This window comes from Andrographis paniculata, unplaced genomic scaffold (genome assembly GCF_009805555.1).
Source record: "Andrographis paniculata isolate CXL003 unplaced genomic scaffold, ASM980555v1 Contig54END, whole genome shotgun sequence".
Classification (NCBI taxonomy): Eukaryota; Viridiplantae; Streptophyta; class Magnoliopsida; order Lamiales; family Acanthaceae; genus Andrographis; species Andrographis paniculata.
Genome location: NW_026137589.1, coordinates 3,902,383 through 4,991,670, shown reverse-complemented (window position 1 = coordinate 4,991,670; position 1,089,288 = coordinate 3,902,383). Strand labels below are relative to the sequence as shown.

General features: G+C 34.9%; 202 protein-coding genes, 7 long non-coding RNA genes, 3 other non-coding genes and 2 pseudogenes across 327 annotated transcripts; 112 read left to right on the top strand and 102 right to left on the bottom strand.

Annotated features, from left to right (window-relative positions):
* The first annotated feature begins 19,298 nt into the window (after positions 1 to 19,298).
* On the top strand, positions 19,299 to 20,914 carry LOC127255747 (protein ROH1-like). Of its 2 annotated transcripts, XR_007839713.1 has the most exons (2): positions 19,299 to 20,596; positions 20,679 to 20,914. XR_007839713.1 is itself a non-coding variant. In XM_051281463.1 (1 exon), exon 1 carries the CDS (start codon positions 19,314 to 19,316, stop codon positions 20,538 to 20,540), a length of 1,227 nt encoding a protein of 408 aa, XP_051137420.1. In that variant the 5' UTR covers positions 19,299 to 19,313; the 3' UTR covers positions 20,541 to 20,655. The 2 variants fall into 2 exon arrangements, 1 of the variants encoding a protein (XP_051137420.1); XM_051281463.1 differs by lacking the exon at positions 20,679 to 20,914 and having other exon boundaries at positions 19,299 to 20,655.
* Positions 20,915 to 26,357: 5,443 nt separating this feature from the next.
* LOC127255499 (uncharacterized mitochondrial protein AtMg00810-like) lies at positions 26,358 to 27,221 on the top strand. The gene has a single exon (XM_051281028.1). The coding sequence runs from the start codon at positions 26,358 to 26,360 to the stop codon at positions 27,219 to 27,221; it is 864 nt and encodes a 287-aa protein (XP_051136985.1).
* Positions 27,222 to 28,106: 885 nt separating this feature from the next.
* On the top strand, positions 28,107 to 29,265 carry LOC127255742 (heavy metal-associated isoprenylated plant protein 39-like). The gene is made up of 3 exons (XM_051281456.1): positions 28,107 to 28,350; positions 28,451 to 28,526; positions 28,598 to 29,265. Exons 1-3 carry the CDS (start codon positions 28,336 to 28,338, stop codon positions 29,098 to 29,100), a joined length of 594 nt encoding a protein of 197 aa, XP_051137413.1. The 5' UTR covers positions 28,107 to 28,335; the 3' UTR covers positions 29,101 to 29,265.
* Positions 29,266 to 32,293: 3,028 nt separating this feature from the next.
* LOC127255387 (1-aminocyclopropane-1-carboxylate synthase-like) lies at positions 32,294 to 37,534 on the bottom strand. Its single transcript, XM_051280897.1, has 5 exons — positions 37,411 to 37,534; positions 34,028 to 34,202; positions 33,807 to 33,938; positions 33,559 to 33,719; positions 32,294 to 33,455 (listed from the first exon to the last, which is right to left on the bottom strand). Exons 2-5 carry the CDS (start codon positions 34,196 to 34,198, stop codon positions 32,471 to 32,473), a joined length of 1,449 nt encoding a protein of 482 aa, XP_051136854.1. The 5' UTR covers positions 34,199 to 34,202; positions 37,411 to 37,534; the 3' UTR covers positions 32,294 to 32,470.
* Positions 37,212 to 39,498, bottom strand: LOC127255389 (meiotic recombination protein SPO11-2). The gene is made up of 11 exons (XM_051280898.1): positions 39,381 to 39,498; positions 39,208 to 39,291; positions 38,931 to 39,060; positions 38,693 to 38,830; positions 38,415 to 38,503; positions 38,130 to 38,258; positions 37,941 to 38,035; positions 37,784 to 37,846; positions 37,621 to 37,697; positions 37,411 to 37,541; positions 37,212 to 37,343 (listed from the first exon to the last, which is right to left on the bottom strand). Exons 1-11 carry the CDS (start codon positions 39,471 to 39,473, stop codon positions 37,212 to 37,214), a joined length of 1,161 nt encoding a protein of 386 aa, XP_051136855.1. The 5' UTR covers positions 39,474 to 39,498.
* A 4,158-nt stretch (positions 39,499 to 43,656) lies between these two features.
* Positions 43,657 to 45,275, top strand: LOC127255374 (WRKY transcription factor 22-like). The gene is made up of 3 exons (XM_051280878.1): positions 43,657 to 44,145; positions 44,226 to 44,339; positions 44,406 to 45,275. Exons 1-3 carry the CDS (start codon positions 43,799 to 43,801, stop codon positions 44,827 to 44,829), a joined length of 885 nt encoding a protein of 294 aa, XP_051136835.1. The 5' UTR covers positions 43,657 to 43,798; the 3' UTR covers positions 44,830 to 45,275.
* LOC127255497 (endoglucanase 20-like) lies at positions 45,028 to 47,210 on the bottom strand. Its single transcript, XM_051281027.1, has 8 exons — positions 46,981 to 47,210; positions 46,681 to 46,893; positions 46,378 to 46,578; positions 46,202 to 46,279; positions 45,967 to 46,119; positions 45,767 to 45,875; positions 45,515 to 45,681; positions 45,028 to 45,420 (listed from the first exon to the last, which is right to left on the bottom strand). The coding sequence occupies exons 1-8, from the start codon at positions 47,206 to 47,208 to the stop codon at positions 45,028 to 45,030; spliced, it is 1,542 nt and encodes a 513-aa protein (XP_051136984.1). The 5' UTR covers positions 47,209 to 47,210.
* Positions 47,211 to 52,566: 5,356 nt separating this feature from the next.
* Positions 52,567 to 54,190, top strand: LOC127255873 (probable WRKY transcription factor 43). Its single transcript, XM_051281627.1, has 2 exons — positions 52,567 to 53,174; positions 53,818 to 54,190. The coding sequence occupies exons 1-2, from the start codon at positions 52,777 to 52,779 to the stop codon at positions 53,993 to 53,995; spliced, it is 576 nt and encodes a 191-aa protein (XP_051137584.1). The 5' UTR covers positions 52,567 to 52,776; the 3' UTR covers positions 53,996 to 54,190.
* A 3,965-nt stretch (positions 54,191 to 58,155) lies between these two features.
* On the top strand, positions 58,156 to 66,417 carry LOC127255738 (respiratory burst oxidase homolog protein A). Of its 2 annotated transcripts, none has more exons than XM_051281453.1 (15): positions 58,156 to 58,250; positions 58,395 to 59,181; positions 59,274 to 59,433; positions 59,599 to 59,647; positions 60,331 to 60,444; positions 62,654 to 63,076; positions 63,609 to 63,995; positions 64,111 to 64,206; positions 64,295 to 64,410; positions 64,489 to 64,656; positions 64,750 to 64,909; positions 64,997 to 65,194; positions 65,293 to 65,421; positions 65,502 to 65,580; positions 65,666 to 66,417. In XM_051281453.1, the coding sequence occupies exons 2-15, from the start codon at positions 58,506 to 58,508 to the stop codon at positions 65,773 to 65,775; spliced, it is 2,865 nt and encodes a 954-aa protein (XP_051137410.1). In that variant the 5' UTR covers positions 58,156 to 58,250; positions 58,395 to 58,505; the 3' UTR covers positions 65,776 to 66,417. The 2 variants fall into 2 exon arrangements, with proteins under 2 accessions (XP_051137410.1, XP_051137409.1); XM_051281452.1 differs by having other exon boundaries at positions 58,167 to 58,284.
* A 575-nt stretch (positions 66,418 to 66,992) lies between these two features.
* LOC127255413 (uncharacterized) lies at positions 66,993 to 68,005 on the top strand. The gene has a single exon (XM_051280925.1). The coding sequence runs from the start codon at positions 67,099 to 67,101 to the stop codon at positions 67,750 to 67,752; it is 654 nt and encodes a 217-aa protein (XP_051136882.1). The 5' UTR covers positions 66,993 to 67,098; the 3' UTR covers positions 67,753 to 68,005.
* Positions 68,006 to 69,024: 1,019 nt separating this feature from the next.
* On the top strand, positions 69,025 to 70,108 carry LOC127255972 (uncharacterized). Its single transcript, XM_051281783.1, has one exon. The coding sequence runs from the start codon at positions 69,223 to 69,225 to the stop codon at positions 69,901 to 69,903; it is 681 nt and encodes a 226-aa protein (XP_051137740.1). The 5' UTR covers positions 69,025 to 69,222; the 3' UTR covers positions 69,904 to 70,108.
* LOC127255969 (uncharacterized) lies at positions 69,951 to 75,242 on the bottom strand. The gene is made up of 15 exons (XM_051281776.1): positions 74,566 to 75,242; positions 74,209 to 74,330; positions 74,038 to 74,126; positions 73,915 to 73,950; positions 73,694 to 73,787; positions 73,147 to 73,189; positions 72,971 to 73,059; positions 72,616 to 72,674; positions 72,010 to 72,506; positions 71,865 to 71,937; positions 71,676 to 71,786; positions 70,946 to 71,514; positions 70,732 to 70,870; positions 70,369 to 70,659; positions 69,951 to 70,260 (listed from the first exon to the last, which is right to left on the bottom strand). The coding sequence occupies exons 1-14, from the start codon at positions 74,778 to 74,780 to the stop codon at positions 70,558 to 70,560; spliced, it is 2,238 nt and encodes a 745-aa protein (XP_051137733.1). The 5' UTR covers positions 74,781 to 75,242; the 3' UTR covers positions 69,951 to 70,260; positions 70,369 to 70,557.
* A 202-nt stretch (positions 75,243 to 75,444) lies between these two features.
* TRNAL-CAA (transfer RNA leucine (anticodon CAA)) lies at positions 75,445 to 75,528 on the top strand. The gene has a single exon. It is a non-coding gene; the product is annotated as a tRNA-Leu (tRNA).
* On the bottom strand, positions 75,500 to 78,359 carry LOC127255971 (uncharacterized). 3 transcript variants are annotated; one of them, XM_051281781.1, is made up of 4 exons: positions 77,947 to 78,359; positions 77,426 to 77,563; positions 76,530 to 76,601; positions 75,500 to 76,387 (listed from the first exon to the last, which is right to left on the bottom strand). In XM_051281781.1, exons 1-4 carry the CDS (start codon positions 78,124 to 78,126, stop codon positions 75,719 to 75,721), a joined length of 1,059 nt encoding a protein of 352 aa, XP_051137738.1. In that variant the 5' UTR covers positions 78,127 to 78,359; the 3' UTR covers positions 75,500 to 75,718. The 3 variants fall into 3 exon arrangements, with proteins under 3 accessions (XP_051137738.1, XP_051137737.1, XP_051137739.1); XM_051281780.1 differs by having other exon boundaries at positions 77,417 to 77,563; positions 77,947 to 78,354; XM_051281782.1 differs by lacking the exon at positions 76,530 to 76,601 and having other exon boundaries at positions 77,417 to 77,563.
* A 249-nt stretch (positions 78,360 to 78,608) lies between these two features.
* Positions 78,609 to 81,042, bottom strand: LOC127255970 (calcium-dependent protein kinase 1-like). Of its 2 annotated transcripts, none has more exons than XM_051281778.1 (8): positions 80,154 to 81,042; positions 79,951 to 80,070; positions 79,702 to 79,854; positions 79,504 to 79,619; positions 79,264 to 79,431; positions 79,028 to 79,155; positions 78,857 to 78,953; positions 78,609 to 78,773 (listed from the first exon to the last, which is right to left on the bottom strand). In XM_051281778.1, the coding sequence occupies exons 1-8, from the start codon at positions 80,743 to 80,745 to the stop codon at positions 78,711 to 78,713; spliced, it is 1,437 nt and encodes a 478-aa protein (XP_051137735.1). In that variant the 5' UTR covers positions 80,746 to 81,042; the 3' UTR covers positions 78,609 to 78,710. The 2 variants fall into 2 exon arrangements, with proteins under 2 accessions (XP_051137735.1, XP_051137734.1); XM_051281777.1 differs by having other exon boundaries at positions 79,927 to 80,070; positions 80,154 to 81,040.
* Positions 81,043 to 81,081: 39 nt separating this feature from the next.
* Positions 81,082 to 81,153, bottom strand: TRNAG-UCC (transfer RNA glycine (anticodon UCC)). The gene has a single exon. It is a non-coding gene; the product is annotated as a tRNA-Gly (tRNA).
* Positions 81,154 to 81,299: 146 nt separating this feature from the next.
* Positions 81,300 to 85,748, bottom strand: LOC127255590 (uncharacterized). Its single transcript, XM_051281201.1, has 2 exons — positions 85,584 to 85,748; positions 81,300 to 83,803 (listed from the first exon to the last, which is right to left on the bottom strand). Exon 2 carries the CDS (start codon positions 83,542 to 83,544, stop codon positions 81,649 to 81,651), a length of 1,896 nt encoding a protein of 631 aa, XP_051137158.1. The 5' UTR covers positions 83,545 to 83,803; positions 85,584 to 85,748; the 3' UTR covers positions 81,300 to 81,648.
* A 1,867-nt stretch (positions 85,749 to 87,615) lies between these two features.
* LOC127255726 (dirigent protein) lies at positions 87,616 to 88,794 on the bottom strand. Its single transcript, XM_051281419.1, has one exon. The coding sequence runs from the start codon at positions 88,429 to 88,431 to the stop codon at positions 87,874 to 87,876; it is 558 nt and encodes a 185-aa protein (XP_051137376.1). The 5' UTR covers positions 88,432 to 88,794; the 3' UTR covers positions 87,616 to 87,873.
* A 599-nt stretch (positions 88,795 to 89,393) lies between these two features.
* On the top strand, positions 89,394 to 90,954 carry LOC127255725 (probable glutathione peroxidase 2). Its single transcript, XM_051281418.1, has 6 exons — positions 89,394 to 89,590; positions 89,768 to 89,844; positions 89,976 to 90,037; positions 90,125 to 90,240; positions 90,419 to 90,586; positions 90,717 to 90,954. Exons 1-6 carry the CDS (start codon positions 89,444 to 89,446, stop codon positions 90,744 to 90,746), a joined length of 600 nt encoding a protein of 199 aa, XP_051137375.1. The 5' UTR covers positions 89,394 to 89,443; the 3' UTR covers positions 90,747 to 90,954.
* An 896-nt stretch (positions 90,955 to 91,850) lies between these two features.
* On the top strand, positions 91,851 to 93,480 carry LOC127255811 (UDP-glycosyltransferase 83A1-like). The gene is made up of 2 exons (XM_051281553.1): positions 91,851 to 92,456; positions 92,582 to 93,480. Exons 1-2 carry the CDS (start codon positions 91,931 to 91,933, stop codon positions 93,466 to 93,468), a joined length of 1,413 nt encoding a protein of 470 aa, XP_051137510.1. The 5' UTR covers positions 91,851 to 91,930; the 3' UTR covers positions 93,469 to 93,480.
* A 7,814-nt stretch (positions 93,481 to 101,294) lies between these two features.
* On the bottom strand, positions 101,295 to 103,475 carry LOC127255812 (protein S-acyltransferase 11). The gene is made up of 5 exons (XM_051281554.1): positions 103,221 to 103,475; positions 102,974 to 103,091; positions 102,529 to 102,754; positions 102,141 to 102,439; positions 101,295 to 102,072 (listed from the first exon to the last, which is right to left on the bottom strand). Exons 2-5 carry the CDS (start codon positions 103,028 to 103,030, stop codon positions 101,593 to 101,595), a joined length of 1,062 nt encoding a protein of 353 aa, XP_051137511.1. The 5' UTR covers positions 103,031 to 103,091; positions 103,221 to 103,475; the 3' UTR covers positions 101,295 to 101,592.
* Positions 103,476 to 104,672: 1,197 nt separating this feature from the next.
* LOC127255814 (putative glucose-6-phosphate 1-epimerase) lies at positions 104,673 to 106,945 on the top strand. The gene is made up of 8 exons (XM_051281557.1): positions 104,673 to 105,259; positions 105,349 to 105,423; positions 105,526 to 105,582; positions 105,691 to 105,845; positions 105,951 to 106,085; positions 106,160 to 106,262; positions 106,338 to 106,437; positions 106,519 to 106,945. The coding sequence occupies exons 1-8, from the start codon at positions 105,170 to 105,172 to the stop codon at positions 106,689 to 106,691; spliced, it is 888 nt and encodes a 295-aa protein (XP_051137514.1). The 5' UTR covers positions 104,673 to 105,169; the 3' UTR covers positions 106,692 to 106,945.
* Positions 106,946 to 108,903: 1,958 nt separating this feature from the next.
* LOC127255808 (probable inactive receptor kinase At4g23740) lies at positions 108,904 to 111,682 on the top strand. Its single transcript, XM_051281550.1, has 2 exons — positions 108,904 to 110,485; positions 110,828 to 111,682. Exons 1-2 carry the CDS (start codon positions 109,240 to 109,242, stop codon positions 111,433 to 111,435), a joined length of 1,854 nt encoding a protein of 617 aa, XP_051137507.1. The 5' UTR covers positions 108,904 to 109,239; the 3' UTR covers positions 111,436 to 111,682.
* A 4,520-nt stretch (positions 111,683 to 116,202) lies between these two features.
* Positions 116,203 to 117,996, top strand: LOC127255813 (ethylene-responsive transcription factor CRF2). Its single transcript, XM_051281556.1, has one exon. It carries the CDS (start codon positions 116,926 to 116,928, stop codon positions 117,883 to 117,885), a length of 960 nt encoding a protein of 319 aa, XP_051137513.1. The 5' UTR covers positions 116,203 to 116,925; the 3' UTR covers positions 117,886 to 117,996.
* A 5,278-nt stretch (positions 117,997 to 123,274) lies between these two features.
* LOC127255809 (high mobility group B protein 13-like) lies at positions 123,275 to 125,570 on the top strand. Its single transcript, XM_051281551.1, has 8 exons — positions 123,275 to 123,801; positions 123,890 to 124,009; positions 124,098 to 124,369; positions 124,457 to 124,562; positions 124,665 to 124,730; positions 124,828 to 124,998; positions 125,078 to 125,175; positions 125,267 to 125,570. The coding sequence occupies exons 1-8, from the start codon at positions 123,340 to 123,342 to the stop codon at positions 125,466 to 125,468; spliced, it is 1,497 nt and encodes a 498-aa protein (XP_051137508.1). The 5' UTR covers positions 123,275 to 123,339; the 3' UTR covers positions 125,469 to 125,570.
* A 147-nt stretch (positions 125,571 to 125,717) lies between these two features.
* Positions 125,718 to 127,272, bottom strand: LOC127255810 (hydroquinone glucosyltransferase-like). The gene has a single exon (XM_051281552.1). It carries the CDS (start codon positions 127,220 to 127,222, stop codon positions 125,777 to 125,779), a length of 1,446 nt encoding a protein of 481 aa, XP_051137509.1. The 5' UTR covers positions 127,223 to 127,272; the 3' UTR covers positions 125,718 to 125,776.
* A 5,998-nt stretch (positions 127,273 to 133,270) lies between these two features.
* On the top strand, positions 133,271 to 134,023 carry LOC127255496 (hydroquinone glucosyltransferase-like). The gene has a single exon (XM_051281026.1). It carries the CDS (start codon positions 133,271 to 133,273, stop codon positions 133,904 to 133,906), a length of 636 nt encoding a protein of 211 aa, XP_051136983.1. The 3' UTR covers positions 133,907 to 134,023.
* Positions 134,024 to 137,034: 3,011 nt separating this feature from the next.
* LOC127255984 (UDP-glycosyltransferase 72B1-like) lies at positions 137,035 to 138,693 on the top strand. Its single transcript, XM_051281799.1, has one exon. It carries the CDS (start codon positions 137,203 to 137,205, stop codon positions 138,610 to 138,612), a length of 1,410 nt encoding a protein of 469 aa, XP_051137756.1. The 5' UTR covers positions 137,035 to 137,202; the 3' UTR covers positions 138,613 to 138,693.
* A 156-nt stretch (positions 138,694 to 138,849) lies between these two features.
* Positions 138,850 to 139,329, top strand: LOC127255495 (MADS-box transcription factor 3-like). Its single transcript, XM_051281025.1, has one exon. It carries the CDS (start codon positions 138,850 to 138,852, stop codon positions 139,327 to 139,329), a length of 480 nt encoding a protein of 159 aa, XP_051136982.1.
* Positions 139,330 to 140,514: 1,185 nt separating this feature from the next.
* LOC127255764 (phytyl ester synthase 1, chloroplastic-like) lies at positions 140,515 to 142,899 on the bottom strand. Its single transcript, XM_051281483.1, has 3 exons — positions 142,511 to 142,899; positions 142,180 to 142,446; positions 140,515 to 142,105 (listed from the first exon to the last, which is right to left on the bottom strand). Exons 1-3 carry the CDS (start codon positions 142,857 to 142,859, stop codon positions 140,637 to 140,639), a joined length of 2,085 nt encoding a protein of 694 aa, XP_051137440.1. The 5' UTR covers positions 142,860 to 142,899; the 3' UTR covers positions 140,515 to 140,636.
* Positions 142,900 to 142,931: 32 nt separating this feature from the next.
* LOC127255765 (uncharacterized) lies at positions 142,932 to 144,764 on the top strand. Of its 2 annotated transcripts, XM_051281484.1 has the most exons (4): positions 142,932 to 143,048; positions 143,280 to 143,819; positions 144,137 to 144,154; positions 144,248 to 144,764. In XM_051281484.1, the coding sequence occupies exons 2-4, from the start codon at positions 143,420 to 143,422 to the stop codon at positions 144,436 to 144,438; spliced, it is 609 nt and encodes a 202-aa protein (XP_051137441.1). In that variant the 5' UTR covers positions 142,932 to 143,048; positions 143,280 to 143,419; the 3' UTR covers positions 144,439 to 144,764. The 2 variants fall into 2 exon arrangements, with proteins under 2 accessions (XP_051137441.1, XP_051137442.1); XM_051281485.1 differs by lacking the exon at positions 142,932 to 143,048 and having other exon boundaries at positions 143,171 to 143,819.
* Positions 144,765 to 145,467: 703 nt separating this feature from the next.
* Positions 145,468 to 146,290, bottom strand: LOC127255766 (uncharacterized). 2 transcript variants are annotated; one of them, XM_051281486.1, is made up of 2 exons: positions 145,805 to 146,290; positions 145,468 to 145,723 (listed from the first exon to the last, which is right to left on the bottom strand). In XM_051281486.1, the coding sequence occupies exons 1-2, from the start codon at positions 146,273 to 146,275 to the stop codon at positions 145,715 to 145,717; spliced, it is 480 nt and encodes a 159-aa protein (XP_051137443.1). In that variant the 5' UTR covers positions 146,276 to 146,290; the 3' UTR covers positions 145,468 to 145,714. The 2 variants fall into 2 exon arrangements, with proteins under 2 accessions (XP_051137443.1, XP_051137444.1); XM_051281487.1 differs by having other exon boundaries at positions 145,468 to 145,720.
* A 5,140-nt stretch (positions 146,291 to 151,430) lies between these two features.
* LOC127255777 (probable polygalacturonase) lies at positions 151,431 to 154,372 on the bottom strand. Of its 4 annotated transcripts, none has more exons than XM_051281506.1 (7): positions 154,167 to 154,372; positions 153,931 to 154,052; positions 153,396 to 153,832; positions 152,750 to 152,870; positions 152,493 to 152,667; positions 152,329 to 152,399; positions 151,431 to 152,252 (listed from the first exon to the last, which is right to left on the bottom strand). In XM_051281506.1, the coding sequence occupies exons 3-7, from the start codon at positions 153,741 to 153,743 to the stop codon at positions 151,612 to 151,614; spliced, it is 1,356 nt and encodes a 451-aa protein (XP_051137463.1). In that variant the 5' UTR covers positions 153,744 to 153,832; positions 153,931 to 154,052; positions 154,167 to 154,372; the 3' UTR covers positions 151,431 to 151,611. The 4 variants fall into 4 exon arrangements, with proteins under 4 accessions (XP_051137463.1, XP_051137462.1, XP_051137464.1 ...); XM_051281505.1 differs by having other exon boundaries at positions 153,951 to 154,052; positions 154,167 to 154,371; XM_051281507.1 differs by having other exon boundaries at positions 153,951 to 154,049; positions 154,167 to 154,371.
* A 1,818-nt stretch (positions 154,373 to 156,190) lies between these two features.
* LOC127255943 (abscisic acid receptor PYL3-like) lies at positions 156,191 to 157,698 on the bottom strand. The gene is made up of 3 exons (XM_051281742.1): positions 157,363 to 157,698; positions 157,037 to 157,252; positions 156,191 to 156,765 (listed from the first exon to the last, which is right to left on the bottom strand). The coding sequence occupies exons 1-3, from the start codon at positions 157,486 to 157,488 to the stop codon at positions 156,547 to 156,549; spliced, it is 561 nt and encodes a 186-aa protein (XP_051137699.1). The 5' UTR covers positions 157,489 to 157,698; the 3' UTR covers positions 156,191 to 156,546.
* A 1,262-nt stretch (positions 157,699 to 158,960) lies between these two features.
* Positions 158,961 to 160,224, bottom strand: LOC127255392 (ethylene-responsive transcription factor ERF061). Its single transcript, XM_051280902.1, has one exon. It carries the CDS (start codon positions 159,965 to 159,967, stop codon positions 159,086 to 159,088), a length of 882 nt encoding a protein of 293 aa, XP_051136859.1. The 5' UTR covers positions 159,968 to 160,224; the 3' UTR covers positions 158,961 to 159,085.
* A 3,840-nt stretch (positions 160,225 to 164,064) lies between these two features.
* On the top strand, positions 164,065 to 167,044 carry LOC127255961 (uncharacterized). Its single transcript, XM_051281766.1, has 5 exons — positions 164,065 to 164,261; positions 164,401 to 164,494; positions 164,584 to 164,905; positions 165,471 to 165,598; positions 166,382 to 167,044. The coding sequence occupies exons 2-5, from the start codon at positions 164,417 to 164,419 to the stop codon at positions 166,841 to 166,843; spliced, it is 990 nt and encodes a 329-aa protein (XP_051137723.1). The 5' UTR covers positions 164,065 to 164,261; positions 164,401 to 164,416; the 3' UTR covers positions 166,844 to 167,044.
* Positions 167,045 to 175,209: 8,165 nt separating this feature from the next.
* Positions 175,210 to 179,765, top strand: LOC127255595 (endoglucanase 6-like). 2 transcript variants are annotated; one of them, XM_051281210.1, is made up of 8 exons: positions 175,210 to 175,703; positions 175,797 to 176,003; positions 176,332 to 176,532; positions 177,282 to 177,371; positions 177,469 to 177,633; positions 177,722 to 178,006; positions 178,424 to 178,835; positions 178,995 to 179,765. In XM_051281210.1, the coding sequence occupies exons 1-8, from the start codon at positions 175,491 to 175,493 to the stop codon at positions 179,291 to 179,293; spliced, it is 1,872 nt and encodes a 623-aa protein (XP_051137167.1). In that variant the 5' UTR covers positions 175,210 to 175,490; the 3' UTR covers positions 179,294 to 179,765. The 2 variants fall into 2 exon arrangements, with proteins under 2 accessions (XP_051137167.1, XP_051137166.1); XM_051281209.1 differs by having other exon boundaries at positions 175,211 to 175,703; positions 178,971 to 179,765.
* Positions 179,766 to 180,164: 399 nt separating this feature from the next.
* On the top strand, positions 180,165 to 184,439 carry LOC127255704 (uncharacterized). Of its 2 annotated transcripts, none has more exons than XM_051281384.1 (6): positions 180,165 to 180,427; positions 181,854 to 182,008; positions 182,251 to 182,468; positions 182,923 to 183,532; positions 183,615 to 184,106; positions 184,183 to 184,439. In XM_051281384.1, the coding sequence occupies exons 1-6, from the start codon at positions 180,258 to 180,260 to the stop codon at positions 184,281 to 184,283; spliced, it is 1,746 nt and encodes a 581-aa protein (XP_051137341.1). In that variant the 5' UTR covers positions 180,165 to 180,257; the 3' UTR covers positions 184,284 to 184,439. The 2 variants fall into 2 exon arrangements, with proteins under 2 accessions (XP_051137341.1, XP_051137342.1); XM_051281385.1 differs by having other exon boundaries at positions 180,176 to 180,427; positions 183,615 to 184,046; positions 184,148 to 184,439.
* Positions 184,440 to 184,483: 44 nt separating this feature from the next.
* On the bottom strand, positions 184,484 to 192,531 carry LOC127255703 (long chain acyl-CoA synthetase 4-like). 2 transcript variants are annotated; one of them, XM_051281383.1, is made up of 20 exons: positions 192,418 to 192,531; positions 192,164 to 192,337; positions 190,894 to 190,957; positions 190,697 to 190,786; positions 190,273 to 190,329; positions 189,539 to 189,587; positions 189,307 to 189,383; positions 189,092 to 189,131; positions 188,914 to 189,008; positions 188,208 to 188,375; positions 187,940 to 188,050; positions 187,773 to 187,860; positions 187,274 to 187,340; positions 186,595 to 186,670; positions 186,383 to 186,500; positions 185,714 to 185,959; positions 185,405 to 185,544; positions 185,067 to 185,249; positions 184,803 to 184,922; positions 184,486 to 184,705 (listed from the first exon to the last, which is right to left on the bottom strand). In XM_051281383.1, the coding sequence occupies exons 2-20, from the start codon at positions 192,313 to 192,315 to the stop codon at positions 184,670 to 184,672; spliced, it is 1,977 nt and encodes a 658-aa protein (XP_051137340.1). In that variant the 5' UTR covers positions 192,316 to 192,337; positions 192,418 to 192,531; the 3' UTR covers positions 184,486 to 184,669. The 2 variants fall into 2 exon arrangements, with proteins under 2 accessions (XP_051137339.1, XP_051137340.1); XM_051281382.1 differs by lacking the exons at positions 192,164 to 192,337; positions 192,418 to 192,531 and adding an exon at positions 191,229 to 191,469 and having other exon boundaries at positions 184,484 to 184,705.
* Positions 192,532 to 196,300: 3,769 nt separating this feature from the next.
* Positions 196,301 to 198,162, top strand: LOC127255530 (uncharacterized). Its single transcript, XM_051281099.1, has 3 exons — positions 196,301 to 196,460; positions 197,552 to 197,712; positions 197,830 to 198,162. Exons 1-3 carry the CDS (start codon positions 196,391 to 196,393, stop codon positions 197,845 to 197,847), a joined length of 249 nt encoding a protein of 82 aa, XP_051137056.1. The 5' UTR covers positions 196,301 to 196,390; the 3' UTR covers positions 197,848 to 198,162.
* Positions 198,163 to 199,093: 931 nt separating this feature from the next.
* On the bottom strand, positions 199,094 to 205,578 carry LOC127255529 (uncharacterized). Its single transcript, XM_051281098.1, has 6 exons — positions 205,402 to 205,578; positions 204,506 to 205,259; positions 202,274 to 203,381; positions 200,530 to 201,910; positions 200,355 to 200,432; positions 199,094 to 199,717 (listed from the first exon to the last, which is right to left on the bottom strand). Exons 2-6 carry the CDS (start codon positions 205,221 to 205,223, stop codon positions 199,163 to 199,165), a joined length of 3,840 nt encoding a protein of 1,279 aa, XP_051137055.1. The 5' UTR covers positions 205,224 to 205,259; positions 205,402 to 205,578; the 3' UTR covers positions 199,094 to 199,162.
* A 1,714-nt stretch (positions 205,579 to 207,292) lies between these two features.
* Positions 207,293 to 212,954, top strand: LOC127255444 (uncharacterized). Its single transcript, XM_051280964.1, has 15 exons — positions 207,293 to 207,449; positions 207,926 to 208,062; positions 208,161 to 208,272; positions 208,355 to 208,437; positions 208,629 to 208,692; positions 208,770 to 208,884; positions 209,475 to 209,629; positions 209,944 to 210,015; positions 210,717 to 210,780; positions 211,274 to 211,408; positions 211,682 to 211,719; positions 211,806 to 211,856; positions 212,096 to 212,263; positions 212,338 to 212,450; positions 212,651 to 212,954. The coding sequence occupies exons 2-15, from the start codon at positions 207,965 to 207,967 to the stop codon at positions 212,772 to 212,774; spliced, it is 1,392 nt and encodes a 463-aa protein (XP_051136921.1). The 5' UTR covers positions 207,293 to 207,449; positions 207,926 to 207,964; the 3' UTR covers positions 212,775 to 212,954.
* Positions 212,955 to 213,288: 334 nt separating this feature from the next.
* LOC127255443 (uncharacterized) lies at positions 213,289 to 216,858 on the top strand. Of its 4 annotated transcripts, none has more exons than XM_051280963.1 (7): positions 213,289 to 213,461; positions 214,115 to 214,181; positions 214,265 to 214,326; positions 214,410 to 214,499; positions 214,572 to 214,724; positions 216,184 to 216,241; positions 216,430 to 216,858. In XM_051280963.1, exons 3-7 carry the CDS (start codon positions 214,265 to 214,267, stop codon positions 216,610 to 216,612), a joined length of 546 nt encoding a protein of 181 aa, XP_051136920.1. In that variant the 5' UTR covers positions 213,289 to 213,461; positions 214,115 to 214,181; the 3' UTR covers positions 216,613 to 216,858. The 4 variants fall into 4 exon arrangements, with proteins under 4 accessions (XP_051136920.1, XP_051136919.1, XP_051136918.1 ...); XM_051280962.1 differs by having other exon boundaries at positions 213,289 to 213,469; XM_051280961.1 differs by having other exon boundaries at positions 213,290 to 213,461; positions 214,585 to 214,724.
* A 153-nt stretch (positions 216,859 to 217,011) lies between these two features.
* On the top strand, positions 217,012 to 217,084 carry TRNAA-CGC (transfer RNA alanine (anticodon CGC)). Its single transcript has one exon. It is a non-coding gene; the product is annotated as a tRNA-Ala (tRNA).
* A 61-nt stretch (positions 217,085 to 217,145) lies between these two features.
* Positions 217,146 to 231,022, top strand: LOC127255911 (uncharacterized). Of its 2 annotated transcripts, XM_051281681.1 has the most exons (12): positions 217,146 to 217,699; positions 218,118 to 218,281; positions 218,855 to 218,932; positions 219,344 to 219,423; positions 219,562 to 219,646; positions 219,962 to 220,381; positions 220,488 to 220,595; positions 220,982 to 221,049; positions 221,132 to 221,219; positions 221,327 to 221,398; positions 221,483 to 221,536; positions 221,624 to 221,850. In XM_051281681.1, exons 1-12 carry the CDS (start codon positions 217,279 to 217,281, stop codon positions 221,702 to 221,704), a joined length of 1,719 nt encoding a protein of 572 aa, XP_051137638.1. In that variant the 5' UTR covers positions 217,146 to 217,278; the 3' UTR covers positions 221,705 to 221,850. The 2 variants fall into 2 exon arrangements, with proteins under 2 accessions (XP_051137638.1, XP_051137640.1); XM_051281683.1 differs by lacking the exons at positions 221,327 to 221,398; positions 221,483 to 221,536; positions 221,624 to 221,850 and adding an exon at positions 230,906 to 231,022.
* Positions 221,993 to 226,150, bottom strand: LOC127255564 (receptor-like protein EIX1). The gene is made up of 4 exons (XM_051281151.1): positions 226,024 to 226,150; positions 224,345 to 224,641; positions 222,975 to 224,019; positions 221,993 to 222,665 (listed from the first exon to the last, which is right to left on the bottom strand). Exons 1-4 carry the CDS (start codon positions 226,121 to 226,123, stop codon positions 221,993 to 221,995), a joined length of 2,115 nt encoding a protein of 704 aa, XP_051137108.1. The 5' UTR covers positions 226,124 to 226,150.
* Positions 225,876 to 229,490, bottom strand: LOC127255910 (receptor-like protein EIX2). The gene is made up of 2 exons (XM_051281680.1): positions 226,566 to 229,490; positions 225,876 to 226,450 (listed from the first exon to the last, which is right to left on the bottom strand). The coding sequence occupies exon 1, from the start codon at positions 229,390 to 229,392 to the stop codon at positions 226,567 to 226,569; it is 2,826 nt and encodes a 941-aa protein (XP_051137637.1). The 5' UTR covers positions 229,393 to 229,490; the 3' UTR covers positions 225,876 to 226,450; position 226,566.
* A 269-nt stretch (positions 231,023 to 231,291) lies between the features above and the next one.
* On the bottom strand, positions 231,292 to 237,519 carry LOC127255494 (receptor-like protein EIX2). Its single transcript, XM_051281024.1, has 4 exons — positions 236,988 to 237,519; positions 233,930 to 234,104; positions 231,952 to 233,373; positions 231,292 to 231,835 (listed from the first exon to the last, which is right to left on the bottom strand). The coding sequence occupies exons 1-4, from the start codon at positions 237,517 to 237,519 to the stop codon at positions 231,292 to 231,294; spliced, it is 2,673 nt and encodes an 890-aa protein (XP_051136981.1).
* LOC127255906 (receptor-like protein EIX2) lies at positions 236,333 to 239,444 on the bottom strand. The gene is made up of 5 exons (XM_051281676.1): positions 239,052 to 239,444; positions 237,860 to 238,970; positions 236,988 to 237,781; positions 236,771 to 236,891; positions 236,333 to 236,576 (listed from the first exon to the last, which is right to left on the bottom strand). Exons 1-3 carry the CDS (start codon positions 239,197 to 239,199, stop codon positions 237,775 to 237,777), a joined length of 1,266 nt encoding a protein of 421 aa, XP_051137633.1. The 5' UTR covers positions 239,200 to 239,444; the 3' UTR covers positions 236,333 to 236,576; positions 236,771 to 236,891; positions 236,988 to 237,774.
* Positions 239,445 to 239,715: 271 nt separating this feature from the next.
* Positions 239,716 to 243,547, bottom strand: LOC127255905 (uncharacterized). 2 transcript variants are annotated; one of them, XR_007839738.1, is made up of 6 exons: positions 243,259 to 243,547; positions 243,019 to 243,171; positions 241,792 to 242,770; positions 241,429 to 241,602; positions 240,435 to 241,343; positions 239,716 to 239,857 (listed from the first exon to the last, which is right to left on the bottom strand). XR_007839738.1 is itself a non-coding variant. In XM_051281675.1 (5 exons), the coding sequence occupies exons 1-5, from the start codon at positions 243,454 to 243,456 to the stop codon at positions 240,535 to 240,537; spliced, it is 2,313 nt and encodes a 770-aa protein (XP_051137632.1). In that variant the 5' UTR covers positions 243,457 to 243,547; the 3' UTR covers positions 240,170 to 240,534. The 2 variants fall into 2 exon arrangements, 1 of the variants encoding a protein (XP_051137632.1); XM_051281675.1 differs by lacking the exon at positions 239,716 to 239,857 and having other exon boundaries at positions 240,170 to 241,343.
* A 90-nt stretch (positions 243,548 to 243,637) lies between these two features.
* Positions 243,638 to 245,405, top strand: LOC127255907 (GDSL esterase/lipase 7). Its single transcript, XM_051281677.1, has 5 exons — positions 243,638 to 244,123; positions 244,206 to 244,333; positions 244,449 to 244,688; positions 244,765 to 245,020; positions 245,109 to 245,405. The coding sequence occupies exons 1-5, from the start codon at positions 243,757 to 243,759 to the stop codon at positions 245,342 to 245,344; spliced, it is 1,227 nt and encodes a 408-aa protein (XP_051137634.1). The 5' UTR covers positions 243,638 to 243,756; the 3' UTR covers positions 245,345 to 245,405.
* Positions 245,406 to 245,468: 63 nt separating this feature from the next.
* Positions 245,469 to 248,593, bottom strand: LOC127255909 (calcineurin B-like protein 8). 2 transcript variants are annotated; one of them, XM_051281679.1, is made up of 9 exons: positions 248,138 to 248,361; positions 247,436 to 247,554; positions 247,267 to 247,349; positions 246,694 to 246,750; positions 246,485 to 246,593; positions 246,321 to 246,373; positions 246,145 to 246,225; positions 245,946 to 246,058; positions 245,469 to 245,861 (listed from the first exon to the last, which is right to left on the bottom strand). In XM_051281679.1, the coding sequence occupies exons 2-9, from the start codon at positions 247,524 to 247,526 to the stop codon at positions 245,792 to 245,794; spliced, it is 657 nt and encodes a 218-aa protein (XP_051137636.1). In that variant the 5' UTR covers positions 247,527 to 247,554; positions 248,138 to 248,361; the 3' UTR covers positions 245,469 to 245,791. The 2 variants fall into 2 exon arrangements, with proteins under 2 accessions (XP_051137636.1, XP_051137635.1); XM_051281678.1 differs by lacking the exon at positions 248,138 to 248,361 and adding an exon at positions 248,430 to 248,593 and having other exon boundaries at positions 245,470 to 245,861.
* Positions 248,313 to 257,908, bottom strand: LOC127255493 (receptor-like protein EIX1). The gene is made up of 2 exons (XM_051281023.1): positions 255,082 to 257,908; positions 248,313 to 248,506 (listed from the first exon to the last, which is right to left on the bottom strand). Exons 1-2 carry the CDS (start codon positions 257,906 to 257,908, stop codon positions 248,313 to 248,315), a joined length of 3,021 nt encoding a protein of 1,006 aa, XP_051136980.1.
* Positions 257,909 to 260,953: 3,045 nt separating this feature from the next.
* LOC127255895 (uncharacterized) lies at positions 260,954 to 264,402 on the bottom strand. The gene is made up of 4 exons (XM_051281662.1): positions 264,304 to 264,402; positions 263,883 to 264,075; positions 261,223 to 261,553; positions 260,954 to 261,114 (listed from the first exon to the last, which is right to left on the bottom strand). The coding sequence occupies exons 2-4, from the start codon at positions 263,906 to 263,908 to the stop codon at positions 261,058 to 261,060; spliced, it is 414 nt and encodes a 137-aa protein (XP_051137619.1). The 5' UTR covers positions 263,909 to 264,075; positions 264,304 to 264,402; the 3' UTR covers positions 260,954 to 261,057.
* A 2,455-nt stretch (positions 264,403 to 266,857) lies between these two features.
* Positions 266,858 to 268,794, bottom strand: LOC127255890 (receptor-like protein EIX2). The gene is made up of 2 exons (XM_051281656.1): positions 267,090 to 268,794; positions 266,858 to 266,981 (listed from the first exon to the last, which is right to left on the bottom strand). The coding sequence occupies exon 1, from the start codon at positions 268,378 to 268,380 to the stop codon at positions 267,277 to 267,279; it is 1,104 nt and encodes a 367-aa protein (XP_051137613.1). The 5' UTR covers positions 268,381 to 268,794; the 3' UTR covers positions 266,858 to 266,981; positions 267,090 to 267,276.
* LOC127255492 (receptor-like protein EIX1) lies at positions 268,471 to 269,904 on the bottom strand. The gene has a single exon (XM_051281022.1). The coding sequence runs from the start codon at positions 269,902 to 269,904 to the stop codon at positions 268,471 to 268,473; it is 1,434 nt and encodes a 477-aa protein (XP_051136979.1).
* A 2,995-nt stretch (positions 269,905 to 272,899) lies between these two features.
* LOC127255887 (receptor-like protein EIX2) lies at positions 272,900 to 333,997 on the bottom strand. Its single transcript, XM_051281652.1, has 3 exons — positions 333,875 to 333,997; positions 273,353 to 276,208; positions 272,900 to 273,248 (listed from the first exon to the last, which is right to left on the bottom strand). The coding sequence occupies exons 1-3, from the start codon at positions 333,969 to 333,971 to the stop codon at positions 273,232 to 273,234; spliced, it is 2,970 nt and encodes a 989-aa protein (XP_051137609.1). The 5' UTR covers positions 333,972 to 333,997; the 3' UTR covers positions 272,900 to 273,231.
* LOC127255885 (receptor-like protein EIX1) lies at positions 286,835 to 301,438 on the bottom strand. 2 transcript variants are annotated; one of them, XM_051281648.1, is made up of 2 exons: positions 298,444 to 301,438; positions 286,835 to 287,364 (listed from the first exon to the last, which is right to left on the bottom strand). In XM_051281648.1, exons 1-2 carry the CDS (start codon positions 301,268 to 301,270, stop codon positions 287,315 to 287,317), a joined length of 2,877 nt encoding a protein of 958 aa, XP_051137605.1. In that variant the 5' UTR covers positions 301,271 to 301,438; the 3' UTR covers positions 286,835 to 287,314. The 2 variants fall into 2 exon arrangements, with proteins under 2 accessions (XP_051137605.1, XP_051137604.1); XM_051281647.1 differs by lacking the exon at positions 298,444 to 301,438 and adding an exon at positions 287,473 to 290,678.
* LOC127255893 (RNA polymerase II transcriptional coactivator KELP-like) lies at positions 292,723 to 294,658 on the top strand. Its single transcript, XM_051281660.1, has 3 exons — positions 292,723 to 293,181; positions 293,600 to 293,705; positions 294,321 to 294,658. The coding sequence occupies exons 1-3, from the start codon at positions 292,861 to 292,863 to the stop codon at positions 294,407 to 294,409; spliced, it is 516 nt and encodes a 171-aa protein (XP_051137617.1). The 5' UTR covers positions 292,723 to 292,860; the 3' UTR covers positions 294,410 to 294,658.
* On the bottom strand, positions 304,548 to 331,874 carry LOC127255886 (receptor-like protein EIX2). Of its 2 annotated transcripts, none has more exons than XM_051281650.1 (2): positions 328,815 to 331,874; positions 304,548 to 304,708 (listed from the first exon to the last, which is right to left on the bottom strand). In XM_051281650.1, exons 1-2 carry the CDS (start codon positions 331,780 to 331,782, stop codon positions 304,659 to 304,661), a joined length of 3,018 nt encoding a protein of 1,005 aa, XP_051137607.1. In that variant the 5' UTR covers positions 331,783 to 331,874; the 3' UTR covers positions 304,548 to 304,658. The 2 variants fall into 2 exon arrangements, with proteins under 2 accessions (XP_051137607.1, XP_051137606.1); XM_051281649.1 differs by lacking the exon at positions 304,548 to 304,708 and adding an exon at positions 328,231 to 328,706.
* LOC127255889 (receptor-like protein EIX1) lies at positions 305,640 to 307,885 on the bottom strand. The gene is made up of 2 exons (XM_051281655.1): positions 305,930 to 307,885; positions 305,640 to 305,826 (listed from the first exon to the last, which is right to left on the bottom strand). The coding sequence occupies exons 1-2, from the start codon at positions 307,778 to 307,780 to the stop codon at positions 305,773 to 305,775; spliced, it is 1,905 nt and encodes a 634-aa protein (XP_051137612.1). The 5' UTR covers positions 307,781 to 307,885; the 3' UTR covers positions 305,640 to 305,772.
* LOC127255888 (receptor-like protein EIX1) lies at positions 313,428 to 332,014 on the bottom strand. Of its 2 annotated transcripts, XM_051281653.1 has the most exons (4): positions 331,899 to 332,014; positions 318,114 to 318,312; positions 315,598 to 317,943; positions 313,428 to 314,108 (listed from the first exon to the last, which is right to left on the bottom strand). In XM_051281653.1, the coding sequence occupies exons 2-4, from the start codon at positions 318,118 to 318,120 to the stop codon at positions 314,068 to 314,070; spliced, it is 2,394 nt and encodes a 797-aa protein (XP_051137610.1). In that variant the 5' UTR covers positions 318,121 to 318,312; positions 331,899 to 332,014; the 3' UTR covers positions 313,428 to 314,067. The 2 variants fall into 2 exon arrangements, with proteins under 2 accessions (XP_051137610.1, XP_051137611.1); XM_051281654.1 differs by lacking the exons at positions 318,114 to 318,312; positions 331,899 to 332,014 and adding an exon at positions 331,478 to 331,575 and having other exon boundaries at positions 313,489 to 314,108.
* On the bottom strand, positions 321,120 to 322,766 carry LOC127255892 (receptor-like protein EIX2). Its single transcript, XM_051281658.1, has 2 exons — positions 322,723 to 322,766; positions 321,120 to 322,637 (listed from the first exon to the last, which is right to left on the bottom strand). The coding sequence occupies exon 2, from the start codon at positions 322,528 to 322,530 to the stop codon at positions 321,508 to 321,510; it is 1,023 nt and encodes a 340-aa protein (XP_051137615.1). The 5' UTR covers positions 322,531 to 322,637; positions 322,723 to 322,766; the 3' UTR covers positions 321,120 to 321,507.
* LOC127255894 (RNA polymerase II transcriptional coactivator KELP-like) lies at positions 333,920 to 335,857 on the top strand. Its single transcript, XM_051281661.1, has 3 exons — positions 333,920 to 334,380; positions 334,799 to 334,904; positions 335,520 to 335,857. Exons 1-3 carry the CDS (start codon positions 334,060 to 334,062, stop codon positions 335,606 to 335,608), a joined length of 516 nt encoding a protein of 171 aa, XP_051137618.1. The 5' UTR covers positions 333,920 to 334,059; the 3' UTR covers positions 335,609 to 335,857.
* A 2,037-nt stretch (positions 335,858 to 337,894) lies between these two features.
* On the bottom strand, positions 337,895 to 340,096 carry LOC127255891 (B2 protein-like). The gene is made up of 4 exons (XM_051281657.1): positions 339,217 to 340,096; positions 339,037 to 339,137; positions 338,384 to 338,578; positions 337,895 to 338,284 (listed from the first exon to the last, which is right to left on the bottom strand). Exons 1-4 carry the CDS (start codon positions 339,902 to 339,904, stop codon positions 338,207 to 338,209), a joined length of 1,062 nt encoding a protein of 353 aa, XP_051137614.1. The 5' UTR covers positions 339,905 to 340,096; the 3' UTR covers positions 337,895 to 338,206.
* Positions 340,097 to 342,301: 2,205 nt separating this feature from the next.
* On the top strand, positions 342,302 to 345,656 carry LOC127255772 (3-oxoacyl-[acyl-carrier-protein] synthase I, chloroplastic-like). Its single transcript, XM_051281500.1, has 8 exons — positions 342,302 to 342,735; positions 343,107 to 343,465; positions 343,531 to 343,965; positions 344,043 to 344,216; positions 344,396 to 344,509; positions 344,615 to 344,716; positions 344,819 to 344,885; positions 345,175 to 345,656. Exons 1-8 carry the CDS (start codon positions 342,660 to 342,662, stop codon positions 345,243 to 345,245), a joined length of 1,398 nt encoding a protein of 465 aa, XP_051137457.1. The 5' UTR covers positions 342,302 to 342,659; the 3' UTR covers positions 345,246 to 345,656.
* Positions 345,657 to 351,035: 5,379 nt separating this feature from the next.
* On the top strand, positions 351,036 to 355,093 carry LOC127255716 (auxin response factor 9-like). Of its 2 annotated transcripts, none has more exons than XM_051281408.1 (14): positions 351,036 to 351,523; positions 351,622 to 351,731; positions 351,881 to 351,976; positions 352,078 to 352,134; positions 352,249 to 352,401; positions 352,508 to 352,592; positions 352,693 to 352,783; positions 352,862 to 353,026; positions 353,136 to 353,249; positions 353,333 to 353,405; positions 353,499 to 353,652; positions 353,739 to 354,250; positions 354,342 to 354,529; positions 354,606 to 355,093. In XM_051281408.1, the coding sequence occupies exons 1-14, from the start codon at positions 351,469 to 351,471 to the stop codon at positions 354,733 to 354,735; spliced, it is 1,983 nt and encodes a 660-aa protein (XP_051137365.1). In that variant the 5' UTR covers positions 351,036 to 351,468; the 3' UTR covers positions 354,736 to 355,093. The 2 variants fall into 2 exon arrangements, with proteins under 2 accessions (XP_051137365.1, XP_051137364.1); XM_051281407.1 differs by having other exon boundaries at positions 351,037 to 351,523; positions 351,613 to 351,731.
* A 1,934-nt stretch (positions 355,094 to 357,027) lies between these two features.
* On the bottom strand, positions 357,028 to 361,662 carry LOC127255650 (bZIP transcription factor 16-like). The gene is made up of 14 exons (XM_051281302.1): positions 361,538 to 361,662; positions 361,355 to 361,441; positions 360,824 to 360,940; positions 360,663 to 360,716; positions 360,513 to 360,581; positions 359,769 to 359,852; positions 359,600 to 359,662; positions 359,335 to 359,501; positions 358,894 to 358,948; positions 358,503 to 358,539; positions 358,125 to 358,423; positions 357,872 to 357,949; positions 357,653 to 357,778; positions 357,028 to 357,566 (listed from the first exon to the last, which is right to left on the bottom strand). Exons 3-14 carry the CDS (start codon positions 360,896 to 360,898, stop codon positions 357,483 to 357,485), a joined length of 1,191 nt encoding a protein of 396 aa, XP_051137259.1. The 5' UTR covers positions 360,899 to 360,940; positions 361,355 to 361,441; positions 361,538 to 361,662; the 3' UTR covers positions 357,028 to 357,482.
* A 278-nt stretch (positions 361,663 to 361,940) lies between these two features.
* On the top strand, positions 361,941 to 365,878 carry LOC127255649 (phosphomevalonate kinase, peroxisomal-like). Of its 3 annotated transcripts, none has more exons than XM_051281298.1 (11): positions 361,941 to 362,019; positions 362,257 to 362,313; positions 362,410 to 362,560; positions 363,083 to 363,180; positions 363,383 to 363,492; positions 363,582 to 363,634; positions 363,819 to 364,202; positions 364,557 to 364,661; positions 364,807 to 365,034; positions 365,155 to 365,277; positions 365,392 to 365,878. In XM_051281298.1, exons 2-11 carry the CDS (start codon positions 362,306 to 362,308, stop codon positions 365,656 to 365,658), a joined length of 1,527 nt encoding a protein of 508 aa, XP_051137255.1. In that variant the 5' UTR covers positions 361,941 to 362,019; positions 362,257 to 362,305; the 3' UTR covers positions 365,659 to 365,878. The 3 variants fall into 3 exon arrangements, with proteins under 3 accessions (XP_051137255.1, XP_051137257.1, XP_051137256.1); XM_051281300.1 differs by having other exon boundaries at positions 361,994 to 362,012; XM_051281299.1 differs by lacking the exon at positions 361,941 to 362,019 and adding an exon at positions 362,056 to 362,107.
* Positions 365,508 to 367,535, bottom strand: LOC127255648 (pentatricopeptide repeat-containing protein At1g31920). The gene has a single exon (XM_051281297.1). It carries the CDS (start codon positions 367,533 to 367,535, stop codon positions 365,730 to 365,732), a length of 1,806 nt encoding a protein of 601 aa, XP_051137254.1. The 3' UTR covers positions 365,508 to 365,729.
* Positions 367,536 to 369,592: 2,057 nt separating this feature from the next.
* LOC127255637 (extra-large guanine nucleotide-binding protein 3-like) lies at positions 369,593 to 373,947 on the top strand. Its single transcript, XM_051281279.1, has 9 exons — positions 369,593 to 370,362; positions 370,459 to 371,512; positions 371,586 to 371,723; positions 371,844 to 371,948; positions 372,026 to 372,199; positions 372,323 to 372,497; positions 372,600 to 372,847; positions 372,937 to 373,109; positions 373,237 to 373,947. The coding sequence occupies exons 2-9, from the start codon at positions 370,607 to 370,609 to the stop codon at positions 373,835 to 373,837; spliced, it is 2,520 nt and encodes an 839-aa protein (XP_051137236.1). The 5' UTR covers positions 369,593 to 370,362; positions 370,459 to 370,606; the 3' UTR covers positions 373,838 to 373,947.
* Positions 373,948 to 374,140: 193 nt separating this feature from the next.
* On the top strand, positions 374,141 to 376,985 carry LOC127255643 (uncharacterized). Of its 2 annotated transcripts, none has more exons than XM_051281290.1 (2): positions 374,141 to 375,674; positions 376,292 to 376,985. In XM_051281290.1, exon 1 carries the CDS (start codon positions 374,266 to 374,268, stop codon positions 375,598 to 375,600), a length of 1,335 nt encoding a protein of 444 aa, XP_051137247.1. In that variant the 5' UTR covers positions 374,141 to 374,265; the 3' UTR covers positions 375,601 to 375,674; positions 376,292 to 376,985. The 2 variants fall into 2 exon arrangements, with proteins under 2 accessions (XP_051137247.1, XP_051137248.1); XM_051281291.1 differs by having other exon boundaries at positions 374,141 to 375,738.
* LOC127255491 (uncharacterized) lies at positions 376,481 to 385,061 on the top strand (the record flags this gene model as incomplete). Its single annotated transcript, XM_051281021.1, has 5 exons — positions 376,481 to 376,547; positions 381,917 to 382,458; positions 383,111 to 383,278; positions 383,365 to 383,563; positions 383,666 to 385,061. Coding segments are annotated over 5 exons (2,292 nt in total), but the record flags the coding sequence as incomplete, so codon positions are not given.
* Positions 385,021 to 386,461, bottom strand: LOC127255647 (uncharacterized). The gene is made up of 3 exons (XM_051281296.1): positions 386,178 to 386,461; positions 385,838 to 386,029; positions 385,021 to 385,374 (listed from the first exon to the last, which is right to left on the bottom strand). The coding sequence occupies exons 1-3, from the start codon at positions 386,238 to 386,240 to the stop codon at positions 385,159 to 385,161; spliced, it is 471 nt and encodes a 156-aa protein (XP_051137253.1). The 5' UTR covers positions 386,241 to 386,461; the 3' UTR covers positions 385,021 to 385,158.
* Positions 386,462 to 386,726: 265 nt separating this feature from the next.
* Positions 386,727 to 391,765, top strand: LOC127255639 (protein SENSITIVE TO UV 2). 2 transcript variants are annotated; one of them, XM_051281287.1, is made up of 12 exons: positions 386,727 to 387,203; positions 387,300 to 387,338; positions 387,707 to 387,831; positions 388,287 to 388,363; positions 388,481 to 388,764; positions 389,154 to 389,222; positions 389,508 to 389,590; positions 389,884 to 390,225; positions 390,307 to 390,413; positions 390,805 to 390,968; positions 391,098 to 391,291; positions 391,423 to 391,765. In XM_051281287.1, exons 1-12 carry the CDS (start codon positions 386,913 to 386,915, stop codon positions 391,685 to 391,687), a joined length of 2,040 nt encoding a protein of 679 aa, XP_051137244.1. In that variant the 5' UTR covers positions 386,727 to 386,912; the 3' UTR covers positions 391,688 to 391,765. The 2 variants fall into 2 exon arrangements, with proteins under 2 accessions (XP_051137244.1, XP_051137243.1); XM_051281286.1 differs by having other exon boundaries at positions 388,469 to 388,764.
* A 765-nt stretch (positions 391,766 to 392,530) lies between these two features.
* On the top strand, positions 392,531 to 396,306 carry LOC127255645 (secretory carrier-associated membrane protein 4). The gene is made up of 12 exons (XM_051281294.1): positions 392,531 to 392,754; positions 393,920 to 394,024; positions 394,118 to 394,180; positions 394,379 to 394,412; positions 394,505 to 394,627; positions 394,839 to 394,901; positions 395,001 to 395,094; positions 395,181 to 395,226; positions 395,309 to 395,376; positions 395,562 to 395,610; positions 395,690 to 395,755; positions 396,038 to 396,306. Exons 1-12 carry the CDS (start codon positions 392,695 to 392,697, stop codon positions 396,068 to 396,070), a joined length of 804 nt encoding a protein of 267 aa, XP_051137251.1. The 5' UTR covers positions 392,531 to 392,694; the 3' UTR covers positions 396,071 to 396,306.
* A 569-nt stretch (positions 396,307 to 396,875) lies between these two features.
* LOC127255644 (phosphoribulokinase, chloroplastic) lies at positions 396,876 to 399,756 on the top strand. The gene is made up of 5 exons (XM_051281292.1): positions 396,876 to 397,656; positions 398,149 to 398,233; positions 398,532 to 398,616; positions 398,717 to 398,958; positions 399,386 to 399,756. Exons 1-5 carry the CDS (start codon positions 397,094 to 397,096, stop codon positions 399,635 to 399,637), a joined length of 1,227 nt encoding a protein of 408 aa, XP_051137249.1. The 5' UTR covers positions 396,876 to 397,093; the 3' UTR covers positions 399,638 to 399,756.
* Positions 399,757 to 399,959: 203 nt separating this feature from the next.
* On the bottom strand, positions 399,960 to 403,739 carry LOC127255640 (PR5-like receptor kinase). The gene is made up of 11 exons (XM_051281288.1): positions 403,667 to 403,739; positions 403,243 to 403,416; positions 402,466 to 403,162; positions 402,328 to 402,371; positions 402,132 to 402,230; positions 401,862 to 402,031; positions 401,512 to 401,722; positions 401,174 to 401,411; positions 400,942 to 401,092; positions 400,310 to 400,857; positions 399,960 to 400,145 (listed from the first exon to the last, which is right to left on the bottom strand). Exons 2-10 carry the CDS (start codon positions 403,298 to 403,300, stop codon positions 400,549 to 400,551), a joined length of 1,977 nt encoding a protein of 658 aa, XP_051137245.1. The 5' UTR covers positions 403,301 to 403,416; positions 403,667 to 403,739; the 3' UTR covers positions 399,960 to 400,145; positions 400,310 to 400,548.
* A 537-nt stretch (positions 403,740 to 404,276) lies between these two features.
* Positions 404,277 to 417,672, top strand: LOC127255638 (PR5-like receptor kinase). Of its 5 annotated transcripts, none has more exons than XM_051281282.1 (10): positions 404,277 to 404,432; positions 404,513 to 405,209; positions 405,301 to 405,365; positions 405,463 to 405,561; positions 405,661 to 405,830; positions 405,970 to 406,180; positions 406,276 to 406,513; positions 406,590 to 406,740; positions 406,826 to 407,119; positions 407,618 to 407,989. In XM_051281282.1, exons 1-10 carry the CDS (start codon positions 404,375 to 404,377, stop codon positions 407,819 to 407,821), a joined length of 2,187 nt encoding a protein of 728 aa, XP_051137239.1. In that variant the 5' UTR covers positions 404,277 to 404,374; the 3' UTR covers positions 407,822 to 407,989. The 5 variants fall into 5 exon arrangements, with proteins under 5 accessions (XP_051137239.1, XP_051137238.1, XP_051137240.1 ...); XM_051281281.1 differs by having other exon boundaries at positions 405,301 to 405,371; XM_051281283.1 differs by lacking the exons at positions 406,826 to 407,119; positions 407,618 to 407,989 and adding an exon at positions 417,067 to 417,672 and having other exon boundaries at positions 405,301 to 405,371.
* LOC127255641 (4-coumarate--CoA ligase-like 6) lies at positions 411,671 to 414,327 on the top strand. The gene is made up of 6 exons (XM_051281289.1): positions 411,671 to 412,952; positions 413,030 to 413,219; positions 413,524 to 413,669; positions 413,746 to 413,813; positions 413,898 to 414,000; positions 414,098 to 414,327. Exons 1-6 carry the CDS (start codon positions 411,864 to 411,866, stop codon positions 414,209 to 414,211), a joined length of 1,710 nt encoding a protein of 569 aa, XP_051137246.1. The 5' UTR covers positions 411,671 to 411,863; the 3' UTR covers positions 414,212 to 414,327.
* A 108-nt stretch (positions 417,673 to 417,780) lies between the features above and the next one.
* LOC127255646 (myb family transcription factor PHL11) lies at positions 417,781 to 419,639 on the bottom strand. Its single transcript, XM_051281295.1, has 7 exons — positions 419,594 to 419,639; positions 419,113 to 419,378; positions 418,824 to 418,900; positions 418,645 to 418,705; positions 418,477 to 418,558; positions 418,304 to 418,373; positions 417,781 to 418,222 (listed from the first exon to the last, which is right to left on the bottom strand). Exons 2-7 carry the CDS (start codon positions 419,240 to 419,242, stop codon positions 417,905 to 417,907), a joined length of 738 nt encoding a protein of 245 aa, XP_051137252.1. The 5' UTR covers positions 419,243 to 419,378; positions 419,594 to 419,639; the 3' UTR covers positions 417,781 to 417,904.
* Positions 419,640 to 419,930: 291 nt separating this feature from the next.
* On the bottom strand, positions 419,931 to 426,007 carry LOC127256025 (DNA (cytosine-5)-methyltransferase CMT3-like). The gene is made up of 12 exons (XM_051281858.1): positions 424,653 to 426,007; positions 423,729 to 423,760; positions 423,510 to 423,612; positions 422,824 to 422,928; positions 422,613 to 422,732; positions 422,441 to 422,534; positions 422,121 to 422,329; positions 421,960 to 422,025; positions 421,603 to 421,863; positions 421,457 to 421,515; positions 421,308 to 421,374; positions 419,931 to 421,241 (listed from the first exon to the last, which is right to left on the bottom strand). Exons 1-12 carry the CDS (start codon positions 425,925 to 425,927, stop codon positions 420,090 to 420,092), a joined length of 3,543 nt encoding a protein of 1,180 aa, XP_051137815.1. The 5' UTR covers positions 425,928 to 426,007; the 3' UTR covers positions 419,931 to 420,089.
* A 104-nt stretch (positions 426,008 to 426,111) lies between these two features.
* Positions 426,112 to 428,746, bottom strand: LOC127256000 (uncharacterized). Its single transcript, XM_051281827.1, has 2 exons — positions 428,097 to 428,746; positions 426,112 to 427,603 (listed from the first exon to the last, which is right to left on the bottom strand). The coding sequence occupies exons 1-2, from the start codon at positions 428,438 to 428,440 to the stop codon at positions 426,367 to 426,369; spliced, it is 1,581 nt and encodes a 526-aa protein (XP_051137784.1). The 5' UTR covers positions 428,441 to 428,746; the 3' UTR covers positions 426,112 to 426,366.
* A 704-nt stretch (positions 428,747 to 429,450) lies between these two features.
* LOC127255762 (purple acid phosphatase 5-like) lies at positions 429,451 to 431,595 on the bottom strand. The gene is made up of 8 exons (XM_051281481.1): positions 431,436 to 431,595; positions 431,137 to 431,346; positions 430,919 to 431,030; positions 430,591 to 430,817; positions 430,377 to 430,515; positions 430,072 to 430,292; positions 429,868 to 429,989; positions 429,451 to 429,784 (listed from the first exon to the last, which is right to left on the bottom strand). The coding sequence occupies exons 1-8, from the start codon at positions 431,556 to 431,558 to the stop codon at positions 429,580 to 429,582; spliced, it is 1,359 nt and encodes a 452-aa protein (XP_051137438.1). The 5' UTR covers positions 431,559 to 431,595; the 3' UTR covers positions 429,451 to 429,579.
* Positions 431,596 to 436,119: 4,524 nt separating this feature from the next.
* Positions 436,120 to 438,917, top strand: LOC127255558 (isoflavone reductase homolog). The gene is made up of 4 exons (XM_051281143.1): positions 436,120 to 436,495; positions 437,624 to 437,864; positions 438,282 to 438,485; positions 438,575 to 438,917. The coding sequence occupies exons 1-4, from the start codon at positions 436,130 to 436,132 to the stop codon at positions 438,733 to 438,735; spliced, it is 972 nt and encodes a 323-aa protein (XP_051137100.1). The 5' UTR covers positions 436,120 to 436,129; the 3' UTR covers positions 438,736 to 438,917.
* Positions 438,918 to 438,997: 80 nt separating this feature from the next.
* LOC127255553 (putative disease resistance protein RGA1) lies at positions 438,998 to 442,209 on the bottom strand. Its single transcript, XM_051281133.1, has 2 exons — positions 439,358 to 442,209; positions 438,998 to 439,218 (listed from the first exon to the last, which is right to left on the bottom strand). The coding sequence occupies exon 1, from the start codon at positions 442,190 to 442,192 to the stop codon at positions 439,358 to 439,360; it is 2,835 nt and encodes a 944-aa protein (XP_051137090.1). The 5' UTR covers positions 442,193 to 442,209; the 3' UTR covers positions 438,998 to 439,218.
* A 1,458-nt stretch (positions 442,210 to 443,667) lies between these two features.
* On the bottom strand, positions 443,668 to 448,235 carry LOC127255552 (putative disease resistance protein RGA4). Its single transcript, XM_051281130.1, has 2 exons — positions 444,299 to 448,235; positions 443,668 to 444,202 (listed from the first exon to the last, which is right to left on the bottom strand). The coding sequence occupies exon 1, from the start codon at positions 447,536 to 447,538 to the stop codon at positions 444,299 to 444,301; it is 3,240 nt and encodes a 1,079-aa protein (XP_051137087.1). The 5' UTR covers positions 447,539 to 448,235; the 3' UTR covers positions 443,668 to 444,202.
* Positions 448,236 to 448,357: 122 nt separating this feature from the next.
* Positions 448,358 to 450,670, bottom strand: LOC127255560 (MOB kinase activator-like 1A). Its single transcript, XM_051281146.1, has 7 exons — positions 450,348 to 450,670; positions 449,820 to 449,868; positions 449,436 to 449,544; positions 449,207 to 449,300; positions 448,981 to 449,114; positions 448,738 to 448,901; positions 448,358 to 448,622 (listed from the first exon to the last, which is right to left on the bottom strand). Exons 1-7 carry the CDS (start codon positions 450,368 to 450,370, stop codon positions 448,551 to 448,553), a joined length of 645 nt encoding a protein of 214 aa, XP_051137103.1. The 5' UTR covers positions 450,371 to 450,670; the 3' UTR covers positions 448,358 to 448,550.
* A 513-nt stretch (positions 450,671 to 451,183) lies between these two features.
* LOC127255556 (growth-regulating factor 3-like) lies at positions 451,184 to 454,936 on the top strand. 6 transcript variants are annotated; one of them, XM_051281141.1, is made up of 7 exons: positions 451,184 to 451,451; positions 451,547 to 451,605; positions 451,743 to 451,795; positions 451,972 to 452,309; positions 452,842 to 453,220; positions 454,118 to 454,590; positions 454,664 to 454,936. In XM_051281141.1, exons 4-7 carry the CDS (start codon positions 452,069 to 452,071, stop codon positions 454,669 to 454,671), a joined length of 1,101 nt encoding a protein of 366 aa, XP_051137098.1. In that variant the 5' UTR covers positions 451,184 to 451,451; positions 451,547 to 451,605; positions 451,743 to 451,795; positions 451,972 to 452,068; the 3' UTR covers positions 454,672 to 454,936. The 6 variants fall into 6 exon arrangements, with proteins under 6 accessions (XP_051137098.1, XP_051137095.1, XP_051137096.1 ...); XM_051281138.1 differs by having other exon boundaries at positions 451,184 to 451,467; XM_051281139.1 differs by lacking the exon at positions 451,743 to 451,795.
* Positions 454,937 to 455,287: 351 nt separating this feature from the next.
* LOC127255554 (disease resistance protein RPM1-like) lies at positions 455,288 to 459,142 on the top strand. 2 transcript variants are annotated; one of them, XM_051281135.1, is made up of 2 exons: positions 455,288 to 458,205; positions 458,595 to 458,690. In XM_051281135.1, exon 1 carries the CDS (start codon positions 455,457 to 455,459, stop codon positions 458,193 to 458,195), a length of 2,739 nt encoding a protein of 912 aa, XP_051137092.1. In that variant the 5' UTR covers positions 455,288 to 455,456; the 3' UTR covers positions 458,196 to 458,205; positions 458,595 to 458,690. The 2 variants fall into 2 exon arrangements, with proteins under 2 accessions (XP_051137092.1, XP_051137091.1); XM_051281134.1 differs by having other exon boundaries at positions 455,289 to 458,205; positions 458,616 to 459,142.
* Positions 458,642 to 460,051, top strand: LOC127255490 (uncharacterized). The gene is made up of 3 exons (XM_051281019.1): positions 458,642 to 459,052; positions 459,728 to 459,823; positions 459,938 to 460,051. The coding sequence occupies exons 1-3, from the start codon at positions 458,642 to 458,644 to the stop codon at positions 460,049 to 460,051; spliced, it is 621 nt and encodes a 206-aa protein (XP_051136976.1).
* Positions 460,052 to 460,950: 899 nt separating this feature from the next.
* Positions 460,951 to 462,002, top strand: LOC127255561 (protein PAM68, chloroplastic). The gene has a single exon (XM_051281147.1). The coding sequence runs from the start codon at positions 461,019 to 461,021 to the stop codon at positions 461,616 to 461,618; it is 600 nt and encodes a 199-aa protein (XP_051137104.1). The 5' UTR covers positions 460,951 to 461,018; the 3' UTR covers positions 461,619 to 462,002.
* Positions 462,003 to 466,352: 4,350 nt separating this feature from the next.
* Positions 466,353 to 470,697, top strand: LOC127255559 (protein Brevis radix-like 1). Its single transcript, XM_051281144.1, has 7 exons — positions 466,353 to 466,835; positions 466,960 to 467,175; positions 468,305 to 468,457; positions 469,435 to 469,784; positions 469,891 to 470,020; positions 470,116 to 470,384; positions 470,464 to 470,697. Exons 3-7 carry the CDS (start codon positions 468,353 to 468,355, stop codon positions 470,543 to 470,545), a joined length of 936 nt encoding a protein of 311 aa, XP_051137101.1. The 5' UTR covers positions 466,353 to 466,835; positions 466,960 to 467,175; positions 468,305 to 468,352; the 3' UTR covers positions 470,546 to 470,697.
* On the bottom strand, positions 470,668 to 477,195 carry LOC127255555 (cyclin-dependent kinase F-4-like). Its single transcript, XM_051281136.1, has 19 exons — positions 477,049 to 477,195; positions 475,717 to 475,896; positions 475,503 to 475,555; positions 474,854 to 475,422; positions 474,693 to 474,771; positions 474,505 to 474,573; positions 474,331 to 474,420; positions 474,104 to 474,242; positions 473,550 to 473,652; positions 473,399 to 473,451; positions 473,263 to 473,329; positions 472,952 to 473,060; positions 472,762 to 472,827; positions 472,585 to 472,653; positions 472,400 to 472,460; positions 472,270 to 472,320; positions 471,395 to 471,423; positions 471,188 to 471,260; positions 470,668 to 471,078 (listed from the first exon to the last, which is right to left on the bottom strand). Exons 4-19 carry the CDS (start codon positions 474,859 to 474,861, stop codon positions 470,867 to 470,869), a joined length of 1,278 nt encoding a protein of 425 aa, XP_051137093.1. The 5' UTR covers positions 474,862 to 475,422; positions 475,503 to 475,555; positions 475,717 to 475,896; positions 477,049 to 477,195; the 3' UTR covers positions 470,668 to 470,866.
* Positions 477,196 to 478,911: 1,716 nt separating this feature from the next.
* Positions 478,912 to 482,617, bottom strand: LOC127255730 (probable methyltransferase PMT20). 2 transcript variants are annotated; one of them, XM_051281431.1, is made up of 7 exons: positions 482,358 to 482,617; positions 481,300 to 481,612; positions 481,078 to 481,226; positions 480,781 to 480,976; positions 480,489 to 480,699; positions 479,728 to 480,403; positions 478,912 to 479,646 (listed from the first exon to the last, which is right to left on the bottom strand). In XM_051281431.1, exons 2-7 carry the CDS (start codon positions 481,576 to 481,578, stop codon positions 479,349 to 479,351), a joined length of 1,809 nt encoding a protein of 602 aa, XP_051137388.1. In that variant the 5' UTR covers positions 481,579 to 481,612; positions 482,358 to 482,617; the 3' UTR covers positions 478,912 to 479,348. The 2 variants fall into 2 exon arrangements, with proteins under 2 accessions (XP_051137388.1, XP_051137389.1); XM_051281432.1 differs by lacking the exon at positions 482,358 to 482,617 and adding an exon at positions 481,721 to 481,915.
* Positions 482,618 to 488,090: 5,473 nt separating this feature from the next.
* LOC127255520 (uncharacterized) lies at positions 488,091 to 490,597 on the top strand. 2 transcript variants are annotated; one of them, XM_051281070.1, is made up of 4 exons: positions 488,091 to 488,225; positions 488,950 to 489,122; positions 489,263 to 489,562; positions 489,737 to 490,597. In XM_051281070.1, the coding sequence occupies exons 2-4, from the start codon at positions 488,982 to 488,984 to the stop codon at positions 490,385 to 490,387; spliced, it is 1,092 nt and encodes a 363-aa protein (XP_051137027.1). In that variant the 5' UTR covers positions 488,091 to 488,225; positions 488,950 to 488,981; the 3' UTR covers positions 490,388 to 490,597. The 2 variants fall into 2 exon arrangements, with proteins under 2 accessions (XP_051137027.1, XP_051137026.1); XM_051281069.1 differs by lacking the exon at positions 488,091 to 488,225 and adding an exon at positions 488,350 to 488,840.
* A 160-nt stretch (positions 490,598 to 490,757) lies between these two features.
* Positions 490,758 to 494,553, bottom strand: LOC127255519 (replication protein A 70 kDa DNA-binding subunit A-like). Its single transcript, XM_051281068.1, has 2 exons — positions 494,114 to 494,553; positions 490,758 to 493,479 (listed from the first exon to the last, which is right to left on the bottom strand). Exons 1-2 carry the CDS (start codon positions 494,395 to 494,397, stop codon positions 491,043 to 491,045), a joined length of 2,721 nt encoding a protein of 906 aa, XP_051137025.1. The 5' UTR covers positions 494,398 to 494,553; the 3' UTR covers positions 490,758 to 491,042.
* Positions 494,554 to 498,269: 3,716 nt separating this feature from the next.
* Positions 498,270 to 501,014, top strand: LOC127255699 (hypothetical protein At1g04090-like). Its single transcript, XM_051281375.1, has 2 exons — positions 498,270 to 498,518; positions 498,605 to 501,014. Exons 1-2 carry the CDS (start codon positions 498,383 to 498,385, stop codon positions 500,149 to 500,151), a joined length of 1,683 nt encoding a protein of 560 aa, XP_051137332.1. The 5' UTR covers positions 498,270 to 498,382; the 3' UTR covers positions 500,152 to 501,014.
* On the bottom strand, positions 500,235 to 503,709 carry LOC127255698 (CRS2-associated factor 1, chloroplastic). The gene is made up of 5 exons (XM_051281374.1): positions 502,863 to 503,709; positions 502,008 to 502,135; positions 501,421 to 501,646; positions 501,213 to 501,340; positions 500,235 to 501,135 (listed from the first exon to the last, which is right to left on the bottom strand). Exons 1-5 carry the CDS (start codon positions 503,662 to 503,664, stop codon positions 500,326 to 500,328), a joined length of 2,094 nt encoding a protein of 697 aa, XP_051137331.1. The 5' UTR covers positions 503,665 to 503,709; the 3' UTR covers positions 500,235 to 500,325.
* Positions 503,710 to 503,849: 140 nt separating this feature from the next.
* LOC127255702 (probable ribosomal protein S11, mitochondrial) lies at positions 503,850 to 505,681 on the top strand. Of its 3 annotated transcripts, none has more exons than XM_051281381.1 (2): positions 503,850 to 504,095; positions 504,864 to 505,681. In XM_051281381.1, exons 1-2 carry the CDS (start codon positions 503,957 to 503,959, stop codon positions 505,439 to 505,441), a joined length of 717 nt encoding a protein of 238 aa, XP_051137338.1. In that variant the 5' UTR covers positions 503,850 to 503,956; the 3' UTR covers positions 505,442 to 505,681. The 3 variants fall into 3 exon arrangements, with proteins under 3 accessions (XP_051137338.1, XP_051137337.1, XP_051137336.1); XM_051281380.1 differs by having other exon boundaries at positions 504,852 to 505,681; XM_051281379.1 differs by having other exon boundaries at positions 503,852 to 504,095; positions 504,837 to 505,681.
* LOC127255700 (probable polyamine transporter At1g31830) lies at positions 505,590 to 507,171 on the bottom strand. The gene has a single exon (XM_051281376.1). It carries the CDS (start codon positions 507,139 to 507,141, stop codon positions 505,729 to 505,731), a length of 1,413 nt encoding a protein of 470 aa, XP_051137333.1. The 5' UTR covers positions 507,142 to 507,171; the 3' UTR covers positions 505,590 to 505,728.
* A 3,751-nt stretch (positions 507,172 to 510,922) lies between these two features.
* LOC127255696 (probable polyamine transporter At1g31830) lies at positions 510,923 to 515,900 on the top strand. Its single transcript, XM_051281372.1, has 4 exons — positions 510,923 to 511,234; positions 511,906 to 513,327; positions 513,597 to 513,758; positions 515,129 to 515,900. Exons 1-4 carry the CDS (start codon positions 511,103 to 511,105, stop codon positions 515,831 to 515,833), a joined length of 2,421 nt encoding a protein of 806 aa, XP_051137329.1. The 5' UTR covers positions 510,923 to 511,102; the 3' UTR covers positions 515,834 to 515,900.
* A 62-nt stretch (positions 515,901 to 515,962) lies between these two features.
* LOC127255697 (urea-proton symporter DUR3) lies at positions 515,963 to 519,355 on the bottom strand. Its single transcript, XM_051281373.1, has 9 exons — positions 519,120 to 519,355; positions 518,935 to 519,042; positions 518,378 to 518,473; positions 518,207 to 518,289; positions 517,908 to 518,128; positions 517,537 to 517,799; positions 517,227 to 517,465; positions 516,467 to 517,116; positions 515,963 to 516,392 (listed from the first exon to the last, which is right to left on the bottom strand). The coding sequence occupies exons 1-9, from the start codon at positions 519,297 to 519,299 to the stop codon at positions 516,097 to 516,099; spliced, it is 2,136 nt and encodes a 711-aa protein (XP_051137330.1). The 5' UTR covers positions 519,300 to 519,355; the 3' UTR covers positions 515,963 to 516,096.
* A 1,008-nt stretch (positions 519,356 to 520,363) lies between these two features.
* LOC127255701 (pentatricopeptide repeat-containing protein At1g31790) lies at positions 520,364 to 522,084 on the top strand. The gene has a single exon (XM_051281378.1). It carries the CDS (start codon positions 520,476 to 520,478, stop codon positions 521,742 to 521,744), a length of 1,269 nt encoding a protein of 422 aa, XP_051137335.1. The 5' UTR covers positions 520,364 to 520,475; the 3' UTR covers positions 521,745 to 522,084.
* A 4,071-nt stretch (positions 522,085 to 526,155) lies between these two features.
* LOC127255676 (probable carotenoid cleavage dioxygenase 4, chloroplastic) lies at positions 526,156 to 529,490 on the bottom strand. Its single transcript, XM_051281340.1, has 2 exons — positions 527,811 to 529,490; positions 526,156 to 526,623 (listed from the first exon to the last, which is right to left on the bottom strand). Exons 1-2 carry the CDS (start codon positions 529,238 to 529,240, stop codon positions 526,269 to 526,271), a joined length of 1,785 nt encoding a protein of 594 aa, XP_051137297.1. The 5' UTR covers positions 529,241 to 529,490; the 3' UTR covers positions 526,156 to 526,268.
* A 313-nt stretch (positions 529,491 to 529,803) lies between these two features.
* LOC127255677 (uncharacterized) lies at positions 529,804 to 531,255 on the bottom strand. The gene is made up of 2 exons (XM_051281341.1): positions 530,924 to 531,255; positions 529,804 to 530,027 (listed from the first exon to the last, which is right to left on the bottom strand). The coding sequence occupies exons 1-2, from the start codon at positions 531,225 to 531,227 to the stop codon at positions 529,822 to 529,824; spliced, it is 510 nt and encodes a 169-aa protein (XP_051137298.1). The 5' UTR covers positions 531,228 to 531,255; the 3' UTR covers positions 529,804 to 529,821.
* An 845-nt stretch (positions 531,256 to 532,100) lies between these two features.
* LOC127255674 (conserved oligomeric Golgi complex subunit 6) lies at positions 532,101 to 537,914 on the top strand. Its single transcript, XM_051281339.1, has 10 exons — positions 532,101 to 532,499; positions 533,247 to 533,299; positions 533,787 to 533,934; positions 534,028 to 534,135; positions 534,878 to 534,945; positions 535,781 to 536,051; positions 536,153 to 536,416; positions 536,504 to 536,788; positions 536,975 to 537,121; positions 537,210 to 537,914. Exons 1-10 carry the CDS (start codon positions 532,278 to 532,280, stop codon positions 537,714 to 537,716), a joined length of 2,073 nt encoding a protein of 690 aa, XP_051137296.1. The 5' UTR covers positions 532,101 to 532,277; the 3' UTR covers positions 537,717 to 537,914.
* A 533-nt stretch (positions 537,915 to 538,447) lies between these two features.
* LOC127255541 (ABC transporter E family member 2) lies at positions 538,448 to 542,554 on the top strand. Of its 2 annotated transcripts, XR_007839663.1 has the most exons (12): positions 538,448 to 538,778; positions 539,133 to 539,218; positions 539,317 to 539,414; positions 539,495 to 539,612; positions 539,706 to 539,795; positions 540,184 to 540,488; positions 540,580 to 540,775; positions 540,861 to 541,046; positions 541,132 to 541,401; positions 541,603 to 541,848; positions 541,930 to 542,223; positions 542,308 to 542,554. XR_007839663.1 is itself a non-coding variant. In XM_051281113.1 (11 exons), exons 1-11 carry the CDS (start codon positions 538,673 to 538,675, stop codon positions 542,047 to 542,049), a joined length of 1,821 nt encoding a protein of 606 aa, XP_051137070.1. In that variant the 5' UTR covers positions 538,448 to 538,672; the 3' UTR covers positions 542,050 to 542,554. The 2 variants fall into 2 exon arrangements, 1 of the variants encoding a protein (XP_051137070.1); XM_051281113.1 differs by having other exon boundaries at positions 541,930 to 542,554.
* A 474-nt stretch (positions 542,555 to 543,028) lies between these two features.
* Positions 543,029 to 549,282, bottom strand: LOC127255540 (arabinosyltransferase XEG113-like). The gene is made up of 13 exons (XM_051281112.1): positions 548,833 to 549,282; positions 548,136 to 548,429; positions 547,853 to 548,058; positions 546,991 to 547,096; positions 546,001 to 546,257; positions 545,678 to 545,813; positions 545,392 to 545,486; positions 545,257 to 545,310; positions 544,799 to 544,912; positions 544,333 to 544,431; positions 544,135 to 544,254; positions 543,541 to 543,627; positions 543,029 to 543,457 (listed from the first exon to the last, which is right to left on the bottom strand). The coding sequence occupies exons 1-13, from the start codon at positions 549,017 to 549,019 to the stop codon at positions 543,290 to 543,292; spliced, it is 1,923 nt and encodes a 640-aa protein (XP_051137069.1). The 5' UTR covers positions 549,020 to 549,282; the 3' UTR covers positions 543,029 to 543,289.
* Positions 549,283 to 550,916: 1,634 nt separating this feature from the next.
* Positions 550,917 to 553,487, top strand: LOC127255912 (salt tolerance receptor-like cytoplasmic kinase 1). Its single transcript, XM_051281684.1, has 2 exons — positions 550,917 to 551,337; positions 552,771 to 553,487. The coding sequence occupies exons 1-2, from the start codon at positions 550,917 to 550,919 to the stop codon at positions 553,457 to 553,459; spliced, it is 1,110 nt and encodes a 369-aa protein (XP_051137641.1). The 3' UTR covers positions 553,460 to 553,487.
* A 5,897-nt stretch (positions 553,488 to 559,384) lies between these two features.
* On the top strand, positions 559,385 to 561,874 carry LOC127255844 (abscisic acid 8'-hydroxylase CYP707A2-like). The gene is made up of 6 exons (XM_051281595.1): positions 559,385 to 559,662; positions 559,782 to 560,100; positions 560,198 to 560,584; positions 560,673 to 560,847; positions 560,960 to 561,185; positions 561,319 to 561,874. Exons 1-6 carry the CDS (start codon positions 559,469 to 559,471, stop codon positions 561,410 to 561,412), a joined length of 1,395 nt encoding a protein of 464 aa, XP_051137552.1. The 5' UTR covers positions 559,385 to 559,468; the 3' UTR covers positions 561,413 to 561,874.
* A 1,067-nt stretch (positions 561,875 to 562,941) lies between these two features.
* LOC127255754 (uncharacterized) lies at positions 562,942 to 567,245 on the bottom strand. Of its 4 annotated transcripts, none has more exons than XM_051281472.1 (9): positions 567,113 to 567,245; positions 566,938 to 567,006; positions 566,016 to 566,045; positions 565,602 to 565,634; positions 565,307 to 565,377; positions 564,977 to 565,058; positions 564,367 to 564,459; positions 563,892 to 563,956; positions 563,209 to 563,806 (listed from the first exon to the last, which is right to left on the bottom strand). In XM_051281472.1, exons 1-8 carry the CDS (start codon positions 567,209 to 567,211, stop codon positions 563,921 to 563,923), a joined length of 513 nt encoding a protein of 170 aa, XP_051137429.1. In that variant the 5' UTR covers positions 567,212 to 567,245; the 3' UTR covers positions 563,209 to 563,806; positions 563,892 to 563,920. The 4 variants fall into 4 exon arrangements, with proteins under 4 accessions (XP_051137430.1, XP_051137429.1, XP_051137428.1 ...); XM_051281471.1 differs by having other exon boundaries at positions 563,897 to 563,956; XM_051281473.1 differs by lacking the exons at positions 563,209 to 563,806; positions 563,892 to 563,956 and adding an exon at positions 562,942 to 563,201.
* Positions 567,246 to 568,060: 815 nt separating this feature from the next.
* On the bottom strand, positions 568,061 to 576,145 carry LOC127255652 (AP-4 complex subunit epsilon-like). The gene is made up of 11 exons (XM_051281304.1): positions 575,327 to 576,145; positions 574,729 to 574,914; positions 573,878 to 574,093; positions 573,682 to 573,792; positions 573,163 to 573,360; positions 572,915 to 573,046; positions 571,560 to 571,616; positions 571,273 to 571,389; positions 570,943 to 571,020; positions 569,810 to 569,953; positions 568,061 to 569,445 (listed from the first exon to the last, which is right to left on the bottom strand). Exons 1-11 carry the CDS (start codon positions 575,891 to 575,893, stop codon positions 568,399 to 568,401), a joined length of 2,853 nt encoding a protein of 950 aa, XP_051137261.1. The 5' UTR covers positions 575,894 to 576,145; the 3' UTR covers positions 568,061 to 568,398.
* Positions 576,146 to 576,533: 388 nt separating this feature from the next.
* On the top strand, positions 576,534 to 580,345 carry LOC127255450 (uncharacterized). Its single transcript, XR_007839633.1, has 3 exons — positions 576,534 to 576,969; positions 579,935 to 580,090; positions 580,220 to 580,345. It is a non-coding gene; the product is annotated as an uncharacterized LOC127255450 (long non-coding RNA).
* Positions 580,346 to 580,797: 452 nt separating this feature from the next.
* On the top strand, positions 580,798 to 583,511 carry LOC127255449 (uncharacterized). Of its 2 annotated transcripts, XR_007839632.1 has the most exons (5): positions 580,798 to 581,456; positions 581,747 to 581,901; positions 582,150 to 582,471; positions 582,589 to 582,739; positions 583,378 to 583,511. It is a non-coding gene; the product is annotated as an uncharacterized LOC127255449 (long non-coding RNA). The 2 variants fall into 2 exon arrangements; XR_007839631.1 differs by having other exon boundaries at positions 581,747 to 582,471.
* LOC127255446 (protein MODIFYING WALL LIGNIN-1-like) lies at positions 583,061 to 584,681 on the bottom strand. The gene is made up of 3 exons (XM_051280967.1): positions 584,319 to 584,681; positions 584,032 to 584,237; positions 583,061 to 583,558 (listed from the first exon to the last, which is right to left on the bottom strand). Exons 1-3 carry the CDS (start codon positions 584,679 to 584,681, stop codon positions 583,276 to 583,278), a joined length of 852 nt encoding a protein of 283 aa, XP_051136924.1. The 3' UTR covers positions 583,061 to 583,275.
* A 24-nt stretch (positions 584,682 to 584,705) lies between these two features.
* Positions 584,706 to 587,085, bottom strand: LOC127255447 (uncharacterized). The gene is made up of 5 exons (XM_051280968.1): positions 586,834 to 587,085; positions 586,666 to 586,743; positions 585,682 to 585,763; positions 585,222 to 585,352; positions 584,706 to 585,119 (listed from the first exon to the last, which is right to left on the bottom strand). The coding sequence occupies exons 1-5, from the start codon at positions 587,083 to 587,085 to the stop codon at positions 584,916 to 584,918; spliced, it is 747 nt and encodes a 248-aa protein (XP_051136925.1). The 3' UTR covers positions 584,706 to 584,915.
* A 590-nt stretch (positions 587,086 to 587,675) lies between these two features.
* LOC127255445 (pentatricopeptide repeat-containing protein At1g77360, mitochondrial-like) lies at positions 587,676 to 589,649 on the top strand. The gene is made up of 2 exons (XM_051280966.1): positions 587,676 to 588,130; positions 588,489 to 589,649. Exons 1-2 carry the CDS (start codon positions 587,676 to 587,678, stop codon positions 589,462 to 589,464), a joined length of 1,431 nt encoding a protein of 476 aa, XP_051136923.1. The 3' UTR covers positions 589,465 to 589,649.
* Positions 589,650 to 589,791: 142 nt separating this feature from the next.
* On the top strand, positions 589,792 to 591,721 carry LOC127255448 (NDR1/HIN1-like protein 12). Its single transcript, XM_051280969.1, has 2 exons — positions 589,792 to 590,530; positions 590,699 to 591,721. The coding sequence occupies exon 2, from the start codon at positions 590,960 to 590,962 to the stop codon at positions 591,545 to 591,547; it is 588 nt and encodes a 195-aa protein (XP_051136926.1). The 5' UTR covers positions 589,792 to 590,530; positions 590,699 to 590,959; the 3' UTR covers positions 591,548 to 591,721.
* A 978-nt stretch (positions 591,722 to 592,699) lies between these two features.
* On the top strand, positions 592,700 to 594,007 carry LOC127255745 (uncharacterized). Its single transcript, XM_051281461.1, has 3 exons — positions 592,700 to 592,962; positions 593,064 to 593,243; positions 593,329 to 594,007. Exons 1-3 carry the CDS (start codon positions 592,786 to 592,788, stop codon positions 593,755 to 593,757), a joined length of 786 nt encoding a protein of 261 aa, XP_051137418.1. The 5' UTR covers positions 592,700 to 592,785; the 3' UTR covers positions 593,758 to 594,007.
* Positions 594,008 to 595,224: 1,217 nt separating this feature from the next.
* LOC127255678 (uncharacterized) lies at positions 595,225 to 603,311 on the top strand. 5 transcript variants are annotated; one of them, XR_007839699.1, is made up of 11 exons: positions 595,225 to 595,357; positions 595,555 to 595,795; positions 595,894 to 595,985; positions 596,102 to 596,173; positions 596,278 to 596,384; positions 596,476 to 596,531; positions 597,061 to 597,235; positions 597,418 to 597,498; positions 597,599 to 597,898; positions 597,992 to 598,923; positions 602,578 to 603,311. XR_007839699.1 is itself a non-coding variant. In XM_051281344.1 (10 exons), the coding sequence occupies exons 2-10, from the start codon at positions 595,631 to 595,633 to the stop codon at positions 598,819 to 598,821; spliced, it is 1,878 nt and encodes a 625-aa protein (XP_051137301.1). In that variant the 5' UTR covers positions 595,225 to 595,357; positions 595,601 to 595,630; the 3' UTR covers positions 598,822 to 599,522. The 5 variants fall into 5 exon arrangements, 2 of the variants coding, with proteins under 2 accessions (XP_051137301.1, XP_051137299.1); XR_007839697.1 differs by lacking the exon at positions 602,578 to 603,311 and adding an exon at positions 599,699 to 599,943; XR_007839698.1 differs by lacking the exon at positions 602,578 to 603,311 and adding an exon at positions 599,269 to 599,521.
* Positions 603,312 to 605,751: 2,440 nt separating this feature from the next.
* On the top strand, positions 605,752 to 611,628 carry LOC127255601 (rop guanine nucleotide exchange factor 14-like). Of its 6 annotated transcripts, XM_051281223.1 has the most exons (8): positions 605,752 to 606,126; positions 607,073 to 607,210; positions 609,015 to 609,550; positions 609,624 to 609,698; positions 609,781 to 610,038; positions 610,121 to 610,468; positions 610,559 to 610,958; positions 611,482 to 611,628. In XM_051281223.1, exons 2-7 carry the CDS (start codon positions 607,135 to 607,137, stop codon positions 610,925 to 610,927), a joined length of 1,662 nt encoding a protein of 553 aa, XP_051137180.1. In that variant the 5' UTR covers positions 605,752 to 606,126; positions 607,073 to 607,134; the 3' UTR covers positions 610,928 to 610,958; positions 611,482 to 611,628. The 6 variants fall into 6 exon arrangements, with proteins under 6 accessions (XP_051137180.1, XP_051137177.1, XP_051137178.1 ...); XM_051281220.1 differs by lacking the exon at positions 611,482 to 611,628 and having other exon boundaries at positions 605,753 to 606,126; positions 610,559 to 611,112; XM_051281221.1 differs by lacking the exons at positions 605,752 to 606,126; positions 611,482 to 611,628 and adding an exon at positions 606,518 to 606,688 and having other exon boundaries at positions 610,559 to 611,112.
* LOC127255603 (dolichyl-diphosphooligosaccharide--protein glycosyltransferase subunit 4A-like) lies at positions 611,594 to 612,785 on the top strand. The gene is made up of 2 exons (XM_051281228.1): positions 611,594 to 611,728; positions 612,399 to 612,785. The coding sequence occupies exon 2, from the start codon at positions 612,399 to 612,401 to the stop codon at positions 612,510 to 612,512; it is 114 nt and encodes a 37-aa protein (XP_051137185.1). The 5' UTR covers positions 611,594 to 611,728; the 3' UTR covers positions 612,513 to 612,785.
* An 81-nt stretch (positions 612,786 to 612,866) lies between these two features.
* On the bottom strand, positions 612,867 to 615,157 carry LOC127255602 (probable serine/threonine-protein kinase PBL15). Its single transcript, XM_051281227.1, has 5 exons — positions 614,541 to 615,157; positions 614,050 to 614,185; positions 613,830 to 613,966; positions 613,593 to 613,716; positions 612,867 to 613,442 (listed from the first exon to the last, which is right to left on the bottom strand). Exons 1-5 carry the CDS (start codon positions 614,988 to 614,990, stop codon positions 613,000 to 613,002), a joined length of 1,290 nt encoding a protein of 429 aa, XP_051137184.1. The 5' UTR covers positions 614,991 to 615,157; the 3' UTR covers positions 612,867 to 612,999.
* A 4,869-nt stretch (positions 615,158 to 620,026) lies between these two features.
* LOC127255489 (aspartic proteinase CDR1-like) lies at positions 620,027 to 621,388 on the bottom strand. Its single transcript, XM_051281018.1, has one exon. The coding sequence runs from the start codon at positions 621,386 to 621,388 to the stop codon at positions 620,027 to 620,029; it is 1,362 nt and encodes a 453-aa protein (XP_051136975.1).
* A 2,207-nt stretch (positions 621,389 to 623,595) lies between these two features.
* Positions 623,596 to 624,534, bottom strand: LOC127255488 (probable aspartic protease At2g35615; annotated as a pseudogene).
* Positions 624,535 to 626,570: 2,036 nt separating this feature from the next.
* Positions 626,571 to 627,947, top strand: LOC127255486 (aspartic proteinase CDR1-like). Its single transcript, XM_051281017.1, has one exon. The coding sequence runs from the start codon at positions 626,571 to 626,573 to the stop codon at positions 627,945 to 627,947; it is 1,377 nt and encodes a 458-aa protein (XP_051136974.1).
* A 233-nt stretch (positions 627,948 to 628,180) lies between these two features.
* LOC127255831 (SH3 domain-containing protein 1) lies at positions 628,181 to 632,507 on the top strand. The gene is made up of 10 exons (XM_051281581.1): positions 628,181 to 628,629; positions 629,024 to 629,137; positions 629,263 to 629,332; positions 629,400 to 629,548; positions 629,623 to 629,724; positions 629,800 to 629,994; positions 630,071 to 630,133; positions 630,966 to 631,160; positions 631,291 to 631,365; positions 632,230 to 632,507. Exons 1-10 carry the CDS (start codon positions 628,570 to 628,572, stop codon positions 632,353 to 632,355), a joined length of 1,149 nt encoding a protein of 382 aa, XP_051137538.1. The 5' UTR covers positions 628,181 to 628,569; the 3' UTR covers positions 632,356 to 632,507.
* Positions 632,508 to 633,978: 1,471 nt separating this feature from the next.
* LOC127255680 (LRR receptor-like serine/threonine-protein kinase FEI 2) lies at positions 633,979 to 640,664 on the bottom strand. The gene is made up of 14 exons (XM_051281348.1): positions 640,303 to 640,664; positions 639,496 to 639,722; positions 638,938 to 639,073; positions 638,689 to 638,760; positions 638,536 to 638,607; positions 637,918 to 637,989; positions 637,309 to 637,380; positions 637,154 to 637,225; positions 636,517 to 636,608; positions 635,700 to 635,861; positions 635,244 to 635,576; positions 634,922 to 635,167; positions 634,720 to 634,853; positions 633,979 to 634,611 (listed from the first exon to the last, which is right to left on the bottom strand). The coding sequence occupies exons 2-14, from the start codon at positions 639,587 to 639,589 to the stop codon at positions 634,393 to 634,395; spliced, it is 1,776 nt and encodes a 591-aa protein (XP_051137305.1). The 5' UTR covers positions 639,590 to 639,722; positions 640,303 to 640,664; the 3' UTR covers positions 633,979 to 634,392.
* A 2,795-nt stretch (positions 640,665 to 643,459) lies between these two features.
* LOC127255684 (phytochrome-interacting ankyrin-repeat protein 2-like) lies at positions 643,460 to 645,761 on the top strand. 2 transcript variants are annotated; one of them, XM_051281352.1, is made up of 4 exons: positions 643,460 to 644,283; positions 645,032 to 645,206; positions 645,279 to 645,509; positions 645,594 to 645,761. In XM_051281352.1, exons 1-3 carry the CDS (start codon positions 644,161 to 644,163, stop codon positions 645,488 to 645,490), a joined length of 510 nt encoding a protein of 169 aa, XP_051137309.1. In that variant the 5' UTR covers positions 643,460 to 644,160; the 3' UTR covers positions 645,491 to 645,509; positions 645,594 to 645,761. The 2 variants fall into 2 exon arrangements, with proteins under 2 accessions (XP_051137309.1, XP_051137308.1); XM_051281351.1 differs by having other exon boundaries at positions 643,461 to 644,283; positions 645,279 to 645,761.
* A 1,487-nt stretch (positions 645,762 to 647,248) lies between these two features.
* LOC127255682 (eukaryotic initiation factor 4A-3) lies at positions 647,249 to 651,266 on the top strand. Its single transcript, XM_051281350.1, has 8 exons — positions 647,249 to 647,672; positions 648,594 to 648,834; positions 648,923 to 649,003; positions 649,610 to 649,717; positions 649,912 to 650,031; positions 650,183 to 650,350; positions 650,611 to 650,697; positions 650,801 to 651,266. The coding sequence occupies exons 1-8, from the start codon at positions 647,371 to 647,373 to the stop codon at positions 650,912 to 650,914; spliced, it is 1,221 nt and encodes a 406-aa protein (XP_051137307.1). The 5' UTR covers positions 647,249 to 647,370; the 3' UTR covers positions 650,915 to 651,266.
* Positions 651,267 to 651,348: 82 nt separating this feature from the next.
* Positions 651,349 to 652,947, bottom strand: LOC127255681 (protein MOS2-like). Its single transcript, XM_051281349.1, has one exon. The coding sequence runs from the start codon at positions 652,780 to 652,782 to the stop codon at positions 651,442 to 651,444; it is 1,341 nt and encodes a 446-aa protein (XP_051137306.1). The 5' UTR covers positions 652,783 to 652,947; the 3' UTR covers positions 651,349 to 651,441.
* A 115-nt stretch (positions 652,948 to 653,062) lies between these two features.
* Positions 653,063 to 656,566, top strand: LOC127256021 (tryptophan--tRNA ligase, cytoplasmic). Its single transcript, XM_051281855.1, has 11 exons — positions 653,063 to 653,436; positions 653,602 to 653,787; positions 654,395 to 654,446; positions 654,549 to 654,614; positions 654,821 to 654,907; positions 655,277 to 655,369; positions 655,470 to 655,550; positions 655,656 to 655,727; positions 655,976 to 656,044; positions 656,149 to 656,259; positions 656,332 to 656,566. The coding sequence occupies exons 1-11, from the start codon at positions 653,111 to 653,113 to the stop codon at positions 656,380 to 656,382; spliced, it is 1,194 nt and encodes a 397-aa protein (XP_051137812.1). The 5' UTR covers positions 653,063 to 653,110; the 3' UTR covers positions 656,383 to 656,566.
* A 3,272-nt stretch (positions 656,567 to 659,838) lies between these two features.
* On the top strand, positions 659,839 to 662,351 carry LOC127255419 (protein WHAT'S THIS FACTOR 9, mitochondrial-like; annotated as a pseudogene).
* A 4,492-nt stretch (positions 662,352 to 666,843) lies between these two features.
* Positions 666,844 to 669,166, top strand: LOC127255707 (protein WHAT'S THIS FACTOR 9, mitochondrial-like). Its single transcript, XM_051281393.1, has 2 exons — positions 666,844 to 668,486; positions 669,148 to 669,166. Exon 1 carries the CDS (start codon positions 667,207 to 667,209, stop codon positions 668,482 to 668,484), a length of 1,278 nt encoding a protein of 425 aa, XP_051137350.1. The 5' UTR covers positions 666,844 to 667,206; the 3' UTR covers positions 668,485 to 668,486; positions 669,148 to 669,166.
* A 396-nt stretch (positions 669,167 to 669,562) lies between these two features.
* Positions 669,563 to 671,455, top strand: LOC127255709 (uncharacterized). Its single transcript, XM_051281395.1, has 6 exons — positions 669,563 to 669,710; positions 669,928 to 670,020; positions 670,726 to 670,771; positions 670,896 to 670,981; positions 671,065 to 671,123; positions 671,227 to 671,455. Exons 2-6 carry the CDS (start codon positions 669,961 to 669,963, stop codon positions 671,327 to 671,329), a joined length of 354 nt encoding a protein of 117 aa, XP_051137352.1. The 5' UTR covers positions 669,563 to 669,710; positions 669,928 to 669,960; the 3' UTR covers positions 671,330 to 671,455.
* Positions 671,411 to 672,947, bottom strand: LOC127255708 (uncharacterized). The gene is made up of 4 exons (XM_051281394.1): positions 672,780 to 672,947; positions 672,568 to 672,690; positions 671,925 to 672,139; positions 671,411 to 671,802 (listed from the first exon to the last, which is right to left on the bottom strand). The coding sequence occupies exons 2-4, from the start codon at positions 672,655 to 672,657 to the stop codon at positions 671,538 to 671,540; spliced, it is 570 nt and encodes a 189-aa protein (XP_051137351.1). The 5' UTR covers positions 672,658 to 672,690; positions 672,780 to 672,947; the 3' UTR covers positions 671,411 to 671,537.
* Positions 672,948 to 678,795: 5,848 nt separating this feature from the next.
* On the top strand, positions 678,796 to 681,730 carry LOC127255983 (glucan endo-1,3-beta-glucosidase 5). Its single transcript, XM_051281798.1, has 2 exons — positions 678,796 to 679,483; positions 680,470 to 681,730. Exons 1-2 carry the CDS (start codon positions 679,137 to 679,139, stop codon positions 681,590 to 681,592), a joined length of 1,470 nt encoding a protein of 489 aa, XP_051137755.1. The 5' UTR covers positions 678,796 to 679,136; the 3' UTR covers positions 681,593 to 681,730.
* Positions 681,731 to 682,689: 959 nt separating this feature from the next.
* On the top strand, positions 682,690 to 692,612 carry LOC127255531 (DDB1- and CUL4-associated factor homolog 1). Its single transcript, XM_051281100.1, has 15 exons — positions 682,690 to 683,093; positions 684,305 to 684,386; positions 684,620 to 684,736; positions 684,905 to 685,065; positions 685,172 to 686,081; positions 686,163 to 686,260; positions 686,384 to 686,807; positions 686,950 to 687,540; positions 687,685 to 687,864; positions 687,945 to 688,514; positions 688,671 to 688,781; positions 689,100 to 689,218; positions 689,307 to 690,882; positions 691,008 to 691,704; positions 692,136 to 692,612. Exons 1-14 carry the CDS (start codon positions 682,876 to 682,878, stop codon positions 691,659 to 691,661), a joined length of 5,811 nt encoding a protein of 1,936 aa, XP_051137057.1. The 5' UTR covers positions 682,690 to 682,875; the 3' UTR covers positions 691,662 to 691,704; positions 692,136 to 692,612.
* Positions 692,613 to 693,750: 1,138 nt separating this feature from the next.
* Positions 693,751 to 696,566, top strand: LOC127255871 (NAC domain-containing protein 100-like). Its single transcript, XM_051281623.1, has 3 exons — positions 693,751 to 694,007; positions 694,837 to 695,111; positions 695,901 to 696,566. Exons 1-3 carry the CDS (start codon positions 693,812 to 693,814, stop codon positions 696,318 to 696,320), a joined length of 891 nt encoding a protein of 296 aa, XP_051137580.1. The 5' UTR covers positions 693,751 to 693,811; the 3' UTR covers positions 696,321 to 696,566.
* A 493-nt stretch (positions 696,567 to 697,059) lies between these two features.
* LOC127255987 (cryptochrome DASH, chloroplastic/mitochondrial) lies at positions 697,060 to 700,533 on the bottom strand. Of its 3 annotated transcripts, none has more exons than XM_051281803.1 (13): positions 700,134 to 700,533; positions 699,917 to 700,056; positions 699,647 to 699,838; positions 699,413 to 699,538; positions 699,253 to 699,327; positions 699,065 to 699,181; positions 698,936 to 698,982; positions 698,766 to 698,842; positions 698,459 to 698,534; positions 698,302 to 698,371; positions 698,096 to 698,234; positions 697,661 to 697,710; positions 697,060 to 697,568 (listed from the first exon to the last, which is right to left on the bottom strand). In XM_051281803.1, exons 1-13 carry the CDS (start codon positions 700,513 to 700,515, stop codon positions 697,386 to 697,388), a joined length of 1,674 nt encoding a protein of 557 aa, XP_051137760.1. In that variant the 5' UTR covers positions 700,516 to 700,533; the 3' UTR covers positions 697,060 to 697,385. The 3 variants fall into 3 exon arrangements, with proteins under 3 accessions (XP_051137760.1, XP_051137761.1, XP_051137762.1); XM_051281804.1 differs by having other exon boundaries at positions 700,137 to 700,533; XM_051281805.1 differs by having other exon boundaries at positions 698,096 to 698,219; positions 700,134 to 700,532.
* Positions 700,534 to 700,858: 325 nt separating this feature from the next.
* Positions 700,859 to 707,196, bottom strand: LOC127255732 (L-arabinokinase-like). The gene is made up of 28 exons (XM_051281437.1): positions 706,907 to 707,196; positions 706,627 to 706,803; positions 706,455 to 706,538; positions 706,154 to 706,230; positions 705,959 to 706,025; positions 705,775 to 705,832; positions 705,599 to 705,666; positions 705,428 to 705,490; positions 705,184 to 705,237; positions 704,983 to 705,085; positions 704,790 to 704,899; positions 704,589 to 704,708; positions 704,447 to 704,503; positions 704,146 to 704,318; positions 703,880 to 704,048; positions 703,592 to 703,675; positions 703,341 to 703,466; positions 703,131 to 703,261; positions 702,973 to 703,054; positions 702,801 to 702,888; positions 702,663 to 702,706; positions 702,491 to 702,586; positions 702,333 to 702,409; positions 702,067 to 702,243; positions 701,820 to 701,985; positions 701,678 to 701,749; positions 701,234 to 701,437; positions 700,859 to 701,144 (listed from the first exon to the last, which is right to left on the bottom strand). The coding sequence occupies exons 1-28, from the start codon at positions 706,994 to 706,996 to the stop codon at positions 701,025 to 701,027; spliced, it is 2,937 nt and encodes a 978-aa protein (XP_051137394.1). The 5' UTR covers positions 706,997 to 707,196; the 3' UTR covers positions 700,859 to 701,024.
* A 1,780-nt stretch (positions 707,197 to 708,976) lies between these two features.
* LOC127255759 (bZIP transcription factor RISBZ4-like) lies at positions 708,977 to 711,109 on the top strand. Its single transcript, XM_051281477.1, has 6 exons — positions 708,977 to 709,242; positions 709,694 to 709,814; positions 709,898 to 710,012; positions 710,085 to 710,160; positions 710,246 to 710,371; positions 710,803 to 711,109. The coding sequence occupies exons 1-6, from the start codon at positions 709,051 to 709,053 to the stop codon at positions 711,022 to 711,024; spliced, it is 852 nt and encodes a 283-aa protein (XP_051137434.1). The 5' UTR covers positions 708,977 to 709,050; the 3' UTR covers positions 711,025 to 711,109.
* Positions 711,110 to 712,102: 993 nt separating this feature from the next.
* On the top strand, positions 712,103 to 713,568 carry LOC127255612 (glycosyltransferase family protein 64 C3). Its single transcript, XM_051281239.1, has 2 exons — positions 712,103 to 713,105; positions 713,466 to 713,568. The coding sequence occupies exons 1-2, from the start codon at positions 712,120 to 712,122 to the stop codon at positions 713,473 to 713,475; spliced, it is 996 nt and encodes a 331-aa protein (XP_051137196.1). The 5' UTR covers positions 712,103 to 712,119; the 3' UTR covers positions 713,476 to 713,568.
* A 146-nt stretch (positions 713,569 to 713,714) lies between these two features.
* On the top strand, positions 713,715 to 718,351 carry LOC127255610 (U-box domain-containing protein 52-like). Its single transcript, XM_051281236.1, has 10 exons — positions 713,715 to 713,950; positions 714,272 to 714,363; positions 714,509 to 714,630; positions 714,771 to 714,985; positions 715,065 to 715,140; positions 715,240 to 715,546; positions 715,632 to 715,733; positions 715,806 to 716,234; positions 716,313 to 717,068; positions 717,953 to 718,351. The coding sequence occupies exons 1-10, from the start codon at positions 713,782 to 713,784 to the stop codon at positions 717,998 to 718,000; spliced, it is 2,316 nt and encodes a 771-aa protein (XP_051137193.1). The 5' UTR covers positions 713,715 to 713,781; the 3' UTR covers positions 718,001 to 718,351.
* A 662-nt stretch (positions 718,352 to 719,013) lies between these two features.
* LOC127255613 (putative RNA methyltransferase At5g10620) lies at positions 719,014 to 723,384 on the bottom strand. Of its 7 annotated transcripts, none has more exons than XM_051281240.1 (9): positions 723,271 to 723,384; positions 723,155 to 723,186; positions 722,924 to 723,081; positions 722,516 to 722,587; positions 722,355 to 722,421; positions 722,032 to 722,109; positions 721,752 to 721,897; positions 719,529 to 721,666; positions 719,014 to 719,438 (listed from the first exon to the last, which is right to left on the bottom strand). In XM_051281240.1, the coding sequence occupies exons 1-8, from the start codon at positions 723,362 to 723,364 to the stop codon at positions 721,624 to 721,626; spliced, it is 690 nt and encodes a 229-aa protein (XP_051137197.1). In that variant the 5' UTR covers positions 723,365 to 723,384; the 3' UTR covers positions 719,014 to 719,438; positions 719,529 to 721,623. The 7 variants fall into 7 exon arrangements, with proteins under 7 accessions (XP_051137197.1, XP_051137199.1, XP_051137198.1 ...); XM_051281242.1 differs by having other exon boundaries at positions 722,924 to 723,066; XM_051281241.1 differs by having other exon boundaries at positions 723,158 to 723,186.
* Positions 719,878 to 721,434, top strand: LOC127255615 (gamma-glutamylcyclotransferase 2-1-like). The gene is made up of 7 exons (XM_051281247.1): positions 719,878 to 720,004; positions 720,150 to 720,226; positions 720,322 to 720,378; positions 720,496 to 720,552; positions 720,642 to 720,682; positions 720,780 to 720,931; positions 721,027 to 721,434. Exons 1-7 carry the CDS (start codon positions 719,896 to 719,898, stop codon positions 721,182 to 721,184), a joined length of 651 nt encoding a protein of 216 aa, XP_051137204.1. The 5' UTR covers positions 719,878 to 719,895; the 3' UTR covers positions 721,185 to 721,434.
* On the top strand, positions 723,342 to 729,958 carry LOC127255616 (uncharacterized). Of its 6 annotated transcripts, XR_007839671.1 has the most exons (7): positions 723,342 to 723,618; positions 724,101 to 724,234; positions 724,348 to 724,416; positions 724,714 to 724,814; positions 724,909 to 725,050; positions 725,146 to 726,190; positions 726,290 to 729,958. It is a non-coding gene; the product is annotated as an uncharacterized LOC127255616 (long non-coding RNA). The 6 variants fall into 6 exon arrangements; XR_007839673.1 differs by lacking the exon at positions 724,348 to 724,416; XR_007839669.1 differs by having other exon boundaries at positions 724,348 to 724,814.
* A 5,300-nt stretch (positions 729,959 to 735,258) lies between these two features.
* Positions 735,259 to 741,632, bottom strand: LOC127255611 (protein KAKU4). 2 transcript variants are annotated; one of them, XM_051281237.1, is made up of 11 exons: positions 741,300 to 741,632; positions 740,461 to 740,516; positions 739,343 to 739,419; positions 738,589 to 738,689; positions 738,375 to 738,505; positions 738,099 to 738,275; positions 737,542 to 737,794; positions 737,308 to 737,387; positions 737,021 to 737,120; positions 735,947 to 736,043; positions 735,259 to 735,848 (listed from the first exon to the last, which is right to left on the bottom strand). In XM_051281237.1, exons 1-11 carry the CDS (start codon positions 741,547 to 741,549, stop codon positions 735,506 to 735,508), a joined length of 1,665 nt encoding a protein of 554 aa, XP_051137194.1. In that variant the 5' UTR covers positions 741,550 to 741,632; the 3' UTR covers positions 735,259 to 735,505. The 2 variants fall into 2 exon arrangements, with proteins under 2 accessions (XP_051137194.1, XP_051137195.1); XM_051281238.1 differs by lacking the exons at positions 735,259 to 735,848; positions 735,947 to 736,043 and adding an exon at positions 736,130 to 736,541.
* Positions 741,633 to 743,552: 1,920 nt separating this feature from the next.
* LOC127255563 (uncharacterized) lies at positions 743,553 to 746,270 on the top strand. Its single transcript, XM_051281150.1, has 4 exons — positions 743,553 to 743,730; positions 744,463 to 745,361; positions 745,951 to 745,987; positions 746,110 to 746,270. The coding sequence occupies exons 2-3, from the start codon at positions 744,481 to 744,483 to the stop codon at positions 745,985 to 745,987; spliced, it is 918 nt and encodes a 305-aa protein (XP_051137107.1). The 5' UTR covers positions 743,553 to 743,730; positions 744,463 to 744,480; the 3' UTR covers positions 746,110 to 746,270.
* Positions 746,271 to 748,274: 2,004 nt separating this feature from the next.
* On the bottom strand, positions 748,275 to 750,627 carry LOC127255562 (cytoplasmic 60S subunit biogenesis factor REI1 homolog 1). Of its 2 annotated transcripts, none has more exons than XM_051281148.1 (5): positions 750,402 to 750,627; positions 749,430 to 750,011; positions 749,145 to 749,314; positions 748,791 to 749,006; positions 748,275 to 748,621 (listed from the first exon to the last, which is right to left on the bottom strand). In XM_051281148.1, exons 1-5 carry the CDS (start codon positions 750,504 to 750,506, stop codon positions 748,462 to 748,464), a joined length of 1,233 nt encoding a protein of 410 aa, XP_051137105.1. In that variant the 5' UTR covers positions 750,507 to 750,627; the 3' UTR covers positions 748,275 to 748,461. The 2 variants fall into 2 exon arrangements, with proteins under 2 accessions (XP_051137105.1, XP_051137106.1); XM_051281149.1 differs by having other exon boundaries at positions 749,430 to 750,016; positions 750,402 to 750,571.
* Positions 750,628 to 751,535: 908 nt separating this feature from the next.
* LOC127255458 (probable E3 ubiquitin-protein ligase RHG1A) lies at positions 751,536 to 758,381 on the bottom strand. 2 transcript variants are annotated; one of them, XM_051280988.1, is made up of 8 exons: positions 758,258 to 758,377; positions 755,553 to 755,646; positions 755,213 to 755,467; positions 752,547 to 753,665; positions 752,416 to 752,463; positions 752,204 to 752,329; positions 751,943 to 752,122; positions 751,536 to 751,848 (listed from the first exon to the last, which is right to left on the bottom strand). In XM_051280988.1, the coding sequence occupies exons 4-8, from the start codon at positions 753,639 to 753,641 to the stop codon at positions 751,672 to 751,674; spliced, it is 1,626 nt and encodes a 541-aa protein (XP_051136945.1). In that variant the 5' UTR covers positions 753,642 to 753,665; positions 755,213 to 755,467; positions 755,553 to 755,646; positions 758,258 to 758,377; the 3' UTR covers positions 751,536 to 751,671. The 2 variants fall into 2 exon arrangements, with proteins under 2 accessions (XP_051136945.1, XP_051136944.1); XM_051280987.1 differs by lacking the exon at positions 755,553 to 755,646 and having other exon boundaries at positions 758,258 to 758,381.
* Positions 758,230 to 759,765, top strand: LOC127255485 (uncharacterized). The gene has a single exon (XM_051281016.1). It carries the CDS (start codon positions 758,230 to 758,232, stop codon positions 759,763 to 759,765), a length of 1,536 nt encoding a protein of 511 aa, XP_051136973.1.
* A 403-nt stretch (positions 759,766 to 760,168) lies between these two features.
* Positions 760,169 to 760,523, top strand: LOC127255460 (uncharacterized). Its single transcript, XM_051280990.1, has one exon. It carries the CDS (start codon positions 760,169 to 760,171, stop codon positions 760,367 to 760,369), a length of 201 nt encoding a protein of 66 aa, XP_051136947.1. The 3' UTR covers positions 760,370 to 760,523.
* Positions 760,524 to 760,655: 132 nt separating this feature from the next.
* On the bottom strand, positions 760,656 to 762,122 carry LOC127255459 (uncharacterized). The gene is made up of 2 exons (XM_051280989.1): positions 761,712 to 762,122; positions 760,656 to 760,998 (listed from the first exon to the last, which is right to left on the bottom strand). The coding sequence occupies exons 1-2, from the start codon at positions 762,054 to 762,056 to the stop codon at positions 760,816 to 760,818; spliced, it is 528 nt and encodes a 175-aa protein (XP_051136946.1). The 5' UTR covers positions 762,057 to 762,122; the 3' UTR covers positions 760,656 to 760,815.
* Positions 762,123 to 766,658: 4,536 nt separating this feature from the next.
* Positions 766,659 to 767,473, bottom strand: LOC127255941 (uncharacterized). The gene is made up of 3 exons (XR_007839745.1): positions 767,363 to 767,473; positions 767,088 to 767,232; positions 766,659 to 766,952 (listed from the first exon to the last, which is right to left on the bottom strand). It is a non-coding gene; the product is annotated as an uncharacterized LOC127255941 (long non-coding RNA).
* Positions 767,474 to 770,387: 2,914 nt separating this feature from the next.
* LOC127255878 (uncharacterized) lies at positions 770,388 to 771,178 on the bottom strand. The gene is made up of 3 exons (XR_007839737.1): positions 771,052 to 771,178; positions 770,764 to 770,921; positions 770,388 to 770,654 (listed from the first exon to the last, which is right to left on the bottom strand). It is a non-coding gene; the product is annotated as an uncharacterized LOC127255878 (long non-coding RNA).
* A 906-nt stretch (positions 771,179 to 772,084) lies between these two features.
* Positions 772,085 to 781,835, bottom strand: LOC127255821 (uncharacterized). 7 transcript variants are annotated; one of them, XR_007839721.1, is made up of 5 exons: positions 781,639 to 781,835; positions 780,114 to 780,306; positions 779,442 to 779,824; positions 778,744 to 778,978; positions 778,289 to 778,641 (listed from the first exon to the last, which is right to left on the bottom strand). XR_007839721.1 is itself a non-coding variant. In XM_051281568.1 (4 exons), exons 1-4 carry the CDS (start codon positions 781,644 to 781,646, stop codon positions 778,459 to 778,461), a joined length of 426 nt encoding a protein of 141 aa, XP_051137525.1. In that variant the 5' UTR covers positions 781,647 to 781,835; the 3' UTR covers positions 778,289 to 778,458. The 7 variants fall into 7 exon arrangements, 2 of the variants coding, with proteins under 2 accessions (XP_051137525.1, XP_051137526.1); XR_007839722.1 differs by having other exon boundaries at positions 779,442 to 779,483; positions 781,639 to 781,832; XR_007839720.1 differs by having other exon boundaries at positions 779,442 to 779,533; positions 781,639 to 781,828.
* LOC127255822 (uncharacterized) lies at positions 774,565 to 777,227 on the bottom strand. Its single transcript, XM_051281572.1, has 4 exons — positions 777,108 to 777,227; positions 775,732 to 776,708; positions 775,021 to 775,305; positions 774,565 to 774,941 (listed from the first exon to the last, which is right to left on the bottom strand). Exons 2-4 carry the CDS (start codon positions 775,753 to 775,755, stop codon positions 774,906 to 774,908), a joined length of 345 nt encoding a protein of 114 aa, XP_051137529.1. The 5' UTR covers positions 775,756 to 776,708; positions 777,108 to 777,227; the 3' UTR covers positions 774,565 to 774,905.
* A 1,112-nt stretch (positions 781,836 to 782,947) lies between the features above and the next one.
* On the bottom strand, positions 782,948 to 786,461 carry LOC127255823 (uncharacterized). 2 transcript variants are annotated; one of them, XR_007839726.1, is made up of 6 exons: positions 786,076 to 786,461; positions 784,765 to 784,959; positions 784,441 to 784,557; positions 784,055 to 784,129; positions 783,355 to 783,632; positions 782,948 to 783,260 (listed from the first exon to the last, which is right to left on the bottom strand). It is a non-coding gene; the product is annotated as an uncharacterized LOC127255823 (long non-coding RNA). The 2 variants fall into 2 exon arrangements; XR_007839725.1 differs by having other exon boundaries at positions 784,055 to 784,126; positions 786,076 to 786,460.
* A 7,504-nt stretch (positions 786,462 to 793,965) lies between these two features.
* Positions 793,966 to 795,523, top strand: LOC127255945 (mogroside IE synthase-like). The gene has a single exon (XM_051281744.1). It carries the CDS (start codon positions 793,981 to 793,983, stop codon positions 795,400 to 795,402), a length of 1,422 nt encoding a protein of 473 aa, XP_051137701.1. The 5' UTR covers positions 793,966 to 793,980; the 3' UTR covers positions 795,403 to 795,523.
* A 2,742-nt stretch (positions 795,524 to 798,265) lies between these two features.
* LOC127255403 (UDP-glycosyltransferase 74E2-like) lies at positions 798,266 to 801,744 on the top strand. Its single transcript, XM_051280916.1, has 2 exons — positions 798,266 to 799,130; positions 799,659 to 801,744. The coding sequence occupies exons 1-2, from the start codon at positions 798,450 to 798,452 to the stop codon at positions 800,376 to 800,378; spliced, it is 1,401 nt and encodes a 466-aa protein (XP_051136873.1). The 5' UTR covers positions 798,266 to 798,449; the 3' UTR covers positions 800,379 to 801,744.
* On the bottom strand, positions 799,570 to 808,544 carry LOC127255402 (exocyst complex component EXO70A1-like). 2 transcript variants are annotated; one of them, XM_051280915.1, is made up of 6 exons: positions 805,168 to 808,544; positions 804,939 to 805,098; positions 804,233 to 804,842; positions 801,985 to 802,196; positions 801,774 to 801,860; positions 799,570 to 801,156 (listed from the first exon to the last, which is right to left on the bottom strand). In XM_051280915.1, exon 1 carries the CDS (start codon positions 808,234 to 808,236, stop codon positions 806,254 to 806,256), a length of 1,983 nt encoding a protein of 660 aa, XP_051136872.1. In that variant the 5' UTR covers positions 808,237 to 808,544; the 3' UTR covers positions 799,570 to 801,156; positions 801,774 to 801,860; positions 801,985 to 802,196; positions 804,233 to 804,842; positions 804,939 to 805,098; positions 805,168 to 806,253. The 2 variants fall into 2 exon arrangements, with proteins under 2 accessions (XP_051136872.1, XP_051136871.1); XM_051280914.1 differs by having other exon boundaries at positions 804,233 to 805,098.
* Positions 808,545 to 810,257: 1,713 nt separating this feature from the next.
* LOC127255924 (WRKY transcription factor WRKY51-like) lies at positions 810,258 to 811,890 on the bottom strand. Its single transcript, XM_051281706.1, has 3 exons — positions 811,115 to 811,890; positions 810,760 to 810,885; positions 810,258 to 810,671 (listed from the first exon to the last, which is right to left on the bottom strand). Exons 1-3 carry the CDS (start codon positions 811,786 to 811,788, stop codon positions 810,497 to 810,499), a joined length of 975 nt encoding a protein of 324 aa, XP_051137663.1. The 5' UTR covers positions 811,789 to 811,890; the 3' UTR covers positions 810,258 to 810,496.
* A 10,173-nt stretch (positions 811,891 to 822,063) lies between these two features.
* On the top strand, positions 822,064 to 833,728 carry LOC127255874 (trans-Golgi network-localized SYP41-interacting protein 1). 9 transcript variants are annotated; one of them, XR_007839735.1, is made up of 10 exons: positions 822,064 to 822,225; positions 822,312 to 822,485; positions 823,032 to 823,527; positions 823,630 to 829,856; positions 830,457 to 831,234; positions 831,344 to 832,026; positions 832,596 to 832,728; positions 832,831 to 832,912; positions 832,996 to 833,175; positions 833,325 to 833,728. XR_007839735.1 is itself a non-coding variant. In XM_051281630.1 (10 exons), exons 2-9 carry the CDS (start codon positions 822,435 to 822,437, stop codon positions 833,096 to 833,098), a joined length of 8,553 nt encoding a protein of 2,850 aa, XP_051137587.1. In that variant the 5' UTR covers positions 822,064 to 822,225; positions 822,372 to 822,434; the 3' UTR covers positions 833,099 to 833,104; positions 833,325 to 833,728. The 9 variants fall into 9 exon arrangements, 8 of the variants coding, with proteins under 8 accessions (XP_051137587.1, XP_051137590.1, XP_051137589.1 ...); XM_051281630.1 differs by having other exon boundaries at positions 822,372 to 822,485; positions 832,996 to 833,104; XM_051281633.1 differs by having other exon boundaries at positions 823,032 to 823,514; positions 823,641 to 829,856; positions 832,996 to 833,104.
* On the bottom strand, positions 833,546 to 835,116 carry LOC127255876 (probable sarcosine oxidase). The gene has a single exon (XM_051281636.1). The coding sequence runs from the start codon at positions 835,102 to 835,104 to the stop codon at positions 833,776 to 833,778; it is 1,329 nt and encodes a 442-aa protein (XP_051137593.1). The 5' UTR covers positions 835,105 to 835,116; the 3' UTR covers positions 833,546 to 833,775.
* A 4,904-nt stretch (positions 835,117 to 840,020) lies between these two features.
* On the top strand, positions 840,021 to 842,786 carry LOC127255589 (serine/arginine-rich splicing factor RSZ22-like). 4 transcript variants are annotated; one of them, XR_007839664.1, is made up of 7 exons: positions 840,021 to 840,098; positions 840,330 to 840,445; positions 840,660 to 840,748; positions 841,021 to 841,237; positions 841,410 to 841,523; positions 841,893 to 842,095; positions 842,242 to 842,786. XR_007839664.1 is itself a non-coding variant. In XM_051281200.1 (6 exons), exons 2-6 carry the CDS (start codon positions 840,357 to 840,359, stop codon positions 841,939 to 841,941), a joined length of 549 nt encoding a protein of 182 aa, XP_051137157.1. In that variant the 5' UTR covers positions 840,021 to 840,098; positions 840,330 to 840,356; the 3' UTR covers positions 841,942 to 842,170. The 4 variants fall into 4 exon arrangements, 3 of the variants coding, with proteins under 3 accessions (XP_051137157.1, XP_051137155.1, XP_051137156.1); XM_051281200.1 differs by lacking the exon at positions 842,242 to 842,786 and having other exon boundaries at positions 841,419 to 841,523; positions 841,893 to 842,170; XM_051281198.1 differs by lacking the exon at positions 842,242 to 842,786 and having other exon boundaries at positions 841,893 to 842,170.
* Positions 841,976 to 847,282, top strand: LOC127255588 (probable cyclic nucleotide-gated ion channel 14). 3 transcript variants are annotated; one of them, XM_051281197.1, is made up of 9 exons: positions 841,976 to 842,095; positions 844,287 to 844,330; positions 844,420 to 844,714; positions 844,829 to 844,966; positions 845,056 to 845,268; positions 845,357 to 845,658; positions 845,755 to 845,866; positions 845,996 to 846,232; positions 846,313 to 847,282. In XM_051281197.1, the coding sequence occupies exons 2-9, from the start codon at positions 844,296 to 844,298 to the stop codon at positions 847,021 to 847,023; spliced, it is 2,043 nt and encodes a 680-aa protein (XP_051137154.1). In that variant the 5' UTR covers positions 841,976 to 842,095; positions 844,287 to 844,295; the 3' UTR covers positions 847,024 to 847,282. The 3 variants fall into 3 exon arrangements, with proteins under 3 accessions (XP_051137154.1, XP_051137151.1, XP_051137152.1); XM_051281194.1 differs by having other exon boundaries at positions 844,420 to 844,966; XM_051281195.1 differs by lacking the exon at positions 841,976 to 842,095 and adding an exon at positions 843,628 to 843,971 and having other exon boundaries at positions 844,420 to 844,966.
* A 4,780-nt stretch (positions 847,283 to 852,062) lies between these two features.
* Positions 852,063 to 855,603, bottom strand: LOC127255942 (probable xyloglucan glycosyltransferase 5). The gene is made up of 5 exons (XM_051281741.1): positions 854,284 to 855,603; positions 853,907 to 854,215; positions 853,549 to 853,839; positions 853,260 to 853,373; positions 852,063 to 853,177 (listed from the first exon to the last, which is right to left on the bottom strand). Exons 1-5 carry the CDS (start codon positions 854,995 to 854,997, stop codon positions 852,536 to 852,538), a joined length of 2,070 nt encoding a protein of 689 aa, XP_051137698.1. The 5' UTR covers positions 854,998 to 855,603; the 3' UTR covers positions 852,063 to 852,535.
* A 2,647-nt stretch (positions 855,604 to 858,250) lies between these two features.
* On the top strand, positions 858,251 to 859,099 carry LOC127255484 (fasciclin-like arabinogalactan protein 3). The gene has a single exon (XM_051281015.1). The coding sequence runs from the start codon at positions 858,251 to 858,253 to the stop codon at positions 859,097 to 859,099; it is 849 nt and encodes a 282-aa protein (XP_051136972.1).
* An 8,828-nt stretch (positions 859,100 to 867,927) lies between these two features.
* LOC127255483 (glutamate receptor 2.2-like) lies at positions 867,928 to 872,980 on the top strand. The gene is made up of 4 exons (XM_051281014.1): positions 867,928 to 868,209; positions 870,264 to 871,603; positions 871,678 to 871,990; positions 872,073 to 872,980. The coding sequence occupies exons 1-4, from the start codon at positions 867,936 to 867,938 to the stop codon at positions 872,978 to 872,980; spliced, it is 2,835 nt and encodes a 944-aa protein (XP_051136971.1). The 5' UTR covers positions 867,928 to 867,935.
* A 274-nt stretch (positions 872,981 to 873,254) lies between these two features.
* LOC127255999 (uncharacterized) lies at positions 873,255 to 873,868 on the bottom strand. The gene is made up of 2 exons (XR_007839753.1): positions 873,769 to 873,868; positions 873,255 to 873,664 (listed from the first exon to the last, which is right to left on the bottom strand). It is a non-coding gene; the product is annotated as an uncharacterized LOC127255999 (long non-coding RNA).
* Positions 873,869 to 875,746: 1,878 nt separating this feature from the next.
* On the top strand, positions 875,747 to 879,241 carry LOC127255425 (glutamate receptor 2.7-like). Of its 2 annotated transcripts, none has more exons than XM_051280936.1 (5): positions 875,747 to 876,030; positions 876,129 to 877,435; positions 877,506 to 877,818; positions 877,915 to 878,321; positions 878,396 to 879,241. In XM_051280936.1, the coding sequence occupies exons 1-5, from the start codon at positions 875,778 to 875,780 to the stop codon at positions 878,969 to 878,971; spliced, it is 2,856 nt and encodes a 951-aa protein (XP_051136893.1). In that variant the 5' UTR covers positions 875,747 to 875,777; the 3' UTR covers positions 878,972 to 879,241. The 2 variants fall into 2 exon arrangements, with proteins under 2 accessions (XP_051136893.1, XP_051136894.1); XM_051280937.1 differs by having other exon boundaries at positions 877,915 to 878,310; positions 878,396 to 878,583.
* LOC127255482 (probable serine/threonine-protein kinase PBL21) lies at positions 879,212 to 881,288 on the bottom strand. Its single transcript, XM_051281013.1, has 4 exons — positions 881,048 to 881,288; positions 880,803 to 880,972; positions 880,107 to 880,700; positions 879,212 to 879,679 (listed from the first exon to the last, which is right to left on the bottom strand). Exons 1-4 carry the CDS (start codon positions 881,286 to 881,288, stop codon positions 879,212 to 879,214), a joined length of 1,473 nt encoding a protein of 490 aa, XP_051136970.1.
* Positions 881,289 to 889,708: 8,420 nt separating this feature from the next.
* On the top strand, positions 889,709 to 890,499 carry LOC127255546 (protein GLUTAMINE DUMPER 5-like). The gene has a single exon (XM_051281121.1). The coding sequence runs from the start codon at positions 889,829 to 889,831 to the stop codon at positions 890,339 to 890,341; it is 513 nt and encodes a 170-aa protein (XP_051137078.1). The 5' UTR covers positions 889,709 to 889,828; the 3' UTR covers positions 890,342 to 890,499.
* Positions 890,500 to 891,367: 868 nt separating this feature from the next.
* LOC127255543 (ribulose-1,5 bisphosphate carboxylase/oxygenase large subunit N-methyltransferase, chloroplastic) lies at positions 891,368 to 893,769 on the top strand. The gene is made up of 3 exons (XM_051281115.1): positions 891,368 to 891,711; positions 891,796 to 891,890; positions 892,039 to 893,769. The coding sequence occupies exon 3, from the start codon at positions 892,051 to 892,053 to the stop codon at positions 893,431 to 893,433; it is 1,383 nt and encodes a 460-aa protein (XP_051137072.1). The 5' UTR covers positions 891,368 to 891,711; positions 891,796 to 891,890; positions 892,039 to 892,050; the 3' UTR covers positions 893,434 to 893,769.
* Positions 893,770 to 895,099: 1,330 nt separating this feature from the next.
* On the top strand, positions 895,100 to 897,291 carry LOC127255544 (protein ENHANCED DISEASE RESISTANCE 2-like). 5 transcript variants are annotated; one of them, XM_051281118.1, is made up of 2 exons: positions 895,100 to 896,126; positions 896,992 to 897,291. In XM_051281118.1, exon 1 carries the CDS (start codon positions 895,233 to 895,235, stop codon positions 896,112 to 896,114), a length of 882 nt encoding a protein of 293 aa, XP_051137075.1. In that variant the 5' UTR covers positions 895,100 to 895,232; the 3' UTR covers positions 896,115 to 896,126; positions 896,992 to 897,291. The 5 variants fall into 5 exon arrangements, with proteins under 5 accessions (XP_051137075.1, XP_051137073.1, XP_051137074.1 ...); XM_051281116.1 differs by having other exon boundaries at positions 897,009 to 897,290; XM_051281117.1 differs by lacking the exon at positions 896,992 to 897,291 and adding an exon at positions 896,712 to 896,975.
* A 122-nt stretch (positions 897,292 to 897,413) lies between these two features.
* On the bottom strand, positions 897,414 to 899,207 carry LOC127255542 (aspartyl protease family protein At5g10770-like). The gene has a single exon (XM_051281114.1). The coding sequence runs from the start codon at positions 898,933 to 898,935 to the stop codon at positions 897,541 to 897,543; it is 1,395 nt and encodes a 464-aa protein (XP_051137071.1). The 5' UTR covers positions 898,936 to 899,207; the 3' UTR covers positions 897,414 to 897,540.
* A 3,620-nt stretch (positions 899,208 to 902,827) lies between these two features.
* On the bottom strand, positions 902,828 to 905,472 carry LOC127255787 (peroxidase 46-like). The gene is made up of 4 exons (XM_051281524.1): positions 905,231 to 905,472; positions 904,980 to 905,159; positions 904,718 to 904,883; positions 902,828 to 903,385 (listed from the first exon to the last, which is right to left on the bottom strand). The coding sequence occupies exons 1-4, from the start codon at positions 905,447 to 905,449 to the stop codon at positions 902,964 to 902,966; spliced, it is 987 nt and encodes a 328-aa protein (XP_051137481.1). The 5' UTR covers positions 905,450 to 905,472; the 3' UTR covers positions 902,828 to 902,963.
* A 148-nt stretch (positions 905,473 to 905,620) lies between these two features.
* On the bottom strand, positions 905,621 to 908,410 carry LOC127255781 (protein TIC 55, chloroplastic). Its single transcript, XM_051281515.1, has 3 exons — positions 908,025 to 908,410; positions 907,846 to 907,948; positions 905,621 to 906,858 (listed from the first exon to the last, which is right to left on the bottom strand). The coding sequence occupies exons 1-3, from the start codon at positions 908,408 to 908,410 to the stop codon at positions 905,725 to 905,727; spliced, it is 1,623 nt and encodes a 540-aa protein (XP_051137472.1). The 3' UTR covers positions 905,621 to 905,724.
* Positions 908,411 to 908,590: 180 nt separating this feature from the next.
* LOC127255793 (uncharacterized) lies at positions 908,591 to 911,392 on the bottom strand. Its single transcript, XM_051281530.1, has 4 exons — positions 910,872 to 911,392; positions 910,595 to 910,788; positions 909,910 to 910,059; positions 908,591 to 909,797 (listed from the first exon to the last, which is right to left on the bottom strand). The coding sequence occupies exons 2-4, from the start codon at positions 910,754 to 910,756 to the stop codon at positions 909,720 to 909,722; spliced, it is 390 nt and encodes a 129-aa protein (XP_051137487.1). The 5' UTR covers positions 910,757 to 910,788; positions 910,872 to 911,392; the 3' UTR covers positions 908,591 to 909,719.
* LOC127255792 (VQ motif-containing protein 31-like) lies at positions 911,372 to 912,054 on the top strand. The gene has a single exon (XM_051281529.1). It carries the CDS (start codon positions 911,438 to 911,440, stop codon positions 911,864 to 911,866), a length of 429 nt encoding a protein of 142 aa, XP_051137486.1. The 5' UTR covers positions 911,372 to 911,437; the 3' UTR covers positions 911,867 to 912,054.
* Positions 912,055 to 913,291: 1,237 nt separating this feature from the next.
* LOC127255782 (probable monogalactosyldiacylglycerol synthase, chloroplastic) lies at positions 913,292 to 916,970 on the top strand. Its single transcript, XM_051281516.1, has 8 exons — positions 913,292 to 914,392; positions 914,550 to 914,722; positions 915,069 to 915,230; positions 915,316 to 915,457; positions 915,895 to 916,119; positions 916,242 to 916,304; positions 916,393 to 916,467; positions 916,563 to 916,970. The coding sequence occupies exons 1-8, from the start codon at positions 913,913 to 913,915 to the stop codon at positions 916,800 to 916,802; spliced, it is 1,560 nt and encodes a 519-aa protein (XP_051137473.1). The 5' UTR covers positions 913,292 to 913,912; the 3' UTR covers positions 916,803 to 916,970.
* Positions 916,971 to 917,533: 563 nt separating this feature from the next.
* LOC127255785 (thiamine-repressible mitochondrial transport protein THI74-like) lies at positions 917,534 to 920,178 on the top strand. Its single transcript, XM_051281521.1, has 8 exons — positions 917,534 to 917,833; positions 917,948 to 918,340; positions 918,946 to 919,160; positions 919,242 to 919,312; positions 919,394 to 919,495; positions 919,588 to 919,705; positions 919,792 to 919,927; positions 920,005 to 920,178. The coding sequence occupies exons 1-8, from the start codon at positions 917,750 to 917,752 to the stop codon at positions 920,062 to 920,064; spliced, it is 1,179 nt and encodes a 392-aa protein (XP_051137478.1). The 5' UTR covers positions 917,534 to 917,749; the 3' UTR covers positions 920,065 to 920,178.
* LOC127255481 (premnaspirodiene oxygenase-like) lies at positions 920,179 to 921,769 on the bottom strand. The gene is made up of 2 exons (XM_051281012.1): positions 920,870 to 921,769; positions 920,179 to 920,799 (listed from the first exon to the last, which is right to left on the bottom strand). The coding sequence occupies exons 1-2, from the start codon at positions 921,767 to 921,769 to the stop codon at positions 920,179 to 920,181; spliced, it is 1,521 nt and encodes a 506-aa protein (XP_051136969.1).
* Positions 921,770 to 928,452: 6,683 nt separating this feature from the next.
* LOC127255779 (mechanosensitive ion channel protein 2, chloroplastic-like) lies at positions 928,453 to 934,718 on the bottom strand. Of its 6 annotated transcripts, none has more exons than XR_007839716.1 (14): positions 934,573 to 934,699; positions 934,412 to 934,480; positions 933,663 to 933,820; positions 933,198 to 933,321; positions 932,947 to 933,044; positions 932,760 to 932,873; positions 932,094 to 932,154; positions 931,589 to 931,738; positions 931,352 to 931,462; positions 930,952 to 931,119; positions 930,740 to 930,853; positions 930,128 to 930,184; positions 928,705 to 929,802; positions 928,453 to 928,635 (listed from the first exon to the last, which is right to left on the bottom strand). XR_007839716.1 is itself a non-coding variant. In XM_051281512.1 (14 exons), exons 1-14 carry the CDS (start codon positions 934,642 to 934,644, stop codon positions 928,873 to 928,875), a joined length of 2,193 nt encoding a protein of 730 aa, XP_051137469.1. In that variant the 5' UTR covers positions 934,645 to 934,700; the 3' UTR covers positions 928,659 to 928,872. The 6 variants fall into 6 exon arrangements, 5 of the variants coding, with proteins under 5 accessions (XP_051137469.1, XP_051137471.1, XP_051137468.1 ...); XM_051281512.1 differs by lacking the exon at positions 928,453 to 928,635 and having other exon boundaries at positions 928,659 to 929,394; positions 929,428 to 929,802; positions 934,573 to 934,700; XM_051281514.1 differs by lacking the exon at positions 928,453 to 928,635 and having other exon boundaries at positions 928,659 to 929,328; positions 929,428 to 929,802; positions 934,573 to 934,700.
* Positions 934,719 to 934,818: 100 nt separating this feature from the next.
* Positions 934,819 to 939,586, top strand: LOC127255784 (GPI mannosyltransferase 1). 2 transcript variants are annotated; one of them, XM_051281520.1, is made up of 7 exons: positions 934,819 to 934,958; positions 935,450 to 935,786; positions 936,354 to 936,536; positions 937,083 to 937,633; positions 937,713 to 937,872; positions 939,201 to 939,344; positions 939,438 to 939,586. In XM_051281520.1, exons 2-6 carry the CDS (start codon positions 935,516 to 935,518, stop codon positions 939,221 to 939,223), a joined length of 1,188 nt encoding a protein of 395 aa, XP_051137477.1. In that variant the 5' UTR covers positions 934,819 to 934,958; positions 935,450 to 935,515; the 3' UTR covers positions 939,224 to 939,344; positions 939,438 to 939,586. The 2 variants fall into 2 exon arrangements, with proteins under 2 accessions (XP_051137477.1, XP_051137476.1); XM_051281519.1 differs by lacking the exons at positions 939,201 to 939,344; positions 939,438 to 939,586 and having other exon boundaries at positions 937,713 to 939,148.
* On the bottom strand, positions 938,602 to 944,068 carry LOC127255778 (copalyl diphosphate synthase 1, chloroplastic-like). The gene is made up of 14 exons (XM_051281509.1): positions 943,873 to 944,068; positions 943,665 to 943,757; positions 943,467 to 943,522; positions 941,774 to 942,065; positions 941,008 to 941,194; positions 940,601 to 940,939; positions 940,416 to 940,528; positions 940,092 to 940,318; positions 939,864 to 939,979; positions 939,691 to 939,789; positions 939,353 to 939,598; positions 939,189 to 939,279; positions 938,914 to 939,108; positions 938,602 to 938,829 (listed from the first exon to the last, which is right to left on the bottom strand). The coding sequence occupies exons 1-14, from the start codon at positions 944,018 to 944,020 to the stop codon at positions 938,602 to 938,604; spliced, it is 2,430 nt and encodes an 809-aa protein (XP_051137466.1). The 5' UTR covers positions 944,021 to 944,068.
* Positions 944,069 to 949,697: 5,629 nt separating this feature from the next.
* Positions 949,698 to 952,742, bottom strand: LOC127255789 (mediator of RNA polymerase II transcription subunit 30). 2 transcript variants are annotated; one of them, XR_007839717.1, is made up of 4 exons: positions 952,059 to 952,742; positions 950,795 to 950,893; positions 950,301 to 950,416; positions 949,698 to 950,211 (listed from the first exon to the last, which is right to left on the bottom strand). XR_007839717.1 is itself a non-coding variant. In XM_051281525.1 (4 exons), exons 1-3 carry the CDS (start codon positions 952,515 to 952,517, stop codon positions 950,328 to 950,330), a joined length of 657 nt encoding a protein of 218 aa, XP_051137482.1. In that variant the 5' UTR covers positions 952,518 to 952,729; the 3' UTR covers positions 949,742 to 950,211; positions 950,301 to 950,327. The 2 variants fall into 2 exon arrangements, 1 of the variants encoding a protein (XP_051137482.1); XM_051281525.1 differs by having other exon boundaries at positions 949,742 to 950,211; positions 950,301 to 950,426; positions 952,059 to 952,729.
* A 103-nt stretch (positions 952,743 to 952,845) lies between these two features.
* Positions 952,846 to 954,996, top strand: LOC127255783 (probable folate-biopterin transporter 2). Its single transcript, XM_051281518.1, has 4 exons — positions 952,846 to 953,460; positions 953,578 to 953,837; positions 953,920 to 954,018; positions 954,089 to 954,996. Exons 1-4 carry the CDS (start codon positions 953,094 to 953,096, stop codon positions 954,857 to 954,859), a joined length of 1,497 nt encoding a protein of 498 aa, XP_051137475.1. The 5' UTR covers positions 952,846 to 953,093; the 3' UTR covers positions 954,860 to 954,996.
* Positions 954,997 to 955,203: 207 nt separating this feature from the next.
* LOC127255794 (enhancer of rudimentary homolog) lies at positions 955,204 to 957,670 on the bottom strand. Of its 2 annotated transcripts, none has more exons than XM_051281532.1 (4): positions 957,527 to 957,670; positions 956,153 to 956,246; positions 955,626 to 955,746; positions 955,204 to 955,522 (listed from the first exon to the last, which is right to left on the bottom strand). In XM_051281532.1, the coding sequence occupies exons 1-4, from the start codon at positions 957,527 to 957,529 to the stop codon at positions 955,432 to 955,434; spliced, it is 309 nt and encodes a 102-aa protein (XP_051137489.1). In that variant the 5' UTR covers positions 957,530 to 957,670; the 3' UTR covers positions 955,204 to 955,431. The 2 variants fall into 2 exon arrangements, with proteins under 2 accessions (XP_051137489.1, XP_051137488.1); XM_051281531.1 differs by having other exon boundaries at positions 956,153 to 956,265; positions 957,527 to 957,634.
* A 4,034-nt stretch (positions 957,671 to 961,704) lies between these two features.
* LOC127255786 (probable protein phosphatase 2C 60) lies at positions 961,705 to 966,399 on the top strand. 2 transcript variants are annotated; one of them, XM_051281522.1, is made up of 10 exons: positions 961,705 to 961,800; positions 962,610 to 962,732; positions 963,382 to 963,445; positions 963,895 to 964,003; positions 964,324 to 964,477; positions 965,164 to 965,289; positions 965,398 to 965,521; positions 965,600 to 965,676; positions 965,751 to 965,858; positions 965,945 to 966,399. In XM_051281522.1, the coding sequence occupies exons 1-10, from the start codon at positions 961,774 to 961,776 to the stop codon at positions 966,152 to 966,154; spliced, it is 1,122 nt and encodes a 373-aa protein (XP_051137479.1). In that variant the 5' UTR covers positions 961,705 to 961,773; the 3' UTR covers positions 966,155 to 966,399. The 2 variants fall into 2 exon arrangements, with proteins under 2 accessions (XP_051137479.1, XP_051137480.1); XM_051281523.1 differs by lacking the exon at positions 961,705 to 961,800 and adding an exon at positions 961,860 to 962,089.
* Positions 966,400 to 967,109: 710 nt separating this feature from the next.
* LOC127255790 (uncharacterized) lies at positions 967,110 to 969,538 on the top strand. The gene is made up of 6 exons (XM_051281526.1): positions 967,110 to 967,443; positions 967,636 to 967,691; positions 968,527 to 968,581; positions 968,857 to 968,937; positions 969,020 to 969,272; positions 969,355 to 969,538. Exons 1-5 carry the CDS (start codon positions 967,227 to 967,229, stop codon positions 969,259 to 969,261), a joined length of 651 nt encoding a protein of 216 aa, XP_051137483.1. The 5' UTR covers positions 967,110 to 967,226; the 3' UTR covers positions 969,262 to 969,272; positions 969,355 to 969,538.
* A 54-nt stretch (positions 969,539 to 969,592) lies between these two features.
* LOC127255791 (early nodulin-like protein 1) lies at positions 969,593 to 970,441 on the bottom strand. The gene is made up of 2 exons (XM_051281527.1): positions 970,156 to 970,441; positions 969,593 to 970,072 (listed from the first exon to the last, which is right to left on the bottom strand). Exons 1-2 carry the CDS (start codon positions 970,349 to 970,351, stop codon positions 969,711 to 969,713), a joined length of 558 nt encoding a protein of 185 aa, XP_051137484.1. The 5' UTR covers positions 970,352 to 970,441; the 3' UTR covers positions 969,593 to 969,710.
* Positions 970,442 to 974,027: 3,586 nt separating this feature from the next.
* LOC127255824 (patatin-like protein 2) lies at positions 974,028 to 976,599 on the top strand. Of its 2 annotated transcripts, none has more exons than XM_051281573.1 (7): positions 974,028 to 974,292; positions 974,411 to 974,592; positions 974,702 to 974,888; positions 975,371 to 975,532; positions 975,686 to 975,988; positions 976,090 to 976,265; positions 976,346 to 976,599. In XM_051281573.1, exons 1-7 carry the CDS (start codon positions 974,146 to 974,148, stop codon positions 976,404 to 976,406), a joined length of 1,218 nt encoding a protein of 405 aa, XP_051137530.1. In that variant the 5' UTR covers positions 974,028 to 974,145; the 3' UTR covers positions 976,407 to 976,599. The 2 variants fall into 2 exon arrangements, with proteins under 2 accessions (XP_051137530.1, XP_051137531.1); XM_051281574.1 differs by having other exon boundaries at positions 974,234 to 974,292; positions 974,463 to 974,592.
* Positions 976,600 to 984,174: 7,575 nt separating this feature from the next.
* On the top strand, positions 984,175 to 987,656 carry LOC127255913 (BTB/POZ domain-containing protein NPY1-like). Of its 3 annotated transcripts, XM_051281687.1 has the most exons (7): positions 984,175 to 984,465; positions 984,594 to 984,719; positions 984,795 to 985,149; positions 985,254 to 985,334; positions 985,653 to 985,722; positions 985,806 to 986,951; positions 987,027 to 987,656. In XM_051281687.1, exons 4-7 carry the CDS (start codon positions 985,273 to 985,275, stop codon positions 987,531 to 987,533), a joined length of 1,785 nt encoding a protein of 594 aa, XP_051137644.1. In that variant the 5' UTR covers positions 984,175 to 984,465; positions 984,594 to 984,719; positions 984,795 to 985,149; positions 985,254 to 985,272; the 3' UTR covers positions 987,534 to 987,656. The 3 variants fall into 3 exon arrangements, with proteins under 3 accessions (XP_051137644.1, XP_051137642.1, XP_051137643.1); XM_051281685.1 differs by having other exon boundaries at positions 984,795 to 985,334; XM_051281686.1 differs by having other exon boundaries at positions 984,569 to 984,719; positions 984,795 to 985,334.
* A 736-nt stretch (positions 987,657 to 988,392) lies between these two features.
* On the top strand, positions 988,393 to 990,739 carry LOC127255751 (uncharacterized). The gene is made up of 5 exons (XM_051281466.1): positions 988,393 to 988,661; positions 988,992 to 989,196; positions 989,277 to 989,672; positions 989,760 to 989,913; positions 990,003 to 990,739. The coding sequence occupies exons 1-5, from the start codon at positions 988,469 to 988,471 to the stop codon at positions 990,603 to 990,605; spliced, it is 1,551 nt and encodes a 516-aa protein (XP_051137423.1). The 5' UTR covers positions 988,393 to 988,468; the 3' UTR covers positions 990,606 to 990,739.
* On the bottom strand, positions 990,679 to 991,953 carry LOC127255752 (protein POLAR LOCALIZATION DURING ASYMMETRIC DIVISION AND REDISTRIBUTION-like). Its single transcript, XM_051281467.1, has 2 exons — positions 991,370 to 991,953; positions 990,679 to 991,304 (listed from the first exon to the last, which is right to left on the bottom strand). The coding sequence occupies exons 1-2, from the start codon at positions 991,635 to 991,637 to the stop codon at positions 990,679 to 990,681; spliced, it is 894 nt and encodes a 297-aa protein (XP_051137424.1). The 5' UTR covers positions 991,638 to 991,953.
* A 457-nt stretch (positions 991,954 to 992,410) lies between these two features.
* On the bottom strand, positions 992,411 to 993,978 carry LOC127255753 (WRKY transcription factor 18-like). Its single transcript, XM_051281469.1, has 4 exons — positions 993,758 to 993,978; positions 993,353 to 993,643; positions 993,122 to 993,238; positions 992,411 to 993,030 (listed from the first exon to the last, which is right to left on the bottom strand). Exons 1-4 carry the CDS (start codon positions 993,818 to 993,820, stop codon positions 992,725 to 992,727), a joined length of 777 nt encoding a protein of 258 aa, XP_051137426.1. The 5' UTR covers positions 993,821 to 993,978; the 3' UTR covers positions 992,411 to 992,724.
* A 5,274-nt stretch (positions 993,979 to 999,252) lies between these two features.
* Positions 999,253 to 1,000,775, bottom strand: LOC127255750 (CBL-interacting serine/threonine-protein kinase 5-like). Its single transcript, XM_051281465.1, has one exon. The coding sequence runs from the start codon at positions 1,000,765 to 1,000,767 to the stop codon at positions 999,400 to 999,402; it is 1,368 nt and encodes a 455-aa protein (XP_051137422.1). The 5' UTR covers positions 1,000,768 to 1,000,775; the 3' UTR covers positions 999,253 to 999,399.
* A 2,352-nt stretch (positions 1,000,776 to 1,003,127) lies between these two features.
* LOC127255607 (F-box only protein 13) lies at positions 1,003,128 to 1,005,040 on the top strand. The gene has a single exon (XM_051281232.1). It carries the CDS (start codon positions 1,003,478 to 1,003,480, stop codon positions 1,004,750 to 1,004,752), a length of 1,275 nt encoding a protein of 424 aa, XP_051137189.1. The 5' UTR covers positions 1,003,128 to 1,003,477; the 3' UTR covers positions 1,004,753 to 1,005,040.
* Positions 1,004,902 to 1,007,807, bottom strand: LOC127255606 (3-ketoacyl-CoA synthase 10-like). The gene is made up of 3 exons (XM_051281231.1): positions 1,007,320 to 1,007,807; positions 1,006,582 to 1,007,207; positions 1,004,902 to 1,005,573 (listed from the first exon to the last, which is right to left on the bottom strand). Exons 1-3 carry the CDS (start codon positions 1,007,704 to 1,007,706, stop codon positions 1,005,003 to 1,005,005), a joined length of 1,584 nt encoding a protein of 527 aa, XP_051137188.1. The 5' UTR covers positions 1,007,707 to 1,007,807; the 3' UTR covers positions 1,004,902 to 1,005,002.
* A 5,794-nt stretch (positions 1,007,808 to 1,013,601) lies between these two features.
* On the top strand, positions 1,013,602 to 1,014,262 carry LOC127255944 (ethylene-responsive transcription factor ERF017-like). The gene has a single exon (XM_051281743.1). The coding sequence runs from the start codon at positions 1,013,647 to 1,013,649 to the stop codon at positions 1,014,220 to 1,014,222; it is 576 nt and encodes a 191-aa protein (XP_051137700.1). The 5' UTR covers positions 1,013,602 to 1,013,646; the 3' UTR covers positions 1,014,223 to 1,014,262.
* Positions 1,014,263 to 1,015,187: 925 nt separating this feature from the next.
* On the bottom strand, positions 1,015,188 to 1,020,163 carry LOC127255796 (uncharacterized). Of its 2 annotated transcripts, none has more exons than XM_051281534.1 (10): positions 1,019,502 to 1,020,163; positions 1,019,024 to 1,019,224; positions 1,018,205 to 1,018,546; positions 1,017,603 to 1,017,666; positions 1,017,015 to 1,017,232; positions 1,016,810 to 1,016,923; positions 1,016,279 to 1,016,384; positions 1,015,964 to 1,016,175; positions 1,015,775 to 1,015,881; positions 1,015,188 to 1,015,474 (listed from the first exon to the last, which is right to left on the bottom strand). In XM_051281534.1, exons 1-10 carry the CDS (start codon positions 1,020,138 to 1,020,140, stop codon positions 1,015,330 to 1,015,332), a joined length of 2,148 nt encoding a protein of 715 aa, XP_051137491.1. In that variant the 5' UTR covers positions 1,020,141 to 1,020,163; the 3' UTR covers positions 1,015,188 to 1,015,329. The 2 variants fall into 2 exon arrangements, with proteins under 2 accessions (XP_051137491.1, XP_051137492.1); XM_051281535.1 differs by having other exon boundaries at positions 1,015,463 to 1,015,545.
* Positions 1,020,164 to 1,021,233: 1,070 nt separating this feature from the next.
* Positions 1,021,234 to 1,027,057, top strand: LOC127256008 (3beta-hydroxysteroid-dehydrogenase/decarboxylase-like). Of its 3 annotated transcripts, none has more exons than XM_051281838.1 (13): positions 1,021,234 to 1,021,733; positions 1,022,207 to 1,022,296; positions 1,022,437 to 1,022,570; positions 1,022,831 to 1,023,001; positions 1,023,119 to 1,023,244; positions 1,023,934 to 1,024,013; positions 1,024,455 to 1,024,653; positions 1,025,043 to 1,025,145; positions 1,025,764 to 1,025,938; positions 1,026,096 to 1,026,252; positions 1,026,360 to 1,026,426; positions 1,026,564 to 1,026,712; positions 1,026,813 to 1,027,057. In XM_051281838.1, the coding sequence occupies exons 1-12, from the start codon at positions 1,021,502 to 1,021,504 to the stop codon at positions 1,026,707 to 1,026,709; spliced, it is 1,680 nt and encodes a 559-aa protein (XP_051137795.1). In that variant the 5' UTR covers positions 1,021,234 to 1,021,501; the 3' UTR covers positions 1,026,710 to 1,026,712; positions 1,026,813 to 1,027,057. The 3 variants fall into 3 exon arrangements, with proteins under 3 accessions (XP_051137795.1, XP_051137794.1, XP_051137793.1); XM_051281837.1 differs by having other exon boundaries at positions 1,026,810 to 1,027,057; XM_051281836.1 differs by having other exon boundaries at positions 1,026,564 to 1,027,057.
* Positions 1,027,058 to 1,027,876: 819 nt separating this feature from the next.
* Positions 1,027,877 to 1,030,141, top strand: LOC127255746 (floral homeotic protein GLOBOSA). Its single transcript, XM_051281462.1, has 7 exons — positions 1,027,877 to 1,028,218; positions 1,028,364 to 1,028,430; positions 1,029,048 to 1,029,109; positions 1,029,213 to 1,029,312; positions 1,029,415 to 1,029,444; positions 1,029,527 to 1,029,571; positions 1,029,659 to 1,030,141. Exons 1-7 carry the CDS (start codon positions 1,028,031 to 1,028,033, stop codon positions 1,029,845 to 1,029,847), a joined length of 681 nt encoding a protein of 226 aa, XP_051137419.1. The 5' UTR covers positions 1,027,877 to 1,028,030; the 3' UTR covers positions 1,029,848 to 1,030,141.
* A 279-nt stretch (positions 1,030,142 to 1,030,420) lies between these two features.
* On the bottom strand, positions 1,030,421 to 1,032,336 carry LOC127255804 (uncharacterized). The gene is made up of 4 exons (XM_051281543.1): positions 1,032,254 to 1,032,336; positions 1,031,756 to 1,032,150; positions 1,030,754 to 1,030,865; positions 1,030,421 to 1,030,644 (listed from the first exon to the last, which is right to left on the bottom strand). Exons 2-3 carry the CDS (start codon positions 1,032,118 to 1,032,120, stop codon positions 1,030,775 to 1,030,777), a joined length of 456 nt encoding a protein of 151 aa, XP_051137500.1. The 5' UTR covers positions 1,032,121 to 1,032,150; positions 1,032,254 to 1,032,336; the 3' UTR covers positions 1,030,421 to 1,030,644; positions 1,030,754 to 1,030,774.
* A 2,929-nt stretch (positions 1,032,337 to 1,035,265) lies between these two features.
* Positions 1,035,266 to 1,038,285, bottom strand: LOC127255411 (uncharacterized). Its single transcript, XM_051280923.1, has 9 exons — positions 1,038,132 to 1,038,285; positions 1,037,983 to 1,038,039; positions 1,037,732 to 1,037,829; positions 1,037,561 to 1,037,630; positions 1,037,272 to 1,037,320; positions 1,036,981 to 1,037,069; positions 1,036,825 to 1,036,872; positions 1,035,551 to 1,035,610; positions 1,035,266 to 1,035,473 (listed from the first exon to the last, which is right to left on the bottom strand). Exons 1-9 carry the CDS (start codon positions 1,038,189 to 1,038,191, stop codon positions 1,035,363 to 1,035,365), a joined length of 642 nt encoding a protein of 213 aa, XP_051136880.1. The 5' UTR covers positions 1,038,192 to 1,038,285; the 3' UTR covers positions 1,035,266 to 1,035,362.
* Positions 1,038,286 to 1,039,455: 1,170 nt separating this feature from the next.
* Positions 1,039,456 to 1,047,142, top strand: LOC127255440 (CRC domain-containing protein TSO1-like). 3 transcript variants are annotated; one of them, XM_051280957.1, is made up of 14 exons: positions 1,039,456 to 1,039,640; positions 1,040,156 to 1,040,310; positions 1,040,421 to 1,040,955; positions 1,041,100 to 1,041,222; positions 1,042,949 to 1,043,520; positions 1,043,604 to 1,043,678; positions 1,043,754 to 1,043,913; positions 1,044,002 to 1,044,100; positions 1,044,228 to 1,044,294; positions 1,045,558 to 1,045,717; positions 1,045,821 to 1,045,986; positions 1,046,176 to 1,046,491; positions 1,046,585 to 1,046,654; positions 1,046,888 to 1,047,142. In XM_051280957.1, the coding sequence occupies exons 1-12, from the start codon at positions 1,039,578 to 1,039,580 to the stop codon at positions 1,046,488 to 1,046,490; spliced, it is 2,490 nt and encodes an 829-aa protein (XP_051136914.1). In that variant the 5' UTR covers positions 1,039,456 to 1,039,577; the 3' UTR covers position 1,046,491; positions 1,046,585 to 1,046,654; positions 1,046,888 to 1,047,142. The 3 variants fall into 3 exon arrangements, with proteins under 3 accessions (XP_051136914.1, XP_051136912.1, XP_051136911.1); XM_051280955.1 differs by having other exon boundaries at positions 1,039,457 to 1,039,640; positions 1,041,100 to 1,041,180; positions 1,045,821 to 1,046,491; XM_051280954.1 differs by having other exon boundaries at positions 1,039,457 to 1,039,640; positions 1,045,821 to 1,046,491.
* A 121-nt stretch (positions 1,047,143 to 1,047,263) lies between these two features.
* Positions 1,047,264 to 1,048,860, bottom strand: LOC127255442 (putative U-box domain-containing protein 46). The gene is made up of 2 exons (XM_051280959.1): positions 1,048,221 to 1,048,860; positions 1,047,264 to 1,047,763 (listed from the first exon to the last, which is right to left on the bottom strand). The coding sequence occupies exons 1-2, from the start codon at positions 1,048,635 to 1,048,637 to the stop codon at positions 1,047,290 to 1,047,292; spliced, it is 891 nt and encodes a 296-aa protein (XP_051136916.1). The 5' UTR covers positions 1,048,638 to 1,048,860; the 3' UTR covers positions 1,047,264 to 1,047,289.
* A 374-nt stretch (positions 1,048,861 to 1,049,234) lies between these two features.
* LOC127255480 (pentatricopeptide repeat-containing protein At2g39230, mitochondrial-like) lies at positions 1,049,235 to 1,051,772 on the top strand. The gene has a single exon (XM_051281011.1). It carries the CDS (start codon positions 1,049,235 to 1,049,237, stop codon positions 1,051,770 to 1,051,772), a length of 2,538 nt encoding a protein of 845 aa, XP_051136968.1.
* A 497-nt stretch (positions 1,051,773 to 1,052,269) lies between these two features.
* On the top strand, positions 1,052,270 to 1,054,770 carry LOC127255441 (premnaspirodiene oxygenase-like). The gene is given in 5 exon segments (XM_051280958.1): positions 1,052,270 to 1,052,411; positions 1,052,679 to 1,052,712; positions 1,052,874 to 1,054,040; positions 1,054,105 to 1,054,228; positions 1,054,231 to 1,054,770. Coding segments are annotated over 5 exon segments (1,860 nt in total). The 5' UTR covers positions 1,052,270 to 1,052,358; the 3' UTR covers positions 1,054,713 to 1,054,770.
* A 766-nt stretch (positions 1,054,771 to 1,055,536) lies between these two features.
* LOC127255802 (cytochrome P450 71D95-like) lies at positions 1,055,537 to 1,057,854 on the bottom strand. Its single transcript, XM_051281541.1, has 2 exons — positions 1,056,899 to 1,057,854; positions 1,055,537 to 1,056,386 (listed from the first exon to the last, which is right to left on the bottom strand). Exons 1-2 carry the CDS (start codon positions 1,057,823 to 1,057,825, stop codon positions 1,055,769 to 1,055,771), a joined length of 1,545 nt encoding a protein of 514 aa, XP_051137498.1. The 5' UTR covers positions 1,057,826 to 1,057,854; the 3' UTR covers positions 1,055,537 to 1,055,768.
* Positions 1,057,855 to 1,082,257: 24,403 nt separating this feature from the next.
* On the top strand, positions 1,082,258 to 1,084,053 carry LOC127255383 (cytochrome P450 71D95-like). Its single transcript, XM_051280887.1, has 2 exons — positions 1,082,258 to 1,083,223; positions 1,083,303 to 1,084,053. Exons 1-2 carry the CDS (start codon positions 1,082,309 to 1,082,311, stop codon positions 1,083,915 to 1,083,917), a joined length of 1,530 nt encoding a protein of 509 aa, XP_051136844.1. The 5' UTR covers positions 1,082,258 to 1,082,308; the 3' UTR covers positions 1,083,918 to 1,084,053.
* Positions 1,084,054 to 1,089,288: the final 5,235 nt, after the last annotated feature.

The following is a 1,089,288-nucleotide window of genomic DNA, read 5'->3' as shown; positions in this document are numbered from 1 at the left end:
GTCCCCAGCAGACCAAAAATCCCTATATTTCACTCCTTGAGCCAACTACAGACCTTCCGCTCTTTTGGCCCGACTTCGTCCTTCGTCCGACCTACTTCTTCGCCCGACCCCACTTGGGCCGACCTCCATATCAACCGCCCCCTATATTTGATCAAAGGCCTCCGTGTTTGTCCGACTCCTCCTTCTATCCGACCTACAGTTTACCCGACCTGCGGATATCCCATCTCAACGACTTTCTGTCTCGAGGATCTCCTGACTTGAAAACCTTCCGACTTGAGGTCTTTCCGTCTTGCGGACCTCCCGACCGGAAGACCTTCCGACTTGAGGTCTTTCCGTCTTGCGGATCTCCCGACCTGAAGACCGTCCGACTTGAGGTCTTTCATCTTGAGGGCCTCCCGACCTGAAGACCTCCCGACTTGAGGTCTTCCCGTCTTGCGGACCTCTCGACCTGAAGACCTTCCGACTTGAGGTCTTTCCGTCTTGCGGACCTCCCGACCTGAAGACCTTCCGACTTGAGGTCTTTCCGTCTTGAGGACCTACCGACCTGAGGTCCTTCCGTCCTGTATTTTCCTTAGAAATAAATAAATAAATTTATTTTCCTTGATTTCCTCACGGTGTCCTTCAGCCAGTTCAATCAACCCTATTGTCAGGCCCATTCTTCTTTTTACCTTGGGCTTTTAACCTAATTCTAAATTTCGTACGTAACAACTTGCCCGCCGCCAAGGGACTTTCAAACGCCATTTAGCAATCAATGTTTGGAAGTTCATAAATCACTACCCTCTTGAAAAACTCCCTTAGCAACTGCACCAGTTACTGCAACACTCCTGATAAACTTCCTTCTTCGCAATACAAGCCTGTGTGAATCACAATCCCAAAACATTCTAACTATGGCGAATCAATACATGCCTGCCCTTCCTTTCGACGGAACCCTTCCAGAAGGTCCATTTTCAGCTTCGAAAGTACTAACTCCGACGATCCGTCCATATTGCACTACTCCTGAAGATTCAAATCGGATGAGGGAAGTTTTGGAATCTCGCAACCCCTTGGCTATCAACAATCCCAACTACCAAGCAGTTCGCATCCGGGACAGCATCAAGACCCATCTCACAGACCCAAAAGATCTGTATCGCGCTTGGTATCGACGAGTAGCAGAACACTTCCAGACCCAATGGCGTTCCCAAAAAATCGACCAAGCAATATTGCTGTCCACCATGCCTATCAACCTGCATGAGAAGGTGTTGTTGGCCATGTCTGCCTTCTGGAATGCGGAAAATGGGACTTTCCTCTTCCCATCAGGCCCCTTTGGCCCAACTCTTATGGACGTGGCCATGATCGCACATCTCCCAATCGTGGGTGAAGACCCTGTAATGGGAGCCCTAGATGGGCAGGAGCCATCAGAAGACCATCCGGGATGGTCCTTACAAAGTGTGAAGGAATGGGGTTGGACAAAGTTCGCAACCGACCAGCAAGGGGCTCCAGGGACTCCTGTAACCGACCGGGAGCATACTGCCTTTATTCTGTTCTGGCTTTGTAGGTACATCATTGTTTCTCCTTCCAAAAGTGTTCTTCCTTCCCACCTCGACCTGGCCATTCATATTGCGTCAGGTCGGTTCTTCTCCCTTGGTACTCTATTTTTAGCCAATCTGTTCGAAGGACTCACCAGGGTTAGCCTTCGTTTAACAGATAACGATAATAGGAAATTAGACACTGCCGCGTCGGGTCCTTTTTGGTTTTTAGAACTTTGGTCCCGTCTTTACTTTCCCAACGCGTTTAACTTAGGATCTCCGCCCACTATGCCAACGTCTGAAAAACATTTAGGATTAGTCCTCAACCGACTCTGCTCAGGACGCAATAAACTCCAATCATCCGACCCAATAATAACTGCCATTTTAACAGATACCCGCAGTAACTCTCGATTTTCTATGTATAAAAAATATGCGGGTTATGCTCCCGACCATTTTTGGCCCTTTCCAGTACCAAACCCACTTCCGACTCCTGAGCCTTGTACTCATCCCACCTATCCTTTCGCCTGGGACGTCGCCCTCAAACCCAGGTCTCTTTTTAGTAGCAAGAAACTTGATAAAAAAGGGCAGAAAACTTTTTACACTTTTAACTATGAACCTCAATTCATGGCGCGCCAGTTCGGCTGTTGCCAAGGTATCCCTGGACCCGTCGCGTGTCCCCAAATAATTTTTCAAAGCCCCGACCGACGAGTCCTTCCTAATTCAATCCCTTCTTATATCTCCCAGCTCACCACGTATATAATTTCCAATTCTTATATTCCTTTCCGCTCCAACCCTGAGATCGTAGATACTTTCAATGAATGGTGGTCGGTCGTATGGTCCCTGATATCCCCTGATGAGAGTCGGTTGCTGAACGTCCTCCTCCCTCCCCAAGGACTGGTTCTAGGGACGGCGATACATACTAGCACCCAAAAACATACAACCGCCCCGGGAATCGGATCTGGTGGTCCCACGCGCAAAAGAAAAACTTCCCAATTGCAAACACCCCCGACCTCGGAGACCGACCAACAAACACTAGCAGACCTTGGAATAAATAGGACGTCAGCAAGGACCCGACCCCGAATTGGTAATGTTTCTTAACACCGTGAACCAATTCACTAAATCGTAACTTTGATTCTACTCATTTCATTCCCCAGAACCGACCTTGGTGACACCGACCAAGCAACCGACGCCAGCACCAACCGACCATTCAATCGGGCCTTTGGTCCAGACCAATTTGCCAATGAGCAATCGGGCGGAGGACCCGACGCGGAGGCAAACTCTTCCTCCCGCACCGAGGAGTGGTCGGGCCAGGCCCCCGACCAGGAGACAATCTTTACCAGCAGTACCTACAGAACCAGTAAGTTCTCTCACCAGCACTCCTTAGTATTCTAATGATCAACCTTGATATAGTTAACAACAAACATCTTCATGATTTTTCCACAGACACCTTCACCCATCCCATCAGCAGCAGGGGTCTCTTCTGACAGCGAGGGGACTACTTCCCAGATGGGTCGGCCGCCATACATGGCATCAGACTCATCTATATCAAAGGAAGAACCAGCCGCCCTCGCCGAAACTGACCTTCAAAACGACATCCCTGATGCTGCTGATCCCGAAATCGAAGGTGCCCCAGAGATCCTGGCTGCAGTGGCTCTAGAGGTAGCCGTCCAACCTGCAGCCGCCCTACCAGCAGCGGCACTCCCTCTAGCCATCGAATGGCAGGCAGAAGAACCACCCGTGGCAGCCCAACCTCCAGAAATGGGAGAAATGTCTTCATCCGATTCGGAGACTTCTGTGAATTTGGTAAGATTAAACCAATCCAGGTCATAACTTTTCTTTCGAAAAACACTAACTGTTTCCAATACTACTTTCTATAGGGACCCAGGTCGGCACCTCAGCGACCATTCGCAGCAGCCGACGAGTCGGCTGCTATTATACCAGCTGTCTGCCCAACTCGACCGACCTCATTGCTGCCCCCCTCACTGACAGCAGTCCGCCCAGAGGTACCACATATTTTCTCCGAACAAATTTGCAACTCCCTTGGAATATGTATTGACATTGTAGGACTTGCAGGGGCCTTCGGACTTAGCTGTCCTATCGACTGTTCCGGTTCCAGCGGAGGCCCAGACTGTGTTCACTGAGGCCATTAACCGTCCCCTGTCCGAACTAAGGTCCGACTTATTGGACAAACTCATTCAGACGGTTGGTGGCCTTCTTTTTTACACTCCAACGGAATCACCAGCCGTCCCCATTCTGCATCGGCTGATGGAAAGACTTACAGAGCTCAAGACTGAAGTGGTAGTCATTGGCCTTCTGTCAGCCGAAACCCCCCAGCCCGACTTCGATCAAACAACGCTGGAGAATTCTTTGACCAAGACTCGAGAATCCCTTCAGCAAACTACTGGAAGACTGGGTGGTCTCCTTAGCACGAAAGCTCTGGTTGATGATGCCATTCAGAAAAAGGAGGCAGAATTGCGGGAGCTGAGGAAAGAACAGTCTACCCTGGATAAGCAAATTACCAATGAACAGCATCTGCTTGAGAAGTATACCAAAAATGAGGCTGAATTGGATCAAGAGCTGAAAACCCAAGCCCGATCCCAATTCATCAGAAGATATCAGACGGCTGCCAATACCAGAAGGCTATCCAGGGATGAAAACAAATGGACACAGATAAAAACTGCCCTAGGGGCACTATTGTAATATTTCCCCCTTTGTAACAACAACTGACTTAGTAATCCATTTTTTCTTTCTTCTCTCAAAACAAGGATCACCTTTCAATTCCCAGCTTTATAGGAAACGAACCAAACTCCTTCTTTAAAAGAACATTGTTTCTCACATTTCAAGAAACACATTCCCAGGCACACTGAAAGTGTTAACAAACATGGCGAATGACCGACCTCATGTTCCATCAAGCAACTGGGAGGGTGTTCTTCAACCCTTCTTTGTAGGTAATCACCCTATTGGAGGCCATGCAGAAGACTTGTTACATATACTCAAGCAACTAGACTTCAAATTCCGATTCTCCCAACGAGGTAGAAGAACTATTCATCGCGTCATCCGCCTGATGGAAAAAGTCATTGAGGGGTATGAACCTCTTCATGACATCCTCAGCCGAATCCCTGATCTCCATCATCACATGGAAATGATCGAAAATCACGCAGCAAACATACTTCCAGATCTTGGTTGGGATAACCTATTTTCCAACCAACGAAAAGTCTTTTCAAGATTGCGGACCATCGTTGATCGTGAACATCAAGCCCTAACAGACATGCAAGCACGTACCCACCAAGATCTAGATGACATGCAAAGCCAATGGGAAAGGTACCGACCAGACTTGGAAGATCTTATTGAAGAAGAACCAGAGCTAATATCCACTCACTGGGATGAAAAGTCTGATTCAGAGACAGAAAAGTTCTCACAACCACACGATGACTAACAGAAATGAACCTTCCAGTAGGTTCGAAACCCCATAAATGGGTTCTGAATAATATGTGGTTTCAGGCAGTTTTGTTATCTGAAAAGGCAGGATAATACCTCTTCAGATATTTAGCATTAATACAATCATGTACTCTTCTACCTTCATGATTTACAATAATGAACGCGCCATTTCCAATATCTTTTTGAACAATGTATGGTCCTTCCCAATTCGGTGACCACTTTCCCAATTGATCAGTTTTCTTATATGTAGGAAGAATGGTCTTCCAGACTAGGTCTCCTTTTTGGAATGTCCTGTGAAGAACTTTCTTTCCGTAACTCCTTGCTCTGATTTCACTCTGTTTCACACTTCGATCTATTGCATGGAGACGGTTAACATCCAAATCTTCTAACTGCTGCAACATAAGTTGTTGGTATTCCTTTGTAAGATCACTATCAGTAAATTCTGTTCGGCCGGATGATGCCCGAATTTCGGCTGGTAAAACAGCATCTTGGCCAAACGTAAGTTGGTACGGCGAGAACCCTGTGGCCGTATTTCTGGTATTTCTATGTGCCCATAAAGCCTGAGACAATAACAAATGCCACTTTCTTGGGTTCCCTTCAATCATCTTCTTTATAATCCCAATGATAATCTTATTTGCTGCTTCCGCCTGTCCATTGGCTTGGGGATAATAAGGTGAAGAATGATGTAACCGAACACCGAATTCTGCCAAGAAATTAGAGAACTTTTCCCCTGTAAAGACCAAGCCTTGGTCGGTTGTTATAGACTGAGGAATACCATATCTGTAAATAATTTGGTTCAAAACGAAGTCTATCACTTCTTTCTGATCCACATTTTTCAAAGCAACTGCTTCTACCCATTTGGTAAAGTAATCAGTCGCGACCAATATGAAACAATGATGTTTCGATGAAGCAGGATGTATCTTACCAATAATATCCATAGCCCATGATTTAAAAGGCCATGGTTTTGCCAAGAATTGCAATTCGGTTACTGGCAAATGGTTTAAGTTTCCATGTCTCTGACATTCCTGGCAGCCTTTGGCAAATTGTATGCAGTCTTCAAAAATCTTTGGCCAGAAAAACCCCAAGCGATGAATGGCCCATCTCATATTGAGACCTGCCCGATGAGCTCCACATATCCCACCATGTACTTCTGTCATCACTTCTAGAGCTTCTTTAGATCCCAAGCATTTCAAAAGTAAACCTTCAAATGATCTCTTATACAAAATTCCATTTATCAATTGAAAACGTAAAGCCTTCAATCGTGTCGCAATTGAAACACTCGCACCAGGATTCTGTAAATACAGGATAAGCTCTGTTCTCCAATCGGGCACTGTTTCGCAGTCGGGCTCCTGTCCGACAGTCTCCTGCTCGACCAGAACTTCGCAGTCGGGATCCTGTCCAATAGCCTCTTGCCCGACCGTTTGGTCATATATTGGGTCTGTCTTTTCTTCTATGCCCGACTTGATCTCCGACCACATATCCTCCAGAATTCCTTTACAAGCCCTTTGAGCCAACTCATCGGCACGTTGGTTTTCTTTCCTCGGAATGAACTCAATTATTACTTCTGAGATTTTCGTCAGTAACCGACCCACAATGTCCCTGTATCTACGGAGATGAGGGTAATTACAAACATATTGGTTGTTTACCTGGTTGATTACTAGTTGAGAATCCCCTCTTATGATTACAGACTGGACCTTCCTGGCTATTAAAGCCTCCAGACCCAAAATTAAAGCCTCATATTCTGCCGAATTATGGGTCATGGCTTCCAATCGTAATTGTAAGTTGATCTTTTGACCATCAGGTCCTTGCAAAAAGACCCCTGCCCCTGATTTGTTTCCAGAGGTAGAACCATCAAAGAACATCAACCATGTTCTGGTACTTATATATGGCACACATCCGACCTGTAGATTATCCAGATATGATGAGCAACTAAATGGTCGGACACTATCACAAAGAGAATACCCGACTTGTGAGAATTCTGCCAAGAAGTCGGCTACTGCTTGTCCCTTAATTGCCCTCAGCGGGGAATGTTGAAGATCGAAAGGAGCCAATTTGATGGCCCATTTCATGAGTCTGCCCTTCATAGTAGGTCTCTGTAAAATCAATTTGATGAGATCCACCTTTGATATGACCTCAACTCTTCTGGGCAGCAAATAATGCTCGAGTTTAGTGCAAGCGAAGACCAATGAATAACACATTTTTTCTGGCATAGTGTAATTCAATTCTGGTCCTGTAAGGGTTTTACTGAGATAGTAAATTGCCCTTTCCTTCCCGTCATCACCATCCTGCGCCAATAAACAACTAACCACTTCATATGTATTTGCCAAATAAAGTTTGAGTGGCCGACCTTGTTTGGGAGGCATCAAGACTGGAGGGTGAACCAATGCCTGCTTGATAGCATCTAAAGCCGTTTGTTGGTCGGGCCCCCATTCAAAGGCAATCTTTCCAGCTTTCAACAATTTAGTAATAGGTCTGACCTTGCCAGCAGCATTAGAAATGAAACGCCTCAAATAATTCACCTTACCCAACAGACTCTGGATTTCTGTAACCGTCTTGGGTGACCGACTATCAAGAATGGCTTTAGCCTTGTTGGCATCAATTTCAATTCCTCTCTCATGAACTAAGAATCCTAGAAAGCTCCCGGCTGATATTCCAAAAGCACATTTGGTTGGATTCATCTTCAACTTGTACTTCTTCATTCTTTCAAATGCCTCTTCAAGATCCCTCAAATGTTCGTCAAAACTGGCAGATTTAACTATAACATCATCAATATACACTTCCATAGATCTGCCAATTAAATCATGAAAGATTGAATTCATGGCTCTTTGGTAAGTTGCCCCTGCATTCTTTAACCCGAATGGCATGACTGTCCATTCATAAATACCCAAAGCCCCTGGGCATCTGAATGCTGTCTTAGGAATGTCTTCTTCTGCCAAGAATATTTGGTTGTAACCTGCATAACCATCCATCAGACTAAGGATTTTATGCCCTGCTGCTGCATCTATCAGCATGTCGGCCATAGGCATCACATATTCGTCCTTAGGGGTAGCTAGATTCAAATCCCTGAAGTCGATGCATATCCTTATCTTACCATTTTTCTTGACCACTGGCACAATATTAGCCAGCCACTCCGCATAACGGCAAGGTTGAATGAAACCCACTTTGAGAAGTTTTTGGATTTCTTCCTTGATTTGAGGCATCAGATCTGGACTCATTCGCCTTGGAGGTTGTTTGTAAGGTTTACAACCTTCTTTGATGGGCAATCGATGCTCTATTAGACTTCTTGTCAAACCAGGCATCTCTGAATAATCCCATGCTAAACAATCAATGTTGTTTCTAATAACTTCGAGCATCATTGTTTGTTGCTCTTTAGACAAATAACCACTTAACCTGATCACTTTTGGAACCAATTCGGTTCCTAAATTAAACTCCAATAATGGGTCTTGTGATGAAGCTGTTGGTTCTGTTTTTTCTAATAAGTCGGGCCAGCGAAATTGTTCATCTTCTTGGAGGTGAACATCCAGAATCTCTTTACTATTTTCTGCTTTATATAATAACTGCTTTAAATAGAACTTATTAATAAGAGAACTACATACTTCTAAGCTTGTATCTTCCATTACAAACAAATTATACGGGAATGGGTGTGGCTTTATCATGAGCCATACAATAAAGGTGTTCTTTTAATAGAACATCGAGTTCTGGCCAGTGACTTTATAACCCTTGATTGGGTATTCCCTGGCCATGTACAACTGAGACATCGGAGCCACCTGACTGGAATAAAACACTGACTCTTCAACTTGTTCGGTTACATCGAATGGGTTGTCATTCGCTTCCATTTTGAAGACTTGATTTCCCTCCCAGAACATTAACTGTTGGTGCAAGGTTGATGGCACACATTGAGAGGCATGAATCCAATCTCGTCCCAGCAAAAGAGAGTATGTAGTATCTGCGTCCACAATAAAGAAAACAGTGGAAATTTTCTTTGGTCCGACCTCAATTGTGGCAACCATCATACCTTCAGGCTTGGTCGGCTGCCCTGTAAAACTTGTCATTTCGAATTCCACAGGGGACAGATCATGAATTCCTTTCCCTAGCTTCTTGAGAGTCTTCAATGGCATAACATTAAAGACTGCTCCATTATCCACGAACACCTTTGTGATTGGTTTCCCACAAATGTGAGCATTAACATACAGCGGTTTCAAATGGGAGTTCGCACCCTCTGGAATAGGAGGAAAGACAATTGAAGGTGCTTCCGACTGAGGCTCAGAATCTGTAATCTTTGCCAACTCTGTTTCCTCTAATTCGTCATCTGCCAAGAATGCCCATAAAGGTTCGTCCATAGTATCATCTACCAGACTCGCCCACGTCGGTTCATCACTCATCTGGTTAATCTCTGTCATTCGACAAGGGATTCGTGGTCCCAGACGAGATTTAACAGATCTTGAATTTTCCTCTGTAGGCACCACTTCTTCCTTCGTCTCATTTCGAGATTGAACCGTCAAGGATTCAATACGAAATTCTTCCAGAGATGGATTGATGTTGATCCGTTCACAATGTTGGCATCTAAAACCTTTAATTATTTCATCTGCCATTCCTTTACCTTCCCCCTGTCCCGACGAACTTCTTTTGGTATAGTCGGAAGCTCCTAATCCGTCCTTCGGTTGCTTTCCTGACCAGACCCGACTGGACCGACTTATTGGAGACTGAATGGCCGCTCCCTGCTCGTCGGTCGTTTGTTCTGCAAAGACTCTAATGAACTGATCTCCTGTCAAGTGGTCGGCTGCATTTTGTTCGTCGGTTCTTTGTTGTACTGCAGGAACTCGTTTCCCATACTTTGCAGCATACCTGCGTTTGGCATTGCGAATCTGTGTACGATTCATACCTGGGAAACGAGGATCTATATCAACGGGTAAAGGCTTTTTATTTCGAGCCCAATCGTTCCCGACTGAACCCGTTTTTCTGGTCGGGTGGTCTCGCACTAAAACCTTTTCCTTCACTTCCACATTAAAAGAACCGTCTGGACGGTCCCATTTTTCAGCGACTGGCCTTTCAACAACTTTGAGTCGTTCTTCCGTTCGGCTGCTGTTTGGCTGATTCCCTTTCTTTTTTCTGGGACTTGCCTGAGTTTGCTCCCCTGTTTGTCCACTATTGACCGAACTTTTCCCTGTTTCCGAACTTGGTTGGATGTCAACCATTGCCGTTGTTACTTTCGGAAATGGTTGCTGGTCTACACCTAAAGTGATGTATTTGAGCCGACCTGTCTTGATGGCCTTTTGAATTTCCTTCCTAAAATGAGTACACTGACTTGTAGTGTGTGTGAAAGAATTATGCCACTTACAATATGGTCTCCCTTTGATTTCTTCTTTAGTGGCAAGTCTTTGGCCCTTTGGAATACGGATCTGCCCGTCAGTCAGTAGAATATCAAAGATTTCATCAGCTTTCGAACTATCAAAGGTCGGCTGCTCCTTTCCTTCAGATCCTGGTATTGGCTTCAATTTAGGACATACATACGGTTTTCCAGAAAGGATTTCGGCTGCCATCTCTTCTGACTGATTAAAATCAAAGTCGCATGTTTCTGTTCCCATACTCGCCATATGTTGGCCTCTATTACGCCTGTTATGCTGATCTTCCTCTCTGAACAAAGACTCTAGACGTCCTGCCTTGGATGCAAGACTTGCCAAATCCTCAACATCCAGGGCAGTGAGTGCCTTTCTTAAACGATTATGCATATTCCGGACCACTAAATTGGTCATCTCTTTCTCACTGATTACCGTAGGACATCGTCCCTTCATCAATCGTACCCTTTCTATAAACTGTGAAGCAGTTTCTTCTGGATACTGTCTCAATTCAAGTAAATCAGTTAAAGACACAACTGGTAAAGGATTGAAGAATCTAGCGTGAAATGCCATCTCCAGTCCTTCCCATGTCTGAATTTGTCCAGGAGGTAGGCTTACAAACCATGAAAACGCCGTTCTGGTAAGGGACAAACCAAACAGCTGTAACTTATAAAAAGGGTTATTGCCAACTTCTCCTAATTGTGCTGTGAACCGACCAACATGTTCTATGGTGGAAGATCCGTCCTCCCCTGAGAATGCATGAAAGTCGGGTGGTCGAAAATTCCTTGGGAGAGGGTGTTCATGAATGATCCTTTCTGGGAAAGGTCTTTGATATGCAGGGCGGTTAGCCATCTGAGGAGTTAATCCATACTGATCCCTTAATATATGTGCAATCTCATCAGGATCTACATGAAAGCGTTGATGATCAGGAACCTGGAACGGATCCTGCACAGGAATATGAATCGGATCATGTAAATATCCTTCAGGCCTGTCCTCCCTTGTATTGTTCGGCTGCGAACTGGTAACCCTTGGTCCCAGTGGAACATTGTTGGGAAAAGTCAAAGGAGTTTTTCCCCGATCCATTCGGTTGGGATTTGTGGCACTTGGGAATGTACTATCCACGAATGATGGCCCTGCGAAATTTGCCTGTGGTCCGGACGGTGACACTCCTGGTGGCGTTTGAGTGGGTTGAAGACTAACCCTTGACAATGCTTGATCTATCATGTTCTGCAACTGACTCTGTTGCTCACGCAACATGTTCGTTTGTTGCTCACGCAACATATTCTGCATAACCAAGGTATGCTGGTTGTTCATTTGTTGAACATAAGACCACCAATCAGTTGGTGGTTGTGGGATTTCCCCGGCATTTGGCACAATGGGTGGTGGAACGGATTCTCCCACCGGTGTCGAAGATGCTTGCGGTTGTGACCCTGCCATAACCCTTCCGATGATTCGGCCGGATCTAAGACGTATGAAATTATCGCCGGAATTGGGATGAGCAATTTTGTCTTGCTCCCACTGTGGTCGCCAATTTGTTGATGTATTTTTTCAACAAAAATAAAGTAAAATTCAAAGACATAGAAAATATCCTTAAACTTGATTAATTAGTGCCTGAGATTAGGAATCTCTAAACACTGTAACGTACAGAAACTAAACTGGAAAATAAAATACTGAAATTTAAAGTGGTGATCCCCAAATCTGACTTTGCTTTGTTGAAGTTGATTGAAGATGCCTTGCCAAATGATGATCCAAATCCTTAAATATTCCCTGGGAAACCGTACTGAAAACCGTCACCCGAACGGTTACAACGTCTCCTTCTCAACCGTCTTCCAACCTTTCTTATGCTGACACGTGTCCCCAGCAGACCAAAAATCCCTATATTTCACTCCTTGAGCCAACTACAGACCTTCCGCTCTTTTGGCCCGACTTCGTCCTTCGTCCGACCTACTTCTTCGCCCGACCCCACTTGGGCCGACCTCCATATCAACCGCCCCCTATATTTGATCAAAGGCCTCCGTGTTTGTCCGACTCCTCCTTCTATCCGACCTACAGTTTACCCGACCTGCGGATATCCCATCTCAACGACTTTCTGTCTCGAGGATCTCCTGACTTGAAAACCTTCCGACTTGAGGTCTTTCCGTCTTGCGGACCTCCCGACCGGAAGACCTTCCGACTTGAGGTCTTTCCGTCTTGCGGATCTCCCGACCTGAAGACCGTCCGACTTGAGGTCTTTCATCTTGAGGGCCTCCCGACCTGAAGACCTCCCGACTTGAGGTCTTCCCGTCTTGCGGACCTCTCGACCTGAAGACCTTCCGACTTGAGGTCTTTCCGTCTTGCGGACCTCCCGACCTGAAGACCTTCCGACTTGAGGTCTTTCCGTCTTGAGGACCTACCGACCTGAGGTCCTTCCGTCCTGTATTTTCCTTAGAAATAAATAAATAAATTTATTTTCCTTGATTTCCTCACGGTGTCCTTCAGCCAGTTCAATCAACCCTATTGTCAGGCCCATTCTTCTTTTTACCTTGGGCTTTTAACCTAATTCTAAATTTCGTACGTAACAATTATATAATTGAATTGATTTTAATTAAAAGAAAAATCAAACTCAAACACAAATAATACTATATAAAATATCCTTGAAATTTTGGTAATTTGAGTGTAACAATTATACTTATTTAATCTTTGTATTTTGTATAAATGTGTCATTTTGCTTCCTTGAAGTAATGGATAATGAAAATGCAATTTGTTTATTTTGATATTCTTTTATATAAATATATTTAGTTATAATATTAATTTCAGTTATGTTAGTGGAATGGTATTGAAAATACGAGGACATACGATCAAGCAATTGAAAATATGAGTCCTTACAAAAATTGAAATAATCTGTAATTTGATTTATGTAAAATTTGGTATGGTTTAAATAACATGCAATTTGAAATCAAATGCTTATCATTTATCTATAAATTATGGATTTTGATTTTAATAATATAACTAAAAGATTAAATAAAATAAAATAAAAAGGGGAGCAGTTACGTTGCTTGGAGTGTGTTTGCACGTACGCCTTTTGCTGTATTATTCCAAAAAAAAAAAAAAATTCCTTCTAAGAAATAATACTGAAATATTGCACAACAAATCCATAATATTATTTCTCTTTGAAATAAAATGTAATGAAATATAAATAGTAATGAAAGTTAAGGTAGTTGTTTAATAATGTAAATATTATGTTGGTATTTTTAGAAAAACAATAATAATATATTTAGAGTCGAAATGAGGCTTGGGGTTAAATTTGGGAAAAATTAAGGTGAAATGCAAAAGGCAAAAATATAATATTAGTAGAGACTTTGCAGATATTATTTCCCAAATTGTATTTCATTATAGTGATTAATTATAATCACATGATTTGCCTATAGCATTTATTAGCCCAAATATATCTATTTTTTTTGCAATAGAGTAATTAGTTATCAAATTATAAATTCACAAGATTTATTTATTTATTTTTTTAAAAAAATATTTCATCAAATTAATAAAATAATACTATATTTTTTATCAGATAAGTATACATAACAGATTAATATATACGGATACAGTATTTGCGCCTATTTTATTTATTATTTATTAAAATTTCTATAAATAGCGACAATGATACCGAATTTGAACGAATTTGGTGCAAATTAGATAGGTTTTTGTTGAAAATAAATAAACAAATATATTAAAGTCAATATCGTTGAATTATTATTCAATTAGGGGGAAATAAATAGTTGTCACACAATGATTTGCTTGACCACAGTCAACGATGCTCTTTCATGACTTCTATTAATTTTTTTTTTTTAAAAAAAATACGATGACGGAATCATTTCATGGCACAATGGGCTAAAACATAATGGTAGTTAAAAAAATAAATATAATAAAAAAAAAATGTAAATGTTAGTTATTAATTTAATCCATTACAGGTGAAATTTATTTATGGACGGTCAACGTCAACCGACTCGGAATCTTAGTTGTAACAAATAAATAAAATAAAGGGCATTAATAATGCTAATGAATAGGTGCACATTGCTGATATCGCACGTAAAGACATTACAGATCTAGTTATAAGATTTATCAGTTAATAAATTAGCTGTATTGTTTATATATGTTTTATTGCATTCTTAATATATGAAAATTGGTAATAAACATACTTCAATTTATTCATCACTTATTTGGGGTCACACAATTTCAAATTCTTATCTTGTTTTTTGTCGGTTTGTTCATATATATACACATATATGTATAAAGTGGTCCAGTGTATGGTGCCTATATGTGTGTATTTTTATTACAAATTATTGTACTACTAACTTTAATTTGTCTCCTCGATTTCACTTGACTCAATTTTTGAAATAATATATTGAAAAATTGTGTCGGCGAGCTAACATATTTTTTATTTTATAAAAATTAAATAAAAACAAAGACAAGTACAGTAAAGGGAGCCCACATTTTTCCACAGTGATTTAATTTTCTGCCCATTTTTGCCTGACCCCATTTTACCAATAATTTTTATTTTATTTTTAAATTTCTGTTATAAATTAGTCTATTTCAGATTTTGTATATGTTTTATTGGTAAACTTCCGACAAACTACTGTTCTTCTAGTGGGTTCTTGACTATTTATTTATTTTAAATGGCCTTGTAAGTTCAATAATTTATAGGTGCTTGTGTTAGCTGTTTTGATATATATATATATATATATTTAATATGAAAATGTATTTTAATATCAAGTTAATTATAGTACTGATTTAATTTGGAGTTACATTTCAATTTTGTATGTATGAAATTCTAACGATTTCTTATGAATAACATTGTAAAAAAACAAAATCAAAACCTCAATAAATACACCCAAAGTATTCGAAATGAAAGTTAGAAATAATAAGGAACCCTATTCATGGGAATGGAATAATAATTTTTCCTAACTTGTAAATATATAGACTATTGCCTAAATTGTCATGTTTTTAATACATAATTTTGCAAATGATTAAATGTTGGTAATTGTGAATATAAGCCTTACCCAATTGCCAAAAACTCTAATAAATTTATGATCAAATATGTGGAAAAATAATCTACCTATTAAATAGTACCATTTTTTTAGATGATGTATCTACTCTAACTAATTAGGCTATTTATTATATATTATTTAAATCCATTATTTTAAAAAATTGCTAACCACAATTAATTAAAGGGAAAAATGAAATTTTCTAATCAAAATTTTAAACCATCATTATTGAATTATCTAAAGTGTTTATTGATAAATACAATCCATGGATCCATGGAAACTTCTAAAACTATTTTTTGTCAATTGCACACATGAATTGATATACTAAATCCTAATGTGTATTTTCACATGATATGTTTCATTTAAAAAACTCACATAAGCTTTTCTATCCTTGTAGAAAATGGTGTGTTCAAAAAAGAATGTTTCATATTAGTTTGTGGATAATAAAAAATTTAATGTGACAATAATATAAGTAAACACAGTTTTATTATTATTATTATTATGAATTTTATTTTGAATAATTGTTGATATGTGGATAGGGTCATAGGGATGGATAATGTGTACGGCTGTACCTAATGGCCGAATATTAAAATATACATTATAGGCCGGCCCAATAATGAATTCATGTGATATGGCCTAGTGGCCCAATCGGATATATTATTGGGCTTATTTAATGTAAAAGATTTATTTTAAAGTAAAATTAAAAGAAATATGATCATTTATCCGTTATATTGATTTATTTATTTATTTTTATCTATCTATTAAATTTAATTTATTTATTAAATATTTTCAAATACAATACTTAACATTTATCTGTTATCGTTTTTTCAACATTAATTACTACCATTATATATATATATATATATTGCATTTCTCTTTAAATTTCTATAAATACTTATATAACTATTTTGATACTTTTATTATTTTTCTTAATCTTTGACCGACTCTAAATGGATAACCATATTTTGGAGAAAAATTAAATAACAAATTTTATATTTAAATAAGTTATATATATAAGATTTAATTATATTTTCTTCAAAACATTAGGCTCACTAAACAAGTTCATTTAAAAAGTCTTATAAAAAACAAATTTTAGTTTAAAAAATTTCAATTTCATAGCCCAAAAAGTACACAAAACATTTAATTTACTTATTAATTTGATTGTGTTTGCCCTTTTTGTATGTAGTTTTGTGTTTCGACTTTGGTTTACACGATGATTAGATATGATAATTTTCAAGATAATATAATTTATTCTTACTGCCTATATATGGGCCAGTGTTGAATAATAATAATATTTAAAACAAAAACAAAAACTTAAAGAAAAGCATAGTAAATCCATTTAAATATTTTCCTTGGCTGAATTTTGGTAGCAGAGATGAACAAGATGAAAATAATTTTAGTAGTTAGTATTATTCAAGGTTGCAATAGTGGGCTGTTGGGTGGCAAGCCAGCTCATTGATCATAACGAATAATGCAAAATTCAACTATGATTATAATTGAATATATATATATATATATATACATAAAATATAATATATGTTAATTGATCGAAGAAAAAGAAACATGAAACATGAAACATGAATACACGTGCAATGAAGACGACCCAAGATCTTGATTGATTCTCGACAGCTACACATATATATAGTTGCAACAATTAATTAAACTAAAAACCCTTTAAAATGCACACATGAAATTGATTACCTGATTATACACACATGATATATATATATATATTCCAATCAAGAACACGAAACTGTCGACAAGAACGAAACCCTAACCCTAATTCTACAGCACAGTGATATTCTATGTCGGGTATGTATATATTTTTTAGTTAATTAAATTCAGCATCTGTCATGCAAATTGCCAGCATCTTCATCCTATATAAACTTCCCATTGATTGAAGTTCTTCCATATCTGCAACTCGATCAATCAAAGAGCAATTAATTTCAATTCATTGAAGAAGATGAGGACCAAGGGGAGTGTTGACTGTGTTTTGAGCAACAGCAATCATAATTATAATTTGCAAAAGATGAAGAAGAAGAGATCCGACGGTGCAGTTACGATCCCACAGAGAGGGCAGATCAAAATCAGGATTGCAGCTAAAGCGTTTCATTCACTTCTCAATGTCGTTTCGTCTTCTTCCTCAGCTGCTCACTTTTCCAAGAAATCTCACTGCTGATGACCACTTATCCGGCGACCGGAATGATGGTCGGAAGGCTGAGAATTTGGTGGGCATCGATAATTTGTCATCGAATCCACTTGTTCTTTTTGTGTAAATTAAACGGGTTTCAATTAATTTATATTTTTAATTTTCATATTAGAATTATTTCAATTATTTTTCATCCTTTCAAATCCAATTTCGTGACAGCATGATTATAAAATCAACAATGAATAAATAATAATAAAATGAAATAAATGACAATTGAACGATATATAATTATTTTAACAAGGGTTATTCTTTTCTTTTGGTAAGTGACAGATCTGTAATTGGCACATGCAACCCACCATATACATAAGCAATCAATGGATAAGTGCAATGAGATTATAGACTTTGAATTTTTTTGAGAACATATGCATAAAGAAAATACAAATGTCAAATTTAAATATGAAAAACTAATTCTGTTGAAAGTGGGTATTCGATATTAAAATTTTAAAATCAATTCATTTTTCTTCAACAAAGTCTTTGAAATGAAAGATTTTCTAGGGTGCTTCCATTAGAGATGATCCGATCTTAAAATTATGGGTTTAAATTCCGATTTTTTCGGTCTTAATTAATTTTCAAGTTTAATTCTATACCCTAATTTACAAAAGGAAAAAGCATCATTTTAGTGGACCGAAAGAATATATCTATTATCTTTAGACATTTTTATTTGATTCTTTAAATAAAAATTCTTTTTAAACATTATAGATTCATTTACATGTATTTTTATCCATTTTTTTTATTATATAAATAATATTAATTCTATTTGTCCAATTATAATTTCATCTTAACAAACAATAAAATATTAAATATATATATAAAAAAAGATGTAACAAGTACTATATTATAAATATTACATAAATCTTGAATAGTATATATGTACTAATTGAAAAATCAAACCTTTCGATATAACAATTTAAATTAAATAGTACAGTATATATTATTATAATTAAATTATAACATAAAAACAAAAACAAAAACAAGCAAACATACCTCGTAAAATAATGATATTGAAAATTGATCAACTTGGCCTCTCCCACCACATGTAAGAAATTAAAAATGATAAATATGTTATGGAGATTGGAGACGACATGGCTTCCATTCCTCGACCAATTTGGCTAAGTCAATTTTTAATAAAAGCCTCTAATTACTCATGTCTTGAATTATTCCTTCAACTTTTAGGGTTAGAAGACCCTGGAGCACAACACCAGATATATATATATATCGATGGCTTGAACTTCAATTAGTATACATACATTTTATTTTATTTTAATTATAACTAAAACATAATTATTACAATCTTAAAATTAATTCAAACAGCACTGCAGTATTTTTATTTCAAGTAGTATAATACGGTCGGTCAGTTCATAATGAAGATGTATAATTTGGTGTCGAAGTCCCGGGAGCACCATCGGATTTGTTCTTCATCAACTAACTGACTTTTTTTTGGCGTTTTCTCCTCAGGGATGGGAGATAGCGTGAGCTCACGCGCTGCCATGAGAAGGTAAAAGAGACGCGTTCAACGCCTCGCATTCCGTGATTCTATGTATATTTGCTGGATTCTTTTGTCCCATTTTCAACCCAAAAAGACGATTCTACCCTCGCAGGATTCCGGAACCACTTCAAAACGGAAAGGGCAGAAATAGAATTTCAGCCTCCACGACAGAAACTAGAGAAACGGTCAGCATTCCGACAAGACTTCACCATCATCAATTCCTTGATTTCATTACATAAAACTAACTGCCCAACTGCCGATTCCTTCTTCATCTTCATCAATTCTCAATCTTGATCAGAGCTCTGTGTTTTATCAATCATGCCGCCGGCCGACAATCAGGGCTCCTTCCTCAACCGCATCAGCATCCGCCGGAATCAGTTCTCCGTCGTCGAGGCCGTCAATGACCAGGAGCTGGAAGACCTCGAACTCCTGCAGAAACACGTCGCCGATCGGTTCTCCGAGCTTCTTACAACCAACGACGATTCTCCGGCGGAGGAGAAATCTGTCCGGCCGGGCCTGCAATCCATCGCCTGGCTGCGCAACCTCCTCGACTTGTTCTTATCCTGCGAGGCTGAGTTCAAAACCGTCCTCATCGCCGGCCGGGATCCATCGCAATTCTCCAAGCCGCCGCTCGACCGGCTGATCCCGGACCTTCTAGAACGTTCCGTGAAAGCGCTGGACGTCTGCAACGCAATTACCCACGGAATTGATCTTATTCAGCACTGGCAGAAGCTCGCCCAAATCGTCGTGACGGCGCTCCGCCAGTCGCCGGTCGGCGAGGGCCAAATCCGCCGCGCGCAGAAGGCGCTGACGACGCTGCTGACGTCGATGTTCTTCGACGACAAGGAGAACACCAACGCCAATTTCCATTTAAAATGGACCGACCGCACGCGCTCCTTCGGCCGCCGCTTCAGCGGCGCCGCCGCATTGCACGGCAAGGACCGGAGCTCCGGCAACAACTTCCGGTCATTCTCGTGGTCCGTCGCGAAGTCCTGGTCGGCCGCGAAACAGATACAGAACATGACAACCAATCTCGTCGCGCCACGTGGCGCAGACGCCTCCGGGCCGGCCGTGCCGGTCTACATAATGAATACAATACTCGTATTTGTAATGTGGGCCTTAGTGGCGGCCATTCCGTGCCAAGAGCGTAATGGGCTTTCGACCCATTTTCAGACCCCACGGCAATTGGGCTGGGCCCAGCCCATAATCTCCCTGCAAGATAAAATTGGGGAAGACTGGAAGAAGAAGGAGAAGAAGGGGACATTAGGGTTGTTGGAGGAGCTGCAGAAGATGGAGAAAGTGGCGAACAGTCTAGCCGAATTCACGTGCTCGTTCGGTTCGCCGTTGGACAACGAGAAGGCGGCGGAGGTGGAGGCGCAGGTGGCGGAGATGGAGGAGATTTGCCGGAGAATGGAGGAGGGGCTGGCGCCGTTGCAGCAGCAGGTCAGGGAAGTTTTCCATCGGATTGTCCGGAGCAGATCGGAGATTCTCGACGTCGTCGACCAAATTACGAAGATTTCAGCGCCGGCGCCGGTGTCCTTTTAATCCAAAGTTGGACATTTCTTCCGTCTGAGATATATGGCTGTACAATTTTGCCTGATGTATGGAATCTGCCAACGTCTGTATGTATTCTGGGAACATTTTTTAATCATTTCCTGAAGCTTTTCTTCTTTCGTTTTTCAGATAAATCGATGGATAGAAATGATGTAGGCCAGTTGCTGGAAAGTGGGCCTCAATTACGGTAGGCCCAAGCCTATTAGTAGTGGGCTTTTCATCAAACAAAATCTAATATAAACAAGAAATTAAATATTTTATTATTCTAATTTGTGTTGGAGAAGGAAAGCTAACTTCAACAATTGGAACAAAATTACAAATTTAAATTTCCTGAGAAGCCGAAAATAAAGACTAATTAGCCTTTTTGCTTTTAGTTGAACTATATAAACGTCAGCCCTATGAATTTGAGGGTATTATTGCTCATCCACCCATATTATTAAAACTAGCAGGAAGGCCGTGCTACAACGAAAGTTTGTTATCATTTCAAAATACACTATTATTATAGAAATTTATATTAATTTGATGTTTATTTTTAAATATTTTAATAAATTTAAGAATAATAAATTGTTTATAGAAATAGTAGTAATTAAATAAATAACAAATTTTTACCTTTATTTGGAATAAAATATGTAATATAACCAAACTAATATAATGTTAAAGTAACAATTTAGTTTATTATGAATCAATTAAAAAAGTACATAAAAATTATACATATATTTTGGATGTGTTTAGAACTTATTGATTATAATAAATAGTAAGTTGATATATTTTTATTTTTAAATCAAAAATATTGTTTATGTAACATTAGTTTGTTTGATGTTTGCTTAAATAAAAACATTGATACTTTTTTACATAAAATTAAAATACAATACATATCAATAAATTAAATATCCATAAAAAAATAAAAAATAAAAAACTCAAAATTTTCTATAATAAAATGTAATATGAAAATCAAAATATTAATTATATATATACATAATAAGAATTTTTGCTTTTACAACTTAATCATAAAACCAATTTTCCAACAATATGATAGTTTAATTACAATACTTTGATAACAAAATTGTAATATAATAAAAATAATGTATAACTTAATATAAATTATAATCAATTGCGAATAAAAATTTGAATTAAACACCTATTTACTGTGAGAACACAGTAAATACAAAATTGCAAATCACTATGAGAACAAATTAAATACAAAATAAAATAAAAACACACACACAAAAAAAGAAAAATCTAAAAAATTTATACTATATATATAAGAAACTATAATGAGTAAAAAAAAAGTATCAGAATAATTTTAAAAAATTAAGAAAAAATATGAAAAAAAAAATTATTTTAAAATAGAAAGAAAATTAAAAAAAATATGATTACTCAGCATATTTAAAAAAATATTTAAAAATTAGTTTTTCTCACTAAAACTCAATTAAAAACTCACTTAAAACCATATTTTAAGAAAATGGTCAAATTACCTCATTTATAAAAATTAAATATACTATTAAAATAGATATACAAATTCATACATAAATAAATATATTTAATTTTAATTTCGTAAATAAATAAATAAAATTGTAGTAACAAAATTTAAATTTAAAAAATTAATTATATATCATAAAAATAGTTAATTATAAAACTAATTTGTGAAAATAATAATAAACTGTGTCTTTACATTAAAAAGAAAAAAAGAAAATTTAAATAATAAATAAATAAATATAAAAAAAATATAAAGTGAAAAATTGTAAAAAAAAAATCTAAATAAAGAAAGTTAAATATAATAAAATATAAAGTGAAAAATAGTAAAAATAAAATTTGAGTGAATAATCTCAAAAAAAATAAAAAATTTAAATCCAAAAAATTAAATATAATAAAAATCAAAAGTAAAAAACCGTAAAAAAAAATTTAAATTAAAAAAAATAAATATAACAAAAATATAAAGTAAAAAATCGTAAAATACAAAAATATAAAGTGAAAAATCGTAAAAAAAAAAATCTAAATAAAAAAACATAAATATAATAAAAATATATTAAAGTAATTCAATAAATAAGTAAAATTTTAGTAACAAAAATTATAAAAATATTATGTATAATAAAAATAGTAATTTTATTGATATAAAGTTAAAAATGGTAAAATAAACGCACATTTAAAACTAAAAGAAAAAAAAAAAAATTAAGTATACGTAATATTCTTATTTCTTCTTCCATTGCCATTTTCTGCATATCATCTTTTGCATCTGCTCCTCTTTATGACATCTTCTTCTTCATGCAAAAAAATAATAATAAAAAAAAAGTAGAAAAGTATCAGTATTGTTAAACTATGAAAAAAAATAACACACATTTAAAATTAAAAGAAAAAAAAATTAAGTACACATAATATTCTTGTTTAAGTACACATAATATTCTTATTTAAGAAAAAAATGACATATTCTTCTTCATGCTAAAAAAAAAAAAAAATAGAAAAGTATCAATATTGTTAAAGTATGAAAAAAACAACACACATTTAAAACTAAAAGAAAAAAAAAATGAAGTAATTAATATTCTTATTTCTTCCATTGTCATCTGCATATCATTTTTGTATCTGCTCCTCTTTATCCCATCTTCTTCTTCATGTTATATATATATATATATATTAATAATGAGCAATGAAAACTGTATCATCCCACTACCTCTGTCCATTTTTTTTAACCGTCACCCCTCTATCACTTATATCAAATAACATCCCACTACCTTTGTCCATTTTTTTTAACCGTCACCTCTCTATCACTTATATCAAATAATAAAAACTGTAATTCTATATAATTCTGCATAATTCTGTAAAACCGTAAAAAAATTAAAATAAAAAAAACCCAAAAAATCTCAAAATTTGAGAGTGCAGGATTGCATAAATGTACAAAATATGAGGTCCACTTTTGAGTTGTTATATATATATATATATGATGACACTTTTGTCTATATTATGCCATTATTTTCTTCCCTCAAAATTAAATGCAATGCTGAAAATTGTAGATAAGTATATGTATATATATATATATTCTAAAATAATATATAATGGGAATTATTATTTATCATCATTGCTTTGCATGAATTATAAAATGAAACGAGTAGAAAGAATCCAAAAATGTCACAACATTCTTTTTAAAAATGTTGCAAATGCCAATTTTGAAAAGACACCAAACATGGAGGGCTACTTTTAACTGCACTAAAGAAAAGAAAATTGATGAAAAATAAGTTCTAAGTGATCTTTTTTTTTTTTTTCCATCATAATTTATATAGTTTTTATTTATTTATTTTTTGTTGATTTAATTTGTGCTAGATGTTGATATATATATATATTGTGTATATATATTTTATATATTTATATATATATATATTCTACCTAATATATCTCTTATATAAATATAATATTGTACCCTAATTGTGATTTAACGAAAATAGAGTTTATTCCATAAATCGTAACATGGTATCAGAGCTAAATTTCGAAAACCAAGCTCGAGGTGCCTGTTTCAAACCATATAGGGCACGGCGAAGTTTGCATACCTTGGAAGAGGTAGGAAAACCAGGAGGAGGAGACATGTAGATGTCCTCGGATAAATCACCATGCAAGAACGCATTCTTGACATCAAGCTGATGCAGGGGCCACCGACGAGCGGCAGCGATGGCGATAAGACAGCGGATAGAGGTGAGACGAGCAACTGGGGCAAATGTCTCCTCATAGTCGATACCATACTGCTGGGTGTAGCCTTTGGTTACCAAACGCGCCTTGTAGCGCTCGATGGATCCATCAGAGTGAGTTTTGATTCTGAATACCCACTTGCAGCCAATAGATTTCTTGCCAGGGGGAAGATCAACCATATCCCACGTATGGGTTTTCTCCAAAGCCTGCAACTCCTCAGACATAGCCTGCCGCCACAACGGATCTGCAAACGCCTCACGAAAGGACCTGGGCTCATGATGGGACAAGGTGGCAGAGAAGCAGTGATAATCAAGTAAGTGAGTAGGAAGGTGACTAACCCGAGTGGAACGACGAGGGCCAAGATCAGGGGCTGAGATCGAAGTCGTGTCAGGCTCTGGTGGTGTTGATGTATCGGAGTCGAGAGTAGGAGTAGGCTCGGGGATCAGCGGCGGTTCAGGAGGCGCAACCGGGACAGCGTCAGGAGCGGGAGACGGAGACGGAGCCGTGTCACTAGAAGGGAATAGAGGTGGAGAGGACAAGGCAAAGAACGGAGACGAACGATCAAAGGGGACTCGATTTATAGTGTGGACAGCGGTGAGTGCAGCTTCCCCCCAAAAGCGATCCGGACAAGAGGCAGATAAGAGAAGGGTGTGGACTGTATCGAGGATATGTCGGTGTTTACGTTCGACGCGACCATTTTGTGGAGAGGTGTATGGGCAGGAGCGTTGGACAGCAGTACCTTGATCAGATAAGAAACTAAGAAATAATGAATCAGTATACTCAAGAGCACTATCTGTGCGGAGAGTTTTTATGATAGAGGAAAATTGGGTATGTATCATTTTAGCAAAGGTCATATAAATAGATGGAAGTTCAGAACGATGCCGCAGAAAGTAAATCCATGTAAAACGAGAATAGTCATCAATAAAAATCACAAAATAACGAGAATCATTCATAGACACAGCGGGCGAAGGTCCCCAAATATCCGAGTGAACTAAGGAAAACGGTGTATCCGCAATGGAAGTAGTATGAGGAAATGACAAGGCAGGTTGTTTTCCCAACGAACAATCCACACAATGAAAAGACTCAAACTTAACAGAACCCAAACTGCCCTGACTAATCAAAGACCTGACTTTATTGGAAGACGCATGACTGAGACGATGATGCCACTGAAGGCAGGATGTTGTAGAGGTGGTGGCAGCCGAGATAGAGGGACGAGGGACCGGGAGTAACGTAAGTTCAAATAAGCGGCCCGTCTTCCGGCCCTTCCCAAGAGTCCGCCCGGTTTGCGCGTCCTGAACCTGCACACCAGTAGAAAAAAATATCACGGTGAGACCTTGATCAACTAATTGACCAACGGAAATCAGATTTAAGGTTAATTGAGGGATACAGTATGTGTCGGGGAGGGATAAGGATGAGGTGGATGTATGTCCGGTGTGGGTGATGCGCATATGGGTACCATTGACAGTAAGGATAGGAGGTAAGGATGGTGCGGTGGATGTGGAGGTCATAAGGCGTGTATCAGAGGTCATATGATTACTGCAAGCAGAATCAAAATACCAAGGAGAGTTACTTGATGTGGTAGACATAACGGTATTGGAAGATAGAACCTGTTTAAGAAAAGCTTCCAGGTCCTGAATCGTAGGAGGCGCAGGCGCAGGCGCAGGCGTGGCAGAGGCTGTGATAGAGGAGGTACCAGACTGAGGTCCACGAGAATGCCGGGGCTTGTAGTTACTACTGCCAGAGTGAGACGGCCTAGTGGGGCAATACTGTATAGTATGGCCTAAAACATGACAGTAGTGACACTCCACCTTTGGGCAATGACCGAAGTCATGATTAGAAGACTGACATCTTTTGCAACGATGAGAACGACTCTGAGTAGGAGTTCGGGCAGTGACCGCAAGAGCAGAATCAAGCTGAGGAGCCTTAGCTAGGTGGAGACGAGTGACCACAAATAGAATCTCATGAATAGCTGCATCCAAGGTAGGAAGTGGATGCCGATGTAACAAAGAGGCACGAACTGCCTCATACTCTGGACACAAAGCCATCAAGACCTGAATGAGGCGAAGATGATCAGGACTGATCTCTGCTTGATCCAACCAATGCCAAAGGGGTTGCACTTGGGCAAGGAAGTAGTTGATGGGGCCTCTTCGGTATTTCCTAGGACTTGAGATCTCCGACACCTCCGACGGATATTATCTCTCTCAAGCCAAGTATGCCTCCGACCTCCTATCTAGTGCCGGTCTCACTGACTCCAAGACTGCTCCTACACCTCTTGATTCTGACTGTCGTCTTACTCCGATGGACGGCGTTCCCCTTGATGATCCGACTTTGTATCATCAGCTGGTGGGAAGTCTGATCTACCTGACTGTCACTCGACCGGATATTGCTTATGCCGTCCATATCGTCAGTCAGTTTATGTCTGCTCCTCGGACGACTCATCATTCTGCTGTCCTACAGATTCTCCGGTACGTCAAAGGTACCCTTCTTCATGGGCTTCATTATTCCGCTCGTTCCTCCTTAGTTTTGACTGGGTATTCTGACGCTGATTGGGCGGGAGATCCCTCTGATCGCCGCTCGACCACCGGGTTTTGCTTCTTCCTTGGCGACTCGCTTATTTCATGGCGCAGCAAGAAACAGACGGTTGTCTCCCGGTCCAGTGCAGAGTCCGAATATGGAGCCCTTGCCGATACCGCTGCCGAGCTTCTATGGCTTCGCTGGCTGCTGGCTGATCTCGAAGTGCCTCAGCCCTCTGCCACTATTATCCATTGCGACAGTCAGAGCGCCATGAAGATTTCGACGAATGATGTCTTCCACGAGCGTACGAAGCACATTGAGATCGACTGTCACCTTGTACGTCATCACGTTGCTCATGGAAGCATCTCCTTCTCTCCTATTTCCTCTGCTGATCAGACGGCCGACGGATTCACCAAACCTCACCTTCCCGGCCGTTTTCAGTCATTTTTGAGCAAACTCAAGTTGGGTTCCACCGTTCCACCTTGAGTTTGAGGGGATGTTGATATATATATTGTATATATATTTTATATATTTATATATATATCCTACCTAATATATCTCTTGTATAAATATAATATTATACCCTAATTGTGATTTAACGAAAATAGAATTTTTTCTATAAATCGTAACACTAGAAAAAAAAAAAAGGAAAGTAAAATTTGGGTAAAAAATTTCAAATTTTGCCTTCTTCCTATGCATGCTCACACCTAAGTTACAGTCCTGTGAATTCGATCATGTTCGCTATGGTTCTACAATTGATTTAAGAAGAATATATATAATTATTTTGATTGATAATTTTCAGTTGTAAAAAGGATATATATATATATCTATATTAAATGATGGGAAAAATAAGGGAAAAAAAATCAGAGGGTAAAAAAGAAGTTTGGTGGAAGAAAGTGAAAGTATTAATTGCAAAAATTAAATGTAATATCTTTGTATATAAATTAAGTTTATGCGAGGCAACAATGGAAGGGCATGGTAGTAATTTAGGGTGACTTTCAATAAAATGTAATCATGTTATATATATTAGAAAATAAAATTTTATACAACATTAAAATTAATTTAATGAAAATTTAGAACTCGTCGATGAAATCTAGTGGTTAAATTTCAATTTTCATATAAATAAATATCTTTGTACTAACTAAGCACTAGTGTATAGATAAAGTCCTAACGATGAAAAAACATAATTGGTTTAATTGAACCTTAATTCATTAGTTACCCTATTCTCAATCTTACCCATTTTCACAACCTCAACTAAAAACACACACACAGATATACATATATATACATATACACCCACAGATTCATATATACATATATACAAATATATATATATATATCTTAGATGGGGGGTGGGGTGGAGGGGTGAATTTTTCAGAAGGGTTCCACCGCGTGTCTAATTGGAGAGCTGACTATAAAAAGCAGCTCAACTCAACTGCCCCTCACCATTTGCTTTTTTTGGAGTAGAGAAATATAAATAAAATCATTATCTTCTTCTTTTTCTTCATCATCATCGTCTTCGTCTTCGTCTTAGCACTCTCTCTATCTGCTTAAAGTTTTGTTCCTTCCTGCAATCTCAACTTTCCGGAGCTCATCAACCATGTCCACGAGTAAGGTCAGAATTCATAATCCCTACATCATTTATCAATTTTTAGGTGTTTTTTTTCCCCCTTCCAATTATCAAAATCGAATTGAATTTTCTTGTGTATGTCCAGAAAGTGGTTCTGACAGTGGAAATTTACGACAACAAAGAAAAGCAGAAGGCTTTGAAGGCAGTCTCCACCCTCCCAGGTCCTCCCTATACATTACATACATATATGTATGTATCCAGTTCTTACAACTAATAATTTAATTAACTGCAGGCATAGAATTCCTAGCCATGGACCTGAAAGAGAAGAAGCTGTCGGTGATCGGAAATGTTGACGCAATAACTGTGGTCAAAAAATTGAGGAAGTTCCCGAACACAAAAATTCTCACAGTGGACTCCGTCAAGGAGTCCGATCCTCCGAAGAAGAAAGAAGGAGACGACAAAAAGGATTCAGCAGGAGGAGGAGGGGACAAGAAAGCCACAGAGGTGGTCGACAAAAACAAATTAGAAGAAGAAGAGAGGCTGAAGAAAGAAAGAGAGCAGCTTGCAGAGCTCTTCAACAGAATGTCCAGAAATTATTACAACCCTAATAATTATGACTACCCAAACAATTACTACTACCATCAACAGCAGCTGCTGCAGCACCGTTACCACCAGCAGCAACAGCAGGCTTATTACACACAGTACCACTACAATCATAATAATCACAATGGTAGTGATTATTACACTACTGGGGAGGAGACGAAGGATCCTAATTCAGGTTGTGTTATTTCCTAATTCATATATATATGTATTTGTGTGTCTGTACTGCACACTGTGTTTTTACTTAATTAATCTGCTGAATGGGTTCCGGAAGAAGTATATATGAAACCCTTTTAATTTTGTGGAATTTTGATGTGGATCGAGGATTATTAATATGATATATATATATATATATATAATTATGGTTAGCTTATTGCATTTGTTGATCTCGATTATGCATATATTTTCTTGTGCATATTTTTCTTCAGTGTGGTTTAAACTATGAATGCACGTAAGTTTCTAAATTTTCTTTCTCTCTTTCTATCTCTTTTTTTTTTTTTTTTTAAAAAATAAAATAAAAATACATTGTTCAATTCAAATTTGTGATATTGTTAATTAATTTGTTCTTGTGGAATTGGAAAAATCCACTTTCTAGAGGGTTTAGTTTGAATCGTTTGGCTCAGAGTTGGGATGGGAAAAAATTGTAATTTTAGTCGTTATAGCACTATATATGTTCTTTTTAATGTTTAATTTTTTTTAGTTGTATAATTATTACAATTTTCTATTAAGTTTAAATATCCCAAAAAAAAGTTATATTAAACAACTGTTTGAAGATTAAATACAAAAGCAAACACTACATATTATTTGTATATTGTCGACTATCACTTCTACTTTGTAATATTTGTCTGTTCTTCTGAGTTATTGAATATTATAAATTGTGTTCTTTTGTGGTTTTTAGTACAGGTTTTTATTATTTAAATTCTTTTTTCTCTCAAAAAAATATCATATCAAAGATTTACTTTTTTTTTTTTTATATATAATACTACAAATTTATTTCATATTCAAAATATTACATTAACTTCTATTTATCAAACAACTATTCAAATTCAACTTTTTTATGTTCAAAAATCTAAACCCAAACGCTAAAACCCACAAACAAACACACCCATGGTTTTTCTTTTTAGTACAACCGGTGTATTTCTTTTCAATTTACATTGAAATTGAAAGTTGATTTTTTTTTTCTTTAAATAATACTTTCTTTGTCCACTTAATCAGTTTACATTTACCTTTTGTATTTAACATTAAAAATATATTTATATTTGTATAGTTTTTTATACAAATGTCATTATATTTTTATTATAAGACACTAATAAATGTATTTTTGTCATTTTATCTTGATTTGTACTACATTTTGATATGATAATTAATATTTAAATATCAACATGCAAAAAACAAATGTCAACCTTCTAAATGGATGGACGGAGGGAGTATCTGATTTGATATATATAAATCTTTAGAGAAAACAAAAAATCTATATATTTTTTTCTAGGAATGTAAAATGTAAATAGTAAAAATTGGTCAGGAAAGAAATACACTATGTGATATCTAAATTCTATGATAAAATTGAAATATAAAATAGATTACAAGAATAAATCAGACATCTTAATCCAAGTGAGGTGTCACCACGTCATTTTATATTTAATATAACTTAGTACACAAGTTGCCCAATACATATATATAATTAAGTATATTATATATCCATCACAAAATGAATAAATTTGGCTGCCCAAATTATAAAAATTCAATTTGGGATCTAATGATCACCCCCATAGAGTTTAACAACAAATTTTGATTCAACTAATGTAGTCCTAATCCTGTCAGATATATCAGTTCAACAACTTAGAGTTTACTACTTTTATCAATTTATAGTTTTCTAATCAATATATATATATATATATATAAAGTTGAAAGTCCACAAAAGGGATGTCAACTGTTTTATTTTTATTAAAAAAAAAAAAAAACTATTTTATTTTTATTTATAACTCAACTTGTAATTTATAATAATTAAATTCACGGGTTGCTATCTGCTCGAGAGCATATGCCAAAAACCTTTTACTTAGTCAAAAGCCAAAATCAATAAGACCAATTTATTTATGTACCCTTTCAAAATTGGTATAAAAATTAATTAAATAGATATGTCATCGGAGTCCCGCTACATCTCACTAATTATAATAACAAGTCGAATTCAAGGTCGAAAATTTTCTACTTATTTAATTGAGTGAGCTTACGTCGATAGAGCGATCAATATTATTTTATTTGAATATTTGAATACGATAATGCATTATGTATTATATACATTTTTTTTTTTTGGTTGAAAATTTTTGAATTAAATATATATATTTTTGAAATAGTATTAAACAATTATTTAGATCGTGTGATAAAGTTATTCCAATCCAAATTCTTTTCTGGAGTTGAAAACAAACTCTTTTGAGCTTTAATCAATGATATAAAATATTATTTTATTGTTCAAAAAGTAGCAAACTTTGCTACCATCACTCCTATCCAATACTAAAAAAGAAAAAAATCTATATGATTAATTAAAGCAATAATTATACGCGATTGGACGAGAGATTTAATTGAAAAAAGAAAAACATGATTTATATTGAGAGTGACATATGACAGAGACTTGTGGATTATTAAAATTTATGTGACATGGAAGGTGACGCCAGCATATTGTTTATTCCATTGCTTAATTTGGCTGTTAAATTTATTGAATATTAATTAATCCCAATTAAATTAAATTTAAGATAATTGTGTGGTATGTGTGCAACCATCCATTGTGTCATCAGAATTATTAAAAAATGTTTAATATATACGACAATAAAGTGTCCATCAATGAACCATTTGCATGATGCAAAAAGACTATTAATCTTTGGTTAAATTAAAATTAAATTGCATACGTAATTTGAACAAACCTAATGATGTATGGTGGCCACAAGCAAACATTTGATCAAAAAAATATATAATTAATTTTGTGAATTTAATATGTATATATATTTATTTATTTGTATGTGTCCATTTTTGCTGCCATCTTTACCAATTCTCAACCAATTTTCGTTTTCAGTAATATAAATTTTTTGGTGTGAGTCAGATATGATTATAAAATTTAGGATTATTTAATGAATATTAGAGGATACCTATAATAAGACTGGTCACTTTCTCAGCAGTATTGCAACCCTCTAACTGAAATTTACCAATTAAATAATCGGAATTTAAAATATTTAATTTACTGATTTACTCAAATTGAATCTAGGTTGTTCCTCTAATCTTATTTTATTTTAATTTTTTAATAAAATTGATGGATTATAGTTGGGCCCAAATGGTTGGACTTCTTAAAAATGGAGGCCCACCACTACAAAGCCCAAATTTTTTGATTTAATAACAAACTCTTTCTCACATTAACTTTCGTCTTACACAACATATGTAACGTATGACTCAAATGCAAAATGTGAAAATTCTTATCACACATCTCCTCAATCCTTATTCTGACTTTATTTAACTTTCAGCAGATATAAATAACGCTTAACTTAACTTAACTCAAGTTAACTTAACTCAAGTTAGTTTACTACTCCTTCACTTGAACCATAGCCGAGCGAGGGGTCATCAACAGCTCATCCTTCAACCGCCGGAAAGACACACTGATCTCGAGCTTGCTCCGGCGCTGGCAAGGCTTCCGCCGGTCGACATTTTCCGGCGACTCCTTGTTATGCACGACGAATTTACAAATCCGATAAAGCGCGACGACCATCGTCTCCTCGTCCATGTTCGCGAAGCAAACCCGGAACCATCCCGGCTCCGAGCAATGGAACGATGCCCCCGGCGACACGTTGATTTTGACGTCGTCGATGATCACGTGCCACAGCTCCATCTCGGCCTCGAACGTCGGCGCCTTCAGCAACCGTCGTAAGTCCATCCAGCCATAGAGCCCGGCATTGCCCCGGAGGCTCCCGATCCCGACTTGTGCCAGAGCCTTTGACATCATGCGGTGGCGAGTCCCGAGCCGCCGCGTGCTTTCTTGCAAGAACATCTCGACGAAACTCTCGTCCGACAGCATCGACGCGATGAGGCGTTGCGTCTGCGTCGAGACGAGCCCAAAGCTCGACATCTTGCGTGCGGTGGTCACGACCGCGTCGTTGTAAGAGTATAGGATCCCGACTCGGAAGCCCGGGAATCCGAGGTCCTTGGACAGGCTGTAGACGATGTGGACAAGGTTGGGATCGCACCGCGATAGATTTTCTTGCATGATCTCGGCAATGCTGACGAATCCGGGCTGTCTGAAGACAGTCGCCGAGTAGATCTCGTCGCAGATCAAGTGTATGTTCTTGTCCTGAGTGAAGCGCAAACACTCGGTTAACGTCTCTCGATCCAAAACCGTGCCCAACGGGTTTGACGGATTGTTGATGAGCAATCCCTTCACCCGGAGATTTGAATCTTGTGCTTTGTAGTACGCGCTTTCGACGCCTTCTCGGGTGATCTTGAAGCCGTTGGAGCTGTCGCAGATGACGGGGAAGAGGCACACCCGGGTTCGCCATGTCAAATCTCTATCATTTCTAAAATTTAAATTCATTACAACTGTTAAATGACTGTTTCACCTAAAAACTTAGAATACTATATTAGGACAATTAACAATAGGATGGTCGAATTAGGACATACCCCGGGTAATACGGAGTCGGGACCAAGATCGCGTCTCCCGGATCAGCCAAGCAGAAAGTTAGCGTTTCCTGAGCGCCAGTTGCGCCGCCACTCATAACTATCCGGTCTGGATCGAACACAGCTCTGTTCCCTCGGACTCTCTCCATGAATCTAGCGACAGCCTATCGAAAATGAAGAAAGAACCTTAAAAACAAAACAACATATATATATCATCGAAAGAGTGGTGTAAGTTACTAAGTTGTAAGTACATTTCTGAATTCTTGCAATCCATGGTAGTCCTGAAAGATGGCGATATCCTTAAACTCGCGCGCGCCTTCCGGCGTGCAGAGGGACGCCTCCGGGTGGCTCAGAACCCATTCTTGAACTAAATCAAATGAAAGCTGATCGACAAAAAGTTAGTTAGGACAGGAAAACTATAGCGAAACATAGTTGATGACGATGGTGGTATCGATAGATGTCAATGTTGTACCTGATTTTCGGACAACCCCATCTGAATGACGCCATCGGGATTATTGACAGGGTTGTAAGGATCGCTGTCGTAGGCCTTCCAGCCATCAAAGTACGCCGAGTTCTCACCATGGCCGTCGCTCGTGGCAATCTTCGACAAGACTTGTTCTTGGTTCCTCAACACGAGCTCCATTGTCCTAACAGATTGAGAATTAACGTTGGAGAGCAGTAAGTAAAGTGAAGACAAGAAATACAAATGTATGTATGTATGTAATTGTGAAGAGGATCGATAATGTTTTAGATGAGTAATTTGGTTATGTATTTATAGTTATATATGGTTGTAGGATTTTGTAGCAGCGAGGACAATGGAATTGTTTGTGAAGCTTCCATGAATGGCAGACACGTATTTACAAATTTATTTTTTTTAGAAGAAATTAAAATAAAAATTGATTAACGACATGAATGAACTTTGAATGTTGGAGTCAGTTTGACAGGCGGCTTTTTATTTCAGCGATTATGAGTGTCCTAAACCAGTAAACCACAATTATATTTTATCCCTCATGGCTTTATTAAAAGGATTAAATATATAGTGCTATTAAATAAGGGTTAAGGTTAATTTTTGTAGGAGGTAGTTTTTCCTAATAACATTATTCACTACTATACTGATAATATTTTAAATATTAACGTAAATAACACGGTCTATATTAGTCTAACTATTTATTATTATTATTATTATTATTATTATTATTATTATTGTGGTGTATGTATATATGATGAATTTATAACTAAGAGGTGAAGAAAAACACGGTAAAATTTCTTACCTAGCTAGATTGCCATTCATTCAGTAATTATAAATCCCAACAACACAATCTTTAACATCAAAATGGTTTGTACCAAAAGATTTAAGGGGAATACGATGATGCACCAAACTTATAATAGTAATAATAAATGTTGAAATTCTCGAGTGTTCCAACAGCTCGTATATGGGTGTGGAATTAATTGGTGTCGCCAATGCAATGTTTGTTTGCCTAATAATTCATTCCCATGTAAATGTAAAAATAAAAATAAAAATAAAAATAAAAATGGTGTTCTTAATTTAATTCCAATTATTTAGCAGAAAATCGATTAGATTAGGATTACGATCACGCGGTGGGAGTTGTCGTGATAAAATGAAGAAATAAAATCAGGAGCATTGCCGTATTTTGGTTCTTGCATTGTCTGTTGATTCCAATTCTGATCCTTTCCTCATTCGTGAAACATTCCATTTTTCATTTAAGGGAATGGCTGTAATTAGCCCTTCTTTCACTCCAGTTCTTAATTAATTGTAACAATTATTTATTTATTTATTTATTGGATGGGTGGATGGAAATGGATCCATATTATATATAATTAGGTAAGGTATTTTTTCAAATAACTGAGACTGAGGTGACGAGGAAAGATCTTCAACACTTGTTGTTTTTAGATCTATATAAATCTCCTAATTAATTCATCAATTAAACAAGGGTTTGGTGTAAGAAGTTAGAATGTTGCCATAATAGTTTCTATGGAAGGTCCCTGGTCCCCAACACCAGATTAATCTACACCATTCATCCGTCTCGTGGTCCCTGGAACCTACACCAATTATTACCCCTTTATTTGTATTTTTGCTCCAATTATCTTTTTTTTTTTAGATTTAAAAAAAATATTTTTATCTATTAATTGTTTCTTCAACATATTTCTAAACTTTAGATTTTAGTTTCAATTATATTTTCCATTGATTTTTTTTTTTTAATTTATTTTTTTACAGTCTATGATTTCTATTTCTGCTAGGAGCAAGATCAACACACTACACAAGTGAAGATCTATTTGGTAAGATTATTATGCATCTACTCCTTAACAATTAAAACTAAGAGGCTTTCAAATTAATTAATATATGGATTTAAACGACAATTAGGACACTTCACTTAGCATGATGTTGTAATCACCATGCCTATATATGTCGCAGGCATTGCACATGTAATGCAGACAAATTCAGTGAAGAATACATTAACAATTTTCCAGAACTTAGGGATTGATGGGGTACAAAAATCTGTTATGAAAAGAAACATATGAGGTTAAATAATATGGAAGTAATGTTAGGGTGTTAGTCTCAAACTCAGATATTTTTTTTATTTGCCAGAAACCTCAATGAATGTGGTCTAGTTTGTTACTTATTAGTAAAAAATTATCCTAATGTTTAAAATTATTTAAATTTGTTACGTGATTTTTCTTAGATTATTCAATTTAATTAATTGATAGAATGATACTTATTTTTATTATATCATAATTCAGACAAATTACTTGAGACTAAAGTAAATGAATATATAAAATAAACTATGTGTGGCTGTGTGCCAATTTATTGGCCCTCGTGGTACATTGAATTATGCACCTTTCGCATTCCGCTAATAATTAATATACTTTATAGTTGTACGTACATTTAGACTCAAAATTATCGTCAACCGCGTTGACTCAACGTAATTAATAATTTTATTTTCGTCCTCATCTATCCATATAAATATCTCTATGTGTTTCGTTTTATGTGAATTAATGTGCCTTGATAATTATTCACGTGCAAGCAGTTTTTTACCGAAAAGTAAATACATGCAAATATTACTACACCCTGAGATTATAATTGTTGATGGGCTCAAAACTTACCCTATTGCTTGAAGGTTGATACAAATATATATATATAATCATTTGAATACAACTTTGAAAACAAAAGATAAAAATAAAAAACACTTCAACTTTTTTATTTTTGGTACAACTGCCTAATCCAATGTCGAGACTAGCCTCATGCTAAGTGGCAAGAATGTTAGTAGGTTATTTCCTAGAAGTCCTTAGCGTTTTAATGAAATTAAAATAAGTCAAATCAAATCAAAGTCATCATATTTTACATATCATAAACATTTAAATGGAGGTATAATTGACAGGAAGCGTCGAACTAAGTAAGAACATCATTTATTCCACACTTAAAAGCATGTTCAGATTGACTTTTTGAATCTTCCTCGATCCACGCGAGTAAACTTCGTTTAACTTATTATGGTTTTCCTCAAATTCGATTTTTCTTATATCTACATCATCCAGAAACTCCACTATGTAGAATCTAATGCTTCATTGACTAACCACAAGATTAATCAAAATCAAATTCTCTAAGACCTTGCAAGCCAGCAATACCTTCACATCCTAAATCATATGTAATTGGCTTGTACGATTTTCTTTCCTATGTACTTGGTTAAATAATCATATCCATGAATGTAAAGAGCTTCAATTTCTGCTCTACCTCTTTCAATCATGAAGGCAAGCTCTTCCTTATAGTTGTCCTAGAAAAATGGCATAATCTTATCTAGAGGGACAAAGGTGCATAACTGAAAGCAATGTAAAATTTACCTGGAGGATCTCTGAGGAAGCCAAGCTTTTGGCGATTTGATGGTCTTTTGGCGTCAATGGAATTAAAGATTCTTCAGGTATGAGCTGCTCAATGTCATCCTTACGCAATCCAAGCCACTTGATGTTGCAAGCTGAATTACAGGGAAAAAGTGAGCTTCGACGATGATTCTAATATGAGAGGATGCGAAAGGGTGGAAAAGGGAGTAGCACCGTATCTGTATGCTTCCAGGCCCATTGTTATACTTCCATGCTTAAAGGTGCACAATATTGCAAGTCCAGCAGGGTTCCTACATAATTGAGCTCATTCGTGCAGGGTAACTAATCTGATCAAGAACTGTGATAGAGATCAATGGTGGTCAAGGGTGAATCATACCAATCAACCAGGCCTAGGATTGGGAGTTCAGGGAACTCTCGACTCATTCGATGAAGAAGAAGCCTGTTTGGCATTTTCCAACATCATATGACTTTGTTGTTGCATTGGCATATCAGTACTCATTAAGATATATAAACTTTTGCAATGTTAGAAATACCTGGTTCCAATATCTGGATACCCTTTGGCTGTGATGAGAATGGAGGGAATTTGATTGAACACACAATCCTCAGCCAGCCGCTGAAATATTGCATGCTGTGATAGCATTCATTCACTTCCTTATCATAACAGGGGCCGAAATCCTTCTTATATGCCTCACAAAAAGTGAATGTGAATTGCTAATATTTACCTTCTCCACCACAATGATGTATCTAGCGTCACTTTTCATGACCAAGTTTTCAAGCAAATTAAGGTCTCCAGAAATGGGGTAACCAGAAGATCCACAAGCAGAACAGTCCACAACATCTTGGTTTGGTTCCTTTCAACAAATTAAAATGAAACAGAATCAGGTATAACTGTCTTTTCATAACTAGTTGCAGACTGCATATTCATGTATTGATGTGAATGTCCATAACCTTAGTTTATTTTGTTGTTTAAACACTAGTAAAGCATACGATGAAGTTTTTATGCATGCCTGCAGCAACAGGCGACCCACTACTGCTCCTCTGCTGGACGCCATGATTCCAAGGCTATATCGGCTGCACATTAGCAATGCCACCAAATCTGGCTTGCATTCATATAAACATTAATAAGAACCTAGGCCTTTTCTTGCTGGCAAAATTGAGATATCTACAATTTGTCATCAAGTACTCTATAAAATTGTTATGTTATCTACTTCTCCATTTGATAAGAATCAAACACAACAAAGGCAATCTACTGAAAGAATAATTCCCTAAAGAAAACAGGGGAGACCTTGTATGCTCCGGTTGACCTGTGCTTGAGAAGTAAAATATTTTGATGAACCACATAGCAGTTTGTAGAATAGCTCCCTTTGAGTTACCCTCTTTTCTTGAGCTAGGATTTGATAACACATTTCCATCACCTTCCACACTTTGTAAGCAGTAAGGAGGTTTCAAATCAACGAATCAATGAACATGATAATGGAAGTAATGAATGATGCATCAAATACTAGACTGAAGCAATTTAATACCTCTAATAAATGAATTGCCCGTGCTCTCATTCATCAATGATTTTATGCAAAACGAATGCGAAAGAAATATATTCGCGCTTTCAGTTAGCAATCCACGCCTGACTCTGCTATTGCTCATTTTCCTGCTAATCTGTTTCAAATTTACGATTATCAAATCTATGAAACAAATACTTACCTTGACATTTTTTTGTCTGTTTTTCGTTTTTTATTTTTATTTTACTAGGTTTTTGATCAACTACTCCAATGCACGTAAAATTGCAAAAAAATTCCATCGAACCAGAGGCAGATCCGATACTGATGGAACCGAGGAGTTCAGATTCTTCAGGAAATTAAGGACTGCAACTTCAATCCGAGCTCGAACCTGAATTTTACGAAAAAACAACTAGAGCAATTCGAGTCACAAAGCTTAACTTAAAACATATTCTACCGTCCTGAACAAAACATCAAAACCTGAAGAGGAGGTAGAATATCAGCGTAGCAAAGGTATTGATCTGAAGAGAAGATCGAGTTCTTCAATAGCTCTCCCATTTCCGCGGGGCGCATCCTTCGCGGGCTTTCCTAAACCTTTCAAAAGAAACACACACCAGTAACGCGGCACTATATATATCAGCCGTTGTTTGGGCTTGGGCTTTTCATGGCCCTCCAATATTTCGGCCTGCAATTGCAGGCTACATAATATATTAAAATAAAAAAGGCTAGTTATATTTTAAAATTTTTATTTAAATAATATTTGACAAAATTTTATAAATAAATAAATATGTATTTTTGAAATTTTGATATACTAGAAATTGAAAATAAACGAAAAGAAAATTTGGCCACATAAATTGACCAGATTCCTGACCCCAGAAGATCGTCGTAATGGGCACGGCCCACTTGATTTATTTATTAAACCGAAAATAAAATAAAAAATAAAAAATAGTAGTACAATCATTCCCTGACGAAAGCGTTAGCGACTTCCAGCGTAAAATGTTGAAAACAGAAGTCGCTAGTGACGGATGTTGACGCTTTTGCTTTCGATAAAAAGCGACTTCCAATGCATTGCATTATGATTTATGCTTATGCATATCCACTCCGCACGCTCAAAGGTCGCCAAGTCTTTTTGCGCGTTACCCCATCCTACGAACTACGCATCTCTACAGTACAATTTTATTTTTCAATTTATCATTTCAAATATATATTCTTTATTAAAAAAAATAATAATTATTTAAATTTAATATCTTATAGTAGTATAAAATTTCAGTCTTATACAAAGGTTGGGCAGATGGCCTAATTTATAAGATATTGCTGCAGCCTACCACCCTATATATATACATAATTATTCAATATTGAGAAAATTAAAGATTCACCTTTGTATACATAAAATACCCAAGTATGCCTTCATTAAAGAGTATAAAACTTGTTGTAGTTATATTATAGCTAATTCATTAAGAGGGCCATCACCATGCATAGCTCATCCACGGTACCATCTTGGAAAAATACCGAGTCTAAGCAATCCCAAAGTCGTGAAGTCTATAAACTTAAGTCATCAATACAATGATCTTAGCTACCTATGGTATTTTGATGTATACGTGTGTCGTGTAGTATTATTACATCTAAAGATAACATCGACTTAAGAATAATATATGGGTTTTTTTTTTTATTTAGAGGTGAATTGCTAGGTGGGGATAATTAAGTGGTCCTAGAGTGTCCATATTTGTAAACCCTAGAGCACACGTTGGGGGGGAGTTATTAAGGGTGTAATTTTTAGAGTTTTGAAGTGTTTTTATATATTTCTATGCAATTTAAATTTGATTTTGTTTAAAATAAATGAAAAATAAGTATTTAAATGAACACTTATTTTATAAAACTAAATTAGGGTCTTTGATTATATATATATATATATTGTTGAAATTGCGACTTGTAATAAGTGTTTAGAATAGGCCTTATACTACGATATACGTGTGGGGTGTATCTTGTTTTACTATGCAAGTTGCAAGAAGACGACAAGACCGATGGGGGATGAATGCAAAGTTATGTTCCTGCATAAATGTTCAAGAAAAAAGTGATTCTCGTTGAAGATTTTTCTAAAAAGAATATGATCAATTATATATTTTTTTTTTATAATGCATACATGTTAATTCAAATAGATGAAATATCCTACAAGTAAAGTGTATTATTATTTTTGGCAGTTTTTACTTCGGTCAATAAATTGATAATAAATTCAAATATCAATTCAAGAGGAAAAAAAAAAAAAAAAACAGTAAATTAAATCAAATTTATTGTATAGTAGCAATTTTATCTAATACTCCCCCGTCCCACGTACCATGTCCACGTTCCCGTTTCTGTTCGTCCCACATGCCATATCACTTTCTTTTTTTGGAAAATGATTACACACTTTAATCTTATTTTAAATTTTTAAATATTATTTTTTTATTTTAATTAAACTAATTAGTTATCTTAATCTTAATTTATAATTATTTATATTATCGGATAATTATTTTCACGAATACATTCTTAATTATCTACTAATTACTCCTCCTAAAATATCGTGTCTACACTGTAGCAGACACTGTATGTATGTGGGACGGAGGGAGTATTATATTGGCATAAAATGAAATTATGCATTGTGCGCAAATACATAGGTATAATGCAGCTAACATTTGTACTTTCAAATAACCAAATAATTGAGGGATTAGATCATATGAATTTACTATATGTTATTCAATCTTAACCATTAATTTTAAATTTAAGTATTTTGATTAAATAAAAAATCTAATAATTAAGGGTGTAGATTAAATTTAGTTGTATTGAATTTTCTAGTTTAGCATGACATCCATCCCGAATAATTGATAACACTCTTAATTAAACAAAATTGAAATTTAGAAGTCCCATAAAGGTTTATCTCACGGCGTGGGATGAAGTCGTAATCGTGAGATCCTCCAGATTTGGCTTGCTACACATATTCGCTAAGTGTGACTTATTTGGCTGAACTTAATTTGTAGGTTATTAGGTTCGATCAAATTTATTTTCTTTTAAAATTTAGAAACTAATAAAATAACACTAGTAATATTGCTAAAAAGGAAAATCAACCTGCTTGAGAATAATAATTAAAGAAAGGAACCATAATTGTGACATTATTGACATGGTTTTAAATACAATTTATATTGGCTTGAACGTTTATTAACTTTAAAATTATCCAATTAATGCTAAAATTAAACATCTGTATAAATTGAACATCAAAATTTCTGAATCCATTGTCTCCATGTTGTTTGGTTTTAATTCAAGTTTTGAGTAACTTGTCTAAATAGTATTTTTATTTGATAGTTTGTAGGAAAAAAAACAAGTTAAAAAAAAAAAAAAAATTGTTATGAAAACTAAATAGTAATAAGTAATTTTGATTTTTTTTTTTTAAAAAAAAGCCATTAGGTGTCCAAGAGCTAATTCATTGCTAGCATTATTGAATATATATATATATATTTCCCTATGTCTATATTTATTGAATTACTTTAGGTTTGGAGTTTTAGCGTTAGGCCAAACGTGACGTAGCTACATATAAAATTAATATTTAAATTTACACATTATATTATGATACCTATATGCATTTAAGTGATCAAACAAAAACTTATTAGTCATGTGTTTAAATCCCGACGCTCCAGTTTACTTGTCAAATATGGTTCATCTAGTGTGATTTTTCTTGTCAAGTCTAGTTTGCAGGATATTAGGTTCGGTCGAGAGTTCTCAGTGTGCACTTTCGAATAGCGGCTGCATATTCCTACGTAATTGAAAATTTTTTAAAAAAAATTATTAGTCAATTAATAATGTCGTACAAAAATTAAGTGTTACACCCACTTAAAATCAAACTGTATTAATTATAACGACAAAATTAGTGCTTAATTTCCTCCCAAATGGGGCAAATTAATTTGATGAGTTCAATAATGTTCTATTAATTAATGTATTTCTCATGGTTATGAACCATTTTTGGGGCATAAACTTATATATATATATAATTATATATGAGTGATTTACCTAAACCATATTTTACTTTTGATGGTTATTCGTGGGTTTATATATTAATTAATGGTTGAATAGACAGACTCGACTTGTCACTAATTTCTTGTAAATATTTTAATTAAGACAAAAAGCAGCAAAGTTGGTCATATATATCAACAAACCATGCAATAATACTTTTGGTCCTATTACAAACTATAGGCTTTTTCTAATACTTTCAACGACTTGTTATGCGTTACATGTAGCAATTATCTAAATGCAATACGTATTTGATGTAACATGAGCATATTATGTAAGCTTTGAAACTAAATTATTCAAAATATTCATTTACACATGTTCGTTTAGATAATGATTTTTAAAATTTTGAAATTTTAAATATAATAAAAAAAATTATTTCATATCGTATTTTGTGAGATACATTAAATATGTATTTATTATAATATTTTTAATATTATTTGTCAACCAATATTTAAAGCATATATGATATATATATAAATGAGAAGTCGATAGGGTTTGCTTGGTCCAATATATACACACGTGTGTAAATGAGAACTTAAATCGGACGGCTGAAAAGCGCGTGCGACACAGTGGCGGTTTTGACAATTGACACCCAACTAAAAAAAAGTCAAACCCATACCACAAATTGCATAAGAAGACAAAACCCTAATCTCGGCTTCCCCAAAGAGATCCACCATCACTACTATAAAAACTTCCATAGATTTCCTTACACTTCCATGCTTAAAAAATTCTTCTTTCTAGAAAACGTTCGGCGCAGTCAAATCGCCGCAAATTAAGTTTACTTTCCTCTTCCTTCATCATCTTCGTTGTAATCGTCTCTGCAAATAATTAATTTACAGTATTGGAATAGGGCCGCCATTGTTATGGCTGCAGCAGGAATGGAGGATTGGAGTTTGCAGGCAATAGTCAGAGGGCCAAGTGGCGATCTATCGAAGATGTCTGAGAATCAGAAAGTGCCCTTTTCAGACGACGTCGTATCGGACTCAATCCACTGTCGTCACGGATTTGATGGAGAATTTCTGCTCAGTTTTCCCGACGAGTTGCAAGATTTTTACAAGCCGTTTTATCCGGCAGCTTCCGCGGATTCTCTTCCGGCGGAAGCCGCCGGTGAGTTTCAGCAACAGAACGTCGGCCACGACGGGAAATCCGATCGGTCATCAGAGACTGCTGCTGCTGCTGCTGCTGCTTGTGTGCCAAAATACAAGAGAAGGTACGTACGTACGGACATACGAAATTAATGCTCCTGCTTCGTGTAGATTAAGGTAATGAAAGAAAAATGGAGTTTTGCAGGAAGAATCAGCATAAAAGGGAAGTGATTCACGTGTCGGCTGAGGGATTAGCTTCAGACATGTGGGCTTGGCGTAAGTATGGCCAGAAACCCATCAAGGGCTCTCCTTACCCAAGGTAATCCGATCAGATTTGATTCGATTATAAATTAATTAAATTAATGTATGAATTGTGTTCGAACAGGAGCTATTATCGTTGCAGCAGCTCCAAAGGTTGTTTGGCAAGAAAGCAAGTGGAGCAAAGCTGTACGGATCCAGGAATGTACGTGATCACATACACAGCAGAGCACAGCCACAGTCAGCCCACCAGGAGGAATTCCTTGGCAGGAACTGTCAGGCAGAAATTCCCATCTTCAAAACCCAAACAAGAAATAACAATTAAGCAATCTCCATCCTCCCCTAAACCTCCTTCAGTCAACGACGAGACCACTAAATTCGATCAGGAAGACAACCTGCGTGGATCAGATGATCTAACCTACTATGACAATCACGATTTCACCATCCCTGGTTTTGTACTGAATGAAGATTTCTTCTCGGGCCTGGAAGAATTCGATGATTTCGTGTTCGGGCTGCAGTCACAGCAACTTCCCTTAAGATCTTACAGCTGACAGACAAGTTTAGGACATATATAATAATACAGCCTTTGTTATTACATATAGATCATATCTGGTAATTAATCAATCCCATTACATATATGTGTGTGTGTGTATAGATTGTTTTCTTGTTCTAAGTTAAAACCACACGATGTAACAATACTCCGGCCTTATTTACCACGTACAAACTAGCTATGGAATATTCCGGCGAGATCAGTAGTCGATCATGTCGGACCGGTCATAATCAGCACCACCAAACGGTCCCATGTGTAAACCCGCAGGTTTACTTTGTCCGAGCAGCGCCGCGACGGAGCCGACAAAAGCTGCGTTTATATAAGTCGTGGGTTCCGCGTGCGCGTAATCGGATCTCGAATCTGGGTAACGGTCGTTGGAATCGGGCCCTCCGACAATGGCGCCGACGTGAATGTTCGGATTCGGCTTTTGGGAAGAAAACCAGGATTTTCCGTCGTTGCAGCCGATTTTGTTTGGATTGGACCGGATCGAAGGAATCGACGAGCCTCTGTGATGTAACTGGGTAGGAAATTTGTTCCCAAATCCGACCATGTACGACATTTTCATCGGATTGTTTCCCAGAATGTAGTCGACCTGGATACAGTTTTGTAATGTTTAATTAACGATGATTGAATTATAACGTTAATCGATGTCTGTATATATAGATATGGTTGTTTCTTTAATTAACCTGGGATTGGGCAAAGGATCTGATCTTGTCGGCGGGGAATTTCGTGGATCCACACTGAACGCCGTCGGCGCGTGCGGCGGCGAGGGTATTAGCGTAGGAAAGAAGGACCATGGAAGCAGATGCAGTGTATTGCAGGTTGCTGGCGTCCCTGAAGAATAGAAGCCCACCTGGAAATGATTGCGTCATTATTACATCATAAATCTGAGTTTAATTAGTTACATCGTAAAAAAAAAACCAAAATCCGAGGCTCACCAGGGGTTGTCTTGAAACTAGCAGAACCACTCCCAGGAATCAACGAGCAGACAAATGAATCTGCACCTTGCTTGTACTTCGACAGGCTTTGCTTTCCTGCAAGAAATTCCTGGAAAATAAAAAACATGGTTTCATCAGTCAGTCTCTTACAACCAAGAAAAATGTCTGATTTTTTAATTAAAAGATGTTTCTTGATTTGCCTTTGCTAGCAAGGCTTGAGCTCCTGCAAATTTGTTGTCCCAACTGAATTCAGAAACAGATTGAGACCACCCCTGATTGGTCGATAAATAGTTCAGATAAGTGTTGTCTCCAGTAGCCTTGTAAAGCCAAGCAGCTGCCCAAAGCAACTCATCCTTCACAAAACATTCACACAGGTCAGATTCTACATTCTTGATTTGTACGGACAATTACAATTTAGGTTTAGTAATTTATTACCTGAAAACCAGAGTAGGAGCAATAGAATGGGCAGGATGACTTGTAAGATCCTTGATGCTTGTCTGCAAATTCAAAAAGCTGCCACAACAAAAATCACGAGAATATTAATATATATATATTGAATAAAAAATTAATTAATGCATGCATGAATATATTTAGGGATTTTTTTATTTTGCCTGTTTTGCGTGGCTCAGCAGGGTCTGGGAGTACTTTGCATCACCCTGTTTAAAAACCATTGACGCCGCTGCAAGTGCGGCGGCGGCGTCCGCCGCCGGTTCACTCCCCGGCGACGCCTCCGTCACCTTGTACAGCGTCCGGTCCGTGTCCATATCCTCCGGCCTCTCCCAACACTCGTGATCTTTATTCCCATCACCAACCTATACATACATACATATATATATATATATGCAAATAATAGGATCAAATCCGTACAGATTCCGACGACAGATAAAAATTGAGACAAAATCAAATTAAAAGACCTGAGTGTAGAGTGTCGTCGGAGAAGCATGAGCATTGATCAAGAAATCCGTCCCCCACTGGATCGCCGCCCGGAGATTTTCCATTTCGCCGGCGGCCTGCACGCCGGCGCCATACTCAACGGCGGCCCAACTCAACAGGCTCGTCGTAAACGCCATTGGCCAACCGAACTTGACATTGTCGCCGGCGTCATAGTAACCTCCGGCCAGATTAACCTTCATAAAAAAATCGATCAAAAATAGACTACAAATATCATTTAAAAATTAAATATATATTATTTTTTTTTTCACAAAATACTATACCTTTTCCGGCGAGCCGTCGGAGAGCGCCGAGTCGCCTCTCCACTTAGCCCTCTGGTTCGCCGGCAGCTTCCCTGCCCGTTGCCCTTCAAAGAACAGAATGGCTTTGCCTAAAGCCTCCCGGTAATCGCCGCCGGCCGGCGCAGAAGCCGCCGGAGTTATCCAAATGCACAACAATGTAGTAAGAAGACATGAGCCGACCAGTATTGTAAGAACATTTGAAGCCGCCATAGTTATGTATGTATGTATGTACGTATTAATGTATTATATTGTAGAATACAACAACTATTCCTTGTATTTATATTTGTCCAAAATTTAATTTGGTTTAATTCTCAATAAATGTTTTAACTATTTAGGGAGATATCTTACTTGTAAAATTGACTACTCAAATCTAATGTGGGAAGCCATTTATTAAAAAATGGTAAATTCGGATATCTGCCCATGATTTATACAAGACCGTAACGCAATTAAAATTGGGCAGATACAAATATCGTATCATAATAATAATTGGTCATTATTCTATTTATTTAATTAAATATATAATAGGTAACGTCATGGGTACATTTGGAGTATGGCGTGGTAATGTGTCTGATCGGAATGAATGTCCTGTTATTGAATTTTAATGGTAATTTGGGAATCAATAATTGACTCTTTTTTGGGTTTGAGTAGGACCTTATCTTGTACTGTTTGAATTCGTTACAACCATAATTTTTACCAATCATAGAAATATATCGCAAAATTACCAATAATTCTGATGTTATTTCGAAATTTAGTATAAATTTTTTTAAACAATATTGTATGGGTTTCTTATAATTTTAAAAATATTGTATAAAATCTCTGTCATGCAAAAATAAGAAATAAAAATATAGACATACAAAACAATATGTCCTGCAAATTTTAAAATACATGTGGCATTTATGTTAAATTTCGAAACTAAATTGGAGTTACGAGCAATGTTATCGAAATATAATTTTATATCGTAAATATTACAAGGACCATTTTTAATATTACATACACTGACGCATTATTTGAAAATTAATTAGATATTTACAGTCCTATCTATCTCAATATTCTTTAAATAGAATTCAATTAATCAAATTTCTAATTTATGTCAAGTAATTTTTAAAAACAAATAGTAGAGATCAAATCTACCGAATTTGAAGAATGAGATAAGAAAACAATTCATGTGATTATTCCAAAACTGACGTTTACCACTTCAACTAACTTCATGCGATTTTTTTACATTTTTTTTTTTTTTAAACATAATAGTAACTGCCAAAATGGTTTTTTTTTTTTTTTTTTTTGTTAATATAATATTATTTCAATAGTAACATAATGACATTTTTATTTTTTTATTTTATTAATTTAAGGATCTTGAATTAAAAGATATGCTGTTTTATTTGTAAATGGGTTAAGATCCAGAACAACTAGTTATATATATATATATATATATATATTCTTCCTTCAGCCCATTCTATGGTATGGATATTTTTCAAAATTTGTTTCATTATTTTCTGAAAATTACAGTGCTAAAATGAGTATTGTAATGAATAATTTTTTAAATTAAATTTAACACATTTATAAAGATTTTACAAAACAAATTCTATTTCTTAATTGGATTTGATGAAGATCTTAATGATTATTTCTAGATATATGTTATCAAATTAGTTATTTGCAGAGATCTTTCACATTCTTTATTTATAATAGAAATTTTTTATTTTTATTTAGTATTGTTTTCATAGTAACATCCAAAAACATAAAATGGTATTCAGACAATTAACACTAACTATTTTAATTACACTTTGACTATAATAACTATGATTTAGCCAATCTAAACACAAATTTATCTACCACATTTTACTCTATATTTATAAACATATTTATCTTTACAATAATAAAAAAAAAAGAGATAAAAAAATATATAAAAATTTTAAAAAGATAACATATATATACAAATTTATTGATATCCTCAACTTTTAAAAATAAATTTTTAAATAAATAATATTTAATTAATAAAGAGAACTTCATATTAATTTATGTTTACATATGTATAATAATAATGGAAAATTAAATGCTTACAAAAATAATTAAAATAAATTATCGTCATATTAAATAATAATCATAAAATAAAAATGTATTATAAATCTTATAGTACATTTTTATGCATAAAATATAAATTAAACAATCTTAATTTATTTATTTGGGGTGTGTTTGGATTTTAAATTGGAATTTGAATAGTAAAAATTTTGAATTGAAATAGTTGTATGATGTGATTTAAATAGATATTGATGTAATGTTTTGAATGTAAAATTAATTTTTATTATAATATAAAAAATAAAAAATAGGTATTTAATTTAATGTTTTTTAAGGAAAAATTTTGAATGAATAGTAAAGTTTTAATAAAATCCTATAACGAACACACCCCAATCAAAAATTGAGAAAAAAAAAAAAGAAAAAAAAAGTTAGAAATTCATAATTTACATTGTAGTAGGTCCACTATATAATTTGCTATAATAATATATATAAGATGTGTTATTTATCCGTATATTATATGTATATTATCCTATAACGTTGTTTTTCAACTCGTAACTTGTATGTGAATTGGTTTATTTACTCTTGTATTTTAAAGGGTAGAAACCCCACCGTTTAATCCATTTCGACGGCTATCATGATATAAATAAGTTTACGATTTTATTATTATTATTATTATTATTATTATTATTATTATTATTATTATTGTCTCAAATTTGAGTGTTTCTAATTCTATATGTGAATTTATTGTGTGTGTTTTTTTTTTTTTTGGTCTCAAATTTGAGAGGTTGTTTGTTTAGTGTTTTGATTTTATTTTATTTTATTATAAAGAATCATGTTGATAATATAAAAAGACAATTTTTATATTGAATGTTGACTTTTGTAAAAGAATAGAAAATATATATTATTGTGCTGGAAAAAAAAGGTCATGGACAATGAGTGTTTCTATATTTGAATTATTGTGTCTTTGTTGATTACTATATACTAATTGCACAAATTTATCCACAATATTATTCAGGAGTTTAATTCTCAATGCACATTTAATTAATTATGAGTTTCTATATAAATAAATAAATAAATTATATGTATGTGGATTAATTTCAATTTTTCGTATGAGACGGTCATTTAACTTTATTTAATATGATATCAAAGTTAAAAATCTCCTATTTAAATTTCATCGCCTTTTATTCATCATCGTCGACATACAAGATTCATAAGTGGCATATATTCACGGGACGTGAGGAAGTATGTTAATTGATTGACTCCCTCGTATATATATAAATAAATTAATTAATTTTTAGGTCAAATAATCATTTAACTTTATTTAACAAGTATTAATCTATATATATATTATATATATCTCAAGCATATTGCATGTATAAAATAATTGTTTATATATAGACGGGGATATATATATATATAATTTTATCAGCCCATACTGATGTATCACGTCATTCAATTACCCACATGTTGTAAATAATCATATTCATATATATTTGTATAGATACATATGTTTACTCAATAATGTAATGGATTTTCGATCATGTTCAATGAATTCATAAACTACGTGTGCATGTTTGTCTCTGGTTAGGTAATTGAAATTTATATTAATTTATGCATTTTGCCATGCCCTTTAACTAATCTTAGCTATATATATATATATATATATATATATACACACATTGGGTGCCTCGTTTTTTTCTTTTTTTTTTTATGAAAAAAAAAGAAGACATGGAATTAACTTAAAATTATACTAAGAATCCTACATATCATACATAATGCCATCAATTAATCCTAGCCCTAATCAATCATAAAAAATTAATTAAAAGAGCATCATGATAAATTTTGTAACATTGAGAAATTAATTAAGAAATTAAATAAAAAGAAAATTAATTATGAAGCGTAACGCATGCATATATATGAAGAATGGCTAATTATTATTACGTGTAGCTAGCTTAGGTTGACTTGGGACTCACAAGAAATCAGATATATATAGATATTGAATGTGGTATATTTTAGGTTAACTACCCACATCAAATTCATCAGATGGGTTAATTTTATGGGCATGTTTAGGTGTTCTTCATATACGTACCTAAGTCCAATTATTTAATTACCTTGTGATTAAATTAATTAAGTACTCAGTTCCTTAAATATAAATAACTAGCAACTCCATCAAAATTTAATTGTCTACATCTCTTGTAGTAGGGTTTTTTTTCTTTTCTTTTTTTTTTGTTGTTGTAAATTTGTAAACCAAAACAATAATAATAATAATAATAATAATAATAATAATAATAATAATAATAATGTTGGGCTACGAAGCCTGATTATATTCTAAAATATAGTGATATCATTTGGATATGATTTATTGGCATAGGTTTGACCTATAAATATCCATGTATGCGTACTTTATAGTAAAAATTTTCATTTGGCAGCGTTCCAAGATATAAATAATCGTGATCGAATTGAGTTATCAAATTCTTTGTGTCATTGTTTGTGTCTTCTTGATTTACTGAAATTTCCATAACAAATAATAATATAATTTTAAATGAAATATGCTACATAATCTTAAAGTGGTTCCATTCACATATTAATAAATCTAGATACGCTTTCTGAATAATATTATATTTATTAATAAAATATATACACACAAGACAAAATTAAAATTGATAATTGAACCATAAATAAAAACAAAAAATTCAACACTTATATAGATATCATTCTTTATACTTATCTAACGCAAAGAAACAACTAAAACTAAAAACTATAAGCAAAACACACTTGAAGCGATTATTTCTCCATTTATTTATATTGTAAAAGTATAATATATATATATAACTAAAAGTAGAATAATATATTCTTACTAAAAATTATGAAAACATGAAAAAATATCAAAATGAATGGTATACTAAAATTTAATCAACCAATGTTTATTTTTCCCCTTCCCTAATATCGTGATAAAAAAAATAAACTAATAATGTCAATAGATGACAAGCCCAAAAAAAGGGTCACGTTAAAAGGAGCATATATAATATAATACAAACATGCAACTATATGTATATATACATGTAATAAGAGAAAGAATTAAAACAATGAATGCTTGTAATTGCTGTGGGTAAATAAATTACTATTTATTAGAAAGTATAGTTTGTCTAAAGAAGAAGTTTCCAAACAACCCCTAACAGCAAATTAATCAAATCAATGGGTATGTTAGTTTATATGTTATGTATTGTAACTGATCCATCTTTAGGGTAGTTGCATTTTCTAACAAATACTTCAAAATCCCACTTTCCTCTTAATTTGATGAGTGAGAGATGAGAGAGAAAGGAGGACACAAGTCTGCAAAAGCATTGTGTATATTGGCACGTCTACCCTAATCCAAGAAGATCAAGAGAGAGAGAGAAAAGAAAGCCGTTGAACAGATCAATTTAATTAGGTGAATTCTTGTTGGCTTTCTTAATTCTCACTAAACTCTCTCTAAATTTAATCTTATTATAAAAACCCTTCAACCCCATTTCCACAAGGAACCTCTCTCTCTCTTCTCTATCTCTCTTTCTCACTCTACTTTCTTGAACCCACCCCAGATCTTGTTCTTGCCCATTTTATAAATTTATGACAAGAATTCTCGATCAAGCTTTTTCCCACCAAACCCTCTATAAATCTGTCGTGAAGAAATAGTTAGGTTAACGTTGCAGAGAATTAAACAGTCTTCCTCTAGCTCCTCGATCAATCGATCGATCACAACAATAATTGACAATTAGTATTGCATGAATGGACGGCGGAGATCAGCCCATCTTCCCCAACTACTTTTTAGGGCAGTCGGGCAATGTAGTTTTAGATCAGTCCGATGATCATCAACACCAGCTGCTCGCCAATCTTCTTCATCAACAGCAACAGCAACAGCAGCAAATTTTCGACAGCTTTAATGATGGCGCAGGTGGTAGTAACATTAACAGTAATAATAGGAATGTGAATGTGAATATGATCGATATGAATATGATGAATAGTAGCAGCAGTAACAGTAAGGGAATGAGAATTGGGAATAAGAGGAAAAAAAGTGTCCCGGCAAGAGTGGCGTTCCATACGAGGTGTGAAGAAGACATTCTTGATGATGGTTATAAATGGAGGAAATATGGCCAGAAATCTGTCAAGAACAGTGCCCATCCCAGGTATATATATATAATCATCTATCATCTTTCAAATTCATTTCTCATTTACATATATATGAATTGATTGATTGTGCAAGATTGTTACGCATGAAGTATTCTTGGTGTAAGTTGATCATTTTTTAAAGGAAAAAATAATTAAGGGCATGCTAATTAAATTAAAGGTAGTGGATTTTTAAATTATTTTTTTTATTATGTAGGTTTCTTACATTATTTCTTCAATTACATCTTGGTTTATATTTATGTCCTTTAACCTTTTTTTTTTCTATTTACTTTAAATAATTAAATTTCTCCAATCACTCCTTATCCATGCAATTTCCTTCACTTTTATAAAATGCTCAATCTTTCTTGATTTACAATATGACATCATGTACACTTTAATTATTATAATTATGATACATTCATATATAAATTATATAGAGAGAGAGAGAGAGAGAGAGAGAGAGAGAGAGAGAGAGAGAGAGAGAGAGAGGTTATAATATAAAGCAACATATTATTTGGTATGTCACGTCTTTTGATCAAGGTCTCCATTTTATGTAAGCGATTTGTTATGTTATTTTGTATTAAGATAAAAATTAAATAAAATGATCGTTTTATTTAAATTGAAATTACATATGTTATGGCTGGACTAATTTGTTCTTGCAAGGAGCTATTATCGTTGCACTCATCATACATGCAATGTTAAGAAGCAAATCCAACGGCTATCGAAGGATACGAGCATCGTCGTGACAACCTACGAAGGAATCCACAATCATCCATGTGAGAAGCTCATGGAAACCCTAAGCCCACTTCTCAAACAGCTTCAGTTCCTCTCCAGATTCTGACCATACATATATTCGAATTTCTTGCACGAAATTAACCTCTTCGATTGTCTGACAATGAATGTCCGATCGACTATGTACAGTAATTGTATATATATACACACACGTATACATATGCATTCAATAATGCGTATGTATACATATTTGTATTGTTACATAAATATATATATACATAGGATATCCTTAATGTACTTTGTAGCGATGTAATTACATTGATATTATATATATATAAATATATACTATGTGAAATAAAGATATTTGATGTCTACTCATATTTATAACGTATGTGTATAAGAGTACATAATATGTTAAAATCAATTATTATATATATTGTTAGTACGAATATTGTATTTGTAATATATTAATATAAATAATATATTGTTTATGATAATATTGTGTATTGTCGGTGAGCACGTAATGCATTGTCAATATTATGTTAAATTTTAAAAATAAGTACAGTAGCCGGCGACTATATATGTACACTCTAAAATTCATGAAATGAATAAATGGAAGCCATTTACTATAATTATGGTTGGGGCCCCAATTATATTTTTGACAATATAGATTGTCCATTCGGTCGGATTTGGCTATATAATTCTTATCATGTCAATATTTTTATATTTATTGAATACATCAAATCTTATGTTTTTATCATTAATTTAACTCAAAAAATGATAAAAATATCTTCAACTTCAACAAAACCATTTAGCCCCTTGGCGGGATAATTCTAGCTTGGCGGCGGATCATGTTTGCTTGTGTGAAAGTCGGATGGATGAATTGATATTGCCGAGCCGATATAAAACTATTTGAATATTTATTCCTTTTCATTATTATGTATATAATTTTTTATAGACGAAAACTTTATGACCCTTCAATTTTCGATTATGTGTATATATACTTCTCGGTTAAGTGATTTATTTCGATAAAAGGTACATAAACTTTATAATATAGAGTCGACGTTGATTTGGATATAATTGATGTGTATTCGAAATTAATTTATTTTTATTCTTATCAAGTTCTGATAAATCTTGTGATCGATAAAACATAATTTCTCTATTTGATTCAATTCTTTCTTTTTTCTTTTTTTTTTTTTTTTTCCTTGAACTTTTCTAAGTGTCCATTTAAGTTAAATATACTAAAGCCCAATAAGAGTAAAGTTTCATCCTAAGAACGGGCCCGTTCGGCTCTATGTTTAATGGGCTTATCAAATTAGTTAGCATGTTTTGATTTTATTTTTATTATTTCATTATTACAATTTATTTATATTTTAAGTGGAAAATAGATCAAGACTCTCTGAGTGAGTGAGTTTTGATAAATTTTCAATTGAATATAATACTATATAAACTAAGTTTGATAAAATAAATAAATAAAAAAATATTATCTCTAACTTAAATTAATCATCTTTAAATTAAAAATAAGATGATTGTTTGTGCCTGTCCCTATTTATTATGGTCCAATCATTCAGCTGTCTGCCATTCAAACCTTCTGCCACGTGTCATCCATTTCTGCTTCATAGTTTGTCCGGTAATCTTTTTTCTAAGTTATAATACATTTAAGATTCATGCCTCGACTTTGACAACTGAGAATGAGATGTGTTTTTTTGCCTTTTGTTTTTACTATAATTATAGTACTATTAATTTTTTTTAATAAATTAAAAAATAATAATATTTATTAATTAATAGAAATTTATAAAATATTTTTTAATATTTTTTATTGATATTTTATTTATAAATTAATTGTATGCAACATAGTATAATTGTAATGTATGTAAAAAAAAAATTAAACAGTATTTTGGTATTAGTTTATAAATTTTTTTACTATAATAAAAAATATACTTGTAAATTAAACGGACAAAGATGATAAAGATAATATTTTCAGTTGGAACAAAAAATATATCATACAATATTAATCTCACTTTTTCAAAAATAAAATAAAATAAATTGTATCAAATTAAATATTTAATTTTTTTATCAAATATTTTTCAAAATTTTGAAACGCATATCTGAACAAAATCTAATATTGTCAATCATTTGTATAATACTGAATCTTAACACTTTTTTCTGGCTATAATTTAACCAAATTTTGTGATAATGTAGTGGTAATTTGTAGTCGTGACGCATTGACTTTTGTGTCAATGTGCCTTTTAGTACTATATAATTTAATTTATCAAAAAGGCTACTTTATTTAATAGATAATATTATGTGTGTATAATATATATTTGTGAGTGGTGGGGTTGGTATGTGTTACGTTTCACATGGAAATTATTGGCATATAAATTTGAAAAAAATTAAATATGATGGTCGATAACAAATTGGATTGCATTTATTTGTGGATTTTTTCATACTCTTTAGGCTCATCAAAACAAATATAGGCTTACATTATTATTATTATTATTATTATTGGAAAATTAAAGTTGGAATAGAGTAACTAAAAAAATAAATTAGAGGTATTATAAAAAATATATTAAGTGGTTGATAAAAAAGTAATGATAAGTAGAAATATAGTAAAAATTATTACTCCCTCCGTCCATTTTCTAATCTCCTATTTCATATTTATACGTATTTTTAGGCGATTAGGGTTTTTATAATAAAATAACAAATTTGCTCTTAATCTTGTGTATAGAAAATGAAAGAGTAAACAAAATAAGGTTAAAAGAGTAAATTTTGTGTATAAAAATAGAAAGAGAACAATAATAATTGAACATTCCAAATAAAAAAATAAGACGTTACTTTGTGGACGGAGGGAATATTATTTATTAAAACAAATATAATAAAATTGTAAGTGGATAAAATATCTTACTATAAATAGTATGTGTAACAAGGCCTAAACATATTTATTAACATAACGAATGAATTTAAATAGAATCATCGAATCGAATCAAGTTCATAAAACAGGTCTAAATATAATTAGTATAAAATTATAAATAAATATTATAGAATAAAATATATATGTATGATAAATATTGAAAACGAGAATTTAAATAAGTAAATTTTATATTTGATTTTCTGATATCAAGAGTTGGTGGGATCCTGGATTTAGAAGCTTCCGAGGTAAGGCCCACTAAATTGGTGGGACCTCTCTTTAGATCTTCTAGAAGCCCATTCCACCTACTCAGCACAACACCATTTACATATTTGATGTGATTTTTGTAATTTATTTATATACTATCCCTTTAAGGATAATAATAGTAACATAAATTATTGACCACTAAAAGGCCACACTAATAAGTGCTTTCCAAACATTAAAATATTTTTTAAAATACTATAGTAAACTTACAAAACATTCATAGATATATATATATATATGTTATTCTCTAATTAATATGAAATTGAAAGAAACAGTAAATAAAAAAAAAAAAAAAGTGGTTGAAAGATAGGAAGAATCAACAAACTGAACCTACTTTTAAAGATTAACTTGTGGGATACGTTCTTCTCGTAGAAAATAATCATACTAACTATTTCAAAAATAAAATCAACAATTCAATTCATGACTTTGATTTTGATTTTTTGAACTACTTTCATATGTAATTTTTTCAAATTTTAATTTCTGGAATATTCTGCACTGATATCTTTATAGTATTTCTTTAGTGATTGGAGCTAGTTTCGAACTATTTTTATATATTAGCTCACCTGCATTATTTTTGTTGCTTGTTAATCTGATTGGGCCATATTGGGCCGGGCTTAGACAAAGCTGGTCCAATTCACCTCACCCTTCACCAAATATGCTTGAGTTTAAACTATTGTCACTACACCTCACACCATTAGACTATATTTTACAAAATAATAAAATTCACACTTTTTATTTATATTTAAGTGGGGATGAGAAAAATATAATTTAACATATTTTGTAGTAGAATAATTCTACATTTTATATTATACTCCGCCTTTTAAGGTCATATTTATTTTTTTTGTGTCGTTATACTTAATATTAAATATATTTTTATATTTGTATAATTTTATTTTTTTTATAAATGTCATTTTATTAATATTATAAGACACTGTTGAAATACTTTTGCAATTTCTTTTTAATTTATACTATATTTTAATATAATAATTAATATTTAAATTTTAATTAACAAAAAAAATAAATGAATGATTGCATAGGAATCCTCCCTCCAGTATTAATTAGTGAGTGTTTAGATGTGTAAGTAAAATTTGTTTGGTCCCCTCCCCGGAAGGACTGTGTGGGGTGATGTGATCTGCAGTGTGGAGTATGCACTGAAGCTTGTCCCTGTCGACGCCTCCACCTTCTTTCTTTCGTGGCGTCTCCTCCTTTTGCCTTCATTCTACACTGCAATTCTCTTTGCATTTTATTCTTTATATATATCTCAGTATCTGTTGTGCCTGCATTTTATTATATATGTTGCTTTGTTTAATTGGAGTGGTTCAATTCATTGGCTCAGGTTGTTGCGTTTCTGAACCTGCTCAATCGATCTGGCTTGCGTCAGCCTTGAATCATCCTTCATTTCTTCGTTTATGTTGATACCGACTGAGTTGAATCTGGCGGTGGATAAATGAGGGGGATTGGGAAGCGCGACCGCCGCTGGGGGTCGTCGGAGAACTTACCGGATGGAAATTTTGATACGGAGCTGTCCTCGCCTGGAACTGAGTATTCCGGAGCTTCGGCGAGCAACGCGGAGGAGGAGGAGTTCGTTGAGGTCACGCTTGATCTGCAAGACGATGACACTATTATATTGCGGAGCGTCGAGCCGGCGACGTTGATCAGCATCGATGGCAATGAGGTTATTTCTGGAATCACAGGGGTTGAAACTTCAACTCCGGCGTCGGCGTCGGCGTCGGCGTCGACTTCCAGATCTCCGACCATGCGCCGGAGTGCTTCCAATAAACTGCTTCAGTTTTCTCAGGAGTTGAAGGCGGAGGCGCTGGCGAAAGCGAAGCAGTTCTCGCAGGAACTGAGGCGGTTTTCGTGGAGCCACGGACATGCGTCTCGGATACTCTCCGGCGCAGGTAACAGCGGCTTGGACTCCGCTCTGGCGGCCAGAGCGATGCGCCGGCAACGAGCGCAGCTGGATCGTACCCGTTCCGGAGCTCGAAAGGCTCTCCGAGGGCTTAAATTCATCAGTAACATTAAAAATAACCGCATCGAAGCTTGGAACGAAGTCCAGAGCAATTTCGAGAAGCTCGCCAAAGACGGTTACCTTTATCGTGCCGATTTTGCGCAATGCATAGGTTAATCCAATCTCAATAAGCAAATTCACTCTTCAGTAATCATATCATCCTCCTAATCTCAATTATACACGCCATTCTAATTTTGAAAACAGGAATGAGAGATTCGAAGGAATTCGCATTGGAATTATTTGACGCATTAAGCAGAAGGAGACGACTGAAGGTCGAGAAGATCAGCAGAGACGAGCTCTACGAATTCTGGTCACAAATTACCGATCAGAGTTTCGATTCCAGGCTCCAGATTTTCTTCGACATGTAAGTTATCAAAAACCACAAGTTAATCACTAAATCGTGCTACAGTAAAAAATTGGAAGAGTATGAAGAAAGTCCAAATTGCTGCAGTTTGCTTCAAAAAGAAGAATTCGTACAAAGATTGATTATCCATAGCTTAAGCTAATCAATTACAGTGGTGCACTGCAGGGTGGACAAAAACGAAGATGGTCGGATCACGGAAGAAGAAGTTAAAGAGGTAACACGGATTTGTTTCTTTTTGCTTTAAATCTTAATTAATTAATTAAAGCAATCAATATCTGATTAAGCTGATATATTTAATATTAGCAAACCTCTGATTATGAGGCAAAGCACAGACTGTCAGATTCCAGTGGCATGAATATAATAGTGGAGCTGACATTTTCTTGTGGCACGATAGGTATTATTGAGAAGGAAATCAATATTGTATTGTTTATTTTCTTGTTCAATTTTAGTAAAAGGTTTTTTATTTTTTTTCTTTTGAGAGTGGGGTTTTACGTAGGTCCAAAGTTAGGCATGACGGGTTTTGTTAGAAAAAATTTATCCAACAACTCCAATAAATATATATATATATATGAGTGTTCATATATTTATAATCAATCATTCTTGTTATATACATCAATTCAAAAGCCGTATACTTTTATTATACATAAAGTCGCGTAAAGTCTAATGGGTCGATTAACATATTGTTGTGACTTGTGATCGTAGTTAGTTTGATATTGTATGAGTATATCGCGTACCGAACTCTCCAAATACCACCAACTTCTCCTGTGACTTAATTTGTCTTCGCGGGGTTGGTAGGGGTAGCTTTGTAATTGTGTACAAACATATATTGACTTTGTATGATATATGTAATAATTAACACTCATTTGAATTAATGTTCTTAATTATTTCGTCATGTAGATTATCATGGTGAGTGCCTCTGCAAATAAATTGTCGAGATTAAAAGAGCAGGCTGAAGAATACGCAGCTCTGATCATGGAAGAATTGGACCCCGAAAGACTTGGCTACATTGAGGTATTTAAATAAGATTAATTAATCTCTTTTATTTAACCCACACACGAATAATTTGAACTTATTTTCAAGGGATCAGAGATGTGTTAAATTCCTGCCTTACACCCACAGATTATACATGCTTTTAGTAGTAGTTGATTGCGAATAGACCAACCACAGCACTTAGCTAACCATAGAATGAAAATTGGTTGCAACTAAAATCATGATGTTGGACTTTGGAGTTTCTAAAAAAAGTCATTAGTTAGACGACAAACAAATGACTGACTAGATATGATTACTCTAGGGTTAACGCGTGTTGTTCACCTATACACGTTGAATAAAATACCGTATGCTCAACCTTACATATATAAATATGCAAATAATACATTTATAAGCATCTACTTAATTGAATATCCAGCCTTTAATAGAGACTGTTTACCATCTCCAATTTGTTTCAGTCAAAATGGAAATGCTGTTGGGCGAGTCAGGCCTATATATTCTTTTGTGAATGCAATACAAGCCCATACTGATAGGTGAACAACCCTCAAAATTGACTTAGGTATAACTAGTTCTTTTTTTTTTTTTTCTTTTTTTTTTAAGTTTGTTTTTCTCAGTTTAAAAACGATGGTTTATTGGCTTTTAGCTCTACTAAACTGGATTAAGAAATTTTGTGATGTCAGAAATATGTGGTTGAATGATTGCTGAGTCAGTTCAGGGATAGCCATTTGGATAACGTTTCAAATATATAACTGGTTACGGTATTCCCTGGTAGATGAGCCAGAGAAGATCAAGTTCATGAAATAAACTGAAATTGATAATAAAATGTGCAATAGAGTTCAAGAAAACCTTCTTAATCAATAATGTTGTTGACTTGCTTTGTTAGATAGACTATTCCTCAACCCATACAAACCTTTCAGCTACTACTTTTTCTTACGTCTACTCATTAGTTTAAGGCCACTAAACATTTAGTTACAGTTTTATGGTAATTTTTTATGGTATTATAAATATTCAAACTTTTGAGCCTGTGTATTTATTTTTCATCTTAAATATAAGCCACAGAAATAAATTTTATCAAGATTTAGTTGCTATATATCTATGTGCTTTATTCGAAATTAGGGACATAGGGCTTCATTTATTTATTTATCCTTTTAATCCTTTTTTATTTTTCTTCTTTAATCTATATATTTCTCCTTTATTTTGTTTTTCATGTTTTCCCTTCCATTTCCCTATATATATATATATAGACAAGCATGTTTGTTTGATTTAAATTAATTTGAATTTTTATTTAAATAGTATTTTGATATGATTTTATAAAAATATATACTCCCTCAGTCCCGGAAGAAGGTTGTCATTTAATTTTTTCATCATTGTACTTAATATTAAAAATATCCTTATATTTGAATAATTTATTCGAAAAATATATTGTATTTGTATTATAAGAGACTGATAAACTTATTTTTGTCTTTTTCTCTTGATTTCTACCACTTATTGATATAATAATTAATATTTAAAGATTAACAGCAAAAAGACCATGACAACCTTCTTGCGAGACGGAGGGAGCATATTTTTATTGAAAATGATTCGATTGAATAATAACATTTTGTATTTAATTTTTTTTAAGAAAAAAAAATACTATTCTTTTACTCTACCTAGGTAAACCTGGCTATCCTTAAATAGGTGCAAAAATTTAACAATAAAGTTTTAGAATATCAACTTGCTTCTAATATTTGCGTTCAATTTATCCCCAAAATATTGTAGATTATTGTATAAATAAAAAAATATAGTATTTTTCAGGCTGATATTCATGAATTGTCAGTTTGTCACTTAGGTGAATATATAATTAAGTAATTAACTGAAAAATAAGTAACGCTTAATAGAAAAGGTGTGGCGTTATATATGTGTATAATAAAGTGCGTTATTATGAAAATTATTAAGAGATTAATGATTGAAGGAGAATTACATTTTTGTAAACTAGCTTACCCAAAAAAGGGGGCCTATAATTCTTCCACCATTCTCTATATCTCTATGTATGACGGTGACGTTTCAATTAGATTGTAAAAATCCATCCCATGTGGACAATGTAGTGCTTTCCAGACCAGAAAAGCGTGTCTTTAGCACTGATGACTGAACACATGTAATAGAAACACTACATGGTCCCCGTCCAACATTATTCTATTGCTCCTATAAGGACAAATCCGCATGATCTAACTTTTCTCGTCATGTTATGATGCAGCTATGGCAGCTGGAAACACTACTGCTGCAAAAGGACACGTACTTGAATTACAGTCAAGCCCTGAGCTACACGAGCCAAGCCCTGAGCCAAAACCTTCATGGACTCAGATACAGAAGCCGATTCCAGAGAATGAGCACTAAGTTGCTATATTTTCTGCAAGAAAATTGGAGGAGAATATGGGTTCTAACACTCTGGATAATGATAATGATTGGACTTTTCACTTGGAAATTCTATCTGTACAAACACAAGAATGCATTCAAGGTCATGGGCTATTGTCTCCCCACGGCTAAAGGTGCTGCAGAGACTCTGAAATTCAATATGGCAATCATACTATTGCCTGTGTGCAGGAACACCATTACTTGGCTGAGAACTTCCAGGATGGGACACTTTGTGCCGTTTGATGACAACATCAACTTCCATAAGGTAATACTGCCCTAACGACTTTTATGATCGTGTGACAGCTAAGAAACCATATAGTAATAAAAGCATGATAAGTAAAATAAGCTAACAAACAAGATATTCCGTGGACATCATCTACTCCTTTTTATCACTTTTCTTTAATGCCTTCGTTGTCTTGGACCCCACTTGCTTGACTTGTAGAAAAGTTACTGGTGATAATTTGATTCTCTGTCTGAATGATGAAACTGAATTTTAGAAGGTCAGCCTAGTTTTAGATTAAAGTTAATTTAAGATAAGAGCATACCCTCTAAAAGCAATTCCAGTGGTCATAGTTATTTGCAGCACTATCTGCCCATAATGTAATTACAGTAACCCAATTCAATCACAAAGCAAACGTTATCCAAAAAAGCTCCTATCTATGAAATTGTGTCTTATTCCCATCATGCCATTTGAGTTCTAATTACTAAATTACATCATTATATGAATCACTGCTGAATTATTTTTATCTATAAGCTGCTAACTCTGTTTTTTCTTGTTAAATATTTGATACAAGCAGACAATTGCAGCAGCCATTGTAGTTGGTGTCATACTCCATGCTGGTAACCATCTTGCCTGTGACTTCCCAAGGCTTGTGAATGAACCTGATGCCATATATGAACTTTATTTAATCAATGACTTTGGCAATCGCAAGCCCAAGTACTTAGATCTTATCAAAGGAATCGAGGGTGTAACCGGAATTCTGATGGTGATTTTCATGCTAATTGCTTTTATATTGGCAACAAGGTGGTTCAGAAGGAGTCTCATTAAATTGCCTAAACCATTAGACAGGCTCACAGGTTACAATGCCTTTTGGTATTCACATCATCTGCTCATTCTTGTCTACATCTTGCTTATCCTCCATGGCACCTTCCTTTATCTTGATCATCACTGGTATAAAAAGACGGTAAGCTATAAGTGATCTTGAAGTTTTGAACAAACTAAGAAAATTTTGCTCAACAGTTAAGATCATAGTGGTCTAGTTTCTTGTCATTGATTAAGATATTTTAGTTTGTTTGCAGACATGGATGTATCTTGCAGTCCCTGTTCTATTGTATGCTGGTGAAAGGACTCTTAGATTCTTCCGATCAGGCTTCTATAGTGTCCGAATTCTAAAGGTGGGTGTAAGAGTGATGATTGTTGTTCAAACTCAGAGCACTTAATGATTGAAATGTCTTAAGGTTTAACTAACTTACATTTTTTCAGGCTGCCATTTATCCTGGAAATGTCCTGACGCTACAAATGTCAAAGCCTCCACAGTTCAAGTATCGAAGCGGACAATACATGTTTGTTCAATGCCCAGCTGTTTCTCCATTTGAGTGGTAAGATCTTCTAATATACAATGAAGAATGCAAAAAAGTTTCTCCATCTAAGTTTATTGCCATGTTGCAAATGAACAGGCATCCATTTTCAATAACCTCAGCGCCCGATGATGATTACCTTAGCATTCACATACGGCAATTAGGCGACTGGACACATGATCTTAAGAGGGTATTCTCTGAGGCATGTGAACCTCCTGCCATTGGAAAGAGCGGATTACTCAGAGCTGATGAAACTACAAGGAAAAGGTATGCATGCAATCATCCCTATCAATCTCAATAGTCATGGTTTGCCAATTTCATTTTCTTGGATAAAATCTGAAATGCAACCTCTAAATTCAGCTTACCAAAGCTGCTAATAGATGGACCTTACGGCGCTCCAGCCCAAGGCTACAGGAAGTACGACGTTCTCTTACTCGTTGGTCTTGGCATTGGAGCAACACCTTTCATCAGCATCCTTAAAGATTTACTCAACAACATTGTCAAAATGGAAGAGTTGGCTGTAAGCATCACTAATCAGAATATGAAAGTCTGAATTACAGTTATAACCGAAATTTAAAAGAGACAATCTGTTCACTGTTTTTTCCAGGATTCAATTTCGGATTTCACCAGGTTCTCGGACCAGTGTATGAGCTCTTTCAACTCCGCACAACTCAACAAGTCTTCTCCTAAACAGAAGAAACCTCTGAGGACAACTAATGCTTACTTCTATTGGGTCACGAGAGAGCAAGGATCATTCGATTGGTTCAAGGGGGTCATGAATGAGGTTGCTGAACTTGATCAAAGGGTAATGTAGTAATGCATCATTCATCAGCATTAATTACATCCATATTTTTATCTACTTAATTAACCATATGTATACTAAAATCTCTGGCTCCATTACAGGGGGTCATTGAGATGCACAATTATTTAACCAGCGTATACGAAGAAGGAGATGCTCGTTCAGCACTCATCACCATGGTCCAGGCACTTAACCATGCCAAAAATGGAGTCGACATTGTTTCTGGCACAAGGGTAAGGTCCTAACACAGTTATAAGCGACAGCCATATCATCACTTTCTTTGAGTGTATAACTACACTACTGATTCTAACAGGTCAGAACACACTTTGCAAGGCCAAATTGGAAGAAAGTTCTGTCCAAAATTGGCACAAAGCATGCCAATGCCAGAATAGGTGAGTCTTACCATTCCAAAATTCCTGTCCATTAGCTAATGCATATATAACATTGAGAGAAAGTGATGAAATTGTGCAAATGCAGGAGTGTTCTACTGTGGAGCACCAGTACTTGCAAAAGAACTCAAACAGCTATGCTATGAGTACAATCAGAAAGGCACCACCAAATTTGAATTCCACAAGGAGCATTTCTAAAACCAAATCAAATCAGCCACTTGCTTCATTCCACTACCAATTTTTTCCCTTGCAATCAACTCTCCCTTTCCACAATTCTATGCTGGCTGAATCTGCCCACAAAAGAAATGGTAAAATAGAAATAATACTGATATACTACTTTGTAGGAAAATATATATATATATATATATATATATGCTAAGGTATATTGTGATGAGCTGCTGGCAAGACGAGCCCAGAAAGTGATCGGTGAGATGCATAGTTATCTGCCACGTGGCAGATTTCAGGGCGTTGGATGACATTGAAGATGAAAGCGTGGATTACAGCAGAAAGGATTGATCTATGATGGTATAGTGGATTGGGGAAATTTGTAGGTTTATGGAGCAGGTTTTTGTTTCAATTCTTGCAATTATTAATATTGGACTTTTTTTGGATGTGCTAAAAGTAAAAGTAAAAGGTAGGCTTGTAGTTGTACAATTTTCCATTCTGGAAATCCGGCGCTGCTTGAAGCCCTTGTCTTATTTATTACATTCATGGAATGTTGTAAGCAAGGATACGCGCGTAACTAAAATGTAAATGTAAATAAATACAAGTTTAGTATATTAAAAGTGGTGAATGGTGATGTGGATTGGATCCATATTGAGTCACAGGTTTTTTATCTCATGTATGATCTATCTATTATGTTTTGGTGTGGTATTTTACATGTTTTCGAGTCAGCCCATTATTAGCCAATGAAAGGAATTATTTATTTTATATATATCATCAATTGGTGTAGAAAATTACGCATCAAGTATTAAAATCGAATTTATAAGCAATACATATGTCAAATATTAATCAATTATAAAGTTATGAATTGGCACTCGAATTCAAAAATTGTGGACATTTCATTCAGACCGTAATACTATTAATATTCAACATAATAATATCATTAAATAGATTTTGTATAAATTTCAGTAAACAAATTTTGCATATAATTCTAAAATATTTATATCATTCAATCACACATTCATTCCTAAACGTTTAGAACCTGATGTGCGCTGTGAACTTAGCATTTAATTTAATATATCCATGTACATTACTATTATTATCATTTAATTTCTTTCTAAGAAACTAATAACTCCCAGGACCTCACAATCAACGTTATGGGCGTGCCATCTGGCTTCCGTGGTCCCCGGAGCTCCCAAGAATCCTACGGCAACTCCACGTCAATTGTACATGCATAGATAGATAGATATATGCATGTGCGTAGTAGATGCGTAGAAGCAGAAAGAACCCTTTAATTTGCACCCAAACTGAATTCAAAAACCCAACCACAATCATCACCATCAAAATCTCCAATCAGAAATGGAGGAGGAAGAAGAACGATATCTGAATTCACAATCAGAACACACGAATACCAACAACAGATCAAGATCAAGATCAAGATTAGGCAACCAAAACGATCAAGAAGATTCCCGATTCCCATTCCAATCAATGAATTCGAATATAATTAAACCCCAACAAGGCAGCAGTAAATGCTTCGTGTACACTCTCCTGATCATCGTCGTCTTCAGCATCTTCCTCCTGATCTTCGCCGCCGTCGTCCTCCGCATCCAGCCACCAACTCTCCGGCTATCCGACGTCCACGTGGGGGACCTCCGCCGCACAAACGCCACTCTCCTCGCGCACCTCCGCCTTCACAACCCCAACTTCGGCCGCTTCAATTTCCGGGCCGGAAACGCCACTTTCCGGGATGGATCGGGAGGCGGAATTATTGGGGCGGCGAGCATCGGCGGCGGAGGCGTTGGCCGGCGGGAGAGCAGAGAGTTTAACGTGACGATGAAAGTGAAAGTGAAATTGGATAAAGAATTGGATTTGATTGAGATGAAAAGCTTTGGAAAATTGAAAGGTGAAGTGCGTGTGGTGAAGATTGTTGGACGCCGGAGAAGTGCTGTGTTGAATTGCAGTATGGGTTTGAACGTCACTTCCCGGCAGATTCAGGATTTGTCGTGTCAATAAAATTAAATAAATCATTTATTTGTTACATCTATAATAATTATAATAATGGATCTCTAAAATATAATACACACTCGCCATTTATCATGAATGATCATCATATGCATCTTCTTGGGATTGATTAATTAATTGGTTACTTGGTAGAATGTTTTTTCGATTGATTATAATGGGGTTTGCTAAGTACTTATATTTATTTATATCAGGGTGAGTGGAGGAAAGAATAAAGAATAAATGATATTATTTATTCCTTATTGGATCTTGCTTGAGTTTAGTTTTTTTTTTTTTTTTTCTGTATGGTAGAATTGATGTTTATATATGTTTAGTTAGTTTGTTAGAGGGTGTGGTGTAAGAAGCTAAGCATAGAATTGATGTGATCAATGATTCGGTTAGTATTAAGATGTTAGAATTGATGTTTGTTTGTTTGTTTATTTCTTCTAGGTAACGGCAAATGCGGCTAACTGCTAACCATTTCCAAATTTATCTCACCTATTTACGTCTTTTCCTTTTTTTTTTTGTTTGTAATAATAAATAAATATATATATATATATATATATACACACATGATGCAGTTAAATTTTGCTTGAAAATAGAAATAGAATATAATGAAGAATGGGGTCCATCATGACTTAATTGGTGCATCACTCTCGTCTCTCTCTCTCTCGATTTTCACACTTTTCCTTTGGGCTTATCAAAATCCAATCATAAAATACATACATCATCAACTTGTCCACAAAATACTATTAGATCAAAAAAATTGGGATAAACTCTCCCCCATAACTGACTAGTCATCCCCAAGTATAATTATTTTCATAACCAAATCAATTATACATGCACATTTCATTGACTTACATAACACAACCATGCTATTCTTCTTGAAAAATGGCTTCTCATTCAAACTCGCTCGAATGTGAATCAAATTCAAATCTTGTGGTTATAAGTGGACTACAAGAACCTATACAGCAAATTTGCCACTGAAAGAATGAATACACACACACACACACACAGTTGACTTATTATTATATGATACTATTTCCTTCCCTTCCGATCCCTCAAATTTATCCTATTTGTCTGTTTCTCATCATTCGGCCAACGAACCTTCCTAGTCTTTTGTCTGAAATTTTGTTTGCTTATTATTAATTTATTCCTCGTTACGTCGTCAACACAACTCCTACACAGATATGGACAACAAACAGTGCAGAAAATTTTATCTTCTTCACATAATTGGCACGTCATCATTAATTAATGACATGGTCTTCCCAAATTCCATCATAAATGCACTCCGTCCGTCAAGTCAGCAGTCAAAGTCTAGCAAACGCGCTTATAACTTTTAGGACACTATTATATTAATTCAATTTACGTAACCTTATTTATATAATAGATTAATTAATGTAATATTCTTATTATTAATTACTACTCCCTTCAATTGCTCAATTTCGTATAAGCTTAGAGCTTTGTACGACGACGTCGTCTGCCATGGCTGACAATAAAGACCAGGTGAAGCCGCTGGCCCCCGCCGCCGTGGCGCCGTTCTCCAGCCCCAGCGACGACGGCGCGTTCGCGTTCTCGCCGGAGTTCAATTATTCATCTCACCGGCGGCGGAAATCATGCTGCGTCAAGTGCTGCGGCTGCGCCGCCGCCGTGATGCTCGTTCTGGCGGTGATCGCGCTCGCGCTGGTCCTCACCGTTTTCCGAATCAAGAATCCCAAAATCAAGATGAACTCCGTCGAGATCAACGGCTGGGATGCGGCCGCCGGCAACGGAAACGGAAACGCTAACGGCACAATCAAGCTGACACTGACGGCGAACGTCTCCGTAAAAAATCCTAACGTGGCGTCATTCAAGTTCTACAATACGACGACGTCTGTGTACTGTAACGGGTCGCCGGCCGGCGAGGCGTCGACGCCGGCGGGGGAAATCCTCGCCGGAAAAACGATTTCGGTGAAGATCAACGTGCCGGTGGCGGAGGACGTTATAACGGCGGGAGGGAATCTACCCGTACTGAGTAGTCGTACCACAATGATGGGGAAAATTAGCATTAAAAATATCATTAAAAGAAGTCATGTCGTCGTGAAGATGAACTGCACCATGAAAGTGAATCCAACAACTCATTCTTTGCAGGATTTCTCCTGCTTCAAAACGGCAGCTTCCTCCTAATTTAATTTTGCAATGTATATTATGGGTGTGTAAAGTAAACACATGAATAGATGCAACAGGTAAATTATAAAATCTACGTATAATATTTGTTGGTATTTCTATTCATAGCACCATAGCCAGCACTAATACTACTTGCTATATATATGCTATTAAAAAAAAAAAAATCCTAAATTAAGAACCCTAATAGTTCCAAGCCATAAAACTGTCGTCCAGAAACACATATATAGTAAATATATATTAATCTTACAAGAAGTAAGACAGCTGTTCCTTCTTCCTCGACCCGCCTTCGCCGTAGAGGTCGTTCCATTGCTTCAGCTCTGCCATTATGGAGCCTTCAGAAGCAAAGCTAGCAGCCACCTACATGCATACATACATCCAGTCACTTTAAAAGAACCCATATATGTAAATGCATGTACCGATCTTTTCTAGCAGCAATCAGAGAAATTGTAAAGATTGTTTTTTGACCTGATTTTTAGCCTCCTTGAGATCTACCATAGTTAATGGCCTGATAGTGATTTTTCTCTCTGTGTTATCATCTTTACAAGATTGTTCTTTGTTGTCTGCCTTACGCTTCTTTTCCTGGTACAAAGGGAATGACCAGAAGCCAAATTAATCATGCCAGACTATGCTAAAAAAACAAACAAAATTCAGCCTTTACAACTTAGTTGGTATAAGATTTACACTTGCCTGATCTCGTCGCCTCTCTTGCTGTATTAGCTCTCGAACCGGTCGATAGGCAGCAGTAACACATAAATTCTGTTTCACAAATAACTTTCTAAGGATTCACATGTAAATAAAAATCAATGTCGAAAGAAGTCGGAGAGAAACCTTTAGATCGCTCCCGGAGAATCCTTCAGTCATTCTTGCAAGCTCCTCAAAGTTCATACTTGGATCAACTTTCTCTTTAGATAGCAATGTCCTTAGGATCTTCTCTCTGTTCTCCACACACGGTAAGCCGACCATTATTCTGCCATTCACAAAAGAATTGGCATCAGTTACCATCCATTCATTCAAAAAAAAAACTTCGAATGTGTATCATTACCTTCTCTCAAAGCGTCTAATGATTGCTTCATCGAGATCAAATGGTCTATTGGTTGCAGCAAGTACTAAGATTCTTTCGCCGGGTTTTGTCAAAAGTCCATCCCATTGTGTCATGAACTCATTCTTTATCTTCCTCATTGCCTCGTGCTCCCCAGCTCTGTTCCGCTGCCCGAGCATGCTGTCAACCTCATCTACAAATATAATAGTAGGCGAGACCTTGGCTGCAAGAGTGAACAAGGCTCTAACATTCTTTTCGTCTTCACCAAACCACTTCGAAGTAATTGCAGACATTGAAGCATTAATGAAGCTTGCTCCAGCTTCATTAGCTATGGCCTTGGCCAGCATGGTCTTCCCTGTGCCAGGAGGCCCAAAGAGCAGTATTCCTCGGCACGGCTTCAGTAGGCCGCCTTCAAAAAGGTCGGGTCTTCTAAGAGGCAACATGACTAACTCCTGAAGTGAATCTTTAACCTCATCCAATGCTCCTATATCTGCAAATGTCACACCGATCTGATTTGCTGGAATGACTTCCGGCCTAATGCGCTTTTCAAATTCATTATCAGGAGGGACTTCCTGCAACATTTACAGAATAAAGAGGAAAAACAATGAATGCAAGTACTGAACCACATAACAATTACGCAGCACCAAGCTTCATAGAACATTCGAAGGCTAACTGCATCGTCAAAGGACAGATAAATTTTGTGATGCTCTGAGAAATGGATTATTTGCCTTACTGGTGCTTTTGAAACAGGTGGATCTTCATTCTTGGGTTCTGCAGCGGAGGCTTCCGGCTTTGTTTCAACTGCGGCTGGCTTCACCGGTTCTGCATCCTTAGCACCTGCAGCCTAATTATTGAAAAAACGATATATGAACATGTTCTATTTACATATTCTAGCATCTCCCACAAATTCAGGACAACCAACCTTAGGCATTTCAGCTTGTGATTCTAGCTTTACAGATTTACCTTCTTGAAATATACCCAATCCATGGGACAAACTAACAAGGCCAATACAATGTTAGGACATATATATATATATAAACAAGCATGTGTAAGATGGGCAAGTTCACCTTGTGGATGACATAACAAGTTTCCCATTTCTGTATTCAGGTTCCTTTGTATTCATCAGATGGTAAGAGATGGCAGATACGACGATTTCTTCTATGTATTCGCTAAGAATCATGGTGTCCGCCAAACAGATAGAACCCAGATCATCACAATCAAGATCGTTCGAGGCAAGTACCTCCATTATGTGATTTTTATTGTCCTGGTACTGAATCATTTTCATATCCTCCTCCAGCTGAGCCTTCCAGCTCACAAGATGATTTTCATCATCAGGCGGCCTTATTTCGATATTATAAGGGAATATGGAAGAAACTTTTTCATCAACTACTCTATAATCACTTTCTGGATTAATAATCTTTGAACCAAGGATCAATATGGGTCCAGACAATTTCTTCAGCATTTTCTGGAACAAGATATACATCGTCTGTGACTTGCAAAGAAGCTTCTCAACATCCCTAAGATAGACGACTAAAGGACTCATTTTCGATATTTTCATAAGGGCCTGCATGAAGTAATGCAGATTGGTAATCATAAGATTAATTGTGTAAGTTCAGTATTTGAACAGTTCTTCTCTAAAGACGCATAATAGCTTTCCGGAAACATATTCATACCCTGTAAAGTGTTTGAATAAAAAGCTTATCATCAAAACACCAACTGCTGCTGCGAGTATCTGAAGAGCAGATAATGATTGACTGTTACTCGATCATTCAAAAGCAGAACGATTAAAAAACAGCAATGAACAGAGAAAGATGAACATGTTGATAAATGTCTGCTACAACATTAATTATTTATTAACATCAATTTTGATGTTTACTTAATCTATGTTTGAGATTCAACGACTTGGAGTGAATTCACAACACAAAATCAAAACCTAAAAGGCCTGTGGCATTGTCCATTTGTAAGTATAGGTATCTTTCTAAGGGTTTTTCCAACTAAATTACTCTCAGAATTGGTTTGATTCAAAACCTGATAGTGCAGTGGCTGAACCCATGTTACTGATGCTTGCCGAGGATGCATTTCTACGAAGCTTTCCAGGTTTAGTGCTTTCCTGGCCCCTGCACACATGCACAAGCATGCTGCAATTAAAAAAAGAGAAGAGATATGAAAAAATTAATGAATATTACAAAGATTCAAATACGGACATTGATCCAAGATCAACCCCGCTGCTTTGCCTTCGCAACGTACCTGCAACAAACACATTACCTTGCTGCTGTGAAAATGGCGCAGAAAACACTATACATGCAATAGAAAAGTCGCAGAGAAGATAAATGTAATAGGTATATTTCTACTTGGATTCACCATCAACAGCACATGTTAATATAGAGAAATATGAACACATCGATTTGATTTCAACTAACCAAAGCGTATCCATCAAACTAAAAAGTATAATCTGAATGATATCCTGTGCTGATAAGTTACATTAAACCTTTTTCGTATGGCTCTAATAAAATAAAAGCAAGAATTTTCTTGTGCAAATTGAACATAATACAGGGACTTGCTAAACCAACTAATATCAAAGCATGAAACTTGCCACTACTCCCATGGATGACGAAATCATACGTAGAACATAACACCCTTGAAGAAACCTAAACTTTCCTAAACTCAGTTCAGGTAGCCATGGTTAGATAATGAACAATTGAAGTCCTCTAATTGACAAAGACAAATCCAAAAACATGCATCAATTCATACCAGGGACGCCCTCTTTTGGTTTAAGTAAGGAAAGAGATCCAAATAATTCAGACACTCGGCTCAACGTTGTTGAAGATACAGACCTTGGAAGAGACTGCACCAGAGAAGTTCCATACAGAGGAAAAACAGAAAACAAGAAACAAGTCACAACTTACATTCTCATATTATGTCAATATGAGATATTAAGGATGATCGAAAAGTTTTCATCTTTATAAACTCACAGAATCCTTACTAGAACTCCCATACTTGCTTTGAATCTGCCAAAGAATCCATTCAAACATTAGAAGAAGAACATGATTATCCAAAAATGATCAATTCAAACACAATCCATACAGTCCATTCACCTTAAGCGAAAAATCGGTTACATCTAACAGCAACAACTTCGCCTCAAAATAATGAGCCAATGCCTTAGCAAGCATCTGCTGATACATCTCTGAAACAAGGAAATTGAAACACAGCCTATTACAAGAAACACAAAAATGTAATCCAATCAAACAAACATCTTCGAAACCTACCAGCCGGTCCAGATAGCAAAATTGTTTGACTTGCAGGAGAGAGGTTCCTCGTATGCCTTGCGAAATCCGTTTTTTGCAAATGAACAACTGCTGCGCTCGTTAGCAAGACTCTTGTTTGTTCACTGTAAGAAAGGAATAAAAACCATTCACCGAATTAGCATTTTGGCCATCAAAATCCAAGAAGTTTCAACTTCAAATTATTAACAAGGACAAGGATATGCTATTTCTTAACTGTTCCTCTACATTTCGAATGATTTGAGAAGAAAGAGACGTCCATATTGCAGTTTTAACTTACGAATGAAAGCAACAAAATCTAAACGAAGAAGTTAAGAGGAAGAAGATTACCGGAAAATTTACCTTAGATAGTAAGGAAATTTATCGAAGGTAACCTTGCTATCCCTGCCATTAGAGAGGAGATTAAGCATCTCCCTCTCCATAATCTCCGGTGTAACGCCGGAAGACGGCGAGTCCCCGCCTGTCCATTTTCCGACGGCTTGCGATCCCAAACCGAGCCCGACGCCGACTCCTATCCCCACCCCCAACGCCGACATCAACACTTGCTTCGATTCCATTTCTTCTCGACCAATAAATTCAATTCAATCCAATCCGTAATTATTATCTATACTCAAACGAGCGCCGAGCGTTGTTGAGGTATAACGATTATCGTTGTTGTGATTCAAAATTCGAAACCGACGAAACTTGAAACGACTCCGGCGCCGTCGTCGTCCATACATACAATCAATCAAACCGAAAACCAATTTGGCGCAATGGATTCGAAAATAAATATCTCTCAAGGATTGGTTGACGGTCGTACGGTGGTTAGTTTGTTTCTCTCCATTTCATTTCTTCTTCTCTAAAGAGACGGTTGCTCTCCCGCTTTCTCCGGCGGTTACTCGGAAGGAATGCGCATCACACGTGGAGTCCAGTCGCAATTGCGATACATGGGCCTCCATCAATCCATTTCAACCCAACAAAATACAAAAATAGGGCACCAAGTGCAGCATGGCGCGCCGAGACGGACACCCAATCAGCCAAAAAAGATCCAAATCTTTAACTATCATATGGCTGCTGTCTTTGTCGGCACTCCAGTCCACCAACCTTATCTTCTAGAGATAAGAGCTTTCTATTTTTGGAAACCTCGTGCAGCCCACGTGACTCCAGCAGCAACTTCTTTCGATGCAGCTGTCCAAACATTTCTTCAATTAATAAAATTCTTTATATCATTTAAAAATAAAAGTCAGGATGGCCGAGTGGTCTAAGGCGCCAGACTCAAGTTCTGGTCTTCGTAAGAGGGCGTGGGTTCAAATCCCACTTCTGACAAAAATTTTATTTTTCAAACTTTCTTACAAAATAATTTAGGCAATAAGAATTCGATGGCTATTATTCCTGACATTTACACCTTTGAATAATAACATTAGAGCATGGATAAACTGCTACTCTTAAGACATAGCCTTCCTACATTGTCTACACCGGCGACGAATCAGAATCAGAGCCCGCCGACGAGCATTTTTCACTTCATCAAGTCCAAGAACACGAATCCATTCCACAGGCTGTGTAATAGCATCGACGGCAACAGGTTCCTCGACCGGGCATAGCTTCCGCCCATCACAACCCCAAGGAAAATCAGCGGCAGCATCCTCTGAACATTGAAATGCGCCAGCGCAAACGCGAACGAGCTGACCAAAATTGAGCACCAAACCGGCATGTATTTAGTCAGCGACGGCAGAAGGAAGCCTCGGAACACAATTTCCTCCCAAAGGGGCGCGCACACGACGAGAACTAACGCATACAGCGCCATCGCAATAGGGTCACGCGCCATTATCGACTGCTCGACGCTCGAAAGCGTCACGGGAGTCGAAGGCAGGATGGGCAATAAATTGAGGTTGAATTGAGAGAGATAATTGACCAAAGGGAACATGAAGCAGCCGATCAATACGTCGATCATCCAGTTCCCTCTTAGGCTAAATTTGAACCAGTCGGGCGGAAGGGGCCGGAACTGAGACAAGCAGCGATGGAGAATTAGAATTCCGGCGAGGCCTTCAGTTACGTCCGTCAGAAGGCTGAACAAAGCCTGTCCTCTAAATGTGAGCAATTCCTTGTTGAAACCGACGATATGAGCTCCGAACGGGATCATCCACGACCCCACGAACCAGAAAGATACAATCCAGAGGAGCGTCACCTACATTGCGATGAAATTGACAAAGTGAGGAGTTTAATCGAGTTTCATCCATTTTATTGCAAACATTTTGAATTCCAAATGGTAATATACTGAATTTGTTAATGATGCGATAGAAACTGAAAAATTTATTGTAACTTTTTGCCTTTAGGATAGTCTCTGCAGTCCATGGCACAGTCCATGGCTTCACACTCACACTGAAAAGTGATTTTGTAATCTGGAAAACGAAAGTAATAAACATGATTATTATGTTTTTGAAGTTCATAGAATATGAAATCATCGCAACTTCATCTACTTTGTAATAAAAAACAAGAACTCTAAAAAGTGCCAACGTAATCCGGAAAACAATAGTGTAAGAAAAAAATGTGCATATTATGCCTTTGAAAATCCTGCCGCAACTGTCACCTACTTTGTAATAAACCAATTACACTAAAAAGTGCATTTGTAATTTGAAAACGAAAGTAAAATTATCCCTTTATTAGTGTTTTTTGATGTTCCTATCATATGCAATCATCACAATATCTCCTACATTATTATATCATCACAATATCTCCTACATTATAATAAAAACAAGAACATAGCATGACGTGTTGTAGAAACGCATTCTTATTCGATTTGTGCAAATTCATTTCGTTATAACATTTGAACTCAATCATCTTAAATCACCCCACAAAAACCGACATACACAATAAGTAACAACACCTAAAATGTAAATAAAAAGCAGCAAGTTCCTGATATCCAACCTTACAGCCTAGTTCCCTTTCATCATCAAAATCGTTTTACACTATTTCCTTGAGTCAGGACAAATATCATCTCAAATTCCAACCATTTAACCATAAGAGTCTTGTTCTAAACACAGAAGCTAAAAGAGTATCTTGGTCGTGCATCACAGTAATATCCATTAACTAATCCTTCACAAAGAGAAAACAGACTAAATTTATGCAGAATAATACGCACGAGGCTTACAATTTGTGATGCCAACAATTAGTATCGATTAAACAAACAACAACATATCATCAAAAAAAATATCACCTCTACAACCTTGGACACCCAGCTTCTTCTGCCACTGAATTTATTACTCCCGGGCTTCTCTGAGTCATGAAGAAGCTCCTCTGAAGACTCTTGATTCAGATTGGCAGGCGGTATTTCGTCATGCCTAAAGCAAGAGATTCTCCACTTCTGAAACACATGAACACAAATAACTTACGCAAACACACTTTGCACGTCTGTGAATCACTCCAAGATCCTGAATCGTTTTCCAGTAGTAGACAAACTAATGGCTCCTAAATGAATTCACTAGACTTAGTAAGAACACACAGATGAACTCTATAAGATTAGCAAGAATCTGACTGTTACAAAGATATATTGATTCAATACTGGAAACCATTTCAGCCATTAAAAGCACAGATGCATAAACACGCGAATGAAGAAATTATTTCTACACATAAACAAGCACAATCAAATCGCAGACAAAGACCCACCACACATCTTCACACCCGCTTGACCACAGAAATCGATCAATCACCGTAGCCAACGAACTACCCATAACATCAATCACATACCTTGGTCGATAACCTCTGACGAGCATCCACACCCCGAAAGCTCGAGCTAGACGAAAATGGCGATTTGGCTGTGAATTTGGGAACCCAAACCCAAGGAGTGGAGGTGTAGCGGCGGGGGCGAAGAGGTAGCGAATGAACGCAATTGAAGCTCAGCATCAGATTAGCACTGGGATGGTGCATCAAAGCCCTAAATTGGCGGAGGAAGTGATTGGACAAAAATCGGGTTGTCACGCATTTTTGTAGAGCACAAAGAACCCTAACTCGACCGAAATTGCTCCAGATTTTTCCTCACCTTATTATATTAACCTATAAATAGCCAAGAAGATAAAAAAAAAATAATAATACAAGTAGTAAATTTGACGATGGAGAATGTAAGAAAAGAAAGAAAATTTATTGGGTTGCTTTCTGTTCTTTAATGGCAGGGGAAAGAGGACAGGAACTTTCATCAGCTGCTTCTTCCATCTACCAAACAAATCATTCCTGTCATGTTTGTCCCATTATCTTATCTTATTACATGATTTGGTCAAATAATTAACCATTCCTTGCCCAAAGTTCACTGCTTCCAATAAAAAAAATTCTCCCCAACCCCAAACAGTAAACCACGTTTTAATTGTTTTCCTGATTAGAACTGCAGTAAAGATAAAGACAGCAGAACAGAACAATAAAAAGATGAAAGACACTCCTCTTCATTCATAATCAACAAATACAACGTTGTCTTGTAAATGTATACAATGTTGTCTGTCTGTAATTCTTTGATCATTTGTTTACAAGTCAGGATAGCCTTTCCTCATCATTACAACAAACTCATCATAGTTTATCTTCCCATCCTGCACAACCAAGCCATGAGTTAGTTTAGTTTAATTCACTAGCATCTCCAACGCTAAAGGTATGTTTTCCGAGACAGCGTTACCCGGTCAGTGTCGACTTCTACAAGAATGTCGGTAATTGCTCTAGCGCTGATGTGGTACTCCTTCAAAGCGTGCTCTAATTCTTCGACAGTGATGTACCTGAATTGTAATAAAAGAATCACCATATATGCATTGGAACGTCTATAAATGCTTGCAAGAAAATCGCAGTCTACCCGCTCTTGTCCTTGTCAAAATACTCGAACGCTTTGTAGAGTCGGTTTTCCCTCTCCATTCGATTCATATGCATTGTCGATGTAACGAATTCAATGTAGTCAATCATCCCATTTCCATCCACATCAGCCTGAGTGAAAACAATCCATTTCGACGTCATTACAAATGTGCACCAAGACAAATAGGGAATGTTATAAACAGACAATCATATGAAGACAATGTAAGATTATGAGGTTACCGCTTCCATTAACTTCCTGACTTCCGATTCGGAAACCTTTGAACCCAAATTCGACAAACCATTTTTCAACTCTTCAAGAGTGATCGTTCCACTGTTATCCATGTCCATCGATTTGAACAGCTCCATCAATCCCGCTATCTCTTCTCCAGACAAATTTTCAGCAACCACCTACTAACAATGCCAACATTTACAATTCATCGAATCGAATGCAAGAACGTGCTACAACGGATACAAGACAACCTTAAGAGCAACTTTCTTGAGCTTATTGGTAGCATGAAATTGCTTCAATCTAGACAAGACAGCAATATCAAGAGGCTCGTCGGAGACATCGCTGTCTTCCCTTATCCACGGATGGCCTGCACAATCGAAATTCAGGCAATCAAAACCTCAGAGTCATCAAAACATTAAAACATGAAGTTGCAAAGACGCAGCACACACTTAAAACTTCCACAGCAGTGGCTCGTTTTTTCGGGTCCGCTTCCAGCATCTTCATTACAAGATCTTTGGCACTAGTCGACACTGATTGCCAAACATCGAAGCTGAAATCCAGATGTCCTCGCAGAATAGCATCGAAAATGCACCTATCGTTTGCTGAAATTAAAAGACACAAATTTAATCACGGCCATCTTCGATTAAACAAGTGAAGAAGATCAAAAAACTCACGTCCCCAGAAGGGGGGAATCCCACTTAGTAAAACATATAGGATCACTCCAGCACTCCAAATGTCGGCTTCAGTCCCATAACTTCTACGCAATACTTCAGGAGCAACGTAGTAAGCACTGCCAACAAGATCTTTGAATATGTCACCTGCAATCAGACGAACACACATATGGACAGGGCAGAGATTGTTCGGACAAGAAGGATACCAAATTTAGGACAGAGAAATTTACCAGGCTTTGTGAAAACAGAGAGCCCAAAATCTGTAGCCTTGAGAGGGGAATCATCATCGGATTCCAAGAACAAGAAATTCTCGGGCTTCAAATCCCTATGCATAACCCCCATGGAATGGCAGGCGTGCACCACCGTGACAATCTGCCGGCAGAGCGCCGCCGCCTCGCGCTCGGAGTAATGCCCCTTGGCGATAATCCGGTCGAAGAGCTCCCCGCCGGCGCAGAGCTCCATCACCAAATGTACATGGAGTCGATCCTCGAAAACCTCTTTCAACTCCACGATGTTCCGGTGGCCGGTCAGATGGTGCATAATCTGCACCTCGCGGCGGACGGCAGCGAGGTCGCTAGGCTTGACGAGCTTCCGCGTCGCAATTGATTTGCAGGCGAAGGTCTCCATCGTAGCCCGGTGGATGACGAGGCGGGTCACGCCGAATTGGCCGTGCCCAAGCTCCCTGCTGAAAATATAAACGGAATTGATGTCGGAAATAGGATTTCCGAGGACGCGGCCGGTGGGGACGGGAGGCGCCGCGGCGGCGTTTGGCTGAAAAAGGCTTCTGTTTTGAGGGGTCGAACCGCTGCTATTGTTACCCATAGTGAAGGATTAATTGCTGGTGAGGGCATCCAATTCCAGTGCTGATCAAGAATCGAGATTGAAGAAAGTGTCCGGCGGTTTCAGTACGGATTTTTGTCGGCTACGGCGACGTTGACTGATCTTGACGAGGAAGGAATGTAAGGGTTTGGGCAAGCATCACATCAGAGCTCCCGACTGTGGATGGCGTTAAAGCTTTCAACCCTCTTTTCACATGATTTACACCGGCGACGAAAACGCAGTGTAAACATCATTACTACCTACTCCACCAAAAAATCTGCAGAAAAAAACGATATTGGACACGAGATTAAAAATCCCAAAAAAGAAAGTGGAAAAGCATGCGTTTGCCGGGAGTCGAACCCGGGTCTATTGCTTGGAAGGCAATTATCCTAACCGTTGGACTACAAGCGCTTGTTGCATTCCAAATACGAATACATTAATAAAATTGAAAATATAATCGACAGGAAGTAAGACGCTATCGGCAAAGACAGTATCTCACAAAAGGCATATGGCAGAAGTCAATTGTGGCATAAAAAAACATATGCTGATACAAAAAGTAGAACAATACCAAACATACATTACCATTTGCATAAAAACACAAGTACAAAACCAACACACACAAGTTCCAATTACCCTTTATTATCATCACCACACATTTGCCTGAGTTGCAATTGTGACAAATGCCAAACAAATAAAAACAAGAGTGTGTTTCACATTGAAACAACTGACACACCATCTCACAGAACAACAGATAATAACAATAATACAAGCCTAATCATGGTTCTTTAAATGTAAATTCGAAGATTGGCAGAGATAAATAGGCAGGCAGGCAACAGATTCTACCTTTCGTCCAGGTCTGCAACGTTGCGAAACACTTCCCAGGCTCCAAGGGGCCAGCATAGTACATTAGTTATTTGAATAATTGAATCCCCGACTGTGTGCGAGCATGGCCATCAGATTACCTCCATGAACTCTTCCTTCTGGTATGTTTTCTGACGATGGTTTGCTTCCATAGCAGTTCGAACTATCCCCTGTCTTAGCAATGTCAACATTCATGTCTTCATCAGAAATTTTTGGATTTGCCATAGCAGATTGATCAGATTTGGAATCCTCGGCAACAATTCCCACAGTAGCGCCACCATGAACCCTTTTATCCAGAACAAGAGAACTATGAGATGCACAAAGCCCCATTCTACCACGAGCAAATGTGCTGCAAGGAACATCACTGCAACCAAATTCAGAACCGGGGTGGCCCCAGGAGCACCTCTTGCCTCCACCATGAGCCTTGCAGAAATCAGTGCTTCCCTGAGCACTTTTCCCACACCCTTCAAATCTGCATCGCTTGCCTCCGCCATGACGAACACAAAAGTCAGTACGTCCCCTAGCACTCTTTGTACACTCAGGAACAGCACACCTCTTTCCACCACCATGAGCTACACAGTAAAGGGTGCCCCCATGCACACTCTTGGGGCAAATCCCACCGCCTTGGAATGAGCATCGTTTTCCACCTCCATGGCCTTTGCAGAAGGGGGTGCTTCCTTCTGCACCCTTGTTACAACCTGGATACGTGCACCGTTTTCCGCCGCCATGGGCCTTGCAAAACATCGTGCTTCCTTGAGCCCCCTTGGTGCATTCAGGATATTGACAACGGCGACCACCTCCATGAGAGATGCAGAGACCAGAGAGGCCTTCAGCGCTTTTTGTGCAGTTTTCCATCTGGCATCTCTTCCCACCACCATGCCGAATGCACAAACCAGATTTTCCTCTGGCAGCCCGAGTGCATCCTTCATGACTGCATCGCCGGCCACCACCATGAGCAATACAGAAATCTGTGCGGCCTTCAGCGCTCTTTGTACAGCCCAAAAATTCACACCGGCGACCACCACCATGAGCCTTACAAAATGCAGTTCGACCCTCTGCTCCTTTGTGGCAGCCAGTACGCTGGCACCTGCGACCACCCCCATGAGCAATACAAAGACCAGAGGCCCCTCTTGCACCCTTCAAACATCCCTGAAATTGACACTGTTTAGTACTGCTAGTACGATGCTGCTGTTGTGACTGTGTTACCCCGGAAGTGCAGGTGACTGAGCTTTTCGGTGTTGTTATAAGGCTTGAGGAGAGAGATGGAGATGTTGTCTTCTTTTGTCCCACAGTTTGATCGACGAAATTCTGGTTTCCCAAGCTCTGAGTAGTTTGAAACTCTATTGAGGCAATTCTTGTGGATGCTTCATCAGTGTAACCTCCAGAGTCACCGACCAACTTGGTGCAACTTTTAGGTGCATCAGCTCTTGGGTGGATAGATGTGATATCAGAATGAGCGGGGCCACTGGAAAGGCTCAATTGTAGATCAACCTCAGGGCACACATTCAGCAATTTCATATTAGAGCTAGTTGATTTGTCTGTCCCTGATAATTTATCGCCGCCAAGATGGAGACTAAAGTCCAGTTCCAGATCCATTGGAGATTCCTCTTCTGATTCCTTGGCTGAAGACATTGATGAGCATACAGTTGCCGTACTCCCCTTACTGTCTGAAGAACTTGATGAGTTCCCAAGGCGAAGATCTAGCAGATTTTCAACTTGCTGAGGTACAGCACCATCTATAAAGCTCCACTTACGTTTCACACCCTTTGGAGCTGACGGGAAAGGAACTTCAAACCCTTGTGAATCAAGTCGTAAGGTTGTATCAGCACGGAATACAGATTTATCTCCGGCTCCTCCAATATGGATGGCATTGCCCAAATACTTGAATGCATATGGTGGTGGGTTAGCAGCAAAACCAAGGTTGTTGAATCTGGCATCCATGACAGAATATCTTTGCACAAAACTACTCAGTTGCTAATGAACAGTCTGCCTGACTTCCGGGTATATAGATACTATCTACAAAACTAGTATTAGCTGTCTCGAAAAAAGTACAATCCACCCCCACTAACAAATCCTGATGTGTCACGGCGATCCATTGTTGCTTGTAAGGAAACCCAAAGCTTCTCGAACTGAAGAGAAAGTACTTGTCGCGTCAAACGAGTTTGCTGCCCCTCAATACATGGCTGCTGGTCATGTTGTTCTAAAAGAATGAAATCAACAATCAGCCATATTATTAGAATCAAGTATAAGACCAGATTTCCAATAAAATTTATATGCTTTTTAAAGATCTAATCATCAAATTACAACATTGGTACAAGATGCTGCTTTCCTTCTCAACATGATTTACAACTGAACTAATACAAGATCAACAAAAAGTATATATCACTAGAGACAAATGATGATAAGTTCTCAGCATACATGAATAAATCTCAAGTGGAAGAAGGCGTAACAGATACATAATTCCAACATGAAAAAAGTTCTCTATAGCTCCTATCCAGGTCATCCACATGTCATACGCCCATGATTTAAGTGATGCTATTTATTGCTATTTTCTCAGCTGGGCATTCACATACCAAATGTCCAGGTTGCATATACGAAAAGGGAATGAAGTCTTGATTCTACCAATCTTACCTTGTTTAATAATTACAAATTACAAATTGAACAAGGCACCGTGAAGGAGCAATGCAGATATCAAACTTTTAAAACAATTTCGACTGAAAGAGCCATAAAGAATGAGGGGTAGAAAAAGGTTAGAGGAACTATATATGACAAAAATGAGAGCATGAACATAAGTTGACAGACAAGAAGACTTCAAAAATATATCTATAATAATAAGATTGGTATTCCCTTTCCAAAATCTGTAAGAATGTAATAATTATATATATATATATGATTATCAGTAGAGTTTCTTCTGCAAATTGGCATGATACCATAGGGTTAATCCTGACGTTGTCGGCAGCATAACAACGGAAGTGCATTACATTCAGCTTTCATCAACGATATTTTCATCTAACCATAAGAGAACTATAGACCCAATAGTAATCAGGTCTACAAACTGCTCAATGCATTATGGCCTTAAACAAGCTCCAAGAACTCAGTATCAATTTTTTTATAGTTAAATATGGATGTTTCATAAGCGAAATTAAGGCTACTCCATATGAAGAAGAGGGCAATTTATAAGCTTTTGGTTTTCATAGATGACTTCTTGGTTACAGAAAAGGATGAGAAAATGATCTGGGAATTTGAAGAGGATATGAAGGAGCACTAGAAATGACAATGATTGTAACTAAAAAGTACGCACAAGCTCTTTGCTATCAAGGTCAAGCTTAATGCTATAGAAGAAACTAAGACAGACAGAAATCACAAAGCTATTTGTTTAAGGACCAAACGAAATAGAACTTCAAAAGTAGTTGTAGGGAGATTGTTTGAGGGATCCCAATTGTTGAACTTTTGTTTGAAAGTTGTTCTCACTTTTTAAATTTCTGAATACCTCTTGGATAGTTATTCCAGATATCCATGATTTGTGTCTTCCAATGAAACATTACCACTTCCCATCCACAAAACAACATCTTTCAACACCAAATTAAGGGTCACCAGCAGTTAATACGTGTAAAACCTAAAGACTTGTCAATTTAAACAGATGCTCACTACTAGAAAAGTTCATTCTTTGCCCTAGAAAAAACGAAAAAAAACCAATCAGCATCAAGCAAGCATGAAGCTTTTATTTTACTTCAGACTGGAAACATCTAGACTCTTAACTTCCTGAGAAACTACAGAACACATTAGTCGTATCACCAAAATTCGAATTTAGGCAGTAGAATTCATCAAGATTCAAGGTTAAAAAGAAAAACGCATACGATGTTAAATCTTAACCTAATTTACCAAAAAAGTTAATTCAAGAACACATCAAACCACAGCAATTTCGATAGCAAAATCAAGAACCGAACTCCAATTGACGAAACAGATAGATAAATCCTCACCTCTTCGATCCGATCGATAATTGAACCAACAACCCGATAGATTACTCAACCAAGTAAACAGAAAAAGGGCCTTTTGAGCGCGCCGGCGATAGTGCGAAAGGGCAGAGGTGCGTTCGGTTTTCTCAAACCACGAGCGTCTCTATCTATATTGTTTTATTAAAATATTATATATATATATGTATATATGTGCGTGCATATGACCAGCGTAAGAATTTGGAAAATTGTCTAGCGGCGGAGGTTTGTATTCTTTAAATAGTAATTATAATTTTTTTTAAAATTAATTAATTTATTTAAAGAGAATAGTAAAAACCCAATAAAGTTCTCATAATAAGCATTATTTTAGTTACTGTCTAAATTATTAGTTTCACTTTTATGGTCTGTCTTTTTTTTTTTTTTTTTTTTCCCTTTTAATGTAGAGTACACCTGCTTAACTTGTTTTTATTGAAAAATAAAATAGAATTTTTAATATTTTAGTACAACAAAATGACCTGTTGAAATTGATATGGCTTTTTAGTACAAGAATATTCACATCTGCACATGGTTTTCCCCTAATTGCCAAGGGGTGTTTTTGTTTTAGTCTTATTTTTTATTAGATTTTTTATATATTTATATAATATAAATAATTAATAAGTAATAAAACTTACTATAATAATGAAATCCTTCAAATCAAATTTGTTACATATATATATATAATAAAGTATAATCTCATCTTACTCGCAATAAATTATAAGAAATTTAATTTAAAATTTCCAATTAAAGATTTGATAGGGTTTCGTGTGGGGTTGGAATTTGTGGAGAAACGACGTCGTTTGTTTATCGCGAAAGCCAAGTTTGCAACAATATCTTTACTAAAAAAAAAACTGTACTAATAATAAACATTTTTAACAATATACAAGTATTTTATACATATTAAATTAAAATTTATGAACCCTTATTTGAACTGATTTGATAGCATATTCATTTCTATTATAATTATTTTGCTGAAAACTTTTATACAGGGTCAAAATACAATTTTTCTTTAAATATATATGTACATATTGCCGACAAGCTGTAATTTGGAGCGGGTCCAATGATCGGGTCGGGTTGTAGATCCTCATCGCACGCCTGTACTAAAACAGGTCACAGGCGCGGTGTCTCAATTAAATTTTTTTATAATTTACAATTTTATATAATTCAGTTTTGTTAATTTTTCTGAGTAAATAAAATAATAGGCTGATATTGTACGAAGCAGAAAATTATATACAAAAAAATCTATTTTATGACGTGTAAAATGATTATAGCCAACAATAATGAATAAGTAAAATTTTATGGGTTACACTGTAGCCACGTATGTGCAATGCAACGACATGACGTCAGCCAATATAGAATATACCTTCACCTCCAGGAATATTCCTAAGCAGACGGAATGTGTGTTCTTTTTTTTTTTTTTAATGTATAATTTATAAGTTTATTATGAGAGCTTTTTTATCTAAAAATCATTACAATATATTGTTTATTTAAAATTAAATAAACATTCAACTACACTCTATGCATAAATGAAAATTTGATAGAAATTGCGAGCTTTCAAATACTCTCACCATCTCAGTACAGTATTATTGTTTATAATTTTTGTTCGTTCTAAAATAATATTTTTATTTTTATAAATAATCATATCATCATAAAACTATCATATTATATTTTAATTATTATTACATCATTGTCATTCCTTTTTACACTGATATATTAATAGAGAAAAAAAATTATTTATCTTTACTTTTTATCAACTATTAATATAATATTAATATTTTAAAAATTTTGTGTCCAACACAAAGATACTGTACTTTTTGGACGAAATGAGTAATAAAGAAAAAAAAAACACAAGAGAAGTTATAAAATTATATCTTATGCACACTTTGTAAATAAATGACATGGGAATTAATATTAAGATTTTTAAATTCAACGTTGTATTCAATCATAATCATTGAAAACACACTATTCTTAATTATTTTTATTAGCCTCATAAGCACAATGCCATTATCAATAATAATTAACAAACATAAATTTTTAGTAAAATGCAAATAAAAATACTGCTTCTTGTTGAATGAGTGCTTGAACATGTTGAACCAAGTGGATCAATACATTTTGTCATACAAATAATCACGTGAAAAACAATGATTGAAGATAATAACTATTAAAAATAAAAATAAAAAATCGAAGATTACACATTTTGAAGATGCAAACGAAATACACCATTAACAACATTACATATATATATCTATATATTGTATACATTTAATTTTTGAATTATTCATTACCAACACTCGTAGAGCTTGATGTCCGTACAGAGCCTGAAATAAACCTCTCCTTCAAAGGCGTCGGTGGAGAGCGTGGCGATTCCTCTGGCCATGAAGAAGTCGCCGGTGCCGCCGATCACCGACACGTCCCTCGTCTTGTTCATCAGCGGATCGGCGCCGGCGAACGTCAGCGACCCTTTCAGCTCCGTCGAATTGAAGACGAAGGAGAACCCTAGCCACGCCGTGAAAATTTCCTTCTTGTCGTACAAATACATTCCCTGCGCCCTCCCCACCGCCGGCGAGTGCAGATTGTTGTCCCTCGTGATCGGGTCGTCGAAAACCACCACGTCCCCGAAATGGTTCTGCCCCGACAGGATCGTCGTGTTCCCCCACGCCGGCGCCGCCACGATAGCCGCCGTCGCGTTGCCGGCGTTCTTCCCGTTGTACAGTATGTCGTGGAAATAGAACACCATCCTCTTGCAAGGCCGCCGCCGCCGAGGCGCCGCCTCCGCGGCGGCCGAGGACCCGATAATAAGAAGAACGCCGATTAATACGGCGGCGACGGCGGCAGCCATGGCGGTTGCAAATCAAAACCTTTGAGCGAAAAAATGATGTGATGAAAACTATGATGTCGTCCCGGCGTTAGCAATACTTACATGGGTTGTATATATAGTGGACGTTGGACTTGGTGGGTTATTTTGGAAGGTCCCGGGATCTTAGCTCCCGTCCGGTGTGGCTACATCCGGGAGTTGGGCAGTCCCGGGAGCCGGCAAGAATGGTTTCACCATTATCGAAAGCTTTTACCCTTATTGGATAAGAAAGTTTGTCCTAATAATTCTTGACTTTGAAGGCATTTAGGGAGTTAGTGAGTGAAAACTTCAAGAAGGATTGGAGAAGTGGGTTGTGGGTTTAGGTTATCTTCTTCAACAAGAAAATATTATACCTAATCAAAATCATTAAAAACAACCATTTGTGGGCTCTGTACATCCTGTCTGGCCATAGATGGCCACACCCCTTTACCAAATTATGTATCTATATATGGTACATATACACACTCCTTACCCCTTTAGTCAAAATCGAATCCACTTGTTTTAGATTCTTGCTTGTAATGAAATAGGCACCAAATTAGGTGATAAAATCAAACTATGGGTGGGTGGGTACAACACGGATATCATGCTGAAATTGTAAAAATCAGCACGGCTGAAGTTAATCACGACCGTTAATCTTATTTAGTATTACTTGGTAGAAAGTTAAAAATATAATTTTATCCATTTAATAATGAGAATCAGCAAAGTTGAATTAAAGTATAATATGAGCATACGATTCCTAGCTGGGTGGGCGTATTCAAATATGTTCCAAATTCAAATTTAGCATTTTTTGCTCACCTGCAATCAAGCAATCAAATTGCGATGCATGAATATTGGGTTATATGAGTTATTTCCAAACGGCCCAATTGTAGGCCCATTGGGCTTTGGCATTTAAAACGCCGTTACCCATTTATCACCGTATTTGGCAAGTACGGACCGTTATAGATCACTATAGTGTCTTCCATGGCGTCTGAGAGGCGAGATCCTTTTCCTGTAATCCATGAAGAGAACGGCGTTTCTATTAAGACCGGTACAGTGGGTATCTATTCTAGTCCTCGTTCTGGCCGTTTGGGTGTATTACGGTCGCCGTGGCGTCGAGGATATGGCTGCAGAAGCGTCTAATTCGATTTACGAGCTCACCGTGAAGGTATTGTATAGAGTTCGTAGTGGATTTGCGATTGGCAATTTTGTTATCGTTTTTGGTTAATATATGCTCCAAATTTGAGATCAGCCTCGTTAGAAACCGTTGATTGCTTTCATCGTTTCTCGAATGTATTGCTGCGTTTTCGTTTAATGTGTTGTGATGAATTAAGCTTTGAATCAGGACATCCATGGAAATGATGTGCCCTTGAACAATTATGCTGGGAAGGTTCTTCTGATTGTTAATGTTGCCTCTAAATGGTACCGTAACCGTTCCTCTATAGTGTATCAATGATATGAAATGCTTAGGCCTTCATGTTGCTATTTTCATTGTGACTCACAAGTATGATATGATTATGATCCTTATGTTCTGCTTTCTTCTTCGTCTTTAGCGGTTTGACACAATCAAATTACAAAGAGTTGAATAGTTTGTATGACCAGTACAAAGATCAAGGTTTGTGTTTCATCAACAAGCCACAATTAAATACTATTTTTCGTTGAAATGCCTCCTGTGTCAATGCGTGTTGTGTTGGGGCCTCAGGTTTTGAAATACTAGCCTTTCCTTGCAATCAGTTTTTGCAAGAACGGGGGACGAATGAAGAAATTAAGGAGACTGTATGCACTAGGTTTAAAGCTGAATTCCCAATTTTCGACAAGGTATTCCTTTCTTATTGTCTCATTGTGTTGATCCATTATGTTCCCCTTCCTGCCATGGTTGTCGATAAATGAAATGCTAATTGTATCACTTGCTCTGTTTGTTGATGTTTATGGTGCTTTTTACGCCTCCAACTCTTGAATTGTGACAGTGTTGTTTGGGGATGAATTGTGTTTTTAGGTTGATGTCAATGGAAAGAATGCGTCGCCGTTGTACAAGTTCTTGAAGTCACAAAAAGCCGGTCTGTTGCTCAATGCTATCAAATGGAACTTCACAAAGTTTCTGATAAGCAGATCAGGGAAAGTCGTGGCAAGATATGGTCCATATACATCTCCAAATTCGATTGAGGTAGGACATGCTCTTGAATTCTTCCTCATATAATCACATTGTCATTGCAAGTGTTGTATCGAAATGCAAATAATGCTGTACTGGATTTTCTGAAATTTATTTATATGATTATGTGTGCTTATTCTTGCAGAAAGACATACAGAATCTCCTTGCTGAATGAGACTGTAATGATCGTGTTGGAAACATTAGGTAGCTGAAGTTTCTTTGCTCGAATTTTCAATTGAAACCCATGACTCGGAATGCTCTTTCAACCAAGTTATGTAGCACAAGTGAAGAAGAATAAGATCTTGAGCTGCCATGAATAATTTCCATGTTCTTCTTCATTTATAGAACCTCATCTAAATTATTCGAACTTTCTTTCATTTTTATCGTCTTTTCATACATTTTCATGTAAATATGTTGTACATAAGCACGGTAACTAAAAAAATTATGGTAAAAACAGCAAATGTCTTTCAGTTAAAAAAATTCAGATAAGGCAAACAAAACATGTCTGGTTTTATGAAGCAGCTTCATTCACAAGTGATATTCTCTATATGTTTAACTCAAAAAGTTAAAAAGACATTTTGGCTTTTTCAAAATTCTTGGCTCTAATTTTTGTAAATATTAGTTTGGATGCTTTAAACAAGACAATTGGACAAAGACAAAAAGGTCGATGATCCCAAACTCGAACAACATTTATGGGAATCTAAATCCAGTACCTCAACGAGTCTGTCAAACATATGTCGATTATATCTAATAAATTTTTATTTTATTTTATTTTATTTTTGGCAAGAACTTGTGAAGCATGTTTCACCAAGTTTCAAAGCTACAAACAAATTAACCGATTGGTGGGGCTCTCTTTGATGTGTCCAACTCTCGTTTGTAGCATTGAATGTGTCAATAAATTCTTCTTACAAAAATTAAACTAATAATTCAATTCCATGTGACTTCTACGAATGAAATTGAGATATATAAGTTTCGAAATCGAAATTATTTCCAACACGACAAAATTAGCAATGCTAAACTATCATACCTAAAATTCGGTTGGATTTAACCGTCATCGCATGTTATTGGTTCTATAAGGATGGCCCGGTGATGTCGAGATGAACTTGTGCCATGAGATCATAGGTTCAAACTCGACACCTTCAGGTATTGTTTGTCACACATAATTTCGTCTAGTATGTATTGCCTTATCGAATCTAAATTGAAGATTATTAGATTCGATGGAAATTTTACCCTTTTCCGATAAAAAAAACAAAAACAAAAACAAAAACAAAATTCAGGAGATCTATAAATACCCCTAATCTAGCACAGAATATGTACATATAGAATCAGAATATCTAATTAATTAATAAATTATTATCCATGGGTGTGTCTGAAGGTGAAGGTGGTGGTGCAGCTGGTCATATCGTGGCGGTGCCGTTCCCTGCTCAGGGCCACGTGAAGCCTCTCCTGAAACTGTGCAGACAGATAGTGAGGCGATCAAGAGGAGGAATTAAGGTAACCTTCGTCAACATCGAATCCATACATTCCAGAATCATTGCCAGCAGTTCTCAGGCGGCTGAGAAGGAAGACGACAACATCGTACTGACCTCCATCCCAGATGGCGGGAGGCCTGGCGAAGATCAAAATGACATTTGTAGCCTTCTGGAAAGTCTCAGGTCCTCCATGCCCGCTTCCGTCGCTGATTTGATTCACCGAATCAACACTAATTCAAATAATAATAATAATGTTACCTGTGTCATTGCTGATATTACAATTGGCTGGATTCTGGACACCGGCCGGAAGTTTGGGGCTGAGGCGGTTATCTTCTCGCCGCCGTCGGCGGCGTCCCTGATCCCCATTCTGCAAATTCCGACACTCCTCGAACAAGGGAAGCTGGATTCCAATGGTAATATATGCACTGGTATATCATTATTAAAGTACTACAATAATCAATTTAAAATGTCTAATTATTTACAGCACAGAAGCCCTAATTCAATGAACTGATGAGATGTCTGTTTTCTTGCATTTAAGGAACCCTGAAGGCAGGCGAAGTCATCACGCTGTCGGAAGACATACTCGCCTGGAAACAAAACGACCTGCCCTGGAGCGCTCCGGTGGACCTGAAAACCCAAAGAATCTTCTTCGAATGCTCTGTAAGAGCGGAGAAAGCTGCCAGGGAAGCCAAGTGGCTGCTAACCAACACGTGCTACGAAATCGAGCCGTCGGCCTGCGACCTGTGTCCGAACGTGCTTCCGATCGGGCCGTTGCTAGATTCCGACAGGATCAAATCTTCAGCCAATTTCCATCCAGCGGACGAGGTCTGTCTGTCGTGGCTGGACACGAAACCGCCTGGATCAGTGATCTACGTTTCATTCGGCAGTCTGGCGGTGTTCTCGCTGGAGCAGCTCGACGAGCTCGCGATCGGGCTCGAGCTTTCCGGGAGGGCTTTTCTGTGGGTGGCCCGGCCCGACCTGGCAAACGGGTCGCCGGTTGTGTATCCTGAGGGGTTTTTGGAGAGGATTAAGGGTGTCGGGAAGATTGTGGGATGGACAGATCAAGAAAGGGTGCTTTCGCATCCATCGACGGCCTGTTTCTTGTCGCACTGCGGATGGAATTCGACGATGGAAGGTTTGATCGCCGGCGTGCCGTTTCTGTGCTGGCCGTACTTTGCCGACCAGGCTCATAACCAGAATTATGTCTGCGATAAATGGGGGGTGGGGTTGAGGATTGAAGCCGACAAGAATGGGGTCAGAAGCAGGCATGAAATCAGATACAAGATTGATGAGGTGTTCTCTAATGGCGGACTGAGATTGAGGGAGAATGCAATCAAACTCAAGAAAATGTGTGCAGACAGCGTGGAGGCTGGAGGGTCTTCCTATAACAATTTCGACAAATTTCTTGCCTGTCTGAATAAATAGTTGCAGTTAAAATTGAGGGGGAAGAATAATAACAATAATAATAAAAATATTTTCGATCATTTAAACTTATGTTTTTTTTTTTTTCTAATTTTCATAAAAAATATTTATTTCTTTTTTTAAATTAGAAAATACTACTTTTTATTGTTTTTTAATATAAAAAAAAAATCATTTTTACTTTTGTTTAAAAATATATATATATATATATGTGTGTGTGTGTGTGTCAGGTCAATATACATATTTATACATAAAGGAGTAACAATTAAGATATATATATACATATTTATGTCTTAAAGGTTATGTTGGGCCAGTTTTCTAATATGGGCCAAATTTGTTTTTTGTGTATTGGGCTTAGATTGCCAACACAACTTATTATATATTTTTTATTGTGTATTTTTAATTAATATTACATATCTCCCAACAATAATAATTATGAACATCTTACAATACAAACGAATAAGAGTTGTTTCCTTATATGTGGTAAAAAAAATAATAATAGTGCTTTGAACTGAAGTTACTTTTAATATAAAAAAATAAAAGAATTCAATTGCACAAAAAGAGAAGAATATTATAGATAATCAATTATTATATTTATTTTTATTACTAATTTGGAGAGCTCTCAAATCGCAACGAAGGGTGTGATGAAAACAACGGTGTTGAAGACGAAAGAGAAAACTTGACAAAAGAATATAGTATCAAAAATAAATTTTAGTACAGCATAAAATATATTGAAAATAACTAGTATATATTTTTTATTCCTACAAATTTAATTTTCTCAATTTCTCTCTGTATAAAAATAAATGAATTAATTAATTATCTAAAATTGATTGAGTTTAAAAGTGTGGCGATCCCTCAAGTTGATCCAAAGTCAGCATCAATAATTCCAACTTAATTATTGCAAGAAGAAGACAGAACATGGAAACAAATATTCAAGAATTCCAGGCTTATTAGTTGCCAACACTAATAATTATGTACCCAATTCATAGTAATTTGACTTTATTCAAGTATTAGTTTTATTTTCTTAATATTGTTGCATTGCATTCTAGTGCAAAAATACTAATACATAATCTTTCTTTTATCATACTAAATATTTTTTCTTATAAATCATTCTAGATGGACAACTTTATTGAATAAAAAAAGATCATGTGTACCCTAATATTATAACAGATCTAAATTAATTATCCTTAATATTTGGTTCTATTTTTAAAAGTCCATATCATTCTTTTATAGATAAACCTATTTTAACTTTCATTCAAAATATTTACATTGATCAACCATTTCATTTCAATTGTACTTTTTTTTTTCTCAAAATATTACCAAACGAAATTACACACCATGTTGAGTTTATACTATTAACTTATTGAGACCCTATATTAGATGATAAATGCTTTTCTTTTACCCTAAATTTCTACTTCCCAAAAAATTACTTCAAATATATTTCTCAAGTTCTAAAATACCCTTTTTTTTTTTTTTTTTTTTTTTTTTTTTTTAGGGATCTTTTGGAAAATGATGGGTAGGGTTATTTTATGATCCATTAATTAAACGAAAGACCACTCTAGCAGCTTCCCAATCCTTTCCATCATTGCAAACTTTTTTCTGTCCAAATAATTTTTAGGGTTTCGTTCAAAGATTCTGAAAATCTGAGATTGAAGTGATGTGTGTGACCTTTTGATATGTTAATAATAATATCTGTGTAAAAGGGTAGTAAATGATAGAACTGACGTTCTATCAACTTATTCGATATGTTCCCTTACGTTTAATTTATTACCAAATAAATTTGTAAAGAGTAATATATTAATTTCCTGTCTTTATTTTTATGTTTATCATCAACGCTTCAACTTTATTCCCTTTAAATTAGTTAGTTCAATAAATTATAGTCGCTGTAATTTAATTGAATGATCAACAAAAGAAATATAACAATGTTGAACAAATTACAAATTTATAAATCTAAATGAAGGAATCTTTCAAGAACAATGTATTTAATAATTCAAATTCAAGTTCAAAGATTCATATAAAATAAAATTACACACACATTTGTAGGTGTGTATTTTATAATTTTAAAGGAAGCACTTTTAATTTCACTTGGATAATTGCAAATTTGCAATACAAATGCAAAAGTAAAACATAAAAAAAGTCAAATCTGGGAACTTGTTGCACACCTCAGCAGTTAGCAAAGCCCAAGAAACCATTAATATTATGGCCGAATTAATAGAGGCTGTTTTTTCTTTCTGCAAACCCTAATTTCTGCAGCTGTATCTTTCTCTCTCTGATTGCATTTGCACCTGCACGTTGCTCAACATATTTCTGCAAACAAATCCAATTAAATAATAATTATCACATCAGAGAACCCAACAAAGATCTTCCCCAAGAGATTCTTAATTAAAACATCTAAGATCAAACCTTGTTAACATATAAAATGAAAAACTGATGTAATAGAACCTGTACTGCAGATAAAAATTCCTAAACCCTAAATACAACAAGAACAGGAAGATTCGAAGAGGGAAAAATGATAGGGAGCTCCCTTCAGTCCAAGAACAGGAAGTTTAAGATTCAAGTTGACTCCCACGCCATTCACTCAGTCACTGAGCAATCGATCGATCCATTAACAGCTCAGCATTTGGATGAATGATTTAGCAGCAAATTGAATCGTACCTCTCCCTATATTTGGACTGAAGAAAAGCTCTCTCTCTCTATTTCTGCCTGCAGATCATCGAAGAAAAGAAGCATTACTTGAAGCAATTCAATTCAGACATCATTAAACATAACCAGAATGTAAGGAAAGGAACAGCATAAAAAAAACTGCTTATAATATTTTAAGGAAATCCCAAACCCTTGAGGAACTCATTTAGATTCTTTTTTTTTTTTTTTTTTTCTTTAAATTAGAACAACTTGCATAAAGTCATCCATTAAACCTTTGAAAATACAGAGGGAAATAGGGAAGAACTAAACAAGAATGGCATGTTTGTCCTAAGAATGACTGCCTTTTTATAGCAAGGGGAAGGAGTGGATGGATAATTACTCCTCGCACACCATTATAGTCTGCAGATACAGTTTTAATTAAATAATAACAAAACAAACTTAGAGAGAGAGAAGGGGAGAGAGAGAGATTGGTCACAAGTTGCACAACTTTGGAGTTTTTTTTTAAAAAAAAAAGAATGTAAAACTCGAGCTGCTTCTAATTAATGACATCTAAAATGAAAAAGCAAAATGTGTTTTTTAAACACAAATGGGCTGCCAAAGGGCCTTCAAAAGAACTTATGCTGTTAAATTTTTTAATCAAATTAAGCATCCTTTTCCTTAGTGTAGCCCAATAAATCTCCACTACAATTTTCTTCGATTACTTTAATATTACCCATCCAGGAAATTGTGCATCTTCGAGAGCTCATTAAATGTAATATAAATTCAAGATTCTGTTCCCATGCTCCAAACCCTCCACCTCAAAAGTTCTCCACAGAATCCACACCACACCTATTTTCACTTCGTGTATATATGCAAAATCAATCTGTTCGCTTAGGGTTTGAATTGAAAACCCCAATCTCACTTCAAACCCTAGTTTGAGGATCATTCCACTACCACTATATATATATATATAAAGGGTTTAATAGAAAAGTTAGGTTAATCATGCTTAGGCAAAAATTTTGAATATTTGAACATTATTTAATATTTTAAAAATATCACATCAAATATTCATTATTTTTTTTTATAAAATATCAGAGTAAATTTTTATAATTTTAAAAATTCGAAAAGTATCTATCTAAACTGAATATAATTATAAACGTGCTTTCCAAACATGTCAGATCATCACGAGGGTTAGTATATAAGTATATTAATTATATATATATATAGAGAGAGAGAGAGAGAGAGAGAGAGAGACAGAACATCAGTTAAGTACAGATTTCAATTACATTGTATCAAACCAATAAACTAAGTACATGGGTATGTATGTAAGAATGTTATTAAATAGTCGAAACAAGGGTTTGTGTGCTGTAACGTAGATCAGTTTCCATATTTGGAATGAACCTCTTTAGACATAAGAACATCACATTTTGGGGCTGTTCATTTTTTTATTCACATTGCCAGGAGCTTTGGGAACAGTCCATGCATAAAAATATATATCTACATGTACTTACCCTTGGAACTACTGATTCATGCACCACTTTGTAATTGGAACTACATGGGAGTTGTTGGACTTGGACACCGTATACAATAAATCAATAAACAAATAAAACAAGATAAATTAAAGAAATTAACCTTATCTCTAAGAACCCATGCATATCAATCAAAGTTGGATTTACATTTGAAAAGATTTTATGTTAAAATAAAAAAAGTTATATATTATCTGACATAAGGGAATTAAAATCAAAGTAAAGAGTTAAAGAATCAAAATACTAATAGTAATGTTTAAAAACTGATTAATGCATAAGTGATGTGATTATTCTGAAGCATCTAAAAGGTAATCCAAAAAAAGCACTAAAATTAATTAATTGGTGATCTCCCAAGTAGTAACTAAGTTTAGTGTTTATGAATCTATTATCTTTGAAAAAAATGAAGAAGGGAATATATAGGGAAGATGATGATGAAAAATATATAAAAATAAAAATAAAAAATGGATGTCTTGTCAATCTAAAAAGGCTGTCTTGCCCTACCTCTCAAATATGTACAACTAAATGGATGTATACTTAAATCTTTACTTTACTTTACCTTCTGATCCATCAATGTAGAAATAATCAACAGTGTTTTTTTAGGCAGAAATATTTGTCCAATCACATCCTTTTCACTGCTTTGTATCCATCCATCCATCCATCACATCCAATCTATGCATCAATATGATACATCTTTTCTCCATATATTAATTGAATTAATAAATTAATTCCTAATTGTTTATTTAATAAGTGAAAACATCAATTATGTTGTGTTGGGACACATTTTCTTCAAAACAAATGCAATGTCGCCTGTAAACCTGTGGAGCCATGTGTTGCACAAAGCTGAATCTTTTATTTTAAATTTGTTACATTTTCTTGTGTGTGTGTGTGTGTGTTTTTTTTTATGTATATATATACTTTCGGTTTGATTTACATATTAGTGCAGAATGGTGTTGGTGTTTGTCACTTTACAGCTTTATTCAATTTAATAAAAAAGCTCCCTTCCATGTTTAGCAGTCTTTCATGAAATATTGAATTTTCTTAGGGACTGAGCCTGAGAAGATATGGTAGAAGAACTCTTTGCTGTGCATATCGATTTCTTGAAACTATTAATCATCATAAAAAAAAAATTAGAGTGAGAAAGATGAGAGAGAGAGAAGGTCCCTTTGAAGACGGGGGCAGAACTCAAGGGACAGCACAAGTACCAATGGAACCTCACAGACCGAAGATCAGATCAGACTTCAGAGATGTATGAGTCATTGGACAAATGGGGTTGTCCCATGAAATGATATTCAGACCAGCTGTATTTATGTCTTAATTAAGCAGCCATTAATTAATTTCATTTGTACTATTCATCGATTCAATTAAATTCAATTCAATTCGGGCAGCCATTGTTGCATTCCCCTTTTACCTGGAGGTTCTTCCTGTGATGGGATTCTGATTCTGATTCTGAAGGATCAGTTTTTGATCATCACTTGTCATCGTCACACTTTTTTACACTTCCCTTCTCTCAACCATCACTCCAACTCAAAGTTTTTTTTTTTTTTTTACACCTGGTGAAAAATTGAAACTAAATCCTGACCCTTCATCTGCCGCTGTTGTGACATTTCACAGATGTATCTTCTCCAGCTTTATCCATTTCTTCTTTAGATCTTTTCAACTATTACACGGAAACCCTACTCAAAAACCCCAATTTGTTTCACTTTTTAACAGGAATTAAAACATTTTAACCTAATTAAGGAATTCTTAAATTACAAGGAATAAAATTAAGATATGTACTAGTTAACTAGTAACGTATACATACATGGCTCATACACAATAATGCTCTAAAGTATTTAAGGAAAAAACAATGGTTTGATTATTCAATAAAAAAGTTGACAGAATTGGAATATTTATACATCATTCAATTTGTATTTTATTTTATTTTATTTTATTTTATTTATTGTCTAGTGAGAAATAATTGAAATATTTAAGTCACCTGCTGCATGATGGGCTGCACATCTGTGCACGTCCCATTTGATGTATGTAGAAAATTCCATTGAGTTTTGTCTCTTTGCAAAATTTTCCTGATAGCATTTGAGAAATTGTCACATATATAGATACGAATTTTGTTTAGCATCAATAGCCCTTCAAATCAAAAATAATAATATGCATAATATATTTTAATATATAGATATAGATCTACTCATATAACAACTGTTGTCATAACAAAAACAAATAAAATGTATGAGAAATATAAATATAATGAATTTCTACAGTGTATTAATTTTTTTGGGAGAATTTTTTGAAAGAAAATTATGAAAAGAACAAACCCTTTTGTTTAATTATTTATATAAATGAAGATGGTTAGGATGGAGACACTAGATATTGTAGGTATTTTGCATAAATATATTTTATATATTTTAAAATTAATGATAGTGTATATTTTGTGGAGTATTGTTGTATATTATCAATTGATACGTAAGTATTAATCTATGATTCAATAACAACAATACATATAAATATATATAATATATATATACTAACATAAAAAAAAATAAAATGATTTTAGTAACAATTTTAGCAAATTTCTTACTATATGTTAGCTTTTTCCCTTTTTTTTTTAATTATGAAAAACTAGTGATAATTTGATATTTTGTTCAGGATGTATACTTGATTAAAGGTGTAGTTTTTTAATTTTTTACTTTTCAATTAGTTCAAAGAAAAAACATTGATGCTTTTGAAAGTTTGATTACTATTCACTAATAATATTTTTTTAATAAAATATCAAATCAGGAAAATAAAAATATTCTCAACAAAACATCATAACAAATACTTATTATTTTTTTTTTCTCGAATTTTCTAATTTAGGTTGCTTGCAATGACAATATGCATACTATTAATTAATCAAATATCTTCATTCAAAAGCAACAATATTAAAATCAATCTGCATATATAAGATTCTGGAAATGTTTTGAAGATAATTTCTTTGATGGTTTATATAGTAATAGAAATGATAGTGGTCATTTAAGAGATATACCTAAATCCAAATCCAAATCCAAATCCAGCCTCCATCATGTAGGTATAATGCTACAAAGTTCATTTATATAATGCCAGCATAAAATTCTTCATGTCGGAAATTTTGGCATTAAAAAAGTTTGCAGTGAATTTATTTAATTTCATTCCAAATTAAAGCATATGAAGGGACATCACTCAACTTTTGACTGTTTAAGAATCAATAATATAAAATACACGAAGAAGAATATGAACACAACTTAAGCAGCTTAGATGAGATGCAAAGCTATCTACAAAAATAATAATAAATAAATAAACAAAGAAGAGCTTAGGTTAGATACTATTCAAAGTTAGAAGAAATATTATCACAATTTTTGTGAATGTCACTTCATCATTCAACTTTTAGAATTATTTATCAATAAGAAAATCACACTCAATTTAATTTCTTCTTTTTTTTTTTCTTTTTTTTTTTTCTCACTATGCATCACAAAAAAAATACTCAACTTTTACTCTTTTAAAAATTTTATAAAATTTCAAAACTAAAAAAATCTCTATATAAAGAGAAGTTTAGTTATAGTGTGTATTCATCTTTCCTCAATATCTTTTAAGTTTTTCGGTTGGGATTTTAATTATTTTTAGTAATCAAATTTAAAACTTTTAATTAAATTCCATGATTTCATACCAATCAAAATATAATCATTAAAAATATATGACAGCATCTCTTTTCAAGAACTAAATCTAAGCAAAAGAATATTACCATCTCTTTTCTCATGGGCTTTTACACAACAAAGACAACATTTCATGGGCTTCGGCCCAAAACCCCCCACATTCAGAAAAATCCCATCTTGGGCCACAGCCCAAATCAACCAAACCCCACATCACGTGCCAGTCACATGCCCAAATTTCAAAATCAAAACTTCAACAATCCACAGTATAAAACATAATCAAACCAAACCAATCCAAGCCATCATCGTACCAATCGAAGGCCTGATCATGTCTTATGCCTTTTCCTTGATTTCCAATAACTTGGCAAGTACAACGTTGGACCATGGCAAGAACACCCAAAGAACCTGACGAGGTTTCGACAGTCCCTTTCAGCCATTTCTTCACTGTCCACAGAACTCAGATGATCCAAATATGTCTTCCCAGCATATATGTAGCTGAGTTGCTGCCACAGGAGAACGCTCAGACCGATCCCGACCGATACGCTCGCGACGAACAAGTAGACGAGGACGAGCCCCCGAATCGGAAGGAACACTGCCGATCTCAAGATCGAAAGAACGATCTCCCTCACAATTCCCAGACCCACCCAGCCTGATTCGACGAACCATCGTGCTCGAATGTCCAACGGCGGCCAGACGTAGCTCGCCGAATACGACGTCATTACGGCGACATACACCGTACTGCACACCGTAGATGTCAGAAATAGGACAAACCAGCGGTGATTCGCCGCGCCAACGCAGTTCCCGATCTGCACAGAATTCGCACATGTCAAATTGTTCAAAAAACGAGAAGGTGATAGAAGCTTCCGGAACTTACGAATGGGCAGTGATGATCCATGTCCAATACGCAAGTCCCGCATGAACGGCAGTGGTGCGTTCTCGGCGATTTCGGCTTCAGACAGTACTGACAGAACGTGTAGTTCTGCAGTCCGTCTTTCTCCACCGTCGGATAGCTGCCCCAACTTATCGCCGGGGAAGCGCCAGCTGGCCGGAATGCCGCGAGGGAAAATGAAGACAACGTGGATACAGACAGCATTGCTGTTAGGACAGAGTGGAAAATGCCGCATAAGTAACTTATCGAGAACATGACAGGATACACAGCCCAGACGCCGCCACCTGCACGAACCTTTACAAATTCAAAACGCTGCAAGACATTGAAACTCTTGACAAAAACGGCGGTTGATTAGGACCGAAGAAATGCTTACATATAAAGAACAACATGAATAGAATCACAATGAAGACAAAACATCGATCGCGCAAGCGTCTCCACCGGAGATCGTTGTTGCCGATCTTTATATCGTTTTTCCTCGTTAAAGCTCCACACCAACCACATTTAAAGACACGTGCATATGAAGCAACAAGAACACGAAGCCCACATCCCCAACAGTTCGTCTCCAGACCAACATTAACGTTGTCCGAATAACTATCCTCCTGCATTACAACATGAATCGAAAAATCGAATTCGGATAACTTAAACAAGTGTGTTAACTTAAAGGGATCATCGCATCACAATTCGATACATCCATTAATAAGACATTCAATCACAAATTCAATCAACCCTTAAAACAGATACCAAAATCAAGATAATCATTCTATAGATCACGGGCAATCCCAAAACAGATACCAAAACAATAAACAATTGGGAATTACCTCCGGAACGACGTCGTATTGTGTGGAACCGGGACCGACAGAGTTCGCAAGATCCATGGTTCTTACAAAAGCCCGTTTCCTACAAATCAGTTATTTGTTCCTCCAGAAAAGCATATGCCTTAATCAGAAAAAGGGTTCACCGAATGGATAAAATTAAGTTAGCAGAACGAAGAAGAGAGGAAATAAAGTGATTAAACCTATGACACAGTTCATCTGTAAGGACCAAGAAAACATCGAGTTTCTATACCTTCGTAAAGAAGAAGACGAAAGCCGTCAAGAGAAGATAATGATGAACTGCCGATTATCGAATTCTTGTTGGAATTCCACGGCCAAGAAACGCAGTGTGTTGTAACAGGGCAAGTAGTTGAACACCGTTGGAAAGTCAAACATCCTCAAATCGGAAATTTTCAGGGATTTTATGGCAAATTGCGAATTGACCCTAAACCCCAATTCATCATCGTCAGACGTTTGCAATTTAGAGTAAATTGCGAGCAAAAAACCTAACCCCTAAATTATGTTCTTCCAAATTAATGTCCTTAATTTTAGGCGACAGAGAGTCAAATGTTGTTCAGAGGCCCAATTAAGAGTAAAATTTAGGCCCAACTATATTGAGCTTTTAGTTTAAAAGCCCAAGAAGTGAAGCCCAAGTATGTGTTTAATATTTTCTATTCTTATATTCCTTTTTCATATTCAGCTACTTTCCACGTCACCTTTTATTGATCATCAATCTTGAAAAGAAAATTTCAACACAAGTAATTATTGAATTTTCTTCTTCGCCTTTTTTTTTTTCACAATTATAAGTCAAAGGGAGAAATGAACGATTCTAAGAAAAAAAATGAAGCAATAATGGGAATGTAAATAATTTCTCAAAATTCACTCAATCTGGTTTCCATGTTATATTAACTTTAACATGTAATAATGTCAAGAGAAATAATAGTGAAATAAATTATCAGAATGGGAAAGATATAAGACAAATTATGTTCATTCAAAGTGGACCATGTATTTGCAGCTTTACAGCTTTTTAAATTATGGACCAACCCTCACCAGATTTATTATTAGTTATACATGTCCCATTTATTAAAAATAAATAAAAATAAAAATTGCCCAACTTGTTCATTAATGTGATTGAACTGTTTGCATTTTGATTCTTGAAGTATAATTCCCCAACTGAATTCTAGAGATGAAAAGTAAAAAGTACACCTTATCTCTTATTTGTCTTGAATCTATTTTTTTTATTATTATTTTTAAAATAATAATAAATATTTCAAAAAAAAAAAATATGTATAGTGTGAAATAAAACCAACAATAAAACCCATTTTCTTGTGCTAATTATGGAATTTGAAAATGATTTTTGTAAAAAGAAATTGATAAAGGTTGAATAATATTGGAAATTAAATGAACCTTTCTTACCCCCAATTTCTTAATAGAAGACTTTCCAAGACACAAGCTTTAAATATTTGAGCTCCCATAATGTCCTTTCTCATAATCTTTTTTTTTTTTTTTAAATAATAATTTCCTACAGTTAATTCAGGTAGTTAGGTTAATGACCATTTGCTGTATGTGAGATTAAAATAATAAATTTCAAAATTGAGTATCAAAATTGACTTAAATCTCACACAGTAGGATAATCCATTTCCACATCCTATGAATTGTAACAAAGGGTATCTGTTCAAGATCTGACCTTTCCATATTGCTTATTTAAGTTTTCAAGAACCAAGAAAGGGGACAGAGTCAATACCAAAATATGGACTAACTTCTGTAATAAAGGGGCTCTTCTAGTCTTCTTCAAAATTGCAGGCAGGCAGGCATGTTTATTTAAGTTCTTCTTGTGTTTCGTTTTTTACCTTACCTTGTTTAGAACAGCAAAAGGGAAACCCTTTTTAATCCCACAGTTTCTTGTTTTTGCCTAACGAAGCCAAATGCTTTGTTGTCCTTCTTTTGACGTATATACTCTGCCCCAAGTGTTGTTTTCGGACAATAAGAACTGATTTCGGGGCTGTGTCGATTTTGCCCACACAGGGAATTTATCACTACAGATTAGGGTTCTTGATTTGGGGGTTTGGGTGGTTACAATTTCGTCAAAAAATTATTACTTGGATTAGGGTTTTGTTTTGTCTGAGATTGTAAGGATTTGAAGACGATTGCTGGAGCATTCTTTCGGTTCCTTTTTTGCCCTTTGATGAATAAACCCTCGATATGGATCATCCTGCAGCAGTTGAAATCACCAAGGACGAGAATGGAATTTCACAGGTGTTGCTTCGGACATTGAAGGGAGCTTCGGCAAAGGTCAGAATTTCAGTGGATCTTGTGGTTTTTTATCATTACAGTATATTTCCTAATTCTCGAAAAAATCTGAATATTCTTCATCCTATCAGGTGAGTCTTCATGGAGGACAGATTCGTTCCTGGAAAACCGACAGGGGCGAAGAATTGCTGTTCACCAGCGCAAAGGTAAACGAACACCAACCCCTCAATTAATTTTTTACCAGTTTTCGATTTGCACTTACGAAATCAGAAAGTGATATGAACACGAATGGATAACCTTCGTAACAGTCGATTTCGAAGCCGCCGGCTTCTGTTCGAGGAGGAATTCCCATTTGTTTCCCGCAGGTTTCTAATCTAATCTTATCCAGTCCAATCCAATTAAATTTAAATTCAATGGTTGTCTGAATGTTAATTGGGTTATTGAATGTGTTCCTACTGTTAATTATGATCAAGTTTGGGAATCGTGGATCACTGGAGCAGCATGGATTTGCCAGGAACAGGTTGTGGGCCGTGGACGAAGCGCCGCCGCCTGCGGATTCCGGCAGCAAAGCGTTCGTCGACTTGGTCCTGAAATCGTCCGATGATGATCTCAAGATATGGCCCCATGGGTATGAATATATCGGGATCAGACTAATTATGTTACTCATAAAACTGTTCCATTGTTGTCTCAATGGAGTTTAGTTTTGATTCGATTTACTTCATTATTTCTGTAGTTTCGAGCTCCGGCTTCGTGTAATTCTGTCCGCCGATGGACATCTCGGGATGATATCGCGAGTCCGGAACGTCAACTGCAAGCCATTTAGTTTCACCTTCGCCTATCACACGTATTTATCCGTTTCGGACATCAGGTACAACCTTAATCAATACGCCAGGACTTAATATTTGGCATTGAACTTAATCGATAGTTTTGATTGATCGGCAGCGAGGTAAGAGTGGAGGGATTGGAGACACTCGACTACCTCGACAACCTGAACAACAAGGAACGATTCACCGAGCAAGGCGATGCCCTGACCTTTGAGTCCGAGGTAACACTCGATCCTCTCGGGTCATGTCCTAACCTTAATTCAACCAAACTGTTAATTAACATTATTCCTTCGCAGGTCGACCGAGTCTACCTCAGCTCAACGGACGCAGTCGCGGTATTCGACCACGAGAAGAAGCGCACATTCGTAATCGCAAAGGAAGGGCTTCCCGACGTCGGTAAGCAACCTTAAAAGTCCTATAAAAACGACAATGTCCGAATTTGCAAATCTTGATCTAATCTAATTTGGAAAACTGCAGTAGTTTGGAATCCATGGGAGAAGAAAGCAAGGGCAATGCCCGATTTCGGAGACGACGAGTACAAGCAAATGCTCTGCGTCGACGCTGCTGCTATCGAGAAGCCGATAACGTTGAAGCCGGGGGAGGAATGGACCGGCCGAGTCGAGATTTCGGTGATGCCGTCGATACAGTAAAGCTGCTGCCGGCGCCGGAGCTGATACAACTAACCTATTTTGCTGATTGACCGTCGATGGCGACCTTTATTTCAGAGTCGCCACAAATGATCAAATACGTGGTCAGCAGAAAGCCAATAATAATTATAATAATAATAATAATCGCAGAGGCTATTTCTGTGTATTTTGTGGAAATGGCTTCTTGTGAAGTACTTACTGCTAGTTTGATGGTTTCAATTTTTATTGTCTAATGTTTGTTTGTGTGATTGCTGCAATTCTTTTTGTCAATGGTTTTTGATATTTTTTATAAGTGTTTCGTGAAGGTGAAGTTGTGATTGCTCGGAGAAATAGTCAAGTTTTGATAGAAAAGGAAATAAAAAAAAAAAAAAATGTAATTATCAAAGCCAGGTTTCGATCCTGGGACCTGTGGGTTATGGGCCCACCACGCTTCCGCTGCGCCACTTTGATTTGTTGTAAGTTTATCATAAATTTATATATATAATTTATATTATTCTAATTTTAAATATATAATGGGCTCCAGCCGGGTCGGATAGAGGCCATGTTAACTATCCGGTCCGTGGGCTGAAACGGGCTTGGATAGAGTTGGGCCCGTTGGCACTTTAAACCTCAAATTCATAATCAATAACTGAAATTGATGAATATATATATTTTTTTTAAAAAAAGATCATATCAAAATAATCCAAATTACAAGAAAACATACCCAAAAGTTCTTTTCTTTTCAATTATTTTTTGTGATACACTGTATTTAATAATCTTGTTGAAAAGTAGAGGAGTTGAGAAAATAGCTATAGGAATGTGACAAATAACAATTTCATTATCTGACCAAATAAATAATAATAATAATAAGAATGATGATGATGAAAAGATAAAATTCCATCTTAGATGAACCAAACCTATATGGTTGAGCCACTTTCTTGTCATGTTGTACGGAAACGTGGACAATCCATATGCTGAATTTGAGCAGTGTAAGTGCAAGAACCCTAATTTGTATTTTACAAACACACAAAATAGAGAAATACCAAATCAAACACAACTATTTTATTCATACAATGTGTTGAGATAAATAGACTTAGCAAAAGGGTAGTTGCAAGAATTAAGATTGATATCCAGACATGTTTGCCTAAAGTCCCAATCCCCACCACTCAATTCTTGTCTTTACAATAAAATTTAATGAATAGAGACCCTCCCAAAATTGACATAAATATTAATACATAATAATACACACACATACGTATTTTTATTATATTCTTTTTAATTATTCTCAACACTAGCAAAAATCCCACTATACCTAATGCATCAATAAATTTTGATGTAAGTGCCCAATGGATTTTTGTAGCATAAATAATTAAATAACCTATGGTCCCAATTTTTCTGCAATTATCTCAACCCTATCCAGCAAAAGCTCTTTATTTGGGGTCAATTTGGCATTCATTTATTTTATTTCAACTCGTTGACTTATATACAAGTAAAACGCCAATTTCAGTTTTATTTTATTTAATTTGATTTTCTTTACTGGGGTTAAAAAGAATAACAATACAATCCCTGCTCAGTAAATGGAATTTTTACAGCAGCATATTAGGGCTTATTGCACTGCTGTGTTTGTTCGGGGGTTTGGATTTTGGATTGGGATTTGAATAGTAAAAATTTTGAATTTGAATAGTTGTATGATGTGATATAAATAGGGTTTGATGTGATGTTTTGAATGTAAAATTGATTTTTAGTATAATATAAAAAATGAAAAATAGGTGTTTAATTTGATATTTTTGGGGGAAAAAAATTGGATAAACAGTGGAAATCATTCAAAATCCTTCAAACAAACACATTAATATTCTTTTTGGTGATATGTATCTGCTCCATGATTGCAAATGGGGCTTTGTGTCAAACCTCCTAATTATGAGCTAATATGTGGTTTTTATGGCCATCATCATTTTCAATCAAGGACAAAAAAAGACACCTACCGAGTGAATCCAATTTGCTTTTATTATGATTGAGTTTCTACATTGGTTGTAAGAATCTTACCACGGGTAATTGATAATCCCTTTGTTCTGTGACAAATGAAACTAATTTGAATTTAAAATAAAGAAAAAATAAAAAAGTGTTGAGGGTAAAGAATTGCCACCATACCTTTAAAGCTTTATCTTGGATCTTTCCATGATTTTGAAAACCCTATCTGCAATTTCTTGCTGGTTTTTAACTCTGTGTGAGGAAGAAATTTTCTTACATCAATGGTGGGCACACAACCCTAAATCCAAAGGGTAGCGAACAAAAAGTAGAAACCTTCTGCTTCTCTTCTGCAAAACCAACACCCTTTTTGACTCGAACCCACCAATTTCAAACTCTGATAGCTCCATTTTTTTAAAGCTCATTTCCAGGTTCTTACTCTGCTTTTACCAGACACCATTCTTGGACTTCGCCTCCCCTTTTACCCTCTTCTCACATGTATATATTTGTCGCTCACCTTTTAATTCAATTCCAAAATTAAAATAAAAAATGGGTTCTTTATTTTGAAAAAAAATAATTCGAAGGTTCAATCAAGCCCATTGTCGAAATGGAGAGCAAGCTCCTAGTTCCTCCAGCTTTGCCTATGGTTTTGGGGATTTTGACTCTCTTCTCCAATGTGCTGTACGGAGCTCTTCTTGAAAGCGACAAGCAAGCTTTAATGGAGTTTGCTAGCAAGCTTAATCATGTCCGAGCCCTGAACTGGGACGAAAGCTCCCCAGTCTGTAAGAACTGGACAGGAATTGGGTGTAATGAAGACGAAAGCAGAGTGGTCGCCGTGAGGCTGCCAGGATTAGGGTTTCATGGCCCCATTCCAGAGAACACATTGAGCCGTTTATCAGGTCTGCAGATCTTGAGCCTCAGATCCAACAGGATCACTGGTTCATTCCCCCTGGATTTCGGTAACCTTAAAAATCTAGCCTTTCTTTATCTTCAGCACAACAATTTCTCAGGCCCTTTGCCTCCGGACTTCTCCCTGTGGAAGAATCTCACCATTGTTAACCTCTCGCACAACTCCTTTAATGGCAGCGTTCCTTCTTCCATTTCCGGGCTGAATCATCTCGTAGCTTTGAATCTCGCCGGAAACTCTCTTTCCGGCGCCATTCCCGACCTGCATTCCCCCAATTTGCAGATGCTCAATCTGTCCCACAACAGACTTACCGGCATCGTCCCTGAATCACTCCGGAGGTTCCCCAAATCTTCGTTTTGGGGAAACAATGAATCCCTGCTGAATTACACAGTCACCGATTCCCCAATTGTGTTAGCTCCTCATGTTAGGGATAAGAACGTTGGTCGAAGAATAAGTGAAAAAGCCTTGCTCGGAATCATCATCGCCGGCGCCGTCCTCGTGCTCGTCGGCTTCAGTTTTCTATTCCTTGTCTGCATACTTCGCCGGAATGTCCCCGACGGATTCCCCGGCGCATTGGAAAAGGGCGACATGTCGCCGGAAAAAGCAATCTCCCGCAGCCAGGACGCGAGCAATAAGCTCGTGTTCTTCGAGGGCTGTAACTTCGCTTTTGACTTGGAGGATCTGTTGAGAGCTTCCGCCGAGGTCTTGGGGAAAGGCACATTTGGCACGGCCTATAAAGCGATACTAGAGGACGCGACAATGGTGGTCGTGAAACGGCTAAAGGGAGTCGCGGCTGGGAAGAGAGAATTCGAGCAACAGATGGATATAATCGGGAGGATCAAGCACGAAAATGTGATCGAATTGAGGGCGTACTATTACTCCAAAGACGAGAAGCTCATCGTCCACGATTATTACAATCACGGCAGCCTCGCCTCGATGCTTCATGGTGAGTTGATTTAAATTCGTGCTATGCTTAATCAACTTGAACGAATGCTGCAAATGTCGGCATTCCTTAAGCTTGTTGTTATCGGCTCGATCGAGCGAATTATGGGCCCGATGAATTGAATTGAATTCATTCCTTTTTGGATGCATCCATAGAAACAAAAGTGTTGTGTTCATAGAAGAATGGCTTTTGGACGATTCAAGCTGTCGAAGCATCTTTGTAGGGTAGAGGAATCTCCTTGACAATTAGCCTTATTACACACTATAATTGTTACAGAATGTAAGAAAATCTTCGACATCGAAGAGGGTTGGTTCAATGCTCGATAATCGCGCGCTTTTTTCGCAGGGAAACGAGGAGAATACAAGAATCCCGTGGATTGGGAGACGCGGCTGAGGATCGCTGTAGGTGCAGCGAGGGGGATAGCGCATATCCACGGCGAAAACGGCGGGAAGCTTGTGCATGGGAACGTCAAATCGTCGAATATATTCCTCAACGATCAGAAGCTCGGGTGCGTCTCGGATTTTGGTTTGTCGGCGATAATGAGCGGATTGGCTCCCCCGATCGCGCGCGCGGCGGGGTACCGTGGGCCCGAGGTGACGGACACCCGCAAAACGACGCAGGCGTCGGATGTTTACAGCTTCGGGGTGATACTGCTGGAGCTGCTCAGCGGGAAGACGGCAATCCATACAATGAACGGGGACGAGGTTGTCCATTTGGTGCGGTGGGTGCACTCGGTGGTGCGCGAGGAGTGGACGGCTGAGGTGTTCGATACGGAGCTGCTGAGGCATCCGAACATCGAGGAGGAGCTGGTGGAGATGCTGCAGATTGCGATGGCGTGCGTGGCAAGGATGCCGGAGCAGAGGCCGAAGATGGCGGAGGTCGCGAAGATGGTCGAGAATGTCCGGGCCGGAGGTTTTACGGAGGATTCGACGCCGGCGTCGCCCGGGGTTTGAGGGAGGCGGCGGAGCGCCGGTTTCCGGCAGGTTTGGGAGTGGTTTTAGTTCACTGACTTGGTGGACGGATGGATTATGGTTGTCGGAAAGTGGGTTGGGCTGAGATTTTTCATTAATGTTTTTGTGTGTTTTTGGAGTTGTTTTTACGTTTGTATGGGTTTCGTTTCTTCTTTTCTGTATGTATTTGGTGCAGACAGAAATTTGTCATGACATAATTATTTTTATTATATTCCTCGGTTAATCATTACTTTCTTAGATTATTGTCTTTCTTTCCACTCTTATTTAACAAATAGTATGAGTACCCTCTTATTACATTTTAGTTTTTCATTTACTTTAATTTTGAATTAATTTTTTAAAAATATTATCAATTATCTTTTAATTTTTGTCATTTTTTCAATAAAATATTTATTAATTTAATAATTAATTAAAAAGTATATTAATAAAAATAATTAGCGGGACCAAGTATCGGCCTACCACTTGTAGGCCCAGGTCACAATGGCCAATTAGTATTTATTGGCTTTTAGTATAAGTACTGTAAAATTGGGCCATTACTATTATTGGCTTTTAATATAACTATTTTAAGCCCAGTAATATTTCGATTGGGGCATTACTGTATACGGGCTTTAAGTAGAATTATTGAAGGCCCAGTAACATTCATATTGGGCTGGGAGTTGGTGTACAACAATTGCGTTGTAGTACTAAATTTAACTTGCATTAAGTAAGAATTATTTGAGTCCGACAATTTGACTTTCAGGCAGTAAAGTGAAGTCGAAACATAATAGTAATAATAATAAAATCCAACATAAAATTAATTAATTAAAATGTTTGTCCCTCCCTTAAAAGAGTAGCTACTAATCTTTTCTTGTTTAAATTTAATGTTAAGAAACACACCCACGGGACAGAATCAAATCAGACAGCAACTTTAATTGCTGTCATTTCACACGTAAAGCAGTTATGTTCTAACAAATCAATAATCTACTACTATTATTTACGATGGACTTCATTTAATACTTTTCATTATTTTCAAGATTTATTAAGCACGTGCCAAATAAATTTGCCATCTTTTTCTTTATTTATTTTTTTTAAGTGTATATATATATATGTACTAATATACAAAACACACATAATGGAATATGTTTTTGGTCAGAAATTTTAATTAAAACAAAATAGAGAAACATCATAATCAATTTAGTGAAGAGATTTGAATAAAGGAATCAACACAAGAACGTGATGACAAAGAGCATCAGATACCTTATAATAAAGTATATACATATATTATTAATTTAGGGTTAAAGAAATTTATGACAGCTGATTTTCTATATTAATTTAATTCTCACATAAGGTTCCAACTCATACATATTTGACATCACTCTCATCGATAAAAATAAGAGTGTGATATAATAAAATATATCTGTTTAACTTTAGAATTATTTTAATACATATATATATTCAAAGTATATTTTTTTGTCAAATTTATGTAAATTACCTTTTCCTCCGAATTTGATCTTAAAATTTCAAATAGTTTGTATTTTTTTTTTTAATACAAAATCATCGACACAATTATTTATTTAAAATTAAATAATGGAAGTACAATTTTGAGATTTGAGATATGTGTGGTTTTCTATATTTTGTGTGGCTCAAAGTAGCAGTAAAAATTGCTATCTTGGGGTTGATGTTTGTACGTACGTTATTTGTCTTGTACTTCATTGTAGGTGGCCTAAATATCTAAATTAATTAATAGTTTTATTAATTAATAATAATAATAATAAATAAATAAATAAACAAATACAGTAATAAAATAGCGAGCATCAGTACAAGTTGCAAAATAAACAATGTTGGAAATTATTGGAATGATTAATGTTGGTGATTGATCGATCATTAATTCAAACAAACAAACACAATAATTAATTAATTTAAATAACCAATTTAATTAGTTGCACTAAAAACCAAAAATCCCTCGAGTTTTTTGTCCAATCTATTGTGTTTTGGCTTCTTGTCCTCATATGCACACGTTTATTTACAACTTTGTACCTTTTTATTTAAATTTCACAAATAAATCATTTTCCAAATTCAAAGCTAGCTAGCAAATTTTCATATATATACATATTTTTGTAATTTTCATATATTAAAATTATTTAATTACATCTTATGACCCGCTCCCATTTCAACGCGTCCCTAGATTAAAATTTATGTATGTATATATGTATATCAATATAAATATATGGACTCTGCATTTTCTGGAAAAAACACACATTCTTAATCGCCTAAGTTGTGTTACATTTTTTTTTAGGTTTGTTTCCATTTTTTAAAAATTTGAATTTCTCATTTAAGAATATATATATATATGTATCTCACAAAAACATCATATTAAATATTATTTAAATAAAAAATTCAAACCTCAAAGCACATCCAAATTCTTAAGTCAAATAACTTAATAGGATTTGTGGTTTTATAGCACCACGTAACTTTCGAATAGCGGCTGCAGGTTTCCACATCATAAAATAAAAAGTAAAAATTGGATCGAACTACATACATATATTAACTTGAGTTTCATATTAATTATCTTTTGTTTTTGTATTATTTTTGTAACACCATATCTCGATTTTACATACAAGTTTGTTAATTAAATCATATTTGACCATTGATTGAAATTATGTGTTTGTTTTGAGCGTTTAATGCTTAGTGAGAGAAAATGAATTAATTAACGCAAAACTTCACTGCAGTCTTTTCTTACGTAAAAATATTCCCATGCATGCATGCTAATAATTAATTAACCCTTACGCGTAGTAATTATATTTACAAAGAATTAATATATAATATATATATATATACACATATCAACCTTTATGATTTTTTTTTTTTATTACTATTATTTTTTAATAGTGATATTAAAGTAAATCCTTTCGACCAGCTAAGGAGGTAGGAGGAAGATCTGATTTTTTTTATTTAATTTATTTATATTAAAAAAATAGATGGCAACCAATCATGCATAGTCGGGACAAAACTCTACTTTGCAAGATTATATAAATTTATTTAAGTACGGACAAGGAAGAAGAGAATTGCCTAAACACAAAGTGATGGAATATAGTCCAAATTAATCAAACTACAAATCGGCAAATGATTGAGCCATTTCTCTTACATTATATTTTAATTTCCCAAGTCGAGACGAATTAGTTTTCATTCTGAAATATAATTATTTTAATTAATTACAGCTAATTAATCGTGTACTAATTTTGTGGTTCCACGCTTTCACTTATATCCAGACAAAATTTTGTTGCTAATTGTAGTAAGGGAATTTTTTTTATGAAGCAGTCTGAACAGGTGGTTATTATTATTATTTTAATTAATTAATTCATTTTGTAGATATCTAAGAGCTGGAATCGGGTCGGCTTGTTTTGTTTGATGCTTTGGTAATAAATATTTGGACTTATAGGCACTGGATTGACCCAATACACTTGGGCCGGCCCGGTTCTTTTCCTGTCAGTTACCTCAATTACCATTATGCCCCTGTACTTGGATTTTCTTGCCTTGTTCCCAAATTCGAAACATGTTTTAATTAATTAATTAGCGGGAAATAATTTATTTTATTTTTTTCACTTATCTACTATGCTCTTTAATTTACATATACATATATATATATATATTTTTCTAATTTGATGAATAATTATTTATCAATTAGTTAGATAGAAGTTTTTGTGTAATAGTAATTCCGATGGGAGGACAATAGTGTAATTTAATCGGCATCATTGAAATGTGTGTATTAACACTTTGAACCATTAGAATAGTTCTAGTAATTGAATTTGTGTTTAATTCAATAGTTCAAATATGATAATTGAATTATTATTTTTTAAGTATAAGAACTAAAGTACGTAAGAAATTTTATAGAAGTGCTTAATTAGATGATACTTGGGGGAATTTAATTTAATCATACAGTAGGAAAAATAATTGACTGGTTTGTTCCAGCCTTTATTTGTCGCACGTGTTAATGCGCGTGCCAACTGCCCAACGGTTTGATTCATTGCAGCAAGCAGTATAGTAGTTATTATAAATGAGTGTAAAATAATTGCAAAAATAAAATAAAATAAAATTTGCAATTGATAATTTAATATGACAAAATTGAATTTAATAGGACAGGATTTTTGAGTCATAATTAGGGGTGGAATAATTATTGGCCCCAATTGGAATAATGGCTGGTGAGGACACCAAAAATCTTTGCTGCATACTTAATGGAGTATTAATTATCAGCACCTATCCATTAACTCGTGTCATAATTATCGATACCAAAAATCGAAACTGTATTTATTTAAAGATCTGTAATTTCTGTTATAAGTGATCCGAAATGACGGAAACGCCCCTGGCTTTGAGTCAAAGATAGACTGACGTGTATCGTTCGGTCATTTTGACCGGCCGAAGTAACGGAGTCCGTTAGTCACGTGACGAGCAGACGCCTCAGAGGCACACAGGTCTCAAGAATAACGGGGAGTTGAATTTAAAATTAAAAAAAAAAAAATCGAATAATAAATAGTAACTACCTCAGTTAATCCTCAGATTTACCCCCGACTGGACACGTGTCGAAAGCCTAAGAAGAGTTAGATGCGGCGGCTCGTTTAAAACGACGACGTTTTCGCCTCCTACGGTAATAAACGCCTCCTCCCGCCTTTCGATTCGGTCATAGTCTTGATTACCCTCTTATCATGATATACTTTGAAAAAATACATATGTACGTATGTATGTATATATATAAGGCTGCCTAGAGAGCAACTGGAGAAGGACGCATTGGGTTGAGTCTCTGTATCCAAAGCTACGCATTGCTATCTCTTTGGAAAAGAATATTATATAAAAATATACACACACTTGTCTTCTTTACTGGGCTCTGGTCTGAATCCGAAGCCTTTTTTTAGGTATCGAGTGCAGTGCAGTGTCTGTGGAGGAAAGGTTGGAGAAGAAATTAAGCAGCAGGGAAACGAATCGGAGCTTCCATCTGGGTTTTTACTGGAATTCAATTTCTAACCTACCCTAATTAGTCATACATACAGTACACCCATTCGTTATTGCTCCTCCTCCTTGGTCTCTCTTCATTTTCTTTCTGTGCCATGTTCACAACAGAAGTGTGCGTTTAATTTGTTTACTGTGTGTTGTCTTAATCTTCTTCTTCTTCTTCTTCTTCTTCTTCTTCTTCTGTTATCTTCTGGGAAAGATGAATAAAGAAGCTTTCTTTCTCTTTGATTCACACAAACATCTCTTCTTTTGAGCTTCACTTTCCTACAAACTTTCTCACTAATCCGAGGGTTTGTTTCCTCTTTTCTGTGTCACTATGCCTTCGCTTTAACGTTGCCTTCCTCTCTTTATTCTTACAGAATCTGTCTTCTCTTCTCTTCTCTTCTCTTACCTCATCTTCTTCCTTTATCTCTTCACGCCATTAATCAAATCCCCTTTCGCTTTCAATGCGAATCTGAAAAGCACTAAATATCTCTCTCTTCTCAAAAAATCATGTTGTCCGATTCACCGCTGCTCAAATACACCCAACAAATCACCCAAACTACAATCTACAGTACCATCACCTCCCCTCCCATGGCGGCCCGAACCGTACGGTTCTGCGTCACGGACGCCGACGCCACCGATTCCTCCGGGGACGAGAACGACGGGTTTCATTCCAAGCGACGGCGGGTCAGAAAATTTATCAACGAGGTTAAAATTCAGCCCTATTGTTGTCGGAACGGTGGCCGGAATGCTGACGTGTTAGGTGCCTGTAACCGCCGGATAAGGAAGAAGAGCGCCGCCGGGCGAGCCGCGAAGTCAGGGGATGTTCGAAAGTTCCGCGGCGTGCGTCAGCGGCCCTGGGGGAAATGGGCGGCGGAGATCCGGGACCCCCTCCGGCGGGTGCGGCTTTGGCTCGGCACCTACGACACGGCGGAGGAGGCCGCCATGGTGTACGACCACGCCGCCATCCAGCTCCGTGGCCCCGACGCGCTCACAAACTTCTCACCGCCGCCGGCCGATAGCAACAAAGAAAGCTCCGGTTACTTCTCCGGCGAGGAGTCCCATAAGTCTCCCAAGTCCGTCCTCCGCTGCATCTCCGCCGCCGATTCCCAGCCCGACCCTGAACCCGAGCCCGAACCCGAACCCGACGTCGAGACGTCTTCCATATTCTCCCCCTCCAATAAATTACCTCCGACAAAAGATGCCGACGACGAGAACTTCTCGCGGTTCTCCATGTTCGCCGATGACCTCTTCGCCGGCTTCGAAAACCCGGAGCCCCTACCCGATTTGTTCAGCCAAGCGGGTCTACCCGATAACATATTCGGGATTGATTTGGACTACTGCAGCAATGAGATGCTTATCGGATCGAATACGGATTTAAGATTCGGGTCCCCCGCCCCGCCCGTGGACGATGATTACTTCCAAGACTTGGGGGACATATTCGGGTCGGACCCTCTCATTTCCATATGAGTGCAGCCTTAAGGGATAAGAACATTGTAATTAGAAAAATCAGCAAGCAATTTGCTGAGATTTCACCAGTTTTGAGCCTTAAATTTAATATTAATTTATCTTCTTTTTTTATTTTGAGTTTTTGTCGTTATCTATTTTAATTATTGTTTCATTTTTATCGTTAGTAAATAATTACTTACCGACATTAAATAATAAATAATTAATAATGGTAAGTAGCGTGATTATTAACGAAGGCGGTGTCCGGCCGGCAGGGCGACCGACGGTCGAGATTCGTGGCGATACATGTTACCTTTGTCAGTTGAAGAGCACGTGAGAGTCACGTGAGCGGCCTTGCATTTTAATTAGGTAAAAGAATGAAATGGAATGAACACCACCACAGATACAGTAAGAATTAAACCAGCACGTGCTTAATTAATGAAACACAGATTTCCTTGCCCCTTCCCATATTTTCTATCCCTCCCTCCTTTAAAATAGGCCAAATTATTTTTATTTTATTTTTTTATTTTTGTAGATACAATTTATATTATTATCTTTTAAAAAGGGTATTTTATATTTAAATCGTCATCTATCTTTTAGTCCACTAAAAATAGATAATACTACGTGTAATCAAATCTATAAATAGACAGCTCAAGAAAGATCCATTTATATGAAGTATGAACATTAGTTGAGTTTTTTTTTTTCCTTTTTTTTTTTTCATCTAATTAATTTCGTTTGTTGCAATGTATCGACAACATTTTTCTTCGGAAATACACAATCAATTAATAACGGAAAATGAAATTAGTCCTCGATCGATCTCTCGTGCATTTGTCTTTTTTCGCAATATAGTAACCAAAATTGCAACTTGAGTTGAACTTAAAACGAATTCTTTAATTAGCTCATCTATATCTCTTCCGTTTTAAATTTCTTGAATATTTAAAAATATATAAACGACTTATAAACTAAAACTGAAACATGGGTGTCATTGTAATACTCTTAATTTTGAAAAAATAAATTGACAAAATTATTTATATATGTATATATATATATATATTTGTGAAGGCTCGTATAACAAGAAGTTTGAATTTTGATGACAGTTTGTTTCTAATTGTAAGTGGTCCGACAGTTGAGTTGAAATGATGACATTGATTTGGACAAACAAATATCCTTTCAATAAAACATTTCCAAATCTGTTATACACTGTATTTTTTCTCAGAAGAAAAATTAAATAAAATAAAATAAAAAATTGGCAGTTCTTGTGACAGTGTTATTATCATTTTACCTCGTACGTTACCCAACATAGATGTAATAAATCATTTCCTTTTGACCCATATTGCTGCTTAAATTAATTAGTTTTGTAGCAATCTTTGTCAGTGTGATTATTATTTTTTGGTGAAATATATGCAATGCAGTGCAGTGCAGTGTAATTTCCCATTATTTATATTTACAATCTTATCTAAACATTTCTTTATTATGAAATTAAATAAGAAGTGTAAGTAGACATTTATTATAGTTACTAGAATGTTGAATATGATAATTTGAAGGAAAAAAACTAATATTAAATAATAAAAAATTATGGAAAAACGAAAGAAAGTTAAGCGTGCTTGTTATTGTTATTATTATATTTTGCTTGATTTATTTAATTTTCAGGACATTTTGATATAGTTGTTACAGATGTTTAATATAGGGGACCTGACATGATAGTAATGAAACATAAATTGGTTAAATATATTACTCACTTTGTAAAAAAGGTGAAAAGGGCATTGGTTTACTTTTTTACTTATTTGGGTGATCATTTTCTTGATGACTAAAATATTGTAGGATTTAGTATATTTCATAAAGAGAGTGGATCGAATAGTAATTTCCAAAAATATCATCAAGTATTGGAAATGATTTAATTATTATTTTGACACTATAGTAATTACATAATACTCTAATTTAAAATAATTTCTTATAACTATTAAAACTGTACAAAAGATATGCTAAAACATAAGCTAAATTTATTGAACAAAATAATTCAACAATTCTCGATGCTTTATACAAGTTATTTATTATTATTATTATTAAAATAATTCAACAAATCGGCTGATGATGGTTTACCAGGTGTTTTGCTCCAAATGGACCATAGAATTGGGCCGTGGTCCCCTAGGGCCCACAATCCACTTCTAAATTCTAATGGGCTGAACCACTACTGGTCCACTTGATACTGCGCTGGCAGCAAAAGCCTGCCACTGCCTAACTTGCGCCGCCTGTGAGCGTACAAGGGTTTGTTCTTCGAGCTTTATTGGTGGTACGGCGGATTTTTGTTATTTTCGAATATAAATTTTGAGGGCAAAAAACAACAAAATAAATTATTTAAAATTCATTATATTTACAACCCAAACCGAAAGTACAGCCTAGAAAGAGGATAAAATAAAAAAACTCACAATTTTATTTAGAGAGATAAAATGGGACCAAACATGTCATCACATGACAACTCCAAAGTCCATACCCTTAAATAAAGCAATTCTTCAAACTGAAAGATCTACAGGCACATTAAAGTTAAAGATCCTTACCACAAACATTCAATAAAATCGAGGTACGACAATGTCCAAAATCAAACCACAAAATAAAATAATGATACAGCAGCAACTGCCCAATCCAACAGCCATGGCAAGAACTTAATTAGTTCATCAATGGAGTTTCAAAGGTGTGGATGAGATAAGTCAGCACCAAAGCCAACACCATCAACACATATGCAATTCCCTGGTCAATGGCTGTCCCTGTGCCAAATTTACAATTTATTTACTTAACGAGAAATGCTTATAGTTCTACCAAACTTATCAAGAAAATAACAGCAAAGACACATGTTCAGAATTTCATTTAATGGCAATGTCTTCCTACAGCTATCAAATCTGCAAAACTAAACCAGCAACTAATTCCCAACAGCATTTTGTTCTTAAAATCAGTAAAAGTTACTACAACTTTTTAGAGAACTTCATTGATGAAACACATATCCATCCATCCACCTAACATTGTCCCAAAATTCCCGTAAATTCTATGGCTATAGCCACTCAATGGAGACATAAAATCTATTATTGTGACTGCATTTATTGACATCTCCCAAAATATCTGCAAGAAGAATGTTTTCCACTAATCTCTGGTCTCTCTATACACAAAATATCGCAAATAAGAGAACTTCTCTTTAATTTGTTTCAGAGCACAACATAAGAACTCTGTTCCATAATTTTCCTGCTCCAATGTTGACAATGTCGAACTCATAAACATAATAAACTGCTCTGGATCAAATAATCAACCAGAAATTACCCATTCAAATGAACATTTCAAGTGCATCCAATAGCCCACAGGCTCGATCCATATGCCACATTTTCCCCAAATTAATTCACATTTCTCAAAATATACAAACCAAGCAACCAAATTCCAGCAATTTTCAGCAATTTTCAATTCGAATCAAATAATTAACCCAAAATTCCGAGCAAAACTTGAAGAGCATTTCAAAATCCGGAAGAAATTAAACCCTAAATCAAAATGCCCCGCAACAACAACCCAAAATTGGCACTAACCGTCACTCATCGGGGGCGGAGCGGGGGCCAAAGCGTCGGTTCCCTGAGCGTGCACGGCTGGCACGAAGATCGCGAAAGCAAAAAGAAATGCGGTAAACATCCGGAGCGAAAGCAACTTGTTATCCACTGCCGCCATTCTCTCTCCGCAAGCAAGCAAGCGATTAGGTAAGAGGTTGTTTGGCCGTTTGGCAAAGAGAGAAGAACGCCGCAGAGGCCACTTGCGAAAACAGCAAGTGATGCGGTGCGGAGCGGTGCGGTAGGGATGAATGAATGGGGTATGGGGTCGCCTCCCCTCTGCTATGCGCTCTGCAAATGCATACGCATGTTTGTTTGCCGTTATTTATTCCCATGGCTTTTTCGGGCGACCGGCTACCGGACCTGCCGGCGCTCCCTCCCTTTAATATTTTGGAATAAATATTTTAAAACCAACAATTGTCTCGTTTGCACCACTAACCATTTTATAATTTTCAAGGAAATATTAAAGCATGATCCAGTGTACATAAAAAAATATTATTATTATTATTATTTTTTAAAACTTGTGATAAAATTAAAGTTAATGTATATATTAAGACAGGACCTAGGGAGTGTATTTATTTCGCATATAAAATATTACATCAAATACAATTTTGTTACTATTTTAAATTTTATTTAAAATGTAAAACTTTAAAAGTCTTTCTCTAAACGGGACGGTAATATGATATATATTTAGATTGCATCTATTTAAAAATTAGTATATATGTTTTGAGTAAAAATTAAAAAAAATAAACATTTGAGCTAATAAGTTTTAATTGTAAGAAGTATTTAATGGTCCGTTCAATTAATTGTAATTTCGCACAATTTTGTTAGTCACAAGAATACTTAAAACAATATGGGCCGTATGAAATTGACAAATTTATTTTGTTTTAATAATAAGCAACCTGATAGAGTATCCAAATATTTTTTATGATTTACTTAAAGAAGAAAATCGGTGACGGGTATGGGGGTGGCGCCCAAACTCTGCTTGTCACGTGCGTCCTTACCTGGCAGCACATGCCTTGTCTCATGCTGATGAATAAGCTGATTCAGGAGCTAAAAGCGTTTTATCCTTAATTTTTGTACTATTTTTAATTCTCTGAGTGTTACAAAGTTAGTACACTTGATCACGATGCATTAAGGCTAATAACCGTCTCACCTAAAAGCTCGAACAACGCCCCCTCAGGTGCAAGTGGGTCTGCGAAACTTGCACATGCATATGCCACAAATGGGGACGGGCGGGACTCGAACCTAAAAGCTCAAACTTATTAGGGAAACTAAGACATTAGTTACATATCCCGCAAACGGGAGTCCTCAACAAATTCTTTACCATTGAACATGTTTTAACATACTTTTTTTTTTAAAAAAAAAATAATAATAAATTATTTAAAAATATATATATTTTTAGAATTTTTGACATTATTGATCAATTGTTAAATTTTGAAAAATGAACATAAAAAAAAAATCATTGACCATATTCTTTTGTGTTTTTTTTTTAATTTATAAAATTTATGATATGTCATTTTTAATTGTAATATCGTTTCGATTAAATAATCTATATTCCCTATTTTTTAATCAATAATTATATACACTATTTTTAAAATTTGCTTGTTGATTATTATATGGTAACTCTATCTACTGACATTTTAAAAAGAACGCAAAAGGGATTATGTTTACACAACGGTTATAATTTATGTATGGTAACTCTATCATCTATTGACATTTTAAAAAGAACGCAAAATATAGATATTATATTTACACAACGGTTATAAAATTTCAAATTTGAAAATACCCGACCGTTAGATTTGCCCTTCATTAAAAGGCTTTTCTTTTCTCCTCCGCTCCTCACACAACCATTCATCACTCTCTCTCCGTCTCTTCAGTCTCTCGTGAAACCCTAACAATGGCAGCCGTGGCGGAAACTCCCAACGTTGTCGATCCTGCGCCGACCAAGAAGGGGAGAACAAGGAAGCCCCTAAAATCGAAGACTACTTCCTCAAGTGAGGCCAACATTGCCGCTGGAACCGTCTCCGTGCCTTCCCCTGTCGTCGTTGCTCCTCCGACGGCGCCGGAAATCTCTGCCGGGAAAGAGAACCAGGAAAGCCTGGTTCAGAAGAAAACCAAAAAGGGGGCTGCTGCGAAGGGGAAAAAGCAACAGCAGCAACAATCGGAGGCGCAGTCGTCCCTGGAGGAGGAGCTGCAAAAAATGCAAGAGCAGCTCCAGAAATTGAAACTTGAGAAGGAGCAGACGGATGAGATTTTGAAGAAGAAGGAGGAAGAACTCGAAACAAAGGACAAGGAACAAGAGAAACTCAAGATTGAACTCAAGAAGTTGCAAAAGATAAAGGAATTCAAGCCCACCATGGTTAGCCTTAATTAATTTGATTTTATTCTCTTTTCTTGTCCAGATCTTGACAAGAATTGGTTATATCCGATTTAATTTTGTTTTTCAGACTCTACCCTTTGGATTATCAGTCAAAGATCACGAACAGGATAAGAAAGATAAGAAGAAGAATGCGACAAAGAGGCCATCCCCACCATATATTCTGTGGTTCAAAGATCTGTGGAATGAGGTTAGAATTATAATTTTTTGAATCCTAATTGTCGAAGTGTTTCTGAGATTGGAAATCTGATCTGATCTAATATAATGAAATTAATCAGGTGAAGAAAGCTAATCCAGAAGCAGATTTCAAGGAGATGTCGAACCTGTTGGGGGCAAAATGGAAGTCAGTTAGTGCCGAAGAGAAGAAGCCATATGAGGAGAGGTATCAAGCTGAGAAGGAAGCCTATTTGAAGGTAGTCGGAAACGAGAAGCGCGAGCAAGAAGCAATGAAGCTGTTGGAGGAAGAGCAGAAACAGAAGACAGCTATGGAGTTGCTCGAACAATATCTTCAGTTCAAACAAGAATCTGAGAAAGAAAACAAGAAAACAAAGTAGGCAGCCATCGATTTATTTACTTTTACCAAGTCTCATTAAAGTTTGTTCGGTAATAATTTTATGTGGTTCTTTTACATTGACAGGAAAACAAAGGATCCATTGAAGCCGAAACAACCTATGTCAGCCTACTTCATCTACTCGAACGAGCGTCGAACTACACTGCTTGCGAAGAACAAGAACATCTTGGAGGTAAAATTGTGGCTTGCTTGATTCCCAATCTCTACATTTTTGAAGTGGGTTGTTTGTTTGGAGCTGCTGCATTAGACATATATTTGAATTGTCGAAAAACAGGTTGCGAAGGCCACTGGGGAGGAGTGGAAAAGCATGACTGAGGAACAAAGAGCACCTTATGAACAGGTTCATACATTAGTTGGAATGCCATTATCATTTGTCTGTATGATTATTGAACTACAGAAGTTTGGATTTATATGATTTGGGTTGATTAATTTTGCAGATGGCAATGAAGAACAAGGAGCAGTACATGGAAGAGATGGAAGTGTACAAGAAGAAGAAAGAGGAAGAAGCCTCCAACCTTAAAAGAGAAGAAGAAGAGCTTCAAAAGCTTCAGAAGCAAGAAGCCCTGCAACTGCTAAAGAAGAAGGAGAAAACCGAAACGCTCATCAAAGTTTGCGCCTTTTTTGCCCATAATTTTGCATTTCTCCGATTCTCCGAGAACTAAAATGTGTATTAATGGTGGTTTGCAGAAAACCAAAGAGAAGAAGAAGAAAGAGAAGAAGGGGGGAGACAAGATTGTTGATCCAAATAAACCAAAGAAGCCTGCTTCTTCATTCCTCCTCTTCAGGTGTGATTAAATTCAATTCAATTTGATTCGATTATTCGAACATAATGCTGTTGTGTATGCAAGTAATATAACATATTTGTTGTTTCTGCAGCAAAGATGCAAGGAAGAATTTAGCAGAGGAGCGTCCCGGGATCAGCAACTCGACCCTGAATGCTCTGATTTCGGTCAAGTGGAAGGAACTGAGTGAAGAGGAGAAGCGAGTTTGGAATGATAAGGCTGCTAAGGCAATGGAAGCATACAAGAAAGAGTTGGAAAGCTACACTAACAAATTAGCAGAAGCAGAGCAGGAGTAGTAGGAGTGAATAGAACAGACAGACAGACAGACTAGAAGGGGAGGTGTTCAACTTAGACATGTCTTGTTGAACGAACTTAGCAAATTAGTTGTTTTTTGATGATTGAACTGGACTGGACTGGACTGGACTAACTAACTGCTGATCGATAATGGCTTCTTTTTTGTTGTCATGTTTTGCAATGGCTGTTTTCTTTTCGTGTCTGCCTCAACATAATTAAAAAGTATGTCCAAATTTTGAAGGAAGGAACACTGGCCAATTTATTACTCCATTAATTTAAAAATAGTAAGTATAGCAGCATTACGTGACAATTACTTTTTCCCACTAACTTTTCGAGCCAAATCAGCAACAGCTTTATTGCACGACCCGTCTTCTCCCATGGCCGCGCCGGCAGCTTCCTTGAGTTCTCTCGCCCTCCGCCGCAGCTCCGCGCCCTCCGCCCCTTCCACCACTTTTCTCACCAGCTTCGCTATCTGATCGCCGTCCACAACGCCGTCCTCGCCCTCCCTCACCCTCACCGCCACGCGCAGCCCTTCGCTCAGCAGCACCGCGTTCATCTTCTGCTCCGCAAACAGCGGCCACGCAATCAGCGGCACGCCGCCGTGCACCACGCTCTCCAGCGCCGAGTTCCACCCACAGTGCGTCAGAAACCCTCCCACCGCCGCGTGCCGGAGCACCTCCACCTGAGGAACCCAATTCGTCACCACGAACCCCTTCCCGGCCTTCACCTTCTCCATGAAAGACGCCGGAAAATATACGCCGGGATCCATTTCCCCCTTGCCGGAGAAATACGCTCCGGTCCGAACAAGATCGTTGGGCCTTCTCGCCACCAGAAGAAATCTCTGCCCGCTCCCCTCCAGTCCGGCGGCCAGTTCCTTCATCTGCAAACTCGACAGCGTCCCCCCGCTCCCAAACGACACAAATAACACCGACCTGTCGGGCTGTTCATCCAGCCATTTCAGGCATTCCTCCTTGCTATTACAATTCTCCGAACCTGACCGGATCACCGGTCCGATCGGGTAAACCGGCGGAAAACCGCCGGATTCACAAGCTTCCTCCAATGCCTTGAAAGTATCCTCTTCCATGGCCGGAAAGCTGTTGATCAAAACCCCATCGGCTTCCTTGAAATGGCCGAACATCTCAAGCACCGATTTGTAGACCTCGCTCTGCCTATCCTGAATCGGGTCAAATAAGTCCGACCCGTTAACGGGCACGCACCCCGGCAGCTTCACCGGCTCGGGAAGGTCCCTGAACTGACACGTGCACGACTGGTCGAGCTGGGGCAAGTGCAGAACCAGGGACATCATCATTGCAGGGCTGGGCTGGAACAGGTAGATCTGAATTCCCAATTCCTTTACCATCGGAAAGGCATGGACTCCGAAGACGTCGGCGATAAACGCCGTGAGGTGCACCGACGACTGGAGGTCGGCGAGGACGCGGCGGAGGGCGGGAATGGAGCGGGTGACGCTGAGGATGATGGGGATTTCGATGGGTGCAGTGGGAGGAATGTCGTCGAGGCTGACGGGAGGTAGCAGGGCGAGATTGGTGCCTGGAACTGTACGGAGGAGGTCCTTCTGGGGTTCCAGGGAGGAGCCGTCGTCGGGGATGATGACGGTGACGGCGAAGCTTTGGCATCGGAGGAGCTTGCGGGCTAGCTCGATGAGCGGGAAGAGGTGGCCCTTCCCTGTGGCCGCGAACATCGCAACATGGGGCTGTGGCTGTGCTACTGCTTCCATGGCGGTGGCGGAGTAATTCATTCGGAGAAGGTGTGGGTGGATGATTGATGAAGGAGGAAGCTCTCTTATATATTTAGGCGTGTTTCATGAGTAATAATCAAATTTTTTATTTAAAATATTATAATAAAAAATAATCCGTATTTATTTATACAATTAGATAGATTTATTTGTTTAATGTTTTATATATTGAAATTGGAACAAAATTCTATGTGAACAAAGCTAAGGATACGGTTCTTTTGATGCCTTCCAAAAAAATTTAATTTAAATTTAATATTAAAAAACTAAAATAATTTGTAAAGAAATATATATATATATATTATTTTCGAAAACGCAGAATATACCTATGTGTGTTCGGTTGTAGAATCCTCTTCCAAAACTACAGTATTTATGAATTTCTTCTTTAAAAAAAACTTAAAATCAAATATTTATTTTTTATTATTTTATTATATTAAAAATATTTTTAAATTTAAAATATCAATTTATTTATATTACAATCAGCTCAAAAATTTTATTATTTAAATCTCGATTCAAAATATAAAATCTCAAACAAACACACGCATAGTATGAACGTTTGAGGGCCAAATTTACTTTATTTGATTCAAAATTTATTATTTTAAAATTTAAAATTAAATTCAAACCTAACTTGTGATTTGATTCCATTATTTATTATATTTTCTTGATTCGTTCCCAAAGCATATATTCACCTGTTTAACGCAAATATATACTCAAATTAAGGGTAAAGTTTGGTTGCAGTCAAATTAACATTATATTCTATTTTTTTATTTTTTAATATTACTATCATATTTAGTTTACTTAAAATTTCTTTCTTTAATAGAGTATTATATATATATATACTCAAAATTTATAAAATTAATTTTATTAATTATAAATAAATAAATACTTATTTTATTTAATTTTATTATATAAACATTTAATTTATATTCATAGTGTACGCTTTTTTTATTTCCTGTCGCCTTGGAGAAGACGTGTAAAAGTGGACGAGTGATGGAGGAAACTATTTTTTATTTATCCCATGTGTTTTGACAGTAAATATTAGAACTGATAAATTTGTTTATTCAAAAAATTACGATAAATATTTTTTTATATTTTTAAAATTATTGTTTGAAATAATATATTTTATTTTAAAATTAAATAATCAATTTCAAACTTTGGTTCCAGTTTTTTTATTAGTATTAGCAGTATTTTATTTTCATTCTTCTAATAAAAAGATAAATACTATTTCATGTTATAGAAAGTTTTAGTTTACTGTATAAATATTATAAACTAGCCTATTACCAGTGTTATAGAAATTGTAATATTAATTTAATTTTTATATTTTAAATAATAAATTTTATTTTGATAATAAAATTTTGTATAAATATAGCTAAAAGTAATTTATATAAAAAATAAATTATAAATAAAAAATACGGTAACTAAACAAAATAAAAGAATATTAAGTAAGCGAATCAAAAATTCATTAATATATATTACAATTTAAATTCAAACATAATAGAAATAAAAAATAATTATTCATAATCATCTTTAAATTAAAGATCAAAATAAATTTAAAAGAAATTTGTCGTCATTTATATATGGTTGTTTGCTTTCAGTGGTGAATAATGAATAATGTTCAAACAACATACTAAATAATATATATAGTAACAAAAATAAAAACAAACAAATAATATTGAGTAAGTAAATCATAACTCAAATAAAACTTATAATTATTTTAAATTTATTTATATTTTATCCTATCAAATTAGTTATTTTAATATTAATATATAATTATTTTAATTAAATTGTAATTATTTTTATTAATACTTTTTAAGTACTTAGTAATTAGACAATATATAAAACTCTGTATTTAAGTTAAAGATGACAACTTAATTGGGACAAAAATAATATATCATAAAATTTAAACAATCAGCATTAAAAACACACAGTATTTCTTTGAATGAAGTTTGAAAATTTGTAATTTAAATTTAATATTAAAATAATATATCATAAAATTTAAACAATCAGCATTAAAAATACACAGTATTTCTTTGAATGAAATTTGAAAATTTTTAATTTAAATTTAATATTAAAATAATATATCATAAAATTTAAACAATCAGAAATATATGATATGTCTTTTTTTGTGGAAAATGCATATCCAAATAATAAATATCTTAAATTTTCTGAGATCAAAGAAAAAGACAGGTACATACAAAAACACGTTATGTTATCCGCCGAATCTAGCGTTACTAAACAACAAAATTCTTATTAGTATTATTATTAATTTGAGTGCGACATTTAAAAATGATTTTTTTATTTAATTATTTGTCTTGATAAAAAACCTAATTGTTCTATTTTTATTACATATTGTAAAAAGAAAATATGAAAGTATACATATATTTTTAAACATTTATTAAAATATGAAATGAAAAAAAAAAAAATTAAGACATTTAATGTGTGTGTAAAAAATAATTATGAATATTTGTAAAAAAAATAAAAATAAACCCATGAAAAGTTTCCCTATTTTGAATGACCCTAGTAATCACGGTAGCCATTTGTAAAAACTAATCATAAAAATATAAAAATATCGTATCGATGAAAGGTTGTCGATGAAAGGTTGTCGATTACTTTTTGCACGTAGATTTGTTAATATTAGTATTCTAATTGATTGTAGTGAAAAAAACGAAAATACCCTTATTAGTATTATGTAATAAAAAAATAATGACATTTGTTTAATATAGTGTAAGTTGGAAGTGTATTTATTATGTTAGGGAGATAGTACAATTACTAAATTAGAAAATGATAACCTTGTTTTATAGGACGGACAAAAATAGAAAATGAGCGAAGGGGTATTAAAATATAGTATAAATAAAAAAGGACAAAAATATTTTTTTTAAAATATTTTATATTACAAATATATTACATAATATTTTTAATATTAAAAGTAACGAGGTGAGAGATAAATATAAACTTATCCAGTGAAGGAAGATTGTAAATTCGCAATTCAATTTATTTGAACTTAATTTTATATTATTAAAAATGATAATGCTATACTCAACTTAAGAATTTTATACAAAACTTATTAATTAAATAAAATAATATTCTATCCTGTTTTGTAAAAGTGTGCTCAAATTTTTGAGATAATAATTAAAAAAACAATATTTTAATATTTTTTTATAAAAATATAATTAAAATTTTTATAATGATAATAATATAAATTTTGAATTAAAGTAAAACAAATGTAAGAAGTGTGATCATAGGCATTTCAATGGGTCGGATCTGGTTTGAATTGTGGTGTTCCAGATCCGGATGCGACCTCTAATTACGGTTTTCGAATCCAAAACTAAAAAATGCTTACCGAATCCGGTCCAATCAGATTTGGTTCGATTCGGATCCGATTCTAAATCTAATACTCCCTCCGTCCCACATAATTTGTCCCTATTTTTTATTTTCGTCCGTCCCACCTAATTTGTCCATTCCATTTTTGGAAATATAATTATGCACTTTAATCGTATTTTAAATTTTAAATTTTATAATTTTCTTAATCTTAATTAAACTATTTACTTATCTTAATCTTAATCTATAAATATTTTTATTAAATAATAATTATTTTTACTGATACACTTCTTAATTACTTACTAATTATACTTTACCTAAATTCACGTATCTACAGTATATTACATGAGATAGAGGGAGTGTCCAACAAATAATGTTTGAATATTGGTTTGAATCAATTACATAAAATTTATCAATATTTGCAAAAATTAATAACGTCATGATGGCAAAGATAAGTTAAATAATATATTGTTATACAATATACTAATTAATAATAAATATATATATATATATAAACATCTGGAACTTCGAATCGGAATTAAAAATACTCTTTTCGTTCCATGTATTATGGATCTATTACTGTAGATACGAGAATTTAGGTAAAGTATGACTAGTAAGTAATTAAGAAGTATATTAGTAAAAATAATTATTGTATAATAAAAATAATTGTGGATTAAGATTAAGATAACTAAATAGTTTAATTAAGATTAAAAAAAATTATAAAATTTAAAATTTAAAATAAGATTAGAGTGTATAATTATATTGTCAAAAAAGGAATGGACAAATTATGTGGGACGAACGAAAATAGAAAATAAGGTAAAATTACGTGGGACCGAGGAACTACAAAATTTGAATCCATATATAATCCGGTATCCATTATGCATATGAGATTCCGGATCCGGATGTGGGTCCAATTGACAGACTGTTGTGAATGTATAGAAAAATACTACATCCATTCCAAATAAGGTGCAATATTTACCTTTGACACAGATTTTTAGGTGAGTAGTATTAAGTAGGATAATTCATAAATTAGGTGATGTGATAGAGAGATAAATATATATTTATTTTTTTATTTGGATGATGTGAGGGGATAAATGTGAGGTAGAGATTAAATATAATTAATTATTTTCTATTTTAAAAATATTGCATGATGTTTGGGACATAACAAAAAAGAAATATTATAGGATATTTGGGATGAAGATTAGTATTTAAGATTTAGAGTAAAAATCAATTTTTTGTAACAAACAAAAAAAAGAAATGTGTCAATAAGATTGGGAAGAGGGAGTACTCCATGAAACCATTTCATAGAAGTCCTTCCCTAGTCATCAGTGAGAACTGGTAGGTAGATTATGTGGTTGAGGAATGTACAATGTGTTTGTTTGTTTAGTGGAATTGATTGATCAGATGTTTTTTTTTTTTTAAAGAGATTGGATAAGTAATATTCTTGCCTTTTAATTTTATTTGGTTTTTTTTTTTTTTTTTAACAAATATAATTATATATTTTAATTTCATTTAAAATTTTATAATTTATAATTTTTAATCTTATTTACTCCCTCCGTCCTATTAGAAGGTTATCATTTTTTATTTTCGTCCGTCCCAAAACAAGATTATCATTTCCTAATTTAGTAATTGTACTACTTACATAATATAATAAATACCTTTTTAACTTACAATATATTACACAAATGTCATTACTTTTATATTACACCATACTAATAAGGGTATTCTCGTCTTTTTTTACTACAATATAATATAATACTAATATTAAAAAATCTACGTGCAAAAAGCAAACGTCACCCTTCCAACGAGACGGAGGGATTATATTATTTAGTTATTTTAATTTTAATTTATAATATTATTTAAAATAATTATATTCAATTAGTTAATAATAGTGAGTAATAATAATATTTTATTATGTACTTCGTTATATTGATAGTGTTAAACTAAATTTAATATATATTACTCCATCCGTCTAATAAGAATGATACTATTTTTTATTTTTATTTATCCCAATAGAAGGATATTATTTCTTAATTTAGTAATTTAGTAATTTTACTATCTACCTAACATAATAAAATACCCTTACAACTTACAATTTATTACACAAATGTCATCACTTTTATGACATACCATACTAATAGGGGCATTTTCGTCTTACTACAAACTAATATAATACTAATATGAATAAAAATCATTTTGGTCTCATTTAATATCATAATTATCAATTTTAGTCATATTAAAAAAAAAATTATCAATTTTGGTCTCACTCAAATGAAAATTTATCAATTTTAGTCCCAAGATGGTCGATTGGGACTGAACATGGCCGTGTTGGCTTGAACACGGCCGTGGTGGATGACTCAGAAGGTGACTGGGCGTCCCAGGCAGGGAACACGGCCGTATTGTAATCCCTGCACTTCTGAACACGGCCGTGTTGCTGCCCGTGTTCTGAACACAACCATGTTCTTCTCCATGTTCTCAACACAGCCATGTTCTAGGTCATATTCTTGCCCATGTTCTCAATACAACTATGTTCTAGGTCATGTTCACGACCATGTTTTCAATATAATCATATTGTAGGTCATATTTATTGTTATTTTCACTTTTTAATTAAAATTATTTGATATATATTTATAATTCAACAAAAATATTTTTTACAATTATTTCATAATATAAAAAATAATCAACTTTTAATATTTTAAAAATATATAAAAATAATAATATATTAATATATTTTTAATGGTGTTATTTGTGTCGTTTGGGAGCGGGGGGACGCTCTCCAGTTTGCAGATGAAGGAATTGGCCGCCGGCCTGGAAGGGAGCGGGCAGAGATTTCTTCTGGTGGCGAGAAGGCCCGACGATCTTGTTCGGACCGGAGCGTATTTCTCCGGCGAGGGGAAAATGGATCCCGGCGAATATTTTCCGGCGTCTTTCATGGAGAGGGTGAAGTCCGGGAAGGGGTTCGTGGTGGCGAACTGGGTTCCTCAGGTGGAGGTGCTTCGGCACGCGGCGGTGGGAGGGTTTCTGACGCACTGTGGGTGGAATTCGACGCTGGAGAGCCTGGTCTACGGCGGCGTGCCGCTGATCGCGTGGCCGCTGTTTGGGGATCAGAAGATGAACGCGGCGCTGCTGAGCGAAGGGCTGCGCGTGGCTGTGAGGGTGAGGGAGGACGAGAACGGCGTTGTGGACGGCGATCAGATAGCGAAGCTGGTGAGTAAAGTAATGGAAGGGGCGGAGGGCGCGGAGCTGCGGCGGAGGGCGAGAGAACTCAAGGAAGCTGCCGGCGCGGCCATGGGAGAAGACGGGTCGTGCAATAAAGCTGTTGCTGATTTGGCGAAAAGAATTGGAGTGACAGAGAAAGTAACTGTGACGTAATATGGTATTTTTACTTTAGTGATGAATTGAATGGAGAGAATGTAACTGTGACGTAATATGATGCTTCTATCTAATTGTTTCGCCCAATGGAGATATGTAGCACGTGCTGTTCTAGCCTATTCACTGCTACAAAGAATCCAATATTTTATTTATAGTTTGAATCAAATTGGAAAATTCGAATTAATCCAGAATTTATTTATTTTTATAATTTTAATTTTATTTTGTATTTTTATAATTATTTTATAAAATTTAAATAAAAAAAAGTATACTAAAATATAATTAATAATTTTGAGTTTATTTAATCTATATAATATTAAAATATATTAAAATATTATTTCGGATATATTTATGCTTTCTATTATTATATAGATCTAAAAATTAATCTTTTATAAAATTTTCAGTTCGAACTCAGTCGAAAATTCAAAATCGAATTTTTGATATTTTGCTCGCTCACCGGACACTGAACATTGCTACTGCACGCCATTGGTAAAAAAATAATCCAATTACATAATTATTAATATATACATAGATCCACTTAGCATTCAAATATATTAATTTTGCATAAGTGAGTTATACACGCCTCAAGCGGAAGGATATGTTTCTATTAATCGCTTTTCTATTTCTACCCAATAGATTAAAAACAAACTATTGTTATTAATTTTATTAATAAATTTTGTATAAATATATAAGTATATTATTATCATTTTAAAAATCTTAATTTTAAATTTCTAATGAATACTATTTAATGGTTACTACCAAAGTTCGAGTTCGTGAATTGAACAAATTGAATTGAACCAAATATACAAATAATTTAGACTGTGTTCTTTTTGAAATAAATAAAAATACACGTTTTCTTTAAAATAAAAATTAATATATTACACATATTTCATTATTCTATATCTTATATAAAAAAAATACACCTTCAAACCATTTCACAAAACAATGGAACCCGTATTACTTTTATAATACTACCTCCAATAAGATTTGGATATAAATTAAGTGTTACATTCTTGAAGACATAGCGCAGTTGAGATATTGATGTGTTAACCGCGAAAAAAAAAAAAAAAATTAAATTAATACGCTTTCTTATAAATATTACAAAAAATCATAATATAGTAGAAAAAGAAGTGACGGCAAGTTTCTTGATTGATCAATGGAAGTGAACTATGCTTAGCCGTCTTGTAAAATTGCTCCGGCATACAAGATTAGTGAATAGATGAGTAGACTTACCCTTTCGATTCACGGAATGTGATTTGGATCATGATGAGAGTTTGTAATCAGTATGAAAATCAGAGCGATATATTTATATAAGTAGGGCCTAAATCATTACGGGTGTGTTTACTTGTAAGATTTTATCTCTGATTTTACTATTCTAATTTTCTTTTTCCTCTGAAAACATCAAATCAAATATTCAATTTTTATTTATTTTATTAAACTAAAATCTAATTTTATATTCAAAATATCACATCAATATATATTTATATTATATCAAACAATTATTTCATTTCAAAATTTTAACGGGCAGGTAAACACACCCTATGAATTTTGCAAATAAAACATTTGTAATAGCCCGTCATATCAATAATCTAATAATTATATTTCACTTGAATGTTAGAGATGGTCTTTCTTTGCAGTAAATCTAAGGTGATTACTAACTAAAGGGAAATATACAGAAACGATGTTCTGAAATAAATATTTCAAGTATAATACTCCCTCCGTCTTATAAAAAAAATACAATTTTTTATTTTTATTCGTTCTAAAACAAAGATACAATATATACCTAACATAATTAATACTCCAATATATTACATAAATATCATTACTTTTATATCATACAAAATATTATTAAATATTACTTTTACATAAATGTAAAAAATGAATATTACTTTTTTTTTTTTTTTTTTTTTTGGGGACCGAGGTAGTATACAAACTTTATAGAATATAGCATTGGGCATTCATGTACTTCATAATTTTGCTTACAAATTATTGTCTAAATAATAATAATATTAATAATAATAGTAAAAGCCCTTGCCTCTCGAGTCTTCTAGGCCCCTTATTAACCCACCTTCTCAAGTATACCCCACTCGGCCGACAATCTTGTCGTTTAGTAACGCTCAATAAGGGCTGCGCGTGGCGGTGAGGGTGATGGAGAACGAGAACGGCGTTGTGGACGGCGATCAGATAGCGAAGCTGGTGAGGAAAGTGATGGAAGGGGCGGAGGGCGAGAGAACTCAAGGAAGCCGCCGGCGCTGCCATGGGAGAGACCAGTAAAGCTGTTGCTAATTTGGCGCAAAAAATTGGAGTGATTTAAATAATACAACTATTTTTGATCAATTGAACGTTCTTTTTCCTTTTTAAGGGTTTCTGCTTGTACTGGTGTGCTTTTTCTTTTTATCGATTCGAAAAAAACTTTGGTTTGTAAAAAAATATAATATATTTATATTTTTTAGAAAAAATAAATTAAACATAGAAAGTTTGATGAAAAAAAACACGCTAGTAACAATCCCATTGGATCGTACACGCTAGTAAAATACTATCTCCTTTCCGAAAAAAAAAAAATGATATGGTATAAAGATCTGACAGAAATGACAACGAACAACGACACGTGGGAGAATATATTTGCTGAGGAGATACGTAGCATGAGCTGTTCTTATCAGTACTAGAATCCAATATTCATTTAAGGGTGTGTTCGTTTGATGGATTTGGATTAAATTCCACTGTTCATCCAAAATTTTCTTCCCAAAAACATCAAATCAAACACCTATTTTTTATTTTTTATATTATACTAAAAATCAATTTTACATTCAAAACATCACATCATCACCTATTTATATCACATCATACAACTATTCAAATTCAAAAATTTTACTATTCAAATCCCAACTCAAAATTCAAACCCCCAAACAAACACACCCTTAATACCCGAGACAAGGCACAAATATACAATATAAAAAGGTGTGACGATATATTTTCCAAGGACGAGATTGAAGCAATGCAAATAATTTCTCACTTTTGGGATAAGTGGTCGAATCAAATAATGTTTTGTTGTTTACAATAATTTGAACAGCAGTGGGCGACACCTCCACTGGGCACTGACTGATCTGACTATTTGCCACTGCACGCCATTAATAGCAACCCTCACTTTCTGTGCCCAGTAATTGCTACCACACGACAGCTCCCTCCACTCTCAACTCTCCTATTTCATCATCATCCTCGTCAATCGTTTCAGTACAGACAGACAGACACACAGACAGACGGACCATATCGAATCGATACTCCCGAAACAATAATCCGCCATGTTAACTCATCCACAGCCTCACATTGCAATGTTCTCCACCGCCGGGAAAGGCCATCTAATTCCCATTATTGAGTTAGCTCGCAAGCTCCGACGCCTCCACGGCTTCACTATCACCGTCGCCGTCGCCGACGCCGGATCCCAATCGTTAAAAAACCTCTTCCCGACGGATCCAGGCATAATTCCAGTCTTTCTCCCGCCTGTCTGCGCCCCCCACGACTTCCCTGAAAACGCACTGATCGAAACCAGGGTAGTGATCACTGTCCTCCGATTTATTCCAGGTCTCCTGCAATTGCTGCGCGAGCTGCACCAGTCGGCTCGGCTCTCGGCTTACGTGGCTGACCTCTTCGGCGCATTTACATTACCGGCGGTGAAGGAGTTAGGCATTCCGGCGTACCTGTTCTACTCTAGTGGAGCCAAGGCGTTATCTTGTGCTTTCTTATACTTTCCACCTGAGCTGGAGCCGGAGCCGGAGCCGCTGGACCTGTCGGGCCGGGCTCTGGATACGGGCCTGGACGGAGAAGCTCAGAATTTTCAAGTGATCGTGGCGATGTGTAGGAAGTTCAGACTAGCCGAGGGCATTTTGGTCAATTCCTTCCCCGATATGGAGCCGGATGCTTTCCGGTTTTTTGCGGAACCCGGCGGTTCGGGTCCTGTTCCACCGGTTTACCCTGTCGGCCCGTTGGTCCGTGCGGGCTCGGGAAATGGTGGAGACGACGACAGGGAGTGTTTGGAGTGGCTAGACAAGCAGGACGACGGGTCGGTTGTGTACGTGGCGTTTGGCAGCGGGGGAACCTTGTCGACCGTACAGTTGAAAGAATTGGCGAGGGGATTGGAAATGAGTGGCCGGAGATTTATTCTCGTCGCCGGAAAACCGAACGATAGGCTCCGCCATGCCCAATATTTTACCGGCGGCGGCGAACGTGATGCGCCGGAACCTGTCGAGTACTTTCCGGCGGGTTTTATTGCGAGGACGGCGGGAAACGGCTTCGTGCTGCGACGGTGGGCTCCTCAAATTGAGATCCTGAGGCACCCGGCGGTTGGCGGATTTCTGACGCACTGCGGATGGAATTCAACGTTGGAGAGCATCGTTCATGGAGTTCCTTTGATCGCGTGGCCGCTCTTCGGCGAGCAGGAAATGAACGCCGACCTGTTGTGCCGAGAGCTGAAAGTGGCGCTGCGATTTAGGGTTAGGGAGGACGAGGACGATGACGGCGCAGTGGATGGCGAGGAGATTGCGAGGGTGGTGAGAGAGTTGATGGAAGGGGAAGAAGGAGCGGAGGTGCGGCGCCGGACGAAGGATCTCCGGGAGGCGGCGCGTGGAGCTCTCGGGGAAGATGGGTCCGCCATTAAAGCACTTGTCACTGCTGCTGAGAAATGGAAGCCAATGGAGAAAATTGGTACAATGTAATTATTATTTAAATTAATAAAAAAGAAAAGTTTAATTAAAAAAGAAAAAGAAGTGGGCCCGTTGGGCTCTTTCCAAAGAAAACTGAAAGATGCAATGGCCTTGAGCCGCAAGCAATCAATTTGTAATTCTGCTGAGATTGGGAATAAAGAAACCCTAGTGAAGTATGAATAACGAAACCATAGTGAATTCGGTCGGAATAATGAAATCCTAGTGATCGATCCTGAAATTCGTTCATACATGGGGAAGAAAAGGTTGGAAATCAAGCCAATAGAGGATAAAGCGAAGCGGAACACTGCTTTCACGAAGCGGAGGAATGGCCTTTGCAGGAAAGCGGAAAATCTCTGCGACTTATGCGGCGGCGAGGTCGCGGTTATTGTTTTCTCCAACGCTGGAAACCTGTTCGCCTACAGTAATACTCTGGTAGATCAAGTGGTCGAGTGTTATCTACAGGCTGATCATGCTTCTGGCATGGCTACGGGAAGTGCGGAACAGTTTGGCACGTCTCGGGTCGAGAAGGAGGAGAAACTGCCAGAAAAGATTTGTAATATAATTTCTAAGGCCATGGCGGATGAACGACCAGCCTGGGGTAAGATGATAGAGAACTTAGAGTTTGAAGACCTTGAAAATCTTGAGGCGGCCATGAAGGCGTTGAAAAACGGGATTGCGGCGAAGGAAGCTCCCATGGCTACCGGGGACGAGAAGGAAGTCCAATCTTGAATGTTTCTTTTTCAATCTTGGATTTTCGATAATTTGGATGGGATTATTTACAAACACTGTTCAAAAGTTATTAATTCATTCCTATTTTTGGTAAATACAGCTTTAATTTTGGAATAATCCAATGACAAAATTGCATCAAGAATTTGTTTGTTGCTTATCTTCGGTGGATGGTCACGAATATTTATTTAAAATATAGTGATTTGCAATTATTCTTAAATGTTTTACTCTGCAAAAGGATGCAATCCCCTTGACCTGTAAATTTTGTTGTTTGATCTCGTTTCAGTTTATATGAGCATGGACTACGTACATCCTCCCTTGAATTGTAACTCATATGAGCATGGACTTTGTATGCCTTTAACTTTTAATATATACATCTTGACATCATATTCCTCGATCACCCTAAAAGTAACAGAAATTTGTGTTTTTATAAGTTAATGTGTATATGTAATTTATGGGAAAATTATCATGGACATTTACCAGCGCTGTACTTTTTAATATGCTTAGAGATGTTCCAACTTGATGATTGGACATACAATAAATAGATCTGAATGAGGTGGGAAATATATTTGTTTTTGGAATTTGGATTATCTGTTTATGAGGATATTAGGTTGATTGTGTACAGTTGTGTGCACATCCATGGTTTGTGTATCTAATGAATTGGCTCAATTGAGCAATCACTAGATTCTAGACCTAGTCTTGCGGAAATCCGATTTGTCAACTGCTTTTCATATTTCATTATCCCCGTGACCAAACATATATGTATATGATGAACACAGCTATAGCTGAACATATCGATATAGATCTCTAGAGACAATGGAGATCTCTGCAGGTTCTTCAGACTATAAAGCATTTGGTAGAGTAATATTTGAATGAAATCAAAGTTGTATTTTTAGGGTACTATAAGGGATGACCTAGCGGTGTGCGATTCTTTTCTTTGTTTCTTCTTAAGTTGGATTTTAGGTAATATTCGCATTGCGCTTTTATTTGCAAGAAAATTACTTGAGTGACATTAATGATAGATTTGGTTCTTATTTTTGTTTCTTCCTATGACATTATCTTTGTAAGGAAGTGGCATTCTTTTCAAAATGCTTTACTAAACTTGTTATCTTGCTGATGTTGATTGAGCAATTGGGGCTATATTATGAGTCAGATCCTGAATTTTCATTCATCAGAACGTGAGCAAGATATCGAATATCGTATGAAGTGTCTTAATTTCTGTGCTGTGTGTATTGTCTTGAGAATGTGTCTTGGGCATATATATATATATATAGATATATGTGTGTGTGTGTTTGCTAATAGAAGTGACTTCATGGATCAAAAGATGGGATTTGATGAGCAGGCGATGAAATCGCACGGTAGAACAACCTCTCAGAGAGCTGACGGTATGGATCCTCCTCCCGCTTCTCTAATAAATATGCTATATTCTGTTCAACACCAGATTTTATCTCAAGGTAAAGTTCTTTCACCTTGATATTGTCTTTCAATAGCTCTTCCTTACCTTTTGTCTCTATTGGCTTTCCAAATAGAAAGTATAACCGACCAGGCACTTTGGGGTAGAGCCCAGGTATGAAATAATCTGGCTTGTTGGTTTCTTCTTCTCTTTGATTTCCTCTCTTTAACGTAGCAACATTCCTATCAATGCGAATGCCCTCAATTTTATTCTTCAAAACAGGTATTCCTGCCAGATCTTCATAGTCAAGGAACATCTCAAATAGATCATCTTCACCAACAGCTCCAAAAGGTACAATTGTTGCTCTGTATTTTATTGCCATCCTTACAAATTCAGGTTCATCTAGCCAGAATAGTTTGTGTAGTTCTCCTTTACCATGCAGGGCTTCCCGAACCCCGCCTGGATAAAGAAGCACGTGGGATTTCTTTGACAATAGTTTGAAGAAGTTTGTTGGCGTCGCAGGTACTGCACCAAAAACTCTGAAAGAATCAAATAACGATACTTCTTGCAAATGTTTATCCATATCCTTGGTGAATACTGCTGGATGTGCCAGGCCACGAATCAATATATTTCTTTCTCTTAGAAAGCCTTCGGCAATGGAAATGAGGTCAACTCCAAGAAGCATGTGATTGCCGACAAGCAAAACAGGGCCTTGCTGAGGAATTCCGGCGAGGCCTTTAACCATCTTTCCATCTGGTAGAGTTGATAGCATGACTGGACTAGTGGCAATGCGATAGAATCGAAAATCTCGATCGAATAGAGTTTGGAATTCTGCCTTGCTTGGAGGAAGAAAATCGGAGATGTCATGGTGTTTTTTAGAACGACGGAACATGCCAAGGCCTTTCAGTAAACTCAATAGATTAATCCCTTCTTCCATCAGAAGTAGGTGGCCATTGTCCTTGAAGAACCTGACCCTGCAATTCTTTAGTGTATCTGTGAGTCTTCCGGCCTCGGATTTGCTAGGAAGTACAGAATCTTTACCGCTAGCAAGAATAAGTACTTCGCCACGAAAAGTGTGGAGACGGGAATTCGAATGTGCAGCAGCAGTCTTGAGCAGTTCTATCTTCCAGATCAAGGTTTGCTTGGGCAATAATATATCAGGAACACTTACGATTTTATCGAGCAAAACAGAAGCCTGGAGGATAAGCTTCTCGAGTTTTTTTGCTGGAGAACTTGATGGATTCGTGATGTTTACCATGTTGGACATCTTGATTGGATTTCCGAAAGTTGTGGTGAACAGGTAAGGAAGAAATTTGTATAATTCTTCAGGTACGGCCTCCAAAAGGGGGATCAATGGCTGCAGCTGCGACATGTTAAATGATGTTGCTGCAGAACATTCCAGAAAAGAAGTATTAGTTGCTCATGGAAGTAAAAAGAACAGATCAAGATCATGTATGTACCTGGATTGACTAATATCAGTACTAAATCTATTGTAGGATTGGCAGCTGCAACAGAAAGGGCTAGGCATCCTCCAAAAGAGTCTCCAACCAAATATATCGGCCTATTTGGATGAGAGGCGTACTCGATCCTCACAGCAGTTTCAACAAATCGCACCAGCTGTTGGTATGGAGTTCTGTCCCGAACAGGAATGTGCATACATCGGAGTTCGAAAACCTTGCCAAGTGGCTTGTGATGCAAGATCATGCCCATGCCAACACCATCCAGTCCTGCACAAGTGAAAAACAATATGAAAAACATTACACTTGGCGCCAAAATTCGATGCAACAGTACCAGGTAAATAGAAGAGGACAGGTGAGTTCTTCAGGGGAGGGCCAGATTCTATTGGGCAGAACCACCGGGGAGGTCCAGCATCATCATGGTTAGTCATATCTCTTGCTGCTTCTAGATAATCTTTCACTGTCTGAGTTCCATAGCCGTCATCCCAGAGAAGCTTTAATTCTTTAACTTCAAGATTTTTTGGAGCTAAACCTGATGTGGAAGATGAACAAGCTCTTCCCACTTTGGAAATTGTCCACAATTTGCAAGGGATTTTTGGGCAATTGAAACCAGGGTAACAGGATTTATTCTCTCTGTTTAACAAGATTAACGGCCAACTGAAACCTGCTACATTTGTTGCCATCGTTTCTTGAAGCAATTTGTTGCAGATGGATGTTAACTGATTAGGTGGAAGATCGTTTATATCGAAGTTCTTTGCAGTGTGCGCTATGAGCAGAAAGACTCACATAAGATATGTGAATAAAAATTAATTACTGCATTTACCGCGGTCATTGATCTGTGCATTTGCTGGAAATCTGCTCAAAGTATGCAGGTACGGCATTAGTGAGGGGGTTAGGTTTGTCCAGATAAAATTAAAAAATTTCAAATCAAGAAATTTAAGAACATACAGTTATGGGGCTTTAATTTCTTAACCTAATCAAGAGAGAAAAGTGATCAATCAAAACCAAATAGCCTTTTTTGTTGCAGAAATACTTCTGATTTTCTTTACATAGTCTCGTGGTATTTCAATTAAATGGGCTAACATTTTCTGTGTTATCTCTAGACTGTAGGGCCATCTTCGAGCCCACGATGTAGGTATCGACAAGCAATGTCTGGACTCTCGGTCTCTGACTGCCACCCGGAATGGATATGATGTGAATCATACACCTTCGAACAAGTGAATCGTTTTAGGGGAGGGAAAGAATGACTGGTTTCGTGCAAATTCAACCCTTTCTCAAGAATCCTTCATTAATGAGCTGTTCAATCTTGTGCAGAGATGATTGTTTAATGAAGAGGCCATGGAGCAATAGCAGAGAGACCCTTCTCACTCCTAAGAAGCGAATCAAATTCAGACACTCGGCTCCAACTGAAAATGGAAGAAGAATGACATATAGGAAGGGAAATGGAATTGTTTGCAACGGATCTTTGTTTCCAGTGGATCCATGGGCGCCTACAGTCGATTCAGAGAGCATAGCTTCGCAGCTCTTTGCTTTCTCCCTGTTTCCTTATCTGGGTTTCTTGTATTTCATCACCAAATCAAAATCTGCCCCAAAACTCACCCTTTTTGGATTCTACTTCTTGCTTGCCTTCGTTGGCGCCACAAGTAAGTTTCTTTTGCTCTTAACGAACTTTGAATTAGGGCTTTTTGGTCGTTATAACAGTAGATGCTTATAGTTAATACATTTTATTTTTCACTTGAAGATTCGAATTGGCTGAGTTAATTCTAAATTTTAGGATGTCGAATTACTACTACATTGATGGGTTTTGTGCTTGTTTTGGCTAAATTGTTGGCAAATTAATTGAATTTACAACAAGGGGATAAGTAATCATTGATATATATGGTTAACATGTCCCTTTCGAATTTCAATCCATGGAACTTCAAATACTAACAATCATTCATAATCTTTTGCTTTGTTGCAGTACCTGCTGGAATATATGGTGAGTCTTTCCTGCAGAATAGCTCTTGCTAATTTGTTAAATGGCTTGAATCTTAATTCTTGTGTAATTTATCAATGTGCACACACCAAACAGCAAAGGTTCACTACGGAACATCCTTGTCGAACGTCGATTGGCTGCATGGTGGAGCTGAGTCTATGCTCACTCTCACCAACATATTCATCGTCTTAGGTCTTAGGGAAGCTCTTAGAAAAGGTGAAGACAGAGATGAAAGCACTTCAGACTCAACCCCAGGTGTCGAAGACAAGGAGAAGTCATCTGTTTAGGTAGCAAATGGTACACTTTTCGGTGCCTTGGTTGTCTCTTAGTTTGTACGTAACTTCAGTTATAGATTTTGATTCCCCTTATTAGACAAAGCAGGAGGTCTCCATTTAGGTTCTCTCGTTGTGTACATTCTTCTCCAATTTTTGCAGGTTTCTTTTCACCCTCCACGTGTTGACAATGGCTTTTCTCTTAATCAGGTTTTGTACATAATTCCTCACTGTTTTGTTAGCATTTTTAGAGGCCCTTCTTAAATGTATGTAAAGTATTTGCATATATAATTTTATATATGTTTGAACTACTTGCATATTAATAGTTCTTCGAACAGGAATTCAACACTATTGTCATGTTTTGTTATGTTATACCTTTGTGCATTAATCTATAGTTTTCAATTTTTGCACACACACACACACACACAGGTATGCCATTGTGCCCTTTTGTCCTCTTTTGTTATGTTGATTTTGTAATTGAACTCAATTTTACATAATTCTTACTGTTGACATAAAAGGGCAATCATCATCTCGTCAATAATTAAAGTGTGCATGAATCTGTGTATGGCTTCTAATCATCCACTTTGGAACACATCAACTCCATTTTCCGGGCGAGAAAGTGACTACACTTACTCAGGAATCTCTTATTTATGTATTGCCCAATCTTACGGTGGTTATTTAAGGAAGAAGACGGCTGGAACAACTCCAGAGTGACTGTTTCTCATATTTCATCATCAAATCCGGAAAGCTCACCGTTTCCAGTTTTCACTTCTTGCTTGCCTTTGTCGGTGCCACAGGTGAGTTGATTACTGTCTCTGGTGATTCTGGATTTCTTACTTCATTGGTTTTCACTTCTTGCTTATGAGTGATGCAAAGTTTTGGGGAATATGTTTAGTTTTCACTTGATGATTTTAATGACCTGTCGGGTTTATAAGTTTGGGATGTTGGAACACTACATTCATGCCTGCCTGGTGCACACAAATGATATAAAAATTACAAGTTCATTCCTAATGATCCAATACGTTCAACCAAAACTAGAAATGCTTTGTTCATAACTCATGTTTATTTCTTATAAATCATGTGATGTTTCAACCAGATACACAATAGTTTCTTCAGGCAATCTGTAGCATTACATTACCTGTTTATAATCTTTAAGGTTTAGTGTTTTCTGCACACACATACATATTGAGATTATTCTTATTTTCATGCTTTGTCCCATTTTACGGAAAGGCTATTGTTATGTATACCAGGATAATAGTTTCATTTCCATACTTTTAAGGTTTGTCGTCGCTCAGTGCTGCTGCAATTATAGATCACAAAGGCCAAGTTAATAATATGTTCATATTATCATTAGAATTATGAAAAATCACCTTAGTTTTACCTTCTTGCGCGACTCTTTCTCACTCTCGCTGCTGCTTCCACCACTGTCACTGCTACTGTTATTACCACTGTGCTTCTTCTTGTGCACCTTTATGTGCATCTTTGGCAAGCAATTCCCTTCCGTGTTGTTCACCTTCTTCTTCTTCTTCTTCTTCCCCTCGGTTGGAGTGTTGTTGTGTTCATTACGAGGACCATGAGACCCATGGTGCTCGTCATGATGGAACATTTTCTTGGCTGAATTCGCCATCTCCTTCACCTTGTCTGTCAAGGAGTGGTGATCGTTGTTCGCCGGGCGGGGCTTGTTCTTTTGCTGGTATGTGACCTCAGTTGTGGTGGATTGTTCATAGTAGGCTGTGTGTTGGACATGGTTGTTGGTTTGCCCTGAGGGCTTGTGGCACTGGGCAGAGGCCATGGCTGTTGAAAGCTTTTCAGAACAAAGATTGTTGGGATGTTTCTTTGCAGAACTGGACATGGTCAAGGTATTTTATACAGAGGTTGGGGGTAGGGGGATTCTGTGGTCACCTTATGTTAATTCAACATAATATACTTTCAACATAGTGTCGACAGGATAACAGTGGTATACTTTTACCTAATATGTGTCATCATTAATTTTATATATTTATATAATAATTCTTAAAAAAAGGTGTGTTATTTGTATGTTTTACATGCTTATTGGGAAAATATATGTTTATATAATCTTTCACTTAAATAGCTGATTAGTAACAAAGGGAAGAACTACAATTTTATCTTTTCTTGCATTTTCCTTCTTCAGTGAATTTTATAGCAATTTTCAAACGACATATATTCCCCCAGCAATTATGAATGCCAGTTGTTCAACACTTGTTTCATATGCACGTAAGTCTACACCAAAAATACTGAGAAAAAAGAAAAAAAAAATCCTGGATGGAAAATTTAGAATATATTCTTGCATGGGAAAAAAGAGAGGATAATATAAAGTATGCAATGGTGGCAGATGACAAAATCCCACTTCAGCTGATAATAGAGTATTAGTAAATATGTACGTATTATAAGGCCCATCGGTATTTTCTTACTGGGCCGGAATAATTTAAATTGGGCTCAAGTATTGGCCCGGTTTAAAATGTAAACATAATTTTCCGAAAACTCTGCGGCCCATACTTAAAGAAATTTGAAAATAATATTATTGGTGGATGATTCATGAGTGCATGCAATGCAATGCAAGTGCTGATTAACTCTATTTATGTCTACTGTTTAGATACGCATTGTATGTATTATTGTCATTCACGTTGTCAATTTGTATACTATAAGTTATATTAACATATATATTTTTACTGCCAATCTATTTATACATTATGTATTATTGAGTGTGTTATTAACACAATGCTAAAATATTTAATTATTTACTATTGTAACAGCATCTATATAGATAGATTATGGATAGTGGGGTGAAGAATGGGGGCGAGGATGATATAAATTAAGGTTTGTCGGATCCATGACAGGCAGGCAGGCACACGAGTAATTATTATTAATTAAATATGTACGTGCAAGAATTTCCCTGTAATTTCAAAGTGCGAACCTACCCACCCACCCTACTACTTACTAGTTACTACTACTACACACGTGTGGCAGTTTTGTCAATGGTTAATTAAAGTCAACACCCCTACTACTTTACTACCAGACGAAACGACTCAACCCCACCTTTAAATTTAACATGACCACGACCAGATCCATTGCATTGCTGGAATTCAATATATATATATATATATATATAGAGAGAGAGAGAGAGAGAGAGGGTGGGGGGGGAGCAAGAGAGCCATACAATGTGGAGAATGAATTATAATGATGAAACTGAGCAGAAAACAAAAGCCAAATAAATAAATAAATAACCAATAATGACTTATGAATTATACCTAAAATAATACACCCTCCTTCCGACTTTATATTTATATAATTTTTTGCACAAATATCATTATAATAGTATTATAAAATACTAATAGAAGTATTTTTATCGTATAATAATTAATATTCAAATATCAAAATACATAAAAAAAAAAAAAAAAAAAATTTTAAAAAAATGAGACCTTTTAGAGCGGGATAGAGATATAATAGGTAAATAAATATATGTGTGCAACAGCAATATTAGCAATAGCAATGCATGTGAGTGCTTCAGTAGCAGTTGCAGTTGCAGTTGCAGGCTTTAATATGATGTTTTGTTTGTTTGATGGAAGTTTGAGGGAAAATGGCAACTCTCTACACTACACAACTTAACCTTAACAAGATAAAGTGGAATTACTCAACCATATCACATCAATATTTTCTTTTTCTTTTTCTCTATGGTTACAGACATACAGACAGAGGAATCTTCATTTCATTTCTTGCACAGAGAGTGACAGACAGCCATTATTTGTCTTCATTTTCAGACCAAAAAATCATTTCTGTAGTGGTTGGATATATTCCTAAGTATACTTACATCACATAAACACCAACATCTAAATGAAGAGAAAGAGATGAGTTAGAAGAGAGCAAAAGAACAACAAACAAACAAACAGATTATTACTACATAATTAATATAATGATTAATTAATTACTTTTCCAACACTCCTCCATTTCCCCATTCTCCTTCTTCGTCTTCCTCTTAATTTCGATTCCCCAATTACACTAATGACTTACATTCATACACCGCGTACGCTGAATGTCCTGATTACAGGCAGTCGATGAAGAATGCTTATATATATATATATATATATATATAGATCTCCAAATATGTATGTAATTAATACGAGGATGCAATGGTCAAGCAAGTTCCTGATTCTTCTCGACAATCCTCACTTCCTCCAGAGATCTAAGCACCTTCGCCTAATAATTATACTTCAATTCATCAACATTTCTCAAATCCTAGAATTATATATATACAGTTTCAATTCAGCCTTATTACCATCACAAATCCTGACATACCTGATCCTCGGAGATTTCGACAGCAAATCCATCGACGATTACGAGAGAAAGTGTCTTATTGTAAGTTCCTGGCTGCAGATTCTTCGCCAATACTTCATCGTGCTTCCTACTCAGATACATATCCAGCTCCTGTGCCCCTCTCTTCGTTCTGCAAAACACACACAGACACAGTAATCTTAAAAATAAATAATAATAAAAAAACAAAAAAAGACAGAGAAACAAAGTAGTACTTGTTAGATCGGAGGCGCTCGTATTCAGGATCGTAGTTCATGAAAACAAAATGTAGCTCTGATTTTGTTACTTCCATCATCAAACCTTATAGTTTTCACCCTCTCTCTCTCTCTATATATATATATATATGTGTATGTCTGTATAATGTTTTGTAAGAAGTTGAAAACCTAAGGGAAAGGTGAATGGCGGAAAACTGCCTGCAGGATATCTGACTATTTATGCACATTCACATGACCTCTATTATTCGTAAAAATAAAAAAATAAAAAAAAATCCATTATTTTATTTTTTAATTCGACATAAAAGAATTAATTTAAGTTTTCTTTTGACAATTCTGGGTAATATATTATTGTTTTTTTTTATATATATATATATATATATCTAACTTAATAACGAGAATGCAATGATCTGATTGGATCCATAGAGATTAATTTTTGACAAAGTAGCATGATGATGATGATTCTTACCCTAGGGTTTAGTAAAGTAATTAATTTAAAATCATAATAAAGTCAACACTAATTGTAGTTTATTACGGGTTGTTACGATATACTAATGTTTTAATTTGTATGTATGTCGTGCACTACTAGTGGTACATGTTTGATTTTTGGGGCGGGGGCTAAAGTGTCCATTCACATTTGACAAATGATGCCTTACCTACGTACCTACTACGTCCAAATTATAATTGGGATCATTTAAAACTGGAAAACGGATGCTTTCTTTATTTACATCATTTTTTTAAATTCCAAGTTATTAATAATATTTTAAAATATATATGTATTAAATTAAACACTATTTTTTTACAAAAATTACGATAAATATACTATATTTTTATTAATTTTTTCAATATTTCAAAATTTTCAAATACAACTCCTTTGCTTGCTTATGATTTCAAATCAATATTTACATTATTTATACGGTACAATTTTTAATAATAATATAGTATCTTACGTTTGTAAAATATATATTAAAATATTAAGTAAATTTTAAAATATTAAATTTAAATCAAAATCAAACGCACCCTAAACAAAACCCTAATTTGGTAATTTTGGTTGAGAAATTATACGAGCTCGACACGTGTCAGCTAGTCAGTTGGTGAAAGGGGGTAACAACCGTACATAACAGATTGCACGTGGATGCTGCTGACACTTGTCAGCCATTTATTGCTCAGTCCTAGCTGTCCGTCCTGATCATCATTGTATGATAGATAGTCTTCCTCACCTCACGTGCTAATACACAATTTTATTGCTCAATTTACTTAACAAAGTTATTGAGAAGAGCTGTAAATAAATGACTTCTTAAGAAGATGGAGTTAAGATAAATTTTTTTTATTATTTATACATTCTTTCACTCATCAGTTTAAACAAATGTTTGGTATTGGTCTTCTTAAATTCGATTAATATTACATCTTCTTGTTATAGTTATCCTTTCTCAATCATTGATCACGGCGCAAGAACCCATAGTCCCTCCACAACTTGTTCCACACGTGTGAGTGACCAGTCCTATGAGTTCGAATTTATTGATAAATAAAATAAATAAATAGAGAAAATTCGTCCCACTGCAAGTTATGAAATGAGGTATGACTGTGAGTACACACATACTGTACCATATGCCTCGAGATTTGTGCACTTATCCTAGGAGTATTTTTTTGAAGTAGTAGTAATTAATGTACATTCGTAAATGGAATTAGAATTTAAAAGAAAATTATATGAAGGTACCGACAACAGCCTAGAGCACAGCCTCGGAACCGGTCCGAGCGTGCCTTCTATTATTGGCTCAACAGTCGCAGAGAATCTGAGCCGTGAACATACAAATCCGTTTAGACACGTGGACGGTCCACGATTGCCAGTTGTCATGCCACTTTTATCACCGCCCTAAATAATCCTAACAGATAAAAACTTTCCCAATCTCGACCTAAAACTAAACCCTAAAATTTACCGATGGCGAAGTACTGCTTCACGATCATCGCACTTTTGTTCTTCCTCACGCTCGCATTCGCCCGGACCTCGCCGGAACACGTCATCGCCGACAAGGATTCCGCCGACCTTCCAGAAACCGACGCTAACGCTGCCGCAGTCGTAACCGCCGAGCGGTTTATCAAATTCAATTTCCGGCCGATCAACCGCCGCTTCCCTGTGAAATCGAATGCAATCGGAAACGGTATGATCGAATACACCAAATTTCGCGGCGGACCGCGGCGGATTTCCGGTCAGTTGCTGAGGTTGCACCGCCGCGATCGGAGCAGGGACGGCGGTGATGAGGATCAAGGTAAAATAACAAGGATCAGGATTAGACACTACGACCACGACAGAGTCAATAAACAGAAGAAACTGAATATGAATTTCAGGAAGTGGACCGACGAGGAAGGTAAGAAGTTAGGATTCATGGAGCGTCTGCACAAATTCATGGATCATTACTTCTAGAAGATTAGAATATGATCAAATATATATTATGCTTTTCTGGAGTATGATCTCTAATCAACAATGTATTTGATCATGCAGCATTTGCTCTGTTCATGAATGCTATGGTGATGTGAATATAACATATATTATACTTCATAATCATATATTCAAAGCAAATAATTTCAGCTACACACACAAAGATACAACATATGAATAAATCTCACTGGAAAAAATTTCACAAAATATTTAGAATGAAGAAGAGCACGCACCCCATTGTTGGCTGCTTGTTAGTTGAGAACAAGGCCAGGGGCTAACTTGAACGGCGCCGCCGCTGACGTCGGAGCACTGCCAACCCGAGTTCCTGACCCGTTGTCCACCTCGGAGGTGAATGTTCGAGAGGCAAATTCCGGTGAACGGCGCATTCCTCAGACCGTGGATCAGCCCGGGTTGCTGTACATTGTCGCCCCAGACATTCTTGACGGTAACATCCTTAACGATTGGTAGAGCATTCGTGTTGTAATACTCATCCGGGTGGTCTCCGACATCACCGGATATTTTGACGCCTTTGCGGGCGTTTTGCATGTAAATATTTGAGAATGTTATGTTACGGATGACTCCTCCTCTACCGATGTTGGTCTTGAGATGGATCCCGATGCCGACGTTGAATAGGTTTATGTGCTCGGCGACAATGTTCTGGATGCCGCCTGAGGTTTCACTTCCGATTGCGATTCCGGCGAACGGGGATGACCCGGTGATCCGTCGTATGGTAATATCGTGGCTGGGACGACCGTATGCAATTCCGTATTCATCCCAGCCACTCTTGACTGCTACTAGATCATCACCTGTTGTTATGTGGGAGTCCTCTATGCAAACATGGGAGCTTGAATCTGTGTCAAGAAATGGACAAGAGCAAAGATTCAAATCGAATGATTGTGTAATAAGAAACATCGAAGTGTGTAATACCTGGATCAATTCCATCGGTGTTTGGCGAGTTTGAAGGAGCTAGTATGGTGACATATCGAATCACAACATTACTGGGAAAGAGGGAAATATTAGAATTAAATCAAAGGTGATTCTATATTCTTAATATCAGAAAAACATTCGACGAAGCTCGTAATAGCAATTACCTGCAGTAGACAGGGTGTATGTTCCAAAAGGGCGAGTTCTTGAATACTACATTGGAAATCAATATATCTCTGGAATTCATCAGTTCAATTAGGTTTGGTCTGGTAAACAAAAGAGTTCCCAGCCTCCACATGTTCCACCATATGCCGCCTTGGCCATCAATGGTTCCATTTTCACCTAGAGAGATGGTAAATAATGAAAAACAATTTTACAGAGCTTTTCTTTGGTGAAATTCTCAGATTTATGTCATGTAACTGACCTGTAATGATCACATCATGCAGCCCATCACCATGTATGAAGCTCATATACCTCCCGCCAGGTCGTTCCCTCCCTCTTCCATATGAAGGCAATGGAGGTACTACTGGCCAGTGTCGACTGTCCTGAAGCATTAAGTGAAGAAAAACAATTAAACTAAGGTACAAATACAATATTCTATCCAGGGTGTACTAAAACGATTCAAAAAGGACATGATCTCATACTATTTGGGGGACCTCCATAACTATTTCATGGTGTGCTCATTTTTAAGTGGTGTATTGCTGGCAGGGAAGGACATATTAATTGTTGACTGCTAAAATGACTTGCACATGCCATGGTGCCTCCCAACTATCTTCTCGGCCCACAACATACTTTAATGTGTTCCCAAAACACAGCCCATATTCCTTACAGGCTAACACTCTACACTCTCTACTCTAAGCCCTCCCAGTACATAATTTAATACTATATCTGTTTTCATGCCAATTTCAAGTTTTCAACATAATCCAACCGCAACTTTCAACATCACATGTAGGACCTAATTTCGAAATTTCATGACCAATCAATGAGCAGATAAATATCAAACAGGAATGAAAAACTATGATCAAGAAAAACGGATTTGTAGAGAAGACAAAGGGAAAAAGTTCCAATACCATTGTGGCTTTGATAACAGCTCCTCTAGCCAAGTAAAGAGTCATTCTACTGGTCAAATTGAAGGGGCCAGTTAAATACTCTCCAGGAGGTATATACAGCAGAGTACCACCCCTCCTCTTCAAATGCTCGATTCTGTATATTGCTGCTCTGAATGCTTTTGTGTTGAGAGTTACTCCATCACCAACACCTCCATAATCAGTTATGGATATCTTGTCGTTACGATAGTTCACAGGGACCATACCAGAGCACGTTGGCCACTCAGCGCTTGCAAATGACGCAAAATGCATCGAAAGTATCGTAACAGCCCCAAAGCAGAGCCAAATTGAATAATAATCGCGGCGGTTCATGGCGATAGAAATTAATAAATTGGGGGAAAGATACAGAAGACCACAAAAAGTATCGAAGTGGAAAGTATGTAGTTAACAGAGAACAATACCTGCAAAAGACATCAAAAGCATTTCGCAATCACGTCCAAGGAAATGAGTACAAAATACGAAATCTATTAAACACCACTTCAGTAGAAGAAGCGAAAACCTCCGAGAGAAACCACTAACCAACGCTGAATAAAATAAACCGCGAGATCTGGAAACGATCCAACCAGAAAATTCCAAACGCAAGCAATCTTCGACAATGGCGGTTGAGTAAAGCCGAACCTGCTGCACTCGAGCCAACAGCAAGCAACAAAAACATTGAGCAATAAATTAACCCTCAGCATACAAATTAAAGCAACACAATCGCTCGAATAGAAAATTCATCCATAAGACTACTACCTGAAGCGAGAAACAAGAGCTCACGTTTGTCAACAAGCGATTGTCGTCGAGCCGAAGAAGCAGCTATGGCGATCGATGGAAACCACCACGAGCAGCAGAAGCAGCAAAAAGAGCTCGTGTGGAGAGAGAATATCTAACCAAGCATAGAAGAGCGTGTATGGTGTGAGACAGTATGGAACACAATTATAATTTCGTCAAAGAAATAATAATAAATTATTATATATACATATTGTACTGTTGAGGGAATGAACGAATTAAAAAATAACGGATAGTCTATTTAAGCCTGACGCCTGCCCTCCACTGCTCTCGTGACTTTTCTTTCGATTATTTTTTTTGGTGGAATTATATAAAATAAAATGAGAAATGTATATAAATTTGTAATTTGAGGAAAATAAAAAATCAGTGATGCATTCGATTTAGATAAAAATTTTAAAATTTAAGATAATAATAATAATAATAATAATAATAATAATAATAATAATGATATTAATTAATATGATATTTAAAAAAATAATAATAATAATAACTCAAACTTTTGAAAATTTAAAAGTTTTGCAAAAATAAAAAATTAATATTCGATTTAATGTTTTATAAATATATATATATTTAATATGATATTTTTAAGAAAATGAAAAGTGCCAAATGGCTTAAAAATTGGTTATGTAAAAAGAGCCAATACATTGACGTGAAGTTTTTTTTTTTTTTTTTTAATAAAAAATTGTATAAACAAGAATAGTAATTAAATAATAAGTATAGCTTAAAAATATTTTGTTGAATAATTAAAAATTTTGAGTTTGTTTGGTTGTTTAAAAATGATTTGAAATGGTATGTTTACTTAAATTTTTGATTTAAAAAGTATTGAAACTTCTTAAAAATAAATAATGTTGATTTAAATTTTAAATCACAACAAAACACAGCCTCTATTGCATACATAAGAAGTAGATTTGTTGAGCATCAACGACAAAATTTACTAAATCACATAAAAATAATTTCGAACAACGTTCAGTGCTAAGTTTGTTATTTTCTAAAACAGGAACTGAACTCTTCTTAAAAATAGCAAGGTTGGGTATGAGTTGAGTGTTGACTGTTGAGGTAATATTTGTGCAATTTAATTAATGGTAAACTATAATTTATAAAATATAAATAATAATTAGAATAACATGCATTGATACTAAAGTATCGAGAACCCATAATAAATAAAATTACAATCAGTCAAAGAAACAAATGAAAAAACAAAAATTGGAATCCTCTCGTCATGTCCAAAGAATTATGCAAAAACAGGTGGCCTTAATTTATCCAAATTAAATCCACTACACACAAACATGGCTGCTTTTGTATGCACACAAGACAACATGTAAATTTAATTTAATTAATTAATTAATAATAATAATAATAATAATAATAATTGAGTATAAGTTCAGACCACAGAGACAGAATAAGCAAAGGCATGTGCACCCACATTGTCCCATTAAACTCTTGCCAGTTCATCGACAACCTTACCTCAACACTCTGTCTTCTCAATTCCCATAATTAATTGTCACAAATTAACATTTTTTAAAAAATAAAAAAAGGTCTGCTACACAACAAATAGTGAAATAATTAAATAATTGAAAATTGGCTGAAACTGTTAAATCATATGATTGGGAAAGTGGAACAAATTATAGCCATGAAATATTTGATGAAATTGGGGTAGATGTTTAGGGCATGAATGTGTGATGATGGCAGAGTTCAACACGCTTGTGAATTTGCAAAAACTAGAAATGTTTTGTTGTTCGAAATTCCTACTGGAATAATATCTGAAAAAGACAAAGATTGTAAATGAATTTAATCATGTGTTTAATTTACCAATAATTGATGGTGGCAAAAAGTTAATTATTCTTGCTTCTTATACATTTCTTAAATTGGTAAAATGATGATGGGGGTAAGAATCTGAAGGCTTTATTCTATTTATAGACTTGTTACATAAAAATACATGTTCCCTAAACATATTATTGGCTCTGAATAAGTAAAAATAACAGCGTGAAAAGCAGAAAGAAGCGTGCTTTGTAATTATTGGAATTGAAAATGCGACTTCGATGACAGTACGGAATGCAACAAACAGAAGAGAGGAAAGGTTTTATGTCCTAAACTAGAGATATTTACAATCCAAATTCCAATCTCAAACACCATCTCAGCAGTTCATATATATATATATATATATATATAGTTTAGACTGAAACTAGAAATGGTGTGATGATGGGAAGAAATGCAATTCAACTAATTTAAGGCAACAAAAAATCCAGAGATGTGAAAAATGGCAACCTCTCGAGAATCATCATGGGATGTTCTTTCTGCAAAGATGAGTGTGATAAATGGAATTGGATGGATACATACTCTTTGATCAGATCCTGTCGATTGGCTCTGTTCGGCCCTGCACGGCGAGGCGCTCCGAAACATCGGCTAGGGACTTGAGATTGCACTTGATCAAGGCCTCCACGAAGTAGCACGTCTCGTCTGTGGTGTTGCCGTCGGGCACATCCACCACGAATGATTCGATCACCATTGTCCCTGGTCTTCCATCTATGATCTCAGGATGAACTGTGATGATGGAAGAGTAGTCCTGCAAGCAGAAAATTGAATTGTTGCAAATTGTAAATTGATTGGATCGGATTTGAATCATTTTGATTCGATTCCCATGAATGTAGGAGAAGATAAACCTTGTCAAAATCCTAATCAGAATCCGATTCTTCGTTCTCTATGGATATATTATAACCATGTTGAAAATCTACGGTTGTTTCTCGTGGACTAGCTCATCAAACTTAATCCAATCGTCGCAATTTCGATGAAGGAAATTGAAGAACTCAAATCGGAGGCTTAAAGGTGGGGATTACCTTGAGGCGGTGATCGCCGCCGACAATCCGCATGCTGAAAATGTGCTCCTCGTCGTCCAACAGCTCCAGCCGCTCCTTGCTCGTCGTCGCCGGAAGGCCAGATTTAACGTTCACCTCGCGAACAGTTCCAATCCGCAAGTCTCCTTCAACTATACATCTACTCACAAAAGGCTTGTACCTCTGCGGCTGATCGAATCTCCTAACCAACGACCATACCTAAAACGAATCGAATCTAAATCGCGTCAACTCATCCAATCAAATATTGCAGATCTAACGAAAAAATTCAACAAACAAAATTAAAGCAACTGAAATCATCCACAACTCACGAGAGGCAGCGGAGCTTTGATGTGCTTCACCAACGACGAACTGCACTGATTTTCCCTAACATCGTGCTTATGGTACCTCCTTATGAAATCCCCCTCCGTTCCGCCGTCGTTCATCGGGCCAACCATTATGAAATCAGCAGAAATTGGGGGAAAAATAACCTCCGTGAAATCGACCGGATATTCGATCTGATCAGGGGATCCGAAGCGAATGAGAAGCCAAATCAAAGACGCAGACAGGCCTAAGAAATCCACAAAAACCTCCAAATCACACCGCGAATGGCAGCACCTGCAACTTGCACAGAATGGTCCAAAATAGCTTCTACATGTTTCTTCTCTCAATGGGAAAAGGAGCCATTTTTATATATATTAAAATAAAAAACCAATTAGTGGGGGAATAATACTATTTTCATTTTCCCTTTTTTCTTTTTATTTTTATTTTTAAAAAAAGAGTTTAAATGGGTCCCACCAAGTGCTTTCTAAATTTTAATTGGTCTAAAATTAGAAACCTACTTTTCGACATTTAGAAGGTTGGTTGAGCTGCTGGGAAAGGACAAGAGGGACTGCGAAATTACATTTCCATCCGCCGGAAGTTTCTGTTCCCGTCAATTCAGGGAGGGGCAAAAGAGGAATTTAAATTCTAGAGTTATCCTTAAGATGATGGTGACTCCATCCAATTCGTCGTCAGTAGTTTTGCCTGCGTGTTTATCTGTTTGTTTGTGTAATTTTAATTTTTTATTTAATTTGATCATTTTAGTAGAATTAGAATATGCAATGCAAGTAAAGTGGTCACATGGCGTTGACGTAACATCAACTGTATTCTAGGATGAGCATGCCAAGCCAAGCCAATGGGATGTCCCATATAATTGAGTAGCACAATTTATTAAATTATTTTTATTTTAATTTATTAAATTTAGAATCGATAAATTAAACCAAATGAACGTAATTGAGTACAACTTTAGCGTGTTATGTTACTATTTTTTTGTCCGTTAATTTTATGTTTATTATTTATATTAAACAATTTTATACATTCTCAATTTTATTATCGTTAGTCTAACTAATAATAATTAATTTATCATTTTTTTTATTTCCTATATTAAATTTTTACTAATTTTTTAATAAAATTTTATAATACTTCTAATTTACTTTTTACTGACCACTTTTCAACATCAAATTACTATTACTTATTTCCAAACAAATTTACATAAATTTGTCGGATGAAAAGCATAATTTTTGTTGAATATTGAATTTTTAAAAAATAATTAGAATATATATATTATATGCTGAAAATTGTATTATTAAAAATATATATATATATATATATGAATGAAAAAAATCAAAACTTTGACAAGATATTTTCATTATTAAATGCAAATTTATATTAGATCCCTAAATTAGATGACCATATAGGCAAAGATGGCCCTATAAGTTTTATAGTGGACTTATACTTGTTGGGGCAGTAGTAGAATATAATGAAATGGCCCATCAAAAATTTGCATTTCTATTAAGTCCAAAGCCCATTCTGAGTGTCCAAACTCATTCAATTTGCAAGAAAAAAATAAAAAATAAAAAATATATATATAGATATATAGATAAAGACGAAAATCAAACCACAATTAAAAGTTCATTAATTATCTGGAAACCAAGAATTTTTACACACGAAACGACAGCTAATTATCCAAAACATGTCTGTCTAGTCTTGCTTAATCCCTAAATTAGACCCGACTCAGTTAGCAAGAACTTCCCAAATCAATTCCGGGTCGAACGACGGCAGCCGCGCCAGAGAACACTCCTCTATTCCCACCTCCCCCAGCGGCGCCGCCGTCGAGCTCCACTCGTACGACACCGATCCCGGCGACTCTCCGCCCCACCAAAACCCGTCGTCGCTCGCGCTCCGGCTCGATTCGCACGAATCGGTCGTACTGTTCTTCTCCACCGTCGCCGCCGCGTCGGAACTCGTATTTTCTTTCATATCCGCCGCCGCCGCCTTCCTGGCGGCGCGTCGGGCTTGCTTCTCCCGCCGGACCTTCTGGCATATCGCCTGGATCTTCGCGTCCACAGCATTCTTCAGCGTCTCGACCCGCGACCCGTCCCCGAGCCCAATCCGGGTCGGGTCTCGGAGGTTCGGGAAATTCAGGCGGGCGTATTCTCCCCGGAGCTTGTACGCCGCCCTGTCGTAGGCGTAGGCGGCTGCCTCGGCGGAGTCGTAGGTTCCTAGCCACACGCGCGTCCGGTTCTGCGGCAGCCGAATCTCCGCCACCCACTTGCCCCACTGCCGCTGCCGTACGCCGCGGTACAGCTTCTTCTTGCTCGCCAGAAGATACGCCGGGAAATGCCCCGGCTTCCGGACCGGGTTCGCCGCCGTCGAAACCGAGTGGACCGCCCGGTTCTCGTCGGAGAATTTCTGCAGCAATTCTCTGTGTCGCAGGTACACCGAAGATCCCAGAGGCTCCGACACAGTGTTGATCGCCGAACTCTGCTCCGATTGGGAGAAAATCGAATCTATGGTCGACAAATTGCTGCTCAAAATTAATTCCGACAGCGAAACGCCGATCGGAGAATTGCTCCCGGCGGCGAACGGGAGGGCGTTTCCGTCAATTCCTTCCATTTTTAGATCAAGAAAAAAACCGAAAACCAAAACAGGGGACTCAAAACAGGGACTGCAAAAAATCGCCCCTTTTTTGACGAATTCAAGGAAGAAGAAGAAGAAAATAAAAGAACACAAATTGTGGGAAGAATCAGAATCAGAGCTGAGTGATGATCCAAGACAAAAAAAACTTTAAGGATCGACAGAGATGAGTTTGATAGAATTGAGGAAGAAAGGAGATCGTGGAGTTTGAAGAACTCCCAAATCTTATCGCAAGCATTTATAGTGCGAAAGGTCGTCCCTTTATGCTGCCCAAGTTGGAGTTCACATACAGTATTCACATTTATGTCCTGCCTTAACACGATATGACAAGAATACCCTCACCACAGATATACACCAAGATTTTATTGGCACTAGTGTCGTCATATGATGAGTTTTCTTGAAATCTATTACTCCCTTCTCCGTCCCAAATACCCTACAATATTTTTTTTACTATGTCTCAAATATTCTGCAATATTTTTAAAATAAAAAATAATTAATTATACTTAATCTCTACTCCACATCATCAAAATAAAAAAATAAAATATTTATTTTTCTCTCAATCGCATCATCTAATTTCTAAATCGGCGTATAAACATTGTACCTTGCTTAGAAAGTATAATATTTTGACTCAGTTCATCCCAAAATCTTCCCCCGTGTGGACCAACTTGTGGTGGACCGTACGTCTGACACAAATTAAAAATCTTACTTTTTGAATTTATTACAAAAGTCAGCCTTTTATGACCTCAACAGCCTTCAATTGATTGCACTACTGCCACGCGTTATTTTCTGGTTGATATTTTTTTTCCCTTTTTTATTTTTTTTATTTCAATTCTAAGGATTTTTTGGTGTCACAAAAATAAAACCCTTGATACAAAATGTCAATTTTTCCACGTTATGAAAAGCACACCAATTTTTATCCCAAATGGATGTGAGAAGTATTGCAACAAGATTCGGACCAAATTATATAGATGAGTGATTGATGTGGCAGCTAGGGAGATGCAATTAGGTAATTACATGGGAATGTAATGAGGTCACAAAGAAGAACAAGTTGAAAGACCCATTAATTAAATTAAAATAAAATTTAAAATCGAAGATAGATAGATAGATAGATAGATAGATTGGTGTAGTTGATTGCATTAAATGTGTAAAGGGTATGTGAATGTGATGATAAGCTTTAGTAGACAAGGCTCGTGATAGTTGGGTCCATTATTACATGAAAAAGTTGTTTTTCGTATTCGCATGTGACTTCTCCCTCCCAAAGTCAAATCCCACGTCCCACCCCATTCTTGTCCCTTATTATTATTATTATTGGAACATTTCTTAATGTTAAAAAAAAAAAAAAAAAAAAAAAAAAAGATTCGGAATATAAAAGATCTAATAGTAATTTTGATAATTTATTCCAAAGAGTTTGTTGTTAAAGGAAATGCAGCATCCGTTTGGATTTAAATATTTTCTAACAGGAAAAAAAAAAGAGTGTATTTTTGCAAAAACATATGGATTGTAATATAAAAAGAAAATTGAAAAAAAGATATAAATCAAACATGACAAAGTTTAAATTTTCCTTTTTTGGTAATACCGTTCTTTTTATACTTTTTAAAGCGTGTTTATAGTTCGCTGTCATATTTATTCATCCGGGCGATTTAACATGACATGTGCATATTGATAAAGATAGGTACTTCCAATTCATTTTTAAGTATATTTTTCATATGAAAATCTTAAACCTTATTTGAAGAAATTATTTAAAAATTAGTGTTGTTCTAAATTTACCAAATTTGTACATATGCAACCCATATTTTATTTTTATTTGAAAAGAATTGCTTACAATCTATATTTAAGTGTTTGAATATTCTCATAGGTGATCTTGATGGTGTAATGTCAAGTTGGAAGGACAAAATTGTAAATACACGTAAAGGTAGATATACATATGGGAAAACTAGCATTATTGCAAAAAGTTGTGTTTTGGCGTTTAGCAGGACTTTCGGTCACAGCGGTGGTCCCGGCGTCCCGTGAAAGCGACACGTCACTGCCCAACTGCACAGTGACGTGTCCTTTATTTAACAAGACACCTCAAAAGTGTACATTTACAGCTTCTTCAGACGACGCCGTTTTTCAGTGACGTCACCATGACATGCGAATTGCATCAACTCCCCAAACAAACTCTACTACACAAATTTTTTTTGTTTGTAAGTCTTAGGTTTTACATTGACATAAACATTTTTATCGTACAATTTAGAACAAATTATTTAAATTAATTTTTTCGTAAGATATTGCAATTAATAAAAAATACAGAGTAGTTTTATATACTCACTGCCCTTTACCTCTTTCCCATTTTTCAATCCAATAATTTTTTATTTAATTTATTATTTATATATTTTGCTTTTTTAGCACTGCCCTTTATCCTTATCATAATTTTTTGTTCTTGAAAAACAAAATGAACAATTTTTGTGCATGTTTGATATATAATTTTCCTAATTCTATTTGATATACAATGACAACCATAAATTTATTATTATCCATTCAACTAGTGATCGATGTTCCGGGCTACGATTTCACCACAATTCCGGCTTACAATCTTACAATAAGCGATAATCAACGGATAATATTTCGATCGACCACAACGCGACGACAATTATCAAGAATGAACTTGAGGTTGCCTAATTATTTTCTTACATTCGTGTCCTTGTCGAAAATGTTGTTGTAGGGTCTCTCTCTTTTAAATGGAACATCGACACATGAATGCTATATAGCTTTTAACCTTTCAAGAATCCCATAAAATGAAAAGAACTATTTTCCGATGAGTCGGTTTGACAAAACTTGTCATAATTAATTAATTAATTAATTAATTAATTAAATAAATAAATATAGGACCTTTTTGAATTGAATGAAGGCGTAATGGCTGGAATTAATTTAATAAGTAGAACAATAATTATTCACACCTCTGGCTTACTAAATTATTGAATTGGAATTAAATGTGGCTGCTGCTGCAAATGTAATTTGGTCCAACACTTGTCACTGTCCAAGTGCCCAACATGATCTTGGTAAACCCTAATTTTAAGGTAATTTGACTGATAAGGTGCCACGGCCACCCCCACCCTATATATAATTTTCTATGTATTTTATTTATTTATTTGGTTTCAATTTTTTTTTTTAATATATATTTCCTATAACAATAAATATCTTATCTAATAAAACATTATATTTAATCTACTCTTCAAACAATAAATTCAAAAATAAAGTAGAAAACCAAACAAGAGACACACCCTTCAATTTTCATATCTATATACTCCATTTGTTCACAAAATCAATATATATGTTTGTTTTTTTAAAAAAAAAATAAAAATATATGTTCACAAAAAATATATCTTTTCATTTATTGTTAAAAAAAAATTCTTATACACTTTGGGTTTGTTTGATTGTAGTTTAAAATTGATTTGAAATGTGATGTTGATTTAAATTTTTGTTTAAATAGTATTTTAATGTGATGTTTTGTTAAAAGAAATAATATATTTTTTTAAATAATTTTGACCATTAAATGAATGAATGAATATTTTGGTTTTAAAACAATATATCCTATTACAATCATTCCTCTTGACTAGTTACAAATCTTCAACATCACTAAACAATCAATAAGAGTTTTATGTATTAATGTTTCATTTTATGTATTTTAAAATTACTTTTCACACTATCAATAAAAAAATTAAAAATATATATCACATAAAATAATACTTTAATTTGCAATTAAAAGATTACATCTAAAATATATACACAAAAATAATACATCAAATACATAAATGAGATTAAATACTTATTTCGTATTTATATATTTATTATTTTCAAAAACTCTAAAACACATTCAAAACATATTTAAATACAACCTAAATAGATATATCCTTTTTTTTCCCTTAAAATAAGTAGTATATAATTTACCACGTGTGATATTAAATATCATACGCCACAGTATTACCCTATTCCTGTCAATTGGGCTAAAGGGTAATATTAATTTATTGGGCCAAACAGTAGGCCCGTTATCAGCCCATATATAAACCCTTATACGAAGTTGGAATATTTCTGCGAAGTTTATTTGGTCAAATGAGTTGACTCGCCAGCGATGACTTTGAATCATTTCTGCCTTCTGAAGAGAGCTTCGAAACCGGCGAACCCTAGATTTTCACTCCGGAGTTTATTTATTTCCACTTGTCTATTGTATGTTCTGGAAAATTAATTGCAGGAATTTAATCCGGAAGTAGATGCATCAGGATCGCGTTTTTTGAAGGTAAGTAGTTGATAATCCTTGCACTTGGCATGCTACTTTCCGCATTGAGTCGAATAACTGTACACTTTTGAAAAATACTGTATCATTTGCTTGTGTGTTTGCCTGGTCTCGTTATTTGATCGAGTGTAATTAAAATTAGGTGAATCTGCGGGGAGATGAGGATAAATTGTAGATTGCTGGCGGTTGTAATTATATTCTCCATCATATGTTGTCATGTGACAGCAGAACCGAAGGTAATAACACGGAGTGTTAGGTTTTGGTAATTTGGTGTTGATTGGGATGATTCCGGTGCTGATTTTAATTTTGGAATCCGTATTGTTAGGATTCTGAGGATACCAAAAATCACGATGGTAATGACAGGGGAGTGAATCCAAATGATGCTGCAAAGAAGGGCAAGGCAGGTGAATCAGTTACAACTGATCCGAATGTGCTTGTCGAGCCCAAAGGAGGGGATCGTGAGCAAAAGAACGGTAAGGATAATGATCAGAAAGATGAGAAGGAGAATAAGGGATTAGATGCTAAGTCGAAGGGAGAGACAGAGGAGGATAGGTTTCGGCCACCAAGCGAAAAATGTGATTCTTCTTCAAATAGTTGCACAGCTGATGATAACATGTTGGTTGCTTGTTTGAGAGTTCCTGGGAATGGTATGTGAGTTTAACTTTTCGTAGATTGAATGGTTGATAATGCCATGAATTTGCTTGTTTAAATGGGCTATTGAACTGATCTGTTACTTGTAGTTTCCCTTTTCTATTACATATTCTCACTGTAGTAAATAAGATTGTACTTTATTAATAAAAACCATTGCACAGTAATTTTACTGTAGAGCAATTCATTTTCTTCTTGGAATGGAATGTGGCTATTATAGCAAAATACTAAATGCTTTTCAATTGAATGTAGCTTAAATTTATGTGAAACTGTTACTTCTACTTTTAGGAAGGCCATCTGAAGTGTAAACAACAGTGAGGATTATGATTAAGAAACTAAAGCAAGTATTGATCATTTTGGCCTTTATATGGAGGATGTGAGCAAATATACACTATCTGCTTGCCAAATCCTGGCCATCTGAATCTTTACTTGAATAACTGAAATTCTTATTAGGAATGTTTGTTTGGATATTAGATATTGCTGTTAGTTATATCTAGTAGGTTGCAGCCTTTAAATTTCCAAAATTTTTAACTGGGCTTGAAAAAGAAATGCTGTGGTTCCCAGATTCTCCAGCTCTATCTCTCTTGATTCAAAACAAAGGAAAAGGATCCCGAACTATTACAATTTCAGCACCCAACTTAGTTAAGCTGGATAAAGGCAATATTAAGCTTCAAGAGAACAAAGATGATGAGGTATATGCTATATAGTTCAATCCATTACTATAATTAATTGATAAAGCATTGTTGCTTATATCTTATTGGAAGCTTATGATATTTGGCATTACATGCATTCAACTGTTTCTTCAATTTATCAGCCTGGCTTTCGTTTCGAATGTAACATGTTGATACAGTAGGAATTTCACTTTCCCTAAAATCATATTGCAACTATAAAATTTTATTTTGGTGATACAGTAGCAACCAGGCTTCACATGTATTTTTGAGAAATTATTATTATTTAATTGACTTGATAAAACCGTGAGTGTTTGTGCTACACTTGCTGATCATTGGAAATCTTTCTTGGTGTCTCGTGTCCTGGTCATTGTTTTGCAACTTCCGTGAGGAGAGTAGAGTGGAATCGATATTCCTCCTCCCTTTTCAACTGAAAGGTTACGTCCTTGCTTTAGAAATCTTGGATTAAAATGTTAATTTCTATATTAAAAATATGACGTTCTGAAGTTAGAATGTGTTTGTATACTCTGTGACTGGTTTTTCTTTGGCACTGTTCTTTCCCAATAACACTATTCGGAGATTACACGGATTCTCAATATCTGGTGACCATTGTTATATTTGATGAGAGATATATGTGTTTTAGCTTTTGGGATTTGTTTCAGATTTCTATCCATGGCATTAACTTCTGTATGATTTCATTGTGGCGTATCTCTCCCTGAAAATCCAGACTTTTATCCCAAAGTATCCACTTCTTTCCTTCGTTATCTTTTAATGCACTAAATTCCAATGGATGCTTCCGACTTACAGGTCAAGGTTACAATTGATGGCTTAGAAAGTGGCGACACCATTGAACTCTCTGCCGGGCAAGGCGTATGCAGACTCAATTTTTCTGAACAATATTTGGCCCTGAAGAAAGCTGACCATATCCCCAAGGATCCACACTCTTCTATCTTTAACCGAACTTTATCCACAGGATTCCTAATTCTTGGAGTGGCAATCGTAGCTGCTGCATCATTTTTCATCTACACCAGATTCGGCTCAAGGTATTTTACCGGAAAAGGTCCTAAATACCAAAAGCTAGACGCAGAGCTCCCCGTCTCACATGGCAGCAAGCTTGAGGCCGGCGGCATCGAGGGATGGGATGACAGCTGGGGAGACAATTGGGACGACGAGGAAGCACCACTGACTCCATCAATGCCGATCACTCCAAGCCTTTCTTCCAAAGGCATAGCTTCAAGAAAGTTCAATAAGGACGCCTGGAATGACTAGCTGCAGAAATTTACGCCATCGCGGGACATCCCGGGTTTTCTGGTGAGTTCACACTGCTGTACTCTTCGTCTTGATAAATTTTGAGATTCAGGGTATCATAGAAACATTCGATATGCCAGTAGATCAATATGTAACCGTGATCTGATGTTCTACAGGTGAATAGTTTCATTCGTGATCATTATAGATTAATTGTTGCTGAAATGATGTCTTAAGCAGGGTTATTTTGGGCATTTCACTCATTTTCTCTATCTACATCTGTATTGGGCTTATGGGCTTTAATCTAATTTAGACCCATTGAAAGCCCAATCATTCATTGGCTGATCCAGAAAAAACTACTAAATGTTATATATTGGGCTTTAGCCCAATGAATCTTGTGGTGGATTTGGGCCTCAATACTGGCCCATTTGAACTTACTTTGTATATTTTATATTTCTATGCGTAAATATGTAAATAATTTATGTGTAACAATATACAGTAAAAATATAAAGTAAATATATGTGATATATATATATATATGTCTCCCATAAAGCAGAAAAAATAAATAATTTTGTTAAAATATTATGGAAACAACAAACTCATGTGACCGTTGCATAATCATTTGTCCTCTACACATGCTACAAATTACATTATTTTTGGCCACATTATTCATGTTCAGTGTCTTTACGGTACAAACTCTGATTTTCTTTGATTCTGCGTTCAGTATAATCGAAACAAATACGTCTTTTTCTTTATATATTTATTTATTTTTATTTTGGCAGATACCTTACCTGTGGAGTAACAGATAACTGACTCTTCGTGTCTCAAAAATCAAAATGAATTTACACACAGTTATATTTTTTGTATTTACATGATAATATTAATATTATTATTATTATTGGAAGTGTAATTGGAAATTCCCATGTAATATACCCAAAACTCAAATTTAAATAAGTAGGGAGGCATGTGCGCTGGCACGTGGTGGAGTCCACCGTTAAAGATCTCGGCGGTGCACGTGCTCCTGAATTAATGCAGTCAAAACCACCATCGATCGCGAACGGGGCCATAACCACCGTTGATTATATTGTTGTGGACGGCTTGGATTCATTCGTCTCCATCGTACTTACCGTGCACCTCCTCGTATCAAAGCACTTCTTGCGTCGGCTGGTGGATATTTACGTTAAAAAAATAATAAACAATAAAATGCTATTTGATTCAAATAAAATTTTAATGCAATACATATTATATGGTTTATTTAAGTACTATTATATTTTTATGTTGAATAATTATATTTTATATAAAAATTATGTACTCAAAGATGATATATATATTTTTGTAAAGCAACCCTGTCTTAATCTTACTATATTTTCTAGTCAATCAAATTTCAGCATCAGATTAAGGTTATGTTTATTTGGTTTTTCATCTGCAGTTTTTATAATTATATCATCATTTTTAGTTAAATATTCTTTCTGCTAATTTTTATATATATATATTTATTTGTTTATAAAATTATTTAATATCCAAAAAATATTTCCATACACAATTAAATGCTCCATTACAACATTTTGACCATTAGTCCAAATTTATGAACTATTCCTGCCAAAAAAACATATATTTGTTTGGATGTGATTTGAGGTAATATATGAGTTAAAAAAAAAAAAAAAAAATTGAAGTAAAATATAATGTCGAATAAAAAGTGAATTTTGAATATAATATTTTAAATAAATAATAAGTATCTATATAATTATCTCTTGAGAAGGTACATTTTTAGGCCAATTCAAAACAAGTCATAAAGAAGAATTAGATGACCAAACTTGGGAACTTCTTATTGAACTTAGTGATCTGCAACCAAAACAAATTTCTATATAGATTTCTGTTTGATTTTCTTATAAATCCAAAAAATAAAATAATATCTAAAATTTTATTTTAAAATTTTCAAAAACTTTTAATTCAAAATAATTTAAAATAAGTGGGACCCAAAGATCCAATGCAGTTAGTTAGTGTTATCTTTTGGGATTCTGGTGTCGGCTTTTAATCCCATCCCGATTTCATTTCTTGGCCCATTTCTTTCTTTCTATAATAATAATATTATTATTATTTACTATTTTTATTTTTATTTTTTTCAATTAATTGTCTAATAGTACCACTTGCTTTTAGATTTTTCTTTTCAATAAGTATCAGTATGAACCCATCTATTTAATATATGTATTTAATTGTCCCCCAAAAATGATATTTTGTGTCACAGATTTTAATTAATTTTGTGGTACCACATTTGTCTTTGATTGATTTATTCTTGAAAATATTGCAGGCCTTCGTTCATTCATTCTCTCTCTCTCTCTACACACACACACATATATATATATAAACACAAAAAAAAATAATAATAATAATTTGCATAATCATATTTGCCAGATATATAATTCTTCGAAAATACAATTATATATTCATTGGTGTTTTTTTTTTTTGTAATTAATTATTTTACTATTATTTCTATTTAACGAATTCTATACTTTTATTTATTTATATTTAATTTTTTAATGTGTGTGCATATATAGATATTGAGTATAGAATGTGATTAATGTGAATGGACTGGGACAGTGACTGAATAACTAATGTTGTCAGATACCATAACTGTTTCTTCCATTTAAATTTAAATTTAAATCTCACAGTAAAATCATATATAAATATATATATATATATAGTTTGGTATTAAAAATATAATTATATCATTAATTAATGTAATGAGCGTCGTTATGCGTTTGGCTTTCAATTTCATTATTCCCCAAACAAATTTTGTTGGGTCTATATTTCATTGTCACTTCACATTTTAAATTTCAAAATTGGCAAAATTATAATATTAATAGTAATAAACACAATGACTATACCTACAAATATTTATGCATCTATATATATATATATATATATTTATCGTCACACAATATAAATGATTGAGATATAGTGAAAGTGAATTATATTTTTAATAAATTTTACCTAATAATTTTAGTGTTGAATGTACAATAAAATTTCTTTATTTATATCATATAAATTTATATATATAATGTCAGTAAAAAATATTCACATTTCTTTTTTTTTTTAATAAATAATTATATCCATTTTTTTACTATAAAAAAATAAAACACTAATTATTATTGTTGAATGGCATTGGATATTAGCAAGGTATAATAAAATATTTGAACTATAATACAAGTGATCTTGTCGAATCATTTTATAAGTATATTGCATGCCTATACACTAAAAAAAATACCGACAAAAAAAATAATAAAACAAAATGAAGCATCAAAATTCAAGAATTAAATAAGGTGAAAGTTAAGTGTTTGTTTAGCTGTGGTTTGAAATTGATTTGAAATGATGTATAAATTTTAATTTTAATTTATTTAAATTGATAAAATATTTTAATTTATAAGAAAAAATAACATTAAAAAAAAAAAAAAAAAACTATGGGGGTGACATATGTACCTCAACATGTTGATTTATTTTATACCTAAATTTTGTTATAATGTGTGACATTCTCATGAAAAAAGTGCACTGCAATTAATGCACGTACTAACTATCAAACTAGGAGTTGGATGGATAATATATTTATTTTATTTACATATATTATAATTAAATAAACAAAAATTATATACTTATTAAAACTATAGAAAATTAAAATGTCCAATCAAATCACTGCACATATGAACAATTCTAAAACAGTCTGTTAAATGGCCTTAAAATTCTTAACACATTCAATGGTTAAATCATTCATATATAAAACAAATATTGTCTTTAGTTTTTGCGTCATTTTACTTTAATATTAAAAATATACTCGACAAATGTCATTGTATATGTATTATAAGAGACTAATAAACATATTTTTGTTTTTTTTTCATGATTTGTACTACGTATTGATATGATAATTAATATTAAAAGATAAACACACAAAAAGCCAATGGCAACCTTCTTGGGGGACGGAGGGAGTATATGAATTTCTTAGTCCCGTAAGGATAGTTTGATAGTGTGTGGGTAGACCCGTGATCGTGAAATCATAAGTTTAAACTCTCGATATCTCCATATTCAATCATAAAATATTATATTAAAGGGTAAACTATTTTTTTAGTTCCGTAACTGGACCCCTTTATCATTTAGTCCCGTAAGTGGAACCTGTCGCAAACTAGTCCAATAAGTGAAAATTTTCGCTGTTTTAGTCCTCTGGCGCCGGAGACTCCCACGTGGCTCGCCGGAGATGACGTGTCCGCCAGGTCAGCGACTCATAGCAGACACGCGAATTTATTTATTTATTTTCATTATTTTTTATTTTCTTAATTTTTTTTAATTGGACCAAATAAAAAAATACAAATAAAATTAAAAATAAGTTTTAAAAAAATGAAAAAACAAAAATTAATCCACGTGTCTGCCAGGTCAGCGACACCTGGCGGACACGTCACCTCCGGCGAGCCACACGGGCATCTCCGGCGCCGAAGGACTAAAACAATGAAAATTTTGCACTTATGGGACTAGTTTGCGACATGCACCACTTACGAGACTAAAATGATAAGAGGGTCCAGTTACGGGACTAAAAAAATAGTTTACCCTATATTAAATTATCCATTAAATTTAGAAAATTAAAAAACATAAATAAGTCAATGGTTTTTTTTACATAGAAACATGAGTATTATAAGATTGGGTTGTGTTGTATTTAGTTTGGTTCTTAATTTTTTTTGTTATTTAAGTGTTATTTTAATTTAATATTTTATTAAAAACTAATATATTTTATTGAAATTACGGCTGCCACGTGGAGCCTGTTGTGTTTATACCCATCATCTAACATGCTCTACCATTGCATCGCCAGTCTACTGTCAAATTATTTGCTTTTAATTATTTCACTAATAATTTGTGCTTACACATCTTGTCAACTTTATTTATTTTTTGTTCATACATCCACTGATTTTTCATTAGATTTTATTTTTTTTATTTTTAATCACATGCATTTGCATCATCCACTCGTTATGATTGAGAAATTCGATTTGATTAAATGACAAAATATAAAACATATGCATGAAATCTGTAATATTTGATTTAGGTAAAAATTATTGAAAAAACAACATAACATTACGATAAAAATTCCTTTTTTTAGCTCTAGTTTCTTTTACTTTATTTATTTCCAATTTGATCTATTTCATTGCTATCCAATCATTTTAGTCTTCATTTTTTTTCAATACATATAGTAGAATAAATTAAATATTAATAGGACAACAGACAAAGAAATGTATACCTATTTTTTTTTTCCTACAATTTTATTTCAAATTCTAATGGCCATTTATTAAAAATTCATAATTTTCCTCAAAATTCTAGGATATAATTACAATTTTTCTCCTTCTAAAACCAGTACATACAGTGTTTATTTTAATTCCCAAAAATATTTAATAAATCCTAACAAACAAAAAAAAAAATTGTCAAAATGAAAATTTATCCTAATATTACAAGGAGCAAAAGACCCAACGTAACCGCACGTGTGAACGAGGTGGTGGGGGCAGTAATCCTCTACGGTCGCGACCACCCGTCTTATCCTACTCTCTCGTGGACCCCAACGGCATTTCTGAGGGACTATAGTCACTATGGTGGTTAATACTAATTCCGCATTGAATGCATTAAATTAATTAATTAAATCAATAATAAATCTGCATTTATTACATTGTTCAGACAATGAAAAAGAACTTACTCCACAAACCTAATTAATGCACTTCCTACAAGACATGCCACTCTGTAGTAAGTGCCCTATGTTCCCCCAAAATTTAAATATCAGTATATACTATTTCATATTTTTATTTACATATAAATAAATCGACTAAAATCATAAGTGAATTTTATAATAAAAAATAAATAAAAATACGAGGGACTCCCACATTACCATAACAAGTTTTAGACCACTTAAAAAAACGCTATCTATATAATCAGGACCACAAAGGGCAGGGACTGCGAAGGGTAACAAAGCAGGTTTATTTCTTCCGGTAAAATGGCTGACGACGGTGCTCCCAAAGCACCGGTCACCTACTCTGATACGGTCGCCGTGACGGAACCGGCGCAGCCGGTAATCGCGGAGACCTGCTCTTTTTGGCCTATGCGGGAAAAAAAAAAAAAAAAAAACTATTGAATGAATAAACGTACTTTCGAGAGCGCTTTTTTTCCAAAAAGCGCGCACGCGATTTTGTGGGATTATAAGATTCTTTTTTGGCCGTTGATTGCGGTTGAGAATAAAGTGTGTTTAGCATTACCCTAGACTACTTAGCTGCTTCTATTTTGGAAGTTTGTGTTCTTTGCCTTTTTACTTTTTTTTTTTTAATTTTAATTTTTTTATGAATTTTATAGAGAATCATATTCTCTGACATACTCAAGCACCGAAATTCATGTTTCAATCTGGTTGTCTTTATAAAAAAATAAAATAAAAATTTAATATTTACGAAAAAGATTATACAGGATATGTGATTTAAAAAGGAGAGAAGAGAACAAAAGACAGGACAAAATAGTGTGGGGTGCCCCGCTCCGTTTTGACCGGCTGCAACCGGTTAATTTTTTTTTAACCGAATGCTGTCGGTGGCCATTTTTTAATCTGAATGGCAGAATAAAAAATGTAGAACAATTCGAAGCGGTGGAGAGATTTTGTATTGTCTCACGGATTGTCCAATAGTCTTACACCACGTGTCACCGTAGGCACGTGTAAGCCCCTCCACTTTTAGCCGCGCTCATAAAACCTAAATTGTAATAGCACAGTATTAAAAAGAAAAAATATAAACAATAACAACAATAATAGCTGTTTTAAATAATTTACGAAATAAAATTAATAATGGCTGTAAAATAAACCAACAATGAGATGAAGGGAGTATTTTTGCAATAAAATAATGAGGCAAGAGGATCAAAAAACAAATTTGTTCGTTTTCCACTACAACTCTGGTTCAATACGACGTAGTTTTGGTGTGTGGTGTCAAAATCTGCAAAATCTTGGCAGATACTCCAGAAAGAAAACTAGCCCACATAGCAAAATGATTTCCAACCATGTACAATAACAACTCAAAGTGTTAAAAAGGCTCCAAATAAAGATATACTAATGCAAGCCCCAAAGCACATAACCATATATACATACATATATAGACACATAACAACATTATTTCATCAAACAAATCAATCAGTCCTCTACACTGCAAAATTTTCCAATATGTATGTATATACTAATTGTTGATGCAAGTTCACAGTTCCAATGCAAGAGTGCTGGGGCCTGATTAGGAAATTCAAATTGATTAAACATTCTATAAAGAATAAAGGTTCATCAGAAGTGGAAATGATGCTGTCTAGTAGCTAATACATGTCAAGCTTATCTGTTTAGTATCTTTTCTTCTGAATTTACCACAAGTAGCTGATGAGTAAATATCAAGCTAAGTATCAAGTAAAGGCAAGTGCCACTGGTGGGAACAAATTGGAAGTTTGTGTGAATATGTGCAGTGAGTGATATAAGTATTTATTTCACCTATGGTGTCAGCTCACTAGTGTTTCTTTCTGCTAAGAATTGTGAAAGACATATCCATTACAGAGACATATGTCTGCCCTGTAATAAATTAGTCGCTTATACAAGAGTGTTTAGCAACTTTTGACAGCATGATAATTCAATGATTTTGTGTGTCTTTACAACTAACTCATGCAGGGGTAATGAATTCTTAACCCACCAAGCCACGTGCCATTCAATGTATAGGAGTGGTTCTTGGGAGATCCTGGGATCCCAGCACTAGATGGATCCACACCATTGATTGATTGATCCAATGGTTATGGGTGTTACAGTCCATGGACCTTCCAGGAAGATGATACTCAGAAGTTCAAGACTATCATAGACAATTCAGATAATGGGGACAGAACAAAGACAGGCCCTGAAGAAACTTTTTGACTCTTCCTCTGTTTCCAAACCTAAATTACTAATTACTGCTTTTGGTAACTCCAAAAAAACTTACCAGAAATCTTGTAGGCTGTGTCCCATGTCCAAAAGATTAAAATAATTCAAAAAAATAGAACTTGTACTAAGCACCATAAATCAATTAAACTAATTAATCTCCATTCTTCTGACAACTCTGTTGCACATGAATACTTCGACAATTTGACACCTCAATTAAAATGTAGATTATATAAATAGAGTCGGCCTTCCTAGCAAAAGCACAGAACAAAAGCACATGCCTCTGCCTATTTTCATCTTCCCTCATAAAGAATATAGTAATGCAGAGAAGTATTTTTTATTTTTGATAAAAATAGTAAATACAAAAAGAAGAAAATAAAACAGAGGCATTAATTAATCTCAGCACCTTCTCTCTACCGTTGTCACCTTCTTCTTCTTTCCTCCATATATACAGCCTCTGGAGCTCTTCCCATCCTCACAATCCCAAAACCCCTCTCCCCTTTTCCACTTTTTTTTCTCCATTATCTTAAAGAGCATTCTGCTCTCTTTGAGTTTATCAGAGATTTTAGCTGATAAACCAAAGGCCACATTAAGTTTTCAGTCATATACACTTTGCACAGAATACACACACACACATAAATATAGCAGCAGGAAATATCTGTATACTTCACATTGTCTTGTTTTCTTGCAACCCATTTGATTTTTTTCATCATTCTGGGTTGGGATTATAATTTCTAGATGGAGAAATCTTTTGGGCTTAAATTTTCAATAGCAACCCTGCTTTTGGCTGTTGGTATTGTTCTTCCGACGGCTTTGGCCGGCCATGACTATGGCCAAGCTCTGAGTAAGAGCATTCTGTTTTTCGAAGCTCAGAGATCTGGTTACTTGCCAAGCAACCAAAGGGTCCAATGGAGGGGTAATTCTGGCCTCAGTGATGGTAAAGTTAGTGGGGTAAGTTTGGTTGCACTTCAGAGAACTTACGTCGAACACTTGGTCTGCTAATTTTTAAACTCTAAAGTGGTGTAAACTATTGCAAAATTTCAGGTGGATCTTGTGGGTGGATACTATGATGCAGGGGACAATGTCAAATTTGGGCTCCCTATGGCATTCACCATCACTATGATGTCTTGGAGCATCATCGAATATGGAAATCAAATGGGTGGTGAACTTGGTCACGCCATTGATGCTGTTAAGTGGGGCACTGATTATTTCATCAAAGCCCACCCACAGCCTTATGTCCTCTACGGAGAGGTAATCATAGATTTCCGTTCAATTAGATGCCAAAATCTAGGGAGAATGTTTAACTAACAATTTGATAGGAATTTCTACTGTTCTAATCACTCAGCAAGATTGATTTACTAACTTATGGTGCAAAATGTGCAATTATCTACATATTCTTAGTTATGACCTCATTCTGATTGTCCTTTTCAGCAATAATTGGCGTCCTTTTAGGGCTAGAAAAAACACTAATGATGACGATTAAAGTGCCTAAATCCACTATTAGCAGAAACTATACTTAATTAATCACTAACTTTTCAACGGTTTTGGTTAATTAATTAAAATCAAATGCGAATTTCAGGTTGGAGATGGGAACACAGACCACTACTGCTGGCAGCGGCCGGAGGACATGACCACTTCGAGAGCTGCTTACAGACTCGATCCAAGCCATCCAGGTTCCGACCTCGCCGGCGAGACCGCCGCCGCCATGGCCGCCGCATCCATCGTTTTCCGCCGCTACAACCCTTCCTACTCGGCGGAGCTCCTCAAACACGCTCACCAGGTGAACTATTCTTCCATTTTTTGCTCTATTTTCCCAGCTTGTTTGATGCAGAAGCATGTCTGTTCTCGATGTGCGCATTTTAGTATGCGGCGGGGTGCGTATGTTAGCGGAACGGCCGCAGTTATTAGGCAGTTACGTTACGTTCAGCTTTTTTGTCAGTGTTGGTGTCGGTGCACTCTAGCAGGGGTATGACCGTATGAGTACCCCCACCCCACCCCATATATATATTTTTAATATTTTATTGCATTTATTAAGGAACATGGTCATGATATTAAATTGCTAGTAGTTATTAATGTTTTCTCTATGCAGGTTCTGAGATCTATTTACTTAAATTTGGGGCCACAGAATAAAATAGTTTAATATCTTCAAATAAATGTAACATAAAATTCTTTTTTTAAAAAAAAAATTATGGAAAATTCTGGTCCGTCAGATATATTTCAAATCACGGCACGAAATTAATATCCGCCTCGATATTATATTTCGGCGCCTAAAGTGGAACCACATGGTGGGGTCCACCTGTTACCGCAGATCACGGGAAGTGTTCCGAAGCCCGTACAAGATCGAATCTGGACCGTCAATCATGAAAATCTTCTAAAGATCTCGACTTTGCCACGTATTGGCGTCGGTGTCGCCGTAACTTTCCCGCGTATTAATTGTACTGTCGTGATATGTCGAACCTACCCCTTCTTGTCGGTGCGTAATTACGTAACTACCCTTCTATAGCTCACAGGTGTTTGTTATGTTTTCAGCTCTTCGACTTTGCGGACAAATACAGGGGCAAATACGACAATAGCATCACTATAGCGCAGAAGTACTACCGATCTGTTAGCGGATACGCAGTACGTTGTTGAAATATTAATTTAATTTAATTTAAAATAAATAAAAATATTTTATTTTATTTTATTTATTTATTTAATAATTGGGATTTTGCTTCAGGACGAACTGCTGTGGGCAGCAGCATGGCTCTACAAGGCGACAAACAATCAGTACTATTTGGACTACCTCGGCAAAAATGGCGACTCCCTCGGAGGAACTGGTTGGGCAATGACTGAGTTTGGCTGGGATGTCAAGTATGCCGGCGTTCAGACAATAGTTGCAAAGGTATTTTTATATATATGTAATGGAAAGTGTTTTGATGTAATGACATTACAATAGCGGTGGTTTTGACCGATAATGGTGGTCTGTGTAGTTTCTGATGGCAGGGAAAGGGGGAAGACATGCGCCGGTGTTCGAGAAGTACCAGCAGAAGGCAGAGTTCTTCATGTGTTCGTGTCTAGGCAAGGGCAACCGCAATGCTCAGAAGACTCCCGGCGGTCTAATCTTCCGACAGAGATGGAACAACATGCAATTTGTCACCGGGGCTTCGTTCCTCGCCACAGTCTACTCCGATTACCTCACGTCCGCCAGAAAATCCCTCCGGTGTTCGAACGGCGCCGTTTCCCCTGCTGAGCTACTCTCCTTCGCTAAATCTCAGGTAATTCGAAGATTATAATTGAACTTGTCTAAACTCAGTGATTATTATATTGGATTGAATCTCTTATAATGGTGTCTGAATTTGGTTGAAGATCATAATTGAACTTGTCTTAATTCAATGTTCATTATATGAATTGAATCTCTTACAATTGTGTCTGAATTTAGTTGAAGATTATAACTAAGCTTGTCCCAACTCAATGTTCATTATATGAATTGAATCTCTTACAATTGTGTCTGAATTTGGTGGAAGATTATAACTAAGCTTGTCTGAACTCAATGTTCATTTTATGGACTGAATCTCTTACAATGGAGTCTGAATTTCATCGAAGATTATCATTGATTCTCTCTGCATTTCATACAATGGCATCTAAATTTGCTTGAAAACTACGATTGACTATGTCTTCGATTGAACAATCAGGTGGATTACATTCTTGGCGACAATCCCCGGGCGACGAGCTACATGGTCGGGTACGGTAACAACTACCCGAGACAAGTGCACCACAGGGCATCCTCCATTGTGTCCTATAAAATCGACCGAAACTTCGTCAGCTGCAGGGGAGGCTACGCGACATGGTTCAGTCGAAAAGGAAGCGACCCGAATCTCCTTACCGGCGCACTCGTCGGCGGTCCCGATGCTTACGACAACTTCGCCGATCAACGAGACAATTACGAACAAACAGAGCCCGCCACTTACAACAACGCCCCGATGCTCGGAATATTGGCGAGACTCCACGGCGGCCACAGTGGCTACAATCAGCTCCTCCCCGTCGAGCTTCCCGATCTTAATTCAGCTGCTCATATCCCAAAACCCGCAAAAAATCCATCTCCCGGTATGTACTTTCGATATTTGTTTTTGTCAATAAATGTTTCGATACTGCGCATAATATTCAGACTCGATAGACTCAGATCTAAATAAAAATCTAAATTATTAAATTTAAAACTGAATATGTAAAATATCTCGACAGATACTGATTCCAGCGGCAATGCAGCTCCCGGCGCGAGCCCGATTGTGGTGACACAAAAGGCGACGAGCTCGTGGGTTTTGGATGGGAAGACTTACTACAGATACTCGGCGATAGTGACGAACAAATCGGGGAAGAACGTGAGGAACTTGAAGCTATATGTATCGAAGCTTTACGGGCCTCTGTGGGGTCTGACGAAGTCGGGCGATTCTTACTCGTTCCCGTCGTGGATCGACTCGATGGCGGCGGGGAAAAGCATCGAGTTCGTGTACATTCACTCGGCCTCGCAAGCGGAGGTCGCGGTGTCGAGCTACAAGCTCGATTAGTCGTGGATTGATCGACGGCGAATGCTGTGCAGCTACACACTTAAAAAAAATGTTATCCCTATTGAAAGTTAATCGGAGTTTTTAAATATCGACTGCGGCGGTGGAGAATAAGGTGGACGGCAGGCGGCGGAGGACGAAAGGAGCGACGAGACGGTGTAAGTAAACACGTGCAGAGTGCTCATCCTCTTTCTTCTCCAAGATTATATATATATATATATATATGTTGTTCGCCATGGAAATTGGAAGGTAATGTAATGTATTGTAAGGTTTTTACAGAGAGTGAAAATATGGTTATGGAGTGTGTGTGTGAGAGAGAGAGAGAGAGAGAGAGAGAGAGAGAGAAGAGCAGAGCAAAGCAGAAGGGGTTGTGGTTCTTTGCTGCTCATTTGCTAATTTATGTTGTAGTCTTTGCAACATTTCTGTTTTCTTTATCAACTAAATATATATATATAGTTTGCATTATAGTTTAAAATTATTTTTATTCTTATATTTTTAATTATTTATTAATTATATTTTTTTTAAATTCTTATATCTATAAATATGTTTTGTTTGAGGTTTTTTTTTAATTTTATTTTATATATTTTAATAAATATATATTTTTTTTAAAAAAATCAAAATTTAAGCTCAAAATTCAAGACAAATACAAATTTGAAAATAAAAATAAAATGAAGTGAACAAATGCAAATACTTATGGTCCAATAAAATTTATGGGCTTTTTTCTGGGCTATCTACGGGCTCCCCCCCTTCTCAACATTCAAACTTCTATTTTATTGAAAAAGAAATATTTTGGTAATTATATTTTATATAAAAAATTTGTAATGACAAAAATTTGGCAGGCCGCTTGGTCGGCACGTAATGCAAACTGCGGGCTTTGTGCTTTATATATTTATTTATTATTTATTTCTGAGCCTTCATTTTCAACTCGGTCGCAAAATTTCTCAATCGCAGGGGCGAGTTTGAATCAATGGAGAGTTTGTTGGTGCGCAAGTGTATCGAGGTGGCGACCGACAGCCCCGCCGCCATCGAGAAGTGGCGGAGGCAGCGGCGGACACTTGAGCGCATGCCGTCGCATCTTGCTGAGGCTCTCCTCCAACGTCTCCATCGCCGTCGCTTGCTTTATCCTTCACTTCTCGAGTAAGTCGCCTTGATTAGGCTTTGATTTTCATTTGTGTTTCTGTGCTTAGTATTTGTTGAGCAGAGAATGCTAGCTTGTGGAGAGTCACCAGAATTCTGAGATTTAAGAATATGCTTGCTCGACTAGGTAAACTTGAGACCGATTGTGAGATTTCTGCGAGGGAGCTAATTATTGCTTCATTATTTGTTAAGTTCTCACCATTGTTGCCAGTATTAGCAACATAAATAGGATATAGTTTGATTTTGTCATTGATGTATACAAACTTGTGGCCAAGAGCTATAAACCGCTAGTGTTTATGCCTTCATTTTTACTTTTTTTTTTCAGATGAGAGGTAATAATTAAGGCAATTCGGTGGTTTGGTTGTGTTTTGGACATGCTTTGATGTTTTGATGGTTTATTTTGAAAGTATTTGAGCTTTAAATAGCTGTTGTATGATGTACTTCTAAGGTATTGGACATATGCTTAGAATGAAGAATAGGTTATGATTTTGATGTTTCTATATGAAGATAAATGGTGGATTTGGTGTTTTTTTCGGGGATGGAGGTAAAACAAGGTTGAAAACACAAAACACTAACAAACATGCCCTTTTGTCGCTTATTAGTTCATTTCGGAATTTGTATTCATGAATTTTCTATAGTGAGTGTTGATCTATGTCGGCGCAAGCTGGCATCTGCATCTAATTTTGTTCAAATCTGTGACTACAAGTTACTTTAAATGCACGTGTGAGATTGCATTGACATTGTACCGATTGTATGCTATTATTCTGTTCGTTTGGATTTGGTAAGCTCAGCCTACATCAAGCAGCAGCCTAGTTAAATTAAAGTATTTGTCGTTTTCTTGAGCTTCATTAAATTCAACTCATAAAATAGCATATTGATTGCGAATCAAGTGATAATATCACCATGAACTTTCAAAATACACTTAATAGCCATTGCTCAATGCATTATGGCTATCTTGTTGCTTCAGCTTGATTAAGATTAGTTTTAGGTTAAGTTGATAGCGTCATATAGTTAAATTCTAGTATTTGTCGTTTTCTTGAGCTTCATTGAACTCAACTTCTAAAATAGCATATTGAGCCTGAATCAAGTCAGAATATCACCGTGAACCTCAAAATACACATAATAGCCATTGCTCAATGCATTATGTCCATCTCGCTGCTTCATCTCGATTAAAAGTTAATTTTACGTTAAGCTGATAGCACACTTGAGTTTGGTATAGATGGTCTTAGTGTGTATCGATTGATGGATGACGTTCCTCTACCTGGATCTGAATTTCTGTTTCAACTAATCGAATTTAAGCATTTGAAGTTAAATTATTGTCAGCTTGTGCTTTGCAGTTACTGATTGGCTTTTCATTCATATTGACTGTATTAGTTCTTCTGTACTTTACATTGTGATTCATATCTTTACTCATGTCACCCTTCAGAGTTTTCAAGTACATTGTAGAAGAAGTCGATTTGAGGGGTGATAAATCCGTAGATGAAGAATGGATGGCGTATTTGGGTGGGTTTCGATACTTGCATTCAATGAATCTGGCTGACTGCCACAAAATCAACAATGCAGCCATTTGGAGTACAACAGGTGTAAATATGTTGCTGTTTTCGCTTATTTGCAAAGCCACGATTGAATAAATCTAATGTTTATGGCAGGTTTCATAATGTTACTGCTCCTATCTTTCTATTTTTATATTTGTGATTACCATATGAATAGCAAGTTCAACTCTATTAGCTAACACTTGAATGATGCAATCAAGATGGAAGTTTTGGGCAATTGTATTTTATATAATCGAAACTTCTATTTTTTTTCTTTGGTTGCTTTCGCAGGCATGAAGTGTTTAACGGAGTTAAACCTTTCAAGAATCCCCAAAATAACAAATGCTGGCGTTAAGCATCTAGTATCAGTTTCAACCCTTGAGAAGCTTTACCTATCGGAAACGGGGGTTACTGCAGATGGCGTCAAGGATCTTGCCTCACTTTCTAAGTTAATGGTGTTGGATTTAGGCGGTTTACCTGTGACCAATTCTGCTCTGAGCTCTCTGCAGGTAGAAAATTTGCATATTACGTCCTTCCTGTTTTCCGCGTGTTTGAGTATGTTATTTGATTGTTTCACATATCTCTTTCAAGATGATTATTGCTATTAGTTGATCTATCATTTATGCTTTGCTCCATTCACATTTCTTATTTATTAAGGTAAAACTTATTATGCCCCATCAGATAATTTCAGTTCAAATAGTAGTTAGTGGAAAATAGGCTTTTTATATTTTGTTAATTTGTTCTCAGACTCACGTCAAAGAATAAAATCTTCCAAAGAAGTGATGGGGTGCAAAGTATTTAACGGAACAGCTATTATGCTTCATTAAATTAGTGATGGAAATTTCGTCGCAACATGATCTTTTTAAATTTGTCTTTGCTATTGCAATCAAGTTGTGGCTTCAAATTCGGAAGGAAGGTATAATTTGATTGTATCATTTCTTACTCCTTTTCTGAAATTTTTAGGCTTTGAAGAACTTGGAACATTTGGATATCTGGGGAAGTGAGGTATCTAATGAAGGAGTCATTATCCTCACATTGTTTCCAAACTTGAGTAACTTAAACGTGGCTTGGACGAGAGTAACCAGGTTGCCGTATTTGCCTGCTCTTACGCAACTAAATATGAGCAACTGCACCGTACATTCTCTGTCCGATGGAGAAGATCTCAAACCCTGTCTAAAGAAACTCATCCTAGCTGAAGCGAGGATCACTGATGAGTCTAAAGTCTTCGAGTGTATTGATACGGCTTGGCTCACTTTTTTGGATCTATCCTACTCTACCCTCGAGTCATTCAGCCTTTTGCACTGTGTCAACGCGCTTACCCATTTGAACCTGAGTGGTAGTGCCGTAACTGATGATTCAATCAAACATATTGGGTATGTCGGAGCAAATATAAAGTATTTGGATCTCAGCGGTACGAAAGTAACTATTGAAGGTGTCGCGGCGCTACGGGGAAAGTTTCCTATCCTCGAGACTCTAGTGTTGGTTCGGACCTCCATTGGCGATAGGGCTATTGCATATATTAGTATGCTGAAATCCCTTAAAGCCCTCAACCTAAGCAATACTTATGTTAGAGGTGCCGTCTGAACATTTTCTTTACTCCATTTCGGTTTTTCGTTTTCTTGTTCAATTGTTCTTAAGTGTTTATTTTGAAGCAGGTTTGATTTACCAGAAAGGCAATGATCCCGAAGAACTCCCGTCATTTTACGCGCTGCAAAAGCTTATCCATTTGGAGAAGTTGCAGTTGGAGGGACTACGCCTCTTAGATACAGCAGTGCCCGCGCTAACAACTTTGGTCACATTGAACCATTTGTCCCTCCGAAGCGTCCATCTCACAGACGAAACTTTATATCACTTATCATCTGCGCCAAACTTGAAGCATCTCGGCATTTGCGGCGCTGTGCTGACTGATTTTGGCCTCAGCCAATTCGTTCCTCCGCGGACTCTTGAAGTCCTCGATCTGGACGACTGCTGGCTGCTGACGAAGGATGCTCTTGTGCAGTTCAGTTACAAACATCCTCGAATTGAACTGAGGCATGAGCTGTTCGACCCGAATGAAATGCACAGCACCAAACAGTTGTCTTCTCAACGTAAGCACTCGCCCGGCAAGATGCTGGTGATTCCTGTTCAATCCAGTGAGATTATTCTGGGTAAGATAAGCCTAATTTGATCCCATCTTCTATTTTGGCAGTTGATGATTTGACGATACTGAACACTCTCAAACAGATCAGAGGTTGAAATATAGCAGAGAAGAATTACTGGCTTTGCAACCATCGGTTACAGCAATTTCGACATCCGCCAGTCAAGCCGTCAATTTTCAATCGTAAGGCGGCACAGCCACCGGAATTATAATTTCTATTTTGTAACGGCAGTGTGCAACTCTTCCTGCTGCCAAACATTTTAGGTATGTTGCAAATTGTGCTATTATGTAAGATTTTTAGGATGTTTGGTTTGGTGAAAATGGATTTAAAATGAACGAATTTAAAATACTTCGAATTTGAAGTGTGAACACACATTTAACGGTAACTTAATTTAAATTAACGATTAAGCATGTAAAAATAATAAAATCAGTAGTAGTAGTGTGACAATATAATCTAATTCTTCCTCAGTCTGATAAATAATCGACCAACCAAAATGTAAGCGCATGAATGAGTTTGATGCTGTAGTGAAATATGTTACTAAACCTGATAATGCATTGTTATGTTTCATCTGTTTATTTCCCGCTCTTGTACATGCTGTCGATCACGCTCTGTCGAGGAAAGAAAATTGGTGTTAGCGCGCCTAAGCATGGCAATTTTAATTGTGTCGAAAAGTGTTGTTTGTGATCAACAACAGAGTATCATGACCTGGTAATATTTGAGCAACTGCGGTCTTTTCTTCTTGTATGTCGGCGTGATCATGTCCCGTTCCATGTCGAACGGGACGGGATCAAGATGCACGGCTTTGATGAATTCAAATCCCTTCAACTGTTCAACAAAAAAAAACAATGAAGATATAAATAATCCAGTTTCAAAAGATATCAAAATGAGTTCTGTAACTTAAAGCTGAAATTTAGGGCATGTAAATGATCTGATAAACAAATATAAATAAGCATTGGGGATAGAGAGAACCTTCTTTTCTTTTCCAATTTTTGTTAGCTCCGCGAGAATGTAGTCTTTCACTGAGGAATTTTCACAGAGGGTCTTGAAGTCTCCAGAAATGCCATTCTCTTCAGCCCATCGCTCCACGGCTCGTTGGCTCGGGTTAACAACAGCAACGAGATAGGACTCGAAGCTGTTACCGTATATCCATATCTGTACCAGAAATGTTAAGAGTTGTGAAATTAATAAAAACGAAGATCACCGGATGAGTCGCAATTTCCAAACCTCAGAAGTTCATAGACACCAACCAAACTCAATCACGATTCAAAATTTTAAATAAACATTAACAAGAATCTGATCGAACTTACAGCGTCGATGTCAGAAACTTGACCGTAGATATTTTCCAAGTTTTCCACTGCAACATATTCTCCTTGCGAGAGTTTGAAAATGTTCTTCTTACGATCTATGATTTTCAAGCTTCCATTGGGTTGCCATTCACCAATATCCCCTGTGAAATAGGTTCAAGAAAATGATTGGAACACGAATGATTGTAAAAAGGGATTTGAAATCTGGTTCTGAGTAATTCATCTATTAACAAATGCGTAGGGTTAAGGATTATGAACAAAACACGTGCATCCAAAGACTCGAACTCAATCACAAGTGAAGGAGAAGGTAACCTGTGTGAAACCAGCCATCAATGAATACTTCCTTAGTAAGGTCGTCGCGTTTGTGGTAGCCGGAAAATAAAGTGTCACCCTTCACACATACTTCTCCGCGTGGCGTAGAAGAAAGGGCATCGTATCCCATCTCAGGAACAGATTCAAGACAAACATCCACATTAGGCACTGGCGGGCCAACAGTGCCGAGCATACCCATTTCGTCGGGTAGTGAAACAAATGTACCAGCACAGGTTTCAGTCAAGCCTTCATAGATAAGGAGGGAGAAGTCATTAGATGCCACCAGCAAGAACAGACATGCAATACTCAATCATCAATAGTAAATTTAAATCGGTGATTTAAATATTGGTTGGAAATGAATTTCAACTAACCAAAAACTCAAACCTCAGAAGTTAAAAACTATACAAAGGCAGGTTAAGTATAAATAAATTCATAACAACATCAAGCCCAAGTGTCAGATTATGCATTTCCATCATGACTGAATTTTTTGAAGATAAAAGTGTGACGAGGACATAGGCAGACAACTACACAGAAAAGTGTAAAAAGGGTGTGAGTTGTTAGTTCGAGCCTCTTGAAAGTGACCGAACTACAACTACTGTGTAGATTACACTAGAAAATATGTAGAATTTTCAGCAATGACAAATATGTAATTGGATGAAGAAAGGATACCGTATCCCTGGAGCACATAGGAACATGTTACAACTCTTAGAAATTCTTCTACATGAGAAGCCAGGGGTGCTGCCCCAGATAAAATGAGCCTCACATTGCCCCCTAAACCTTCTTTAATCTGGAAAGCGACATCAGAGTGAATATTACACTTCAGTTAAACTTTGACCATCGCAAATAAGGTAGCAGAAAAACAGAAGATAAACGGAACTTACCTTACTGAAAACAACTTTGTTACCAACTGGAGCTGCCTCTGATTGTTTAATGCCTTTCCTCATGTTCCGTAGTTTTCTGACATGAATTAAAAGTTAAAATACAGCATTAAGCTTAATAAATACTCACTCAATTCGGGATATTTATGCATCTTTGTTTGGACATAGAAACTAAGAATAATATTTTAATACTATAAAAGTTGATTAGGTGAAAAATAAAATAGGTGTATTATGAGAAATTTATTAAAAAATGGATAAAAAGGTAGGGAGTTAAAAGTAGAAAAAATATTGAGACATCATTTATTATTTGCTAAGTAGGGGTAATAAATTATGGGTGGATAAACTTTTTTATAATAAAATGATTGTGTATAAGTTTAGCATACAAGCTAAAAAGAAAATCTGACAAAATTTGGAAACCAATGGCACTGATCACAAATTGATAGCATATGAAAAAAAAATAAAACCATATAATTTATAGATTTATCATATTTGGAACTATAACTTCTTAATATATAGGATCTTTTTTGTCAAAAAGAAGGAAAGTTCAAAGAGCTCATTTCTCAGGCTTCAAATGAAACTAAGAATAGGCAGAAATCTCAATAATAAAACCCATGTTTCAAAATGCAGTGAGCTGCCATAACAATTTTTTTTCTAGAATGAATAAATATTGACATGAACTTACAAAGAATAGGCAAAGTTGAACATTGTGTGCTTAATAAAACCTCCGGTAGAAATCTTCTGCTGCAAACCTGATATATGAACAGATGAATAACAATAAGAACATCAGATATTGTCTGAATATCATTGAGTTCCCTTATAAAAAACCTAACCTCCTCACCAAGTATTACGGGTAGATTATAAGAGATTGTTTACAATAAAGACATCAGGAGACAATTTCTAAATTAGAAGCTTTTCCAGTAACTTTACAATTGCATTGGCTGGATATAGATCACTTCACTAGAAGCAACAATGTTACAGAACCCCTTACCAAATATATAACATATTTTAAAATATATAGTTTAGCATTTTTACCTTAAGGGACATATTAATAATTATGTTATTATTAATATAACCCCTTACTGGACATATACATGGTCAGTAGACAGATGCATAATCTTAAGAGTTCAATAATGCTACACTTCATCATAATTATAAATAATGAAGTATTGAAAAATCACGACCTGAATAAATTCGATCTAATACTCGAGGAACAGCAACAAAGACTGATGGTTTCAGTTCTCCAATATCTTCAACCAATAACTTAACATCCTGCACATATGAAATAACATAATATCATATGTGATATAACTTCAATGATACATACGCTACACACACAGCACCCTCTTACCCCGCGCCAAAATCCAATTGAAGCTCCATGATTAATTATACACTCCTCAATGACACGATCAAAGATGTGCGCCAGAGGAAGATACGACAAATAAACATCATTTTCCGTCAACTGCAAAACAGAGAGGTTGCACCTTATATCACAATTTATTGAATAGATTCATTGGCAACATTTTTTGACAAAGAACCACATAGCCCTGAGACATCATAATGTTTTGAGTTTTTAACATTATCTCTTGCATGAATCATAGAGATAATCCAGTACTCACTGATTCATTAACACTCCCTAGCAGACACTTTACTCCAGCAATCAGAGTAACAATGCTGTTGTTAGAAATCATTACTCCTTTGGGGTCTCCAGTAGTTCCACTAGTATACATAATTGTACAAATGTCAGTCTTCCTTTTAACAGGAAGGTCGTAGTGTTTATTTTCACCCTGCAAAGATACATAAATCATTCTTTATCAATTAACTTCAAAATAGTGCATCAGGATGACCAGAGCAAATATGATATCAACCAGTGATGCACAGGCAAGCTACATAAATAGGACATCAGATTGTAATATACACAACAATAGTAGATGGATTTATCATAAAACACACAGGTGCTCCTGATGAAAAAGCAATATTTTTCCTCCCACAGAGTTAGAAGCTTTGAATACAAGGTAGCCCACATTGAGATGGCATAGCGTTTCTTCTGCCACACTCTTAAAGCCACGATAGTCAACAAACAATAAATATTGATGCATCAAAAGAACAAGGCCTTTTTTAGTGTTGAAACCTTGATGTCTCCAAGCAAAACATCAGAAAGATATCAAAAGAAATTGAGGTTCAAACAGAGAAACGAATCCACTTAACAGGGATAATGAAATCTGCTAAGGCTTCAGATAGGAGGATACTTTTCTTGTCAAATGCAAGTTTAAGGATCCAATCTCTAGAGATGCAAGAATGAAACACGTTAATTAACAGTCTTACCAAGGACAAGAATTCAACCCAAGAGTAAACTGCCACACCAAACTTTTCTAGTTCTTCCTTCTGTTGGGGAGTAACTTCTCCAAAGCTTACAATTGCTGAAATTCAAACAGCATATTCATTTTTTCATTCGCATCAAGTAATATTTATGTTGAGAAAGCATATTTCATGAAAGACTCACTTTTCAAGTACTTGGCTGCATTAGGAAATGTTTTTAACAGCTGACAATACAGAAAGCAAATGTCAGCAAAAGCAACCCAAAATACACAGATGGAAACATGATAAGATCGAACAATATACAGTCTTAGCCACATTTACAAAATTGCTAAGGTTAGAGATTCATATAAAAAGAATAATCCAAAAGGAGTTCCATTTCCTATTATTCAGCATTTATACCTCTGGAATCTTTTTTTCTTCAACAAAAGCAATGGAAACTTCTGCATGGCATATAATGTATTCAACAGCTCCAGCACCTGAACCAACCAGGATGAAAAATCACAGTTTCACAGAATACTTGTTTCATAAATGTATTCAGCACATTACATAAGTCTGTAAGCTTATAAAATATCTTTTACCAGAGGGAATAAACTTAACAGTATACAAAAACCTAAAGATAGATAATACATACCTAACGTGTCATATAAGGGAACACAATATAGTCCATGAGCGTTGCATGCCTGCAATGATTGAACAATAATAAAAGATAGCTTTATGCTTGTATCCAGTTTAACTTCAAAAAGAAATTCCAAACATGGCAGGTATATTCTTGGTTTAAATTGAATCACCTTTATGAGAAAAAATCTAACTAATGGTGATCAAGATAACTAGAAAGAGACCAAAGAATTTAGGTTGAGAATAAACAAGTCAAGAAATGATTGCAAATGTTCTTCTAATCCTTATCTCAGCAATATACTTCTCTCATCTAGATGCATTGCCTAGAGCAATATCATAATAATAAGACTAAGATGAAGATGAGAGGTTTAATAAGTAACGAGATAGCAGATAAAGAAAATGAAGAATGACAAGGATGCAAAACAATGTAACACCTCATCATGATAGGCAAAAAAAAAAAAAAAAAAATTAAAATATTACTAACTAATCACCAATACAAGATTAACTTTACTTAGCACGAGAAGCACATTAAATATGTGACATGGAGATGACCATAAAATTCAGGAACTGTTACAATATTTATGGCATTATTATTAACTCTACTTACTTTGGATTAGCAGCAAACTAACAAGGAGATTAGAAGAATATAAGCAATAGCATGCATATTAATAAACATATGCGAAAGATGTACACAGGACAGTGGACATAAAAGAAATATACATATATACACATTTAGATATATATGAATACCTCCATGCTCATAATCCACTCAGAAGAATTAGCCCCATAAATTCCACATCTTCCACCCTGAAATCGTCAATCAGTTACTACCAGAAGAAAAGACATTAGGATACAATAACAATGAGATGTATATAAGATGAGAGAAAGAGAGAGATCATCAGTATGAAAAAAGCAACAGGGTGACTACAGAGCAGTTGAGTAGCTCAGTCAAACTTGAGAACCATGAAATCTAGTTTTTGCTACCTCATGCAGATATTATCAGAAATAGTAGCAAAATATAATTAAGAAACATATTGAGAAATCAGGTGAATTGCAAGCATCTTGTCATTAAACAAATTTGCAAGAAAATAGAAACTAACTTGTTATCATATTAGCATTCAAGAAATATTTATCTAGCAAATATATAATCCAAAGCAAGTCCACTGATTCTTACTTCATCAACGCCACAACTGCGGATTGAATTACCAACTTTCAGCACTACATCATGGACTTCTTTGTAAGTCATCCATATGTATTTTCCAGGCTGGTGGAGGAGATTGCCATGATAATTGACCAAAGGTTAGTAGGAGAAAAGTTAAAAGAGGAAATAACTGATCTTGAACAGGTAAGCAAAACATGTTCAGTGTATACCTTCCCATTGACAATCTCACGACGACCAAGCATGCGGTTATCAGGATATTTCTCTACAGATAAACTGTACAACAAAAAAAACATTTAGACTAAATATTCAGCATATAATAATTAAAATGGTAAAAGAAACGAAGTCCACTTTTTAAATATAAAATCTTAAATCCACGGAAGCATGTACAAACTCCAGGAGCTAATTCCTTGTTTATTAGATAAAAAATAAAAAACAGTACAAGGCTTTAATGGACCAGTTCAGATACCACTACTCCTTTATAGATCATTATTTCATCACAAGCAAGATAAAAGTTTGCCACTGTTATTATGAATCCTGTACTTACTTGAAAATTTCATCAGTTATAGGAATTATTATGCTTACTATTCCAGTCTCTTCACATCCATACAATGGAATATTAAAATAAGTTAATAAACATGGTGTTGTGCCATAGATTTTAACTTTTGCCTGAAAAAATTGGATTGTATGGTTAGAGCAATGGGTTTTAAAAGTATTCATATGTATAGCATAGGGTAAAAAAATTATCTAATTCCATGATAATACAGAAAAGGACTCAGCCTTCCCCAATCCCTCACAACTCATCTACTTGCTCGGGACTATGAATTTTCTGTTAAGAGGCATGAAGGTATCACTTTATTCATAAACAATCATATAATGGAATAAGCGCAAAAAGCCTGCCAAAAACTTGAAAATGATTGATAACGTGTATTAAGAAAAACAAGGAAAGAAAATAATAATAATAATAATAATAATAATAATAATAATAATGAAAGGGATACATATACCCCATATTTAAGCCAACAAATTAAATTTTAATTTTTAAAGAAAATACTCAATACTCAAGCGTGTGGAGCTACTCATAGTTTCCAACCATATACCAAACGCAGCTGAGACTAAATTACAAATAATAATCCTACTTTTAAAATAATAAAACAAAAAAATCGTCAACTCTCGAGAGGAAGACGGTTCCATATCATCATAAGAACAAAAACAAAGTAACCATCTCGCAGCTGTCAAATCAACTCCTAAATCCAAACTTAACGACAAACATAAACGTTGACTTCTGCAGTCAAATCAAACACAACGTCATAGACAAGATCATAATTCACAAATTTAAAACACATGCATCAAGTTCACTCCACGAAACACCTAATTCCAAATGAACATTACAAAACAAAACACCTGTAAATTAAAGCATTAGCACAAACAATCTCAATTGCTCATCCCAAGCCAAACAGAAACAAACAAATCATACGATACCGGAAAATATCCCAACAACTGTCCAGCCCCGGAATCGGCTCAGGAAAACCATCCTTAGCAAACACACTCCTATAAACCGGTCCGATCGACGGCTTTCCATCACTGGCAGGCCTGGAAGGCTCCACCTCCACGATAAACCTCTGTTTCGACATCTCCAGACTCCTCGATTCCTTCCTGCAACAAATGTACATATCTGTATCAAACGATCGCGGCTCCTCGCCGCCAAAATTAATAGCAGAAGTCATTGAGCATACCAGTAAATGAAGCGAGCGGCGTAGCAGTCTCTGAATGGCCAACGAGAAACCGAGTGTGGCGACGGAGATTTGCAGAGAGTTCACTCTCAATTAAATGAGGGGTGAAGATGGGCCACGTGAAAACTTCAGCCTGCTTTTATATTTTCCGCGAACCTAATAATAAAATAATAATAATAATAATAATAATAATAATAATAATATATCAATATTATTATAATAATAGTAAAATAATAAGTAATACCAACGAACGTAAAGTTGTTCCCCCAGCTAAAAGCGGTGGATTTTTGTTTTTATTATTAGATAATATATATTTTTTTTAGAAAAAGATATTTAAGTATAATTTTTAATTAAAATACTTTAAAATTTCATTTTATTTTGTTTTCTAATAAGCATTATTCAATTTACTATTCTCCTTTAATAAATTATTAAACTAAATATTATTTAAATACAATTTTTTTTTATATATATAAATATTTCCAAATGAATCCTAATTTGTTATATTTAGTTTTAATTTTATATTCTAAAAACATCAAATTTAGTTTTTTATTTTTTATATTATATATATATATATTTTTAAAAAAGTATTAGCGGCATTAATTAGTTGTATCCCCTCTCTACTATAGAGTAGTGTTTAACAAATAACCTGCGATTAAAACAAACATTAATTTATTTAATGACAATATTAAGTAAATCGTACTTTTGATCTCATTAATTAACTTTTGTTCTCGATATTGTTCAGTTATAATTTAAAAGTATTACAATATTTTAAATTATTTTGACAATAACAATATATATATGTAACACGTTGATATGTTTATAAGGCTAATCAACATTATGTGCTTACTTTAATAATAATATGTGATGTATATACTATTTATATTATACTAACACAAATTTAATATTATTAATTTATATATTATGTAGTGTATGTCAATATTTGTAGTGTATATATTCTTTTAATATTTTATATCAAAATCAAGAATATTCATTTGATACACTTTTAAATAAAAATAAACTATTTTTTTTTCCACAAAATATCATATTAAAATACATCATTGTCCTTAACAAAGTATCTATTTATTTTTTTTAATAATTGTACTATCTACCTAACATTAAAAATATTCTTACAAATTTACAATATATTACACAAATGTTATTCATTTCCTTTGTATCTCACAATACTAATAAGATTATTTTAGAGTAGGTTTGTTTGGGGGTTTGGATTTTGAGTTGAGATTTAAATAGTAAAAAAATTGAATTTGAATAGTTGTATGATATGATATAAATAGATGTTGATGTGATGTTTTGAATGTAAAATTAATTTTTAGTATAATATAAAAAATAGGTGTTTGATTTGATGTTTTTTGGGGAAAAAAATAAGATGAATAGTGGATTGGAAATCCAATCCCCCAAACAAACACATCCTTAGTTATTTCTACTTTATTCCTACTGCATCTCGATATAATACTAATATTTCTAAAATTTCGTGCAAAAAGTAAACAAATATATAGATATGAAAAGAAGGGAGTAATATTTAAACAAAAATTCAAATTTAATATCTCATTTCAAATTACAACAAAATAAATCCACAATATTTTTTTAAGACAATATTTTCACGACTAATGGATCTTTAACTAGGTGGTTCACTTTTAAGGTCATATTTGGCTCATGACTTTTACAAAGAAGAAAAGTACTAAAAATCTTATTACACAAACTAAGAAGCAACAACATATTATGCATGTTTACGTCCTAAGATCAAACACTACAAAATCTACATGCAATCTTCTTTCATCATCTTAAATATATGTGTGTGATTACTTACATACAACTACGCAAACTCAATCGTAAGGAATCTGAGTTAGGTCATTGGCATGGCCGGTCCTGATTTTGGAAGAATTCTAGAAAAAATGGACCCTAAATATATATAAATAATAAATTTTTATTTATAATAAAATATAAATAATTAAATAAAATAATTTTCTAGCATTTTTAGATTAAAAATAGATAAAAAAATATTTATAAATGTTTGAAATATATAGAATTTGAACTTAAAACTGTAATATTAAAAGTTAATTTATATACCACCAAATTACAATTTTTTTTATTTATATATATCAAATAAATTATATATATATATGTAAATTATACATATATAACATAAATATATAATGAACTCCATGTTTACCGTGGACCTTTAACGGACGCTCCTCTCGCCCTTACCCAGAGCCGGCCTTGGTCATTGGCCACATCCGCGAGCTCAAGCTGCCCTCTATCGTTACGCTTGGACAACATTCGCTCCGTCTCCTCCTTAGTCACTACAATCTCTATCGAAACCGATGTCTCAATATGATAATCGTTAATTCTTTCATCGATTTGAAGCTATGGTTCTTCAAAATGCACCTTCTTTTCGCCATTGGTATAGCATTTGAGTGAGCCTTATATGCCCATAACATTTTGTAGTAAAGATTGAAGAAAAAAAAAAAAATCTTGATATGATATGAATGAACGAAAAGGCAATGACTATTGTAAAAAACAAAGATCAATATATATATACATACATACATGTAAGCAGGGACAGATTTACGTTTTGAAGAGTAGTAACATATATTATTGATGATTTTATCAATTTTTTTTATATATAATATAATAATTGTGTTGCCATTAAAAAAAAATCATAATATCTTATACTTGAAATTTGAAACTGTATTATTATCTAAAAAATCTAAGTTGATTATTGAAATTTTAAAATGCTGTCAATTTTTAAATAATTAAAATTCACTTAAAATAATTATATTTTAAAAATATAAGTAAATAATAATATTATTATACTATATATTTTTAATAAATTGAGTTTTTTAAATTTATAGTATATTGTTACACTAGTAAACCTTTTTTCTAGATCTAGCTGCGTTGCATGTGGGGTGTGTGATGAAGATGAAATGCTTATGGAGAGTAATAAGGGCAGCAATATGGAGCAATAGACATTTAAAGAGAAATATGAAGATGAAATGCTTGTAAGAGTCTTGAATAGTCTTATAAAAAAAAAAAAAAAAAAAAAAAAAAAAAAAAAAAAAGTAAATCTTGAACAGTAAATAATGTTACTAAAATTTCAACAAATCACAAGAACACAAAAATTTGGTTCTATCGGAATAATCTATGTCTGTGGCGCTGTCAAGACAGAATACACATTTACGTTAAAGTGAGAATACATTACATCTTTCACAACAACATTTTACTTCATCGGCAACGACACCAAGCCTCCTTCTTCACTCATCGAGGCCAATTGAGGTTAAACACAACATCAATTCATCTAACGTCATCACCTTAGGCTGTCTTCTAAGATTGCTCATAAATCGGTCACTACTCCCCACGTCTTTCATCATGTGGAGAGTTCCATCTCTTCTCTTTAGGCCGGATCCTTGGGTTACTTTCCACAACATAGTTTCAAGGACTATGAGAATTAGGGGAATTTAATTCTAGAGTCAATCAAAATTATGTTTAAATTGATACATTGACACTGTTTATCTTAGTAACTTATAAAAAAATTACATTAAATATATATATATATTTATAAAATAATATACTTTACTAAATAAAAAATAAAAAAATTGATGTGATTTGAAATGGAGATGATCAAGAAGAATCGGAATTTTTTGAGTATTTTTTTTGCGTGGAAATCCTCCGCGCTAAGGTCTTGAGAGGAAGAAGTGGCAAATTGAATGAATGACAGAATAAGTCAAGAAATGTAACACAAATTCCAAGCAATGAACTTTAATCAAATCCATATCTGCTGTTGATCCAAGATCTTGCCAGAGTAAATTGGATAATTTAGGGTTCAAGATTTTATTTTTAAATTTTACTTATGAATAGGGTAATTTGTTATACATATATATTATATAAAATATATATATATATATATAATATTGTCCGCGTGTTTGGGTAAAGACAATTCTAGAGATAAGCAGAAGCAACAATGGGGGCGGCGCAGGCGATGAAGAGAATCCCACGCATCAAATTCCCTCAGAGGCGTCCCAATGTATCCGGTATGTGTTCGCCACGTTCCCCGAATCTCTCTGCTGTTCGATATTCGTTGTGTTTGCCTGGAAATTTTTTTGGATTACGATTCACCCGGCAACCGTGTTCCGTGTCGTGATCTGATTGTTGAGGAACGATTGTTGAGTCTAGATGATCGATTGCCCTAATTTTTGGGGAAAAAGTTTTGGTGCTTTCGACCTGCATTGCGTAATCGGTTCAAACAGAATCAACCGTAATTAGTTACAATGATTTGAAACGAAACGGAAAGCTTCATATGGCAAAAGTTTTGGTTCACATGAATCGTTCACATGTGATGAAATCTTTTACTTCGATTTTGATCTGTAAACAATAAATTGATGCTGGATTTAGCCTACGGGTATATCTATTCACGTTTGGGGATTAATCCTACAATGCTTGAGAAAGATCAAACCGATATAAGATTCAAATTATGGTTAAATTACCAATGCAAGCTGTATAAATGTATACTCATTATCGAAGAAATTGGCATGAGTAGTTGCTTAGGCACTTAGAAACTGCTAAAGGCCCTATTACAAATAATCTGTGTTGTGGTGTTCGAGTCCAAGAATGTGGTCTACATCCAAAGGTTTTGTGAAAGAGAAGCTGTGAATTCTTGTTTGCATTCAAGATTCAAGAAAATAGCCTATTTCGATTGTTGTATCATCTTAGCATGTTCTATCAACAAGCAAGTATTTATTCTAAGTGTGTTCGTTTGGGGGTTTGAATTTTAAATTGGGATTTGAATAGTAAAAATTTTGAATATGAACAGTTGTATGATGTGATATAAATAGGTGTGATATGATGTTTTGAATGTAAAATTGATTTTTAATATAATATAAAAAATGAAATATAGGTGTTTGATTTGAGGGATAAAATGGGATGAACAGTGTATTTGAGGGATTTTTCACCCCAAACAAACACATTATAAATGTTTCTATTGTATGCGATGCCTGTGATTGTAGCAAGAAGTGCCCAAGATCGATTTTGTTAATGTCTCTAATTGGTGAAAAATTTCGGTGCATTGCAAAGCTAGTTCTACTTGTTTTTCTATGTTAAATAGCAAAGAAGTTATGTTTTTCAGGCAGCCAGGTTCAAGAATCAGTGACGGATGATGCTCTGTCGAACGATGATCTTGTTAAGAAATTCTTCTCAAGGGCTGCAACAAACACGTCTGTAGGAGGAAAGGCTACTGATCAGCCGAAAAGAACTCCAGTGACCCAAGAGGAGATTGAGGCTGTTATGGTAAGTAGAGAATGCTTTGATCTCATTGTTTTTAGTGGAACATCGGGTACATTTCTCGTAACTAAGAGCTATTTTCTTTCGAGATTATGTATCTTAGTTGATGTTTTGATGTTACAGTTGGGGGGCTGTATCTGACCTTGGGAAGAGATGACTAAACCCAATCAAGATCAAACAGTCTGACTTTGTTTTACGACGATCCTTCTCTCGACTAAGTGCTTCATTTCAAGAACATCTAATTTTTTTTCACACTATGTTAGCTAGTTAATGTTTTGGTTTGATTTTTGAGACAATTGGAGAATCGTGGCTGAATGCTTAATTTTGGTTGAGCTTTAGCTGGAGAATGATTGTGCTGAAACTATGATTTTGGTAATTTGGATTTCTTGAGATTTTGGTAATAATAACAGCATATATTGTAATGGTATATGCACATGACCACTGGTTTTCTGCTTACTGAATTGCAATATATTTGTCTCGTCAAAATCTGATATTGGCAAAGTGATATGTACTGATATTCCGACTTTTTATTTTTTATTTTTCTAAGTTAAGTTTTAGTTTTTTATAATGTGATTTTACAGTGATGATTGCACAATAATAAAATATATATAATGAAAATTTTAAAAAAAATCGTAAAAAAAATAAAATAAAGTGAAGTCTCTAGGAATATGCATATTATTAATGATAATTACGTAATAGTAGGGAATAAAAATGCCTTAGTGTTCTTATGTGGATTTTCAAAAAACTCACTATTCATTTAACTTTTTTAACATAAAAAACATCAAATCAAAACTATAAAGATATTATTAAAACTATTAAATTATTATTAAAATAAAAAGATAAACCCAATCATAAAAAAAGGGAAGCAAATTATTCATTTACTTATTTTTCCAATTCTTTTTTTTTTTTTTTAATTAACATAGGATCCACAATTGCTACTTTAGTCCCGTAAGTATGGTCTCTAATGTGGGGGTTTGAACCCATGACCTCACACGTATGACCGTGAAGTCATGCGTTCAAGCCCCGACGCCTCAAATCACCTACTACACATGGTTCGTCTAGTGTGACTTGCTTGTCGGACCTAGTTTGCAGGGTATTAAAAACTTTGAAAAGACTCGAGGATCAAAGGCAATGAATGCATAAATAAAAAAGACAAGAGACAAGATCCAGCCCTTCTAAGAGTGATCATCAATGTTCCAAAATCATTAACAGAGCAAGAAGTGGAAGTACCTGATGGTCCAAAGCTCTTATTCATTCACAGGGCAAAATTTCCACCGACTTCCTCAGCCGAAGCTTCGATTTCCAGTTAGAAAGAAGGCCCAATTTTGCATCTACAAAGTGAAAAGACTCTAGAGATTTGATACAACACTATGAGCAGATAAGCAGCAGCCAAAAGTGATAATGAGAATAATACCACCAAAGGCATTTCAAAATGTTCACGAAAATATAAATTGTCTCAATGTGTATTCTCAGGAGAATGATGTATTCGACTCAAATTAACTGACCCAGACACAACCAATTCTTGCATGGTATCCTCAGATGCCTCAGTGGGCATATCAGAACAACACTTGGACTCGTCTAGCGACTTCAGTTCCTCACTCTTACACACAGGCTCCATGGCTCCATTTTCGGGATTAGATAGTGTAGGAGTTTCAGGCTCAGGCCCCTCAATGACTACAGCCGGCAATGGCTCCTCATCAACATCATGGTTCGGTTGCTGCAGGTCAAGTTCCAAGTTCAGCGTGTTGGCATCTGAGGCAGAAACTGGCTCCTCAGATTTTGTAGCTATATCCTCTTCCTCCAAGCAATTCTTGGTATCAACACAAGTATCAATGTTTTGAAGTGTATCCTCGACCTGTATTTTGTCTTCTGGGTGCTCCTTGATCTTAACATCATCCACTTTCTGATCCTCCAAATCAGAATTTGGCATGGAGTTATTTAGAGAATTGAGTTTTTCGCCACCTTGGGCCTTCACGTTCACTTTTTGCTTCTGATAAAGGGACAACGATTTCTGCATCCAAAGATGACAGCACACTATATTAAAGAAATCCATCCACATGTTAAATTATTTTTTGAATCTTTCATATCAAACACAATAATTGGGAATTCATACCACAGGATCTTTCAAAGAGAAACTAAAATTAATAGGGTCATGAATATATTGCTGATGGGGGGAGAGAGAAAACACCGAGACTCAGAGAGACTAGGGCAAACAGGATATGCCATAGGGAAGCAAATGGCTTCACAATCACACGTATATAATTGGGATAAAAACCAGCAACGTTTTCAAAAGGCTTCCAAGCTATATAAAAATGTATCAAGCAAATTGCTACCACGTTTTCATTCTTCTGTGAGAAATAGTAACACTTGCACAGAGTAAAAAACACACACAAGAGCAATTTGATACACGACAAGAATGGAAGAGTTCTAGAAAGCCTGCAACAATGTGCACGGATTATTAAAGGGTATCATTTCTTCAGTTAACAGTAATGAACACAAGCAAAACTGCAAAATTTCGCTATTTGCACAGTATCAATATTCAGTAGAGCACATAAGATGCACAGTCATTGATGGAAGCAGACAAGATGGCAACAATTTATCTTTCATATGAGAGAGAACAAGATTGTATGTGATGTTCAATGCAATACCTGGAAAACAGAATCATCAGTGGATGCAAACAGGGAATGATTCAGAACCTTAAGAGATGCCATTTTAGCTTCTTCATCCTGTCATGTGAAAAAGGAGATATATTATTAGCTAATCTTTCGAATGCCAAGTTCATTGGTGAATGAATGCAAAGACTCAAATAAGCTGTAAAATTACCTCCATATATAGAATTTTAGAAGAATCCACATCAGAGAATATGCTCTGATCTACATCAAGCAAGCCCATGAACTCATTAAAAAGTTCAGGTTCAGCAAGATCTGCAGATATGTCAAGTTTGGAAAAGTAAACATGGCAAAGGCTAATTTTATTTTTCGTTGATATTTTGTCAACGGTACTTGAGTCCTCAAGACTGATAAGAGGATCCTCAGCCTCACGTTTAATTAAGTTCTTGGTCAGATGACTAGCATCTGTGCTTTCTGCCTGTTGATCAGATCCACTTTGTTCATTTTGAGCTGGGTGAAGGGACTGACCAGCTAAAGATTCCTCTCCACCTTGCATTGAGCTATTATCCTTGTTGGAAAACGTCATTTCTGTGCTTGCAGTTCTATTCGGACCTCTCAACAAGTCCTCATTTGTCTCCCAGTCCTGACCTCTGGGCATGTTCCCAGCATGGTCCCAATCAGACCTCCCATAAAAGTTAGACCCTTCCGCAAAGACAGAATTACTGGCATCCCAGGCGTGTAATGGACGACCAGCGTTATCAATCTGAGGGCGCCATCCCATTGGGTACCCTGGGCCAGAATACCTGTCGGCATCAGGCACATGGTAAGGGGAAGGATGGTCTAAGTCCATCGATGGACGGACACCAAACATAGGTGCAGCAGGAAATGGATGGATAACTGAATGAAAACCAACAGGAGGTGGAAAAGGCAAGAAGCCATTTGCAACAGGTGAAGGCCAGCTTGGTGTGCCTCTCCAAGAATTTCCTTGAATCCTTCCCATATTAGAATCGCTAATCCTCCTATGGCGGATGTTTGACTTACCTCTACCCTCGTCTTCACCCGAGCCTAATGGTGAGGGGCTATCCACACCTGTCCTGAGAAGGGTAGCTGGCAATGTCTTAGAACTGTTAGAAACATGGCTGTTTCTCATATAAGGTGAAGAAACAGATAAAGTGTCTGCATCGGCTTGTAAAAACTCCTCTCCAGGAGGTACATCCATGGCCGACTCCCGGCCTCCCCTACCTTCCTTGACAGAATATTCTTTCCAATCCCGGGAACCACCACTCCTTGGTGTTGATTCTTCAGTATCTACACCCCGTCGTACATCAGACCTATTAAATTGCCTCCGATCAGTACTTGACGGTAGAGATTTATCCTGATGTTCCAAAGGCGATGTGTGGATATCAGACTTCACATGCCTTTCAGCAGACATCTCTGGTAAATTACCATCTTTTTGACCAAGTTTCTCTAATGGACGAGATGAAGTCTTGTCAGATCCTCCTGAAGCACCAGCATAATCCCGAGATGACGTGCTGTGCCGAGATCTCTCATCATAGTTATAGTCTCTATACTTCGACTCATCATGCTTACCAGCCCTGGGGGGGAAAACATTGAACAGTGTGAATAATCTGCTGAGTGCATATGTGATGCGCAGACATCCTTAGACAATACAACAGCTAGTCGATTCAAATTACATAGAATGCTTGTGATGGAAAATGAGTAAACAAATGCAGATAAACACTATCTAAACAGACCAAACAACCACAAAAATACTGTGTCAAACAAGATGAGAACAAATCCTCCAAGGTACAAGCATCAAATACAAAATAGTAAACAATCCTTATGATGCTCGAGTGGTATGTTTCCATGACCCAACAAGGTTCAAGATCACAAGGCTTCACACTAATACACAATTATTGTCAGATCCATAATATCTAATTATCGTATTGAATGCATACCTGTAGTCATCCCTTGTGGCATGAGTAGTCAGAGGTGAATTCCGCCTTCTACTGTGGCTAGCAGTGAGTTCCGTATCAGCAGTTCTAGAAGTAGGCCTTACTCTATCATTAGTAGGATCCATTCTTTCACTGCCAGTACTTTTCTTTTCAGCATCTGATCTTCTGTCCTTGGTTGGTTGAGATCTAGTATCACTAAAATCTTCCTTCTCATCAGCTCTTCTTCTACGTTGATCATCCCGATACCTAGCTGATCGGTCATCATGGGTGGGACTATCATCATATGCACCTGATTTTCTAGAATAATGATCAGCAGCATAATCATCATCCCTAGATCGTTTGGAATCAGACCTGTGACTAGAGCGGTCTCTTGAGGTTGGTTCTTCCCAATATTTGCTGTCTTTCAACCTCTTGTCTTTGTCGTTCCCATCCCCTTCCTTACTTATCTTATGCCTTTCAGTATCTTTACGATACTTATCTTCCCTGTGCCTATTATTTCTATTACCATCATCTCTATGAGTGTCCCTGTGCCTGTCGTCCGTGTTTTCATCCTCCAAGTAGTTTTCATCCCCACGCTTAACATCTTTATCAGCATACCGCCCATCCTTATGTTTTTTATCCCTATCAACATCTTCATAATACTTCTCATCTCGACGAGCTTCTCTTTCAGTGCCTTCCCAATACTTATCATCCTTCCTCATGCTATCTCGTTCTCTATCTTCACGATGTTTTTCATCCTTTCGTCTTTCTCTCTCACCATCTTGACGATGCCTATCACCTCTACGTCTGCCATCTTTATCACCATCTTCTCTATACTTATCATCTAGATACTTACTTTCCTTGTCAGCTTCATCCCGATGCTTTTCATCCCTTCGCCTTTCATCTTTGTGGCCATCTTCCTGGTATTTATCTGCATAACTTGAATCCTTGTGTTTGGTGTCTCTATATTTGGCATCCTTTCCTCGGTCACCTCTTGAGGACAATCGTCTCTCATCACCTTCTTTTGAATCAGTGTGATGTTTATCTCTTTCACTAGAACCGTCTCTCTTCTTGCGTGTTTTTTTCTCAACTTCCTTTTCAGAATCAGCATTCCGCAGCTCGTCTGTTTGATCTGCAGGTGGAAATTCAATTCATAAATTAAAATATTCTACAAATTAGCCGTGCCAGAAGGGTCCTAGAAACCCTGAAAACAATAATAGACCAGCTAATCTACTTAAAAAGTAAAAATTAGATTTTCAGAAGCAAATTATTGCCAATGAAATTGTCCACTTAACCAGCCCTTTGGCTGCATTATCATTATTCCTACACTAGCAAATAGATTCAGGAAGTCAGAGGTATGATCTTGGAAAATCATGAAAGGAGAAAAAGAACAAAAAAAGAAAAGAACTCCATGCACAAAATGCATTTAGTGGTGCACATCCCCAATAACAACACAATCAATTCTAAACCATTTAGAATGCAGTAACAATCAGACACCAAAGTCAATAATTATATGACTACACGAGACTTATAAAATTGATCATATGTAGTTCTCATAAGAATTGTCAAGGATAAATAGTGCTTGGGGAAAACAAGATAAAGATTTATATTCCAGTAAGAGAAGATATCATAAATAGCATATTGCTTCCAAGCAATTAATCCACACTGTTCTATTCATGTTTTTTCAAGTTAATTCACATTCTAGTCATAAACAACTTTTGCACTTCCCATAAGAATGACAACACAAGAATACCTGCATGCAGAATTGAAAAGTGCAATGCAATCAGATTCACCAGTAACTTACATCAGAGGAGAAACTTCTTTTCCACTTAATTAAATATTCATACAATTTCTTTCACAACAGCAATCATATATATCAAGGTTGCACGACTCAATGTTATTACACAGACCACCATAATCAATGATCCTACATCCATAACAAACACTTTATACTCGATTATAATTTCACTCTTTTAGTATCTTGTAAAGAAATCTTACAGAACAGTCAAATAGATAGACTTCCATGTCAAGAAAACAATTTCTCATACACAAGCAGAGGCTAAGCACATTAAGATACAGGGCATATCAGAAAGACAGGGAACAACAAAGCGGTTGCCTAAAAATCTTACTAATATGCATCCAAAGCTCACAAAACACACACATACATAAGCTTACAGAAAAACACAGAAATGATTAGTTAGCACATCCATAAACAGCAAACTCCAATATCAATATTATCAATAAAGGACGAATTACCAGCATTTTCACGGAAGCGTTTACTTTGTCTCTCCTTGCTACTATCCCCCACCTGTGCAGCTTGCTTCTTCCCTACTTCCCCATCCATCAATTTCAACTCAGAGTCACCTCCCTTACCCTCATATCCACCATTCTTCTCCTTGTCTGATCTGTGGTCTTTCTCCTTTAACTCCCTCACTTCTTTTCGTGTGGAAGAATCCCTCTCAGACCTCCTCTTTGACTCCCCTTTAACCTTACCCTCCTCTTTCCCTGCCGCAATGCTATCCTCTTTTCTCTCCCCAGAAATTCCACTCTCATGGCGTTTACTCTTATTATTCCAATCAATTTCCATGTCATCGCCCTTATTGCTATACTCCTTCAACTTATTGTCACCTCTCGAGCTCCTCCCCTTGTGCATTTCTTTCTCCCCGTCATTGTCACCATCTCCACACCATCTATCGTCACCAATAACATCAACTTTCTCCTTTCGCCGTTTCGACAAAGCATAATCCTCCAAGGCTTCGCCGTTCCCGTGGCCAACCAGATCTCTATCCTTGCCTTCCCGAACCTGCGATGAACCCTTTCGCTTCTCACCAGATGCCGAATCCCGATGGACCTTAGTCGAACTCTCGTCTTTGCTTCTTTTCTCCGACTTTATCACTTCCTCGTCAGATTCAGAATAATCCCTCGACGAGTGTTTGCTGTGTTTGTGCGATTTGTGCCTCGAACTTCTCGGCATAGCTGCAACTCAGCAAACGAAACACCAAATCCTTAGCTGCAAAACAAAAAAGCAACACGATTTTCAGTGCCAGCAAAATGCCACTAAAATAACCCAAACGTATTACCTTAAATCTAATTAAGAAATGGCTAACCCTAACGAAACCCTAATTCAAACCTTCCCCGAAACAAAAACTTACGAAGCAAACCAATTCCGAACTGCGGCAACACCCAATCGGAACACGAAAACGCCGATGTCGGAAACTGACCTCCGGCATGCGAAGACTTTGACAGCCTCGCGGATGGATCGCTCGTTTGCGGCGGCGGGACAGGAATAGGAATAGTGAATCTATCCAGGCATACGCCGCGGTCTATATTTTTGTTGGTTTTTCTTTTTATTTTTTAAATCAAAATAAAACCTAAAAAATGCATTTAGGTGAAAGTTTTTAGGGAGCCTTTGAAAGTAAAGAATAGAATGACAGTAATTTAGTAAAAAATGAATTTTTATTTTATTTTTTATAAAATATAGAATCTAATTAAGAAATGTATAAAAATGTAACTATGCTTTTTTTAAAAATAATAAAAATAAATATTTAAATAATAAATTAAATACAATATTTTATAATATAATAATCAAATAGGTTATGTTTAAAGTAAAACAACTAAAGTTAAAACAGGTTGTCCTCCAAAAGCACATTTGTTTAAAGTATTTGACTAAATGTAGTTTTCATGTTAACTATTGAATGACACTAGCTCGAAGCGTTTTTGGCCATGTTATGCACGGAGCCGAACGAAGAAGGTAACAAATACGGGTGTGATTGTTTGGGGGATTGGATTAAATTTATACTATTCATCCAATCTTTTTCTACCGAAAATATCAAATCAAACACCTATTTTTTATTTTTTTATATTATACTAAAAATCAATTTTACATTAAAAACATCACATCAATACGTATTTATTCAAATTCAAAATTTTTACTATTCAAATTCCAATTTAAAATCCAAACTCCCAAACAAACACGTTTACTGCAATTTGCGTTCTTTATTAAAAGGTCTCCAAAAAAATATTTTTCAGACACCCGTGATGTATTGTAATGTAACATGCATTTCTATTGTAAGTATATGTTTTCAATTTTTTAAAAAATTTGTGTTGCTTATTAATTACTTGTTTTGTTTGTCAAATTTATATAATTTTTTGTCAGTCCATTAAAATTTAGTACATTACTAATTATAGCAAATTAAAATTTTAACAGTTAATTGTTATTTTCATTAAACAAGTATTAATTACCGATTACATTTTAAAAAATATTTTCAATTTTTTTTAATTAATTTTTCAATAAAATAAATCTTCGTGTCATATTTAAATATTCTAATTTTACGAAATAAGTATAATTACAAATATGATCAACAATATAACAATATAATTTTTTCCTACGGTGGAAAAAGTAAAATTATAATTATGATCATTACTTTTTGAAATTATGTTCAAAAAAATATAAATAATATAAAAATAATATATTGCAGTAAAAATATTATTTCTTTGAATAGAAATGATATGTATGACTTATTTTGTGTAGGTATTTATATATATATATATATATATATGTGATAATTTTCTATAACATTAACGTTGAAAACGTGTTCAAGAAAAATTATTGGATATTTTTATACTGTCCGTTTTATATGAAGTTTTGGTGGAGCACATAAACTGACAAATAATAATAACTTAATGTTAAAGTAAAATATTATTAAAAAATTATTAAAATATTAATAATAAAATAGTAAAAATTGATTATTATATATTACAATAAATAATAAAATTATTAGTAAATAACATTATTTATTATAAATAAATTGTTAAAAAAACGTAGTAATGGCAGAACGAGTAATATTAATTAGAAATCGTGTTAAAAAAATTGGTGGATAAAAACATGTTATAGATTAGTATTAAATTTAACTAAATTATGTAATCGAGCTGCATTTCCTTGTGTATATGAATTAAAGTCGTGGTTTGTAAAAAGGCGCCGTAAAGGTCACAGTTTCAACGACTCTGCAATGTGTACCAAAATCGCTAGACAGCATCCGCAGTAGAATAAAATTAGGAGGGCAATTATGTCATTCCACAGAACCACCCACCTCCACCACGTGAATCGTTCAAGCGATTTCCTTCTGCCTGTCAACTACAGCAAGACGACGACGAACTTGTTATCTCCTTCTTCTTCCGCATCCGTCATCTGCAAGTCCAGGTATCCTAATTTTGTTATCTTGTTCAAACTGATTGCTGTATCCTATTGATTTGGCGGGGGATTGAGGTATTCTGTTTGTTTTATATTTGTTAAGTGCAAAAGCATCAGAGCTGTTTGAGAAATATCACGAGTATGGTTTACATGGTTTCGGTTGTTATATTTTGGTAATTTTTGTTGAGAAAGAATGAGCTGCGTGAAAAGCTATGTTGGTTTGTGTATGTACCTTCGGCAAGGGTTATTTTCAGTAATTAATTTTGTGTTGGTGAGCTGTAATTGTAGATGATTGTTTATGTATGTTGGGGTTTAGATGTCTAACTGAGACATTTTGATGTTTATTGGTGCGATTTTTGGCCATTGATACATGCCAGAGGCAGATCATGGCTGCCTCTGCTGGGGTTGGTGGTCTGTGTATGTGTTTGGAGTTAATTATTGTATTGTTTAATTTACTGTTTTTAGTATCGATAACTTTTGTACAGGCTTCATAAGTGAGGTTGACCATTTGAGCTTCATGGGAGATGGTCTTCGAGGAACACAAGAGGCTTCCTGATCATTTAGCAGAATCAACTTCTGATTTAGTAAATCCACATTTGGCCTCCCCAATCACAGATTTGAGGTGTTTGCTCTTCTGAGAGCTCTGATTTTGAACTCACATTGGCATAGCTTTACACTGATGTTTCTGTGTTCATTTGCATTGAATGAAAACTGAATTAGATCGAATACTTACACGTGGGCTCAGAGAAGATTAGAACAAACAGTAACCATGATGAACTTGTTCAATCTTAAGGGACTACCAAAGAAATTGGGTCTAAATGGTCAGGATAAGGTATGCATTACTGTTTTCAGATGCAATCCATTGAATATTTTGTTTCCAGCTCCCTGATGAGTCATAATCTTATAACTTTCAGGTTGTATTAAGTGCTGTCGAGTTGGAATCATTTCGTTCAGAAATAGCTGCCTTGGAAGAAAGAGAAGCGCACTATAAAGCTCAGTAAGAACTGCTTCATATTGAATACATTAGCTACTAAAGATATTTTATCATCACCTGCTTTAAGGCTTTTAAGGTTTTGAAACTAATGAATTATATTGTTTTGACTTTATCTCTCAATTCTATGGCTTACCTTATCTTGTAATGTTTGAAATTTTGTAGCCTGGTATTTATATTTCTGTGGCTGTATGCAGGCTTGAGCATATTGATGAAATACTGAGATCTGCTTCCCTATCTGGATATCTATTCTTAAGAACGGTAATGTTGACCTTTCTTGAGTTTACTTTCATGGCATTTAGATTTTTATCTATTTCATATGTTGACATTTTTCATAGAGATGGGCAGCATTACCAGGAGAACCTCCCATCGATGACACTGAAGTTGATGATTGGCTTCCACGCTTTGTTGTCCTGCAAGGATCCGGCATCTACATATATATGGTTGCTACAGGTAGTTGATCTGTACCTTTGGTTTCTGATTTCTGCCAGTGTATTTGCTAGGTATTATATTTGTTCTAGGTTTGAAAAGTATGCTTTGAGATCCCTTTTGACTGGATAACAAAATTTATTCAATGAGATCTTCTATGGATAAAAGAACCTTGTATGGACAAGTCCAGTCGAACCTTTACCAATTGTGAATTACTGCATTTTCAGATTCTTTAAGCCTTCTTTGACAAACCTCAGGCGACTACTTTTGGCACTGATCATGTATAGTCACCACTCTTCTTCCCCTTCTGCCGAATATATGAAGTAAAACTATTGTTGACAAGCTCAAGTCACCATGTAATTATTTGCTATATATTTTACAACATCGTATTATGCTATCTATGTGCAAAAGACACAGTAGTCACATCGTTTATGGACCGTAATTATTGACATCTTTCATACACACAAAACCGTGCCCTACTAGCTCAATTGTAATTCAAATTTGGTCCATGTGTTTTATTATCTCCATGTTGTTCTATATATCTTAGTTTTTATCGTAGTGTTGGTTATTTTATTGATTCACCTGTCTTGTTGTTTCTGGATTTCACCTTGCAGACTTAAGTCCTTTGGACACAACCCTCCTGCCTGATGTTGTCGAAGTTGGTCCTCTCCCTTGCCTAGCACGCGAAAATGAGGAAACTCGATTTTGCTTTTACATCTTAACATCCCACGGGCTGCGATATGAGTGCTCGAGCACATCCGAGATCCAGGTTCATTTACTTTTCATTTCCCTCATTATTTAAGTTTCTCCCAATAGATCAAATGGTGCACAGTTTGTCGTAGCAATCCCTTTTTGCTAAATTCATTTCAATATTCGACTGCTCTCCATTTACCAATCGAAAAACACAATAGGCATATCAAGTGTTACAGAGAAAAAGAATGAAATAAACATTCTTATATTCATTTCTTGACATCTAAAGATTGCATCAGACATCATTTTAGTTCTACCTTATAACTTTCCTGTTATTCCTAATGCATATCTTGCACTGCCTTTATAGCCATTTCTCGTGCACGCGTTTGTCAGGTCGATTCGTGGTTGGCAGTGCTAAAGAAGCAATGCAAGCTTTCTTCAGATTCAGAAGACAACAGCAGCCAAGCATAAATATTTTATTACTCCATTGTTCATAACACTTCGTATGCACATAATAACATTTGTACATTAACTATAAAGTTGCCACTTTTAACTTTATCTTTATTCCCTGACTGTTGGATCATGTACATATATTATTTTTACCTTCCTTTTTCTTCTGTCCCCTTTTCAGTAAAAGTATATAGCCCTGGTTATAATTTAATATAGTTAGAGGACCATTTTGCAATTTGTTGATCATCTTTATTGGACCTTTTGCGGCCCGTCAATTGGCTAGGGTTTCTTTTTCCAACCAATCCAATTCTAGAAATCCTAACCGTGAATCCAAATTCGACGTCAGGGTACGTACAAAAACTATAGCGCAATGAACAACAAAAAAACTCCGCTTTTCACGCCGTCAGCAACGGTCTGGAGTGAAGGCACAGGAAGAAGTAAAATTGTAAATCAACAATTAAGATGAGTGAAATTACAGATTTGACCCTGGAGAAATTGGTTATCCGGAATGGCTGCTCTAACTTTTTGGACCGTATGCATTGAAATTTGTACCTAACAGGCTTTTAGTAGAAAGGCCAACCTTAATCCACCCCGTGGGTCCGTATATATATAAAGTAATACAGAGGCAAGCTCCATCACTGAGGCACCATTTCGAGCTATTTCTCGCAAAAATCTGAAACCGTGAGGGTGGTTATTCTGCGAATATGAGGTCTCAGATTTGCAGATCCGCGAGGTCCTTCTTGTCTGCTGCTTCGAAGCAATCTTCTCGTTCGTTTTCGAGTGCGTTTCTGTCAATTCAGTTGTATTTGATTTATTTTTATTTTTTTACAGGATTTAATCGGAAATATTATGTATAGTATTCATGATTTTATGTTTGGATTTATATCCTATCGCTGTAGGTAGATTGTTGAATTAAAGGAAAAATCTGTTTAATTCTTGAATTAAATGTATAATTGTGTTATTTGTGTACGTTTGTCATGGAGTTCGGCGATACAGTGTCGGCGGGTTGGGATGATGTTGGTGGAGAGTGATTATGGTTATGGTTTACAGAATAGTTTTTAAAGGAGATTCTGAAACATTTTGAGTTTTGGATCTACGCATATCAAATTAAGAATGTCTGGAATCGATGGAAAGTAGTTGCTTTCTGAGAATGGATTGTTGAAGCGTTTATTCTTTACACGTGGTTATGAAACAAATTGGTTTTTATGTTCCAATTATGATTGTATATGATATCAAACCCCAAAATTTCTTCTAATAAAACATTGTAATTCAGCGGGACGATCTGCAGTTGCTGCGGCTGCCGTTTCATGCAGAGGTAGAGTGTCATCCCTAGCTTCAATTGGTGCATCTGAGTCAGGAAATGCATACAGTGGGTGGATTTCTAGCGCTCTGATCCTTCCCGCAGCAGGTTTCGACAAATCACCTAGTTTCTCATTTGTGCTTGTTGATTGTATTTATGCACACAAAAGGGCACATCACATCACATATAGTATTGTAAGTTAGGTTAACGAGTGACAGTGTGACATAGCTGATACATTACTTCTGTCAATTACTGAATGCTAAATCAGTGCTAATGAAATTAGGAAAGCTGCCTTATCCTTCAAAGTTGTTCGTGTTGCAAATCCTAGTTCTTGTCACTGTCAGATTTCATTGACCTGTCTCCTCTTCTTTCATCCTACAGCTTTCATGCTTCAGGAACAAGAGGCACATGCTGCCCAGGTACTTATACCAAAATTTTCTTGAATTGTTACCTATTGTATTATCATTTCTCCTACTGACACTGCACTTTTCTGTTTTATTTAAAGCTGGAGCGAACTTTCATTGCCATCAAGCCTGATGGAGTGCAAAGAGGATTGGTATTGACTGCCATGCCTTTCTACTGTGATTTATTTTTACCATTATACAAACAAAGCTTCACAAGTTGTAATTCTTGTTATATATTGCATATTGCTTGGTTTCTTATACTCTAAACTGCCCTGTATGATCAGTTTTCCATGATTTGCAATCAAATCCAGGAAAAATAAAATGAGATGCTTTCCTTCTTGTATTGTCTACAGCAAGCAACTAATCTTGTACTTAATTCAAATGATTGCAGATTTCAGAAATTTTATCCCGGTTTGAGCGGAAAGGTTACAAGCTTGTGGCAATCAAGGTTGTAGTTCCTTCAAAGGACTTTGCCAAGAAGCATTATCATGACCTCAAGGAAAGACCTTTCTTTGATGGGCTCTGCGACTTCCTTAGCTCTGGACCAGTAGTTGCCATGGTAAGACATCATCTCCTCCCGCTTTACATACACAACCATAATCGATCAGTTAATGGCATCTCTACATATTCCAGGTTTGGGAAGGTGAAGGTGTGATCAAGTATGGCCGTAAGCTCATTGGAGCTACGGACCCCCAAAAATCAGAACCCGGAACCATCAGGGGAGATCTTGCTGTTGTTGTTGGGAGGTAAATGTTTACTCATTTGCTAATTGCTACAGCAAATAAAATCCATCCACGTGTCAAATATACGAATAAATCCATCAACATTGAGCAATGATAATACGATTACCTGAAGGGGTTAATTTAATTTCAATTATTAGATAGCCAAGATATGATCAAGTGTTTGTCACTATCCCAGTGTCACCAACCTATCTTCTCTGTTGCAGAAATATAATTCATGGCAGCGATGGCCCCGAAACTGCCAAGGACGAAATCAACCTATGGTTCAAACCGGAAGAGCTCGTTAGCTACACAAGCAACGGCGAGAAGTGGATCTACGGCATCAACTAACGACGCTCCCACTCAACAAATGCCTGCAACTCATATGCATCTCTTAAAATTATTTGAAGCAAAATAAAATGATCCAAACAATAATTTGCTTCCTTTAGATGAGCTGTTCTTCCATTGCTACTGCAATAATGTGTTACCAAATCTTCATATTTATGCAAATTTTCACATATTCATCATCAATTCTGCAACCATTTTTGTTCCTTTTTTGGCTTGGAATGTTTTGCCATTTGTTTCTGAATTTTGCTCAATCTGGACTATCCATATATATGCAGGATAGATAAAATTATAATATTCTTTTAATATATATAGTAAAAAATATAATTTGAATAATTAGTTGTGCCCAGTATTTCAAGTCAAATTTCTTGATATGTCAGCCTGGGCTTCGGCGGCTCTACGCCACAATTTGGTGTTTGAAAATACACACGCAAATTAAAATCGCATTAGTAAGAAATGCGACTTATTTGTAATTTACGAAACGCGTCCGCCAATCGCTATATATATATGTAAATATTAGTCTTTCCCCAGTATTAATTTCCCACCGCCTCTCTCGCCTCTTTCTGCAGTTCAATATTGGAGATATTTTTTTTCGCTCCGCGGGGTAGTTTCTGTTGGATCTCTCTGCAAACCCTAACCCTAGGGTTTTCCCATCGTTTCCTTCCGAGGCTCAGCATCTTCTTCGATCATTCGGTAAGGAGGTACGTTTTGTGTTCTGGATGCTTTGTGGATGTTGGAGTTAATTTGGATCTTGGATATCATATTCTATCGCGGTTATTAGTTGCGATTTCTGTGCTTAGCGTATTATGTTTAGGGTTTGGATGATAGATGTGGAGTGGAGCTTTTGAGTTCTGTAATTTTTTTATTGTTGTCGGATAAGGAATGGATTTTTTGAATAGGAAGTTGTGTCGTTGCTGTTTTTCTGGTGATTGCAAGGATTTGAGTTTTTATTTTTTTGGGAAATCGTAACATTAGGTTCATCTCGTACAATCTCGTTGCTTTCCGAAGTTGGAAAAGAAATTGATTCCTTGTGTTTTTTACGAACGTTTTCTCTTCGTTTGATATTTAGGAGCATCAAGATCGCTTCTAACAACTTCTTTTTTCTTTTTGTTATTTCCTGTAAGCCATGAATTAGTCGTATGCCTTTTTGGGGTGCTTTCCAATAATTTCTAGTGACAAATATAGCCATGGAAGGATAAATTAAGTAATGTCTTTGAAAAAAATATCTCTGTTGCCTCCTTTCCTATGGGAACTTGTTTGTTCGTTTGACTATAAATTTTTTGGTTTCAAGTTTTTAAAGGAATTACTTTGGATATCATCAATAGATTTGCTTTCTTCTCTTACAGATGGCAGCTAAACCTTTGACAACTGAAGCAATTGCTCTAACTGAGAAGAAGATGGACATGACTTTAGGTATGCCTCTTAAAAACGCTGTACTTATTTCCCTTAATACCAGAGCACTTCTTTATGATAAATATGCTGTTTTCCTTTTGCAGATGACATCATTAAAATGTCAAAGACTAAAGACACCAAGAAGCCTAAGAATCAAAGAGTTTCTGTAAGATGCCCTCTTCTGATTCGAGCTCTTGATATCCATTTTAGAACATCTTTACAATAATAACTTGAAATGTATCTTTGCAGAATCGGGGTCAGAAATTTGGGAACAATGTTGCTCAAGATAAATTTTCTAAAGCTCGAAGGTTTATGGACACCAGATCATCTCTTAGACAGGTATACTGCAGAAATCTTGAATTATGTATGGAAGTTCTGTTTTCATCACCTTCTTTGGTATGATTTATTTAGGATCTTTTGTCAGGGAGCTCTTGCACAAAGAAGGTCTAACTTTCAGGGAAATCAGTTTCCTGTGGCAACTGAAGCTGCTAGAAAGGCAGCTGTTGCTCCTCTTCGCAACAGAGCTTTTAGCAGAAATAAAGCATTCAATCCAAATAAACCAAGGTGCTTAATGTCATTTTTTTGTTACTATTATTTCATTTGATCCTGAAACTATTTCTGGTGGTGAAATTTAGTCAATATTAGTATCTTGCTTTCAAGATGGTATTGAATGTAAGTTACTCTGTTTTTGTGCAGGTAATTAAGTGGTCTTTTGTACACTTTGACATGTGCCTCTGCTTGTCTATTTCTACAAGCATATGGTTGTTCAGTAACATTTAGTTGTGGGGGAGGGAATGTGGAGGTGCTTCTGAGGTTAAAAGGATATTCCTTCTCTCCTCCTGGGCTTTCATATCCGATGCATGCATGTAGGAAGTTCGGAATTACAGTTGAGTTTTGTTCACGCCAAGATAATTTTTTTCTACTCAATGAGTGGAGCTTAAGTTTTGGGAGTTAAAACAGTGAACCAAGATGGCTAAGGCAACTTATACTAGCTGTAGTGGTACATCAGTTTGGTTTATGGTTCCGAGGAAGTGAAGCCCAAGTATTCCATGCTGATGTTACTGGTTGTGTTGGTGCATTGTGCTGTTTGTTGGTCCAAGGAAAATAGATCTCAAGTATTATATGCAGTGCTATTTTCTGATGCATCATTTCAAAAGTTATGAAGTGTTAAAATGGAAGATCTTTGCTAATTGCAATTTTCTTGAAAAATACCTTATGTGAAGGTGTAATAATCTATTGGATGGACTTTCTGATAGTTGCTTCTTCTGGTTGTGCCAATTATTTCTTCTGCCACATAATAACTTTGGCAAGATGAAGATGAAGATGATGAAGACCCTAGGGGAAGATTTTCATCTTCAGCATCTGACCAACTACTTTTGTGTTAATCTTGTTCATCCTGTTTCCTATTTGGGGTGTGTTGAAGGGTGGATCATTTGGATTGCTGTTGTGGTTCTTGGATTAACATTTATGTTTGATGTGGTCGTTTATGGTCGACATGAATGTAGTGCTCTCTGAGCTTTGGAATCATGAAAAGGATGGCATTGTAGTGATTGAAGGGAGTAAATGTCAGCTTCTTTACTGATCCACCTTGCTTGCTAGCATGCTTAGTTTTTTTTCTTGAGACCGATCTGATAGCAGAGGCCATTTCTCCTGTAATCAAAGTCTGGCATGAGTTCGAGTGATTTACTTATCCAGAGTTAAATAGTTCCAGTATGTACGTTCAGTTGTAGGATAAGGATGACTTATGCACTTCTTAATGGAGGGTGTTCCTCTAATTGTTGTTCCGGTGTTCCTCTACATAACTCAATAATGTGATACGACTTTGGTTCTGGTATGTTTTTATTTGCCTTCAACTGCCCACTGCAAGATTGAATAGGAGAGATGGTGAGATTGGAGCTGTATGACACACAGGGTGCTTGCGCCAGCAATATCATTATTCCAACTTTTGGTGCCTTGGGTCAGCAATGTTTTGATTAACAATTCAAATCTGTATCTACAATTTCTATTTGTTACATTCTTGCAGGGTTGGTGGCCCAGTTGTGCAGAAGTTCGTTGCAAATGGAGGTGGCTCAACCTTGAAGGTAGCATTCTTTTTGTTTAGTAATGATTTAATTGATGATTGAACTGATTTCTCTATATGCATTCAATCTATATTTCATTTTGGACATTGGACATGAGAAAGGGCGTAGCAATTTTGTTTGTTTTCGAACCTTATATGGCAATTGTACTATCTTGCTGTATTCAAATGCTTCAATGTTCTATTGTGCAGAAACCATTTCAACAAGCCAATTCAATGCCGAAGCAGAAGCCTCAAACTTTAGACGCCCTCTTCGCCAACATGAAGGAGCAAAGAATGAAGGCTGCCATCTCTCAACAGAACACAGGATCCAGACGAAACGTGGGCGGCCAGCCGAGATTACCATGGGCAAGAAATCATCGTCATCAGATATAATTCTATTTCCCACTTCTGCTGCCGATCTAATGTGCTTGTATTAGTCGATTGCGATCCTGCCCCGTCACTCGGCAGGTTCTTAATTTTCTTCTGCAATGATGATAGTTTGTTTCAGAAATGCATTGTACAGAAGATTATCGTGGTTTGAATCTTTTCTAGAGTGAGTTTCCCTTTGCTTTGTTTGCTACATTGAAAAGTTCATTTTAATGCTTGGTTTATTAAGGCCCAAAACCATTTATTTGATAATTTAGCAGTTTTGTTCCCATTTCAATCTTAATTTTCAGTCTTAGGCTGTCTAGGTATAGTTTGCCACATTTTCTATGATCTAAGTGAAGCAGTATTAATTGATAATATCATTATAAATTATTTAATTAATAATTTAAAATAAAAAACAAACAAGGGGGTGTAGCTCATATGGTAGAGCGCTCGCTTCGCATGCGAGAGGCACGGGGTTCGATTCCCCGCACCTCCACCTCCAATTTCTTTTATTTTTTTAATTTTTTTGAAAGTTGTGATTTTTATGATGATGGGCAGTCTTGTCTTCTCCGCGGCCTCTCGTTCCTCATCCTACTTTGGGTTCACCACTGCCATTGCCGATCACTCTCCGCCACTGTAACGTCCCGCCATTCATGCTTCTGCATATTCCATTGAGTTTATTTTATATACATGAATCTTCAATTGTGCTGCTGCTCTGCCGCCTCTTTACCTGCGCTCCGTCTCCCCCTTTGCTGCCGTTCCCGGCGTAATTTTTATTGCTTCTTCCTTTCTTATGAGAGAAGCCATCAATCCACGTCGTCAGGTTTTCCGATTTCGAGGAATTTTGTGTCGGCCGCGAATAATCAGGTGTCGTCGTCGTCTGAGGAGAGGAAGTTGCCTTCAGAGCTTTTGGATGAAGAGCTTATCTCTCTGATTTCCGCGGCCAAAGATGCGTCAGAGGTGTTGGATTTGATTGGCCGGGAGCGCGGGAGGAGTGGCGGAGTGGTGAGTGCTTCGGATTGCCGTTTGATTATCTCGGCTGCGCTTTATCGTGGCAATGCTGAGTTGGCTCTCTCGGTATTCTCCGCCATGCGCTCAAGCTTCGACTCTGGTATACAATTTGAGAATATTAGTATTGTTTGCTCTTGTTTATCATGTGTTAGATGGAATATGAGATGTTACAAACAATGCTTAACTTATTGGATTTAAGTTGTTTATGATTCTTTGCAATGTTCTATTGCATGAACGGTTCGGTAAATTATTAAGTTTTTGATCTGCATTACATTTAATAAGTTGGTCTATCCAATGCTTCTTATTTGGATTTTTGACAATGCATGTAATGGTAGAATATTCCAAAAGGGTTCTGATAATATAATGAATATTTTTATGGTGACAAATGACTGCTTCTACAACGATGAATGGTTTTTGTTTTTAGGTTTAGCTACATGGACATTTGGTTATTGATATATTGTTTTTTGCTCTCTTAAATTGCTTGCTATATGGTTTTGAAACCTTCACTTATGATCCAGGTTCGATTGAGAATTCTACATCAATTGAGAGATGGAAGTGGTCAAGGCCAGATGTGGATACATATACGTTACTTGTCAGGGATCTTGCAGCCTCTTTAAGGGTTTCAGATGCCCTTAGAATGATTGACTGTGTTTGCCGAGTGGGAGTGTCTCCTGGTGAAGAGGTATATGTGATTTAGTTATATTTTCTAACCATTCAATTTAGTTTGATGGCTTAATAACTTAAAATCATCTTTTTAGAATTCAAATGGAATCCAGTGGAGATGCTTGAATGTAGTGTGGCATTAGATCTTGTTATTTGTGTCTTTCTAGCGTTGTTGCAGGAATGAAATGAGGTGTTTTAATCCCATACAAGCTATTATTTTGATTTGATAATGTGATGATCTACATAGTCCTCACTATATTATTGCATGCAACTTATGCTATCCAAAGATGATGATATGAATGACTTACACATTATTAATTATTTTTTTCCTTTTGCACTAATATCTTTTAAGTTGAGTTTTAGATAAGTTTGTTCATATTGATATCTTAAGGAGTGCATTTCATCAGATGATAGTTAACATGATTATTTGTTCAGGACTTCAGGTATCTCATCAATTTTGTTCAAACATATAATACATCTCTGTTCACCCATTTAAAGATCTGTACGTTGTTTTTTTGAGTAGGTATATATTTCATTTTCATGCCTTAAAGCTTGGTTATTTAAGCCATAAATGATAAAGATCAGTTTGCAGGTTCCTTTTGGTAAGGTTGTGAGATGTCCGAGTTGTATGATTGCTATTGCAGTTGCCCAACCACATCAAGGCATTCAGGCACGTGCTTTCAACCCAAATCTTCTAGTCAGTATTCATATATATGACACACATGTACTGTTTTTTTGAGGTATCTTTGACCTTCTAGATGCATCTACAAAGTTCTTTAGCCGTAACTGTTACTATGGGTTTCTAATACATTTGTATACATACCCTTATCCATCGTTTCTATAGTCTTTTAGTATGTTAAAAGGAATTTCTGGTCCCTGCCTCTGTTTCAAGTATATGGTTTGTAGATGATGGTTAGGGTTGTTAAATTCTGTATTTATCTCACTCTAAAGAGCTCTATGTTATTGGCTGCTTCAAAACATCATTGTATTTATTATTTCTAACAAGAAGCAATCATTTACCGATTCAAGTTGTCGTCGTGATTTTTACTTTATTTATGAACATGGGAAATGATTTAAGCAGCTTGTATCATGCTCAAGGTGCCGCTACCAGTATGAACTAGTCTCAGGCAATATCTATTCCATAGAATCAGAAGAAATCAGGTATGTTACTTCCCAGCTTTTGTACAAAAAAATGCTTTCTCTTTATAATTATAATTTTAGTTTGATTTAAAAAAGAGTACAAGTGAAATTGATCTGGGATACTCACTTGTGCTAAGGATTTCCTCCTGCCGAACGCAGCATGGATGTTCCTGCATGGAAAAGAGGGCTACAACTCTTGCAAATAATGAAACAAAACATTCCAGCTGCAGTTCACTCTATTGTGGTATGCACTTCTACATTTATGCATGAATTCTTTAAATTATTTAATATTGTTTATACTTCTGGGAGATTGAATGCTAACTCTTAATTTTTATTTTCATTTTTTTGAGATCAAATCATCCTTTAAGGAGGATTACCTGGATCAGCCAATTTAAAAAATTTGAAGCGTTCTTTTAAGTTGGGTTGCGCAATTGTGTGACATGTATCCATAATGTTAATCTCTCTCTGCTGTATGAGAGAGATTGGTTCATATTTTTTATTGGTTTTTCTGCATCTCTTTTCATTGTAATTATATATCAACTGGTCTTCGTCTTTGTAGGTGGAAACTCCATCTGGCATGGCAAGAACTCACAGGTTTGCCACTGAAACAGTTGATCTCCCTGCCCAGGAAGGAGAAAGAGTGACTGTTGCTGCAGCAGCTCCATCAAGTGTACAGAAGGAGGTCGGACCTTTAAAGTTGAGTCCTAGAACTCCCAATTTCTATCCCGGGGAGCCCATGTCCCTGACAAATCATAAGGATGGCCGAGAGTCTCGATTACTAAGAGCTCCCTCTAAAGAGGCCGGCAAAACCATGTTGAGTCCGTCTGTCTTATTACCTGTTCTTTTACTGTTTGCGACTGGTGATGCTGCCTCCGGATTGCTCGATCCTAGCCTGCCCCAGTTAATTGCACTTACATCAGTTTCTTCACTTGCTCTTGGTGTTACTTTTAACAGTATTATTCTCCCTCAACTCAACAAGGCAGGTTTCTTACTTATATAGTCTATGCTATAAATTGATTATCCTTTTAATTTCATACAGTTCTTATTTTTATAAATGTGTTGAATCTTGGTTGTTTGAAAAGCAGCTTCCTCAGAGATCAGTCGATATAACATCCATAAGGCAGCAGCTCTTGTCTCAGTATGATGTACTTCAGACTCGTATCAAGGAGTTGAAGAAGGCTGCCGAAAATGAGGTCTTTTCCTGAGATGGTCATATTTTTAGCACCATTTACCATTAAATTACATTACTTTGGTTTGTTGTTCTTCCTTTTAAAGTTCCGAGTGACTTAACACACTATCTCATCCTCCTTTCACCTTTCACTTTCCAATGCTCGTAGAATTTGTAGGAATTCACTGCAAGCTTTTACAACTGTTAAGGCAACAGTATATCTGCTCATTTTTGGTTAACACACCTAAGCACTTTGTCAGTATAAATTGTTCCATCACTGAAGTTCTTTGTTAGAAATTTTGATTTTGGCATAATTGTTTTTCAGTTCTTTGTTTATGGTTCTATTTGAGTCCATGATTCTTAACCGCGTTGTCATACCAAATGATTAAAAGTTTAATTTGTTATCTACAGGTTTGGATGCTTGCTCGCATGTGTCAGTTGGAGAACAAAATTTATGCTGTTGGTGAACCTTCATATCGGTCTGCATTCAACTTTATAGCAACTCAATAAGAGCTGTTTCAACCTTCGTTACCTTTTAACTTTAATAAGCTTTTTGTACAGTGCGAGAAGAAGTAGAGTCAAAATGGTACGTCAAGGACTGGAGAATTCACTCAAGAATCGAATCGAACTCATGGAAAGCTATGCCAGAGTACATAATCGACAAACACTACTTGAAAATATAAAAATATATTAGTTTCTTTGATTTAAAGCTATGCTATAATACATTATTATTTAGTTATCCGTAATGATTCTCAGATATCTTCGATGATTGAGATTGAAGTTGAATTGGACTTGGATGTTGCCGCAGCTGAAGCAGCCAGCAATGCTGTAAGCTCCATCTCATTGTGTCATTTAGCATGGATCTAATGTGCTTAAATTTTATACACCCCTCCTCTGTAATAATTCTTGCAGGAAAATATTGCAGAACAAATCGAGCAAATAATGGAAATCGAGAATCTCGAAGAGGCATATCATTACATCTATAATCCCATTCATTCACTTGCTCATTAAACTTACATATATTTCTGACTTCTCATTTTTGTGTCACTGCAGCGATGGAGATTGCAAGCCGAGGCAAATGATGAAGCCGAGAGACTTCTCAACTCCGAGCCTGTGCAGATATTAGACAAGTAGTCGGGTCTAGTCGATGTATCTATGTTTTTTGCTAGCAGAATTTCCCATACAATACATGGCCATGCTCCAAGCATTCCGTAACCCTTTGCGTTAAGCTAAAGGGAAATACATTATATATATATGTGTGTGTGTGTCTGTGTCACTTACCTGAGAATCTCCGAGCAAATAAGGCCCCGGCAAGAAGTATCCTGCTGCCCATCTCTTCCACAAAACGATAGTAAGCCTGCCTGAAACTCCTTTTGAAGATCAACAATCCAACGAAACCCCAAAATCCAGTGCCAAATCCACCTACAACAAATGCACTAAACCATATTTTATCCCGTGAATCTCCATCATCATTTTCAGGATTGAAGTCCTTTGGTGGTTCTTTGCAGGACATCTCTTCAGCAGGGGATCTCCACATAGTTGGGGATTGCAGTCATAAATTGAAGGTTCATCCAGAGTTTGCAGTTGATTTCCAGTGGGGATCGGTCCAGACAGATTATTGTTGGACAAGTTCATGCGGCTCAAAAAATGTAGATTCGATAGACTGCTGGGGATTCTCCTGACCAAATTGTTGTTGGAAAGATCAAGAGATTCTAGCGATGTCAAGTTTCCAATCATCGATGGAATCTCTCTATCCAAAGAATTATGTGACAAGTTGAGACCAAGTAAGTTGTCAAGGCCCGTCAACTCTGAAGGAATTTCCCCAACAAGATTGTTGTAAGAAAGATAAAAATTGACAACTTCTAGTCCACGGTCAGTGTAGTACTCCATATCTGTTCCTTTCAATACTTGATCTATGACATCTTTCGGGAAATATTCTAGAACCTCTGCATCCTCTTTAGTTATGCCTGAGAAATTTCCGACACAATGTGGGATGTACCCAGTCAAGTTGTTTTTTCCCAGGTCTAGAATTTGAATCTGAGAAGCTCGACAAAGTGCAGGAGGTATAGCTCCTTGAAAATGGTTATCCCTTAGCCTAAGAATTTTCAGATACTGCAGATCGTTTCCAATCCATTCGGGTATTTTTCCAGACAACGTATTTTGTCCGACATCCAAACATGTAAATTAGTACAATTCTGCAAAGTGGAAGGAATTCGTCCTGTAAAACTATTGTTGTTCAAGCGCAGCCATAACAAGGAGCGAGCAACTCCAATAGACTCTGGAATTACGCTTGAAAACTCATTGGATGCCAAATCCAAAAGTTGTAAACGATCCATTTTTTGCCAACAATCTGCCACATTTCCAGAGAAAACCATTCTTGGAGAGAGATAAAACACTCAAATACCTCATATTGCACAATGAATCAGGCAGTGAACCATTGATGGAGTTACGTGTCAAGTATAAACTTTCTAGGGAAGGTACCAGACGATCAATGTTGCTCGGAAGGTGATTTAGTATGTTATCCGAAAGATCTAAGGATGTCAAGTTGGAAGAAAGCTTTGGAATTGTTCCATATATATGGTTGTTAGATAGATCCAACAGCTCCAAATTCATGTTGCCAAGCCACTTTGGGAGAGTTCCTGAAATGCCGCAGCTGTTTAAATCAACGGCATCCAACACCTTCTGGTATTGACGCCATGGCGGAATCTGACCTCCATTGTTGGAAAATATTTTGAGAGACTGCAACTGAAAAGGGGGCACCCAGCTGTATCCAAACTTAAAATTGATCAAGTTGTTGGATACATGGAGGCTTTCTAATTTCGAGAGCTTTGCAAAGTGAACCTCAGAAATTGTTCCATTGAAAAAGTTGTATGAAATGTCAAAACTCTTGAGATTTGATAGTTGTCCTAAAATAAATGGAACATTTCCACTTAATCCATTACCAGAAAGATCCAACACTCTCAATTTCTTCAAATTTTCGAAGGATGATGGGATGGGGCCAACTAACATGTTTCGTCCCATAAATAAATATCTTAAGCATGACAATTTTCCAAGAGATTCTGGAATTCGACCGCTTATATTTGAATTGCCAAGGCCAAGGTATCTTATTCTTTTCACTTTGTCCAACTCTTTAGGTAATTCACCATTAAAATGGTTACCAGCCAAGTTTAGATACTTTAAGTTTTGAGTCGAACACCTTGAAATGTTCTTGAAAGCTCCCGAGATTTCTCCGTGGAAGTGATTACTCCCAAGATCCAATGACTCCAAGTGGCAATAACTAGACATGAATTTGGAAATCCAATAGGATGCATGGTCAAAATTGTTCATTTCAAGGTTGAGATCAACAAGGTGCCTCAATCTAATAACATGTGTGGACCAAGAACTATATTGATTATGTGAGAGATCAAGAAACCTTAGAGATGTCATGTTTTGCAGAAAGCAAGGAGTTTCTCCATAAATCGAGTTCCAACTAAGATCCAAGTATTCGTCATGTGAAAGGAATGTTGAATTTATGCAGGAATTGGGCAAAGAAATGTTGTCAAGTGAACAGCTGGACAAACTCAACATCGATAACGAAGGAAGCATGCTGAGTACGTTGACAAAATTTATATTTGTACTAAGGTTGATCTGACTCAAATCAAGATGCTCCAATGATGAGAGATTGCAAAGCCATGTGTTATCAGTGGAGCTCAAGCCGTCATTATCGCTGAGATCAAGTGTGTGCAGGTTTGAGAGATCGCCAAGATGCTGTGGGACAACACCTTTAAAGTCGGCGATAATGCAGTTGCTTCATCGATCCTAAAAACTCAGGAATCATACTGGATTGGAAGTTGTTCCCACTCAAGTCCAAAGAATTCAGATACTTTAAATCAAGTAGAGAAGGATCTAAGCTTTCACTAGTTAAGCAATGGCTAAACAACACACATCTGATATGAAGTTTGACAACATACCCTGTAATCTCATCACATGTAATACCTTCCCATGTGCAGCAATCGATGCCCCTCCACGAAGAGAGTTTATTTGAAGGATCAACAAGGCTTGACTTGAACTTGAGAAGAGCTTTCCTCTCTGCTGCAACGCAACCAATTGATGTATTTTTAGCAACACATAAAATCCACAACTCCGAAAAAAAGGCAATACAATAGAAAAGAGATCAAGAAAGCAAGCAGATATCTTCTTCATATCGACACATAGACTTAAAACATGGTGATGAACAAGGAAAGACTAATCTTTATATATGGAGTGGCACATAACTTCAATGAAGTTCTTTCACATCCAATGTTTCTTCATTGCAAACTTTCAACATGCCACCCATTTTAATTCATTTAATAGGACAGATTGAGTAAACAAAGCCTGACAACTTGGAACACCATAAAAATTCAACAAGCATTCAATTCATCAACAATATCTGATCCTTCTACCATTACCACTTGATACTTTTCATTAAATTGAGATAAAAAGGAAAATAAAGGCTTCAAGATTTTATAATCTCCATTCAAGATTGAAAAATATTTTTCACATATAAGTACACTAACATCTATATTAATTAGTTAATATAACAAACAATCATTTAGGACAAACTTTAAGAATTATATTGCAAGCGGTAATCGATGGAGACTTGGGTAGATCTCTATACCATGGATCAATCAGAAGATTTTTGCTCCACTATGACATTGTAAGGACTCACAAAACTCTTGTTTTGATCATGGATGGGCATCATGTGCTGTTATTTTTCTTCTGGCCTTGATCGAAGACAAAAGATTCATGGCAAGAAAACTCATTTCCTTATGACAACTATTCGTGAAGATCATATTTTATTCGTATATCCCCTGCCCGAGAAGGCAGATGCTATTCAGTAAATGAGCTGATGAAGTCCTGAGAATGGTTTTTTGGAGTCTAACATGACTAAAGAACACTGTTTACAAATCCTTCAGCGCTCCATTACAATATACACAAAGGAAACACTAATAAGTATGAGAGTTATGAATGGTTTATTTCGGGTATTAAAAGTTTCCTGAATGAAGCTATTTAATTAACATGATTTTTTGTTCTTCAGACTCATATCAAGGAGTTGAAGAAGCCGAAATATGTTCTATTTGTTTATTAACTACAGGTTTGGATGCTTGCTTGCACGTGTCAGTCAGAGATCGATCAAAATTTATGTGTGGTGAATCTTCATATCGGTATGCATTCAATTTTATGGCTAAGTAACTCAATAAGAGCTGTTCCAGCCTTCCTAAGTTGTTTGCTTTATATAACTTTTTGTATAGTGCTAGAAGAAGCAGAGTCAAAATTGTACGCCAAGGACTGGATAATCCACTCAAGAATCAAATTGAAGTTATCGAAAGCTATGCCAGAGTACATAATCGACAAACGCTAATTGAAAATATAAAAACATATCAGTTTCTTCGATTTAAAGCTATGCTTGAATACATTATGATTTATTTACTTACTCCAGAACGATTCCCAGATATCCTCGATAATTGAGATTGAAGTTGAACTGGACTTGGATGTTGCCGCAGCTGAAGCAGCAAGCAATGCCGTACACTCCATCTCATTGTGTCATGTAGTATGGTTCTGATGTGCTTAATAATTCTTGCAGGAAAATGTTGCAGAACAAATCGAGCAAATAATGGAAATTGAGAATCTCGAAGAGGCATATTACATCTACCTTCTCCTTAATTCTATCACTAACTCATTCGGCTTACATATGATTGACTCTCGTTCTTGTGTCACTGCAGAGTGAGATTGCAAGCCGAGCCAAATGATGAAGCTGAAAGACTTCTCAATTCTGATTCTGTGCAGATATTAAGACAAGTAGTCGGGGCAAGTTGATGTGTGTATACTTTTTTTTTTCTTGTTTGTCTCAGGTTCTTCGAGCTAAAGCCAACACAACACAATGCAAAATTAAAACATCAAATTACTTAAATGTTAAGGAAAAAAACAAAAAAGAAACCACAATAAAGAAAAAACATTATATATATATGTCACTTACCTTAGAATCTCCGAACAAAAAAGGCTGCAGCAAGAAGTATCTTGCTGCCCATCTCTTCTGTAAAACGAAAATAAGCCTGTCTGAAACTCCTTTTGAAGACCAACAATCCAACGAACCCCCAAAATCCAGTGCCAAATCCACCTACAACAAATGCACTAAACCATATTTTATCCACTGAATCTCCATCATCTGCAGCATCATTTTCACTTTTGGAGTCCTTTGGTGTTTCAGCGCCAGGACATGCCTTCAGCAGGGGAGCTCCACAGAGTTGGGGATTTCCATCATAAATTGAGGGGTCATTGAGAGTTTGCAGTTGATTTCCGGTGGGAATTGGTCCAGACAGATTATTATTGGACAAGTTCAGGCGACTCAAAAAATATAGATTCGATAGATTGCTGGGAATTCTTCCGACCAAATTGTTGTTGGAAAGATCAAGAGATTCTAGAAATGTGAAGTCTCCAATATTTGATGGAATTTCTCTACCCAAGGAATTATGTGACAAATTGAGACCACGTAAGCTGCGAAGGCCCATCAGCTCTGAAGGAATTTGCCCAACAAGATTGTTGCAAGAAAGATCAAAATTAACAACAGCTGACAGACCATTAATGTAGTACTCCATCTCTAATCCTTTCAACACTTGATGTATGACATCTCTAAAAGGATAATCTAGAATCTGTACATGTATCATGCCTGAGAAATTTCCAACACAATGCGGGATGTACCCAGTCAAGTTGTTGTTTCCAATGTCTAGAATTTGAAGCCGAGAAGCATGACAAAGCGCATGAGGTATCACCCCTTGAAATTGATTATTCCTTAGTCTAAGAATTGTCAGATCAAGCAAGTTGTTTCCAATCCATTCAGGTATTTTACCCGATAACATATTTTCTCCAACATCTAGCCCTTGTAAACCAGTACAATTCTGCAAAGTGGAGGGAATCTGTCCTGTAAAGCTGTTGTTGCTCAAGCGCAGCCATGACAAGGAGCCACCAACTCCAATAGATTTCGGGATTATGCCTGAAAGCTCATTGGATGACAAATCCAAAATCCCTAAAGAACTGTTTTGCCAACAATCTGCCACATTGCCCGAGAAACCATTTCTGGAGAGCTCTAAAACAATCAAATACCTCATATTGCACAATGATTCAGGCAATGAACCATTGATGGAGTTACGGCCCAATAATAAAATGTTTAAAGAAGGTAGTCTATGATCAATGTTGCTTGGAAGATGAATAATTATGTTATCTGAAAGATCCAAGGACCTCAAACTAGAAGAAAGCATTGGAATTGTTCCATATATATGGTTCTTAGATAGGTCCAACGACGTCAAATTCATGTTGCCAAGCCACTGTGGGAGAGTTCCTGAGATGCTGCAATTGGATAAATCTAGCTGAGTCAGAGCTTTCTGGGATTGAATCCATGGTGGAATCTGACCTCCAATGTTGGAAGATCCCATGTCGAGATACTTTAATTGAAAAGAGGGCACCCAGTCTTGTCCAAACTTAAAATCGATCAAGTTTGAGGATACATAAAGCTCTTTTAATTTCGAGAGCTTGTCAAAGTGAACCTCAGAAATTGTTCCATTGAATGAATTGTTTGAAATGACCAAGGTCTCGAGATTTGATAGTTGCCCCAAAGAAATTGGAATTTCACCACTTAATTGATTACCAGAAAGAATCAACACTCTCAATGACTTCAAATTTTCGAAGGATGATGGAATGGGGCCAACTAACTTGTTTAGCACCATATTCAAATCTCTTAAGCGTGACAAATTCCCAAGAGATTCTGGAATTTGACCACTGAGTTTGTTGATTGCCAAATTTAGATTCCGTAAGTTTTGACTAGAACATCCTGAAATGTTACTGAAAGCTCCTGAGATCTCCCCGTAAAAGTAATTATTTTCGAGATTCAGTGATTCCAAGTGGCATTTACCAGACATGAATTTGGAAATCCAAACCGATGCATGGCCAAGATTGTTTCTTGCAAGGTTAAGATCAACAAGGTTCCTTAATCTAACAAAATGTATGGGCGAAGAATGATAATGATTCCATGAAAGATCAAGAAACCTTAGCGAAGACATATTTTGGAGAAAGCAAGGAGTTTCTCCATAAATGTAGTTCCTACTAAGATCCAAATACTGGACATGTGAAAGGAATGTCGAATTCATGCAGGAATTCGGCAAAGAAATGTTGTTCATCGAACAGCCTGACAAACGCAATATTGATAACGAAGGAAGCATGTCGAGTACCTTGACAAAATTTCTATTTGTACCAAGGTCGACTTGACTCAAATCAAGTCGCTCCAATGATGACAGATTGCAAAGCCATGAGTTATCAATGGAGCTCAAGCCATCATTACCGCTGAGATCGAGGGTGTGCAGGTTTGAGAGATTGCCAAGATGCCGTGGGACAGTGCCTTCAAAGCCCGATTCCGAGAGATTAAGATAATGCAGTTGCTTCAGTGATCCTAAAAACTCAGGAATTCTGGATCCGAAGTCGTTTCCACTCAAGTCCAAATAATTCAGATACTTTAATCCAAGAAGAGAAGGATCAACACTTTCAGCACTCAACATATTACTGAGACGAAGTTCGATAACATACCCTGTAGTCTCATCACAAGTAATACCTTCCCATGTGCAGCAATCAATGCCTCTCCATGAAGGGAGTGTAATATTCGAAGGATCATCAAGGCTTGATTTGAACTTGAGAAGAGCTTTCCTCTCTGCTGCAACACAACCAATTGATGTATTTTTGGCAACACATAGAATAAACAACTCAGAAACAAGCAATATAATATAAATGGGAAGAAAGCAAGAAGATATCTTCTTCATATAGACACATAAAACTAAACAGAATACAAAATGTTTACAGTGAAAAGTAGATGATGAACAAAGAAAGATTCACCAGTATTTATACAGTGGCAGGCACACATAAGAAAAGTAGACCCCTCATATAATACATCATATTTCATTTAAAACAATACTTCTAGTATATAATTTACTGTTAAAAAATCACACATAAATTTCTGTACTCCTGATTTTACACTTTGAATACATTAACTAAGATACAAAAAGATTAATTGATTGATGTTGAATTGTTGAATCATGAGTTGAGCAAACAAACTAAACCACGAAACCTTTTGTGTTGTGGGTCAACACACGCCATTGATCATTCCATGGCTAATCAACCGAACCATTAAACACCACAAGCATTGAGGGATTGATTAGCAACATATGGTATCGAGTATATTGAACATGTACAAATATCCTATTTAATTATTTTTAGTACTAGCCTGTAAACAGTGTATAGCACAATTGCATGTATAATTAATATTTTGTGTATAAAAATATTATGTAAGTTTAAATAAATGCAACAAGTATAATAATAATAATAAAAAATCTGTAGTAATAAAGATATAAAATATTAATACTTTAGATATATAGAAAAATCAGAAAAAAATACATTCGTAAATAAATTTCACAAAATCTCTTGTAAATTATATAAAAAAAAAAAGTTAACATCAACTTGTGAATTTTGATTTTGAAGATCTTTCAGGTATTTTTTTTTTTTTTTAAGTTTACGAGTCTGTTTCGTGTCAGGTTTGTTTGGGATTTCGTGTCAGGTTTGTTTGGGATTTCGGATGACATGAAACTAAATCAAATTGATCTGAGCTCCGACTTGAAAAAATTTGTGTTGTGTTCAATCAGACATGAACATAATCACAAAATACCAATTGACACCTCTGGGGTCAACTCAAGTTGAGTCTCTCTGTGCCCACAGATGAAAATAAAAGAATGTGATAATGAAATATGAGAATAAAGAAAATAAATAAATAATGGTTTTATTTAAATACAAAATCGAAAAAAAAAAAAAAAAAAAAACTAAATAGGTCCTCTTGAAAAAATTCATCGATTGTAGTCAGGTTATAAACAATTTAAATCAAGGAGTTGAAGAAGGCTGGCGAAAATGAGGTCAATTTGATTATCAGCTACAGCTTTGGATGCTTGCTCGCATGTGTCAGTTGGAGATCAAAATTTATGCTGTTGGTGAAACTTCATATTGGTACGCAATCAACTTTATGGCAATTTTCTCAATAATAGCTGTTCCACCTTCTTAAGTTTTTCACTGTATATACCCTTTCGTATAGTGCTATATATAAGAAGCAGAGTCAAAATGGTAGGCCAAGGACTGAAGAATTCACTCAAGAATTGGATTGAACTCATGAAAGGCTATGCCAGAGTACATGATCGACAAACACTACTGAACATATAAAAATATATTTGTTTCTTTGATTCAAAGCTATGCTAGAATACATTACTATTTCTTAATCCGTAATAATTCCAGATATCTTCGATGATTGAGATTGAAGTTGAATTGGACTTGGATGTTGCTGCACCTGAGCAGCCAGCAATGCAATATTATCCATCTCTTTGTGTCATATCATAGTTCTGATGTATGTATGCTTTTTTCCTTTTTTTCATGTACAAATTGCAGAAATAAGAAATTCCTCGTCAATACTTGGCCATGCTCCAAGCATTCATGAATACATAGAAACTCTTTCAAGATAAATGTACAAATTTTATTACAAAAGAAGACAATTAATTATTCGTCTCACTTTCAAGGCCACACACCACAATGCAAAATTAAAACATTAAAGTACTTTATTGGTAAGGAAGAAACCAAACTGATAGCCACAATAGAGGGAAAACAATATACATATATGGAGTGCATCAGTTACCTGAGAATCTCCGAGCAAATAAAGCAGCGGCAAGAAGTATCTTGCTGCCCATCTCTTCCACAAAACGATAGTAAGCCTGCCTGAAACTCCTTTTGAAGACCAACAATCCAACAAACCCCCAAAATCCTGTGCCAAATCCACCTACAACAAATGCACTAAACAATATTTTATCCCGTGAATCTCCATCATCTGCAGCATCATTTTCAGGATTGAAGTCCTTAGTTGGTTTATTGCCAGGACATCTCTTTAGCAGGGGAGCTCCACAGAGTTGGGGATTGCCGTCATAAATTGAGGGGTCATCGAGAGTTTGCAGTTGATTTCCGGTGGGAATCGCTCCAGACAAATTATTGTTGGACAAGTTCAAACGGCTCAAAAGATATAGATTCGATAGACTGTTTGGGATTCGCCCGACCAAATTGTTGTTGGAAAGATCAAGAGATTCCAGAGAGGTCAACTCTCCAATCTTAGATGGAATTTCTCTATCCAAGAAATTATGTGACAAATTGAGACCACGTAAGTTGCGAAGGAACACAACTCTGAAGGAATCTCTCCAACAAGTTTGTTGCAAGAAAGATCAAAATTAACATCTGATAGATCCTTAGCGTATGCCATCTCTATTCCTTTTAGTACTTGTTGTATGGCTTCTCCATACCTAGTACGTAGATGATTCTTTTCAATCATGCCTGAGAAATTTCCAACACAGCGCGGGATGTACCCAGTCAAATTGTTGTTTCCGATGTCTAGAACTTGAAGCTGAGAAGCTTGACAGAGTGTATGAGGTATCACTCCTTGAAATTGATTACTCCTTAGTCGAAGAATTTTCAGATCAAGCATATTGTGTCGAATCCATTCAGGTATTCTACCAGACAACATATTTTCTCCAACATCCAACACTTCTAAATAAGTAGAGTTCTGCAAAGTGGAGGGAATCTGTCCTGTAAAAGTGTTGTTGTTCAAGTGCAGCCATGACAAGTAACGAGCAGCTCCAATGGATTCTGGAATTATGCCTGAAAGTTCATTGGACGACAAATCCAAATACGATAAATAACTGTCTTGCCAACAATCTGGCAAATATCCAGAGAAACCATTCATGGACAAAACTAAAAGAGTCAAATCACTCATATTGCACAATGAATCAGGCAGTGAACCATTGATGGAGTTCCGGGCCAATAATAAATATTCAAGATAAGGTAGCAGAAGATCAATGTTGCTCGGAAGGTGATTTATTATGTTATCTGAAAGATCTAAGCTCGTCAAGCTAGAAGAAAGGTTTGGAATTGTTCCATAGATGTGGTTCTTTGATAGGTCCAACTCCACCAAATTCATGTTGCCAAGCCACTTTGGGAGAGTTTCTGAAATGTTGCAATTGGATAAATCTAGCTGACTCAGCGCCATCTGGGATTGAAGCCATCGTGGAATCTGACCTCCAACGTTGGAAGATGCCATGTTGAGTTCTGTCAATTGAAAAGACGGTACCCAACTACATCCAAACTTAAAATTGATTAAGTTGTTGGATAGATAGAGCTTTTCTAATTTTGAGAGATTGACAAAGTGAACCTCAGAAATTGTTCCATTGAATGAGTTGTGTGAAATGTCCAAGCTCTCGAGATTTGATAGTTGCCCAAAAGAAATTGGAATTTCGCCACTTAATCGATTTGAAGAAAGATCCAACACCCAAAGTACCTTCAGTTTTCCAATGGATGATGGGATGGGGCCAACTAACTTGTTATCTCTCATAATCAAACCTCTTAAGAATGACAAATTTCCAAGAGATTCTGGAATTTGACCGCTAATATTTGATCTACTAAGATCCAGGTTTGTTATTTTTTTGACTTTATCCAACTCACTAGGTAAGTCACCATCAAAATTGTTGTAGCCCATATTTAGATTCAGTAAGTTTTGACTCGAACATCCTGAAATGTTCTTGAAAACTCTTGAGATCTTCCCATGAAAGGAATTATTCTGGAGACTCAATGATTCCAAGTGGCATTTACCAGACAAGAATTCTGAAATCCAATCCGATGCATGGTCAAGATTGTTCGATTCAAGGTTGAGATCAACAAATTTCCTTAATCTAAAAAAATGTAAGGGGGAAGAGTGATAATGATTCCATGAAATGCAAGGAGTTTCTCCAGAAATGAAGTTCGAACTAAGATCCGAGTATTCGACATGTGAAAGGAATGTTGAATTTATGCAGGAATTGGGCAAAGAAATGTTGTTAAATGAACAGCGGGACAAACGCAACATTGATAAAAAAGGAAGCCTGTTGAGTACATTGATGAAATTTCTATTTGTACCAAGGTCGATCCCACTCAAATCAAGACGCTCCAATGAAGACAGATTGCAAAGCCATGAGTTTATTATAGCTGAGATCAAGTGTGTGCAGGTTTGAGAGATTGCCAAGATGCTGTGGGACAGTTCCTTCAAAGGCAGCAGAAGAGAGATTAAGATAATGCAGTTGCTTCATCGATCCTAAATATTCAGGAATCATTTTGGATCGAAAGTCATTCCCACTCAAGTCCAAAGAATTCAGATACTTTAATTCAACTAGAGAAGGATCTAGTCTTTCACTACTTAAGATATTACTCAACAACATACCATTATATCTGAGATTAAGTTGGATAACATACCCTGTAATCTCATCACAAGTAATACCTTCCCATGTGCAGCAATCGATGCCCCGCCATGAAGGGAGTGTAATATTCGAAGGATCATCAAGGCTTGATTTGAACTTGAGAAGAGCTTTCCTCTCTACTGCAATGCAACCAATTGATGTATTTTTAGCAACACATGAACTCCACAACTCTGAAACAAACAATATAATAGAAAAGAGAAGAAAGAAAGCAAATATCTTCTTCATGTCGACACATAAACATAAACAGTATACAAAATGTTTATAGTGAAAGTAGGTAATGAACAAAGAAAGATTCATCAGTATTCAAATTAAGTTCTTTCACATCCAATGTTTCTTCATTGAGAACTTTCCACACGCCCACCAATTTAGTGCATTTAATAGGACATACTGAGTAAAAAAAGCCTGGCCACTTGGAACACCAAAAAAATTCAACATGCATTTATTCCATCAATAATATCTGATCCTTCTACCATTACCATTAGATACTTTTGATTAAATTGAGATAACAAGAAAAAAGACTTCAATATTTTATAATCGCCATTCAAGATTGAATAACATTTAAACAAATAAGTACAACAACATCTATATTAAGTTAATATGGAAGACATCTATAAGTTCGCACACATAAGACAATGTTGTTGACACACTTTCATCATTTAACTTACTTGTAGAATATCACATCAAATACATTTTTATTTCAAAAATTTAACTTCAAAACATTCAATAATACTAATATACAACTAAATGTAATATAATAAGATGGACATTTTCCTTGGCACTTCCACGTGATGACCAACCGACAATGATATCTTATTTATTTGTTTTTCATAAAATTAATGGGACAGTGCAATTTTCTACACTCCCTATTTTAAGTTTGAACACATTAATGAGACTGAGGCATGTGTTATAGACTTTGGAATCTCATAATTTCACTGTTATAATAATTCAATATTTATGGAATACACATTTTCAGGGACTTTGGAGTTGTCCACTTCACCAATAGTGACCAGCTGAGAATTATGAGAAAAGGGGACGTCGGATTAAAACTCTAAATGAAAGTAGAGGTTTGAAAAAGAATTTGAGCTTTATAAAGTAATTGAACAACAAAGGCTATGTCCCAACTTTTCAATGCAAATTATAAAAAATTTCTAAAGGAGCCAGGTGGCTAAAGGTCCAAAAGAATTAAAGGTACCCTACAAGAATGAGTTTACCAATGAATAAGGTCTTGAAGTACTATTGTGTAGCATTATATATTGATATCAGTATTTTAGTAGTATATAATATCGACTAAAGTGGGTCCAAATGGAATGCATAACGGTTCAGTATTACTGTGTGTAATGTAACATTTTATAAGAAAACATAATATATTTTTATATGTAATGAGGGTTGCATAGTAAAGAAACTTTAAGTAGACCAAGCTTAGAGAAGGCTGACAATATAAGAAACAATCATTAAGAACAAACTTTAAGAAGTGAACTGTATGCATTAATAGATGGAGATTTTAAGGCAAAGAGTATCTGATAGTGGAAAAAAGTTCAAATGAAGTAAGAGACTTCATCGATTTAGATTGAGTCCCACGAGGTCGAAAACATTTGATGTCAATAGCTCAAAATAGTATACAATTAATCAGTGGAACCTTTAGTGAATTAAGTACCTCTGAATTTATTCTATTTTGTGAGATGTAAAATAATCAAGTAGGCGAAAACAAGAATGCAGTGTAGCTGATGCCATATTTCCAATTGTAGGTAGATCTCTAAGCCGAGGATCAGTCAGAAAACTTTTTCTCCATTATGTCATTGGAACGACTCATCAAACACTTGGTTTGGATGAAGGATGGGCATCATATGTTTTGGAGTCTAACACGACGAAATACCTCTGTTTACAAATCCATCACCGCTCCATTACAATTTACACAAAGGAAAGACTAATCGGTATGAGAGTTATGAATGGTATCTTTCTGCATGATTGATTGGGTAAATGATTTATTTTCTTGATCTGCATCAGTAGAATATTGCAATAGAGTGCATAAAGTGGTCTACTATCCAAGGATGTATTTGGATTTTTGACAATGAATGCGATGATAGACTTTCCCCTTTTGTGTTTCCGTTTATGAGTTTGTTCATATTGATATCTAAATGAGTGCATCTCATCATATGATAATTAACCAACATGTTTTTTATTTACAGGTTCGGATGCTTGCTCGCATCTGCCACTTAAAGATTCTGTTAGTGAACCTTCACATCGGTATGATTCAACTTTATGGCAAGTTACTCAATTAAGAGCTGTTCCAACCTTCCTAAGTTGTTTGTTTTATGTAACTTTTCGTATAGTGTTAGAAGAAGCCGAGTCAAAAATTGTTTGCCAAGGACTGGACTCAAGAATGGAATTGAACTCATGATAAGCTATGCTCGAGTAATAATTCTTAATAAAGCTACGCTAGAGTACATTATTATTTTCTTATCCGTAATAATTCCAGATATCTTCGATGATTGAGATTGAAATTGAATTGGACTTTGATGTTGCTGGAGCTGAAGCAGCCAGCAATGTGGTATGCCCATCACCTTGTGTCATGTAGCATTTTCTGATGTGTTTAGTACTCACTCATTCAACTTGCATATGACTGGCTTCTCATTCTTGTGTCACTGCAAATGATGAAACCAAAAGACTTATTAATTCCTATCCCGTGCAGACATTAGACAAGTAGTCGGAGCAAATTGATTTATCTATGTTCTTTGCCTGAAGAATTTCCCCACCATACTTGGCCATGCTCGAAGCATTATATAACGCTTTGCGTTGAGCTAAATGAAAATATTTTGCTATGCTAAGAAAGGCATACCTTAACAGCACTAATGAATATCCATCGAATCTCTGTTCAAGATTAATGTACAAATTTTATTACAAATAACATTGATAGTCTCGCGTTCTTCAAGCTAGAGCCCACGCGCCACAATGCGAAACTAAAACATCAAAATACTATAATGTTAAAGAAAAAACAAACTGCAAGCCACAATAAAGGAAAATAATATATATACATATATGTGTTAATCAGTTACCTGAGAATCTCTGAGCAAATAATGCCCCAGCAAGAAGTATCTTGCTGCCCATCTCATCTGTACAATGAAAGTAAGCCTGTCTGAAACTCCTTTTGAAGACCAAAAATCCAACAAACCCCCAAAATCCTATGCCAAATCCACCAACAACAAATACACAAAACCATAGTTTATCCATTGAATCCCCATCATCTGCAGCATCATCTTCAGTATTGGAGTCCTTTGGTGGTTCATGGCTGGGACATCTCTTCGGCAGGGGAGCTCCACAGAGTTGGGGATTGCCCTCGTAACTTGAAGGTTCTTCGAGAGTTTGCAGTTGACTTCCAGTGGGAATTGGTCCCGACAGATTATTGTTGAACAAGTTCAGGTGGCTCAAACAATATAAATTTGATGGACTGTTGGGGATTCTCCTGACCAAATTGTTGTTTGAAAGATCAAGAGATTCCAGAGAAGTCAAGTCTCCAATCTTTGATGGAATTTCTCTACCTAAGGAATTATGTGACAAATTGAGACCACGTAAGTTGCGAAGGACCATCAACTCTGAAGGAATTTCTCCGACAAGATTGTTGCAAGAAAGATCAAAATTAACAACATCCGATAAATCCTTGGGAGTATTCCATCTCTATTCCTTTCAACACTTGATGCAAGGGATCTCCATAGAAAGAAAGTAGAACACGCTTTTCAATCATGCCTGAGAAATTTCCAACACAATGCGGGATAAACCCAGTCAAGTTGTTGTTTCCATGGTCTAGGATTTGAAGACGAGTGGCTTGACAAAGTGCATCAGGTATCACCCCCTGGAATAGATTACCCCTTAGTCTAAGAATTTCGAGAACAGGCAGCTTGTTTCCAATCCATTCAGGTATTTTACCTACAACATATTTTCTCCAACATCCAGCGCTTCTAAAAAGGTACAGTTCTGCAAAGTGGAGGGAATCTGTCCTATGAAACTGTTGTTGTTCAAGCGCAGCCATGTCAAGGAGTGAGCAGCTCCAATGGATTCCGGAATTATGCCTGAAAGCTCATTGGATGACAAATCTAAAAATGATAAATAACTATGTTGCCAACAATCTGCCACATTTCCAGAAAGACCATTCTTGGAGAGATCTAAAACACACAAACGGCTCATATTGCACAATGAATCAGGCAGTGAGCCATTGATGGAGTTACGGGCCAAGAACAAATTTACTAGAGAAGGTAGTCGGTGATCAATGTCGCTCGGAAGGTGATTTATTATGTTCTCTGAAAGAAGTAAGCTGTTCAATCTGGAAGGAAGCTTCGGAATTGTTCCATAAATATGGTTCTTTGATAGGTCCAACCCCACCAAATCCATGTTGCCAAGCCACTTTGGGATAGTTCCATTTATCTGGTTCTTAGATAGGTCCAACCACACCAAATTCATGTTGCCAAGCCACTTGGGTAGATATCCTGAAATGCTGCAGCTGGATAAATCTAGCTGACTCAATGCTTTCTGGTATTGAAGCGATGGTGGAATCTGACCTCCAATGTAGGAAAACATTCTGAGAGACTTCAATTGAAAAGGGGGCACCCAGTCGTATCCAAACTTAAAATTGATTAAGTTGTTGGATAGACCGAGCTCTTCTAATTTCGAGAGTTTGGCAAAGTGAACCTCAGAAATTGGTCCGTTGAACAAGTTGTATGAAATGTCCAACCTCTCAAGATTCGATAGTTGTCCCAAAATATTTGGAATTTCGCCCCTTAATTGATTGATAGAAAGATCCAACACTCTCAATGCCTTCAAATTTTCAAAGGATGATGGGATGGGGCCAACTAACTTGTTCCGTAACATATACATATCTCTCAAGCATGACAAATTCCCAAGAGATTCAGGAATTTGACCGCTAATATTTGATCCGCTAACATCAAAGTATGTTATTTTCTTTACTTTGTCCAACTCTTTAGGTAACTCACCACTAAATTTGTTGTAGCCCAAATTTAGAATCTGTAAGTTTTGACTCAGACATCCTGAAATGTTTTTGAAAGCTTCTGAGATATCCCTGTGAAAGTGATTACCCAGGAGATTCAATGATTCTAAGCGGCATTTACCGGACATGAATTTGGAAATCCAAACAGAAGGATGGTCAAGATTGTTTGCTGCAAGGTTGAGATCAACAAGATTGCTTAATCTAAGAAAATGTAAGGGCGAAGACTCATAATGATTCCATGAAAGATCAACAAACCTTAGTGAAGTCATATTTTGGAGAAAGCAAGGAGTTTCTCCAAAAGTGATGTTCGAACTAAGATCCAAGTACTGGACATGTGGAAGGAATGTTGAATTTATGCAGGAATTGGGCAAAGAAAACGTTGTTAAGTGCACACGATGACAAACGCAACACTGATAAAGAAGGAAGCATGTTGAGTACCTTAACAAAATTGTTATTTTGACCAAGGTTGATCCAACTCAAATCAAGATGCTCCAATGATGACAGATTGCAAAGTCGTGTTATCAATGGAGCTCAAGTGATTATAGCTGAGATCAAGGGTGTGCAGGTTTGAGAGATTGCCAAGATACTGTGGGACAGTGCCTCCAAAGCCAGCATAAGAGAGATTTAGATAATTCAGTTGCTTCATTGATCCTAAAGACTCAGGAATCATGCTGTATTGAAAGTCGTTCCCACTCAAGTCCAAATAATTCAAATACTTCAATTCAAGTAGAGAAGGATCTAGTCTTTTACTACGTATCTTATTACTTGACATACCATTGCATCTGAGATGAAGTTCAATAACTTACCCTGTAGTCTCATCACAAGTAATACCTTCCCATGTGCAGCAATCGATACTCCTCCATGAAGGCAGTATGTATGAAGAATAAAGAAGGCTTGACTTGAACTTGAGAAGAGCTTTCCTCTCGGCTGCAACGCAACCGATTGATGCATTTTTAGCAACACATAAAAACCACAACTCCGAAGAAAGACATATGATATAAAATAGAAGAAAACAAGCAGATATCATCTTCATATCGACAAACAAACATAAACAGAATACAAAATGTTTATTGCGAAAGTAGATGTAGGTGCAGATGATGAACAAAGAATGATTCACCAGTATTTATAGAGTGGCAATCACACGCACACACACAGACAATAAAGTTCCCAATCCATATACCAATTTCCGAAAGCACTTTGTGTTGTGGGTCAAGTGTTGCAAAAGATATTACAAAAAAATGAAACAGGGCAAAAGAAACACAGTAAAGTACACTTTCATACATTACATTAAAGGTGTCTAATCCCCCATGAAACACGAGAATCACTGATTGATTTGTAATAATACAGAGATTATATAATGCTGTGTTCGTACAGCTTTTGAGAATTTATGCGATATCCAGTAGCAAACTTCACCGCAATAATACAGAAATCCAAGTAAATAATATACATATGACTTACTTGAGCAAAAGGTAACAGAGATTTAGCAATAAGCGAAAAATTGAACCTGAGAGCCAATGGCTGTAGCCAATCTCCTTGTCGTAAGATTTATTTAATTACTGCACAAGGAGCAATCCAAATATACAATGCATAGAGGCAACTGCACGCTACTCGGCAGCAGATTTATGTCCATAAAGCAATGACCTTGCTGTGGCATATGCGACCTTAGCAGCATCATGTTCGGATTTTTTACGCGCGCAAAGTGCCTGCAACTCCTTCACTACCTTAGCTGCAGAGCCATACTTTTCCTCTAGATTTTCCCTGCTTTCATTTATTTCATCCAATGTTTGCTCCATGTTTTGAATCTCGTCTTCATATGATGAAACTTCTGACTCCATCTCGAGGAGCCTAGTTCTCACTGAAGAAATTTTTTCTTGAGAATTTTTCAGATGACTTTTCATGCTCGCGATGGTCTTGACTAACTCAGCATGATTGTGATTGATCTCATCCAGTCTACTTCTCTCACTATCGAGTAATTTCTGATAAGAATCGTTACTTGACATTGATTGCTCGATATCGGACAATGTCTTTGCAGAGTGAATGAGTTCCTTTACACGCTCCTTGAAATCTTGATGATCAACCTTTAGGCAATCCAGAGCAGCAAATGTAACATCTGCTTCTCGACTAATTGCTTCATGGTGCTCGGCATCCATTGTCGCCAATAAAGTAAGAAAGTCATTCACAAGAGCCATGGCAGCCTGACTAAATTTCTTTGAGACGGCATCTGACATATAATTGTTACGTCTTGTTGCCGGTAAATCTTGAGCAACCAGTGAAGGGCTAGTGTCTGCTACGAGCTCAGCATTGTGAACCGAAGGGTCACTAGATCTTCGAACTTCTTGAGAGCTTTCAGTTTCCGTAGACAAAGCATTTGAATGCATCTCACTAGGATCAACCGTAGCCGTAGATGAAACATCTTGTAAACAGAGGATAACAAATATGTCAAAGTATTCGACACTTCTAATCACAATACATATATATATTGCCAAGTTTATACTTACCGGTAGATGCATGTATACCCATAGAGGGCATCGGATGGAAAGCGAGTCTTCCCCACCAACCCTGAAGCTCGTCGCTTAAATTTTGACTAATTGCAGCTGCCATCCAAGAATGTTGAATTGAAGCAGATTTCTCAACCAAGTGCACTGTGTGAGGGCGATCACAAGTTAAAGAACCTGGAGATAAGAAATGAAATTCCATTTAGCAATACAACAGCCGAAAATCTAACTATGATAATAAATGTAACAACAGCACAATTTCGCCACTCCAATAACCACACGAAAACTAGGATACTTTTTTAACTAAATTGATTTTACATTTTCAGCAGAAACAAAACCAGAGAGCTAAATGGTTAGGCACTTCACCTTTAAAATCTCCATGAGAACTTTTGGGAGATCTCCTTGAAGATTCATGGGATTTCTCATCCTGATGTTTAAACTTTCTGATCTTTCTGGGTACAGCCCCAACATACTGGACACGCTGTGAGCCGTCGTTCACGGGCGACTTCTTATCAGCTGTCTCATCATTTTGTGTTCTTTTGTCGACAAAGTTAACATTCATTGAGTTCAAACTGTCTTTCTTGGGTGACTTCTTATCAGCTGTCTCATCATTTCGTGTTCTTTTGTCGACGAAGTTAACATTTATTGAGTTCCTCCTGTCGTTCTCCGGTGACTTCTTATCAGCTGTCTCATCGTTTCGTGTTCTTTTGTCGACGAAGTTAACATTTATTGAGTTCAAGCTGTCGTTCTCAGGTGACTTCTTATCAGCTGTCTCATCATTTCGTGTTCTTGTGTCGACAAAGTTAACATTTATTGAGTTCCTGCTTTCGTTCACGGGTGACTTCTTATCCGCTGTCTCATCTCTTTCTGTTCTTTTGTCGACGAAGTTAACATTTATTGAGTTCTTGCTGTCGTTCACGGGTGACTTCTTATCTGCTCTCTCATCACTTTCTGTTCTTTTGTCGACAAAGTTAACATTTATTGAGCTCTTGTTGTCGTTTGCGGGTGACTTCTTATTCGTTTTGTCATTGCTTTGTGGTCTTTGGTCGACGAAGTTAACATTTATTGAGCTCTTGTTGTCGTTCGCGGGTGACTTCTTATCCGCTTTCTCATTACTTTGTGGTCTTTGGTCGACGAAGTTAACATTTATTGAGCTCTTGTTGTCGTTTGCGGGTGACTTCTTATCCGCTTTCTCATTACTTTGTGGTCTTTGGTCGACGAAGTTAACATTTATCGAGTTCCGGCCGCCACTGCTTGTCGCAGCTGTAGGAGATGAACTCGTCCTTTCATTGGATTCTCGCTCTAGCTCGTCTTGCCAAACTCTGTAGCCGCAAGATCCTTCACCCTGTACATAATTCAAACAAACAAACACCATCCTAACATGCCAAAGCATAAGATCAAACACTACAACCCCAGACAAAATGCAGTTTCTTCAATGCCAACAAGAACCTCAACAGATTCAAGAATCAAACTCAATTTCGTCAAGTCTATAATTACAGTTTGATGCATAATTCACAATAGAGAATGTACTGATTCAGAAAAAGAGGAAATCGACACAGATTAACTATGGAACTGATTTCAAATTCTCTGTACCTCTTTTATTCTGCACATGAACAGGATCCGACCCGCATTTTTCCCGGACTTCTCCCTGCTGACCCGGCAAACGCCGGCGTTGCAGCCCCCGCAGGAGGGGACGTCGATGAACTCGTTAGCACTCACATCGTCAGCCCACTTGAAGAACTTGTGCTGATTTATAGCAACCAAAATCAAAGACAAAAAAAAATCGAAAGAAATGGACAACGGACAGCAAAGATTAGTAGCAGAGGAACCCACCTCCTTCGATTGGCAAGTGTAGAAATTCCGATTTGGGTTTTTTTCAGTAGATGAGGTGAAAATTCGGCAACGCGAGCTACAAAAAGGACATAGCAAGCAGCGCTCGTACCCATCACGCGGCGGTGGCCGTGGCGGCGTCGACGGCGGCGGCGGCGATTTCTCCGCCGGTGGGAAGTGTTCGGACCACAAGCCTCGCATTCTCGCACCCGAAAAATGCCTCCTTTTCCACTTCTAGAGATTCGAACTGTTGCCCATTGTCGCCGTGACTCCTTGCAGCGTAGACTTTGACTGTTGCCGTCGTTGCTATAAAGAGTAATAATATCTGGCGCTGGAGTCCCGGGACCGCCAAAGAGTTGTTGCACCAGCTTCTGTCTTCTCAAAGTGACTGTCAATTCACAGTACTCTGTTTCAGTGTTTCCCATTTTCCACATACACATATAAATTGCTCCCATTTCACCATTGAAGCATAAATTGATTATTCATTCGCTCCCTCTGAGAATGAGAGTCATGGGCCTCTCTGCAATCCAGCCCTTCTTAACAATCCTTACTGCAATCTTGTTTCTTGATTCATCTACAGCGCTTGAATTTCCTCACGAGCTCGTCAATGAAATCCTCCCTGAATTCACCAACGCTGCCCAATCCCCAATTTCAGCTCCGTACAGCCCTGCCCAATCTCCATCCAACGAAAATCCATCTCCTCTGACGCCTGCACTCTTCGTCATTGGAGACTCCTCCGTCGACTGCGGCACCAACAATTTTCTCGGGACGTTTGCTCGCGCAGACAGGCCGCCGTACGGCAGAGACTTTGACACTCATCAGGCGACAGGGCGGTTCTGCAATGGCAGAATCCCTGTCGATTTTCTTGGTACTCCTACAGCCCTGATTTATTTTTTCTCTCGTTTTTATCTTGATTTGTGTTTATAATTCTTGGTCTGAATCTTGATTAGCACTTCGACTTGGATTGCCATTTGTGCCGAGCTACCTCGGCCAGACAGGATCGGTAAACGACATGGTTCGTGGCGTGAATTATGCTTCAGCAGGCGCAGGGATCATCTTCTCCAGTGGCTCTGAATTGGTAGAGTAATTCCCTATTCATCAAGAACTTCTACTCATTTGCAGATGAACAATTATATGTATATATATATAAATCGAATTCTTGATACATAACAATGTCGAACATTTTCGAACAGGGGCAGCACATCTCACTGACGCAGCAAATCCAGCAGGTGATGGACACATTCCAGCAGTTCATCCTCAGCATGGGAGAAAACGCCGCCTACGATCTAATCTCGAGCTCCATATTCTACATTTCAATCGGGAGCAACGACTACATACATTACTACCTCCGTAACGTGTCCAACGTGCAATCCTTGTATCTCCCCTGGAATTTCAACCAATTCTTAGCTCAGACGATGAAGCAGGAGATCGAGGTGACGATTCCTTTCCCTCCATCGCTGCTTCGTATTATTCCTATTCAAATTGTCCTAAAAATGCTTGATCTTGCAGAACTTGTACAATGCCAATGTAAGAAATGTCGTCCTAATGGGGCTGGCGCCATTGGGGTGCGCGCCGTATTACCTCTGGCTATACAGCAGCGCAAATGGCGAATGTATCGAAGTTATAAACAACATGATACTCGAGTTCAACTTTGCTATGAAGTACATGGTGGAGGAGCTCAACCACGTACTCCCGGACGCCAACATAGTTTTCTGCGACGCATTTGAAGGATCGATGGACATAATAAAGAATCACGATTATTATGGTAAAAATCTCGATTTCCAAGCTATGTTTACCTCTATGATGAACTCCCGAGATGTTTAATATCCCCTTCTGTTCGCGCGCGCTTTCAGGGTTCGATGTTACAACCGACGCCTGCTGTGGCTTAGGGAAGTATAGGGGATGGATAATGTGCATTGCGACTAATATGGCTTGCAGCAACGCTACTAATCATATTTGGTGGGATCAGTTCCATCCCACTGCAGCAGTTAACGAAATACTCGCAGACAACGTGTGGTCTGGACAACACACGAGCATGTGTTCTCCGATGAATTTGAAAGACATGATATCTCGGAATGGAAAACAATGAAGCGCGAAAGCACAGATGCAACGATAATTTCATGTAGATATGGAATTCTTTCAGCTATTCTTTAGTGACACGTAAATATGTAAACATTTCATAGAAACTTTATGCATTCGATCTGAGCATACAAGTCGATGTTCGGAAAGAAGCTCTCGCATTTCATACATTTTTCAGTCAGCATACAGAAATTAGCCCCTGATGTTGTTATCAGTTCAGAGAACTAAATATACAGTTTTTCTTTTTTGATTTTTCCTCATAACATGGCGAATATGAAATTGTAAATATAAATTTTCACCGAGATTTTGGGCCTATAAGCTATACTATGTAACTGATTCACTGAGGTTTTGGAAAATAAATTATGTAACTTTATTTACCATCAATGGTTTTATCTGAAGTGTTAACAACCTTAATTGTATCGAAATCGAACAGCTTCTTCCAATTTCGCTTGTAACTTCAACAAATCAGTTCTGAATCTGGAACTTCGGTCTCCATGATGAAGTTGGGAAAAGCAAGAGTGATCTCCCTGGAAAATGACAGAGTTTGGTGAGTTATGAATTCATCGAAGAGTCATGTATATATATATATATATATGGAAAGCGAAGACGACCTCAAATATGGAAGAGTCATGTTCTTTGTAAGAGAAGGATACTTGGCAACCAATTGTTTCCATTCTTCTGGATCTATTTTTCCATCTTTTTTCAAGTCTGCCTCCCAGAACGCCTGTTGGAAGATTGGTACTAAAAATGTTACAGTGCTATGTCAAGAAATGCTTAAAAAGAAAGGTTCGATTTATTTTCATATTATACCTTGTCTACAATTGCTTCGACATCATCATCTGAAAGCGACAACTCCGATTCACTGAGTGTAGCCATCACCATATCCTTCAGCTAATGATTTCCAAAAAAGAGACAATGAATATATATATATATATATATATATCTTGAATAACTATGAGAAACAAAATTATAAATGAAATATTAACCTCTTCTCGTTCTATGTAGCCGGTGCAGTTGAGATCATACAACTTGAATGCAACTGCAACAAAATTACATGATGTATCAGTAAAAGAAAATCATATCCATTTTGACTGTAGAATTTTCTCCCGAATGTATTTAATGACTGACTAAGAAACCTTATGTTGCTTACACTCTATCTTATCTGACTCTGGAGTGTCCGGATGGAAGATGCTCAATGCCCGAACAAATTCTCCAAATTCAATTACCCCAGTGTGCTGAGGATCAAATAGCTCAAACAACTGCAGGTGCATTAGATGTAGTTCTATGTAAGTTTTCAAGAATTGTAGTAAATTCATATCCATAATTCAGCAAAGTGATATGAATCATATAAAATCAGACCCTTTCCGCAAGCAGATTCCTGCTGCTGCAGTTAAAAAGCGCATTCAAGAATTCTTCCTACAGCCAAACAATATCAGATAAGTACCCAAACACACAAGAAATGCAAAAGACAATTCACTAATTAAGCAAATCTTGTGAATGATTTACGGCACAATTAAAGGAATGGTTGGAGGAGTCTGGCAATTTTCTTGTGCACCTACAATATTGGGTGTGATGCTGACATAACCAGATATTTAACATGATATTATATGCTGTCGAACAGTATAGGATCTCTTCTCAGAAGAATCAGTTGGTTGCTATCAGATTTTGCACACTTCAATTAATGACTCAATAAATTCAAGTTTTCTTTGAACAACATTAGTAGCAAGAAACAAGCGTTTTAATGTGATATGTGCAATACATTTGCCGCTTTAATATGGTAAGCTATTATTCTAAAAATGATGCAGCAGCATGTTATATTGTCCTAAGACTAAACTAGCAGTCGGAACAGTACAGCCCTGTCCCATCCCTGTCCTGACTAGGTTTCAGGACGGAACTTGAACATTCCACATTAAGGAAAAAAATAAAAAGTACCTTGTGAATCCGACCGTCATTGATCACTGAATTGCTCAATTGTTCGAACAGGATATGTAGCGCCTCTACTTCATTGACATTAACTGCAGGAACAGAGAGTTTGAGAATCCAATTTAATGATATTTCCAGAACAAAGAATCTGATTTCTCATCTCCAATGTTCGACTCACAAGTTGTCTCAGAGGCAAGAATGGCATGCTCTTCAAACCCAAGCGAAGTTTTCGCTTTCGATAGGCAAAAGCAGCTGGTTAGTGACTTCATGATCCGATCAAGGGCTTACAAATGAAAACTGCAGATGAAAACATTAAGAACATGCATCAAATATATTCGAACAGCTATCAGCAAATTCAAAGATAAACAGTGAAAGTAATGATGCATCTTTAAACATGAAAACGACAGAAATTTTCTTAGGCTCAGATCTTCCAAAATTTTGAGAAAACAGATCAACCATCCTTTTTCCCCCTTTTTGGAAGGATTTTGTAAGTCAATCCCAATCCCCAATCACGTTCACATAGATTGCATATTATACCATACAATATGCAATAGTGATTGAATTAAATAAAGTAAAGGTTCTTAAGATTTCTCCTTATTTTAAATCAAACACCTTAAGAAAATTGCCATTTCATAGATCAAAATGGAGAAAATGCAGAAGAATAAAGCAAGCTAAGTTTATTACTGCAGTAATAACATCGTGATTTCAACACAGAAATTCATCATAATAATCATCATTTGATATTCCAAAAAACAGCAACTGATCCACATCTCCTAGGGCTAAATCACTCTACACTGCAGTAACTATCGAATCATTCGAGTCAACTACTCAAAAATTTGGGGGAAATAAACTTAACGGAACTACCAACACGTTCCCTCACCATCGTGCTGCTTTTCAAAAGGTAGGACCCAAAAAAAGAACAAAATGTCTGAAAAGGCACTCGAAACCCCTACATTCCACTGTTTAACTTCCAACTTTACAGCAGCAATGATTCAACTCCACCACGAAAAGCCATCAAATCATTCAATCGACAGAAAAATTTAAAAAGCATGCAATCAATCCAGCCAATTCATCGACACGCGTTGCCATGACGACGCAATGAAATCGAAACTGAGAGTCTCGGCCGCGTCAACGGCGTGGAAAAGAACAGGAGAGGGAGGGAACGAACTCACCTTGTGAAATTCCGGTGGATCTGGGGGAGGTGTTAGCCTGTGCAATGCTTCGACTATAGCCCCTTCCTCGCTCGCCGCTTTATAGATGGCAAAGACTCGAACTTTGAATTGATTATTCAATATTCCATATCTATATGGTTCTGCATTAACCGCCCATTTTTACTTTTTTGGTGTATTCCTTGCTGGCGAAGATATATATATATATATATTTTATAACTGCCAATCCGACTAACTGTTGATTGCAACTTCTTTCACCATTAATGGCTACATCCTCGCCTGTAATAAAATTAAGGACAAAAATAAATCACTAGCACATTAATTTTAAACCATTAACAAATTATCATTAATAAATATAATATATTATATTATATAATGTGCTAAATATTATATGATCAATTTAGTAATGAAATTAAAATATATTTTGTTAAAATCATAAAAGCGATCGAAAAAAAAAAAAAGAAAAAAAAAATGGTTATCTTTAGTCTATCTATACCAAATTAGTTCTAAAAAAAAAAGATTCTTATATATATCCAATATAGTGTTAATGTGTGATATATATTGAGATTAATTGTGCGAAGATACTAGTAACTCTAGTTATACATATAGAAATATATCTTTCTCGTGCTTTTATATTATTTTTATCTAATTTTAAAAATATTTAAAAGAAATAATATATATATTCAATTAAAAAAATATATAAACAAATACTTTATCATCTTAATATTATATTTCTTCTATAAATTGTTATTTATATTTTTTTTTATTAAAATTTTTATTTATGTACATGGAAGCTATATTATAAACATTTATTCAAATAATATTTTAGCTATATGACTCACTGACACTCACTATAAAAAAATTATAGTTTTTAATTTTAAAAATTAACTTATAAATAATTTCTAATATATAACAATAAATTAATTATAATATACAAATATAATTAATAAAAATATTTAGTAAATAAAATAAAAGCATCTTATTAAATTTGTATTTAAGTTTACAATGGAAAATGTTAGCAACAATTATCAAAATTCTTTATTTGAAATTAAATATAAAAATTAAATTATATATAAAATTATTATAAATTTTTTAAATTAAAAAAATATTTTAAAATTTAAAACCTACTAAAACTATTTAGAATAATTAAAATGATATAAATAAAATTTTCTAAATAACTTATCTGAAATATTGTATGATTAAAACGTCCAGACTATAAATTAATATTACCTTATAAACAAAAACAAAAAACAAAACAAATTAGACACTGAAAATAAAATAAAACTAAAAAAATAAACAATGTTAGACCAAAATAAGAAATAAATTAAAAGGCTAAATTGCACAAAACCTTGTGCACCAAATCCCCTATACTTCACAAACTCTCTCGTGAATAAATTTTAAAAATTTTAGACTAAATGAAATTAAGATTCTAAAATTTATTCGCAATTACATTTAAATAAGGACAGTAGAGAGAGTTAAGACACAGAGTTTATGAATAAAATTACAATAAAATGCTATAAGATAATCTAAAAATAAGAATATCTAACAAACAAAGCATTAAACAAATAAAATATTTTGCGAGGAGAAATCGAATACAGATTTTCAATTTATTTTATTGATTAACAATACTCAACTTTAAGATAACTTCAGTCGATAATAATAAAATCTTTGAGCATCCTGACGGAGGCAGTCTCCTCAAACAATGGTGATTTCACATTTTTCAGGTGTATGCAAAAACAGCCAAACGAAAATAATTTAGTCAATAGAAAAAAAAAATGAAATCCAAAGATTAAAGAAAAATACTCAAATAGATGTAAGATTGATTCACAAGAAGAATATAGAAAATAAATGTGAAAAAGAAATCTACAGGTTAGAGAGAAATACTCAAACAACTCTGTAAGAAGAATATGCAAAATAATTATAAAAATGTGTGAAAGAAAAGCAAATCTAAAAGAAAACCGTATAAAAACTAATTTTTTACAAAAATTTATTTAAATTATACTGTAAAATTATCAAGTTAAAAATGTATATACACACTAACACCTAAAATAAGGAATAAAAAAAACCATATAAAAATAATTGTATAATAAAAATTGAACATGTTTATTTATTTTTTTTAAAACTATTATTTGAAGAAACTTTATATTAGACATAATTTTGGATATTTATAAATACTAAGATTTATAACTGAAACGTAAATAATAATTATTTAAAATATTTTTGTTTAAAGTAGAAGACAAAAGTTTAATTATAAAATATTGTTAATTAAAAATAAATTTATTAAAAATTTAAAAATTACTATAAAAGAATAAATTCTCTAACAAAGTAAAAACACTGCAACTATACTTAATATAGACTTTAAAAACTGTAAAAAAAATCAAAAATAAAATTTCAAAAATCTGAAATTGTAGGAATCCCAAACACCCTTTAATACAGAATAAGATATTCTCGATATTAGATTTGGGTCATAATGAAATTATTGTTTCAACGGAGGCAATTTGCAAGTCATTAATGGCCATGTGGTTGGCCTAACAAGAAACTACCAATTTTATTTTTATTCTATTTGTGTTGGAGACATGAGTTGACATTTTATTTTATTTGTATTTTTTAATTTTTACCATAAACGCATACTTAATTTTATTTTTTCTTTAGTTTTAACATTTTTACTACATTAATTCACCCTAAAAATATATTACTCCTTCCGTCCCACCTACTATATTGTGCTGTTTCTGTTCTTCACACATCTCATGTATTTTCATTTTCTGAAAAATATTTAACCATCTTAGTCTCATTTTAATTTTTCTAATTAATTTTTTTTAATTTTAATTAAAATAATTAGTCATTTTAATCTTAATCTATAATGGTGATTTATATTATAGGTTAATTATTTTTACTAATACATTCTTAATTATCTACTAATTGTACCTAAATTCTCGTGTTTACGGTAATCAAGATACCCAATGTGGGACGGGGGAGTATATTTTAATAAAATATAATGTTCAAATTACTGTTAAGAAATTAAAAAAAAATCCTAAATATTGAATGGGTAGATGAATTGATTTTTTTTATATGATAATTGAAAACTGTGTAGATAATATAAAAAATAATATTTTATATTGAATAGTTCACGTTAGTTGATGATATATATTATATTAATATGTATGTATATTTGTATTTTTTAAAATAATATTTATGAGAAATTGTTCCATTAAAAAATAAACAAATTAAATATATATCCACCTCTTTAATATTTAGAATTTATTTTCTTAATTATAGTACGAGTTTTATATTTGCTAATTATTCTCTATTTTCAAGTTTATCTTGCACCATTTTATTTAGGTGTACTTTTAATTTTCAACTAACATACTTCGTCCGTTGTTTACCATTTTTGTCCATTCCAAAACAATAGTTTCATTTCCATAAATAATCATATCACTGTAAATTTATCCTTACTTTTTCATTATTATTACACAATTGCAACTACTTTTTACACTAATAAACTCGGACAAAAAAGTGTTTTATCCGTGCTTTTTACCCAATATAATATCAATATTCCTTAACTCCCGTGCCAAACATAACCCAGACTATAGTTATGAGACGGAGAGAGTATTACATAAGATAATATATTTTTATTTGAAACTTTTCGAAACTCAGAACATCAATACAAAATAAATAGATTTCCAAACAATATAGGGTATGTTTCTTTGCACCAAATTTTTCAAATTTTACTATTTGAATTCTGCGTTTTTCGAAAACAAAATATATATTTTTTCTCACAAAATATTCCATCAAACATTATTTTAATACCAAACTCAAACCAAAATTTTACCAAACTTATCAAAAGAAACATATTTCAATTAAATATATATATATATTACTATAAATTATATAGCACGAAAATCTAAAATCCAAACATACACACTTCTAATTATCTACCCAACCAATTCTTTGATCACTATTTGATTATCCAAGATTTGTTGATTTTCAATTTAATAGGGTGTGTTTGTCTGTGGGGGATTTGATTGGATTTACACTGTTAATCCAATTTTTTTTTTTCCAAAAACATGGAATCAAACACCTATTTTTCATTTTTTATATTATACTAAAAATCAATTTTACATTCAAAACATCACATCAACACCTATTTATATCACGTCATACAACTATTCAAATTTTATTATTTAAATCCTAACTCAAAATCCAAACCCCCAAACAAACACATGGGGTGTGTTCGTTTGTAAGATTTTTGCAAAATCTTACTATTCATTAAATTTCTCCCCCACTCCCCCCTAAAAAAAAAATCAAATCAAATACTTATTTTTTTATTTTTTTTTATATTATAGTATAAGTTAATTTTTCATTCAAAACATCACATCAACACCTATTTATATCACATCATACTACTATTACAATTCAAAATTTTTACTATTCAAATCCCAACATCAAAATCCAAACCTCCAAACAAACACACCCATAATTTATTTCGAATTGAATCCATTTGAACGTTTCAGCTGCATCGTGTCACAGATTGATTTTTTAAAAAGTAGTGTCGTTTTCAAGTCTTTATGCATAAAGAATTAGGCAATATATATATATTTAATTAAATAAATCTATTAAGGCACTATTTAATATTGCACTTTATACATGTTATGCATTAAATAATTACTAATTACTTAATTAATCAATTATCGACCCCACAAAGATGATAATAATACTAATTAATCATGTTTATGATTTTATAATTATGATTTAAAGTGCGGACGTGTCGCGCGTTTTCCAAGTCCACCAATGCAAACCTATTTTGTTGACTTTGATAATTCCTACTTTATTGAATATTATTAATTAATTAATTAATTAATTAATTAATTGTGGAGCTGTCGAAGCTACAAAGATGAGATCTATGGATGTCATTAGCCATTACTGTTAGGATTCAAAAATATATTGGACGTGATGTGTGATTAAAATTTGGTTAGTGAAAAGTCAAATTAATTTATTGATTGTGGATATTATTATTTAATTTTCAGTTTGAATACTAATAAAAATTAGTAAAATGTTTTATTGATAAAATACAGTTCTATTTTATCATATTTTTCTTAGTGAAATTCTAGAATAAAGGGCTACATCAAATTTTTTAATCTAAACGAGAAGATGTGTGTAATGTAGAATAACAGTCTTTTTTTCCTAAAACAAAATAAAATTGGTTCAGACTTTTTTTACACAAGGTACTGTTGAAGCTATTCATTTTTTAAAAAATATCACATCAAATATATATATATATATATTTTTTCTTACAAAATATCGAATCAAATACTAATTTTTTATTTTTTTCAAACTTCTAAAATTCCAAAAACCTCCAAAAAAAACCTATGTCTAAACAAGGCCTAGTATTACATAAGAATGCACGAAGGAAAAAAACACACACACAGTTGACATAAAAATGGCCATAACCCATTTGAGATCATTGTTATTAATTTCAATGTGATTGCAATTTATTCAAGACTAAAAGGATATCGACATGTAATACAAGGTACAAAGTGTTCATTTGTATGTACCAAAACTATAGCTTGAAATAGAAAATTGAAACTTTTATTGACGTTATTTTGCATGAGGCTTTTCTTTCAGTTGAAAAATAAAGGAGTTCGACATCTGCATTCTCTAGCGTGATTTGCATTGTCGGATTTAATCGGAGTTTTACCCATAGCGTATTCGAAAGATAACGGCTGCAGATTCCCACGTTACAAAATAAATAAATAAATAATATGTCAAACCTAAATACTTTCAATTAGTAATGATTCTATTTCATCCCTTTACAAGACAAGACACATTATTTATCACTTCAACACTAAAAACGACAATAATTATGGGTGTCCATATTCAAGCAGGCCAGATTCAATGGTTAAAACAATTGACTTGTTAAATGTAGCTTTTTAAATAAATACAATATTAATCAATCAATCAAGAATTAACATACATTTAATCACTTATCGTGTGTTTTTTTGATTAGTTTGGAAAAATATTTGGTATTAAACTAATATTGATGGGATATTTTGTAAGAAAAATATATATATATTTTTTTAAAAAACGCAAAAATAAAAGAGTAAAAAATTGGGTATCCGAGGCTAAAGAAACACCCTGAATCTTCTCAACAAAGAGATGGACCTAACAATACAAAACATAAATCAATCATATGTCAAAATGGAAGTCGAAAGAAAGCAGCCTTGCAAACTGCATCAGTCTTGCCAAGATGTTGGATCGATCCGAAGCTCATTGCCATTTCTGTTTCCGAAGAGTTAGCGTCGGGCTAGCAGAAAATCAAATCCGCCGAACTGAGAAAAGTTTCTGTCATTGACGACAACTCCAAGTGTCTCTCGGCTTCTCTTACGCACAATTTCCGTAAGGTGAAAAGGATTGCTTATTACAATGAAAATACTTGCATACTTCACAAGTGATTCATTATACATAAAACTTCAGCTCAAGACAAATATAAAACTTTTATATATTACAAACAAGCCAATGATCGTCTCGAGTACTTCTAACTAAAACCCACACCTGACAGCAGAATTAAAACATCAACGGCGACTTTCATTCAAGGAAAACACTAACTGAAAACTACGAAAATTAAAAACATTCTATATATATATTATATTTCACTTACCTGAGATTCTTCGACATAATAACGCCACAGCGAGCAGAATCTTGTTGCCCATCTCATCTGTAAAGCCAAAGTAAGCCTGTCTGAAGCTCCTTTTGAATACCAACAATCCAACGAAGCCCCAAAATCCAGTGGCAAATCCTCCCACCACAAATGCCCAAAACCATATTTTATCCATTGAGTCTACATCTCCTTCAGCATGATTTTTAGCATTTGAAGCATTCGGAGAATTGTCTCCATGACATGTCTTTGGCAGAGGAGCTCCACAGAGTTGAGGATTGCCACCATAACTTGCATGGTCTCCGAGAGTTTGCAGTTGCTTTCCTGTGGGAATCTGCCCGGATAAATTATTGTTGGATACGTTCAAGTGGCTCAGAAAGTATAAATTTGAGAGACTATTTGGGATTCTTCCAAACAAATTGTTGCTCGAAAGATCAAGAGATTCCAAAGCCGTCATATCTCCAATCTTTGCTGGAATTTCTCCATCCAATGAATTATGTGACAAATTGAGGCCATGCAAGTTGCGAAGGTCCATCATCTCTAAAGGAATTTTCCCGGAAAGATTATTGCATGAAAGATCCAAATTAACAAGATATCCTATATTACTAGAGTACTCCATCACTGCTCCTTTGAACACTTGATGTAAGCTCTGAAAATACATGGTTAGACTTGGAGACTTAATTTCAATCATGCCTGAGAGATTTCCAAAGCAGTGAGGGATGTATCCGCTCAACTTGTTATTCCCGAGGTCTAGCATTTGAAGTTGAGAAGCTTCACAGAGTGCCCGAGGAATTTCCCCATGAAATTGATTATTCCTCAACTTAAGAATAAACAATAAAAGTTGCTTATTTCCGATCCATGCAGGTATTTTACCGGACAACATATTTTCTCCAACGTCTAAAGCTTCTAAATAAGTACAGTTTTGTAAAGTGGAGGGAATTGGTCCTGAAAGCATGTTGTTGTTCAACAAAAGCCATTGCAATCCGCCAGCACCTCCAATGGATTTAGGAATGGTGCCTGAAAGCTCATTGGATGACAATGACAAAAACTTTAAGCCTTGAAACTTTTGCCAACATTCCAACATAGTACCAGATAAGTTATTGCCGGAGAGATCTATAACCATCAAATCTATCATATTGCACAATGAATCAGGCAGTGAGCCATTAATAGAGTTTCGGCTCATTAATAAATATTTCAGAAGAGGTAACATGTAACCAATGTCGCTCGGTAGAGTTCCTGAAATGCCGCAATTGGATAAATTAAGGGCAATTAGTGCCTTCTGGGATTGTAGCCATGCAGGAAACTGACCTCCAATGTTGGATGATCCCATGTCGAGATATGTCAATTGAAAAGAGGGCATCCAGCCATGTTCAAACTTAAAATTGATCGAGTTGGAGGATACAAGAAGTCTTTTTAATTTTGAGAGCTTGTCAAAGTGGATTTCAGAAATTATTCCATTGAACAAGTTGTCTGAAATGCCCAACTTCTCCAAATTTGATAGTTGCCCCAAAAATATTGGAATTTCTCCACTTAATTGATTAGAAGAGAGACGCAACCATCTCAATGCTTTCAACTTTCTAAAGGATGATGGAATGAGACCCACTATCTTGTTATAAGAGATATCCAACACTTCCAAACCCGACAAGTTTCCAAGAGATTCAGGAATTTGACCACTTATATTTGAACCAGAAAGATCAAGAGATGTTAATCGTTTGACCTTGTCCAAATCATTCGGTAAACCACCTTTGAAGTTGTTTCTTGACAATTCTAGGCTCTTCAAATTTTGACTCCAACATCCAGAAATATTGTTGAAAACCGCTGAAATCTCCCCATGAAAGTGATTATAAGACAGAGACAATGATTCCAAGCGGCAATTATCACCCAAGAGTTTGGAGATCCAATCTGACTCATATTCAAATTGGTTCCCACCAAGGTTGAGATGAACAAGGTTTCTTAATTTTAAAAATTGCAAGTGTGAAGTGTTGTATTGATTGTATGAAAGATCAAGAAACCCCAGAGAAGTCATATTGGAGAGAAAGCAAGGAACTTCTCCGTCAAATGAGTTCTCACTAAGATCCAAGCGATAGACATGTGAAAGAAATGAAGAATTTATGCAAGCATGGGATAAGTGATTGTTGTTAAGTGCACTGTCTGACAAACGCAGCACTGATAAAGAAGGTAGCACGTTGAGTACCTTAACTAAATCATTAGTTTGGGAAAGGTTAACCCAACTCATATCAAGATATTCCAACGATGAAAAGTTGGAAACCCATCCGATATCATGGGATACAAGGTCATTATTATTATGGAGATCTAGGCTGCGCATGTTTGAGAGATTTCCGAGATGGTCCGGGACAACACCATCAAGAAAACAGCTAGAGAGGTTAAGATACTGCAACTCAGTCATTGATCCTAAAAATTCAGGAATTCTACTTCCTTGAAACTTATTCCGACTCATGTCCAAATAATTGAGATACTTCAATTCCCTTAAAGAAGGATCAAGACTTTTACCCACTAACCTGTCATCGAAAATAGCCTTAGTCATGTCATCGTCGAAACTAACATTGCCCCTGAGATCAAGTTCGATAACATGCCCCGTAATCTGGTCGCAAGTGACACCTTCCCACGTGCAACAGTTCAGGTCCCTCCACGAGGACAATCTGTTCGTAGGATCGACAAGACTTGCTTTGAACTTGAGGAGAGCTTTCCTCTCTGCAGCAACACAACCAGAAGATGCATTTATGGCGACACACAAATTAATCTCCAACTCCAAAACAAACATTAACATAAGAAGAAGAAGAAGAAGACGTGAAGCAGATATCTTCTCCATAAAGACACTAAACTGAAACAAGATACAATTTGCTTTTAGTAAGTGATGTAATTTGTAAGTGCATATATTTATTCATGAGCGTCTATGGTCTGTTTCTTTGGTTTTGAGACTTAAAATTCAAATAGTAAAATTTGTACTAAAAGAAACGCATCCTTGGATTTTGGATAATTGTTCGATGAAATATAAATATAAATTGATTTAATATTATGAAGATAAAATTGATTTTAAATATAATATTAGAAAAATAAAAAAAATAAATAGTTGATTTGATATTTGTAGAGGAAAACAATTTAAGAATAGTAAACATCAAATCAAATTGCCCAAACCAAAATTCTCTCTTTTAATTATGAATATGAAAATGATGTGTCAGTGCAAATTTGTTCTTGATGTGAGTAGACGATTAGCAAAAACACTTGCTTTTGCTTTGTGAGTCAAGTCTTTCGTTTTGTCAGTTAATGGAAAACAACACAAAAGAATTCCATGCGCAATATAAAGTGATGACTGAGCGAACCATTAAACACCACAAGCATTCATTCATTAATTGATACCCACCACAATCAAACCATTCATTCATAGACCCACACAACAAGAGTATGCAAAAATTAATAAAATAAATAAATAAAATAAAGTATGTTAGAACTTATTCTTATCTTACTGTCTCAATATCCAAGGGTCCCATTTTTTTTTTTTTAAAGATTTTTGAATATTAATTATTATATAAAAACGTAGTAGAAATTAAAGAAAAATGACAAAAATACTTTATTAGTGTCTTATAATATTTATGCAAAAAATTATATTGTACGCAAAAAAATGGACCTTTAGAGATGATCGAAGATTTTTGGAGATATTTTTAAAATATCTTTTAAGATAAAAAAAAAGATATATGTATAAAATGAAAATAGTGCCGTGCTTGTTCGTGTAGTAACTCCAAAATTCTTCGTCAAAAATAAAAAAATCTCTTTATCCGGTGAGTGTCCGGGTCGAACTCAGAGAATATGCGAATATCCTATATTTAATTAGAAAAAGTACAATGAGTTAATGCAATCGAAGAAGCTGAAAAGATAAATTGCAAAAATTAAATCTAACTAAAAAGCGATAAAATATACGTATCTCGAAAAGAGTGAAGCGAGGCATTTGTGTCTGACTTTTGCGTTCCTTGATGGCTAGATTTCCATGGATGAAATGAGCGGGATGACGATGGTGTGATAGCGAAAAATATATGTATAATTGCGGGGCGGCACGGAGAAATGAGTGTGATCGCATTTGCTCGTTTAAGCCGATTCTCGACTAGGTTGGTACTTGGCCTTAGGGGATTTACAACGAGGCTTCAGCGACACCCGGCGAAGAACATTATAAGCAAAAAACTTTACTGTCACTAGATATTTCTGTGACCCATAGACCACCGCCTATGCCCCATGAATATTCTTCCAACTGTTCCGCTAGTGGTTCTACCCTCTGATACCTCTCTTTAATCGGAATCGAATTCAAAACAACAACTAAGCAGGTCAACAAGGCTCCCGCGTACTTAGCTACGTTGAACTACCCGGAATTTGCTTTTGGCACGAAACAGGGCTGAAATAGTCGATTCTTCTACCGCCCTTCCGCAACCTTGTCGAAATCCAACTTGAACAATTCAAATCGAACATGGAAGTTTTGGGTGAAAGTGAGGCGGAGAAATATGATAAGATTTTACTAGCTAAATTAATATGCAGGAATTAAAAGAAAAAAAAAAGGGAGAAAATAAGTTTGCTCGAGACACAAAATCGAAGATCTTGTATTATTACACTATATAAAAATATGGAAGAAAAAAATGGAGAAAATGGAGTGTATGGAATGTATATTATTGTGAATATATGGTGTATATATATATATATGGTACAATTAGAGGGGATATTTACAAGGAAAAAGTTTCTAGAAGCTCGGCGGTTACAACGGCCAATAAATAACTACTTCTAAAAATAACTACTAATTACCTCTAAAAATAACCATAAATAACTAACTCTAAAAATACCTACTAATATAACTACTAATAACTACTTATTTTCTAGAAAGTTCTAGAATAAAAATTACACAAAAAAGCAAAAAATTTGCTAAAAAGTAGTGCACGAATTTAATATAAGAGCTGGGAGAGTGCAGAAATAAATGCAGGGCTGGAATAAAGGCAGGAGTTGGGGTGTAAATACGCCGCTCGCTTTCCGCGCTTGCTTGCCTTCCGCGTCAGCCATCGCTTGTGTTCCGCGCCAGCTGTTGCCTTCCGCGCGGCCGTAGCTTGTCTACCGCGCTTGGTTGACTTTGACTTTCGCGTGTTGACTTTCTGACGTTGATGGTTGACTTTCGTTGACTTTCACTTTTTTTCGCTTCTGAAGCCATTTTTCACTTTTAAGGCCAATTTTGGACTTTCATATGCATTATTTCACCTGTATAAATGAACATTTTATAAATATTTATTTAAATAAATAATACTTATTAAATAAAATTAATTTAGTTAAAATTAAATACACATAAATAATGCCAAAAAAAATATAATTCAAAGAACACATCAATTAATTTAATTTATACACCAAAATAATTATAAATTATACTTAAAAACTAATAATTTAATATTATACAAACGAGATGAAATGAATACAATTATTATCAAAATTAGACATAAACAAATAATTAAATAAATAAATATAAGGTATAAAATATGACAAAATCAAGAGTTATCTCAAGGTTGTACAATATTAATAAAAGCAATCAAACTAACTTGCTAAACGTAGATTTAAATAAAGACTATTAATCCATCAAGAATTATATAAAAACACGAATCTAAAGAATCCTAAGGAAATCTCCTCAACATAGAGATAGCCCCAACCATAAATAATCATTTAGACGTAACAACAAATTGCTCTGTCGCTCAGTAAATGGATCGAACTGCATCACTCTTGCCAAGATGTTCGATCCTTTGGAAGCTCATTGCCACTTCCGTTTCCGCCGCCAAACTGAGAAAGTTTTTATCATTGACCGCATTTTCAAGTGTCTCTCGGCTTCTCTTCTTCACAATTTTCGTAGGGTAAAAAGGAATGCTTGTTGCAGTGAAAATACTTGCATACTTCACTAGTGATTGATTGTACATAAAACTTCAGTTCAAGACAAATATACAACTTTCATCTATTACAAACAAGCCAATGTTTGTCTCGAGTACTTGTAACTAAAAGCCACGCCTGACAGCAGAATTAAAACATCAGCGACAACTTTTATTGAACAAAACACCAACTGAAAACTACGTAAATTAAAAACATTATTATATATGTATATTATATATCACTTACCTGAAATTCTCCGACGGAGTAATGCCGTGGCAAGCAGAATCTTGTTCCCCAACTCATCTGTGAAGCCAAAGTAAGCTTGTCTGAAGCTCCTTTTGAATACCAACAATCCAACGAAACCCCAAAATCCAGTGCCGAATCCTCCCACCACAAATGCACAGAACCATATTTTATCCATTGAGTCTCCATCTTGTTCAACATGATTTTTGACATTTGAAGCATTCGGCGAATTGTCTCCTGGACATCTCTTTTGCAGAGGAGCTCCACAGAGTTGAGGATTGCCATCATAACTTGCATGGTCTCCGAGAATTTGGAGTTGATTTCCTGTGGGAATCTGTCCGGATAAATGATTATTGGATATGTTCAAGTGGGTCAGAAAATAGAGATTTGATAGACTATTTGGGATTCTTCCAAACAAATTGTTGCTAGAAAGATCAAGAGATTCCAAAGCCGTCATATCTCCAATCTTTGCTGGAATTTCTCCATCCAATGAATTATGTGACAAATTGAGGCCATACAAGTTGCGAAGGTTCGTCATCTCTAAAGGAATTTTCCCAGTAAGATTATTGCATGAAAGATCCAAATTAACAAGATATCTTATATTCATAGAATACTCCATCACTACTCCTTTGAACACTTGATGTAAGCTATGAAAATACGAGGTTAGACCTGGAGTCTTAATTTCAATCATGCCTGAGAGATTTCCAAAGCAGTGCGGGATGTATCCGCTCAACTTGTTATTCCCGAGGTCTAGCATTTGAAGTTGAGAAGCTTCACAGAGTGCCCGAGGAATTTCCCCATGAAATTGATTATTCCTCAACTTAAGAATAAACAATAAAAGTTGCTTTTTTCCGATCCATGCAGGTATTTTACCGGACAACATATTTTCTCCAACGTCTAAAGCTTCTAAATAAGTACAGTTTTGTAAAGTGGAGGGAATTGGTCCTGAAAGCATGTTGTTGTTCAAAAAAAGCCAATGCAATCCGCCAGCACCTCCAATGGATTTAGGAATGGTGCCTGAAAGCTCATTGGATGACAATGACAAAAACTTTAAGCCTTGAAAGTTTTGCCAACATTCCAACATACTACCAGATAAGTTATTGCTGGAGATATCTATAACCGACAAATCTTTCATATTGCAGAGTGAATCTGGTAGTGAGCCATTAATGGAGTTTCGGCTCATTAATAAATATTTCAGAAGAGGTAACATGTAACCAATGTCGCTCGGTAGAGTTCCTGAAATGCCGCAATTGGATAAATTAAGGTAAACTAGTGTCTTCTGGGATTGAAGCCATGATGGAAACTGACCTCCAATATCGGAAGATCCCATGAGAAGATAATTTAATTGAAAAGAGGGCACCCAGCCATGTCCAAACTTAAAATTGATCGAGTTGGAGGATACATCAAAGTCTTTTAATTTCGAGAGCTTGTCAAAGTGAACCTCAGAAATTGTTCCATTGAACAAGTTGTTTTGAATGCGCAGCATCTCCAAATTTGATAGTTGCCCCAAAAATATTGGAATTTCACCACTTAATTGATTAGAAGAGAGACTCAACCATCTCAATGCTTTCAACTTTCTAAAGGATGATGGAATGAGACCCACTAACTTGTTATAAGAGATATCCAACACTTCCAAACCCGACAAGTTTCCAAGAGATTCAGGAATTTCACCACCTAATTGATTAGAAATGAGACGCAACCATCTCAATGCTTTCAACTTTCTAAAGGATGATGGAATGAGACCCACTAACTTGTTAAAAGAGATATCCAACTTTTCTAAACCCGAAAGGTTTCCAAGAGATTCAGGAATTTCACCACTTATATTGGAAAAAGAAAGACGAAGAAATGTTAATCGTTTGACTTTGTCCAAATCGTTTGGTAAATCACCTTTGAAGTTGTTTCCTGACAATTCTAGGCTCTTCAAATTTTGACTCCAACATCCAGAAATATTATTGAAAACTGATGAGATCTCCCCATGAAAGTTATTAACAGACAGAGACAATGATTCCAAGCGGCAATTATCACGCAAGAGTTCGGAGATCCAATCTGACTCATATTCAAATTGGTTCTCATCAAGGTTGAGATGAACAAGGTTTCTTACTTTTAAAAATTGCAAGTGTGAAGTGTTGTATCCATTGTCCGAAAGATCAAGAATCCTCAGAGAAGTCATATTGGAGAGAAAGCAAGGAACTTCTCCGTGAAATGAGTTCTCACTAAGATCCAAGCGATAGACATGTGAAAGAAATGAAGAATTTAAACAAGAATGGGATAAGTGATTGTTGTTAAGTGAACTCCATGACAAGCGCATCACAGACAAAGAAGGTAGCACGTTGAGTACCTTAACTAAATCATTAGTTTGGGAAAGGTTAACCCTACTCAAATCAAGATATTCCAACGATGAAAAGTTGGAAACCCATCCGATATCATGGGATATAAGGCCATCATTATAGTTGAGATCAAGCCTACGCAACTTTGACAGATTGCCAAGATGGTCTGGGACAACACCATCAAGAAAACACTCAGAGAGGTTAAGATACTGCAACTCAGTCATTGATCCTAAAAATTCAGGAATTCTACTTCCTAGAAACTTATTCTGACTCAAGTCCAAATAATTGAGATACTTCAATTCCCTTAAAGAAGGATCAAGGCTTTTACCCACTAACCTGTCATCGAAAATAGCCTTAGTCATGTCATCGTCGAAACTAACATTGCCCCTGAGATCAAGTTCGATAACATGCCCCGTAATCTGGTCGCAAGTGACACCTTCCCACGTGCAACAGTTCAGGTCCCTCCACGAGGACAATCTGTTCGTAGGATCGACAAGACTTGCTTTGAACTTGAGGAGAGCTTTCCTCTCTGCAGCAACACAACCAGAAGATGCATTTATGGCGACAAACAAATAAATCTCCAACTCCAAAACAAACATTAACATAAAAAGAAGAAGAGAAGAAGCAGATATCTTCTCCATTGCAACACAGAAACTCAAACAAGATTCAAATGGTTTTAATGAGATTTTAGACCATATAGCTGTAGATGCATGATGAACAAAGATTCAAAGACTACTTATAGAGTGGCACCATGTACCATGTATCTCTGTATGTATGCACGTATTTTCTTCAAATTCTTTCACATCCAATTTTTTCCATAAGGACTCATTCAATACTGGAGAAATTATATTCTTTTGTCGATATTATACATATCTTTATCAATAGTTATTTGCACAATGACTCATCCAAGTCTTTCCACAAGGACTCATCCATTTTTATCAAAATTCTCTTCTTACAAAATATCGTTTTGTAATTAAAATATTACATTCAATAGTTATTTTAAATTTATTTAAAATATCAAACCAGAAAAACAAAAAAAAAGTTATATCCAAAATTGTAGTGCCTATTGTTTTTTTTAAATTATTTCTTTATAATTCTTTTCCTAACCCTTAAATAACATTTTTAACATCTAACTTGTAATTCAAATATTTTTTATATTCTAAATAATATAAATATTTTCATGGACATATATCTAAACAAAGCCTAAAAGTCTGGCATTTCTACTACATGAACCATCAAACACGAAGAAAAAAAGAAAAGGATTAATTATTAATAACTAATTAAATCCTAAATATTTAAGTTTTTTACTATGTGAAGTCATGAACCATCAAGTATTGATTAATGGCTAATAAGTAACTATTACCACTGTATCGATGATCCAATGGTCTATTAACATGTTTATAATATTGGTTAATCGAAATCAAATTGATTAGTTAAAGTAATTCTCAAATTTTCTGCTTGAATAATAATAATACCATTGAACTATACAAAATCACTTAACTGTCAATTAACATTTGATATGAAATTCAAATAAAGATTATTTACATAAGACATTAAATTACTTGAAATGAAATAGGCATATGCATAATATTTCCACAAGGTAAAGACAATTTTCATTTGTACATGATATGAAAATGATGGGTCAATGAAAATTTCTTTTTTGACTTAGAGTAAACTCATGCATTGCCTTGTGGATACGGCACATTCGAAATTTCCACGGCCGTTGTTGTTGTTGTTATCATTGTTTAAGAAAAAGGAATATACCCTAATAATGACAATCCTATTATCTTTTAAAATGTTTTCTTTTCTTGTTTCTTCAATTGTAGTTGAGATTTTTCAAAGACAATAACATTATTTTTATTGTTTTCAATGTTATTATAAAATTTACAGAAATAAATATTATGAAAAAAAAGAAGTTATAATGACTAATAAGACCACATAAAAAAATGCTAAAAATATATGATTTGTTTAATTGTATTTGCACACTTTATTTTCACTATTTTTTTACAATAACATACTTGCTAAATTCATACAAAAATATAATTATTTTTTATTTTCATATGTCCAAACACTAAATATTCATTCTATATATATAAAGTGTAAATTGTAGTCTAACTGATACATTTGTGTACGTGAGTATTTGTTGAAAAATAATCTGGATTGAATGAAAATAAAAAATCGCAGCATATATATGATCTTGGAAATACACGCAACACTCGAATTTTAGGCGAAAAATCAAACAAGTAGAATATTAGGAGCTTATTTGCTATGGCATATTAATTCTGCAGACAAGAATCTGCATAATTTTTGTTCTGTCAGAATTTGACAAGATAAAGCTTTATTTAATAAACATTGAAGTGTCTATTCAAAAATAAAAGATGCACCTTTCAGATTTAAATCCAAAAAGTTGCCAATTACAAATTCATGTAATTATTAAACACTTCGTTCAATATCGTATATCTACTCTCAAGCGTGCACCCCACGGGATCCTTCCCGAGAATAGCTCGATACGAATTTCTTATTTTCAAATAAATTCAATAACAATAAAATAACCAACAGTATTTCAATCTTCATGTGCATATGAAATTAAGCTGGAGTGTGTTTCTGCTTTAAACGGGGTCTTACTACGTTGTAATTTCTTGCAGTCTTGGGTAGGAACAGTTTTGAAATTCCCTAAAAGCTTGCAAGAGCCATTTTAATTTCTTCTGTTATTTTTGTTATCATGAAAGAATATTAATTACGAATCAAGACAGTCAGGGGTGCAAAGCTGGCGCAACTTCTCCTTCTCCATGAGGCAGCTCTTGTGGCAGTCGGGAAAGGACATTCTGCTATTCCTCAATCAGACATGGATGATTCATTGATTGAGAGCGAATCAAAATGACGAAATTAAAATGGATAGATTGACGGTAGACTGAGGAGTATTCTTTTATTTCACCCAATTAACCGAAACTGTTGTACATCAAATTTTCTTATGGCAACCACATTTTATTCTACAAAGGTATTGCTTGGCGACAGAGCTGCTGAAAGAAGTCATTTTCGGGAGGAATACCTCGAAAGCATCCATCAGTTCCTGGCTCGCCCGAGTATGTGGCCTTCCGACATTCACATTTCTAAACCACACTATTAATATAAGATTCCATCTTCCTTTTCCTTTAATTAACAGCTGATTGGGAAGAGGATTTCAACTCAACCCAGATGGAAACGACTCATGGTAACCGCGCCTCAAGGTTGTACAATATTAATAAAAACAATCAAACTAACTTGCTAAACGTAGATTTAAATAAAGACTATTAATCCATCAAGAATTATATAAAAACACAAAACTTTACTAGTGATTGATTGTACATAAAACTTCAGTTCAAGACAAATATAAAACGTTTATATATTACAAACAAGCCAATGTTCGTCTCGAGTACTTCTAACTAAAAGCAACGCCTGACAGAAAAATTAAAATATCAGCGACAACTTTTATTGAACAAAACACCAACTGAAAACTAAGTAAATTAAAAACATTATTATATATGTATATTATATATCACTTACCTGAAATTCTCCGACGGAGTAATGCCGTGACAAGCAGAACCTTGTTCCCCATCTCATCTGTAAAGCCAAAGTAAGCTTGTCTGAAGCTCCGTTTGAAGATCAACAATCCAACGAAACCCCAAAATCCAGTGGCAAATCCTCCCACCACAAATCCCCAAAACCATATTTTATCCATTGAGTCTCCATCTCATTCAGCATAATTTTTAGCATTTGAAGCATTCGGAGAATTGTTTCCAAGACATGTCTTCGGCAGAGGAGCTCCACAGAGTTGAGGATTGCCATCATAACTTGCATGGTCTTCGAGAATTTGCAGTTGCTTTCCTGTGGGAATATGTCCTGATAAATTATTGTTGGATACGTTCAAGTGGCTCAGAAAATAGAGATTTGATAGACTATTGGGGATTCCTCCAAACAAATTGTTGCTCGAAAGATCAAGAGATTCCAAAGCCGTCAAATCTCCAATCTTTGCTGGAATTTCTCCATCCAATAAATTATGTAACAAATTGAGGCCATACAAGTTGCGAAGGTTTGTCATCTCTAAAGGAATTTTCTTAGTAAGATTATTGCATGAAAGATCCAAATTAATAAGATATCTTATATTCCGAGAGTACTCCATCACTGCTCCTTGGAACACTTGAAGAAAGCTATACACATTATTATACAATAGACTTGGAGACTTATATTCAATCATGCCCGAGAGATTTCCAAAGCAATGCGGGATTTTTCCAGTCGACTTGTTATTTCCGAGGTCTAGCATTTGAAGTTCAGAAGTTTCACAGAGTGCCCGAGGAATCTCCCCATGAAATTGATTATCCCTCAACTTAAGAACCAAAAACTGTTGCTTATTTCCGACCCATTCAGGTAATCTACTGGACAACATATTTTCTCCAATATCTAAAACTCTTAAGTTGGTACAATCCTGTAAAGTGGAGGGAATCGGTCCTGAAAGCTTGTTGTTGTTCAACAAAAGCCATTGCAATCCGCCAGCACCTCCAATGGATTTAGGAATGATGCCTGAAAGCTCATTGGATGACAATGACAAAAACCTTAAGCCTTGAAAGTTTTGCCAAGATTCTAACATACTACCAGATAAATTATTGTTGGAGAGATCTATAACCATCAAATCTATCATATTGCACAATGAATCGGGTAGTGAGCCATTAATGGAGTTTCGGCTCATTAATAAATATTTCAGAAGAGGTAACATGTAACCAATGCCGCTCGGTAGAGTTCCTGAAATGCCGCAATTGGATAAATTAAGCCAATTAATGCCTTCTGGGATTGTAGCCATGTTGGAACTGACCTCCAATGTTGGAAGATCCCATGTCGAGATATTTCAATTGAAAAGAGGACACCCAACCATATTCAAATTCAAAATTGATCAAGTTGGAGGATACATAAAGCTCTTTAATTTTGAGAGCATGTCAAAGTGAACCTCAGAAATCGTTCCATTGAACAAGTTGTCTGCAACATCCAGGCTCTCCAGATTTGATAGTTGGCCCATAAATATTGGGATTTCCCCGATTAATTGATTCAAAGAGAGAGACAAAACTCTCAATGCTTTCAACTTTCTGAAGGATGATGGAATGGAACCCACTAACTTGTTACCAGCAACAATCAACACTTCCAAACCCGACAAGTTTCCAAGAGATTCAGGAATTTCACCACTTATATTTGAGTCAGAAAGATCAAGAAATGTTAATCGTTTGACTTTGTCCAAATCATTCGGTAAACCACCTTTGAAGTTGTTTCCTGACAATTCTAGGCTCTTCAAATTTTGACTCCAACATCCAGAAATATTGTTGAAAACTGATGAGATCTCCCCATGAAAGTGATTATAAGACAGAGACAATGATTCCAAGCGGCAATTATCACCCAAGAGTTTGGAGATCCAATCTGACTCATATTCAAATTGGTTCTCATAAAGGTTGAGATGAACAAGGTTTCTTAATTTTAAAAATTGCAAGTGTGAAGTGTTGTATACATTGTTTGAAAGATCAAGAATCCTCAGAGAAGTCATATTCGAGAGAAAGCAAGGAACTTCTCCGTGACATCCGTTCGAACTAAGGTCCAAGCGATAGACATGTGAAAGAAATGAAGAATTTAAACAAGAATGGGATAAGTGATTGTTAAGTGAACTCCGTGACAAGCGCAGCACAGACAAAGAAGGTAGCACGTTGAGTACCTTAACTAAATCATTAGTTTGGGAAAGGTTAACCCAACTCAAATCAAGATATTCCAACGATGAAAAGTTGGAAACCCATCTGATATCATTGGATATAAGGCCATCATTATAGTTGAGATCAAGCCTACGCAACTTTGACAGATTGCCAAGATGGTCTGGGACAACACCATCAAGAAAACACCCAGAGAGGTTAAGATACTGCAGCTCAGTCATTGATCCTAAAAATTCAGGAATTCTACTTCCTTGAAACTTATTCTGACTCAAGTCCAAATAATTGAGATACTTTAATTCCCTTAAAGAAGGATCAAGACTTTTACCCTCTAACCTGTCATCGAAATTAATATTAGGCATGTAATAGTCAAAACTAACATTTCCCCTGAGATCAAGTTCGATAACATGGCCGGTAATCTCGTCGCAAGTGACACCTTCCCACGTGCAACAATTCAGGTCCCTCCACGAGGACAATCTGTTCGTAGGATCGACAAGACTTGCTTTGAACTTGAGGAGAGCTTTCCTCTCTGCAGCAACACAACCAGAAGATGCATTTATGGCAACACATAAATTAATCCCAAACTCCAAAACAAGCATTAACATAAAAAGAAGAAGAGAAGAAGTAGATATCTTCTCCATTGCAACAATGAAACTCAAACAAGATTCAAATGGCTTTAATGAGATTTTAGGTCATATAGCTGTAGATGCATGATGAACCAAGATTCAAAGAGTACTTATAGAATGGCACCATGTATCCTGTATGTATTTATGTATGTATGTTTATATGTATGCACACATTTTATTTTAAGTTCTTTCACATCCAATTTTTCTAGCGAGGACTCAGTCAATACTGCAGAAAATTATTATGTCGATATTCTACATATCGCTTTCAATATTTATTTCAACGACTCATCCATATTGTTACGAGAAAACGAGAAAGAAAACAAATAAAGAACACAGAGATTTGCGTGGTTCAGTGACGGTGTGTCAACATTCACTGGGAGAACCGGAGATATTATATTATAACAATTCAGAGAGTTATAATCATAGTCATAAACCATAGCTAGCTATCTATTTCTAAGCACTCTCAAAACATCCTAAATCCAAAAGGAACTCTGCCAATTGAAACAGTCTTTTTGCTTTGGTTCCAGGTCAGATAGACAGCTAAGCTAAATAAGTCGAGTTTCAACAGTCTCCACCTTGACTTGGAGTTTCTCCGACAGCTAAAGGTTCCTCAGTATCTCAGTCGTCTCTTTCCTGCTGGATACCCTCAGGGGACTTTACCTCTTGCGAATATTCACCAAGTTCAAGCAGCACTCGAATAATTGGATGTGAAAGAACTTAAAATAAAATGTGTGCATACATATAAACATACATACACAGGATTGTAATAAAAAATCCGTCTTCCTCTGGAACATCGATACACCGAATTTTTAGCCAAATTCAAAGCACTCTGACTATAATAACACCAGTTTCTCCAACTTCAGACCCAAACTTACACCAGACCATGTAATCAGGTACCCTCCAATACCGTACGTTGTAAAGTTGTAAAGTAGACTTTTAACCGACTGCACATCTAAACAGAGTGAAGATAAAGCAAACAACTATCTTTGTTTTACCTAGTCACCCAGAGTCTGCATAGCCAACCAGACCATCACCGGCCTTTATCTCAAGCTTCTTTCAAATATGGCAACATCCACTTTATAGCTACCCAATGAAGCTTTACCCGAATTAGCCATAAACTTGCTCACGACACTACCGCCGAGATCCGGTGTCTTCGTATAGCTAACCTCTTCAATGAAAATATTTTTTTGACTAAGAGTAAACGCATGCATTGCCTTGCCCTAATAAAAATGTGGGTAGATAAATATTTACGACTCAAACTTTTAATATATTTTTCTCACTTTTAATATATTTTTCTCGTTTCTTTAATTGTAATTGAAATTTTTCATGAACAATAACAGTATTTTTATTGTTTTTAAAGTTATTATAGAATTTAGAAGATGAATATTTTTGAAAAAATATATATATAATCAACTAATAGGAACAAATAAAAAAGTGTTAAAAATATATGATTTGTTTAATTATATTTTCACATTTCATTTTTGCTATTTATTTATCATAACATACTCACTTGATTCATACAAAGTGTAACTAATTTTTATTTTTTATATATCCAAACACTAAATATTCATTCTATATATATAATTACTTCCCACGTCACTCAAAAATTATACTTATTTTTTATTAGTATTACACAAATACAACTAATTAATTTTACTCATTTTCAATTAATTTGGTGTAATCTCTGGTCGCAGATGGAACATAGATGAGCCAATACCGCGAACCTCCTCCATGCAAGAATCGACTTTGAAGGCTCTCTTTGCGGCGACTACCCCCCGATCAACTTCAAACTTGAAGACAACTGATGCACGAAATGCACGGAAAAACAGTCGCCCTGCTCAGGTAGCACAATGCACCTTTGCTTAAGACTGTCAAGGTATGATCGAATTCGATGCTTCTAGAGTCATGTCGTTTTCGGCTCCGGTGGAGAGTCATTTCGTTTTCCCTTCCGGTGGAAAGTCACGTCATTTTCGGCTCCGGTAGAGGGTCAATTGTTATTTTTATTTGCGTTTTCTTGCATTGTATTCAACTTTGTTATAAACCTAAGTTGGTTTCTGTTATGCTATATTATTTGGTCTTATCAATATATTAGATTATTTAAATTTGAATATGTTTTGTATTTCTAACAATAAGATATTTTGCCAAACAAAAATATAATATAAAAAAAATAAGTATTTTATTTAATATTTTAAGAAAAAAAAGTTTATGAATAGTAGAAAACAAATCAAATTGCTCAAACAAAAATTCTCTCATTTAATTATACACAAAATGAGATATGAGGGCAAATTTCTTCTTGATGTGAGTAGACAAGCAAACACACTTGCTTTTACCTCTACCTTTGCCTTTGCCTTTGCCTTTGCTTTGTCAGTCAAGTCTTTCATTTTGTCAATTGATGGAAACAACTTAAAAGAATTCCATGCGCAGATAAAGTGATGACTGAGGTAACCATTAAACACCACAAGCATTCATTCATTAATTGATACCCACCACAATCGAACCATTCATTCATAGACCCACACAACAAGAGTATGCAAAAATTAATAAAATAAATAAGAAATAAAGTATGTTAGAGCTCTATTAGAGTTGGTTTATTCTTATCTCACCGTGTCTATCTAAATTATATTTAAATTCCTTTTTAGGATTATAATTAAAAGTATACGTGGTTTCGGACTTTTTTTTAGAACTCTGAGCAAAAATAAATTTATAGACCCTATAAATATATTATCAAATGTATTTTCAAAATAATATTACCGACCGTTGGCTAAGCGGGACAAGAGGTTAAAGGCTGCTGTCTGACCGTGTCGATTTGGGAGAAGAAGATGGAAGACGGACAAACGGGCGTTTTACAGTAGTGTCTGAAGGTTTGAAGAGCGAGAGGGACTGAAGGTGTATGTGTTATCGGATTTAAGAAGATGGAGTGTGGTGTAGTTAGAATAATAATAATAATAATAATAATAATAATAATAATATATATATGATTAGAATTTAAAATTTACTTTTAAAATTAAAATTAAATTGAATAATTAGACGTAACAACAAATTGCTCTGTCGCTCAGTAAATGGATCGAACTGCATCACTCTTGCCAAGATGTTCGATCGTTTGGAAGCTCATTGCCACTTCCGTTTCCGCCGCCAAACTGAGAAAGTTTTTATCATTGACCGCATTTTCAAGGGTCTCTCGGCTTCTCTTACGCACAATTTTCTTAGGGTAAAAAGGAATGCTTGTTGCAGTGAAAATACTTGCATACTTCACAAGTATTTCATTATACATAAAACTTCAGCTCAAGACAAATATAAAACTTTTATATATTGCAAACAAGCCAATGATCGTCTCGAGTACTTCTAACTAAAACCCACACCTGACAGCAGAATTAAAACATCAACGACGAATTTCATTCAAGGAAAACACTAACTGAAAACTACGAAAATTAAAAACATTATATATATATTATATATCACTTACCTGAGATTCTTTGACATAATAACGCCACAGCGAGCAGAATCTTGTTGCCCATCTCATCTGTAAAGCCAAAGTAAGCCTGTCTGAAGCTCCTTTTGAATACCAACAATCCAACGAAACCCCAAAATCCAGTGCCGAATCCTCCCACCACAAATGCACAGAACCATATTTTATCCATTGAGTCTGCATCTCCTTCAGCATGATTTTTGGCATTTGGAGCATTCGGAGAATTGTTTCTGGGACTTCTCTTTTGCAGAGGAGCTCCACAGAGTTGAGGATTGCCATCATAACTTGCATGGTCTCCGAGAGTTTGCAGTTGCTTTCCTGTGGGAATCTGTCCGGATAAATGATTGTTGGATACGTTCAAGTGGCTCAGAAAATAGAGATTTGATAGACTATTTGGGATTCTTCCAAACAAATTGTTGCTCGAAAGATCAAGAGATTCCAAAGCCGTCATATCTCCAATCTTTGCTGGAATTTCTCCATCCAATGAATTATGTGACAAATTGAGGCCATACAAGTTGCGAAGGTTCGTCATCTCTAAAGGAATTTTCCCAGTAAGATTATTGCATGAAAGATCCAAATTAACAAGATATATTATATTCATAGAATACTCCATCACTACTCCTTTGAACACTTGATGTAAGCTATGAAAATACGAGATTAGACCTGGAGTCTTAATTTCAATCATGCCTGAGAGATTTCCAATGCAGTGCGGGATGTATCCGCTCAACTTGTTATTCCCGAGGTCTAGCACTTGAAGTTGAGAAGCTTCACAGAGTGCCCGAGGAATTTCCCCATGAAATTGATTATTCCTCAACTTAAGAATAAACAATGAAAGTTGCTTATTTCCGATCCATGCAGGTATTTTACCGGACAACATATTTTCTCCAACGTCTAAAGCTTCTAAATAAGTACAGTTTTGTAAAGTGGAGGGAATTGGTCCTGAAAGCATGTTGTTGTTCAACAAAAGCCATTGCAATCCGCCAGCACCTCCAATGGATTTAGGAATGGTGCCTGAAAGCTCATTGGATGACAATGACAAAAACCTTAAGCCTTGAAACTTTTGCCAACATTCCAACATACTACCAGATAAATTATTGCTGGAGAGATCTATAACCAACAAATCTATCATATTGCAGAATGAATCGGGTAGTGAGCCATTAATGGAGTTTCGGCTCATTAATAAATATTTCAGAAGAGGTAACATGTAACCAATGTCGCTCGGTAGAGTTCCTGAAATGCCGCAATTGGATAAATTAAGGTAAACTAGTGTCTTCTGGGATTGAAGCCATGATGGAAACTGACCTCCAATATCGGAAGATCCCATGAAAAGAAAATTTAATTGAAAAGAGGGCACCCAGCCATGTCTAAACTTAAAAGTGATCAAGTTGGAGGATACAGAAAGCGCTTTTAATTTCGAGAGCTTGTCAAAGTGAACCTCAGAAATTGTTCCATTGAACAAGTTGCCTGAAATGCCCAGGTCCTCCAAATTTGATAGTTGCCCCAAAAATATTGGAATTTCACCACTTAATTGATTATAAGAGAGACTCAACAATCTCAATGCTTTCAACTTTCTAAAGGATGATGGAATGAGACCCACTAACTTGTTATAAGAGATATCCAACTCTTCCAAACCCGACAAGTTTCCAAGAGATTCAGGAATTTCACCACTTAATTGATTCGAAGAGAGACCCAACCATCTCAATGCTTTCAACTTTCTAAAGGATGATGGAATGAGACCCACTAACTTGGTATTAGAGATATCAACCACTTCCAAACCCGACAAGTTTCCAAGAGATTCAGGAATTTCACCACTTATATTGGAAAAAGAAAGACGAAGAAATGTTAATCGTTTGACTTTGTCCAAATCGTTTGGTAAATCACCTTTGAAGTTGTTTCCTGACAATTCTAGGCTCTTCAAATTTTGACTCCAACATCCAGAAATATTATTGAAAACTGATGAGATCTCCCCATGAAAGTTATTACCAGACAGAGACAATGATTCCAAGCGGCAATTATCACGCAAGAGTTCGGAGATCCAATCTGACTCATATTCAAATTGGTTCCCATCAAGGTTGAGATGAACAAGGTTTCTTACTTTTAAAAATTGCAAGTGTGAAGTGTTGTATCCATTGTACGAAAGATCAAGAATCCTCAGAGAAGTCATATTGGAGAGAAAGCAAGGAACTTCTCCGTGAAATGAGTTCCCCCTAAGATCCAAGCGATAGACATGTGAAAGAAATGAAGAATTTATGCAAGCATGGGATAAGTGATTGTTGTTAAGTGAACTCCATGACAAGCGCAGCACAGACAAAGAAGGTAGCACGTTGAGTACCTTAACTAAATCATTAGTTTGGGAAAGGTTAACCCTACTCAAATCAAGATATTCCAACGATGAAAAGTTGGAAACCCATGTGATATCGTTGGATACAAGGCCGCCATAATTATTATGGAGATCTAGGCTGCGCAACTTTGACAGATTGCCAAGATGGTCTGGGACAACACCATCAAGAAAACACCAAGAGAGGTTAAGATACTGCAACTCAGTCATTGATCCTAAAAATTCAGGAATTCTACTTCCTTGAAACTTATTCTGACTCAAGTCCAAATAATTGAGATACTTCAATTCCCTTAAAGAAGGATCAAGACTTTTACCCACTAACCTGTCATCGAAAATAGCCTTCTTCATGTAACCGTCGAAACTAACATTGCCCCTGAGATCAAGTTTGATAACATGCCCGGTAACCTGGTCGCAAGTGACACCTTCCCACGTGCAACAGTTCAGGTCCCTCCACGAGGACAATCTGTTCGTAGGATTGACAAGACTTGCTTTGAACTTGAGGAGAGCTTTCCTCTCTGCAGCAACACAACCAGAAGATGCATTTATGGCGACACACAAATTAATCTCCAACTCCAAAACAAACATTAACATAAGAAGAAGAAGAGAAGAAGCAGATATCTTCTCCATTGCAACACAGAAACTCAAACAAGATTCAAATGGTTTTAATGAGATTTTAGACCATATAGCTGTAGATGCATGATGAACAAAGATTCAAAGACTACTTATAGAGTGGCACCATGTACCATGTATCTCTGTATGTATGCACGTATTTTCTTCAAATTCTTTCACATCCAATTTTTTCCATAAGGACTCATTCAATACTGGAGAAATTATATTCTTTTGTCGATATTATACATATCTTTATCAATAGTTATTTGCACAATGACTCATCCAAGTCTTTCCACAAGGACTCATCCATTTTTATCAAAATTCTCTTCTTACAAAATATCGTTTTGTAATTAAAATATTACATTCAATAGTTATTTTAAATTTATTTAAAATATCAAACAAAAAAAAAGTTATATCCAAAATTGTAGTGCCTATTGTTTTTTTAAATTATTTCTTTATAATTCTTTTCCTAACCCTTAAATAACATTTTTAACATCCAACTTTAATTCAAATATTATTTATATTCTAAATAATATAAATATTTTCATGGACATATATCTAAACAAAGCCTAAAAGTCTGGCATTTCTACTACATGAACCATCAAACACGAAGAAAAAAAGAAAAGGATTAATTATTAATAACTAATTAAATCCTAAATATTTAACTTTTTTACTATGTGAAGTCATGAACCATCAAGTATTGATTAATGGCTAATAAGTAACTATTACCACTGTATTGATGATTAATCGAAATCAAATTGATTAGTTAAAGTAATTCTCAAATTTTCTGCTTGAATAATAATAATAATACCATTGAACTATACAAAATCACTTAACTATCAATTAACATTTGATATGAAATTCAAATAAAGATTATTTACATAAGACATTAAATTACTTGAAATGAAATAGGCATATGCATGATATTTCCACAAGGTAAAGACAATTTTCATTTGTACATGATATGAAAATGATGGGTCAATGAAAATTTCTTTTTTGACTTAGAGTAAACGCATGCATTGCCTTGTGGACACGGCACATTCGAAATTTCCACGGCCGTTGTTGTTGTTGTTATCATTGTTTAAGAAAAAGGAATATACCCTAATAATGACAATCCTATTATCTTTTAAAATGTTTTCTTTTCTTGTTTCTTCAATTGTAGTTGAGATTTTTCAAAGACAATAACATTATTTTTATTGTTTTCAATGTTATTATAAAATTTACAGAAATAAATATTATGAAAAAAAAGAAATTATAATGACTAATAAGACCACATAAAAAAATGCTAAAAATATATGATTTGTTTAATTGTATTTGCACACTTTATTTTCACTATTTTTTTACAATAACATACGTACTAAATTCATACGAAAATATAATTATTTTTTATTTTCATATGTCCAAACACTAAATATTCATTCTATATATATAAAGTGTAAATTGTAGTCTAACTGATACATTTGTGTACGTGAGTATTTGCTGAAAAATAATCTGGATTGAATGAAAATAAAAAATCGCACCATATATATATATGATCTTGGAAATACACGCAACACTCGAATTTTAGGCGAAAAATCGAACAAGTAGAATATTAGGAGCTTATTTGCTATGGCATATTAATTCTGCAGACAAGAATCTGCATAATTTTTGTTCTGTCAGAATTTGACAAGATAAAGTTTTATTTAATAAACATTGAAGTGTCTATTCAAAAATAAAAGATGCACCTTTCAGATTTAAATCCAAAAAGTTGCCAATTACAAATTCATGTAATTATTAAACACTTCGTTCAATATCGTATACCTACTCTCAAGCGTGCACCCCACGGGATCCTTCCCGAGAATAGCTCGATACAAATTTCTTATTTTCAAATAAATTCAATAACAACAAAATAACCAACAGTATTTCAATCTTCATGTGCATATGAAATTAAGCTGGAGTGTGTTTCTGCTTTAAACGGGGTCTTACTACGTTGTAATTTCTTGCAGTCTTGGGTAGGAACAGTTTTGAAATTCCCTAAAAGCTTGCAAGAGCCATTTTAATTTCTTCTGTTATTTTTGTTATCATGAAAGAATATTAATTACGAATCAAGACAGTCAGGGGTGCAAAGCTGGCGCAACTTCTCCTTCTCCATGAGGCAGCTCTTGTGGCAGTCGGGAAAGGACATTATGCTATTCCTCAATCAGACATGGATGATTCATTGATTGAGAGCGAATCAAAATGACGAAATTAAAATGGATAGATTGACGGTAGACTGAGGAGTATTCTTTTATTTCACCCAATTAACCGAAACTGTTGTACATCAAATTTTCTTATGGCAACCACATTTTATTCTACAAAGGTATTGCCTGGCGACAGAGCTGCTGAAAGAAGTCATTTTCGGGAGGAATACCTCGAAAGCATCCATCAGTTACCTCGCCGATGCTTCCTGGCTCGCCCGAGTATGTGGCCTTCCGACATCCACATTTCTAAACCACACTATTAATATAAGATTCCATCTTCCTTTTCCTTTAATTAACAGCTGATTGGGATGAGGATTTCAACTCAACCCAAATGGAAACGACTCATGGTAACCGCGCCTCAAGGTTGTACAATATTAATAAAAACAATCAAACTAACTTGCTAAACTTAGATTTATATAAAGACTATTAATCCATCAAGAATTATATAAAAACACAAAACTTTACTAGTGATTGATTGTACATAAAACTTCAGTTCAAGACAAATATAAAACGTTTATATATTACAAACAAGCCAATGTTCGTCTCGAGTACTTCTAACTAAAAGCAACGCCTGACAGAAAAATTAAAATATCAGCGACAACTTTTATTGAACAAAACACCAACTGAAAACTAAGTAAATTAAAAACATTATTATATATGTATATTATATATCACTTACCTGAAATTCTCCGAGGGAGTAATGCCGTGACAAGCAGAACCTTGTTCCCCATCTCATCTGTAAAGCCAAAGTAAGCTTGTCTGAAGCTCCGTTTGAAGATCAACAATCCAACGAAACCCCAAAATCCAGTGGCAAATCCTCCCACCACAAATCCCCAAAACCATATTTTATCCATTGAGTCTCCATCTCATTCAGCATAATTTTTAGCATTTGAAGCATTCGGAGAATTGTTTCCAAGACATGTCTTCGGCAGAGGAGCTCCACAGAGTTGAGGATTGCCATCATAACTTGCATGGTCTTCGAGAATTTGCAGTTGCTTTCCTGTGGGAATATGTCCTGATAAATTATTGTTGGATACGTTCAAGTGGCTCAGAAAATAGAGATTTGATAGACTATTGGGGATTCCTCCAAACAAATTGTTGCTCGAAAGATCAAGAGATTCCAAAGCCGTCAAATCTCCAATCTTTGCTGGAATTTCTCCATCCAATGAATTATGTAACAAATTGAGGCCATACAAGTTGCGAAGGTTTGTCATCTCTAAAGGAATTTTCTTAGTAAGATTATTGCATGAAAGATCCAAATTAATAAGATATCTTATATTCCGAGAGTACTCCATCACTGCTCCTTGGAACACTTGAAGAAAGCTATACACATTATTATACAATAGACTTGGAGACTTATATTCAATCATGCCCGAGAGATTTCCAAAGCAATGCGAGATTTTTCCAGTCGACTTGTTATTTCCGAGGTCTAGCATTTGAAGTTCAGAAGTTTCACAGAGTGCCCGAGGAATCTCCCCATGAAATTGATTATCCCTCAACTTAAGAACCAAAAACTGTTGCTTATTTCCGACCCATTCAGGTAATCTACCGGACAACATATTTTCTCCAATATCTAAAACTCTTAAGTTGGTACAATCCTGTAAAGTGGAGGGAATCGGTCCTGAAAGCTTGTTGTTGTTCAACAAAAGCCATTGCAATCCGCCAGCACCTCCAATGGATTTAGGAATGATGCCTGAAAGCTCATTGGATGACAATGACAAAAACCTTAAGCCTTGAAAGTTTTGCCAAGATTCTAACATACTACCAGATAAATTATTGTTGGAGAGATCTATAACCATCAAATCTATCATATTGCACAATGAATCGGGTAGTGAGCCATTAATGGAGTTTCGGCTCATTAATAAATATTTCAGAAGAGGTAACATGTAACCAATGCCGCTCGGTAGAGTTCCTGAAATGCCGCAATTGGATAAGTTAAGCCAATTAATGCCTTCTGGGATTGTAGCCATGTTGGAACTGACCTCCAATGTTGGAAGATCCCATGTCGAGATATTTCAATTGAAAAGAGGGCACCCAACCATATTCAAATTCAAAATTGATCAAGTTGGAGGATACATAAAGCTCTTTAATTTTGAGCGCATGTCAAAGTGAACCTCAGAAATCGTTCCATTGAACAAGTTGTCTGCAACATCCAGGCTCTCCAGATTTGATAGTTGGCCCATAAATATTGGGATTTCCCCGATTAATTGATTCAAAGAGAGAGACAAAACTCTCAATGCTTTCAACTTTCTGAAGGATGATGGAATGGAACCCACTAACTTGTTACCAGCAACAATCAACACTTCCAAACCCGACAAGTTTCCAAGAGATTCAGGAATTTCACCACTTATATTTGAGTCAGAAAGATCAAGAAATGTTAATCGTTTGACTTTGTCCAAATCATTCGGTAAACCACCTTTGAAGTTGTTTCCTGACAATTCTAGGCTCTTCAAATTTTGACTCCAACATCCAGAAATATTGTTGAAAACTGATGAGATCTCCCATGAAAGTGATTATAAGACAGAGACAATGATTCCAAGCGGCAATTATCACCCAAGAGTTTGGAGATCCAATCTTACTCATATTCAAATTGGTTCTCATCAAGGTTGAGATGAACAAGGTTTCTTAATTTTAAAAATTGCAAGTGTGAAGTGTTGTATACATTGTTTGAAAGATCAAGAATCCTCAGAGAAGTCATATTCGAGAGAAAGCAAGGAACTTCTCCGTGAAATCCGTTCGAACTAAGATCCAAGCGATAGACATGTGAAAGAAATGAAGAATTTAAACAAGAATGGGATAAGTGATTGTTAAGTGAACTCCGTGACAAGCGCAGCACAGACAAAGAAGGTAGCACGTTGAGTACCTTAACTAAATCATTAGTTTGGGAAAGGTTAACCCAACTCAAATCAAGATATTCCAACGATGAAAAGTTGGAAACCCATCTGATATCATTGGATATAAGGCCATCATTATAGTTGAGATCAAGCCTACGCAACTTTACAGATTGCCAAGATGGTCTGGGACAACACCATCAAGAAAACACCCAGAGAGGTTAAGATACTGCAGCTCAGTCATTGATCCTAAAAATTCAGGAATTCTACTTCCTTGAAACTTATTCTGACTCATGTCCAAATAATTGAGATACTTTAATTCCCTTAAAGAAGGATCAAGACTTTTACCCTCTAACCTGTCATCGAAATTAATATTAGGCATGTAATAGTCAAAACTAACATTTCCCCTGAGATCAAGTTCGATAACATGGCCGGTAATCTCGTCGCAAGTGACACCTTCCCACGTGCAACAATTCAGGTCCCTCCACGAGGACAATCTGTTCGTAGGATCGACAAGACTTGCTTTGAACTTGAGGAGAGCTTTCCTCTCTGCAGCAACACAACCAGAAGATGCATTTATGGCAACACATAAATTAATCCCAAACTCCAAAACAAGCATTAACATAAAAAGAAGAAGAGAAGAAGTAGATATCTTCTCCATTGCAACAATGAAACTCAAACAAGATTCAAATGGCTTTAATGAGATTTTAGGTCATATAGCTGTAGATGCATGATGAACCAAGATTCAAAGAGTACTTATAGAATGGCACCATGTATCCTGTATGTATTTATGTATGTATGTTTATATGTATGCACACATTTTATTTTAAGTTCTTTCACATCCAATTTTTCTAGCGAGGACTCAGTCAATACTGCAGAAAATTATTATGTCGATATTCTACATATCGCTTTCAATATTTATTTCAACGACTCATCCATATTGTTACGAGAAAACGAGAAAGAAAACAAATAAAGAACACAGAGATTTGCGTGGTTCAGTGACGGTGTGTCAACATTCACTGGGAGAACCGGAGATATTATATTATAACAATTCAGAGAGTTATAATCATAGTCATAAACCATAGCTAGCTATCTATTTCTAAGCACTCTCAAAACATCCTAAATCCAAAAGGAACTCTGCCAATTGAAACAGTCTTTTTGCTTTGGTTCCAGGTCAGATAGACAGCTAAGCTAAATAAGTCGAGTTTCAACAGTCTCCACCTTGACTTGGAGTTTCTCCGACAGCTAAAGGTTCCTCAGTATCTCAGTCGTCTCTTTCCTGCTGGATACCCTCAGGGGACTTTACCTCTTGCGAATATTCACCAAGTTCAAGCAGCACTCGAATAATTGGATGTGAAAGAACTTAAAATAAAATGTGTGCATACATATAAACATACATACACAGGATTGTAATAAAAAATCCGTCTTCCTCTGGAACATCGATACACCGAATTTTTAGCCAAATTCAAAGCACTCTGACTATAATAACACCAGTTTCTCCAACTTCAGACCCAAACTTACACCAGACCATGTAATCAGGTACCCTCCAATACCGTACGTTGTAAAGTTGTAAAGTAGACTTTTAACCGACTGCACATCTAAACAGAGTGAAGATAAAGCAAACAACTATCTTTGTTTTACCTAGTCACCCAGAGTCTGCATAGCCAACCAGACCATCACCGGCGTTTATCTCAAGCTTCTTTCAAATATGGCAACATCCACTTTATAGCTACCCAATGAAGCTTTACCCGAATTAGCCATAAACTTGCTCACGACACTACCGCCGAGATCCGGTGTCTTCGTATAGCTAACCTCTTCAATGAAAATATTTTTTTGACTAAGAGTAAACGCATGCATTGCCTTGCCCTAATAAAAATGTGGGTAGATAAATATTTACGACTCAAACTTTTAATATATTTTTCTCACTTTTAATATATTTTTCTCGTTTCTTTAATTGTAATTGAAATTTTTCATGAACAATAACAGTATTTTTATTGTTTTTAAAGTTATTATAGAATTTAGAAGATGAATATTTTTGAAAAAATATATATATAATCAATTAATAGGAACAAATAAAAAAGTGTTAAAAATATATGATTTGTTTAATTATATTTTCACATTTCATTTTTGCTATTTATTTATCATAACATACTCACTTGATTCATACAAAGTGTAACTAATTTTTATTTTTTATATATCCAAACACTAAATATTCATTCTATATATATAATTACTTCCCACGTCACTCAAAAATTATACTTATTTTTTATTAGTATTTCACAAATACAACTAATTAATTTTACTCATTTTCAATTAATTTGGTGTAATCTCTGGTCGCAGATGGAACATAGATGAGCCAATGACGGTCCACCGCGAACCTCCTCCATGCAAGAATCGACTTTGAAGGCTCTCTTTGCGGCGACTACCCCCCGATCAACTTCAAACTTGAAGACAACTGATGCACGAAATGCACGGAAAAACAGTCGCCCTGCTCAGGTAGCACAATGCACCTTTGCTTAAGACTGTCAAGGTATGATCGAATTCGATGCTTCTAGAGTCATGTCGTTTTCGGCTCCGGTGGAGAGTCATTTCGTTTTCCCTTCCGGTGGAAAGTCACGTCATTTTCGGCTCCGGTAGAGGGTCAATTGTTATTTTTATTTGCGTTTTCTTGCATTGTATTCAACTTTGTTATAAACCTAAGTTGGTTTCTGTTATGCTATATTATTTGGTCTTATCAATATATTAGATTATTTAAATTTGAATATGTTTTGTATTTCTAACAATAAGATATTTTGCCAAACAAAAATATAATATAAAAAAAATAAGTATTTTATTTAATATTTTAAGAAAAAAAAGTTTATGAATAGTAGAAAACAAATCAAATTGCTCAAACAAAAATTCTCTCATTTAATTATACACAAAATGAGATATGAGGGCAAATTTCTTCTTGATGTGAGTAGACAAGCAAACACACTTGCTTTTACCTCTACCTTTGCCTTTGCCTTTGCTTTGTCAGTCAAGTCTTTCATTTTGTCAATTGATGGAAACAACTTAAAAGAATTCCATGCGCAGATAAAGTGATGACTGAGGTAACCATTAAACACCACAAGCATTCATTCATTAATTGATACCCACCACAATCAAACCATTCATTCATAGACCCACACAACAAGAGTATGCAAAAATTAATAAAATAAATAAATAAAATAAAGTATGTTAGAACTTATTCTTATCTTACTGTCTCAATATCCAAGGGTCCCATTTTTTTTTTTTTTTAAAAGATCTTTAAATATTAATTATTATATAAAAACGTAGTAGAAATTAAAGAAAAATGACAAGAATATTTTATTAGTGTCTTATAATATTTATGCAAAAAATTATATTGTACTAAAAAATATGGTCCTTTAGAGCTGATCCAAGATTTTTGGAGATATTTTTAAAATATCTTTTAAGATAAAAAATAAAAAATAAAAATATATGTATAAAATGAAAATAGTGTCGTGTTTGTTCGTGTAATAACTCCAAAATTCTTCGTCAAAAATAAAAAAATCTCTTTAACATGTGAGTGTCCGGGTCGAACTCAGGGAATATGCGAATATCCTATATTTAATTAGAAAAAGTGCAATGAGTTAATGCAATCGAAGAAGTTGAAAACATAAATTGCAAAAATTAAATCTAACTAAAAAGCAATCAAATATACGTATTTCGAAAAGAATGAAGTGAGGCATTTGTGTCTGACTTTTGCGTTCCTTGATGGCTAGATTTCCATGGATGAAATGAGCGGGATGACGATAGCGTGATAGCGAAAAATATATGTATAATTGCGGAGCGGCACGGAGAAATGAGTGTGATCGCGTTTGCTCGTTTAAGCCGATTCTCGACTCGGTTGGTACTTGACCTTAGGGGATTTACAACGAGGCTTCAGCGACACCCGGCGAAGAACATTATAAGCAAAAAACTTTACTGTCACTAGATATTTCTGTGACCCAATAAACCACCGGCTATGCCCCATGAATATTCTTCCAACTGTTCCGCTAGTGGTTCTACCCCTCTGATACCTCTCTTTAATCGGAATCGAATTCAAAACAACAACTAAGCAGGTCAACAAGGCTCCCGCGTACTTAGCTACGTTGAACTACCCGGAATCTGCTTTTGGCACGAAACATGGTTGAAATAGTCGATTCTTCTACCGCCCTTCCGCAACCTTGTCGAAATCCAACTTGAACAATTCAAATCGAACATGGAATTTTTGGGTGAAAGTGACGCGGAGAAATATGATAGGATTTTACTATCTAAATTGCAGGAATTAAAAGAAAAAAAAGGGATAAAATCAGTTTGCTCGAGACACAAAATCGAAGATCTTGTATTATTAAACTATATAAAAATACTGAAGAAAAAAAATGGAGAAAATGGAATATACTGAATGTATACTATTGTGAATATATGGTATGTATATATATATATATGGTACAATTAGAGAGGATATTTAGAGGAGAAAAAGCTTCTGGAAGCTTGGCGGTTACAACGGCCAATAAATAACTACTTCTAAAAATAACTACTAATTACCTCTAAAAATAACCATAAATAACTAACTCTAAAAATGCCTACTAATATAACTACTAATAACTACTTATTTTCTAGAAAGTTCTAGAATAAAAATTACAGAAAAAAGCAAAAAATTTGCTAAAAAGTAGTGCAGGAATTTAATATAAGAGCTGGGAGAGTGCAGAAATAAATGCAGGGCTGGAATAAAGGCAGGAGTTGGGGGTGTAAATACAGACAATGATTGCAGCGAGAATTAATGCAGTCGCTGCTCATGGTGTCCGCGCAGCCGTCGCTTGTCTTCCGCGCTCATAAATACAGCCGCCGCTCGCTTTCCGCGCTCGCTTGCCTTCTGCGCTAGCCGTCGCTTGCCTTCCGCGCTCATAAATACAGCCGCCGCTCGCTTTCCGCGCTTGCTTGCCTTCCGCGCTTGCTTGCCTTCCGCGTCAGCTGTCGCTTGTGTTCCGCGCCAGCTGTTGCCTTCCGCGCGGCCGTAGCTTGTCTACCGCGCTTGGTTGACTTTGACTCTCGCGTGTTGACTTTCTGACGTTGATGGTTGACTTTTGTTGACTTTCAATTTTTTTTGTTTTTTTTTTTTTCGCTTCTGAAGCCATTTTTCACTTTTAAGGCCAATTTTGGACTTTCATATGCATTATTTCACCTGTATAAATGAACATTTTATAAATATTTATTTAAATAAATAATACTTATTAAATAAAATTAATTTAGTTAAAATTAAATACACATAAATAATGCCAAAAAAATATAATTTAAGGAACACATCAATTAATTTAATTTATACACCAAAATAATTATAAATTACACTTAAAAACTAATAATTTAATATTATACAAACAACATGAGTTCATGAATACAATTATTAGAATAAATTAATATAAATAATATCAAAAACATAAACAAATAATTAAATAAAGAAATATAAGGTATAAAATATGACAAAATCAAGAATTATCTCAAGGTTGTACAATGTTAATAAAAACAATCAAACTGACTTGCTAAACGTAGATTTAAATAAAGACTATTAATCCATCAAGAATTATACAAAAACACAAATCTAAAGAATCCTAAGGAAATCTCCTCAACATAGAGATAGCCCCAACCATAAATAATCATTTAGACGTAACAACAAATTGCTCTGTCGCTCAGTAAATGGATCGAACTGCATCACTCTTGCCAAGATGTTCGATCCTTTGGAAGCTCATTGCCACTTCCGTTTCCGCCGCCAAACTGAGAAAGTTTTTATCATTGACCGCATTTTCAAGTGTCTCTCGGCTTCTCTTCTTCACAATTTTCGTAGGGTAAAAAGGAATGCTTGTTGCAGTGAAAATACTTGCATACTTCACTAGTGATTGATTGTACATAAAACTTCAGTTCAAGACAAATATACAACTTTCATCTATTACAAACAAGCCAATGTTTGTCTCGAGTACTTGTAACTAAAAGCCACGCCTGACAGCAGAATTAAAACATCAGCGACAACTTTTATTGAACAAAACACCAACTGAAAACTACGTAAATTAAAAACATTATTATATATGTATATTATATATCACTTACCTGAAATTCTCCGACGGAGTAATGCCGTGGCAAGCAGAATCTTGTTCCCCAGCTCATCTGTAAAGCCAAAGTAAGCTTGTCTGAAGCTCCTTTTGAATACCAACAATCCAACGAAGCCCCAAAATCCAGTGCCGAATCCTCCCACCACAAATGCACAGAACCATATTTTATCCATTGAGTCTCCATCTTGTTCAACATGATTTTTGACATTTGAAGCATTCGGCGAATTTTCTCCCGGACATCTCTTTTGCAGAGGAGCTCCACAGAGTTGAGGATTGCCATCATAACTTGCATGGTCTCCGAGAGTTTGCAGTTGCTTTCCTGTGGGAATCTGTCCGGATAAATTATTGTTGGATACGTTCAAGTGGCTCAGAAAATAGAGATTTGATAGACTATTTGGGATTCTTCCAAACAAATTGTTGCTCGAAAGATCAAGAGATTCCAAAGCCGTCATATCTCCAATCTTTGCTGGAATTTCTCCATCCAATGAATTATGTGACAAATTGAGGCCATACAAGTTGCGAAGGTTCATCATCTCTAAAGGAATTTTCCCGGAAAGATTATTGCATGAAAGATCCAAATTAACAAGATATCCTATATTCCTAGAGTACTCCATCACTGATCCTTTGAACACTTGATATAAGCTATGAAAATACATGGTTAGAAGTGGATACTTAATTTCAATCATGCCTGAGAGATTTCCAAAGCAGTGCGGGATGTATCCGCTCAACTTGTTATTCCCGAGGTCTAGCACTTGAAGTTGAGAAGCTTCACAGAGTGCCCGAGGAATTTCCCCATGAAATTGATTATTCCTCAACTTAAGAATAAACAATGAAAGTTGCATATTTCCGATCCATGCAGGTATTTTACCGGACAACATATTTTCTCCAACGTCTAAAGCTTCTAAATAAGTACAGTTTTGTAAAGTGGAGGGAATCGGTCCTGAAAGCATGTTGTTGTTCAACAAAAGCCATTGCAATCCGCCAGCACCTCCAATGGATTTAGGAATGGTGCCTGAAAGCTCATTGGATGACAATGACAAAAACTTTAAGCCTTGAAACTTTTGCCAACATTCCGACATATTACCAGATAAATTATTATTGGAGAGATCTATAACCTGCAAAGATCTCATATTGCACAATGAATCAGGCAGTGAGCCATTAATAGAGTTTCGGCTCATTAATAAAGTGTTTAGAAGAGGTAACATGTAACCAATGTCGCTCGGTAGAGTTCCTGAAATGCCGCAATTGGATAAATTAAGGTAAACTAGTGTCTTCTGGGATTGAAGCCATGATGGAAACTGACCTCCAATATCGGAAGATCCCATGAAAAGAAAATTTAATTGAAAAGAGGGCACCCAGCCATGTCCAAACTTAAAATTGATCGAGTTGGAGGATACATCAAAGTATTTTAATTTTGAGAGCTTGTCGAAGTGGACCTCAGAAATCGTTCCATTGAACAAGTTGTCTGAAATGCCCAGCCTCTCCAAATTTGATAGTTGCCCCAAAAATATTGGAATTTCACCACTTAATTGATTAGAAGAGAGACTCAACCATCTCAATGCTTTCAACTTTCTAAAGGATGATGGAATGAGACCCACTAACTTGTTAAAAGAGATATCCAACACTTCCAAACCCGACAAGTTTCCAAGAGATTCAGGAATTTGACCACTTAATTGATTAGAAGAGAGACGCAACCATCTCAATGCTTTCAACTTTCTAAAGGATGATGGAATGAGACCCACTAACTTGTTAAAAGAGATATCCAACTCTTCCAAACCCGACAAGTTTCCAAGAGATTCAGGAATTTCACCACTTAATTGATTAGAAAAGAGACTCAACCATCTCAATGCTTTCAACTTTCTAAAGGATGATGGAATGAGACCCACTAACTTGTTAAAAGAGATATCCAACTCTTCCAAACCCGACAAGTTTCCAAGAGATTCAGGAATTTCACCACTTATATTGGAAAAAGAAAAACGAAGAAATGTTAATCGTTTGACTTTGTCCAAATCATTCGGTAAACCACCTTTGAAGTTGTTTCCTGACAATTCTAGGCTCTTCAAATTTTGACTCCAACACCCAGAAATATTGTTGAAAACTGATGAGATCTCCCCATGAAAGTGATTATAAGACAGAGACAATGATTCCAAGCGGCAATTATCACCTAAGAGTTGGGAGATCCAATCTGACTCATATTCAAATTGGTTCCAACCAAGGTTGAGATGAACAAGGTTTCTTAATTTTAAAAATTGCAAGTGTGAAGTGTTGTATACATTGTTTGAAAGACCAAGAATCCTCAGAGAAGTCATATTCGAGATAAAGCAAGGAACTTCTCCGTGAAATCTGTTCGAACTAAGATCCAAGCGATAGACATGTGAAAGAAATGAAGAATTTAAACAAGAATGGGATAAGTGATTGTTAAGTGAACTCCGTGACAAGCGCAGCACAGACAAAGAAGGTAGCACGTTGAGTACCTTAACTAAATCATTAGTTTGGGAAAGGTTAACCCAACTCAAATCAAGATATTCCAACGATGAAAAGTTGGAAACCCATCCGATATCATTGGATATAAGGCCATCATTATAGTTGAGATCAAGCCTACGCAACTTTGACAGATTGCCAAGATGGTCTGGGACAACACCATCAAGAGAACACCCAGAGAGGTTAAGATACTGCAACTCAGTCATTGATCCTAAAAATTCAGGAATTCTACTTCCTTGAAACTTATTCTGACTCAAGTCCAAATAATTGAGATACTTCAATTCCCTTAAAGAAGGATCAAGACTTTTACCCACTAACCTGTCATCGAAAATAGCCTTATTCGTGTAATCGTCGAAACTAACATTGCCCCTGAGATCAAGTTTGATAACATGCCCGGTAACCTGGTCGCAAGTGACACCTTCCCACGTGCAACAGTTCAGGTCCCTCCACGAGGACAATCTGTTCGTAGGATCGACAAGACTTGCTTTGAACTTGAGGAGAGCTTTCCTCTCTGCAGCAACACAACCAGAAGATGCATTTATGGCGACACACAAATTAATCTCCAACTCCAAAACAAACATTAACATAAGAAGAAGAAGAAGACGTGAAGCAGATATCTTCTCCATTGCAACACAGAAACTCAAACAAGATTCAAATGGTTTTAATGAGATTTTAGACCATATAGCTGTAGATGCATGATGAACAAAGATTCAAAGACTACTTATAGAGTGGCACCATGTACCATGTATCTCTGTATGTATGCACGTATTTTCTTCAAATTCTTTCACATCCAATTTTTTCCATAAGGACTCATTCAATACTGGAGAAATTATATTCTTTTGTCGATATTATACATATCTTTATCAATAGTTATTTGCACAATGACTCATCCAAGTCTTTCCACAAGGACTCATCCATTTTTATCAAAATTCTCTTCTTACAAAATATCGTTTTGTAATTAAAATATTACATTCAATAGTTATTTTAAATTTATTTAAAATATCAAACAAAAAAAAAGTTATATCCAAAATTGTAGTGCCTATTGTTTTTTTTAAATTATTTCTTTATAATTCTTTTCCTAACCCTTAAATAACATTTTTAACATCTAACTTGTAATTCAAATATTTTTTTTATATTCTAAATAATATAAATATTTTCATGGACATATATCTAAACAAAGCCTAAAAGTCTGGCATTTCTACTACATGAACCATCAAACACGAAGAAAAAAAGAAAAAGATTAATTATTAATAACTAATTAAATCCTAAATATTTAACTTTTTTACTATGTGAAGTCATGAACCATCAAGTATTGATTAATAGCTAATAAGTAACTATTACCACTGTATCGATGATCCAGTGGTGTATTAACATGTTTATAATATTGGTTAATCGAAATCAAATTGATTAGTTAAAGTAATTCTCAAATTCTCTGCTTGAATAATAATAATACCATTGAACTATACAAAATCACTTAACTGTCAATTAACATTTGATATGAAATTCAAATAAAGATTATTTACATAAGACATTAAATTACTTGAAATGAAATAGGCATATGCATGATATTTCCACAAGGTAAAGACAATTTTCATTTGTACATGATATGAAAATGATGGGTCAATGAAAATTTCTTTTTTGACTTAGAGTAAACGCATGCATTGCCTTGTGGATACGGCACATTCGAAATTTCCACGATCATTATTGTTGTTGTTATTATTATACTTTTGTCCTACATAATTTATTCATTCTTTATATTTTTGTTTATCCCAAATAATTTGTCTTTTCTTTTTTTTTAAAAATATAATTATAAACTTTAATTATATTTTAAATTTTATAATTTATGGAGTAATTTTTTTTAAGTAACTATTTAATCTTTTTAATCTTAATTTATAATTATTTTTATTAAATCATAATTATTTTTACTAATTCATTTTTAAATTATTTACTAATTACATAATATATAAAAGTAAGTGCCCAGCTAAAAGTGGACAAATTAGCTGGAACGGATGTAGTATTATTCAACAACAAAATATATATATATACCCTAATAATAACGAAGTGTGGGTAGATAAATATTTCGGACTCATCTTTTAAATTATAAAAATAATGTTAAATAATACTTTCTGCCTCAACTTCTAAGTTCACATTTACCGTCATTATATTTAACATTAAAAATATTTTTATATTTGTATAAATTTTTTTTTACAAATATTCTTTTATTAGTATTATATTAGTATTATAAGACACTAATGAAATTATTTTTGCAAGTTTTTCTTAATTTGTATTACGTTTTAATATAATAATTAATATTTAAAAATTAATATGCAAAACATAAATAAAACTCTTAGAACTCGACCGACTAACGTAGTATAACAATGAAAACACATGAATGATATACATAATACCAACAAGCATGTAGTATATTCGGATAGCATATGGTAATTATGTTACCATAATACCAAAAATATTATTGATCTAATGTTTTGTGGAAAAATAATAATAATAATAATAATAATAATAAAAGATTAATATTTAATTTTATCTTTTAAAAAAAATATATATTTGATGTAGAAATAAATCGTGACTAATTATTGATTATTTTATTTATTTATTGGAATAAAAGCAGAATTTAAAAAATAATAAAAATAATAATTTCGAGAGAGACACACGTGTCGGAAGAACGGACGAGGGTGTAAAATTCTACTGGTGTTCCCTACCGTACGCTGTGATTGCTCCACAGTCGCTTTCTCCACTGTCGGGTTTCCCTTTTGGCCCGACGGTTCGCAATTCTGCTTCTGCTCTCGAATTTTCCATAAACCCTAAAAACTCAAATCCTTCGAGGGGATTTGGTTTTCATCTTTGGATAAGGAATAATCAGTGAAAGAATCGAAGAAGAAGAGAAATGGACGTGGAAACCCGTAACAAAATCGAAGACACAGTTTTGGAAATCCTGAAGAACGCAAATATGGACGAAGCGACGGAGTTTAAGATCCGGAAGTCGGCGTCCGAGAAGCTGGGGATGGACCTTTCGGAACCGAGTCGGAAGAAGTTTGTGAAGCAGGTTGTCGAGTCGTATCTCGCGGCAAAGCAGAATGAAGCCGAGGAGGATCAGAAAGCAGAAGAGGAAGTGGGGGAGGAGGAGGAGGAGGAGGAAGAGGAGGATGACAATAGGAAAGGAGACGGAAAAGAGTATGACGACGAAGGTGGCCTCATTATTTGCCGCGTGAGTTCGTAATGCCTTTTATTTTGAAATATCTTTGTTACTTTTGCAGTTTGTTTTAGGAGTAACTGTTCGTTTGATCACTCGTTATGAATTCCTTGGATGCTGATGTTCAATTGAGTGAAATTTTTTTCTGTTAAATAATAATTTGTAGGGATAATGATATTTGATTGGTTGGTTGGTTCATAATTTTATGTATTCTGAGCACAATCCATGGCACAATTATCAGGTTCTGTTTAAGTTCGAGTTTTTGCATACTAAAAATGTAGAGGTCTATCACATTCGAAGAATTTAATTTATCATTGTTCCTCTAAAGGATGTTTGTGTGTTTGTTCATGGAAATGCCTGAATGAATATGAAACTTGGATTGAACTTATATCACCTGTTAGGCTAATTGATATGCTTTTGATTTTGATGTTAGTTATCGAATAAGAGAAGGGTGACATTGTCTGAATTTAGAGGGAAGACTTTGGTTTCGATTAGGGAGTACTACCAAAGAGACGGAAAAGAGCTTCCAACATCTAAAGGTAATGACATTTTTCGCTACATTGTAAATTGCTCTGTTTAAAAATGTTGGTGTGATGTCTGCCAATATGGCACCGTAGGTTCACTAGTTGCCTGCTCATGTGTGTCGTCTTTCAGTATGACAATGTTGGATAATGGTTTAGGCTTGATTATAAATGGTTCGCTAAAAGAATTAGTATTGCGTGGAACTGAAGGTAAAGACATAGCTTCATATCGATGCTGTATGAGTGAGGAGTCTGTCGTAAAAAATTACAAAAAGGTTCAAGGAGTTGGTATTCTGAATTTCTAGGCATCAATTTTTTAGTATCTTTAACTTGTTTTGGAATTAGTTTGGGAATTTCAGTTACTATTTAAGTGGAACTGCTCCCAACAGAGAAGCTAGAAATGTACTACCAGCAACATGTTGTTTTCGATGATATATTTGGTAGTAATAAGGATAATTGGCGTCAACTAAAATCCACAAATATGTTACAATCTGACAGTGCATCTTTTAATTGTTACATGATCATGTTTATAAATGAAGATGAATTCTAATCTTTGGTTTGTCATCAGTCCCTTTTGAAGTTCACTTGTAGTAGTTGTAGTTTCTTTAAACTAATTGTTTGTTCCCCGGATAGGGATAAGCTTGACCCCCGAACAGTGGTCATCCTTCAGTAAGAGCATTCCTGCAATAGAGAAGGCTATCAAGAAAATGGAATCTAGGTGAAAAAAACCAAAGGAGGGTTCTTGACCTTGAAAACAACAAAACATTCGGTAAATGCTTCAAGAACTGTTAGTTTCTTCAGACAGTAGTATATATATTGTAGCCATTCTGCACTGTTTGTTTTATCGATGAAACTATATGTCAAAGTTATTCTGTGCCTCATGCTTTTGTCCCAACTTGAATCCGAATTTCGGCTAATTGGCACAAATATGAATGTAGTGTTTGATGTATATTTACCTGGCTCTTTTGTTGTGTTAGCTGTTAATTAATACATTATGCCAATAGATGAAAAATAATTTACAATTTGACAATAAAAAAAAGAGGGCCTAGCATTTATCTAGATTGTGAGAAACTCTCTCATGTTGAAAGTGACACTGTCTGGACTCTTTCTGATTCAATTTTTGTACATTTTCTAAGTCTTTTTTCTTGACATTTAGCCAACTCTGAAAAAATCAAACTTTATCTTTGTTCCAACATAGTTTATCTTGGTCTCTTTGTAGGATGACATTTCCACTCTCTTGTTTCTTAATTTATCTCACCTAACATTCACTCTTAAATATTTTTTACGGTCGAAATTGCATAGGTTTGATAACTAAGGATAGAGTAGAACTAAGTTGTTGAATATTAATGATTGCCTTATTATTTGACATAAGTTGTTGAATTATTGGTGTGTTATTTTATTCGAAAGTCGAACTTGTATGCACCTAATTGTGTACACATGATCCTGTTAGGCCCCAAGTCTTGGATTAATAATAATCAATGTCGTATTGTTAGGTGCCCTATTGTGTCACTTTGATTGGCTGTCCAAGTTTTGATCATTTTCATAACAAAGATTGTCTAACCTACCACAATTATGTATGATTGGACAAATTAACTTTAGACCATATAATAAAATTCCTTGGAATATATATATATATATATATTTGCACAAGCAAGAGAAAGAAAGAGACAAGGAACCCCTTGTGAGTCCTGAAATGAGAAGGTTGACAAGATCAACCCCTCAATAATCTTTGGTTCGATGTTGACTCATATTAGTGTGTATTTAGATCATACTAATAGACAAAATTCCATGAAATAAAAATTATTATGTTTTTCGACAAAATCATGAATATGTTCACTTAGTGATTTTTAGTGAAATAGCTATTGAATGTAATGATTGGTATGAAAATTTAATATAAGGAAGTGTAAGTTTGCCTTCATGCATACCTCTGTTTGATGAAAGGGGTATTGATGAACAGATCATGAAATTTACTTTGATTATCACTCCAATTGCCTTTCTCAATTTTATTTTTATTTTTAATGTAAATTGAAATTATTTTTTGAGTATATAACCTACAAACTACACTAGATAAATTATATTTAAGTGGTATGTGACAAATTAGATTAAAAAAAGATATCAGCAAAGTTTGAAATTATGCTTGTTTGTAGATTGAAGTGTTATATTTTTTTATATGAAAGATTTAGTTGAAGCAAAATAAAAAATTTATAATGCAATTTTGAAATAAAAAATTTATAATATTTAAATTAAAATAAATAAGTATTAATTTGAAATATTAGAGTCACTGTTCGAAACGTGTCACCCCCCTGTTGCCTGTTTTACACATGACTTGTTATGCAATAAACGGACTAAAGTTTAGTAAACTCCAAAAGGTATGCAACCGATTCACCAAAAAGCATTGGGAATTTGGTTTATATTATTCCACCTTGTCCCAACAAACACTACTTTTTATAAGCATTCGAATTAAAGTATAAGATAGTGATTTTTTTTTTTTTTTTTTTTTGTTTCAAAAAGGAAAAACCTCAAAATACAAAAACTACTCCGGCAATATTACTCATCATCCTCAAATGGAACGGGTTAGCCGCCGAGTCTTTACAATCAAGAGTACCACCATTGCTTGTTACTGACTGTTATTATTGCGGGCCACCGTCAATTTTATTTAATTATTCTTATTGTTTAAACTAAATTTTTGCTTAATCTGCAGCAGATCGATAGACCACCATCAATATTTGATTATTCCTGCTTTTTAAACTATTTTCTTTTGTCCTTGAATCCTACTTTTTCAATATTAACTTAATAAAATAAATTTTATATATAATTAAAAAAAAAAAAGAAAAAAGATTTTCCGAGGCTCGTGGGACGAATCAGATCATAGGGCTAATATTTTCTAACACAGCGGATCCGGGGACTTGAAGAACTCCTGATCCCAGGACTTGAAGAACTCCTGTCGAACCCGTCGAACCCGCCCGTTGACATCCTACCCTCAGAATCCCAAGAGGAAATAGGAGAGGATTCTTCAAAGAACCAATATTCATTATCATACTAAACAATAAAACACACAACACAAGGCTGATTTAACTGGTTATACATACACATATATATACACATACATATATATTCGATATTCAGACATAACTTGTATACGGTGATCGTCGGTACTATCCCAGCAATAAACAGACAACTGGCGAGGTAAGTAAGTCCGGTGTTCCATAACTCCACCTCCAAAAAAATACCTCAGCCTTACATATATAGTCGCGCCCTTCTGCAAACAAACATATGTGTCGAAGAAAATCTGCAGTCGCTTATTATAACACCAATCCTATCTTTATAATTCGTTAGGGTTGATTGTAATGTGCTGGTTGTCCGGATTGTTCTCTTCGAAAATGTCCAAGAGGGAGAGCGCCTACCATGATCAAACATCGTAGTTTCATTACATCAAGCCACACCAATAATGACAAGAACATATGTTAGTACTAAAACCATTTTAAGGTTATAAATTCACCTCGGGGATGTTCAATTCGAGGCGGAATTTGGGGCCATCGTAGTGATGGAGGATCGGCCTGAAAGAGTCCTCTTCCAATGGCTCGCATAACTTCCTCGTCATGACACGAACTTGAGCCGGGAATCGCGATTCCCCGGGATTCTTTTTGTCCTCCCAAGCTGTCGGATCGATGTTTGCGCCGCCAAAGCTAGAAGCCTGAAAGAAGAACCGGTATACATTAGTTACTACAACCTTTGATTCCATCCAAGATTGTCCCAATCCGAAGTTGGGATGATCTATAATTCTATGTATCCAAATTTCTGTAGTTTAACCTCTTGATTAAATATGTTACTACAAGACTTGAAACTTTTCATTTGATTTCTTTGAATAAAAACTTACAATTACTATTAAGTTGAAATCAATAGCTTGTTAAATATGGTGACTCAAATGATCTATAAGTATCTACAAAACAATTGTTAAACAAACATTATTATTGCTAAAACATTTTTTAAACACATAACACCAAAATATTCTGGTTTATTCTATTATTATGTGTTCAAATTTGTTCAACTATGTTTGTTCCTCAGTAAATGTCAATAATTCTTTTGAAAAATAGCATAAATTTAAATATATAAAAAATTCAAAGCTATACATATATATATATATATAAGACAAACCTCAAAGACTCCATGAAGCTGATGAGTTGAGTAGTTATAGAGAAACAATGGTAATCCTGGAGTTATTGCCCTAACAGAGTCTCTGTAACGAGAAGGCAAACCTGAAGAACACCAGATTAGGTCAGAGATATATATGTGTGTGTATATATATATGAGTATGAAAATTGAAGATGATGAATTTACATACCGAAGAGTTGTCTCTTGAGATTCTCAGCCATGGTATCATTATTGCAGACAAAGATGTACCCTCCGATGGTCTCGTTTCTCGGCAGAGCTTCCGCCGGCGGCAGAGTTTTGAACCGCTTGTCCACGCCGGTCTTATCGCCATTGCTGCTGTTGTTATCCTTAGTGCTCTCCTTATTCCCTCTGTTCTTCTTCTTCCCAACCTCTTCGTTCTTAAAGCCTTTGTTTATTTTTCCACTATTCACAGCCACGTTTGCCAAACCTTTACCTTTGATGTAGTCGTCGAAATTCAGATTAGGATTCGAATAAATCCCCTTGTTAAAACCGCCGTTCAATCCCGGCGCCTTGTTGAAACCTCCATTGTTGAATCCAGAGTAGTTAAAAACATTATTATATATGTATATTATATATCACTTACCTGAAATTCTCCGACGGAGTAATGCCGTGGCAAGCAGAATCTTGTTGCCCATCTCATCTGTCAAGCCAAAGTAAGCCTGTCTGAATCTCCTTTTGAATACCAACAATCCAATGAAGCCCCAAAATCCAGTGGCAAATCCTCCCACCACAAATGCCCAAAACCATATTTTATCAATTGAGTCTACATCTCCTTCAGCATGATTTTTAGCATTTGAAGCATTCGGAGAATTGTCTCCATGACATGTCTTTGGCAGAGGAGCTCCACAGAGTTGAGGATTGCCATCATAACTTGCATGGTCTCTGAGAGTTTCCAGTTGCTTTCCTGTGGGAATCTGCCCGGATAAATTATTGTTGGATACGTTCAAGTAGCTCAGAAAATAGAGATTTGATAGACTATTTGGGATTCTTCCAAACAAATTGTTGCTCGAAAGATCAAGAGACTCCAAAGCCGTCAAATCTCCAATCTTTGCTGGAATTTCTCCATCCAATGAATTATGTGACAAATTGAGGCCATGCAAGTTGCGAAGGTCCATCATCTCTAAAGGAATTTTCCCGGAAAGATTATTGCATGAAAGATCCAAATTAACAAGATATCTTATATTCATAGAATACTCCATCACTACTCCTTTGAACACTTGATGTAAGCTATGAAAATACGAGGTTAGACCTGGAGTCTTAATTTCAATCATGCCTGAGAGATTTCCAAAGCAGTGCGGGATGTATCCGCTCAACTTGTTATTCCCGAGGTCTAGCATTTGAAGTCGAGAAGCTTCACAGAGTGCCCGAGGAATTTCCCCATGAAATTGATTATTCCTCAACTTAAGAATAAACAATAAAAGTTGCTTATTTCCGATCCATGCAGGTATTTTACCGGACAACATATTTTCTCCAACGTCTAAAGCTTCTAAATAAGTACAGTATTGTAAAGTGGAGGGAATTGGTCCTGAGAGCATGTTGTTGTTCAACAAAAGCCAATGCAATCCGCCAGCACCTCCAATGGATTTAGGAATGGTGCCTGAAAGCTCATTGGATGACAATGACAAAAACATTAAGCTTTGAAAGTTTTGCCAACATTCCGACATATTACCAGATAAATTATTATTGGAGAGATCTATAACCTGCAAAGATCTCATATTGCACAATGAATCAGGCAGTGAGCCATTAATAGAGTTTCGGCTCATTAATAAATTTTCTAGAAGAGGTAACATGTAACCAATGTCGCTCGGTAGAGTTCCTGAAATGCCGCAATTGGATAAATCAAGGTAAACTAGTGTCTTCTGGGATTGAAGCCATGCAGGAAACTGACCTCCAATGTTGGATGATCCCATGTCGAGATATGTCAATTGAAAAGAGGGCATCCAGCCATGTTCAAACTTAAAATTGATCGAGTTGGAGGATACAAGAAGTCTTTTTAATTTTGAGAGCTTGTCAAAGTGGATTTCAGAAATTATTCCATTGAACAAGTTGTCTGAAATGCCCAACTTCTCCAAATTTGATAGTTGCCCCAAAAATATTGGAATTTCTCCACTTAATTGATTAGAAGAGAGACGCAACCATCTCAATGCTTTCAACTTTCTAAAGGATGATGGAATGAGACCCACTATCTTGTTATAAGAGATATCCAACACTTCCAAACCCGACAAGTTTCCAAGAGATTCAGGAATTTGACCACTTATATTTGAACCAGAAAGATCAAGAGATGTTAATCGTTTGACCTTGTCCAAATCATTCGGTAAACCACCTTTGAAGTTGTTTCTTGACAATTCTAGGCTCTTCAAATTTTGACTCCAACATCCAGAAATATTGTTGAAAACCGCTGAAATCTCCCCATGAAAGTTATTATAATGCAGAGACAATGATTCCAAGCGGCAATTATCACCTAAGAGTTGGGAGATCCAATCTGACTCATATTCAAATTGGTTCCCACCAAGGTTGAGATGAACAAGGTTTCTTAATTTTAAAAATTGCAAGTGTGAAGTGTTGTATTGATTGTATGAAAGATCAAGAAACCCCAGAGAAGTCATATTGGAGAGAAAGCAAGGAACTTCTCCGTCAAATGAGTTCTCACTAAGATCCAAGCGATAGACATGTGAAAGAAATGAAGAATTTATGCAAGCATGGGATAAGTGATTGTTGTTAAGTGCACTGTCTGACAAACGCAGCACTGATAAAGAAGGTAGCACGTTGAGTACCTTAACTAAATCATTAGTTTGGGAAAGGTTAACCCAACTCAAATCAAGATATTCCAACGATGAAAAGTTGGAAACCCATCCGATATCATGGGATACAAGGTCATTATTATTATGGAGATCTAGGCTGCGCATGTTTGAGAGATTTCCGAGATGGTCCGGGACAACACCATCAAGAAAACAGCTAGAGAGGTTAAGATACTGCAACTCAGTCATTGATCCTAAAAATTCAGGAATTCTACTTCCTTGAAACTTATTCCGACTCATGTCCAAATAATTGAGATACTTCAATTCCCTTAAAGAAGGATCAAGACTTTTACCCACTAACCTGTCATCGAAAATAGCCTTAGTCATGTCATCGTCGAAACTAACATTGCCCCTGAGATCAAGTTCGATAACATGCCCCGTAATCTGGTCGCAAGTGACACCTTCCCACGTGCAACAGTTCAGGTCCCTCCACGAGGACAATCTGTTCGTAGGATCGACAAGACTTGCTTTGAACTTGAGGAGAGCTTTCCTCTCTGCAGCAACACAACCAGAAGATGCATTTATGGCGACACACAAATTAATCTCCAACTCCAAAACAAACATTAACATAAGAAGAAGAAGAAGAAGACGTGAAGCAGATATCTTCTCCATAAAGACACTAAACTGAAACAAGATACAATTTGCTTTTAGTAAGTGATGTAATTTGTAAGTGCATATATTTATTCATGAGCGTCTATGGTCTGTTTCTTTGGTTTTGAGACTTAAAATTCAAATAGTAAAATTTGTACTAAAAGAAACGCATCCTTGGATTTTGGATAATTGTTCGATGAAATATAAATATAAATTGATTTAATATTATGAAGATAAAATTGATTTTAAATATAATATTAGAAAAATAAAAAAAATAAATAGTTGATTTGATATTTGTAGAGGAAAACAATTTAAGAATAGTAAACATCAAATCAAATTGCCCAAACCAAAATTCTCTCTTTTAATTATGCACAAAATGAAATATGAAAATGATGTGTCAGTGCAAATTTGTTCTTGATGTGAGTAGACGATTAGCAAAAACACTTGCTTTTGCTTTGTGAGTCAAGTCTTTCGTTTTGTCAGTTAATGGAAAACAACACAAAAGAATTCCATGCGCAATATAAAGTGATGACTGAGCGAACCATTAAACACCACAAGCATTCATTCATTAATTGATACCCACCACAATCAAACCATTCATTCATAGACCCACACAACAAGAGTATGCAAAAATTAATAAAATAAATAAATAAAATAAAGTATGTTAGAACTTATTCTTATCTTACTGTCTCAATATCCAAGGGTCCCGTTTTTATTTTTTTTTAAAGATCTTTGAATATTAATTATTATATAAAAACTTAGTAGAAATTAAAGAAAAATGACAAGAATACTTTATTAATGTCTTATAATATTTATGCAAAAAATTATATTGTACTAAAAAAAAATGGACCTTTAGAGCTGATCCAATATTTTTGGAGATTTTTTTAAAATATCTTTTAAGATACAAAAAAAAAATATATGTATAAAATGAAAATAGTGTCGTGCTTGTTCGTGTAGTAACTCCAAAATTCTTCGTCAAAAATAAAAAAATCTCTTTAACATGTGAGTGTACGGGTCGAACTCAGGGAATATGCGAATATCCTATATTTAATTAGAAAAAGTGCAATGAGTTAATGCAATCGAAGAAGCTGAAAACATAAATTGCAAAAATTAAATCTAACTAAAAAGCTATAAAATATACGTATCTCGAAAAGAGTGAAGCGAGGCATTTGTGTCTGACTTTTGCGTTCCTTGATATGGCTAGATTTCCATGGATGAAATGAGCGGGATGACGATGGCGTGATAGCGAAAAATATATGTATAATTGCGGGGCGGCACGGAGAAATGAGTGTGATCGCATTTGCTCGTTTAAGCCGATTCTCGACTCGGTTGGTACTTGACCTTAGGGGATTTACAACGAGGCTTCAGCGAAACCCGGCGAAGAACATTATAACCAAAAAACTTTACTAGATATTTCTGTGACCCAATAGACCACCGCCTATGCCCCAAGAATATTCTTCCAACTGTTCTCAACCCCTCTGATACCTCTCTTTAATCGGAATCGAATTCAAAACAACAACTAAGCAGGTCAACAAGGCTCCCGCGTACTTAGCTACGTTGAACTACCCGGAATCTGCTTTTGGCACGAAACAGGGCTGAAATAGTCGATTCTTCTACCGCCCTTCCGCAACCTTGTCGAAATCCAACTTGAACAATTCAAATAGAACATGGAAATTTTGGGTGAAAGTGAGGCGGAGAAATATGATAGGATTTTACTAGCTAAATTAATATGCAGGAATTAAAAGAAAAAAAAAAAAAGGGAGAAAATCAGTTTGCTCGAGACACAAAATCGAAGATCTTGTATTATTAAACTATATAAATATATGGAAGAAAAAATGGAGAAAATGGAGTGTATGGAATGTATATTATTGTGAATACATGGTGTGTATATATATATATATATATGGTACAATTAGAGGGGATATTTATAGGGGAAAAAGTTTCTAGAAGCTTGGCGGTTACGACGCCAATAAATAATACTTCTAAAAATAACTACTACTTACTTCTAAAAATAACTATAAATAACTAACTCAAAAAATACCTACTAATATAACTACTAATAACTACTTATTTTCTAAAAAGTTCTAGAATAAAAATTACAAAAAATAGCTAAAAATTTGCTAAAAAGTAATGCAGGAATTTAATATAGGAGCCGTGAGAGCGCAGAAATAAATGCAGGGCTGGAATAAAGGGAGGAGGAGTTGGGGGTGCAGAGCAGTAAATACAGACAATTATTGCAGCGAGAATTAATGCAGCTGCCGCTCATGGAGTCCGCGCAGCCGTCGCTTGTCTTCCGCGCTCATAAATACAGCTGCCGTTCGCTTTCCGCGCTCGCTTGCCTTCCGCATCAGCCGTCGCTTGTCTTCCGCGCCAGCCGTCGCTTGCCTTCCGCGCTCATAAATACAGCCGCCGCTCGCTTTCCGCGCTCGCTTGCCTTCCGCGTCAGCCATCGCTTGTCTTCCGCGCCAACTGTTGCCTTCCGCGTGGCCGTAGCTTGTATTCCGCGCTTGGTTGACTTTGACTTTCGCGCGTTGACTTTCTGACGTTGATTGTTGACTTTTGTTGACTTTCACTTTTTTTCGGTTCTGAAGCCCTTTTTTCAGTTTTTAAGGCCAATTTTGGACTTTCATATGCATTATTTCACCTATATAAATGAACATTTTATAAATATTTATTTAAATAAATAATACTTATTAAATAAAATTAATTTAGTTAAAATTAAATACATATAAATAATGCCAAAAAAATATAATTCAAGAAACACATCAATTAATTTAATTTATACACCAAAATAATTATAAATTACACTTAAAAACTAATAATTTAATATTATACAAACAACATGAATTCATGAATACAATTATTTTAGAATAAATTAATATAAATAATATCAAAATTAGACATAAACAAATAATTAAATAAAGAAATATAAGGTATAAAATATGACAGAGTTATCTCAAAGTACAATGTTAATAAAAACAATCAAACTGACTTGCTAAACGTAGATTTAAATAAAGACTATTAATCCATCAAGAATTATACAAAAACACAAATCTAAAGAATCCTAAGATTCAATCACGAAATCTCCTCAACATAGAGATAGCCCCAACCATAAATAATCATTTAGACGTAACAACAAATTGCTCTGTCGCTCAGTAAATGGATCGAACTGCATCACTCTTGCCAAGATGTTCGATCCTTTGGAAGCTCATTGCCACTTCCGTTTCCGCCGCCAAACTGAGAAAGTTTTTATCATTGACCGCATTTTCAAGTGTCTCTCGGCTTCTCTTCTTCACAATTTTCGTAGGGTAAAAAGGAATGCTTGTTGCAGTGAAAATACTTGCATACTTCACTAGTGATTGATTGTACATAAAACTTCAGTTCAAGACAAATATACAACTTTCATCTATTACAAACAAGCCAATGTTTGTCTCGAGTACTTGTAACTAAAAGCCACGCCTGAAAGCAGAATTAAAACATCAACGACGACTTTCATTCAAGGAAAACACTAACTGAAAACTACGAAAATTAAAAACATTATATATATATTATATATCACTTACCTGAAATTCTCCGACGGAGCAATGCCGTGGCAAGCAGAATCTTGTTCCCCAACTCATCTGTGAAGCCAAAGTAAGCTTGTCTGAAGCTCCTTTTGAATACCAACAATCCAACGAAACCCCAAAATCCAATGCCGAATCCTCCCACCACAAATGCACAGAACCATATTTTATCCATTGAGTCTCCATCTTGTTCAACATGATTTTTGACATTTGAAGCATTCGGCGAATTGTCTCCCGGACATCTCTTTTGCAGAGGAGCTCCACAGAGTTGAGGATTGCCATCATAACTTGCATGGTCTCCGAGAGTTTGCAGTTGCTTTCCTGTGGGAATCTGTCCGGATAAATTATTGTTGGATACGTTCAAGTGGCTCAGAAAATAGAGATTTGATAGACTATTTGGGATTCTTCCAAACAAATTGTTGCTCGAAAGATCAAGAGATTCCAAAGCCGTCATATCTCCAATCTTTGCTGGAATTTCTCCATCCAATGAATTATGTGACAAATTGAGGCCATACAAGTTGCGAAGGCCTGTCAGCTCTGAAGGAATTTCTCCAATAAGATTGTTGCATGAAAGATCCAAATTAACAAGATATCTTATATTCGTAGTGTACTCCATCACTGATCCTTTGAACACTTGATATAAGCTATGAAAATACAAGGTTGGAAGTGGAGAATTAATTTCAATCATGCCTGAGAGATTTCCAAAGCAGTGCGGGATGTATCCGCTCAACTTGTTATTCCCGAGGTCTAGCACTTGAAGTTGAGAAGCTTCACAGAGTGCCCGAGAAATTTCCCCATGAAATTGATTATTCCTCAACTTAAGAATAAACAATGAAAGTTGCTTATTTCCGATCCATGCAGGTATTTTACCGGACAACATATTTTCTCCAACGTCTAAAGCTTCTAAATAAGTACAGTTTTGTAAAGTGGAGGGAATTGGTCCTGAAAGCATGTTGTTGTTCAACAAAAGCCATTGCAATCCGCCAGCACCTCCAATGGATTTAGGAATGGTGCCTGAAAGCTCATTGGATGACAATGACAAAAACATTAAGCCTTGAAAGTTTTGCCAACATTCCGACATATTACCAGATAAATTATTATTGGAGAGATCTATAACCTGCAAAGATCTCATATTGCACAATGAATCAGGCAGTGAGCCATTAATAGAGTTTCGGCTCATTAATAAATTTTCTAGAAGAGGTAACATGTAACCAATGTCGCTCGGTAGAGTTCCTGAAATGCCGCAATTGGATAAATTAAGGTAAACTAGTGTCTTCTGGGATTGAAGCCATGATGGAAACTGACCTCCAATATTGGAAGATCCCATGAGAAGATAATTTAATTGAAAAGAGGGCACCCAGCCATGTCCAAACTTAAAAGTGATCAAGTTGGAGGATACAGAAAGCAGTTTTAATTTCGAGAGCTTGTCAAAGTGAACCTCAGAAATTGTTCCATTGAACAAGTTGTCTAAAATGCCCAACTTCTCCAAATTTGATAGTTGCCCCAAAAATATTGGAATTTCACCACTTAATTGATTAAAAGAGAGACTCAACAATCTCAATGCTTTCAACTTTCTAAAGGATGATGGAATGAGACCCACTAACTTGTTATAAGAGATATCCAACTCTTCCAAACCCGACAAGTTTCCAAGAGATTCAGGAATTTGACCACTTAATTGATTAGAAAAGAGAAGCAACCATCTCAATGCTTTCAACTTTCGAAAGGATGATGGAATGGGACCCACTAACTTGTTACCAGGAATAATCAACTTTTCCAAACCCGACAAGTTTCCAAGCGATTCAGGAATTTGACCACTTATATTGGAAAAAGAAAGATCAAGAGATGTTAATCGTTTGACTTTGTCCAAATCATTCGGTAAACCACCTTTGAAGTTGTTTTCTGACAATTCTAGGCTCTTCAAATTTTGACTCCAACATCCAGAAATATTGTTGAAAACTGCTGAGATCTCCCCATGAAAGTTATTATAAGACAGAGACAATGATTCCAAGCGGCAAATATCACCTAAGAGTTGGGAGATCCAATCTGACTCATATTCAAATTGGTTCCCACCAAGGTTGAGCTGAACAAGGTTTCTTAATTTTAAAAATTGCAAGTGTGAAGTGTTGTATACATTGTTTGAAAGATCAAGAATCCTCAGAGAAGTCATATTCGAGAGAAAGCAAGGGACTTCTCCTTCAAATGAGTTCCAACTAAGATCCAAGCTATAGACTTGTGAAAGAAATGAAGAATTTAAACAAGAATGGGATAAGTGATTGTTGCTAAGTGAACTATGTGAGAAACGCAGCACTGATAAAGAAGGTAGCACGTTGAGTACCTTAACTAAATCATTAGTTTGGGAAAGGTTAACCCAACTCAAATCAAGATATTCCAACGATGAAAAGTTGGAAACCCATCTGATATCATTGGATATAAGGCCATCATTATAGTTGAGATCAAGCCTACGCAACTTTGACAGATTGCCAAGATGGTCTGGGACAACACCATCAAGAAAACACCCAGAGAGGTTAAGATACTGCAGCTCAGTCATTGATCCTAAAAATTCAGGAATTCTACTTCCTTGAAACTTATTCCGACTCAAGTCCAAATAATTGAGATACTTCAATTCCCTTAAAGAAGGATCAAGACTTTTACCCACTAACCTGTCATCGAAAATAGCCTTAGTCATGTCATCGTCGAAACTAACATTGCCCCTGAGATCAAGTTCGATAACATGCCCCGTAATCTGGTCGCAAGTGACACCTTCCCACGTGCAACAGTTCAGGTCCCTCCACGAGGACAATCTGTTCGTAGGATCGACAAGACTTGCTTTGAACTTGAGGAGAGCTTTCCTCTCTGCAGCAACACAACCAGAAGATGCATTTATGGCGACACACAAATTAATCTCCAACTCCAAAACAAACATTAACATAAGAAGAAGAAGAAGACGTGAAGCAGATATCTTCTCCATTGCAACACAGAAACTCAAACAAGATTCAAATGGTTTTAATGAGATTTTAGACCATATAGCTGTAGATGCATGATGAACAAAGATTCAAAGACTACTTATAGAGTGGCACCATGTACCATGTATCTCTGTATGTATGCACGTATTTTCTTCAAATTCTTTCACATCCAATTTTTTCCATAAGGACTCATTCAATACTGGAGAAATTATATTCTTTTGTCGATATTATACATATCTTTATCAATAGTTATTTGCACAATGACTCATCCAAGTCTTTCCACAAGGACTCATCCATTTTTATCAAAATTCTCTTCTTACAAAATATCGTTTTGTAATTAAAATATTACATTCAATAGTTATTTTAAATTTATTTAAAATATCAAACAAAAAAAAAGTTATATCCAAAATTGTAGTGCCTATTGTTTTTTTAAAATTATTTCTTTATAATTCTTTTCCTAACCCTTAAATAACATTTTTAACATCTAACTTGTAATTCAAATATTTTTTTTATATTCTAAATAATATAAATATTTTCATGGACATATATCTAAACAAAGCCTCAAAGTCTGGCATTTCTACTACATGAACCATCAAACACGAAGAAAAAAAGAAAAGGATTAATTATTAATAACTAATTAAATCCTAAATATTTAACTTTTTTACTATGTGAAGTCATGAACCATCAAGTATTGATTAATGGCTAATAAGTAACTATTACCACTGGATCGATGATCCAATGGTGTATAAACATGTTTGTAATATTGGTTAATCGAAATCAAATTGATTAGTTAAAGTAATTCTCAAATTTTCTGCTTGAATAATAATAATAATACCATTGAACTATACAAAATCACTTAACTGTCAATTAACATTTGATATGAAATTCAAATAAAGATTATTTACATAAGACATTAAATTACTTGAAATGAAATAGGCATATGCATGATATTTCCACAAGGTAAAGACAATTTTCATTTGTACATGATATGAAAATGATGGGTCAATGAAAATTTCTTTTTTGACTTAGAGTAAACGCATGCATTGCCTTGTGGATACGACACATTCGAAATTTCCACGGCCCCGTTGTTGTTGTTGTTATCATTGTTTAAGAAAAAGGAATATACCCTAATAATGACAATCCTATTATTTTTTAAAATGTTTTCTTTTCTTGTTTCTTCAATTATAGTTGAGATTTTTCAAAGACAATAACATTATTTTTATTGTTTTCAATGTTATTATAAAATTTACAGAAATAAATATTATGAAAAAAAAGAAGTTATAATGACTAATAAGACCACATAAAAAAATGCTAAAAATATATGATTTGTTTAATTGTATTTGCACACTTTATTTTCACTATTTTTTTACAATAACATACTTACTAAATTCATACGAAAATATAATTATTTTTTATTTTCATATGTCCAAACACTAAATATTCATTCTATATATATAAAGTGTAAATTGTAGTCTAACTGATACATTTGTGTACGTGAGTATTTGTTGAAAAATAATCTGGATTGAATGAAAATAAAAAATCGCACCGTATATATGATCTTGGAAATACACGCAACACTCGAATTTTAGGCGAAAAATCGAACAAGTAGAATATTAGGAGCTTATTTGCTATGGCATATTAATTCTGCAGACAAGAATCTGCATAATTTTTGTTCTGTCAGAATTTGACAAGATAAAGTTTTATTTAATAAACATTGAAGTATCTATTCAAAAATAAAAGATGCACCTTTCAAATTTAAATCCAAAAAGTTGCCAATTACAAATTCATGTAATTATTAAACACTTCGTTCAATATCGTATACCTACTCTCAAGCGTGCACCCCACGGGATCCTTCCCGAGAATAGCTCGATACGAATTTCTTATTTTCAAATAAATTCAATAACAACAAAATAACCAACAGTATTTCAATCTTCATGTGCATATGAAATTAAGCTGGAGTGTGTTTCTGCTTTAAACGGGGTCTTACTACGTTGTAATTTCTAGCAGTCCTGGGTAGGAACAGTTTTGAAATTCCCTAAAAGCTTGCAAGAGCCATTTTAATTTCTTCTGTTATTTTTGTTATCATGAAAGAATATTAATTACGAATCAAGACAGTCAGGGGTGCAAAGCTGGCGCAACTTCTCCTTCTCCATGAGGCAGCTCTTGTGGCAGTCGGGAAAGGACATTCTGCTATTCCTCAATCAGACATGGATGATTCATTGATTGAGAGCGAATCAAAATGACGAAATTAAAATGGATAGATTGACGGTAGACTGAGGAGTATTCTTTTATTTCACCCAATTAACCGAAACTGTTGTACATCAAATTTTCTTATGGCAACCACATTTTATTCTACAAAGGTATTGCTTGGCGACAGAGCTGCTGAAAGAAGTCATTTTCGGGAGGAATACCTCGAAAGCATCCGTCAGTTACCTCGCCGATGCTTCCTGGCTCGCCCGAGTATGTGGCCTTCCGACATTCACATTTCTAAATTCTCCGACGGAGTAATGCCGTGGCAAGCTGAATCTTGTTCCCCATCTCATCTGTAAAGCCAAAGTAAGCTTGTATGAAGCTCCTTTTGAATACCAACAATCCAACGAAACCCCAAAATCCAGTGCCGAATCCTCCCACCACAAATGCCCAAAACCATATTTTATCCATTGAGTCTGCATCTCCTTCAGCATGATTTTTGGCATTTGGAGCATTCGGAGAATTGTTTCTGGGACATCTCTTTTGCAGAGGAGCTCCACAGAGTTGAGGATTGCCATCATAACTTGCATGGTCTCCGAGAATTTGAAGTTGATTTCCTGTGGGAATCTGTCCGGATAAATTATTGTTGGATACGTTCAAGTAGCTCAGAAAATAGAGATTTGATAGACTATTTGGGATTCTTCCAAACAAATTGTTGCTCGAAAGATCAAGAGATTCCGAAGCCGTCAAATCTCCAATCTTTGCTGGGATTTCTCCATCCAATGAATTATGTGACAAATTGAGGCCATGCAAGTTGCGAAGGTCCATCATCTCTAAAGGAATTTTCCCTGTAAGATTATTGCATGAAAGATCCAAATTAATAAGATATCTTATATTCCTAGAGTACTCCATCACTGATCCTTTGAACACTCGATGTAAGCTATGAAAATACGAGGTCAGACTTGGAGACTTAATTTCAATCATGCCTGAGAGATTTCCAAAGCAGTGCCGGATGTATCCGCTCAACTTGTTATTCCCGAGGTCTAGCATTTGAAGTTGAGAAGCTTCACAGAGTGCCTGAGGAATTTCCCCATGAAATTGATTATTCCTCAACTTAAGAATAAACAATAAAAGTTGCTTATTTCCGATCCATGCAGGTATTTTACTGGACAACATATTTTCTCCAACGTCTAAAGCTTCTAAATAAGTACAGTTTTGTAAAGTGGAGGGAATCGGTCCTGAAAGCTTGTTGTTGTTCAACAAAAGCCATTGCAATCCGCCAGCACCTCCAATGGATTTAGGAATGATGCCTGAAAGCTCATTGGATGACAATGACAAAAACTCTAAGCCTTGAAAGTTTTGCCAACATTCCAACATACTACCAGATAAGTTATTGCTGGAGATATCTATAACCGACAAATCTTTCATATTGCAGAATGAATCTGGTAGTGAGCCATTAATGGAGTTTCGGCTCATTAATAAATATTTCAGAAGAGGTAACATGTAACCAATGTCGCTCGGTAGAGTTCCTGAAATGCCGCAATTGGATAAATTAAGGGCAATTAGTGCCTTCTGGGATTGTAGCCATGCAGGAAACTGACCTCCAATGTTGGATGATCCCATGTCGAGATATGTCAATTGAAAAGAGGGCATCCAGCCATGTTCAAACTTAAAATTGATCGAGTTGGAGGATACAAGAAGTCTTTTTAATTTTGAGAGCTTGTCAAAGTGGATTTCAGAAATTATTCCATTGAACAAGTTGTCTGAAATGCCCAACTTCTCCAAATTTGATAGTTACCCCAAAAATATTGGAATTTCTCCACTTAATTGATTAGAAGAGAGACGCAACCATCTCAATGCTTTCAACTTTCTAAAGGATGATGGAATGAGACCCACTAACTTGTTATAAGAGATATCCAACACTTCCAAACCCGACAAGTTTCCAAGAGATTCAGGAATTTGACCACTTATATTTGAACCAGAAAGATCAAGAGATGTTAATCGTTTGACTTTGTCCAAATCATTCGGTAAACCACCTTTGAAGTTGTTTCCTGACAATTCTAGGCTCTTCAAATTTTGACTCCAACATCCAGAAATATTGTTGAAAACTGATGAGATCTCCCCATGAAAGTGATTATAAGACAGAGACAATGATTCCAAGCGGCAATTATCACCTAAGAGTTGGGAGATCCAATCTGACTCATATTCAAATTGGTTCCAACCAAGGTTGAGATGAACAAGGTTTCTTACTTTTAAAAATTGCAAGTGTGAAGTGTTGTATCCATTGTACGAAAGATCAAGAATCCTCAGAGAAGTCATATTGGAGAGAAAGCAAGGGACTTCTCCTTCAAATGAGTTCCAACTAAGATCCAAGCTATAGACTTGTGAAAGAAATGAAGAATTTAAACAAGAATGGGATAAGTGATTGTTGCTAAGTGAACTATGTGAGAAACGCAGCACTGATAAAGAAGGTAGCACGTTGAGTACCTTAACTAAATCATTAGTTTGGGAAAGGTTAACCAAACTCAAATCAAGATATTCCAACGATGAAAAGTTGGAAACCCATCTGATATCATTGGATATAAGGCCATCATTATAGTTGAGATCAAGCCTACGCAACTTTGACAGATTGCCAAGATGGTCTGGGACAACACCATCAAGAGAACACCCAGAGAGGTTAAGATACTGCAACTCAGTCATTGATCCTAAAAATTCAGGAATTCTACTTCCTTGAAACTTATTCTGACTCAAGTCCAAATAATTGAGATACTTTAATTCCATTAAAGAAGGATCAAGACTTTTACCCTCTAAACTCTTATCCAAAATAATATTACCCGTGTAATAGTCCAAACTAGCATTGCCCCTGAGATCAAGTTCGATAACATGCCCGGTAATCTGGTCGCAACTAACACCTTCCCACGTGCAACAATTCAGCTCCCTCCACGAGGACAATCTATTTGTAGGATCAGCAAGGCTTGCTTTGAACTTGAGGAGAGCTTTCCTCTCTGCAGCAACACAACCAGAAGATGCATTTATGGCCAAACATAAATTAATCTCCAACTCCAAAACAAACATTAACATAAAAAGAAGAAGAGAAGAAGCAGATATCTTCTCCATTGCAACCATGAAACTCAAACAAGATTCAAATGGTTTTAATGAGATTTTAGATCATATATATAGCTGTGGTGAACCAAGATTCAAAGAGTACTTATAGAATGGCACCATGTATCCTGTACGTATGTATGTTTGTTGTATGCACATAGTTTCTTTTAAGTTCTTTCACATCCAATTTTTCCCACGAGGACTCATTCAAATACTGCAGAAAATTATTATGTCCATATTGTACATATCTTTGTCAATATTTACTTCCACAACAATTCATCCATATTTTTATGAAAAAACGAGAAAGAAAGCAAATAAAGAACACAAATATTTACAGTGTGTCAACATTTACAGGGAGGAACCGAAGAGATTTTATTATACCGATTCAGAGAGTTATAATCATAGTCATAAACCATAGCTATCTATTTATAAGCACCCTCAAAACACCCAAAGCCCAAAAGGAACCCTATCAATTGAAATAGTCTTTTTGCTTTGGTTCCGGGTCGGGTAGACAGCTAAATAAGTCAAGTTTCAACAATCTCCACCTTGACTTGGAGTTTATCCAACAGCCAATGGTTCCTCAGTATCTCTCTCGGTCGTCTCCTTCCTGCTGGATGCCCCGAACGGACTTTACCTCCTGCGAATATTCACCAAGTTGAAGCAGCGCTCAGTTCAACCAGTGCTCGAACTTCTCCATTAGTATTACGCAAATATAACTAATTAATTTTATCCCGACTCATTTTCAATTAATTTGGTGTAATCTCTCGTCGCATATTGAACATAGATGACCCAATGACAGTCCACGGCGAACCTCCTCCATGGATAAAGCGCCCTAAATTTGTAGGTCCATGCAAGAATCAACTTCGAAGGCTCTCTTTGCGACGACTACCATCTGATTGAGCCCCCGATCAACTTCGAACTTGAAGACGACTGATGAACGAAATGCACGGAAAAATAGTCGCCCTGCTCAGGCAGCACAATGCACCTTTGCTTAAGATTGTCAAGGTATGATTGAAATGCTTCTAGAGTCATGTCGTGTTCCTCCATGGAAAGTCATATATAATATAAAAAAAATAAGTACTTTATTTGATATTTTTAGGAAAAAAAAGTTTATGATTAGTAGAAAACAAATCAAATCACCCAAACAAAAATTCTCTCATTTAATTATGCACAAAATGAAATATGAAAATGATGTGTCAGAGCAAATTTCTTCTTGATGTGAGTAGACGAGCAAACACACTTGCTTTGACCTCTACCTTTGCCTTTGCCTTTGCTTTTGCTTTGTCAGTCAAGTCTTTCATTTTGTCAGTTGATGGAAAACAACTTAAAAGAATTCCATGTGCAAGATATGTGATGACTGAGCTAACCATTAAACACTAAAAGCATCCATTCATGAAGTGATAGCCACCACAATCAACATTCATTCATAGATCCACACAACAAGAGTATGCAAAAAAACAAAAACAAAAACATAAAGTATGTTAGACCTCTATCGTTAGTACCGAATAGAATTCTATTTAAGAAAGATTGATACATGAATAAGTAATAGAGGTTCATTATTTACATGGGTTCGGAATATCTTTTTTAAGAGATACTTCGCTGGGGATAATGTTTGCAGAATGCGACGAAAATAGTTTGATAGTTCTTCAAATAATGTGAATGTACAGCACTGTAATTTGTTAGAGAAACTGAAGTGTAGATGGATGTAAACAAATCCTTCAAGGATTACAATCATCCTCTTCTAACCTTGTAAATGAAGCTAAGAACTCATCTTTATATATAGATATAGAAGGTTTTGTTTCACTTGAATTGGTTTGATTTGGATTTCAAACTCAAATTCTATTTAAAATAATGTTTGATGGAATATTTTGTGAGAGAAAGAATGTATTTTTTTTCGAAAAAGTAAAGTCCAAATAGTAAAAAATTAAAGGTTTGAGTCAAAAGAAACAGACCTATACTGTAATATACATTTTTATGGTTGAGTTAACACTCACAGTACCCTCCTTAATTATACATTTAACTAGCTAATAATTTTTTTCATTGTCTTATAATACTATTCGTCCATAGTAAGCTCTAAGTAAATACTATTTATCGCACCAAAATGCGCTCAACTAATTATTCTATTTAATCCGTAAGAATACACAACAGAGTAATAATCAGCACCTCTAAATTGTTCTGTGGCTCAGTACATAATAATTCATATCTTAAAATAGGCACAGGGATCAAACTACAAAATTGTCATTTCAAGGATTGCATCCAGACCCTCCATCGATCGGAAAAATGATTGCTTATTACAATGAAAATCCTTGCACACTTCACTAGTGATTTATACGTAAAACAACAGTTCAAGACACGCATAAAACTTTTATTACAAGCAAGCCACTGATCTTTTCGAGTACTTCTAGCTAAAAGCCACAAATAACAAAGCGGAATTAAAACATCAAAAGTGGCTTTTATTCGAACACAAAACCAACTAAAAACAGCCTTAACTAAAAACAATATATATATATGTATATAATATATCACTTACCTGAGAATCTCCGACAGAGTAATGCCACAGCAAGCAGAATCTTGTTGCCAATCTCATCTGTAAAACCAAAGTAAGCTTGCCTGAAGCTTCTTTTGAATACCAACAGTCCAACAAAACCCCAAAATCCAGTTCCAAATCCACCTACCACAAATGCACAAAACCATATTCTATCCATTGAGTCTCCATCTCCTTCATTATGATTCTTAGCATTTGAAGGATTCTGTGGTTTTTGACCCGGACATCTTTTTGGCAGGGGAGCCCCACAAAGTTGAGGATTGCCATCATAACTTGAAGGGTCTTCGAGAGTTTGCAATTGATTTCCTGTGGGAATCGGTCCTGACAGATTATTGTTGGACAAGTTTAGATGGCTCAGAAAATATAGGTTTGATAGACTATAGGGGATTTTTCCAAGCAAATTGTTGTTCGAAAGATCAAGAGATTCCAAAGACGTCAATTCTCCAATCTTCGCTGGAATTTCTCCATTCAAGGAATTATGTGACAAATTGAGACCACGCAAGTTGCGAAGGCCTGTCAGCTCTGAAGGAATTTCTCCAATAAGATTGTTGCATGAAAGATCCAAATTAACAACTTCTGATAGATTCTTAGAGTACTCCATCTCTACTCCTTTCAACACTTGATGTAATCTCTCTTGAATAAATTTAATTGGATACAATGAATGTTTTTCAATCATGCCAGAGATATTTCCGAAGCAATGTGGGATGTATCCGGTAAGCTTATTGTTTCCAACATCTAAAATTTGAAGTTGAAAAGCCTCACAAAGTGCTTGAGGAATCTCCCCATGAAATTGATTATCCCTCAGCCTAAGGATTTTAAAAAACGGCAGCTTATTTCCGATCCATTCAGGTATATTACCAGACAACATATTTTCTCCAACATCTAAAGCTTCTAAAAGAGTACAATTCTGTAAAGTGGAGGGAATCGGTCCTGAAAGCTTGTTGTCGTTCAACAAAAGCCGTTCCAATAAGTAAGCACCTCCAATGGATTGAGGAATGATGCCTGAAAGCTCATTCGATGACAATGACAAATAAGTTAGCACTTGAAAGCTTTGCCAACACTCCAACATATTCCCGGATAAATGATTCATGGAGAGATCTATAATCGACAAAGCTCTCATATTGCAGAATGAATCAGGTAGTGAGCCTTTAATAGAGTTTTGGCCCAATAATAAAAATTCTAGAAGAGGTAACATGTAACCAATGTCGCTCGGTAGAGTTCCTGAAATGCCGCAATTGAATAAATTAAGGTAAACTAGTGTCTTCTGGGATTGAAGCCATGCAGGAAACTGACCTCCAATGTTGGATGATCCCATGTCGAGATATCTCAATTGAAAAGAGGGCACCCAGCCATGTCCAAACTTAAAAGTGATCAAGTTGGAGGATACAAAAAGCGCTTTTAATTTCGAGAGCTTGTCAAAGTGAACCTCAGAAATTGTTCCATTGAACAAGTTGTCTGAAATGCCCAGCATCTCCAAATTTGATTGTTGCCCCAAAAATATTGGAATTTCTCCACTTAATTGATTAGAAGAGAGACGCAACCATCTCAATGCTTTCAACTTTCTAAAGGATGATGGAATGAGACCCACTAACTTGTTATAAGAGATATCCAACTCTTCCAAACCCGACAAGTTTCCAAGAGATTCAGGAATTTGACCACTTATATTTGAACCAGAAAGATCAAGAGATGTTAATCGTTTGACTTTGTCCAAATCATTCGGTAAACCACCTTTGAAGTTGTTTCCTGACAATTCTAGGCTCTTCAAATTTTGACTCCAACATCCAGAAATATTGTTGAAAACTGATGAGATCTCCCCATGAAAGTGATTATAAGACAGAGACAATGATTCCAAGCGGCAATTATCACCCAAGAGTTTGGAGATCCAATCTGACTCATATTCAAATTGGTTCTCATAAAGGTTGAGATGAACAAGGTTTCTTAATTTTAAAAATTGCAAGTGTGAAGTGTTGTATACATTGTTTGAAAGATCAAGAATCCTCAGAGAAGTCATATTCGAGAGAAAGCAAGGAACTTCTCCGTGAAATCCGTTCAAACTAAGATCCAAGCGATAGACATGTGAAAGAAATGAAGAATTTAAACAAGAATGGGATAAGTGATTGTTAAGTGAACTCCGTGACAAGCGCAGCACAGACAAAGAAGGTAGCACGTTGAGTACCTTAACTAAATCATTAGTTTGGGAAAGGTTAACCCAACTCAAATCAAGATATTCCAACGATGAAAAGTTGGAAACCCATCTGATATCATTGGATATAAGGCCATCATTATAGTTGAGATCAAGCCTACGCAACTTTGACAGATTGCCAAGATGGTCTGGGACAACACCATCAAGAAAACACGCAGAGAGGTTAAGATACTGCAACTCAGTCATTGATCCTAAAAATTCAGGAATTCTACTTCCTTGAAACTTATTTCGACTCAAGTCCAAATAATTGAGATACTTCAATTCCCTTAAAGAAGGATCAAGACTTTTACCCACTAACCTGTCATCGAAAATAGCCTTAGTCATTGTCATGTCATCGTCGAAACTAACATTGCCCCTGAGATCAAGTTCGATAACATGCCCCGTAATCTGGTCGCAAGTGACACCTTCCCACGTGCAACAGTTCAGGTCCCTCCACGAGGACAATCTGTTCGTAGGATCGACAAGACTTGCTTTGAACTTGAGGAGAGCTTTCCTCTCTGCAGCAACACAACCAGAAGATGCATTTATGGCGACACACAAATTAATCTCCAACTCCAAAACAAACATTAACATAAGAAGAAGAAGAGAAGAAGCAGATATCTTCTCCATTGCAACACAGAAACTCAAACAAGATTCAAATGGTTTTAATGAGATTTTAGACCATATAGCTGTAGATGCATGATGAACAAAGATTCGAAGACTACTTATAGAGTGGCACCATGTACCATGTATCTCTGTATGTATGCACGTATTTTCTTCAAATTCTTTCACATCCAATTTTTTCCATAAGGACTCATTCAATACTGGAGAAATTATATTCTTTTGTCGATATTATACATATCTTTATCAATAGTTATTTGCACAATGACTCATCCAAGTCTTTCTACAAGGACTCATCCATTTTTATCAAAATTCTCTTCTTACAAAATATCGTTTTGTAATTAAAATATTACATTCAATAGTTATTTTAAATTTATTTAAAATATCAAACAAAAAAAAAGTTATATCCAAAATTGTAGTGCCTATTGTTTTTTTAAAATTATTTCTTTATAATTCTTTTCCTAACCCTTAAATAACATTTTTAACATCAAACTTTAATTCAAATATTTTTTATATTCTAAATAATATAAATATTTTCATGGACATATATCTAAACAAAGCCTAGAAGTCTGGCATTTCTACTACATGAACCATCAAACACGAAGAAAAAAAGAAAAGGATTAATTATTAATAACTAATTAAATCCTAAATATTTAATTTTTTTTCTATGTGAAGTCATGAACCATCAAGTATTGATTAATGGCTAATAAGTAACTATTACCACTGTATCGATGATCCAGTGGTGTATTAACATGTTTATAATATTGGTTAATCGAAATCAAATTGATTAGTTAAAGTAATTCTCAAATTTTCTGCTTGAATAATAATAATAATACCATTGAACTATACAAAATCACTTAACTGTCAATTAACATTTGATATGAAATTCAAATAAAGATTATTTACATAAGACATTAAATTACTTGAAATGAAATAGGCATATGCATGATATTTCCACAAGGTAAAGACAATTTTCATTTGTACATGATATGAAAATGATGGGTCAATGAAAATTTCTTTTTTGACTTAGAGTAAACGCATGCATTGCCTTGTGGATACGGCACATTCGAAATTTCCACGGCCGTTGTTGTTGTTGTTATCATTGTTTAAGAAAAAGGAATATACCCTAATAATGACAATCCTATTATTTTTTAAAATGTTTTCTTTTCTTGTTTCTTCAATTGTAGTTGAGATTTTTCAAAGACAATAACATTATTTTTATTGTTTTCAATGTTATTATAAAATTTACAGAAATAAATATTATGAAAAAGAAGAAGTTATAATGACTAATAAGACCACATAAAAAAATGCTAAAAATATATGATTTGTTTAATTGTATTTGCACACTTTATTTTCACTATTTTTTTTACAATAACATACTTATTAAATTCATACGAAAATATAATTATTTTTTATTTTCATATGTCCAAACACTAAATATTCATTCTATATATATAAAGTGTAAATTGTAGTCTAACTGATACATTTGTGTACGTGAGTATTTGTTGAAAAATAATCTGGATTGAATGAAAATAAAAAATCGCACCGTATATATGATCTTGGAAATACACGCAACACTCGAACTTTAGACGAAAAATCGAACAAGTAGAATATTAGGAGCTTATTTGCTATGGCATATTAATTCTGCAGACAAGAATCTGCATAATTTTTGTTCTGTCAGAATTTGACAAGATAAAGTTTTATTTAATAAACATTGAAGTATCTATTCAAAAATAAAAGATGCACCTTTCAGATTTAAATCCAAAAAGTTGCCAATTACAAATTCATGTAATTATTAAACACTTCGTTCAATATCGTATACCTACTCTCAAGCGTGCACCCCACGGGATCCTTCCCGAGAATAGCTCGATACAAATTTCTTATTTTCAAATAAATTCAATAACAACAAAATAACCAACAGTATTTCAATCTTCATGTGCATATGAAATTAAGCTGGAGTGTGTTTCTGCTTTAAACGGGGTCTTACTACGTTGTAATTTCTTGCAGTCTTGGGTAGGAACAGTTTTGAAATTCCCTAAAAGCTTGCAAGAGCCATTTTAATTTCTTCTGTTATTTTTGTTATCATGAAAGAATATTAATTACGAATCAAGACAGTCAGGGGTGCAAAGCTGGCGCAACTTCTCCTTCTCCATGAGGCAGCTCTTGTGGCAGTCGGGAAAGGACATTCTGCTATTCCTCAATCAGACATGGATGATTCATTGATTGAGAGCGAATCAAAATGACGAAATTAAAATGGATAGATTGACGGTAGACTGAGGAGTATTATTTTATTTCACCCAATTAACCGAAACTGTTGTACATCAAATTTTCTTATGGCAACCACATTTTATTCTACAAAGGTATTGCTTGGCGACAGAGCTGCTGAAAGAAGTCATTTTCGGGAGGAATACCTCGAAAGCATCCATCAGTTCCTGGCTCGCCCGAGTATGTGGCCTTCCGACATTCACATTTCTAAACCACACTATTAATATAAGATTCCATCTTCCTTTTCCTTTAATTAACAGCTGATTGGGAAGAGGATTTCAACTCAACCCAGATGGAAACGACTCATGGTAACCGCGCCTCAAGGTTGTACAATATTAATAAAAACAATCAAACTAACTTGCTAAACGTAGATTTAAATAAAGACTATTAATCCATCAAGAATTATATAAAAACACAAAACTTTACTAGTGATTGATTGTACATAAAACTTCAGTTCAAGACAAATATAAAACGTTTATATATTACAAACAAGCCAATGTTCGTCTCGAGTACTTCTAACTAAAAGCAACGCCTGACAGAAAAATTAAAATATCAGCGACAACTTTTATTGAACAAAACACCAACTGAAAACTAAGTAAATTAAAAACATTATTATATATGTATATTATATATCACTTACCTGAAATTCTCCGACGGAGTAATGCCGTGACAAGCAGAACCTTGTTCCCCATCTCATCTGTAAAGCCAAAGTAAGCTTGTCTGAAGCTCCGTTTGAAGATCAACAATCCAACGAAACCCCAAAATCCAGTGGCAAATCCTCCCACCACAAATCCCCAAAACCATATTTTATCCATTGAGTCTCCATCTCATTCAGCATAATTTTTAGCATTTGAAGCATTCGGAGAATTGTTTCCAAGACATGTCTTCGGCAGAGGAGCTCCACAGAGTTGAGGATTGCCATCATAACTTGCATGGTCTTCGAGAATTTGCAGTTGCTTTCCTGTGGGAATATGTCCTGATAAATTATTGTTGGATACGTTCAAGTGGCTCAGAAAATAGAGATTTGATAGACTATTGGGGATTCCTCCAAACAAATTGTTGCTCGAAAGATCAAGAGATTCCAAAGCCGTCAAATCTCCAATCTTTGCTGGAATTTCTCCATCCAATGAATTATGTAACAAATTGAGGCCATACAAGTTGCCAAGGTTTGTCATCTCTAAAGGAATTTTCTTAGTAAGATTATTGCATGAAAGATCCAAATTAATAAGATATCTTATATTCCGAGAGTACTCCATCACTGCTCCTTGGAACACTTGAAGAAAGCTATACACATTATTATACAATAGACTTGGAGACTTATATTCAATCATGCCCGAGAGATTTCCAAAGCAATGCGGGATTTTTCCAGTCGACTTGTTATTTCCGAGGTCTAGCATTTCAAGTTCAGAAGTTTCACAGAGTGCCCGAGGAATCTCCCCATGAAATTGATTATCCCTCAACTTAAGAATAAACAATAAAAGTTGCTTATTTCCGATCCATGCAGGTATTTTACCGGACAACATATTTTCTCCAACGTCTAAAGCTTCTAAATAAGTACAGTTTTGTAAAGTGGAGGGAATCGGTCCTGAAAGCTTGTTGTTGTTCAACAAAAGCCATTGCAATCCGCCAGCACCTCCAATGGATTTAGGAATGATGCCTGAAAGCTCATTGGATGACAATGACAAAAACCTTAAGCCTTGAAAGTTTTGCCAACATTCCAACATACTACCAGATAAGTTATTGCTGGAGATATCTATAACCGACAAATCTTTCATATTGCAGAGTGAATCTGGTAGTGAGCCATTAATGGAGTTTCGGCTCATTAATAAGTATTTCAGAAGAGGTAACATGTAACCAATGTCGCTCGGTAGAGTTCTTGAAATGCCGCAATTGGATAAATTAAGGGCAATTAATGCCTTCTGGGATTGTAGCCATGCTGGAAACTGACCTGCAATGTCTGAAGATCCCATGTCGAGGTATTTCAATTGAAAAGAGGGCACCCAGCCATATTCAAATTTAAAATTGATTAAGTTGGAGGATACATATAGCTCTCTTAATTTCGAGAGCATGTCAAAGTGAACCTCAGAAATCGTTCCGTTGAACAGGTTGTCTGCAACATCCAGGTTCTCCAGATTTGATAGTTGGCCCATTAATATTGGGATTTCCCCGATTAATTGATTCGACGAGAGACCCAACCATCTCAATGCTTTCAACTTTCTAAAGGATGATGGAATGAGACCCACTAACTTGTTATAAGAGATATCCAACTCTTCCAAACCCGACAAGTTTCCAAGAGATTCAGGAATTTCACCACTTATATTTGAATCAGAAAGATAAAGAAATGTTAATCGTTTGACTTTGTCGAAATCATTCGGTAAACCACTTATGAAGTTGTTTCCTGACAATTCTAGGCTCTTCAAATTTTGACTCCAACATCCAGAAATATTGTTGAAAACCGCTGAGATCTCCCCATGAAAGTTATTATAATGCAGAGACAATGATTCCAAGCGGCAATTATCACCTAAGAGTTGGGAGATCCAATCTGACTCATATTCAAATTGGTTCCCACCAAGGTTGAGATGAACAAGGTTTCTTAATTTTAAAAATTGCAAGTGTGAAGTGTTGTATACATTGTTTGAAAGATCAGAAATCCTCAGAGAAGTCATATTCGAGAGAAAGCAAGGAACTTCTCCGTGAAATCCGTTCGAACTAAGATCCAAGCGATAGACATGTGAAAGAAATGAAGAATTTAAACAAGAATGGGATAAGTGATTGTTAAGTGAACTCCGTGACAAGCGCAGCACAGACAAAGAAGGTAGCACGTTGAGTACCTTAACTAAATCATTAGTTTGGGAAAGGTTAACCCAACTCAAATCAAGATATTCCAACGATGAAAAGTTGGAAACCCATCTGATATCATTGGATATAAGGCCATCATTATAGTTGAGATCAAGCCTACGCAACTTTGACAGATTGCCAAGATGGTCTGGGACAACACCATCAAGAAAACACCCAGAGAGGTTAAGATACTGCAGCTCAGTCATTGATCCTAAAAATTCAGGAATTCTACTTCCTTGAAACTTATTCTGACTCATGTCCAAATAATTGAGATACTTTAATTCCCTTAAAGAAGGATCAAGACTTTTACCCTCTAACCTGTCATCGAAATTAATATTAGGCAAGTAATAGTCAAAACTAACATTTCCCTTGATATCAAGTTCGATAACATGCCCGGTAATCTCGTCGCAAGTAACACCTTCCCACGTGCAACAATTCAGCTCCCTCCACGAGGACAATCTGTTCGTAGGATCGACAACACTTGCTTTGAACTTGAGGAGAGCTTTCCTCTCTGCAGCAACACAACCAGAAGATGAATTTATGGCAACACATAAATTAATCCCAAACTCCAAAACAAGCATTAACATAAAAAGAAGAAGAGAAGAAGTAGATATCTTCTCCATTGCAACAATGAAACTCAAACAAGATTCAAATGGCTTTAATGAGATTTTAGGTCATATAGCTGTAGATGCATGATGAACCAAGATTCAAAGAGTACTTATAGAATGGCACCATGTATCCTGTATGTATTTATGTATGTATGTTTATATGTATGCACACATTTTATTTTAAGTTCTTTCACATCCAATTTTTCTAGCGAGGACTCAGTCAATACTGCAGAAAATTATTATGTCGATATTCTACATATCGTTTTCAATATTTATTTCAACGACTCATCCATATTGTTACGAGAAAACGAGAAAGAAAACAAATAAAGAACACAGAGATTTGCGTGGTTCAGTGACGGTGTGTCAACATTCACTGGGAGAACCGGAGATATTATATTATAACAATTCAGAGAGTTATAATCATAGTCATAAACCATAGCTAGCTATCTATTTGTAAGCACTCTCAAAACATCCTAAATCCGAAAGAAACTCTGCCAATTGAAACAGTCTTTTTGCTTTGGTTCCAGGTCAGATAGACAGCTAAGCTAAATAAGTCGAGTTTCAACAGTCTCCACCTTGACTTGGAGTTTCTCCGACAGCTAAAGGTTCCTCAGTATCTCAGTCGTCTCTTTCCTGCTGGATACCCTCAGGGGACTTTACCTCTTGCGAATATTCACCAAGTTCAAGCAGCACTCGAATAATTGGATGTGAAAGAACTTAAAATAAAATGTGTGCATACATATAAACATACATACACAGGATTGTAATAAAAAATCCGTCTTCCTCTGGAACATCGATACACCGAATTTTTAGCCAAACTCAAAGCACTCTGACTATAATAACACCAGTTTCTCCAACTTCAGACCCAAACTTACACCAGACCATGTAATCAGGTACCCTCCAATACCGTACGTTGTAAAGTTGTAAAGTAGACTTTTAACCGACTGCACATCTAAACAGAGTGAAGATAAAGCAAACAACTATCTTTGTTTTACCTAGTCACCCAGAGTCTGCATAGCCAACCAGACCATCACCGGCCTTTATCTCAAGCTTCTTTCAAATATGGCAACATCCACTTTATAGCTACCCAATGAAGCTTTACCCGAATTAGCCATAAACTTGCTCACGACACTACCGCCGAGATCCGGTGTCTTCGTATAGCTAACCTCTTCAATGAAAATATTTTTTTGACTAAGAGTAAACGCATGCATTGCCTTGCCCTAATAAAAATGTGGGTAGATAAATATTTACGACTCAAACTTTTAATATATTTTTCTCGTTTCTTTAATTGTAATTGAAATTTTTCATGAACAATAACAGTATTTTTATTGTTTTTAAAGTTATTATAGAATTTAGAAGATGAATATTTTTGAAAAAATATATATATAATCAACTAATAGGAACAAATAAAAAAGTGTTAAAAATATATGATTTGTTTAATTATATTTTCACATTTCATTTTTGCTATTTATTTATCATAACATACTCACTTGATTCATACAAAGTGTAACTAATTTTTATTTTTTATATATCCAAACACTAAATATTCATTCTATATATATAATTACTTCCCACGTCACTCAAAAATTATACTTATTTTTTATTAGTATTACACAAATACAACTAATTAATTTTACTCATTTTCAATTAATTTGGTGTAATCTCTGGTCGCAGATGGAACATAGATGAGCCAATGACGGTCCACCGCGAACCTCCTCCATGCAAGAATCGACTTTGAAGGCTCTCTTTGCGGCGACTACCCCCCGATCAACTTCAAACTTGAAGACAACTGATGCACGAAATGCACGGAAAAACAGTCGCCCTGCTCAGGTAGCACAATGCACCTTTGCTTAAGACTGTCAAGGTATGATCGAATTCGATGCTTCTAGAGTCATGTCGTTTTCGGCTCCGGTGGAGAGTCATGTCGTTTTCCCTTCCGGTGGAAAGTCACGTCATTTTCGGCTCCGGTAGAGGGTCAATTGTTATTTTTATTTGCGTTTTCTTGCATTGTATTCAACTTTGTTATAAACCTAAGTTGGTTTCTGTTATGCTATATTATTTGGTCTTATCAATATATTAGATTATTTAAATTTGAATATGTTTTGTATTTCTAACAATAAGATATTTTGCCAAACAAAAATATAATATAAAAAAAATAAGTATTTTATTTAATATTTTAAGAAAAAAAAGTTTATGAATAGTAGAAAACAAATCAAATTGCTCAAACAAAAATTCTCTCATTTAATTATACACAAAATGAGATATGAGGGCAAATTTCTTCTTGATGTGAGTAGACAAGCAAACACACTTGCTTTTACCTCTACCTTTGCCTTTGCCTTTGCCTTTGCTTTGTCAGTCAAGTCTTTCATTTTGTCAATTGGTGGAAACAACTTAAAAGAATTCCATGCGCAGATAAAGTGATGACTGAGGTAACCATTAAACACCACAAGCATTCATTCATTAATTGATACCCACCACAATCAAACCATTCATTCATAGACCCACACAACAAGAGTGTGCAAAAATTAATAAAATAAATAAGAAATAAAGTATGTTAGAGCTCTATTAGAGTTGGTTTATTCTTATCTCACCGTGTCTATCTAAATTATATTTAAATTCCTTTTTAGGATTATAATTAAAAGTATACGTGGTTTCGGACTTTTTTTAGAACTCTGAGCAAAAATAAATTTATAGACCCTATAAATATATTATCAAATGTATTTTCAAAATAATATTACCGACCGTTGGCTGAGCGGGACAAGAGGTTAAAGGCTGCTGTCTGACCGTGTCGATTTGGGAGAAGAAGATGGAAGACGGACAAACGGGCGTTTTACAGTAGTGTCTGGAGGTTTGAAGAGCGAGAGGGACTGAAGGTGTATGTGTTATTGGATTTAAGAAGATGGAGTGTGGTGTAGTTAGAATAATAATAATAATAATAATAATATATGATTAGAATTTAAAATTTACTTTTAAAATTAAAATTAAATTGAATAATTACAAAGAAAAAAATATATATAAACTACCTAAAACTTTCTCTTATTTTATTAACTTACTCATATCCTTACCTAGCCATTGAAAATTAAAAGTGAGATAAAATTTAATTATTACAATATGCAATGGAACAAAAACTAATTTTTGCTTAGAAATACATACGAGTTACTTCTCGTTATGGAATGGGGTTGACATATTGTGTGAGGAGCTGGATATAGAATTGATAAGATTTATTATAATCTTCTTCTAAATGCTTTCATCCATTGAATAGAATAATGTGTTTGATGTAAATTGTAGTTTTATAGCTTAAACTTTTAAATAAAAAGGTCATTCAGATCATCTAACACTCTTCAACTATGAACCGACTTCAATGAGTCTAATTTGTGTCACACAATTGATATCAAAATTTCAATTTGATTCCACTTTTTCCAGGCCTGCCTTTTCTTCTTACTAGTCAAGAATGATTGCGTCGTCAATTTTACGTAAGGCCTTATAGTCGGAGCAAAAGTACTCCTTCAATCGATTGTCTATCTATCCGTTTGTTTTTTCTTTCTACATGAATATTAGTATTTTATAGGTAAATTGTATGATAGAAAGATAAACAAAAGACTTCTCTAGGGCTAAATTTATTTGTTTATTTATGGCCTTCTTTGTAATGCAGTTTTTTTATTTAAGTAGAAAGTTCAATTACTAATTTTTTTTTAAAAAAAATGGATAGATCGATTGTGGATGGATCAAAATCACAAAATAGATAGATTGACGAATGACAGAGGAATATTATTTTATTTCACTCAATTAACCGAAACTGTCGTACATCTAATTTTCTTATGGCAACCACATTTTATTCTACAAAGGTATTGCTCGGCCACAGAGCTGCAGAAAGAAGTCATTTTCGGGAGGAATACCTCAAAAGCATCAGTCAGTTACCTCGCCGATGCTTCCTGGCTCGCCCGAGTATGTGGCTTTCCGACATTCACATTTCTAAACCACACTATTAATATAATATTCTATCTTCCTTTTCCTTTAATTAACATCTGATTGGGATGAGGATTTCAACTCAACCCAAATGGAAATGACTCATGGTAACTGGGCCTCAAGGTTGTACAATATTAATAAAAACAATCAAGCTAACTTGCTAAACGTAGATTTAAATAAAGACTATTAATCCATCAAGAATTATATAAAAACACGAATCTAAAGAATCCTAAGGAAATCTCCTCTACATAGAGATAGCCCCAACCATAAATAATCATTTAGACGTAACAACAAATTGCTCTGTCGCTCAGTAAATGGATCGAACTGCATCACTCTTGCCAAGATGTTCGATCCTTTGGAAGCTCATTGCCACTTCCGTTTCCGCCGCCAAACTGAGAAAGTTTTTATCATTGACCGCATTTTCAAGTGTCTCTCGGCTTCTCTTCTTCACAATTTTCGCAGGGTAAAAAGGAATGCTTGTTGCAGTGAAAATACTTGCATACTTCACTAGTGATTGATTGTACATAAAACTTCAGTTCAAGACAAATATACAACTTTCATCTATTACAAACAAGCCAATGTTTGTCTCGAGTACTTGTAACTAAAAGCCACGCCTGACAGCAGAATTAAAACATCAGCGACAACTTTTATTGAACAAAACACCAACTGAAAACTACGTAAATTAAAAACATTATTACATATGTATATTATATATCACTTACCTGAAATTCTCCGACGGAGTAATGCCGTGGCAAGCAGAATCTTGTTCCCCAGCTCATCTGTGAAGCCAAAGTAAGCTTGTCTGAAGCTCCTTTTGAATACCAACAATCCAACGAAACCCCAAAATCCAGTGCCGAATCCTCCCACCACAAATGCACAGAACCATATTTTATCCATTGAGTCTCCATCTTGTTCAACATGATTTTTGACATTTGAAGCATTCGGCGAATTGTCTCCTGGACATCTCTTTTGCAGAGGAGCTCCACAGAGTTGAGGATTGCCATCATAACTTGCATGGTCTCCGAGAGTTTGCAGTTGCTTTCCTGTGGGAATCTGTCCGGATAAATTATTGTTGGATACGTTCAAGTGGCTCAGAAAATAGAGATTTGATAGACTATTTGGGATTCTTCCAAACAAATTGTTGCTCGAAAGATCAAGAGATTCCAAAGCCGTCATATCTCCAATCTTTGCTGGAATTTCTCCATCCAATGAATTATGTGACAAATTGAGGCCATACAAGTTGCGAAGGTTCGTCATCTCTAAAGGAATTTTCCCAGTAAGATTATTGCATGAAAGATCCAAATTAACAAGATATATTATATTCATAGAATACTCCATCACTACTCCTTTGAACACTTGATGTAAGCTATGAAAATACGAGATTAGACCTGGAGTCTTAATTTCAATCATGCCTGAGAGATTTCCAATGCAGTGCGGGATGTATCCGCTCAACTTGTTATTCCCGAGGTCTAGCACTTGAAGTTGAGAAGCTTCACAGAGTGCCCGAGGAATTTCCCCATGAAATTGATTATTCCTCAACTTAAGAATAAACAATGAAAGTTGCTTATTTCCGATCCATGCAGGTATTTTACCGGACAACATATTTTCTCCAACGTCTAAAGCTTCTAAATAAGTACAGTTTTGTAAAGTGGAGGGAATTGGTCCTGAAAGCATGTTGTTGTTCAACAAAAGCCATTGCAATCCGCCAGCACCTCCAATGGATTTAGGAATGGTGCCTGAAAGCTCATTGGATGACAATGACAAAAACCTTAAGCCTTGAAACTTTTGCCAACATTCCAACATACTACCAGATAAATTATTGCTGGAGAGATCTATAACCAACAAATCTATCATATTGCAGAATGAATCGGGTAGTGAGCCATTAATGGAGTTTCGGCTCATTAATAAATATTTCAGAAGAGGTAACATGTAACCAATGTCGCTCGGTAGAGTTCCTGAAATGCCGCAATTGGATAAATTAAGGTAAACTAGTGTCTTCTGGGATTGAAGCCATGATGGAAACTGACCTCCAATATCGGAAGATCCCATGAAAAGAAAATTTAATTGAAAAGAGGGCACCCAGCCATGTCTAAACTTAAAAGTGATCAAGTTGGAGGATACAGAAAGCGCTTTTAATTTCGAGAGCTTGTCAAAGTGAACCTCAGAAATTGTTCCATTGAACAAGTTGCCTGAAATGCCCAGGTCCTCCAAATTTGATAGTTGCCCCAAAAATATTGGAATTTCACCACTTAATTGATTATAAGAGAGACTCAACAATCTCAATGCTTTCAACTTTCTAAAGGATGATGGAATGAGACCCACTAACTTGTTATAAGAGATATCCAACTCTTCCAAACCCGACAAGTTTCCAAGAGATTCAGGAATTTCACCACTTAATTGATTCGAAGAGAGACCCAACCATCTCAATGCTTTCAACTTTCTAAAGGATGATGGAATGAGACCCACTAACTTGGTATTAGAGATATCAACCACTTCCAAACCCGACAAGTTTCCAAGAGATTCAGGAATTTCACCACTTATATTGGAAAAAGAAAGACGAAGAAATGTTAATCGTTTGACTTTGTCCAAATCGTTTGGTAAATCACCTTTGAAGTTGTTTCCTGACAATTCTAGGCTCTTCAAATTTTGACTCCAACATCCAGAAATATTATTGAAAACTGATGAGATCTCCCCATGAAAGTTATTACCAGACAGAGACAATGATTCCAAGCGGCAATTATCACGCAAGAGTTCGGAGATCCAATCTGACTCATATTCAAATTGGTTCCCATCAAGGTTGAGATGAACAAGGTTTCTTACTTTTAAAAATTGCAAGTGTGAAGTGTTGTATCCATTGTACGAAAGATCAAGAATCCTCAGAGAAGTCATATTGGAGAGAAAGCAAGGAACTTCTCCGTGAAATGAGTTCCCCCTAAGATCCAAGCGATAGACATGTGAAAGAAATGAAGAATTTATGCAAGCATGGGATAAGTGATTGTTGTTAAGTGAACTCCATGACAAGCGCAGCACAGACAAAGAAGGTAGCACGTTGAGTACCTTAACTAAATCATTAGTTTGGGAAAGGTTAACCCTACTCAAATCAAGATATTCCAACGATGAAAAGTTGGAAACCCATGTGATATCGTTGGATACAAGGCCGCCATAATTATTATGGAGATCTAGGCTGCGCAACTTTGACAGATTGCCAAGATGGTCTGGGACAACACCATCAAGAAAACACCAAGAGAGGTTAAGATACTGCAACTCAGTCATTGATCCTAAAAATTCAGGAATTCTACTTCCTTGAAACTTATTCTGACTCAAGTCCAAATAATTGAGATACTTCAATTCCCTTAAAGAAGGATCAAGACTTTTACCCACTAACCTGTCATCGAAAATAGCCTTCTTCATGTAACCGTCGAAACTAACATTGCCCCTGAGATCAAGTTTGATAACATGCCCGGTAACCTGGTCGCAAGTGACACCTTCCCACGTGCAACAGTTCAGGTCCCTCCACGAGGACAATCTGTTCGTAGGATTGACAAGACTTGCTTTGAACTTGAGGAGAGCTTTCCTCTCTGCAGCAACACAACCAGAAGATGCATTTATGGCGACACACAAATTAATCTCCAACTCCAAAACAAACATTAACATAAGAAGAAGAAGAGAAGAAGCAGATATCTTCTCCATTGCAACACAGAAACTCAAACAAGATTCAAATGGTTTTAATGAGATTTTAGACCATATAGCTGTAGATGCATGATGAACAAAGATTCAAAGACTACTTATAGAGTGGCACCATGTACCATGTATCTCTGTATGTATGCACGTATTTTCTTCAAATTCTTTCACATCCAATTTTTTCCATAAGGACTCATTCAATACTGGAGAAATTATATTCTTTTGTCGATATTATACATATCTTTATCAATAGTTATTTGCACAATGACTCATCCAAGTCTTTCCACAAGGACTCATCCATTTTTATCAAAATTCTCTTCTTACAAAATATCGTTTTGTAATTAAAATATTACATTCAATAGTTATTTTAAATTTATTTAAAATATCAAACAAAAAAAAAGTTATATCCAAAATTGTAGTGCCTATTGTTTTTTTTAAATTATTTCTTTATAATTCTTTTCCTAACCCTTAAATAACATTTTTAACATCCAACTTTAATTCAAATATTATTTATATTCTAAATAATATAAATATTTTCATGGACATATATCTAAACAAAGCCTAAAAGTCTGGCATTTCTACTACATGAACCATCAAACACGAAGAAAAAAAGAAAAGGATTAATTATTAATAACTAATTAAATCCTAAATATTTAACTTTTTTACTATGTGAAGTCATGAACCATCAAGTATTGATTAATGGCTAATAAGTAACTATTACCACTGTATCGATGATCTAGTGGTGTATTAACATGTTTATAATATTGGTTAATCGAAATCAAATTGATTAGTTAAAGTAATTCTCAAATTCTCTGCTTGAATAATAATAATACCATTGAACTATACAAAATCACTTAACTGTCAATTAACATTTGATATGAAATTCAAATAAAGATTATTTACATAAGACATTAAATTACTTGAAATGAAATAGGCATATGCATGATATTTCCACAAGGTAAAGACAATTTTCATTTGTACATGATATGAAAATGATGGGTCAATGAAAATTTCTTTTTTGACTTAGAGTAAACGCATGCATTGCCTTGTGGATACGGCACATTCGAAATTTCCACGATCATTATTGTTGTTGTTATTATTATACTTTTGTCCTACATAATTTATTCATTCTTTATATTTTTGTTTATCCCAAATAATTTGTCTTTTCTTTTTTTTTAAAAATATAATTATAAACTTTAATTATATTTTAAATTTTATAATTTATGGAGTAATTTTTTTTAAGTAACTATTTAATCTTTTTAATCTTAATTTATAATTATTTTTATTAAATCATAATTATTTTTACTAATTCATTTTTAAATTATTTACTAATTACATAATATATAAAAGTAAGTGCCCAGCTAAAAGTGGACAAATTAGCTGGAACGGATGTAGTATTATTCAACAACAAAATATATATATATACCCTAATAATAACGAAGTGTGGGTAGATAAATATTTCGGACTCATCTTTTAAATTATAAAAATAATGTTAAATAATACTTTCTGCTTCAACTTCTAAGTTCACATTTACCGTCATTATATTTAACATTAAAAATATTTTTATATTTGTATAAAATTTTTTTTACAAATATTCTTTTATTAGTATTATATTAGTATTATAAGACACTAATGAAATTATTTTTGCAAGTTTTTCTTAATTTGTATTACGTTTTAATATAATAATTAATATTTAAAAATTAATATGCAAAACATAAATAAAACTCTTAGAACTCGACCGACTAACGTAGTATAACAATGAAAACACATGAATGATATACATAATACCAACAAGCATGTAGTATATTCGGATAGCATATGGTAATTATGTTACCATAATACCAAAAATATTATTGATCTAATGTTTTGTGGAAAAATAATAATAATAATAATAATAATAATAAAAGATTAATATTTAATTTTATCTTTTTAAAAAAAATATATATTTGATGTAGAAATAAATCGTGACTAATTATTGATTATTTTATTTATTTATTGGAATAAAAGCAGAATTTAAAAAATAATAAAAATAATAATTTCGAGAGAGACACACGTGTCGGAAGAACGGACGAGGGTGTAAAATTCTACTGGTGTTCCCTACCGTACGCTGTGATTGCTCCACAGTCGCTTTCTCCACTGTCGGGTTTCCCTTTTGGCCCGACGGTTCGCAATTCTGCTTCTGCTCTCGAATTTTCCATAAACCCTAAAAACTCAAATCCTTCGAGGGGATTTGGTTTTCATCTTTGGATAAGGAATAATCAGTGAAAGAATCGAAGAAGAAGAGAAATGGACGTGGAAACCCGTAACAAAATCGAAGACACAGTTTTGGAAATCCTCAAGAACGCAAATATGGACGAAGCGACGGAGTTTAAGATCCGGAAGTCGGCGTCCGAGAAGCTGGGGATGGACCTTTCGGAACCGAGTCGGAAGAAGTTTGTGAAGCAGGTTGTCGAGTCGTATCTCGCGGCAAAGCAGAATGAAGCCGAGGAGGATCAGAAAGCAGAAGAGGAAGTGGGGGAGGAGGAGGAGGAGGAGGAAGAGGAGGATGACAATAGGAAAGGAGACGGAAAAGAGTATGACGACGAAGGTGGCCTCATTATTTGCCGCGTGAGTTCGTAATGCCTTTTATTTTGAAATATCTTTGTTACTTTTGCAGTTTGTTTTAGGAGTAACTGTTCGTTTGATCACTCGTTATGAATTCCTTGGATGCTGATGTTCAATTGAGTGAAATTTTTTTCTGTTAAATAATAATTTGTAGGGATAATGATATTTGATTGGTTGGTTGGTTCATAATTTTATGTATTCTGAGCACAATCCATGGCACAATTATCAGGTTCTGTTTAAGTTCGAGTTTTTGCATACTAAAAATGTAGAGGTCTATCACATTCGAAGAATTTAATTTATCATTGTTCCTCTAAAGGATGTTTGTGTGTTTGTTCATGGAAATGCCTGAATGAATATGAAACTTGGATTGAACTTATATCACCTGTTAGGCTAATTGATATGCTTTTGATTTTGATGTTAGTTATCGAATAAGAGAAGGGTGACATTGTCTGAATTTAGAGGGAAGACTTTGGTTTCGATTAGGGAGTACTACCAAAGAGACGGAAAAGAGCTTCCAACATCTAAAGGTAATGACATTTTTCGCTACATTGTAAATTGCTCTGTTTAAAAATGTTGGTGTGATGTCTGCCAATATGGCACCGTAGGTTCACTAGTTGCCTGCTCATGTGTGTCGTCTTTCAGTATGACAATGTTGGATAATGGTTTAGGCTTGATTATAAATGGTTCGCTAAAAGAATTAGTATTGCGTGGAACTGAAGGTAAAGACATAGCTTCATATCGATGCTGTATGAGTGAGGAGTCTGTCGTAAAAAATTACAAAAAGGTTCAAGGAGTTGGTATTCTGAATTTCTAGGCATCAATTTTTTAGTATCTTTAACTTGTTTTGGAATTAGTTTGGGAATTTCAGTTACTATTTAAGTGGAACTGCTCCCAACAGAGAAGCTAGAAATGTACTACCAGCAACATGTTGTTTTCGATGATATATTTGGTAGTAATAAGGATAATTGGCGTCAACTAAAATCCACAAATATGTTACAATCTGACAGTGCATCTTTTAATTGTTACATGATCATGTTTATAAATGAAGATGAATTCTAATCTTTGGTTTGTCATCAGTCCCTTTTGAAGTTCACTTGTAGTAGTTGTAGTTTCTTTAAACTAATTGTTTGTTCCCCGGATAGGGATAAGCTTGACCCCCGAACAGTGGTCATCCTTCAGTAAGAGCATTCCTGCAATAGAGAAGGCTATCAAGAAAATGGAATCTAGGTGAAAAAAACCAAAGGAGGGTTCTTGACCTTGAAAACAACAAAACATTCGGTAAATGCTTCAAGAACTGTTAGTTTCTTCAGACAGTAGTATATATATTGTAGCCATTCTGCACTGTTTGTTTTATCGATGAAACTATATGTCAAAGTTATTCTGTGCCTCATGCTTTTGTCCCAACTTGAATCCGAATTTCGGCTAATTGGCACAAATATGAATGTAGTGTTTGATGTATATTTACCTGGCTCTTTTGTTGTGTTAGCTGTTAATTAATACATTATGCCAATAGATGAAAAATAATTTACAATTTGACAATAAAAAAAAGAGGGCCTAGCATTTATCTAGATTGTGAGAAACTCTCTCATGTTGAAAGTGACACTGTCTGGACTCTTTCTGATTCAATTTTTGTACATTTTCTAAGTCTTTTTTCTTGACATTTAGCCAACTCTGAAAAAATCAAACTTTATCTTTGTTCCAACATAGTTTATCTTGGTCTCTTTGTAGGATGACATTTCCACTCTCTTGTTTCTTAATTTATCTCACCTAACATTCACTCTTAAATATTTTTTACGGTCGAAATTGCATAGGTTTGATAACTAAGGATAGAGTAGAACTAAGTTGTTGAATATTAATGATTGCCTTATTATTTGACATAAGTTGTTGAATTATTGGTGTGTTATTTTATTCGAAAGTCGAACTTGTATGCACCTAATTGTGTACACATGATCCTGTTAGGCCCCAAGTCTTGGATTAATAATAATCAATGTCGTATTGTTAGGTGCCCTATTGTGTCACTTTGATTGGCTGTCCAAGTTTTGATCATTTTCATAACAAAGATTGTCTAACCTACCACAATTATGTATGATTGGACAAATTAACTTTAGACCATATAATAAAATTCCTTGGAATATATATATATATATATATTTGCACAAGCAAGAGAAAGAAAGAGACAAGGAACCCCTTGTGAGTCCTGAAATGAGAAGGTTGACAAGATCAACCCCTCAATAATCTTTGGTTCGATGTTGACTCATATTAGTGTGTATTTAGATCATACTAATAGACAAAATTCCATGAAATAAAAATTATTATGTTTTTCGACAAAATCATGAATATGTTCACTTAGTGATTTTTAGTGAAATAGCTATTGAATGTAATGATTGGTATGAAAATTTAATATAAGGAAGTGTAAGTTTGCCTTCATGCATACCTCTGTTTGATGAAAGGGGTATTGATGAACAGATCATGAAATTTACTTTGATTATCACTCCAATTGCCTTTCTCAATTTTATTTTTATTTTTAATGTAAATTGAAATTATTTTTTGAGTATATAACCTACAAACTACACTAGATAAATTATATTTAAGTGGTATGTGACAAATTAGATTAAAAAAAGATATCAGCAAAGTTTGAAATTATGCTTGTTTGTAGATTGAAGTGTTATATTTTTTTATATGAAAGATTTAGTTGAAGCAAAATAAAAAATTTATAATGCAATTTTGAAATAAAAAATTTATAATATTTAAATTAAAATAAATAAGTATTAATTTGAAATATTAGAGTCACTGTTCGAAACGTGTCACCCCCCTGTTGCCTGTTTTACACATGACTTGTTATGCAATAAACGGACTAAAGTTTAGTAAACTCCAAAAGGTATGCAACCGATTCACCAAAAAGCATTGGGAATTTGGTTTATATTATTCCACCTTGTCCCAACAAACACTACTTTTTATAAGCATTCGAATTAAAGTATAAGATAGTGATTTTTTTTTTTTTTTTTTTTTGTTTCAAAAAGGAAAAACCTCAAAATACAAAAACTACTCCGGCAATATTACTCATCATCCTCAAATGGAACGGGTTAGCCGCCGAGTCTTTACAATCAAGAGTACCACCATTGCTTGTTACTGACTGTTATTATTGCGGGCCACCGTCAATTTTATTTAATTATTCTTATTGTTTAAACTAAATTTTTGCTTAATCTGCAGCAGATCGATAGACCACCATCAATATTTGATTATTCCTGCTTTTTAAACTATTTTCTTTTGTCCTTGAATCCTACTTTTTCAATATTAACTTAATAAAATAAATTTTATATATAATTAAAAAAAAAAAGAAAAAAGATTTTCCGAGGCTCGTGGGACGAATCAGATCATAGGGCTAATATTTTCTAACACAGCGGATCCGGGGACTTGAAGAACTCCTGATCCCAGGACTTGAAGAACTCCTGTCGAACCCGTCGAACCCGCCCGTTGACATCCTACCCTCAGAATCCCAAGAGGAAATAGGAGAGGATTCTTCAAAGAACCAATATTCATTATCATACTAAACAATAAAACACACAACACAAGGCTGATTTAACTGGTTATACATACACATATATATACACATACATATATATTCGATATTCAGACATAACTTGTATACGGTGATCGTCGGTACTATCCCAGCAATAAACAGACAACTGGCGAGGTAAGTAAGTCCGGTGTTCCATAACTCCACCTCCAAAAAAATACCTCAGCTTACATATATAGTCGCGCCCTTCTGCAAACAAACACATGTGTCGAAGAAAATCTGCAGTCGCTTATTATAACACCAATCCTATCTTTATAATTCGTTAGGGTTGATTGTAATGTGCTGGTTGTCCGGATTGTTCTCTTCGAAAATGTCCAAGAGGGAGAGCGCCTACCATGATCAAACATCGTAGTTTCGTTACATCAAGCCACACCAATAATGACAAGAACATATGTTAGTACTAAAACCATTTTAAGGTTATAAATTCACCTCGGGGATGTTCAATTCGAGGCGGAATTTGGGGCCATCATAGTGATGGAGGATCGGCCTGAAAGAGTCCTCTTCCAATGGCTCGCATAACTTCCTCGTCATGACACGAACTTGAGCCGGGAATCGCGATTCCCCGGGATTCTTTTTGTCCTCCCAAGCTGTCGGATCGATGTTTGCGCCGCCAAAGCTAGAAGCCTGAAAGAAGAACCGGTATACATTAGCTACTACAACCTTTGATTCCATCCAAGATTGTCCCAATCCGAAGTTGGGATGATCTATAATTCTATGTATCCAAATTTCTGTAGTTTAACCTCTTGATTAAATATGTTACTACAAGACTTGAAACTTGTCATTTGATTTCTTTGAATAAAAACTTACAATTACTATAAGTTGAAATAAATAGCTTGTTAAATATGGTGACTCAAATGATCTATAAGTATCTACAAAACAATTGTTAAACAAACATTATTATTGCTAAAACATTTTTTAAACACATAACACCAAAATATTCTGGTTTATTCTATTATTATGTGTTCAAATTTGTTCAACTATGTTTGTTCCTCAGTAAATGTCAATAATTCTTTTGAAAAATAGCATACATTTAAATATATAAAAAATTCAAAGCTATACATATATATATATATAAGACAAACCTCAAAGACTCCATGAAGCTGATGAGTTGAGTAGTTATAGAGAAACAATGGTAATCCTGGAGTTATTGCCCTAACAGAGTCTCTGTAACGAGAAGGCAAACCTGAAGAACACCAGATTCGGTCAGAGAAATATATATATATATGAGTATGAAAATTGAAGAAGATGATGAATTTACATACCGAAGAGTTGTCTCTTAAGATTCTCAGCCATGGTATCATTATTGCAGACAAAGATATACCCTCCGATGGTCTCGTTTCTCGGCAGAGCTTCCGCCGGCGGCAGAGTTTTGAACCGCTTGTCCACGCCGGTCTTATCGCCATTGCTGCTGTTGTTATCCTTAGTGCTCTCCTTATTCCCTCTGTTCTTCTTCTTCCCAACCTCTTCGTTCTTAAAGCCTTTGTTTATTTTTCCACTATTCACAGCCACGTTTGCCAAACCTTTACCTTTGATGTAGTCGTCGAAATTCAGATTAGGATTCGAATAAATCCCCTTGTTAAAACCGCCGTTCAATCCCGGCGCCTTGTTGAAACCTCCGTTCAATCCTGGCGCCTTGTTGAAACCTCCATTGTTGAATCCAGAGTAGTTAAAATTAGGGCTAGGGTTATCGAGGACAGGAGATTTCCAATCACTGTTGTTAAAACCTAAATTCCAATTCGATTTCAGCTCGTTAACCGATCCACCGCCGAAAGCCGATCCGATTTCAGCTCCTCCACCGTTTCTGAAATCGAAGTTGCGTCGCTCCGCCGGCTTCTTCGACACATAATTACTGCTCCAGATGGAATCGTTGAGCGATAAATTGGATAAATTACCAGTTTGGAGACGAAGATCATCGCTGAATTGCCAGAAAGTCTGATTGTTGCTCTCCATAGTTGAATCAAAAACCAAAAAGTTACACAACCAAAAGTAAAATCACTGCTCCGAAAACACAACAAATTTACAGACAAACACTTTGAACAATAACGCTGAATTTAAGTATGGCGAAACCACGAGCAGGAAACTTCGTCGAAAGAGACAATAGCGTGTGTATTTGTCAATGGCTGTGTGGAAAAACCATAGTTGATCATACTAAGTAATGGCTTTTAAAGAGGTGACTGAGCAGCGGTGACGGCAAACCACGCGGCATTTAAATGAGTGTGACTGTGACAGTCGACAGTGAACTACTGGTGACGCTATCTTTCCCCAAATTTTATTACTATTATTATTAATATTATCTTTATCCATATCAATTAGCAAAATGGATTGGCCAGATAGTTAAAGTAAGTGAATTATTTGGAAATATATATATAGGGTGTGTTTGTTTGGGGTTTGGATTTTGAGTTGGGATTTAAATAGTAAAAATTTTGAATTTGAATAGTTGTATGATGTGATATAAATAGGTGTTGACTTTGATGTTTTGAATATAAAATTAATTTTGAGTATAATATAAAAAATGAAAAATAGGTGTTTGATTTGATGTTTTTTGGGGAAAAAGAATTGGATGAATAGTGTATTTAAAATCTAATCCCCAAACTAACACACTCTTAAATTTTTTTTTTTCAAAAAATATCAAATCAAATATTTATTTTTTATTTTTTATATTATATCAAAAATTAATTTTACATTTAAAACATCACATCAATACTTATTTATAGCACATCATACAACTATTCTAAGTGAAAATTTTTACTATTCAAAATCCCGACTAAAAATCCAAACTCCCAAACAAACACACTCTTATAGTACAGTGTGTTTGGTTTGAGGATTTTTCTCCCAATTCATTATTCATCAAATTTTTTTTTTAAAATATCAAATTAAATATTTTTTTTTTACTTTTTTAGGTATATGACTGACTTTCTTCCAATTCAACGAGTCTCATTTACTTTTGGCTTGATTTTTAAATATTAATTATGATATCAAAATGTAGTACAAATTAAGAAAAAATTATAAAAATATTTATTAATAACATTTGTAAAAAAAAATATACAAATATAAAGATATTTTTAATGTTAAGTACAATGAACAAAAAGGAATATTAAAAATCAATTTTAAATGGTACATCAACTTCTATTTATATCACATATACAATTATTTTAAAATATCACATCAATACCTATGTAATAGGTATGTACATCACGTAATACAATTATGTTAATTCAAAATTTTTATTATTTAAATTTCAATTTAAAATAAAAAAATCCAAACAAACACACCCTTAGTGTGTATGTATATCCGTTTGGTGAAGCTTTCTGGAAGGTGAGTTTTGTGTGGTAAGTTTTAAGGAAGGAGGAATGTTCCCATTTGATTAAGATTTTACTTATGGATTAAGATTAGATACGTGTCGAAATCTTATGCGTTTGGCTGTTTTCTGCATCTCTTTGACCGCCACTGTAAGCATTTATTAATTCTGTCCAAGAAATAAATTTGTCAAATATTAATAATTATATTACTCCATTTACATAACACTTGATATATATATATATATTTAAAAAAGTGTATCTTTTCATTTTTATTTTAACTTTTTATTCTTTTATTTTTTAATAAAAATATTAAATTAAACAATTATTTAAAAAAAAAAAAAAAAAAAAACACACACACACACATAGAAATACAACACACCAAAATAAATTGCAAACACAGACAAACGCAATGGGAATTTTTATATTAACCTTTTGGACAAATTGGGCCATAAGTCTTCAACAATGGTCAAAGCCCAATATTATTATAATCTAGGGCAGAATCGTATTTAGGCCCAATTGACCCAAGTTATTATTATTATTATTATTATCATAAAATAGACTTATTTTTTATCATTCAAAATTATTCACATTTTTCTTTTTTTTTAAAAAAAAAAAAAGGGTTATATTTTTAATTAAATGAAAATTTAATTAAATAATATATAGTTCCAGTTTGTACAAAATCTATTCAACAAGTCTTGGTAAGAATATGTCTGTTTGCATTTTTCAAATTGTTTCATGAAAATATAAATATATTAAATCATCTGTTTGTATTTAAAAATAATAATAATATAAAAAAATACCATAATAAACTTCGGGCGTAATTGTTTGGGGGTTTGAATTTTGAGTTGAGATTTGAATAATAAAAATTTTAAATTTGAATAATTGTATGATGTGATATAAATATATTTTGAATGTAAAATTGATTTTAAGAATAATATTAAAAATTAAATCCAATCTCTAACAAACACATCCTTCGTGTACTTCAGCATGAATCGGGATTGATACGAACGCACGTAGGCAAAGTTCGACTGAATTCATCATTCATGGAGGCAAAGTGGTCACTCACTCACACTGCTGCATTTATTGAACAAAAGCTGTACCTTTATTCAACAGAATTTGCCCCAAATTAATGCTGCCGGCACAGCATTGATCGATCCACAGCTGCAGTTTAAACCACGTAGAAGTTGTAGGCGTTTGATTACGAGTTTTCGCAAAGTAATGATACTACAATTAGCCTCACCGCCCCTGCAGTCAGGCATTCATTGTCACATGAATTGCCCGATGAATTTGATTTCGGTATCCGCGGCGGATGGTCCAACAGCTCGGCGAATTCCCCTGTTGAGTCCTTCGATTTCTTCTGCGCTTTTTGCTGTTATAAATTGAGCTGAATTTGGAAATTTGGGGGAATGGCTGGTGTAATTTGTGCGCCTTATTGTGGTTTGATCATCGGTAGGAGGAAAGGATCGTCGGCTGGACATGCTGGTAAATCTTGCTTGTGATTATCCTCTTTAATGTCGATTGGAATTGTAAATTTCATTAACACAGTTTTCTGGAATGGATTGAGCTTTCCACCTTTATGTAATCGCTTGTTTGATGATTATGATCACAAATTCACAATCTGTTCGATGAAATGCCGATGTTATTTAATTTTTGTTATTTACACTTAATCTTCATATATGAATTTGTGCTTAATTAGTGACTAAATTGTTAACACTTGAATCCACCTTGCCCTGAAATGTCCAAACTGTTGATCATGCAACTAATCCATCTTGCTGTTCATGAAAGATTAATCCATTTCATATAGAATTCGATTTTATGTATCGTTCTTGAATGAATTTGTTGTGTTTTCCAAGCATCAAAGTACCGAAGAATCCGAGCAATGGCATCTCCAGCCATTTCTGCACCTCGGAGAGAAACCGATCCGAAGAAAAGGATTGTCATAACAGGAATGGGCCTAGTTTCGGCTTTTGGCAGCGATGTCGATACGTTCTACAACAAACTGCTCGAAGGCGCGAGTGGAATAGTTCCAATAGATCGATTCGATGCTTCAGAATACTCGGTCAGGTTCGCCGGGCAGGTCTCCGGTTTCTCCTCAAATGGCTACATTGACGGCAAGAATGATCGCCGGCTAGATGATTGCTGGAGATATTGCTTGGTTGCCGGCAAAAAGGCACTCGACGACGCAAACCTTGGAAAAAATATGCTCGAAACTGTAATCATTTCAACCTTCTTCACCATTCTTTCATTAAAGAAATTTGATCCTTTAGCTCATTGCAGATGGAGGACAAGTCGAGGATCGGAGTTCTGGTGGGATCGGGGATTGGAGGGATGTCTACTTACAGCGCCGGAGTCGAGACATTGGTACAGAAAGGTCACAAGAAAATGAGTCCCTTTTTCATCCCTTATGCGACGACAAACATGGGCTCGGCATTGTTGGCTATCGACACCGGCTGTATGGGTCCTAATTATTCAATTTCGACTGCTTGCGCCACAGCAAACCACTGTGTCTTCAATGCAGCCAATCATATTAAAAGAGGTGATGCAGATGTTATGGTAGCCGGGGGGGTTGAAGCTGCCATTAACCCTGCTGCAGTCGGAGGTTTCATAGCTTGCAGAGCCTTGTCTCAAAGAAACAACGATCCACAGAAGGCGTCGCGACCGTGGGACAAAATGCGCGATGGTTTTGTCATAGGCGAAGGCGCCGGCATATTGGTATGATTCATTAAAACATTAATGTCATTCAATAAGCGTCGCTGAAATTATATTCTTGAAAAATCGAGCTAAGACAGGTTATGGAAAGCTTAGAACATGCCTTGAGAAGAGAAGCCAATATTATTGCCGAGTACTTAGGGGGCGCCGTCACATGTGATGCTTATCACATAACCGATCCCCGGCCAGATGGGCTCGGCGTTTCGGCCTGCATAATTAAGAGTCTGTACGACGCAGGAGTTTCACCAGAAGAGGTAATAAATTTTGATATTATTTCACTTTACATTTCATCTATTCTACTTTCATATTAAAATATCGTTATTTCTTAGTTTCATGCCTAAGCAAAAGTTCGTAAGTTTTGTGGACGGAGGGAGTACAATTTTCGATAAATAACATTGTTATTTGAAGAATTCGAACCATTTTCAACCAACAGGTTAATTATATCAATGCTCACGCGACATCTACGCCAACGGGAGATTTAGCCGAGGTGAATGCCATCAACAAGGTCTTCAAAAACACCTCTCAGATGAAAATGAATGCTACTAAGGTGAAAACTCTTCTCTAAAACAAATTACACATCTTTTTACTTATGTGTATCCTACATTCCTACATATCGAACATTTTAAGTTTATGTCGAACTTATTTGATTTAGTCGATAATTGGGCACGCGCTGGGGGCATCCGGAGGGCTGGAAGCCATAGCAACCATTAAAGCAATCAAGACAGGATGGTTACATCCTACGATCAACCAAGTTGTACGGAACAAGACAACGATTATCACCAAGTTCTTGCATCAATTAATTAAAAGTTGTACTAATGACTAATGTGGAGTCGTAATTCTTTCCATTATTGTGCAGGAGTTGGAACCTGAGGTCACGATCGACACAGTCCCAAATGTGAAGAAACAACATGAAGTAAATGTAGGTATGTATCTATCTGCTTATCTTATCCTTTGTCTTGCCTTAAATTTTTTATGTGGTCCATAGAAATAGAATACTTCGATTCTAAATGCAAAAATGTTTGCATTATCTGATTCGGTTCCTGACAGAAGATCCATGATGCATCATACTCTATCATTGTGTCGTGCAAATTCTGGCATCCAATGAACCTATAAACCAAGAAAATACATTTCGAAAATATTGTATTTTTAGAACAATTTTTTGTCATTCCATATGCTAATTCTTGCTAATTGATAACTTCCAAAACCTTGCAGCCATATCTAACTCATTTGGATTTGGTGGGCACAATTCTGTCGTCGTTTTTGCGCCATTCGATCCTCGTTGAATCCAACACAAGTTCTTGTTCTAGTCCAGCCTCAAGACCGGTACATTTTCGGTATATTTTTTTTCTCGGCATTAATTTTGTTTCATTGCTATGTGCTTACACATTTGAATTAGACTTTGTGGAAGCATTAAAAGCTTTGGAATTTTACAATACACGGAAACAATTCACACAATATATAACACAATACAAGTGAAAAGTATAAACCGACAATACATGACAGTAGTTCATATAACTCATGACAAAATGTTGATTCAATTCAATTCATACATTGCAATAGAAAATGAAGATGCAAAATGTCCATATTTATATTTGGGAGTATAGAGTTCACAAAATGTGGATAATACAAATAGGGTATGTTGTTTGGTTGTTATCTTGATGATTTTTTTTTGGGTTTTTGGGTAGATGATGAATTGTAAGTTCCAAATATGCTTGTGAGACACAAGTTTTATAATTATATATATATATGGGATGCATAGCTAGCATCCAACCAAGTTGGTGAGGCTTTTTGGATGAATAAATTAAATAATTGGATCTTTGATGATGCTTATTATTCAAGACACTTTGGTTTAAGTTTTATTTAATGTACAAAGCTAATTCCACAGCTAATTAGTTTCCCTTTCCTTTATCACCCTACTGCCTATATGCCTATGTATATATATATATATATATTATATTTGTGTGTGGGAAAAGATATAAGTACAATATTCAATATCTTTAATACTTGAAGTTAGCATTTTATATAATTGTGAGTGTATTTGGTATATCTTTAAGCTTGAGTAATTAATATATATATATATATGAGTATTTTTTAATGTAAATTTATAATTTATTTATTCATTAGTAGTGTATTGACATAGTATTTAATAATATAAAATAATCTTATAAACAATGGTTTAGTAAAAGTTTTATAATGAAAGGAATAATATATTGATACTATCCAATACCTGATGACTTCATATCTTAGTTACACAAATATACAAAAACACTACTTTTACTTAATTTCTTTGAGATTTTTATTATTATTATTATTATTCGTAGTACGTAGTGATGAGTTGAATATGACGTTTTGTTAAATGAAATGATGCATTTTTTATATGAAGTCGTAACAAGTGTACAATAAAAAAAATATATATATATATATATAGGAAAATTGTTAAAACAAAATATATATATATATCATATATAAACCAATCAATGTATATCGATTATGATCGTCGTTACAACACTGAATAACGTTACATTATGAATAACAATAGTTCACGCAACACGTATTATCGTTAATCTCAATACAAATAATATGTTCATACAATTTACTTCTAAAAATATGAATAACATTATATGATAAAAATATATATTGGGTAGCGATTACAGTACTGATTAAATATAATCAGCAATATATATACATCATATAGTACATTAGATTAGATATAAATTTACAATATTTATATAAAAAAATAAAATTGACATACTTCTTGGGGAGTCCAGGACCCCAAAGCCCAGGAACCTACTACTACGTGGTTCATGTAGTGGCTCAGATTCACCTGGACCTCGCGTCCCAGGAGTTCCCAAGAATGGGTGATTAAGAGTAATCACACATGACTTTATTGAGATTAATCAATATGGATTGTAATTATCATCTTTCTTAAAAAATTAATAACAATAAATTTATGGGTCTTTATTTAGGGCCCTCCAATGTTGGAAATTCATTACGAGTGAGAAAACATGATTTGACAAAGGAATATGCTTTGTGGAATCAAATAGTGTTTTTCTTAATTTTAATTTAATTTAATTCAATTCAATGATAATGATGCCATTTTGATCACTCTTTTTCATCACTATTGTTATTAATTTTCTTGTATATTAATTTTAAATTGATCCACTTGGAAGCACTGATCTTAAACTATGTAGTTTAATTCTTATTCAAATCAATTAAATTGATCTCATTGTGACCAAAGTAATTAGCTTTCATGAAAGTGTAATATTTCTTACTAATTACAATTACCATTTTTTTACCAAGTAAAATGACTTTGTGTTGGACCCATGATTGTCATCACATGGATTAGTACCAAATTAGCTGTTTCTTTTATTTATTTATTTTTTAAAATATTGTAGTGAAGGTATCTAACCAAATAAAGGGGTTAAAAATTAGTGGGGTCATTGTACTAATCACAATTAGTTTAACCTTAATCTTGTTATTAAATTAAATGGCATTCAAAAAACCCCCCAACTTTTAAACTCGTTCAATTCGGCCACCACATGGGGTGGCATTTATTTATTACTACTCCTTTTATTTATCAATATTGTTAATTATTTCCTAATCTTTTTTACAAACTTATCCTCTCACAAACTATAACTTCTAAACTTTAAATTTATTTATTAATAAAATATCATAATAACTATATAAATTTTTTTGGGCTTTTCATTACATCATTTTTGCATAAATTTATTGAGATTGGATGTATAATTAACATCACTATATAGAAAATGATTCTTATCGAAACTTGCATTAATATATAATCAAGTTCTATTTAAGTATTGATATATGTTTAACTTTATTATTCGAATCTTGATCACACGGGCATTCTTTGCCGATCCCATTGAAACTTTCGCGTACAAAATTATAATATAATGCAACTATTATATCTCGAATCGGATTCAATCATTTCGAATTCAATACAAATGATCTCAAAAAATTCATGAACTACAAACTCTATCATTTGACCTAAAACTTGTCCAAAAAAATCAAGAACACACATTAGTAATCACAAAAAAATTTATTTTCTCTTATTTTACCATTTTTAAATATTAACATAAGAATACACATACAACCCTTGAAGTGATGCAAGGGTCACATCATAAAGGGGATCAAATAATTATTTCTTTCATACACTAAAATTGTGAATTAGTGTAATAAAAATAGGTGTTTGGCCTAATTAGACAGACAAACATTCACATAACCACAATTCAATTGGCTTCTTCTCCATCTCACTCTTTTCTTTAAAAATTTTCTTTTCTTTTCTTTTTCTTTCTCCACTCATACCCTATTAAAGGTTATTGCTTATTGTATAGGATCCTAATTAGCTTAATTATGTATTCTTACACTACTTAATTAATATATATATATATATATATACATACACACACACATACATATGTGTGTGTGGAATCATGATTTTACTTGTCCTTAGAAAACATGAATCTTTGCTTGCATGGAATCAATAAAACTCTTAGATGATTGTATGTAGGGAAAGTGAGAAAGAAAAAGGGTTAAATTTGGACAAGTCATTGTATTTATTTTTCCTCTTTTGTGGGTCTTTAATGACTCACTCTATTGTTTAGCTATTACCCCATTTGGTCTTATATTTCGAAGTCAAATTTGTGAAGTGGGAATAGTAAGTAGTATGGAAATAAATAAACAAACAAGAATTGGGACATTAGGGAGTCATCATCAATTATACATATATATATATATATATGCACTTATAACATGAAACCACCAACCCACCCACCCACCCCACAAACCCTTTTGTTCTTGCAAGAAAGATAATCAATCAAAATGAAATGAAGGGATGATCATTACTTGTAAATATTGATAAAAAGTGTTGTTTGTGTTGGGGAATATTAGGGGACTTTTTTTTTGTTGTTATATTATATCCTTAAAAGGGGACAATGGGTTGCTTCACTAAGCAAAAGATGCAAACTTGTCTCCATTATTATTATTATTATTATTATTATTATTATTATTTAGTTTGTGTTACTTTAAGCAATTATGGACTCTAAAGGCTCCTAAAATTTCATTGAATCTTTTATACATATATATATATATATTTGTTGGGTTTGAATTTATATTTATTCAAATTTTATAATGATGGGAAGTTTCTTTGTGTAGACTACTTCATAGGTGAATTATTTTCTAGAAGTTATTTGAAGAGAGATTCTTCTATAGGAATTTGAGTTCACTTTTCAATATATAAATAGAGGACTTGCATTATTACCATGTTAGACTCTCACCAGTCTTTACAATACAGTTGTGAAGACAACCACAAAAACACATGAAAAAAAAAAAAAAAGTCAAGAAAAATATATCAAGCTAAGTGCTTTAATTTTCAATAATAATATTATATTAAATTGCTTCTAAAACAAAAAATAAAATATTATATTATATTATATTATTTTAACAATTTTCAAATAATACAACATTTAGTTCTCTTATATTGTAATTTTCCCAAATTTATATGATATTTATACATTGCTAATAATATATATATATTCGCATTCATTTTATCTTGTATTGTTTTTATTTATTTTTTGGATGAAAAGTTTAATATATAATGATCAACTATACAACTATTATTATAAAGTAGTCTTTTTGGTTAGTTTTGTATTCAATTCGTGAAATATAATTTTATAATAAAATATTGTATTTCTTAAAAATTACTATAATATTTATTAGGTAATTTTTATTTACAATATTAGTTTTATTCAAGAATTTTAAATATGAAATAGTCCAAAACATTCTACAACAAATAAATAAATCTTTTTAACATACATTTTACCTACTATTTTTTTCTTATACTACCTTCCTCCGATTCTAAAAAAAATTCATTAACATTTTGCATATTGATATTTGAATATTAATTATTATATCAAAATACAATACAAATTTAAAAAAAAAATTACAAAAATACTTTTATTACTACTAATAGAATAACATGTATAGAAAAAATAAAAATATTTTTAATATTAAATATAATAACACAAAATATAAATTTCACTCTTATAAGCGGAAGAAAAGAAATATATATTATAAATACAAATAATAATGATAATAGTAATAAGTAAAGAGAAGATATCCTTTATTATAATTACTTATTTTTAAAAAATTTAAAAATGAAAAAAAAAAAAAAAAAAAAAAAAAAGGGAGAGTGTGGGTAAGTGAAGTCACGTGCGTGACCTCGTACGAACGACAGTAGTGGTCCGAGTCGGATTGAAATGGGCCCCACAAAAGGTGGACACGTGTAAGCCATCGATGCAACTGATGATTCGAGGACCACTGCACAGTGCCTCACAGGAACATTCCCCCACCCATGTGGTGGCAGTCTTCGTAAATAGTCCGAATCTCCGGGTCAAATGGCTTTCCACTCATTAATTAATTAATTGGAAATTCTCTGCCGGGGTGAAGTGGAGCCAACGCTGTTGCCTGTCCCGGACCAGACAGCCAATCTGCGAAATGACTCTTTTACCCTCCCCACAATCATAATTCTCTTCATACATTTATTAATTCCCAATAATAATAATAAATAAATAAATAACATATCTTTAGCTTCCAAGTGGATGGATGGATGAACTCAAGACCAATTTTTATCAACTCCATGGACTTAAACTCCCGAAGAACTAAAACCGTCGATCCAAGGTACGCACGGTGCGGGAGTCGAGGTCCCAGGACCTCGTGAGATAAAAGGTTTAGGCCGGCAGGCAAAATTGTCCGTCCGGGTAAGTATAAAACGACGGACGGTGACGGTCGTCGTCTTCGTTTTCCTTCAGCAACAGAGGTGAGCAGAGCGCAGACACCACCACCCACATTGAAGATCTCCCATAATAATAAGAATGGAGGATGGGACCCACCAAAAATTCAGGCCAGAAGTGTCGTCATCGAAACCGTCCAACCCTGGTTGGAGGGGGGCATTTAACCATGGTTAGTTAGTCGCTGCCATTGGTAACCACACGTACAGAGAAGAGAAGAAGAGGGACAGCCAGTGAAAAAGCAGACAACCAACCAAACCCCACGTTATGTTAAACCCAACAAAATATTTACTCATCAAAAGCAAACACAACAGCTCTCGACTCACTGTGCATCAATTCAATTCACAACCAAAATTATTAAAATTAGATTAATTAATATTCACGACCAAAGATTCAATTCAAGGCGTATATTAAGCTGTTTCTTGGGGCTCTGTGACGCCGTTTCTGTCATTTCCCATCTTCCATTTTCATTTACTGCGTGAAAAAATCTTTCCCGTCTTTTCATTTCCTCAAGAAGAGGGCTTTTTACGGCGCCGGGAGTTTCTGCTATCAATCTTGAGGGATTCGATTTGATTTTGATTTTGATTTGATTTAGGGTAAAATTATTTGTATTCACCTTTTCCTGAGTCGAAGATTTTTCGATTGGGGTTTTCTTTTGTCTGAAAGGAGGGAGCTTTGTTGTATTGACACAAACACAATCATGGCAAACAGGGGAGCTTCCTTTTCTCAGCACCACACCAATTTCTCAGCTCAAGGTCAAGAAAACTCATCTCCAATTCTTCAAATTCGTTTCTTCTTCCTCAAAAACTTGAGTTCTTGGAGGCTGATTGTGAATTTCTTTTAGGTGTTGCAGTGAAAGATGCATTGTATGAGGAGCTATGGCGGGCCTGTGCAGGTCCTTTGGTGGACGTCCCCAAGGTTGGAGAAAGGGTTTACTATTTCCCACAAGGTCATATGGAGCAAGTGAGTTTCTGTTTTCTCTCTCTACAAACTTCAGATCTTTGTATCGAATGTTGTGATTGAGGCTGTAATTGTAAAGACCCTCCATGGATGATGAAAATCGAAGCTTTTTAATGATTTTTTTTTTCCTTTCTTTGAATTTGGTGTTCTAGTTGGAGGCATCGACTAATCAGGAAGTAAATCAAAGGATACATAAGTTCAGTCTACCCTCTAAGATCCTCTGTCGTGTTGTCAACATTAAACTCTTGGTACACCTTTAATTCTCAATTTGTTCTTACAAGATGACCTAATTTGTTGATGATTAGATTGTAGAATGATGAGATATTTGTTGATAATTTTTGTTCATTAGGCTGAGCCAGACACTGATGAAGTTTATGCTCAGATTACTTTGATGCCTGAGCCTGATGTAAGAGCTAATCCAATTCTTGCTAATTTTCGATTTCTTGAATTTGGATTCATTGGTAATGTAATAATAAACAAACACTGCTGAATTTGCAAAAATGGATTCAATTTTTGGTAGCAAACTGAGCCAGAGAGCCCTGATGATTCCCCTGAAGAACCTTCTAGGCCTCTTGTTCATTCATTTTGTAAAGTTTTGACGGCGTCGGATACGAGCACGCACGGCGGGTTCTCGGTGCTTCGAAAGCATGCTAATGAGTGCCTTCCTCCATTGGTAGCATTTCATTTCTTTCCAAGATGTTAATTTTTGTTTGTTGTGTCGATTTTCTTGCATTGGGTATTGAATTGGATTCGATTTTCTTACATTCGGTATCGAATAGGATATGAGCCAGCAGACGCCGACGCAGGAACTTATAGCGAAAGATCTTCATGGAATGGAGTGGCAATTTAAGCATATATTTAGAGGTATCATTGTCTAGGATTCGTTTTATCGATGTTATAATTTAGGTTGCTTGTGGTGTTATATTTCGGAATTCTTTAGTTATTAAGGTTTGTTTATGAGCAGGTCAACCTCGGAGGCATCTACTGACGACGGGATGGAGTTCGTTTGTTACGTCGAAGAGATTAGTCGCCGGAGATTCCTTCGTGTTTCTGAGGTAATAAATTTGCGCGATTTATTAAGATAATCGAATTTCCGAGTTTCTTACAGTTTGTCGTTGTACAATTGTTTTCAGGGGAGAAACAGGGGAATTGCGCGTCGGCGTTAAACGCCACGCTCGTCAACAAGCAACGATGCCGTCGTCGGTGATTTCGAGCCACAGTATGCACTTGGGAGTTCTTGCGACTGCTTCTCATGCCGTCCTTACACATACCTTATTCGTCGTCTATTACAAGCCGAGGTTTAATATAAATTCTTTAACTTTCTTTGCTCTTGCAACCGTGCGATTGATTCATCGCGTTTTTCATCGTATAACGGTGTCGACCATGTCTGCCTGTTTCTTGTTCTAGAACAAGTCAGTTCATTGTTGGATTGAACAAATACTTAGATGCTATGAACCACGATTTCGGAGTTGGGATGAGATTCAAAATGCGTTTCGAGGGAGAGGATTCTCCCGAGCGTCGGTTCGTTACTTTATGATCCTAATTTTAATCGTATTTCGTTGTTCGAGTCGTTTATCATTGCGTTTTCTTTGCTGGGCTATCAGGTTTTCGGGTACGATTATCGGAGTCGAAGATATTTCTCCTCAGTGGGAAGACTCAAAATGGAGGACGTTAAAGGTTCGTTTTTTTTTTTTTTACCGAATCTTCAATTTGTCTCAGCACTTGATTCTCGAATAAACGATATCGATCGTTTGTATCTAACTATCGCAGGTCCAGTGGGACGAGCCTGCGTCCATTCCACGACCCGATCGGGTTTCGCCGTGGGAAATTGAACCGTTCGTCGCTTCGACTCCCGCCGCCTTTTCTCAGCCTCCGGCATTTAAGCATAAAAGGTTCCGTCCGCATGTCGAAATCCCGGTTTCAGGTTCGTTCGCATGCGTCAAATATTTTTCTTTCGTAATTCCTCGATCCGCAAGTTATGATGTAGCTTATTTGCGTACGATATTGTAGAACCTGCCTGGAATCGAGCTCACGAGATGCATCAAATGACGAATTACATCGCTAGTGCACACGCCAAAACGGATGCTGCGGTACCAATTCCAGCGAACACGATATTAACCGCTCGTATTGACGGGGTGCGACAATCTCCGGTTGTGAACGCCTCCAAGAATATGATCACCGAAGAAACCGAAGAGAGTCGATGTGCTTCTGCGTGGTCTCTAGCGTCAAATCTCACCACTCCAAACACGGGAAAACCCGACGGCGTTGCGTCGTGCCGATTATTTGGGATTGATTTGAATAGTCCTTCGGTAGTGACCTTTTGCGAGCATTCTCCGAAATCGACCGACGCACCCAATGACACGTCGGGAGAAGTATTCGTTCCCAGCGCACAGTCTTCGGGCGATTCCGAGCAGAAATCGGGCGTTTCGAAGAGCTTCAAAGACGTCAAACAAGACCAATTGCAAGTGCCGGCGAAAGAAGTTCAAAGCAGACAGAGCCATTCCTCGAGAAGTCGCACGAAGGTAATCCCAATCTTCGTAAAGAACCTTTTACTAATCGAAGAAACGTAATTTGTATCATAGTTAGCATTTGACATTAAATTTGTTCGAGAAGGTACAAATGCAAGGCGTCGCAGTCGGGCGGGCGGTAGACTTGACCACATTGAAGGGATACGACGATCTCGTAACCGAGCTGGAGGAAATGTTCGAAATCAAGGGTGAGCTTCGCCCACGAAACAAATGGGAGATTGTTTTCACGGACGATGAAGGGGACATGATGCTAGTCGGCGATGATCCATGGCCGTAAGTGTTCGTTTTTCCTACTCTTAATCGACAACTTTGCTTCGGCTAATTATTCAAATTCAAAATCTTTACGCAGAGAATTTTGCAACATGGTTCGAAGGATCTTTATATGTTCGAGCCAAGACGTAAAGAAGATGAAAGGAACAAAGATCCCGATGCCTGCGACGGACAACGATAGCTTGAACTTGGAAAGCGTCATGGATTAGCGTCGTGTTTCGATCGTTTGATTGCTTCGACTGTTTTCACTTCGCTCGTCTTTCTTTCCCCACCGAACTGGACCGGTTTTGTTTACCTGCGTTACATGAAACTGAGTAGGCTGATTAATCGAGCAACGGTTCATCGACTAGCATTGGCGATGCAACGAGGAGTTGCCGTCGACGTCTTTTTCGGGTACTACTAACAAGACTGGGTGATGGAGGAGAGCAAAAACTAGTGAAGTGAAGGGTAAGATTTGTGTAAATATGTTAGGGTGTGTTTGTGGTTCTGTTCAATCTTATGAAATGCAGTACTTGTAAATACTTTTAATTTTTGTGTTGAGTTGAAACACTACTACTACTGATTCAATCTTTTTTGTCATTTTTAATTGCAAATTTGGTGAATGTGTATTTTTATGAGAAGGGCGTTTCTTGATTGCATTGATCTATGATTTAAAGATCCAATTTTTGTGATATGATGTATTCAAGAAAATTATTTGTTGGGTTAGGTTGAAACTGCAAGAACCGTAAGTGCACATCTACTAGTTCTACTGATTCAATCTTTTTGTCAATTTTACTTGCAATCTTTTGGTGAATGTGTATTTTTATGAAAAGGGCTTTTCTTGATTGCATTGATCTGTGATTTGAAGATCCAATATTTATGATCTGATAAATTCAAGAAAATTATTTGTAGGGTTAAGTTGAAACTGCAAGAACAGTTAATACACATCTACTACTTCTACTGACTCAATCTTTTTTGTCATTTTTAATTGCAATTTTGGTGAATGTGTATTTTTATGAAAAGGGCTTTTCTTGATTGCATTGATCTGTGATTTAAAGATCCAATATTTATGATCTTATAAATTCAAGAAAATTATTTGTAGGGTTAAGTTGAAACTGCAAGAACAGTTAATACCATCTACTACTTCTAATGATTCAATCTTTTTGTCAATTTTAATTGCAATCTTTTGTATTTTTATGAAAAGGGCTTTTCTTAATTGCATTGATCTGTGATTTAAAGATCCAATATTTGTGATCTGATATATCAAGAAAATTATTTGTAGGGCTAAAGTTGAAACTGCAAGAACAGTTAATATTGCATGTGGGGATGAAGCAATTTGTGGGGGAAGTAAATGAGGATAAAAATGAATAAATTTTTTTATTTTCTGAAAATGGTCAGAAGCAAAATAATTTTTCTTTTTAGCAATAGAAGAAGGAAACAAATTGCAAATGGAGAGGGTCTGGTCAGGTCTGACAGTCACGTAATAATAAAAGGTGGGATTTAAAGGTGGCAGAAACCAAAACTTTATTGTACCAGAAAAGGTGGCAACAATTATTTTGATTCTATCATCATTTCTTCTATATTTTCTGTTCCATTGTTTATTTATTTATAGTTATTGGTATATATATATATATATTCTAGGGCTAATTGTGTCATAATATTTGGATATAAAGATTTTAAAATAAATTTAGTTTATTATTAATGTGAGTTAGATAAAAATAAAAATTTAATTTAATAAGTAGAAAAAAAATAAAAATAGATTATTATTTTTTAAAGTAGAATGATAAAACTGTAGGTGATCAAATAGTTTACTATAAATAAATTATATATAAATTTTACTTACAATAATTTTTTATATAATTATATATATATATATATAGTTATGTTTGGGAGCTGGAACTTTTTTTTTTATTTATTTTTTCTGGTTGGTGGTAGTTAAAACTGGGAACACATTATAATTATTTTGGATTTGGTACTTCTAATAATGTATGTGGTTTAAAGGACTAACCACATAAAAGTGTTGGTAATGTTCATTTGACAGTTTCTATATTTGATTTTTCTCAACTTTTATAAAAATATATTGTTACAAATCATCATGTCTACTATTCATAAAAAAAAAAAAAAAAAAACTATCAATTAAACACATAAATCATAGTAAAATAACTTTGAAAGTTTCCTATTGAAAAGCATAGTAAAATAATAAAACACATAATAAAAATAATTTTAACAAAGAAATCATATAACTATTCAAATCAATTTCAATTTATATTATATCGAATAATTATTCGAATCAAAATTCCTGAACAAACAGAGAAATATAATGCTATGACTAGACTTTGTAAATTTTATTTGACTTGTAGCCTGACTTGTTATAAATATGATCTTTTACTTATAAAATCGAACTTAAAAATATCATATCGAACAATTACGATTATAAAACGTCTTCAAAAGATAACCTTTGATCTTTTCGATGTCTCAGAATCCTACACTAGCTACCATATCCATCGAGCTCAAACATCATCTTCAAGTAAATTGTTAGTTTGCTAAAAGACATCAAATAAAATCCGTTTTCGAACAGGGGATCTGTATTACAAATAACAATACAAGGTTGTTAAACTCTCCACATTATCCATCATCAAACTCACCCTAAAGTATATTTTGTTACACATAAAAAAAAAAAAAAAAAAAAAAAACAGATTGTTTCACAAGAATCATCAAGACGGGGCAAAGCACATACGGCTTCGGCTGACTACCTCTAACTCACTCCATCCACATTCTCACACCACAAAAGACTGGTCGAAGAGAGAACAACGGATGGCATTCATGTCCTGAGACTAAGACAAGACGGTCAGTGTCGATAAATTTCAATTTTAGCTACACATATAGTAGTAGTAGTATATAAAATGTCTGAGTTTTCCTGTCACTACAAGTTAGGTTGAGCAATGTAATTCCGTCTTGTGACAAGAACGCCGCAGATTCACTGTGCGCTCTTCCTGCTATCAGCTTGTTCATCCCCATTGGATCTCGGATCTTCTTGACCATTGTGTTCTCCGAGTTTCTCCTGCTTATGTATGGAAAAAATATTACGAAAAATTGAATATATATGTAATATTGTGCTCAGGATAGCCAAATGATTTGAATTTAAACCTGCAAAGATGCGTGCTCAGCGCGAAGTTGTTCGTATTCACTCTTTGCACGTTCCAATTCTGCCCTGAGAGATGCATTTTCCTCTTTCAGAGTATCAGCGCGTTTAGCCAGTTCATCGCACTCAGCCTAAGCTCCAAATACGTTACACGAAGAAAATTGTATTAAAAAAGATTAAATCTTTTGTAAATAGCAAAGAATTTAAGGGGAAGTGATGTCCACCTGCTTGCGCAATCTGGACCGGCGAGCAGATTCCCGGTTTGATTGCTTTCTCCGCTGTCTTTTCAGCTCCCTTTCATCCTGAATAAATGGGAAATGGAAAACACAACGCTAAATACATAGTAACCATTTATTTTAATCACGATTAAAACTTTATCACTAGGTAGAGCGAGATGGCAAGCAAACTGCCAATTCTGTCGAGTTGGGAGAGAGAAATGGAAGTAAACGTTGCTACGCAAGGGCAATAAAGACAAACCTGAATCCAGTGTTGTGGCTGCGCGCTGTCTCGTGAACCAGTAGTAGCAACAACTCCTCCAGCAACTGCGGCAGGTTGCTGCACCTTTCCCCGCATTGTAGGGATGGCAGGAGAAGGTGCAGCAGCACTCCAATAATCCATTCCGATATTTAAGTTAGTAGTGGGACCAGGAGGACCACTCATTGCACCCACTGCTGGCATCGGCATAACAGTCATAGTTTGACCTGCTACGACATTAGGAGTATTCGGTGCACCACTTTGAGCACTATGAGCAGTGCTGCCATTCTGAGCTGGTTCTTCTGTAGGACAAAATTATGCGTGCGTATAAATAGAATGTAGAAACCTATTGACATTGCAATGCAAGTACAAAAACCGCACCTGAATCATGCTGGCCACCAGTCTTTCCTTGGGATTCCTGTAAACAGTTGTGGTAAGGCTAAAGAATAGAATAAAAAAGTATGAAATTCTGAATATTCGAATCTTAGGTCAGAATATAACAATATCGTACGGCTAATAATAGTGTTATCATAAAATGATCAACTTTCTTCATATGAATTTCAAAAGATTGTTTCCTTTGCCTCGTAGCACAATAGAGTACTTTTTCCAAAAAAAACGAAAACTACAAAATTTATGTACTGTTTATTTAGTTTTTTAAATTATTGATTCTTTATTGTTGCCATTTGTTGCAAGAAAATAATTGCATAAAAGTACAAGCATGAGGACTCATTTACTAGGATGCAAAAGTATTATTAGAGTCCGCCAAACTTACAGTTTGAGAATTCGTATCACTTCCTTCGCTTGAGCCTTCACTCCCACTCCCAGCACTGCATATATAGTTGGGACAGCAGAAGCAACGGAAAATAAAACCAATCACATCAAAATGTGTATCTAATTGATTGTAGCAGTGGAAAGTTTGACACAATCGCATATTTGTAAAATAACAGAATGATAAAAATACCAGAAAAATGAACATTATAAATGAACAGAACATGATGCAACACAACTGCTTGCAAGAACTTGAACATAGCCGAATCTAAGTGGAGGCAGATGATTGACGTCAATGACAATTTCCAGGAACTTGTCCCAATTATCAACAGAACAAGAATAACCATACAAAATTTGTGTTTTCATACTTAAAATTACCGGAATAAGTCTAAACTACATGACCACATCTACCCATCACTTGATTTATTTCGCATGCATTAAATACCTTTTAGAATGCACACCGTTTGCAGTGGTGTCTGATGTTTTGCCAGGTTCATTATTCTTCCCGGTAATCATATTTAAACTGCCCAAACTTCCCCTGGATCGTTTAATTGGCAGTTTTCCCTTTGCCTCCGATGGCTTGCCATCCAAATCCACACCAGGAGTGTTACTCTTAATCATATACATTTGAGTGAATTCTAATTAGTTACACGAACTTGGGATGAACGATATCTAAGTCGAAAATAAGGCATATGGCTACAATGACTCACCGATGCTTCAGCAATACCACTAGAAGGAGAAGGCATGGCAAAAGGGCTGAAAGGATAAGAACCCTAAAAATATTCATATGTATATAGCAAAAAGTCAGAATTTACTGAAAGACGTGTCTAATGAGCTCTGATGAGTGAAACAATATAAATTTAGTGAAAACACTGATACCATTGATGGATGCGCATATACCCCATGGGGATACATTGCAACATATGGATGTGGTGGTGGTGTGCCATAGGGAGGAATAAATTGCTGCAACAAGAAAAATCAATAAGACGGTCCAGAGAATTTGTAAAATGAGCCATAAATGAAAGTAGCTGGATGAATGGGCTGTGTAGTATGTATAGATGAATTTTACTTATTTGAAAAGTTTGGCAGATGAAATGGCTCCAACCATAGCGGTTCAATTCACCATACATGCCATTCTGGCTCCAATACTCGAGTGATACCTTTGCTAATTTTTTCCCCAAATATACTGTTTGCTTCAAAACTCATAAATATGTCGGCGTTGTCTCAAACAATTTATCAATAAGATTCTGACAAGATAACTACTGGACTTGCTGCAACTTGGCATATTGTGTTATTATATGTCACTGTCTTCATAGCATATTTATAACATCTCTATTTCCTCGTACAGAAACCATATAGATAAGAAATATCAGACAAAAGCAAGAAGGAAAAGACAACAGAGAGAAGAAAACAATGAACATGGAACAGATCCTATGCACTACATTTTGTAATGATTCATATTATCAGAAATGAGCCATATATAGTAAGATATGTTCGTAATAGTCACTAAAGATGAGCCAAACCACGACTTGCTTCTATATAACCATTCCAGCCTATCATTTCAAGCTTAACTATCAGATTGCGATTCTACTCATAACTTAACAGAAAAAATGTTCGTATTACCCCCCACATATAAGGATGCGTCTGTGGACTTGATGCCATGAATCCAGGTGGCGGCATAGGAGAATATGCCTGCAAAGGAAACTATGTAAGATCTACAAGAGCCAATGTCAACGCGGCCAACCAATAGGATATCTTTCACAAAATATTAACCTGAAATCCAGACCAATCAGGAGCCATGGCACCAGTAGCAGCTGAAGTTTGCTCCTGAACATCCCAAAAATAATCAATTTTGACACTATGTGATATGTAACAATACAATACACGCACACACATATATATATATATATCCATATAATCCAAAATGTTATCACCTGTGCTGTAGGTGTTTTTGGCTCTTTCGATTCTTTCCCCTCCCTGGAGGACTTATCCACTTCACTACTCCCCATGATGTAACCAAAAACCTTTCCTCCTATACCACTCTAATCATCCTGTCACAGATGTGCGTGCATAAATCTGATTATACAGGCTAAGGAAATGCATAAAATCAGCTTCCACATAAGAACACTGCAACACATAATCACGCAGATGCCGAGAGTAAGAAAAACAACAGGCAATCCTCAAATTTTCTTGGAAATGATATAGTAAATATAGTAAAACCTTTAAGCCAGATTATTCTCTCAATTGTCATACACTAAATCCCCAGCTCAAGATTGAATGTTTGAGCTTCAAATTACACGCAAAATTCCAATACTTACTATGAATAACAAATAAAATACTTAAATTTGTTGAAAATTCACATTTCAATCAGTTAGCGCACGACAGAAACACCAACAACACTTCGAGATTTCAATTCAAGCAATACAGCAAATAAAACGAATCCGAGTACCACAAATCTGAATTACCAATCCAATCCAGGTACAAAAAACCTCCAAGCAACCCGCTTCTCAACTATCAACGAGATTTCGAGCAATCGAAGATTTACCCTCGAACTGGTAAGGGCAAAAAGGCTCAATTTCCCGGGGAAAAAAAATATATATATTCCACAGCCAACACCTGATTGTAGAACAAAATTGCGGAGGCTTAACCTAGCCAAAATTAGGGCTTTCCTCCGTGAGATCGGCGACTCGGCCGAGGGCACGGCCTCAGGGATCTGCAGAAGAGAGAGAAAGCGATGAGAGAGAGAGAGGGGGGAGAGAGAGAGTGCCGATGTGGTGTCCACCGTGGAGTTGAAGTGTTTGGTGATTGGATGTGGATCGTGGCCCAACCGACGGCTGAGATTTAGTAACGTCACCACATCCGATTTGCTTCAGTGTCGTGTGGGATTGGGAAACGTACATAGTTCCTGGGTCGGGTAGGGTCAGGTTTTTAATGGGTCGGTCGAATGGATCTGGGCCTGCTCAACCTGTTGGGCTCAAGGGCCTCTTAATATAAAAATAAATATAATAATGTTTTTTTTTAAAAAAAATGATAATTAAATATTTTTTTTAAAAAAAAAGGAGCTTGGTTGGACTAGTGATTGGACTCCGAAGTTGTCGTCTCCATCTTGACTCCTCAGCTAGCGTAAGTGGTAATGATCTCCATGATCTATCAATCCCTAGCTCAATACATTTGATTGTGGTTTAGATCGTCTGGATTCTTCATTTCCGTTGAATTTGGTTGGGTTTTTCCCAATCAGTCATTCTAGTTTGATTCGATTAGTCGGATCAATCTCTCAAATTCCCCCTTTTTATTTCTTCGTAATCCTTTTGCATACAATTTTAATTGATCATTTTGGTTTGCTGAATTTATTTTGTGAATTGTGCAGAGCTGTGAACGAAAAACGAAGGTCATTGGGATTGATAATTGGAACAGCAATGGCCGTGTGAGTGTGTTTCTTAGCTAATCAGAGCTGTCTTCTGGAACATTTTGTCGTAACAAGTTGTGTTCTTGATGTTGATCGCCTAATTGATGAATGCAGGGTTGCTTCTGCTCCTGGGAAGGTTTTGATGACAGGTGGATACCTAATTTTGGACAGGCCTAATGCTGGGATTGTGCTGAGTACAAATGCTCGATTTTATGCTATTGTGAAACCACTTTATGAGGAAGTTAAACCTGAAAGTTGGGCATGGGTATGGCTAACTCAGTTAGAATGCTATTATGCATTGCTATGTGTATGGTGAAACTGCTTAGGAATCTAAAGTTCAGCTGACATAATGAATCTTTATACTCTAGCTCTGTTTATGTTAATCTTAGTTTGCTGGTGATTGAAGTAGAAGTGTTCAAGGATATTGCTGGGACGAATATTGCCTGATAAACTTATTTTCAAGCAAGATCCTGAGATCATTACTCAGATGATGAGTTTTTCATGTTATTTCTCTGACTGTTTCCTGGCAGTCTTCTTTTATGAAACAAGTTCAAGTTTTACCTGTTTTAAGAGAATTACTATGAACCTGAACCTAAAACCGACGCATATGTGGACTTTCTGTGAACATGAGCATTAGTTTTGTTGTGTTGTTGGCTTTTTTTATTTTATATTTTTAATTATGTGAATCAAACTTCAAACTTTATGAAGTGCTAGATATAATACTCTTTGTTTGCTGGAAAATAGTTTTTGTAGTTGGATTTCTTACAGAACTATGCATTTATGTTAGGCATGGACGGATGTAAAATTGACATCTCCTCAGATGGGAAGGGAAACTATGTATAAACTGTCGCTTAAGCATATTCTGCTTCAGCCCATCTCTGGAAGGTACGCATCATATATTGTGATGTTTTCATCGGAAATAAATGTGAGTGAATCATGCGTGAGCTTGTGAACCAAATTTTTTTACAATAAACTGTAACATAAACTTTTATATATTCTTCAGAAGATACAGTCAAAGTAGCCACATTTCATTGGATTTGTTCGGTTTGGTCTTACTCAGTATTTTATGCTCTTTGTTAAACTTCAGTGACTCGAGGAACCCATTTGTAGAAAATGCTCTGCAGTATGTAATTGCAGCAGCTTATGCCACGTTTGATCAAGAGAAGAAGGTTGAGTTACGGAAGCTTTTGTTGTTAGGTCATTCCTAATTCCGTGCTCCTAATCTTTCTTTTTAAGATAAGTAAACTGAAAAGAAATCTAATTCTTTCTCGTGATTTTTAATGCAGGTCTCGACATTACAATATTAGGTTGCAATGAATTTTATTCGTATAGAAATCAGGTGATCTATCTCCAGTCTGATTTCTTACGCGGGACTTTTATGAGCAAAGTTTTCTGTTCTTCCTTGAATTGAATATAGTAGTTGAAGTTCTTATTTTTGAGACATCAATCAGCAAGTGTTGCTAGGAATAACTCAGTTTCCTATGCCCCACATATCATGATGTTCAAACTACAAATTTTTGCAGATTGAAGCACGAGGACTTCCCTTGACGCCTGAATCATTGGCTTCCCTTCCACCTTTTACTTCCATTACTTTCAATGCAGAAGAGTCGTCTGGCCAAAATTGCAAGCCGGAGGTTGCGAAAACTGGACTGGGCTCATCAGCAGCCATGACTACAGCTGTTGTAGCTGCTTTACTTCATTACCTTGGAGTAGTTAATGTACCCTCTTCCAATCATCATCGTCAAGGAAATGAATGTGCTAGGGAACTGGATGTTGTTCATATCATAGCCCAAACTGCTCACTGCATTGCACAGGGTAAAGTAGGCAGCGGTTTTGATGTTAGTTCTGCTGTTTACGGTAGCCAGAGATATGTTAGATTTTCTCCGGGAGTACTTTCTGCTGCCCAGGTACACATTTCTCTTCATTGAATTTCATAAAAGCATTCTGATTTATTGTGAACTGAAAAAGACTTAGCATGTTCCGAGTGGTTTGATAGTATCTTGATTCGATTCTAGAGGATTAGTGGTTGTGAAGCATTGAATATTTTGTCAACTGAACTTTTCAAGTAGTTCTAACTTCTAATATGCATTAATATGAATATCTGAAGGAGGTAACAATTGACAATAAAACATGGAATATGATGCCAAAGTTGCAAGTTTTTGCCGCCATGTTATTCATCTATCTTCTTAACAAAATGGCTTGAAATGATTGTTTTATCAGCTTGTGTTGTTTTGGCAAATTAACACACTGTCTGTTTTCAGGGCGCTGGTCGACTATTGCCTATAGAGGAGACCATAGGCGGTGTGCTAACGGCGAATTGGGATCATGAAAGGACTAGCTTTTCATTACCTCCAATGATGACTCTAGTAAGTCCAATAAAATTCATTCTTTCGAATTTTTTAATATTCAAGTTCTTACATCCTTAACATCTCCATATGTGACTTGAAATCTAATAATATTTAGTTACTTGTTTCTTTCCCAAGTTCCTTGCTAAAATTAACTTACATGCAGTTACTCGGAGAACCAGGGACAGGTGGCTCATCGACACCGTCAATGGTTGGTGCAGTGAAAAAGTGGCAAAAGGATGACCCTCAAAACTCTGGGGAAACATGGAAGAAGTTGTCACAAGCAAACTCGGCGCTCGAGTCTTACCTCAAAACCTTAAGCAATTTGGCGAAGAGTAACTACAATGCGTATATAAGGGCCATCGATACCTGCAGCAAACTAACATCAGATAAGGTGTTCATTTGCATTTCATTTTGTTTGTTCAATCATAACATGTGCCCGTGCAAACATGACGTATGACTAATGAATTAATTCTTTCTTTTCTTTTTCTTATTGCTCACTAATGTCTTACAGTGGAGGGAAGGAACCGGCGAACCAAACCAGACTGAAATAGGTTCGGCGCTATTAGGAGCCAGAGATGCCATGCTCGAAATCAGACGTAACATGCAGAAGATGGGGGAAGCTGCCGGTATTCCTGTAAGTTCTCTTCTGTTAAATTCTCGACTGATTTCTTCTCGACTGATTTCTCATTTTGATTCTCCTTCGATCTCTTTAACCCTTTAGACATTGCACACATACATACATTTTCAGATCGAACCTGAGTCGCAAACTCAACTGCTGGATGCCACAATGGCCACCGAAGGAGTCCTCTTGGCCGGGGTTCCTGGTGCAGGCGGATTTGATGCTGTCTTCGCCATTTCTTTGGGTGATGCAAGCAGCCATTTAATTAAACTTTGGAGAGCACGAAACGTTCTCGCGTTGCTTGTGAGAGAAGATCCTCGCGGGGTTTGCTTAGAGACCAGTGATCCGCGGGCAACAGAAATCACAGGTGCTGTTTCTTCGATTCACATTCATTGAAGGTTGAGGTACAGAACTTTTATCCTCCCACATTCGAATATTTGTTGTAATCTTGACAAATAAACACATACTCACCAATAATCTTTACAAGAGCAGCTTCCATCTCTGAAATGGTGGAAGATGTTCCTATCACGAACGACGATTTCTCGTTCGTAAATCACCGATATGAGTTTTGTATACTTATGACAATCACTGCACATCCTAACATTCCTTGCTATTCTTATAGGGCTCCCTTGCAATGTGTTTATCAGTGAGAATGCAATTGCTAGTTTCTGACTATGTGATCTCAGTCTCTGTTTCTTCTCGTCTTCTTCGACGAGGAGTAACACCTGCGACGTATCGGGTCGATACCCCTCGAATCTCAGCTGCCACTCCATTTGGTGAAGCGTTTCATATATTTCATGTCTCTGCGGATGAGACATGTCATTCGACACGAATCTTTGAACTTTCTTGTTCACTTCGACCCAGCTCGATCCGGGAACTTGGCCTATACGCATGCTCGCCATTTTGACCCGAGTTTTCGACACATCCATCCATCTTTCTGCTTGTGCGTATATACTCGCTAGCATCAGGTAATCGCTTGCATTCTTCGTATTTAGTCGAAATAAATTCCTCGCCGCAACCTCCCCTAACGCTACTTCTCGATGCAGCTTGCAGGAACTCAAAAGGCTACGCCAAATAACGTTGTTAGGCTTCATGGGCATCGTCTCGACGAGATCAAACGCTTCGCGAATCCTCCCGGCCCTGCCCAAGAGATCAACCATGCACCCGTAATGCTGGATCGTCGGCTCTATCCCATGCTCGATTCTCATCCGGTCGAAATACCTTAGGCCCTCGTCGACCAACCCTGCCCGACTACACCCATTCAACACCCCCACGTAAACAACATCGTCCGGCTCGAGCCCACTCCGAAGCATCTCGTCGAACGTTTCCAGCGCTTCGACGCCTCCGCCGTAGCTCGCCTGCCCCGAGATTGCCACGCTGTAAGTCTCTACGTTCCTTCGCCTCCCCATCTCTCGAAATAGTCGCATCCCTTTCTCTAGTCTCCCGCATCTTATGTACATATAGATTAGGAGAGTTTCGACTGCGGCGTTGTGTCCCAACAGGTTCCGTAACACGTAGGCGTGCGCGATCCTTCCCCACTCGACGGCTCCGAGATGGCTGCAGGCGGACAATACATTCACTACTATACTCTCCTCGGCTCTCGAAGACGTTTCGAAACTCATTTGACGGAACAAATCGAGACACTCGGTCCACATTCCATTCCCGGCGTGAGCTGCGATAACCGCGCTCCACGACGCCACCGTCTTGCGGAGATCCATCCGGTCGAAGACGGCACAAGAATCGCCAACACGGCCACACCTTCCATACGCGGCGATCAAACTGTTCTCGACGAAGACATCCTCGGAAAATCCGAGCTTAACGATCTGGCCGTGAATCGTATTCCCCTCTCCGGAGGCGCACGCCTTTAGGACAACCGGGTAGGTGTAATTATCCGGCGCGACGCCTGTCTTAACCATGTCGAGGTACGTTGCGAGAGCCCGCTTCGAATTCATATCTTTGACGTATCCTCTGATCATGGCATTGAATTCGAACGATCCCGGATCGTCAATCTGCCGGAAAATCGACTGCGCGTACTCCATGCTGCCCCATGCGGAGAGCGCGCATTCGGCGACAAGGCTCCCGACGCAGCGGGGATTCGAGAAGTATCCGAGCTTGAGAATGTGGCCATGGAGTTGTCGGAATTCGTCGATGTTTCGACATCCTTTGATCAAGGAGATGCATTCTTGATCCCTGTGGGTGAAATCTGGGTCGAGGGGATTGTCGTTGGGGATGAAGAAATGGTGGGGAGGTGTGATTATGGAAGCTACGACCATAGTCTTGTTCTTCTCATCGGATCATCATCATCGGAGACTTCGAAAAGTTTCGATCAAAACTATGAAAGAAACGATGATGGATGGATCGATTTGATTTTGGTTTTTGATGATTATTGCAGGTTTGGGTTGGAATAATTTTGGGGGAAAATGTGATCTTGGTGGAGGAGATTTGGAGATGGAATTTCAGCCAGAAGAGTGGCTCATTGGGGATTCTACTTGTGGATAGGATAACGTAACGACATGTACGTGGGCTCCATATCAAGGTTTGTGTTTATGTACATACTGCCTTGGTATATTTTTTTCATTTTCATCTATCGACGTATTTTAAAAATAAATAAATTTAATTATATTGTTTATAATAATGGATGTATATTCATATTATTATATTAAATTAAAATTCTATAAGAATTCAAAAAAGAAAATTATACAAAATTATTATCAATTACTATTAAAATATTAGGTGTTTTTATAATTTTTTTAAATATGATTTTCAATATATATATAATATGTATAAATATACTTCTTCTGCCCCATATATATATATATATATATGCATTTGCTGTTTTTTTTTTTTTTTAGAAATTATAGTATTATATAATATATAATAAAGGTAAAAAGACTCAATTAACCTATCAGTATTGTATAATATATACAAGTGGACCAAAATGGAAAAACGGATAGATTGTTAGATGACATAGGAAGTATTAAATTACTTCCTCCGTCCCACATAATTTGTCCCTATTTTCTATTTTGGTCTGTCCTACATAATTTGTTTATTCCTTTTTTTTAATATAATTATATATTTTAATCTCATTTTAAATTTTAAATTTTATAATTTTTTTAATCTTAATTAAATTATTTAGTTATCTTAATTTTAATCTACAATTATTTTTATTATACGATAATTACTATACATTTCTTAATTACTTACTAATCACACTTTACCTAAATTCTCATATCTAACGTAATAGGCCCATAATACATGGGACGGATGGAGTACAATATTAGGAAAAACACATGTACTGTTATTTCTTATGGTGTATTTGTTTGAATAATTTGTGTGGATTTAGTTTAAATTTTTTACTATTCAAATATCAATTTAAAATCCGGATTCCCCAAACAAACACACTATAATAGAACTACTACTTTAAAAAAAAAAAAATAGTCTCATTCATTAATAATGATTTATAGGTGTATTTGTTAAGGATTTTGGAAATTTTTCTTACTATTTGACAAATTTCACCAAAAAATTTAAAAAAATAAAGTAAGGGTTTGTTCATTTGAAGAATTTTATCAAAATTTTACTATTCATTCCAAAATTTTCCCCCCAAAACATCAAATCAAACACCTATTTTTATTTTTTATATTATACTAAAAAATCAATTTTACATTCAAAACATCACATCAACTCCTATTTATATCACATTATACAACTATTCAAATTCAAAATTTTTACTATTTAAATCCCAACTCAAAATCCAAACCCCCAAACAAACACACCCTAAATGTAGATTTTTAATTTGTACAAAATACCCCCCCCCCCCGAAACAAAATGATGGAAGAATTGTATAAGTCTATTCAATTAATAAAAATTACTATCAACTTATACCAGAAATCTTGTTATAAAAACACAATGAATTACAGTCAAAATTATATGATTTATATCTTATTTCAATTTACAGCCACTAGCTTTTTAATTGGTTTGACTAATGATTATTATACAAAAAGCTTAAATTAAATAAATAAAAAAAGGAATAAATTGAAAATTTCTAGATAGTCAAACTATCTTAATTGGGCAATGACCCATTCAGTGACATAGTGGAGGCAGTAATTATGACAATTAATTGTAATTAACAAAAACAAATAATCATCTTAAAATTGAAAAAAAAAATAAAAAAAAAATACAGAATTTGTAAAATACTTTAACTTAATAACAATAAATTTTGAGGTTTCAAAAAATAATATTTCTAAAATAAAAGTGTAAATTTAAATTATTAGTATTATTATTATTATTAGTTGGAGTTAAGAGTTACAGTTGCAGTGAGTGCGGTGCATCGTCTCCAAAAAGATATCTTTTCATTAATGGCGGACTCAGAAGGGCCCCACAATCTGATCGTCCCCATCCGCAATTCAGCGGATCATGTCCATGTCTCAGTAAATCTCCAATTACGCACGCACGCCTCCACGATTTGATTTCTCATGTTCCTTTTTGCACAAAAAGGGCGTAGATTCTTTGCTAATTTATCTAAAGGGTAGATTCCATGGCCGGACATGATTTTCACCTCTGTAAATCGATCTCTTTTCTGAGCTTCAAAGCCTAGAAAAGGGGGCAGCCTTTTGTGAAGCAGCAAGCATCTCTTCCCCCAACTATTAATTCGATTCAAATTGCCTTTGTAGCTTTTGTCCTTTTTCCTCGCAGGCTCCAATACCCCCTTTTTCGATCCTTTCCACCGTTGCTTTCTGAGCTTAATTAGATTTATTAGCCAATGGCTTGTACAATTTTGGTGGATTCTGCTCCAATTTACTGATGGGGCCGCCCGTGTTGTAATGGAGTTGGTTTGGGGGTTAGGGTTAGGGATTTGGTATTTTTAATTGGAAGTTTGTATGACTTTGGAATTTTCAACTTTGGATAAACAGAAAAAATAATGGAACCCTTCCCTCTCAAGCTGACTGCTACGCGTTGAATTTTCGTTGGATTATATTAAGCTTTTCCATTTCTGTGCGTTGGTTAGTTGTTTGAAGTTTGAAAATTCTTTTGCTTGGATTCGATATCTGTAATGAGATCTTGAGCAATTTGGAGTTTTCTGGCAGCCGGCCATCTCTGCAGGTAAGGTGTTCGACGTTTTGCCTGAGAAGAACTTCATTGTTTTTTCTTGGCTACTGAATTCATGGCTTTTGACTCTTAATTTTTGAATTTTTCAAGGTTATCCAACGCTCCATTTGTTGTTCTTCGTAGAATTCGTGAAAGCTGATGTTGTTGGTGAATTAGATCTTGAGGAAAATCCATTTAATTTTCAGAATTTGTGGCTTTGTTATAGAGGATTGGTGTTAAGCAGATTCAGTGAGCTAAGATGGATGAAAATGGAGCTGAGGATTGGAGGGAGACGGTGAGGAAAATGCTTCCGCTGGGGGCGTCGATTCCCGACGAGGATAATATGGATTATTCGATAGCTATGGAGTACAACGGTCCTCCGATTTCGTATGAGATTCCGAGGGCAGAGCCTCTTGATATGAATTCCGAATCAATTCCAACTGCGGAGCCGATCCCTTTAAGGATGTCTCGAATAGCAAGTATCACGAATCCGCCTCCTCGGAGTTCTAGGTTGTCAGGGAGTTCGGAATCTGTAGTTTCTGTTCTACAGAATCCTGATTTTTCGTCGCCTTCTGTATCGGCGTCTCCTGGTTCAGTGCGCAGCCATGATCAAGCTCCGAAGGAGCTTGCAAATGAAGGGAGGAGAGCTACTGTTACGTTCAATACCCTCGATAAGTCGGAAAGGAAAGCTGCGGATACGGAGAAGCAAGTATATCCCGAATTCTTCGTCGATAAGGAAAAGAAGAAAAGGAAGAAGACGAGAGTATGTTATCGTTGTGGGAAGGGGAAGTGGGAGGCGAAAGAGTCGTGTTTAGTTTGCGGTGCAAAGTACTGCGGCAATTGCGTGCTCCGCGCAATGGGATCGATGCCGGAAGGGCGCAAGTGCGTGCCGTGCATCGGGGAACCTATTGATGAGTCGAACAGGTCGAAACTGGGAAAGCATTCGAGGGTGTTGTCACGTTTACTCAGTCCTTTAGAAGTCAAACATATAATGAAAGCAGAAAAAGAATGCGCGGCTAATCAGCTCCGACCCGAGCAGCTGATCGTGAATGGTTACGCCTTAAAACCGGAGGAAATGGCTGAGCTTTTTGGCTGCCCTTTACCTCCCCGGAAACTTAAGCCCGGCCTGTATTGGTACGACAAAGAATCCGGCCTTTGGGGGAAGGTATTCATTTTGCAATCTTGCTTTCGACAATTTTATATAGCTTTGTACTGAATTTTCGATGTTGTTGTAACAGGAGGGAGAAAAGCCGGACAGAATTATCAGTTCGAATTTAAATTTCACCGGGAAGCTTAGTCCTCATGCTAGCAATGGGAACACCGAAGTATACATGAATGGTCGGGAGATTACGAAACTTGAGCTAAGAGTACTCAAGGTTCGATTTGTAGATCCCTTTGCATCGATGATCATATACTTAAGGAATTTATAGTCGCATAGAAACATGATTTTTGTGCGCAAATGAGTTCTTACGCATTACTTGTGGTGCATGATCCAGATTGCCAACGTGCAATGCCCTCGCGATACTCATTTTTGGGTTTATGATGACGGTCGCTACGAGGAGGAAGGGCAAAATAATATTCGAGGAAACATATGGGAGAAGGTACCTTGGAAGATTATTACCATGAATGGAGTTTAGTCGAATGTATGATTGATTCTCCGGATCTCTGATTTTGCTAGGCATCGACACGGTTCGTCTGCTCGTTGTTCTCTTTGCCTGTACCCCAAGGTCAGCCTAACGGGAATGAGCCCAGCAACTATGCTGTAGTACCAAATTATATCGAGAAGAAGAGGACTCAGAAGCTTCTTCTACTTGGACTCCCGGGTTCTGGAACCAGCACTATATTCAAGCAGGTAATGCCATAAGTTTGTAGCAAGAGATTTATATATCGTACGCTCACGGGCGTCTCGATTGCACTCTTAATTCTTGTGGCAACGTCGTATTTACTCTTCTTGTCTTCACTTCTCTCTGAATAGGCTAAGTTTTTGTATGGAAAGAAGTTTGGCCCCGAAGAACTGCAGGATATCAAGCTTATGATCCAAAGTAACATGTACAGCTATCTGAGCATTCTGCTCGATGCTCGAGAACGGTTTGAGGAGGCTCTATCCAGAACGAAAGGGCATACTTCAGATCAAGAAGAACCCGAGTCAGGTAATTGTTAAGGAGGTAGTTTCAAAAACATGAATGGCATTCTTGGTAAGTTTTGGATTATCAAATTGTTTCATTGCTGAAATTGTTTTGGTTTTAACACAGGCGAAGATATCGACTCCAGCGGCAATAATCATTGTGTATATTCTCTCACTCCGAGGTTGAAGGATTTTTCCGACTGGCTTCTCGACATCATCGCTACTGGAGATTTGGATGCGTTCTTTCCTGCTGCAACCCGAGAGTACGCCCCACTTGTCGACGAAGTGTGGAGAGCTCCTGCCATACAGGAGACATACCGAAGAAAGAACGAGCTTCACTATCTTCCTGATGTAGCCGAGTACTTCTTAAATCGGGTAACTTCATTCTCATTAAATGTTTCTGACACTTTTGCCTTATAGCTTCCTGGACATGGCATTCGAAAATATTCAAATTCACTACGCAGGCCGTTGAGATATCAAGCAACGAATACGAGCCTACAGACCGTGATATCCTGTACGCCGAAGGCGTAACTCAGGGAAATGGCTTGGCTGTAATGGAGTTCTCCTTCGACGACCATAGCCCCATGTCGGAAGCCTATGTCGACAATCTGGAAGCTGCGCCAGCACCTCTGACAAAGTACTTTCTTGCTTTCATCTAAATTTTCACCTTACCCAACAATGTCGATTGTTGATTAGTTTTATAATTAAACTTTTAGGTGAGATGATCATTTAATATCTCGATTCAATCCTTGATCATCTTCCAGGTACCAACTTATTCGAGTAAACGCCAAGGGAATCGCCAACGGATGCAAGTGGGTCGAAATGTTCGAGGACGTTCGTGTAGTCGTCTTCTGCGTCGCCCTGAACGACTACGCACACTCGTGGGTAGCTCGGGAGTGCAACGGCAATGGTACATTGCTGCAAAACAAGATGATCAAAAGCAGGGAGATGTTCGAATCGATGATCAGGCATCCATGTTTCAAAGACACGCCGTTCGTGCTGATCCTGAACAAATACGATCTCTTCGAGGAGAAGATCAATCGAATCCCGCTCAGCACCTGCGAATGGTTCACTGACTTCAGCCCCGTCCGGCCGCACAACAGCAACCAGTCCCTGGCGCACCAGGCGTACTTCTACGTAGCCATGAAGTTCAAGGATCTGTACGCTTCTATGACGGGGAGAAAGCTGTTCGTGTGGCAAGCCAAGGCGAGGGACCGCCCGACGGTCGACGAGGCTTTCAAGTTCATAAGAGAAGTGGTGAGATGGGACGATGAGAAGGCGGATAATTACTACGGCGGTGGTGCTGAGGATTCATTTTACAGCACGACGGATGTGAGCTCGACGCCGTTCGTTGCAGCGCAATAATGAATGGGAAGTGCATTTTGATGATTGTAGTTGGTTATGTGTGTAAAGATGCTTGATTTTGTTGTAATGGAGGATGGAGCTGCGTGGAAGATATGAATTCTGTAGCAAAATTCATGTTATAGATACGAATTATGTGGAGGATGAATCTTGATTTACCTACCGGTAACCGTGGTGACTGGGGAAATCAGCAAATATGATTTCTTCATTCAGCATATGAAAGTAATTTTGGGATTTCATTGTGCCCTAATATGGAGAAGAAACTGGTGGTAATAACGGCGGATTTCATTGTGCCCCTAATTTAGAATTCAGAATGATGGTCGATTTTTCTAACGTTGATGGGCTGAAGGGGAAAAGCCCAAAACCCTAATTTTGGGTTTTGATTTTAATATGTTTTGCATCATACGGTATTGATTTTTCAAAGGTTTGCTATGGCGGAGGCGAAATCGGACGGAAGTCCAGCTGAAATTGTCGTGCGGCAGCCGGCGAGGCCGCCGCCGAAGCGGTTCGTGAAGAACCAAATTCCGGATTCGATCCTAAACGACGCCGCCTTGAACGCCGCCATATCTCTGCTTCCGGCGAACTATAACTTCGAGATCCACAAGATCGTGTGGCGCGCCCGATCCACGAATGCGACGCGAGTCGCGCTTCAGTTCCCCGAGGGTTTGCTGATGTACTCTCTCGTCATCTCCGACATACTCACTACCTTCGCCGGCGTTACTCACTGCTTCGTCCTCGGCGACGTCACCTACGGCGCGTGCTGCGTCGACGACCTCTCTGCGCGTGCGCTCGATGCTCATCTTCTCGTGCACTTCGGCCATAGCTGCCTCGTTCCGATTGATTCCACCACGATCCCCGTGCTCTACATCTTCGTCGAAATTGCAATCAACGCGCGGAAGCTACTTGAGGAGTTGAAATACAATTTCAATCCGGACGAGAGCAGTTTCATCATGGCGGGTACGATTCAGTTTTCCAACGCGATTCGTGCAGTGAAGGCGGAGCTGGAGAAATTAGGGTTTAGGGTTTTGATTCCTCAGGCAAAGCCATTGTCAGCAGGGGAAGTTCTTGGGTGCACTGCTCCGAGCGTGAAATTACAGGGTAATAATGGAAAAAATGATGTGATTATCTTTGTGGCAGATGGTAGGTTTCATCTGGAGGCATTTATGATAGCTAATCCTACGATTAAGGCCTTCAGATATGATCCATATTTGGGGAAATTGTTCCTGGAAGAGTATGATCATGATGGAATGAAGGAGGATAGGAAGAGGGCAATAGAGAGGGCAGTCGGGGCGAAAAGTTGGGGGATCGTATTGGGTACTTTAGGAAGGCAAGGAAATCCGAGGGTGTTGGAGAGATTGGAGAGGAAGATGAGGGACAAAGCTTTGGATTACATGGTGGTTTTGGTATCGGAATTGTCACCGCAAAAAATTGAGCTTTTTGGTGATGCAGTGGATGCTTGGATTCAGATTGCTTGCCCTAGATTGTCGATTGATTGGGGGGATGCGTTTAAGAAACCGTTGTTAACGCCGTTCGAGGCAGAAATAGCGCTTGGGGATTTGAATGGATGGTGGGAGAGGAAGTTAAGGTGTAATGGCAATTCTGATGAAGAATGTTGCGGAAATGAGAATGTGGGGGAAGGTGTGGATTATCCTATGGATTATTATGCACAGGATGGAGGAGATTGGAATTCTTGTTACTCGAAGAAGAATGTTCGTGTTCGGGGAAAAACCAGTCAGTGTTGCAATAATGGCTGCGAAAAGTCTTGAATGTCTAGATGGCATGTGGCTAGAATACCGATATGGTTGCTTGTAGTGTTAATGCCACTCAAGTTTGATTATCAGTGAGTAGTACGATCAGCGATTAGTTATGGTGACTGAGGATTTATTCTTATTGCATCCCTTTGGGTTAGCATATTGCTTTCTTCGTGCTGTTTTTGTTTTACTGTTTGCAGAATACTTGTTGTATTTGTAACTATTAGGTCGGCATGTTCTGTGAAATACTCTCATGTGTTTTTTTTTTGTCTGAATTACGATAAAACCTGACCATTGCCAATAGATTGCATGACTTTGCTGCTGTGGAACTGTGGATAACTTTGATTTGAAAGCATTGCCTGAAATCAAGATCCTCTGTTTATGAATTTTGGCGAATAATGTGTATAATAGGTAACAAGAACAATATATGATTTTGCATTCTAGGAATGCTGTTATTGAAGGTCGAATCTACATGTATGAACTTTTTGGATGTTGGGTATTGATTTTCAAGTCTTAGACCTACTTCACCTGAAATTTCTTTTCGATAACAATCTTGTTCTGGTCTGTTGCATTGTAACATGGATTGTGCTCTTCATTCTGTTACTGTATAAGCCATTTTTCTGTTTGAACTTCTGAGTTTTTAATTGACCTGATATATTTCATCCATCTTTCCATGATGGGTTGAATTCTTTTCCCTTGTGTGCAGGAGAAAATGAGAATTGAAATGGTAGATGCTGTGAGTGTCCTCAAAATTACATTAACTGTAGCCAACAGAACGGCACTATCCTCGACTGCTACTGCACTAAACAGTGGACATATTAGCAGGCTGTCGTGATGGCGAATGAGCACTAATTGATGACTTAGCACACAGGCGTTCTCATTATCTCAGCTATGATTGCTTACACGGGCCAACAAACCTCCTTTTGTCTCCGGATCTTTTTCTCAGGAGAGATTTAGTGCAGGTAATGGTCCTACAACTACAATTCTTTTCCTGTGGAACATTCAGTCGTAGCATATATATTTTAGTTTGTTAAATTGTGAAGCTGATGGATTGTATTTCTGGAATATAGAGTTTAATGTCCTAATGGCTAATACAGGCATAGGAGATTTTGATGCTAATGAACCCAAGTATGTTCACTACAGTTAAGTTTGCTTGACATGCACTCTAGTTGGAAATCTTTGAGATAAATTTAGGAGTAAACCTATTTTACGCCTCATGGTGACTTATCGATCTTGTAATGCTACTTCCTACCCCTGAACAAAAAAAGACTCAGGCTTGAGCAAGGATAATTAAGTTATTTTGGTTGAGACAATGTTATGTATGATTTATGCATAGTAATTTTCTAGGGCTGAGTTGAGATCAATTTAATTTTGTCCTTCCGATTTGGATTGAGTTTTGAGTTTTGAGTTTATTTCAATAATGTTTGATAGATATTTTGTTAGGAAGTAATGTACTTGTCTCTGCCCAAGAAACTTATGTGGGTTTGAACATTTAGAAATAATGATATATTAATATAAAATTAGTTTAAGTAAAAGTAAAGTATGGTATCATGTGAAATTTATTAAAAATTGATAAAAAAAAAGTAGCGGAATAAGTAGAAAAGTAATGAAAAATTTTAAAGTAAGAGTAATAAAATTATGGACGGATAAAATTGTTTATTATAACTGAATTATGCATAAATTTAATGGACAACAAAAAATCAATAGTGACATAAGTTTTGTGGATAGAGGGTGCTTCGCGGTCGTAGAGTCAAAATAGTAAACAACTTTATCCAAACCTTAAAGGAACATACCCTTAGTTTTTAAGCTCAACTTCAACTTCTTCATACTTGGTTGATTTCAAGCTTCAACATTTGGATTATTGTTTAAACACATGCACCTATCTCTTGCAGCATAGCTAGCGGGCATAGAAAGGTTAGGGATGGAGGAGGGGTAGGTGAATAATAAATTTTTATCCATTAATTGATTTCTTAGGAAAACCAATGAAATTGAAGCAAGATTTTTGAAGGACTAATTAGTTAGATATTCTTCTTCCCTCTAGATTTGCATTATGTGATTAGAAATTACAATGGCCCCACACTTAGAATGCAGAATATGAATCAGATTCCACTCTAAAAAAACTTGTGATTTTAAACAAATCCTGGTGGCAAATTACTTGTGGCTTCCAAGAAATTCTGGTGGGAGCCTAGTGCTTAAATAAATAAAACTAGTCACACCCGTTTTTGGGATCTAACTTGTCTTTAAATGAATATTCTAATGGCTCCACTGAGATTTCTTCCCTAGGAGGAAGAAGACAACTGCATAGCCTTTTTTTCTGACCTTTGAGGACCTGAACAAATACCTGAGATGACATAATCATCCAAAAGGAACCTAGTGACATTTCTCTATGACCTCACATCACATATTCTTGGGGGACATTATAAATTGCATTTCTCTATCCTTTAGTTTTAGTTGGATTCCACATCAAAGTTAGGTATTGTGTAGTGATGATCAAAGTTTCACCACATTTGGGACACCATCACCCTAAGTTGCACACATCCATTCTATTCACCAAGTGTTTTATAGATACACGATTTTTTTTTTAAATATTATTTTTAAAATACAACATATAATATACAATATGTATACACCTAACAATTAAAGTTAGCAAAAACATACTAAACATCATTCTCTGTAATACTTTCACAATTTCTTATACTTAACAACACAAACATTTAAAATTATAAATACTAAACAAACACGCTGTATCATTCTTGAAACAGAAAACCATATTTTTGTTTTGCATGGCAATGAAAATGGATTATGACATCAGAGAAGTGGAGGCCCCAAGCACTTTATTTCATGTTTGTTTTTTTAATGGGACTGTACTGATATTTTGTTGCTATGATAAAATGGGGTGTGCCCTTTCAGTGATCTGAACACATAAAGATGATCTTACATCAGCTTCAAGAAATAATTCTTTTTGATGCAATGTGTTTATTTCATTCTGTACATTAGAACAGTTTGTGTGATGGAATTCCCTGTTGCCTATGTTTATGCTAAAAGTAGCTTTCCTTACTCAGATTGCATTATTTGACATAGTATGGATTGTAATGATGCAATTTTTGTGGAAATTTCAGTTTGAGATTTATTTCTTGGTTTCTTTCTTTTCCCTAAGCTACAAATCATTATCTAGTTTGAATTTTTATTGCTTTTAAGGAACATACCTCTTTGTTTTGTATAATTTGGCTTATAGAGAATTCCGGGTAGAGGTAGAATTGCTTATCATATGGGACGGGGAGAATAAATCAAGACCTATGTAGATTAGAAAATACGATAAAGACTATGAAGATGATTAGGTCGCGACAACGATGTTTGATGTGCAAAACTTAGATATTGTTTTGTATTTTCGAACAATAACAATATTAGTATATTACGGCTCTTTTTATAAGAAGTCGTGAAAATTGCATACTCAAATCAATGAAAAAGAACATATCCAAAGCTTTTCACTTACGCTTCTATTCAAATGAGTTTTTAGTATTGCTCTACATTGAAATGTGATTGAATTTTTATTAAATGTAGTTATTTATTTCTCATTGATTCATTCATGTACATTTTATGTGATTTGATCTTTTGTTTCTTTTATAGTATTATTGATTGATAGCCTTTAATTATTATGCATAATATTTATTCACAAATTATTTCCTTGCAAGTACCCATGCTTTTAATAGTCTCTCCGTCCCACGAGTAAATATCCATTTATTTTTTTTCATGTAATTTTAGAAATATTACTATTATATTGGAATATAGTAGAAATAAAGTAGAAATGACTAAAATAATCCTGTGTGATATAAAGGTAATGATATTTGTGTAATATATTGTAAGTTGTAAGGGTATTTGTAATGTTAGTAGATAGTACAATTACTTAAAAAAAATAAAAAAATGAATACTTTATTATAAGACGGACTAAAATGAAAAAATTGATACTTTGTTACGGGACGGAGGGAGTATAAGTTTTATATGATTTATTATATTTTTATACACATGTTCTACTATGTATGTACCTATTTTATAGAATCAATGAAAAATAACCTACCTTTTATATTTAAAATATATATATTTACTTAATCTATTATTATATCAAATTTAAATGATTTCATAAATAAAATTTATTAATCTTTTATTGTCTATATGTCTAGGAGATCTCTGTCGCCAACCACAATATCTTTTCTCTTTGTTTATTTTCCTATATACTTAATAAATTAACTTTTTAGTAGTTATTGGTAATTATTATCGTAATTAATGTTACACAACTAATATAAATAAATATATTGAGTAAAATAATTAGTTATTACATTATAATAATTAAGAAAAAAAAAAGTTGGGTTGAAGTGAAATATACCTAATTTGGTCTCGAAAATTCGTTGAAGTCAACATTTAAAACAGAAATATGAATACTTTGTAGCTTAACGAAATGAGTATGTATTTGCTTTGTGGAGATTAATTTGAAGTTTTCGATGAAAATATAAATTAAACTTTTATATTTTAATATATATTTGTAGAATTTATTATATCGATTTCAAATTAATTGACAAATAAAATTAATTAAACCTTAATTGTGTTATATTATTTCAAGTCATCTATATACAAATAAAATTAATTAAACCTTAATTGTGTTATATTATTTCAAGTCATCTATATACATATACATGAGTTTGTTTACCTAATCAATTTTTCATCAATACCATTTTTAATATTTACATATATATTATATTCTCCAGTAAAAAATCGAAATTCAATAAAAATATTATTTTTTTATATGAACAACCTCACTTATCATTCCTTACATAAACTACTCCAAACTAAGATAAGTGTGGATTCATCAATAATAATATTTTTATTTTTTTTAATAAAATTAAAAAATTGTAATTATTTATAATAAAAGTAACAATAAAAACTTCAACTACCTATGATATGTTTTTATGGATTTATTTGATTTTAGTCCTTAATTAAAATTAAAATTATTATTATTATTATTATGTTTGTACGTTGTTAATAAAAATACAATATTATTATTTTTCTATAAAATATCATATCAAAAATAATTTTTAAATTAAAATCAAATAAATTCTATATATTTATAAATTTCATATTAATATATATATATATTATAGCTAATTAATTGATTGATAAGATATCAAAGCATGCACTAAACCAGTGAGTGATTGGTGGTCACATTAATACATACAGATTGGTTGTTTTATTTCTTCATTTAATTTAATTTAATTTAATAGTGTCCAAAACAACCAGCCAGCACAAATGAAAATAAAACCACTGTTATAATATAATTAATTTAATTTCTTAAAAAATCAGAAAGAAGTTTTAGATTGGAGAATTCATCAGACCATAGATACTATAATATATTCGTTTCTCCACTTTAATTTATGCATGCCCTCCTCCCAATTTATTGCAATATTTATTTATTTATTTATAATTAATAATTAATAAATAAATTCAATATATATATATATATATATAAACCTTTGAGGATGTCTACTCAAGTACATCTGTAATGATGGATTCACACGTACATTTATTTAATTTACTTATTTATATATACACACATATTGATCATATATGGATCAATATCTATCTACTGTATATAAGATTGAACAATCATTTATCCTTCACCTATAAACCATTAAATAAATTTATCATCATTTGATTATAATTATTATTTAAATAGTAAATTGAATGTGATAATATGTAAGAGTATATAGTAGTATGTTTTAAAATAAAGCTAAAAATTGCATAGAAAATAATTCTATTATATTTTTTTTAAAAAAAAATCAAAGTAACAATCACTAGTAAAAAAAATCCGTGTAACACATTCTTGTGCATGGCCATCTAGGCAGGCCAGGTCCCGCATCCCCGACAAGAACCAGAATAAATCTCCACCGCCCATTCTCACCACCGACGTTGGAGATCCCTCCACCGACGGGAACTCCCGGGACCTTCCAAGAAATATGCATAGGCATGCATATTGATTTTTAAACCCTATTATTATTATTATTATTATTATTATTATTATTATTTATTATTTGAATTTTCGCCTCGTCAAGTATATTTTTTTACGAAATGACCCTTTGTCGTCTCCAAAGATCACCCCACTAAAATCTCCATTACAAAAACCCTAACATCTGTCCAAATTTATCCCAAAAATAAATTTCCATGCAACTCCGATCTCGACAAAGTTAATTTCATTTAGAAATAAATATTTTCAATTTTTATGTATCTTAGAGATATTTGTAATAATAATAATAATCGGCATTACTAATTATAATGGCGTTAGCGTTTGCCCCCGCCGGCGATTCCCGAGCACGCGCCATGTGGCGGCGGAGCCTGGAGGCTGCATTCCGGACGGCGACGGCGTGCGCGGTGGTGGCGGCGGCGACACTCTTCGGCCCGGCGTGGGTCCGCCGCCGGGTGGGTTTTCCGGCGTTTTCGTACGTGACGGTGATTCTGGTGGTGACTGACGCGACGGCCGGCGACGCCGTGCGCGGCTGCTGGCTGGCGGCGCGCGCCACCGTGCAGGGGGTGTTGCCGGCCATACTTGTGCTGTGGCTGATCGGGCCGGCGCGGCTGAACAACACCACCACGGCGGCGGTGGCGGCGGCGAACGCGTTCGTGGTGGCGTGGCCGGAAAATGAGCACGTGATCGCGAAACGGGTGGCCTTGGGGCAGATTGTGCTTGTGTATGTTATAGGGTTCATTAATGGCGGCGCCACCGACCCCGTTATGCACCCCCTCAGCCTCGCCGCCAGCACCGCCCTCGGCGCCGCCGCCTGCGTCGTTGCCACGGTGGTGCCGTACCCTACCACCGCCACTTCTGAGGTTAATAATCATAACCCACTTTCACATATACATATATATAATTTTATATCCATTTTGTGTATATATATAAATGTTTCTAAATTAAGGGTTTAATGATCATATGCCAATTTGTGGATAAAAATATGTCGAATCATAGTATAGTATAAATATGTTAAATAACTAAGGATATATTTATATATGTTTGAATGTTTTTTTCAGTAAAAATTAGATAAAAAAAAATAATGTAATTAATGTGACAGAAATAAACTTTGTCTAGAAAATAGGGCTATGTTTACATGAAAAAATATATATATATACAGTAACATTTTAAAAATATTTATTTTCCCTCACAATATATAAGCAAATACTCAATTTTACTTCTAAAACTAGTAAAATTTTCCAAAAACCATATTTAAACATAGCCAACATTTTGTGTAATATTTTTTTTTTTAAAACTGCAATTTAAATGAATATAGAGAATAATAATTATTATGTAATATTTTGATTTTTTTTAGGTGTTTTGTTGTACTTTTTAGGTAATATTTTTGAAAAAATTGATGAATCATTAAACTTGCATGCAAATGAAACCCCATATCTCTACCTTTATTTATTTATTTATTTTTTCTTATATGTGTATTTATAATTTATTGAATTTTGTGACACTTCATTGCAGGTTAGAGAAAACTGTGAAAGGTATATTGAGAATGCATGTGAAAGAGTAACACTGTATGTGAAGGCATTTTCAGCAGAAGACAACACATCAGCAAAAGGATTCATCTCTCAGGCTCACTCACTAAACTCCTCTGCAAATAAACTTCTCCAAGCTATCAAATCCAACCAAGTATGGAAATGCATATATATATATATATATATATATATACAAAAAGAGTCGATATTGATAAAAATATTGTATACTTTTTTGTGCAGGAAAGCATGGAGTGGGAAAGAATCCCAATCAAATTCCTGAAAAGATCTCACAGCACAAATCCAGGAGCTGCCATGGAAGCTCTTGAGACAATCCTCCGAGGAATGGAAAATGCCCTCAAAAATTGCTCAAATTTCCCTGTCGGGATCATGAATTCTGACCTGAAAAACGATCTAATCTCTCTCCAAAACAAAATTCTGAATAAATTAAAATCCATGGCAGTGAAGAACACAAAATTTGTCCCAACTAATTCTGACGAAACCAACAAGTTCCCCAAAACGCTTCAATCTTCAACCTTCAAAGACCTGCCATCGCTGTTCTTCATCTCCTGCCTGAATCTCCTCTGCACCGAGCCATCCAACGTCGTTTCTACCACGAAAAACGGATCGAAAAATGAGTCCTTTTCATGGATGAATCTGAATTTCATGATCAACAAGAAGAGACTAATGCCTGCCCTGAAATGCTCACTTTCGATCGGATTCGCCATTCTGTTCGGATTGATTTACAGCAAGCCCGACGGATACTGGTCGGGTCTGCCGGTGGCCATAAGCCTGGCTCCGGCGAGGGAGGCAACGTTCAAAGTCGCAAACATCAAGGCGCAAGGGACGGTTCTCGGGACCGTGTACGGCGTGCTAGCCTGCTTCGTCTTCAAAAACTATGTCCGAATAAGGTTTGTTTCTCTGCTCCCCTGGTTCATCCTCTGCAGTTTTTTGAGGCAGAGCAGGATGTACGGACAGGCCGGCGGAGTTTCGGCGGCGATCGGCGCAGTTCTGATTCTCGGCCGGAAGAACTTCGGCGAGCCGAGCGATTTCGCAATAGCAAGGATTGTCGAGACCTTCATAGGCTTGTCTTGTGCAATAATGGTGGATGTGTTGTTGCAGCCGACAAGAGCTGCTGTTTTGGCTAAAGTCGAGCTGTCGGAATGTCTCAACGCGATGCATGACGCCGTCGCGTCGATCAGCCTCGACGCCGCGTCGTCGGAGATGGGTTTGAAGGTGGAGAAGGTGAAGTCTAAGGTCTGTGGATTTGGGAAGTTGATTGAAGAAGCTGAAGCTGAGCCTAATTTCTGGTTCTTGCCATTCAATGGTGTTTGTTATAAAAAGCTGAGAGCTTCATTGTCAACAATGGCGGATTTCTTGAATTTCTTGAGGGATTTTGTCAGATTGATGGATCAAGAACTGAAGAAAATGGAGATTAAAGATTGGAAAGAGGGTATGGAGAAATTACAAAATGATGTTGATCAGTTCAAGGAAGGAATCTGTTCCAGGCTGAAGCTTTTCCAGGAGGTTAGTTTGGTAAATTCACTTGAAAACCTGGAAAAAGAGTGGGAGAAGAGTGATGATCTTGAGAAGGGGAAATCTGGGAAGATGGAGGCAATCCAACGGCTGGGAATGGGGGATCTCGACGGCGGCGTCGACGTGGTGATTCAAAGCGTCGATTCTTGTTACCTTTTGAGCTTGAGTGCGACGCTTTATTGCATCGAAGGATTAGGGAAGGAGGAGAAGGAGATAGAGACAGGAATTCAAGAACTTGTGCAGTGGGAGAATCCGTCAAGACAAGTGAATTTAAACGATGTTTTGTGTAAAATTCATGTCTTGAAGAACTCTGCAAATGCCTGAAATCTGAATGAAAGATTGTACATTTTCGACATGTTCATATAACAAGGAAAGATCACAGTATATTATCAAAGCATATGTGGTTTTTGAGTTTTTCTTACAGGCCTACAGAACTATATGTATATATATATATAAATATATATGGAGGAGAATCCGGCGACAGGCCCCAGACGAGCTTGATTACATCTCCGATGTATTACATTCTTCGAGTAGTTTAAGGATGCTGTGCTCGGGGGCGCTGGCTGATGGGAGGATGACACGATTGGAGGGGGGCCGGGGTGGTTTTCTTACAAGATTCTCGGACTCTGCCGGAGTTTGCTGCTCCGGCAGCGCCGGAGAATCTGCAGTCTTTCTTTGTACGCCGGAGGAGACTCTCTCCTTCCATATTCTTCCATCCTGAAGAGGAATCATGAACGCAGATTCTAGGATCAATGTCAGACCAATTACAACCTCAGATTCTTGATTTCAAGACACCAATTTAATTGAACAATTCCGTTAACATGATACAAATACAACAAGACGGCGTCTGCAGATTCATAGCTAGGAAATACGATAATGTTAGGGACAACATATAATTTATATTAAAATAGTTTCATCATACTGGACATGCTAGCAGTTCATTTCAACGCATATAATTATAAACAAATAACCCTGTTATAAACAGTACCCTGCTATTTTTAACAAAGATTTGTACGATTTTTGTATTTTATCAGCGCGTAACTTTGCCCGTACAGCACATAAGCACAATTATATCAAAACATAAATAGCAGACAAACAAATGGTACAAAAAAACAACCTTAGTGAAGAGTAAAAACAGATGCTTTCATTTAAGTGCAAAATTAGTTTAATCGAATCTTACATTGAGGATTGAAGGCTCCGGCAACGGACACTGGATGGGCTGGTCATTGTCGAGCGGCTCGACCGGGCGTTCGACCGGTTTAAACTCGACCGCAATTTCTATACCATGAGTGGCTGCAGATGAATTACCTGAAACCACAGAACCGCCGGCCGCTGCCGCCTCCGACACAGCCGGCAATCCATCCCTTTCATCCTGCCGTCAAATTCACGTTACAAACTTCAATCTAACGAACAATAAATTCTTGACAAAGAACAGATTCAAAGAACAATAAAGTCAAATCAAAACCCCCAAAACACCAGAAGAAGATACAAAACACTCTAATCGAAGAGAGGTTACTCACAAGGGCACTTTGAGTTCGACGATGGCTGCCTCTGACACTAAATCTGGAGAAAATCCCAACCATAGTTTCAGGGAAAGATTTGATTTTTACAACCTCAAACCCACACAAAAAACACGCTTCAGATTCTCACTCTATTTATAGAGAGAGAGAGAGAGAGGGACTGTGGAAGCCGATAAGTCTGAAACTCGTTGGGTTGTAGTTTGGTTTCGTCGATTAAAATACCAAACTTGGGTTCAACTGAATGCGAAAAATCAAATACTAAAAATTCGTAGGGGCGGCGTTAGATTATGATATTTGCTTAAAAATGTCTTCTTTGGGCAAAAAGGATTTTAAAACAAGATGGGACTTGGAGACTGAGGTGCCATGTGCTGTGTTTCTGTGCAAGAAGACTTTTTTTATTTTATTTTTTATTTAAAAAAAATTATTTTTAAGGTCTGGGTTGTTAACTTGTAATTGGTATGATCATTATTATTGATTTGTTTGGTCAGAATTTGGTATTTTGTTTATGAACGTTTGGTTTGCTTTGAGATTAAAGTGATGATTCTGAATTCGTGGGTAAGGAAGGAATAATCTGCGGTTGTTATACAATTTGCGAAGCTTTTAGGGTTTGGATGAACTGGGGGAAGAGATAGAGGGGCGGAGTGCAAATAATGAGCGGCGAATGGGACTATAAAAGGGCGTTCGAGTCCCGGGGTGTGGCGGAATTGCCGTTTTGAGCGACTGTACGGTACGTCAATGGAGAGCGAGGGTTTCGACGTGGAGGAGTGGGACGCTGACTTCCTGGACCAGCTCGTGCAGGCGGAGGAACTAGCGTTGTCAACTCAGGCTTCTCTCCAGCAGCAGTATCCATGTGTGCCGCCGGAACCGCCGCGGCCGCCGGTGTGTGACGTCAGCTATTCGCCTCCTCGAGAGCTCTCTCAGCGAGTCCCGGAAGTCCCCTGTGCGGGGGGAGGTATTGATTCTTTTGATGCTTTTGCGCCTCGCGAGACCAACTCTGCCAAGCAGCAGGAGATTGATAGGCTCAAGGTACATAATTTGGTTTTTATTGGATAGTTAGAATGATGGTTCTGTGGAATTGGGCTAACATTTTTCCTGTTTTGCTTTTGTTTGTTGTCATCGCAGAAGGAGCTCGATCGCGTTTCTAAGCAGCTCAATGATCTGGTACGTAGCTCAATGTGTTTCCCTTCCCTGGGAATGCAGACTAGCAATTGATACCATTACTAGCTCAATGTGTTTACCACTACTAGCAATGGATACCTATTTATGGAAATGGCAAATAAATTTCGCTTGAAACTAGGAAGCACTATTGGTAGTTGGATTCATTATGCTGTAGCTCATTCTAACTAGAAATCTGGTTGAAGTTAGTTTTTAGCACATAACCTGATGAACCATTTTAGCACTCTCTTTTGTTTGCAACAATTTCAACCTCTGAATATGTACTTTTCATCCAACAACGGCTGCATTTTGTATCAGAAAAATTCTGAATTTAAACTTTTCCCTGATTGAGGTGAGGAGCTTTTTGACTTCAGGAGCAGGAATGCTCAGAAGTTAAACGGGCAAGGGATGAAAAGGAGGAGCAGCTAAAAGTTATACATTCACGGATCGAAGCTGAAGCGAAAGATGCTGAGTTTCATCACACAGAAAGCACATCGACGTAATGAAACTGCTTAACTATCCATTCATGCATATCAAACAGATTTATTTTGCGTAAATATATACATTTTGTCCTTACATCTTTCCAACTAGTTTTTGTAGTATCTTTTTGTTCTTGAGCTTGTTTGAATGTCTGCTATATCCTAGTCCTGCAGAATTAAATAGCAGAAGTCATCATGAAACTTTAATACTTTCTCATCTCATGCAGTTAGTTATACATTTCAACTCTTGAGAAAATATTTATGCAAACACAACTCCAGTAATAGAATAGCATATCAGTGTATACTAGAGGAGGGAAACTCAATATAATTTGCATCCTGGAGCTGCAAATACTGTACATTACATATCTAACAGCGCATGCTTGATATGGATTTAGGCAATGTTAATGATCTTCCCTGACTTCTTCAATGGCCTGATTTCTTTTGTCTGTGTGTGTGTGCGCTTCAATGGTTACAGGGACCGCTTGATGGCTCCTGGGAGTTCTGCAGCGTGCCAGAATGCTAATTTATCAAACAATCAAGGACAAAATGTAGGTGAGCTCACTATCAAAGTGTTATAGGATGAAGCTATGTCTTCTTCTGTAACTACCCAGCCATGTGCTTTATCCCTTTGCTCTCTCTTTTATAATGATACAATAGGCCATGATGCAGTGGGGATACATTCCGATAAAGCCACTGAAGAGAGCAGCTCAACTGGGCAAAATGGCTATTGTGTATCTGAAAAGTTGATCAATCTGTGGAACTCACACGACCGAGAACTGGGAAAAGTATTGGTTACAAAGTTGTTTGCAACTTGCGAAGCAGATTTTCAAGTGCTGTTTGGATACTTAAACTCTCCTCCAAATAATTCTGACATGGTGCTGGCAATTAAACAATCTCCTGCTCAATCCATAGAAGCTGCAAAAGTATCACATTTATACTCTGTATTGTCCTTGGTATGGCTCTGAATACCTTTGCATGATTTCATATTGTGCCTAAGAACAGTTCACAATATGAGCTACAATATAGCTCTTTATTTTGGTTGCAATAAATCCTTCTTACTCCATAAATTTCTTTTGATCAACTCTTTTGAAAAAAAAAAAAAAAATTTACTTTGATTCAGCTTCATCACGAGCATTTTTCATCAAATAATTATTGATTAAATATGAATTATTTCCAGAGTAGAATTATTCTGTTACCTTCTATATTGCAACTAATCATTCTGTCAGTTCATACTAAAGCCTTTGTCAGTGGATATTACCTGACGCAATTGTTTGGCTATATGTATTGCAATCTATCGAGCTTGGTCTATACACATGGTTGTAATTTACTGTTTTGGTTGCAGATAAGTAATGGTGCCTCAAGATTGGAGAATTTGTTAGAAGCTTTAGTAGATCTTTGCAATCTGCAGAATGTGAGTCTCAAGTCTCTGCCTAATTAAACCATGCCTTGTTGACTTATTGTGATCATATAAGTTAGTTTTTATTTAGATATTTTGTTTTCTTTTTTAGATGTTATTTTTATATTCTTCTACCTAAACCCTCAGTAAGTTGTTTATCTGGAGTATATCAATTAAGCAGTGGTAGTATAAGTTAGTGGAAAAACAATACTCCATATAACAGTATCTTGCTATGTATGTAGACCTGAAATGACCTTTCTTCTCTATATATTTTTCTAAAGCAACTAAGCTCTATTGCAGGTGGTTATCATTCAAAGATCTCTCTGTGTCCTGCGGACGACTTTGAGCAATTTCTTCACTATGAAAAAAGAGTTTGGTCAAAGGTATAAACTCATTTTTCCAATATCCTACCTTAGTATTAATAATTTTTTAATATCATAATTGGGGCTACTAATGTTGTTTATTAATTTGATTTGGATATTTTATTATTGTTATTCGATACAACATTCTATTAAGCTTTAAACTTCGTGATTAAAGTTGTTCCTTTCTTTGGGTTTCAAGTTTGTTTTTCTTCTTTCTACATCCTTGGAGGAGGAAAAACAAAATTAATGAATTTGTAGTTCAGCTGCAATCTAGTTAGGAGCTTTAACTTGAAATTTTTAGTGTGCTATACCAGGGAAAATGTTTTGTTTGAAGAATCTTCCGCTGGAGACACTGTAGTCGATGTGAATGGATGTGGAAATTTGGAAAACAAAAACCAATATATCAAAAATCTAGCACAAATATTTAAGAAGGGCCAGATTCCTGATGGAGTGAATTTCTTGAACAATGAAAATCCTGGCCGTGGTTTGTTTGATCATAGTTTCAGCACATCTATGTCTGTCACTTTTTGGGTTTCTTTAGTTGAGCGCATGTGTCAAATTGCTGTTAGCAACAATAAAGAACAAATACGGCATGAGGTGCTTTTGATCGTGAATTTGATTTTGATGAGACAGAATGGCTATATGGAAAGAGACAAGTAAGTGCATTTTTTTTTTTTTTCATTGTAGCTTTTCTTTCTGTTAGTATTATCGTGTTCTAAATGGCAGCTTTGACACAGGTTTGCTAGGGAATTAGTATTTCAAAGTTTATCCCAATTATTGAGGAGAGAAGCTGGAGTTTCTGTGCAAATCCAAGCTGTTCATGCAGTTCATCTGCTATGCAACTGTGAGTTTGTCTGTGTTCCTGAAAAGCAAATTGTGATCCAACCCATTACATTTGCTCGGTATTTTCTTTAGTTGGTTTTAAATAAGAATCATTGATTGTGATGCAGAATGCCCTTTTGGGGGCAGATTTGGGGTGTGGAACTTGTTATAGCTTAATATTTTGAGAAACTATAGGGTGAGTGGGTTTAGTAAATGAAACGGAATAAAAAATAAATAATATTTTATTTTAAAAACTAAACATTTTTGTAGCTGGATTACTGTGTGATTGCAGACTTGCAGTGTTAACTTCTTTCTAGCAATTGCGCTTCTATATCTATTTCCTGATTATTAGATACTTCAGGTGGAGGTTGAAAATTTTAATCGGTGATTGTTTCTCGCTGTATTCTGCAAAGGTCCTAAAGTTATAGCTATGCTTTCCTCTGGTTCTAAAGAAGATAGAGATCTTTCAAGCTCCAAGGATATCGATGAGAATAATTATTCTACTTTCCAAGAATTGAACAATATCTTAACTGGCTTCGCTGACTGCTTGGCTTGCTATGGAAGTTCAACTGCAGAGGTAATCCTGATTTTCGACATAGCTGAAAACTAGTGGTAGTGCAATCTGTACTCTGTTAACTTCTTTTCCTATCACCTGGACTCACTTGATTTAGTTTATCCTAATTTTATATCCTCGCTCAACTTTCAGGAGATGGTGCTACGAAGAAATGCCATTATTTTTCTAGCTTTTTTAGGATCGTCCGGAAGATCTGGATTTGAAATTTTGCTACATTTTCAGCTCCCAAAGGGCACACATTTCCTTCAAATCATTTTGCAAAGCTTAACATCAGATTTGGATCTCCAGGCATCAAAGCCTACGCCAAGACCAGTCCTCCATGAACAGTAAGTTCACGATGCATGATCCAGTTCAAAATTCATAAGTTAAAAAATTACTTCAGACTATACATTTCAATTTTGTGTATATACTTATCCATCTTCTAATTTACCATTTCCACTCCATTCTCTGTTTGCAGGTGGCTGCTCATTCGGGAGGCGCTTATTTTTCTGAACCGGCTCGTATCACATCCTCAGTACTCCGTCCCAGTCTTACAAGCATTAACAAACACAAGAGAAATGGCGAGCATGACCGTGGACATAGCCCACAGATTGACCCAAAAAAGCAAGATATCCTGGCAGGACGAAATCACAAGAAAGCAAACTAGGGAATACGAGCTCGTGGACTTGGCTTGGGTCTTCAAGAAGAGAGTTTTTGCATTCTTGGGAGACAACATATCATGATCAAACCGAGTCCATCGAGCATCATTCCACAGCCAATCAACCACCCATCCTGTATGTATTTAGCCGCCATTTACCCCCGGTAAGTTTCGCCTTCTCTACACTCCTTTAGTCCTTTCTCTCCCTCCCTCACCTCTCACTTTATCCTTGTGGTTTCTGCCATAGGTAAACATGCCAAAAAGCTTTGAGATCCTTCCCTCAGGAGGCTGTTTTCTATGTAGATTTCCAGGTTGATTAATTCCTGCAGCTATTTTTGGACTACAATTGGCCACAATCATGTGTAAGTCCATTTTGGCAATTTTGCTGCATCTTGTATTGAGGGTCAAGCACATACAAGCTTTGAGTATGTGTTGAATTTATTTAAAAATTGTTCTTTCTACCCATTTTGATCTTAATAAAATAGATTTAACTGGGTCGGGTTATTTTATTTTATTTTTATTAATATTGAATTGGTGGTAATTTATTTGTTTTGAGGAATCTGCTGTCTAATGAGAACGTTATAACCTATGGTTAATACATTTAATTATGAATTAAATTAATCACTTTAGGTAAGGTCTGCCAAACTGGCGAAAGACAAATGTAGGGCCTGTTTGTTTATAAATTTATAAAATTATTTATTAAAAGACTAGAAAAAAAGAGGACGAAGCAGCAATGGTCTCCACGTCATTCCTTGTCTACGTGGCGCATTATGAATAGACGCTGAAGTGGGCAATCCATGAGGTTTTCCACACCGAATCGTAACCCACCGCCAGAGAAGGGCCATATCGTAATTTTATGGAGTTTGGAGGGCAAATGCGGAAATTGGATGTTCTTATTTCGTAATAAAACGGCAAATAAAGCAATACACCCAGACTGTCAGTGCTGTTTCGAACTCTCCCTATATCTCTATTTTCTCTCTCTATCGTGTTTATTATTCGTACGCTGTTACCTATATACATATATATATATATATAACCGCCGCATTAACCTCCTTGGTAACGAGGTTTTTGCTTGAGGAGAATCTGGTTGCAATGAGTCGCGGCAACGATCGTAATCCGTTCGAGGAGGAGCCTGAAGTCAATCCATTTTCGGTACTGGATACTGTATTTTTTTGAAATATTTTTGTTAGATCTGCCTATTTTTAGACCATTTGTGGTGGCTTGTTGTTGGTGTATATCTATGGTTGATTCCTCTCGGTTTTTGTGGTGAATTAGTGATTATTTGATTCAGATCCGAAGCTTGTGGCTATATATATATATGTATGTATGTATATATTTAACTGAGCTGGATTTACGGGTGAATTGAGGTGCGGATACGGATTCGGAAATTTAGGATTGAGAAGCGACGCGGAAGGATAATTTCCTAGTAGTAGAAGGGAAAATAAATTTGGAATTCTAAATAATGTGCATATGATGGGAATTGTTGATAGCATTACGGTTGTTTGCCACGAGCAGCTCCAACTTTGCGGAGGAGCATTTCTAGGAGTGATACGGAGAGCGTGTAGTATGAAATATATATATATATTGTCCTCGTATCTTAGTTTGTCTGTTGTTGTAGTTGTGATTTTTGTTAAAATTAATGGTTAATCAGACTGGTGAAATTTTATATCGGAAAATTGAAGGATGCATTAGGTTTGAGATTTTTGTAGGTTTCTACTTAAACTAATTTATGTTCTACTAAAAGATTCTCTCTCCTATTCAATGGAGGGCCGCCCGGTTGTGATTATCGGCTTGATGCAATACCCAGTAACTCAGTTAGCTGCGTTGGCTATTGTCAATTCAATGCAGCATAAATTGTGCTAGTTTATAAACTGCCCTAGCTCATCTCACTGTCTGGTCCACTCAATTTCAAGTTGAGCTTATAAGAAGCAAGGTTAGATGGCATGAAGTTTAAGACATGCCTGAGTGCTGATAATTATCACAAGTTGAGTGACTAGATTGTTAGCTTGAAAGCTGCCTACACCCATGACCCATCTACTTTTGAACGAAGTAATCATATGCAATGCATGGCATTTGGTGAAATTTTTGACTTGTTGATTTAGTGATCTGGCACAGCTTGTAGCTCCTTAAAATCCAATACATTTTAAAGAGTTCAATCAGCACACAATATTTACCTGTATTGATGGAAGTGCTAAATTTCATTAGGTTCGAATAACTAATTTTTGTTTTGTTGTGCTTTTGAATGTTGATTGATGCTATTGGCCATCTTCTACTTATTTTTATTGTCTGATTTCCCAATGTTGGGGGATTATTGCAGAATGGTGCTGGGTCGAAGTCACGCATTCCTAAAGTGGTTTCTAATACATTCGGCTTTGGGCAGAAACATGATGCTAATATGGATATACCTTTAGACAACATGAATGTAATGAGTCCACTAGTGCTATTGTACGAGCTTCTGCTGTACCAACAGGAAAGTCTTCAATTCTGAATTGTTCATGTTATTTAAACTTCACAGGATCCCAAGAAAAAGGAGAAAGAACTAGCTTCCTGGGAAGCAGACTTAAACAGGAGAGAAAGGGTCAGTTTTTTTGTTAGGGTTCAGTTGCTACAGATATATTCCTGTGAAGATGCCAAAATCTTTGTGATAATAATTTATTGTAACCATACAACTCAACCAAATAGTTCAAATATGTTATGTGTAATTGTGTACATTTTAGTATGTTACGTAATTATCTTGGCTTCAAGTTCTATACATGAGTAATTTTGGCTTGTGCAGGAGATTAAACGGAGAGAAGATACTGTTGCTGGTGGTAAGACAGTTTCATGGCTAGGAATGTTGTTTGCAGTTCCCTTGTTTTTATTTTTCTCTGCTTCTAATTTACCTAATGATTCTTCAATTCAGCTAATATTCCCGTCGACAATAGAAATTGGCCTCCATTTTTCCCGATCATCCATCATGATATAGCAAATGAAATACCTGTTCATGCTCAAAGGTTGCAGTATCTTGCGTTTGCAAGTTGGTTAGGTGCGTATCAATTAAGTGTGCATCTTTTTGAAGCTTCTCAAACAAATTATCTTCCTTGTTTTGAGAGTGAATTAGTCAATTGTTGCTATGCTTATTCAGTGGCAGCCATGCTGTGGAAAAATTGTACTTTTTGGTCTAACTTTTATTCCTGAGTCATGGTTTTGATTAATACAATAGTTATTATCAATCTTAGCTGAGTGTTCCTGTACAGGTATTGTACTTTGCCTTGTGTTCAATGTTGTTGCAATCACTGTTTGCTGGATAAAAGGCGGTGGTAAGTTTTTTTTTCTTTCATTCTTGTACCTGTAGGTTATGATGCATTTCAATGGACATGCTAGTGTTTTGAAACAAAAATACTGATTACTATTTGTAGGAGTCAAGATCTTCTTCCTTGCAATTATATATGCCCTAATGGGGTGCCCACTCTCATATGTGCTATGGTACAGGCCACTGTATCGTGCGATGAGGTATATCTATCATCCTTGTTGCCTATTTTGGCCACTCTAAATTCTGGAAATAATTGTTATATTCTGCTTCTGATTTTAATCAACAGGACTGATAGTGCCTTGAGGTTTGGCTGGTTTTTCTTGCTCTATATGGTAGGCTTAATACTCGACAATTATTGGTGATTTAACTGGTTTTTGGGAGTTGATTTATTTTGACTTATTTGATATCTTGCAGCTCCATATTGGATTTTGTATTTTTGCCGCTATTGCACCACCAATTGTCTTCCATGGAAAATCATTCACGTAAGGGTTTCTACACAAATAATTCTGCTTCTACTTTTAAATTACGATATCCTACCAAAATGTACCTTGAGGAAGTAATTATATACCGTAGTGTACTACTAAAATAGTGGGTGCGGACTATACTTTAGGTATGTGGTGTCTTAGATTATATGAACTAACATATTTCTTTCCTCTTCTGATATCAGTGGAATCCTTGCGGCTATTGATGTCTTCTCTGACAGTGTTTTGGTTGGAGTGAGTCCTCTCTCTTATTATCTGCGCTGCTTTTTAATATTGTTCAAGTACATGATTGTGATGCCTTGTTTTAATGCAGATCTTTTACCTCATCGGTTTTGGTTTGTTCTGCTTGGAGTCACTTCTAAGCTTATGGGTACTACAGGTTAGACGACCGATAATTGCAATTCTACAATACTTTCTGCTACATTTGCTCTATGGGAAATCATTTACACCATACAGTTTCAATTCTGTAAAATAGTCCCGTAACATATATAAAGCTATTCCCGTTTAAGTAGTTCGGTAAAGTTATCTTCTCACCATTGAAGCAACTCTAAAAGATCGACGCCTGCCTGATGTTACTTATCCTCATCTACCGTAAAATTTTTAACTCTTGCGACTAATATATATCGATATTACTTGCTTACATATACCCCTCCTTTTGCAGAAAGTATATACATTTTTCAGGGGAAACAAATGAGATTTGGAAGTGGATGTAGAAGTCGGACGAGGCAGCCGTTTTCCTTGAAAGTAAAGTATATATAGATTTGTGACTATCTATCTCTTCATCATATTCCTATTTGTTTATGTCCATTTTGAGAAGAGCTTTTTGAGATTCAGATTCAGATTCAGATTCAGATATTGTTACATGCTCTTGTTTGGATTGACATACTTACATAATTACTCATGTTTTCTATATGCCTATTTTATGGCCCACATTTTTCTTGCACCTACTGCTAAATGAATTTTTAATACATAAATCATCATTCATATTCATAAATACAGCTTAGGTAGTTTCTATTTTACAATAAATAGACACACACACACACATCCCAAAGTTCAGTTATCATCTGACATTCCTCTCTAACAAACTAAAGCACATACGTGATCACTTCCATGCAATAAAACTAGCCAATACACTGTCGAAAGATCTCAAATTTACACAAAAGTAAAATTATAGATACAAACATGTTGTTGCATATATATATATACATATGCATGTATGTGGTGTGGTGTGGTGTGGTGTGTGTTAGAAAGATCCTTACTCTCACCTCATCCTCTCACACTTACTATCCACACGCCACGTGTCACCCAAATATCATATCCATTTCCCTCCTCCATGCCTTCTCTTATCTCATCTCTAACTACACTTCCTTCCCCCTCTCCTCTTTTTCACTTCAAACAAACAAACAAAAATATCAATGGCCAAAATTCATTTTTCCTCAACAAAAATAAAATAAAATCATATCATCCTCTTAGAGAAATGACAAATCCCCATGAAGTCCTCGCTTCCCTCCTCTCCCACCTCAAAATCCCCTCCAAATTTGTCCGAAACCAGGGGTAGGGGTAGTCACAGAATCTCCCACCCCACCCCCACATATACATACACACTTGTATCTCTATTACCACCTTCCTCTTCCTCTTCCTCTCACCACAACTCTATACAGATAGATAGGGAGAGGAAATTCAACAAGTGGCTCCCCAAAGCTGAAGCTAATTAGCAATGGCGGTTTCCACCATGTACACAGTCCAATCCCTCAACTCCTCCTGCTCAATCCCATCAAAACCCCACCTCGGATTCACCCAAAAACACCTCCTCCTCTTCACCACCCCCAAAAAATCCACCCCCAAAAGGCCCCCCTCTGACACCTCCACCTCCACCACCATCTCCTGCTCAGCCGATCACAAGACCGTCGTCATTGGCCTCGCCGCCGACTCCGGCTGCGGCAAGAGCACCTTCATGCGCCGCCTCACCAGCGTCTTCGGCGGCGCCGCCGAGCCCCCCAAGGGCGGCAACCCCGATTCCAACACCCTCATAAGTGACACCACCACTGTCATCTGCTTAGATGATTATCACTCCCTCGACAGAACTGGTAGAAAGGAGAAAGGTGTGACTGCTCTTGATCCCAGGGCCAACAATTTCGATCTCATGTATGAACAGGTTAAAGCCATCAAAGAAGGGATTCCTGTCGAAAAACCTATTTATAATCATGTCACTGGTTTGCTTGACCCTCCTGAGCTCATTAAACCCCCCAAGATTTTTGTCATTGAAGGTCTTCATCCAATGTAAGACCCAATTTTCTGTGCCTTAATTCTTTGAATTTGTAGGATCATCTTTTAGTTTATTTTTGATTAATTGGTATGGGAGTGTGTAATGTCTTTTAAAGTCTAAATATTGAAAATATCTTGCTTGGTCGTCTCTTAAATTCGATGAATTGGTTTTAGGGTATCTGTTTTTATTTTGATTTTATGTAAATTATGTTACATGTAAGAGATTGGAGTTATCTTTTAATTTGTATGGTGAGGAATGAAGATTGTTCGAAACCTTATCTTTTGATGTAAACTCTGGCCACACAATCCCTTATCCCTGTCGATTAATTTTGGTTGTATTATGATATGAAAAGTATTTCATTAAACAGTGTTGTGAATTTAGTTTCTTGAATTTGATCAATCTGTAGATATTATTTACATTTTGAAGTTGCTTCTTGATCTTCTTTTGTGAAAAATAAAAAATGGTTTCTTGATGGCTTAGGACAATCTTTTTCGTGTCGTTGCAAGGTACGATGCTCGGGTTAGAGATCTATTGGATTTCAGTATATATCTAGACATCAGCAACGAAGTTAAGTTCGCGTGGAAAATACAGGTTAGTTAGCTCCTCGACTTTATTGTTACTCCTAAGTCTACGGCCTATAATTAATTTAATGACTCTCTCATCTAAAAATTTAAGCTAATAAAAAATAGTTCATTAATTATATACTGCATTTGTCCTCCTCTAAATGTCATATTTATATTTTGTAGTTATTCTACTTAACATTAAAAATATTCTTAAATTTTTATAATTTTTTTTTTTTTAAATGTCCTTCTATCAAGTATATGATTGAGGTAGAATTATATATGACTGTTGTTATTATGCTGATTATAATTTGGATGGTCTAATGCAGAGGGATATGGCCGAAAGAGGGCATAGCCTCGAAAGCATTAAGGCGAGCATTGAAGCCCGGAAACCAGATTTCGACGCTTACATTGGTCGCAATTCTCCTCATAATTTAGAAATACATTAGCCGCGGATCATTTCTCGTGTTCTTTATATATGTTCTTATAAACTTTATCGTTGTTCTTGTTGCAGATCCTCAGAAGCAATACGCTGACGCCGTGATAGAGGTGCTCCCGACTCAGCTCATCCCGGACGACGAGGGGAAGGTTTTGAGAGTGAGGCTTATAATGAAAGAAGGCGTAAAGTACTTCAACCCGGTGTACCTCTTCGACGAAGGCTCAACGATCTCGTGGATCCCTTGCGGGAGAAAGCTAACGTGCTCGTATCCTGGCATCAAATTCACCTACGGCCCCGACACCTACTTCGGCCACGAGGTTAACCAAAACCTTAAAACGAACTTGTTAAATAATATGATCATTTCACCTAAAGATTTAAAACATATCATGAAGTCAACCAACATGTTCGTTCACGTGCAAAATTAATTTTTGTCACATACAAATCTTGCACGTAAACAAAATAACGAATAGAAAACAGTGGAACTTGAATACGGAGACATCCCACTTCTGATGTCAGGTTAAATGACTGTTTTACCTAAAAATTTTAAATTTTCAGGTGAAATAGAAAACAGTGGAACTCGAATACGGAGACATCCTACTTCTGATATCATGTTAAATGATCGTTTTATCTAAAAACTTTAAATTTTTAAGTGAAATAGTCATTTACCAGAATTTATGATCAAAGCTTACATATTTTGATGTTAGTGAGAAAAATGTATGAACTTGTTTCTTCTTGTACTCGTAGGTATCGGTGTTGGAAATGGACGGGCAATTCGACCGGCTAGACGAGCTGATATATGTTGAGAGCCATCTTAGCAACATTTCGACCAAATTTTACGGCGAAGTCACGCAACAAATGCTGAAGCACGCCGATTTCCCTGGCAGCAACAACGGGACGGGCCTGTTCCAAACCATCGTCGGGTTGAAGATTCGGGACCTCTATGAGCAGATCATCTCCAACAAGGTTTCGGCGCCGTTGGAAGCTTCCAAGGCCTGAGAATCGCAACTTCCGGTCGCCGGAGCAGCGGCGGAAATGTATGAATGCACGTATGTATGAATGTATGTATGAATGTATTTATTGTTTTTAAAAGAAAAGACTTTCCAGTTATAGAGAAACATGAGCAGAGGTAACATTCAATCTTGAAATAATGAGGGAAAATATTGGTAGAGATATAAATGTTGTAGGTATAAAATGGGAATAGGAACTTTAGGAAAGTCAACAAAAATAGAAATTAGTTTGCAAGACACGATTCATCCGGCATGCCATGCTAGCGAGATATCTCTAGTATCGGAAGGACTAAAAGTGAAAAAAAAAAAAATTCAGACTATTTTAAGACAACCAGTTAAGAAACTTAATACACATACAAAACTAATAATTTGTGTGCATGTATAAACACATACATTAACATACACAAAAATATGTGTAATATCAGAGGGTAATAAAATAAACAACCTGATACTTAAAACAACCCAAAAATGTTCGAACAGTGACTTCCCATAGAGACCTGCCAAAAAAACTTCGATGAGAAAAGAAATTTATTTCTTAAAGGACTACATATAATTTCAAATTCGAATACGAAATATACATATATATATATATATAGAATAATGCCAGGAACTAAAGTTCGAAAGTATCAAGAAAACAAAATTGTCAAAGTAAGAAACTTACGCCATTGCTTCCACAGTAACGCGAGCAAGAAAAGGATCAGAAACCTTCAACTTGTTGCTCGTACGAATGCCGTCGAAGACAATGCATATACATATATATATATATATAATCGCATATCTTCTCCAAATGTCGTCGAACTTGCAGTTTTAGTTCATGTCCAGAAGAGATCACTTTTGATGTATGCAAGAAGATATGAATGTCTGTCTCCACCTTAAGCCTGTAACAGAATTGGTAAAAGGTCATCTTCCTACTACCTCGGAAAGGGTGACTTCATTGATCGATAATGTCGAATCCGTTGAGCTCCTCTTCACTTCTCCGATCACATTATTTCTTGATACGAATGACGGATTCTTTGGATGAGGCAAATTCGCCGTTTCGCTCTTCAACATCATGACTACATTTTCTGAACCAGGTCGATCCGCTACTCGATTTTCGACACATAGAAGTGCAATATGAACGCATCTTTGAAGTTGGTCGGGAACACAAGAATCCTTCAAAACTGGATCCATGAGTTCAAGTGCACAATCTTTTCTCCAAAGCTCCCAGGCCTAATAAATTTCACAGGTTCTGTGTAATAATCGAGAATGGGTATATGCGAAATTGAAACGGATATTACAAATATAAGAACTTACATATTCGACGAGGCTTAGAGGGCCTTCGATGTGGTCGAAGCTATTGTTTTTCTGGCCACTCACAATTTCAAGTACCAACACTCCGAAGCTGTATACGTCAGATTTGACGGAGAATATGCCCTGCATTGCATACTCAGGAGCCATATAACCACTGTCGATCAGACAAGAAAACAGTCCTAGACGTGTGAGATCGAGAATTAAATTCAACCATATGCAATAAGCTGTTACTTACTATGTCCCGACGCGCCTATTTGTATTAGCTTCATCTATGTTTTGTTCGAAAACTCTTGCCAGTCCAAAATCAGAAATCTTGGCGTTCATCTTTTCATCGAGCAATATGTTGCTTGCTTTCAAGTCTCGGTGGATAATCCTAAGTCGGGAGTATTTGTGAAGGTAGAGCAGCCCTTGAACGATTCCCTCGATGATGCTGAACCTTTGTTGCCAGCTTAACTGTTCCCTCATCGTAGAACCTGTAATTCGATGCAGAAGAAGAACTTCACATTTAAATCAATGCTAGAGTACTAAACTTCATTCTATAAATCAAACTGCTTAAACGTAAACTACACTCACCGAAGAGAAAGAAATCGAGACTTCTGTTGGGCATGTAATCGTAAATTATCATTTTGTCGTTTCCATGTATGCACAACCCTAGTAACTTAACCAGGTTCACATGCTGCAGTTTGGAAATGAGTATCAGCTCGGTTTTAAACTCGAGCAATCCTTGCCCCGATCGTTGCGAGAGAAGCTTTACTGCTATATCTTGGCCTGATGAAGTTATTCCCTGTAACATTACAAAGTTTGGTAACATAAGAAATCAAGATCCGGCTCTGGTCGTCTTTTTAGGAAATAACTATAGGATTTGCACTTGTAATAATGCAATAACTTGTAATCGAAATCGCTAATTATCAAGACCAATCTACCTTATAGACAGATCCAAAACCTCCCTCTCCCAATTTATTTTCCAAGGAAAAACTATTAGTAGCAGAGAGGATTGATTCATAAGTAAAAAATCTAAGATCTTGATTCTTGGCTTCCCTTTCTTCATAACCTTCTAGCGTCAGAAGTTCGCGTAATTGTTTATCCCTTCTTACTGTAGTATGATCATCCAAATTACGACCATTAGAAAGAAAACAACAATCGCATAATCGAAAAGAGAATCTACAAAGAAACTACGGCCTTTAGAATTAAACCTTGTTTAATTTTCCTCACAATGATCAGTACAATGACCAACATGATCAACACAACAGAGAATACCACAACAAGGATGATCATTGTATTCCTTTTCATTCCTGCAATTTGCCATGAAAACAATCTGACATTTCCATATTGAATTCATTTGTATCAATGTTTCAAATGCATTACATAAATCGACCAACTAAACTTTACCTGAAGATGGAGGTGAAGATCTCGGGGTTGAAAATGCAGTCCGTCTACTCTTACGAATTCCCCATCAAAAAAGCATTGAAATCAATCAGTGAATACACACATCTTTGTTCAAATCCAATTAGAGAAGTGTAAACTTACTTGGGAGTTCCTGAAGGGCAGAATGTTATGCTGTAATTGGCCTCTTTACAGTAATACATATATTTCTCGTCATGGCGGTAGGTGTACGCTTGCGGACACTCCCTCTTGAACACCTGCGAGTATTCTGAGGGTTTGCACTGATTCGGAGAAGATGAACGGCAGCAGTACTGCTCCTCCAAGAACGACTGGCAGGCGCTCTTACAGGCGATTGCTTCGCCGTTGCTTCCGGTCACTCGCAACTCCACCGGACAAACTCTGTTAAGATCGCCTACGCACTCCGTGGTTCTACAATCGGCGCCGGAGCCGCCGTGCGGCTCCACCAGTATCGGGAGGTTGTACCCGAAGATAAGGTTGACGTAGTAGGAATCCATCTCGTTGTTTCCGGCGAGAACGAATACCGCCGCCGTAGTAGCGGTGGGGACGTTGCGGTGGCCGGCGCATTCCATCTTCCCCGTGCCGCAATCGCCGGTGACGCAGTTGAAACTTCCATTTGAGTCCTCGCTGCAGCCCGTTCTTCCCCAAACACGACCTACCCACGCCCCAAACGCCCTGACGATCTCCGATTCACCGCTCCGCAGAGTGAATCCACTCGATTGAATCCCCGTTCCGTTGTCGGCTCCGGAAGTCGTGAATATCGCCGGCCAGACGGTGAAGTCGCACCTGTTTGCGAAGGTGAAATTCGCCGATGAATGAACTCCTGCAAGGCGAACTGAACAGTAAATCCCTAAAACCATAAATTTAGGGCTTATAGCAATGCTATCGAATTGGCTTGATTACCTGTTGTAGAGCAACTAGAGAGGATTAAAGTAAAGAGCACGAAACCAGACACCTCCATTAAAAGCGCTTCTTCTTCCCCAACAGCGGATAATTCTGCACTTCAGGATTTCCCGTCGGCATTTTCTTGCCTTCACCATTGCCATTGTCGCGACAACTGATGATATTTCAGCGAACCTTCTCGGTTAACCCAAACAAACAAACACGTTAGTTTTTCTATGGTCCACGATTGCCAGCATCTATCATTTGAAATTTCAAACGTCACGTGATCCTCAAGAAAGAAAAGTATGAAGAGCTACGGGAATTATCTGTCTTCCAGACTTCATCCCTTTGCCAATTCAATTCGGAAATTTGTGAGCAAATTCCAATTAGCAAAATTGATCAAGAACAAGCATGTAGGGCAGAACTAAAATAGTCAATTCAATACCCGCTAACTGAAACATCGAAAACATCAGGATTGGACAGCAATGCAGCCTCTGAATCAGCAGGAGCAATATGAACAGAAACAAAATTTGATCTGAACAGAAACAAAATTTTAAAATGTTGCGTGGCTATGTTTAAGCAATACACTTTCATTTATTTTGTATTATTTATTTTTTTAAAAACTATGGTATCAAATATATTTTTTTCTCATAAAATATCAAATTAAATATTAAATTTTTATTTTTTTCAAATTTTTAAATTTTCAAAAATTTCCAAAAATTCTAAAGAGGTTTTCAGCATAATTGGAACCATAAGTAAAATTTTCAACACGTGGTAAAAAAATATGTCTCTAATTAGAGTCAAAAGCACGACAGTAAAACTTTCAACACGTGGTAAAAAAATATGTCTCTAATTAGAGTCAAAAGCACGACAGTAAAACTTTCAACACGTGGTAAAAAAATATGTCTCTAATTAGAGTCAAAAGCACGACATTCAACGCCGATAAAGTTACGAAGCTTTCAACGTCCGGAAAGAGTAAGAGATAGTTATGTGATTTAGACTGAACTCGTAATCATAACGTTATATGTTCGAATTTTCAATACTTATAAATTTTGTCTGTTATATATTATTCGCTTATTGTAATTTATTTTGTCGAATTTATCTTACATATTATACGATTAAGATCATCCGCTGGGGAAGAAGAAGAGCATTAATGGAGATGTCTGTTTTCGTGCTTTTGACTTTAATCTTCTCTAGTTGCTCTATAACAGGTAATCAAGTCAATTCGATAGCATTGCTATAAGCCCTAATTTTATGGTCTTAGGGATTTACTTTTCAGCTTACCTTTCAGGAGTTCATTCATCGGCGAATTTCACATTCGCAAACAGGTGCGACTTCACCGTCTGGCCGGGGATATTAACGACTAAGCGATCCGATAACCGAACGGGGATTCATTCGACTGGATTCACTCTGCAGAGCGGTGAATCGGAGATCGTCAGCGCGTTTGGGTCGTGGGCAGGTCGAATTTGGGGAAGAACAGGCTGCAGGGAGGACTCAAATGGAAGTTTCCACTGCGTCACCGGCGATTGCGGAACGGGGAAGATGGAATGCGCCGGGAATCGCAACGTCCCCACCGTTACCCTTGCGGAATTCAATCTCAACGCAATCAACGGAATGGATTTGTACGACGTCAGTCTTGTCTTCGGGTACAACCTCCCGATACTGGTGGCGCCGCTCGCCGGCTCCGGCGCCGATTGTAGAACCACGGAGTGCGTGCGCGATGTTAACAGAGCTTGTCCGGTGGAGATGCGAGTGACCGGAAGCAATGGCGAAGCAATCGCCTGTAAGAGCGCCTGCCAGGCGTTCCTGGTGGAGCAGTACTGCTGCAATTTATCTTCTCCGAGTGAATGCAAGCCCACAGAATACTCGCGGGTGTTCAAGAGGGAGTGTCCGCAAGCTTACAGCTACGTCTTCGATTCCGACTATCCTACGTATACGTGTACAGGGGCTAATTATAACATAACATTCTGCCCTTCAGGAAGTCCCAAGTAAGTTTACACTTCTTGAATTGGATTTGAACAGAAGTGTGTGTATTCACTGATTGATTTCATGTTTTTTGATGGGAACTCATAAGAGTAGACTGCCTCTAACCCCAGGATCTTCTCCTCCATTTTTTACCCCGGGATCTTCACCTCCATCTTCAGGTAAAGGTTAGTTGGTCGATTTGTGTTATGCATTCGAAACATTAATACAAATGGATTCTATATGTGAATGTCAGATTCTTTATATGGAAAATTGCAGGAATGAAAAGGGATGCAATAATCATCCTTGTTGTGGTATTCTCAGTTGTGCTGATCGTGTTCGTCATTGTACTGATCATTGTGCGGAAAATTAAACAAGGTTTAATTCTAAAGGCCCTAGTTTCTTTGTAGATTGTCTTGTCGATTATGTGATGTTGTTGTCTTTCTAATGATTGCAATTTGGATGATTATACCACAGTAAGAAGGGATAAACAATTACGCGAACTTCTGACGCTAGAAGGTTATGAAGAAAGGGAAGCCAAGAATCAAGATCTTAGATTTTTTACTTACGAATCTATCCTCTCTGCTACTAATAGTTTTTCCATGGAAAATAAATTGGGAGAGGGAGGTTTTGGATCTGTCTATAAGGTAGACTGGTCTTGATAATTAGTGATTTCGATTACAATTTATAGCATTATCACGAGTGCAAATTCTATAGTTAATTTCTAAAAAGATGACCGGAGCTGCATCTTGATTTCTTACTTTACCAAACTTTGTAATGTTACAGGGAATAACTTCATCAGGCCAAGACATAGCAGTAAAGCTTCTCTCGCAACAATCGGGGCAAGGATTGCTCGAGTTTAAAACCGAGCTGATACTCATTTCCAAACTGCAGCATGTGAACCTGGTTAAGTTACATGGATTGTGCATACATGGAAACAACAAAATGATCATTTACGATTACATGCCCAACAGAAGTCTCGATTTCTTTCTCTTCAGTGAGTGTAGTTTACCTTAGCACTCTGACTTATAAAATGAAGTTTCGTACTCAAGCTTTGATTTAAATGTGAAGTTCTTCTGCATCGAATTACAGGTTCTACAATGAGCGAACAATTAAGCTGGCAACAAAGGTTCAGCATCGTCGAGGGCATCGCTCAGGGGCTGCTCTACCTTCACAAATACTCCCGCCTTAGGATTATCCACCGAGACTTGAAAGCAAGCAACGTATTGCTCGATGAAAAGATGAACGCCAAGATTTCTGATTTTGGGCTGGCAAGAGTCTTTGAACAAAACATAGATGAAGCTAATACAAATAGGCGCGTCGGGACATAGTAAGTAACAACTTCTTGCATATGGTTGAATTTAATTCTCGAACTCACACGTCTACGACTGTTTTCTTGTCCACAGTGGTTATATGGCTCCTGAGTATGCGATGCAGGGCATAATCTCCGTCAAATCTGACGTATACAGCTTCGGAGTGTTGGTACTTGAAATTGTGAGTGGCCGGAAAAACAATAGCTTCCACCAAATCGAAGGCCCCCTAAGCCTCGTCGAATATGTAAGTTCTTATAATTGTAATATCCGTTCCAATTTTCGCATATACCCATTCTCGATTATTACGCAAAACCTGTGTAATTGATTAGGCCTGGGAGGTTTGGAGAAAAGATTGTGCACTAGAACTCATGGATCCAGTTTTGAAGGATTCTTGTGTTACCAACCAACTTCAAAGATGCATTCATATTGCACTTCTATGTGTCGAAAATCGAGTAGCAGATCGACCTACTTCTGAAGATGTAGTCATGATGTTGAAGAGCGAAACGACGAATTTGCCTATTCCAAAGAATCCGTCATTCGTAGCGAGAAACAATGTGTTCGGAGAAGTCAAGAAGAGCACGACGGATACGACGTCGTCGATCAATGAAGTCACCCTGTCTGAGGTAGGAGGAAGATGACCTTATACCATTTCTTGCATACATCAAAATGATTTCTTCTGAACATGAACTAAAATTGCAAGTTCATGTTTTGCTTGAGATTCTGAATTGATTTATATATTTGTTTGGAGAAAATATATTTTAGTAGTAATATTTATCGAAAATTGTTGTGAAACAGAAGTTGAAATGAACAATGACTAATGATGTAGAGCATTTATTTTATAAAAATTTTCTTTTGTTGTATTGTATGCTTCACATTCAACACTTTTTATTCAAATCCAAAACCATATAATACCCAAATTTAATTGTGTTCGTTGTGTTCTTATGACGTGACATCACTCTATAGTAATATATTTCTTGATATTTTGTTCCGAGTAACATTTGCTTCTTGTAAACTTAAGTTTTTAAATGAGTAATTCATCGATCAATGCAAGAAACATACACAACATATATTATAACTCAAATTCAAGTTTAATTTACACCAAAGTTTCATCTATTTTCAAGAGGTTTGGCTTCAAACACCGATCCATCGATGCCAATAAAGTCGTAGCTACTTCTCGTGTTCAAGTCGAATTCTACAGAACGCCCTTCAAGCTTGACGACATTCATTTCTCGTGCCTCCACATTGTAACTCGACTCCGGCGCCTTTCCACTCTCAAGTTCCGAGCCATTCCGGCCATCTCCATTAATGGTCTGCATAAAACTTGACAGCGCCAAGTTGAAGTCCGATAACCGAGCTTTCGTCGATTCGAGGCTTTCAGACTGATTCCCGCCGGCTGAAAGGCTGCACTGAGCATTTTCGAGTATCGCCTGAAGATACTTGCCTTGCGCTTCAGTCCTTATTTGAAGCTTCTTTTGTACCTGGTACGAGAAATCGGATATGCTGTAAGAACTTGGACAATTAACAGATTACTAAACATGTCGACTGCCGGACAGACTGACCTCGAGCTGTTCTTGTAGCCTTTTCTGCGCTTCGATCTGAGTCTTGACTGCTTCAGCTACAGGTATATCTCTGTTTTCAGCCATATTTTTTTGAATTGGTTATTAAATTAGTTTCATTACTCGACTACGCATTGAATCCTAAGACAGAGTAGATGAATGTAGTAAAGAGAGCTACCGGTGCTCGCTGTTCGCGCTCCATGAATTAGTGCTCGTGTCGTGCAAGTTGTGGTGACCGTACGAGTTTACTACAACATTAAACACTTACCATTCCTTAGAATTTCGACTCATATATATATATATATATATGTATATGTATATATTTGTTCGATTTAGTCACTCACAGCTGCTGTCTTTGTTTCCTTCGACAGCATTCTGTTTCTTGCCTTCACCATTGCCATTGTCGCGACAGCTGATGATATTTCAGCGAACCTTCTCAGTTAATCCAAACAAACAAACACGTTAGTTTTTCTATGGTCCACGATTGCCAGCATCTATCATTTGAAATTTCAAACATCACGCGATCCTCAAGAAAGAAAAGCATGAAGAGCTACGGGAATTATCTGTCTTCCAGACTTCATCCCTTTGTCAATTCAATTCGGAAATTTGTGAGCAAATTCCAATTAGCAAAATTGATCAAGAACAAGCATGTAGGGCAGAACTAAAGTCAATTCAATACCCGCTAACTGAAACATCGAAAACATCAGGATGGGACAGCAATGCAGCCTCTGAATCAGCAGGAGCGATCTGAACAGAAACAAAATTTGGAGCAATCTGAACAGAAACAAAATTTGAAAATGTTCGGTGGCACCCACTTTCATTCATTTTGCACTATTTATTTTTTAAAAGCTATCACATCAAATATATATTTTTTCTCACAAAACATCAAATCAAATATTAATTTGCGTCTGTACACTCTTCCAACTATTTTATTGTTAAGTCTAGTCAAGTCGACCTCGAGGAATCGAAGAATTACAGATAGCTCCAGAATGTGTCAGTTTACGCTCCTACCTATTTGATTTATGATTTTGTTTAAATCCAGAAATACTGCTTTCTCGTGAATTTATCTTTAATTGCAACCTAGCCCTTGGTAAATTTACCAAAGACTGTTACTTTTTTTCAAACTTTTAAATTTTTAAAAATTTTCAAAAATTCAAAAGAAGTTTTCAGCATAATTGGAACCATAAGCAGAACTTTCAACATGTGGTAAAAAAACATATCTCTCTAATTAGAGTCAAAAGCACGACTTTCGACACCGATAAAGTTACGAAGCTTTCAACGTCCGGAAAGAGTAAGAAATAGTTTGGTGATTTGGACTGAACTCGTAATCATAAGGTTATGCGTTCAAACTTTCAATACTTATGAATTTTGTCTGTTATATATTATTCGCTTAGTGTAATTTGTTTTGTCGAACTTATTTTGCATATTATACGATTAAGATGTTAATTAATCCCAACAATATATAAACAATTATTTCTATGTATTATTTGTATTAAATCATGTATTTTGTAAATTGTTAGAATGTATTTTAAATTTGTAAGGTATCGTAATACATAGGGTGTGAGTGTGGACTATTATAATGTTGCCACTTCTACATTTGTGGTATATTAACATGTAGTTATGTGATATATGTGTGTTAATTATTACATGTAGTTATGTGTTATAAATTATACTTCATATGTTTATTGGTTTAATTTGCATCCTAATTGTTGAAAAAAAAAACCCTCTTAGTCCATTTTAATGGTATTCATTTTGCTACTAATGCAAAGGCTTGGTTCTTTTACTAATATTTCTCAATATATTTTCTTCAAAAAAAAAATTAATATACTATATATATTTATTATTTTTATATTATTTATACAATTTATTATATTTTTTTAAATCAAAATACAAAACAAACATATCCTTTAGTATTTATTTATTTATAGTAATTATGAATGTTACTATATATTTTAGATACATCACATTTATATGTATTCATATTAATAACATTACATTAATTTAAAAAACAAAGTCATTAATACTCCCGTAAATATTCATTTGCTTTTTGCAAGTAATTTTAGAAATATTAGTATTATATTGGGATATACTAGAAATAAAAGTAGAAATGACTAAAATAACCTTATTAGTATGTGTGATATAAAAGTAATGGCATTTGTGTAATATATTGTAAGTTGTAAGGGTATTTGTAATATTAGGTAGATAGTACAATTACTAAAAAAAAGAAATGGATACTTTGTTATGGAACGGACTAAAATAAAAAAAAATAGATACTTTGTTATGAGACGGAGGGAGTATAAAAAATTTCATCTACTAAAAATTAAAAATATTTTAATATTAATATATAATTATTTTTATTATAATCTACACAATATAATATACTTCCATGTAATATAATCCATATATATCAACTAAACTAACACAAAATAATCTACACAATCCTTGCGGTTAAGGTGTTAATTTGATCAAGTTAATGAATCAACATGAAATACTTAGTAATTTGTCATAAAAACAGATAACATAATATATTATCTTAAAATAATACTAGTATTTTATGTAAAATATAACTAAATAGTATAATTAAAATTAAAAAAATTATAAATTATAAATTTTAAAATATAATTAAAATAAATAATTATATTTTTAAAAAACAAATAAGATGTGACGAACGTAAATATAAATAATAAAGTAAAATGGAATAGTATTATATTAATATTTAATATTTTTTTTTTATAGATATTTGGTGACCCGATGTAACAAGAGCAAATATACAATATATATAGATTATTGGGTTCATATGTCATACATAATTTGCCTAGTATAATTTGTCTTGTTGCACCTAATTTACAGGATATAGGTTCCATCGCAATTTAACCAGCACTTTCGGATAGTCACTACAAATTTTCATATTGTATATAAAAAAATTATATATATATATGATCGAGACTACGAATTTTCATATTATATATAAAATAAATTATATATATATATATTTAGATGATCGGTCAGCAAATCGTATTTTTCTTGTTTACTTATAGGCACCTATTATTATACTCCCTCCGTCCAAAACAAGTGCAACATTTACTTTTGGCACGAGTTTTTAGGTGGGTAGTATTAAGTATGATAATTTAGAAATTAAGTGATGTGATGGAGAAGGAAATGTATATTTTATTTTTTTATTTGGATGATGTGAGGGGATAAAGTGTGGGATAGAGATTAAGTATGATTAATTATTTTCTATTTTAAAAATATTGCAAAAGTATTTAGGATATATAAAAAAAAATGTTGTAGGATATTTGAGACGGGAGTAACGTATATCCGACAAAGTACGTGCCTTCAACTGACACATTATATATTAATTAAAAACGTATGCCTCTGTGTCCAACATGGTGACAATTAAGTCTAAGCATCACCCTAACCCTACATCCGTACATTCGACGCTTCTTATCAGATTTTGGAAGCCTTCAAGCACGGCACCTAGACAACTTCTGGGCCGCCATTGCTTTCATTCTCCCTTTGGAATTTTCCGCCAATACTTTTATTCTTACTGATTTCGTCCGCAATTTGCTCTTGTTCATTTTTGCATATTTGGTAGGGCCTAGGGGGGAACAATTTGATCTTGTGCATATTTGCATTTTTTGGTAGGGGCATACTTGAAATTTTGATATACTGACATTTTAGGTATGGTTTTTCGGAACGATCGAATTTTATATATGGTGTGTGTTGCAGCATTTTCATGCTGCTTGTTTACGAAGCATGAGGTGCGACTGAATCATTACAATTTTGTTCCGATCTCTGTTCTCGCGTGATCATGGCAGGAGGATATTCGACAGCCATTCTGAAATCCAGAGGAAATGGAGGAGGAGGAACGAAATCGGTTACTCCTTGGTGGTATTCTCCCGAAACAGGAATTTACAGCAGCAAGTTTACGTCGATTGATCTGCCTTCTGATCATTTTATCGATGTTGTTTCGTTTATTTTCTCTCATAAGCACAATGGTGGTACTGCACTAGTTGATTCTTCTACTGGTCTGTCAGTTTCTTACTCGAAGCTCTCCCTGTTGGTGAAATCCATGGCGGTAGGGCTCCAACGCATGGGTGTGAAGCAAGGCGACGTCGTTTTGCTGTTGTTGCCGAATTCAATTTGCTTTCCTATCATATTTTTGGGCGTTTTGAGCATTGGTGCAATTGCAACAACTATGAATCCTTTGAGTGGTGTGTCGGAGATCGAAAGGCAGGTTTTGGACACAAATGCGAGTTTAGTGTTTTCTGTTGTTGATAGAATTGAGCTTTTGGTTAGCACATTAGAAGGATGCTCTGTAATTGGGGTTCCTGACGTTATTGATTTTGATTCCTTGCCTAGTGATGAATCTGCTTTTCATAAGCTATTTTCGATTTATTCCATTGATTCGAGTCCGGCTCCATGGCCGAAAATTAGGCAGCAAGATGCTGCTGCAATTCTTTATTCATCAGGGACTACAGGAAGGGCCAAAGGAGTTGTGCTAACACATGGGAACTTCATAGCTATGATTGAGCTTTTTGTGAGATTCGAAGCTTCGTTGTATGATTTTCCGAGCACAATGAATGTCTATTTGGCTGTTGTCCCGATGTTCCATGTTTATGGGCTTTCGCTCTTTGTCATGGGATTGTTTTCATTGGGTAGTACCATTGTTACGATGAAAAGGTTCAATGGGGATGAGATGATTAAAGCTATTGATCGATATGGTGTTACGCATCTTCACTGCGTGCCTCCTATTGTGACGGAGTTGACGAACAAAGCGAAGAAGCTTGGCTGCAATGGCCTTAGGAGTCTGAAACAGGTTTCTTCTGGAGCTGCGTTAGTAAGTGAAAGACGAATAAACGAATTCCTTGAGACACTCCCTCCTGTAGATTTCATTCAGGTGTGCTTTGTTCTAACCTTTGAAAAGTTTGTCTCAATGTGAATTTTCGATGAATGTAAACTATGGATTCCTTGCAGGGCTATGGCATGACAGAATCGACTGCGATAGGAGCTCGAGGTTACAATTCCACGAATAGTTGTAAATATTCGTCATCGGGGCTATTATCACCAAATGTACGTGCTAAAGTTGTGGATTGGATCAGTGGCTCTTGTTTGCCTCCGGGATCTAATGGTGAGCTTTGGTTGCAATCACCAGGGAACATGAAAGGTAAAAATCAGTTTGATTAGCCCTACCATGTTTGTCTCAAAATGCATATAAATAGGCTTAATATAAGACTTCATTGAAACAAAAAATCAATTTCGATAGAGAAGATATAACAACAAGAATATCAAATTTGGGTGGCAATTTACCATTCCACATTGGATGTACAGTTGTACCAAAATATCTTGGCATTTCCTTTTCTTGCGATTGAAAATTTGATTGAATTCTTGTATCTTGCCTGATGTATTATTTAATTCACTGAATTTATTGTGATATTTGGAGATTGACTATTCATTCATCTTTGCCGTAGGGTACTTGAATAATAGAGAGGCTACCGAGGCTGCAATCGACAAAGATGGTTGGCTGCATACTGGCGACATCGTATATTTCGATCAAGAAGGATACTTACAAATAGTCGATCGATTAAAGGAGATGATCAAATACAAGGGCTTCCAGGTAATTAAGCTCCATCTCCATCTACTACAAATTAAGATTATTGATTCCAACATTTCCCAATTTTTTTTCTGTTCAGATTGCTCCTGCTGATTTAGAGGCTGCATTGATGTCCCATCCCGATGTTCTCGATGTTGCAGTAGCCGGGTATTGAATGAACCATTTTATTTCTACCCTATGTATGGAAATTTTGCTAATTGGAATTTGCTCACCATTTTTCGAATTGTATAGACAAAGGGATGAAGATGCAGGGGAGATCCCTGTGGCCTTTGTTGTTCTGAAACAGGGGAGCTCAGTTTCTGAATCAGATCTTATGAACTACGTAGCTAAGCAGGTCAGTGTTTTGACTTCTGAGCTTGGTGGATGCATACAAACATGGATACATAATATATATATATATATATGTATATACGTGTATCGTTTGATTGCAGGTTGCACCTTACAAGAAGGTGAGAAAGATGTACTTTTGTGGGTCGATACCAAGATCAGCATCTGGAAAAATCCTCAGAAAGGAATTAAGGAGCTTGTTAACTTCCAAGCTTTAGGATTCTCATTCCTTAACTACTGCAAAAATTAAATTAATGAGTAATAAAGAAAAGCTATGTTGAAGCCTGGAAGACAGAATTTCCATAGCTCTTCATGCTTTTTAATTTCTTGTGTTCGTATTCATTTGTATATTTTCATATATTATATAAAGTAGCCTATTCAAGAAGATGACGCCATGTTTGAAATTTCAAATCATAGCTGCTGGCAGTCTTGGACCATATGATGAATACGGTGAGAAGGTTCCCTGGAACATCAACTGTCACATCAATGGCAAGAAAATGCCGGCGGGGAATCTGGAAGTGCAGATTTAACAATTTTTGTTGAATTTTTGTCATTCCCATTATTTTTTAAATCAGTTATTAATTATTCAGATCATCCGCTGGGGAAGAAGAAGAGCATTAATGGAGATGTCTGTTTTCGTGCTTTTGACTTTAATCTTCTCTAGTTGCTCTATAACAGGTAATCAAGTCAATTCGATAGCATTGCTATAAGCCCTAATTTGGTTTTAGGGATTTACTGTTCAGCTTACCTTGCAGGAGTTCATTCATCGGCGAATTTCACATTCGCAAACAGGTGCGACTTCACTGTCTGGCCGGGGATATTAACGACTTCTCGATCCGATAACGTAACGGGGATTCAATCGACTGGATTCACTCTGCAGAGCGGTGAATCGGAGATCGTCAGCGCGTTTGGGTCGTGGGCAGGTCGAATTTGGGGAAGAACAGGCTGCAGCGAGGACTCAAATGGAAGTTTCCACTGCGTCACCGGCGATTGCGGCACGGGGAAGATGGAATGCGCCGGCAATCGCAACGTCCCCACTGTTACGCTTGCGGAATTCGGTCTCGCCGGAATCAACGGAATGGATTCCTACGACGTCAGTCTTGTCTTCGGGTATAACCTCCCGATACTGGTGGCGCCGCTCGCCGGCTCCGGCGCCGATTGTAGAACCACGGAGTGCGTGCGCGATGTTAACAGAGCTTGTCCGGTGGAGATGCGAGTGACCGGAAGCAATGGCGAAGCAATCGCCTGTAAGAGCGCCTGCCAGGCGTTCCTGGAGGAGCAGTACTGCTGCCGTACATCTTCTCCGAGTGAATGCAAGCCCACAGAATACTCGCAGGTGTTCAAGAGGGAGTGTCCGCAAGCTTACAGCTACACCTTCGATTCCGACAATACTACGTATTCGTGTACAGGGGCTAATTATAACATAACATTCTGCCCTTCAGGAAGTCCCAAGTAAGTTTACACTTCTTAAATTGGATTTGAACAGAAGTGTGTGTATTCACTGATTGATTTCATGTTTTTTGATGGGAACTCATAAGAGTAGACTGCCTCCAACCCCAGGATCTTCTCCTCCATTTTCGACCCCGGGATCTTCACCTCCATCTCCAGGTAATGGTTATTTTGGTCGATTTGTGTTATGCATTCGAAACATTAATGCAAATGGATTCTATATGTGAATGTCAGATTCTTTATATGGAAAATTGCAGGAATGAAAAGGTATACAATAATCATCCTCGTTGTGGTATTCTCAGTTGTGCTGATCGTGCTCGTCATTGTACTGATCATTGTGCGGAAAATTAAACAAGGTTTGATTCTAAAGGCCCTAGTTTCTTTGTAGATTGTCTTGTCGATTATGTGATTGTTGTTGTCTTTCTAATGATTGCAATTTGGATGATTATACCACAGTAAGAAGGGATAAACAATTACGCGAACTTCTGACGTTAGAAGGTTATGAAGAAAGGGAAGCCAAGAATCAAGATCTTAGATTTTTTACTTACGAATCCATCCTCTCTGCTACTAATAGTTTTTCCATGGAAAATAAATTGGGAGAGGGAGGTTTTGGATCTGTCTATAAGGTAGACTGGTCTTGATAATTAGTGATTTCGATTACAATTTATAGCATTATCACGAGTGCAAATTCTATAGTTAATTTCTAAAATGATGACCGGAGCCGCATCTTGATTTGTTACTTTACCAAACTTTGTAATGTTACAGGGAATAACTTCATCAGGCCAAGACATAGCAGTAAAGCTTCTCTCGCAACAATCGGGGCAAGGATTGCTCGAGTTTAAAACCGAGCTGATACTCATTTCCAAACTGCAGCATGTGAACCTGGTTAAGTTACATGGATTGTGCATACATGGAAACAACAAAATGATCATTTACGATTACATGCCCAACAGAAGTCTCGATTTCTTTCTCTTCAGTGAGTGTAGTTTACCTTAGCACTCTGACTTATAAAATGAAGTTTCGTACTCAAGCTTTGATTTAAATGTGAAGTTCTTCTTCTGCATCGAATTACAGGTTCTACAATGAGGGAACAATTAAGCTGGCAACAAAGGTTCAGCATCATCGAGGGCATCGCTCAAGGGCTGCTCTACCTTCACAAATACTCCCGCCTTAGGATTATCCACCGAGACTTGAAAGCAAGCAACGTATTGCTCGATGAAAAGATGAACGCCAAGATTTCTGATTTTGGGCTGGCAAGAGTCTTTGAACAAAACATAGATGAAGCTAATACAAATAGGCGCGTCGGGACATTGTAAGTAACAACTTCTTGCATATGGTTGAATTTAATTCTCGATCTCACACGTCTACGACTGTTTTCTTGTCCACAGTGGTTATATGGCTCCTGAGTATGCGATGCAGGGCATATTCTCCGTCAAATCTGACGTATACAGCTTCGGAGTGTTGGTACTTGAAATTGTGAGTGGCCGGAAAAACAATAGCTTCCACCAAATCGAAGGCCCCCTAAGCCTCGTCGAATATGTAAGTTCTTATGATTGTAATATCCGTTCCAATTTTTGCATATACCCATTCTCGATTATTACGCAAAACCTGTGTAATTGATTAGGCCTGGGAGCTTTGGAGAAAAGATTGTGCACTAGAACTCATGGATCCAGTTTTGAAGGATTCTTGTGTTACCAACCAACTTCAAAGATGCATTCATATTGCACTTCTATGTGTCGAAAATCGAGTAGCAGATCGACCTACTTCTGAAGATGTAGTCATGATGTTGAAGAGCGAAATGACGAATTTGCCTATTCCCAAGAATCCGTCATTCGTAGCGAGAAACAATGTGTTCGGAGAAGTCAAGAAGAGCACGATGGATACGACGTCGTCGATCAATGAAGTCACCCTGTCTGAGGTAGGAGGAAGATGACCTTATACCATTTCTTGCATACATCAAAATGATTTCTTCTGAACATGAACTAAAATTGCAAGTTCATGTTTTGCTTGAGATTCTGAATTGATTTATATATTTGTTTGGAGAAAATATATTTTAGTAGTAATATTTATCGAAAATTGTTGTGAAACAGAAGTTGAAATGAACAATGACTAATGATGTAGAGCATTTATTTTATAAAAATTTTCTTTTGTTGTATTGTATGCTTCACATTCAACACTTTTTATTCAAATCCAAAACCATATAATACCCAAATTTAATTGTGTTCGTTGTGTTCTTATGACGTGACATCACTCTATAGTAATATATTTCTTGATATTTTGTTCCGAGTAACATTTGCTTCTTGTAAACTTAAGTTTTTAAATGAGTAATTCATCGATCAATGCAAGAAACATACACAACATATATTATAACTCAAATTCAAGTTTAATTTACACCAAAGTTTCATCTATTTTCAAGAGGTTTGGCTTCAAACACCGATCCATCGATGCCAATAAAGTCGTAGCTACTTCAAGTCGTAGCTACTTCTCGAGTTCAAGTCGAATTCTACAGAACGCCCTTCAAGCTTGACGACACGTGTCTCCACATTGTAACTCGACTCCAGCGCCTTTCCACTCTCAAGTTCCGAGCCATTCCGGCCATCTCCATTAATAGTCTGCATAAAACTCGACAGCGCCAAGTTAAAATCTGATAACCGAGCTTTCGTTGATTCGAGGCTTTCGGACTGATTCGTGCCGGCTGAAAGGCTGCGCTGAGCATTTTCGAGTATCGCCTGAAGATACTTGCCTTGTGCTTCAATCCTTATCTGAAGCTTCTTTTGTACCTGGTACGCGAAATCGGATATGCTGTAAGAACTAGGACAATTAACATTTTACTAAACATGTCGACTGCCGGACAGACTGACCTCGAGCTGTTCTTGTAGCCTTTTCTGCGCTTCAATCTGAGTCTTGACTGCTTCAGCTACAGGGATATCTCTGTTTTCAGCCATTTTTTTTAATTGGTTATCGAATTAGTTTCATTACTCGACTACGCATTGAATCCTAAGACAGAGTAGATGAATGTAATAAAGAGAGCTACCGGTGCTCGCTGTTCGCGCTCCATGAATTAGTGCTCGTGCTCGTGCTCGAGTCGTGCAAGTTGTGGTGACCGTACGAGTTTACTGCAACATTAAACACTTACCATTTCTTAGAATTTCGACTCATATATATAAATATATGTACATGTTTGTTCGATTTAGTCACTCACAGTCTTTGTTTCCTTCGACAGCATTCTGTTTCTTCGTCTGCTGCTGTCCGAGTCTGTACTTCTGCAAACAACATAAGCTGAGAAATCAACGATCTATAAATTCAAATTGAGTGAATATAAACAAATAATAACGACCCAATTTGAATAATCTTAACAAATTATAGAAAATCTCTTGACACCTGTAAATGGCTCTTGAGATGATACAATGTTAAGCCCTTCAATCCCATTAGTCTCAGAACTGATTTCGGAGTAGCCTCTGCAAATTCAAGAAATCGATCATCATCATCATCAACAACATAAATCCAATTCCGCATTAATGGTGTCTGAAAATCAAATGTTGTCTGTGCATAATTCAGATCCTCAATCATAAACCCTAATCCCATCAAAATTAAGGATCTCCCAATTTTGTAGATCACAGACACACAGAGAGAGACATCATTTGCAGAAACAAAGTGAAAAATTACTGACTGTTAGGGCCTCCAAGCTTAGTTACAGCATCGACGAACCGATCGTGCAAATCGGCAGTCCATCTCAGGCGAGGCTTTGGATCTCTCGTCATCATCGCTCCGCCGCCGGCGCCGCCGTAAGCTCTCTCCATACCCAGTGCCACCACCACATGTATATATATATGGATATAGATATAGATAGACGATTATGAATATATAATCGAAATCAAGAGAGTTGAAGATGTATCCCACGGAGCCCCTAATCTGTCTTTATTCAAAATCCAAACTCTGGAGGGGCAGAAACAACAAACTGATGGATAATATATAGACTGAAGATACATACAGACATGTGTGTGTATATATATATATGTGTGTGTAAGGAAATATATAGAAATTATTGCAAGTTGGGAGTGCATGAATGTTGAACAAGAGAATCTATCACTACTAATCATGTTCGTAAGTTAGTTAGTGTACGAGGAGAAAGTAAAAAGATGAGATCGAACCTCCCATCCACGAGCCACAACTCATCCCAGCCTGTCTCTCTCTCTCTCTCTCTCTCTCTCTCTCTCTCTCTATATATATATATATATATATATACAGATATAAATTGTATGTACACACACTTGACAGCAGACATCCATGTTGGCGTGATAATAATAATAACTCGGCGAGGAATCTGGTGTTAGAAATTTGAAAGCCTGATCGAACGGTGCAGATTCGATCGGCGACACGTGTACGGATGACCGGAATATTCGGCTGCAGTTGAGGGGACACGAATATTCCTGAACCACACTCACGTGCCACGTCTTTCAGACAGAGGACGGCTGAATTCCGTCAATTTATTTATTTATTTCTCACAACAACAATAACAATAAAAACTAATCAAGAGTTTTATTTTATAAATTAAAATAAATAAATCCCAAATAGAACAGAATCCCCCAATCCAATGTAGTATTGATCAAAGAATGTAAATTCAGAAAAACAACACTACCACCACCATCACTCAGCTTCTGCCGGCGGCGGCGGCGGCCGGGAAGAATATTCCGGCGGCAGAATCATGAGAGGTTCGTCTCCGATGACTCTCTGGAAAGCCATTCCCAGAGCATACCCCAAAGCTCGAGCAACAGGGATCGATACAGCATTTCCAACCTGACAATACCTGTCTTTAACACTTCCACAGAACCTGTAATAATCTGGAAATCCTTGCAACCTTGCACATTCTCTAATGGTTAAGCACCGGTCCTGCTCGGGGTGCAGCCATGCCTGAGCTCGAATATGCGGGTACGTGACGACGGTTGACACCGTCTCGTCCCACCAGACTCGAGCATACGGTCGTTTCGACTTACCTCCCTCGAACGTATACACGGAGTCCGGCACGAGGGGCCGTCCCGTCGGCAGCATCACCGGCGTCATTGCCGGGTCGGGGCGGACAATGTTGTTTCCGCCGACGATCACGCCGGGGAAGTCGCGGAAATTGGCGCCCTTGCGGTGCGGGACATGGCAGACGCGGAGGTAGTCGTGCTTCGACAGCTCCAGCGGCCGGTGGTCGTAGAGGACGGTTAACGCCGCCGTTTCGTCGTCTTTCGGGGACCTTATGCTGGCTTGGAACTCGGTTTTCGGAGGGTCGGTGTAGGCCGTTTCCTCGAGCTGTTGATCGTTGGCAACGGCCGGGAGATCGGAGATCGAGTCGCGGAGAATCACAGCTTCGTGGAGGTTCCGCGGCTGGCCTTCTTCGTACGCCACGACGTTTCGTTCGAACTCAAGCGGCGGCCAGTACCTGACGATGACGTCGTGCGTCGGAAGAGGGTACTGTGGCAGCATTTCGGCAGGATGAGCGCCCCAGATGAAGACTCGGAGGCGAAACTGAGGGAGACCGTAGCAGCCGGAAGCCATGGTGCCGAGGCGAGCTTGATATTTCATGTGCACCAGACGGCTTAACGCGTATCGCCCGAGGGAGCCTTTGTCGAACCTTATGATATCCACCACGTTTTCCATCAGAACGTACTTTGGTTTCAAGAACTCGACTATGTTCATGAAGACTATAATCTGACGATTTCTTTCATCCGTTAATGGCGACACGAAGTTCCTGTGACGATTGTAGCCGCTGATTCCTTGACACGGAGGGCCACCGCAGATAACGTCAACATCTCCCTGCAATGTTAAAATGGTTAGTCGAGAAAGCTCGAGAGAATGAGCAGTGTTAAAATATGAACTCACTGGCAGCGGGAGGATCTTTGATTCGAATCCTTTCCTAACAAACTCCTCGATTCGCTCTTCGCAGTTACTGAAAAAAGTATAAAACGAAGAACAGTGTCATCTAGACGTGAATTAAAGTAATGCAAGAATGAAGAGTGTCGAATTCTCACCCCAATCCTTCAACTGGTTCCCACGAATCTTCATCCGAGTCGTATCCCTTCCAACGTACCTTCAGAAATATTGAGGATCGAAAGATTGGTCTAACAAAATAGGCTCATGATCGACGTTGAAATGAAATGAGACCGGCTATTAGTACCTTGAAATGTAGCCCGCGCGTTCCACTTTCAGTCGGATCGCCATAGCAAATATCGAGGAAATGGGAGACCTCATACTCTTCATCACTATCCTCTGTATCCGATTTAGTCGTACAGCTTTCCTCTTCGAGCTGGCACTCGGATTCGCCTTCAAATGCTGTTTTTGAATCAGAAGCAGAATCCGGATCGTGTACATGTTGCTTACACAATTTCTCCCATTCCCTTAACAAGTCTAGAAAATCATCAGCAGTTACATTCCTCACCTGTAGAAGAGAAGTATGCATCGAAATTTAGCATACCATCGCACAAATTGAATAGAGTTGGAATAAAACGACGCATTAGTAAGAAGAAGCGCGCACTTGGGTTTCGGGGTGGTTCAGTTTCAAGCTGTCGCAGGCAGAGCTGCTATAATCGACCGCCCATTTCTGACAATAATGGAGAAATGAGTTACAGCGATCAATACAGATAGTATTCGATTTAGGATGAGAGATACAATGGAAGTCAAAAACTTCAGCATTACCGTCACAAGATTTATTCCTGAAAGTTTTGCGCCTGCACATAATCCGGTAGACATTCCTCCGCAGCCAGAGTATATGTCAAGTAATGCTAATTCTGGTTTCGAAGATTCGTTGTTACTCTGTAAATTTGCTGCCAGGGGAGTCATAGTAAGTGGTTTCTCATCAGGATGCTTTGAACTCAACGAATGAGGGTCGCTCTCTGAAGAAGTTTCTGAAATGGAGATCGACAATGGAAAATTAAATTAAATTCTCAAGAGCAAAGATTCAGCGAATAATTAATGAAATCGCAAAGAAACAGATGGTCTACTGTAACATTACTAACCAGGTTTCAAGGTCCGGAATGTTGAGTAGTCGACACAATACTCCATGTCATAGTAAAAAGAATCGGACGGACTAAGTTCTGAATCCATACATAGCTACAGTTTGTGCAAAACAAACCAATTGATCAGCTAGATCGTCAATCTGGAACGTTTAAACATTTTTTAGCAACATACCTTAGGAGGTACTCTTTCGATGGTGACTTTTGAGATGATGCAATCTAATGGGTTGTCATTCATTATGGTGGAGTAGAATAAACGTTTATTATCTTGGCATGAAGCGACGTCTTTTAAAACCTGGTAAGTGTACAAAGGCATTGATAGAAGACAATAGAAGATAACAGTACTATTTAACCAAGAAAGCGGGTTTTGAAAACAAAACGCAAACCGTATCTTCAGCCCGGAAAAACCATTGAATCCTAAAGTAATCTTCTTCATCTGTTGTTTTGAAAAATTCCAAAATCCTTCCAACATGCTGCTTTGTTCCCTCGCCCTGCAGAATTGTGTACAACGTCAATTTTGGAATAGCTAGAAATTAATGTGTATAGCAATCAAGCCAAGGAAGAAAGCTGTCGCCAATTGGAACTACTATGGCAACCATTCTTCAGAATAGATCATTAGATTTCAAACAGCACCATATTCAGAAACATATGGTAATTTACGAAACAAAAAAAAAAAAATTAGGCAGCCAAAAAGTACCATAAAAAATGAAAAATATACACGGTCCGTGATAGGAGCACGTAACCAGCGAGATGAAACCATAAGAAGACACATGAAAATGATAAGAAAATCAACACTGATTATTGTTATAGTATATTCGTTTATGCTCATAAAGCAAATGATCTGAATATACAATGTGATATTTGAACTACTTGCTGCCGCAAATTTTTTCTGATATTCAAAGTTAAGTGGTATTAGATAGCTTGGTCCTTGAAAGAATGAGATGATAATAATTCAAACCAGTCGATTAAATTAAAGATATCAATGCAGAATCACAACATTGATTTCAAGGATTAAAGAAGCAAAAGAAGAGCGATAAAAGTAATAGTATTATTAATTGCAAAGGTTAATTACCTTCACAAACACACAATCTCCAATATCCAGAAGACAGTTCCCAACTTTGGCTCGACTGTAATGGCATTTCACATTCAAAATGATTTCATCTTCTTCATCAGCACTGTAAGAATGGAAATACAATCCATAAGAATGCAGAGTCACTAGTTAATTTGAAACACAAGGAATTATGGCTACAATATGTTACCCAAGAACTATACGTTCATAGGATTCACTCACTTTATTTTCCATCTTTGACCTTCATTTTTGCTCTGCAGCGTACAAAATCAATCAGTGTCATCAACAACAGGTATAAGAAAACCGAAACTCTTCCATGGGAATAGTAACTATAAAGATACGCCCCTGCTATGGCGAAGGGCAGCTGCGACAGTCCGCTGACCCATAACAAGAGAAGAATGAAAAATATCTAAAGCAAGACCTTAATTGTCTCAATTCTATCCATCATTAGTTTCTAGTTGTAATAGCTTCTCGGTACATGGCATAACCTAGTAGCATGAAATAGGAAGCATTTTTTAAAAAGACACAATATTGACAAGGGACTATAAAAGATGCCGACTTCTCTTGAATGTTACTCAAAATGAAAGGTACATCATTTATTGTGTTTCCAACTATCCCCTTAGCTCCTAATATTTCTCGTGTGTTAAATAAAAAGAAATGGCTTTTCAGAGTATAGAACAAAAACGACACTTGTCATAAAGGACTGTTAGATTGTCAACACATGGATTAGTCACAGAAGATATCGCTAAAGTGGTATCTAATTTATGATCGGAGCAAGTTGAATTCATAAGATTCCATTCCAACCATGGCGAAGGAGCATTAAATAAGCCAATCTGAGTATCGAAAACATTTATTTCTTGTATAGATATCTATATTCATTACGACCATTATAACGTAGCTTGAATTGGTAATCAATTCGCATTTATTCGACGAACACTTAGCACACAACATTAAATTGGATAAGGGATAAAAAGTAAATAAATATATAAACAGAAGGATGCAACTTGAACCAAAATGCATTCATTAAACTAACAGTTGTCTATAGCTTCTGAGTTCTGACCACGCAAAAATAGAAATTTTTCGATAACAAATAACACATAATCGATTATTAAAGAGATAGATCTTATTAGATCAAGAATCAATTACCTTCAGCTCATACCGCCACTGCCACCTGTTATGGGCTACTTCTTCCGGAACTGGCTCGCCTACAAAACAACATATAATGTTCTCCTCTTGTTTCGGTGACTTTACACGATTCTTTGAATTGGATCCATCCACAGAACCATTCGAGCCTTCAACTGAATCCTTCTTTTTCTTGGCAACTCCCTCCACATTTCCTTTCACTTGAATTTTCTTAGACCTTAAGCACTTCACGTTTGTCAACTCCAAATCACACTTTTTACCCTCCTTTCTCTCAGAAAGGTTATTCCTTTCCTTCAAAGTAGACTTTTTTTTGGGAGTATCCGAACATTTCTCCATTGATTTTACACCATTTCCATCATTCTTCGACGCAGAAGCTTCAGGATGATAATCTATCAAAGGAACTTCCTTTTCTTGAGAAATCGAATTCCTCCCATTGTTTTCGAGATCATTATCCCCTTCTGTGGAGGCACTTTTCTCTGCCTTCTGTTTCTTTTTACTCACATAAAATTTCAGATAACTTGAATCACTTTCTCTCTTCGAATGTACCCTGCCGGGAGCACTTTTCAAAGCTTTCTTCCCCACGGATTCATTCAAAGAACCACCACCATTTTTCTTGCTGTGATTTTTCTCATCTTCTCCCACAAAAACTAACACAGTTCTTGATCTCAAGCACTTCTCCCTCAAACTACCTCTACATTGATGCTTAGAACCCGAATTCAGCAACGCAACTAATTGAAGATTTGAATCATCGATCTTACCCCCAGACAGCCTCAAAGAGCTCCTTAGAACCCGACATTCAGAATCCACTTTAGCCTTCTTCACAACCTTCGGTGCCCTAGAATCCTTATCTTCTAAAGAACGGCGCCGTTTCGTCGATTCCTTATCGCAGGAAACCGCATTCCTTTCAACTCTTGGAGTCAACGCCGCCGGCGATAAAGAAATCGAAGACAATCTTGGAGACCTCCTCAATTGAGATGGCGTCAATGCTGTAACCGCCGTCTGTCTGCGGTTGCTCTTTGGAATCGGAGACGTGAACTTGTCATAACTCAATCTTGGCGACGATCTGGGCAAGGGATTATCTTCATCATCAGATGGATGACGAATTTGAAGCGGCTGCGGCTCCGCCACTTCCAATGACAACGCCCACGCATCTTCTGACCGGGATCCAATTCCTGACTTCGAATGTTCTGAAATACGAGCTGAAGAAGAAGCAGCCGAAAGCCTCGGCGGCGAACACTCTGAAGGAGACCCACGCTCCGGCTTCCGTTGCTTCTTCATCCCTCGACGGCGGCGGCGGCGGTGGCGGAGAGCTTAATTGGGCAGATTTAATGAACTTCGGCAGTTCCGAAGGGCCTTCAGATTTTATACCAAATTCAGTGGGAAAATAGGCAGCATTCAAATTTAGGCATAGTTAGAAAATTAATAAATATTATTTTAAGCTTTCCTTAAATGCTCAGATACAGATAATACAACCACGCCACACCATTAATACTTCAAATTAAATATAAATAAATATACATAATTCAATGTTATTTTCAATAAATCATTGTCTCACGCAACGGTCGAATTCTGTTGACCAAAATCAAATCCTGAAGCTATTCCTTAAGAAAAGATGATTAAATTAAAGAAACCCCTAATCAAATAACAAACAACCCATACATCAGTAAGTAAAAATAAACACAATCAAATTCCCTCTTATGACTACAAATCACGACCACTACGACGATTCATTGTCCAATTCTCGATCACTTTTGGAGACATGTCCAGCTGCTTTCGCACCTCTGAAGCTGCTAACGTTCCCAAATATCAGAACCACCATTCCGACAACCCCTCCACAGAATGCTGCTCCGAAAGCCCGACCGACGTTGCCGGGAATCGACGTCGCCACAGCAAATCCGGCGCAGGCGCCGACTGCCCGAGCCCACGAGAACCACATAGAAAACGCGCCTTCTTTCCCGGCTGGGGAGCAGTCGACCCAAAGAACCCTTCCATAAGCATGTAATAATCCGGTGGCCGTGCCTTGGATCGCAGCGAATAGCAGAAGATGGCTTTTGTCCCAAACCCTTCCTTTATAGTAGAATCCGAAACCCGATGTCAGAACTGTTAGAGTAAACCCGAGAAGCTGCATTTTTGCGGCGTCCATTTTCGAGAGTAGCTGCAGGGGGTGTGCGAGGGGGAGAGACGCCAACGGGATCAAAAAGTAGAGCAGCCAGGCAAAGAGTATGATATCCGACTTAACGCAAAGAGATCCGATGGCGTAGAGTATCGTGGCGGCGAATATACACATCGACGCGAAAGACGAAAGGAATATTCCGGCAAGGCTCGCGGCGGCATGAGGGTATTTGAATATCGAGATGACGTGCGTCAGGGGAGCTGAATTCGACTGAAGATCGGCGAAGCTTACGGTGGAACGAACCGCGCTGAAAATGTGGATCAGCCCTAATCCCCATATCAATCCGCTGAAGATCGAGACAACCCACAGCGAGGTGAAGTGGTCCGAGTGGCTGAGCATACGGTACGTGAAGGTAGACATGACGGCAGCGCCTAAACATCCGGCTGCTGTCGAATACAGCGACAGCGAGCTGGCGAACGAGCTTCGGTTGCGGAACTGGTGTCTCGGGATCTTTGCGCCTGCAAAGGCTCGGGTCATTAGGCCAAGGAGACGGGCATGGGCAGCTCGAGTGATCGTGTTTGCAGCGACAATGACGGCGATGTAGAGAGGGAAGATCCACGGCTTCCTGACAAAGCCGGCCGGGAGGCAGAAAAGGGCGCCGATGCCTGTGGCTAAGCCGGCGATGAGCTGCTGATGGTGGCCGTAATCGATCAGGATCGAAAGATAGCCGAGCAACGGGGCCGATAGAATTAGCCCTAACATCCAAGAAATTGATGTCCATTCTAGCGGGGAGAAGCTCTTATGGCCGAGTTTGATCGATCCATGTGCTAATCCTTCGTATCTGTAAATTCAATTTTGCAATTACAATAATGACAACGTTGGCTAATGAATGTTTTGTAAAGGAAAAACAAGAAAAGACAAAGGAATTTTACTACACAATTCTTTCCATTAAAACTAGGCTACTAAAGCACAAAAAGGCACAGCTCGATCTGAACAAATATACCAAAAAAGACAAACTACAGGTTAAGAATTACGTCGATACGTAATCCAACAATCGAATTGACAAACTGTTTCTTACTTTCTTACTCTACTAAGAGTCGAGCTTCTTCTACAAAGTGTTGTTTCTTACTAAAAACCCTAAAAAGTAAATGGCCCAAAAATCAAGAATTCAAAGAAGAATTTGAAATGAGTGACAACATAGACATGTTTCTTCAAGAAAAGCAGCAGCCATTAAAGTACTACTAACAAACCATCTTTCCTAGGTTAAAGGAAGGAAATTAAACTAACAAGATAATGAACTGAAATTTCAAAATTCAGAAATGTGTTCAACTTACAGTTGCATTGCACTGTGCCTGCACTTGAGGCCCTTGTGGCTCACCAGCCACCCCTGCGGCGGCTCCGGCGGATGAGCCACCGTCTGGCTGATGATGAGCGGGAAGACGATGGGAATAAGCACAGTGTGCACAAAATATGAGCACAAGCCATACAAATACCACATCAGAATTTCACACTGTGTAGGCTTGTTGTCTTCAATCCCTCCGTAAACTGCTCTGCAATTCTCTAAATCCCTCTGCATTTTCCTCGACTCGCCATGAACGTCCGGTGCACCCCTCTCAGTCTCCATCACCACGACCTCTTTCGGCTGCTTCTCCTGAATCTGAGGGCCGATATCAGCCATTAACTCGCAGGGCAAAAAAGAGTCAGATACAATGCACGCCACAGAGAGGAAAAAGAAAACACAGAGAAACTTTAGGGCTTCTTGGGACAGACACAGAGAATGGGTTAGAGAGAGGGGGGGAAAGAGAGAGAGAGAGAGAGAGAGAAAAGTTACAGCTGGCTGTGAGATTTCCAAGAGGGCTGGCTGCACAAGCAAAAGTTGTACTCAGATTGTTTTTAATGCATTAAAGTAGTCACCTTTACTAAGACACCCATATTTTGCTAATCTAAGCATCATTACATAAACTAATCAAACACCATTTCTTGATTTCTCCACAGGAGAAGAGGATGGGCAAAGATAGGCCCTTTTCATCTCGGATTCCTCCCTGCATCTTTGCTGCAAAAAATTTAAATATAAAAATCTCCCTTTTGATAAAAGGAATCAAGACTAAGAGGTATGAGTAGGGACAAGACAGCTTGGTAAAGCCAGAGGTTTTCCTTGAAAACCTCCACTCATACCATATGTTTCTTTTGTTTTTTTTAATATCACTAGCCATCAAAGCATAATGACTTCATGGATTTGATTATGTTCAGTTGAGTTTTTTTATCCCAACTTTCTTGAGTGCAAAGTCTAGGAAATCAATTACTTTAATTTTGAATGGAATAGCTTTATCCACCACCATTATTATTGCCATACACGACAACTATAAGCAGAGACTCTGCTCTCATGTCAGTAGTAATAGATTAAGTAGCTAGGGTTTATACAATCATTACTCTCAACTATTGGCTTCTTTCTAATTTTGACCGTTGGGCGTTTGTGTGTAAAGACACATTTGCCCTCAGAAGCATCTAGACTCGGGGCCACATCATTGTTCAATTTAATGTGATCTTTATATCATACGAGGATTGAACATCACAAGCTGTATATATAGCCTTTACTGAGTAAGTAAACCATAATAAACAGTGATCAAAATTCAAAACCAGAGTGAAGTTTATATTCATTTCAATAAATCAAGAATTGTAAGTCTTCACAGCAAAATTCAGCCTAAATTAGGCTCAAAACTAATGTAACTAAATTTTTTAAAAAAAAAAAATAACTATGTTAATGAAATCTATAGGGACCGAATTAATCGCCTAAATTGCTTCAAGAATCCCAAACCTCTAAACCGTTTTTGGATCACAAGTAGGCTCTTCGTGTGGGAGCCAATGTCTGTTGTAGAACCACGAGCAGTCGGTCACAGTACGTTCACTGTCCTGGTTTCGATGCCATGTGAAGAAGGCGTGGGTGCTGTTCTTGATCTCGAGTAATCCATGGCCGAAACTTGCCTCCCGGTAGGCCGAGTAAGCGGGCTGTGGAGATGTGTACCTACATTGATCAAAAACATATATCAATTTATCATCGTAGATTAAACTAGATGCGAGCAAACAACACCAATGTAAGAGTCTCACTCGTTGGCGAGGCCTTCGATGTTTCCGCCATCGCCAATTGTAATATACACAGGAGCAGAGGGATCTCTAATCGGCGTGCTTAGTCCATTTGTGATGTTATATTGCACATTCGATATCCGGTGCTGCATAAATGAAGGATCAAGACAGTTATAGCATGGGTAAAACAGAGCATAGAAATCGAAGCATATTGGGATGGATGCTTACCGAGCGCTCGTAGGCATGGACATGTCCGGAAAAGACAATGTCGACTTTGTACTTCACAAGCGCATCCTCGAACATAACCCTCATCCCTTCGCCTTCCATGTAGTGATGCTCGTTGCTGTTGTACAGCGGTGCATGGACCAACACAATCAGCCATGGAGTCTCGGATCGGTTCACCTTAGGTAGCTCATCGTGAAACCACTGGTATTGAGGGGTGTAAACGGCTGAAGAACAAATACGCAACAAAACTTGTTACACACAGTTGTTTAGTAATACATTAATGATAGCAAACAAGAGCTGATTCTTACCAAAACTCGAGTAGGACGACAACACAATAATGTAGGCCGGTCCACGCTTGATCGAGTAAAACAAAGGAGAGATGCTACCCGAGGCCATGTAAGGAGTATGAAATCGATGCATAAATGGCTTGAATGGTGTATTCTCATCCTGCAAAAACCATACAAACGTATCACTCCAATGTAAAAATTGATGCCAGTAGATGAGAGCTAATATTTTTCTTACGATTTCAGGGGCCATGTCGATTTCATGGTTGCCGGCAGTCCAAATCCAGGGCTGATTTGCAGCACTCTTCTCAACGAACCGTGACCAAATATCCCACCTGGTGTTGTCATGGAAAGGATGATTGTCTGCATACGATAGATCTCCAACATACAGCATTGTTTGGGCATTGCTATGAGACATATAATGCTCCAAAGTTCGATTTGAATCGTATGTTTGCCCTAAGTCCCCTGCATACATACAACCACATACACATAATCCACACTTGTTTCCCAAAAATAAGTCCATGAAACACATTGATTCTACAAACTAGCTTTGTGCAAATGCTCACCAATTACTCCAAAAGTGTAAGGAGCATTAGGTCCTGGTTGAGGAGGAGTTGTGAATGAGAACCTCCTGGATGCGTTTTGGTGCCCAATTTCATAAATATACTTGGTATCATACTACACACAGTTCACAAAAAATTAACCATCAGATTTTCCCTATCGATGAATTGGAAAAATTACAAAAACGAATGACAAAGCCATAATCAACCAACAATCGTCGCACCTTGAGTTTCCTAGTGGTGGCGTGATGAATAAAACCCGAAGTGTAGTTATAATACCGATACGTCGTCGTAACGGCGTTAGACTTGTGAGACTTATGCCTGTGGCCGCCCTCCGCCTCCCAATACGTGACGGCGTTAGGGCTTGGATGCACCGGCGTCACCCACGAAATTATCATGCTCCGCCCATCGTGATCGCCTTGCGTTATGTGCACCTGCAAAATCCCCCAAAAAAAAAAACAACCGCAATACAGAAATTACTAATTGAGTGAATGAATTCAGTGCAGCAAAGTAATTAGGTTACCTGCTCGGGAGCGTTGAATCCGGGAGGCGGAGGAAAGGATTCCTCGGGCATATCAGTGGATCCATTGGCAACCCCGAAAAAGTGAAGAACGCAGATGAAGCAGATGATCAGAAAGCTCCTCATGGCAGCAGATAGATTGTGGATGGAAAGAGCTGCAACGGGCAATACGTACATTATCGATTGTAGAGCATGTATATATATATAGTGAGAGTATCTCGCCGATATATTGAGATTTGATAAGAAAATTGGATCATATCTTATCACTGCATGTCCGGGATTTGTGTGACGTTAGATATCTTCGTTAAGTATATTTTATAAATTATTTTAAATTAATAAACGAATAAAATTATTATTATTATTATTATTATTATTATTATTATTATTATTATTATTTGTCTTTTACTTTTTTAAATATATTTTATCTATTATTTATTTAGTGCGTTGATGCATTATTGATATGAAGATGGCGGGGGATGGATGTTATTTTAGATTTGAGTTTTATTTCAAAAATGCTTTCTAAGTTTTGTACTTTTTAATTTTTTTTAAAAAAAATATATCAATTATATATATATATATTTCATACAATATTAAAGTTTTCAAAAATATATGTCTAAACAAAACAATAACTATTATGAAGTGACTAGACACGTATGATTATTTGTGTATAATTTTACTACGGTGTGTTTGTTTGGGGTTTGAATTTTGAATTGGAATTTGAATAGTAAAAATTTTAAATTTGAATAGTTGTATAATGTGATATAAATAGACGTTGTGGTAATGTTTTGAATGTAAAATTAATTTTTAGTATAATATAAAAAATAAAAAATAGACGTTTAATTTGATTTTTTTGAAAAAATATAAGATGAATATTGTATTTAAAATTCAATCTTCCAAACAAACACACACTTAAGTATCCCCTTAAAATTCCATGCAATTAATCATGTATTGATTTTGTGAATGGGTATTCATCGTTGCGTTTTATCTATTTTTCATATTATTTATATAAAAAAATAACAATAAAATAAAAAATAATAATATTGAATTTTAAATTTTTTTAGTAAATAAAGTATGGGTTTGTTTATCTAATTTTTTTCTTCAATACAATTTTTAATATATATATAATATTATCTTTTCACAAAACTCAATATTTAATATAAAATATTATTTTTTTATATGTATGCATTACTATATGTTTTGTATAAATATATGTACATATTATATTTTTAATAACATTAATTGAAAATGTATCCAAAAATTCTAGTTGAATAAACAAGCCCTTGATTTTCAAAAATATATATCTATTATTAATAAATATTCCTCCGTTTCATCCTATCCGTTTTACTGGATATACAAAAATTTAGGTAAAATATAATTAGTAAGTAATTATGAAGTGTATTATTAAAAATAATTTTTGTATAATAAAACTATATTATAAATTAAAATTTAGATAACGAAATAGTATAATTAAGATTAAAAATTATAAATTATGAAATTTAAAATGTGATTAAAGTGTATAACTATATTTCCTAAAAATAAAAAAGAAAAATAAAGTGAAACAGACGAAAATATAAATTATGAACGAAAAATATGAAACAAGGAGAGTAATATGTTACGTGTTAAAGGTACATCTAACAAGAATGTGTATGTACATGTATTATAATTTATACTCTTTTTATCTCAATTACACATATATTTTTTTTTATCATTTATGTATGTTCGTTTAAAAATATTTATTCTCTATTATAGTAAAAATAATCACGTACTAATTTCAAAATATCATTAATTTTTAAATAAATTACAAACATATCATTACATATACATAAAATACAATGGACAAAAATATTAAAATCATCTTAAGTACTTTCATTAACAAATAAGATATTATTAATTTTTAATTTACTATAAAAATTCAAATTAGTACTTTTGCTCGGGACACGGAAGAAATATTATTTGTATCAAAATTAGATGTCACATATATGGATGTTATTTTTTAATAGTACCTCCGTCCCAACGAAAGAGTAACATTTGTTTTTTGTACATAAATTTTTTTATATTAGTATTATATTAGATTGTGGTGAAAAAGACAAAATTACTTCTATTAATATTGTGTAATAAAAAAGTAATTATATTTATGCAATATATTAAAAAATAAAACACGAAAAAAATATTAAGTACGAAAAATGATGTCAATATAAACATTTTCAAATTATACATATATTTATAATATATATATATATTAGCTCATTAGTTATAGTTATTTTTTTTTCATTATATTTATGATTATCTTTTCGATTTTTTTTTTATAATAATACTAATTATTTTTAATAAAATAATAGCTACTATAGCATATAGTGTTAGTAAAGAGAGAGCCCGAAAGCGCCCAAAAATCTCGAGTCTTCAGTGTTGCCGGCCTAATTACATAATGGTTGTGTTTATTAGAGGGTTGAATTTTAAATTAAAATTTAAATAGTAAAAAAATTTGATACGATATTTTGAATGTAAAATTAGTTTCTAATATAATAAAAAAATGTAAAAGAAATGTTTGATTTGATAAATTGAAAAAAAAAAAAAAAAAACTAATAGTTGATTTTTGGGAAAATATTTGAAACAACACACCCTACGTGTATTTCCCGCAATACTATTGAATTGAAGTGTTCCCTTACTAAATTTATAAGGGTGTGTTTGTTTGAAGGATTTTGGTGGATTTCCACTATTCATTCAATTTTTTCCCTAAAAAAACATCAAATCAAACACCTATTTTTCATTTTTTATATTATACTAAAAATCAATTTTACATTCAAAACATCACATCAAACCCTATTTATATCACATCATACAACTATTCAAATTCAAAATTTTTACTATTCAAATCCCAACTCAAAATCTAAACCCCCAAACAAACACACCCTAAGAAAATTATCAAGGAATTCATAAAAATAGTAGAATAAATATAAAAAATAATAAAAAATTAATTATTATTTGTTAAATTAAATGCAATTTAATTGTAGACAAGATAAAATTGTTTACTATATGGATTGTACATAAATAAGAAAATAATAATAATAAAAATAATAATATAAGTTTGACAGACGCAAAAAATAACTTATTAAGTTTTGTCAAGCATAGATTGTCATACAATATAAATGAATTCATAAATTCAATATATAACATTACTTTTTCATATTACCGATATAATTTTTAATTACTAGTATAAAAAATACTTTAAACCAAAACACTAAAGGGTGTGTTTGTTTTTTGTGTTTTGGTTATTTTTAAGGTATAGAAAATTGCATAGGCAATATACAAATAATTATATATAATATATTATTCTTTTGAAAAATAAGTTAGAGAGAATTTTCACAAAAATAATACACCCTAGATAATTATATACCCTTAATTAGTATGTTTGTATATGCTTTTATTTACATAATTTATAATGTAGTTGATTATCATTTGACAAAATATATTATAGACATATTACCAAATAAATATATGTAGAAAATAAAAGTATAGGTTGGTAAGTTAGTATTCAATTCTTACATTTATTTTGAATAATTTTATTAAATTATTTTAAAATAATTTTAAAAATTAGAAAATTAAAATTTGGGCTGGTCCGGCTCAACCTGGGCTCCCAGGCCCGACATAAAACTTGGCTGGGCTGACCCAAAATTATCACCACTATAAAAAATCATAAAAAACATTGAAAAAATATTTATTTTTATTATTTTAAAACATTTTTGTGAAGAAATGATATATTACTATTAAAAAATACTCCATAAATAAGCCAATTTTTTTTTTTATTTATTTTTATTAATATTGTTATTTTGACAATATTTTTAGTTGAGGAACAATTTCAGGTTTAATACCTCCAATGACAACAAACAAACCAAAGATCGATGAGATGATATTCCAACTCGCGTCATCAGTCTGTCACGCAATTAAGGTTTAATAATAATAACAATTAAAAGGCAATAATAATAAAAATAAAATAAAAAATTAAAAGGGCACAGGAAGTGATGTTAGGTATAGCATTTTATATTGTCAAATAGGAGTAGGTAACCCACCCTTATCATAATTTCACTTTCATTATAATTAGTTAGTTTCTGGGTGTGTTTGTTTGGGGGTTTGGATTTTGAGTTGGGATTTGAATAGTAAAAATTTTGAATTTGAATAGTTGTATGATGTGATATAAATAGGGTTTGATGTGATGTTTTGAATGTAAAATTGATTTTTAGTATAATATAAGAAATGAAAAATAGGTATTTAATTTGATGTTTTTGGGGGAAAAAATTGGATGAATAGTGGAAATCCACCAAAATCCTTCAAACAAACACACCCTAATCAATACACATAATTGACTTACTACAGACTTCATTTTCTTTGATTTTTTTAATCAACTTACTATATAATTTTCCTGTTTTCTATAAAAACATTATATTTAATTATTATTGAAATACAAAATACAAAAAACACAACAATAAAAAAGGAAAACAAAAAAAAAAGTAATTAAAATTAATTATAGCAAAATCCGATCCACATCTCTATATATGTTAAAAATATAAATTTAATTCTGTCACCATATATTATTTGAAGTGCACGTCACGTGGAAATCAAAACTTCCATTTAAAGAAATTCCACAAAATGAAATAAAATAAAATAAAATTCCTCTATATAAACACAATTGTCATGTCCTGATGAATGAACATACTAAGAGCTCAAAATTTTTATTTATGGCTAAAAGTAAGGTTCTTGTCGTCGGCGGCACCGGCTACATCGGAAAGCGGCTGGCGGCGGCGAGCCTGGCCGCCGGCCACCCTACTTACATTCTTCTCCGGCGAGAGATCGGGCTCGACATGGACAAGTTGCAAATTCTGTTTGAGCTAAAGCGTCGCGGCGCGCATCTGATTGAAGGGTCATTTTCCGATCATCAGAGTTTGGTGGACGCCGTGAAGCAAGTCGACGTTGTGATTTCCGCTATGTCGGGAGTTCACTTCCGGAGCCATAATTTGATGATGCAGCTCAAGTTGGTCGACGCTATTAAAGAAGCCGGAAATGTAAAGGTTTGTGTCGAGGTTTTGACCTTTTTCGGATAGTTACAAAGTTATTAAAGATTTTTTTTTTTGATATATGAATCGAACTTATTCTATTTTAATTCTTTTTTATCGATACTTTTTAGTGAAAAATTGAATTGAATTTTAAATTGACGGATTAATGCGAATTTATGTGTATACATAGTCATTGTCACGTAAGAGTTTGTTCTTTTGAGAGTTTGGAATTTTTAATACTCCCCGTGGTATTGAAAGGTTACCATTTTCTATTTTTGTCTGTTTCAAAACAAGGTTATCATTTAGTAATCTAGTAATTGTACTACCTACCTACCTAACATAATAAATACCCTTTCAATTTACAATATATTATATAAATGTCGTTACTTTTATATTACATCGTACTAATAGGGGTATTTTTGTCTTTTTAACTGCAATCCAATATAATATTAATATTCAAAAATCTATGTGCAAAAAGCAAATGTCATCCTTGTTACTAGACTGCGGGAGTAGTAAAATTTTGATTGTGAATATTATTTAATTTAATATAAATAAATATTGATATTATATTTTAAATATAAATTTAATTTAATTTTTGTTGTGTACGGCTTGTTTTCAAATATTTCTAAGTAGGAACAATAATTGAGTTGATATTTTGATATTTTATGAATAAAAACATTTTAGATACTATAGTTGTGTCTAGATATGTTTCACAAAATTTTAAAAACAATAAATAATAAACCAAAAAATATATATATAATATAATATAAATAAATATTATATATATATAATACGCTTTCATAGACATAGATATTTATCGATAAATATCGGAAAAATGATTTGAAAATATATGAACTTGTATTTTCAAAAAAAAAAATTTGTTTCAGTATTAAAAAATGAAAAAAAAGGGTTCATAATCAAAATTAGCTGCTACTATTTTCTTAGGCTATTTTTTTTTTTTTTGTTTTTCTATAATTTGGAATCTGCAGCCGTTATTCGAAAGTGGACACAGAATCTAATACTATAAAATAGGTCTGACAAGGCAAGTCAGGCCAACCATGTGTAACATGTGAACCTGGAGTGGGTTTCAACCTAGAGGCTATTCTTTGAGTGAACACTAAATAATCGATTATTTTATTTCAGCGATTCTTACCATCGGAGTTTGGCTCCGATCCGGCGAGAATGCTTCATTCACTAGAGCCGGGAAGAGTGACCTTCGACGAGAAGATGACGGTGAGGAAAGCCATCGAAGAAGCTCAAATCCCTTACACTTACATCTCCGCCAACTGCTTCGCCGGCTACTTCGTCGGAAACCTTTCTCAAATGGAAACCCTGCTTCCTCCCAAGGATAAGCTCTTCATCTACGGCGACGGCAATGCCAAAGGTAGGATTAAATGACCATTTCACTTAAAAATAATTAAATTTAATAATACGTATTATTTATTTATTTATTTATTTATATAGGTTAAATTGTACAAAATTCATTTGTAGTTTTACAAAATTGTGCAAATCCACACACTTTGAAAACTGCCGTGGTTTTATATAATAAATGAATATATTTGTAATTTTAGTACTCTGAAATTCATTTACATTTTGAGCAACAGAGAACGGCCGAAGGGTTAGACAGCAAAATTTATGAAATCGGATTTGATGCGATTTTAAAAGTAGGGAGAGTTTTCTGCAATTTTGTGAAATCAACGTGTGAATTTTATGCAACTTTGTGAAATCACATGTAAATTTTGTACGCGATTTATATATTATGGAGTCAACTAGTATAATTAATGTCTTAAACTGCTTACAGTTGTGTTCATGGACGAAGATGACGTCGCGAAGTACACAATCAAGACAATCGACGACCCTCGTGCGGCGAACAAGACAGTGTATCTCCGGCCACCGGAGAACATTCTGAGCCAACGGGAGTTGGTCGGAATATGGGAGAGGTTGACAGGGAAGCCATTGGAGAAGATCACCATTTCTGAAGAGGATTTTCTAGCTCGTCTTGAAGGTATATAATTGATTCATTTTTCCATTGATTGGATGTTTTTAATCCGATCATAATTAATGTAATCAATATCGAAATTTGAAATTAAAAAGGGGCGCCATATGCTGTTCAAGTTGGGATCGGCCATTTCTACCACATATTCTACGAGGGATGTCTGACGAACTTTGAGGTCGGAGACGACGAGGAAGCTTCCAAGCTTTATCCGGAAGTGGATTACATTCGAATGGATGATTATTTGAAACGCTACCTGTAATTGTTCAATTTGTAGGGCATTTCTATATGCATCTGATTTATTAAAATTGTCGCAAAAATAGATATATTCCACAATAATTTCAACTGCGACAAGATGACATTTTTCTAGCAGTGAACTTTGGAACACACTCATGTGTATTCATTTCAATAAATTGAATTTGTCAAATGGGATTTAATTCGCTCGCCGACCTGTTTGATAGGAATACGAATAAAAGTAGACACTCAAGATAGAGCGTCACACAAAAGATAATTCAAAACAATACTCGCAGAATACAAACCACTATGTCATCCCTTACTGGACTAATAAATATCTAATCTTTGGGAATATTTTTTCTCCAACATGAACTAGCTACACGAATGTATGTATGCAAAATACCTCTAGAGCTGTATTATGAGACAGCCATTTGTCGAGGAAACAAGTCCGCGTATTGGTGAGACTTATATGTGTCGAAACACTTCAAATAGGACACAATACATTGCTCATCTGCATCATAAATATTATATCAATCTATCAAAGTTAATAATCCAACACAAATATTATTATTTATATTATCGACGAGCAATTTTCCATAGCAAGCATAAAAAGACACTAAACAAACACAAACGAATGGAACTTTAATTACCTAATCAATGGTGAGTTTAGGAATATGGGCTATTTTGTGCCAATCCTCCCCAGTTCCCTCCTTGCATCTCTGTTTTATATTTCGGCATTCCAAAACATCGAGGGATTGGAGATTTGTCATTCCTTGGATACATGAAGGAAGTGATGCAAGATTTGAACAAAAATGGATAGTCAGATGACGAAGAGTTGCCAAGTCACCTAACCATTCTGGCAGAGAGGTAAGCTTTATAAGGTTCTCCAGATTTAGATTTTGCAGTGAGGAGAGGTGTCTGATGGCTTCGGGTATGCACACCATCTTTGGAAGGCCGCTAAGAGTGACTTCCCTAATGGTGTCAACATATTTGATTTCCATCGGCAGGTCTACCAAATTGGTACAGAAGCTTACAGACAAATGTTCAAGAGTTGTGAGGTGGGAGAACCATCCCCCCGGCAAACATGTCAACTTCTCACTGAGATTTATCTTCAAAATTTTGAGAGCGCGTAATCCTTGCAGCCCTCCCATTGGGACACATTGTTCGTTGGCATAAAAAATCTTCAATATTTCCAGATTAGTTAAACGTTCCAGCGAATCACAGGGAATACACTTCATATTCTCACCAATCCATACTACAAGTTTCTTAAGATTTTGCAGCTTTGGAAATGAAGTCAAGCATAAACTACTGTTACAATCCAGTTCCTCCAACTTTTGAAATTGTGAAAACTCTGAAAACACCATTGAAGGGCACCGTGAAACACGAAGTGTTTGAAGATTCGGCCATCTCTGTCCTGGTTCCTCCTTAAAGAATCCTTTTAGATTTTGGAGATTATATAGACATAGTGTTTTCAATAATGGGAATATTATGTTTGCTGCATTCCCACTTGAAACAATGTACTCAACCTCCTCTAGATCACTTAAAGATAAGGTTTCAAGGTGAGGCAGCTCTGCCACTTGAAATAGGTCCAGCAAATTCTTGCATTTATTGATCGAAAGCTTAACTAGTTTATCCATCTTCAAGTTGATCATCCAGTTCGGAAAATGTCTACCACTGAAGCCACTTATACTGAATTCTTCAATATTTCTGTGAGGTTGAAGTGCTTCCAGCTCCTTTTCATCTTTTTCTCCCCTCAATTTGGATGCACTGTCGACATCCCATTTCAAAATCAAATGACAAAGATTTTGTTTTCCAGCAAGATTTGCTTTCATGGCATCTAAGGGATTCTCAACTCTCTCTAGATGCTCAATTTCAAGTACGCCACCGAGGTTTAAGCTCTGCAATTCCTCAAGTTGATTTCCCTTATTGCAGCCCACAATGAATTTTTCCAAAGTCATAAGGCTGGTTAACTCTCCAATTCTAAAGGGTGTCTCCCTTAATGAGTTGCATCCCTTCAAAAAGAGATGGCGGAGATTTTTTAAGTTTCTCATCTTCTTAGGTAATCTTGCAAGATTTTGGCAATAACTTAGATTCAAAACCTTCAAATTCCAAAGACTACATAATGAGTTGGGCAGACTATCAATATAAGACCAGGATAAATCCAAAGATCGCAAATGCTTCAGCTTGCCTATCCTCGATACCTCTGCTATATCTCTTGCATCCAACACTCTCAAACATCTATAGTTTGCCAAGACGAAAGAAATATCCATTTCAAGTTGTGTTCTTTTAGGAAATGCTACATGGCATACTGGCAAGTTCACCTCGCGGATTTTGCTATTTGATGTTTTTGTTGAAATCCTTCCCAAGTTTGTTTCTGAAACTTTGTTTTCCATGATTGATTGTGCGAGATCATGAACAAGATCGTGCAGTGTGACAACATCCATCCTTGGTTCTCCTTTGTTATCAATGACATTTTGGAAAAGTGATCTCAGGATTAACTCATCCCATATTTGCTTGCCAACATCCTCTGCTTCCAATATTCCGTCTGATGATATATAACCATGTGCCATCCAAAGGAGTATCAATTCTTCTCTGTAGATTGACCTGCTCTTGGGAAAGATGGAACAGTAAGTGAAACACTGTCTGAAAGCCAAAGGAAGATGATGATAGCTTAATCTCAAAGAGGGCAATATCGAAGTTTCTTCTTGTGGCAAATCCCACAGCTCACTTTCTTTCACATGAAGCCATTCATTTTCGGTCCTCTGGAATCGTAGAAGACCTCCTAACACCTTGGCAGCTAGCGGCAAACCACCACACTTCTTCACTATTTGCTTCCCGATAGCTTCAAGTTCTGGAAATTGTATTTCCTCTCCTTGTCGGAAAGCCCTCTGCTTGAACAACAACCAACAGTGATCTTCAGACAACTCTTTCAAGTCGTGTTCCGGAAGTGTTCCCATTATTTCAGCAACCTTCTTTTGTCGTGTGGTTACAATAATGGCGGATCCAGGTGAACCACACGTCAGAACATTTTTTAATTTGAACCACTTCTCCTGATTATCATTCCAAACATCATCAAGCACAAGCAAATACCTTCTCTTGCTCAACAACTCGAAGATTCGGCCTTCCAAAGATCCCAAGTGCATCAAATCTGAAGCCATGCTGCTTCCAGTTGCATATTCGATCATGGCCTTCAACAAGGTCTTTTGATCAAAGTCATCAGAGACACAAACCCAAAGCTTTTTATCAAAATGCTCATCTACTCGAGGATCTTGGAAGACTAATTGAGCTACAGTAGTTTTTCCAAGGCCTCCAAGTCCTACAATTGGTAGGATGGATAGTTCTTGATTGTCCTTGGCAGCATGCACCAAGATATCGACAATCTTCTCCTTTTCAGCTTCCCTGCCATAAACATGATCATTGTCATTCAGAACAGCACCCGTCTCGCGTGCAGCAGCAACAATATTTCTTGGCCTCGCAACCTCCATGTGGCACAGATGAAAATTTGTACGCTCTGCCCAACTTGATTCAACCTTTCAGAAACTTGCTTCATCCTTCTTCCAATTCGACTTTTGAACATGATATTCTTCGAGCCACGAATAGGATTCCATCCAGTCTTTTTAAATTTCCATATGGAAACATGAGTAGCACATTCATCCAATACATCATCAATCTCGTAAGTGAGATCATTGAGCTTGATTAACCAGTTGCGTATTGCCGCGCTTTCCAGTTGCTGCTTTTCGGCATCTTCCAGCACAGCTTGGATGGTGGTGAGATTGCTGGCCAGATTCCTCATTTCATCATCCACACCCATAATCAATCCAGTCTCGTCTATGATCAAGGAGCTTAGATTCTTTAACACGGCGGTCAGGAATGCTTCAGCCATGGTGTGAATGGATCAAATCGAAGTTAATCAAAGGACAAGAGAATGAAGGAATGAAGGAAGGAATTAGGTGAGAATAATGAAAGAAGAAAGAAGAATCAGTTGAAGAATATGCAGAGAGTTGCCGTGTCGTCAGTGTTTGATTTGGTCCTTTTAGATATCCTTTAAATGCGTAAGTTCATATTAATTTCATATGTGCTGTCACTATGACAAAAAAGATTCCATGTGGAATCTATGCTTAAAACATGTCCGTGTTATGTCCACGTCGGGTATTGCCAGGTCAAATACGAACATGTCAATATTCAGTATTGAGAAGTTAACAATGACACCTAATGTGAATTATTTTATTTTGAACACGCCAAATATGATTAAAAAATTAAAATGAGACCAAATGTAAGCAATCTTACTTCATAGCTAAACAAAAAAGTGATTTTTCCCTTCCACGTAATATTCTTGCAACATTTGAAGCAAGTAGTATATATATGTTCGAAACAAAAGCAGAAGATTCTAAGAACATACTTATATACTGTTAAAACACGAGGCAATTGTAGCAGTCATTACCAAATAAAAGGGAAACATTGAAATGAAACAACATTAGATAAATTCATATCAAAATTGTAAATTAAATATATAGCAAAATGAAAAGGCTTTCATGGTCACTGCAAGGACATCTACAGGGTCGCATGTTAGAAATACAAACAACATTGAACAGCCTAAGCCCAAGCGCGAAAGAAACGAATAGATAGAATCGATTTACTTATGTCGTTAAAGATTATTGCCAATAATTGCAACTTCATTGGAGTGTATACTTTGCAGGCAAAATAGTTCGAAGTAAATCTAATATTGCGTTATTGTAACATTGAACAAAGGATTATGTGAACTGTAACATTGAACAAAGTGTTTGGAGAAGTCCAACGTCTTGATGCATTGAGGAAGAAAGTACAGAATGCTTTGGAACCTTAATATCTTACCATAAGATCATAGGCACCATTGGAATGTTGACGTTATGTGAGAAAATGGAATATTATATATTAGGAATTGTGTTAGGAAAATTTTGATTGGGCAAACTAACCTACATTTTATCATATATATCCAAATTAGTATTGTTCGGCCAGAGTTTACACAAAGCGCACTCGAAGAGTAGCTGCGGCGGGCGATTCCCACGTCATAAATAAAAAAAAAAAAAATTAGTACCCTAATCAAAATTATTCCTCGATATGGTAAAACATCGAATGATTTTAAATGGAGCAAGTGTATTAAAGGAAGACAATGTCTTCACTTACATAAGTTAGCTTATTTAAACTTCAACCGACCCAGAACAACACAATTAGACAGAGACTGTTTTGTGGGAACTAAAACTTTCAAATCGAGTAAATCTGAACTGTCCAAATCAAACCAGATCAATTAGCAATAATCGAATAATTACACCCCAACATATGAGAGAAACACAAATCAAACTGATTACCAGAGGAACAGGCTGCAGCAAATTAGAAGACAGTGACTGGAAGATGACCACAGCAGCAACTCTACTGCAGCTGGAGGTAACAGCAAGAGGCAGTAATGGCGGCAGCAGGGGCGATGAAGGCAATTAGCACAGAAGAATGAGCAGAGGTATCTGATGGCATCAAATATGAGTTTTTTTTTTTCCTTAATAAGATACATAAATACTTTTTAATGTAAACAAACATTATATTAATGGAACTTTACATACCTATTTAATGTCCAGATTAGGAATATGGGCTATCTTGTGCCAATCCTCTCCTATCCCCTCCTTGCATCTCCTGTGTATCTTCGGGCAGAATATCACATAAAGAGACTGGATATTTGTCATTCTTTGGATACATGAAGGAAGTGATGCAAGCTTTGGACATGAAAGGATAAACAGATGACGAAGAGTTGTCAAGTCACCCAACCATTCTGGCAGAGAGGTAAGCTCTTGAAGGTCCCCCAGATTTAGATTTTGCAGTGAGGAGAGGTGTCTGATGGCTTCGGGTATGCACACCATTTTTGGAAGGTTGCTAAGAGTGACTTCCCTAATGGTGTCAACATATTTGATTTCCATCGGCAGGTCTACCAAATTAGCACAAGATTCTACATACAAATGTTCAAGAGTCGTGGCGTGGGAGAACCATATCCCGGGCAAACATGTCAACTTCTCACTCGAATATATACCCAAAAACTTGAGGGAGTTTAAACCTTGCAGCACTTCCATGGAGATACAATGTTCATCGGCATTCCAAATACCCAAATTCTCCAGATTAGGGAAGCATTCCAGCAACTCATGGGGAATAAACTTCATATCCTCAGCAATCCTAACAGAAAGATGATTGAGATTTTCCAGCTTAGAAAATGAAGCCAAACTTAAACTACTGTCGCATGCCAATTTCTTCAACTTTTTTAATTGCGAAAGCTCCGGCAAGACCAATGAAGGGCACCTGCAAACAATAAGTGTTTGAAGATTCGGGCAACTCTCTTCTACTTCCTCCTTAAAGAATCCTTTTAGATTTTGGACATTATCGAATTCAAGATCTTCTAATGATGGGAATATTATCTTTGTTGCATTCCCAGCTGAAACAATGTACTCAACCTTCGATAGATTCTCTAAATATAAGGATTTAAGGTGAGGCATCTCCACCATTTGAAATAGGTCCAGCAAATTTTGGCAATTCCTTATCACAAGTGTAACTAGTTTATCCATCTTCAAGTTGGTCATCCAATTCGGAAAATGTCTACCACGGAAGCCACTTATACCAAATTTTTCGATATTTGGGGAAGGTTGAAGTGCTTCTAGCACATTTTCATCTTTATGATCTCCCCCCAATTTGGATGCATTGTCGATCTCCCACTTCAAAAACAAATGAGAAAGATTGTGTTTTTCAGCAAGATTTGCTTTCATGGCATCTAAGGGGTTCTCCACTCTTTCAAGATGCCGAATTTCAAGTTCGCCACCCAAATTCAAGAACTCCAATTCCTCAAGATGATTGCCCTTATTACAACCCACAATGAATATTTCCAATGTCCTAAGGCGGGTTAACTCTCCAATCCTAATGGGTGTCTCCCTCAATGAGTGGCATCCCTCCAAAAAAAGATGTCGGAGATTTTTTAAGTTTCTCATCTTCTTAGGAAGCCTTACAAGATTTTGGCAATACTTCAGAACCAAAATCTTCAAATGCCAAAGACTACAGAATGAGTCAGGCAGACCATAAATATCAGATCCAGATAAATCCAAAGATCGTAAATGCTTCAACTTACCTATATTGGATGGAAACTTCTCTATAACTTCAAAACTTGCATCTAACACCCTCAAACGTCTATAGTTTGCCAAGACAAAACATATGTCCATTTCAAGTTGCTTTCTTTTAGGAAATGCTACTTGATGCTTTGACAAGTTCACCTCGCGGATTTTGCTATTTGATGAACTTCCCAAGTGTGTTCTTGAAACTTTGTTTTCCATGATTGATTGCGCAAGATCATGGACAATATCGTGTAATGTGACAGAATCTATCGATGGGTTTCCTTCGTCATCAATGGGATTTTGAAAAAGTGATCTCAGGATTAACTCGTTCCATATTTGCTCACCAACATCTTCCACTTCCAAATCTCCTTTTGATGAAATATAACCATGAGCCATCCAAAGGAGTATCAAGTCTTGTTTATAAATCTTAGAATCCTTGGGAAAGATTGAACAATAAGCGAAACACTGTCTCAACGCCAAAGGAAGATGATGATAGCTTAATCTCAAAGAAGGCAAGATCGAAGTTTCTTCTTCTGGCAAATCCCACAGCTCACTTTCTTTCACATGAAGCCATTCATTTTCAGTCCTCTTGAATCGTAGAAGACCTCCCAACACCTTGGCAGCCAGCGGCAAACCACAACACTTCTTCACTATTTGCTTCCCGATAGCTTCAAGTTCTGGAAATTGTATTTCCTCTCCTTGTCGGAAAGCCCTCTGCTTGAACAACAACCAACAGTGATCTTCAGACAACTCTTTCAAGTTGTGTTCCGGAAGTGTTCCCATTATTTCAGCAACCTTCTTTTGTCGTGTGGTTACAATAATGGCGGATCCAGGTGAACCACACGTCAGAACATTTTTTAATTTGAACCACTTCTCCTGATCATCATTCCAAACATCATCAAGCACAAGCAAATACCTTCTCTTGCTCAACAACTCGAAGATTCGGCCTTCCAAAGATCCCAAGTGCATCAAATCTGAAGCCATGCTGCTTCCAGTTGCATATTCGATCATGGCCTTCAACAAGGTCTTTTGATCAAAGTCATCAGAGACACAAACCCAAAGCTTTTTGTCAAAATGCTCAACCACTCGAGGATCTTGGAAGACTAATTGAGCAATGGTAGTTTTTCCGAGGCCTCCAAGACCTACTATTGGAAGGATGGATAATTCTTGATTGTCCTTCACATCATTCACCAAGATATGCACGATCTTCTCCGTTTCAGCTTCCCTGCCGTAAACATTATCAGGATTGTTTAGAACAGCACCCGTCTCACGCTCAGCATGGACAGTATAGCTCGGCCTCGTAACCTCCATGTTGCGCAGATGAAATTTGTCACGCTCCGCTGCAACTTGATCCAACCTTTCAGCAAGTTGCTTCATCCTTCTTCCCATTCGGTCTCGAAACAGAATATTTTTCAAGCCAGGAAGAGGATTCCATTTCCATCCAGCCGTTTTTAATTTCTGTTTCGAAACTTGAGTAGCACATTCATCCAGTACATCATCAATCTCATAAGTGAGATCAGTGAGCTTGATTAGCCAGTCGCGTATTGCTTGGCTTTCCAGTTGCTGCTTTTCAGCATCTTCCAGCACTGCTTGGATGGCGGTGAAGTTGCTGGCGAGCTTCTTCATTTCATCATCCACCCCGACAATCAATCCAATCTCGCCTTTGATCAAGGAGCTTAGATTCTCTAACACAACACTGAGCAGTGCGTCGGCCATAGTGATTGAATCAAATCAGAAATCAGCCAAAACACAAAGGAATGCAGGTTGTAGGTGAGAAGAATGAAAGATGAATAGTGAATGAATGGATGAAGATGCAGAGGAGAGAACAGTGGTCGAAGAAAATTAAAAAGTTAAAGTTAAGGTTCCATTGGGTCATGGCATCGTATTCTTTTCCCTCTCATTGCCATGGTAATTGCATTTGTTCGCCTATCCTAAACTTGGAATAAAAGCAAGAACCCATAAACGAGGGTGTCTGATCAAAATAATTCTATCCCCCTTCACAAGTTGTAGTGTGGATCCTGTCGAATTTACGTATGATTTTTTTTAAAAGAAAAATAATAGTAATGGGAGGGATTTGTAGTGAAAAATGAACAAAAATAATAATAATAGCTGTGTATGATTACTTTTCCGCAAAAATGATAAAAAGTACGCAATTAAATGACTCAAGTTGAAGCTTGAATGCGCATTTTACATTAAAAACTTTTAGCAAATGCACTATGTAGACACACCCATCACTACAAAAAATTTACTTCTCCATCAGGCGAAATTTGTTTGCTATAATTTCTATTTTGAGATATCCCAAAAAGATTCGCGAGTACCTCGCCTGCTTGATCCTTGAAGAAATCCAAGTTTCTTCAATGAAGGGAACTTGATGATCAAATCCCTGCTAGATTCCTCAAATTTAATGTTTCAAGGTGAAGCTGCTTGTCCAGCTGAAATAGAAGTAACATTCCTTTGGACAATTATGTAAGCATTTGCTAATTAAACCACAAGTGTTCTATTGAACTCAAAACAAAGTACTAAAATACACTTTGATTAGTAAAAAAAGTTTTTGAAGAGTTTAATATACAGAGCAAGAAGGACAAAAAGTACAATACAGAAGCAACAGTATTTTTTGAACCTCAATCTCTCACAATAGCTGCACACCAATCTTTAATAATGCTGCGGAATTTAAGCAAACACTTATTTTAATTTCGGCATGAAATGAGTAAATAGGCAATCATGTTGTTCAGTAAGGGACAATGGATTCTATGAGCTCTTGGAGCGGGGCGAGTTCTTTCCTGTCAATCAGATTGAATTCCTGCAGAACAATGCCGTAGAAAATATATTGAAAGATTAGTCAAATAATTCATATGTTCGAAGACGGGATTGTAGAATACCCTAATGCCAAAATTCAAGAAATTAAAATGACTTACACATGTAAATAGAATAAAATGCTTGAAGCAGGTATTTAGATGAGCTTCCTCCTTAAGGCTGACAATTTTTTGAAAATGGGAGTGATAAATATGTGCATACACGCGGAACAGCCGTTTAAATATTGTCTTCACAACTTCCCTGAAGTTAGGAGGAAACGGGGCACCTACAAATTTGCATGTTTTCATCAGAATTTTACATCAAACAACAGAAAGTAAACAACCAGAATTAGAGGCCATTATTACCGAGCTTTTGAGGAAATATCGACTCGTCATCCAACTGTGCTTCAATCCACTCCATTAAATATTCGACATATTTAGGAGCTGACACTTCAATTGGTTTTTTTATTTGTACGCCGTCTGCCCATCTATATTCATACCTGCAGAAAACTTGTGTTCAGGTGAGAACAGTTTGAACACTTATAATTAACACATAACATAATTGCTAGCAAGAATATGATCCATGGCATACTTAGGTCCAGCAGACATTGTCGGGCAGTTGTCTGCAGTACAAAACTCGGTGAGGGTGCCATAGAGAAGATTCACCTGGTTGAAGAAATCAACAGCTGAAAAATAAAAATCACAGAGTTTACAATTTTGATTCCAAGATGGATCGGAGAAGGGAATCCTCTCAAAGTCTTTTTCTTGATATTTACGATGCGCAGACAACACAGAGAGATTTAGAGAGAGAGAGAGAGTACTATTGACAGCAAGCCATTCATTAATATCTTCCCCGGGAGGTAGCCTTACAGCTTCTCTCAAATTTCCACTACCTAGAGTGGCATCGATATGTTTTCTTAGTTGTGCTCCCTGCAGCAAACATGCATTAAAGATTTTAAGATTCACATTACAGTTGTCACAAAACAATCTGATAGCTAATATGGAAAACAAAAATAAAAAGTAACAACTCTGATCCCTAATCCATATATAAATGAATCACGGCAGATAAGGCAATGAACCAACTTTACTAACTCGTCTACAAGACTGATTAGTATAACTTAACAGAACAAAGAAAATTTGTGAAAAATAAGATCGAGAACTAACAGAGAACCATATATATATATTGATGCGGCAAAGATGGCTACCTTACTCCCTGATGGAGCACTTTTTTTGGGGCGGAAAGTTTTTTGATTCCTGTTCAAAATTTCAAATAAGATGCAAATTAGAATGAACACATAACTGGATGAAACTGAAGAAACCTAAAGTTACCATTCTGCTCCTTGGAAACTTCTTACAGTTAGGTACTAAGATAACAAAACAAATGAAGCCATGAAAGAACCAGTTCCAAGAAAACTGAATCACCACCTCATATAAAGGAACTTGAGACATCACAAACATTCATGTTTTGAATTACCAAAGATGCAGATATAATATACAAAAGGTCACTAATATCACCACTGACCGTTGAACACATCTAATTCAATTAACTTAAAGATAATCAATCACTTTATGCCCTTCCTCCATTAGCAGCATACAGTAACTGTAATCATCAATCAAAAGAGCAGCAGATACAAAAACAAAAACAAGATGCCCAATACGAAACCATAGATCTGATTAAAGCAACCACAGAGCAATTAACTGCAATAATTGAAAGATCCCGTTACGAAAATTACCTGCCGAGGCCGAAGAGACTCATGGGAGCGTCGAACGGTGTAAAGGCGGGGGACTATTTACAAGGAATATGGTATAAAGACTTGTGGGCTTAAATATTAATGTCGTAAGTGTCGACCAAGAAAAAGCTGTGCCTGTGGAGCACCACTGACTGTCGACTGTCGACTGGCACCCCGTCCAATGATAAATACAACACCGCCAGGTTGGGTTCTGAGATTGTGGAATAATCGGTGAATATTATATATATATATATATAAATTCCTTAATTCTCTTGCAATCGAGTTGACTCTGCCTGGCTGGCTCTTCAATTCTTCATCAATGATTCTGACATACTTGCCTTCTTCAGCGTAAACAAACAAGGTGATTCTTGAAACTCTCTGACCAGAGCACTAGATGAATCCTGGCCGTCCATTCTTGCAAGAATGAAGGGTGTGGATCATCCCAAAAATTCGAAATAAATTTGGGCCAACCCATACAGTACCACAAAAGCCCACAAATTTGTGCACTGTATTTTGTTTCGAACAGTCCCTTCATCCCTTCTGATTCACCAAAGCCTGAACAAAAATCTGAACTTTGTTAAATATGATAATGCCCTTCTTGGCGGGACAACTCTCCCATTCGATCCATAGTTTCTTATCGCAAAGTCGAGTCTTGTTGATGTTTTGGAATGGAATCTGACGAAAACTTAAGGACAAAGGTTGCATACTGTGGTCATCATTCAATCACGTGAGGAGGTGTAACATCATTGGACCACCCACCACTGTACAGCACTCACAAGCATTAGAACATTTACACCCTACCCCCACCCCCCACCCCCAAACACACACACTTTTAAGCTCTCCATCAAACCCCACCCACACAATCAATCAATCCCCAGACCCACCTCATACCATGTTGCCTCCCACCGCCCCTCCTGCCCCCTCGACTCTCAGCACACAATAAACCCACCATTTATTCATTCTCGAAGCTCAAGCAAAACCCTCCCAACAAGAACCCCCACAAAAACAAAACAAAAAAAATGCCCCGTAATCGTACTTTTAGGCGAGCAGCAATAGACTAAAGTTTGGGTTTTCAGTCTTTCAGATTGTCGCAGTGTTTTCATCAGTGTACTTGAAGAAAAAAGTTGGAATTTTTTTTTTTTTTTTCTCTATCTGTGTGTGTTTTTCTTTATCTAAATCGAATATTTTCTCTCTTGTCTAAGGTCGTTCCGTCTGTCTATCCTTCCATGTTTGGGTGAACCCTAGATCTGCTTCTTACTAGGTGAAGAAATGCTCTGACTTGCTCTGAAATTGTCTCCGTGTTTGGTGTAGTCGAATGTCTTTTTTCTTTCCTTATTTTTTTTTTCACCTTTGGGTTACGTGTTCTTGAATTTTTTATTTATTTTTTTCTGGCTGCAGCTTTTTTCAACAAGCACTTCATCTATATGCGTAACATGGGCTGTTCCGCCGATGTTTGTTCTTGTTTTCTTTTTCTTTACTACTCCTTTATTACTTACGTTTCCCCAAAATTAATAAAATAAAAATCGCATCTTGAAACCCTTGAATATTTGCCCTCTTTGCATGTGTGCATATCTTTGTTCCTATTTTGTTATTTGCTCACTGAAATTCATGTTGGCTATGGCTGCAGGTTCCGTGGGAAGTGAAGAAGGTAGAGTACGTAATAGCTGCAAAGAATTCAGGTCTGTATTTGTAGAACAAAAGTTAGTGAGCTGTGAGAAGGGAAGATGAGTGGAACTGCATCAACATCAGTGACTGTAGGGGTGGGGATGGGGGCGGGGAGTGGGGTGGAGGTGGGGTATGGGATGTATAAGCCCCCCTTCACTGCAGTGCAATGGCAGGAGCTTGAGCATCAAGCCATGATATACAAGTACCTCGTCGCCGGCGTGCCGGTGCCGCCGGACCTGGTGGTGCCTATTCGCCGCAGCTTTGAGGCCATATCTTCCCGATACTTCCATCATCCTTCATGTAATCATGTCATGTGATGCATTTGATCATCTTAATTGTTGCATAAGTATGAGCTTTAATGCCCCAAATTTGGTGTTCTTGATTGACAAGGATTCGCAGTGAATTACTCTCTCCGTCTGAGATTTTATGAATGCACAATTGATTTTGATCGTAAAGTAGAGTATTTTAGAAACACTAATATGAATTACTCCTTCTGTTCGCGAAATATATGCGGATTTGAGCTGAGTTTAATAATATAGTATTATATTAGTGGATGGTGACATAAAGTAGGGTATTTTATAAAGTATACAAAAGTTTTGACAAATTTAATGTGTAAATGGTTGTGGTATATTTGTACATAAATGCAATATTAAGTAGAAATGGCATATTTCTTGTGGATTAGTTTGTTTGAAAATTGATTTTTTTGCATTGTAGTTCCGGCTTTCGAAAGTTATAGATGTTTAGAAGCCTTTAAAATGTGATTGATCATTATTGTCGACAATCAAGAATGATGTTTAATGATTGTATGTATTAAATTTGGTTGTTGATGCAGTGGGATATTGTTCATACTACGGGAAGAAATTTGATCCTGAGCCGGGGAGATGTCGTAGGACTGATGGGAAGAAGTGGAGGTGCTCCAAAGATGCGCATCCCGACTCCAAATATTGCGAGCGGCACATGCACCGCGGTCGCAACCGTTCAAGAAAGCCTGTGGAATCCCAACCTACTTCGCAGCCTTTGCCGGCTGCGAAGTCGCAGATGTCTACTGGATGTGCGAGTAATGTTGGAAACTTCCAAGGTGGTGGTTCTGGAAGCTTCCAGAACATGCCATTGTATATGAATGTTGGCTCGGAAGGATCGTCGTTTGGGAGCAATGCGACGAAGCTGCAAGTGGAGCCCATCTCTTATGGGATTGACAACAAGGAATTCAGGTGCTCCTTTTTTAAAGATTAGTCAATTTTTCAATGGTTTAGAAGTCGTGAGAATATGTTTATTGTTACTAGACAAGATAATTTATTGCTAGACGCTATTCCTTTGACTTACGCTAGGACTAAGTGTCGTAATCTAGATGGAATGTTTGTCGTATATACCAGTAAGCGTTATAGAAAAAGCATAGCTTGTAAGGAAAATGAACATATCCTTACGATGTTAGGTAATAGAGAATGATCAAAATGTTCGACACGTGTTCCCTTTTTATAACTTTTTATGAAATATTTTCAAATCTAGTAGAACATGAAAAGCAACAATGCATCTAAATGCACTTGGGGAATTATGAACATGTGGCGACAATACGATTTCTTCAGAATGTCCTGAAAATAGGAAAAATATTTGAGTGCATGTATATGAACTGACTATATTTGTCACTAATGTGATCTTTATATTTTTGTATGCATATATCCTTAGAGGTGCTTCGTAGTATCGAACAAATACTGCTATAATATGATGAATAGCTTCTACTTTCTGTTTCTTACATGTAGACATACAAATCAACCCCTCACAAAATCAAAGTTGTCTTATAGCAATGTGTTTCACAATTTTCATTTTAGTAGATGACTTAATGACGTAATCTGATGTGAACAAGTAGACTTTAGTCTAGCCCATGATCTTACGACCCTACACGCATGTAATAATTTGTGGGGACTTCTCTTTGTCTATGCATCTAGTCATCGGTCGTTAGCCTCGCTTCAAAGCATGTAATAATTTGTGGAACTTCCTTTTGTTTATGCATCTAGTCATCGATTTTTCAATATTGTCCGTAAAGCAAATTACAGCTATCTTACAGCAGGTTCTTTCTCGATCTTGATATCATAATCAACTCGATTCTGCAGGTACGTCCACGGACAAACTCCGGACAACAGCGAACACCGTTTCTCTCCGGAAGCTTCCGGAAGTGCCGGGAATCTCGGTTTAGGCTCCAGCTCCGGTACCTGGCGACTCATCCCATCTCAAGTCAATTCAACCTCGATGCTAAAACACAAAGCCGAACCCCACATGATGGGCCCCACCGCAAGCACGACCTGCACATTCGATGCTATCGGCAGTGCCGTGTCGAAACAGCAGATGCATCAGCACTGCTTTTTGGGGAGCAATCCCGGCGGTCCATCAGATCCCATAAAGCAAGAACAGCAGCATCCCATCCACCCTTTCTTCAGCGAATGGCCCACCACTAGAGAGTCATGGTCCGCTCTCGACGACGACAACAACCGATCCAACGCCAACGTGTTCTCCTCTACTCAGCTCTCCATCTCAATCCCGAGGGCGTCGTCGAATTTTTCCTCCGGAAGTGCTTTTTCGCCAAACGGTAAGCCGAGATGATTTTTTGTCCATCTTACGCATGATTGATATGAAATACTTACTGGTAGATGATAATGCAGATGCATGAAGTGAGAGATATGAGCGATTGCCGGAAACCCGATCGGGTGTATCGACGCTTAGTTTTATGTCATCGATGCTGCGGTTAGGCGAATGAACTCTTTGTGTTGTAAAGAGCCATGGACTGTTTTCGATCGATGTAAAATCGATCCAAGTGTTGAATAAAAATTGAGTACTGTGAGACCAAATCAAGATCGGAGACACTATTAGTGTAATAGTGATGCGTTGATAACTTAGTTTCAATTTTGGAGCAAATTTCTGTCGTTTGTTTCTTTTTTCTGGGTTTGTGCTTGTCGTAGTCTCTGTTGTTCATGATAATTGAATCATAATTTGTGTCGTGATGATAATTGAATGTGAAATGATTATTGTGTATAAATTTGTGGATAATAATTATTAGTTTTTAATAAATATTATGAAAAGAAACACATACTCAATAAAAATAAAAAATAAAAAAATAGTACTGATATTTTTCGCAAGACCATTCAAACGAACTACCAGACGAAAATGTAAAGGGCTTGATCATCGGAACCGTACATTGTGAATTTGATCCAACGGTTGACATTTTTCATTAGTGCGCTCTGCATCTCTGTACCAAACGATAAAAAGTTTGTGTGTGTTTGTGAGGAGATGGCCATCAAGGGCAGCAGAGCCTCCGGGAACATACGTGGAAAGGTCCACCAAGTAGGTCCCGGCGAATGGGCATTATAGTAGTTCCCCACCATCAATCATTTCTGCCGCAGCACAGAGAATTCGTCATTGCTGATTAAATCTAGGAAGCGAAAATCGAGTTCATCAATGGCGGAGGCTGCTGTAGAGGTCCTGAAACTGACGATCGATCTCATCCTTTACTCACCAGGATTCGACTTCGAAGGAATCCGCCCCGAAGTGTCGAAGATCAAGCTGGAACTGGAGAGCATGCAGTCGTTCCTGCGAGATGCTGAGAGGTACAAGGACGGGCACGACGGCCTCTCCTGTTGGGCGACGCAAGTGAGGGATGCAGCGTTGAAGGCTGAAGATGTTCTGGACGAATTTCTCTACCACCTGTACAGCGTCAAGCACGGCGGATTCCTAGGGTTCCTCCGCAGAGCCGTCGTCTTCCCCAAGGAGATGTGGAACCGTTGCCGGACGGTGAATCGGTTGAAGGAATTCAAACGTGAAATTAAGGACATCGCGAAGAGAAGCAAGAGGTACGATCTCAGTAACAGAGAAAAAATCCCTAACCACCATCACTCCCTCAATTATGCCCAAAACATTGGGGAAACCTCCTTCTTCGTGGAGAACACCGCCATCATTGGAATCGACGAAGAAAGCCATCAGCTTTTGGAATGGTTGATCGACGGGGAGAAGCAGCGCACTGTCACATCCATTGTCGGTATGGGCGGTTCCGGCAAAACAACCCTAGCTGCTCACGCCTACAACTCCCTCGCCGTGAAGAAATCCTTCGATTGCTTCGTGTGGGTGTCGGTTTCCCAGAAGTACATGATCGAGGAGCTTCTCAAGGAGATAATCAAAGCCTTATCAAGTTCGAAATCGGCTTCCCCTGATTTCGCGACGAACTACAAACAGCTGGTGGAGACCATCGTCAACCTGTTTGAAGGTAAGAGATACCTAATTGTTCTCGACGATGTATGGAGCAGTATTCTGTGGAAGCAGGTGAACGCTGCTCTTCCAGATCACAACAATGGAAGCAGAGTAATAATCACAACTCGTATGGAGGACATAGCATCTTACCCTTACGGTGCAGGCAGCCATGTCCTCCATTGCAAGCCATTGTTAAAGGAAGAAGCATGGAAACTCTTCTGCAACAAGGCCTTCTGCGGTGAGCCTTGTCCTCTGGAGCTTCAGGACATAGCCTCGAAATTGCTCGACAAATGCGATGGTCTGCCTCTTGCAATCCTTGCATTAGGTGGCCTAATGGCTCCCAAGGATCGAACCGAGCTAAAATGGAGGGAGGTATACAACAGCCTAAACTGGCATATAACTGAGAATCCATTGCTGGATGAAGTGAAAACAATCTTGTTCCTTAGCATCAAGGAGTTACCGTATTTTCTGAAGAACTGCTTTATGTATTGTTGCTGTTTTCCGATCGAGCAATGGGTTGGCGCAGGCCGGCTGATCAGAATGTGGATGGCCGAAGGGTTTCTGGAAGAAAGGAAAGGGCTGTCCCTCGAAGATGTAGGGAAGATCTACTTGAGAGAATTGATCCATCGGAACATTCTTCAAGTTGAGAAGCACAACAGTCTGATGAGGCCTAAGCTCTGCAAACTGCACGATCTGATGTGGGAGATCGCACATTTCATCTCCGAGAGGGAGAACTTCTTGTCAATCTGTATTCCGCAAGATCTGGAAGTTGAGATCAAAGCGCGACGAATATCCCTTCATGTTTCTGATTGGTCATCGTATCGTCCAGGGCAGGACATGCGGTATCTTCGCACTTTCTGTGCCTTCAATGTTAAAGATCGGGAGGGCTTCCCACTAGACGGTGTTTTGTCAAATTTTAGACTGTTACGAGTACTGGAACTGATCGGCGCGCCAATTGATAGCTTGCCGAAAACTTTGGGTAAGCTATTCAATCTTCGATACTTGGGGCTGAAGCACACTAAGATCAGCGAGCTCCCGGTGTCTATTAGCAGGCTTCGGAATCTTCAGACACTCGACATCAGAAGAACACTGATAAAGGAGCTCCCCAAAGAAATCGGAAAGCTGCGCAAGCTGAGGCATCTACTCGTTTACACAGGATCCGACGAAGAAGTATTCTACTACGTAAGTGGAATGAAGGGTCCGAACACTATCGTAGAGTTAAAGGACTTACAGGTTGTGAATTGCCTCGAAGCAAATTCCGACCTTGTGCAAAGGATCGGGGAGCTGACACAGCTCCGGCGACTTGAGCTGACAAATCTTAAAGAAGATGATGGAACCGCACTGTGCGCGTCCATTGAGAAAATGAAGGATCTCCATCACCTCCTCCTCGTAGCGAAAGATGAAAACGAGTACCTCCAAATCGGAGGACTATCGTCGACTCCTTTGGTTCTCAGGAAACTCACTCTAGCAGGGCGATTACGCGACATCCCCCATTGGCTTAGTTCGCTTCGCAATGTGATGTATTTGCACTTGCACTGGAGCCAGCTGACGATGGATCCGATTCCATGCTTAAGCAAGTTGCCCGTCCTGGAACGCCTTACATTGATCAATGCCTGCAGCGACGAAATTAAAGAACTATGCTTCGAGACAGGGTTCCTGAGATTGGAGGACTTGTATATCAGCCGTTTTCCGGAATTGGTTGAGATTGTGATCCACGAGGGAACGATGCCAAAGCTTATGCGGATGACTTTGAATAAGTGCAAACGGCTGAGGCGTGTTCCTCCGGGAATCGAATATCTTAGAAATCTGGAGAAGCTCCAGCTGAATCATATGTCGGAGGAACTCATTGCTATTATATATTCAAACAATAGAGTTGAGCTTTCGAAGCTGAGGCTGATTCCCAGCAAAGTCTACGAGAGAACTTCTTCAGTTCTTTATGGAGAGCATAATTGATTATCTGTTGGTAATTTATTCTCCATTTGCTCTTCAACAATTTACTGGTTTTTTTGGATCTGTTGCATTATGTAATTATTTGTATTAAGAAGTATTGCATGCAGAATAATACTATACACTGTATTTATATTTTATGAGGAATATAATTATTGAAAATAATTATTTTATAATATGAATAATTAATAAATTAAATTTAAAATAACTAATTAGTTTAATTAAAATTAAAAAAAATAAATTAAAATATTTAAAATGAAATTAAGGTACGTAATCAGATTGAATAGTTGAATAGAATGCAAGTCCCACATAAACTGTGGGATATGAGACGACAATGAGTACTTTTCTAAAACATTTTTTTTATATTTAAAAAATTTGGCGCGTCTATATATACCTAAATTTCAGGCTCTATTTGAAATCAAATAGGAAGGGGGAAGCTCTGAGATCGAGAGATGAGGAGGCGAGCGACGAGGAAATTAGCAGCAGAGGCAGCGTTTCTAGCATCACGTCGGCCTGAGACGCCAGCTGAAGCGGCGGCGGCGGCGGCGGCGGCGGCAGAAAGTCCGACGCTATCGCCGGCTGAATCTCCTGCATCACAATTCGCTTTAAATTTCAGCGGATTGCGCGATATTGCGGAAGCCTTGAAGAGAAGCAACAAAAATAGCAGTGCAGGTACATCGGGAATTAAGCGGATGCAACCAACTGGATTGTCTCCATCTCTGAAGAGTGTAAACACGATCTCAGATCTGAAGGAAATGGTCTCAACTAATGTGGACTCGCTCAAGCGCCGACTGGAAAGATCGCATTCCGAGATTTTGAAGGATATTGAGGCATCGCACTGTCGCCTTCAGAAACGCTTCAAGGTTGTTGTATGACTTGTCTTGCTGTTGATATAACTGGTAGATATCTGTAATATTGATTCTGTATATAGCAATTCCTTTGTTCTTCGAGTCGTTCTTAGTTGTCTATTTCTAATATTTGGTTGTGATTAATATATGACTATCATTAACTCATTTTTGTAAATCATTTATGATTTTCGAATCCTATTTTTGGATTTACTGTTTAGTTTTAAATGTAGTCCAAGTACCACGTATAAACACCAAACGTTTGCTGCATTTAATTTATTGTTTTCTATGCCTGTGAGTGGACGTCACATGAACAATCTGTATGGCAAAAAGTTTGATGTATCATAAGAAACCATAATCTGCTTTACAGATCAGGACACTCATAGGACCTATTCACTTATTTGCAATGTATGGGAATCACTTTGAGTTGATTTCATTCTTTATTGCAAAAGCATATAACTAAAGTTCACCACAAGCATGCTTTCTGGATGTTGGTTGATCTGGACTTAGATTCGCTATGGTGTTGAACTGTGAAGGAACCATAGAAATCATTTTATTTTATCTTTCTATTTAACCTAAACCTAGAATTCTATATTTTTCTAAATTCATTACAGGACACTACCTGCCAATACCAGATTTCAAACATGATGTTCTGTAATAGGAGGAATTGACTATTTTCCATCTCTGAAACAGATTCAAACTCAAGCTTGTCAACAAGTAATGGATGAAGCCGAGAAAGAGTACAAGAACATGTCTGAACAAATTAATGAAGGACGAAAAGCAATGAAGGTAAGTTGATTAATTAGGTTGCTAGAATCGTGACTTCCAACCATTAACAACTGCAGTTTACATCATATATCCTCTTCTATCTTTCCATCCATCTAATATTGTAATTTTTTCCAGGCTTCATTTGCCGAGTTTATAGCAGATGCTCAGCACAATGCATCTCGTCGTAAGTCCTACTCCTTCATAAGAAAATATGCTGACCATAATTTAACCATGTTATGTAAGCATTGACACCTGAAGTCCAGCCATAACTTGCCCCCATTTCTTTTGTGCACCATTTATCTATCCCTAGCAATTTGTCATGTATGGAGTAAATCTTTATCCTGGTATACCATGACCTTACCAAGCACATTCTATTCTTGACATTGCCTGATAGAATTTCTCCATCCTTAAGCTAACTAATTCCATTCATCTTTCTTCCATTGTGACTGCGCGAGCATTTCAGTTGGCAAAGTAATCATTCCTGAGCTTGCAACAACTTCTGAAAAAGGTATCGAGTCACTTCGGAGTCGGTTTGGGATCTCATCGACTGCACCTTGATTTAATACTTGCTGGAAGCTCCTAAGGTAAATAATCTCTGAAGCCTTCTTTTCTATGGTTTTTGATACTTAATTAGACGGGAAAATTCTATATTGGCATGCAAACTGCTTTTATTTCAGAGTAACTTTGAGCTTGGTAGGGATCATGTGATTGGCAAAGAGCTTTCATGGTTAATTCATCAGTAATGTAGTTATTAAATGGACCGATATAAATGGATATAGATGTCCATGTTATGAGTTTCTGCTTAAACCTAGCCATATAACATTAAATTGTGTGCTAACTACATTATCTTAAACTAGTACAATTATCTTCATAGAATTGTAATCCATAGGTTGGGGAAGTTGTGTAGAGACCCCATTTAAGAGTCTTATTTAGTGTAGACAGAATCACAGTTTTCCCTATATCTTTCGTTGGAAAGAAAACCTTTCTAGATCATTTAGTATGGAACAAGTGATTGGAATATACGAAGCCTGCTAAGTTTAGGGATTCGGAATTCATAAATCAAAGAGTAGACATTTTTTAGGGTTAGTTTGGTAAATGTACCCTGATACGAACCAGATAGGCCATCTTTATGCCACCAATTCTAAGGACTCACTTCTGCCAAGTGCCAACCATTTCAGAATACATGGAAACCTTCTAAACCCTGTTAGGACAAATCATGGGAATCTACACCTATGTAAGAGCACATCCATTACCACTTCCACCTTCATTACCCTCCACCAAACAAAGAACCCAATTCCCAATCCTTTCACCAACACTCTCCAATACCCAATCCCATTTAATCCTCCCTAAACCAGTTTCAGCCACGCTGAATTCCCCCAAAGGATTTGGACCTACCCCAAAGAACACCAAAAAGTCCAAGAAACCCAGAAAGAACTATGACAGTGGAGAAGAAGATGAGGACGAGGGTGAGGAAGAAGATACCAGAGAAGAAGGTGTTATCCCAGAGATTGTGACTAACCGTATGATGAGCAGAATGGCAGTTTCTGTAGGAACCCCACTTTTCATAGGGCTTCTGTTCTTCCCTTTCTTTTATTATCTGAAAGTTGGTCTCAAAATTGATGTGCCCAGTTGGCTGCCCGTCATCGTATCGTTTATCTTCTTCGGGACAGCCCTTTTGGGAGTGAGTTATGGAATTGTGTCAGCCAGTTGGGATCCTTTAAGGGAAGGCTCGTTCTTGGGTTGGAATGAAGCTCAGAAGAATTGGCCTGTTTTCTGGCAGTCATTCTGGGGTGGGGGAGGATCCAAGAAGAAGTAGGATCTATCTATCTATCTTTCGACAACCCTTGATTTTGCCTCTAGTTTCTGTTATCATATTCTACTTCTTTGCTCTTCAATGGTTTCTGTATTCTACTGCTTATATTTGCCCATTTGAGCAGAACATGGATATTGAACTTCTAGTTGAGATAAGCAAAATCTTGTGGTTGACAGAGAAATTCAATAGTATAGAGTGTAATACATAAGAAAAATAACAAATTAGAACTCTAGTCTCTAATCCATCAAATTGATTGTGAATTGCATAGTGCAACACCAGATGTTGGGCTGTGTTTTTCATTTACCAGATTTGATGTTTGATTTGGCATGGATTGAAGTTGGATATAGTTTAATTTAATGGCTTTCGAATATAAATGGTATTTTTGTTCTTGCCTTTTTTATAGCTCCATGTTATTATGTTTAAAATATAGTATTGAAATTTTATATTTTGTTACAAGGGTAAACTGTTTTTTTTCTTTTATCATTTTAGTCCCGTAAGTGAAGCCTGTCGCAAACTAGTCCCATAAGTGAAAGTTTTTCGTTGTTTTAGTCCTTCGGCGCCGGAGATGTCCGCGTGGCTCGCCGGAGGTGACGTGTCCTCCAGGTGTCCCGCCAAGTCAGCGACATCCGACGGACACGTGGATTTACTTTTTTTTTTCTTTTTTTTTATTTTTTTAAATTTTTTTTTTAATTTGAGCAAATAAAAAAATACAAATAAAAATTAAAATCAATTAAAAATAATTTTTTTTTAAAAAAATCCACGTGTCCGCCCGGTCAGCGACACCTGGCGGATACGTCACCTCCGACGAGCCACGCGGGCGTCTCCGGCGCCGAAGGACTAAAACAACGAAAATTTTTCACTTATGGTGCTAGTTTGCGACATGCTCCACTTACGGAACTGAAATGATAAGAAGGTCCAGTTACGGAACTAAAAAAATAGTTTACTCTCGTTACAAAGATGCTAAAAATATCTATTATTGCACATAAGTTGATACCGAATGTGTCTCTAGAGAGTATTATCTTACACATAAGTCTAGCATTAGAAGAAAACGGTTAATTTGTTTGCTTTCTTCATTAGTGCTAATAGGTAGGTGATATATGGTGATGCTCGTCCACTTACAATGGTTAAGAAGAGGTAGGTGTACTTGTTTCTTTTTTTTTTTTAGTTTTGTGTTATTATTACTATATGATTTATGTTTTGAACTTCAAATTTTTATATAATATTTAAATTTTGAATCTAATACTTTAAATCTAAGTAGTGGATATTATTTGTTCATAAAAATAAATTTAAATATGATTACGTAGAAGATAACGATCAAATTATATAGTCCTTATTAATACACTCCTAATGCTTGAAAGAAAGTTGAGGTTAAATAAAAATGTTAACGGTCAGGCTTTGTTTAGATAATAATTTTAAATTTTTTACACATTAATTTTTTTTTTTTCAAAATATCATTTTTTATTTTTTTTACAAATATTACAATTAAGTATTTTTAAAATATTTTTGAAACCATTATTTTTTTTAATAAATTAAAGCTGCTTATAGTCATGACAGCATAAAGGCCCCATATTACCCCCGTTTCCTTTGTGTGTTTGTGTTTAGATTTTAAAAATTTTAAATATGTTATATTTTGAATATAAAAATAATTTTTAATATAATATAAAAAAATAAATGTCTAATTTATTTTATTTTTTTAGAAAAAAAATTAATAAATAATAAAATTTGAATGAAATCTTATAAAAGAACCACCAACTTGTTACAGAGTTACAGTGATTCTGCCAAATCTGCATAAGAAACAAATGAAGAAAGCAAGTCTCACTTTAGACATCGAACTGTGTGTTTTTTTTAGTTTGATTATGTTTTTTAACTTTGAATTCTTTAAATGATAGATTAAATATGATATATTAATTTTCTAAGAAGTAATTGTTGCATATTTGAAACATTGAAACCAAAAGTTAAAATAATAAAATGTGGAATTTTGAAAACATTGAGTAATAATAAATTGTGTAATGTTTTGTGAAAGGAAAATATTCTTTGAAATGGATATATAAATAGTATTAAAAGTAATTTTTAAATATGTGCAAGGGATTTGCTGAAACATGTTTGAAAGTTTTTTATACTAATATATCTAAACAATTGATGAGATATTTAGAATTAAAAAATATATATAAATATAATATTATTTCCGTCTCATAATAAGATTATTTTTTGTTTGTTATGTCATTGTATTTAACATTAAAGATATTTTTATATTTGTATAATTTTCTACAAATGTCATTGAATTTGTATTATAAGAAACTATTTGTATTTACCATTTGTTTTTGTATTTTTCTCTTTATTTGTACTATATATTAATATAATAATTAATATTTACTCTTCTTTTGGAGTGTCGTAAATATTTAATTTTAAAAATGGTATATAGTAAGTAAGATCATCTAAAACGCCCTTTCATATCTTGAAATGGAATTTAGTTGTTACTAATTATTCCAAGCAAACCTATCTTTGCTTAAAGAGAGGTTATTAGCAATCACCACTAGGCGTCTCCAACTATGGAGTAAAGCAACATATCAAAGAACAAAGCATCCAAAACAAAGATTAAAGCTACTAAAGATAATAAGCACCGCCAAGTTAACCAATTATGTGATTATATTTTTTGTAATTTTGGATTAATTTAAAATTTTAGAATGAAAAAGTAGTTTGACTATAACATTTTATGTGCTGTGTTGAAAGTTTTAAATATAATATTTTATGTTAAAAAAATAATAATAAATAAAGACATAAAGGAACAAGCTGTATCTAGTTGCAAGCAAGTTGGGAATTTGTGCTGAAAGTTCTACTGACAATGAAATGTGTAGTTGTAAGCTAATTCTAATTTAATACTCCATCCCTTCACCTCTATCTATCAATTTACTTTTTTTCACTTAAATTTTAGTATATTAGTATTATATTGATATTGGGTATAATTGATATACATAAAGACTAGTATACCCTTTAATATTTATGGTATTAAGTGGTGTTATTTGATGACATTTGTGTAATATTATATAAAGTGTGGGGTAATTTTATATTTTAGTGAAAGGTACATTTACTAAAAAAAGAAAATTGATACATTTGCAATAGACAGACTAAAATAGCAAAATAGATAGATTGATAGTGAACAGAAGGAGTATATATTTGAGTAAAACCATATTTTGAATGATTTAGAAAATATAATTCAATAAAATATCTTCTCTATGTTTATTTGATAGAGTAATAGTAATTATTTTTGTGCGGATAATAATGTAGTATTTTGGTGATAGTATTATGTTATGTTGAATGACTATTTTATCTTTATGAATTTTTATTATGAAATGATATTAAAAATAAATATAATTTGAAGGATATTTGTAATGTGTAGTGTGTAGATATTTAATTTTCTTTAAATATAGTTAAACTTGTGATGTGAGTGGGCAACAAAAGATAAAACAAAAAGATAACTTTAATGTCCGGTAAGGGACAGTCTGGTGATGATGTATGGGTTGAATTTGTCACATGTCACATATGGTTCGCCTAGTGTGATTTTTTCGAATAAACTTTATATAATACAAATAAATAAAAATTATATGTATTTATATATAGTTAATATAAAATGTTTCATTTGTTTCACATGTTAATATCATTATTTTTATTTTTTTTCTTACATCTTATGTTATTTTTTTAAAATTATACTCCCTCCATCCTGGTCAAGATGACCCTTTTGCTTAAGAATACGGTATTTTAGGTAGTGTAGATTAGTAAGTTATTAATAATAAATTATGATATTATCTTATTATTTTTATACAAGTAGTGTTGTTGGCATTTTAAATATTTTTAGCATTATATATCAATAAAATATATACAATATGAATATCATTTTGTAAAGAATAAAATTTTATATAATACAAAAAAAAAATTATTTATTTATAATTAACTTAAAACTAATTTTATTAAAAATAAGAAATTTTAAATATAGATAAAAATATTTATTTATTAAGGAGAGATATAGAAATAAAAGGTTTTTAAGTAGGTCTTATGTAAGAGGTTAGAAATTTAATTAAATTGATTTAAATTTGTTAAATATATTTAAAATAAATAAATTTATTAAAAATAAAAAGAGATCATCTCTAATGGGACGGACAAAAAAGAAAAATAGGTCATTTGTTGTTGCGGGAGGGAGGGAGATGGAGGAACTACATTTTAAAATTTATAATTTATAAATTTTTTATGAAATTAATTAGTTAATTTAGTTTTAGTTTATAATTACTTTTATTATATTATAATAAATTTTAATAATACAATTTTAATTATTTATTAATTATTCTCCTATCTTATATGTTTATATGTGAGATTATATCTACAGAGAGAGTAATTTATAAAAATAAATAAAAAATTTAAGTATATATATATATATATAATAAAAGATCTCAGGTGTATTGTAGTTAAAAATATATATTAAAATATTTTAAAAAATGTAAGTAAAGTGCTAACTTAGGAGACCTTGCAACTAAACAAATCATAATTATATGTGATTCCAAGACGAGTTACTTTTAATTTAAAATTTTTACTACTAGCACTTATGGGTAGGTCCGTACAAACCCTAACCTGGTTTGCTTTTTGCAATAGACTCTAGGACTAGGACTGTTAATTTGACGGGATGCCTCCTGTCACACACAGATGATGCCAATGTAATAATTCGTAAATCTAATAGTTATATGTCACGTCAAGAAATCTAACAGCTTTATACAAAATCACAAAATAATACTGTTTGTAATAATAATAACAATTCAAATTATTTAATTGTACATAACCCATTACTTCGTGATTTGATTGGTCACGTATTTCAGATCAGTTGCTTATTCGGCACACAATAATAAGCAAACGAAACAAAATACTTAAAAAACTTAAATTGATCAGAAGAATATCATTACGATTTGATCCACCACGTTGATTCTCGTCCAATAGCCAAACGCCACGTGTTCTCCCACTACGAACCAGACACGTGGGCCCGCTTTGTCACCACCACCATCCCCCGCCCAAATATCAACCCCAGACGGTGGATGCCTTCACATATCCACGATGCTCCTCGGCGTACAACACATAAAGCGCGACGTACAACCAACCATGCACCAATGTTCTGTTAGATAACGACGTGAGGTGACGGCGTCAAGCTGTTCTATAAATGGGCGCAGCAGAATCTCAGAAGTAGTGTTTCTTCACACTCCTTTGTCTCTATTCTTCGTTTCTGTTTTCATTCATGACGATAGAGAGAGTGCACGCGTTTTTCGATTTTTCATGTGGTTTGGATTCTTCTGCTTATGACGTGTAGGCGCGAAATCTGGAGAAAGGAGTCGTCGGAGGTTTTCATTTTGAAGAGAAATAGAAGTGCGTCGGCGACTCGCCGGAGCGTATTCTCTTGAGGTTTTTGTAGCTTCAATCTGCATGAAGAGAAGAGGAGTATGAATTGAGGATTTGGAGATCATTTCGGAATTATAATTATTCTCTCAAGTCCGGCGACGTATTTTGTTGAAGATTCATCCTCGAGGTAAAATTACAAAACAATTCGGTTGAGAAATATGAATCGCGTGCTTTTATCACTGATATGCGTTATTTGTGCCCTAACTATCGTCCATTTCCTTTAATGTAGATAAAATTAGGGTTTCAAGTTTCCGATTAAGTTCTTTAGCGCTTTCTCAATTTCTAGATACAGTGTTGAGATTGGAGAGAGAAGGAAGTGTAGGTAACGAAGGAGAGCATAGCCATAGCCATAGGCAAGTCAAAACTCGAAACAAGTTTTACGAATAGTACTGACTATTTGAAATTCATATGTCTGTTTCAACATTCGTGGTGAATGTCTCGCTTATTTGTTATGTGTTTGCGCATGTTTTTCTGCTATAAAATAAATAAGTAACCTGGCTTTGAAAATAATTCTTTTTTAAAAAACATGGAAAGGAATTATTGTGCTGTGAAAAGAAGAAAAGGAGGTGATATATAAATTAATGCTTTGGGTTTGTGGTGGCTGATGATATTAAAATTCCTGTCAGAAAATTCGGCAGGAAATCCCTGTATCTTTATTTTTATGTACACCAAAGAGGGGAGCATTGCAGGCCACTCTGAAGGATTTCTGCATTCAATTATTGACCATTCATATTATATATATTAAGATAAAAAGGATCGACCTACAGGCTACAGTTCTTCTTTCTTTACTTTTTGTTCTTTATATATGATTGGTTTCGGCTTTGCTTCCGTTTATAGGGATTGCTAGGAGGGAGAAATGTGTAATTTTTTGGCATTTGCTGATATTAAATACATTCAGGAATATTTTAGTGCTCGTCTTATCCAAATTCATTATGACTTATTCAGGTTATGTTTGTGTATAATATATATATATATATATATATATATATAAGAATGCCACCAATAGTGGTTTTCCTTATGTTTTTATGTTTGTCGTCAATTTGCCATTTTTGATTAGCTTTTTAATAATGAACTTTTGTTCCTCCTACCTTGAAACGCGGATTGCTAATTGAATTGCTTTTATAAATGTCGGAATATGTTTCATATTTTAGTTCAAATATCAAGAATTCAAATGTGTAACTCTGATAGATGTAATCCATGACACAATCATTATCCCACATATATACATAGATATTCAATTCTGATTTCCTTTGCAGATAACCCAAAAAAAGCCAGAAAGTGCCAGATAACAGAAGAAGGTAAAAATGTTGACGTGTATCACATGCTCAAAGCAAAAAATGGAAGATGACGAAGATGACGGAGAGGATGCCCCACGTAAAAAAGACCCTGTCAAAAGCCTCACTACACAGGTTCCATATATATATATATATATATATGATAATATATATGTACATATATGTGTGTGTACGTATATACATTTATGCCAACCTTTTTAATTTGCTAATAATGCATCTAATAGTCAGTCCTCTCCTCTATAAAGCATGTTGTATCACCTGGCACTGTGGCAGGCAGTAGAGTGGTGATTTATCTTTGCTCTTTTTCACTGTCAGGGTTTTCTTTTTATCCTTGCCAACAAAGTGTCCTATATTCACTCACAATCCTTTCTTTGCTTTTCCCATATCCAATGGGCTGGGATCCACACTCAGGCCTTTCTTTTATTTTGAATGAATATTAATCATAATTATGGTGTTTGACTGGTTGTCTTTGAGGTTGGTCTTGTGCTTTTCATGTCTTCTGTTTGGTAAGATGGAGGGGTGGGGAAATTGATAGGAAGGGATTAAAACATTTTAGGCAATTAGGGTTTTCAATTATTGGTTGGGAAATGAGATTTTATAGTTAGGTTTGTGTGTGTAGGAGGGTGAAACGACACCGTATCTGCTGCCTAAACATTACATTAGGGAGGGTTTTTGAGGGAAGATATTGTGGAGGGAGCAAAGACAAAGGACTTTAAATTGAAGGGAGACAAGGGCATGCCAGGCTTTGGATCATGTGTCGAAACCTTTGTCCCAACATGTTTGGTCCTGAGTCTGACTCCTTTAGTTTCCTATCTTCCTTTCACACTTTGCCATATGATGTGTCTGTCATTCATCATTTCAAGAAATTTATGTAAAAATAAAAAAGAATCATAACCATTTCTATATTGGGAAAGGGACAGTTCAGCAGGTGTAATGATAATGTCTTTCTTATATCTGAATATCTGATCAACGTTACAATTTTGTGCACTCTCTCAGTCAATTTAAACTCTCAGATGAGTTCATAATGTGATTCGATAATCTATTTTCAAATTTTTAAAATTGATTATGTCATTCGTTTTGTTTATATGCAGATGAAGGACATGGCATTGAAGGCCTCAGGAAGTAGCCATGGAAAGCCTCCAAGAACTCCAGGAAGCTACAAGAAGGGTCAAAAGTCGTACCCCCATTTTGAAACGCTGTCGGGAGTGATGCAGCCCGGAAGCTCAAGCTCTACGCCGGCCTGGGATTTTACAAATAGGAGCCACCACACTACTCGACCGAGCTCACAATTCGACAGGAGAGACAGCGGACTCGGCCCCGATGACGTGGTGCTGGATGAAGAAGATCACAAAGAATGGACAGCACAAGTAGAACCCGGTGTTCAAATTACCTTCGCATCCCTTCCCAGTGGAGGGAATGATCTTAAACGAATTCGTTTCAGGTATGTATACATATATATCCGTTACAATAGTCATATCTCTCGGATTCTTGAGCCTAGGCTATGTATTAATCTATAACTATGTCGAAAATCTAATATGCTGCTTAAGCCGGGAGATCTTCGACAAATGGCAAGCGCAGAGGTGGTGGGGCGAGAATTTCGATAGGATCATGGAGCTCTACAATGTCCAAAAATTCAACCAGCAAGTCGCCAACACTCCAGGCAGATCTGAGGACGGAGTATGTTTTCTTTCAACTAATTACATTACATTCTCTCTATTAGGGGCATATCCTTTCAAGAACTAAGAACATGTAAATTATTGGTCCGTATGCAGCGAGACTCGGCATACTCAAGACTCGAGTCTGCCCGAGAGAGCCCTCGGATGACTTCGGCATCAAACAGAGAATCAGTTTCCCAATATGGAGGCCAAAGGGGGGAAGCATCATATATGGAATCATCGAGGATGACAACCTCATCATCAGTTTCTATAAGCAATGCTAGTGAGATCGAGGCAGAGTGGATTGAAGAAGATGAACCAGGTGTGTATATTACCATCAGACAACTCGTCGATGGTACTAGAGAACTACGGCGTGTCAGGTTCAGGTAATGTAGTACGGAATCTATAACTTAAATTGGTTGGGAAACTCGTACTTAAGTGTTAAACTATGTGGCAATGATGCAGCCGGGAGAAGTTCGGGGAGGTGCACGCGAAGCACTGGTGGGAAACTAACAGAGACAGAATACAGAATCAATACCTTAGCTAACACAGTGGAGAGAACAAAATGTGTCCTCACACTACAGGATTGCGATTTCTCACGATTTTTTGTTTCATTAAGACACAAATTGTTTGACCAAGAACAAAATCCGACTAAGCAAAAGCTAAAGATGCAGCAAATGATATCTATATAAATATATACACACACACACACATATTTATGTATGTATCATCTCACACAGCATGCTGTAGAAGTTTGTAGCTATCCCAACAGATCGACAAGACAAAAACAACAAATGACGTTCAGACAGGTATGAAGCAGGCAAAAAGAACAGAGGAAACTTACTTGTGAACGTGAAACAGTATTTCTTTAACCACCAAATTTCCCGGTGTGAGTTCTCCCGGGAAAGTGTTGTCGGGATCGTTCATGGAACATACCCGATTGCCCACGCCAGCCTCCCGCCTTCATAGTTGGGGCAGGAACAGAAGGCTTCTTAACCATTGGCCTATCAGTGCCAACAGTCATGTTTGCCAGCTTATCAGCAGCATCGGATGCTCGGTAGACATTCTCCATATAACCATCTGTTTGATAGCCAAAACAATACGATTAGCTGCAGGATTCAATGCATCAACACCACCATGATTGTAACCAAGATAATTGAACCTGCGGAAAATCCAGCAGGAAACTTACTTGGTGGCCTCATTCCAGGTGGCCTATATCTTGGTTGCTGATGCATCATGTTTTTGTCACTATTAGTAGCAGCCTGTCCCAAATAGTTGAACGAGGAGCAACATTAGTAGGATATATGAGAAAATATTCGTTATCTTAACTAGTAGACTTTCCATATTGTTGCAAAAAACGCAACCCAAATTAGCTAGAGTACGTAAAGTAGCTTACTTGATTGTTCATATCCAGCTTTTGTGCACCTGCGTTGAATAAAAAAAAAGTAAAATTATATGATGCTTGTGATAGTCCCGAGCAGGCACAACAAGTAAATATATGTATGAATCACTATTCATTAATGGTAATCAAATCAAATATCTTCTTCATCTCTTAAAACATAAGGGTGTGTTTGTTTGGGGATTTGAATTTTGAATTGGAATAATTGTATGATGTAATATAATAGTAGAGCTGGCAAAAACTGACCTGATACGAAATAATTGGATTTTGGTCAAATATTTCAACCCGATTATATATACGGGTTGACACGAACCCAACACGATAGTAAACGGATCAGGTTAGGGTTGAGGCTCTCAACTCGAACCCGACACGACAACCCGATTATAATATATTAATAATAATTAATATATTTATTATATATGTAAAATAATCATAATTTAATAATTTTCTCATAAATTAATTTAAACTAAGTTCAATTTAATTTGAATCAAGAAATTCGACTTAATTATGTATACAAGTCAACACGAGTCAATCCGAACCGGACACGATAATAAACGAGTTAACACGAACCCGACACGATAATAAACAGGTCGGATTAGGGTTGAGTAATTTAACCCGTTGTATTCAACCCGACACGAATTGATCCATTGTCAGCTCTATATAACAGGTGTTGATGTAATATTTTAAATATAAAATTGATTTTAATATAATATAAAATATAGGTATTTGATTTGATAGAATAGTAGATTTTGAAGAAAATCTTGTAAACTAACATATCCTAAATACATAAATTTTTACTATTCTCAATATTTTCCAAAAACATTATATCTAAACGCTACTTTGAAATTTTGAATGCATAAGAGATAAATTACCAGCTGGGAACCTCCCACTGTTGTTTTGCTTGAAAACTCCGTGTGTTCCAGCTGCAAGAACTCAAAACAGTAAAATAATCAACAATTACTTAGCGAAGGCAAAACATAAAGAGCAGGTCGCAAAACTTACCAAGAGGAGGAGCTCTTGCAAGAGCAGGCCTATTGTGCAGTGATGAACCATAAAAGCAGCTCTGCACCATTTTCATAAAATATAATTAAAACAAAAAATTGTCATCTGATACATTCTTCATTACAGCTAACGTTGATTCACTATATTTCATCGAATGTTGTAACATAGTTAATAAAATTATTCACCTGGAAGAATGGATGTTGAAGCACCTCCGAGGCTGTTGGCCTCTTGCACGGATTCCATGAACAAAGGGACTAAATTAAGCACACAAAGAAAGCGCAGTTCATAAGATTCCGTTCGTTATTGAGTCAGAATGAGAAAATCAGATACGATTAAAAGCATTAGTTCTTATAATTGCTTACCTTGATAAGATTGATTGCATCCTTACTAACACCTGGCATCAGCCCAGACAGAGGGACTCCAGCAACCTACCATACCATCACATAGTAGATAAAATAAATCATAATATATGATAATAGATTAGGAAAGGTGTTATCCAAAACAAATAATCGAAATTAATATAGCACGCAAATAATGGAGTGATGGACTCACTTCTGGAAACACATAATTCATTGCACGCGCAAGTTTATGTCCTTCAGGCCATTCCCAGTTTTTTGGACTGCCTATTACACAGCATATCTTGTAAATTTCGTCAGGCTCGCTACACCCACAAAATAAAAATGCTACTTCAAAAACCTTTCAAAATGCTATACAAATAGAAGAATTGAAAGCAGTATCTTAAGAAACTGACTATTATGTGAACTCGATAGATTTTACACATTAATCAAGACCAGATATATTACTCGTCAACCTCAAAATTAAGAAGCAAAAATTAAACAAGGACCTAACTATGACGATTATACCTGTTACCCGGAAATAAAGGGCGCAGTGTGAACAACTCAGCCATTATTGCACCCATTGCCCACATATCTAAAAGAAAAGAACATATCAAAAAATTATCCTGAAAATAGTTTGTAAGTAACTTTATTATCTCCTCACCAACTGGAGGACCATATGCTTGTGATTGGAGTAGAACTTCAGGAGACCGATACCTGATAGTAAGATCATAATTCATGAATATGTAGTCACAAAATAACATAGGAAGCAAGTGAAGTGTGAAACATAATGTGGTAAAGAGAAAATCACCAACCAGCGGGTTGAGACATATTCAGTGAAAGGTGGTTGAGAGTGAATCTCGCGCGCAAGACCAAAATCAGCAATTTTAACGGTATCCTTGGATATCAACAAGTTCTCTGTTACAAGCATCAACAACAAAAGACACAAGCTGTGATTATATGCAGAAAAAGTAGCAGGCAAAAAATAAATAAGCACGCATTCATGGTTATAAATGAGAAGTAAAGCAGAATGATCTCCAATCAATTTGATCACAATCATACATTGTAGAGAAAGCAACATTAGAATCCAGTAATGTGTTTGTTACAACAGGTATATTCATGCACTTCTAAAGACAGTAGAATGGTAAGTTAGTTCCCATAAAAATTCCGCATATATTTAAAATCGAAAATTGCATAATTCAATTTCAAGGTAAATCCAGTTTCTAAGGCATTAGGCGAAACATCCAATCTATAAGGGGTAAATTTGGAAAGAACAAAAAGAAGTTTTTTTCCATACTACAAATACTCATGGTGTGAAATAAGATGCACAGTAATCATATATAAAGTTGGCATTCAATTTTAAAATAACCTGGCTTGAGGTCACGATGAAAGTATCCACGTTGATGGATGTGTGCAAGACCTTTAAACACTTGGAAGCACCAATTTCTAACTTCATCTTCCGAAAAGTAAGTTCTCCTGTCTTCCATAAGCTGGTATAGATCACATTCCTAGAGCAATCATAGCACATCATTAATAAATAAGAAATGTCATGAAACTATTAGAAAGAAAATTAGCATTATGGGAAGCAATGAATACCATGTACTCAAACACAAAATATAATTCATCATTTTCTCGAATAACTTCTTTCAGCTTGATTACATTTGAATGATTCATTTTTTTGAGTGACTGCAAAAAAGAAGTCCGTTATTTGTCTCTGAAAAAGGTCAGCTAATAGAATCAATATGGAAAGGAAAAGAAAGTACTTATTACCTTCACTTCTCTAAGGCTTATACATTCTTCCCATGAATAAAATTTTTCCTTCATTTTTTTTATTGCAACCTGTAAATAATAATTCATTAGACTAGATAAATTTTATTATATCAAATCTCCAAGAACCAGATTGTTTGAAATGAATTTCATTCAAATCAAGGTAGGTATTCAAGTGATCATATACATACCACTTCACCAGATTGCTTGCTTAGTGCACGCCAAACATTTCCAAAAGTGCCATTACCAACTTCCTTAATGACCGTGTACCTGCAGTTTGCCATTATAATAGCCGAATAAACAGAGAGGAAACTAATCGTGGTTGTAAATTCACTAAGTTGCAAGCTATCACCTTTCCATTCTTGTACTTCAACAGCTGCGTCAACAACACTTATTGCAAAACAGAAAAGAAAGGAAGAAAGAAACTCAAATTGCTATACTTGTCTAAATTATGGCATTCAATAGCTAGTAATAGATATGGCTGATTTGACCAAATCCATCTTTAATTCTTCCAGTGCACTGTCCTTCAAAGCAAGCAAACCACTGAGATCGTGATGGATGGCAGTCACAGCCTTATTCTAAGGTACACTACGACAGTTAATCAAAGAAACATCACACGATGAGAAGGTAGCAAGCAAGTGGAACTGCAGAGTGCAGAGTATCTTGATACTGATCAAGAGAAAGACGTTGTCAGAGCCAAGACAATGTCATCCAAAAGCTCCAGACATTATTATGCAATCAAATATGTGTAATCTGATGCAACCCTTAGGAAATCTCATCACTCTGAATAGAGATTTGTAGTGAGAAAATATGATGGATGTTACAAAAGTCTGAAGTCTGAACAAACGGTGCTAGTATGTTCAATACTTCCAAAACCCAGAGATGTGGTAAAACTTCTCTGAATTGACGCAGGCTTCAGTCCTGGTAACAAATTTAGATGACACTCTGATCATTAATGAAATAATAACAATAATATACTGAGCATAAATAATATTAAGTACCTCACAATTTCCTCTTCAGAGTATCTCAAAACAGATGTGTCATCAACCATACACTATAAACAATAAAAATTGCAAAGAAGAGTAAAATTTTATATCCCAAACTAGACAGCATACAGAAAATGACATTATGTGCAACTTAGATGTAAGGTCCACCACAGGCTTAACATTTATGCAAGTAAAAATATGAATTCAACCTCCTGAAGTGATCACTTACCAAAAACCTCCCACTAGGTGCAATTGATAAAGGAAACAAGAAAATCTTCTGAACTGAAAAATCGCCAGTCGAGAACTTCTTGGAATGATAAAATCTGAGGTTCGTAACAATTTGACCAGAAAGAAACCTGCTCCATGATCTAAATAGTGCTATTTTTTTCAAATCAGATGCTAAAGCAACCTGATAATATAGAGAGAAAGAAAAACCAAAACAAGAGTGTCAGACAACATTAAACAGGTAAAAAAACAAAACAAAAACAATAACAATCTAGCTTCAAACAGAAAACCATCAGATCATGATAGACATGATTATCAAATGTAAAATATGCAACAAAATACAAATAAATAGATCATAATAGGAACTCTATCTTCCAGCCTCTTTCACGTGATATATTTTATTTAACATTCTTCCACACACACAAAAACAAAAAAATCGCATCATCTGCATCAAGCAAAAACTCACTACCAATATGCAGTATATTGTCATTTGTAATAAATTTTGAAAGAAAAATTCCTCAGCAATCGCATCCCTTAAAGAACAAAAAAACAGGATAATTCATTCTGATCCAACAAAATCTACATAACGGAAGAATGACAATGGCAAAGATGTAGATCTCATACTATAATTCAAACGCAGAAACATATAAGGAACTGCATAATGATAATGGCCTCAGATGCGATATGCTCAAAACAACATAATAATAAGATGTACAACACCGTACAAAGACAACAAAACAGATTCATTAGCAACAGAACACCAAAATCCAGCCACACCTAAACAATTGTGTATTTGTATATGCCTGCAAAAAAATTTATTCCTATATAACTCCAAAAAGTTCATCTAAAAACAAATACAAAAAAGTTCAACAAAAATTCGAAGGACAAACCCTAATCAAAATCCATATGCTTTTGATCCTTCCAAAAGTATATATATTCCATCACCAAAACTATAAACAAATAAAATACGAAATATCGCGCGTAACCATCATATCATGATCATGATGAAGCAAAGAAATCGATACTCAACACACGTCGATGAATGTTTTCCCCAAACTAAACAACAAAACACATCCCCGAACACAAATCCTAAATCAATACAAATCAACTGCTAAACTTTTCGCATAGGAAAAACTGATCAAAACAAACACACAACAACTAAACCAAACACATACCAATTATCATGTAATATACATATAATTTACATATTACACACAGATACATCAAATCAGATAAAAAAAAAAACAAAACAAAACAAAACAAAACAAAACAAAATTATAAACACGCAGGGAGAAACAAAAAGGAGAAACACGAGATAAGAAAAACAGAGGATTACCGGTAGAGTAAACGGCATAACCAACGCAGACGAAAGCCAGGGCAGAACTACCAGTCTTCGAAATTCTCCCAAACTCCCTTTGAATAATTCTATGATATTTTGGCCACAGGACATGGATTTATATATGCTAGATGATGGTGGCGTATGTGGACATAACCACATAAAAACACCTAGGGGTAGAATAGGAATTTCCCTTGCAGAAAATATGTTAAAAAAGTCGTCAACATATACGGGATATTTTTATCTAATTTTAATGAACTATTAACAAATCCTTGAATAAAACGACCAATAATAGGATTTTTCTAACTACCAATATTAATTAATGCGTATATTAAACAAATCGAAATTATATCCACTTAGAATCGAATAAAATAATATAGTAACGAAAATTCAATGCATAAAGGTGAATCTGGAAATAAATATATATATGTATAGTCAACAATTTTGAATAGATTATACCTGAATTAATATTACTTTTAACAATAATGATAATAATAAAATAGACTAAATTATAAAATAATTGGATATTAAAATTTTGAATAAAATTAATTATCTTGGAAATAATTATTAAGAGGGAATCCTATCTATAAAGAATAGAGATAGAGGTGTGAATCGTGTTGTTGCTATGGGATCTTAATCGAATATTTAAAAGAAATTCTAAATTGGTGCAGACTAAAGCATATACGTTGGATAATTAGGTACGTGCAACTGTAATATCAAAATGGTTATATGTAGTAATAATTATGCAAAATAATTTTGACTGTTATATTTGTATCTGTATTTTTTTTTTTTTTTTTAATTTTTACTATTTATCATTTTTTTTTTTGAAAAAAAAAAGAAAAAAAAATATTATAATATCCAGTGGCTTCTAAATAGATGTGTATATAAAGAAAACAAATATCTGTATTATTCCATCTTTCTTGTCATGTTCCCAGTCGAACCCCACCCAAATTGAAGTTCCATTTTTCTTGCATTGGATTCTTAGTATAATGGAGTATATGAAAAACGTTGTAAAAATGGCTCCCAGATGGATTGATTTTCTTTGTACTACGAAAATTGTATAAAAAATATAAAATATATTATTTTAAATTGAATATTTTTTATTTTTTAATAATTATTTGATTTAGATTTTACTTGTTTTTATTTTTGTAAAATATTTTATGTATTATTTATTATTATTGTTTGGAAAGAAAAATTGTGTTAGGAAAATGTGGCTAAACAAGTTGAACTTAGGGTGTGTTTGATTGGGGGTTTGGATTTTGAGTTGGGATTTGAATAGTGAAAATTTTGAATTTGAATAGTTGTACGATGTAATATAAATAAGTGTTGATGTGATATTTTGAATATAAAATTGATTTTTAGTATAATATAAAAAAATAAAAAAATAGGAATTTGATTTGATGTTTTCTGTAGAAAAAAATTGAATGAATAATACAAATCTTCACAAATCCCCTAAAAATATATATATATATATATATATATATAATGAAAGTCAAGAACAAATAAAGCAATGATTGAATCTAGTTGCCCATCCAGTTTGGATCAAACCAACGGTTTTGGTTTGATCCAAAAATCGCCATTAAACCAGAACCGAAATTCCATTAGTTTAGAGATTGTTTGGTTTTGTGTTAGTTTTAATTTGAAAATAATTTATTTAATTAATATTAGATCCAAAATGGTTTATTTGTATTTTTATTTAAAAAATACACCAAACAAGACTTCGAACTGATTTTCTTTATAAAAACAAAAAAAGAAATGAATTTTAAAAAAATGTTAAAGAAGATTGAAAAAAAGTAAACATAAATTGACCAGTTCTAACCATATGAACAAAGTCTAGATTGAAATCAACAAGCACTTATTGAATTTGAGTAAATTGCCAGACGTGTATATATATAAGTTTTGATAAAAACAGCTGTGACTTACAGCAGCACCCTTTGACTTAATACATTTTGACAGATTGAAAAAAAGGGTGCCAAGGGAAAACAAAGAACACCAAAAAACAATCCAACAAGGAACCATACATAAACATATATATTTCCAACCTTGCAAAGAATTAATAACAATACTGTAAAAAACTATGTTGATTAATTGATACCTTAATCTGACTCTGGTTATTGTCGAAGATTCATTAATCTCATCTGCTCTTCAAACTTGTGTAGAATAAATAATAATTCCTCTTTTCTCTGTTGATAGTATAATGAAAGCCTTTTCTCTTCAGCTATGGCTGCTGCTGCTGATCTGATCCGATCACCTCTACCTATAAACGGCGACGTGGACGACGACAAATTCTTCGGTTCGTATCATCGCGAGCTTTGCTTCGAGTACCACAGCTTCTTCTGGCAGATCAGCAGCTTCTCCGTTTCGACGCCGTACTCGGTGTCTTCTTTCCGACAGCTCCATTTCATTCCTGTCGCTATCGTAGCTACCGCGTCGACAAAGTGACTCGATTCCCGGATGATCGCATGCCCGTTAGGCCTGAGAATTCGATCCATTTCGAGCAGAACATACGTCATTTCACACCTATGGCTTTCGGCGGAGAACAGCCCGTCTAAATGGAGAAGATCGTACGTTCGAGGATATGTCGAAAATGCCTCGCACCTGTTCGACATCGATTGCAAGTACTCGTCAGCTAAAGAAATTCAAGATGTACGAATTTTACGAATGCTTATCGTTACGTACCAATCGTGATAGGTCCCGACGAGGCCTCTATCATACACGACGGCGAGCGTGTTCGGGGAGTAGGACGAGACGACGTTCATCACCCAGAGAGGGTAGTCGACGAGAGCTGCGGCGAAGCCTCCGTAGAGAGTGTTCATATCCATAACATTTCTCACTTTCTCCGATCCTATCGCCGGCAACAGCTTCTTGTAGTGCTTAACACGCGTCTTCCATTTTCCGTCGTCGTGCTTGAATGCGCCGTCGCTACCACCACGAACGTCAGCGACGCGCTCGGGAGCAGCGTGCAGCCGTTCGGGCCACTTCGGAAGGGCCTTCAACGCAATCTTTTTGTACTTCGAATCGGGAGAAACGACACACGCTCGGATAGGAGTGTACCACGCAGAATCAGGCTCGGTCCCGTCGTCACACCTCGGAGGATAAGTATCGGGAGCGTCGAGCTTCTTGTAGCAGGCATTGTCTGAGAGCTTCTGCCAAACGGCGATGTCGTCTTTCTTGTTGTACAGCTTGAAACACATCGACGTTAGAAGTTCTTGGAGCTTATCATAGTCCGATTTCTGCTCTTCGATCGTCGTGTTCCATCCCTTCCACCGGTGCTCGTAGTTCACCGGTGGACCAGAGAGAACCCAGAACCCGCCGGGTCGAAGAATACGGTGCACTTCTAATAGGTAAATCCCTCCTGTGAAGAAAAACGATGTTTTTTTTTTCACGACAAGAGATCGAAAAAACACGTCGAAAACTTCTTAAAAGAGCGTAGCTGTTACCGAATTCGGTCCAAGGAATAAGGCATCTTGAGCAATGAGCCATGTCGAAAGAGTTCGACGGAAACGGGAGTCGCTGCGTCGAGATGATCCCGAGAATCGCAGGAATTCCGCGCTCGAGCGCGAACTGAACTTGAGCCTCGTGATTGTCTCGCGGAGCGAGAGAAACCGTGAGTATTCCCCGGTCGATCAGATCGCCTCCCCAGCTCGCAACCTTAACAATCAAGTGACGAATAAGAAGTCTAAATCATTGTAAGAAAACTCGAATTCGTTACATCCTTGTATTCGAACTCACCCCGCATCCGGTGTCGATGGCAGTTCGAATAGTCCCGTCTTTCATTCCCGGGATCAAGTCCTGCATCAGATCGACGTAGTGACTAACGCCGTTCGGGAACATGGTGCCGCCTCCGGGGAATAAGAACTTCTCGCCTTCTTTCTTGAGCCAATGCTGGTTCGATTTCTGCTTGTTGATCCAATCGTACGGTACATTTCTAACAAGATCGTGTAAAATTTCTATTACAACATATTCATCTTGTTATAAAAAAATTAACCTTTTAAGTGAGATAATCATTTAAAGAATTCTTCTGTATACCTGTACCAGCATTCATCTTTGCTCTTCGGCCATCTGATAGGCAATTTATAGCCGTCGGGAGGAGGAACCAAACACTCCTTCCTTTCGAACACCGGAGGGCAATGGCGCTCCATAAACGAGAGCCGGTGAAGGCTGTACTTCCGCCACCTCTGCATTTGTTGAATTCTTACAACAACGAACAAAACAAAATCGTCGAACAATGTAAGGATATCAAAAGAGTACCCTCGGATCAGTGCAAGGAGTGTAATCCTGAAAATCAAGGCCACAGTCGGGAAAGTTCACAGCTTTGATCTGAAGCTTCCCCTGCCCTTTAGTCGATGTTTCCTTCGTAGTTTTGACAGCTTTGCTCGTCTCCGGGATTATGTATCGGTTCTTTTCGGAGCAGAAGATTCCCCCGAGGTAGAATGAAAATCCACACAGCACAAAGAACATGATCGCCATTGGAACAGTTCGAGAGCTTTTATCCGGCTGAGGAATCGGCTTCCCATCTTTATGCTTCATGATGGAAACTTTAAAGAATCGAATCAACTAAACACTGCAAACAGATAACACAAAATGAGTCTAAATTTGACAAATTCAGCAATGTTAATTCGACTAATTCGACGAAAATGAGCAGAACAGAGTTCATGAATCATGATCTCACCTGCAAAGAAGAAATACACAATTGAAGAAACTCATAAACTACACATATATATATATATGTGTGTGTGTGTATGTATGTATAACAGCAGCAGATCAAACAGTTTCAGTGATAAATATGAGCTAGAGAATTATATAGATCTGGTAATCAAGACAAAGCTGCAATGAACTGATCACTTCCAAGACATCAAGAAACTGTAAGATCTGATCTCTGATAACTACTGGACAAGGAAACTTTTCTATCCCACTATATATACACATTTATATATATAATGACCAAAGTTTCTAGTTTTCACATGATGGGGAGGGGGGGGGGGTCCCCATCCAGCACCACTGATTCAGGAAAAAGATGAGAGAAGAAGTTGGAAATCAATGCCATCAATCCCACCTAATTGAGGCCATGCAAAAGAAAACAAGAAGCCCTAAAAGATACAGCCACTATTTCAACAAACGAAGCTTTTTCCAACGCATAGAAATGCAGCCAAAATGTTTCCAAGAAAATTTTCAGATCTGCTACTTCAAAAATTAGGGCAGAAATCCCCAAACCCCAAAATCAAGATCTGACAAGACACAGCAGTCACTGAACAAGATTGAAGAAGAGATAGATTTGTTAAAAGATTAAGGAATGTAATGTAAAGTACCTTGTGAAGATATACACAGTTGGGGAATTGATTGCAAGTAATAACCAAATCAAAATTGAAGAACTCGACCAATGTATTGTTTGAAGAATAGAGAAAGAAAGATTTTAGGGGAATGGATTCCCCTTCAATGGTGTATGTATTTATATGTATAGTTGCAGAAGGGGGGATGGATAGGGAGGTGAGTAAAGAAGAAGATGTGATTTGGGCTCACCCACATACATATATAGCAATTGCAGGCAATGTCTGTGAATTATTTTGAGTTTTTTAACTGAAGGTTTTAAATCTGCTCTGGGAATCTGTTCTTTCATAATACCGTGTGGATTGCTAGCTGTATTCTTTCTGGTTTGGTTTTTTCTTTTCCTGTCTGTCATCTTCAGGGACACCTCTCTCTCTCTCTCTCTCTCTCTCTCTCCCCCTCTCTCTCTAGATAAATATATATAAATATATATTTGATTTTTTTTTTTTAATTAATTTGATCTGGGGTGAATCCTATGCTACCGTGTATTGGGTAAAAAGGGCATAAAGGTCAAAAGTGTTGACGGCTTCACCAGGTATGGTATGGATATGTTGTTTTTGTGATTATTTTGACTTTTTTTTTTTTTTTTTTTGTAGGGTTGTTTTGAATTTGTGATTAATTTGACTTTATTTTTGTAGGGGTTGATTGGTTAGTGGGTATAAATTTTTTGTTTTTTTTATTTTAGGGAGTATAATGTGTTTGTTTGCCCAACGAAAATTTTTCTTTAACACAATTTTTAATATATATAATATACTATATTATATTTTTTCATTAAAAAAATTAATATATTATATAAATATTATTTTTATATTATTAATATAATTTTTAATATTTTACATTAAAAGATATATATATCTTAAATTAAAATACTTATGCAAAATATATCTTAAAATTAAAATACTTATTGTGCAAAATATGGGTGTGTTTACCAAATATAGTACATTTAAGCTAAAAGAACAAGTTCGAGTTTACTGTTCGAATTTTATTTTATTTTATTGAATTTTTAAATGTAACAAAAATATTATTTTTATGTTATTAATACGTCTTTTATGTTTAATATTAAACAAAAAAATAAAACATAAAACATAAAACAACCACTTATTTTTACATAAAAAAAATCAAATAAGAAAATGAGTATAATTATTATTTTATTTTTTTTATGACGTGAAAACTAGCTATCGCTACTGAAAATGCGCATTGAGTAAACTTCCAACCGAATCTAACACCCTGCAAATCAGGCCCGACATATCAAAATAATTATTTTGTTGACTGGACTAATGGTTTTATTGAAAAATAAAATAAAATAGTACGATATGCAATTCAAAGTATTTATTTGTTTATTTAATGAATTACGGGGTATTTGGAGTAGTCGTGATTGATAATGGAAAGCAACCCTAATGATTGTAGCATATGTAATGATTCAAAATTAATGTAATTTAATTGCATAATTTTGTTAGTGACGTTCACGTCGTTATCTATCTTCACCGGTTGGCCTGCAATTCTGATTACTTATATTTTAATTATTTTCATTATCTTATTTTTTTTTTAAATAAATGACAGGAATTTATTTTTTTAATAAAAGGATCCAAATCTATTCTTAATGAATAAAATAATCATAGTAATGAAATTATTAATTTGTGGAAAAGACGAATTTGTTAAATTTTATGGCGTCACGGAAATTGATAATGTAACTAATCTTGTGACGGTGCCAACTGACATTATTTAATTTATTGCAATTAATTAAGAATACTGATAAGTAAATGAGAAAATTTTGTCGATAAATATTTTACGAGTAAATGGAAACCCCTTATTTTTACATATGTTTTCATTGATTTTCTGTCGGCTAATATTATTTAATTATGTTCAATCTGAAAAATAAATGTCAAGACAAAAAAAAATAATAAAAAATAAAAAAGAAGAATAAGGATATTCATCTATTAGATTATTTTATTTTATTTTTAAAGATATGAAATATATAAGCCATGGGTCAATCAAAGCAATGACACAAGAATAATAATGAGAGAGTGTATAATAAAAATATTATTAGGGATTTACGTAGTTTGATGTGAAATAAAACAAACACAGAAAAATAAAAAAAAATAAAATTAATATTGATTTTGTATAAATAAAATTTATGTATAGAAGTGGATTATGACCCTTACAATAAGAAAATTACATATTTTGTAATAATTTTTTTAACCATATGAAGAAATAGTAACATTTTATTAAAAAGCATGTACTACCCTTATTATTATTATTATTATTATTATTATTATATTGGTAGTGAATCGTGGCGAAGTAATTAATGCAAAACAAACTTTACTCACGTTAATTTTACTAGGTAATTAATGCGTGAGGAATTAAGAATAATTAGAAAGGACAAAAAATGCGTGTTTTGACCGCAATAATAAATGAAGAGGACACAATTCTTGCCAGAGCTTTTTAATTATTACTGATTAATTATTTAATAAATAAACCATTTTATATATTGTTTGCTTCAACATTAGTCGTACTACTAATCGGTCATGCGTGTCTCAGGGAAGTCTAAATACTTTTAATTTTATATTATTAAATAATTAATAAATTTCTTTCATTGTGTAATTTATATATTATATTTATTGATTTTTAATAAAATGAATAAATATAATATTTAATTGAGAAGAAAATTAACAAACTGATTTAATAATGTTACTATTTGTGTGTCGCTCACATATATCTTGTTCTGTACATATATAAATGCAATGATAAACTTGTCATATCATATTTAATATATATGTGTGTTTGATTGTTGAGAAATAAATAAATAAATAAAATGGAACATGCAAATTTAGAATAGCTATATTTTTGCATGTGTTAGCGTTGCCCCATCACCATGAACTGTCCACCACATGAATGCATAGTAACAAGGTGTGTTTGTTTGGGGATTGGATTTTAAATGTACTATTTATCTTATTTTTTTTTAAAAAAAAATATTAAATCAAACACTTATTTTTCATTTTTTATATTATACTAAATATCAATTTCAAATTTAAAAGATCACATCAATACCTATTTATGTTACATTATATAACTATTCAAGTTCAAAACTTTTACTATTTAAATCTCAACTCAAAATCCAAATTCCCAAACAAACACACCATAAATGAACTACTCGTCCAGCTACAAAGTATACATATTTCTATTTTGGGATGTCCAATTACAAAGTAACCATTTTATTAAATACCTTTTTTTTTTTCCACAAATACCCTTATTTTACATCACATCATTAATTTTATATCAAAAAGCAATGGCAAAAATATCATTACACTACTTTTACCTACCCACCATAATTAAAATACTATTATTTTTTAAACTTCGCGCCAAAAGTAAATGTATACTTTATCCGTGAACCGATGGAGTATAATATAAATGATCGTCTCATTTAAAAATTTAAATTACTAGGAATACACATTATTTATTTATTTATTTACAAATTGAAATCCACCAACAAGAAACGATCATATATATTTATATCTTGTTTTAAGTGTTGGTAATAATATCCAATGAACAATTTTTAATTTTTTTTTTTTTTTAAATCCCCTTTAATATTTATTTTTTATTTAAAATAATATATTCAAAATATACTTTCTATACAAGACATCAAATTTGTCGTCTCTAGAACACTAAAATTTTCTCTATTTTAAAACTATCTAAGGTTTTCCCATATGAACGAAGCCTTAATAATGGAGAGCAATAATTATAATTATGGAGGCAAAAGAAAGTCATGTTCCATGTCGCGGTACATCACGTCATTAGGCACAAAAGCATGGGCCCCACCAATTTTTTATTAATAAAAAAAATAAATTATTATTTTTTAATAATATAAAATATCACAATGAATTTATACAGTGATTAAAATTATTAAACCCAACTTGTAGAGCAATTTAATCAATTAAAAAAAAATAAAATTCATTTACAATATATATATATATATGTATCGAATTTAATAATGCACATGGGTGAGAGTGATGTTATTATGAATAAAGAAAAAAAGAGAAGTGGGATCACCGACATATATACATACATTATACATACATATTCCTCTAGTCCGAACCACCTGCTGCTTTATTCGTTGCTTGTCCGCTGTCGTACTTTAATTTATTGCTAAAGCCACCTATAGATACATACACATATATGTATATTAATATTATACTTTTTTTTATTTAATTGATAATTATTATTTTTTTTTAATTGACTATTAATTTAATATGCTAATATTGGTTTTGTAAAGTTCCTCTGACTGTTTCTACTTTCTACACAGACATACATAAATACGTACATGTATACATATACGTACGGCACACGTGCCTGATTCATAGTTTCCTACCGACTACGTGCATTGCATTTGCATACACGAACAGCTCAATCTACGTGGCCTCTATTTTTAATTAATTAATTAATTTAATTAAATCCTAGTAATGACTAAGATACATAAATACGAAATATCATTCAAACGAGAATTAGACGCAATTTCTTTTGTCCTTTTTGTTTTCCTTTTATTTGCTTTTGAGTCCCCCACTAATCTGCTATTTCCTTTTTCAACCATACATACAATTTATTAAGGCTATGGATTCGTTGCATCTCACTGTTTTTTTCTATTAAGAGTAAATTGTATTGTACCAACAAAATAATAATAAGAACATTTTAATTTATTGTGATTAAGATGGAAGAACAATATTATAATTGAGCATAATTAATAATTTTATTTTATTTTAAAAATGTTAAGGAAGAGTTGAATGTGATCACATGATTAGTTAAACAGTACAATATATATAGCGATAGAGATATCAACTCCATTTGGGGTTTTGGGGGCCAATAAATGCTCTAACTACTAATGCTAACAAATTTCAATTGGAAAAGAACAAACACGATTATTCGTTTATTAATAATTGCTGAGACCAAAAACGCGTTTCTTCCATGTGAGAACGCGACAATTGGCTAATTATTAGCGTCCGCAATTGCCCCTTACCTCTGCACTCCTCCGCCTGCGCCACTCCACATTTATTATTTCATTATTAACCGACACTATATAATATCCTTAATTACCAAATAATCCTTAAATTCCTTCCTAATTACATCCTTATTCGTCAACAATACGTTTGCTAGCTAATCTGTGTTTATAAGTATTACAGATAACATATTATATATATTAATATAATAAATATAATACATAAATTGACAGCAAATGTTATAATCACATGAAATATAACAATTGATTTTAATACATGACATAACATATTTTGTATATAATAAAAATATGTATTATTTATATATATTATAAGTGTTAGATATTAAATTTTCTAAATCTAACACTGTAACTATTCTTTAGCCATACATATATTTAAATACCCGTTGACTTCATCAAAGTCCAATTTCCTTACTTATATTGGGCCGACTAGTAAATTATATATATATATATATGTGTTATATATCATTAACTCAAATAAATTAATTTATTGTACCATGTTATAAAACAAGAGTTGGGTCATTAACGGTCAATGGGCTAAATGGGCCCATTATTATGCCATATGATGGGCCGACCTAATGGGCCCATTATAATAATTAGGTGGGTTTGGTTCAGGAGTTTAGGTTAGGCCAACAACCCAAGATGACCGGCGATAGCAGGTAAGGCGCCAAATTTGACCTTCTGATCAGGTCATTACCACGTGCGACGTGTGGAGCGCTCACAGCTATTCAACCAGAAAAAATCCAACGCAATAATTCTCTCTCGATTCGTGGTGTTCTGCGTTTGTGCTCCCCACGCGTCTCTCCTACTGGCTTAGCTACGCCGCTGCCGCTGCCGTCGTCCTAAGGTGAAGCTATAATCGATTTTCTAGCATTATTCGTGTGGCTTTTTTTTTGTTCGATTCCGATTCTTTGCTTAGAATTTTCGGTATAATTGCTTCTCCTTCGATTTTATTGCTTGGATTTATCGATTTGTGGTTGTTGTGTATTCGGTGTTGGTTCTTTTGATCAGCATGGGGGATTTGATTGGTTGTTAATTTACTCTATGATCCTTACGCTGTCGGAGCTGACGCCGTGTTATTTCGTTGCTTGATTATGTGCGCGCTTTCCAATTTAGGTTTAATCTGACAATTTATAATTCGGTGTTTCATGTGTGAGAACGCAATGGACTCAATTGTTGGCCATGTTTTTTGATTTATGGTGTATGACCTAAGAGTTGGAACTCATTAAAACTATAACCATATGATTGTCGAAGTTACATTCTTTCCTATTAAGCAAAGTTATGTTCTCACCACTCTAACGCTTGGTATTAGATGCTCCTGTTGGTTTTTTTGGTAGACATTTGGTTCTCTTTTACTCCCTTGAAATATATAGATATTGCAAGTGAAAGGAACAGTTATTTTTTACTGTCTCCTCTTGTTGGGTGTCTTCATGAGGCATTTCTTGGGAGTTTGTTAATTTTGGTGAGCTAACTACTGACTGATTTCAGCATCAAAATTTTCATTTTCGATGACTCATGACAAGGAGTTTTAAATCTTTTAAGCACTAAATTATACTTATCCTCTATGGCAGGTGCATAATTCCTGAGAAGAAAAACAAAGGCAATGGATTCATTGTTCAAGCCACTGAACCAGGAGACATCTGATTGCTCTATGGACGAGCAAGATATTCGGAAATGTCCATTCTTGAGGAATATTAACAAGCCAACTAATTTATCTTTCGGTTGCCTGAATCTTCCCAATCCTGTAAGTATTAATCTTCACATTTCTACACCATGGCTTTAGTCACTCTAATCCTAGCTGCATTATTCTCCTGCATTTTAGTTGCCCCTTTCCTTATTTTCTCATACTTCTAGTTTGTCATTCTAATAGATCTCCTTTGCCAGTTTGATTCTCAGTCCAGGGGAGCGAAAGGCCCAATTTTTGAGGATGGTCCCAACTTCGACTTGGCCTTCAAACTTTTCCATGGGCAAGATGGGGTTGTTCCTCTCAGGAGAAATTCTGAGTTTTCACCTGACAAAATAGAGAGTGAGGTTGTCCCACAATTCAATCCTCTAGCATCAAAAGCTGCAACTATAAGTCTATCAGCATTTGGACCAGGAGGACCTTTCGGCTTTAATTCCTTCTTCGGAAACACACCAAATAAGAAGTCTGAGTCTTCGAGAAAGAAAGAGCATTCTTCTAAGGTATATATAATACCTATATATATCTAAAAAATTTGGACTTCTGGATTGAAATGTTGTGGTTCGAAAGATGTGAATAATCTTTCTCTCTTTTATGTGGATTCTTTCTGCAAGTTGAGATCAATTCGTTAGTGATAAACTATTCTTCATCATAACCAATGTTTTTTGGGGTTTCAGAGTGATTCATCATCAAAGCACGAGGCACTCGGAAATGAGTGGTTGGAAACAGGGAACTGTCCAATTGCCAAGTCCTACCGAGCCGTAAGCAATGTCCTTCCACTCGTCGCCTCAGCTCTCCGACCACCACCTGGAATCAAGCTCAAATGCCCGCCTGCAGTAGTGGCCGCCAGAGCTGCCCTAGCCAAGACAGCCTTTGTCAAATCCGTGCGCCCACAGCCATTGCCTGCAAAAGTTCTTGTGATCGGTGTTTTAGGAATCGCAGCCAACATTCCATTAGGTGTTTGGAGAGAGCACACAAGAAAATTCTCACTCCCCTGGTTCACTGCAGTTCATGCCGCAGTCCCGTTCATAGCCATGCTAAGAAAATCTGTGGTGATGCCCAAAACTGCCATGGCACTAACCATTGCAGGCTCCATACTCGGGCAGATGATTGGGTCAAGAGCCGAGCGCCTCCGTCTTAAAGCCAAGACTGAGAGAGCAAACCTCACGGCACAGGCGACGCCCACTGCAATGGTTCTGGAAGCTAGCTCAACCCCGGCAGACTGCATAACTGGTGGTCATTGCGGGAAGCAGGGGATGATGTGGGACCCTCTACCCCCAACGAAGATGGCGAAATCTTCGTCTTCGCCAGCTAGCGTGTGTTACTGAAGTCGAAAGCGAAGCGCGTAACAAGGTCAGTCAGTCGAAGCATGTTCTTGAAGAAATAAAGTCTTGATCAAGGTTCGAGACAGGATATGTGTAATGTGTAATTTGATGTTTTGTGATGAATTGTAGTGATGTGTATGTAACCAGCCATTTGTCCTGTTTATGTTGAAACTCAGAGAACATATATATATATGTGCTTACAGTTGTTCTAAATTTCCTGTTTATTTGATCTCTTTTGTTTCATTGCTTTCTGTCTGTTTGTTGGGTATTAGATAGGCTCTTATTGCTTTCATATAGCACTGCAAGTAACTTCACCTCCTGTTTTAAATATGGACTTACTAGCTTCCTAATAATATGTTAATCTGAATGATCATCAAGAAACCAAGATTTAAAACTATTTTAATAGCAACAATAATTTACACAAAAAGTAAAATCCTAGAAGTTCCCATTTATTCTAACACATAACACCACATAAAAATTAACTACTAAACCAGAGAGCCATTGTGGATAACATACCAGAAACTAGCTGTACAAAAACCACAAATTGCATAACTATTCATAATCAAAACTTGGCTCTACCAATACTGCCTCCATTTTCTTCTTCCTTTTTTTTCACAAAAATTCAAGTCATATTTGCAAATAATACCTCTCATCATGCTTAAAATCCCCCAACATGTTGCTTTGCTGCCATGCCATACCTCCCGGCCGGAGCGCCGCCGCCGCTGCCCGTCCCGGGACAGTCCCTTGCCCAGTGCCCGAATTGATGGCATTTGAAGCACTCACCCGATCCGCCGCCCCCGCCAGCAGCTGCTCCTGGAGTCGACTCGCTGAGATTCCCCGTCCCAGGACAGTCCCTAGCCCAGTGCCCGAATTGATGGCATTTGTAGCACTCGGAAGATGCACCATTGCCAGCGCTCGCTCCTTGGCGATTACTCACATATGCCTTTCCTGGACTAGCCATAAGGCTCGGGCAGTTTCCGGGGCTATGCCCAGTACCACCACAGCTACTGCAACTAGTGTATCCAGAGCCAATCGGAGGGTATCTTGAGCCACCATATTGATTTCCGTAGGAATTCATCTGACTCGCCGGGATACCGCTGGAAGTAATGGTCATAGTCGAAGCTTTGCCGTAGGAATTCATCTGACTCATCGGGAGACCATTAGAAGTATTGGTCATAGTAGAAACTCCGCCGTAATTTGTACCCAACAAAGTGGATTGTCTCCCACCAATGCTAATTCCAGGCGTTGACATGACATTTTCAGGTTTTGAAGGTATAGATCCCGAGTCCTCGCCTTTGAATTTACCTATAGAATCGAGAAGATACCGGGTCTCGGTCTGGAAATTTATCTTCTCTGCTTTCACCACTGTCGATTTCACCCTCTGCTCATCGCTAAAAATCTCTTCCTTAACTTTCAACTTGAACAAAAACTTGGTAAAAAGGACCCCTCTCACCAGCTCGGAGAATTTCTCGTCGTCTTGTTCTTCATACTTCATGTAATACAAGTCCTTCGCCGATATTCCCATAATCTCCTCTCCAGTCTCCTGAAATGCAGTGACCCAGGTTAAGCCAGTGTGATCCTGGATTTGCATCTGGAGGATGTACCGATAATCGCATTCATCGACAACCTGATCGCACCTCTCGCATCGCCATTTACCATCACCATTATTTGTAACCTTTTTGTTGCATTGCCGGTCCCCAATCATGATAGGGCATGCCGTATAGCAGAAATTTTCGCCTTTGACAAATGTTAGAGTTGCAGAAACTGTAATCCAATCTGGCTTCTCGGAGGTCCCTAGCTTCTCGTCTTTGATCTGAGTTATAGCCTTGCGTATATCTGCCCGAACAATGTTGGTTTCCCTTGATATAGATACAGTAGGAGTGTTCTTTCCTTCCTTAAGAAACCATTCCTTGAGATTTCGGGCCTCAGGAAAATCAGGCTCTATAAACAGCTGGCTACTGGATATTGTTCCAATTGATTTCCCGTTAAAATCATTCACTCTAGCAGATTTCACTGCCAAAACAGGATTTACCCCAGAATCGCAAAAGTTCTGCAAGTTTAGACCTTCAGCATTGCAGAAATTTCCCCAGAAAGTAAGCTCGACACTTCGCCCAGACATGTCCTTCAGCTGCATAGTACGTTTCTGAGTTTCAGTACCATTTTTTCTCATAATGGAGCTTGACGGGCTGATTGAAGAAACAACTCCAATCACATCTATAACACTGTTGTTCTCCAAGCTCTCGATATCACTGATGGGGCGAAAATGAAATTGCAGCTGCGGAATAGATTTATCATCCTCATAGCAAATTTGAACAGTCGAAGTGTTGTCCAGCATAATTTCATGATCGTTGCGCAAGTGATTGAAAGCCTTCTGTGCGGGTTTGAGTGTTCCTTTGGAAATCAAATACACTCTACCAGGCTCGATTTGATGGTAAAACTGATCCGCCACAGCATTGAAGCAAGTCACCCTTATCTCTCCACCATCCGAGTCAAGAAGATCAAAGGAGAATACTTTGCCATCACCTCGAGGATTATTGTAGTGTCTGATCTCTCCCTTTGACGTCACTCTGGCCTTAATTGTCCACCTCCCTTGATATGGATTCAATGCTGCAATAGGCAAGATTCTTGGAGGAGCTTCATTTTTCGCCACTGGGCCTCTATTGGCATACATTGGCGGTGGTTGAACATAGGATGAATGAGGCGGTGGGGCAAAATTATTAACAGAGGGCCGTGGAAGACTAGAGCCAGTTTCTGATTTTGGATACACCGGCATTGTGCTAGAAGGGGTGTATCTTCCTGAGTCCAAAGTGCTGCCATAAGAGCCACCACCATAAGATCGTGAAGCCACAGTTGGGTCATCCCCGAATTGAGGCACATGAGTTCCACCATCCATGGGCCTAGGAACTCTACAGCTTGCAACTGAACTACTATAAGATGGTGAAGGATTGTTAATTCCGGCGGATGTCTGATTCAATGGCGGACCTTGCGCAGGTGCTCTAGGGGGATTCCCATCAATCTTGTGTGGAAATGGCTTTGGTTCGCCTATGGGTTCGCATGTTTCCATAATCACATTCAGATCAATGATGATGACAATCCTGCAGAATGTACATTAGGAAACGTATTAAAATATAAGGTGCAATTAATAGTGAGCAGCAGCAAAGCCTAAATACATCAATTTGTTCATCATGTAATATTCATATTTCTACCAAAGAGGCAAAGATGATGATCAAGTGCAGGGAAACTCACTCTTTAGAGAGAGTACAGAAACAGAAACAAATCAATTATGTAGCTTCATTGAATCTGATACAACCAATCTAACGACTAAATGCTTCAAGAAAAAAGTTAGAGACTTGAAAATTCAACACCACTAGTTTTCAAGAAGGGACTATCTAAACAAATATACAATCAAATGCAGAAGATTTTAAAAATCGAGACAAGACGGATAGAAACAGATCATCCAAATCGATTTTGAAATTTTGAACACTAATAGCAATAGCTGAAGAATTGAAAGTTCGAGAAACCAAGAAGAACAAAGTACCCATTCAAGAAATAAAAATCAACGAAAGCATGAAGAATAACCAAACCATAATACGGCACAAATCTGCAAACAAAGCACTACAAAGACAATCTAATTAAACACCAAACCCTCGAATCACGCCAAGAACATTAAAAACAAAAAAGGCTAACATATTCGATTTTCAACACCGCAAACAAAAATCTAACACTCACATTCGGTTCTGAATAACGTTACAGACGAACTGCGTCAACTGAACAATAGATCCCTTCTGCACCTTCTGGGAGCGGACCAACTCGTTCCGCTGGGTTGCGAGCATACCCTGCTGAGTGAACGAGCCGTCGGAAAGCAGGATCCGATACCTCTCACTGTTATTCTGACTCTGAGTGTTGACAAGCCGAATATCGACGACCTGCAGCACCGGCTTCACATCGGTAGGCTGTGTATCGCCGCTCGAGAGGATCGCAATCGCCCCTTCCGTCAAGGTAACCGGAGGCATAACTCCGAATCTGAGGCTGGAATCCGGAGGATCTACCAAGAAACAGACACGATTTGGAGAGTGGGAGCGCCAAAAATGGGAGTGGAGGAGTTTCGAAAACCCTAGGTGCGAAATGGAAATGGAAGAAAGAGCGCCAATGGAGAATTTTGGTAATTATTTTCTACCCGCGGCTTACATACACCAGCTCAATTGGGCCGGGATTAATACAACGACAACTTGGGCTTATGGCAATATGGCCTATTCGAAAAGCCCATTAAAATTTTAATTCTACTTATTGGGCCGACCCTTACCATTTGCTCTTCCAACTGTATTTTTATTTATTGTTAATTAAAATGTTCTTCTATTTTTTCTTTGTTCACCCAACTAAAAAGTAATTTTTTCCTCCCACTTAATTTGTAATTTTTTTTTATGAAATATAATTATACATTTTAATTATATTTTAAAAGTTATAATTTATATTTTTTTATTATAATTAAATTATTTAGTCATTTTAATTTTAATTTATAATTAGTTTTATTAAATGATAATTATTTTCGGTAATACATTTCTTAATTATTTATTATACAATACCTAAAACTCCGTACTAGATGAGACAATTTAGTTGGGACGGAGGGAGTACTTTATATTTTATTTTTAAATTAAAAGTATAAATTTTTTACTATAATAAAATTAATAACATATTAATAATATTAAAATACTATCAACTATATAAATTATAAATATATAATATATTTTATATTTTTCATACAATTGTCTGTAACATATCAAAAATCAATTTATCTAAAAACGTTGTGTAAACAGAGCCACTATTAAATATTTAAACTTTATTTACATATTGATAAACAATTTTTTATTTTTTATTTTTTATAAAATACCACAATAAATATATATTTTTGTTTCTAATACTAGATCAAATAATATATTTATAATAAAATAATATAAAATATAATAAAATAATATATTTTTATTGAAAAATATTATAATTAAAAATAATGAAAAAATAAAGCTATTTGAGCTCAATTCATCTAATTTATTTTAAAATTATAAAAGTATCTATCTAAACCGAATCATGTATACATATACGTACTATATACAACAAACTTTATTCATCTTAAAAGTATGCCCTTAATAAATGCAATTCGTTAGCTCTTGGTAACTGAAATGGATTGTGGATTTAGTTGATTTTTATAATGCTGTGTGTTTTTGTTGTTAAGTATGAAAATTTACAATTGTGTTACAAAATTAATATTTTATATTAAATATATTTGATTTAAATAATATTTTAATATGATATTTTGTTATTAAAAAAATATTATATTTTTATATTAAAAAACTGTGTAAAATAATAATAAATAATTTTTGGAACTATTAAAAAATTTTCTCTCCAACATATACCACGTGAATTATTGTTGCTATGATTAATTCTGTTGAAAGCTTTGGTCATTGTAATAATTGCTGGCACATGAATTTGTTGTCCTATTACATGCCCATAAATGATAACGAATAAACATTTTTATTAAATTATACTCCTTTCCATTCAAAATTATAGTCTTAATTAGGTTGGATATAAAATTTAAAAAATATTAATATTATATTAGTAATTGGTAAAAAAAATATAAATAAGAGATTTTTTTGCCCTTATGAGTTTATTAGCGTAAAAATTAGTGATAATTGTGTTATAAAAATGAAAAAGTAGAAGTAGTTTTACGATGATATAGTTATTTATGAAAATAAAACTATTGTTTTAGGACAGATAAAAATGATAAATAAAACCATTGTATTAGGACGAAGGAAGTAGTACCATATAAAAAAGTACTCAACTATAGTAAGTAAATTAGTGTTCAAGTTTAATTATATTACATCCGTACGGATATAAAATATACGATTGTTTTTTCGGGTTGATCTTTCAATATTAATTATAATATCAAAATACACTACAATCAAGAGAAAATAATAAAAATACTTCTATTATTCTTTTATAATACAAATAGGATGATATTTGTTAAATAAATTATTATTAATATAAAAATATAAAAATATTTTTAATGTTAAGTATAAAAAAATAATTTTATAGTTTTTTTTTTAAGTTTTGTTTATAACGAACAACTTTATATATATATATATTTATGACATGGAAATTCTCGCTACCCGAAAGTGCGCAATGGATAAATTTTCGGCCGAACCTAATACCCTGCAAACAACTTTATAATATTTGTTGGAGGGCAGGAGTATATATTAATGCAAATATAGTTAGACATTGATTAAGAATAGAATATTATTGGTAATTGAGTATGTAATAAATGTTTAGTATTTGCTATTAAATATGGCATATATCAAAGGCAACTAAAATGATTCGACACTCAACATTTAAGTAACTCTCCAAATTATTTCCCGTGAAGAAAGTAAAATTATGACTGAGATTATCCATTCAAGGATTTTTTTTATTTTTTTGAGACTTGATTTGTTTTTTTTTTTTTTTTTTAGATTTAAGATAAAAATACAAATAAAAAATATAAAGCAGAATTATAATCAAGCAATAATTTGGAAGGAATAAGTCTTAGTAAAAAATGATCTGATAGTGTGAGAATGAACTGACCGTGATATCATAGGTACGAATGTTCTCCAAATTTTAGAATATAGTAATATATAAAAAAGATTCTATTGATGTACTATCTTCGTTTCATATCTATATATTCATTTTTTTTTGCACGAAGTTTTATAAATATTAGTATTATATTGAGATAAAGTAAAAATAAATGTAAAAAGACCCTATTAGTATTGTATGATATAAAGGTTTGTGTAATATATTGTAAATTGAAATAGTATTTATAATGTTAGATAGATAGTACAATTACTAAAAATGAAATAGATATTTTGTAATGGGATTGACTAAAATGAAAAAAATGGATAAATTGTTAAGGGACGAAACGAGTATTAAATAAGTCAAATAGTACATATATTTCCAATCCTATCACTAAATTTTACTAATTTAGAATGAAAGAATTGGAATATGTATATATCTTTAAAATATTACAAATAATAATTTGATATTATGGTAATTTGCTTATGTATACGTATTATATATATATATATATATAACCATTTTATTGCACAATTTGCTTTGAATGTGCACACAAAATTTTATTATATCACTATTAAAAAAGAAAAGAAAAAGAGAATACACAAACACATTTTAACAAATCGATGGATAAATATATCTAAATCATCATAAAAGTGCTCATATTCTATATATTTACATCACAATCCAACAAAATCTCTAGCAAATCTATATAAACAGCTCATTAATTTATTTCAGATTTAGATTATATTTTATATATGATTGAGCCATGAAAAATAACCATTACTCCATCAGTTAAACCTAAAATATCATTTTTATTATTTTCGTCTATTCATTTATCTTTTTTATATTTTTAATAAAATTAATTATACATTAATAAAAAAATATATTTAATTTTTACATAAATTACAAATATATAATATATATAATTATTTTATATATAAAATAAAAAATATCAAAATTTCTTATATATTTTGATTTAACCAATAAAAAATTATTATTATATAATTTATGCAAAACTTCAAAAAAGTCCATAGTATGAAAATAATAAGTCAATAAAAGGGAAAGTTCACGTGGCACTAAATATAGCAATAATTGTAAAATAACCAGATAGGAAATAAACATTAAATCAACCTGACCAACTTACCTGCCTCCCACCAAATTGACTTACCAAGTGATAAAAAAGTCGTCGTCAACCACCACAAACACACACGATTCCCTCAATTGGTTGGGAATTTAGTGCTGTCTGTCCTCTTTATTACAGCGCCCTACAAATACAAATACAAAATCAGTCACGGGTCGGCCGACGACACCCGACCCGACCCGATTTATTACATCACAATAATAGACCACATCACAACATACACCACAAAAAACCACATTCACACATTCCCCCCTCTTACAATAATGGTGACGACCGCCGCCAAGCTCATACCTTTATTGACACTCGCCTACTTCATCCACGCCGGAAATCTCTCCCCCGCCGCATTGCCCGTCGACGCCGCCTTCAAGCTTCCGGCGCCGCTACCCAAATGGCCGCCAGGTCTAATCATCATCCCCACACCCACCATTCTTCATTGCATTTCCAACTTTCTTACCTCTTGTTTTTTCTTTTTCTTTTTTTTTCAGGCGGAGGCTTCGCCGCCGGCGAGATCGATCTCGGCGGGCTGCAAGTCCGGCAGGTGTCGGCATTCCGGCGAATCTGGACCGGCTACAAAGGCGGACTCGACGATAAAGGCGCTTCATTCTTCGAGCCTGCTCCGATCCCTGCCGGCTTCTCCATGCTCGCCGCCTACGGTCAGCCGAATTCCCGCCAACTCTTCGGGTGGGTGTTGGCGGGAAAATCCAACGCCGGCGATGAATCCGGCGCAATTCTCAAACAGCCGACGGATTACACGCTAGCTTACCAATCGCCGGGCGACTCTCCGGCCTACTTCTGGCGGCCGGCGCCGCCGCCCGGCTTCAAACCCGTTGGATACATCGTCACCGCTTCTCCCGACAAGCCGAGCCTCGACAGCATCCGGTGCGTCCGCGACGACTTCACCGACGAGCCGGAGATCGAATCGTGGATTTGGGGCCCCGGCGACGGCGCAAACGTGTACTCATTAAGGCCTAAAACGAGAGGAGAAAATGCAGAGGGTGTTAGTGTAGGTGCATTTTATGTAACATCTAATTCGAGCTCGGACATATCCATATCATGTCTGAAGAACAAGAATTCGAAAAATTCGACAATGTTACCGAACCTCAGCCAAATCGAGGCAATGTTTAGGACATATTCCCCGCAGATGTATCTTCACCCCGACGAAACTTTTCTTCCATCATCAGTGAACTGGTTTTTCACCAATGGAGCATTGCTGTACAAGAAAGGCAAAGAATTCAATCGCAGTGGAATCGATCCAAACGGGGCAAATCTTCCGCAGGGAGGGGACAACGACGGGCTGTACTGGATCGACCTGCCACAGGACAAAGATGTTCAGGACAATTTAAAAAAAGGGAATCTACAGAGTGCAGAGACGTACCTCCATGTGAAGCCAGTGCTTGGTCGAACATTTACAGACATTCAATCGTGGATGTTCTATCCATTCAACGGCCACGCGACGGCTAAGCTGCAGTTAATCAAACGGTTCCCGTTGGGGAAGATCGGGCAGCACGTGGGGGACTGGGAGCACGTGACCCTCAGAATCAGCAATTTTGACGGGATGCTGTACAGTGTTTTCTTCGGGCAGCACAGCAAGGGGCAGTGGGTGGATTCGTCCCACATCGAATTCCAAAACGGCTCCAATAAAGTCGTCGGCTATTCGGCGCTGAACAGCCACGCCAGTTATTACCAGCCGGGGCTTGTATTGCTGGGGGGCAAAGGGTTTGGGATAAGGGACGACACTGACCGGAGCAACCTCGTATGGGATACGGCGGCGAGGTTTTTAATAGTGGCGGCGGATGGGACCACGGCGGCGGCGCCGCCGTGGTTGAACTACAACAGGGAGTGGGGACCGAACCAGACTTATGAAATTGGCGATGAAATTGAAAAGGTAAAGAAACTTTTGCCGGGAAAATTGAAATCTAAATTTGTGGAACTGATCGGAGAGCTGCCGAGTGAAATTCTCCGGGAGGAAGGGCCGACTGGGCCCAAGATGAAGAACAATTGGAGTGGGGATGAAGAAGAGCTTAGAAGATAAGTATACTATTTTTTTGGTTATGGAAATTAAGTATTCTTCTTCATTGTTTCTGAAATAAGGCAAAAGTGATGAAGCATAGATCCTGAAGGCAATGGTGATAGCTATGGTTGTTAGTGGACAAGATTTGAGGTTAAACGTGATTTACAAGATAATATACATCAAAGGCACATCTCATTATGCTAGTAACTTAGCAAGTTCATCTACTCTCAGAGTTCCCTTTGAGGCAATGTTGAGATGGTCTGCTTGAATATCTTTCTGTCGGTTGATTCGGGGAGTTTTTTGATCGTCTCTTCGGGTAGGGATGGTGATTTCTAACGGTAACGGTAAACCTGTTGGAGCTTCTTCTTTAGGCCTTGAATCAGCACTTCCTCGTTTTTTCTTTTCCTCAGCTGCTGGTTTTTTAGGACGGGGTGGGAAGACGGGGCCGGTTGGAGCTGTCTTTGCAAATGTTGCTGCCTCTTTGAAGACCGCGTCTGAATCAAGAGTATTGTCCAGGGCGAGTGCCATTCCAGATTCTATGGCTTGGTTTCTGAGAAGCAGAATTTCCTGCGCCGGGATCTTCATTTGTTGTTCGTCATTCACTCCATTAGGCAACTCCTCCATGGATGACACATGAGCTTCAAGATTAAGGCTGGAGTCAGGGAAAACAGGAGATTCATCAAAGCTATTGCCGTCTGCATCATCAGCTTCAGACAAATCATCTGCCCCAAGTTCAATCAATTCATTTCTTCCCGGAGATTCCTCAGTACAGCATCCATTAGAAGATGAGTTTGTTTCTTGATCGACACAATTTGGCTCCACCATTGGCAAGCTTTGAGAATTTGGTAATGGAGATGATAGTACTAGCTCCTTATCATCAACAACAGCTTCCACCGAGCCATTGGAACTCTCATTTGGTTCCATTACAGAGGACTTCCAGTCTCGTCCCCTCCATACGAGTATGTGCTCAAGTTCAAACGACAACAATACACAAGGGACAAGATCCTGCAGTGAAGAATTAGGAATATCAGATTCCTCTACAGATTTGATAAGATCATGTGAATGTATCTTCGATTCCATACCTTTAATTTTGCACCGATTTTTTTGTAGTCACTTGTATGCAATCCTTGGCAATTGATTCTCACTAATTCACAGGCTTCAAATGCCTCCCTTACATGTTTAACAAGATCACAATAAACACCATTTTTGCCTGCAGGAACCGATGCATATATCAGAAAGTTTTGATATAAATAAGTACCCTTATCCATATCATGGAAATTGCCAACATACCAAGCTTGCATATTGGTTTCAGGTCTCGCGCCTTTTTTCGCATCTCCGTCACTTCTTCTAGAGTCAAACCTTCTGGGACCTTTTTGATCAACCTCGGATATACTGGCGAGATAGGTTTCCATAACATGAGAGGAAAGCGAGGCCTATTTTTGTAGTTATAGTTTCTTCCCCGAAACAGGTATATGACACCACCTCTATTGAATATTATCTTCCCTCCACTTCTTTCCTGTTCCATATTTTTGTAAAATATTTCGTCAAAACTGCTGGTATGTGCGAACAAAATCAATTAGTACTCAAGACATCTTTTCATACTAATTTTAAAAATTTTCCATGGTTTTTCATGGCAAATACTCAGAACTTTAGCAAAATAAGAAATTTCAAAGCCAGACTATAAGAAAGTACTTTCCTAGTTAACAAATTGACAGAAATCTAGCTCAACATGCAAATGTCAAAATTGAGTTCATATAATCAATCTGAATATGCATAAGTATCTGCTCACTAAGGTTTTAACTGCTTTTCCAAGAAAACCCAACAAAAACAAAAGGATATCAAATACTCCTTAAAGAAGAGCAAGTAGACATACTAACCTCCAATTGTTGGCACACATTATTCATGTCTACTGTGCATACTCCTTTGCACTTTATCTTGCACACCCTCCGCCGCTTCCAGAGATCATGAATATTGTCCAACATGTTATGCGTTAGGCCATCTCTTCCTGAAAGTAACGGTGGAATCATGAGAAAAAAATTCAGAATACATGGTCAAATTAACACATAGAATTAAGTTGTTCTCCGCCAAGTGGCAACCTCTTATAACAAAGAGCAACATTTACCATTCAAATTGAATAATCAGACTTAATAGGTAAAACTAAATAGAATAGTCAGAAAGCTCAGTTTGATTTTAAGTCCCAGCATCACTAATCTCAATCAACTATATATATACTTAGATGTTTCATCACAAAATTGCTCCAAAATTTAGATGCAACGGAACAGAATTTTCTCAAATTACCACAAGTGTAACAAACTTATGAACTTCCATAGCAACTAAGAAGGCAAGCCCTTCATTTTGTCGATAATCCACACGGTCATTGTCATTAAAGTTTAATTAAGCAGTTGAGTACTCAAACAACTATTCAAATTACCAGATCAAATAATAATTTCCAAAAGCAAAACTGATCTCTCTTAAGCTATCGAGACTCTTATCTTCTTACAACTACATTATCCTTAAAATCTTTCAGAAAACCAATCAACTAAAAAAATGATCTCTTAAGCTCCCAAGATTTCTTATCTTCTTACAACTACATTATCCTTGAAAGCTTCCCAATAACAATCAACTAACATAGCAGGAAGCACATCATCGAAAACATAAAACCTCAAACAACAAGCAATTACAAATCTAAGACCAAAAAAACTACCATAATCCAATCTAAAACATCAGTATACCTATGTTCAATTGGCGGCTGGATTTCTTAACCCCATTAATCAGTTCCTCGATCTCCTCCTTACTCAATGGCGCTCCAAGGATTTCCTCCCTGGACCTCACATACTTGGGCCCCGAGCCAGGTAAGAATGGCCCCGGCGCCTGCACCGGTTTCACACCCTTTTTATGCGGCGGTGGCAGCTGAAATGAATCGAATTCCGGCAGCTTCTTCTTGCTGGGAGGGAACGGTTTCCGTCCGAGCCACGGCTTCGCCATTGTTGTAGGTCCAAATGGAGACACCAGTGGTTCCCGCAACTTCACGGGCTTAACCTTAGGTGTCTCCGTGTAACTATACTGATACAAAAACGGTGCGTCCGCCATTTCGTACGAAACGCCATTTTCATCTATTCTAAAATTAGGCGACGAAGAAATTGGGCTCCTATCTTCATCCACGGGTAATTTTTGGGGCTTCATGAGCGGCTCGAACGCCGGGTGCGTTTTTTCGGGCTCAGGGGGTTTCGAGTACTTGGACGATTTTCCGGGGATGGAGGGGGCGGAAGGCGCAGAAGGAGTTCCGGTGGATTTGAATGTGGTCGGATTGGGTGGAGCGGGGTTGTAATTGTGCGCGATGGATAGGGCGGAATCGTAGCGCTTCTCCGTGCGGATTTGGTCCTCGTACTCTTTCTGAAGGCGCTTGGGGACGACGAATTTCCTGGCGTTAGCGTTGTTCCACCGCGAGAAGCGGATTTCAGTTATGGGGCGGTGAGTTTCCGGCCGGAGCGGCGGCGGCGCAAACAACGGGAATTGGGTTTTAATGGCCGCCATGAAGAGGAGCGATGGCTTCGAAATCCCCTCAAATGGCTAGTTCATGTTAGGGTTATTATCGTCTACGTGCACCTTACATACGCCAAGATAAGTTCAACCAATCAGTGAGCTGTATGGCGGGACTGGCCAATAATTAAAATAAATAAATAAATAAATAATTTATTTTTGCGGAAAATATTGATTATACGGTGGAGTCTCTGCAATTAGCAAATTCCCAAAATCTGAGAACCCTAGAAGCGTTTTCTCTTCCGGAGCTCTCTACTGCAACTGGAATCTGTGAAAATTCCCTGGAATGATGCTCCAAAGATCTCTTTTGGGAGCGGCTGTTCGAGCGGGGGTCAATATGCAAGCTTCTCGGCTCCATGGACCTTCATCCTCTCGACCTATCCATGGGTTATCTCAAATTCCGCGAAATGCAAATATCTGTTCAGGTTGGTTTACGGTATTCCGTTTTTTCAATCATTTGTACTATTTATTCTTCTATTGATCTGCAAAGTTTACTTTGTCCGCTGCTAGTATTTTGTCATCGTTTCTAATTTTGCCGTATGTGGTGAAATGCTGCGATCGATATGTATGGAGATTGTAATTATTTCACTTGTGTAAGCCTTGTCGTTGGTCTCTGATTCGTATTATCTGAAGAACATATAGAGTAGTTCAAATGAACAAGAAGTGAGTAGATAGATGGTAGTTCGTTGTACATTTACAGCGAGAACGTATTTGAGTCGCGGATCTGTTGAGAGAGAATTCAGGGATTAGTTCATTGAGTGAAGGTTAACTTTATATAATAACCGAGTGCTGCAGTTACTACGATGATTCTCATGTTTGTATAAAAGAGGTTTCTTGCCAATTATCTTCAATTATATCTGATCATAGCTCAGGATAGTTACAGTTTATGAGCATTGCTTTGCAACTTTGAAACTTGTAGCGTAATATGTGGAATCTATCTTTCAGGCTACTATGTGCCATTTTGTGTGCTTAATTGTACTTTTCCATATCAATTTTTGCAGCTTCACCTAGAAATTCAAATTTGGGAATGATTATGAATGAATCAGCAGTTTTTATGCTTGGTTTCGAGCTAAATGTGACATTTTGCATTCTTAATTGCTCCTTTTCAAAACATTGTTTGCAGCTTCAGTTAACAAATTCATTATCGAATATTATTGTGAATCCAGTTTTGAAGAATACAGGCATGAAACTAGGTTTGGGAGGAGCTACAGAGAATGCCACTTTACCGTACTCCCGGTATTTTAGCAGTTTCATACAATATGGAAAGCAACCTGAGGCTGCAGATGGGGTGGATAGGGCAGGAACGGCATCTGGCTCTATGGACTACATCCAGGGCTTATTGCAGGACAGAAGGATCGATATGAATGATCTTCCTCGACCACTTCATCAGCCTCTAGTCGAATCAAATGCTGATGTTGTCCACATAAAGCTGATGCGCAACAATGCCTTTGTCACCTTGACAGATTCTAAAGGAAATAAAAAGATCGGAACCTCTGCTGGGAAATTGGCTGGAAAAGGAGGCAAACTCACCCGATACTATGGGGATGCAGCTGCGGAAGAGATAGGCCGTAAAGTAAGACAAATGAGGACAAAATCAGTCGTCGTGAAAGTGAACGGATTGACATTTTTCAGGAAGAAGAAGGATGCGATTCTCAGCTTTAAAGATGGCTACTCAAACTCACAGCCGAATGTGAATCCTGTCATTTACATTGAAGACACGACCCGTAAACCACACAATGGGTGCCGTCTCCCAAAGAGACGCCGCATATGATCATCTTCTTCTAGCCGATGTGCGTTCGATGAGGATGGGGATTGAGGCAGATTGTCCGAGGTCAGTTTCGACGGTGTTATTGATCTTTCACTTGAGAATAATTCACAGGTAACATATAGATTTTGCTTAAGTTTTGTAGCAACTGTGGTAGATCGAAAAGGACATAAGATATTTGTTTCTTGAATGGTAATCTTTCAGACATTTCATTTCAAAGAGCTATCTACTAATGATTCTCAGATTTGTCGAAAGTCTTTTGTAGAAATAACTTGTTCGATCCCGGCTGGACATCAGTCGATTAAAGTTTCGCTCTCATGAGTGACGCTACGAATGTCGGGAAGCCCCGAACTCGCCGAGAACTTAACCCATCGTTTCCTTTCAACGAGCTTGATGCACGGTCGTAGTATCAGCCCGAGTAAAATCACGACTAGGCCAACCGTCGCAACTTTGATCGACGACAAAGCCAGAACGACGCAGATAAACAGAGTTGGCGGGATACACATAAGCGCCGCGCCGACTGTCCCCACCGGTATTCGGTACGGTCGAGTTGCAAACGGTGCTATAACTCGAAGGCGCACGAATGCCGCGAATTCGAGTATCATCCCCAAGCTGTACAGAAAGTTGGCCGCCGCTACTATCTCGGCGAAGCTCAGCCACGACAGAAGGACCACTCCGGTGGCCGAGAATAGGATTCCGGCGAGTGGCGTCCCGTACTGAGATCTTCTCGCGAAGAACTCCGGCAGCATCCCCCGCTCAGCCATCCCGAGCAGCTGGAAAGAGTCGCCGCCCATTTCAGCCAAGAACATCCCCATGTTCGAAGCGGCTGCCGCCGCCTGCACCCACCATCTCAGCCACGGGCCGCCGATCACCTCCGCCACTTCGGCGAAGTACCCGTCCGACCACCGCTCCTGTTGGAACGGGATCGCTCCCGTCCCGCTCAGGATCGGGAAGAAGTACGCAACAACGACGAGGATCACCGCGTAGAACAACGCCTTCGGAAATGTCCTCCGGGGGTTCTCGATCTCTCCGGCGACCGTACTCGCCCCGTCCCAATAGTTAAGATTCCAAAACAGAGTATTCATATACAAGCTCCAATTGACATTTCCGGCGTCCACGACGAACCACCGCCGCGGCCGCAGCTTCGGCATCGAAATGAACCACATTGCGACGAAGGGGAGGACGGTAAATGCCCCGAGCGCCACCGCGATCCATCCGACGATCGAAAGCCCTCTGTAGTTCAAATAAGTAGCCGTTATCGTCAGGGCCAGCACCGCCGCGGCTCGCGGCGGGCCGCCGCCGACGGCGGGGATTGTCGACTTCAGATAGTCGAGAAACAGTACAGGGTAGAGTGCATTGTCGATAACTCCGGCGAGCCACTTGGCCCAGCCGAGCTGGAACCCCCAGAAGGGTCCGAACGCCGCCGTCGCCCAGACGACGTAGCCGCCGTTTTCCGGGAACATGGTGGCCATCTCCGCCGTGACCAAGGCCTCCGGGATGCTCCATATGAATGGAAATACGAGAAACCCAGCCATGGCGAGGAGCGGTCCGGCGGCGCCGACGGCGTCTTCGACGCCAAAAGGGCCGCCGGAGACGCCGTAGAAGATGAGGAAGACGAAGGGGAGGAGGGAGAGCTTCTGGCCGCGGATTGGTGGTGAAGAAAATTCGTTGACCTGTGTAGAATTAGGGTTTCTGTTTTCTCCCATTGATGGAGGTTTGGAAAGCTTGGGAGAAGACTTTAATTTGGGATTTAAAGGGAATATGATCAAAGATTAATTAACAATACATGAAATGGTCCCCTACAATATGTTCATAAAATATTGACACACAATACATATATATTAAATGAAAATATGTATTCATTTTTTATTTTATATGTACGAGACAAATCAATCAGCATAGTTACCATTTTCGTTACGATTATAATAAAATAAATAATAATATTGGACTATATCTTCAATGATTTGCTGTTAAATTTGTTATTAATATTTCAGATCCATGTCTTCAATTGCATCGTTGAAGCTAAGCTGGTATTAAAATATTTAGGTTTCGTTTTAATTATGAGATTTTGGCAAACTTCTATAATTTATTAAAAAAAAAAAATTTACATCGTAATATCAAATTACACTATTATTTTTTATTTTTCATTATAATACATATTAATTTTATATTAAAAATATTATATTAATATTTATTTAAATCACCTTATATAATTATTACAAACCAAAAATTTGACTTTTCAAATCCCAAAAAATCCAAAGCAAAGCAAACCAACCCTTAATTTTATTTCTTGGATATTGTGCATTTAACTTCACCTTCAATTTTGGATGTCTTTGTAAATTATCTCTCACTTATCCTTTGTCGCATCATCACCATTTAAAATAATAATATAACAATAATTGAAAGAATTTTACTTCCCAGCACGTATAGTTATTCCTTATAATAAAAAATACAGTTATGGTAAATTTATTATATTAGATTACTTTTAACAAAAAATAAATAAATAAATATTATTCAAATTTTAAAAAAAATCTTAAAATTTTAAATTCTAAATTCAACAAAACATATCTATAAATATATTTATATTAATAAATTATTACGTTTTATTCATCATATTTAAATTTATTTTTAATGTTGTAACTTTCTATATTCAATTTTTAAAATAGTAATTTAAATTCTTTAAATTATTAAATTTATATAGATTAACATTTAAAGGTAAATTATGATATTATATAAAAGTATTATTGGATAATAAAAATATATAAATATAAATAAATTATTACTATATTATTATATAACAAAATATATAAAAATAAATAAATTATTGTGATACTATAAAATAGTAAAATAATAAATTAAAAATGATTTATTATTAACTGGTGATAAAAAAAAAATAATAATTAAAGGATGAGATGAAAATAATGTGAATATGAAATATAAAAAAAATAAAAATAAAAATAATAATTATAATAGATGCTCTTAGTTAAAATAATATATCTTTTTAATTAGGATATATAATAGTATTGTTTTTTATTTGGATCAAAATGAAACAAATCCATAGAGTATCATGGAAAAGGTGTTTTACTTTGATTCCGGGACATAAAAATTGTTTTTCTAACAGTCCACCCTGGGCAAAATTATGTATTCCCTCCCCTGTGCAAGATTTTTGTTATTTTTATACGAGTAAATTTTTTAATATTACTATTATAATAATTTTTAATAAAAAATAAAAATACTTTTATTAGTATTGTGTAATATAAAAGTAATAATATTTGTATAATATAAAAGTAATGACATTTATGTAATATAATGTAAGTTGGAAATGGTATTGATTATGTTAGGTAGGTTGTACAATATGATAATCTTATTTTGAGATGGACAAAAATCGAAAATGATAATCTTTCAATGGGACTGAAGGAATATATAGATTTGTTTACGCTATTTTTCATTTTCTTAATATTTCTTGTATTTTATTATTTATTTGTTTTTTTTTTTTTAAAAAAAAAATATTACATTTAGATTGTGTTTTATAAACAATACTGACCTATTTATATTTTTGGTAACATTTATTAGATTAAAATTTATACTTAATAAATGTAAATCTATTTAATTAACTAAATAACATATAATATCATAATCATTAATTTCTTTTAAAAGTATTTTATTTTTATCTTTCTCCTCATATAAATAAGTATTTTTATCTATATTTAAAACTCAACATATTTTATAAAATTAATTTACATTAATTATTATTAATAAAAATATTTTTTTATTACTTGTATTATAGAAAAAATTATTCTCTATAAAACTATATCCGTATTGCACATATTTTTTTTTATTGCAATATAAATTTTAAATTATTTTAAAACCTATTTTATTTTTTTAATCAGGTATATTAAATTTATTTTAAAGGTATTAATATTATTAATTATATAAAAATAATAAAATAATATCATAACTCATTATTATTAATCAATCATCGTTTTTCTTAGATATTGTGTCTCTAATTAAATATGTCAACTATGTTGGGACGACTATAAATTATCCATTTTCTTTCTGTCAGATTATTGTATAGTTTGTTACTCTATATATATACTATTTTTTACTTTCCATATAAATTGTTTATATTTTCTATTTCTGTATATATCATATAATATACTCTCCCTTCGTCCCATATCAAGGTATCTATTTACCTTATGCGTCATTGTACTTAACGTTAAAAATATCTTTATATTTGTATAATTTTTTTTATACAAATGTCATTATATTAGTATTATAAGACACTAATAGAAATATTTTTGAAATTTTTCCTTAATTTGTAGTACGTTTTGATATAATAATTAATATCCAAAGATCAACACACAAAAAGTAAATAGATACTTAGTTATGGGACGGAGGGAGTATCATTTTTTTTTAAAAAAAATATAATTATATATATTAATCATATTTTAAATTTCGTAATTTATAATTTTGTAATCTTAATGAAATTATTTAATTATCTTAATATGTAATTATTTTTATTGTATAATAATTATTTTTATTAATATATTTTTTTAATTACTTATTAATTATACTTTAACTAAATTTGGGGTATTTTATATATATACATAAAAGTTAATCCTAACATCATTGTTTATTGTTGTAATACTTGCTGGTTATACTCTACCTAAAAGTATTTATATCTAACAAAAATGATTAATTGCACGATTAATCAACTAGAGACACAAAACAAGCCTTCAACACGAATAAACAATACTTTCTCCGTCCCAAAAACCCTGCAACATTTCTTTTTTGGTATGTCTCAAACACCATACAACATTTCCAAAATAAGAAATAATTAACCCCACACTTATTTGATACTACCCACCTAAAAACCGATGCCAAAAACAAATGTTACACCTTATTTGAGACGAAGGGAATATATACTACATAATTTTAGGACTATTTTTCAGTGATATATTAGTAATAAAATTACAAAAAATAGGAACGAATAAACTAATTAATCCAAACAATATATATATATATATTAACAATAAATTTGCTATAACATAGGAATGAATAAAGTAACTATCTAAACAAAATTATATTGATATATATTAAAAATATATAACTCGATTACAAATAAATAAAAATAAACAAACGCAATCCATCTAATCTATACATAATGATATATTATAAATAGTTGCATGGTTAATTTTACGTGCCAAAATTAATTAATTAGTATCCTATAATTGTAATTATTTTACGGAATGGTTACAGAAAATTTAAATAAACTTACTTAATTGGATAAATTATAAATTCATGTAATGATCCATTTTGTTACTCAAATTGCAATATATATATATATATATATGTATAATTCATTTATTTAGGTCAAAGTATCGCTACTATGATGGCAATTTTCTATTCGGAGAGTGAAATTACTTTTAAGGGCATCTAATGTATCTATATATATGTAGCGTAAAGTAATGCAGCCAAATTTGGTCCGGCTGCCCAAATCTTTTGAAAATTACATCCGCGCCCCACCTCCGTCTTCTTCCTCCTGTTCATCTGCATTCTTCTACTACCTGACTTCCGCCGACAGATGTAAATTCCATGGATTAGTGTTAATCCTGACTCCTGCTGCTGCACTCGTTCACAAAGTATTTATTTTCGAGCACTCTGTTAATGGCGTCCGATAGCCGCGGTTCAGAGCATCAGCTACACGTCTGCGGAGAGGTTCCCGCCGGCGATGGAACAGTTCAATCAGCAGAAGCTTCTGATAGAGAAAGTCAGATCTGTCGAAATCTACAAGACCAGGTAAGAGTACACGCACTACAAGTATGCTTAAAAACCGCCATATTGTTTGGGATTCAGTTTTCTGATGCATCAATTTCTACTTTTATTGTTATTATTATTATTTTATTAAAAAAACAAAAACGAAAATTAGAAGGTCAAATATGGTAAAGATGTGGTGTTGATATGGTGGATGAATAATGAATAATGAATAAATGGAAGTCTGCAAGTCCACTCCGCCAAAATTATTTATTTGTGGGGACGGTTCGTAGATAAAAGTTATTATCCAGTTGATTTATGAAACGAGTACTACTTTTTGTTCAAAGTGAGTTGAATCTGCATTGATACGCTGTGATTAAACTATTAATATTCGAAAGTAAAGCTTTCTGCAGTGTCTCCTTTATGCGATAATGATTATTCGAAGCTTTCACTGTTGCAGTTGTCTCTCACCTTTTTTTCTGCTTAGTTTAGTATGTCCAGTATTGTCCACTGTCCTCTTCTTAATCTGTTTCCAAATTTCATACATGTCTTTGTTGCTCTAAACCTTCCATTGGCTGCTCAATAAATTGATGATCCTGTCGTTGATTGATCGAGTTTAAATTCTCATAAACTGTAATATACATTGGCAAGATGATCCTGATTTGGATTGCCTAAATTTATTGGAAGATTGCTTGAATCTGAGCTTGTGATTGCAGAAACAGCTTAATGCATCATCACACAATGTCGAAACATCCATGGCGGTTGCAGTAAACATCGCCGGCAGCGACGAAAACAACAACAACAACAATGGAGGTACTAACACAGAAGTTCCTTCTTCTAGATTAACTCATGGTAAGAAAATATCGATCCTCCCTCTCGTTTTCCTCATATTCTATGAGGTTTCGGGAGGACCGTTTGGGATCGAAGACAGCGTCGGCGCAGCCGGTCCTCTGCTCACGCTGGTCGGGATTCTCGTCTTCCCGTTCTTCTGGAGCATTCCGGAAGCTCTGATAACCGCAGAGTTGGGGACGATGTTCCCTGAAAACGGTGGCTATGTTGTTTGGGTGTCGTCGGCTTTGGGGCCGTTTTGTGGCTTTCAGCAAGGGTGGTTGAAATGGCTTAGTGGCGTCATCGACAACGCCCTTTATCCGGTGCTTTTCCTCGACTATTTGAAATCGGATATCCCGGCATTGGCCGGAGGATGGCCTAGAGTCGTCGCAGTGTTGGCACTGACGGTTGTTCTTACTTACATGAACTACAGAGGCATGACGATTGTCGGATGGGTTGCGGTGGCGCTCGGGATCTTCTCGTTTCTTCCGTTCGTCGCGATGGGGTTCGTTTCGATCCCGAAGCTCCGGCCGAAACGATGGCTGGCGGCGGATGTTCGTAACGTCGACTGGAGTTTGTACCTCAACACTCTGTTCTGGAACTTGAACTATTGGGATTCGATTAGTACTCTCGCCGGAGAAGTCGAAAACCCGAAGAAAACGCTGCCGAAGGCGCTGTTTTCGGCGATGATCCTCGTCGTGCTCGGGTATTTTCTCCCGTTGTTGTTCGGGATTGGCGCGATCCCCCTGAATCGCGCGGCGTGGGAGGACGGGTACTTCTCCAACGTGGCGAAGATCATCGGCGGCGCGTGGCTCGGCTGGTGGGTCCAGGCGGCGGCGGCGATGTCGAACTTGGGGCTGTTCATGGCGGAGATGAGCAGCGACTCGTTCCAGCTGCTCGGGATGGCGGAGCGCGGGATGCTGCCGAAGGTTTTCGCGAAACGGTCGCGGCACGGGACGCCGCTCGTTGGGATTCTGTTCTCCGCCTCCGGCGTCGTGCTCCTGTCGTGGCTGAGCTTCAACGAGATCGTCGCCGCCGAGAACTTCTTGTATTGTTTCGGGATGATGCTCGAATTCGTAGCGTTTGTGCGGCTGAGGGTGATTGCGCCGGCGGCGGCGCGGCCGTATAAGATTCCGATGGGGACGGCAGGGGTGGCGGCGATGTGTGTGCCGCCGACGGTGCTGATGTGTGCGGTGTTGGCGCTGTCGTCGGCGAAGGTGGCGCTGGTGAGCTTAGGGGCGGTGGTGGTGGGGCTGATATTGCAGCCGTGTATGAAGCATGCTGAGAAGAAGAGATGGATAAAGTTTTGGGTGAGTTCTGAACTTCCCGATATTGGGGCTAATATTCGGACATGATCATACCTTGATCACAACGACTTCACGTGTGATTGTGATTCATGTTCGTTTTTTTAGGATTTGTCAATTTACAAGTAAATAAATACCTTACCATTCTTCATAATTTATTTTTTTAAATATATTTCATCAATTAATTTACCATAATTATTTATAAGTATATGGTTTACTTAAAATATTTAAATGTTATTTTATTTTATTGGGTTGGGTTGGGGTTAAAATTTCAGCCCGTTAACAAATGGGTCGGCCCGCGGGTCCAAATCCAATTACATTCCCCCCTCTTCTCCCGTCTCTCGGCCTCGATCCACTCTGTTCCTTCTGCTTCGTCTCCAACCGCTGCACCGCCGTCTGCCGCCTTCGTCTTCTTCTTTGGCTTCGTCGGAGGCTTTGTAAGTTCAATAATTGCACTCATTTTGAATGTGTTTTCTGTTACGTAACTTGTTATTTCGTTTACAATATATATCATGGTATGGCGGATTGTTTGTATATGGTGTCATACTATTTCAATTTGAATTCCCAGGAAATTCTAAGTGTTTGTTGTTATGTAAATTCTATTCATATTAATTTTGAGTTTCCTCGAGTGTCTGTTTATGTATTATTTAAATTCCAATTAATATTGCGTAGTTACACTGATTTATGCGCGATATAGATGTCTTTGCTTCTATTTAAATTTCAAGTTGAAAGATATCCTGTTGCTGATTTGGCAAAACTGTCTTGTTTCTAACTATTTGCTGTATGTGTTAGGCTACCCTTGATGTGCTTCTTGTTGTTTTGACTTTCGAGTTACATGGAGCCGTTATCATTCCAAGTTACGCCAATTTTTTTTTTTTTTTATAGAAGCACCTTTTAATTATTTGCAGATTTGAGAAGGCGGCCGGGGGTGGGGTGGGGTGGGGGGGGGGGTATATGGCATCTAAATAATTTAAATCAAATTATTGGTATGGGGATGGTAAATAAAATTTGAGGATTATGCTGCTTAAATTTTATGAATTAATGTGGAATTTTGTGTGTTTGGAAAGAAAAAAAACTTTGAACTTTATGATGCAATTGTTTTCAAAACTATTTTGGGTGGACGTTATGTATCACTGTTATCGATATTTGAAATATAATGTACGAGAAGTATTGAGAATTTTAAAAAGGTTTTTTAACATGTGAGTTGGCTGTTCTGGTTCCTGTTTCAACATTTTCCTTTTTTGACTTATCTTGCAAATTGAATGGATCTAATGTTTATAATGTGCACATCTACCCAATGTATACCTGTAACCAAGAAAAACATGCTTGGTGCTAAAATCAAGTTAGTTTGGTTAGTAAATTATTACCTAAAATTAATGGAATCAAAAACATATTTATTACCGTATGATTGAAAATTGATTTAATGGCTTCTTCTGATGCATTCAATACCTGTCATTGGTTAGTTCGCATTTCTTAAAAGACCTTTGTTAACTGAGTACTATTGAGACTAGATTCCAACTTTGATATAAAATTGAAGAAGTCTTGATGCCATTTGAATGGATTGTGGATGCAACAATTGCAACTCAACATTGAGTTTTGGTGATATTATATCGTAACCTTTCATATTCTGGTGGTTTTTGTAGAATAATTATATGAATTGGAATGCTCTCGGGTATTGTAGTGTATTAGTTTTCTTATGGATTTTGTAGAAATAGGATGCCTCTTTCTCCTTCACTTGGCTTCTGACGATGAACCTTTTTTCTTTTCTCATAATAAATCCTCTTAACAATAATAATAATAATTTCAGACAGGAATGAGTTGCCAAAACACAAGCTCCTCCGCCTTGAAGCGGAAAAGACCTGAAACTGAACCACAAGGTCTGGTAGAAGCTGAGCGAACAATCCTGTATTTGATCAAGACTAAGAAGGATCTTGGGATATGGGCAAGAGACATCAAACAAGAGACAAAACTTCCTGACCCTGTTGTTAACAAATTTCTCAAGTCATTGATGACGAAGAAATTGATTAAAGAGGTAGTCAACATTCAAAATAAACGAAAGAAACACTATATGGCTGTTGAGTTTGAACCTTCTAAGGAAATCAGCGGAGTTGGGCGGAAAGTCAATGAGAAACTTAAACAGCTGTGCTTCTTGTACTTGCGTGATCAGGAGGTTGCCACTCTAGAGAAAGTCCACACTGACCTGAAGAATCATCCAGCACTGGAATCTGAGATTTCTAGCAGCGAAGTTGATGAGATACTGAATTTGATGGTTTTAGACAATGATATCATAGAGGTCAAGAGCACAGGGTTGGGAGATTATCACTCAATTCCCATTGGTAAAACTTGTTATAGAATTGGAAGTGGTGCCGGGTCTGTGAAAGGTCCAAAGATGGCTGCATTTGCTTTGATCCCTTGTGTTTCTTGTCCCCGGATTCGTTTGTGTACACCAGATGGGGTTCTCTCCCCAAGTACTTGCATGTATTACTCCAAATGGTTAAACATTGATTTTTAAAGTTAGATATGATATGTACAGAACTTCTGCAAGTATTTTACATAATCTATTGTTTATTTCTTGAGTTTGTTGATTTGATTTCTACAATAAAGTTAAATTTGTGATAATTTCCTGTGTAAATTTTCATCTGTTCTTTCTTTGTTATATTTTCATTCATTGCATATCTTTAATCTTCTTCACTCTTTCAGATACAGGTCAATTTCACAATGCCACACATCAGTGTATCGGTTTGTGGTTCAACTACAATGCAACAAACTGTGGTCTTATTCGTATGGCATCTGAACTTCAATCTCTGATGATTCATTCTTCTTGGCCTTCTCCTTCTCAAGTAAGTAAGCTCTTTCTGCGTCTGGCATTAATAATATGATAGTTTGCAGCTTTGTGTTCATCTCTTCAATTTTATCCATTAATCTGTCATTTGTGAACATGCCGAGTAAGACATTCTGAATTGTTTCCCAGCTTTCGATTAGTGGTAAAGCAATGATCACTGCTGAGGCAATTGTTCCCCAAGCTATAGCTATAACTGACCAAAATGTGAAGTATCCCTTGTTGAATTGCCCTACACAGTTGAAAAAATTCATTAGATACAGTCTATACATATATATATATATATTATATGTAAGCTAGGTTCACCCGCTGGTAGTGTAAGAATAGGCCACAAGACAGCTATGACTAGAGTGAATCCAACACCCCATTTGACAATCCATCTCTTTGCTCTAATTAGTTTTTCCTCTTTTAGCTCATCGAGAGATACCTCGCTCTTCTCCTTCTCAACCACAGTGATCTGTTTAGTCGTCTCCCAGTCATAGTTTTGTGGCCACATAAAACTACACAAAGCATGAATACCACCACCAACTAGTATAGAAACTAGGTTGCCTGTGAGCATAGGTGCATTTCTTCCAGTTGTGTCGAGGTTCACCCTTCCATACTCCACTTTAGTCACTGTCAACCATGATATAACCCCTAGCACACATCCTGTAATCGTACCGAGTATTGCACCCATCGCATTAGCTTTTCTCCATAGAAGCAAAAAAGCTATAGGAACAACAGCGGATCCAATAAACACTCCCATTGCCAAATACATCCAACCCAGAGAAACATTAGCTTTGTTCAATATCACCGCTAGAATTCCCATTAAGCATCCAAACACTAGAACAATAGTCCTCGACACTCTTAGTATCTGTTTTCCATTTGCTTCTGGATTGATGTATGTCCGGTAGATGTCATATGTGCACAATGAAGACACGGCTATTAACTCAGAAGAACCAGCCGATGTCACAGCCCTGAACACCATCAATAAACCATCAGTTAAAGCACTGGTAGGAAAAAAAAAAACGATGGAAATGAAAGTAGTTAGGCCATGTTATTTTCTTGTAGGTAAATTAAGTATTACATGAAAAGCATGGTGAGCAGGAGAACTGAGCCTCCTCGTCCCATCAAAGCAATTGCTGTTGCAGGTGGGACGAGGCCATGGCTTGCCTCGCCTGCAGTTATTGGTAGATCGAGCGCTAGTGCTCCTAGACCGAGCGACGTTGCCAAAGAGAATGGCACGGCAAACCACACCAGTCCTCCCAATAGGTAGCCTTTATGTGTTGATGATGGCCTTGCTGCAATAGCACTTACCCAATATCCCTGTAGTTATTGTTATGTTAGTATTTTGACAAGCTAACAAGAAGTGGAGAGCTTTATATTCAGACACATACATTGTCTACGAACACTGTCCCGAAATTTCCAACAATGTTGATAATGCCGAAGACCAAACCTCCGGAACTCAGCATTGTAATGTAAGACCCTTGGTAGTTCCCATTAACTGGACCACAGGATTGCCCGGGATGAGAAACTGGTTCTGTACAGATTCTTTTGCTACTTTCGACCTTGAGTAATCGATTGTACACGACACTGGGGCTGCCTAGTTCGCTGCTAGCAACGTAGACTAGATATGTGAATATGAGGAGCACTATGTGCACTGCAATTTAGAGAAACAAGAAAGGAAACATGGTGGAAAGTCAGCAAGATTTTTTTCTGTCTTTCATCGACTTAGATTGTAAGAAACCCCGTTGCGTTGTTGTCCAACCTATTACAGAGTGAATGTAACTTGCGAGGAATGTGGCTTTTAGCCCTCCGGCGAGTGTGTACACTATGACGCCGAGAGGAATGAGGAAACTCGCGGCATAGATATTCACCCCGGTGAGGGCATTCACCACAGCTGATCCTCCGAGAAGAAGCATTGCGGTGACAATAATATTTGTGAGGAAACAGAATGTTAGAAAGACAACATGTGCAGCAGTTCCCCATCTGTAGTTAGGAGAAAAACGATAAAAGACCTTGAAAACATCTGAAATGTGAGTTAGTTAAGTTAGTAGATGAACTAACCTTGCTTTGACAATCTCACACACAGTATGAGCATGAGGAGCCTTTCTTTTGATCTCAATTGCCATTACACCAAATAAGAGCACCTATTTAATTACACGGATGTCACCATCCAAACTAGCTAGTCAAGTCAAATTGAATCGAATATATATAGCAATTGATGTTAGGACATGCCTGAATGGTCGCCCCACTGGCGTACCAGAAAGGGCCGCTGATCCCATATTCCCATGCTACATTCGAGCTCTGTAAGATCGTAGCAGCCCATGTCCACTACACCAAAAATAGATAACGATCCTCATCCTAGTCTGTCTATATATACATAGAGACGTGCTGTTTTGTAGCTTGAAATTGAGCCAAGTCCAGTCCAAAGATTAAATCTAAAGTTCAATGAAGGTTTATAAAAGAAAAAAAAAAAAAAGAAACATTGAAGGCCGTTGAACGATTTGTTTGGTGGATTTTGTTTATTCTTGTTGCGGTGTTCTCAGTTATTTTAGTGAGTATTGCGTTGATGATTAATTTGTAGCAGTCTCTCGTATAGGAGACAATTGAAATGTATGTTAGTCAATTTGTTTCGCTATTCGGAATCTCTTAGGCTACCTATTTTATTTGGAATCTCCTTCTGATAGTGACGTAGAGATTTATTTCAAACTACATATTTGTTTCGAATCACATAAATTATGTCCCTTTAATCTTTAGCGTAGATATATATAGATGGATACTTAGAAAGTTACCTGGGATACGATGACACTGGCGATGAGGCCTGTCTTAACATTCCTACCTGCTGTATTGAACCATTCGGACGTGTGCCGGGAGCCGACATATCTCTTCTCCAGCCACACCTAATCCATTAAGTTTGTAGTTATACATAGAAAATTAGTAAACACAGCATCATCATTCATCAAACTTACTTACTTACCAAGAGAGAAGTGAAGACAGCAAAGAATGCCCCGAATCCTAGAATTACCGAATATCCTACCCCCTGATTGAGCACCGGTTTCCCACCGAAGAAACTGGTTTGCCGGAGACAGCCGCTGCCGCTGTCCTGGCGGTAATACCTGCCGGAGAATCCCAACGGTGGGCAGACTGAAGAAGACATGACAGTTGGGGAAGAGAAGGGGATGGGAATAGTAGAGAGTGAGGATATTTTTGCTGTTGAGGAATATAGTAAGTCAAACTAAGGATATTTTGGAGAATCTCTTGGTTTTGTCCCCAGGAAAGAATCTTGGAATATTCAGTCCTTCTCATTATAGTCATCGATATATAATCAGATGTTTTTAAATAAGTAGTTGTATTCAGTAATTATATTTTATTTAAAAGATGTAGTATTTAAATATTTACTGTGTTTTTTAGTTTACATTTTCGAATTTCAAAATATGGTGACGCAAATAAATACGCCATTGACAATTGAGTTTGTTCCAAGTCAATATTTAGCTAGGTTCTGCTTACGCAATGATATTTTTTTTTTGTATGTCAAATATATTCTCTCTCTTCCAAAATATTACACTAAAAAAGTTTACTATTTTAGGGATAGGGGTCGGAAGAATTGCTCAGTGGAACTTAATTAAACTGAATTTTGTGAGAAATTTATATTTGAATACAAATACTATTATATATTTGATATTTGTTTGTTTATTAACAATTTTTTTGGTTAATCGAATTAAATTGAATTTGTTTATATTATTATATTTTTTAAAATTTTCTTTATTAGTTATAATATATACATTAAATATTAGTAATATTTGTTTAATATATTTATACAGTTAAATATGTTTACCCTTATAATTTGTTTCAATTTGGAATGTTTGTAAATATAATTGATTAAAATCAGAAATTTTGGTTATTTATTAAATGTATTATTTCTTAAACTTGATTTGATTCAAATTATTTGCAAATAATGGAGTAGTTTACAATTTTAAATATTTGTTTAGTTATATTCGATACCAAATATTTCTATATATTTACAACTCATGCCTAACTATAATAAGCAACATTGTTGATAATGAACAGCTCATGGAATGCACTAACCACAAACCATTCGATGATTACTATTCATGCCTGCATAAATTTTCAAAATTTAAATAATAACACTAATTAAATGATAATTGAATATTTCTTTTTTACTGTAAACAAATGATGGGCAGCACAAGTTTTTGAGGCCCAATTTACTGGGTCAAATACGTGACATTGTTTCGGAGCCCATTGAAGGAATATAATTTGGGCTTGGCGGGTCTGGATCACCTCAAACCCGACCCATTTTGATCCATGTCGATAAATGGATGCTCCTTGTTCATTACGCATTAAAGGTTGTACAGTGATGGAGATCCCCGCGCCAAATCCCCAAATTTCCTACAAATACCTTAGCCATGGCGCAACAAACCCCAGAGTTGGAATCAATTTCCCCCTCCATAAACCCGAATACAAACCTCCGAAGCCGGCGAGGATCAACGCGCCGCCCAATCGACGGCTGCCGAAGCCAATCACGACCTCCTCCGACGTCCTGCGCTTGTTCGACAGCCTCAAGTTGCCGATATCCATGGACGTCTACACTTCCCTCATCAAAGAGTGCACCGAATTAGGCGACCCTGTGAAAGCCGTCGAGCTTCACCACCACATCGGAAGGAGCGGCCTCCGGTTGGACTTGCCGGCGCTCAACCGGATGCTGTTGATGTTCGTCTCCTGCGGGTGCTTTAATCGTGCCCGCCAACTGTTCGACCAAATGTTTCTGAGAGATTTCAACTCATGGGCGGTCGTGATCGCCGCCTGTGTCGAGAATGGAGAGCACAGAGAAGCTCTTAATCTGTTCCTAAGAATGCTGATCGAATTAAACGTCGAAAGCTTCGCCGATCGCCGGAATGACTTTCCGGCCGCCGGAATACTCGTCTGTGTTCTCAAAGCTTGTTTATATGCTCCCGACGTCGAATTCGGCTTCCAATTGCACGGATGGATATCGAAAATGGGGTATTCGAGAAGCGTAGTATTAAATAGTTTCTTGATTAGTTTCTACGGGAAGCTCAAGTGCTTTGACAATGCTCAAAGTGTTTTTGACCACGGCGACGATCGAAACACGGCCGTGTGGACATCGTCGATCGTGAATTTCATCCTCGACAACGACTACGACGGAGCGATCGGCGTCTTTAAGGCGATGGCGAGGGAAGGAGTTAGAACAAACGGCTACACGTTCTCGACGGTTCTCAAGGCATGCGGGAGGTCGAGGAACATAACATTCGGTCGTCAGATACACGCTAGCGCGACAAAGCTAGGGCTCGAATCGAATACGTTTGTGCAATGTGCATTAGTGAATTTGTACGGTAACTGTGGCTACGTAGACGATGCGAGGAGAGTGTTTGAAGCCGGTAGAGAAACGAGGAGCGTTGCGTGTTGCAATGCGATGCTTGCGAATTACGTGCGACACGGGTTTTGTGTCGAGGCCATTAGAGTTCTTTATGAAATGACGTCGGCGGGCTTCTCGCCGGTCGAGTCTGTGGTCACCGAATTGAGATCCGTTTGTGGGGGCGGAGAGTTTTGCGGAGTCGATCGGTAGAATGCGAATCGAATGTTGTATTCGATGAGTGTCTGAAGTCGGACAATGTTGTCACGGTGCTTCCGACCGGGTCGCGGGATCCGGCGCCGGAGTATAGCCGATGTCGTGAGGATGTTAGAATTAAGACCAAATCTTTCAAACATCGAACATAAGGTTGTCCTAAAGCTGCCTCTTTTAATGAACTCAAGGTAGTTACTACTTACTATAGTCTATATGTAAATTACAAGGTACAATTGCTACTATTTGTATGTATAATGTATTGGGATTTGGGTTTGTGTATGTGTGTATATAATTAATGGCTGCGATGTTAAGTCTCGAAACGGTGCGTTTCTTAACCATTAGAATTTTTAAGTGTAACTGTAATCAACACATTATAAGTTAGAAGCATATAATTTATAATAATATAATACATAATTTATAATAATATAATACGAATATAATAAATTAATTAATAAAATAAAAAAGAAAAATAGTTCATTCGATACATGTTATTATTGATATCAAATATATTCGTCCAATTTATAAATTTTAATTGTCATTATATTCTTATAACCAACACAACATAGAAATATTGCCCCTTTATTTGTTACATGTTGGTTAGGGCCATAATAAGAAAAAAATAGGAATGAATTTGGGTTAGTTTATCTATGATTGATTTCAACTTATTCTTGTATTATTTTCTTAAATAGAAACAAAAATATACTTATCAAATAAAAAAAAAGGCGTTGTAAAAAAAATTTATGTTCTGTTCATATAACTTTTTTTAGAATAATAAAAAAATAATAATAATAGTAGAAATTTGTATGTTTAATATTTTTATAAAAATATAAGTATTTTATATAATACTTTTCAAAAAATAATAGAATATCATTGATAACTACTGGTATTAATTTCTTTTTTTCAAATATCTATATAAATAATTTTTAGATAATAGTATTTTTATATTTACAATGAAATACTCTTGATAGCATATCTTTACTTTAAAAAATAAAAATAAAAATAAAAATGCAGTGTAATTCATTGGTGAAAATATATATATATATATATACATAAATTGAATATTATATTATCATTATCTTCTCTTTTTATTTATACTTTTCATGAGACATAGGATAACGCATTGTTTAGCCAAAAGCTTTAAAACTTTCAAAATTGTGTTATGACTCATTCATATTTTGTACGTGTCATTTAATTAGGTTATCAAGACATCACATACGATGAGTAATCATGTTATGAATTGGCTATAAATAGCCTTACTTTGTAATAAAGTTTTGAATGGGTGGAATGAAACACACGTACATATTTATTTATATATTCTTATATATATATATATATATATATTTTGTTATATATTTATAAAAAATTGAAATTTTTTATAATATTTTCTATCCCATCACAATATTATTTTATTTTCATATGAACAAGTCATTTCTATTTTGGTATGTGCCATAACAATTAATATATTTCAATTTAATAAACTATTTACCATATAATATCATATGACTTATTCGAAACTTTTTTATTTTTATCTCTTTTCTCAAAAAATAAATATTTTTAGCTACATTTAAAAGTATATATTTTTTATAAAATTCATTTATGTTAATTATAAATTTATTTTAAAACTGTCAATATTATTAATTACACAAAATAATATCATAATTCATTATTATTTAAAATTTCAATACACATAAGCATAGCAATCACTATCCAAAAATGCGCTCTGAGTAAACTCCCGACCGAATCTAATACCCTGTAAACTAAACCCGACAAGATAAGTCACACTAGGCGAACCATGTGTAGCAAATGGAATTGGAGGCGTCGGGGTTGAATGCATAACCTCACGGTGACAAATCCAACCCCTACGCAAACAAACTCATCCCTTATGGGTTGATTGATACTTTGATAATATGGGTGTGTTTGTTTGGGTTTGGATTTTTAGTTAAGATTTGAATAGTAAATTTTGATTAGAATAGTAATATGATATTTTGAATATAAAATTAATTTTTAGTATAATATTTCCTCCGTTTCAATACAATAGTCTTGTTTACGACTTTTGTTCGTCCCAAAACAATAGTCTCATATCCATAAATAATCATATTATCATAAAATTATCCATACTTTTTCATTATTATTACACAATTGCTACTATTTTTTACACTAATATATTCATAAAGTCCTTATATTTTACCAACTATTAATATAATATTAATATTTTTTATATTTTGTGTCCGACACAATATGACTATATTTTTAAAAAGAATGAGTATAAAAAATAAAAAATTAAGTATTTGATTTGATATTTTAAAAAGAAAAATTTGGATAAATAATAAATATCTTCACAAATCTCTCAAACAAACACGGCTAAATGTATTTTAACTTGATTCACGTTCCACTTGCTACAAATGGATAAAGCTAGAAGTTGGTAGAGCTCTAAGTTCATAATTACGTCCTGGATTTAGGATTTGGATGCCTAAATTTTCAAATATTAATATACTATGTGTATGTTCGGGGGTTTGGATTTTGAGTTGGGATTTGAATAGTAAAAATTTTGAATTTGAATAGTTGTATGATGTGATATAAATAGGTGTTGATATGATGTTTTGAATGTAAAATTGATTTTTAGTATAATATAAAAAATGAAAAATAGGTGTTTGATTTGATATTTTTGGGGGAAAAAATTGAATGAATAGTAGAAATCTTATTAAATCCCCCAAACAAACACACCCATAGAGAATCTCCAACAAAAGATTGTATGAGCCTACAATGTTATTAAACAAATGTAAGCTCCATTAAGATATGAACTTAATTTTCAAAACACTATTGATTATACAATTATATACTTTTTTTTTTTTTTTTTCACTAAAATAAATTTATATATTCATAATTTTATTACTCTTATTTTAACAAATAACCAAATATGTCATTATTTTTTTCTATTTATATATTTTTCTATTAATCCATTAATAAATTTCATATAATACTCTCGTTATACTTTGTAACATACTTTAATTTAATATTAAAATATCTTATTTTTAATCTTCGTATCCAATTAAATTTATATGATTTTACCTGATAAATAGTGTATAATATTTTATAAAAAAATAAATTTAAATAGTAATTGAATAAATGAGCCACAAATTTACGTTACACATGTATCATGTCATATCCAACTTGAAATCGAAAGGATCTTTCAATAAAATGTGCACTCCAAAGGATAAAATAACATTAGCAATAGTTTAGTCCCGTAAGGGATGACCTAATGGTGTAAGGATTGGGCTTGTGATTATGAGATCATGGGTTCAAAATCCAAACGCCTCAGGTCACCTGCCACACATGATTTGCCTAGCCTGACTTTCCGATCAGGCCTGGTTTGCAATAGTTTGTCTAAACTATTAATCACTACTGACTCAATCATTAAACATGTTTGGTTGGTATTTTTTTATTTTTTATTTTTTCTTTTGAATTTTAGTTTTGAATGATCGTTTGGAATATGTGAATGTTTTGTAAGAATAAATAATATATTTTTATAGAGAATCGTAAAAATTGAATATCAACAGTTTTAAAAAAATATGTCCGAAAGAACAAATTGAAAAATTAGGGCATGTTCTCGTTTCTATTTAGTTGAATCTAATATATATATATATAATTTCTTTAAAGAATAATAATATTAATTGTATAATAAAGAAATTGTAAAAATAAAATAAAATGAAAGTGCAAAGCTTTACTATACAAGGAAAATAATCTTCAAAATTATAAACGAGCAAAATACTCCATCACCCACTCATAAATAATACTCCATATGTTACATAAAAATATGCTCTTTTTCATTTTTATGTCTTTGTCATAATATATTTATTTATTTTTAATAATAAAATTAAAAATAATAATATTTTATTAATGAGTAAAAATATGTAATATAATTTTAATATTCTACTTTTATATTATAAATCAAATTAATAATTTTATAGACATTAAAAGTATTTTGTTGTTTATAAATGAATTAATACATTTAAATAAACATTTAATTTGGAAGAGAGAAAAAAACATACAAATATGAAGTAAGCATATCTAATTTTAATGAACGTTAAAAAGTAGAATAAAGTATGAAAAAGTAAATGTGACAAGAAAAATCAATATACACAAGTACAACTATCGTAAGGTTATGGGTTCAAATCCCTGACGCGGTCACCTGTCACACATGATTCATATAGTGTGTTTTTTCTATCGGATAGTGGATGCGAAATCCCATGTCATAAAAAAAAAAAAAAAAAAAAAATTATTGAAAATTTATCAATATATACAAGTACAACAAAAGTCATTTCCCCAAACAATACACATCATCATTCCACCTACAATATATAAATTCACAAACAAACTTATTAAAGATTTGTTTTTTTAACCAATTTTTTTCAAATTTTATTTTTAGTACTCTACGGGACTTTGTATTTCTCATAATTATATATATTTTTTCTTTTACATAATATTTCATCAAATATTATTTTAATATCAAACTCAAATAATTAATTAATTAATTAGATAACTTTCCTTAACAAACAATCCATGGAAGCCATAAGGCACTCTTCCGGGCAACCTTACCTTAGCAACAATGTCTAAATCCTCACTTTTTGCGTCCATTATTAACAACCACGACTCTTCCCGGTGTTCATCGTGCATATATGTCACTAAGTACCCGTCGTCCTCCGCCGCTCCCGGAGTTTCAGGATCCCTCGCCACGAATTGGGGCTCGCCCCCATAGCACCCTGGACCGTACACCCGGCTAGCCACCGTGCAGTCCGGCCACGTCGTCGGGGACTGCAAATCGAGCTTCACTATTCCAGCTGCCTTTGGCATTTCTTCTATTATTGCAGCGTATACGTATCTGTAAAAAATATTTGGATCCATAATTAATAAGGATATGCATTGGCTATATATTCTCAATGTTTCACTTAAATATTTTAGATTAGGTACGGAGTTTTAGGTATTGAAAAATTGATAAGTAATTAAGAAATGTATTAATAAAAATAATTATAGATTACAATTAATTAAAATGATTAAATAGTTTAATTAAAATAAAAAAAATTATAAAGTATGAATTTAAAAATGCATAATTATATTTTTTTAAAAAAATTACCTGTGACGGACGAAAAGAGAAAGAATGGACAAATTAAATGGAACGAAATATATATTTTAATTTATGTTAGTTGTAGTATTAGATTGTTAATAAAAAAAATAAAATATTTTTTATTGAAAATTATTACTTTTTGTGAATATATAAATTATATATTGTGTGAATTTATGTATATATATACTTTATTATTCATCTGCATTATAACTTAAAAAAGATAACCTTAAATATTTATATTTATTATTCTTTCCGTTCCGCATAATTTGTTTTTATTTTTATTTTTTTCTCTTCTACATAATTTATCTTTTTTTTCTAAAAAAAATTGATTATACACTTTAATCATATTTTAAAATTTAAAATTTAATTTTTTAATCTTAATTAAACTATTTATATATCTTAATCTTAATTTATAATTATTTTTATTAAATAATAATTATTTTTATTAATACATTTTTTAATTACTTATTAATTATATTTATTATCTAGAACGCAGGGTGTATGAAACATTGCCTTAAATATTATGGGTGTGTTTGTTTGGGGGTTTGGATTTTGATTTGGGATTTGAATAGTAAAAATTTTGAATTTGAATAGTTGTATGATGTGATATAAATATGTGATGATGTGATATTTTGAATGTAAAATTGATTTTTAGTATAATATAAAAAATGAAAAATAAGTGTTTGATTTGATGTTTTTGGGAGAAAATTTTTGGATAAATAGTGAAATCTCGTGCAAATCCATCAAACGAACACATTAATTTTCAAAATATCAAAATTTCTAAAAGTTCCAAAAACCATAAATAGAGGTTATATAAGGCTCCTTTAGATAAACAATTTAAAACTCTTATATATTTAATAAATATATATATATATATATATATTAATTGCTGATGAATAGCGTAATTGACTAATTGTTTGAGCATGCCTGTTAATAATTTATACCGATTTTGCTTTCCGGCGTAAGCCGGATTGATGACTCCAAACTCCAAATTCATCTTCGGACACAACGCCTGTCTTCCCACAACCTCCTTTGTCCGTACATCAATGGCGACTCTTTCCACCACCGACCGGAACGAACTTATCCTCTCCAGACCGTCCTCGATCGACAAAACGTTCGGCGCCACCACCACTACTCTCCCGCCGGAATCCTCGTCCCACGCGTTTATCACGTGCATCATATTGAATCCCGGCGCCTCCACCCACACCAGCTCCCTCTCGTCCTCCGCCCGCCGCGGCAGAATTCCGACGCGCGGCCTCTTCCCGCCGTCGTACACCACCGGCGACCTCCCCCTCACGATCTCCGCCGCCCTCACCACCACCTGAATATCCTCGAACACGATAAACCTTTCCGTCACCGCGAAATCGTGCACGAACGACGGCCCCGCCGTGGAAATCGCCACGCCGCAGCCGCCGCCGGCGGCGACGGCGAGCTTACTCCGCCGCGAATCGATTTTGAAAAATGTCAGAAACGGCGGAAATATGTCGCAGCTGAAGGCGAAAGTCTCTCTCGTCGCCGGATCCGTCTTCGGGTGGGCGGTCATCCTCAACGGCGGATCTCCGGCGCCGGAATCGAAACCCTGCCGGCCGCCGGTGACAATATCCCCAGCCGGCGTCACTTTCACGGCGTACGGAAGGTCCGTCTCACACAGCGCGAAAAGCCTCCCGCCAATCAAAGCCAAGCTCGTGTTCGCCGTACCGAACCCGGTTCGCCGCGGATCGAAAAAACCGGCGGCGGCTCGGGCCACCGCCATCGCGGATCGGGCCAAGGAGGCCCAAAGCCCGTTGAAAGACGAGAACGGGCTCGGCAATATAGGGTGCCCTAGCTCCATCTCCACCACGAATTTATGCGTCCGTACATAACGGCTACAAAACGTCGCCGTTCCGTCGGAAATTCTGACGCAGTGAAGCATCCCGTCGCCGTCGAACAAATGGTACGGTCCGGTCGCCGGAACGAACTGAGGATTCGGCCCGTTGCGGATGTACGCGCCGTCGAGAGCCGCCGGTAGAGCGCCGCCGTCCGCCACTCGGCACGGCGTCGGCGGAAGCTCTCCGACCGGCGCAAAATTCCCCGACAGGACGCGGCGGGGGTCGATCGACGGCGGCAGCGGCGAGGCGTCCATGAAGGTGCAGATAAGGTCGTCCATGGATTTGAAGATTGTGGTGAGCAGAGAGTGCTTTGTCAGAGCGGTAGAGGTTCTTATGACAGCAGCAGCAGTAGCATCAATGGCGGCGCCATTGATGTTTGATTGGTAGGAAGAAGACGAGGATGTCTGAGCAGTTAAATTAGTTGGAATCTGAGGGTTTCTAGGTTTCGGCAATGGCGGAAAACTGATTGGAGGGGATGAAGAAGAGGAAGAAACTACGTACATCATTTTTCGTGCTTAGATGTGTGTCTAAATATGCAATTAATGTCTGTGTTTATGTTGTATTTATAGTACGGCTCATGTGGTTTAACATGTGTTTAACTGTTCTTCAGTTTATGTTCGTACTATTTATTTATTTATTTATTTTCAGATTTATGTAACATATGGATTATTACTTAAATAGTAGGCTAAGGTAAGATTTTTTTCAGATTTATGTAACATATGTTTCTTCACTTTGAATATTTGTTTGGTTACTTGGCATGATAAGGGTATATTCTTTTGCGATTTTATATTGAAATAATAATATTTATTTTGAATCATTTTTAACAAAAATATAATATTTATTCTCACCAAATATAATATTACAATACTATTTAAGCAAAATCTAAAAAAAAGTAATAAAAAAATATATTTAATTAAAATCAAAATTCAATCCGACAAAAAATCTAAATTAAGTAAAAACAAATTACTTTCAAAGTAATTACTACTTCTGTACAATATAAAAATGAAAAAATAATGTATCTTAACTAAAATTGGACAATAAATACACTCACAGTGTGCATATATATACATATTATATATTATATATATCATTTCCATTTTCTGAATTTTCCCATATGTTTCCCAAATTTACCGTGCTTGAACTTACCATGCTTCTTGAATTTCCCTCCAAAATGCCCTCCCATTCCCATATGCCCATAGTGTCCATAGGGCCCATGATGTCCATGGTGACCGCCGTGGGCCAGCGCCGCCGCCGCCGCTGCCGCCGCACCGCCGGCAAGTATTCCTCCAAACCCTGCTACCAATGCCCAATTTATGTAGAAAACTCAAAAAACTGAATTAAAAGTAAATTTATATTCTCAAATGTCAAAATAAAAATAATGATATTTTGATATAAAATAAGTTTGGTAAAAAGTAGACTGCTACCTCCGTTTGGCTTTAAAGTCTCATTTACTTTGTACGTGTTGATATTTGAATATTAATTATTATATCAAAACGTAATAAATTAAAAAAAAATTGTAAAAATACTTCAATTAATGTATTATAATACTAATAGAATGAGATTTCTAAAAAATATAATATAAATATAAAAATATTTTTAATAGTAATCACGTTGACGCAAAAGGTAAATGTGACTCCTAGAGGCGAACGAAAGGAGTATAAAATATTACTTCCTCCGTCCCAGCTAATTTGTTCCATTTATATTAGAAACGGAGTTTTGAATATTATGTAATTAGTGAGTAATTAAGAAGTGTATTAATAAAAATAATTATAATTTAATAAAAATAATATTTAATTAAGATTAAAATGACTAAATAGTTTAATTAAAATAAATAAATTATAAATTATGAATTTTAAAATATGATTAAAGTGGAATTTTTTTTTTTTAAAAAAAGACAAATTAAATGAGACAAATAAAATAGAAATAGTGAAATTAAGTGGAAAGAAGAGAGTATAAGAAATTTATTAAAATATTAATAAAAGATAATGTGATTAGTAGAAAAAATAGTGATAATTTATTATTATTTGTTAAAATAAAAATAATAAAATTACGAGTGATAGAATTATTTATTATAAATAAATTATATAAAATTAACAAACAATAAACAATTAAAAAAAAATACGGTATAATTGCAGCGGACGGGGTGTACAAAATATTTTATTTATTTCTAATTAAAGTAAAATAAATACCTTTATGTGGATTAGAGGAGCCAGCATGGTAGCCTGGGGCTGGGTAGCCTGCATTTGGAGGGTATCCCTGTGGGTACCCTGTGGGAGGGTACCCATGAGGTGGGTAACCATGGTTGGGTGGATAACCATGAGGTGGGTAACCCCCGGGTTGTGGATACTGATGAGGATACCCACCCTGATGAGGATAGCCTGGATAGCCTGGTGGTGGGTACCCTTCCGGAGGATAGCCACCAGGCGGCGGGTAGCCACCGCCGCCGCCGTACGGTGGCGGAGGGCCTTGGTGGCCGCCGGAATAAGGGATCATGTTTTTGTCGGATTTTCCATCCTCTCCACCTCCCATTTTGTATAAGTGCGTAGTATATCTCGATTTTGACTTTGAACCAAGAATATATATATATATATGTATGTGTATGTGTATGTATATGAGTGATAATAAATTTGGTGACCTGAAAATGTGCATGCAATGTGAGGACATGCACAAATTTCTGAACATCACTAGAAATATTATAAAACAATATATAACTAGAAATAATTTTAGAAAAATTTAAAGATATAATTCAATTATAGTAATTCATAATATTAAAAACAAATTCATGTAATCAGCATGAATTCCGTGTAAAAATAATAGTCGGATTACATTATTAAACGAGGTTGATCACAAATTTTTACTCAAGTTCATAGTAAAAAACAGTATAATCTATAATTAATTTGAGCAAATGTAATATATTCATATAATAAATTATATAATTTTATTGAATACTTTATGTGTTGTTAATGTTCGGTGTAATGTGGATTAAAAAAATAATATGTATTGGAAAAGTAAAATAAAAAAACAAAAAGATAATTGAAAGAATTTTTGAAAATTTAATGAGTAATTAAAAATAATAAAAATAAATAATATAAATAATTGTATTAAATAAATATTGAATAAAGAATAATAATTAAATAGTATAATTTTTTTTTTATCAAAATTAATAAACAAAGCCGGAAGAGCCCAGGCATACGCTTATTTTAAACGGTCTAATTCTGGGCTGGATTTAAATGGACCGGATCAACTAGCCCATTGGATATCTGAAATATTTACCCAAGCATGTGTACGGAAGCGAGACCCAAAAGCATTTTCCGGGTCGGGTTATGTAATGTGGGCCTATAGAAAAATTTGGGTTAGCTTCTGAAGGTTGTACTTCTATTCGGACTGACCGCTGAATTACCGTTTTCCGTCGCCGTTGAATGCCAAACTGATCCGCAGATCTTAGCTGGGAACCGAATCCAGGGAAGGTTTTGGGAATCGGCGGACGATATACGTGTAGGTGTGCGTCTGTAGGTTGCCGGAATTTGGAGAGGAGGGGAGGAAATGGGGACGGCAACCGCATTAGCGCCGGGGCTGTCGCGGAAGCTGAAGAAGGTGTTGGAGACTCGCACGGACGCCCCCGATCTGCTCACGTCGCTCAACACTCTCTCCGAATTTTATTCCGAGAACACTGCTCATGGCCGCAGGAATCTCCGATCCACAATCGAGAAGCGTGGTCTCTCCATCAATGAGGAGTTCCTTGCCGCCTCTGCCTCCGCACAACAGGTGCGTGCTGAAACAGTTTACAGCTGCCTTTATGCTTCTTTGAAGCGTCTGTTGATCTAGTGTAAGTTTTTATTGTAACTGCATTATCAAACGAGGACTTGTATGATCTGCTACAATAGTAATTGCACTGCTGCTGGTACCTTGTTGTAGTAGGTAAGCTGATGTATCAAAATGTTTATTTAGAGCTGGTTATATTTGGTTTGTTAGTGATTTCAGAGCATCTGGGAGATAATTGAACTAAGTATTAGGAGCCTAGTGTATAGTTCTTCCTTTATTTATATACACAAAATGTCACTAAGTAAAATAAACAAAGATTTTCTTGATCCAAATTTGCCTCTGTACAACAGTCAAGCGTGTCACCACTTCAAGCCACAACCACCTACTAATTGAAGTAAATCCCTGAAATTTTTTGCTCCTTATTGTTAATTAGATTAAGTGATCCTTGGATTAGAGTATTATGAATGGAACTTATGTTTTACATTCGTCACAGTTGCATCAATTACATGGTTGCCCGTCAGTATCATTTTTTTATTGTTTTTCTTCCCCGAAAATTATGTATATGAAGAGAACTTGTATATCAATACTCCTAGTGAGTAGGTGCCATCTACTTCTGTAGTTTGATCATTCATCAGATGATATAATTTTATTGGTCACTGTAGGCAGTGGCTAGTTATCTTTTTCTCCTGTTATTTATTTGTTTATTTTGGTTGGAAAGCAATCTTATTGCATTTTGCTTGTTCTTTTTAGGCTTTGGACTGTGTTGAGGAAGAGGTCAACTCCCTGGCTGAATGTTGTGATAAGTATGGATTTCATTCTCGTAATTTTTCTGAAATGCATATTTTTATCTTATTTTTGCCATCTATAGTGTTCTCTGAGGTGAGCTAACCAGGTCCAGGTCCAGGTCCATAATTTTGCTCATGTTCTTGAATGGTGAGAACTAGTAATTGAAATATCTGTGCTAGAAGATTGCTGATGTGTAGATAATGAAGTTAGGTTTGGCAGAGGTACATAATTATTAAGTAAACAGTCTAGGTTATAAATATGTCAATTATTTTGAAAGCTTTAAGCCTTTGAGCCTTGTGTTGTTTCTCCTTGAAGTGGGTTTATTTTATCCTTTGGCTTCATCTACATTCCGCAAAATGTTCTTTAATTCTAGCCACTTATTCTAATAAGTATTATTGCCCTTGAGCATTTCACATGCATTGCACATGAAGAAAAAAGTTTATATACTAAGAACAGATAACAGGTTCATCAGTTCGTCGCCTGACTTTTTACTTTCTATTCTAGGATTGCAAAAGCTTTAAGCAATTGTAATGCTACTACTGGTGATATTATCAGTACCACTGAGAGGCTTAAACAGGAACTTGAAACTACTATGCAGAGGCAAGAGATAGCATCATGCTTTCTTCGTGACTATCAGCTTTCTAATGATGAAGTATTGGCCAATGCTCTTTGACCTAAATCCAAAATTTGAGTTCAATTAAATTGATTATATTCAAATATTCTTTCTTGTAACTATTCTTGTTAGATAAATGCATTGCGAGAGGAAGAATTGAGCGAAGACTTTTTCAAGGCACTGGCTCATGTTCATGAAATACACGCAAATTGCAAAGTATTGCTTAGGACACACCACCAGGTTTGTCATCATTACCCCTCTTTCTTTGATTTATATTCTTGCACATACTCACGCATATATACTCACAGAGAATTCTATTCCTTGACTTTCCGAAAAGAAGATACTTCTATTAGTTGCCAATTTGTTTTCAATGATGTCGATATGATGACTCCTAATTAAGTACACACGAACACATGCATATATTCTCTTATTATATGAATCTTTAAATATAAAATTTTTGGACATTAATTTTGCAATAACATCCTGCAGAGGACTTAATGCCTATGAGAATGAAGACCATATGGATGTATATTGGGTCCACACTCCATTCATTACCACCAAAAAATAAAACAAAACAAAATAAAATAAAAACAATTCGAGTCATTAGCGCTCATAAGTCATTGCAGACCTGAATTTTCATTGTGACATATATCATCACAATCACATTATTGTGGGTCCATTAAATATCGTGCTGATTTTATATGGCAATTGAAATGTTGGAAGTTTTGATAGCATGAGGTTAAAGTTGTTGATGTCCACTACCAGTGTACTTAAAGTAAGATGGAAGTAATTGTAAGATTTTAAATTATGAATATTATGGGCCATTGCAGAGATGGAAGTCTACAAATGGGAGTAATTTGTTTTTAATGGCTTTCTTGCCTTATACTTATGAGGTCCCCAAAATTTGATGTATTCTTTGATGTGTTGCTTTCTAAATAATAATTTCAGCATAAAATGAAATTCATTTTAAGACTCTTTACAGCGAGCAGGTTTGGAGCTTATGGATATGATGGCTGTCTACCAAGAAGGCGCTTATGAACGACTATGCAGGTAAACCTTGCAGTTGCTGGGTGGCTTGAAACACACAGACACTTCTTGTAATAATAAGTGTGTTTATATTTATTACTATATCCTTACAATAACATTATATTCTGCTTATGTGGTTCTGGGTGCATGCATGAACATCATATGCCCTGTTTTTCCTTCTTTTAAAAAAGTATAAAATTGGCAATAAACTAAATGCTGCATTTTATTACTTGCCTGTTTTAATGCTATTGCTTTCATAATTTTGTCTTCTAATACTATGATAATTGTCCATCATTTTTGCACTCAGAAGGCAATTGAATTCATAGTAGTATTTAGTAATAACACGATAAATCAAGTAAACAAATGAAATTTAAAAGATTTATTTATTTATTGAAGTTTATGAATCTGTGACTCTATCCCACCTTTTACATTAAACTTCTCCATCTATCCACTTGGAATCCTTTTGGCCTTGGAAGTGCCCTACCCTTGCCCCTGATTTAGCTTCTGCTAATTTTCTTCTTTCTTCTGATTTCACGACATATATCCCCTTTTCATGGCAAAAAATTAAGCATCAACCTTTTCTCCAATAGTAATGGATGACCAGTATGGTGTCACTATATGTATAGTTTAGTCTGTAAGCATGCATGAGAATTAGCATTAGCAAACATGATATTGAAAAGGCATTGTTAGATAATAATTGGAATTGTTTCTAGAACATCTTTCTAGACTTTGAGCAAATAAACTAATGTGTTAAAAATTGCCCAAGCATAACCATGTGATATAATCTTTGACTATAATAAGCATTGCTTCATTTATACTTGTGTTAATACCTTTCGATTCTTCTTTTCCTCGTATCTAGGTGGGTCCAAGCTGAATGTAGGAGACTTGGGGATATTGATAATCCTGAAGTTAGTGAACTCCTAAGAACTGCTGTGCGATGCCTCAAAGCAAGACCAGTACTTTTCAAATACTGCGCAGAAGAGGTCGCAAATATGAGACACAATGCACTCTTCAGAAGATTCATCAGTGCCCTTACTCGTGGAGGACCTGGTGGATTACCTAGGCCAATTGAAGTTCATGCTCATGACCCTTTAAGATATGTCGGCGACATGCTAGGATGGCTGCATCAGGTAGGTTTATGTAATTTATTAGCCATTTAGTAGCTGTATTCATTTTCCAAATTTGGTATTTTACGCTTGGTTATTTTTTCCCATTTCTTTGGCTTACACAGGCCTTGGCATCTGAAAGAGAACTTGTCTTAGCTCTGCTCGATCCTGATTCAGTGGCAGATACCGGACCAATTGCTCAAAGGTTCTTGAAAATCTCAGAGAATGATTTGGGAAAGACAGAACCAGACTTGACGTTTGTTCTAGACCGTATCTTTGAAGGAGTTTGTCGGCCATTTAAAGTGAGAGTTGAACAAGTTTTGCAATCACAACCAAACCTTATAATTTCGTACAAGCTTAGCAGCACTCTGGAATTTTACAGCCACACAGTGAGTTTACTCGATTCATGCCTAAACAGTTCATGCTATTGTAACTGTTGTTTTTCTTATTCTCCGACCTTAACCCGTTGCCTGCAGATATCAGACTTGCTAGGAAGGGAAACTGCTCTCAGCGATACACTCTGGGCTCTCAAGGATGCTGCTCAAAAAACATTTTTCGACATACTAAAAGCCCGTGGAGAGAAGCTTCTTCGATATCCACCACTAGTTGCTGTCGATCTTTCTCCACCTCCAGCACTAAGGGAAGGTGTTTCAGTGCTCCTTGAAATAATCGAAAATTACGACAGTATGATGGTTCCTGTGTCCGGGAAGAAGCCTGCCTTTGAACCCGTTATATCTGCTTTGCTGGATCCTATTATTCAGGTGTGTTTTAAGTATCGCTTTTTGAATGGCTTTCCCAGCTGCTGAGCTCCGATAGATTATCTTCCGATCTTTGAAGATTGCCTATCTGTTGTCTGATTGATTCGATAGTGAAGAATCTGCGTAATTAACATCGATATCTAACTTTGTTCGGCACTCATCGATTGATTTACTGTTCCTTGTGTTCAGATGTGTGAACAAGCAGCAGAAGCACACAAATCCAAAGGCATAACTCCATCGCCGAGAAGAATTAAACCAAGCCCCGACGCATCTCAACTACGCAGATCGTCTATAGACGCCATCTTAGATAATGGCTCGTCTGCCCTTTCGACTCAGGTATATATATATGTATATGTATATATCCATGTTCGATTTTCCTACACTCTCAAGCTATTCAACCATGCATTTGCTTCTTTCCCCACAGATCCGGGAAACACCTTCGAGAATCTTTCTGATCAACTGCCTCTGCGCCATCCGACAACCATTGCTAGGCCACGAGGTTGCCTCCGACTACGTGAAGAAACTCGGGTCCATGATCGAAACCCACATCCGCGGTCTTGTCGAGAAGGAAGTCGACGCAATCCTACGAAAATGCGGGCTATCAACCAAGATGCCTCACTTCTATGGCTCATTCAAGGATGGCGACCGGAAACCACTGGCTGAGACGGAGGGCATGTCCCCGGCAGCTCTCTCGGAGTGTCTCAAGGCTTTCTTTGGCCTCGTTTTGGGGAGTGAAAGTTCCCTGCCGGAGTTTGAACAGATGCAGGTGCCGAGCCTGCGATCGGAAGCGTGCCTTCAGCTGGCTAAGTCTCTGGCCGAAGCTTATGAAGTCATTCACAAGGCGATCATGGATCCGGAAAACGGGTACCCAGATCCCCGGACCCTGGCCCGGCATCCTCCCGATCAGATCCGGACCATTCTGGGAATATGAATACGAAGGTAGAATATATGCATACATGTAAGTCATTCGCCGTTATAAGTTTTATAGCATTATTCGGTGTATTTAGGACTTCCATCATGTTGTGCTTGTTTGTGATATCGATCTTGCTTCTATGCTATTAGACAATTTATAATAAATATTTTTTTTTATTATAAATAATATTGTTAAAATATTACAAAACTTTTTACATTTGAGAATATTATTAGGCTAATAAGTTTGGAAATGAATTGAATTACGGAAATTTGTATGATGTTGGGCTTGGCTGGTGGCAGCTTTACTGAATTTTCTTACCATTATTATTACTACTATTTGAAAGTAAATAATTACTTAAAATAAAATAAAATAAAACATTTAAAATATAATTATAATATATAATTATTTTTTATAAAAATAATTTATTTAAGATTAATCGAAATAAAATATTTTATTATCTAAAATATGTATAAGTTTATACTCTCTTCCAAAAAATATTATTTCGTCTATCTCAAAATAATAATTTTATTTTTATTTTTTTTAATTAATTTTTTATTTTTTTATTAAATTATCCTTTGCTTTTTGCAATAATTATATAAAATAGAGTAATTTGATTTTTAGACACTTTTACACCCACCTTTCGTGCCCAATATTTTTTTATTAATATTATGATGAATTTTTTGAATAATATTATTTATAAAAAAATTATATTTAAATATATATATATACAAAGAGAGAAATAGCAGGAATTTGCAAGGAGAGAGAGTTGGAATTTGTAAGTTGTAACCCTAGGCAAGAATCAAGACCCAGTTGGGCGTGTGGCCACCACCGTTGCCGTCTTCACGCCCATTCTCTTTCTCTCTCTCTGGATTACTCGCATCACATCTCCTTTCCCTCTTCTGCACGCCTCTTCCTGATATCAAATCTTAGGGTTAGGGCTTTGATTTTCATCGATATCACTTGAATTGGGAGCGATGTCGGATCAGAAGTTGACTCGTATTGCAATTGTGAGCTCCGACAAGTGCAAGCCCAAAAAATGTCGTCAGGAGTGCAAAAAGAGCTGCCCTGTCGTCAAAACAGGTAAACTTCCCAATCTGCGAATCTTTGTCGGCGGTTTCGCTGCGCGATTTTGTTTCCTGTCTCTTTGTTGTCGCGTAATCGATTGATTTTGTGGAGTAAAGTCTATGTTAATTCTTATTGGTCGAATAAATTATTGCACTGCCTTCATGATGTGATTGCACACTGTCTTCGGTTGCACCTTCCAATTGAGGAAGGTGTAGAAAGGATATTTTTGGTTGAATTGATGATTCAAGTTAGAAACTAGTTTGTATTGACCTTATGGATTGCTGCAGATGAAAATATCTGTTACTTAGTGCTATGAAGTTAATCAATTCCTTTCCTATTCTTTTTAGCTGTACTGCTGTATGTTTCCAGGTAAACTTTGCATTGAGGTGACTCCTGCAGCGAAGATTGCTTTCATCTCAGAGGAATTGTGCATTGGATGTGGTATCTGTGTCAAGGTACGATTGAATCCAAACATTCATTAAGAACATATTATTCGAACTCATCTAGATATGATGTTAACTGACATTTTCGAGATGGATCTTTGGTTTTCCAGAAATGCCCATTTGAAGCAATTCAGATTATCAATCTACCCAAAGACTTGGATAAGGACACTACCCATCGATATGGTCCAAACACCTTTAAATTGCACAGGTTGGATCAAACTGCAGTTTTCCTTATTGATTGTTGTTTGGCTGCTTAGTTATTGGATTGCCATACGTATTTCTTATCAGGTTACCTGTTCCGAGACCTGGGCAAGTTCTTGGCTTGGTTGGAACAAATGGCATTGGAAAATCAACTGCACTCAAAGTGTTGGCTGGAAAGTTGAAACCGAACTTGGGACGCTTCAATGTAATTTCCTTGACCTAGTAAAGTCCATACAATATTTTTAGATGGAACCTATTGCTGAATCCTGAACTTATTCTGAATATTCATCTTCTCCAGAATCCTCCTGATTGGCAAGAGATTTTGACATACTTTCGAGGATCTGAGCTGCAAAACTACTTCACTCGTATCCTTGAAGATAATTTGAAGGTAATTTTCGATAAAAATGTTGAGTCAGAATCCCTCGATCATATTTATATTTTGTTTCATTCAAGCATTTGGTGCTTTATTTGATAAAGACAGTCGCTATCTAGAAAATTTTTTTCGATATGTTTAGTTTGGTTGTTTAGCTAATAAAACTGAGATTAGCTTGGTGGTTCCTCTTGTATATTGCAACCATCGTTGTCTGTAATATGTTAAAGTGAAACGGAGTAGAACAATGTGAGCTGAAAAAAAATAAAATTTGTTCTTTTAGCTTATATTCAAGTTCAAATTAATCTTTTATAATCTCCCTCTGCCTTCTAACATAAAATTTATACTTTGCATAGACTACTGCTTATTGTAGTTTCTTTGTTACCTATTCTGTTATATCACATAGGCAATCATCAAGCCACAGTATGTTGACCATATCCCGAAAGCTGTTCAAGGCAATGTTGGTCAAGTCCTTTCACAGAAAGATGAGAGAGAGGTAAAAGAAGAACTTGCTGTTGATCTTGAGCTGAATCAAGTTATGGACCGGAATGTGGGAGATTTATCTGGTGGAGAGCTTCAGAGATTTGCAATAGCTGTTGTCGCTATCCAGAATGCAGAGATATATATGTTTGATGAGCCATCCAGTTATCTCGATGTGAAGCAGAGGCTTAAAGCTGCCCAAGTTGTAAGATCATTGCTCCGGCCTAATAGGTTTGTGACATCCCTAAGTTCCTGATTATAACTTTTGAAGCTTCAGCACCATCTGAATCTGGTCTTACATGTTCTTTGTTGGCATTTTCAGCTATGTGATAGTCGTGGAGCATGACCTTAGTGTGCTCGATTATTTGTCTGACTTCATCTGCTGCCTTTATGGGAAACCTGGTGTGTATGGGGTGGTAACCCTTCCTTTCTCTGTTAGAGAAGGAATTAATATATTTCTTGCTGGATTTGTCCCGACTGAGAATCTAAGATTTCGGGATGAATCACTTACATTTAAGGTAAACCCAAATTCTATTATTTATTGCATTCGGTGGAAAGAACCAGCTGATTGAGATTTTGAGAATAACTAGCTTCCTTTTCCAGGTTGCTGAGACTCCCCAAGAAAGTGCTGAAGAAATCGAGACATATGCAAGGTATAAGTATCCGACCATGACGAAAACCCAGGGAAACTTCAAGCTTAAGGTCATGGAGGGTGAATTCACCGACTCTCAAATAATTGTGATGCTTGGTGAAAATGGGACGGGGAAGACTACGTTTATCAGAATGCTGGTATATGTTTTATATCTCTCTCTATATATATATATGCTTGATAATCAGTTTGTTTTAAAATTGCTAATACCCGTCTTAATGGTAGGCTGGCCTTTTGAAACCTGATTCAGTCGAAGGATCTGATGTCGAAGTCCCTGAGTTCAATGTCTCTTACAAGCCGCAGAAGATCAGCCCGAAATTTCAGTCTACTGTTAGAATGCTGTTACATCAAAAAATCCGCGATTCCTACATGCATCCTCAGTTTGTCTCAGATGTCATGAAACCTCTCTTAATCGAACAACTGATGGATCAAGAGGTTGTGAATCTTTCTGGTGGAGAATTGCAAAGGGTCGCCCTGACTCTCTGTCTTGGAAAGGTTAACTTTTATCTTCGTATAAATATTCTTGTCAATTCCTCCCTTTTACAAATCGGTGTTGCTGAGTAATAACATGATCTTGTCCGATCATTAGAATATTCTAAAGAAAATGAATGATAAACGATTGATATATGTATGGATGCGCTAATAGTATATTTATTATCTACTAATATCGATTTTCACTGTATTGGTGTCTTGCAGCCGGCCGACATATATTTAATAGACGAACCAAGTGCATACCTCGACTCCGAGCAACGTATCGTCGCTTCAAAGGTTATAAAGAGATTTATCCTCCACGCAAAGAAGACGGCATTTGTTGTCGAGCACGATTTCATCATGGCAACATATCTCGCTGACAGAGTGATTGTGTACGAAGGGCAGCCGTCCATAGATTGCATTGCCAATTCACCTCAATCGTTACTAACCGGAATGAACCTTTTCTTATCCGTAAGCTTCCAATCCCTTAGTTCTTACACAATGTTTGTATTTTGCCCGTGTTACTAATGCAGTCCTTTGATGTCGACGCAGCACCTCGATATAACATTCAGACGGGACCCAACTAATTACCGCCCCCGAATCAACAAACTGGATTCGACCAAGGATCGCGAGCAGAAGACCGCGGGATCGTATTATTATTTGGACGACTAACGAGTGTTAAAAATGTCGGAAAACTGTTCGACCCTCTCTTCTTCATATCAGCTCGTGGATGTTGATGGATAGCGAAAATGTTTGTCGTAGTTGACGTGGAAGTCGAGGGTTAAGTCATGCACCGGAGGTGGGTTTTTTACGGGACGGCGTGTGGACATTTGTCGCCTATTATTGGTAAGCTTTCCGGTGAGTTCTTTCGTGTTCTTTTCTCGGCCTGTTTTGGCTGTTTTTATATGATGAGTAATTTATTACACACAGGATTTGGCTTCTCGGGATATAGTTGTCCCCGGTTTAAAGTTTTGTTAACTTTTCCGACTGAAGTATTGGTTTTGTTTTGATTTGATTTTGTGAATTGAGGACTACAGCTCGTGTAAAATGCCAACCCGGATGGATATGTTTAAGATGTTTTGAGACACACTATATTTTTCGTCCTATGAACATTAAACTTGGGTGGATAATGTGTTGAATTTTTTTCTCGAATAATATTCCCTTAGTTTTTATTTTAGTTTACGTATAAATTTTCATTTTAGTAATTTTTTTTAAAAAAATTCTATTTATGGTTTAGAACTGCTAATGAACTGAGCGAATTGAAATTTTTATGTTTGATCTCTCTACTCATCTTTGTTTGCTAGAATATACTAGCGGAAAGTTTGGTTTGAGCTCATCATTATGTATTTAATTAATTTGTCTAAAAATTGGAATTAAATATAAAAATATAATATATATATATATGTGTGTTTATTAAATTTAAAACTGTTGATTTATTTTTTTAACAAATACATAGTAAGTTAAATCAAGCGAGCTTTTAGTGAGTTTTCAAATGAATTGAACTCAACTAAATTCACGAATAATTTATTTATTTTACTTGATTTTGTTATTTAAATAAGTAAGTAAGAAAAATATATATATATATATATATTATTAAGAAATACATCCAAATAATAAAAAAATTATATCGACACTGAAAATAAACACAGCCTTGTGACTCGATTTTGGAGGATTTGTTGGATTCAAATTTGACAAGTTCTTGAGGGTACAAAAGCACATCACGTATGAGAGAGAGAGAGAGAGAGCCAAAATGAAAGAAAATTAGATTACTGTCTGCATCATCTCATCGGTCTGTATACAAACAAACTCAGTGACTGCAAATATCTATAAACAAATTATACCTCTACTCCAATTGAATTGAATCCGTGTTGATCGCTCTACGTCTTCGCCTCTTAATGTTTAAAATCCGTGCTTACAGCGGGGGATGGTCCTCCGATTGGTTCCGGGGTGGCATTGGCTTCCAACCCGGTTTTTCGTCCCAATATATGTCGTAATATATGTGTCCCGGAGTAGCTGTTTCGACGCAACACCATATTCCCGTGTAGTGCTTTACGCGTCTCCTAAATCTTTCTTCTCTAGTCTAGACATTGCATATGTAGTTTTGAGAAGAAAAAGTCGAAAACATGTATGTGAAGTCGAAAGGGTCGAGAAAAGGCAGCTTACCTTTTCGGAGAATCCTAAGAATGCATCTTGCATTGAGGAGAATTGGATGACTTTGACATCCTTGAAGGATGAGAATGTGGTCTTCAACTGTTTGGAAACGACGAAATCGATCAATAAGTATGTCCTAAATCTTGCATATATATATACTCTCTCATGTAAAAGTATGTCTATTTGACCGGACATGGATTTTAAGAAAAATAGGTAAAAATAAAAAAAAAAAATTTATGATAAAAAAAGTATAAAAAATAATATTTTTTACTAGAAATAAAAACAATAATAAGTTTGGATGACAACCTGAAGAAAAAAAAAAAAAAAAAAAATTACGAATAAGTTTGGACGAGGGAGTATTACTTTTGAGTTTATTTAGATTTTTTTACTATATAGTTCTATCGTTTCTAATAGAAATATACTCATTTTCCATTAAAATAAAAAATAAAACATTATGTTCAACTTCTATTTCACCTATAAAAAAAAACAACAAAAATATAGAATGAATGACCAAATCACAACTATAGGCTCAATGTATTAACTATTAAGCTGTAACTTCTGATAAAATGCAACGAGTAAATGACTTTTGAAAAAAGATTACATTACCGTTTCTTCTGTACTCCGTTTAGGAAACTTCAGGCTTTTCACTTGGTTTGTGATGTTTGAAACTTCACAACCAGGCGAGCCTTCGCGACAGAGATGGACGTCAAGCCAAGAATCCTTCACCTGAAGTAAATAGAACAATTTAAGCTAGGGGTTAAAAGAATTATGCAATTTTGGTTCCATTTAGAGTGAGATACAAACCTTCCCGGGCATGCGTGGATTGTCAAACAGAGAATATTCCCTAAACCTGATTCCGGGACCGAATTCCTCCTCTGGTAACTTTTTCAGCATCACATTGATCTGCATTGTGTGCATTTGACGATATATAGTCAGTCCTAAAAACCAAAAACAAATAAAAACTGAGCATCGCTTATTGCAACTAGTCTACCGAATCTTTCTTGAAATAAATCAAGAAATACCAATATTAGGAAAGACAACTCCCTATCTTAACACAAATAAGGATCACTTATTGCTGGTGTCTGGTAATACATAACTTGGTTGGATACAAGTTTGTCGCGACCCAAGAACAGAAAATGATGTAAACACAATTTTGTGACTTTGCTTAATTTTGTGCCACCAAATAAATGGATCCAAATATTACCCTCTTTTTTAAAATCTTTGTTATATTGATTTGATATCAGTGCAGTTCTATGACAGCTGATGTTACCTCAAAAACATGATCCAAAGGGCATATGAAAGGCTGCCTGGTCAAAGACCCCTGCAAAACCCCAGGATGTCCGAACCACAGTCTATCCAACCTGCACCATAGTGGAGGCATTACCTAAAATCACAAACAAAGATCACAACATGAACTCCAAACAAACAGATGTAAGAGACTAGATGAGCTCGATAAGGGTATCAATTTTTTTGAAAATACATCAAAGCTCCTGTACAAAAGATCTCATTTAACAATAGAAACTTATATGTGGTGACAAAGTGACTATTATCCACCAGGAGTAGTTAGAAATATAAATATCATCATCCATGCATAAATGCAAATCGTAGCAATGAAATTACATTTATTCAGTAATTTGAATTGGAATTGTGATCGGCGACTTGAAAATTACTCACTTAAGATTAAGATATCGAAGAACAGTACAAGGTTAAGGTAGAAATGATCCTTACCAATGTACGATTCAGCAATGAAGCAATGGCAAATGCAGTTCGTATCTGTTTAATCTGAATACCATGGTTTGTAGTTAGCAAATACATGTATGATGAAAAATCACATGACAAAAATATATATGCACAACCACATACTTGGTAATTCATAGCAGCAAAGTGTGATTCCACATTATGCGTTCCATCTAATAATAATCTCTTTGGAATATTAGGTTTAAATGTCAGAAATCCTCCTGCAAAAAGATTGTCAACCACAATCAGAAATCAATTAGTTATCTTGATAAGCAGAAACAGAGGCAATCAGTTAAAGAAATAAATAATAATAATAATAATAATAACAACAACAAATCAGAGAGATTATAAGAAACATTCTCTTAGTTATTAAAGACATGAAGTGGAGATGAAAAAGAAAAAAAGGAGAGACCTTCTGGATCATAATATTCTGGTGGATCAAAGAAAACCATAGCCTCACGCAACCGATGTCTTTTTCCGTCAGTACCAGCATACTGAAATGTGGTATGCACAGCATAGGGCTCCAGTCTAAGCTGTTGGTACATGGCCTGGCAAAAAGAATTCTTATCAAATACCTATGTAGGTTTAGTTAATAAGCTTTCCTTTGCAGAATTACAAAACTTGTTTCGGTCAAGAACAAGGCTGTATAACTAAACTAGCAAATCTGACTCTTAAAAAGATTTAATATTGAACCAGGGCATACGACAGACACAAAAATAAGGAGACAAAAGAAACCTGCACAAAGTAGGTGTGTCCACTGCAAAAAATGCTTGCTGGAAGAAGGCCAATTTTAAGAGTTCCATCATAGGCATACACAAGTCCACTGTCTTCATCAACAGGTGGGCCCAGCTGCCTGTGAACAAGCTCATTGAAACCATTTTGATCCCATATCTTATCATCATCCAGAAGCATTTTCTTCCATTCTTTTGCTAATTTCATCGAGGCCTCAGTTGGCCGCCAGTGAAAAATTCCAATGTTGTAAGCAGCACCAGCTGTTCAAAGTGGCAAAAAACAGGGGCTGACACACTAATGAAGGCAAATATACAAACCTAAAAATTATAGTGGGAAGATTGGTATTTGACTGTAGTTAAGGCATCTTATCAAACACAGGGAGAACAAGTGAATTAAGAAAGTGTATTAGATTCTTTGTTGGATATGTCTATGTTCATTAACATGTTAATCTCTTTGATTGAGAACTGAAAGGAAGAATAATCTGTATGAACAGAAGGGAATTTATATATTTCCAATACAAACCACATGAATATATATAAGTCAACATATGCGCGATTACATCATCAACATATATAAGCACCTTATATTAGTTTAATACGGCTAAAATCAAAATGTCGTATAGGGTAATGTATTTTTAAAAATGTTATCTTGACTAAAGTATTAAGTGGCATATGTGTATAGCACTATTGTCTCCTATTGTTTATTAAATACATATGTTCAGAAAAATCAATAATAGGAAACAATTAATGAATGTCAACAATGGCAGAAATCAATCTCTAAACACACTTCCTTCCAACCCAAACTCATCCATGTAAAAAATTCTATGCTGAATGCTATTAGGACCACTACTTGGGTTTATTGTCAACTGATGCAAGACATTACGACTTTTCAATTATTGGAAACCCCAACAAAGATTTGCAGGACAGTTTTCTTTAAATTTGAAAAGGGAAAAAGGAGATCTACAGAACCAAATATTTTCTGAGGATGTTTTACCTTGTCTCCAGTCATCCAATCGGTCATCAACTACAGTTGGTGAAACTTGATCAGTGGAAGTCAACACATCAGCTTCAGGAAAGCGAGCAAGATAAGGAAGGGGGTTCTGTGCAAGAGTAGTTGCACAACGTTATAAATTCAGCAGCAACAAACCTGGGCCTACTTCTTTACTATGTTGCAAGAGGAGAATTAGGAATTAGTATGTCTGCTCATGGTGATTTTCGTTTTGGTTTTTTAAAATGATGAGTCAAACATGAGAGTTAAAAAACACAGCAACAGCAGCTTGTGCCAATGTTCACTGCCGCAAGTGAAAATATATATAGTCTCCAGCAAGCAATTGTAATTCCAAAACACATCATTATGGCCAAGAATTTTACACATGCCACAGCACATACTACCAAGTGAAAACTTCAAATTCAAATTTTGATGTGAATGCCAAGAACACAAAATTCATGGTTGTAGCTCATGCAAGCAACGGAATATGTGCCCTTGCTTTCATTCTGACAAATATAAGTAAACTAAATGCAGCTTGAAAACACCAATATCAGGTTATATTTTTACGAACCCCAATATTTCACACAGCTTGAGAATCAACACAGTGCATTCTACGTATGAGAGTTCAGAGCAACCAAATGTCTAAGCATTAACCCACATCACCGAGTCAAAACCTAAAGGTTCAAAAGAATCTATTACTGTAAACTCCAGCAAACACAATCTCATTTGTTTTCACAGAGAGCCAATATTTACTACAACGAATATGTATTTCAAAGTGGAAATACAAACAGACTGGACATGTAGAATCAACCATGGGGATAATGTGTTAGAGAATCATAGCAACTAAGAGTTCACAAATGAAGAATACCTTCAACCAGACCATGTCGGTGTCGCACATCAGCAATTCAAACCCAAAAGGTAAGAAAGAATCTATCAAGATAACTTTCTCTCTGCCCATCTTGTGAAATGTTGGCGAGCCCCAACCAACGTCTATAGTGCTCATATGACTACCCATGTCAAAAACTGGAATACCTTTCCAGTAGAGAGCCTCCAACAATTTTGTGTCCATTGCACCTGTGAACAAAACTCACTTATTAGAAAACAAAACAGTTCCATAGAAAAAATCCTTTTCACATAAGCTGAGAACTCACCAACAAGAAGATTATCAACACTCATATCCGTCAAGTGTTTAACCCAAGTCAGTATGAAATCCATGAAAGCAAAGTTACCAAATGTCACAATTATGACATTGTCCTTCACTCTTTGCTGAACCAGTTCTTTTGTCAATCGAAAGTTCTCCAAAGGAGGCAGTTTTGATCCAGAAGGTGCCTTCCAAATAGGATCCAGAACCTTTCTTTCCAATTCAGTCGACGGATCTGGCACTCCACCCCTCACTACTTGCTGGCTATAATTAGATGTTCGGCTGATTGTTGGCGAACTTAGTTCTACCATATACATTAAATAAAACAAAATAAATTAAAATCATAGAGTAAACACAAGATTCATGGCATAAAATGCGATCATTCATAGCTCTGAAATGCACAAAAACAGTTTTTTAAAAAAAGGGATAGTACTGGCAATTGAAATCTAACTAATGAATAAACACAAAACATGCAACAAAAGAAACCGAAATGCGGAAAGTGATATGATCGAGATTCTAATGCGAGCTTCAAACATTACACCAAATTTAAAAGCCTCAAATCGATGTGCCAACCACTTTACATATAACCAAATCTCACATTCAGCAAGTACTGAAAAGAAGTATACTTACTTTCACAGTAAAAACAGAAGAACCGATTCCACAACAAACACAGTGCACTAAATTGAAGAATGAAGAACTTCACTCACCTTTACGGCCATCTCCGGAGGCAAATGTCACCGAAGACCACGGAGAAGACAAAAAATTCGAACTGGAGAAAACCGCGGAAAATACGTAAAACGAAGACACCAAAATCCCGATAATCACAGTGGCGTAGATGGTCACGAACAATGGCCTGGAATTCGCCGCCTCCTTCAACGAATTACTCCAAGCCATTTCTTCCTAAACAATCCAAATCCTCCAACTACCCACACAATATATATACACACAAACACACAGCCGCAACGTCAATTAATTTACGAACATGAACAAATCCTAATTGAAAATCCTCCTCCTCGAGCTCATGGCGGCTACCTCTCTCAACAGCCCCATGAAATCCGGTGGCAACTCAAAGCAGGATCATAATACACATCCAGAAACAGAGTAGTTGATGTCTAGATTAGCAGCAGTTGTTGGACTCCATGACAGATTAAATGAATATTCCTCTTTTTAATACTACATCAAATCCACCCTTATGCATATGCCATTGTACCTTCATACCTCCCAAAGGTTAAAATTGTCCAAAAAGTACAGCACATCAAAATCTGATATGGGCCGTACTGTGGGCTAAAAGCCCAATTTCAGGCCCATTTGAAAAGTCAACTCTCTCTTAGCTGTCAATTAAAAGTTTCCACTTAATTAATTAATTTTATTACATTATTTTATTGCCGGAAGAAATAATGCACTGAGAGTGGGTAGCCATTTTATTTTTTATTTTTTATTTTTAATTTTGCAGAGCAGGTAATAATTTACTATTTATTTACTAATTGCAAATTTATTTCAATTTGATTGGTGAGATTTTAAATTAATGATTTTAGTCAATCAATCTTTGTAATAAGTCAATAAATAAGCCTTTAGAAATATAGGGTATGTTTGTTCGTGTTTTATTTATTGTGTTTATATTGCATACAATATTTTTTATAAAAAATAATTAATTATTTTGATTCAAAATATTATACTATGTATTATCCCCCTTTATTTGTTTTTTTTTTAAAAAAAATAAAATTAAATGCAACAATTTATTTGTGGTACGTTGAAAAGGACAATTAATTAAAGTTACGAGTGTAAAGTTGAATAATTTCATTTAAACGCTGGCTAAAGAAGTTAGGCCTAATTTAAATTTGCAAGTCCAATCCTTACCCATAAAGTCTTAATTAATAAAAAATAATTCCAAGTGGCAAGATTTAGATATCAATTAAGAAGTTGACAAAATGAGTTACATATTCCATTCCACATAAGAATAATAATAATAATAATTTCCATAGATATACTTTTCTTTAGCCCAACATGGCTCAAATTGGAATGGGCCCAAATCATGTAACAAAGAGGTACAATCTTCGTCTCAAATCTTTTATTATTATAGTAATTTTAAATATTTTTAAACTTTTTATAACTTTTCTGTATACTTAATTTTTGTTCTTTCTCTTTAAATATGACTTATAAAAAAAATTAATCGAAGAGTTATTAATGCTACTTCTATCCCAGTCACATTTATTTTTTTTTAAGTACTATATTTGAATATTAATTATTATATCAAAATATAGTATAAATTAAAGGATTTTTATCAACGTTTTTTATAATATTAATATAAGAATATTTGTAAAAAAAATTATATAAATATAAAAATATTTTTAAAATTAAGTATAACGAGGTCTTATAATATCATTACTTTATATTGTGTTAATATATATATATAATTAATTTCAAACCGTGTATGTAAGGGAACGCTAAGCATCAACCTAATGACACATCACCCATCAGTCACGACAAATTCCATAATCCAATTTTATTTTTTATTTTTTATTTTTTTTTAAAAAAAAAACACAATAATCATAATTTGGCAAGAAAAGGACAGAACTAAGACCCTTAATTCATTACACACATAAAAACCCTACAAAATGGAATTTAAACAGACACATCGAAAACCTCCAAATCAATGAATCTTGATGATCCATATCATTATTATCGATCCATGGAGGGGTCATATCATTTCTCATCATATCAATCACCACCGATCTCACAAGAACAAGAAGAACAATTAATATCAATAATTAATAGTAATTAATAATCATTAATGTGGCTCATAGGTAATTTGTCCACGTCAAGTACGAGGACATACATTATCATAGGGGCCATCGCGTTCCTCATTATCCTCACCATCTGTTTAAGAAAATGGGCTCTTCATTTAAATAAACAGAAGAAACCCGACGCGCCACCGCAGCCGGCAGACACCGCCGCCGCCGGAGGATGTGCAATTCGGACATATTCTCTGGAGGAGCTGAAAATAGTGACGGCGGATTTCAGTGTACGGATTGGCGTCGGGGCGACGTCGTACGTGTACCTGGCGGAGCTGGGCGGCGGCAGAAGGGGCGCCGTGAAACGCGTTATGGAGGCGCGTGGCGGCACGCAGAAGATATTCCTGGACGAGGTTTCGGTGCTATTAAGGATATCACATTCCAACGTTGTCGCCTTGCTCGGATTCTGCCTGGATAAAGGTGATCTCGATCGCTATTTATAATTAGTGTAGCTCCTTAATAGCAACAAAAGTTTCAATTTTCTTTTCTAATGAAATTATACATCTTCTTTTATTTTTTTTTTACTAGAAAAAGTAGAAAATATTCAATGTACACTCCGAGTTAAGCTTTTCTTGCTCAACAAAATTATATTCATTTGATATTTATTTATTTTATAAATAATATTATACCAAATACTATTTTTTTTATTTTTTTAAAATTAAAAATAAAAAATCATGTCTAAACAGAGCCTAAAATTGTCCAAAAATCTGAACATATGTTTAGATAAAGAAAATAATATACTTTCTTTCGTCCTATGTTAAACTTTTTATTTGTTATGTCCAAATTAAAATTTTTCATTTATTTTATAAAAGAATAATAATAACTTTCAATTAAATATCAAAATAATTCAATTTTTTACATTAATTTTCAAAGGTAAAATAAATATTGCGTTACTTTTTTATTATACTATAGTCTACGTATGTATAAAATACTAAGTTATTTTAATTTTGATGCAAAAATCAAATAAAAAATTTACTAGGGGAAGGAGGAAGTATATTTTATTTAATATTTCCTCAGTCCATTTAATAAGTTTACATTTTATCTTTTATATTATTGTATTTAATATTAAAAATATATTTATTTTTTTATACATTTTTATACTTTGGTTATTATATATGTATTATAAAATATTAATTATCATTTTTTAAATTTATATTACATTTTAATATAATAATTAATATTTAAATATCACAATAAAAAAAAAAAAAAACAAATTTATCTTTCAAAATGGAAGTATAATATATATTTGAGTTAAATAAAACTATATAGACATATTGATATGTTTCTTAAACTGAAATTAATTGTGATTTGTGATCTTATATTATGTAATGTGACTTTATTTTCTAATTTTCTATTATGTTAATATAATTTATGTCTTGTTTGTTTTTATTTATGGTATATTGTAATTGTATTGTAATATTAATGTAATTTATATTTTGTTTGTCTATATAATAGAGTATGTTTGTTTGATCTCTATGCTAATTAGTTGTACTATATAACACTGTCATGCAATTTATTACTGTCTGCATCCCACGTATCTTGTCTGCTACATTAGATACATTATTTTAGGAGAAGTGTAATTAGAAGATAATTAAAAATATATTAGTGAAAATAATTATTTTATAATATAAATAATTATAAATTAAGATTAAGATAACTAATTAGTTTAATTAAAATAAAAAATAAATTAAAAAAAATTTAAAATGAGATTAAAATATGTAATCATTTTCCAAAAAAGAAAAATAACATGTATGTGAAACGGACAAAAATAGTAAGGATATGATAAATGGGACGGAGAGAGTATTATTTTTTTTTCATATAATGTAAGACTTTGAATTTATTTTTTACAACAGGTGAACAGCTCCTGCTTCTAGAATACGTCCCGAACAAAACCCTCTTCGACCGGCTGCACACCCGGTCCGCCGCCGGCGGCGGCCGCCTTTCGTGGGCGGAGCGCCTCCGCGTGGCCCTCGACATCGCCTACGCCGTCGACTACCTCCACTCGGTGGCGGACCCGCCGATCATCCACCGCGACATCAAGTCGTCGAACGTCCTCCTCACCCACGACGGCCGCGCCAAGCTCGCCGACTTCGGCTTCTGCAAGCTCGGCGGCGCCGCCTCGGGCGACAAGTCCGCGCCGACTCCGATCGCCGTCAAGGGCTCGCTCGGCTACGTCGACATTAATTATCTAAACACGGGGATCGTCTCCACCAAGAGCGATGTCTACAGCTTTGGAGTTCTGCTCCTGGAGCTCGTCACGGGACTGAGGTCCCTTCAGGGGTCGTTTACCCTGCCGGAGTGGACGGAGGACCGCCGGAAAAGCGCCGACGTCGGCGTCGTCGCCGGAATGGTGGATCCGAATCTCGACGGCGACGTGGATTTGGAGCAGCTTAGGGTTTTGGTCGACGTCGCGAATTTGGCTTTGCTTTCGGATTCTGAGGCCAGGCCTGATATGGCGGAGATTGCTTATAGAATTTCCCAGTGCCTGGAAACTGATCCTGGCCGTCGCCATTGTCGTCTTCAACCAGAGCTCCCTGTTTAAAATTGTATACACATATGTGTATGTATATATGTAGATGTCGCGTTTTCCTGTATAGCGATTCTTTCTTGTATATAGAAAAGTCGTGTTTTCGAAAAAAATATGATGCTAATACTGTACATGTCAAAATTATCTCAGAAACAAGACAATTAGACAAAATTCTATATGAAATAATTGAAGCATCTTCGGGAAACCAACTCGATAATAAATGGGTTCAGATTTCACCCCTTTAAAAATTTCAACCCGAAATTGAATAATTGTTCCTTCGTTCGTTAACTAACTACTCATTTTTTCATTTCGGTTCATCTCATAACAAATCATTTATTTTCTTTTTTAGTAACGGTATTATTTACTTAATATTACAAATACATTTCTATTTACAATATATTACAAAAATATCATTACATTTATATTATACAATACTAATAATTACATTTATATCATACGATACTAATAAGATTACTTTAGTTTTTTTACTTTTATTTATACTGCATCTCAATGTAATACTAATATTTTTAAAACTTCCGTGAAAAAAACAAATGGATAGATAAATATGGGATAGGCAGAATGTTCTAGACTTTCTATTTTGTTTTGTAAAAAAACCTCAAATTAACACACACATATTTTTTCGAAAGCCCACACACTTATACTTACAGGTTTTACAGTGGGCTGGAAGCCCAAATTATGCCCTTTATACATTTATGGGCCATTGCTGTGTCAGCCCATTCCATGTAATTTATTATCAGGCCCATCATACTAAATCTCTATTTTTTACTATTATTTAATTGAATAATAATAATAATATGTAGGTCAAGAGGACAACCAGGAATCTTGATCTTTAATTTGGGATCACAGTGAAGACAGAATTAGTTAACCAAAATCATGTGTGCTTATTTGACTTTCATTGGTCATTCATCAATAATCTGAACTGATTAAAGCATTTTTTAATTAATTTTGACCAATGTAATTAATGAATGAGCCACGTCATGCATGTTTGACCAAATATATATTTTAATAATAATTTATTTAATCTAAGAACGACCCCTGGCAGTGCTAATGGTTGCCTCTTCTGCAATCTAACGTTGTTCATTAACAAAAATAAATTTATATTCAATTTAATTAGGATATCAATATGTGCTGTTTACACTGAGGTTATTTAAGTTCTGTAATTTTGAAAAATTAAAAATATTAATAATAATAATAATTTGATATTTAATATGATATTTTGCACAAAATAATATTGATGAATAATATCAAAATTTTTAAAAATATATATGTAAACAGAAACATAATTTTAAATTAAGTATATAAGTTCGCAATACCCTTACATTCATAATATTTTATTAAATACAAAAAAGTACCTTCTCAATTAATTATAATTTAAACACAATATTTTTTAATATTATACTAAAAGTAAATGTGAATATTTTGGGTGGACCATTGAAGTAAATAATTTGAGCTCAAACTCTTGAACAACATATTTTTAAATTAATTATTATTATTATTATTTTTTTTTTAAAAAAAAGAAGGAATTAAAAGCCACTGTCTTTAATTAAAAGTCAAAATGAATATTAAAGTAGATATCTAATCATGCAATTACTACAAAAGATGGCCAACTGGCGACTCTGTTGCCAAATTAATTTTTAAAAATTGGATTAAATAAAATAAATAAATAAATAAAAGTTTCCACGTCAGCATGTGGGAGGAAACATCGTATAAATGTACGTACTATGTACGTACTTACATGCATGAACCCGTACCTTAAAATAATAGGCACGTACGTGTCCGCAGCTGATTGCATGGAACCCGCATGCAATAAAGATTAAATACAGTATATATTATTTTATTTTTTAAAAAATTAAGAATATTGGCAGATGAGGCTGGGAATGACGTAATAATTTAATTTAACTTGATAAGATTATTTAATTGCACTGCAAACCAATTGTTTTAATAAATTAATTATTTAATTTAGATGTGTAGGGTAGGTTTAGAGTAGCATGGGACACGTAATACATGAAAATTGAAAACACAGCAACACATTATCTGTAAAGTAGAGCAATAATCACTTTGAATCAAAGTCATAATTTTACTTTATTATTTTAATGAATTGTATTATTTCCAAGTATGTGTAGACACGAAGGGCCCTCTCCTCGTAACAAGTCCATTTTTATAAAATTTAATTAAATAATATATATATATATATATATTAAGAGTAGCAATTGGATTTGATCAATATATATAATATGAATTATACGTGTCACGAAGACATATGTATATATATATATAGTTCAATGATATTAGGGATGTGTGTTTGGTTGATATTTGTTAGTAATATTTTTTTTTATTTATTTAAATAGTAGTTTATGTAATATTTTGTGAGATAAAATTTATATTTTAATAACGAAAATAAAAATTGAAGGTTGAATAGTAAAAGAAGTTGTTAAGCAAACAAAAACTTTGTTTACATAACATATTTTGGAATTTTGACACTTTTTTTAAAAAGATATTATATTAATTTTTATTTCCTATAAAAATATGATATCAAATAGTAACTTTTGAATATTTTCAAATTTTCAAAGTTCAAAAATTCCTAAAAATCTCTTCTAATGCATTTTAAAATTTTATGAGTTTTATATTAATAACTAGATAATCTATTTTATACTCAACAGTACAATATATATATAAATAAATATGTGTATTTATTTGTACATTCTTTCTGTAGATTATAATAAAATATTGTTTCTCGTTTACTTTTTACACAAAGTTTAATAAATATAATATTATAAGACTAAATTTTGTATGTAAATTTATTTTTTTGTCATTATATCGTACGTTTATATAAATATTTATAAATTTTGAAGGTATTTGTAATGTGTAAATGATTTACGATGATTAAAAAATATAAGTATATTTTATATTTGGACGACGGAAAATATCAAGAGAGTATGAAAGCGAGGAAAAATGAGAAGTTGGGAGTGACATCCACCCCACACATTACCCAACTTGCATTTTAATTTTTTTATTATTTTATATATGCAGAAACACACTTGCCTTTTCGGTTTAATTGCATAAAGGTTTGATTGAATTAAAAGCCTTTGCCGTCGTCTGTTCTGTCTCATTCCAAATTAAATTTATTTTATTTTATTTTATTATATATATATATATGAGTGTGTGTGACATATATATATATCAATTATTGTGGTTGTGACACTAGTCGATCAGGCCCATACTCGACATTGAAAATTAATAAGCCAATGTATGCATATGTGAGTATATATATATATATATTATTAAATGGATTGATTAAAAAGTGGTGGTGGTGGTGATGGTGGTTTTGCCTGGCACATAGTAATAGTGTTGGTGGATTTGGATTTATTGGCTATTTTATATAATAATCTTTTTAAGTATGTATATATATATATATATTGTGATGTGATGTGCCTGCCTTAAATATATGAATAATAATAATAATAGTAATATTATAAAAAGCCATACTGCTGTGCATGTCACATCAATTATGTATCTGCACTGCAGAACAGAATTCACAAACCACACAGACGTGCATGTACATATATATAAATATTTGTTTTAATTTGGGATGCACTAGTAGTGTTATTAATTCTTACTTAAATTGAAGTATAATATATATATATATATATATGTGTGTGTGTGCACACTGTATGTGAGAAATGGCATGGGCACTGGCCAGTAGTTTCCAGCACTACACTTTTTGGATGTAAGCTTAGCTGATCAATATTACTTCCAATCAACACATACTTTATATAAAGTATTTTGCCTTAAAATAAATACTAAAAAAGGATATTTGGTAATTGGTGGTGCATGTATATGTTTGTTTCAATAAGAACAAAACAAGTAGAAAAAAAAAAAGAAAGAAGATCCAAAAATATTGGGAACTGGTGAATGGGCCAAAATATCCAAAATTGGTTCTTACATATGAAAATCAATTCTCAGAAAATAAATAAATAAATAAAAAAATAAAAATTAGGAATGAGGGTTGCAATTTCCAATATATATTCTATTCCCTGCTATTCCATCCCTACACCTCATTAGTAGGTAATATAGCTGTAACCAAGTATGGGTTCTCTTGATTATTAAAACTTACAACTACAAACACAAAATAACAACAGCTCCATTATTAATAATTAATCTATTATTTATTTCCAAATAATACACATTGCTTCTACTCAACTGCCTTTTTGTCATATCAGACACACTCAACTGTTGAATGTATTAAACTATTGTTGACCAATTCAATAATCAAGTGTTTAATTTGACTTATATCTGATTAACACAAGCTTCAGATACAACCTCAAACAATTTTCCTTTTTTACAAATTTGAATTTCAGAATGTATAGATAAATTTAATTCAGAAAAAGTAATCCAGTAAATTTTCACATATAATCACTTTTTCTATCAATCATGACAAAATAATGAAAAGTTAAAATAGAAAAAATGATCAAACTCGTTTATAGAAAATAATTAAATAAAATTGAAAAACCGTGTGCGGCTAAGGAAGCTGTGAGTGACCAATAAAGACGTACCCTACCCTACACTCATTAAAGCATAAGTTGATAATGAATCCATAGCCAACCTATATTGACACTGAACATTCCCAACCAAGTATCAAAACATTATCCATTTTCAAAATTAGTTTAATTCTTGATGTTACATAGCTGAACACAGTATATGGAAAATATAAAAATAATACATTTGACTTATGAAATTATTAAAAATAACAATGACTTCCTTCTTAAATAAATACAAATATATAAAATAGCAACGAGTTATATATAGTAAAGGGATCAAAATCAATCCATGGATTGTATCATTTCATTTTCAGATTCAAATTTAGAATTCTTAGTTGAAAAGGTAGCCTTAAGGAACATGTCAAAACATTCAAATCAAGAAAAGCTCTAAATTCGGAACCCTGTCGAAAAATTGACATTTTTCTCAGATATATCTTCCACCCAAATTTATTTATGATCTTAATAATCACTTTGACACTATCAAGTCCATGCAATATTTAATTATTATTATCATTACTACTGCTTTATTTTATTTTATTTTATTTTTCCCTAATAATATTTAATCCATCACATTCACACAAACCAATAAGGAACTTACCCATTCTGTCCTCCCAAAGTATAATATTTATATTTTCTTGCAAGTTGGCAAAATATCATGAGAACCCACAAATAAAGTAAGTCCCATCAGATGTACGGAAGGCAAAATTCATCCCCTCTTGTGCCTCTTTCCAACCCTTTTTCCTTTGTTCTTGCCTTGACCAAAATGGTCCCTAATTCTTGGAACTCCATGGAGTCCAACTCCCTCACATAATCAACACCGTACACGGTGTGGGCTCATGACACAAACGGAGTTGATTGAACTGGGAGCTCAAGTCCAGGACCCCCCAAGAAGGAATGAAATAAGGACTGTTACCTTCATGACTCAACTAGATCAGTAACGGTCAACCCAAACCTCCCCACACGCCTTGCCCATTTCTGGGTGATTCTAGGGGGCACCATGGACCCCAGTGCCGGGTAGATCCACACCCTTTATTTCTGGGGGTCCTACAAATGAACGGTGTGGATCAGCTGGTGGTTTTATGGTTTAAGGACCCTCCAAGACTTCTCCCTGTTTTCCTAATGCTCGACTCATCAAACTTTTACTTGTCCTTGTCACGATCACAAACCCCACAACACTTGAGGGAGTACATACATACATATATATGTATGTATATGTATTCAAAACCTCTTCCTGTCTTCTGTTCTCAACCCATGAGCTGGAATGTTGATTCTGTGTGTGGAATTCAAGCTGTATTTGGGAGGGAGGGGGGGTACCCTACCCACCCTACCACCACCCCGCTCCCGCCCCCACCCCACCACATATCATACCTATATATACCCCTTCAACACCACTTCACTTCTTCAACCACGGAAAAGCTACATCTTGTCACTAACCAACTACACAGAATCAATCATCCCATCCATCATGGCATTCATCTCCCTGTGTTTCTTGTTATCAGCCATCATCACAATTCCCACATTCTTTCTGCTCAAATATCTCTCCTTCAAACAAGTGAAATTGCCACTCCCACCAGGCACCATGGGATGGCCTTACATTGGAGAAACCTTCCAACTCTACTCGCAAAATCCCAACACTTTCTTTGCCTCCAAAGTCAAAAGGTAAAAGTTAGTTATAACTTATAAGCAATCAAACAAATTCAATAAATATATGATGATATGATCTCTCCTTTCCTTTTCCTTTACCTAACAAAAGGGGCTTCTTGTCTCAATTCTAACAGGTATGGTTCGATATTCAAGACTCACATATTGGGATGCCGTTGTGTGATGATTTCCAGCCCCGAAGCAGCAAGACTTGTCCTGGTGTCCAAAGCCCATCTCTTCAAGCCTACATTCCCTGCTAGCAAAGAAAGGATGTTAGGCAAACAGGCCATATTCTTCCACCAAGGTGAATACCATGCCAAGCTTAGGAAGCTCGTGCTCAGAGCATTCATGCCGGACTCAATCAAGAGTATCGTGTCCGACATCGAATCAATAGCTGTTAACTCGCTACAATCCTGGGAAGGCAAATTGATCACCACTTACCAAGAAATGAAAACAGTAAGTTTACCTTCTATTGCTCAGAAACAGGGCAAACAGAGCACCCCTGTTTTTTGATATTGACACTAATTAGCTTCATTTTGGACTGTGCCTGCAGTATGCCTTCAATGTGGCATTACTTTCCATACTAGGAAAGGATGAAGTTCTGTACAGGGAGGACTTAAAGAGGTGCTATTACATTCTTGAAAAGGGGTACAATTCGATGCCGATCAACCTTCCCGGGACACTCTTCCACAAGGCCATGAAGGCGAGGAAGGAATTAGCACAAATCTTGGCCAAAATCTTGTCACTTAGAAGAGAAACAAAGCAAGACCACAACGACTTGCTGGGCTCATTCATGGGTGATGCAGAAGGTCTAACCGATGAGCAAATTGCAGACAACATTATTGGTGTGATTTTCGCTGCCCGCGACACCACAGCCAGTATCTTAACTTGGATTCTCAAGTACCTAGCTGAAAATCCAAGTATTCTGCAAACAGTCACTGTAAGTTTCGAAAATCTAATAAATTTAAAATCTCAACCTCTTTCTACTCAAAAGTGCAAATTCTGACCGGCTGAACCCTCACACACAGGAAGAGCAAGAGGCAATAATAAAGGACAAAGAACAGCGAGGTGAGGAGAAAGGTCTGAATTGGGCAGACGCAAAGAAGATGCCGATTACCACGAGGGTTATCAAAGAAACTCTCAGGGTTGCCTCAATCTTGTCCTTTACCTTCAGGGAAGCTGTTGAAGATGTCGAGTTTAATGGTGAGTTGAAAAAGTCAAAACTTAATATACTAAAAAAAAAAAAACAGAAAGAAAGAATTGCCGTTTTCCTTCCAAAGATGTTGTTTCTGATTTGTTTTATGATATTTAACAGGATATCTAATTCCAAAAGGGTGGAAAGTTTTACCTCTGTTCAGAAACATTCACCACAGCCCCGACAATTTCCCAGAGCCAGAGAAGTTTGATCCTTCAAGATTTGAGGCTGCACCAAAGCCCAATACATTCATGCCATTTGGCAATGGGATACACTCGTGCCCAGGGAATGAACTGGCCAAGCTGGAGATTTTGGTTCTATTACACCATCTAACCACAAAATACAAGTAAGTGAATTTAAAAAGACTAAAATATTTCCTTTATCAATGTATATTATTATTATTTTATTTTTGCCAGTTCCTAAAAATAGCTCCCACTTGTTCTTCCCCTGATCAGTTTCTGTTCCATTCCATAATGCAGGTGGTCTATGATGACCCCACAAAATGGGATCCAGTATGGACCCTTTCCTCTTCCCCAGAATGGATTGCCCATCAAAATCTACAGCAAGAAATAATATCCCAATTCATGTTTCCGAGCCTAACCCAAGTTTCCAACTATAGTACAGAGTACTATCCAAGAAACAATTGTTCATTTTCTTTTCATAAAGAACGATGGAAAATGAAACATCCAAAGTAATGGGGAAATTCAGAAGACACCCCCCCCACCCCCCCCCCCCCCCCCCCCACACAAGCACCAGAAGAAGATTTCTGGTTTACAACAGCAAGGGAAAGCCAATTGTACATAAGTTCGAAGAATTGCCTGAGAAAAGAGTATAGCCCACATATTCATTTTCTTTATTGGATGAGAAACTCAAGGATTAAAGGATAACAATTAAGCTAGCATGTAACTAGGCAATATTCTTTTTGTCCTATATGTTCTTTTTTCCTCGCTTCGGTTATTTTGGTACTTAATCTAACATGTAAAAAAGTCCGCAAGGCAAGGAATAATATAAGAAAATCGACCGACTTTCAGAGTAGGTAGATGTCACATATAGTTAATGCGTACAGGTTGCGTAATGACTTGCCAATATTGTGAAGCACGAATTAGGAATGTTAATTTTGTCAACTTGTGGAGTATCAATCAAATGGCTATTCATGAGGTATGATTTCTCTGTTTTTAGCGCAAGTGTAAGCATATGAAAAAATGTTAAACAATTTAAGAAACGTCAGCACACTGTCTCATGACCTCAATGATCAGCCACAAAGAGTAAAAGTCAGCTTTTGTGGAATACAGTTATCTCCAACAGATCATCGGTTTACTAGTAGCAAGTCTATCCTAGTTCACAAGGACAAGTACTGATAATTCAAATGTAAATATTTGCTGAAACTTCAAATTCCCTAACATGGTAAGATTCATTTGGATCAAGTCCTAGTTACAATAGATTGCCTAAACGGGTGCCCGTAAAATTGACTTACAAAGTAATATATATATTCTTTCATTTGTTAAAACCTTACATACAAAAATAGACACATATACAAAACAAATTAGCTTTTTTTTTCTTTTATTTATATATTTCATTATCTTCCAAACATTAAAATTAGTAAACATTAAAATTACTAATTTTATCAGTGGTCATGAAATCTCAAGCTACTTCGAGTATATATTTTTTTGTTTTATATATAAAACAACTCCCAAATTAGGTGTAAATGAAAGTGAACTTTGACATAACAAATAAAATAATACAATATGATATGCTTGTATTGTCTATTAAGTAATAGTAATGTGTGTTATCAAAATATTACACACATCACACATATATATATATATGCACACACTCCACACACGCAATTCCATTATAAGATGATGTTTCAAAAACTTCCTGATAGATATCAAAAGGTATTCTCAAAATCCTCAAAGCTATACTCAAATTCGAAACAGATATACACTTGTCTAAAACACAAAAATCAGACGCAATTTATATTTCAGAAAAACATATTTAAATACCATAACAAACCTTAGAGATTTGATACAGGTTATGACACAAATAATTCATTCCCATCAACCATTATACTTTATCAGAACAAATAGAATAATAAATCTCATTGCTATTTTATCCAAGAACTCAAAAAATGACACTATGAACCAGGCAGAGAGACTCAGTAAGAGTTCATCACATCATCCTAAGCTTGTGTATTAAATCAAATTACGTCACTCAACTGGTTATTCCAAAAAGTCAACCCACAATAAATTCTGAAAAGTCTAAAATAATGTGATGAACAAAAATGTAAAACCTGTCACTGACCACAGTTGTCTCGGTGCCACCAGCTGCCAGGCTTTCACAATTCATATCTGTTCATCAGAGGCTACAGATTGAGAGTTAAGGTCAGCTCTGACCTCTAAAATTAAAAATCATATTTGGAAAACGTGAAACATTGCACCAATTCCTGAAGTACGATGTGGGTAGATATAGTGGAACAATAATGGGCTGCTTGAATCTAAATCATAATATAATATAATAAAAAAACAATAAAGAAACTCCTGAGATGCTCAGCAATCATAATATTTCAAATATTATTTTCTAATAATGCTACGTGCACAGTAGATACGCGTTACACGCCTACAACTAGAATCTCATCATGTACTTAACTATGAGATGGAAAGATGTTCACTAACAGACATGATCCGAAACTTAATATAAAGAATAGCAATGATACATGATAACAAATTCAATCTAAAAAAAAAAAAACCAATGATGCATTAATTATGAGCAGTGATTAATAAGCACATCATAACAATTCTACTGGATGCTAGAACAGGTCCAAGAACATAAGAAAGTATTCATTTTCTGGCATAATTAAATGTAACTGAATGCACTTCTTCGGGTGACACCTATGTGACTCAGCCAAGCTGTTTTTAGATGTCATCATGGTGAGGTGTAATGCACTAAGAGTGCTGTTTCTCTTGTCAACTGCATTAGAATAATTTAGCAATTTGTACAAATATTGCTGAAAAATAACCAGAGGAAATAGAAAATGCAGCAAACTGATCAAAACCTTACAGAACTTTTGAGCTGTTTTCAAAATTAAGAAATTGCAAGAGATCTTGGCTGACTGTAAGCCTATAACACAGTATTGAAAAGTTATAGGTCAGGATAAAAAGCTAGTACAAAATTAACAGGAATTCCGACTAATGGAAAAAGCATCTAGAGAATAAGAATCCACAGATCTGACACCTTCTTCATTCCAAGTAATCTCAAAGCTTCAAGGGAATGATATGAAAATTACATGCTCCAGAATCAATTCATGCCTAGTAGATCTCTAATTATGTGAGTTTTGGTCCAAAGCTTCAGTTTAAGTAGAATACAACCTTCAAACCATGTTGAAGGATTACAGATTAACCTGACTTGATTGGTAGCCGGTCTCATAGTAGGATATCCCAGTATTTGACGGTTTTGGAATTTAAAGGATCAAACCCATTTACAAGGCTTTCAAGATAAATCTTCTCAAAGATTCAGAAAATATTCCTGACCTCGGGAACAATATTTGCTCCTCCAGTGAAGTCTTGTTTCTCTTTCTTGAGGAGTTCGATGTGTGCTTTGGTTCTTTTGTTATGTTCCTCTGCCTAATAAATGTATGAATAAGATAATAAATAAACAAATTGAAAAGGTTATCTTTAACTCAAGAATAAAAACAACAGAGGAACTAACACATGGAGACAAGTTGGATGGGGAAAAACCCATAATATGTTTGCCTTGAAAATTTATGCAGAAGACGTAGGAGGTAAAGCACACATGCCCTAAAGTTCAAAGTGGAACTAATCAGTACATCCGCTTTTACAAATGTTAATAAACTAATGTTGATGAATAATAGTGGAACTATGAGTACTTCTTGTGACAAAATCATTACTGTTGTGATTCTAGCCTTTCATGTATCAGTAACTCCACACTATACAAAATCTTCAACAACCTTTATATTCAATTGCAATTTACAACAGCAAGTTAACAATTACAAATAATTTTAAATATTTCTGATTTTCTGTAAACATACAAATAAGTACCATGTGCACAACATACTTGCAGCACCTATCAAACGAGATTAAATTATAATTTGGCTTGTAGATTTTACCATAGTGAGCTTACCTTTTCCAGGAGTGCCGTCAAATGCTTAAGCTCATTTTTCTTTGCTTGAGACAAATTTTGAGCTGTTTCACCTACATTACTCCTGCAAGCAATTGTTGACACGTAGGTAGGAATTATAGGTAGAATTTGAAAATCTAGCAGTAACATGTACTTCTATAACGATTTTGGCACTATCAAAGTTGCATATATAAATACACATAAGAAAAGTTCTATTGTTAAGCTTTTATTATTGCATTAAAAGACGACCTTATATGACATCTAAACACCTAATTAATTCCAGAGAAGAGATTCTACAATACAAAGACAATTCTTGGACAGAAGCAAGTATACTTTGTTGAAAGGAGCGGATCTAGATTATGCTCTTCCACCAGCTCCTCTACTTTGTCAAGAACTGTTCCTGCCTGCAAAGTAATGAAACTAATTGATGTGAACACCGAATTAACGAATATGTACTTCATATATAGTATATACATTACAACTTAGAAGAATAACCAAATGGAAATAATAAATCATATAAAATAGTATATGAAATTGAAAGAATGTGGTATCTTTAGTTGCTGTGGTACTGAAGAAAATGACCAAGCAGTCTTATGCTCCAGATTTAACAGTAAGATCCGATATATACCTTTGTTTCCAGAACTATGGACTCAAATTCTTCCTGCAAATGTTCAAAAAGTGTTGCATCACTGTTACCGAACATTTGCAATTTAACAAACAAAAATTTCTCATTTAAGAGAAAAATAGTCTACAAATATGAGGACGCTGCACACTGCAGAGTAGTCTGAGCCACAAGATTTCAAATATCAGCAGTACATAGAAATAATGAAATTGACCAAAGTCCAAAACAATTTTTTGAGGATTACATATTAGGCTTCCCTTGAGGGCGATATGACGGTACTAATAGATTATAAGAACATAAGCGGTAAAATGTTTGAAGGTAATATGTTACAAACAAACATGCTATATCAAAAACTCATAAATCCACCAAACTTTAACCATTCAACACGAATGTAATCAACAAACAAAACAGATTGCATACCTCTATATCTTCATGCAAAGAGGTGATAACCTGAAAGTTGTAAAACCATAATGCTGAGTGAAACGATTGAAGTGTATGGATAGGGACATGGAACATGTTTAATATCAGAGCTTCATAACAGATACTGAAAGATGTGTTCCAAATCCTATGAGTACGGTCTAGAAACCCCTCCCCCCCACCACCCAAAAAAAAAGAAGAAAAGACACGCCGGATGCGTAATGACAATAACAAAGAAAATTGTAAGAATTTTCATATCAATGGAAATTAAGCATTACCATTTAAAGGTTCATTTATTCCTCTATAACATCTTGTTGTTGCACCAAAACATAGAAATGTTAACTAATCTGGCTAACAAGTAATGAGAAGATTTGTCCTATATGTGCAAATCGAAGTCGGGCGGATCTTTACCAGAGTAGAGCATAAACCTAGGTTCCCAGCATGTATATAGTATTAGCAAACAGGATTTCTCACTCAAGCGAGTTTCCAATAAGTAAAACATTGGTTTCTATGGGAGGGTTTAGGGTTTCAACCCTTACAATCAAGGCACGATCATAACTATATGCCCTCTTTAAGTTTTTAATACACATTCAAGATTCCAGGACTAGATCTATGACAGTAAATAATTTTATATTTACCAATATTAAGAGAGCACAGTGCCACTCTTAGTTCTTAAAATTTATGTTCATCTACCATCTCAGATATTACTAAGTAATATTGTTAAAAAAAAAAAAAAAAAAAACCACTCATATTCATAGCACCGATCCGATAAAACATTTTCCGTGGAAAATCAACAATACATAATACAACTAAACAACATAGATTTCCTTACTGAATATTAAAAGCTAATATTAATATGCATTCCGAAATTTGAACCGAGAAAACAAGGATGAATAACAATTTTAAAAACAAACTCGCAAATTACCTGAATGAAGAGTCCGTGGAGGCGGTCCTGCTCAGCTGCAGAGAAACTCGGGAAAGCTTTACGAAATTCCTGATTTCAATAGAAACCAAAATTTAAAAAATAAAATAAAATCGAAGAGGTAGCTATTAGTACGAACCAAAATTCCTTCAACTCATCGTAAAACAAAAACCCTTACCTCATCGGAGCATGCAGTAAGCAAGGAACGCAAGCCGCGGTTGAAGGATTTCTTCAAATTCAGTTCCCTAGAGCTTGGAATTGATGGCGCGCCCTCCATTTTCGTCTCCTTTCTCCCCAAGCCAAACGGTGAATAAAATGCGTTTGAAACCGAGGTTGAAAATGCACCATTGAAGAAAAGGCGGGAGCCTGAAAAAATTGGGCCGAAAAAGCCACATTATTTTATTTATTGGGCCTAAAGGCCTATTAATGTTCTTTCTAGGCCCACGATCATAATTGACTACATGCCCTTTTATACAAAATAGCTAGGGGTATGGTTGCGTTTTCAGGCGTGTGTTTGTTATGTATGTATTATTTCATAGATGTATATATTATATATTTTATAATATTAATCGAAAAATGTATAAAAAAAAATTAATGGACTAAACAAAGTCGTAGTTTATTATGCAATTTTTACCATCTATAATAAAAATATACTGAATACAAATATTATATATACAAGGGTATTAGGTTCGGCCGGGGTTTACCCAATGCGCAGCTGGCGTTCCCACGTCATTTAGAAAAAAAAAAATTAAACTTTTTTTTGCAATTTTTATAAAATTTTAACAAAATATATTATTCATTTTTTATAAAATATTACATTTTTCTTTTTTAATAATTATACAAATATCGTTACCTTTGTAATGGAATATTAATAGAGTTAATTTAGTCATTTTATTGTTTATTTATACTTTATCCCAATATAATACTAATATTTTTAAAACTTTCTTGTGAAAATATATAGACATAGGAAGGAGGGAGGATATCCTAAACATACACAACCTCAACCTTCACAGCCTAATTATGCATATGTTTCCAACAAATTTCAAACTGCAAAAAAAAAAAAACGTGTAAATATATAAACGCATATCGCTCCATAACAGAGAGATAACAGAACTGAAGCAGAGAATAAGAACCCAAAAAATTATTGCAAAAAGTGAGAATTATACAGAAACAAGGTTGGAAGAGCGAAAGTATAAATACTCCAGAATGTTCCAAAAATTGGGCGTTCAAAACATGCACAATTAAAAACAGCTCTATAGGCCATAGGTTCAAGAACCTACATTGTCTTTATATTTCTACACAACCATATAGTATCAATCTTAAACAACCATCACAAATTACGCACCAGTTTCGACCGACATACCTGTCTTCCCGGGCACGCTGTAGTTCAGGCAAAGACACAAGTCCAGAGATCATCGAGAAATCCATCCGAATGATCTGTAATAAAAAGTACGCGCAATAGCATTAGCCGAGCAAGTCTTTGAACAAGTTCGGGTTCTGACCGGATGGAGTGAAGCCCATTTGTCGAACGAGCGCATCCTTCTCCAACGACTCCTTCAAATTCGGCCCTTTGTTCAAGTGCTGGATCGAGTGTTCCGCTGCACTAGCTCCCACGCCGTTTGTGTCGAGCAGATTTGATCCTTGATTGGCGTTACCATCGCCGGGGAGGTTTAAGGACATGTCTGCAAAAATAGATGGAATGTCAGAGGCGCCGGGATTTGCAGGAGGCATGTCCTGCGCGAGATCGAGAAGGCCTTCTAATTGCTTGAACGGATCGACTGAAGGTGCCATGTTGACGGATGATGGTTCGCCCAAGTCGAGCAGATCCGGAGGCGGTTGGGATGTCTTAACCGCAGCAGTGTCGGACGACGTCTTGGCGAGATGAGGCTTGTCGGAAGACAGGTTCTGAGACGACAAAGCCCGCTGCCTAGACGGCGTTCTTCCGTCCGATTTCGATATGCCCCCGAAGAGTGAAGCAGCCAGTTTCTGCTTTTCCGGCGCAATCTCCGCCTGCTGTTTTCTTGAACTATACGATACGTCTTGCGCTTTCGAGGCGGAATTGCTTGCTGAGTCACGCTGAGTTGTGTCACTCGGAGTCTTTATAGAATCAGAGGTCGGTGTCGTCTGTGTTGGAGGGGAGAAAGTCGGCCGTCCCCACTTCTTTTGAACGCCGTCGAGTCGGAGCTTGAGTTCTGAGGGGCCAGTGTTTGAGGTGGATGGAGCAGATGTCGGAGGGTGGAACGTATCTGCGGCATATGATGATATGTCTGGGACCGGAACAAGTTCGTTTGCGGATGACAGCAGCGGTGGAACAGTTGCAGCCACCGGGGCTTTCGGCAGCTCATATGCCTCAAACCTAAGAGCATGTGTGGATGGTTCGTGATCATCGTGATTCTTGAAATTGCTAATGCTTGATGTTCCCGAGCGTTGGCTCTCAGGTATGTACGGCTGCGCGCCATTTTCCAGAGCTCGTTGGACATAGCCATCAAGAAATGGAAGGTCTCTGTCAATCTGAGGGGAAAGAATTACGAAACGGTTAATGATTGTATTAGAAGAAGCAACCAAAGGAAAACAGCAGTCGACAGGCGAGATTAATTTGAATATACGGTTATACAAACAACGCAGACTGCATACATTATAAGAATAACCCCATAAGGTTCAAAAAAGGCTCACACTTGAACATTTTCCAATATGAACCGATATCAGTAAGGATGCAAAGTTCATCCATTAGTGTGCCGAATGCATCACATTTCAAATCCAATTAGACTTTAAATTTAAAAGCTAAGAATAGTCTCATGGAAGGATCAAAATAAACCCATTGTATATCGAGCCAGCAATTAGTGATAAACAAATATTGTTACGATGAAATTATTACCTCAATATCCTCGCAAGTAGCATTCACTGGCATCACTTGTTTGGCAGCTTCAGCGTTTAAGGAGAGGATTGACTGAAGCTCGTAGGCCCGTTGCTGAAGGTCTGTTGAGTGAGATGCTAACAGTTCATCAATCAGGGATTGACACTGTAGAAAAGACAAGTTGTTAGCAGTATGAAAACCATTTTTACTTGAAAGTAGCTTAGGACAGAACTTCCAAGACAACATAAATATATACCTAGACAAATCGATAAAAATCTCAAGCAAATCTATCAAAATTTTGATGTCTTATACTTGAAAAAACACAGTTGAGTAAGTAGCAATGAAGTCCTATCACACCACTGAAGAAACAGTTTAGCTTATTAATGTATTTTGAATCACAACTATATAGAAACCTGCCAAAACTACATAGCTGGTATCACAATCATATTTAGTGCTCCACAACCTTTTAGATATTTCAATTTTCACAATTAACAAATAACGACCAGTATGCCCATAACTCTAGAATTGTTTGAGAATCGGACCAAATCATCAGTTGGAAACATTAAGGCATTCAATGCAAAAAATTTACTCAAGTCTCAACATACAGATCACAATCGATACATATGAGAGTTTGTTGATGTAATTTATCTCATACATGACATCTTTGCAGGATTCATTCAAACTGTTCAATATTCCTTCACAGCAAGATGGACAAAATTAGAAGGGAAAGCAGATGGATTGAATAGTATTGAAAGAGATATATTGATTACAGACAGCTGAACACAATTTTGCACATATTCAGCTCATAAAGGTGAGTGATGTTATCAAGGAAAATAATGACTCTTTACTTGTGTTTGCATTTTTGTTCTCATATTATTTATTAATTATTAAAAAAATATATATATTTAAAAATATCACATCAAATATCTATTTTCACCATCTAACTTTTTACTACTCTCAAAAGTCAAAACAACAAAAGACACCAGAACTCTCCCAAAGCACAAGTAAAGAAACACAACATTTATACAACAGCTCATGTACAGATCAACTGATATGGGCAATAGAGGATGGACATACTCAAGCAGGAAAGTATGAACTATGAAGTGTAAACAGATGGTCAGAATCTACTCTATACATATATAATAAACATTTACCTCAGGCAGCATGTCCACTGTTTTCCCGGCCGCAATTTCGAAACAATATATCTTCATTAGCGCTGACACTGCATATGCCTTCAAACACAAGCACGAAAAGGGAGTCAAGAATAATAAGAGAATATTGTTTTTAAGTGCTCTACCAAAAACATAAAGATATATAAATCACTAACAAACAACCCATTTTCAGATTCCCAAAACTTTAGTGCAACAAGGACAAAGCTTTCCAAATATCAATAAGCCAAATTTCACAACAAGAATTAGTGAAATTGCCATGCCGAATATAATTGCACCATAAAAATCATCTGCATTCATAAACTAGATACCCACTTTCACTGTGTTGTCCTCCGGATGTCCCTCGGCCACATCACACAACTTCCCAGTAATATATGAGGCAGAATACTTCCCATCTGCAGTCCCATATTCCCCAAGGACCCAACAGATAACCTATGGCATAAAACAGGTAAAGAAAACACAGTGTGAGGCCATATAACAGAAAATTGAAAATGTGTCTACATCTAGTACAGGCAGAACATAATATGTATGTATATATATATATATATATAAAGAAGAAGAAGAAGTGGTGTGACAACACAACCAAGACTTCATGCACATACTTGAAGAAAGGCTGATGGAAGCTTTGGCTCGCCCATAATCCGAAGATATGACTCCACCTGCATTCAATAGATAAAAAAACTATCACAAATTTTGATCCATCATATCTATACCAAGTAGCAAGCACGATGTTAATATAGATAATGTTGTTTAGATTTGTTATTAACATATATACCACAACACGAAATTAGGAACATGTGCAAACTAATTTTTATAAAATACATAATCGAAGAAAAGAGGTAACAAAATTTGAGAAATCAAAGGAAAACAAGGGTCACTACTAAGTCAGGATAGTAAAAGTTCTCTCCAGAACCGAAAGGACATATTTGTCATCGTGTGGAGAGGGCATGCCTTCAGGCCGGCATTGATGCCCTTAAAATTGAACTAAAACAACTTCCAAATCAGCCAAAAAATTCAAAACACTTGCTTCAGCAGCACATTATTAAATCACAAACTCACAATCAACTTGAAGAAAACACAAGGGGTTTCAATATCTCATCGTCGCATTCTTTCTCTTGACCTATCCTCACTACAACCATTTTAACCCCAAGAACAGAGAGTATGCATTGAATCATACGTCCTGTAGTTACTCATCAAGCATAACATCTACTCTTGGATATCCCGTGATACTTTTCTCATTCCCCAAGGCATTAAGTAATACTGCAACTTTTCAGCAGTGATGGGTAAGAATTCCATCCCTACTCAAGCAAAAACTGATATTCAAGTTTTTTTCAAGATTCTAGTGACAACAGAGTAAATTAAAAAAAAAAAAAAAAACAAAAAGAAGACAAGAACTAACCAAGGTCTAATCAGTGAGAAAAAGAAAAAAAGACTACCTTACTCTTTCAATCATTAATTCAATACTCTGACACACAATGTTGAAATGAAAATTGATGACCAGCTAAATGGTTTAATATATTACTGCTAATATAAAATTCAACAACCACAGCCAGGCACTTATAAATCATGTAAATGTGTTGCTCTCCTGCCCAGAGTGCAATCACCTATGCTCTAAAGGAGAAATGACTCTTTTGACAAACCAAATGTATGCATTTGACCATATATTATAACAAAAAACAAACACACAATGCAACTTCCAAACGGAATACCATTCTTAATAGAATGGAAATAGGTAGCAAAGTAATGATTGTAGATGAACCTTAAACATCCCCCAAATTGCGAGCAATGTAACAACATAATACACAATGCACTTAAAAATTGAAAATGGTATCGCAAAGGCATAAATGCAAACATTTCAAAGGCCAAGAATGAACTCAGAATATAAATGATACCAAACAATTCAAAAGGCAAATATATGGATCAGAACCAAACTTAGAACTAAAATAGAAATACATACAGCAGATGATCTAAGCTGGCTGTCTGCAGTATCATCATCCTCCCCAAATCCTTCAGCAATCAACCGCATTAAATTATGCGCAACTTTAGCATTAACAAGGTCCCCTGCATGCTCAAATACTTTGTTCATGGTCTGACAAACAAAAGATAGGAAAACAAGTAAGTAGAAACCCCTCAAATATTCACTCAATATGACAAGAAATCATTTAAAAGGATAAATCGTTGAAAAGTATAAACCAGTGAGCTCACCTGTATGAACCATTGGTTGCTAGGAGCAAATTGTTCCGCAAGCTCAACACATCTAGATGCAATTTCAGTTTTGTAATGACTATCATTGATGCTTATCATGTAGTCAATCATACGATCAACAATTACTTCCACATTTGAAGACTTGGTCATCTTATACAGGAGTTCAAATGTCTTTCGTTTTAGGGTATCATCTGGGTCCTGAATAATAAAGTAAGTCATACAATGACATCCAAGTGAAAGAAAACAACAATCAAGCATGCCATTACCCTCAAACTATAAATGATTTCTTAAAATGTAACAATATGAAAAACATCTCTTAAGCCCAAGTCTGTTTATAGTTTCAAATCCTGCTTCGACTCCAGCATTCAACATCATGTCCTTCTCCTTCCATTAACTCCAATGTTACACAAGAAACTAGTTTTCCTTTGTTTTCCATATCAATGGTAGTAACAGCATGTCAAAACCTACTGTCTACTGGTTTAAAGTTTATACCATAAATCAAAATACCATATTTCTCACCTCTAGGCAATCAATAACAGCCAGCTGATGCTGTTCAGCAACCTCTGGGCTTATTTTTATCAGCCGACTAAGTGCATCGATACCAAGATATTTCAGGTTGTGGCTATCACTCTGTCCAATAGAGTAAATTAACATTAAAATAATGCATCATAAAAAGGAATGCTGAAAAGATAACAGCAAATTACACAATACCAACTTTCAGAAATTTTGCTATGCCATCAGCAGCAGCTTCAAGCAACTTCGGGTTGGGGTGTAACGAGGAAACACAGCAGATGCATTCATAAAGGATGGCATTCCCAATATTGGTTGTTGAATCAGATCTTCTCATAATGTCGCCCAAAATTGTGTACATTTGTTCGCTTGCACGTTTCTCGCCACTTCCCAGTAGGGCAAGAATTTTCAACAATTTGATCTATTAAAACAAGAGAATAAACTATCTTAATAACATTGAAAAGATACAAAATAAGAATATATATTGAGGAAACAATCCATTCTTCTAAAGGCCGGTATCTGTGAAGCACCCAAATTATCTGGCTCAGTTGAATGGATGGTTAGCAAATGGCAAGAATTTTCAACAATTTGCTCTATTAAAACAAGAGAATAAACTATCTTAATAACATTGAAAATATACAAAATAAGAATATATATTGAGGAAACAATTCATTCTTCTAAAGGCCGATATCTGTGAAGCACCCAAATTATCTGGCTCAGTTGAATGGATGGAGCAAATGTGTATCACTTATCTCACCAATATCATGCAGCATTTGTTTATATCTTAGGACTATATTGTCATGCAGAAAATACAGAGGGGATTAGGGGTGTAGAAATCAACTACTCAATCAAGAAAGCATTAGTCAAACCCGCACATGAAAATAAGCAACTGCATTATAATTTGAAAAGCATGCTCTAGAAAGTACAAAAATAATGGACAAGGCATGGTTGTAACACTTACTCTTCTTGTATCTTAGAATGAAAATCTCGTACAAAATTTCCATAAACTACATAAAAACTTAATGAAAAAACAAAAAACAGAAAAACCGTGCTTGCCTGAATGAATGGAGCAGGCATCTGATGGTAGTCATAACTCTTTGGTAGCTTGCGTTCAGATATTTGCTTAAGAATATTAACAAAGCTAACCACCAGATCTCTATATGCATCACAATCAGCCACAATAAGATCATAAAGTGGGCAAAGTGCTGCACCCATAACACCAGGATCATTATCACAAAGCCTCTGCAAGCAAAATTTAGTTGTTGTAAGAATAGAATCAATTAGTTCTGGAAACAAGTAAATTTTCAATAGCACATAAGAGCAGCAAATTTAATGGCTCACAAACATAATTACAAAATCTACATAAACACCCCAGATACTCTCAGTTCATTAACAAGGTAGAAAGAACAAGGCTTATCACTCCATGCACCAAATTCACAAATAGATTATAGAAATTTAGAACATATAGGTTAAGAACATATAGCTAATAACTGGTTTTTCATTTTCTTCTAGATACTCAAGACTATATCAGAATACCAACAAACCACATCTGCACTTACTATCACACTGTTTGAAATAAAAAGGGATATATATACATATCTATATATAAAAATGCATAGAACAGTGGTATTATCGAGTAATAGAAAGTTTGCACCTTGCGGAAATTGGAAATGAGATGGGAAACGGACCCCGGAGCCTTCTGATAAAATCTGTGGAGCGCCATCACTGCTTTCTTCCTCACAGCTTCCTTCGAGTGCCCCAATAACTCCACTACCTGTGGCAAAACTGCAGGGATCGTCTCCTCATTAATCAACCTACACACTGCATTCAACGCAGCGCAAACCACCAAATAATTATCGCTCTTCAGGTCCTTCTGTATCGTGTTCACAATCAAGATAATCAAATCGTGATCTTCGTTCAGAAACAAAGTAACTGCCAAGTATCCTGTTCTTTTCAGCACCAAATTCTCGTCGTGCGTCATCTTGACGGCATGAATGTATCCAAACGAAGCATCGTGCCCCAGCATCTCGACATAGATGAGGCGGATTATGTACTCCTTGAGCTTGAACTTAGGGTTATTAGGGTTCGACAGCCGAGACTTAAGCGTCTCGATTTCGCGCAAGACAATGCGGTCTTCCTCCGATTTGGATCGAGCCTCGCCGATTGACTTGATGAGATCGAGGAACTCCTTGGACTGCCCAAATCCTACTTGGGAGCTCATTGCGAGCTCCCGACCGATCGTCTTCAACTGCTCCAGCTTTGAATTGGTTTGCAATTCAAGAAACTTGGATCAATCCCGGACCAAATTGATCCAAACTCGCACCGCTAATGAGAAATTCGGGTTCTGGGTTTCGGAAAAAATCAAGAAATCTGCACGGAAACTGACGGCGTGGGGAGGAGAAGGATTGATATTATGTGAAATCGATCTGCGTGTTAATTGTGCACGCATTGAAGGAAAAAAATTTGTATAAAAATTATTTTAGGTCCAGAAATACAGAAGGGGAGGAAGACGACACTTTAGGGTACAAGTAATGCTGCAGAGAGTACTGCAGATAATTCTGCACTATTGCGTCGCTTTCATTGTTTTTAATTGCACTTTGATCCCTTCAATTATATGTATTTCTAAGTTGCATTCACCGCTTTCTGCCTAGTATGTGGTTTCTTTTGTTGATCTATTCGCCATTAATAAAAACAGAAGTGATTTTGTATTTTCTATGGAAATATTCTGATGTTAGGTATTAAAAATTATAATTAAAATATTTTATATTATTGTTAAATTTTTGAGTTAATTTATCTTACATTTCTCTATATAGATTATCATCTTACTAAATAAAATAATATCCTACTACCATTTATCTATAATTCTATTTTTTATATCAAAAGTATATTTCACCGGTAAGAACCAGTGTATAAATAAACTCATGAATTTAATAATCAATATTTTAAAAATAATACTTCATCTTTTCTTCCTATGAGAAAGAAATTGGTAGTCATCTTTTTTTTGCAGATCCAGTATAGTCGAGAAAGAAACCTAGTGCGTGGGGATCTAGGGGATCTAGGGGGAAGAATGAGAATTTACGGAACACAAACCCAACCTCGTCTACGATTGCCCTTTCTCTCTTTAGGCAGGGACAGCTGTTTAAAGAAAGGGATCCGTCCGCATTCACGAGCTTCCTCCGATAAACAACTGAACTAAGGCTGCAAAGACAGCTATCTTCTCCTTGCTTGCTCCCTGGGGTTGTTTTGAGGGAGGCTGCTTTGGGCCCAGGAAGCGAAGGGAATGAGCTCGGCGAAAAAGTAAGTGTTCATTTGTTTTTAAAAATAATACTCCATCTGTCTCAAAAGTAAGTGTTCATTTGTTTGTCAACCTAGTTTTAGAAATATTAATATTATATTGGGATATAGTAAAAATAAAGTATAAATGACTAAAATAACGTTATTAGTACGTGTTATATAAAGGTAATGACATTTGTGTAATATATTATATGTTGTAAGAGTATTTATAATGTTAGTGGTACAATTACTAAAAAAAAAAAATTTGATATTTTGTTATATGACGGAATAAAATGGAAAAATTGATACTTTGTTATGTGACGGAAAGAATATATGAGTTTTTTTTTCTATTAGGTGGCATTTGGTATAGATAATTGAATTTCAGATAAATTAGAGTAGATAATAAAATTGGAGATAAATAAAATTAAGTAGAATTAATTCTGTAAATCATACAATTCAGTTGAGAAATATAAAAAAAATGCAAATATAAAAATTGATCAATTGAGAATAAATGATTAATCGAATAAAAAATTAGTTTTAATTAATAAAAATTCATGAAAAATATTTTTGGTAAGTTTTTTAAGATTAAGTTTTAGTACAGTTTCTTAAAAAATCTTTAAAATTAAATATTTTAACAATAAATTTAATTTATTTTTTGTAAAATTAAAATAATATACTTTTAAAAAAATATAAAAATTAAATAGTAAAAAAATTAAAAAATTAAAATATATATTGCAACGTCATTTATCTCTATCTCTTCATATGAGATATAAATAGAGAAATATAAATGATTTATTTCTTAAATTTTATTTATCTGACTCAAACAAACAAAATAAATGAAGTCATTTATATTTCTCTTGCCTCATTTCTATGTACCAAACACACCGTGTTTGTTTGGAGATTCGAATTTTGAATTGAGATTTGAATAGTAAAAATTTTGAATTTGAATAGTTGTATGATGTGATATAAATATGTGTTGATGTGATGTTTTGAATGTAAAAATTATTTTTAGTATAATATAAAAAATAAAAAATAGTTGTTTGATTTGATGTTTTTTTTTGGAAAAAAATGAGATTGAAGAGTAGAAATCTAATCCAATCTCCCAAACAAACACACCATTTGTGTTTTAGTTTAGATATTTTTTATGGGAGTTATGAAAACTAAGTCGGTAATATAAAATAATATTTACATTTAACGTTAATTTTTTACGAGATTATATGATATACTATATGATATATATTTCGTCAAATTATATCACTTTTTTTTTTTATGTGAAATTTATGTACATTTAATTTATAATTAATAATTTTATATATCCACAATTCTAATATTTTAATTTTAACAAGTAATATCTAATTTTTAACTTTTCCAACTTTTTTTTATTAACAATTTACTAAATTTTATCTTATTTTTTAAATACTCACTTTAACATTTAAATATCAATATTTTTAAATATATATTAAAAATTGTATCAAATAAAAAATAACAAACTCCATATATTTTCCTTGCTAAGTATTATACTATTAAACACTAAAACATATACTTTTCTATTTTTTTGAGAAATTAAAGAATTTATTTATTATTTATTATTATATTAAACTAAAATTGATATTATTCATTATGGACAATTTTAAATAAAAATATATTATTTTTTTACAAAATATTATATCTGATTATTTATTAAAAAAACAACTAAACTAATCAAAAAACTTATGATGTGTTTAATACAGAAAAATGAAGCTATAAAAATAAAATGACCTCATTTTTCTTTATTTGATTGAGTCAGATAATGGAACGATTAAGAAATAAATTATTTCTCATTCTCTAGTTTTATTTATTTGTCAAGTGCAAAAAATACAAAAAATTGAATATTTTATTTATTATTATTTTTTTTAATTTTTATACTATTTAATTTATATACGTATTTTTAAATTATATTATTTTAATTTTACAAAATATCATATTTAATTGTTTATTTAAGAATTTAAATTTTATCATTAAAAAAAAAAATCTACACTAAAATTTAATTTTACTCTTTATCTAATTCATTAATTAATTATTTAAACGAAAAAGTTAACCATAAATATTTTTTTGGTTTGTATGTTCACCCGATAAACTTATATGTTGCCCCGATTAATCATTTATTTAGGTTGATCAATCTAACTATAGTATGTTTTTTTTTTTTTTACCTTTTTTCAGCTAAATTTTATTTTTACCGAATAGGAAATTTATTTTAATTATCTATTCAATTTCTATTATGATTTCGCTGTAATTCAATTATCTATACCAAACGATCACTTGGTAAATTCTAAATTGAAATCCACACGGTTCATTTTGCATAATTTTAATATAAGTATGTATTTTTTAATAAAATATCATAGGTGTCTTTATTTGGGGATTGAATTTTAAATAAACTATTCATCTATTTTTTTTTTCCAAAAAATATCAAAATCAAATACCTATTTTTTATTTTTTATATTATACTAAAATTAAATTTTATATTCAAAACATCACATCAACACTTATTTATATCACATCATACAACTATTCAAATTCAAAATTTTTACTATTCAAATCGCAACTCAAAATCTAAACTCCCGAACAAACACACTCTAAAAGTTCAAAGCAAAATCATATTATTGTCATTTTAAAATAAAAAATAATATATATAATTATATACAAATTTAAATAAATAAATAAATAAATTTATTTATTCAAATAATTAATCAAATTAATTAATATTTATTGAAAAAAAAAGAAGGAGATACTAAAGGAAATAACAAAATGTTTGAAATATTAAAGGAAATAAACAGAATCAGAGATGTTTCAATTTCCCCACCTTCGGAATTTCTGTAACCGTTGAAAATTGCAGAGCGGGAGTCGAGGCTCTGCCGATTCCCATTTTGGCGCACCGACACTGAATTCTTGAATCCATTCCTGTTCTGTTTCTTTTTCATTTATTCACATACTATTTGCATGTTATCTGAAGGTGATCCGTGTGTATCAATGGAGAAGGAGCCTTCTAGTACAAGCAAGAATACGACGTCGCCGACGCCGGATTCATACATCGGATGCTCATCAGCGTGACGTCGAAGTCAGATATTCGTTACGAGGGATTTATCTACTACATCAATCCTAAGGGATGGTAAAACCTTGACCATCTTCGCACTCTGTGATACTGTCTGCATTTGTTTGTATGATTTATGATGTTCAATCGAGGATTAGTATGAATTTTCGTTTGTATCTGATTTGCTTTATGCATGTTTCGCTGAAGTTATTTTCCGCGAATAGAGAGTGGCGTTGCCAATATGAGAAAACCTTAGCGTTTTAGTGAAAAATGGACCTCAAGTTCAGCGGAGTGACAAGGTGTATAACTACATTATGATTCGTGGCAGTGACATTAAAGTAAGTTATTATGCAACTGCTAAAAAACAGATTGCACAAGTCTTGTATAATGCTCATTTTGTGTGTTTCATAGATTACATGAGTTGATAATTGCTAAACATCATGTCATCTGCTCATTTTGTTACATTAGAGACAACGTTGTCGGCCTGTTTATTATTTTGTGACTGCACTCTACCTGTTACTCACTACCCTATTTATCGATTAACCATAGTGAAATCTTCAGTTTCGTGCGCTTTTTTCTTTTTTTTTTTTTTTTGTTAATGCTACACTTTCAGGATCCTGCTATTATTCAAGTGGTCATCAAGATTGTGATCATTAGTATTCCCTGAAAACGATATAATATGTATATAATTTTTTATTTTTCAGTCCAACAACCATATGGAGTCTTCGAGTCCAATAAAGTCTTTCCCAGTTGCAGGCGATTCATCAACTAAATTAAATGTGTGCAGGGAATATTCTGCACTGAATCCAGGATCCTACCCAAGCACAATTCCTGCACACCATTTTGAGAGAGAGCTGGGAGTGCCGAGTTCTTCGTTATAAGAGCATACTGTTTCATCAACCCATGGCATGCCAAAAGGCCCGACAATGTGGCAGGGTTATAGTGAAACCCCAGGCAGGTTTACCGGTGTTAATCAGCACTCTTCACCATTAGCTACAGGGTCATATCCCTTGCTGAATCCTACTCCTCAAATGATGATGAGGGAAAAGCTACAACCATCTCTTCCTTTCATCGTTCGGCATTAACAAAGTCTAATCTATTGACTATGCCTTTTTCAGTAAACCACCCAAGCTTGATTAATCTAGAAGATCAAGTTGCTAATCAAGCATTTTTTCATCCTGCATCATCAGTTCCGGTGCAGTCCCTACCATATTCAACATCATGCGTTCCTGCTCCAATATCAGAATCCTTAGTAAGGGAACAGCAAGCATTGCAGACACTGAACTTGGCAGAAACCAACTTATCTGAACATTCTTCAGCAAGAAATATGTACCCTGCTCAAATGGATGTGGCTGGTTTATGTTCAACATCGTTGAATATCTCATCTTCAGCTTCCCCTGCATTTCAACTGAATCATTTGCCTCTGCCACCAAGTTCACAAAAGGTTAATGTGCTTGATTTATTTCTTTAATATTATTGTTCCTTTTGTTTAGATCAGATGAATTACGGATTGTCTAATGTTATTTGTTAATCCTATTCCATGGACTAAGCTCCTGCCTCTGCAACCAAACTGACTTTAGATTATTCTAATTTCAGTGTTGGATATCAAATCCCAAACTCTTGTCTAGGCTCATGATTTGATGGGATTTGCAAGCTTGGATCCGTAGATGTTTTGTTCTGCTTGTTGCATATTTTTGTTTGATCATTGAGCAATCTGCTTTGTTTTCTAACTAGATTTGCAGAGTCAATGCCTATCCCACTTTAATGATGAGTTTGATAAGGAAGCAATGCGTGGTAAATCTAAGAAGGATGAGGTTTGGGGGGATCTTGGGAAAGCATACCGGCACAATAAGGTGGAGGGTATACAGGAAAGTGGAGCATGCAGTCAGGTATCTTGGAATGATACTCTGAATCGGTATCCAAGATTAACACAGAAGTTCAGTTATGACAATTATTGGACATTTGCTATAAAAATGGATTCCTGTACTGTTTTTGAGTATTGTTCTCTATTAGTTTTATTGTAAATTTATCGGCGGGAGTTATTCTTTTATCTTCTTAAAATGCCCACTGAAATTCAAGTGGTAGCAATGAAAGTTCTTACTGTAGCATTAGTTTCTTACTGAACATTTCCTTGCAGCTTCCTTCGAAGTTTACTTAAGAATTTGACTTCCAAGCAATGAACAAGAAGTTCTATAAACACAAGATTTGGGAAGATTTTGGGAAAGAAAGTTACAGAGATAAAGTGGAGGGCGTACACCAAATTAGCACATATAGCCGTGCCCCTGAGATGCTCCTGACTTACAGAATGCATTTCCATATTTTGATCTAACATTTTCCTCTGCCTGCAGCCTTCCTATAACAAAGATGACTTCTTTGACACCACATCTCGAAATTCCATCACCCGTGGAGCTAAGAGCGGTAAGAATTGATCTTCCAAGAGACAGAAATTGAACCATAAGGTTTGTTGGTACTCCACAAAGAAACGTTTCTGTTTTTTGGGTGACAAACTATTTCATTCCATGAATCTTTCCTTGACGTAAAAAGACAGTTTCCCTTTCTTTCATGCACAAACTCAGACATTTGGCGATGTTCAACGAAGAACTCAATCAGGTTTTGGCAGGCACAGAGCTGAACAGCGTGAGTATCATGGACAATACACTTCGGGATGGCAGTATAACTATCATAGAGGCTGTGGGAGTCATCGCCAGAGACACATAGTTGTCACAGGTTCTATATATATATATATATATACACATATATGCTTTATAAAGCTGAACCTGAAAGGATAGCTTATCAGCCATTGCTGGATCTTTTAGGAATCGCCCGAGCAATGATTTATGGGATTTATGGGCAGGTTCATATGAATCGATGTGTCCAGGCAGCATAAGTATCATCCTTTTTTGTTTTTTCCATTTATTTTGCTTATATAATAATAAAGTAATTTTCTATATATAATGACCAGTTTCATGGTGTTCACTAATCAGGCAGCAAATCTTTTTACTATTTTTAGTCGGTATTATTCTACACATGAGATAATCACACCCTTAGAGAAATGGCCAATTTTTATTGATACATAAATTCTTATATCATTTTGATGGTATTGGTTGACTCCCGATAAATAAATAAATGATATTAATCCCTAATAGCTTAAGCTTTTTGGGGAAACATCAGTTACATCACACTTAATGCTGTAAAGCTATTATACACTTGTATCTATTGCCATATCAGAAGTATATGAATGTTGGGAGAGACTCATTTATATACTATAATCTCTCTCTCATTACATGTTCTTCCACGCCGGTATCTGAATTTTTATTGTTATTATTGTTGACCTTTTTCTGATCTTCGGCTTTCCTTTTCCTTAGCACAATGACGGCAGAGCCAACAGTTGAGAACATAGCTAGCAAAGAAAGCACCGCGGAGCCAATGTAGACTCCATCTTTAACCAGGTAGCACTCGCCGTCTAGCCATCCTTCTCCGTAAGCTTGGCTTCGGCTCATGCTGGTGGCGCAGCTTATTAAGACTGTGGCGACTGCGAAGGTGATCCTGTGACATCATTTATTTTTCTTTGCTCCCATCAAATTTGATGTTGAAAAATTAAATTTATTACTAAAATTCATATACAGCATTGATTTTTACCGTGATTTTAGATGCAAATGAACCTAGAATGATTCAAATAAATTCAAGTTGCTAGCATGGCATTGTCGATTGTTTTTGACCCTGTGATATCATTTACTTTTCTTTGCTCCCATCAAATTTGATGTTGAAATATAAATTTATTACTAAAATTCATATAAAGTATTGATTTTTTTTTACCATGTTTTTTGATGAAGATAAACCTAGGATGATTCAAATAAACTCAAGTTGCTAGCATGGCATTATCGATTGCTTTTGCTATTTAATTCAAATGGTACTTAGCTGTCTGTCCATGTGATGTTTTATTTTATTTGATTTAATATGCCAATATTTGTTTTGGGAGAATAGAATAATGTTTTCTATAGAATATAAAAATCACTGACCACGACAGAACGGCCAAACCGCATGGAACTGTAGAATTGACGACCCTACAACGGCGGCCGCGCGCTCTTGATCGGAAACGTCCGCAGATGAATGAACTTCCGATTACTTGGCTGATCGAGAGGCAGATTAAGGCAGCGATTCCTAATTCAAAGGCATGGCTTCCGGGCAAGTAACACAGCTTTCCATCGAATTTGAGATCATTTTTCTGAAAGAGAAGAGCACGAGCAGAACCTGAGATTCGGCGGAACCTGTTGAATTATGGTGCGAATTAGATTGTTAAACCTACCTTCGATTTCTTGAATTCTGAGGCGACGCAGAAGGCGGAGGAGAGGATGGCGGAGGTGGTGATGGCTGCGAAGAACAGAGCATAACCGTATTGGCTTCTTCTTTCCATGTAGATGGCATCTGATCTGATTGCTTGCAATGGAAAAGGAAGTGGAATAATTAGAGGCGGCGAAAGGAATGTAGAAAGGAAGGCGGCTTGGAGTTTACTCAAAGGGAAGAACACTGCATTTGAAACTGTTGCTTTATTTGGGCTTCTCGTTTTGAAGAAATATCCCAGTGTAGACACCAGTGGAATTTGGAGAAGAGTCACAATTCTGAAGTTTATATCATCTTTCTTGGTGAATACCATGTGGGGACGGAACATCTCCAGACTGTATCAATGGAGTGGTTGGGACAACTGTAAGGAGATATTATTATATTTACTTTTCATGACCCATTACAGATGCAGAAAGGCTCTTAAGTCATCTCGGAACACTCTTTCCAACTTATCAGGCTACATGGTTTGATATACAGAAAAGGATCTATCAACTGGGCTATAATCCTTCAGAAATGCTGCACTGCGGAGGTAAACTGATGGCAGAAGACATTGATGTTGTGTTCATTCTTGTAGCTTAGACAGCAAGAAGAGGCAGCCGGAGGAGAGGAGCACTGATGCAGAGAAGCAGAGGAGGTCCAGCGGGTTATTTATGGCTGCTTTCTTGCTCTTGTCGAACAATCCAATGAGGAGAAGCATCACTATGACATGGCCAAGCTTGGTTTTGAGCTCGTTCACTGTTTTGATTTCCAGCCATCGAGGTCGTTCCTAATTAGATTGCAAACCCAAGACATCAGATTAGTAACAACATGGATGCGTAGGTAACCTGAGTTAGAAGAACATATATTTGGAATGGCAAATAAGTCAGACCTTGAGGGTAAACAAACCAAACAAATTTGACCTCCCATCAGACATGGATTTTGCCTTGTCGAGATTGCTGATAAAGAGCTCATAAAGGCCCATCCCAAAGACCAACATCACAGTCCCAAGCAGGTACACATCTATGTCAATTAACGTAAGTTAGGATCAGCTAAAAGGTTTGTCAGTGCATGCCAACATGTGATAATTGTTTCCTTAAAAGACCCAACTAAACTATATTTTCTGCAGTTTACTCTTGAACATACTAAGCAGAGTAGCATGAGGACCACAGATATATTATTTGAGTTGAACATTTCATAAAAAATCATGTATAGAATTATAGTACTTAAGGATCAATTGAGGCCCTTTTAAGATGCTATAACTATAGGAAGAGTGTGTATCTCATTTCTGGCTTTTTACATATTCATGGCAATTTCTGACAGTTGGGATAGATAATAAGCACAGCACGTACCAGTGGCCTCGACTAGTGAAGTAATCACTTTCCCTCGATCTATGAAATAATCATGAAATGAAGTTACAACGTAGACACAGCCCTACATATGACGGAATCCATTGTTAGATATCTGCACAACTCTATTCAACATTCGAATAAGCCCAAAATAAAAGGTATAGGCAATGAAATCATAAAATAGGCAAGGCATGCATCAATAATAATGCATCCCCTAGTAAAAGAACTAAACTTACTTTCACAGGACTGTGGGGCGATGAGATTACTGAATGCCATTCATGAAGTTATTGTTCCCGATATTTATAGAACTGCCTACACATGCAGTCGGCATGTGCACAAAATGGCTATATGCTGCAAAGGAATACTTACTTGAATCTTGATCTCAAAATGCTAAAGGGATCTCCATAGAATTTCTTCACAGTGTTAAGTGTTACATCCAAATAGTAAAAGCAAATGGTAAATTTAACTAAGATTTTAGTCACAAAGTGCTATATTTGAGGTCATGAATAGCTTGATCACTATTGCAAGTTGAGCTCAAGTTATGAATAAGTGTGCTTCCAGAAGCTAATGCTGAAGCAACTATGATTATGGTCAAGAATTCTCATAAACTTATCTAGATTGGGCAGTCGACCCCAATTTTTAGTGTTTGGGATCAAGACTACATCAAGTTCCCTACATTAAGTATCCATATAGCATATTGATCTTGCAGTGTCAGTTACTGTTAGAGTAAGATAAGACCTGATGAAAAATTGCTACTTTCTAGTGATTGTATTGTTTTATGTTGTCTGCAGAGTGCTCAGGTTTCCTACAGCTAAGTGATATGTTCAAGTAGTGAGCACACAACAATGTGGAAGAGAAGCATGGAACTCTACGAGGATAAAAAAGGGTAATATAATTGTGCTTCAATGTCCATAATGTTACCATACTGAAAGCAAAACACTATGAAGGACTTATTCTCCTTCAAAGCAAATCAATGAATGTATTCACCTTGAAGAAGCAGAGGAAAGATCCAATCAACGACCCCCAAACTCCAAGAATGGCAAAGAACCTGCATCCATAGATGACCTACGCCAAAAGAACACAAGAATGCTACAGTTACAGAATCCATAATTAATGTTACTAGCTTCAGGCGCTTTATGTTACCCAAATCATCACCTTCTCTATATTCTCTTCTACTTTCTCCAATTTATCTTGTTCTGGATAACGCGACACGCCGGAACTAACATCTGATGCCACTGCAGGTACTGAATCAGCGACTCCTGGTCGAGCAGCGTGCCTGGCTTTGGCGTGGAAGAAAAGAGGAATCTTTGCGCGGAAATTGCATGATTTGATATTTGGAGACAATTCCCTCGCCTTGACGCAAAATACGGGCGTCGGGATTCTGGGGAAGGTTTTGGTGGGGTTCATGGCGATGTGAACCAACGCGCAGAGGTTTGGTTAAACGATCTAGAAAAGCGAGGTTTTAATAAACAAGATGAGAGATACATAGTTGGAAATTTGAGTGAAAGCGCTTCAGCCACAGACAAAATCGAAGGATATTCCCTTGGCCACGTTGATCCCAATCTTTGATTCAAGATTGTCGCTTTCCCGCAGTTGTCCCGCAACGGCTCCAGGCAACCCACGTAAGTGATGAGATATTACCGTGCAGCCATGGAAGTGTTTATCAGAAAGGAAATAACCGTGAAAATACGGTGTAAATATCACATGTCACGTGTCTATGAGTAGAAAGGCAATACAAATTGGAAAGGTAGAAACTATTAGGGTCGTGGGTATTCGGATCCGGGTTGTCGTCCGATTGTCCTTCGACTTTCACTCTTGGCCCAATTTTGTATACCAAGATTTCAAGAATCGCCAGGATCAGGGGTGAACCGTGAAAGCTCCTCCGGGGCAGCGAAAAATCGAAATCTTCTGCTCGGGTGGAAACCCAAATTGATGGGTGGACGCTGAATTTCCGCTGACGAGGGCTTGAAAGGAAAAAGCACGGATTGAACTCTGTAATGGCGGCAGAGAAATCGAGGCCCTTTACTCCAGTAGCCGCACCTCGCTTCCCGACCTATCACACCGCCTCGGACCTCCCCCCTCAAGCTCGAATCATCTGCGAGATTCTTGCCACCACTCCGGTTCACGAAGTCGAGGCTCGTCTAGCCGCTGCCCAAATTCAGTTGACGCCTGAGATTATCCCGCGAGTCCTGAAATTGTCGTACAACAATCCGTCGACTGCCGCCAAGTTCTTCCGGTGGTCGGGGCTAGCACTGCAGCACACAGGATATTCGTGGAATCTGATGGTGGATTTACTCGGGAAGAATCAGCTTTTTGAACCTATGTGGGAGGCAATTCATTCTATGAAGAAGGAGGGCCTGCTCTCCTTGACGACTTTCGTTTCCGTCTTCGAGAATTACTGCGTCACAGGGCGGTTTGATGAGGCGGTTATGACTTTTGAAGTCATGGAAGGGTATGAACTCCGTTTTGTATTTTTCTACTTCAATTCAGAATATTACTTTGGCTATTTGTTTGCATCAGTGAACATTTGTTTGCTATTATTTGGATTTTGTTATTTTTGAGCACTCTATGCCTTTTTTGGTGGAAAATATTAACATAAGGAAATGGAAACGTAACACGAGTAAACACAGTCTATATTTTGTTGTTTATGGTAACAAGTTGAGCCATTCAGTAGAGAAGTTAGGATCTTGTAGTTTCACCACCATCAGTTAGAGCTGCTCTGTATTAATGCTTTATCTTGTAATGATTTGATCTGTTATTTCTTCCATTTTTTGATACTTCATTGAGCGTTCAGGTGATTTAGTGTGCAGGTATGATGTCCAACCTGATACCGTTGCAGTAAATTCTCTATTGAGTGCCATGTGTAGAGAAGAAAACCAAACAGTGAAAGCACTCGAGTTCTTTGAGAGAATAAAAGCAAAAATACCTCCAGATGCGGACTCATTTGCAATCTTGTTGGAAGGGTGGGAAAAGGAGGGAAATGTGGCCAAAGCAAAATGTACTTTTGAGGAGATGGTGATTTGTGTGGGTTGGAGCCCGCAATATATGTTTGCTTATGATGCATTTTTGAATACGCTTGTGCGCGGATCAAATGCCGATGAAGCAATCAAGTTCTTGCACATTATGAAGGGGAAGAAATGCTTGCCAGGTTTGAGATTCTTCTCCAATGCACTAGATATTTTTGTGAAGCAGAATGATTTGGCTCATGCAGTTGCAATGTGGGATGTAATGACGGGTGGCGGGGTATTGCCTAATCTGATGATTTACAATACCATGATTGGTTTGCTAACCAGAAATAATGATATTGACGGTGCCTTTCGCCTCCTTGATAGCATGGCATACGATGGTGCTTTTCCCGACTCCTTGACATATAATATGATTTTTGAGTGCTTAATCAGAAATAAGAAGGTCCGTGAAGTGGTAATGTTCTACAATGAGATGATCAAGAATGAGTGGCCACCTACCCCACAAAATTTCACTGATGCCATCAAGATGATGTTTAGTGGAGATGATCCAGAGATGGCAGTTGAGATGTGGAAATATATGTCTAAAAACAATATATCTCCCCGTGACGATAGCGCTAATGCTGTGCTTCTTGGATTATGTAATTTAGTAAGACTGACAGATTTAAGAAGGTTTGCCGAGAAGATGATTGATGAAGGAATCATAATATGTGAATCAACAATGACTAAGGTGAGGAATGCTTTCTTGAAGGAGGGAAGAAGTGGACGTGAAACTTATGACCACATTTCGAGCAAGTGGAAATCTGCATATCTTAAGACTTAGTCACCTTTTCTCTATAGCTCCATAATGCTTGATATTGCCTTTATGATCAGAAAAAGCTCTGAATAGATTATGTTTTTCTGTCTTTGAGCAATGAATATTTTGCTCTCTTCTATTTGACGAGCACTGAGTAATTTTCTTTTTCAGTGTACTTCTTTTCCTCTTTTATTCTGGTTTTTCTGTGTTTTTTTCTTTTCATTATTATTATTTTTCTAGCATCCATCTTTATCATGTTTGTTCTTTCCTTTTATGTTTTGGTTCTGAAGGTAGGTGGTTGATAATTTTTTTATTTATACATTGTGGGGGAGGATGTAGTGCCATCAAGAGTAAAAGCAAGTAGTTTAACTGAAGTGCCAATTGGTTAGCCAAAAATAGAATTCTACACTTTTGATGTTCTAATGTTTAATTTTGCTTTACTATTGTTGTTCTCTCTCTCTAGCTCATAGTTGGAAGTGAGGCACCACCTGTATATTTTGCGATGTGATCAACAACGGCTGATGGCAGATCCAAGTGAACGGTCGCATCTGTGAGTTAATTGGTTTTTTTTGGCTGGAATGAATTCATACTTTTTAAACGGGTATCTTGCTTATTTATGGCTGGCTAAATAAATTTATAGTTTGCTGGTGGAGATTCTTAAGCAAAGTTTAGCTTAAGTTAGCTCTGCTGTTGCACTTATTTGTTTTGTTTTATCTCAATATCTGCAACCCGGCTAGCGGAAACCTGAGAAACAATGTTGGCCAGATTAAGTAGCACCCCACTTTATTCCATGTCCGTGAGTTATCTATCACTTACCATACGCCTTGCTGTTTTATTACTACGCATTGATGTTTGCTTCATTTACTCAAATACACAATCAAATCAGAACATGTCGTATATTTCTGCAGGGTTTCTCTTTGATACTGAATAATGCATTGTTCATTTTCATTTCACAGATTCATCCTTTCATATACAAGGAGTTCCTATTAAACTAGTATTATGAAACCGTGCATTCATTTCAATAGTCGTCATCAGATGATTTCAGGCTCTGCAGTCGCAGCTTAGATGGAGAATGAGCATCCTGATCAATGTTGTAAGTTGTGCTGCAGTTACTGCTCAGTTTCAATTATACTTTTATGCTCGATCACTTCTGTATATATACATATACATACGCATATATATACGCTGTGATTTTGTGCAGGCACGCGTACATTGATTAGTGATTATTTACCGGTTACAGAATTAATAGATCTTTCTGCAGGTGAAATTTAAAAGCCCCAGAGAAACTTCAAGTGACAGTCACCAAAGTTAAGGAAGACATCAAGAATATAGACAGAAGATGGCTTTATTCCTAGGAAAGGTAGATATACCAAAACCTTCCCCACCCATTACACCCAAGAACCCTTCAACACCCCCGCACCCCCCTCTCTCCTCCCCCCCTTATATTTCTCTCACCAAAAACCACCCCTAAATTGGAACTTGCTGTGTTCCTAATGCCTACCCCCTCAACCCCACCATTCCAATGCCAAAGCCACATAACCACACCAACGCCTTCATCTGGTGTGCTGGCATCCTCTGCGCCATCATCGCCGTGGTGGTGATCATCTCCGGCATTGTCCTCTTCGTCGGCTACCTCACCATCAAGCCCAAGATCCCGGACATCAGCGTCGCCACCGCCCAGCTCGACACCATATACTTTGACCAGTCCAGCTTGCTCACATTGCAGGTCACCGTCGTGATCAAGGCTGAGAACGACAACACCAGGGCCCGTGCAACTTTTTACAACACGAGGTTCTCCCTCAGCCTCGGCGGCGGCCAGAAGATCGCCTACTTGCACGCGGGCACGTTCAACCTTGCCCCGAACAAGTCCTTGGAGCTGAGCTACATGCCTCAGTCCGGCGCCATACCGTTATCCCCCGAAGAGGCTGATGTTGTGAGCCTGTCGATGAGACGGGGTGTGATGAATTTCGACCTCACCGGGACCTCTCGGACTCGATGGCAATTCGGGTTTGTCCACTCATTTAAGTTCGTGGTTCGGGTTAATTGCCGGCTGCAGCTGCCCCTTGATGGGTCTGCTGTGTACCCAAATTGTAGCTCCAGGGCCAAATAAGGCTGCTGCTGCTGCTGCTGCTGCTTTAATCTCCTCTGGTTTCGTCAAAATTTATTTTTTTTTTTAATCTATTTTTGGGAGATCTTGGGGCAATCCTAATTGCCTCAAAATCTGTAGTTTAAAAGTAGTACCCTTTTTTAACAGATTTTGAATAAAACGCCTATAACCAAGCCAGCCAAAGCAAGAGGAAATTGGGGGGAAAAAAGGTAGAAAAAGAAAGTGATGTTTAAGGGTTGTGGTTACGGCTTTGAATGAGATTATTCAATAATATGTTGCAGAAGAATTAAAAATAGATAGTGGTAATGAAATTATGTTAATATAATGCTTGATTTTAAATATGAAACATATGCTTATACAATACAATCTTATAATAAGTTGTCTGTGGCGGCATTGGAAAATGGAAGATGATAAAAGCGCATCGGTCGAGGTTGTGGGTTTGACTAGATACAGTATTCTTACCAAAATATATATATTTATATATGTATATATTTATATTTAATTTTAATATTTTTATTTTGAAAGTACAATAAAAATTAAATAAAAATATTTATTTTTATTATTATTAAAAATAAATATTTTTAAGTAATACATTTGAATTAGGATAGAATGAGTATTACTTAATTTAATTACCCTACCCCTCGACTCCGCGGCGGCCCAAAAATTGTTGCTTTCTCGTGTTTTCACTCTGCTCATCGTATTACGTATAGGCACACATTGAAAGATCAAAAAAAAATAATAAATACTCCATCCGTCCTACTTATTATGTTTACGTTTGTCCCACATTTCATGAAAAAATAATTATATATTTTAATTTTATTTAAATTTTTTTAATTTATTTTTTTTAATTTTAATTAAATTAATTATATTCCTTCTAAAATAGTATCTACTATACAGCAAGACACAGTGTGTGAGACGAGGGAGTATATTATTATTACTATTATTATTATTATTATTATTATTATTATTTTTGATCCTCATCTCATTCTCATCATCTCATCTCTAACTAGAAACTATCCTCCAACTCCTCCACTTCACTCATTTTCCATTCTCCCCACGGTTGCACTGTCACTGTCAGCAAACGTGTCAGCACCCCGCACCGCCGACGTGTCGCCGCCCTTCAACCCTAATAAATAACCCTAATATATATACACACACATATATACATACACAATGCTTACTTCACTTTCTACAGAGCATAGCAATTTCATAGATGCAGCAGCAGCAGGCGAGGTGTTAGTATGGCGCAATGGCTCAATTTCCTCCTCCGCCCCTTCCGCCTCATCAATGGAGCCATCGACTTCGCCACAACCTTGCTCTTCCTCCACTTCATCGTCCTCTGGAGAATCGCACTCATGCCCCTCGCTCTCCTCTCCCTCCCCATTCGTGCCCTAGCTGCACTCCATCGCCAACGCCTCGTAATCCCTAACCTAATTTGAACTTTCGATTTCTAGATTCTGTAATTGCAATCCTCTCCTGTAATTTCAACCTAATTTTTCATTTCTAAGATGATTTGTAGATGGAGATGCAAGTGCAGAGGTTGAAGAAAGCGCTGGAAGCCTCCCTATGGGACCGGAAGGATCTCAAGGAACAGCTCGACCGCGCTCTCCACCGCCGTAAAACGGCGGAGATGATGCTCGTCGAACTCGACGCCGAGCACGACGAGGCAATTCTCCAAATCGAGCTTCTCCTTCAACAGGTATTCCAAATTTCTGCATCTCAAATTACACTTCCTTATTAACATTACAATTGTTTTTATAAGGTGTTTACTAATTTCGATATAGATCGAGGAATTGAAGGAAGAAATCGAGAGATTAAAGCGCCTCTCCACAGCGCCACAACTTCCCGGCGATAATGACAAAGAGCCTCGCCGGAACACTGCCGGAGATACAATCTCCGGCGATGGCGCCGTGGCAAGGCATAGAGCGGAGGCTCTCTCCCGGAGCCTTTTTAGTTTAACTTTATGGCTCGGCGTGGGAGCAGTTATGTGGCAATCTCAAGAACCTTGCATCCCTCTCATGGCTGCGCTTTTCTCCGTCGTCGCAATGTCTTTGATGAGCGCCGTCCGATTTTTCTCGGCGTTCGAGCATAAACCTGCGCTCGACGCCGCAGTCCTCTTGAGCTTCAATTGGTTTCTCGTCGGAACTTTGGCGTATCCGATGTTGCCGAGGATTGTCTGGTTTGTAGCTTTACGCGTTCGAGAATGTACCTAGCTAGTTTTCTTTAATGAGCCAAGCCAGCCGAGCTGAGCCGAGCCAAAGTGTTTTATAAATCAAGTTTTTTTTGGAAGGATAAGTCGATCTGAGTTGAGTAGAGTATTTTTGTAGAATATGGCTCTAATGTAGGAAGTTTGTGTAGCTCTGTTTTTAACTGTGGGGAGTATTTGAACATGTTTTTGTGTAATGGAAATGCATGTGATATGATGTAGTGCACTAGCTTTGTTTATCTTCCCGCACATTTTTATTTATTTTTATTTATCTCTAGTTCATTGTATTTAATATTAAAAATATTATATAATTTTTTTTATCATCTTATTTTATTAGTATTATAAAATATTGATAAGAGTACTTCGCATTTTTTCTTAATTTATACTAAATATATTAATTAATATTCAAATATCAATATAAAAAAATAAATTAAACCATAGAGGCAGAGCCGAACAGAAAACTAAGTGGGGAAATTCTCAACCCCTTGAGATTTGATTCCCATCCGCCTGGGCACCCACATTATCGTTTGTCGTTTGAGCCATAGCTTCGGGACTGGGCAACAGCTTCGGGTAGGGATATAAAAAAAACGAACCGTATTGTCAAATCGTTGAACCGAACTGAATCGAATCGAATTTTTGGTTAATCGAGCAAATTCGGTTCGAATACAAATACTGCATATTTGATATTTGTTCGGTTCGATTCGGTTTCGATTTTTCATATTTTTTCGATTCAGTTAACCGAACCGAATATATTTATGTATTTATATTATTATATTTTAAAATTTATATTAATAATTATATACTGTTCGGTTTCGGTTCGAATATTTGAAATATTTGCAATTTTTTTGATTTAATTAGAATTTTAATTTTTTTAATATATTTTTTCTTAATTTCGGTTCGATTCGAGTTATTTGCAAATATTACAAATATTTTCGGTTAACCGAAATTTTCGATTCTAATACGGTTCGCGATTTCGGGTATTTGTTCGATTCGATTCGATTCGATTATCAAATACCTGCATATTTGCAAATAATCGAACCGTGTCTACCCCTAGCTTCGGCTAGTCCCCAGCAAATATTTTCTTTTTTTTACTTTTAAATTTTTTTTAAAATTTCAAAAAATGTCCAAAAACTACTGATAGGCTTAATGTAGTAGAGAAATGGAAGTTGTAATAACTAGGAAGTGATGATGAATGATAAAAGAATATTTTAATGTAGTCTAAACCGAGCCTGTTTTTTCCAAAATTGTTGTTTACGATTTCATCCATCAGCTAAAATGAGTATTGTATTAATATTTAATTTATATATATATATATATATTTTGACATACTACCTCTATATAAATTTTAAAAAAATCCACTAAAAACTGGGCCTAAACGAGCAATACGGCCTATGTGGATCGGCCTTCAGAAACGGCCCAAACCCTAATCCTAATAAGGTTTAAATTTTTTAATTTTTTAAAAATTTCACTCTCCGTCACCAAATTCCAAGTCGACCGCGAACCGCGACTTCCGACACTCGTTTCTTCCGGTGGCATCGACGAGCCGGCGACGAGGCCTCTGCCGTCGTATTCTGCTTGGTTGGAGTCGTCATCTTTGCGTCTTCTATGTAAGTTGAATCCTTACACTGAAGTTTGAATTATTTATTTAAATACACTTCAATGCCTGCTTCAGCTTCTCGCTATGGGAATTTAGGGTTTGAGTTATTCGGTGTTAGTAATTATTTATTTTAATCACATATGTATCTTTGTTAAAAATACTTAAGACTTGTATTGTTTGCCATAACCGTTTTTCTACCTGCTCCAGCGGTTCCTACACCTCTAATCATACGTCATTGGATGTTAAATCCTAGTTGTAGAAGAAGACATAGTTTACGTAGGAGATGGAGTACTTGCTAGGGTTTAAGGAGGCTGTATCAGACGAAGTCTTGGAGGGGAAGTCGAGCAGCTTCAAGTTGGTGCCATGGATGGGTTGGGATGAGTGGAAGTCCGTAAGGCAGTCGTTGTTCTCATCCTTTCCTGATCGCGTTGCCTTTGCCCTGCGGCGAGTAAGGGGATGAATATGAACCTGAATGCGGATTTCTATGAATTTCTAGGATTTCTTGGCGTTTATAGCAACTCTTTCTCGTTTCGTGGCTCGTTGTAGGTAGTTACCTGGAGGAGCAGAGGGTGCATTCCCGTGGCGATTGATGTTACTGCTTCCCTTGTTGAAATTCAGCAAAAGGATCCTTTCTTCAGGTTTCTTCTTGATAATTATCTTGTTATCTTATGTCTGCGATGTTTGGGAATTCACTGTTTCAATTCACCATTGGTTCGGTTGGAACTTTATTTTTATGTTCTTGTACTAACTGTAGGAATGACTTGAATGAAAGCAGTTCAACTTCAGAGGAAATGCTGGCTATGCTATATAGTATGGCAATCATGAGGTGATTGTTCTTTTTTTGTAACTTTCAAATCAATTTTTTGTATTGTATGTATGTTGTCATGAGATTTCCCCTTCTTTCTGAATTTTCATCTTTGCTTTGTAAAGGCTTGTTAATGGTGTTATTGAGAAGACTCGTAGAAAAAATGAAATCTCAATTGGGGAAGCAGCAGATGGCATTGGGATTCCGAGAATGCTTATTGATATTCGACATGGTGAGACTCAACCTCTAATTTTTTATGCAACTTTTTTTTTTTTGAATCCTAAAGATAAGATTACCTCTAAGATGCCTCTGAATACTTGCAGAGGGTTCTCATCGTGATCTCCCATCAGTTCGATTGCTTCGTCGTGCATCAACTACGGTACTGATTTGTGGTTTATATTACTTTGGCTTGTAGGGTTAAGTATCATATTAATTTACGTCACTAGTGACATGAGTTTTTAAATAGGTAGTAAGTGCTCTAAGTGCTATAAGTCTATGATAAAAACATATGTGCAACCTTGTATGTTGTTTCTTTTGATACATTATTGCCACATTAAGTTTCGGGCCTCAGATAGATCTTTTCTATCTCATTATAATGCCATCATGTTCCTTGGCCTTGCTTTCTCCAAACATGTGCTTTTCCATTGGTGCTCTATTTTCTTGACAAAACCAATTCTTTTAATCTGATGGTGCCAAAATATCTTATAGGAATGGCAGCCCAGGAGATCGGGTAGTGAGATTTTTTTAGTATTTCTTGTATTTGTTTTTATCGGATTACAAGAATTTCAGCGGACATCACTGTTAAGTATATTTTAGGTTGCATCTGGACTTTTTGTTCTATGCTATCATTGTTCTTTCGGAATATCTATTAGAGACTTAGAGTGGATTTGTTGCTTTTGAATGTGCAGGCTCTTGAATGGTTGGTGTCATATTATTGGGAACCTCAAGAACGGATAATACCTGTGCAAACTGAACAAACTGCCAAGCTCCGGAAAGAAATCAGGAGAGGATTTAACGAGGTTTCTCTTTGTCTAAAAGCAAAGCAAGCGGATAAATCCAATTCTTCACATGCCAAGGGCAGACGTAAGTTTAATTCATGTTACATTTTATGGAAATCACAATTTTTGTTGCATCGGTAGATATCAACTTCGTGTCTCTAAAACTTTCTTTAATCCCGTACTGGTGGGCAGAGAACGTATTTTGCTTAAAACTAACTGCTTCTTTTCAAGGATTTATTTCATTTTCTTTTTCTCTCATCATGGCAGGCGTTAGACAAACTGAAACTTTATATGCCCGAAAGTTTCTATTCCTAGTTGCTGGGAAGTCGTCACATTCGAGCACTGCCAGTGAGTCTTTTTCAATCCCATGTTTTGCTTTTTCTGCTGTGTTCCATATGATACTCAGAATCATTTCATGATACTTGTTGACCTTACTTTTATACTTCAGGCCTTAAGAAGCAACTCTCCAAATCATTGAGGAATATACATAGATTATACGCTTTGGCTTCCCCGGAAGTAGTGTATGTTCTTACCGAATATTTGCTGATTGCATTACACCGGTCCAAGTCGTCGGAAAGATTAGAGAACACAGTGTTTGTCAACAGTAATGGAACCGAACAAACCGCATTTGATCATTGGAAATCAGTTGTCTCAAAACTATCGAATAAAGAACCAGAATTCCTTCTAGTACTCACTCAGGCAGTTCTTGAAAAGCTGGAGACCGAAGAGATTACCAATTTTACTACCGGTAAAATTCTATCAATTCTGTTTTACTGATATATAAATCCCTATAGTTCATCTGAGAATTAATGTCTTTTTCGTTATGAATCTTCTTCGGTAGGTCTCCAGCCCTCGGACGGCGCTGCCAAATCTCGCCATACTGAATTACTCCCATGTCTGTTCGACCATCTTATCGGCAACCTAAAAATGCGTCAAAAGGAATTTGCAGAAGCCAAGGGTTCGAAGACGGGGAAGCCTCTATCCAAGCCAACTTTACTCGGATTACTCCGGAGATGCCTTTTGCTGTCTCGTTTCGGAAACAAGCATTTACTGTCGTCGACTGTCGCGCTTGCACAGATGACGGGAGACGCCTCGCTGTTACATAAGCTCAAGAAGCTTGCTTCCCTCCATGTATGGAATCCTGATGATGAAGGCAGTTCTGTTGTATCTTGCGACGACGCTCTTCTTTTACAGAACGAAGATTCTCTACGCGATGCTGAAGAGAAGCTCCAGATTTTGAAAAAGCTCCGGTCGCAGCAGAAGAATGAAGATAAGCTGAAGCAATCGGAGCCGGGGCGTAAATGCAGATGGCCTGTTGCGAAACAATGGAATCCATGTCCCATTGGCATGCTGCCTGATACTATTGGCTTCTCCGGCCGGCTCCCCGGCTTGGACTGTATCGATCAATGCAGCGAGAGCGCGACTGTTCTATTTTACGAAGATAATGCTCGATGCTGTAAACGGGAAGCTGAGATTGGAACCGAGGAAATGGACACCTCGCCTGTCAAGAAAATAAAAACGATCGAAACAGACTCCTCGACGCAGCCTAATCGTAACGACAACGCAGACGCAGATGCTATTAATGGTCGAATGATGATCGATGGGGTGTGGAGGAATGTCGGAGAAGACGAGCTACTTGCCCTTACATCGGCTGTAAGATTACTTATATAACAGCAATCTTACCACTCATTTTATCGATTGTTTACAGACAAAGGAAGCTGCAAAACGCCATTGAAGGGGAGCATTTCAAGAGCTGCAACTCATCTTCTCTGTGTAAGTTACTCATTTATATTTGAACTGTACTGTTTGATTCCAAAATGCTATATATATATATATATATATATGATCGATTCTATTTATTTTTTTAAAAAAATGATTAAAATAAACTCTTTGTTGAGGGGGTGGGTGAAGAAGATCCAGCAGGGGCGACCTGAGAACATGTTGAAGGGAAAACATTCTGGCATTATCGTTTATCCCCAAATATGTTCTCATGTTGCCCCTGTTGGATATCCTCACCATTGTTGCCACTCTCTGAAGCTTAACCTGTGAATTGATTTATAGTTGGAGAAGATGATGAAAATTTGTGGGTGCTGATGATCTGTTTTTACGTACGTACAGTTTGTGCTGTGCTGTGCAATTTAGAGTACAACTCAACTCCCCTGCCTGCGTACTTCATTTTTTGTTTTCCCAAGAAAATGAAGAGGGAGCTGTACTGCAAATTACTTGTCAAAAGTACGTTTCAGTACATGCTTGATTAATTGCACAGTACAAGTAGTTGCTGATTCAGATTTTGTTAGATTATTTTAAAGTCATTTCCAATTTTGTGATGATAATAGAGATATGGAGTCACTTCTGTTTTTAACCTTTTTTTTTTTTTTGAGATATTATGTTAAATTTTATTTTTATTGCAAAAAGTTACATTTAAAAAAAATTATATAAATTGATAGCTTTGCAAACATTTGTGGTATAGTCTAAATGTTTTTAACTACTTGATTTGTTTTACTAAAATTAAAATATTATTTAAATAAAATGTATGTTGAACTAACAGATACACGAGCCGGTCGGTAAACCTGGGCCTGTTGCTAAAATGGTAATGGGCCGAAGATTCAATCATATAAAGCAGCCCAAGAAGTTATTTTATTTCCTTAAAAATTAACATGGGTGTGACAATTAGTTTACGTATATTTTGTATTTTCCTTAGAAAATACTCTACGTTTTATACTGAATTTATTAGATTTTTTTTATTTTTTATTTTTAAATAGAAAACTTACGTAACACAATATTACATACTTGGAAACCTTATGTTATAAATTTTTTTTGTTTATATTTATTATTATTATTATTTTAAAGTATTGCTTCATATATATATGTATTTTAATATTCATTTACATTTCAATTTTCAATAAATTTATTCAATTAAATTATCTTGACTTAAAATATATTTTGCTGAGATGTTTTCTCTGGCAAAATTCCTAATATACATGATAGGTCTCCCACAATTATTTAAGTGGAACTCGTGGATTTGGAGGATATTCAACAAATAAATATTTTAATATATTTTGAATGCGATGTAACACACCTTTTATATTGTTTAATAATATGGAATATTATTTAATTATTGATAAACTAAAAATAATTAATAGTGTTTTATGGTTTAAATTTTCATTTAACTAGTAATTAAATATAATACTATTTTGTAAAAAATTATGAATTATTTAAATAATTTTAAAGTAATTAAAGAAGATACTGGAATTTCATTTGTGGTACTGTTCCCTGACACGTTCTTCCGCCTAATAATAATAAAAAATATGTGAAAAGGGAGCGGGTGAGTAATGCAACAAATCGTTTGGTCCTTTTTTTGACTAATTGAGAAATGCTTTTTATATTATTATTATAATAATTATTATAATTAAATATTCCTATGCCCATCCCATTCCCATGCCTTCAAGGTCATGTATTTGGTGTTTTTTTAGTACAAGGCTTTCGGGCCTTAGTAGCTTATGAGTCAGATGCTTCTTATCTTTCCGATCTTCAAAGCACCTCCCTCGGTTAGGAACTCCAGGGGGCCGAGGACTTTCTATGGTCACTTTTCTTTTCTTGTCCAATTGTGTGTTTATTTGATCGGGCATAAATTTTAAGAAAAATATGTAAAAATATAAATTTTTATTTTTTTGTAAAGAAAAATGGTATTTTTTTTACTAAAAATAAAAACGAAAATAAATTTGAATAACAACAAAAAAACGACTATTATTTTGTTTGAATATTTTATATAAAAAAATGTAAAATTTATGATTTGAGTAAGAAAGGTAAATTAATAACATAGTAAACAATCCTATATTTTTATTATATGTAAGTGATATTTATTTTTATATAAAATTATTATGATTAATATGTAATTTAATTTCATATTTTAAAATATTCATGTTTGTTTAATGTTTTAATTTGAAATTTTTATTTTGATGTGAGGTATTGAGAAATAAAAAATAATATTTTATAATAAATATTGGTTTTTGTGAGAAAAGATAAAATATATATTAAAAATCAGGTAAAAAAGTTTTTATGTGTACGAATTCAAAGTATATATATATTTATTTTGAATTGTCAAATTATAAAGTAATTATTTTATTAAATATATATTTTCACAAATATTCCTAATTTACTATGAAATTATTATTTTTATATTAAAAACAAAAACATAATTATTTTATATCATTTTTACCTATTTATCTAAATTTTATATCAAAAATAAATATTTACTTATAAATTCGAGTGAGTATATAATAGAAAATATTATAAAAATTTAAGGGACACGTATATTAATTTAAATTTATTAGCCCTGCAATCTTAGCTCACGTGCAACTCATGAGCTTTCTCTAGGACTCATTAAATATGTGTTCTTTCAAAAGAGGTTATTTTATTTTTATTTTTTTTTAAACGTTTTTTTTTTGTACTACTTATTTATTGTAAAAAATAATATAAAGTACAAGATATCAATATTCGTATTAAGTTCGAGAAAGGTGTGTTTTTTTTTTTTTTTTTGGTTTTCTTTTTAAGATTTAGTTTTAATTTTGTATTTAAATAATATTTAATATCAATTTACTTGTGAAATTTTAATTTTGAGTTTTCATTTGATTTGATTTGATTTTGAATAATAAAATTTTGAATTGAAATAGTTGTTTGAACTGATATAAATATATGTTTGATTTGATATTTTGAATATAAAATAAAATTTTAGTGTAATGAAATAAATAAAAATTGGATGTTTGATTTGAGATTTTTGGAAGAAAACAAAATTAAAATAGTAAAATTTAGTAAAATCACACAAAGAAACACACCCATAATGTTTTATGGAAAAATAAATGTTTATTTTAAATATGTAAATTCAAAATAGTAAAATTTGAGAAATAAATTTCTTTAAAAAAAAAACCTTTAATATAAATAGTTCGATTTTTTTTTACTAATTCAATTGAGTAATATTTAAAATTATATTGAATTTTTCTTTGATTTAACCCAACAAAACCAACTCACTGATAAATGGCTAATAAATATTGAAGAAACGTGTAACACACGCAATCCTGTCATGCCTTTGTCCAAAATAAAAAAATAACATAAAAAAAGTGGCTTTTGAAAAACCATTGATTTTGTTGAAATTACAAATTATATTGTGTAAATATTTTATTTAAATAAATACTTACAGTTGATACTATTAATAAAGTGTCCTCTGATAAATAACAATTTTTTAATCAACAATTATATGTTTTATAAAAAAATTAATAAATAAATAAAACTGATTGTAGTTGTACCATGCGCACGTGCCTTCCACTGTAACAGCACGTGAGTTAAAAATCGCAGAGTTTATGGTATTTACGTAATTATAAAAAGTTCCAGGGGTAATTCTGAAAGTGCTCACGCGTTTTCTATCTCCAGCTTTTGCAACGTCGCACCGGCCGTCGCTAAGATGCTGACGTGGCTGCATCTGGTGCGTCCATTTCTTCTATAAATAGCACCCGCCTGGCTGTCTCGCCGCAAAAGCTCACACTCTCATTTTCTCACGCTGCTTATCTCTCTCTCTGTCAGATCTGATGGCGGTTTGTGCGCGACGGAGGGAAGAAATCCGGCGCCTGCAAGTGCTGGGTCGGTATGTTATTGCGGCGGCCTCTAATTCGCTTGGTGCAGGTCGGGAACTTGGTTTGCCGACGGCGTTGAATTGAGCAAGCATACTCTCATATCGTACGTAGTACGAATATGCACACGAGTATGTGTGCTGGTGTTTGCTTTGATGTCGCTGTTTTTGGCAAAAGTACGGTTCCCGCCTTGCATCAACTGAATCGGAGACCGCAGTGATTGTGGTTTTGAAGAGGTTGAGCTTTGCGATTCTGATGGATCTGATGACGGGAATAACCTAGCGTGAATCTGAGATTGATTTGTTGTTGTTGCTTTGTGGAATATATCTGGATCAGAATATGATTCAGCTTTACCCGGATTGGTAGATAGATGGATGATAGATCCTGTTTTCCTCATTGACAGAGGCTTAATGTATCGAGTACTTGCTGTCGTCGTATTAATTTCTGGAACATGGTTAATTGCCTGTATCTTAGTAAGGACCTTTACGTCTGCTGAAAAATGGAAATATAGATATGTCGCATCGGTCGTTATCTTTAGTTGCTTCCTTATTCTTCAGTCACTTTACCTTATGGCTAATCTGGGATCGGTGTATGCTACAATGTTGGCGATTTTATTTTTGGAGCAGTTTATCTTAGGGTTTGTTTATACAGAGTTATATCTTGATATGATTGATATATAGGTAGTTGTTTTCTGGCAGTTTTAAAAGCATTGGTGATTTAAAGTAGCAGTGGTCAGTTGTCAACAAATGGAAAGTTGATATTCTTTCTTAGGTATTGAAAGAAAATGGTAAAATCCTGGCTCTTTGTATAATTTCGTTTTCCTTTGGATGCTGATTTGCCGATGTCATGCTGGATGTAGTAGCCCTGATTATTGCGTGCATACCGTTTCGTTTGACATGTTCCTGGATGTAGTGGTTGAGATGGATCAAGGGCCTTTTATTTACTTATTTCAAAATATCTGTTGATCTTGTGGATGACCTTTGTCGTGACTTACCGAACTACATACACTTCGCATGAGTATTAGTATCTTTTTTTATTTTTTGTGTGTGAAGCTATTTGGGTAGAATGTAATGAGCATGAAGTTTTGATCACATGACCGCGAGTTGGTCATATTCAAATGAATATGCAGCCCATGTGTGAACTAGCCGATATTCTTGTTTCATTTTTAGTAATATTTGGAATTTTCTATTCAAAGGCACTAACAAATTACTTTGGGATTCTATAACATAATTACTCTATGCTTCTATTTATTCTTATTCGCAAAATGCTTGGATCATGGAATAAGTGTTTCAGCTACTGATAAGTTTCACTATTGCCGCTCCAGATGAACGTCGGAACGATTTAGGGTTGTGAATATCATATCATACTTGAATTCAAGCTATACTAACTTTTGGAGCTTGGATGGCTTTATAAGCCCGTAGTAATTTGTTTGGATTCATAGTCATTAGGGAATTCAAGTCTGTGTCTTTTTGTTCACAGCTGAGGCTAGAGTTTTTATTGATATCCACCTGTTAAATTTTGCTCTAGCTAAATCTTGGTCCTACAAAAATCTCAGGAAACTCTCTGTCGCCTACAGTGTCGCATACATGTCTGTGTATCCATTGTGTAGACTTATTTCTTCAACTTCTGTCTATTTCCACTTGGCCAGCACCGATACCTTGATAATTGACTTACATTATTTATCTGTCATTGCCTTGGATTAGAACTTCAGATAGTGCACATACTTCTTGGTATATTGTCTAACACTAACAATTTTTTTTCTTTGAGGTGCTTTGATCTAGGTACACAGCAAACCATCAAATATAGGAGGCAATGTCGTTGTATTGACATTCCCAATGACAAAAATGTCTCTGTAAATTGAGGCATGCAACATAGTCATCATTTGCCCCATATCACACCCCAGGTGTCGATTCTTCTACCAATATGCTTGCAACTTTATAGACAAATTTTGGTTTGACTAGTAGTATGCGTAATTTTTCGGGTGGTTCCAAACAATTTAAATCTTTTCGGCACAAATTTGTGATATTTAATGGTGTGGGACATAAACCAGGCTTCTTGAAATTGGACACCAGTGAGCTTGTCTGTCTAGTGAGTTTAGTGAATTCATGTGGTGGCGTTTGATGTATAAAATGCTGGTATGGTTCCCTCATGTGCAGCAATTGATAATTCTGTGTTAGTTAACTAGCACATGTCTATGGAAATATTCATCTGACTTTCATGAATTTGGTTTAAATGAATTATATCATTTTGGCACCATGACAAAGCTATCCCAGCCCAGAAAATGAAAGCCCAATACACTAGTAGGGACACCTAGCCCATTCTATTTGCTTCAATTATGCAAACCTAGTTATGTTAATAGCTATTATGCAATCCCTTCATTTAGGAAGTAATGACTATTTGTGTGATTAATTAACTTTATGTTCCTACTGTCACGTGGGGACAGGACGATTTCATTGCTCATTAGGAAGGAATCATACAGTGTTCTTGAATAGGATCTGTTGTCATTTCATAATAGAAACTAATTACAATGTAAAGCTTCCATTTTTCAAATAGAATAAAAGAGACAAAAGTTGGTGCAACAGCTTTTAGCCCAAAAGCTGAAAATGAAAAGCTGCATTGAGAAGTTCCAAGAAAACTAAACTAATTGCTCCACTCAAAATTTCACCAATTATAGATCTTAGACAATGAGATAATTTACATTTTTAAACAAGTGAAGATTTGAAGCAGCTCTGATTGGCTTAATTTAAATATGTTAGCGGTGAAATTTTTTCAGGAGGACAGAACATAAAACATTCAATTATGCCCATGAAAAAATTTAAACACAAGTAGCTTTTAGAAATACAGTATAGATTGTAGTAATAACTGCAATTAAGATGGAGTATCTGGTTTGAGTCTTTTGATGCCACCAGTATTATTTAATACATACCCTTTTTACTGCTTGCTTCTTCTCAGTCTTCACCCAATCACTCTTCAGCCAGCAACCATAACCCCCACCCCACACCACCCCGCCCCTCCCTGCGTTCACATTCCATTCTCTTCCCCTTCTTGTCTGCAACCTCTCTGACGCTCCCCACATTGCTGTTATTAATGTGCTTCATCTACTTGTTTATTTAACTATTTGATTGCCTTTAATTCGACATTTCACTTCAATGCTTCTGATTTCATTTTGATTTTAGTTTTGCCTCTGTTCTCGCTGCATTTAATCTGCGTGGACTGTACCACCGGAGTGGAAACAGTAGCTTTCTCTTGAAGCAATAATAATTGAAATCTTCTCCTCCTCTTTCCCTCCCTCCATCTCCCTGCTTCTTTTATACAAGGGCGTTTCGTTGCTGCTCTGATTGCCATCACTAAGGTATGCTGCTCTACTACTTCATCTTCCGTTTATTATTTCATTTTATGCAGTTTGAGATCAAATCAAGATTGTCTGGAGGATGGAAAATCAAGATTATTGTATAAGGTCAAATCTTTATGTGGTTTCTATCTAGGAATGAGATCAATCCCTGTCTCTGTGTTGGCTCTTGTGGTTCCACTTCTTTTCCTTTTTCTTCCACCATAACTTAAAGTTAATATCTCCATTTTCGTATTCCCTTCTTTTTAACTCTACCCACTAATTTCAACCCCGTCTTTTTCCTTTTTTTTTGTTTTTTACTTCTGGGAATATAAAAGTGGGGGCATGCTCCTGTGTTTCTTTGTTTCTTGCTTTTCTTTTAGGCCATTTTGATATTGAAACCAAGTGTCTTTTTTTAGCTCATAAAAAAACTGAACAAAGAAAACCAAAAAGCTCTGCATCATTACGTCAATAGCTTCTTTTTCTTTCAACCCACTTTTGTTTAACCCTTCAGACTCTCCAACTCTTTCTTTGAGTTCTTTGAGACCTCTGAGTCAACTCGGCGAGTGTGTTGTTTAATGTTTAGGTTTGGATTGGCCATCATCCTTTTTTAGTATTAATTTAATAACTATGCTATTAGACTACTAGATTCAATTTTTAACTCATTAAATTACCTCTTCTGAAGCATTGGTTTTGAAATTTGAACCTATATAGAGACGTTAAAGTCAGTCTTAAGGGAACAATCCTCCGCAAATTCTGCTGTTTCCACAATGTAGTTTTTCTTTGCTGACTTGAAAACTCAACAACTATTTTTCTATTGCACACAAATTTTCCTGCATTTTCACATTTTTTATTGCACTTCATTCTTGAGAACCACTGATTAGTCCACTTTTGTTTCTCCAAGATTGGCTATGGCTTTCTTGCTTAATTCTCGAACATTGCTCTCATTTGTAATTTCATTTATTGTTAGAAATTGGTGTGCTACCAAACGTCATTGATAATATCATCACCAACCGAACATCAGCAATAAAGATGATAATGAGGAGGAGATTGGCTTGCTGTGCTAGAGACATGAGGGAAATTAGTATGGACTTTGACGAGCAAGAAAGTAAATTCTTTCCCCCCTTTAATTTCATGTAGTAGTAATAAATGATATGAATCTCTGTCACTTTTATATGCTTGCTCAATTGCTCTGTTCTCCATTAAAAGAAGAAATTATTTGGGATTGGGATATAATTAATTAGTGCTTCCTATAGTAATTCTCTATCAACTTGAATTCTTGTGTGGGAAAGCTGAGGCATTACATCCTGTAGAGGGTAAGTTTCGGTTGTTTTTTTAATCTCTAAAAGGGCTAGTCTTTAACCTTGAAATGATGATCCGTAATCTTTTTAACATTTCCCTTAACAAATATTTTATTTTATTTTTTCAAAGATGTAAGTGTCATGTGTGTGATGTTCAAAAGTCAAGAACTGCTCACCTGCTATAATATGTTCTTCGGGAGCGTACCTAATTTATTACCTTCCACATGGCTTCCAAAATGGTCAGACATTTCAAGATCTTTCTTTATATTTCCTTTTGGTAGCATTAGTTGCCTTTTTTCCATTGTTTGCCCACACAACACATGCAAAAGAGAAGGGCCCTCTTGTTTTTATGGCAATAAACACAAACCTACCACTCAGCATCCTATGAAACATTTGACCAGGTGGGGTGCCGCCCCCCCCCCCCCCCCCCCCCCCCCCCCCACCTCTCCCCTCATTTATTCACATTCATATCACTCTGCAACTAGTAGTTTCTTGCCTCCCTTCTCACACTATGATTGGAATTCACTGAAAGAAAAAGGACCCCTCTTTCTTTCTCCGACACACACACACCCTACTTTTTCTTCCACTGCAATTTCTAGTCATTTTTTTAGCCCCACATTATTTTAAAATTTCCGGGCTTGAAAAATGGAGGGAGGGAGCCTTGTGGAAACTTTCTTGTCTTCTTATGTATGAACATATATATATATATATCAGTATCAAGTGATGGAGAGATATTCATAGTGGAGTTCGTATGGACCCTGGTTGTAATGTGATGGATGGAGCTTTCTCTCCACGTACTACTTTAGATTTAAGGCACCACTCATTTTATGGCTAGTAGTGGAATATCTTAATGTGGACAATCAGGTCACTGTCTTCTGACATTTCCCTTTCCAAAATTTTGTGTGGTCTTCTTTTTCAATCTGGATCTGAATCTTCTGTAGAAATATCCACTCCACGTTCTCTTGTTCTGTCTCCTCCCAATTTTTGCAGCTCTGATTAAATATGGTCGTTTAGTTAGATCCCTTCAATTGTTTACTCTGTACTTTTAATTAAAGTATATGTATTTTTCCCTGCTGTTGGTTGTTATCGACTACTTTTTCCCTATTTCTTTCTACATATTTTAATGCAAGACAAATCGTCGTCTATGTTCTAAGATATAGTGTGCATGCTAGTTGTGTCCATTTGCATAATTGAGACGTTACGTGTTTCATGCAACTTGGCTGCCCGTGACATGATTAGTCGATACTTAGGCAACAGCAGTGTCATCTACATGTGGATATATTAGCATTTACTGGAATCCTGACAAAGATGTTCTGGGATCATATGTTCGTCTCTTTCTTCCGCGTGGAATTCAGTCTAAGATTAAACTTTTTCTTATTTTGTTCTCTTGATTGTCTTGTTCATTATTCAAACTCTGTTCCTGGAAAAAGTTGGATTCCAATTCTGGACTATCTTTGGCTTATTAAAAGATGACACAGAAACTATGCTGCAATAATGTATCAATTAATTGTGAAAAATGCATGCTTTGTAATAATTCTCTTGTAATGCAAGCTTGCAAGTGTTGCCTGGTTTCGGCCCTCGCCGAGAAACTAACGGCGAAAATGTTTTCAGGAATCATGACATATAATGGCCTGGAGAGGTGCATTCTCAACAGCCATTCTTTCGACAACGATAGTGGAACTAGCAGAGGCGACGGATGTGGCGTCAGCATCACTGATTCCTTGGACGAGGACGACTCCAGCTGTTCTTCCAGCAACAATGCGTCTGGATCGTTCTCGTCTCTCTGGACAATAATGAAGAGAGACGATGCCTGCGTCGAAGAGTGGAGCTTCTCTATGACGCCCAATGATACAGAAAAGAATCATAAGTTTTCGGACATCGAGACAATGAAAGAGAAGTTCGCAAAGCTGTTGCTAGGTGAGGACATCACAGGAGGCATGAAAGGGATTTCCACCGCATTGGCTTTGTCCAACGCCATTGCCAACTTAGCTGCCACTGTATTTGGCGAGCTTTGGAAATTAGAGCCGTTGCAAGAAGAAAGGAAAAGAAAATGGCGAAAGGAAATGGACTGGTTGCTCTCCCCGACTAACTATATGGTTGAATTGGTTCCCGCCAAGCAAAATGGTACCAATGGACGGACGTTAGAGGTATGATTCGATCCTTCTATCTGCCAAAGAATATAGCGTTGTAACTCGTAGTCTTACCTACAATTTGGCGCAGATAATGACACCAAAAGCTCGATCCGATATCCACTTGAATCTCCCGGCCCTGCGAAAGTTGGATTCCATGCTTATTGTAAGTGTACCTCACCACTCTTTTAAAATAGTTTCGACTGTTTCAATCTCAAACGTTCGAACTAACCTACACTTTTATGAAGGAAACGCTTGATTCGATGGTTGGAACTGAGTTTTGGTACACGGAATTGGGAAGTAGCCGAGCAGAGGGGCGACAGAGCAGGCGGTGGTGGCTGCCTTCTCCTCGGGTGCCAAACGTCGGACTCTCCGACGTCGAGAGGAAACGATTGCTCCATCAGGGGAAAGTGATCTATCAAGTATTCAAAGCTGCCAAAGCCATCAACGGAAGTGTCTTGGTCGAAATGCCGGTGCCTAACGCGATCAAGGACGCTCTTCGTAAGGTATTTTTAGTCGGCAATCAATTTTTCAAGGAATGACTTAGGAATTGAATTGTTTTTGTTTGTTTGTTTGTTTGTTTTCTAGTCAGGAAAGGCAAGCCTCGGGGAGGAGCTGTACAAAGTTCTGGTGGCAGAATCTGTCCCCGCCGAGGAAATGATCAACTGTCTGAATCTGAAATCGGAGCATGGCGCTCTAGACGCCATTAATCGACTGGAAGCGGCTGTGCTCGTGTGGAAGGAGAAGATCACCGAGCACGAGAACGTTAAATCTCCTGTTCGGACATCGTGGTCGTTCATCAAAGATCATATGTCCGAGGTCGATAAGGCTCAAGTGTTGGCGAACAAAGCCGAAGTACTCTTGCAGCAGATCAAGATCAAGTACCCGAATCTCCCTCAGACATTCCTCGACGTCACCAAGATCCAGTACAGCAAGGTCAGCGATAGAATGTTTTGTACACACACAACAACGTATGTTTGTCGAGAGGACAGGGATGTAAGAAAGTCTTATGTTTTCTTTCGGCAGGACGTCGGGCGAGCGATTCTCGAAGCCTATTCCCGCGTGCTATCCAACTTGGCGTACAGCATCCTCTCCCGGATCGGCGACATCCTACAGGAAGATGTGATGAGCAATCCGAATTCGCCTGTCGCCATGTCGCGCCTCGTTGGTGCCAGAATTCCCGGGATATCGGATAGCCCCGTGCTGGATCGTGTTCGACACTCCCTTATCCATCAGCTGAACGTTGTTGATGGAAAGACGAGCAGCAACTCAGACACTCCCGACGACCGCGACGAAGCGAGGATCAGCTCGGCGACGGCGACGCCAAGTCGGAGCCGGGTGTGGTGTATCGGCCGGGAGGCTTGCCGGAGTGCATCTGCCCAGAATTCTCCTTGACATTGGAAATAATCTTGTCTACCTCTGCCTGGTATGTGTATATATACATATTGTTATATGCAACAGCTTCTGTATCAGCTGAGAAAATATGATACCATATGTTTATCCTTGCAATATGACTTGGTATATTTCGTCTATATATTTATTAATTTAATAATTTCAAAAAGGTTAAAAAATTTTTTGAATGATTTTCCTTAGAATGTTGAGAAATGTTTTCAATAATGTCGTATAGATGTGTATGATCAATAGAACTAACGCTACTCGTCGATAAAGCAAGTCAATCAAGTAATACTAAGCCAATTATATGTAGTAAATGGATTGGGAGGTATATGATGTCATAGTAAAAACAAATTTTTGTTGTATATATGCTTCAAATGTATTGAAATATGAAAATTATAATATACAAGGTTATACCGCAAATTCTCATAAAATTAAAAAAAAAATAAAAAATAAAAAATTAAATAATCAACACTGTATTTATATTGCAAAACGTACAAAATTACTGTTTCTTTTGTAAAATTAATTGCTCGGGCCATTTTGTCACTGGTTACCAGGCCCATTAGTATTTTTGTTAGTGGGCCGACGATGTGCTGCAATGGCCCACAATTGCTCGGAGAAAACGACAGCGTTTTGGTGTGGCGTTGAACGACACCGTTCGGGGTCAACGATCGTACGTGCATTAGACTTCGGCGTCGAGTCAGAATAACGAGGAATTGGATTGCAGCGGCAGCGGCAGCGGCCTTCGCGTCTCCAGATCTGAGCATTCGCCGGCGGGTCAATTATCTGTCATCTTTTACTGAAGTAAAATCCTCGAATTCTCGACCTTGATTGATTGCATTTTGAATTTGTTGCGATTTTCCATTTGAGTTTTCGATTGTTTTCCGGTTTGGCTTCTGTGAGAATTGATAACTTCATCTGTAAAATGGCATTGACTCACGGTTCAATCTGGAGCATGCACTGTTTATTGAATTTGCTATTTGGATTGGTTAATGTAGATCAGTAGATGTGATTTTGTAACTTATTTTGCGACTGATTGTGGCTGAAAAAAAAATCATGGATTTTACCTTTGCGAAACACAGGTTGAACTAAGCTAACTCATAGCATTATATTAGGTGGATGAATTGGTGCTAGTAAATACCCCTCCCTCGCAGAATTCTAAGTTCGCTTAGAAAATTTTACATCTATAAAGACAGATTGTTTAATGGCAAGGTAAAAACTATCAAAGAAACTTGTTCTGTACAATTTATTGCATACAGTTAACAATGGAAGTAAGAGAAGTTTGTTTTGTAAAGTGTAAACAGCTTATAATTTAGGGTATAAATGAATTTGTAATGACTCATTCATTTGCTGCTGTTTGTGGCCTTGTTGATGGTGTTCTGTGCTACTTCTGCAAGATTTCATTGTTAAAAGATTCTCTTGTGTTACTTCTGACGTCTTGTGGACTGATAGTTTTTCCTTATTTCTGCAACAGATGATTGATGATCAGGGCCTGGGCTTCTTTGCCAACTTCCTTGGCGTCTTGATATTTATGTTGGTGATCGCATATCATTATGTGATGGCTGACCCGAAATATGAAGGTAACTGATGGGATTGTCTCGGTACCCACAGGTATACCATGTAAAAGACCAAAGAGCTTGTGTTGGGTTCAGTTTCATAAACAAATGTTTCCCAAAAGGAAAATATGTATGATCTAAGAGGAAGTTTTGCTAGACAATTTTTATAACTACTGTTAACCCATGGCTAATCTTTGCAAATAGGACTACTTGACAAATAACTTTCTCCTCCATGATTTTGGATTCTTCCCCAATTCACATTGTCATTTGGTGTTTTTAAATTTAATGATTTTCATTCTTTTTCTTGGTAATTGGCATTTGCTAGGTTGTAGAATTTTTTTTACAAGGAATTGTGCATATTTTTTAAGCAATTGATCAAAGAATAGGAAGGCCAGAGATATGTAGAAGGTCAATATTATTTATATGTTGTTGTAACATTTGCATTCATATTCACATAGTTAACTACATTGACAATTAATTATACATATCTTTCTCTTAGCATACCATCATAGTACACAATTATTTGCTTCTTGGGCTGGCAGCAACAACTGCAGCACTTTTACACCCAAACCCGACCTCCCTTCTTCCTTTAACCAAAGTATTATGGCCTGTCTTAGCAGAAGTTGGCCACTGCCCATAGGTGATGGCCATATCCCTTAAACCTTGCAGGCTTTCAAGGGTTTCAATAATGATCGGCATCTTTGGCCTATCCTTTGGGTTCAAGCTCACACATTGCTGAGCCAGCAGACCCATTTCCTTGGCCCCCTTAACTGAATACTGTCCAGCTAGCCTTGGGTCCATTATGCAGCGCAGTCTTCGGCTGCTTCCCAAATATGGCCTCGCCCAATCCACTAGGTTTTGTTCAGTTTTAGGCCTTGTCTTGTCCACTGCTCTTCTGCCTGTTAAGAGTTCTAGCAGAACCACCCCAAAGCTATAGACATCGCTTTTTGTAGTCAGGTGACCTGCATTACATTAAATTTCATGTTACTATTTGTGTAGGAAATACATGAGAAAGATATACTCTGTTTTAAGGTTTTGATGATAATACACGTGCACGCACACACACACACACACACACACACACACACACACACACACACACTTACACATACCTGTGCTGATGTATTCAGGAGCAGCATAGCCATAAGTTCCCATCACACGTGTCGTGACATGAGTATTTGACCCTTCTGGTCCCATTTTTGCTAATCCAAAATCTGATAGTTTTGCATTGAAATCCTACCCAAGAAAGGAGCATGATCAATTCTTGTATGTTGTATGCTTCTATGCTTAAGGTGCTATTACATAAGAAAACCATAGATACGTAGTACATATTTTAAAGTAGTAAATACCGAATCTAGCAAAATGTTAGATGTCTTGAAGTCACGGTAGATTACTGGTTTTTCAGCACCGTGCAAGAAAGCTAGTCCCTTTGCTGCTCCTATGGAAATCTTCAGTCTTGTTCCCCATGGCAATGAAATTGACATCCCTGTGCATAACAAATCCTAGTTTAAAAACCAGAACATAACACATCCTTATCTGCCTATATATATATATTCATGTGGTTCTTACTCTTGAACAAATGATTCTCCAAGCTACCTCGTGCCATGAACTCATAGACAAGAACCCTCTCTTCATCTTCACAACAATACCCTATTAACTTAACCAGATTTTGGTGCCTTAGCTGTCCTAAAAAGATCACTTCAGCCTTCAACACACAACCAGCCACAAATTAGCTTTCTATATATTTATTCTTCCCAATAACACCACATCACTGTATTTAGGGTCAATAATGAAGTAGTAGCAAAAATTAGGCATCACATAGCAAAAAAAATATATAGTGAATTTAAAAAGTCATTCCCTTTATGCCTATGCGCTAATATTTGGGATTGGATCAAGAAAAAAATCCTAGAATTAATTTGGTCTGTTCTACTATATGTTAGTAAAGTAAAGCTTTTTTATGGATGTAACAGTAGTGTTTCTTTGAAGCATAAGCTATTGTTCTATCGAACTTTAGAACCTTAAAAGGCACAATGACAAGAAATATGTAGTAGTAATCTTACAAGCCATTCGCGGTGGCCCTGGAGGCCTTCGATATCAAGAAGCTTAACAGCAACAGGCTGAGCCTTCAACCCTGGCCTGAGCTTGTCATCCACATACCCTTTATGCACCCTCCCAAAACCTCCTTCCCCAAGCAAGAAATTGCTGGAGAAATTTTGTGTTATCCCACGTAGCTCGCTAAGCTCAAAGTTGTACAGCTCCCCTGCAAAGGACTGTGCAAGATCCTCATTGATCCTCGCAGAGGAGGATCCATTCAGGCTCACGTCCGAGAAGGACATCTTCCTGAATGATGGCATTGGCACCCCTATGTTCTTGGACAGCTCTGACTTTGAGGGCCTGCAGCTGCTCAGGCTCTTGAATATCACTCGATCTTCTGATGAGCAGCAGTAGCTTGCTGTTATCGGCCGCCATGGCTGCTGGTGGTGGTGTTTCTTGATCTTAGGATCTTTCATTGGAGTGTGAAGTTGAGAGAGAGGGGGTTATGGTGTGAGAATCTGAGGAGGGTGTGTGCTCATATATCTAACATTTGAGGGCTTGCTTTAATTAGCTATTAATCTAAATGATTAATCTTTTAATTAATCTGTTTAGGACTAATTTTGTTGCTATGTGTCTCTGTGTGTGTGTGTGTGGATTTCTGCAAATTGCAAGAAAATGGTTTAGAGAGAGACACAAGTTGTGAAGAGATTAAGACACAGTTTCCTTAACTGCTCCAACCACTCTACTAACATAGGGATGTTCTGATAGATATATATGTTTATTGTATATATAATTGATTAATTTTTGGTCTAATCTTTATTGATGCTGTGGTTACTAATGTGTATAAAGTATAGTTTAATTTCTTGGCCTGTTTCATGTCTACTTTAATCCCAAGGAACAATATCTTCTTTGCTTGAAATGCATTCCAAATTTTATTCAAGAAATTAGTATGTGCATATCCCTTGATTTAAGCAAATTATATATATATATATATATTATATAGAGAATCTTTTATCTCCAAGGTTCTGCATGTAAAATAAAATTTTAATTTAGAATAATTATTTTTTTGTATGCATCATCATTTTTGGCTTGTGAAGTTTTAGTGTAGTTGCAAAAATGGTTCTGGGAGTTGTTGGAAATAAATTAGGCCATTAGTGACGCTAATAATGCCAGAATTTCCTGCTCCACCATAACTACCATTTCTCCAATCCTCTAATTTTCTTTTTATTTATTTATTTATTTTTTTTTGTTATTTCATATATAGATATCCAGAATATATATATATATATATTTTGTGGATAGAAATATATATATATTAAGATAGAAATATAATTAAAAAATGATATCAGAGAAAAATGATTTAAATTTTTAGCTTACTCATTGCTAACAAAAATTAAAATAAAAACAAATTGCAGCTTGAAATGAATGATATGAATAAAAATAATACTGTAGACTAAATAATACAGATTTGTGAAATATTAAATAAACTCAGCTGAAATATTAAATAAACTAAGCTTGTTATTGAATATGATATTTTATGAAAGAATATATATATATATATATTTAGCATGATGTGTTTATATAAATATTGTTTAATATTTTCTCAAAAATATAAAAGCAAACAATTATTTTTTATTTTTTATATTATACTAGTATCATTTGATTTTTATGTTATTGTATTTAATACTAAATTTTTCATAAATTTTATTGTATCTATATTACAATCATCCATAAACTAATGTTCTACTTTCCTATTTGTAACATCCAACAACTATTGTCCTATTTCTTTTTTTTTTTTAAACACAAATTTTATATTTTTACCCTTTATTTATTTATTACTTTTAATTTCTATCATACAATTAATGGCAAATTTGTCAAATCATAACAAAAAGACAATCACTTTAAAAACCGTGTAAATATATTTTAGGACAATAGAAATTGGAGGGAGGAAGTACTTTTCTTTTGGGACAGAGAGTATTAAAACTCTAAGTTTATATTCAAATAAAAAATTACTAACAAACAAACACTCCCTTCTTGTAGTACATATTTATGTATAAATGGGCTGGGCTTTCTTTACTCTAATAGTCCAATTAACTTTATATATACATATATACACAAATAAGTTCAGCAAATAATATCTGGAATAACACTCAACATAATAACGTTAAAATATATCATAAAAATAGAATTATTATTACAATAATAATATAAAAGTTAACTATATATTCTTACAAGGATATATATATATATAATGAACAAAATCCGATATAATATATATAAATATCTATATATTATTGTATGAAATATGAAATATAATATAATATAATCCCAGTGTTGCATGGATTTGTATATATTGTAACACAGTTACAATAATAATATGATTAAATAATAACTGTGTTAGTCTGGTCAAATAATATATGATTTCCACAATATAAATTGACTATATTGATAAAATATTGAAGACAATAAATTGAGGATACAAAAAGAAATGTGTGTTTGTTTCTTATTTGAATTTGATATTTGATTTAAATAATATTTAGATATATATTTTTAAATAATATTTAGATATATATTTTTACTGAAAATTGAATAATGTAAATTTGGGTTTTTTTTAAGAGTGTTATTTATTTATTTATTTTTGAGTTTGGTTGTAATTTTTATTTTTATTTTATTTTATAGTCATTTGTGATTTCATATGATAATAAACTATTTTATCTCAAAATATTAACAAAAAAGAAAAAAAAATCAGAATAAAAACAAATTAAAACCAAAGGCAAAAATTATTTAGAAGGATAATATTTTGATAAATATAGCTCTCAAAATAACGTGGTGTGTTTACTTGTCAGGTTTTATACTGATTTTACTATTTATTTTTTTTTCTCCTCCACGTATCAAATCAAACATCCAATTTTTATTTATTTTATTACACTAAAATTTAATTTTACATTCAAAATATCACATCAACACATATTTATATCATGTCAAACAACTATTTCAATTCAAAATTTTACTATTTAAAATCAAAACCCAAAACTAAAACCTACATGTATTACATAAGAATATTGAAAAAGAGGAAATGATATTATAATATCTAATTATAATATATTATTTTATTTCACTTATTCGATATGATATTATGGGGTGTGTTTGGTTTTAATTTGAGTTTGACTTTAAATAAAATTTTGATGTAATTTTTATAAGATATATATATTTATATTTTATTTTTAATTGAAAACATGATTTGTCTCTTATTCATATAAGAAACTTCGATTATTTCTTAAGTATCATTTTCTATTAATACATAATATTATATATATTTATAATACTTTGATTATACTCTACTGAAAAAATGAGATGTATTTTAAATTTACAAAATTAGGATTATTATTATTTATCAAATCAAATCAAGTACACTAAATCAATCTAATGGGAAATAAAATTTATTGAGATCGAACAAAATTTTAAATTAGATCTGAAATCCAGAAATTTCGGACTACCAATTACTTTTGAAACCGCGTGCATTGACCTTGTTACCATAGTTCACCGGACAATAAATTAAATTAGGCGCAATCGACCAAAATATTTTATCGATTATCCTATGCAATTTACAATCTAATTTGTAATAATCAAAATCTTATAATCATTTCTACGGCGCAATGTAGAACAATCCCAAATAATTGAAATGAACTCGTAAATTATTCTCTAAAAAATATTTATTCTTCAAAATTACGAGAATAGTAATCAGGAGAAAATGTAAAAGATAGAAATAAGAATAAAATATTTATTATAATAACTCATTTAATTTCTTTGACCTGTAATAAAACATTTAACCAATTACTCAATTCCTTCGCCCCTTAATCGAAAATCTAAACCATCCTCGGGTTTTGACAATATGTGCCGTCGCTCTTTCTTGATTCTTCATCATTTTTTCTTGCTCTTCGATAGTTAGAAATTCATTTTCGCCGAATATATCCTCATCCATTCCATAGTCGCCGTAGTAGAAGCCGTCAATTTTCTTCTCGGACAATGTCTCTTTCTTGTCGTGCCCATACCTGCAATAACATGGATGGATCAAAAAAATTATATATAAATCGAACTTTATTAAAAAAAGAAAAAAGAAAGAAAAGAAGAGAAAAGAAAGAAAATCGAAGATTAATGTATGAATTTAATGAATCAATGAATTCTTGAATCGATTCGACATTGCCTGTTGATGTCTTGATCGGTCTTCTTACGACGAATTCTTCGCCACAAAGAGCTACAGCTTGTCCTCAAATATGATGGAAAATAATCAACCATTTTTCAAGAAAATTATTTTTTCTTACAAACTTTGGTTTTGTCAATAAAACCCCTAAAAATATGAAATAAAAAGACAGGTTATACATATATATATATATATACACATTTGTTTGTATTTATGCATGAAATTAAAGTGACACTCAGATTATGCAAATAAAATTTTGGTATTCACAGCTGTCTCATTTTGTTATTGTTGTTATTTAAAAAAAAATAATTATAATAAAAAAAGAATTACTATTGTTGAAAAAACAGTTTGGAAAAATGGATTAAATGGTGAGAAACAGAAAATCCTGCATTGGATTTTATTACATTATACACTAGAATTTGTAATATCAATTAATAAAAATAATATATACACAATTTTTATTTTATTTTATTTTTATTTTTTATCAAACATACTTTACAATAAAATAATATTATGGTGGGCATAATTAATATTTTTTGCCTTGACAACAAAATAGATAATCAATCAATAAAATTAATAATTTTCTGTCTGTAAGTGTTTTTTCACTTTTTTTTTATTATTATTATTATTTAACCATTTAAATAACTCTTATATTAAAAAATTTATCTAATAATTTCATCAAATATATATATATATATATATATATACATCAAAACAAAAATTAGGAAAAACACAGAGGTAAGTGTAACTTCCATCCTTCAATATTTTGCATCCTAATTATATTTTGTTTTCTTTATCATATTTAATGTTTTATATATTATATGCCTTGTATAAATTAATATTATTACCAAAATATTCTTTTACAAGGTCAAACCTATTCAAGGATATGTGAGAAGAGAATAATCTATCGGTCTGTTTGTTTGGATGTTTTTATTTTATTTTACTATTCACAATTTTTATTTTTCTAAAAAATATTATTAAATAAAATAATTTTTTTTTATTTTTATATTATACTAAAAATTAATTTTATATTTAAAATATCACAAAATATATATATTGAGATATATTAATAAAAATGTGTTATATTTGAAAAAAAAAAAACCTTTTTTGGGTTAGGTTTAGGGTTAGGGTTTTACTTATATCACTACTATAACCACAAAATTGTATAATTACATGGCACACAAATCAAATATAAACCATAATCCATAATACATTTTTAATTTATTTTCATAGATAATATATTTTCATGTATGTATATATTTATAAAAACCCATCCTCATACATTTTAAATATATTTTATTTTTCAGTAAATTAAATTGGCATAGCAGTGCAATCCATGGGCTTAAAGCTAAGCTTCATCTCCTCCAGATCATACCCAATCAAATTATTTATCTGATGTAAATTTCCAAAAATAGCCATCCCCACACTTTCCGACGCCGGCACAAACGTCAGGCACGCCACCCCTTTCTCCACCTCCATAAACACACTTTCCGGCGCCACCGCCACGTCAGCTCCGTCGAAATGCACCGTCACCGGAGGATACCTCAGCCCCCCATTTCCGGCGACCTCGTAGCACAGCTGGAACATCCCCTGTGGATCCGCCACGCGCTTCCCCTTAACGGCGTTAACCATCGCCGTCTCCAACCCGCCGTACACGTCGCCGGGAAGAAACGTCACCGTCGTGCCGGAATCGATTATTATGTTCCCGTCGCCGCCTCCGGGCTGCTTCGGGACCACCTTCGCCGGAAACCTGTTGGCCCCCACGCTGACGCCGACCAACGTCAGGTAATAAAATGTGTCCACCGATTTCCTCACTAACGGCGTCGAGGAGACGTTAGCGCCGCCGGAATTGGCGGCGGCGGCGCCGCCGAATTTGATTTTGCTGGTGGCGTTCGAGTTCACCGACGTTAAACAGTACGAGAATTTCCCGCCGATCGACGAATTCAGCTGCCGGACGATCGACACCGCGCCTCCTCCGAGGCCGATTATTCCGGTGCCTTTCGCATCAAAAGTGCCCTGATTATCATGTCCGCATCCGAAAACCACGCCGGAAAACGCCACAGCGCCGCCGCCGCCGGCGTCGGAACTAGCCGGAGTAAAAGTCAACGTTTCAACGGCTAAATTACCGTTGCTGTAGGAATTATCACCGTAGCTGACTTGGTATAAACAGGAGTTGACATTATCACAATTCCCTCCGCCGCCGCCATTCGCCGCCAGCTGGCATTTCGGCGACGTGCAGGGCACGCTCCGGTAAGTCGAGGTTTTACTGGGGTCGAAAAACGGCGCCGTTTGGTTGTAGCAATTAGTGCAGGGCTGGCACTGAATCCACGTCAGATCGCTGCCGGTGTCGGCGATCGCCGGAATTTGCACCGGCGGGGTTCCGATGCCAATTTTCATTAAATACTCTCCGTTGTTGGACGCGACGGGCGCCGTTAAATCCTTTTCCGGCAGCTTCTTCAAAATCGAACGCCGCAAAAAGGAACGTGCGACGGAATTTCTGAGACGTTGGAAATTGGATTCGGAGGGATTATAGAAAGGGGAGAGCGGCGAATCCCGGTGGATCAAATCGACCGTTACGCCGCCACGGCCGCCGCCAATTTCATCAATTGAGCTGAAGACAATTGCAAATGAAGACAGAAGTACGAGGAACAAGGATTGACTGTAAAACGCCATTGCTGAGATCAGGAGTGAGCTTGATCGATATTGCTTAAGAAATTATTAATTTATAGAGGAATTAAAAATGGAGTTTGGGGTAATGAAAAGTCAAGTCTTTTAATGAAAACGCATACGTTAATTCTTCACTTACATGAATTTGTAATGATCATTGATGATGGATGAATTTAATTAAATGCATAATTATTATATATAATTAATTTTGATTTAAATGTGGATTGTGGAGTGTGATTTAATGTGACATAATGCCTCGAAGTTGAATTGGTTCGTCTTTCGGTTTTAATTTCTACTTGTTACTCCCTCGTCCCACATAATTTGTCCCTATTTTTTATTTTCATCGATCCCACATAACTTGTCATTTCTATTTTTGAAAATATAATAATGTACTTTAATTTCATTTTAAATTTTAAATTTTATAATTTTCTTAATTTTAATTAAACTATTTAATCTTAATTTTAATCTATAATTATTTTTACTAAATAATAATTATTTTTATTAATACACTTTTTAATTACTCACTAATTGTACTTTACCTAAATTTTCGTATCTACAGTAATACACTCATATTACATGAGACCGATGGAGTAATTTTTTAATAGCTAATTTTGGGTGGACAAATTCTGCTTAGTCAGAAACAATAAATATTATACTTTATATTAGTGAAAAATTCTTATACCTTTATATTTTTCATTAGAAATTTTAGTTATACTAATTGGACAATCAGTCATATATTTTATCAATAATAATTAGTTATAAATACGAGATATAATTATTAATATGAAAGTATATTAATTGTATTATTTATTAATATTATATTATATGCCTATATAGTTTATTAATATCTATATGTTTATCATTTAATATTATTTATTTTGAGATATAACCTATTATTTTAGGTTTATATTTAAATTGAATTTATCAGAATTCAAATTGACAAAAAAATCTAACAATTGAATGTAAAACATGTTTTTAATTATTTTTTGACAAAATTTTTATGATATTTTTTATTTTATGTTCTTATTTATTTTAATATAATATTTATATATGTATTTGGAAAAATAAAATAAGAAGAGAAAATATCTAATTATCAATAATATTTTTTATATATCTTTAATTTTTTCACATTAAATTCGGGATTTAGGTCAACCAGAGCTTGCGTTTGAATATCTTCTTTCACGATGTTATCCGCTTGAAAATCTTCATGTTGATCATTTTCTTCTAAATCACTACCAAATAAATCGTATACAACATTTACTATATTAATATCTGTATTGATATGTTAGAAATGGAGAATCAAGTATTAGTTTAAATTGAACAAATAAAAAACTACATAATTAATTGTTAATTACAATTAAAAAATATAAAATACTTTATTAAATAAAAATATAACTGTTACAATTAATTAGAAAACATTTTTTATATTTTCAATAAAAAATAAAATTTATTAATATGAAAAGTAAAAATATAACTTTTATATTTAATAAGTTGATAATAAATTAATATCGGTATAATAATCTTTTATTATATTAATACATAATTAATAATTATTCTACTCGGGGCGGAATCTGCCCATTTAGCAGCACCCTGTTAATATATAGTTAAATTGGATTAAGTGATTTATGAATATATATATATATTTCTTTCCAACTCTTAACTTATTTAGCTTAACCACAAAGTTTTAAGTATTGTCCAATAAGTTAAGTAATTAAGAAGTGTGGTATTAAAAATAATTATAGATTAATATTAAAATAACTAATTAGTTTAATTAAAATAACAAAATTATAAATTATAAATTTAAAAAAAATAGACAAATTAAGTATGATAGACATTATATATTTATGGTAATTTGTTATATTCCATTTTGTACTCTATTATTTTCTGAGTAATAATTTAAAGAAGACAATTAACTATTCTCTCCTTTAGCAGCTAAATTAGGAGTTTTAGGTTAATGAATAAGTAATTAAAAACGTATTAGTAAAAATAATTATAATTTAATAAAAATAGTTATAGAATAAGATTAGAATTTAATTAAAATAAAAAATTGTAAATTATTAATTTTTAAATCTCAGTATATAATTAAATTTCAAAAAATAAAAGAAGAAAATTATATGAGAAAGAGCTAAATAAAAGAAATTGTACAAACTAAATGGAACAGACTAATTAATTATCCAAATTAAAGCATTAATTAGAATCGACAGCTTTCGCTTTCATGGCGACTTGCTGCAATCGGTTTTCTGAAATGTAACTGCCTGATCTCTGAGATCAAACCCAACCAGATAATCAATTTGATTCAGATTCCCAAAAATCCCCAAAGTCGATCCCGGAAACGCCACCAGGCTCGAGCACGCCACTCCCGCCTCCACCTTCACAAACAGGCTCTCCGCCGACAGCGCCACCGTCGCCCCTTTGAAATCGCCGTCACCGGCGGAACCCTCAGCCGGTCGCCAGTTGGCACTTCGTCACACAGCGTGAATGTCCCCTTCGCATCCTTCACGCGCCGCCCCTTTATTGCCATTTCACCAATTCCAACTCCACCGCGTCGTACAGATCACCGGGAAGGGACGTCAGCGTCGTGCCGGAGTCGATTATGATGTTGCCGCCGTCTTCCGCCGCCTGATCGGAAGCAATGGCGGATTTGTTATTCACACTTCGATTGCCAGACGGTGACGCCTTCTAGAGTCAGAAAGTAGTATTCCGCCGGCGGTTTTTCGTTATCGGAGTTTTCAGGACGTCCGGCGCGGCGGCGCCGTCGCAGCCGGAGGATACTCCGGCGTAATTCCGGCAATCCGCGGCGGCGCAGGAACCGTCCGGTAAGTCGAAGAATTGTGTCCACGTCAGATCGCTGCCGGCGTTCATAATGTACTCGCCGCCGTCCTGCTTCAACGGCGCCTGAATTACCTCCGGCGCCGGCGAATTGGTTAATTGCCGTTGCAGATAATTGTGACGATCGAAGGACCGTTTTGCAGCCTTTCTTATCCGATTGAAATGTGTCTCCGACGGGTTGTAGAGAGGGGACTGTTGGGAGTCGCGTGGATTAAGTCGACGGCCACTCCGCCGCCGCCGGCAGCGTCTGCTTCGGTGAGACAAATTCCGGCGACGTAAAAAGAGGGAAGAAATGCGTAGAAAGGATTGTTGGAGAAAGACATGATGAACGTGATGAGGAAGAAGTGTAATGGTTGTGACAATTTAATGGTAAATTTTATTCTGTTAAAATTTATTTAAAAAATAATAATAATAAAAATTGAAAATTTATGATATATGAAAATAAAAATAACTGTGAAGATACTTTTAAAAAAAATATATTTTTCTGAACTAGCATGACTTGTTTTATCAGGTATAATTTGTAAGATATTAGATTCGACCGAAGATTTATCCATTACTTTCGGATAATTTGTACTGGAATATATAAAGTGACATACTTTGAACTTATTAATATTTATTACAAAGTTAAAATATTGTTAAGCCATAAGCATCTCTTTTACTTCAATTTTTTTTTTTTTTTCTTTTCTTTTACTTCAATTTAGCATTTCAGCAATATGTATTAGCTTTCATTATTGTATTAAAATATTAAAATTATTTTATTTTATTGATTTTAGCATTTACATGATTATTTTATACTATATTAATATTATTCAACGCGACATTTAATGCGATTAAATACAAAATTCAATATTTTTATATATTGTATAAAAACATTTTTAAATTTAAATAAAAATTATATTATTTGATATTTTTCAACCTATAATATGTACATGATTAATAGCTAATAGTTTAATATATAATGGAATTATTAATTTAAATTACATATGAAAATAAACAAAAACTATTGTTAATTATGAGAAAATATTTTATCATGTATTGTCATTTATCTCACTATTGTTAATTGAAATAAATTAGTGTGTTTTTTTTTATTTTATTGGATTTTAAATATACTATTCATTTTATTTTTTTTCCTCCATATATTTTGGTCGCGAAATAAATACAAGACAAAAGTAATAATGAGGTATACGTGTAAGATATTTTTTACAATTTTTCCCTCTAATTAATACTCTATTAGTTCTAACTTAAAGTATTATTTTTACTATTTTATAAATTTAATTCAAATATATATATTTTTTATTTTAGTAAAAGTAATAATACAATAATACTACAATATTTTTTAACTTTTATACTATTATGTTAAAAATATAACATTACGTGTATATATATATACAATTATTTGTAATATTATTTTCTAATTTATTATAAATTCTCAAAAAGACTTTTATTTGGATTTAAAGCGGGAGGAAGTATAAACAATCTATTTATTATTAAAAAGTAAACAATAGAAATAAAATCAGTACCTGCTAATGGTCTTATAGTTCCTTTATATATGCTTGTTTTAATACCAAATTGATTTTGTTCTTTTACAAAAATAGAACGAACTACATACCAAAACTGTTATATTAATTTATTTATCTTCCTTTTTGGCGCCGAGCCGCGTGAGGGCATACACCGTGCAACGAGCTTGATGCCCGTCCGGGCATCGGGCTGGCGCACCACGGGGCGTTGCCGACTTCCGGCTCGGGGGTCGGCGCGGTCGATGAGGGCGTGCCGGATCGCCTCCCATTCGACGACGGTATGTTTAAACACGGGCTGTACGATGACGCCCAAGCCGGAGGAGGTCCAATAACTCACTTGTTTTTAAAAAAGCTCACTAATTAAAAATAAATTCAGCAAATAATATACATAAATTTGTTCAATAAATAAATATACATTATAATTCAACAAATTCATTCCAGGAATACTAATAGCAAATTATTAAAACTATATATTATCTCATCAATCTGTATTTTCAACGTTTCCTTATAATTTCATTTTTACAAAAATACATTACAATACTTATTATTATTTTTTTAAAAAAAATAAATCAAATACATCCTAAATAAATCCCAAGATTCATTACCAAAAGTAATTTTAGAAATACTAAATGAAAATTAATTTCCATGTTTGCCGATAACATTCCATTAATTCTGGATTTCATTATAGAGTAATTTAATAATTACTATCGATATTGTTAATTAATTATTAGGTATTATTTATTATTATTAAAACACTTGCCCTAAATAAAATCCAATTTATCCTATAAATTATGCGCACGTACACAATAAAAAAAATCAAGAATCCGTACAACAGTAAAATTATGGATTCCTACAAACCCTTATTAGCTTTCTTCTTCCTCACCTGCGCCATTACTGCAATTGAAGCTCACCGGAAAATTGGCGCCGGCGGAAGCGACGGCGGCGTGACGGTGGAATTGATCCGCGCTGACTCCCCACAGTCCCCACTGTACAATCCATCGGAGACGCGTTTCGATCGTGCAAAAAAAGCTCTGATCGGATCTCTGGCGCGGCACGCTCACCTGAACTCCATACTTTCCGGCGGCGTCTCGCCACAGGACTTCCAAGCTCCGGTCACACAGAGCGGCGGCGGATACCTGATGCGCGTCGGCATCGGAACTCCGGCGACGAAGGTCTGGGCCGTCGCCGACACCGGCAGCGATCTGGCGTGGACTCAATGCGAGCCCTGCGAGAATTGCTTCCGCCACGATGACCCGCTCTACAGCTCCGACGAATCGTCGACGTATAAACCGATCGACTGTTCGTCGGAGCAATGCCAGACGTTCACCCGCCGGGGAGGCTCCTGCGGCGGCGACAATGTCTGCCAATACGAGGTTAGTTACGGGGACAGGTCTTACAGCCGGGGACCCCTGGCGACAGAGGTCTTCACATTCCAATCGTCGAAGGGCGGCCGCGCCGCCGCTGCCGGAAAATTCCAGAACGTCGTTTTCGGGTGTGGCCGCGACAACGCAGGAACATTCGACCGGAAAACCGCCGGGATCATCGGGCTCGGCGGCGGCGCCGCCTCGATCGTCCAGCAACTTGACAAATCCGCCGCCGGAAAATTCTCTTACTGCCTCGCCTCCCCCGACGGCGCCGGGAACGGCACCAGCACCATCACCTTCGGCGCCGGCGCCGTTGTCTCCGGCTCCGGCGTTGTGTCCACTCCGATAGTGGCCGACAAAGCCCCCGAAACTTACTACTATCTCACCCTCGAATCCTTCACCGTCGGCGGCGAGAAAGTTCCGGCGACCATCGCCGGCGGCGGAAATCCGCAGCAGGAGGAGGAAGAAGGCAACATCATCATCGACTCCGGCACGACTCTAACAATCCTGTCGGAAGAAATGTACGCCGGCGTAAAGGCCGCCCTGAAGAAAGCCGTGAGAGGCGGCCGGCCGACGGAGGGGCCGTCGGGATTCGACCTCTGCTACGAAGCTAGCTCCGATCTGACCGTACCGCCGGTGACTGCACATTTCAAAGGCGCCGATCTGCCATTGCCGCAGGAGTCGATCTTCGTGGAGGTAGAGAAAGGCGTCTTCTGCTCTACATTCGTGCCGTCCCCTCCATCCTTGCCCATCGCCATTTTCGGAAACCTTCAACAAATTAATTACCAGGTTGGGTACGATCTCACAGCTCGGAAGGTCAGCTTCAAGAAGACGGACTGTAGCAAATCGCCATGATCGAATCAAATACACACAAATGTCTCTATTCATAATTTATTGAAATAAATTTTAATATTTTGGTATATATAATTATAAATTGAAATTGGGCCCACTGATATAGAATACATAAAGCCCAATTTACTCTACCAGCCCATTAATCAAAGACCCAACAGTCAGTTCTAAATTTCTAATTAGCACAGCAGCCATGGCAGCAACTGTAATTTGCGAAGAAAACATGAGCGAGGGAGAGAGAAGTGAGAACGGAAGGAACTTTACGTCTTTACGGAGCCATAAAAGGCAGCAACTTTTTCGACTACATAAATTCTGCTCCTTTGTTCCAAAATTCCTTCCTGCGTGTCCACTTCGATTGCGTTGGCATTTGTGGGGCTGTGTTGGGTGTTGAATTTCTACTATCACTTTCACCGACACTGACCCGCCCCAGCTTTACCTTTTTTTGCCCTGCTCCAGAATAATTCCATCATTCGCACCAATCTTCCATTATTGATCAATCCATCTCCTCCTTTTGGGAATTTTTGTCTCTCTGCGTTTCGACTTTCTTTTTTTTTTTTTTTTTTCATCAAGTAGGTTTTGACTCGAGGCGGAAATTTTGGGGGTTGTGGTTGATGCTGAGGTCGTAAATATGGAAGCGATAAAGAAGCAGGCGAGTAAACTGAGAGAGCAAGTCGCTAGACAGCAGCAGGTTTGCGCATGAATTTCTTCTCTTGTATTGTCCTGTATTCACTTTTGTGATTGAAAAACTGTGTGTTCTAGAGATGTGAGTCGTGTTACTGAGCTTGATTAGGGTTCTTGTGTTTGATCTTGCTCAAAATTGAAATATGCTCTTGACATAGCTGAAACCAGTGATTTCATTAGGTATTTTGCTATGAGTTCGATTGCATCAATGGATTGATGCTAGGGTTTCTGTTTTCTTTTTTTGTTAATTGAAGAGATTGATTGAGCTTTGAGCATTTACTATTTAGCAAAGGATGTCTGTTAATTTGGGGAACAAAGTAGGGGAATGAATTGATAGAACTGATTAGGGATTCCCCTGTTTTTGTATAAGTTATGGTGTCGAATTCACTGTGTTTTCGCAGACGATTTTAAGACAGCTCGGGCAGTTAGGCCATGGCGGGATTATGATCGATGAAGGAGATGTTCAGCTACATCAGCAGCTGCAGAATTTGTATCGATCAACAAGGACTGCGAAGGTAGTTAATCTGAGTAGGAGGGGCGCCTTTCGACTAGGGATGTTGTCCGAAATGATTCTTTCGAATCTAATGGATTTTCTTATATAACTCCAGCTATCACACTTAAGGAGCTTTTTGTTGCACAGCATTTCCAGAGGGATATCGTTCGCGGCTTAGATGGATACATTTCGACTAGCAAGAAGCAAATGGACATAGGTGCGTGGTCTCTCGCAAATCTGTCTTGAATTGAGCTCGAATTCCATCTTTTGTTTCTACTTTGTAGCGAAAAAATTGGCTGAAGATTGCTGCAAGTATGGTATTGAGAATCAAGATTCCGATTCCCCTCTTGCAAAGGTCGCTGCGGATTTCGGAACCTCCCACGCCTCCATCGAAGATCAGAGAGAAACATTGATAAGAGTTCTTGGTTTTCAGGTAATCAGATCATCTCATCATCTACGACTTATTTTCGATTGCTGTCTGCATTTTGATTTATTTTAGCCTTGTAGGTTTCGGATCCGCTTCGCGCGTTGATAAATGGAGCTCCTCTGGAAGATGCGCGCCATCTAACTCACCGTTATGATAGAATGCGTCAAGAGTTTGAATTTCAGGTTGTACTTTTTCATCTTCATCATTCAATGATCTTCCCATCGAGCTACTGTTGACTCTTAAAAGCTCCTCTTTAGGCAGCTCAAGTAATAAGAAGGCACTCCAAGTCACGGGACACCTCTTCCGAGAGTGCTGCGAAGCTTAAAAATGCTGAAAAGAAGCTTACTGACATTAAGACGTCGATGTTGGCACTCGGGAGAGAAGCGACGGCTGCTATGTTGTCAGTGGAGGATCAGCAACAGGACGTAACTTTCCAGAAGCTTCTTGCCATGGTATGAACACCAGAACAAACATTGACTTAATCATAATCGTTGGCCATTCGTGATCTCGCGAAACCTTTTCTTACAGGTCGAGGCTGAGAGATCTTACCACCGTAATGTTGTTGCTATTTTGGAGAAGCTGCATTCTGAGGTTGGACTTTAGGATTTGCACTTTGTTTCTTTCATTCTATTTTTGGGTAAACTGTTTTAGTATTAGTGGCATAATTAGTTCTCCGGCGCCAAATTTGTACGCATGACATGGACATGGAATGCCAGAGCTGACAGTTTGATGACACATAAATGGTTCCGGTGGATTTCTTTTTGAAATAAATAATACTTTAAAATCTGAAAAAAAATTCCTTCAAAAATCCTTGCGAAAGCTTCTAAATATATATATATATATTTTCGGATTATTAAATACTCATGATATCTAATTGTATGGTATACTCAAATGTTTAAACATATGTTTCATTGAGGATGGGTAAGAGTCGGTACTTTTTGCCTTTTTATTGAAATAGAAAAATAGATTTAGATTAATGAGAATGGGTAATGATGGGTATTCCTTTCATAAAAGTAGAAATGATTTTTTAATTAAAAAACAATAATATATTTTTTTTATGACAGTCCAAAAAATTCCTATGTGGCCGGAACTGCTTAGATGTGATCACAACTCAGCTGTGACGTACCTATTATTTATTGATTTATTTTTTCAAAAAAATCCTATGGGGCTGGAACTGCTTGTGTGTCATCACAAGTCAGCTTTGCTGTTCCATGTCCTTGCCACATATTCAAATCCGGCGCCGCATAATTTATTTTGCCGCAATTTTGAATTTGTGAGTCTAATGGTATACCATGTTTATTTATGGTCCGAAAGTGATATATGGTCGCATGAAGGACAAAAAAATAGTTCACAGTTTTTTTATTTTAGTCTGTTCTTGTCATCTTTTCTTGGTTACAACATACGCCAACATGTTGCCATTTAGATTATTTTGGAGGTTCAATCAGAGGAAGACCCTTCATTGCCTTCGGAAACTTTGCTTACCAATAGGAACACTACCACCCCTGAAAATGACGATGCTCCAAACAGCTCTGAAGTTATAGATAGTAACAAGATTGTTCTGAATGGATCTAAAACCAGGGATGATGAGGGTAAATGCAACGCCTACTTCATTGCAAAGGTAACTTTATTTTTCTTTGTATGGATGGAAAAGTTATCTTCTTTACCGGTCACACAATACTGCTAAAATCCGTTGAATCGTGGTTAATGTTGTACACTCATGTTCATTCAGAATGTATTATTGTTGTCAGGTCATTCACTCATTTGATGCTCAAGGGGATGGCGAGCTAAATCTTGAACTTGATGACTATGTTGTAGTTAGACAGGTAACAATGAAATAGGGGACATGTTAAAGAACCTCTCTGCGTTACATTGAAATAACTTAAAAACATCAAATTTATTGCATAATATGTTCTTTGCTGCACAATATTCTGTTGTTTTATAAAACATTGCATCAAATGCCTCTAACTATAATGAAGTTTACGTATTAGATTCAATATTTTCAGTAACATGATAAAGTTATGGGATAAAATGCATATATAGTTAAAAGGTGAAATTGTGTTGATTTTGTAAATTTTGGTGTCTAATTAACTGTCGGAAATCTTGTATGATTTAAATTGTTACAAATATGTGTTAAAATTGAAGTTTCCCTAAGTGGATGGGATGTGTGTTGCTTTTCTTCCGGGGAAAATGAAAATGCACATTAGATTTGAAGACCGGAAAGATTGAATGAATATAGATGTTGAATGCGATGTTTTATATGAAAAAAGTAGTGTTGAATGTGTTTGATTGTTTAGATTTTGGGTTTGTGTTTTGAACAATAAAAATTTTAAATTTGAATAATTATTTGATGCGATATAAATATGTATTGACACAGTTTTTTTAATCTAAAAATTTTAGTATAATATAAAAATGATAGTTTGATTTGATGTTTTTGTAAAAAAGAAAAATTGATGAATAGTGAAAATCTCGAGGAAAGTTGTGTTTGGTTTGTGTTTTGTGTATAATCAGTGGTTTGAACTTTGATGTGATATTTCCGAGAGGAAGTTATATATTTTTTTATAGAGAACCGTGGAAAGTGCACAATATAGAAAAAAAAAACCCCTTTGGAGTTCTTGTAAGAATAGATATATATTTTATGATGGGACCAAATATACTATTTTGCGAAGAATTGTCATCGATTTTGGCAGGTGGGCTCGGGTGGATGGTCGGAGGGAGAATGCAAAGGAAAGGCCGGATGGTTTCCTTCAGCATATGTCGAGAAGATCGACAAAGTTCCAACAAGGCATGTGGCCCGGGACGATTCTTCCCTGTAAGTATGACTACAATACTGTGTATCTGTAAGTTTCCTATTATTTCTGTATTTGTACATTAGCATGCTCAGATTATACGGTTTTTGATGACTATACGTTGTGTCGATGTTTTGGAATGATTTAAGAAATAAGAATGCTGAGTTTTTATATAGAAATTGATTTTAAGAACAAGAGTAAAGTGACATGTCTCACCATCAATCTATTGAAAAATATAAATGTCTGATCCCATCGGCGTTCTTTGCGCTAGATCTGAAAATGCAATGAACACGATTGGATTATAGCGAATTATATTGGGTCATTACTAATCTATCGTACCTTTTTAGTAGATAAATCTCTACAATCTGATCATTGTTCATTGCATATCATCACACACTAGATCGGGAGGTGACGACATGCAATGAACACGACCGGATTGTAGCAAATCGCCTCAATCAACTCACAAGGGGAAATAAAAATAGAAAATCCTTACAAATCGATCATTGTTCATTGCATATCATCGCGCTAGATCTCAAATGGCGACGAGATGCAATGAACACGATCGAATTGTAGCGATTTGTATCGAGAAATCACTACTTGTATAGAACTATTCCTACTATGCTTTGCAGAAGAATCGCATTTGGGGGTGTGTTGTATGTTTTGGTCGGAAGACCTTTATATAGGAGTTCGAGATATTTCTATTCATCGAAAATTTTATTCGTATTTTATGACGCGTGTACTAATTAATTATCGTGTTGGGTTTTGCGTGTATATAACGCGTACTAATTAATTATCGTGTCGGGTTTTGCGTGTAAATATCGTGTACTAATTAATTAGTGTCGGATTTTGCGTGTATATGACGTGTACTAATTAATTATCGGGTTTTTGAATGAAGTTTGTTTGGTTTTGATTTGAAATTGAGTTTTTTTTATTTACTTTTTATTTTAAATTATATTTTGATGTGATATTATGTGAAAGAAAATAATATATATTTTTTATTAAAAATCGGATTGAATAGTATAGTTTAGTTTTTTTTTTTTTTTTTTTTTGAAATAAAAAACAAACACACCGTTGGCTGTTGAATTTTCTTTTTAGGTAATTGACATTAATGTAAATAAATATTGGCGATTCGGTCTCTAATTGAATTTTACCAACCACTTAAATAATATCGGTATGGAAATGGAAGGTATTGAATTTATTACTATTTTATTTTGGCATTAATAGAAATAGATTTTGGTCATTCGTTCTTTAAATAAATTGGTATACCTACTCTTTAAATAATATTGAATCGTATTCATTGACTTGCCATAGCCTATTAAGGCATATTACTATTAAAATTTATTTTGAGATAAATAATTTCAGTTAAATATGATTTATTATCTAAAAAATACCCCAAAGTTTATCCAGTGCGTGTGTAACACTCGCATACGAAAACTTCTCCGGTGTAAATTTGAACAAAGAATTATGGACTATGGTCACATGATCATTTTTTGTTTTTTTTTAAAAAAGTAAATATTAATAGTGATTTAGACGTAATATTTTTGTGAATATATATACATAAAAACTAGAAAAAAATTATCAAAAATAACCAAGCCCAAATAAATTCCTAAACAAAATGTAACAAAATACTTAAATATGTTCACAGTACAGTAAAAATACAAAACAAATTCATGAATGGAAAAGCTTATGCAGTTAACCTGCAATCTGATACAAAAATGAAAGATAAAAAAACGATGGATCCAACAATTTCATATACAAAACGATTCAAAGTGTATTACCAAAAGAAAAACAAAACAAAAATTAACATCGACAAGAAATAGCCTTCTACTGCATTTAAACAAAGTGTCGATTCTTGCAAGAACATAATGACAACAAACCTGAAAGCAGCTGAGCTCCCGGTCGTCGACGCGGCCGAGGCGTCTGACTGCTCGGCTCGAGTTTCCTGGGGATCGTCCAAGCAGCAAATCGAATCGGGCCACATTTTTTTTGCAGAAAGAATGAATAAATTAAGTACGCTGTCTTCTTTCCTGTGTTTTTTCTTTTTTTCTGCTTCACGACTTACGCTCAGTCGGAGTTGGAGTCGTAAAAGTCGCTGACACAAGGAGTAGTCACCTCGGATTCGAGTATTTGAACCACCTTGTGCATGGTGGGGCGATCCTCGGGAGCTGAGGAGACGCATTGGATGGCTATGGATAGGAGGGCATCGAGGCTTTCTGTCTGGACTCCTTCGCACTGAGAGTCGACTATTTCGCGCTGCCTGTTTTCCGAAACTAAATAGTTCAGCTGTTGACAAAAAGAAAAAAAAAAAAAAAAACAAAGGGTTGGATAAGGATAAGGTTGTCGCGTATATTTTGGGATCGAAGAGAATTGATACAGTTGGTTACACAGTACCCATCCGACGATGTTTAGGCCTTTCTCGATGAAGGATGCGTCAGTCGGGCGCTTTCTGCTCACGATTTCCAGCACGAGAACTCCGAAACTGTAGACGTCTGTTTTCTCAGTAGCGCGTCCGCTCTGCATATACTCTGCGAATATCTAAATATTAGCGTATGATCCTCATGTCAAAGAAAAATGACGAGAGTACTTTTTGTACCGGGAGCTAGATATCCAAATGTGCCGGCGACGATTGTTGTAATATGAGATTCCTCATCTTCCAACAGCTTAGCCAATCCGAAGTCGGAGACTCGGGCATCGAGATTCCCGTCAAGTAAAATGTTGCTCGATTTTATGTCCCGGTGAATGATTCGAGGGGAGCAGTCGTGATGCAGATAGGCGATACCTTTTGCGGCTCCCATGACGATGTTTATACGCGCCTCCCAATCCAGCTGCTCTCCTCTCTCTGCATCGAGTATAGATAGATATTCTAAGATGACGTACGATTAAATATTGAAATAAACATTATACGAGTCACAAACCGTGAAGAGATTCATCCAGGCTTCCACCCGATAGGAAATCGTATATTAACAATTTGGACGTCGGGGAATTGCAGTATCCTCTAAGGTTCACCAGGTATCTGTGTTTGATGCTTCCAAGAATTGCGAGCTCCCTTTCGAAAAATCGGTCAAAGCCCTCGTTTACCTTCACAATTCTTTTCAATGCAAATATATTGCCATCGTCCATTGCGAGCTTGTACACTGTTCCAAAGCCTCCCACGCCAATCACATGTTCTTCGTTTAAAGTCTCCAGTTTTCTTATGATATCCTTCGAAGAGTAGGGTAGATCTCCATGGAACATTACAATCGAGGCCCCTTCAGCAAGAGGATGAAAAATCAGGCATATATTTGAGAGGGATATGGCATAGAAAACACATAGGCTTTCCCAAGAAAAAGAAATTTTAAATTTTCATAGAGAGACGAATGCCGTGTTCTTACCTCCACTGACATCAACTGCAAAACCTTTGCTGTCATTTTTACCAAGCCTCTTGTACAGGTAACAACCCCAGAAGCACATAAGCGCAACCAGCAGCAGTGCGCCTACCGTGGCGATTGAACTCACAAGAAGCCTTTCTGAATATTTCTTCTTGGATTGGTGTGCTACAAACACGACATATACAAATAACATTCTATGGTTACAAATTATCTGCAAACGAGATGAAAAAATGGCTAAGTTGTTGCCTTAGTGTTCATTCCATAAATATCTCATGGTTCGGTTAAAATATCAGCTGTTGATTTCAGGCTGACTAACAATTCATGTTCAAACTTTGACAGATTACTTGGTAAGAGCAAGAGGTATTACATGGCATACATTCAAATTGATGAAAACAATAGCATTTTATTAATGTAAAGTAACCATGCTTACAGAAATCGAAAGGGATGACAGAGCCTACATACTCTGAGAATATTAAAATTCTCCCTATGTTTCTACAAACATTAGCCTTTTCAAGTCAAGGAAGTTGGAAAGCATCATGCTTGTTCGCTATCAATATATGTTTTTTAATTTCTCAATATTCTAAACAAGGGGTCAAGGATTTTAAGTGTAACAAAGCTCTGGTAGGCTGACACTTATCAAAAAGATAATACCAAATTTGACCCTACAAATCTGGTTTTGCAGAAGGATGAGATAAATTGGGGGAGGGAAATCTATATGGAGCATAACAGATCATATTCAGGTTGGATAATGTCCAATTCTCAATTTTCTTGATAGCTATGACAGCACCAACTGAAAATTACACAATTCAAAACATCTTACCTGAGCCATCAGGGTCGGAAGATCCCGAAGAACCATCATTGTCCTTGCAAATCTTGACCTGTTTTCCACACAACTCACGATTGCCAACAAAGCTGAAAAGAAAGCATCATATACAAATGCAAAGTAGCAGTTTTCAGTAAACAAAAGAGCTAAAGAAAGAAAAGGAAAAAAAAAGAAAGAAAGAAGGCTGGCAGAATCATAAATTATGATCTCAATCTGGACATCATGAGGGGAAAAAAAGCAGGCCAAGGAGCATAACAAGCTAACCAGTTATTTCATGGTCTGCCATTACTTTCAACAACTTGCACTTATGTATATGTAACTTGCTTCAAACATAGCATGATTGGAAAGTATAATGGGGTAAGATTGGACTTCTTTTCCTCCCTTCGGGTTGCAGAAGAAGTTCAAGAGGTAGCTTCTAACATAATAAAATATTGTGATCTCTACTATTCTATTGTCATATGCGAAAAGAAGGTAAAATAAGGTTTGGTTGGTAAAAAAGAAGTGGCCAATCAATTACAAAAGGAAGGGGAGAAAACATGATGAAAGGAACTGGAAATGTTTCACTCTAAAAGAAATTTTAAAAATACAAAAATAGCAAGAGATTAGACAACAGTAGCACGAAAACTATACTTACGAATCATTTTGAAATTTTGCAAGAACTCCATCGGAGGGGATAGGCCCTACGAGAAAATTTGTTGAGACATTGCTGCAAACACGGACATAGCGTACTTAGTTAGAACTTATAAAAGTAGATAACTATGGAACTTTGCAAATGAATACATCACTCACAAAAGTGAGAGCTTGCCTAGCTTTCCAAGTGAAGATGGAATACTACCACTGAGAGAGTTACTTGAAAGATCCCTGACAAGAAAAACAGTCTTAGAAGGAAGTTCACTTCCCAGATTGAATGAGCATGGAAATAAACAAAATAGAAACAAAACCCTACAATTAAGCTACCATGCATGAACAGAGAGTCAAAATGCTGAGAAGCCGTCCTCAACTGATCCCAACATAGTGTTTATCAAGAGATACAATTTTCGCAAAGCATATTAAACCTTGTTACTAACTGGATATACAATTGTTCGGGTCCAAAAGCTTATTAACCATATTAGTAGAGTTGGTTCTATGATTTATGGTAAATCGTGAGATCTTTCTATCAGCATGGGGAATATAGTGAATGAGTGTCTTTATGGGCTTATGGCTAAATAGAGGATTGATTTCTTCAGTTTAGAATATTAGGAGAAGATTTTACCAACTTATTAAGAAAAGCTTTTGTCCCAGCTCTGTGTTTGATAATTGTTTGCCTCACAAAGGATGTCGATTAGTAACAGGAATCAGTAATAAAACAAATAGAACATTAAAATGTTCACAAATTCTAAACTTGAGAGTACTACTCACAGATTTTCCAGCAAAGAAAGTTTTTCCAGTTCACTTGGGATTGATCCACTTAAGTAGTTTCCTTGAAGGTATCTGTATAACATTGGAAGCAAGAATTCACACTTCACCAGAACAGGACAAGATCTTAGCAGACTTGTTAAGAACACAGTAGCAGTAAAAGAAATGCAGGAGTCAATCAGCTGTTTCGCTTGTACATCCATCACTCGTTATTTACAAAATATAAAAATAAGTTGCATCAAACAGAACTACAATAGCAAACACTCGCTTTGTTGTCATCCTTCAAAACTTTAAAGTTTGTTTCGCCACATACAGATCTTTATGTTAAAGGTAATCACAGACAACACATCAGGGTGCAAGCTGGAAAATTCAAAAATACATTTTGGGGTGTTATCTGATTAACTATTTATACTCTCATGCTAAAAATGGGGAAAAGTCCATATCCACCCAAGCAAACAGCTTATACAGGGAAATTCTGCTAAAAAACTTGTCTGACAAGTAGGTATCTGAAAGAATTTGATTTAGGATCACTTTCAACACTTCAATTTTTAAATGACTCCTACGTCACTGAAATGAGGCTATAAGAATGATATAACCTCATTGAAAAGTATCTCTACTTACAATGACTGTAACTGCGTGCAGTTCCCCATTTCAGGAGGGATTGCTCCATACAAATTGTTATCATGAAGAGCTCTGCAAGCAAATTATTCAACAGGTATTAGCATCAACTGGATGAAGTAGAATTTGGCAAACTAATAATTCTAAGATGCATACATAAACTGTAGGCTTTCTAGCTTTCCAAGGTCTGGTGATATGGATCCACTCAACTTGTGGTTAGGGAGGCTCCTGGATCATTGGAAATACATTTATCATTTGGACAAAGAAAATATGAATTAAAGTTTACGAAGCCATGGTGAACACTTTTTAAAAGGACTTATTACTGTAGCATCTTACTTAGGCATTAGTCTATAAGGATGATACCCGAAACTCTAAATTGGGAGATCCTGAAGTAAAGAAACTTACAAGGCTGTAACTCTTTTTGACTTTAAGTCACATTTTACTCCTTTCCAACCGCATGGATCTGCATCCTCAGGCCTCCACTGAAGCAACACACCATCTGAACTAGCTATGGCTGTCCTGAAGTTGACTAGAGCTTGACCTACAAATAAAACAATATATATACAAAAATATATATATAAGATTCCGCTTTGAAGGAAAATACTAGTTGGATAGACCATAAACCTAAAGTTAGGTACTTCCATTTTTTTTCTATTGCTGCATACAAAGATTCTAATGAATAGCATAGGAATCTAAAACACATCCAATCCTTTGCAAAGATAATACAATCAAACATACTCAAACAAAAGCAATGACAAGCCCATATTTTAAGATGATAAAAATGTATTGACAAAACAAAAGCATAACCGATAAATTGTAACACAGCCCATCATCAGTTAAATCCTCATACGATTGTACAGTTTTTTCAAACCCTTATCATTAACAGATCGAATGTCTCATCAATGGGATGTTAGCCAATTCAAGTTAGTAATAATAATAAAAATCCAAAGTTATCCAGCATACCATCAGGACTAAGAGCTTCAGTTTCTTTTCCTAAATTGTAAAGCAATATGATGCATAGAAGCCACTGCAGAAACTTCACAGTGAAGCAGTTCATTGCAGTCCACTGAAAGCATAATAAGGTCAATACAAATCATCAGATGTCTGAAACATCACAGCACGAAAGCATGCGGCAACTGAGTTGACCATGCTGTAGTATGGCCGCTTCAGCAACCATAAGCAATAATCTCCTGCAAAACAAATTTAAGCAGTTCCAAATTAGTAATGAAAATAAACAAAGCCCAGCAGAAATGAGCACTCTCATCTCCACACATTGCTCTAAGTTTTTTACACTCCATTCAACCAAAATTATGAGCAGCAATGAATCATCACTTCCAAATAGGTAAACTAAACTTTCCCATACATCAATGGAGTAAGGCATATAATGAACGTAGGGCTTTTCATCAAGTGCAAATTGCATGCGATCAAAGCCCCAAATCTTTAACAGCCCAATCTATGTCGACCATGCATATCCGAAACGATACTCCCACCATAAATCGAAATTTCACAAAAATTTCCCAAAATTCAACAACAATTACATCAACACACACAACTTTAAGAAAGAAGCACAACGCACAATCAATTGAAAAACTTCGTAACGCCCCTCCAAACAACAGCCAAACATGATAATCCCTAAAAACAAAAACCAACGCTCTTCGTCAAAATTTCAGAATGCGACAAAAAATTCGCCCTCATATTCTGAATCCAAAATGTGCCCAAATTCACAACTTTAACAAAAAAAATTCCACCACAATCACATTATTGCCATACCTTGACGAAGCAGCAGCAGATTCGATCTATGCAATTTGAGCTCAATTAAGAGAGAGAAAGCAAGCAAGATAAAGAGAGACAGGGAAATTGTGAGTTGAGCTGTAAAGTTATGCAATAGCAACAAAAATCAACGATCCCCCCATCGCCCACCCTTTCTCTCTCTAAAATTATACACCGTATATGCAATATCTACCTTTTATTTATATATATATATATAGATATATATACACATACATTAACACCCACAATTATACACCGGAATTAAAAGAATGGAATGGAGCAGAGTGACAGATTTCAGACTTGCAGTGAGAGAGAGAGAGAGTGTGGATGCTAGAAGTGCATTGTGGACTACGGAAGAGGATGAGCCAATGAAAGGACTGTGGCGGCACGTGCGAACGCGACACTCCTCACGTGCGACCGACGCAAAATGGCGAGGATAGATTTCTCTACTCTGGTTTGTGTGAATTGACTAATAGACCCCTTTTATTCGGATCTTATATTGCCCTCGCTCGACCCGACCCGACCCGAACCGACTCGATTATTGCAACGGTCATATTGCGTGGATTTGCGTTACGGATTAGGGACTGAATTGCAATTTCACAGTATAAAATCCGGAGGCTGGATTGGAAGGTTGAGAGAGTGTTAGGACCAGATTGAAATTACTGAAAGAAAGGGGGGGGGGGGGGGGGGGGGTGAAACCTCACCGTTGTGTACGACGATTCACCGCTTCGTCATCAATGGCGGCGACCTCGAATTGACGCGCGTCATCCTCGCTTGTTTTTCGCCATTTTGGTGTCGAAGAAATCCGGATTTTTAGGAGGCGAGAGGAGAAATTGGCGATGACGAGAGGAAAGCAGAAGATCGAGGCGCAGAGGAAGAATGCGGAGAAGAATCAGAAGGCCAAGGGATCGCAACTCCAGGCGCGTGCCGTCGGTCTCAAAGTCGTCTGTTCCATATGTAAGGTAAGCCGTTCGAATCCATACGTGCGCTTGGAATATTACGAAGATTTCATGTTGACTGGATTGATTCTATGAGCAAATTTCTCTGTACACTGTTTGTGTTTTGACCATTCATATTGATCAATAAGGTAAATCGCTAGCCCTACACTGTTCAATGATTGCTGCTTTGGTAAGCAATATTGTTGTGCTTCTGATCAGATCTGGAAACTCAGTTTCCTCAAATGATTATTATCTACTTACAGTTTATGTGTTCTGCAAAATCTAAAATCACCATGGGAGAGATGAACTTCTTAATATGAGATTGAGATATAGCAGCTTCAACTAATTCTGTAGAATCTTGATAAATGCTTGTGGTTAGTTACCTTTGTATACCCGATTGATAGATCAATCAATATATCTGCAATTGATTGATTCAGTGTTGTTGGTAGGCATTCAATAAGTGTTTTTAAAGCATATCATTTTTCGTCGGCTTCATCATGTTAGCAATTCTTCATTTATGAGTTATATAGCCATTACGTAATGCCTGGCCTTTATGGCGAAGGTTTCCTAATGAAGATCACTTTGATTGCTCATAGTCATGCAGCAATCCCTTAAAAGACATGTCGCCCTCTTAGGTTCTTTGAAGACTGATAGTATACCGGCACTGGTTTTTCGACTGTATACTCATATTAGATTGCATGATCTTGACGTTAATATGTTTTTCGTATTGGTACGGGTAAAACTTGCAACAAAAACAGCAGGGTAGAAATGATTAAAAAAAAGGGATTCAAAGAATCAACCTTTTCGAGCAAAGCATACTTGGCCCACAAGAAACTTGTTCTCAAAATGTCAGGGCATCCTTCTAAGTTATTATCTTGAGTGTCGATTAAGGTTGTATTGATATTTCTTTTTCTAGACATTTCCATTTCCTTTTTGTTTCTAAAGTAACTTTCTTCCCGTTGAAATGCCAATTTACTTCATGGGCTGCTTCAAGATTTTGTTCGAGAGAGAAGTGAGAAGTGAATAATTTGAATTGTGAGATAACTATAGTCGAGCTTAAATCTTTTGTTTTGTTTCGTGTAGTGTTGATTCTTGTGGATTATTTTTATACTTGTGCCCCACTATACATCGAGCTTCCTCAAATGTTATTTTTGTAGTTTGATTTTGTAAATTTAGGCCGCTTCATTTCAAACTACTTGAGTGAAAGTGTCTTCTTACAATAAACTTCTTTTTATCCTCTTGAGGCCTTCGATCCAAAATAGCAAATGAATAAATATTGGGCAACCAAAAGCTAAATAGCACAGATGAATTAAATGTATGTGTTATGGGATATAAAATTAAGAAGCCATTGAAGGTTTATGGAACTATTGGATATAAACTTCTTTCGGAACTATTGTATGTTATTTTCTTGTTTATGATTCTGATAAGTGATTTATTGAGATTAATGGATCCCATGGCACATTCGAGTTTTTCTTTTCTTACAGGCAATCCATGAATGTTAGGTAAGTGTCCGATCCCCTAATCTTTCTACTCTCGACTTAATTGACCTGAATTATGTTAGCATGTGCTTTCGATGTTTTCCTTATCTTGTGTTCATTTATAATTCAGTTGAGGTTGTCTGATCCCTTTCGAAACCTTGGCTTTCAGGTTCAGCTCGCTAATCCTAATCAGCTCACCGATCATTACAGCTCGAAGCATCCAAAGGAAAAGCCTCCGAGCAACTCAGAATGACGGCTTTTACTCAAGGTTTTTCTTATCCCGACACCTCAGATCTTGTAAATAGTAACTCTTAAAAGCCCGGATGTAATGAAAAAAATTATTTCCTTTTTATCCCTGTGGCCATAAGAATGTAAAACCAAAGCATGTGGGAACAACTGATCATCAATAAGTTGTAACAAGTTAGCCTTCAACTTTTGTTTTGTACTATTAATCAAGATTATTCTGGAATTGTATTTTTATTTATTTATTTATTTTTTATAGAATATGTGAATTCGCAGCCGTTCTATGCATGTAATATAAATTATAAATAATTAAATAAATTTAAAAAGAAGTGTATATAAAACCTTATCTTTTTATTATTAAAAAACAATAATAATAAAAAAAAATATATACAGAACAGCCACCGCATAATCCTCACTTATGTCGGGAAAGTCGCGTTTTTTAAGCATTAGAAAAACAAACACGACTTTAGTGTCAGATTTATATTTGTCTCTCTCTTCATTTCGGCGTCGTCTTCTTCGTTATCCCATCTTCCCGAATTAGGGTTTGCGTTCGCCATTGCTCCCTTCCTCCCCCTCGTTGCCTCTGCAGAGATATTATCAAAATATACATATATGCAACCGCCGATCGGAGTCGAGTACTTGATAATTCTCAGATAAATTTCCCGTAGTTCGCGTAAATTTTCTGTCTCGTTCATTGGTTTCAGGATAAGGGATTTTCTCATTATGAACATATCTGGTAAGTTTCGGTTCGCGGCTTCGATGAACGTGAAGGTCTTGAACAATCTGAGAGCATTCGGTCCTGGTTTGAATCCTTTTGCCCCCTACAACATGGCCAATCATTCCTCTCGCTAAATTTTTTTACCGTCGCTTTCGATTTGTGTTCGAAGATTATGTAAAACATTTCTTTCTGTGGGAGCTGGGAATAAGATCTGAGATTTCAGGTGTTTTGTCTGTGGATTTATTAGCTTCGTTTCGATTTATATCCTGAAATACGAAGAGTAGAGCTTTGTTTAGGGGAAGTATTGGAATTCCTGATCTGAGCGCATATATGCGCATCTTTGGTTCTGTTCTCTATCGAGAGTTTCGTTTTGTGTGCAAGTTCTGACTATTTACTTGGAGTATCTGAGAAGTTTGGTTTTCAAGTCTCTGGGGTTCAATATAGCTGTTTGTGTGATCAAAAGAGCATAAGAATTAACACAATGCTGAGCATCGAGGGGGAATATATTCGGAGGAAGCGAAAGCTGCTTGTGTCTGGAGAGGATAGGGATGATCGTGGCTGGACTATGCTCCATATCCATGCTAGGAAAGGTGACCTCAAAGAGGTAGGAAATTGATGAATATCCACTATAGTATCTGCACAGTAGTTTACATTGTTGAACCTAACTAATCAGTAGATAAATTATGGTTTTAATTTAGTTTGATCTTGTTAGTTAATTGCTCCATTAATATTGGTACATTTTGAATAGAAGAATCGACAGTGCTGAAATTGAGTTCGTAAGGTAGATAGTTGTGAATGATTCAATTTACAAATCTTTATCAGATTTGTAGCTATTTCTCTAAGTTGTCTCGGCTATATTAGTTGCTATTGAGCTATACACCATGTGTGTGTGTGTGTATATATATATATATTGTTTTAAATCAAAAGAAGTTCAAATATAAACTACAAAGAGAACAGTTGCCTTCCATCTTGGGAAGGGGTGAAGGGATTGAATCATCATTACTTTTCACTTAGCAGAAAAAGAGTTGTATTGAGTTTTGCTGAAGTTTTCTAAGATACTACGAGTGTTTTTTGTTTGGGGGTTTGGCTTTGAGTTTGAGTTTTGAATAGTAAAATTTTGAATTAGAATAGTTGTTTAATGTTGTAAGATTAATTTTTAATATTAAAAAAAAAAGGTGTTTGACCCGATGTTTTCAGGTGGAAACTTTTGGAGGAATTGTAGAAATTTCAAAAATCTCCCAAAAACAATCTTGATCCTCTTCTTCATATGTTGTGAAAAGACTAAAGCACTTTTAAAATCTTTTTTTATTATCGAATTGCCTTTCATCAAGCGTTCCATTATATTTTTGCAGGTAAAGCGGCTACTTAACGAAGGAATGGACGTTAACGTTGTTGCTTGGGGCCCCAAATCACACGGCGTAACACCACTCCATCTTGCTGCCAAAGGTGGGCATCTCAAAGTCATGGATGAATTGCTCGAGCGCGGCGCTGACATAGATGCGCGAACCAAGGGTGCCTGTGGCGGCTGTACGTACAATTCCTACAAAGCATCAACAAGCTCCTCTCCTTATCTAACAAATTTCTTTTAAATCGATCCAGGGACACCACTTCACCACGCAGCCAAGGAGAAAAAGAAGAAAGCAATCAAATTTCTGGTGATGAACGGCGCATTTTTGCCGGATGACATCAACGACACGAGGTTCAACCCTCCCGTCCACTACTGTCCCGGACTCGAATGGGCTTACGAAGAAATGAAACGCTTGCAGCTGGAAAGCTCGTCTAGCGAGGCATCCTCTGTCTCCGACAACTGAGCCTCGCTCTCTCTATACGGTGCGCGCAATGACGATTCAATACTTTTACATGATTATTAATCATCTGATTGAGTTCGTTGGTATCTTTTATATGCCTACACAGCCTCTCTGGTTTCTGCCTGTCAAATCTATGTGTCTTTGTTCTTCTTCTTCGTCTATCCGTCGATCGTTTCGTACTAGAGAAGACATTCTGAATATATATATATATATATATATATGTTGGTGAATGATTATCTTGTGATGGTTATTGTGATATATGATGGCTTCTCTATATATCTGTTTGTTTGTTTTTTGATGAATTGCTACATATTATGTTGGTAATATACCCGAACTCGACCCAAATATGACCCATTTATTTTGGGTCCAATCTAATTATTCGGGTCGGGTACGATGTACCCTAATTGGTTTGGGCGTAGGGTCTAATAATTTAGGATAAATATAATTAGTAGATAATTAAGAATATATTAGTAAAATTATTAATTAAAATTAAAATAACTAATTAGCTTACTTAAATTTAACTAGTAATATTTTTATAGATTCAATGATAAATTGGATATACAAAATTAGGGATAAAACTCAAATGAACACACCACATTGGACTGTAGGATGATTTAAATTTTAAATTCAAATTAACATTATTCAAGTAAAAAACATTCAAACACAAAAGGGTACGAAATTTTAGATTGTTTAAAAAAACATGTGATTAGGTATTTGGATAAAGTAATATTATTCAAAATCATTTATATATATATATATATATTTTTTTTGTTGACGTAGAAATCCGCAACGGTTACCCGAAAATGCTAGGTAAATCTCCGATCGAATTTAATATCTAGTCACACTTGAGTATTAAGTAAGGTTTTTTACATACGTTTAGTTTGTTAATAAAAATATATAATTAAATACTTATTTTTATTTTTGTATAGTGTTAAATTAAAATTTAGCTTTAAATACAACATCAACATCATCTCTTATTTACATACCATATCAAATAATTATTTATTCAAATTTAGTTAAAAGATTTAGCCTAAGTTTTATTATTCACGTTTAAAAGAAAAAATGAATGAGACATTTTTTATTCAAAATTCAAACTTCAACTAAACATACTTAAATTTCAATTTTTACACTAACTTTTCTCTAAACTAAAATTCAAAAATAAATAAATAATAATAATAATAAAAACGTACCCTACCAATAAAATGTTAGAAAATAAAAAAATAAAAACAATAATAATAATAGTAATAATAATAATAATAATTGGATAGTACTCAATTCCAGCTATTTTGTGGAAGATATGTATATAATACTTAACATTAAAAATATCAATACAGTAAAAATAAATATTTTTTATCTTTTATATTATATTTTTATATAATAATTAATATTCAAATATGAACACGACAAAAAAATTAAATGGATCTTACTCTTAAGTTTATTATCTATTATTATAATTTGTAATTAAGTAAAACTTAGCAGAACTACAGTTATAAATGATTAATTTTCTCTTATTCTAGATAGGATATTAAAAGAATTATTTTGCTTTTTTTTTATCAATAATTAATTTAATATTAATATTATTAATAACTAAATATATTCTTAAAAAATTAAAATTTTATATAATAATCTATTAAAATAAAGAATACTATTATTTTTAAAAATAATTATATAATTCATTAAAATAATTTTTCAGTTATAATCTATCTCCCAAAATAAATACACCATATGCTATTATATAAACAGCGGTTTAAATAAAAGGCGACGCCTTGCACGTCTGACGGCATTCGACAACTCAAAAGGGGAATTAGGGCTTGCTTGCTTCATTCCCGTTTTCGTGAGGGTAGTAGCTTTCCACAACACAGCCTCTTTCCGGCGACGCTACCATGGCGGCAGGGATTCAGAGAGGAGGTGGCGCACGGCGAGCCATGGAGGGGGACGAGAAGCTTGTTTTCGAGACTTCAAAAGGCGTCCAGCCAATCATGAGTTTCGACGAGATGGGAATAAAGGACGATCTCCTCAGAGGAATCTATAACTATGGCTTCGAGAAGCCTTCCGCCATCCAGCAGCGTGCCGTGCTTCCGATTATCTCCGGACGTGACGTCATCGCTCAGGCCCAGTCTGGTACGGGCAAGACTTCCATGATTGCCCTAACTGTTTGCCAGATTGTGGATACCAAGTCTTCAGAGTATGGGTTTTCGTCTCTCTTCTCTGTAATTTGTGTTTTACGTTCGATCTTTGTTTCTTCTGTTTGCATATATGCTCGATTTTGTTTTCTTGCTCAATGGTAATTACCTTAGGTTAGACTGTGGGTAATTTGTGTTCTTTAGGGTTTTGAACTAGTGAGCTTTCTGATTTTCTAGTAATTAGCATCGTTTTCGGTTCACAGCTTAGACCTAGAAGCTTGGGAAGCTTTAACAAAATTAGGGTTTAGGAATTATTCAATTTTTTTGTTTTCCCTTTTCAATTATGTAACCTCTGATCTTTATAAGAAGTGAAAATAGGTTCCGTTGTGGCTCTGATGGAACTTTTCATGCTCAAGGCAGCTTGTGTCTATGCTGATATACAGCTTATCCATTTACTTGTGTTTGAGGTTCTTGAAAAGGTTCTTTCTCAGAAGGCATGATGTCTTTTAGTGTTCTTATCTTATTTGTGGGGATGCTGTATCTGAATAACAGTGTAGGGATGTTGCTTTCTCGAGAGACCCTATCATGGAAGCTTTGTAATCAAACAAATTCGCTGAATATGTTATTTGCTCCCATGCCTAATTGTTCTCAAATTTATTCATCACTTGTATGTTTTCATGGAAATAATAGTCTTTTGCCCGTTAACTACGGAACTCAACAGTGATTCAGAGATTTGACAGCCTCAACTATTTTGAACTTCATTTTCGAAAGGAAACATCTTGGATCTTTTTAGCCCTACATTCATCCTTCCTATTTAGATTATCTTTTTAATTATTTGCGGAGAAACTTGAACTCTTGTGTTTTTGTTCTGCCTATATCTTACTGAATGTTCTTTTGAGACATATAGTTCCATTATTTATTTAACTCCTTGATTGGAAAATATCCATTCTGAGAAATCTTTTGTTCATATTTATTCCTTAAAGAGTCCAAGCCTTGATATTGTCACCAACAAGGGAGTTGGCTTCCCAGACAGAGAAAGTAATACTGGCAATCGGTGACTACATAAATGTACACGCGCATGCTTGCGTTGGAGGCAAAAGCGTCGGTGAGGACATAAGAAAACTGGAGCATGGAGTTCATGTGGTTTCTGGTACTCCTGGACGAGTTTGTGACATGATTAAGAGGAAGACATTACGAACTAGGGCAATCAAAATATTAATCTTGGTGAGTTTTATTTTCTCGATATAGCTATTTATGACTTTCTGATTTTGCTAAGAAATATATATATTTAAGTGTGCTATACCCTTGCTAGGATGAATCTGATGAAATGTTGAGCAGAGGATTCAAGGACCAGATTTATGATGTTTACAGATATCTACCTCCAGAACTGCAGGTAATCTCTCTTGCTCTCGGCGGGTGTGTGTCCACATGTGCAGCATGAATAAAATTGTTATTTTTGGTGTATCTAGTTATCTTCTCCTATTTTTGGTGAATAAATTTGAGATTTGTTGAAATATATACACTAGAGAACTGGTTAGAAATTCAATCCCACTGTACAATTCTAATTAAGAAATATAATTGCTGTGTTGCTTCAGATGTTGCCATTTTAATTTAAGAATTAGAAGATAGTGCTAAGTGATGTAGAAAACATATTTGGTGGCCTTTTGGGAATCACGACTCCTCGTGTAAATGTGAATAGTGAAACTCCTGCCCTGGCCTTTATTTTCTTAAAGAATTTTAGAGCAATGCTCATAGTAAAATCATTAAAAAGGGCACTTATAAGTGTTAACTTCAATAACAATGTATTTAGTTTAAACGTCTCTGACAGTCATCTTTGAAGTGATCTGTGCAATTTTCCTGATAATATGCCAATTTGACAAATTTACTTTTGTTTTGTGTTTTTAACTTTTTCAGTGTTTCATACTTTCATATACGTTTACATAATTTATGCTCTGCACATTCCCTGAATAATGCTTATTAGGTGTAATTATTCTCGTAGGTTGTCTTGATATCTGCCACTCTTCCAAATGAAATATTGGAGATGACAAGCAAGTTTATGACTGATCCTGTTCGGATCCTTGTGAAGCGTGATGAGTTGACTCTTGAGGTATAGTTTTGCACATTTACTTTCAATTCTAAGTATTTAATATTTCTGTACGCCTTTTCTTTGTGTACAATTACCTTTTCTTTGTGCGCAAGTTTCGAACACCTTCATTCATGTGGAACACTGTTGGGCTGTTCTGATGTGTAAACGATGTAGTTTTTGCATTTTCTGATTTCTGTAGTATTTTTCTGTGACAGGGCATTAAGCAGTTCTTTGTTGCAGTAGAAAGAGAAGAATGGAAGTTCGACACTCTTTGTGATTTATATGATACCCTTACAATTACCCAGGCTGTGATCTTCTGCAATACGAAACGAAAGGTAATTTCTTTTGCTAAGTCTGCATTCTCATGTTGGAACTGTCAACTAAAGGGTAGTCATATGAAGTGATGTTCTTAATGGTACACAATAATTATGAGTCGAGAGAATATGTTAGGCCAGTATATTTATGCTCTTCTTGTGTTCGTTTCAGGTTGATTGGCTTACTGCAAAAATGCGGGAGAATAACTTCACCGTCTCATCCATGCATGGAGATATGCCTCAAAAGGAGCGAGATGCAATTATGAATGAATTTCGATCTGGCCAGACCCGAGTTCTTATCACCACAGATGTTTGGGCCAGAGGATTGGATGTTCAGCAGGTACTCTTACTCTACTTTTCATGAATGTCTACCCTTAACGCTACACAAAATTTGTCCTAGATATCATCGTAATTTCCCATCTACTTTCTTGTCCAATGATTGGCAAAATTTGACCAGCTGAGATGAGGTGCAAAGTATGAAGCACTTGGAATAAACAAACTTTTAAAATTTTTAATCTTATCAGTCAGTCTTGCCTGTACATTCGGTGAATGGATATTATATTAAGGAGTAATGCTGGTTTATAACTGATTTTTTTGTAGGTTTCTCTAGTGATCAATTATGATCTGCCCAACAATCGAGAGCTTTACATTCATCGCATAGGGCGATCTGGTCGGTTTGGTAGAAAGGTAAGTTCTCTATGTTTCTTCCATGATGTTAAAATTTTGTTATAAATTCAGGGTGGGATTTTGAGATATAAGATTTGAAATGCTCTGTTTGCATTCGTTGCAGGGTGTTGCTATCAATTTCGTGAAGAGCGATGACATCAAAATTCTAAGAGACATCGAGCAGTACTACAGTACACAGATTGACGAAATGCCAATGAACGTCGCTGATTTGATTTAAAGATCCGTTCGATTATTGCATACACCAGAAGTTCAGTACAAAGCTGCAGATTCGTAATGGGGGATGGATTGCTATGGACTTATTTGGGATCGACTACTTTATTCCATTCGACCGGTTGTGTGGTTTCTCTGGCGTGCTTTTGAGTTGATTGTCAGCTAGCTATACGATACTTCAATGATAACTTACTGTTGGCCTTCTTTAATTTCTTGTGGTGATTGAGCTTGCTAAACCTAAATCTAATGTTTATTTTTCATGTGTAACTTTTTGTATGTCTATGGCTTTTTCTGGTTTGTGATTCACCCTGAAATTCTGTCTAAAGCTATTCCTAAATCAATGTTTTATGGTTTGTTTACTTGTTATCTATTACCATTTTCGACATCTATAGTTGGGTATAAACTACAGCTAAGGCACAAATTTCTTGCAAAAACATCAACTACAATATAAACTCCATCAATGCATTCAATATCACATATAATTTTCATATAGATACCGTAAAATGTTTAAAGCTCAAACCATAACGTTGTTACCTAGTAGCCAATATCACTCGGATCGCCTGTGTACTCCGCAATCTGCTCGAGCCTCACTGTGTGTATCTCCCGAGTATCGGCATCCTGAACTACCCCCGTCTCCTTATCCGAGTCCCGTTCGAGCAAACTCCCATACACGCCTTTGTGTCTACCATACAACACGATCACAGGCCCCCCGCGCTTTGGCAGTGCAGTCTCCAATAAATCTTGATCGACCCCTTGTACCAATTCCCGACTCCCATCCATCGAAATATCACATACTCCCGGCCCGACTACGTCCACGACCATTCCCTTGCTCAAAAACAATCTCCCATTTTTCAATTCTTCACTCACTACCCTCACCCTAATATTGTTCCTCAACCAATTCACCCTATCCGTCGTCGACTTCTCGTCATGCCCTCTCTTCCTCGACTGCTTTTTACCCTTTTCGCCGTTTATATCATCTTTCTCCTTGGTTTTCAGCTCCTTCATCATCCTCACACACTTCTCCTCCTCGGCCGAGCCCACCATTGCTACAGCCCGGGATTGCACTTTCACCTTCTCATTGCTTCTTGATATCCTCAACACCAATGTGTCTCCCCCATGCCTCACTTCGACGATCTTCCCAACTGTTCCGAACTCCTTTCCGTGCACAACTCTCACCTCTTTGCCCACATCAAACCCTTTCTTCTCCTTCTGATCTTCACTTCTCTTCCTCTCAACTTCCCCATTCTCGACTTTCTTCCCATTGTTATCCAGTCGATTTTCCGGTAATTCTCCGGTGAACCCTAACCCTCCTTTGCCTGCCTTCCTTTTGATCTCATAGACTTTCACATCCTCTTTGGCATTTCGCCCTATTCCTCTTCCCTCCTTCCATCCCTGCCTGGAAAGCACTGCTAAGGCAAACGATTCGACAGGGACATCATCGTAGTCATCCATTCCAGGCTCCTCCGAAAGCTTCTCCAAATCTTCCCTCAATCTCCGCAACTCCATTTCCGCAATTGTTTCGTGACCTCGAGTTGGATCCTCGGCCGACCGTTGGCGGATATTGAGCCCGTAACCCATGGAAGTGTCGGAGCCGGCCTCAGGCTTGCCGCCGGTATCCACCTCGAATTGCAGGACCGAATCGTTTGGTTGGGAAAGGTCCGGGAGGTTTTTGAGTTTCTTATTTGGCGGCCAAGTGTTCGGCTCAATTGGCTTGATCTTGGACTCCGGCGGCGGCGGAGCTTTTGCGGAAAACTCTGTCACGTAGTTCCGGGCAGATGAATCGGACGGCGCCGCCGCGGCGTCGGCGAAGGATGCCGTCGGCTTTTTGAGGCGATTCGATTGCGATTTCGCGTTAATTGAAAACGATAAACTCATCCTGCCCCTTGAAACCGACGATTGTGGAGAAGTAAGACACGCGACAATCTTCCAGATACGATGTTCCGTCGAATCACCGGAAATGAGAAAACCTAATTAGGGTTTCGGGAATTCGACAGACCGAGAGATGCGCGTTTGTGCAGAGGTCTATGTAAAGAAAATCTATTTTAAAAGAAGACTATAATACGGTAAAGAATAATAAAGATAGTATTTTTATTTTATTTTAATTTATTCCAATTATTTTAAAATACCCAATTTGTCCTTGCAAACCCAAAACCCTAATTTCCTCCATTCTCAATCAATCTATCTCTGTAGACTGCAGACAGCAATGGACAAGAACAACCAGGAGGAAGAAGATCAAATCGTGACTCCATGGGAAGTGGCTGCTGATAAGGGCGGCAAAATCGACTATGATAAGCTAATCGACAAATTTGGCTGCCAGCGCCTCGATCAGTCCCTCATCGACCGTGTGGCTCGTCTCACGGGTCGCCCGCCGCATGTCTTCCTCCGTCGCGGCGTGTTCTTCGCCCACCGAGACTTCAGTGATATTCTCGACGCTTATGAGAAAGGGGAGAAGTTTTATCTGTACACTGGTCGTGGTCCGTCGTCCGAAGCATTGCATTTGGGGCATCTCGTGCCTTTCATGTTCACCAAGTAATTAAAATTCCGAGTTTCTGCTATTTTGTATATTTCTTGTCTAATTTGCCTCAAGATTGAACGTTTTGGGGTTTGATTTTGTAAATTACTGTCGGGCTCGTTTTTTTATTTCCATGAAAAGATTTATCTTGAAAGGTTTTTGAAATTCTGTTGTGGTGATAGATATCTGCAAGATGCATTCAAGGTGCCTCTAGTGATTCAGTTGACAGATGATGAGAAATGCATGTGGAAGAATTTGACAGTGGAAGAAAGCCAGAGACTTGCAAGAGAAAATGCTAAAGATATTATTGCTTGTGGATTCGACGTTTCGAGGACATTTATTTTCTCCGATTTTGATTATATTGGAGGGTGGGTGATATTCATTGAATTTCCATGTTTTATCCCTGCCACATTTTTGATTAATCATTAAAAAAGAATATTGTTCTTGGTAGTATGATCTGTTTCTACTTGATGCCGCCGGATTAGTAGTGCTGCTAATTTATGTTGTTCTGATTGCTGTCCGGAGGCCATATTATGAAATAGTAAATTGATTAAGGAGCGAAGGTTGGTTGAATTCTTACTTTCTATGTCATGTTAAGGAATAAAGAGAATCCAAGAGATTGGTACTTTTTGAAATTGTAATTTAGATTTAGCTACTAATTTATAGATTCACGGGGATTATGCCAGAATGGAAAACCCATGCTTATTCTACAAGATTTTCTATGCATTCTAGTCGGCACTGCCATAAGAACTCATTGGTTCATTGATGCTTCTGTTACATTCAATTATGTGAAGAGAGCTTCCAGAATTGTGTTGAATTATTTCTTGATTCGATATTATCTTGCATATCTGTACAAGCATAAGAATACCCTTCACCTCATAAAGGATGTGTCGAATCTTTTTGGTGCAGTATAATTAGTTTAAGTCAACAATCTTCTTGTTTTTCCTCATAAGTATTTTCTCGGATCTTGTGCAGTTCCTTCTACAAGAATATGGTCAAGATTGCTAAGTGTGTCACATACAATAAGGTGCGTAGTAATTTAAGAAACAACTTGTTTAGAATTATTGCGGATCATCTTTCTACACGTTACTAAATCAAACCGAAATATGATGCCTAATTGAGGTTGTAGGTGGTTGGTATTTTTGGTTTTACTGGCGAAGATCACATTGGTAAAGTGAGCTTTCCGCCTGTTCAGGTATGAGACTTTTTAACCCTTACATTAAGAGCTACAGAATTCAGAATAAATTCCTTCATACCGTCATTAAATTTGTGATATATATATATATTTTTACCATTATGAAATTATATGCAGTATTTAGTAGATAACATGAGTTATACCAACGCAAATGGAAGCTTTATCATTGCTGAAATTAATAGTTCATTTAACATGCATACTGTCAGGCGGCTCCTTCCTTCCCCAGTTCATTTCCACACCTGTTCTCCGGTAAAGATAATCTTCGGTGTTTGATTCCTTGTGCGATTGACCAGGTCCTCTTTCATTTCTCTTACTGCACCTTATTTGTTCTTTCCATATTTTCTTAATTATATATTTGCTTTTAGAATTTTGGTTGTAAATAGAACAACACAAAATGAGATGGCTCGACTTCAATGGAAAATATTTTCACGGTATACTTTGTTTAATATATGTGACCGGTAGGATAAGGTTGTCATTGGTGAATGTAAACTTGCAGATTGAATGTGGCGATGAATTGGCTTATAGAGTGTCGGTTTTCTAATGCATCTGAAAATTGAAATGATGACTTAATCTAGTGTACTTTATATCGTATGCTTTTGTTCTTTTTAACTTCTGTGTGTTTGAGCGACTGAGTGAACTTTAATTTTGATGGCTTTTTGCAGGATCCTTACTTTCGAATGACACGGGATGTTGCACCTCGGATTGGTTATCACAAGCCTGCCTTGATTGAATCATCATTTTTTCCTGCACTTCAGGTTTCAATCTTTCGATTTTCTTGACAATCACTTTTTAATTTGATGTCTTCCTATGCTTACAAATCTTTCGTCTGTACCTTTATGCAATTTATATCTGCAGGGAGAGACAGGGAAAATGTCCGCGAGTGATCCGAATTCTGCTATATATGTGACTGACACTGCCAAGGACATTAAGAACAAGGTTGTCTAAAGATTTTATTTTTTTATTTTTCTAAATCTTCTGTAAATGTTCCAAATTAAATGGTCGGGAAATCCGGTTCCATATTTTATTCAAACTACGGTGCAGGTAAATCGGTATGCATTCTCTGGTGGGCAAGATTCAATAGAAAATCACAGGAAGTTTGGAGCAAACCTCGAGGTATAAGACTTTCATCTGTGCTGATTTTATTTGCATATCGGACTTAATCTGAGTGCGCCGGCGATAGAATTTTTCGTTATTACAAAATCTGAGAACTGTTCTTCTGCTTCGACATTGTAATCTAACTGTGAAAAAGAGCACGCCCTATATATCCAAATAACCCGTTTCGCGCATGCTCCATTCTTATTTTTATTTGTAGGTTTAATTGCATAATCTTCGTTTTTTCAAGAGCTCTAACTGTTTATCAGGTCGACATCCCGGTTAAATATCTTGGTTTCTTCTTGGAGGATGATGCGGAACTCGAACACATCAGAACGGTTAGTGCTGTTTATATTCTGTTTTGAGCTGTAATGGCGAATACATAATTTAAATATTCAACCCGACAATCCACAACCCTTATCTCTCTACTGTCTCCACACAGGAATACGGCACAGGCCGTATGCTAACTGGTGAAGTAAAGAAACGGCTTATCGAAGTTTTAACCGAATTGGTTGAAAGACATCGCAGAGCTCGAGCTGCTGTAACCGACGAGGTAACATTTATATATCCTGTCTGATTTTCTTCGATCTTTGTTTAATAAAGAATGTGTGTCGTGCCGATGCAGATGGTCGATGCGTTCATGGCTGTAAGGCCTCTTCCCAATATGTTCAGTTGATCCTATGAACCATAAATTTCAATTATCTATTATTTTGGGAGGATGTCCGAAGAGGCATTTCCTACGACGAATCGAACACGGAAAGGATTGTAAGCTTATTCGCCCAAAGAAATTGTTGTCTTTTTTTCTTGGATGTGCTTTCGTAACTATAAAGTTTTTGGCTTTGATTTAAATTTTAATATTATTTCGATGTTTTTTTTTTTAAAAAAATAATTTATTTTTATAGAAAATTATTTGAATTTGAAATTCAAGCTGGACGCATCTTTTATTTTTCGTTTGAATTAATGCACAGGGAATATTTATTTTTGTCAATATAATTTTTAAAAATATATGTTTCTATTAGATAGAAATCTAGAAAAATATTAAAATATTAATAATATAATATACTCTCTCCGATATCCCTATGTTTCGATTAGATAGAAATTTAGAAAAATACTAAAATATTAATAATGTAATATATTCTTTTTTTGGTCGTTCAATTGTGTGTTTATTTGATCGAGTACAAATTTTAAAAAAAATAAACAAAAAATAGAAATTTTTATTGTTTTGGATAAAAAAAAAAGTAGAATAAGTGGTATTATTTTATTAAAAAAATAAAAATAAATTTGGATGACAGTAATATTTTTGTGAGAAATAAAAGAAAAAGAAAGAATATTTTATATAATAATTTTGCTGTCGAAAAATATGAGATCAAAAAAGCAAAAATAAGGAGATAAATAAGTATCATCCCATTTTATGCCACATAATCCAATTAATTGGAACATATAATATATACTCCCACTCCAAAGGGATTGTTTTGGAGTTTTATATTTATATGGATAAATAATAATATTTTATTGAATAATAAAAATGAGTAAGATAATTTTAATATTTTTATTTATTTATATTATATATAAAAATTAATGTACAAATAATAATATATTTATAATTTATTTTAAAAATATTTTGGTATTAATATAATTACTTTGGTATTTTAAGTTTGACATACAAAAATTATAAAATTATAATGTATTTGTTTTTAAATTTTTATTTTCCTAAGAGAGAGATATATATATATATATATATAAGAGAGTATATTTATTCTTCTAAGAGAGATATAAATAAAAAGTGTTTTGAATGAATTTTACATGATGTATGATGGTATATGTTATGAAATTAATTAAATTAGTTTATATTTGTTAAGTATGTTTTTATTTAATAAATTTTACCCAAAAAATAAGAAAGATATCAATTGTTATAAAATAAATAAAAATAAAAAATATGTCAATTAAGATATAGCGAAAATTACTAATCTATTTACTATTAATTACTCTCGTCATCCTAATTCAAATTACCATTTTTACTATTATCGTATGTTGTATTTCAAAGTATCAATTTTCTATTTTAGAAAAAGTAACCATACATTAATACAAAAATACTACTATCAATTTTTACTTAGACATACAATTACTTTATATAAAAATGTCAAAATCTCTTATACAATTTCATTAATAAATTAAATATTACTATTTTTTAATTTACTACAAAATCTCATATCACTTTTTAAAAGGAGGAAGGGAGTATAAAATTAATGTACGGGAGTTTTGAGTTTTGATAAATGAAAATTTTGATTTTATTACTCCCTCCGTCCTATAACAAACTATCCATTTTTCCATTTTAGTTCGTCCCATAACAAAGTATCTATTTCCTTTTTAGCAACTGTACTATCTACCTAACATTACAAATACCCTTACAACTTATAATATATTACATAAATATCATTACATTTATATTACACGTACTAATAAATTTATTTTAGTCATTTCTATTATATTTTAATATAATACTAATATTTTTAAAAATACGTGCAAAAAGCGAGGGTCTAACGTAATCTTATTAGCCCTAGAAAATGACAGAATCTGAATTCGAGTTAGGTCAGGAAATAAAGGTGGTGTAATTACTTTTTAGTCCACGCACACTAAAATCAAACAGCCATTAAATAAATTTTCTTAGGAGTTTCTTCGCAACTCTACGATATTGTCTTTCAATAAAATAATGCAAAAAGAAACAATTACCACTAAAATAAATAGAGGCCTGCATGTGTGTATTTTTAAATATGTATTGATCACGTAATCGAATGAAAGATATGATTATATTTAAGTAGTCGGCCATACTTTTTAACTTTTTCTACCTCATCTAAAAAGAAATAAAAAAATAAAAAATAAAAAATAAAATGAAAAAGAGAGAAGAAGCCGCTTGTAATAGTTTTTTGGGGGTGAGGTTATAAATAGAATGACCATTTTCAGAAAAAAGACAGAAAGAAAGAATATTTAGAAAAAAAAAAAAAAAAAATGTTGGATTTGGATTTGAGATACATTTCAGTTGTTATAATCAACATAATGAAATCACATGAAGCAATGGCATGGGAGTGGGATGCATTTGGTGTGGCAAGTGATCTCACTTGGGTCAAGTTTTGGTTTCTTGTTTTGGCCTTATCCATATTCTCCTTTGTCTCGATTAAGGTTCCCTTATTTTCCTTAGTATCTTCGAACCCCACAAGATTCTTGCATCTCCAAGTTAAAAGATTCTCTATCCCCCACATGGTTTTTTTCTTGGCTTCGATCTTTGTCCCACAAATTCTATTTTGGTATCTCTACCCTACCCTTTTGTTACTTGTTCTATTCTACAAATCTTTGTCTAAGAAATTGTGGGATTTTGTTCATTGGGTTCAAAATACTATCCCGGAAATTAACTTATTCGTCACCGCCCAAAATAGCTTCCTTGAAGAAGAAGAAGAAGAAGAAGATGATGATGGTGATGATGATCAAGAAGGAAGAGGGAATGCTTAGGTGAAGAACAAGTTTGGATCGATTGCTGTAATAATAGTTTATATTGTACACTTGTTTTTGGTTATATACATCTTGTGTTGGTATAGAATAGTTGAATCCTACATGTTTTTCAATATATGTACTTGGTTTTAAGTGTAACAATGTTTATATGTTGTGGCTATAATAGATTAAACAATTTAAAATTTAATTATAGCAGTAAAGGCTATTAGATCATCTTCAATCATATTCAATTTAAAAATATATTTTTATTATTATTATTATTATTATTATTATTATTATTTTCATTAGTCACACACAAAAATATTTATTTTTTATTTTATTAAAAATATTCATACATTAATACTCTAAGTATTTTAAAATTTTAATTCGTTGCAATTCAAATTATTACTTTTATAATTTTTATCCGTTCAAAGTATTTATTTTATATTTTAATAAAAAAATAATAGTATATTAACATCAAAATATTCTTGATTTTTATTTAAATTATAAATATACAATTATACGTAATATTATTTTTTAATTTACTATAAAATTCTATGGAAAGAAAATGGAATATTATTTTTGAACTTCTTCTTTTAGTGGAGAACACCTACACTCAAATCACATATATTCAGAAAACATCAAATGATTAATTTTTACTTCGATTCGATTAGATATAAATTCAGAATGGCTTCGAGGGAGAAGAAGATCAACGAGAATTGTGAAACAACAAATCTTGAAGTCAGTGAAGAAGAAGAAGAACAACTTTTGAATCACAATCAGCACCACCGTGTTTGAAGCCCTGTTCAAAAACACCGACCTAAGATTCAGTCGCCGGAGAAAATCAATCTTCGCCAACTATTTGCAGGCTCAATCTATAAAATTCTCCCACTTAATCTACAAAAAATCAACGGAGGGCCAGAGATACGACCCGATTCCTCAATCCAAATCCCAAATCTAACGAATCAAGCAGTAGCAATTCGGATTTTATGTGCACACGGAAGGTGTTCGACGAAATGCTTGAAAGAAAATGATCTCCCTACAGCGGCGCCGGAGTTTCGCCGGCGTTATTCCTCCGGCGAAATTATTGCTTCCAATCAATCGAAACCAGAGTCGCAATCTCGTCAATGTGAGGCTCAAGTGGATAAAGAATTCTGTTCTTGATTCCGCCGTGTCCGCCGATATAGGCCTCAAAGCTACTTGCACTCTGGTTTCACTAATCGGTTCCCGCCATGATCGTGCTCTTCCGATTCATAGTATTTCGAAATATCGCCGGCAGCTCGGCCTCCCCGGCGACCTCAAACTCACGACATTCATTCGCCGGCACCCGAATATCTTTCACGAGTTTTACAGCCCAGATTCCGGCGGCACTCCTGTTCCATGGTATAAATTGACGCCGGAAGCATCGGATTTGTATCGCCAAGAAACGATCGCCGTTTACGAGATTGTATCGGTGACATTTTGTGCCGGCTGCAAAAGTTGCTCATGCTAGCGAAAGATCGATTACTTCCCCTGCAAACTATTGATCAGCTGAGGTGGGATTTGGGGCTACCGTACGACTACGAAAGAACGATCGTCCGAACCATTCGGATCTCTTCGATTTTTTCGACCTCCCAGAAGGGCGTCGAGGCGTCAAACTATTACCTTGGGATGATTCTTTGGCAGTATCGTGTTTAGCGTCGAGAAATTCGAATCTTGCACGAAAAGACGACGCATTGGAGTTTCTGGTCAGGTTTCCGAGGGCATTCGGTCTGAAAAGGAAGTGCGTCGAATGGTTAAACGAATGGCAAAAGTTACCGTACACTAGTCCTTACGTTGACGCGTCTCATTTGGATCGAAGAACGGATGTCTCGGAGAAGAGAATCGTCGGGGTGTTTCGCGAGCTTCTTCACCTTACGATCCTCCGGAAAACGGAGCGGAAAAATGTGAGTAACAGGTGCACGTACGCCGTTTTCGATGCCTCAGAAGTTCATTAAATTATTCGAAAGGCATCCCGGGATTTTTTACGTATTGAAGAAGGGGGGCGTGCAGACGGTTGTTCTTAGGGAGGCGTACGATCACGGGAAGCTCGTTGAGAAGCATCCGTTGGTCGACGTGAGGGCGAAGTATGCGATTGCGATGAAGGAGGGGTATTTGGATCGAAGTGGAGGATTGTATAAGAAATCGAGGATAGCGCGCCGAATGTCGGCGGCGGCGAGTGTGTGAATCGGAAACGGAGAGTGATTGTGATTTGCTTGAGGAGTATGAATCGGATGAAGAGTGTTAAGAGTGAGTCTTTGGCTGGATTGGTAGTTTTGCTTTTGGTTGAGATCAAATGGCGTTAGCTCATTTTTGGATGAATTGATTTTTAATTGCTGAATCTGTTTTCTTCAAGTGTTCTAACTGTTCATTCGATTTTTTACATGAAGTTAGAATCTGCAGATGGTGATAATATTGTCTTGTTTCTTTCTCATCCTCTCGGATTTTTTTCAGGTCGACTTGGAGGATGAGGCCGAACTCGAACACATTAGAACGGTTAGTGCCTGTTTATATTCTGTTTTGAGCTTTAACGCCGAATACTAATTTAACTTCAACCCGACAATCTACACAGGAATATGGCGCAGGCCGGATGCTCACTGGCGACGTAAAGAAACGGCTCATCGAAGTTTTAACCGAATTGGTCGAAAGACATCGAGCTGCTGTAACCGACGAGGTAACAGAAAAAAAAAAACACTACATCTTGATCTTCCTGATCAAACCATCTTCTCTTAGTTTCTTATATTTCGGACATTTATATATCCTCTCATGTTCATGTTCTTGGATCCTCTGAAAATGAAAATGGTTGTGTGGATGCATTCATGGCTCTGTAAGACCTCTTCCGAATATGTTCCGTTCAACCATCAATAATTTCCTTGTATATTATTTATTAGTTGTTCCTTCAGATCACCACCTTAGCTTGGTTGAATTGCATTAGAATTTCGGTGATGATGATGATCGAACATTGGGCGGATATGAACTTATTTGCCCAAAGAAATTGTTGTGTGTTGTTTTGGATCTGCTTTTTCTAACTACTTTTGGGATTATTATATAAAGCTTTTGAACTTTTGAGTTTGTTGTTTTAATTAAAATTTTTGTTATAAAAAATAATCTATTTTTATTATTAAAAAAGAAATTGGATTTGAAATCCATACCAAAAATATTTTTTAGTTTGTTTGAATTAATACAAGGTTTATATATATTAGATAGGATGAATTACGTTATAATATAAAAAATAATATTTTGTATTTATTTATTTATCGTTGAGTGAATAAAATATACTGTATATTATATGTATATATATTATGTTATCATGTATATATTATATTTTTTTAATAATATTAGTGAAAATTGTTCTATCTAAAATTATTAAATTTAAACAATTTTTTAAAATATATATTTTATTTCAATAAAAATTTTGAAAATAATAAAATATTATTTCCTCGTTCTATTTAACAATATGTTCCACATCTTCTTTTTTTTAAATATTAGTATATATTTTAATCATATTTTAAAATTATAATTTATAAATTTTTATTTTAATTAAATTATTTAGTTATCTTACTAAAATTTCGTGTTTAAATTAAAATGGACAAATTAAATGAGACTGATGAAACTGTATATTTTATATATTGTGTTAATATGTAATATTTTACTTTTGTAATAAATATTTTTTATAGTATATATATAAAAAGTGTTAAAAAAAAAAGTAATATATATAAGAAAAAAATTAATTTTGGTTCCAATATAACAAAAGTTTATTAATTTTGGTCTCAATATAAAAAAACTCATCAATTTTGGTCCCAATATAACCAAAATTTATCAATTTTGGTCCAAATATAAAAAAACTCATCAATTTTAGTCTCAATATAAACAATTTCAATCAATTTTAGTCACATTATAAACAATTTTAATCAATTTTGGTCCCACCGTTAAAAAACTAACGGAAATTGCTGACGTGGACATTACGGAGGTGACGTGGTAGTTGACCTGGAAAGTACACGGCTATGTACAATTATATACGGCCATGTTGTTACATGGCTATGTATATTTCAGTGTATAATTATAATGACCATGTTGTTACACGGCCATGTTGTTACAGGGTCATGTATATTTCATTGTATAATTATATATGGTCGTGTTGTTACACGGTCATGTACAATTATACACAGTCATATTGGGATCAAAATTGATAAATTTTGATTATATTTGAACTAAAATTGATGAGTTTTTTATATTGGAACCAAAATCGATTTTTTCTCATATATATATATATATAATATATATGTAAATAATGATGTAGAAATGAAAAAATATATATATACACGTATATTTTATGAGTATAAAATGGAATGAATTAAACCCCTGCTGCTGAATCACTCGCGTACTTTTTAGTCCACGCGGATGAAATTATCTGAGGCTTTCTTGGCAACTCTGTCTACCATGTACTTTATCTTTTTCTCCCACGGTCCCACATGTCCATGCATTAAGGAGGGTTGGGGAAACATTAAAAATATATATATATATATATATATTAAATTTTACTTTTGAGTGTAAATACAAACATATTAATTAATATTTATGTTAATAAAATTTTATATAATACAAAATATGAAAATCAAATATGATTGTTATAAAAATATACAAATAGAGAAATTTGTGTTGTTTTGGAAAATTTTTAAATAATTATTTTATGACTTAAAACCATCATTTTCATAGAATCCATGATTAGCTTTATAATTAAATTAAATTATCTCCTCTCTCTATAAATATATATATATATATATATTCATCAATCACTACCACAAAAAGAGTGAATCGAAGGTGGTACTTTTTTGACCTTCTCAAATAAATATGTGTATGGACAGTATGGTCTTAGGAACAACTGCATGTGTTTAATAGTAAGATTTTACATTTAATTTTATTATTTTAATTTTTTTCTTTAAAAATATCAATTCAAAAATTTATTTTTATTTATTATATTATATTAAAATTTAATTTTATATTTAAAATATCATATCAAATACATATTTACATTATATTAAATAGTTATTTCACTTCGTAATTTTATTATTCAAAATCAAAATAAGTTCTTTCACCCAAGGAATATTTGTGGGTTTAAGTTTTTTTTATTAAGATTCTTTTTCTTAAAAAATATTAATTCAAATAATTAATTTTTTTATTTATATTATATTATAAATTTATTTTATATTCAAAATATTATATCAAATATCTATTTATATCACATGAAATAACTATTCAAATTCAATTTTTTACTATTTATAAATCCAAACCCAAAAAGCCACCCGACATACAAACACACCCTTACAATTTTTAATTTTAAGGCTGATGCACGTAGGATTTTTTTAATAATAATTTAAATGTAATGTTATGTTACGAGAATAAATATATTGTATTTTGTTAGGAAATTATAGTGGTTACATAGTTTTTTTAAAAAAAAAAAATTTAAAACCAAACTCTCAAAAAAATACTTCATCCGTCCCACTATAAGATTTTATTTTCGTTTTGCGTTATTATATTTAATATTAAAGATATTTTTATATTTATATAATTTTTTTTTGCACAAATGTCATTATAATAGTATTACAAGATATTTCTGTCATTTTTTTTTTAATTTGTATTACGTTTTTGTATAATAATTAATATTCAAATATCAACACATGACCCTTAGAGCCGGACGGAAGTAGTACATCCTAAAATATTTAATGTTTTGAAAATATTTAGTCTACCAACATATGATGAATATCAGTTTTGTTTACCCAACACGCTTTCATTCATTTGATACTATTTATTTTTAAAAAAACATCACGTCAAATACATTTTTTTTTCTCACAAAACATCAAATCAAATACGACATTTAACATTTAATATATATATATACCTCATTTAATATTCAATGTCGTCTTCGAAATCTCTCTCTCTCTCTCTCTATATATATATATATATATACACACACACGTAGATTCATCGTAATGTACGTAATGAGATATATATATTGTTATCTTGTATGACGTGATGGAACTAAGTTTCGATCTTTTGAGGGAAGAACGCCGATTTATTTATACCGATCAAACGTCATTTTTTTGTTAATTCTTCTTGAAAAAGCAACATGAGGAGCAGCACAAAGCGATCAACTTAAGATTGGAGGATGATATAAAAAGAAACTAAACTTTACATGCAACATTTTCTTCATCTATCATTTTATTCATCAATGGTGGTACCTTTTACTTTTCCCATTATTTCCACCCCAACCTTAGTGGAGATCTACTAAGCTTTTTTCGGCCTTTTTCTTTTTGTTATTATTGTGACGGGGTTGGGCTATATATATAGACCATTTTGGGAAACTAGAAAGACAGAAAATTTCTCCCAAAAATGTTGGATTTGGATTTGAGATACATTTCAGTTGTGATAATCAACATAATGAAATCACATAGAGCAATGGCATGGGAGTGGGATGCATTTGGTGTGGCAAGTGATCTCACTTGGGTCAAGTTTTGGTTTCTTGTTTTGGCCTTATCCATATTCTCCTTTGTCTCGATTAAGGTTCCCTTATTTTCCTTGGTATCTTCGAACCCTACAAGATTCTTGCATCTCCAAGTTAAAAGATTCTCTATCCCCCACATGGTTTTTTTCTTGGCTTCGATCTTTGTCCCACAAATTCTATTTTGGTATCTCTACCCTACCCTTTTGTTACTTGTTCTATTCTACAAATCTTTATCTAAGAAGCTGTGGGATTTTGTTCATTGGGTTCAAAATACTATCCCGGAAATTAACTTATTCGTCACCGCCCAAAATGACTTCCTCGAAGAAGAAGAAGAAGAAGATGATGATGACGATGATGATGAAGAAGGAAGAGGGAATGCTGGACTAGGTGAAGAACAAGTTTGAATCGATTATTATAATAATAATTTATAGTATACACTTGTTTTTCTATATATATTGCTTGTATTCTTATAGAATAAAGTAGTTGAATCTACATGTTTTCCAATATATGTACTTGGTTTTAAGTGTAAATAATGTTTATACTTTGTGGTTATGATAGATTAATCGATTTAAAATTTAATTATTGCAGTCAAGTCTATTAGATCATCTTCAATCATAAAAGTACACCGTTGGTCTCAATTAAAAAAATATATATACTTTTTTTATTTTTGTTCGTGACACGCAAAAGTATCTATTTTTTTTATTTTATTAAAATTTTTAGTATATTAATACTAAAGTATTTTTAATTTTTACCTAAATTACAAACATAAGCAAAAATATCAAACTTTTTGCACACTTTCACTAATTAATAAAATATTACTTCATTCGTGTCAACTCATAGTATTATTTTTACCATTTCCGTCCGTCTCATTCCAAAGTATTAATTTTATATTTTAGTAAAAATAATTATACACAAATACCAAAATACTATTAACTTTTAACTAAATTACAAATATAAAATTAATTGTACTATTATTTTTTAATTTACTGTAAAAGACACATTTGGATCGAATGAAATGAAGAAGAAGAAGAGAAACAAACAAACAAATAACAAAAAACAAAAAAAAAAAAAAATGTTTATCTCATATATTCAGAAAACATCAAATGATTAATCTTTATCTCGATTCGATTAGACATAAATTCACAATGGCTTCGACGGAGAAGAAGATCAACGAGAATTGAGAAAAAACAAATCTTGAAGTCAGTGAAGAAGAAGAAGAAGAACAACAACAACTTTTGAATCACAATCAGCACCACCGTGTTTGAAGCCCTGTTCAAAGACACCGAGCGAAGATTCAATCGCCGGAGAAAATCAATCTTCATCAACTATTTGCAGGCTCAATCTATAAAATTCTCCCACTTAATCTCCAGAAAATCAACGGAGGACCAGAGATACGACCCGATTCCTCAATCCAAATCCCAAATCTAAAGAATCAAGCAGTAGCAATTCGGATTTTATGTGCACACGGAAGGTGTTCGACGAAATGCCTGAAAGAAAATGATCTCCCTACAGCGGCGCCGGAGTTTCGCCGGCGTTATTCCGCCGTCGAAATTATTGCATCCAATCATTCAAATCCAGAATCGCAATCTCGTCAATGTGAAGCTCAAGTGGGTAAAGGATTCTGTTCTTGATTCCGCCGTGTCCGCCGATATAGGCCTCAAAGCTACTTGCACTCTGGTTTCACTCATTGGTTCCCGCCATGATCGTGCTCTTCCCATTCATCGTCTTTCGAAATATCGCCGGCAGCTCGGCCTCCCCGGCGACCTCAAACTCACGACATTCATTCGCCAGTACCCGAGTATCTTTCATGAGTTTTACAGCCCAGATTCCGGCGGCACTCCTCTTCCGTGGTATAAATTGACGCTGGAAGCATCGGATTTGTATCGCCAAGAAACGATCGCCGTTTACGACGATTGTTACGGCGACATTTTGCGCCGGCTGCAAAAGTTGCTCATGCTAACGAAAGATCGATTACTTCCCCTGCAAACGATTGATCAGCTGAGGTGGGATTTGGGGCTACCGTACGACTACGAAAGAAAGATCGTCGCAAACCATTCGGATCTCTTCGATTTTGTCGACCTCCCGGACGGACGTCGAGGTGTCAAGCTATTAGCTTGGGATGATTCGTTGGCGGTATCGTGTTTAGCGTCGAGAAATTCGAATCTCGCACAAAAAGACGGCGCATTGGAGTTTCCGGTTGGGTTTCCGCGGGGATTCGGTTTGAAAAGGAAGTGCGTCGAATGGTTAAACGAGTGGCAAAAGTTACCGTACACTAGTCCTTACGTCGACGCATCTCATTTGGATCGAAGAACGGACGTCTCAGAGAAGAGGATCGTCGGGGTGTTTCACGAGCTTCTTCACCTAACGATCCTCCGGAAAATGGAACGAAAAAATGTGAGCAACATGCGCACGCCGTTGTCGATGCCTCAGAAGTTCACTAAATTGTTCGAAAGGCATCCCGGGATTTTTTACATATCGAAGAAGGGGGGCGTGCAGACGGTCGTTCTTAGGGAGGCGTACGATCACGGGAAGCTCGTCGAGAAGCATCCGTTGATCGATGTGAGGGCGAAGTATGCAATTGCGATGAAGGAGGGGTATTTGGATCGAAGTAGAGGATTGTATAAGAAATCGAGGGTTGCGGGCGAGGATAGCGCGACGAATGTCGCCGTCGCCACCGCAGCTTTCGACCGAGGTCGCCGGCGGCGAGTGTGTGAATCGGAAACGGAGAGTGATTGTGATTTGCTTGAGGAGTATGAATCGGATGAAGAGTGTTAAGAGTGAGTCTTTGGCTGGATTGGTAGTTTTGCTTTTGGTTGAGATCAAATATCCTTTGCTCAGTTTTGGATAAATTGATTTTTAATATGTGATTTATATAATTATTTAAAAATATAAAATATATTATTTTAAATTGAATATTTAATTTTTTAATTAATAAATATTTGATTTTTTTTTAAAAAAAATATAAATTATTTTTTACTAAAATTGAAGGGATATTTTTTAATAGTGGGAGTAATATATAGACTTTGTTTTGATAGAAGTTTTGGAAATTTTGATTTAATGTTTTTGTAAAAAATAAAATGTATTTAAGGAGATTTTTTTAAAAGTAAATAATACCAAATCAATAAAAATGTGTTGCTTAAATTTGTTAGGTTTTAGTTTTGAATTTTGATTTTAAATAATAAAATTTTGAATTAAAATAATTATTTAATGTAATATAAATATTTGTTGATATAATATTTTAAATATAAAATTAAATTTTAATGTAATAAAATAAATAAAAATTAATTATTTAATTTAATTTTTTTTAAAAAAAATTAAAATAATAAAATAATATAAATCCTCACAAGTAAACACTGCGATCTATATTTTCTCGTATGGAGGCATTATATATTTCAATTCATTATTAAAAAATAATAAAAAATGATAATGGTGCTGAAGGGATCCTGAAACGGGTGATGTCCGAAACGCCAAATGGAGTTCACCATTGTCGACACCTGTCTCCATTTTCTCCAGTTCTGTCTCTTCTCTGCTCCTTAACTGTTCACTTTCTTCACAAAAAGTTTAGTTTAGTAGAGCATGTGGAGCCGATGGCCGTAGCTAAGCCTAACTATATATTTTCAGGGTCCACATTTCACGGACACATCGATCAAATCTTGAGCTCCAGACTCGGGTACTTTGCTTCTTTTTTTTTCCTCTTTCCGCGAGTAGGTAAAAATGTTCGTCAGATTTGGTGAAATTTGGGGGAAAATTTTGTTGTGAAGGAATGGAAATGGATGCATTCGAGTGAATTTGAGATCAACGAATTCGTCGGAGCCGAATGGGAAGAAGAAGGCGAAGCTCTCCGCCGGCAAGAAGGAGAGGGTGAAGCTTTCCAACTATGGCGTCGCCGGAAATGGAAGTTTCAATTTCAGTGAGTTTCTTAGCCATCCTTCGGGGATTGAAGCAATTTTGAATACGAGAGCGTTGCAGAGCTGTCGATGTGTTGATTCCAATTTGTACAGGTAGATTTGCTCTTCCGATTTATTGTCCTGCTTTTGAAATTTTGCACTGCAGTTCAGGTGTTCGATGAAATTACTGAAAGCAATTAGAGTATGAAGATTGGAGTCTTGCAAACCATAATTATCATTGTTGAATTTGTAATTGTATTGATTGATTCTCCAGTAATTGATTGTTGTCTGCAACTGATTGTGAGATCCATACAGATGTGTTTTGCCGCAGGTTCAGCTTCTTAATTTTCGGGTTGCGCCGGTGATGGACTTGCAAGTGATTCCGACCAGTGAAGATTGCACGGTTGAGATGTTGTCTTGCAAGGTAAAGATTGCAAGAATGAGACTATGCCAGATGAAAAAATGTTAATCGAAAATAGATATTGAATTGTGATGCATTGTTTATATGTTTTATATTGAAAATATGATCGAAAACACAAACAAACACTTGTCATTGCAAATTAAGCTTGTATGAAGGTAATTAAGCCAACTCCATAGGATGATTACCTTGCAAAATCTGTCTAGACAGATTTTTGGAGTTTCGGAAAAATTTTAGAAGTAGTAAAAAAGCTAGGATAGGATTACCTAGGCTCAGTTTAGACGGGTTTTTGGAGTTTCGAAAAATTTTAGAAATAGCAAAATGTTGGTATTTGATGTGATATTTTTTAAAAAATTTAAAAATTTAGGGGTGAATAAGGTTAAAATTTTTAGAAGTTTGTATGTAAACAGAGCTGTATAGTTATTTACATTTACATCAGTTGGCTTCAATTGTCTGCTGCTTGTGGAATTAACAGTGCATTTTCCGACGTTATCTTGATTTTTCTTGCCTTCTCAAGCGAATTTCTTTCTGTTGAAACTAAACGAAATCGTAGATTCTATTGAAACAATACACCATTGTGGTATATCCCAAGCGTTCTTAATTCGAATCTTTTATATTGCTCTGTATCTTGTGTTACACCTGTTTGCTCGGTATAAGATTTATGATACTGCGTGCTTATCTTTGTTTTCAATGAAATTTGCATTTTTGCAGTTTGAGGGCTCTGAAGTTGTCGAGCAGCAGAATAAATACTTTTCGGGTATGTCTGGTTATAACTTTGATTCGTTTTGTAACAATACCTATTTTTTCCTCTTCTGCGGAATAATCTAATATGCTACAATATACTGACTGGGCTCGTAATTTGTTTGCGGATATCACTGCAGCTTTTATGAGAAATCGTATAAAATGGGAATGCACTGAAGCTGAGCAATTCTTGGATCTTGATGTGAAGTTAAACGTCGTCCTTGAGGTTGTTATTACACCGAATGGAATTGAAGACTTTATCCGATGCTTCCGATTCTTGATATATTATTGCATTTTTGCTTCATGTAGATCTACACAATGCCGTTTGCTTTGCTGCCGGTATCAGCTGTCGAGGGTCCAGGAAACATGTAAGAACTTCGATTCCCGATGTATTTTTCATAGAATTAAAGCATTTCTTGACACGTCATTCGCGTGCTTCTCGGAAATTAACTTTTTAATTATCGCGTACAGAGTGATGCAGGCTCTTCTCGATCAGCTGGTGCCGTTACTCGTACAACAGCTGCTACAAGATTACGAGGAATGGATCCAACAGCAAAGCCAACTTCTCGACTGAGTTATCCGACTACCGTCGCAAGGTTCATCCGGCAACTTTTAAAGTAGGACTCCAATTATTGTATTTATGAAGCTATGGATGTTTTCGGTTTTTGACATAAGTATATAGTTTACATTCATTATTCCAGTGCATAAATTGTATATATTTATGTCGAAGGAGCTTAACCTTGTCCCAACAAGACAATTTCACCGAGCGATCAATCATTCGATCAAGCGACAATGCCATAAGCCTCGACCCTGTCCTTCCCGTCGCCAGTTTCGCCAAAGTAATCCTCGCGGGCATTGTTGGCGAGCATCAGCGCGACGAGCCAGAACAGGCAAGAATCGAGCGACACAAACGCCCCGCCCCCCAAAACGCCGGTTTTCGCTGTCGGGCAATCCGTCTCCAAGTCGTGGTGGACGTTGTTCATGTGGTGGAGCTGCTCCGTCACCGTCGGCCACAGCAAGAACGCCAACGCAAGCCCCGTCGTGCCCCTTCACAGTCGCGACACAAAAAAAAAAAAACCAATCCTCAGATAAAAATCAATGCAAACTAGATAAACGACGCGACAAATTACTCGAACTCGAACGAATGAAGATAAAAATCGAGCGCTTACACGGCGATGGCGAAGAAGGTAGCGAAGGTTCGGCTTTGGAACAGCACGCCCTGCGGGATTGACTTGCCTTTGTAGGGGTAGAACAGAGAGAACCAGCCGGCGACGGTGCAGGCGATGAGGAATGCGACGGAGAGGTATCCGTAGGCGACGGTCGGGTCGGACGGATATCGGCAGATCACGACGCCCTTTCCCGGCACGGAGGTTCCCGCCGCAGGCTGCAAAATCCGGCAAAGATGACATACAACGTTAAAGATGTATAACTTTTTAAAATTTTAGCACTATTTCCTTCTAAAAAGATCGTTAGTATAACTTTTTTTTCTTACAAAATATTTAAATAATTTTTATTAATTCTAAAAAAATTTCAAAATTCCAAAAGAACACATTTTAGGGCTATCTCATTAAAAACAAGCAATTTTGTGCATGCAACGATTGTATCACTTAAAAACACAAATCACAAAATTCACCTAAAAATTCCAATCTTACATGTCTATAATTGTTGCCAAACTCCAAATCACTTTAATTCCAACCCCAAATTCCAATCTAAAACCCCAATCAACAAAATCAAATCAAATCACAAAAACACACAATCTCAATTCATTATCATCCACAACTTCAACCTAAAACCAACAATAATTTTACTTACCTTCTTATTCTCCGCAATAACCCCAAATACAAACGACATCAACCCTAGAACAGCCACAGCCAACCCAGATTGCTTCACAGTTAACGCCATCGCTCCCAAAAACACACCAAATTCAGTCTAAAACTGCAAATCAAGGACAATCAATGTTCTAGATTCCCCAAAAACATCACCAACGAAGAATCGGAATAAAATCGAAAGGAATTACATCATACCTGCGGTCGGGTAAACAATAAATTGAAAACGAAATTAGGTCAACCGTGAGGTGAGATCCGAATCTGTAAAAGATGAAGAGAGAGATAGAGAGAGAAGAAGACTAGAGGCAGCAAATCAAAAGGAAGTGATGAGGTAGCGTAGAATCTGTACTTATATATACTTCCAGTAACGGCACAGTGGGAAAAGAGATTCCTATTGATTCTTTTCGGACTTTCCATAGCAGCGCTGGATGTGCCTGCACCGGATGCACCGGGACGCCATCCTGGCTTTATTCACTATTTTCGGACAGGTTTAATTTATTTTATTACCTATTTTAATTATCTTATTTGATTATTTGTAAATCTTATTAAGATTTCAATTTTCAGAGATTTGAACATTTTGGTGATTGAATATTTAATATTCTGTAAGAGAAATAAATAAATGTTTGATATAAATTTTTAAAAATTATTATAAATTAACACTATAAGAACATTAAAAAAAAATTAAAAAATTATACATATAAACCGAGTGTAAATAATTTCTACTAGTTTATGAAAAATAAGTAAATTCTCCAATTAAAAAACATTATAGGTAATTTTTTCTTATTTAAAATATTATTTAGAAATCACGATATATTATAATTTGGGCCTTGTGTAAGCACACTAATTGGCCCAATAACAAACCTAATTGATTCACAAGATTGAATAAAATGCAATGGTCTAGCCCAATATTATTATTTGGTATAAAATACTAGGTCTGTCTGTCCGTATTTATATCTTAGATGCAAATTTTATGTGAATGTATTTTTTTTTTTCTTCAATAAGAAATTATAAAAATAATATTTTAAAATTAAAAAAGAAATAATAATATTTTTGTGAAGTCAAAATAATGATAATAAATAGATAAGTATGAATTTAAATGATAGAAAAAGTATATATTTTAGTACTTTATCTTTAATATTAATATATAATTATTATATATTATATTTCATAATTCATTCTTTTTAGTAAAAAATATGTACATAATTCATAGTTTGTTGTAATTCTATACATATTTTATACTCTTTCCGTGGTTTTGCAAGAGATACCTTTTATATTTTGTGTATCATTGTGATTAATATTAAAAATACTAATAAAATTATTTTTTCTTGATTTATACTATATTTTGATATAATAATTAATATTCAAATATCAAAATACAAAAAACGTAAATATAACCTATGCAGATGGACGGAAAGATCACAATATTTTAGCTGTTACAATTGTTAATTTTGTTTCATATCGTCTCTCTTTTTTTTTTTTTTTTCTAAATATTAATTAACTAATTAATTTTGCGGTGACATTTGGATGATAGCATATATAATCATCAATGTGTTCCTCGCGGAAGTAGTCCTCCTGAGCATTTTTCACTAGCATAAGGTTCACTAGCCAAAAAAGACATGCATTGAGCGCCATAAAAGCTCCGCCTCCAAAAAGCCCCGTTTTTGCAGTAGGACATAAATAGTCAAGATCGTTATGTACATTATTGATATGGTGAAATATTCCTTGAAGCGTTGGCCACAGCAACAGTATCGCAGCAAAAATTGTGGTAGTCCTAAATCAAATACACAAATTATATGAAATATGTGTATATATTGTATGTATATATATATATCTTATGTACTTACGATGAGACATAGAAGTAGGAGCTCGAACAAGTGATGGCGAAGATGGCAATACGAGGGATGGATTTGCCGTTGTACGGATATATCAAGGATAGGTATCCGGCAATGGAGGACGCCACTAGAAATGCAATTGAGATGAACCCCAAATACGTCGATGGGTCAGATGAATACCGGCATGTGATTACTCCTTCTCCTTGAATCACTTGGCCCGTCGCGGGCTATAAATAATTTGGTTATGTGAATGAAATTCTTACTCATTTTATTAATTCAGGCGGGCTGTGTATGAAAATAATCTTATATCTGATTTATTGTCGTTCTGATAACTTTGGGTATGTTTCTTTAGTATAATTTTTTCAAATTTTACTATTTGGACTGTGTATTTTTCGAAAAAAATACATTTTTTTCTCTCACAAAATATCCTATTAAACATTATTTTCATATCGAATCCAAACCAAACTTTTTCCAAACTCATCAAAAGAAACACACCGTTTATTTTTTGTGACATTCTCCCGTGTAATCCTTTGAACTTTCCACGAATCATTTTACCAAACTTTGCTTGAGTATTTAAAAAGTATGATGAGCAAAATATATAACAATTTTCTTACATTTTGACTTAAAGAACCAAAATGACAATAAATGTTTTTTATAAGATCAAAATTACGATTTTTCCTATATATATATATATGTGCGTCGTCTTAAATCATAAATTTCAATTGTTTTTATTATAAAATTCTTGTCGTCTACAAGGGTTTTCGATATTATTTCATTCTTTTCTTATGTGCACATATTAAATTTTTTCACCAACAAATAATATGAGAACAACGTCGGATGTGTGAATTGATCATTGAAATTATCATAGCATGTTGTATTAAACCATATGAATTAAATAGTATTGCTTTTTCATGGTGTCTGTAATATCTATATATATATATATACCTTCTTCAATTCGGCGAAAATTCCCGACAGGAAGGAGACACAGCCAAGGGAAGCCACAATCAATCCAAACTGTGTAATGGTTAACGCCATTGTTATGTATCAATGATTTCAAGAAGCTTCAAGCCTCCCATTTTCCCTGCCAAATAAAATACCACACACAAATCAATGTATATATAATTGAATTGGGGAATCTATCTGCAAAAAAGAAAAAAATGATCAGATTGTACATTGCAAGTGATCAAAATCAAAAGCTGGGCATGTGATGCCAATTAACCTGGAAATTTCTAGGGTTTTCAGGGGGAGGGAATGAAGGCGATGACAAACATGGTTGGATAATAATTTTTTTAAAAAAAATAATTAATTGAATTAAACTTTGTTTTGGGTAATTTGATTCATTCTAGAAGATTTCAGAATTGAAAGAGGTTGAGTGGGGATCGATTAGGATATGTTTTGGGGGTGAATTCATGAGATCTTTCAAAATTAGGGTTTTCTGCAAATCTTTTACTCGAATTGGGGATTGCTGGAGGAGTGGTTATTCTCTGCATGCATTTCTGCCATTAGTTTTCATCTCCCATTTAAAGAAAATAATTTTTATACTATAGTTTTTTTTTTTTTTTTTTTTTAATCTATGTTTTATTTATATTTTATTTACTATTCAATTCCCTTCTATTTTTAAGAAAATAGTGGATTTATTTATTCATTCATCTTTTTTTTTTTTCCATTATTAATATGCTGAAATTACATATTTGAGTCCAATTATAAGACTAAGACTCGATCATCAAGAAATTATTAATCCCAAATCATATGCATTTGAATTCATGACTTATCTTAATGATTTGATCATAAATTAAATTGAATCCATTTTTGAGTGATGATTGATTAAATCCTCATTTGTTTGATAATTATTGACCGAATATTTAAATTAGCTGTTTCGGTAGAAAAAATAAATAAATGTTTCTTTTATATTTAGTGGTCATTACAAAATACGTACAACAATTATGGATTAACGAACAAAAAAATATTAGTCACTATCTCACAAACCAAAAGTGAATAAAGGCAAAAAAATTCGATGATCGAATTGATATGATGTTTGGCCGGTGACCGCCAGATCATCTATTCGAAACTTTAGTTAAACTTGTGGCCCACAATTTGCTTAAAATAGTTTTCGAGACTAACTAAAGAAATTTGCATGTGTTTCGTTTGATCGAGGTTTATCCAATACGCATTTTAAAGTGTAGCCAGAGGTGGGTGTGAATTATTTTGTATATTTTAAAAATTAGATTGTATTATTTTGTAAATTTTAAATATTAATTCTTTTTTAATCGAGTTTTGGTTCCGCCACTGCTGCTAGGTGTCGATATTATTATATGGAAAAAATTGAGTCGTACAAAACATAATCATACTAATTTATCTCCACTCAAAAAAGCAACCCAAATTGATAAAATCCTTGAAGAACAAATTCTTGAAGAACAAATTATTGTCAATGTTAGGCCAAGGGGATTTATCCAACAAATTCTTGATTTTAATTTATTTATTTATTAATAGTTGTGGGTTCTTTATTTAGGCTAAATATACAATTTTTAAAATAACCAAAATTAGTATTTAATGTTTTTTTAAAAAAATATAACAACTATTTAATTTTAAAATTCAAATCACAAACAAATACACCCTTATCATTTCACACAATTATCTAATTTGGGCACAGTGATGACACATAGTGATATATTATTATTATTATTATTATTACTATTATTATTATTATTATTATTATTATTATTATTATTATTATTATTATTATTGATTTTAATAAAATAAATATATTCATACAGCAAGTACGAAAAGGATTTCTAATCAACACAGTTGGTGTTCATTTTTTTTAATTAATATTGTTACGCACAAAAATAATAATAATAATAAATAATGGCAGTGGGATTCTGGACGGGTCTGGATATAAGTTAAATGACCCAGAAGTCGGGTGCAATCGGACAGATGCAAGGATCGGAAAGGAAGAAAGGTCGGGCGGAGTCTAAAAAAAAAGGTGTACCCAAGTCGGGTAAACCGTAGATCGGGTGAAAGACGAAGTCAGGCAGAGGCGAAGGTTGGTCAAGAGAAAGGTCGGGCAAGGAAGAGGTACGGACAGATGCGGAGGTCTGTCCAGAGGACAGTCTGTCCTTCTAAAGAGATAAGACAAATAGAGCCGGTCGGTTGGTCCGTGGTCGGGACCACATTTGGTTGGTCCATGGTCGGACCAATTAAAGTCGGTCAAAGACGGAGGGCGGCTGATGCGGAGGTCGGCCCAAATGATGTCGGGCGAAGAAGAATGAGACGGACGATACGTGGTCGGGCAAGAGACTCGATGGCGGTCGCCTGGTTGGGGCGACCATTGAATCGTATGGGGAAATCAGATGTTGGTCGCTTGATGGGGCGACCAATAAATCGTTCAGTCCGGCGACCAGTTAGTCTCTGGATTGGTCGGGTAGCACTTAGGTCGGGCGAATGGCATTTCTGGGACGGTTTAAGGCGTGAGAGGTTTGGGGAGGTTGAAGGAAGTTGTAACACGTGTCAATTGAGGAGAATTTGATGGTCGGTTGACAGCGGTTGCTGTAACCGACCAGACGGCGGTTCAAACCGTTTTCTTCAAAGGTTATTTAAGGATTCAGATTTATTCTGAAAAGGCATCTTCAATCAACTTCAACAAAGCAAAGTCAGATTTGGGGATCACCACTTTAAATTTCAGTCTTTTATTTTCCAGTTTATTTTCTGTACCATACAGTGTTTAGATATTCCTAATCTCAGACACTAATTAATCAAGTTTAAGGATATTTTCTATATCTTTGAATTTTACTTTATTTTTGTTGAAAAATTATATCAACAAATATATATTTTTATATTAAATCTAAAATTATATTTTATATTTAATTATTAACCTTATTACTAATACAGTATATTTTTTTTAATATATATTACTTGAAGAGCAATAACTTCCCCCCAAACCGAATCGAATTATTACAACAACAAAATTTATAATACTAATAATAGCCACGTGATATGATCTATTCATTTTATTACGTATTTTCTCCGTCTCAAACATCGGTAATATTATTTTTTATTTATTTTAAATAAATAATAATATTTTTAAATTTAAAAATAAATAATTATATTTATATATATATATTAATATATTTTATTTTATCCTATCAGATTAATTAAATAAAAAAATACAGATCAATTTTTCTTCAATTACATCACTTTTAATTTTAAAATTGTCATACTTGATACTAGCCACTTGACGGAGGGAGCAGTATGTTCAATAGTTTACATTCATTCAATAGAAAATTAAGGGAGAATGGAATGGCACACGTGTCCCAACCTGGAGAGCACACGTGTCACCATCTTCCATTCCAAAAGCAAGCCACCACTTTGTCCGATTCCTTTCTTCAACGGACCACCGCCATCGCGACAGCAAATAAAGCACTCTCCTTTCCCCTCTAACGCCACTTCTCCACATGTACACAATCGAATCATATTTTTCTGGGGAAGATCGAAACTCGTCTCAATCTCACTCCCACTGTTTCTAATGTCTAAAAATTGAAAGCTTGAGCTACAAGATCGTCTCTGCAAATCTTAACCTATCGTCGCCATTTCCGCCATTTTTGTCTGCTCAGAGCTTCCCTGCCTTCTCAATTTATCATCTCCTTCTTCAATTTCATTAGCTGCTGAAAAATAAGGGCTTATCTTTCTCGATCCTTTTTGTTTATTTGAATTTTTTGCTGTTCTTATGGATTGGATTTGGGGAAGAAGATACAGGCTGGGAGTTGCAGCTTTTCTGGTGCTTTCCATGGCGGAAACGGCGGAGTGTATTGGGGCTAATTGGGGCACTCAGGCGACCCATCCTCTGCCGCCTTCCACCGTCGTCAAGCTCCTGAAAGATAATGGAATTCAGCAGGTGAAATTGTTCGATGCAGAATCTAGGGTTTTGAATGCCCTAAGTGGCTCCGGCATCGAAGTCATGGTCGGAATCCCTAACGAAATGTTGGCCGCCATCGCCAACAGCGTCGCCGCCGCCGAGAAATGGGTGGAGAAGAACGTCTCCGCCCACGTCTCCTCCAACAGCGTCGACATTAGGTCAAAATCACTTCCCCAATCCTAATTCAATTATTATGATCAATAGATAAATAAATAAATAAATAAATGATGCTTTTCTTAATCATTTTTAGAGCCATTTTACTTAATTTAATATGATATTTTGGGGGTGTTTGTCCCAGAAAATCGATAGTAAAGAAATGATAATATTTATATTTTATAAAAATTATATTTAATTTATTATTCAGTTTTTTAGTTTTATGATTTTTTTTAAATTATATTACTAAAATATCATTTTACATAACATTGTATACTCTCTCCCCTGTCCCTCTTTCCTCTCGTAGAAAGATTACTGTTTATTTTTTTTAGATAGATTTTTGAATAATGACATTTATGTAATATAATGTAAGTTGGAAAGTATTTATTATGTCAGTTAGTTATGTAATACCATTACTAAATTAGAAAATGATAACATAAGACAAAAGTAAAAAGATGATAACTCTACAATGGGACGGAGACAGTATGGGTGTGTTTGTTTGAAGGATTTTGGAGGATTTCCACTATTCATCCAATTTTTTCCCCCCAAAAACATCAAATCAAACACCTATTTTTCATTTTTTATATTATACTAAAAATCAATTTTACATTCAAAACATCACATCAAACCCTATTTATATCACATCATACAACTATTCAAATTCAAAATTTTTACTATTCAAATCCCAATCCAAAATCCAAACCCCCGAACAAACACACCCTATAATTTATTTTCTTTTATGAATTTTTACTAGTTTTTGTAATTATTTATTCTTGTTCGATTGGAATAGCTGCATTTCATTTACACTTATCAGCTAAATTCTCTATTTTACTAAATAAGAGATTCAATTCTCATTCTCTATTTAAATTTTTTAGGTCAGTCTCCGGTTTATTGTTGTCCACATTTACCCCCTATGCATCTGAGTAACGTAAACGATCATTTATATCATCTAACAAATTAATTTATATATTCTTCGATCTTTGCTGTTCAGATACGTCGCCGTCGGGAACGAGCCGTTCCTGTCGACGTACAATGGGACATACCTGAGCACGACGCTGCCGGCGGTGCAGAACATTCAGGCAGCGCTGATCAAAGCCGGCCTCGGCTCCCGCGTCCGCGTCACCGTCCCGCTCAACGCTGACGTCTACCAGAGCCCGACTCAGCAGCCGTCCTCCGGCGACTTCCGGCCGGACATCCGCGATGCAATGCTGCAAATCGTCGGCTTCCTCAGCCAAAACGGCGGCCCGTTCACCGTCAACATCTACCCTTTCATCAGCCTATACAACGACCCCAACTTTCCGGTCGACTACGCCTTCTTCGACGGCTACTCGTCGCCGATCGACGACAACGGCCGGATATACGCCAACACATTCGACGCCAATTACGACACCCTAATTTGGGCTCTGCAAAAGTCGGGATTCGGCAACATGACGATCCTCGTCGGAGAGATCGGATGGCCGACCGACGGCGATCGCAGCGCGAATTTAGGGTACGCGCAACGGTTCAATCAAGGCTTCGTCTCGCACATGAATAAAGGAACTCCGATGAGGCCGGGTCCGATCTCGGCGTATCTATTTAGCCTCATCGACGAGGATGCGAAAAGCATCCAGCCGGGGAACTTCGAGCGGCATTGGGGGATATTTAATTACGACGGGACGCCGAAGTACAATCTCAGCCTCGGCGGCGGCGGGTCGCTAGTCGCGGCGAGGGACGTTCGATATCTCCCGAGACGTTGGTGCGTGTTGTCGTCGTCGGCAAATCTTCAGGACCCGCAAGTTGCGGCGAGCGTGAGCTACGCGTGCGGCCGGGCCGATTGCACGAGCCTCGGCTACGGGACGTCGTGTGCGAACTTGAACGCGCAGCAAAATATATCGTACGCATTTAATAGCTATTTTCAGATAAACAACCAACTCGACATTGCATGCCGGTTCGGGAACCTCGGCTCGATCACGACGCAGGATCCGTCGGTCGGGCCGTGTAGGTTTCCGGTTATGATCGATGCGCCGAAACAGGGGAGCGGCGGCAGCGGCGGGTTATTGTCGAGGCCATTCGGCTTCCTGGGTCGGCTGCTGCCGGTGTTTGTATCGGCCATTTTGTTGTTGTGTAGAGTGTGACCTGATCGATGCATTGATCGTGTATGTTGATTGTGATCGATGTTTGATATATATATATATATATGTATGTATGTACTTACTATTTAGGGTATTTGATTTCATTGTTTAGATGATATTTTTGTAAGTACTTATAATTTATAATTTTTTTAAAAATATACAAAATTAAATATTCTTTTTAGTGTTGTAAAATTATGTTCAATTTTTTTTTTTAATTATGATGTTTTTTTTTGAAAAGGAGTACTATAATATTTTAACATTAATTTTATATTTTTTTTGTAATGACATTAGTAAAACTTTATAGAAATAATAATGTAAATTTGAATCAAAATAAAATGATGTGAAAAAAAAAAAGTTATGGATCATATGCTAAAAATTCGTATATGTATGGTGAATGCTTATAAATCTAATAATTTAATTTACACTATTAATTAATGCAATTAGTTAAATTAATTTTGTAAGCATCAGCATACATTTTGAATTTAATAATTCAGCATATGGTTTGACTCAGGTCACCTGCCACGGTTCGCCTCACCGTAACTTTTTTGTCGGGCCTAGTTTGTAGGATATTAGGTTCGGACGAGAGTTTACCTAGTGCGCATCTTCGAGTAGCGGCTACGGGTTCTCACGTTATTCAATTTTTTTTTACTTAATTTAATAGTAACATATTTTTTATAAATAAAAAAATATTAACATAATTTTATTTAAAAAGTAGAGTGTTCATATATTAAGGCAATATATGTTATATGGACTCTTATGTACCTTTTGAAATTTTGATGGATCTTGATGATAGAAATCAATATGCTAAATCAGCATCATTACCACCACATATATATATATATATATTTATTTTCTTACAGATTTTTTATTTTTTATTTTTATTTCTATTATAGATTTTCTTAAAATTTAACTTTTTATTTATCTTAATATGATTACATTAATTTTTATATATCCAGACAAAAATGTGTTTATGGTTACCCGGATTATTTTACTGAGTTCAATAACGGGTAATCGGGTCGATAATCGGGTCCGGGTGATCGGGATGATTCGAGAGGAATGAAATAAAAAGAAACCCTTGGAATGCAGTACCCCGCGCTTCAATAGCTGTACCTATTCACCCTCTCCGTCTTTCGCCTTCCCGTGAAACACTATAAATACAATCGGAACTCGCTTCGGGGATTCAAATTCCTCCGCCAGCTGCTGGAACTTTGGGACCGAAAATTAATTACGATTCGAGGTTTTCAGCGTGTTCGTGAAAATTTGGTCGTATTCGTTGTATTTCGCTTATGGAGATGCCTGGGGACTCCGAGCCGCGGGCACAGACCGCGGAGGCGGAGGCCGCCGAAGGACAGCAGGAGCGGCAAGAACAGCAGGAGGAGGCTGAGAATGATGTTTTGATAGCGAAAGCGCAATCCTTGATGGATAAGATCACAGCGAACCCTGACAACCCTAACCCTAATGTATTACATGCTCTCGCCACTATTCTTGAGGCCCAAGAGTCCAGGTTGAATTTCTTCTGCGCGGCGTTAACTTTAGCAGCATTTTATATTTTTTTTTTACGTATATGGGTCATTTTTTGGTACACTCTGGGTGGGAGTGTCATGTTTATTGTGTTTCAAAATTATATATTCTTGTTCGTTCTGTTTACGTTTATGTTTTTCGTTTAATATATATATATATTTCCGTTTGATCTGTTAGTAGTCTTAAAGACATAAAGAGAATTTGATGGGGTAGAAAAAGTAGAAAATTATTAAGGCCGTTGGTGCTGCTGCTGCCGCCTGGGAGTGGGAGGGATTGGAATAGGCTTATTTGAACCATGAAGGCTTTGTTTAATGTAAATTGGTCCGAGATTTTGGGATGATTGTTAGTGAATGTGGTTCTTAGAAATGGATATGTTGTTATTGGAACTTATGAGTGAAAATTTGGGTATATCCATAGTTAATGCAGTATGGTAACAATGGTAACTGGAGGATTTTATCCATTTTCAAATCGTAGGTTTGTCTAGTTTTAGAATATTAAATCTCCTATCCCTGTATTGATGGAATACAGTTTATTTATTTGTTTGTTTGTTTCTTGTTACAATTAATATTATGGCTTCCTGTAGCTTTTGCTTTACTTGATCATACACTTTGTTTAGTCATGAAGTTGATTTGTCATGCCAGAGCATGGAATTTGAGTACTTTCATTATGAGATATTGAACTCATGTGGATGGCGATGGAGATCTATAAATTATTGGACATGCTCCCCGAGGTTTTCTCATTACAGTCGAAATGAATTGTAATGTTAAGGGTTATATATTTAGGATTATGTGCATTGCTTGATCAAACATTGTAGTTAAGCATTTACATTAAGCAACTACAAATGTGAGGATTTGAAACATGTCGATCTGTTTAAAAGTTAAAAGGTATGCAAATATCTAGCTCGGGACAACGCGGACAATGATGATTTATGTTTATTGGATGAGGTTTGTTTGTTTGTATATTAGTTACCTAGTGCTTGGGAAGTGATTCCGCCAAAAAATAGTCCAGGCCGTTTTGTTTGAGACAGCAATTTCACCATTTAGAAACTCCTTGAAGTGTAGTTGAGTTGAGATGGCACAAAAAGGTTGTCACATTAATTTTTATTAAAAGACAATACTACAATGATTAATTATTTTAACTCTCAAGTCTGTGCTCGCATATCAATAATTTTATTTACCCCTCTCTCATCCACAGATATTTGGAAGATGCAGATCACTCTTCAACAAATAACACCAGGTCTTCTCATAACGTGGGACGGCTTGGTAACCTTATTCGGGTATTTTGCTGCATTTTTTAGTTCCATTCTTGCATATTTTGACTGGTTTTTTGCACCTAGATTATATGTCTCTCTCTCTCTCTCTATATATATATATATATATATCTGAAATTTAGGGTGGGATTGTATCCAGTTGGTTGTAGAGTGGGGTTTTACCCTCTGCCAAACTAGCTGCTATGCATTTATTCTTTGTAAGAAGAGCTAACTTTTACCCTCAATTTCTCTTTCTGCAGGAGAACGAAGAATTTTTCGAATTGATATCTTCAAAATTTCTAACTGAAAGTAGATATTCAACATCAGTGCAAGCAGCAACTGCAAGGCTTATGTACAGTTGTTCGTTAACTTATGTGGTACAGAAATAACTTTCTTATGCAACTTAATTTCAGAAGTAAAAGTAGACTGTATTGTTATGATGATTGTATCTGTCATGCTGCCACTGCTGCATATACCATTACTTGTATTCCTGTTTCAATGTATTATCACCCTGCTTATTATACTGAATGCTGTTTGTAATGTAGTATCAACATGTGTTTGAAGATGATGTTCTAACTAACATAAGAAGCTGGGTAATGGATGGTGATGATCGGTATTGGAAGCATGATTCTGGGAAAAGAAAGGCGTCGGATACTGAAATGTTGCGCACCTATGCTACTGGCCTGCTGGCTGCATGCTTGGAGAAGTATATTCCGGAATTGTTTTTTACACTCTACTACTGCTTTTTTCTTTTCTTTTTTTTACTTTTTCCTTGCCCTCTCATAATTTCCTTTTGAATGTTGCTATTTCAGTGGTGGTCAGCTAGTGGAAGATGTGTTGACATCTGGTTTATCATCTAAACTAATGCGATATCTACGAGTACGGGTTTTGGGCGACACAATCACAAACCAAAAGGATTCTAATGTATTGTTTGACAACAAAAGTGTGTCCAGCACGGCTCTAAAAGTGAAAGAGGATGGCAGGGGTAGGACAAAGCAAGTGACAGAGAGTTCTCACATAGATGCAGAGACTTTCAAAGCCCATCCTACTGAGAGGGAACGTGATAAAGATCCCACATCTATGGACAACCTTGATAGAGATGATGAGAGGGGTGGCACTAGGCAAACATATGGGGATGCTTACTGGGGTGATGAGGAACATCTTGATAGTGTAGCTCCTGAGGTTGATGCATATGATGCTGAAGCAGATAGTGACGAGAAGGGCAGTATTAGGGATCTCCGCCAGTCAAAAGCTAAACCTGGTGGAAAGTCTCTTAGGGAAGATGACTTTGATGAAAATGTGAGAGATGAATCTTCCAGACGAAGGGCAAATCGCGGACTATCGAGATCGCGATCAAGAGGTAGGTCCAATGAAGGAGTTTCTGAGAATGAGCAAGTTCTCACCTCTCCAGGTTCTGCCGCTAGGTCTGGAGTGGGACGGATTGGGAAGGAAAAGAGTCTGATGAGAAGTCAAGAACCGAGAAAAACTTTTGATGCTAAAAAAGGTTTAAGTAGAAACAATGGTGATTCTTTCATCCTTGAAAGAGATGATACTGATGATTGCTTCCAAGGATGCAAGGTTGGCTCCAAAGACATTACTGAGTTGGTTAAGAAAGCAGTCAGAGCTGCTGAGGCAGAAGCAAGAACAGCCCATGCACCTGCCTGTGCCATTAAGGCTGCGGGTGATGATGCCGCTGAGGTCGTCAAGACAGCCGCATTAGAGGTGAGCAAGTTCTCTCACCTCTCTAGGTTATTGTTGAATGCTTGTTTCTCATGAACATATCTGCGCATTTATTTACTGCAGGAATACAAGAAGACGAATGATGAAGAAGCTGCTGTGGTTGCTGCATCCAGAGCTGCATCCACTGTTATGGATGCTGCTAGTGCAGTTGCTCTTGCAAGGTTGGTGGTCCTATGCTTCTCGTACTGATGACACTTTCCGATATGTTTTTATCATTTTGTGTTTGAGACATAGTTATTTACACCATATATCTATGTTTTCATTTGATATGTTGATACTTGTAGGAGTTCAAGCAATACTAATGATGATTTGGAGAATTCAAAGCCTATGGAACCAGAGAGTAACGATGAGTTTGCTGAATTTTCTATTCCAGATGGTCATACCCTTGCGAAGTTGAGAGAAAAATTCTGTATCCAGTGTCTTGTGTTTCTTGGGGAGTATGTTGAAGTTCTTGGTCCTGTACTCCATGAGAAGGGAGTAGATGTATGCCTTGCATTATTGCAGCGAAGTCTTAAGCTCAAAGAAACACCCTACACTAAATTCCTTATGAATGATATTTTGAAGCTAATATGTGCATTGGCTGCTCATAGAAAGTTTTCTGCATTGTTTGTTGATCGTGGGGGCATGCAGAGACTCCTTGCGACTCCAAGAAATGCCCATACGTATGTGGGTCTTTCTTCCTGCTTATTTACTATCGGGTCAATTCAGGTAGTTTGTCTTGCCCATATCTCAAGTTGTTTCCACTCGCACTAGACACAACTTGCTATAATTTGTTTGTTTACTCTTTATTTTCTTGCAGCTTTGTACCATTTGTTGAGGATAGTTTTTTATTCACTCTATACTATTGCAGGTGATAATGGAGCGTGTTTGTTCTCTTCCGCCAAATATTGTCCATCAGATTGTTGAGTTGGCTCTTCAACTTCTTGAATGCCCCCAGGACCAAGCCAGAAAGAACGCTGATTTATTTTTTGCTGCTGCTTTTGTCTTCAGAGCGGTCATTGATGCATTTGATGCACAGGATGGCTTACAGAAATTGCTTTCTTTGTTGCATGATGCAGCCTCTGTGAGATCTGGTGTTCCTCCTGGGCCATCAAATAACCCAGGATCACTTCGAAATGATCGATCTGTCGCGGATGTACTGACCTCTTCGGAGAAACAGATAGCTTATCATACTTGTGTGGCGCTGCGACAATATTTCAGGGCGCATCTCCTCTTGCTTGTGGATTCTATTCGACCTAACAAGAACGTTCGCAGTGCACCCCGCAATGCTTCAAGGGCAGCCTACAAGCCACTTGACATAAGTAATGAGGCAATAGATGCTGTATTTCGCCAAATACAGAAGGATCGGAAGCTTGGTCCTGCTCTCGCCCGCGCTCGTTGGCCTGTTGTTGACAAATTTTTATCTTCAAATGGTCATATAACTATGTTGGAGCTGTGCCAGGTGTGACATTGCATTTTATATTATTATTATTATTATTGTTGATGTTGTTATTGTTGTTATTATTATTATTATTATTATTATTATTATTTTGCACATATGCCGTCTGTCTCTACAGTAGTAGTAATCTATTTGTATGTATTGTAGGCTCCTCCGGTCGAGCGCTATTTGCATGATTTACTTCAATATGCACTTGGTGTATTGCACATTGTAACTTTGGTTCCTTATAGTCGCAAACCTATTGTGAATGCCACATTGTCCAATGATCGGGTTGGTATAGCCGTCATTTTGGACGCTGCAAATGGTGCTGGTTATGTTGAACCTGAGGTAATGTTTGTGCATCAGCTGTATGGTATTTTTTACAGTTATTTGTGCCTCAATTAACTTTGAAAATTTTCATTGTGTAGATTGTTGAACCTGCACTGAATCTGTTAATAAACCTCGTCTGCCCTCCTCCATCAATAAGCAATAAACCAAGTCTCATGCAAGGTCAGCAAGGTTCTTCTACCCAAGCTGGAAATCAATCTGCTATAGACTCTAGGGACAGAAATTCAGAGAGGAATGTCCCGGAGCGTGGTGCCAGCATTCCGAATCAGAATGAATCAAGGGACCGAACTGGAGAACTGACTTCTGTGGATAGAGGTGGTTCAACAGTACCTATGTCATCATCTGTTGGTAACACTTCATCATCACAGGCATCTGCTTCGTTAGGTTCTTCTGGTTTAGTTGGAGATCGCAGGATTTCTTTAGGTGCTGGAGCAGGTTGTGCTGGGCTTGCTGCTCAGCTTGAACAAGGATATCGTCAAGCTAGGGAAGCTGTTCGTGCAAACAATGGTATAAAGGTTCTTCTTCAGCTTCTCCAACCTCGAATGGTGACATCCCCTGCAGCTCTTGATTGTCTTCGTGCTCTTACATGCCGAGTACTTTTAGGTTTAGCAAGAGATGATGCTATTGCACATATATTGACGAAACTTCAGGTTGGTGTAGCTTGGTACTGCTGTGGTTTTGGTTTATCAATCAATCATAGTATTGAATAGGGAATGAACTAATTTTCTTTTTCAAATTGTGAAATGGCAAATGCACACCATCGCCTTAAGCTTTCTAATATTATTTTATTATTTATGTTTTTTTAGGTTGGGAAAAAATTATCAGAACTCATCCGAGATTCTGGGAGCCAAACTGCCAGTGGTGACCAAAATAGGTGGCAGGCCGAATTGACTCAAGTGACTATTGAGCTTATTGGGGTGCGTTCTAATTTCTTCGTGTTATCATTAGATTTCAAGAGGAAACTTTGCCTAAACATGTGCAGACTTTAGCTAGTATTACTCCGGACAAGCCTTACACTTGATATATAAATATATATATATATATATTTGGCTGAATAACCTCTGGGCTATCTATTGATTATATATATTGTGATCTAATCTGAAAATACAAGTCATAAAATTGGATAATACAAGCATAATGTTCAGACCTGATCTTAGTCTTGTCAGATTTGCACTTGCTCTTTTTGAAATTATATTTTGTTTCATTATGCTGATACTGCTGTTTTGAATTTGAAGGTTGTAACTAATTCTGGACGTGCAAGTACTTTAGCAGCTAGTGATGCAGCGACTCCCACTTTGAGACGCATTGAAAGAGCAGCCATTGCTGCTGCTACTCCAGTTTCTTATCATTCTAGGTATTTGATAATCATCTTGCCTAGATGTATGGATCATGGTTTTTCTTTTAATTTTCTTCTGATCGACATCACCTTATCCATACTTCAGGGAACTGTTACTCCTTATCCATGAGCACCTTCAAGCATCTGGATTAGCTGACACTGCATCTTTGCTTCTCAAAGAGTCTAAGTTATCACCATTGCCATCCTTGGCTGCTCCATCATCTTTAGCACAACATACATCTGGGCAGGAATTGTCATCAGTACAAATGCAATGGCCATCTGGACGAGCAGCTTGTGGATTCTTGTCGGATAAACCAAATGTTAATGATTCCAGCTTGAGAAATGAGCCTGGAAGCTTGTCCTCAAAGAAGAAACCATGGTCATTCTCTGCTGCTCGTAGTTCCTCAAAAAATCTGGACAGCCCGGTGCCCATGAACAACAAAGCAAGCTTTGGATCGCCGAATGTTTCTGTAGGTGGAGATGTTTCAGGAACACCATCAGTGTCTACGGGGAAATCAAGTGGCGATCCAGACAATCAAATTAGAACTCCAATAGTGTTGCCAATGAAAAGGAAATTAACAGATGTGAAGGAAAGTGGGTTTGGATCCTCGGTGAAAAGGCTCAACACTGGTGAACATACCCTCAGATCACCTGGTTTTTCAACACCTAATACTGCTCGTAGAAGTGGCCTGCAGGTGGATCCGAACTTGTTATGCACACCAAGCTTCACTCCAAAGGATCATCACAACCGCTCGCTGCCTAATGTTCCGGCCTCTGATGACAGTTTGCTAACCAGTCCGACATATACCCCTCAACATGGGTTTGTGAATGATCCACAGCCTTCTGGTCCTGAGCGGCTCACTTTAGATTCCATCGTTGTTCAGTATTTAAAGCACCAGCATCGTCAGTGCCCGGCTCCTATTACGACACTGCCTCCTTTTTCGCTCTTGCATCCTCATGTCTGCCCTGAGCCAAGAAGAACACTTGATGCTCCATCAAATGTGACATCCCGCCTCAGCACACGTGAGTTTAGAAGTATGTATGGGGGAACCCATGGGCGTCGCAAGGATCGGCAATTTGTTTATAGCAGATTCAGACCTTGGAGAACATGCCGAGATGAGTTTAGCTCCCTGTTGACTTGCATATCTTTCCTCGGAGACTCTTCTCGGATTGCTACTGGTGGCCACACTGGGGAACTGAGAGTGTTCGATACTAACAGCAACAATGTATTGGAGAGTTGCACTAGTCATCAATCACCGGTTACGATGCTGCAGTCGCACTTTTCTGGGCAAACTACACTCGCTCTTTCGTCATCTGGGGCTGATGTTCGCCTATGGGATGCATCTTCAATCTGTGCTGGCCCCAAGCATTCCTTCGATGCAATCAAAGCTGCACGATTCTCTAATTCAGGTACCATGTTTGCAGCGCTGCGACCAGATTCATCACGGCGTGAGATCCTTGTATATGATATCCAGTCCTGTCAATTGGATCTAACACTGACTGATACTTCCAATAATCCGTCTGGACGTGGCCATGCATATTCTTATGTTCACTTTAATCCCTCCGACTCAATGCTGCTTTGGAATGGAGTTTTGTGGGACCGCAGGGGCTCTGGGCCGATTCATCGATTTGATCAATTTACTGACTATGGTGGTGGGGGCTTCCATCCTGCTGGGAATGAGGTATTATTTGTAATGTTTAATTATAATATGTTTTTAAAAATTTAAATTCTAACTTCGATTTGAATAAAGATTGTAGATATTAGCTTATGCTTAAGTTCGATTGTTTTTCATTTACTTGGAAATAGGTAATCATAAACTCAGAGGTGTGGGATCTCCGGAACTTTAGGCTTCTCCGAAGTGTGCCATCATTAGATCAGACGGTGATAACATTTAATGCCAGTGGCGATGTTATATATGCGATCCTGAGGCGAAATCTAGAGGAAGTCACTTCAGCGTTCAACACGCGCCGTGTGAAGCACCCTCTCTTTTCTGCTTTTCGAACTGTGGATGCTGTCAACTATTCGGATATTGCAACAATTCCCGTGGACCGCTGTGTGCTCGACTTTGCAACCGAACCGACTGATTCTTTTGTGGGGCTAGTTACAATGGATGACCAAGATGAGATGTATGCTTCTGCTAGGGTGTACGAAATCGGAAGGCGCAAACCGACAGACGATGACTCTGACCCCGATGATGCGGAAAGCGAAGATGAAGACGACGAAGACGACGAAGGGGACGATGATTCCATTCTGGAAGCTGATCTAGACGATGATGGCGATAGCGATGCTGATGACAGTTTGGGCGAGTTTGATGAAGAGGATGATGGGGACTTCACAATGGAGGATTTCGATGCCGATCATATTCTGGAGATTGTTACCGAAGGCGAGGAAGACGACGAGGACAACGACAGTGAGGTTCTTGAATCTTTCAGCAGCGGTGATGACGAAGATCTTCTGTGATCGATCCCAGCCAACTTGGTAATAAATTCACGATGAGAATAAGGTCAGTTTTCCCATCCCCCGGCCTTAAAAATCTCAATTCATTGCCTAATTTCGCCAATGGTTTCGGATTTTCATTAAGGAAAGAATTTTTTTTTTAATCAATATATGAATTATTTCTCAAAGTTTGTTACTGTTGATAGTATAGCAATAGCGATTGTGATTTTGAATTTTAGTTGAGATTATATTTCGATTTTTGGGGACAAGGATGATGATTTATGATTATTTTGTGGTGTTTTCTTATGAAATTGAACTTGTAATATTAAAAGCTTCTCGAAAAAGTATCGCTTTCGACATGAATCATTCATTATATGTTAGTGTTACAAGTTTGGATTAAACTAAATTGAAGTGCATCACAAGTAGGCTGCCAAACTGTAGATTTGATGGTGATGGAAGCAAAAAATGAGGAATTGTCTGTTTATGTTCATTTCTCAGGATAAGCATAAGCTGTATTTGAGTCGGGTCGAGAGTCGAGGAGGCGTAGGCATCTCATCAATCCGGGGCCCACTGAAACGAGTCGATAGACTAGTTGACAAGTGCCCGGCAGGTAATGTCGAGACAAGATCAGTTCACTGTTCTTCGAAAAACTTGTCCCAGTTTTGAGGTATAGCTCCCGATGAGTTTATTGGAGTTTCAGCCGACGACAGGACAGGACAGGACATCCTCGGAGCTGCGCGAAGAACTCGTTAGATTAGAGATCGGTTATTTAGTATCGGGCTAGCGGAAAAACTAAAAAAAATTAGACATTTGTCGGGTTTGGAAATTTATGTTTGAATTTTGGGATCGAGTATTTTCGAGTAATTATTATTTACTAATGTTGCTGCATAACAGATGATATATAACTACGGAAACAAATTATATATATATATATATATTAGCCTTTTTTTCTATTTTTCAAATGAAAAATATGTTGCAAGAACGAAATGTATATTTTTGTACTAAATGAACTAGAAAGTAGAAACATTTTCTTTTGTTGTTACCTAAAGGCATTAGTTTTGAATAATAGCCATTAGTAGGTGTCATTACCAATATATGTATTAAATGATATATTATCACCATTATTTACAATAATAGAAAACAAAAAGTTTTATTATTTTAGGTAAGAAAAAATTGATTATTTATTAGTTATTCTCAGATTATTATTTTTTTTTTAATGAGAAAATTCATAATAGCTACCCTATATGGGGCATAGTTATTAGAAGCTTTTGCATTATTTATGATAATTTTTTTATTATTACAATGAAAAATTATTTATTTTAAATATATTACTCGTACTTATAAGAATATTTATGTTTTCTTATAATTTTTTTAGTGTATGTACTCATGCATAAACTCCGTAAGGGTTGAACGCTTCGTTAATTATAGACGGAACAATGATTTTGGTAAAAAAAATTTAATATTATAATTGTTAAGTATGTTATACATTAAATATAGTGCAAAAATTATGTTAGTGTCGTGTTAAAATTTATCCTAAATATTAGAAATATTTTATTTTATATTTTGAATTTAATTACAAAAACAAAGCACATAATATTTATTTTTATAATATTGAAATTTTTTATTGTTATGATAATACAATTTTGTTTGATATATATCTTATAATATATTGCGTAAATCCCTAATGTAAATTTGTACTTAAATGATCAAGTACGAGTTTTTAATAAAAATAGTAATTATTATTAAGTTTTTTGTCTTGTAAAAAAAAATGCAAAACTAAAAAAGGGAAATAAATTTTTTTATGAAAAATATAAACATAAATTTAAATAGCTGATGAAATAATATTTAATATTGTTTACATATTACATATATATTACCCCTAGAATATTGTTCAAGTAAGCCACTATTCCAATTTCTTGTATGAAAATTCAATTTACAAGAAATATGTCTTCATTATAATATATGCATGTATGCACACATATAATATACATATATATGATAAATAAAAAAATAAAAATTATTCGATTTCTTGCAAGAGTGACCATATACCTAACTAGGGTTTAATTTGATTATTACATAACAAGATAACTTTTAATTTTCATAGCTCTTTCTTGAGTCAGCTAGAGAAAAGCTTTAACAAAAAGCCAAATAAAATTAAAAAAGTATAGTTAGCCATGGAAGGAGGAGGTAAGCAAGCTCAGCCGGCAGCCAAGGAAGAACCACCATCGTTGCCGCCAGGGTTTAGGTTCCACCCGACAGACGAAGAACTCATCACATACTATCTGATCAACAAGATCGCCGACCAGAATTTCACTGCACGAGCTATTGGAGACGTCGATCTCAACAAATCCGAGCCGTGGGATCTTCCTGGTGATTTGGTTTTTTTTTTGGTTTTTACATCGATAAGTTGGATGATTGCAACCTTTGCTACAGTCTTAATTAGGGTTTGAATACAGCTAAAATTAGGGTTTTTGAAGCCCTAAATGAGAACTTATTTTTGTTCAAAGAAAATTTCATTTTTTCTTTTACTATGTAAATTTTATTATTTTCAATGAAAATATATTATTTTTTTCATTATAATTTACTTACATTAAGTGACAATATATATATATATATATACACACACAAATCACAGATCAAGTAACAAAATTAGGGTTTCTTGAATATTAATACTTTTTATTTTCCTTTGAATTTTAGGTTGTGTTGTTTTAGTGTTTAGAAAATTTTGACATTATTGTTATTGTATATTAAAAATTGTGAGATTATTATTAATATATTTACTTTTATTACTTTTTAAAAAAGTTTCAAGAAAAAAATTATCATATTTTCATTGAGAATTGTAAGCAAAGAATTGAAAAAAATTGAAATTAAGCACACCTTTACTTTTTCTTTGGGAAATGATTCAATTTATTATTATATTGGATTATTATTTGTCAAAAAAGATAAAATTAAACCCAATGATTGTCATGGTTAAGAAAAATCTATAAAATGATAATTATATTGTTCTTGAGAAAAATAAAAGAAAAAAAAAAAAGTTGCACCAGTACTACTCACTATATGATACTCTATTATAAATAAGTAGCTACCAATTTTTTATTAATTACTAAAATTACTATATATAATCTTTAATGACAAATATTATTATTTTTGATAACCTAATATTATTTCATTTAATTTGTTATGACACATTAATATATAGCAAAGGCAAAAATGGGAGTGAAAGAGTGGTACTTCTTCAGCCTTCGGGACAGGAAATATCCGACGGGAGTGAGGACAAATCGCGCGACAAACACCGGATATTGGAAGACGACGGGAAAGGACAAAGAGATATACAACAGCAACGCGTCGACAGAGCTCGTGGGAATGAAGAAGACATTGGTCTTCTACAAAGGAAGAGCTCCAAGAGGAGAGAAGTCCAATTGGGTCATGCATGAGTATCGAATTCATTCCAAATCTCCTTTCAAATCCACCAAGGTAACTATGCATCGATTTATATACATCAACCGATAATATATATATATATATAGTAATATGTCATAATTGATTTCAACACAAAATATATATTAATATAATACAAATATATATATATAGTATGAACTAATAATAATCCACACGTCACATACTCATAAATAATTACAATCCTAATCACCAAACACCTATTTTTCATTTTTTATATTATACTAAAAATTAATTTTACATTCAAAACATCGTATCCAACGCCTATTTATATCACATCATACTACTATTCAAATTCAAATTTTTTACTATCCAAATCCAACTCAAAATCCAAACCCCCAAACAAACACACCCTTTATAAATTATATATTCTAAAACATTCAATAATTAAACACAAAATATTATTATTTTTATATTATACAATTCTCAATCTAGAAAATACATTCATCCAAAAATAAAAATAAAAAGTGAAAAAAAATCCTATGTCTTATTTTATAAATTTTTCAGAAAATAAAAATGTATATGGGTCGCCATATTTTTTCTATGGGTAGAAAAACACAATAGTTACCATTTTATCCTTTTTTTTTTTTTATCATGAATAAAAATAGTTTTGTATTTGTTGTCCATATTCTTTCGACAGTAAAAATATATACGTGGCTTCGCAGAGATTGTCCACGTAAAAAATTTTTCTGCAAGACCTAAACTATATAGAAGCTATATTTAATTTTTTTTCTTAAATTTTATTTTATAATATGAAAATTTGCGATTGCTATATTTTAAATTGATTTTATTTTATTTTTATTACAGGACGGGTGGGTGGTGTGTCGAGTGTTTCAAAAGACCGCCGGAGCCAAAAGGTACCATTCAAGGCCTCCAAATTCTTTCCAAGACATGTCCCAAAACCACATCCAAACCTCAGTAATCCACCCTCTAAGAAACACCACCACCTATGCCGCCGCCGCTGCCGCCATGATGAACTTTCCGGTGATGGGCTACAACCTCGCCAGCACCGCCGGAATCGGCGGAAGTTTCACGGTCTCCGGCTTGAACTTGAATGTGGGCGGCGGCATTGCTCCTCCTCAGGTGATAGTTCCGGGGATGAGCCTCCAAGATCATGTGATGAGCGGCGGCGGCGGCGGCAATCACGAGGCTGCCGGAGGGTACGCCGGAGATATGCGCATAGACGAAGATGATGAGGATTTGGAGAACTACTGGCCTTCTTACTGATGAATGTATGGTGAAATTTAATTTGTGGGCAAAAATATAGTATTGTGTATGGATTTGGTGTTGTCGAGGGGTTGTAGGAAGGAGACAACCATTGGAGATGCAATAAGTAAGGTTTCTTTTTTGGTTTTGGGACTTTTGGAAACTTTGATTTGTTGTCTTAATTAGTTGAAGAAGTTAAGCTCTTTATTTGGCAGGAAAAAGGATGTACTAAGGTTGCCTTTATAATGGACAACTTCCACATTACTCCATTCCTCGTTGGTCCTACTTATTATGTTCATATTTCAATTTTTATCGGTCCATATTTTAAAAAATTATACACTTTAATTTTATTTTATTTATTTTTTATTTTTTAAATTTTAATTAGACGTACAATTTATAAAGTATTGACAACACAAATTAATATATACGGACAATACATTATTTATAAACCAACAAGATAAGGAATATATTTATATACTCCATCCGTTCCAGATACAGTGTCTGCTACACAGTATTTTAGGAGGAGTATAATTAGTAGATAATTAAGAATGTATTAGTGAAAATAATTATCCTATAATATAAATAATTGTAAATTAAGATTAAGATAACTAATTAGTTTAATTAAAGTTAAAAAAAATAAAATTAAAAAATTTAAAATGAGATTAAAGTGTGTAATCATTTTAAAAAAAAGGAAAGTGACATGGCATGTAAGACAGACAGAAACGACAACTTGGACATGGTATCTGGGACGGAGGGAGTATAATATAAATGCAACATATAAACTAACAAATAATTATAGTAGTTCATACAACATATACTTCAATTTATTTCACTACATAGTCTACTAACACAATATATATATATATATATATATATAATAAAATTGACAGTAGACACGAATACTCTATACGGCCTGTAATGTCTATTCTATATTTATTTCCTGTCTATAATATTTTTATATGTTGAATGGGCTAGCACCCTAACTGAACTGAATTTTGGGGCAACACTCGATTAAATCGACATACTTTTACTCTTTACATAACAAGTTATTTCCATCGTCCCTAAAGATGAATGATCCAAGTTCAGCTATGGCACACTTTTCCCATTCTTTTTTCCGGCATTCATTTGCGGCGCCGTATTCGCAAACTTAAGAGCTACGATCGGCTTCAAATACGACATTCCGGGACGGTGTCGCTTCTCTTTAGGCAGCGGTCTTAGCCGAGGCAACCAGAAAGCCACAAAATCGCCGTCCGGATCGTAGTTTTGAGCCTAGATTTATACACACTTATTAGGCCTTTAGACGTAACACTGTGAGACATTTTGATTTGAAAATCTTACACTACATCAACTTTCTTACATACTTGTTTCGGAATACTAAAGTAACGGTCCTCTCTAGAGTCGTTCCCTACACCTGCCATTAGAAAAAAAAAAAAAAAAAAAAAAGAAGCTTATTGACATATCCACCATAAATAGAAATATTGAAAGACTATAACAGTTTCTCCATCTCATATTTATCTATTCGTTTCTTTTTTTTTACGAATTTTTAGAAATATTATTATTATATTAAAATATAGTAGAAATAAAAATAAAAATACTAAACTAACCTTAGTAGTATTGTATGATATAAATGTAACGAGATTTGTATAATATATTATAAATTGAAGGGTATTTGTAATGTTAAGTAAATAATACCGTTACTAAAAAAAACTGATACTTTGTTATGGAACAGACCAAAATAAAAAAAAAAATGAATAGTTTGTAAAGGGTCGGAGGGAGTATGTAATTAATACTTGTACCTGCGCCGTATGTCCAATTCCCGTAATTCGAACACGGATCGTAGTCCAAAAGACTCGTCTCGAACCATTCAGCGCCCATCCGCCAGTCGATGCCCATGTCCCGGACGAGGAACGAACACACAATCTGTCGAAAAATCGACTAAAAAAACAGAGTGAACCTTTGATTTATGACGAAAATGAGCTTCTAGAATTCGACGGAAACTAACCTGTCGTCCGCGATTGGACATGAATCCGGTAGTCGACAACTCTTTCATATTCGCGTCGATAAGAGGATACCTAAGAGCGGGACAACAAAAAAAAAATCATCGATTTCTTCGCTCGGACAAGAAACACATACGAAACCAAAACCTCGATTTTCCTTACCCCGTCTCCCCATTTCGCCACGCGTCGAAAAGCGCCTCGTCTTGGCTCCAATTTGCGCGTACCTTTCGCGGACCACCTATATTGATATGTATATAAACGGTTTTATTATTACAAAATTTGTAATAGAATTCTGTCTCGAAAATTAATGTAACTAACGTAATTTCATCTATAATTCCGTCTCTAATGTCACTAGTAACGGAAAAAGTTAATTTATGACGAAAATTTTTTATTACAAAAATACTATTTTCTTGTAGTGTTGTAGTATTCAATCTAGCAGTATGTAAAATAGCTTTCTAACGTCTCTTACCGGGATGAAAAATCGAGTTCCCTTCCTTGATCGACAAGAATCGAAAGTAGTCTCGCCAAATAAGTTCGAACAACACCCTGCGATGCGAAAAAAAACGCTATCGGATTACAACATACATTCTTGTTTTTCATCGGATAAGTTGTGTTCTAACAAAGCATTGCTCGAAATACCAATAAGTAGAGTCGTTCGCTTCTCTCTGTTTTTCGTATCTCTTAATCTGAACATGTCGATTTACGATAAACTACGTAATCGATGAAATCATAAGCAATCAAGAAAACCGCGGCTATATAAATCCGAACCTCTTCGTAAATAAAGCGCGGCGAAAGGCTTCCCGACGCGAGCCAAGGCGAAAACTTGGTCGAATAATCGGGTCCCAACATTCCGTTCCGGGTTAATTTGTATTTCCTCAAGAGATCCTAAAAAAAAAAATAGATTGAAATTAAGCTCATTCGAAGATCAATCGAACCACATAAAATGCCTCGCTCGCCTTTTTCCAGAAATACTCGTGCACGCGACTTAGAGCTCCGGTTTCGCCCCCGACGAATGCCATTCCTTTTTCGACCTGCGTAGATGCACAAAAAGTCGCGTTTAATTAATGCGCGGCACGCTCGATTATACTTACGATTAGATACAAATAAGAGCGTTGCCTTCTGCGGTGAAAGCCCCAGCGCGGAAACCTCCGGAATGTTTCCCCAGTCTCGAACATTTGGAGCAGGGCCGAGCGATTCTGGGAGCTTGATGCAACTCCTTATTGCAGCCTTCGACTCGACAGACTGTTGTTCTAATCATTAGAAGCAGTGTGTCTATATATATATGTGTGTGTCTGAAGAGATTAAGGAAAGCTTGTTATGAATAGATACGATGAAGGAAGAACAGAGGACCTTCCGGAACTGAGTGTAGACATCGGGTAAGGATTGACAGCTGAATGGAAGATCATCGATATGGTAAAGACTACATCCCCAAATCAACTCCAATTTCAATTTTCCGCCATCGTTAGGAAGCTTCTGCAAGTTTCTAGAAACTAATCTCTCGACTTTGACCTCCTCGCTGCAGGTTTCTTTCTGCGCGTAAACCTGACATGCAAACACGACGACTTTCAGTTAATTACTTGTCTGATTCTGGCAAGAATCGAAATCGAAAATTGTTCTAACAGTGTGGGCTCCGAACTCTTTTGCGAGAGCTGGAAGAACATCCTCGGGATTCCCTTGACGAATTAGAAGATTCAGACCTTTCTTCGTTAGCCCTAATTTTAAATCCGCTAAACATTCCATCACAAATTGTGCTCTTAGACCTGCCAAAAATTGGGGGAAAATCAAAATTAAAATCGATTCCTAAATTTAGAACACATTGTTGTAAGGAATTGCTCACCACCGGTTTTGGGGAAGCCGAAATAATGAGTGGTTCCGAACATTCTCGGATCGATGCAGTAGACGGGAAGGACAGCCTCGGAGGAAACCCACGCCTTGAACAAAACCTCGTTGTCGAAAACCCTAAGGTCGTTTCTGAACCAGACGATGGAGGATCCTTTGCCGCGGCGGTGAGGGGATTGCCCGAGAGAGTATCGCGCGGCTGTCTGCTGCCAGACACGCTCCATTTCCGGCGCCGACAAGCTCGGCACGTGCTGCACTGTCTGCGACGCTCTGGCGGCGTTGGAGAATTGCATTTTGAAGCAGATAGAAGATTCGAGACGGGCTGCGGAGAAGAGAGGATTTACTACGGGACGAGAAGCCGACGTGAAATTTATTAGCATGGCTTTTGATTTTCTTACAATGGCGTTGAGGAAAGTTCAGTAGGTCGTTATGAACAGTTGGGATTTTGACACGTGGCGTATGAATAGGTATGCTACGTGGTGGACTGGTGGCCGTTGAGCTGTAAAGCGCTTTTTGGTAGCTTCTTTTATAATTATTAAATGAGTATTTATTGTTTTCAAATTGAAATTTTTGTAAATAAATAAAAATTATTATTAATAAATAATGCCAAAAATAATCTGTTTGTCTTTTTATAATTTTGAAAAAATTCTGATTTTAATATTAAAATAATGAATAATGAGATAATTTGTGAATTTTTTTTCTTTTTTTTAATAGTCCAAGTAGTAAAAAAAAATTATTTATATGCTTACGAAAGCTACACAGTAAATTTGTTGAGTTGGGTTCCTTACAATACCATCAAATAACATTTTCGATTTGTAACTTTTAACGAACGAACATCGATCGAGATTTTAATCTTAAACATCTCGACTTTAAATATTGAATGTTTAGCTCAATTCAAGTTCTTAGCTAGTCGTCGGATTCGGAGATAGCCAAACTTGCCGGCGCCGGGAGACGATCCCTCGAAAATGATCGGGAGGTAGCCGGTGGCTGCTCGGTACCGTTGCTGAATCTGCAGGGAAATATTCAGTATGGCGTCAAGTTAATTCCCGACACAGTCGAATCTGAATTACAGTTGAACCGCGCAAATTATTCCGTTACCTGAAGAATTTGCTCGCTGCTACGCAAGCAGTTCCGGCCAATGACGCAGACAGTTCCACCGGATCCTCCGCCGGTGATCTTTGCGCCATACAGAGTTCCTTCGGAGGCCCTCGACAACTTATTGTGCTGCATTTCTTGTACGAGCTGGACGAGCCTGTCCGTTCCGTCTGAGCCGAGCCCACAGGCGCCGTAACTGTAGTGACACTGCAAGAAGAGCTCGAATATTTAGAGAAAGAAGATTATTACAATGTTGATTGAGACAAATCAATATCGTCGATTTGATCCAGTCAGCACATATAAAACATGCTTATAGAATATATCTTTATGTCGTGTGTAATTTGTCCTTATTTCGTGTGATATCCGTATTGTGCTTAATTTATAATCACCACAATAATGTATTGTGCCGAATTCGATTGTCTATGAGAAATAGCACATTGCGAATACCTGGTACATCAACTCTCCGAGGGCGGTTAACTGATAATCCGACGATGCAGATGTCAGCAGCGCTTTGAAAGCCTAGAAAAATCACGGGTCATTCAGCGAAAACTTCGGTAAGACAAATTCATACAATTATGATGTTCCTGACCTTGACTCGAAAATTCTCGTATATCGGATGTCCGGTGGCTGCTCTTAGCGCATACTTCCTCTTCTTATCTATGACAGTGACCGAATCGTTGTGGTCCGAGTATTTCTCCAAGAATGCCTCGCCGAGCGCAGTTTCCGGAAGCTGCTTAACATAGAGAGCTTCGTATCTGACATCAAAAGATCGAAAGAATCACCGAAGAGGTTTAGAATAGCGGATCAAAGAGATCGAATGACAAATAACGGATTACCTGTGCGGCGACAAATTGCATAGATAGTCTAAATTAGCCTCGTTCTCAAGAAGTTCGACTCCGTCCTCTTCAAGATCGTCCGAAGACTGCGATAGCAATGCTGAAGCTATAGACTTTATGACTTTTCGACCCATGAATGCCCCGATCCTTACAGATCCGTAATCAGCTCCACCTATACTGTGAGGCGATCTATTGTTTTAGTACAAGTTTTTTCTCATCGAGCAGGTAGAAATGGCGTTACCACAGGACATGATTTTATTTTTTACCTGTGACGGATTCCAGAGTCGATTCCCCAAACTCTAATGTGATTTGGAATATCGACGAGGCCTAATACCTCAGCAGGCTATGTGGAACAACAAACCGGTATGAAAACAGTTTACGGTTGAGAAATTTGCATGTACATTTCATTACTCGAGTGAATTACCTGGCAGATCATCGCAAGAAGTTTGTTAGCTTCGCCGCACGCAGAAGTCATCTGATCCATGACGCCACATGGAGCTCCGACTACATGATTCTCCACCTTAAAGAAATGGCAATTCGATCAAGCATAACAAAAGAAAGAAAGAAGAAGCGCGCAAAAATGTTCATATGGCTACCATTTGACACAGCAGCGCAAGATCTCGAGGATTGATATTTAATCCTGAAAAGGACATACCGAGCAAAGTTACACTACACAGCGCTCTAACAAGAAACTATGAAATCAAAATATTTTAAAAAAAAAAGCGCGCACGCACCGTGAGCAGCAGCAATGCCAGACATGGTAGCAACTTCCACAGCGGCAGAAGACGAGACGCCTTTGCCTTCAGGGACGGCTGACGAAACCTACAGATTTTTCAGGATAAGGAAAACTAAGAGACATAGAATCTTCACGAAAAACAGTATTCATTAAGAATCGAAGACTTGTACCAGCACACTAATACTGTGATTGAAGCGAATGCCGAGTTCTTTCATCAGGACTAGAATGGTTCCTGCAACGTACGCTGCCCATCTACGACAAGAATCAAATTAGTGTCCGATAGAAAAGATTATTTAGAAGCCAAAAAAAGAAAAAAAGGAGCTCAAACTTTTGCGATGGATCCCGAGCGAAGTAACTCCTAGCATTTTCATAAGACATTGGCTGATCTCCATCCAAGAAATCGGAAAGATTCATATCGAAGGTTGGCCCTCGATTGCTTAATTCGGATCCATAAGATACCTGAAAGAATATATAAGCCAAAGGGATCTAAGCTGTGCGCTTTTTCGGCAAAACTGTTTAACTAGAAACGATCACATACAATTTGCAGAACAGGTGTTTGTCCTTGTCCTTTAGCATTTAGCCGAGCCTGTGCGTGCTTCCACAGTCTCTGTTTCGACGGATGGATCTTTTGCACCGCGACATGGCAAGCTTCTCTCGTAGGCAACTGTACATATTTTTATAACAATGCTATAAGAAAATATCGAATCCATATGCTAAAAAATCATTACAGAGAATGAATGAATTCGGAAAGGGGCGTAGTTTTCGAAAGTTCAAATGCGTGCGCATTACCTGCAGCACAAGGCTTCCAGAGTAATCGGCAATTCCACCCATGACATCCAATCGTCCAGGCGCTCTTGCAACAAATATGTCTTCCTACAAAAGTTTTCCACCATTAAACAAAAGAAAAGCTTGCTAAACTCTATCTGTTCTTATTGCACAGGCTATATTTTCGAAATGCAGTGAGGGCATCAAAAACAATAAATAGTAATTCATTGCTCACGATTGAAAAAACAAAGCTTTAATCATATTAGATCAACAATACGATTAAACAACGTACAAAAGAATAGAAAAACACACCTCCCAGTTAAACAGACTAGCTGCAGCCTTTTGCTCCCTCATTCGGCGCTTCTCACTGCTATTTTCAGAATTAAGAGCAGCGCCAAGTTCTGAAAGGCTCTTCAAGAAATTAATGGTATCCGGAAGACCTAAAAGGTCTCCATGAAGAATTTCAAAGTCCTCCGGCAATCTATTGAATATTGCATATGGTAGTGGTAAGTTTAAAAAGCATTCGACAATCACTTGGTAGTCGATAGTGAAGAACATGATTGAAAGAATTCACTCACGCATCCATGAAGAAGCTAACACAATTCATTTCAGCAGTTGGAGATCCCGTACGGAGACCAAGTTCATTTTCTGCATTCGCATACCAGTCGGGGATGCTGAGATCTCTTCCCGGAACCCTTTGCAATTCGTACCCAAGAACAATAGCATCACGCAATCTCCTAGCGCCACTATGCTGCATTACAAGAAATAAACACTTAAAAAAAACTTAGATGGTCTAAAAAACCGATCACTTTTCACTCTGTAGTTCTGATTAGTGATGCTCCGAATTCCTTAACTATTGTCATCGTTACTTAGTCTCACCTTATCAGACGTGCAATTTTTCCCAAAGGCGGTATCCTGCAATATACGAGCAGCAACCTGCAAGTGCACAATGAATCAAAAACAACTAATCGGACACATATACAACAATACATTCAAACGTATAAATCAAAGATAAGCATACCTCTCCACCATTTATGCCACCTTCATAGCACGGTTTTAAGCTAATTGCACGTTCCAGGTATGGTTTCCAGTGTCCGGTAAGTAAATCTCTTCGTATCATCTCAACACCAGCTTGATAAGACTGAAAACGTGAAATCAATTTCATCAACTCCTTTTACCCAAACAGAATATTTTGATATTTGATATCGCAATTAAAGTTCACCTCAAGCATATTCCTCAAAAAAGGTTCTTCATTGAAGTAGTCCCTTCGAACAAAAACAAACGGTATCTTGAATGCCAAGGCCTCGCTAACAGTTCCATACCCAATTTTTCCTGAGATTTCAAAAGAATTGAAGGCATCCATTATGCTTCATATGGCAAGAACACATAATCTATCCAAAAGAGTTACGACTAACCTAGCATGCAGTCGGATGCAGCTATGACATCAGGAGTGTACGTATCCTTTGCCAGTTTTACGAAATTTGTAGGAACATCCATACTTTCTGATGCACCACAAACCTAAAACCATATTCGATTGCCATTTTAAACCCTTGCAAGGTACATATTTACTTCAAGAAACGCCTAAATATGAAACAACAATAGTTCGGATAACTTACCAAACAAAGCCAACCATCTGGCAGGTACTCCTTCTTTAAAGTCCAGCCGGAAGGCTGTCAATAAAATATTTCATGTTAAATTTGTCAACACAATCGAAATCAAACTAAATCCCGGAGCAGCAAATATCAGAATTGTAAAGAAAGGACTGCAAGCCCAATCAAAGTCTGATTTTTCAGCCAAAAATGAATCTGTAGCAAAATCTTATCCTCAAACCATGAAACATATTTTCGAAAAGTTATTTACCTGTCCGCCGAAGTTGAGGATAACAATTTTGACATCCTCCCCAATTCCTAGCTCTCTTCTCACCTGGAATGTAATTAGCAAGAAAGTTAACGACTCCAGTGAAATGGTAAAAATCCACCAATAATAATATCATCGAAACGTGGAAAGTGAGTCTCGCCATTGTCCATGTACCTCTTCACGCGACATATGCAATCTCCTAACCACCAACGGCACGTCAATTGCATCACGGAATGCAGGCACTGCAGCAGCACAAATGGTTAAAAATGCATCACGAAAAAGCTAATGCCATTCAACGTTCATTTGGTAGAACAAAGAACATAAAATTGCTGCGTTTATTGATCGTTTACTCGGGCAGTATCCTGGGAGGCGGATAAGAAATTCACAGTGCGAATAATCCTCGGCAATCTGCACCATCCAAGAATAGAGGAAAGGTTAATTAGTAAATCATAGTTAAGCATTATCGCAATTGAAATTTGCTTTTCGAACATTTATAGCCCATAATTCAATTGCAACCAATTTTGCTGCAACAACCTGCCAAACTATGGATCGATGATGGTGGCCAGCAGCCATTACATATTCTGCATAGATGAAGTCCCAACTGCCATAGAATTCGAAACAGTGATAAACTTGTATTAATACTAAAAACATACACCAGGAAAGAAAAAATTGCTGGAAATGCAGTGACATACAAAACACAAACACACAACCAAGAGCTATAGAGAGCACCTAAAATTGGTGACACAAACAGAGCGTATCCCAGCATCGGCTGCTGCTCGACAAGCCACCGGAACCACATCTGATACCTATAGTTCAACAAAATTTCCGAATAACAAGAAGACTAGAGATCATTAAAGAAAGATGCATACTATTGGACGACGTATTCGATTAAGCTATTCTCTCCTTGTTCCACACCATTTTAACACCTCTTTTAACATATCCATATCTATATATTTATATACAAACATAGCTAATTACATAACTGTTCAAGAATTTTGGCATCAGCTTGACAAAGTAGAGTAATTTTTACCACTAAGTCTGCATTGATGGACTTCAACCATTCCACTTCAGTCTTCAAAATGGTGTCCCGAGGAGCAACCGCCGTTTCAGAATACTGAACAATCATAGAACAGAAATACAGAAATTCAGCTCTCCTACACACACACATATATATATATATGTATGTATGTATAGCAGGTTACCTTCTCCAGTGAAGCAAGACGATCGACAGTCAAGGCGTCTGCCTGAACTGCTCCGCAATCCAACAGCACTTTCCGGAGAAAAAGCCGAGGAGACTTTATTTCAGAGGTGAAGACATAATCCGGCGCGCCGGTGACGACGTGGACATCGTGTCCGGCGAGAATGAGATGCCTGGCGACCTAACCGCCGCCAATGGAATTCAATTAGGTCAATCATCACAACAATCGAGACAAATTCGACAAATAAAAGTCCGTAGAACAGTATTCGGAGCAGAGAACTGACCTCAACAACGCGAGTGGCGTGGCCGAAGCCATGGCCTGTGACGTAATACGCAAACACCAAAGGTCGCTCGATCGGCACCTCAGTTCCCATCGCTTCTTCCAATTGCAGCTCGGGAACGAAAATCGAGAGGATTGAGGCGATTATTGCGAATGGAGGAGTACTGATAATGACTTTATTCGAGGAACGTCCAGAGAATCTGCTCCCGATCGTTTGCTTTATTCCGCCTTGGGATTCCTATCTGCTTCCGGAATTCGGCCATCCTTCGACTCTCCATGCTCTTTTCTTGTAAGAGTGAATTGACCTTTTTCGGATAAAGATTTGGTCTTGGCCCCACCTTATGGCACTGATTTTGACCCTCGTTGGATAAAGAACTCGTCTCGGGAACGGAATTGGACTAATTAAGAAATGTTTTACTCCATAATTCAAATAAAAATATTAATACTCAGGTCCATTTTAAATAAAAATATACTTCTTTAGTTGTTCTTAAAATATTCATTTATTTTGGCATTTTAATTAAAATTGATAGTTAAAATAGTATAAGAAAATTTTTATCTTTATTTTTTTATAAAAAAATAATAGTAATTAATACTAGTAAGTAGAGATATGTAAAATAGTGTTATAATAAAATATATATATATATTAACAAGTATACATATATTAAGATAGGAATGATGAAAATGAAAAAATATATAAATTAAAATTAAAGGAAGACGGGGAAATATTATTTTTCATAAATTTATTATTTTAAATTATAATTAAATAAATTCAAAATTTTAAGCAAAATAATTTTTACATTAAATTATTTTTAAAAACTTTTGACTCATTTAACAGCTTTATTGTGAATAAATTTATATACTCTATTTGTCCCTTAACAAATTATACATTTTTTTATTTTGATCCATTTCATAGGTACGTTTGGTAACAAAGTATTTATTTATTTATTTTTAAGTAAATATACTATCTACATAAACCCTAATTGTTAAGTATCATTACAGCTTACGATATATCATACAAAATGTCATTAGCTTTATATCATATAATACAAAATTATTTCAATCATTTCTACTGTATTTATACTTATACATCAATATAATACTAATATATTTTAAACTGTCTACAAAAGACAAACGGATATCTACTCAAGGGACGACGAGAATACTAAAAATTGTACTCCTTCGGTTCCAAACACCATGCAATATTTCTTTTTTATTTATCTCAAACTCATTGCAATATTTTCAAATTTAAAAATAATTAATTATGTTTTCATAAATATATAAATATATAGTTTACTTTATCTTATCGTATCACTCAAATGAAAAAAATATATATATACATTTTTCTTTCCAATCATATCATCTAATCTTCAAACTATTTTAAATTATTCTACTTAATAGTACCTACCTAAATTCTCGTATCGAATTCATATGTTGTATGATGTTTGAGACGGATGGAGTATATAATATATGTGAAGTTTGAACTTAAGCCCAAGTTCAAACTTTGGGAAAGCTGAACTCGAACTTGAATACGAATCTAACAAATCGAACTCAAATTATCATTTTAATTCAAATTTTAAACAAATCGAGTCGAGTTCGAACAATAAATACTCAAACTTGTTCGGCTTTATGGCCGCCTTAGACGCCATAGAAAAGGCGAGAAGATTTGTCATAGCTAGGACAAGCAGAGTGTCTTTTTCAAGCAGGATTTGATCGACGTGTATTTATGTATTCCTAGTAAGTTGAATCACCAACTTTATTTGCAGCTCTACTTACAGGTTTCTTTAAGGTTAATTAACAATCTCTGTAGAAAGATCCCAAGAACTTGTCTTTGATCATCTACTAAAATAGCTTTTGAAAATGATTATCCTGACAAAGAATTAAACTTGAGATAAAAAGGACAAAACAGTAATTTCACCACGCCAGGAACCTTCATGCAGTGGTTCATACCCTTTTTTTTTTTTTTTTCCTTTGCTTTCATGAGAAAAGCTACTTTGGATTCTTCAATGGAATTCACCCAAAAATCAAGTCTTTTTACGTCGGCTTCTCATTATATAATCATCTCCATTTCCTCCTCTCTCTCTCCCCCTCTCTCTCTCTCTACATTCTTCATAGCTAAGGAAGAAGATAAGTGAAAAAAAAAAAAAAAAAATGGATGACAAGAAGCTAACTTTCAAGAACAAATCTCTCTTTGGTTGCAGAGACATGAAGAAAAGCTTCTCACAGTTAGCAATGGATGAGCTCTTCGCCCCCGAGGAAGACGACGATAAAAGACTTCTTCAAAAACCCGACGATCAAATCTTTGCGGCTAACAAAAATGCGCATTTTGCCTCCAAAACTACGGTAAATTTCGCGCGATTTTGTGTTTCGAAGTGTGTATTAGTTCAATTGTGATATCGATGGTTTCCGCGCAACTTGATCGAATATCGTTGGAAAAAATTTGTTATCCATCCATGCAAGATGGATAAGAGGATATTCGAATATTCCCTAAGTGTATATATATATATATGTATGTAAACGTTCTCTTTTTAATCGACGAAAAAAAAGACTTAGCTTTATTGCAATTGGAAAAGCAAGAAATCTACACCACAGAAAGTTGCAGAACACATCAGATTCTCACAATTGAAAAGAACCATAGATCGATTCGAATCGAGTACAATCGAACGGATGTGTATCGACTCTTTTATCCATTCGAGTAGGCGACGAGTTTTCGAAGAGATGTAGAAATCAAGAACAAATATATATATATATATATATAAGTGAACTTGGCTTATTCTTTGCTGTGGAATTGCAGGTTTTGAATGACTTTTCGAGTAGTATTTTCTCAGACGAGAACGCGGCGTTTTGGTCGCCGAATCTCGACTCAAATTACTCGAAGGTTTCAGCATCTTTCGACTCGCAATCTTTGATTTGCGGTGAGTCTATGTTTCGAAGATGTAGTTCTTGCTGATCTTTTAGTTCGATTCTTTTACGCTTGTCGTGTTCCTCTGTTTTCTAGTCGACAGCTCTGATTCGGGCAAGAATCCGACGAAGAAAGAGAAAGGAGGCGGCGGTAGCAGCGAGCAGTCGGATGAGGAAAGCTCTAATCCGATCGAGACAAAGCGCGCTAAAAGGTTTGTGTATATCACTTGTAATGATTTTCGAGGTCTCGAAGAGTGACATCGTGTGTATGCGTGGTTTTTTAGGATGTCTTCTAACCGGGAGTCTGCTCGGCGCTCGAGAAAACGGAAGCAAGCGCATTTGGAGGAACTCGAACATCAGGTATGGATGTTGCTAGACATCGAATTCGAATGATTCGATGATTTGATTAAATTCGATTAACGATATACCTACATTATGAGTTTAGGTCGAGCAACTACGAGGAGAGAACGCGTCGTTGTTTAAACAACTTGGCGACGCATCTCATCAGTTCAAAGAGGCGACGACCAATCATCGAGTACTTAAATCAGACGTGGAAGCGCTAAGAGCTAAGGTAACCTAAGCCATATTTGCTTCATTTATATTTTACTCCCTCGATGCCGTAGAAAGGTTACAGTTTATCTTTTTTACGTAGATCTTTTAATATTAGTATTATATTGAGCTGCAGTGTAAAAAGACAAAAATACTTCTATTAGTATTGTGTAATATATAAATAATGACATTTGTGTAATATAGTGTATGTTTGAAAAATATTTATTATGTTAGGTAAGTAGTACAATTACTGAATTAAGAAATGATAATTTTGTTTTTGGAACGAACGAAAATGAAAAATTGACAATCTTTCAATGGGACGGAGGGAGGGAGTATTAATATTGATAATGTGTCATCTTTTGTTATATATTATATTGTCAATATTCTACTTAAATTTTAAATTCAGCACAGCAGCTGCAGTTCAAATTGTACTAACAGCTTCATAAATTTTAGGTGAAACTAGCCGAAGATATGGTTATCCGCGGCTCGTTCACCTCCGGTTTAAGCCATCTTATTCAGAACTATCCAAACGCTCCCCAAACGTACATGAATCACGAAATGAACGCCATCGGCGCCGTGTCTACGCGTGGAGATATCTCTGATCCGGCTTACGGACTTGGAAATGTGAACAATGTCATCGACGGAGTTGGCGATGTCTCGGATATTTGGCCGTAGTTTGATCCTTTATGTATTTACCTCATGTTTGAATGTGTTTGTTATGTTATTTGTCTATCGTGTAATGTTTTTGTTGCGAATTTAATCGGTAAGACGATGAAGTTAAATTCAACAAATTTCGTTCGGAAATAAATTAAACAAATTTTTAGGCTAAATATTTCAACAAGCTAACAGAGTTGGTGCTATGGCGGCAATGAAAATCCTCAATTGCCATTTTCGGCTCCGGAGGGAGGAGATTGAAATCAGGATTGTAAAAAGACCAAGACGATACTTAAATGGTAAAGAAAGATGAAAACAGTGTTAGAAAATCCAGAACATCAATAACATACCTTAGGGTGTGTTTGTTTGGGGGTTTGGATTTTGAGTTGGGATTTAAATAGTAAAAATTTTGAATTTGAATAGTTGTATGATGTGATATAAATAGGTGCTGATGTGATGTTTTGAATGTAAAATTGATTTTTAGTATAATATAAAAAATGAAAAATAGGTGTTCGATTTGATATTTTTAGGAAAAAAAAATAGGATGAATAATAAGATTTTTTTGCAAAATCTTACAAAGAAAGACCCTAAAAGTAAAACATATACATATAATTATAAATAATACCTAATTTATGTATTTATAGAAAATTAATAATTAAATACAAAATATTATTATTATTTTTATATTAGTATATTGAATATCGAAATATCAAAACAATAATCATACTTGTTTTATCGGTTTGACAATGAGATATCTCTTTGCTTTTTTATTGTTCAACTATTATGTATTTGTATTTTTAGTATTTCAAATTAAAATAAATATTATTTTTCAATAATAATATATTATATTTTTTCATAAAATATCGTATGAAAATATTATATAAACAAAAATTCTAATTAAATATTGATGTATTTGTTATTTTATTTTTTATTTTTTTATATTAATATATTCCATTATTTCTCACTATAAAATTTTAGTTGGGCTAAAATCGAAAATAATTGGGCCTTAATTTTTTTCCATAGGCTGGCCCATCAAACCAGTTCATCGTTGAAAGAGCTTTGACGATCCGTCGTCTTCCACAAATTCTGCAGCAATCGACGTGATGCGTAGTGTTCATGGCTGAATCGACGAAAATGGCGTGTTATGCCCTCATCGTAGCTCTTCTCTTTATGTTCCGTACGGTTCTTGTCGTCAGTTCATCCAGAGTAGTCGCCGGCAAGGCATGCCGGAGCCAGCCGGCGCCGACGACCCTCCGCTCCGACCAGATGACGGTGATAATCAGCGGCTACTCGGAGCACCGGATCCCGCTGATTCACTCCATCGCCGCCGCGTATTCGACTTCACCGTCAGTTTCCGCGGTGATCCTCCTCTGGTGCAACCCTTCCACGTCACACCAAGTGCTCTCCGACCTCACAAAGAACCTCTCCGCCGCCGTCCTCCGCGCGCCGTCGGCCAGCTTGAATCACAGGTTTTACCCCTGGAATACTATCCGGACTAAAGCAGTTCTCATTTGCGACGACGACATCGAACCCGACCCGAGCTCCGTCTCCTTCGCCTTCACTCTCTGGAGATCCGATCCGGATCGGGTAATCGGATTCTTCGCGAGGTCGCACGCGTACGACATCGCATCGAAAACCTGGATTTACACCATGGAGAAGCAGAAGTATTCCATCATCCTCACCAAGTTCATGATTCTAAACAGGAAGTACCTCGTGAACTACTCGTGCGACGAGCAGTACTCCATGGCGAGGAAAATCGTGGACGACGCGAAAAATTGCGAAGATATTCTGATGAATTTCATTGTGGCGGAGGAAACACAATCAGGACCATTGATGGTAGGAGTGAAGGGCGGCGGCGGAGTTAGGGATTACGGCGATGCTAGAAACGACGGCGTATCGTCGGAGGGAGTGAAGGAGGCAGGTTTGAGCAGTAGATATGGAGAACACAGGAAGAGGAGAGGGCAATGTATCAGAGAGTTTCATAGGGTATTGGGGAAGATGCCATTGAAGTATAGCTATGGGAAAATGGTGGATGATGTAGGAGAACAGGGGCTGTGCCAGAAGGGTGGAAAGATTGTGCTCTGTGATCAACAAGATTTTAGGTGAATTGTTTAACCTTGTTCTTATTTCAGATTTAGAATGTGGTTTGATCTAATTTATTTATTTGAAAAAGGATTAGAAATGTGGATAGGGTGGAAAGATTGTCCTCTGTGATAGACAAGATTTTAGGTGAATTGTTCAACCTTCTTATTTAGATCAATAATGTGGTTTGATCTAATTCATCGATTTGAAAAGGATTAGAAATGTGGACAAATTCTTCCATAGGATCCTAAATATGGGAAAGAATCTTGAAGTGTAAAATATTGTCATAATTATGAAAAGTATTGGATGCTGAAATCTAAATCACCATCCATTTGTCTTGATTGATACCTTACTATTGTTGACATTTGTCTTAATGGCAGGCAGCAATGACCAGGAAAATCTCTACCTACAAAACTGGGAGGGCCAAAGATGAATCCCTTTTTCCTCATCTATGTGCAGAAAAAAAAAAAAAAAAAGGGGGAAGAGAGATTCCTTGAATTATCTAGAATTTTATTTTCATGTGAATTCGGAAAGAATATACAATTATTGTTAGGTGAAAGCATCTAGAGGTTTTTGTCCCAGACCAAATGGTTCCAATCCCTCAAGAACTTCTAGATCATCAAGAAAGGAGCAGGATTGTTGAAGTTATTTATTGATTTAATTATTTATTTATAGAGGGAGTTGAAAAGAGGAGGAATGTGGCCTACAAATGGGATGCAATCGATGCAGAAATTGGTTGCTGTGGCAATAGACAGGGATAAGGGCTGCCAAGGTGCCCTCAAATGGGCTGTTGATAATGTTCTTGGCAGGGGCCAGACAATTGTTTTGGTACATGTTCGAATGAAGCCATCAAACCATTCCCACAGTATTAATCTATCCCAATTCTTTTTTGCGAATTTTCGAATGCTACATTTCCTGATTTCTGCCCTATTTTCCATGGAATAACTTGGCCTCCCCTAGATAATTGACACAATTTGGAATGTTTTCCCTTCCTGTTCCGTGGTGCATATGAAATAATCGTATAACATGCTTTTCTGTTGCTCCATCTAGTGTTTGACGCCGTATAATTTCGATTAATGAATTTAGTTTGTAGAATTGATGGCTGTCTTCATTAGCTTGAACTAAGTAGCCAATCCCCTAAACTTTACTCAGCTAACAATGTATTTGATTTTGTTCCTTCACACAGGGTTTCACCAAGTTCCCGATGAGCAAATTCAAAATGATGCGGATTTGAAGGATCTCTTCCGGCCTTTCCGTGTCTTCTGTACACGCAAAGAGGTGGGTATCAAGAGATTCATATATTATTCCGTAATCATCATATACACTAGAAATGCTCGAGAACTCTTATCTTTGGTGTGGAATGAAAATGAAACACTGCAGCACTGTCAATGCCTTAACTCACTCCTTATTTTTGTTTCCTTAGATACAATGCCACGAAATTGTTCTCGATGAGACGGATGTAGCAAGAGCTCTCATTGAATTCGCAAAACAGTCTTCCATTGAAGTAATGGTTGTTGGTGCTGCATCAAAAGCCAGCTTCTTCAGGTAACCTATAATGTTATTTCCTTTGCGTTCTTATCTTGCACGTCGCTTCCAGCGGAGTTTCTCATCTAATGCTGCATTTTGGATTAGCTAAAAGTTATTTTATCACAACATTTAAATTAAGTTAGCATTCATATAAACAGATTTAGAGTTAAAGACATTCCCGGGACTGTGTTAAAAGGTTTACCCGATTATTGCACCGTATATCTCATCCACAAAGGAAAGATCTCATCTACACGGTCTGCTTGTCGTCCTGCTCCATCCATCATTAGCCCACTTCGCGGCAAGCTCATGAGTCTAGCCAACAATAGAGTCAACGGACCCGATCCAGCAATGCCGTGCAGCACTAATTCCAAAAGTCAGTTGCTGTTCTATATCTTCTTTGTAAATTTTCCAAGTCCCCTAATTACAAGACCATCTTCGATGATTATACGCAGGTTCATTCTCAGGAAATTTTAGGCCGGGATCAGAGTTATCGCCACTCTCGGGAAATAGCGATGCAGGCTACAACAAGTAAGTTCTATGAAGCAGCAAAGCATCACACTTTTTAGTACGAAGAATAAGACTATTCGATGTCGTTCAACTGCCCTCACCTTCTACCAAAATAAACAGGTCCCCACTTGCTGACCAAAGGTTCCCTAATGAAAGACCATATGAAATCTCGGAACAAGAAACAGAAGGATCCTTTGCCAACACGGGGAGGAGAAGCGTTGAGATGTATTCAGCATATGAGAGTTTCGAGAGCGGTGTTACTCCTCCTCGGCTTTCTGGAATCTCTGATATGGATTACCAAAGCATGGATTCATGGCAGAATGGTCACAAATCTGAGGAGGTAGGGCAGAAATCTATAGACGCAGGATTCCCAGTCGAACTCTCTGTTTCTCTCGAGAATGATCATACCTTGTTGGGATCAACAACGGTCAGGACTGTTGCATTAAGGCCGCATACATCAAAACCCTTTAGTACCATTACCATGCATATTAACAGTATTCTTTCGATTGCAGGACGAAGTCGAAGCAGAAATGAGAAGACTAAAACAGGAACTAAAGCAAACAATGGATATGTACAGTACTGCGTGCATGGAAGAGCTCTCGGCCAGGGACAAGGCAGGAGAAACTTCACCTTGCTCGAACATCAAATCTATGTGCCTTTTCATGACCTTTTTTCGGATGTTACAGGCAACGGCGCTCCAGAAATGGAAGATCGAAGAAGAAAGGAAGGTAGAAGAAGCTCAATTAGCAGAAGAAGCAGCCATGGCTGTGCCAGGAAAAAAAATGGCGACGACTGAGGCTGCACTCCAGCACGCCGAAGCAGCTCAACGGCTGGCAGCTCTGGAAGCCGAAAAGAGAATAAATGCAGAGAAGAAAGCCTTACGAGAAGCCGAAGAGAATAATACGATGCTAAGCTCTCTAACGCAGACGGATATCAGGTACCGGAAATACACAATCGAGGAGATTGAAGTCGCCACGGAATACTTTGCGCCGTCTAGAAAGATCGGAGAAGGAGGCTACGGGCCCGTATTCAAGTGTTATTTGGACCATACTCCTGCCGCCGTCAAGATCCTCCGGCCTGATGCTACTCATGGTCGGGCGCAATTTCAGCAAGAGGTATACAATACGATACATTTCTTAGCTCGATAACCACTTTCATGGTGATTTTACGCTATATTCTTTTTTCAACGGCAGGTCGAAATTCTAAGCTGCATGCGGCATCCGAACATGGTTCTACTTCTAGGAGCCTGTCCTGAATACGGTTGCCTAGTTTACGAGTATTTATCAAACGGAAGCTTGGAAGATCGTCTATTCCAGCGCGGGAAGACTCCGCCGCTGTCGTGGCGGCACAGGTTTCGAATTGCAGCCGAGATTAGCGTCGGCCTACATTTCCTCCATCAGAACAAACCCGAGCCACTGGTTCACCGCGACTTAAAGCCTGCGAATATTCTGCTCGACCGGAACTTCGTCAGCAAAATCAGCGATGTCGGCTTGGCCAGGCTTGTTCCTCCGTCCGTAGCCGATAATGTCACTCAATACCTACTGACGGCGACAGCTGGAACTTTCTGCTACATCGATCCGGAGTATCAACAGACCGGGATGCTCGGCGTGAAATCCGATGTTTATTCCTTAGGGATCATATTCTTGCAGATTCTTACGGCTAAGCCGCCGATGGGCATAAGCCATGTTGTCGCGAGAGCAATCGAGCAAGGGAACTTCACCAAAATTCTGGATCCTTATGTTCCCGATTGGCCCGAAGAAGAGGCCTTAGGCTTGGCTAAATTGGCGCTTAAATGCTCCGAGCTTAGACGGAAAGACAGGCCGGATCTTGGGAAAGTCGTGCTTCCGTACTTAAACAAGCTTAGGGAAATGGCTGACGACAACGTGTATGAACCTGCGAATGGCTTCACGACTGCCTCTCCCGGCGCGACTCAAGTCTCTATGTCGAAAGTAAGTCGAACCGTCTTCATTTAATGCTTTATGTTGTTCGATGCTTTCGTTCCTAAGGTTAGTTATTCGATCTTACTAGTTTATACTTTTAGGTGAGATAATCATATAATATATAATATCAGAGGGGGATTTCTGTGGCCGTATTCGGCCTCTCATCGTAAAAATTGTCGTGAACTCGGCTCGGTTAAAGCTCGTTCGCAAACGTTAACAAGCCGAGCTGAATAACATAAACAGGCTCGTTTGGTTAACTAACGAGCCCGAGCTTTGTTTGCGAATGTTCGTTTAAATAATATATTTATTATAAATATTATATATACATATAAAATTATAATTTATAAATAAATAAAATATTAATTTAAAATATATAAATAATATAATTTTAAATTTTCTTTTTAATGTATATATAAATTTTAAAAAAAATGAGACAAACGAGCTCGAACGAGCCAAACACGAGCTCAAACAACAAAAAATTTTAATGAGCTGAGCTCGAAAGCATAACAAACGAACACGAATTTTGTTTGCGAATGTTGACGAACATTTAAAATTTTGTTCGGTTCAACTAGTTAACAGGTCTACGTGTAAGATTTATACGTGGCTTTAAATTTGTATTGTTACTAGTTTAAACTTTTAGATAAGATGGTTATTTATCATAGGTTGTCACTCGAAAATTTAGTAAGAAAAACCATAGGAACATGGACTACAGCGTAACATAGTATATGCTACGAGATGATTATGCTACTATTCTTTCACCCAAAGGACCAAAATGATCGTCGACAATTATATTTTGTCGACAATAGTGTTTTTATGCAGTGCGTTCGTTCTCGGACGTTTTGTTTCTTGAGTTTTCCGGCGCTGCATTTTATTCGAAATGTCTACTTGTGTAGGGGGAGTTGAGTTACCCGCCATCGGCGCAATCGAGCACCGGTGGCTGATGTACGAGCAACCGTAGCATGAATGCAGTTATAGATGCTGAGACAATGAGTTCCATCATGTTTGTATACGGAGAATCGGGCCGGGCTCGGAGCCTTTTTGTTTTTCCGGCATGTCGACGGTGGCGCCGCCGCAGCTGTGCGTGCTTTGGGAGGTTCTTGGTGTGTGTTTTTGCACCATGTAGAGGTTAGATAAGCTCGATAGTTTGATGATGTAATTAGGTGTATTATGAATCAGTTTATATAGATATTTTTACATTTTGCCACTTAATTATTAGTATTTTTGTTTTAAGAAAAAAGAAAAAAGCAAAAATCACAATAAATATAAATATACTTTTCACTTATAATAAAGCATTTCATGAAATACTTATTTTTTTGCTATTGTAACTTTTTTTAAAAATAATAAAACTTCTGTATAAGTGGAGTCTTATTATTATACTTTTATATATATATATATATATTATGGAAATTGTAGTAAAATATTTGATTTGTGTTTGGTTTAAGTTTGAAATTAATTTAATTTTAATTTACTTTAAATATTATTTTGATTTAATATTTATAAAAAAAAATAGTATAATTTTATTCATAATTATATCAAATGTAAAATCAAAATTAAATAAACATCAACCCCAAAGGAAAACCGTAAACATAAAAAATAATTCAAGATACCGGAAATATGACTATTTATTATTGTTATTATTATTATGATTTTGAAATTTGTAGCGATTTTTTTTTTTTGAAAAATCTAAAATAATGTAATTAATTGACTTTTGAAAAATTTTAATGTGAAAAAAGGAATTCAACGTAATTCCAGCCAGACAGCGGTAGAAATAAATTATTTTGTTGTATGGTCTATGGCCCTAAAATTTGACCAACTATTCGATGCATTTGCCAACTCTCTCTGTCTGTGCCTACCCATTATTGTTAAATAAGTGAATTAAATGCATTGACATAGATCTATCTAATTTTTGAAATAATAGTAACATAGATCTATACAATTTTTAAAAAATTAGTACTTTTTATGCAAAATACAAAATTATCATTTAAAACAATACATACAAAATACAATTCACATTTAAAAATAAAATAAAACCTAAAATTTCCTAAACACATTAAAAAGCACAAACAAACACATCCTTAAATTTCCCATAAAATGTCACCAATAAGAATAAACCAACTCCCCAACTGTATAATTCTTACTTAAAACGGTCCCCCAATATCCAACGGCAGTTGCCGCCAACGCCCGCAAGCTTTAAAAACCCGGTCCAGTCCAGTCCCCCCCTAGACGGGTTTACGACCACATACAATAAACGCACACAAACACGTCCAGATTCAATGAACCCGCACATGGGTGAATTTCAAACTGCCATGTGCGTGTAACTTGAGGACGCAACGTAATTAATGGTCCATTGCTAGCATTAATTAACCCCCGCGCTCTGTTCTGTAATTATTAGGTGTAGATTAGTTCAATAAACATTACAATAATCTATAAAATAAAAATAAAATAAAATAAATAAAGGTGTGAACTAACGCAATCCAATTCTCCCGTACACGCGGTTTTTCAGTTTCCTCCTTCCTATAAATACCACGATTCGCTCCAACGGAAACCACCGAATTGGTCCGCGACGAAATTGCAGATTCGGAAGGGGGAATTGGGGAGATATTCAATCCGATTCAACCTCTCAAATCTCTCTCTCTCTCTGAGCTAACTGCTTGCCGGATATCTCATTCTGCCTTGGGTAATCCGGCGGAGAATTCATTTCGATTGATCTGAATTTGTGAGTTTATTGTTTTTTTAGGTTTTTTTCTTCTGTATTATTGTGTTTTTGATTGATTATTGTGGATTTAGGTCTAATTGGTTGGTTTTTGGCCAGGATTTGAGGAGAGAGGAAGCTAAGATGGTGTTCTGGGTTTTTGGATACGGATCGTTGGTGTGGAACCCTGGATTTGAAGTGGATGAGAAGGTTGTAGGGTTTATCAAGGATTACAGGCGTGTATTTGATCTAGGTATGGAAGTTTTCATGATTGTTTGGAGGAGATTTATGTTTGAATCTGCTTGTTTGTGTTCCATGATTGATTGTTTACAACTAAACCCTAATATTTGGGGAAAAATGATTACGTTATTTATGGCGGTTGTTGTTTGTGATTTCAGCGTGCATTGATCATAGGGGCACGCCAGACCACCCTGCCAGGACCTGCACCCTGGAGAAATGTGAAGGAGCTATCTGTGTGAGTTTATTAGCCTAATTTGCTTGCAAGATGCAAGCAAATATCATTTCAGAGGATGAATTTTTTGTGTAATTATTGGAGTTCTTATTTTTCAGTGGGGTGCTGCTTATTGTGTGCGTGGCGGGGAAGAAAGAGAGAAGGAAGCCATGGAGGTACTACTACTGCATAACATTCGATCATCATCGAAACAGGCTACCTATTAGCCTCTTGCTAGTAAAAAAAAAAAAACAACTTTATGAACTTATGGTGGTTCTTTTTGTGTTTATTAGTATCTGGAAAGAAGGGAATGCGAGTATGACAAGAAGACATTGGTAAAGTTTTATAGAGTAAGTCGAGCACAGGCGACGTATTGTTTTCTGATTATTGTAAACATGGCGTTCACACTTGTGTGGTTCTCTGTTTTTTTGTTATGCAGGAGGGTGATTCTGATGTGCCCTTCTTGGCTGATGTGATAGTGTAAGTATTTTCCATGTGTTTTTCATTCGGGTCGATTTATTACCCGAATTGGCCTTTAGGGATAATGTTTCTAATAGCTTCTTGTTTGAAACTTTAGGTTCACATCGACCCAGGACAAGATATCGAACAAATACTACTTAGGGCCTGCGCCACTGGAAGACATGGCCTGGCAAATCGCGACAGCCTACGGTCCTTGCGGGAACAACAGGGACTATCTTTTCCTGTTGGAGAAGGCCATGTTCGATATAGGTAAAATGGCTTATTGCATTACCACTAAGAAATTTACGATGTTCATCAATTGACAATGTTATTGAAATTGGGAAATGACTGATTGTGTGATTCAGGTCATGAAGATGACTATGTTATCGAGCTTGCGAATGAGGTTCGGAAGGTTCTTGGAATGACAAAAGGCGACTCTCCTAAGGAGAAGAAGTTGCTTGGCGCTTCTTATGTCCCCCTTAAGTCAAATTTGTCACCCCTCAAAGTCAAGGCTTTAGCTTGATGAAGGTTCCATGGATCTAACTTGCACTAATAGAAGAAGATTTGGGTATGATGATGAAGGTATGCTCTAACAAAAGTTGCTGCTGATTTTGACTAATTGTTTTTTTTCCCTCTCTCTATATTTTGACAAAGTTGTTGATGAAAGTTGAGAAAGTCAAAGTTGGGGATAGCCCCTTTGAGGATATTGTTGTAACACCATTGGCAATGGAGGATATGATATTTGACACATTCTTTAAAGATATTTTCATACAGTCCGGAGACTTGTATGGTTCTAAATTCTAATACAACATAATAATTTTAATGGAGTTTCACAAGAATCAATATGAACAAACACAGGTTTATATCTAAGAATAATTGGTTCTAAGACCGGTAGTTCTAGGCTTCTAGTAGTTTTGGTTCTTTCGAATTTCGATTTCTATGACCATTAGTGTCATTGATATCTAATTATGATGATACTTCTGGCCTTTGAGAATGGTCCAAGCCCTGTAATCATATGCTATTAAGGGTAGTAGAAAGCACTCTAACTTTTGCTAATATAAGGAGATGAGTTGAGTGGTGCAATTCTTACCGGTACAGCTGCTCGGCTAGTACAACCAGAGCGATTTCATGGTTCAACACCAAAGACGACAACTTGATTGATGCATTGGCCCGTTCTCTTAGCTGTCTTCCGTGACCGTAAGGTCCACCAATGCAGAACGTGATGCTCAATGCTCCCTGTCGAGAACAAGAAGTTTATCCAAGACAAGAATTAGAGTAAGGTAACTGAAGACCTAAACACTTTCATCATAATTCAAGAATTTGGTAGGAGTTCCCAGAAGAAGATAATGCAAATATACTCAAATCATTACTGAATTTCCAGCATCCGCGATTATGGAAGCTATTTGCTCCGAACCCACGTCAAGTCCGCGCTCATCCAACATCACAACCTGAATTTAAAAGTCGGATGCCTTAATAGAACACCAAGCTTAAAAAGTAAATAATTGTGTGATTCAATTTGTTTTCTGATGTCTTACTTAATTCTAGTCTGATGTTATATATTATACATAGACAACTTGCCCGCGGGAAGTCAAGAATTACTATACAAAAGCACAGCAAAACGTATGTTACTCAGAATGTAAATGATCACATATTGGAAACCACATGATCGGAATACACATTAATCAAGACTTACCCATTCACTGGATTTGATAAGATCCATTACAGCCATATCTTCATGATCAATCTGAGCCCTCACATCACTGTAAACATAATAAAACAAGCAACACTGTAAACATTCTTTCGAAAAATACACAGACAGACTTGAGGATTATTCGAAAATCATTTTCCACCAACAGGTTTGTGTTTTCATTTATATCCATAGCCAGAGAGGGGAGCAGGCCTGTCCATGTAACGAATCGTGGATGACTAACAAACATGAACAAATACTAGACTGCGTTAGAATCGATCCTCCGTGTGTCCTGGGGAATCAAATGTCCATGGAAGATTAGCAAATGAAAGGCTCTTATGAAGAAATTTTGTAGAATTAACCATGGCTTCTCACCTCACTAGCAAATGGACTTGAAAAAGTAATTTGGGATCAAACCTAAGAAAAACTAAACTAAAAACCACAGCACTTATCCATGTCTATTAAATCTTCTCTTTATCCACTAATCATATGTAGCATACCAAGATGACTAATCAATAATGCATTTGATTTTACAATATTCAGATAATCTACACAGAAAGCAATTGACAGCTCACCGAGCATTTCTAGGGTTAGACTTCACTCGAACATCCACGACGGGGCAATAATGCTTAAGCTTCTCAATATACTCGTCAACTATGAGCTGAACCCCCGCCGACCTCTTCTTCCCCACAGTTAGAATCCGAATTGGCAGCGGTCTCTGCAAACACAAACGCTTCGGACTAAAAAATAATAATAAGGTTACAAAAAAACAATATCGACGATGGAGTCAAATTCGAAGTTTTCACCACCGATTGCCCAGCGTGCTTGCACTGTTTCCCTGATTGATGAATGATAAATGCCAAACGATACCGATTAGATTCACCGCTAATAGTAAGATCGGAAATCGGCGAAAGAGGTTAACCTGGAGCAGGAACGTAGGTCGCTCTGCAACTGCTACTGGCGAGGAGATGTGCTCCCATGGAAGGAGAGGTTTGCCCCAAGGACCAATGATCCATGATCCTGGATCCGCTGAAAATCTTTTATATGTGGGCCTGGACGAAATAATTGGGCCTAGAATACTCGAAGCCCCATACATTTAAGGACTTCCCTGGGTCACGTGCTTGATGCGTGCGACAGCTAGTAGCTTCCAGAAACGTCGGGATTGCCGTTCCGGAGAGAAGCTGCCTGTAAATTTTCACCGAATCTTTTCTCCGAGTGCCTGCAGATTGTGCGATAGCTAATCGACGATTCGTCTGATCCGAAGATTCAGGTAGGTAGTTGTGTTTTTCTCCTCTCTCGTCGATGATTATGGGATTGATTGATTCTGTTTCGAGTCTGAGCGAAATAACACCTTTTGCTGAACATTCTGGCATTATTTTTTGTATTATACTTTGAATGGAGGATAGAAGGATGCTGAAATGAACATCTTGTGTTTGCTATATTGGAGAAGACTTCGTTTTGTCCACAATTTATAGTATTATAATCTTGAACAGAACGGGTGCTAGTATGTCTGAAAGGTGAATGATATTATTGAATCTGTATGTAGTGAGAAACTTGGGGAAGACATCTAACCAATTTCTGCCTTTGGTTTGAGAATGTGTACCTTTTTATTGTATTCTTTTCCTGCTTTTTGTTCATGTTTATGATTTAGAATAATCATTTTTGGATAATGAATGGACTACAAGTGGCGGTGCTTGTTGTTCTATGTGTACAATTTTGCAAGCAGATGTTGAGTTGTTTCTGTGTTGACAGATTGAAGATAGAAGAAGTAGATAAAGTGATGTACAGAGAAGTGAAATCCAAAGTTTGCAGAAACTCTTCAAAAGTCACCCATGAAAAAAGAAAAGTGCAAATTACCTAGAAATGCATAATATAGTACTTTATGGGTGTGTTTACTATGCTTGATAGGATGCGATTTTATGATATTTTTTTATTAATCTACATACAAATTTTATATAATCTCATCCTACTCCTTATAGTAAAAAACTCTGAATCGTAGGTGATTTCACTGATGGTTCTAAATCTTGTAACCAGTCTACACACATGAACGAAAATATCCACGTAAGAGGTATCTTGGCATGTTGGAAATGTTGGTATGCTCTACTGAGCTTCAAAACTGACCCTTTGAAGTGTCAGTAATTTTCCTAGCCTTTTCGTCGCTGATGTGTTGGTTAATGTTTTTGTCGTGATGGCTTCGTTAGATGTTCTTCTGCATTGGTATCCTGTTTTTCTTTAGATGTTTCATCAAAAGGTTTATCCATCTAGCTATGTTTATTCTCTCATAGAAAAAAAAGTCTCAGTATATGCCCGAGTCCTGTGAAAGACTCAGCTGAATATACATATATATATATATATCTTTACACAGATTGGCTATTAGGAGTACACATCAGATGATAAGTTCTCCGAGTGTGAAAATTTTATCCACTGTGATGTTTGATACACAAGTATATTCCATGGAACAAGAAAGTAATGTTGCGCTATGATGTTTAGTTTTTGTATAGTCAATATTTTCTATATTTAGGTAATGTGGATTTAAGAAGCTTCTGAAATGCTGTCACAGCTGTTGTGGCATCAGGGAATGTCAGCCTACGAGAATGTAGTTGCTGGGAAGCTGAGGTTGAAGGGAAAACCTTTGAAGGTTCAACATGGTAATGTCCAGAAGAAGAAAAAGAAGGGACTTAATCTCCTGTCATCTGCTGCAGGTCGAGATGATGAATTTGCGGGTTAGATTCACATACAGATTCGAGGATTCATTTTCCCCTTATTCCTGAGCCCATTTTCTTGATTCATTTTACAGATGCAAACAATGCAGTAGCAGAAGCTCTTGCTAATTTGGACGCGAACGGAACTGAGGTGCAGAAAGATGAGGAAGACACACGCCTCACCCCAGCAGAGAGACGCTATCTGGAGCAGTGCCAGAAAATCGAGCTCCAAAGAATTGCCAAAGCTGCTAAGAAATCTCACCGCGATCGTGTTCAAGAGTTCAACCTATACTTGGCTAATTTGAGCGAGCACTACGATATCCCTAAAGTCGGGCCTGGTTGACGACCATTGTTCACTTCAGTTTGGTATTTGTTGCCTCCTCACTAATTAAATACCATTCTTGTACAAAAATGGATGCACTAATTGTGTGTATGTTAACTTGAACTTCCATGATTACTTATAATCCATCTATTGTTTCGACTTGAATTGACACAATTATCTTCCAATTTATTGGTTGCTGATCTAAGAGTAACAGTTAGAGTCGGGCACTGCCGAATTTGTTTGCTTGTTTAGCATGTGATATTCCCTACACTCATTAAACTGTTTCGCCATCGCAATTAGCATAGTACTGCTTCTAAAACCATCTTTATCTTGCATATGAATACATAGATGCAGAAATCTTCTAGTAAACATACAAATATACCACTTGTAATGGTGTTACATCTCATCTCCTTTCTCACACAGTGTAGTGCTGTTGAATTGTGTCGATGTCCAATCCCTTCAGCTTCACAACTGATTCGACGTGGCCCTTCAGTGTATTCAGCTCCCTCAGTCTGCATCACAGTTCAATGAGGTGCACATTTACATTTATGCATATGTATATATTGAGTGAACTTAATAGGCTCAATGGAGTCGACATACCTTGCAACCTCAGCACGCCGTTTAGCTTGCTCGGCAATCTCAGACAGCTCCCTGTAACTGCTCTTTTCTGGGAAGAGGCTAGCAGTTTCGGGTGGCTGCAGCCCATGCAATGTCCTCTGCGCGGCTGCCCACTGTGCTTCCCTCTCCTCTTTCCCGTAGTTGGATTTTGTCGTGAAAGCAGTCTTCATACAAAAAAATGACGTTTTACCCATCTTTAGGTAATGATCTGGATAGAGGAGTTTTTTTTACAGTAAGATATGCTTGGAAAAGCACTGTACCTTGTTCTCTAAAAGGTTGTCCCATGCTTTCCCACTCAGGACATAGCGAATGCCGAACTTGAGGATGTCGAGAGGGATGTAGGTTACAATGCTGTAAAGCCAGATGATGCCAGCCCATCCCCAACCGCAACCTTGTATCTTTGCGAAAGCCCAGTTGGCGTAAACAGCAATGAGGGTTGCAACCTATCACCAAAGGAACGAATAAGGTAGCTTTATCGTATCATTGATCAATTTAGGGGCACCATATGCGTCGAGAAGTTCTCTTTCTATGAGCACTTACCAGCTGAGCTATGATGAAGGCACAGAGCAACAGCAGTCCCGGGCGTTCGGAGTAGGACCAACCCCGGGAGCGCGTCACAAAAATGAGAGCTTGGCTAATTATGCTAACTTGAAGGTACAATGCTGCCATGATCTCCCCTGAACTGTTCCTTAACGAGCGTACGCCAAATTTGTCCTGCAGATGGTGTTATGAGTTCAAAAGAGATCCCTGCTGGTTTTGAGGGATGAAGAGATAAATCCGGGTTGATTCGTGGAAAATTTGTAAGACAGGCGGCCTACCGGGAAGAAATCAGTCTCTTTCACTGTCCAAAAGAAGAACACTGTCCCTATAGCCAAGTATGCTCCTAAGACTATTCCAGTGGCAAAGATCTCCCTTAGTTTCCAGCTGTCTGGCATTGGCGACGGCAGTACTCTATCTTTCGAAATTGTCATGATGGTCCCTGCAGGCATCCCGGAAAGTCGAGCAAGGGTATGATACTGGTCAGAGTATGATTCTACAAATGAGGATTGCTGATGAAAACTGATCTTACCGTCGTTTAGTATAGCGATGATCAGAATCAAGAATGGTGCGAAGTCGAATCTCCATATCAATGCGATAAGCATGAAGCCGAGCTGTGTTCGATGCATAGGAAGGAATTATTCATTGATCGAGTGAGCAGATCGAAGTGAGCAATGGATTCTACAGAAATCTTACCACGATACGGATTGTGATGGAGACGGCGTATATCTGCAAAGACAATGGAAAATTCTAGATGATCTTCGAGGCTTTCAGATTTAAGTTGATAAAAAAGTATGGTTCAGTTCACTCACCGTGTAGTTTTTCATTCTCTGGAAGATAGCCCGGCTGGTAAGAACTGCGCTGATTATGACGCTGAGGCCTGGTTCGGTTAAGACAATGTCGGACGCGCTTCTGGCAGCGTCGGTTGCATCTGCAACGGCTATCCCAATGTCGGCCTTCTTTAGAGCCGGAGCATCATTGACGCCGTCGCCAGTCATACCACATATGTGCTTCCTTTCTTGCAGCCTCTTCACGATTTCGTACTTGTGCTCTAAAGTCACAGCAAAGATGCGATTAGGCGCGACACTCATATGCAAGTTTCGGTCGTATAGAATTCTTGCTGACCAGGAAATACTCCAGCGAAGCCATCAGCCTTCTCGATCAGCTCGTCTACAGGAAGTCCGGCTATAGACTCGTCTTTGTCTTGGCCGAGCAACGAAGAAGACGGGTACATGTTTGTGCCCATTCCAAGCCTCCTCCCTGTTTCCTTGGCAATGGCGAGCTGGTCGCCTGAGCGAGGAAAAGAAGTCGGATCAAGTCATGCTTCGTCGCTACCGGAGGAATTTTAAGGTTAGATTTCATTACCGGTGATCATCTTTACATTGACTCCTAAGTACAGTGCTCTCTTGATAGTTTCAGCGCTGTCGTGCCTCGGTGGATCAAACAACGGCAATAAACCGACGAGTTGCCACGGCCCACCCGGGCTCTCTTTCGTTCGCTCGGGAACGTCCTGTGACAAGAAGACATGAGGATTAGTTTATGAAGAAAATTAGGGAGAAGCATAAAATCGAGAAGGCGCGAAGACCTGTCGGGCTACAGCTAACGAGCGAAGTCCCCGTTCTGCAAACTTATCGATGAACGAATGGACCTTCTTCCGGACATCTTCCTTGCTATTACACAGCACGAGTATCTGTTGCAAGAAACAAGGTATAAGTTGTCGTCGATGAGCGTAGTTTCGAGAATTTTGAAACGGAGGAGACCTGCTCGGGGGCGCCTTTGCTGGCACGATGCCAGTTTCCGTTTCCGTCGACGTAGGTTAAGGCTGTCCTCTTGTCGACGGGATTGAAAGGCAGAAAATGAACCTCCCGTATTCCGGCTCTCGCCTGTCAACCGATCAAAGAAAATTCTCTGAGTTGACGGTCGAAACCAAATAGCGGAATGCATCGAGTCGTACCTCTCGGGGATCGGCAAGCATGCCGACAATGGCTGCGTCGATGGCGTCCTGATTCTCCGTCCGCGACGCCCTCGCCGCGATGAGGATCACCTCCTCCTTATCCATCCCCTTGACGAAAACCTCGACGAGGCTACGGTCGACGGTCAGTTTATTCAACGTCAGCGTTCCTGTCTTGTCGCTGCAGAGGACATCCATCCCCGCCATCTCCTCTATCGCCGTCATCCGCTTCGTGATCGCGCCCTGCTGCGAGAGTCGGTGGGAACCGATGGCCATCGTGACGGACAAAACCGTTGGCATGGCGATGGGAATCCCTCCGATGAGGAGAACGAGCAGGTTGTCGATCCCGTCTCGGTACTTCCTGTGCTGAATCGGGTACATGACGATTATCTCGATGATTATCCCGCCGAGTATCGAGCAGATGCAGAAGTTCCCGATCGCTGTGAGAACCTTCTGGAAATGCCCGACCTGGTTCGTGCTATCGACCAAATGGGCAGCCTTGCCGAAGAACGTGTGCACGCCGGTTGCTATCACGACGGCTTCGATCTCCCCCTGCTTGCACGTCGAGCCGGAGAAAACCTCGTCGGAGGGGTTCTTCGTGACGGGTAGTGACTCCCCCGTCAACGCGGATTGATCGACCTTCAACGGATCACCGTCGAGAAGACGGGCGTCGGCGGGGATGATATCCCCGAGCTTTATGCTAATGATGTCCCCCGGGACGAGGATCGATGCGTCTTGCTCGGTCCATCGCCCGTCTCTCAAAACCTACAATCGCGCGATGAACGAACAAAATTTTAGTCGAAAAAAGGTTGACGGACATGTTCGTTCTATCGACGTAGCGAATCTGTTGCAAACCTTCGTCTTGGGAGCAAGCCCGGCCATAAGAGCCGCAGCCGCATTTCCGGCGTTGTTTTCCTCGACGAAGCTGATCGTCGAGTTGATAACCAATAGACACACGATCCCGACGAAGTCTTGCCAGTCAGGGGGCCTCCCGCCCCCATTGGCGAGGACTATGGCCATCAAGGCCGCGGCCTCCATGACCCACGACAACGGGTTCCACATGAACCCTAAGAACTTGAGAATCTTGCTTTCCTGTTGCATCTCGACGTATTATTGCAATGAATTTGTTTCGATTATGAAATGAAATGAAACAGAGTGTTGAGATAAGGTTCAAGAAAACCGTCGATGATTCTAACCTTTTTCTCTTCCAACTTGTTCGGGCCGAATATGTGGAGCCGGTTCTCGCCTTCCTCGGAGGTTAGGCCAGCTCTCGTGCATTTTAGCTGCTCGAAAACTTCCTCTATCGGGATCCTTTCCTGTCGAATCGAAAATGTAAATATGCGTCATAGCTGTTATAAAAACTTTCGGTCGAATTTAATAGTCTGCAAACTAAGTTCGACAGAATAAGTTACATTAGGCGAATTATGTGTGGCAGACAAGAACCATGGAAACCTATGATCTCACTCTTCCATTTTCATCATCACACTACCTAGTCATCTTTATGGGATTAGTTGATATTATATTTGCTAATGTCAAGACTTACCCAAAAAATATATATATATATATTCTTGACAAGTTACTCATGTTTAAAAGATAATTATAGTAAAAACAAAACAAAAAAAATTAAAATATATATTATACTTCTTTTGTTCATAAAAAATTAAATTCAATATGATTTGATACGAATCGTAACAAATATCGTTAAAAAAAATTTGTTTTTAATAGTAAAAAACATAAAAAAGTAGTATGTTAAAAAAAAAAAAAAAAAGTATATATTATAACAATCCAAAAAGAAAGTAAATATAATTTTAGATAAGGGGGGAGTAATCAAAATTATTTTCGTATATATACATGTATTTTCAAATAAATTCAAACTAATATATATATATTCAAAAATAGTAAAATGCAGAAACTAAAATTCTTTTGAAGATTGATTATAATTTTTTTACTAAGCAATTACTGTTACACTCTATAAAAAATAATAATAATAATTAAAAAAATAAATATATATATAATTTTTTTTAATAAAATTTTACATTTAAAATACTATATAAAATAAAATCAAAGTGCAAAATAGCACACCCTTATCCTTAATTTCACCCAACTGTTTTAAAAAGGACAAAAGACAAAAAGTGATGGAAAATAGACATGGACATGTGAGTAAGTTTACTTGCGAATTAAAGATGTAACTAAACTCTACCTTTTAATGTTCCCTTTTTTATTGCAATTTTTTAGGCATTCATAAGGTTATTAATTAAACTACGAAACCCTTTTATGGTTAAGTAACTTACAATGGGCAAAATTCTCTATCAGGGATTTCTTCCTCCACAGAAATATTCAAGACTACACATAACAAATATTATGCACATTCATAGTAATTAAATTTATTTTAATTTTTTTTTTTTAAAAAAAAAGATTTACTTGTAAGATATGTTTGTGTTAAATTTCAAATTTAGTTTGATAAAAATACTTATGTATATTTTGCTGAAGTGGCAATATTGAAGAAACTCTATCATGCAATCTTTGTTGCTAATGCTGTTAGTTAGTTATTAGCATTAAAGCTTTTTTAATCTGTATTAAGATAACTTAAGCAACAATTGCTTTTTCCACAATAATAATAATAATAATAATAATAATACAATAATTAATAATAAATAAATTAAATAAAATAGATGTATGAAACTTGGGGTTTCAGAACAACATGAATTATACTAAAAGAGCTAATATGTAAATATATATATATATATATATATATAGTGATGGGTTCTATGGCAATTAAAATCCCCTAAAGTTTGTCTAGATTAATGATTATTAACAAAATTAAAGGTTTGATTGGTTGTTATTTGAAATTAATTTGAATACCATGTTAATTTGTATTTTTATTTATATAATATTTTACCATTATGTTTTGTTTGAGAAAATTGTATATTTTTACAAGAAATCGTATATAGTGAATAGTACTTAGTTCAGTTTGAAATTATAAAAGAAAAAACACTAAATCATTTGCTTAAATGACTTTGTAAGAATTATGAACTTGAAACTAATATGATATTTTATGACAATATTAACATACTTTTATAAAGTGTTGCGATCATTGCATGAAAAAAAATTGAAATAAAACTTGAGAAAAATAGAGAAAATATAAAGATGGGTTTGGGTGTGAGTGTACGAACCAAATCAACAGCTTCATTCTTGATTTCCTCCAGAGTGATGCTCTTGGCGTTGCTGCCCATCTTCTTCTTATCAATTTTCTAAACAAAAGAGAACCTCTCAATAAATAATACAATCACACAACACAACATTCATTGTTATGTATATATATATATATATATATATGCCAATGTCACGTGGGACCCACCTTCGAATTCAATTTTTACTGTAGACATGAGAAAAAATAGAATTTAAAAAAAAACAAAAAAACTCATATATATATAATACATATGGATAGTATATGAAAAACAATCACATCATAGCTAGGTATGAATAAGTTGAAATAATTATGGAAAACATTCCACCTAAATATGAAATAATAATTAGGCAACTTGAAAAAATAAATAAATAAAGTGTATGTATTTGTATATATAGATGGTTGGCAATGGATTAAAGGGAAATGGATGGCTAATATCCACCGTGATGCAATAGGAAAGCCAAAATAAGCTTTTTTACTGGCCTCATCAAAATGCATGGCATGGGGCGGGTGGGGAGTAATAATTAATTAAGATACATTTTTTTTTTTTTTTTTTATAACCTGAGAATTCGCGATCGCTACCGAAAGTATGCACCGATTAAACCCCCAGCGGCCTCACAGTTACACATCCAACCCCACACCACCAGACCATCTCTTACTGGACTACATTTTGCTTTCTTTTCAGGTTTCTTTTAGTTAACTAAAACAAAAGTGTTTTGATCTTTGTTCGATCGGTTGTAAAGAAAATTAATTGGAAAACATTATTCAACTCATTGGGATCGACACTAATTTGCACAATGAGGACTATTATGTTAACATACAATCTTGCATTGAGATTGGTTACTATATATTTAGTATATAATCAACACCATAATTGCTGTCGTATTTACAGTTAATTTGATTTATAATTAATAAGTATACATCAATTTCATCCATCTCCATCAAAGTTCCAAAGGAAATCACAAGTTTTTCTTGACACATTTGGCCATGGACTAGATTTTTCGCATGCAACATCTTCGCTAAAGTTATCGCTTTTCATCATCCAACAACGATGTTTCGAAAAAATTATCTAAAATACTTCAAAATTCCGAGTAAGTTACTCCATAAGAACACATCGATGGTTTTCAAGAATCATTTGGAAACACACCTCAAAAGTCGACATATTCAATTTTACTTTCGCAATATACAATATGAAGCAAAATAAAATAATAAAAAGTAACCTTCATATCCCAAGCATTAAATCTAAAATGTAAAATATCTCTAAACATCATATCTAATGCATAATTTTCTTCACGTTCAAAACTTTTTATTCAAAAAAAAAAAAAAAGCAAATCCAAAACAACCCGAAAAAAACAAGATCGCAAAACACAATCATCATTACCATTTCTTGTTTGGGTTGAAATTTTAAAAAAATAAAAAATAAAAAATGAAAATAGAGTAGAAGATGAGGTCATGTTCATGAGAGGGGCATGGAGGGACTAATCTTTATGGATGACGAAAATTAAATGAAGGCTTTTTGGATGAATTCTCACATGCATCTTACCATACCATCCATCATCATGTGAACATATCTATATGTATCTGTGACTCACTACTTCCCTTTTCTTCATTTAACTAATAAATAAATAAGTAAATAATAATTTTCAAATACAATTTATTTGATTTTCAGATTTGCTTACCTGAAAAAGATTAGCCCCTTTTTTTTTTTTTTTTGTCCTTGATGAATCCCTATCCTGCAAAGACAATGAGATGTTTAAATAGTACAAGATTTATAAATTAAAGATTCATAGAATTTAATTAAGAACCAATAAGTTTGGGAATTGTTTTTATTTACCTTTTCACAATGGGTAACTTTTTTAATATTCAGTCAAGGCACACGGCTTTCAATAGAAATATTACATCAAAATACTATTTAAATTCAGACACAGACCAAACAATCCCTAATTGTTTTGGCCCACTATTCATTCTATAGAAAAATATTTTTTTCCTTCCAAGGAAACCACATCGAAATTTCTATCTTTCATTCAAAACATAATATCATATCTAACACATCTTTGCGTCTAACTTTTAAACCCTTTTTCATAGGATCAATTACGTCTCACATTTTTGCGAAGAAATAAATGCAAAATATATTTTTAGCTAATGATAGAGATTCAAAATAGGTAAGATGAAAGCTCCACAATCTTGAGATAGAAATCACAAATCTTATTGTCTTGTCTGTCACACATTCATGCTTGTCAACAAGTCAATTAGACAATTACCACCAAAGAGCATGCAAAAAAGTGTACCCTTTCTGAAAGCCAGATTGCATGTTTTTAGGAACATTTCTATTATGGGACTGAAAGCAACAAGTGCGGCAGCAATCATCACCCAAAAAGCATTGGCTCATATCTAATCAACGGCTAAATAGGCATTTCTATCCTTCCAAAGTTCTCTATAATAATCGACTAGCATTGATAATGAGTGAAACTAAGTTGAACTTTTCATAGTTTAGATCAGTTTATTCACTACTCGAGCTCCACTCGTGATTAGAAAAACAAGTTGAAAATACTATCATTCAAACTCCAGTCATTTTTTATTATTCCATTTTCTTTATTTAATAGGCTTAAATGATGATGGAATTTCATTTCAATATTGCAAAATAAATACAACTCAAAGTAAAAACATCAACTTATCTTCTTAGCAAACACTATCAAAAATAAACAAACAAATCTCAAGTGCATTTGTAAATAACAAACTAAAATTCATGTTCAAGCTTGACTCAATAAACTTTCAAATGAGCTTTTATCAATTGTGAATGGCCCAAACCTAGCTGCTGAATTTACAAACAGCTCTATACTCAACTATGAATTCCTAAATCAAGCAGGCTGTCAGTTTGGTAAAATGCTTCACAGATTATCAAAAAAGAGTAAATAAATCAAAACAGGGTACACTAGCTTATATAAGACAGGATCTCAAGTGACAAAAGCGGGAGCATATATTCTTTCTAGAAGGAATGATCAGGCAATAATGAAGGAATAAGTCACTTTGTGAATTGACTAGTTATTGGTCCCTATTATCTATGGTTGTTCCATCTACCATGTATCATTACTTTCAACCCTCTAAGCTATTCCTGCAGTAGATACTGTTCCATGTGGTTAAAGACACGTCAGTACCTTTTAGAGTTTGTGGATGGTCCAGTCCGTTTGCTAATGGGCATAAGAATCGACTGTTGTTGACAGGGACTTCTGATCCTCCACTGAAGTAAAGGCCAGGTAGAACCACCAAAAGTGAATCCCACAACAAGAGCATGTGGCAGCATATTTGTATATTTTGTGTTGTTGTGAAGGATAATGGCAGAAAATTTCATATAAGCTTTAACATATATAAGTGAAATAAAAATTGAAAGAAATTTATTCTCAATGAAATTAAGCGTACCTCCTGAAACTGGATTGTTTGATTATGGTAACAAGGGAAACCACTCTTACTAAAGTCCATAGTTCGCTGTATCAGCCATGCTGTCTCCGGCTCTCAGCTCCGCTACCATTGAAAGTGATCCATTGTAGAGGTGACAGGGAAACTACAACTGAATGCTAAAACACCCTATTAAACAATTCAAATCCAAATCCACACAATTTCTGATTAAACAAAGACAGTCAGATCAACAAAACGAAGTATACGTGGGATGGGAGTCATCTGTAGCGCAAGATACTCACTAATGTGATGTCCTAAAGTACAATCATCCTCCTAAACCAGGCAACCTTGAGGCTCTTCCTAAATAGTGTACAACACAATAATATATGCTGCTGCAGAAGCCGCAGAAATGCACCTACCCTGCCAATTTTGTATCTCATCACTAATTTATCTCTTCCTCGGCTTCCGCTGATTGTACTTACCTAATTTTCTTCCTTGTTGCTTCCCAGGTCCAATATTGGCTTTTTCTTCTGGAGATGGCTGAGGCAGATCTGAAGGTGTTTCATCATGCTGGGTAACACCAAAGCTATGCTGGGAATCGCTAGGGAATTGGTCGGTTACAATGGGGACATCCATGTATGCTTCACTCAAAAGCTCGCAGTTATCTTCCAGTTGGTTTGAGTTGACAGATTTCTTCTCATTTATGGTGTCTGCATTGTGGTTTGCCACATTGTGGTGCTCATAATTTTGCCCTGTATGTGGGTCAGCGGTAGCTGCTGCTCCAGGCACACTGGAGAACAGAAGAATGTTTAATCGGAAGGGATAGTAGCTAATGTGCATGCAAACTCAGTGATGATAGAAAGCAAAAAGCATTGGTTAGGGTTTCACCTGGCATGTGATGATGAGAGACCATTTACAGTCTGTTTCACACCAGTTTCAGTCGTCTCTGCTGTTGGAGGTCCATTAGTTTTATTCAAACCGGAATCTGTGAAACAAAAACAAAGATGAATGGGCCAAATGACTTTGCAGTAGAAACTCTATAGTAGGAATGAAAATAGTGTGATATATGTGGTTGCATGTGTATCACTACTGGCATTTAACGGGCAGCAGTGATAAAGGTCAAGTAACCAAAACAGCTTAGGGGAAAATAAGAATACAATGCACTGTCACATATAACCTTGCAGCTGGTATTGAGAACTAAAAGAACAATGTTTACGTCTTTGCAAATGTCAATTATTGAAGTTTAGCAGACTGAAGGAATTTAACACAATGACCAATCCCAGTCCCAGCCTACAGAGCTATACTACAGTTAAAAGGCAAACATCTAAATGCTACCAAACTGGTGTGTTCTTATTTTCAAAATTCAAAATATTTGAGTTCTTTCTCCCATCATAGTTTACAGAGCTTTCAAGTCTCTTAAGTTCACGTCCTTGCTTTAACCTAGCCTCCATCTCTCTGCCAAATTTCCCCCATCGTTGAATATCTGACAGTGAATAAAAAGATCGTTGTGGCAATCACAGAAGCCTTGATATTGTTCCAAAAGATATTGACACTTATCCTAGGCTTCTATCAATAACCAATGGGAAACAAAGAAAATAACTAGTAGCAGTGAAAGAAGATATCAAGACCCAAGACCACCATACGGAAAGAAGATTATTTGCACACTCATGCAAGACAGGTAGTCAGGTACTATCAGTACCTCTTGTATGTGTGATTGGTTCCATGTGCAGAAACAAGCAATCTAAGGTCAGGAGCAAGGACAATAATAAACTAACACTACAAGAATTAATTCATCTGAATTCACAAGTAGACTGAAACCATGCATCTTACAACCATTTTCCGGGCTATATGTGTAGTACCACTATCCCATAGCATATTCAGCTTCATAAAGCATCAAGTACTTGAAACACAATCCACAACATTGTAAATATATAGAGACAGTTTGTATGAAAGCCCACTCACCAGTTTGGTGTTCCTCAGTATGCTGGGGGTTCAAAGGTTGGGAGGGTTTAGACGCAGCACATTCACCATCTACCCTAAGGCCCTTAACAGCTTCTGGATCCTTTACAAACAGTGGAGTAAATGTAAGATAATATATATATGTGTGTGTGTGTGTGTGTGTGTGTGAGAGAGAGAGAGAGAGAGAGAGAACTTTATGCCATGTATCTTGATACCATTTCCAAGGCCAAATACTATAGAACCATACTTGGATAGAAATTAACAGGCAAAACTTCTTTCTAATCAAGTACCTCATTATTTCCATCAAGAGAAATAGCTGGCCTGGATGATAGTGCTTCACTACCCTTATCATCCTGTCTTGAACCCAAAGCTGACAGGCCAAGAAATGCAGCACAACATAATTTAGATTTTAAATGTAAACAATCACACTTGATGAGAAAAGATATTTTATCCACATATGATTTTTTATATTCAGCACAAGTTGCATAAGCTAGCAAGAGAGATTAAAAACAAGGATAATCAACCTGTGAGGTCAGGATCATAGCTCACTCCAGCATCAACCAATTCATCTATTGCTACAGTTTTCCATAACGACTCTGGCTCCTTCATTTGCTCTCCCAGTGCTCCTACTGGTTCCTCCTTCCTCTGAGGAACTGCAAACAATGATGGATCAATTTTTGAGGATGGGGTACGCAACAAATCATCAGTTGCCTTCGACCGCACTCTTCGTAGTTCTTCCTGGATATTCCATGATCCAGAGGCAAGGGAATTCCTTTTCTACAAAATCCATATATATAGAAATTAAATGGCAATGAAAAATATTAATTTGAGAATATATTACAGAAATAAAATAAGCTAAAGGACAAACAAGAGAAATACAACCAACTCACCAACATAAAAGGCAAACATAGCAGATGCAAATAAGTACGAATACTGAGGAACAGATAGACTATGGAATACTAGCATGGAGAGGTTAAAAAAATAAAATGCCAGTTTGCAGGCAACACTGATAGAAACTGAAAAGAAGACCCACTTTGCTGACTCAGAACCAGCTAAAAAAACACAATAATAAGATATTAACCTTTGATGAAGACAAAGAATCAGGTCCAGTGGAATACAACATTCTTTCATTAAAAAGCTTCATTGTTGATGTTAGAGGAGTACTCAATTCAAAATTTCTTGTGGGAGACGCCCATGGTGGCCTCTCCTTCATATATGACCTTGCCACATCCACGGGAGAACCTCCTCCACTGTCCACCTGCATATAGAAAACCATAGAAGGTTCGCATCACTCTCAAATCCACATCTATTTGTAAATCTTTAGATGTGAAACTCAAGAAGAAGAGAAAGACAGAACCCATTCAAGCACATCCGATCTAAGTCTGGAAGTTTCATTTGTAAACTGGGTTGCTGAACTTGAACCCACTTTCTTTTCTTGAAACCATTTTTTAGCTTCCTCAACAGCTTTATTAAATATATCCGCATCTTCTGCTCATGAGATTTAAAAATGCATCAATTAATGGAAAAAACACAAAATGGAAAAAATTGACAAATTTCTTAAGAAGCAATACCATTGCCAATCGGAGCCCCAAGTGAACTTTGCTCTTTTCCGTCGGTAGAGCAGCCCAAAACTCGTGAATTAAGGGCTCGTATCAACTCGTCGCATTCTTCCCTGATTACAAATAATGAAGATTAAGGATAAAATTGACAAATGGAATAGACTTGCAGGAGAAATAAACTACTTCCATAATTGAAATACTCTAGTCTAAAAATAGTGCAAAATAGCATTAGAATATGACTAATGGATTTCACTCATAAAGACACTTATACTAACGATTCATCCGCTCATTTGTTAAATTCAGGTAACCTGAGAATATTTGATCAAAGTTGATAACAGAATAGAGAGCATCAAGTATGCGCGCAGAAAAAATAATTGATATAAACTCCAGAACAAAATGGAAATGATGAAGAACTATATGATGCAAAAGCAATTTCGAGGTTTTGAGGAATTGTCTACATTCTACAATATTATAAACAGTTGGTTTACAGGGTAGTATTTAAGGAAATTGTCAAGAATTCTCTGATGAATTTCACAAGTTCTCAAATACTGTTTGTCTGTTAACAGATGAAGTCAAAATTAATATATTATATAAAATATTGCAGAAACCAAAATCACTATAAGTCACAATTCTATTCAGAAACCATCATTTATCAACGAAGAAAACCTGGAAAACCATCTAGAGTAGTATGGTAAAAGAAATTAAGGGATAAAAACTACCTAGCTTACCAAGCAGGGATCATATACCAAAATTTTCCTATCATTACCTTGAAAAAATCTCCTGCATTATAAGTTGTTTGATCAACCTTTTCGTTTCAGCATGCCGCACAGTTAATTGAGGTTCCTGTCCATAATGCACCATTTCTGATGAAATCATATTTTTGTAACAGGGGGAGAGAGAGAGAAGGGAGGGGAAGCCAACCATTTGCTAACAAAAATATTGGCCAAATAACTAGCGATGAAGAAGAGCTTCTTCTGCAACAAATTTCTTTTAGAATACCAACCAAGCCAAGAATATTAATATTCATTTTCCTTTCATCATCAAAGATGTCATATAAAAAGTGAATAGAACAGTGTTCTCCTCTGTTAAACAATACCTTTCACCCTCCACAACACAACAATGTTGGTATGTAAGAAAATTTTCAAACTCAACAGACTAACAGTTAAGAGTGTGTTCAGCGGTTTCTTTCACCTAACAAACTGTAATCTACAGTTCGATATCTTTTTCCTACAAAATGATCAAAAACCTATTTTTATTTAAAAACATCTCAAATAGAAAACACCACAATCACATCCAAACACACCCCAAACCTTTCAAAGATCTGGAATGTTTCGAGTGATACAGAATTTATACCATATAAGCCCAAATAAGACTGCAAACCCAGAGACAAAAGCGCACACAGCTATCACCATGCAAGATTTTATGACAGGGAAACATTTCAAAACTAACTGTACAATTTTCATAGGTTTTGCTCAGTTCATCTCCTCAACAATTAACATCAAATCCATGAAAAATCTCCAAAAAAACAAATGACTCTAAATATGATTTTCCTCCTGAAAATACTAACCTCTTTCTCTAAAATTTACATGGGTTTCAGAATTACGTTACTGGGAAAAGCCCAACTCAATACAGGCACAATGAATGTATAGTTAGAATAATACTAAAAAACAACAATTGAAAAGAAAATGTATTGTTGTTTAGAATACACACAGCATAAATACAAAACTGAGGAAAAGAAGAATATCTAAGAACACTATTGGTATCTTCCAACAAAAGAGAATGCATAACTCAATTTGTAGGCACAGCACACATGCTATAAGAAACATGATATCAAATCCAAAGGTACCCAGTACAGATTTCTAATAATGACTTTTATATATGCACCTTGTCCGATCTTCCAATTACATCTCCGTACTGATTATCGTTGTCAACAGCATCCTCTACAACACAAAAAAGACTGATAAGTTGAGACGCATACAAAGTGGGAGATGGGTGAAAAAATAAAAATATTAAAAGATGCTACTCATAAACTGATGTGTACACATTGAGTATAATCAACATGTAGGCAACATATAATACATTTAGAAATGAAATGTGGAACCAGGCCATGGGAATGAATTAATAACATCTTGTATGAGGTACTTAAGACATAAATTGGAAAATGCAATTTACAAACTTCAAACCTAATGAAGGAATCTTGAACAATTTTCTAATGCAATCGGTTAAGTTGGAAAATAGAAGCTAAATATAGTAATACAACTTCCAGTTTTGTCAACTAATCAACAATGTTCATATTTTCTTCTATTTGAAGGGGCGTCTAGACTGTAATATGACTGGGCACACAAAATCCAGTAACAACGATTTTATGAATCAGTCTCGAGCTAGGACAAGCCCTATATAACATAACAATGTAGGCAACACATTTCAATGAAGTGAATCCTTAATTTCTGAATTTCTATCTTTCCCATGCCACTGTCTCCTTCATATTGACTTAAGCTACATCCACCTAGTGCGAAAGGTACATAAACTTCACTTCAATACTAACGAACTTCCTACTGTGAGGATATGCAACAAAATAGCAAATCACGTGCGTAAATTCCACACACACGCAGTGTAATTCGAAATCAACAACACTCCAAACTTCAAAGAGGCCAGCAATAAAAGCAAAAGGTATGTAAAAACAGAAGCCAAAAATGGAAAAGTGTAGAGAAAAAAATGCGTGCCTGAAGCCGAGTCCTCGTCTTCAGAAGACGACGATTCCGAATCCGACAGGATGGAAGATATTATTCTCCCGGCGCCAGAAAAGATAGCGCGGGCGGAGTGAACAATCTTTCCGGTAAACCAATTAGGGTTTTTTGGCGGAGGATGCGGAGCAGCGAGCGGAGGTGGACGGTCGTACGGCGTGGCCGCGAGGCGCTGCTTGCGGCGGTTAGTGACGATTTTTCCGCCGGCGCCGGATCGAGAAGACGGCATTTTGAATTTGGGGGAAGATTGGGGAAGGAAATTTGAAATGGTATTAATGAAAATTCGTTTATTTATCAGATAGTTCTCTTCTTTTATGTGCGCTGTTCTCTTCTATTACTTCATTTTATACGTACGGACTTCGTCGTTCTGGGTCTCTTTTTGGATTTTTTTAATTTAATTTTTCTTTTTACTTCTTTTAGTAAAATACTAAAAATAGTACTATTAAATATTTTTAGTGCCGATTAGGACGCAGCTGATCGTTAGATTGATTACCCTTTGATTTAGGTAGTGAATAAATATGGACAATGGTATTTTTTTACATCTAAGATATTTTTACAGCTATTTAGATTGGGAGTGGATGAATACATTTAAAATATTTTTATTACGACGACATATCAGATGGACCTGAAATAGTCTAAATTTAAATTCATAATCTCACGTGCGAGATTACTCCCCGCACTATCACTATCAGAATTTAAATTTATGATCTGGCAGCGAGGTTTTCAAAATTAATATAATCATCCGCGACCTATACAAAATTACATTAATTTTTCTATCAATTGATAATATATAAATACATCCATTTCGTAATAAAAATAAGGCCATAAGCACATCTTAAAGAATTCAATTGTGTTTATAATAAGTAAAGCACATTCCAAGCTATGAATGTACCATATGGTCTAGAACAAAATTTACACAACAAAAATCCAAAACATAAGTCCGTCATTTTTATTATTATTATTTTTGTCTATTCCTTAGATTTACTTAATTTTTAGTTCAATATTTATTTACAATAAATATACTTACTTTATTACATTATTTCTCTGTTCTCTTTAATTTCTAAGTTAAAACTTCAACAAATCAATTATAACCTAAATTGTATAAGGCCATCTCCAACCCATCATCTCTATTTATCTAGTTTTAACTCCAAATATACAGTTGCTAAGTAATTTTACTTCAACCATAAGTCAATTTTTTACTATTGTTCTTCAAATATTCTATTTTTTTATTATTTTAAACAACTTTTTATTTTTATAATTTAAAATAAATTTTAAAAAAATTTTAAAAAATAAAAATTAAATTTATAATTTTAAAAAATAAAAAAAAATGGCATTTGCTACAGTGCAACACAAAAAAATGGTGTTGCACTGTAGCAAACTCTAAATCTGATGCTGAAAATGGCACTGGATTAGAGCAGCTCGGCGGCAAAAATGGTATTGAAATGTCAGATATGAAACATGGTTGGAGATAGCCTAACAACAGGGAACATATTCAATGAAATTATGAGTAACTTGACGGGCCTGACACGGTTTTGTTTCAACCGGATCACGCTCGGGCCTAAATATTCAGGCTTGGTTTCAAACCGGACCATAGGCTATTACTTTATAACCTGTGTGGTCCGAATTGTCATTCTTTTTATTATAATTAAAACATTTTATAATTTATAAGGTGTGTTTGATTGTAGAATTTGAATAGAACTTTAAATGTTAAATAATAAAAAACTTAATATAAATAAATATATAAATGCTATTCCGTACGTATTTATTTATTTATTGGCTGCGTTTGTTTTTGTAAGAATATTAAAAAAAAATTTATGTAAGATAAATACTGAATACCTGTAGAATATTAATATTTTTAGAAAAATAAAAATAAAAAATAGAAAAACAAAGCTATTAACACGCATTGACTGAAAATATTAGAAATAAATAAAATATGTAAGTTTTTTCTTTTAAATAAATAGTAATAAGATTAAAAGGTAAATAAAATTATAAGTAAAAAAATACATGTATATATATATATATATATTTTATTTTTTTTTTTCAGACAAACGAAAAAAACATTTGTAAATTTCGTGGATGGGGGAGGCACTAATCGATAAAAGCACCACGCTTGACCGAATTAAAATTTAATTCAATCGACAAGCCTGTGACAAATGACTGACACCAACTGAAATGACTGAAATGCCCTCATAACAGCAATCTATTTTCAACCGCCTTTATAAAACAGAAGCCCATTCCATCGTTTTCACTTTCTCCGTTCCCCAAACTCTCCTTTCCTTCAGCTTTTCTTCTTCTCCAAATTTCAATTGACCATGTTCGTCTGCCTATCGCCATTCCTGCGTGCACAACCTCACCCAATTTGATCTCCAATTATCGTCCACGGTAGCTCAGCTCGTTTACTGACTGCTGGGTAACATTGACCTTGACTTGTTTGAGCTTACTTTTTTGTTCATTTATTTATATTTTTCGCGATGCTGTTATGTATGCGTTTGATGTGTTTTGAATTGTTTGTGATAATTGTGTGTGGCAGCTTCTGGTTTTGAGTAGTGCGTGTGGATTTTTTTAGAGGCGAAAATTGACTCATCGTGAGTTGGAATATTCTGTTTTTTTTTTTTTTTGATGCAAATTATTGGTTAAAAGAATACGCCTTAGTTTGTGGTGCTTGTTGTTGCTTTGAAAAGGTTGACTGATTTTGGAGAACTCTGGATGTTTAGTGTAGGAATCTGATTAAGATCGAAAGATGTTAATATATGATTTTTAATGGCTTGGATTATGCATAAATGCCAATGATGTGAGGTGTTGGGGCTTTTATGGCTGTCTGCTGGTTATGGAAATGTTAACTATTTGAAAAGTGGTGGATGATGATGCGAGTCTACTTTCTTCTGTAAACATGTGGAAAAGCAAGAGATAAAATTGTTCTTTGTTTGTCTTAGAGGAGAGTGTTTTGATGTCGCGACTGGTTTTTGGTTATTTTTCGAATATTTTTAGTAGAAGAGACATTTTTGAGATAAGGAGAGTAAATGTTACTTGAATGCCACAGTGATCCTATGATTTAAGGGTTCGATTCTGATTTGTGAACACATAGGGATCATTTTTTATATATATTTATGAAAGCATTAATTTTTGTCTCTCGATGTTTCAGCATCTTTCTGCAAAACATATGATGGAAGACAACTCGAAACAAAGTATAACTGAGGTGGAGGAGATTCAGTTGTATACCAACTGGGAAGATATCTCCTGTCCGATATGCTTAAACTTTCCCCACAATGCTGTTCTCCTCCAATGCTCGTCATTTGAAAAGGGATGCCGATCTTTTGTTTGTGATACAGACCATCTGCTTTCCAATTGTCTGGACCGTTTCAAACAGGCAAATCAGGTGTCCTCTGGTTCTCAATCACCGAGTTCTGCTGAAAATCTGCAATTTCTGGATCCGGGATCTGATAGCAAGCCGCAGTGCCCCTTGTGCAGAGGTGAAGTAACTGGATGGATTGTTGTGGAAAAGGCTCGTATGCATTTGGATAAGAAGATTCGATGTTGTGAAGAGGAAAAATGTGCGTTCACAGGCACCTTTTTGGAGCTTCAAACTCATGCGCTCGCAGAACACCCTCATTCTTGCCCCTCAAGAATCGATCCAGCACGTCAGCTTGACTGGGATAACTTCCAGCAGTCTTCTCAAATCATAGATGTTTTAAGCACTATCCATTCGGAGGTTCCACGTGGGGTGGTTCTGGGGGATTATGTGATCGAATATGGGGATGATAACTCTGGGGATGAATTCGATGATTTCCCGGGGGATGAGGGAAACTGGTGGACATCCTGTATACTATATCAGGTGTTTGATAACTTTAGGACTTCAAGAAACCGAAGACGGTCAAGAGTGAGCGATTCGGGAAGAGGAAACAACCGGTTGAGTTTTGATACTTCAAACTCCGATGAGGGTTCTGTATCATCTGTGGAGTATGCGGATTATAGGGTTGATGAGGCTGATGATGAGTTTGTGAATGCAAGGTCACTGCCTCGGGGAAGAGCTGCTCGACAGAGGTTAGTGAAGCGACTTTGTATAACACTATAACTACTATTCGCCTTCATTATCTCCTGAGTAACAGAACAGAGAAATAGCAAAAGTTTATCTATGCCTAATAGTTCCAGTTTCCACATTGAAATTCATCATGTACAATCGATTGGTTAGTAAATTCTTCGTCATATACATTTGTTGGGTATTAACAAATCTATTAATGCTTTGTGGAATAGAACATCCTGATAGGCCTTGTAATAATGAAATTAAGAATTTCGTTCTGGCGAGAATAGCTCAAGACCGGAGACTAGAACTTATAGCTCATTATTAGCCGTGGACAAGCTTGGAATTATATTGGAGCAATATTGCTTTATACGCAATCAATGGTTTCTTAAAAACTATGGTGAATACTAATGTGAGGTCAAATACAGAAAAAAGGTATAGATATCGTCTTTAATATTACATTTATGCATGTTATGTGTCGCAAATATCGATCCCTCTATGGTAACAATAAGGCTACAGTTATAATGGTTTTGATCATAAAATTAGGTTTGTCAGAAACTGAATTTCTCACTTTATATTTTGTTTCTTACAAATACCGACCTGGTGTTGCAGCTCTCATTGGCGGCGCTCGCGCTTTTATGACAACTAGGTAAACTGAACACACGCTACCTCTATACATTATCTATTGAGACATTTCCATCTATCTTCCTATAGCAACCTCATTTACATTTGTCGATGCACTTCACCAAATTTCCGTTAATTCTACAACAGATTAGCAGCCGCCGTCGTAGCTGTCGTATAAGTAGAAAGAGGGAAACTCCTTGAAAACACAATTCATCAGGTTGCCCTTTCCTCTTCAGTACTTTCTACATAAATTCCTATGTGACTCTCTTATCTTATCTTTATCAGTAGTTATTTCTTTCAGAATTAAATTGTGGTTATTTCTTTATCTCATCTTGTCACATCTCATTACTGAATATTGCATTGCCATAAGAGACATTAGGGAAATACAAAGAAAAGAAAATTAAAAGTTTGAAGCAAGAATGACATAAGAACGAACAGGTAGAAGTGCAAGAAATGATATAATTTAATTGGAGAATTTTTGGAGTGCAAGAATTGCTTTTTGCAAGTTTTATTTTATTTTTATATTTCATAGACAGTAAGCAATATCTGGCCATGGATTCTACAGCTGTTAGCTAAACTTGGTGATGAATTAAATAATGGCATTGTGACAAGAAAGGGATTGGAATTTTTAGGCATAATATTCCATTATGAATGATGACAAGTGGGGAACTCTCAGGAATTTTAGGCTTTAGAATTAGAGGGTCTCTTTCAGTTGCTTTCTGTGCTTTTGGGGTTTTGTGGATGTCATTTATTCTACTCTCTTCATTGTTTAATTTTGTGCTCATATATGTTAACATATGGACATATGTTTTAGCATTTTTGTAGTAACAAATAGTGCAATTTTTTATTTTTTTTATTACTTTAAAAAATAATATAATACTCCATCCGTCCCAAACAAGGTACAACATTTATTTTTGGCACGGACTTTTAGGGTGGTAGTATTAAGTACGATAATTTAGAAATTAGGTGATGTAACGGAGAGAAATGTATATTTTATTTTTTTATTTGGATAATGTGAAAGGATAAAGTGCGGAGGTAGAGATTAAATATTATTAATTATTTTCTATTTTAGAAGGGTGTTTGAGACGGAGAGAGTAGTATTTTATTGGAAAACTTAAAAAAAAAAAAAAACATAAATTTGGATAGTAATTGAACAATTGATCATGTTCATCTTGCTGACGAAGTCTAAAAGTGGCCACGTTATTATATTGTTGTGTGTGGGCAAATTTGGATAAGCTGACTAGGACTTTCGAATCTGATAATAGTTTATTTCAACATCCAACTTTAAAAGAAAAATAAAATAAAAAATTGTATGTTGCTTGGTATAGAGTTCTTTGGCCTATTGTTTTTTTTTTAGGTTTTTATTTTTATTTATTTTTGGTCTATTGGTGAATAATTATCAAGTGGGGTACGGTTTGTCATGTTTATTTCAATTTTTATTGGAATGATAATTATCAAGTGGGGTACGGTTTGTCACGTTTATTTCAATTTCTATAGGAGTGTTCGTCTCGATATGATTTTCATAATTGAATTTATGAATATGATGTTTCGTTGGATTTGTACTTTTTTTTTTTTCCCCTTGAATATCTGTTTGGTTGGATTTGTCCTTTCTTTTTTTTTTTTTTAATTTTATTTTCCTTTAAAACATTCACATATGATCTCTTATCCAGACAACCCCTTTTTTATATCATTGCGAAGTAAATAGTATTACTTTTAATCTAAAATTACAAAAAAATAAACCCTTATTAATTTTTTACCATTTTGTATTAACAATTTCTTACTATCATTTATGGTAATATTTTTAGACATAAACTTCATGGTAAACATGATCCCAATCATAACTAATTTAGAATGAATATCACTATAAAATTGATGTTTAAAAGCCTTTTGTGATGGGTTGAGTGTAGACTCGTTGGGGCAACATTCTATGATTATTTTGTTATTTTAAGAAGAAAAAAATAAATAAATGAATTGGACTTATCTCAATCTAGTAAGCTCATTTTAAAGTTGGAAACAATATGGAACAAAGAACTGTATATGGAATAAATCATAACCACCATTTCTTAGTGGTGAATCGCACCAAACTTTAAATAGTAAAAATAATTTTATGAACAATGAATAATGATACTGGAATCAAACAATAATATCAACATAATTTTCACTCTTTAATAATAATAATAATAATAATAATAATAATAATAATAAAATATTGAAGTTTATGATCATGCAAATAAACTTCAAAATCTCTTCATATAGTCTTAAAGAGTAGTACAAGATGATCAAACTTTAATGGTATAAATGTTCCAAACTCATGAGATTCAAAAACATTTAAATTATACCAAAACATTATCAAACTTTGAACACATTGGCATCAAACTAGTCTCTAATCAACATAACATTTTAGTCATAAAAGTCTTAAGCCCAAGATATGAAGCTATACTCGAGTTCTCGAGCATAGAATTCGATAGTAAAACGAAGCAACCAAAAGAGCGACAAGAATTAATATGGGACATTCTTGGGGAGGTTGCGAATAACATTACTCTTCATACCAATTTTAGTGCGCATCGCTTCTACACCACTTCTGTTCATTGCTTTCATTACTTTCATCCGAACCACATTTTCTTTCGACTGCACAGTTGCCAGTCCCATGCTCTTATACCTGCGACAAAAAAAAAAAAAAAAAAAAACACATTCCAGAATGTTATCTTCTACTTCAACATATGGGGGTAGGGATTTGTATACTATTCTTGTCTTGTTTTGCATCTCAACAACAAAACAAGTATAAGATCATAGGGTTTCTTTTCGGTTAATGTTTCCTCTATTGTTACCTTGAGGCTAGGGCAGCGGTTATGGCACCATTTGCAGGTGTCGGGCGTGGTTTCTGCCGGTAGTATTTCAAAAATTCCCTAGAACCGAGCATTTTGGTCACTGTTGACCTATCGCTTGTTCTAGTAATAATTAGTTCCGATCCACCACTGCCAAGTTCAACAGTGTTCTGTGTGTCCCCAACCGTCACAAGCTGCTTCCCTTCAGCATCCACATAACTTTACACCGGAAAAAAAAAAAAGGATCGAGTAATGAGTGACGAATTAAAGGTTCTTTTGTAATGTCTAATGGCAATATGGTAATCGACAATTCAGCAATCATTCTAATTAGAACAAAACTAGATGAAAATTGTATACCTGCTGCTGTAATCGTAGAACTCTTCTAATTCTGCCTCTTCTTCTTCAGTGCCATCTCCGTAGTGCACTTTGCAGTGGCTTTTGGCCTCCATATGCTTCCGAACTGCCTCCAAACTAGTGAAAGGATGGCATCTTTCGTTGCAGTATAAACACAAGTGATCCCTTTTAACCTAAAGTAATTCAAAGTCAGAATCATATAAAAGACAACAGAAAGTTTATAAGGTATTATCCTTCGAAAAACACAATCTTGACATAAAAATAAAAGATATAAATCCTTGTCATTACCTTGAGGCCGAGGTAGGTCAGAAGACCTCTGGGATCCTTCAGATACTCGATATCAGGAATGAAGAACCCGTGCTGCTTGTGCATGTGTACCATACAGCTTTCAATTGTATCGTGCTCTAAATCACACATAAAGCAACAAGATGGATCCAAATATTCGTATTCATCGTCATCATTTTCATCCTCGTCCATGTCACTGTTCTCATTCTCATCTACCTTAAGCTTTCCCAACGAATCACCAGCTTCTCCCAACACTTCTTCGTCCGGATCAACTTCTTCCCACTCACTCTCTTCACTTTCTTCATCTTCTTGCACCACACGACGCACATTTTCTTTAGGAGCACGGCGTGGGAGAGGCTTTATTACGGTGCTTCCCTCGTTGCTGCTACTAGTTGCTCCAGAAACTCGCAGTAGATGAGTTTTAGAATTCAGGTGCTGTTCGTGGGCTTTCGAGCTTCTATATTCCTTACCACAAATTACACAGCTATACAACATAGGACTTTCATCTAGTTTTCGTTTCTCTTCAGCCATGGCTGATTGTCTAGCTAGGAAGAGTGCTTCGGTGACGCCGGGGACACCGGCAACCTGTACTAAACAAATAGTACATAGAATGAGAATAAAACCACCATTAATATTAACTCTAGACAACAGAACTCCACAAACTTTTCTTTGGATTACTCCGAAAACCTAATTGGAATTACTCCTTGTTCAACCAACATTAGAGCTAACTTTTCATTCTACCCTAACTGCAACTTCTAATAAATCAATTTTTACTCAGATAAATTTACTCTATATATGTCGACAATAATAGAAGCACCGCGAACGAGAACATTAAAAATTAAACCTATCGAGAACCACATAAATTCCAGAATCGAAAAGCACCTCTATCTAAATTCTAACAGCCGCCATGGAAACGAGGACGCAAAAAACCCTACCACAGCGATCAAAATACAAAACAAAAGGCGAATAGTATACCTTCCGCTTGAGATTGTAGCGATGCCATTCTGATTTGTAATGGAGCTTCTGCTCGACCTCGTCTGCAAATTCCTTGTTGCACGCGTTGCACGCCAATCCTGGCATCGCTGCTGCTGCTGCTGCCGATTTGTAGACTTGGTGAAGAAGGGGAAATCCGACGAGGGTTTTACTCAACCCTGTTGCCCTACGTAGATTTGAATAATGGGAATTGAGCTTTTTATTTGTGTCTAAAGAATGGAAATTTCAACGTATTTGTGTATTTATAGGGACGGATAAAGACGGCGTCGTTTAGTGCTTGCGCAAGCGCAATCGTATGCGGTGCGGGTTTTTTGACCGAACCGGTTGTAACGGGTCCGGTTCGGTGGGGAGGTATTGGGGTTTGAGATGAAGGCGCGTTTGGAGATATTTTTAATTAATAAAAAAAAAAACACGGGAGAACTATGGGCTTGCATTTTTATTTTAATATTTTTAAGGGAAAATACTTTTTTGGATGTTATATTATATTTTAAACGAAAAATAAGTATTTGGATATAATAATCTTTTTTTTAAAAAAAAATAAAACATAATGAATTAAATATTTTAAAATATAAGGGTGTAATTTTTTTGTTATGTGTAGTAAGATATTTTATATATATTTTTTTTCAAATCTTCTTTTTTTTTTCATATATTTTTTAAAAATATATATATTTTCACAAAACATGTGTAGAAAAGAATATATGTATGGTAAATAAGATCCTAATGTTGGTTTCAATTTTGATTCACAAAAAAAGAAGCATAATAAAAATTTATTACTTTTGTGTAATAGTAAAATTTTAAGGTGTGTTGGTTTTGTGTGATAATTGGAAAAAATATTTTTTTATAGTCAACTATGAAAATTTGTGTAAAAAATATAAAAATAATAAATATAATGATATATAAATATATTTTTTTTGTTAGAAAAAATCCACCCTTCATATTTATTTTTGTCATAAATAAAGAAGCATAATAACGTGTTCATACAAGACAATTAGCTATATACGTATAGTAACAACTCAAAGAAGTTCAAATTATAATTGAATATATATATATAATATATATCATATTATAAGTTTTCTCTTACTCTATTTAAATTAAATTAAGAACAATGTAGAACCATCCACACAATAACATGACATTACCATTATTAAGATTGATCGGTTCTGTTCAAATGAGAGACATCATCAGAATTCATAAGTAAATTATTCACAGTCAATATTACCATACAAGAACATGGCAGTGAGTACTTTCATATCTACGTCCATCTCGGCGTCCATCTCGCCGGCGACGGTGCTGCCGCCGCAGGTGCCGCCGCCGCCTTGCAAATCGGGCACCAGTTCTTCATCCTCAGCCACTGGTTTATGCACGTCGCGTGGTATCCATGGCAGCATTCGACTAACCTCCCGATCTCATCGCCAGTTACGTATTCCTCCTGCAAAAAAGAAGCACCCGGACGTTGCGTCGTCATTACGATGATTCGAATCGACCGAAAGGAACTAATCGAGAGAATGCGGGTAGGACGTAACCTGGCAAATGCTGCATTTGGCGTCGTCGTCGTCGTTTTCGCCACCTCCGTCGCAATCCCCGCAAGGTTTCGATTTCGACGGCGTCGGCTGGTACGCGCTTTTCTTAAGGCAGTTCGACAACGCTTCCTCCGAGAGCGCCGTGCTCACCGTGCCCATTCGCTCGCCTAGCTCTAATAGTTCCTGATCGACGTCGAAGCGTATGTATTTACGTATGAATGACCTTAATTAATCGTAATTAAAATCGAGAAATTAAATATTGACCTCGTACGACATGTTATCGATATCCATCCTCATGCCATGGTGCCGGTCGTAGGCGTTGTAGCTCCCGTGGTGGTCGTTGGAGTTGTAGCTGTCGTGGAACAAAGTTGTTTCCAAAGCAAGTATTTGCTGTTCAACGTCGACGACATTACGTATAGAATCGTAAATATAGTCGAGAATCGAGAATACGCCGAAATGCAAAAATTATTGTGTACCTCATGTGTAAGTTGGTGTTGATCGACTCTGTCGAGAGCTAATAACAACTGCAACAGATACCAAAAAAACGCGCCGTCATTTTCTTCTTTCATTCTTTATACGAAAAAAGGAATAATATATCGATCGATACCTCGGAAACTCCCTCGTTGTTGTAACGGTACAGATAGTCGTGAGGTAACGCAGCAGATGGATTATTGCCATTATTGCCGGAAACGATATAAGATCTCGAATCGCCTCCGGGAAACGACTGTACTGAATTTTCTAGCCACGAAGCTTGCGGGACCCGGGCGTCGGGTTGTCGAATCGACAAACTATTAGTCCCTCCATTTAGTCGGGAAGTATTACCGTTCATAGTTCTTCGGGTTCTACCCGAGGCTGGGCCGCCGCTTCCCTCCCCCATGAAAATGCTTCGTTTCAAATTCGTCGAGCTGCAGCCGTTGTTAAAAGTTGTTCCTTTATCAGCCGGCTGTCGAGCAGACAAACCGTTTCTTCCATTTTGTCGAGAAAACAGTCTCGTGTTTCCATTTTTCGACATCTGAGGTAATACAGAGGCAGCATTAGTCTTGCCGACATTACGGGACAAGCTGTTTTCTCCATCTGAACTTCTCTTCTTCATCCTATTTTTAGCAGCAGGCTCGGGCTCTAGAGACGAGCATCGTGCTGGATTTCCGGACACTGAATTACATTTGACATTCCTCGAACTGCAAGAGCTTCTAGAAGCCGGCGGGAGGGGTAATGATGGGAGAGTATTTTGGTTTACCCTCGATTTAGGATGAAATTTTCTTCTGATATTTGATGTCGTCTTGGAGCTCCCGGAGTCGGCAACTGTAACCTCTCCCGACTTCGATGCTTGAGATAAGTCGGAAGCTTCAGACTCGCTGGATACACTACTTTCAGTAGAATCGATATTTGGCGGAGAAGACAACTTCCTCTTGGAATCAAGATTCGATTTTTTTGCACCGGGTATCGTAGAACAACTTGAAGTGGATTTCCTGACTACTTCATTTCCATTTGAACTTCGAGAAGAAGATTTCGATAGTTTGGCCTTATCAGAGCCTCCAGTTTTAGCATTCTGACAGTACTTAATTCTTCCATGGCATCCAATTCTGTTGCAAAATTGAGCACCTCGATCATTTTCATGTGTAGCTGCATCCTTAAAAGACGCGCATCCTTTTCTGCGCATCACAAGTCCGCCTGCAACCTTTTTACTAGAGTATCGATCCATATCAGTTCTTGCGATCCTCTATTTCTGCAGTAATAGACAAAGAATTGAAGGTTATTAGCCTCCATCTCGAATTCAATTTTCCTAATCTAATCTTGAAGATAATCTTAACCATGAAAATGTATAGCAGTGAATCGAATTCGAGTCTTTACATGAATTAAAGCAAGAACAATCATAGTAACAATAACAACAAAAGGCCCAAAGACGATAAACTTAATTAATGAAAGTTATGAAACTCATTTTATCGTCAAACGGATAGCAAATATGCTATATATGTAGCCTTCAATCTCTAATTCAATTTCCTAATCTAATCTTGAAGATAATCTTAACCATGATAACAGATAACAGCGGATCGAAATCGAGCCTCTACATGAATATAAGCAAGAACGATCATAATAACAATAACAGCGGATCGAAATCGAGCCACTACTTATTTAATGAAACCCATTTCATTGAACGAATAAGAAATATGTTATAAATATAGCCTTCCATCTCTAATTCAATTTCCTAATCTAATCTTGAAGATAATCTTAACCACGATAACGGATAACAGTCGAACAAATTCAATCCTTTAGATGATCATAAGCAACAACAACAACATCCTAAAATTGAAACTACTTATTTAATGAAACTCATTTCATTCAATGGATAAAGGCTACTATCAAATCGATACGTCGCGCGAATACATCCAAGATTTCAATAAGTTAATAAATACAACACATTTCAATCGACAAGCAGCCAACAAAACATGTTAGTTAAGCACAAAATACAAAATCCAGTTTCCCCAAAGCATCAATGAAAGTATCCTAATAATAATTACTTGCATTTCCATGGAAGAAACAACAACAGCAAGCAAGTCAACACCCAAAAAACATAGCAAACTGAAGTCCCACAAGGTTAAAAACAATCAAGAATTACAATTTGTGAAAAAGACAAGCTGTTCATACAGTCAAAGTGATCTTGTCATATTTCAAAGCTGTTTTTAAGAGGCTTCAATTCCTTCTTCATTCTGCAACTCTGTATATTTACACTTATCTTATTCGATTGCTTAAAGAAACACTTTACCAGAATCAAAGTGACCACAAAATTCAAGCAAAAATGACTTTTCTGAAAATTTTCTTCAACCTCAAACAATCCCCATGGCGTCTGTGTATAAAAGTTTTGAGTATAAACACCACATGGAAGAAGAAATTCCTCAAAATTGAAGTAAACAGAAGAGGAAATTAAACAAACCTAAATAAAAAGATATACGCAATCAATCAGACACCTATAAAACCACAACAAAGTGACTGCTCAGCGAAGGATCATGAAGCTTCACCAACCTTAACTCCACACCAACGCACACAACACAAACGAGTAGTAATCGAACAAGGAATTCGCAAACCAGAAGAATCACAAATCAAAATCCACCAATAAGGCAGACGAATCAACCTCGTCACTCGGAAAACCACGCAGCCGAAGAAATTCAATTCACGCAACCATATTCCAATCAGAATCGAGAAATTAATCTGAAAACCGAAAAAAAATAAAAATAAACACAAACCAATCGAATCGCAGTCCAATTGCCACAGTACCTTGTTCGCCTCAACACTCGTTTACGTATTTCAATTTCTTTATTCCTTCCTCAATTTCAATTCCAATTCCAATTCCAATTCCAATCACAGTTCCCGATACGCTAGAAGCCTCCGTGTCGTCCTTCCACAGCACGAACTATGCAGCGAGCGCCATGTATGTCTGCAATTCTGCACGCATATCCCGCAAATATTTCTTTCCTACGTAGACAGACGCACGAACACAGGCACGCACACCCAGATACGTCGAAGAAGATCCTATACAGAATTTTAGAAAAAGAGCGATGAATTGCAGGCAGAAGACGAGACAGCCATTAAAGCATATAACAAATCCTCAACAGACGTCTGCTAAATTGCCGTCCTGCCTTTTGTATCTCGTGAGCGACTTTCGGCCGTCCGATCTTCCCCATCGGGAATCGACGGTCAGCGATTGAGGGCTGTCCCACCATATATATATATATATATATGCATAGATATAGAGATTTGGTTAGTAGTGCTAGGGTTGTCAACTAAGTCAAAAATGAATGTTACAAATTAATTATTTTATTTTATTTTTCATTTTTTTTATTTCTGTTTTATTACCATTTAAAAGTTACTGAAAAAGTAAACCCTTAGAAAGTTAAGTAAAGATGGAGAAAAATATGCAATGTAAGTTACTAAATAAATATAGGTTGACTTATATATATCCTTTGTTAAAAATATATAAATACATATATTTTGTTCATCCATAATTCAATAAATTTTTCATTTGTTATTTTAGTTTATTTAAATTAAAATTTGAAAATATTAATTTATTTTAATTTACGTGCAAAATTCAAATAAAAAATTTACTAGTGAATAAAATATATAATATTTAATCACAAATGATTGTATTTTATATTAAATGACAATTTTACCTTATTGGTTTATTTGATGAAATAATATTTATATAAATAAATATGATCGAAATGATATTTGAAATGGATATTAGAATTGATATTATTAAATAAAGAAATATGACTTTTGTAAATGGACATTCAAAAGTAAATAGTATAATTCTTTTCGATGGACAAAAAATATATTTTTTATATTAATGAATATAGTTTTTTTTTATGCATAATATAAAGAATAGACACATCTAAACACAACAATAATTTTTTTTTTATTCTCAATTTATTAAAAGTGGTATATTATTTTTTAGAAAAATAAATAATATTTATTTGAAAGTAAAAATTGACTTTCTTCTTTAGGTGTTATTGTTATTTGATATGAATATTTGGTATTTGGTATTTAGGTTATTGTCTCTTTGTGGGGACAATCAACCAACCCACCCACTGTCCCACACCCCCTAACATTATATTTATTTGGAATTTTAAACACACACACGAATATACAATTTATTTTTATTTTTTAAAAATATTTTTATGAAAATGATTTATTTATTTATTTAAAAAAAGTGATAATATGAAAGAAAACCCCACCACTAAAATGGATGTGGTTTGTATGCAACACTTGTCCACTTCCAAACCCATCCAAAGTTTATTTGCCAATCCTAATTGCTTTCTTTGCTGTGATTATTATATGTCATTATCTCTACCTATTTTTTCATTTCATTTGTTGAGGAATTTCCAATAAATTGAGCCAATAGAATAAAATAATAATAAAATTTTAATAAATAAATAGATTATATTTGAATAATAATAATAATAATATTGAATAATTTTCAATGAATGGTGCATCATGTTTTGTGGGTAGGGTGAGGGTCCCCTAATTAGCATTTATTTTATTTTTGTTGGTAAAGCTTTAATATGATTGCGTGATTTAATATAATGCAATAAATAAGATTATGTCATATTGTGAGAGGATATTTGGGGATTGTGTTTATTTTATCTTTTAAATATGTTTTCATATTATATAATTTTTAATGCTTTTAAAATTTTAAAAATGTTATCTTCAATACATCAAATAAACACAGCTAATTTTAATTTGATTGAAGTTTAAATTATTGGTATTGTTTACTCAAATGATTAACTAATTATATACTCATTACACAAATTCTACCTAACTTTGAACTGAATTTTTTACTATAGATGTCACTTTTAGTTTTTATTCTATTATTTCCCCTTTTGTATAAGTCATTACAGATATATATATATATATATACACAGTGCTACATATCATCGTATTATCTGACATCATACAATATTATTACAAACAACATATTATATATATTTATATAATACATGAACTAACAACAAATGCTATAGTCACGTACAACACACAAATTTTAGCACATCACATACTATTATATAACTCACATGTAATTATTAACAAACATCACATACTTTTATTACACATAACACATTGTTGTACGTAATAAGAACATGCTAGCATGGTCAAATCAGCACCGTAACCATTCTCATATATATATATATTTACTTTTTTCGATTTATTATCTATTTCTCCTCCATCATTTTTTATTTTTCAAACCTTTTAATTGTAATATAAATTCAAACACATTCTGATTTTAAATCAACGAACACGAATTTAAAAGAAAAACACAAAATCCTAAATTTAGCATAAGATCCATCCCCATGAAATAAATAAATAGCAAATGTGTATTGTATTTGTGCATGTTGGGCAAAACACAATTTACGCAATGATTTTCAACAAAACCAACCAAAATTTCCATCACCCATCTGTTATTACTATTATTATTTTCATTTCCAACAATCATATTTATTCTTTTTTTTTCTAATTCATCTAATTTTCCTACATAAATCTTCACCACAAAGACCCCTCATTGTTGGTTGTGTTTGTAGCCTACAATACATACACATACCAATCCCCCCTCACCCTTGTTTTTGCACTCATTATTGGTACAAACAAGATTAATTTCTTGTCTTCATAAAAATAATATTCATAATTATTATTAGAACAAGAAAATTTTGCCCTTTCGATTATCTCAAGAATGTCTCTTTGATCATTTTCTTGTTCTTGCAGGTAAGAAATTATTATATATATATATAGAATCAATAAAGATGGCAACAAGGGGTAGAGACACTGTACCTAAAGACAAGAGGCCAACATCTTCAAAGCTGCCGGCGCCGGCGGCGACCGGCCCCCGCCGGAAAACCCCAATGGGTTCTCCGGCGCCTGCCGCAGCCTCCGGTTCATCATCTACCAAATGTCCCCCAAACCGTGTTAAGCCTACGCCGGACGCTTCCAGGCCACAGCCGGGCAAGAAGCCCGTTTCCGCCACCGACACAGCTAACAAGCCGACGGTCGTCAGGAGAAGGTCGTTCGACAAGCCAACGGCACCGCCTTCCGGCGCACGTAAGCCGCGTGGCTCGTTGAGTCCGACCCCGCGGTCATCATTGTCGTCGTCTTCATCTTCATCCTCGTCTCCGGGGAGATCTATGCAGCAGCTGCGGGGATCGCTGATCCCGACTCCTCGGGTTACGGGAAGACCAGCTGCGGATGGGAATTCGAAAGCTCCGGTTCGGAACGCGGGTAAGCAGCACGTGGCGCGCAACGGGATGCCTGTCAATACGGTGAAGAGCGCTTCGAGCGGCATAAAGAAGCCCGAGGCTCGAAGAGGCTCTTCGACAGGCAAGGAACATGTCGGGATCAGCCCTCGGGAGAAAGTCGAAGACATTCCCGTTAACGATGGCCTGGATCAGTTATCCGCCATTGACGAATCGAAACAGGAAAGGGTAGAAACAGAGAAGATTGAGATCGATCAAGAAATTGTCGATGTTCAGCAGACTCACAACAGAGACAACAACGACAACAAGGATGAGGAATCGAAGATCGAAAGTGTAGAATCTCCCGAAGATGTCACAATTTCGGCTGACGACTCGCCTCTCACGTCATCGGATTCTAAAGATGAAGGCAAAGATGTTGCCGTCGAGTCGACAGCAGCTGTCGACTCTCCTCCGACATTATCTGAGCCTAAAGATGACGCCAAAGACAAAGCGATTGCAGCTGTCGACTCGACTCCGACCCTTTCCAACCCTAAAGAGGTTGCGATCGCAGCTGTCGACGCGCCTCCCGCATTATCCGAGCCTAAAGATGACGCTACTTCCACTGCCACCGGCTACACCGCAGCAGCCTCGGAACCATCGATCGATTCAGAACAGCAAGACAACCTCAACATTTCAACCGAACACGAAGAAATCTCTCCCGACGCTCAAACACAGGCGACAAAAAATAAACCACAAGCTGGAGACATTACAACGAGCAATCAGGAGGCCTCGAAAGAACAGATGGCGCGCGAATCAGGCACCGACAGCGCAAAAGAGGTTCAACCGAAGGAAGAAGAAGGAGAAACAACAATGGCGTCAAATACCGAAACAAGAACGAAAGAAGAGAAGCTGGCGGAAGCGCCAATACCGAAAGAAGAGAAGCCCGCGGCAGCTCCGGCAAGAACGCAGCCGGCGGCGAGACAGAGTGCGGTATCGAACGACGTGATCGAAGAGACTGCCAGCAAGCTCCAAGAACAGAGGAAGAACAGAGTTAGAGCCCTTGCAGGAGCCTTTGAAACCGTCATCTCCCTGCAGGAATCCAAGCCATGATCATTCATTCCACCATGTTTAATTCTTCTAAAGAACAGTAACATATTCATATTCATATATATATATATATGTATCTATCCATGTATCTATTTTGAACAGACAAATCAAAGATGAGAACTTTCTAGAACCTGATTCGGTACTTAACGAATAAGATATCATTTTCTTCTCGAGATATTTGTCAAAATCCCTACGCGGAGTAAACGCCGCGTGAAGAAGATAATCTACGCTGCAATAAATAAATCCATGGTGGAATCTTCAACTCCGGTAAGTATTTCCTCACTTTTCTAGCTTTTACGAGATCCAGGATTCCTCTTTTATATAAACTCGTGAATACCTAAATTTCGATTCGGAAGAAATAAACAACAATCGAGGAGGAATTGAAGATTACCTGCGAGAAATCGAGATGTGTCTGGTGTTCGTGTGCGACGAGGACGAGAGAGTCGTCGGAAGGCAGCCGGCGCCGGGGGCGTGTCCGTACTGCGGCGGGATGGTGCAGGCGATGGACGTGCAGAGCGAGTGGAGGCTGTGCTTCGTGCCTTTATATTTCAAGACAAAGCGCAGATTCTACTGCACAATCTGCTCCAGGCGACTCGTCGTCCAGTAGACATAGACGGCATCGTATCGTACTATCGTGTGCTGTAGAAATTCTGTTCCTGCGTTTCGAGTAACTTTTAGTGCTAAGAACTCTGTAAGACAAATTACGATGTAATTAAACTAACCTTTTGAAGCTGAATCGACCACTCTGATTGATTTGGATATGTACGATCGATCTCTTCTGTTTGATTTTATTTCCTGCAAACCCTAATTCTGCTTGAGTTCATCCATGGCTGCCGGGAGCTGAGCTCCCGGGAGCCCCCAAGAACCATTTTTCTTGGGCAATTGCACTTAGGTTTAAGAAATAAATCGCCATAACCATTAACGTTTCCATGTTTGAGGTCAAGAGTACATATGAAAATGGGGGTAAAAGAAATTTGACAGATACAACTTTGAGGGGAGATCAAGAAGATGAAACAATGTTGGTGTGTAGTGTTGGAACATATCAAAATTCTATCACTTACAGAGCTTAAGCTTCTTGAAAAATGGCGATACAATCGACTTCGGGTAGGGTTTGGAGGCAAGGCATGTGGGAATGTTCTCCGGCTGTTCGATCCATAGCTTATGAGCAATGCCACCGGCTTTTAGCTTCTCCGAAAGGTTTACTAACTGGGCTTCACCTTTCACTTCAAGAGTAACCTGGATTACTCAAAATAACGAAGTTATGACAGCGGAAACTCGTTTCATTGCTCGATGATCATGCTAGAGGAGCAGAGAAATGTAAAAGAGCAGAGCAATTATTTGGTTCTCAATATTCGACAAAAAATTCTATCGAATAAGCCTCTGATTCACATTGTACCATTTCTTGAAACCCAGACAACAAATTTCTTGAGATTATCGGGATGCATTTCCAGTTTCAGGTTCACATATTGTAGCTAAAAACATTCCCTATTACAATTAGGGTTTCAAATAGATCTGATCAAGCAAAACAAATGTAAAGCTAGATAAGAACTGATATATGCTATAGCTACTTGACATGGATCCAAGAACTCACAACACCCCACATCAATTTGACGTATTTCATAGCCAAATCCAACCAGAGAATCTAAGTTCCTTAAACAATGTATCTGACAACAAAAAAGGACCCAAACTTCAAAAACCTCATCTGTGAACTAAACATTCTCCTTAACCCTAATCAAGCAATCACTAAGAACTGCAAATCTACACCAAATCTCAATTGGAATACTTCCGGTCCAGGAGAAATTTCCACTAAATTTATCCACAAACAAATTAAATAATAGATTGGACACATTACATATGAATCCGTAAAAGAGAAAACCTTGAATTCAAATTCGACTAAATTGGTGAACACAGAGGGTTCGAAACAACGATTAGGGTTACGCACAAATCACCTTGTGCATAGAATCGAGATTCGAATCGGCGCAGTAGCGGAGAGTGTCGGGATCATTCTTATGGAGCCATATCGCAGCGACGGAGGCATGGCATCCTTGTGTGACCACGCTTCCCAACGGCCAGGTATCAATTAAATCCCTACGCAGCACCACGTACTGAACCACCGTGTCCGCCGCCTCCGCCGAGCTCTCCGTAACCCTAGCCGCCGTATCGGCGGCTGTCGATTCCATTCTAGCAGCGACGCGCAGGGATACGGCGGTGCCAAATGTGATTCCCGCAAATCGCGTCCCTAATTGTGGTGGTTTTATCAGCCCGCAGCGAGGCACGAGCGATGGAGCCGCCATTGACAGCCGTTACTTACAATTTATACTACAACCATTGTTCCAATTTTAAAGCTCTGTTTGGGCAAACATTTCCCAAAATCTGACAATCTATTAGCTGTGTTCTTCAATAAAATTTTTCAAATTTTTATTAAATATTAAATTAAACAATTATTTTTTATTTTATATTATACTAAAAATTATTTTCATTCAAAATATCACATCAATATATATTTATTTCACATCGTACAATTATTCAAATTTAATTTTTTTACTATTCAAATCACAAATACAAATCCAAAACCCCAAACAAACACACTACAAATATAAATTACTATAAAATAGAACTAACAATTACATATATGTATTAATTGGACAATGGTACAGATAAATTTCTAATCAGCACTCTAATCAAAACTATGATTACATTACATTAGGTATTATCTTTCCATTCAATAAAACTCATCTTAACTTCAACTTTATTTCAAAATATCACATCAAACAATTATTTCACAAAGATTTTGAAGCTGAGTCGAGATGTTCGTGAACAGCCGCCTAAGCAATGTAATGGCCTGAGAAGTGGCCTTACATATACCGGCGGCGGTAAGCCCGACGGCAACCCCAGGCCGATATCCCAAACTCTGCCATTGTCTATAATCGTGATAGAGACGGTGGCTGAGAAGGGGAAGATTCCATACGACCTGGTGACATGTGTTCTCCTCGGGTGCATCCGAGGAGTGCATCAGCTTCGTCGCCAAGCCTTTTCGTAATAGTTCAGTAGCATCCATCTACGGCGTAGAAAATTTACGTCAGTAAGTTTGATAAATGAAAAAAATTGATTTTGTAAGCACTTGCGATAGATGGAATATAGTTCGTATGGATCCACGACCCATATGAAAAGAAAAAGAAAAAAATTCCTACAAGGAGATTGAGCGTAAACATAGTCAATGTAGTGTATACGGCAAAGAAGATGGTAATAATTTAGAAATCGTACCTTTAAAGAAACAATGCGGGCAATCTATGGATTGATTTGTAATATGATTCCAATCCAATATAGTATCTATGAGAACGTAGGAAACGTATTCCAAACATCATCAATAGCGAGGATCTTTGCCGATGAAACAAGAGAACGCGATTTCTAACAGAAGCTCTAAGCTACAATTTCATTTTGGTGTGAGAACGAGAGATGTGATGGCGTGGTATTTATCGACAGAGGAAGGTGGCCACGTGGTTCATGCGTGAAGTTTGAGTGCGACACGTAGCCTAAACGTGTCAAGTGTTGGTTGCGCATGTTACTGCCATATTTTGAAAATATTCAACTGGATTTCGTTAATTACAATGCTCGATGATATGGAATTTATTGTTAGAAAATATTGATGAACACGTGACTAATTTTTTTTTTCTTTTTCTTTTCATGCATGGAATTTGAGTGTGACACGTATCCTAATACGTGTCGAGTGTTGGTTTGGCATGTTTCTACCATATTTGAATATACTTAAGTAGCTTCCGTTAATTACAATGCTCGACGGCGTGAAATTTATTGTTGAAAAATGGACACGTGGTTAGTGTATTTCATGCATGAAATTTGAGTGTGACACGTACCCTAATACATGTCGAGTGCTGGTTTAACATGTTTCTGCCATATTTGAATATATTTAAGTAGCTTCCGTTAATTAGAATGCTTGATGGCGTGAAATTTATTGTTGAAAAATGGACACGTGGTTAGTGTATTTCATGAAATTTAAGTGTGACATACATGTCAAATGCCGATCTGAATGTTGTTGCAACATTAATTTAAATTTATTTGGATCCAAATATTATAACCAATATGTATTATATATATATATGGTTTGAAAATCAATTTTCAATATTAATCTTGATGTTGGTATTTATTATATTATTAGTAAGTGTTTTCAAATTTAACTCTTAATTTAATATACATTTATTTTGTTAGTACAAAATTTTCAAATTTAATTTAGTGAATTATATTTAGTATATACTAAAATGAGGGTTCTTTTTATTTTCTTTTCTTAATTCGGATGGCGCTTTATGTATTTTGTTTTGAATTTTAAATTTAAATAATATTTTAATGTGATAGATAATTGTATATTTTTATAAAGAATGGTAGTAATAGTACAACAAATAAATTGAAACAAAAAATAGCAAGTCACCAAACTTCAACTATTTAAAAATAAAAATAATATATTTTACGTGTAAAAACAAAATTACTTGGATAATATCGCTAACACTATTTATCAACATGGGACACTATTAAACCTAAAAAGACTCATATTTATTCCAAATCCATTCCTTTTTTTTCCGCTTGTTTTGCTTTTAGCACGACTTTTTAAATGCAATTTGTCTATAAAAGTAAATATATTTTGCATGTAAAAACAAAAATAGTTAGATAATATTGCCTCATACTATTTATCAACGCAGGATACACGGCTTATTTTATGCATAATATATATCTTTTAAACCTAAAAAGACTCAAATTTTATTTCAACTTTGTTCCTTTTTTAGCGCTTGTTTTGTTGTTTGCACAACTTTTTAAATAAAATTTGTCTATAAAAGTAAATATATTTTGAATGTAAAAACAAAAATAGTTAGATAATATTGCCACACACTATTTATCAACACGGGACACGGGAAAATGAGTGTACTAACTATAAAAAAAGCTCATTTTATGCATAATATATATCTTTTAAAGTTAAAAAGACTCATATATTATTTCAAATCCGTTCCTTTTTTTCCGCTTGTTTTGCTTTTAGCACGTCTTTTTAAATGCAATTTGTCTGTAAAAGTAAATATATTTTGCATGTAAAAACAAAAATAGCTAAATAATATTACCACACACTATTTATCAATACAGAGCACGAGAAAATGAGTATACTAAGTACAAAACAAGCTTATTTTATGCACAATTTATATCATTTAAACTTTAAAAGACTCATATTTTATTCCAAATCAGGTTCTTTTTTTTTCGTTTTTGTTTTGCTTTTAACACTACTTTTTAAATACAATTTGTCTGTAAAAGTAAATATATTTTGCATGTAAAAACAAAATTAGTTAGATAATATTGCCACGCATTATTTATCAACATAGTGCACGAGAATTAGAGTGCACCAACTACAAAATATCTATTTTATGCTTAATATGTATATATATATATTAGGGTAAAAAATATTTTTGGTCTCTTTTATTCATTAATATGTCAATTTTAGTCTTCTTATTTTATTAAAAAATGACAATTTTAGTAATTTATTCATTAAATTAGTTCAATTTTAGTCCTTAATAATTATTCTACCTAAAAATTACTAATATAATTATTACTACATGTTTCACATAAAAATATGAAATTTTTATTTTTAATAAAAAAGAGTAAGTAAAAAAAAAAAGGTACACATCACATTAAAATTCATCCTCAAAAGTTCCGAGCCTATTTTTTTTTTTTTTTTATGACAGAAATAGTGTATAATTTTTATCCAAAATAATCATTCTCATCTATTATTTACATCATTTTATATTATTATTTTTTCAAATATCTCCTGGCAGATATTTTCTTCAAACAAGTCATTCCAAAACAAACTTAAACACCCAATTTTAAAACCATCCGATCTAAAAGAACATAGGTGCTAGCTAATTGCTTATCTTAATTAAATTATTGGCATAAGAAAATGAAGTAATTTTTTTTTCTTTTTTTTTGTGTGTGGATAAGAGCACGATATTAAATATAGTGACATATACATCTTTTATAAATAGATACTATAAAAAGAATAATTTATGTGAAACAATTTTTTAAAGACAAGTCTATTTGTATGACAATGCATATAATTAGTATATCTATTAAATTTTTGAAAAAACGATAATGAATGAATAAATATGAACTATATTAATCGATCAAAATTGTCCTTTTAAAAATTAACGGACTAAAATTAAACCTAAATATGAATAAAATAGATCAAAACCATCATTTAAATAATATAAGAACTAAAATTGACACAAATGTAAAAAAATGGGACCAAAAACGTATTTCATCCTATATTTCATAACCTAAAAAGTAAATATGTTTTACATATAAAAACAAAATTGTTTGGATAATATTGCCACACACTATTAATCAACATAGGGCACGAAACAAGAGTGTACCATCGACAAAAATAGAGAGCCTATTTTATACCTAATAAATGGGTGTGTTTGGTTTGATTTCAAATAGAAACCACCATCATTCAACTCATACAGTTTTTTCAAAATACATCATCTTTTTTCTCATAAAATATTATTTAAATAGATAAATTATTTTTTAGTACCGTATCCGGAGCCTCTATTAAAATAGTCTCGCAAGTAAATTTTTTTGGCACATTTGGTCCTCCGCGGCGGAAACACGCCAATTTTTTGGAATAATTATTTTTTAGTCCGTAACTAAGCTTGTATAAAAATAGTTCCGTAAGTGAATTTTTTTTTTGTCCCCTGGCGCCAAAGATGTACATTTCAAATTATACATCCAAAATATGAAAATTTAAAGTTAAATCTATGGATAAAAACAGTCCGAGAATGCGATTGGAAGTTACGGGAAGCGATAAAATAACATAAAAGAGAATTAAGAAGAGAATTAAGAGTGCTTGTTGTAATTCAAATTTATTTTCACATTATTCATTGTACAAGCTGCATCCATAGTTTACATTTTATTCAAAATATCACATCTAAATACATATTTCAATTCAAAATTTCAAAAAATATATCGCCTTGGCCCACCAAAAACACTTCCGGTCAATCGATGGAGTTAAGGCAATTTTCGAGATAAGTTCGGTTAAACAGTCTGGTTCGGGAGTGAGCTGATGGAGTAACATCGTTAATCCTCGCGCCTCCTCTTTAAGCCCTTCAGACTATTTCAAATGGTAATGGTTCTTTGGCATCCACCTGCAACGAGATTATAGCGTTGATTGTGAGTAACGGTGCAAATGAAAACAACAAAGTTGTCAAAAAATGCATTTAAAATTTTCTAGTTTGTTATATTCTATTTACAGAGGTAAAGAGAAAGTTAGAAAAGCTCACATCATGCCAACTTCATTAGAAATGCTTGCCAAAGACAGATAGATCAAACCCATGGTTCTTGCTCAACTTCCATTTATGTAACTCCATGTTCAGCTCATAATAGGATTCACTACGTTGAATCCACGCTCTCTCGCCCACCAATGTTCTGCAAATAGGAAGATCTAATGGCTTAGTATCCAAAAAGATCGAACAAATAAATAATGTTTTCAATGGCGATAATAACTAGAGGGAAGCATAGACAAAAAAGAGAGTTGTAAATAACTTAGATGCCGAACCTGAAAAGGTTGTTGTCAAACATCATCAATAACCGAGAAAGTTGCTCATGAAAAAAAAAGAAGAACATAAATCTTCGCGCTGCTGCCGAATACAATTTTTTTTTGTGTGTGTGTGTGTGTGTGTTGACAAGAAAGGCAGGATGGGGCCTATTTATTGAGAGCAAATGGAAATGAGGTCGATCCGTTCCAATCACGTGTTGAGCGCTGCTTCGGCCTGACTTTGATTAACTCTAAACCTAACAACCAATCACGTGGTCTACAATGCTAGATTCTGCATAATTCACCCGTAATCCTCGTGGGATGCGCTCCTAGAAATCCCCAAAAAATTACTGTTGTTCAGTTGCAAGTTTTCGACAATCTCAACAATACAAAGAGCTACGAAGTGTTCACGTAAACTTGAGAATAACTGTAGAAACAATTCAAGGGAAAATTGCAAAAAAATATTCTACATAGATACCCAATAATCACTTTTGTCCTATATTACTTAGCTGACAAAATATATCCTACGTGTTTGAAAAAGTCACTGTTTATGTCATTGCCAAAGGATATAAATAACGACTTTTGCACACATGTAGGATATATTTTGCCACCGAGATAAATACAGGACAAAAGTGATAATGAGGTATATATGAAATATTTTTTACAATTTTCTTAACAATTCAACTTTTATTGCTTCAACTATTTGACAAAATGAATTTTATGTCTTCAAAAATATTTGAGGATGAGCACAAAGTATTGCCAAACTATTGAAGAAATGATTTTAAGTGTTATAGGGTGTGTTTGGATATAAGTTTGGGGCCAAGCTTTCACTATTTAATCTTTTTTCTTCCTTAAAAACTATCAAATTAAATATTTATTTTTTTATATTATATTTTTATTGAAATATTATATCAAACGCTTAGTAGCCTGCAAATCATTACAGCCGAAAAACAACACTATTTTGGTGTGTGATTTTGAAAATTGATTTAACTTTTTTACTATACAAAAAAATATAATATTTCTTCTTATAAAACATCACTAAAAATTAAAATAAACTCAAAAAAAAAAAAAATTATTTTAATTACAAGAAAGCATGATGCTCGTCCTCATTTTAATTTACATCATCTTAAGAGTTAAAATCTTTATGACAAAATCGGACTTTTGTAAGGTGCGCCGTGTTAGATGGCACATTTTGATATAACTATACTCTGCCATGAGACATCGGTAAGTGGATCGAGATATAAGGTTACACTCCGGCGCCAGCATACTTTTACATGCCACATCAAAAAGGCATATAGTCTCCACCATTGCCTTGTCATAATAGTTCAATAGCATCCATCTACACCATGGACGAAACTACATGGGGTTAGGGGGACACCCGACCCAGCCCCCAAAATGTGTTTGTTTTTTTAATTAAAAAAATAAAAAAAAAATGATGTATTTTTAATAATTATTAAATATAATATTTTAACTTTAGTTTTTTTATTTTTTTTAGGGGTTAAAAGTTATTAAGTTATAAAGAAATATGAAGTAATACTCGTGTCTCCAAACTTTTACAAATTATAATTTAGATGACTTTTGGTTTATTTTACCTTTTCTTTAGTTTATAATTTTTTTAATATATAAAATTGTAAAAGAAAGAAAATAAATGTAAATAAAGAAAAGTACTTGTGTGTTCTTTCTGTAAATAATAACCAACACATTTTTTTCCAAAAATTAATATACTAATACATATTCATTATTTTTTATATTACATATATAATTCTCTTATTTCTGTAAATAAAGAAAAGTAATTAGATAGTATTGTCACACACTATTTATTAACACAATGCACTAAAATATAAGTATACCAACTACAAAAACACCTATTTTATGCCTAATGTATATATATACATATATAAATCTAAAAAGTAATTTTACATGTAAAACAAAATTGCTTGGATAATATTGTCACACACTATTTATCAAAAAGAACATGATACGAGAGTGTACCATCGACCAAAAAAAGTGCCTATTTTTATGCCTAATATATGGGTGTTTTGGTTTTGATTTCAAATCGAAACCACACCATCCACTACCAAAAAATCTGGCTTTCGCCATGAACATTAACTAGTAACAATATGTTGGTAACAAATACTAATATTAGTTACGGAATTGTAGTAAAAATTCACGACACTTAAAGTTGACCATTTTATCTGTTACCTTAAGTTTTTCGTAATAAAAACCAAATGACACAAAATAAAGTATAAAATAAAATTGTTACGCAATTATTTCTGCAACAAAAATATTTATGCTTTAAATTATATTATAATAAATTCAAAGAAAAGGAAAAAAAATGCTTTTTATTAATAAATTCAAGTGCCGAGGCATCCTTCGCTTATAGGCTAGGTCGAGTTCAACCCTGAATGAGTGTGTGTGGTGTTAAAAAAAAACATAGCAAAAGTAAGAGACAATTTATAGAGTTAGAATAAAATATCTTTGTAGGTTAAATATACATACATGTGTATTGGTTTGTCTAATTTTAATTTAATTAATATTTTGTAAGAAAAAAAAATAATATAGTTTTATGAGAAACTATATGAGTTGAATGATATGGCTTAGTATCCCAAAGGATCGCACAAATTATAAATTGACACATGGTTAATCTATATCATGCATGAAATTTGAGTGCGACTTAAAGCTTCAGAATTTGCCTCCGAATGGTGTCCGAAGAGTAAAATTCGACGTCGCCTTTTCAGTGGTCTCAAAATTTTCGAGACCAAATCCAAAGCTGCAGGCATCATAGGTTATTATTAGTTCCTACTTGTCTCGGAATTTTCGAGACCACTTTCTTTGGGTTTCGGATTTCCGAAGCATTTATCTCACTCTTACATTTCAATTATACATCATGAAATATGATCATTTAATGTTAAATCTACCGATAAATCTAATCATTCAAGGAAGCACTTAAAAATTATTCTAAACGATAAATTAACATAAACAAAACCACTTGACGATTGCAATTGCCATTCAACAATGTTGGCGAGAAAATAAGAGTGCGTCTCCGTAACTCAAATTTATTTCACATTATTCATATGACATTCGCATCCAAAATTCACAATTACATTCAGAATATCACATCAACAAATATATTTTCAATCGATCTTGAACCACCAAAACAATCCTAGTGATGGAGTTTAAGCAAATTTTGGAGATACATTCGAGTAGAAAGTCTGGTTCGGGTTTATACTGATGGAGTAACATCTTTAAGCCTCATGCCTCCTCATTAAGCCCTTCAGACTATTCCACATCGTAATAGTTCGATAGCATCCACCTGCAACATGATTATATCGTCGATTGTGAGTAACCGCAAATGAAAACAACAAAAATTTGTTGGGAGGGGGAGGGGAGGGGTAAAGAGAAATAAATTTACAAAAACTCACAGGATGCCACCAAACGCGAAAATCTTCATTAGAAAAGCTTGCCAAAGACAGATGGATCAAATCCATGGTTCTTGCTCAACTTCCATTTATGTAACTCCATGTTCAGTTCATAATAGGATTCACTACGTTGAATCCACGCTCTCTCGCCCACCAATGTTCTGCAAACAAGAAGATCTAATGGCTTAGTATCCTAAAATATCGCACAAATATATAATGTTTTCAATGGTGATAATAACTAGAGGGAAGCATAGACAAAAAGGAAAGCTGTAAATAACTTAGATGCCGAACCTGAAAAGACTCTTGCGAAACATCATCAAAAACCGAGAAAGTTGCTCCTGAAAAAAGAGAATATAAATCTTCTCGCTGCTCCCGAATACAATTTGTGTGTGTGTCTGCAAGAAAGGGAGTATCGGGGGTCTATTTATTGAGAGCCAACGCTGGACACTCTTCGATCCGTTTCATACACGAAACCAGAGCTCAACACGTACCCCACTACGTGTCGAGCAGTGGTCGATCTTTTTCATGCATACAATCAGAGCGCGAGACGTACCCCACTACGTGTCGAGCAGTGGTCAATCTTTTTCATGCATAAAATCAGAGCGCGACACGTACCTCACTACGTGTCGAGCAGTGATCGATCTTTTTCATGCATAAAATCAGAGCGCGACACATACCCCACTAGTGTCGAGCAGTGCTCAATCTTTTTCATGCATAAAACCCAAGCACGACACGTACCCCCCTATGTGTCGAGCATTGGTTGATCTATTTCAAGTATGAAACCAGAGCGCGACACATACCTCAGTTACGCGTCGAGCCTCCTTCCGTGTGAATTTGATTTAACTTAAACTTAACAACTAGTCTTTCCTTTTTAATCTAATGATCCTTCCCTCCAGTAAAATTAGCACACTTGAATTCAGCACAAAGATTGAAAATATTAATATTTTATTTAAAAAGTAATTAATAATAAGTAAATTGACTGGACATACTAAAACGACATTTGAAAATAAATTTAGCAGGCAGATGGAATATTAATTCCTAAAACAGATATTACTACAATTGTATTCAGCGAGAACATTGCAAAAGATATCCCATATCCATTATCACTTTTGTCATTTATTTATCTCGTCGGTAAACTATATCATACATGTTTAATAATAATGCAAGTACAAACAGTAAAGAAACATAAAAAAGAAAAAAAAAAAAAAAAACACAATTAGGACATACAACTACATAATTAAGAAAGAAAAGTACCTTTAGAATTGTCCAAACGCGCATACAGACCACTAAAGCTCTCTTGATTTTGTATGCTGAAGTTTATCAACACCTACCGTATTTATAGCCAACTAAGGATAAAAGCTTTTGGTAAGAAGTCGACATGGAACTACGCCATCTCCGCATTTATATCCATCTAAAGGAAATAGAATCTGTTGCAAAATCGATATGTGACTAAGCCACACCATAACAATGTGAACTCATTAGTTGATGACTCACTAGAGTGATTCTACAAGCAAATACACTCTTTGGTCCCGTGGTAACAATGCCTAGGGAATTAACAAAGATACATCTAAGCAAAAAAAAAAATTTTATCAAAAAGCAATACAAGTAATTGAAATCCTATATGTTCCGCTACTAAGATTTTTTAGAAAGTTAGGTTGTCTCTTACTTATTATCATCAAGAACAATGTCACGTGATCATTTAATGTTACATACCATACAAGATAAATTTTTGGAAATCAAGTTTGTTGTGTTAACAAATTATCGACCAAAGCACTCCACAATTATATGAAAACCAAAAACAATTATAAAAACAAAGGTAGTCCGCTCACATCTACTCGGTGGCTGCATTTTTTTCATTCTTGACATTCACATAAATGTATTATCATGTATGTATACACACACTTGTATACCTTCAAATATTTTATTTCTTGCAATTCCCCGCAAGTTAGGGGGCTAGAAAAACTTAAACAAAAAAAACTTACCGGATGTTGTCGTAAACTCGGAATTTTGTTAGAAAAACTTGCCAAAGACAAATATATACAACGAATGCTTAGAACATATATAATGTCCATATTTGGTTCATAATAGAACTGTTGCATTCGATCCATGCCCTCTCCCTCTGCCCTCTAATGTTTCATCTACAGCATGAGAATACGTGTTCACCTACAGAAAAATAAATAAATAGATATATCACATAAATTAAATATCACAATGTTTAACATTGTACTTATTGATTAATTTTTCAGAATAAAAAGATTGAGTTTAGACAAATGCAAGTCTAAGGGTGTGTCACTTTGACAAATATTTTAGGATCTCTACTGTTCACTAAAAATTTTACCCTTAAAAATATCAAATCAAATTTTATTTTTTATATTATATTAAAAATCAATTTTACATTCAATATCAATATTTATTTATATCACGTTATAAAACTATTTCAATTCAAAATTTTTACGATTCAGATTCCAACTCAAAATCTAAACCCCAAACAAACACCCTTAAAGAGATTCATTGCAATTTGTGATGGCTACGCCAAACAAGGTAATGCTGATTTTATGATCTCATGCTCTTCGCAGCAATTCATTTTCTTACCAATTTATACAACAAACAAAATTGAAGAGGAATTACCTACACATAAATCCCCAATTAGAAAAACCCTAAAACTCATAATCGCCACAATTGGAGAAGACTCAGAAGGCGAAACAACGACTAGGGTTTGCCACCACAGAATGAATCAAGATTGGAAGAAGCGTAACAGTAGTGCGGCGGAGAACGTCCATCCCTAATTAGGTTTCCATCTGGGCATGGATTATTATTTAAGTTTTTTTTAAAAAAAAAAAAAAATCAAACCCTTGTAAATTAAGAGGGGTGACGGTTTCGATTTCGATCCCGAGTGGATAAAAAAAATATATATATATTTTCTTTGTTGTTGTGCAGTATTTCTCCTGTCTTATAAATGAGTTCTCAAAATATATATATATTTAGTATTTTGATATTATTTTTGTACTTTTTATAACTATATCATTGAATTTTTTATAGAATTGATAATGTAATTTTTTTATTAAAGTAAAATATATATATTGAGTTCGTTTTTAACACTTACATAAATAAATAGTAAGAATAGATTTTAAATAAAGATTTTTTTAGTAAATACTTGTTCCGTTACAATTCCAAATATTATTTTTACCATTTTCGTATATCTTATTCAAAAGTATCACTTTTCTTAGTAAAAAGAAATTATAAATTAATACCAAAACTTTAACTTAAATTACAAATATATCATTACACATACTTAAATTACAATACAAATACGACCTTTGGACCGAGGGAATATATAATAGTAGCACACTTTTGACAAATAGCCTAAGATCGTAAAATTAGAATATTTTTTACAACATATAAGAAGTGATTAACTTTTTTTTATGTAGGAATTTAAAAATTTCTTCAATTCTTCCTTTTCTTTGAGTAAGTGTGGGATAAATCCTGGGTGAACCATAATAGTATGCAAAAAAAAATACTCACTGTGACAAATTCGAAATGGTTAACTTACCTTTACAAGTAACATACCAACTTGACACCCGTTACATGTAAATTTGATAAACCTTACTTTAATTTTTAATTTTTTTATAATGTGGCAAAAGTTACAAACCATTGGTAGGTTCAAACAAGATGCCATTGGCCAGACCCTAAACCCAACTGGATAAATCTTGTATCTTAAAATAAATTTTACATAAAAAAAAAAAACCGAATAACCGAGAAAGAACCAGAAGCCAACAAACAACAAAAGAAAAAATTAACGTGGAAATTTCCCGTGCAAATGCCGGGGATTTTATTAAAAGTAAAATAGAATTACATCGACCATACATACATCCATAATTCTAAAGAAACTTGTGTTTACAAACTCAGGGTGAGTTTATCTACACCCAAATCGCCAATTTCCGATAAACCTTAATAAATATAAATATATATATATAGCCAACCATATATTGGAGCGGCAACTTAGATGATGTCTCCACCTCCGTCATTTTAACATCGTTGCCAGTCTCAATCTGGCAACTGTGTCGCAGCATAACTGCTACAAACACTCTCTTATGGTGGCCTGCCCGGACGAAACAGCCAGCAGCAGAGCAGTGGTCGTACTAAGATCATACAAGTACTTTCGAAATGGGTCGATCTACGGTCTGCAGTGCAAAAGAATCACATTAGTCATTTAAATGAATAATTTAAATAAAATCTCAAATGAAACATTTGTGAACTTACCACACTTTGGCAGGCCAAGAAACCCTTGTTAGAAAGGCTTGCCAAAGATAGAGCCGGCCACTTGCTGTCGTCCAGGATTGTGTTTAGAAAAGCTTGCCAAAGATATGAATACGCGTAAAATGCACATAATAGATCTATAATCGATGCACTCTTGAGAATAACTTTATTTTCAAGAGGCATAATTAATGTCAAATTAATGTGCACGGCGTCATCCATAATCTCCGAAATTTTATGTTCTCCGAAAGCTCTCTCATTGCGCATATAGAGAACATCATAGTGCATCCTCTGTATAAAGAAAATTAGAAAATAGCATTGGCATTAATACGAAAAAAAAAAAAAAAAAAAAAAAATCAAGTTTTTAGATATCATCTCAAGCTTGAGAATAACTATTGTCCTCTTAAGAAAATTACGATACATTTAAAAAAATTAGATCTAAGAATAAAACATTACAAATGTAAGTTTTGCCAAAAGGGAAAACCTCCGATCAAAAACATTATCCAAAAACTATACTAAAACCATACTATGATACAAATAAGCATTAAAAACTACAATCCAGAAAAGTAAACAAAGATAAGCCACTATGAATGGAAGATATATAATTCTAAATTCTAGAGAGTATTTAGAACAAAACAATAATGCAAGCACAAAAGGTTAAAAAATAATGAAAGAAAGAAAATATGCAAAAAGTACATAATTAAAAAAGAAAAGTACCTCTATAATCGCCCAAATGCGCATCCAGCCCACGAAAGCTCTCTTGATCTTGTATGCTTAAGTTTATCGGCACCTGCCGTATATATAGCCAACTAAGGAGAAACACATTTGTTAAGAAGTCGATGTGGAACATGCCACCTCCGCATTTATATCCAACTAAAGGAAAAAGAATTTGTTGCAAATCCGATGTGGGACCATGCCACCTCTGCATTTAAACTCAACCAAAGGAAAAAGAATTTGTTTCAAATCCGATGTGGGACTAACTCACACCATAACAATGTGAACTCGTTAGTTGATGACTAACTAAAATGAATTCTTAGAGCAAACTTCCGTTGTCATGTAGTAAAATTTCCTTGGGAATTAACAATCCTCTTAAGATACACTGGCCAAAGAAGGACTTTTACCAAAATGCGTTTTACGTAATTGAAAATCCTGTATGTTTAGCTACTAAGATTTTTCAGGATGTCGGGTTGTCTCTCACTTATTATCATCAAGAACGATGCCATATGATCATTCAATGTTACATACCATACATGGTAAAATTTTGGAAATCAAGTTAGTTGTGTTAACAAATTATCGAACAGTACGCTCCACAATCACATGAAACCCAAAAAGAATTATAAAAACAAAGGTAGTCCGCTCACATCTACTCGGTGGCTGCATTTTTTTTCATTCACAACATTCACAGAAATGTATTATCATGTATTTATACACACACTTGTATACCTCCATATATTTTATTTCTTGAGATTGCAAGCATAGTTAGTGGCAAGAAAAACCAAAAAATAAAATAAACTTACTGGATGTTGTCGTAAACTGAGAATATTGTTAGAAAAGCTTGCCAAAGACAAATATATGCAATGAATGCTTAGAACATATATAATGTTTGGTTTGTGATGGAACCGATGCATTCGATCCATGCCCTCTTCCCCCGATCTCCAATGTTTCATCGATATTAACATTCGAATCATTCCCGCCTACAGAGAAATAAAATGAATAGATATATCACGGAAAGATCACAATGTTAAATATTTTCTCCCTGTCAATAAAAACCAGTAATAACATGGGAACCTGCAAGTATTGGCCTATGTGTTCAGTACTGATTGATTATCTGGCATAATAAAGATTGAGTTTAGACAAATGCATGCAAGTCTAAGTGATTCATTGCAATTTCTTAAGCTATGCCGAACAAGGTAGTGCTGATTTCATAATTTCATGTTCTTAGCAGCAATTCTTTTCCTCGCCAAATTACACAACAAAATTGAAGACGAATTGCCTAGACATAAATCCACAATTAGAAAAACCCTAGACCTCAGAATCACCAAAATTGGAGAAGGTAGAAAAGGCGACAGGGATTAGGGTTAGCCACTACTCACCGCACGGAATCAAGATTGACAGCAGCAGCAGAGAACGTCCCTCCCTAATTAGGGTTCATCTGGGCGTGGATTATTATTATTATTATTATTATTATTTAGGGCGTGTTTCTTTCAGCCCAGTGAAATTACCCAAACTTGGATTGTTTTGGGTTGTTATATGTCATTTTATTTAAAATAAAAAATTTTATAATACAAATAAATAAAAAAATTATAAATATATATGTAGATATAAAAATACACATTACCATCAAATCAATACAAATAAAAATAAATTTATATAGAATTATACAAATTAATATACATTTATATTATTATATGCATTACCATCAAATCAATACACATCATAACTCTCCAAACCCAACCCAGACTCTGAACACATAAATTAAAACTCACTTTAAAATTCAAATAAAAACCAAACTCAATCTCAAATTTCTCCAAACCCCCCTAAAAAACACACCCTTAACTTTTCCTTTTTTGTTGGCCAATAATAACCAATTTTGCCATTTGTTTTTCTCAACTAAACTAATGTATAATATATTTAAGATAATATATATTATACAAAATAGAGTGGGAAATTAACTTTTTTAGTTTTGCACGAATTTGGATCAACTCAAGGCCGGGGAGAGGGCGCCCGTCCAGGGTCCAATATAAATGAGAGGTTAGTTTGTAACGAAGAGGTCATAGATTTTAATTTAATACTATTTTTTCATCTAAAAATATTAAAAAATAATATTTTTATTTAATTATTTAAATTTTTATTATAAATAAAAAAATATTATTTATATATATTCAAAAGCCCATGTTTTTGTGTTGCCCCTGGCTCCTCCAAAGTGAGGATTGGCCTGGATTATTAGTATTTTTTCTTTCTCTTAGTAAGTATGGATAAATTTCAAACGAACATAATAATATGCAAAAATAAATAAATAAATAAATAAATAATATGATACTCACATGTGATAAATTTAAAATGGTAACCTCAAGTTACAAAAGCAATAGCTGCAAAAGCCACCCACACTTGGTGACTTTGGGTGACAAACTCGATCCAAAAAATATCGGTAAAATTTTGATCGAGAAGTTGGTAACCCTCCATGAATCTTAAAATAAATTTTACATAAAAATAATAATAATAACCACAGAAGAACCAAAAGCAAACAAACAACAAGAGAAAGAATTAACGTGGAAAGTTCCCATGCAAATGCCGGAGATTTTATTATAAGTAAAATTTGAATTACATCGACCAAACATACATTCATAATTCTCGTAACATTTGTTTTTACGAACTCAGGGTGAGTTTATCTACACCCAAAATCACCAATTTTTAATAAACCTTAATATATATTGGAGTGGCAACTTAGATGATGTCCTCCGTCTCCGCCTCTGTTGCGTCGCTTGCGCATCTTGGCCATATACATTCTCGCAACGCTGTTGCGGCATTACTGCTACAAACACTCTCTAATGGTGGCCCAGACGAAACAGCCAACAGCAGAGCAATGGTCATACTATGACCATACAAGCTGTTTGGAATCAAGTTTGTCTACAGTACAAAAGAATCACATTAGTCATTTAAAATTTAAATGAATGGATTTTAAAAAAATCCTGAATTTCCTTTAAAAGATTGCAACATTTGCTAACTTACGACACTTTGGCACGCCAAGAAACCCTTGTTAGAAAGGCTTGCCAAAGATAGAGGCGATCCTGTGCTGTTGTCCAGGGTTGTGTTTAGAAAAACTTGCCAAAGATATCAAATTACTTTTTTTTCAAGAGACATGATTAATATCAAATTAATGTGCACTGCATCATCCATAACCTCCGAAATCTTATGTTCTCCGACTGCTCTCTCATTGCGCATATAAAGAACATCATAGTGCATCCTATGCATAAAGAAAATAAAAAAATAGCATTGGTATTAATAAGAAATAATCAAGTTGTTAGATATCATCTTAAACTTGAGAATATCTACTATCTTCAAGAAAATTATGAACTATTTAAAAAAAGACAAAAAAATTAGATATAATAATACAACATAACAGATGTAATTCAAGCACAAATATAAGTTTTCCGAAGAGGGAAAGTGTCCGATGAAAGATAATGCAACCCGGAACACACAAGGATCAAAAACATTATCCAAAGACAATACTATAATACAAATAACCATTAAAGACTACAATCCAAAGAAACAAACAAAGATAAACCACTATGAATTAAAGATATATAATTCTAAAATCTAGAGAGTATTTACAACAAAACAAAAATGCAAGCACAAAAGGTTAAAACATAATGAAAAAAGAAAGAAAGAAGATACGCAAAAAGTAGATAATTAAGAAAGAAAAATACCTTTAGAATTGCCCAAACGCGCATCCAGTCCACTAAAGCTCTCTGGATTTTGTATGCTTAAGTTTATCAGCACCTACCGTATTTATAGCCAACTAAGGAGAAACACATTTGTTAAAAAGTCGATGTGGGACGATGCTACCTCCACATTTATATCCAACTAAAGAGAAACACATTTGTTAAGAAGTCGATGTGGGACGATGCCACCTCCGCATTTATATCCAACTAAAGGAAAAAGAATTTGTTGCAAATCCGATGTGGGACTAAGCCACAACATAACAATGTGAACTCATTAGTTGATGACTAACTAAAACGAATTCTTAGGGCAAACTTCCATTGTCATGTGGTAACAATGCCTTGGGAATTAACAATCCTCTAAGATACACCTAAGCAAAAAAGGACTTACATCAAAATGCGATTCACGTAATTGAAATTTTTTTGTATGTTTGGCTACTAAGTTTTTTCAGGACGTCAGGTTGTCTCTCATTTATTATCATCAAGAACGATGTCATATGATCATTCAATGTTACATACCATACGTGGTAAAATTTTGGAAATCAAGTTAGTTGTGTTAACAAATTATCGAACAATACACTTGTATACCTCCATATATTTTATTTCTTGAGATTGCAAGCATAGTTAGGGGGCAAGAAAATACAAAAGAAATAAACTTACCGGATGTTGTCGTGAACTGGGAATATTGTTAGAAAAGTTTGCCAAAGACAAATCTATGTAATGAATGCTTAGAACATATATAATGTCCATATTTGGTTCATAATAGAACCTATGCATTCGATCCATGCCCTCTCCCCCAATCTCCGATGTTTCATCAATAGCATGAGCGTATGAACATTCCAATCGTTTCCACCTATAAAATGAATAGATATATCACAAAAAGATCACAATGTTTAACATTTTCTCTTCGTCAATAGAAACCAAGAATAAACGCTATTATCCAGTTTCCGATTAAAAAAAAAAACCTATTATTCAGTTATTTCTTCTTTGCATATGCGTTTGCATTGGAAGATCTAGGGTAATAAGTGCAAGTATTGGCCTTATAATTTCTGTACTGATTGATTATATTTCACAATAACGATTGAGTTTAAACAAATGCAAGCCTAAGATAAAAACTAGTAATGAGTAACTATAAAAAATTTTACATAAATTATGTAATTACCTTTATGTAATTTAGACAAAACCTTTACACATCCATAGATAATATAAAAGCATCTTTACGGCAATAATGCATTCATAAGCACATTACATACTCATTTTATAAAATAAGTCACAATCCTATGAAGACAGCCGCTCACAATCATCAGTAGCCTAGATAATAGCCGATGACTTGAGAGTAGAACTGGGATAGTTGCTGTAAAAATTCTAAGAGAAATTTTTTAGATATATTAATAATGAAATTAGAGGCATATTTATAGGCATTCAGATCTATGGGCATACCTCAATCGTATCGATCTATATGTGTTGCGTTGAATGAGAATGATTAAAACAAGAACCTAACTCAATGCAAGGTGGCATAACAACCTTGACTGTGACGTGTACATACGGCAAAAATAATTGGAAGTATCTATCTCTATGTCACACATTTATTCGGTATTTACTGCCATGTATGCCAAATTTACCCTTTCAATACTCGTAATGAATAAAAACTGAGATCATATGTGCTAGTGAAGCAAGCCTAATTCTTCCAAAATAAGGCCATACAAAAATTTAATACTAAAACATGATAGTTGTGTTTGAATGTCATTGTCTATGTACACATTCATTAAAGCCAAAAGGTTCTAACATAGATCCAATCAAGGAGTCAGTAAGCCTTGCTTGATACAAACGAGCTCATGTTTGAGCAACCTATGTATATGCTCATCATCAACTAGAATTTATAATATATCAAACTTGTTGAATTAACTTATTTGTCTGATAGAATCTGCAGTGTTACCACTAAAATGGTGTTTTCTGATAATAGAAAATCAATGATCAAAACGTCATTTAATCCATCCATATATATTAGCTGTTATTATATGAGAGCCCTTCTATAGTTCCAATCTCCATCAATATTCAAACAATCATTACAATTTCTTACGCTACGCCAAACAGAGTAATACTAATTTCATAATTTCATTTCATATTCTTTGTAGCAATTCCTTCTTTTACCAATTTACATAAAACAAAATTGAAGAGGAATTACCTACACATAAATCCTCAATTGAAAAAACCCTAAAATTCAGAATCGCCAGAATTGGAGAAGACCGAAGAGGCGAAATAGAGATGAGAGTTAGCCACCAGTCAGCGGGCGCACAGAATCAAGATTGGAAGCGCGGCGGAGAACGTGCCTCCCTAATTAGGGTTTCATCTGGGCGCGGTAGCAATTGGGTTAAGAAATCATTGGGCTACTTTACAATTTTGCAGCCCATAATTCTATTTTTTTTATATATAGAGAAAATACTCGAGCATTAATATACATATTTTCATTTATATATATATAAGTAATTATTAATTTTATAACCAATTACAAATATTTTTATTTTTTATTTAATTTAAATTTTCCTATTATTTTTACTAAAATATATATTTATCTTTAACTAAATATTAATATTTTAAATTTAGCGTGCTAAAAGTTTGTATATATATATTAAAAGCGGATGGAAATAGTATTTTTTTTCGTTCTTTCTTTAAATTGGAATTTGTGTTTATTTGATTTTGATTTAAAATTAAATTTTCACTATTTATTTTTATATGAATTTTTATGAAAATATTTTTATTAAATTAAAATATTATTTAAATTAAAAAAAATAAATTAAAGATTCAATTTCAAATTTAAATCAAAGATGATATAATTAAAATTCTTTAATTTTTATTCTTTCTTTTTCAAAAGATAAAATACTCCCATGGTCTCGAAACAAATGACTATAGGATATTTAAAATAATAAAATTTGATTAGTTAATAATATTAATACTATTATTATTTTATTAATAATTATTTTTATATATGAATATTGTTGTTTTTGGTTTTAAATTAAAAATCAATAAATATGATTTAAAAAAATAAAATATATATTTAAATATTTTAAAAATTATATCTTAATAAAATTTTATATAACACAAAATATATATTTATTTATGCTTAATATAAATTAGTTTTATAAAATAAAATAAATTTTAAAGATAAATAAAAATATTTATTTATTAAGGATAAAAATATAAATTAAAGGATTTTCAGTGCACGCAATTAATTAATTTATAGTATTTGTTACGTATGTTGTTGTGAAACAGTAGATTTTAGAAAGTATCAATTAATATTTTTAGTTAGCAAGAAACCTTTGAATTAGCTCACAATTAAATTCTTCAATTTTTATTTATTTTTCATTCAAATAGATACCATATGAATATCATATATCATGTCGAGCTCAATTTCTGAAGTAACAAATCCGATAAAAAAGAATACATGTTGAATAACAGAGAAAGATGATAAGCCAAAAAATAACAAACAAAAGAAATAACGTGGAAAGGTCCCGCACAAATGCCGGGAATTTTATTATAACTTAATATCGACCAAAAAGTCTCAAGGCTACTTCATACATAACCAAACACACCAAATACCCAAAAGAAATCTTAATCGAGCTCGATCAGTTAGTGAAGCAACTTTAGATGAGGCTACTCCACCTCCAATATACGAGTTCAAATATATCAGCCATTTTGAACATTCTTACCGCTCTCTTGGGGGATGTTGGTGCCGCTACAGCAGCTACAAACACCCTTATAATGGTCGCGCAGGTGTGAAGGCATCGCCACAGTCATGCGGACATCTTCCTGCAATACAAAATAATTATATTAGTCGTTAAATAAATGGCTTCGAATAAAATCTCGAATGTCCTTGAATATATTGCAATATTTGTGAACTTACATCTAGGCACGCCAAGGAATCCATGTTAGAAAGGCTTGCCAAAGATAGAGCCGTCCGCATGACACCTGGGACTCAAATTAGAAAAGCTTGCCAAAGATATGAGCACGCGTAAAATGCACATAAGACAACTAAAATCAATGCACTCTCGAGAATTATTGTTTTTTTCAAAAGGCATAATTAGTGTCAATTTTATGTGCACAACGTCATCAATTATCTCCGAAGTTTTATGTCGTCCGAGCGCTCTCTCATTGCGCATACAAAGAACATCATAGTGCATCCTATGCATAAACAAAATAAGAAAATAGCATTAGAATTATACGATTATACAAAAATAATCAAGTTGTTAGATATCAGGTTAAGCTTGAAATAGATACAATAATAAAACATAATAGAAATAGTTAAGAGCAAAAATATAAGTTTTTGCTAAAAACATTTTTGCAAAGAGGGAAAGCCTCGAATGAAACCAAAACAAGCAAAGGAGCAAAAACATTATCCAAAAACTATACTAAGATAAAAATAAACATTAAAAACTACAATCCAGATAAACTAACGAATATAAGCCACTATGTATAGAAAATATATAATCCTAGAGTATAAAGCGTATTTAGAACAAAATAACAATGCAAGGACAAACAGTATAAAAATAATGAAAGAAAGAAAGAAAATGCACAAAAAAGTACATAATTAAGGAAGAAAGTACCTTTAGAATTGCCCAAAAACGCATACAGACGACGAAAGCTCTTCTGTTTTGTGTGCTTAAACTTATCAACACCTGCTATATTTATAGCCAATTAAGGAAAAGAGCATTTGTTAAGAATCCGATGTGGGACTAAGCACCACCTCCGTATTTATATCCATTAAAGGAAATAGACTTTGTTGAAAATCCGATGTGGGACTACGCTACACCATAACAATGCGACCCGTTAGTTGGTGATTAACTAGAATAAAATCTTAGAGCAATTTATGGTCATGCGGTAACAATTACTCTGGTTAACAAGTCTGGACCCAAACCACAAAAACTATTTTAGGCAATTAAAGTTCACTTCCGAAATAGATCATTTTTCGAGTCATAGTTTAGAAACTCACAATGTGGCTTTGCCTGGCTTGAGTTGATTAACTGTTGTAATCTTCTGTCTTCCTATGACATTCTTTCTTCACCTCCGTTTGCATTCCTGAGCGAATCCTTGGGCGGAGGTAGTTCATCTGGGTCATAAATGATGTCCAAATTTAGCAAGTGAACAATTTTTCATATCGCCATACAAGGTGCTCAAATTGTCAACTGTGAATAAAAATATGGGCTAAAACATCTCATGTCCGAAGTCCCACACTTTCAAGCTCCTGAATACGATTTCTTAAGATTACACGCATAGTTAGGGGCAAGAAATAATAGAAAAACTTAACAAAACTAACCGGATGTTATCAAACACTGTGGATATTGTTAGAAAAGCTTGCCAAAGAGAAATATATGCAATGAATGCATAGGACAAAAATGTTCTCCATATTTGGTTCATAATAGGCTTCGCTTCATTCAATCGGCGCCCTCTCCCTCTAACCTCCAATGCTTCATCAACAGTATGAAAGTACTGACATTACAATTGTTTCTCCCTACAGAAAAATAAAATAAATTGATATATCACAGAAAGATCACAATGTTTAAAATATCTTCTTTGTGAATAGAAGGTCTAGGGCAGCACATGCAAGTATGAGGTAAAACCAGTACAGAGTAACTATAAAATTTACACATTATAATTAATTTTATGTAATATAACACCTTAACACTTCCATTGATAATATAAAGCATCTTCACGGCAAGAATGCATTCATAAGCACATTACTCATTTAATAAAATAAGTCACAAAAGACAGCCGCTCACAATCATCAGTAGCCTAGAAAATGGCTGATGATTTTAGAGTAAATCCGGGATATCATTTACTGCCATATGTGTCAAATTACGTTCTAGATTATTATTATCTTTTCAATACTTGAAACTAATAAAAAATGAGATCATATTTGCTAGTGAAGCGGAGCCTAATTCTTAAAAAATAAGGCCATACGGAACTCTAATTCTAAACATCATAGTTGTGTTTTATTAGTTTATATGGTAAAATTAAGCAACCAAGTAATTTAGTTAACAAAGTATCTACCAATGCACTCTCAATCCTTCAAACTAAAACTTAACTACAGGAAAAGCAGGGTTCAGTTTAATAAAACTGTTTCGAGATTGCACTCTCATACTCAATACCATAGCCAAAAAATGTGTCTACATGTTCTCATGTGTCTGGAAATGTAACTGACAGCAATGTGATGTGATTTGGCCCTCAAAACAACCAAAACATGCACCCAAATTCATCCTCAATGAGCCCATACTATAATTTTTAACATTTATATGAAAGAATCAAGTTATATTAATCATACACACAAAGAAGAACTAATATATACATACATTTATATATAACACAATGATACTACTTACAAGGTACCATATACCCAATCACCAAATGAGTCTATCCCTGTGAAAACATAAACAGCAAAAACCAATAAGGTGTAACAGTGCTCAACATTGAAGGTGAACCTGTGTCACTTCAAAATTTATAAAAGCTCCTGAAAATTGATTCATGGAAAGGGTTCAAAAATATGGGTTTCTCCATCACCACACAAGGAATCACTACAAAACATGTTAAACTAACCAAACAAACAAAGAGAGAATTGATTTCATTATACCTTCGTGCCCTGGTCGAATCACCAGTGAATCCGTTAGTTGGAAAGGTGAGGAGCAATTATGCCCAGCGAAATTCCATAGCTACGAGGAATTTCTTTAGCTATTAGAAAATCAAAAACAAGAAACTGCACGCACATGAATTCGTATAAAAACAGCACTGGAGTTCAAATGCAGAAACCGAATAAATCGAATGTCAGCGAAACAGCAATCGGATTAGAGACCAGAAGGAGCGCTCTGTGCAAATAGGGAGTGCCGGAATTATATTTTACGGAACAAAATCGCAGCATCATCGGAAGCACGGTATCCACCGGCGCCGGCTACTCCCTTCGCCGGAATGAGGAGATAAATGATAATACTGGTAAGGCGACTTGATTCTAATTTTTAAATTTTCTAATTTCAGTGATTAATTAAAAAGAAAGACTAAATAATAAGTCAAAATTTTGGATAAATTTTTAATAACAGCAGCATATAATACTCCCTTCTACAATATTTCTAGTTTGGGATGTAAAATTACAAATTAATTATTTTATTAAATATTCTATTTTTTTATAAATATATTTACTTTATATTATATTATTATTTTTATAAAAAAATAAAAATAAATATAAAAATGTCATTGGACTGCTTTCTTTTTGCTGTAATTAAAATACTTATTTAAAATAAAATATTATTAATATAATAGTATTTTTTTATAAAATTTTTTTAATTTCTTTTTAAGCTTCAAAATTATTGTATAGAAAATATATTTTTAACATTCATTATTTATATTTTAATTTTTTTATTTAAAAGTAATATATAAATTAAAAATAAAATTATTTAATATTAAATTTTATTTAATAATTTAGTATAATTAAAAATTAAATTTTTAAATTTAATATCTTAATTATAATTTTAAGTTTTCAAGTAATAATATATAAATTTAAAAAATAATAATATTTAATTAATTTTTATATTATATGAGTATTATAATATTATATTTATTAGATATATTTTATAATATTAGTGTATTTATTTTTATAATTGAATTAGATATATGTTAGAATATTAATTTATTTATTTTTTATTTGAATAGTAGTGTTGATATTTTTAAAATAAAATTAATATATACGATTAAAAAATAGAATATATATTATAAATTTTATATTTCAGTAAAATTATAAAATATGGATACTATTTTTTAAGGAAAAAAAATTATATAATACAATTAAATAGAAAAGGTTATTTATTTATAATTAATATACAATATTTCTTTAAAAAAGTTATATAGAAAGTTTTAAGTGGAAATAAAAATAATTCTTCATTGAAGAAGAAAAGAATAAATTTCTTTTGAATAAATTCGATATTAAAAATTTAATTAAATTAATTTAAGAGATATATAAAAAATAATGAAATTTTGTGTAGGCTCTGCATGTAAGATTTTATAATTTTAATTAAGTTTTATATTTATTAAATATGTCAAATAAATTTACTAAAAATGTATTCCCTCCGTTCTATAGAATTGAACCCTTTGATTAGGGATGTTGTATTTAAGGTAAAAATGTTTAATTAGTTAATAATAATTAATTTTGATTTTATTATATCATTTTTTGTATAATTAATAATATTTATAGTTTTAAAGTAAATTTAATATATATAATTAAAAATTTAAAATATATATTTAAATATTTAAAAATTATATAGCAATTAAAAAATATATGTAATATGGATATCATTTTGTAGAGAATAAAATCTTCTATAATACAAGTAAATAAAAAAAAAATTATTTATTTATAATTAACATAAATCAATTTGATAAAAGATATGTAATTTTAAATATAGATAAAAAAAATTGTATGAGAGAATTAGAAATAAAGAGATTTTGAGTGGGTCTACGTCATTTACGATGTTGTATGTTATGTAGTCAATTAAGTTGATTTATATTTGTGAAATATATTTTGGTTTAATAATTTTTACCAAAATAGAAAAGTATCAATTATTATGGGACAAACAAAAATAAAAATAGTGTTAATTGTGGTGGGATAGAGTGAGTATCAAGTAAAGTGAGGTGACCAAAAAAATTATATCAATAGAATTGACATTGAGAAAATATAATATTTATATATATATATATTGTTGTAATATTAATATAAAATTAACCAATAGAATATTAATTATTTCTACCGCTAATCACACTGATATGATGATATATATAATTGTATATATTTATACAAGGTATAAGTATTATATTATTAATAAGTAATTATATATATTATAATATATATATATATATGTATGATGTTGGAAGATAAATGCTAAGAGAGAGAATGAGTAAGAGAACATGAGAATTAATTCATCGATTCCTCGCACATGTACATATATTTATAGGCGTAGGTCTGCCACAAGAATGGTACAACAGCATCCACATATCCTTGACGTGTGTACTACATAATGTATATGTAGACATTACGTTTACAATATATATATATAGGTTTGTTTGTTTAATATTTAAATTTGATTTTTTTTATTATTATTATTATTTTTTTTTTTGGCGACGTGTGAAAACTTGTGTCATTTGATTTAAAAATATTTTGTGTAATACTATAAAATATAAATATCATAAAAAAAAAATAAAAATTAATTAATGAACAAAGTTTACATATTTAAAGAAAAGATAAACCTAGGTTACCTGCACGCTGCTTTTATTTATATATAATTGAAGGAATTAAAATTAGACGTGTTATGAAAAAGATTTCTTTAAAAAAATAAAAAGAGTAACTAGATATTATATATATAGAAAGAGAGCAAATGACTTATTTAATTATGATACCATATTAAAGATAAATAAAATGAAATTAATTAATAATGATGAATTATGATATTATATATTATATTTTATATGAGTGTTTTAATTCTTAATAATTTGAAGTAATATGTCCTCCTTTCTGTTGGAAGGGTGGTGTTTGTTTTTTGTATATAGATTTTTTAATATTATTATTATATTGGATTGTAGTAAAAAAAAACGAAAATATCCTTATTAGTATGGTGTAATATAAAAGTAATGGCATTTGTGTAATATATTGTAAGTTGAATGATTATTTATTATGTTAAGTAGGTAATACAATTACTAAATTAGGAAAGGATAACCTTGTTTTAGGACGGACGAAAATAGAAAATTGTAACCTTTCAATGGGACGGTGGAAGTAATTAATATATATATTATATATTATATTACACAAATATCATTATTTTTATATTACACAATACTAATAGAAACAATTTTATCTTTTTCATTACAACTTATTATAATACTAATATTTAAAAATTTATATGCAAAAGTAATCCACAAGCTTGCCCGGAAACTAAAACTTTCAACAGAGGGAGTATATGAGTATATGATCATATAATGTGGACCATATTAATTTGGTATTTGTCAATTCATTGTTGGCCGACAGACTGTCACCTTTTATTTTATTTTTTTTAATCATTAACAACGATTTTATTATTATTATTATTTAATAGTAGAATTTTCTTGTTTACACAATTTAATTTGTTCTTAAATATTTATGTCAATAATATAAAATATAATTAAATTAAATATTAACTTTTTTTAGAAATAAGAATACAAAGTTTATTGACTTTTTAACTTTTATAAAAAAAAATTTATAATTTATTATTATTTTTTAGAATAACAATTGAAACATTTTGTTTGAGATTCATTCGTTATTTTATTTATTTGACACTATTTATTTTTTAAAATATATTAAATCAAATATTTTTTTTCACAAAATATCAAATAAAATATTAATTTTTATTTTTTTCAAATTTTCAAAAACATCTTTCTAAACAAACCCAATTGTTTTTCTGAATTAAAAGTTTATTGCTTCAGGTTTTTAACATATTGTTTAATTAGATGAATAAACGTTATGCTGACTCAGCTAATCATTAGGGTGTGTTCGTTGGTAGGATTTTGTCAAAATTTTACTATTTATTCAAAAAAAATTTTCAAAAATATCAAATTAAACATCTATTTTTTATTTTTTATATTATACTAAAAATCAATTTTACATTCAAAACATCACATCAATACCTATTTATATAACAACATATAACTATTCAAATTCAAAATTTTTACTATTCAAATCTCACTCCAAAATCCAAAATCCAAAATCCAAACCCCAAACAAACACATCCAATTTCATGTGCCAAATCTCATCATTAATGTCATAAATATATATATTTAGATATATATATTTATAATTAAAAATAATAGTCGTATCTTTCTAGAATCGCTTGAAATAAAACAACAATTCCACGCTTTTACTCCTTTCGGTCTAGTTAATTATTTATTTATTTTAATTGAAATACGGAGTTTTAAATATTATATAATTAATAAATAATTAAAATTTGTATCAATAAAAATAATTATAATATAATATAAATAATTATAAATAAATATTTTAATTTAAAAAATTATAAATTTAAATTTTAAAATACGATTAAAATATATAATTATATTTTCAAAAAAGAAAAAACGACAGTTTATGTGAAACGAACGGATATGAAAAAAATAGACAAATTAAGTGGGACAGAATGAGTAATACACTATGATTGTTTTAACGACAAATCACTCAACTTTAATTCGATATGTTTATTATTACGTCGGATTCGTATTAATTCAATATAAGTTAGAAATTTTTACACAAATTCAATTATTTTGTGTTGGATGTATATTTTTTCATCTTATATTAGTTTTGTCTATTATAGTGTAATATAAATATAGTGAATTAGCTTGAATTAATACTAATTTATTATAATCGGATTGTCGTCTCATTCGAGTTGAGAACATCAACCATTATTCAACTCTGTTGTTACATATTCAAGATCAATATGTCATATATATATACAAGAAACACACGAATTAAACCAAAGAACATAAAGAATCTTTTATTAAACGAAAGCAAATGCTCGGACTTAGGTTACCCAATATAAAATCAATCCTAACACACACTGTAATGCACAATAACAACCCAAACACAACCGACATTCACGGAAACGCAACAAACATGCGAACCAGACCACGATCTAATGAAAACACAAACGATTTAAGCTTAACCCTTCACAACAGACAATCTAATCAATACACTGTAAATGAATGCTCGAAATCGTAAATCGAACCGAGGAACAACCTCAGCACAGGCTGCTTATCAAGGAGCTCAGTCAAACCAGTCGAATCACCGGACAGATCACCGGAGAGGACTCAAGGAAGATCGCAGGAAACCGTCGTCGCGATTAGGGCTTCTAGAGAGAAGATTTGAGAGTCGGGGAGAGAGAATATGCAAAAGTGAGTGAGAGTCTGGGTATATCTCTAAAACCGGGCCCCCCTGCCCCTTTATATATAAGCCACTGAACCGGATCGGGTTCGGTTCAGCTGTGGACCGCCGGTTTCACAGAAGACCGGATCTAGTTCGGGTTACAGGATCCGGATTTCGGATTGTGCGGGTTTGTGCATTATCGGCCTCACTTGTCATTAGTCAAAAATAACTCCACAAACTCATTTATTAATCTATAAAGTTCGTGTTGATTTGTATACATAATTAAATTAAAAATTTAAACTCAAATTCAATTATCGTGTATCTGAGTTAGTTTTTTTTTATGGTTGAACATACTTTAATATTTCTATCAAATTTGGAAACAATAATTTTGTTTCTAAAAATAGTCATTGTGATTTGTAGTCCCCACTTTACAACAAATATCTTCACATTTCTATTATATTTATACAATATTACTATAATTTTAGTAAAATTATTTTTAATTCTTTACTTTATATCCATTTGTAGAAACAAATACTTCTTCCGTCCCATATACAGTGTCTTGTCTTGTATACTGTAGATGCAATATTTTAGAAGGGGTGTAATTAGTCAATAATTAAGAATATAATTAGTGAGAGAATAATTATTCTATAATACAAATAATTATAAATTAAGATTAAGATAACTAATTAGTTTAATTAAAATTAAAAAAATAAATTAAAAAGTTTAAAATGAGATTAAAGTGTGTAATCATTTTCAAAAAAAAGAAAGTGACATGGAATGTGAGACGGATAGAAACGTCAACGTGGTCATGGTATGTGGGACGGATGGAGTAAATTTTTTGTATTGGAACATAAGGGGAGTAATATTTTTGTGAATTTTTCAAGTTTTTACTATAAAAGAATACATTTTTTTTCTCATCACATAATCTAAAATTAAATATAATTTAATTAAAATAAAATAAAATAAAAAATTGAATTTATATCATTATACTACATGATTATCTTTTTATATAGAATATTATATTATAATGATTCCTATATGATGGAAATAAAGATTTACACACTGTTCTTTTATTATTGTTATAATTTTTAAAAATATTATAGATAAAAAAAATATTAATATAAATTGTACTATATGTTTATATCTATAACTATTTAATATAATTTTTAAAACTAATAATAGAAATTTATATACTAAAAAAAATGAAATAAAAATTATTATTTTCTCTGTCATTTAAATTTATATTTATTTTGTTTATTGTCATCGAAATATATTTTTATTTTTTTTTAAGTAAAAGATTATTTTATTTTTATACTATTTTTTATTATAAAAAAATTAATAATTAATAATTATTTTTATTAAAATTTATATCCGATCAAATGAGCACGCGTTTACAGGACGGAGGAGGGAGTATTACGTAATAAAATAACGCATTTCTAAAGCAACTCAAGTCAAGTCAAGCTTTAACTGGTGCATTAATTCAATTACTTGCGTGCAACGTATCCCAATTTAGACTTTCAAGATTTGTTTGGTATTGATTTAAATTTAAAATTTTTATTAAATAATATTTATTATTATTATTATTATTTTCTAAAATATCCTTTACGTTCTACGTCATTTATGGACTTTTTATATTTTGATTCATTCAATACAATTTGTTATTTATTTGAAATATAATTATATATTCTAATTATATTATAAAATTTAATTTTTTTTTATTTTAATAAAATTATTTAATTATTTTAATTTTAATTTTGTTGATACAAATTTTTAACAATAAAAAGTAAAATTTGAAAATAAAAATTATTTTTTCAAATTTGATTAAATAAATATATGAGATTAAGAATTTCTATACAAAATAAAAATTTTAAAAAAATACTACAGACGGTAAAAGTAAAGAAATTCACATGTCGATTGAAGATCCATTTTTTAGGTTATGAAAATACCTATTTAAAACCCCATGTCAACCGCCCAAATGTAGTTATCAGATCGTGCATTCGTATCCGATTGTCATTTGTAATTTCTTCCAACCGCTTTGAAACCGCTTTTCATCCTACCTGCGCATCCATTGCTTCTTCTCCCTTAGCTCGTCTTTCATTTGTTCGACCTCCGCATCGGTCGCCTTATCTTTCTTCGTCCAACATTTCTTTGTCCAACCTCCGCATCGGCCGCCTTATTCGTCCGCCTCATTATATTACTTTTTATTACAAATTCATTAAATGTCATATATATGGATGAAGAGAAAGTATAATAAATATTTATAATTATTTAAAACAAAAATATTATTCTCTCAGTTTCAGATATTATGGGCTTATTACTAGAATGTATGATAATTACGTGAAATATAATTAATAAATAATTAAAAAATATATTAGTAAAAATAATTATATATTAAAATAAAATAAATAAATTTTTTAAAATGCGATTAAAATAAATAATTATATTTTTATACAAAAGACTAGTTATGTTGACGGACCAAAATAAAAAATAAAGACAAAAAATTAAATAAAATAATTAAAGAAAGCGTTTTAATTTCTTTAATTATAAAATAATAATAATAATAACAAATAAAAAATCAAATCTAAAACTATTTAATTTATATAAAGTCCATAGAAAATGAACAGAGCACAAGCTCGAGCAACAATGGCGGACTGTGGAGAGGAAGAAAGGATCCCCCACTGTTTAGTGCTCCCATTCTCCCTTCAAGGTCACGTCAATCCTATGCTCCAATTCTCCAGGCGTCTCAGATCCAAAGGACTTCGAATCACCTTCGTCGTCTACAAATCATTCCTCAAAACCCTACACGATTCCGCCGCCGCCTCTTCCTTCGAATTTCCGGTGGAGCCAATCACCGACGGATTCGACGACGGCGTGGACTACAAAAGTGTTTCCAAGGAGATCGCCGAACACGCCTGGAAAACCTCGTCGGAGTCGCTGGAGCACCTGCTGAAGAAGCTTCGGAGCTCCGGCGCCGGCGCCGACTGTGTCATCTACGACTCCTTCTGCTATTGGGTGCCCTACGTCGCGAAGGCCGCCGCCGTCACGGCGGCGGCGTTTTTCACGCAGTCTAATTCGGTAAACGCAATTTATTTCAGTGCTCACAATCGCGAGCTGAAGCTCCCGATCTCCGATCAAGAGATTCGAATTTCCGGCGGACTGCCGGTGATGACGCCGGCGGATCTGCCGTCGTTCGTACAAAATTATCCATCGGAACCGTTGAAGCTCGAGATCATGACAAAGCAATTCTCCAATGTCGATATGGTCGACTGGATGTTCGTCAATACGTTCTACGAATTGGAGCGCGAGGTCAGTGATTGGATGGGGAAGATGACGCCAACGAGGCCGATCGGGCCGACGGTACCGTCGGCGTACACCGACGGGAGAATCTCCGGCGACAGGGAGTACGGTCTGAGCGCATTTAAGGCGGTTACCGACGAGTGTACGGACTGGCTGGACCAAAACGACGTCGGATCGGTTGTATACGTGTCGTTTGGGAGCTTCGCGCGGCCGGAATCGGAGCAAATCGGAGAAATCGCCGCCGCACTGAAGCGAATTCCGGCAAGATTCCTGTGGGTGGTTAGGGCGTCGGAGGAATCGAAGCTTCCCCGGAGTTACAGAGAGGAGACGTCGGAGAAAGGTCTCATCGTGCGGTGGTGCAATCAGCTGGAGGTTCTGTCACACGCGGCGGTGGGGTGCTTCGTGACGCACTGCGGCTGGAACTCGACGCTGGAGGCGATCTGCTCCGGCGTGCCGGCGGTGGCGCTGCCGCAGTGGAGCGACCAGTTCACGAACGCCAAATTGGTGGCGGATGTGTGGGGGACGGGGGTCAGAGCGGCGGCGGACGGGGGAGGACTCGTCGGAGAAGAAGAAATTTTTCGGTGCATTAAGCATGTGATGGAAGGGGCGGCGGCGGCGGAGATCAGAAGGAGGTCGCAGAAATGGCGGAAGGCGGCGAGGGAGGCGGTGGACGACGGCGGGAGTTCCGATAAGAACATTCAAGAATTTGTAGCTGCACTCATTAATGGGTCCATAAATTAATTATTACTCATGCCATATGTTTGCATAATTTGCCACGTTTGCGGGGGGGACTCCGTTTATTAAATAATTAATTGCAAAAAAATAAATTTTAGTTTTAATATAAAAAATTTATTAATTTTAATTACATTATAAATCATTTCAAACAAGTTTGGTCTAATTATAAATAATTTCATTAATTTTGGTTCAATTTGTTAAAAAATTAACGAAAATTATTAACGTGGACATGAATGTAACATGGCAGTTGATCCGAAAATTACTCGATCATATACAATTATATATGATCATGCTATGTACCTCTCTGTTTTGATCTAAAATTTTATTTTTTTGTTATTTCTTTTAAAAAAATATATTTTGAATTTAAAGTAGGCAAATATAGTTAAAATAGATAAAATTAATAGTAATAATAATAGTAGAATATTTTATCAATTTTAATTTAAATATAAAAATTTATATAGTATGTTTTTTTGAAAAATTTTGTTAAAATTATACTATTTAGCAAAAAAAAATTAAAATTAAAATTATTTACTTACACAACTATTTTTTATTTTTTTATATTATAGTATTAAAAATTTCTCTTCCAAAAGTAGAATATTTTCTGGTAAATAGTACGATTTTAACAATAAATTTTTATTGTATTGCGATTGATAACTTAAAATGCAATAAATTCGGGACTGAAAATATAGCAAAAGTAAACTTTGAAAAATAGAAAGAAAAACAATAGAAATATAAATGGTGATTAGTTTCAGGTAGGAAATACATGAGGGCATTAAATCGTGCTGTCGATTGTGTTTTTTTTTTTTTTTTATCCAAAAATGCACGCTAAGTAAATTCCTAACTAAATCTAATACTCTGCAAATCAAATTCAACGAAAAAGTCACACTAAACAAACCATATATTACAGGCGACCTGAGGCGTCCGGAGTGCTGCCAATTATTTTCTTTTAACGTGAATTTGTTTTATGTTATAGTTCAAAAAAAAAAAAAAAGGTAAACTGTTTTTTTAGTCCCATAACTGGACTCCATCATTTTAGTCCCGTAAGTGGACCATGTCGCAAACTAGTCCCATAAGTGAAAAATTTTCGCTGTTTTAGTCCTCCGGCGCCGGAGATGTCCGTGTGGCTCGCCGGAGGTGACGTGTCCATCAGGTGTCCCACAAGGTCAGCGACACCTTCCGGAGGACTAAAACAGCGAAAATTTTTCACTTGTGGAACTAGTTTGCCAGATGCTCCACTTACAGAACTAAAATGATAAAAAAAAAATTATGTAATGTATAAATATTATATAAATAATATAAAAAATAATAAATATATAAAGTATGTTAATTTTTTTTTAAAAGTACATTAAAAAATTTTGGGTAAACAAATAAAACAATGTTTAGTAGCTTAGCATTTTAGGTCATTTTCAATTTATCAATTTCATTTATCAAGTTTTAACTTCGAATATGCAGTTGTTATAGTCATTTTATTTCAATCATAATTTCATTTTTCACTATTATTTTTCAATATTTAATTTTTCCTATTAATTTAAACAATCTTTTATTTTGATAATTTAAAATAATTTATTTTAAAAACTAGAAAAAAATAAATTTTAAAATTGAAAGAAAAAAAAAAAAGAAAAAAAGAAGCAATACCAACATAAAAAAATGACGCACAATTTGGCGTTTCAACCACGTCAAATTTACCAACAAAGAGTCGTAGATGATGCAGACGGCGCCGGCGCCGGAGCTCCGGAGGTTCTTCAGCAGGTTCTCCAGCGACTCCGACGAGGTTTTCCAGGCGCGTTCGAAGATCTCCTTGGTAAGAATTTCTCTATCGATGCCGTCGGTGATTGACTCCACCGGAAATTCGAAGGAAGAGGCGGCGGTGGAATCGATTAGGGTTTTGAGGAATGATTTGTAGACGACGAAGGTGATTCGAAGTCCTTTGGCTTTAAGACGCCTGGCGAATTGGAGCATAAGATTTACGAGACCTTGAAGGGAGAATGTGAGCACTAAACAATGGGGGATCCTTTCATCCTCTCTGCAGTCCGCCATTGTTGCTCGAGCTTGAGCTCTGTTGATTGCCTAATGACTGACATCAGCTATAAATTTATAGTGTTAGGTTTTAAAGTTTTAAGCATGTGATTAATGCTTACAAAATTTATTCAGGTAATTATTTAAATATTTAATAAAGTATAATAATTCACTTTAAAAGTTTTAAGGATTCAATACACTTGCCATAAATTATTTTTAAAAATAGACTATAATAATAAGTTTGACAAGACTTGTATAGATAAGAATTTTTAAATTAAAATTTGTTTAATTATTATAAAAATTTAAATATATATACACTATACTATTATTAATACATAATTAAAAAAATATATCCGTAAAAATAATTATTATATAATAAAATAATAATAAATTAAAATTAATTAATAACTAAATAATTTAATTAAAATTTAAAAAATTATAATTATAAATTTTTAAATATCATTAAATGAAAAAAATAATAAATTATATAAAACAGATTAAAATAAAAAATTATAAATATTTTATGTGGGACGGAGAGAGTGTATATATTTTTTATATTATAATATTTTAAAAAATTATTATTAATAAATAATATTCCCTCCGTCTAATTTATATTGTCCTAAGTATGTATATTTGTACGGTTTTTCAGTGATTGTTTTTTTTTTTTGTTATAAATTGGCAAATTTGCTCTTAATTGTATAGTAGAGATTAAAAGTAATAAATGAACGAAGGGTAAAAATATAAAATTTGTGTTTAAAAGAGAAAATAGGACAATAGTTGTTGAACGTCCAAATAAAAAAATAAGAGATTAATTTGTGGACGGAGGAAGTACTAAAAAAAATAATTATATATAAAAACGTAGTAAAATTTTTTAATGTTATCAAATTTAACAAATAGTAATTAATAATAATAACAATAACAATAATAATAAATGAAGTGAAGCCGCAAAATTCAGTTATAAATTAACGAAACGCATATACTAACACATCCCTTTCTAACCAAAGATAAGATCCGCACCTCCATTATCGCCGCCGTCCATGGCCGCAGCCGCCGCCGGAGCAAATGAAGAGGAGCCGTACAGAGCACACTGCATATTCATACCCTACCCTCTCATCGGCCACATAAACCCTATGCTCCAATTCGCCAAGCGCCTCCGCCACAAGTCCGTCCGCGTCACTTTCCTCCTCTCCAAATTCGTCGCCAAAATCGCCCCCCTCTCCTCCGACGCCGGCATCTCCGCCGCCACCTACTCCGACGGATTCGACGACGGCCCCCCGCCGGGAGTCAGCGTCAACGAACTCATCCATCGATTCCTCGAAACCGTGCCCCCCAATTTGAAGGAATCCGTACAGACGGTGGTCGGCTCCTCCGGCCCGCCGGTGGCCTGCGTCGTCTACGATTCCATTCTGACGGCGGCGCTGGACGTCGCGGCAGATCTCGGCATCGCCGCGGCGGCGTTCTTCACTCAGTCCTGCGCCGTCGACCAGATCTTCCATGAAGTGTACCTGGGGAATGTCGGAGTTCCGTTCTCCGGCGACGAGGAGGAGATTCTGATTCCTGGACTTCCGGCGCTGACGCCGGCGGACTTGCCGTCGTTCGTGTGTGGGTCCGGGTATGGGCAGTACCCGCCCATATTTGAGATGTTGGTGGACCAGTTTCAGGCCGTGGGGAAGGCCCAGTGGCTGTTCTTCAACACATTCTACCAATTGGAGAATAAGGTCGAGCCCATTTGTTTTGTAAATTTTGATTTGTATTATTAATTTTAAAATAAACTCATAGTTAAATATAAACTCTATATTTTATAATATTGAAAAAAATATATTTTTTTTTTATTAAACATTAAGAAATTACAAGTACATATGCTTGATTTAGATAGAAATTTCAAATTTTAATTAAAAAAAAAAGAGATATTTAATTGAATTTTTTTAAGAGAAAAAAAATATATGTTCTTTGTATTTGAGTTTATTATTATTATTGAATATTTTAGCCTTTTTTTAGATGTTCATTGCATATTATGAATTTCTTCTTTTAGTATTTGAAATTTTTATTATTAAAATTATAAATTATGAAAATATTTTGAAAAATTATAATTTTATTTAAGTAAAATATATTTTCACAGAAAAATATAATTTTATTTTTTTTTCACTGGAAACAATGTAGACAGTAAAGGAACAAAATCAATAATATATCGAAAAAATAAAATCAGAACAATAATGGAAATTTATTCATATAATAACAATTTTCAGGTAATTGATTACATGGAGAAGCTTTCATTGCCGGTAAAGGCGATCGGTCCGGCAATACCCTCAATGCACTTGGACAAGCGCCTCTCCGGCGACCGTGACTACGGCCTGAACATGTACGCTCCAGCCACCGCCACCTGCCTCGACTGGCTAAGCCGCCGTGACCCTAACTCCGTCGTGTACGTGTCTTTCGGGAGTCTGGCTCAATTAGGCCCCGACCAGATGGAGGAGCTGGCGTGGGGCCTGAAACTCAGCGGCCGCCACTTTTTATGGGTGGTCCGGCTGGCGGAGCAGTCGAAGCTGCCAGAGGGGTTCACCCAATCGGAGAATGGGTTGGTTGTCCCGTGGGGCCCACAGCTAGATATATTAGGCCACGTGGCAACCGCCTGCTTTATCACGCACTGTGGATGGAACTCGACGCTGGAGGCGCTGAGCCTCGGCGTGCCAGTGGTGGCAATGCCACAGTGGACGGATCAGCCGACGAATGCCAAGTACATAAAAGATATGTGGGGAACAGGAGTTAGGGTCGTGGCCGGGGAAAACGGGGTGGTGGGGCGCAACACTGTTGCCGAGTGCGTTAAGGAGGCAACAGAGAGCGAGGAGATGAAGAGGAACGCGACGAAATGGAAGGAATTGGCGCGGGAAGCCATGGATGAAGGGGGGAGCTCAGATACGAGCATTGAGGAGTTCGTGGCCGCACTTGCGGCCGAGGGAAGTATTTGATGTGATATTTTGAACGTAACTTTTTTGATTGTCCGAGATCATCGAAATGGTTCCGCGACACACGGGCTTTCAATGTGTCTCGAACTGAATACCGACGTTATCTTACTGCATTGGAACTTCACTAGATTCTGTAGCGAGACCATTGAAACGGTTCCTCGACGAGCGGGATTTCAAGGTGCCTCGAACTGAATACCGACGTTATCTTATTGCATTGGAACTTCACTAGATTCCGTAGCGAAATCGTTGTTTCCGTCCCCATTCCTATGACAAGTGAATTTCCGAAGTGTCTCGAACTGGATGCGAGAGATCCGGTTCGAGACACGGGGATACGGCTTCGGAGATCCCACGAAACCCAGAGCATCTTCGGAGAGGGAGCTCGATATACCTTTCGGCAATGGGTTTCATCTGGTCGAACGTCGGGTTCGACTCTTTATCCATGCCAGCATAGCCCCAGCTGCGGAGCTACAGTGATGGCGAATGAGGCCAGAGAAGCCATCATCCTCATTGTAGAGGCTCCACCAGGTCGAGTTCTTTGGCGCTGGAACTTCTCAGATAGCTCTTTATTTCCGAGCTGGGGAGCTGGCAATCGGCCGAGCTTATATCCCTCCCTTGACCCTTCTCCACGAGTTCATAACGCCTAGTGAAGAAGGTCTCTTGTTTGTGTCCGATTTGGACTGAGAGGACATTGGCTCATCGACACCCATGTGCCGTTCTTGAGCCACTCGCCGAACGTAAACTTTTAAGTCGTAATGATTCGATAGCATCCGATCCATGGAAACTGCAATGCAAGAGCAAAATATTCGTGTTAGTAGTTGATATAACCCCCCATCGGAAACTTCTAACAAAAAATTACATCATCGTCTGAAATAGAACATTGAAAGCATAGACAATCACGACAATCATCGACAACAATTAAGGACCGAGAAAGAAATACTCAGCAAGAAAAGTTCCAATGGGTATTTTGATCTGAAACTTCAAACTCTTCTATATTTATCGGGCATTCAAAGTATACAACCAAAGAACCACTTTACACACAATTCTTACGCATAACGGCAGAATTCTGAGAGCACAGACAGAAAAAAGACCTCTGATTTTTAGAAAGATTTTATAGATGGTAATAATTTAAGAACAAAGAGGAAAAACTCGGCTGCCGGCATATTATGCTAAAAATCTGTGTGGATCTACTCAAAATATATCACAAAAACGGTAGTATTGAGCGATATCTATTCAGGTCATCGATGCAGAGGCATACGCTACCAAATCAAGAACATCAAAACCGAGTATCAATTAATCCCACCAAATTTCTTCCAAAATCCGGCACATACTAATCGCTACCATAAGAAAGAATAAAACAAAAGATAGAAGACGCAGAATATACATAAACATTAATACTACCAATCGACATTTCCAGGAGGTGGTGCAGTAATGCGACTATGGCCACTTTCCATCGCACATTGATTACTGCAAGTGCTGCAGCGTATACTGCGAAAAGGAACAAGTCGGCACAAAAATTAGGGAACTTAATGATTTCAAATCAAGGGCTATCAGCATATATGTAAGAAAAGAATGAAAAACACAGAAACTCAGATGAGTTTTTATTTCATACCTATTGCTTCTCCTCCAAACATCATCGAAAGAGAACAAGAGACTGAAATTGCATCTGGATTGACTCAAGCATACAGCTCGAACGCTTGAGATGTTATTTATAAGCAAAGGAGGGCGGACACGTGTTGAATTTCTCACATGCAGCGCGCAAATATGCGACACGTACATCGATGCGTGGCGCGTATAGGTTGTGCATGGACCAAAATTTTGACACTTGGAGCATCAACAGCATGCAGTATCGAAATGCAACACGTATCATGAATTGAAAATGACATTTAACGGCATTGGAAATTCAAAATAAAGACAGTAAAGCGCATAGGCGGGAAGGGGAAGATGAATGAGCGGAAGAAGCCAAAATTCAAAAGCCTATCAATCTGCAAATTAATTGTGTTTCTAATAGGCATACACACTTTCAGAAGGAAAGCAAATTAGAACGGTAAAAAGGCTCGAGTAAATGCACATCCCCCTGTTCATTGACAAGCCAAGCAACTAGATTAATCTCGGCTACCACTCCTACATCTCGAGAAAATTAGTAACATCAAATTAATATATCCTAGGCTCCTCTGTTTTGAAAATTTTAATACAGAAACTAATTCAACTCCAACACTCAGGATCCAAAATTCCCTTTATATTCATACAATTCTAACACATTCTTCTTGTTCTACAGGATAAAAAGCACTGTGACAAAAGTAAAAACCTTTGGATTGCAGATGAAATTTTGAACCGCATTAACAAAATGAATTCAAGTTCCTCTATACAACTCCTACATCTCAATCAAATTAATAACATTAAATTAATAATCTCTACGTCCGGAATAATTATGCCAATCTTTCTTTTTTGGTTGTCCCTAAACTTATGTGTAGTATATTTATAGTAAACAACTTTGTTCACCTATAAATTTATTACTCCTAGTTTAACAAATAATAACTATTGTCATTATTTTTCTACTTATCTCACTACTTTTTTATCAACTTTTTAGTAAATTTTCTGTAATACCTGCCGCTTACTTTTTACCTATCTCACTTTAATATTAAAATATCATTATTTCTTAGTCTATGTACCTATCCAATAGTGTAATTATTCCGGGCGGAGAGAGTATATCACAGGCTCCTCTGTTTCAAAAGTTTTATAATAGAAAAAGTAATTTCAAGTTTCAACTCCAACACTCAGGATCCAAAAGTCGTATGCTATAGTTTATATTCATACCAATAGAACAAACTCTTCTTAATCTACAGGAGAAAAAGCACTAACAAAGTAAAAACCTTTGAATTGCAGATGAAATTCGAACCACATTAATATAAAGAGCTCAAGTTCCTCCAGACCACTCCTACATCTTGAGCAAATTAATAACATCAAATTAATATATCCTAGGCTCCTCTCATCCTCTGTGATGAAAGTTTTAAAACTAATTTCAACTCCACTCAGGATCCAGAATTCCGTTCCCTATAGCTTATATTCATACAACTCGAACACACTCGTCTTATTCGTCAAGATAAAAAGCACCGTCACAAAAGCAAAACCTTTGGATTGCCAATCAAATTTGAACCACATTAAAACGAAGAATTCAAGTTCCTTCATCCCTCACATACAACCTACAGACAGACCTTGAGGCACGATCAACCATAACAATTATCAGCCGAGGTATTGTCCAATTGGTGTTCAATAATCAAAATCTAAACCAATTATAGTTCCAGCAATTGACATGAAATATTGTTCAAGAATCAAATTATGCAGTGATGGCACCCAGGGACATTATGAGATGAACTTAGACATCATTTAAGGATTCTAAATACGACTGTTCCCAGATAATTATTCAAGGAAATTGCAAAAGGAAAATCTACAGTCCCTACGATAATATAACACAGATGTTATCTTAATTTGTTTGGATATTAAAGAGCACATCACAGTCCACAGCTATGAGATCAATTTTTTAGGACTTAGAAATCAATACAATACCATGACCTTTACTTGCACTATCATTCCATCAGATTTCAAAGCCAAATTCTCTGCAAATTTTTGATAACCTCACTAAAATTGTTTCACTCGAGTGGGCTCTGGATCGAGACCAAAATCTCATCCAGCAAAACATCTCTCAATCAAACATACAGATCGAAAACTGAAAACATTACCAGCTCGATACCAAAAACAGAAAAATCACTGCAAAACGCAGTATCGGAGCATAAAATCGAAAAGGTACGGATATTAGATTAAGTTAAAACTTCAGTGCAGCATAGCAAACACTAAATCACCAGACGTCGAGTTCCCAAACTCCGTCACAACTCCACCGGCGCGGCGCCACCGACCAGTACAGGCTGCTTTCCGTCAAGCCGTCGCTCCGATCGGAATGGTATCGCACTAATCGAGCTGTGTTTACTTCTGTAAGTGTAACCGCTCACCCCCTCCCCACTATATATATATATATATATATATATTTTGATTAAATTATTATTATATATTATTAAAATCAAATATAATTCATTTAAAAACTACATAAAAAATATCTCAAAACATTACAACCAATGAATCAACTAACCAACTTTCATACAAACTCAATGAACAAAATCAAACAAACAAACAGAAAAGAGTTCTGTAACAGCAACACGAGTCTGAATCTGAGCATAGAACTCTTCCGCCGGTGCCGGCCATGGAAGTTGCAGGGAGAGGTCTGTATTCCTCTCCTGCCATGGCGGAGACAGGGACAGCTTTGATCTGCAGCAGCTGCTTCTTCTGCCACTGCATTCATTACTCCCGTCAAAAGCGAGGCCCTCCCAGATATGGAGGCCCAAGAAGAAGAGGCACCCGCTCTTTCTCCTCGCCGTCCATGCATCATCCTCGTTGTAATATCTGGATAGGCCTCGCCTGCAAGATCATATATATATATATATATATCTATGTATGCGTCGTTACATGCAAGTGTTCTATGCTCGGAGAGAATAATGTTGAAAAACAACTAACGTTACAGGCGGGAGTGGTTCAGACACACCAGGCAGACCCAAGGCAGCCGGGAATTCGACTGCCTGGTGTGTGAGTATATATAATCCTCCTCGATTGGAGTATGTTCATCTTCATCATGGGAGGATGCCGGATTAGGAAAATCCGGCGGTCGCCTGGTGAACTGCAGACAGATTTTTAGGTAATATTAGAATCGAGAAATGTGAATGAAAGAATGAAAGTATCGGCAAACCTGTAGGGATCTCCTCCGGGAATCATTGTTGCGGCACGAGAGACTTAAACACCGTCGGAATTGATTGGATTGTGAATAAGTGTGGTTGTGAATCCCCGAGAGGGGGGGCGCGTCTTTTATAGGCGGAGATGGAGCAACAGGTGTCGAATTTCTTGCATGCGGTCAATCGACGAGCGACGCTTGCCTCGATGGCGTGGCGCGGATTGATTGCGCATGGCGTGGAATTTCAACAGGTGGAGCTTCGATCGCATGCATTGGTGAGAATGCAAGACACCGTGTCGTGTGTGTAGTGTGTGATGGCGAACGGTCTACCTAACTAAGATGCATTCTATTTACTTCGGCACTAACGCTGATTTCGAAAATAAAGCAACAAAAATACAACCGTTACCTCTCGATTTAGCTAGCTAAGTCTTTGATCTTATAGCATCATTTAAGGATTCATACTGCGGCATTTATGGCAGATAAGTAGTCTCTAGAGAAAGATGTAAATTAAAGTTGCGGCATTATAACCATTAACTACTTTAGATCGCAGTTTGAGGACAAGAAATCCTCAAACTAATCACTACTAGTTGCAACTAAATTCGACATTAGGCAACATTCAAGATTCATACTATCCATTTACAGAAATCAATTACACATCAGAGATAGCCAAGTTAAAACACGAATACAGAAAGAGAATCAGCAGAGATATCGAACATGAACAAGGAATGCATTTCTATTGTAACAATGATTTCCTTCGACAATTCTTACATTTACAAGTTTTACAGCTACCAAATTCCCATAATACCGTTACCTAATGAAATTGAACTGCTAATCGAGCCTCAGAACCAACGTAATCTCAAGTAACTAACAACTACACAATTTGTGTGTTCATTAAACGAAAGAAGATTTATTACCATTGCGAAAAAATAAGAACATGAAACTAACTCAAATATTGCCAATAAATTTGATTGTATAAAAGGATGGAAAAAACCTCGTTGTCGAAAAATACGCCACATTGTCCCAGAAAAGTATTTCGCCAATATATACACACCGGCTGTAAACCTTTCAAATATATTTCGCTTAAACCATTGGCGAGGTTTGCCATTACTCCATGACACCATTGTTGAGTTTCCCACTCGGATGCCTCGCCTTTAAACTGTTACACTTCGCCGGCCTCGGATAGAAAAGACAGCCCAATTTCTGCTCCAAAGACAACGCAGAATACTTCATGTATTTGCTCGCACTCTGGTCCTGTTCGACTAATGGTCCATAATTCTGCATGTAGCTCCGGTAAACAGGCACAATCGTCTGAATTACAGCCTGGCAAGTCTTCTCCCGCAAATCTTTATCAGCAACGGTCAAGCTTGTGTGCTTCCTTAACATGTCATCAACCGCTTCATTGAAACATTTCAACCGTTGTTTCACCAAATTACGAGCAGTCGCACGTCCACTAGAACACATGATCAGTCCTTCCCGGCTTAAAAGAGCAGGAAGTTTTCCCCAACTCTCGTGTAAAAACATGCTGAAGTAATACCCTGCGTATTGCTCATGCTCCCTCATCGAAGAATCGCCAACAAGACCGCCTAGCTTAGTGCCTTTCAGATGCTTGTACAAGTGCCAATGATTGTTCATCAAGAACAGATAGGACTTTGCAGCTTCGTCGTAAACGTTAGCCCACATGTCCAAGTTCACTCCAATTGCCGAAACTAATTTGAGAAGCTCGGTTAGAAGAATCCTCTCTTGGAACTTTTCGTTCTTCCAACTTCTTTCGATGACCAAAATTTGCGTAAGTATCGGCTTGTAGTTGTCTCCGAGAAGCTTATTGCAGTAATCCGTAATAAAAGCCACCACTCGAGGTACGCTGCAGTCGGAAGGCGGCGGCGTGTGTCTTTGCAACTCGACTTGAACCAAAAGCTCCCAAAAAATCTCGCAGGCGCCTTCGATCACCCTTTTAATTAAATCCCGAGTCAAGTTTTGGATCTCGGTGCAGGTCCCGCCCCCAAAGAGACGGTTAAAGTCTAATCTCAGGTTGCTTAATGAAGCAAAAATGTCGAGGAGTTTCAGCAGCTTGATCGGATCCTTCTTACTCTCGGTAACCGTTTTACCGAAATTTAGAAACGCGAGAATTCCCGCCTGCGCAGCAATTTTCGCGAAATAGCTCTTCCAAACATCCGTTCCTATCCGTTCAAACACTTCGTTGCAGAGTTTATACTCCGCTTCGAAAAGATGCTTCACCGCAAACTCCAAATGCCTTCCCCACTGCGATATGTAGCCTTCGATGCTACCGACATCATCGAATTCGGACGCAGATATTTCAAGATAGTCCAATCCAAGCGCCTGCAGACTTGCCCGAACATTCGAGCTCCTAACCTCGATATAAACCGACACACACTTTTCGAGACGACCGTGTGCAATCAATCTTCCTAATATCGCCTGCAACTTATGAACAACAGCTACCGGCAATGGAGACGGCGCGATGCAAGCTTGTTTGGCCGGAGATGACATCGGCAATGGCACCGTGTTCGCCATTAGCAGACGCTTAAACTCATTTTCTAACTGATCGAGCGCAGCCTCGAGTAGTCCTCCATCAAGGCAGCCTCTCTCCTCGCCCCCCTCGACGTCAACAAGACTACTCAACGAATCCTTTAATCCGAAGATAAACGACTCGTCGGCGACGTTATGATCCTCCAAATACTCCACGATGTCTCCCAACCATTGGATTGCCATTCCACAATTCTCCCCCAAAAACCTAATTGCCTCTTGAAGGCGTTGCAGCACGCCGAGGTACCCCTGGAGATCATTCTCTGGATCGGGCAACGACTTCTCAAGCCCATGGATTGCATCGAAAACCTTCAGAACAGCAGTCGATGGAACAACTGCTCGATCGATGTGACCTCCGACTGCATCGAGAGCGTCACGCTCACAACGAATTGGCTGTACGGACACCTCCAATGAAGGCAGCCTTTGCCTAATTTCGGTTAACCTAATCTCAGACTTTTGCAGAGACAATCCTAAAGCCATGGATTCCTCTACATTGGCTTTCAACAGTTCCCTTACGGAAATCAATTTTTGACTGCCTTCATCCATCGCAATTCGTAAAATCAATACTCTACTTATTAATTACTCAAATTTAAAGTTACTGACCATCGAATCATCAAGTTTACACCTAGAATCAATGACGAAATCAAAAATACCTCACGTTTTCCTTCGAGTAAATCAGTGGTGAGGAAGTTACCGAAACTAATTGGATCTGATCGAAATGCGAGAGAAGAACCCTAAATCGGTGTTCCGATGAGTAGGCCGGCGTGGCTGACGGTGCGTAGCTTGGTTTCGATTTTGCTGTGCATTGTTGAAGCTGCTGCTGCTGCTGCTTTCGGCACTAACTTAGCTTTCATTAATTTATCTTATTAAAGATAGATCTGTATGTAATTATTACTTTCTTTTTTCCGTATTATATTACCCAAACAGTTACCATTATTACCGTTTTAATTACATATTCTAATTATTGGATGTGTTTGTATAATAAGAGTATATTTTATTCCTTCATTAAAAAATTATATATATTAGTAAATAATTATTATATAATAAAATTAATTATAAATTAAAATTAAATTAACTAGATAATTTAATTAAAAATTTTAAATTTTAAAATATAATTAAAATATATAATCATATTTTTAAAAAATAAAATTACAAATTACTATATCAGATGGATAGAATATTACTTAATTCGTCGTTGAAAATATACATATTTCTATTTTGGGAGGTCCAATTACAAGTAAATATTTTATTAAATACTTTAATTTTTTCACAAATATCCCCTACTTTAGATAACATCCTTACTTTTACAAAAAAAAAATAATAATAAAAATAAATAAGAACAAAAATATCATTAATTATTTTTAACTCTTCGTTATAATTAAAATATTATTATTTTTTAAACACTGTCCCAAAACTAAATATTTACATGACACAGGCGTTATATATTTTTTTTTACATCAACTAAATAATTCACTCTAGTTGAATGAAAAAACTAGACAAATTATTTATGACAAGCAAAATCAAGAGACATGGGTGTGTTTGTTTGGAGGTTTGGATTCTGAGTTGGAATTTGAATAGTAAAAATTTTGAATTTAAATAGTTGTATAATGTGATATAAATAGGTGTTGATGTGACGTTTTGAATGTAAAATTATTTTTTAGTATAATATAAAAAATAAAAAATAGGTGTTTGATTTGATATTTTTGTGAGAAAAAATTTGGATAAATAGTAGAATTTTGGTAAAATATTTCAAACAAACAAACCATTTAAACTTAGTACTTTCATGTTCTCTAAACCACCAAATTATCCACGAAAGGTAAGGTAAGCAACTCAATAGGTAGAAGAAATCCCCTTTCCTGATTGTTATACCATGTTTGGACGTAATAATTTTTTTTATTACAGTAATTATTTCAGTCTAAAAATAATTAAATTAAAATAATACTATTATACTAATATTTAAAGAATAATTAATTCACACACCGAAATATCTGGTCAGTCGCTGCCGCTGGCCAGCGAATGGGTACAAATTAGAAAGGTCAAACTGGTATGACAACGAAATATATATATATACATTACTCACTCTATTCTATCTTAATCGATTATATATATATATATATATTTCATAATCATTTATATTTTTTATATAATTTATTAAAATAAAATATATTTAATAAATATAAATTAATTTAATTATCATTTAATTTTTTTTATTTTTCTCTTAATAAATAAATATTTTTATTTATATTAATTATATATAAAAATATATTTTTAATTTACTTGTGTTATACCAAATTTAATTATAAATATAAAAAAAAAAAACACACACAGTCTAACAATACCACTCAAATAATAAAATAAATATTAAGTTTAAAAACATAAAATAATAAATGATGGTCAAATATAGCAAAGAAATTATTGGCACAAAAGTCCAACGTGACGACGTGCAGCTGTTACCAAACTCCAACCCTTTTTTTAAAGGCACAATCTTTTTGACTTTCGACACCAACTATTTTTTATTTAAATAAATAATCAGATATTATAATCCCTTATTAATCAAACGCAATAAATAATGAAGGAATCCAAAGCACGAAATTATAATTTAATAAAAAAAGAAAAAACTCAAAGTCATCGCTCCATTGATTAAAAAAAAAACTAACAAATATTGTTCCCAATGTTTTTGCTCACCTGTCCCTTCTTTCCTACCAAATTTACACAAACACCCCAAATTCTATTTCCTAAACTCTTCCGAACCGGCCCCTCTAACTTTCAGAAATTACAAAACACGGCCTTCGTTTTCGCAAACCTATCACGACGATTCGAACACCACCAACCGCGACGGAGCTCCGGCAGCCGTAGAAGACGCCGGAGAGTGGCGGTGCTCGCCCTCGTAGGTTACGATAAGCATCGACGGTTCGTCGTTGGCCCTCTCCACGTGCTTCCTCGCCGGACAACCCCTTACGGTGCTGCATTTGTAGTAGCCCCTGGTTGAGGAGAAATCGAGACTGTTAGTCGGTGATAAATGACGGTAGATTTGAGAATCGATTGCTAGAGATGATTAATGGCGGTTACCGTGGGTATGGGGAACCTTTGATTGGCTTCTGGCCGTACTTCCTCCATGAATACTCGTCCGGCGGGATATCGGCGATCCGCGAGCTAATCGCCGGTACTCTGACGGTTGTTCGCACCTTAGATTTCCTGCAGATTCAATTCATTGTTGTTCAGGATTCAATAAGGAACGGAAGCTCAAAACAATGGTGGAATTCATTCCGAAACAATTGTGAAGCGCGGATTTAGCTCTATCTTTGCTATTAAAGCATTGTGGAATCGTTTGATTTTGAAGTAAATGCATCTGTAGATTGTGATTAATCTTCACTAAAAACGATTGAAGCTCCACGAAAGTGAGATTAGGTTTTATGTAACATACCGCTTTTTGCAGTGGCAGCGGCTAGAGCTCGATGTTTTGCCGGAGATGTTGTCAGAGTGGTCGTGCTCGCGACACCTCTTCCCGGAGAGCGGAGGTTTACCGGCGGACACAGCAGGAGCAGGCGGCGTTAAGAACATAGACATCGAACCGCCTTTTCCGTTCGAGACGCTTCCTTCGCCGGTAATCGACGACAGAAACGTCGACGAGGAGTTTCCAGACGACGACAGCGTCGCCGACAAACTAATCCCCTCCTTCCCCATCGTTCCGCCCCCATCCTTTCCTAGAGACGCTCCAGGCTTCGAGAAATCGAGCGTCAACTGCTGAGGCGCAGCCGGAGAAACAGAGAACAGAGGAAGAGGCTCACGGTGATACTCTTCAGAAGCAAAACTCTGCGGCGGAGGAATCCGAACCAAAGCCGACGACTCCGGCGAAGGCTGAATCGGAGCGCGCCTGAACCGAGCGTGTCCAGTCCGATTCAGAATAGAAATCACCTTCCTAAACTTCGAAACCGTGAAATCTGTGATTTCTCTGCAATCAATCTGCTGCTGCGGCTGTTGTTGGTGGTGAGAAACCGCTCGGATCAAATGCTCCATGGATTTCAATCCTGCGGAAGCCTCTTCATGAATCGCCAATTGCTCGTTCATATTCCCGTAGCCGAGCATCTCCACGGCCATTTCTCCGGCGAAATAGAAACTGCTAAACCTGCAGAAATCGAGATTTCCCAATCTTCAGAGCAAATTCATCCGTTCGAGGGATTTAGGGTGAACTGGGGAAACGAGAGATGAGGGGAATATATTGAGGGTGGGAGACGACCCCCCGAGTCAAACTCGAGATTTCAATCCAACGGCTGACGAAAAAAAGATCCAACGGCTGAGATTTCGTCGTTGAAAATCTCAATGCGATTAACAAAGCGACAAAATAAAGGCCCTGATTTTTCAAGTGGAGGGAAAAATTATCGTGGGCCCTGCCTCGGTTGAAAAATTTTGATATTTCCAGGTTGATTTTTGCTTCTTCCAGAACATGCGTACAACTGTTCATGCAGTATGTACAAGTCTTGGTGTGGATTTCACGCGAAAGGCGTGTGGGGTGGTTTTGCAAATAAAGATTCTTTTGGGGCGGGTTTGCGGTTTACGGATAGTTTGTAATGATTAAATAAGCGTTGAAGACAGGAGTGCTGGTGAGAAAACGACAGGTGAGTCCTGGCTGGTCATTTAATTTAATTATTTTTATTTTAATTAAATTAGAAGGTTTTATTTTTATTTTGTTCTTTCAACAAAATTCTTAAATTGCAATTTCCAAATAATAATAATAAATAATACACAAAATGTCATAAAATTTTTAAAAATAAAAAAAATTAAATTAAATATTTGTTACAAAAAATTTAAAATATTAAATATTCTACTAAAAATAATATTTCTTCCATCTTATTTTAAAATATTATTTTTACTATTTATCTTCGTTTCATTTTAAAGTATATTTTTTTAAAAAAAAATAAAGTAATTATACACTGCAAATTACCCATTTCAAAAAGAGTGGAGAAAATATATTTTATATTTTTTGACACGCATTTTATATCACACACCAAAAAATCAATTTATTTAAAAATGTTGCGGAACAAAGTTTTTATTTTATTTATTAAGTGGTTGGGATTAAGGTGAATTTATGACGCGAGACTTTGGTATGAATTTATTGCATAATACATTATTTTAGTTACTATATAAATTTGCTTATAAATATTACTCCTATAATTAAAAAAAAAATAAATTAATCGTTTTGATATACTAATTTGTACTTATATTATATTTATAAAAATTTAAATTTAAAATAGGCTAGGGTTTAAGTAAATATTTGAATTTTGAAATATTTTGTTGATATATAAGAAAGTGAAATTAATGGGTTTAAATTATTAATGAAATGATTTGGTTGTTCAATAATACAAATGCTTTCCTAATATGTGAAAATTGAATAATATAAATTTTAAAAAATAATTATAAAAGACCACATCCCATATTAATAATGAATTTATTGCTTGGATTGAATTTTAAATATATTATTCAATCTTTTTTTTTTCACAAAAAACATCAAATCAAATATTTTTTTTTTTACTCCTTCCGTCCCAAAAGATTTGTCTTATTTTTCCATTTTCGTCCGTCCCAAAACAATCGTCTTGTTTCCTTATTTAATAGCCGTGGTCCCCACTTTATAACAAAATTATTCCTACTTTTTCATACTACCCTTAATTATTACTCTAACGTACTCTTTAAAATACTTAAAAAAGTAAGGACATTTTAGTCATTTACATTCTACTTTATATCTCGTGCCAACTTTCAATAAGACACTTCTTTCTTTTGAGACGGAAATAGTATATTATACCAAAAATCAATTTTACAATCAAAACATCACATCAACACCTATTTATATCACATCATACAACTATTCAAATTAAAAAATGTTACTATTAAAATTCCAACTCAAAATCCAATCCCCAAACATACACACCCTGGTATATTTTAAAATACATTTGTATGAAAAGGTAGGTGAAAAGTTATTTTGAATTATTAATGTTTATTATCTACAAGATGAATGTGAAATAAATAAATTATTATCTATATTTATCCCTTGTCATAAATTATAGATTAGTCACGATTATATCAAAATATAATGTATTTTTTTAAATATATATATATATATATTTAGCATATATCTATCCTTACATTGATTACATTTTATTTTTCTATTATCTCCGAAGTATTTCCTCCGTCCCAAAAAGAAGTATTCATCTACTTTTTGCATATAGTTTTAAAAATATTAGTATTATATTAGAATATAGTATGAATAAAATAGAAATGACTAAAATAACCTTGTTAGTATGTATGATATAAAAGTAATGACATTTGTGTAATATATTGTAAGTTGTAACAGTATTTATAATGTTAGATAGATAGTACAGTTGCTAAAAAAAAATGAATACTTTGTTATAGGACGGAGGGAGTATTATATATACAAAATATATATTTTGAGAAAAAAAAGAATAACTTCATACTTTTCATTTGTGCGTAGGTTCGAAACTTAGATTTTAAATTTTAATTTTTTAATAGTGAAATTTTAAATTAATTTTTTTATTCATAATTTTCAATAAAAATATACTCATTTAGTCTAAAGTAATACTTCATCTATCCCAATACAATAGTCATGTTTACCATTTTTGTCCATCCCAAAATAATAGTCTCATTTCCATAAATAATTATATCATTATAAAACTACCCTTACTTTTTCATTATTATTACACGATTGTCACTACTTTTTACACTAATACACTCACAAGGGCAAAAAAATATTTTATTCGTACTTTTTACCCACTATTAATATAATATCAATATTTCTTAAATGTCGTGCCAAACACAACTTAGACTATAGTTGTGGAACGGAGGAAGTAGTATTTAAAATGTATTGAACTTTCATCTATAGTAACAGTATTTAAAATGTTTTGAATAATTAAAATTAGTAGGAAAATAATTTTATCTTTGCTTTTTGTATGAAAATTGTTATGTAATAATAAAATAAAGATATTTGTAAAAAAAATAAAATATTTAATGAAATACTTAATTTGTAGTTAAAAAATTTAAAATATAAATATGTATACTTTGTCAAAAGACGGATATAATATTATATTCGTCGTAGTTCAATTTATTTATTTTTATTATTTTTGTATATATCTTAAAAATATTTATTTTCTATTATAGCAAAAGCTAGTCATATAAAATTATCAACACTTATAACTTTGCAAGAATATTAATTTCATTTGTACTTAGTGATGAAAAAATTATCAAAATAATCGTAAACATTTCTATTAATAAAAAAATAACCTCGTAAGAGATGACCGGGTAACTTGTGACCATAAGGTCATGGGTTCAAACCCTCGATGTCTACAGGTTTTGCCATATATAATTCGCCAAGTATGATTTGTCTTGTCATACTTAGTTTGTAGCGTACTATTTAACCTCGTGTTCACCTGGTACGCACTCGTCAAATAGTGATTGCGAATTTCCACGTTATATAAAATAAAAAAATAAAATTATTTTTTAATCTACTATAGAAAGACAAAACAAAACAAATTAATACTTTGAATCGTGTTGGAGAAAATATTATTTAATCTCACAAAATATTATATTTCTTCCGTCCCACTTAATTTGTCAAATATTTATATTTTTTTCCGTCCCACATAATTTGTTATTTCATTTTTTGGAAATATAATTATACATTTTAATCATATTTTTAAATTTATAATTTATAATTTTTTATATTAATTAAATTTTGTAGTCATATTAATTTTAATCTACAATTATTTTTATTAAATCATAATTATTTTCACTAATATATTTCTTAATTACTTACTAAATTATACAATACCTAAACTCTGTATATAAGTTAAATATGACAATTTAATTGGAATGAGGGAATATCAGAATAGTCTCTCCGTCCCACATACCATGTCCACGTTGCTGTCCGTCCCACATCCCATATCACTTTCCTCTTTTGGAAAATAATTACACACTTTAATCTCATTTTTAACTTTTTAATTTTATTTTAATTAAACTAATTAGTTATCTTAATCTTAATTTATAATTATTTATATTATCGGATAATTATTTTCACTAATACATTCTTAATTATCTATTAATTACACCCCTCATAAAATACCGTGTCTACAGTATAGCAGACACGGTATGTGGGACGGAGGGAGTACTATTTAAATCAAATATGAAAACAAATTTCAAATTTAAATCTAATCAAACACACTCGTCTTTAATAGAAATTATTAACTCAAATAATTAGATATAATCTCAATTAAATGAATCAAGTATTAAAGAACTAAAGACAAATGTGCTATAATCCAAAATCACTATAAAAAAATATACACTCTCCATCCCAATATCGTCAAATATTCGATCTTTTACACAATGAAATTAAAGTAATGAAATGAAAGAAAAATATATATATTTATTGTTTTATTGAGTGATTTAATAATACGAAGTGTTGTTAATTATTTTATTAAAAATATTGAAAAATATATGAACTGATCAAAATATAAAATATTGCAAAATATATGGACAAAATATGGCAATATATAGTTGTATACTTAGATACATCATAAATACTCCATCAGTACAAAAAGAATTATCCATTTGCTTTTTGCACGTAATTTTAAAAATATTAATATTATATTGGGATATAGTATGAATAAAGTAGAAATGACTAAAATAACATTGTTAGTATGTGTGATATAAACGTAATGATATTTGTATAATATATTGTAAATTGTAAGGGTATTTGTAATGTTAGGTAGATAGTACAGTTACTAAAAAATGAAATAGATACTTTGTTATGGACATACTAAAATGAAAAAATGGATACTTTGTTATGGGACGGATGAAGTATTAAAATACATATAACTATAGACTAGATACATTGTAAATACTCCCTCTGTAATGCAAATCTGTGCTCATTTGATTGGGGACGAGAATTAATAAAAGTGAGTAATAATTGTTACTTTTTTATAGTAAAAAAAACAAAAATATAATAATATTTTACTTAAAAGGAAAACGAGAATATTTTTCGATGACGACAAAAAAAAGGAAAGTGACCATAGATTTAAGTGACAGATAAAGTAATAAAATTATAACAAAATATATTGATATGTACATTGTAAAATCAATTTTCAGTTGAATGGGGTCTTCATGTATTTTTTAAAGAAATGTTATTTATATTAATTTAGAAAACATTTTTTATATACATAAACTACTAGCACTACTAAATATAGTTTATTTCCTTTAAAATTTATATTATTCAATATGAAAATTTTATTTTTATTTTTAACAAGTCTTGACTTCATCTATAAATATTTTTAGCAATTATCTACAATTAAAATTTCAACTATAAATCAAATGTAAAATATATTTGGACATCATACCATAGTATCATTTCTATAATTTGAGGGGTGCCAAATGGAAATTAAGAAAGTTAGTATAAGTAATTTGACAAAAGTATTGGTGCAATGACGGAATGACCTATTTTTGAATAATATACAAGTGATTTGCATTTTTTCAACTTTCAAAATTCAACCACAAAATATATATATATATATATATAAATAATATAAAATAAATAAATAAATAAATAAAAAGTCGAAATATTAAAGAAAGCTGACTATGTAAACTGGGGACACGTATCACATGGGAAACGGTTGACCAACTCTTGATTATTTTTACCTACAAAACCTTCGGTAGCCGGTATTCATTTTCAGCCGCATGATCATCCTGGCCTTCATCGACGGTCACGATTTCCTTGAGAGGGTTGACGATGACTTTGTCGGAATCGCCTGTGATATGTTGCCACGTGGAACGTAATTTTTTTGTAAGTTGACTAACTGAGTCAAGACCCGGTCAGTTTTACACATTAATACTCACTTCGTCCCGAAACTATGTATTCATTTGCTTTTTCCACGTAATTTTAAAAATATTAATATTATATTAAGATATAGTAGAATAATATAGAAATGACTAAAATAATCTTATTAGTACGTTGTAAGGGTATTTGTAATGTTAGATACATACTAAAATGGAAAAATGAATACTTTGTTATGGGACGGACTAAAATGAAAAAATGAATACTTTGTTACGGGACGGAGAGATTATATGCAATGATATTATAGTTTTAAATTTGATCGAATTGAAATTTTGGGATGTTGTTTAATTTATAAATCCAAGATATTAAATTTATATTTTAATAAAATATATTAAGCATGTATATTATTTTATAAATAATAGTAAAAATAATATATACCTCATATGTCCTTTAAAAAGATATATAAGATTATTTTTTATTACAATTAAAAAGTAATAATATAGATTTAGAGTACATAATTAACACAAGTAATATATTATTGAAATTTATAGATTTTGAATATATATTTATTTATTTAAGAAGATTATAGTAGATTTTATTTTATTTTTTAAAAATATATTTAGAATAAAAAATAAAAAAAGATAATATAAACTTAAATTAAAAAAAGTCAACCGTACACATCTACTGCATCCTGATCAAGTGTTATATTGGAAAATATATAAAACAAAATAATTATTTTTAAAGTCCATCCTATTTCTACTCAGATAATTAATTTGATTCAAATCAACCTTGACGTCGTTACATGTGAATTCAATTATTTTATATTTATATTATATGTATGATATATAAATTTAAATTATATCATGTTTTTGGTTTAAATGATTACACATTAATTATTATTATTATTATTATTATTATTATTATTATTATTATTTATTTCAAGTATACTAATTAATTTTTTTATTTATAATTATTTGTATTCTAATGTAATTACTTCTAGTAATATATTTGTAATTATTTAATAATTATATAATTTTTTATAAATTTTTTTTTGTTTACTGTAATTAGGACATCATATTTCGAACGAAGGAAGTAGCATTTTTTTTTTATTATTTTTGAAAAAATTTTATTCCCGAACATATATAAGGGGGTGTTTTTTTTTATCAAATTTTTATTATTTAATCAAAACAATAGTCTTATTTTGTCATTTTCGTTCGTCCCAAAAAAATAGTTTTATTTTTATTTTTGTAATAAGTTCTCAATTTTTTTTTACAAAATTATCCTTATTTTTTCACAATAATTACATAAAATAGGGATATTTTTATTTTTTAGAAATATTTTTACACCTACTTTCAATATAATATTGTTATTTTTTAATTCTCGTATCAATTTTAAATGTTCATATTATTTTAAAACGAATCGACTATATTATAAAATTATTTAAATTTAAAATCCAAAATCCGAGGAATAATGTAAGAAACATAGTTGAAGTAAACAACACGGTTATTTTACACGAGAAATTAATGTTGATTTGACTTTTTTTTTCTTTTATTTTTTTTTTTAAATTTGGAATTGGGTTGGGAAGTCAACTAACGCTACCATATGCAATTACCAACGTGTTAATTACGTTAGTTTACTAGCGATTTACAATTTTTTTTTAAAAAAATTATCAATTATTAACATTTCATTTTATATTGATTTTGTGTTTTAATATAAGACATTTTTTTATATTAAATATAAAAAAATTATTGATAATATAAAAAATAATATTTTATATTAAGGAATTATTTCTTCTATCTCACACCGAATCCAACATTTACATCAATTTTAAATCCACTACATATGAGATATTTTTATCTAAATGTACAGTGAATGAACTATACTTGAAATATAAAAAAGATAAAAAATAAAAAGATATATAAAAAAAATTGAGTATGATACTTTGACATAGAACGAAGAAAATAACATTTTATTAATTAATTGAAATGTGCAAAATGAATTTCATATAAATTAATTGTAAGTATAATCGTAAATTTGTAATTTATATAACAATAAAATTGTATTTTATTATAAATATATGATTACTTTTCCAAAATTTAAGAGTAAAAATTATTTTTTTTGTCTCATTCAATATCAAAATTATCAATTTTGGTCATATTAAAAAAAATGATCAATTTTAGTCCCAAAATGGTTGATTGGGACTGAACACGACCGTGTTGTCTTGAACACGACCGTGTTGGATGACTCATAAGGTGACTGGACGTCCTAGGCAGCCAACACGGCCGTGTTGGTCTCAACACTGCCGTGTTGACTACCCTGTACTTCTGAACACGGCCGTGTTCCTACTCGTGTTCTGAACACAACCATGTTCTTGCCCATGTTCTCAACACAATCATATTCTAGGCTATGTTCACGACCATGTTTTCAATATAATCATATTGTAGATCATATTTATTATTATTTTTACTTTTTGGTTAAAATTATTTGATATATATATATTTATAATTTAACAAAAATATTTTTTACAATTATTTTATAATATAGAAGATAATCAATTTTTAATATTTTTAAAATATATAAAAATAATAATATATTAATATATTTTTTAATAATACTCCCTCCGTCCCACTTACCATGTCCACATTGCCGTTTATATATGTCTCACATCTCATGTCACTTTTCTTTTTTTGGAAAAAAATTACAAATTATTTTTTAATTTAATTTTAATTTTAATTAAACTAATGAGTTATTTTAATCTTAATTTATAATTATTTATATTATATGATAATTATTTTTACTAATACATTCTTAATTATCTATTAATTATATTTATCCTAAATTCTCGTGTCTACAGTGACCCAGATATCCAACGTGGGACGGGGGAGTATTATTTTAAAATATTATTATTTGTATATATTTTAAAAATATTAAAAATTGATTATTTTTTATATTATAAAATAATAGTAAAAAATATTTTTATTAAATTATAAATATATATCAAATAATTTTAACCAAAAAGTGAAAAAAAATAATAAATATGATCTACAGTATGATTGTATTGAAAACATGATCGTGAACATGACCTACAACATGGCTGTGTTGAGAACATTGGCAGGCATGACCTAGAACATGGCTATATTGAAAACATGAGCAGGAATGTTCAGAACACGGGCAGGAACACGGCAGTGTTCAAAAGTGCAGGGTAATCAACACGGCCGTGTTGAGACCAACAAGGCTGTGTTGGCTGACTGGAACGCCCAGTCACCTTCTGAATCATCCAATACAACCGTGTTCAGTCCCATTCAACCATTTTGGGACTAAAATTGATAAATTTTTATTTGAATGAGACTAAAATTGATAATTTTTTTTAATGAGACCAAAATTGATAATTTTAATATTGAATGAGACCAAAAATAATTTTTGGTCAAAATTTAATATACCATTGAAAATAAAGCCTTTCAAATGTAACCATTCAAATGAAAGCTCTAAAATTACCATTTTGAATATTGCCAAAGGCCCAAATAACTACGCTCAGACTGTCTGGGCCCATCTATTAAGAACGGCTTATAGTTTATTTCAATTTGGAATCAATCAAACTCGTTTTTTATATTATATTATATTTTATATTTATATATTTTTATACATTATTATTTATTTGATTTTTGTTCCAAATTAATACTATTACCATAAAGATACCTATTTTCTCTAAATAATAGTATTAAATTAAGATATTATTTATAATACAAATCAAACAAACTCATTTAAGTTTAGCCCAGCCGAAAACCGAGCCGACATAATCTATCCACAGGCTTAACACGACTATAATTGAACCCTATTAATTAATTTTTTTTTTTAAGCAATATTTCCTACGTCTCATATCTATATATCAATTTGTTTTTTACATAAAGTTTTAAAAATATTAAGATTATATTGGGTATAAATAAAGGTAAAAAGAGTAAATTAATCTTATGATATAAATGTTGTGTAATATATTATAAATTAGAAGGAAATTTGTAATATTAAGTACATAATACAATTATTACCGATCAAAATGAAAAAATTGAATAAATTAGTAAGGAACGGATGGAATATTTTTTTAAGGCAACATTTAATTAATTAATTTTTTTTCAATTACGTGTGTTTTTTTTATACTTTTTTTACATATAATTTTTTTTTAAATTAATATATCACACAATTCATTATTCTTATATTTTTTTATCTAATTTTTTATATTTTATTTTAAAAAAATATTCTTTTAAATTATCTCACTAAACAAACATTTTTTTTTTTAGAAATATTATAATAATTCTTCTTTTTAATACAAAAAAATTTATAGTGTGTTTATTTTGAATTTAAATTTAAATTTAAATTTAATATTATATTAATATAATTTGTTTATTAATAGTATAAAATAATATTCCTATAATTTTGTTAAAAATAGCGGAATTAAATAATAAAAATTTGAAAAAAAAAAAGGTAAATAACATTTCAATTAACACGTTAGTTTAATTTATTAATTATTAATTAAAAAAGAAAATGTAGGTATGAGAAATGCAGGGTGGGCCAAGAACCGAACGGAAAGAAGAAGAAGAAGAAGAAGAACAACTACAAGGGACCAAGACGTTGCTTTAGATCTAGGAGAGACAATCGTCGTGTCGTCGATTCCACTCCCGCTACAATACCAATCTTAGTTACCCTCCAATCAGGTGTCGATTCTCTCCTTTCGATTTTGTTCTTGGGATAATTTTGGCGCTCGATTTCCTCGGGACCTGATAATTTTGGTTTGCTGCAGTTTGTTATCGTCGGTTATTTGCTTTTCGTCTTATTCCTTTTTAAATTTTGGGGGATTTAGAGCCGCGATCTGTTGGACCTAATGGTTGTATAGAGCTGTCGTCGGTGGATTGGATCGAATTGAATGGACAAAAACAAGAACCGTACCGATCTGCTTGCGGCTGGCCGGAAAAAGGTATTGGTTTGTGAAGTGTTGGCGTCCATTTGTGCGCTGTATGAGTTTGTTTTGTTTGTGGCGAAGTTTGTATTTTTAGTTTCGATTTTGATGCGATTCTTATTTGCGATTTCCATTTTATAAGTACTTTGTGTGTGTAAATGACCTAAATGACAGAAATGATTCCTTGTGAATGTTAAGGTTTTAGTTGTTAAGGTTTGATATGAACATGTTTTTTGAAGGATTTGTATTTGAATGATGGAGATCGAATATGCCACCGCTTTAATAACACAATGGTTATGCTCAGAAATAAATAAAATTGAGATAAAGGATAATGATGAATTTTTTCCAGTTATGGATTCTTTATTGTACAGAAATAAACACAATGGAGATACATTCTAACTCAGATTAGCATGGAGTTCAGAGAGGGATTTGAACATATGTTGAGTAATAAAATTTGATTTGAGTGCTAAATTTTATAGTCTGACGATTAATGTGTTAGGAGATTTTATCATTTGTAAGCCATCTTCAAATGTATTTATGCTGAAATGGTTCGTCTTCCATCAGCTTCAACAGTTCAGGCAAAAGAAGGATAATAAAGGAAGTAACAGTAAATCTTCAGGTAAAGCTGGTAAATCTGGGCATGACGCACAGCCGCAAGCTGGAGACGGAGAAACATCCAAGAATGAGGTGGAAACTGCTGTTGCAATTTCAGAGTCTACCGACACAGTGGATTCAATGGCAACTGATGTTGCTGCCGCCGGTGATGAAATTTCAGCAAAGGGAGGTATTGGGGATGCAGCGGCTCCTGGATTTCCATCAGAGGGTTCTGGAATAGATCAGGCTAAATTGAATCAAAGTGGAAAAGATGGACAAGATGTTGATTCTGGGGTCCCCATGGATGGAAGATCATCTGCTTTGGCACCCGAGGACACCAAAGACAGCAAGAAAAGCAATTCAGATCCGACAAGTCTAAATGAACAGCTACCGGATTCGGGTACAGCTTTACCTGTTGAGTTTTCATCTGACAGGCAGGATGGGGGAGAGCAGGTAACAGATGTAGGTTTGTGCCTTCCACTCATGACTCTTTCTTCCTGCATATTTTTTTCCCCTCTCCTGTCTCGATCCTAGCTGGAGTTTGATGTGATAATATGTTTGTGGATAGGGGCAATGCAGGATGTTGAACGTACCGGTGGGAGCCAAAGTGATAAAGGCACGGTGAAGAATTTCGAAGAAGGCGGTACTCTTCCTTCAAGTGGTTTCAGTGGGAACCCTGATTCAGGCACTGTTCCCAAAGAGGAGGAAATCAATGTTGCTGCACATTCTACTAGTTCTGATAGCACTTTATCGACTGGTGATTATGCCAAGGATCTCAGAAAAAGTCAGAAGAGGCAAGGGCTTTTGGTCCTCATTGATCCTTCTGAAAGTTCTGATGTTGACTTTCAGCAAGCTGAAAGGAGATTGGGCGATTCTCCAAATGGCAAGAATACTGAAGCGCTCAATACATCAGGCAGTCATGTTAACATTCGCACTGAAGGCGAGTTCCCGGATGCAGAAAGTTCTGATGTCAAAACTACTAACACTGCAGAATCTTTTGGATATAGGAAGGTAGATCTGTCACCAGTTTTACATGGAAGTACGATCCAACTTTCTCAGCTTTCCAAAATTTTGCAAGTACTTGATGAAGATGAATTCAGGTTCTTGTTTGCGTCATCATTGGAAAAATATAGGGATAACCCTGAGATTAAAGTCAATGCATCTGTTTTTCATGACACATTTGAGAGGCTCCAAGAACAGTTATATGTTACAAGCTTTTCGAAAGATGCAATGCAGTTACAGCTTTGTGAACAGCAAAAGTTGGTTGATAAACTTTGTGCAGCCAATGCTTCACAGATTGAAGGTCAGGAGAAGAATGAGGCATTTAATGAAGATATTACCACGTGTAGGAGGGAACTTCAAGAGGTTGCTTTAGAGAGGGAAGAGCTTCAGAAGCAGCATAACTTTTCAAAAACTGGTGTTGAGGATCTTACTGCTAAAGTGAATGAATTGCAAAATAAACTCGAAATGGCACAGGGGGAAATCTCTAGCCTATCCTCTGAGCTTCTTGACTGCAGAAGTTTGGTGGGATACTTGCAGACAGAAAATGAAAACTTAAATGGGAGTTTAAAACGGATGGCTGAAGAGAAGGAGAAGCTTTTAGAGGAGAATAGATTTATTTCGCTTGAAAAAGAAAAATTGTCAGGAGAACTAGCTCAGTCCAATGTCTCTGTGGAATCGGAACGTTTGCAAGCAGAACACAATAAAGCCCTGGATGACTTAAAAGAAGCAACAATTTGCATTGATCAATTAACCAAAGAGAAAGATGCTCTCAATGCTGATTTAGAGTTTCTCAAGGGCAAACTCGATGATCTTAATCAAAAGAGGTTTGCCACAGTTGGAAGTAAAGGGGCTGGAAATGACATTGATGAAGCTGACTGGTCATCTCTGGAGCAGCTGAAAGCTAAGGCTTATGATGATGCCTTTGGATTTTTTGCTTTAAAAAGAAACTTGGGAAATGCAGAAATGATGATGCGGAAACTTGAGAATGCAATTGAAGGAATGCACTTGCGTTCGTATTCACTGAGTAAGGCAGCTACTAAAGTTTCTTCTCCTAAGGTATCGAGGTTGATTCATGCTTTTGAGACGAAAAACCATGTGGATGAGCAAGATCCAGAAAAAAATTCGTCATTCGAAAACCAATCCACTGAAGATCTATACTTGAGGGCCAAAATGTTCACAGATAACCTGAGAGTTTTACTGGAGGAGTTGGTAGATGATGCAGAGAATGCGAGTGAAGTCTGTAGATTAATTCAGAATACACTATGTACTGAGGCTACTAACTTGGACAGGAGCAAGTATACTACACTGAGAGAGGACACCGATCAGGTTGAAAGAGCAAATATAGAGCTTATGGTTCTGTCTGAAGTTATGAGACTACATGGATGTGATGCTGCGGAAAGAGAGAATGAACTTCTCAGTTTATGCAATGCCCTGCAGAAGCAAGAGCTTACTCTGGCATCTGAGAAAAATCAACTTAGAGAGAAGGTGGAGGAATTTGAAATCAAAATTCATGAGCTGCAGAGTCAGTTGGATCTAGTGAGCAGAGATGCAGACGAGAAGGTTGCCTCTATCTCTGATGAAATGCAAACTCTTAAGGCAGAGGTGGCTCACAGGGAATTGATTCTTGAAGAACAATGGAGATCAGTTTCTGCTCAGGTTATCGATAGAGTTGGTGAGCTATATTCTACTGTTGAGACAGTTTCCAACACGCTCGCTCCTGGAGATGGTAGCAATGATATTGTGGGCTATGTTGCTGCTTCTGTTCGTGGTGCCTGCAAAATGATTGAAGATCTGCGTGGACAACTTGAATCTGCTCTCAGTGACCGAAAAGAGATCTTGGATAGAAGTAATATGACCTTAAATGCATTGCATAACTTATACGATGAACTCAGTGAACTTGTGATAACATTCAGAACCCACCAAGATAAAACACAGAGTTTGGTGGCAGACAACGTGCCAGATCTTTTACATGACAATGTTTCCAGTATGATCTTGAATCAGTTAAAGGAACTTTTAGGCGAGAGATTGCAGCTTGAGTCTGAAAATCACCGACTCAATGCAGAGTTGGTTGCCAAGTTAGGACAAATTGATGATCTGGATAAAAGATGTCTTAAATCAGATACTATCATGAAGTTGGTTGAAGAGATTGAGCATTCAGTTATGCTTGGAGTGACAGGGACTAACACAGACGATCCTTTCTCACGCCTGGAGACTCTGATCCTTTTGCTTGCACAGAAGTATAAAGAAGCTGATAAGCATCTGAGCTTATCAAAATCTCTGGAAATGCAATTTAGTGGTCTTCAGGGACAAGTGGATCAATTGCATCTTGTTCTTGTTCAATATGAAAATGAAAATCTTGTTTTGAAGGACAGTTTGAAGAGTACTGGGATGGATATTGTTGATCTTAATACTAAACTAAAGGAAAAAATTGCTGAACTTGAACAGTCAGAGCAACGGGTTTTGTCCGTTAGAGAGAAGCTGAGCAGAGCTGTTACAAAGGGGAAAGGTCTTATTTCAAAGCGCGATAGTCTCGAGCAGTCTTTGGCTGAGACATCCAAAGAATTGGATAAATGCACGCAGGAGCTATCATCTAAAGATGCTAAGCTCCATGAACTTGAAACAAAGTTAAGAGTCTACTCTGAGGCAGGTGAGCGCATGGAAGCTTTGGAATCTGAGCTTTCATACATCCGCAACTCAGCCACTGCTTTACGAGAATCATTTCTGCTGAAAGACTCTGTCCTGCAGAGAATAGAAGAGATTCTAGAAGATATAGAGCTGCCGGAGCATTTCCATTTGAAAAGTACAATCGAGAAGGTCGAATGGCTTGCTAAATCTACTGGAGGAAATTCTCAACCAATAGGTGACTGGGAACAAAGAAGTTCGATGGGGGGAGCTTCATATTCCGATACTGGACTTGTTGGTGCAGAAGCCTTGAAGGACTCCATGCAGCCGAACCTTGATTCCATTGATGACTTGAGGAGAAGATATGATGAGTTGGAAAACAAATATTATGGGATAGCTGAGCAGAATGAGATGCTTGAACAATCATTAATAGATATGAACAACCTTTTACATCAGTGGGAAGGAATTTTGGACAGAGTTGATATGCCTTCTCAATTGCGGTCCATGGAGCCTGAAGATAAAATTCAATGGTTGGAAAATGCGTTTTCAGCAGCCCAGAACCATTGTTATTCTCTGCAGAAGAGGGTTCATGGCTTGGAGAGTTTTTGTGAATCACTAGCTGTAGATGCGGAAGATTCTCAAAGGAGAACATCTGAGCTTGTTGCAGCATTTCAGCTGGTCTGTGTAGAGAAAGAAATCACATTACTGGACTTGGAGATCCTGAGTCATGAAAATGAGGAGATCTCAAAGAAGATTGCTAATTTGGAAGTTAGAAATGAGAATCTTCAGTATGAAGTGAGTATGTTTCAAGAAGACAAGATTCGGCTTGCAGAAGATGCTCATCACACCAATGATGCAATTAGAAGAGTGAGTGAATTAGTATGTGATGCTCTTCAGGAGCCTTGTACAGAAGGCACATTACACGGTCGGGAAGGTGTTATTTGTTTAGAGGAAATGTTGAGGAAACTTGTAGAAAAATATAATACATCCACTTGGAATCCTGTTAGTAATGAACCTATCGACGTGCATGCTGCTGAAAAGGAAGAAATGTCTTACACTTCAAGGGCATTTGACGAGCAGGATGTAGAGTCCCTCAGAAAAGAGTTGGAAGATTCCGCCGCTGAATATATGATATTGAAGGAGGAGAGAGATGGATACATGCTGAAAAATCAGTCTTTGCTCCATGAAGTTGAAGAATTGGAAATCAAAAAGAAAGAATTGCATGAACTACTCAACCAGGAGGAATTGAAATCAGCTTCTTTGACAGAGAACCTGAGCAAAAAACTGGAAAGTTGTGAAAATGAATTGAGGATTTTGAAAGAGGAGAAAGAGAGAGATGAAATCAGCAATCAATCATTGCTTTGTCAAATTGAAGATCTGGAAATGAAAAGCAAAGATTTGAAAGAGCTACTTAACCAGGAGGAACTGAGATCAGCATCTCTGAGGGATACCCTGAACAAGAAGCTTGAAGATTCTATGGGTGAATTATCTGTTTTGAAGGAGGAGAGAGATAGATATGTTATAAACAATCAATCCTTCCTCCATGAAGTCCAAGAATTGGAAATGAAAAGAAAAGAGTTGGAAGATCTACTTCATCAAGAGAAGCTGAAGTCGTCTTCCTTGCAAGAACTACTTAGCAAGGAGGAACTGAACTCTGTTTCTTTGAGAGAGACCCTGACCAAAAAGCTGGAAGATTATATTGGCGAATTGACAATTTTGAAGGAGGGGAAGGACAAATATATGCTATCCAATCAAACCCTACAGCATGAAGTTGAAGCATTGGGATTGGAAAAGAGAGAATTGCAAGAGTTACTGAGCCAGGAGGAATTGAAATCAGCTACTGTGAGCCAAAAGGTGCAAGATACTACAAGTGTAGTAATGATTCTGAAGGAGGAGAAAGAGAGTCTTGTGCAAATCAATCAATCCTTACTGCATGAAGTCGAAGAACTGGAAATGAGAAGTAAAGAATTGCAAGAGCTACTCAATCAGGAGGAAAGGAAATCGGCTTCTTTGGCAGAGACCCTGCAAAACGTGCAAGACTCTATGGGTGATCTGATGAATCTGAAAGGCGAGAAAGAGAATCTTGTCCAGAACAATCAGGCCTTAGTCCGTACAGTTGAAGAACTGGAACTGAAAAAGAAAGAATTGCAGGAGACCCTGCAAACTGTGCAAGACTCTATGGGCGAACTGATACTTCTGAAAGGCGAGAAAGAGAATCTTGTCCAGAACAATCAGACCTTAGTCCGTACAGTTGAAGAACTGGAAGTGAAGAGGAAAGAATTGCAGGAGCTACTTAATCAGGAGGAACAGAAATCAAGTTCTTTGAGAGAGAAGTTAAATGTAGCTGTTCGGAAGGGGAAGTCTTTGGTGCAGCAACGAGATAGAATGAACCAAGTAATGGAAGAGCAAAATGCTGAACTTGAGCGCCTCAGATCAGAGTCTCAGCATAGCGCAAAATCTGTTTCCGAGTACGAAGAACAGACCAAGAACTTGCTAACTGCCCAGGAAAGGTTACGAGTTATGGAATCTGAAACAGCTGTTCTTAGGTCTCGTGTGGAAGAATTTGAGCGCAGTTTGCAGGAAAAAGATTATAGATGGAACAGTATTGTGGATGCTCTGGAACATATTGATCTTGGTAATGAACTAAATTCTGGAAATCCTTATGAGAAGATAAAGTATGTAGGAGCACATTTGACTGATCTACATACTCGCATGGATTCCCTTGAGCAAGAAACAAGAAAATCGAAAAGAGCAGCTGAATTACTACTCACGGAGTTGAATGAAGTTCAAGAAAGAAATGATAACCTTCAAGACGAGCTAGCGAAAGCAGGTTATGAGTTTTCAGAACTTTCTAGGGAAAAAGATTTAGCAGAAAAAGCTAAAAGAGAAGCTTTTGCAAAGATTGAGAATCTTTATCTCTCACATTCTGAGGAGAAGGACAGACATTTGTCTGAAACTATGGTGTTGAGATCTAGTGTGGACAGCTTGAGAGAGGACATATCCTCCATTGAAAGAGAGCTGAATGGGGTACTCTTCAGCGATTTTGAAGTTCTGCAGAACTTGAAGGCTGTGTTGAAATCATTGTTTGAATCAGGTGTTACCTCTGACTTTGACACTCTATTTTCTGGTAGCTTCCACCATGGAGCCATGCCAAGGAAATCAGAAAATAAGGTAAAAGTAATTTTCAGTGTTATTTTTTCAATACTTGAAGGGTGTGTTTGTTTGGGGGTTTGGATTTTGAGTTGGGATTTGAATAGTAAAATTTTGAATTTGAATAGTTGTATGATGTAATATAAATAGGTATTGATGTGATGTTTTGAATGTAAAATTGATTTTTAGTATAATATAAAAAATGAAAAATAGGTGTTTGATTTGATGTTTTTTGGGGAAAAAATGGGATGAATAGTGTATTTTAAATCCAATCCCCCTAACAAACACAACCGAAGAATATTTCATCATCCGATCGTTAGCGGGATTTTACCAATTTGAATATCACAAAATGATATGCAATTCAACTTTTTAGCTGTGTGGTATAGCCTTAAGAAAGACTTGATTTCAAAAGAATTATATTGGCTTTGGCTATGCTGGTATGCACATTCATACGATCTTATGTCCATTTTGATTTTGACTGATTATAACCCTTCATTTTTTTTGGCAAGTAGTCTGTGTGTTGTAGGCTTGATACTCTAGAGTTAGATGGCGAATCATATGGGCCTTGTTGCTGTGGAATTTGTTCTTATTGTATCGAATATAATGTCTTGTTTTCCACAGGTTTTTATGAATGAAATTGATTCCCTAAGGGAGCTAATTTACAACCATTCACATTCATTGCAACAAGAGGCTTCCCAATTATTTGAAGTGGTGGAGAATGTTCATAGAGGATATAATTCTCATAAAGGGATATGTGAATCTATGAAGAAAGATGTTCAGAAGCTGGAATCAATCGTGAAAGAGAAGGAGTCTGAACTACATATTTTGCAAGGGAACATTTCATTGCTTTATGAAACTTGTGGGAGTGCAATTTCTGAAATTGAAAATTTGAAGCATGTGGCCGGAAATGCAATGGCTTCAAGATCTCCAGCAAGGAGTAAGTCTCAAATACCTGGTGAAGGATTGAATAACTCCGCAAATGGCATTCCCATCATCAATGAGGAAGGCATCAGGAGCATACGAGACAACCTGTTATTGGTGGTAAGGGACATCATACACATGCAAAATGACCTTGTGGAATCTGGCCAGGATGAGATGAAGCGTACCATATCGAATCTACAGAAAGAGCTACAGGAGAAAGACATCCAAAGAGACAGGGTTTGTACTGAGCTTGTTAATCAGATAAAGGAAGCTGAAACTAATGCAAAGAACCATTTGCACGAACTGCAGCAAGTAAAAATGCAGCTGCATGATGCACAGAGAAAATTGAATGCAATGGAAGAGGAGCATAAAGTTTTGGATCAGACAATTAAAGAACTAAAGGATCAGGAAACTGATTCCAATGATCTGCGGCAGAAAGTTAACTCACTGACGGAGGCATTAGCTGCAAAAGTGCAAGGTCAGTTGTATGCTATTTTTAAGATTCATCCCAGACTATTTGTTGTCTTTGCTGGAGAGGCTATTCTAATTCTTATATAAATTCATCTTACATTTTTTTTTTTTTTCAGAGAATGAGGCTTTGATGCAAGCCCTTGACGCACAGGAGGCAGAAATGGAGGACCTTACAGACAAGGTTGCGGGTCTGGAGAATGAACTGCAACAAAAGAACAAAGACCTGGAGAATCTTGAAACTTCACGTGCCAAGGCATTGAAGAAGCTTTCTGTTACTGTAGGCAAGTTTGATGAGCTTCATCATTTCTCTGAAAGTCTTCTATCAGAAGTTGAGAAACTCCAATCCCAACTACAAGAGCGAGATTCAGAAGTTTCTTTCCTCAGGCAAGAGGTTACTAGGTGCACAAATGACGCATTGACTATTACTGAGCTGCAGAAGAGTAGTTCAGATGAGATTCGTAACTTGCTGTCTTGGTTAGATTCTACGATGTCTAAGGGACAGATGCAGGATATTATTGCTGATGATCCAAAACGTTTTCCAGTTGTTGAATATAAGGCGGCATTGGAGAAAAAGATTCTGGACTTGATATCTGAATTAGAAAATCTTCGCTTGGATGCCCAGAAAAGTGATATTCTATTGCAAAAGGAGAGAAGTAAAGTGGAAGATTTAACTCAAAAGGAACAGTATCTTATAAATTCTCTAGATGAGAAAGAATCTCAACTAGTAAAGCTTAAAGAAACCGGAGATTCTTCAAAATCTACAAAGTCTCCTTCAGAGATTGTGGAGGTTGATGCCAAGGTATGTTGCTTACTTATCATAATTCTTGATGTTTGTCCCTAATTTCATACACTACATATATTGTTTTTGTCATTATTGAAGGTCAAAGAATAACACTTTCCCATAATAGGTTACTTTAAACTTCTTTGGTCTCGGCCATGTGTTAATATTCAATATATTGTTTTTGTAGATTTGGTAATAATTTCCTCAGAAAATTGAGAACATCTAGTGATGGAAGCATTATATGCATTTTGAGTTACTGTTTGACACCTTAGTTAACAATGATACTCACTATATAGATTTTGCATGCTGTAACGATGCTTTTGAAACTACCGTTGTTGATGGTTCTGGTATTGTTTTCTAATTTATCAAGAATTAAAAGGGAGATTACCTGCTAATATTCGTGGATACCTGTAATTTAGGGAATACATAAAAATGCATTTGCATGGAATATTGCTGACTATGTGGATATTATGTCGTTATTATCGCAACTGTGTTCATTAATTTCTTGTCCTCTTTTTTTCATCTTTTTTCATGTTTATTTTCCTCCTGGTGATTTGCTTTGGTACTTCATTTTTGCCTTTATGCAGCCAAACAAATGGGCTTCCTCAGGAACCATTGCACCACAAGTTCGTAGTCTGCGGAAAACAAATAATGATCAAGTTGCAATCGCAATAGATGTGGATCAAAGTAATACCCAGTTGGAGGATGATGATGATAAAGGTAATCTGCTTATAGAACAAAACATTTTAGTTTCCTATAGTTACGGTTCGAATTCAAAGCAATAGTATTAAAAACATTGTTTCTACCCCGCCCAAATTTCAGCTCACGGGTTCAAATCACTCACGACATCCAAGTTTGTCCCAAGATTTACAAGACCTGTGTCAGACCTAGTCGACGGCCTGTGGTATGCATATATCAACTGCACTATGCCGGTTTATCTATATTTTTATATCGTCAAGAACTTATCTTTATTTATGTATCTGATAGGGTGTCCTGTGATCGAGCACTAATGCGACAGCCTGCTCTGCGACTCACTGTAATGCTGTATTGGGCCGTGCTCCATGCACTCCTCGCAACTTTTGTAGTCTGAGATCTGGTTAGATTCGCCCCTTCCGTTTGCGCTGCAGATGCGTGTGTATATATTTTTTCATTCACTAGTGATTCAAGGTCGGCATATTTATTTCAAAATTTGATGCGCCGCATACTTATTTGATTTTTTGCATTTCCTTAATCCGTTTTAAGATACAATGCCGTCGCAGTCTTCCCTTGTGTATTCGATTCCACATTCATATTTCTACTGTAAAATCTTTTTGCAGTTCTGCAGGTTTTCGATGATCTGGGCTAGAGATCACAGTTTTACATGAAGATAGATTATACAGACTGGCTTCAGCAGCATCTCACACTTAGGAAGTTCGATTCGATTTGGTTTGGTTTATTCATTTGTTATTCATGTAACCAGGAAAACTGTGATTTCCTCTATATTTTTTATACGACAAATCACAGATTGCTTGGTGTTTGTCCAATAAGAGGAACAAGATTTGTCAAATAGTTTAAGTATATACACACACAATACAGTAGAAATTTAAGCTGTAGAAATATAGCCCTAGTTTGTTGCAAGACAAGCAATTCTCTATATCTCTCTACTTCTTTTGTTTTTTGAAAATGGGTAGTAGAAATTCCCAAATATTATTATTGACTGATTTATTTATTGAATTGGCAATTCTTGATCTTGAAGACGACAGGGACTTCAATGGCTGCAATTCTGCTTCAATTTGAATTCTTCACTTGTTCCTCGAAAAGCTTCTCGTTTCCCTTACACTCGCCGTGGAATCTTCCGGCGCGGAAGCGCGCCAGCCAGAAATCGTCCTCCGTCCGATCGCCGCCACCTCCTCCTCCCACCATGTCCGCCACAATTCGCCCCACCGCTGGCGCCATTTTGAACCCGTGGCCGGAGAATCCGCCGCACACCACAACATCCTCCCTGAACTCGCCGCCGAGGAAATCGATCACGTAATCCTCGTCGGGAGTCATCGAGTACATGCAAGATTGCGTGATCGCCGGGCTTCCGGCGGCGGCGTCGATTGCATCCCCGAACCGCGCCGCAATCCAGTCGCGGAGGGCGGCAGTCGCCGCAGGCGATGCCGCCCATGTCCGGTCCTCCGGCTCGCAGAGGCGGCCGGCGTGCAATGGCACCTTGATCAGCCCCGGGAACTCGAGCGACGGTGTGCCGTAGATGTACGGCACGCCGTAGCAGGCGAACGTTGGGAAACCGGCGGCGATTGTGAATTTGAATTCGTGGCCTTTAGAGATCTTCCAGTAATGGACGGAAGTCTCTAATGGCTGGATTGGGAGGACCAATCCTTTCACTTTTTTAACGAGGCGGCGCGTCCACGGCCCCGCCGAGATTGCGCATTTTCCGGCGCGGAATTCCCCGCCGGCCGCCGTGGAAACGACGATCTCGTTTGTTCCTCCGTCTCTATTGATTTCAATTACTTCTGCATTATCCCTCAAAACGGCGCCGTTTTGGAGAGCTAAGGTTTGGAGCATTGCGACGGCTTTGGTCGGCTTGATTACTCCGCCTTCGTCGGTGACGACGCCGATCCAATCCTCCGGCAGGCGGAAGAGTCCGGCGAACTCCTGGAGGACCTCCGCCGGATTCAGGAGACGGTAAGGAATTGAATTTTTGGTGCAGCTGTCGACGACGGCGAGGAGAGCTTTGTTGTCGTTGGGACCGAAGTCCAGGTGCTTGGTTCTGAAGTAGACTTTGTAACCGGCTTCGGCTTCGGCTTCCTCCCAGAGGCGGGAAGCTTCTAGAGCCATGGCGGGGTAGTAGTCCTCCGGGTAGGTGGCGCGGATGGTCCGGGACTCGCCGTGGGAGGAGCCGCGGTGGTGGAGGAAGTCGAATTGTTCGAGGAGGAGGGTTTTGAGGCCGCGCTTGGAGGTCTGGTAAGCGATGGCGCTTCCCATGACGCCTGCTCCGACGACAATTACGTCGAACTTTTGGCCGGAATTAGCCATCGGCGGCGGCGAGGAAGGAGATGAGGGGGTGAGGGAAAATTGAATGGTGGGGGTTCGATCTGGTGTGTGGTAAGTCATGTGCACTTTTAAATTTATTTTTTTTTATTTTTAATTTTTAATTTTAGTAATATAGAATTTGGAGTATATTACTAAAATTGAATAGACAGCCACAGCCCAAAATGAATACGTATACTCATATTTTTTATTTATAAATTTAGAAATCAAATTAATGAATATTACTATAAAATATAAACTTCCGAAAAAGTATTTAAAAAATTATAGCTTAATTATTAAATTAAAATATAGAAAAGCATATCAACAGATCCACTTCCACTACGTTATGGATGCACTTAAATAAACGTTTATTCTAATTATTTGTTTGGTTAGTTTCCATTGTAAATTATGCAGTATTTATTATTATAATTTTTAATAAAAATATATTAACAAATTATTTAAATTATATTTTAAATAGAAAACTCTAATTCAAATAAAAAACAAATAAACCTAATATTTTAAAACTTTTGGTTTTGTTTCATTTGGGGTACTTTTTTTATTATTATTATTAAATATTACATTAAATATATATATTTTTTTATAAAATATAATATCAAATATTAGTTTTTTTTATCACTTAAAAAAATTAAAAAAATTCTGTCTTGACCTGAAAGTCTTTGATTAGATGTACTTTCTTAAGATCATAAAATTTTAAAAGTAATAAAAAAAGAATACTCACCTCCGTCCACAAACTAATGTTCTATTTTTTTATTTGAAATGTCTAACAACTATTGTCTTATATTTTTTTTAAACACAAATTTTATATTTTTATCCTTCGTTCATTTATTATTTTTAATCTCTACCATACAATTAAGGATAAATTTGTCAATTCATAACAAAAAGACAATCACATAAAAAAACCGTGCAAATATACTTTAGGACAATAGAAATTGAACAGAGGGAGTAAAATTTAATATAAGGGTGTGAGCTAAAATCAACTATTATATCTATTATAAGTGAAATTATATTATATATTGTATTTATAATCTATTAATATATATGACGTGTTATCTGTAGTAATATTGTGTGTTATATATTAAGCAATAAATGTGCTATCAATATTGAGTTTGTTTGTTTATTGTTTTGATTTGAATAATCATTTTGCTGCGAGGTTGTTGATAATATAAAAAAGTAATAAAAAATATTATGTTGAATGTTGATTTTTGTGAGATGATAATATATATATATATATTGAGAATTATGTCACAAATAAATTTGTGGGCAAACAAAATTATATTTTTATATGACGTTGTTTTTTTATAATTTAAAATTGATTTAAAATGAAAAAACGATTTGAAAATTTATTTAAATTTTAAATGTGATGTTTTGTGATAAAAAATAGTATATTTTTATTAGAAATCGTGTTAAATAAATAATGTTAATTTTGATTTGGAATCGCAAAAGAACAAATCGTACATGTTTCTTATATATTTTTTTTTTTGAAAACTTATTACTATAGTATTAAGGATGTTTTTTTTATATCGATTTAAGATTTTATTTAAATAGTATTTTTAATATAATATTATATAAAACAAATAATACTCTCTCAATCATGTCTTTATATTTGCATAATTTTTTTGCAAAAATATCATTATAATAATATTATAAGACATTAATAGAAGTAGTTTTGATTTGTACTATATTTTTATATAATAATTAATATTAAAAAATCAATACACAGAAAGTAAATGAGAGCTTAGAGCCGGACGGAGATAGTACTGTATTTTATTAAAAATGATGCAAAATAAACAATGCAAATACTACTCCTTCCGATCCAATACAATAGTCTTGTTTACCATTTTTGTCCGTCCTAAAACAATAATCTTGTTTCATAAATAATCATATCACCATAAAACTACATCTACTTTTTTATTTTTATTATATAATTATTACTATTTTTTACACTAATACACCTGCAAGACAAAAAAATCTTTTACCTATACATTTTAACAATTATCAATATAATATCAATATTTTTTAAATACCGTGTTCAATCCAATTAACACTATATTTATGTGAAGTGAAGTTTGAAATCATAAAAGAAGCCTAAACACTTACAAAAGTACACAATTTAATCAAACAGATCTGAATGCATTATTATATTCTGTACTTCGTTAATTAATTTATTTCACTCCCATCACATCACCAACGTGTCTTTGTTGGGTAAAATATTTTTAATTGCCTTTAAGATTTAGAATAAAAAATAATATTTAATAAAAAATAATAAATATTTAATGTGATTTTATTTTATTTTTTTTTAAAAAAAATTGTTTATAATTACTAAAATCTCGAAAAATATAAGAGTATGTAAGAACAAAGATAATTTGTAAATATTTTACCGTCTAATTCAATATATATATTTAATTATCTAAAAAATAATATTATTTTATTAATGAGTAAAAATATTAAAGATAATTTTGATATATTTTCCTTGAAATACAAAAGAAATAAATATTTTATAAAAATTAAAAGTATTTTTGTATTTAAATACGATTACTTTTAATATAATTGCAACGATAAATTTTTTTAGTGAGAACGTAAAAGTTATACTATATACATACAAAATGACATTTTTACATTTTAAAATATATTTACGTAAATAATAATAATAATAATAATAATAATATTATTATTATTATTATTATTATTTAAAGATATCTTGATAAATTAAAATAATATATAGTAATAGAAAGACAAGAAGGAATATGAACAAAGACACCCTTATTATTGCATGGTCGGCCATTTTATACATATTTAATTAAATATTATCTTATGACATCTTTATTATAAAAAATATACATGTATATTATATAATGAGTTGGATTCCAATATAGAACTAAATAGAGTTTTTTTTTATTTTTTATTTTTTATTTTTTCTCGGATGTTTTTTTTATATATTTTTAAATAAAAGAATAGCACATTAAATATTAATAATAGGTGTTTGATTTGATATTTTTTAGGAGAAAAAATAGAATGAATAGTGGATTTAAAATCCAATCCCCCAAACAAACACACCCATAATGTATTTAAGAAATCACGATGATTGATGATAATTTTGGTACGGTAAATATTACTCCCTCCGTCCCCCATACCGTGTCTGCTATACTGTAGACACGATATTTTAGAAGGATCTATAATATTTTAGAAAAATATTATATTTTATTAAAATATCTATGCTAAACTCCACAAATTCTACGCATTTTACGAAATTGCGCCACAAATTTCTCTTATTTAAAATTGCATCAAACTTTCATAAATTCTGCTTTTAATCCATCGGCTGTTTTTATTTAAAAATATTTGACCTAAATGTTAATTTCAATTTCTAAATCCCTAAAATTACAAATATACTTATTTTTCTTATATTTAGCCTAAAAAAATAGTAAAAATAAACTCTTACAACCCGATAAAAGTAACTAATTTTTTTAGTATATTTACTACTCCCTCCGTCCGTACACTGTAGACACGATATTTTAGGAGGGGTGTAATTAGTAGATAATTAAGAATGTATTAGTGAAAATAATTATCTTATAATATAAATAATTATAAATTAAGAAAAAAATAACTAATTAGTTTAATTAAAATTTTAAAAAATAAAAGCAAAAAGTTTAAAATAAGATTAAAGTATATAATCATTTTCCAAAAAAGTAAAGTGACATGGTACGGAGGACGGACAGAAACAGCAATGTAGACATAGTATATGGGACAGAGGAAGTATTTTATTCTTATAAAGTGTAAAATTAATGTGAAAATATAAATATAAATAAGTATAAATGTAAATATATTTGTAATTTTGCAGTGAGATCCATATATAATACTGTGTTTAGAGTATGAAAAAAATGACAAACTATATATTTACCAAATAGACAAAATGAGTACTACTTTCGTCCACTGTCAATCTATTCATTTATTTTTTGCATGTTGATCTTTAAATATTAATTATTATATCTAAATATAGTACAAATTAAAGAAAAACGACAAATATTTTTATTGCTGTTTTATAATACTAATGAAATATAATTTGTACAAAAAATTATACAAATATAAGGATATTTTTAATGTTAAAAATAATGACGCCAAATGCAAATGGATAAATTGGTGGTGAACGGAGATAATATTATTTTTATTAGTCTATTATAAAAGAATTTTATGATATACTCTCTTTGTCTCAATCCAACAAAATTATAATAATATTTTATTAATTAAATAAAAATATTTATGATAGATTTTAATTTTATTTTATTATTATTTTTTTTGTATTTTAGATATAAACTAATTATATCTATATTAGCTTGTTTGTAATTTATATCAAAATTAATTTTTTTAGTATTAATATATTATTATTTTTGTTATAATAAAAAAATTTAATACTGTTATTTTGTCCTTTTTTGCATTTTCCATTAGTATTTATTAGATATTATCTCCGCGATGCATATGTGGAGATGTGTCATCAACGTGAATCATGTTTTTATCTTATTCAAAATATTTTATATATTAACGTGGGTTATAGAGAATTATAATATAAAAAATAATATTTTAGAATATTTATTTTTATAAAATAATAAAATATATTTTAAAAGTAAAAAAAAAATAAATTGGGCAAATAAAAGGATTTGTTTATTTAGTGTTTTGACTATTTATTTATTTATTTGTACAAGAATAAAATATATATACAATATATTGATAATTGTATCAGAAAAAAAAATTTGTGGACAAATAAATCTAAAATTTAAAATAAACTTATAAATGGGCATAGAAGTCTCCTGTATGGTTGATCATAATTACCTTATTGGGCTTGCTATTACAACATATATGGCCCACAAGCTTAGAATCAAAATTAGTTTTAGGCCCAATAAAATATTATGAGCCATCATCATGGGCCCAATTAGGCCCAATAAGCCCACCAGTAGGATGAAATGCGTGTTGGACTGTTTATTTAGAATAAAAAGGAAACGGCAGAATCGTCTCTTCTCGCCAGTTCCTAGGGTTTTTTTAACCCAAAATCTCCGCAGGGTTTCCAGGTTTTTGCTCGACTACTTGCTGCTTTGCTCTATTGTTCTAGTTTTCTATGGATCTGTAAATTATGTAAAGTTACCGCTCCTTATTTATGTGTTTTTTGGTCCGGTAGTTGTTTGCCCGTTTTTGTTGAACCATTTTTTATTTTTTGGGGTTTGGTTTGCGACGAATTAAGGCGCGTGATTGGAATTTTTTTTTTTTTTTTTGTGTGATGTGAAATTGTATCAACGCTTCAGGTAATTTATTCGAAACTTTGATTGGAGATGTCTCGGGTGTATATTGGAAATCTGGATCCACGGGTATCTGAACGCGATCTCGAGGACGAGTTTCGCGTTTTTGGGGTTATAAGAAGGTACAATTTCGAGGATGAGTTTTGGTTCGTGATATTTTAATACTTGTGCGACCAGAATATGGTTATTTGCTGTTTTGTGTTTGTTTATTCAAATTGAATTTAGGTTTTGTTTATAATCTTTTAGTAGAACTAGTAAATTATCATCCTCCACGGGTTAGACATGTTTTTCTACTTGGTTGGGAGTATTTGTCTTCTTATGGAATCTCTCGTGCAGTGTCTGGGTTGCCAGAAGACCTCCTGGTTATGCTTTCATTGATTTTGATGATCCAAGGGATGCGCAAGATGCCATAAGGGAAGTTGATGGTGAGCCATGGTATTTGTTTTCGTAGTCATGCTATATAATTCCATCAAATTCAAGATATTGAATTCTTCTGGTGCTAGTTGTCATCTTTTACCACTTGTTTTACTTCAGTTTATCTCTATTCAGATTTCCTGTTTGAATTTGGCTATGGAATTATTATTGAATGATTTCACATTTGCTTTCATTACATCATGATTTGATTGATCTTGTTTGTTAGTCTTGATTCTGGCTTTGAACAGTATAAGGAAGCTATACATTTTTTGTTTTGGAATAGGTAAAAATGGTTGGAGAGTGGAGCTTTCCCACAACTCCAGAGGTGGAGGCGGTGGTGGTCGAGGTGGGGGTCGTGGGCGTTCTGGTTCTGATTCCAAATGCTATGAATGTGGTGAGCCTGGCCATTTTGCTCGTGAGTGCCGAAATAGGGGTGGTTCTGGAAGGCGCAGGAGTCGCACCCCCCCTAGATATCGCCGTAGCCCAAGTTATGGTCGGAGGTAATTAATTTAAATCAGTCAAAATATTGATACTGGCAAATCCTCTTAATTGAATACCATGGCAGCAGTTTGAGATTTTAAAATGATATAAAAAGTTTACTATGGACTGTATTTAGCTCTGACTAGGTAGGTTCTATGTACACTTGTCTTGATTGCTGGTCTTTTGACTCAGGAGTTACAGTCCTCGTGATCGTTCTCCTCGACGCCGCAGTTTATCTCCCAGAGGTCCTGCCTATAGCAGGTCCCCTCCTTATCGTGGACGAGATGAAGTGCCATATGCCAATGGGTTAAGTCTTCTTTCATCCCTTTTATACTTTTTCTTTGGTGATAACTTTGTCATCTTGATGAACATGTTTTGTTTGAATGCAATGGGTGTGATCCATATAGATTGTCGTTCACGGGATTAAGTTGCAAGTGATGATGATCGGATAAAATGTTCAAGCATTTACTAATTTTTATTCTTGAATATTAAGGGATGGTTCGAATACTGATTTTTTAATTGTGTAATATTAGCACATGTACCTGTATGTAATGGACTTCAATCTGGAGTTGCATAAAAATCAGTAGCTTTGTTCTGAACTGTCATTATATTTGATGCATCCATGATTATGTTATTAGCACTCCATTTATGTTTCCATTTGTTTCTACTATGCAGAGACGATGTTAGGGAAAGGCGCAGAACCAGGAGCCGGAGCAGAAGCTGAACTTTGAAAATTTATTAGTAGTTTCGAATCTATACAGAGGGTTCTTTGAACTGTGTGTTTACTGTGCTTGGACTTAACTAGCCCTATGTAAGCAGGGCCACGCCCTCAGCTTCAACTCGGGATTTGCTTGTCTTTACTCTACTTCAGTTCTGAGGTTGTCACACTCTATCCTTACCTTATCTGTCCGCGCTTTTTTTCTTCATAGAAGTAAAATGCATTAAACCTTACAGTCGTGCTGCATATGATATGGATCTTAATCCGTTTTCTTCTAAACCTCACTTATTTTGTTTTTGTGTGGAGGTCTCTGCACGGCACTGCTTCATTGGTTTTCTGCATCTGTCTGCACTTGTGCGTGGGATCTTCAATTCGATAGATTGTGGATCCCAGCTGGCTACACTGCTAGATGCCATGTTTGTTGCGTGCTCTGCTCTGCTCTCTTCAAATTGAGTTTTTCGATTAGGACTAAAGATGAAGAGATAAATGCTTTGCACACTTCTCGCCGGCATATAGTCTCCGCCTGTGCTTGCTTGCAGCCATTGATTAACTCACCCTTTTAGGTTGTCATGTTTTTCTTAAAAAAAAAAATCGGATCTTTCCCGGCTATCTATTCTGAACTAGAGGCAGGTTTAGAGTGGCAAAAACCACACCCTTGCACAAACATGAAAATGCCAAGATTTGCCCTATAACTTAGCACACCTTCTTTACCCCCCCTACCCCACCCCACCCTCCAACTTTATACTTTGTGTTTGGATTCATTCATTGGATTTTTTATTTTTTTTAAATTTTTTTTGGGTGTATTGGTGAAAATGGAATTGTTATTTTAGAGTGGCTCTTGGGATCTGCAATATGTGTTGTTGTTTATCGTTTATTTTATGCAAAATGAATTACTTGTCACGTTGTGTGAATGTGAAAGGCGCGGTTTTGGCGCCAACATCTTAGCAGTTTTTATGATATGTATGTATTCCATACCTCTTGTGCTTAAGGTATCTATGTATTATTTATTGATTAAGAAAAAAACTACAAGTCTTGGATCCCTGCATCACATTTTAGTTTGTGTACTGGGTACTGTTAGAGGAGTGTATGTGCCCACTAATATTTTAATGAACGAAGATGTAGAATAAAATTATTCATGTTGATAGCAAATGAAGTGATGAGTTCATGTATTGTGATTTTGCTGTTATATATATCCAATGAAAATGATGTGTTAGGTTCGGTTAGGTTAGGTTGGCTTGTTATTATGTGAATTATTGGTGGTTATTGTTGTAAATTTTGATATGGCACCAACATAATTGTGGAGAAAGATTTGTAGGGCTGGGCAAGCCAATAAGAGAGGCTAACGAAACCAATCCTATGCCCAACTTGCTTCTGCAATAATGTTAATTTTCTTCAATAATATTATTGGAAACCTACCAGATTCTTATTATTATTATTATTATTATTATTATTATTATTATTATTATTTATTACTATTATTTTAAAATTATTGTGTATATTAAAAAATTATTTAATAATGATTTCAAATTATATTATATTGTTGAATTTTTTTTTAGTTACATATGAGATATTGTTATTTTTGTGGTTTGATTTTTTTATTTTGTCTGTTTCTTAGATAAGATAGTTGTTGGGGGATAATATTTATATAATATATATTGGTTAAATATGAATTTTGGAATTATAAAAGTTTTAAAAATAATAAATAATAAGTATTTAGTGTGATATTTTGTGATATGAAAAAATATAATTTATATGATATGGTTAAGTTTTGTGTATAAAATTGATATATTTTATTTAAAAGGAAAACATTAAATAATAATAATAATTAAAAAAAATCGGGCTTCATATTGTGGTTTTCAGCACATTTTGTATAAACTCAAATTTACAAATAGGATAATACAGCAAAAGAAATACATAATGGAATCCCAAAACTAAAAGTTGATTTACGGATTCTTCTGAAGCTGAGAGAATCCGAGAGAGAGGAGACTCGCATAATCAATTATGATACGAGCATTCCAATGGCGAATCATCATCATGTGAGTGTCCAACTGTATTCTTCACTGATTAACTCTAATAAACAAACCCTAATCTCCCACTAACACCAACTGTTACAAAAGAATTAATTTAATGCTGAGTTGAAATCTGGGCACAGTTTTGATTCCAGGAAGTTTTTCTCGCTCGTTAATGCTGCAGCGTGTCCGTGTCTGTATTTTATTCGACGGGCATATTCATCTTTGTCGTCTTCCGGCTTCCGGCTTCCATTGTTGATTTGTTTCTCCCCTAAATGCACTTATTCAATTTGGCATCCAATCTTGACCATTGATCGAATGCATTTCGGTAAATCGTTCCAGGAATAGGTTATGGAGTTCAAGAAGGAGATGCCGAGGCAAGTCAGGTAAGCAATTATTAACTTTTGCTTTTGTTTTTATTGTCGCCGTTTTGCACTCGCAAGATGTTCGACGAAAGTACTGACTGAAAAATCAGGTTTCAGGAGGCGACACAAAATTTTGAGGATTTTTGCGAGACCGATGAACGACGCCACGAAAAGAAACTGCCTCTATATAAATCCCCAGCCATTCTGAGGAATTCGGAAGGTGGATATATTGCCGACAAGATTTCCAAAATTGGTAGGTCTAAGGTATTCCCCGAAGGCCAAGAGCCTGGGAAAAAAACAGTGCTGGATCCTGGAAGTGAGACTGTCCTGAAATGGAATCGAATGTTTATGTTCTCTTGTTTGGTTGCACTCTTTGTGGATCCTCTTTTTTTCTACCTGCCTTCGGTGAGGAATCATGGCAATGCTTCTTGTATGCGTGTCGATTTGAATTTAGCGATCGTCGTCACCTTTTTTCGCACGGTTGCCGATGTTTTCTACCTGTTTCATGTGATCATAAAGTTCAGGACTGCTTATGTATCTCCTAGCTCGAGAGTATTCGGCAAAGGAGAACTTGTTGTTGATTTAGATATGATCGCGGCGCAGTATTTGAAATCCGAATTCTTCATTGATTTCATTGCAATGCTGCCTCTTCCTCAGGTGATCTCAACTTTTTTTTTCGATGATTAGATTCATTTTGCATCTCTGTTTGAGAAATTATTGAGTTATATTTGCTTTGCGCCCCGCAGATTGTTATATGGTCAATATTGCCGGCGATTAGAAGCTCCAGCTCGGATCATACCAACAGCGCGCTTTTACTTGTCATTTTGTTGCAGTATATCCCGAGGTTGTATCTTATTTTCCCTCTGAGTAGTCGGATCATTAAAGCTACCGGAGTCGTCACTAAGACCGCCTGGGCTGGTGCGGCGTACAATTTGCTACTTTACATGTTAGCGAGCCACGTATGTAAATATTTCAATCTAATCGCGTCGACTGTTTCGTTTAATTCAATTGTTCTTGTCGCGAAATGCTAAAGTTGTATCTTGTTAGGTGTTGGGGGCTTCGTGGTACTTATTATCGATTGAAAGACACGCAACTTGTTGGAAATCGGCTTGCAGGACTGAATTTAATTCGACTCGATGCTCCCCTAGTTTTATGGATTGTGGTGCGTTATCTCGCCAGGATCGAACAGAATGGATAAAGAATACACTTGTTTTCGCTAGGTGCAGACCTGATAATACAACGTTTTTCAATTATGGGATATTCGGAAATGCTGTTGCGAACAACGTCGTCTCGTCTAAGTTCCTGGAGAAGTTCTTCTACTGCTTGTGGTGGGGCTTGCAAAACTTAAGGTATGATCATCCGAATCGATCGATGCGGTTGTAGTTTATGTTGCCGAGATTGTCGTGGTTATGCTTATGAAATACGTAGTTGATTCGATGCAACAGTTCTTATGGCCAGACGTTGTCGACTAGCACGTTTATTGGCGAGACTTTGTTCGCGATACTCATCGCGATTTTGGGGCTCATCCTGTTCGCGCATTTGATTGGGAATATGCAGGTAGCCCGAGCATCCTTTTTTTTGTCGCGTTCTTTTCGATTCATTTTTCGTTCGTTAAAGATCAATTTGAATTAGGTTTACATTTCGTTCGATTTTTCAAGTTTGACGGTGTTTGTAATGTCAAGGCAGACGTATCTGCAATCCCTTACGGTGAGGCTCGAGGAGTGGCGCCTGAAGCAACGCGACACCGAAGAATGGATGAGGCATCGACAGCTTCCGGAAGCTTTGCAGCAACGAGTTAGACGTTTTACGCAGTACAAATGGCTAACGACTCGAGGCGTCAACGAAGAAATCATCCTGCGCGCCTTGCCCGGCGATCTAAGTCGCGACATTCAGCGACACCTCTGTTTAGATCTTGTTCGCCGCGTAAGTTTTTTCGACTCGAACCAAGATTAGCGAACGATTAAATCGATTGGTGACGGATGGCTTTCGTTTCTTTTCGTCAGGTTCCGTTTTTCTCTCAGATGGACGACCAACTCCTTGACGCAATATGCGCGCGCCTTGTCTCCTCGTTGAGCACCGAGGGGACTTACATCGTCCGCGAGGGCGATCCCGTCACCGAGATGCTATTTATCATTCGAGGGACTTTGGACAGCTCGACGACGAACGGAGGCCGGGCCGGATTCTTCAATTTAACGGCGTTGAGACCTGGCGATTTCTGCGGCGAGGAGCTTCTCGCCTGGGCCTTGCTTCCGAAATCGACGCTCAATTTGCCGTCGTCGACGAGAACGGTGAAAGCCCTCAGCGAAGTCGAAGCGTTCGCGCTCACCGCCGAGGACCTGAAATACGTCGCAAACCAATTCCGGCGGCTGCACAGCAAGAAACTGCAGCACACTTTCCGGTACTACTCGCACCATTGGCGGACGTGGGCGGCGACATTTATTCAGGCGGCGTGGCGGAGGCACAAGAAGAGGATGATGTCGAAAAGCTTGAGTATGATGGAATCGTTCAACTCGTATAACAGCGAGGAGCTCGTCGAATGCAACGACGACGAGGAGTCGAGAACCCGGGCGAGGCAGGGGTTGGGAGTTACGGTCCTGGCGTCGAGATTCGCCGCTAATACGAGGAAAGGCGCGCGGAGGAGTAAGAATGTGAAGCTTCCGAAGCTGCAGAAGCCCGAAGAGCCGGACTTCTCGGCTGATCCCGACAACGACTAGCGCTTCACGATCGAAATCGAAATCGAAATCGAAATCGAAATTAAAATCGAGAAGGTAGATAGGAAGAAGACAGGTTTGATCCTCTCGTTTCCTCTCCTCTATTCCATTTTTATGTTTCTTGTCCTAAGCTTTTTGTTGGATAATTACAACCTTAAGTTAAAAAGGATCGAACTTTATTTACTATTGAGCGACTGATTGTTGGGACGTTATATAAACTTGGAACAGAGGATATTATATTATTTATATTATATTTATGCATATCAATATAATTTTTATTTTTATTTTTGATTATTTTTTCATGCAAAAATAGAGGTTGATTGCTATGAACCTCCTATACGAATTATTGTAAACATTACTTTCTATGTTATTTAAATTTATTCTATTTTTTTAAAAAACTTGTGTTTAATCTAATGAATATACAATTAGATGACCGAGAGAATTAGAAAAGATAATATATACGTATTAAAACAATATATAGTATACTATGATAAGTAGAAAAATTAATAGTAAATTAAATATTATTCATTAAAAAATATGAATAATAAAATTATTTATTATAAATTAATTGTAAATAAATTTAGTGCCATCAAATAGTCACATTCACACTAATTGATAGATATATAGCTTGATAGATAATGCTTCTATTGCAAATTAAATTTATATGTCAACTTAAATGGGATTTTTGTTCTATTCATAAATTAATTAATAATTAAACCAACAAACAATTAGAATGAAATGACAAAAATTAATGAAGAAATTAAAAAAAAAAAGAAAAATTATGTTGAATGTTGTGAAAGATTCTTCCATTAACCAAAAAATAGAAATAGTTTGTCCCTAATTCTTGGAATTTCTCTCTACTAATTATTGACTCATTCACTAACCACCAAATTCCATTCCATGGTCATATTAAATTTTATTTTATTTTATTTTATATTTTTCCGTCCTAGATATTCATTTACTTTTTGCACTTAGTTTTAAAAATATTAGTATTATATTGGGATATAGTAAAAATAAAATAGAAATGTCTAAAATAATCTTATTAGTATGTGTGATATAAAAGTAATGACATTTGTGTAATATATTGTAAGTTGTAAGAGTATTTGTAACGTTAGATAGATAGTATAGTTACTAAAAAAAAAAAAAATGAATACTTTGTTATGAGACGAACAGAGTATTATCCAATTTGTAGTTTATTTTTGCATGTTTTTTCTAATTTGTTTATTATTCCAATTTATTTTTTATTCTGAAAATAATATATTTAGTATTTTATTTTGTAGAATTTTACCTCAAAAAACATTTGTTTTGTTTGTTTGTTTTATTTCAAACTCAAACATTTGTTTTTTTGCATTTGTTTTCTTCTTACAATTTTGTATCAATACACTATATAAGTTTAGGTTAAATTTAAATTAAAACAAGCAAATCAATTAATTTTTATTTTTATTTTTTATTTTTCATTTATATAAAATTATGTTTATCGGTTCCAAATGTATGCATTCATTAACTTTTTATGATAAAATATTATATTATTTTTATTAGTGTGTGATATATATTTACCAACTACCATTTCAAAGAGATAAAATGATTTATATACTCCATCTGTGTATTTCTGAATTAGGATATGAATATATTTTGTTGTCTGCATATCAGATTAAGAAAATACATTGTACCTCATAATACAATAATCTTAATCTTGTTTACTATTTTTGTCCGTCCCAAAACAATAATCTCATTTTCATAAATAACCATATCACTATAAAACTACTCTTATTTTTTTTTATTATTACACAATTGTCATTATTTTTTACACTAATACACTCATAAGGAAATTTTTTTTATTATTACACAATTGTCATTATTTTTTTACACTAATACACTCATAAGGAAAAATAAGTATTTTATCCGTAATTTTTATCCACTATTAATATAATATCAATATTTCTTAAATTTCGTACCAAACACAGCCAAAACTATAACTTTGGGACAAAGAAAATAGTATTTTATATTTTATTGATAAAATTTTTAATACGTAAAAGGTAAAATATTTTTGAACAGTAAAATTTCTCAACAAATAATGAGTGCATGTTGTCATAATATTTTAATATTTTAATACTCATCGGTCTGCTAATTCTCTCTCTATATATATTTTCCCCAAAATCTATATACTTTTTATTTATAGCAAAAAAAGGTCTTACATATTTATTGATTTATAATATTCAATATTGTACTTATTTATTAAAATGTCATAATTATTTTTATATTTAATTTATCTTTTTTTTTTTCACATTATTAATTTATTCACATATTTTTTAAAATATCTTATTTTAAGTCTATGAATGTGTTTTTTTTTTTTAAAAAAATATTAATATATCACACATTTATTATTTTTATATTTAATACACAATTTTTTCGTATTTCATATAAAAAAAAAATTCTTCAAATTATTTTACAAAATAAACCCACCCTATATTTACTAATATATATTCCATCCGTCAGCCTCGAAGGGTCACATATACATTTTGCATCATTGTACTTAACATTAAAAATATCCTTATATTTGTACAAATGTCTTTCTATTAGTATTATATGACACTAAGCAATTTTTTGTTAATTTGTATTATGTTTTGATATAATAACTAATATTAAAAAATAACAAGTAAAAATTAAATGAAACAAATAGTATATTATTTGTGAATATCCTAAATAATAAATATATCTATTACTCCCCCGTCCACAAACTAATGTCTTCTTTTTTTATTTGAGACGTCCAATAACTATTGTCCTATTTTCTTTTTTACACAAATTTTTTACATTTTTACCCTTCATTCATTTATTAATTTTAATCTCTACCATACACTTAAGGATAAATTTGTCCATTTATAATAAAAAGACAATCAACTAAAAAACCGTATAAATATATTTTAGAATAATAGAAATTGGACGGTGTAAGTATAATAAAATAATATAAATACAAGGAAATGCATCATAAACCATGTGCGAGATATAGAATGGGATTGGATTGGATCCACTTGTCCAAATTGACATCAACCAAACAATGAAGCCCGTCCGTACACGTGTGTGTGCCAACTCTTTGAAAATGATTTTTCTTCCAATACTAACATTTATATTTTTCAATGTTTTTATTACTCCCTCCGTCCCACATACCGTGTCTATTATACTGTAAATACAATATTTTAGGAGGGATATAATTAGTAGATAATTAAAAATATATTAATAAAAATAATTATCTTATAATATAAATAATTATATATTAAGATTAAAATAACTAATTAGTTTAATTAAAATTAAAAAAAATTTAAAAATTTAAAATTAGATTAAAGTGTGTAATCATTTTCCAAAAAAAAAAAGTGATATGTATGTAGAACGGACAGAAATGACAACGTGAAGATGGTATGTGAGACGGAGGGAGGAAGTAATAAAAACCCCATAAATAAATAAATATACAGGTGGTCTGTCTAAATCCAGTGACAGTTGCTCGTCATTTTTGTTTGTTGGATCATTTTTAATATAAATAATAATAATAATAATAATAATAATAAATTATTATAAATAAGTTTTAATTTACAAAATGTTTAATTGATAATTATTTACATATATATATATATTTTGTTCCCTCCAACATTTTTTTCTTTCTTACATTTTGTCGAGAGTTTGTAATAAGCTTTTGAAAAATAAAAAATAAAAAATAAAAATAGTTTGTATTATAAATAAATATTTGATGGCAAACTATAGCCCACACAAAAATGAGTTGAAATCAAGGGTTTGCTATTTTTTTTTAAAATTTTTTTTCCTTTCATTTTCTAGATGACATAGTTATTAAATTTAATACTTTATATGTATATATATATATATATTAGAAATAAAAATTAAATAATAAAAAGAAATGTTAAAAGAATATAAAGAAAACAAAGTCCAAACTAATTGAAAGTGGTCAATCAATAGGAAGACAAAAGCCTACAACTTGGTCCTAAACAATAAACACTTTGCTATATATACTATATCCACCCATTATCAATATATTTATTTATTTATTTATTTTTGTTATGATAAATTTTTTAAAAATTATTACAAATATTTTATGTATAATGGATACACATAATAGTATAAAGCATCTTTATAATACAATTGAGAAATTATAAAGTAAAATAATTTAAGTGAAATATAAAAATATCTTATTATTGTATAAGATCAGATTTTATTAAATTGAAAAATAATCATAAAGAACTCAAAATAACAAAATAGATACATTAATTAAATATAACAATTATGTATGTTGTCTTGGAATTTAGTTTTTTTTTTTTTTTTTAATATTGTTTTAATATAATGTTTTATAAAAAAATATGAATTAATCAATTCACTCAGCGTTTAGATGAATGAAGTTTTTGTTTGTTGTACTATAAAATTGTCTTGGTAAAATAAAAAGTAATATTTTGTGTTGGTTGACTTTTATGAACAGATAATATATATTATATATTAATGTGTTTATATTGTATTTTTAAATAATATTTATAAAAAATTGTTCTATTGAAAAATACTGTGTGAACAAATTGAATTATTCTTTTGCAAAAAATAATTACCCAATTGAAGGACGTACTTTCGGATAACGGCGACGGCAGATTTCTACTTTATATATATTATACTCCCTCCGTCTCAAAAGTAAGTATCCATTTGTTTTTTTTACGTAGTTTTAAAAATATTATTATTATATTAGAATATAGTAGGAATAAAGTAGAATTAACTGAAAATATATGTGTGATATAAAGTAATGACATTTCTGTAATATATTGTAAGTTGTAAGGATATTTGTAACGTTAGATAAATAGTACAGTTACTTAAAAAAAAAAAAAAAAGAAATAGATACTTTATTATGAAACAGATTAAAATAGAAATACTTTGGGAGTATTTTCTTTATAATATGAATCGAATTTTTTTATTACATAAATACACCTTTAATAAAAATAAATTAAAAAATCGGTGTAAAGGCCACGAAATATTTTGTGGACCCTTCCATTTTCTGTTCATTGGTTCAACCAAACCTCTTTGTTATTTCCCACTAATCATGTTCCATCTTCCTGCCGACACTTATAACAAACTTTTGAATTTTATTTTTATAGAAAATCATAAAATTTACATAGAGAACTAATTGAAATAAAAAAAAATAAATTAATCTTTAAAATTAAAAATCATAACCACTGGAACAATCTATACAACAATCAATCACAAATACACACACAAAAACTTAAAAAAAGCTTTGGAGGAATTCTGGAATTCAGATTTTCCTCTATCTCTGTACTGTGCTATTCAGTAAAAATGGAGACTCTATTTTCACTGCTAATCCTACCGGCGCCGGAAAATCGGCAGCGGCGACGACGGCGGCGGCGGGAGGAGGAGACGGGTGGTCTTATTCGATCGGAAAAATGACGGCGATGGCGACAAAAATGGCGCCGGCTGCCTCGCGTGATTTGTTCGACGGCATTTGTCGTTTCGTCTCGGATCATTCGATAATTTGCTCGCCAATCAAGTCGAGACCGACAAGGACGAATGTGACGCCTTGAAACAGGAGGAAGTAGAAGTGCAACCCGTGCGCCGACAGAAGGCTTCGAATCGACGCCGTTAGCAGCAGGAAGGCGAGGGCGAGCTCCTTTCGATAAATCTTGTTTGATTTTTTCTCGGCGGGAACTCGACGCTTTTGATCCTTCGATTGAACGACGTCGGGAAGATCGTTTTCGGAGGCTCCGCGGACGACGTGTTGGTTCAACGGCGTAATGTCACTCTCGGCCGCGGATATCAGGTCGGATTCGGACGATCTCCCGGATTTCTTCGTGACGATCCATTCGTACGAGCTGCCGAGCTGGAAAAGCCCCGAGACCATCGCGTTGAATTTGGTGACGGACATTGTGTTTTCGAAGAGAAGATACGGCGCAACGAAGGGGATCGATTTTGGCGCCGGGAGGATATTTAGGAGCGTCATGAATGCCGGAATGTAGCAGAGAACCCACATCGGGAGCTCGACTTCGGGGATGAACATCGTTAGCGGAAGAACGACGCAGAACAATGTGAATGAATAGAAGGGGAGGATGAGTTTTCGTAGTAGGAAGAAGAGGAAGATCAAGTTCGCCTTTTTCCATATCGATATCTGAAAAGCGACAAATAGTTGAATATCAGCGTAATGAATAATTTTTGTATCGATAAAGCGTTTGCGTGGACGTCAGGTGTACCTTTGACGCGATTACGGCGGGTAGGCATAGCCGGAAGAGCTGCATTGGGCCCGAATGCCACCGGTGCTGCTGCTTCCGGTAAGCTTCGAACGACTCAGGAACTTCGCATACGACCTGTCGTAGAAATCAGGACGAAATTGTTAACCAATCATCCCACCTAAAAGTTTAAGCTTAAAAGGATATGCAACATTAATTATCATATAGTCAACCAACCAGCTCTCTGAGGTGAATTTACGTCACATACGAATCTTGCATGTAAGATATGAATTGCGACGGCAGCGCCTTTTACCTTGACGTTGTTTAGGAACACGAACTTCCAGCCCTTGAGATGTGCGCGCACGGCGATGTCCATGTCTTCGACGGTTGTTCGTTCGAGCCATCCGCCGGAATCTTCCAACGCTTTGATCCTCCAAACGCCAGCGGTGCCGTTGAAGCCAAAGAAGTTGAGGAACGCGCCATTGACCTGCTGTTCGACCTCGAAGTGAAAGCATAAGTTGATGTTTTGGAGTCGGGTGAGCAAGTTTTCGTCCTTGTTCACGAACGACCACCGTGTCTGAACCAGTCCGAGCTCCGGATTGTCCTGCCGGAGACAACAAAACGCCGATGATGACGACCATATCAGACAACATTGAAGTATCCGTGTATACCTTGAAGTATGGCACGGTTTTCTTGAGGAAATCCGGCGTCGGCTGGAAATCTGCATCGAATATGGCGACGAATTCGTAATTCTTGACGTAGCCGCAGCTCATCGCCGATTTGAGATTGCCGGCTTTGTAGCCGGTTCGAACTTTCCGGTGGCGGTAGATTATGTTAACTCCCTTTTGGCTCCATTTCGAGACCTCTGTCTTGATCAGACACTGGATGCTGTCGTCGTCGGAATCGTCGAGGATTTGGATCAGCAGGCGGTCCTTCGGCCAGTCGAGCTGACAGACGGCGGAGATCGAAAGCTCGTAGACCTGAGAAAATCGAAATAATCAGATACATTGCCGGAATTTGGTCGGAGTTTAGGTGAAGACGATGATACCTCGCGCTCATTACACATGGGAATTTGTACAAGAACCATGGGGAAATCGTACGGCTGTCCTTGTTCGGGATCCTCCGGCTGGAATGGATCTCCGCCGTTGATTTCCGGCTTGATTTTCTTCAGCTTGATGTAGGCGCAGCCGAGGCAAAGCGCGAGCCGGTCCAAAGACTGGATTATAAACAGAGCTACACAGAAGGTGGATAAAGACTGAACCGCCGGCGCGATGTGGTGGCGGCGGAGCGCCACCCAGGCAGCGTAGGCGGAGTGGAAGAGTCCCCGGACGTCGGCGGCAGCGCCGTCGAAGTAATGCAGCCCTTTGACGTACGCCGCCGTTTCGAAAGCCAGCACTGCTAAAGAAGCCGCCAGCAGGGCTTTGATGAGCTTCAGCATTAGCCGGCCGTTGCCGAGCCGCTCGCTGGCGACGGCGACGCCTTGCCGGAGAATTAGCCGCCGCTTGATGCTCCGGAGGAGAGCCCAGAGAATGGCGCCGAGCCAAGCCAGACAGCCGACGGCGCGGTTCGCCTTGAGCTGCAGAATCCACCGCACTTGCTTGGCGTTCCTGAGCCGGCTCTTTTCCACCGGCTTGAACGCTGAATCTGGACCGTCGATTTCCACGATCGAGAAATTAGGGTTTTCCATTTTCACAATCACCGGCGTCCCCTTCGGCCCGCCGTCTCTCCCCCACCAATTGAACAGATTCAATCTTGAAGCCATTTTCCTGCAACCCTAAATTAAATCCTTTTCCCCTAAATTTCTACGCCTTAGATCTCAACATTGCTGAACAAAAATGGTTAAATAGCTCCTAGTTCCGCCATGGATGAGCTCCAGCAAACAGCAGAAGAACAAAATTGAAAAAGGGGAAGAATTAAGAAAGAAAATTTACATAAAAAAATCCTTTTACAATATTCTTTGCGCAATCTCAAACGCTACCGGAGGAAGCATTGCAAGCAAAGCACCATTACAGGGAAAGAGAAAGGTATATGCCATAAACAAAACTTCCTTCCTCTTACAAATATTATATACATACAGCTCAAGCTTTACTGAACCAGTAAAAATGGAGATGAAACAAACAAACAAAAAAACTCTAAAAAAATTGCAGTAGTTGATCCCTCAATTTCACGACCAGAATTAAATACATTTTGTTTTTTAGCTGGGAACATTTACAGTGAAGTGCGGATGGCGATGATCCATATGAATGAAAACCTCTCAATGGGGAAAAGAAGTTTATTCTCTAATAAAGAAACGACCTTTCTGCCATTAAAAGAATCACTTTGGCTGTGAGTTTTTGTTCATGGTGAAATTTTGGTGAAGAAATTACGAAATCAATAATGGAGTCGGAAAGGGGCAGCCCAGAAAAGGAAAGCCTGTGAATCCAAATGCTATGCTTACTGTTGAGTGTTTAGCACAAATTGATTTGGCAAGAAAATTAATAAAAAATAAATATTCCAGCTAGTCACATTTATTATTATTATTTTTTTTTTATGTTAGTGTATTTAGCATTGAAAATATTTTTTTTTATAATTTTTTTTAATTTGTATTATATTTTTATATAATAATTAATATTCAAATATTAATATTCAAGAAGTAAATAAAATCATTATAGTCCAACAGATGTAATATTTTATTAAAAAATTAATAAATTTAATTAGCAGAATTAAAAAAAATGTGAAAATAAATTTTACTTATAATATATATGAAATGAGAGATCAAGGCATGAGAAGCTATTTTGGGAATCATTTTATGTATGTCTTTGCAGTAAAAGTTGGCAATAATGAAAACCACAATAGATCAATTTCTTATATGTATATAGTGAATGATTATGGTTAAAAATATTAATAAATAAAAAAAGAGTAGTTAAGCCTTTTAATTGAATAAGAAAATTACTATTTAAAAATTTCTACCACCAAATAATAAATAGTAACTACTATGAAATATATAAGTTCATTTATTTGTGTTTTTATCCAAGATTTACATAGTATAATAACCACAAACAAGCAAGCTCATAATAATAATAATAATAATAATATTTTATGAAGAAAATTGGAATTCACAATTATAAAAAAATGAAATAAATTTTATGTGATATTTCTTAAAAAATTAAATAGTACTCCATCCGTTCCAAACAAGATATAATATTTATTTTTGGCAGGTGTGGGTAGTATTAAGTAGGATAATTTAGAAATTAGGTGATACGATGGAGAGAGAAATATATATTTTATTTTTTTATTTGGATTATGTGAGGGGATAAAATGTGGGGTAGAAATTAAGTATAATTAATTATTTTCTATTTTGAAAATATTGCAGCGTATTTGAGACATTCGAAAAAAGAAATATTGCATAGTATTTGGGACGGAGGGAGTTGTAAAATTCTAAAAATATTGTGTAATATTGGAAGAGTCAATGAGAAGTTGAAGTGTCATTGACATGCCAAACGATCCAACGGTTGTAAATCAATCATTATATGTACACATTCCCACCTTGTTTACTTTATATAATTATATAATAACTATAATTTGCTTGAGGGGATTAACCAACGATTCTTGTTTTTAATATTAATAATAATAATAATAAAAATAAAGCAACGTCACATACATATATATATATTTATAATTGAATTTGTTATTACAAGAAATATAAAGGCATAACTTTTTTGTTGTTTGTTGGTGCAATTAAACTAGATGCTGATTTGTCTACTTTTGATTTGAAATTAAAGGTTCGATTTGATTTAATATTTTGTAAAAAATATAATAAAATTATATATACGGAATAAGGATAATTTTTTAAGCATACTCAAATAATTTGTTGAATTACATTTAAACTAATTTAATTTTAAATCTTTAATATATAAAAAATTTATTTTTCGAGTACGGTCACAAATTCACTGCCGCATGTTAGTTGTTCTTTACTAAAACTAACTTTGTTTTGATTATTTATTGTTTGTGTGTAAGGACCACTTAACAATTGTCACACTTTTATGAGCCATTTTGTTGGTTTAATTTAATTAATTAACTAAGCATTTATTAGTGACATCAAAGATGCAAACTTTACACCACCTCTAATCAAGTTATTTATTTATTTATTTTGTTTCTCCATCTTTTTGTGCAATATATATACAAAACAAATAAATAAATTATATGTACATAAGATTTTTAGTTTTGGCCTTGATGAGTTGTGAATTAATAGCTTGCACGTGAAATGGGGCAAATCACTATTATTTATTTATTTATTTTTTTAAAAAAATAATTTAAGATATATATATAATTTTTGGTACTTTGTTTAATTAATTAATCAATTACTATTATTTATATTGAAATCGGAGATTTATTGAATTTTGGCAATGTGAAAATAATATAATAATAATAATAATAATAAATAGCGATGCACCGACAGTGGTTCAAGGGAGAGTATCTTTTTTTTCTTCTTCCCTACCGCCATAATGGCATATGCTGAGTGCCTTATAATATTTATCTATTTATTAATTTATTTATTTGTAAAGTGGAATTGAAATTAAATAACACAACTTAGCTGTCTTCTTTTTAGATGCAATACACTATTGTCTCTCAATTAGTACATTCGATTTTATTACTACAAATTTTTGTCGTACAAATAAAAATCTATTTTTGTTCCTACATCTTCGTGAGAGAAACTTATAACTGGCTGAAATTGGGCCTTGTAAGAAATTTAAAACCCAAAATATAATATGGGCTTTATGGTTACTACATTGTCGGCCCATTTGAGAACTGGCCTATTATATGATGCCACGTGTTCACCTGCAAGGTTGGGTCACCCTGCAATGGTAGCGGTGGCGAGAATTCTTCGCTCCGCAGTTTCAGCAACGCTGCCGGCGTATAAATACGAGCGGCGGGACTGTACAAACTCACTCAACTGAAACTCAGTGCCAAGCGACGTCGTTTTGTGTTGGCGCTCTTCAATCCGCCATTGTCGATTTTCTTCAATTTTGGCGAAGATGGTTCCTGCCAGCAGCACCGCCGCCGCCGCCGTGATTCTCTGGGCTGTTCTTTCTTCATCCGCCGCCGCGTTCAATGTCACTCAGATCCTTGGGCAGCACCCGGAATACAGTCAATTCAACGATCTGCTATCCAAAACTGGCGTCGCCGGCGAAATCAACAGCCGGCAGACGATCACCGTCCTCGCCGTCGGCAACGACGCCGCCGGCGAGATCTCGTCGAAGGCGGCGGAGGTTCAGAAGAGGATTCTCAGCACGCACGTGGCGCTCGATTACTTCGACGCGATGAAGCTGAACGGGATCAAAGATAACGGCACGGTGATCACAACGCTGTTCCAGACCACCGGCGCCGCCCAGAACCGGCAGGGTTTCATCACCGTCGGCCACGACGCCACCGGCGCCGTCGCATTCGGCTCCGCCGCCGCCGGCTCTCCGGTCGACGCCAAATTGTTGGGCGTCGTAGCAGCGCAGCCGTACAACATTTCCGTACTCCACATTTCTCACCCGATTATGGCCAACGGAATCGACGGCAACTGGACGGCGGCGCCTCCCGCTCCCGCCGCCAAATCGCCGGCGCCAAGCACTGGAAAAACCGTCTCCGATGCTCCCGCCGCTTCCGACAGTGGTGCAGCCGCGCCGGCGCCGGCTGCTAGCCCCGCCGCCAAATCCCCGGCAGCGGCGGCGGCTCCGGGCTCGGCTCCGGCACCGTCGCCGGCCGATGGTCCAGGCGCCGCTGATGCTCCTTCCGGTAATGATTCTCCGGCCGATCAAGGTAGCTCCGCCGCGAAACAGGTGGTTTCCGGCGCCGCTGCTGTGGCGTCGTTGGTTGTAGCTCTGCTTCAGAATTAATTTGGTTTGGGCATTTTGTCGAACAGGTTGTGAGTCAGTATCAGTGAGATCAATTTTGTAGCGAAAAATCCATAAAAATAAATATGGATTTAGGATTAGTAGTTACGATTTTTAGAATTGGATCATAAGTGGCCCATCAAATATGGGCCCAAATAATTTTGGGCTTTATTGTTTTGTGACAACGATTGTATTTGAATAATTTTTTTTGGGTGTCTTATACTTCACAATTGAGATATATTCCTTCCATGGCATTCTTATTGGCTTATTATACTACCTTTCTTAAGTTTCAAATAAATTATTTTATTACCAATAATAGCTATAGTTATAGAACAATCTTCACTTTCTTTTAGCATGAATATATAAAGATGTTTATTGAGTCAAATATGATTTATTAATTAAATATAATAACACAGGAACAAAATAACACTAACATATGGTACAATATTTTTATTTTTATTATTTAAATTGAAAATTAAGTAAATAGTATAGAATAAATAGAATATAATATTAAAACGTGACTTCCTTTGCGAGTGTAATCTCCAAAATATTTGACTTAATCGTAGTTTATTCAGTGCACACTCAAAATAATAACAATTTGTGATTTTCTCGTAAGTAATAAAAAATTTATAATATCTTTTTTTTAAGGGATACTTTGAATGCAAATAAATATATTACAATATTTAATATATTATAATATTTTCTTCTTTTTCTACAATTAAAATTACATATAGAATTTTACTTTATAAAAATTAGTAACCTAACGTCATAAATTGATAAGGTTCAATAAATAGATTTTTTTTTTTGAATTTTAAAACAAATAAATACTCCATCCCGTCTATTAAAATTAGCCAACTTGGATTCGACACAGACAGTAAAAAAAAAAAAATTTTATTGAATAAGTGATAGGTATTTGAGAATATTTTTGAAAAATTAGTTAAAATTAAAGTAAATGAAGAAATAATCTATAAAGTTAGTGATATTTGCTGAATGAAAATAATAATTAAATATTTATTTTTTTGATTTTATCAAAATTAGTAATAAATTTGACTGATAAAAAAAGTATAATAGATTAAATAGTAGGTGAATTAATTTCACATATTAGGGAACACTTTAAATATAAATAAATTAACTAAAATCATTAATAATATATAAATTAATAACATTCCTTTCTTATTTTCACAAAATTTTGGTAAGCCAAAGTCCAAAATTGAGAAAGTTGAATAATTTTAATTGCCCAATTATAGAATACAATGAAATATTTAAGGCCTACTAAGTAAATGATCTCAAATTCTCAAATTCAAGGGTTTGTTTGGTTTTAATTATATATATAATATATGATTTTTAGTTTATATAATATATATTTTGATATGATATTTTGTGAGAAAAAAGTATTATGTAATTTTAATAAAAAGTACGAAATAAATAGTAATTTTTTTTGGCATATTAGGGTCATTTCGAACAATGATCCCTTGTAACATTGAAGCTCTCGACTTGCCATTTCAAAAATCACGTTGTCGGGCAAAGGCTATGGCTAGAAAGGTCTCGAACCATTCTATCCACTCTTGGACGTCCTCCGAGCTTAGATTTTCAATGCGGGATTTCATTCTTCCCGCCAATTTCTTAGATTTATCTTTGTGGATTTCGTCCAATTATATATTCTCTCGATTCTCATGTCGCCTTATCAAGTTCGAATAGTTTATCGGTAAGGCTATTGATTTGTCCCCTAGGGCATCTACAAATCATGCATGATCGCTCGATGGTGGGTTAGGGTTTTGATAGCGGGACTTGTGGGAAAGAATGCAAATACTCTTGATTTTTATTAGATTTGGTCGGGACTAATGATCTCTGTGTGACTATTTCTTAGCGTGGTTTGAATTAAAATATCATGTGTTATATAGATTGTTATATTTTGTGTTGTAAGTTTATGTAACAGATATGTATTATGTTAATATACATTTTGTGTTGAAATCAATTGTAGCATGTATTGTATAAACTATTATCATATGTGTTGTCAATTCATATATTATATTTGCTTTATTTTAATATGCGTTTCCACCACTTTATATTTGTGTCGTGATTATAAAATTTTAATTATTAATAATTCTCTAGTTAAAATGCTATATGTTCTTTAAATCATTCGAAAAAATATAAAAAAACTAACAAAATTACTTAAAACTTATGGCGAATTAGTTAGTCATAGCAAGATTGTGACTTCAATTTTAGTATATCAATTATTATTGGGGACATCTCATAGTTAGTTTATGATTGAAGATATTATAATTCTCAGTCTCCAATAATTAGTAACATAAATTCACAAATTAACAAACATAAAAACAAATTGATTGATTTTTTAATTTAAAAAAATAGATAAATAGTAATAGAAAATTTTAGGTGAAATAATTATTACATCCAAAATTTTAATGAAATCAATATATTAAAATCATTAAGAATATATATATATATACAGTAAACAATTCTTTTATTTCCACAATCAAACTACACATATTTTTAAGTAATGTATCAAACACAAACTATTATATTGATCAGATCTATAATATAAAAGATGAGACAAAGGCAAAAAAAAAAAATTTCTTTCATTAATAAGAGATGTACTCAAAATTCATGGATGAAGATTGAGCCATTACAATAATACATCTGTTAATACAAAGTGGAGCAAGCTATTTTAAATATCGATACAATATATATTCGTGAATAGTATACAAATGCTCAATAGTAATTAAAATTCGATCTTGTAATACTCTACCACCGATTTCATTCCATTGATTGGCGAGAATCTTTGTAGTTATACTCTACCACCAATTTCATTCCACTGATTGGCGAGAATCGTTGTAGTTATACTCTACCACCGATTTCATACCATATGATCACACGAGCAATGCATTGGTAGCTAGATCGTGCATTAGTAGCTAGTGGTTTTAATACTTGTAGTACTCTACCACCGATTTCTAATATTGGTTGGTCAGAGTACTCATCGTATTTTACCACAGATTTCATGCACGAACATAGATATGAGTCCGGCATTGGTGAATCATGCGTGGTCGCTCGGTAGTAGGTACATTTTAGAAAGAGATTGTGTATTACAAACTTCGAGAATACTCTACCACCGATTTCTAACATTGGGTGGTTAGAATATTCATCGTAGTTTACCACATATTCCATGCACGAATAGAGATAGGAGCAAGAGTGGTGAATCGTGCATGATTGCGAAACAGTGGTTAAAAATACTCGAAGTACTCTACCACCGATTTCTAATATCAGTTGGTCTGAGTACTCAACGTGTTTTACCACATATTTCATGTACGAATAGAGATAGGAGTAAGAGCGGTGACTCATACATACTCGCACAATAGTGGTTAAAAATACGTGTAGTACTCTACCACCGATTTCCAATATTGGCTGGTCTGAGTACTCGACGTATTTTACCACAGATTTCATGCACGAATAGGTGTAGGAGTAAAAGTGGTGAATCGTGCATAGTCGCAATATCGTGGTTAAAAATACTTGTAGTACTCTACCACCGATTTCCAATATTGGTTGGTTAGAGTACTCAACATATTTTACCACAGATTTCATGCACGAATAAGAACACGAGCGAGGGTAATTTGCATAAGAAATCATGCCAATGTCGATTATACAGAGAGTGGCGGCTTCACTTGCTTTTAAACAAATGTCATTTCGACAGACTTAAATAGGGATATTTTGGTATAAGGAATTGTATAATTGTTTGGTTGATGATTTGGATTGAATTTTCACCCCAATTTATAGGAAAATGAAAAAAAAATAATGGCTATAAAAAGTAAATATTTTTTTGCAATGCAAGTAAATAAGTAAGGAAACTTTAATTGATATTGACGAAATATTGCAATTATTAATGACATATTGCAATATATTGTTGTACGAAATCTTATAATAAAATTATTTAAATTAAAAAATAATTATCTATATCTAACTCTTATTTTCTCACTTATCATTTTTAAGTATAATATTGATTGATATTAATGAAATATTGCAATAATTATTTTACAAAATCTTAGAATAAATTTTCTAAACTTAAAAAAATTAGTAGCATATTACAAATTATCTTCTTATATAGTAAGCCAGATTGATAAAATTAAAACAAATACACTGATTTATTTTTAGTGAATTAAAGTAAATAGCATAGAATATTGTAGATAGCCTCACCAAGAAAAAAAAAAAAAGAAAAACTGAACTTGAAAATAAAATATACTTGTAATGAAATTAAAGGTGTGTTTGTTTGTGGATTTTAGTTTTTTTATTTGAATTTTTTAATAGTAAAAAAATTGAATCTGGATAGTTGTTCTATGTAATATAAATAGATATTGATGTAATATTTTAAATGTAAAATAATTTTGTAGTATAATATAAAAAAAATAATTGTTTGATGTAATATTTTTAGAGAAAAAAAAGAATTTGAATAATAAAAACTGAGCTAAAACCCACAAAGGAACACAACCTAAAATTTGTTTAATTTTGGCTTAAAATAAATAGAATAGAATATTGTAGATATCCTCACTAAGAAATAAAAGAAATGAACTTTAAAATAAAATATACTTGTAATAAAACTTAAGGGTTTGTTTGGTTTTAACTTAAAAAAAGCTAACAATATTTAACATAATTTCTAATAAAAATATATTATTTTTTTATATATCATATTAAAATACTATTATTTAAACTAAAATTCATATAAAAATTTTAAATCAAAACCAAACAAACCCTTCTTTAAAAAAAAAAAAAACAAGTTTACAATTTACAATTTCAAACATATATAAAATTAAATATATTGAAAAATTGAAAATTTAAATTTAGATTATTATATTATATTGACAATATATATAATTAACAAACATATATACTTTTTCCTTCTCCTCCTCTCCTCATTTTTTTCACTTTTTTTTTTTTTTCATGATAACCTATTAACATAATTTTGTATTTTTAATCATATATAATAATAATGAATCATAATCAAATAATATATGTATTGTATAAACAAATTATAATAATAATTTTATATATCACAATGAACTTTAGAATAGATCAAAATATCATAAATGATAAAGAAATAATAGAAAATTTAAAAACTTACAAATATTATTAAAACTCACCGATGATTATTGAGTCACACCGTTGCAATTTGCTAATACAAAACTCAACAAAATATTTTGATACTCGATAAATCAAATAAAAGAATACAATTAATCTTTATCGATAGGTTGGCAAATGAAACTCTATTTTAATTCTAATACAAGACAACAATCGACCGGATGGTGCCCTTTTTATAGTCGATGAGTTTCGTATATTTCGTAAGTAATTAATATTATTATTTTTATTATCCAAAAAAGCGATGTCCATTTATTACGTATGATCTCGATATAAAAAAATGTAATATTATTATAATATACTACGACATATATATCATAAATGTCAAATCATATTATAGATTGTAAGTAAATAACGTCGGAATTTTTATAAATAATTATAATCTTGAAAAAACGAAGTCTACTTGTTACAAAATATTATAGATAAATAAAATATATATTATTATTATTTTTTTTTATCATATACTATAGCATATATCATAAATGATAGTCATATCACAACCATCGAATTTCTTATTATTGTAACACTCGAAAGGTCGTTCGTTGTGTACACAAAATCTTAAAATTTTTCTAATAAAATTTCACTCGCGTATAGTAATTAAAAGTTGAAGTTTCAAGGAAATCTACGATGTATTTCTTTGATAAAATTTTTCGAAATTTTACTATTTGAATTCTGTATTTTCTAATATATTTTTTTTACAAAATATCTCATAAAATAATATTTAAATATCAAATCTAAATTAAATATTTTCAAACCAAACCAAAGAAAGAGACCCTGGAAGTTTCATACTACTGTCCATAAATAGTAAATTTTTTAAAAAACTATTTGAATATATATATATATATTTTTTCATAAATATCACATCAAAGATTTATTTTCGAAAGAAATGAAATGGACATCTAGTTTGCGTTTATTCAAATTGTTAGTGTAAATTGTCCCAAGGAATAATGAGTTTCAAACTCCTTATCATTATCGTCCACTCTTGCAAATAATACGATCATAAATAATAAATATAATAAAATTTACACTATTTTTATAATTACGTAAAAATACGGATAATACAAATGTAATTTACCTTCTCCGTAAGGATTATTTCAAACGATTGTATCAAACAGGATAGGAAGAATTAAGGCATGAAATTAAACGACTGACTTCTTGATGTCAACTATATCGAAGTTTGACTCTTGATGTCAACTGTGTGGTGGTAAGCATTACTTCATTTGCTTGCAACAATATTCGACATATACAATGTCTTGAAATAAGTTTGTGACCGGAAGAATGTGTCAAAACCCGACGACTAAAAGAATTCTCCGGAACTTTGGAGAACACTTCGGAAACTTATGGATAAAATTACAACTTGTACATACTTAGAATATTCCGAAGCCAATTGTAGCCATTGGATCAAATCGATCTTAACCGTCTATCGGGAGATGAAGTTGTATATATATATATATATATGTATGTATTTTCATCAAATTATAATAAAAAGAGAATCAAAAAAGAAAAAGGAAATAAGTATAAACAAGTATCAAGTAGCTACAATTAAAATAACAAAGTCACACTTACATTACATACACTCCCTATTTTCAACATTATCAAGTTTACTTCTTAAAATATTTTTTCAAAACCAACACATAAATATATTAATTATATAATCTATTGAAGGGGTCAAAAATTCTAAAATTGAAATAAATAAATAAATAAATAATCTAGCTGTATGTATCAGTGCCAATGATGATGGATCTGACTTCAAATATAAACAAATAAAATCATGTATTCTCTCGGTTTTGAATTGGGTACAAACTTTATTGAATATGTTATTTTATTGGTTAATTATAATATCAAATAAAAATATTTTAAAAAACATATGAATGAATTAATAATATATCAAATAAAACTTTTGATAAACCCTAAACTGTTTTTTTTAAGTCCCGTAATTGGACTCCCTTATCATTTTAGTGTTCGTTGTTTTAGTCCTCCGGCGCCGGAGACGCCCACGTGGGTCGCCGGAAGCCACGTGTCCGCTAGGTGTCCCGCCAGGTCAGCGACACCTGACGGACACGTAGATTTTATTTTATTATTTTATTTTTTTATTGGATCAAATAAAAAAAATTAAAAAAGGCAAATAAAATTTAAAAAATGAAAAAAATAATAAAAATGAAAAAAATAATAAAATCTACGTGTCCGCCAGGTCACGTAGCCTCCGGCGAGCCACGCGGGCGTCTCCGGCGCCGGAGGACTAAAACAGCGAAAAATTTGCACTTACGAGACTAGTTTGCGACAGGGTCAACTTATGGGACTAAAATGATAAGAAGGTTCAGTTACGAGACTAAAAAAATAATTTACCCTTTGATAAATTAAACGTTTGTGTAGTTATAATAATAAGTATAATATTGAATTATATAAATTTTAAAAAACCTAAAAATTATTTACTATAAAAAAATGCATATTTTATAAGAAAATTAAAAAAAAAAAACTTAAATCAATTTCAAAACACAACCAAACAAAGTCTTTATACTAATCAAACTATGAATAAACATTTATATTTGTACATAAAATTTTAGTACAAATCAGAGCACACAATTTTCTAATCTGAGAATGAATTATGAAATAAAATACGTACAGATATTATCTTAATTATATATATATATATATAACCTTCTATAAATGATTTGTTATTGATCTTTATGCTCTAGCCAATTATATTTTTATTTTTTAATTTTTTTATCATGCAATATATTCTCGAAATTCTCAATAAAAATTTACTTTCATATGTCCACAAAATTTATGCTCATATAAGTTGAACATAATTTTGATGAATATAATACTATTATAGTATTAGAAATTTGGCTTAGATATTAGTTTATTGTTACATAAAATATGAATTTTTTGTGAAGTAAATAATTAAATTAATAAAACAAGAGAAAATTTTAAATAAATTGAATATATAAATAATTGTGGTGTATTTGTAAATAAATATAATATTAAAGAATATTTTTTCTATAAATATAAATTGCATATTTTTTTAGATAAATAATAAATAAAAAAAATATGCATATATTTAGTAGATAAAGAAAATTTTATTTTATTTTACAAAATACTGCTCCCTCCGTCCCGTTTCTCATGTCCACTTTTCTATTTCCGTCACTCCCACTTATTTTATCACTTTTTTTTAAAAAAATAATTATACACTTTAATCTTATTTTTAAAAATTTAATTTATAATTTTTTTTTAAAATTTTAATTATACTAATCAATTATCTTAATCTTAATCTATAATTATTTTTATTATACGATAATTATTTTCACTAATATATTTTTAATTATTTACTAAATATACTTTTCCTAAATTCTCGTGTCTAATACGCACAAAATATTCGGGACAGAGTGAGTTCGTCGTATCATTATTTAAATATAAAATGCAAATACATACTGGACACACCCTTAGTGATAAAATATATAATACAATAATAATAATAATAATAATAATAATACTTCATCTCATTTAATTTTAATTAATTTCTGCCTGTCCTGTCCAATCCAAGTTGCAATGTTAAAATTAGTGTTGTATGTGACACTACATTGACTTGAAAAAGTCTAATTAATTTAACAAATAATCACTGGCCTCTTAACAATATATATATATATATATATCCTAAAAATATTACTACTTAATAATAACCATTGTTGTGTGATCTATGCAAGAAGTGTGTTTAAGAATGGGGAAGAAGACTCTCATTCTGTGCTTAATCTTGCTGAGGATTTTTATCGAATTTCCGGCGAGCGGCGCGCAGGAAATCCCGATAAAAGTTGGGGTTGTGGTGGACATGATCGATGACTATGGGGAGAAGGTCCTCACGGCCTTATCCATGGCGGTCTCGGATTTCTACGCTACACATGCATATTACACGACGAGGCTTACTCTTATAAATAGGAATTCTAAAGGGACCGTCGTTGGGGCAGCAGCTGCAGGTAAATCCGCGTGTTATTATTATTATTATTATTATTATTTTATTTTATTTCATCGAGTTTTAATTAGAAATGTACGCATGCGCGAAGATTTGAATTTTTTATTTTTGTTTTGTGCATATATATATATATTTATGAAATTGGCTTAATTGTAGTATTTTGAATTAAAATAAATGAACCTGTAATATTCCCTCTGTTCGATTCTAAGAGTTTCATTTATCGTTTGCGTCATTGTACTTAACATTAAAAATATCCTTATATTTGTATAATTTTTTTTTTTTTTTGCATAAATGTCATTATAATATGACAGATGTAATATAATTTTGTTTAATAATTAAAATTATAGATTGAACAATGAAAAGTAAAGTATGTATAGGAAAACAACATTGCATGCATGGAATCAATTTAACTTTTTGAATAGTTAAAAATTCAATATTGCATATGCAATTTTTAAATAAAGAATATACGTATTGATGAATGCGATATTTTCTAGATAATTGTTTTATAAATAATATGAAAATAAAATTGAAAACACTAATAAAAATTGTTTATTTTGAATTTTCTTCTGTAAAAATTCATATTATGTTACTGTTATAGACTATATAACTATATCCAATATATTTAATTTATTATCTTATATTTTATGTAATTAATATGAGATTAAAATACTATATTACAACATTAAATAACAGAAATGATAATTATATATAAGATTACAAATAATACTCATTATAAGTTTTGTCGAAATACAAAACTTGAAAGTTAGGAAAAAATATATATATAAATAAAAGTTTGAGGGATCAAAAAAAAAATTACAATTTACAAATGTTTGATATCAGAAGACTGATTTAAATCATTGAGTAACCATAATATATTGTGTATAATTTAGCTTTTTATTTAATTTAACAATAAAATGATTTTATATGATTTGAGTTATATATACATACGATCATTGTTACAATTTTGCATGACCATATTTCGATCTAAAAATAAAAAATCACAACTTTGTTTATTTAGCAATTATTATTATCATTATTATTTTTTTATTATTATTCAACTCTCATGATTTTCTATAATATTCAAACAATTTTTAAAAAATCACCAAATATTGCAAATGTTACTTAAAAGCCTGAAAAGAACAGACTATACTACAAACTAAAGCATGATAATTGTTTACTTGTGTTTCGGTGTACTGATTTGTATGTATGTGTTAAATGTACATGTATACAGGGTGAGCAAAATATTCGAAATCCGAAAATCCAATCCGAAATTTAAGATTTGGTTCGGATTTTTCAGATTTTCGGATTTGATCGAATTGAATTTTTAACAAAAATTAAAATCCAATTCAATTCGAAATTCGAAATATAATATTTTAATATATTTTTTTATTATACATATTTAATATTTTATTAGAAAATATTATATTTTAATATAAAAACTCAAATTTATTAATTATATTTTAATATATTTAATTTTTATATATTATATATATATATATATTTAATATTATAAAATAATAATAAAATATAAAAGAAATTTAAAAATTAAAAAATAATAATAAAAATATTAAGATTTCGGATTTTTTGGTTTGGTTCGAATTTTTTAGTTCAAATTTCGGTTATTTCGGTTCGGTTCGGATTAATTTTTTAAAAAATTTCGAATTTTCGGATCGGACCGAAAATCCGAATGATCACCCCTACATGTATATGTGATAAATACTCTACTAGTTGATTATAATATTTTTCTTATATATAAGTATCAAGAATAATAATTTTAGAAAAAGGTTGTTATAGTGTTTATAGTTTTAAATATTTTTGTTACAATGACAAATCATAAGAGTACTAGTGGTAATAATGCTTTTGTTTAATTTATTGATATTTATTTTTATATGTATATATTTTTTGAATTTTTTTTTTAGAAATAAATCTTGTAGGAATAAAACACAAAATATATCATGATTCACACACATAATCATGATATATTACACATAACACAATATACTATACAATTTGATGTTTTTTCAAGAACTGAAGATCAATATTTTTACACACATTCAGCTATTGATCTGATAAAGAACGTCGAAGTCCAAGCCATCATCGGCCCGGTCTACTCATCACAGGCGAGCTTCCTTATATCTCTCGCCGACGTAGCTCATGTCCCCGTCGTAACTTTCTCGGCGACGGCGCCGTATCTTTCGTCGTCGCCGACTCCCTATTTTGTGCGCGCTACGCTAAACGACTCTTCCCAAGTCGACGCAATCGGGGCGATCGTTAAGGCCTTCGGATGGCGAGAGGTTGTGCCGATCTACGAGGACACCGGTTTTGGGGAAGGGATCGTACCGTATCTAACCGACGCATTGGAACGTGTAAACGCGCGAGTACCTTACAGAAGCGTCATTTCGACGCTCGCGACGGACGATCAAATCGTCGCGGAGCTCTACAAGCTGATGACGATGCAGACGAGAGTTTTCGTCGTCCACATGTTGGATCCCGTCGCGTCTCGACTGTTCACCAAAGCGAAAGAAATGGACATGATGAGCCGGGACTACGTGTGGATCGTCACAGATGGGATTACGTACGGTATAAACGCGATGGACCCGAAGGTCGTAAATTCAATGCTGGGAGTGATAGGCGTAAGGCCTTACATCCCGAGTACGCCCGAGTTGGATGACTTCGAAGTTCGGTTTAAGACAAAAGTTCGGCAGAACAATCCGACGAACACCGAGCCGCAGCTTGATCATTTCATCTTATGGGCTTACGACTCAGTCATCGCGCTCGCCATGGCAGCAGAGCAAGCAAAGTTAACGACTCCAAAATTCATTGAGACGAACAGTTCGAGAAATTTCACTGACCTGGAAGCATTGGGGGTTTCAGACGCCGGACCGAAACTCATCCAGGCTCTATCGACCACGACGTTCAAAGGCCTCGCCGGAGATTTCAACTTAGTCGATGGCCAGCTCCAAGCGCCTCCGTTTCAGATAATTAACATCGTCGGTCCAGGCGCTCGAGGCGTAGGATACTGGACAAACGAAGACGGAATCGTTAAGGAACTAAACAACAATAATCCGATGAAAGACACGAACTCGACTCTCCAATCCAATTTTGGGACGATTATCTGGCCCGGGGATAGCTCATCTCCCCCGAAAGGTTGGGTGATTCCTACAAACGGAAAGAAACTGCGCGTGGGAGTGCCTGTGAAGTCGGGATTCACGGACTTTGTGCGCGTAACTTGGAATCCCGACAACTCTACAGTAGTCGAAGGATTCAGTATAGAAGTTTTCGACGCAGTGATGGCAGCACTTCCATACGGCGTGCCATACGAGTACATCCCGTTTGCAACGCCCAACCACAAGATGGCTGGAAGTTACAATGAGTTGACGTATCAAGTATATCTAGGAGTAAGCATCTACATCACTGCTAGGAATTCGAAAAACATAAAATCGATCCTAACCTTTGTGTGCTGAATGAACAGAAATACGACGCTGTGGCCGGAGACGTAACAATTATAGCAGACAGAGCACAGTTCGTCGACTTCACACTGCCTTATACACAATCCGGTGTTTCGATGGTCGTACCTTTCAAAGACGACAAGATTTCAACTGCATGGGTGTTTCTAAAACCCCTGACTTGGGAGCTATGGCTGGCAAGCTTTTGCTCGTTCGTGTTCATCGGGTTTTTGATTTGGATCCTTGAACATCGAATCAACGACGATTTCAGAGGACCTTTTTGGTACCAAGTGGGGATGATTTTCTGGTTTGCTTTCTCAACAATGGTCTTTGCTCACAGTAAGCCAACTATAATCTTACGTTCTTTCTAGTAAAATACGACGAATTATATAAATCGTGACGATACGTTCTTTCTTATCAGAGGAAAGGGTGATAAGCAACTTAGCGAGGTTCGTGATGATCATATGGTTCTTGGTGGTACTTATACTAACTCAAAGCTACACGGCCAGTCTTGCGTCGATGCTAACAGTTCAAAAGCTGACTCCCTCAGTCGAAGATGTTAACGATCTTATTAGAAGTAAGGAGCCAGTAGGCTACAAATACGGATCATTCGTGTACGGGCTTCTTAGAAAGATGAATTTCGATGAATCCCGGCTTAAGCCATTCCTAACTCCTGAAGAAATGGACGAACTTCTCTCAAAGGGACCGGATAACGGAGGTGTAGCAGCAGCTTTTCACGAGGATCCTTACCTAAAGGTTTTCCTAACGAAATATGGTTCGAAGTACACTATGGTCGGACCCCTTTACAAGGCTGATGGATTTGGCTTCGTATTCCCAAAAGGTTCGCCTCTAGTACCCGATGTTTCTAGAGCGATTCTAAATGTCACCGAAGGTCCAAGAATGGCGGACATTGAGAGAAAATGGTTAGGCGATCCTACAAAACGTCCGGACTGCAACACCTTATCGACTGCGCCAAGAAATCTAGGACTAGGAAGCTTTTGGGGGCTGTTCTTGATCGTCGGAATAGCCGGATTAATAGCTTTTGTAAGCTATGTTGCTATGTTTCTACACGAACATTGGCATGCCATTGAAGAAAATGCCTCTGTCCGGGACAAGTTCATAGAGTTGCTACGAATTTTCGACAAAGAAGATCCGTACAGTTATACAATCAGGAAAGAAAGAGCTTCATGTCCATCTTGCCAAGTTCAATTAACACCAACGTCTAGATATGCTAGCACTTTCCCAAGTCCTGGTTTCTCAAGCCCCCGAGGGACTAACGATGATGAACTGATATCACCTAAACATCCTACGAATCAGCAAACAGAGTAAATTGCCCTCAGAGGGATAGAGCTTTGTAATTTGACTGTTAAACAGAACCTGAACAATGGGATTCAGAGAGTGTTAATTCAGAGAAAGAAAAAGTTTAGTTGGTGTGTTCTTGCTTGATTATCCTTACTTTTCTTTTCCTAAAGTTCATATTTCCTTGTTCTAATCAAACATTGTTTAAGCTGGATTTCAGCTCTAGAACAGTTTGCAGTTTGTTAAGAATTGAAACTATCGTCCAATTAAAAGCTTCAGATTTTGATTGTGTCATCCGTAACCCTAATCACAAAACCCTAATCACAATTGCATCATCCATATTTGAAATGTATACATCTAATGAAGAAAATGCTATCAGTCAAACTACGATGTAATGTAATACGACACCGTATGGAGGTCTAGGGTTCTACAGAGACCGAGTCGCGGAACGATTACATCATCACAGCAATCGACGCAAGAAAACAAAATTGACGAATTGAAGTCGCGAATCAATTCGGAATCAGAATAGTTCTAACAACGCGAATTCCGCTAAACAACAAAAATAGACGAATGGGCGAAACTGAATTTCAGCTTACCAATTATCTGCCTTTCAGGCGACCATCGAACAGACTTCTTCCGTCTGGCTGGTCGTACATTCTTTGGTGCATCCATAGAAAATTCTCGAGTTGCTTCCGCATACAGATTCGCCGGAAGCTATAAAGGATGGAAAAAAACTTAAAAATAAATAAAACTACAATGAAATAATAATAATATTATTATTTTAAACTTTAAATTTAAATTTCATACAACAAATATACCTTAATGACATGTTTTTAATAAACCACTTAATTTATAAAATAAAAAATAAATATTAAAAGAAAATAATAATTTTATATGAGAAAAAGACGTTGAATAATTGGAAACTTATTATAAAAAAACTGTCATGACTTACTTTGTATATAAAGGATGGTCCAGTGAATTCATGATACCAATGTCATGGTTGAAATTTCCGATCCTTTTTAATATTATTTTAATATTACTATATAATTAATTTTATAAAATAATAAATTTTTTTTATTAAACGTGGAAAGGTGGAAGTAATTATATAGAATTAATAGTATATTACAATTAAAGTTGATGTAAAGTTCAATGCCTCTTACTTCCGCGTTCTTCTTTGTTTTCTTCCCAGAGCAGAGCAAGCATGACTAAATTATGAGGTTCAAATGAAATCACTAACGGTCATTGTCAGACTCTCACTCTTCGACCTGAAGGCCCTGCGCGCATATATATATAAATATATATATATATATATTAAAATATATTTACAAGTAATAAATTTATATTATTAAATTTTAAAATTTTAACTTTTTAGTTTATATATATATTCATAATTATCTAATTTAATTTTTAAATTTAAATTTTAAACTTTAATTATATATTTTTTTATCTTTTTTTTTTTTTTTTTTTTTTTTTTTAACTATGTCTTGTTTTATCTTTTCAAATTTAATTTTTTTCTATATTTCTTTACTCATGTCCTGTTGCATTTCGCTCACCAACTTATACCATACTCGTCTCACATTCTATTTTATCTCTTTCGTTTTTCCTTCAGTCTTTCTCATTTTTCGAACTTTCGGACAGATCATTTTGTATTTTCTTTTCTCAAATTGATATTGTCCAGACTGTCATGTTCAACCTTTTGTCTAATCGACGCCAATAAGTGATATTATTTTGAAAATATATTTGAATTATGCGTTTATAAGGGCCTATAATTTATTTTTCTCATGCCCCAAAAAAGTTCGAGACGGCCCTGATTATATTTATGATATTTGTCTTATTTAAAAAATTTTGTATGATTTTTGTAGACAATTTTATAAATATATATGTATTCTGAAAAAGTGGAAAGTAGCATAAAGATTTTATTTTTGTACACCTTTTTAATAAACTACTTAACATTTTTGCACAATAAATGAATTTTATTAATGGTTCTACTGGATTTCTAGTCTACAAACAGTCTGTTGATTATGTCTTTGAATCTAATTTATCACTTCGCTGAATTTTCACGGGATTTTGCTGAGTGGTCTCCGGCCGACTGTATACAGTATTGGACTTTGAAATTGGTATTGGGTTGAACCCGTCTGATATATTCTCTTAATTTATTTAAATAGACTGAGGAATTCGAAATCTGTGTTTTCAGTTCGTGCCCGTGGAAGTAGCCAACACGTTGTTAGTGAACCACGTAAATCTGTGTCATCTTTAAATTTTTTTGTTTGTTATTCGATCCTTAACCCTAATCCGTCCCAAAAGAGGTGTTACAAAGCAAGGGTCATTTAATAAAACATGATTGCAGGGAAGATCTATCTTTGAACCTTATAAAGAATGTCGGTTCTTGATCCCATTGTCTCACATAAGACAAAAAGTCGATAAATTAAAATCAAGTGGAATCAACAGCTAACCATTTAAGGCTACCAAACCTTTGTGGACTTTTCTTAACTGTAGGATTAGCTGGCATAGAAGCCTTGATCTACTATCCCTTTGAGTTCCTTCGCCGAAATTCGATTCTTGTAGAAAAATCTTACATCAGACAGGAGAGTTGCTATCATCAGATAAAACAACCAGATTTCAGGAAATTGCATTTGCACTACAACAAGAACACAATGTATGCTAGGTTAGTGAAAGTCATTGCCATGGAAAGTCTAGAACATAAATGACAAGTTCAACGAAAGACCTTTTCAACTCACAAAATCCTCAGATTTCTATTGAATTCGAGCCTTCCCTTCCATATATATATATGTTAATTTGGTATTGCTCGATCTAAGTAAATATCAACATGAAGAAGAACACAGCTTTGATGTTCTACCCCCTCATATACTTCATCTTCAACACAGAATCAATGGCCTCTGCACAGGTTGTCTCAATAAAAGTCGGGGTAGTGCTCGACATGGATGACTTCGGCAAAGCAGCAATGAACAGCTTATCGATTGCTCTGTCCGATTTCTACTCTAGAAATGTCCAGTACAAGACAAGGCTTACTCTCATTAACAGGGATTCCAAAAATTCCGCTGTCGGAGCAGCTGCAGCAGGTATATATATATATATATACATATATATTAGCTAGTGATCGATATATATCTAAACTTGCAAGAACTGATTTTTTTTCTTACATTTGATATACATCCAGCCTTGGACCTGATAAAGAACGTTCGAGTGCAAGCGATCATCGGTCCAATGTACTCATATCAAGCCAACTTCATGATTCATCTCGGAAACGAAGCTCATGTCCCGATCATAACATTTTCAGCCTCAAGGCCGTCACTTTCATCGATAGGTAAGCCGTATTTCATTCAAGCGACAGTAAGCGACTCCTCACAAGTAACTGCCGTAGCTGCAATTGTCAAAGCATTCGGATGGCGAGAAGTTGTGATCATCTACGAGGACAGTGACTTTGGAGAAGCATTCGTACCTTACATGACCGACGCTTTAGAAAAGGTGAATGCTCGTGTCCCTTACAGAAGTGTCGTGTCGCAACAAGCGTCGGATAGTGAAATTGCCGCAGAGCTTTTCAAGCTGATGACTATGCAGAGCAGAGTGTTTGTCGTCCACATGCTGAACCCGCTCTCGTCTAAACTGTTCGACAAAGCGAAAGAAGTAGGAATGATGAGTAAGGAGTATGCATGGCTAGTTACAGACAGCATTGGATATGAATTCGAGACAATGGATCGAAAGACAAAAGAGTCGATGCTGGGAGTCATAGGAGTAAAGCCTCATGTTCAACACACGAAAGAGGTGGATGACTTTTCTAGTCGATTGAGGAAAAAGGCTCGGCAGGAAAATCCAGAAGCTATTGTCGGCGAATTCTTTCTAATGGCGCACGACGCAGTTGTTGCACTAGCCATGGCTGCAGAGAAAGCAAATCTAACAAATCCACAGTATAATAAACCAAACAATACTCGGCATTCTACAGATCTTGAAGCCATTGGAGTATCAGAACATGGACTAAAGCTTAAGGATGAATTATTATCGACGAGATTCACAGGCCTTGCTGGTGATTTCCACTTAGTTTCTGGCCAGCTACAAGCACCTCCTTTTCAGATAATCAACATGGTTGGACAAAGTGCTCGTGCCATCGGATACTGGACGAAAGAGAATCAAATTGTCAAGGAACTAAACTTAAGTAGTCAAGAAACAGAATTCGGAACCATTATATGGCCTGGTGATACATCACATATACCTAAAGGTTGGGTGATTCCCACAAATGGTAAGAAGCTGAAAGTGGGAGTCCCTGTAAGGCCTGGCTTCACTAACTTTGTGCGCGTAACTTGGAATCCCGACAATTCTACAAATGTGGAAGGTTACAGTATCGATCTTTTTGATGCAGCGATGAATGCACTTCCATACGGTGTGGCCTACGAATACATCCCTTTCGCAACACCCGAGCGCACGATGGCTGGAAGCTACAATGACTTGACTTATCAAGTTTATATTGGGGTAAGTATAAGTTATAAGTATGTTCATCTTTGCTGAAAATTTTGAAAATCTTGAATTTGTGTATGAACAGATCTATGATGCTGTTGCCGGAGATGTAACACTAACGGCTAACAGATCAGAATGCGTCGACTTCACTCTACATTATGCACAGTCTGGAGTTTCGATGGTTGTTCCTTATAAAGACGACAGGAGCGAAACAGCGTGGGTGTTTCTTGAGCCCCTGACTTGGGAGCTATGGCTGACAAGCTATTGCACGATCATCTTCATCGGGTTCTTGATTTGGATATTCGAACATCGAATAAATGAGGAATTCAGGGGATCATTTTGGCATCAAGTTGGAATGATCTTCTGGTTTGCCTTCTCAACAATGGTTTTTGCTCACAGTAAGACATCTATATATCATTGTAAATTTGTAATCATACAATCGGACATGGAAGATTAAGTTTCCTAACCTTTTTCGATTCTTTTTTCTTTTACAGAGGAAAGGGTTATGAGCAACTTAACAAGGTTTGTGTTGATACTATGGTTCTTGGTGGTACTTATACTCACTCAAAGCTACACTGCAAGTCTTGCATCGATGCTAACAGTGAAGAAGCTGACTCCCATTGTCGAAGATGTTAATGACCTTATCAGAAGTAAGCAAATGGTGGGCTACGCAGATGGATCATTTGTTTATGAACTTCTAAGAAAGATGAACTTCGATGAATCCCGGCTAATGCCATACCGAACAGCCGAGGAAATGGATGAACTTCTCTCGAAAGGGACTAGAAATGGCGGCATAGCTGCAGCTTTTCACGAGGACCCATATATTAAGATTTTCTTGAGCAAATATGGTTCGAAGTACGCGAGAGTTGGACCTATTTACAAAACTGAAGGTTTTGGCTTTGTAAGTAAAAACATTTTTGTTTATGAATAACGACTAATTATATTCCTTTTAAATTCTGTCGACAAACTATGCAGGTGTTTCCAAAAGGTTCGCCTTTAGCGCCGGATGTTTCTAGAGCAATTTTACATGTCACCGAAGCACAGAAACTAGTCGAAATTGAGAAGAAGTGGCTGTCTGATATCACCAAACAAGAATCCACCAGTTTATCATCTCCACAAAGAAATCTTGGGCTAGAAAGCTTTTGGGGACTTTTCTTAATTGTTGCAGTAGCTGGAATGGTGACCTTGATCATCTATGTCATTCAGTTTCTCTGGAAAAATTGGCATGTCATCGAAAAAACATCGAGTAAACGGAGCAAGATGGCGGAATTGCTACAGATCTTCAAGGAAGAAGATTACAGCAACAGTCATGCTTCCAAGAAAACCACCATGAAAGAAGACAGAGCTTGTGTCTATGGCTGTGATTCTTTATGTCCTAACTGCCAAATTCCAACTTCCAGATACACTACCTACCCTTCAAGCCCTGCTGATTTCGCAACCGATTTAGTTTATCATGATCAGATTCAATCACCAGATCTGGAAAGGGCTGATGATCAACATGGTGGATCATATCAGAGTTCACCAGGCTATGCAGAGATAAATCAACAATGAGCAAATTGGTGTTTAACAATGGCAAAGTGTGAATACAGTGATGTCTTTTTAAATCATTACTGTAATTCTTCATGCTTCATTGCCCCCCTAATCTTTTCTTAACAATTAGTATGATTTTATATTGCAATGTCATCTTCATCCATGAATATTTGGCAATGGAGCTAGGAAAAACTCAATCTTTGGCATCTTCATACACAATTAGTATGATTTTATATCTTTGTAATATCTTCGGGCTGATGGCTAGTGGAAACTAGCATCGTCGTCGCACCAAGAAAACACACTACTATCGTCGCAACTAGTACATTCATCTTCACTTTCGTCGTTTCTCCGGAGCTTTCTTTTTGCCGCGGCCCTACTACTTTCGCCTTCCTCGAACCCGGACAGCCCTTTCTTTATTTGTTTCGACGTCAATAATGTCGGCAAGGTACTTACCTTGCCGACCTCCTCAACTGTAGTTAACACACCTTTTTCCTTTTTATCTTCTTTCTTCTTCTTCCTCGGTGGCATTGGCGCCTCTGGCGCCAACGCTATTAAACAGTCTTCCAATACTTTTGTCACATTGGTCATATTAGGCCGGTTTTCCGGATTGTCGGCGACGCATTGGACTGCTATATCCAACGCCGTGTGGATCGCCTGCACCGGGACTTCGCCTCGCAGCCCGGCTTCCAGCATATGCTCCCGGCACCCGTCACTAAGTCTAGCCATAACCTATACAACAACAACAATATCGACCAATTTCATCCATTGATGCAACAATGCGATGAATAATATTAGTTTATCGATTCTAATTGATAATAATTTGTAAATATTGTATTTTTTTTTTAATTTTACTACAGATTTTTAGTAGTTTGACTTTTTTTTTAAAAAAAAAATATCAAACGATACAACTACTTTTCTTTTTCTTTGTACGTCTATTTATGTCTCCATATATCACATGTTCCAAAAAAAAATAAATCATATATTTTTTGAGTGTATATATCCTATCAAACAATTATTTAAATTCAATTTTTTACTATTAAAAATCCAAATTCAAAAACCCAAAACCAGCGTTTGTCCTATTTCATATAAAATAAAATCTTGAATTATAATTTAATTGTTATAATTCAAATCAAATTATACATACATGGATACGTACCCAACTCACAAGTGTCCGGCCTTCGCCGTCACCGGGAACATTGTACATCGCCCTCCGGCCGGTGATGAGCTCGAGCAACACGACGCCGAAGCTAAACACATCGGAGGCGGTCGAAGCCCGACCGGAGCGAGCATATTCCGGCGAGCAGTATCCATCAGTTCCGACAGCCACCATGTCGAAGTACACCTGGTTCCTCAGATTCTGGCAAAGGAGTGAAATCCCGAAATCCGAAATCTTCGGATTGAGATCTTTAGACAACAAGATATTCGACAGCTTCAAGTCCCTGAAAATCACAGTCGGCGCAGCTTCGACGTGAAGATAATTCATCCCCTTGGCAACCCCGATCGCAATCTGCATCCTCGTGTTCCAATCCACAAGCCGATCTTTCCGATCAGACTTGTGGAAATAGCGCTTCAAATCGCCCGACGGCATGAATTCGTAGACAATGTAATGATGGCTGGTTCGAATGTCGTAACAGTAGCCGATCATGGTGATGACGTTGGGATGACGTAGGAACGAAAGGGTTAGAACTTCTGTTAGGAATTCTCGAGGGCCTTGGTAGCTGTAGCTCGCCATGTGCTTGATTGCGACTGTCTGCAACATCACAGAATTTAATTGATTAATAAATTGTTGGATTGAATTAGGGTTTTTGAGGGATTGAATTAGGGTTTGAGGAAATTAAGGAGATGAACTGGCCTGTCCAGATTCGAGCACCCCCTTGTAGACACGGCCAAATCCACCTTCGCCAAGAATGGATATAGGATCGAAATTGTTGGTGGCTCTTGCGAGCTGATTGTAGGAGAAAGCTATGGGGCCCGAGATTGATGGGTCGATTCTGTAACCTGCGATGTCTCTGTAGAAATTCGCTGTAGAAAGAGGGGTTTTTTCAGAATGTGATTCTTGAATTTCTTGAAATTAATTTATTTATTTTAATTCTTTACCTTGGGGATTGACAATGGTGGTCGTGGCTGTGGGTGGTGTTGGTGGGTCTTGGTTTCTTGAAGTCGAGGGTGGTTGTGGTTTTGGATCTTGTTGGGGTTGTGATTCTTGGTCTGTAGATGGAGGCGTGTGATACTGATCGTCGGTCGATGTGGAATCTGATTGATCGTGTGACTGTCGTTTGAGTTCGAGTTCTGATTCTGGTTCTGATTCAGATTCTGGTTTGGGCATAATCTGCCCCATGGCAGCTATGGATTTTCAGCTTCTTTCTTTCTCTGCAATTTTTCTTCTCAGTTGTTCTTTCTCGTTTTCTTCTTCTTCTTCTTCTTCTTCTTCTGACTCTCTCACTCTACTCTCACTCTATATGTATGTATATATATATATATGTGATGATATTTTGGGGGCTGCGATTTGAAATGAATGAGGATTTACAACGACTCAGAAATGATGCTTTGTATGGTTTAGTTAGAGTTCTCAATTCGTGTTAGGTTGGCGTGGAGTTGAATACTTTAGATGGGTTAAATTATTCAACCCTATCTTAACCCGTTTGTTATCGTGTCGTGTCGGATTTGTATTGACCCGTTTATTATCGTTTCGGGTTCGGGTTGACTCCTGTTGATCCGTATACATAATTAAGTCGAATTTTTTAATTCAAATTAAATAATTTTTTGTTGGGTTGTATGTTACTTTTTATTGGTTTGAACAAAAAATTATGTTGAATTATTTAAAATTGAACTTAGTTAAAATTAATTTATGAGAAAATTAATAAATTTATGATTTTTTTACATATATAATAAATATATTATTTAATATTAATATATTAAAATCGGATTGTCGTGTCGAGTTCGAGTTGAGAGTTTCAATCCTAATCCGACTCGTTTATTATCGTGTCGGGTTCGTATAAATCCGTATATATAATCGGATTGAAATTTTTGACCCAAATCTAATTATTTCGTATCGAATTGTCGTGTTGGGTCAATATTTGCCAGCTCTAAGTTTAGTGAAGGATTCGAAAATTTATGGATATTGTATAGTTTTTTTCAAGAAAACAAAGGTGGTGTTCTATAGATTGTTACTATTTTGAATTTTTTTTAATCTTTAGAAAATGGTTGGGGGCCCAAGTCTGACATACTAACAATTTGGGCCATTTAGAGCCAAAATAATTGTAAGGCTTACAGTTTACGACGGCCCACTAAGTTTGCATAATTACATTACTTAAGCCCATCACCCACGGAACATAATTACAGTTTACGACGGCCCACTAAGTTTGCATACGACACAAGCGTGGGATTAGACCTTATGTTATCTATTTGTTTATGAGTTTTTTCTTTTAATATTTTAAATTAAAATAAATATTATTTGCTTGAAATAGTTTTCAATAAAAATATATATATTTTACAAAATATTACATCATATCAATATATAATTTAAATAAAAATTTCGATCAATTTCAAACCACAGCTAAACAAACTCAATACTACGTTTATTGAGATTAATAAATACACTGCTAATTAGCTTTGATCAACAAAGAAATATTTCTAAATATATCTTTATGATTATTCTAAAAAAAAAAAAAAGGAAATGATTAATATAATACTCCCTTCATCTCATAACAAATTATTCATTTTTTTTATTTTAGTTTGTCTCGTAACAAAGTATTTATTTTCTTTTTTTAATAAATTGTACTATCTACCTAATTACAAATACCTTATAATTTATAATATATTATATAAATGTCATTATATTTATATCACATAATATTAATAAAATTATTTTAATTAATTTTTACTTTATTTCTATTATATTTTAATATAATATTAATATTTTTAAAATTTCATGAAAAACAAACGAATATATAATTAGGAACAGAGAGACTATATGGTTTTAAACTTTTAGTGCATAAATCTTATCTAGAAGGAAAGGGAATAATAATATATTGGTGTGTTTGTTTGAAGGATTTTGGTGGATTTCCACTGTTCATCCAATTTTTTCCCCCAAAAACATTAAATCAAACACCTATTTTTCATTTTTTATATTATACTAAAAATCAATTTTACATTCAAAACATCACATCAAACCCTATTTATATCACATCATACAACTATTCAAATTCAAAATTTTTACTATTCAAATCCCAACTCAAAATTCAAACCTCCAAACAAACACACCCAATATATACAGATGCTCATAAGCTGACATAAGAAAACAATAATAATAATAATAATAATAATAGTTGGTGTGACAGATGCATGCAGCCTATTTGGGGAACAAAATAAAATGTTAATGCTCCACATTCTTTAATTATATACTCTTTTCATCCAGAATTATAGTTTGAGCTATATTTGTTACGAAATTTAAAAAATATTGATATTATATTGATAATATGTAAAAAAATATTTGTGAGTGTACTTAGTATAAAAAGTAGTGACAATTGAGTAATAATAATGAAAAAATAATAATAAATTTATAATTATATAATTATTTATGACAAGACGGACAAAAATAATAAATAGAAGGGATGGAGTATATTATTATGATTTGTGAGAATTGACATATTTGATGATATGAGATTCTAAGCATCATTTAGAGAAATCATTTTGATTTGATTAATTTGCACGCTAACTATTTATTAATTTTCATCGTTTCTCAGTTACACATTAACCACTATTCCCCTGTTATATTATATTATATTATATTATAATACACATTAACCACTATTCCCCTGTTATATTATATTATATTATATTATAATGCACAATTGCCTCATCCACTCAGGTTACATATATTTTACACCAATTTTATTATTATTATTATTATTATTATACACCAAAATGCATTTTTTTATTAATAAAATATTATATTATATTCGTTCAATTTTAAATACCTTATTTATTTAATTTTTTAATATTAATTATTATATTAAAAACAGTATAAATTAAAAAAATTTATAAAAAAATTTCAATTAATAATGTCTGATAGAATGATAAAAAAAATACATAAATATAAAAATATTTTAAATATTAAAAATAATAATGCAAAAAATAAATATAACCCCAATATTAATATATATTATTTAAAGGGCATAACATATATGTATCTCAGTGGCTGTCCTTTCAGTTGATGTACGGCCAATTTGATTTATATGCACGAATTCCATGTATATTCTTTTTCATTTTATTCTTTATTTTGTGGGCATAAATTTTAATGTTATATATATATATATATATATTGTGTGTGTTGAATTTTGTGACAACAATCATCTTACCAGAAAGTAATTATTTCTAAATTTTAACAAGTTTGTGATCAAACAATTTTTAGCCAATTAAATTTAAGATAATTTAATTAAAAGTTAAGTTATACTAAATGTTAATGAATCATCTTTATTTGTTGCAGAATGTCAAATGTCACGAATGAGTCCCAAGATGACATACACAAGTCTTCCAAAAATTTCTAATAAATCATCAGTTTGGGAATGCTATCGATTAAGAGCATAAATAATAATATCCCATAATAAAGGATTCATTTTAGTCTGTCCCATAACAAAGTATTCATTTTATTTTTTTTAGTAACTATACTATCTACCTAACATTACAAATACCACACCATACTAATAAAGTTATTTTAGTCAATTCTATTTTATTCTTACTATATTTATAAAACTACGTGCAAAAAACAAATGAATATTTAGTCATGAGATTGAAAGAGTGATAAAAATCAATATCCAAAGAACAGGGAACATTTGTTTCTATATATAGTTTTACAAATTTTTTTCCGCATTTTAATTATATTGATCAAACTCTAACACATTATAAAAAATAATAATAATAAAAATAATAAAAAATTATTATTATTATTATTATTATTATTATTTATGCAGTCCTAAGGGTTTGTGTTTTTGTAAATTTGTTTTTACATATTTTTTCAAAAAAAAAATTAATATAAAAATTCATTTAAATCAAAACACAAAACAACACACTGAGAATTTCTCTAAAATTGGTGCTGATTGAAGATACCTTTTGTCAGGTGCGAGATGCCCGTTATATATCTTCCAAGTTGGTTATTGGATCGTGTGCGCCGGATTATTAGTCGATTGCAACTGCCCTGAAGAACCGTCTTGCGGTTACAACGGTTTTTACTGATGCCACCAATCGACCAGCCGACCAGACAGACTACCTACCGACTGGTTGATTGATTCCCTTAATTGATATGTGGGAAGCCCACCCCTTTTTGGGTTTGTCTGCGGGTCTAAGTTTTTGAATCCATCTACAGATCCAATAAAATTCTAAAGTATTTTGATATCTAACACACACTATTTATATGTGATGTTCAACATAATTATTTTTGTTGTTTAATCAACAAACTTATACTTCCCTTCCCCCGTCGTTCAAATCTATGTTTATTTTCTTTTTTGGGTTGTCATAAAAAAAATATTTTTGTTTCATTTTTAAGTAAAAAATTATTACACTTTTGTACTTTTTTTACTATAAAAGGAAAAAGTAACAATTATTACTCACTTTTATTAAAATTCGTACCTATTTAATTAATATATCTATAATATAGCTCACAACACATACCGTAGATATATTATATGATATTAATAAAGTCATAATAATTCAACAATTTAACAGTATGTGTGTGTATGATTGGTAATATTTTAAATTAAGTTTTTTATTTGTCTCACTATATTATTTTAAAATTATCTTTATTTTTTTTCGTTATTATATAAATGTTATTATTTTTTTACACAAAGACATTTTAGTATATTACTACTATCTATTTTATATTAACTTTCAATTTAATAACATTATTTTTTAAATCTAGATATAACTGTAATGAAATTACTGGTCCAGAAGTATTTTCTTTTAGTTTTCATATCTATACAAAGTAGCATGAGAAGGGAATAATTTATTATACACAATTTTAAAGTAAATTCCATGTTATCCAAACTCACTCCATCAAATATATATATATATATATATATATTATTCCAATTTTGCTTGGGGGCCAAGGGAAGAAGTAGAAAATGGGGTCCCTTTAATTAACATGAAAACATATATGTGTGATTCCATATCCATTTCATTGGAACAAATACCAATTATTATTATTATTATTATTATTATTATTATTATTATTATTACTCCCTCCGTCCCGGAATTAAATATCCATTTGTTTTTTGCACGTAGTTTTAAAAATATTTGTATTATATTGGGATATAGTAGGAATAAAGTAGAAATGATTAAAATAACCTTATTAGTATGTGTGATATAAAGGTAATGACATTTGTGTAATATATTGTAAGTTTTAAGAGTATTTGTAATGTTAGGTAGATAGTACAATTACTAAAAATGAAAATAGATATTTTGTTATGGCACATACTAAAATAGAAAAATAAATATTTTGTTATGGGACGGAGAGAGTATTATTATTATTGTTGTTGTTATTCTTGTTGTTGTACTTTAATAAAAATTTAAAAGTTATATATATATAGATATATGACTACTCTTGATTAACATATTCCATACTTATTAGAGGAATAATATAGTTAAATAAAATCTTAACAAAATAATAAGGATATTTTTACTTACTAGTGATTTATTATTATTTTTTTAATTATAATTAAAATATTTATACAACTAGAATTTGTCTCTTTGATTTTTTCTTCTTAAATTTTATTTGTTTAAAAAATATATTTTTTTATTCTCATAAAATATTACATAAAATATTACTTTAATATAAAATCTAACCCAAATATTCTCCATCCAAATCAAAAAAACACACATAACCTTAATACTATTATATATATATATTTTAATTACATCAGCATTCTCTGTTTGGTGAAAAATAATATCCAAAGTTGAAGTTGAGAGAGAGGGATAAGAATATATATATATAATAAACATGCCAATAATCTTAATGCGCTGCTGAGGCTGAAAAACATTTACTGATGTGACCATTCAATATCAATTTTCAAGTGGCTCACTCACTAACTTCAAATTAATATATATTTTAAAATTTTACATTATTGATAATATTATATACCAACATATATAATTAAATTAAGGCTTTCTCCTTTCAACGCAAAATATATATTTTATTTTATTTTATTCTCTCGTCCATTCAAAATAAAATATTATTTTTTTATATTAATTACGTAATTTTACATATCTTATATAAAAAATAAAAAAAATAAAAAAATTTCAAACTAAAATATTTTATTCATTTCATTTTTTTAGTAAGTGAAGTATCTACCTAACGTTACAAATATTCTTACAACTTACAATATATTACACAAATATCATTATATTTATACCACACAATACTAATAAGGTTATTTTAGTAATTTCTACTTTATTCATATAAAATTCCAATATAATATTAATATTTCTAAAACTCAGCAAGCCCTTGTAGATCAAGCGGTGAGACATCCTTAGTAGTCTATCCTTACGGGATAATTGGCTGACTTTTTGAAAATGCAAAGCTGAGCTGAGCTGAATATGTATATATTTATGGGATTCTTCAATTTCATTTCATGCAAATAATATTTGAAAATAAAAAATAAAAAAGACATCTCAATATATATTCTTATTCTTACAAAATAGTAACTATATATGATATGGCATTGGCATTGACACGTCACTTTCAGCCCCACGTACGTACCTAAAATCAGATCAAATCATACATACGTATGTGCACAAATATTATCCACTCAAATTAATGTGTCTGTAACTAAAATGTAATGGACCCATTCCAGTATATAAATAGATTTTGTAAGTAATTTTTATAAATAAAATAAAAATATATATATATATTTCATTTTATTTAATTTGTCTCCTACTTTCATTTTTATCTTGTTTTGCAAAATTTGTTCTTTTTTTTTTTAAAAAAAATATAATTACACGTTTTAATCATATTTTAAAATTCACATTTTATTATTTTTTCATTTTAATTAAATTATTTAGTCATTTTAATCTTAATTTATAATTATTTTTATTAAATTATAATTATCTTCACTAATATACTTTTTAATTATTTATTAATTACATAATACCTAAAATTCTATATCTAAGCTAAATAGGACAATTTAGCTGAGACGGAGAGAGTAATTATTTAGTATGATTTTTGTATAATTATTTTTAATATAATATTTTTAAAATAGAAAAATAAATATTTATTATGTCTCATCTTAATTGATACATTTTCTATTGTTGTTTGTCTCACGATAATTATTTTTTTTATTTCGAATAAAATTTACTAAATCAAAATATACTTAATAAATATAAATCAACTTGATTAATTATATAACACAATGGCTCTGTTTACACAACTTAATTTTATTTATTTGATACTACTCATTTTTTTAAAAAAATATTACATCAAACATATTTTTTCTTTCATAAAATATCAAATCAAATACTAATTTTTTCATTTTTTTTTCAAACTTCTAAAATTCCAAAATTCTCTAAAATTCTCTATCTAACATAGTATATCAGATAGGACCACTCAAAACTCTTTATTTCTTTGAATATTTTATTAATATTATAGCCTATATTCCTTCCGTCTCATATCTATATATCAATTTGCTTTTTTGCATAAAATTTTAAAAATATTAGTATTATATTGGGATAAAGTAGTAATAAAGGTAAAAAGACTAAATTAACCCTGTTAGTATTGTATAATATAAAGGTAATGACATTTGTGTAATATATTATAAATTAGAAGGGTATTTCTAACGTTAAGTAGACAATACAATTACTAAAAAAGAAAATGAATATTTGTTATAGGACGGATCAAAATAAAAAAAATGGATAGATTGTTAAGGGATGGAAAGAGTGTGTACTAAATAATGAAATGGTCATTTGCTTGTGACATTTTATGTATCAGAAGAATATATCGATATATTGGTCCCGTAAAAGATGGCGTGGTGGTGTAGGGGTTAGAATCATAACCATGAGGCCATGGGTTCAAACTACTATTAAAATTACGACTATTTTTTATATAAATAAATATAATATTTTATATAAACAATAGTCGTAATTTTAATAGTCGATCCAAGTAAGGGATGTCACGATTCGTGTAGTGTGAAATTTGAATAATTTGAATCATATATTAAAATTCAATGATTATCATAGTATTTGACAATCCCATCTTCTCTTCGAATTTTTGTTTATTTAATTATTAATAATGATCTTTAATCCATCACGTTTAACATTGTAATAATATTTTAATAAGTAGTTTTTTCCTTGAAGTTTCAATTCCAATTACCTTAATTATGTCTGTAAAAATAAATAAATAAAAGATTACAAACTTCAAAGTTTGGATTTAAATTATTATTGATAATAATAATAAAAGAATTTGTTTATGGATAGTGGCAGGCAAAGCTTTTTTTTCTTCTTTTTTGGTTTTGTTTTTTACCCCCCACAAAAACTAATATTAGCTATTAGTGCCAGTTTAATTTTGGGATTACTCAAATTTCCATTTTTTTAATCGTAAAAATGTCGAGATCCCGGGACTCCCGAAACCAGATCGATCTACACCGTTCATCGTGCGGATAAACGGTGTGGATGCATCTGGGTGCATGTTAAAAGAACATTGGTGGGTGGGCCCAAACGGACGTCGTTTCGTCTATAAATGTTCGTCGACACTCTTCTGCGCTATTCAGCACTTCCATTTACAGATTCTTCAGAGTTCGATATCTTCCTTAGTTCTTCACAGCTCGATTCCCAAATCACCATTTCCAAATTTTTCCAATTCCTGAATTGCAATCAAACCCTAATTTTGATCAAATGAGAACCGGCCCGAGATCGTCGATCAATTCCGTGTCGAGAATGACTGCTGTCGGAGCCACCACCGTCGCAAAAGCGACGTTCGCGCCGCCGGCTGCGGCGGCGGTCCACCGCTCGCCGTGGCACTCGCCGGTGCCGTACCTGTTCGGCGGCCTGGCGGCGATGCTGGGGTTAATAGCATTCGCTCTCCTCGTCCTCGCCTGCTCGTACTGGAGGCGCTCCGTCGGCGGCGGCGGAGACGACGACGATCGGAGAAGCGATATGGAGAGCGGCGCGGCGGAGAAAGGGGAGAGCGGCGGAGACGCCAAGGCGACGCCGGTGTTCGAGGAGAAGATTCTGGTGATCATGGCAGGTGAAGTGAAGCCTACTTTCTTAGCTACCCCGATGACGAGCAAAAACTCTTCTTTTAATGAAGAAAAGGAAAGTAGTGAAAAAATTACAGACGACAAGGAAGAAACCCTGAAGAAGAGAGACGAAACGACGTCGGATAATGAGGAATCTCCTGCTCAATAAACCAATTAAATAAATCCATTGAAAGAAGAAGAAGAACTCCAATTTGCAGCATAAATTTTGGTCGGTTTTGATATATGATTTTGTCCAATTTTGTGATCCGGGATAATGTAAATTTGCTTCTGAGATAAATCGAAATATCGAATAGCTTTTAGACTCCATGCATTTTAGTTTCAGACCAAAAAAAAAAAAAAAAAACAATTCTTGAAATTGTGACTAATTATTTCCCAAAAAAAAAAAAATCACAATAAAATAAAGAACCCTATCGTCACAAAGCACTAAAATGGCTTTTTGGAGAGAACAAAGTAAAGAAAATGATGAAAGCATATGTTCTTCGTGATTAATTAATTAGTATTATCACAGATATGCAAATCTTCGTAAATTTCCGATCCGCCGGAGAAGCAGTCACCGGCCGGAAAATAATGTCTGAAAACACATTAATTTGATAATTTCTGATAAGCTTCAAGACTGCGAATTTTCACCTGATGATGCATATCTGGCAATGGAAGTCTGAATCATGAATGAGATAGAGACAGAGAGAGAGGGGTGACGTAACGCAAATGGAGTTCAGTAATGGGGAGGAAGGTGGGGGAAGACGATTGGTGGGTAGCAGTGGTTGAACATCTACGTGTGAAGCACTGAACATCGGATCCCATGTAAGAAAAAGGCATCGCATCGCGGCGACACGACTACTGCTGCTGCTGCTGCTGCTCTTCAAAAATGGCTGACAATGGATTTCAGTTCCCCATGGGACTTCCAGGTTGAATCTGAATTCTGCATCATGATCGATTGTCTGAAACTGAAATTGGTCTTCTTTCACCACTACACTTTACAGTCCTCGGGAATGCAGCTGCAGCTGGAGCTGCAGCTCTGGATCGAGGTCCTGGACCTCGGAACTACCATTGATTGTTTCGGGGTCCACCTTCCACCTTCTTTTGTCGACGTCAATGGAGCCCACTAAGAATCGCCATTACTGATTTTACCTTTTACCTCAACGTTAAATTTTTTTATCTGTGTTTGATCGCCTTTAGTTTTCATTTTCTGTATTTGTTCAATTCAAGGAAATCCCCAAAGCGCTCTGTGATTCAGAATTAAACGTTGTTGAAGAAGATGGCCATGGAGTTAGGGTTTTAATGGATTGGACTGAAATGAAAATATTGAGAGATTGGGGGGCTGGATTGTAAATAAAATTGGGGTAAAAGGGCAGAGTGGGGAACTGAACAAATCTGAAAACCGTCGAACAGTTATATGATTTCGAGCTTGGGAGGAAGACAGCCATGGCGATTTCTCCACCTGCGTCGATTCTGCAGTGGGTTATTGAGCTGATGCCTCTCTGGGTCGTCATTCTCATCGTCGCCCACGTCGTCGCTCTGGTCAGTCGCGAATACATACGCCTTTCGTTTGCCCGAATTTGGATCTCTGTTTGAATGCGATTTTGATTTCTGTTCTTCTGCTAGGGTTACTTGATTTACAGATTAGCAACTGAGAAGAATCCTCTGAGGACGAAGAAGCAGTAGCAGAGAGACGAAACAAAAAAAACCCTAAAAAAGAGGTAAAAACGGATCGAAGAGTTTCCACAATCCTTACCTATAAATTGTTCGATTCTGCCATTTTTCCAAGCTGTCGATTCATCATTTCATTCCACAATAACCTTGAATCGCTCTACGCTTTGCTTGTATCCATGATTTTTCGTCGTGCAGGGAAGGGGAGATATGCTTCTTCACTCTGGCATTTCAGCGAACAGATGGTGGGCGCCGATTCGAAAGCCAATTCTCTCTGCTTTGTTCTATTGTTCGTCTGTATCATCTGACCAGCTCAATTCAGTTTCTTCGCTCAAATCCTTGGATGAAGATTGCATAGATTTTCTCCCATGGCTGGAGCACAAGGCTGGGTCAGAAATTTCCTCTGTACTCTCAATTGGAAAATCCTGCCATGGAAGGACATTACATGCTTCCAAGCAAATACAACCAGGAGAATGCTTGTTGAAGGTGCCCTATACTGTGCAGCTAAGCCCCGAAAATCTCCGATCCGAAGTGGCATCTTTGTTAGGAGATGAAATCGGCAATGTAGCAAAAGTTGCTATACTAATTCTGCAGGAAAAAAGGTTGGGGCGAAGTTCCGAATGGGCACCTTACATAAGTCGTCTTCCTCGTCGCAATGATCTGCACAGCACAATATTCTGGAGTGACGATGAACTGGAGATGATTCGACCGAGTGCTCTGTACAAAGAAACTCTCCGGCAAAAGGCTGAAATCGAAAATAATTTCAAGAATGTAAAGCAGGCTGTTGATCAGGTCCCTGATCTGTTTAAAACCATGACGATTGAGGAGTTCAGCTACGCATACGGTTTAGTTACGTCGCGTGCGTGGGAAAGCTCTAAGGGTGTGTCGCTGATCCCGTTTGCGGATTTTCTTAATCACGATGGTGATTCAGAGGCTTATGTTTTGAGTAATGAAAGCAAACTGCATTCGGAGGTTATAGCTGATCAAGAAATTGCTCGTGGCGACGAGGTCATGATAAGATACGGGAAATTCTCCAACGCTACTCTACTGCTCGATTTTGGTTTTACGGTTTCCTGCAACAAGTATGATCAGGCCCGGCTCGAGCTTACCATACCCGAGCATGATGCATTGTATGCGCAGAAGTTGGAACTTCTTGATAATCATCGTACGCGTACTCCTAACGATGTCAATGAGTTTTCGGGTTTATTGAATTCTTTCACGATCAAGGAAGTGCGACGTGGAAGTAAAAAGGGGAAGGGAATCCCGCAATCACTGCGAGCATTTGCTCGGGTGATGACTTGTGATTCAGAGGAAGAATTGATTGTTTTAGCGCGACAAGCTGCAAAATGTGATGGTCGATTGGCTCGGCATCCTTTAGGGGACAAGAACCGGGAGGTTTCCGCGCATCAATTTTTGCTGTCGGAAATACAACGATTGATCGAAGTGCATAGCAAATACGTCGAACCTCTGATGGATGCTCCTCCCTACCTTTTAAGGAGACGATTAGCCCGAGATCTCCTTAGCGGCGAGCTTCGTGTTCTGAAATCTGCGTCGTCGTGGCTGGAGAGCTATTGTTCGACTCTTTGCAGGTAGATGAACTCTCCCAATCTTCATCGAATTCTTGTGTACATTATTTTATTTTTTTTATGATTTATTACATGATAATTGGCTGTTGTGTCGTTTTAGTTTTTTCTAACAGATTTCATTGCATTGCTTGTTTCTTCCTTTTGATTGATCAATTAACCTGCCATTGATGCCAAATGATCTTGTTGAACATTGTACCCGCGTCATGTGACTCAATGGAAAAATCGCATTTCTCAAAATGAGGAAAGCGTGTTTCTGTTTTAGCGGCTTTTCAAGAGCTCACAAACTGTACAAATATCTTTGCCCCGTATCAACTAATGAAAAAATTATGAGGCACTGATCCTATTTCTTCTCTTTTTTATACAAATAGGAAAAGGTTTCAGATTCTATTTAGATAGTAAAAGGATTATCATATAGAATACAAAATAAATAAATTACGTTTAAATAATTTTTAAGTATATTGATAAATATATAACAAAATAAAAATTAATTATATATTTAAGATTTAATTTCTTAATTATTAATTAAAAAAAAAAATGAAGTGAGCTGGCCCAGTATGGTTTGAACTGCAACCTGTGTTTTCAGGCCTACTCAAATTTGAAATGGACCAGGCTAGTTCGGTTCCAAAAAAAGTGAACCCAAATTGTCACCTCTAAGAGCCTACACAATAGTATATATATATATACATGCTTAAAAAAAAATTTAACGAGTTATATATATATTATTACTCCCTCCGTCTCACGTACTATATCCACGTTATTGTTTCTATCCGTTTCATATACCATGTCATTTTTTTTAAAAAAAATATTACACACTTTAATCTCATTATAAACTTTTTAATTTTTTTAAAATTTTAATTAAACTAATTAGTTATCTCAATTTTAATTTATAATTATTTATATTTAGAATAATTATTTTCACTAATACATTCTTAGTTATCTACTAGTTAAATTCCTCCTAAAGTACCGTGTCTACAGTGTAGCAGACACGATATGTGGGACGGAGGTAATACTTTTTATATTACTAATCCAATTTTTCATACAATATATAAAAAAAAATAAAATACTCCCTCTGTCCCGGAATAAGGGTGGTATTTGCTTTTTGCGCGTAAATTTTTGAATATTAGTATTATAATGGATTGTAGTGAAAAAAATAAAAATACCCCTATTAGTATTGTATAATATAAAAATAATAATATTTGTGTAATATAGTGTAAGTTGAAAGGATATTTATTACATTAGGTAGATAGTGAATTATTAAATTAGGAAATAGTAACCTTGTTTCGAATAAGACGAAAATGAAAAATTGCGAACGTGAGGAGGAGTAAAATAAATCCATCGATGTGAAAGGCAAGAAATGTGTGCAACGTGGCATTGGTCAATGAATAAAAATAGCAGGTAGGATGGGCAGTGTGATTTTCTGAAATTACTAAAGTAACCCTACTTAAATATACTTGCCATCAATACGTTAAAGAAATTACTATATGATATAATTTATTTATTGATTTATTTAGGTAAATATACATTTACCTTGCTAATATGTTGAACTTTCTCAATAAATGCTAATTACCACCCGCACGTTGTAATTAATTATCGATGAGGATTGAGGAGGAATTAAATGCATAAATGGTTCAATATTAATTTACGAAACTATGAGGGTTTTCAGGTAATTTCAGAGTCTGCCCACGCCCAACTGTCCTTCAAATTTTGACCCCAAAGTTGAATAATTTTTTGGCAGTGTCCAGTTTTGCCGGCGTGTCATCTCACGGCGGAGCTTCCTTCTCGAGAGAGTTTCCACCGCCGCCGGAAATGTGCCCGACGAAGCACAAAAAGAGTCACCTCCATCAGAACTGTAACAACCGCACGAACTCGGCGGAAGACTGGCGAGAGGAGGCAATTAACGGTGGATCATTGAAGCAAGTGGACCTCCATACAGGATCCAATGGTTGGGCGTCGCCGCCTGGTGAATTGTTCCTCCTCCGCGGACCGAATTACTTCTCCAGAAAAGTGAAAAACCCTGCCGGTGAGTGGTTATTGAATCCTGCTGGAGTTGATTGGCTTAGATCCAACGCTAAGCTCGATCACGTTCTCGCGCGACCTGATAATCGTGTTATGAACGCATTACGTGCCTCGGAGAATCGTGAGAAGTCGTCGAAAACTTTTATTGTTGCTGTGAATCTTCAAGTTCCCGGACGCGACCATTATTCGGCGGTATTCTACTTCTCTAGCAAAATCGACCAACCGATTAACTCAAATCCTTTGCTCCATGAGTTCATCAATGATTCGGATGCTTTCCGCAGCAGTCGATTCAAAATCGTGAGCAAAATCGTTAAAGGACCGTGGATTTTGAGAACTGCGGTGGGGAATTACTCCGCGTGTTTGTTAGGGAAGGCGCTGAATTGCTACTACCATCGGGGGCCAAATTATTTGGAAATTGATGTCGATATCGGTAGCTCGGCTATAGCCAGCGCGATTTTGCGGCTGGCTTTAGGTTCTGTAACCGCCGTGACGGTTGACATGGGGTTTCTGGTGGAGGCGCAGAAGGAGGAAGAGTTACCGGAAAAGATATTCGGTGCTGTTAGGATTTGCCAAATGGAGATGAGTTCGGCGACGTTTGTTGACAGCGCCACTCCGACGAGTAAAGTTTTACCGATGAGCAGCGGCGGCGATACAGAAACAGAGGAAGATTAATGGCGCTTCAAGGTATTTACATATTTTCAATTTTCATTACTGTGGTTAATTTCATAACAATGAATTCCTCTATCGAATGAGTATGTGATGTTTGTAGATTATATCAGTTGTCAATTCTCAATGCATATGATAAATCTATATATATTTTCAAATATATAAATGGTGATTGTAATCAAGTTCTTACAAAATTCAAGATCAGGACAACCCTTTGCTAAACTTCTATGTTAGTTTAACTAGCCATGAAAATTGATGTTGTGTTGCTCCAAACGACAAGATATTGTTGATGTTAGACTGTAGAATTGTCAGTAGACGTTATGGCCCTCTACGATTGGGCATTCAATTCTGCCATTTTCAGGATCCACTTGCTGCTGAAAATAGACATTATGATGCTCTCTCTACTAATTCCTCTTTGATCTGTAAATTTATTTCTTGATCCTCTGTTTTGGCATTCAAATTTGTCTTCTTGATGATGTCACTCTAGACAATTATGTCGGTTTGGTTTTGTTTTGCACCATCTAATTTCCAACATACTTTATCAGTGCCTAACTTTGGATTATTCAATGGTTAGTACTAAGGGTACATTTTACTATGTAAAAGGTGGATGTCATTTCTTGATGGGAGATTGTAAGTGGAAAGGAGAGTCAACATTTGCATGCATTTATCACAGTGATGGGCTTCCTGTAAATTAAAATTTAAAGCTGTATGTATGTGGGGATCGTTTATTTTCTTGAATCGTGAGCAAATTTGTTTGTTATTGGTGTTTGGTTGTGACTTGTGAGTAGAGACTGCACAAAGGGATATATATAATTGATTGCTTTTATGGATTTTAGCGTTGGATTGATTAAGATTTCTTTTTTTCCACACCACCCCTAATTAGGTTTTTCGATTCTTTAGTGATTGTACGGACATGTACTCAAGTGTCTTGTTCTTGGAATAGAGTTCTTGGAATGTGGCTCGAAGAGAAAGAACAATAGTATATCTATATCTGAACTGTAATCCATTATGTACATGATGAATGATTGAAAACCATATGTTGTTACCCATTTTTGCAAATTTCTGATTTTCAGCTCTTTGGGTTGATCTGGAATAGGATTTTTAGTTGTCCTCTTTTGATTGTTATCATTTTTCCTTGGATTGTTTTATTTTTAAACCTATTATAACATCAATTTGCTTGTATTATATTCACATCAAGTGTGTTTTGTATGTATTCTTGAATCTTTCAAATGAACTTTTTGGGCTGCGCATTTTGATGTTTATCTTTATGTTTGTGCGAATATAGATGAACTTGAAGTTGGGATGTGACTCAGTAATTCATTCATACTTTGATCATTGCAATAGTTAGACATATCTCCGTTCTTGTTTCTTTGCAACCTCAAATTCGAACATTAGATTCTCCGGTCCGGTGTGTCTTAGACACATTGATCGCCTAGCATCCTCCCGGGCCTAACCCGATATTCCCTCCGGCAACATCGTACACCACCTCCAACCCCCTCTGCTGGATGTTGCCGAAGATCCCCACGTCTTGGTCGTTTTGATTCGCTGCGAAAGCAAGGCACACCTGCTGTATACTATGGATAGATAGCATCTGGTAGAAATCTAAATTTACCTTCAGATTGCCTGCAAAGGTGAAGGCTATCCGAGGAAGTGTGACCGTTGTAAAATTGCTCAAGTCGTAGCAAGTGTCCAGTAAAGTTGTAGGCGGTGCGCGCGGATAACTTGTCATCCCCTCCTGGAATGCTTGACTCAGCGCGCCGTAAGCTGTAGCAGGGAGGCGCGTGATCACCGTGCCGGAATCTATCAAATTTCCGGCAGTCGTGAAGATTGTCCGGTCGATCGATAGTTCCTGCCCTGCTACGCTAATCCCGGTGATGTCGAGGAAGTAGAACGATGTCCCGCGTGAGTTAGCGAAAGGGGCGAATGCCACACCGGACGACGGCGAACCCGTTTTCCCGAAGGTCAAGTGCCCGGTTGAGGATGGCGTCGACGGAAGGCAGTACGAGAAGTATTTGCCGTATTTCTTCTCCGTTTGGGACACGATCGAGATAGCATCTCGACCGAGGCCTAACAATCCGGCGCTCTTGACAAACAAGCCGCGGTTTTCTTGGCCGCACCCGAACAGGAAGTCGGGGACGGTATCATCTGGTGTCAGAGTGAGTGTGTCTTTACTGAACTCCCCGGCCGAGGTGGACCGGTCGCCGTACTGCAGCCTATAGTTGCAGTCGGTGACGGCGCACGTCGCAAAAACGCCGGGGGATAATCGGAGTGTGGAGCATTGCGGCGCGGCGCATTGTATTTTGGAATATGTAGTCGAGGAGGAGGGGTCGAATATCGGATCGTCTTGCGGGTAGCATGATCCGGAACAGGGCTGGCATTGCGTCCATGTGAGGTCGCTGCCGGTGTCGAAATTGAGGGATAGGGACTTGGGGGGTGTCCCCAGGCTGACGGTGACGGCGTAATTGCCGATGCCGAGGTGGGCGGGGAGGGTGGCTTTGACGTCGTTGAAGGCGTCGGAGGTGGTGGCACGGCGGACCTTGGCTTGGATCGAGCGGACGCGGGCGTCGTCGGCGGTAAGGGGGAGGGGAGGGCAGGGGGTGTAGACTTGGATGGTGGATGGTGTGGGTGGTTTTGATGGTTTTCCGGTGGAGGGGTGGTGGTTGCAGGAGGAGGAGTGAGAGAGAGATTCGAGATCTATGGAGTGGAAGCCATTGTTGGTGGTGTATGATAGTGATAATAAGAGGCAAGAATGAAGGATTAGGAATTGGAATTGGAGTTTGGACTTGGATTTGATGATGAACAACACTTTGGAACTCGCCATGTTCATCACTACTCAAAATCTGAATACAGGGGTTTGTGTTTTGGCAATCTTTTCATGATATCATTGTTATAGATATAGATATGGAGAGAGTTTTGAGTCGTCGTTGACCGTCGCCATCTTGGGTTTGAAAGAAAGACCTTACACCACAACTCGATAAGAGGGTGGTGTTAACTCAATACTTCAAAAGTTAGATGATTTGGACTCGTGTCTATTCAATACCTACATTATAGACAACTATGAGTGGATTTACATTAGGGCAAGGGGTAGCATTCCGGGCCCGAAAATTCATCCAATATACTCTTTCCGTCCGGTCAGAAAGTATACTATTTTGGAACGTTCAATAAACTAAATATTTCATTAAATACTTAATTTTTTTCACAAATATTTTTATTTTACATGACATCATTACTTTTACACCAAAAAAGTAAAAGCAAAAATATCACTAAATTACATTTAACCGTCTATTATAATTAAAATATTATTATTTCCTAAATACTGTGTCAAAAATAAATGTTTACTTTGTGGTTGTGGACGAATGAACATAAGTATTTGTTAAGATAAAGATTAATTTATTTAAAAATACTGGTAGAGCGGAATTTATATATATATATATATGTATATACACACGAATATTAGTCATTTTATGTATTTTATATTTTCGTGATAGACAGATGAATGATTAATATATGTTTATATTATGGTTTAACAATTTTGTTTTATTTTTAACATATTATTAAATTTACATAGTAACAGAAATGAATTAATAAGTTTAATCGAGCTCAATACACAATTCGATTCTTCAATATATTTGTGGGACCTTAACAGATGTTGACTTAGTTGACCATATTATACAACCATAACGCCGTTCTTTGCAGGCAAGACTGGCTTTTGGCAAGGATAATATGTCCAAGACAAAGGGTGTGTTTTTTTTTCTAAATATGATAAAGATTTTAATATTCATTATACTCCCTCCGTCACATATTTATATATCTATTTACTTTTTGTATGGAATTTTAAAAATATTAGTATTATATTTGGATAAAGTAGAAATAAAAATAAAAAGATTAAATTGCCTTTATTAGTATTGTATGATATAAAAGTAATGACATTTGTATAATATATTGTAAATTGAAAAGGCATTTGAAATGTTAATTGATACTACAGTTACTAAAAAAGACGAAAATGAAAAAAATAAATAGATTGTTAAGAGAGAGAGGAGTATTAATTTACATATTAACAGTGTTTATTATAAAAATACACACCTAACTATTATTAAAATATAATATTCATAAATTCTGAAAAAAAAAAATAATAAGTATTAAAGGAACTTTTGCCATTTATTCAATTGTTGTGCCATGATTGGTTAATTACAATTACATTATGAGATTTTTGAAATTTTTTTTCGCAAATAAATCAAAAAAATTTTAAAAACATTTGTATATTTTATTATACAACTATAAAAGTTCAAAAAAATGTACAAAAGAATAGCCACTCAAAAGAGTGGCTACTAGAAATAATTTAGTGGCAGAAATAATTTAGTGGATACTCATGACTATAAAATTATAGATTCAAAAGTACTAAATCAATTAATTATTTTCATACCTTATAAATTTTCAATTTTACAATAATTATTCTTATTAATATATAATTTTTTAATTATTTACTAATTATATTCTTTCTAAATTCATATTGTTTTTAAAATGAAGAAAAGGAGTATCAAATACTCATCATTTCCTTATATTTAAGTTTTCAAAATTCCAAAACTCAAAAAACTTAAAAGGGTGAAAATGGAGATAAAATTTATGCACACACAATTATTGAACACAACAACCATAATCCATAAGTCACAAAAGTACCTCATTGCATTGTTCAAGAATCAGACAACATAGTGCACACAAAGAGGTCGCCGGGCTCGACCGGGGAGGCGCGGGTGCTGTTGTCCTGATCCGGTAGATACTAAAATCATCGACCGCCTCCCACATTTGCTCAAGCATAGTCATACACCTCCTCCAAGGTCTTCCTCTACTGTGTGTTGCTACCCCCTTGACCATCTCCTTCATTCATGTCCGGTATTTTCTTGGTAATGGATTCGAGTTTGGACTTCTCTTGGATGTAATGGACCCTGGCCTTGTCACGAGCCAAGATCTCATGGCTGATCGGCTGGAGAGAGCTTATATCAAAGGTCTGCATATGAAGCCTCTCTGTAGAAGCTTGGCTTTTCTCAGCTTCTGCTAACCGTTCATAATATGAAAAACGATGAATCAATATATATATATATATATGCACGGCCATCATAATTCATAAAATAATTCGACTAAAATGGAGAAATATATTTATATTCATCCAACAAGAATAATAAGTAGCATAGCACTGTAAGCTTTCTTATCACATAATTTGCCACAAAGAATCGACACAGATCTTTTCCCGTAGCTAACTTTGTAGCAAAACTTTCTGTGGCGAGTAATATATATATATATATATATACATCCGTATATATAAAAAAGAAACAACAATTTGTGCTCTGTACACAAGGTTTATAAGATATTGTTTCTCCTAATTTTTTTAGTTGATCCATAGAGATATAGTCATAATTTTTCACCTAAAAAATCAAAAATTGCTTGACAAGTGATGCATGCATTGTCCTAGTGATTCGAAATATAATTTCCGAGATTTATAAACAGTACACAACTATTTACACAATTTAAAATTTGTTTAAACACAAGTAAATGCACAAAATCAAATGTAAAATAATAAATTTGCATCCATCTTCAGACTTGTTCTCTTACCTGATCTTGTTTCACTCGGCATTGGAGCTTCATACTTGTCCTCCAACTTTGCCTCAATAGTCTGCTCTTTCTGATTGGGGTCTGCCATTTTCAAATCTGTAACAAAAAGTAATGCTTCTCCATATCAAATCATTGGAAGAAAATATGCTCTAAATGTAAGAACAAGAATGAATAAGATCATAAAGAAACTCTTAAATGTCAAACATTTCACTACATTTGCTTCGAATCCAAACTTAAAAGACAAACCTGCAGTATCATGAATCACAGAATCAAACAACCATGGAATTCTTAATCATCAAAATCTTATATTATTACTATTAAAGGCGATTTTCTTCCAGAATATCAGAACTTACAATCTGAAACTCGTGCACAAGATTCATATCATATTGAATAAAACTGCAAAAACCACATCCCAAAAGGTGAAAGCAAATCCACAGTCATACGCAGCGATTAATTTGTGCTAATGAGACTTGAAGCAACGCTGAATCCATTTCCGACTTCCAAGAGATTAATTTTCAATAAATTACCGGCAGGTTTTTCATAACTCATACGCAGCGAGTTCAATTTTAACACTTATTAATCTAAGCAGTCAATCATTCAGGACTGGAATTTCAATCCACCACCAAAACTTGTAATTTTACTACTAATTAGGACACTAAACCAGAATTGGTGAATTACAACTAATAAAAGAAGCCAGGATCCAAGGAAATAATTACCGCGAGATTAGGGCACGACGGCGGGAAGCAACAACTTGTAGCCGACAACCTTAGTCCTTCAATCGGAAACACTAATTGGCGACGTTAACAATAACTCCGCCAACAACTATAGGCGGAACGGCGATCGGCGATCGACAGCTTCGCCGAAGTAAAATCAGAGGACGAAGCGAATCAAACGACACAAGTATTCTATTTTGTATCTCGGCCCGGCCCGGCCCTTTAAGACTCCAAGTAGAGTACTTTTTATGTTTGGCAAAAATAGCAAAAATTGCCAAATTGGTTGAATTATTTTTTAGCTTATTCTAAAAACTCAATTTTACATATCCTTCAAATAATACTATAAAAAAATATTTTTTCTATTAGTACTTAACAGTGCAATTCTTTAGTCGAATTTTCTTCAATTTTAACTCACAAAACATCTCATTAAACATTATTTTCATACCAAATTCAAACCAATTTTTTTTCAAATTCATCAAAAGAAACACACCCTAATCCTAAGTTAAACAAGATTAATTCATCCCAACTCTAAGTCTCAGTCATTAGTCGTGGTACAAAATTGTCGAATTTCGCCGTGATTGTCGGTCTTTACGCCAATGCTGGTAAGTCTTGTAAAGGACACAGCCCAGCTCTCAAAGAACCTGTCAGGATTCCCGGCAAATTCGAGCACCCGATTCTTCATCCGGGCGTCGTTCAGCAGAGCAGAGTCGGACTGGAACAGCCCCTTGTGATCCAGCAAAGCTTTATAGTACTGATTGTCGAATAGAAATGGCGTGGCGGGGTCATTACTAACAGTCATCGAATCGCCGATAGCAGCACTCGGAGGGCACATTTTTGTTAGATAGGCTGCATATTGTCGATCCAAAGATGAATCGATGAACATAAGGCTTCCGTTCGAGTCGACTTTGAACCTTGCGTCGAATGCGCTGCAATGAGCCGTGCCGATCGTGTGAGCTCCTGCGGAACCAAAAGGATTTGTTTATTTTAAGGTCTGGTTTTTGTCTTGCACTCTATATATATATTTTTTTTAAATTATCAAATCAAATATATATTTTTTAATACGAATAATATTATATCCCTAGCACCATATATATATACATTTTTTAAATTATGAAATTAATTAAGTATTCAATTTTTTATTTAAAAGCATTGGATTAGAGATCGACGGCTATTACAATGCTAATTGACACCCTATTTATAGCACATTGCATGCGTACGGATAATACATAACAAATAAATAGATAGCACACAAAATGTGTTAAAATTATAAATTTATAGCATATGAACTTATAGTACTACTTTAATCTCTGCAGATACTATATGTTACCACAAAATAGTACTACTTTCGCGCGACTCTAACGATTTCATATTGATATTTAAATATTAATAATTATATTAAAACGCAGTATAAATTTTTAAAAAAAATGTAAAAATACTTCATCTTATAATACTAATAGGACATTTGAACAAAATTATATAAATATAAGAATATTTTTAATGTTATGTACAATGAAGCAAAAAAATAAATGTGACCGTTAGACGAGAACGGAGGAAGTATTATACTCACTTAGTATTATATTAATATGTTGTACAATTGATATACATAAAGACTATTATATCCCTTAACATTTATGGTATGGTATTAAGTGGTGTTATTTGATGACATTTGTGTACTATTATATAAATGGTGAGGTAATTTTATATTTTAGTGGGAGATACATTTATTAAAATAAAAAATAGATACATTTGCGATGGATATACTAAAATGATAAAATGGATAGATTGGCGGTGGACGGAGAAAGTATAATACTATATCTGTTCGAGATACATTAATAAAGTTAAAAAAAATTAAAAAAATAGCATATTATGAAAAATTAGAATTATTAAAAAAAAAAGAAATAGTAAGATAAATATAAAAATAAAAAAGATTATTATTTATTAAATTAAAAGATAATAAAATCAAGAATGGGAGACATTAATAAAGTTTTTTTAAAAAAAGTTAGCATATTATGAAAAATTAGAATTATTTTAAAAAAGAAATAGTAAGATAAATAAAAATAATAAAATTATGATTTATTAAATTAAAAGATAATAAAATCAATCAAGAGTGGGAGTACACATATCTTATTAATTGATTTTATGACATCCTTGATTACTCACACAAAGAGGTCGTTGATGTCTTAAATGCTGCAATCTAAAGGGCGACTAAAGATGTTGAACTAGGTAGCACATTTACTCCTTCATCGATCTTTCGATTCTCAGACCAAACAAGAAATCAAAAATTCGAACCTGAGAGTGTAACAAGATCCTCCATGGATAACCCCTTGGAAGAGAAGATCTTCACCATCTCCTCCAATGTGAAGCTCGTGTCGACAATGTTGGGCCGGACATTCGCCGCCAACGAAATATTGCCGTCTCTCCTTCCTGTCGGAATCTGAACATTCGGCCCTCCCGACTGCAATGACGAACAACTAATAAATGAGTTCGTTACAAAGACAACAATCGAACTAATTAATGAAGACGACAATGGTGTGTAAGAATTTTTAATTACGAATTCGACTGCATCTCTTGCAGCCAATGCAAGAATGTCCGCGCAAGAGACTGTCCTCGGGCAGAAGATTTCGAGCAGTCTTTTAGCCGAGTCGATCACTGAAAATCCTCCCAGCGACTTATTCGCCGGATCGCCACGTTCTGTTCCATTCCCTTGTAATAGTATCGAAGCATCGCAGCCCTGTCGACATTACATGATCAGAGGTAAACGAGGATCAAAATCATTACAAGAAACTTGAAAAAGACGACAACCTCGACAAAGCAGTCGTGGAAAAGCAAGCGGAGGAGCTTCCCGGGAACGGTTGGATCCAAGGCCGCAGCTGATCTTACCGTTTCTTTCACCATTGTCTCCGCAGCCGGGCAAGTGTCTGAATAAAACCCGAAAGAAAGAAGGGAGGAAGAGGAAAACAACGGAAGAAAAGATTCGAAGAATACGAGGAGAAACAGGACATGGAACCTCAAGAATCCCATTTATGATGTTGGCAGGAATGGATGTGATAATCGATCGATCTTAGCAATGTAATGTATAGATTCTGCAAATCTGCATTTATTTTTGGCAGCTTCACAAAAGTTTTAATATTTGGTAAAGAATCGAACTGCAAGAATTGTGGTGGGTGGGAGTTGGACATCATAAATTCATCAAGATCTAACACACAAATTTAATTAATTTGACTGCAGAAATATAGCAGATTTAATGCTATAGATACATTATACATATATTTATATATATATATATATATGTATAATTACAACCTTCGATGTGTCCTGATGAAGTTCGTAGTGTTCATAGCAATGGCAGTCGAGCAAAGGAATATTCCGGCGGAGCATACGGCGGTTGTAAGGAGGAATAGGCTCTTCCACTGCCTACCGGCGATTAGAATTGCCACCGCCGTCGAGATAACAGCGGCGGCGGAGAGAGCATTTCTCCAAACCCCAAAACCTTTCACAACTCGCGAACATTCCTTACAATGGATCACGTGCCGGAAGTATCTATTCGCCGGATTCGGCACGTGCATTGCGCCGCTCCCGCCCTTAGCCGGCTGCGAAGCAGCCAGGCTGGCGACGAACCCGGCGGGAGCGTGCTCGAAAACCGCCGGAATTAGCGGCGGAGAAACCGTGGCGTGCCCGAAATGGTACGGCATTCCGTGCCCAACTTTGTCCATCCATTTCCGATACTCGGCGACCCAAACGTCCGACGAACTAAGATTAATGTAAAGCCTTTTCGTCGCCATTTTTTCCTTAATCAAAATCTCGTTTTGCGAAGATAGGAACCCCATGTCTTGCTCGAAAACTTTGCTTGAATTCTGGTGCAAGAACCAATTCGGGAGCATCTTCACAATCAACGGTGGCTTTGCCGTAGACGCGAACCTTACGATGAGCATCGACTTCCCCTGTCCGGAGGGGCGGCAAAGGAACAATCCGGAAAAATAGTTTTTCTCATAATTTTTGTCGACAATTTCGCGATTGTTTTGGAGAATGCATGGCGCTTCGAAACGTAAAAAGTTAGGGGAATAGTTCGGCGTCGACTTGTCTTTTTCGCGGCCCCAAATGCCGGCGAAGCCGCGGTTAGTTCTTTCGGTAACTTCGAAGAACAGAGCGCCGGCTTCTTCTCTTTTTGCCGTGAAATCGGTTCGATCATGCGAAATCGGGACGTGGGCGGGATCCATGAGGTTTTCTAAAAGGATGGAATGGTCGTAGGGGAGTTCGTGGATTGTAGAAACGTCTCGACAGCCTGGTCGATCCAAGTTTTCGAACCATGGAAGTTTGTCGAGATTTGGAGGGGTTTTGTGAGACATCCAAATCCAAACTACCCCTTGAGATTCTCGAATCTCGTATGTTTTTAGACAAGCTGATTTTGGGATCTTCGCACCTGTCGGAAGCTGTGGGATTTTAGTTAGCGTAAGTTAAGGAATCTTAGAGAATCTTAGTACAACTAAAACTCGTGTTTTGAGCTCTTAAACGAATAGAGTCGTTCGTGAACTCGACTCGGTTGGATTCGAATCAATTCGGTTCGGTTAAAACTCATTTGCAAATGTTAACGAATCGAGCTAAATAGTATAAACAGGCTCGAACATTCGTTAAAATAATATACTACATTCGTCCGACTCTAACATCTCATTTACTTTTTGACTATTAGATATTTAAATACTTCCTCCGTCCCATAACAAAGTATCCATTTTTTCATTTTAGTCCGTCTCATAACAAAATATTCATTTCATTTTTTTTTAGTAACTGTACTGTCTACTTAATATTACAAATACTCTTACCACTTACAATATATTATATATCACACATATTAATAAGATTATTTTAGTCATTTCTATTTTATTCATACTATATCTCAATATAATACTAATATTTTTAAAATTACGTGCAAAAAATAAATGGATATTTCTTTATGGGACAGAGGGAGCATTAATTATTATATAAAAACGTAATACAAATATAATATCATTATAATGACATTTCTTTAAAAAGTTACACAAATATAAAAATATTTTAATATTAACTATGCTGACGCAAAAAGTAAATATAACATTTAGAGCCGGATGATGTGAGTATTTAGTATAAATATTATATATATAAATTTATAAATTTATAATAAATACATAAAATAATTTAAAATTTTCTTTTTAATTATATATAAATTTAAAAAAAACGTGAGAAAAAACGAAATCGAACGAATAACTAGCTGAATACTCACTCAAACAATTAAAAATTCTTTGCTAACCAAACTCGAACCCTCGTACGCTACTAACGAGCTCAAAAGCGTGGCGATAAAGCGAATGTTAATGAACGAATATGAACAGTTAAAATTCGGCTCTACTAAGTTAACAGCTCTACTCGTACGTATCGAAAGAACAAACCTGTGGGATTTTTACACATTTTCCAGATCCCTCGAATTGCCAGCCGTGGTACAAACATTCTAATCTTCCTTCGAACAATTGGCCCTCAGAAAGCTTCGCAAGCCTGAAATCAAGAAAATCCATTTCAAGAATTGGGATTTCGAGAAAACCCACGATATCGAAGAAATTAAGAATCTGACCTGTGGGGGCATCGATCTTCGTGACACCTAAGCTCGCCAGAGCCATCTCTGTACAGCACGATCTGTTTGTCGAAAACGGTGAGGCCGAGCGGGGCATCGTCGGGCACGTTCTCGGTCAGGTAGAGTGGATACCACTCTTCGGTCCAATCGTAGCTCGCCACGTCATTCTGTACGGACTCGTCTTCTTCGATTACAATCTTATCCTCTCCTCCTGCAGCCCTAAAATCTTCTGTAATTGCCCTTAACTTTCGAAGATTATTTTGGTTCGATGTTCGGATAGGATGTTGGGATTTGGGTTTTCTCTGGGGGTTTTGGAATTGTGAGAAAGTGGGAGCCTTTGGGAGGGACAGATCGGCCAGAAATGGCTGTAGTTGTGCGATCGCCATGGATGGGTCTTGAGGCTGTCTGGAAGGAGTTTTAGTTTCAGATGAAGTACATATTGTGGCCCAGATGCATACACGTACACACTTCGTGGTTTTTATTTCTTGTTTTTACTTTATTATTTGTTAAATTTATTTTGTAGTTTCATTAGTAATTTGAGTAGTGTTTGTTATATTAGGAATAGCTACTTTTATACTTTCTGTTATATGTGATTGAGTGATTAGTAGTAAACTTTTTTGTTTTTTTTTTTGACTAGTAGTAATTTTGTTTGGAGAGACGTGTGGGGCAAGCACTAGTTCAAGTCGGCAACCATCAAATAATACATTTCCACATGTATGTCTTGTTTCTAACTTATTGAGTTCAGCGATCCACAAACTTGTCTCATCGAGTCTAGTTTGCAAATATTATGTTCGATCGAAGATTACATCTTCAAATAGCGTCTTCAAATTCTCATATCTTTATTTAAAAAAAAAAAAAAAAAAAGAGCATTGATTCTACAACCAATTTTTTTGTTGTATATGCTTTTAGAAACCACTATTGGGGTGATCTTTGTCCCCGTGTTAATGGGCCAGGAGATTCAGAGCAGATAACGAATTTGCTCAAAAATCTCGTTCTAAATCCGATTAAATTGATAATTTTAGAAAATAATTAATAAAAGTAAGTAATAATAATTATTTTTTTCTTTTATAGTAAAAGAAAAAGTACAAAAATGTATAATTTTTTACTTGAAAACAAAACGAGAATATTTGTCAATGATGATCCAATAAAAAATGAACATAGATTTGAATGAAGAATAGAGTATTATTGTTCTGATTTTTAACAAGAGTGATATAAAATTACCATTTAGTAATCCTAAATGGTTTCCTGTGTGAGTGATCACCTTCAACAGCGGAGCTAGACTTACCCCGCCGAGGGGCTGAACAGCTGCCGAAAGGGCTAAACGGTTTTGTTGAGGTTGAAAATTTAAATATTTGTATCATTTTTAGTAAAATTGATAGTAACAAAATAAATATTGATGTATTCAATCAATATAAAAATATCAGACTTATCCGAATCCTACTGAATGGACAATCTATATAGTAAAAAAATATAATTGGTGTACGCGGCCGAGCCCCTATGTGGCTCTGCCATCGTCGACCAGAGAGCAATGCATACTCATTCTAAGATTGTAACAACAAACTATTGCATTGCAATAAAGAATACGACACAATCAAGTTCACAAAATAATTCTAAGAGCTGTACACACTTGCGAAAACTAGGACAATCAAATTCAGGACATGAACAAAATGGGCGTACCTCTGTTAGATCGATCTCCTACTTAGTCGGGGGTGGCTCGCCCAGCCACTTTGCCCGATAGCCAGTTCCTTTGCAATTAGAACAGAACGTCGAACCCTAAAATTAAACCCTCTATATGTCAAGAAACTCATGCTTAAGATTCATTTCAGATCACAGAAGCAAATAGCCACAGTTGGATGAGTTCCAACTTTCAAATTCGAAAATTTACCTTTCCACTGCATATAACACAAGTACTGTTTCTAGAAGGAACTTGGCACAACATATTATCACCGAGAATGAAGAAACCAGTCCCCCTGCACCATTGGCATTCGACGTGCCCCTTCGAGTCGCATGAACTACAAGCAACTGGCCTCGGTTGCTGCATTCGAGTGGAAAATAAGGTCGGAAGAATTATAATGCTTCGATTCAATTTATTACTGATTGTTTGAGATAGGTATAGCAAGTTTCTTGAACTAATTCTCTCCCCTCTACTCGATTTTTCCCTAATGAACCTTTGAGAGGTTGAAGATTATACAGAGTAATTGCAACATATTGCATATTCAACGTAACTAAATCTATCAAATATTGGTTATTGGATGGATAAGGATCCTGGAAATGTTAATTAGCTCAGCCTGAATCCTGATCTAAATCTTGAAGTTTCTGTTCTGATTCTCGCATCAACAGATTTCTCCAAATTCTCCAACAGCGTTTGTTGAGAATTTTGGATGTCTAAAATGTATAGTTTTAGGGCTTTCATCGACAATACAAATTGATGAACACATTTAATCAGCATCCTTAATCATTCACAGGAACAATTTTGCCCTACAACCACTGCTAATCATCATCGGAATAATTCAGAAACTAGCTAGTGAAGAACCAAAAATGAGGTAAAAGAGAGGACGCAAGGAACGAACCTGTGAAATCAACCACGCACGCTCGATGCGTTGCGCGAAATCGGAGCTCTCGAACGACTCCACCGTCGAAGCTCTCACACTAATCCTCCTCGGCGCCGTCAATTTCACTTTGAAAGGATTCAACCTCACGATCCCGCCACCAAAACAAGAGGTGGACGACATTATCAGAAATCCTTACCGATGCTTTCTTCGAGCTACAATAGAAATCACAACTTCTCATAAGAAAAAAGAAAAAAAGTTTCGACGATTTCCGGCCTATTGATACGAAATCACTCACCGTGTCCCTCGTCGTAGAACGCAGAAGCTCCTTGGCGAAAACTGTTGCACTGAAACTTCCGTCGGCTTCGCGAACAAGACAAGGCGTTCATTTATCAACCAAACGGATCCGACCCGGATCTTGTATTGGGTCGACCCGAACCCTACCCATTTTATTCAAGATCTGGTCTTGGAAGGCTAAGTCAAGCAAAAATGTGCAATTTTTGTCGAGTTTTGGCATTGGCTTAGTCATTCGGAAAAGGTTAATTAGGCCTTTTGTCAAGTTCTATTTGTGGGCATTCTTACCTATTCCCAATCCTAATCCTGATTTACATTTGAATGATTATTGAAATGTTCTTGAAACATATTCCTAATAATAGTGCTATTAATTTGGAATCATTAAGCTTTGACTGCGTAAAATTCTTTCCACCAGCAACTCTCTAAGTCATTTTCAAACGACGAATTCTTTATAACTTCGCAAGAACATCTCACACGGTTTGGAATGTAAGTCGCAGTCAAGAATCAGTAATATATTGTCGGGAAACCGTTCAGGCATTTTCACAAACACTTACCGGGCAGCTTTTGATCATGGAGAAGCAAGCCGCGCCGCCGACGCAGATGACGTACATACAGGCGGACGTCGCCACCTTCAAAGACCTGGTTCAGAAACTCACCGGCGGATCACCGCACAAGCTGCGGCCAAAGGCCGCCCTCCATCGGAAGTCGCCCTTCAAGCTTCGAGACAGGAGGAAGCATTCCGTCCGCGATCTCGAGATAATATCGGCCGGAAATTGCTCGCCGGCTCGGACAATTGGGCAGCTTTCCGACTCTCCGGTGGACGGGCCGGGGACGCCGATTGGGTGTGAGTCGGCGGTAATAAGGAATGAGTCGCCGGCGTCTGAGGAGGAGAGGGCCATTGCGGAGAATGGGTTTTATTTGCATATGTCGCCGGCGAAAGCTGAACCGCCGGTTCTATTGGCTCTGTTTCCTTTGACTTCTCGAAATAAGGAGTTTTAATTTATTTATTTTATTAGATAATTAATCTATACTTTAGTTTGCTAACTAATTGTACTTAGAATTGAATTTAAAATAAAAAACAATTTAGCTACCGTTTGGTTACATGTTCAAATTTAAGATGGGTGTTGGATTTGAACTGAATTACTTTATAACTTATATATATATATTGGATATAGATCTTGTTAATCTTCTACACAAATTATTTTATGCAATTTTTTTTTTTGTTTTAAACATGCACATACGCACCCACCCAAGATCGAATTTGGGATCCGACTCTCAAACGAGAGATGTCTCATTGTTTGACCTATAAAAGTTTGATATTTACCTCAATTGGGTTCGCCATGTTTGTACTACTAGATGGCCCAACTGCGCCGGAGCCTATTGTTGACTACCAAACCCATGCCAACTTTGCTTTTTGAGCCTACTTGACTACATGGCAAGGAACATCGTCTTAGGTAGTCTTTCAAATTCTCTCTATTATATATACTGTAAGATAAAGACTGCCAAAGGATTATGGGATGTATTTGAAAAAAAAAATGTAATGTAGAGAATATTGAATTTAACTATTTGTTGTGGTCCGATTTATGGACTATAAAATGGTATACGACAAGTCTATCGTTGAACAAGTAAAGAAAATTCAACAAATAGTCCATTCCGTTATTGACAAGAAGATGCCGTTGCCCGAAAAATTCATCACGAGTGTGATAATAAAAAAATTAACCCCAAGTTGGAGCAATTTCAAATATGAGCTGAATAATGAGCTAAAGCAAATTGAGCTTAAAGATTTTATGACAGAGGAAGACAATCGAAAGCAACATAAGATTAAATACGAAGATATTACCAAAGTCAATTTGATCGAAAATTTCTCTAAACAAACGTGAACGCTCAAATTCAGATGGACAAGGGCAAAAATAAGGTTAAACAATTCAAGTTTTAACTATAATAAAACATAACGCGACCCAAAAGATTGTGCCATAATTTCTAGTTGATTGAGGTGTCCATTGAATTGATTGTTTTAAAGATGAACAAAGAGAGTATAGTACAAATAAATAATAAAATACATTGCCTAATTAACTAAGGTTCACAAGATTCAATTTTAGGGTGTGTTTATTTGGAGGTTTGGATTTTGAGTTGGGATTTGAATAGTAAAAATTTTGAATTTGAATAGTTGTATGATCGTGATATAAATAGATATTGATGTGATGTTTTTAATATAAAATTAATTTTTAATATAATATAAAAAATAAAAAATAAGTGTTTCATTTGATATTTTTTGAAAAAAAAATAGATGAACAGTGAAAAAAAATTCAATTCCCTCAAACAAATACACCCTAATTAGTGTAAACCCATTAACTCTACATTGAATGCTCCATTGAACTCGATCAACAATCTTAACTCATTTTCTTACCCAATTGATCATAATCCTGTTCGAGATCAAGAATTTGTTGTGGGCTAAGCCCACTACTCAAAATGCGTGGATTGGCTAACCACCACCGTGCGCCACTGACCGCTGACCACCGGCCACCGTCCGCCTTCCTCCACGAACCTTTCACCGTCCACCGCTCCTCTACCGTCCACTCGCCAATTCAACACTCATAGTAGCTTTATACACAAACTATAAATTCATCAAAGGGGCAAAGGGGATTTACTCCCTGCAACACCTCCATTCTTGCTTTAAAATTTCCATGGAAATTGCTGCCTGAATTGGTAATTTTCTTAAACCCCTTTTTTAGCTGCTTCCCTCAAAGAGGATTTACTCAAAATCCCTGCGAATATTCACAAGCCTCTGTGAGAGATAGAGAGTGTGTGTTCTTGTGTTGTTTTTCGATAATATTTGTGTATAAATTATATATATACAATTGGGTCATTAAATCCTATACTTGTGGCCACAAATCCTCTCTCCTCTCCCACAGCCACAATTCCGCCATTGTTAGTTCGTTTTTATTTTTTTCTGGGACCAATCTTTTTCGAAAAACCCCAAACTTGTCGATGCGCAATTAATTTCGCCGTCAGTCACATCCGGTAGAGGAAGAGACCGATTGGAATATGCAGCCGTCGACTGTGAGTCAAGAACCCGCAAACCCTTTAGGGATTGTGTCCCGCTTGGGTTCTTTTGTGGTGAACTATTCGAGGCGCAATCCCGATGTGAACTCCATACTTTCGTCGAACACTTTCTACTTGGACGTCAAGAAGAAGCCGAAGACCGTTGCCTCATTGAGCCTCAGCACAAAGGGCGCAGCCTTTCGCATTAGAACCGCATTTAATCAACTCAATCAGGCGATTCGATTCCACTGCGAGCGTATTCCTCTAGGTTTCGCTTCTGTTGGGGTCGATCCTGGCGAGAACAATGGGTGCGGTAATGAGAATGGGGTTTTGGAGGAATCGAAAGGAGCCCCCACCAATGGGATTGTCTCTGATACCCCCAAAAAAGTTTTGATTCTGATGAGTGATACTGGGGGCGGTCACAGAGCTTCTGCAGAAGCCATTAAAGCAGCTTTCAGTGAAGAATTTGGAGATGATTACCAGGTATATATATATATATATATATTGATTCGATAATGAAGTTTTATGGTGAATTAGGGCTATGTGTTGCATAATTGCAAAGTTTTGTTGGATCAGGATTTGTGCAAAATTTAGTGTGATTGTTGAATTTGTTCTCAGCAGTAGAGAGTTTCTTTTACAGGTTTTTATCACTGATTTGTGGACAGATCATACTCCCTGGCCATTTAATCAACTACCAAAGAGCTATAATTTCCTTGTGAAACATGGCACTCTATGGAAAATGACTTATTATGCTTCGGCCCCTCGCGTCGTTCACGGAACTAATTTTGCTGCCACTTCAACTTTTATTGCTCGGTGAGTCGGTCTCGAACTTATCTAAGGGAAACTTTGCAGTTTTAGTGGGAGAATGTAGCTTAGTTTCGAATATCAGCTGGTTTAGATTGTCATTCCTTGCAACTCTGATAAAGCTATTGTCGCCATCCTGCTTCAATAATTAGTAACTTTTCCTGTAATGGATGGCAATTAGGTCGAAATCTGTAGATTTAGTGTAACTAGTATGTGGATGTAATTTATGGTGTCTGAGCTCTAGATGGTTAAAAGTTCTGTTATTTTTTCTTTTTGTGTATGGTGTGTTGCACTCGTAGTATTTTAATCTGTTTCGATTTAGGATTCTTGTGTAAATCTTCCTCTTGTTCTTCAGTGAGGTTGCTAAAGGATTGATGAAATACCAGCCAGATATTATCATCAGTGTACACCCTCTGATGCAGCATGTTCCGCTTCGTATTTTGAGGTCCAAAGGTCTACTGAAGAAGATTGTTTTCACGACAGTAATTACCGACCTGTCCACTTGTCATCCAACATGGTATGAGTAGCGGCGATTTTGTTTAATTTAAGTGTGCTATGAAATAGATACAAAGTTGATTTATTGGCTTGTTGTCACGTGGTAGGTTTCACAAACTCGTGACAAGATGTTACTGCCCATCGGAAGAGGTGTCGAAACGAGCGCTGAGAGCTGGTCTTCAGCGTTCTCAGATTAAAGTCTTTGGCCTTCCCGTGAGGCCATCATTTGTGAAGCCCGTTCGCCCCAAGGTTTTTTTTTCTTTTTTTTTTATTTATTTTATTACATATGTTCATTGTCAAGTGTTTGTGCACTTTCATGAAGGATAGCTTTGTTTGATCTCACAATTGCTTAACTAGAAAATAGCATGAATGCTACAAGTGATGGCAGAAAACTCGATAGATATTATGAGCTTCCATTATCAAAGGATTCATGGTCTTGCTTACTAGTTTAATACTTGTCTCGAAATATTGAAGTAATATAAATAGATTGTTGCGCTTGACTTGTGATAGAGGATAGAAGTGAAGTACTATTTCGTATGCCAGAGGATCTGATTCACAAACATGACTGTCGTGTTGTCTATATTTATCATTCGGAGATTTTTTCGAATCCATATTTTTGATCATTTTGAGACATTTTGAATGAGACACGGATGTTGATATCGAGCTGCAATTCTTGAATATTGTAGGATGTATTGAGGAAGGAACTCGGAATGGATGAACTCTTGCCTGCCGTCTTGTTAATGGGTGGTGGCGAAGGCATGGGCCCAATCGAGGCCACTGCTAGAGCACTTGCAGGCGCGCTTTATGATGAAATTCATGGAGAGCCAATCGGTCAGATTCTTGTGATATGTGGCCGAAATAAAAAGCTAGTCAACAAATTGAAGTTGGTCGACTGGAAAATCCCTGTCGAGGTAATATTTCCAAGACTCCATTTAAATTTGGGTATTTGATGTGATTTTTTCTGAAAAAAGCTACGGTTGGTGAAGTCGATATTAAACTTTAAAATTCATTTTTTCCCGTTCTTGAATTATAGGTGAAGGGTTTCGTCACCAAAATGGAGGATGCGATGGGCGCTTGCGATTGTGTAATCACTAAGGTAGAGTTATTTTTAAATCTTTCTGTCGTAAGTTGTGGAAATAACCAATCATCACCGTCTCACATTCGATAATTATGTGTTTCTGCAGGCTGGACCCGGAACAATTGCAGAGGCTATGATTCGAGGGCTACCCATAATCCTAAACGATTACATTGCCGGACAGGTAATCACCGTATCCGAATTTCCTTGCATATATTTTGCCTGTAAGCAAAATACATTTCCAGTTCAGACAGCAATTCTGTTGTTTCGAATTCTTAGGAAGCTGGGAATGTCCCATACGTCGTAAAAAATGGATGCGGGAAGTTCTCAAAGTCCCCGAAAGAGATAGCGAACATTGTTTCCGAATGGTTTGGCCCGAAGCAACACGAGCTGATCGCAATGTCCCAGAACGCGCTGCGGCTGGCCAGACCCGACGCCGTGTTCAAGATTGTCCACGACCTTGACGAATTGGTCCGGCAGCGACAACGAAACCTCGTACCTCAGTATTGCCCGGCTTGATCAAAACTGTAAATTATCTTGAGAGTTGAGAGAATGTTCTTTCTGGGAATACCTTGGGAAAGTATGAGGTTTTTGCCATAACTCCTCGTGTTAAGCCATCCTCGAAGATGATTCATTTTGATAGATTGATGGTTTTAGAAGACTGACAATAAATTTTGAACCAATTTATTTTGTGCCCCCCACAGACAACTATAATTTACTTTCCAATTTCTTGAAAATTTTATATGGGTATCAACTGTGCTTTTAGGCTGTGTTCGTGTTGGGTCGTGCAACGAGCAATGGGTAACACAAAATTAGTTTTAGGTCACTCGAATCTGAAATTTGACTTGAAGATCCGAAACTCTAGACTCGAACACGATAAATTTTTAAAAAATTAAATTAATCTAAAATTTTAGTTTTTATATTAAATTAAAATAATAAATAATAAATAATTTTAGCTCTTTTTGTTTTTTCAAATCCGAAATACCAAAAACCGTCGACAATTAAAACACCCTGATATACAGCCGTAGGAAACTAGGAATCATCGTCACAGCAGCTGCAACGATGATTATTTTAAGTAAAAAAGTATAATAATAATAATTATTTTAAGACTACTTATCTAACATTCTTACGCAGTCAACGGAATTCTAGTCGTAATCTTCTTACAGAATTAGAACTAAAAGGCATATAGTTTTCTTGTTTTTTGTTTTTTTAACTCGCACGTGTTCGTTTTGCAAAAAGAAAGATGAAGAAACATTCAACTCAAGCGATACTTTCACATTTCTTGGAAATGCAACTTGCGCAAAAAACAATCAACTTTCGATGGAAACGAGCCAAAATTCAACGCCCCTTCCAGAACGTCGATCGGGTGTTGAATAATATTCTTTCTTATCGCAGGCCTCTAATCCTTTCTTTCTTCTTCTAAAAAAAAAATCTTGTTCTTGGCTGGATTTTGATCGATTTCTTGGATGATGGGTTGGAGGTACAGAGCAGGGCTGGGGATGATCGGGGCTTTTGTCTTGATATGGGTCACAGCTGCAGAGGTCACACAGGTTAGTTCTTCGATTTCTGCAACGTTTGATTTTCGATTTAGGGCAAAATTAGGGTTTTATTATTACAAGGGATGTGATCTCTGCAAGAAAATTGACAAAGTTTGATTTGTGCAGAAAATTTTCACGGAATACAGGCAGCCTTTTGCTCTTACATATTTGTGGATATCTCTAATGGTAGTTTATATCCCGATAGCATTTTGTAGAGATTTGTTGTATAAGCTTTGGGACAGTAGTTGGATTAAAAGGATTCATGGTAGCAATGGTGTAGTTTCATGGCCATTAGGCCGGCTAGATTTTCGCCGGAAAGTCGCCGGGGCCGGGGAGGATCCGGAAGTGGCACTCAAGAACTATTTTATGACAGATGTAAGTTTAAGTGAAACCGAAGCCGGGGTGCCATTGTTGAGCCCCGGAGACGAGTTCATGATTGTTGAAGATGAATGTCGGGACAGCACATCCGAAGTGATCAAATGTAGCCTTTATCTTGCCCCGATATGGTTTATCACCGAGGTACTATGACGACTCTAGTGTTTTTCGTGTTTGGACATCTTTGTGGATAATGTGCTTACAATATGTCGACGAATGATATGGTAATATGGTTTTTAACCAAGGTAGCGAGGAGCTTCTATTTTCTTCGTATTTAGAGGCATTTGTAAGTAAATTGCACTTAAAGATTCAATCTTGCGCGATCAATATGTCGATGACTTTGGGATTTCCGATGATATGGTAATATGGTTTTTAACCGAGGTAGATAGGAGCTTCTAGTTTCTTCGTATTTAGGCGCCTTTGTAAGTAAATTGCACATAAAGATTTGTTGATATGCTTTGAATCTAGTTTACCACTCCGTTGAGTTTTCACGGGCATCTTGCTGCCCGGTCGGGTCAAGCCCCGGCTGACGGTATGCAGTATTGGTGAATAAAATCTGTTCTCCGTTCTTGTCCGTGGATGTAGTCAACGCGTTTTTGGTGAACCACGTAAATTTATGTCGTCTTTACATTTGCTGTTTGTTATTCGATCATTAAATCTAATCCGTCATAACAAGATTCAATCTTGCGCAATGAATATGCCGATGAATTTGGGCTTTGCGATGATACGTAGATCTTCTACTTGTGCAGTATTTATCGAACTCTGCTCTGGCATACACGAGCGTGGCGAGCACGACTGTCCTGACTTCAACTTCGGGGCTGTTCACGCTGATTTTCGGAGCCCTAATCGGACGGGAGACGGTGAATGCTGCAAAGATCGCAGCTGTTTTGATCAGCATGGCCGGCGTAGCATTGACTACCGTTGGAAAAACATGGGCTCCCGATGAAGTTCTTAGCGCCTCCGAGTAAGTCCACCGCATAATTTTATCATCTCATTTATATGCCATAATATAACTCGATTCTTCGATATCCATCGTGTTGTGAAGGACGAGAAGCCATTCCATCATCGGAGACGTCTTTGGGCTGCTTTCTGCCGTATTTTACGGCTTATTCACAGGTATTCTTCTGTGAAATCAATGGAGATGCTCTGTTACTTTACCCGAAGATTCGATTTTTGATCGTTGTTGTAATCCGGCAGTTCTTCTCAAACGATCGGCCGGATCAGAAGGAGACAAGGTCGACGTGCAGAAGTTTTTCGGATATATTGGACTCTTTACATTACTCGGTCTCTGGTGGCTCGGTAAGTAATCATTTGCTTGCTGTATTTTACTCCGTACGATTCGACAATGTCGTGAATCGGATTTTATTTTTGTGATGTATTTTTTGTTTTAGCATGGCCTCTAAATGCCGTCGGGATTGAGCCTTCATTCAAGCTTCCAAGTTCATCGTCTGTTACCGAAGTTGTTCTGCTCAATGGCTTCGTTGGAAGCGTTCTTTCGGATTACGTCTGGTAAGAAATGTTTAATGTCTGCATATTGAGGTCACGGAATCGAATCAGTTGACTCATGGTGTAACACGACGCGCTTGTTCTGACAGGGCGATGTCCGTCGTATGGACAACTCCGTTGGTCGCTACGCTCGGGATGTCGCTAACGATCCCCCTAGCAATGGTCGCAGACATGTTCGTCCACGGTCGTCATTACTCCGCAATTTACATCCTCGGCTGCGTTCAGGTGCCGTCTCTCTCGATTCTTCTTTTTTCGAGTAAGTTTTTCCGTTGGATCGTTCGATAACTTTCGATGTTCTTCAGGTCTTTGCAGGATTCATTCTTGCCAATCTCTCCGACAGGTTTTCTCGCAAGAACAGATGAAGATTCGTCGAATTTTACGCGTAGGTAGTTTTGTATCGAACCGTATATTGTATAATATGCTCTACATTGTTTGGGATTTAAGTTCGATAATCGATAACCATTATTTGAACCAAATCATCGAATGGATTCGCCTCGGCGAGTAGCAATCAGGCACAGATTGTTCTTCCGTCCCGCTGACGCCCCGAAGTTCTCCGTCATGTCCAAATCCTCCGGGGGGGCGTCGTCGGGAACTCCCCAATCGAAGTGGTACAACAAATGGGCGAGGCTTAGCTCGACGCCGGCGATGCCGAATGATATTCCGGGACAAATTCTTCTCCCGGCGCCGAACGGTATAAGCTCGAAATGATTCCCTTTGTAGTCGATGTCAGCGTGCTCGAATCTTTCGGGTATGAATTTCTCCGGGTCGAGCCAAATGTCGGGATCCCTTCCTATAGCCCAAACATTGATCATGACTATCGTGTTCACCGGGATGTCGTATCCGTCGATCCTCGATTGCTCCCGGCAACGTCTAGGGCAGAGGAGCGGACCGGGAGGATGCAATCGAAGCGTCTCTTTGATCACCGTTTTCAGGTAACTAAGCTTTTCGATGTCCATTTGTTCGAATATTTCCTTCCCGTCGAGAACTCGCCTGACTTCTTGTTGCGCCTTACGCAGAACTCGCGGGTTCTTTATCATTTCGGACATTCCCCATTCGATCACCAGCGACGATGTCTCGATCCCGGCTATGAACATTTCCTGTGAGTTTACGACAAGGAACATAATTAGACTTTTAGGTGAGATGGTCATTTAATATGGAAATCCTTACAAAGATGTTGGCTTTGATGTTGTCCCGAGTTATCGGGATGCGAAGACGCTTGCTCGCCCTCGCCCGCAAGAAAATGTCGATCATGTCTTCCTCTACGTCGTCGCCATTGACGCACATTTTCTTATCTCGGTGATGTTCGATAATTTCTTCAAGAACGGCGTCAATCCTCTCGTGCATCCTCTCCAGCTTCCGTCTCGAACCCACCGACACGAAATGGAGAAGCTTCATCGACGGGAACACGTCGACAAAATTGAAAACGCCAGCGATCGCCACGGCTTCTTTAATAATCCGAATCAATGACGTTTCTTGATCCTTCGTCCAAACCCGCCCCACCGTGGCTCGGCAGATGATCCCGCATTCGACGGACAAAATCTTCTCGGTGACATTAACCGGGTCCCCCGCCGACGACTCGGCGTTCAATCGATCCACCATGCGGAGCACTTCGGTCTGCATAAGTCCGAAGAACCCTCGAATTTTCCGGTGATTCAAAAACTCCAAAATGCAGAGCTTCCGCATTGTCCTCCAGTACTCGCCGTACTGCGCCGACGCCATGTCCGACGAGTTGTACAGAACGATTCTCGGCAGCATGAGCTCGACGCGGCCGGCGAACGCGGCGTCATTGGTTCGTGTGATCTGCTCGGCTAATTGGGAAGACGAGACGACGACTGTACGGAGCTCGCCGAGCTTTAGGGACATGAGGGGTCCATGTTTGCGGGCGAGGGCTCGGAGGGCGTGGTGCGGCAGGGCGCCGGAGAGGTGGTGCAGGTTTCCGATGAGGGGAAGTTTCCGGGGACCTGGAGGGAGGTTGTGATGATCAGATGTCCAGAACTGTCTGAACAAGAAGTAGAGGATGAAGAAATAAAAGAGAGATTGGCAAAGGAGTAGCCATTGGATTTCCATGGAGGTTTTTTCTTCAGCTTCTGCAATGGTTCTTGGCTCAATTTATAAGCACATTAGTTATGAAGTACACAATATACCGACAGACAATACACGATTAGCTATAATACTGCCTTTGTCCGGTTTTGAGGTCTCGTTTACTTTTTGTGTTTTGATATTTGAATATTAATTATTATATTAAAATAATACAAATTTTAAAAAGAAAATTACAAAAATACTTCTATTATAGTATCTTGTAATATTAATAAAAGGATATTTGTAAAAAAAAAATTATAAAAATATAATAATATTTTTAATATTAATATAATGTAAATGTGATCAGTAGAGGTGGACGAAAGAAGTATAATATAATATGAATTGAGACTAGGTGACAATTGTTCGTACAAGTCAAATTGTCAATATATAATTTTGATTTAACACAATACATTTTTATTAGAAATGTAATGCGTATAATTGAACGATTGTTATTGTGTTGAATTTTAAAATTCAGTATAATATTGACTATATATTGTATATTAGTAGATATTACGTAATATTATTACAGATCACACATTATTTATATTAATATAATACAAATACATTAAATAAATTAATAATATATGACATAGTCTCACATTGTGCATACTGAGTTTAAAATATAATACACTTATAAATAATATACCTACAAGTATAAATAAGAAAAAACACATCATTTTATTTCACACAATATATATTGTCTTCGTGATTTATCTACATACGTTACATTTTCTCCGAACACAACAATCATTCCCGTGTAATTGATATGATCAAGTTTAAGAATGTGATAATTTAGGGTTTTTATGCTTTTGAGGCTTTTGTCTTTATTAGGAAAATAAGGAGTTCAATTAAAAAATAAAAATAAAAAATTATTCTATTATTTTGTTTTGTATTTATGTTTGGATTTTTTTAATATTTTTGAAATAAGAAATTATTGAATATTATATTTTATATATAAAAAAAAGAAGGTAACTTTGATTTAAAAATAGTATAACTTTATATATATCTTTTTTATCAATTTTGATTTGACGAGATTTTTTTTTTTATATGAGATATAAACAATTGTATAAGTAATATAAAAAAATAAATGTACGTAATATATTAAGTTTTTTTAAGGAATCTGTATCTATTTGGAAGATGTGTTTTCCAAAATTGAACAATGTGTATAAACCAATGTGTTCTTTTGTTGGTTAAAACAACGTTAAATTTCAAGAATATATTTGAAATTTTTCGAATAAAAAAAAAATTTGTTTGATTGTAATTTAAAATTATTTAAAAATGAAAGATTGATTTAAATTTTTTGTTCAATTAATGTTTTAATATGATATTTTACAAGATAAAATAATATATTTTTATTAAAAATTGTGAATAATAAATAGTCTTAATTTCAGTTTAAAATTACCAAAAAAAAAAAAAAAGAAACCCAAAATAAGGAAATATGTTTTGTGGGATGACTTTTAAGGGCATATCACCATGCAATGGAATTCTTCTTTGTTAATTTGGTGTATTATTTGGATGGATATTATATTATTTAACCATAATTTTAAAATTATTTAATTTATTATATAAAATCTATTATAATAATCATTATATAAATAGAATTTTATATATAATATGTATACTTTTTTTTTTTATAAAAAAAATATTTTTTTTTATACTTTTTCCTACCCATAACAAAGTATTCATTTTTCACTGTAGTCCGTCCCATAACAAAGTATTCATTTTCTTTTTTAGTAATTGTACTATCTATCTATTATTACAAATACCCTTACAACTTACAATATATTACACAAATATCATTACCTTTGTATCACACATACTAATAAGGTTATTTTAGTTATTTCTAGTTTATTCCTACTATATCCCAATATAATGCTAATATTTCACATAAAAATAAAACTATTTGATTTGGACTAATATTTTAACATGGTGTATATTTTTGGTTTTTTTAATAAATATAAAAATACGAATTAAAAATATTAAAAAGTAGTAGAGTATAATATTTTACTTAAAAGAACAAATATTTAATTTTTTAATGAGAGAGAAATAAAAAATAAAATTCTTATAACATGAGGAGCATTGTTTTTATTAAAAATAACTAACTTAGAATATTATGCCTAATAATTTTTCTTAATTAAAATGTAAATTATTCCTAAGATACTTTTTGGAAACAATAAAACACAAACAAAAATTAATTCCTAGTCACCCTTTCTATGCATAAGCGTATTTATTTTAGTGAAATAGTTGAAAATAAAATATTTTTATGTTAAATATAAAAAATTATATAAAAAATATAAAAATAATACTTCATTTGTCCACTTACAATATTTACATATTTTTATTTTGGAATGTCCAATTACAAAGTCAATATTACAAATACTGTTACTTTACATCACATCATTACTTTTACATAAAAAAAAAGACAAAAATATCATTATACTACTTTTAATTATTTATTATAATTAAAATACTATTATTTTTTAAATATCGTGCCAAAAGTAAATATAAATATTGTGAGAAGTAAATATAAATATTGTGAGTGGACAGAGTATTTATCTCCATATACCCTTCTTTCTTTTAGCATCAATAGTGTATAAATATATATTTGAAATTTAAATTTATCCCCTCATTCTCGAAAACGACAAAAATGTTAGGTGAGCAAATGTCCAAATTTGGTCAGCGAGAGGCGGCGCCGTCACAAATATCACCGACACGAATTCGATATAACCACGAACGAACAATATGATAATTCTATTTTTTTTTATTTTTTTTTTTTTCATGTAAATGTTCTTAAAAATAAGGATTTCTTATATTATAAATTGTGAAAAAATTTTAAATATTAAGTTATCGCAACCATTATAAAGAAAATAGATGCTTTATACATTTATAATTTTATACTATTTAAGTAGTTTTAAGCTAAAAAGTCATACTTTCTCTGTCCAATTTCTATTATCGTAAAGTATATTTGCACTGTTTTTTTAGGTAATTGTTTTTTTTTATAAATTGATAAATTTGCCCTTAATTGTATGGTAGAAATTAAAAATAATAAATGAATAAAGGGTAAAAATATAAAATTTATGTTTAAAAAAGAAAATATGACAATAGTTGTTGAACGTTCCAAATAGAAAAGTAGGACATTAGTTTGTGGACAGAGGGAGTATCACATTAATATTATTAAATATTATATTTGTTCACCTTTAAAAGTTATATTTATAATATTAAAAATATTTTTATATTTATATATTTTTTATACAAATATTATTATATTAATATTATAAAACATTAATATAAATATTTTAGTCATTTTTTTTAATTTATATATTTTGATATAATAATTAATATTAAAAATCAATACAGTAAAAAAAAAAAATATAACTCTTACAACAGACCCCAAAAAATATCTTGAACCTAAAAAAATTATATCACATTAACTTTATTAAATATTTCTACCCAAAGTCATATCACATTAAGTTTATTAAATACTTTTAACCTAAAGTCATATCACATTAATTTTGCTAACTTACTATTACGTACTTTTTTTTCTTAGGATTTCGTCTCACATTGCATTTTTTTATTACCGTAGACACATGAAAATTATTATTTTATAATATAAATTATTATAAATTAAGATAAAAATAATTTATTAACTTAATTAAAAATTAAAAAAAAAATTAAATGAGATTAAGGAAGTGGAATGAAAGGAATACTATTTACCCCTTTTTTTTCTAAAGATATAAATCAAACATTTTTTATATTATATTATAAATTAATTTTATATTGAAAACGTTACATCAATAGTTATTTATAGTACATTATATAATTATTTTAATTTAAAATTTTTTTTATTCAAATTTTAAACACAAAATCCAAACCCTCAAAAGAACGCATCGGAAGGGATTATTGGAAGTGTTTTTTGTGTTTATGTTTTGCATTATAGTTTCCATTTTTAAAGAGTTTGTAACATTTTTTTAAAAAAAATCAAAATTAACAATAGTCTGATTTCAAATTATTTATAATTTTTTTTTTCCCAAAATACATACACAAACTTTGTATATTGTCTAAACAACCTTTAAATAATATTTTCATCAGATATTCTAAGGAAAGAATTCAGATACTCTGAATGACTATTTCAACAAAAATAAGTTTTTAAATGTATTTATGTAATTTCGTTTCTCTTGATATATATATATATATATAAACTATATATTATTTTTATACAAAACATTATATTTAGATTATCTAATAAATAATAAAAATACAAGAATTAACAAAAAAAGAAGTAACAAATTTGTTTCTACACTATATATAATGCATATGGATGCATTGTAGCATGGGCAAATGTGATATTTTTATTGGGCAAACTTTTGGCTAGTTGATAATTGTGTTAGAATTGTATTTCACAAGTACTTGGATAGGGATAGGATAAATTTATCGAACATATCGAAATACCGACTTATGTGTCGAAAATATCGAAAAATTCAGTATACCGAAAGTTTCGGTACAATATGGATATCGTACCGAAGTTTTCGGTACGGTATCGGTATATATTTTCAAAAAGTTCGGTATTTCGGTATGATACCGTACTGATATTATTTTTATTAAACAATTTAATTATTAATATAAATAATAATTATTAATATTTTATTATAACAAAAAAATATGTAAACTATTGAAAATTTATTGGTTTTTTCATAATATTTTTGTGGTGGAGAATAGTGATATTTATTAATTTTTTTAATTATTTTGAAATTTACAATTATATTTTCGGTATAATCGATATATACCGTTACCGTACCGAAAATTTTGGTATACCGAAATTCAGTATATTGAAACTTTTGGTACGGTACCGGTATGTATTTTAGTTATACCGAAATCGATACGATATCGGTGTTGACCGGTATTTTCGGTACGGTACCGTATGCCATCCCTATAATTGGATACTACTTGGATTTTGATTTTAGTATTTTTTGTTATATAATTATTGTGTGGTTATGTTTTAATATTTTGAAAATATAGTTAAGGTGTGATTATTTTGTATTTTATCTCAAATTTTTAATAATTAATTATTTACAAGTTTTTATTAAAAAAATAATATTAATATCATATCAAAATATTATTTAATTCAAATTCAAAGAAATAATAAAGTACAAAACACTTTATTTAATATGATATAAATAGGTGTTTAATTTAATATTTGAATGAAAATTTATTTTAAATGCAATACTATAAAAAAATAAAGAATAAATATTTTAGATGGTGTTTTATAGGAAAAAATATCTTATAAATTAGCAATGAAAAAATATATATTTAAAAGTAACCAAAAAACCATGTAATTTCTTATAAAAAAAGAATTTGCTATAGTTTGAAATTGATTAGAAATGATGTGTTGATTTAAATTTTTGTTTAAAATAATATTTTGATGTGATATTTTACTAATTTTTTTATATTAAAAATCATATAAAGTAAATAAAAATATAAAATTAATATTAGATTTGAAATCACAACCAAATACATACCCCAATGCTTTCTCTAACAATATATATATATATATATATATAAATCAAATCACAAGTAAAATTAAGTTAAAATGCAAGGGTACATTTATTTTAGGTTTGAAATTCAATTTTTAATTTAAATTTGATTTAATAGCCCTTTTAACGTGATATTTTATAAAATAATAATAATAATAATAATAATAATAATAATAATAATAATAAATTATTATTGAAATCACGTGGAATGAATAGTGTAAATTTTTATTTGAAAACCAAAAGTAAACAAATCTTAAGGTACTCTACATACATGAATTAATATATAATAGAGTCTACAAGCTAATTTATGTAACTTCAATCATTTATTTTGTTTTACCGTCCACAAAATAAATACTCTACAACCTAATTTATGTAACTTCATTGAATATTTATAATCATTTTATTTTGTTTTACCGTACACAATAAATCCATTCCACACACTTATAATTTAAATGTGAATAGTTATGTCTCCATTCACTTGATGAATTCGGGTGTGTTTAATCGGGGATTTGAATTTTGAGATGAGATTTGAATAGTAAAAATTTTGAATTTAAATAGTTGTACGATGTAATATAAATAGATGTTGATGTGATATTTTGAATGAAAATTGATTTTTAGTATGATATAAAAAATGAAAAATAAATTTTTGATTTGACGTTTTTTAGGGAAAAAAATTGGAATAAATAGTGAAAATTAAATCCAGTCCCCCAAACAAACACACCCGAAGTGTATATATTATATAGACAAAATATAGATAATAAATCATCTTCCACACGAGGAAAATTTCAGCTATATGAGATGTTCACTTTGTGTTATTATGTATTTTTTTATATTAATATTAAAAAATATGTTAGTAATATAAAAAATAATATTTACTTCAACTTTTTGCTTCATTGTATTTGAGAAAAATATCTTTATATTTGTATAATTTTTTGTACAAATTTTCTTCTATTAATATTACAAGACATTAATTGAAAGTATTTTTATAATTTTTTCATACATTATACTATTTTTTATATAATAATTAATATTTAAAAATCAACTCTCTAAATAAGCCTTAAAACGTGATGGAGATGAAGGGAGTATATTGTATTGAATTATTAATATATATATATATTATATTTTTTTAATAATATTTATAAAAAATTGGAGCTGCTAAAAAGAACAAAACCTTTGTGTCTGACAAGGGATGCAGCAATTTCTGCAGGACTCATCCAACAGCATAGCTAAAGGAGACATTTTCCAGCAAGCTGGTAAAACATTTTATTACACGAACCAGCAAATCGATGATCATGTGACCAAACAAAGTCCTCATCAAGCAAGCTGTGTAATGCAACAAAATCACGTAAACAATTCTGAATATGTATGTAGAAAGGATCGTGAAGAACATACCTTTTCCTTCAATTACACATGAATGAATCATATCTACATCTGCACACAATCATCTTCAACAATGCCTTCAACTTTGTTCTAATAGCTAAGTCAAGAAGCTCCTATTCGACGACCTCTTACCGTCACTTTTTCCCCTTTTCCTTTCTGGCCACTGCTTGGCTGTTGCTACTACTGCTGCTTCGCAATGTGGCCGTCTTCTTCGATTTCTTCCTTGATGGCTAGTGTGGTCTCTTCGTCGTCGATAGGTAGAGTTCGCTTTGATCCCTCCAAAGCGACACCAAGAACTATATTCTCTTCAAGAGAAGGTTTGCTTCCCATCGCCGTTGATTGTTTTCCGTCCTGTTTGGGGTGAGAAGAAGCAGAAGAGGTGTTAGTAGATCTTCTGACTGCTGAGTCGGGTGAGGATGCAGCTGTTTGGGTAGCAGTTTCTTCGACAGCCTTTTGTGAATTCTTGCTGTCGAAAGGACTCTGGGTTGGGCCAGAAGCAACGCCGACATTCGAACATGATTCTTCGATGGACTCTACTTCGACCTTTTCAACTGTTTTGGGGCTGTTGCCGAGCTCGGTAGATGATGAAAATTCAGCAGCTACTATATAATCCTCCACTGTCTTGATTTTGGACAACTGAGCGGGAGATGAAGAAGATTCAGCAGCTACTATATAATCCTCCACTGTCTTGATTTTGGACAACTGAGCGGGAGATGAAGAAGATTTAGCAGCTACCTTATAATCCTCCACTGTCTTGATTTTGGACACCCCCGTTTTCTCGGATTCCACTTTGGCATCTGGTGTTTGGATCTCCTTCACTGTATTATCTGGTGGTGGTGACTTTGTGGGAGTCTTGTTGTCTTCTTCACCAGCTGCACGCACCGGTCGGCTTTGACTTTTGGTTTTCTCTTCTCCATTGGCTTTAACAGCGATTGGCTCCATCAGTAGAAGAGGACGGCTCGACGCCGCCCCCTGGTCATACATAGAATCTGAAAATGGCACATTGTCCACCTCTGTGTCATTTAATATTTTCTGAACTGTTCGGATAGGAGTGGCTAGTCGGGCTTGGTGATGCTTAACAACTCTGAGAAGATCAAGCAAAATTGCTTCCTGTTCTCCAAACAACAATAAAAACACAAACGATAGAATTCTTGAAGCAAAAAAGGATGATACAATTTGCAGTACATAGAAACAAGCATGAAGTATGTAGCGAGAGTATAAATGGTACGCAGCAAATCGATAAGTAAAATCTGTAGAAGCAGAAAAATGTTCGAATGAAAAAATAATGTGTAAAAATTCTTGGAAGATTCTCGTTGAACTGATTAGCATCATTGCTACATGTTTTTTTACCTTGTCTAAATTTCTTGGTGTGAATTTGCTCATTGAATGTGTTGTTAATTTAAAGAGAGAATTAGTACCAAAATGGAGCGCTTACCTTTACACACAAATATTCTTCCATGTGCGAGGTCTTCACGAAGCAGGAAATCAATATCTGCATAAATTGAAACAGATTACATAAAATTAAATAAAAATAACATATAATTTCAGCATTGGATATCTATAAATTGAGGCAATCATGGAATATCAGTCTCAAGTAATAAATTTCAAATCAAACCTTGCAAAAAAAAATCACATTCAGAAGACAGGATAGCTTCTCTACAAAAAACATACTACAAAATAACTCACATTCCGTCCATTGAGCGAGTGGGGTATTATATTACATACAGCAGGATTACAATGACAATTTCACCTTGATCATTAGGTTTGTAAATAAGAAGGGCCTTTTTAGTATAACATGTGCAAGAAAACTAGATTGGTGTGCATATAACATGTGCATTCTTAGTCTCACCTTTATTGGTGTGCAAGAAAACATATAATCTATAACTTCACTCACTAAAAACTTCTTGTATAACATTTCCATATGCCAAATTGATATCATATTAAAAACGACATACAAAGGTAATCTGACATAGTATAAAAGGTAAAAGTAAAAGTGTCATTCAAAACTAGATTTAATCTTGATATGAACATATTTTGCAAGTCTTACCGTGAGGGCCTGATTTTCGGGATTAATACTCTCGAAGAACACTCTTCTATGCAACTTCTTGTGTTCCACCTGAGGATTCTTTGCCAGGACTTTGCGCATGTCAGCAACAATGTTCTGCACAGAGGAGCAGCAAAAATATATGAAGAATTGTGTAAGAAAAAACTGGTTTACTTAATTCCAACTTCTTTAAGTAGTATATTAGTGAGACGCACGTTAATTTTGCGAACATCTAAGTGATTGATGGCTATGTAGCTTTTTATTCGCCAATGTGTTTTCTGACTGAGATTCCTAACAACATTCATAGTGAACTTGTGGCTTGGAATATGAACAGCTTCACGGTCTTCACCTCTTATTATTGCCGGTCCCCACCATCCTACAGACTGCAAATGATGGGCGAACACTAATAAGAGCAAATGCTGATAAAAACATAGATGCATACACAATTCAGAACTAATTCACAGTGAAAAGAGTCAGCAAGACCTAAATTATGATCCTGATCGCTTAGCAATACTAAGTACGCATACCTGCAACCTACTTTTCCGAACTGTTTCGACAGTGCCCATTACTAGCTACCAGTTTAGTAGTTAAAGTTGAAAGAGACCCGATACGAACCTCAACAGTCCCAGACACTTCATACCCTTCAATCTTGGTTTGAATCCACTCGTTAATAATAAAAGGGCGGGTGGCATGAATCATTGCACTTGACAGGAAATTTGTGAAAATCTGAAAATAATAACAAAAAGGATTATAAGGAGTTAAAATCAGCAGTAAATGATTCTTAAGAAAGGTGGAAAAAATGTAAAATATAGAAAAATATTTAGATGTTGGCATTATATATTTTATTTACACCTCACGTCCAGCTAGTGTGAGCAAGACTGTTCCAAGCCCTCCAGCAGTGAGCCATCTTTGGGTTGAGAAACCTAAAAGCTCCATAAACAATGATACAGCTGCAATCCACACAACTGTGTACACACCTTTCGTAGCAAATTGAAAACCCATCTGTTAAAAAGCCATAAAAGACACTGAGTGCTATTTATAGTTGCGTCAACAATATTTGACGGAACAAGCTCAGTATTCTAAACAGATGATAGTCAATAGTTTCCTTTCTTGTGTTTTGCATGTTTTCTCCAAGTTTGTTCTAGGCTTTGAATCACAACCTTCAAGCCATTAATAATTTTATGAGTTATATAAACTCAGATATTAGACCTATTTACATGGCAGTCACTAGGATGCATGGTGATTTAGTAGTTGGGAGGCAAAATCTGGCACAATATTCAAGGTCATAGTCAAAATACTTCACTAACTAGATTTTATATCTAACATCAGCTTAAGGAAACAAAGTGTTGGAACATACATTTCTAGCATCACTGGATCCATAAGTCACCATCAAGTGTGTTTGCAGTTGTTGTATGACACTGCATAAAAATCAAGAAAACTTTGTTAATCCAGATATGCTATATAAGTTTACATCAGTATAGCATACATAACATCTACTTCTGGTTGGAGAATATGGCAATGCATGAAACAAGACATGCAGTTGCTGGGTATATAGAACCTTGATGTGTCATGAAGATCAATTTAGATGGTTCTTAACAAGAAAACGAAACAAAGGAGCTAACATCATTTACTAACTACATTCATCAAATTACACAAAATCATGGGTTTATTAGCCATCAGCCTGGCAGCTATTCAAGATAATGCAGCCAGCCAGATTACCTTCTCCGAATAAGTGACAACACATTATGATAGCATATGATGGATAACTCCAAAGATGCACCTTAAGGTAGCAAACAAATGGGTATCACTAGATGGAACTCTCAAATGATGCATCTTCCAGCACGGAAAAAGAAGAAGAAAAAAATAAGGGAGAACATTAAAATATAAAATAACTAATTGGGATAGATCCAGATGCCAGCTGCTTTCTGGAAATAAATATATCAAACTAACCTCATGCTAGTATTAACATAATGCAAATGAAAACCTTACGTGGTTACACCAATAAAGAGACAAGTATACTTACCTTAACAAACAATATGCGAATGCCAGCAGTGTCGACAATGATCTCACAAAAGTTAGGAGCCTTTGTTTAACAATTTGACCACCTTCTGTGGGAAGGGACATTGGGTCCAACGTTCTGTAAGACACTTACTTTCAGTAAATTTTAAGAATTATGTGATTTCCCATTCATTCAATCATACATGACTAACCTGCAGATAATGATTGCACCCATCCACAGTAGTAAAGGTTGAATATAGGATGTTGCTACCAGATATGCGCAACTTCTTTTCCAGTTCCCATCATTCTTCTGCAAGGTGTTAATTATGGAGTACCTCAAATTAGAATGCGACTGAAAGACCTTTCGTTGATTTCAGATAGTCCCTTTGGAAATAATGAATTGACAACATAATTCCCGAAGGACTTAAGTAGGAAGACCATTAGAATGGTACAGTGCACATACTTGCAAAAGAATATTCCTGCTTATCTTCACAACAGGACCAAGTCCCCAAATTGCAAAGATAACAATGCCAAGTGCTGAAGCCAATTTTATTACAACAGGATTCCCTTGAATTGAATTAAAAGATCTGCAAAGTCCAAACTCATCATAAAGAAAATCACCAAATGCAGAAACTAAAGGCAATGCAACAAAAGTTATTTTATTATAAATTCACAAGCTTCTTGGTGACGAAATGGTAGACCTAAATGTTTTTTTAACAAATCCTTTGTAGAAAAAAGGGTTCTTTTAAGAAGCACCGAGTCTCCTGACAGTTATATACTGAATGTATTAGCATATGCTTTGCCATATTGCTAAGAACTATTATTGATCAGCTGCATTATTAATCAGTCATGTATGGAACAGTTACAAGTATTCAAAGTCTGCCATGTCAAAATAATCAAACACAAACCAGTAAAGAGGAGTAACTACCTTGCTAAAGTTTGAGCTGTATTCTTTATATAGTTAGGATCCAAAACCGGGCCTGGTTGTAAAAAACAATGACATCTAAACTGATGGTTTTTACAAACACTGGTGCTTGTCCTGTGCCATATTCTCTTTGGAAAACCTGAACTCCAAGAATACTGTTTCTGAAAACGTATTTAAGAAAAAGTGATGAGATACGTCAAGAAAAGCGAAGCCTACAACTCCCAATAAGAGAAATGGTAAGAAAACACACATGCAGTGTTTTAATCAAACTTATGATAATCATTCAATGAATATACCGATTTCTAGTATACAAACAAGCATGAATGCCAAGAAAATAGCAGTATCAAATTCTAAGTAAACCTCCAACCACACAAACTATCAGAAAATCCCGTGAATTATACAACTTCAAAACCCAAGCATGGCGATAAAGAAACTTCGAGAAAAGCAATAATATTAAAGTTGAATATACCGATTTCTAGTATACAAACAAGCATGAATGTCAAGAAAATAGCAGTATCAAATTCTAAGTAAACCTCCAACCACACAATTATCAGAAAATCCCGTGAATTATACAACTTCAAAACCCCCTAGAACGAAGCGTAGCGATAAAGAAACTTCGAGAAAAGTAATAATAATAAAGTTCAAGAAAAAATCAATGCAAACGACAAACTGAAATTTTCCATTTTAAAGAACAGTTATCTGACCTAGGGTTTCAAAAAAAAATGGGAAATTCGATTAATCCAGAAGCATACCAGTGAAATTGACGGCAGATTATTTCTCAAGAGGCATAGCTTGCCGCTTGTTTTCGAATTATGCAGCTGCTAGATTAGTCAAAAGAAAAATTGGAATAAAACGCTAATTACATAAAGCTCAGAGAAATTAAAATAGGTGAAACAGGAGACAAACACTTTACCCGCAAACGCTTGCTCCGCCAATCGTTCTTGCTGATTCCTATCTCTAGGGAGAGCTGCAGAGAACCTGACATGACTACGTCGACAGAAAAATGCTTTCCCCTTCCGCCATTTCCGTTTTATAATATGGTAATTAATTTATTAATTAATTTTCTAATTAGTTAACAAAACAAGAACCAGACGGCAGTTTCAAACAAGGGCGGCGGTATTCCCCCAAGTGACCCGACCCATTTTATCGATCGGGTTTCGGGTAATTTTGCTTCATGGGTCGGATCACTTTTATGAAGACCTGACCCGTAAACTATATCGGCTTCCTCCCACTCGTCTTCTCCACTTCGTTGCGGTTCGTTGCTGGTTGGCCTCGTATCCTACAAGCTACAGCTGTTTGGTAATTTCTGCTCGATCTATGTGTGGTATTAATCGTTGTTTTCTTTGAATGGATCCCGCGGTTATCCTGTTGGTTTGTGGGAGCTTAGAATTTTAGATCTCATGGAAATGGTTCAGTTCATTGTTATTTTTCCTAATTTATGATTTCCGGGTCCTGTCAGAGTTTATCTGTGTTTAAACCAAAATCTCGTTTAAAATAATGAATTGGAATTGTGGAATGTGGAATATACTAATTTGGTTTTGCATTTTGGGGATCTTTTTAAGTGAATAGTTTCTTGCTTTGATGTCTACCAAAGCCAATTCTTTCTTCTATGTTATAAACTAATCTCTGGCTGTGATTCATGGTTTTACATTATCACTATCCAAGTTTTATGCGAAAAACCGGCTAGTTGTTTACTTCTTTTGCATATCTTTTGGCATTAATGAAAATGTTGTTGACAGTGGTGTTTGTTATTTGGTCCTTCTCTTGTGCTGCTGCATTGGAATGCATAGGTTATCAGTTGAGTAGATAGATGGAGAACACGGCATGATTCGAGGTGCTGAACAGAAAAGTTTGCAATGCCAGCAATAAGTTTCGAGTATCTATTTCTTTTCTCAGCGCTCTTTCGCCTCTTTCTGATATTATATGGGGAGTGGCAAGATGCTCATATGGAAGTTAGATACACAGATATAGACTACTTTGTCTTTTCTGATGCTGCTGCATTAATGGCATCTGGACGATCTCCTTATGAAAGGTCGACTTATCGGTATTCGCCATTGATAGCGTTTCTTTTGATGCCAAATTCATTCCTCCATCACTCATGGGGAAAATTTCTGTTTTCAACTGCAGGTATACATTCATCCAAGAATTTATAATCAGTAATGCATATATCTTTGTTTATTTTAATTTTGAACTGCCTGTTATCAAAGAGAAATAATTTAATTTAGTACTATGTTGTTAAGCATTAAGTTTTTTGTTTACATTAACATCTGGAAATGTTTCTTCCTGTTTACTGTTGATCAAGTACGTTATTATTCATAATTTATGAGGCATATTGGGATTAAACATGAACAAAGCATCTCTTGACTTAATTGGCTTGATATAGTTGATGGTTTTAACTCCAGCCTGTAACTAACGTTCTGTGCTTTTTATGAATACTTTTATGTGATGCTTAATTTGAAGTGTCCGAAATCTTTACTGGACAACTCTTGGTAAAGCACTCTGTTTTCTAGAAGAGCACCAAAAATGAATGAGCCAGGCACTCTTGTAGGATTTCGTTGAGCAATAGTTAGTTGGTGGATGCATTGAATCATATTATTGTGCATTAGGTGTATAATGTATTTTTATCGAATGATTCATACAAGATTTTGTATGATATACAACTTTGCTTTTCATACATGAAAATTCATGTGACAGATCTACTAGTGGGGTTGCTTATTCACAAAATTTTGAAGCTACGTGGGGTTTCCAAGAAACTATGCACCTATTCCACAATGGTATGGCTTTTTAATCCATTCACCTTCACCATCGGAACACGAGGGAACTGTGAGCCAATTGTCTGCTCAATTATCTTATGGATCATACTATGTTTGATGAATGGTATAGCTTGTACACTTCTGAATAATAATTAAATTTTTTTTTCCCTTTTCTACGATTTCAAGAATATTTACTTAGGCTGCTTGGCATGCATATTATTTTGTTTATGATGTGGTAAAAAAGGAAAACCATCAAGAAGGAGTTTGCTCGTATTTTTTTCTTGTAGAATATATCCAATAATCATTCTTATTTTGATTCTTGAGGTATGTTGGTGACGGGAACTCCTGCAATGAGTATATGAGCATACATGTGATTTATTATTACGGATATCATATAAATTGACTTAAGGAATTGCTGCTCGATACAGTCAGTGATGGAGATAAATGGACTTGATGGATTCAAGTTCATTTATGTTATGTCTTAATATTATTGAAAATAGTCGAGAGTACTTATACCTTATTTCTAACCACTAAGTTATTTAAGGATTCTCCTACTTCTCTTCCTGCATGCACTTAAGACTTAATTGATATGCTGACATTGTTTAGCTGTATCTAAAAACTGTTGTTAAAACTCAAGGTTTAATTTGTCTTCTCTCATTGTGTACCACAGATAATCCCTTGCAAGCGGCATTTTGGTATGGGCTTGTCGTTCACATGAGAATATACCCAATAATATATGCACTTCCCATCATCTTATTACTCGACCCTCTACATTTCCCACCTGGTGAGAAACCCACACTCGCGACCTGGGGTTGGAGAAGATCAAAGTCATCGTCCTTGGACTCAATTAGCTCAAAAATCACGGATTCCCAGTATATCTGGAACTTCTTCAAACGCCTATTTACTTGGAGAAGAGTCATGTTTGGGATTATCTCCGGATCTACTTTCTTCATATTAACCGGACTAAGTTACTATTTTTATGGATGGGAATTCTTGCACGAGGCCCTGCTATACCATCTAACCCGAACAGACCCACGCCACAATTTCTCTATATATTTCTACCACATATATCTCCATTACGAACACAAGTTTTCAATGCTGGAAAAGCTTGTATCCTTCCTCCCCCAGTTAACTGTCCAGCTAGTTCTCATTTTCCGGTTCGCCTATGACTTACCATTCTGTTTCTTCCTGCAGACATTGGCATTTGTAGCATTTAACAAGGTTAGTTACAACTACACTACATCCAATTTCAGCAATGTGCAATGTTATCATTATGTAATGTTTTTTAATTCTTCTGCAGGTAATAACTGCACAATACTTTGTGTGGTTTTTCTGCCTGCTACCTCTAATATTGCCGTGGAGCAATATGAAGCTCAAGTGGAAAGGCCTTGCTTGTATCCTCTTTTGGATCGGTGCTCAGACCCATTGGTTGATGTGGGGTTACCTGCTCGAATTTCGGGGTAAGAATGCATTCTTGCAACTTTGGATAGCAAGCTTAGTATTCTTGGCAGCCAATACCGTTGTTATTATGAATGCCATTCGAAGCCATGTTTACTGCCCTCTGTTCAGACAGTTAGAGCAGCCAAATTCAAGCAAACGTATGAAAGATGAGTAATTAGTTTGCTGTCTGATGTTTTACATGTTTCAGTCCTTTTATAGCTGGCAAGAATTATTCGAATACATACTTTAAGTTATGTTCTGGTCTAGAATTTTTTCATTTGTACAATTCGGAAAATGTAAGCCCTTCATTTTCAATAGTTTTGTTTAATGCATTATGGCCTCAGAAAAGCATACGTGCCTGCTATTATTTCTAAGAGCGTGATTAGAATTTGTCTGAATGGTTTGAATCGTAGATTTCGGTTTCTACTCAATTGGTTCAAGCTGTTGATTTCGGTTTTGGTTCCAGATACCTGTCATGATTTGGCCACTTGAACTTCGATGATTTCAATGAGCAAAAATAGCTTGGTAAAGAGTACTTTAATAAATATATTGTTATGTTCTTTTTGTTTTTTGCGGATGGAAGTGTGTATTGCAAAATTACCATCAACTAGTAACTACAGATAACACATGAAGACTTCTGCAAGCAACTCAGAAACTTTAATCTCCGGTGCTCATTAGCTAGCTTGTTTGTTATCTTGCTTACAACAACAAGACATACATTTTTGTAGCATAAAGTTTAAATCCATCAATCATACAATAGGCTCGAAGAGTACCTTGAATATGTGGCTGTCGGTGGTTTCTGCAGCAGTATAGGCACCATAGTAATATGTCTTGGCAACGGACAGAAATGCTTGCTTGACATTTCTGTCAATGCCGCTTTCTTCGAGGACTAATTTCACTAATGCTTGCATGTCTTGCTCTATTTCCATACTCTTCATGCTACATTTGGTCATTCTCCAGGCTTCAATATCCGATGCCTGTGCGCAGTCCAAATATGGTATGTGATTTTCTTTATTAGGCAAAGAAACTGCAGAAAAAGATTAAAAATCTGCTTATGTCACCTTCATGCTTTGTATGCGAGAAAGTTCGCGACAAATTTTATTTGTTAGGTTGGCGAGGGATGTGTAGTCACTGTGGGACAGTATATCCTCCTTAAAACCAATTCGGCTTGCGCAGATGTTTAGAGTTGTCGCAAGGAGCGAGGCGTCGCAGAAATCGACCTCTCCTCGCTGTAGTTTCATCAGCCATTCACCCCACTGCACATTGCATTTTTATGAACAAAATATTTTATATGCACATATTGAGAAACTAGATTGATATTTGGCCTTATACATACATAATTTTTGAGGTTCTTGTGGCTGCATCCATTGAATTCGTCGAGAAATTGATGAAGTGTTGCCAGAAGAACATGTCCGCGTCCTTCTTGGCTATCAGCAATGGAAAAGAAGTACGAATGAATTTGCGACTGTATGAGGATCAAGGCGAGTGAAGAGTGAGTACCTTTCGAATTTTTGTCGACCATTGCTGTTTTCGAATTCGTTAATGAATGAATTCTTTTGTTCTAACGATGCGATTTCTTTGCCAGAAAGGGATGAGACCATCTGCGTAAGGATTCGAGATTTGGCCCACGCGACTCTTTCCTTCAGCCTCTCGGGTTCAAATATGCTCGCGGCTGCTAGGAAGTAAGCGACGAGGAGGTCCTTCCTAGTTATCCCGAATTCATCGACATTCGAGTTCTCGTACCATCTGTGTCAAAACAAGACAACATATGCAAGTCATTGGTGTCTTGACTTTTGAGAGATTAAGGTTGTATCAATCAATGATGAACTCGAGCATACTTCTTCATAGAACTCCACTCGATCTGATGTTGTTCTTGGCATCGCTTGAAATCTAATCTCGCGAGCTCCAGGTACGCGTCGTTGCTGATTTCTTCCATCCTATACAGATCATAACAAACACCGATCAATTTGTAGGCAAGTCATGAACATTTCTTGACGTTGATGCAATAAACCTGTAGAGTGTCTTGGCAAGCCACACTTCGTCCCCACCAGCGTAATGCTGCAGATAGTATCTTGTCTCCACCCGAGGCATCGTGCCGTACCACGGCATTTCGAGCCCGGCTCGTATCTGTTTTCGTCATCAAGGTACAACCACAAATTCGACTTTTTTACTATGCAATTCTCACTATGATTAGGGAAAAAAGAAGAATAAAAGAGTAGTTATGGATTGTTGTAATAACCTCATCTGGTAAGTGTTTGGATATAATCCATTTATCTAGAATCTGGTTTTTCTCGAGCTTTTCTTGTAAGAAGTTGTAGGCGAAGCTTCTAGCAGCTTCTAGAATGTTCTCCCCCAGAAACTGAAGCTGAGAAGCTCTGTAAAGATTGTACATTGCAGATGAAGACTCGTTTACTTCTCCTCCAATGCAAGAAAACTTATTACCACTCCTGAAGTTGTCGAAAACTTCTGCGAAAAAATCGACATTCCGGTTTTAGACTTACGATACAATGAAATCCACTGTTCGAAACCTTAAACAAGAAAATTGACATATACAGATGAATACTTGGATCGACATCGTAGCCGTGCATTCGTAGAAGCCGAAATCCCATCGAAGTGTCGTCTATGTCGCAAAATTCTAGATCCCGACAGCTGAAAACTCCCTTATTACTCCAAAATCTGCAGCTCAAAAATTGTTGTCTGATGATCGGAGATTCTTTAATCTTCTTACAAAAATATGCATCGTTTTACCTCGAGACATAGCTCAACATATCCTTAATCTCGGGCTCAAAGTGGTGTGAAACTCCCAGGCGTTGTAATCTATCGACTGCCCAAAGCCTTGCATAGATGTCGACCGGATAAGATGTTGGGACACCTCCTCCATTGAATTTTTGGACAGTGTTACTGATGAATCTCAGACAATTTTCGTCGCCGGTCTCCATGAAAGCGAACGCAGTCGAGGATGGAGATGTAAGGAACGATCCGTTGCCAGATTGCAGCTTCAGGAGTTTTTTCCAGTCCAAATCATCGAGTCCTTCCAAGCTATACAACAAAGATGTTCGGATTTCGTGCATCAGCGCCTTCGGTATCCTGCCAAGAATGTTCGAGGTCGCAGTCAGGACAACGTTGTACAATATTGTCCTAAATTTATGTGTTACCTTTCCATTTTTCGTGTTCTTGCATTGTGAATCTTTGCGATGACCGGAGCATCGTAAGGAAGGCCTTCGATGCCTAGCTCCCGGGCTCGTTGAAGAATGGCGGGAAATACTATTTCGAATCCGCACATCATGTGCTCCGCATCGGCATTCTCAAGTTTGTACACGTTTTCTTTGATGTAAGAAATTCCTAAGATGTGTGAACATGTCGAACATTCGATCAAAAACTTGTATACCTTTTATTGTATAAGAAAAAAATACTTATAATTCACTTGTAGTTTAAAATTTATGCAGAAGGCTCCAATGTGATTTAAAAACTACATTAAGCCTCGTATTTTAGAAAATATTACACATAAATTTTTGGCAAAATTGTCTATAACTTCCATATTTTTAGAAATTCAACGTAAATCTCCATGTACTTTAAGAATTATATGGCGATTGACGTCCCCTCCTTATATATTCAAAAATATTTTATGAAATCTCTCCATCATTCAAAAAATATAAATTTATGCAACGTTTCTTAAGATAGTAAGGAAACGTTATATAATTTTTAAAGTATATGAGAATTTACATTGAGTTTCGAAATCAGAAGGAAGTTATGGACAATTTTGCCTAAATTTTTTTACGATCTCTTGTGTTTTTCGAAAACATCGAACAAAACTTCCTAAAAATTACTTTTGTGCACCATTTCTTAAAGCAGTTTTATGCAGTTTTTAAATTATGAGGGGGAAATATGCAAAATTTTCAAACTACAGATGTTTTTCGGAACCTTGTTGGCTTTTGATTGAATGAATATTCCACGATCTCAATGCGACTACGCATGCTAGCGTATTTACTAGGCGATCGGATACACAATATTGCTTGTCGCCCCACGAGCCGTCGGGGAGTTGATTTTGCGCGATCCAGTCGAGAGCCGAGGGAAATTGGGCACGTCCCTCGGCATCTTTGATGAGAGCCACCCATGCGGTGTCGTAAGGCGACACACTTATTCGTCCATCGTCCATTGTCCTTAACAATGTTCTTATGTTTTCGACGCCATCCTTAATTCCAACATCAATCTTCTATACATTGATCGAAAAAAGGGAGATTATGATTAAGAAAGTGAAATATTTAAAATTTGAATTTGTGTTTGAAAAACTTGCATTTGAGTAGCTGGTTGGTAAGGTAATAGCTTTAAAAAATTAATATAATATAATTAAATATTATTTGATATTTTGAATGATAATAATATTAAAATAAAATAAAATAAATCGCAAAATAACACTCTAAATTTGCAAAATAAATCAATGTACAAATTAATCTATTACAACAAAACTTGTGCTAAGAACCCTAGAATCTCCATCCACTAATTTTATATTTATTCTCTAGAGTGTATTTCTTTAAAACCTATGGTTGGATTTGAAATTCTCGGTAAAATAACTAAATTGAAATCATATTTGATTTTATCAAAATAAATATTTTATGTTATATTTTAAATGAAAATTTAAGATTTTATTTATATACATATTTTTAAAAATTTTAATATTATTTATCAATAGATATTTTCTTTTTAAAAAAACATATCACATTAAATACTCTATTTTTAAATAATTCTAAAATGTCTTATTTAAATGGAACCTAATTTTTTTGTGATATATTAAATGAAAATGATGTGTTTAATTTTAGTTTTATAAGTAATAATATAAAGCTAAAATCAACATCAAAGGAACAAACCTGCTTACTTATTTGAGTCCTAGTTGTGTTTGTCTGGCTATAGGATTTTAAATACACTATTCATCCTTTTTTTTCCGAAAAATATTAAATCAAATACATATTTTTTATTTTTTATATTATACTAAAAAATCAATTTCACATTCAAAACGTCACATCAATACCTATTTATATCACATAATACAACTATTCAAATTCAAAATGTTTACTATTCGAATCTTAATTCAAAATTCAAACCCCCAACAAATCACACCCTAAAATTACTTATTATAAAATTACCAAATTGTAATCTCGACCAACAATTTTGCTTTGACTTCTAGAGAGTGGAACTTCTATATTTCTTTTTTGGTTCTTTTGTCACTATCATGATGTTATATATTTTTTTATCAAATTTTTTTCTTTCTAAAAAATTTTGTTTCTAAAAAATAGCAAATCAAGAGTATATTTTTTATTTAATTTTATTTTAAAATACCATATCACTACTTATTTATATCGTATCAAATAACTATATCAACTCAAAATTTTATTATTAAAAAATTCACAAATTCCCCAAATAGTCAATAATGAAATATGCTATGCATGGAGCCTTTCTAAATTTTATTATTATTTCTAACTTGAGATGTTTTACCCGTTTTTATCTCTTATGTTTTTAAATACAATTTCAAAAAATATATATCTTTCAAACCAAATGGCAAGAAATTATGACAAAAGTAAAATGGAAAATATTGATGCAGAGGGAGTAAAAATTTTACCAGTTGAAGGGCTTCTGAGGAATATATCAATTCATCAGAAACATCGAAGCTCGTAGCTGGAAATTAAAATAATGAATTAATTATCCCAAGAATTGAAGTAATGAATGATCAGTCACAGTAACAATACATACATACATTATTTATATATATATATCAATAAATTAATTAAGATTAAATTAAATGATGGTTGGTTGTTACCTCGACTCAGAATTAGGTTATATGGTTTAGGGTTTTGATGAGATTTCAGTGCTGCATTTTGTCTACTGCTCAACCATGAATATGATGATCCACCTGCACCCCACCACCCCACTTGAAATTAAATTTAATTAATTGAAAAATATATATATATATATAATTTTATTAAAATTTTATAACTATACAAAATGTTTCGAATAATATTACTTACAGTAGAAAGATGGAGAACGACGAAGACTTGTGGAATTGGGTAAAAGATATGGTGGAGAAATATACTTAGAGTTTAGCTTCAGAGTTGCCCCAAAACCCATTTTGATCGAAATAATACTCTTAATGGGTTTGGTCATAGATACATACATATATATATATATAGAGGGGTACCGATAGAGGGGCGGGGTACCGATAGAGGGGCGCGGATCAGGTGCTGATTTGATCGGTCAACATATAACATCAAATAACAATATATATTTTTATATAACACAATATATGTTGTGTTATACTTCCTCCGTCCCAATACAATAGTCTTGTTTATTATTTTTATCTGTTTCAAAACAATAGTCTTATTTCCATAAATAACCATATCACTATAAAATTGCTCATACCTTTTCATTTTTATTACACAATTGTCACTACTTTTTACACTAATACACTCACAAGGGCAAAAATATTATTTATCCATACTTTTTACCAACTACCAATATAATATCAATATTTCTTAAATCTCGTACCCAACTCAATTAAGATTATATTTATGGTACGGATGGAGTATATAACTCAGTATTGTATACTGAGTTATAAAATAACATATATTGTATTATAAATATGCTATGATAGTATATAATATATGTTGATCGTTTTTATATAATATACTGACCCGATCAAATCAGCATCGGCGGCCTGTTATTTTAATTATTGTAATATAAAATAAATACTTTTAATCATAACAAACAAAAATAATAAAAATAATATTTTTAATTAATTATATTTTTAGATATTAAAAAAAAGGACTCAATAATTATATAGTAAAAAATAATAATAATTGTCAATTGAACAAAGATTATATTATACCAACAACCACATCGTCCATTTTGCATATGTATCTAGCATATTAAAGAATTAAGGTAAATTGTATTCCCTTTGCACATTTATGAGAGTTACATGTTTCATACAAAAAAATATTATATTAGTATTATAAGATATTAATAACAATATTTTTGTTATTTTTCTTAAATTATACTAAATTTTGATGTAATAATTTTTATTTAAATATCAACACGTAAAAAGTAAATATAACGTTAAAATTGGACCGATCTAGTATAACGCTTCATTTGTTTCACCCAATTTTGTCAATTTTTTATATTGTCTCATTCAACTAAAAAAAAATAAAAAAACACAAAAAATAAAAAATAAAACAAAACAAAACAAAAATTAACAAATCTAATAACAATAAAATTCTAATTAATTAAAATTAATCTATTTAGGATGTATTTGTTTATTTTTTTAGTTTCAAGTGTTTATATGTTAGATATGTGAAAGTGTAACGGTAAAATAAACAATAATAATCTTTTGTATTAAATTGCTGATTTTTTATGAGTGTGTAAAATAAATATTACTCCCTCTGCCTCTAAAGTAGGTATAGGTTTCCTTTTTTAACGTAGTTTAAAATATATTAGTATTATAATGATATGTAATAGAAATAATTTAGAAGTAACTAAAATAATTTTATTATTATTGTGCAATATAAAAGTAATGATATTTTTGTAACATATTGTAAGTGTAAGGGTATTGTAATGTTAGTAGACATTATCGTTACTAAAAAAAAATGAAATTAATACTTTGTTATGGGATATACCAAAATGAAAAAATGAATAATTTGTTGAAGTATTATAAAATATTAAAATTATTCGAATGTGTGAAATTAGTGACATTTGAAAATTTGAATGATCGAAATAAATTGAATTAATACATTGCCCGAATAATTTTTTATTTTCCATAGTTTTTTAAAGAGGTAGTTGGATAGAGATTGAATATAATTTTTTTAAAAAAAAAAATAATAAATGTTGAATATTAAAAAATATGTAGATGACGTGATCTTTTTTAAATAAATTTAAGATTGTATTTGTATAGATAAATTATTGATAAATTTAAATTTTTAGATTTTGGGTTATAGTTAATTAAATAATTATTTATTTATTATTTTTGTAGAATAAGATTTCTTTGTAAAGATATATAATACTCCCTCCATCCCGGAATTATAATCTTGGTTGTGTTGGACACGAGATTCAAGGAATATTGATATTATATTAATAGTGGGTAAAAAGTATAGGTAAGACATTTTTGTCCTTGTGAGTGTATTAGTGTAAAAAGTAGTGGCAATTGTGTAATAATAATGAAATAGTAAGTGTAGTTATATATCGATATGGTTATTTATGGAAATAAGATTATTATTTTGAAATAGACAAAAATAATAAATAAAGACTATTGTATTAGAACAGAGGGAGAGGGAGGGAGTATATAAGTGTTAACTGTATTTCTTAACAAATGTAACAAATCTTCTTATAATAAAAATTGATTAGGTAATAAGAGATAATGAAAAAAGTAATTGTAACAAGAGGTGGAAATAGGTAGGCTACGCTTTGGCTAAATAAGCCAGGCCTATTTCATAAAATTAAAACTTGAGTCTGGCATATCGGCCTATTAAAATATATATCTAAGGTCTAGGTTTGGCCTACTTTAAAGTTTGACTGGGTCTACGAGCCTATTTAAAAGTCTATATAATATTTTTTATTTTTTAAATTTAATATTTTTAGAAAAATATATACAATTATTTATTATATATAATAAATCAGTTAAAATAAATTAATTTTTTAGTTTTTATTGTCACCAAATATAATTTTTTATAAATTATAAACAATTAAAACATAATATTTATACATTTTAAATAAAAAATATATATATATATACTATATAAATATATAAACAGGTCGGCCTGATAAGCCAAAAAGGCTTTTCGTAAAGCCTAAGTCTATTCTATTTATTTAAAAAATTAAAAAATATATCTGAATTTAACTTTATTAGTAAACAAACCAGGCTTATGCAGGCAGACTGTAGCCCTAACGGGCCAGCTGGCCTATTTTCATCCCTAATTGTAACAATGTTCTAAAGAATGAGTGACATTCTTCATGCACAGCTATTATAGGTTTGTTATTTTAACATTTTAAATCAAAATTAATATTATTATTATGTATAGTTTTTAATAAAAATATATTATTTTTTCTTCTAAAATATAATATCAAAATACTATTTAAATAAAAAGTTAAATCAAAATTTTTTATTTTAAATTAATTTTCAAACTACAACCAAACAAACATAGGAGATGATTGGTACAAAGAATTGAATAGCAGAGAAACAATGGTAGGAAGTAGAATTGCAAATAAAAATGAATTAGGGAATGTAAATTAATTTTCTTATTTGTAAGATAAAAAGTTCAGTTAAAAAATGTAAAAAATAAAAAATAAAAAATACAGCTATATGAATGAACGAAAATATTTATTTTCTATCGATTCTCTATATCAAATGTACCCTTAAAGCATTTATAAAAGAAATAGTATATCAAATTAAATTTCTATTTAAAAAATTAATTTTAAATCAAAATCAAATAAATTTAATTATTCTCTTATAAATCAAAATATAATAAATTTTAATTATTTATTTTTTAATAATTGCAAACTCTATAATTTTTAATTTATTTATTTAATTAAATATTTTATTTTTAATAATTAAATTTTTGTTTTTAAAAATTATTTTATCAATTTATATTTATCATTTTTAAGAAAAAAGATAATTTAATAGCAACTATAAATACTTAAAATAATGCATATTATTATTATTATTATTATTATTATTATTATTATTATTATTATTATTTTAATTATGTGAGAATCCGCCGTTGCTATCCGCAATTTTGCACTGGGTAAACCCGTGTCAAACCTAGTAACCTTGCAAACTAGATCCGACAAGACAAATAAACCTAAAAAAGTCGAAGTTTGAACCCATAACTTCAGGGTCGCAAGTTCACTTCCCATATATATTGATCGGAATATTATTATTTTTATTATTTTATTTTTTTATTACTCTTATTTTCTAATGACGCACGGCGTCGGAGTTTGAACCCATGACTAGATCATAAATACACCCACCACACCACACACCAAAAACAAAAATAATACTCTCTTCGTCCCATAACTAAGTATTCATTTACTTTTTGCGTGTTGATCTTTGAATATTAATTATTATATCAAAACGTATTACAAATCAAGAAAAAATTGCAAAAATATTTCTATTAATGTCTTATAAAACTAATATAATAACATTTGTATAAAAAATTATACAAATATAAGGATATTTTTATACAATGACGCAAAAGGTAAATTGATACTTTGTTATGAGACGGAAGGAGTACGTCAGTATATTATTATTATTATTATTTTAATAACGTGGGAACCCGCAGCCGCTACCCGAAAGTGCACACTGGGTAAACCCCCGGTCGAACCTAATACCCTGTAAACCAGATCTGACGAAAAAGTCACCAGCTACTATTATTATTATTATTATTATTATTAAAGGTGGGGTTCACATCAAAAACTAAAAACTATTACAAGTAGAGTCCATCCACATTAAAAAAAATTAAAAAGAAAAATAAATAAATGAACAAATAATATATATGATACGATAGGATACTGGACAGGCAGTAGATACCGATGAATACACAATTTTTATATTTGATGAATTCAAATAATTTTTATGAGTGATATTTATATAATTTAACTACTATTTACATAAACCGAATGATTAAGACGTGGATTATAATAATAAATACGCACAGTATATAGTTAGATTAAAATATTAGTGTACTATTGCCGTATGTTTAATACTCTCTCCCTCTCCGCTGCGAATCTTAGAGCGGATTCTCTAGTTGTCCTGATCAGCCTATAACATATGTTATATGGACAATCAATGAATATTTTATATATAATATATATTATTTTAAATATATTGAAATACGTATAAATGGGCATAAATTTTATATATAATATATATTATTTTAAATATATTGAAATAGATCACCAGTATAATATATCAAATTAACAATTGATTTATGCTCCTCCCTCCGTTTTTTTAAAATTTGTTTTTGTTTTTTTATTTTTGTTTGTTTCAAAACTATGATTTCATTTTTATAAATTATATTATCATCATAAAATTATCACTATTATTTTATTATTATTAAATAAATATCACTATTTCTTTATATAAATACACTTGTTAGACTGTTTTATTATCTACTTTATACGCACTTGTAATGTGATATTATTTTTTAAATTTCACACCGGACTCAACTCAGACTATTATTTCGTACGAATGAAGTATTATATATTGTACTATGTTAAAATATCAGCATAGCACTAATTTGACCGAATCAATCTAGGCTATACAGTAATCAACATATATTTATACATATCTTATTATATGTTATATTATAACTTACCTTAGTACTATGTATAAATATACGTTGTTCTAATCAAATCAACGCCATGTTGACTTGGCTAAATTAGCACATAATCTTTAGTCTAAAATATAATATATATATACGGTAAAATATACTATGTGAATAATTATCATATGTTGTTACTATTAACTATTTAATATTTATACTTATATTAATATATCCAATAAGTTTAGATTAATTGGAAAATGTATTAAATTTTTATAAAAATTTTGAATATAAGATATAGTTTTTTTCTTAATATAAGATATAGTTTAAAATTACTAATATTAGTATGCATAATAAATAATTACATAATTTGTAACAACATGTTTGGTTGTGTTTTCTATTAGCTATTATTAGTATACTAATCTTTTATATTTATAAAACATCATATTATATATTTAGTTCTGTTGGACATAAATTCAAAAGCATCTTAACAAAAAATAGACGCCTTATGGAACAGGTGGTTGAAGGCTATTTGAAATTTATTCGCAGTTTGAACACATGCAGCTCAAACATCGTTGAATAAATAGATAAGGACAGACGAGAGTTAGCCGCATAATTTATGAAACCATAAAGAGACTGAGTATTGCCGCAATTTCGTGAAATCCCTGATGAATTTTTATGCAATCTAGCCTATTTTATAAAATATAGATTGAATAACGTAGTTTTGGATTCAAACAATCCCCAATGCAATATATATGTGCACATTTACCTTCAATATGGTATTCTAACAAACCCTACCATGTAAAAAATTGTATGGAATAATTAGATTTAATAACACGAAGGTACTAATTTAACAGCAACAATGAGAAAATCTGGTCATCAATATTTTCAAATATATTCACTTTCATTAAAAAAAAAAAAAAAAAAAAAAAAAAAAGGGTGAAACTAACATAGTAATCTTACAGAAAAATGCAGCGTACCTACATTGTGCAGACATCGATGAAGATCAGCAGTCGGGCAATGTCAGATGCCTCGGAAGCTGCTTTACTCAATGGAGAACTTGTTTCGACAACATAAATACCGCTTTAGACTTCTGAGGAAAAGAAATTAATGATGACGAGGAAGGGTGTCGAGTGATCGAATAATACCTGGTGGTTTCAGAATCTGAATACAAATTATACAGAACAAGGACTTTGCCATGTGGAAATATCGGCTAAAAGATTGCGGAGCTGGTCTATCAGAAGCTTCAGGTTTTTGTTCTTGTCTGCAACTTCCTGGTCCAGACATTTCGGACAATTAGGGATATGCCGATAAAAAAAAATTAGCTACTCTATCATACAGATGTTTGAACAAAAAACAATCGTTTCTGTCAATGAGTGAAGTAACCAAAGATCGTAGCTGAATCTGGCTGCCAAAAGTGGAACAAAAATTTTGGTATAAGGAACTTGTAAGCAAACATTGTATAGCCATTGCAGGCTCGCAGCTCAAGAAATAATGTGTAGGCAGAGATTTTCAAATTCTAATCTCTATTACGATTGCGAAAAATGAAATAGGAGAAAAGGGTGCCAATAGATAAAATTAGCTCCTATCTTTCTAAATATCGGAATTGGATTATAGTACAATTAAGTAAACTGATTTATACCTTTCTTAAAGTAGCGGCCTGTTCTTCAAGTTTCTCAATTTCTGTTTGATCTGCCGGAGGCGTGGAACTACCTGCTGGTACTGCTTCAGATGTTTTAGCCTACATTAATAGAGGAATTCGTCAATCAAGCAGATGAAATTATCAAACTCTTTTTTCAAAAAATCAGCGCAACCCGCATCCATGCAGATAAATCAAATTCCAAGAAAGAATATGTTAATAAGCTCAAGTTCAAAGTGAACAAAGCAGCACTGAAACCAGTTTATAGAGAATTAGCATCGAGGCTGTTTGTTTCGATTCTCCAAACAACACAAGCTCATCCAATCAATGAGTCCCACACTTGACCAATATGTAAAGCCAATATAAGCTTAAAAGACATTACATAAACAAAGTCCAAAGATGTCAGAGAGCAAACACTTCGAGGATCAACAACAATAACATTAGAAAAGGCATCTGAACAAGTTCAACAGCTCAAGCGAAACTGATGATGCCCCAATGGAAGGGAACACAAAGAAAGGGAGAATGCTTCGAAACAAAATAACTAACTTCAAATGTTCAGGTATCAAAACAAAACAATCGAGGAATGCCATTCATGCAAGGATAAAAAAACAAAACAAAACAATTGAGGAATGCCATTCATGCAAGGATAAAAAACAAAAAACAAAAAAAAACCTGGAAATGTTAGAAATAAATCAGAAAAACTCCATGGCTATGCTCTTTATCTGATTTTTCAATTTCTTTAAAATACAATTTTCACCAAAAAAATCACATCAAACTACTATTTAGACACAAAACAAAAACCAAAACACCCCAAGTGTTCGAATAATTAATTCAATATCTCAAGCCAAGAGGTTTGAATTGAAAAGATAAACATTAGAAACCTATTGTTAAAAGTTGAACAATCCATGAAAAAAACAAGCAATGTTCATCTTACACTGGAAGCACAACCAAAATAAACCACAAGGTTTTATGAACACTGAAAGCTGAGAAAGTTCATATAACCCATTCAATACCTCAAATTCCCACAAAAATTTAGCATAAGTTTGTAGCAAGTTCAATTAAAGCCATCCAAAAACAAACCACAACAATTTAGAAACACAGGAATGCTATGAAAGTTCAGGAAGAAATCAAAATTTCAGAAACACATTCAATTCCTCATATAAAACGGTTCAAATGTAAAACAAATAACCGACCTACAGAAGCAGAATCAAGAAGTTCAAATCGTCAGGTACAAGAACGAAAGCACAACGTACAAACAAAAGTATACCTTCTGGGAACTGGAGATTGCAATTAGTACAGACCGTAGGGCAGCAACAGACGACTTGTACTGAAGTCTAGCCTCATCGAGGGCGCCGCCGCCGACGTCAGAGCTATTGTGGTGGTGGGGGTGAGACTGCGACGCCGAAGCCGAGGCAGACGAAGACGCCGACGAGGACGAATCAGATAAAACGTCGCCGTTGTTGTGGCCATTGCTCATGCTAGTGTGTCCGCCGCCAACATTGCCAGCGGTCGCCGCAGTTGCAGCGTTCGGAGGATTAGCCGAAGCAGTATTGGACCAGAGCGAGGGATTGCAAAGCTCATCGTTCATGGCGGAGAGGATTAAGAAAGCGGACTCAATCGTTTCTTCCAGATGCTTCTGGCCTTCGACGGCGAGTTCTTGTGTGGTTTTGGTGGTGTAATTGCTGGACGTAGGCGACGAACTTAGCGTTGACGGCTTCTCCTCCATTTCAGAAGATCTCTTCCGGCGGCCCTCGACGGCGGCTGCGGTGATGATGTGATCCGCTGGAGAGGGTTAGGGAATGGCAAGAAATTAAAATCGTCAGATTTATGTTAAAGTCGCTACAGCAAACTAAAACACGACTTCTCAAGGGATTTTCAAAGTCGCGTTTCTTAGAATTAGTTGAACAATATGTGCCTAATTCAATGAACTATGGTTTAACACTGGTTAACTTTGTTCTTGATCAAACCCTTAATGGTAAATATCAAGAAATCTATAGGCAAAGGCTCATATTTATTAATTTGAAGTGTCTTGAAGAAAACGACCAATTAACAACCACTTGGGCCATATTCTTTGCAGCTGTGAGAAAGAAAAAACTTCCCCAGAAGTCAACAATATCACCTAGAAAAACTATGGAGACCATTCAACCGAAAATTGAATAACGAGAAGCAAGTTTTCATTCATCATCCCATTGTCTGATCCACTTCTGGTATTAATAGAAATCTAATCCAAATCCAGATCCCAAAGTTGACTTTTTTTAAGGCTCCCACGAATCTGGGCAGAATCTTCCAAACCTTCTTCTTGATGGGGGAGGAAGAAAAGCTCCCAAACAGTGGGGATGAAATGGAGCAAGAAGAGAAGGGAAAGAATGGGATCCGAGGGTGTGTGTATGCCCCAATTTATTGGCTGGAAATGCTGTCGAAGGAATTGCATTGGAGCTTCGTGTTTGGGGTAATAATTGTCTATGGTGTGAATCAGGGCCTGGGGGGATCTCTCACTCGAGTTGGCACAGAATATTACATGAAGGATGTGCAGAAAGTGCAGCCTTCTGAAGCTCAGGTCTACTCTGGAATCACATCCATTCCATGGATTGTTAAACCACTTTGGGGACTTCTCACTGATGTTGTCCCAATTTGGGGATTTCAAAGGCGGCCTTATTTTGTTTTTGCAGGTAATAATGGATTCAATTTTTGGTCTTCATGGATTGCTTTGCTTATTTTGTTCTTGTCTGAGTTTGTGCTTGGATGATCGATGTACGTAATAAAGGATTGATCTTTAATTGTTGAAGGTATGCTGGGAATGGTAGCAATGCTGTTCTTGTCACTGCACTCTAAGCTGCATATAGTGTTGGCATTGCTTTCGTTGACGGCTTCGAGCGCTAGCGCGGCGATCGCCGACGTCACGGTGGACGCCTGCGTGGCGCAGAACAGCGGCAGCCACCCCTCCCTCGCCGCCGATATGCAGAGCTTATGCGCATTGAGCTCGTCGATCGGATCGCTCATTGGATTCTCGTTGAGCGGTGTCTTTGTTCACTTGATCGGTCCGCAGGTTGGTTCGTTCGTGTTCGTTCATTCGCCACCGGTAGTTTTGATCGTTGATTGTTTACGATTTTCGGGGATTTGATCTGTAGGGCGTATTCGGCTTGTTGGCGACGCCGTTTTTGCTCGTACTGTCAGTTGGTGTTCTGTTACGGGAGCCACGGGCGATCGACGGATTCGCCGTCGAGCAGGTAACGTTGTGTGTTCGACTGCAATGTTATGTGTCGTCGACGGGAGTGTAATTTGCATTAACTGAATCAGATCAGTCGGAGCTTCGTCGATGCTGGTAAAGCGATGTGGCGGACGTTGAAATGTCCCGAGGTGTGGAAGCCGTGTTTGTATATGTATTTATCGTTCTCGTTGAGCTTGAACATCTCCGAGGGGATGTTCTACTGGGCGACGGATGCTGAGGCGGGTCCGTCGTTTTCGAAGGAAGCTATCGGGTATATTATGGCGATAGGGTCAGTCGGGTCTCTTCTCGGCGCGATATTGTATCAATACGGTTTGAAGGACTATCCGTTTCGCGACATTCTTTTCTGGGCGCAGGCGTTGTTTTGCCTGTCGGGAATGCTGGATTTGGTGCTCGTGCTGCGGTGGAACTTGAAGGTCGGGATACCCGATTACTTCTTTGTTGTGATCGATTCCAGCGTGTCGCAGATGATCGGGAGATTGAAATGGATGCCGCTTCTTGTTCTGAGCTCGAAGCTATGCCCCGCCGGGGTGGAGGGGACGTTCTTCGCGTTGTTGATGTCGATTGATAACGTGGGGCTTCTTACGTCGTCGTGGCTCGGGGGGTTGTTGCTTCATGTGTTGAGCGTTACGCGGACGGAGTTTGATAAAATGTGGCTCGCGGTTTTTGTTAGGAATGTGTTGAGGATAAGCCCCTTGTTTCTGCTGTTTTTGGTGCCGAGAGCTGATCCGAATTCTTCGATCCTTCCGGTTTCGGAGGAAGTTTTGGATGCCGGAGAAGCGACGGCAGCGCCGGAGAACATCGAGCTTGTTGCTCTTGTAGACAGCATGGATGGGAGATAGGTTTTATGTTAGAACTTTGCGGATTCTTGATGAAAGATGAAATGTTTTTGAGATTTTAAGGATGCAATTGTATTCATTAACTTTTACTCCAAACATAAACATAAAATAAGACTAATCAATACCCATCTTTTACTATTATCAAATTTTTTTCCCAAAACTCCAAAATCTCACTAAATAACACATAATTTCTTATGCATAAATTCAATAAATTGAACCAAATAAAACAACATAGGAAAACAACACAAGCTCCCCTCGGACATCAATAGAGCAGAATTTCTTAAGCAATCCGGAATTTCTTAGGCAATAGCTAGCATATCGAAAACATCAACGGGGCCGCAGAGAAGAGCATGGAACTAGATAGTGTACCAATCCAGCAATAGAATAGAATTTTTATACAACTCTCTGAAGGCGAGTTTGTTACAGCATTACCATTGTATGCAGAGTAGCGAAGAGATGAGATACATACCGAACATCAGAATTTAGAACAGCTGGCGCTGAGCTAGGTAGTGCCATATGCGCACTTTAGGTTTCACTAAAACACACAGTTGTAGATCGTCTGCAGCTGATGGATTTCATTGAGCCAGTCTCTTTAAGTGTTGCAGAGTCTTCTGTTTGATCCATTGCCGATCATAAGGCAGGTAGGCTTGAATCGAGTGGTCATAGCTGCAAAAGCATTATCACGTGTGTAAACATTTTGAGCCAGAACATCACATTACTCCAGTTATATATACATATCTATATATGTAAAGAGAGAGAGGGAGATTACACTAATGCACTCAAATCAGCAAGCCCATCTATAAAATTGTAGAGATCCGAAATATCGTAGGTTATGTTTCTTATGGTAGGATTTATGTCTCTCAGTTTCCTTTCGTAGAGTCCACAAATTCCTGCAAGATTATTATTAGAAATAGATCAGATAAGATGGGTGAAAGAACACATAAGTTCTATTGTTTCTGAATTTTGTTATTTTTTTTTTTAATTAAATGCAATAGCCAGAATATTTGTCCCCTCTAAAGTTCTTCTGACCTCTTAACAAAAATAATATGTAATTGTGTCATTATAATCCAACTACCAAATGATAATGGCCTAATGAAGGAAAAAATCGTGTTTTAATAAATGGCGAGCACAAGAGTTTGGTATTATTAAATTACAAGTGATAAATGATTGTAGAAGCAGTTATCATAACAAAACCATAAGAAGATTGTGAAAATTATGGCAGAAAAGCCCCATAAGTTAACTTCAGTTCTATATGTTAAAATTCAAGAAAAAAAGAAGAAAAAACCATATACAAACCATCCATTGCTTGACTGATTGAATCATAATCCATGAATGTACGAGTTGCTCTGTGTGGAGAGGTTTGCATAAGAATAATAGTGTGCCTGTTAGACTGCATAGCACCATATTATCTGATAAGAAACCGAAAGAGGACACAACTGAATAGTAGCCAGAAGCCTTGCCACAATTCAAGCTGTTCAATGTTACGTACATTCTACATAATAGAAAAACAATATTCATAGCAACCAAAAAACAATATGATAAACTGGAAACCGGCATCAAATACCTGTAACTGAAAAGAATCTCTAAGAATTTAAAAGACTCTGCATTAATTCCTTATTGCTTTAGATTATGCTCTAATACATTGGGACACACTAACATCAAGATGTAATACATATCCAAGGCTTTATGAGACAACACCTAACAAGAGAAGCAAACTGCAAGCCAAAAGGAAATCAATCACAGAAAATCACTCAACAAAGTTCACAAAATGATTGGAAGTTGCCAACAGCAGAGCTGAAAACTACCATCCGGCGCAACAGTGGCGAAGCATGCAACCTTGAACTACTACCAAAATCATCTTCCACAATAACGGCCAAGAATGTAACCGTGAACAAGATCACTTGTGACAACAGTTGTTATAGCAAGACAGATATAAAGACTTAACTAAATTCTTATAACAAAGGCGTTGAAATAACGTCCAAGACATGGTGCCATTTGCCCAGATACACCACGCTGAAGGTGGGATTCTTAAAACATATATTAATCTTAGACAGATTCTGTGCCATTACCCGAAGCACTCTATTTGGTGTGATATCAATATGAATTGGGTAGATTAAAATGTTGATTGTACTTGTAATCTCTTTTTGATACTTGATTTTGGGACGCTGCCTTGTGAAAATTTGGGGTGTTCTTATTCTTTGATTATTTTCTGTTTCAATCTAATGTGATTGTGTCGTCCTGAGAGTCTTCCTCTTATATCAGACTTCAGATTTTTTCCTACCAAATAATAACTATAATCTGAAACCTAGAAACCTAAGAACTATTGTTGGTCCTTTCTTGTTCAACATATATACATTTATATATGCACAGAGTAACACAGAATCTATTAATCGAAAGCTCCAATCCAACAACACGCCATCGACAAAACGCAATACACTTCCAGCAAAATCAGAAAGTAACTGAAACTCTAATCGATTATTTTAAAAATCGAAATAACAAGCAGAAGCAGAATAAAATGCCTTCATTGAAAAGAGAGCATAAATTTTTCGAAAAATTCAGGAAACCACAAAGTTAACCTAACAATCACTGGGGACGACAGGTAGTAAATTCAATGCGATATTACAATATAAACGGAAAGAGTTAAACATGGATTAAGAACAAGATCGATACCATTCTCACGGAGCAATCGACGACCGGAAAACCCTGGACAAGGGGCAGAGACTTTCTTCAGCGGCGGCGCGAGAAAGAGGAAAAACCGACAGCCCAACCTTAGCTTGGAAGCATATGTTTATATCTGATTATTATTATCATATGTTACTAAAAAAAAATTAGTACTCTTGCTTTTTTATTTGAAACGTCCAATAACTATTGTCTATTTTTTTTCAAATATATTATTTATTTATTACTTTTAATTTCTATCATATACTTAAAGGCAAATTTGTTCATTAAGATAATTACCTAAAAAACCGTATAAATATACTTCATGACAATAAAAAATAGACGAAAGAAATAATATTTATTTATCTACGTGATAATTAAATAACTAGTCAAATTTATTTAAAAATATGTATATATTTACTTTATTCATTTAAATAATAAAATAATAATTTGATGTGATATTTTATAAATATATATCTATATTATTAAAAAATTATATGATCCGAATAATAATAAGTACTAATTTGTATTTTTTTTTATGATGTAGGAACTCAGCAGCTACTCAAAATGCCTATTCGGTAAATCTACGATCGAACCTAATACCCTGCAAACAGGCCCGACGAAAAAGTTACACTAGTTTTCTATAAAATTATAAGAAAATGAAAATGAGTTTTGTTTATTTGATATATAATTTTTACATTCAGTATTACAAATCATTACTATATAAAAAATAAAATCACATTTAAATCATTATTATTTTATTCTAATATACGAAATTCAATAGTATTTTAAACCTTTCAGTTTTAATTAAACCCGCCTACTAATATAATTATATAATATTATTTATTTATTTATTTTTTTTTTTTATCTATTATAATTTCGTTGGGGGACAATTCGGATGAGATATACACAACATAAAGATTAAAATTACAATTATATATATGGTCTTATAACCAAGTACTTATAAAAGTATTACTCCGGCTCATCTAAATTTATTTATTTTTTTTACTATTATTTAAATTTATTTTTGTTTTCTAAATAAAAGAATATTATCTTTTACCAAAAAATAAATATTTATATATTTTTTTCTTAAAATTTGTGTAAATTATTAAATAATACTATCTCCGTCTCACATACCATATCTGCTATACAGTAGTATTTTAGGAGAGATGTAATTAGTAGATAATTAAAAATGTATTAGTAAAAATAATTATCTTATAATATAAATAATTATAAATTAAAATTAAGATAACTAATTAGTTTAATTAAAATTTTTAAAAAAATAAAATTAAAAAGTTTAAAATGAGATTAAAGTGTATAATCATTTAAAAAAAAAAAGTGACATAGTATGTGAGACAGACAGAAACGGCTTGTATGTGGGACGGAGGGAGTATTTATTAGTTGTACGAAATATTCCTTGTATTTTGTTTTTTTAGTATGTTTGAAATTTTTTTGTTTAAATGTAATACTGACTCAGTCTTAGTACAATAGTCTTATTTACTATTTTTGTCTGTTCCAAAATAATAGTCTCATTTTCATAAATAACTATATCACCGTAAAATTATTCATTACTTTTTCATTATTATTACACAATTACCACTACTTTTTAAACTAATATACTCACAAGGGCAAAAAAAAATCATTTATCTTTACTTTTTACTATACTTTTGGGACGGAAAGTATTAAAACAATATATAATATGATGTGTTATGAAAAAAAAAATGTATATTTTTTTAGAAATATAGATTTCAAATAATATAAATTTAAAATTTGGATATAAAGAGACACATCTTTAATCTATTTGCTTTGTTTTAGTGTTTTTTTTTTTTTTTTTTTTGGAATACAAATAAATAATATTCTCTCTATTCCGGATCAAATAATCCATTTTGTTAAGGATACAGTATTTGATCAGATAATCCATTTAGTTAAAAATACAATATTTTAGGCATCATAAATTAGTAAGTTATAAGTAATAAATTATAATATTATTTTTTTATATGAATAGTATTTTTGATATTATTTTAAAAAAATTAATGTTATATTTCAATAAAATTTTATACAGTAATAAAATTTAATAAAAAATATATTTATTTATTTATCGTTACTATAAATTAGTTTTATTAAAAAAAATGAGAAGTTTTGAAGTTTAGATAAAAATATTTGTTAACTATGTAAAAAATAGAAATAAAAAAAATTAAATAAGTTCTATGCATAAAATATTAAAAATTTAATTAAATTTATTTGTATTTATTAAGGGTGTGTTTGTTTGGGAGATTGGATTAAATTTTCACTATTTATTCAAAATTTCCTCCCCCTCTAAAATATCAAATCAAACACTTATTTTTTATTTTTTATATTATACTAAAAATTAATTTTACATTCAAAACATCACATCAATACCTATTTATATTACATCATCAACTATTCAAATTCAAAATTTTTACTATTTAAATCCCAATTCAAAATCCAAATCCCCAAACAAACACACCCTAAGTGTGTTTAAAATTAATAAATTTACCAAATATATATAAAAAAAAAAGTTCATCTATTGTGAAATGGACGAAAAGGAAAAAATAGTTATTGTGGCTGAAGTACATATAAAAATATATTATTTTTTCTATAAAATACTCTCTCGTCCACCGAATAAGTTTACATTTATTTTTTACTTTTTGAATCATTGTACTTAACATTGAAAATATTATTTTATTTTTGTATAATTTTTTATACAAATAGTATTATATTTGTATTACAAGACTTTTGTCTTTTTACTTGTACTGTATTTTTTGATATAATAACAAATATTTAAAAATTAACACTAAAAAACAAATATAAATTTTATAAATATACAGAGATAATATCACGTATAAATACTATTTAAATTAAATTTCAAATCAATTTTCTTTTATTTTTAATATAAATCAATAATATTCAAGCAACCCACTATTTTGTTTATAAAAATCACAAAAAAAATAATATTTAAATTACATAAAAAAAAAAAAAAAAACTCAATTTCAAATAGTAAAAACAAACTTTTTGTTTTGTTTTCAATCTATCAATGTATATAAAATAAATAAATAAATAAAATAGTGTGAGGTGTGTGCGTGTCTAGTCAATGGTAAATGATTGAATTCTGATCCTACTTTATTTTTTAATTAAATATTTATTGAGATAATGATTCGCTTGGATATGATTTCTATTCATTTCAGACATGTTCTCGCCGATATGAATTTGTTTGCACGCCACCCCTTCTTTTATCTCCTAATTCTTATTCAACCCCTCCATCTTTTCACCTTTCCTTGGATCTATAGATGACTTTACATTGAGTTTGTTTGCCTTAAAAAATAATATATTTTTATTAAAAATTTGTATAAAATAAATAGTACTAATTTTAATTTAAAAATAAATTTATTTTTATAAAATAATATTTTTTTGTCTCATATTTATTTATCTATTTACTTTTTTAGGATTATCAGTGTATTGAGATATAATAGAAATACAAGTAAAAAAATTAAACTAATTTTATTAGTATCGTATGATATAAAAATAATAATAGATATTTGTAACGATAGACAAATACTAATAAACAATATTTCATCAATTCCTACATACATCTGCAATGTTTTATATTTTGATCTGTTTCACTTATTTATAATATTTTTAAAATAAAAAATAATTAATACATACACTTTATATTGTAATAGATTATTATGTATTGTTTTTTTTTTTTTTTGGTATTATAATAACATATAATTTTATGTCACACTATTCATAACATGTGATATGAATATTCTTACCCTATATTGTCAGTGGATTGGCACATTAGTAGTTTGACACATTAACTGTCATCTATATAAAAATAATAGTTATGTATTTTTAGAGGGTTTTTTTTTTTTTTTTTTTTTTTAAATCATAGTTATGCATCTATATTTCTAAAATTCATGCTTATATATTTATAGTACCAGTTTCATCTGCGATGGAAATAAATAAGCGTGTGCACGGTGCGTCACTGGTAAGAAATAAATAAGAATATATTTTTGAAATTATACGGTGAATATTATTTACCCGAGCTGTGGAAAATTCACTGGGTGGGTGAAAAGTGGTATTAATGGCGGTATTAAGGTCATAATCAAATGGATAGTATTGGTGGATAAGGTTTAAAGACCAAACAGATAATCGCCCGTTAGGCAAAAATGCGTCATCGTGCCGAAAAAGATGAGGTTTTTAACAGAGGCTAAAGAAAGCAGATAGATCTTCCAAGGATGCTCAAGAGAATTTTGATCCCATCAGTAAGTAACAGCACAGCGCACAAATTTCACTGTAATCAAGAAAAGTCTTGCCCTTTACAAAAACTCCCCACTTTTTGCCCCACTCTCTCTCTCTCTATCTCTTTCTATCTCTGTCTGTATCTCTATCTCTGAGAATACACTCATCTTGGGTTCGGTTTGCGATCCCTTCGTCGCATCTGCTGCATCTAATCTGGACTCGCATCACTTGATTCTTGCGGTTTAATTTAGATTCGGGATTTTGAGTTTATTCACCGAATTTCGGGTTGGGATTCAGCAATCGGTTGGGCATGTAAATGAGAATCTTCGTAGTCGCGTAGCTAAAATTTTGCAATAAATTCCTTTCTTTCTTCCTAATTAATCCATTGTCTAGCTATTGGATGGGGAGATTTTGCGATTTGCATTGTTATTGATTTTGATTTATTCCATTTTTGCTTGGAATTATCAGTTTCTGGAGCCCTATCTTATTTCTTAGTCTAATTCCTTGATTTCTTGTAATTGTTTAGTTTTTTGGTTTTGTGTGATTTGGATTTTGTTACGTATTTGTAAATTTGAATGCCTAATTAGGTTTCCTCGGAAAAGGATTGGGAAAAAAAATCTTTATCAGTGAATCGATTGATTGTGTGTCGTACGAATGAAATCTTTTAGATAAGTTTGATTATACTTTGACTTGTATTTGGATTGTTGAGTTTTGTTTGTGTGCTTTGAAGTTTCGTTAGGGTATTGATTTGGAATTGCTTTGTGTAAGTTATGAGGTGTTTTTATGAATTAGTTGTTTAAATGTTTTTGATGCTGTCTGTGTTTGATGTCAGTTTCCGATGGGTATATATCTGAGTTCACCTAAAACGGAGAAGTTTTCCGAAGATGGAGAGAACAGTAGGCTTAGGTTTGGCTTGTCTTCGATGCAGGGATGGCGTGCCACAATGGAAGATGCTGTAAGTTGTTGATCAAGATCTTTATCTTGACAATTGAATGCATTTATGGAGTATGCAATTGTTTGCCGATGTGTTATTTATGCTCAACTGAGTAATAGTTTTAAGGATGACTGTGGGGAAGTAGAGATAAGATTGTTAATTGGATATTTGTGATGTTTTGATAATGTGGGAAATGAAATTCACCATTGATAGTTTTGTTTTATCGCCTATTAGAAAGCCTGCGCACGAAATTGAGTTGAATTCTGTGATAATGAACACATGCTTACAATATCTGATGAATGTATTTAGGTTACTCCGATGGTGCTCATACCCTAGTCTGAGATGCTTGCATCTGAACTTAGATTGGGTTGCAAAATTATATTGGGTGATCAACTTCAGAGGGTGTAGAAGTTTATTTTTTTCAGATGGTATATTTCTTTACCTATGGAAACAAAAACATTTCGGAAGAAAAAAAATCTGGTGAGCAAGGATCCCTCGTAGTTCCTCACCAAATTATGTAAAAAGCTCTTGTCCAGCTGTTAACTGGTGTATATGATATTTAGGATTGGTAAAGAGGGCGATATAAGTTGTAACTTTGTGGATTGTTGAAATTATATTTTTTCGAGACATGTATCTTCATTTTGTTGTTGATTTGTATTGTTCCCTCCAGCATGCAGCACTTCCCGATTTGGATTCTTCCACAGCATTCTTTGGTGTTTATGATGGTCATGGAGGTAAGCTTATATGATTTCATTGCTTGTAGTTAACACGGTAAAGCAATGTTTGAACGATGTATTCTAGAAAATATATTTGATCTAATTGTGTGTCGGTCATGTTATCTTTCTCTCATTTCATTGCACTAATAAAAGGGTTATGTCATGGAATTTCATTGACTGGTTTATCCTTTAATTACGTTCATTTAATAGGGTGAAAAAGTGAACTTGTCTCATAGCATCTTCTTGATCTTTATAGTCATCCAATGGTTTAATCTATTGTTGATTTTGCATTTTACTTGATGTGATTATAAATTTAATCATTATTGTTTAGTAGTTTATCCATTTGAAGTTTTTAAAAAAGACTTATTTTAGACGGTCCTTCTTTCCAAGAATGTCTTGTGATATCAATACTCAGAGCTTATCTCGATATTAACTTCGAGTTTATTGATGATGGCTTGTAATTTTAGGTAAGGTGGTTGCCAAATTCTGTGCCAAGTACCTTCATCAGCAAGTTCTAAAGAATGAAGCATATTCGACTGGTGATGTTGGGACTGCAGTTCAAAAAGCCTTTTTCAGGTCATTTGCAACCTTAAGATGTTGACTTGTATGAAAATTGCTGATGATCTTAAACCCCTATCCATTTTGTTCCCATGCTGGATTCATTTGAACATTTTCTAATGTGAACTATCACTTAATTGGCACCAAATTCCAATTTACACTAAGTACATATACTATAATAATGGCAAACTGTATTTAATCGAAGGCCAGATGTTATATATTCTTGTGTGTGTTGGAAGGAGTTTCAGACGATTATTTATTATAATCGGACATGATTAAGGGCACTTCTTACCACTAAAGGCAGAAATGTTATATACATGACTTTTTGGTTTATGCAGGATGGATGAGATGATGCGAGGGCAGAGAGGTTGGAGGGAGTTGGCTATATTAGGGGATAAAATGAACAAGTTTACTGGTATGATAGAGGGTTTGATTTGGTCTCCGAGAAGTGGAGATAAAAATAACCAAGTTGATGATTGGGCATTTGAGGAGGTATTTTGCATGAAACATTAATGAATCTTTTATGGAACGCCAATAATGATGTTCTCATTCAATTGCATTTTCCTGTGAAGCTTGGCATTGGTTTTCTGAAAGGTTTTTCAAATTATTTTCGTATGTGAATAAGAAAGCTTAGAATAGATATTTAAGGATTCAACTGCAACACTTTTAACAATTTGTTCACAATGAATTGGTTGTTTAGTGTTCTTTTCCCTTTCCGGAATGTCATCCCCTAGAATTGCTTCTGTCGAACATTGTATGCTTTGTGATAGTGAGGTAATTTTACTAATCTATATATTTGATTACAATAAATTAAAAATGAAACTAAAGTCTAATAAGAGCTTCCTTTATCGAAGATAGTTCACCAGTAAGGAGTATGTATATATATGATTTAGAGGTAGGGGTTATTTTTACTGTAGTTATACATTTCTACCTTTGACAGAAGTCGAAGATTCTAATGTGAATACACAATTAAGATGTATTTGGGGAAACATGATATTTGATACACAATAGCAACATTCTATTAATTGGTTGAGAACTACAAATTGAAGTTTCTGGTTTCTCTTTATGGATGACGATAAATGTTACCTTTTAGTTCATCTGTGTGTTTTTAGCCAAAACAAATATAAGAAACTCGAGAGTTGAACCCTGGATATTAATTGCACGACGTTTTCTAACAGGGACCTCATTCTGATTTCTCGGGGCCAACTTCTGGTTGTACAGCTTGTGTTGCTATTGTTAGAGAAAACCAGCTCGTTGTTGCGAATGCTGGCGATTCGCGCTGCGTAATTTCTAGGAAAGGCCAGGTGTGTTTTTTGATTCTACCATAAGAATTTCCTGTCTGTTTGTCTGAGCTTCGAATATTGTTCTAGTGCTTTAATATAATTGGTCTGCGCTTCGATCCCAAATCTTAGGCGTACAATCTTTCGAGAGACCACAAGCCTGATCTTGAAGTTGAAAAGGACCGAATCCTAAAAGCCGGTGGCTTTATCCACGCCGGCCGCGTCAACGGCAGTCTGAATCTCGCAAGGGCTATAGGTTCCACCCAAATTACCGTCTCTGTGCAATTATGCCGGCGATGAATTTTGATGATGATCGATTGCGAGTTTATTGCAGGTGACATGGAGTTCAAGCAGAACAAGTTTTTACCTCCCGACAGACAAATTGTCACTGCCAGTCCGGATGTAAACATTGTACGCCTCAATTCATGATCATTCTTGTCTATTTTTATGCGATCAAATTGCTGATTTGTTCAATTTCGCTTCAGGTCGAACTTTGCAATGACGACGAGTTCATCGTGCTCGCCTGTGACGGCATCTGGGACTGCATGTCAAGCCAGCAGCTTGTCGATTTCATACGCGAGCAGCTGACATCTGTTAAGTATCTTTTCATGCTGTTATTTCACCTTCCCACGGCTTTGCCGGAAAAATAATAATTCTCATGATTTTCAATGTCCGGCAGGAAAGCAAGCTTTCTGCCGTCTGCGAAAAAGTGCTCGACAGATGCTTGGCGCCGTCGACTGCTGGAGGCGAGGGGTGCGACAACATGACTATGATCTTGGTGCAGTTCAAGGAACTGTCGGAGACGGGTACATCTTCCGGCGAGCAATCCTCGATCTCTGAGGAGCTGCCTCCGGCGGAGTCAAAACCAGCTGATGTCAAGGAATTGTAGTGATCGGCGGCAACTCCGATTCCGACTAGCCCCCCCGGAACCCCCTGAGTCTTCTGAGCTTTGAATATGTAAATGTCCATAATTTTGTTGGGGCTGAATTAACTTACAGATGGTGTTCATTTGGCTTTTGATGTTGGTTCTTCTTCTTCGACTTTTTCTTCTTCCATGGATTTCATTGCATTGCCCAAATCATTGGAAGAGAGTTTGTACAGATGATTATTTTAACTACAGGTTTGAACTTTTTAGTAGTTGGCTAATTTGATCGATTTACTACTAGACAGTTATTTATAGATATCTGCATTTATTTGGTTTTGTTTATTTTTATAAAATCATTAGCTTTTTTTTTTTTTTTTGTAATTTTTTTTTCTTCTAAAATTAATACTACTATTGTGTATAAATGTCTAGTTTAAATTGTTTGGATGATGATCTTTACCATTTTAATCCAAAGGAGGTTTTCAAGATTTATTTTTGTTTTTTCTTTTACATTTTTTATCATTTAATTTTTTTTTTTTTTTTTATAAAAATATACTTCGAGCAATTGAATTTAGTAACTAATAAGAGTAGATTACGGCATTATTATGTTATTAATAGTATTATTTTTTATAAGTGTGTTATTGTTATTGTTTTTTAAAAAAATTACTCCATCAATCCCGACTACTGTAATTATTTTTAGAAAAATGGATCGATCAAAATGGAAAGATGAAATGACGAAATAAAAAAATGAAACGAGGAAAACAGAGTCAGTATTATATAATTTAAAATTTTAATATAGATATTTATATATTATAATTCAATAAAATAGGTATAAAATTATATTTTATATAATATAAATAAATTAAAATATTATTGGGGTCACAATGAGATATTTATTTCTTTGAGGCCATTGACATAATTACTCGTAAATTTCGGGGTCGTTTTTCATAACTCTTAATTCGACGATCACCATTCATCAATCCTATGAAATGCCCTAAATCAAGAAACTTTTACATTGTCTAATTTACAAAACCCCAGCGTGAGATTCCGAGCAAGACAGCTGATATCAAATTTGGAAGAGGAGGTAAGGTGAGCAGCTATGGAAGTCGACGGCGAAAGTGGTTGTAGCAGTAAAGCGATTCCAGAATCAGCGATGGAGGCGGTGAATAGAACAGCTAAAAACATCGACGAAGTGAATGCCAATTTGGCGGAGTTCTTGTCTTACTGTAGCACCGAAACGCTTTCCAAAATGGAGCCGCTTGAAAGGGCACAAGCCCTCTTCTTGATTGCCAGAGCCACAACCGTTCTCTTTGCTCGTATGTATATGTTCTTGTGTTAATTTCCACTGTTATTAGACGAGTTTTGCTCTAGAGTTCACATCACATGCATCCTTTACTAAATGCCCTAGAAATTTTCGCTATCTATTAATTATAGCTGATATTGGATTTGAAGTGCATTTATGGTTTTCGTTTGTGTTTGAGGGATTGGTTTCTGGTGAATTTGTGCAGTGCGGTTAAGATGCAAAGGTATTGACCCCGATGAACATCCTGTCAAAAAAGAGCTGGTAAGTGTCTCCCTCCTTACAGCATTGCATCTTCTCTTTTCCTGATATGGATACTGTAAACCATTGACATCGCTGGTTCTGCATTACGTAGGGTGGGATTAGAGTACCTGTGTTTTGGAATGTCTGGTGTTTTGGATTGAATAGTTTGGATTGGAAGATAGTGGATGAGATGATGTTTTGTATAGAGTTTAGGTGTGTAAAATGTTTTTGGATTAGATGGCATAGTGCGTAGAGGCTGTAGAAAACATGAGTTTGCATAGTGCAAATACGGTAAGTTTATGAGATCTTGAAAACACGTGAAGTTTTTTGGCAGTTTAATCTATTACTTGAAGATTTAATGTTTGATTTAATGATTTTTGTAGTAGCCAAGTTTTTGGTTTTGGCTTCGGATTTGGTTTATATTAAGTTTTTCTTTGCTGTCTTGGTTGTTATGTTTAATTATTTTTTACTTGATAGTTTTGTGTGCTATCTCTATGATTTATTGAATTGGTTATCATTTTTCTTCTTTTTGGTAATCTTTTCTAACTTGAAGGTGGATTAACTTTTATTATTTGATGGAATGCTTGTTGAGAAAATTTCAAAAACTATGAACTTCGAAGACCTTATAATAACTTGAACATGTAGACTTTAGAAATTTTTGGTAATTAATGATTTCTTAATCTATATACTGTCTATCTTTGATATTTCAATTCGGTGGCCATTCTTGGTTGCATATTTTGGAATTTACTTAAAAGTCTAATGTAATGTTTATGTTAATTTCGTAATGTTGGTGCAACTTTAAAGTTGTCATCTCATACCACTCATGTACTTTTTTCTTATGTGTTAATGTATGCAGGAAAGGTTGAGCTTGTACCAAGAAAAGTTGCAAAAGTGCATGGACTTGAGCAAAGGTAAATGTCATCTTCCTCTCATTTCCACGAGGAATCAGTAGATTGAGTGAATCTTAAAAGTTATCTGTTCGCTGTGATGATAAGTTTTTCCATAAAAATCTATCTGCTGAAGTATAAAGTTTCGGAAGTATAAAGTATAATATATTATTTGGTAGCTCGAAAGCTTATTATATTTTGGCGCCATATCTAATCTGAGATGGGAAGTAGCTGTCTTCTTAGAATGATGATTTAATGAAGGTTTCTTCTGATCTTTATTTTGTTGTTGTGTTTTGTAGCACCTCTTCGACCTTCAACAACAATTAATCCCCGTGCAGCAGCCCGTGTTATTGGGCACTCATTGCCTGATCTCTCCCATGGTACAGTCCTTTCAGTTTGTAGCAGGACTAAACTTTCGTTTTAATTTTTCTATTTTGAATGGGAGATTACTTTGTTCTGCAGAGCAGAAGCAAAGCATGCGGGAAATTAGCCGTGGAGAGGGCTCAAGAATCAAATATTTGGATAGAAATCTCCAAAAGAAGAGAAAGTTTCAATCCTCTGATAAGCAATCTGTTAGTTCCGCCGCACAGGAATTCCTAGAGAAAGCATCCCGCGAACTTCTTGGCGATAATAAGAATGGTGTTAAAGGCCCTTTACAACCACCTGAAGAGGATTCGGATGATGATGTCATAATTCTGGATTAATTCATATGATGGTAATTCGTATGTTGTTTGGCGCGGTGCTGAAATTATGATGTCTACGACGATTTTTGTAATAGTGTTTTTGTTGTTTTGCAGGTGAGTTTTGTTGTTTTGTTTTGCCCCTCTCTGCCCGCCAGCTTCCAAACTGAATTTTCCTTCTGGCAAATTGGCATTAGAAGAAAGAACTTCTCAGAATTGCAGATAGAAAAAGAAAAAGAACAGATCTTTTAGCTGATGAATTTTGTTTTGTTGTATTTCAACAGAGGGTTTTTGTTCATCCCAATTCCATTCTTGTTTTTTTTTTTTTTTTCAATAAATAGATAAACTTCCCAAATTCAAATGAAAAATAATCAATCAAATTAATCATAATAACTATAGCAAGACAGGAAGGAATACATGAAAATATTTCAATCCCCTATCTGCTAAAAAGAATAAACCAATTTTGCAAGCCATCACACAACAGCCAAAATTCCTCCCACCACCATCGCCGCCACCACCGCCCCGACCCGCAGAGCCCCGGCCCCGCTAGCCGGTGCCGGAGCAGTCGCCGGACCTTCAATCTCCGCAGGTGAAGGCGCCGGTGAGACAGAGATTCTTCGGCTGTGCCTCTCCGACAACACCACCACGATCAACTTCTGCCCCTTCCGGCAATGCCCTTCGGCGCCGCTTATGAAATAGTACGGCCCCGATCGCGGCAATGTCACTTTTGTGTCGCCGTCGACATGCTTTTCGATCGGACTCGAGGTGTTGCACGTGACGTAGTCCCTCTTGCTCACTTGCAAGACTGAGTCTTTCGAGCCGTCGTACTTCCAAACTGCAAATTCAAATTCAGATTCATTACGATTTAGTCGAATCTTTTTGGCAATGAGATTGGTTGTGTGATTTTGTGTTGATTACCTAAAGAATCTCCGATGAGGAAGCGGGACCTGGAGGCCCATCGGTTTAGAGCATCCGGGTTAGAAGATGCCGCCGGAATATTCCAGGCGTCGGACTTGCCGCCGACCAGGTGGTCTCTGCCTTCCGACGAGCTCAACAGCGTCAGTAAAACGATGATCGGAATTGCAGCAGCTTCGATTCTTGCGAGAGCGGCCATTTTTCGCGCGGCGGCGGTTGATTGGAGCAGGAATTGATGTTTAAGAGATTTAAGCTACGGCGGACGGCGGCGGATATGGCGGAGAGGGTTCTGCCCGCCGGTATATATATAGGGGCAGAAACTAGCCGTTGGAGGGGTTTTCGGGAAGTGTGCTATTAGCTGTGTTATTTATTGCTTTTTCTAACGTTCGTGAGAAACGTTGGAAAACGGCATTTTTTAAATATTTTCAAATTAGAAATTAAAATTGATAATATAATTATATAACTAAGTTTTTTATTTTTTCTTTAAAAGATAATTGTATATAGATAAAATTAATTTATGATAAATTAAAATATTTAATTCCTTTTATGGAAATTGGGCCTTTGTGGTTTTTAATGTTAGCCCATTTTAAGCAACCCTAATTGGGCCGAATAATTTATAACTATATTTAGAGAAAAAATAAAAATAAAAAATGGGTTACCAATATAATCATCTTTATTGAATTGAGTCAATCATAAATTTGTATTCGTAAGTAATCGTATTATATTAAGGATGGGACCAAATTTAACATTTTTGGTGAATTTAGATTATAATGAGATTACTTTTTATTGAGTTCTATTAAGAGACTAAAATTAATCAAATGTGATTGTGATAGGGTTCGGTTTGTTTAATTTTTATTTATTATTATTTTTTTGTAGTAATTAGATTTTGATGAAGCAATATTTCATAATTCATAAAGTACTAAACCAACCTATCTCAATTTTATACTCCCTCCGTACCAAAAGAGTTATCTTGTTTTTTCATTTTCGTCTGTCCTAAAACAACTGTCTTGTTTTCTTATTTAGTAACTGTGGTTCCCACTTTATAACAAAATTATTCCTACTTTTCCAAACTACCCATAATTATTACTCTAATCTATTTTTTAAAATCCTTCAAGAAGCAAGAGCATTATAGTGTTTTACATCCTAATTTATACCCACTTTCAATTAAATACTATTATTCTTTCATTCTCGTGCCAACTCCGAACAAGATATTTTTCTGGGACGGAAGAAACGGAGGGAGTATAATATTGAATTTGAATCATCTTCTAAATTTATTTCAAAATTATGCGTAAGAATAGTACAATAATGTCATTTTACTTGTACAATGTCATTAATTAAAACACAAGGAACCTTAAGAATAGTTCAACATGTTCTTAAATGGTACGTAGATATTGTCCAAGTCTTCATTTAATTTGAGTTGATTAATACAGTTTATTTTTCTTTTCTTTTTTTGGTATTATTTAATTTTATTTTAATTTTATAAAATATTATATTTAATTTATTATTCGAATATTTATTTTTTACTATTTTTTAAAGAATTACACGAAATTTGATTTTATAAAATATCGTATCTAATTTATTAGTATTTAAAAAAATCACCAAAAATATTTCTTAGTGAATTCTCACTGGTTAAAATTTTTATTCTTAATCAATTCATCCAAATAGCTGCATTGTTTTTTTCATTTCTCAAATAATCTGTTTTACCAAAAAAGAGAATTAATTCTCACTATTCATTGCATTATTTTTCTCTTCAATCCATTTTTTACTCTTATTTCTATGCAATTTCATTCTTTGTACCAAACCCCTGTAACTTCTAGCTTTAGGACCACATTTGACTTAAAAAAATTTTAATTTTGAACAACACACATGCATGTTGCGCATATATATATATATATAGCACTACAAGAAAAAATTATTTTTGTAACAAAATTTTTTTGTCTCTAAATCTATTTTTTCCGTTACTAATGACATTAGAGACAGAAATATGAATAAAATTACGTTAGTTGCGTGAATTTTAGGAACGGAATTCTGTTACAAATATATTATTTTTTTTTTTAAGTGTAGTTGCAAGGTACTATGACATTTGAGATTTTTTGAATTATTGGGTTGGAATTGAGAAGATTACTACAAAGTTTAGCAAAGTTCATAATAATGACCTTTTTGTTGAGTGGCGGCAAAAATGGTTTGGCCATATAAATAAATAAATAAATTAATTAATTATTAATGCTTATCACAAGTGTGTTTGGACGAATTATATTATTTTTTATTATTATTATTATTATTATTATTAGGTCAACTCTTGGAGGCGTGTACATCATACAGTCAGTTTTCAAGCTAATTAATTAATTAATTAATTAATATTATATCATTAAAATTCTGAATAAGTCATTAGTCATATTAATATAATCTATACAGATTTGTGCAAACATATATAATTAATTAAAGTAAATTAAAATTAATACACAAATATATTTATAATGTTGAAAGGTTAAGGTTTTGATTAATTTTTGTTAGTTTTCATTCCCTGTCACTGTCTATCAGTATTTGTCTCTATTGATCTTTCTTTTTTATATTATTAATATTTATATATATTGTATACATTTGAATAAAATACATTAATTGAAGATCGAAAACTTATAAGTTTATTTACTTATAAAAAAGTCATGATATTATACTAAGTCTCTATATAAATTAATAATTAATTGTATTACGTGATGGGGTGTTGATACTACCAAAATAATGAGATGACTATATTTAATGTCGAATTAATAAATCTTACTTAACAAACTTAATTAATTAACTGATGTAATAAAAAAATATATATATATATTTAATTTATTCTTTTGCTATATTTGCAATATACGTGGAATGATTTGGCAATAAGATCAAATTATTATAGTCCAACTTAAACGACTTGATCAATTTTATATAATATATATATATATATATATATTAACTAATTTATCAGAAGAAGTAACGTGTGGAAAAGAATTTGAATGGATAATGCTAATTTTTGTAAAACCCCATATTAAGATGCTAATATTTGAAAAATATTTGGTCAAAATTTGAACCTGCACAATAATATATATATATATATATAACTAAATATATAAATTAAAAACCAATTTTAGATGTCTTCTTGTTGGTTTCATTTTATTTTCAATCTTAATGATTTTGTTCTTTTATGGGTTAAAATTGATTTGAAATAAAATATTAATTTGAGATTTTGTTTAAATAGTATTTTGATGTTATGTTTTATTAAAAGAAATGGTATATTCTTATTGAAAACAATGTCGAATTACTAGTGTTGATCTCTCATTTTCTTCCAATGAGTAATGGATGGGATGGAACGAAAGAAGTGAACCACTTTATTTATTTATTTATTTTAATTATTATTTAGTGAATAACTAATTTAATATGCTATACTAAGATGACAATTGAATAAAAATGTGAACAAGAATCTTGTTAATTTGAAAAAATAAAAATAAAAAAATAGTGAAACCAAAAATTAAAATATGGTTGGTTCAAAGGGCCAAAACCAAATTACCCATGAAGAACATGCATTTATAAGGCTAATAAAAATTTAAAGATATAATATGTTACTAAAAAAATCGACTAATGTCTATGAAAATATGGCAAAAATGAAGTTTTGGTCTCGATTCAAATTTCAACACTTTCTAAGACTAATTAATTAATTAGTCCTATTCAATTCCAAGTAATTAGGCAGATGAAATTTTCAAATATGGAGTGGTGGCCATGATCATGTGTGCTTAGCAAGTATAGTAATCTAACCTAATTTATTAATTACATTTCTTCTTACATCCTTATAAATTCCCTCTAAATACTTACCTTCAACCCCATTCCATCATTTTATCACAAAAATATTTCAAAACAAACACACAAACACACACACACATATATATATATATATTTCACTACAAATTATTACATATCCTTAGATCACAAATATCCCTAATAAGTCAATTAAATTAAATGGCATCAATTTCATCATCTCCTTCCTTCAATAAAATCCTCCCTTCTGTCAATGGTAATCTCATCACAATACTAAGTATCGACGGAGGTGGAATTCGGGGTATCATCCCCGCCAAGATCCTCGAAGCCCTTGAATCCGAGCTTCAGGTAAAAGCGCGCAAACACACATACTCACATTAAACCCTAAAATTTTTCGATCTTGTATATATATATATATATGGATATATATGTAAGTAGTAGACTTTAATTATGAGTGGATGTCTAGAAATTGGATGGGCCGGATGTTCGAATAGCAGATTACTTCGATGTGGTGGCAGGGACGAGCACCGGCGGCCTTGTGGCGGCCATGCTGACGGCGCCGGACGCCGACAACCGCCCCTTGTATGATGCTAAAGATATTGCACCGTTTTATGTCAAGAATGGACCTCAAATATTTCCATACAAAGGGTAACAACTACTATTATTATCTCAAATCAATAAATATATATATATATATATTAGTATTTGTCCTGTCTGAATATATATATATATATGTGTGTATGTATATGTCATACAGGGGCTTGATAGGATCTGCTGAAAATACGATTACTCAGCTACGAGGGCCAAAATACGATGGAAAATTCTTGCACAAAATACTAAGGGATAACTTAGGACAAACTCGGCTCAGTCAAGCTTTAACCAGTCTTGTCATCCCAACTTTTGATATCAAGAATATGCAGCCCACTATTTTCTCCTCCTACGAGGTCTCTCTCTCTCTCTCTCTCTCTATATATATATATATATACACTTATATGTGTGTGTAATAGGGTTGACATTTTAGGGTTTTTAATTACATGATGAATTCTCTGAAATAAAATTGAAGGGATTACATATATATATATATATATATCTTGATCTGGAATTGATATTTTACATAGTTGTGTAATTTTGTTTGATCAAAAAATAATTTAGCAGATCTGATCAAGTTTAAATTATGATGTATAGTTTTAATAAAATATAGCCCACCTGCAAGCCACTAACTGTTCTTATTGCATAATTCAATTCACCCCCGAATTTTAAAAGTTACAATCATTTTATTAAATTACCCAAAAAAAGTATTTTAGTTTTTAAAGTTTTGTTTGAAATTTGAATAGTGCTTTAAATAAGTAGTACTAGTATTTTATAAAATAAAATTATAAATCTTTATAGGAAAAAAAATAAAAACCAGTTAATTAATTACCCGCAGATAAAAAGCATGGGTTACATGGACGCCCTATTATCGGACATATGCATTGCCACGTCAGCAGCCCCAACGTTCCTCCCTCCCCACCAGTTCACCAACGCCGACGCCGCCGGCAAGTCCTGGGACTTCAATCTAATCGACGGCGGCGTCGCCGCCAACAACCCGGTAATCAATTAATTAATCAATTCACATTCCAATTACCCTTCAATTTAATCTTTTTCCCCCGATTTCGATTTTCCATCGATCTGAAACCCTAACCCTAAACCCTAAACCCTAAATGTGGATTGTTATTATTAATTCATTGATTACCTGAAACAGACATTGGTGGCGATACGAGAAGTGGTGAAACAAGTGTACAGAAACGACCCAGATTTCTTCCCGATTCAGCCGACGGACTACGGGAGGTATCTGGTGATATCTCTGGGGACAGGCTCCGACAAGCAGGAGCAGAAGTACACGGCGGCGGCGGCGGCGAAGTGGGGGCTGTTCGGGTGGGTGATCCAGGGCAACTCTACCCCAATATTGGATGTCTTCAATCAGGCCAGCAAAGACATGGTCGATTATTTCCTGTCTGTCGTTTTCCAGGCCCTCCATTCTCAGGACAACTATCTTCGTATTCAGGTCCAAATCCAATTCCAAACATATGCAATTCGAACAAACCCCCTTGTTCATTCAGCCATTGATATTGTCGAAACATTTTTCTTGATGAAAATTGCAAGCAGTACGACGCGCTGTCGGGAGTGAACTCATCGGTGGATGTCTCGACGAAGGAGAATCTTAATGATCTTGTGAGGATCGGCGAAGAACTGCTAAAAGCTCCGGTGAGCAGAATTAATCTGCAAAATGGAAATTATGAGCCCATCGTCGATGGCGGAACGAACCAGGAAGCTTTAAGGAAGTAAGCTTTTTAAGACTTTCATTTTTGAAGCTTTTTGATATAAAATGTTGAATTGGCTGATTTTGTTTTTCGATGAACAGATTTGCAGTTTTGCTGTCGGATGAACAGAAGCTTCGGAGGTCGAATTTGCAGGGAAGCTAACTGGATTCGATTAATCGATTAAATAGATTATTCATATTGGGTGTTTATTGATTAATCATATTGGAAAATTATTGATCTTCATTTGTTGATTGGTATGTTGAAGATAGATTGTGAGATTATATACTAGTCATTTGTGTGTATAGATATTATTGTCTGTTCAATTTCTTGATAGGATATTGTTGTATTATATAAAATTGTGTGTATTGATTCATTATTGGATTCTTAAGATTTTCTTGTATGTTGTTGTTGATTTGATTTAATTTAATTTTTGGTAAAATTAGATAATACAAAATTAAATCAAGGGAGAAATGATATATATAATGGCAATAATTTTTTAGGGTTAGGGTTAGGGTTAGGGTTAGGTTTAGGGTTAGGGTTATTGAACTAAACTTCAACATGGTGAAACAATACTATTCTCATAGTCGGAAATTAATCTATCAATTTTGTTATTTTCATCCTTTCAAAATCAATCAACATATTATTATTTTTTTATTTAATAAGCAATTGTTATATTCACATATTTAAAATAAAATAATACTACTTCCTAAAACATTATGAAAAATACAAATAAAAGTCTCCAATACTTCTAATTGCCATGTTTTGGGCTTAGCCCATAAATAATATGGGCCAATTAATGAATTATAAGGTTCAACTCTCGATTTCAATTTAAAATTAAAATTAGTATTATTTTCACTATACAATTAGATTAATAAAAATATACTATAATTTTTTTTTGATAAAATATTATATTAAAATATAATTTAAATTCAAATTAAAATTAAAATATTATTTTAAAACTACAATCAAACAAATTTAATATAAGATCTAAAATTATACTTCCTTCGTTCGTTCGGGTCCTTTATGTCGAGTTCATTGGACATGATAATTAAGAAATAATAGTTATTATAAGAAAATATCACTTTGAGATTTTTTTTCTTCATAAATTTACGTTTTCCGTTACTAATGACATTAGAGATGGAATTAAGGATAAAATTACATTAGCTACTTGAACTTAAGGGGCGGAATTCCGTTACAAATATAGTACTACCTCCGTCCCACATACTGTGTCTGTTACACTGTAGACACGGTATTTTAGAAGGGTGGTAATTAGTAGACAATTAAGAATGTATTAGTGAAAATAATTATAAATTAAGATTAAGATAATTAATTAGTTTAATTAAAATTTTAAAATGAGATTAAAGTGTAATAATTTTCAAAAAAAAGTGACATAGCATGTGGGACGGACAGAAACGACAATGTTGACATGGTATGTGAGCCGGGGGGAGTATTTTTTTGTAGTGAGTATTTTATTGACATTAACATTCAAATTATTTCTTTTAACAAAGTTGTAATTTATTACCACCAACTTATTACTTTTATCAATTTAAAATTTTTATAATAACTAGTAACTTTCAATTTTGAGTATTAATTAATTCATTAAGTTTTTGTTATTATTATTAAAAATAATTGATTATTAAAAAAGTTAAATATGTAAATGATAACTGTATATATATATATATATTTTTTATTTTTTTTTTTGATAACACGAGAACTTGTAGCCGCTGTCTTTCGGTGTATTTTGGGTAAATTTCGATCAAACTTAATAGCCTGCAATGATAATTGTATATTACTAACAGAGGTTAGGGGTGAGCAAAATATCCGAAATCCGAAAATTCAATCTGAACCAAACCGAAATTTAAAATTTGGTTCGGATTTTCGTATTGGATCGGATTGAATTTTTAACAAATTTTGGATTTTCGGATCGGATTGGTATACTTCAAATTCGAACCAATCTGAAATTCAAAATATAACATTTTAATATATTTTTTATTATACATATTTAATATTTAATTAAAAATATTATATTTTAATATAAAAAACTCAAATTTATTAATTATATTTTAATATATTTAATTTTCATATATTATATATATTTAATATTGTAAAATAATAATAAAATTAAAAAAATAATAATAAAAATATTTAGAATTTCGAATTTTTCGGTTTGGTTCGAATTTTTTAGTTTGGATTTCGGATTTCAGTTCGATTCGGATTTATGTTTTCAAAAAATTTGAATTTTTGGATCGATCCGAATTTGGCAAAAATTCAAATCGAAAATCCGAATACCCACCCCTAATAGAGGTAATAGATCTTGTTATAAAAAAAAAAAGAAATATATAATCATAAAAGTAATAGAAAAAGCACGAATGTTCTTATAAAATTAAATAATGCTCATTTCATTCCACATACTGTCTTTTTTTTATAAAAAAAAATACTACTGTTCAAGACTAAACTTCCTATTTATATTTGACGTCATTATTTTTAACATTAAAAATATTTTTATGTATAATTTTTTTTTTTTTATAAATGTCATTATATTAGTATTATAAGATACTAAGGGTGTGTTTGTTTGGGGAATTGGATTGAATTTACATTATTCATCCAATTTTTTCCCCAAAAAAATCAAATTAAACACTTATTTTTCAATTTTTATATTATACTAAAAATCAATTTTACATTCAAAACATCACATCAACACCTATTTATATCACATCAACACATTTATATCACATCATACAATTATTCAAATTCAAAATTTTTACTATTCAAATCTCAACTCCAAATCCAAACCCCCAAACAAACACACCATAAATGTATTTTTGTCATTTTCCCTTATCTTGTACTATATTATGATATAATAATTAATATTTAAATATCAAAATACAAAAAGATAATAGAATGTTTAGTCTTGAATGAAGGGAACATGATTATATACTTTAATCATATTTTAAAATTTAAAATTTATACATATTTTTAATTTTAATTAAATTTTTTAAATTATTTTAATCTTAATTTATAATTTCTTTATTATACGACAATTATTTTTCTAATATATTTTTTAATTACTTAGTAATTAAACTTTACATAACTTTATCATATCTCTACTAACTTGGACAATTTAGTATTCCTATAGTTTTACATTAAATAACACAGAAAATAAAATAAAATAAGTAAAAAAAGACTATATTAAAAAATATCTAAACCAAATAAAATAAAGATTGAATAGAAGGGGTGAGGGTGGGGGTGGGGGTGGGGGCCACTGAAGTGGTGTGGATGATCATTAATCTATGATGGCTTATGGCCAATATGATGACTTAAGGCCACGCCTATCTTACAAAATTATTCCATCCAAAGTCCAAACCAACCCTACCTCCTACCCCACCCCACCCTTTAATTTCTTTCCTTTTATTTTGGCTTTCTTTTCAAAAATTATTATTATTATTACTTCATCCGTCCCAGATATCATGTCCACATTATCGTTTTTGTCCGTTCTACATACCATATCACTTTCTTTTTTAAAAAAATAATTACACACTTTAATCTCAATTTAAATTTTTATTTTTTTTAATTTTAATTAAACTAATTAGTTATTTTAATCTTAATTTATAATTATTTATATTATAGAATAATTATTTTTACTAATACATTTTTAATTATCTACTAATTACATATTTTTTAAAATACCGTGTCTACAGTGTAGCATACACAGTATATAGGACGGAGGGAGTATTTAATAAAGAAATAAATAGCCCATCCATCTCATCTCATCTCATCTTATTATGCATTGTAGTCTCAAAGGATATTGAGATTATTACTCCCTCCCACATAATTTTTCTTATTCTTTATTTTCGTCTTTTTCACGTAATTTATTCTTTTATTTTTTGAAAAATTAATTATACACTTTAATTATATTTTAAAATTTTAATTTTTTAATCTTAATTAAACTATTTATTATCTTAATTTTAATATATAATTATTTTATTATATAATAATTATTATTACTAATATATTTTTTAATTACTTGTTTATTATATTTTACATAAATTTTCGTATATCCAGTAATAGCTCATATTATGTAGGAAGGACCGGAGGGACTATTAAATTTATATGGGGAATCATTTAATTGTGCATGGATTTTTGACAAGGACATTCCCACTCAACACGTTGCACTTGCACCCTAACTCTACTAATAGTAATTAAATTAAATGTCACATATATATGTTATATATATATATATATATAAATATACTCCCTCTGTCCCATGTAATATGAGTGTATTACTGGAGATACAAGAATTTAGGTAAAATATAATTAGTAAGTAATTAAAAAGTGTATTAGTAAAAATAATTATAGATTAAGATTAAGATAAATAAATAGTTTAATTAAAATTAAGAAAATTTAAAATTTAAAATGCGATTAAAATGCATAATTATATTTCCAAAAATAGAAAGGATAAGTTACGTGGTGATGAAATGAACAAAAATAAAAAATAGGGACAAATTATGTGGAACGGGGGATTATATAAACCTCACATCACATGAGGGATGGATCTCTTGTTTATTTTCATCTCTTTATTGATCATGAGTGCAATTGCCTAATTATTATTATTATTATTATTATTATTATTTTATGAATTAGTAATACTTAGGTAATTAATTAGGTCGTAAAAGTCAAAATAAATTGGAATGTGTAGCCAGAAATTGAATTAAATAATTAATTAATTGGTCCCCTACAGGTACACCAAATGTGACCACACACATGGGTAGCCATAGGCCATAGCCACAGCCAATGCCCACTTTTGAGGACCATCTTTTAAATTCTTCCTAAATTTTATTATTCATTAAAAAAATATTAAATTAAATATTTATTTTTTATTTTTTATATTATATTAAAAATTAATTTATAAAAAATTTTCCTAACTAAAAGTTTAAAACAAAACTTAAAAGAATAGAGACTCCAGCCATATATATAATTGATAGTTAAATAAATAATATTCCTATGTCCGGGACGGAATTATGCATTTAGATTTTTATAATAAATTAAAAAATAACAATAATATATTGATTTGTAGAAATATATAAGATAATTTTGATATTTTTATGTTGTATTTTTATCTAAAAATGTAATAATTTATTTAGATGGAAAAGGGTAAAATAATTTTATTAAATAAGAGATATTTGAAAATTCAGAAATCTTGAGAATAATAAAGTTTATGATATTTTATAATATATATTACTCTATTCATCCTATAACAAAGTATTTATTTTTTATTTTAATCCGTCTCATAACAAAGTATTCATTTTCTTTCTTAGTAAGTGTACTATCTACCTAACATTACAAAAATTCTCTTATAATTTACAATATATTACACAAATGTTGTTACCTTTGTATCACACTATACTAATAAAATTATTTTATTTATTTTTCTATTTTATTCATACTATATTCTAATATAATATTAATATTTTTAAAATTACATAGAAAAAACAAACGAATACATAATTATGGGACGTAGAAATTATATAATATTTTTAAAAAATTGAATAATATTAAAATTCTGGTATAAACAAGCTAAAATGTATGGACAGTGTAATGCACATGTATATTTATTACTTACATGGCTAAGTCAAATAAAATATTATTAGCAGTCACAATTCCCCAATTATTTACATATGGAAAGGTATCACTGTCACCATCATATATATATATATATCACCTCTACTATTTAATTATTTCACTATTATAACATATTGATCAATCACTTCTTAATATTACTCCTTGAGTTGCAGAATAATTAAAAATATATTAGTAAAAATAATTATTGTATAATAAAAATAATTTTATTAAAATTAAAATAATTAAATAATTTAATTAAAATAAAAAAAATTCAAATTAAAAATTTAAAAAATGGTTAAAGTATATAATTTATATATCTCCGTTCAGTTAATAAATTTACATTTATCTTTTGTATCATTGTATTATATTTTTATATAATAATTAATATTAAAAAATTAATACGCAAAAAAATTATACGAGACAAATTAAAAAAAAAATTATATGAAATGAAAAAGGTTTAAAAAAAATGATACTCACTAATAGTTTATATATTTTTACTTGAAATATTAAAATAATTATTTATTTTATTATAAATATATCTCTGTCCTTTTTCAGCTCTGGCAAACTATTCAAGACACTATTTAATCTAAATACTCTTTAATAAAATTACATTCCTTTAGTCATTTAACTATGTATTTATTTAATCATTTTTTATATGTTCAACTTGAATATTAATATTATATGTATAAATTAAAAAAATATCTCTATTAATATTAATGATGTAAAAATTAATGAAAAAATATTATTAAAGGACAAAGAAGTACTCCATCCATTCTACATAATTTGTTCTTATTTTCTATTTTCGTCCGTCCTACGTAATTTGTCTATTCCTTTTTTAGAAATATAATTATACATTTTAATATCATTTTAAATTTTATAATTTTTTTAATCTTAATTAAACTATTTAGTTATCTTAATTTTAATCCACAATTATTTTTATTATACAATAATTATTTTTACTAATACACTTCTTAATTACTTACTAATCACACTTGACCTAAATTATCGTATCTATAGTGATACGCCCATAATATATGGGACGGAGAGAGTATTATTTTTTACAAAAGATTTTTAATATGGACGGAGGGAGTATTATTGTTTGGGGGTTTGGATTTTGGATTTTGGATTGAGATTTGAATAGTAAAAATTTTGAATTTGAATAGTTATATGATGTGATGTTTTGAATGTAAAATTGATTTTTAGTATAATATAAAAAATGAAAAATAAGTGTTTGATTTGATATTTTTTGGGAAAATTTTTTGGATGAATAGTAGAATTTTGACAAAATCCTAGGAACGAACACAGTTTAGGAAAATGCTCTAGTTTTTTCTTTCAACATTAATTTGCAAAAATATAATTTATAATTATAACACTGAATAGTAGATTTACCAATTATTTATTTATTTTTGTTTAATATAAGCATTCTACAAACCACATTGCCTTAATTTTTTTAATACATATAATAATAATAATAATAACATGATGCATACAAGTTCAACCGGAGCAGTTATATGTATCAGTACGTATGTTTGACTAATGGGAATTGCTTTGGTACTTGGAATGAATTAAACAAAAAATGTTACTAAAATTCATGTCTATATATTTGATATACATTAAAGGAAAAATTCATCTCTATTTGGGTTTTGTTTTAAATATTTGATATAATATATATATTTTTATAAAATAAATATTTGATACGAATTTTTTTTTTTTTTTTTAAATAATGAATTCATAAACAGTGCAAAAAAGGATCGATTGGAAAACCCATGTATGCAAACAAAGCCATAGATTTATTTATTTATTTTTATTTAGCTATAATAGTTTCTGTAATATTTTGAATTGATAAAAATGTAACACGAAGAAACAAGATCCGATTGCTACCACTTAGAATTGTCTAGCTTAATTGGAAATGTCCAATTAAATTTTAGTATTTAAATGAACTTTAGTACTATGGACGTATTATTGGGATTCACGTGGTGGAATAAAATCCTCACAAATTAAAAGAAGAGGAAGAGCTATAAAATACGAATCAAGATCAAATAAAAATAAATTCTTTATTATTATCTTTTTAAAAAAAGAAAGAGAAATAAATTTATTTATTAATAATATACATGAATCTTGTTACGAGTTTCAAAATTAACAACGTCATCATAAAACTTACATTACATATGTAGACAAAATCATCACTCAAAAATTGGAACTGACTATTTGTTAGTATTTCAATAATTCATACATCGAACTAAGATAGATACCATTATTGGTCAAATTATTTAATTAGGAAAAAACATATTAGAATAAGGAGAAAAGAGCAGGGGCAAAAACGTCAATAGATAAAATAGGCGTGCATTAATGGCATAAAGCTTCCAAGCAGAGCAGAACCAGTAGCAGAAGAGAGAGAGAGAAGAGAGAAGAAAGAAGAGAGAAGAAAGAGAGAGAGAGAGATCTCTGATCCTCTCTGTCCCTCCATTGTTGCAGTGCAGAGCACAGTCCTCTCCACTTCGCCCAAAACAACCCACACACGAACGCACTACACGTATTCTTGTCTCCCTCTGCAAGAATCCTGGAAAAGCAGCACGACAACTGCATCAGCTCATTCACTACAGTACTGTCCATCTTCCCTAACCCCCCCCCCCACCCCCCATAAAGACGATACATATCCACACCACAACCCCATCCTCCATTTATCCGCGTTTATTTATTATTAGGAATTGAAATCTTGAAGATTTGCAGGCGAGGTGGGTTGGAGAAGAAGAAGAATAAAGAAAGAAAGAAGAAATAAGGAGAAGAAGATCAGAAGCAGTAATGGCAATGGCGGCTGGCAATTTAAGGACCTGACCAGCTGGCTACCGCTGTCCGGTACTCTCTCTCACTTCTCTCTCTCTCTCTCTCTGCTAATATTAATTGGCATTACATCACATTGATATAATGTAGGGAAAAAGCAACGACAGCAAGTAACCACAAGGCATGGCGGATGAGGCCGAGCACTGAGATAGAGAAAGAGAGAGAAACTGTGACACATAGGGAGAGAGAGAGAGAGAAAGAGATTCTCCATTTTCGTTTCTTTAATTCTCTCGGCTCAGGATTCGAGGAGAAGGAGGAGGAGGCATTTTCATTTTTCTTCGAACCCCCCTTTTCTTGTTTGTTTGGTTGTGCTTGGATTTACTGTTTTGGGGCCAATATATTCCTGTCTTCCCGCTTCGATTTCTGCTGAGGAAAACACAGTGACGCGACGGGAATGGATCGATAAAGAAGATTGATGCGTTTGTCTCTTTACAGACCAGAGAATGTGTTCCACTTTCCCCATTCTTCTTCTTCTTCTTCTTCTCACCTTCTTCTTCGTTCACCACTGAGATTTCATTTCTGTTCTTTTCTTTTCTTTTCCTTTTCAAGAACACATACACAGAAAAAGATGAAGTTCATGAAGTTAGGTTCAAAGCGTGATTCTTTTCAATCCGAAGGAAGCTCCGTGAGGTAATAATCTCTTCTATCATTCTTGATTACAACGAACGACACCTTAGTATTAATTATTCCATCTGCCATTTGTGCACACTTTACATGATTGATGGACCGCTGTAAAGTTTAGGGTTTTATGTATCCCACTTTCATGGTGGATTTGTTTATATACTAGATCATTCCTATTCTTGTGGTCCCTTTGTGTTCTTCCATTAAAAAAAAAAGAAAAGAAAAAAGCCCCTTTTCATAACTCTTTGAATCTTAAGATAATATTTGATCTTTACACTGCAATTTAGCAAGATTCAGACATTCTTACATGTTTGTGTTACTTTGTAGATATGCCCTGTCGGAATTGGCCACCGATGTTGTTGTAAACGTCGCCGGCGTCAGGTTTCATCTGCATAAGGTCTGACAGATATATCCAAACATTTCAATAGTTCATCGGATTGAATTGAACTGGGCTTACATTGGATTGTGTTTAATTTGCAGTTTCCTCTGTTGTCGAAGAGCTTAAGGTTGAAGAAGCTCGTGTCCGACGAAGCTTCTGATGTCGAAATTCAGCTGTCTGAATTCCCCGGCGGAGCGAAAGCATTCGAAATCTGCGCGAAATTCTGCTACGGCATTGCCGTGACGCTCAATGCATACAATGTAGCGGCTGCGCGTTGCGCCGCAGAGTATCTCGAAATGATAGAGGATGTCGATAGAGGAAATTTGGTCCTAAAAGTCGAGATTTTTCTCAATTCGAGCATCCTAAGAAGTTGGAAAGATTCGATCATAGTACTACAATCGACGAGGTCGCTTCTTCCATGGTCCGAGGATTTAAGGATAGTCGGGAGGTGCATTGATTCGATCGCATCGAAAACGTCAGTGGATCCTTCGATGGTCAATTGGTCATATACGTACAATCGAAAAGCATCGTCGTCATCGTCGGAGATACGATCATCGGAGAAAATTGAACACGTCCCCGACGATTGGTGGATCGACGACATATGTGAACTTGACGTCGATTTGTTCAAGAGAGTTATGATTGCGATCAAATCGAAAGGTCGAATGAATGGAGGCGCGATCGGGGAGGCGTTGAGGACTTACGCTATTCGATGGATCCCGAATTCGGTCGATGCGTTGGTTTCGGATGCGAACGTTGTTCGACACAAATGTTTGGTCGAAACTATAATTCGCTTGCTGCCTTCGGACAAGGGCGCCGGCTGTTCGTGTAGCTTCTTGCTCAAGTTGCTCAAGGTCGCGATTCTTATCGGAGCCGAGGATTCGTCGAGGGAAGATTTAACAAGGAGCATTGGTTCGAAATTGGACGAGGCTTCCGTAAACGATCTTTTGATCCCGTCGCAGCCGACTCAAGCGACTCTCTACGACATCGAACTCGTTCGACGCCTCGTGCGCCAATTCGTCGAGAGCGAAACGAGCAGCCGCGATTCGAAAATCGTTGCGGCTAATGATTTCGTTTTAGGACACGGCTCATGGCTAAAGGTCGGGAAACTCATCGACGTGTATCTTGCGTCGGTGGCGCATGATCCGAACCTTACCGTCTCCGATTTCGTCGCATTGTCTGATTCGATCCCCGACGCGGCTAGGCCAATCCACGACGGATTGTACGGCGCAATCGACGCGTATTTAAAGGTTAACCCCCGTTTAATTTCATTACATTCTCATTAACCCGAATGTTCGACAAAACTGATACTCCATACTCTGCAGGAACACAAGAACATAACGAAATCGGAGAAGAAAACGCTCTGCGTTCTGATCGACGTTAAAAAACTAACTACCGAAATGTCGATGCATGCGGCCCAAAACGAGCAACTCCCGCTCCGAACCGTCGTGCAAGTCCTGTTTTTCGAGCAGGTGAAGGCGGTGGTATCGGGTCGAGCGTCGAACGTCAGCCCCGACGAGAACCGGAGGAGAATGGCTGCGGACAGCGCCGGAAAATCGCTGAGAAAGCAAATGGATGAGCTGAAGGTGAAAGAAGAGGCGGTGAAGAATGGAAAAGTTGCGAAAAGAGGATCGAGCGCGCAGCTTCTGCCATCGCGGTCGAAGAGGATCTTCGACAAGCTGTGGAAAGGGTTCGGGAGCGCCGAGAACAAGAGCAAGAGCTCGGAGACGTCGGGTAGCGGGAGCTCGCAGAGCCCTGTGTCGACGATACGAGGGGAAGGGAAGATGATGGCTGCTTCATCTTCAAGAAATAGGAGGCATTCCATTTCTTAGTGTAGCTTAGGATTTCGGATTTGGAGAATTGGGTTTAGGTTTGAACTCATGATTTCATGGTTAAATATCGTTATTATGTTACTCTCAATATATATTTAAGGGTAAATTGATTTTTTAATCTAATTAGAGTCCGTCGTAAATTAGTGGAAAATTTTTGCACTTTTAGTTTTATAGGCGGAGATTCCAATATGACATCTGCATGACTTGTCTGAGGACTTGTGTCCGCTATATATTGCTGATTTGACAAACACGTGTTTTTTTAGCAAATCATATGGGTGTCACGTAAGCATTTTCGGCATTGAAAGATTAAAATTACAAAAAAATTTCTTTTATAAAACTAATTTGCAGTATATTTCAATTACAAAACTAAAATATAAAAGAAATTTGATTACAAAACTACAAAATCATCAGTTTACCCTATTATTATACTCTCTTTGTCCTTAATAATCTATTAATTTTTATAATTTGGTCCGTCCTATAACATCGTTACAAATATCATTCCAATTTCTAACTTACAATATAATATTACATAAATGTCGTTATCTTTATATCACATAATACTAATAAAAATCTTATTTACTTTATTTAAATTATATCTTAATATAATATTAATATTTATAAAATTCGGTGCAAAAAATGGAACGGACGGAGGGAATATAATAATATTTTTAAATTTATTGGAGGAAGTGATTTAAAAAATGGAATTTGAAGGATCTTGAGGATTATATGCCATCAAAGACGGTTAGATTATTATATAGAAATATATTATTATTGTAGTTATAATTGGCAAGTCGGCATATCTCCAAAATAGTCAACTATATATCGTATGGGAACGAAATTAGCGTTGTCTCTATTCAAACTCTGCTGCCCTATCCGATTATATATATTTCCGGCCCATTGGAATCTCCGAAAACTGCTGAAGATTTTCGAAAAATATGATTTCTTTCAGACTTCCTTCTCGCCTGAACCCCAATCTTCTTCTTCTTCTTCTCTTAACCTGTTTCTATCCTTTTGCAGAACCGACTAAGAGCAGTAATAACAATAATGGAGATTGCAAAGCATGGGTGGTTCAGTCGATCCCCACAGACATGCCTCAACTCTCCCTCGTTCCCGGCGTTCTTTCCACCGGTAAAAAAATTATTACTATCGTCATATATATATATATAATTTTGATTTTGTTAAGAAAAGTTGTAAAAGTTTTGGGACGAGAAAAAGATTTGGAATTGATAGATTATTATGTTTTAGCTTTACTGCGGATGATTCTTGGAAGATAGGTCAAATCAAATTTTCACCTTTTGATTTAATATTTTACTATCGGGGATGGTTAGGGTGAAAAAAAGTGCACGTATGTGTTAGAAGATTATATTAACATTTACAATGCACTGTTTAACACAGTATCTGTTAGAAGCAATTTTTCACTGCCACATTACTATGTATGAGACACATTTACTCTACCAGCTGATGTCTTCCAATGGCTGGCTGGAAATTCGTCGAAAAGCCTCGACGTAATGGCGCAGTACTGGCAGTTGATCGCGCATCCGGAGGATCCCCGTTCGGGGGACTACAGATACTCGAAAGCTGACATGCGAAGATTCGGCGCGGGAGAAGGATATAAGGTTCACAATGCTCTAGCGAAAGCCATCGATCGCAATATTAGTGTCCGGTGCGTGCGATTTCACTCGAACATTCTATGTTTTAGCCTTACATTGTTGTTACAGCATGTAATAAGTTGTTCTACCACAGGTTCTTACAGCACTCGGGAGTGTATCCCGATTACACGGACGAGCCATCCGCGCTCGCAGCGGGGAAATCGAATGTAAGAAGCATCACGTTGCTGCTGAAAGACTGGTGGGGCTCGGGGATCATCCACGCCAAGGTTTGGATATCCGATGGCCGAGATTTGTACATTGGATCCGCGAACAATGACTGGAAATCCTTAACTCAGGTTAAGGAACTCGGGATTTACCTCGTTGGATGTCCTAAGATCGCGAACGAGGTTGAGATTTACTACAACAATTTGTGGACACTCGCACGCCTCAACGCTTCGGCGTATACTAAAACAGTGCACGACGCGCAATGGCAGATCGATCGTAAGGTCCCCTGTTGGTCGCATTTTCTTGCACCGAAGAATCGATGCAGGTACAAGGATTAGCTACCGTATTGTTGCTATTTTATCGGATCGCTGCTACCTTAACTCCTGCTGCTCGGTTCTTACATGTTGCGAAGATCGCTGTTGTCTAAATACGTTGAGGTCGAGCGCGTCAATGGCTATCCAGCCCTCTCGAGCCCTTCTAAATTTCATGTCCGGATTAAAACTCCAGGAGGAAACATTTCAACGTCACGAAGCGATTCAAGCTACCTATCGTTTGCTCCGCCGGAGGTTTTATTACATTTTTTCGATTATGTCGCAATGTTATTACATTGGACAACATAGTATGATGACAGGTTCTCTGCGATTTTTTCGACCAGCTGCTGTTCGGAAAACATCAGACGGACGAGCAGGGTTGGGTGGATACGATCAAATCGGTTAGCCACGGCGCGACGGTTAGAATTAGTACGATGGACTGGCTCGGGCAATCGCAGTACATGTCTGAGACTGTGTACTGGTCGTCGCTGTCTTCGGCCATATCCGAGGTTGTCTTCGCCAAGCAAGCCAAGGTGAAGCTGCTCGTCGCGTATTGGGCACATTTTATTACAAACACGGATGAGTACCTGAAGTCGCTACTCTACACGAACAACCTTTGCTCGTCGTCTAAGTACAACAATTGTCGCGGAAATGTGGAGATCAAGTATTACCGGGTGCCGGGGTTCAACTCGACGGGACCGGCCGGGGACGGAAATTCTTATCCCGGCTACACGAGGGTGAACCACGGGAAATATGCGGTGAGCGACGTGAGGGCGCACATCGGGACGAGCAATCTCGTGTGGGATTACTTTTACACGACGAATGGAGTGAGCTTCGGGACGTCGAATCCGAGCATTGTGGCGCAGCTTCGGGCGATCTTCGATGCCGATTGGGAGTCGCCGTATGCGGTGGCGGTTAGAGCGTTGCAAGGAAGCTTTGGATTTTGATTAGGGTCGATGAAATTTGGTAATGTGTGTTTTAGTACAAATTAACCTCGGTTTGTTATGTGAAAGACAATTTTTATACAGTTTCGTACTTAGTTTCGAACAGAGAATTCATAACCATACTTGTGGTTATTTCCCGGACTGTGATCTCGCGTCCGCCATTGATGCTCTGAAGCTTGACCTTGCTCGCCGGCGGGTTTGGAATCGGCGGAAGGTTGCCGGCGATGAGGCGGGCCGTGTCTTTCCACCACGCGACCTCTCTTTCCTTCTCCCCAAGCTTCAGCATTGCACGATCCAATGTTGTCTCCAGTTCTGTTATTCTCTCCTGCTGTCTTGCTTCTAGAAGCTCGTGGAGTTTCCTCTCCAGCTCTCTCGCCGGCACGCTGTAATACTCCGGCGCCGGCGCCGGCTCCGGCGCGCATTCTTCTGATCTCATCTGAACTTCGGATTGGGTATCAGGTTGATTCGTTATAGGAGTTTTCTCTGCTTGGATTTCGGTGATAATTGAGGAAGAAGATGAATTTGGGGATTTTGGAGGTAGGGACAATGGCGGTTTAGGGTTGTCCTGATTGAGATTCCGAAGCAGAGCTTCGATCTGTCTCTGCAACTCAACCATTTTGCTGAGCTCATTTCTGCTTGCAGCGATGAGATAGATCAAACCGAATCCAACTCCTAAATTAAACGAAGCTTCTCTGCCGATATCTGTTAAAAAATTTCATGAAATTAATTAGGGTTTATGAAAGTCATGGAAATCTGTAATTGCTCACCTGAAACACGATCCACGGTAGAAGACGATGGAGGCTCATCGTTGTCGACGTCCAGTCTGTTCAGAAACCCTAATTTCGTCTTCGGATTCGAGTTCCTTTTTCCCCAATTTCTTCCCGAGGAGGATCCGTTGGATTTCGGTCCGGTGATCCAACGGCGGACGATGTGCCACGGCGACATACACGTGAAATTCTGGCAGGCATCTCCTCGTCTTCTCCGGCCGATAGCTCCGACGGCGGTGTCGCTGCAGTAGCCATCGTCGTAATTCATAGCTTTGAGCTAATTTGGTGTGGAGATGGAAGCGAAGCGGAAGCCTTTTCTTTATATGAGTTGGGTTGGTGAAATAGAAATAGTGAGGAGACAGAGAGCACAGCAGGATCCATTAATGGAGGGGAGAATTAGGAAAGGGTCACGGGATGAAGGCGGTAGTCATAATCGCCATGGAAGAGAAGTTACTTCAATTCAATTCGGACAGGGGGAAGAGAAGAGCTTTATTTAGCTTGTCGGAATTTATTGCGGTTGATCATGCAAAACCAGGGCGTTGTTTAATTGAGGCTCTGTTTGTTTATTACTTTTGGATTCCAACTTTATTTTATTTACAATTATTTTCAAATGTTAATAAATATATATTTACTATTTCAAATCTCATGTCCAAAAACTTCCCCAAAAATATTTTTATTTATTAGTCTAAATTGAGCAAAACAAAAATCTATTTATGATTTTATGAAATTGCCTCCAAATTGCAAATAAAATTTAGAATCTTAATTTCTAAATTTCTAAAATTACAAATATATTTATTTTTCTTATATTTTTATAGGCTAAATATAAAAAAAATTAAGTATATTTGTAATTTTAGGGATTTAGAATTAAGATTTTAAAATTTATTGACAGTTGGGGCATTTAAGTCAATACTGTTAAATAAAAATTGACGAATGATTAGAATGAGAGTTTATAAAACCACCCGACAGTTTAAACCACACGTTAATTTTGTCTAATTTAGCCTATTTATTAGGCCCTCCGTTTTTCTATTTTGGGACGTTAAATTAGAAAGTAAATATTTTATTAAATATTTCACTTTTTTGACAAATATACTTTACATCACATTATTATTTTTATACCAAAAAGGCAAGGACAAAAATATCGTTACATTATTTTTAACTAATCATTATAATTAAAATACTATTATTTCTAAAACATGTATACTTTGTGTGTGGACGGAGGGAGTATTATTTTTTGTCATCCCTGTTGTCTATTTTGTAACCCACCAACAATGCCACAGCATTCCCAATCAAGTTCTAAATTGATATGTATGTATGTGTATGTATATATGTAAATAGCCAAATAAGTATTGAATTGATTAGAGAGCATAATTATCGTCGTCTTCGATTTGGAATAATTGGTCGTGATTGACGTTGTCAGCAGTTTCCGATAATATCCTCCCTGTAATGGCCGCCGCGAGAGCGTTGGTGAAGCTGTGGTTTCTGGTCAGTGAAGAAGCCATCTGCTCCACAAACACCTTCTGTGTTTTCCCTACCCGATCATCTTCTTCACCCGCCGCCGCCGGAGACGACTGCCCGCCGCAATTCCGGTGGGTGTGGTTGTGGTTGTGCTGCCCTTCGTACGTCGCCACCAAAAGCGACGGATCATCCGCACTTCTCTGAACCTACACAAACAATAAATAAATAAATAATCAAATAAATAAATATTTAGATATATAACTAATTTAATTAATTAGTAGAAACTTATTAAATAACCTTCTTCTTAACAGGGCATGTCGGAGCGAGGGAGCATTTGTAATAAGCCCTTGGCGACGGGTTATCCCTCGTTACCTTCTGTCCATACTTTCTCCAGGTGTACCCATCTCTTACCACCTATACAAAATATTTATTATCATTATTATTATTATCATAGATGATAAATATTGAGTCTCATTTGCGGATATATAATTAATAACTACCAATCACACAACAGAAATTTTGATTTACCAAGGTGGTCTCGGATGGGTCGATTCGGACATGAACTCTGGAAACGTTGGATTTGATCTCCCTGGGCCTGCCTGGTGAGCATTCGTCACTACAGCTACAACAATGGAGGATCGAACTGTGCCCGGAATTGTCCGTATCGCCGGCTGCAGTGTGTTTCATTTTCCGATGGCCGGAGTAGTGTCTCTGTTTTATCAGGTCGTCGTATTTCTTGCAGAGAATTTCGAGGAGATCAGTGAGGTTCTGATTCTCGGATTTCATCCTCTTCACTTCCTCAATCAGCTCATCATATCCCTGTCCGAACCAGATCAGATCAGATCCCAATTTCGATAATCAAGAAGAATCAAAGCAACCAGTGATGAACAATTATATAAAATTAATAATTAGGACACTGTTGTATATACTTACTGGAGTTTGGGTTGTGTTTGATGTGGGCTTAGAGTTGAGATCGATGTCTAATGTTTTCTCCATTCATCAATCTTGGCTTCAGATTGATTGATTATATTCTTTTTTTTTTTTTCTTTTTTTTTTTTTCTTTTTAAAGGAGATGGAGAAAGGGTTTATAATTTAGGGATATTTTTATAGAGAGTGGACGAAAAAGAAAGAAAATATGGGATTGAATTTGATAACCAATTGCCAATGAATACAATACAATAATTAAATTATGTAAGAAAGTTTCACAGAGACGATTGAATGTCTTTCAACAAAGTCTTCTCTCATTTACACCTTCAAATGCGTCCAAATACATAATACATAGAAATATATAATATGTTTATATATAATTAATATGGGTAGGTTTATTTGTAAGATTTTGATTTTGAATTTTGATTTTGAACAGTAAAATTTTGAATTGAAATAGTTGTTTGATTTCATATAAATATATATATATTGATGTGATGCTTTGAATGTAAAAATTAATTTTAGTGCAATATAATAAATAAAAATAGATATTTAATTTAATTTTTTTATAGAAAAAAATAATTAAAAATAATAAAATCGAAAATCAGATCCAACTAAGAAACACACCCTATGTTATTTTGCACATTTTTTGTTGTGCCAAGAGTATATAATTTTAATTACCAAGTATTTATTCTTTTTATTTTTTAAGTGGACTAAATCTGAGTATAGTCATATATTTTAATGATTGTTCTCATTATATTTTTCAATTTTTATTTACTTATATATTTTCATTGTTTTTATTAAATATAAATTTCTATATAGAAAACAACAAAAATAACATTCAAAAAAAATATATCATATCAAATAATCAATATTTTTATCATTTTCTAAACTTCAAATATCTATGGTGGGCCAAAATATATTATAATGGATCGAAAAATTAGTGAACAAGGAATGACAGAATGATAATCGTGGCTGCTTGACTTTTAGTCAAGCCACTTTCATTTACTTCAATAATTTTATATTTAAATTACAACAACTAATTATTAATATTTTTTTATACTTATTTATCATCTTATATCCACTTTATTATATAATTATATTTAAAAGTAAAAAAAGAAATTGATATTTACCCTATTATATCTAGACTATTATTAAATACTAATATTTGTTAATAGGCATGCAAAAAGTGTGATGTTTATTTTCAAAAGTATCGATTTTGTAGAAAAATATTTAGATATTTTTAAATGATTATTTTATAATTAAAAAATTCAAAATAAAAATAAGTACTATAATTTGTGAGTTGACGAAAATAATATATTATAATAAAAGTAATTACATACTAATACAAAATACTTTTAATTTTTACATAAAATACAAAATATCAATACATATACAATAAATCAATAATTTTTACATAAAATATAAGATACTAAAATATCAAAATTATTTTACATATTTTTATTTATTAAGAAAATATTACTACTTACATCCCAAAAGAGAAGTATTATTGGATTTTATTTTTTTAAATCTTTAAATATTAATTATTATATTAATACGTAGTATAATTCAAAAGAAAATAACAAAAAAATACATTTATTAGTCTCTTAAAATACAAATACAATAATACTTTTTCCGTCTACTACTAAACTTCTCATTTTCTATTTTAGTATGTCCAAATAAAAACTTATCAATTCTTTTTTTTAGAAAAAATAATTTTTAGCTAAATACCAAAATAATTCTATTTACTTTTTATTTTTCACATTATTTTTTAAAAATATAATAGATATTACATTACTTTTAATATTACATATTCTATAAAATATATATTTTTTTTAATCTGCATGCAAAAATCAAATAAAAAAATTACTATCGAACAAAGAGAGTATTTGTTAAATAAATTATACAAAATATAAAAATATTTTTAAAATTAATTACAATATCACAAAAAAAAAAAAAAAAAAAAAAAAACAATATTGTCCTTGTTATTTATTCCAGAAATACAAAAGAATAAGTAAGAATCATTATTTGAGGGAATCATTCCAAATTAGATAAGGTCGGAGATGATTGATCTTTTGGTAAAGTGACGTCACTACATGACGTAGTAGTGTGTGACGTCACGACATGATGTACACTTTGTGGAAATTAATCTCCTCTCCTGTCACCATTAATCAATTTGTGTGTCAATAAGTTCACACTCCCACCTGTCTTAGGTTTAGGATATATACTCTCTCCGTCCCATTCAATTTATTTTTTTTACATAAATATTTTTTAATATTAGTATTATATTAAATTTGTGTAATATTGTAAGTTGAAAGAATATTTATTATATTAGATGGATTGTATAATTAATAAATTAGAAAATTGTAACTTTATTTTAGGACGAACGAAAATAAAAAATTGTAATTTTCAATGTGAACAGATGAGCTATTTTGTTAGAAACACAAAAACAATTGTCCTTTTCTCTCACAAGTCATTTTTGTAATTGTTTTTAAACAATATATTTGTGTCCAAAAGTCCAATAAATAATCTTGGAATATATGTCGACCGTGGAAAAATAATTGCATACATTTGGACTAACAAAGCACACAAATATATATAAAATGACCTTACTTGATTTCAATTAATACAATATTGAATAAAATAATTCAGTACCATAACAACACTGATGTATAATTTATACAAGATTATTCAAAAAATTAAAGGGTGTTTTTTTCAGGTTTTGAATTTTTTAGTAGTAAAATTTTGAATTTTTAGATTATTATTTGATAACATATTAATAAATATTAATGTAATATTTTGAATACTATATAAAAAATAAAAATTTAATTTGTTATTTTTAAATATATATATATATTTTTTTGGTTTAATTGAGTAGTAAAAATTCCTAAAAATATGGGAACAAACATAATAAAAAGTAAACAAATTTAATATCACAATGCTTAAATAGAATGAAGTGTGCGTGTGGGGAAAGTTGAATGAAAATCGATAAATACAAAAGATGCTTTGAATTTTGAATTAACCCGCAATAAGTTTAAATATATATACTCCCTCCGTCATCCAATTGTCTAAGAAAAATATGTAAGAATAGAATTTATTTTTTTTTTGGTAAAAAAATGTGGTATTTTTTTTACTAAAAAAGGAAACGGAAATAAATTTGGATAACAACAAAAAAGAAAAGTAAGAATAGATTTGAATGACGAAGGAATAGTATTGTTTCTATCATAAAATTTGTTTATTTTTAATTTAGAATATCATATATTTATATAATTTTTTGTATTTATATTTTTGTGTTTTCTTCCATGACTTTTAATATATGCTCAAATTTTACTTTTTCTTACCCACATATTTTTTAGATATCTATTTTAGATTATTTTTCTATTTTAATCTGTTCACTCAAATTATCTTATTATTTTTAAATAAAATTATATTTCACATAAATATAAGAGTATTTTTACTTTATAATTACATTATTACTTTTATATAAAAAAAAAAGAAAAGAAAAATAAAGACAAAATTGTCTTTATATATTCTTTTTATACTACACTTCAATGAAATATTAATGTACTAAAATTTTTATGCAAAAAATAGATGAAAAATAATGAATAAACGATGAATCTGTAGTATGATCGTGGTTGTTATATGCGAGACATAATTTGAATATTATGAGATGAGGATTACGAAACTTTAAAAATAATATATTCTAATTTTAATATAATAAATAAATTTTATATTAAAAATATAAACACAAAACAAACACACCTGAATGCTTCAAAAAACGGAATAAAATAAAAAAATTGATAGTTTATTTATAAAAGAGCGAATAAGTATTTAATTTTGCGTGTTTAAGGCTCTATGTATTTACTATTCATTTAAAATATTATATTAAAAAAATAATTTTAATACAAAATCTTATATCCAACTATTATTTATATTACATCAATATCTATTTTAATTTTTAAAGTTTTAAATCACCTAAAACTTCACATTCTTACCTAAATAAAGCTTAAAATATTCGTAGGTACACACAATTTTATTTTAGCAAATTTTGTGATGATGGGTTAATATATATGTAATATTTGAATAGAATTGTTCAATACAAAACTCACAATTCATTAAATATTTATCTAATAAAAATTATTATTATTTAATTTGTATGATTTTCGATAAAAATACAATTATAATGCCTTAATTTCAAATCAAGGAGTTTGAGAATAAAATTTGATACAAAGAAAGGTTTAACACATTGCTATTTGCTAAACTCAAATTCAATTATTAAAAAACTAAAATTTCAATTTAATGATGGTTATATGATATTGATTCCAACAGTATTGTTACATGTAATACAAAAAAAAAAAAAAACTACTTATATGAAGAACATTTTGAATCATATAAAAGCTCATTTATTAAATAATATTGTTGGTTTAAGACTCATTTAATCGAACAACAAACAAATAACAATACAAAAAATTTATCCAGACAGATCATTCAAACATAAAGATAAGACCATCAACACACATAAATTAGGGGTAGCAATTTGGATCGGTCCGACCCGATTTCGAAGTGGATCATACAGGGTTGGCCCGATTTCGAACCGATCAGATAAACAATTTAAAAGACTTCACCATTAAACTATATCTATTTTTTTTTTTTTTATAATATTTCATTAGTTAATATATATAAACATATTAAATATTAATTTTAAATAATCGAACCGGGCTAGGCACGGTCCGATCTTCATAGGTCTGGACACGGTCCAATGTTTTGGCGGGCCGGGCAAGACACACCTCGAAAAAATTTGGACCTATTTTTAGAGGTTCAAATACAATTTTTTCGTGTCGAGTTCGGGTCGCATTTTAATTTAAGATCGTGCTTACAAAATTGCAAATATACATTTCACATCTCTTGTCTTGCTTCCAGAATCTTCTCAACCAACTCTCTTAACTAATATTTTTATTAATATAACATTTTTTTTTTTTTACTGAAATAACAGTGCAATATACAATATACAGCATACACAGTAGATAAAATAACCATAAATAATTTATTCAAATTAAAATAACAATATTTCTAATTAATGACTATAAAATAATGATATATATAAACTTAACACAAATAATGAAAGTTGAAAATAACTAAAAAATATATATAATTTATTACAATAAAACGAAATGATAAAATTCTAAAAGATAAGAATACAATTCAATTTAGAACAAGATACTCATACAAGATTAAAACATTATGGTTCATTTGGTTTACATTTTAAATCAAAATCACCGTTAGTCAATCTATACAATTATATAAATATATATATATATATATTTATTTATTTATTTATATAGATATCAAATAGATTATATTTTTAGAAACCATACATAAATATATTTCAAAAATATATAGTGACCCTATTATAGTATTGGGTCGGGGTGCCCTCTTAGCCTAGTCTAGGGCCAGCCCTGACCATATCCATTCTCATATTCAATCAAATTCACATTTCACCACAAAATATTAAGTATACATAATAATAATGATAATAATAATAAAAATAAAAATACCCACAAACAAATGAGTATAAACCCAATAAAAATTACTAGTAAAAAATTTACAGTAAAAAAATAGTAAGTGTAGTACATAACGATTACACACAAAAGTCAACTCATTTGACTTTGACTTTGTCGAAGTGGACTTTCCCCTTGCCAAGTCCACACCACATCCCTCAAAGAAGGTCTCATCTCCTCCTCCCGAAACTTGACGTACTCCAGCGTGTCGCCGGAAAATTTCGAGAACTCCACCACCGTCACCTCCGGCGCCACCTTGAAAACCTCCGCCGTCACCGACAGCCGCCCCTTCCGCCCCTCCGACGAGCCCAACATCCGCAGCTTGAAATCCTTCACCTTCGCAACCCTAAACCCTAATTTCCTTCCCGCCATTTCCATCTTCGCCATGATCACCCTCGCCGAGCACCTCGACGTGAAGGTCGACGCCGCCGCCTTGACGCGGCGGTCGCCGGAGTCCTCGAACATGCTGGAAAGGTCGAACCCCGTCGACACGGAGGAGATGAACTGGAAAGCGTTCAGAAACGCCGGCGACGACGGCGACTTCCGGAAGTTGGTTTCGCCGGCGCCGGCGAGTTTATCGTCCTCGTCGAACTTATCAAAAAGGGATTCCTGTAACGAAAACGCGTTCGGGCTTTTGAACCCTTTCCGGAACCACCCGACCCGCATTATACCGGGTATGGAGATCCGTTTGCCTGGATCCGGTACCAGAAGCTTCGAGATCAGGCGGCGGGCCTCGCCGGAAAACCACGGCGGAAACCGATAGTCGGCTTTGTAGATCTTTTTATACATGGCGAGGAGGTTTCCGTCCTGGAAGGGGAGGAATCCGGCGAGGAGGACGTACAAAACGACGCCGCACGACCAGATGTCCGCCTTGGCTCCATCGTAGCCGCCTCTCATTTTCAGAACCTCCGGCGGGATGTAAGCCGGCGTACCGCACTGTGTATGGAGAAGTCGTTCTGCTCCGGCGCCGCCGGCGCCGTCGCGGAGGGCGGAGAGTCCGAAATCGGAGACTTTGAGATTCCCGTCTTCGTCGAGGAGGAGATTCTCCGGCTTGAGGTCGCGGTGGAAGACGCCGCGGCTATGGCAGAAATCGACGGCGCTGATCAGCTGCTGGAAGTAGCGGCGGGCGGCGTCCTCTTTCAGGCGGCCGCGCTCGACGGCGGCGAAGAGCTCGCCGCCGCGGACGTATTCCATGACGAAGAAGATCTTGAATTTTGTGGCCATGACTTCCTTGAGCTCGACGACGTTGGGATGGCGGACGAGGCGCATTACAGAGATCTCGCGCTTGATCTGCTCCATCATCCTCTCGCTCTGGATAACCTCGGCCTTCTTGATAACCTTAATCGCCACGAATTCGTTGGTTACCAGGTGTCGGCCATGGAAAACCTTCGCGAAGGTTCCTTTACCCAGAAGCCTCCCCATTTCGTATTTCCCGAACACGATCTTCTTCTTCTCCGCCATGGCTGATCTTTGAGTTCGTCTGAATCAGTTCTTACCAATATGCCATTATTTATAACAAATTAATTTTAAGCTATTGGATTCGTAAATACATAAAATAATCTGAATTGGAATTTGATCTTGTCAGCAATATTGCAACATTCTAACGCAATGTTGGTGTAAATTAATAAATTATATTATCTGCATATACATTTGTGTATTAAAATAGAAGGGATGACACGTAAGGCAGTACGTGGGTCACCACTAACACAAATTAATTAATTAATTAAATGGTCTAGTAAATATATGTAACTGTATAAATAAATATGGACTTTGTCACCCTGAAAATGCAAACGTGGAATTACACGAAGCTGACATAAATCCGAGTCATGTAAAGTATATTAAATTGAATAGAAATACTATTTGTATTTCATGGAATATGCATGCACTTCATTACAAGTGTCTTTTATTTGTTACACCAACAACATTAGTACATTATAAATCTTTTACATATGTGATGGACCCGTGGGTTATGAGGTAATCCAGATGCTGACACCAGATTTGATCGGTTAAATAAATAAATACATATATATATATTATATATATTGTATTTAAAAATACAAACCAAAAATTCAAAAACATGACCTTATCGGAATATACTCTATTTACGGAAGGGGATCACCGGCCCCCTCGGATATAGTATATATATACATATATAGTATGTACTCCCTCATTCCTTAATCAAAGGAGCCTCTAAAATTTTATAATAGATTAAAAAATAATAGTATTTGAATTTTTTTTTTTGATATTTTTGCCCTTTGATTTATGTATAAAGTAATTGTATATTTGTAATTTAAGTAAAAATTAATGATATTTTTGGTATTAGTTTATGATTATTTTTTTTCTAAAGTAAAAAAAAAAATACTTTAAAATGAGACGTACGAAAATGATAAAAAATATTTTGAATTAAGACAAAGTGAATGTATACTATGCATATAGTGTATAATGTATGTATAGTATATATATACATATATATATATGTGTATATATGTATTTATGCGGGAGGGGCAGGGTCGGGCTGGACGGGATCCCCTCCTATTTACATATATACTGATAAATTATAATATTTTGCCCTGAATAAAAAAATCGGTATAAATTAGTGCTAAAAGAATAATTTCGAGTATATTAGAGCTTTAGGTCTTAAGTTTGAGTAAGACTATTTATATCATCTAACAACATCAAAATTATAAATCACTACTTTAATTTATGCCTTAATATATTTCATTTTTGTAATGTCATTTGATCCTTGAAAATCATCCATCAAGTCAGAAGTTCCAAATTCGAATACTCATTTGAATTTTCCTTTTTCTTTTGTTAATTTTTTTGAGTTCAAAGCACTTTTGGAAGTTATTTGTACTATTCATCAATTAATAATAATTGTTTAAAAAATATTACATTAAATATGTATGTATTTAGTAAAGAAGATAGCTCAAAATACTCCTAGTATAGATAGGCCTAAATTTGTAAACTATGCATATGGATTTTGTCCCAATTGTCTTGTTAAGTGGACATCACAAAATCAAGGCCCATAGATTTATCTTCAAAATTTAGCCCAGTCCAGTCCAGACCCAATTTATATTTTTTGAATAAACTAAGCTCATATCGATTAAATTATATAAAAAGAATTGTAGTAGTATATAATACTAATAAAAAAAAGAAAGAAAAAACCCAATAAAGGAAAAGAGCAGAGCCACACGTGACGTGATGGATGTATTAAATTAGTTAATTAAATAATAAATTATAGATAAAAATCAACTTCATTTGTAACTGCATGAAGAGCCAAAACCCACTTTTGTATGGGTACAAGGAGGATGATTTGATCGATAAATAATAATGATAGTACAAGAAAAGACCGTAATTGGTGGCTTTTCCTCTTTTTTACTAATTTTTATCACCACCCACTAAACAGCATCCAAAGCCCATTTTTGTGTCAACAAAAGTCAGCCTATACATACATATATATATATATATAGCCAGCTTGCATTGGATTCTCAACATTGACTTTCTCAGCCTAAGTTATACTATTAGCTTATAGATTAGATTTTATTCCTCAATCTCAATTGGGGAATTCTTGCCTTTCACTTTGATCCCTCTATATATTCCTTCCTGCCTGAGTTTTTCTTCGTTAAGAAATCGATCTCAACTGTGCTGATCTAATGTAATCTGTAATACTATAATCTAATGTCATGTAAATAATCCTATCGTTGTAGTAATTTCTTGGCACATTAATTAAATCAAAAGTTGTAATGGGAAACCGAGAAAAGTAAACATAGGGTCCCTCTACTCTAACCCTTTTTGTCGTAAAAGTCAGCATTGCGCCGTGATCTATATATACACATATATAGATATAGAGAGAGAAAGAGAGAAAGAGAGAAGACCCTCTCTCTCTCTCTTCAGCTCAGCTCAGCTCCTACTACGGTTGCCTTTTCGGCTTTTGCTTTTTTCTCGTCGTCCACCCGTGACACATTCTTAATCATTTTCTTTGTCAATGCCCAACCTTTTGCTTTACTCAATCTTCGTCAACCCTAGCTACCTGCTAATTCATGTCTTCCATTCTATCTCTATAAATAATCCTTAAATTCTTACCTAGCTTCTCATCGGTCTTTAATATTTTCTTAATTGCCTCTTGGGGATTTTCGATTTCATTACTTTCTTGATTCTTGATTTCTTACCAATGGAGGTTCAGGTTGCAGGTAACAATGGCCGCAAGAGGAGAGCTTGTCAAATGATGGAGACGTGTCGATTCCCGCTCGACGACCTGAATCAGGACCTTCTTGAAAGGGTTCTTGCCTGGCTGCCCACGGCGGCGTTTTCGCGCCTCAAATCTGTCTGCAAGAGATGGAAATCGGCTGCGGATTCCGCCGCTTTCCGCCGGGCCTGCTCGCAGGTGCCCCGCCGGGATCCGTGGTTTCTGATGGTGGATGCTCGGTCGGATATGGATTTCCGGCGATCGGCGGTGTTTGACTCGTCGGAGAATGGATGGAAGACGATCGATCTCGCGCCCCTGCTCCGGCAGGGGTGCGAGAATCGGAAACCCGACGCCGGAGATTTCATCCCCGTCGCAGCTTCCGGCGGCCTGATTTGCTTCCGCGCCGCCGACGGCGATTTCCTCGTCGCCAATCCCGTCGACGCCGCCGCCGCCTCGCGGCGAATCGGTTATCCTTTTCCCGAATCTCCGGTTCGGGCCATCGCCATGGTTACGCAATCCGAGGGCTTCGAGCTCGTCACAGTCTCCGGCGAGCTTCCGAATCTGAAATTCCGGCGGTACAATTCGGAGAGGGATGAATGGGCGCCGGAAACCGCCCTCACACAGAAGAGCTCCGCCGCCGGCGAAGCAAGCGACGAGTGCACACAGACACAGTACTTCCTGACAAAATCCGGCAACGTCGTCTCCGCCGATATCCAGAGAAGCGCCGCCAAGCAGTACTCGTCGGTCCTCACCGTCAAAGACGGCGACGAGATTCTCTCCTTCATCAGCTCCTCCGGCACGATCATCTCCTGCAATCTGAACCACAAATCCTTCTCCGAGCACCCGCGGCTGCTCCCGGTCTTCTCGGAATATTCGATCGACCTGGTCGAGTCCGGCGGCGAAATGTACGTCGTCTTGCTGTCGGAGTTTCTGGAGAGCTCCAGCCTTCGGGTGTGGCGTTGGGACGACGGCGTCGGGTTCTGGCGTCAGGTGGCGGCGATGCCGCCATGGATGTCCCACAAGCTGCACGGCAAGAAAGCCGACATAAATTGCGGCGGCGCCGCCGCCGGGGAGATGCTTGTTTGCTTGAATTCCGGCGAGGTTTGCAGCTATGTAATGTGCAATTTGGAGACAAATGATTGGACAGAATTGGAAGAATTTTCTTGTGATGGTAAAATTAGGGATTTTGTTTGTGGGGTTCCGTTTGAGCCCAGAATTGAAGCCTCTGTTTGGGGCAATAACGATAATAGTAAGAATTAATTAGGTTGAAGAAATCAAAGATTTGATCCATTAGATCAGAGCCCTCTCTCTGTTTGTATTTTCTTGAAGATTTTGATTGTTTGTTTTGTGAGAGCTTTGTGGATTCATCAATGGCGAACAGTGCAATTTAATTTTAATGGTCCTGTAAGTAACAACAGTATATAATCTGGATACTTAATCAAATGGGGATAGAAATTAATTGAAATCCAAACAGCCAGTAACATAAATACGATGATCCCCAAAACCTCAATTAAGCCTGAAAACGATGATCAGCAACAGGGTACCTATCGATGCAGTCAAGCCACGGGTTCCGGGCGGGTTTCCGGATCTTGCCCGTGGACTTCCAGACGACACTGTTGCACTTGAAACCCGACCCGAATGCCAGCTGCCAGACCCGGTCTCCGCGGTGGATCTTCTCCTTGGCTTCCAGATACGCCAGCTCGTACCAGATGCTGCTGCTGGAGGTGTTGCCGAACCGGTGGAGGGCGGCGCGTGAGGCTTCCAGGTTCTCGTCGCTCAGCTTCAGGTTCCTCTGCAGCTCGTCCAGGACCGTCTTGCTCGCCGCGTGAACGCAGAAATGCTCGAAGGCGAGCTTGTAGTCCGGAATGTATGGCTTCTCCGGCTGCGATGATTTGCTGCCGCCGCGGCGGAGGATCTTCCAGACCAGGGCGGCGAAGAAGATGAGCTGCTCGGAAAAGGGGAGGACGAGGGGGCCTAGTGTGATGATGTTGGTCTTGATCGCATCCCCACCGATTTCGAACAGATCTTTGCTGATTTTGATTCCCTTTAACTTCTCGTTGTCTTCTTCCTGATATATGCTCCTGTTCAAGAAATTTTAAACATATTGAAGGGATTGTTGATGTATTTAAGATATTGAGATTAAATTTAGTTATGTGTATTGGTTATATATATGATATTGATTTGGAGAAATTGATACTGATTTTTTTTAAAATAACAATGATCAAAAGTCCAAATACCAATTGTCCAAAGTGCAAATAGAGCATGTACTATCTATTTATATTTAAAATGTCTGTAAGGTAGAAATATGATATTTATTGTATAGGAGTATATCACATATTCACATGTCTATGCTACGTTGGTACGGTCACACCACTATGACCAAATAAGCATATATATGATATATGTAAACATCGTATATTGTATATTTCGTTCGTCTGTTTTTAAAGATCATATTTACTTTTTGCGTTATTATATTTAATATTAAAAATATTTATATAATTGTTTTGTACAAATTTTCTTCTATTAGTATTATAAGACACCCTATTTTTGCAATTTTTTTCGAGGCTCTTAGAGCTGTAAGAAGGTAATATATCATATCATATTTATAATACAACATATGTTATAATATAATTGAGTATATTATATCTTATCACACATCATATATTGTATTACTATTTATCTTTGTGACACCTGATCCAATTAAATAAGTACGGTGCTGATGTGACCAGATCAGCATAGAATCCGAAATAATATATAATAATACAATAGCAGCTCAACTTTATGTGTTGATTTGTTGTTGTTATTGATTAGATCCGATCAGTACATTAACCACAAAAATTTGAATTATATTAACCTAATAAATGGTGTATTTCTTATAGTAGCATCATTTGTTATTTCACTGTGCCTAAATTTTAAATTTAGAATGGTAACTTCCTAATTAGTTTAGATTAGGTTTGATTAATTTATATTATATTGGGATATATATCTATTAAATTATTAGATTAATTCATTATTATTTAAGTTAATCTCAATTTCTATCATGCTTGCTTATTTAAAGAAGACGAGATGTGAATTGTGATGAAGAATACCTGAAACTCCGGTCGTCAGCGCCTTTGTGGGTCCGGACGATATGCTCGAGCCTGTACTTTGCACGGCGGTAGTCGCGGCGGCGGTTGGAGAGCAGCACGGCGGAGCAGCCCATCCGGAAGTAGCAATTGGTGATGAGCATCGAACGGTCCTTCCCCGGGTACCAATTGTAGCCGACCATCTCCGTGCTCACCACGACGGCGTAGCTGTTAGGGTTTCCCTGCAACATGTCCCGCGCTAAATCGAGGGCGATTACACCGGCGCTGCACCCCATCCCCCCCAAATTGAAGCTCAGAATGTTCCCCCTCATCTTGTACCGGTTGATCACCATCGCCGACAACGACGGCGTCGGATTGAACAGGCTGCAATTCACGACGAGCACTCCGATGTCCTTCGGCCGGACTCGAGACACCTCGAAGAGCTCGTCCAGCGCGCCGAAGATCACCGTCGAAGCTTCCGCCCGACCTTCTTTCATCGTCGCCGTGTTCTCCGGCGACGCAATTGATTTGGGGACGTAGGCTTCGTCTCCGATGCCGGAGGTTTGCAGAATCCGGCGCTGGAATTCCAGGCTTTCTTCGTCGAACTTGCCGGAATTCCGGGCAAGCTCAATGAACTGCTCTTTCGTTACCTGCATACATCAGATCAGCCGGCCGGCCGCCGCATAAAATGATCAAATCGAGCTAACAAATTAAAATTGAAGATAGATATGTATATATTTGTATATATATATATATATATACTTTCAGATCGTCACCCGGTTTGTAGCAAGCGAAGTCAAGAAGATAGATCGACGGCGGGCGGGACATCAAGTAAACGGCAACGGTGAAAACAAGCAGCGCAAGGAAGGCGACGACGGTGGCGAGATCGTAGGCGGCGGTGCTCTCCCAGATCCTCCGCCAGACCTCCTCCCGGCTGAAGCTGCCGACCTCCGCCCCAAAAACGAGAAGAATGACGGGGATTGTGGCGAGATAGACGCCATGGTTGATCAGGTAATGGTACCCCAACTTAACGTACTTCAAATTGACCGACTGCACGAAGTCCGGCAGCCTCCGGCGCACCCTGACGGAGAAAGTCATGGGGCCACGGTTAACGATTTCGGTGGAGAGCAGATCTTGCTCGGCCGCCATGGCTGTAGAAATGAATCAATCTCGATTGGAGATGGAAACGGATGGGATCGAGGAGAATTTATTGGGGGAAATGGGATTAGCTGCTAGCTAGGGTTGGGAGGATTGTGGTGAGGAAGAATTAATGGAGAAGGTGCAGCTGTGCTGTGCAGTTGGGTGGCCTCCACACTCTCATAAATTCCGGCATTAATGGCAAGTAGTTCGACCTTCATCAACTTGCTTGCAGGGACACTTCTGTATATATCTTTATGATTTGTGTTGAGGTTAATTTCCAAAATTAGGGTTTCTGAATTTCAGAATTAGGGACGGCGATCGATATGGATAGGGTCGGGTATTCAAATTAAATTTCAATTAATTTTACTTGATCTAGATTTGGATCCGACCCGATTAGCGTTATAAACCGTACCATGAAATGTACTTCTCTCTTTCTATTATCATTTGCAATTCTATTTTATCGACAGTTCTAAATGTATTTTTTTTAAAAAAAAAAAAAAAAAAACAATTTATATATTTTTTAAATTTTTGTAACTATGTGTGACTTTGTTGACTGATGTTATATCTATTGTTCTTTTTTTTTTTTTTCCTAATTCATTAAATTAAATTAAATTAAATTTATCATAGCTAGCCGCCTCATGTTCACATGTTTATTTAATGCTACAAAATAAGTTCGTTCTAACTGTATATTTCGATTAAGATATTTCAAATCCTTTCTTTTTAAAATTGTTGGGGAAATATGAATTCGATGTTTTGAAAATGAGATTGATGTCTATACTACTTCAATTAATTAAATTAAATTAAATTAAATTAAAATGTTTTGCTCACTTTATATTTAAATATAATATATACGAGTTTAGAGATAATTGGTACACGTAATAAGAATAGCAAATAATTAAGTTTTAATTATTATTATTATTATTTTTTCTCGATGACGAGGAACTAGCCGCTGCTATCCGAAAATCTGCACTGGGTGATCTGAGGCATCGTCGGGAGTTTAAACTCATGACCTCACGATTACAAGTCCAACCCCTACACCACCAAGTCATCCCTTGCCGGACCTCAATCCAAATTATTTTGCACATAGGTTTTGTTTGTTTAAATACTATTTTGATGTAATATTTATATAAAAAATAATAATATATTTTTATTAAAAATAATGTAATATTAATTTTAATTTTAAATTACAAAACAACAAATTATAATAATCCCTTCGTCCCATAACAAAATATTCATTTTTCTATTTTAGTCCGTCCCATAACAAAGTATCAATTTCTTTTTTTTAAGTAACTTTACTATCTACCTAACATTACAAATAACCTTACAACTTACAATATATTACACAAATACCATTACCTTTATATCACACGATACTAATAAGATTATTTTAATCATTTCCACTTTATTCCTACTATATCCCAATATAATACTAATATTTTTAAAACTACGTACAAAAAATAAATGAATACTTCTTTTTGAAACGGATGGAGTATTATACAACAATAAATTGTGTATAATTTCATATAGTACTTATCATTTTATTTTTATTTTTATTTTTTATGCTCTCATAATAATTTAAAAATGACAGTAGATCCTCGGCTGACTCAACATATATTACACATGCTATAGCATATTTTATAGCAAAATATATATATTTTTATTATAATATAATATATATTGTGTTATATAAAAATATATTATATTTTTATTATATATGATAACGTCTCAATCATGGGAAACATTTTTAAACTTCTCAAATAATAATAATATTAATTATTATTATTATATAAATAATTTCTCAATCACTTTTTTTTCTTTTTTTTTTTTTTCAGTAATTGGTCGTTTTCCCTAAGGCTTCTTCAGACGGTGTATATATTCACCCTTTAGTTTTATTTATTTCAGTAAAATATATAGGGTGTTTTAAGGATTTTTACGATTCATAAAAAAAAAAAATTTAAATAATATTAAATAAAATTTTTATTTTGTTTTTTATATTATATTAAAAATTAATTTTATATTCAAATTATTATATCAATACTTATTTATATTACATTATATACATAATTATTTAAATTTAAAATTTTTACTATTCAAAATAGATGTCACGATTTTCTAAATATATTATTTTTAAAAAAAATACAATATAAATAAATATTAACACAATATATATAATATATATACTTTATTCATTCAAAAAAGTCAACAATTCAATACAAAATATTTTTATTACCATATAATTTTTCATATATAAGGGAAGAATAGATTCATTAAAAAACACAATATCACAATCTGATTTAAAAATAATTATTTATATTATATAATAATTAATTTTACTGATACATTTCTTAATTATTTAATAAATATAAATTTTCTTATTTATAAGAAACTCAGACATATAAGGTTAGATGGACAAAGTATATATTTTTACTGATTCATTTTAAAATTTCTAAATATTCTACTTATTAATTTTATGAAATTATTGTATTACATAGCCAACTTGTAGAATGAATGCACACTGGTTTATAGAATTAAATAATTGATCAACTGTCCAATCACAAAAAAGAAACAAAAAAAAAAAAGAAAAAAAAAAGTAAAATTTGATCAACTGCACTGTAATACTCCCTTCGTCTCATGTAATATGGGTGTATTACTAGACACGGAAATTTAGGTAAAGTATAATTAGTAAGTAATTAAGAAATGTATTAGTAAAAATAATTATAGATTAATATTAAGATAAGTAAATAGTTTAATTAAAATTAAGAAAATTATAAAATTTAAAATTTAAAATGCGATTAAAGTGCATAATTATAGTTCCAAAAATAAAAAGAACAAATTATGTGGGACGGACGAAAATAGAAAATAGAGACAAATTATGTGGGACGGAAAGAGTATTAAGGTGAATGCTAAACAAGTAGATTTATACATGCATGTTACATGTTCCATGTAAAATATAAAAATGGCATATATTTTTTTATTATAAATAATACATATTGTATGTAATAAAGACATGTGATGTTTATTTATAATTATTATAGCGTATTATATAAAAGTATATCATGTGTGAAAATTAACTATTGTATATGTTATGTGAGATTATATTATATGCTGCTAATTTATGTATTTTATTTATATTATATTAATATAAATAATATATTATCAATAATAATATTACTTGACTGTTTAACAGTATATTACATATTGTTTAACACCGTGCTTACAAAATTTAGCCTTGTAAGTGATGTCTTCGTACATTGATCATTGTCACAAAATTAGTCAAAGAATTTAATCACGCAATCCAAACATAATAATTTCTAAACAATTTAATAATTAGATACTAAAAATTCAAATATTATAAATTTAAAATAAATCTCATAATTCTGTAACATGCATGCATTGTAGTTAGGAAATAAATAGCCACGTAGACATAAATACTACGCGGATATGAGCCAAAGAGATGGACACGTGGCACTTTCCCAATTAAATGCTCCACACAGCACAGCTCATAATATACTCTCTCCCCGTCCCAAATACTATGTCCACATTGCCGGTTCTATTCGTTCCACATATTATATCACTTTTATTTTTTGAAAATGATTACACACTTTAATCTTATTTAAAATTTTTTAATTTAATTTTTTTTTTAATTTTAATTAAACTAATTAGTTATTTAATCTTAATTTATAATTATTTATATTATAGGATAATTATTTTCACTAATACATTCTTAATTATTGCTAATTATACCCCTCCTAAAATACCATGTCTACAGTGTAGTAGCCACGATATCTGGGACGGATTGGAGTATTAGATTGTATATATATTCTTTAATGATAATTGCCCTCAACTCCATATCTCGAAATTCTAATTCTACAAAGCGATTGTAGCAATTGGAATTAATTAAAAGAAACAATTAGTATATTTAAATAACAGATCAATATATATTATTTAAAACAAACAAAATATAAATAAATATATATATATATATAATACAGTTAGAATGAAACAATAACACATGGGATGGGATCATGTGAAGTGACAGAAGAAATACCAGAAAACATTAATATATAAGCTGGCATAATAAATCATCCTCAGCTACCTTCTTGTCTCTAAAAGTTATAAGGCTCTATTTCAATATAAATTTTCTATGTTTTGAAATTTTAATTAAAAATAGTAAACTATTTGATATTCCGTAATTAATATATATATATATATTTAGTAATTGTACTATCTACCTAATATTATAAATACTCTTACAATTTACAATATTATTACTTTTATATCACACTGTACTAATAAGATTATTTTATTTATTTCTACTTTATTCTTATTATATTTCAATATAACACTGATATTTCTAAAACTACGTGCAAAAAGCAAATGGATATTTACTTATGGGACGGAGAGATTATCATTTATTTATAAAAAGTAAATTATTTAATACAAAATATTATTTTTTATATTACTAATACAATTTTTTGTATCACACAGAAAAAATCAATTCCTCTGAGAGGCTGAATGAAAATTGATAAGCACACCTTAACCACTAGCAGATATTAATGTTAGGTCCAAAAATTAATGGCCCAGACAATAAATTTTAGCCTCAAAATGATTGCCGGTTTGATTTAACTATTTTCAAGATATATAATATTTTATAAAATAAACTAATATGTCTTTTGAAAAAAATTAATTTAAAAAATTATATAATAAAAATAAAATAAAATCAAACTTACACTAAAAAGGGCCCAATAATGGAAAGGATGAGGCTAAAGGGATTTTCAGACAAGCAACAAATGGACACAATTGTACATTTAAATTCAATGCAATAGGCTAATGGGCTCCATGGGCCAGATCATGATATGTACTAGGTAGTTGGGTTTATCAAATTATTATTATTTTTTAAAAACCCTTCACTATGGAGTTGTTACTATTTTTTAGGGTGTGTTTGTTTGGGAGATCGGATTGGATTTACATTGTTTATTCAATTTTTTTCTTTCAAAAATATTAAATCAAATATCTATTTTTCATTTTTTATATTATACTAAAAATCAATTTTACATTCAAAACAAAACATCAGATCAACACCTATTTATATCACATCGTACAACTATTCAAATTCAAAATTTTTACTATTCAAATCTCAACTCAAAATCCAAACCCCAAACAAAAAATTACATGATCTCATATATATTACATTCAATTTATTATTTTTTTAAAAACATAAATCTAAACTTAAAAAAATAATAATAATAATTAATCAAGTAAACAAACCCTTGCACCAAAAGATTTTAGGTCATTAATTTGTGGCTTGTTCTGCCTTTGTCGATCGACCGAGCATTTCTCGAATGGCTTACCTAATGTGACTTTTCCACTTGATCTGAAAATTTAGTTAATACATACTCGAAAAATAGCAGTGGCGAATAATTGAACAATAGTAATAAACCTATAATCATTGCCAATTGGACACCCCAAGTGTTACAAATTAGGGTTCATAGATATATTGTCTGAAGATTTTACAAATCCTAAATCAAATCAAGTAAAAAAAAATAAATTATTGTGATTTCCATGGCTACCGTCCATGAAAACAAATAAAATAAAATAATAAAATACAAAATGAAGAAGTTGGTATTTTCCACCAAAATCGTTACATATATATATATATATTTCCAGCTATACGTTCCCACGGAATTTTGTACACAAAACTTACGCTTATTTGAACAATATTCTCCTTTCCATTGATTCAACGCGTTCCATCATCAGATTCCAGATAGATCCTCTCTCAGAATTAATTTAATTTAATTTAATACACTATCTACCTATACGTACATACATATATATATATATATCTGACACGTTCATTCCTCGGATCAGACACAGGCGTTTTTCTGCAAACGAAAAAAAAAAAAAAAAAACAGTTTATCCACAAAAAGCACGACACGTGTCGCCATAAGAATGGTTAAGACAGCGCCGGCGGGGACTGTGAGTGACGTCATCAAGTACAAGGGTGTCAGGTTGCGGAAATGGGGGAAATACGTGTCGGAGATTCGGCTCCCCAACAGCCGCGACCGTATATGGCTCGGCTCCTACGCCACGGCTGAGCAGGCGGCGCGTGCGTTCGACGCCGCATTGTACTGCCTCCGCGGCGCCGAGGCCAAGTTCAATTTCCCCGGCGACCCGCCCAACATCGCCGGCGGGCAGGGGCTCGCGCCGCCCGAGATTCGGGCGGCGGCGCAGGCGTACGCGGAAGGGTTCCCGGAGGCGGGGAGTGATAATCAGCCGCCGGAGGAGGAGGAGGAAGATCGGTCGGAATCGCCGTCGGCGGCGGTCGACCTGAACGATTGGTCGTTTCTCGACGCGCTGGATTCCGGCGGGGAAATTAATTCCGACATGTTCGCCGGAATCGATCATTATTTCCACGAACCATTCGATGATGACCTCTGCATTTTGCCGCATTACATTGGTAATGACGTCGCCGGCGACGACGACGACGATGACGGCGGTGATGGTCAATCACTATGGATGTTTTGAGTTGGAAATTAATTATTATAATTTTTTATTTAAATTTATATTTAGGGTACGTAAGTTCTTAAAAATGCTGGATAAATCCCGACAGATTTTGTTCTGATTAGTGTGATTGCATTAATTAAGCAATTAATAAATTAGTTAGTTTGTTAGTTATGAATCAAAGGGGGTGTGTGATGAGTCATGGATCTCACATTTTGACGTAAATTAGTATAACATTATTAATAATAGTTAACGTGCGCCGCCGCCGCCGCGTATTCTAGTATTGTCCTACAGTGACTAGTCAGCGTTGACGGGTCACACATTATTTCCATTTTGGGACTGGTTAGGATTAATGAATGTGCACTGCCATGATTAATGCTAATCCAACATTACATATAGGCGCATTAATTAAGTTAATACAATATATGATATTTATATAACACATGGTAATAATTGTGTTTTTTTTTTTACTTCACTCTCCATTAATTTCCGAGTCAATGCACTGATCAACTCCAAGAATTGCACTATATTAGTAAATACATACGCGCATATATATATATATATATATAATTTAATTGGACCATTGAAAAGTAAAATTGTAGATGTAATTTTGCGAGAAAGTAAAAATAAAATGAATGTATACATGTTCAACGGATTTTATTTTATTTTTAACATAAATTAACAAAATTTATAGGATCTCCCCCTCACAACTGAATAGTCATATGTTTTTTTGCAAGAAAAAAAAAATAATTTGTTATATAATACAAATATATTTATATAAAATATTATACAAATATTTCTTGGATAATGATCACAAGTACACACTGCACCATCAGACCATCCCTAACTTATTATTATTATTATTATTATTATTATTAGTGGTTGTTTTCTGTATATACACATAATAGAACAAAACTTTAAGCTTGCATTCTTTGAGTATTCATTGTTGCCACAGCTGTATCAAAATTTTAATTCTAACTTTATTCATATCCAGCAATAAACTTCTTAATTCAATAGCTCAGAAAACCGACATTGCAAAAATGGAGATAATATAATGTCACATACAATAGATTTAGCACAAGGCCAAAACTTCAGATGTTTTTAAATCTTTATATGTACCTATAACCTCAGCTAAGCCAAGAGTTGGGAAACCATTGACTGGTGAGCATCCGGGCCGTGATTATTTACGCTCGGTATGATGTTAACCGGAGAAATGAATTTAACGAACTCCTTCAGCTCCGTGAAACTGCTGTGCTCGCTATACGGCACTTCGTATCTGAACCAAGTGAAAGCCATTACTGCTCAATATAGATTCAGTGAATGAATGTAGAGTAGCAAGAATTCGAACTGAAAAACAAGAATATATCAGTCAAGTGTATTGTGACAAACTGGTAGATTTATTGAGTAGACTATTTATGTTAATAATGAACATATTTATTTTCGAAAGCCCACTTGGAAAGAACTCTTGAGTTAAAAGCTGGAAATTTCAATCAAGTGCATTTCGACAAACTGGTAGATTTATTTACTAACTACATAGGAGAATATATTGTGAGAGGGTGTAAAAAGATGATCATACCTTATAATGGTGCCCTGTTGCCACCGTCTTCCTCTTCCAGTGGACTTCTTTCCCTTTCCCATCGACCAGCCGGTGGGTGAGAAAGCAACTATCAGATTGAATCGTCCCTGGATGACAATATTGAGGAGATTGATTGGTCAGGTGAGTGGAAAGTGCAATACAATTCATGTATTAATCAAGTAAAATTACCATGTAATGGTTCGACATGTGCTTCAGTCGTTTGAAATTAGCAATGCTCCACATGGGAACAACATGAATGTGGCTTTCCTGTTCGTTTAATGTAAACCACTGCATGTGTTCTTGAGGCAAGCCTAGACATTCAAGAATGCGCAGCTTTGCTGCCGTTACATAGATTTTCTTGCGGAGAGCTGTAGCAACCTCTACAAACAGCCTTTCTTTTCCTGCCATTGAAGAAAAGATAATGCAAGAAGTTTTCGAGGGCGTGTAAGGTTGTTCGTATCAGGCGCATGCATCAAGTTAATGGATAGATAGAACAGAGTTTACCAATGGTGTAGCTGCCAATTAGAAACAAAGTTTTCGGATTAAATGCTTCAGCTTGGATTGCATCGATCACAAATTGGATAACTGAATCTTGTTCAGGGAAATCATACTGCAAGATTAAGAGAGGATAATAAATAATCATTAACAGCACTCGAAATAAGAAAATGAACTAACGAATATCTGCATGTATGTTTTCGTTTCAAAATTGACCCGTGAAAACCATTGAACAACCAAAAGTACAAGTTATAGTCCTGCAGAGCAAAGTAAGATCATTTCCTGAGACATGTTTTTTTTAAAGATATACATGTTTTGAATTAAGTGCCAAATCTTAATCAATACACATGTCTCTAGATGTTTGATCAAGCTAAATGATCTTGATGTTTGAAAAAAGAAAAACTCAAAAAGATAACTGCAATGAAATGGCAAACAATCAGAAAAGCCCCAAATCAAGAAATATGTAGATGCGAAATGTCAGCTCAAAACCATGCAAGGTTTTGGATTTTGGTTATTAACCTTTCTTTTATTATCTATTACCTGTGGATTACAGTAGGTTGTGTCGAGAATTAGAGTGTGGATTGGATGAGTTTGCAGCATAGACAGATTCTTCATTTCCTTGCAAAACCGAAAGTCTCCAGTGTGCAAAACATGCTGAGCATGTAAGAAAATTTAATCTTCAAAATTAACAACTATAACACATAACCAGTAAAGAGTGTTATGGTGAATTGAATTTAGTACGCACCTTACCACTGGGTAGTTCAAACAGGATAATGATTGCGCCGGGACAATGATTTGCATCGAAGCATGTCACATCTATTCCTGCAATATTTATCTTCTGGTTGAGAGGCAAAACTTGAATTTTGTCCCTTGGAATTCCTATCTTCAGATTAACTAACTTTGCAGTAATTGCGGAACAATAAATCATCCCATGACAAAAGGACCTGGTAAGTCCTTGATAATCTGCAGAGAATTGTAAATGTTTAGCCACTCATGTTATGCTTCCAAGTGATATCAAGATGCAATACAGGTGAATAATCCATGTTTTTAGTACACACTCAGCAATGCACCATATTATCCCAAACATCTTTGCAGGCTTATGAAATTTAAAAATGACATGTTTCCATTGTATGCCTGTATTACAAAGACAATTGCATAATGTTGATTTTTGAATAACAAAAGGACTTGTTCTATACAAGAGAAAAGCTATGGTGATTTGTTTCAGAAAATGCCAGAATAGCACATTGTTATATATAGTGGAAAATGTAGAGAAACCATGCCCTTTCTATACTAAATTGTTATACATTACTCAAGCATCGTGCAAATGACTTACGATCTAAATGGAAGTGAGTAAGAAACCAATGAGAGCAATCTCTTCTTAGATATTTAAATGCATCCTGCAGAAAGAAAAGTTGGATATTAGAACAACTTTTCTATATTTGAGCATAAAGAACTAATATTGGCTTAAATAAAAGTGTTGAACAAAAAATATCAGAATTTTGTATACTCCATGAGATGCAATAACATTCCTAGCATACTAAATAAAATAGAGTCAAGCTTGAAATATCTCTTATTCAACAAATTTAAACAGAGGAAAGCATTTGAGCATAAGAGATAACACAACAACAATGCATTGTTCTTGTAACAAGGAAAAGAATTAGTACAGTTGAAAAATCACTTTGCATAAAAAAAAAAAAAAAAAAAAAACAGAAATGGTGTCATACTAGATGATGAGAACATCTATTACACAGAATATTTATGCTGTTTAATCAAATATCTTATCAGAAAATATATGATATATGGTTAAAAAGGAATTAGACTTCACTTCCACTGCAATTTATATAATGACTCGAACTATTATAAGATCACATGATAGGAGTTAGCAACTTAGAAAATAATATTGCTGTAGTGTTGAACTCGGTTAAACAAAATTACCACACGAAAAGGAGTTCCTGGTATGCAACACCACACAGGAACATTTTTCTGTTTCCCCTTCCTGACATCTTTCCTTTCAACTTTCTTAGCTGTAGAAATTGGTTTATTCGTCACATTATTTTGTATGCTGGTAGTATTGCCATCTCGTTTTCTTCGAGAAGTGGGATCTGAGAAGTAATCAGTTATCAACTTGTTTGCTCCTACTCTAGAGTTATCAGCTGAGCCTTTGGAGCCTTCTGTCTTAGGTTCAACAATCATGGTGGTGCTGTTTTCTAGCTCCTTGAGAGCATGAAGAATCTTTTTTCGTGGACCAAGTGCTGTAATGCCAATGTTATATAGATCCTGTAAGAAATTAACCATAATCTTACCAAATAAGTGAACTTCAGTAGATTTGCAGATTGCAATCAGCTACACAAACATTCTGTAAAAAAATTTGTCACTATATTTGGAATCAACTCGGAGCAAAGAATGAATAAATTCCTCAATATATAGCATCACCTACTAGGATTGTACAAGTTCCAATCTGCAGTGAACTCTTTCAGACCAAAATATGTGAGGCTGAGGAGCTAAACACACATTCTTTTGACTTAATAAAATCCCTATCGAATAAGTTCATAGGTTTATATTGAGGAGTGGGGAGTCATATCTATATTTAGTATAACAATATCAACATGCAGAATTGAAAATCGAATTGAACATTTTATAAAAACAATAAAATCACTTATAAATTGCAGAGAAAGAACCATATAAGAGCTTATATATAAATGGACCACAAACTCAAAAACCGGAAGTAGGCATCACAAAATAGATGATCCATACCTCTTCTGTCAGACACTGGAGTGCTTCCCAATCAATCTCTTCCCTTACAAAGATCTCTTCATATTTTGCAAGGCCCAATTTCTTGAGCCATTCTACCAAAGGAGATACAGTAGCAACTTCAAGATTAGATTTAACAGGAGAACCATCAACCACCTGCCCAGGGCATTGATATGGAGCTGTTCTATCATCACCAGCATTACCCTGAAAATAAATTGTGAGTGATCTTAAGCTACATAATTTAATGGATTGAGAATAGAGACCATTAAGAGTCCAGATGGAAATATGCTTCCGGCAAAGGCTAGACAGTCAATTTATTACAGGTAGTTCCCAAAGGTAAGCAATGAATCCACAAAGCAAATATGCAATGGCACACATAAGTTTCATCAAATTTAACAATATATATATATATGTATATATATCAGCACACTGTAAATCAAATACCCTAAATTAATAGATAAGAAAAGTTCTAAGTTCTTACATCCTTCCGGTCCTCCCCTTTGTCAAGGCACTCATTAGTGTGAATTTGCCGCATATCATCACTCAGCCCCGAAATATCAGCTCCACAAAGAGGACAAGAAACCATAACCGCAAATTTCCCTTCGGTATCAGGTTTGGAATTACCATTGCTCGGCTCATCCACTTCAGCACACAGCTTGAGCAGCTCGTCAAGCTCCGTGCTTCCCTCCTCATAAAATTCTTCATCACAGACGTTCTCCTCCGCCTCTCGGGAGGAATTCAATAATTTCAAACCTTCGGAATTATCACTGAGTAAATCATCACTAAGCCTCTCCGTATACAACAAAACGAGCGTTGGCTCGATTGAATCCAACCCACAAACCCTCGAATCTGCCTCTGCCACATCAAAGTAGCAGTTTTCCTTCCCCGGATTAACAGGCTTTCCCTTTTTCAGCTTCTTGGATGGACGAACAGTGCTTGATTTATGCGGCTTGAGCGGCGTTGGAAGCGGGATGGTTCTGCAAGAAGAGGAGAAGCAGGACGAAGGAAAATCTTGAAAATCATCAGCATCATCGATTCCGGCAAAGGTTGCGCCGATATTCAGTGAAGAAGACGAAGAGCAGGGGTTGATCTTGGATTTTGACAGGCGATTAGACGCCATTGCAAGGAGCTTCGATCCGAAGGTACGACTCTCAGCAACTTTTCTTTTTTTGAATAAATAATGGAGGGAAAAAGTCTCACAAAAATTTGGGCCCAATTACAATTTTTTAAATAATTCATATACGATGGTAAAACCAAAATAATTCAGGCATTAATGTCAGCAAAATAGAATTATTAGTCATTAATTGTTGGCCGAAATTTATTAATTGTTGCATTACTATGGTCGACACTAAAGGGTGTGTTACTTTTGATTTCAAATAAAATAACATTATTGTTCAATTCATCAGTGTTTTATAATTATTAATTTCAAATAAAAAATATTATTGATTTTAAATTAAAAAAAAATTAAAAAAATACTTTGTTTTATAATACACATTTGTGTATAAATTTACACATAGTATTAATGTTAAGTACAATACTTTAAGGCGGACTCAGGGAGGGAGCATCAGTTATCGTTTAATTCATACTTATTTCAAATAAAATATATTATTAGTATATAATTTTAATAAAAATATAAGATTTTTTTTTGTTATTTTAAAATATTATTTAAATAAAAATTTAAATTAATTTTAAATAATTTCAATTTAGGGTGTGTTTGTTCAAATATTTGAATTTTGAATTGAAATTTGATTAATCAAAGTTTTGAATTGAAATAGTTGTATAAAATGTTATATTTTGAATATAAATTTATTTTTTTTATATAATATAAAAATTATAAAATAAGTATTTAATTTAATATTTTATAATAAAATGAGATTAACAGTAAATTTTAGAGAAAATCCCAAACAAACACACTCTTAGTCCTCACTCTGTAACAATTGTCATATAATATAGTTTTTACTTTATAATAAAATTATTTCTATTTTTTCAAATTATACTTTCTAAGTGTCATTTGTTTATCATATAAATTTAATATTAAAATAATATTTGATTAAATATTTTTATTTAAAAAAAAAAAAATTTCAAAAAACAAAAATCTAGATAGTAAAAATTGAAAATTTTTGTTTGAGAAAAACACACCAAATTCCTAAACAAACATGAAATTAATTTTCAATAGTAATACTAGGGTTCTAAGAAGTAGAGTGATCAGTAGCATGTGTATTTCATTTTTATGACTTTACTCTGTTCCATAATCACACCAATCTAATTCATCTTTCTTCCCCATCCAGTCCAAGATCTGCGATAAACATTTCCAACAATTTCTGCAATGCTATTTTATTAGCTCGCTAATCAGCAATCGTGATTCGAGTGGGCGCTCATCCGTTGATTCGCGGGTTTTAATTTTCATTCACAGATACAGTTCGTGCGCTTTTTCCGCTGATATTGTGGCACATTGCCGGAAGTGTTTAATACATTTGAGGAATGGGCGGGGAGGAGCGGTGGTGCGTGGTGACCGGCGGCAGAGGTTTCGCGGCGCGGCATCTGGTGGTAATGCTAATCAAATACGGCATGTATTCGGTGCGTATCGCTGATTTGGGCTCCACGATTAAGCTTGAAGCTGGAGAGGAGAATGGAGTTCTTGGAGAAGCTCTAATATCTGGCCGAGCAGAATACGTGTCTACAGATCTTCGTGACAAATCGCAAGTGCTGAAAGGTCTTGTCTTTGTTATATTTAATGGCTTGAGGTGTAGAACACTGCAACAGTAGTTGAAATTGCTTCCTTTTCATTTTCGTACATCAATTGTTTGTTGGGGGAGCAAATCAGTAGTGCATAGCCAATGGCGCTGTAGAATCTAGTTTGGATTGCTTCCTGTTGAAAGTTGATTGTGATTTTGTTCATGGATGATTTGTATATTTTTGTTTCTTCATATCCGTTGTTGATTCTAAGAACTTAACCTAACTGGTTTATACTTAAATCAATAAAGCTATCTTTGTGCCTTAGAGAAGCCCTTTAGTGCACTTTAGGATACTGCTTTATTATCTGCTGAACATGTTTATCTCTTCCACTACTTCATTTTAATTCTAGAATAGAAGCTCACTGGGTTTAGAGAGTTGATTGACTTATTAATGGATGTTGATTGATCAGTACGTTGTTAACATGTAAGGTTTTATCTTTTATTGTTGCAGCATGCCAAGGGGCTGAGGTTGTGTTTCATATGGCTGCCCCTGATTCCTCCATAAATAACTATCATCTGCACCATTCTGTCAATGTACAAGGTTAGGTTTGGGCATTCTGAGACTGAGTAAAACACATGTGATCTTGTTTTTGTGTTCCTGAACTTTTTACCTATCTTTCTTTGCCTTAGCAACGGTAATATCCTTCATTTTGTTGATGATGCCATGTCTATGGCGTACAGGCACCCAGAACATCATCGATGCATGCACTGAGTTGAAAGTGAAACGACTAGTATATACCAGCTCACCAAGTGTGGTATTTGATGGAGTTCATGAAATATTAAATGGAAATGAATCATTGCCTTATCCTGCTAAGGTATTGAATGTTAGGTAGCTGTTACTGTAGTTGTGCAGCTTGTTTAGTAACGTTTCTCATTTGAAATTCTCTGTATGTCTCATTATAGTAATTTGATTATATTCCACTTTATTTTAGATATTTCTGTGGTTCATAAGCAAGACCTAGTGTTTGTGTAGAAATTCTGCTTGAATGAAATTCAAAGTCTCAAATGCATCTTTCTTTAACTGTGTCCAACCACTTCAATTAAATACTTAGATCCTTTTTTTTTTCTTTTACAGCACAATGATTCATATTCAGCCACAAAAGCCAAAGGAGAAGCCCTAGTTATGCAATCAAATGGTGCAAATGGTCTTCTTACATGCTGCATTAGACCTAGCAGCATATTTGGCCCTGGTGATAAGTTGCTCGTTCCATCATTAGTTGATGCAGCAAGGGCAGGGAAATCAAAGGTAGTAATGAATTGGAATGTTTGTCTTCAAATGGATTATTCTCTATACATCTCCAATTGCTTTAGATTCTAAGATTTGTGGACTTGTATTCTGACATGTCACTTTGCAAATGTATAGTTCATCATTGGAAAAGGCAACAACATGTACGATTTCACTTATGTTGAGAATGTTGCACATGCTCATGTATGTGCTGAGCGAGCTTTAGCATCTGGAGGGAAAGTATCAGAAAAAGCTTCTGGACAGGTTTTGTCATCCTCTTACTGCAATGTGGTGTCCATATACAATTTCAGATTTAATCTAGATTAAATGGCTATAGTCTTAAAGTTTATGCAATATGCAAGACCTGATTCTGTACCAAGTGAAGCTTTTGGCTCTCAAATGTGTCGATCTTTCGGGTGATCTTAAAAAACACAGTAGTCGGATTTGCTCATTAATTGGGTTTCAATGTGTTCTTCCTGTGTTGTATATCATCTTCTGGCTTCTACTACTGTTTGGAAATAGGAATTTTGTGCTGCACTATTAATTGATTTGTTTGGATATGAAAACACTACTTAAAAAGCTGGCTTATAGGTAAGTCTTGGAATCAGCCAATTTCAGTTCATAAAAAATTAAAAAAAAAAATTGTCATCTCTTCAGAGCAAGTTTCCTTATATTCCTTGTTGCCACTGCCCCCTTGATCTTGGTATATAATTCTTGTCACTCTATGTTTTTTACCAGTGTGTTCAGTGATATCAAAATTGTATCTAGCTGTTTATGCATTGGATTGAGATTGGGACAAATCTACATTGACATGCTTTTATCTGTTTCTTCTGTATTTTATATGGAATCTCTTATTAGATTTTAACATACGGTCGCATTTGTCTTACATTGATTTTTAACCCTGCTTTAAATGAAAGGCACATTAACATTTCACTCACAAATTGCATATGCAGGCATACTTCATTACCAATATGGAACCAATTAAATTTTGGGAGTTTATGTCTCTCATTCTTGAAGGTCTTGGCTATGAAAGGTATTTCATTTTGTTGCAACCCGGAACTCATCATGCATAAAGAGGATACATATTTATCAGTATTTTTATTATGACCTATCAAACTTGGGATTCTTTTTGGCACTCTTTCATATTTTTTTTTCAAACTTGAATTGAAGGTATTAGCTGATGTTGAATCCAGAGCTAGAATTTCACAGTATCACTACTGGCTTATTAATGACTTTGTAATTAATTTTCTCATTGTGTTTCTTGTTGCTTTATATTGCTCTTCAGCAATCAACTTATTTAAAAGCAATGGTTTTGAGAGAATAGGCTGGATGTAAAGATTCAAGACTGTTATTGTGCTGTTTATTATTTTAGTGTGTTTCCTAAATGCATTATCTTTCTTTACAAGTGATTTTGTTGTCACATATATGCCAAACAATATAATTATCTTTATTCCTGATCTTACATAGTTTGCAGGCCAAAAATTAAGATTCCTGCCATTGTCATGATGCCTATTGCCCATATTGTCGAGTTTATATATAAGCTTTTGGCCCCTTATGGTATGAAGGTGCCACAGTTGACACCTTCAAGAATTCGGCTTCTATCACGCAGCAGAACCTTTGATTGTTCCAAAGCAAACGATCTCATTGGCTACACTCCTATCGTGCCTCTCCAGGTCCACATATACTCCACTTGAGTTAATTGTATCCAATTTTATTAAATAAGAAATGAAATTGGAAACAAGAAAATAACTTTGATAATTCTATGTTTGGCTACATTCATGTGTTATTTACTTCATACCCCTGTTTGAAAGTTATGCTAATGCTCTGTTTTTTTGTTTTTTGTTTTTCCTACTCCACATAGGCTGTCATCAAATGTTGTGCTCATTATAGAACTTTGATTTTTTTGTTTTTATTTATATATTTTTTTTATCAATTGTAAAAATAAACTTGTTCTTATTTCCTCTATTCAAATGCTTGAGACTTGATCTGCGGTTTCACACAATGTTTGAGATTGTAATTGTAGTTATATCTTTTGAGTATTTCTCTCATGGGTTGTGTGCAGGAGGGCCTTAGACGAACAATCGAATCATATCCTCACTTAAGGTCTGATGTCAAAATTAAACGAGATCCATCCAAAACAGAAATACTTCTCGGTGGTGGAAGAGGTCTGAATCTTTCTATCTACTATAAATCTGTTTCTTCCTCAGTGGAACATTGCACTTGTTTTATGTGTTCGTTTATTCAAAACATCTTTCTTTACTAGATTCATATAGTCTAACTGTAGGAATGCGGATTGTAGTTACTCAAAAATGTGTCTGCAGAATCAAGTTCTATTATCAATATTGCAGATGTCATTTATGAGCATAAGAAAGTATAAATGGATGAGCGTGCAGTTAGTGATTTGGTTCGGATAAATAGTTGTCATAATAGGGATGACGACTGTATCAACTATTCCTAGTTGTTGAATTGAGATCATGATCTGTCTGCAATTCACAATGCCATAGATTTTTTGTTTACTACAAAAAGAAGGGAAAAATAGAGTATCATTAGAATATCATTTTTTTATGGTTATCATAATCTTGCTGATTCAGTGTTTTCGTTGTTCTTATGGGCTGTGAATTTATCCTTTTCTGTGTAGTGATTCCTGGAATCACATATATGCAGATGAGCCTGTTGAAATCGATTTTACTACTTTAACCTAGTCAATGGACGATATATCCAATATGACTTGCACCTTGTATAATTTCATTATTTCTAAGCTATGAGGATTTACATACTTGCAGTGGCCGAGACACTACTCTGGAGGGATAAAAAGCATACACTTACAGTAATGTTGGTCTTGGCTACAATTTACTTCAGTTTTATAGCTACTGGGTGCACAATCATTACTGCAATTTCCAAGCTTTTGTTAGCTTCAGTCATCTTCCTTTTCATTCATGGAAGACTACCCCAGAAAATGTATGCATCCTGACCTTTTGTTGCTTATCATTTCATTATATACCTGATTGTTGCCTTCAATGAAAATTTCTGCCTGGAATACAGGAATAATAAAAACTAGTAATGATACTAATCAAATATAATCAGTAATCTCACTGCTGGCTATATGTTGGTGCAGATTGGGATTTAAAATTCAAAAAATTCCCGAGTCAAAATTCCATATCTCAGAGGCTACATCTCGCCAGGCTGCCCTTGCAGTGGCATCCACATGGAACACTGCTGCTCGTAATTTGAAATCGATTTGTAGAGGGAACGACTCTATCCTCTTTCTCAAGGTGAAAACATTGTTGGCTTTCTCATAAATTTAATAGGTCTAGTTTTATTCGACATTTCTGCCTTGGCATATCTTCTAACAGGTCTAATTTTATCTACTATGAAACAGGTTGCTCTCTCGCTATTGTTTCTCAGCCTACTCGGATTGGTTTCACTAAATAATGCCTTTGTGATAGGTATGGTTGGCGTACTCATTTATATATTAGGCATGCCGTTGTGCTATGAGAGTCGCTAAAAGTACTAGTGACCATATCACCCTACTTGTCTATCTCTCATCTCAGTTACCCTTTCGAATTTTTATCTGGACATGCAGGAGTACCATTCGCATTCGTTTCTTTTGTTGTGTATGATAAAAAAGAGAAAGAGATCGATAATCTTGTGCGAAAAGTTATCACAGCGTGCTGCAAATTGAAGTCTGATGCTGCCAAAAAGGTTTCCAACTCAAAAAAGCTCCAATAGCCGGTAAATTGGCTCAACATCATCTTCCTTTCTCTTCGTGCCGTATTTCTTGGAGTGCCATTCCTTTAGCATGGTGTTGAATTCTTCTATTCATTTTCAGTAGCAAGATCAGACAGTGTTTCCATGCTTGATCATCAACTGCTACTCTACTTGGTCTCCCTTTTCGAAGCCGGATGTGTTATGACATAGTTTGATCCAGCTAATTAGATATAGTTTGATGTATATTTTCATGTGTGGATTTTGTTACCTATTGAAGCTGTTATTTTAGAACTCATGTTGTTTGTTGAACTTGACAGAGTGTTCTACACTTTTTGAGATTTTACTTGAATTGGATGGATTGCCTAAGAAGTAATTGAATATTTTAGGTTGTGGAGTTTGGAAGAAGAATTACTAGTGAAATATATGATTCTCATTTGAAATAATTAATAGAACTAAAAAGAATGATTCTATAAATTAATATTATAAGAGAGAAAATGATTGTTTGTTTAAAATCGATTAATTTCATTTTGAATTATTAATCAAAAAAATTTATTATTGTAGTTTCCAGAAAATAAAAATGATTTTTTTTTTTTCCTTTCAATAATCACAAATAAGCATTCCCTTGGTTACGTTCGACCCGACCGACCGACCGACCTGACCGGGTCCAGCAAAAACGACAACTTGACTTTGGGATGATTATTTGGTTATAACAACATACGGATCAGATCAGGAGTTGACATTTCTGAGTAAACTAACAATTGAAAGCATCGGACTTTATTCAATTTTCTGTCCCATCTCGTCTTTCATTTCCATCAATCCATCGATACCCTTAATGCAGGAAGGATTCTTGATTTGATGGTTTAGATTCGAACACAAGAAACAAACAAGAATGACAAAATCTTTAGAACCCAAAAATGCCTAACTTTCCCCCAAAATCTGCAAACCCTAATTTAAAGATTTCACCCCAAACCTACCATGCATAAAAAAAAATCTGCAGAAGTGAATAATTAAGCTATGCCTAAAGATTGTAGAGAAACCAAAAGGTCACAAAATGGGAACTCCAAATTAAACATCAGTAATTCATATTATTAATTACTATCATATAAATACATATGTATATATATGTATGTATATGTGTGTATGTATATGTGTGTATAGTATTCCATCTGTATATGTACATCTTTGGTTGGGGCTTCCGAAAGTTTCTTGGTCCTCATTCCCACAATAGAAAATATCATTTCAAACACTCAACCACTCGTTCTTATCCCAGTTTTTAGATACATCTCTTTGGGGGAAAAGTAGAGAGAGAGAGAAGAAGAAGAAGAAGAAGAAGAAGAAGAAGATGGGGAGAGGGAAGATAGAGATCAAGAGAATAGAGAACTCAAGCAATAGACAGGTAACATACTCAAAAAGAAGAAATGGGATCATGAAGAAGGCCAAGGAGATTAGTGTTCTCTGCGATGCCCAAGTTTCTGTCATCATCTTTGCTAGTTCTGGCAAGATGCATGAATTCTGCACTCCTTCTACCACGTATGTATATATATATATGATGATGATGATGATGATGATGATGATTAGATCTACCTTTATTTCAACCTTGTACAAGAACTAGGGTTTCCATGGTTCTTGTATTTTTAATTATTTAATTTTTTGTTTTGGGTTTTCATGGATAAAGATTGGTAGATATGTTGGATCAGTACCACAAGCTGTCTGGGAAGAGACTTTGGGATGCAAAGCATGAGGTTCTTTCTCTCTCTCTCTCTCTCTCTCTCTCTCTCTCTAGATCTCTGAATATTTAGCCCTAGCATATTCAAGAATTTCCTTTTACTGTGTTAACCGGTCTGAAGACACAACCTCTTAAGGTCAACATGGTTTTGCTTAAAGTATGCTAAAATGGCTGAAAGAGTGAATTCTATGGAGATCTCTATATAGTATGTGTGCTTCTCTCTCTAGATCTATGAGGCTTCACTCTTCCCTTTTTCCCTGTTCCTAAGTTTTTTTTTTTTTTTTTTAAGTAAATAAATAACCTCAAGTCTTTTCTCATGATAACACTCACACAAAGTGTCAAGGGATTTTATAGATCTGGTAAAAAATTGTCTTCTCTCACTTTCCTTTGGTTGCAAAAATTAATGAAAGAAGTTTCATCTTCCCAAAAAAAAAAAAGAAAAAAAAAGAATTTGTTGGAGACTTGGAGTCATCCCTTTGTACAGAAATGACTTGTTGAGCTTCTTAACCTATTGGTTAATAATAGTAACAATAACAATAATAATATAAAAATATCATTTAAAATACTACTAGCTATACTTGGAATTATTACCTTTAATTTTATGTACTTTTGATTTGTCTGATGATGTTACAGCATCTGGACAATGAAATTCACAGAATCAAGAAAGAGAATGACAGCATGCAGATTGAGCTCAGGTTATGGTCTTTTATTTCAAAACACTAGTAATATTTCTTTTGATCTTCTTATTATTGACTGCTATTAGTTAGTCTTAGTTTAAATCATCTTTTTTGATTTTAGGCATCTGAAAGGTGAAGACATCTCAACTCTTAATCACAAAGAGCTTATGGTATTAGAGGAAGCTCTCGAAAATGGCATGTCGGTTCTCAAGTCGAAGCAGGTCCCGATACATTCGATCTTATTTTATTTTTCCTGATATAATGGGATAATGAAGAACATAACTGATAATTGGTAATTGTTTTCTTGTTTTGAACTTTGACAGATGGAGTTTGTCCGAATGATCAGAAAACATGTAAATACATTTATATATATATATATTTTATACACTTGAAAAATGTAAAATAACAATTCTTGCAAATGAATTTTATTTTCAGAATGAAATGATTGTAGAGGAGAATCAGAACCTCCAATTCAAGCTGGTAATCACACTTCACTAATTCATCACATTTAGAATTTCATATCATTACATTGATTGTTGATTGAGGTGAAAATGAAATTATGAACAGCGTCAGCTGCATCTGGACGGGATGGATGAGAACGTTTTGGAAACTGGGCAAGGAGTGTACGATCATCATCATCATCATCATGATCACAACGCCGCCGTGGCTGCCGCCGGAGTTGCAGACTATGAAGCTCAGATGCCTTTCGCCTTCCGTGTCCAGCCAATGCAGCCTAATCTGCAGGAAAGGTTCTGATTTGATCTTCTCCCCACCATCACCAATACCCACTACTGCGTACTTGATTTAATCAAAATCCCCAAATTGAAAACCCTAATTTAATCAATCACCATTACTGCACTACACTCTACTAGCTTAGTTAATTAATTATTGCTGCTGTCAAACTTTTCCTTGATTATATATTAAATGGGCCCGTGGGCTTACTTGTAAAATTGGGCTTCCAATTTACAGAATTGGGCCCAAGCAGACAGACTGGCCCACTAATCGATGTTTTCTATTTTAAAAAAAGCTATCAAAGGAATTGATAACAAGTGCCTATCACAGTACTTCACAGTAACTTTTCTACTGTTTAATTTAAAATCCTTACTTCTGTTTAGAAAATATATTAATTTTTTATTTTTCAAAAACTTATGTTTCATAACATTTATTTAATAATGAATTTGATAAAATGTGGACAGCGTACGATTATTGTGCTATAATTGTTCAATATTTATGTGACATAATGTATTCATACATATATATTTAAAATCACAAAAATGCAAATAATATATACTATATAAAAGTTAATTTAAATCCCAGGAAGATGAAATAAAAATTAAATGGACACAAATGAATATAATAGTAGCTCCTCATAATAATTCATACCACCAAAATAAAGCCCAAAGATTTCAGTTCCATGTCACAAAAACATTCAATAAAATAAAAATAAAATTGAGAAATTAAAGTTGCAGATGAAATTAAAAGAAGAACACATCCATCGTTCTCCCAATTCCCATTCCCTCTTCCTCAGCCTTCACCTTCCCCATCGCCCAGACCTGAACAAATTAATTAACTAATTAATTAATTAACAATTAGAGAAAAAAAAAATAAATAAATAATAATAATAGATCATTTAAATAAAATTTAATAAATTAATTTGGTTACCAAAAAATATAGAAATTTCCATTAAAATGGCGATTGGTTGGTGGGCTCCTTCGGTGCACTGCACTTAAAGCACTCAGTCCGGCTCGCGAAATTGTGCTCGTTACACTCCTTCCTGTAACATTACATTTAATTAAATTAAGTCCTATATACATAATTCAATAATCTAATCTAATTAATTGAAATAAAATTTTATATATATCAAAATTTCTTCTTAATATAATGTGAGGTACATTTGTTGTACTTTTAGTTCGCTTTTCGTGAATAAATTTCACATTCAAAATTTTAAATTTTTATTAATAAAAATTTAAAATTCATATAAAGAATAGATTTTGGGTTAAATTGCACAAAATTTACACGTAATTTTATAAAATTGCGCCAAATTTTCTATACTTCTAAAAAATACTCCCTCCGTCCCACATACCATGTCCCCGTTGCCGTTTCTGTCCGTCTCACATACCATATCACTTTCCTTTTTGAAAAATTATTACACATTTTTATCTCATTTTAAATTTTTTAATTTATTTTTTTAAATTTTAATTAAACTAATTAGTAATTTTTATCTTAATTTATAATTATTTATATTATAAGATAATTATTTTCACTAATATATTCTTAATTATCTACTAATTACATCCCTCCTAAAATACAATGTCTACAGTATAGCAGATATGGTAAGTGGGACGGAGGGAGTAGTAAATATACTAAAAAAATTAGTTACTTTTATTACAACAGTTTATTTTTACTATTTTTTTAAGGCTAAATATAAGAAAAATAAGTATATTTATAATTTTAGAGATTTAGAAATTGAAATTAGCATTTAGGTCAAATATTTTTAAATAAAAACAGCGGATGGGTTAAAAGCGGAGTTTGTGAAGTCGTTTGACGCAATTTTAAACACGAGAAATTTGTGGCCAATTTCGTCGAATCTTGTGTAGAATTTGTGGAATTTAGCATAGATTTTTTAATAAAATATAATATTTTTCTTAAAAAAAAAAAGTTTACCTCGAGCAAATCCAGTCGCCGGATTTCCAACCAGAGCGGCTGCCTCCGCCTCCGAATCTGAGTCCACGGTGGCGCGACGCCTCGGCGTCGCCGGCGGCGGCGAGTTCATCCTTGGCGACGCCGCATTTGAAGCAGCTGGAGCGGCTGGCGAAGTTATGGGCGCCGCAGTTGGGCAGTGCGCAGTACCAGTCTCCGGGGCGGACGTCGGGTCCGGTGAACGGGAACGCCGATGCGCCGGCGATCCCCCTGCCGCCGTAGAAGTCGCCGGCCGGCGGCCGTGGGTCCCCGCAGCGCTGGCACGACTCCCTCCGCTGGAAATTCAGGTGGTGGCAAGCCCTGCAGTTCCAATCTCCTGGCCTGTTCATCTTTTCTCGATCCAAATATTTATATATTTTCTACAAAATCAAAATCAAAATCAATCAATCAAAATCAAAATCAAAATCAAATCAATATATATATATATATGTATACACAACAATTGCACAAATAAGTTCTTACATTTACGTTTAATTAAGGTAGAGTAGAGCTGATGGCACATTGCAAGAACTGGGGTTTCAATATATATATATATGAAAATCAAGAATGCAAAAATCGAGGCAGTCTTCGAGGAGGGTTCTTTTTCCAAAAATAAAATTTATTTTGTCTTATTGTTTACTTCGAACTACGAATCAGTAAAAGAAGGAATAAATTTGTGAAATTTGATAAAGTTAAGTCATCAAATATGTAAATCTGCAGCAGCTGCTCTTTTGATGTCAGTCACTCAGTCAGTCAGTCAGTCAGTTTCATGGCTACACTTCCCAAGAAATTCTGGGGTTTAATTTAATTATTCTCAAGAACTACTATTCAAACTAATCCAAAATCAATTTTATTTTTTTATTTTTCACTTTTGAATATTCCTTGCTTTAATTTGTACTTAGCAGAGGAATAGGATTGAGCTAATTAATAATAATAATAATAATAATAATAAATAAAAAGGGCAAATGAAGAACAAGACAAAAGTGCTCAAACCACTTTAAACCATTGTCGACTAATTTGTCGTTTTTCCAACACTACTAATTGCTAACAATTAATTCTAATTAAGCTATTATTAAATAATTAATAAATTAATAATCAATCCTAAGATATATATATATATATACATAAAATATGTACGTATTTCTTGCAATGATTAGTGCAGGTGACCACTCGTGTGTGTCAGATTTCGACAATATCTATAATAATAATTAAATATTTGTAGTATTATTTCCAAGACTTAAGTACAACGACGTTTTGTCCTCTATATCAAAATCTAAGTACACAGAATTAATTAATTAAAACATTATCAGAAAGATTCTTCTTTTGGGGTAAGATTAATTAAATAGGGTTTTGGATATTCGAACATATATATATATATATATATATATTCAAGAATTAGGTGTTCAAAAGTGACAACGACAGGAGGTTTCGATGAAGAAGATGAAGTAAGGATCGAAGACAATGAGTAGTAGTCTTCGAGGCCTATTTTGACCATACCTCTTTTTATTTTCATTTTTATTTATTTTAAATTTTCTTTTCTTTTCTTTTTCTCCTATGCCCCTTTTTTGCTGTCATTTTTTTTAATTTTTTTATTTTCATGTATGATTAATCTACATATCTCGTTTCTAATTAATTTCCTCATAAACCCATCATTCAATGAATCCATCTCAATCCATTCCTCTAGAAACACACACATTCATAAAAACTTAAAAAAAAAACAAAAAAAAAAAAATGGAAAAAGGCAAATATATATATATATATATAATCCATTACTTACAAATAAATTTTTAAGACATACTATCAAATATGTTGTCTTGGGGAGGGGTAAAGAGAGGGCATCTGTCATATATCAGTGTGAAAAAAGCAAAAGGATAAGGAAGAACAAGCTAAGAGATCGATACATACGTTAATTTTTTCGTGTTTTTATTTTTAAATTTTTATTTGTTACATAGTAATTATATATATCATTAAAGTGTTGCATCTTACAAGTAATTCCCCGACGCAACTGTACAAATATTAAATAAGGTAGGAATTGGGTCGGGCAAAACCCGACAAGTTTAGGACATAGGGTGGAACTCTTAGTATGAACCGGGTCGAATGACCCGGAATCATTTTTCAATGGGTCGTGTATGGGTCGGATTCCGCTGGACCCGACCCGAATAGATCCGAATCGGACCCGATTATACACGGACCCAACTCGATCCGGCCAATACCCACGAAGGCTCGATGGGTCCCACAGATCCGAAAAATATTTTACAATTTTTAAAATTTAACTTAAAATTGGACTCGAAACTGGATTCGGCATATATTAAAATTTATATATTTTATTAAAAATATTATAATAAAATAATTAATTAATTAATTAATTAAACTAAAAACATAATTTGTATTATTAAAAATTATTCTTTAATATATATATTTAATATATAAATTAAAAGAAATCACATCCACAAGAGAATAGCTAAGTACTATTTATCTACATTTAAAGATTATTCTTAAGAAAACAAGTTTAAATGAAATAATGTAGATCAAGATATCGACTTCAAATTAAAACACAATATATGTAAAAAAAAAGTAAAACAAGATATATTTTTTGCGTACCTCTTTGGCCGATGAAAAAAATAAAGACTAAAGTTTGCTTGTTTTTTTTTATTTTTTATTTTTTATAAGATTTTTACTATTTATAAAAAAATTAAAAAAATTTATCAAAATTAATATTTTTTTATAACTTTATATTATATTAAAAATTAATTTTATATTAATATATATTTATGTTTCGTCAATCATTTAATTTAAAATTTTAATTTACAATCAAATTTCAAAACAAACAACTCTTAATGGGCCAAATAGTGAGTTACTCACTCACCAATATTGGATGTGTTTAGAGCACATACTGGCTCATTTTTCGATGGCCTTATGGATGGACTCGAAGGGCTTTTTATTTTGTTTTGAAAAAAATTGACTATAGTGTGTTTGTTTGGAGATTGAATTTTAAATACAATATTCATCTCTATTTTTTATTTACTGTTCAAATCCTAATTCCAACTCCAAACCCCCGAACAAACACACCCTAAGTATTCAGGCTTTTGTATCGACGGGTATTGGAATAACTACTTTTTCTTTCCCATTATTCTTCTCTCTCTCAAACATTTTCCGTTGTCGTCCGCAGCCGCTTTAATGTTCGACCGATTTGAGTTTTAAAAAAACTTAACCCATTACAAACATGGCCATATACCGGCGAAAAACACGGCCGTGTTTGTCTGATACATAGGTCTGTCCATAATATACCTTCCATTATCTTATAAAAATGTAATATTTTAATATAATACAAATATAAACTAATAATACATCTAACTGAAACATAATACTCATATATACATCTAACTTAAAAACATTTTTTGTCCTTGCATCTATCTATCAATTAATTACTCATTCTTTGTTCTTTTATTTATTTATTTTTTTTAATATGTCAAATTGATTTCCATGTTTTCTCCCTTCATGAACCAATATTTTTCCAAAACCATAAAAGCAAATACAAATCAAACACAAATGTAGGTCATAGGATTTCCAGTCTCTATCTCAAACTGTAATGCTATGAATGCATACCTGGACGGCTTTTCGGGACAAATCTCCAAAGGTCCACAGCGATATCAACCTCCTTTTTCTTGTGAAATTTGTAGAGTTGGGGTACATCGAACCGAAGCTACAGTCATGAATAAATTAAAATAAAATATTGATGCTTTGAAATGCCCATTGAAATATAAAACCAAGTTCGCGTACCTCACAGAGAACATCGGCGCTGCTAGCATTATAGTCTCTCAGGGCAGTTCTTTTGATGTGCTGCAGTAATAAATTTACAGTATGAAAATAGCATTGACATCTTGCACTGATTGCCATAGAAGATCACAATATGCAATGTGTAATCTTTATGCATATCTTCGGTAGTTCCACTGTAATTTTCACTTTTAGCAGTTGAAAAGTCCTAAAAAAGATCGAATTCTATAACAAATAACTTCATATAGTTATGTTTGTTTTTCTTTCAAGGAATGTAGTTGCTAAAGATCCCTTGGAAGATTTTGGTTTAGGTAAAAAGTTTTATGCCTTATTCCATGGAAAGGAATGAGATAAGAATAGGGAAAAAATAAAAATATTCCTCCACAGTTATATCGTTCGATAATGCTTGATCTGGATGAGTAGAAAATAAAGATCAATTAAATATTTAAAAGGAAAAAAATAAGTGTCATTTCATGTAAGCATAAAGAACAATGTGAATTATTCCTCCTCCCAATCCCTCAATCGGTAACTTAGATGATGTTGAGGGAAATATTAAATATTTTCGTGAGAAGAAAACTACCATTAGCCTCAAAAAGAGAATCACAAGAGACCGACATAAGGTAATATCCACAAAAATTATAAAATGGGAAAAGGTAATTTTGATTTGATTTAGAGAAAGAAAGACTATCATTTATGATGATAAAAACATATTTAAAATATGTCAACATAAGTGGAGGAAAGATACTGGAAGGATTCATTTTTGGTGTTTCTTTTTATTTCTTATTTTTTTCACTATTCAATCTTCCAATTCCCTAAACAAATATCACATTCACGCCCAACACTCATTTTTCATACAAAACATCATGTTCAACAATTATATTTTTACCTCAAAAACATTAAGAACACAACTAAAACATCACACCAATTAGGCAACCTATCAATTAAAACCATATTTACAGTTAATAGAATCTATAAAGGGATGCTAAAAACAAAAAGTAATACGCGCTGTATAACATACAACACTCATTTTCCATTTGGTGTCTTTTTTTTTCACTATCTAAGGTTTCAAGTTCCCTAAAAAGAATATCATATCCAACACTCATTTTTTCATACAAAACATCATATCAAACATATATTTTACCTCAAAAACATCAAAACACAAACCAAAACATCACACCAATTAGACAACTTATCAATTAAAATGATATTTTCAATTAATAGAATACATAAGGGACATTCAAAGCCAAAAGTAATAAACGCTGTATAAGATCCCAAGTTACCTCTCTTGTTGTAGTCTTGTGCAGTGAATAAACAGCTTGAGAAGCAACCTGCCACATCAATTAATTACAAGATGAATAAAAAACAATTCAACAAGGGAAATAACACGTTATACATTCATTAAAACAGCACAAACTACACTGTAGCTCTTGCAGTACCTTCAAAGCCATAGAGAGAAACTCCATGTCAGCCCCTTTCTTTCTTGTTCCAAATGGAGGATTCATTACAACGGTGTCAATAGTTTGATCTTCAAAAGTGAAAGAAGCAGTCAACATTTAACTTTGCCACGAAACCGAAATGTGCACATATAACAGGAAATAAGGACATATTTATGATTAGACATTTTAGGAGCTTGTTGACTTTATGAAATCTCATAATATTCTGTAGGAGTCCATCATATCACCTTGCATTCTGAAGATACATCTAGCGTGACAAAGAAGACATATTACCTGATAATTTTAAATTCCGGATATCACATTGAACAAAATCCATGTCTATCTGCAAACAGGAATTCATCACATAGTAGACAATAATCAAACAACATTTCATAATCTCGAACACCAAATGGAATCAAGTCACATCATGATATCCACGACCAAATCCAAAAAAAAAAAAAAATCAATTAAACTGAGAAATTTAAGCACAAAATGTTCTTTTCTCCAGTTTCCAGCTTTAAATGTAAAATTCTCAGAACATTTTCACATAAACCCTTTCAATGCAAATGCAAACAAAAAGTACCTCTAGTTCATCTGCATTAGAGGATGCAATTTCGATCGACTCTGCATCGATATCAAATCCAATAACATGGCTGATCAAACAATACTAGCATCATCAACAACGCCACATTTGATAGAACAAAATTCCATAACCCAAACAAGAATCAGACCGGAGAGAACCACACCTACTCACCCTCCATCCAAAAGTCCAGCAGCCAACCCAAGAGTTCCACAACCACACCCAAAATCAGCCACTACCTTACCGCTCACATCCCCAAAAGAATTTTCCGCCTGATAATAACAGCCTTTTAGCACCCGTATAGAGAAGCATTCGCGTCATTCAAAAAGTGCAGACACACACACACACACAACTCACACAGCAGCAGCAACAGACGAGAAGATGGTACAATTGAAAAAAGAAGCAACGGAATATAGAAATTTTACAGTGTAAAGCATCCGAGATGCGATATGCGGCCCCGTTGGATATTGTTCCAATTCAATCTGAAGAGGATTCCACAGCACATAAATAACTATGCAGAAAACAAAAAGGAAATTCCAACAAAAGAAATGCTCGAAGGAAAGGAAAGAGAGACCTTTGCATTTCCGAATTGCTGCAGTGATCCAAGATGGCTTTCCAACACCTTCAGCTTCATCTTCGTCTTCGATGCTGCGCCGGGTGGAAGACCGAATATCTTTTTTCTTTTTCGTATTTTTTCTTCTGTAAAACCCTACCCAAAGTACCCTACGCATCCATTTTCCCATTGTTCATTTTTTATTCAATTCACTTTTAACATATTTAAATTTCATTTATTTAAAATTTTATTTTACAATAATATTTTGGAAGGAGAATTAAGAAGCACTTTCATTTATACATTCCTTTAATATTAAATTTAAATAATAAATCAAAAAAAAAAAGTTCGGACAGCTAGATTAATTGATTTGATTTAGTTTAAAATCGAATTTATAAATTTTAATTTCAGTTAGATTATGATTTTTAATTTTTTAATTTTGATTAATAAAAAATATCAAATTAAAAAAAATAAAAATTATATATTAATAAATAATATTATAATTTTGAGCATTTGTTTGACGTAATCAAACTAATTTTGTTTTGAAAATTTTTTAATTTTATTTGATTCCAATTTCAATTTTTACAAATAAAAAACTAATCAAAATTTAAAATCTCAAACCAAATAGACCAAATATATATATATATATATATTTTGCAAATACTAGTATAAAATTAAAACATAGACTTTGGTTGGTCGGGTTGCAAATTCTTTACATATATGCTATTTGTATATGTTCGTGAAATTTTAATTTAGAGTTTGAGGTTTAAATATTCAAATTTTTAATTGAAACAATTATTTTACATGATACAGATATATATTTATGGAATATTTTAAAATAATTTTTATCTATTTATAATTTATTAATTTTACTTTAATAAATTATAATTGATTTGAAACTGTATTTTTAGTTATCCATTTTTTAAAATTAATTTTAAAATTTTTTTACAATACCCTTAAATTTGTCAAATATGTAAAAATAAAGTGGGTAAAAGGAATGGTTGAGCGTTATAAAAAATTTATTCAAAAATTAATAAAAAAAGTAGTAGGTGAGTATAAAATATAATGATAAATTTTATATTATTTGTTAAAATAAGAGAATAAAATTATCAATAAATAAAATATTATATATATATATTATGTATAAGTTTAGTATAAGTATCCGTTACGAAGGAGTATACGTTACTATAAAATTTTTTATAATTTACATTAAAAAAACATTTTAAATTAAAATATTAAATAAAAATAAAATCCACAGTGTATTATTATTATTATTATTTGATAAATTACACGTAAGGAAATGCGATATGAATATCATCGTCACAAGTCACAACATTGATTGGAGACACACTCCACTCGCCTCCAGCAAGTAAAACCGCATTTATGGAGGGATTAAAAAACCAAACACATACATATATGCAGTGGCTGCTGCTGAGCAGGCTGGGAGGGAACCATTAGGGTTTCAAGAACATGGATACTCCTAAATCTTGCAAAATTGCCGCGACAACCTCTGCTGAAGCTGCCCCTGTTCAAGTACACTCGGTTCTCATTTATTTGTTTGATTGTTCGCTTGCTTTCGAGGCTTGTCGATGTGCTTGTTTGTATAGCGTCTGTATTTGTGTTGTTGAAACTCAGGATTAAGCTTATTTTTGGTTTTGCTTGTTCGTTTCTGGTCCTGCTATTTTTGTGTGGAATTTCTGGTAAACTAGGGCTCGGATCTTGGATTGATTCTTTAATATGTTGAAATGTTATGCTTTCTTCGTCGTGGGCAGACACTGCCTAACCGGTTCTTGTGTTTGTTGTGGTGGGAATTCGGCGTAGGTTTGATGTATTTTCGCCGTGCTGGGGTTTCAGTTACACAATTCGAGTGTTGTGCGTTTTGATTGTTTTAATTTATGGTGCATTTATGGATTGGGCATTTGAGAATTTGACTGTGTTGGTTGTGAGAAAAATCTTTACAGATGTGGCTGTGGGATTTTGTAATTTATAATCTTAGATGTATGATTTTGTTTTTCTGCTCCTGACATTTTCCTTCTGTTGATTGTCAGGACTCTCCTGTTTTCAATTTCATTAGCAACCTTTCTCCCATACAGCCAGTCAAGGCATCGCCAGTTACACAAGGTTTCCCGGGACTCAATTCTCCGCCTCTTGTGTTCACGTCACCCCGGCTCAGTTACCGCTACAAGCTAACATCTATTAAAAGGTTTTACTATGTTGAAGTTGTTTTGCATTTTGAAGGAACTGTATTTTCTTCACCTGCAAGTAATTGGGGTTGTGTTCTAAGAAATTTTCTTGACGGTGTATTTAATTCAGGGCACGTCCTCCAGATTATGATTTGCGTAGCAAGGATAATGTCATTTCTAGTAATGCAGCTGAAAATCAAAGTGTTCCGTTGGCCACTGCGGAAGTTACTTGTGATGAAAAATACTCACATAGCCATGCCTCCATGGATGATCATACCGGAAGTCCTGAAGCATGTACTGATCTGTTCACGTGCGATGATGGGGACACGTGTCCTACTGATCCAACCATTATGATGGATTCATCTGTTAAAGAACCCGGGAATGCTGACCTACCACCACTTGCTGTAACAGCATTGAATGAATCTGATGTAAAATGCAGGAACCAAAACAATAAAAGAATTAGTGAGACAGCTGTTGGGCCTTCGGGCACAGTTAAGGAAATAAAGGAGCTATCTATAATCAATACAGCAACAGATACGAGTATGATAGAGAGTGATATAAAGCAGGAAGATGATGAGACTTCACTTGCCCCGCATCTCAAGATGAACTCTAAGTTACCTGTTGATCATGTTCGGATAAATCATGACTATAAAGCCAAAACTCGGGTCAGTGATACCCTAAAGCAATTGCATTTAGTACGATATCAAAACTGCATATTCATTTATCGGCCCGCTTTATTTGATATATATATATATATATACTTTTTTATCGTCAAGTAATCGTTCAACCTGTTTTATTTGATATTTCAGTGCTTAGAAGTGATGCAGATTGGTGCCTTGGATCAATCCTCAAATTTGCTCTCAGGATCAGTGGAAACTAAGAAAGATAATGTAAACTATGTTGAATACACTGAATCGGGGCCACATAATGAGGTTTTAACAATTATTTTTTGTGGAATGATTTATATGTTATCATAGGTAGTTTCCTATTTTGGGTTGATTTTCTGAGGGTTGAATTTGAATTCTTGATCTGAACAGTATATGAATGGTGCAATCACTTGTTTAATTTGTTTACTTTAGTTATGTGACAGTGGAGGATGAGATAGTTTACAAGGTTAATTGCTAGTTTTGAAGCCATAAACATATGGCGATGAGTATATATTTGTAGAAAGGTATATTTAGAATTGCAGAGAAGTAATAATTAGCTTTAGAATATTTGTTAATGTACATGAGAAGTGTGAGGGAGGAAAAATAAGTTTTCTGTCCATTTGGATCGTTGGTCTTTCTTGCCTTTTCTGAAGCATCAATAATATATCCAAAACCAAACATATTATAATAAATTCTATTTGGCTATGCCTATTATACATGCAAGCCCATTAATCATATCTGATTGCGAATCAGAATTTTAAGAACCCAAAGAAACTATCCCAAACCTTATATTAATTAGCCATTCTTTGCTTTCTTCTTCCAGTGTCTTGTTCATTACTGTCCTTAGTTTTTCAAATTTCTGTCTTTATTTTTTTCCTGACTGATGCATATATATCTCATATTATGTGTGTAGATTTATGAGTTTCTCATTTAACCTTCTCTACTTTCTGTGTGTAAAAAAATTGTTTCATGTTCAATGCTAAGGGCTTTTTACACATCCTTATATTGATAGTAGATAATTTTTACTACTTCTATAATGCATTAAATGCGTTACCAATCTATCGCAACAAAGTCAAAAGGTAACACTCTTGAATAAATATTTTAGATATTCATGATGGGATGCCAAGTGTTAATCAAGTGAATGCCTTATATAAATCTTTATTTGAGTAGAGATGAAATAAAGCTCTACTAGAAGAATTGTGCATAACATCATATTCAACTTACACTTCCATACTCCCTTCCTTTGTGTTGAGTATTGATACTTGAATGAGTTTAAACCTGTATGTATGCTTGAGAGTTCCGATCAAATGAATAGATCATCTTATTATTATTATATTATATATGTATATTTTATTATTCATCACTGAATCTCATATATATTTCCATAGTGCTGCTGCAACTTCAACTTCTTCGTGTGTGCATCATAGTCTTGTCATTTATTTGCATGTGCTAAATGCAAATTCTCTTTTCTTTATGAAGACCTGATGAGTAACAATGGCTCCTGTGGAATATGTTGCCTTTGTGGCATCTATTTCATGTTCCATGGGAAGTTGCTGCTACTTTTCTTAAATGAGGCTTTTATTTTTATTTTATTTAAGATCTGGGATTGTTTGATTTAGGGTTAAGGTCTGAAATGGGATTTTGAGTAAATAAAACATTTTCCTAGACCCTGCTAGGCATAATGATTGTATTACTTCCTCAAGTAGCTATTTTACATTGGACTGTATATTTCTTTGGCATTTTTTGGATGCAAATTCTGTTTCATGATTTATTTGATTAACTGGAAAGAGAAATAGATTTTCTAATCGACTTTGTTGATTGTCTTAACTGCTACAAATTGTAAATTTTTCTCCGAGCTCTGTTTAAAAATGAGCAAGAAAGGAAATGTACAAAAATTAATGTTTTTTCTTTCCACTTTTGCTGTATTACATTCTATTTAAATTAGTGAAATCTTCAAATTCTTTCTTCTTTTTTTACTATTTTCTACCTTTAATGTTTTGCAAATATTCAGGCTTTTCTATACCGCCGTAGGCGTTGTCTTCAGTTTGAAGACACCCAGCAAAAAGCACTGTCAAATCAGCTTGCTCAAAATCCTTCAGACATTGGAGTCCCGGAATCATTATTCCTGGAAGTTCCATTGAGTACCCACAATGAGAGGCGTGCTGAACTGTATCCCAAAAATATTAGATCTGGCAAAAATCCTCCCAAACCATCAGGTATTGGGTTGCACCTAAACAGTATTGTGAATGCTGGATCTGATGCAGTTGTACGGGTGCGATCAGCTCAGCAGGTTAACCTTTGTGTAAGGGGAAAGAAGTTCATATCTTCAACCAACCCTAGTTTATCTGATAATTCGAATAGCTCTTCAGTATCTCATCAAGCACAGCATGCTCCAGCAAGCACTGATAACAATCAGCATGAAATCCATTCCTCAATGGCAGCTAGTTCTGGTACTGCTTTGATTGTCAGACCTTCTGATATTTTGAATCCAATGGAGGATCACTCAACTTTAGGTAGTAAGAGAAACTACAGCGACATAGATGGTGGTTCTGACGAGTTTATGTCTAGTTCCCCCCAAAAAAGGCAGGCATATGAATCATATTCTGTTTTCTTCAGATTTATGTTTGCTTTGTTGTGCAAAGGTTAATCTTTTTGTGATTTCTTAGGAAGAAATTGTCAGATTCCGGTGACGGTGATGGTTGCAAACGGTGCAATTGTAAAAAGAGTCGCTGCTTGAAGCTGTAAGTTCTGCAGAGTGTTATCAGTTATGTTTTGCGGCAAACCATTTCACCTATAAATTACCTGTTTTGTTGCAGTTATTGCGATTGCTTTGCAGCGGGGATATATTGTGCAGGTCCTTGTGCTTGCCAAGGTTGCTGTAATCGACCTGAACAAGAGTTTACAGTTCTTGAGACACGGAAGCAAATTGAATCTCGGAATCCTCTTGCATTTGCTCCTAAAGTTGTGATCAATGAGGTGTTGCAAGCGCTTATGGTGTATCATGCCTAAAGAAATTATACCTGAAATGTGCTTGTGAGATGATATTGACTTTCTATTTTTGCAGGACAAAGGAAACCATTTTACACCATCATCATCAAGGCACAAAAGAGGGTGCAATTGCAAAAAATCCTTGTGTCTCAAAAAGTACTGTGAGTGCTTCCAGGTAAGCGTTGGCTGGTCTCCAAATTGTAATATATGTATATATGTATTTTTTTTCTTTCTCTTTCCTAAATCATACTTTTGTTTATTTAAATGATTCATTTTGAATGGGTATCTTCTGTGTGGGAAAGGCAAATGTTGGTTGTTCAAGTGGCTGTCGTTGTGAAGGATGCCAAAATGTTTTCGGCCAGAAGGAAGGTATGAGTCAACTACAACGCTATTATGAGTGGCTGCTTCATGTCATTACTAGCATGTTTTCTGTCAAAACTTTCTAATGAATCATTTTGATGATTAATGTTGGAACTATGTTCTAGTATTAAGCTTTGTAATAACCACTCAAGATTTTACAAATATGCATATTAATACACTCTGATCAGTTGATTGTTTTTATTCTTCTCTTTTGGTCATGCATCAAAATGTCATGGTTAGCTTTCTTAGTGAGATATCGTTTATTTGACCCAGCATTAGGTTATATATCTGAGTAGTGAGTAAAGGCTTTCTCTTGGCACCATGACTACCACAATCTTTAAGTTTTACTTCAGTTAAGAAACCTAATGCAGCAATAATTGCTTCATTTCGCTTCCCAGAGGTTTAATCATATTTTTTTATGTTCTACTTCATTACCAATGGATAAATGCCGGTTTGGCTTGTCTTTATAGTATTTATTAAGAACCTGTGTTATTCATATCAAGAGTGTGGATGCTTAGAATTCCATCTAGATTGGTTTGTTGAGAGTTTTATTTTCACTATATTTACAGTATCATTCAAACTTACCAAATTCCAGGCAGGCATGTCTTAAATGTATTATTTATGTCTGCTTCCCATGAATACCATGTGAAATTAAAGCCATAAAGCCCACTAAAGCTCCCTTTGGAGATTCACATCCTTTTGTGTTATTCTTCGACATGTCGTGCTTTGGAAAACATAGAGGAAGCATTACTATTGGATTAACTTTGAATTACTAAAATTGGATTCTAAACTTTTAGACTTTAAAATTACTATGGTTGAATAACAACAATCAACTGCCAGAGTGTAGTAATATGCACAATATGGAAAACATAGAGAAGGCATTACTGTTTGAGTAACGTCGACTATATGTTGATTCTGTTTGTGCTCTTTTTATTGCGATAAGAGACTATTTGTACAAGTAGTCAAAATCTTCCAAACTACAGAGTGATGTGTTTCTCCAAGTATTCTTGGAGTTAGTGGATTTGTTTCTGATTACAACAGCCTCATCTTGTTGATGATTGATGGTATATATTTATACTGTGGCTTATGCTAACTAATTTAGTGAATTATCTTTGTATCAAGTTTAGCTGCTTTAGCTTTTTGCACGTTTCTTTGGAAACTAACAATTAGCATGAACATGAATGAAATTTCCTTTGTCACCAACTCGTTGAAGTTCTGCACATTTTGGATGTCTATTGACATGTCTGATATAGATTCTCCTGTTTCTCGCAGCATATATCACAGTCAGGAACACTGTATGTGAAGAAGGTGCTCGTGATACAATGGAACAATCACCTGTCGAGAAGGCTGTGGCATCTGGAAAGGCTTTATCTGTTAATTTAGCATCCGATCCTCACAATTTGACTCCTCTTACACCAGCACCTCAGTCCAAGTAAGATTAGTTTCTACCAGAATCCTAAATAGCTTTAAGCATGATGCTAATGAATCTAATATCTCGTGTTGTTTCAAATTAATTGTGCATCTCAACTCATTAGGCACATCAAGGAAGGATCCGAGTTGTGGTCCCATTCCAGAAATTACTTCCAGTCGCCGGAATCAAGTCTCGCCCTTCTACCTCAGGATATGATGTCTCCAGGGTCTCCCAGAATTCCTTATAATGATGACATGACCTCAGAAGTTGCACCGGGAATGATGGATCTGGTACCTTCCCGTCACCACATATTTTCTGATAAACCAGAGCCTATGCATGAAGTCTCAACAATTAGGCACAAGCCTCAGAAAATGCAGAATCTTTCTGCCCTGCCAAATCCTTTGGAGTCATCAAATTATTCAAGAATTAGGCCCCTTAAATGCCGGGGTTCTCCTAACACCCCTGTTTCCGTGGTTCAGATAAGTGGCTCTAAATATCGGAAAATGATTGAGCGCAATGGTGAATTATCAAACGTCTCCGAGGATGATACACCGGATATATTGAAGGACAATCCGACCCCTATCAGTGCTGTCAAAGTCACCTCTCCTAACAAGAAGCGTGTTTCTCCTCCTCATCGCCAGCAAGAGTTTGGCTCGAGTTCATCGATTGGTGTCAGAAGGTTTATCTTGAAGTCTGTTCCATCCTTCCCACCTCTTTCCCCGTGCACTGATTCTAAAAGCATTGTGCCTTTGAAGATCAACGATCCTCAGAACACTCAGCACCAAAACAAATGAGGTAATTCAGTGTGGAGTTGCTATATATATATATATATATATATATCTTGCGATATTATCAATTGTATTCTCAAATGCAAATATTATTTGTCAGATTCCAGAACATGCTAGATGCTTCCTTCCCCAAAATTGCTGCTGATCAACCATGAGATCTCACGTGCCAGGTACAAAGATGCTTTTCACTTCGAGGGTCGTATAATATATATATATATATATATGTATGTATTCATATGTACATATGTATATACATTTGCAAGAGCACAATGATGGGGGATTGGAGTTGGTCTGTATCATGTTTCTAGACTAATGAAATGACATCATTGGCCTCTAAAACTTCTTCTAGTCCTAATCCCTTTTCAATCTTACAATTTATCTTTTATTGGTTCTTTGCTTGTAGATAGAGAATATGGGGAAAAGGGATGATGATTCGATTTTCATGAGAGAGACACAATACAAGATAGAGAACCTGTCCAATTTATTACTACAAGACTACATGGTATAGGGAATTCTTGGTCAATTATTCTTTCTAATTTCATTTGGAGAAGAACATCCATTCAGGAAGGAGACCCCATTAGATTGCTTTCTATAGATACAAATTTTCATCATTTATGGATCATCATTACTTGCTATTCTACATTACTTTGGATCTGAACAGCAGTATTTTTTATTTTCTTAATCTTTATATTTTTTTGGTTAAATTCATCTCATTTTTTAGTAACATCAGAACCTGCAGCCTATACAACTGATAATTTTCGATCAAACCTAATAGCTTGCGATTCTACATATAAATTCAAGAATCTTAGAACAGATCAGCATCCATGATTTTCTTCATCAGCATTGCGGCCTTCTCCCGGACCCGGCCGGAACCCCTGACAGAGACATCTGCGAGAACTGTCGAGAACTCCGGCAGCTCCACAGCCTCTCTCAGGCAGTCTTGGCTCTCCTCGAACAAGCGGAGAAGAATCTCGCAGGCGCCCTCCTTGCTTAACATGCAGCCTCTCTTCAATATTCCGACCAATCGCGCCACCACGCTCTCGGCTTCTCGCAGCTCGTTCAGCCCTTCCTCGAATCTTGCTAGAAGCCCGAGAATCGACAAGGCAGTTCCCGAAAGATCCTCCCCGTTCGTGCTCTCTGCCACAGCTATTAGCACCGGCACAGCCCCTGCCCGGACTGCCACCGTGCAGTTTCCATGGAACTGCACTAGCTCCGCCAGCGAGCTGAGAAGATGGTGCGCCGCTGTGCTCCGGGGCCCCGAAATTGCCTTCAACAGAACCTGAAGAAGATTGAAGGAAAATACATACCTAAGTGCATTTAGAGATGCTAACAAGCTGAACGTAATTTTACAGATAAAATTGTAAAAGATATACTATATGTATATTCTATTATTACTTTTTATATATCCTATATATTTACAAAAATTATTATTTCTATTATTTAGCCGCGTGTGCGTGTGGGTGGTGTGAACAGTCGGTCTCGCAGCCAAACGACATAAACGAGACAAATATATATTGTCAGTAAAATAAATATAGGATGATATTTTTTTGCAAAATGACATAAATAGCTACTTGAGCGTAAAAATGATAATAGAGTATATAATATTTTTTACAATTTTCTCTAATTTTAAATATTTATATTAGTTAGTTGATATTCGAACTCGTTTACGTTAAAAGAAACGAGATCTTGATTCGCTTTAACAGGTCTATGTGCATTAGAATGTTGTTAGAACGGACCTGAACGGTGCCGGCGACGCCGAATTTGGCTTTATTCTTGTCAAGCATGGCGAGGCTACAAAGCAAGGAGGCGGCGAGGCGGCGAGGCTCGTCGGAGCTGGAGAGAAGAACGAGATCATTGAGGAGGAGGATGGTGTCCAATCGGGCGAGGGAGAGCTTCAAATTAGGGTTTAACGAGAGATTGAAGAGCACTGAAAGCGAGAGGGTCTGAATCTGCGGCAGCGAATCGGGAGATTTGGAGAGGTCAAGGAGGGTAGCCACGGCGGCGTCGGTCTGCGCCACCAGGTTGCGGTTTTGGGGGCTGACTTTGGTGACGGTTACCAGAGTTTGCAGCGCTTGCTTCTTGTCTTCAATGGAGACTGACGATTGGGCTTCGTTGATGCATTCCAGGATCGTTTCGTGAACCCGACTAGCCATGATTGTCGATCTCCCTTAATCGTTGTGGTGATCGAAGACGAAGACTTGTTGTTTGTTCTAACGATATAATATGCAGAGAGGGTGGGGAGCAGACGGCCATGGCGATAGCGTCGAGGTTTCAGGAAGAAGACGAAGTTTGGAGCATTGGATTATCAGACCGGCGACGTTTGTTTGGACTCCCAGGACTTGGACACCAGATCGAACCTCACCCTTAAATTGATTATTTCGACGGTGCTAATCTATTTGGAACTGGAGTCCAGAACAACTGTACAGAGTAGGGCAACAGCACTTCGTCTATCCTTGGGAGCGCCTTGGACCACAACGCCCAATTAATTGTTTGGCTCGTTTGGTGCTGCAAGTCCAGGATCTTTCAAGTAATCGGAAAAAGGATATACAATGGTAGCCGTTGTTGTCAATTTTACATTTTAGAACTTTGACTCTGATATCATTTAAAATTTAATAGAAATTTAATAAAACCTAATCTAAATTATGAAACAAAATATATATATGAACAGAAATTATAATCGTCAAATGCAGAAAGGGTTTAGTTAGGGTTTACAGGAATCTCCATCTTCTTCGGAGGTAAATCCCGTGACGATGAGATCGTCACTGCAGTCTCCTTCTTCTTCTTCAAGGTTGCTCTTTTCATTCGTCCATGCCAAATCTTCAATGGTATATCATTATTCATCTCTTTCTCTGATCGATAGAGCTACAAGCGCATCCAGTCCAACCTCTGAATTTGTTGACGCAAGTCCGAGTTCAGAGTGTCCAAGTGGAAACAAATTCCCAAATTTTCGGCCCCTGGCTTCAGAAACGACGCAATTGAGTCATGTTTTTATTGTGAATAACCTGTTGTCCCACAGAAACGATCCTCAGGCAGCTCTTGAGTACTTCAAATGGCTAGAGAAACAGCGTGGTTTCGTGCTGGAAATTGGGGACTCGTTCTTCGTTCTGCTTAACATTCTTGGGAGTTCGTCAACTCATTATGCTGCATTTAGGAATTTGATTAATAATTTCTTGTCCGGTGATTTTGCCTTATCAGGTGTTGCGCTGCACGATCGTTTGATTGATTGTTCGGAGAGGTATGGTTTTGGGCTTAGGCCACGGACTCTTAGTTATCTATTGAGTGAATATGTTATATCTAGGCGTTATAAAGATGCAGAAGATTGTTTCTATGCATTGGTTTCTCGTGGCATCATGAATTCAGTCCGGATTGTCAATAATTTCTTGAGTTCATTGGTTATGGCAAATATGATAGATGTTGCGCATAGAATATTTACAGATGTTGTCGCAAAGAAAATTAGTTATGATGGTTCTACTGTCGAAATGATGATGCGGGCGAGTCTCAGAGAAGGAAAGCTGCAAGAAGCTGACAAGTACTTTAAGGAGGCAAAGCAAGGTGGAGTCGAGCTTGGGCCCCGTGTTTATTGCACTGCAATTCGGGGAGCTTGTTTGAAGCTGGAAACCGATGTGGCTTCAGGATTGTTAAGTGAAATGAAGGGGAGGGGTTGGGTTCCTTCTGAGGGAATATATACAGTTGTAATTTGTCATTGTGTGAAGCAGAGGAATATGATGAAGGCTTTAGTGTTGAAGGATGAGATGATTAACAGCGGGCACCGAATGAATTTGATTGTTGCAACTAGCTTGATGAAGGGTTATTATCAGCAGGGTAATCTGCAAAGCTCTTTGGCTTTATTTGATAAGGTTGTAGAGGATGGGCTTGTCCCAAACAAGGTAACTTATGCAGTCCTCATAGAAGGGTGCTGTGAAAATGGGTATATGGAGAAGGCGAGGACATTGCACCTACAGATGAAATCTGCGGGTATCCAACCAACCGTGTTCATTGTAAATTCTTTAATTAGAGGGTATTTAAAGTTTCATTCGATGGATCAGGCAATGGAGTTATTTGATGAAGCTGTTAATGATGGAATTGCCAATGTTTTCACCTACAATAATCTGATATCCTATTTCTGTGACAGAGGTAAATTGGAGGGTGCTTACAGGATTTGGGATAAAATGTTTTATAAGGGAGTCGAGCCATCTAAGGTTTCCTATAATATTTTTATTCTGGGAAACTGCAGAATAGGGAATATGGATGCTGCACTGGACTTACTTTCTGAAATGCAATCAAAGAGTTTGGCTGCAAATGTTGTCACATATAGCATTTTAATTGATGGACATTTCAAGAAAGGTGAAACTGAAAAAGCCATGGGTTTATTTGACCATATGTTGGGAATAGGAGTCGTCCCCAATGATTACGCTTTCAATACAGTCATCAGTGGGTTGTGCAAAGTCGGGCAAACCATCATAGCAAGAGATAAAATGGATAAGTTTGTAGCAATGGGTTTCAGTCCTGCATGTATGACTTACAATAGCATTATTGGTGGCTTTATTAAGGAAGGAAAAATTGACTCTGCTTTGGCTATTTATAAGGAGATGTGTAAAGCTGGACACACCCCCAACACTGTTACTTGCACCATCTTGGTTGATGGGCTTTGTAAAAGCGAAAATATCGAGCTTGCTTTGAAGGTGCATCGTGGGATGCATTCTAAAGGTATTGAAATGGATTTGGCTATGTATAATGCTCTTATTGATGCCTTTTGCAAAAGAAGGGATATGAGGAGTGCATGTGAATTCTTTGACGAAATGCTAGAAGTTGGTCTAACACCAACTACAGCTGTATACAACACCATGATTAGTGGTTTCAGAGACCTGTATAACATAGAAGCTGCACTTGGCGTATTTAAAAGAATGAAAAAGGAGGGGATTCAGTGTGATTTAGCTACTTACACAACTTTGATTGATGGGCTTCTAAAGATGGGGTATTCACAGCTTGCATCAGATTTGTACCAGGAGATGCTTTCCAAGGATATATTGCCAGATATTGTTACATACTCTGTTTTAATACGTGGTATGTGCGACAAAGGACTAATGGACAGTGCCTGCAGTATCCTCGAGGAGATGCACAAAAGAAGTGTTTCTCCAAATGAAGTTATTTATAATACACTTATCGCTGGATATTTCAAGGTAGGTAATTTGCAAGAGGCTTTTCGGTTGCATGATGAAATGCTTGATAGAGGTCTTGTACCCGATGATTCAACATATGATGTTCTAGTAAGTGGGGGCTTGAAATAGAGCAATTCTCCACCGGGAGCTTAATCATACGGTCCACGGTGTTGTCATACCCATTCTTACTGTCCCAAGGGCGAAATTTCCTTTGTAGATTATATCCTCCGAAGGTAAATTTATCATCTTCGTGTTCTAGCTTGAACTAACCATGTGATTCATATCTACATTTACCTTCTTTTTTAGAATATATATTACATGTCCTCACCTAGACTTTCAATAATTTTTGCTGTAGGGAAAATTCCAAGTTATCAAGAATCAGAACCAAGGGTAATCCAACAAATTTATTTGCTTCTCTGTTGTGGACTTTTTGCCTAATACTTCTTGGATGTCAATTATCAGCACCCATTGGTAGCAATTAGAGGCTTAATACTTATTAAGCTTGGATTTGGTCCATGCCATGGCCCATGAAAGCCCAAATAAAGCCTTTAAATGAGAAAAAAGTCAAACCCCAAGGATGAGGAAGAATGCATCTTCAGGTGTTTTATTCTTCCCCTGGGTAAGTATTCTTTCAGCTGCACTTTCTCAGATGGTAGTTTTGGGAGAAGATGGCTTGCTTGCTTTTTTTACATGAATTTTCTTGATTGATTTTGGCATGATCCTTACACCGAATGTTTCTGGATTGATTGTTTCCCAATTGATTTCTAGGTAAAAAGTTGTTGCCTTTCCCACATACTTTTTTGTTTTCAGATTTACTTGATGCTTCGGAAAAAATATTTTTTATGATATATTGTGTGCCTTCAACACCCTTTTTCCAAAAGATATAGCTTGCAAAATTCCTACGCCTATATCTGACCTTATTAGTCAAAGGATTACAAAAGTCTCTGGGTTTAATTCTGTTATTATTATTATCAATTATGTCGAATTAGTTCTCAAAGATAGGCTTTGTCATGACGATTGTGGTTTTGTGATCAGGTCAACCGATGCACGCTATCATAATTATTTGGAGGTAATTATGATGCTCATTTCACTACTGATGGTTCTACCTAATTATTTCATTAATACTACAGCATTTCTATTCGATACCAGTCAGATTCAGCTAATTTTAATTATTTTGATGCAACCTTCCTGCTTTGTCTTGCCATGTCTCATTCCTCCATATTGATCCAGGCACCATCCTTGTTTTCAACATCAAACTTTACTGGAATTTACCGTAAACAGAGAAGAAACATCATCTGTTGCTGCCCCTGGTCCAGTCCTGAGCCGAATAAGAATGTACAGATAGAGGGGGTAGCCCGAAACCGGAGGTGTGAGAATCCTTTGTTGGAAGAAACTTCAGGTTTTGATAGCGAGAAAGGTTATAGAGGAAACAGAAACAGGTTTGGCAACAAGCTGATATTTTCCCTGCCCCCTTGCTTGCCCCAGATGGAATTTTCATTTCCTTTCGACTTCGTCAGTATACTTCTCTCCCTTTCCTTCTTCTCCTTGATGAGCAAAGGATGGAAGGAACTGAGCAGTCCAGGTAGGCAGACAAAGTTGCCTCCAGGGCCGCCCAAATTACCGATAATTGGGCATTTGCACCACATCATAAGCTCACTCCCGCATCACTATCCTCTACGAGATTTAGCCGAGAAGTATGGGCCATTGATGCATCTCAAATTTGGTGAGGTTAATGCAATCATTGTATCTTCGGCAGATCTCGCAAAAGAGGTCCTGAAAACTCACGATCTGTCTTGCGCTGACAGGCCTACGACCATTGCTACAGATATACTGTGGTATAGCTCCTCTGACATCGTGTTTAGTTCGTACGGTGATTATTGGAGGCAGATGCGGAGAGTCTGCATATTGGAACTCCTGAGTGGTAAAAGTGTTCGATCATTTGAGGACATCAGGAGGGACGAGGCTTCGGTTCTTATCGACGTCATTAAGTCGACTCGTGGAGAATCATTCAACCTTACCGACAGAATCTCCTGGTTCATGAATTCTATGACGTGCAGAGCTGCGTTTGGCAATGTTTTGGTCGACAAAGACGCAGCAATTAAATTGATGAAGAAAGCGATCGGTAAAGCCGGGCACTTCGATTTGGCTGATCTGTTCCCCTCGATGAAAATATTCGGTTATATTAGTTGGAATAAGTTTGCGATGTTGAGGCTACGGAAGAAGCTAGACGGGATACTCAATGACATACTCGATAAACACCAACAGAAGCGTTCTCAGGCGAGAGACAGCAATAGTGAGTCGGGTGCCGAGGATTTAGTCGACGTTCTACTGAGATTGAAGGAGAATGGCGAGCTCGACATCCCAATAACCAACGAAAACATAAAATCGGTTATTTTTGTAAGTTCTTTGTAAAAACAATTTCGTATTTCGTTTCGGGTTCTAATTTGAATTAACTTTTCAGGATATGTTTGCCGGTGGCACAGAAACTGCGTCGACAACTGTGGACTGGGTCATGTCCGAGCTGATGAAAAACCCTCGAGTAATGGCGAAAGTGCAGGCTGAAATAAGGCGCGCCTTCGACGGAAACAGACAATCGACGGGTCAGAAATTCGCACGTTGAAGTACCTCAAATTGGTTATATTCGAAACGCTGAGGCTACACCCTCCGGCCTCGATCATCCCACGATTATCCCGGGAAGAATTCGAGATCGACGGATATAAAATTCCTACGAACACCAACGTGGTCGTCAACGTTTGGGCGATAGGGAGAGATCCGCGGCATTGGAAGAATCCGGAGAGCTTTGAGCCGGAGAGGTTCGAGTCGAATGGTATCGATTTTCTTGGGAATCATTTCGAGTATCTCCCGTTCGGGTCGGGTCGACGCATATGTCCCGGAATGGCGTTTGGTGTAGCCAATGTTGAGTATGTTTTGGCTCAGCTCCTCTATCACTTCGACTGGAAACTCCCCGACGGCATCCTGCCTGAAGATGTCGACATGTCTGAAGTTGATGGGTTGGTTGTGTCCAGAAAGAATGGCCTTTGTTTGATTGCAGAGTCATATAATTTATAAGGTGGAATCAAATTAGACTCTACCTTTGGGAATAATATTATTCAAATGTTGAAAATTAGTGCTACAAAATTTAATTTAATTTTGTACTCCATATTTCTCATAAATATTGGCAGATCAAAGTCAAAGATTCAAAGAAAAGAGAAGTGAAATTGTACAACATCAAGGAAGTTCTGGAGATATTACAATATCCACCTAATAATTGTTCCTAGGATTTTGATAAATTAATAATTGTAACCATTTAGGCATGTGTTCAAATATGTTAAAAAGTAAACTTATATCCAACAAAACTTAATATATAATCATAGCATGAATAAATAGTTAAAAATAATAGGAACCCTAATATACAATAGAAAGAGGTTATAAAATAATAAAATATTTTAATTTAGATATTCCAGTTGATTTTATATTTTATTATAGTAGTTGTTACAATGAGAGTTTGAATCAATGTCTATATTAAATATTCTATTATATATATAGTTTATTCTTGTCTGGATTTAAGCCATTGCTGGTTGGTTGATGAAGGTCTTAAATTAGTCAGAAAATTAGCATTGTCAACGATATACAATATATATATATATATGTTGAATTAAATATGTAATGAGGGAGTAAGGGTTAAATTTAGGGTTTTCAAGAGAATGAACTAACTACCAACATTTTGGGTGTGTTTCTTTAGAATTTTTTTTTTTTGGAGGTTTGACTTTGATTTAAATTAATAATAATTTGATATTATATTATATATATATATATTTATATATATTATTTATTGACAAACGCAGAAATGGAATATTAAAAAACTAAAACATAACACCAAAGAAAAACATATATCCTTTATCTTTAAACAACTAAGCAAACATTGGAATGCATAAATTAAGACCATGGAATACAAAGTGAACATATATATATATATATATATATTTCACAAAACTTATAATATCTACTCTATTTCGGGAAAGATCGAATCGATCATCCCTTGTTATTAAGGCAAAAGCAAAAAACACATGAAATAACTTGAGCCTATAAAAACTTATTATCTTACGACAACTTATTTCTTACTTCTTAAACACCATCATTGTAGAGTGTAGGAACCAAGAAAAGAGGGTTCTTCCTCGAGATCGAAAGTCCATCTTCCTCAGTGAGATCAATGTCATCAGCACTCACTCCTTCAGGCATGTGCCAGTCGAAATGATACATCAATTGAGACAAAGGAACCACCAAATTGGCCAATCCAAAGTTAAGCCCAGGACATATTCTTCTTCCAGCCCCAAATGGAATGAACTCCAAGCTATTCCCAAGAAAATCTACAGTGCTGTTTTCGAACCTTTCTGGCATGAAGGTGTCGGGCTGGTCCCAATACTTAGGATCCCTCCCTAAAGACCAAGCGTTGATGATCACTTTCGAATTCTTGGGAATTGTGTATCCATCGACTGTACAATTGTCTGATCTGCAAGCTCTTGGTATCAATGAAACTGGAGGATGCATTCTTAGGGTTTCTTTGATCACCCATTTTAGATATGTCAGTTTCTGAAGGTCGCCTTCTTCAACTGTCTCCTTCCCCTTTAGGGCTTCTCTTACTTCCGCCTGTAGCCTCGCCATGGCGCGCGGACACCTCATCAGCTCCACCATCGCCCAGTCCATCGCCGTCGATGAGGTTTCAGTTCCCGCCGAGAACAAATCCTATATATATATAGATATCAATCAGTCAAGCATTATTAATAAGATTATATAAATTAAATGTTGCCCTAAACCCTAATTACACTAAAAAAAAAATAATATCTAATTAGCCATAATATTTTTAACTACAAAATATTTTTGTAATTAAAATGCATCGTTTAGAAATAAAAATTAATTCGATCGCTAATAATAAATTATGTACTACAAAATTACTTTTGTCGCTAAAATTTTTTGCTAAAAAAATTCTATTTTCATAGCTAAAATCGGCTTAAAAAATCATATATATTTTACTGTTAAAACTGTTTTTAAATTTTAATTTTATAGCAAAAAAATTTAGCTAAACAATTATATTTTTATATATATTTTTTTTATGAAAGTCGTAATTGTCACTAAAGACTTCTACTAACACGTAACTAAATCATTTCACTGCAAAAATATTTTGCTACAAATCATTACCTTTGTTATGAATTTTTTTATAGCTAAATTTCAATATATTTTCTTTTAGTGTTACTTACGTAAATGACGCCTTTGATGTTGTCATTAGAAATCGGGAACTCAAATTCGCCGGAGCTCTGAACCCTAAGCAAAACGTCGACGGTGTCTTCCCCGCCGAACTCGCCTTTCCTCTTCAACCTGTGCTCGTCGACGATGACGTCGAGAATGGCGTCGACCTTCCGCCGCATCCCATTCAGTCTGTACTTGTTCCAGCACAGGATATTCAGCAGCTTCGACGAAGGAAACAGGTCGGCCAATTCGAACCCTCCGGCCATGGTGCTCGCCCTCTTCATCATATCTATAAGCACGTCGCGTTTATCTGCTCCGACGGTTCCGAACGCCGCCCGACACGTCATCGACGAGGCGTACCCGACGGCCTTCTCCGTCACGTTCACGGCTTCTCCGGCGAGCGCCGCCGCCCGAATCGACTGCAACAGACGGGAGACTTCGTCCCGCCGCACAGACTCGAAGGATTTGACGTTCTTAGCGCTCAGCAGCTCCATGATGCAAATCTTCCGCATTTGGCGCCAGAAATCGTTGTACGGACTGAACACCATGTCTGCCTTCCACACGATGTTGGTCCCGATGCTCTCCGGCCTGTCTGCGCAGGCGGGGTCCTGGACCTTCAGGACCTCCTTCGCCGCCTCCCGGGATGAGATCACCACCGCCGATACTTGGCCCAGCTGGAGGCGCATGACGGGTCCGTACTTCTTCGCCATTTTCGCCATCATTTGGTGCGCCAGGCCGCCGGAGAGGTGGTGGAGGTGTCCGATCACCGGCAGCCTCGGGGGGCACGGAGGTAATTTCACATTTTTATCGGAGGGTTTGGCGGATCCTGATCCTGATCCTCTTCGAATTTTTAGCAGTAAGAAAATGAAGGATCCGAGAAGAAGAAGAGCAGTGAATTGGTTGATAATTACTGGAAGGAGGTTATGAGTAACGGCCATTTTGATCGATAAGTTACCGTTGGATTTGAAATTTTGGTCTGTGATTGAATGTCTGCCATTTTTGGCTGTATTTATAGTGGAAGGATCAACAGATATGTTATGTTGTCTTAATTAAGAATGGCGGGAGTGGAAATCTTGAAAAAAAATAAAATATTTAGAAAATTACGAACTACTATTAAATTATGGAAAGTTGGGTATTTGACGAGGACCATGATACTTGGGGATGGTTACTAAAATATGCACATATTATATGATGTATGAGGGCTGCGAATCAACATATTACATATGATCAAATATATATATATATATATATCCAGTGGACACTTTCGAATAACGGCTGCGGGTTCCCACGTCATAAGAAAAAAATAAAATAAAATAAAAAATATAAAGGCGGCGGCTACAGCGCTGAATTTAAAATTCAGTATTGTGTTGAATAGCATGTTGTGTGCTATTAGACATCATATAATATTACTACAAACAAAATACTGTATATGTTAATATAATACAAATACAACATATAAACAAAACAAACATGTTATAGTCCCAACATCACACAATATAACTACAAACAACACACAATATTACCACAGATAGCATATTGTATATGTTAATATAATACATATACAACATGAACTGCTATAGTCTTATACAACACACACTACAGTTGATTTTAGCACATGACATACTTGTATACAACACACTTGTTACTATTAAAAAACAACACATATCTTTATTGTACATAGCATGTTCTGTGTGTGTAATACTAATGTGTGCTGTCTGCAAATATGAGGTGTGCTGATGTGAAAAATCAATATTATGCTGATTTACTGATTTTTTAAAATCAACACTGTAACAATCCCCTATAAGATAATATATGCTATATTATATGATATATTATAAATATACTGAAATATATATAAATATATGTGGATCACCTCTATAACATATGTTGATCCAGTCAAATCAGTAAATTTGATCCGATCATCAACCGATCTATACCGATGAAATTCTTTTATTTGCTATCCGTTCATGTGCTATACTTGTATTATGTTAACTTGTATAGTGTATTAATGCTCTTATATCGTGTGATATCAACCTTTATATAAGAGATTATGGTATTAGTATATTAATATATTTATTATACTAAAAAAATAGTAAAAAAAATACGTAAGAAAATATATATTAGCACCACACTAAATTCTATGAACTTCAGCACAATAACAACCACCAAATTTGTGATACTATACTATTCGAAGCTTTTCTTTTTTCTTTTTCTTTTTCTTTTTATTTATAATTATCATAAAAAATGTTCATATTCTCTTAAATCGGTAAAAAAAAAAAAAAAAAAGGCATATCTATTATATATCTATCTTTTGTCCAAAATATGAGCATATTTTTAGATGGCCGAAGAAATAATATTTACTAATTACCCTAACAAAAGTGGAAAATTTTATAATTAGTCAAGATTGAGGGGCACTCTAACGATTGTGATTTTGTAACTATAATACACAACGTTTGCAGATTACTTACAATTTGCATCATATTTAAATAGCTTGATGATGTGTTAAAATTAAATAAATGAGTAGTGTTTATCGACTTTATATAATATAGTCTGCCTAACTTGAATTATTCGACCCATTGTAATTCATTTCTACCAATAATAATAATAATAATAATGATCGAAAAATTAATTACATTCATGGTCAGTATTTCATCCAATTAATTAATAAATTATAACGTCCGATTCTTGGTCAAGTAATTAAACTTGACACAAATAAAAACAGCTATTATTGAATTTCAATATTTATCGATTTATTTAAATACATTTGTGTTTTCCATATTAAGTGTTACTATAATTTATTTTTTTGATGCAATTTTGTTTTTAGAATATAGTGTATAAAGATTAATAAAACAGTTTGTGCATCTTGTGTGGTTATTTAAACATTTACATTTTCGTGCTAGTGAGTATAGACATAAAGGAGAGCTATTTTGCATGGGGTTTAATTAAGTTTGTCGTGTTTGTGTTGGGGTAAGTTGAAATAAAAATTATAAAAAAAAAATAGATATATATATATATATATATACGAATTTAAAAACGAATACATGAATATAATATGAATTTTTTTCGTTAAAATTTACATCAATTTGTGTTTGTTTCAAAATAGTATGTTGATAATCAAATAGAATAAAAGATTGACAGACACACAAAAAAAAAAAAAAAAAAAAACTAAATTAGCTCAAAATGACATTAATAAAAATAATCTTTATAATAAAATAAATGAGTCTAGATATATGCAAACTAAACATTTTATTGGATTTTTCATCTTAATATGACAAGGGTGTTGATAAAATGAAAAAATACTCCATCTGGTTCGAATATAATAGTTTTGTTTTATCATTTTTGTCTGTCTTAAAATAATAATTTTATTTTCATAAATAATCATATCATTATAAAATTATTTATATTTTTGCATTATTATTACATAAATTTCAATATTTTTTACATTAATACATTTAAAAAGATAAAAAAGTATTTTACTTATATTTTTTTACCAACCACCAATATAAGTATTAATATTAGTTAAATTTTTACTACAAAAGCTTTCTATTTTTGTTTTTTTTTTTTAAATTTTTTTTAGTTATTACTTTATTGTGTAATCACATATTATTAAAAATATACTCCCTTCATCTAGTCATAAGTATAAATATTTATATTTTGAATTATCTAATTACAAAGTAATAATTTTATTAAATTCTCTATTTTTTTTCACAAATAACTCTATTTTACATATCATTAATTTTACATAAAAAAGGAAAAAAATTACACTACTTTTAACTATCCACTACAATTACAATACTATTATTTCTTTAACTTCGTGCCAAAAATAAATGTTTACTTTGTAATTCAACAAAGAGAGTATTATTTTTCCTATAAATTATCAAGGGTGTGTTTTTCCAATTATGACATATTTTTTCAATTAATATTATAAATATATAATATATATATATACATATATTCAAATAAAGTATAGTATGTTATAGTATTATACTCTATCTACTAAAAAACCAGCAATTCAACTAAATCTATATTTGTATAGGCTTCAGTTACTGTGATATGCTGATTTGATCAGATTATATGCTATAGGAATGAATATTATACTCCATCCGTCTCAATACAATAGTTCTGTTTATCATTTTTGTCCGTCCCAAAACAATAGTTTCATTTCTATAAATAACCATATCACTATAAAATTACTCTTACTTTTTCATTATTATTACACAATTGCCACTACTTTTTACACTAATACACTCACAAGGGCAGAAAAAAGTTTTTATTTGTACTTTTTACCCACTACCAATATAATATCAATATTCCTTAAATCTCGTGTCAAACCCAACTCAGACTATAATTTTAGGACGAAAATAGTATGTTTTATACATATTTCAACATATTTATAATATATCATATATTATTAATCATACTAATTTGACCGAATCAGCAGCTGAGCAACTGATCCTTGTGTATGTTTATATTATTAACATATTTACATACCTAACGTATAAAATACACTTCAAAGTTATAACTTTGAAATATAAATCAGACACATTTGATTAACCACTACCTCGGCCTTATAAAAGTTTACCTATTTTCTTTATGTTTGACAAAAAAAATAAATAAATAAATACACTTTTGTAAGAATGAGTTGGCACTATATAAAATAAATATATGTTTCTTTTGGTTGTGTTTGAAAAAAAATTAGTTTGGTTTTGAAATTAAAATAATATTTTATTGGAAATTTTATAAAAATGTATATATATTTTTTTTTTGAGAAACACATAATTCAAATAATAATTTTTTTAAAAAAAAGTGATTAAAGAAACAAAAAAAAATCAAAAATCAAAATCAAAATCAAACGGAAGAAGAACAAACTTGTGTATTCTTTTGAATTTTAATTTAATTTTCTGTTTCTATTTCTTGTTGTAATAGTAAATTTAAATACTATAAGATTTTATATATAAACTAATATATTTTTATAAATAAGTTATAATAGTTACATAATTTAAATATAAAACCAAACTTCAGTATATAACATAGCCTATAGTTTATAAACAGGATACATACTCTTTAATTTGTCTTTTTTCAAAAATCATATTTTTTTTTTAAAAAAATTAATGTATTATATATTTATTATTTATATATTATTTACACAATTATTTATATTTTACATAAAATATATATATATATATTTATATATTTTCAAACTATTTCACTTAGAAACTAACCCCAAGTTTGCAGGAATATTTTAAGTACATATATTCCTATATTTTAATACATGAAACATAATGGTATCAGAAGGCTTTGGATCTGTTACAAGTCAGCATATCTGCTGATGATGTAAATCTAACTTTTAATTTTATATTAATGATCTTAAAATCAAATATTATGATTAAAATTAAGAGTTAGAAATAAAATTTAACTTGCTGAATTAATAACTTCAATATGTAATCCATCTTTTAATTATTAAGGATGTTTTGCCAATTTTAGTATTATTTATTAATATATTTGTTAGATATCATATTTAATATTTATTTTTTATTCCATTTTTTTTTCCAAAAATTTTCTATTAATATGTCATACTATTATAATTTCAAATTTTATTATCTTAAATATTTCTAAATTATTTTATATGGTGGTTCATTTACAATTTTATTTCTAGCTCTCTTAAATATATATATATATATATGTACATTAAAAAAATAAATAAATTTCCTTATAAAATTTATTTAGTAGGTATGAAATTGATTTATGCATAGATTGAGTACATTATATATAAATTGAGATATAATTCAAAAAAATATTTTAATATATATTATAATTTTGTATTTTTGTTTTTAATTAAAAATGATGACTTTTTGTGTACGAGTAGAATATATATTATACTTTTAAAATATTAATTTTGAGGTATATTGAAAAAAAATAAGCTCATATAAAAAAAAGAGTATATATATTTCTCTTTAATCTGATTAATATAATCTATTTAAATTTTCATATCGAAAATCAAATATTTCACTATATAAAATGAGGGTAATATTAAATTATATCCCAAAATTCATCTAAACACCATATCATTCATCTCATTAAAAAATTTCAAAGCAAAAGACACTCCAAAGTCCCAGAAAAATAATAATAATAATAAAAAAAAAAAATCATTCAGACAAACCCCAAGTAATTATTTATTAGCAGATTAAATTTGATCTATAATGACTGCATTGTTTTCTATAAATCATAAGAAAAACTATGGATTAAAATGAAGACTTTGTGACAATTTATTATATAGAAATAGGGTAAAGATCGAAGATTGAAAGGAAAGTATTAAGAACATATGCAGTCAACATATTTAAATACAAAAAATAAAGCTTATCTCTTTATTGCCTAATTTATTTATTTATTTTTAAATAAAATGTAACTTGCATATACAATAAAGATATGTTGAGTCGCAAATTCAACATAATTTTATTATTTTTCTACAATAATTATATATATATATATATATCATGTAAGTACTTAGTTTTAATTAAAAAGATAATTTATATATAATATCAAATAAATTAAACACAACCAACCTCTTGGTTGCTTCCTTGTTATTTAACTTTATGATGTGGTTGAAAGTGATCGAATTAGTTTACTTCATTAGAATATATCATTCAACATTTTAATTAATCAAACTTATAAACAAATCACAATTTGCTTATAGTATTTTGTTCAAGTTTTAGTCCTAAACTAAAATCATCACATTTATTTGTGAGATTGCTTATAATTGTGTGTATTGTTAGAAAATAAAGCGTATAATCAAATATATTAGCGGAAGCGGAATTTAAACAAACCTCCAGCAACTGCTAAAAATTAAATTTGTTCTCAATACTCTCTTTTTCAAGCAAACGGTAGATTGGAACCGTGGGAAGATGGTGTTGTTGGGAGATGTTGCCAAACTTTGGAACCCGGTGAAGATGTTGCCAAACTTTGGAACCCGGTGAAGATGTTGCCAAACTTTGGAACCCTGGAATCCTAGGATGATGTTGCCAAACCCTGGCTCTCAAATAGCGATGGTGTATTCTGATTTTCTGAGAGTAGGTTTAGTAAACGTATGTGAGAGTATTTATAATAAAAAAGAGAAACCGTCCATCACGATTTTTCTGCCACTTCTCACGTATATTTTCAATGTGATGGGAGAAAAATGGGTCACAATTTAAAGTTAGTTTAATTATATAAGATAATTAAAAAATAATCAAAATTCAAATATGATTAATTACTATAGGGTGAGTATGTATTTTAGTTTTTTGGTGTAATAATTGTTGGCATGATATTTAAAATGCTACATATTTTATAAAATGAAAAAGAAAAAAAAAATGTATTTGCTTGAATTTGGGGTGTATTTGGTTTGCGGTTCAAACACAAATCATCATTATTCATTTTGCATAATTTTAGATAAAAATATAATATTTTATTTCACAAAATATTCATTAAAATATTGATTTACATTTTAGATTAAATAGTAGATAATATAGGCCAGATAATATATATGATCTGACCTGTTATCCATTTATTATTTTGTCCTACATTTTAAAAGTAGAAAAAAATTAGGATGACCTCTTTCCATCTTTTTACTATATAATTTTCACAATTCTTTGTAAAAATATTCTTGGCAAGATGTAATTTAGAAAAAATTGCAAAAAATATCTCACACGTATACCCATTATCATTTTTGTCCCTATATTTATCTCGCTGGCAAAATATATCTCACATGTTTGCAAAAGTCACTATTTTTGTCATTTTGCCGCGCGTGATATTCACACCATGTACGTGATGCCAAATGATAGAAATAACGACTTTTGCAAACATGTAGAATATATTTTATCAGCAAAATAAATACTCTCAAAAGTGATAATGTAGGATATTTTTTTGCAATTTTCTCATATATAATATTTTGTATTAAATTTAAAAGTTTAACTAAGCAGAAAATATTATTTTTACCATTAAAATACAATAATTAAGCAAGACCTCTCCAATTTAAAATGATTTATTAACCATAACACACATAAGAAAATAGTATTTGATTGAATTCCACATAGTTTGAATTAATAAGTTATAATTTGTAACTATTTAATAGATTGATAGTTAATTAACGTCAAAGCTTGGAATTGTATTTTAATATATTATAATTTAAATTTATTAATATGCATATATAGTTTGATGAAATATATTGCACTTGGGGTTCACCACCTCCATAAAAGCTTAAACTTAGTTAGTTAAAAAAAAATACATCAAATTAAACAAATATTTTTATTAAAAATATTATGTAACAAATAAAAATTTTATAAAGGAGGACATTGAGCCATAAATTTAATTAATAATGCTCATTTAAAAACTTAAATTTATAAAAATAAATAAATTATTAATCGATTCAAGACATTACATGAGAATAGTGGCAGAGCCACATGGGGGCTCGACAGAACTTGAGCCCCCTGAGCCGTCGTCTCCGTCGTGTGTGTCGATTAAATTATCGATTATATACATTGTTCGTTTGGTTGAATTTAAACATTTTTTTTTTAAAAAAAAAAAATATGTTTTCATGTTGATTGAATATGCCAATATTCATTTATTTATTATCAATTCTGTTCAAAATAATTAAAATATTTAATTTTTTCGATTTCAACAAATTAACTTTTCAGCCCTCAGCGGAATAATTTTGGCTCCACGACTGCATCAAATTAAATTATAAGTTAATATAAAATGATCGATAGTCAAAGGAGAAGATAAACATATGTATGAAAATGATTATTAGCACGAACAATATTTAAAGAATGAATCTTCGTTATTTAAATATGACTTCGCTCAATTGACTGACCAAATCAATAAAATAAAAAATAAAAAAATTAATTGTACCATGTAAATCAATGAATATTTAAGTTCCGTACGTACATACACAGATATATTTTAAATAGTTATTATACTATTTATTAATAGTATTTTTTTAAAAAAAATAATAAAAAAATATTATATTATATTAAATATTTATTCATTTCTAACAAAATAGTGCATTAAGCGCCAAATTTTTTACTATTTTTTAGAAATTTTCAAATCTCTATATAAATGAAGTCTTATATATTGACACATAATAATATTATTAATTATAGTATCTTAATTTGTCTATTATTTATATATACATTTATTTTATATATGTAACTTTGAAAATATTAATATTTCATAGATAAGTAATTCAATAGAAGTTTTATTCCTTTTTTTTTCTCTGACATTCTTCATTATATTATAGAAAATATAGAAATGTCTTTATTTTTTATTTATTTAATTAAGTGATACAATTATTAAAAAGAAAATGAATAAATTAATTGTAAATAGATCAGAATAACAAAATGAATAAAAAAAATGAAAAAAAAAGTTATTGAACTATATATATATATATATATCTGTTGCAGTTTTAAAAAAAAATAAATAAAAATATAAATGTATGCTTACGTACGTAGCAACAAAAATTAGTTTTAATTAGCAAGTGGAATTGAAATTTGCTTCGACCAAAGGATGCATTTAATTTTGTTTTGAAATCTAAATTATTATTATTCAGTTTGTATAACACTACCAAAAAAAAAAATTAGTATATTTGTAACGGAATTCTGTTCATAAAGTTCACGTAGCTAACGTAATTACATCTCTAATTCCGTCTCTAATATCATTAGTAACGAAAAAAGTGAATTTAGAAACAAAAAAATCTCGTTACAAAATTGATAATTTCTTGTAGTGTAATAATTGTCAATAAACATAATACATTCATTTGAATCTAGGGAAATTTCCACGTAACTCCCTAATTTTATATTCATATTTTTATTTACTCTCTATGCATTAATTTTATCTTCTTTACTTTTTATTTTTACAAATTTATTCTTTTTCATTCTCTATTCAGGTAAAAACCTTATAGTACCATTATTTATTTTTTTTATCATTCTCCTTTTTTTTTCACCTACACTACAAAGCACTAATTTTTATAATTTATTTATACTTTTTATTCATTTAAACATTAAATAAAAGATTACAACAACAAAAAATATAAATGACAAGAAAAAATAATAATAATAAATATATAATACAAACGTACTATTAACTCTTACATTATAATTATATAAAATATTTATAAGAACAATATTAATCTCAATTAAATATAAGTATGAGTAATATAATAAACAAGCTGAAAATAATAAATTTTTATTTGAAAAAATATTTTCTTATTATAAAAATTAATGTATTGTAACAAATCCTGCAAATATTATTGAGCCATAAATATGTCGATTTTATATATAAAAAAAATTATTTATGTAAAATAAATAAATTTCTTCTATAGATAAACAAATAATATAATCAGATATTATTTACCCAAGAATTTTGAGTTATATTTGGTGGATAAAACTATAAATAAAAAGTTATTTAGAAAGTAAAATGGATAAAAATGTGTAATAATTACAAACAGAGAGTGATGTAGAATAAATATGGAACTATATAGAAAAATTATATGAATAAAAACTGATAAGAAAAATGATTTATAAATTGGAGATTTGAGGAGAATTAACCCTTGAATCTATATATTTACTTTTTTTTTAAGATAAAATTTAAAATATTAATATTTTATATATGTATGTAGTAGGAATGAATAAAATTTTATCTTTGAGAATAAGTTATAGCATTGTTATAATAATAATTGAAATGTGCAAGAAGGATTTTGTATTTTTTTTATGGATACCACAATTATTAAAGAAAAAACAAATAAGTTTATTTCAGACTAATCAAAATGATATACGTAAGTATTACAGACCGGAGGATTTTTTTCTCTCACAAAATATTATATCAAAATATTATAATTACTATATAAATCAAAACTAAAACAAAAAATAAAAAAGAAAAAAAAAGAAAAAAAACTCAAACTCTAAGTATAATTAATATAGATTTATATTATTCTATAGAAATTAAAATTATATTTTTTTCATTTCTTCAAAATATATATAAGACTGTCCGTTTCTAATTATTACTTTTATTTTATTATTATTTTTTATCTCTGAATTAAATTATATTTTTTATATAAAAATATCTGTTATAGTTATTATTTTTATTTGATTATTTTGTATAGTAAATTACCTTCAAATTGTATAATTGTATTGGTATATGCGCCCATTCTATTTGCTGACGTAGGCAGTCTTATATGGACAGCATTGCCAGAATTCCGACTTTGTGCCACGTATGCATGCATGCATGCTTTGTTTGAATTCAACCTAATATAATCAGACTGTACATTGAACAATATTTTTTATTTATAAAATAATATATTTTATTTAAAAAAAAATACAGTAACATCAATGCTTATATTCCTATAAATATTTATTTATACATTTTTTTGAATTAAAAAAAATAAGTAATATTATCAATAACTTTATTGTAGTTTCGAAATTTAATGTAAATTTCTTTTGTATTTTAAAAATTACATAGCGTTTTTTCATATTTTTAAAAATATTACATAAAATCTCTCGTCATGCAAAAAATATAGATGAAAAATTTTCACGTCACACAAAAAAGGTAAAAATATATATATAAATGAAAAATCTTCACATCGCACAAAAAAGGTAAAAAAAAGGTTTCATGCAATATTTTTTAAAAATATAACGAGAAGTCACGTAATTTATTTTATTTTTTTTATGACGTGGGATCCGTAGAAGTCATGTAATTTTTAAAGTATAAGAGGGTTTACTAAGTTTCGAAACCAAACGAGAGTTATGGACAATTTTACCTAAATTTCATTAAAAAAAAAAATTGAAAATGTGATATTTGTATTACTCCAATTTTCGTTTATTTCAAATTTTGTATACATTATATATGCATATATTTTTTTTAATAAATAAAAACAACTAATATATTAAATCCATATGGTGCTGATTGACTATGAATCATTTGATTGATTTTAATCTTAATCATAGATGTTGATATTATTCAGGATAGTTTGGATAATTGAAATTTTTATTTAAATACCATTTTAATTTATAAAAAAATTAATTGCATCTAATAATTATGTTATATTTGAAAAGATTATTCAATTCAAAATATAAAAATGTTAGTAATTAATTATTTTCCAAATTTAATATGTTCGAAATTGGCGGCGATTATGGTGTTACGTTTACGGGTCAAATTAAGACTGGTGATTTTGCCAAGTTACTCTTTTAATTTGAAGCAATTAGTATTTCATCACAAAATAGATAGCATATCATGTATTATATAGAAATATGTATTGCGTGGGTTATATATTGTGTTGAAATCAATATATATTATGCTATATAAATTTATATAATGTGCTATATATACTATATGTTGGATTAACATTTTATATTGTATTGTGTTATACTGTATAATTTGCTTATTGTACTAAAATTATAATATACTGTGTTATACTCCCTCCGTTCCAATACAATAATTTTATTTACTATTTTTGTCCGTCTCAAAACAATAGTCTTATTTCCATAAATAACCATGTCACTATATCATTACCCTTACTCTTTCATTATTATTACAAAATTGTCACTCGTAGAGTTTTAGCAACAAGAAACTAGCATGGTTATCCGATGCTTTCAGGTCCACATGTCACGTATGGTTCATTTAGTGTGATTTGTTTTGTCGGGTCTAATTTGCAGGGTAGATTTATCCGGTAGTACTTTCGAGAATAAAATAAAACCCTCTAAACTAAATTTTCAATTAAATACAACCATTAACCCTAACCAACTAACAAACTTTGGGATTGTTAGAATTTGAATAGGGTTTGAGTTGGGGTGAAAAGAAATTAGGTGAGTTGAATCTAGTGGGCCTAATAAAACCCTTTAAACTAAATTTTCAATTAACCATAAACAACTAACAAACTCACCTAATGGTAGGATTGGGTTTGGTTAGGAATTAATTAGGGTTTGAGTCATAAAATTTTCGACAAATATTTTTTAAATCTCACGTCCAAAAGTTACAAGACTATACTTTCGAGACAGGGAGCACACATTAATTGTATCAAATAAAATAATAAATTTATATGTAAAATAAAGTATTTTTAAAATTTTTATTCAGAATTTTACAATATAAGTACAAAATTAACTGAATCTTTTATGAGTTCTTACACAAACGTGATATAATGTGATAAAGAAAAGAAAAATATAAATTATATTACATATTATAATTATATTTATTTTTATATTTATTAATGAAAATTATAAATTAATATATTATTTCAATTAAATTAAATATTCTTTATATTTAAAAAGTAACTTTATTGAAATAAAAACTGCATCCATGTTTGAAAAAGTATTCATTTGAATGCATAATATTATGCATCTTCATTTTAATTTATTTGCTATTATTTTTACTTTGAGAATTTCTAAAATAATTGCAGATTTTTTTTTTTAATGATTAACTTTTTATCAATATAATTTATAAATTATTACAAATAAAATTAAAAACAAAACAATAATATATATTAAAATTATACCGTCTAAATTCAGTTAAAAAAATAAATGATTTAAAAATATATTTTATGCAAATAACAACAAGATCCAAATCCAATAAACAAATCTGGAATCAATTATTTTATCATGGTTGAAAAAAAAATAATAATATACAATTTTTTATTTATTTTTTATAAATTTAGTGCAACTCGCCACATGTTGCATAGGCCAACATGGCAGGGTCGTGCTACTTTTTTGTTTTTGTTAATGTATAAATTCATATATATTTTATTTTAATTATAAAAAATTATACTTCAGATAAAAAATAAAATAAAATTATCATATAATGTGTAATTTTTATTAAAATTTTTGTAAGTATTATTCTTATACCAGAGTTGTAAGAAATATTATATTATTTTTTATAATTTTTATTTTTTTTTCAGCAATAATTGAGTCATATTCTGGCAGGAAGCTGAAGAATCTTGAGTCATCGTTATGCTGGAATTGTGAGTAACCATGGCATTATTAAAATCAATGCAAAATACAAAATAATGATAATATTAACAACAATTTATCCAATACAATGACAAAACAAATATATATATATATGATTTCTATTGTTTCTATAATAATATTTGGTTTCACACAGTTTTCAATAAAAATATATTATTTTTTTTCAAAAAATATTATTAAAACAAAAACTCAAATCAAAATATCATTTCAGATCAATTTTAAATTACAATTATAAACAAATTCAATATTCACTACAAAAAAATAATATATTTGTAACGGAATTCCGTCCCTAAAGTTCATGTAGCTAACGTAATTTCATTCCTAATTCCGTCTCTAATGTCATTAGTAACGGAAAAAGTAGACTTAGAGACAAAAATTTTGTTACAAAATTGATTTTTTCTTGTAGTGATTGTTATCGAATCTTTTCATATTTCTCAACTTTTTTGAGAAAATGTTAGGAAGTTTTTAGTAGTTGAATGAAAAGTTTAAGTGCTTTGTGTTCTACTAACACATTGATTGTTTAATTAAATTTAACAATCTATATTATTATTGATATATAGATTTTATAAATATTTATCAATAATACTATGATTTTAGTGTTGCGAAAGTTGTTCTGGATATTGTTATTTATTTGATTCGTATGACCAAAATTTCAAAAAGTTCTAGATATTGTTATTTATTTGATTCGTATAACCAAAATATTTTGTTGAGATATATATATATATATGTTATATCCTCCTGCCCAGCTGCGGATCTAGAAAAATTATTCATTGGTGGCACAATATATCAACTTTAAAATAAAATAAAATAAATTTTTTAATTTTATTAATAAAAAAAATATACTAACAATTTACGGCTTCAGGAACATTAAAAATTATTATTGATAATAGAAAAAATAACATAATAGTATTATTTTTTTATATAATATAAATTAATTATTTTTATTGGATTGAATTTTAATTATTTGATACGGATGGTATTTTATATTTTAAATTTTAAATAATTTATCTAGTTTTTTTGGATAACGAATTTATTTTAAATTTTTAATGGGAGCGCTGCAATTTTTTTACTGATAGCACTATTAATAAATCATAATAAATTTCCTTCGTCAGAATAAATCACTGGTGGCACCACTGGACAGAACGTAGATCCGCCCTCTGCTCCTGCCATAATCAATTGTTTATTCATTTGAAATGTTGAATTTGTGAAATTAATATTGCTATTAAAGTATACCGTTTTTCTTTGAATGTGTTTTTCGAGACCTTTCAAGCCATGTAGACCGTTAAAATAATATTTCTTGCTTATGAAGTTCTACGAATACTTCATCTGTCTACCAATAAAATATACATATTTTTATTTCAGATGTCCAATATAAAGTAATTATTTTTTTTAGTAACTATGGAACTCATTTTTACTACCAATATCCTTACTTTATCATCAGATTATTATTTTTACACAAAAAAAAACAAGGGTTAAATTATTCTTATACTATTTTTAACTATCTATTATAATTAAAATATTATTATTTTTTAACTCTTTACTAAAAATAAATGTATACTTTTAACATGGATGGACAAAAATATTATATTTAATCATTCTATCACTTATATAATATATATGAATAAAAATGATTTAAACCATCAATTTAAAATTTTAATTTATTAAAAATATAGATTGTTATGTAATTATTAATGATTTTTTTTTATAGTATTTACCTATGATGTCATAATATTTTTCTAAATTTGAATCTTAAAAACTTTTAAAGTATTTAAAATCATATCAATATCATATTTTTTTAGGCATCAAATTTTTTAACTTAAAAATATTTAATCTAATTATTATTTTAAAAATAATTAACATTTTTTTTATAAAAACATAAAATATTTATTGGGATCTTTAATTTATTTCTGTTCTAGAACCATCAAATATATATAACGACCGTACTGCTGCACCAATTTAGTCACCACTCACGTGCAACTGCAATGCGACTAAAATTCCTACTTTGCTACTTTACGTTGCGTCACCATGCATGCATGCATTCTGTCTGTTATATAATACCGGGGGGGGGGGGGGGTGGGGACTCAACCGGGGCCCACTAATTATTTTAATATATATTATCATTTAATTTTTGCGTCATTTTTATATTTAAATAATTTATTCTACAAAGACCATTTTATTTATATTATAAGAGACTAATAAATATACTTTTGTCATTTTTTCATGATTTTTACTATGTATTAATATAATAATTAATATTGAAATATCAACATAAAAATGCCAATAACAACCTTGCAGCGGGACGGAGGGACTAACAATTACTTTGTTGATCTAATAAAAAGATATATATTAGTTTAAATATTTTACTTCCTCCGTCTCATAACAAAATATCCATTTTTCCATTTTAGTCCGTCTCATAACAAAGTATCCATTTCTTTTTTTAGTAATTGTACTATCACTTAACATTACAAATACCTTTACAACTTACAATATATTACACAAATGTCATTACCTTTATATCACACATGCTAATAAGGTTATTTTAGTCATTTCTATTTTATTCCTACTATATTCCAATATAATACTAATATTTCTAAAATTACATGCAAAAAGCAAATGAATATTTACTTACGGGGCAGAGGGAGTATTAATTGTTTAAATATATTTATTTTAAAAAATAAAAAAAAATTATTAATGTTCGAAAAAGATCAAACATGAAAAACAAATCGAAATTTCGATTGATTGTAATTTTTTTTAATAATATTATACTCCGTCCGTCCCAAACACCCTGTAATATTTCCTTTTTGGTATGTCCCGAACACCCTACAACATTTCTAAAATAGAAAATAATTAATTATACTTAATCTCTACTCCACACTTTATCCCCTTACATCATCCAAATAAAAAATATATATTTATATTTCTCTCTCCATCACATCACCTAATTTCTAAATTATCAAAAACAAATATTGCACCTTGTTTGGGACGGAGAAAGTATAATATAATAGATATATATATATATATATATATATTCTGCTCCTCTCTATTTAAATGCCTAAATATTCTTGCATAGTAATTTCAATTGGCAAAAAAAGGAAAATGGAGTACATAATTTTTTCTGTCAATGTTTGAATTCAACTTGATGTAATTAGCAGACTCACTCTACAGTCGCACAATGTGTACTTACATGTTATCGGTATGTTTCGTTTTGATTTGAAATTAAGTGTTTTCTTTTTTTTTTTTTTTGTTTTTAGTTAAAATTGTATTTTAATATAATTTTTTGTAAACAAAGAAAAATAATAGTACCTCTTTCATCATAAATTTAAAAAAAAAAATAAATTAATATTTTATTAAAAAATGATAAAAATAAAAAGATAGGTTGAATTGTATTTTTAAAAAATTAATTAGTAATCAATGAGAATCAAAAGAGAATAATAAAATGAGTTACACTTCTTATAAATAATTGTTGAATAAATAATAATAGTTAAATGCTAACTATTTAAATGTCTAAATTTTTTAAAAATACATTCAACCGATCTTTTTTTTATCATTTTTTTTTTGCCTATTGAAATTTTTCTTATTATTATATATGAATAGTAAAAAGTTGAATTTGAATATTATTTGATACTCTTACATTACATGTAACTTGGGGTGTATTACTGTAAATATAAGAATTTAGGTAATACATAATTGATAGGTAATAAAGAAGTATATTAGTAAAAATAATTATTTTTATTGTAAAATAATTATAGATTAAAATTAAAATAACTAAATAGTTTAATTAAAATTTAAAATGTGATTAAAGTGTATAATTATATTTCTAAAAATAAAAATAAAAAATTATGTGGGACGGACAAATATATGAAATAGAGACAACTTATGTGTGACTGATGGAGTATATATGTAGGTAAAATATATAGATATTATTATGTAAAGATATATATATATATATAAAGTAGGTAAAATTGCACATTACTCTTCTGTAATATATATATTATTAATTTTTTTTTTATATCTTAAAAATTGTATAGCGCTCTCTTATACTTTAAAAAACATTAGCATCAAAATTCTTTTTATATTTTTTCTGTAATGAGAAAATAATTTTTTATCTATATTTTTGTATCGTGGGGACTTAATGAAATATTTTTTTAAAATATAAATAAAAACCATGAAATTTTTAAAATATATAAAAATCTTACACTGAATTTTGAAACTATAAAAAAGTTTATGTTCAATTTTGCTTATAAAGCATGGGCAATCAGTGTATGTATGTATGAAATGTATAATACATTTATATAGTCTATAGAGATAGAGCAAAATGAGTGCAAAGAATATTAGTATTGAAATATAATTATAACAATTTTGCCAGCCCCCAGTTTTGTCCATTCCCAACCCAATCCATGGACAGAGGGTCTGCATAGTATATGGTCAAAATTTATATCCATACAAAAATATTTATGATTTGTTTCATGAAAAAATTTTAATATATTTATTTTAAAAATAATATATTATATATATTCATTATTTTGATATTAGTTATATATTATATACTTTATATAAAAAAAGAAAATTCACTCAAACCAAAACATAAAACATACACATTCTTAATATTTTTTTTTTACAACAGCTGATATACTCCCTCTGTCCCATATAATATGGGTGTATTACTGTAGACACGGAAATTTAGGTAAAGTATAATTAGTAAGTAATTAAGAAGTGTATTAGTAGAAATAATTATTATTTAGTAAAAATAATTATAGATTAAGATTAAAATAAGTAAATAGTTTAATTAAAATTAAGAAAATTATAAAATTTTAAAATTTAAAATGTGATTAAAGTGCATAATCATATTTTCAAAAATAGAAAGGACAAGTTATGTAAGACGGACGAAAATAGAAAATAAGGACAAATTATGTGGGACGGAGGGAGTATATTTTTTTTATTTTAATGTATATCATTTGAGTTAATTTGTTGATTTGTTTCAATATTTTTAGTAGATTATTGCTTATTTAAAATATATTTAATAAATATTTTTCTACCCAATAAATAGTGGATATGTTTTTTTTATTTAGCCTATCTCATAACAATTAACATGTTTTTAGTTTTAATAAATTTATCAATCTTAAATATATTTAATAAATATAAATTAATTTTTATGTGTCCTCAATAAATAAATATTTTATATATATTAAAAAAATTTATTTTTATAAAATTAATTTATACTCTCTCCGTCCATTTTAAATGTTTCCATTTGCTTTTTATATGTTGATATTTGAATATTAATCATTATATCAAAATATAGTACAAATAAAATTAGAAAAAAAAAGACAAAAATATTTCTACTGGTGTCTTATAATACAAATATAATGATATTTGTATAAATTTATACAAAATAATATTTTTAATGTTAAGTACAATGACGCAAAAGATAAATGTAAACTTTTAAAGCGGAGAGAGTATTAATTATAAATAAATAAAGTTTTTATGTATTTGTATTATATAAAATTTTATTCTTAAAAAAAATGATATTCATATTTTATACTCTCCATCTCACATAAAATGACAACTTTTCCATTTTGATTCATCCCACGTAATTTGTCATTTTCTCTTTTGGGAATATGCTTATACACTTTAATTATATTTTAATTTTCATATTTTATAATTTTTTAATCTTAATTATACTATTTAGTTATCTTAATTTTAATTTATAATTATTTTTATTATAATAAAATACTATTTCCGTCCGGCCAGAAAATATACATGTTTCTACTTTGGGATATCTAATTACAAAATAACTATTTTATTAAATAGTACATTTTTTTCCACAAATACCTTTACTTTACGTCGTATCCTTACTTTTTGATAGGCAAAAATGTCATTACACTACTTTTACCTACTCATTATAACTAAAATACTATTATTTCTTAAACTCCGCGCTAAAAGTAAATGTATGCTTCTTACATGGACGGAGGTAGTAATTATTTTTAATATTATATTTTTTAATTACTTACTATTTATATTTTACCTAAATTTTCGTATCTATAGTAACATAGATAATTTATCCGGGATTGAGGAAGTAATTTTTATTGAAATATAGTGTTAAAAATATTTAAACACACATTATAAATTTCCTTTAATCATATATATTTATTCTTATTTCCAAATAACAACGCTATTCACATTCACGTAAAAAAAAATAAAATAAAATAAAATAATATTATAATTTACAACTATTAATTTATTAAATTTTATTATCTTAAATACTGTATCACTAGCCAAATGCCTAAACTCTACCGGAACAAAAAATATACATCAATTTAATTAACTTAATAATATATACTACATTTGGTATAGATAGTTCATTTGGTTTCGATACAAATATTAAGAAAAATAAATATTTTATTGAAAAAATAAGAAAAGTAAAAAGATAGATATATTTTCGCAAATTTAATTACTCCATCCGTTTCAGAAAATTTGTCCACTTTATTATAGCCACGAGAATTTATGAAAAATATAAATAATAAATAATTAAGAAATATATTAATAAAAATAATTATAAATCAAGAAGACTAAATAATTTAAATAAAATTTTAAAAAATTATATCTTATGATGTTCAAAATATAATTAAAGTGTATAATAATATTTCTAAAAAAAAAAGAGACAAATTAGATAGGACGAATGAAAATAAAAAAATATGAATATTTTATGTGGGACGAAGATAGCAGTAATTAAAGATGATGAAGAAAAAATATAATAAAGACCGTAACAATCATAATAAATAAATATCGAATGAAAAATAATAATTTAAATTTTTTAGAATTTTTTTTTTTTCAAAATTTTCAGTTAAAGGACAGAAAAAAATAGTAAGTGTAAAATAAATTTGATGCAACGTGGAAGTACATCATACATCATGTAAAAAAATTTCAAAATATTTTTACTTTTATCATTTCATATAAACAAATATTTTTATATAAATTTAATTTTTTTTATTTTTTATAAAATTAATTTATATTAATGATAGATATATATTTTTTATTTATTTGTATTATATAAAATTCTATTTTATAAAATATTATTCATTGTATTAAAATATAATTTTTAAAATTAAATATATATTATAAATTTTCAATTATATATATAAAGAATTATTCTAAAATTATCATCAATATTATTTAAATAAAAAATAATGAAATAATATTATAAACGACTAAATTTTACTTCTTCATCACACAATACTGACTATTTCGCCACAGAGGGAATTAATATATAACTCCCAGATATGTCAATATCATTGGATAATACGTGGTGAGCTGGTTTATTCCAAATTATTATTATTATTATTATTATTATTATTATTATTATTATTATTATTGTCATTTTGTTTACCAAACATGATTTGACACATGTGTTGATATGATTTGTTAATTATTTAATTATTATTATTATTAATATTATCATCTCGATGACCAACATGTCGTGGATGACAAGAAATTATTATATTAGTGTTCTTTTGTAGACTTGGTTCTGTGTGTTTGTCGGGGCTTTCGATTTTGAATTGAGATTTAAATAGTAAAATTTTTGAATTATAATAGTTGTATGATGTGATATAAATAGACGTTGATGTGATGTTTTGAATGTAAAATTGTTTTTTTAGTATAATATAAAAAATGAAAAATAAGTGTTTGATTTGATATTTTTGAAAAGAAAAAATTGGATGGATAGTAAAAATCTGACTAAATCCCCCAAAATAACACACCCTTGAGTTTTTCTTGGTTTTATTTTTTATTTTTTTATTTGCCATACCATTTTATAAATTTGTATTAATTTTCTATATAAAAATATTTCTCCATTTAAAATAATTATTTCAGTTAAAAAATAAAATATAAAAGTATAAATCTCGTGTCGTGTACATAATAACGTACCATGTTTGTAATAAATTAATACACCATAATAAAATAAACCCAATAGTAGCCATCATTCTTGACTTCTAACAGCAATTTAAATATATTTATTTAAATTTTTCGTACTGCAATTTTTCAGAAATTTCTTGTAAATACTTTCTAATGTTGTTTTTCCCATTTTTAGGAATAAATAAAGAAGAAGAATTTATCCGAAACAAAGGTCTTAATTATGACTTTGAGTCAATTAAGAAACATGTCTGATCTAAATAAGTATATTTAAGTTTGCATCTAGAAGAATATTTAATTTTTTTTTTTTAATAAAAATGACTAATGAGAATTACTTTTTGCAGTACAAAAAATAATACTCCATCGCTCCTCTAACGATCTATCCATTTTTTCATTTTGATCCGTCTCATTACAAAGTATTTATTTCCTTTTTTTAGTAATTGTACTATCTACCTAACATTACAAATATCCTTTCAATTTACAATATATTGCACAAATATCATTACATTTATATCATACAATACTAATATGGTTAATTTAGTCTTTTTACCTTATTTCTATTTTATCTCAATATAATACTCCCTAGATAAGATGGACGTATTACCGTAGATACGAGAATTTATATAAAGTATAATTAGTAAATAATTAAAAAGTGTATTAGCAAAAATAATTATTATTTAGTAAAAATAATTATAGATTAAGATAACTAAATAGTTTAATTAAGATTAAAAAAATTTTAAAATATGATTAAAGTGTATAATCAATTTTCCAAAAAATAAAATGACAAATTACATGGGACAGACGAAAATAGAAAATAGGGACAAACTACGTAGAACGGATGAAGTACTAATATTTCTAAAACTCTGTATAAAAAGCAAATAGATATATAAATATGGGACGAAGGGAGTATATTTCTTTACGTTAAAAAAAAATAATAAAAAACAAAACATTTTTATAATAATTTTTAAAAATAACATAAATTTAAATAACTTATGATGTATAAATATTTTTATATTTTTTTTAAAAAAAGTTAGTAAGTTTGTTCACTTAATGAAAGTTTTTAAGATACGATTATAGAAATACAGTAGGTGCAGATTCTATGCTAATCCGATAAATTAGTGTGGTGAATTGATGGATAAGCACTTGGCGTAAAGATAAATAACATATATTTTTATTTAGTATATCATCTGCTATTTGATAATATGTTGTGTTATAATATATATCATATATTATATTATAAATATGTTACGATATATATAATATATATTGTTTATATATATTATACTTTCTCTATTTCAAAAGTATAGTCTTATTGTATTGGGTACGAAATTTAAGGAATATTGATACTCTCTCTATCCCAGATACCATGTCCACGTTGCCGTTTCTGTCCGTCCCACATAACATGTCACTTTCTTTTTTTAGAAAATAATTACACACTTTAATCTCATTTTAAATTTTTTAATTTTATTTTTTTAATTTTATTTAAACTAATTAGTTATCTTAATCTTAATTTATAATTATTTATATTATAGGATAATTATTTTCACTAATACATTCTTAATTATCTACTAATTACACCCCTCCTAAAATACCGTGTCTACAGCGTAGCAGACACGGTATCTGGGACGGAGGGAGTATTATATTAGTAGTTGGTAAAAAGTAAGGATAAATAACTTTTTTGCCCTTGTGAGTATATTAGTGTAAAAAGTAGTGTCAATTGTGTAATAATAATGTTTGGAACAAAAAAATAGTAAAAAATGCTATTGTATTAGGACGGAGGGAGTATATATTGATGCGTTTAAATAGCATCATGTGATTGAATAGCATGGGTAATATAGATATGAGGATTTAGGCAAGAGTGTAATTAATAAAATATTAAAAATAATTATTATATAATACAAATATTTATAAATTAAAACTAATCTAACTAATTAATTAATTTAATAAAAATTAAGAAAATAGAAATGCTTAAATTTAAAATACAATTAAAATATATAATTATTTTTTTAAAAAAAATAAATAAAATATGCGGAGAGAATAGGGTAATAATATATATTCATTTAAAAAAATCAAAAATTAAATAAAAATATTATTTTAACATTATTAATATATTTTATTTTCTTAAAAATCAAATTTAAAACACAAACCAAGCACGCCAATTATTTTTAAAGAAAATATATATATATATATATTAATTTGCATTTAGTTATATTTATTTTTAATAGTGACATTTCTATATCAGAAAATAATATACTATACTATAATTATTATACTCCATGTTGGTAGATCGTGCATAATAGCGACGGTATATAGTCTTCCAATTAGGTGTATTTATTAGGACTTTGAGTCAAATCGATACGTACTAACATGATTTGAATATAAATATATATATATATATTCATTCACGTTTTTTTTTTTTTTTAAAGATAAGTTTGAATTGTATTTAAATTTTAAAATAAGTTTAAATTTTTATATGTTGTTTAGCTTTGTAAATTTAATTTAAGTTCGATGATTTGATGTATATTAATTTAATAAATAAAGATTGTGTTAATTTAAATGAATAATGTAGCATTTTATTTGTTAAAGAATAAAAATTGGATTATACAGTATTTTATAATTCCTTCATCCTACATTAGTCTTAAAATAATATTTTTATTTCTATAAAGTTATTTCTATTTTTTCATTATTATTATATAATTGTCAGTAGTTTTTACACTAATACATTCAAAAGGACAAAAAAAACATTTTACTCGTATTTTTTATTAATTTTTTTAATAAATAAATTATATGAATTTTGTAGTGATATTTTTCGGAAACTACTATAATATTACTAGTGGAATGAGAAAACAATTTGAGTCATAATAATAATAATATATTAATGTCTTCTCGATCGTGTACGGTTGTCCTCCCTCTTGCCATCGTCTGCCGCGTCTAAAAATATATATATATATATTTTTATAACAAAATTTTTTTTTTCTTTCTAAATTTATTTTTTTTTCCTACTAATGACGTTAGAAACTGATTTACAAATGAAATTATCGTTAGTTATGTAAATTTTAGAGAAAAAATTATGTTACAAATATATATATATATATTTTTTTTATAGTGTTTCGTCGAACGCGCAAACATTAAAAAAACAGATGATGGGTTCGAAAATGTGAAGGATGGGTGCATGGATTTTTAATGAAGATAATAATCTTTTATTTTTTTTCGTAAAATAAAATAAATAAATAAATAAATTCAATAGTGTATTTTTTGCAGGCCTACCTGGTAGAATGGAAGAATGGTCAACGTAGGAGAAGATTCGTTTTCAAATTGGTTTGTACAGTAATCGCCAAAACTCTTCAAAAGAATTACACCCGATTTAAAATTTATATATATATATATATATAAAATAAAATAAAAAAATACAACCTTTCACTAGAAGACAAAGTAGCATCCACTATAAATAGAGCCAAAATGGCAGAGATCATCACATCACAAACTAAATCAAAGCAGATAAGATTTCAAAGAGTTCGATTCGATCCAAAAATGGCGATTAATATTCACAGCCTCATTCCATTCAACGACTTCACTGCTCTTCTTCTCCTCCTCGGATCCTTCATTTTCTTACTGCTAAAAATTCGAAGAGGATCAGGATCAGGATCAGCAAAAAATGTGAAATTACCTCCGTGCCCCCCGAGGCTGCCGGTGATCGGAAACCTCCACCACCTCTCCGGCGGTCTGGCGCACCAAATGATGGCGAAAATGGCGAAGACGTACGGACCCGTCATGCGCCTCCAGCTCGGCGAAATATCGGCGGTGGTGATCTCATCCCGGGAGGCGGCGAAGGAGGTCCTGAAGGTCCAGGACCCCGCCTGCGCAGACAGGCCCGAGAGCATCGGGACCAACATCGTGTGGAAGGCGGGAATGGCGTTCAGTCCGTACAACGATTACTGGCGCCAAATGCGGAAGATTTGCATCGTCGAGATGCTCAGCGCGAAGAACGTCAAATCCTTCGAGTCGATGAGGCAGGACGAGGTTTCGCGTCTCTTACAGTCGATCCGGGCGGCGGCGCTCGCCGGAGAAGCCGTGGACGTGACGGAGAAGTCGATCGCCTACACCGCCACCACGACGGGGCGGGCGGCGTTCGGCAGCGTGACGGAGGACCGCCGCGTCGTGCTTATCGATATGATGAAGAAGGCCAGCGCCATCTCCGGCGGCCTGGAATTGGCCGACCTGTTTCCGTCGTCGAAGCTGCTCAGTCTCCTCTGCTTCAACAAATACAGACTCATGAGAATGCGCCGCAAGGTCGACGCAATTCTCGGCGTCATCGTCGACGAGCACAGGTCCAACCCTAAAGGCGAGTTCGGCGGCGAGGACATGGTCGACGTTTTGCTTAGGGTTCAGAGCTCCGGCGAGTTCCAGTTCCCGATCTCCAACGACAACGTCAATGGCGTCCTTTACGTAATTAACAAATCAAATCAACATTCAATTAACAATAAAACAATTACTATTATATTAATTGATTAATCAATATGTGCAGAATCTGTTCACCGCCGGAGCTGCGGGGTCGGCGGCGATGGACTGGGCAATAGTGGAGCTGGTGAGGTGTCCACGCGCCATGGCAAGAGTACAGAAGGAAGTAAGAGAAGCCCTAAAGGGGAAGGAGACAGTGGAAGAAGGCGACCTTCAGAAACTGACATATCTAAAATGGGTGATCAAAGAAACCCTAAGAATGCATCCTCCAGCTTCATTGATCCCAAGATCTTGCAGATCAGACAATTGTACAGTCGATGGATACACAATTCCCAAGAATTCGAAAGTGATCATCAACGCATGGTCTTTAGGAAGGGATCCAAAGTATTGGGACCAGCCCGACACCTTCATGCCCGAAAGGTTCGAAAACAGCAGCCTAGATTACCTCGGTAATAACTTCGAGTATCTTCCATTTGGAGCTGGAAGAAGAAAGTGCCCTGGACTGAACTTTGGAATGGCCAATTTGGTGGTTCCATTGTCTCAAATGATGTATCATTTCGACTGGCACATGCCCGAAGGAATGAGCCCGGATGACATAGACGTCACCGAGGTGGACGGGCTATCGATCTCGAGGAAGAATTCTCTTTTCTTGGTTCCAACAATCTACAACGATGGAATTTAAGAAGTACCATCTTTCATCGGATTAGTCTCGTTTCTTTTTAATGCATGCATGCAGTTTTGATGAGTTATGGGTTATGTAGTTGATTACTTTAATTTAATTTGTGTAATATTTTTGTAATAAAGTGTTGTTTTGGTTATTTTTTTATTGAATAATGAATAAAATGAAAGTTGGAATAATTAATATTTGTTCTTTTTTTTTATGTTGAATGTTGTATGTATTGAAATTAATTTTATTTAAAAAAAAAAATTGAATGGATTATAATTAATATGAGCAATTAGATAACAAAAATAGTTAAACTAGTTTTAATCATTCAAACGCATTTAACAATAAAAACAGTAATAACTATAAAAAAATTTAATCTAAACAATAGTTTATATAAAAGTCATCAAAGAAGTTATCTGTAAAACTATTTGAACTTTCCTCCCTACTTCAAACAAAATAAAGAAGATGAAAAACAATAAATAAATAAATAAATAAAAGATATTGAATATGATGTGGTTATTGATAGTGATAATTACTTTATTTTTTGTTATAGGGGGAAGAAATGAAATTCAAATTTAAATTTTACTATTGATTAATTTTTTTTACTGAAAATATCAAATCAAATAGTTATGTTTTATTTTTTATATTATTTAAAATTAATTTAATATTTAAAAATTACATCAACAATTATTTATATTATATTAAATAATTATTTCACTTTAAAAAATTTATTATCTATAACTCAAGCTTGCATTTATTCAATTCTTTTAGGGAAAGAAATAAAATTCAAATATCAATCCGATTATTCACAAATTTTTCTCCCTAAACGATCTATTTTTATTTTTATACTACACCAAAAAATAATTTAATATTAAAAATTTCACTTCAAAACTTATTTACAATAGATCGAATAACTATTTAAATTTAAATTTTTGTAACTTCAATTTCTAGTCTAACTAACAAACAAACTCTATATCTAATGTTCCAATCCAAATTTAATCACAAAACCCTAAACCCCACAACAAAATCTTCATATTATTGTATCGATTGTTACCTTGTCAGATGTTTGACTTTGTAGCAATTTTTTTATGTCAATATAATGTCGACACAAACTTGTCCTTACGATAATTTCAAGAGGTATTTATGTTTTTGTCATTCAACCGACCTACAGATTACATCAATCAATTTTATTTTTTTTTATTTTTTTTTTCAAATAAACTAACGATAAATTGTGATGCTCTAGTCAGCTCATCCCAAAAGTCAACACCATGTCGCATAGTGAGATCATATCAATATCATCGGGTCCCGGTAATACGATGTTAAAGCTAAAATACTACTTCCTCCGTCTAATTTCTATTGTCCTAAAATATATTTGCACGATTTTTTAGGTGATTGTCTTTTTACTATGAATGGACAAATTTGCCAAGTGTACAGTAGAGATTAAAAGTAATAAATGAATTAAGAGTAAAAATTTAAATTTTATGTTTAAAAAATAAAATAGTACAATAGTTGTTGGACGTCCCAAATAAGAAAGTAGGACATTAGTTTGTGGACAAATGAAGTATTTTTTTTTATTATTATGTTTGTTCAAAAATTCAAGCAACTCAAATATAGATCAACAGTCAGAGATGAAATTAATGTAATAATGATGATATTAATAGCTCATACAAGTATATTATACTCATATTGACCCTAATGTACAAAATAATAGCGACGACGAGTTCAACATAATAACGAGTCACATCACTAAAAAATAATACTTCATCCGTCCGAATCTAAGGGTCTTATTTATTTTTTACGTCGTTGTACTAACATTTAAAATATCCTTATGTTTGTATAATTTTATTTTTTTTTTTGTACAAATGTCATTCTATTAGTATTATAAAACACTGATGAAAGTATTTTTGTACTTTTTTCTTAATTTGTACTACGTTTTGATGTAAGCATTAATATTCAAATATTAACACGCAAAAAGTAAATAGAATCCTTAGAATCGGACGGACGGAGATAGTATCATAAATGGAAGGCGTGCATGTCCATTATCCATGCACAATCAGATAATCAATTTGTCTAATTAATCGAATTTATTGAATGGGTAAACGACATACATCATCATTTACTACAAACTATCCTAACATCTTGGTAACGAAGAAAGGCCTTTTATTATAAATTTAACATATAGTAATTGAATTCATGTACCCAAAAATCACCAAATGAAACTTAAAAACTCTACTTCTCCTAGCAATCCTAAACTACCGATAGATCTCACTAGCTAGTGATCAGACTAATAAGTGGACCAAAAATATCGTTAAGGCTATAGATAACCAAATCTAATTCCAAAGGATCCTGTACCTAGGGTTGGCAAAAATTAACCCGACCCGAACCTGACCTGAAATAGTTGGATTTGGGTTGAGATTTTCGACCCAATTAATAATTGGGTCAAACTCGTTTAATCTATTTAATTAAATAGGTCAGGGTAAGGTCTACATTTTCGACCTGGAAATAACCCGTCTAACCTGGTTAATTAATATTATTTTAAATTTAAATATATTTTTTTTAAATTTTATCAATACAATTCAATATTTATGGCCAATTTTATAAAAATAAACAATAAAAAATAAAGAATTGTGTTGTGTACTATTATGTAGCGTTTGTTAATTCAATTCTTGGATATCGGTTTCATGATATGAATAAATAATTTTTTGCTTTAATATATATATATTATGAATTTAAAAATTTTGTTAGTATAAATTGTAATTTTAAATTAAAATTTAAAAATTTTAGATTTAAACGGGTTATATGAGTCAGATTCAGGTTGACCCGGATAATAAAAGGTCAGGTTAAGGTTGCAAATATCAACCCATTTAATTAAATGGGTCAGGTTCAGGTCAAGGGTTTTGTAACCCGTTTAAGCTGACCCGAACCTGAACCCGACCCGACCTGATCCGTTTGCTAGCCCTACCTGCGACACAAGCCAATCGATTATCCAACTAACTATTGTTATATTCGTACGAAAAATATGTGACGTTGTTCTCGTCTAACAATACTACACACGAAAAATATCAATAGAATTTATAAAATCAACGTATAACAATCGTAATATATATAGAATATGATAATAACTATTGTTAACTCCATATAATAATTTTTTTAGAAAACTTACATCAAGCACATATTTATTTTAGTCGATAAACAGTAAAAATCGCATAATAATTAATTAATTAGCATATCCTTAAGAATAAATTAAAATCCACAGAAATAAACCAATATAAAAATTAAATGTATAAAGTATATTAATCTTATCATGATTTATAGAATTTAGGTTATATGTGATCATTAAAAAGAAAAAAAAAAACTTTTTAAATATTAAGGTAAGTAGACAAAGTAATCAATTAACCATATTTTACGTGTTTCTTACAACACATAAATATATTGTTGTCAATAGAAATAAAAAATATTAATCATAATTATAGAAAATATTGTCACAAGAAATATGTATATACAAATATGAACATTTTATATAAAATATAAAGATTGTATTCTTTCGTGAGTTTTACATAAACTTTTACTATTTAAATTTTTTTTTTCCTCAAAAAATATGATCAAATAAAATAATTATTTTTCTCTTTTTATATTATACTAAAAATTTATTACATTCAAAATATCATATCAACCTCTATTTATATCACATCAAATAACTATTCAAATTGAATATTTTACTATTTAAAAATTCAAACTCAAACACTATTATTATTATTATTATTATTATTACTACGGAGGATTAATAAAGTTGTCCTGTTCAACCTCGATTTTAAATTATACTCCCTCCCCTCCGTCCACAAATTAATGTCCTACTTTCCTATTTGGACGTCCAATAATTATTGTCCTATTTTTTTTTAAACACAAATTTAACATTTTTACCCTTTATTCATTTTTTACTTTTAATTTCTACCATACAATTATGGAAAAATTTGTCAATTCATAACAAAAAGACAATCACCTAAAAAATGGTACAAATATATTTTAGAACCATAGAAATTAAAAGGAGGAATATTACACCAGACACGACATAGATTCAGGACCCATTGACAGCCCAAATATCACATATATACTTCCAAATAAAATAAGAAACAATCCTAGTTAGGCCCAAAATAAAAAATTCAATAATATTATGCTTATATAATATCCTTCGTCCCATGAAATTAGTCCACTTTCTTATCATAATAATAATTAATAACTAATATTTTTAATTAAAAAAACTTAATTATATTTTATTAACTTACTATTATCTTTAGTTTTATTATTTGTCAATTGTAAGTTTAGAAGTTGGGCTAAAATTTTGAATAATAAAATAAAATAAATATTTAATATTATGTAAATAAATATTCATTTAATTTTAAAATTAAATTTTAATGTAATATATAATAAAAATTTGATGTTTGATTTGAAAATTTATGGCTAAAAAATTAATTAAAAATGAAATTTGATATTGATTTTTTTTCTTTGTTCAAAAAAAAAACTTATTTATAAAGAAAAATTATAAACTTATTTTTAATTTCGGTATAAAATATTATATTCTAATACCGTGTATACAATTCAGTTGGAGATGGTTTGAGGTAGAATATTGAAAATATCAAAATATATTGTATATTGTACCAAAATTTTTAATTTATTAAAAAATATATATCGATATTGTATCAAATAATCAGTATATACAAAAACCCAATTTTTTAAATTATCTATATACACTGAAAATATCTTATTGTATACGTTATCATACAAAAAAAGTCATATTGTATCAAAATTTTGAAATTTTTTTTGTATTTTTTTTACGAGTATGCATGTTATTTTCATAATTCAGTATTTTTTATTCGAAAATTCGGTATACCAAAATATTTGTACGGTACGGTAAAATATCATACCAAAAATTTTGTACTGTACGTATGCGATGTGGTATTAAATTTAGTATGTCATAACGAACTATCTCTAACAACAACCAAATTCAAAAAATTTTATGTATTGTTTATATAATTTTTTATTACATTTTTATTGTATAAATTACATTTAAGTTATTAAAATTATATTTTTTTATCTTAATGCATGTATTGATTTACAATAAATATAATAATAATTATTATTTTTAAATAATATCAGTAAATAAAAAAATTCAATATTTTAAAATTAAAGTAAACAAATATTTTAACTTTTAGTTTAACATTTTATCAAATAAAAAATATTTAATATAACACTTTGTTATATCCATTAATCAAATTAATTAACTATCTAACACAATAATTTTTTAAACTGCTTCCCAAAAAAAATTGACTAATTTCATGGGACAGAGATCAGTCCAAATTTCTGAAATATAAAAACCCAATTTCCAATTATA

Excerpts from the sequence above, each read along its gene's own strand:
- LOC127255747 (XM_051281463.1), top strand. The coding sequence starts at position 19,314 with ATGCCGCCGGCCGACAATCAGGGCTCCTTCCTCAACCGCATCAGCATC.
- LOC127255499 (XM_051281028.1), top strand. The coding sequence starts at position 26,358 with ATGGGGCCTCTTCGGTATTTCCTAGGACTTGAGATCTCCGACACCTCC.
- LOC127255742 (XM_051281456.1), top strand. Across the intron at positions 28,527-28,597 it reads GGCAGTCTCCACCCTCCCAG|GCATAGAATTCCTAGCCATG; the intron begins GTCCTCCCTATA and ends AATTAACTGCAG.
- LOC127255387 (XM_051280897.1), bottom strand. The coding sequence starts at position 34,198 with ATGGAGCTCGTGTTGAGGAACCAAGAACAAGTCTTGTCGAAGATTGCC. Across the intron at positions 33,939-34,027 it reads TGGGGTTGTCCGAAAATCAG|CTTTCATTTGATTTAGTTCA; the intron begins GTACAACATTGA and ends TTTGTCGATCAG. Across the intron at positions 33,456-33,558 it reads CCGACTCCGTATTACCCGGG|AAATGATAGAGATTTGACAT; the intron begins GTATGTCCTAAT and ends TTTAAATTTTAG.
- LOC127255389 (XM_051280898.1), bottom strand. The coding sequence starts at position 39,473 with ATGCGCCCCGCGGAAATGGGAGAGCTATTGAAGAACTCGATCTTCTCT. Across the intron at positions 38,036-38,129 it reads ACATCATTGTGGTGGAGAAG|CATGCAATATTTCAGCGGCT; the intron begins GTAAATATTAGC and ends ATGCTATCACAG. Across the intron at positions 37,698-37,783 it reads ATCCTAGGCCTGGTTGATTG|GAACCCTGCTGGACTTGCAA; the intron begins GTATGATTCACC and ends TCAATTATGTAG.
- LOC127255374 (XM_051280878.1), top strand. The coding sequence starts at position 43,799 with ATGGCTGCAGCAGGAATGGAGGATTGGAGTTTGCAGGCAATAGTCAGA. Across the intron at positions 44,146-44,225 it reads GTGCCAAAATACAAGAGAAG|GAAGAATCAGCATAAAAGGG; the intron begins GTACGTACGTAC and ends GGAGTTTTGCAG. Across the intron at positions 44,340-44,405 it reads AAGGGCTCTCCTTACCCAAG|GAGCTATTATCGTTGCAGCA; the intron begins GTAATCCGATCA and ends GTGTTCGAACAG.
- LOC127255497 (XM_051281027.1), bottom strand. The coding sequence starts at position 47,208 with ATGGCGGCTTCAAATGTTCTTACAATACTGGTCGGCTCATGTCTTCTT. Across the intron at positions 46,579-46,680 it reads CGACGACACTCTACACTCAG|GTTGGTGATGGGAATAAAGA; the intron begins GTCTTTTAATTT and ends ATGTATGTATAG. Across the intron at positions 45,421-45,514 it reads GATCCTTTGCCCAATCCCAG|GTCGACTACATTCTGGGAAA; the intron begins GTTAATTAAAGA and ends AACTGTATCCAG.
- LOC127255873 (XM_051281627.1), top strand. The coding sequence starts at position 52,777 with ATGGACGGCGGAGATCAGCCCATCTTCCCCAACTACTTTTTAGGGCAG. Across the intron at positions 53,175-53,817 it reads AAGAACAGTGCCCATCCCAG|GAGCTATTATCGTTGCACTC; the intron begins GTATATATATAT and ends TGTTCTTGCAAG.
- LOC127255738 (XM_051281453.1), top strand. The coding sequence starts at position 58,506 with ATGAGGGGGATTGGGAAGCGCGACCGCCGCTGGGGGTCGTCGGAGAAC. Across the intron at positions 63,996-64,110 it reads ATCACTGGTATAAAAAGACG|ACATGGATGTATCTTGCAGT; the intron begins GTAAGCTATAAG and ends GTTTGTTTGCAG. Across the intron at positions 64,411-64,488 it reads GCTGTTTCTCCATTTGAGTG|GCATCCATTTTCAATAACCT; the intron begins GTAAGATCTTCT and ends GCAAATGAACAG.
- LOC127255413 (XM_051280925.1), top strand. The coding sequence starts at position 67,099 with ATGGAGGAGGAAGAAGAACGATATCTGAATTCACAATCAGAACACACG.
- LOC127255972 (XM_051281783.1), top strand. The coding sequence starts at position 69,223 with ATGGCTGACAATAAAGACCAGGTGAAGCCGCTGGCCCCCGCCGCCGTG.
- LOC127255969 (XM_051281776.1), bottom strand. The coding sequence starts at position 74,780 with ATGGAATCGAAGCAAGTGTTGATGTCGGCGTTGGGGGTGGGGATAGGA. Across the intron at positions 72,507-72,615 it reads TTATTCAAACACTTTACAGG|GCCCTTATGAAAATATCGAA; the intron begins GTATGAATATGT and ends TACTTCATGCAG. Across the intron at positions 71,787-71,864 it reads CACAAGCTGAAATGCCTAAG|GCTGCAGGTGCTAAGGATGC; the intron begins GTTGGTTGTCCT and ends TTCAATAATTAG.
- LOC127255971 (XM_051281780.1), bottom strand. The coding sequence starts at position 78,126 with ATGCACCATCCCAGTGCTAATCTGATGCTGAGCTTCAATTGCGTTCAT. Across the intron at positions 77,564-77,946 it reads GTCAGAGGTTATCGACCAAG|AAGTGGAGAATCTCTTGCTT; the intron begins GTATGTGATTGA and ends CATGTGTTTCAG. Across the intron at positions 76,602-77,416 it reads GGGTGTCCAAGGTTGTAGAG|ATTACAAAATCACTTTTCAG; the intron begins GTGATATTTTTT and ends TTCGTTTTCCAG.
- LOC127255970 (XM_051281777.1), bottom strand. The coding sequence starts at position 80,745 with ATGGGTAACAATAGCAGCGGTTCGACCCCTCAAAACAGAAGCCTTTTT. Across the intron at positions 79,855-79,926 it reads GATTCCCCCCTTCTGGGGAC|CAAACGATAGGTGCATTTTC; the intron begins GTGAGTTTTTTG and ends TTTTAATTTCAG. Across the intron at positions 78,774-78,856 it reads TAGAAGTCGACACTGACCGG|GATGGGAAGATAAACTATGA; the intron begins GTAACGCTGTCT and ends TTGGTTGTGCAG.
- LOC127255590 (XM_051281201.1), bottom strand. The coding sequence starts at position 83,544 with ATGGATGCCAGATTCAACAACCTTGGTTTTGCTGCTAACCCACCACCA.
- LOC127255726 (XM_051281419.1), bottom strand. The coding sequence starts at position 88,431 with ATGGCTGCCGCCGTCGCCGCCGTATTAATCGGCGTTCTTCTTATTATC.
- LOC127255725 (XM_051281418.1), top strand. The coding sequence starts at position 89,444 with ATGAAGAGAACGGCGTTTCTATTAAGACCGGTACAGTGGGTATCTATT. Across the intron at positions 89,591-89,767 it reads TTTACGAGCTCACCGTGAAG|GACATCCATGGAAATGATGT; the intron begins GTATTGTATAGA and ends GCTTTGAATCAG. Across the intron at positions 90,038-90,124 it reads TGACCAGTACAAAGATCAAG|GTTTTGAAATACTAGCCTTT; the intron begins GTTTGTGTTTCA and ends TTGGGGCCTCAG.
- LOC127255811 (XM_051281553.1), top strand. The coding sequence starts at position 91,931 with ATGGGTGTGTCTGAAGGTGAAGGTGGTGGTGCAGCTGGTCATATCGTG. Across the intron at positions 92,457-92,581 it reads AGGGAAGCTGGATTCCAATG|GAACCCTGAAGGCAGGCGAA; the intron begins GTAATATATGCA and ends CTTGCATTTAAG.
- LOC127255812 (XM_051281554.1), bottom strand. The coding sequence starts at position 103,030 with ATGGATCTTGCGAACTCTGTCGGTCCCGGTTCCACACAATACGACGTC. Across the intron at positions 102,440-102,528 it reads ATTCATGTTGTTCTTTATAT|GTGGCGGCGTCTGGGCTGTG; the intron begins GTAAGCATTTCT and ends AGGTTCGTGCAG. Across the intron at positions 102,073-102,140 it reads TGGATCATCACTGCCCATTC|ATCGGGAACTGCGTTGGCGC; the intron begins GTAAGTTCCGGA and ends AATTCTGTGCAG.
- LOC127255814 (XM_051281557.1), top strand. The coding sequence starts at position 105,170 with ATGGATCATCCTGCAGCAGTTGAAATCACCAAGGACGAGAATGGAATT. Across the intron at positions 105,846-105,950 it reads CTCAAGATATGGCCCCATGG|TTTCGAGCTCCGGCTTCGTG; the intron begins GTATGAATATAT and ends TTATTTCTGTAG. Across the intron at positions 106,263-106,337 it reads CCCTGACCTTTGAGTCCGAG|GTCGACCGAGTCTACCTCAG; the intron begins GTAACACTCGAT and ends ATTCCTTCGCAG.
- LOC127255808 (XM_051281550.1), top strand. The coding sequence starts at position 109,240 with ATGGAGAGCAAGCTCCTAGTTCCTCCAGCTTTGCCTATGGTTTTGGGG. Across the intron at positions 110,486-110,827 it reads CCTCGCCTCGATGCTTCATG|GGAAACGAGGAGAATACAAG; the intron begins GTGAGTTGATTT and ends CTTTTTTCGCAG.
- LOC127255813 (XM_051281556.1), top strand. The coding sequence starts at position 116,926 with ATGTTGTCCGATTCACCGCTGCTCAAATACACCCAACAAATCACCCAA.
- LOC127255809 (XM_051281551.1), top strand. The coding sequence starts at position 123,340 with ATGGCAGCCGTGGCGGAAACTCCCAACGTTGTCGATCCTGCGCCGACC. Across the intron at positions 124,010-124,097 it reads TCAAAGATCTGTGGAATGAG|GTGAAGAAAGCTAATCCAGA; the intron begins GTTAGAATTATA and ends GAAATTAATCAG. Across the intron at positions 125,176-125,266 it reads TCTTCATTCCTCCTCTTCAG|CAAAGATGCAAGGAAGAATT; the intron begins GTGTGATTAAAT and ends TTGTTTCTGCAG.
- LOC127255810 (XM_051281552.1), bottom strand. The coding sequence starts at position 127,222 with ATGAATTACTCCGCCACCGCCATGGAAGCAGTAGCACAGCCACAGCCC.
- LOC127255496 (XM_051281026.1), top strand. The coding sequence starts at position 133,271 with ATGGTGTTATTTGTGTCGTTTGGGAGCGGGGGGACGCTCTCCAGTTTG.
- LOC127255984 (XM_051281799.1), top strand. The coding sequence starts at position 137,203 with ATGTTAACTCATCCACAGCCTCACATTGCAATGTTCTCCACCGCCGGG.
- LOC127255495 (XM_051281025.1), top strand. The coding sequence starts at position 138,850 with ATGGGGAAGAAAAGGTTGGAAATCAAGCCAATAGAGGATAAAGCGAAG.
- LOC127255764 (XM_051281483.1), bottom strand. The coding sequence starts at position 142,859 with ATGGCAACAAATGTAGCAGGTTTCAGTTGGCCGTTAATCTTGTTAAAC. Across the intron at positions 142,447-142,510 it reads TGTCCTCTTCTATTTACCTG|GACTGGATGGTGTTGGCATG; the intron begins GTACTGTTGCAT and ends TCACTTGTGCAG. Across the intron at positions 142,106-142,179 it reads ACTGATATTAGTCAATCCAG|CAACATCATTTAACATGTCG; the intron begins GTACATACATGA and ends AATGTTCTGCAG.
- LOC127255765 (XM_051281484.1), top strand. The coding sequence starts at position 143,420 with ATGACTGGTTTCGTGCAAATTCAACCCTTTCTCAAGAATCCTTCATTA.
- LOC127255766 (XM_051281486.1), bottom strand. The coding sequence starts at position 146,275 with ATGTCCAGTTCTGCAAAGAAACATCCCAACAATCTTTGTTCTGAAAAG.
- LOC127255777 (XM_051281506.1), bottom strand. The coding sequence starts at position 153,743 with ATGAACCGCCGCGATTATTATTCAATTTGGCTCTGCTTTGGGGCTGTT. Across the intron at positions 152,871-153,395 it reads CTGTTATCAAAGCCACAATG|GACAGTCGACACTGGCCAGT; the intron begins GTATTGGAACTT and ends TTAATGCTTCAG. Across the intron at positions 152,253-152,328 it reads CACCGATGGAATTGATCCAG|ATTCAAGCTCCCATGTTTGC; the intron begins GTATTACACACT and ends TTCTTGACACAG.
- LOC127255943 (XM_051281742.1), bottom strand. The coding sequence starts at position 157,488 with ATGGTTGGCCCGATGAACGACGGCGGAACGGAGGGGGATTTCATAAGG. Across the intron at positions 157,253-157,362 it reads TCAAAGCTCCGCTGCCTCTC|GTATGGTCGTTGGTTAGGAG; the intron begins GTGAGTTGTGGA and ends GATTCGTTTTAG. Across the intron at positions 156,766-157,036 it reads GCGGCGATCACCGCCTCAAG|GACTACTCTTCCATCATCAC; the intron begins GTAATCCCCACC and ends TTCTGCTTGCAG.
- LOC127255392 (XM_051280902.1), bottom strand. The coding sequence starts at position 159,967 with ATGGAAGGAATTGACGGAAACGCCCTCCCGTTCGCCGCCGGGAGCAAT.
- LOC127255961 (XM_051281766.1), top strand. The coding sequence starts at position 164,417 with ATGAGGATAAATTGTAGATTGCTGGCGGTTGTAATTATATTCTCCATC. Across the intron at positions 164,906-165,470 it reads TTTGAGAGTTCCTGGGAATG|ATTCTCCAGCTCTATCTCTC; the intron begins GTATGTGAGTTT and ends TGTGGTTCCCAG. Across the intron at positions 165,599-166,381 it reads AAGAGAACAAAGATGATGAG|GTCAAGGTTACAATTGATGG; the intron begins GTATATGCTATA and ends TCCGACTTACAG.
- LOC127255595 (XM_051281209.1), top strand. The coding sequence starts at position 175,491 with ATGGAGAAATCTTTTGGGCTTAAATTTTCAATAGCAACCCTGCTTTTG. Across the intron at positions 176,533-177,281 it reads TCCTCAAACACGCTCACCAG|CTCTTCGACTTTGCGGACAA; the intron begins GTGAACTATTCT and ends TTATGTTTTCAG. Across the intron at positions 177,372-177,468 it reads GATCTGTTAGCGGATACGCA|GACGAACTGCTGTGGGCAGC; the intron begins GTACGTTGTTGA and ends ATTTTGCTTCAG.
- LOC127255704 (XM_051281384.1), top strand. The coding sequence starts at position 180,258 with ATGGAGAGTTTGTTGGTGCGCAAGTGTATCGAGGTGGCGACCGACAGC. Across the intron at positions 180,428-181,853 it reads CTTTATCCTTCACTTCTCGA|AGTTTTCAAGTACATTGTAG; the intron begins GTAAGTCGCCTT and ends GTCACCCTTCAG. Across the intron at positions 182,469-182,922 it reads CTGCTCTGAGCTCTCTGCAG|GCTTTGAAGAACTTGGAACA; the intron begins GTAGAAAATTTG and ends TGAAATTTTTAG.
- LOC127255703 (XM_051281382.1), bottom strand. The coding sequence starts at position 191,401 with ATGAATACTTTTAAAACCCATTGCTCTAACCATACAATCCAATTTTTT. Across the intron at positions 190,958-191,228 it reads ATAACTGATGAAATTTTCAA|TTTATCTGTAGAGAAATATC; the intron begins GTAAGTACAGGA and ends TTTGTTGTACAG. Across the intron at positions 190,330-190,696 it reads GCAGTTGTGGCGTTGATGAA|GGTGGAAGATGTGGAATTTA; the intron begins GTAAGAATCAGT and ends TGACGATTTCAG.
- LOC127255530 (XM_051281099.1), top strand. The coding sequence starts at position 196,391 with ATGGGGGCGGCGCAGGCGATGAAGAGAATCCCACGCATCAAATTCCCT. Across the intron at positions 196,461-197,551 it reads GAGGCGTCCCAATGTATCCG|GCAGCCAGGTTCAAGAATCA; the intron begins GTATGTGTTCGC and ends TATGTTTTTCAG.
- LOC127255529 (XM_051281098.1), bottom strand. The coding sequence starts at position 205,223 with ATGCCGAGAAGTTCGAGGCACAAATCGCACAAACACAGCAAACACTCG. Across the intron at positions 200,433-200,529 it reads CTAAAATTCTATATATGGAG|GATGAAGAAGCTAAAATGGC; the intron begins GTAATTTTACAG and ends TTCACATGACAG. Across the intron at positions 199,718-200,354 it reads CTGATGATTCTGTTTTCCAG|AAATCGTTGTCCCTTTATCA; the intron begins GTATTGCATTGA and ends CTTTGGATGCAG.
- LOC127255444 (XM_051280964.1), top strand. The coding sequence starts at position 207,965 with ATGGTCTTCGAGGAACACAAGAGGCTTCCTGATCATTTAGCAGAATCA. Across the intron at positions 209,630-209,943 it reads CGAGCACATCCGAGATCCAG|GTCGATTCGTGGTTGGCAGT; the intron begins GTTCATTTACTT and ends CGCGTTTGTCAG. Across the intron at positions 211,409-211,681 it reads TCTGATCCTTCCCGCAGCAG|CTTTCATGCTTCAGGAACAA; the intron begins GTTTCGACAAAT and ends TTCATCCTACAG.
- LOC127255443 (XM_051280961.1), top strand. The coding sequence starts at position 214,115 with ATGGCAGCTAAACCTTTGACAACTGAAGCAATTGCTCTAACTGAGAAG. Across the intron at positions 214,327-214,409 it reads CTAAGAATCAAAGAGTTTCT|AATCGGGGTCAGAAATTTGG; the intron begins GTAAGATGCCCT and ends GTATCTTTGCAG. Across the intron at positions 216,242-216,429 it reads GAGGTGGCTCAACCTTGAAG|AAACCATTTCAACAAGCCAA; the intron begins GTAGCATTCTTT and ends TCTATTGTGCAG.
- LOC127255911 (XM_051281681.1), top strand. The coding sequence starts at position 217,279 with ATGAATCTTCAATTGTGCTGCTGCTCTGCCGCCTCTTTACCTGCGCTC. Across the intron at positions 217,700-218,117 it reads GCGCTCAAGCTTCGACTCTG|GTTCGATTGAGAATTCTACA; the intron begins GTATACAATTTG and ends CTTATGATCCAG. Across the intron at positions 220,382-220,487 it reads TTCTCCCTCAACTCAACAAG|CTTCCTCAGAGATCAGTCGA; the intron begins GCAGGTTTCTTA and ends TTTGAAAAGCAG.
- LOC127255564 (XM_051281151.1), bottom strand. The coding sequence starts at position 226,123 with ATGGAGTGTACGGCATTGCTTGCTGCTTCAGCTGCGGCAACATCCAAG. Across the intron at positions 224,020-224,344 it reads GATGAAGCAACTGCATTATC|AAACTCCTTGCTTTCTGCAA; the intron begins GCCGACTTTAAA and ends CGATTTATGGAG. Across the intron at positions 222,666-222,974 it reads GATTCATTGTGCAATATGAG|GCTAAGGGATAACCATTTTC; the intron begins GTATTTGAGTGT and ends GAAAATTCTTAG.
- LOC127255910 (XM_051281680.1), bottom strand. The coding sequence starts at position 229,392 with ATGAAGAAGATATCTTCTTGCTTTCTTCCCATTTATATTATATTGCTT.
- LOC127255494 (XM_051281024.1), bottom strand. The coding sequence starts at position 237,519 with ATGGTCCTTCGCAACTTACGTGGTCTCAATTTGTCACATAATTCCTTA. Across the intron at positions 234,105-236,987 it reads ATTTGCTCAGAGATTCTCAG|AGTTGTGGAGTTCATGTGTT; the intron begins GTAACTGATTAA and ends TGTTTGTTTCAG. Across the intron at positions 233,374-233,929 it reads ACTTGTGATGAGATTACAGG|ATTAAGGAAATTTGTTGATC; the intron begins GTATGTTATCCA and ends ACATTTTTTTAG.
- LOC127255906 (XM_051281676.1), bottom strand. The coding sequence starts at position 239,199 with ATGACTTCACTAAGGTTTGTTGATCTTTCATGGAATCATTATGAGTCT. Across the intron at positions 238,971-239,051 it reads GATTTCCAAATTCATGTCCG|GATGTCTGAGTCAAAACTTA; the intron begins GTAAATGCCGCT and ends AAAACATTTCAG.
- LOC127255905 (XM_051281675.1), bottom strand. The coding sequence starts at position 243,456 with ATGCGAGGCTTGTGGTCCGAACACTTCCCACCGGCGGAGAAATCGCCG. Across the intron at positions 243,172-243,258 it reads ACACTTGCCAATCGAAGGAG|CACAAGTTCTTCAAGTGGGC; the intron begins GTGGGTTCCTCT and ends GCTATAAATCAG. Across the intron at positions 241,344-241,428 it reads GGGTATACATGCATCTACCG|ATGTTTCATCTACGGCTACG; the intron begins GTAAGTATAAAC and ends TCTGTTTACAAG.
- LOC127255907 (XM_051281677.1), top strand. The coding sequence starts at position 243,757 with ATGAGAGTCATGGGCCTCTCTGCAATCCAGCCCTTCTTAACAATCCTT. Across the intron at positions 244,124-244,205 it reads AATCCCTGTCGATTTTCTTG|CACTTCGACTTGGATTGCCA; the intron begins GTACTCCTACAG and ends AATCTTGATTAG. Across the intron at positions 245,021-245,108 it reads AAAGAATCACGATTATTATG|GGTTCGATGTTACAACCGAC; the intron begins GTAAAAATCTCG and ends GCGCGCTTTCAG.
- LOC127255909 (XM_051281678.1), bottom strand. The coding sequence starts at position 247,526 with ATGAAGTCACTAACCAGCTGCTTTTGCCTATCGAAAGCGAAAACTTCG. Across the intron at positions 246,751-247,266 it reads ATGACGGTCGGATTCACAAG|GAAGAATTCTTGAATGCGCT; the intron begins GTACTTTTTATT and ends GTTTGGCTGTAG. Across the intron at positions 246,226-246,320 it reads GCTACATAGAACGAGAAGAG|CTGAAGGATATGGTGATGGC; the intron begins GTTAATATTTCA and ends GGAAATCATTAG.
- LOC127255493 (XM_051281023.1), bottom strand. The coding sequence starts at position 257,908 with ATGGAGAAGATATCTGCTTCACGTCTTCTTCTTCTTCTTCTTATGTTA. Across the intron at positions 248,507-255,081 it reads ATTATGTCGAAGAATCTCAG|CGGCGAGCGAGGAAGGGGCT; the intron begins GTAAGTGAAATA and ends CCATCTATAAAG.
- LOC127255895 (XM_051281662.1), bottom strand. The coding sequence starts at position 263,908 with ATGACTAAGGCTATTTTCGATGACAG. Across the intron at positions 261,554-263,882 it reads AAGGCTATTTTCGATGACAG|ATTCCCACAGGAAATCAACT; the intron begins GTTAGTGGGTAA and ends TTATCCGGACAG. Across the intron at positions 261,115-261,222 it reads ACTCCGTCGGAGAATTTCAG|GCGTGGCTTTTAGTTACAAG; the intron begins GTAAGTGATATA and ends TTCTGCTGTCAG.
- LOC127255890 (XM_051281656.1), bottom strand. The coding sequence starts at position 268,380 with ATGGCTACAATCCCAGAAGGCATTAATTGGCTTAATTTATCCAATTGC.
- LOC127255492 (XM_051281022.1), bottom strand. The coding sequence starts at position 269,904 with ATGGAGAAGATATCTACTTCTTCTCTTCTTCTTTTTATGTTAATGCTT.
- LOC127255885 (XM_051281647.1), bottom strand. The coding sequence starts at position 290,581 with ATGGAGAAGATATCTGCTTCACGTCTTCTTCTTCTTCTTATGTTAATG. Across the intron at positions 287,365-287,472 it reads ACTCCGTCGGAGAATTTCAG|GCGTGGCTTTTAGTTACAAG; the intron begins GTAAGTGATATA and ends TTCTGCTGTCAG.
- LOC127255893 (XM_051281660.1), top strand. The coding sequence starts at position 292,861 with ATGGACGTGGAAACCCGTAACAAAATCGAAGACACAGTTTTGGAAATC. Across the intron at positions 293,182-293,599 it reads GTGGCCTCATTATTTGCCGC|TTATCGAATAAGAGAAGGGT; the intron begins GTGAGTTCGTAA and ends TTTTGATGTTAG. Across the intron at positions 293,706-294,320 it reads AGAGCTTCCAACATCTAAAG|GGATAAGCTTGACCCCCGAA; the intron begins GTAATGACATTT and ends TTCCCCGGATAG.
- LOC127255889 (XM_051281655.1), bottom strand. The coding sequence starts at position 307,780 with ATGGAGAAGATATCTGCTTCACGTCTTCTTCTTCTTCTTATGTTAATG. Across the intron at positions 305,827-305,929 it reads GCAATATGAGATCTTTGCAG|GCACCATTCCTAAATCCATT; the intron begins GTTATAGATCTC and ends ATGAGCTTTCAG.
- LOC127255888 (XM_051281653.1), bottom strand. Across the intron at positions 314,109-315,597 it reads ACTCTGTCGGAGATTCTCAG|GAACACGACATGACTCTAGA; the intron begins GTAAGTGATATA and ends CTTTCCATGGAG.
- LOC127255892 (XM_051281658.1), bottom strand. The coding sequence starts at position 322,530 with ATGTTACCTCTTCTGAAATACTTATTAATGAGCCGAAACTCCATTAAT.
- LOC127255886 (XM_051281650.1), bottom strand. The coding sequence starts at position 331,782 with ATGGAGAAGATATCTGCTTCTTCTCTTCTTCTTCTTATGTTAATGTTT. Across the intron at positions 304,709-328,814 it reads ACTCCGTCGGAGAATTTCAG|GCGTGGCTTTTAGTTACAAG; the intron begins GTAAGTGATATA and ends TTCTGCTTTCAG.
- LOC127255887 (XM_051281652.1), bottom strand. The coding sequence starts at position 333,971 with ATGGAAAATTCGAGAGCAGAAGCAGAATTGCGAACCGTCGGGCCAAAA. Across the intron at positions 276,209-333,874 it reads TGGAGCAATCACAGCGTACG|AGAGGAAAGCTCTCCTCAAG; the intron begins GTAGGGAACACC and ends GTGTTGCTGCAG.
- LOC127255894 (XM_051281661.1), top strand. The coding sequence starts at position 334,060 with ATGGACGTGGAAACCCGTAACAAAATCGAAGACACAGTTTTGGAAATC. Across the intron at positions 334,381-334,798 it reads GTGGCCTCATTATTTGCCGC|TTATCGAATAAGAGAAGGGT; the intron begins GTGAGTTCGTAA and ends TTTTGATGTTAG. Across the intron at positions 334,905-335,519 it reads AGAGCTTCCAACATCTAAAG|GGATAAGCTTGACCCCCGAA; the intron begins GTAATGACATTT and ends TTCCCCGGATAG.
- LOC127255891 (XM_051281657.1), bottom strand. The coding sequence starts at position 339,904 with ATGGAGAGCAACAATCAGACTTTCTGGCAATTCAGCGATGATCTTCGT. Across the intron at positions 339,138-339,216 it reads TCTTAAGAGACAACTCTTCG|GTTTGCCTTCTCGTTACAGA; the intron begins GTATGTAAATTC and ends GGTGTTCTTCAG. Across the intron at positions 338,579-339,036 it reads AGCTTCATGGAGTCTTTGAG|GCTTCTAGCTTTGGCGGCGC; the intron begins GTTTGTCTTATA and ends TTCTTCTTTCAG.
- LOC127255772 (XM_051281500.1), top strand. The coding sequence starts at position 342,660 with ATGGCTGGTGTAATTTGTGCGCCTTATTGTGGTTTGATCATCGGTAGG. Across the intron at positions 344,217-344,395 it reads CAGGAGTTTCACCAGAAGAG|GTTAATTATATCAATGCTCA; the intron begins GTAATAAATTTT and ends TTCAACCAACAG. Across the intron at positions 344,717-344,818 it reads ATCCTACGATCAACCAAGTT|GAGTTGGAACCTGAGGTCAC; the intron begins GTACGGAACAAG and ends ATTATTGTGCAG.
- LOC127255716 (XM_051281407.1), top strand. The coding sequence starts at position 351,469 with ATGGCAAACAGGGGAGCTTCCTTTTCTCAGCACCACACCAATTTCTCA. Across the intron at positions 352,784-352,861 it reads GATTCCTTCGTGTTTCTGAG|GGGAGAAACAGGGGAATTGC; the intron begins GTAATAAATTTG and ends AATTGTTTTCAG. Across the intron at positions 353,406-353,498 it reads CAAAATGGAGGACGTTAAAG|GTCCAGTGGGACGAGCCTGC; the intron begins GTTCGTTTTTTT and ends TAACTATCGCAG.
- LOC127255650 (XM_051281302.1), bottom strand. The coding sequence starts at position 360,898 with ATGGGGAGTAGTGAAGTGGATAAGTCCTCCAGGGAGGGGAAAGAATCG. Across the intron at positions 360,717-360,823 it reads CAAAAACACCTACAGCACAG|GAGCAAACTTCAGCTGCTAC; the intron begins GTGATAACATTT and ends TGGGATGTTCAG. Across the intron at positions 359,853-360,512 it reads CGCATCCTTATATGTGGGGG|CAATTTATTCCTCCCTATGG; the intron begins GTAATACGAACA and ends TTCTTGTTGCAG.
- LOC127255649 (XM_051281298.1), top strand. Across the intron at positions 364,662-364,806 it reads TACCTCCAATGATGACTCTA|TTACTCGGAGAACCAGGGAC; the intron begins GTAAGTCCAATA and ends ACTTACATGCAG. Across the intron at positions 365,278-365,391 it reads GGGAAGCTGCCGGTATTCCT|ATCGAACCTGAGTCGCAAAC; the intron begins GTAAGTTCTCTT and ends ATACATTTTCAG.
- LOC127255648 (XM_051281297.1), bottom strand. The coding sequence starts at position 367,535 with ATGGTCGTAGCTTCCATAATCACACCTCCCCACCATTTCTTCATCCCC.
- LOC127255637 (XM_051281279.1), top strand. The coding sequence starts at position 370,607 with ATGGATGAAAATGGAGCTGAGGATTGGAGGGAGACGGTGAGGAAAATG. Across the intron at positions 371,949-372,025 it reads GAGGAAACATATGGGAGAAG|GCATCGACACGGTTCGTCTG; the intron begins GTACCTTGGAAG and ends TGATTTTGCTAG. Across the intron at positions 373,110-373,236 it reads GCGCCAGCACCTCTGACAAA|GTACCAACTTATTCGAGTAA; the intron begins GTACTTTCTTGC and ends ATCATCTTCCAG.
- LOC127255643 (XM_051281290.1), top strand. The coding sequence starts at position 374,266 with ATGGCGGAGGCGAAATCGGACGGAAGTCCAGCTGAAATTGTCGTGCGG.
- LOC127255647 (XM_051281296.1), bottom strand. The coding sequence starts at position 386,240 with ATGGTTGGGATTTTCTCCAGATTTAGTGTCAGAGGCAGCCATCGTCGA. Across the intron at positions 386,030-386,177 it reads GTCGAACTCAAAGTGCCCTT|GATGAAAGGGATGGATTGCC; the intron begins GTGAGTAACCTC and ends ATTTGACGGCAG. Across the intron at positions 385,375-385,837 it reads CGGAGCCTTCAATCCTCAAT|GATGGAAGAATATGGAAGGA; the intron begins GTAAGATTCGAT and ends ATTCCTCTTCAG.
- LOC127255639 (XM_051281286.1), top strand. The coding sequence starts at position 386,913 with ATGGAGAGCGAGGGTTTCGACGTGGAGGAGTGGGACGCTGACTTCCTG. Across the intron at positions 387,204-387,299 it reads AGGAGATTGATAGGCTCAAG|AAGGAGCTCGATCGCGTTTC; the intron begins GTACATAATTTG and ends TTGTCATCGCAG. Across the intron at positions 391,292-391,422 it reads AGACCAGTCCTCCATGAACA|GTGGCTGCTCATTCGGGAGG; the intron begins GTAAGTTCACGA and ends CTCTGTTTGCAG.
- LOC127255645 (XM_051281294.1), top strand. The coding sequence starts at position 392,695 with ATGAGTCGCGGCAACGATCGTAATCCGTTCGAGGAGGAGCCTGAAGTC. Across the intron at positions 394,025-394,117 it reads TACCTTTAGACAACATGAAT|GATCCCAAGAAAAAGGAGAA; the intron begins GTAATGAGTCCA and ends TAAACTTCACAG. Across the intron at positions 395,611-395,689 it reads CTGACAGTGTTTTGGTTGGA|ATCTTTTACCTCATCGGTTT; the intron begins GTGAGTCCTCTC and ends GTTTTAATGCAG.
- LOC127255644 (XM_051281292.1), top strand. The coding sequence starts at position 397,094 with ATGGCGGTTTCCACCATGTACACAGTCCAATCCCTCAACTCCTCCTGC. Across the intron at positions 397,657-398,148 it reads ATTGAAGGTCTTCATCCAAT|GTACGATGCTCGGGTTAGAG; the intron begins GTAAGACCCAAT and ends TGTCGTTGCAAG. Across the intron at positions 398,959-399,385 it reads ACACCTACTTCGGCCACGAG|GTATCGGTGTTGGAAATGGA; the intron begins GTTAACCAAAAC and ends TTGTACTCGTAG.
- LOC127255640 (XM_051281288.1), bottom strand. The coding sequence starts at position 403,300 with ATGGAGGTGTCTGGTTTCGTGCTCTTTACTTTAATCCTCTCTAGTTGC. Across the intron at positions 402,231-402,327 it reads ATCTTCACCTCCATCTTCAG|GAATGAAAAGGAATACAATG; the intron begins GTAAAGTTTAGT and ends GGCAAATTGCAG. Across the intron at positions 402,032-402,131 it reads TGTGAGGAAAATTAAACAAG|TAAGAAGGGATAAACAATTA; the intron begins GTTTAATTCTAA and ends ATCATACTACAG.
- LOC127255638 (XM_051281281.1), top strand. The coding sequence starts at position 404,375 with ATGGAGATGTCTGTTTTCGTGCTTTTGACTTTAATCTTCTCTAGTTGC. Across the intron at positions 405,562-405,660 it reads TGTGCGGAAAATTAAACAAG|TAAGAAGGGATAAACAATTA; the intron begins GTTTAATTCTAA and ends ATTATACCACAG. Across the intron at positions 405,831-405,969 it reads GTTTTGGATCTGTCTATAAG|GGAATAACTTCATCAGGCCA; the intron begins GTAGACTGGTCT and ends GTAATGTTACAG.
- LOC127255641 (XM_051281289.1), top strand. The coding sequence starts at position 411,864 with ATGGCAGGAGGATATTCGACAGCCATTCTGAAATCCAGAGGAAATGGA. Across the intron at positions 412,953-413,029 it reads CTCCTGTAGATTTCATTCAG|GGCTATGGCATGACAGAATC; the intron begins GTGTGCTTTGTT and ends GATTCCTTGCAG. Across the intron at positions 413,670-413,745 it reads TCAAATACAAGGGCTTCCAG|ATTGCTCCTGCTGATTTAGA; the intron begins GTAATTAAGCTC and ends TTTTCTGTTCAG.
- LOC127255646 (XM_051281295.1), bottom strand. The coding sequence starts at position 419,242 with ATGGAGAGAGCTTACGGCGGCGCCGGCGGCGGAGCGATGATGACGAGA. Across the intron at positions 418,901-419,112 it reads TAAGCTTGGAGGCCCTAACA|AGGCTACTCCGAAATCAGTT; the intron begins GTCAGTAATTTT and ends TTGAATTTGCAG. Across the intron at positions 418,559-418,644 it reads TGTCGAAGGAAACAAAGACT|TAAACTCGTACGGTCACCAC; the intron begins GTGAGTGACTAA and ends TTAATGTTGCAG.
- LOC127256025 (XM_051281858.1), bottom strand. The coding sequence starts at position 425,927 with ATGAAGAAGCAACGGAAGCCGGAGCGTGGGTCTCCTTCAGAGTGTTCG. Across the intron at positions 421,864-421,959 it reads TGAACCACCCCGAAACCCAA|GTGAGGAATGTAACTGCTGA; the intron begins GTGCGCGCTTCT and ends TCTCTTCTACAG. Across the intron at positions 421,516-421,602 it reads CGCGCGGGCTACATTTCAAG|GTACGTTGGAAGGGATACGA; the intron begins GTACTAATAGCC and ends ATATTTCTGAAG.
- LOC127256000 (XM_051281827.1), bottom strand. The coding sequence starts at position 428,440 with ATGGCTGATATCGGCCCTCAGATTCAGGAGAAGCAGCCGAAAGAGGTC. Across the intron at positions 427,604-428,096 it reads AGGCACAGTGCAATGCAACT|ATACGAAGGATTAGCACATG; the intron begins GTAAGTTGAACA and ends TTGAATTTACAG.
- LOC127255762 (XM_051281481.1), bottom strand. The coding sequence starts at position 431,558 with ATGAGGAGCTTTCTGATCATCTGCTTCATCTGCGTTCTTCACTTTTTC. Across the intron at positions 430,516-430,590 it reads TCGACATGGCCCCTGAAATC|GATGAGAATACACCATTCAA; the intron begins GTAAGAAAAATA and ends TGGTTTTTGCAG. Across the intron at positions 429,785-429,867 it reads ATCGAAGGCCTCGCCAACGA|GTACACATCTCCACAGCCCG; the intron begins GTGAGACTCTTA and ends TGATCAATGTAG.
- LOC127255558 (XM_051281143.1), top strand. The coding sequence starts at position 436,130 with ATGAATGAACATACTAAGAGCTCAAAATTTTTATTTATGGCTAAAAGT. Across the intron at positions 436,496-437,623 it reads AAGAAGCCGGAAATGTAAAG|CGATTCTTACCATCGGAGTT; the intron begins GTTTGTGTCGAG and ends ATTTTATTTCAG. Across the intron at positions 437,865-438,281 it reads CGGCGACGGCAATGCCAAAG|TTGTGTTCATGGACGAAGAT; the intron begins GTAGGATTAAAT and ends AACTGCTTACAG.
- LOC127255553 (XM_051281133.1), bottom strand. The coding sequence starts at position 442,192 with ATGGAGGTTGCGAGGCCAAGAAATATTGTTGCTGCTGCACGCGAGACG.
- LOC127255552 (XM_051281130.1), bottom strand. The coding sequence starts at position 447,538 with ATGGCCGACGCACTGCTCAGTGTTGTGTTAGAGAATCTAAGCTCCTTG.
- LOC127255560 (XM_051281146.1), bottom strand. The coding sequence starts at position 450,370 with ATGAGTCTCTTCGGCCTCGGCAG. Across the intron at positions 449,301-449,435 it reads TGAATGGCTTGCTGTCAATA|CTGTTGATTTCTTCAACCAG; the intron begins GTACTCTCTCTC and ends TTTATTTTTCAG. Across the intron at positions 448,623-448,737 it reads ATTTTATTCTATTTACATGT|GAATTCAATCTGATTGACAG; the intron begins GTAAGTCATTTT and ends ATTGTTCTGCAG.
- LOC127255556 (XM_051281142.1), top strand. The coding sequence starts at position 452,069 with ATGAGTGGAACTGCATCAACATCAGTGACTGTAGGGGTGGGGATGGGG. Across the intron at positions 452,310-452,841 it reads ATACTTCCATCATCCTTCAT|TGGGATATTGTTCATACTAC; the intron begins GTAATCATGTCA and ends TTGTTGATGCAG. Across the intron at positions 453,221-454,117 it reads ATTGACAACAAGGAATTCAG|GTACGTCCACGGACAAACTC; the intron begins GTGCTCCTTTTT and ends TCGATTCTGCAG.
- LOC127255554 (XM_051281134.1), top strand. The coding sequence starts at position 455,457 with ATGGCGGAGGCTGCTGTAGAGGTCCTGAAACTGACGATCGATCTCATC.
- LOC127255490 (XM_051281019.1), top strand. The coding sequence starts at position 458,642 with ATGAGGAGGCGAGCGACGAGGAAATTAGCAGCAGAGGCAGCGTTTCTA. Across the intron at positions 459,053-459,727 it reads GCCTTCAGAAACGCTTCAAG|ATTCAAACTCAAGCTTGTCA; the intron begins GTTGTTGTATGA and ends TCTCTGAAACAG. Across the intron at positions 459,824-459,937 it reads AAGGACGAAAAGCAATGAAG|GCTTCATTTGCCGAGTTTAT; the intron begins GTAAGTTGATTA and ends AATTTTTTCCAG.
- LOC127255561 (XM_051281147.1), top strand. The coding sequence starts at position 461,019 with ATGGGAATCTACACCTATGTAAGAGCACATCCATTACCACTTCCACCT.
- LOC127255559 (XM_051281144.1), top strand. The coding sequence starts at position 468,353 with ATGTTGACGTGTATCACATGCTCAAAGCAAAAAATGGAAGATGACGAA. Across the intron at positions 469,785-469,890 it reads CTTAAACGAATTCGTTTCAG|CCGGGAGATCTTCGACAAAT; the intron begins GTATGTATACAT and ends ATGCTGCTTAAG. Across the intron at positions 470,021-470,115 it reads CAGGCAGATCTGAGGACGGA|CGAGACTCGGCATACTCAAG; the intron begins GTATGTTTTCTT and ends GTCCGTATGCAG.
- LOC127255555 (XM_051281136.1), bottom strand. Across the intron at positions 473,653-474,103 it reads TCATCGTGACCTCAAGCCAG|AGAACTTGTTGATATCCAAG; the intron begins GTTATTTTAAAA and ends TGCTTGTAACAG. Across the intron at positions 472,828-472,951 it reads TGAATTATGTGTTTCCAGAA|GTTGCTGGAGTCCCTCTGTC; the intron begins GTGAGTCCATCA and ends ATGGTATGGTAG.
- LOC127255730 (XM_051281431.1), bottom strand. The coding sequence starts at position 481,578 with ATGAAGCATAAAGATGGGAAGCCGATTCCTCAGCCGGATAAAAGCTCT. Across the intron at positions 480,700-480,780 it reads CCATCGACACCGGATGCGGG|GTTGCGAGCTGGGGAGGCGA; the intron begins GTGAGTTCGAAT and ends TTGATTGTTAAG. Across the intron at positions 479,647-479,727 it reads GTCGGGACCTATCACGATTG|GTGCGAGGCATTTTCGACAT; the intron begins GTACGTAACGAT and ends GATGTCGAACAG.
- LOC127255520 (XM_051281070.1), top strand. The coding sequence starts at position 488,982 with ATGGATTCATTGTTCAAGCCACTGAACCAGGAGACATCTGATTGCTCT. Across the intron at positions 489,123-489,262 it reads GCCTGAATCTTCCCAATCCT|TTTGATTCTCAGTCCAGGGG; the intron begins GTAAGTATTAAT and ends CTCCTTTGCCAG. Across the intron at positions 489,563-489,736 it reads AGAAAGAGCATTCTTCTAAG|AGTGATTCATCATCAAAGCA; the intron begins GTATATATAATA and ends TTGGGGTTTCAG.
- LOC127255519 (XM_051281068.1), bottom strand. The coding sequence starts at position 494,397 with ATGCCTCCGGTTACCTTGACGGAAGGGGCGATTGCGATCCTCTCGAGC. Across the intron at positions 493,480-494,113 it reads AACGTTATTCAGAACCGAAT|GATTGTCATCATCATTGATC; the intron begins GTGAGTGTTAGA and ends TACATTCTGCAG.
- LOC127255699 (XM_051281375.1), top strand. The coding sequence starts at position 498,383 with ATGGTGACGACCGCCGCCAAGCTCATACCTTTATTGACACTCGCCTAC. Across the intron at positions 498,519-498,604 it reads GCTACCCAAATGGCCGCCAG|GCGGAGGCTTCGCCGCCGGC; the intron begins GTCTAATCATCA and ends TTTTTTTTTCAG.
- LOC127255698 (XM_051281374.1), bottom strand. The coding sequence starts at position 503,664 with ATGGCGGCCATTAAAACCCAATTCCCGTTGTTTGCGCCGCCGCCGCTC. Across the intron at positions 501,647-502,007 it reads ATGTGTGCCAACAATTGGAG|GAAAGAAGTGGAGGGAAGAT; the intron begins GTTAGTATGTCT and ends AATATGGAACAG. Across the intron at positions 501,136-501,212 it reads AAATCGGTGCAAAATTAAAG|GATCTTGTCCCTTGTGTATT; the intron begins GTATGGAATCGA and ends TCTTCACTGCAG.
- LOC127255702 (XM_051281379.1), top strand. The coding sequence starts at position 503,957 with ATGATGCTCCAAAGATCTCTTTTGGGAGCGGCTGTTCGAGCGGGGGTC. Across the intron at positions 504,096-504,836 it reads AAATGCAAATATCTGTTCAG|TTTTGAAGAATACAGGCATG; the intron begins GTTGGTTTACGG and ends TTGTGAATCCAG.
- LOC127255700 (XM_051281376.1), bottom strand. The coding sequence starts at position 507,141 with ATGGGAGAAAACAGAAACCCTAATTCTACACAGGTCAACGAATTTTCT.
- LOC127255696 (XM_051281372.1), top strand. The coding sequence starts at position 511,103 with ATGGCGTCCGATAGCCGCGGTTCAGAGCATCAGCTACACGTCTGCGGA. Across the intron at positions 513,328-513,596 it reads AGAGATGGATAAAGTTTTGG|CCCGTTAACAAATGGGTCGG; the intron begins GTGAGTTCTGAA and ends TTAAAATTTCAG. Across the intron at positions 513,759-515,128 it reads TTGGCTTCGTCGGAGGCTTT|ACAGGAATGAGTTGCCAAAA; the intron begins GTAAGTTCAATA and ends TAATAATTTCAG.
- LOC127255697 (XM_051281373.1), bottom strand. The coding sequence starts at position 519,299 with ATGTCTTCTTCAGTCTGCCCACCGTTGGGATTCTCCGGCAGGTATTAC. Across the intron at positions 518,290-518,377 it reads CCAGTGGGGCGACCATTCAG|GTGCTCTTATTTGGTGTAAT; the intron begins GCATGTCCTAAC and ends GTAATTAAATAG. Across the intron at positions 516,393-516,466 it reads TATTCTTACACTACCAGCGG|GGCAATTCAACAAGGGATAC; the intron begins GTGAACCTAGCT and ends TCAACTGTGTAG.
- LOC127255701 (XM_051281378.1), top strand. The coding sequence starts at position 520,476 with ATGGATGCTCCTTGTTCATTACGCATTAAAGGTTGTACAGTGATGGAG.
- LOC127255676 (XM_051281340.1), bottom strand. The coding sequence starts at position 529,240 with ATGATGTACGTAGTTTCTTCCTCTTCTTCATCCCCTCCAATCAGTTTT. Across the intron at positions 526,624-527,810 it reads TACGCCGGAAAGCAAAATCG|ATACGTATACGCTGCAATAA; the intron begins GTATAAATTATT and ends TATTTTTTACAG.
- LOC127255677 (XM_051281341.1), bottom strand. The coding sequence starts at position 531,227 with ATGATCCCTTATTCCGGCGGCCACCAAGGCCCTCCGCCACCGTACGGC. Across the intron at positions 530,028-530,923 it reads CTCCTCTAATCCACATAAAG|GGTTTGGAGGAATACTTGCC; the intron begins GTATTTATTTTA and ends CATTGGTAGCAG.
- LOC127255674 (XM_051281339.1), top strand. The coding sequence starts at position 532,278 with ATGGGGACGGCAACCGCATTAGCGCCGGGGCTGTCGCGGAAGCTGAAG. Across the intron at positions 532,500-533,246 it reads CCTCTGCCTCCGCACAACAG|GCTTTGGACTGTGTTGAGGA; the intron begins GTGCGTGCTGAA and ends TGTTCTTTTTAG. Across the intron at positions 536,052-536,152 it reads TGCTAGGATGGCTGCATCAG|GCCTTGGCATCTGAAAGAGA; the intron begins GTAGGTTTATGT and ends TGGCTTACACAG.
- LOC127255541 (XM_051281113.1), top strand. The coding sequence starts at position 538,673 with ATGTCGGATCAGAAGTTGACTCGTATTGCAATTGTGAGCTCCGACAAG. Across the intron at positions 539,613-539,705 it reads CGAACTTGGGACGCTTCAAT|AATCCTCCTGATTGGCAAGA; the intron begins GTAATTTCCTTG and ends CATCTTCTCCAG. Across the intron at positions 541,849-541,929 it reads GAATGAACCTTTTCTTATCC|CACCTCGATATAACATTCAG; the intron begins GTAAGCTTCCAA and ends ATGTCGACGCAG.
- LOC127255540 (XM_051281112.1), bottom strand. The coding sequence starts at position 549,019 with ATGGCTTGGAGTAATTCGTTGAAGGAGGCGGCGAATTCCAGGCCATTG. Across the intron at positions 546,258-546,990 it reads ATTGGATGACTGGAGACAAG|CTGGTGCTGCTTACAACATT; the intron begins GTAAAACATCCT and ends CACTTTGAACAG. Across the intron at positions 544,913-545,256 it reads CATTGCTGAATCGTACATTG|GTAATGCCTCCACTATGGTG; the intron begins GTAAGGATCATT and ends TTGTGATTTTAG.
- LOC127255912 (XM_051281684.1), top strand. The coding sequence starts at position 550,917 with ATGTGGCTCATAGGTAATTTGTCCACGTCAAGTACGAGGACATACATT. Across the intron at positions 551,338-552,770 it reads CGGATTCTGCCTGGATAAAG|GTGAACAGCTCCTGCTTCTA; the intron begins GTGATCTCGATC and ends TTTTTACAACAG.
- LOC127255844 (XM_051281595.1), top strand. The coding sequence starts at position 559,469 with ATGGCATTCATCTCCCTGTGTTTCTTGTTATCAGCCATCATCACAATT. Across the intron at positions 560,101-560,197 it reads CTTACCAAGAAATGAAAACA|TATGCCTTCAATGTGGCATT; the intron begins GTAAGTTTACCT and ends CTGTGCCTGCAG. Across the intron at positions 560,585-560,672 it reads GTATTCTGCAAACAGTCACT|GAAGAGCAAGAGGCAATAAT; the intron begins GTAAGTTTCGAA and ends CCTCACACACAG.
- LOC127255754 (XM_051281470.1), bottom strand. The coding sequence starts at position 567,211 with ATGGAGGGCGCGCCATCAATTCCAAGCTCTAGGGAACTGAATTTGAAG. Across the intron at positions 565,059-565,306 it reads GATCCGCTCCTTTCAACAAA|GAGTAATGTAGGTGAAACAG; the intron begins GTATACTTGCTT and ends AATTGCTTGCAG. Across the intron at positions 563,957-564,366 it reads GAGCAAATATTGTTCCCGAG|GCTTACAGTCAGCCAAGATC; the intron begins GTCAGGAATATT and ends ACTGTGTTATAG.
- LOC127255652 (XM_051281304.1), bottom strand. The coding sequence starts at position 575,893 with ATGAGCTCCCAAGTAGGATTTGGGCAGTCCAAGGAGTTCCTCGATCTC. Across the intron at positions 571,021-571,272 it reads CGGAGGACAACACAGTGAAA|GCATATGCAGTGTCAGCGCT; the intron begins GTGGGTATCTAG and ends TTGTGTTTGAAG. Across the intron at positions 569,954-570,942 it reads CAGTGGACATGCTGCCTGAG|TGTCAATCCCTGATTGATGA; the intron begins GTAAATGTTTAT and ends TCTTTTCTACAG.
- LOC127255446 (XM_051280967.1), bottom strand. The coding sequence starts at position 584,681 with ATGTTCCGTCCCCACATGGTATTCACCAAGAAAGATGATATAAACTTC. Across the intron at positions 584,238-584,318 it reads CAGAATTCAAGAAATCGAAG|AAAAATGATCTCAAATTCGA; the intron begins GTAGGTTTAACA and ends CTTCTCTTTCAG. Across the intron at positions 583,559-584,031 it reads GGTTTGGCCGTTCTGTCGTG|GATCACCTTCGCAGTCGCCA; the intron begins GTCAGTGATTTT and ends ATGATGTCACAG.
- LOC127255447 (XM_051280968.1), bottom strand. The coding sequence starts at position 587,085 with ATGAACCCCACCAAAACCTTCCCCAGAATCCCGACGCCCGTATTTTGC. Across the intron at positions 585,764-586,665 it reads CTTTCCTCTGCTTCTTCAAG|GGCTGTGTCTACGTTGTAAC; the intron begins GTGAATACATTC and ends CGTCATATGTAG. Across the intron at positions 585,120-585,221 it reads TTGGTTTGTTTACCCTCAAG|GAACGACCTCGATGGCTGGA; the intron begins GTCTGACTTATT and ends CAATCTAATTAG.
- LOC127255445 (XM_051280966.1), top strand. The coding sequence starts at position 587,676 with ATGGCGGCAGAGAAATCGAGGCCCTTTACTCCAGTAGCCGCACCTCGC. Across the intron at positions 588,131-588,488 it reads ACTTTTGAAGTCATGGAAGG|GTATGATGTCCAACCTGATA; the intron begins GTATGAACTCCG and ends TTTAGTGTGCAG.
- LOC127255448 (XM_051280969.1), top strand. The coding sequence starts at position 590,960 with ATGCCAAAGCCACATAACCACACCAACGCCTTCATCTGGTGTGCTGGC.
- LOC127255745 (XM_051281461.1), top strand. The coding sequence starts at position 592,786 with ATGGCGCAATGGCTCAATTTCCTCCTCCGCCCCTTCCGCCTCATCAAT. Across the intron at positions 592,963-593,063 it reads CACTCCATCGCCAACGCCTC|ATGGAGATGCAAGTGCAGAG; the intron begins GTAATCCCTAAC and ends GATGATTTGTAG. Across the intron at positions 593,244-593,328 it reads TCGAGCTTCTCCTTCAACAG|ATCGAGGAATTGAAGGAAGA; the intron begins GTATTCCAAATT and ends ATTTCGATATAG.
- LOC127255678 (XM_051281344.1), top strand. The coding sequence starts at position 595,631 with ATGGAGTACTTGCTAGGGTTTAAGGAGGCTGTATCAGACGAAGTCTTG. Across the intron at positions 596,385-596,475 it reads GCTTATTGATATTCGACATG|AGGGTTCTCATCGTGATCTC; the intron begins GTGAGACTCAAC and ends GAATACTTGCAG. Across the intron at positions 597,899-597,991 it reads GATTACCAATTTTACTACCG|GTCTCCAGCCCTCGGACGGC; the intron begins GTAAAATTCTAT and ends CTTCTTCGGTAG.
- LOC127255601 (XM_051281223.1), top strand. The coding sequence starts at position 607,135 with ATGATAATGAGGAGGAGATTGGCTTGCTGTGCTAGAGACATGAGGGAA. Across the intron at positions 609,699-609,780 it reads AGTTGGATTCCATGCTTATT|GAAACGCTTGATTCGATGGT; the intron begins GTAAGTGTACCT and ends ACTTTTATGAAG. Across the intron at positions 610,469-610,558 it reads CCAAGATCCAGTACAGCAAG|GACGTCGGGCGAGCGATTCT; the intron begins GTCAGCGATAGA and ends TTCTTTCGGCAG.
- LOC127255603 (XM_051281228.1), top strand. The coding sequence starts at position 612,399 with ATGATTGATGATCAGGGCCTGGGCTTCTTTGCCAACTTCCTTGGCGTC.
- LOC127255602 (XM_051281227.1), bottom strand. The coding sequence starts at position 614,990 with ATGAAAGATCCTAAGATCAAGAAACACCACCACCAGCAGCCATGGCGG. Across the intron at positions 614,186-614,540 it reads AGGGCCACCGCGAATGGCTT|GCTGAAGTGATCTTTTTAGG; the intron begins GTAAGATTACTA and ends TGTGTGTTGAAG. Across the intron at positions 613,717-613,829 it reads CTAACATTTTGCTAGATTCG|GATTTCAATGCAAAACTATC; the intron begins GTATTTACTACT and ends TTTCTTGGGTAG.
- LOC127255489 (XM_051281018.1), bottom strand. The coding sequence starts at position 621,388 with ATGGCGTTTTACAGTCAATCCTTGTTCCTCGTACTTCTGTCTTCATTT.
- LOC127255486 (XM_051281017.1), top strand. The coding sequence starts at position 626,571 with ATGGATTCCTACAAACCCTTATTAGCTTTCTTCTTCCTCACCTGCGCC.
- LOC127255831 (XM_051281581.1), top strand. The coding sequence starts at position 628,570 with ATGGAAGCGATAAAGAAGCAGGCGAGTAAACTGAGAGAGCAAGTCGCT. Across the intron at positions 629,333-629,399 it reads CAAGAAGCAAATGGACATAG|CGAAAAAATTGGCTGAAGAT; the intron begins GTGCGTGGTCTC and ends TCTACTTTGTAG. Across the intron at positions 630,134-630,965 it reads TGGAGAAGCTGCATTCTGAG|ATTATTTTGGAGGTTCAATC; the intron begins GTTGGACTTTAG and ends GTTGCCATTTAG.
- LOC127255680 (XM_051281348.1), bottom strand. The coding sequence starts at position 639,589 with ATGAACTGCTTCACTGTGAAGTTTCTGCAGTGGCTTCTATGCATCATA. Across the intron at positions 639,074-639,495 it reads TGAAGCTCTTAGTCCTGATG|GTCAAGCTCTAGTCAACTTC; the intron begins GTATGCTGGATA and ends TTTTATTTGTAG. Across the intron at positions 638,608-638,688 it reads CTAGAAAGCCTACAGTTTAT|AGCTCTTCATGATAACAATT; the intron begins GTATGCATCTTA and ends ATTTGCTTGCAG.
- LOC127255684 (XM_051281352.1), top strand. The coding sequence starts at position 644,161 with ATGCTGAGCATCGAGGGGGAATATATTCGGAGGAAGCGAAAGCTGCTT. Across the intron at positions 644,284-645,031 it reads GGAAAGGTGACCTCAAAGAG|GTAAAGCGGCTACTTAACGA; the intron begins GTAGGAAATTGA and ends ATATTTTTGCAG. Across the intron at positions 645,207-645,278 it reads CAAGGGTGCCTGTGGCGGCT|GGACACCACTTCACCACGCA; the intron begins GTACGTACAATT and ends AAATCGATCCAG.
- LOC127255682 (XM_051281350.1), top strand. The coding sequence starts at position 647,371 with ATGGCGGCAGGGATTCAGAGAGGAGGTGGCGCACGGCGAGCCATGGAG. Across the intron at positions 649,718-649,911 it reads GTGATGAGTTGACTCTTGAG|GGCATTAAGCAGTTCTTTGT; the intron begins GTATAGTTTTGC and ends TTTCTGTGACAG. Across the intron at positions 650,698-650,800 it reads CTGGTCGGTTTGGTAGAAAG|GGTGTTGCTATCAATTTCGT; the intron begins GTAAGTTCTCTA and ends CATTCGTTGCAG.
- LOC127255681 (XM_051281349.1), bottom strand. The coding sequence starts at position 652,782 with ATGAGTTTATCGTTTTCAATTAACGCGAAATCGCAATCGAATCGCCTC.
- LOC127256021 (XM_051281855.1), top strand. The coding sequence starts at position 653,111 with ATGGACAAGAACAACCAGGAGGAAGAAGATCAAATCGTGACTCCATGG. Across the intron at positions 653,437-653,601 it reads GTGCCTTTCATGTTCACCAA|ATATCTGCAAGATGCATTCA; the intron begins GTAATTAAAATT and ends TTGTGGTGATAG. Across the intron at positions 654,615-654,820 it reads TGAGCTTTCCGCCTGTTCAG|GCGGCTCCTTCCTTCCCCAG; the intron begins GTATGAGACTTT and ends GCATACTGTCAG.
- LOC127255707 (XM_051281393.1), top strand. The coding sequence starts at position 667,207 with ATGATCTCCCTACAGCGGCGCCGGAGTTTCGCCGGCGTTATTCCGCCG.
- LOC127255709 (XM_051281395.1), top strand. The coding sequence starts at position 669,961 with ATGGACTTGCAAGTGATTCCGACCAGTGAAGATTGCACGGTTGAGATG. Across the intron at positions 670,021-670,725 it reads TTGAGATGTTGTCTTGCAAG|TTTGAGGGCTCTGAAGTTGT; the intron begins GTAAAGATTGCA and ends GCATTTTTGCAG. Across the intron at positions 670,982-671,064 it reads AGTTAAACGTCGTCCTTGAG|ATCTACACAATGCCGTTTGC; the intron begins GTTGTTATTACA and ends TGCTTCATGTAG.
- LOC127255708 (XM_051281394.1), bottom strand. The coding sequence starts at position 672,657 with ATGGCGTTAACTGTGAAGCAATCTGGGTTGGCTGTGGCTGTTCTAGGG. Across the intron at positions 672,140-672,567 it reads TTATTGCGGAGAATAAGAAG|CCTGCGGCGGGAACCTCCGT; the intron begins GTAAGTAAAATT and ends CGGATTTTGCAG. Across the intron at positions 671,803-671,924 it reads ACCTTCTTCGCCATCGCCGT|GGGCACGACGGGGCTTGCGT; the intron begins GTAAGCGCTCGA and ends GCGACTGTGAAG.
- LOC127255983 (XM_051281798.1), top strand. The coding sequence starts at position 679,137 with ATGGATTGGATTTGGGGAAGAAGATACAGGCTGGGAGTTGCAGCTTTT. Across the intron at positions 679,484-680,469 it reads TCCAACAGCGTCGACATTAG|ATACGTCGCCGTCGGGAACG; the intron begins GTCAAAATCACT and ends TTTGCTGTTCAG.
- LOC127255531 (XM_051281100.1), top strand. The coding sequence starts at position 682,876 with ATGGAGATGCCTGGGGACTCCGAGCCGCGGGCACAGACCGCGGAGGCG. Across the intron at positions 687,541-687,684 it reads CTATGTTGGAGCTGTGCCAG|GCTCCTCCGGTCGAGCGCTA; the intron begins GTGTGACATTGC and ends TATGTATTGTAG. Across the intron at positions 689,219-689,306 it reads CCAGTTTCTTATCATTCTAG|GGAACTGTTACTCCTTATCC; the intron begins GTATTTGATAAT and ends TCCATACTTCAG.
- LOC127255871 (XM_051281623.1), top strand. The coding sequence starts at position 693,812 with ATGGAAGGAGGAGGTAAGCAAGCTCAGCCGGCAGCCAAGGAAGAACCA. Across the intron at positions 694,008-694,836 it reads CGAGCCGTGGGATCTTCCTG|CAAAGGCAAAAATGGGAGTG; the intron begins GTGATTTGGTTT and ends ATTAATATATAG. Across the intron at positions 695,112-695,900 it reads CTCCTTTCAAATCCACCAAG|GACGGGTGGGTGGTGTGTCG; the intron begins GTAACTATGCAT and ends TTTTTATTACAG.
- LOC127255987 (XM_051281803.1), bottom strand. The coding sequence starts at position 700,515 with ATGCTAATAAATTTCACGTCGGCTTCTCGTCCCGTAGTAAATCCTCTC. Across the intron at positions 700,057-700,133 it reads CGGCTTCCCCAAAACCGGTG|GTCTAAGAGCACAATTTGTG; the intron begins GTGAGCAATTCC and ends AATTTTTGGCAG. Across the intron at positions 698,843-698,935 it reads GCGAACGACTCTACTTATTG|GGTGTTGTTCGAACTTATTT; the intron begins GTATTTCGAGCA and ends TTCGCATCGCAG.
- LOC127255732 (XM_051281437.1), bottom strand. The coding sequence starts at position 706,996 with ATGGGAACTGAGGTGCCGATCGAGCGACCTTTGGTGTTTGCGTATTAC. Across the intron at positions 705,833-705,958 it reads ATCGATCCATAGTTTGGCAG|ATTGCCGAGGATTATTCGCA; the intron begins GTTGTTGCAGCA and ends TGGATGGTGCAG. Across the intron at positions 702,244-702,332 it reads GACTCTGGAATCCGTCACAG|TATAGGTGGAGCTGATTACG; the intron begins GTAAAAAATAAA and ends ATCGCCTCACAG.
- LOC127255759 (XM_051281477.1), top strand. The coding sequence starts at position 709,051 with ATGGATGACAAGAAGCTAACTTTCAAGAACAAATCTCTCTTTGGTTGC. Across the intron at positions 709,815-709,897 it reads CTCGCAATCTTTGATTTGCG|TCGACAGCTCTGATTCGGGC; the intron begins GTGAGTCTATGT and ends TCTGTTTTCTAG. Across the intron at positions 710,161-710,245 it reads TGGAGGAACTCGAACATCAG|GTCGAGCAACTACGAGGAGA; the intron begins GTATGGATGTTG and ends TTATGAGTTTAG.
- LOC127255612 (XM_051281239.1), top strand. The coding sequence starts at position 712,120 with ATGGCTGAATCGACGAAAATGGCGTGTTATGCCCTCATCGTAGCTCTT.
- LOC127255610 (XM_051281236.1), top strand. The coding sequence starts at position 713,782 with ATGTGGCCTACAAATGGGATGCAATCGATGCAGAAATTGGTTGCTGTG. Across the intron at positions 714,631-714,770 it reads TCAAAAGCCAGCTTCTTCAG|ATTTAGAGTTAAAGACATTC; the intron begins GTAACCTATAAT and ends TCATATAAACAG. Across the intron at positions 717,069-717,952 it reads CTCAAGTCTCTATGTCGAAA|GGGGAGTTGAGTTACCCGCC; the intron begins GTAAGTCGAACC and ends CTACTTGTGTAG.
- LOC127255615 (XM_051281247.1), top strand. The coding sequence starts at position 719,896 with ATGGTGTTCTGGGTTTTTGGATACGGATCGTTGGTGTGGAACCCTGGA. Across the intron at positions 720,005-720,149 it reads CAGGCGTGTATTTGATCTAG|CGTGCATTGATCATAGGGGC; the intron begins GTATGGAAGTTT and ends TTGTGATTTCAG. Across the intron at positions 720,227-720,321 it reads AATGTGAAGGAGCTATCTGT|TGGGGTGCTGCTTATTGTGT; the intron begins GTGAGTTTATTA and ends CTTATTTTTCAG.
- LOC127255613 (XM_051281240.1), bottom strand. The coding sequence starts at position 723,364 with ATGGATCATTGGTCCTTGGGGCAAACCTCTCCTTCCATGGGAGCACAT. Across the intron at positions 722,110-722,354 it reads TTATCAAATCCAGTGAATGG|GTTGTGATGTTGGATGAGCG; the intron begins GTAAGTCTTGAT and ends TTTTAAATTCAG. Across the intron at positions 721,667-721,751 it reads CTAGCCGAGCAGCTGTACCG|GGCTTGGACCATTCTCAAAG; the intron begins GTAAGAATTGCA and ends ATATGATTACAG.
- LOC127255611 (XM_051281237.1), bottom strand. The coding sequence starts at position 741,549 with ATGCCGTCTTCTCGATCCGGCGCCGGCGGAAAAATCGTCACTAACCGC. Across the intron at positions 738,506-738,588 it reads TGGGGCTCCGATTGGCAATG|AAGATGCGGATATATTTAAT; the intron begins GTATTGCTTCTT and ends TCTCATGAGCAG. Across the intron at positions 736,044-737,020 it reads TACTGAGGAACACCAAACTG|ATTCCGGTTTGAATAAAACT; the intron begins GTGAGTGGGCTT and ends TTTGTTTCACAG.
- LOC127255563 (XM_051281150.1), top strand. The coding sequence starts at position 744,481 with ATGATGGAAGACAACTCGAAACAAAGTATAACTGAGGTGGAGGAGATT. Across the intron at positions 745,362-745,950 it reads GGAAGAGCTGCTCGACAGAG|CTCTCATTGGCGGCGCTCGC; the intron begins GTTAGTGAAGCG and ends CTGGTGTTGCAG.
- LOC127255562 (XM_051281148.1), bottom strand. The coding sequence starts at position 750,506 with ATGCCAGGATTGGCGTGCAACGCGTGCAACAAGGAATTTGCAGACGAG. Across the intron at positions 750,012-750,401 it reads GCTACAATCTCAAGCGGAAG|GTTGCCGGTGTCCCCGGCGT; the intron begins GTATACTATTCG and ends TGTTTAGTACAG. Across the intron at positions 749,315-749,429 it reads TGACCTACCTCGGCCTCAAG|GTTAAAAGGGATCACTTGTG; the intron begins GTAATGACAAGG and ends GAATTACTTTAG.
- LOC127255458 (XM_051280987.1), bottom strand. The coding sequence starts at position 753,641 with ATGGATCGATACTCTAGTAAAAAGGTTGCAGGCGGACTTGTGATGCGC. Across the intron at positions 752,123-752,203 it reads TCGATAACATGTCGTACGAG|GAACTATTAGAGCTAGGCGA; the intron begins GTCAATATTTAA and ends GACGTCGATCAG. Across the intron at positions 751,849-751,942 it reads CCAAATGCAGCATTTGCCAG|GAGGAATACGTAACTGGCGA; the intron begins GTTACGTCCTAC and ends TCTTTTTTGCAG.
- LOC127255485 (XM_051281016.1), top strand. The coding sequence starts at position 758,230 with ATGGCAACAAGGGGTAGAGACACTGTACCTAAAGACAAGAGGCCAACA.
- LOC127255460 (XM_051280990.1), top strand. The coding sequence starts at position 760,169 with ATGTGTCTGGTGTTCGTGTGCGACGAGGACGAGAGAGTCGTCGGAAGG.
- LOC127255459 (XM_051280989.1), bottom strand. The coding sequence starts at position 762,056 with ATGGCGGCTCCATCGCTCGTGCCTCGCTGCGGGCTGATAAAACCACCA. Across the intron at positions 760,999-761,711 it reads ATCTCGATTCTATGCACAAG|GTTACTCTTGAAGTGAAAGG; the intron begins GTGATTTGTGCG and ends TGAGTAATCCAG.
- LOC127255822 (XM_051281572.1), bottom strand. The coding sequence starts at position 775,755 with ATGCGCATTTGGGCGATTATAGAG. Across the intron at positions 775,306-775,731 it reads GCATTTGGGCGATTATAGAG|AGGATGCACTATGATGTTCT; the intron begins GTACTTTTCTTT and ends TTCTTTATACAG. Across the intron at positions 774,942-775,020 it reads TCTTGGCCTGCCAAAGTGTG|ACCGTAGATCGACCCATTTC; the intron begins GTAAGTTCACAA and ends TTTGCACTGCAG.
- LOC127255821 (XM_051281568.1), bottom strand. Across the intron at positions 779,484-780,113 it reads CCAGTTCACGACAACATCCG|AGAGCTTTAGTGGACTGGAT; the intron begins GTAAGTTTATTT and ends TACAAAATCCAG. Across the intron at positions 778,642-779,441 it reads GCGTTTGGGCAATTCTAAAG|ACAAACTTGATTCCAAACAG; the intron begins GTATTTTTCTTT and ends TTTGTACTGTAG.
- LOC127255945 (XM_051281744.1), top strand. The coding sequence starts at position 793,981 with ATGAACAGAGCACAAGCTCGAGCAACAATGGCGGACTGTGGAGAGGAA.
- LOC127255403 (XM_051280916.1), top strand. The coding sequence starts at position 798,450 with ATGGCCGCAGCCGCCGCCGGAGCAAATGAAGAGGAGCCGTACAGAGCA. Across the intron at positions 799,131-799,658 it reads TCTACCAATTGGAGAATAAG|GTAATTGATTACATGGAGAA; the intron begins GTCGAGCCCATT and ends AACAATTTTCAG.
- LOC127255402 (XM_051280914.1), bottom strand. The coding sequence starts at position 808,236 with ATGGATGAAGGCAGTCAAAAATTGATTTCCGTAAGGGAACTGTTGAAA.
- LOC127255924 (XM_051281706.1), bottom strand. The coding sequence starts at position 811,788 with ATGGCCGTGGAGATGCTCGGCTACGGGAATATGAACGAGCAATTGGCG. Across the intron at positions 810,886-811,114 it reads CGCTGCCACTGCAAAAAGCG|GAAATCTAAGGTGCGAACAA; the intron begins GTATGTTACATA and ends TTGAATCTGCAG. Across the intron at positions 810,672-810,759 it reads AAAGGTTCCCCATACCCACG|GGGCTACTACAAATGCAGCA; the intron begins GTAACCGCCATT and ends CTCCTCAACCAG.
- LOC127255874 (XM_051281630.1), top strand. The coding sequence starts at position 822,435 with ATGGACAAAAACAAGAACCGTACCGATCTGCTTGCGGCTGGCCGGAAA. Across the intron at positions 829,857-830,456 it reads CAAGGAAATCAGAAAATAAG|GTTTTTATGAATGAAATTGA; the intron begins GTAAAAGTAATT and ends TGTTTTCCACAG. Across the intron at positions 832,027-832,595 it reads TTGTGGAGGTTGATGCCAAG|CCAAACAAATGGGCTTCCTC; the intron begins GTATGTTGCTTA and ends GCCTTTATGCAG.
- LOC127255876 (XM_051281636.1), bottom strand. The coding sequence starts at position 835,104 with ATGACTTACCACACACCAGATCGAACCCCCACCATTCAATTTTCCCTC.
- LOC127255589 (XM_051281198.1), top strand. The coding sequence starts at position 840,357 with ATGTCTCGGGTGTATATTGGAAATCTGGATCCACGGGTATCTGAACGC. Across the intron at positions 840,446-840,659 it reads GTTTTTGGGGTTATAAGAAG|TGTCTGGGTTGCCAGAAGAC; the intron begins GTACAATTTCGA and ends TCTCTCGTGCAG. Across the intron at positions 840,749-841,020 it reads TGCCATAAGGGAAGTTGATG|GTAAAAATGGTTGGAGAGTG; the intron begins GTGAGCCATGGT and ends GTTTTGGAATAG.
- LOC127255588 (XM_051281194.1), top strand. The coding sequence starts at position 844,296 with ATGGAGTTCAAGAAGGAGATGCCGAGGCAAGTCAG. Across the intron at positions 845,269-845,356 it reads TTTACATGTTAGCGAGCCAC|GTGTTGGGGGCTTCGTGGTA; the intron begins GTATGTAAATAT and ends GTATCTTGTTAG. Across the intron at positions 845,659-845,754 it reads TGGGGCTTGCAAAACTTAAG|TTCTTATGGCCAGACGTTGT; the intron begins GTATGATCATCC and ends TCGATGCAACAG.
- LOC127255942 (XM_051281741.1), bottom strand. The coding sequence starts at position 854,997 with ATGGCTTCAAGATTGAATCTGTTCAATTGGTGGGGGAGAGACGGCGGG. Across the intron at positions 854,216-854,283 it reads CCATGTGTAATGAGCGCGAG|GTCTACGAGCTTTCGATCTC; the intron begins GTATCATCGTCT and ends CGATTTTCTCAG. Across the intron at positions 853,374-853,548 it reads TGTTCCTAAACAACGTCAAG|GTCGTATGCGAAGTTCCTGA; the intron begins GTAAAAGGCGCT and ends TTTCTACGACAG.
- LOC127255484 (XM_051281015.1), top strand. The coding sequence starts at position 858,251 with ATGGTTCCTGCCAGCAGCACCGCCGCCGCCGCCGTGATTCTCTGGGCT.
- LOC127255483 (XM_051281014.1), top strand. The coding sequence starts at position 867,936 with ATGCAAGAAGTGTGTTTAAGAATGGGGAAGAAGACTCTCATTCTGTGC. Across the intron at positions 868,210-870,263 it reads CGTTGGGGCAGCAGCTGCAG|CTATTGATCTGATAAAGAAC; the intron begins GTAAATCCGCGT and ends ACACACATTCAG. Across the intron at positions 871,991-872,072 it reads AACAATGGTCTTTGCTCACA|AGGAAAGGGTGATAAGCAAC; the intron begins GTAAGCCAACTA and ends CTTTCTTATCAG.
- LOC127255425 (XM_051280936.1), top strand. The coding sequence starts at position 875,778 with ATGAAGAAGAACACAGCTTTGATGTTCTACCCCCTCATATACTTCATC. Across the intron at positions 876,031-876,128 it reads TGTCGGAGCAGCTGCAGCAG|CCTTGGACCTGATAAAGAAC; the intron begins GTATATATATAT and ends ATATACATCCAG. Across the intron at positions 877,436-877,505 it reads CTTATCAAGTTTATATTGGG|ATCTATGATGCTGTTGCCGG; the intron begins GTAAGTATAAGT and ends GTGTATGAACAG.
- LOC127255482 (XM_051281013.1), bottom strand. The coding sequence starts at position 881,288 with ATGGGGCAGATTATGCCCAAACCAGAATCTGAATCAGAACCAGAATCA. Across the intron at positions 880,973-881,047 it reads CACCATTGTCAATCCCCAAG|CGAATTTCTACAGAGACATC; the intron begins GTAAAGAATTAA and ends CTCTTTCTACAG. Across the intron at positions 879,680-880,106 it reads GCCGGACACTTGTGAGTTGG|GTTATGGCTAGACTTAGTGA; the intron begins GTACGTATCCAT and ends GTTGTTGTATAG.
- LOC127255546 (XM_051281121.1), top strand. The coding sequence starts at position 889,829 with ATGAGAACCGGCCCGAGATCGTCGATCAATTCCGTGTCGAGAATGACT.
- LOC127255543 (XM_051281115.1), top strand. The coding sequence starts at position 892,051 with ATGCTTCTTCACTCTGGCATTTCAGCGAACAGATGGTGGGCGCCGATT.
- LOC127255544 (XM_051281118.1), top strand. The coding sequence starts at position 895,233 with ATGTGCCCGACGAAGCACAAAAAGAGTCACCTCCATCAGAACTGTAAC.
- LOC127255542 (XM_051281114.1), bottom strand. The coding sequence starts at position 898,935 with ATGAACATGGCGAGTTCCAAAGTGTTGTTCATCATCAAATCCAAGTCC.
- LOC127255787 (XM_051281524.1), bottom strand. The coding sequence starts at position 905,449 with ATGGGATTCTTGAGGTTCCATGTCCTGTTTCTCCTCGTATTCTTCGAA. Across the intron at positions 905,160-905,230 it reads TCCACGACTGCTTTGTCGAG|GGCTGCGATGCTTCGATACT; the intron begins GTTGTCGTCTTT and ends TAATGTCGACAG. Across the intron at positions 904,884-904,979 it reads CAAGAGATGCAGTCGAATTC|TCGGGAGGGCCGAATGTTCA; the intron begins GTAATTAAAAAT and ends TCGTCATTGCAG.
- LOC127255781 (XM_051281515.1), bottom strand. The coding sequence starts at position 908,410 with ATGGCGATCGCACAACTACAGCCATTTCTGGCCGATCTGTCCCTCCCA. Across the intron at positions 907,949-908,024 it reads GAAGATCGATGCCCCCACAG|GCTTGCGAAGCTTTCTGAGG; the intron begins GTCAGATTCTTA and ends TCTTGATTTCAG. Across the intron at positions 906,859-907,845 it reads AATGTGTAAAAATCCCACAG|CTTCCGACAGGTGCGAAGAT; the intron begins GTTTGTTCTTTC and ends AAAATCCCACAG.
- LOC127255793 (XM_051281530.1), bottom strand. The coding sequence starts at position 910,756 with ATGTCGTCCACCTCTTGTTTTGGTGGCGGGATCGTGAGGTTGAATCCT. Across the intron at positions 910,060-910,594 it reads GTGCGTGGTTGATTTCACAG|CAACCGAGGCCAGTTGCTTG; the intron begins GTTCGTTCCTTG and ends ACTCGAATGCAG. Across the intron at positions 909,798-909,909 it reads GTGTTATATGCAGTGGAAAG|GGTTCGACGTTCTGTTCTAA; the intron begins GTAAATTTTCGA and ends GTTTAATTTTAG.
- LOC127255792 (XM_051281529.1), top strand. The coding sequence starts at position 911,438 with ATGGAGAAGCAAGCCGCGCCGCCGACGCAGATGACGTACATACAGGCG.
- LOC127255782 (XM_051281516.1), top strand. The coding sequence starts at position 913,913 with ATGCAGCCGTCGACTGTGAGTCAAGAACCCGCAAACCCTTTAGGGATT. Across the intron at positions 915,231-915,315 it reads TCCACTTGTCATCCAACATG|GTTTCACAAACTCGTGACAA; the intron begins GTATGAGTAGCG and ends GTCACGTGGTAG. Across the intron at positions 916,305-916,392 it reads GCGATTGTGTAATCACTAAG|GCTGGACCCGGAACAATTGC; the intron begins GTAGAGTTATTT and ends GTGTTTCTGCAG.
- LOC127255785 (XM_051281521.1), top strand. The coding sequence starts at position 917,750 with ATGATGGGTTGGAGGTACAGAGCAGGGCTGGGGATGATCGGGGCTTTT. Across the intron at positions 918,341-918,945 it reads CGATATGGTTTATCACCGAG|TATTTATCGAACTCTGCTCT; the intron begins GTACTATGACGA and ends CTACTTGTGCAG. Across the intron at positions 919,496-919,587 it reads ACTCGGTCTCTGGTGGCTCG|CATGGCCTCTAAATGCCGTC; the intron begins GTAAGTAATCAT and ends TTTTTGTTTTAG.
- LOC127255481 (XM_051281012.1), bottom strand. The coding sequence starts at position 921,769 with ATGGAAATCCAATGGCTACTCCTTTGCCAATCTCTCTTTTATTTCTTC. Across the intron at positions 920,800-920,869 it reads ACATCAAAGCCAACATCTTT|GAAATGTTCATAGCCGGGAT; the intron begins GTAAGGATTTCC and ends GTAAACTCACAG.
- LOC127255779 (XM_051281510.1), bottom strand. The coding sequence starts at position 934,644 with ATGTCAGGTTCTCTGCAGCTCTCCCTAGAGATAGGAATCAGCAAGAAC. Across the intron at positions 932,874-932,946 it reads GGTGCAATCATTATCTGCAG|AACGTTGGACCCAATGTCCC; the intron begins GTTAGTCATGTA and ends AGTGTCTTACAG. Across the intron at positions 931,739-932,093 it reads GATCCAGTGATGCTAGAAAT|ATGGGTTTTCAATTTGCTAC; the intron begins GTATGTTCCAAC and ends GCTTTTTAACAG.
- LOC127255784 (XM_051281519.1), top strand. The coding sequence starts at position 935,516 with ATGCCAGCAATAAGTTTCGAGTATCTATTTCTTTTCTCAGCGCTCTTT. Across the intron at positions 935,787-936,353 it reads ATTTCTGTTTTCAACTGCAG|ATCTACTAGTGGGGTTGCTT; the intron begins GTATACATTCAT and ends TTCATGTGACAG. Across the intron at positions 937,634-937,712 it reads CATTTGTAGCATTTAACAAG|GTAATAACTGCACAATACTT; the intron begins GTTAGTTACAAC and ends ATTCTTCTGCAG.
- LOC127255778 (XM_051281509.1), bottom strand. The coding sequence starts at position 944,020 with ATGTATGTATCTATGACCAAACCCATTAAGAGTATTATTTCGATCAAA. Across the intron at positions 940,529-940,600 it reads ATGTTGAGCTATGTCTCGAG|ATTTTGGAGTAATAAGGGAG; the intron begins GTAAAACGATGC and ends TTTGAGCTGCAG. Across the intron at positions 939,980-940,091 it reads CCAAACACTTACCAGATGAG|ATACGAGCCGGGCTCGAAAT; the intron begins GTTATTACAACA and ends TGACGAAAACAG.
- LOC127255789 (XM_051281525.1), bottom strand. The coding sequence starts at position 952,517 with ATGGAGGAGAAGCCGTCAACGCTAAGTTCGTCGCCTACGTCCAGCAAT. Across the intron at positions 950,894-952,058 it reads CAATCTCCAGTTCCCAGAAG|GCTAAAACATCTGAAGCAGT; the intron begins GTATACTTTTGT and ends CTATTAATGTAG. Across the intron at positions 950,427-950,794 it reads AGGCCGCTACTTTAAGAAAG|GAAGTTGCAGACAAGAACAA; the intron begins GTATAAATCAGT and ends TGTCTGGACCAG.
- LOC127255783 (XM_051281518.1), top strand. The coding sequence starts at position 953,094 with ATGGGGGAGGAAGAAAAGCTCCCAAACAGTGGGGATGAAATGGAGCAA. Across the intron at positions 953,461-953,577 it reads GCCTTATTTTGTTTTTGCAG|GTATGCTGGGAATGGTAGCA; the intron begins GTAATAATGGAT and ends TAATTGTTGAAG. Across the intron at positions 953,838-953,919 it reads TTCACTTGATCGGTCCGCAG|GGCGTATTCGGCTTGTTGGC; the intron begins GTTGGTTCGTTC and ends TTTGATCTGTAG.
- LOC127255794 (XM_051281531.1), bottom strand. The coding sequence starts at position 956,252 with ATGCAGTCTAACAGGCACACTATTATTCTTATGCAAACCTCTCCACAC. Across the intron at positions 955,747-956,152 it reads AATCAGTCAAGCAATGGATG|GAATTTGTGGACTCTACGAA; the intron begins GTTTGTATATGG and ends ATAATCTTGCAG. Across the intron at positions 955,523-955,625 it reads GCTGATTTGAGTGCATTAGT|CTATGACCACTCGATTCAAG; the intron begins GTAATCTCCCTC and ends ATGCTTTTGCAG.
- LOC127255786 (XM_051281522.1), top strand. The coding sequence starts at position 961,774 with ATGCTCAAGAGAATTTTGATCCCATCA. Across the intron at positions 962,733-963,381 it reads GTGCCACAATGGAAGATGCT|CATGCAGCACTTCCCGATTT; the intron begins GTAAGTTGTTGA and ends TGTTCCCTCCAG. Across the intron at positions 964,004-964,323 it reads GTTCAAAAAGCCTTTTTCAG|GATGGATGAGATGATGCGAG; the intron begins GTCATTTGCAAC and ends TGGTTTATGCAG.
- LOC127255790 (XM_051281526.1), top strand. The coding sequence starts at position 967,227 with ATGGAAGTCGACGGCGAAAGTGGTTGTAGCAGTAAAGCGATTCCAGAA. Across the intron at positions 968,582-968,856 it reads GTGCATGGACTTGAGCAAAG|CACCTCTTCGACCTTCAACA; the intron begins GTAAATGTCATC and ends TGTGTTTTGTAG. Across the intron at positions 968,938-969,019 it reads ATTGCCTGATCTCTCCCATG|AGCAGAAGCAAAGCATGCGG; the intron begins GTACAGTCCTTT and ends TTTGTTCTGCAG.
- LOC127255791 (XM_051281527.1), bottom strand. The coding sequence starts at position 970,351 with ATGGCCGCTCTCGCAAGAATCGAAGCTGCTGCAATTCCGATCATCGTT. Across the intron at positions 970,073-970,155 it reads CCTCATCGGAGATTCTTTAG|TTTGGAAGTACGACGGCTCG; the intron begins GTAATCAACACA and ends TTGAATTTGCAG.
- LOC127255824 (XM_051281573.1), top strand. The coding sequence starts at position 974,146 with ATGGCATCAATTTCATCATCTCCTTCCTTCAATAAAATCCTCCCTTCT. Across the intron at positions 974,293-974,410 it reads CCCTTGAATCCGAGCTTCAG|AAATTGGATGGGCCGGATGT; the intron begins GTAAAAGCGCGC and ends GTGGATGTCTAG. Across the intron at positions 975,533-975,685 it reads GCGTCGCCGCCAACAACCCG|ACATTGGTGGCGATACGAGA; the intron begins GTAATCAATTAA and ends TACCTGAAACAG.
- LOC127255913 (XM_051281685.1), top strand. The coding sequence starts at position 985,120 with ATGCGTTTGTCTCTTTACAGACCAGAGAATGTGTTCCACTTTCCCCAT. Across the intron at positions 985,335-985,652 it reads TCCGAAGGAAGCTCCGTGAG|ATATGCCCTGTCGGAATTGG; the intron begins GTAATAATCTCT and ends GTTACTTTGTAG. Across the intron at positions 986,952-987,026 it reads CAATCGACGCGTATTTAAAG|GAACACAAGAACATAACGAA; the intron begins GTTAACCCCCGT and ends CATACTCTGCAG.
- LOC127255751 (XM_051281466.1), top strand. The coding sequence starts at position 988,469 with ATGATTTCTTTCAGACTTCCTTCTCGCCTGAACCCCAATCTTCTTCTT. Across the intron at positions 989,673-989,759 it reads GCACCGAAGAATCGATGCAG|ATCGCTGTTGTCTAAATACG; the intron begins GTACAAGGATTA and ends CATGTTGCGAAG. Across the intron at positions 989,914-990,002 it reads TATCGTTTGCTCCGCCGGAG|CTGCTGTTCGGAAAACATCA; the intron begins GTTTTATTACAT and ends TTTTTCGACCAG.
- LOC127255752 (XM_051281467.1), bottom strand. The coding sequence starts at position 991,637 with ATGAATTACGACGATGGCTACTGCAGCGACACCGCCGTCGGAGCTATC. Across the intron at positions 991,305-991,369 it reads TACCGTGGATCGTGTTTCAG|ATATCGGCAGAGAAGCTTCG; the intron begins GTGAGCAATTAC and ends ATTTTTTAACAG.
- LOC127255753 (XM_051281469.1), bottom strand. The coding sequence starts at position 993,820 with ATGGAGAAAACATTAGACATCGATCTCAACTCTAAGCCCACATCAAAC. Across the intron at positions 993,644-993,757 it reads CAAACACAACCCAAACTCCA|GGATATGATGAGCTGATTGA; the intron begins GTAAGTATATAC and ends TGGTTCGGACAG. Across the intron at positions 993,031-993,121 it reads CATGCCCTGTTAAGAAGAAG|GTTCAGAGAAGTGCGGATGA; the intron begins GTTATTTAATAA and ends TTGTTTGTGTAG.
- LOC127255750 (XM_051281465.1), bottom strand. The coding sequence starts at position 1,000,767 with ATGGCGGAGAAGAAGAAGATCGTGTTCGGGAAATACGAAATGGGGAGG.
- LOC127255607 (XM_051281232.1), top strand. The coding sequence starts at position 1,003,478 with ATGGAGGTTCAGGTTGCAGGTAACAATGGCCGCAAGAGGAGAGCTTGT.
- LOC127255606 (XM_051281231.1), bottom strand. The coding sequence starts at position 1,007,706 with ATGGCGGCCGAGCAAGATCTGCTCTCCACCGAAATCGTTAACCGTGGC. Across the intron at positions 1,007,208-1,007,319 it reads AACCGGGTGACGATCTGAAA|GTAACGAAAGAGCAGTTCAT; the intron begins GTATATATATAT and ends TGATGTATGCAG. Across the intron at positions 1,005,574-1,006,581 it reads GCTGACGACCGGAGTTTCAG|GAGCATATATCAGGAAGAAG; the intron begins GTATTCTTCATC and ends TTTCTTGAACAG.
- LOC127255944 (XM_051281743.1), top strand. The coding sequence starts at position 1,013,647 with ATGGTTAAGACAGCGCCGGCGGGGACTGTGAGTGACGTCATCAAGTAC.
- LOC127255796 (XM_051281534.1), bottom strand. The coding sequence starts at position 1,020,140 with ATGGCGTCTAATCGCCTGTCAAAATCCAAGATCAACCCCTGCTCTTCG. Across the intron at positions 1,017,667-1,018,204 it reads CAGGAACTCCTTTTCGTGTG|GATGCATTTAAATATCTAAG; the intron begins GTAATTTTGTTT and ends TTCTTTCTGCAG. Across the intron at positions 1,017,233-1,017,602 it reads TACTCACTTCCATTTAGATC|ATTATCAAGGACTTACCAGG; the intron begins GTAAGTCATTTG and ends AATTCTCTGCAG.
- LOC127256008 (XM_051281838.1), top strand. The coding sequence starts at position 1,021,502 with ATGGGCGGGGAGGAGCGGTGGTGCGTGGTGACCGGCGGCAGAGGTTTC. Across the intron at positions 1,022,297-1,022,436 it reads CCATTCTGTCAATGTACAAG|GCACCCAGAACATCATCGAT; the intron begins GTTAGGTTTGGG and ends TATGGCGTACAG. Across the intron at positions 1,024,014-1,024,454 it reads GAAGGTCTTGGCTATGAAAG|GCCAAAAATTAAGATTCCTG; the intron begins GTATTTCATTTT and ends CATAGTTTGCAG.
- LOC127255746 (XM_051281462.1), top strand. The coding sequence starts at position 1,028,031 with ATGGGGAGAGGGAAGATAGAGATCAAGAGAATAGAGAACTCAAGCAAT. Across the intron at positions 1,028,219-1,028,363 it reads TTCTGCACTCCTTCTACCAC|ATTGGTAGATATGTTGGATC; the intron begins GTATGTATATAT and ends TCATGGATAAAG. Across the intron at positions 1,028,431-1,029,047 it reads TTTGGGATGCAAAGCATGAG|CATCTGGACAATGAAATTCA; the intron begins GTTCTTTCTCTC and ends ATGATGTTACAG.
- LOC127255804 (XM_051281543.1), bottom strand. The coding sequence starts at position 1,032,120 with ATGAACAGGCCAGGAGATTGGAACTGCAGGGCTTGCCACCACCTGAAT. Across the intron at positions 1,030,866-1,031,755 it reads GGCGACTGGATTTGCTCGAG|GAAGGAGTGTAACGAGCACA; the intron begins GTAAACTTTTTT and ends GTAATGTTACAG.
- LOC127255411 (XM_051280923.1), bottom strand. The coding sequence starts at position 1,038,191 with ATGAAGCTGAAGGTGTTGGAAAGCCATCTTGGATCACTGCAGCAATTC. Across the intron at positions 1,037,631-1,037,731 it reads GCTGGACTTTTGGATGGAGG|CCATGTTATTGGATTTGATA; the intron begins GTGAGTAGGTGT and ends TTGTTTGATCAG. Across the intron at positions 1,037,070-1,037,271 it reads CCGGAATTTAAAATTATCAG|ATCAAACTATTGACACCGTT; the intron begins GTAATATGTCTT and ends TCACTTTTGAAG.
- LOC127255440 (XM_051280954.1), top strand. The coding sequence starts at position 1,039,578 with ATGGATACTCCTAAATCTTGCAAAATTGCCGCGACAACCTCTGCTGAA. Across the intron at positions 1,043,679-1,043,753 it reads AAGAGTCGCTGCTTGAAGCT|TTATTGCGATTGCTTTGCAG; the intron begins GTAAGTTCTGCA and ends GTTTTGTTGCAG. Across the intron at positions 1,043,914-1,044,001 it reads CTAAAGTTGTGATCAATGAG|GACAAAGGAAACCATTTTAC; the intron begins GTGTTGCAAGCG and ends CTATTTTTGCAG.
- LOC127255442 (XM_051280959.1), bottom strand. The coding sequence starts at position 1,048,637 with ATGGCTAGTCGGGTTCACGAAACGATCCTGGAATGCATCAACGAAGCC. Across the intron at positions 1,047,764-1,048,220 it reads GCGTCGCCGGCACCGTTCAG|GTTCTGTTGAAGGCAATTTC; the intron begins GTCCGTTCTAAC and ends AATCTTCTTCAG.
- LOC127255480 (XM_051281011.1), top strand. The coding sequence starts at position 1,049,235 with ATGAGATCGTCACTGCAGTCTCCTTCTTCTTCTTCAAGGTTGCTCTTT.
- LOC127255802 (XM_051281541.1), bottom strand. The coding sequence starts at position 1,057,825 with ATGGCCGTTACTCATAACCTCCTTCCAGTAATTATCAACCAATTCACT. Across the intron at positions 1,056,387-1,056,898 it reads ACATCAAAGGCGTCATTTAC|GATTTGTTCTCGGCGGGAAC; the intron begins GTAAGTAACACT and ends ATATATATATAG.
- LOC127255383 (XM_051280887.1), top strand. The coding sequence starts at position 1,082,309 with ATGGCGATTAATATTCACAGCCTCATTCCATTCAACGACTTCACTGCT. Across the intron at positions 1,083,224-1,083,302 it reads ACGTCAATGGCGTCCTTTAC|AATCTGTTCACCGCCGGAGC; the intron begins GTAATTAACAAA and ends CAATATGTGCAG.